We start from the raw sequence: 1,153,433 nt of genomic DNA on the forward strand, positions 1-1,153,433 counted from the left end.
TAATTGACATAGGCAATTTCATATGTTTAAATATGAATATAAATATATGAGACTGAATAGAAAAGGACGCCTCATGCATGATAATTCTGACATGAAAACCTGAAAAGCTTCATTTTGAATAACAATAGAGTGGAAAGGTAAAAGTGTCACAATTCAAATTGTACGTGAAACTAAAAACTTGTCTTACATTTTTATTAAATGCACACATCTATGAAAAATCTGAGTCTGGCAGCAATTGTTCCACTTTGAACTGCCTGAAGGTGGCATCAATACAACATCTATGATGATTCACACAGCAAGACAAATCAGAAGTGTGAGTTTTAGGAGAAAATCAGTCCAGAAAAAAGTTTGTTTTATGATAGTAATTCCCCCTCTTATAAGTTCAGCAGCAATAAACTGTTTATTTCATTAGCACAATCTCTTGGTCATTCTAGTTTTGAAGCCATATTAAACATGTTCCTGTGTATATGCTTCCAAGTTTTGAATACCTCAGAATAAATTGTTTTTGGGCGAGAAAATTTGATTGCACACGTGATAATCGGGTGCTGCAGCGCTCAGCATGGCATGCTCAGCCCACAGCAGAAGTGCGCCACATGACACATTGACTAGTGTGCCCTGTAGCCATTTTATAATTATATAATTCTTTCTTTACCACAGGAAGTAACTGAAGCAGAGATCATTGCATCTTTTAAGACAAGAGCAGATGGACATTTGAAAAACAATAAAATATTGGGCTTTTGTACTGTAGGCCTGCCGCCTCTCACAGTACTGGCCACCAGGTTGCTCTTTTGGAGAAGCATTAGAACAGGTGAACTGTGGCATGAACAAGAGTAGGATGGCTTGTATTCACTTTTGAACTGAATATAACAAAGGAAAGTTTTCATTTATTTTGTGCTCAATTATTCAATCATTTGATTAAGAAGTTTGTTGTGATGTGCTAGTATTATAGTGAATTGAAGGAATTGTCATTTACTTTTTGGTATATATTTTAAAATTTCTTTCTCCAAATAGCTGATAATCTAGAAAGGGGAGAAAAAAGTTTCAAAACAAGAAAAAAACAAACCAAGTCAAAACATAAGCTCTGAATTTCCACTGGGTTCTTCCATTCGCCAAGAAACCCTGGAGAAGTCTTGGCCTGAATTTCACACTTGGTGTGAGTGCCAAGTTGGCAGAAGCGGATGTGGAATCCGCTCCCAGCCGCAGTTGCATTGCAAACGCGATTTCACGCTGGCTTGCCAATTAAGGTCCATCCAGTGTGAAACGTATCTTCTGAATGGTTGGCTGGGGGTGGGGGCGGGGAGCCTGTCGGGCGCTGGGTCCAATGGTGACCTGGCAGGTGCTTTAAAACCGGCAAAGGCAGCTCCTTGAAGGCTGCCAGGGGAGAATCTTTAGAGCCAGTCTGGAGACTGGAACAATGGCTTCATCAGCAGCAGGAAATGTCAGGCGGGAGGGCAAGTTGGGTGGGCACTCGGCCCCCCCCGTTTCTCGGACAAGCGGCTCGTGGTCCTCATGGAGGTCAGTGTTAGGCGGGACACTCTTGTACCCAGGGATGGCAGGAGGAGGCCACCGCACCTGACCAAAAGTGCCTGGGAGGAGGTGGCGGCCGAGGTCAGCAGCCACAATGTTGTGTGGCGCACATGGATGTAGTGCCGCAAAAGGTTCAACGACCTGCTGTGCTTGATAAGTGTGAGTACCGTGTTGGCGTGGATCAGTGTGAAGAAGTGTTAAGGGCTGGCCGTCCCCTCCATGAAGCTCAGGGGTGTTAGAATATGAATGCCAACTGTCAATGATCCCGGAGCCTGCCAAGGGGGTGAGCCCTGGCTGCTTAGACTGAGTGCTTTGTGGGTCGAGGGTCACGACTCGGATGTGCCCAGCGAGCTGTTACTCAGCTGGGGTTGGCCAGGCTGCAATGGTGCTGCAGGTAGAGAGTGGACTAGTCAATGCTGCTCTCTCCATTCAGGAGATGAGGATCTATAACACCATCAAAGACAGGTGGAGGCCCCCCAAACCTCCTAATCATGACGAGGTATGAAATGAATGCTTTGGAGTTGGAGAGCCGCCACCCACCTCGGTCAGCCAGTCGTGGAGAGGCAAGGATCTCTAATGAAGGCAGGAGTGCGGTGCACAGAGGTGAGTGTTGGATGGTGCAAACATTCTTGTGTAGTCTCATCATTAATGGGGTTCTCGAACCTGGAGTCCCCATTGACCATTGAATGACGATGGCACCATGATGTAGATCTCCATTGTCTCACCAGGGTGCCTGGCATGTACAGTGACAGTGTGATGACTTAAACTAATGACATTTCGCTGTCTCTCTTAGATTTACCAGCTTGCACTCGAATGCAGGACCCCAAAGAGCCACCCTTGACGCCAGAGGATCACGGAGATTTAGATGCACCTATGTCGCACCCGCTCTCTGAACCAGGCACCAGCACAGATACAAACACCTCAGTGGGCGTTAGATCGGCGACTAGAAGGTCGGTGCACAGCGGTGAGGGCACTTCACACTTGTTTGAGGAGCAGGCGAAGGCAGAGAGTGCCCAAGGCGCCGGCAGTTGGGGGACTGCTGGGGTCCAGGACCATGCTGAACCAAAGGAAGATGATGAGTTTCTGGAGTTGTCCATTAGACAGCAGATGCAGGATGTCCAGTGGGATGTGCAGGAGGATCTGGCGGAGATCCATGAGGGTATGCGTGCCATGGCCCCTGTTGTGGAGGAGTCCATGCGGAGCATGAGCACTGAGTTGGCCCTTAGCACCGAGCATACTGCATCCTCCATTGAGACAATGCTGATTCTCATGGAGAGGTAGCTCCAGGGAGAGAATTAGTGATTCCTGGGGTTGCGCACAGACCTGCAAGCCCTCACACAGGCACTGACATCAGGTGGTCAGTGCTAGTGTGAGAGGTGGATGAGGCACCCAGTATCACAGCTAGGTGCCCATCCATCAATGGCGTTCAGCAAGATCCAGAGCGACCTCACATTGGCGCACAACCTGCTTGCCATCTCTGCGGGCTCCTCTCAGGGTGCTCTGGATGACGGCAGCAGCTCCTCCGCCCGTTTGTCAGTGACCGTGGCATCTGATGAGGCTGCAATGACTGGTGAGATGCCAGTTGTGGCATTGGCCGCTCCTTCCCAGACGGTGCCAGCACAGGCTCCACTGGCCAGAGGACGACTGCCAAGGTCATCAAGGTCAACAGGACAGCAGAGTCAGCAGGCTGCCTCCAATGCCGCTACCAGCGAGGGGTGGTTGGGAGGGGGCAACAAGACGCAGCACTCGCACACATAAGCTTAAGGCACCATGAGCACAAGAGGGACTGTTCACGGGTGACTTTCTGTTCTGCTATGTTTTGTTAATGTGTTTATTGGTGTGGCCATTAACAGCAGATATAGTTCTGTTCACTTGGTGTGAGTGACAAAATGTATAAATTTTGCTTTTGTCTTAACGGCCTGAGTATGCTTCACTTGTTTTGTAAGTGCAGGGCATGCCAGTATCTAATGCTGGATGTGAGTGTCTCTAAACTTCATTGCACAGGCACTGAGTGGACGTTGAGTTCAAAGGAAAGGGTCATTTCAAACATCCAGGATGGAGGCGGCCGCCCGGGCATGAGGTGGGAGCAGATCTTTGGCAGTCTAGCTGAAGGAGCATTGGATCAAGGCATCCCTGGTGTCCCTGCCTCCCTGAGGGATCCAGAGGTCTGCCTCCATGTCCTCAGCGTTCTCCTCACCATGCCCCTGTTCTGACTCACCACTGGATTCATCCTCTGTGGCCGGTGGAGCTGCCTCAAAATCCTTTTCTCCCAGTGCGTCCCTCCTTGCCAGTGCCAGATTGTGGAGAGCACAGCATGCAACCACTATCAGTGACACCGGCTCTTGTGGTGGGGGGGGTGGGGTGGTGGCCTTGTTCTCCCTTGTTCTCCCTTGGATTTGCCAGCACGCACTCGTTCGCAAGAGCCCGAAGGGCCACCCCTGACGCCAAGAGGACCGCTGGGCTTCAGAAGCACCTGTGTCACACCCAATCCCTGAACCAGGCACCAGCGCAGATACCAGCACCTCAGTGGGTGTTAGATTGGCAGCTAGAATGTTGGTGCACAGCGGTGAGGGCACATCATACTCGCTTGAGGTATAGGTGGAGGCAGAGAGTGCCCAGGGTGCCAACAGTCGGTGGACCATGCTGAACCGAAGGAAGACCATGAGCCTCTGGAGTCATCCATTAGGCGGTAGATACTGGATGTCCAGCTGGATGTGCGGGAGGATGTGGTGGACTTCCATGAGGGTATGTGTGCCATGGTGTCTGCTGTGGAGGAGCCCATGCAGAGCATAAGCACTGTGTTGACCCTCATAGCTGAGCGCACTGTCTCCCTTTGAGAGAGTGGCGACTCTCATGGAGACGCAGCACCAGGGACAGAATCAGGGGTTCCTGGGGTTGCGCTCAGACCTGCAAGCCCTCACACGGCAATGACCTCAGGTGGTCAGTGCCAGTGTGGGAGATGGATGAGGCACCTGGTATCCCAGCTAGGTGCCTGTCCATCAATGGTGAACAGGGAGGTCCAGAACAACTTCACATTGGTGCACAAGCTGCTTGTTATCTCTGTGGGCTCCTCTCAGGGCGCTCTGGATGATGGCAGCAGCTCCTCTGCCCATCTGCCAGTGACCGTGGCATCTGATGAGGCTGCAATGCCTGGGGGGATGCCAGCCATGCCACTGGCCGCTCCCTCCCAGGTGAGGCCAGCACAGGCTCCACTGGCCAAAGGACGACTGCTAAGGCCATCAAGGCCAACAAGACAGCGGAGTCAGCAGGCTGTCTCCAATGCTGGTGCCAGTGAGGGGGGAGCACCTAGATGTAGCACTCGCAAACGTGAGTTTAAGGCATCATGAGCACAAGAGGGACAGTTCACAGGTGATCTTCTGTTCTGTAATGTTTTGTTTATATGTTTACTGGTGTGGGCATGAACACCAATGATGGCAATGTTAATATGTTTTCTGTATGAAAATTATATAAATTTTGCCCTTGCCATAATGGCCTGGGCATGCTACACCTTTTTTTTGGTGCAGGGTACCCCTCTAACGCTGGACGTGAGTGGCTCTAAACTTAATTGCACAGGCACTGAGTGGACTTTGGGTTGAAATGAAAGGGTCATTCCAGAGATCCAAGATGGAAGTGGCAGCTCCGGCATAAGGTGGAAGCAGGTCTTTGGCAGTCTAGCTGAAGGAGCGTTGACTCAAGGCATCCCTGGTGTCCCTGAAGGATCCAGACGTCTGCCTCCATGTCCTCAGTGTTTTCCTCACCCCGCTCCTCTTCTGACTCACTACTGGATTCATCCTCTGTGGCCTGTGGAGCTGCCTCAAGATCTTGTTCCTCCAGTGCATCCCCGTTGCCAGTGCCAGATTGTGGAGAGCACAGCATACAACCACTATCAGTGACACTCGCTCTGGGGGGTATTGTAGTGCTCCCCCTGAATGGTCCAGGCATCGGAAGCGCATCTTCAGATGACCTATGGTCCCCTCTATCACCGCCCTTGTGGAGGCATGACTCCAATTATTACACTGCTCTGCCTCTGTGGCGGAGAGGTATCATAAGCCACCTTTTCGACGGATAGCCCTTGTCAGCCAGCAGCCATCGATCCAGTCAGGCTGGAGCACTGAAGAGCCTCGGCACCTGGGAGCGTCTCAGGATTTAAGCGTCATGGGAGCTGGCAGGGTACCGTGCACAGACTTGCAGAATCTGGGTCTTGTGGTCACAAACTATCTGGATGTTCCCTTCCTGTTGGAATCCCTTCCAGTTGACGAAAGCACCCGGTGCTTTGATGGCCACATGTGTGCAGTTGATTGCACACTGGATGAGGGGGAACCCATCAATCGCTGTAACCTCTGGCTCACTAAGCTTGGCTGGTCTAGTCTGTACGGAAATGAATAAGTGTCATTACCCACCTGAACAGCACTTCTGCCACCAGCTGGACGCAACTGTGGACAACTGATTGGCAGACTCAGATCCGCCACTGACCCCTGGAAAGAGCCGAAAGCATAGATGACTGTGACCTTCAGAGTCTACATGCAGCTTGCATGTAATACTTTTCAGTTTGCCAATACCAGTGAAGTGGTCAGCATACAATCTGACAATATTGTTGACATGTGTAGGAACTGTATATGTGACTGCAATTGTGCAGATCTGTTGATGTGTGGAAACTGATAAACGTGTCACATTTCCCAGATATGAGACAGAAGGCAACATTCTTTCTAGTGTGTTGAATGAGACTGACATTTCAAAAGTCTCAAGAGCCTTCAGTGGTTTGTCACTGTTGGAAGAGAAAATCTTCGTAAACTCTGGTTTGCAGAGAAAGAGGCAACCCTGAAGTTTGCTGAACATTTTATCTTCCATGACAATGACAGATGCTCCTGTATCTATGAGAGCTAGTTGCTGTTTCCAAAAGAGAGCACAAAAGTGTAATCAGGGTCATCGACCTATGCATTGGCTACATTCTCTTGCCCTTTTGCTGTAGTAGGTTTTGCTGATGAACAACAAACATCAGCAAAGTGACAGTCTTTATATTGTTTACCAGTAGCAGGACATTCTTTCTGCTGTGGATAAGCACTGCCACAGTGGAAACATTCTCTGGTCAAGTCACAGCTCTATTTGTGGGGCTGCTGTTGTTATTCTTGGCACATGAGCAATGAACAGTGTTTACTGGGGTTGAACTTGGAGTGTAGTGGTTACTATTTGCAGCCTCAACTTCAATAGCTCTGGACTCTGAAAGTGATAGTGATCTTGCTAACTACAACAGCCCTGACAGCTTTCTGTCTTTCTCAAGTGCTTTTTGGCATAGTTGACTAGAGAGACAACCTTTGGTCATTTTTGTGTTTTGACTTCCTGCTCGGCATGTTCAACTTTACCAAAATCACATTTGGCTGCTAGTTGCCTCAATCATGTGCAGTTTTGATCAATTATCTTGTTTGCTTTTTGCTTAGTATGTTGGAAGATAACTGTTTCATATATTGTATTTTTCTTGGGAGTGAAATAGGTTGTTAGATCATTTTTTGTTGAATTGTAGGCATTTTCATTTTGCGCAGGCCTAAGTGTCTCAAAAATATCTTCCAATTCTTCACTTCTATCACGGAGAAGTAAGGCCTTTTTCCTTTTGTCATCTGTGATTGCAAAAACTGCCATTGCACCTTCGAAACATTGCAGCCACTCTTGCCAACATGGGAATACAGATGATGGCTCCAAGTGCAGGAGGTGGGAGGTGAGCCTCTGGCAACTGAAAAATTCAGGCCATAAATTCTTTTGGGCTCAATTTTCCCATCGGCGAGCGGGGACCTGGAACACTCGCTGATGCGTAAAATGACACGCGTCCTGACGTCACCGCGCGTCATTTAGATTGTCAGCTCAGCGGACGTGCAGCCGTGTCGGCTGTGCGCCTGCCGAACTGTCAAAGGCCAATTAAAGCCATTATTAAACTAATTAAAGTTGTTAAGAATGCTGCCCATCCAACCTTAAGGTTGGCGGGCAGGCGAAGAGCCCAGGTGGCCTTCGCATTTTTCATGAAACCTCATCCACAGGCGGGATGAGGTTTCATGAGGGGTTTGTTAATTAAATAAAAATTTTTGAAAAAATTAATGGACATGTCCCAGCTCATGTGACAGTTTCACATGAGGCGACATGCACTTAAATTTTTTTCCACCTTTATTAAATTTTCCACAACTTAAACTAACTTCCCTGATGGCCCCCTCTGTGCCTCAGGGAGATTCCTGCACTCTTTCGTGCGCATGCGCGAAAGAGCGCAGGCCCCGACTCAGGGAATCCCTCCCTGCCCGCACAGGGTGTACACAACACTTCTGGGTGTGCATCACGCTGGGCAGGCCAAGTAAAATGGTGGCGTAGCCCTGATCGGGGGTGCCGATCAGAATCGCACTTGCCCCCGCCTGCCCCCGCACAACCCCCCCCAACGGGGGGGGAGAAATTCTTCCCTTAGTCTCTTTCTAGACTCCCTCTGCTGGTACATGTGCAAGTAGTATTCAAATTTACGAATTAAGAGCAGGAGAAGGCCATTCAGCCCCTCGAGCCTGCTACACTGTACAATAATATAATTTTTGGTCTGATTGTGGCCTCAACACCACATTCTATAGTATTGTTTGGTAGCCTTAAGTGAACAAAGTGCACAATGCAATTTTCGACTCACTACAGCAAAGCCTTTGAAAGTACTCTGAAGTGCTTCCAGAGATGCCGTGGTGAGTCCCTGGATTTGTCAGGGAGTGTTGCTGTACTCTCACATCTCACAGAATTTTTGGCGACCTGAGGTCACAGGGGCAGCAGTGGTGGTACCTTTGGGCTTACAGCTCAACAGGAAATGGAACACGGGTTGCAGAGAGGACAATGTCTCCACAACATCCTCTGCCAACTTTAGTCGGACCCCAACTTGAATCACAGAATGGTTACAGCATAGAAGGAGGCCATTTGGCCTGTCCTGCCTGTGACTGCATCTGCCAGAGCTACTCAGTCAGTCCTACTCTCTGTACATTCCCTGTAGCTCTGTAAATCTTTTCTTTTCAGCTGCTTATCCAATTGCCTTTTGAAATCCGTCTCCACCACGCTCTCAGTCAGTGCACCCCAAATCCTAAGCTCTTGCTACCTAAAATTTATTTTCTATGTCACTGTTGGCTCTTATGCCAACCATTGGTTCTCGGCCCTTTCACCAATGGGAACAGTTTCACTCTATCTACTTTGTCTAGACCCCTCATGATTTTGAACACCTCCATTAAATCTCCTCTCAACCCTCTCTTCGCTCAGGAGAACAACCATAGCAACCTATCCACGTAACTGAGTATGGTGGAAGAAGGTGTAATGGGGGAGAATGCAGCAGCTGAGGAGGTAGGTGTAAGCGGGGAAGAAGATGTAAGGGAAGGAGTTCAGAGGGGGAAAGGAGTTCTGGCGGAGGAAAGAGTTCGGAGGGGGACTGGACTTCGGGGGGAGGAGGGAGTTTGGAGGGGAGAAGGAGTCCAGGGGGAGGGAGAAGCCCGGTGGGGGTAGGAGGGAGTAAGAGTGGAGGAGGGCATAAAGGGGGATATGTCCAGGTAAATGTGCAAGGGAGGGGGTCTGTGGAGTCAATGACTGCCTCCAGGGGTGCAAATGGAGGGTGGGCATGGTAGGAGGGAGTGGTGAGTATGAGAGTATGGGAGGAGGCAGAGTAAGCCGGAAGAGTGGGAGGATGAGGGTGTGATGGTAGCAGTAGAAGGGACGGTGAGGGTGATTGGTAGGGACTCGGAGGCAGACCGGACATTGGAAGTGGGAAAGTGGAGGCCAGGGAGGTCACTCTGGATGGGTAGGATTCTCAGGAAGGTAGGGAATATGCACGTTCACCTGGACATTCTGGAAAGACAAGGGTTCTGATTGGTAGATTACAGTGCGGCGGTGGAAGGTAATACTAGGGGGACGACAGTGATGGGGGAGAGGACATGGGTGACTAGGGGAGGGGAAAGGATGGGGGAGCTGACAAGAAACCTTATTGCGACCATATTTTTGAAATGGAAAGTGAGCGGAGCCTTGTGTTGGGCAGGCACAAGTGCTGTCTGGAAGTGTGTTCAGTGGGTGGGCGAAGATGCAGGTCAGCTCAGATGGATAATTGAAAGAGAACCCCAGCAGGCAGCATTGAAAATGCTTGGGACATTGAGATGAGTGTGATGGAGGAAGACTCCGCATGTGTGGGAGAGTGCTTACCCGAGGCTCCAAAAGGCCCTGCCGCACACATTCTTCTCCCTCCAGAATCACTTGTGATTTGGCTGTGTGCAGCTGAACTGCTAGCCAGGGGGGTGGGGGGTAGTGATGCAGGGGGAGGACTCGCGAAGCCTGTAAGTGAAGCTGAAGTCACCATTACACATTATTCAGTGAATGTAAACATATTTTCAGATTATAAAGCAACAAAATGTGTTCACCCATGCAACCTCTTGTGATCAGAAGTGCTTAACTTTTCTAGGCCTACCACTTCTTCTAGGTGCTGCCCCGACATCCGCAGGAGGGGTGGAGACAGCCTGCGCAATGGTTGGCCGTGTTGCCTCTGATGACGTCGATGTGGGTCCTCTGGACACCCGAGGCCTTGAGGGCCCCGACTTTTGCTTTGGCTGTCCTCCTGTGGGCCAGCTGCTCTCTCTGCAGTGACAGAGGACAAGGTTGAGGGGGTCACAGTCAAAGAGGACTTGGAGGGAGAGGATAGCCTCTGAGATTCCTGAGTGGATGACCCGGGGTGTCCAGCTGCTGCTCCTCTTCCCTTCAGGTGTCCGAGGGCCCCAGCCTGAATCCTTGAGGGGAAGGAGCATCTGGAGGTGCCCCTCTTCCCTCTCACGTTGCCACTACAGGAACTCACCAATGGCTACCGCGATGGAGTGCAGGTCTGCGTTCAGCTGGACCAGGGTCTCTATTGCATCTGCCATTCTCCCCATGGAGACCTCAATGCGTGAACATGTGGGCACCACCTCATCAGAGAGCAGGCAGACACACTCCTCCAACACGCGTGCTACACTGTTGAGGTTCCCAACAGCTCTGCGTGATTTAACCCTGCCTTCAGCTGACTCTCCATGATGAGTTGGAAGGCTGAATCCAGAGGCTCATCATCTGACTCAGGCCTCACAGATGCCTCTCCCCACCAGTTGTCCAAGGGCCAGGGAGCTCAGCTGAACCTGCCTCCTCCTGCTGTGGACACATGCTCGCGCGGTGACCACCAGATTGTGAACCTGTTATGACTGATGCAGTTGGTAAAGCGGAGATATTTAAAAATCCCAGAGGAAAACTTTAAACAACTATCATAACCTATAATTTTAAGTGTTATGTTTGAGATGTGACTCTAAATTCAGGAATCAGACCACCAGTTCTTGAGGTTTTACATTAAAATAAAGGAAACATTTTATTAATTTATACAGGTTAAAATATATACACATGGCTACAAATTACTACTATCATAACTTGTAACAGATTCCCAAACTAATCTCCATTAAGGCAACAGCAACCCATAGACTTAACCAGACACCAGACAAAGCATTTTCACCTTACAAATTCAGAATGAGGTTCTTTTCACTTTGATTGCTGTGGATCCAGTTGGAGGCTTACAGCTGCCTTTTGATCTCACATTGCCTCTGCCCTGCACACCCAAAACAATTGCCTTGTTATACCTACCACTCCCGTTGAATGTTAATTCTCATTGTATCAACAACCTCTGAACTAAACCTCTATAATAAAACCCATTTCATAGTACCAATTTTATTAGTAATATAAACATATAGCTTGGTATCTGCTAGATAGGTGTCAGTTTTCACCCCACTTCTTGAATCCAATCAAAAAATGCAAATGCATGCCATCCCTTTTACGTAACAAAACTAGTACACATCAAAACACCCAGACTAGCTGGCTTTAATCCAATTAAGACACACCCACAGGCTAAACCTCTATTTTCAAAGAAAAATATTTTCCAATAATAATATATGCATTAATAGCTTCATGACAGAAACCAAGCCTGCACTAGATCTAGGTCCCACTGAGGTGTGTGTCTCTGCGCTGGTGCAGAGTGTGGGTAAGTGCTATGACGGGTCTTCCAGGCTGCTTATTTCCAGCTCTTCATTAGAGGAGGTGTCCCCCTGGCTGGAGGTGAGGATGTGGATGGAGCTAAGGGACTGTCTGGCTGAAGGTGCCGGTCGCTTGGCAGATCTTCCTGTGAAACAAAGTAGAGATAATTAGTGCATGGCAGCAGAGTCAAAAGCAGGAGAGAGAGCACTCACATTTGCATTCAGAGAGGGATGATGTGGTGCAGGATCCTCGTGTGTGTGTGTTTGCCACTGACCTCACCGCCACCGCAGGCATGGCCCACATCCTCACCAGTCAGCGCGATGGCACATTCCTCAAAGTGAGGTGTATAATGTGGGCCACTCCACCCCCCCCAGCCTGGGATCTCTCCCTCCTTTTGCGAGCCATCTTCCCCTGAGTGAAAACAGGTGGAGAGAGTGTGAGCAGGACACATGGCACTGCGTGGAATGTTTGTGTGGTGATCGGAGCCATGGGCATAATGAGGATGTGAGCTCTAGAGGATATGAGCCTGATGGAGATGTGAGGGTGCACTTGAGAGTTAGTGGCATTGTCCCTTAAGGTGTGAGATCCCCGTGGATGTGTGATAGGTTTGTATGTGTGTGAGTTAAAAGTGATAAGAAGAGTAAGTTACCCTGGCGGAACAGATGAGGGCATTCATCCTCTTTCAGTGCTGAGTGGCTGTCCTCTTATGCAGGGCATTGGCGCTGACCACTGCTGCCACTGCCTTCCATGCTGGATTGATGACCTTGCTTGCTGGTCTTCACCCAGCGCGGGGATACAGGACTTTGAGGTGGGCCTCCACTGCGTCCAGTAGGCGCTGGAGGAAGGCTTCGCTAAATTTGGGGGCAGCATGTTTTCTTTCTTTGGCAGCCATCAGTTCCCAGCAGCTTCCTATCCCTTGAACAGTGCTATCCCTGTGCAGGGGCAGCCTTTATACATGGCGTCTGGTTTACTGAAGGCCTCGGGTGACAGCGCGGCGGGTGAATCAGAGGCCACCCCACCAGTGACCCGGCGTGTTTCCCAAGAATGCATATTTAATGAGATGGGACATGGGAATGGGATGATATGGCGCGAAAAGCCACCTTTGCGGCCGGTGGGTAAAATGTCCTTTCTCCCACCCACTACTGCACTTAGTGCAAATCTGGGACAATTCCGCCCTTAGACTCTGAAGACTACATGCAGTTCCAGTCCTGTCACATAGGAACATAAGAAATAGGAGCAGGAATAGGCCATCTGGCCCTTCAAGCCTGCCCCGCCATTCAATAAGATCATGGCTGATCTGCCCCAGGCCTCAACTCCTTTTTTGTGTAAGCTCCTCATAGCCTTCAACTCCCCAATATTTTAAGAATCTATCTACCTCCTCATTTCAATATTTTCAGTGATCTAGCCTCCATAACTCTCTGCAGTATTGAATTCCAGGCATTCACTACCCCCTGGGAGAAGAAATTCCTTCGCATCTCAGTTTTAAATGAGTGTCCCTTAATTCTGTAACTATGTCCCCTAAATCGAGATTCCCCCATTAGTGGAAACATCTTCTCAACATCTACCCTGTCAAGCCACCTGAGAATCTTGTACATTTCAATAAGATCACCCCTCATTCTTCTAAACTCTAAAGAATAAAGGCCTAAGCTGTTTAGCCGTACTTGATAAATCAACCCCTTCATCCCAGGAACCAGTCTAGTGAATCTCTTTTGAAGTGCCAATGCCAGTATACCCTTTCTTAAATACAGGGACCAAAACTATACACAGTACTCCAGGTGCGCCCTCACCAACACTCTGGGCAGGATTTTTCAGTCGGCGTGCGGGGGCAGGCCTAACACACCGACGCATAAAAAGATGTGCGATGACATTGGGCGTGCTTCCCGACGTCATCGCGCTGTCTCACGATGTTTCGTTCAGCGCCGGAGTCGGCTGTGCGCCTGTCGATATTTAAACAGCCTATTAATGCCATTAAGGAAGTAATTAATGTGATTGTTAATGCTGCCCGTCCAACCTTAAGGTTGGTGGGCGACGAAAAGGCCAAGCGGCTTTTGTGTTTTTAGGAAACCTCATCCACGAGCGGGATGAGAGTTCCTAAAGCTTTTATTAAATAAATTTTAAAAATTTCCCGAGATATAAAAACATGTCTCATCTCATGTGACACAGCCGCATGAGGGGACATGTTTAATTAAATTTTTTCTCCATTTATTTAATTATTTCAATATCGATTCAATCTCCCTGAGGCAGCTCTGTGCCTCAGGGTGATTGAAGCGCTCTTTCGCCTGCATGTGCGAAAAAGCATTGGCCCCGACTCTCCCCGCCCGCACAAGTAGTGCTGGGCGCTATGGCTCACGTCTTATGCTGGGCGGGCATTAATTGGCCCGCCTGCGTAAAATGGCGGCGTGGAGCCAGTCGCGGGCGGCGATCGGCTCGGCAACCGCCCCTGCCTGCTCCCGCCAAGCCCACCCACCGGTCGCCTGTAAAATTCAGGCCCCTGTACAGTTGTAACAAGACTTCCCTATTTTTAAACTCCAACCCCCTAGCAATACAGGCCAAAATTCCATTTGCTTTCTTAATTACTTGCTGCACCTGCATGCTAACCTTTTGTGTTTCATGCACAAGAACACCCAGATCCCTCTGTACTGCACTTTTTTGGAATCTCTTGCCATTTAAATAATAGTCTGTCTTTTGATTTTTCCTACCAAGGGCATGAACTCATACTTTCCTACATTAAACTCCATCTGCCAAGTTTTTGCCCACTCACTCAACCTGTTTATATCCCCTTTCAGGTTCCTTATGTCCTCATCACAACATGCCCTCCCACCTATTTTTGTATCATCAGCAAATTTTGATACATTATACTCTGCCTCTTCCTCCAAGTCATTAACTGTGATAGAAAATAATTGAGGCCCCAGGACTGATCCTTGTGGCACTCCTGGGACTAGAGAGCTACCGGCCAATCAGAGCTCAGCTCTCTGAGGTGGCACTTCCTCCTGAGTGAGGGGCAAAGTCCCGCCTCCAGTCAATTATGCTCGTTAGAGCATTAAATGGCTGCGGGGCAGCCTATGTGGGCAGCAATGTGTTTGCTGCTGACCCTTCAGATCACGGAATGTGAAACACCACCATCCTAAAAATCCTGGCCTAAGTCTCTCTGTTGCTGCACCCATTTTAACACATTATTTTGTATTGCCTCTCCTCACTCTTCCTCCCAAAATGTATCACTTCACACTCATACTTCTCGGTACTAAATTTCATCTGCCGCCTGTCCGCCCATTCTGCCAGCTTTTGTTTATCTTCTTGAAATCTATCACTATTCTCCTCATACTTCATGGCCAGAATCTTCGGGTTGGTGATCGAGGGCGAGGCCCGCTCGCAGACGTGTAAAATGACGCGCGGTGATGTCAGGTGTGCATCCCGACGTCACCGCGCGGCATTCGGATCTTCAGTTCGGCAGGTACGCACCGGAGTTGGCTGCGCGCCCGCCAAACTGTCAAAGGCCTATTAAGGCCATTTAAATTTCAATGAAACTAATTAACGGAGCTGCCCAACTAAAGGTTGACGGGCAGGTAAAGAGCCCAGGCGGCCTTTGCATTTATCATGAAACCTCATCCACGGGCGGGATGAGGTTTCATGAAGTGTTTATAAATTGAATGAAAGTTTTTATTAAAGTTCATTGACATGTCCCAGCTCGTGTGACAATGTCACATGAGGGGACATGTCTTAAACAATTGATTTTTCTTCATTAAAATTTTAAAAATCAAATTAATCTCCCTCAGTGCTTCCAGGTGTGGGCACGTAAAATGGCAGCGCCCAGGCCTGCTCCCATCCAACCCCCCCGCCACCCCCCCGACGGGGAGAAAAGTGTCCCCTATGATACTCCCAAGCTTTGGGTCATCAGCAAATTTTGAAATTGTGCCCTGTACATCCAAGTCTAGTTCAATAATTGAGATGAAGAGACTAGTGCTGGGGCAGAATATTACACTGGGCCTGCGGGCCCGCGTAAGATGACACATGATGCATGATGATGCATCAGGCGTGTGTCCCACCGCCATCGCGCACTCGCACAATATTTCGTTCGGCGGGGCGCACGCTGGAGTCGGCTGAGTGCCCGCCGAAAATTGAAAGGCCTATTAAGGCCATTAACAATCTAATTAAATTCAAATCTACGCTGTCCATCCAACCTAACCGTTGGCAGCCAGGCAAAAAGGCCAAGCGGCCTTTACATTTTTTAGGAAACCTCATCCACGAATGGGATGATGTTTCCAAAAGCAAATAAACATTAAATAAAAACTTAATTTTGGAATTAAGAACATGTCCCATCTCATGTGACAGAGTTAGATGACGGGACATGTTTTATTAAATTTTTACTGTCTTTATTAATTGTTTTAAAAAGCGCTTCAATCTCCCTGAGGCACGGAGCTGCCACTGAGAGATTGAAGCGCTCTTTTGCGCACATGTGCAAACTGCGCTCTAGGCCTGGCCCACCCTCTTCCCCACCGCCGCACAGGTAGCGCTCAGCGCTGCCGCTTGCAATTCACGCAGGGCGGGCGTTAATTGGCCTGCCTGTGTGAAATCGCGGTGTGGAGCCAATTGCAGGCGGCTGTCGGCGGTTGGCTTCCCGAACGCCTACGCCCGCCCCCGCCGAGCACCCCCGCCAAGGGCAAAATTGTGCCCCTTGTATCGACCCCTTGGAAACACCATTTTTTTTCATTCAAGGGATGTGGGCTTTGCTGGCTCGGCCAGCATTTATTGCCCATCCCTAGCTGCCCTTGAGAAGCTGGCGGTGAGCTGTGTTCTTGAACCGCTGCAGTCCATGTGGTGTAGGTACACCCATTGTGCTGTTAGGGAGGGAGTTCCAGGGTTTTGACCCAACGACAGTGAAGGAACAGCGATATATTCCAATGTATACCTTCTCCTTTAAAAAAAGTTCACCGTGACTCTCTGTTACCTGTCACTCAGCCAACACATGAATGTTTCCACTGTCTCTTTTATTCCATGGGCTCTAATTTTGCTGACAAGCCTATTATGTGGTACCTTATCAAGTAGCTTTTGTAAGTCCATGACAAACACATCAACCGCAGTCCATTTATCAACCCTCTCTGTTACCTCATGAAAAAAACTCAAGCAAGTTCGTGAAACATGATTTGCATTTACAAATCCATTCTCTTAAATCATCTCTGCACCCACAGTAGCTGCCTTTCCTTAATTGATCCATACTTGTCCAAGTAACTGTTAATTTTGTGCTGGATTATTGTTCTGAAAAGCTTTCTTGCCACTGAGGTTAAACTGACTATTGGAAATTCATTCCGAATTTCAGCACTGTAGTGACTCCTCTGACAAGCTTGTTAAGGAAAGGCAAGAATTTTTTTATTAGATGAAGGAGTGTCAAGATGCCTTTGATAGGTTGAAAGCTGTACTGACCGCCACATCAGTTTTAACAGCACCAAATTATGCTGAGTCATTTAAACTGGGTGCTGCTGCCAGTGTTGTAGGTATTGGTGCATTTTTATTACAGGAGTACGAGATGGGGATCGAAAGGCCAGTCAGTTACTTTTCTCGAAAGTTAAATTCTTGCCAGAATAATAGTCAACTGTGGAAAAAGAGATTTTGCATTTGGTGGTGGCCCTACAATATTTTGAATTGTACATATCCAACAACTCTGCAGACTATAATCATCTCACCTTTTTAGCAAAGTTTCATATCAAGAGCAGAATTTTCTCCCTGTCGTGGGGGAAGTGCAGGACCAGGCGTGTGGAGGCGCACTTCCAATTGGCGCCGCTGATCGGGTGCGTGCCGCCATTTTATGTGGGCGAGCCAATTAAGGCCCGCCCAGCGTGATGTCCACCAGGAAACGCTATGCACTCCATGTGCGGGTGGGGGGGCTTCCCTGAGCCGAGAATGCGCTCTCTCGCGTGATGGGAGCCTTGGCGGGCATTGGAAAAAGCATGGAACCTCAACCACGGGCGGGATGAGGTTTCATGTAGGTTTTTAAAAATTTAATAAATGTGTAACTAAAAGTGATGGACACGTCCCACTGCTAAGTGCTGCCCCAGGGAGGTCGGCCCCACAATAAAAAACAATAAAACAGAAAAAAAATTCTCTGACATGTCCCCTCATGTGACACTGTCACATGAGCTGGGACATGCCCATCACTTTTTCCAATGCCCGCCAGGGCTCCCAGCCTGCCCGCCAACCTTAAGGTTGGACGGGCAGGTCTACTAATTACATTAATGAGTTTGTCAATGGCCTCAATCGGCCATTGACAGGTCGACGGGCACACAGCTGATTCGGCTGAGCCCCCGCCGACCTGAAAATTGAAATGAGGTGGGGTGATGTCGGGAGTTCTGCCCGACGTCATCCTGCGTCATTTTATGCATCAGTGAGCGGGCCCCGCCCCCTGCTCGCCGACCGGGAAATCCTGGCCCAAGATTCTGAGACTATTTTGTTAGAGTTTAATGCTACAACCATACAATTTGAAAATCATTCATTAAGCAGGAAGAGGCAATATCATACCAGATACTTTATCAAGAGCAAATAAAGTAGAACAATAATGTTGTGATGAAAATGGACTTGTGTAGAATGTGATTTTTATGGAAAAGTCCTTGTGTATTTGATGTAAATACATTGTTACTGCTAGAGCAAAACCTGTCTAAGTGAAACAGAGTTAGTGATAAGAGGGTATTGAAAGGGAAAATGAAAATGCCTCTTAAAGATACCTTTTCATTTTTTCTGCGGGGCAATGTTAGGAACAATGTATAGCTTTAAGTTTAATTTACATTTGCATTTGTGTGTTAAGAAAGGTTAAACCTGGTTTTCATTTCATTTAGAGGTTTTTTGTGAGCTTGATGCCTGGAAGTCTGGGGCCCTGTTTGTATACATGCATTTTTAATGAGACTTTACAACTCTTGAAGTGACGAGATTGGTTACAAAAGGGTTAGTAGTTTAGCTAAGTAAAAAAAAATGAAATAGTAAAACTGTTTCGTTGCCCAGCAACAGGGGTCCAGAGACACAGGGGGCAGAATTTTGCCCTCGTCAGGCAGGCGTGGCGGGCAGGCCCAGGAGCAAATGTGAAGCCGATCATCGCCTGCGATTGGGCCCCGTCATGGATTTCATGCTGACTGGCCAACTAATGGCATGTTCAGTGCTGCTGGGGTGGAGGAGGGAGGACTGTGAGCACTGAGGTTCGCGCATGTGCGCGGGTGTGCACAGTAAACGCTCCCTGAGGCACAGAGCTGCTTCAGGGAGCTGAAGATTTTTAGCAATATAATTAAAGAATTTTAAAATAATGAAAAAGTGTCCCCTCATGTTACTTTGTCACATGAGTAGGGACATGTAAAATAGGAGTGCAAAAAGTTTTAATTTTTTTTTAATCACTGGACAAAACCTCATCCTGCCCGTGGATGAGGTTTCGCGAAAAATGCAAAGGCCCTTGGTATTTTCACCCACCTGCCAACCTAACAGTTGGATGGGCAGTGAAAAATTACAAACAATTAGATGATTAAGGACCTTATTAGGCTGCTTAATTGTTGTTGGGCGTGCTGCTGACTCCCTCACGTGCCCACCGACTGAAATATCGCGCGAGTTTGCGATGACGTCGGGACTCTTGCCCAACGTCATCGCGCGTCATCCTATGCTTCTTCAGGTCGGACGCATGCCCGCCTGACAGGCGCAATATTCTGCCCAGGGAAACACCGAAGGAATCAGTCAGTGTGTGTATACCGGAGAGTGAAGGCAGGAGGTCTGATCTCTCTAGTAAGAAATCCTGCAAGACTCCTGGGGAACTGAATTTAGGGAACTTCTATTTGCTCTGAAGTGAAGTAATAGTGAATTTAGATTGTGGTTTTTGGGTGTCTCCCAGAGATACCAGCTGAAGAAAAGTATGTCGTGAATACTCAGAAGTCCGCCAGAAGAAAATCGTTTGAAACTGATCCTGCCTAAGCCTTCGTGTTGAGATAGTGGTAAATCTTCACTGGAGTTTTGTGTATTTAAAGGAATTGCTTGGACAAAAGGAATAGTATCAGTCTGAATCATTTTTTGGTGTTTGTATTGAAATCTTTCCAACCTTTTTGTTTAGTGTAATATAGTTTGTTTTTCTTGTTTAATAAACATTTTATTCTTTGTGTTAAAATTACTCTGGCAGACTCTTGTGAATGTGTTCAGTAACTGCCCTCCATGCTTTCTAAAAAGAACAAAGTTAGAATCTACCAAGCCGGTTTCATTCTGGGATCTGACTTGTCCAGCATTAACATCAGCTGGGACCATAATACTGACATAAGTAATTTTCTTGCAAATTTGCTCTTCTATTTTTTCCCTGAGTTGGTGGTCTATAAAATACACCCAGTAGTGTAATGGTCTATTGATTCTTGGCTATAACCAAACAGATTCTGTCCCTGATCTCTCCAGGAGATCTTCTCTTGCCAGCACTGTAGTATTCTTCTTTAGTAATACTGACACCCGCCCTCCCTTCTTCCCTCCCCTATTTTTTCTTAACACCTTGCATCCAGGAATGCTTAATACCCAGTCTTTCCACTTTGAGCCTTAACAGTGACAGTCTAGTGGGTCAGCCAATGCATGCCAACATCTGGGTGTGCAAGCCCTTCAGAGCTCTCCTTTATGCCACCCCTCAAGGTCCTCATCAGAATTGAGTTCAGTCAAACTCATCAGCAACCATACGCTCTGGAGAACTGGCACACACACCATCCTTTACCCCTGCTGTGGCTTTGCCTAGTGACTCACCACGTGGAGGACCTAACTCGGTCTTAGCTACTAAGTTACATGCAGTGCCAGTATCTGAGTTGGTAGCTGCAAGTGTCAGATCAAGTGATGGGGCCTTTTCATCAGTGTTGAGTTGTTTCTCTCACTCCTCCTTCTGCGCTGCTGTGGCTGAGCAGTGACAGCTCTTGGGTGCCTGAAAGCAAAAAATCAGAAGGGGGAGGTTGGTGTAAGGGGAGAAGGCAGCATGGAAAGTAAGCGGTCCATGATTGCACCATTTGTAGTTTGCTCATCATGCCAGATAGCAGGAAAAGGGGGCGGGAGGGAGGGGGAGCTGGGAGTTGAGAAGGGGTATTAAGCAAGAACATACTGTCATCTTCAATACTCTCAGCAATGCCAGATGTGGCAGGCTCTGTTGCAGATGGCCCTACATTGTTGAGAGTTATCTCCTCCATAAGAATCAGGATTTCCAAAAGTCTTTTGTTGTCCAAAGATTGTGCTCTGCTACCTTCTATTGTGTACCACCTTGCTCTGTAAGAGAGAGGGGAAAATGTCAGTGATTGTGTAGCACTGTGTTTGGGCCTTGTGCCCAACATAGCTGAAAGACTGGCGGTATGTGGAGGCAGTGAAAGATGGGCGTAAGGCAGGCAGCTTTGACAGGTGTCTGAGGGTGAAATGGAGCATCTGGATGTTAGACATGAGTCCTGAATACCAGGGACTGCTGATGGCTATGTGATGAGGGTAAGGTGCATTGAGGGTTGATGGTGTGGTGAATATGCATTCACTGGCTTTGACCACCTGCAGGAGGTTTTTAGATTTCTTGTGGCACTGCTGCAAGGTCCTTGGAGCCAGACGCTGACATTTGACCTCCCTGGCCACCTCCTTCGAATCCCACTCTGAAGATGGTCTTGAGGGCCTTCTTCCCCCATTGGAACCATGGCATCTCTTCTCTTGTCCAACTCCACTATTATTCACCCAGATATGCAACCATAACCCTGGAACCTTCCCCCTGTCCTTGTGTTCCATTTTTCTTGTTCACAATTGCAGCAGAAGTATTTAGGAGCAATCTCCTGTAATTCAGTGCAGCTTCACTTTAGGATAGAAAGACTGTCTTTAGGAACAGACAGCTGGGTGCACTACATGCTATAGGGTAATGCTACTCCATCCCTACTAAGCATTGGGGCAGCCAGCAGTGCAGATGGTGCTCGACCCTATGCTACAAACAAATAAATGAGGTGGTAACACTAAATTCCTGAGCTGCCCACCTCCCACAGGCTCGGGCAGGCCATGAATTGCAACCCACATATCCAAAAAATGGCATGGACAAATCCTTAGTTCTATTGCTCTTTTGGTCCATCACAATTCCAGTGGGAGTACTGAAGAAGCACTGCAAATAGGATGGAACATAGGAACATAGGGACCTATAAGCAGGAGTAGGCCATTCAGCCCTTGGAGCCTGTTTCGGCTGGGATTTTTGTATGCTGGGTCCTGAGTTTCACACCAAATAATGGACAAAATGACATTGTAAAGAATGGAGTCTCTGTTGGCCTGTTAAAAGTCTAGTGACATGGAGGAGGTGGGTTAGGAGGGAGACCCCCTGGAGTAGGAATTGGTTATGACCCGCAAACTAGGAGGCCCAATTTTTTGGTAAGGCTCAGTTCTCCCTCCTCATTTTAATGATTTGGGTGAGCTGTTGGCACCTGTCACACTTTCTGAGATTTCTCAACATTCTGGTAGTTTCACTATTACTGATATTTGCATTTTATTCCAGATTTATCTAATTTGTGGAACTTAAATTCTCCAGCTGCCATAGTGGGATTTTGATCTCACACCTGCTGGATCATTAATCTGAGCCTCTGGGTTATAGTAAGTGACATAACCACTATGTCACCAATACCTCTGTGAGTTGCTGGTCCCCAAATAGATTCTGGTAGCCTGGGCACTTCTCAGCATTACTTAAGCAGAACAACCTCCCACTGACCTCACATACTTCATTCAACATGGTGTAGTCTGCATTTTGTAGTGTAATGGAATATTTTGTGGGATCGCTTATTTTATTTTATATTGTAAACAGCTGAGATTTTCAAAACTGGATTATAACCCTTAAATTCAAATAATCTAATAAAAGTTACCCATATATACATATATGAAAATTATCTTAAATATATCTTAAAATTAAAAGCCTTACTGGCCTTACACAGGGATTTGTGATTAATAGGCAGTATAGAAATTTTTCAGTAAGATCCAGAATATATAATGCTGTGAAGCTTCTGTTAATTCATTGATGTTATTGAGACATGCCACTATCTGAACAACTGGAACAGCCCATCTGACAACATGCCTGTGACTGTGCCTGTAGAGCATTTATGTGTAACTCACCATATGAAAACAATTTAACAGGTGGCAGAGGGGCTATAAAGCTGTACTCCTTTGTTCAAAGAATGATCAATTTGAAATAATCTGAAAGCTAGCCACTCTCTGATTTATGTGAACTTCTGATACAAGACAGAGATGCATTAACATGGGTTTAGAGCAAAACTAACTTGAATTCTGCTCCAAAGTAAAACTGGTACAATTGACAACCCTGATATTAACCAGGGTTTAAATGATATCTAACAATCTGAGAGCAACTTTATTGGTTCAGCCCAGAACGTGGGTAGATTACATTTAACACAGAGCCGCTGGTCCAATGGCTTGTATCGTGCTGTGTTAACAGAGGCTTCAGTGGAGGGATGTTGGACAATGTGTCACATGGCCACATGATGGCATAGGAGTCTTTGTGGATTCATTTTCTGGTTGCAATGTGCTGTGCTAATGTGCGTGTTTAAAGTAACCAGGATGATTATCTGGGACAGTAGTACAGACCGGATATGTTATCTCATTTGTAGCTGGAGTAAATGTACGACACATAGATTTTAAGTAGATTATAGAATCGTGCAGTGTGGAAGGTGGCCATTTAGCCAGTCATTTCTGTGCCTGTTCTTTAAAAAGTGATGCAATTAGTCCCACTCTCTGTTCGTTTCATGTAACCTGGCATGTGTTTCCCTTTAAAACTATATATCCAATTCTCTTTTGGCGCTACAATTATATCTGTTTTCACCACCTTTTCGGACAGTGAATTCCAGGTCATGATAACGTGCTGGACAACAAAAAAAAATCTCATTATGCGCCCTCTTGTTCTTTTGTCAATTGTCTTAAATCTGTGTCCTCTAGTTACCAACCCTCCTGCTAAATAGCAGTCGATGCATCCATAGGTTAATTCAATAAAACATAACTTCCTACAAAATAATAGGGATTAAAAATAATCACCCAAACAGAAATAGGGATAGCATACTTTTATTTTATACATTTCAACATAGCTTTATAAAAAGACTAAGAAAGGGTACTGCAACTTTGAATACTGTGGTTTACATACAGATGGTAAAGCTTTGGATATTTTATTCCACATTGTAGTTTTGTACAAAAAGCACAGCTCTTGTGGTTCAAGTGTTATTGCAGGAAAAAAAATGTTTTTGCATAGAGATCAAGCGGACACTGGCCCAAATCAACCCAGCCTCCGCTCTTAGTGTATCAAAATTTAATTAATACAATGTATCTTAATCGTTAAAAAAATGAATCTCACATGTTGGCATAAGTAAGATTTGGAAGATGTAGAAGTTAGACTGATGCACTGATAGAAAATGTTGATTTATAATTCACAGTCCATATATCTTTCCTATAAAAATGTTCAATATTAGTAGAATCATCTGAGGCAACTGTTGATAGTACATCTTGTTGCACTCTGTTACATGGGGCATTTATCAATGTTGTATGTGCAACAATGGAAATTAAGCCCAAGTTAGATGTTTGCTTCCACTATTTGAAATTAAAGTTTTGAATTGTGCTCTTTTTGTCCATTTGGAAATGGATTATTTTCTATTTTTCTGGGGCAATAGGGTTTTCTGCTTAATGTCTCAGGTTAGAAGAGATATTGGTTGAAGGAAATCTTTTACCACTTTCTTTATGATGCTATGGCACTGATACTTGCAGCTGCATTTACTGAAAAAATTGAAATGTTTTCAAAAATGCTGGATGAAATGTCAAGTTCTCAGAAGGTTCGAGGAGACACCGAGATGCTCACTGGCACACCCGACTATATTCCTGGCAGGTGGATCCCACTCCTGCAACTGACAGGTATAGCTTTCCATCCGGACAGACGCAAACTTCATAAAGTCCCTGAGGATTTCCGGATCCACCCTGTGCCCCATGAGGCAACTTGGGTAGTTTCACAGTCTCAGCATCAAGCACTACCTGTAAAAGAGGGAAAAAATCTATTTAATTAATGTTGCTGAATTACACACAGCAAGTCCTGTTTTAAGTTGACCCATTTGAAATTGTTTCGCTTTAATCATCGCGGAGTTAATGGGGCCAGTATTCTTGTTTAAGCATCCAAAGTTACCGAGCCTGATGTAAAGTTGCATGATTGTGATAAAGTTGCAGTGATTGTACTGGAGGGGGTGCAGAGGAGATTCACCAGGATGTTGCCTGGGATGAAACATTTAAGTTATGAAGAGAGGTTGGATAGACTTGGGTTCTTTTCGTTGGAGCAGAGAAGACTGAGAGGCAACCTGATCGAGGTGTACAAGATTGTGAGGGGCATGGACAGGGCGGATAGGGAGCAGCTGTTCCCCTTAGTTGAAGGGTCAGTCACAAGAGGGCATAAGTTCAAGGTGAGTGGCAGGAGGTTTAGGGGGGATGTGAGGAAAAACTTTTTTACCCAGAGGGTGGTGATGGTCTGGAATGCGCTGCCTGGGAGAGTGGTGGAGGTGGGTTGCCTCACATCCTTTAAAAAGTACCTGGATGAGTACTTGGCACGTCATAACATTCAAGGCTATGGACCAAGTGCTGGTAAATGGGATTAGGTAGGTAGGTCAGGTGTTTCCCACGTGTCGGTGCAGATTCAATGGGCTGAAGGGCCTCTTCTGCACTGTGATTCTGTGATTCTGTGACTGATTGACATCATATTGGAGCGGTCTCTACTGCTCACTAACTCTCCCAGTTTGGGCCAAAGTTCCCTCTCGCTGACCCTCCCTTTCACCCGCGCTCCTGCTCACCACCTCTCCAGCTTGAGTTCATTCCCGCAATCCTGCAACTCGAAGCTGCTCTCCCTCCGAAGCTGCTCTTTCTGCCTCTCGCTGTTCATCTCCCAAATCCTCTCTCACAGAGAGAAGTGTTCAGGTGGGAGAGGTGGGAGAAACAGCAAGCGGGAGAGACTGTGTGCGGGAGAGTCAGGGAGCGGGAGAGTCAGGGAGCGGGAGAGACAGGGAGCAAGAGAGACTGCGAGCAGGAGAGTCAGTGAGCGGGAGAGACAGTGAGCGGGAGAGTCAGGGAGCAGGAAAGTCAGGAGTGGAAGTCAGGGAGCAGAAGAGGCAGGGAGTGAGAGAGACAGTGAATGGGAGAGACAGAGAGTGGGAGAGTCAGCGAGCGGGAGAGATAGGGAGTGGGAGAGTCAGCGAGCGGGAGAGACAGGGACCGGGAGAAAGGGAGCGGGAGAGTCAGGGAGTGGGAGAGACAGAGAGGAAGAGACAGTAAGCGGGAGAGTGGGGGAGTGGGTGAGACAGTGAGCCGGGGGTGGGGTGGGGGGAACAGGGAAGACAGCAAGTGGGAGAATGGGGGAGCGGGAGAGTAAGCGAGTGGGAGAATGGGGGTGCGGGAGAGTAAGCGAGTGGGAGAATGGGGGAGCGGGAGAGTAAGCGAGTGGGAGAATGGGGGAGCGGGAGAGTAAGCGAGTGGGAGAATGGGGGAGCGGGTGAGACAGCAAGCGGGAGAGTGGGGGAGTGGGAGAGATTGCAAGACGGGGTCGGGTGGGGAGTGGGAAACAGGAGAGACAACGAGCGGGAGGGTGGGAGAGCAGAGCGACAGCGAGCGGGAAGGTGGGAGAGTGAGAGAGACAGCAAGCGGGAGGGTGGGAGAGAGTGAGAGAGACAGCGAGTGGGAGAGACAGTGAATGAAAGAGTGAAGGAATGAGAGAGACAGTGAGTGGAAGGGGCAGTGAGCTGGAGGTAAATAAAAAGAGTTGGCTTTTAGCAAAGAGTTAGTTTGTTAGAAAGCATTTCATTCATATTTTAAAATTAATTATATTTTGAATGTTATTTCATTTACCAATATAGGAATTTTTCAATGTAAATTATTTCAGTTTACAGGGTTTAATCTTTTAATGCTGTTTTCTGATGAGAAAGGTTCAGCAGAACCAATGATAGTTTGTACATTAGCTTTAATGGGAAAATCTGATTCATTTAATGTTGTTTCACTTAAAGCTGCACTTTTCAGGAATGGAACTGTAAGGTTAAGCAAGGCCTTACTGTGTTCCAATCTACAGAGACACAAAATTGGCTGGTCACTGAAAGTAGCTGAGAGCATCGGGTGCACAATTGACCCACACCCATTCCTTCCGATGTAGGTAGCATGCAAACTACATGTTGCCTGTTCGTTACCATGACTGCAACATGCACTCAGCTCTAAAAGTGCTCTTGAGTGGCTCTGCACATCAATAGGCGTCCCAAGCTAGTGCAAGGCTTGTACTACTTAAAGCTGGCCTGCATTACATAAAGGGGAGGTGCATTCTTCTGCAATAGGTGCTGGAAGTGTCTGGAGGAGAGCATCTGAGCAAGAAGAACACTGAATAATGCCACAGCAGGGCAGAGAGCATGCTCCAAGGTTCTCAGATGCAGCAGAGACTGAAAAGGCAGTGAGAGCAGATAGCTACCACCATCAATGCGAGCAGTGTAGCCCCAAGGGCTTGGATTCAATGCCGTGCGAAGTTTAATGACCACACACAAGTGGTCAAGGCTAACGAACACACATCTTTAAATGCCATATCCTGCCATCTGAATCATTAACACCAAACAATGTTCAATATCCCACACCCTCCTTCACTTACCTTCCAATTATCTCTATGAACCACATTTCACACCTCACATTCATAGCTCACCTCACACTCCCACTTAGCAAGTCTCACATCCACATCTCATAGCTTGCACACACTGCCAGTGATTCAGTACTGACAGCCACATTAGCTAAACACATTGCACCACACTCACTGACACACTTCCCCTTCCTGTGTCTCACTCCCTCACCCTCCCGCTCACTGTATATCCTGCTCCCCCAACCGCCCGCTCGCTGTCTCTCCTGCTCCCCCACTCTCCCGCTCGCTGTCTCTCCCACTCGCTGTCTCTCCTGTTCCCCCATCCTCTCGCTCACTGTCTCTCCCACTCTCCCGCTCACTGTCTCTCCTGTTCCCCCATCCTCCCGCTCACTGTCTCTTACACTCCCCCACTCTCCCGCTCGCTGTCTCTCCCACTCCCCCACTCTCCCGCTCGCTGTTTCTCCTGTTCCCCTGTCCTCCCGCTCACTGTCTCTCCCGCTCCCCTACCTGCCCGCTCGCTGTCTCTCCTGTTTCCCCACTCTCCCGCTCGCTGTATCTCCTGTTCCCCCACCCTCCCGCTCACTGTCTCTCCCACTTTTCCACCCTCCCGCTCACTGTCTCTCCTGTTCCCACACCCTCCCGCTCACTGTCTCTCCCGCTCCCCTACCTGCCCGCTCGCTGTCTCTCCTGTTCCCCCATCCTCCCGCTCGCTGTCTCTCCCGCTCCCCCACTCTCCCGCTCACTATCTCTCCTGTTCCCCAACTCTCCCGCTCCCCCACTCTCCCGCTCGCTGTCTCTCCTGCTCCCCCACCCGCCGCTCACTGTCTCTCCTGTTCCCCCATCCTTCCGCTCGCTGTCTCTCCCATTCCCCCACCCTCCCACTCACTGTCTCTCCTGCTCCCCCACCCTCCCGCTGTTTCTCCTGTTCGCCCCCCCATCACCTCCCCACCACAGCTTGCAATCTCTCCCACTCCCCCTATCTCCCGCTCGCTGTCTCTCCCGATCCCCTAGGGCAAGGTGGTGCATCTCTACAGGCAGCAGCATCTAAGCAGTGGGGAATATGCACAGCTGCACATTCTCACTCTCACGGAGGAAATGGTGCTTGCTATCATTGGAGCGGCCATGACTAAGGCTGTGGCCAGTGGTGAGGCTGAAACCATCAAAGATGATGGTATAAAAACAGAAAGTGCTGGAAAAACTCAGCAGGTCTGGCAGCATCTGTGGTGAAAGAAACAGTTAATGTTTTAAATCCAATATGATTCGTCTTCAGAACTCCCACAGGGGAGTGGCAGTGTCTCCATGGGGAATAAACCTGCTGTCCTCTCTCTCACAATGACAGCTTTCATCCTCTGGCCCTCTGTCAGTGTCCTTACTGCTGTCTGACAGCCAGTCAACCTAGGATGCAGTCCAAAGCCAGGCCTTCTTGGGCCAGAGTTGCTCGAGATCGTCCTGCAAGGCCACTTGCAGTCTCCCCCACTGAAAGTTAGCATTGTTCCATCAGCCATGTTGCAGCCATTGAGGTAGCACTGTGTAGGAGCACCAGGAGTGGCAAACTCACACAGAAGACAGGATTTAAGGGAAAGCACACGGGTGAATATTTGCATGGAATATTGGGTGGTTTAATTGATTAAGTCGGTTTGGAATATTTGTTTACTGGTGGCTTTCAATGTAGCATTGTGGCCAGGTGGATGCTGCGATGGTCAGTAACCTTCAATAGGATCGTGGTTGAGCTTTTATCTCAACTCCACCTTCCTGCCACTCCCATATCCCTTAATCCCCTTAGCACCCAAAAATCTATTGCCCTCTGTCTTAAATACACTCAATGGCTGAGCACTCACAGCTCTCTGGGACAGAGAACTCCTAAGATTCACAACCCGTTCAGTGAAGAAATTTCTCCTCATCTTAGTCCTAAATGGTCAGCCCCTTATTCTAAGACTGGGACCTCAATTCTAGATTTCTCATTGAAGTGAAATATCATCCCAGCATCTGCACTGTTGAGCCCCTTAAGAATTTTATGTTTCAATTAGACCGCTTCTCATTCTTTGAAATTTTACGGCATATAGGCCTAACCTACTGAATCTTTCTTCATTGGGCAACCATCTCCTCCCAGGAATCACTCTAGTGAACCTTCATTGCACTTGTTTAAGACATGTATATCTCTCCTTAGGCAAGGAGATCTAAGCTGTATACAGTACTTTAGGCAAGGACTCATCAATATCCTGTAGAATTGTAGGAAGACTTCTTGGGCCTGATTTTTAGGTCTCCTTTGGACCGGGAACAGAGATACTTATATGCAAACATACAAATTAGGAGCAGGGTTGGACCATTCAGCCCCTTGAGCCTGCACCGTTATTTGATAAGGTAATGGCAGACTCATGACCCTTTGAGAGAAAACGTTTCTCCTCATCTCCATCTTAAAATGGGAGACCCCTTATTTTTCACCATGTCCCCTAGTTCTAGTCTCTGCCACGAGGGGAAACATCCTCTCACCACTCGCCCTGTTAAGTCCCCTCAAGATCTCACTTGTTTCGATTAGATCACCTCTCATCCTTCTAAACTCCAATGGATACAGGTCCAGCTTGTCCAAACTCTCCTCATGTGATAACCCCTTCATTCCAGGAATCAGTTGAGTGAGCCTTCTCTGAACTACTTCTAATGTAATTATATCCTTTCTTTAGTAAGGAGACCAAAACTGTCCACAGTGCTCTATATATACTCATCAAAGCCCTGTATAACTGTAGCAAAACTTCCCTGCTTTTATATTCCATTCCCGGGTGCTAAAAATAGTTCCACCAGCCTGGTTCCCCGGCTCCATCCTGCCCCTGGAGGCAGGGTGGGAACAGCAGAGCTACCCCAATTGAATCAATTAAGGGCCTATTAAGGCCTGTTAACACAGGTTGACTGGGATTTTCGAACCAGTCTCCAGGTTCCCGCAGGTGGAGGGAGCCTGTTTAACTGTCTGAAGGCGGCTCCTGGCTGTAGCCCAGAGGGCCAGTGCTCCAGATGGACCTACAGGTCCTTCCTGCCTGCTTGGGTGAATAAGTAGCTTCAGACCACCCTGTTGTGGGCCTCCGATACCACCCACCCCTCCCCCACAACAGTGTAGGCCTAGCTGCAAAAGCCCTTTTTAGGTTAAACTTCAAAGAGTTGGAGAGAGTGTGCCTCCATCTTGTAGCCTTACTTAACTTCCATCGCATCCTGTCAGTGCTTACAAACTGGAAGGTCTCTGTTTGGCTCTCCAGCTTCAAGAGCATGCCTGCTGTCCTCAGTTGAATAGTGAGCCTGCCCTCTGGCCATTAATTGTCCACTCAAAATGAGTGACTGTTTCATACAAGGTGTGAGCTTCTGACCCATATTTAGGCCTGATGATGGGGTTCAGAAGCCCATTGGGAAAATCCAGCTCCTTCACTCCTTTTCTGTAATTCATTTGCAATAAGGCTAACATACCATTTGCCTTCCTAATGGCTTCCTGTTTCCGAATGTTAACTTCTTGTGATTCAAGTACAAAGATGTCCAGATCCTACTGGTTATCAACATTTTCCAATGTCTCACCACTTAAAAAATATTCTGCTTTTCTATCAAAGTGGATAATGGCACAATTCTCCATATTATATTCCATCTGCCACGTTCTTGCCCACCCATTTAACCCACTTAAATCCTTTTGCAGCCTCTTTGTGTCCTCCTCACAGCCTCCTTTCCCACCTAACATGTATCGTCAACTAACTTGAATATCAGTCTCCTCACCTAAGTCATTGATACAGGTTATAAATAGCTGAGGCTCAATCATTGATCCTTGTGGTAACCTACTGGTTATAGACTGCCAACCTGAAAAACTGTCTCTTGCTAGTTTATTCTTATATTCTATTTTCTCTCTTATCATTTTCAAGGTCATTCTTTGCTGAATTCTAAAATCCTCCGAATCCTCAGGCATACTACTATTTTTGGGAACGTTTTAAATCTCTTCCCCTAATCTAATATTATCTTTAACTTGTCCTGTTCGCCACATTTCCTGTGTGATTTTATTCCTTCAAGGAATGGATCTTTGTGGAAATTATTAATTAATTATTTAAATGTTTGCCATTGTTTATCTGCTGTCATGTCTTTTAATGAAGATTCCCGATTTACTTTAGTCAACTCTCCCCACATACCTACATAGTTTGCTTTATTCAGATTTTAGACCTTAGAATCTGACATAAATAAATCACTCCCAAACTCAATATAAAATTCCATAATATTATGATCAGTCACCCTTAGAGGTTCCTTTTCCATAAGGTTATTAACTAACTCTCATTGCACGTTACTAGACCCAAAATAGCCTGTTCTCTAGTTGGTTCTTTGACATACTGATTTGGAAGGCTATCCTGCACACTTTCCATGAACTCCTACTCTACACTATTACTGCAAATTTGGCTTGTTTACTCTATAGGCTGGATTTTTTGGGGCACCGTGGTCCCTGCACCAAACCCCACCCCCCGACCCAACGAGAAGGTCAGGGGGCAGCCCACCCATAATAATGCTCCACTCAAACTGATTCTACCTCTTGTTTTTCTGACCTTAGATCCTTTCTTTTTACTGTCTTTATATCATCCTTTATTGGCAGGACTAACCTCTCCCTCTTCTTTTCCATTTTGCTTATCTCTTCTAAACATCAATTGTCCTGGAATAGTTAGTTCCCAACATTGACTACATTTCTGTAATGATTATGAGACCAAAGTTATTAATTTCTATCTGTTCTATTAATTCATCTATTTTGTTGCGAATGCTTCACATATTTAGATAGTGTCTTTTGTGTTAACTATTTCCTATATTTCCCTGATGTGACCTTTCTCATTAATACCCTATTATCTTTGTTACTCTCGCCTTCCCTTACTGACCCACTCTGCTTGTGTTTGCCCAAACAGCCACCCTACTCTACAGTCTTGACATTTCTCTTTCTGCTTTAGAATTTACTCTTTGCCGAATCTTTCATTAGTTTAAAGCGCAGTCTACTGTCCTAGTTATTCAGTTCTCCAGGGCATGGATCTCAGCCCAGTATAAGCAGAGCCTGTGCCAATAGAGCAGCATCCTCATTCCCCAGTAACTGGTGCCAGTGTCCCATGAATGAAAGCCCTGCCTCCCACACCACTCTTTCAGCCACATATTTGCATTCTAATCTGTTTGTGTCCCAAGGCTAATTTGTATGTAACAATCCAGGGATTATTACCCATAAGGTTCTGCATTTGCATTTTGACCCTTGTACCTCAAACTCTCTCAGCAAAACCTCATTCCTAGTTCTACCTATGCTATCCGACATGCACCACAATAACTGGATTCTCCAACCCCCACTCCAAGCTCTTCTCCAGCTGTGCGGAGATGTTCTAATTCCTGGCGCCAGAAAGGCAACACAACCTTCAGAGCTCCTGGTTGTGGCTGCAGAGAACAGTATCTGTTTCCCTGACTCTATGGTCTCCGACCACAGTGTTGGAGATAATTTACTCATCCATCCTGCAGACTTTTCCCTCATCCACACAGGGAGCAAGGACGTTGTGCCTGTTGGATAAGAGAAAAGGCTGAGGTTCCTCCAGCACTGCACATGGGGTCCCTCACTTGCTGGACCTGCAATCGCTATTGCCCTAGCCTGAAAATTATAGTTGGTGATACGAGCAAAATAATGATTATCGTGATCATCTAATTTTGCCCTGGCTTCTATCTGAATGGAAATGTTAAACACTGCAAAAAAAAAATGCTCCGATGAAAGGTCATAGGCCCAAATCGTTAATTCTGTTTCTCTCTCCACAGATGCTGCTAGACCTACTGAGTATTTCCACCATTTTCTGCAAATCTATGTTACTAGCTTTGTTAAAGTAGCAAACAGAGGAATGTTATATTAAGCATTTGTTCATTGATATCACCAACTGTGGTTTCTGGGGTTCTATATGCTCAGACTCAGCCGGTGTTTGGGATTTCATTATCCCAAAGTAATGTAAGGTAACAAAATTTTAAAATATTTTTCGTTGACTTTTTGCCCTTCTGAAAGGACTACCATCTTTCTTCATGTACGAGTTTGGACAGGGAGGCCTCAATTTACTGTAGCGTTATTGGTGGTAATAGGAAATCAGGTGAGGATCCAGCATAACTGATCTCTGTCCACTTTTGTGCCATGCAGTTTTCTGCAATAATTTCTGCCAGATTGAGGATGTTTGGGTGGGCCCATGAAAATGAGACAGCACATCCTATTTCCCCAGTGTTCCTGCTGCATTTATGCTGGGTCCTATTCACACCAGCATATATTACACCAGGGTTATGGGGCACTATCCTGAAGTAATTTTATGTAGGTAACAATTAAGGGAATTAGTTTACTCATTTGCTTTTAAAACCTTATGATTATGCAATTTTCCCTTGTTCCGTGGTCAACTACTTTACCATTTAACTTTTCACCATTTGCTTTGGGACTACCATTAAATTGTCCTTTACCACACAGGCTACTGTGGGCTTCCTTTTGGGGATTCCACATTAGTTTTCATTCTTAGAAGTAGGTAGAAAGGACAGGGTGCAGATAGTCTGGCGAGGAGAAGCAGGGGACGTACCTGCCAATGCCAAAGCTGAGATCGTTGCATTTGGTTGAGAAGCAGTGGCTGCACAGGCTGTGTTTTATGAAGCCAGGCTGTCACTCAGTTATACCATACACTGCGTGCAGACCTGCAACCCATTCCCACCACATACCAGTGGCTGTCAAATTCACTGCCACCTTCTACTTCCATGCTGTGGAGTCATTTCTGGCTGTCACTCAGGACATTAGTATCATTGACCAAACAACTGTGCACAGATGCATGGAGCAAATTACCAACATATTGGCTTCTACAACCAGAAATTTTATTAACTTTGTGCAGCAACATGACAGAGTGCTGGTATTTCACTGTGCCAGGAATCTCCAAGACCAAAGGAATCATCGGTGGCACATGTGACCATATGTGCTTCCCTCTTCAATGTCCAAATGTACATCAACAAGAAAAGATGCCACTCATTCAGTGTGCTTGTTTATGACCAGAAGCACAAGATCATGCAAGTGAATATTCACTTGTCACAATATCTTTATGTTTAGGGTGTCCACAGTTCCACCAGTTCCTAATGCAGATGGGGAAGTGGTGTTTTGGGGATAAAATCTACCCTTTGCAGCCTTTTCTGATGTCACTGGTACATTTTCTCAGGACCTCAGCAGAGCAGCACTACAGTGAAGACCATTCATCCAACACTGTCACTATGGTGACATTACAATTGTGGAGGAGTTAGAGTGAAAGTGGGATTTTGCGACGGGAAATGGAGTTCCAAGGAAATCAGCCCAGAAGCTCAGCTCTTAGACACCCTGCTCTAAGGACACACTACTGGTAGGAGGCAGCTCTCTCCTGTCTGGCACCTGAGACCTCTATGGCTGTAATCTGGGTATCAATGGTGGAATCAAAGACTGCCTTTTGGACTCTGCTTCAGATGTTCCTGGAGCGGTTACATGCTCCCTGCTGAACTGCAGTGCTTTCAAATGGCCCGTCTAATGTGCTGATCATACTGGTGGTGGGTTCCTCTATCCAAGCTGCCATATACAGCACACTGACAGATACCGTCCCCAGTGTTTGATTCTCTGTGAGCATCCTTCTTTAAGGTGAACTTCTAATCCCCAAGAGAGGCCAGCACTCCACTCCCTCCCATAGACCAGTAGCTTAACCGTCTAATGTCTCAGTCTTGGTGGGAGAGATGGCTATTTTAGGATATGTAAGACTTACAACGAATGTAGTTTGGTGTGAGATTGCTATGGTGGTGAGTGTCACATCCTAGAAACCCAGGACTCCTTTGCAATACAGGAAGAAATTCAACGATCTCAACAGAGCAGCCAACATTAGCTAACAGTTCCCTGATCTTTCCTTGCAGTTTCTTATATGTGAAGCACTCCATAATTCATAACCTTCACTACACCAGAGGAGTCAGAAGTGAAAATGGGGTTTGGCAATGGTCAATGGAGTTTGACAGAAGTCAGCCCAGAGATTCATATCCCAGAGGTCCTGCTCTAAGAAGAAGGATGAAGGACGAGGATTGCACTCATAAAGGAGACACGGAGAATTGTTGTGGAGGACCAGGGTACAATGTTGTCCATAGTGCCGATGTTCAACAAGATTCAACATTATGCAGCACTATCTGAAGTACGTGGTGGCACCATAAATACCTCCCTTGACAGAAAGGTCAAGTAAGCAACAGAATATGGTCAAATATAGATTGGTATTTCAAATAAGGTTAACGCTAAGAGTAGGGAGAAGCTTTTATAGTGTGGAAACAAAACACATCACTTAAAAGCAAAAGGAAGAAAGTAAATTCCTCCTCAATTTAAAAACAAAATCCACATTCACATGCTGCTGAAATATTTTTTGCAATATCTGCAATAGAGAAAGCCAGTACTGTATCATTTTGAATACATTTCAAAATTCATGCTTTTGCAGGGACACCTTGATCAGCAGTAGAGGTTAATTATACTCACCATTCCTTCACTAGTATGAAAGACAATGTCCCTCTGAGAAGAGCCTTCAATGTTTCCAGCTCTTGCTTTGATCTGAACTCCTTTTGGTGCATCCATGCTCAAAGAACGTGTTGGAGATTCCAGTCTGAAAGCAAAACAAGGCTATTTTTGAGAACTGACATCCTTAATTCACAGTGAATGTGACAGAAACCCTTTTGCCAGTCTGGAAATAATACTCTTAATGAAATCCAAATCGGTGTATTGAGGAGAAGTTTGGTCTTTGCTCTCTTCACAACTTAAACTATGTCAGCACATAAAGTACCCATGGCAGCCTGTTTTGTGTTTCAGATCTTTACTGCAATGGCCTTCCTGTACTGTGACACACAGATAACAATTTATATGAGTTGAATATAATTCAATGTAAAACAAAGCAAACAACAATTTTATTTGCACAATAAAAGTGCTCTTGTGAAGTGCTGTTCTTGTTTTACTTGTTTTAATAGCCATTGTATCCAATTGTCCTGAGTTTGCCCTGGGGAAACGCATACTCCATGGGCACTAAATACAAAAATTATATGAAAAGACATTATTGTCAGGACATCATGCAAGGCAGTCAAGATCAGGCATGAAGCGATGTCCTTCAAGTTCACTGGTTGAAATGTACCTCCAGAAGCTGATTCTGGGCCTTGTGTCTGGGCTTCCTTCAGTATAGAGGATCTGAAGAGGCCAGGGTCTATACAAAGGATGCCTTAGAGGGCAAGTACAATGTTACAGTCCTGTCAAAGACCTTCAGGCCTGGAGACTGGCAGTCGGTTCAACAGATTTGACTCTGGTACTAGCCCCATTTTCATCACAAGCTTCTGTAAGAGGAGGGAAGGCTGTCCCAGAGGTGGCACCAGGCCACGCAATTGGTCCACCACATCCTCTTATAGGACCAGGACAGGTGCTGAGAACTTTGGGTGAGCTGTGCCTATCCAATGCTCAGGCAAAGAATGCACAAGAAAATCAGCCGCTGTAACTTTAATATGAAGTAATAATGCATTTACATATGAGATAACACATCACAGCCTGCAATGCAATACAAGGTAATAACATATTGAAGTTGAGAGGACATCATAAAATATGAATGAGAAAATTGAGAAAAAATTGACCTTGGTGTCACATTTGATCTCGAGATCAGCTTCCGACCTCATATTCATTCCATCACCAAGTCTGCCATTTGATACCTGTGTAACATTGCTTAACTTCACCCCGGTCTCAGCTCATCTGCTACTGAAACCCTCATCCATACCTTTGTTACCTCTAGACTCCATTATTTTAACGCACTCCTGGCTGGCCTCCCACATCTGCCCTCTGTAAATTTGAGGTCTCCCAAAACTCTGCTGCCTATGTCTTAACTCACAATTAAGTCCCAATCTCCTTTCAGCCTTGTGCTCGCTGAGTAACATTGGCTCCTTTTCAAACAAAATCTTGATTTCAAAATTCTCATCCTTGTTTTCAAATCCCTCCATGGCCTTGCTTCTCCCTACCTCTGTAATCTCCTCCAATCCACAACCTTCTAAGATATAGGTGCTCTTCTGATTCTGACCTCTTGTGCATTCACAATTATAATTGCTCTGAAATTGGTGGCCACGCATTCAGTTGCCCAGACCACAAGCTCTAGAATTCTCTCCCTACACTTCTCCACCTCTCTACCTCACTTTCCTTCTTTAAGACACTTCTTAAGACATACCTCTTTGACCAAGCTTTTGGTCATCTGACATAATATCATCTTATGTGGCTCAGTTTCATATTTTGTTTATAATGCTCCTGTGGAGAGCCTTGGGATGTTTCATTGCGTTAAAGGCGCTATATAAATATAGGTTGTTGTAGTTCATCCCTATTAAGTGGATGGGCAAAACTAGGACAGAATGGGATTCAATATGAGGGAGTGTTGCAGGGTGGGCCGGGTTGTACTATTAGTGATAGGGCTGATCTGTAGACACTTCTCGGGGTGGAAACTTTAAATTTATTTACAATGTACTCAGCAGCAACCGCACATGTGCTTTCAACTCCAACCCTAACTCTACACTGATTGCCAAGGTAGCCTGCGCTACTCTCCTATTGGTCACTATAGATTATGTGATCATGCCTAAAAAGTATTATTCTTAAAATTACATTACACACTAAATAAAACCATAATTACTACAGGAAGTGTGAGGACATCCATTTTGGGACAGAAATTGGAAAAATTTCTAAATGATGAATAAACAAGAAGAAACTGTGGAGGAGGAAAAGAGTTAGGTGCCCATGTACACAAATCATGAAAAGCTGGTGTACAGGTACAAAAAGTAATCACAAAGGCTAATGGAATGTTGGCCATTATCTCAAGGCGCTGGGATTCTAGAGTGAGGAAATGATGTTTCAGCTGTATGGTCAGGCACCATCTGGAGCACGACATTCAATTTTGGGCTCCAAATCTCAGCAAATATATGTGGCCTTGGAATGGGTATTGTGCAGATTCAGCAGCATGATACCATGATTTAAAGGATTTAATTATGAGTTGCATGAACTTGGTTTGTATTCCCTGAAGTTTAGAAGAGTGAAGGGTGATCTAATTGAGGTGCCTAAGATGACAAAGGGATTTGATAGGGTAGATACAGAGAAACTACTTAATCTGATGTGGGTAATCTTAAAATTAGAGCTGGGCTATTTAGCTGTGAAATCAGGAAGTATGTTTTCGCACAAAACAAAGTGACAATCTAGAATTCTCTGCCCCAAAATGTTACAAATGCTGGAGCCAATTGAAATTTCCAAAACTGAGATCAGTAAGCTCTTATTGTGCTGAATTTGTCAGGAAACTATATGGGTATTTTCATTATCAGGAAACTATATGGGTATTTTCCAAAGGTAATCAATCAGGAGGTTCTGGGAGCATCTCCTGAGATACTTGAGGAACTATTCCCAACATTCCCTTTGATGTGCGGGGATGTGTGACTGTGTGGAAAATTTACCCAAGCCACCCTTCCTCCTAACCTCCCAATACCACAATTTCTTTTAAAGATGTGAATGGGACAGAATCTCCAGTGGAACTGAACTCCTCCCCATTTTCCAACCTTTTAATCCCATCTGCCTCATTTACACCTGGATCCCTATCAAAATTTCAGGGCCCATGGGATTAAGATTATAAGTGGAATGCTTACATGATTTGGCCAGAAAAGATAATGGAAATAATTTTATTAACTATTGCAGGTTAATAATTAATGTGGTCTCTGTCTTCTCCTGAAGGCTGACTCTTGCTGGGCTTTTCTTCCGCAGATACTGCAAACTCTGGTATTTCACCCAAGTAGACATTCATCATGGCATCTAAATTGTGAGGGTCGGGGATTAGAGGTGGGGGGGGGGTGGGGGTGTGGTCACACTCCGAGTCCAATCCTGTTCTCATTCAATGGGTGACAGGGGTCTTGCCGCCGGCTGGAGAGCCAGGGGAGCTCTGTGGCACCTCCTTTGGAGAAGGCCTGCTGAATTGAGTGCTGAACACATTTGAGTCGCCAGCAGCAGGCCTTCCCAGGATTAAGGGCTCCAGGGGAGGAAAGTCGGCCCCTGAGATCTGTCAGTCAGTCAGAGGCCAGTTGCTGTTCATTGCAGGCTGTGCCAATAGGTGCTGTGGCAGCTGCTGGCAATGCACCCAAGGATCGCCAAGGGACCCATGCCACAGGTGAGTAAGGGTTGGATGGACATCACAGGGTGGGGGTAGTGGGAGGGGGTTTGTGGGGGTTGGAAGCAAGGGTGGGGCCCCTAACTTCCTGATGCTGGATGCCTCGATAAGATGCTAAGTGCCTTTGAATGACGCACCTTCTCCCAACCCCCCTCCTGTGAGCCCACAACTAACTCTGACGGGGTTTGCTTTTGAGGCTTCTGGCTTCCCATGTGGTGACTGCTCCCACTCACCACCGTTATTCAACCAGCAGGGGGAGCGTGAGGCCTGAAGCTGGAATTAATTTCTCAGTTAAGGGCCCCACTGGCGGCGGAGCGGGAAAGCCGTCCACAAGCCTTCCTGCCCCGGGACTTATTTGAGGCAGAGGAGGGGAGGAGGCAGGGTCCACATCCAGCACCCTCCTGCCTGATTAAATGTCCCACTTCTGCCTCCAAACTCGCCTCAGGGAAGACATTAAATTCTGCCCAATGTCTACACAAGCACAATGGGTAGTAATCTAAAATGGGATTTTGGTTGGTTTTCCATCCCTATCCTAAGGGAATTGAAGTATTTTATAGCACACCAATGGCTATCCTGGCTGAGATGAATTCAGCACAGACTGGGAATTGGAGCTGGAATTTACATGAAATATTAAAGTAAGTTGTTTGGGTTGCGATCTCCTGGTCTATGCCACACAATATCTTTATCCATTGTGGAAGCTCAACATATCAGCTTCTATCTATTATGATGCACAACCATGAGGATTCTAGCATGAGTGCAGAATGACAGTTTGTGAAAGGTAATGTCAAAGCAGAAAGAAGTATAGTGACCAAAGAGAATTTGTGGCTTAAGATCTGTATGATACGATAATGTGTATGCCAATTCAGAAAATATGTTTGTTTAAATGTAGGTTGGCATTGTTAACTTGCCTCTGGTAATCAAACATGTGGGCACATGAATTGCTTGAGATGGATATACGTTTCAACCCCAAATGGCACTGTACATTGAGGCCAGATTTGAATCCTGCAGCTCATTTTATAGAGAGAAATTAGAAATACATGACATCATCTGCACATTATTAATTTTAGTAGGTAAGGCAGGTATCTGGGCAAGCAAAGCTAGATGAGAGAAGGCTACATGTTCAAAACATTCATTTTGGCCACTAACTGTAGAGCACGTTCAGTGTTAATTTAATTTAAAATATTAGCAAACAGTTAAAGCTTCATAACCAATGAAATAGAAGAAAAATGCTTTGGAATGATTTAATAGGCTGGTAAAGACATTAAATGTAGGAATTGTTTATGTGTAACGTTCACCTTGTTTGCCGATGTAACAACAGTCACTTACTTCTCAAGAACATTAATCACTTGCGTGAAGAGCTTTAGCATTTTAACATAAAAATGCTATAGAAGAAAATGAAGGAATAAATATTATAATACAACACAATGTATCTTTGAATAGCATGGGCTAGAATTTTGATGTCAGTGTGCGGGGATGGGCCCGGCACGCCGACGCGTAAAATGACAAGCGGTCACCTGGGGCATGCGTCATTTAGATCTTTCGTTCGACAGACACGTGCTGGAGGCGGCTGCGCACCCGCTAAACTGTCAAAGGCCTGTTAAGGCCATTAGGGAAGTAATTAAGACAATTAACAGAGCTGCCCGTCCAACCAGGCGGGATGAGGTTTCACGAAGGTTTAATAAAAGCAATAAATAAATTCTGATAAATTGACAAACATGTCCCAGCTCATGTGACACTGTCACATGAGGGGACGTGCGTAAATAATTTTTATCTTTATTAAAAAATTTCAACATGAATTTATTCTCCCTGAGGCACCCCCATGCCTCAGGGAGATTTCTGTGCTCTTTTGTGCCCATGTGGGCAGCGATTGGCTCCATGCCCGCCCGTGCCCGTGCCTGCTCCCAACTGGCCCGCCCGATATTCAGAAAATTCTCCCCATGAATAACTTCAGTGTGTGTAACATGTTTCACACAGGTCAGAACTAATCATTCACTTTGGGATGCAAAAATTCAAAGCTTGATTTTTAACTCTGAATGAGATTTGGGCAGATGGGTAGCAGCTTGAGTTAGAAACTCAAACACTGCTCCAGAAATGAGACCCAGAGTACTTTAACCCTCAGGCTTCATTTAAATCCAGGCACCTGACTTCCGACCAGTTGTGGGTGGTAGTGACAAAAAACCCAGAGGCCCATCCATCTGGGGTTTCTCAGTTGGGAAGGGGAGGGTGAATCAGAGGACTGAGGATGGACAAAGCTCTCCTGGTGCGACTCACAGGAAGTTTAAAAAAATTGTTGTTTCCTCTTCTGACTTTGATTCTCTTCCAGCTGTCTTCACCTGGCAGACGTGTTGGATTTGTGCTCGAGCTGTCGAGTTAAAATTGCAGTCAAGATCCAATTGCACCATCAGGATGTGACACATATTTTAAAGAATAATCTTTCCGAGTCAGGTTGGTGTGTGGCTTGGAGGGGAATTTGCAGTTGGTAGTGTTCACATGCATCTGCTCCCATCGTTCTGCTTAGTGGTAGAGGTCACGGGTTTGGAAAGTGCTGTCGAAGAAGCCTTGTTGAGTTTTTGTAGTGCATCTTGTGGATCACTATGGCCCAAAGTATTTTCCAATGTGATTCCTTTTTAACACTTGAAAATTAATGTGACCCCAGACACCAGCAAAAACAAAACAGCTGCAAGAAAGCAGCATAGTAACATTTAGTATATAATTATCAAAGTTTGTGTATCATAGATCAACTTACAATATGTCATATAAATATGAAAATCTGTGTTTTAAAGTACTTTGTAAAAATGTTTTAATTCTATGTGGTCAGTGAAGTCCCGCTCCCTACCATCCCACACACACACACACACACAAACACTCACACACACACACACACATACACACACAGACAAACAAAATCAGCCCCTCTCTCCCCCACCCACGCAGTGATCAGCCTCTCTGCTCCCTCCCCTCACATAGCAATCAGCCACTCACACACATATACACACACACACTGTAATCAGCCCCATCCCAAAAACCTGCACATCTCCCCCACTTCTCTCACACAAAGTAATCAACCCTTCCCCTCTCCCACTTCGTTCCACACACCAGGCGGAATCATCCCAGATTTGCACTGAGTGCAATAGCGGGCGTGAAAAACAATGTTTTACCCACTGGTTGCAATGATGGGTTTTCGCACCATATTGTCTAGTTCCGGCCTCATTAATTATACAGCCACAGGAAACACGCCATCTCACTGGCGGGCGGTCTCTGAATCACCTGCCACACCATTACCTCACTGTTTCCTCACTCCGGGTGCCATATCTAAACTGCAGCCGTGCACACAGTTCTCAACTGCTTGCAACCCGGGACTGCTCCAGGGAAAGCCAAGAAGAATTCAGTGACCTGTCACGGGAATGCCTTTTGGAGGCCCACTGTGATGTCCTGCACTTCTGCTCTGGCCGCAAGAGGTCCAGCAATCTCACCACTCTGGCATGGGAGATGGTGGCAGTGGTGGTCAGTGCTAACGTTGTACAGAAAAGGTTGGCCATTCAGTGCAGAAAAAGGATGAATGATCTCATCTGTGCCACCAGGGTAAGGCAAGTATCTCGTCACTCTAAACTCACACTCACAAGGTTATCACACATTCATCGGCATCTCACTCACTGCCAGCTCAAAGGACATTGCCACTCACTCTTTCACACACACCCTCACATCTCCACCTGGCCTTATCTCCTCTGGAGACTGCCTCCTCAGCCCTCGCTATCTTGAGGCCACCTGCACAGATCAATATGTGCCCCCACACACACCCTGGGATACCCTCCTTCCCCAGTAAAGACCTCGCCATACAGCTTCTTCCCTTGCCTGAGGCCACTTCTCCCCCTTCCCCAAGCAAGTCCTAACTCTGCAGCTGTTGAAAAACCCACCCCTGCCTTACGGCTGGTCTGGAAGGTAGAGATCTGCCTGTGAGCTCCCTTAAAAGTGTTGTGGTGCTGCCTGTGAAGCCTGGCGCTGATGACTGCGAGTGCTGCCTGAAGCAAGGTGGGCAAACAAACTTCGGAGTTCTGAGTGAAGTGCAGCTCGCCAGGTGCATGTATGTACAGTTGTGAAACACGTCAGCGTGCAATCACGTGGACGTGCCCTGATGATCCAGCGTAGGGGGAATGATTCTGGCGACCTGGGCTTATACTGAGATGCTAAAGCATTCAAATTAGGGGTGGAATCGTCCTTGATTTGCACTATGTGCAGTCGCGGGCAGGCAAAACGATGCTTTACCCGCTGGCTGCAATGGTGGCTTCTCAATCTGTATCATCCCAAACCTATCACGTTAATTATGCAAATACCAGGAAATAAGCCGTTTCCAGGACAGGCGGGCTCTCATTCACCCGCCACTCTATCACCTCACAGCTTCATCGCACCGGGTGCCATATTTAAAGTCCAGCAGCGTGCACACCTCTCAGTGCTTCCAGCCTATGACTGCTGCATGGAACACATGGCTCTGAAAGACAAAAAGACTGCAGGCTCAGGTTCAATGATGCAACCCTTGAGTGCCTTTTAGACACAGTGGAGACTCGCCGTGATGTCCTCTACCCCTGCTCTGGCCGCAGGATGGACAGCAACCTCACTAATCCAGCTTGGGAGGCAGTGGCAGTGGTCATCAGTGCCAATGCCCTGCAAAAGAGGACAGCCACCCAGTGCCACTACAGGACGAATGGTCTCATCCATTCCGCCAGGGTAAGCCACTCTTCTCATCACTCTCAACTCACACACTCACAAACCCATCACACATCCACAGGGATCTCACACCTCAAGGGACAACACCACTAACTCTCACACACACCCTGACATCTCCATCAGGCTCATAGCCTCTGGAGCTCGCGTCCTTATCCCATCCATGGCTCCACTCACCACACAAACATTCCATGCAGTGCCATGTGTCCTGCTCACACTCTCTCTGTTATAGAGTTGATTTTCCAGGCAACTTTTCTTGGTGGTAACATTGAACTTTATTTACAAGACAGCAGCAGCAGCAGCTACATGTGTGCATCTAACTCAGAGATCAGGCATCTGTGAGGTCCGAGCCAGATGACGAGCCTCTGGATTCGGCCTTCCAACTCAGGATCCTGTTGCTGTCGGGCTCCAGCATCTTCTACTCCTTGGATGTCCACGATGTGAACAAGGCCAGGGCAGTCCCGACTTTTGTGCATCACACTTGTCAAGATGTGTTCTGCACCAGTCCATTTTCCTGCCGACGTGGGTGGACAATCCAGCGGGTGGGATGATTCCAGCACACTGGCCTTATAATGATATGCTGATGTATTATCATGAGGTACCCGACATCTGATAGCGGGGAATGCAGCCCGCCATTGACTGGCTGAGCAGATGACTGCAATCTGGTTTCATGACATCGTCAAACCAACTTTTGCCCTTCTCGCCATATTGCCCACTCACACCACCGAACATGCCCAACGCCAGCGGGCATGGAAAATCCCAGCCTAGATTCCCAACGTGTGGCAGTGGGAAAGGCAGCCTGCTATTGACGGGTGGAGCGGGCAATCACAAACTGATTTCACAATGGTGTAAAACCAATTTTTGGCCTTCTTGCCATATTGTCCACTCATGCCCACCATGATGCACGCCACCCGTGGGACCAGACAATTCTGTCCTCAGTAATCACCACCTCTCCCCACCTTTTGGTCTAGTTGCCAGTACCTGCGAAGCTTGTAAAACAGACAGACAGGAGCAGAAACGCAGAAAAGTTTGAAGCCGCCACACACCTTCCCGACTCAGCCACATGACCTCCTGGTTTTTCCCCACAATCAGTCAGTTACTGATTTACACCTGGCTGCCTCTGACTGTGCCAAGTTAGCACACAAATTTCCTGGGTCCATTTGGTACTGTCAAAGTGTTTTCTGAGGTTAAAGAGTGCTCTGGGCTCATGTCCATCCGTTGTTATTGGGCGGCATCGATCCACTGGGCCCAGGGCTGTCCTGTCAGTGCCTCTGAACTGGATACTATCCTCTCCACAGTCGCCATTGCTGCCTCAGAGGAGGGGGAGCTCGCAATCCTAAATGCTGTCTCTGTGACCCCTTTGGGATTTGGGAACCACAGTTGTAGCTGGTAAGCTGGTACACACTGCCACCACTGTGCACCCGCGGTGGAGGGTGTGAATGTTTAAGGTGGTGGGTGGGCTGCTGATCAGGCGGGTTGTTTTGTCTTTGATGATGTTGAGCTTCTTGAGTGTTGTTGGAGGTGAACTCATTCAGGCAAGGGGAGAGTATTCCATCACACTCCTGACTTGTGCCGAGTAGATGGTAGCCAGGCTTTGGGATGTCAGGAGGTGAGTTACTCAATGCAGAATTCCAAGCCCCTGACCTGCATGCTCTTGTGGCTGGTCCAGGTTGGGTTCTGGCCAGTGGTAACTGCAAAGATATTGATAATGGGGGATTCAGCAATGGTAATGCCATTGAATGTCAAGGGGAGATGGTTAGGTTTCTCTCTTGTTGGAGATGGTCATTGCCTGGCACTTGTGTGGTGCCACTTATCAGTCCAAGCCTGAATGTTGTCCAGGTCTTTCTGCATGCAGGCATGGACTGCTTCAGTATCAGAGGAATTGTGAATGATGCTGAACATTGTGCAATCATCAGCGACCATCCCCACTTCTGACCTTATGATGGAAGGAAGGTCATTGATGAAGCAGCTGAAGATGGTTGGGCCTAGGACATTGCTCTGAGGGACTCCTGCAGCGATGTACTGGGCTGAGATGATTGGCCTCCAACAACCACAACCATCTTCCTTTGTGCTAGGTATGACTCCAACCAGTGGAGAGTTTTCCCCCTGATTCCCATTGGCTTCAATTTTGCTAGAGTTCCTTCTTGCCCCACTCAGTCAAATGCTTGATGTTAAGGGGCGTTGGCAGGTCCCTTAGCCTTTGTTGTATGAATTGTCTTCAGTTATTTCTTGTTGTCACATGGAGTGCATCAAATAATCTGAAGATTGCCATCTGTAATGTGGGGGACCGGGGACCACAGAAGGAAACCCAGATGGAACATCTATTCAGCACTTCTGTCCGATATTTCCAAACTCTTCAACCTTGTCTTTTGCAATGACATGCTGGGATCTGCCATCTTTGAGGATGGGGATGTTTTTGGAGCCTCTTCCTCTGGTTGATTGTTTAATTGTTTGACATCACCCCTGACTGGATATGGTAGGGCTTCAGAGCTTTAATTTGATCTGTTCATTGTGGGTTTGCTTAGCTCAGTCCATAGCATGCTGCTTCTGCAGTTTAGCAGACATATAGTTCGGTGTTGTAGCTTCACCAGGTCAGCACTTCATTTCTTAGGTATGTCTGATATGAGAAGTGTCGAAATAACTTTCTGCAAGCATTCCAATTTTAGAGATATTTTTGGTTGTGTAATAACTAGCAATTTGTGAAGGGTGTATAATCTCTTAATTATGTACTTATATGAATATAAAAAAGCTAAAAATTAGTGTGAATACATATTATATAAACTCTACTATGCATGGTTCTATTTTAAATCCGTTATCAGATACCAAGTCGTGAAAATAATAATTTTCAGACTTAACTGTAAAGTACAGAATCCTTAAAATGGAAAAACTACTTACTGGGAAAATTATTCAACAGTATTTGTTTTGACAGCTGGTCAGCTCCTCAAGTCAATGAAGTTTAATTAAATCAAGAAATATATATAACTCACTTGTTTACATTTACATATTTTTTAGAAAATTTAATTCCTGGGATGTGAGTATCACTGGCTAGGCCAGCATTTGTTGTCCATCCTTCATTGCCCTTTAGAAGATGGTGGTGAGCCGCCTTCTTGATCTGCTACAGTCCATTTGGTGTAGGTACACCCACACTGCAGTCTGGAGGGAAGTTCCAAGCTTTTTGACCAAGTGACAGTGAAGGAACGGCAACTTGGTTTCAAGTCAGGACGGATGTGTGGCTTGGAAGGGAACTTGCAGATGGTGGCATTCCCATGCATTTGCTGCCCTTGTCCTTTCTATGTGGTGGAGGTCACAGATTTGGAAGGTGCTGTCAAAGGAGGCTTAGCAAGGGCATCTTGTATATTGTACACAATGCTGCCACTGTGTGCCAATGGCGGAGGGAGAGAATGTTTAAGATGGTGGATGGGGTGTCAGTCAAATGGACTGCTTCATCCTGGATAATGTCAAGCTCCTTGAGTGTTGTTGGAGCTACACTTAAGTAGACAAGTGGAGAGTGTTCCTTTGCACTATTGATTTGCGTCCTGTGGATGGTGGACAGGCTTTGGGGAGTTAGGAAATAAGTTATTTGCTGCAGAATTCCCACCTCTCACCTGCTCTTGTAGCCACAGTAGTTATATTGTCGAGCTCATGCAATTAGGAATTTGAAGTATAAACCTGAAATGGTCATTTTCCTTTAAACATAATGGAGTTGAGAGATCAGAAGTTTGTTTTCTTACCTGCCAATACACATTAACTACAAGACCCCCTGAGCTAATCTTCATATCTGGACATGTATTGACATTAAAGTGCAAACGACTCTTCCAGTGGTTAATGACCATACTTCTCCAACTCATTTTAAAAACTGGCTTGACTATACCGTTTACAAACCTTTTGACGCAAAAGTCAAAATCCAGAGAATGGATGTGAAAAGCCCCATTTTTTCACAATGCCATGTGAATGGGCAATTCACTCAGACTCCACTGTTTGACAAGGGCCCAGCCATCAGAAACTACTTGTGAGCAAAATGGGAAGAGGTGCTCTGGTCACATGACAGAAACTGGGTTTCTGATAACCTGCCCCTTTACTTCCCCTCTCCTCACCGTCCAAGGGCCCAAACACTCCTTTCAAGTAAAGCAGCATTTTACTTGCACTTCCCTCAATTTAGTCTACTGCATTCGTTGCTCCCAATGTGGTTTCCTCTATACTGGAGAGACCAAACGCAGACTGGGTGACCGTTTTGCAGAACACCTTCGGTCTGTCCGCAAGCATTACCCAGACCTCCCTGTCGCTTGCAATTCCAACACTCCACCCTGCTCTCATGCCCACATGTCCGTCCTTGGCTTGCTGCATTGTTCCAGTGAAGCTCAACGCAAACTGGAGGAACAGCACCTAGTCTTCCGAATAGGCACTTTACAGCCTTCCGGACTGAATACTGAGTTCAACAATTTTAGATCATGAACTCTCTCCTCCATTCCCACCCCCTTTCCGACCCGCACTACCCACCCCCCCCTTTTTTTCCAATAATTTATATAGATTTTTCTTTTCCCACCTATTTCCATTATTTTTAAATGTATTTCCATCCATTGTTTTATCTCTACCTTTTAGCCTATTTCGATTCCTTCACCCCACCCCCACTAGGGCTATCTGTACCTTGCTTGTCCTGCTTTCTACCCTTAATTGGCACATTCCTTAGATAATATCACCACCTTCAACACCTCTTTGTCCTTTTGTCTATGACATCTTTTGGCTATCTCCACCTATCACTGGCCCTCTATCCAGCTCTACTTTTCCCCCCCCCTCCCCCCCCACTTAAAACAGCTTATATTTCACCTTTCTTCTATTTTTACTTAGTTCTGTTGAAGAGTCATACGGACTCGAAACGTTAACTGTGTTCCTCTCTGCAGATGCTGCTAGACCTGCTGAGTTTTTCCAGGTATTTTTATTTTTGTTTTGGATTTCCAGCATCCACAGTTTTTTGCTTTTATATTTCTGATAAGGAGATTTAATAAGGCATTTTCTTAAAGCATCTAGGCCAGCGAAGGAACAAGATCCTGCCTAAGAAACACCCAGAAGGTAGAGATCATGGTTGACCTCTCCAGCTAAGGAACCAGACAAGGGTTTTGCTCCAGAGTTTTGATTTTGCATCTTGACTGGAGTGGAACAAGAGAAATATGCTACCGCCACCAACAAACAAAAGTGAATCCACCTTCATAAAAACTTCAGAGTCTTTTCTTCACACCGGCCTGCATTGTTTCAAGGCTTCACCACAGGGAAAAACAAACATGGGAAAGAGCTCTTAAGACCTAAATGCACACCACTTCTGGAATCACAATCTTTTCTTGAGTTTGTGTATATCTCTATGAATGTGCAAGTGGGAGTAGTTGCATATATATTCGGGTGTTGAATAATAAAATTTATCTTTCTTTTTAAACTTACGAGAAAGTCTGTTGTTTATCAATTCCTGACAATTGCAGCACTCGAGTTAAAACACTTTTTAAAAATATGCTGTCTTCAGTCAGTCAAAAGGTGAAAAAAGGAGAGTCACCCCTATGGTCTCTCCCCTGTCTGTAACAAATGGTTGGTCTAGTTAAGCTTCTGTATTGAGCATCCTTTAAGCATTTCTTTACTTTTATTGAATTTAAATAAACATATTTTGCACTATCTTGGCTAAAAATTGATACTTTCTCCTTCAGCCTTCTTCATTCTACCTCATTTTTCATTCTTATTAAAAAATGCATTCACTTACCTTCAGAAGCTGCTGGCTAGGCTAGTGATGGTGTAAGTGGTGGGACTGTATCTAAAGATAGTACACAGCAAAGACCTACAGTGTTGCTTAATATTGCAGAAATGCTGAACTTGTGCCAGACTGAGACTGCCTGATGACACTCTCAAAACCTATAGCCCAATTTCTGGTAAGGGTCTACAAAAAGGCACCAGGCCTCTAGTTAGCATATGCCTAATGTGTGTTTAGGTGGCCACTTTGGAGGCTTGAAAAATGGTCCAGCCCAATTTCAGGTTGGCCATTTTTCGGATGAATTGGGGATACAAGACATCCCAAAATAAGTCTTTTTGTGCCTGCTTTATGCCTAGAAAATAGACGTATCATGGACCAATTTCTACCTTGTGGCCTCTTGAACCACTGTTCCACAATCTGTGTGCTGGATGCTAGTCCTCTATGTTCAATGGCAGCATGGAAACACATTGAGTCCCTTGGACATGTTGTAAATCTCAGGCTGTTGGTTCCCATTTACTGCTGGCCAAAAGTTTCATACAATTTTCCAGCTCTGTCATTGCTCTCTATTACACACCTATTCCTCTGCAATGTATACCTCCCAGTTACAACATATAACCGAGAGCCATGCCACACTTCTTAGAGCTTCACAACTCAAGTAATTATTACTACACGATGAGTACTCATGCTGACACTCTGGCACACGTGGATGTGATGTTTCAAATTCTAACTTCTCAAAGATTACTTTTCTGCTTGAAGAAGATGTCACATCATGCTTGCCTTGGTGAAGCATAGAAGCAAAGACACATGCCCAAGAGGCTTAACTGCATCCGTGGTTCTGCATACTTATATTGGTACAACTCACCTTCAGGTGACTACCCCTTCTTCTGCTTGTTCCCCCTCCAACTCCTTCTCATCCTCAGGCTCCCTTAGGGGAAAAGGAATTCCTAAAGGAATACCTGTTCCAGCAATGTAGGTTATTTTAACTGAGAGTAACTGAGGTTATTTTAACTAATACTAAGAAGTGAAAAAAGAAATTCAAACAATGCAAACATGAGAAAAATGAATGTAAAAAGACCAACTAAATGTAACAAAAGCAAAGCAAATCTAAATATTCACACAAGTAGTCTTGCATTTGTTTCCAATGCAACCAAAAATAGCATTAAGGAAAATACCAAGTGAGTTACTTGGTTTGTCCATGTAGAAGAGCCTTCAGTGATGCTTTAGGCAGCAAGACATACAAAGTACGAGTAAAGAAGCATGAATTTCAGGCCCATCTGTGGTAACAACACAATTACTGACCTTTGTGCACACAGCAAGCATTGATTGAAACACTGATATTTAATATTAAAGAATGACTCCCTCTAAAAACAAAATATATGAGGATGTGCATTTTGCGGGACTCTCCTGATTGTACACCATTACTAGTGGAGGAGCCAATGTTCCTTTGGATAAGCAGGTCATCCCCTCCAAAATTTATCCAAATTGAACTCTTGTGGTAAAGTGGAGCACTATGTACCTTTAAGAGAATGTAGTTAGTTGACCATGTGATTATATTGACCAATTGCTGCACAGCACGGGCTACTTGGGTAACAGGAAGTCTAGAGTTGGAGGTGATTGTAGAAGCACATATTGTGTTAGTGCTCTGTTCTCAGTTCCAATAAACCACCAGTGTTTGTTCAGCTAGTTGGTCTCTCTGCCTATATTGTTTCGAGCACCAACAAATGTGTTAATGTGAAGGGCGCAGTTAGCGTTCGCTGGACAAAGCGAACCTGATAATCAAAAACATAAAAATTCTATTGTCCAATAACTTTGAACAGTATCAAGAGTGCTATTTGTACAAATATGAGGGTTGATAATAGCCTGGACATTATGGCGCTAATAGTTGAGCTCATGCTGCAACCGGGAGAGCAGGTTCCCTCTGCAGCTTGAGAAAGGTAGGGTCGTACATTTTCATGCATTCAGTGGCGAACGGCTCCGCTTTGCTGCTGTTAAGGCCCAGGTCAATGTGACCTACCCACCATACCACTAACACTGGCTATGCAGCTGTGCATAAATACTACTGGATAAAGTGAACATGGGACTACGATCCTTGTGATCCGGGGATTTGTGCAAATATATACCCCCCCTGTTAATAACTAGGGTTGTCTATCATTCTGCATAGCTCTGAAGTCTGCAGGAATGAAAGATTAATTTCTGCACAAGCTGGGAGAAAATAGAGAAGTCCCAGTTTACTCGTCCCAGCTGTGGTTTGCATTCGCCTGTGGCTTCCTTTGGCCACTCACAACATCCTGGTTCTTGGGCTTGGTTACTTGAGCCATGACAGCTTCTGACACAGCCATATTTCGCTTTCACAGCCATATTTCCTTTTTCCAGCATCCGCAGTAGTTTTTTGTTTTTATTACAGCTTCTGAGTGAATCCCTTCCTGCCAGCAGTCTCTTCAAAATTCACCAAAGGCTGTGGAGTGGAGAAGACCAGGGAAATAGCTGCACGGCAACTCCAAAAGAACTTGCTCAAAACTCCTGTAGCAGCATTTCATATATATTTTAATCTTAAATGTTCACACTGATTACACGATTTTCTGCTCCCAGATGGATTCCAGTCTAATCTTGAATAAATACTCCTTTTATTTCTTTTCTCACCTGAACGACTACCTATCCCTCATCTTCTATTTTGCTCCACTCCCTCTTAAACAGTAGAAAATCCATCACATTTCTACCTCTCTTTAGCTCTGAAGAAGAGTCATACAGACTTGAAATGTTAATTCTGTTTCTCTTGCCGCAGATCTGCCAGAACTGCTGAGTTTTTCCAGCAATTTCTGTTTTTATTTCAGTTATCCAGCATCTTCTGTATTTTGCTTTTATTTCCTTTCATCCCTGTCTCCTGTTATGCAGCTGAAAATAAGTGTCTTTTTTTTATTCATTCATGGGATATGGGCATTGCTGGCTAAGCCACCATTTATTGCCGATCCCTAATTGCCCTTGAGAAGGTGATGATGAGCTATCTTATTGAACTGCTGCAGTCCATATGGTGTAGGTTCCAGGCATTTCAGAGTCAACCACATTGCTGCGGGACTGGAGTCACATGTAGGCCAGACCAGGTAAGGATGGCAGATTTCTTTCCCTAAAGGACATTAGTGAGCCAGATGGGCTTTTACAACAATCAACAATGGTTTCATGACCATCATTAGACTTCTAATTCGAGATTTTTATTGAAAATATATTCCACCGTCTGCCTTGGCAGGATTCAAACCCAGGTCCCCAGAGCATTACCCTGGGTCTCTGGATTACCAGCCCAGTGCCAATACCACTATGCCACTGCCACCCCCCTGATAACAGGCAAATCAATTACTTTTGAAAATCAATTACTTTGCACATAGAAGATAGACTGTGCTTACTGTAAAAATACAGCAATTGTAATATTCATTTTTTTGATGTTTTATATCCTTAATTATAATTAGATTTTTTTGGAGATAATTACTGCAATATAATAAAGCTTGAGTGATTACAGAATTTACAGTCAGTTCTTAGTTTATATTTTCGTAATAAAATTAAATAGTTTCATTTAAGTGTAATGCATTGTGATACAATTTGTCTTATTACTGTTGCATTATATAAACATTCTACAGGCCTGATCCTTCATGCACATTGCTGCATACAGGTCTGCACTGGAGTGCTGCTTTGGGCTGCATTAGAGCGCTTAAGTTGGAGTTCGGTGTGTGAGGGAGTTTGGTGAAGAAGAAAGGAGGTGATCCTTACCTTTTCTACCTTTCCTCAGCCCCAGCTTTTACTTTGCTACAGGGGAAGCCCATAAAGCAGCGGGAGTTCAGAGAGAGCGAGAGCTGGAAGTTTACAGATAAAATCTAACCGTCTCGTACAGGAGTCCCGTAAGTTGATAGGTTGTTGAGTAGAGGCCTAAGTATAGAACTGGATACTGCTGGATGGTGAGTAAGGAGTCTTAATTAAAAAGAAATTTTTTTGTAAAAATTTTTGTTTGTAGTTATCATTTAACTGCAATCTACAGTTTCAATTATAATGTTCCCAGCCTTAAGCAGGGCTTTAACAAGGGCTCCACTGGATGAGCAGTTGGGTTTGGTTAATTAAAGAATCAGCTGAAACTGGTTCCTCTGTAACTGGGTCAGCTAGTCTTTGTCTTAGGAGCATATAACGCCAGTCAACGTAGTGTGACTTAGCACTTGAGTGCGAGTTAGAATAGAGTGCTGGGAGTTGGGTGATTAAGGGAGTTAGGGGAGAAAGTGAAAGGGGTGCTCCTTGCTTTTAAGGCACTGTATCTGAATGCATGAAGCATTCGCAAAAGGTTGATGAACTAACAACGCAAATAGATGTAAACAGGTATAATATGATTGCGATTATGGAGACTTGGCTGCAGGGTGACCAAGGCTGGGAACTGAATATGCCAGCGTATTTGATATTTAGGAAGGACAGGCAAAACAGAAATGGAGGTGGAGTGGTGTTGTTAGTTATGGATGAAATCAGTGCAATAGTGAGAAAGGATATTGGCTCAGAAAATCTAGATGTAGAATCAATCTGAATGGAGCTCAGAGACAACAAATGGCAGAAAACATTAGTGGCAGTAGTGGTAAGGTAGGAGACAGCATTAATCAGGAAATTAGATGCATGTAACAAGGGTGCTAGAGTAATCATGGGTGACTTTAATCTAAATATAGACTGGACAAACCAAATTAGCAATAATACTGTGGTAGATGAATTCCTGGAGTGTGTACGAGATGGTTTTTCAGACCAGTACGCTGAGGAACCAACTAGGGAACAGGCTATCCTAGATTTGGCATTGTGCAATGAGAAGGGTTAATTAATAATCTTGTTGTGTTTTGCAGCATCCTTTAGGGAACAGTAACCATATCATGATAGAATTCTTCATTAAGAGGGAAAGTGAAATAGTCCAATCTGAAACTAGGGTCCTCAGAAGTGGGGATGTTTGCTGATAATTGCACAATGTTCAGCACCATTCACAACCCCTCAGATAATGAAGCAGTCCTTTTCCAAATGCAGCAAAACCTGGACAATATCCAGGCATGAGCTAGCACGTGGAAAGTAACATTTGTGCCATACAAGTGCCAGACAATGACCATCTCCAACAAGAGAGAATCTAACCATCGCCCCTTGACATTCAATGACATTACCATCACTGAATCCCCCACTATCAACATCCTGGGGGATGACCAGTAACTGAACTGGACTAGCCATATAAATACTGTGGCTATAAGAGCAGGTCAGAGGCTAGGAATCCTGTGGCGAGTAACTCACCTCCTGACTCCCCAATGCCTGTCTGCCATCTACAAGACACAAGTCAGGAGTATGATGGAATACTCCCCACTTGCCTGGATGAGTGCAGCTCCACAACACGCAAGAAGGTTGACACCATCCAGGACAAAGTAGCCCACTTGATTGGCATCCCTTCCACAAACATTCATTCCCTCCACCACCGAAGAACCAGTGGCAGCATAGTGTACCATAGGTGCAGTGCACGAATTCACCAAGGCTCCTAAGGCAGCAACTTCCAAACCCATGACCCCAACCATCCAGAAGGACAAGGGGAGCAGAGGCATGAGAACACCACCATCTGGAAGTTCCCCTCCAAGCCATTGACTTGGAGGGGAACTGACTTGGAAATATATCACTGTTCCTTCACTGTCACTAGGTCAAAATCCTGGAACTCCCTCCCTAACAGCACTGTGGGTTTACCTACACCAATTCAACTGCAGCGGTTCAAGAAGGCAGCTCACCACCACCTTTTCAAGGGCATTTAAGGATGGGCAATAAATGCTGGCCTAGCCAGCGAAGCCCATATCTCATAAAATGAATTTTAAAAATCTAAACAAAGAAAACTACAAAGGTATGAGGGGTGAGTTGACTACGATAGATTGGAGAACTTCATTAAAAGGCATGATGGTGGCTAGGCAATGGCGAATATTTAAGGAATGAATGTATACATTGCAACAGTTATACATTCCTTTCTGGCGCAAAAACACAACAGGAAAAGCGGGCCAACTATGGCTAACAAAAGAAATTAAACATAGTATTAGATCCAAAGAAGAGTCAAATAAAGTTGCTGTAAAATTGGCAAACCTGAGGATTGGGAGCAGTTTAGAATTTAGCAAAGGAAGATTGATTAAGAGGAGAAAAATAGAGTATGAGAGTAAACTTGCAAGGAACATAAAAGCGGACTGTAAAAGCTTCTTTAAGTATGTAAAAAGAAAAAGATTAGTGAAGACAAATGTAGGTCCCTTACAGTCCAAAACAGGCAAATTTATAATGGAGAACAAGGAAATCGCAGGGCAATTAAACAACTACCTTAGTTCTGTCTTCATGGAGGACACAAATAACTTCCCAGAAATGCTAGGGGACCAAGTGTCTAGTGAAAAGGAGGAATTGAAGGAAATTGGTATTACTAAAACAATAGTGCTGGAGAAATTAATGGGACTGAAAGCCGATAAATCCCCAGGGCCTGATAATCTACATCCCAGAGTACTAAAGGAGTTGGCCATGGAAATAGTGGATGCATTAATTGACATCTTCCAAAATCCTTTAAACCTAGAACAGTCCCAGCAGATTGGAGGGTTGCAAATGTAACCCCACTATTTAAAAAAGGAGGGAGGGAGAAAACAGGGAATTACGGACTGGTTAGCCTAACATCAGTGGTATGGAAAATGCTAGAGTCCATTATAAAGGATGTGATAACAGGGGACACTTAGAAAATATCAATGGGATTAGACAAAGTCAGCATGGATTTATGAAAGGGAAATCATGTTTCACAAACCTAATGGAGTTTTTGAGGATGTAACTAACAGAATAGATAAGAGAGAACCAGTGGATGTGGTGTATTTGGATTTTCTGAAAGCTTTTGATAAAGTCCCACATAAGAGGTTAGTGTGCCAAATTAAAGCACATGGGATTGGAGTAATATCTTGACATGGATTGAGAATTGGTTAACAGACAGGAAACAGAGAATAGGAATAACTTGATATTTTTCAGGGTGGCAGGCAGTGACTAGTGGGGTACCACAGGGCTCAGTGCTGGGGTCCTAGCTATTCACAATATATATCAATGGCTTGGATGAAGGAACCAAACGTAGTACTTCCAAGTTTGCTGATGACACATAACTAGGTGGGAATGTTTGTGGTGAGGAGGATGTTAAGAGGCTTCAAAGCGATTCAGACAAGTTGAGCGAGTAGGCAAATACATGGCAGATGCAGTATAATGTGGCTAAGTGTGAACTTATCCACTTCGGTAGGAAAAACAGAATGGCAAAATATTATTTAAATGGTGATAGATTGGGAAATGTTGATGTACAAGGGGACTTGAGTGTTCTTGTACATCAAATCACTGAAAGTAAGTATGCAGGCTCAGCAAGCAGTTAGGAAGGCAAATGGTATGTTGGCCGTCATTGCAAGAGGATTTGAATACAGGAACAAGGATGTCTTACTGCAGCTGTACAGGGCCTTGGTGAGACCACACCTGGAGTATTGTGTACAGTTTTGGTCTCCCTTACCTAAGGAAGGATATACTTGCCATTGAGGGAGTGCAGCGAAGGTTTACCAGACTGATTCCTGGGATGGCAGGATTGTCCTATGAGGAGAGATGGAGGAGACTGGGGTTGTATTCTCTAGAGTTTAGAAGAATGAGAGGGTACCTCATTGAAACATAAACTTCTGAAAGGGACAGACTGGTTGCAGGGATGATGTTTCCTCTGGCTGGGGGGTCTAGAACAAGGGATCACAATCTCAGGATATGGGGTAGGTCATTTAGGACTGATGAGGAGAAACTTCTTCACTCAGAAGGTAGTGAACCTGCAGAATTCTCTACCGCAGAAGGTTGTGAAGGCCAAGTCACTGAATATATTGAAGAAGGAAATAGATAGATTTCTAAACTCTAAAGGCATCAAGGGTTTTGGGAGAAAGCGGGAGTATGGCGTTGCGATAGAGGATCAGCCATGATCTTATTGAATGACCAAGCAGGCTTGAAGGGCTGAATTACTTACTCCTGCTCCTAGTTTTTATGTTTGTGTTTTAATGGATGGGCAAAGTATTTTTGAGCTTTCTTTTTGTTCACAGCCCACTTTGACAGATCAAAGTGCCTCAGAAGTATTGTAGTCCTCAGGCTTCTGTGCTTGATTTACTTAGAAAATGCATCAAGCACCTGCCACCTCATTATTCACCCCACTATATCTCTTAGTTGTTCCATGTTACATTGTTTTATACCTTAAACGTATTGGTAAGTGGTATCCTGGGAGCAGATATCTTGTTCAGAACTTTAGTGATTTCACAAATAGGGAGAATAATCATAATTGTTACCTAAGGAGGATTTCTAATCGAATGTTTGCTCACAGAGTTGGAAAGCAACTGAATCAGAGCTGGCTAGCTATAAAGATAGCACCTTTCATTTCTGGCTTGTAGTCAGTGACAATTGATGTGGCCTTAAGAGTTTCCTTATGGTATCTAATGGGCAGTGTGCCTAGGAATCTTTGAGTTGGAAGGAAAAACAAGGCTTATTGAGTTTGGCTGGTAGATTGGCTAGTGAGTTAACCTCCTAAACCACGTTGGACAGCCAATGTGCATATGTACACTCATTTTTTGCAAAGTCTTACCTTTTTTGGTGAAGATTGTATGGATGTCAACTTGTATTTTTATGGCCTGATTGAGCTGGGAGTGAAAATTTAAAAAAATATATATATCTATCCTACAATCACTTCCAAAGAGATCAAAACCACCAACTTTCATATCTTTGCACAGTCCTTGCAGTGTGACCAGTTCAATCACTGCAACAGTCAATGGAACAATACAAGGCTTCACTGTAGTAGCTGTGTAAGTGAGTTCGGGTGATAGCAATTTAGCATTTCCAATCAGGGTTAGGAGTAATCAGCAGTTGGAATCTACATAGGGAAACAGGATTTAAAATGAAGCAATGTTTCATCACAGCTGTAGTGCCAGGGATTGAACTCTAATTACTAACAGACTTCCTGAGAATTCATGAGCCAGAGAATTCTAAGCTCATTGTTACCTAAGGGAGAATATGGTATGTTACTCAAACTAATCATCCAAATGGATAACAGCATGTGAAACATGACTACAACTAAGCAAATTTGTACAACAGTTCGGCTCACTGGTCATCTTGTTGACTAATCTCACCTGGGCACACTCTTCCATGTACTGAGAGGAGGTGTCAGCTGTGGCTCAGTTCATAGCACCCTTGTCTTTGAATCAGAGTGTTGTGGGTTAATGTCCCACTCCTGGAAAACCAAGAACTGTGATTGTACTCAAAAGAAGTTGCAATCTGTGACTGTTGGTAACTCGAAAGAGTTTCCATGTACTGAGAGATGTGGAAAGCCAAATCATGCAGGCGATGCCAGGTGGCATAGCTGCACAGAACATTTCAGAACTGCCAGTTTAGTTTCCCAGCTTTAATTCTTTCATTTGCAGCTTATTGCTGGAACAATTAATTGGTAAGCTCTGAGAAAGAAGATGAGACAAGGCCAACAAGCTACTCAAGTGATATGTTGAAAAAAAAATGGAATGTCTCTTTTTATACATTCATGGGATGTAAGGGTTGTTGTCAAGGCCATCACTTATTGCCCATTCATGATTGCCCTTGGGAAGATGATAGTAAACAGTCTTCTTGAACTCATGCAGTTCATGTGGTGAAGATATATCACAGTGCTGTTGGGAAGGGAGTTCCAGGATTTTGACCCAACAACAGTGAAGGAACGATGATATATTTCCAAGTAAGGCTGGTGGCTAGTTTGTGACTCAGAGGGGACCTTGCAGGTGGTGGTGTTCCTCTGTCTGCTGCCCTTGTCATTCTAGGTGGTAGAAGTCACAGGTTTGTAAGGTGCTGTTGAAGGACCCTTGGTGAGTTGCTGCAGTGCATCTTGTGCCACTGTGCGCCGCTGGGACATGACTGCTGATGGAGGAATCTGGGAGGTTGGATGAAAGGTATGATTATGTCAGACTGTTGCTTGGCTAGACAGTAGGACAGCTCTCCCAATGTTGGTGCAATGTTCAGATATTGGTGAGGTGGACTTTGTAGGGTCAACTGGACTGGATGTGCACTTGTCATGTCTGGTGCCTAGGTTGATGCTGGGTTGTCCATCCGGTTTTTTCCTTCTTAGATTTTTTTTGCAGTGATTTGATACAACTGAGTTGCTTGCCAGGCCATTTCAGAGGGCAGTTAAGAGTCACGCATTTCTTTTGGATCTGGGGTCAAATGTAGGCCAAACTAAGTAAGGATAGCAGATTTCCTTCTCTAAAGGAATATTATGAATCAGATGGGTTTTAATGACAATCCAGTAGTTGCAAGGTCACATTTATTGAGACTAACTTTTTAATCCAGGTATACTTAGTTGAATTTAAATTCTTCAGCTGCCGGGTGAGATTTGAATTCATGTTTCTTGATCAGTAGTCCAGGCCTCTGGATTTCTAATCAAGTAACATAAACCCTATGCTATCACCACCATCATCAGCAGGGGCTGCCAAGAACTTATATTTATATAGCACCATTAAAATAATAAAATGTTTCAAGATGCTCACAGGGGTGTTATAAGACAAAACATGACACCAGACTGCATAAGGAGATATTGGAGCATATGACCAAAGGTTTGGTCAAAGAGATAGGTTTAAATGAGCGTCTTCACGGAGGAAGGAGAGGCAGAGAGTTTAGGGAGAGAATTCCAGAGCTTGGGGCCTAAGGCACAGCCTCCAGGGTGGAGCAATTAAAATTGGGGATGCTCAAGAGACCAGAATCAGATGAGCGCAGACATCTTGGAGGGCTGTGAGGCTGGAGGAGATGAGAGATAGAACAGGTGAGGGAATTGAAAACAAGGATGAGAATTTTAAAATTAAGATGGGAGCCAATTTTAGGTCTGCCCCTCAAACATACTTTTGTTGTTACTTTATACAAAATAAATTGTTACCTTTTTGTAACTCCACTTTCCGTTTGCCTTGTTCATAGATAACTTAATAATGTTCTTTGAAACATACATTATGATCTTATTCCAAATAGGGGTTTCAAGGTTGTGAGGTGCTGTCCATTGTACAACCCTTTTACTTTCAATTTAGAAGCATTGCTTTTATAAATTAAGGAACTTAATTAGTCTTACTGTTTGCAGGTAGAGTTGATGGACAGGATGATGTCAATTTATCCAATGCAAAATGCCAGGAAGAGGTAAATAGCTAAATTGTTCCATACTGTTTGAGTAACCTGTGCTTCAGTATAAATGACTGAAATGGCGATTCACTTTGCAGATCATCATATGTTTCATTTAGGGTTTGCCTGTTGAGCTGAGAGTTTTATATTGCCTTTCAGTGAAGGGCAGTTTCCTGATGGAGGCCTTGTAAATGTGTGCTATTTTCTCCTCATCCTGGGTTCTTCATCACCATTACCACTGTCATCATCGTGATGTACTTGCTGGTGTGCAGCTCCTGTTGCTGGAATGGAATATGCTTCTGTGGGGATGGTAGGTGGGCAAATTGCCTTTAGGCTTCTGCATGAGCTACACTGTAGGCAGTCAGAAGTGTGCAAAAGCATCTCCTGGTGCTTGCCCCCTGACATTACATCTACTTCTGTGACAAGTAACCTGCACTTAATGTTTCATTGGAAGGCCTGAGTGATATGTTGACATTTGTTTTTAAAATTGTTACACCAGTGCTGGAAAATATATAATTTTGCAGCTCACTGACATATTTTGATATGCTTTGAGCATCAGAAAGTACCAAACCTGTCCTGACTGAAATCTGTTATTTTTTTAAGTATAGTGGTCATCATTTCAGAGCTAGGTGACAATTGGTTAATTTGTTGATGGCACTTGAAATCACATTAGAAAAAGAGCTCCTGATTATTCACAAACTCAAACAATCAGAATCCAAGTGAGCACCGCATTATGCTTGCAGTGAGCAATACCTGCTCAATACCTGTGTGCCTGTCCTGTATCAGGCCTCAATTTTGTGCCATTGCCTGCTAAACCATGGCGGTGCATTTTACAGAGGGACGTATTCCTTGATACCAGGTCAAAAAGCACCATGCTAACTTTAAATTTGACTGCCCTGCAGTGCGGGGGGTGGAGGGGGAAGGTGGCCTTAATGATTTAAGACTGGGACTTCCATCCCTCAGGGACAGGAATCTCCGGTCCCAGCAGCGCCAAAACACAGTAGTGGCCATTGCTGGGACTACAAGGAGGCCCGGTAAGAACTGATGCTGGATACCGGATTTCAGGAAGGACAGGGGGTGGAGGGATTTGTGTGTTAGGGGGATGGGGGGGGTGGTGCAGGCGGGCGTGCTGGTGGCGGGTCAGGTTTTATAGGCCAGAGGAGGGAGAAAAGGGGGCTATAAATCTTGGCCTTGTCCCCGATGGACAAAGGGGACCTCATAAAGGAGTTACCTCCACTTCCTTCTCAGATTTAGCATGTGTAATGAAATCTGCCAGGCTATTTTGCTCCCCTCCCCGCTTTCCCTGGATGCATATATTATTGTGGCAGAGGCAGGATGAGATCATTAAATGGCCATTAATTGGCCACTTAAGGTCCTCAATAGAGGGGATTATATTATGTGGTGGGCAGGCTGCCTGAACACCCAACCCCCCCACCCCCACCGTAATATGGCGGGGGACAGGTTGGGAGTGGGTGGGAAGGTGGTGGGCTGGCCATCCACTTTACTTTCCGTGCCCCACTGCCTTCAAATACCCTGCTTGGGGTGGGGGGGTGTAAAATTCACCCCATGAAGATACGTAAAGCATGAAATTAACTTTGCTGCTCTAGAATATGGCACAGATTTCACATGAATATTCAGAACTAAGAAGCTTATTTTTATTATTTATTTACATTTCCATTATATTTTACATAACAAACCCATCCTTCAGCCTGCAGTCACTGTGCAGGCCTCATCAGACACATATATAATCCCCTGTTTTGTATAGCTCTGCACAGCTAGCAGAGATCACTGAGGTCGAATATGGACCATGAAATTATGATGTACACAATTTGTATCCCGTTGCTTTCTTTCCATCTGTTTTGGGGCAGTTTCAAGACAGACAAGAGCAGTTAATGTTCCCGTAATTCCTGGCGTTCTGGGATATTCCACTGAAAGTGGGGCTGAATATTCACTGTGCCCACTTATAAATGGGCTGGGGTATAGCTGTAAGGAAGAAGATGAAATAGCTTGCATTTGACAATCAGCTATCTAGTTCGACAAACAATTCAGTTTTCCTGTCCCTCAAACAATTAGGGCAGTCATCTGCAGTACCAGTTTTGCACCTGGGTGGCAAGTTGAAAAGCCACCCCATGATGTTCAGTGGGTATATGTAGCGAAAGTCATTGGGGGGTCTATTTTCACTTTTGGGTACTAGGACAGGAGAAGGCACTGGTCAGTCTCCCATTCAGGCAGTGAAGAGGTCTCTGCAATTGAGGTCTCAGTCTGCAGCCCACAGAAATAACTGAATACTTAAATTTGGCAAACTTCTTCGGTTCCATCACCATGTCATAGGATCCTGACTTCCATATTAAAAGGGGGTTGTTGTCTGAAACATGTTTTGCTATTTTATTTAATCATATTAAGTGGCAAGCCATCTTATTTCTATTGTCTTGCCACTAATTGTAAAGGGTGTCCACAGTAGACAAAATCAGATACAAAATTAAAATGTAATGAACATATTAAAGCTGTAAATAATACATCTGCCTTGTATTTTCCCAAATCAAGAACAGGTTGGATAGCTGACAGATGAAAGCAATGTAGTCAACCGTCTGCAACGTGACATTTTAAAAATTTGGTCCAAATCTCTTTTTTGAATTTCCGCCAGTTATGTGCAATCAATAGCCAGGAGCACCTTGCAGCCAATCAGCTACATTATTCAAATGAGATTTGATTGATAAGTAATTCATAAGTGTTATCATCCACAGAGAACAATTACAATATTGACGGCTCAGTCACAGAAAGATTTTCATTTGAATAAAATAAAAGCTAAAACTTAAAATTAATGAATACTCCCTGGAATATCTGCAAGATATTTGGAAGTGATTGCTTAACAATATCTAACTATTAGCATAATCACATTTACATTTTAAAGATGTTGTTGCAATATATTTCTAAAACTGAATTTAGAATTCACTTGTCACTGTTACAAACCCATACATGCCTTTTCCTGCTGAACTTATGTAGTAATCCAAAATCAAACGTTTAGTGACCTAGACATTGAATTTTGATCAAGTTGAATTTTTTCTTTATAAATATCCAGATATTAGTATCAAATTGGCTTAAAAAAACCAAGCCATAAACAGTTGGAAATTGATTCAGCAAAGCAAAAATGTTTCAAATAAATATGAATCCAAGATTCCAGTTCATTTGACATTCCTGAGTCTCCCAAGCAGCTTATCGAGGTATCTAGGTTAGTTTAGGTAGCTCCTTGTTAGTATAGTAAACACTCACTTTAAGTTAAACCTCATGATATTACAAGAGCATAATACCCAAAGCAAACTTATAAGTTTTGGTGTCCCATCAAGGTGCTTTGTTGGCATTGAACCTGTGCAATTCTGAGGTTTCTGCTTTTTATAGCAATGGTTTTCACTTAGAATTTACAATCAATCTTTTATCAACCTAGGTTTATACAACTAGCTTTACTTAGAAATACATAGATGTTACAACATGAGAACATTCAGCCCAGCTAGTCCGTGTTAATGTTTACCCTCCTTTACCTTACATTAACAAGGCTCATAAATGAGCCTAATTGGCTGCCTGCCTTGTGCGGGTTGGACAGCTTTGCCAGATTCCAAACCTGCCACCCCCAAAATGGCCAGTATTATCAGGCCCCGTCCGCCTTTGAAAAATTCTGCTCTACATTTTCCATTAACTCAGATATTTCAATTCGCATTAATGCTTCATGGTAGAAGGAGCCAATTATATTAATAATTAATGGATAGAATGGTGTAGAAAAAGATTTACAGTTTTTCCTGTGTGTGATTATCTTCCCATTGTTATCTTCCATCCTCCTAATGGTGCTGACTTTTGCTGGATATCGTTTCCTAGATCCCAAAGTATACCAACACCTCACATGTGAACTTAGGCAGTCAGTGCTCATAGATGTGCAACTGCGGAAGGCATGACAACCAAACCGAATCATGTTCTCAACTGGCATCAAGACATATATTTTCAGTACAAATCATTGAAAAGTAACTAGGATCTGCAAACATGGCCAATTTCTTTTGTCATGAGCCCATGGGGACTGAAGCTAATGGCAGTATTCTAACCACTATGGTGGTTGAATTCAACTAAAAGGTTTTACATTTATAGAGCACCTTTCATGACCTCAGGCGGTCTGAAACCACTTTACAGCCAATTAAGTACTTTTGAAGTGTAGTCACAGTTGTAATATAGGAAACAAAGGGCTGAATTTTCCCGTGGGTGTCAGGAACCAAATGTCGGAACCACTTGCGGGTCCTGAACCCATGCTTCTTGGCAGCATGCCCACTGGCAGATCCACATTCACAGTCCAATTAAAGATGGTGGGTGGAATAGGGACATGGTATTAATAGGATCCAAGCTGGTTGGCGAAGCTGAAACCAAGACACAGAGCGCTTCTGTGTTGATTTATTCAGTCTTGCAGCTCTCTTCCCACTCAACCCACTGTCCCAACTATTCCCTATTTATTTGTGCTCAAAGACAATTAATACCCATCACCTGTTTCTCTTAACCTTAACAATATAATAGATATGACATTAACAAACTTTAACTATACAATTGATAAGACATTAAAATATTCACCTCTTTAAATTAAAACTTTTGAAAACACAAAAAAAGTCTTCCAAACAAAACAAATCAAAAAAGAAACAAAATTACATTACTTTTCTTTTCATCTTCTATGCCTCATATTATAGTCCAACCAATGATTAACAGATCCCATATTCCCCTTTCTTTAAGCAAAACCTTTTTTAACATCTATAAATAATTGCAAAGCAACCAAAGAAAATATTGGTTTCCATATGTTCATTATAATGCAAGGTATTCCTCTTCCAGCATATCTAATTATCTAATAGTTTCTAGCAGCAAGCACATCTCTTTGTAAAACAGTCTGACTGTTGGTGACTTGCAACCACCCATTTTATTTTTCAAAATTTCCTTTATCAGAGCAACATCATTCCTCAACCTTTATTCAGTGACACCCTTTGTCAAATGAACATTGTCCAAAGAGAACGATTATCCATATAGCATTCTACGGGCAAACTTTTCTCAGATTGCCCCTTGTAAAGGATTTCCTTCAGAATATTAGATAAGTACACCCCCATATCAATTGCTTCTGCTAGCGCCAGTGTTTCAGCAGCTAAGGTGCTCTTAACTACCCTTTTTATTTTCTTCACTTCCCAGGCCAATGGACAACATTTATTATTCTTTCCCACCAAGAATATGATAAACCCTGCTGCACTAGAATATTCATCTGGAAAATTGGCATGTAAAGCATCGCTAAAATTATTTCATCAAGCCACTTTTCCTGCAGTGGGGGAGTTCATTCTGATATCTTGATCACCAAGTCTCTCTACGAAACCCCAGACCACTAGTCTGGCTTTAACCTTATATGTGCCATCAGGAAGAATATCAACCTGTGTGATAAGGCTGACTGTCCCTGTCTGATATTTCAGTGTATATACCAAATTCTTTTTCAATTTTACAACTCTTTTTGTTTGGCTTCCTTTATCAACCTATCTTCTAATTTGTTCGTAACCACTATGACCTCTACTTGCCCTCCTATCTCTTTCTGGACCACTGCTACACGATCTCTCCTCACTACGATCAGAGTTCCTTTCGCAAGTCCATGATGTTTTCCTAGGGCCTTGATCATTTCCCGGTCCACTTTCAGAACTCACATTACGTTTTCTGGCCTTCCATATCTTTACCTCATTTTGCTAATCCATGGATCTAACCTTTTGTCCCTCGCCTTGCATATTCAGCCAATGGGCGGAATTTTATGGCCCTGTCATGGCAGGGACAGGGCCGTAAAATGCGATGAGCTGTTCAAAAATCCATTGACTTTGGCACGACTGTAAAATCTCGCTGGCTTAAAGTTCTGTCCAATGTTTGTATTTGTCCTGGCTTTTCCTGCTCCACGTATTTGTCTAACGTATGTGTATGTGAAGTAGATGGTGCCTCATCACTTTCTATAGCTTGTTCCGATTCTGTAAATTTATAATCAGTACTAATTTACACTGAGGAATACGCCCTAACAGTTAGATTGCCAAGTTGTAAAATTACTGTTTTTCCATAACTGCCTATAACCTTACCCAGGCCTTTCCATTCTTTCTGTCCTTTTATTTTGTAGTATCCCATGTCCCCGGATTAACACTTATTTCTGATGGCCTTATGAGGTGCTGTAAGGTTCATTGAATTTTGTCTGGAACCTCAGCCTTGATAAATGCCCTTCTCCCTGCATGCAGGCATTCAAGTGCTCAGAAAACAGTTGAATTAATTGTAGTCCCTTCCAAGGTTGGGGGATAATCCCACATCACCTAAGATATTTTTGATTTCTCCCATAAACCAACTGACAGAGTCTGTAGTCTGCAACCATTTGATGTGAATTCTTTCGCATGGATTGTCCACACCAGGGCAGATGTCAGTTTATAACTCGTTTGGTCAGATAAGATTTTGAGAAGCATCTCATCAATTACTGCATGATTTCTTTCATAAACACCATTACTAAAGGGACTTTCTGCTGCTGTGTACATTACTATGGCCAGGATTTTCCAGTCCCGCCAGTGGCAGGAATCGTCGTGGGCGGGACTGGAAAATTTGGAGAGCGGCCAAAAGTCCATTGACTTTGGGCGTGAATTTCCCAGCCTATGATGTTTGCATTTTCATACATACTTTTAAATTCGTTATTGGCAAATTACCCCCATTGTCAGTTAGGAATTTTGCTGGTGCTCCCAGTCCAGTTCCTATCCATTTTTCCATTATCTTGTCCACAATTACCTTTTTGTCTTTACTATATATTACTGTTGATAGATTGAATCTAGTAGCCATGCCCATGAAGTGTAAGAGAAAAGTGCTTTTGTCCTTATCTCATATCTTCAAGTCCATTACTACAATTTCATTAAAGTCTCTTGCTAATGGGAGAATCACTATGGGCTATGATGGTGTCCTCCTATATTTTTTACATATATCACATTTCTCACTGATCTCTTATATAAGTTTGGTATATTCATCATGCATCCTTTAGTAGGATTTTTAACTTATGACAGGATGGATGGACAAGCTGCCAATGTAGTTTTAAAACAATTTGCCTTATTTCCTTTAAATTGCTACCCTCTGATGTCATCAGCTCTTCTTTAACATTATTATTGGAAATGTTAGGTCTTGTTAAGAGGATGCAATAATGTCCTGATTGTGTAAACTGTAAATCTACAGATTTCCCAAACACATTTGCATTATCATGTTCCATATTTAATTTCATTTGAGCCATTTTCATTGACGGGTTACTCAACAGTAAGGGTAGTTCACTGGTTACTGCACCAGTGCCAATAAAGTGGTTTGCCCCAGCCATTTTACATGGAATCACCACTCTTTTCTGTGACTTTAATGTATTGTCCTCCCTGAACCTGAAGTAAGTAGAACTTTCATATTCCTTAACCTTACTTTGGTCTTTATTATTCAGGGAATCTAGGTAACATTTTAACCAATCAACTCCACATACTGTGGACATGCACCCACGGCCTAACACAGCGCAATTAAATGATTCTGCAACTAGAACACCCGTTACCAGACTAAATCTCCTGGTGACCAGTTCAATTCCTTTTTATTGCTGAATATCGTCATTTTCCCCTTCTGTTCTGTTCCTTTCATGCATCATTTCAAAATCCCTGTTGTTCCATTTCAGATATTCATCGCATAATGATATTTTCAATCACATCTGAAACACCTGTTTACCATTCCTTGGTTATTTCTGGGGTTCATTCTTCTATTGTAGTTATCCAATTCCTGTCATCTGTTAGAACTACTGAAAGGGTCTCTATCCTCATTCCTTTTGTTTGTGTTCTTCTTTTGTATTAACACTTACGCCCCATGAACGGTCTCAAAATGCCACCAGCATAGAATCCTCCATCTTTTGTGTTACTGCTGAAGATCCCATTTGTGTCAGGAAAATGGCTGGAAATGAATGTTTCCCCAGGAATTTTTTTAAAGCTTCAGACATCTGTTCTAAAAGCGTACCTCTTTCTGAGAATCTAGCTCCAGTTAAGACCAGGACCTATCCATGTTTGACTTTACCACACTCCAACAGTTTAAAAAACAAGCACTGGGTTAGGAATGTCCAAATAGAATTTCTGTAATCTTATATATAATCTATTAAATTCCACGATGTATTCTTCTAAGAAAAAAACCGTCCATCTTTCTAAATTTATCAAAGTCTGACCATGCATTTTATGTGCTTAATAGATCATCTTTCTCATAAATTTTATCCATAAATTTTAACAGGTCATCCAAAACTTCCTCAGTGTCCAATTGATGAGCCCTAGCTGCAGAAATATTTTACACCTGACCCTGTTTCTGGTGGGAAGTGGAAGTGCCAAGACCATACCTTGTTTTATCTTTGGTAGGGACATAGCCCGTGTCTGTATATCCACTTCATTCTTCCATTGGTCATAAGTTTCAGCTTCACAGAGCAATGGTGGAAAATTATACTCTGATACTTTATGATTGGCTTCAGCCATTCTTCTCTAGAGTAGCTCCAATTACAACCTTTGGTCTGTAAAGATATCTTAGTTTCCAATCTTCGCCTCTAGGCCAACCATTCTCTGCTACCAATGTGAACAGGATCAAAGCTGGCTGGTGAAGTCACAACCAAGACCGGAGCTTTTCTTTGTTGACTGAGTTTGTTGACTTGCTCAGTCTCACAGCTCTTCTCCTACACAACCCACTGTCCCAGCTATCCACTATTTATATGTGCTCAAAGACAATTAATACCTATAATCTGTTTCTCGTAACCTTAACAATATAATGGACATGACATTAACAAACCTTAACAATGAAATTGACAAGAGATTAACATGTGGGAGGGCCTGAAAGAATGGGAGCCTGGCAACTCCACTGGGAGAGGTGAACGCAACTGAGGAAGAGGGAGACTTAAGGGTGCCTCAAAATTGAGATGATTATTAAAGGGTCCAAAGGGAGTAATAAGAACAAAACCCAAAACTGGGAACTCAGTGTGGAGGAGGAACCCTTGAACAAGAATGTGTTGGTCATGACTGCACCCCTTTGAGCCTTATATCTCCCTGACACTGGCATTGGCAACAGCTTCTGATGGCCCTCTGACTTTGTGTTGAAAATTTGCTTCCGAAGTGTTGGGGTCTGTGAAATACCTTCAACCCGTCATCACTCTCAGAAATTGGCACTTAATTAAGGCCTTAATTAACTTGATTGCCTGCCCTCCTCTATTGAGCGGGTTGCTGATTTCAAGGGCAGCCCACCCTGGGGAAACTCACCAGGAGATGTGATGATATGGGGAAACCATCCTGAAGGTGTTTTCTGCTCCTTTCTCACCCCCACCTCCCCTCAAACCTGCCTCCACAGGGCTGGGAAAATTACCCCAAATGCAGTTAAAGAACACGCCTGCTGGCCACTAATTGGCCAATTCAGGAGAAGTCACTGCTGGGTGACTGTTCCAGACATAGCGAGGGTCAGGACCCCACCTAACCCCAACCATTAGAGTCCTGACCTAGGCAAAATCCTTGTCCAAGTCTCTGGAGTGGGGCTTGAGCCCACAAACTCTGACTCAAAGGTGAGTGTGTCATGAATGGAGCCATGGTTGACACCACAGAGATGATAACTAGCTCAGCATGGGCAGAGGTCAAATCGGTTGCATTCCGGTTGTATGGGACTAGCACCACAGTCTGCTTTTCTCCACTGGAGGTTGCTGTTTTCAATGAATAATATGTTCTGACAATATGCACTCTCAGTATTTAATCCAGGTTGAGCCAAGGAATTGACTAAATACATGGGAATTAAGAACCATAGCGCAGGATAAAAATCACAGGCAGGCATCACACACAGTTAAATGTATTATTAGAAATTGAGTCAAGTGTTATGTCCAATAAACTCTCAAGTTGATGTGGTAACACCATGGCTGCTTTTACATCAGATACTCTGGATAACGAAGCAATGTAAGAGGAGGCTCTAGTGTGTCGTTGCTACAATACTCTTACTCCCATCAGAGTGGATCTAGTGTTCAGTTATCAATAAGCAAATTTAATACAGATCATTTTTGATCATCAGAATTCCAAGGTGACAATAACCAGCTCAAAGTCTGAGCCCGGTAAATGGCTCAAAAACCTTGAATAAAGTAATTTATACAACTAAGTAATTTATTTAAAAAGTAGCGCTCCCCTGGTAAAATAGTGGAAGATGGATTCAGGTCACCTAATCAATCTTGTCCAAACATATAAAATAGAAGTAGGCCATTCGGCCCCTCGAGCCTGCTGCGCCATTCAATAAGATATGGCTGATCTGTTTGTGTTTCGAATTCCACATTCCCATCTATCTCCGATAGTCTTTGATTCCCTTGCCTAACAAGAGTCTATCTATCTCTGTCTTAAAAATACTCAATGACTCCACCTCCACCGCCTTCAGAGACAGAGAGTTCCAAAGTTGCACAACTCTCTGAGAAAAAATTTCTCCTCATCTCTGTCCTAAAAGGGCAACCCTTAATTTTAAAACAATGCCCCCTAGTTCTGGACTCACCCACAACAGGAAATATCCTTTTGTTTGGGGAATCTGATGAATGGGGATCATGGGATACTTGGCATAAAACCTAAGCTGCTATAACTTGAGAGAAGCTTGTCTGAGATAGAGGGTCATATGAAAGATCTAATCCAGAGGAGGTGAGATCAGGGGGAGCGACAGAGAGACATGTGACAATGTGATTAAGGAAAGGTGAGATCAGGGAATAAGATGGAAAGATCTAATTAAAGACAAAGCAGCTGGACTTTTTGTAATTGTATAAATTGACTGCCCAAATATTGTACTGTAGAACCCCTACTCGTGAGAGTGGGGCTCCTCCTTGTATGCTCTTAATAAAGACCGCTTGCTTGAACAAGACATCTGACTCTCGAGGTGTTTTTGGGTACCAGCGCAAGCCCTCACCCTTTCATATGGCAACGAGGATGGGATACACCACATCGGGACTGCGACAGTGAGGAGACCAATCAAGGGGTGAGTACCTTTCATTTTACCACTCGTAGTTAGGAAAGGTCTACCTTGCAGACGCGGGATTGGTAATTTAAGTGGGTATCAAAGAACCAACGTCCGGAGACTCGAATGCCAAATGATCAAAGTGCACTCTAGGAGTAGAAAGTCACGAGCAGAATAGCATTGTGCGACAGGCAGGTCAGAATCATGGCAGGCTGAAACAAAACAAAGGAGTAGCACGTTGAGCAAGAGCCGCCAGGGTAGATCAGAACCGTTGCACGAAAGGTAGGCCAGAATCACCTGGTTGGGGTGGAGGGCTGGGGGTGATCCGAGCCGTTGCGCGACATTGGTCAGAATCACCATAGGGAAGGGGCCAGAGGGGAAGAATGGTCATAAATATAGGAATAAGAAACTAGAGGTAGTGATCCGTAGTGGTGTCACGACTCACTGGGTTAGTGTGCTGTAGTATCAAGCCCCACTGCTCCCTGAGCTGTGACAAATGTGAGAAGTTTGATTAGACCATCAATTCGCCCCAATTCTACCTGTTTAATTTAGCTTAAAAGAACACGAGCACCAGTTTGTAAACTTAACAAGTAAATCACTGTTTATTAAACAAATTGTCTGTGACCAGTGGCAAAAGAAAGAAATATGAACTGCTAACTTTTAACTCTATAAATTAAACTCTACCCCTTTTCAAACCCCTGTACACACACACACACACAACACACAAAACATGGATTTTAAGGGTGAGATAAAACAGTCCCATAGCACCAATCCGGAGTTCAGGATTAGATGGGTTGACTTTGTTTTCTTCCAAATTCCTTGCAGGTTGTTGTGGCTGACACGAGGTGGTCCCCCAGCACTTGCAGTCTGCGGTTCTCTGGTTGAAATTTGCTTTTAATGTCTCTACTGGTGATTTTTCCCCTTTTCCTCCTGACAGGGGTTTCTCAAAGATGTGAGGAATAGCCAGCTAGCTGCTATGGCAGGATTACTGGAGTCTTGCAAAACATAGGAGAGGGAAGTTTCAGGTATTTCCTCTTTTCAGTCTAGGAGCTGATTTACTGCACTATCCTCACACAAAACCTGGCCACTTGGTCAGGAGCCAATCAAAACACCAATGCCAGACAGTCCCCTCTTAAACCAGGTCTCCTTTCCAGCACCATTCTGTCCAACCTGGCATACACTGTTCCAGGAGATAGCAACATTGTAGATTTTCTTCTTCCTGCTCTAGTGAATATCTATTTTAAACTGCAGCTATGGTAGTTTTTAAAGCCACAGTCCAATCTTAAAACTACAGTCCAAAAAATAAAAGTATGTTCTTTACAGTAGAAACATAGAGACATGTCAGAAGACGGTACCTTTAGCCGGGGACCCGAAGGGTCGATAACTAAATTCTTGGTTGACAAAAGAAGGAAATTGACGACAGTAGTCTAGAATGCCGTTGAAAGGACAAAAGAAAGAAAACTTGCATGTGACTGTGTGTGTGTGTAAACCTATGTTGGTGTTTGGTCTCTTTGTGTGTTCGGAAGTGGTCGAATGGTAAATGTGAAGCGTCTCTGAACGAAGTTGTATCAAATGGGTGTAGGTTAAAGAAGAAACTAGAGAAGTCATGGTAAGGATGAGAATTTGAGTGAGTAGAATGACTGTGAAAGGCTGCCTCATAACCTCTTCGAGTTTGTCTGTTTTGTGAGAACTGATCTTTTTTCTGTAGTTTCTAATTACAGTTGTTGAAAGACAGTTGAAGAAAGAAGTGGGGTCGTTGATGTAATTGATTTATTTCTGTTTCCCTTTCTTTAAACGCACATGCTACTCTTTTGTGTGTGTGTACATGTTTTTTTTTGTTTGCATGATGTTGGTGTGTTTGAATTTGTGACTTTATGATTTGGATTAAAGGGGAAGTGTGCTTTATTTGAAATGTTTGGAGTAATTAGAATTAATTCTGAGTTGGATTGGATTGATCTTGGGTTAAAAATTTGCTGCAAAGTTTAAGGACTTGAGGTTTTTGATTCCTGCCACAGTTCTCAAAAGACTAGGGTCCATTTATTTTAATTTTGGATGCTGTTAATTGAAGCTTAGAAACATTTTAGGTAATCAAAATTCGAAAAAAAAAGAAAGTATAAGTTTGGAAAGACTTGACAGTTAATCTAAAATCCTGAAAGCTACAGGGCTGACGGAAATTAACTAGATTTAAAGATTACTGGGTAACAGTGACATTCAGTGCGACTTTCAAGTTAAAACACATTGGGTGGAATCGTCCCAGATTTGCACTAAGTGTGGTAGTGTGCAGTGGCGGCTTTTCACGACATATTGTCCCAAACCTGCCTCATTAATCATGCATCCCCAGGAAACACGCTGTTTCAATGGCAGGCAGGCTCCAATTCACCCGCCATGCCATCACCTCACCGCATCATCGCGCTGGGCACCGCATTTAAACTGCAGCCATGTGCACACCTCTTAGTGCTCCTAGCCCAGGACTGCTGCAAATAAGACATGGCCCTGAAAGGCAAGAAGACTGCCCCCCCCCCCCCGCCGCCCCGGTTTAGTGACACATCCTCGAGGGCCTTTGGACGCCGTGGAAGCTTGCTGTGATGTCTTCTACCCCCGCTCTGACCGCAGGAGGGGCAGCAACATTACCACTCCGGCTTGGTAGGCGTTGACAGTGGTGATCAGTGCCAATGCTGTACAGAAGAGGTTGGCCATCCAATGCAGATAGAGGATAAGGCAACCATCTCATCACTCTAAACTCACATGCTCAAGCCCATCACACATTCACTGGCATCTCACTCACTGTCAGCTCAAGGGATATCAACACTCACTCTCACACACACACCCTCACATCTTCATCTGGGCTCATCTCCTCTGGAGACTACCTCCTCAGCCCTCGCCATCTTGAGGCCACTTGCACAGATCAACTTGGGCCCCCACACAGCCTGGGATACCCCCCTTCCCCAATACAACCCTCACCCTGCAGCCTCTTCCCTTGCCTGAGGCCACTTCTCCGCCTTCCTCAAGCAAGCCCTGGCCCTGCAGCCGTTGAGAAGCCACACCTGCCTTACGGCTGGTCTGGTAGGTGGAGATGTGCCCGTGAGACCCCCTAAAAGTGATGTGGTGCTGTCTTTGAAGCCTGGTGCTGATGACTGTGAGTGCTGCCCTATGCAAGGTAGGCAAACAAACGTTGAAGTTCTGAGTGAAGTGCAGCCTGTCAAGTGCACGTCACTTATGTACAGTTGTGACACATGTCAGTGAGCAATCACACCGATGTGCTTGAATGATCCAGTGTGGGGTGACGATTCCGGCAGACTGGCCTTATAATGATTTGCAGATGTACTACAATGAGGTTCCCGACGTCCGATGGTGGGAAATGTGGCCCACTATTGATGGGTAGAGCAGACGATTGCAAACTGGTTTCACAACGTCGTGAAACCAATTTTTGGCCTTCTCTTCGTATTGTCCACTCACGCCATGAGACATGCCCGACGCCAGCAGGTACAGAAAATTCCGCCCATTGGCACAACTGTGGATGAAGCTCTAGTCATTTTTAAGGTGCAAACTTTCATACCAAAGTTAAAGGAGAAGCAATTCAAATGTGGTCAGTAGCCCAGGGAGCCCTAAAACCCACAGACTGCTAATAAGAAATGATTGCTGTGCGTGGCCAAACCATGTGCATTTTAAACAAACTGATTACCCTGCATGTTGTTTAGTCCCAGAGAATGATTTTAAAAGCTGGTTTAGGCCAGGTCGCAGAATTTGTAGCACTAGCCAAACACCCAAAGGGGAAGGAAAGCAAATCAACATGTACATGTTTAGTAGGTATGCATTTGTGGTAGCACACAATTATATGACTGCCTGGAGCAGGTGTGGATATATTACCTCAGGGATGGTCATATACAATACAAAAAAATAATTAGCGACCTCGTAGAGGCAGCAGGGCCACCAACGGAAGCTGCAGTAGTTATCCCAGTTCAATAGGAAAATGTCACTAAGCAAATGGGGATATACAACCAGCCCGACAACTTGTGAATGTGGAACTGAGCCACAGACTATGCAACATCTCCTGCAATGCCTATCACTAGAGGAACCCTGCACTGTTGCAGATCTTGCCGAATTCAACAACAAGGCGCAAAAATATGTCCAGTTCTGGCTGGGCCATGTATAGACTGTCCATGGACACAAATAGAAGTAGGAAAATGCACGGGCAGGCCAACTGGACCCTTAGGTACCTGTGAGTATCTAAGAATCTGGATGGAGAACTCAGGACGGAGGTACACAGTGAGAGTTAGAAGTGTTTGGCGTACTGAACAGAGTAAAAATTAATTAAAGGTGCTTGGTGTACTACGTACAGTATAATAGGGCACTCGACTAACTAAAGTGCAGGGGACCCGAAAGTAAACATGGTCAACGTATCTGACAATCAGGAGGAATTGGATTGGGGCCTAGAGGGGTCCGTCACTAAATTTGTTATGGATCAACATAAGAAAAATCCAGAAGGCATGGTGGAAGGGACGAAAGAAAGAAAGAGGGCATTAAAGGCCGCCAGAAACATTGGTCCTAGTCATAACCATATAAGGGATAAGTGCACAATTAAATTACAGGGAACCCGGTGACAACAAAGTATTTTCTGTTTCCCAGATTATAGTGCAGGATGGACCAATGGGCATTTCTGATGCTGTTGTACTATTTATGGCAAGTATCCCTTAATCCTCATTCATCAGTCTCCCCTTACACTTTCTGTGTCCACCTTGTCAATACCGTTCAGGATCTTATATACTTCAATCAGCACACCTCTCACTCTTCTAAACTCTAGTGGAAACATGCCCAGTCTGTCTAACATTTCCTCATGAGACAACCCGCTCATTAAGATGCTTTAACAGCAAACTATTCAACAAAACTAAAACCATAACAGCTTCAATCCTCTGTCCAATAACACCACAATCCATTTTCTCTTAGACCCATGGAACTTTCTTTCTCCCAAGCAACATTGCTTGGAAGTTGGTGATCCAGCATTAACATGTTTTCTTCTCAACATTGATGTTTCCATGTCAGGTTTAAAAATATCAAATGAAGTTTCTTCTAGTAAATAGCTCTGGAGGGGCAGAATTTTGTCCCCTTTGAAAATGATGAAAGGGCAGGACCATTTCTGAGTCCCGACCCCACCCTTGCTGTCAGCACTGGGAGATCCTCCTCGGGGCGTCCAGTGAAAACGCCGCTTCCCCCTCGGCCACCCAATTACTCCTCTGCAAGTTGTGGCCGGAGCTATGGCTCGTTGATGGTTGCGGCTCCGGTGCGGGAGGTCTGGCGGACCTCCCAGTCACCAAGATACCTCCAGGACCCTCGGAGAAGGGGGCAGGGGGGCGGTCCCGCCGGAACCGCCCAGGCGGCGTCTTCATTCTGCTCAAAACCGGCCAAATATAAATGCCAAGTGGCTCCCCTCCGCTGCTGGGCAGATAACTGTTGCTCCTTTAGCTATAGCTTCTTTCACCCTGTCTCTGGCAGGTTTGGCCGGAGCCCGGTGCCCTGGTTGAAATTTTCTTCCCAGTCCCGCCTTCAATCCTGCCCCCACCGGCCCAAAGTGTCACACTGTAAAGCCAACGCCAAAGAAATACAGCTAATTTCCACTGCATGGTCTGCCAAGATCATGTAACATCCTTTTTTGTAAGAGAAGTTTTGAATTGACCGATAACTCACTCAGTGAGCAGGATTTTACTGTATGCAGCAGGGTAAGGGAGGTGGGACAGAATGTGCCCAGTCCGCTTGCTCCTACCCCTGCCCCGTGTCCCTGCTGTTTCTGTTCGGTCAATCAATGTTGTCCGGTCAATTTGCAGCCGTGCAGCGGAAAGACCGGCCAATCTGCGCTGCGAAGGGGGACTCGATCGGGCGTCTAGTGTAGGGAGGGACATTCGGGCAGGAGCAGGGTTAGGCTGTAAACTGGAAGTTGGTCACAGCCACCAATTTAAAGGCACGTTGGCATCGGGCTGGTGACTGCCTCACGAGAAACCCACGTTTGGTGTCAGCACATTTGCACACCATCCACAGGGGACACCGAAGCAGTGGAGTAGCAGCAGAAATGTTTTTCCATTCAGGTAACCATTGTGCCAGCAGTTTCTCATTTAGGACCCTTGCCAGGGAGGAAGTAACATCTGAGCATACCTGTCCAATTCCCCTTTGTAATAAGTCATATTTTACCCTTTACATCTGTTTATCTCTCCACAGAGGCTGAAAGATCATCTGACTATTTCCAGCACTTTCTGCTTCAAATATTCACCAGGTCTTGCAGCTGCCAGACTACATGGTGGGGCTCAAACCATGGCTCTGGTGGATAGAGCATCCGTGGCAGCTGGGAGTGCCTAAGGATGTAAGAGTCATGACTCCTACCAGACAGCGGGCACACATCTGTACAATCCTTTGACAATGGTCACACACAAGTTGGATATTGGTGGAATGAAAACCTTTACGATTGAAAAATGCCCTTGGCTGGCCCGATGGATGTTTGATAGCCACATGTGTGCAATCTATCACACCTTGAGCATTGGGGAATCCAGCAAAGCACACAAAGCCTCTAGCTCTCTCAGCCTGACTAACTTCATCAGTGGTGAAGGAGCTGAAGCCATTTACTTGCTGAATATTGCATCCATGACTATGGTGAACTGAAGCTTGAGATATGCACAAAGGCTGGTGCCTGGAATGACCACTATGCATAATTCAAAAGTCACAGTCACCTTGGAAGTGACAGGCACAGGGTGGCCACCAACACAATTTGAACTGACCTCTCCAACCAGCAGTTCACAAAGGGAGGTCACTGATTCCCTGGAGAGAGAAAGTCTGTGAAGACACTGGCGGTCTGAGAGCTGAGGTAATTCACCCTCTGCACAGGACAGTGCCTTCTCCTACCATGGACTGGCTGTCCTGTGGTCTGTCTAGTTCTGCCCCTTGTACAGCAGCAGGTCCCTCACCTGCCTGGGCTGTAGGGCACGCCTTTCCCTGGACAGCTGGCCTCTTCTGTCTCCTTCTCCTCATTTCCTCCTCATTGGAGGGAACCTCTTGCAGAGTGCACAATCTTCAAGGTGACAGCAACCTCTGGTTCCTCTGCTGGAGTCCTCACCCTGTAGGATAGCCCTGTCTCCAGGCCCCCTGTCCTCTCACACTCTCCTTTTTTGTAATGTCAGCCTACAAAAACAGAAGGAATAAAGTCCACTAACAGCCAAATGCTGCCACCTTCAGCAGCAGACTGTGCATCTACATGCAGCCATGGTCCTATTTGCAGGCCTTTTTATTCAACCTTGCGCTGTCTTGTCATACCTGGCATAAGTTACTCCCAAAGCTTTTCCCATGTGACTACTGAAAAATCAAGTGGGCAATGTAAAATCACAGTCAATTGCCTCTTTAACAAGCTCAACAGCCTGCTAATTGTTTTTTTTTCAAAAAAGGAAGGCTCTGATTTTGACACCTGCTTGCCTTCCATGTTATTGGAAACTGATGGGATGATGTTAGGTTGCCGATTCAGTCATCGCACCATATTTTACGTAAGTGCTGGGGGGTTTCTCATCTAATTTGTGGCCGAAAATCCAGCCCAATTTCTCCATTTGACTGTGAGTGCCCGAGTGAAGCAGTAATACGAGACAAAACTCAGATAATGGAAAAGTTAAGGTAATTAGCATTTCTAACCAGTATTATATTTGACAGCATTCTTAATAATACTGAGCAACATCCAACAATAGGATGAGTCATTCCTTGTTTTTGATAAGGTTTTGATAAGCAATCAAAATGTAATAAAAAGTGAATGAGATTTCTATTATCTTATTCATTATCTACTCCTGGTTATCTCTTACTAGACTTGATAAGCATACATTGCATTTTAATTAATGCATGAGTGAACTTTTTTTCACAATTTTATTATCACTTTTTCAATACTCCCAATAGAAGTCTGGAGATACGAAATGTGTTCAGAATCATTTATCCTTTTTCCCCTTTTAATTGCATTCAGTGCAGCATGAAGATTGAGGTCTGTGACACTACCATTGAAAATACCACTGCTCATCACTCTTGTCAAAGCTGTCAGTTTAGGAAGAAGTGCTGGTTGCCTGTTTACTTATACCAGTGTCATAATGGACTATTGCCTTTGTGCCCAAAGTCAAATCACTGACTGCAAAGTAGAATGTCAAAATGTACACAGGCATGATCAGAGGCACTCGATAGTAGGTACTGTCCTTACATATTGTTAATTGAATACTAAAGGAGCCCTAGTGAGAATAATTATATTATTAGACACTGTGCGCACGTGTCACTAACATTCCAAGTCAGTGACTATACACATATCACGTGATCTCCTGAGATAGGTGATGCATTGTCTATTATATCAAAGGAGAATGTTTCAGTGAAATAAAAGCAGCTTTGCATTATTGCAGCAGCTTGAATGTTTATTAAAGGTAACAGTTGGCAGTGAGCATAATGGGCATCACGTTGAAATGAAGTTTTAATACTTGGCATCTTTGATACTGAAGTAGTGGTCTGCCTTCAATGGTAATTTTTAGATTCATGTCTACATTGGTTATCAGAATAAGCTCTTTAGAAGACTACTAATCCTCTTGTACATTCCATTTTCTTTCTAGAACGCAACTAAGTATAGTCTTATTTTGTACTCACTGGAGTTTAGAAGAATGAGAGGTGATCTTATTGAAACATGTAAAATTCTGAGGGAACGGGACAGGGTAGAGCTGAGAGAATGTTTCCACTGGTGGAGGAATCTACACCCAGGAAGCACAGTTTTAGCATCAGGGGTCACCTATATAAGATGGAGATGAGGAGGAATTTCCTCTCTCTGAAAGTCATTAATCTTCGGAATATTTAACCCAGAGAGCAGTAAGGCTGGATCATTTAATATATTCAAGACTGAGTTAGATTTTTGACCTGCAAGGGAGTCAAGAGCTGTTAGTGGGTGCGGGGGCGGGGTTGTGATATCGGGGTGATGGGGGAGGGGAGGCAGGCATGAAAGTGGAGTTGAGGCCATGATCAGATCATCCATGTTCGTATTGAATTGTGGAGCTGGCACAGGGACCAAATGGCCACTCATGCTCCTATTTCTTATATTCCAATGTACGATGTTGTTCATTTCAATTCAGCTGAAATATTGGCTTCAATTTTAAATATCACTGCTGGCAGAACCAGGCAGGAAGTGGCAATTAAAAAGGACTGGGCGACTTACCCACTCCTTTCCTGTTCTCATTTTAAATTGCCGGCAGTAGGGGCACTCATTGCAAGCTGGCAGGGTCCTCTTTAAATGCACAGATTGGACACAGTCTCCCATTTTAACCTGAGATCTGTGCCAGGGATGTGTGGTGGATTCAATGCCAGTTAAACATGCTGGAAGATTACGTAGAAGATACCCAATAAGCTAAGCCTAATATTTTGTTTAGGTTTCCTTGTGGATCAGGGGTACTTCAGTACTTCCGGTGATTGTTTCCATGGCTTCCTGGCAATTTCTTCATACCGTCCAAACACCTGCTCCCACCCGATGGCTGGGCAGTGATTTCTGTTGGGTATAGGTGGGAGTCTGAGCCAGGATAATACAATGATGCCCAGAGGTTAAAATTTCTCCTGGACTTGACATGCCCCCTCCCACAGGCTGTTCTTGACTGAATTCAAATCAGGGTCACTGTGTCTTTTATGAAGATTATTTCTAGTCCACTGTATGGATGTACAATTTTATTCTCAAGTTATTTGAAATTATGTAGAAATGTCAGTTTTTAGAAAAACCAAAGAGCTGGTAAAACTTGTCAAGACCACTTTCTGGAAAGATATCCGATTGTGTTTACTAGGGAAGTGAAAATGGAGGTTACATGGCTATAAGTAGATATTAAAAGAAACTGAGATAATTCTAAAGGAAATATTAAAGACATTTCTAAATATATAAAAAGTAATGGAACAGTTAGAGATTGAGAACTATCAGGGAGGAAGGAGGGAATCCAAGTGTAGAGGATGCAGGTATAGCAGAGGTGTAAAATAAATATTTTGCATTCATTTTTATAATGAGATGTGAGAATATAAATGTGTTTGAGCAGGATATGGAACAACTAGGAACATAGGAGCAGGTGTAGGCCATTCGGCCCTTTGAGCCTGCTCTGCACTCAATTAGAACATGGCTGATCATCTAACTCAAAGCCACTTTCCTGAGCTATCCCCATATCAATCGATGTCATTAAGACCTAGAAATCTATCTATTTCGGTCTTGAACATGCTCAATGATTGAGCATCCACAGCCCTCTGGGGTAGAGAATTCCAAAGATTCACCACCCTCTGAGTGAAGAAATTCCTTCTCATCTCGGTCCTGTATGGCCTGCCCCTTATTCTGACACTGTGCCCTTGCGTTCCATTGATGGAGTTAACTGTTGAAAAGGAATTGGTTCTGGAAAAATAAGCAGAACATTAGGTGGATAAGTCACCACGCCTTGATACCATTTACCCTGGTCCATCCAGAGAAGCAGATCACAGAAACACTGACTAGGATTGTTCAATCCACCTTAAGTATGCAAATTGCTCCATGAGTGGAGAGAGCACCCAATGTAACAGCTGTGTTCAAGCTAGGAGAGAAGGAAAAATTGGATACAAATGTGTTAATCTAACATCAGCTGTGGACAGACTCTTAGAATCATAATTTGAGATAGAATTAATGAGCATAACACAATGCATGGATTGATCAAGGACTGCCAGCATGGATTTGTTAAAGGCAAGTAATGTTTGATCAGTTTAGTAAGGTTATTTTTGAAAAGGTGATCTATTTAGATAAAGAGAATGCAGTAAATGTAGTAATATGGGGTGGAATTTTCTGTGCCCGATGGTGTCGGGAGTGAGCAGACAACATGGCAAGAAGGCCAAAAATTGGTTTTGCCACGTTTTGAAACCAGTTTACAAAACATGCCGGTGCAGAACACGTCTTGACAAGTGTGACGTGCAGAAGTCGGGACTTACCACCAGGGCCTTGCTCACATCGCGGACATTCGGGAGCAGAAGATGCTGGAGCCCGACAGCAACGGAACCCTGGAGGAACGTCCATGACATGCTGGGTGGATTCTCATGGACGTGGCTCCGCCACGAAGCAGCTCATGGGAGGTGGAAAGTCACCGTTGAGGGTCTGCTCACAACAGATGATCGTTGAGGGGGAGGAGAAGAAGGTCCAGCTGTGTTTGGGAAAGGAAGATGTACTGGGGGATGGGAGGGGCAGGATTGATTGGGAGAGTAAGAGGTGTCAGGGGGTGGTGAGGTTGGGGCAGGGGGGAAACAAAGGTATTGGAGGGGTGAGGCTGGGAGGGAGAGAACGAAGATGTTGGGGAGTGAAGTTGGCAGGGGGAGCGACTACAGGGCAGGAGGGTGTAACGGGGGAGAAGACAGCAACTAGGGAGGTAGGGGTAAGGTGGGAGGAAGGTGTAAGGGAAGGAGTTCGGAAGGGAGAAGGAGTCTGGGGGGAGGGAGGAGTCCGAGAGGAGGAAGGAGTGCGGTGAGGGGAAAGGGTCCGGGGAGGGGGTGCGGAGAGGAAGGAGTGCGGAGGGGGGAAAGAGTCCAGGGGGAGTACGAGAAGGGAAAGAGTAAGCCTGGAGGAAGAAGTAAGGGTGTTTGAAGGAGTCAGGACGGAGTCAGGAAGGGGGAAGGAGTAAAAGCAGAGGAAGAAGTAAGGGTGGAGGAGGGAGTCTGGAGAGGGGAAGGAGTAAGGGTGGTGGAAGAAGTCAGGAAGTCTGAAGGAGTCAGGAAGGGGGAAAGACTAAGGCGGGAGGTGGGAGACTGGGGCGGAGGAGGTAGGAGTTCCAAGGGGGAGAAGGAGTCCAGAGGGTGGGATGTCCAGATGAACATGCAAGGGAGGGCTCTGATGAGACAATGACTGCCTCCTGGGGAGTGAATTGAGGGTGGGCGTGGTATGAGGGAATGGTGAGAATGACCAAGGGAAGATTGAGGCGGTAGGGTGGGGTTGAGGGTGCTACAGTATCAGTAGAAGGGACGGCAAGGGTGGCTGATGGGGAATTGGAGGCAGATACGGCCCTTGGGGGTGGGAAGGAGGAGGTCGTGGAGGTAAATGTGGATGGGGTGGGATTTTTGGGAAGGAAGGGAACATGCATGTTAACCAGGACATCCCCGAAAGAAAAGGGTTGTGGCTGGTAGGTCACGGAGGGGAGGTGGAAGGTGATGCCACGGGGGTCGACGGTGATGGGGGAAAGGAAATGGGTGACTGGGAAAGGGGAAAGGAAGGGGGAGTGCAGGAAAAATGTGGCAGAATCATGCTGTCTAAATCAAAAGTGAAATGAGAGTCATGGTGGGTAAGAGCAGGTGCTGCATGGGAGTGTGTTCAGTTGGTGGGCGGAGATGCAGGTCAGCTCAGATGGACAACTAAAAGTGAACCCCAGCAGGCAGCATTCATTCACAGAATCTTAATGGCATAGAAGGAGGCCATTCCGCCCATCATGTCTGCAGCGGCTCTCCAAATGAGCATTATGACCTAGTGCCATTGCCCTGCCTTTTCCCAGTACAATGTTTTTATTCAAATAATCATCTAATGTCTTCTTGAATGCCTCAATTGAACCTGCCTCCACCACATTTCCAGGCAAGGCATTTCAGACCCGAACCACTCGTTGTGTGAAAAAGTTTTTTCTCACGTCACATTTGCTTTTTTTGCAAATCACTTTAAATCTGTGCACTGAGAGGCATGCGCCCAGCGTGATGAAGCGGCAAGGTGATGGCATGGTGGGCGAATGAGAGCCTGCCTGGCATCAAAATGGCATGTTTCCCGGGAATGCATAATTAATGTGGCGGGATTGGGATGAAAAGGTGCAAAAACCAGCCATTGCGGCCAGCGGGAAAAACATCCTTTTTCCCGCCCACTCCCTTAGTGCAAATCAGGGACGATTCCGCCCATGGATTCTCAGCAAAAGTCCAATAGGTTGTAGTGCTTGGTCTACTTTTGTCCTGGGTATACAAAGGTGATGTGTATTAGGGTCTAAATTTTGAAAGTTTCTGAAACCACAGAAGGAGGTGGTTTGGAAGCTAATGAGAAAGAATGTCAAAGGTTCCAGGAAGGCACAGACAAGTTAGCAGAGTGACCAAGCAGTTGGCAAATACAAATTAATATGGATAAGTGTGTATCAAATCAGTTTGGGAGGTAAACCATATAAAAGGCCAATAGAGTTTTGAGTTTTATTATAAGGTCACAGGCTATGAGTAAAGAAGTAATGATGAATTAATTCAAAGCATTGGTTTGCTGGCATGGATTTAATGGGCCAAATGGCATCCTCCTGTGCCATAAATATCTCTCTGTTTCTAAAGCTAGAGTACTATCAGCAATTTTGCGCACTCCATTATGGCAAGGGCATTAGGTATGCAATGCCAATTCACCAGGATGCCAGGGATGGGATTATAGCAATTCCTACATTATATTTTTGTAATAGAAATTATAGCTTTATCTAGCATTGTCAGAATTTAAAAGTGGTTTCTGTGACTGCTTAATGGGAGAGATTTCTGTTTTTGCCAAGGGCAGAATACATAATCTGTTTGAGTCAGACAGCAAAATACCTAGAGGTGAGTCTACATTGTGTTTATGGGCTGGATTTTGCAGCAAGAATAATGTTGGGCTTTATAATGGGGTAAATTGGACAGCAACTTCTGGAATCTGCACATGCATTGTTAAACACAGAAATCTAAAAGTTTCTGTCAGAGACACTCCCTCCACGCTAATAGCAATGAAATGACTGCTGCGATGTGAACTTGCTGTATGTGCCCACTAGTCCGACAATAGAAATGAAGAAGTAATTAGGGCTGGAGCAGTCAGGAGTAGGCAAATTTTTAATAGCGTTATAACAACCTCTCTGGCCCTGAAATTTTAATTTATAATGTCCCTCAGAAGAAAATTAAAGTTGGAGATTTTAAATAATAAGATTTTCTAAAACCCTTTTCTGTTTGCCTCTTTTATTTCTCTCCTTTAGTCCCATCTATATTTCCCAATCTTTATATTTCTGTATATTCTTGTTTGGAATGGTGTATTGTGGCATTGTGGCCAAGTGCATGGCATGGTCATTAACAGAGGGTAGGTAAACTGTGGGACCATTTGTGAATGGGAATTGAGGTTACATTCATTGGTTAGATTTGGTGAACCAATCACTGACAGATACCAGAAAGTGGATGTGCTGGTTATCTCCTTCCTTCCTCCACTACAGCTAACCACCGTAAGACTGTTGGTAAAGACAGTGCCTGCAAAACAATAAGGCTGCACAGCATGCAGGAGACCATGATGAATCTAGACATGTGCTCTGCCAAGTATTGCAGGATTTTTCCAGAGCAGACTAGGCAGTGGAAACATTACTTAATCATGTCAATGATGTGTTCCATTGCACTTTGTGTGGGAGCATGGTTTTTGTTATATGCATGTTGTGCATGTGTGCATAAATTGTGCTTTGGAGTCATGAGCCATGTGGTCAGCAGATAGCCCTCTCCAGCAAGTAGCTACCCTTTGGTTTTTCATGGTGGCTCAAACACAGATGGTACAGTGGACTGCCACAGAATGTAGACATCAAAACTATACTCTGTGTGTGGTCACACATCAGCTGAATGTTGAGGGGGACAAATCACTTCCCATTGTAGCACATCTCAGAGTTGACATACGGCACCTGGAAAGTAACATGCCTCAGTCAGTGGCACCCTGGACCATGGGGATGCCTGCAATCATTGCAGAACCATACACATGTTCTGCTCGTTTCTCTTTAGCAAGAGAGAATGAAGTGTATTAGCTGTTTTTACATCAAGAGCCTCAGTGACTTTCCTTATGCAATAGTGGATGGTGAAACAGCAATGGTGCAATATCTATTTAACCATTCTTTGGAACAAGGTGTAATAGTAGATGACTGGCAGATAGCTAATGAAATTCCTATTTTAAGAAGGGGGACAGAACATGTGCAATGTATTATAAACCAGTCAGCTTAACATCAGTGGTAGGAAAAATAATGAAATCCTTACTAAAGGAGAGAGTTGAAGAACATATAGAAATGAGACATACAATAATGAATACAAAAACAGAAAATGCTGGAAAAACTCAGCAGGTCTAACTGCAAGTGTAGAGAGAAAGACAGAGCTAACATTTTGAGTCCGTACGAGAGAGCTTTTAGCTCTGAATAACAGTCATACAGACTCAAAATGTTAACTCTGTCTTTCTTTCCACAGATGCTTTCAGACCTGCTGAGTTTTTCCAGCATTTTCTGTTTTTGTTTCAGATTTCCAGCATCCGCAGTATTTTGCTTTTACAATAATGAATAGTCAGTATGGGTTTCAAAAAGCTTGGCCAACATGACTGAATTTTTTTTAAACAGAGAGAGCAGAGTGCAGTAAATATAATTTATCTGGATTTTCAAAAGACCTTCAATAAGGTGCCCCATAATAGACTAAAGAATAAGACCAGAGGATGTGGAGTCAGGGGACAAGAGGCAGGATGGGTAGCTAGATAATTTTAAGACAGAGCAGAGAGTGGGAATGAAAGGTTATTATTCAGAGTGGCAGAAGCTGGGAAGTGATATCCCACAAGGAGCAGTGCTGGGACCACTGCTGTTCACAATTTACATTAATGGTTTGGACTTGGAATCAAAAACACAGTTTATAAATTTGCAGATGACAACAAACTGGTGGTTATTCAATACTGAGGGTGACTGTAACAAATTACAGGAGGTCATTTATAAACTTGTGGGATAGATAAATAATCACCAAAGGACATTCAACATAGATAACTATGAGGTAGGAAGAGTAGGGAGGTCACTTATTATTTGGAAGTTGTAAATCTAGTTGGTGTTGAAAAACAAAGGGATCTCAGTACAAATACATCAGTTACTAAAAGTTGTGCCACAGGTTAGCAAGGCCATAAAAAAAGCAAACTGAACACTAGGCTTTATTTCTAGAGGGACAGATTTAAACGTAGACCATACTTAAAATACTGCACGCAGTTCTGGTCACCATATTATAAAAAGCCTATAGAAGCACTGGAGTGGGTGCAGAGAAGATTTACAAGAATGATATCAGAAATGTGGGGCCATACATATCAGGATAGAATTGATTGGCTGGGTCTCTACTCTCTTGATAAAAAAGAAGGCTGAGGAGTGACCTAATAGAGGTCTTTAACACCATGAAAGGATTTTATAGAGTGGATATAGAAAAAATGTTTCCTCTTGTGGGAAGAGCATAACTAAAGATCATTAATATGATAGTCACCAAGAAATTCAATGGGGAATTGAGAAGAAACTTCTGAACCCAAAGAGTGGTGAGAATGTGAAACTCATTACCACATGGAGTGGTTGAAATGAATAGCATAGATGCATTTAAGGGGAACCTGGACAAGTGTATGAGGGAGAAGGGAATACAGGGTTACGGTTGTAGATTTAGATGAGAAAAAGATGGGAAAAGGTGCAAGTGGAGCATAAACACCAGCATGGAGTGGTTTGGCTGAATGGCCTGTTTCTTTAAAAATTATGTAATGTAATCCTATTTAATCGTATGGATTTACTGCTCCAGCCTGCAAGAAGCCAGATGCTTAAACAAGAATAGCCACAATAACAGAAACAGAGACAAAGGACACACTATTCCTCACTGAGGTTTGGGCAGCACAATTGCTCCTTGAATATCTTTGGCGGATGTGGGCTCCTTCTGAGAGCCCTTCTCCTCCTCCCACTTCCAGCAGCTTTTTCTGCTCTGCATCACCTCTGCTCATTCTTCCAATCATATTGGAGTCCAAATGGAGAATTCTTGAAGCCAGGATAATGTTCTTCAGCACATGGCACCCCATTTACCATGGGTCCAGGCCCTAAGTGGGTTGGAGGCAGGCCTGCTGCCAAAGAGGCAGAAATGGAGGCAGGCCAGGGTCCAGAGTGAGTAGGTTTAAAGTCCCATCTCTGTTCCTAAAAAGCCTTGGCCTGATGCTTCTGAAGCAATCAGCAGCTCAGCTGTATGAAGTTGAACCTTCCAATCGCTTTAAATCACCCCCGCTACCCTTCCACCTCACCATCACCCCTCACTCATTATCCACTTTCTGAACAGAACTCCCAAGCCCTATTATAACAGTTGGTAGCTTTTGAATAGCCCATAGACCTCCCTGAGTAAACAAACAGAATCTTCAAAGCAGCTGTATAAACAATGTGATACATTTATAAAATGATTAGGAAGTTGTGTTGCAGCCAGGAGCACATTAAACTCCCTGAGTAAACAAATTGACTTCAGAACTGCTATCTCAACAGATGTCTCGACTGAATACACAAAAGCAATGTGAAAAGATGAAACATTTGATTTGGTTATCATGTTAGGCTACCCTTTCAATAGTGTGAAATATAGTCTACCTTATTATTCATTAGATCAACTTTTATAATGAATCTAAAGGCATTTCCACATTTACAATGTTGATCTTTTTCTTGACATCTAGCCAGCTGCAGAAGTAACAATCTAGCAACCAGATTGTTTACTGGGTAATTACAGACCTGTCATAAGTCATCTTACTAAACATCGCTGCAACTCATGCTACATCATTGAATGATTAACTGTAAAGGAGGCAAAACCATTTTACTTACCTTCAAAAGTCTTCTTGCGTCCAATCCATGGCTCATACCTCCATGCAGCTAGAGTAAAACCCAACAGCTGCTAAAGTCCTTCTGTCTCCATGAAAAATGAGCCCACGATGCTGTCAGTGACATCCTTCAAAGGAGTGGGTGTGTTCTGGGGCCCAGTGCCCTCACCCTTATGAAAATGGCTGAAGGCAGGAATGGAGGCAGGAATTCTGACTATCCTGCTCTGTGGCTATTTTTTCTCCAGTCCTGTCTTCTTTTGTTCCTGATTGGGGCCATGAAAATCAGGCCCTAAGCCTCCACTCAAAAGACTATGGACAGCTGTCAACAAGGTGATCTTTGCTGCTGACCACAAAAGCATCAGAACACTGATGAAAGGTCACTGACTTGAAACGTTAACTCTGTTTTTCTCACCATAGATGCTGCCAGGCCTGCTGAGTATTTCCAGCATTTTCTGTTTTCATTTTTGAAATATTTTGTTGGGTGTGAAACATCAAAGTTAATCCTCACAGCTGAAATACTATTGATCATTACAATCAAGTGTAAACGGGAAATGGTTTTGATCTAGCAAATTGACAAGTTATTAAAAGCAAATCTCACTGTAGTGTTTCTTTGCACTTGTGCGACACACAAACAATACTTTGGAGTATTGCTAACTCTGCCCCAGTCCAGTCGAGAGGAAATGGATGCATGGAAAGAATGTGGAGCTTTGTTGTGGACTTGATTCTCATCATTTATATGAAGGCAGCATCTTCCTCATTCCTCTTTAGATAGTGCATCAGCCTCCAACACAAAAGCTCTTTAGTTTTCATTTTTATTTATTTTTTATGTTACTGTAACAAAAAATGAAATGCTAACTTGGTACCATCATGAATGTACTTTGAAGATAACAGCTTAATATTTCTAATACCTGTATTCAAAAAATGCAAGGTTTGCAACTTTTTGCCAAAGTATTTCATACAGTGCTATTTATCCTTGTCAAGTTTGATAACATTGTGAAAAATCAAATGCTTTGACCACTTTTAAAAATTAAACACAATTATGTGTAGATGTTAGTATGATTCTAATCACATCACTCTTTAGAAAAATGAAACAAAATAAAGAAAACACACGTTTTGCTAAATTACAAATTGCCTTATCTCTGCAGGACACACTTACTCCTTATTTAAATTCATATGAAATGTATACAGAATCCATTTAGCAAACAAATAGCTGGGCCGGAATTTTCCACTCCTGTTGGCAGCGGGTGTATTTGATGGAGTGAGCGGATAATACAGCGAGAACGCCAAGAATTGGTTTTACACCAATGTGAAACCAGTTTGTGATCGTCTGCTCCGCCCATCAATGACAGGCTGCTTTTCCTGCTGTCCAACATCAGGAACTTAATGTTAATGCATTTGCATCTCATTGTGCCCGCGCACCAGAATCACCCTCCCACGTCAAATTTAACTCCCATGTTGGCATGACTTCAGAACGGTGTGCTTCACGACTGCCTTTAAAAGGCCTGCACCTGGCGAGCTAAACTTTGAGGGGAACTCGGAGCTGGGTGCACATAACCTTATGCATTGCTCGCGAGTATTGCCTGTAGGACATCAAGGAAGAGGTGTCGCGGAGTGGGGGCACAGGCAAGTCAGTTTTTCCCAGCTGGCTTTCAGTGCGGTGTCAGGGCAAGGGCTCCAGTGCAGTTGGGGCAGCACAGATTGATGGAAGAACACAAGCACATGCTTGGGTGTGGTGGGGGGGGGGCGCGGGGAGGCAGTGGGGTTGGTGGGTAATGGGGGAGCGTGAGGGAAGCAGCCACGCACTTGGAAAAGCTTGTCAAAAGCGAGCATTCTTCTGCAACAGAGACCGTTCAGCAGCAGCTCCATTGACATGCTGGGAGTCTGGCCTTTGCAGCATTTCTGCCCACTCAAGCAACACAAAAGCATGAAACTCCAGAACTTTTTACCCATTGGGCACAGACTGCAAATTAATGTGCGTTTTAGGGGGCTGCAGAACAATGGTCGACTGGGCAAGTTGTAGCATCCCCTTGTGAAAGATGGCCATGGCACAGTCACCGGTGGAGGCGCTTAGAACCCCTTGCAATGTCTTTATTCAGGTTTGGACCAGTCTCCCCCATGGTTCAAGCTAACAGTGCAGCCTTACAGTGCAGGTTAGGAGAATGCCTGTGCCTGAGCTGAGAGCACAGCATGCAGTCCAGTGGCCAGAGCTGCAGCAAATTGGTCAAGTGGAGTGGGGAGAAGGTGGGTGGGGTTTTGGACAACCATGAAGCGTACTACACACCGGCTATCCAAGTGGTGATCAACACTCTCTGGCATGCGTGAAGGGGCCTTGAGATGCGGCTGGAGCCAGAGACTTAACCAAGAGAGGTCCTTAGGACACAAATGCTAACCCAAGCATTTCCTTCTTTGATCTTGCAGGAGGAGAACACCAGGGTCATGGAGCCTGGTGATCTAGCGGTATGCTTCATGGCTTACAGGGAGCAGAGAGGAAGAACAAGAGCGTGACTGAGGCACCTGGCTCGCCAATGGGAGGAGCACCGGCCCCAAGATGAAAGGACAGCAGGGCTTGCTGTGCAAAAGCTGGAAAGGCACAGTGAGCCATTGCTTGTAGGTGCCTTGCCAGACCCAGGGTCTATTGATGGTGCTTGTCATTCCTGCAGATGACAGAGAACCAGTGTCGCTGAAAACTGCGCATGTCTAGGGAACTGGTTGGTCAGGTATGCCACCCTGCTGCAGGATTTGATGCCATGGGGCATCCATCACCAGTGGCCATGAAAGTGACTGCAGTGCTCAATGTTTATGCCCATGGCTTCTTCGAGGGATCTTGCAGGCATCCACTGACAAGTGCATCCAGGAGGTCATGGACACCATCTTTGCAAAGGCACAGTACTTTGTGCATTTTGACTGGGACCAGGGAAGCCAGGAAGTGAGAGCGCTGGGATTTGTGAAGATATCTGGTTTTCCACAGGTGCAGGGTGCCATCGACTGCACTCACATGGCGATTAGATCTCTTTTTTATTCATTCACGGGACGTGGCCTTCGCTGGCTGGGCCAGCATTTATTGCCCATCTCTAGTTGCCCTTGAAAAGGTGGTGGTGAGCTGCCTTCTTGAACCGCTGCAGTCCATGCGGTGTAGGTACACTCACAATGCTGTTAGGAAGCGAGTTCCAGGATTTTGACCCAGCGACAGTAAAGGAACGGTGATATATTTCCAAGTCAGGATTGTGAGTGGCTTGGAGGGGAACTTCCAGGTGGTGGTGTTCCCATCTATCTGCTGCCCTTGTCCTTCTAGATGGTAGTAGTCGTGGGTTTGGAAGGTTCTGTTGAAGGAGCCTTGGTGAATTCCTGCAATGCGTCTTGCAGATGGTACACACTGCTGTGAATGTGCATCGGTGGTGGAGGGAGTGAATGTTTGTGGATGTGGTGCCAATCAAGCAGATTGCTATGTCCTGGACGGTGTCAAGCTTCTTGAGTGTTGTGGGAGCTGCACTCACCCAGGCAAATGGAGAGTATTCCATCACACTCCTGATTTGTGCCTTGTAGATGGTGGACAGGCTTTGGGGGGGTGGTCAGGAGATGAGTTACTCGTTGCCACAGTATTTATATGGCTAGTCCATTTCAGTTTCTGGTCAGTGGTAACCCCCAGGATGTTGATAGTGGGGGAATTCAGTGATGGTAATGTCATTGAACATCAATGGGCGATAATTGGATTCTCTCTTGTTGGAGATGGTCATTGCCTGACGCTTGTGTGGCGCGAATGTTACTTGCCACTTGTCAGCCCAAGCTAGATATTGTCCAGGTCTTGCTGCATTTGGACATAGACTGCTTCAGTATCTGAGGAGTTGCAAATAGTGCTGAACATTGTGCAATCATCAGTGAACATCCCCACTTCTGACCTTATGTTGGAAGGAAGGTAATTGATGAAGCAGCTGAAGATGGTTGGGCTGAGGACACTACCCTGAGGAACTCCTGCAAATCTCTGTGACAACGAGTAGTCAACTACTTTAGCCACAAGGGCTTCCACTCGCTGAATGTTCAGCTGGTGTGCGACCACCACAAATGCATCCTACATGTCTGCGCACAATTCCGAGGGAGCGTGCATGACTCCTACATCCTCAGCAGGCCTCAGATCCCTGACATCTTCCAGGGTCCACAGAGGCTGCAGGGTTGGCTCTTCAGGGACAAGGGCTACCCATAGAGAATATGGCTGATGACACCCGTGCAGCAGCCTCAGACTGCAGCAGAGCGACGGTACAATGAGGGTTCATGCTGTCATCCGGACTTTGGCAGAGCAAATAATCGGCATTTTGAAAGTGAGTTTCTGGTGCCTCCGCAGGTCCGGTGGAGCCCTGCAATATAGTCCCCAGAGGGTGTTGCACATCATCGCTGCTTGCTGCGTGCTACACAACCTGGTGCTGCAATGGGGCATGGACCTGCCTGAGGGGGAGATTGAAGAGCTACATTTTCCCTCCAAAGAGGAGGATGTTGAAGGGGATGAGGGTGATGAGGTCCTCGAAGGCGAAGATGCCAGTGAAGAGGATATTGCGCTGGCCAGACGAGGCAGGCACGCTCGTGAGGCCCTAATACTCACAAGATTCATGGAGAATGATGACGAGATGTAGTGAGGACAGTCCTGACATCCTCACCTTGCATCTGTGAATGTTTGACTCCTGTGTGGCTGATGGCAGCGCACATACCCTCAGTGCTCAGGCTCATGTCATAGAGACGCAGCGGAGGCCCGAATAATCACAAGATTCCAGAAGGATGATGATGACATGCAGTGAGGACACTCCATAGATCTTCACACAGCCACTGTGAATGTCTGACTCCTGGCTGAGGGCAGCTCGCTTGCACTCTGTGATCAGGGTCACATCATGGAGACGCAACCGTGAAACTTAAAATGCACCTGAACCTTTGGCAGCCTTCAGCACCTGACCCCTTCAGGAGCAGAGCGTCACTGGACACAGATGCTGAAGAGATGGGGGCCAGCCCCATCTCAAAGGTGCTAAGAGCACACAGAGAGAATGATGGAACTCTGTGATGCCTGCCCACGACATCCTGGCAACAATGACAAGCACCATTGAGGTGCAGGCATCACTAATGTGTCCAGTAAGTGTGAAGCCAGACCATGACTTTGGTCTGAAAGTTACATGCTGCACAGGGAAGAAGTCCTCGAGTAAGACACCTGCCTTTATCTTGTACAAGAACCAAGGTTTCACATCTGAGTGACATGAACACTGCTCATCATAACAAAGAGCCATAGGCAAGGAGACATTTTTGGAAGTTTATTTACAATAGTGAACATTAGGTACAAGTGATTAATACCTGTTCCCAGGTTGTGCAACCACAATTTCACTTCAGCACTTCACTTGCACCTCCTTCAATTTAGTCTACTGCATTCACTGCTCCCAATGCAGTCTCCTCTACATTGGAGAGACCAAACGCAGGCTGGGTTATCACTTTGGGGAACACCTGCAGTATGTCCGCAAGCATGACCCAGACCTTCCTGTCGCTTGCCATTTCAACACACCACCCTGCTCTCGTGCCCATATGTCCATCCTTGGCCTGTTGCAATGTTCCAGTGAAGTCCAACGTAAACTGGAGGAACAGTACCTCACCTTACTTTACAGCACTTTACAGCCTTCCGGACTTAACATTGAGTTCAACAACTTCAGACCATGAACTCTCTCCTTCATCTTCACCCATTGTTAAATCCCTTTTTAAAACTTTATTTTTATTTTTTATTTACTTATTTTCATTTTTACTCATTGATTCAGTGTTTTATCCTTTTTTATCCCTCCTTTTTAATCCACCTTCTCCCCCCAACACACCTAAAAGGGCCATCTGTCACTTGTTTCATGTTGTTCTTTCACAGAGTGCTTACCCTTGTTTTGCTATTAACACATTCTTCTTTTTTACCTTTATGCCACTATCAACACCTTCTTTATTCTTTACCACCACCATCAACACTCCCTTTGTCTTGCGTCCATTACATCTTGGTCAATCTCTCCTTAGACTCACTTATCGCTGACCTTCTATCCTGCTTTACCTGCTCCACCCGTCCTCCCCACTTAAACAGTGTAAATTCCATTACATTTCTCCCTCCCTTTAGCTCTGAAGAAGAGTTACAGGGGCTCGAAACGTTAACTCTGTTTCTCGCTCCACAGGTGCTGTCAGACCCATTGAGGTTTTCCAGCATTTTCTGTTTTTATTTAAGTAGCATTGTTGTTTGCCTGAGATGCAGTGCACATTCTCACCCTGTATATACTCTACTGATCTATGCCCTGTGAATGTAGCCACAGGCTGGTAAGAACCAAGGCTTCATTGAGTACTAAATGCACACAGGAGTACTGTTCAGGCTTAACAAGTACAAACACAGTTGCTTGCTGCTTGTGCTGCTATGACTACCACTCCTGTTAAAGCATTCACTTTCATGGTTATCTGGAAGTGAATGGGAAGACCCACAGCCCCTGGTGACACACCTACCTAAGCAGGTTCAATGATCAACCACCAGCAGCAACCTGGAGTATTGGCTCAGTGAAATATCAAATGTCAGAATGCAGAATTTGTTTCTTATACTCCTTTTATTAAAAAAAATAAAGTCCTGGAAACACTCAAATTCAGGCATTTTAGATATGGAGAGAAGTGACACTTTTCAGCCATTGTTCTTCACACTGGGTTCTGTAGTTTATTAAATTTATCATTAAAACTGAATTTCTTACCTATTCTGTTACATTTTGACTGATTTGTAGGCAAAGTTAATTATCAGCGAATCAAAGTTAACAAACTGTGATCAGATTGAGAAATTTCTGTTAGCACTACAGGTATAAAAAGAAAGGCTGTGCACTTAATTTCAGTTATGGAAACATACAAAACAGCATTTGCTAAAGAAATTCCAACACAATTGATTATGGTTATTCTTTAAAAGTGTCACCATTGCTTTTGAAGAGTTTACATGCGTTTGAAAGTAGGTAATGTTCACTGCCATGGTATGGGATAAAGTTGTGTATGGGACATGACGGTTAAAGGAGCACAATTTTAAAATCGAAAAATACTCAGCAAATCCTTTCTTATTCTGGGGAAAAACAGGATGCAGAGGAATATTATAACACGTTCGGTACAATGATACCAAGTGAAAGTGACAAGATGATGCATTTTGATAATGATTTACGTTTTTTATGTGCCTGAAAACAACTGAAATATTTTAAGGGCAATACCCATTTAGCTTTACTAATCATAAATTATTTTTAAAAATCTGTCTGCAAAATCCAGTTCTGAACAAAACTGAAAAATTGAGCTCAATTATTTGAATAAATTTAGGTTTAAAAATACATTAAAGAATCTATCTTCTGCAAAATTCAAATGATCAGTTGAGCTCGAACATCTGAAAGCTATTGCTGTGACAACTGTATCAACAAACTGCATCACAGACATGCTAAAACCACCTTCATATTTGCCATTAATGCACTGAACTTGCAATCTTACTGAAACTATGTTAAAATTGAACAAAATTGAAACCCATGGCTAAAATAAGTCAGTCTTTGTTATTTGTGGGTTTGTTTCCTACCTGAGCTGCTTGAATGGTTCAGCCCTGACAACTGGTGTCTCCACAGAATGTTCAAAGAGAGCACCTTCTGGCCCTGCAAAAGGAGAGATAAAATGAAATACAGTTCAGTTAAGGCAACAACACAACAGAGGCTCAAGATAAAATGAAGGACCAGGTTTTCACCTTAAATTGGATTGCAATTGGAAATTGTCTGCCAGTTAAACTTAAAAAGTAAACAAGTGTGACTTGAAGGCCTTTTTTCAACCAAAGTAATAACTGAAATGTTTATGATTCACCATAATATCAGCTCTGTAACTACTGTTTAAAACCTTTAACATGTTGGTTATTCTAATGCTTTACCAAATGCATGATGGTATTCCCTGTTTCTTGAAGTCTTAATTCATAATAACAAACTCAAGATATTTACATGTGAAGAAGGCCATTCAGCTCATCTTATTTCATCCATCCTGCATAATCCTGCACTCACTCTTTCTGCACCTAATTGATTCATAAATGCTTTCTGGTTTTTCACTTCCACCATACTTCCCAGAATTACATTTCAAGTGTTGGTCATTATTTCGGTGAAGAAGAACCTCCAGATTTCAGTTTCTAAAGTTACTTTTTTAGTTTGATCTTAAAGAGGTGTTCCAGTTAAAATTTTTCCATACTGTTATGATCCCACCTGATGTTAATACTGGACATGTCAGATCCCAGAGTGAAACCTGGCTTGATAGATCCTAACTTCTATTTTTTTTTAGAAACCGTGGAAGAAATTTACTGAACACATTCACAGGAGTCTGCTGGTGAACTTTTAATAATAGATGGCCTAGGAATCATTCCCACTGTAACAATTCTGCCTACTAAGTCACTTTGTAAATTGACTTTACACAAAGGAACAGGTTTATAAATTCCATGAATATCTCCTGTTCATAGCTTTTCCTTCATCAAACTATCTGGAACACAAATTGCATCATCAGCCACCATCAATGACTGATTTGCTCCAGTGTCTCTCAAAATTTTAATTTTAATTTGTTTACTTTGACAAAGCATCCAGAACCTCTAATAGCCTGACTCACTTTAGCAGCAGTTGAGGAAGAATTCTCTTGATTATACTGAGTCATATACCCCTTCCTAGTAGGTTCTGAGGGAACACATTTCACCAGTACCACTGCTTTCCCATTCCTTTTTCTGGTATTGCCTTTTCTGAGCATTCCTGATGCATTCCTACTACAATCAGTGGTTTATCGTTCAGTTTCCAACAGTAGGCTTTGAGATGTTCTGTCTTATGGCAATAAAGGCATACTGGTGTGTTTTCACCCCTTTTCTTCTTTACACTATCATTTTTCTTGACTAGAACATTTTCTGTCTTCTCCATCAAGCTAGACTCTTTCCTGTTCCTCCAGTTTTCCTGTTGATTCCCATATGACCATTCCCTACACCTAACTGTCTGTGTGAGATATCATAGGTATCAACCAAACTGCCTCTTCTTAGATCTTTCATGCTTGATGCTCATCTAAATAAGTATTACTAGTTACTGGAATATTGCTGAAAAAAGCGACATGTCTAAACTTTTCATATTGCACTCATCAGGACACTTGCAAGAAAACCAATACGAGGGGAAACAACAATTTATACTCAATGTGAAGAGGGTGCTGATTGGTTGACAAGTGGTATTGCCATGGAGAATGCACCAGTGATGGTGACTGGCAGTTAACTGGAATGGCCCCAACGAGACCCTGGACTTATAGTCCAGCTCCATTGCAGCATGCATCCCTCTGGGACTATTGCAGCCTCAACAGTTGCAAGCAATCCCAGTGCTGCTGCTGGGACCAGTGAGCAGCTGGCAATTTGATTGGCCAGCAACTCTTGGGCTAACCGCTGTCAGAGGCAGAAATTCCTACCGAATGGAGGTTGGAGGCCCGCCTCAAGCCAATTAATGGCTAGGAGGCCGTTAAATGGCTGTGAGGTGAGCTGGCCAAGTGGGCACAGGATCACCCCTGACATTTATGTTGGGGGACAGAGACAGGGACAGGGACAGGGACCCTGTCTCCAGCATATTCAGCCCAATGTTTCAGGTCTGTGACCTTATATCAGAACTGGGAAAGGTAAAACCAGTATTCATGGTGTGGTGTGTACAGTTTGAGTTTGACTTTCTCTGACTTGTATTCTACTGCTTTGGTTATGTAGCTCAACATTGTATTGACTTTTTTCATTGCTGCTCTGCATTAACTCGACATGTTGAGCATTGGATTTACTAAGACTTCTAGGTTTCTTCCTACTGCATCCTCTCCTATTCAAATGCGTTAAAGGATTTTGTATTTGCTTATTTTTCCTTCCTCTGCAAGAAGCTCATCTGCCACCGTTCAGCCAACTCACATAGTTTGTTTAGTTGCAATTTATGGGCTGTCTACTTAGACAGTATAAGGATAGCAGATTTCCTTTCATAAAGGACATTAATGAAACAGATGGTAATTTCATGGCCGCCATTATTAATGCTAACTTTTTATTCCTGATTAATTTATGCTACATGGTGGAATTTAAACTCGTGACTCCAGACTGTTAGTCTAGGCTGGTGGATTACTAGGCCAGTTACATAACCACTATGCTGTCATTCTCTAATATGAGAGAAATGCAAATGTATAAAACAGAATTGTTGATCAAAACACAGTGTGTTGAATGTGAATTTGGTTCAAACTTTCAGAGAATGAACAATCTGGGAGTTAACATTAGTTTCCCCCAAGTTTCAAAAGTACTGGCACATGGTCTAAAAGGCTTCAGTTTGAAAGAGGAGTCGCCATTCTTCGGGATGGAGTGAATACAAGTAAGTTTCCAAATGGGATAAGTTGTATGTTGGGAGTGAAAGATTTGAAGAGGTGGCATAGGGCAGCATAGGTTTGGAGGCATAAATTAGAAACAATGCCATCAGGTAGAAACAGAAATAGAAAGGAAGAGTCAGAGAAGAAATGAGAGAGGTCTTTGGTGAAGTTAGAAGCAGCAGCAACTGTGAACCTAAGTATGCTAATATATGGTAATGAAATGCAACCAGCATGGGCACAATTCTTTATTTTTGTTGAGCATGGGCTCTTCATTCAGTTCACAACATTAAATGGACAATGAGTCAATTCCATTCGGATCTGATAGCAAAGTAGCATTTAAAGTCATACCTGCTGTAATTTTGAAAGTGGACTTAAACTTTGGGTTAATGAGAGTTAATGTTTCAGCATCCTTTTTGCAACTTGCTTAATTTTAGGACATTGTCTTGTAATTTTGGTGACAACATTTTTCAGTGCTAGAATTAAACACTTAAATATGGGAATTCCATGAATGTCCAAGTAAAACCATCTTTGCAGACTTTGGGCTGAGTTAAGACAATAATACCATAAGACACAGGAGCAGAAGTAGGCCATTCGGCCCATCGAATCTGCTCCGCCATTCAATGACATCATGGCTGATCTGATAATCCTCAACACCACTTTCCTGCCTTTTCCCCATAACCCTTGATTCCTTTGCTGATTAAAAATCTGTCTACCTCAGCCTTGAATATACTTAATGACCCAGCCTCTACAGCCCTCTTTACAGCAGTAAAGAATTCCACAGATTCGCTACCCTCTGAGAGAAGAAATTCCTCCTCATCTCTGTCTTAAATGTGCAACCCCTTACTCTGAGATTATGCCCTCTGGTCCTAGGCCCTCCCACACGGGGTAACAACCTTTCAGCATCTACTCTGTCAAGCCCCCTAAGAATCGTATATGTTTCAATAAGGTCGCGTCACATTCTTCTAAACTCCAATGAGTACAGGCCCAACCTACTCAACCTCTCCTCATAAGAAAATCTTTCCATCCCTGGGATCAACCTAGTGAACCTTCTCTGGACTGCCTCCAATGCCAGTATATCTTTCCTTAGATAAAGGGACCAAAATTGTATTCTAGGTGTGATCTAACTAGTGCCTTGTATAATTTTAGCAAGACTTCCCCATTTTTATACTCCACTCCCTTTGAAATAAAGGCCAACAATCCATTTCCCTTACCTATTACCTTTTGAACTTGTATGTTAGCATTTTGGGATTCGTGCACGAGGACCCCCAAATCCCTCTGTGCTGCAGCTTTCTGCAGTCTTTCTCCATTTAAATAATATTCAGCTCCTCTATTCTTCCCGCCAAAATACATAACCTCACATTTTCCCACATTATATTCCATCTGCCAAGTTTTTGCCCACTCACTTAACCTGTGTATATCCCTCTGTAGGCTCTTTGTGTCATCCTTACCATTTGCCTTCTCACCTATTTTTGTGTCATCCGCAAACTTGGCGATAGTACATTCATTTCCTTCATCCAAGTCATTAATATATATTGTAAATAATTGTGGCCCCAGCACTGATCCCTGTGGCACTCCACTAGTTACAGGCTGCCATCCTGAAAATGCCCACCTTATCCCAGTTCTCTGCCTTCCATTAATTAGTCTACCACCTGCCACATTCCCACCATTATGGAATTTTCCTGTGGAAGGGCTCGGAGCAGGACCTGTGGCCTGCTCCCAGAGGCAGCCATCCAATTGAACTGATCACGGATCCAATTAGATCTGATTTTGCGGGCATGCCAGCATTTTGCTACCAGCGGAATAGCCACCCCCCCCCCCACCCCCGCCCCACACATGTGCCAGCTCAATGGATGCGGCCTACCACGGGGCCTGAAGCTCCATGCCCCAAAGCAGAGGCATGGCCAGGAAAGGCTGCACCTTTAGCTTAAGCAATCCACTAGAGGGGTTTCCCCTCCTCTTTGAGGAGCCTAACTGCTTTGCCCCTCAGAATTTATAATTTAAATCTATGCCTCTGGGTGGCGCCTTTGTGTTGGGGCACCCTTGTGGTCCCCGACCTGTCTTAGCAGCGCCTACTTCTCCATATATTGAAATATAATTTAGAAATGGCTACACAGAGACCACAGTCTAGTCAGATCACAATCCCTTAAACTTTGTGGTAAAATTCAAAATGAAAAATGGTGTTTGTTCCTTCAACCATATCATTTAAAAATTACCCACATTGCAGGGAGAAATAATGTGATTGTGGATGCTGTGTGCAGATTTTAAAACCTACATAGGAGCAACAATTCAAACTTCAACTGATCAGAACTAATAGAGTGAAAAGAAAGATTTGAGGGTGTGGATGAATGTATGTTAGTGCTACCTGTGTGCACAGAGCTGCCTCAGGGAGATTAAGTTCGGAATGAAAGTTTTCAATAAAGACAGATGAAAATTATTTAGACATGTCCTCTCATGTGACAGTGCCGCATGAGCTGGGACGTGCTTATGAAGTGTGGAAAAAATATTTATTTAATTATTAAACCTTTCATTAAACCTCATCCCTCCCGTGGATGAGCTTTCATGAAAAATGCGAAGGCCACTTGGGCTTTTCGTCTGCCCGCCAACATTAAGGCTGGACGGGCAGCCCTGTCAATTTGGTTAATTGCTGTATTAGTGGCCTTAACAGGCCTTTGACAGTTCGGCGGGCACGCAGCCAACTCCCGTGTGCGTCCGCCGAATGCAAGATTGGAATGATGCACGTTGACATCGGGACACACGCCCAAGTCACCGTGCGTCATTTTATGCATTGGGGTGTGGGGCCCGCCCTCGCACGGCGATGAGAAAATTCTGCCCCAGGAGTTGTCTGCTCTGCTGCTTGCAGTAAAAGTAAAACTCAAACCAGAACACACAATACATACATTATTTCCCTTTTAGTGATGTATACAGACATATGTTCAACCTCTTAAAGGCATACTATAACAATGATTTAATAAAGAGTTACTTTGCCGCTGACTGAGATTCATTGGAAGGATGATTCTACTTTGAGTTTCATCTCTGTGATTGACACAAAAGCAAATGTTTTCCTACATTATTGTTGTATAGCTGAAAACTAGGGGCAGAATTTTAGGTCCCGCGGGTGGGCGGGCGCATGCCCGACCCAATCGGGCATAAAATCACACGAGAAGATGATGAGCGAGCAACCTGATGTCATCGTGCACTCGCAGGATATTTCGCTCGGAGGGCATGCGCAAGTGTCAGAAGCGCGGCTGCTGACAATTAAGAGGGAAATTAAGCCCATGAAAGGGACAATTGTCTCTGATTTTTCTGGGCCTGTCCAACTTTATGGTTGCCGAATGGGCCAATCGGCCAGGCGGACTTTGCATTTTTCATCAAACCTCATCCAAGGGCGGGATGAAATTTCCGTTACGAAATAAAATTAAAAATAAATATCTGTGGGCAGCATTTTTATCAGCTTTATTTTCAGGTGATTGATTGTGATGCATGGACATTCTTTTCAGGTTTCAAAACCTTTATTTGCTGATTTTCAGGTCTGCAGCTCCCTGATGCAGCTGTCTGCCTTCTGGGAGCTTTCTTGCAGTGCTCACCCGCAGTGACGTCATCACCCGCCTGCTTCCCGCCCCCACCACACCAGCGCTGAGCATTTCAGCGCACTTTTCATGCTAGCTGACTGTTAATTGGCCAGCCAGCGTGAAATTGCGTCTGGGGGCTGATCGCGGTGGGCGGTCTGTTTCCCGACCACTCCCAGCCCCAACGATCAGGCGTGCCCGCCAAAGGTAAAATTCAGGCCTTGGGAAAGATTTCCTCTAATTGTTAGGAGCCAGTGACACTAGGATTTCCTCCATTCATGTTTTCTAGTAAAATTTGGAGCCCATTTATGACTTTGACAGGAATGGCAAAGATAGCAAATCTTCTCACAATGCTTCTAATGATCTTAGCATTGAGCAGCCAGATGATAGTTTCTTTCATGGACAGATAAGAAACTAAAATAGAACAAGATTTTAGGAGCTGTGAAGAAACAGCGCTTTAATATTTGAACAGGAAGTGTTGAGAATATTGTCATGAAAAGCAGATTACAGCCACAAATTACTTACAGGTATATTGAACTTGATAAGGAAAAGGTGTGTTTTTTTGAAGAAATACAAGCAATGGCACTGAGCACAGGATGGCTGATCATGTAAAGTGACCATTTTCTGGAAAACTCCTATGTGGATTATACTGACAGTCCTGTCCTAAGTGAGCATGGAATGTCACATCTGAAAAGGCCTCATGGCCTTCTTCAAGCAGAAATACTTGGAAGTGAGATAGGAAAGATACAAAAGACTGAACTTTGATCTCCTGTGGTTGCAGTGACAAAAGGCTGCTTTGCACATCTCAGCAGTCACCCAAAAATACATCTCTGATTAATTTACATCTCAGAATGTGTAAATAGTTCTGATATGAATGCAAGATAACTATTTCCTCTCCAGGAATGCACAAGAAAAAAATGCAGAGCAGTGCAGTGTGTTCTAGTGCACTGTGAGAGTGACAGCACAAGAAGACCAACGAGTCACCTCTGCAGATGCAGGTGAACTCTCTCTCTCTCTCTCTCTCTCTCTGTGTTGCTGGAGGCAAGGCTCAGCAGAAGCCACAATCAAAAGGAAATAGGGCAGTGTCTTCAGCTACCCTGCAGAACCAAGAGTCTCCAAACCAACTGTGAAACTACCAAAGTCAGTTCTACCAGGATCACCCAACTTAACAGCCACAACATATCGCCATCTATGCCTCAAGGACAAACCAAAGACAAATTTGCATGTTTTGTTTTAACATTCATTTGGATTCTTAACTTCTCATTTCTGATCTATGTGTATTTGTGTTGCATTTTTATTATTTTTCTCGGGTTTTAGTAACTAATAAACTAACTCTTTCTTTGACTCATGAAAGCCCAGTTAAATTGGCTCCTTCTAAGAAAGAAATATATTTGGACTGGGAAAAGATATTCATGGGGGGAAGGGATCCCTTTTAAATTAACCTAATTGCGTTCAACTGAGGGAGTTGAATTAAGAAGGCAACCAGCTCATTCCTCCTCACCCAGGGGCATAACAAAATTGGGGTCCCTTTCGGAAGTTAACAAATTGGAAGACCCCGCCTGGGGACTGATCAGAGCAAATTGGGGGCTCGGTGCCAGAATTCCCTCAGACAAAACAAAAGAATTAGAGTGGGGAAAGTAATTGTTCCTTTGAAACCAATTTTAAAAAAGGCAAAATGGTTTTCTTGACTCTGCCCTACGAAAGTGTAAACATGTCCACTAGTGTTTTTAACGGATGGAAGGGGCGTTAGTTATGAAAATTTAACAGTTATGTCCCTTGAAGAGTTAAAAGAGCTACCGAGGCACTTAGGATTAGAATTTCGCCTGAAGGCCTGAAAACCCAAATTTTAAAGGGGGTGGCTAATGGTCTATGGGTGGAAATTGAGGATGATGAAATGGATAGAGTAATGGTGGAGAGATTAAAATTAGAGTAGTGGAAATTAGAATTTCAAGAAAAACAAAAGGAAAGAGTAAGGGAGAGAGAGAAAGAGGAACGGGAAAGGGAAAGAGAGAAAGAGGAAAGACAGGAAAGGGCACAGAGAGTAGAGGGAGAATTTCAGGACAGAGTGAGGGAAAGGGAGTTTAAGCTAAAACAGCTCGAGCTGAGGAGCAGGGATCCTACTGTGTCCCCTGAAGACACCACTAGATCAGACATAAGGGCTGAGGCAATCCGGTTTGCTCATTTAATCCCTAAACCTGATGAAGCAGAGGTGGAAGCTTCTTTATCTCTTTTGAGTGGTTAGCACAACAGTGAATGTGGGCAGTCAAACACTAGTCCCTATTACTGCAGATTAAGCTTTCAGGAAAAAGCTCATGAGCTTAGCAAGGAGACTTTATTTTAAAGAGCGTGGAGAGCGGGGAGGCTTTACTTTTAAGAAAATCGCAGAGAGTGAGGAAACTTCATTTTAAAAAGAGCGCGGAGAGTGGAGAGACTTCATTTAAAAAAGAGTGTAGACAGCAAAGAGATTTTATTTAAAAGATAGTGGGGAGACTTCATTTAAAAAAGAGCGGGAGACTTCATTTTAATAAGGGCAGGAAGAGTTCATTTAAAAAAGAGCGCGGAGAGCGAGGAGAGTTCAGTGAAACCAGCGGCAGAGTGATGTTATGAACCACAATGTGATGCGAGTGCAGGGAAAGCAGCTGATTGGTGAGTAGGATTTGTGAGTATTTCCAGTCTTTAAAGTAAAAGTAAGGTCTTTAGTTGGTGTTTAGGTCTCTAATCTGTTTATCCTCTCTGTTTCTTAAAAATAACTTGTTAAGTATAAGATCAATACTGGTGTAAAAAAAATTAATTACAATAAAGTGTAAAGAGCATGGGTACTAGAGTAATTAATTAATAAATTAAATTAAATATTATAGTGATGGCAGGATGGGTTATGTGTTGCTGCTGCAGCATGTGGGAGCTGCTGGACACCAAGGTGATCCAAAGCGAACACATCTATAGTAAGTATATGCATCTCGAGGAACTTTGGATCCGAGTTGATCCGAGCTGCAGACATTGCACCGCATCAGAGAGGGGGAAAGGTACTTGGACACTTTGCTCCAGGAGGCGATCACACCCCTCAGATTTGGTAATTCCAATTTTGTCTGTGATCAGGGACAGGAGGGTGTGACTGCAGGTGAGGCTGGTACTGCAGGTGAGGCTGGTATGGGGACCCAGGGGGTAGCGGTTGAGGAGCCTCAGCCCCTGAACTGTCCAACAGTTACGAGGTTCTTGCAAACTTGTGTGGATGAGAGTGGGGACTGCAGGGAGGATGTGCGAACTGACTATGGCACTGTGGTACAGGGAGCCATTCAAGTGGAGGGAGGAAATAGGAATGTAGTAGTGGTAGGGGACAGTATAATTAGGGGGAGACATACTGTTCTCTGCAGCTGTAGGCCTGAGTCCTGAAGGCTGCGTTGCCTGCCCGGTGCCAGGGTTAAGGACATCTCCTCAGGGCTGGAGAGAAACTTGGAGTGGGAGGGGAGGGATCCAGTTGTCATCATCCACGTTGGTACCAACAACATTGATAGGACTAGAAAGGAGGTTCTGCTGAAAGAATTTGAAGAGTTAGGAGCTAAATTAAAAAGCAGAACCTCTAAGGTAATAATCCCTGGATTGCTACCTGAGCCACAGGCAAATTGGCATAGGGTAAATAAAGTCAAGGAGTTAAAATGCATGGGTCAAATATTGGTGTGGGAGGAATAGGTTTCAGTTCATGGGGCACTGGCACCAGGACTGGGGTAAAAGGGAGCTGTTCCGGTAGGACAGGCTTCACTTGAACCGTGCTGGGACCAGTGTCCTGGCAAATTGAATAACTAGACCTGTAGAGAGGGCTTTAAACTAAATGCAGGGGCTGGGGGAGGGTTCTGGAGAGGGGGTACATAGGCTTACAAAGCAAAAGGATATGGCATCATTGTAGGGCAGCTACTTAGGTAATGATACCTAGAGTGTGACAGGAAGGGACAGAGTGTACAAACATAAGACAAAAGCAGCAAATAGGGTCAAAGGGGGAAAACTTGGTTAAAAAGGCAAAATTAATGGCTCTTTACTTAAATGCACGTAGTATTCGGAACAAAATAAATGAATTAACAGCACAAATACAGGTTAATCGGTATGATCTTATAGTCATTATGGGGACATGGTTACAAGGAGATCAAAGCTGTGAACCAAATATTCAGGGGTATGTGACTTTTCGAAAGGACAGGCAGGAAGAAAAGGGTGGTGGGGTAGCTTTGTTAGTACGAGATGGAATAAGTTAGCAAGAAATGATCTTGGATCGGAATATGTAGAATCCATATAATTGGAGATAAGAGAAAACAAGGGAAAAAAGACTCTGGTGGGAGTAGTCTATACGCCCCCTGGCAGTAGCTATACTGTAGGACAGAGAATAAATCAGGAGATAATGAGAGCATGCAAAAAGGCAGTACATTAATCATGGGTGACTTTAATCTTCATGTAGCTTGGGAAAATCAAATCGGCAGAGGCAGCCACGAGTAAGAATTCATGGCCAGGATTTTTCATTGGTCGGGTAGGCTCGGCAGGAGCAAGTGGGGGCAGTCGGGAACCCGACTGCTGCCCGCGATCGGCTGCGCACCACCATTTTATGTGGGCAGGCCTTAAAGGACAGAGTAATACGCGAGCGATAGCGAGTGCTACCTGTGCGGGTGGGCGGGAGGAGGGACAGTCTTTCGCTTATGCGCGCAAAAGAGCACCTCAATGTGATTGACTGTGTCACATGAGATGGGACATGTTTTGATTTTTCTGAAAAAGTTTTTATATAATCATTATTAGCTTTAAAGGCCGCTTGGCTTTCTCGCCTGCCCGCCAACCGTTAGGTTCGACGGGCAGCGTAGCATTCATGTTAATTACCTGTTTAATGGCCTTAATAGGCCTATCAATTATTGGCAGGCGCACAGCTGACTCCGGCGTGCACCCGTCGAATGAAATATCGTGAGACAGCGCGATGACGTTGGGATGCACACACGACGTCATCGCTCGTCATTTTACGTTCCAGCATGTCGGGCCCGTCCCTGCATGCCAATTGGAAAAATCTGCCCCATAGAGTGTATTCGGGACAGTTTCCTAGAACAATATGTTGTGGACACAACCAGGGATCGGGCTATTTTGGACCTGGCAATGTGTAATGAGGCAGGTTTAATAAGTGATCTCAGAGCAAAAGATCCCCTAGGAAACAGTGACCATAACATAGTAGAATTTAACATTCAGTTTGAGAGGAAACAACTGTGCTAAACTTAAATAAGGGTAATTACAAAGGAATGAGGGCAGAGTTGGCTGGAGTAGACTGGGAAAGGAGGTTAGCAGGAAAGATGGTTGATGAACAATGGCAGACGTTTAGGAAAATAGTTCATGATTCTCAACAAAGATATATCCCAGTGAGGGAGAAGGATTCTAGGAAGGAGATGAACCAACCATGGTTAACCAAGGAAGTTAAGGATAGTATAAATTGAAAGAAAAAACATACAACGTGGCAACAATTAGTGGTAAGCCAAAGGATTGGGAAAGTTTTAAAAACCAACAGAAGATGACCAAAAAAGTAATAAAGAGGGAGAAAATAAACTTTGAGGATAAACTAGCAAGTAATATAAAAAAGGGCAGTAAGAGCTTCTTTAAATATATAAAAAGGAAGGGAGAGGCCAAAGTGAACATAGCCCCCTTAGAGAATGAGGCTAGGGAAATAATAATGGGAAACCAGGAAATGGCAGAGGAGTTGAATAAATACTTTGCATCAGTTTTCAAGGCAGAAGACACTAATAGCATTCCAAAAATACTAAATAATCAATGGGCAAAAGGGGAAGGGGGAGGAAATAAATAGAACTACTATCACTAGAGAAGAAGTACTAGGGAAACTAATGGGGCTAAAGGCTGATAAATCCCCTGGACCTGATGGATTGCATCCTAGGATATTAAAGGAAGTAGCTAAAGAGATAGCGGATGCACAGAATCCTTAGATTCTGGAAAAGTCCCAGAGGATTGGAAAATTGCCAACCCTTATTCCAAAAGGGAGGGAGATATAAAAAAAAATAGGCCAGTTAGCTTAACATCTGTCATTGGGAAAGTGTTAGAGTCTATTATAAAGGATGTAATAGCAGAGCATTCAGAAATACATAATATAATCAAGCAGAGTCAGCATGGCTTCATGAAGGGAAAATCATGCCTGACAGATTTATTAGAATTCTTCGAGGAGGTAACAAGTAGTTCAGATAAAGGGGAACCACTAGATGTAATATATTTGGATTTCCAAAAGGCATTTGATAAGGTACCGCACATAAGGCTACTTAATAAGCTAAGAGCCCATGGTGTTGGGGGTAGTACGTTAGCATGGATAGAGGATTGGCTAACTAATAGAAGACAGAGAGTTGGGGTAAGGGGGGCATTTTCAGGATGGCAACCTGTAACTAGTGGAGTGCCGCAGGGATCAGTGCTGGGGCCACAATTATTTACAATATATATTAATGACTTGGATGAGGGAAGTGAATGTACTATCGCCAAGTTTGCAGATGACACAAAAATAGGTGGTGAAGGTCACACAAAGAGTCTGCAGAGGGATATAGACAGGTTAACTGAGTGGGCAAAAACTTGGCAGATGGAATATAATGTGGGAAAATGTGAGGTTATGCATTTTGGCAGGAAGAATAGAGGAGCTGAATATTATTTAAGTGGAGAAAGACTGCAGAAATCTACAGCATAAAGGGATTTGTGAGTCCTCGTGCACAAATCCCAAAAAGCTAGCATACGTTCAGCAGGTAATAGGGAAGGCAAATGGAATGTTGGCTTTTATTTCAAGGGGAATGGAGTATAAAAATAGGGAAGTCTTGCTAAAACTATACAAGGTACTAGTTAGACCACACCTAGTATACTGTGAATAATTTGGTCCCCTTATCTAAGGAAAGATATACTGGCATTGGAGGCAGTCTAGAGAACGTTTGCTAGGTTGATCCCGGGTATGGAGGGATTTTCTTATGAGGAGAGATTGAGTAGGTTGGGCCTGTACTCATTGGAGTGTAGAAGAATGAGAGGCGACCTTATTGAAACATATATGATTCTTCGGGAACTTGGCAGAGTAGGTTGTTTCCCCTTGTGGGAGAGTCTAGGACCAGAGGGCATAATCTCAAAGTAAGGAGTTGCCCATTTAAGACATAGATGAGGAGGAATTTCTTCCCTCAGAGGGAGAATTCTTTACTGCAGAGGGCTGTAGAGGCTGTGTCTTTAAGTATATTCAGGGCTGAGATAGACAGATTTTTAAGGGAATCAAGGGTTATGAGGGAAAAGTCAGGAAACTGGACTTGAGGATTATCAGATCAGTCATGATCTCATTGAATGGCGGAGCAGACCCGATGGGCCAAATGGCCTACTTCTGCTCCTACATCTTATGGTCTTATGGTCTTTACTGCCTCTTGCTTGTTCTCCAAAGAACCATGTCTGCCAAAACAGTGGGGGAATTAACCCAATTCTTTACCAGGTATGGGCTGCCCACGAGATCCAGTCGGATCAGGGCTTAAATTTCATATCCAAAATATTCCAGGTAGTCATGGGTAACCTGGGCTTGACCCAGCTGAAGTCCTCAGTGTATCACCCGCAGTCTCAGGGGGCACTAGAACGGCACCACCAGACCCTAAAAACAATAATCAGGGCAAACTGCCACGAGTAACCCCACGACTGGGATAAAGGACTAGGTTTTCTTCTGTTCGCTACCAGGGACTCACCTAATGAGTCCACTGGTTTTAGTCTGTTTGAATTAGTTTGTGGGCACCGAGTGCGAGATCCTCTGAAACTAATCAAGGAGAAGTTTTTAGAACAGGAGGAGGAACTCTCCATGTTAGACTACGTTACAGTATTCCGGGAGTGACTCATTGAGATCTTGTGATGTGGCCCAAGAACACTTAAAGATATCCCAGAGGGCTATGAAGAAACAGCAGGCAAACATGCCAGGGCCTGAACCTTTCAGCCAGGAGACGATGTGTTAGTGCTCCTACCAGGCGAACCCTTAAAAGCCAGGTTCAGTGCTCCGTACAAAGTAGCAAAGTAGCTCGGGGTAGTAAACTATCTAATTGGGATCTCAGATCAGAGGAAGGAGCAAAGGCTGTGTCATGTTAACATGATAAAGCTATATTACAGTCGAGCAGGCGACAAGCAGGTAACGGTCTGTCCCATTGCCACCGACCTAGAGGATGAGTGTAGCAGTGGGGATGAATTGGGGGGTGTGTGGGTGAGTGTGTGGGTGAGGGCCACATTGAACCCCCTACTACCCGGCTAACCAACACAGAGATTCTAGTGAACTTAGACTCCTTATTCACCCACCTAAATGCAGAACAGTGAGCAGACTTGACGAGGCTGTTCACTGCATTTAAAGCCTTATGCAGAGACAAACCAGGCTGCACCATGATGTGGATCTGGGAGAGGGCCCTCCCATAGGCAATATCCCTATCATCTAAGCCCAGAAAAACTGGCCCAGGTTCCAGATGAGATTAACTACATGCTGGAGCACCAACTAATAGAGCCTAGCAGTCCTAGCTGGAGCTCCCCCGTTGTGTTCATGCCCAAGCTGGATAGCCCCACAGGGCTCTGCATTGACTGCCAAAAGGTTAATACAGTGACCAGAGCTGACGCCAACTGATAGCCCACCTGGAAGACTGCACAGATAGGGTAGGTAAGGCAGCCTACATTACCAAGACAGATTTACTCAAGGGATACTGGCAGGTTCCTTTGACTGCCCGCATGAGGGTCTTCACCATTGTAACTCCGGATGGGTTGTACCAATGTTGAGTCATGCCATTTGGATTCCAAAATGCCCCAGCCACCTTCCAAAGACTGATGAACTAGGTAGTGGCAGGTTTACCCAATTGCGTGGTGTACCTAGACGACCTCCTAGTGTACAGTGACACCCAGGAAACTCACTTAGAAAAACTGGAAGCCCTCTTCCAGAAAGTACAGTCAGCTGACCTAGTGGTCAATCTCGGAAAGAGCAAGTTTGCTGAGGCTCAGGTGACCTACCTAGCACACGTAGTGGGTCAAAGTCAAGTACTACAAGTACCGCCCAGAGCCGCAAAGGTACAAGCAGTAGCACAGTTCCCCATTCCCACAATGAAACAGGAAATCATGAGGTTCTTGGGGATGTGTGGGTTCGACTACATGTGCGTCCCAAACTTCAGCACAACAGCCCCCCCGCTGACAGACCAACTTCAGAAAAAAAGCGAAGGTAGTATGGACTGAGAAGTGCCAGACAGCTTTCAAAAAGCCGAAAGCCATTTTAATAGGTGTTGAACGTGTGCTTGCAGCTCCGGACTGTAACCGAGCATTTAAAGTAGCCACCGAAGCGAGTGATATCAGGGTAGGGGCCGTCCTCCTCCAGGAAGATGAATCAGGGATAGAGAGACCAATCGGGTACTTCTCCAACAAACTAGGCAAGCATCAGAAATGATTCTCCACAGTGGAGAAGGAAACCCTCGGTTTGTCACTAACTCTCAAACACTTTGAGATACGTGTCCAAAATGGGTGCAGAGAGACCACAGCACATATTGACCACAATCAGTACATACTGACCTTTCATCGATGTGGAAAAAATTAAGACACAGAATGCCAGGTTATTCTGTTGGAGTTTGCTTCTTCAACCGTACCACCTAAAAATCAATCACCCACATTGCCAGGAAATCAAATGTGATTGCAGATGTCCTGTCCAGAACTTAAAGAGACCCGGTTTGAACTGAAGAGATAATATCACAGTATCACAGTATCTTTACAGTGCAGGGGGAGGCCATTTGGCACATCGAGTCTGCACTGGCTTTCTGAAAGAACATTCCATCTAGTCCCACTCCCCTGCCTTATCCCCGTAACCTTGCTCATTCTCTCTTTTCAGGTAGCAATCTAATTCCGTTTTGAATACCTCGATCAAACCTGCCTCCACCACCCTTTCAGGAAGTTTGTTCCAGACTACAACCATCCTCTGGGTGAAAATATTTTTCCTCACATCACATTTACTACTTTTGCCAATTAATCTGACTCTGTGTCCTCTAGTTCTTGATGTTCTCTTGAGTGGGAACAGTTTCTCACTATTTACCCTGTCCATAACCTTCAGGTTCTTGAATACCTCTATCAAGTTTCCTCTCAGCCTTCTTTTCTCCAAGGAAATCAGTCCCAACCTCTACAATCTATCCTCATAGATACAGTTCTTCATCTCAGGAATCATTCCTGTGAATCTCCTCTGTACTCTTTCCAAAGCCTTTCCTTCCTTCCTTAAGTACGGTGCCCAGAACTGGACGCAGTATTCCAGATAAGGCCTAACTAGTGCCTTATATAAGTTCAACATGACGTCTTTACTCTTGTACTCAATGCCCCTATTAGTAAATCCTAAGATGCTTTATTAACTACTCTCTCAACATGCCCTGCCACCTTCAATGACCTATGTACGTATACACCAAGGTCCCTCTGTTCCTGCGCCTCCTTTAAAGGTCTCTCTTTATTTTATGCTGTCTCACCATATCTTTCTTGTCAAAATGAATCATCTTCTCTGCATTGAACTTTATCTGCCACTTGTCTGCCTAATCCTCCAACATATCTATGTTCTTTTGAAGTTCAAGACTATCCCCATCACAGTTGACAACATATTGACCAAGGCTGGGAGATTGAATGCTTGTGTGTGTGTGTGTTTGTTGTTTTATATTTTTTTCCCCTTGTAATGAAATGAGAATGAATCTAATTACATTCATGGTGCAGGGGAAGTGTCATGAAAAGCAGATTACAGCCACAAATTACTTACAGGCATATTGAACTTTTTAAGGAAGATGTGAGTGTTTTTAAAGAAATACAAGCAAGTGCATTGAGCAAAGGATGGCTGATAATGTAAAGTAACCACTTTCTGGAAAATTCCAATGTGGATTATACTGACAGACCTCTCCTGAGAGAACATGGAATGTCACACCTGAAAAGGTATCATGGCCTTCTTCAAGCAGAGACACTTGAAAGGGAGATAGGAAAGATATAAAAAGCTGAACTTTAATCTCCTGTGTTTGTGGAGACAAAAGACTGATTTGCATGTCTCAGCAGTCACCCAAAAATTCATCTCCTGTTGATTTATATCTCAGAATGTGTAAATAGTTCTGATTTGAATGCAAGAAAACTATTTCCTCTCCTGGAATACACAGGAAAAAATAGGTTAAAAAGCTAACTGTAGAGCAGTGCTGGTTTCCTGTGAGAGTGAAGGCATAACAAGACCAACTAGCAACCCCTGCAATTGCTGGCAAAGTCTCTGTCTCTCTCTCTCTATTGCTGGTGGCAAGGCTCAGCAGAAGCCACAAACAAAAAGGGAATAGGACAGCCTCTTCAGCTACCCTGCAGAACCAAGTATCTCCAAACCACCTGTGAAACTACCAAAAGTCAGCTCTATCAGAATCATCTAACTTAACAGCCGCAATGTACCTATGCCTCATGGACAAGACAAAGATTGATTCGTATTTTTTTTTACCTGTTATTTGGACTCTTAACTTCTCATTTCTGATCTGTGTGTATATGTATTGCATTTTATTTCTTTGGTTTTAGTGTCTAAAAAACTTACCCTTTCTATTTCTCAAGAAAGCCCTCTTAAATTGGCCCCTTCTAAAAAATAAGTATAATTGGACTGGGAAAAGGTTTCCAAGGGAGGAAGGGGTCCATTTTAAATTAATCTTGTTGTGACCAACCAAGGGGGTTGAATAAAGAAGGGGAGCCAGCTCATTCCTCCTCACGTGGAAGCATAACAAAATTGGGGTCCCATTCAGGAAGTTAACAAATTGGGAGACCTTGCCTGGCGACTGGTCGTAACAAAAAGATTACAACGATGAGATTGTTTTAGGCCATGGAAGACTTCATAACTCAGGTATGGGCTGCAGTTTTTTTAAGAGTTAAATATCTTTCATTTTCATGAAAGAAAATGGGGAATAGTACAAAGTTGATAACCAGCACAGACATGATGCATCAAATGGTCTCCTTTTATGCTGTATGATTCTGAGAATATGAGCTGTTATTATTACAATGTTTAACTAATTTATTTTTAACTGATAATTGTTCCACATGCTTGTTAACATTGTCCACATCATTGTTTCAAACCATTATTTGAAAACATTAGCATTTGGCACCATTCAAAATGCGGTGACATACTCTGAGACTTTGTGCAGAATTATATCATTCCAAAAACTGATAAATATGAACAGAATCACAAACAACATTTAATAGTGTTTAAATAAAATTTCAGTAAAATTAAAAATTTTAAAATTAAGTAAGTTCACAAACAATGATTCCTAAAAGTATAAATCTAGCAGAAAATTCAAGGCATCACTGCATGAACTATTATGCTAACTAATTTCAATGCTTGGTGCTTTTCAATTCCTACCTTTTCTAATGGCTGAAATATGCATAAGTACAGTTTTAAATCTCTGGAACCACTTCTGCTGGTATCAAGGGTTTAATGGACTATGAAACCAATGGTAGCCAAGGTCTAATGGCTATAAGGGATGAAAAATGACAGGCAATATCGGAACATTTACATTTGTCGCTAACTACTGTATTCCCTGTTGTGCATTTTTATTTCTTGTGTATCTGTCCACTTAATTTTACATTTCATTCCTTGTCAGTTCACTGTGCTTTATATTTGAGGAGAGCGATCATGCCATCCATCACCAAATAAATCATTTGGCACTCTTGGTGAATGATCCTCCATTATAATAGGATAATATAATTCACTTCCTTCAGGCATTGAGCACCATCACTAAAGCAGGTTGCAAGACCCTGTAGCCTGAGAAGCAATTTACCACATTTTTTTGTCCTTTAAGGTTGGAAAATTTGTTTAAGACTAAAGGCAAAATTTTATGGTCCCATTGAGGTGGGGGCGAGGCCATAAAATTCAGAGAGTCATTCAAAAATCCATTGACTTCGATAGGACTGTAAAATCCCATTGCCATAAAATTCCGCCCTAAGACTTTTTCCTTGGCTTAGGCACAAAATACTACCAGTAACCTGAGTTATAACACATACTAGACAGCTCACTGCAATTTGTTGGAGAAATAATTAATTTTATTGTTGAATTATCCTTCACTCATTACATTTGCTAGAGAAATAATCCTACATTTCTCAGGAGACTGCTGTAGCTTCAGTTATGCCACTTGTCTCATCCTGCCTCCAATTTGTGTTTTTCATAATGCAGAGAATTGATATACAGCCATATAATGTACAGGACAGCAATGGCAGGGCTATTTAAATGGCTGACACAATGGTGTCAATAATCACTCCGATTGTGTAAATAAAAGAGCTTGCACAAGAGCTGTTTGCCATTTAAACAACAGGGATTTCCCATTTCGTATGAGAAATCCTACAGGAAATCCTAACGGTCTCAAAGAGCACATTGTCAGTGATAGCTGGGACCTGAAGCTAAATTGTTAAGTACTTTATGGGGAGAAAGGATTCCCTTAAAGGGGGCACTACATTCACTGGGGATCCCCCTAGTATATCTCGGGACCAAGACAGAGGGGTGGAATTGGAGACACACTCAGATGCGGTTGGAGACACACTCAGATGCAGCTGGATTGTGGCCTCAGAGGAGCTGGACAGAGTTCTAACAAACTCTACCTTGGGGACAGGAGCTGAAAAGATTCATATAAGGTAATTGTAGTTAATTGTTAACATGTACAGGAAGTGAATAGACATGGGACTCCCATAACATTTTGAGCATGTATGGGTTAGGTTTTGTTTCAGCGACTCTGTAATTGTGTGATAGAACACTTTATAAAGATGGTTAACTCAGGGTGCAGAAATATCCCAGGGCCAGAAATTTCCCCCCATTGGGGGGGGTTGTGTGGGGGCGGGCGCGAACCTGATCGGTGACCCTGATCGGGGACGCGCCACCATTTTACCCGGGCGGGTCAATTAAGGCGCTCCCTGTGCGGGCGGGAGGGGGGGATTCGCTGAGAGGTTCTCTGTGCTCTTTCGCGCATGCGTGCAAAAGAGTGCAGAGATTTCCCTGAGGCACCTCCGTGCCTCAGGGAGATTTGTTTCAGTGCCAAAGTTTTAAATAAAGGTTTTTAACACTTTTAAAACATGTCCCCTCATGTGACACTATCACATGAGTTGGGACATGTCAAAGAATAAATGTACAAATTTTTATTAGATTCTAAAACACTTCATGAAACCTCATCCCGCCCGTGGATGAGGTTTCATGAAAAACGCAAAGGCCGCCAACCTTAAGATTGGATGGGCAGCTCATTGAATTGAATTAATTAAGTTTTAACAGGCCTTAATAGGTCTATGAGAGTTTGGGAGGTGTGCAACCAACTTGGCTGCGCGCCCGACAAACTGAAAATCTAAATGACGCACGGTGACGTCAGGACGCATGCCCAACATCACCGTGCGTCATTTTAGGGGTCGACAAGCAGGCCCCGCCCCCGCTCACCAACGGGAAAATTCTTCCCCAGGTCTTGCCAACAGTTATTTACCAAAGTTGACATTCTGACCCAGTGGCTTACATGTAGTTATTCAACAATTCATCTCATTGGGCTCTATGAAGGTGAATTGTTGTAGCTGTTGCCATTCATCAATAACTACACTATACAGAAAATATTTTGCATCTGATAAATGCTAATCATCTTAAACCTTAATTAAAACACACATTTCTTTTTACATCGGACACTAAATTTTGGTTTTGTACTGGTATATGCTTGTCATCTGTAATAATGTGAGAGATTACAGCTGTTGGAAAGCATTCAGCCACTGAGAGAGAGACAGAGGCCAGGATTTTCCCCTCGGTGATTTGGGGGCGGGGCCCGCTCGCCGAGTGGAAAATGACACAGAATGATGTCGGGAGGAATCCCCGACGTCATCCCAGGCCATTTAAATTTTTAGTAAGGTGGGCGGACAGCGAAATCAGCTGTCCACCCGCCGACCTGTCAAAGGCCAATTGAGGCCGTTGACAGGCTAGTTAAACTACTTAAAGACCTGCCCAACCAACCTTAAGGCTGGCGGGCAGGCCAGGAGCCCCAGCAGGCTTCTGATTATTCATGAAACTTCATCCACTGGCGGGATGAAGTTTCATGTCCGTTTTGAACAAAAATAATAATGTTTATGTGTTCTTTTTTAACATGTCCCATCTCATATGACATTGTCACATGAGGGGGACATGTTAATAATTTTTTATTGTTTCTATTTTTAAAGTTTTTTCCAATGTCACTATTCTCCCTGAGACACGACTTTGCCTCAGGGAGCAGTGCACTCTTTCATGTGCATGCATGAAAGAGTGCACTTTGACAGTTGGGGAATCCCTCCCCCCCTGGAACAGGAAGCGCATAGCGCTTCCCGTTGGGGATGCCGCTGGGTGGGCCTTAATTGGCCCGCCCATTCAAAATGGCGGCAGGCCCCATTTCAGTGGCGGGGGTCGGTTGTCCGCTCGCCGCCGAGCCGGTGGGGCCTGCACGCCATCAGAGGGCAAAATTCTGCCCAGAGAGAGAGAGAGAGAGGTCAGTTCCAATACTGGACTTGAACCAATGCAGTTTTGCCTTCCCTTCAAGAATAATTACAAAAACGCAGCGATGCTATTGAAGAGAATTTAGTGAAAAATGTCAATTCTTCCAACCTTTATATGTTTGACAATTTAAATTTAAAAACTCATTCATTTCCCTTGTAAATACCAGATCTAATGTGCCAAATCTGTGTCAATATGTACACTAAAACAAATCCTGCAATATCTTTCGAAGCTTAAAACTGCATGCTTGAGAATGAGAAGCCAGAATTTCCTTATAACTTTGGCGGCAGACGGCCACTAATCCCAGTTAGAGTAGCAAATTAGGATAAGACCCAAGGAAATTGTTAGTGAAAGTTCCTTTCATCAGCCTAACAACTTTATTTTAAGAAACAACACCCTGCCTTGCCCTGTAAAATAAGCTCCCAGTCAAAAAAACTTGAGTTTAAGGAAGTCCTTCACCTACAAACCTACTTTCCTTTATTCATCTGGTTACTATATAAAAATGTATACTTATCTTTACAAAATATATCCCTTTTTCTCTTCTTTCACTAAGAACTGGGTCATGTGTCTGCATGCTTCCACAGGTGAAAACGCCTCTCTGGGACATTGCATTGTCGGGTGAGCAATGAGGAGCTAAGTGTGAGCAAGGTAATCAACCATAGGAGAATTGGCCTGGTACTGGGACCAATTGTACTACGCGGAGGTAGAAATTCGCCACAGGCAATGGTGCAAAACCAGCGGTATCGGATCAGTCGCTGATTATATCTAGCACTTAAAATTCTGTGCCATGGATTGCAAATTCTACAAATTTTTACCCTCCCCCATATTTTGGAGCCTTTCATAGTCTGTATGGACTATGTTTGGCATAAGCACTGAGTTTGCAAACTAAGCAATTCAGGAAGGTGAATTTTTTTCTAAAAAGCAAAACAATTCAAAAATGTTCTATGTGCTTCCCTGCATCTCTTTTCTGGGTTCTGCACTTGTTAGATATGCTGTATTGTTGAACAGGGTGCTTGAGAAATGTCAAACTCGTGAAAATGAAAGTGACATTTCTTCAGAGGATCGAGTGCCTATGGTGATTCCATCACATGGATCTGAACAAGGACAATCAATTCGGTGTGTTTGAAAGCAAGCAAAGCCTCTTTGAAGGAAATAGATAGCAATGGAGGGTAGGTAGGAAGGGAATGGAGGATTGAAGATGTGGGGGCATCTCATTTCCTCTCCTGGTGGACTGAGTGGGGAGTGGATGAAAGGTTAAGTGTGAGGTGAATGAAAGCTGCCAGCCTCCAGCCAAAGTTACAGCAAGAGCCCAGGAAACTCTCCATGGAATTTCAGGGCCATTGAGTCTGGAACACTTTGCTATCATTGAATGGCAGTTACATTGCTGTATTAGCAATTCTGTATTTGCTGTGAATATTTTTACATTAACCTTGAACTTTGTGGATGAAAAATAAAGTGATTGAAAAGAAAAAAATGCTCAAATTGAAAACATTAAAGCAGGATCATGATTTAAAATCACATGGTGCATTTTTAAAAATTCATTCAGGTGATGTAAGTGTTGCTGGCAAGGCTGGCAAGACTGGCAAGGCTGGCAAGGCTGGCATTTCAAGTCCATTCCTGATTCCCCTTGATAAGGTGGTGATGTGTCACCTTCTTGAAATGCTGTAGTCCATGTGGTGTAGGTATTCCCACAGTGCTGTTGAGGAGGGATTTCCAGGATTTTGACACAGTGACAGTGCAAGAACAGTGGTGATTCAGTTCCAAATCAGGATGGTGTGTAACTTGGAAGGGAGCTTGCAGGTGTTCCCATGAACCTGCTGCCCTTGCCCTTCTAAGTGGTAGAGGCCGTGGGTTTGGAAGGTGCTGATGAAGGAGGCTTGGAGAGTTTCTGCAGTGCATCTTGTAGATGGCACACATTGCTGTCACTGTGCGTCAGTGGTGGAGGGAATGAGTGTTTCAGCTGGTGGATGCGGTGCTGATCAAGTGGGCTGCTTTGTCCTGGATGGTGTCGAGCTTCTTGAGTGTTGTTGGAGCCGCACTCATCCAGGCAAGTGGAGAACATTCCATCACACTCTTGACTTGTACCTTGTTGATGGTGGACAGACTTTGGAGAGACAGGACGTGAGCTCCTCGCTGCAGAATTCCCAGCCTTTGACCTGCTCTTGTAGCTGTAGCCTTTATTTGGCTGATCCAGTTCAGATTCTGGTTAATGGTAATTCCCAGGATGTTGATAGTAGGGGATTTAGCAGTGGTAATGCTGAAGGGGAGATGGTTACATTCTCTCATTGGGTATGGTCATTGCCTGGCACTTGTGTAGTCTGATGTTGCTTGCCATTTATAAGCCCAAGCCTGAATGTTGTCCAGGTCTTGCTTCATGTGGACACTGACTGCTTCAGTATCTGAGAAGTTGCAAATGGCACCGAATATCATGCAAACATCAGTGAATGTCCCCACTTCTGACCTAATGGAGGGAAGGTCATTGAAGAAACAGCTGAAGTTAGTTGAGCCTAGGAGACTACCCTGAATAACCTTTGCAGCAACGCCATGGGACTGCGATGATTTTCCTCCAACAACCAGAATTCTTTGTGCTAGATATGGCTGCAACCAATGGAGAGTGTTCCTCCTGATTCCCATTGTCTTCAGTTTTTTCTCAGGCTCCTTGATGCCACACTTTGTTAAATGCTGCCTTGATGACCCTTACCTCAATATAATTCACAAATGTATTAAAGTATGTGTATGAAGCTCTTTAGCTCTGTCCTTGAATATATCAACCCGTTAATTTTAAATATTGTTTTGTACAGCAGGCAGAGAGATTGTATATGTGCATGTTTATGAATAAATAGTTTCAAAGACTGTATTTTCTGAGACGGTCACTAACTGGAACAGAAACCCAAATCTCCTTGTTTCTGGGAGTGTTAATTGGATTTCCTGGCTGTAATGTCAGACTCCTGAGAAATCAGCTTCTGGCTCAGGTCGCTGGGGAAATGGAACCAGATAAAGGTCGGAGCCGTGAACTGAGCTGTGACCTTAGGTTACTAGGTAAACAGAAGTTAATTGGGGTAAAAAAAAAGGTTTAGTTTCAGCCAGGGTCAAAACATTATAGAGTTTTCACAGAGCTGTGTGAACTGTCGAGGCATGCTGAGGGGCTAGATGATTTTCACCAGGGCCAACCATACAGTTATGTTATTGAGTGGTTGGATGAAGGTGATTCTGGGATGCCACACCATCAGGACAATCGTCAACTGTGTGGAGGTTCTTCAGGAGTGCGCTGTCTCGGTGATATTCATTAAAGGACACATTTTGTATTGAGTCAATGCAAAAATTATGTTGAACGAATGCAAATTTAGTAGCACAACATCTGGAAATCAATTTAGCAGATACAGTGTGAGACGACCTGGAGCAGAAAATCTCACTCTAAACACTGGTTGCTGTACAACTGTGCAGGATGTAAATGGAACGTTAAAAAGTTCCCAGACAATCTAGTGGACCTCCTGGAAAAGTTTGAAAATGTTTGAATGTTAGCAAAGACTGCTAGTCCTGCCAAATGTACAATGCATATTCAAAATCTAATCAGCTGTCGGATGCTGGTGAGCAAAACTCTGTAACTCTGCACAGGTTTTGGTTTGCCTGGCCAGAGAGTGGTGAAGAGCTGGTGGGATTACTCCATTTTGATGATACAAAGCTTGGTGGGAATGCAAGCTGAGTTTTCCCAGGCCCTGTGGTGGCGAGCTGGGAGGTGAGGGCCCCGGAAAATAGGAGGTAGCCACATTAGCTCCATGATGCATTCTTGTTACTGAGGAAGTTTCCCATGGGCAGACTGGATCCGGATTGGCTGACTGCATTGGGGGGAGGGGGGATGGTGGGTGGTGGTAGTGGACAACCAACTAAACTGATTACAGACTCAATTAGGTCAGATTTTGTTGGCAGACTGGCATATTACCTCTGGCGCAGTGGCCCCCTGCTCTGTGTGGAAGCTGCCATCTCTATGGGGAGCCGCTGGAGCTGGAAGCTCCAGGGCTCAAAGAGGGGGCTACCAGCAGGAAAGGCTGTGCCAGTGGCCCAAGCAATACACATGGTTGGATCTCCCCTCTACTTCTAGGGATCCAATGGCTTTGCCCCTAATAATTTTATCTTTAAATACATGCCTCTGGGGGTGCCTTCATGTTGAAGCATCCTTGTGATCCCCAACCTGCCTCAGCATCGCCCAGTGGGGCTGTTGAGTCCCCAGAGCCATCTTAATATGGTGGCGAGTGTGGAGGCAGCTAATTGGGAGGTTGCCTCTGGGAAGCTTTCACTGCTGGTGCTTTCAGGCTCAGAACTCCCATTTGATTCCAACATCCGAGTCCCAAAGCCCATGGGAAATCCAGCCCAAAGAGGCTGCAGAGGGATATAGACAAGTCAAATGAATAGGCAGCAAGGTGGCAGCTGGAGTATAATGTGGAAAAGTTGAGGCTACTCACTTTGGTAGTAAGAATAGGAAAGCAAAATATTTTTTTAAAATGAGTTAAACTTGTAAATTTTGCTGTTCAGAGTTTGTTGCAAGGCTGGCCGAGTTGCTACTATTAATGATGATCTGCAGTTGTTCTGCAGACACTTCTTGGGTGGAAACATTAAAGGCAGGATTTTTCAGTCTGTGTGCGTAAAATGATGCGCGATGACATTGGGCGTGCGTCCTGATGTCATCACGCTGATTTGCGATGTTTTGTTTGGTGGGTGTGCACCGGAGTCAGCTGCGCGCCCGCCAATATGTAAACGGCCTATCCACAAGCGGGATGAGGTTTCCAAAGCTGTTATTAAATTTTTAAAAAAATCATAAATACAAAAACATGTCCCAGCTCATGTGACAGTCACATGAGGGGACACGTTTAAATTAATTTTTAAATCTTTTATTTAATAATTTCAAAAGCCCTTCAATCTCCCTGAGGCAGCTCTTTCACGCGCATTTGTGAAAGAGTGCTGGCCCCGACTCTCCATCCTCCCCCTGCCCGCACATGTAGTGCTGAGTGCTACCGCTCATGTCTTACGCTGGGCAGGCCTTAATTGGCCCACCCGTGTAAAATGGTGGCGCGGAGCCGATTGCAGACAGTGATCGGCTCCATGACCACCCTCGCCCGCTCCCGTTGAGCCTGCCTGCTGCCTGAAAAATTCAGGCCTAAGTTTATTTACAATGTACTCAGCAACAACTATACGTGTGCTTTCAACTCCAACTCTATCTCTACACTGACTCTGAGGTAGCCTGCACTACTCTCCTATTGGTTACTGCAGATCATGTGATCTTCCTTACACATATTATTCTTAAAGGTGCATTATACACTAAACAAAACCATAATTACTACATTCCTCCCCCTTTAACTCAGCTATACATATTATATTTACAAGTACAAATTTTTCAAGATAGCCTAATATTTACACTGGGTAAGGAATTTACAAGTTCAGTCTTTCAGGTGGTTTCCTGGTCCATGTGGAACGTCGCAGCGCCACAGCTTCAGATTCTTTGTTAGGAACCTCCTATTCCGGAGTTGCTTGAACATCAGGTGCTTCAGTGGAACTTGCAGTTCTGTATCCTCAGCTCTTACAGGAACATCAGACATGTCAGTCCTGGGTTGAGTGTCCTCAACAGGAAACGCAGACCCGGTCATGATCACTGGTGATTTATCTTTCTCTTCCTTAAATGGTCCACATGTTTACAGATGATCTGGTCTCTCACCCCCACGTGGTAAGATAGAGGTCCAGTCTCCGCACGTATTTCACCTGGTAACACCTTGGTCCTTCCCCGAAGTTTTTCACGTATAACAGGCTCTCCTACAGTAAATTTCTTCTCGTGACTATGACAGTCGTGTCTAGTTTTCTGGATTCTCTGACTCCTTTCCACCTTCCCCTCTAAATTCAGCATTGTTAAGCTCAATCTCGTCAAGAGACAATGTTTCAATAACTCCGCAGGTGTGACACCTGTTGTTGTGTGAGGGGTAGTCCTGTAATGAAAAAGAAAGTATGCTGCTTGGTTGTTAAGGAATCGCCAGTTAGCTTTCTCATGCCTGCCTTGAACGTTTGAACTGCTCTTTCAGCCAGTCCATTTGAGGAAGGGTGGTACGGTGCAGTTTTTACATGAGTGATACCGTTGAGGCTGATAAACCGTTGAAACTCAGCACTTGAAAATGCTGTGCTATAATCAGAAACAACTACTTCTGGTAGTCCGTGAATGGCAAAACTTTGATGTAGTTTCTCAATTGTAGTAGCCGACATTGGTGACTTCACCTCATATATGTCCAACCATTTTGAATGGGCATCGACAATGAGCAGAAATGTTGTTCCCAGGAAAGATCCAATGTAGTCAATGTGTAACCGCACCCAGGGTCTACCTGGCCACTCCCATGGGTGTAACGGTGCTGTCACTGGCAATATTTGCTGCTACTGACATTGCACACAGTGCTTTACTAAGCTCCCTACTTCGCCATCCATCCCAGGCCACCATAAATAGCTGTGTGCTCTGATCTTCATTCAGGAAATTCCTGGATGTGCACTGCAATTAGTTCAATTAAAAGTGGCTCCCTTCCCTTTGGAGGAACTATCACTCATGCTCCCCACAATAAGATGCCATCCTGGCTGGTTATTTCATGTCTTCTGTTGAAGTACGTTTCATTTCGTCAGATATAGGCTCCTGTGACCAAACATGCAGCACTTGTTCTCGTACTTGAGATAGGACTGGCTCCCGACTTGTCCAGTCTCTCATCTGTCGAGCACGTACCAGTGAGGAATCTAAGAAGTTTAACAGTAAAACAAGTTCCTGTGGAACTGGGACATGCTCATCAATTTCTTGTAAAGGCAAATGACTAAGGGCATCAGCGTTTGCGATTTGATTGCCAGGTATGATAGTGTATTCGAATTCTGCCAGGATTAAAGCCCTATTCATATTTCTGTATCTTCTTTCTATGTGCCTTCTTCTTTCCAGCGCAGACTTTAATCTCGGCCTTCTTTTTGACTTTGTTATTGGCCAGATTACCCTCAGATGCAAACTCAGCTTGTCTGAGCTCAGTGGCTGAGTCTCCCAAAATTTCATTATCTGTCTGCTTCTTGGGAAATTCTGTGACTTGTGCTTCCAAAGCCTCTTTGGCTTCATTTAATTGATTTTTCAGCTCTTCCATCTCTTCTTTGTATTTGTTTGCTAGCTCCTGGAAAATTGAGCATTGTTGTGTCTTCTCCCCCAACTCATTCTTCAGTTTGTTCAGAGAAGTGCTGAATTCTTTCTGTTTCTTTTCATATTTTTCCAGAGGTACAAACTTTGACCTGAGGGAACCTTGCGGTATGTGAAGGTCTTTTAACAGATTTTCTTTTTCCCTTCGAAAGTTGCTCACCACGTCTCGAACTCTGTCATCTAGCAGGGTCTCTGCATTTCTTCTGTTGTTCTTCCAGGTTTTGGCTTAAGACAGCCTGCATTTCTTCAGGTTGTTTGAGTCCTTAAACACTCTTTTTTCAAAACAGGAAAGCTTCCAGCTTCCTTTTGGAATCTGTGGCCAATCAAGGTTGATTTCCCTTAGCCAATTTCACCATGGAAGGCTTGATCCTCTGCTTCTCAATACCAACACTGGTAGCTTTGCCGATTGGCTTCCATAATGGACAGTTATTCTGCTTATGCCTTTTGCATGAATGTCTTCACCCGTGAATGTTTTGAGTTTGGCAGCTGTTCTTCTAAACTTAATTGATGTTCAGCATTATTCAAATGGAAGGCATGTTCCCCAATTACTGTAGTGGAAGTTCCCACGTCCACTTCCATTCTAACAGGTTTGCCATTTACTTTCACTGTGACAAATATTGGTTCTGTCTTTCTAACTTTCAGATTAAACAATGAGTAAATGTCTGAATTTGTTGTTTCAGGCTCTTCTATTTTGTATATTTTTTGGGCTTCTTCTTTTGTTTACAAGCCTGCTTGAATCATTCCTTGCACTGACTCATCATATGTCCATTTCTGTGACAATAGTAGCATTTGATTTTTTTAAACTGCCAATCGCTAAAAGACTGCTTGCTTCCGCCTCTATTAAAATTATTCTTCAATTTCGCTGCTAAGTTATTTTTCTTTATTCTTCAGTTAGCAGGGGCTGTTTCCCGCTTCTCGGGCAGAGTCTTACATTTTCACGCCTTTTCGGCTGGGATTTCCCGCCCGACGTGGAGGATGGCGATATTTTGTGCACCTTGTATTGCTTTTGAATCTTACTGCATTTTCCATGTCCAGTGCTTTCTCTGTCATCTTCTTGAAATCCTGATTCACTTTGGACAATAATCTTTTCTGAATAGTGTCCTCATTCACGATGTCTGCACATGTCATTTAGAATCGTACCGAACTAGCAATGTTCCATTAGTTGCTTTAAATTTGCCACGTAGCATACAATTGTCTCACCCGGGGCTCCATTTCGCGAACTAAACCTGAGCCTCTGCATCGTGACTGAGGGCTTTGGTTGAAAATAATCCTTCACGAGGTCCACCAATTCATCGAAATTCTTCGAATATGTGACACTGGGTGCTGTCAAACTTTCAATCAAGCAGTAGGTTTTGTTCCCACAAGTACTTAAGAGGATCGCTTGCCTCTTCTCTTCCCCTATAATCTTGTTCGCTTGAAAGTAGAACGTGAGGCATTCTATGTTCTGAGACCAATCATCTGTGGTTGGTTCAAAAGGAGCAATTCTCCCAAAACTGTGGCATTTTGAGAGAGGATCAGTTCTTCAATTCCAACAGAGCTTGCTACTTACAATCATTGGGTGAGGTACAGTGCCGATTTCTTTTTAACTTGATTTTTTCTGTTCAATCCTGTTTTATCCTCTTCACCAGTTTGTTACAAGGGTGGCCGAGTTGCTACTATTAATGATAGAGTTGATCTGCAGACAATTCTTGGGTGGAAACATTAAGGGCTGAACCACGGCCCCTTTTAAAGAACTGCTGCAGCCTGTCAAAGGCTGTGAATTGTGGCCAGTGGAAGGGCTCCCCAGAGCGCTGCTGGTGAGCAGGCCAGGCAGGAGGGTAGGGCAGGGGGGCACTGTGCCCCATGTTTTTCCGATGATTGCCTTGCTGCCCTCCTGAGGAGGTGGCAGCACGGTGGGAGGTCCCGGTTCCCCAGGATGGGAGGAGGAGGCCCCCGACATGACCAAACGTGCCTGGGAGGAGGTGGTGGAGGTGGTGAGCTCCCTCGACGTGGTGTGGCACACCTGGGTCCAGTGTTGCAAGCGCATCAAAGACTTGTTGCGCTCAGGAAGGGTGAGTACCATGTTGGTATTGGTCACTTAACCCAGCAGGTAGGCTTTACCCCCTGCTGCACACCCCGACCCCCAAGTCTGAGTGTAGTGACTGTGTTGAATCATTGACAGCATGTGTCCTTCGCTGGGTGGGCCAGCAGATATTGCCCATGTCGAGGTCAGCCTGAGAGGGTGGTGAAGAGATGGGTTCTGCCAGTACACTGTGGTACATGTGGCACACTGAGACCCACATTACTGTTTTGGGGGCAACCTGGAGGAGCTGCACCTAGGCACAGTGCTGGAACTCCAGGACATGTCAAAACCAGGATGATGACATGCTAGGAGGGGAGCTTCAAGGGAGCTTCAAGGAGCCATCTGCTACCCTCTGCGCTCCATGTGCTTGCGCCTCCTTGCTATGGAAGGTTATACTGTGTGGTGCCTAATGTGATGTAGGCAGCATTTGGCCAAGGGGGTGACAGGCCTAGCATCTTTGTGAGTGTGTTCGGCAGCAGTGGGGTGAGGAGGCACTGGAGCCCTGCAATGTCCCACTCTGGTTGGCGTGGGCCATCCAGGGAGAGAATCCATGTACAATTTGCATTAATCAATGCTCTCCTCTCCTTTTCAGGAGAACAGTGCTCATAATGCAGCTGAGTGGGTTGGGACTGGTGGCAGCCAGGCACAGTTAGTGATTCTCAGCCGCTTTGAGCAGAAGGCCCTGGACTTGGAGAGGCACCATGCGCCCAGGTCCACCAGTGTCGGTGAGGCTGGGGTGCCACGGACAGGTATGTATGCCCAGCAGTGAGGTCACCATTGTCCTCCCAATAGCCATGGCAGTGTTGAATGTTCAATGATTGAAGTTTGCAACATGGCTTGACCATTGCTTATGGAAGGATGAGTGCATAATGATCCGGGGGACAGGAATGCACATTGACATTGTCTCCACACTAACTGATCCAATGTCCTTGTTCTTCCTTTCAGCATCAGCGGAGCAGGGCCGGGAGGAGGAGCAGCAGAGGTCCCCTCTCACACCCGAGGGCCCTGAAGTCTCATCAGCATCACACCATCTCTGCCAGGCAGGCACCAGCACAGATACTAGCACCTCTGTGGGAATTAGAACATTGGCTAGTGTCCCGGGGCACAGTGGTGAGGGCACTTCACAGTCGCTGGAGGAGCTGGCAGAGACAGAGAGTGCCCATGGCACTAACAGTCGGAGGACTGCAGGGGACCGGGCACATGCTCAGTTGGTGTCTGATGATGTGCCCCTGGAGTTGTCCTCAATGCAGCAGGCGGAGGAAATGCGTCCGGGTGTGTGGGAGCATCTGGGGAAGATACATGAGGCTGTGCTTGGCTTGGTGTCTGTGGTGGAGGAGTCTACACAGACAATCGCCGAAGCAATGAGCCACATGTCTGAGCGCCATGAGTCCTCCATGGAAAGAATGGCTACTCTCATGGAGAGGCTACTCCAGGAGACCCATCAGGTCTTCCTGAGGTTGCATTCTGACCAGCAAGCCCTCACATTGGCATTGACCTCAGCTGGTTAATGCCAGTGTGGGAGATGTTCTGGGCACCAAGTTTCCCAGCTCGTTGCCCATCCATCCACAGTGAGAAGGGAGGTCCGAAGTGACCGCACATTGGCGCAGCAGCTGCCTGTCGTCTCTGCGGACTCCTCTCAGGGCACTCCAGATGAGCACCAGCTCCTCCGCCCCTCTGCCAGTGACCATTGCATCCAGTGAGGCTGCGACGACTGGGGAGGTGCCAGTTGTGGAACTGGCAGCTCCCTCCCAGGCGGGGCCAGCACAGGCTCCATGGGCCAGAGGATGACCGCCAAGGTCATCGAGGCCAACAGGACAGCAGAGTCTGCAGGCTGGCTCAGATACCACTCCAAGCGATGGGGCAGCACCAAGATGTAGCACCTGGAAATGTAAACATAAGGCACCTTAGGCATACCACAGGTTTATCACTGGTGCCTTTGTGTTGGCCTGAGATGAGGTCCAAATGATTTGTTTTGATTTTGAACACCATTATCATTTTGTTTCCTATAGTTTCTTTGTTTGTGATATTAAATTCAAACATGTGACCATAGCTGAGGGTGCCTCTTTTCTTCTGCAGATGACTGGTTTCCAAATATGTTAGGAGTGCTTTGTGGGACATTCAGCTTTATTAACAAGGCTCTTAGTTACTGTTCCTAACCAGGCAGATTTTGCATTTAGGTATCGAGTATGGAGCCTATAGCCCAGGCTTGTCCTGGAGGTCCATATGTGGTGTTCTAGCTGAAGGTTCATTGGATTAAAGCCTCCTGGGTGTCCCTGCCTCCCTGGAGTATGCCCAGGTCAGCGTCTACCCCCTCAGCATTTCCCTGTGCGTGCTCATCCTCGGACTTACCGCTGGACTTGTCGTGTGCAGCCGCAGCCACTGCGTCGATGTCTTCATCGTCCACAGCGTCCCCCTTTTCCAGCGCAAGATTGTGGAGAGCACAGCATGTAACCACTATCACCGACACATGATCTGGGGGGTACTGGAGTGTGCCCCCTGAGCGGACCAGGCATCGGAAGTGCATCTTGAGAAGACTGATGGTTCTCTCCACCACAGCCCTTGTGGAGGCATGGCACCTATTGTACCGCTGCTTAGCTTCTGTTCTTGGATGGCGGAGAGGCATCATGAGCCACCTTCTGAGGGGATAGCCCTTGTCTCCCAGCAGCCATCCATCAAGCCGGGCTGGAGCACTGAAGAGCCCCAGCACCTGGGAGTGTCTGAGGATGTAGGCGTCGTGGGAGTTGCCTGGGTACCTTGCACAGACTTGCAGAATCTGCATTCTGTGATCACACACTATCTGCACGTTCATGGAGTGGAAGCCCTTCCTGTTGACGAAGGCACCGGGCTCACCTGCTGGCGCCTTGATGGCCACATGTGTACAGTCTATTGCACCCTAGACGCGAGGGAAGCCAGCAATGGCCGCGAAGCTTCTGGTTCACTGTGTCTGGCTTGCCTGGTCACAGCGGAAGTGAATGAAGGTCCATGCCCATCTGAACAGAGCGTCTGTAACCTGCTTGATACAAGTATGGACAGCTGATTGGGAGACACCGCAAAGATCACCCACTGACCCCTGGAAGGAGCCAGAGGTATAGAAGTTGAGGGGAGTTGTGACCTTTAGAGCCGCTGGCATGGGGTGTCCACCCACACAGTTCACGGAGATCTCAGGGCCAATCATCTGACAGATATAGTTGACTGTCTCCCTTGACAGTCGGAGCCTCCTTTGGCACTGCACCTCAAACATATTGAGGCAGCTGCTTCGTTGCCTGTATACCCTGGCAGAGGGATAGTGGCATCTTCTGCGGCCCCTTCCGCCTTGGACTACCTCTTGGCTCTGCATCCCTTGTGCCTGTGCCTGTCCTCCCAAAGGTGGCTCCCCTGGAGGCTGAATGTGCATGCCTGGCCTCCTCCCCCTTCTAGCCCTCCCTTCCTCCTCAGAGGAGGTGCCTCCAGTGGACAGATCAGCTCCCACTCCCAGGCTACGGGAAGGCTTCCTGAACACTGCAGGCCCAGAAAAGATTCCTCACTGCAGAGTGTTGACCTGAAGGCTGGGAGTCCAGACCACGCAGCTCGTATGCGTTTTGAAGTATTGCAAGTCACACAGGCAAGTATCAGTAACTTTAAAAAACATTATTTGACAGAGCACACTCGCAACCCCAGTGAATCCCTTTATCCCACCCATGGATGAGGTTAATACAAAGGTGTCCTACCCGCCTGCTCGTTGCACCTGTGCGCCGACCCAAAGAATGCACGAATGCTGAAAAATTGCGGTCGATTGGCACCTCAACGGCCTTAAGTGGCCCGTTAATTAATGGTGGGCGCACATCGGAGATCATTGCGTGCCCGCCCAACAAAATATCGTGATGGTGCATGGTGACGTCGGGACGCTTGCCCGACATCACTGCACGTCATTTTACACGTGTGCGTGCGGGGCCCGCCCCTGCATGCCAATGGGAAAATTCTGCCCTAAGTTTATTTACAATGTACTCAGCAGCAATTACATGTGTGCTTTCAACTCCAACTCTATCTCTACACTGACTCTGAGGTAGTCCGTGCTACTCTCCTATTGGTTACTACAGATTATGTGATCTTCCTGACAAGTATTATTCTTAAAGGTGCATCACACATTAAATAAAACCATAATTACTACAGAGTTACTTAGGTGTACTCGTACAAGGAGAATGGAGAATTAACATGCAGGTACAACAAACAATTAGGAAGGCAAATGGCACATTGGCCTTCTTGGACTACAAAAATAAAGTCTTGCTAATTATACAGGACTTTGGTGAGAGTACCTTGTACAGTTTTGGTTTCCATGTCTAAAGGATATATTTGCTTTGGAGGTGGTACAGCAAAGGTTCACAAGATTGGTCCTTGGGATAAGAAGTTTGTCTTGTGTTGAGTGGCTTTGTAAATTGGGCCTATACTCTTTGGCATTTTTAAGAATGAGAGGCGATCTCATTGAAACATACAAGATTTTGAAGGGGTTTGACAGGGTAGATACTGAGACGTTGTTTACCCAGACTGAGGAATCTAGAACACAGGCACCACATTCTGGTCATTAGGACTGAGATGAGGAGAAATTTCTTCACCCAAAGGGTTGAGAATTCTCTACCCCAGAGGAATGCTTCAATGTTGAGTATATTTAAGGCTGGGATAGACAGATTTTTGACCTCTCAGGGAGTCAAGGGCAAAGGGAGCAGGCAGGAAAGTGGAGTTGAGACAGAAGATCAGTCATGATCGAACTGAATGATGGAGCAGGCTTGAGGGGCTGTCAGGTCTACTCGTGTTCCTATTTCTTAGGTTTTGATGTTCATACAGCCAGTTCACACTGCTCAATAGGTAGTGATGTGAAACTTGCAGATGCATAGTATCCAGTGCTTGTCAGCCTTTCATAAGTTTCCCACTGATTCACATTGAGGGAATTACTTCCAACAATTTCAATTCCTGCTCTCAAAAGATTAAGATAAACTGAATGACAAGTATATGTAGATAACAGCAAAAGTATTGGAATTCATTACCTCAGGGACTATCTTTTAATGGGGATCATGGAACATTACTCCTTTTTAAAAAAAGCAAGGTTCTTCTTTAATATTTTGCAGTGCAATGAATTAAATACATGAATTGAATTTGAATGTTTTAAATCTGCATTTATTGTAAATCATTGTCATGTTCAGCTCTTCCTACCATGACTCTGAAACAGCAAGAAACATCTACTAAATTTGTTGCAATAAATCATGGGTCTTGGAGCGAAGCGGCTGGTAATGAAAACTATAATTCCCCCCATTCCCTTAGGTCGTAGTTGGTGAAAATTAATTCTAAGACTTATTGAGTCATGCATCCATGATATGCTATATTCGACTTAAGGGTGCATGTTAAATATTGCAACATCCAGACATGCAAACTTTCAGCTAAATGACTTGTTAGCTGAGTTTCACAGCAGCATCACTGCATTGATTCTTATCAGTTTAAATGGTGTATCAGGCAATGACTGGAAAGCTATACTGTGAAATGTAGGATTTTCTCAAGATATTGCATCAACATTTATTGAAGAAAGATTAACTGCTGCATTCTGACAAACTTTCATGTCAGTGGAGTACGCTTTCTTCTATTTACTATTACTAGTGAAGAAGGCTGGTTTGAGAATAGACTGGGGAACTTTTAAGCAAGCCGAATACATTTTGACAAAATTAGCAAATTAAGAAAAATAATTATTTTAGCAGATTTTTAATATTCTTGTGGTCTTTAAGGAATCTTTCTCCCCATACCTTAAACAAGAAAGCACCTCATCTACAGACACAATAGTGAGTTTGTACACACTCTGATATCACCAAACACCAAAATGCATTAGCAAGGGCAGAAAAATTTTACCAAATTTTAAACTATGAAATAACCTACTTGCTTGCTATTAATTGCATGGGATAAATTAAATCACTCCTGAGATGTTTTGATGCTGTTTGGCTTCCTTCACTAAGCTGAGAGCTTAGAACTGAAAATACAGCAGGGTGGAAAGGTCACGGGTGCCCCAGTGAATCTTCAACAGTAATTCTGGCTAAAGAACCCCCAGTGGGTTGAGGTGAGATGGCCATTTGAATTGTTACTGTGGAGGTTCTGACAGGCTTTCATCAGTTATAGTGAGCAATGGAAACCTCAATTTCTGCCACAGCATCTTTAACAATTGTTTGGAAGTGAAAGTATATAAAGCCACAGCATTCCCAGTGAAAGCATATTGTATGTTTGAAAGATTTCTAACTACGTTTTCTGTCTGAGGTCTGGCAATCCTGAGTCTTGAGTTTATAGGACTTTCCAAAGCAATAACTCTCAGTTTTTCCCCCATTGCCATCAGTGAATAGTCCAGTGGAGGTGTGTTCCATGTTATCATTCATTCTTAAACAATTGTGTTAGCTTCTTGATATACACCTATTGGCTGGAATTTTCTGCTCCCATTGGCGGCAGGCGTGTTTGGCAGCTTGAGCGGACAATATGGCGAGAAGACCAAAAATCAGTTTTACGCTGTTGTGAAACCAGTTTGCGATTGTCCGCTCTGCCCGTCAATGGTGGGCTGCATTCAACATCAGGACCTTAATTTTAATGCATTTTCACCTCATTATTGTACCCTCATGCCAGAATCATCCCCTCCCATGTCAAATTTACCTTACATATCAGCGTGACTTCAGAATGGCATGACTCACAACTGCCTTTAAAAGGTGTACACCTGGTGAGCTGAACTTCAAGGCGAACTTGGAGGTGAGTGCACACAACCTTATGCAGAGCTCGCGAGGATTACCCATAGGACATCAAGGAACAGGTTCTGTGCATTCAGACGGGGGGTGGTTTGCACAGGCAAGTCGCTTTTCCCCAGCTGGCTTTCAGTGTGGTGCCAGGGTAAGAGCTCCAGTTGGGGCTGGGGTGGGGAGTGGTGGTGGGGAGATCAAGGCAGCACAGGCTGATGGAAGTGGGGTGGGAGGGGAGGACGGGGAGGATGAGGGGAGCGGCCACGCACTTGGAAAAGCTTGTCAAAAGTGAACATTCTTCCACAGCTGAGACCGTTCAGCTGCAGCTCCATTGAAATGCCTGGAGTTGGGCCTCTGAAACTTTTCTGCCCAGCCAAGCAACACAAAAGCATGGATGTGCCACCAAATGCTCCAGCACTTTTCACCCCTCGGGCCCAGACTACAAATTAATGTACGTTTTAGGGGGCTGTAGAGCAACTGGACGACTGGGCAAGTTGTAGCATCCCCTTGTGAAAGGTGGGCATGGCACAGTCACTGATGGAAGCCCTCACAGCCCCTTGCAATGTCTTTATTCAGGTTTGGACCAGTATCCCTCATGGTTCAAGCTAACAGTGCAGCCGTACAGTGTGGGTTAGGAGAATGCCTGCACCTGAGCTGAGAGCACAGCATACAGTCTGGTGGCGGAAGCTGTCGCCAATCAGTCAAGTGGGGTGAAGTGGAGGTGGGTGGGGTTTCGGACAGCCATGAAGCGCACTACACACTGACCATCCAAGTGGTGGCCAGCACTCTCTGGCATGTGTGAAGAGACCTTGAGACGCAGCTTGATCCAGAGACTTAACCAAGAGAGGTCTTTAGGACATATATGCTAACCCAAGCATTTCTCTGTCTTTGATCCTGCTGGAGGAGAACACCAGGATCATGGAGCCTGGTGATTTAGCGGTATGGCTCATGGCTTACAGGGAGCAGAGAGAAAGGAGGAGAGTGTGACTGAGGCACCTCGCTCGCCAATGGGAGGAGCACCAGCCCCAAGATGAATGTGCTGCAGGGTCTCATGCACAGGCAGCTGAAGATCCATTGTGAGCTGTTGCTTGTAGATGCCTCGCTAGACCCAGGGTCTATAGACAGTGCCTCTCATTCCTGCAGATGACCGAGAACCAGTGTCATCGAAGACTGCATGTCTAGGGGACTGGTCAGTCACATATGTCACCTGCTGCCACAGGGACATGGAGGGCATCCACTGCCAGTGGCTGTGAAAGTGTCTGCGATGTTCAATTTTTACACCAATGGCTCCTTCCAGGGCTCCACAGGCAACCTGTGCAGGATCTTGCAAGCCTCCATGCACAAGTGTATCCAGGACATCACGGAACGCCATCTTTGTGAAGGCATAGTGCTTTGTGCATTTCGACTGGGATTGGGCAAGCTAGGAAGCCAGAGCGCTGGAATTTGCACAGATCTCTGGCTTCCCACAGGTGTAGGGTGCCATTGACTGCACTCACATGGCACTTAAATCTCCGTGGCAACAAGCAGTTTACGATGTCGACCACAAGGGCTTCCACTCGCTGAATGTTCATCTGATCCGTGACTACCACAAACGCATCCTACAGGTCTGCGCACAATTCCCAGGGAGCGTTCATGACTCCTACATCCTTAGCAGATCCCAGATCCCTGACATCATCTAGGGTTCAGAGAGGCTGCAGGGTTGGCTCCTCGGGGACAAGGGTTACCCACAGAGGACGTGGTTGATGACACCCGTGCAGTGACCTCAGGCTGCAGCAGAGCGACGGTATAATGAGGTTCTTGCCATGATCCAATGCACTGGCCAGACGAGGCAGGTGTGCTCGTGAGGCCCCAATAGCTGCAAGATTCATGGAGAATGATGACGAGATGTAGTGAGGACAGTCCTGACATCCTCACCTTGCATCTATGAACGTTTGACTCCTGTGTGACTGATGGTAGCGCACATACCCTCAGTGCTCATGCTCATTTCGTGGAGACGCAGCGGAGGCCCTAATAGTCTCTAGATCCCAGGAGGATGATGATAACATGCAGTGAGGACACTCCATAGATCTTCACACAGCCTCTGTGAATGTCTGACTCCTGTCTGGCTGAGGGCAGCTCGCTTGCGCTCTGTGATCAGGGTCATATCATAGAGACACAGCCGTGAAACTTTAAATGCACATGATCCTTTGTCAGCCTTCAGCACCTGACCCCTCCAGGAGCACAGCATCACTGGTCACAGATGCTGAAGAGATGGGGGGCCAGCCCCACGTTAAAGATGCTGAGAGCACATAGAGAGAATGATGGAACTCTGTGACGCCTGCCCACGATATTCTGGCAGCAATGACAAGCACCATCGAGGTGCAGGCATCACTAATGTGTCCAGGCAGTGTGAGGCTGGACCATCACTTTTCTTTGAAGGTTACACACTGCACAGGCTCTGGACTGAGACACCTGCCTTTATCTTGCAGAAATCAAGGTTTCACATCTGAGTGACATGAACACTGCTCATCAGAACAAGGAGCCATAGACAAGGAGACATTCTTGGGAGTTTATTTACAATAGTGAACATTATGTACAAGTGATTAGCACCCATGCCCAGGCTGTGCAAATACATCTTCTTAACTGCACCGTCAAGGCCTTCTGTGCCCGATGTGCACCACAGGGACTGGGGTGTATTATCGACTCCTTTACTCACATTTTGGTTTAATGTTTCTAAGTTTCCTTAAATTTTTGTCTTTTGTTTTTGCAGTTTCCCTTTAATTTGTCCCTTGATTCATTAATTTAGTTTATTTGTTTTGACTTGAAAGAGTTACATCATCTTAACCATCCTGCCACTATGTCTTGGTACTCCCCCAATATCCACAGTGGAGGTGAAGGCAGTTTGCTGACTGTGATGCCCTGTCTCTGATGGCTTTGGCAGGTGTCCTCTGGCAGTTCGAGACCTGGAGGGCCCTGGCCTGCTTCGGGCATCCTGTTGTGGGCCAGCTGCACCCTCCTCGGCCTGTGGAGCTGGAGAAGATGGGGTCACATGAAGAGGGGAATTTGATTGGCCAGTCTCCTTGGTTGGTGGCCCAGGGGTATCGAGCTGCTGGTCCTCCCATCTTTGGGTGTCTGAAGGCCCCTGGCTGACTCCTTGAGGGGAAAGGGAAGCTGGAATGAGATCGAGCTGCCCTGCACCCATCTCACATTGACACTGTTGGAGGCCAACTATGGCATCAGCGATGGCGTTCAGCCTGCACAGTGGTGCAGGACCAATGTCCTGGGCCAAGGTCTCCACGGCAGCTGCCCTTCTGCTAATGTTGACCTCAATGCATCAGCATGCCGGTGCTATCACCCCAGACTGAAGGCCAACGGACTCTGCCATTGTCCCTTGCAATCTGAGGAGTGCACCAGACATCCCTTCCTAATGTTCCTGTGATTGTTTTTGCAGCTCCAACAACTGATTGAGGACCGAGTCCAGAGGCTCATCATCTGACTCGGAGTCAGCAGATTCCTTGCCTCCAGCAGTCCTCTGAGTGCCGGTGACCAAGGATGTCTCCGCCTGCTGTGGAATAGTTTGTTTGCTGTGTTCGCCAGATTGTGATCCCAAGGCTGCTCTACATCTCGGTCCCACTGAGGTGTGTGTTGCTGTGCTGGTGGAGGGTGTGGGTGAGCACCGTGAAGGGTCTTCAATGGTGCTGCCCTCAGGGTCCTCATCCAAGGTGCTTTTGGCGCTGGAGTTGGAGTCAAGGTTGCCTGAGGGCGACGTGTCAGATGTGCCAGAAGAGAAAGTGGGGATTATTAGAGCTTGGCAGCCGCGTTACACACAGGACAGTGGACTCAGAGTCGCATTGAGAGAGCGATCATCTGGTGCAGGATCCTCACTTGGATGCTTGCCTCCGATCTCACCAGCGCTGCAAGAACGATCCACATCCTCTCCAGCTGACTCCATAGTGTGACTCTTGAACGGACTGAGGACCTTGATGTCCGGCACTCCGCCCCCGGTCTGGAACCTCTCCCGTTGATCGTGCATGATCTTGTCCTGCATTAAGACAGATGGAGAGAGTGTGAGCAAGGTGTATGCCAGGCCAAATGAGAAGGGTGGCAGGTGAGCATGTGTGCTGAGTGGAGCCATGGACGGAATGAGGAGGTGATCTCCAGAGGAGATGAGGCCAGATGGAGATGTGAGGGTGTGTGTGAGAGAATGAGTGGTGATGCCCTTTGAGCTGGCAGTGAGTGAGATGCCAGTGAATGTGTGATGGGTTTGTGAGTGGGTGAGTTGAGAGCGATGAGATGGTTGACTTACCCTGGCAGCATGGATGACATCTTTCATCCATTTCCTGCACTGGATGGCCAACCTCTGTGTGCAGCATTGGCACTGACAACCTCTGCCACTGCCTCCTAAGATGGAGTGATGAGATTGATGTGCCTCGTGCGGCCAGTGCGGGTGTAAGGGCATTGCGGCAGTCCTCCACAGTGTCCAAAAGGCATTCCAGGGATGCGTCAGTGAATTGGGGGCTACATTCTTCTTGACTTTTGGGGCCATGTCTTCACTGGAGCAGTCCTAGGCTGTAATCATCGAGAACTGTGCGCGCGGCTGCAGTTTCATGTTGGCGCCCGGAATGAGGAAGCAGGGAGATAATGGCATGGCGGGCAAATTGGAAGCCGGCCGACAGCAATCCGGTGTGTTTTCCATGACTGCATAACTTATGAGGCGGGAAGGGAACGATATGGTGTGAAATGCGGCTGGTGGTTATAATGTCGTTTTTCACGCCCGCTACCACATTTAGTGCAAATCTGGGACGATTCTGCCCATTATAATTAACATGTCAAATTGCTGTGAACCTATGCACTGCTGCAGCTAGATTCGCTAGATCCCATACTGGCCCAGAATATTGATGATTTAGCTACACTGGAAAGAATCTTACTGGCCTGTACCAGGTGGGAACAAGGTGGGGGGTTGGCAGAAAAATCAAAGTGAGCCGTGGTGGATCAGTTCTCTGACATGTCCCAATGGCAGGTAAGGGAGTGGGATGCAAATGTGAATATGTAAAGGCCTAATTAAGGGCCATTTTCTCAGGCCACCGGCTTTTCACTGACAGCGAATGCAATCCTCTTCCAGGCGGGGAAGCTGCCAGTTAAATGGAGGCAGCTTCCCAGCGACAGCCTGAGGGAGTTGGGCTGGGGGACAGTGTGCAGCAGGCATGGAAGGCAGCCCCTGAGGGCCCAGCACTTTCTTCAGAGGGGTTTCCCCTCCATCTTTGGCCATTTAAAAAAAAAATGTCTTCAACCAAACTTCTGTAGGCTGCAGGGCCTCTTCCTTCCTCAGCCTGGCCACCATTCCTGGTGGCACTGCTGAAGCTCCTGAGCTGTTGGTCATCAGATTGGTCAGCAGGTCTGAGGTGGGACTTCCTCAAGAGCAAGGGGCACAATGTCCGGTCTCCTGTCAATTAGCGCTCTATGGTTGTGGACTGCATTCCCTGCTGACTTTTTTGATGACAGGGTGGGAAACCCCACAGTCAAAATATTCTGCCCATTATTTCAGACTTTGAGAGGCAGGTGGATTTCCCTCTCGATACGACGCAAAATTGGGCATCACATCCTCGACATCATTACCGCTGATTCCATTATTACAGAAGGTGAGAAGGCTCAGAAGGTGGAGGCTGTTCCTGTGAGGAAGAGGGAAGGAGGAGGAGAGAGAGGAAGACTGCTGGCCAGGAGCAGTCACAACCAAGCTGCCAGAAACATGAACATCATGGTCATGCTGAAGGCCCAGATGGACACCGAAGGGCCTGTGGACAAAGTATGCCCAGGAAGAAGACACTGCCCTGAGGGAAAGGGTGACAGGCAGCCCTCCCAACTATCTTCAAAATAAGTGAGCACTAGTGTCGTAGAAGGCTCCATCTCTCCAGGGTGGCAGTGCTATCCATCTGCAACATGGTTGCTAGGGAGATAGAAAATAGAAGCAGGAGTAGATCATTCAGTCTTTCGAGCCTGCTCCACTATTCAATATGATCATGGCTAATCCTTTATTTCAATGCCATACTCCCGCTCTCTCCTTATATCCCTTGACACCTTTAGAGTCTAGAAATCTATCCATTTCCTTCTTAAATATATTCAGTGACTTGGTCTCCACAGCCCTCTGCGGTAGAGAATTCCACAGGTTCACCACCCTCTGAATGAAGGAGTTTCTCCTCACTCCAGTCCTAAATGGCCTACCCCTTGTGACCCCTTGTTCTAGACCCCCCAGCCAGAGGAAACATCATCCATGCATCCAGCCCGTTCAGCCCTGTCAGAATTCTATATGTTTCAATGAAATCCCCTCTCATTCTTCTAAACTCCAGTGAATACAGGCCTCGTTGACCCAATCTCTCCTCATACGACAATCCTGTCATCCCAGGAATCAGTCTGGTGAACATTCGCTGCACTTCCTCTATGGCAATTATATCCTTCCTTAGGTAAGATCAGTTCCGAATGGGGATGGCCATCCCCTGCTTGTGGTACTGAAGGCAATGGTGGCCCTAAAACGTCTATGCCTTAGGATCTTTCAGGGATCAGCAGGGAAGCTTTGTGGCGTTTCGCAATCTTTAGCCCACTACTGTATTCTTATTGTGATGGACGTATTGTTCAGGAGAGTGGACACCTTCATAAAGTTCGAGAGCCAGGCTGAGAAATAAGAGGCTTTGGGGCTAGTGCAGGCTTTCCTAAAATGCAAGGGGCTATCGATTACACACATATGGCTATTCAGGCACCGGCAGGCCAGCTTTCGTGAACCGGAAAGGTTTTCACTCCTGGAATGCCCAGATTGTCTGTGATCGTAATCAGTGCCCCTTCAGGTGTCTGCGCAGCACCCTGAGAGTAGTCATGATGCCTATATCCTCAGGCACTCCCAGGTGCCAAGGCTGTTCTCGCCCCCTGCTCAACAAGATAGCTGGTTAATAGGAGGTAAGGGAAGTTAGCTGAAGAGGTGGTTTATGACGCCCATTGGCACACATGGTCTCAGGCAGGGTGAGTACAGAGGGAGAGAATCTAGGTCTGCTCAAGGAATTTCACTATAGCTGAGATTTTACTTGACTGAACAATGAGGATAATCTGCCACTACAAAGTATATTAAAAATGCTGGTAATATGGTGACATACAATTTGTGCATAAAAATTCAGATGATTGAGAATATTGTCCAAGAAGTCACACTGTCATCCACGTACACCCAATGAATTACAACATATATTCACAGAGCTCCTTACATTTGCCTCAGTTATAATCTAGTTTTTTCTTTGTAAAGCTAATTAAAAACTCTGAGTGAGAGTCCAGAGTTTCTCAACATTGGTCTTTAAGAGAGCACCAACATTCATTTTCTTTGATTATTTTTAGATCATTTGTTAAGATATGGTTTAGCACCGCAAGGGTCTAAAACTTGGGAAAAATAGAAAAAAATGCAATGCTTTTCTTCTATGACTTTTGCTTCCCTAGTTTGCTACCTCCTTATTCATTAAGCTTAACACCCAGAGGAAGATAGACCCTTAACCTCTAGTATACCTTACAGCTTGAAATCTGAACCATATTACAGCAGCAGTTCTGTTCTCAAAATATTCTATTATTGATTGAGTGGTGGCATTTAATTAAAATTGATCCTTCTGTACATGGGTGGTTTGTACTCACCTCTTATACTTTACATTTTGTTTTCTTTTTGACTGAGGTGTGAGTGAATTGTTGAGTATTTCTAATCAAAGAGGGTGCAGCATTGGTAATTTTCATTGTATTGGATCCAAATCACAACTGAAATCAGCTGTAGTGACAGCCGGCCATATCTCCTGTTCATATCATAGAATCATTGAAATTATAGTGCAGAAGGGCACCAGTCACCTGTTGTACCCATTGCACCTGACCTAATCCTATTGTCCTGCTCTTTTCCTGCATCCTTTCATGAAGAAAAACATTTAGACAATGTTGGAAATACAAACAGGTCAGTCAGCATCTGGGGGAAAAAAGACAGGTTAACCTCTCTCTCTCTCTACTGATAGTGACCTGACCCTGCATTTCCTGCTTTATTTCTGCTTTCTTGTACTTGCGGTTTTTAATTTCCATCCACATATAATACGATATACGTTATAATATAATTTCCCTTTTATAGTTCCAATAATCAAATGATACACCCTGGTGCAATATTTTTAACATGTATCTCCGCACATCAAAACCTTTGAAAAACTATTAACCCTTAAACCGTTTGAGGGTTATTTTAGAAAAGAAATTTATCTGACCAGCTCATTTTTCAAATTTAAATAGCCTGCCAACATGTCCTGGTTATGAAGCTTGTAAATTTGGTCAGGTTTATTAACAAGCAACTACGATCACTGTTCTCTTAAAATCCCATTAGAAACAGTCATCAGGTCAAAGATTTGATGCAGCATTTTTTTTCGATGAATGCAGCATTTCACCTGCAGATGGGGCTGTGGTGCACGCTATGGGTGGAATTGTCCCAGGTTTGCTCTAAGTGCGGTTGCAGGTGTAAAAGGAGACGTTTTACCCGCCGGCCACATCGGCAGGTTTTCGCGCCGTATCGTCTCCTATCCGCCTCATAGGTTATGCAGTCATGGGAAGCACACCGGATCGCTGGTAGCTGGTCCCCAATTGGCCCGTCACGCCATGATCTCGCCGTTTCCGCGTGCCGGGTGCCATATTTAAACTGCAGCCATGCTCTCAGCTCTCAATGCTTCCAGCCCAGGGCTACACCGGTAAAGACATGGTCCTGAGAGCCGAGAAGAGTGTTGCCCCCTGATGCAGCGATACATTCCTGGGACACCTTTTGGACACTGTGGAGGCCCGCTGTGATGTCCTCCACCTCCGCTCTGGCCACAGGAGGCACATCAGTCCCACCACTCCAGCTTGTGGGGCAGTGGCAGAGGTGGTCAGTGCCAATGCTGCACACAAGAGGTTCACCATCCAGAGCAGGGAATGGATGAATGATCTCATGTGTGCTGCCAGGGTAAGTCAACCATCTCATCACACTCAACTCACCCATTCACAAGCCCATCACACATTCACTGGCATCTCACTCATTGCCAGCTCAAGGGACATCACCACTCATTCTCTCACACACACCCTCACATCTCCATCTTGGCCTCATCTCCTCTGGAGACTGCCTCCTCACCCCATCCATGGCTCCACTCAGCATTCAAACATGCCTGGCATCCATCACATTTAGCCTGGCATGTGCCTTGCTCACACTCTCTCCATCTGTCTTTATGCAGGACAAGATCGTGCACAATCAATGGGAGACGTTCCAGGCCGCAGGTGGAGTGCCAGACATCAAGTTCCTACTTGTAGAGCAGCCTTGGGATCACAAACTGGTGAGCATACCACAAAATCAGTCACACAGCAGGGGGAGGCAGGAACATCCTTGGTCACCGGCACTCAGAGGACTGCTGGAGGCAAGGAATCTGCTGAGTCTGAGCCATCGGATGAGCCGCTGGACTCGGTCCTCAATCAGTTGTTGGAGCTGCAAAGACAATCACAGGGATATCGGGAAGGATGTCTGGTGTACTCCTCAGATTGCAAGGGACAATGGAGGAGTCTGTCCACCTTCAGTCCAAGGTGATAGCTCCAGCATGCCAAAGCACCAAGATCAACACTGGCAGAATGGCAGCCACTATAGAGACCTTGGCCCGGGACATCGGTCCTGCGCTGCTGTGCGGGCTGATCTCTATCGCTGACCCATAGTTGGCCTCCAACTGTGTTAACACGAGAGGTGTGCGGGGCAGCTCACCCAACTTCCCTTTCTCCTCAAGGAGTCAGCCAGGGGGCTGTTGGGCACCCATAGGGAGGAGGACTAGCAGCTGAACACCCCGGGGCCATCCACCCAGGATACTCCGTGAGTGTCCGGCCGATCCAAATCCACTCTTCCTGTGATCCACAGCTCCAAATCCACAGGCCAAGGAGGGTGCACCTAACCCAGAGCAGGACATCTAAAGCAGGCTGGGGCCCTCCAGGTCTCAAACTGCCAGAGGACACCAGCCAAGGCCATCTTGTGCAGGAACCAAGATTTTACATCTGAGTGAACACGAACACTGCTCATCTGAACAAGGGCCGGGATTTTCCAGCCCCGTCGTGGGTGGGACCCGCCATGGGTGAGGCAGTGCCCCAGCCAGAAGCCCATTGACTTGCGGTGGGGCCGGAAGATCGCGGTGGCAGGCGGGTGTGGAAAACCCCACCAAAGGAGCCATAGAGGGGAATTTTAGTTCAGCATGGGGGTGCGTGCCTGACCCGCTCGAGCGTAAAATAGCGCAAGATGACAACGGGCAAGCGTCCTGAAGTCATCCCGCACTCAGGTGATATTTCGACCAGTGGACGCACTTCCGACTTTGTGACAATTAAGAGGGCGATTAAGCCCATTAAAGTTCCGAATGTTCCCGATTTTTCATGGTCTGTCCAACCTTACGGTTGGCGGACAGGTGAATATGCCAGGTGGACTACACATTGTTGCTGAAACCTCATCCAAGAGCGGGATGAGGTTGCTGTTGTTAAATAAAAACTAAATAAAAATGTATGGGTGTGGAGGCATCGCAGTCAGCAGGCTGCCACCACCTCCACTGTGGATGTAGGGGGAGTACCAACCTATAGTGGCAGGGTTAGGAAGGTTAAGAAGATGTAGTTGCACAGCATTGGCACGGGTTTTAATCCCTTGTACATAATGTTCACTATTGTAAATAAGCTCTCAATAATGCCCTCTTTGACTATGAGCAGGGTTTTTAGGTCAGTGAGCGGGCATGATCGGTGGGCCCGGAAGCGGCCGGAGAGCAGACTGTTGCCTGCCGAACGCAATCTCACGCTGGCTGGCCAATTAACAACCAGTCAGTGCTGAAAGGCTCAGCGCTGCCGGGGTGGGGATGTGAGGAGGGCGGGCGCTGACATCGGTGCGGGTGCGAGGGAGCGCTGAGTGAAAGCTCCCTGAAGGCAGAGAGCATTAAATAAAGATTTTAAAATCTGGAAAAAATGTTCACACATCAGAATCGGTGACCTGAACATATACATGATGAAGATTCTGTCCGTACATTTTTAAAAAGTTAACAACAGCAACCTCATCCCACCCTTGGATGAGGTTTCAGCAACAATGTGTAGTCCACCTGGCAGATTCGCCCATCCGCCAACCGTAAGGTTGGACAGACTATGAAAAATCGGGAACATTTGGAACTTTAATGGGCTTAATCGGCCTCTTAATTGTCACAAAGTCGGAAGTGCGTCTGCTGGTCGAAATATCACCTGAGTGCGGGATGACTTCATGTCATCTTGCGCTATTTTACGCTCGAGCGGGTCGGGCACGGACCCCCATGCTGAACTAAAATTCCCCTCTATGGCTCCTTCGGTGGGGTTTTCCACACCCGCCCGCCACCGCGATCTTCCGGTCCCACCACAAGTCAATGGGCTTTTGGCTGGGGCACCGCCTCACCCACGGCGGGTCCCACCCACGATGGGGCCGGAAAATCCCAGCCCTTGTTCTGATGAGCAGTGTTCGTGTTCACTCAAATGTGAAACCTTGGTTCCTGCACAAGGTAAAGGCAGATGTCTCAGTCCAGGGCCTCTTCCCTGTGCAGTGTGCAACCTTCAGTTCAAAATGACAGTCCAGTTTCGCACTCACTGGACACGTTAGTGATGCCTCCACCACGATGGTGCTGGTCATTGCTGCCAGAACATCGTGGGCAGGCGTCACAGAGTTCCGTCATTCTCTCTGTGTGCTCTCTGCACCTTTAAGGTGGGATTGGCCCCCATCTCATCAGCATCTGTGACCAGTGACGCTGTGCTCCTGAAGGGGTCAGGTGCTGATGGCGGACAAAAGATCAGGTGCATTTAAAGTTTCACGGCTGAGTCTCCATGACGTGAGCACAAACGAGCTGCCCTCAGTCAGACAGGAGTCAGACAATCACAGAGGCTATGTGAAGATCTATGGAGTGTCCTCACTGCATGTCGTTATCATCCTCCTGGAATCTAGCGACTATTAGGGCCTCTGTTGCGTCTCCATGACATGAATCTGAGCACTGAGCGTATGTGTGCTGCCATCAGTCACATAGGAGTCAAACATTCACAGATGCAAGGTGAGGATGTCAGGACTGTCCTCACTACATCTCGTCATCATCCTCCATGAATCTTGTGGCTATAAGGGCCTCTCGAGTGCGCCTGCCTCGTCTGGCCAGCGAGATGGCCTCATCACCGGCATCTTAGCTTTCGAGGACCTCATTACTGTCATCGCCTTTGGTGTCCTCCTCATTGAAGATGTGCTGCTCTTCCATCTCCACCTCTGCCAGGTCCTCCCCTCGTTGCAGTGCCAGGTGGTGTAGCAAGTTACGATGATGTGTGACATATTTCTGGGAACCGCAGTGCTTCACCGGCCCTGTTGAGGCACTGGAACCTAATTTTCAAAATGCGAATCATTTGCTCCACCAAAGTCTGGGTCACGGCGTGAGCCTCGTTGTACTGTCGCTCTGCTGCAGTCTGAGGGTGCCGCACGGGCGTCATCAGCCATGTCCTCTGTGGGTAGCCCTTGTCCCCAAGGAGTCAACCCTGCAACCTCTCTGCAAACTGGAAGATCAGGGATCTGGGACCTGCTAAGGATGTAGGGGTCGTGGACGCTCCCTGGGAATCGTGCGCAGACCTGTAGGATGTGTATGTGGTAGTCACAGACCAGCTGAACATTCAGTGAGTGGAAGCCCTCGTGGTTGACATCGTTAACTGCATGTCACGGAGATCTAATCGCCATGTGAGTGCAGTCTGTGAAAAACCAGAGATCTGTGCAAATCCCAGCGCTCTCGCTTCCTGGCCTTCCCGATTCCGGGTAGTAATACACAAAGATCTGTGTCTTTGTGAAGATGGAGTCTGTGACCTCCTGGATACACTTGTACATGGAGGCTTGCGAGATCCCACACAGGTCACCTGTGGAGCCCTGAAAGAAGCCACTGGCCTAAGAATTAAGCACTGCAGTCAGCTTCATGGCCACTGGCAGTGGATGCTCTACAAGTCCCTGTGGCGCCAAATCTTGCAGCAGGTGACATATGTGTCCTATCAGTTCCCTAGACATGCTCAGTCTTCACTGGCTCTCAGTCATCTACAGGAATGACAGGCACCGCCGATAGACAGACCCTGGGTTTAGTGAGGCACCTACGAGTGATGGCTCGCTGTGGATCTTTAGCTGTGTGCGCAGCAGGTCTTGCTGCCCCTTCCTCTTGAGGTAGGTACTTCTCTCTTTGCCGAGCCAACTGCCTCCGCTGAGCTCTTCTTCTTCTCTGCTCTCTGTAAGTCATGAGGCAAACCGCTAAATCACCAGGCTCCATGATCCTGATGTTCTCCTCCTGCAGTATCACAGAGAGAGATTCATGGGTTAGCATATGTGTCCTAAGAACCTCTCTTGGTTAAGTCTGAAGGCCCCTTCTCGCAAGCCAGAGAGTGCTGGCCACCACTTGGATGGCCAGTGTGTATTGCGCTTCAAGGCTGTCTGAAACCCCACCCACCTCTGCTTCACTCCAATTGACCAATTGGTGACAGCTTCAGCCACTGGGCCGCATGCTGTGCTCTCAGCTCAGGCTGACCTAACCCGCACTGCAAGGCTGCACTGTTAGCTTGAACCATGAGGGATACTGGTCCATAACTGAATGAAGACATTGGTGGGGCTCTTAGCACCTCTATCAGTGACTGTGCCATGGCCGCTATCGCAAGGGGATTCTACAACACACTCAGTCGGCCAGCTGTTCTGCTACACACATTAATTTGCAGTCTGTGCCCGAGGGGTGAAAAGTTCTGGAGCATTTGGTGGCACTTTCATGCTTTTGTGTTGCTTGAGTGGCCAGAAATACTTCAGAGGCCCAGCTCCCAGCATGTCAATGGAGCTGCAGCTGAACGGTCTTAGCAGTGGAAGAATGCTCACTTTTGACAAGCTTTTCCAAGTGCGTGGCCGCTTCCCTCACCCCCACTCACCACCACCACCACCCCCCTCACATCCCGGCATGTGCTTCCTTCAATCTGTGCTGCCTTGCTCCCTTCTGCTCCCTCACCCGCACTGAAGCCCTTGCCCTGGCACCGCATTGAAATCTAGCAGGGAAAAGATGATGTGCCTGTGCCCCGCGGGCCATGTTTGTGAGCGTTGTGTAAGGTTGTGTGTGCTCACCTCCGAGTTTCTTTCGAAGTTCAGCTTGCCAGGTGTATGCCTTTTAAAGGCAGTTGTGAAGCACGTCATTCTGAAGTCACGGTGACATGGACGGTAAATTTGAGGTGGGAGGATGATTCCGGTGTGAGGGCACAACGATGAGATACAAGTGCATTAAAATTAAGTTCCTGACATTGGACGGTGGCAAACATGGCCAGCCAATGATGGGCGGAGCGGACGGTCGCAAACTGGCTTCACGATGGCATGAAACTGATTTTTGGCCTTCTTGCCATATTTTCCACTCACGCCCGCCATGAAGAAGACTTGACGATTCCGCCCCATGGTTTACTGATGAGTATTATGAATGCACTTTGACATGTTATATCTATATCTATACTATATACTGTACCCTTGCTCTTGGTGAAATATAAAGTATTTGAATTGGATGGACTAATCATATACTCACCATCTCACTGCAATCTTGGTCTTAATCATTAAACAACTGTTTTTATTGTTCACTTTATGACCTGACTAGGTGGATACTCAGGAAAGTAAGAATGTTTAACTACAAAGTTGGAACAGGACAGCATGAATCATAGGAAGTCATTCTTCAGCCCATGGCAATATGTTCACTGTTTTAGTTTTTTGGATACCGTACTTTGCCTGTTTTAACTTCATTTCCTTAGCACTTATTCAGTTGGACTAGTTGGAAATCATATTATATTGAAAGGAACAGGCTCAAAGGACCAAAAGTCTATTTTTAAAACTATTTCACAGTTTCACAGAATGGTTGTATCACAGAAGAAGGCCATTCGGCCTGTCATGTCCGTGCTGACTCCCTGCAAGAGCAAAAATCTAATACCATTCCCCAACCTTGCTCCCTAGTTTTTTAAAATTTGTTCATAGGATGTGGGCATTGTTGGCTAGGCCAGCATTTATTGTCCATCCCTAATTGCCCTTGAGAAGGTGGTGGTGGCGAGCTGCCTTCCTGGACCGCTGTAGTCCCTGTGGTGTAGGTATACAAACACTGCTGTTAGACTAGTGTCTTGTGGATGGTGGACAAGCTTTGGGGAGTCAGGAGGTGAGTTACATGCCACAGGATTCCTAGCCCCTGGCCTGTTCTTGTAGCCACAGTATTTATATGGCTAGTCCATTTCAGTTTCTGGTCAATGGTAACTGCCAGGGTGTTGATAGTGGGGGATTCAGCAATGGCAATGACATTGAATGTCAAGGGCAATGGTTAGATTTTCTCTCTAAGTAGGTTGGCTGAAACTTGCATTAGCAGGTCACGATTTTGCACCCTCTGTTCAGACGTGCAGCCACTTAACAGTACGATTAGTGCTGGCTGTATACCATAATCATTTAAATTAGCAGGTGGTCGGTAGCTTGTGTGCTGCCTACACGAGAAGCAATGGGTCTGGGTTAATTGTTCATTGTGACCCTTGTGCCTGTTTTTGGCATTATTGAATTTCACTGCATTAAGCTGCTCAGGACCAGCAAGGTACTGACTCTGCCTGTAACACTGGAAGCATTAGGCAGTCTGAAACACATTGCTGGAAATCTACTCTACCCAGATGAATGTATCTGTAAAATTAAAGGGGAAGAGAAATAACAGCTTCAAGTCAAATTTATATTTGCAGCAACAGTATTTTTAAAGACTGCATGCAGAATGTCATACATAAATTGGATGTATCAGTTGTGATGAAATACAAGTTCAATCAAATTTGAATTTGAGTCAATCTGGATTAAACTCATGAATTGTAAGGATCTTGCAATATTAATTACCTTTATTTTTTCTACATCTCCTCTCTTTGTAGACACCATGTTTTTATCTAATTCAGCCACTAATTTGGATGGAATCCAAATGAACAGGCTCTGTATAAATGTTAATATTTGCACAATCTTTCAAACCCTCTGAGATTTCTTCATTACCTGAAGACACCTCTGATGCAGAGAATGCAAAGTATTAGTCTAACAAAAGGATCATTCCCTTTTATTCTCTTCATTATTTAATTCAATTGGTGAATCACATTATCAGAGAGAACAAATACTTTTTGGATAAAATTCAGCCTCTGCAGTGAAGTGAATGCAAGTTATCTCATTTAAGATAGCTATGTTCGCTATCCAGCAAGCTCTAACAGGAATTATGGCATAAGTACAACTCAGGAATTTGTCCAACTATATTACTTGTTAAAATGATATTATTAATCAGTTGTTTTGGTGAATAATTGCTACATACTTGGTTGTATTGAAGATGTTAGCCTCCAGGTCTTCTGGATCTTAGTAATAAACTGCCAACCTGCTCATCTTCAAAAGGACATTGGTGAGTTAGTGATAATACGGATAAGAGCAGCAAAGATAATTCTGGGACTTAAAGCCTAAGTTCTGAGCTAAGATGGGAACTGAATTTATTTCTGTTAGCGTTAAGAAGATTGAGAGACAATATGACCATGTGTTAGGAAATTTATATCTTTTTTTTAATCCATCACTTTCAATAATTTTTGAGCATGTTTGTTCTCATTAAGGTGAGGGATGTTAGCTGTGGTGAATAAAACGATTTATGAATGTGACTTCCAAGGTCAGCAGCCAGCATTTTCATGTATATTAGGAGAAAATACACCTCTATTCTCTTCCAAAATTATATCTTAAATGCAACATCAGAGGATGACGAAAATACTTCCATTTCCTACACCATTCCCCTGACGCAGTTTTAAGATTACTTGTGTCATTGTTTTGTACAGAAATACTTGCATCTCAGAAGTTAAAAACCACATAAGGGGTGAAATTTTAAAGCAGCAGGATTTTACGTTCCCGCCGAAGCCAATGAGGTTTAGAATGTCTTGCCGCATTTTACGGCCCCGTCCCCGCCGAAACGGGGCTGTAAAATTCTGCCCAAGGAACTTTTCTTAAGAAAAACACCTGCCATAGCAGGTTGGTGCACGTTATTATCTTTAGTTATTATCTTTTGTTAACACCAATGATTCCCAGGCATAAACAGGAGTTATGGGCTAGTAATTGGCCCTAAAACTAATTCAGCTGTTGTAGAGAGGAGCAGAAAGGCTTGAAGCAGGCAGAGACAATTGGACTGTTTTTTTTTGTGCCTACTGCTGTCCCACTCATTCAGTAAAAACAGGACAAATTTACCAAAAGGTAAGGAACCCAGAAATGAACAAAGGCTGAAATTTTCCGCCCCCATTGGCGATGGGCATGTTCCGTGGCATGAGCGGGTAATATGACGAGAAGGCCCAAAAATCAGTTTCATGTTGTCGTGAAACCAGTTTGTGACCGTTCGCTCTGCCCATCAATGGCGGGTTGCGTTTTCTGCTGCCGCACATTGAGAACCTAAGTTCAATACGTTAGCATCGCATTATAAACCCTGCTCACGGGAATCATCCCCCCACCCCCGCCCCTGCTGGATCATCCGGGCACGTTGGCATGATTGCACACCGACATGTTTCACAACTGTACATCAGCAACGTGCACCTGGCGAGCTGCACTTCGCTCAGGACTTCGAGGCTTGTTTGCCCACCTTGCTTCGGGCAGCACTCGTGGTCATCAACGCCAGGCTTCACAGACAGCACCACATCACTTTTAGGGGGGCTCATAGACAGGTCTCTACTTACCAGACCAGCCATAAGGTGGATTTTCAATGGTTACAGGGCTAGGGTTGTACTGGGCAAGGGGGTATCCCAGAATGTGTGTGGGGACACATGTTGATCTGTGCAAGTGGCGTCAACATGGTGAGGGCTGAGGAGGCAGTCTCCAGAGGAGATGAGGCCAGATGGAGATGTGAGGGTGTATGGGGGAGTGAGTGGTGATGTCCCTTGAGCTGGCAGTGAGTGAGATCCCAGTAAATGTGTGATAAGATGGTTGCCTTCCCCTGCAGCTCGGATGAGATCATTCATCCTCTTTCTGCACTGAATAGCCATCCTCTTCTGTGCAGCGTTGGCACTGACCACCACTGCCACCACCTCCAAAGCCGGAGTGGTGAGATTACTGGACCTCCTGCGGCCAGAGTGGGGGGTGGAAGACATCATGGCGGGCCTCCGAAAGGCTTTCCAGTGATGGGTCACTGAACTCTTCTTGGTTTTCAAGGCCATGTCTTCACTGGAGTAGTCCTGGGCTGCAAGCATTGAGAACCGTGTGCATTGCTGCAGTTTAGATATGGCACTCAGTGTGAGGAAACGGGGAGGTAACAGTGTGGCAGGTAATTCAGAGGCTGCCCGCCAGCGAGACGGTATGTTTCCTGTGGCTGCATAATTAATGAGGTGGGAAGCGGACGATATGGCGTGAAAACCCGCCATTGCGGCTGGCGGATAAATTGTCTTTTTTCACGCCCGCTAACGCACTTAGTGCAATTCTGCGACGATTCCACCCAAAGCCACTTTTAAAATCTGCTTAGTGTATGTTGCTGACAATGATGGTTTTCCCCTCGTTGTTCACAATGACAATCTATTATCCATCTCTAACTAATACTAGTTGTGAACTGACATGAGGTACAAAATCAGATTTCCACGAGGAATGTTTTCCCACACACAGGACATCAGCTGTCAGACTGCTCTTCCCTTGATTTCATCTGGACTCTTTTTCTTTGCCTGGCTGGTTATTGACTTGCTTTGTCCTGCCATGGTGAATTATCTTTTGCTACTTCTCCTTATCACACATGTTACCATGTGTTGGCCATCCTTTTTTTTTGTTGGTCTTCAGACAATCATATCTTTTGAACTGAGTACCATGAGAATGCTTAACAAATTTCAGCTCACCACTGAATACTTTCATGGATAGTCTAGTACCGTGGGTTCAGGCTAGTTGACCAGCCCATTTGATGGACAAACCATCATTGTCATAAATGTACACTAAGCAGGTTTCTAAAAACTTGAAAGCAGATTTTTTAAAAGTTCTGATGGTTCCCTCTCCTTTTGCTAAATTTGTCTTGTTTTTAATGCACGAGCTTTTACTATCTTTGCCTCTATGACTGGCACATTTGCTCATCTGAAGACCTCCTCGACCAGAATCTCATGTCACCATCAAATTTCACGATCTTACTGAGGAAATCTAGGTGGAAATGATTGAGTTTGAGTTTGACGACTGTATCTGGTACAGCTATAGCACAGCAAGGACATTATAACTATTGTCTTTATTCAGAATGGTAGTATATAGCATAAGGACAAACAGCAATCAGGCTGAGAAGAAATTTTACCTCATCACTGGTTTAGGTTTGTACTCAGAATGTAAGAGAATAGTGGTTTCAGCTATTATATAACTCACTCTAACACCATTTCATAACTAGAATATTGCTGAAATGAGAGACATGCTAACAAAGTTTTTCATCTAGCACTCACCAGGACAAACACATGAATGCCAAATTTTGAATGATTACAACAATTTATACTACAGGAGAAAAGGGTACTGATTGGCTGGCAAGTCAACTCTGAATAGCCAAGGCGTTGCCATGGAGAAAGCAACGGGGAACTATAGGCTCCCCAAGCTCCTGGGTAATTCAAAAAAGGTGCAAGGCTTAACATATTCCTAGTTCTGATGAAAGGTTGTCAACCTGAAATTTTGGCTCTGTTTCTCTCCACAGAGGCTGCCTGACTTGCTGAGATTTTCCCACCTTTTTTGTTCTTATTTCAGATTTTCAGCATCTGCAGTATTTTGCTTTTGAACATATTCCTTTTGTTTGCAGAGAACGGGTCCCTGTATATGAATGTATGTCGCTTCTAGCAAGTGCAAATGAGTCACCTTACAAGCTCAATTGATTATCTTAAAATGGTTGTTAGTGTAGCCAATAGTGTACTCAGGATTGTTCAGCAAGTGCTGTCCAACCACAGAATCACAACTAACAGTAGACATTTTGTTTTGAGTTTTGCAAGTTCAGACTGGTTGAGTACGGTCTGCACTCTGTCTATTATGAACAACCGAAGCAGCATGATGATTGATTTGATTGGCCAGTCACCGGGACATACGGCTCATGTATGACATATGTAACTGACATCGCATCAGTACTGTAACCAAACATGTTGCCCTTGGCCTTTAGTGAACTGACATAAATGAAAAATTACACACCAATGATTGACCATACACTTTCGCTACTACCTACTTCCTTGGTTGCAATATTGTGTGATAACTTACTGTTGCTAAATGAGTATTGCCCCCTGACATTCAATGGCATTACCACCACTGAATCCCCCACTATCAACATCCAGGGGGTTGCCATTGACCAGAAACTGAACTGGACTAGCCATATTAATACTGTGGCTACAACAGTCAGAGGCTAGGTATCCTGTGGTGAGTAACTCACTTCCTGACTCCCCAAAGCCTGTCCACTACCTGCAATGCACAAGTCAGGAGTGTTATGGAATATTCTCCATTTGCCTGGATGAGTGCAGCTCCAACAACACTCAAGAAACATGACACCATCCAGGACAAAGCAGCTGCTTGATTGGCACCCATTCCAAAAACATTCACTCCCTCCACCACCGACGCACCGTTGCAGCAGTGTGTACCATCTACAAGATGCACTGCACAAACTCACCAAGACTCCTTAGGCAGCACCTTCCAAACCCATGACTGCTACCATCTAGAAGGACAAGGGCAGCAGATACTTGATAATGCCACCGCCTGGAAGTTCCCCTCCAAGCCACTCATCATCCTGACTTGGAAATATATTGCCGTTCCTTCACTGTCGCTGGGTCAAAATCCTGGAACTCCCTCCCTAAGAGCATGGGTGTACCTACACCACATGGACTGCAGTGCCTCAAGAAGGCAGCTCACCACCACTTTCTCAAGGGCAACTAGGGATGGGCAATAAATGCTGGCCCAGCCAGTGACTCCCACATCCCGTAAATGAATACAAAATATAATGTATTAATTTATTGAAATTTAAAATTTGATCTCTTCATATCCACCTCCGGTGTGGAGTATTGTTATGGGCAGAACAATGTTAGATTTAAAAATTTAAATACTCCAAACTCCCGTACAATTGATTACATTAACTTGAATGGATGATCTCCTGAAAAAGCCATCTGCAAAAGTGGAATAGTTAAATTTTATATGAACTCATAAAAAAGTTCAGAGTAAGGGAAATGTCATTAGAAACAATGAATCTTCCTTGTTGATTGATTTCAACCTGCTTTCTCACTATGACCAGTATTTAACGGAGGCAACCGGGGTCTTGCTTGCCAGCTGGAGAGCCAGTGAGAGCCTTGCATCATCCACTTTAGGGAATGCCAACCAAATTAAGTGCCACTCAGTGGACAACAGTGGGCCTTCCCTGGGATCAAAGACCTCAGGGGTGAAAATCATCCCTGCCAAGAGCTGCCAGTCATTTTGAGGCCAACAGTTCTATTGAATGGCAGCACCACTGGTGAGGTGGTGATTGCAGCTGGTATGACACCCACCCATGACCCAGTATCATCTCTGGATCCCAGGCCACAGGACTGTGATGGTGGTGCGATGGGAGGGATGGGGCACAGAATGGGGGTTATGGAGGAGAGAGGGAGGGGGAAAGAGGGGCGATTGGCAACAAGTGCAGGGGGGTGGCTATTAGCGCCCCCCACCCAACCTTTCCCACTTCCCGATGTCTGGTCCCTTGATAAGGCACTGAGTGTCTTTGAACAAGGGAACCCCTTGGGAGGGTGCAAGCGACCCTACAGATGCTTACATGCCTTGCTCCCCACATGGCAAGTCCCCTGCCTGATGCTGGGTTAATACTGGTGGAGGGGTGAGGCCCTTGCTCACTTAAGGCCCCCAATGTGCAGCAGGGCAGGAAGGCCAAACATGGGCCTTCCCGCCATGGGCATAATCAGGGTGGAGGCGTGAAGGCAGCAAGTCGGGTCCTCAACCGGCACCCTCCCACCCGGTCAAATGCCCCCTGCCACCAAACTTGCCATGGGGGAGGGCATTAAATTCCATCCCATATTATTCAATCCAATCATTCTTCACGAATGCTTTTAAAGATTGATTCTACAATTCAGGAAGAAACAGCACTCACACTTGAGGCAAATGCAGACATTCAGCCTATCTATCAATTTTAATGGATGAAATAATCCTGGGGCAGGATTTTGCCCTTGGCGGGGGTGCTCGGTGGGGTGGGTGGGGGTAGTCAGGAAGCCGATTGCCCCCCGCGATCGGCTCCACGCGGGCGGGCCAATTAAGGCTGGCCCTGTGTGGATCGCGAGCAGCAGTGCTGAGTGCTGCCTGTGTGGGTGGGGGGTGAGGAAGAGCCAGGCCTCGCGAGCAGCTCGTGCACATGCAAGAAAAAGTGCTTCAATCCCCCTGAGTCACAGAGCTGCCTCAGGGAGAGTGAAGTGCTTTTTAAAAATTAATAAAGACAGTAAAAATTTAATAAAACATGTCCCCTCAGGTGACTCTGTCACATGAGATGGGACATATTTTAATGCCAAAATAAAGTTTTTATTTAATGTTTTTTTGCTTTAGGAAACCTCATCCCGCTTGTGAATGAGGTTTCCTAAAAATGTAAAGGCCGCTTGGCCTTTTCGCCTGCCCGCCAACCGTTAGGTTGGGCAGGCAGCGTAGATTTGAATTTAATTAGATTGTTGAGAGAGGGGAATGTGCAACGAGACCTGGGTGTCCTCGTACACCAGTTGCTGAAGGTAAGCATGCAGGTGCGGGTAATGAAGGCAAATGGTATGTTGGCCTTCATAGCGAGAGGATTCGAGTACAGGAGCAGGGGTGCCTTGCTGCAATTATACAGGGCCTTGGTGATATTGTGGAATGTTGTGTGCAGTTTTGGTCTCCTTATCTGAGGAAGGATGTACTTGCTATAGAGGGAGTGCAGCAAAGGTTTACCAGACTGATTCCTGGGATGGTGGGACTGACATATGTGGAGAGATTGAGTCGGTTAGGATTATATTCACTGGAGTTCAGAAGAATGAGGGGGGATCTCATAGAAACCTATAAAATTCTAACAAGACTAGACAGTGTAGATGCAGGAAGGATGTTCCTGATGCTAGGGGAGTCCAGGACCAGGGGTCACAGTCTGAGGATTTGGGGTAGACCATTTAGGACTGAGATGAGGAGAAATTTCTTCACCCAGAGAGTGGAATTCATTAACACAGGAAATAGCTGAGGCCAAAACATTGTATGTTTTCAAGGAGTTAGATATAGTTCTTGGGGTGAAAGGGATCAAAGGATATGGGGAGAAAGCAGAGCAGTCTATTGAGTTGGATGATCAGCCATGATCATAATGAATGGCAGAGCAGGCTCGAAGGGCCGAATGGCCTACTCCTGCTCCTATTTTCTATGTTTCTATGTTAATGGCCTTAATAGGCCTTTAATTATCGGCGAATTACCGAACGAAATATTGCGCGAGTGCGCGATGACATTGGGACGCACACCTAACGTCATCATGTGTCATTTTACGCTGAGACGTGTCGGGTGCACGCCGACACGCCGAACGTAATGTTCTGCCCCTGGGCTTTAACCCTGAGATGCATCCCTTGTGAGCTGTGAAAAGTGTCAGTTCACACAATCATCTCCTAACTTCCTCTTGCATGCACTAGTGCTGCTTGTTTCAGTGAGCTTCCCTGGAGTAATTTCATCCCCCAGTCTTTGTTGCAACAACTTTCAGTTTGATTTCTCTTCCCAATACTTCTCTAGGAACTTCAAACAATTTCTTTTGTCATCCCCTTCAAGTGTTGATTACTTTAAGGTGAGATTTCCGCTCCTCTCTTGTCCTCAGATTAGAGAATTGCTGGCCAATTGGATGGCCAACAGCACTGTAGTCCCGGTAATGCCTGCTGGGACTCAGTGGTCATTGCTGGGACTACAGGCAGTCCCCGGTGTTCAGGAGGCCAGATAAGTCTGGGGTCGGGTGTCTTAGCGATGGTGGGGGAGATGTGGGTGAGTTCAGGGGCCCAGCGGGAAGCGTTAAGTGGCGGTGGGCTGACCATTGGTGGTGCCTCCAATGGACCCAGGGGACTTGCAAAGGAGGTCTCCCCCTTGCCTAACCCCAGCCTGCACTAAAGCTGCCAGCCTTCCCACATGGTATGGGCCTCCCACCTCCCACCCCTCCCCCTGCAGGTAAAATACTGGTGGCAGCGAGATGGGACCCTTAATTGGCCACTTCAGGGCCTCAGTAGGCCAAAGGGCAGGCAGGACGCCCAACGCTTCTCTCATTTCCCCTCCCCTCCCTAACTGCCCTGTAAAATTTCAGAAAGGTGGGGGGCAGGCGGGTAGCTGGTGGGAAGGCCACCTGCTGGATTTTAATGTGCCCTCCCATCTAAAAACACACTGACGAAGGAGAATAAAATACAACCCACTGTGTGCTGCCAATGGAACTGCACCATAGATTTTTTTTCCCTACAATCCTGACTTAGTTCCAGTGCTGTGAGTAAACATTGAGTATAGACCATTATGCTGCTGCATAGGGAGGGATAGGATTAGGGGTTGGAACATGTTCCCAAATCATCTCTTCACAACTGGCTAATGGCAGTTGTGTGGGATTATGTCTCTCTCTCTGGTGGAAAAATAAAGGGAGTATTATTTCAAATGACAGAAGCAGGAAAAGAAAAACATGGGCTGCAGTATGATTTTAATAATGCCAGTACTGCACATGATCTTCAATTAATTTACTTCTGCGTATCTTTCCTTCTGTACTTCCAGAGCTCAACCCAGACACACCACCCTGACACATACCCTAAGATGTCTCATTCCCTCCTCCTTGAATTGTCAGGGCCACTGATTGTTGTGGAGCAGTACTGACTTTGCAATGGTGTGAACATACAGTATAATCCTTGTAAACATTCTGTCAAATTGAATTTATACAAGTCATACAACAACACTTTGTAGAGATAATTTCTCATGGGTCTGGTTGCACAGCCACTGCAATGATAAATGTTTATTGGCCCATAATTACCATGAATATTTGGTTAGCAGTGGGGGCACTTCATTCTAAGTAGGTACTGGTGTCAAACCAGCTGTACAGCGGTATCCTCATAAGCAGCATAAACAGATACTTGATACTGAGAAGAGGTTATTGTATATAATATGGTAGTTTATAATTGACTATCTTTTGCTGACTATCAACTCACTTAATTGATGCCTTTGGTATTTGATTGACAGTCTCAGTAATTTAAGGACCTCCCTGAGTGACTGATCATTTACAGAGCCATCACAGAGGCAGCCATGTGAAATGTAACTTTATTAACACTGACAATAACTCAGCTGTCAAGATTCTACTTCACAAGCTTTTATATTAAAAAAAACTTCACCAGCAGAGTTCCAAAGGAATAGCAAATAAAATTGGCATTTTGCACTTCTGCCTTTGACTCTGTTGAACTGCCTCAAATCCCCACTGGAGCCCTCAGATATTAAAGGAAGAAATACTCTAAAAATTGCGAAATACTCAAATATTAAGTGCAATAAAGTAAAATCAAACAGCGATAATTTGCTTGACTGAAGGACTTGGCCACCAATCTCATTTGGGAATTAAGCTGCCTATCTTCAATTACAACCTAATCTAATCTTGAGCATCATTAGTGTCTGAGCTAAGCACAGCACATCCATGTAATATTTATCATTATACACTAGCTGTACAGTGAATATTGAAGACTCAAATTCAGATTGTTGAATCACATTCTATTTTGGTGTTTAAGGACACGGTTGATGCAAAGTCACTTCAACTGTGCATCAGTGTAAATATGTCAGTATAACTGAGCCAGCGATCTGGCTGTTAAACAAACTAAAATGAGAGACATAAGTTCAATTGGACCATGTAGTCTAATGCCACTTTGTGATTTCATCCAGTACACTATTTCTGTTGTGTTTACCTTTAAGGGGCATATATAAAACTGCTCTGCATCACCAGACAGGATGTGGTGTATATGCGCGTATAATCATCAGACAGATAATAGGGGTGTTAACTGACCTCCTAAATAGTGTTGTATATAGTTTCACCCCTTCAAAAAAAAATCCACCTAATTGAGCTTCCAATCCTGTTTGTGTGGTTGGGGTGCTTGTGTAAGCTAGAAAACACAACATGGTGGCAGTAGTGGTGTTTGAAGATTTAAATTGAAGATCTGCAACACTGAAGCCTCCACATGCAACAGAATTCCAGTGTGTGGAAGTTTGAAGACCTAACAAGTAAACCTGCAGTGCTTACAGCAGTGTGGAAGTCTCTGTGTGAGTGGTTCTATATCTAGTACACAGCAGTCCTGTGTGATAGGGCCTTCACTTCTTGCTGGATCCTCACTTGGTAGAGCACCGCTGACCTCACCATCAGCACAGGAATGCTTCAGGTCCTCACCGGCCAGCTGGATGGCTCTGCTTTCAAAGTCTGTGAGGACCTTGATTTCAGACATTCCCCCACTGGTAACCGACCTCCCCCTCTGGTTGTATGCCAGCTTGTCCTGCACAAATAGAGGTGAAGGGAGTGTAAGCAGGATGCCCACCATACCAGATGATAAGTATGCCTGGCATTTATGGGTGGTGAGTGATTCCATGGACAGGATGAGGAAAATGAAGGTGTGTGCGGGACAATGAATGATGATATCCCTTGAGCTTCAGTGAGTGAGGACCCTGTGGATGTGTAATGGGTTTGTGAGTGTGTGAGGCGAGAGTGATGAGAAGAGTGACTTACCCTGGTGGAACGGAGGAGATCAATCATCCTCTTGCGACACTGGGTAACTGTCTTCTTTTGTAGGCCGTCGGCACTGACCATTGCTGCCACTGCCTCCCAAGCCAGATTAGTGAGGTTGCTGTCTATCCTGCGGCCAGAGCGGGGGTGGAGGACATCAGAGCAAGTTTCCACCGCATCCAAAATGCGCTCGAGGGATGCATCATTGGACCTGGGTGCTGCAGTCTTTTTGCCTTTCAGGGCCTTGTCTTCTTTGCAGTAGTCATGGGCTGGAAGCACTGAGAGGTGTGCGTGTGGCTGCACTTTAAATGTGGCGCCCGGCTTACTGAAAGGCAAGGTGATGGTATGGCGGGCGATTGAGAGCCTGCCTGCCATGGAAATGGCATGTTTCCCAGGAATGCATAATTATTGCTGCGGGCTTGGTATGAGGGGTCTGGACAGTGTAGATCGGGAGAAACTGTTCCCGCTTTTAAATGGACTGAGAACCAGAGGGCACAGTTTTAAAATGTTTTCCAAAAGAAGCAAATGTGAGGCGAGACAGCGAGTAGTCAGGGTTTGGAATGTACTGCCTGGAAGTGTGGTGGAGGTGGGTTCAATTGAGGCATTCAAGAGGGCACTGGATGATTATTTAAATAGAAAAGATGTGCAGGGGTGCGGGGAAAAGGCAGGAGTTAAAATGCACTAAGTTAAAATGCTCAGAGGGCCAATGCAAACGATGGGCCGAATGGCCTCCTTATACCCCATAACAATTCTGTGATTCTGTGATTCTGAAAAGTCACCATTGCAGCCGCTTACAACCACATTTAGTGCAAATCTGGAACGATTCCACGTTAAGTCTAACGACAGTGTGCGGCCATACAAGGAGCTGCAAGCCAGCGGAGACACAGAATTTAAGCTCTGAAGAACTGTGCAAGCCTGGATATTTGTTCCTGCCATAATTATTTTTGAAACTTCAGCAAATACTGACAGGATGACTATAACATTTCCATCCCTCAATTGGAAGGTGGCAGGCCTGTTCTCTGGACCTGGCTGTCTCCGAACTAGTCATCAAACAGGTCATCAAAGTCAAAATAGCCATAGGGAATGAACATCTCCACAGTCTGCACACATCAGGACTTTCAAAAGATGACCTCATTGACCCAAGCAAATTATGGTCTACACTTAAAGGTCAGTTAAGTGTTAAACTTAATTCTCACATGCATCATCTCGAATTTATATCTTTCAGACAGCAGCTCAAGAGGATGACAGATCAGTTTGTGGGTTGCTGCAGAGATATGGAATGTGATTGTGGCTTTTCAGGAGCAGAACTGGCTTTTAGAATCATCAAGCTCTTGATGGCTTCTACCCCTATCAAAGCATATCAAAAGGATCTTTTGGACAAACCCAAAGGTTACAGCTTGGAAACATTGCTAAAAAGCAGATGTAAGTGTGAAGCAATCTTTAAGGGTAGACAGAGTTACAGGGTCTGTGCACTACTTCCACCATTGGCACGGTAGACAATTCAAACAAACCTGGTGAGCCATACAGGTCGTGTGGTCTCATACATGAACTCAGGAGTTGTTCCGCTTTCCACGGCATATGCAAAACATGTGGCACCAGAGAACCCTGGAAGCGCCAGTGCAAAAAGCCAAAGCCAGAACAGGTGACTCGACACCATAAGACACAGTCAATGCAGCACAGGTACAACATTCAAGGGAACATACCAAATAACACAAACAGCAAATCCACAAAATGACCAGCCAGATTACATGGATGATGAGGATGACAAGAGCATTAACACACACAGTAAGCAGGCTTTCCATACAGTCAACATCACAGAACATATTGACACTGTTGTACCAACCGAAGCCTTTGCCACTATTCACATTTTATGCCCATGGAAGCCTGGGAAACATATGCTGTGGGCAAAAATCAATAAGGGAGCAAGTGCTAACTTTCTTCCATTTATACTGAAAAGCATGTACCCGCACAAGTGAAAAGTGGTGTGTCAACCAATCACTGCCAAGCTTACAGCCTACAATGGCTCAAAGGTGATGTCTCTGGGACAAAAACAAAAATACCTGGAAAAACTCAGCAGGTCTGACAGCATCTACGGAGAGGGATACAGTTGACGCTTCGAGTCCGTATGACTCTTCATCAGAACTAAGACATATAGAAATGAGATTAAATATATATGAGATAAATATAAGTGATGCTTCTGGGATCCAGTACACTTGAATGTTACTACAACAACTCACTATGGTCATCCCAGATATTCTATATTGTGGACACTAGAGATCCAGTGATTGTAGCCCTACTGGTGTGCAGAGGCCTGACCTGGGTCACCATTCATAGCATTGACATGACAATATCAAAGACAGCAGACCTCAAGGACAACCTTATCATCTCTGTAGCTGACCTAACATTCTGCCTGGATAGGTTAAACAGGGTTGGAAGTTTCAAAGGTGTTGCAGTATTGCATGTACATGCAGATGCTACTCCTTCCATTTATCCACCACGTAACATCCATTTCCAGAATAAGCTGAAAGCAGAACAAGATAAGATGGAGGGAGATGGCATAATCCGCGAAGTCCAGCCCTACACTGATTGATGCAGCTCCATCACGTGCATCATCAAAAAAGATGGCTCTATATGTGTTTGTTTAGACCGGAGACATTTGAATACAGCACTGAAATGATGCCCACATAGAATTCCCACACTTGAGGAGCTAAACCACAAGTTTGGAAAAGCAAATTTCCCCCCAAACTTGACATTAAAATGGATGCTGGTCATAAAATTTGGAAAAGACCACTCAGGAGCTAACGACTTCCGCACTCCATTCGGGAGATACTGTTTCCAAGGATTACCATTTGGACTTTCCATAAGCCAAGATCTTTTCCAACAACACATAGGCCACTTGTGAAATTCCAGGATGCATCTACACAGCAGATGACATTGCTGTTGTTGGCTGAACAATTCAGTAGCATGATCAAAATTTGCACCTCCTAATAGAGGCAGCACATTGAGAGGGACTTGTGTTCAATGGCCAAAAATTCAACATGAATGTACAACAGATCAAAATTTTCAGGTCAGTTGATTCAGACGCTGGCATTTATCCTGATCCTAGCAAATTGAAGGACATTAGCACAATGTCCAACCTGCAAGATAAAAGTGATCTTCAACATTGCTTTAGTATTCAATTTTATTTTGCCATACGTACCAAATTTTACACAGAAAGCCTTGTCTCTTTGAGAACTTCTGAAAAAAGAAGTACTATTTAGCTGGCAGAAGGATCATCAACACACATTTGATGAACTCAAAGAATCATTGACCAAAGGACCATCAACACTTCAATCCTATGACCCAGTAGAAGAAACCACACTGGAGGTTGATGTGTCACAAAAAGGCCTTGGAGCATGCATCCTGGAAAATCGGAAGCCTATTGCTTTTGCTCCCAAAAGTCTAGCAACAGCCCAAGTCAACTATTTGAATATTGAAAGGGAAACATTAGCCTTGGTTTTTGAAATGCAATATTTCCAATTGTACTTATTTGGAATAAAGTTTATGGTGGAAACCAATCACAAACCATTTGAAATGATGTAGGCCGTTAACATGTACACCACCAAGAATACAGTATTTATTTGACAAAATATAAAGCTATGACTGTAACAAACATTACAAACTGGATCACATCTCTGTAGTAATTATAAGTTAAACCATTTCTTACTGTTATTGGGGTCATGTGACTGTATAGACCAATCAGTCCTAAGCGTGGGGAATCTTAGGGGTTGAGTTTTTTAGTTTTGGTCTTGGAACAAGCAAATAGCCTCATCTGGAGTCTGTAAATAAAGTTCACTGTTTCTTACAAGAAACCTGTCCTTCACGCCAAGTTTATTACAACTGTCAAAGAGGATAAATAGCACCGATGCAGCACCTCACCTGGCGACTGAGTATTCTGATATTTTAAGGGAAGAAAGTAAAGTATACTCACCAGCAATACCTTTCTTTGGCAGAATTGACCCGTATGACCCATCCGTCAAGGACTGGAGTCAGTACATTGAGCAATTAGGTTTTTACTTCATAGCTAACAAAATAACAGTGGAGGAAAAACAGAAGGCAATTTTCCTAAGTGTCTGTGGGAGCAAAACTTATAACCTAATCTGTAGCTTGACAGCTTCAAATGCGCCAAATTCCAGATCCTTCACTGAGCTAGTGGGCCTTGTGAAAGGACATTTTCAGCCTAAACCCTTGGTGATCATGCAAAGATTCTAGTTTAACTCTCGAGTAAGGGCCCCCGGTGAGTCGTTGGCAATGTACATCGTGGAGTTAAAACAGTTAACGGAGCGCTGTGACTTCAGTGATACTTTAGACAAAATGTTGCGGGATAGTTTGGCTTGTAGCATAAACGACGATGCCATTCAGTGCTGTTTGTTTGCAGAAGTTGAGATAGATCTGAAGCGCACCATGGAGATAGCGCTAGCAATGGAGAGTGCTGAGAGGGATTTGCAGGCTTTACAGAGTGTGCAACATTGCACCATGTTGCAGTTAGGGTGGGAACCTGCTGCCGGGCGTGGCACGAAGATCAGGGAGGCTACCACGAAGGGGGACACGGTCCCTACTGCTAGAAAAACAGAAAGAAATGCTGGAAGCAGCTCACCAGTAACCCAGTAGTTAAAGTGTTACTGTTGTGGGGGAAATCATTCGCCCAAAGTCTGGACATTTAAAGAGGCAGAATGCCACTACTGCCACATAAAGGGCATGTTGTTAAACAGCGCAGGACTAGATCAAGACAGCCATTCAGACAGAAGGTCAAGTTAAATGAAGTGTACAATATAGATGAACCAGAGGTTACTGAGTCTGACGTTTATTCCCTACACAATCTGAAGGCCAGAAAAACCGAACCGATCACTGTTACACTTCAAGTAAATGGAAAGCCTCTGCTCATGGAGGTGGACATGGGAGCATCGACCACAGTGTTGGGAGAACACATCGTTAAATACCTCAGAGAAAGTACCCAGCCATTGAGTTTGGAGAAAACCGCTGCTCAGTTAAAAACATATACAGGCGAAGCAATACAGGTGAAAGGCATCACCTCTGTACCTGTATCCTACAGGCAACAGACAGCTCAGCTGCCAATCATTGTTGTAACAGGAGGAGGACCTAGCCTTTTGGGCTGTGATTGGTTGGAAGAAATAAAACTAAATTGCTCGGGAATTTTTCAGGTCAGGACAAGAAGAAATCCTGAGCTGACAAGGGAACATGATGGTGTCTTTCGGAATGAGATAGAAGAACCGAAGGACTTTCACAGGTAGCAAGGATCCCTCGAGGTCAGAGTTGGTTCCATAGGAAAGTCATGAAAAGAGGCTAAATGAATGCAGTGTCACCCTGAACCAACTGAAGAAACAGTTGGAAGAAAAAAATCAACATGTTCAATGTTCCAAGAGGAAACCAAAAGATACAAACAAGAGACAGAAGGACTGAAGAATCAATTGATGGAGACAAAAGAGACATTAAAAGGAAAAGTCATGGAACTTTCCAAGATGCAAATGGGTAACTCGACCCCCGAACTGAACCAAGTTAAGACTTCACCAGAGAGAAATTTGGCCGACTGTGAAATCAGAATGAAGGATGAGATAAAACCCTGTGGCAAACACAAAAAGGAAAAACAGAAATTAAAGCTGAAAAGCCAACAGGATATGTATCCAGAACCCTTTCTGCAGCTGAGAAAGGTTACTCTCAAATTGAAAAAGAGGGTTTATCTATTGTATTTGGAGTAAAGAAGTTCCATCAATATTTACCCAGTTGACACTTCACCATAGTGTCAGATTACAAACCGCTGTTAGGGTTGTTTAGTGAAGATAAGGCAATCCCACCGATAGTCTCTGCTAGAATTCAGAGATGGGCTTTAATTTTGTCGGCATACAAATACACTTTTATGTACCGTCTGGACGTGCATATAACAAATGCAGACGCCCTCTGTCGTCTCCCTTTGCCCGATAGTATTACACATATACCAGTACCTCAAAAGGTAGTACTTGCATTGAATTTCCTGGACTCCTCACCAGTCTGCGTGAGACAGATAAAGAATTGGACAAATCGGGATCCAATTTTAGCAAGAGTCTGTGAACAAGTATTACAAGGATGGTCAAATGCACAAGTCCCTGAAGATTTAAAACCATTCTTTGTATGTAGATCTGAGCTGAATTGTTAAGATGGTATCTCACAAATGCCCGCACATCCAATGACCAGAATTGCAATTGATCTCTTCAGCATCTGTCAAGATGATTTCTTTGTTGTGACTATTTCTTGAAATTTCCCATTACCCTAAGTTACACGACACATCTAGTGCAGCGGTTGCAGACACACTGAGTTCAACCTTTAGCCTATTTGGGACACCTCAAAAAGTTGTTTTAGACAACGGATCCCAATATACTGGAAACATATTTTACAAGTAGGGAGTTGACAATATTACCTTATCAGCAGACTATCCCGGGTCCAATGGCATGACAGAACATATGGTATGTACTGTAAAGTCCTTAATGTCAGCAAATTGAACATGATTTGCATGTCACAATGCTACACTTTAGAGCGACACCGTTCAGTCCAACCATTCCTTCACCAGCAGAATTATTGTTTAGCAGACAAGTGCGAACAACCCTTCCCAGTCATCACTCATCAATACTTCCAGGAGTATGACATACGTTCATAGAAATACAGGGGAAGGTGAAGGACACACATGACCAGCATGAGGGCAAAGAATTATCCAAGTCAAACATTGGATAAAAGATACAAATACAACATCCAACCGATGGAACATACAATCCACTAGAAATCATTAGCATCTGTCCAGAACCACGACCGTATCATGTCGGAACACCTAGCGAAATGACATTGCAAAGAAACCGATGCCAAATCAGGGAAGTACTGGAACAAGAAACACCAAGTAACTCCATCGCAAGTAGAACACGGTCTAATACATGATCCAAGTAGAACACTCCTCCAGATAATCAGAATTGTGAGAACTTACAAGAGTCTCAAACCAACTTTGCACTAACCAAGTTTGGGTATTTCAGCAAATCATCATTACACTTCAGAGAGCCATAAGTTTATCTCTTTTGTATAATTATATGTTTAAACAGGTAACAGCTTTACTTTGATGTAACATGAATAGTTCCTGTTATTTAAGGGTGCAACTTTAAGTTAGAAAAATGGGGAATGTTGTGGCATACCTTTAAGGGGTGCATCTAAAAGCGCTATGCATCACCAGACGGGGTGTGATGTATATGCTAATATAATCATTGGGCAGATAGAAGCAGTCTTAGAGACCAGACGTGTTAACTAACCTCCCAGATGTTGTTGTATATAGTTTAATCTTTTCAAATAAAAGAACCCACCTAATTGAGTTACCAATCCTGTTCATACAGTTGGTGTGTTTGTGTAAGGTAGAAAATATAACAATTTTGACCCACAGTCTCCTAACGTTAGCTGCTTAAGAATGGAGGCCTGTTCCGATATGGGACACATACAAGTGCTGTGGTGCATTGTCACCCAGCTCAGTGCAACTCACAGTGAGGTTCAGTTGGCAGCATAAATTAGATCCATGAGCTGAATATTAGCATTTACCGACACCAGTCAGACTGATATTTGGAATAGAAAAGAAGAAAGCAACAATCAATCAATTGGTTCAGTGGCAGGCTGCTCTATTCTTTTGCATCATTATAATTGATTTACAAAAATAAATCTTCAATTTTCAGAATGAAAATGAAAAAATCATCCATACGGAGCAACTGGGAGGCAGTATCCAGGAGAGCGGTGGAAATATCTATTGCTATTTTTAAGTAATTATGTTTTTGAACCAAGTGGTTATGTTTCTGAAATGTTAAACGTATAGGCCTTGAAATTCTTCTGCATCTGTGCCCAGACACGTATGAAACTGTGACATGAATCAATTATAGGAACAATAGAATCACAGCAGGATTCACTGCACCCCAGCCACCACCTTCAACATTCACTCCCTCCACCACCCATACATAATGGGGAGCAGTGTGTATTGTCTACAAGATACACTGCAGCAACTACCAAGGTTCCTTCAACAGCACCTTTCAAACCCGTGATTTTACCACCAAGACGGACAAGTGCAGCAGATGCATGGGAATGGGAACACCATCACCTGCAAGTTCCTCTCCAAGCCACAACCGTCCTGACATAGAACCAACCATCGAAACATAGAAAAGTTATGGCACACAAAGAGGCCATTCAGCCCATCATGTCTGTGCCGGCCAAAAAATAAAAATTAATAAAACTAGCTGCCCATTTTTATCCCACTTTCCAGCACCTGGTTCAAAGCCTTGCAGGTTACAGCACTTCAGGTGCAAATCCAAGTGTCTTTTAAATGCGTTGAGTGTTTCTGCCACCACCACCAAACCAGGCAGTGAATTCCAAACTCTCATCAAACTCTGAGTGAAGAGCTTTTTCCTCATGTTCCATTTAATCCTTCTACAAATCACCTTAAACTTGTGCCCCCTGGTAATTGACCTGTCCGTGAGGGGACCGGGGCATCCCTGTTTACTCTATCTAGGCCCCTCATAATCTCATCCACCTCAATCAGGTCACCCCTCAGCCTCTTCAGTTCCAAAGAAAACAGCCCCAGCCTATCAAATCTTTCCTCATAGCTGCAATTTTCAAGACCTGTCAACATTCTTGTAGATCTCCTCTCTACTCTCTCCAGAACAATTATGTCCTTCCTGTAATATGGCAACCTGAACTGTACAAAATTCCAGTTATGGCCTAACCAGCATTTTATACAGTTCCTTCAGTACATCCCTGCTTTTGTATTCTATACCTCATCCAATAAAGGAAAGCATTCCATATGCTTTCTTTATCACCTTATCCACCTGTCCTGCCACATTCAAGGACCTGTGGACATGCACTCCAAGGTCTTGCACTTCCTCTACTCCTCCCAATATTCTCCTATTTATTGTGTATTCCCTAGTTTTGTTTGTCCTCCCCAAATGTATTACTTCACACTTCTCTGGATGGAGTTCCATCTGCCACTTTTCCGCCCTCTCAACCAATCATTCTGGAGACACACACTTGGAATTATATCACCGTTCCTTCAATGTCGCTCGGTCAAAATCCTGGAACTTCCTTCCTAACAGCACTGTGGGTGTACCTACACCACATGGACTGCAGTGGTTCAAGGAGGCAGCTCACCACCGCCTTCCCAAGGGCAATTAGGAATGGGCAATGAATGCTGGTCTAGCCAGCGACACCCAAATCCCATGAATGAACTAAAAAAAGTATCTATGTGGCTGGTCTAGTAAAACTTCTGGTCAATGGTAAACTCCGGGATGATGGAGGATTCAGCAATGATGATGTTGATGTCAAAGGAGATGGTTAGAATCTCTCTTGTTGGAAATGGTCATTGCCTGGCACTTGTGTGGCATGCATATTACTTGCCGCTTATCAGCTCAACCCCGGATGTTATCCAGGTCTTGCTGTATGTTAACATGGTCTGATTCTTCTTTCGAAGTGTTGTAAATGGTATTGAACACTGTGCAATTGGTAGAAAACATTTCAACTTCTGACCTTATGTTGCAGGGAATGTCAATGGTGAAGTAGCTGAAGATTGGGCCTAGGACACTACCCTGAGCAACTCCTGTAGCGATGTGCCGAGCTGAGATGATTAACCTCCAACAAATACCATCTTCCTTTGTGCTAGATATAACTCTAACGATTGAAAAGGTTTTTCCCTGATTCCCATTGGCTTCAGTTTTGCTAGGGCTCCAGAATGCCACATTTGGTCAAATGCATTGATGTCAAGGGCAGTCACTCTCAACTCATCTTTGGAATTCAGTTCTGTTGTCCATGTTTGGAATAAGGCTTTAATAGGGTCTGGAGTCGAGTGACCCTGGTGAAACCCAGAATGAGCATCGATGAGCAGGTAATTTCTGAGTAAGTGTTGCTGGATAGTACTGTCAACAACATCTTCCATCACTTTACTGATGATGGAGAGTAAACCAATGGGGTGGTAACTAAATGGATTGGATTTGTTCTGCTTTTTATGAATAGGACATACCTGAGCAATTTTCCACATTGCCGGGTTGATGCCAGTGTTGTAGCTGTATTGGAACAGCCTGGCTAGGGACGCAGCTTGTTCTGGAGCACAAGTTTTCAGTATGCAGCAAGGATGTTATCAGGGTCCATAGCATTTTTATATCCAGTACCTTCAGCTATTGCAGGGTGAATCAAATTGGCTGAAGATTGGCATCTGTGATGATTGGGACCAAGGATGAAGATTATCCATTCTGCATTTTTGACTAAAAATGGTTGCAAATGCATCAGCCTTGTCTTTTGCACTTGAGTTCTGGGCTCCCCCATCACTGAGGATGGGGATATTTGTGGAGCCTCCTCCTATCATTAGTTATTTAATTGTCCACCACCATTCACAACTGGATGTGACATGACTGCAGAGCTTTCATGTGATCTTTTGGTTGTAGAATCACTTAGCTCTGTCTCTCACATTCTGCTTCCAAAGCCTTTACCCAATCTCATTTTTGGGGTATGGCTGGTGCTGTTCTTGCCATGTTCACTTATCCTCCCCATTGAACCAAGGTTGCTCCCCTGGCCTGAAGGTAATGGTAGAGTGAGGAATGCCTTGGGTCATGAGATCACATTTTCTAGTTGAAAAAAGTCCTGCTGCTGCTGATGGCCCATAGTGTCTCGCGGATGCCCAGTTTGAGCTACCAGGTATATTCTAAATCTATCCCATTCAGCACGGGTGGCAGTGCCACACAACATGATGGAAGGTATCCTCAGTGTGAAGATGGGGCTTGGTCCCCACAAGGACTGTGCAGTGGTCTCTCCTACCAATATTTTCATGGACAGATGCATCTGCTATAGGTTGATTGGGGAGGATGAGATCGAGCAGGTTTCTTGCTCTTGTTAAGAAACAAGAAATAGTAATATTTTCTACTGATAATAACCCTGGCATATTTTCTTAGGTACAGGAAGTCAGACTGTTGGGGTTGTAGATATGGTAATTGGATTAAGAGCTAGAGTAGCTGCAAAGGTCTAAAGCCAACACTGGTTTTGGTATGTTAATGAACCAAGAGGAACTTCAATCAGAGTTTTACATAAAGCAATAACTGGAATAGTTTTGAATTGAGTTGTTTTAGTTCAGAGTGGTTATATGCAGGTTGTAAAAAGGTGTAAGTAAATAAGGTAAAGATAGGGTAGGTTTGTTTTTATAAGTCTAAGAGCTAAAGTAAAGAACAACTTAATCAATTCTGGGAAGATAGCATTCCTGAAGAGACTGGTTGAGATAATAGAGAGATCAAAGGGAAGGAATGTATTTAAGGAAATACAGGAGCCTACGTGAGGGGGTTGCTGGGCAGATTATCCAGAAGACAGCAGGGTAGCTGGGTGTGAACAAGGCCAGCCCTGAAGACCCAGTTGCTGTCAGCCTCAGAGGAACCTCCCCACCCCCCAAGGAAAAAGCACTGAGTGGCAAAATTTAGTGGAATTCTATAGATTTTAGAATCTAAAAGAATAGTTGCTGAACAGAAAAGGGAAAGGTTAGCTTTGAGGATACTTAAGTTAAGATTTATGGAACTGTTTTAAAGTACTGTGTGAAGCCATTCTTGTGTTTAAATGTAAGTGGTTTTTTTTTTCCTTTATTCTTTTAATAAATGTTTACTTTACTATAAAATCATCACAAGTAGTCAGGGAAATCATTTTCTGATTTCAGAACCACTCCTCATACTATACAAATTGCAAAAAAACGATTTGGCAGCTGTTACAAGTTTCCCTCTGGGATTTGAGCAGCTTGGCATTTACCACCTGCCATACCATAACACTCTTAATGGTTCTCTCAGTACCTGCAGAAAGCCAGTAGTGGTGCTGCTAAGCCATCCTTGGTGATGGGCATTGAATTCTCCCACCCAGGGTTTATTCTGTGTCCTTGCTCCCCTCAGTGTTTCTTCCAAGTGCCGTTCAGCATAGAGGAGTACTGATTCATCTTTTGAGGGTGGGCTATGGATGATAGTCAATAAAAGCCTTCATTGCCCACGTTTGATCTGATGCCATGAATGCACATGGGATTCGGAGTCAGTGTTGAATACTCCCAGGGACATTCCCACCCGACTGTTTACTACTGTTCCGCCACCACCTCTGGTGGGTTTGTTCTGCTAGTGGGACAGGGCATAGCTATTGATGGTGATGGAGGAATCTGGGACATTGACCGTATGGTATGATTTGGTGAATCAGATGTTAGATGGTTGCTTGACTAGTCTGTGGGATAGCTATTCCAATTTTGACACAATTCCTCAGATGTTAGTGAGGTCTTTGTAGGGTTGACTGGACATGGGATGCCTTTGTGGTTTCCAGTGCCTAGGTTCATGCCAGGTGGTTTCTCCCATTTTATTCTTACTTGACTTTTCTGTAGTGGTTTGATACAACTGAGTGGTTTGATACAACTGAGTGGCTTTCTTAGCTATTTCAGAGGGCGTTAAGAGTCAACCACATTTCTGTAGATCTGAAGTCACATATAGGCCAGGCTGGGTAGATATGCAGGTATCCTTCCCTGAAGGGCACCCAGGTTGATTTTGATGACCCAGCTTCATGGCCAAGAAGGCTGCCCACACCCACAAGGCAGTTAGGCTTGTTAAGAGTCTTGTTAAAGATACGGGATTTTCCAGTTGGACTCCAGTTTATGGACATGGCCGGGGTGGGGTGGGGAGCAGATCAGCTGCCTGGAGATGAACATCTGGTAGTGGATTAGGGTTTCAGTTCTCCTGGCAGGCCTACAGACCCTCCCAATCTGTCTGGGTAGGTGTACATCCAAAGGAGGCCCTGAAGATGGGCTCCATCCCTAACACTAGCGGCTTGGCTGCTTTATGTATTTTTTATTAAAATTTCTAAGAAATGGCTGAGAGGGCACCTTCTTATTGAAGCACCCTCCCAGTTACTTAGCTTGTACTGCAGCCGGAAACTCCTCTGAAGCTGGAAGGCCTTTGATTGACCTTTTAGCTTCAGGAACTTGCCTGCCATCCTGAATTGGATAGGGCACCTGTCTCCATGCCAATTAAGGCCTCAACCAAGTGAAAGTTCCCGCCAGAGGCATAATCAGGACCCAAAAACATTCTAATTCTTATTTCACACTTCCATGGGGGAAACTGAGCCCTATTGTAGATGTATTAATTGAATTTGAATTCCTCGTGTTGGGATTTGAACCCATGTCTCTGGACCATTAGTTTGGGCCTCTGGATTTCTTGTCCTGCAACATTACCATAGCACTACCTTTCCCATTACATGCTTACATAAACAATGCCCAAATGTCCTCAATCTTTTAAGGCCATCTATCAATCTGTCCATTTGAATATATCTCTGCCCTTAAAATTGGCCCTACCCCCATCGTTACAGAGCATCATATATGAGTTTTCTGCAATTGAATCTTACTCAGAGACTTTCAGGTGCAACATTAAGCAAAGGTCATTTTCTGTGGTTTTGTTGCAATTTTCTGAGAATTTTGAAAAAATACCAAAACCTGATCTACATTTTCTGCTCTTTTGGGTACTTTTTTCTGCAATAAGCACAAAAATTAAGGACATCCCGATTGCAGGTTCTTAAATAAGTGTTCCTAACGTGAATAAGTGGTGGTTGAATGAGTTGAAAATTTAATTTTCATACTTTACACCCATTTTATGCTGGGGCATGTTCGAATGTGATTAGCGGTAAATCTGAGTGTAACTTGATATCAGCAGAACAGGCATTTTCTACGTCTAACTTCTGGATTGTGTCAATGTGCGAAATCCAAGCCTGTGTTAATTTAAAACTGTACACGCTGTGTAATCATAGTTCCAATTCCTTTATTTGAAGTGACTGAGGTTGTTTGGAAGCCAAGTACTTGTGATGATTGATACTCTGAGGCAATTTTTTTAGCTTTCCATTATTTATTTTATTAATAATTAACTTGGCTTTGATTGTATTTAAAGATGCTTTTATTCAACATAGACTCAGGTAGTCAATATTTCAATTAACAAAAGAATCGGATCAATAAGAATGAGGAAAGGCTTCGTAATTTGATTAACTGAATTAAGAAGGTTGAGGACGATTCAAGTTTAATGCAAAGCAGATTGCTTTTAATAGTCAACACAAAGTTTGCAAATGATAAAGGGCGGAATTGTCCCAGATTTGCACAAAGTGTGGTAGCGGGCAGGAAAAAAGTCGTTTTACCCGCCGGCCACAATGGCGGGTAAATCCCAATCCTGTCTTATTAATTATGCAGCCACAGGAGTCACACCGTCCCTCTGGTGGGAGGCCTCCGATTTGCCGCCATTCCATTACCTTGCCGCTTCTTTACACAGGGCGCCATGTTTAAAATACAGCTGCGTGCACACTTCTCAATGCTTGCAGCCCAGGACTGCTTCGGTGAAGACATGGCCCCAAAGGCCAATGTGCAGCCCCCCCGATTCTGTGACACATTCTTGAGAAGCCTTCTGGACACCATGGAGGCCCGCCGCGATGTCCTCTACCCCCGGTCCGGGCGCAGGAGGCCCATCAGTCTCACCACTCTGGCATGGGAGGTAGTGGCAGAGGTGGTCAGGACTAATGCTGCACACAAGAGGTCAGCCATCCAGTGCAGAAAATGGATGAACACCATGCCACCAAGGTAAGTCAATCATCTCATCACTTTAAATTCACACACTCACAAGCCCATCACACATTCCCTGATATCCCACTCACTGCCAGCTCAAGGGATATCACCACTCACTCTCTCAAACACACCCTCACATCTCCATCTGGCCTCATCTCCTCTGGAGACTGCCTCTTCAGCCCTCATCACCTTGAGGCCACTTGCACAGATCAACATGTGACCCCAAACACACCCTGAGATACCCTCCTTCCCCAGTAATGCCCTCACCCTGCAGCCTCTTCCCATACCTGAGGCCACTTCTCTAAGTAAGCCCTAGCCCTGGAGTCGTTGAAAAGCCATCCCCGCTTTAATGCTGGCCTGGTATGTAGTGACCTGCCCATGAGCCCCTCTGAAAGTGACATGGTGCTGCCTGTGAAGCCTGGCGCTGATGACCGCGTGTGCTGCCCGAAGCAAGGTGGGCAAACAAACCTCGAAGTTCTGAATGAAGTGCAGCTCGTCAGGTACACGTCACTTATGTATAGTTGTGAAGCACATCGGTGTGCAATTACACCAACGTGCCCGAATGATCCAGAGTAGGGGGGTGATTCCAGTGAGCAGGGCTTATAATGAGATGCTAAAGTACTGAAATTAGGGGCAAGATCTTCCCCCCGTTGGGGGGATTGTGCGGGAGTGGGCGCGAGTGGGCGGGTTCCCAATCGGCACCCTGGGTTGGGGGCGTGCTGCCATTTTACGTGGGCGGGCCAATTGAGGCCCGCCCAGCGTGACGTCTGCCAGGAAGCGAGCAGGGGGAGGGAAAATCCCCTGAGCTGGGAGTGTGCTCTTTCATGCATACGCGCGGAAGAGCGCACAAAATCTCCCTGAGGCAAAGTGCTGCCTCAGGGAGATCAGCTCAGGTTTGAAAGATTGGATAAAGATTAGAAAAAAAATTACTGACATGTCCCCTTATGTGCCACTGTCACATGAGCTGGGACATGTCAATTTCTTTTATTTAGACATTTAATACAAATTTTAATACCCTCATGAAACCTCATCCCGCCCGTGGATGAGATTTCATGCTTTTTCTGAAGCCCGCCTAGGCTCCCGGCCTGCCCGCCAACCTTAAGGTTGGACGGGCAGGTCCATTGATTGATTCAATTACTTTATTAATGGACTTAAGTGGCCGTTGACCTGAAAATGTAAATGACGCGGGGTGACGTCAGGATGCCCACCCGATGTCACCCCATGTCATTTTATGCATCGGCGAGCGGGCCCCGCCCCCTGCTCGCCGACCAGAAGGTGCAGCCCTAGGTTCCCGCCATGCGGTGACGGGAAACGTGCCTCATTGTTAATTTTATTCTTTACGCTATTAGGCTTACTAACTCTGTCAAGTCAATCTTCCTACCTTGTTCATACTGTTTAACTGGAGAAATTTTAAAAACACAGAAATTAATGGTAGGATACAAAGAATCACCATTAATGTTAACCACATTTTTACTGACTTATTCACAAGGTATTAATTGTGGCCTTTTAATATTTAACAGGGTAAAGCTGTCGTATAAAGCAATTACCAAAATGTAAAAGGTATGAATTGTATGATTAATACAATTTAATTATAGCTGGAGTTTGCTGCAACAAATCTTCAATCAAAATTAATAATAAATTGAGACTATTTCTGACATTTGAGACTTCATTCTGAAATCTTTTATTGTGAGTGGGAGTCCAATGAACCTGAGAGTACAGCAGTAGTCACTTCAAGGGAAACCCATTTCCTGATTAGCGGCATATTGTGTGCCAGTGGGCTCCTCATTAAACTGCACTGCCATATTTTCAGAATACAAAGACCAAAGAGAATTCTTGTCCTGCATGGTCAAGTTATTATAATCCAGCTACATGCTTTTTTTAAAATCATTTCCTGCCCCTCTTGTCACTGGTAGAGCAAGTCAAGGGGCTGAATGGCCTGTTCCTGCTTATAATACCTATGTTCATATGTCATTCTGGTATGGATGAGATGAACTGGGTTGGATGGCCTTTGTCATCCATAATAATCTTGTGAATAGAGGGTGGAATCATGGCTGAAGTTCTGTATATTTCATTGCTAATGACAATTTGCTGTGAGCAGGATTTGTGGGGTGAAATTGTTAGGATAGGAGTGCGTAATGGGCTTATGATGGGCACATGATTCACAAGAGTCTTTTCCTTTGACTTCAATCTTGTCTTTTTGTCTACTTACCCATTATCCCGCTCTATCTTGGTGCTTTATATGAGTTTTTTGAGGTATTGAAATATCGTTATTAAGTTGTGTTGCATGGTAGATATTGATAATATATTGTAGTGAGGAGTAGCAAAGAGCAGAGTCTTCAGGTTTGCTGATCAAGAAAACAAGATACAATTGTGAACCATTCAGTCTTTGTCCTCTAGTCTCTTAAAAGTTGTGTTGCACAGGGACACCTTAAGGCTCCAATGCTTCTCACTGACAGTGACTACCTATGTTGTTCAATCGTTCCACTTTGTTGTTCAGGAGTCATTTGATTTTTCTATTCTGTGAGATTACTAATAAGATAGAATCCAATTGCACACCTTATATGAAATAATTATATAGAATAATATCATGCACCCGGGCAAAAGAAAGTCTTCTTCTACTTATACAGAATAGAAGAGATCTTGTGTCGATCATCTGGGTTGCAAGTATTGAATCTTTTTCCCAAATATGAATTTCCTGTCATTGTGTCGATGTGGTGCAGTGTGCAGAATATGTTAATGAGGGCTGAAGCAGTCACCAAAATCAGCGTTATTGTCTGCACAGCGGTATAAATAATTAATGGGATATTTTGCTGTCAAATTAAGAATATTGCACAATGCTGTTAAAGTAAAATTTGTACTTTCTGGTTTTTTAATAGTCACGGTGGGATCACCCATAGGGTACACACAAACTAACGTAGCATTATATCGTTGCTGCTCTTAATATTAATGACCCATGCTGCATATATTTGATATTTGTAACCAGATGCCAACAATGGCATCATCATTTTACTAGGACCTTTCTGTGATTGTTTGGTGAATTGATTGGTGAATCTTGAAAGGGGAAAAAATATCATGCATGATTAAGGGGGAGGGTTAAAGTGAGGGCGGTGGAATAAGGGGCCCAGAAACAGAGAAGCACCGGGGCCCATGATCTCCCTCCTTGGCCCTGCTGAGGAGGAAGCAGAAATTTCTTCAGAGGAAGAGCTGTCACTGTATTCACCTGCAGCTTCCACCAGCACCTCGGTGGGGTCTGGTTCTAGAGTAGGCTCGGATTCACAATCTGACGATGATCACCTCACAGACAAAGGTCCACAGCTGGTGGAGGCAGTGATAGCCTAGGCCTCTGACACTCAGAGGACTCCTGGAGACCAGACCCCTGCTGAAACCAAGTCCAATGACAAGCCTCTGGACTCAGCCCTACCAGGCCTCTTGGAGATGTAGAGACAGACAGGGGAGCATCAGGCAGAGTTGTGTCAGAGGCTGTTTGAGGACTGGAATGAAGGATGGAGGAGTCCGTCCATGTTCTGTCTGATGTCACGGCTCCAGCATGCAAACACATTGAAGTCTCAATTGGAAGGGTAGCAGCTGTCTTGGAAACCCAGGTCCAGCAGTTTCTGCCTGATTTTCGCTTGGACGTGCACGCCATCACTCTAGCCGTGGGTGCATTTCAGCAATGGCTAGGCAAGAGTGGGACAGGGCACCTTGACCTCCCTGCAGGTACCCCTTCACTTCAAGGAGTCAGGGAGGGGCCATTGGGCACCCAAAGGGAAGAGGAGCATCAGCCAGGCACGCTGGGGGCACCATCAAGGACACTCCAAGGGTGCCCTCCCACACCACCTCCTCTCTGCCAGTGACCGCATCAACCACCAGTAGGTCAGGCTGAAGAGGGTGCTCGTGCCACTGAGTAAGAGACACTTAGTAGGTCGGAGAGGCCCCAAGGCCTACCAGAAGATGTCTGTCAAAGTCATCTGAGACTATCAGCAGGCTGCCTCCACCTCAGCTGCAGATGTCAGGGCTGCACCCCAGATGTAGTAGTAGAGTTAGAAAAATGAATACGTACTGGATGCACACAGGTGGCACAAGCGTTCACTCATTGTGTCGACTTCTCACTTCTGTAAATATATGTTGCATCTATCCCTCTCCAAGTCACAATGATTCCATTTATATTCAGTTTGCTTCAAAGTCTCGCGGTTATTTAAGGGTCCAAACCGTAGCACCCCAATGAAATCCCATCTGGATCTCCTGGTGCATAAGTTCTCACACGCATTCACCACGGTCAGTAGCCTTTAATTCCACATCCGCGACATCAGGAAATGCACATCATTTGTGACACTGATGCCTGGCCAACACAACTGTCAGACTAAATTCTCTTTTAATGAGCATTCATGAGATGCTAATAAATGCAAATACGGTTCCTGGCATTGCTCAGTAGGAAACTCAGCCCACTTTTGAATGGCGGGAGAACAAAATTCCAAACTAATTTTCTGCTGGTGGGAAACTGATTTTTTAATTCATGCCAAGTGAAGTGGCCCTGCCTGGCACAATTCCCACTTCTGGTGGAAGCAGCAGATTCCACCCATAAATAAGTTTCTGTTATTTTCCAGATAGTGAAAGTTACTAGACAGAAACCAGGTTTTACCTTTATTGTTTAGTCATTCAACATGACAGCTACACGATCATTCATAAAAACAAGGGATGTGCAAATTTGTAGCATTTCAAGATTATAAGGATAGCACCATTCTCTTTTTTATGAAAGCCTGATCGGTATGAACATGCATCCAATTCCATATGGCTTGGATTTGTAGTCAGTGGCGAATTGGCGAATAAACAGCACTTGCACTTGCCTACTGGGCTTTCTACGAGCTTTGATTGGGGTAATTAAAAATGAAAAACACTGTGATGCTCTCTATAGGGGATCTGGGACCTGTATGAACAGTGTGTCTTCTTAACCGATCCGACTGATGAATGCTTATTGTGACATGTGGAGTCTGAACCAGGAAGTGAAAGGTAGAATATTGTCACGCTGAGAAGGCGTGAAGAGAAAAAAAAAATCTAAAAAATTTGTTTCTCCGTCATATTCTCTTGTATGAATTTTGTTTTCAAAAATGGACAAAGGCTAACTCATCAGCCTCCTGGAACGGGACACCCCTTGCATTGTATGAACATTCCAGCCAAGCCAACACAAAGGACTAGTAGACGAGACGTCTGCCCCAGCCAGCCCTGGACAAAGGCAGAGCTATTGTGATTCCTCACCTCCAATATTGTGTTAATTGTTCCACAGTTATCTGCTCAAAATACAAATGGGTTTTAATGAGGGTCCTTAAAGTATATCGTTAGCTGAATGTCTCGGCCCGAAACCACCCTGTCACATGACTGAGACTTGAGCTGTTTGAATTGCTTTAATTATGCAGGTTTTGAATTCTGTCTTCAGTTGCTGTTTAACCTTAGAGTGGAAAAACAGGACTCGACGCTAGCAGCCTGCCTCTGACCTCCATCTCTCTCAAAATCCAATCTCCAGAAAGAATGCTGTATTTCACCTACAGAGTGAACTAACTCCCAGAATACAAGAAAACTTTGCTGCATTTTCAACTGCCTCAACTGAGTTCCTAGGGAAAAGACCAGGAATTCTGCCAGACAGAACCACCTGAAAGAACCTTCGTTGGACATGGACTCTACTCCAGCGAATTAGTATCAATGCCTTTTGATTTTTTTTTGAAGTAACTCACAATTTGTAACTTCTTTCCCTTCCCTTTTCTGTCTTTCTACCTTGTATGCTTGTATGTGAGTGTGAATGTGTGCCTTGATCCATCCCTCTGGTTGTGAATATGTTAATAAAACCTAGGTTTGTTTCACCTTAAAGAATTTGCTGTGGGGTTATTTTTAACATTGGACCTTGAGCAACAAACCATAGCCCATTTCAACAAGGGAAAGGATACTTGGGGAAACAAATTAAATTAAAAATTAAACTACTGATGTCACAGGCAGGAGAGGGAAACAGTAATAATAATTCAATTCACTCCTCCATCGTATCCATAACAACATTTAAGTCAATGTAAATTCATGCAGAGAAAGCAAAAAATGAGAGAGGGAGGGAAAGAAATGGAGATAAAAGAGACAAAGAGAAATTAACAAAAATTAAATGTTAAACTCTGCAATAATATTAATATCTGAAAGAATGAGCCTCTATACCTGCAAAGGTTAATTTTCAGGGTTGGTGAGGTTCTCTGGCAGCAATTGGTATGTCATTAGAAATTCACAATGGACAAGCCCTAACTTTTTCTGGAGTGTTTAATCACAGAATCATAGAATCTTAACGTCACGGAAGGAGGCCATTCGGCCCATCATGTCTGCATCGGCTCTCCAAATGAGCATATGGCTAATGCCATTGCCCTGCCTTTTCCCCATCCCCCGGCACATTGTTTCTATTCAAATAATCATCTAATGTCCTCTTGAATGCCTCGATTGTACCTGCCCCCACCACATTTCCAGGGAGTTTATTCCAGACCCGAAACACTCGTTGTGTGAAGAAGTTTTTTCTCATGCCACACTTGCTTCTTTTGCAAATCACTTTAAATCTGTGCCCTCTTGTTCTTGATCATTTTACGAGCAGGAACAGCTTCTCCCTATCTACTCTGTCCAGCCCCCTCATGATTTTGAACATCTCTATCAAATCTCCTCTCAACCTTCTTCTCTATAAGGCGAACAGTCCCAACCTCTCCAATCTATCCTCATAGCTGAAGTTTCTCATCCCTGGAACCATTCTTGTAAACCTCTTCTGCATGCTCTCCAGTATGTTCACATCCTTCCTATAATGTGGCGCCCAGAACTGTACACATTATTCCAGCTGAGATCCAATGAATGTCTTATATCAATCCGACATAACCTCCCTGCTCTTGTACTCTATGCCTCTATTAATAAAGCCCAAGATACTATATGCTATATTAACTGCTCTCTTCACCTGTCCTGCCACCTTCAATGATCTATGCCCATACACACCCAAGTCTTTCTTCTCCTGCACCCCCTTCAAAATTTCACCCCTTATTTTATATTGTCTGTCTATGTTCTTCCTACCAAAATGCATCACCTCATGCTTCTCTGCATTGAACTTCATCTGCCACCTATCTACCCACTCCACCTTGTCTATGTCCTCCTGAAGTTCCACACCATCCCCCTCGCAGTTCATAACACTTCCAAGCTTCATGTCATCCGCAAACTTTGAAATTGTCCCCTGCAAACCAAGATCTAGATCATTAATATATATCAGGAAAAGTAAGGGCCCCAATACCAATCCCTGGGGAACTCCACTGCAAACCTTCCTCCAGCCTGAAAAATATCCATTGACCATTACTCTTTGCTTCCTATTTTTCAGCCAATTTTGTATCCGCATTGCTACTGTCCCTTTTATTCCATGAACAGTAACCTTTCTCACAAGCCTGTTGTGTGGCACTGCATCAAATGCCTTTTCAAAGTCCAAGTACACTGCATCAACAGCATTATCCTTATCGACCTTTTCTGTTACCTCACAAAGAACTCCAGCAAGTTAGTTAAACACAATTTCCCCTTTATAAATCCATGTTGGCTCTTCCTTATTAACCCATATTTTTCCATGTGACTACTAACTCTATCCCGAATAATTGTTTCTAGAATCTTGCCCACCACTGAAGTTAAACTAACGCGTCTGTAATTGCTGGGCTTATCCTTACAATCTTTTTTGAACAAGGGTGTAATGTTTGCAATTCTCCAGTCTTCTGGCGCCACCCCTGAGTGTAGGAAAGACTGAAAGATTATGGCTAGTGCCCCTGCAATTTCTATTCTCACTTCCTTCAATACCCGTGGATGCATCTCATCTGGTTCTGGTGCCTTGTCAACTTTAAATACCGACAGTCTACTCAGCACTTCTTCCTTATCAATTTTGACCCCTTCTAGCTTAATAGGCATCTCTCTTTTGTTGATTTATGCTGTTGCATGTGTTTCATTGTTGAGTTTCTTGGTGAGGGACTGGTATTGCTCAGCTTCTGAAGCAAGAGGCCATCTCAGACAGCAGCTTCCTGAATTGCATATTTAACTGCATTTATGGCCCCAGAAAGATGCTGTCCAATTTACCCTTTAATAACAGTGTGCGCTGTTAACCTCACTGTTATTTCTACCACAAAATCCAGGCCCTATTTCTTTGCAGTATCTGCGAATGAAGACAAAAATAGAGAGATTGCAGTTGGTGATGAATTCTTGCTGCCAGGGCTATCTTATAAGGTTTTAAAACTTAAGATAGGTAGTAGAGAGCTCTGTACTGGTTTATGATTGTAATACCCTGTCAGAGGCCAGGTGGGGACCACTGACTAGAAACTTAATTGGTCTTGTGCCAAAACATTTACATGCACCAGAAACTTGGGCTTGGATGTTCATCCTCCAGGCAGGTAGCGGGAGCCAGGAAAATTCCCAGCTCAGCCCAACTGCCTCGGGAGAAAGTGCCCACAAAGGCAGGGTTTTCATTATGGGAGCTGAGTGCATGCTGTGAAATTAGATGTAGGGATCAGAGATCCAGAGCTCTTTTTCATGCAATTCTTTTTCTGGGACACAGGTGTTTGAACAAGAGTAATAGGTGTCTGGGCTCTTAGCCAAGTCTCATTATGTATGCTTAACCGAGAGCCCAGAAATCCATTGCTCTTGTTGAAATACTTGCACCCCAGGGAAAACATTGCTTGCTTGACAACTCTGGCTGTCTGATCCCTGTGGTCAAATTCATAAAGTTTATTTACACAAGGTTAAATTGTTTCAAGTGCTTGAGGTTTCTCTTATTGATACTTGGAATGGTCTGGATGATTGACACATTTATTGCCTTGTAATGAAATAACTTTTTTAATGTTGTGGAAAGTAATGAATTAATGAATGAATTACTTTTTAAAAAGATTTTTTTACACATCCTACTGTCACTATAGGGTTCATTGGTTCTATACAGCGCATAGTCCGTCAATGGGCATAGAAGTGCCATACCTTTGCATAGGGGGCATGAGGACTATGGAGGTGGGTGGATTGACATAGCTCGGTAGGGGGGCATGAGAGGCCATGTGAGGAGGGTGCAGGGCCATAGCTTGGCTTGGGGATATGAGGGGCCAAAGGCAGCGGGTGGAATGGCACAGCTTGACATAAATGGTATAAGGAATCATAGGGGGTAGGTAGAGGTGCATATTCTTGCATAGGGGGCATAAGGAGCCATGGGGGGGGGGCGGTGGTGGGGGTGGGTGAAGCCATATAGCTTGGCATTGATGCAGTAGGGGTAACTTTGGAACATACCTTTTAAAAGGTTCCCTCATGCAGACTAGGATTCACGACTCCTCTGAAGGACCGAGAACACCAACTCTTTGGGCTGCATTTTCCGGTCGGCAAGCAGGGGCCGGGCCTGCTCGCCAACGCGTAAAATGATGTGGGGTGATGTTGGGTGTGTGTCCCGACGTCACGCGCATCATTCTGATCTTTAGTTTGACAGGCACACACCGGAGTCGGCTGTACGCCCGCCGAACTGTCAATGGCCACTTAAGGCCTTTAAAAAAGTAATTAACCCAATTAATGGATCTGCCCGTCCAACCTTAAGGTTGGGGGGCAGGCGAAGAGCCCAGGCGGGCTTCAGAAAAAGCATGAAACCTTATCCACGGACGGGATGAGGTTTCATGTGGGATTTGAAATGTGTATAAAACTTTTAAATAAATGTAATTCACATGTCCCTGCTCATGTGACACAGTGTCACATGAGGGGACATGTCAGGAATATTTTTTTCCCCCTTTAATAAAGTTTTCGAACTTGAGCCGATCTCCCTGAGGCAGCAGTTTGCCTCAGGGAGATCTGTGCGCTCTTCCATGCGCATGCGCGAAAGAGCGCACACCCGGCTCAGGGAATCCCGCCCCGCCCGCACAGGGAGCGCACAGCGCTTCCGAGCGGACATCACGCTAGGTGGGCCTTAATTGGCCTGCCCACGTAAAATGGCGACGTGCCCCCGTCTGGGGGCGCCGATCGGGAATCCGCCGCCCGCTCCTGCTCCCGCACATCCCCCTCCCCGACGGGGGAAAAATGCTGCCCTTTAAAAACCTGGCTCGACTCTATGAAAGTTGGGGAGGAGTAGGACATGACTACCTCTGCAATGGAGACGGCCAACTTAGGAGTGCCGGGTGTGGGTTTTTGACAGGAAAGCCTGCACCCTTTCGAGGCACTCCCGAAAATCAGACAGATTGGGAATTGGAACCCACCCTTCATTTTTAAAAAGTCATCCCTGCTCCGTGAAAATTCAGCCCATAATGCTCATAGTTTCTTGTATATTTTGAGTGTGTCTGTTGCCTCTTTTGCTAGTGACTGTTGTACATTTCAATAGTAACTGTTTTATACTTTGTACTAAATGAGGTGTCTTTTTGAGTTTTAATTTCCTCATTCACCCTGAGTTGTGAATCATTTCTGCAAAACAAAACCCAGAAGCTTTAGGTAAATGCTATTTTTTTCTTTCCATAATGTGTATCTATATGAGGTGCTAAAACAATAAACAAATGTTGATTAATATGTCTTGGTTACTCAAAATATATGCTATGTTCATTAAAACCACTGGCATCAGTTTCTGTTACTTTTTATGACTCTGTTAATTTAACAATTTTAAGGATATTTGATGCCAGTTATCTGCTGCTGGTAAAATACCTTTTGCTTCCCTGTGGAGGGTGGTGACAAATTACTGAAACTTACTTTATACAATTGAGCCTTGAAACAAACATAATTTGACAGCAAATTCTAGATTTGATACACTTTCCCTGGAGCAGTTATTAATGGGATATGAGCAGAAGTGCCATCACATGCTCCAAATGAGTATGGTTCCCTGGATGTAGCAACGCTTGAATTTAAAATATGTAAACAACCGCCGAGTAGAATGTTCTTCCATGCTTAAACTAGACCTTTCACTCTTTGGAAAATTAATTGAATTCATCAGAGTTGGGGAGCTGGGCTCAATTAACATCGGTAAAGATACGGCCATTAACTTAGGATGCTTCAGCAATCTTGTCACTTTAACTATGTATATTCATTCAGCTCTATCATACTGTCAGGTTCAGTAACTCTTCCACAATAACCACTTAAATATAAACAAAAATATTTACGAAAATGGGAAAAAATAACATCCATGTTCATTCTTTCTAATGGTCGTGCATGAACTCTGATTAGGTTTGCATGCGTTGTATGAAGATTTTCTTACAAAGGTTTTCTAACCTTCTAAGTCAGGAAGTGGTATAATTAAATAGTCATGAAAACAAATAAATTTTAAACAGATATGAAATTCTCCAGTCTTCAAACAAAATCAGGGTTAAAACATATTGTGGCAGCCTTCCATCATAGGGCGATGGTTTGTGCCATGGTGGTCAACCCTCTGCTAAGCGTGACCTAATGTGGCTTAGGAGTGCCAATCTGGAATGGCAGCCTCTGTTGCATTTGCTGCAGAGGGAGACAGTGGCCTGAGAAGGTGCAGGATTCACTGGCCTCTGTCTTCTCTGCTACCTATTTTCTGCCAGCATAGCTTTTCATTTCTACTCTCCACTTCCAATGTCCCTCCAAATAGTCAGCCTCCAAAGTTCACAGCTGTCAGTGACTGTCCCCCAGTTGTCAGTGTTAATGTCCGCCATCTTCATATCTTGCTTGCAGGTGTCCTTATGGCAGAAGTATGGATGCCCAGGGGTTCGTGACCCAGTGATCAGTTCACAATACAGAAGGTTTTTGGTTATATGGCCATCATCCCATGTTTTTCCCTGTTTCTGGCAGGTGGCGAGGGAACCAACAAAAGGGATCCCCCTTTTTCCAATAATTTATATATATTTTTCTTTTCCCACCTATTTCCATTATTTTTAAATGTATTTCCATCCATTGTTTTATCTCTACCTTTTAGCCTATTTCGATCCCTTCCCCCCACCCCACCCCCACTAGGGCTATCTGTACCTTGCTTGTCCTACTTTCTACCCTTAATGTCACCTATTAGCACATTTCTTAGCTAATATCACCACCTTCAACACCTCTTTGTTCTTTTGTCTATGACATCTTCTGACAATCTCCACCTATCACTGGCCCTCTATCCAGCTCTACCTGTCCCACCACCCCCCCCTTAAACCAGCTTATATTTGACCTCTTTTCTATTTTTCCTTAGTTCTGATGAAGAGTCATTTGGACTCGAAACATTAACTGTGTTCCTTTCCGCAGATGCTGTCAGACCTGCTGAGTTTTTCCACGTATTTTTGTTTTTAAAAAGGAGAAAACATACTTGACCTCATCTTCACCAACCTGCTTGCCGCAGATGCATCTGTCCATGACAGTATCGGTAAGAGTGACCACCGCACAGTCCTTGTGGAAACGAAGTCCCGCTTTCACAGTGAGGATACCCTCCATCATGTTGTGTGGCACTACCACTATGCTAAATGGGATAGATTTCAAACAGATCTAGCAACTCAAGACTGGGCACCCATGAGGTGCTGTGGGCCATCAGCAGCAGCAGGTTTGTGTTGGGACACAATCTGTAACCTCACGGCCTGGCATATATCCCACTTTACCATTACCATCAAGCCAGGGGATCGACCCTGGTTCATTGAATAGTGCAGGAGGGTTTGCCAGGAGCAGCACCAGGCATACCTAAAAATAAGCTGACAACCTGGTGAAGCTGTAACACAGGACTGCTTGCATGCCAAACAGCATAAGCAACAAGTGATAGACAGAGCTAAGCGATCCCACAACCAATTGTTCAGATCTAAGCTATGGTAACTCATTTCCTGACTCCCCAAAGCCTGGCCACCATCTACAAAGCACAGGTTAGGAGTGTGATGGAATACTCCCCACTTGCCTGGATAAGTGCAGCTCCCACAACACTCAAGAAGTTTGACACCGTCCAGGACAAAGCAGCCCGCTTGATTGACATCACATCCACAAATATCACTACCTCCACCACTGTAGCAGCAGTGTGTACCATCTACAAGATGCATTGCAGGAATTCACCAAGGTTCCTTAGACAGCACCTTCCAAACCCATTACCATCGAGAAGGACAAGGGCAGCAGGTGGGAACACCACCACCTGGAAGTTCCCCTCCAGGCCACATACCACCCTGACTTGGAAATACATCACCGTTCCTTCACTGTCGCTGGGTCAAAATCCTAGAACTCCCTCCCTAACAGCATGGTGGGTGTACCTACACCACATGGACTGCAGCGGTTCAAGAAGGCAGCTCACCACCACCTTCTCAAGGGCAACCAGGGATGGGCAATAAATGCTGGCCCAGCCAGCGAAGCCCACATCCCATGAATGAATAAAAAAACAAACAAAAAAAAAATCCATCTGATGAACGTGGCTGAGTCATTGCATTTGCCATTGGTTTAGCAATTAGTGTATGCTGTTGGAATTAGATGGTCTCCAGGACCTCTGAGTTGGTGACCTTGTCCTGCCAAGAAATGCCAAGAATAAGTCTGAGACAGCGAAAGTGGAAACTCTTCAGCTTTTTCTCCTGCCTAGCATATGTTGTTCAGGTCTCACTCACCATAGAGGAGTGCGCTGAGGATGCAGGCTTGGTAGACTCACAGTTTGGTGCTCTCAGTCAGGTTGCTGCTGTTCCACACACTGTTATCTAGCTTGGACATAACAGCTGCAGCTAATGCGATGAGAGTGTTGATTTCAGCATGAAGTGACAGATTGCTGGTGATTTTGGAGCCTAGATATGTGAAGCTATCAACAACTACCAGCCTCACATTGTCAATGCTGATAGATGGCAGTATGGCAACAACTTAGACCATGACATTAGTCTTTCTGACATAGATGGTCAAACTAAACCCTTTACAGGTGGAAGAGACTCTGTCCATTTGCCTTTGTCATTGTTGTTGATGGTGTTCCTTGGTATGGAATGCTAGTGCGGCATTGTGAATGTAGAGCAACTCTCTGATGAGGATTTGGCGCAGCTTAATCTTGGATCTCAGCCGAGCAAGGCTGCACAGTTTACGTCAGTTCTAGTATGAAAGTAGATGCACACTGTGATGACCTGAAAGCATATGACAGCAGCAAAGAGATGAATATCCCAGAACACAATCCGGTTTACCCCCACTGCAGATCTCAAAGGGTTCTGATGTTGCTCTGTCATAGTTGACCTTGCCCATCATGTTGTCCTGGAAAGAGGAAAGCACATTCAGCAGCTTCAGTGGGCAGCCAATTTTCTCCAGCAGCTTAAATAGACCACCCCTGCTCACATGGTTGAAGGCCTTGGTGAGATTGATGAAGGATATAGTGGCCTCCTTTGTTCATGGCATTTCTCTTGCAGCTGCCAGACTGAGAATATCATGTCAATTGTAGACCTTCCAGTTTTGAAACCACACTGGGGTTTGAGGTAGATGAGTTCAGCCAAGATCTGCAGTCTGACAAGGGAAACGCAGGTAAATACTTTTCCCAGAATGCCTCAATAATTGCTTTAATCATTGCTGTCGCCCTTATTCTTGTACATGGTCACAATCTTTGCATCACTGAGGCACTGCCCCCTCCCTCCAGCAGTGTGTTTTTGCATATGCTGTAGGTGTGCCAGTTTCCTGTGCTTGACCAGTTCAAGCAGTATAGCATCAGCACCTGGAGCTTTGTCCATGGCAAGTGAGTCAATAGCTTTGCTAAGTCCCTGCACAGTGGGTGTGATATCCAGCTCTGCTACAACAGGCAGGATTCTATGATAAAAGCAAAACACTGCGGATGCTGGAAATCTGAAACAAAAATAAAAATGGCTGGAAAAACTCAGCAGGCCTGACAGCATCTGTGGAGAGGAACACAGTTAACGTTTCGAGTCCGTATGACTCTTCACCAGTTCTGGCGAAGAATCATACAAACTCGAAACGTTAACCCTGTTCCTCTCCGCAGATGCTGTCAGGCTTGCTGAGGCAGGATTCTATGGTGTCTAGAGCTTCATCAGTCACCGTGTACTCCCTTGAATACAACTCAAGGTAATGTTCCACCCATCTCTCCAACTGTTTATTGCTGTCGGTGATGACCACCCCTACCTTTGTTTTCAATAGAACCACTTTCCTTGCTGATGGAATTGCCTTTTTGATCCCTTCATACATGCTCCTTGTATTCCCTGTGGTGAAGGACATCTGGACATTCTGTCAATGTCATAACCAGTAGTCATTGAAGGTTTTCTCTCAAATTCTAGTCTTCTAGTCAGGAAGTGGTATAATATAATCAAGCCATTGAGGATTTGTAATTATCATGAAAACAAATGAATCTGAAATACGTGTGCAATCCTCCAATGTTCCCATAAATGGGATTAAAACCTACTAGACAAGAAACTCTGATATTTTCCATTTACCACAAGAAAAGTCTCTGTTTTTTGCCTCTTTGAATCATTTTACGTGTAACTTATGTTTCACACGCAAAGCCTCACAACCTATGATTTATTATAAATACTCTATTTGCCAGGACCTGTAATTCATCATTCATGCATTATCTGATCAATATCACTTGAGAAATGCATCAAATACTATGGCTGGTCTAACATCTATGTAATATTCAGGGGGGAAAGTGGCGCTTTGTCTCATATTATGTACATAACACTAGCAGTACAGTACTTGTACTGTGCCATTGGAAAAAGGACATTTAAGACTTACCAAAGCTCTTACAACCTAAGAACATTAGTTGAAGCTAATCTGTGCTATTTGTTTTTATTGAGAAACTAGATGCCCATAATGAAGGTACCATTGAGTTTAAAAGGAAAAGTGATGTCAAGAATTGATGGTTAGGTAATAGCGGGTTTTAAAAGCATGTAGATTATTACGAGTATAAGGTTTTATAAGATGCTTATGTTTTAAACCAATTCTTTAACAAAGTAAAATAGAGACATGAAGAGAGTGATCTGCTGAGTCCTACTACCTGAAAACAAGCCTGTCTGGCAGGTTACATGGAGACTGGCGGGGGGTGGGGGAATGGGGGGCGGTGGTGGTGACAGGTTGTGTGCTATTGAGATGCACATGCCAGGATTAACACCTGAAAACAAAAGCAGAAGCAGGTGTTCATGTTATTGCAGACTTTCTGTCTTAGTGACTTTCAGCAGGAACAGAGAGTGTGAGAGAGAGAGAAACAAGGAACAGTAGTTACTGCAATAAGATAAAAGCAAAAAACTGCGGATGCTGGAAATCCAAAACAAAAATAAAAATACCTGGAAAAACTCAGCAGGTTTGACAGCATCTGTGGAGAGGAATACAGTTATCGTTGTGAGTCCGTATGACTCTTCAACAGAACTAAGGAAAAATAGAAGAGAGGTGAAATATAAGCTGGTTTAAGGGGGGGTGGGACAGGTAGAGTTGGATAGAGGGCCAGTGATGGGTGGAGATTGCCAAAAGATGTCACAGACAAAAGGGCAAAGAAGTGTTGACGGTGGTGATATTAGCTAAGAAATGTGCTAATAGGTGACATTAAGGGTAGAAAGCAGGACGAGCAAAGTACAGATAACCCTAGTGGGGGTGGGGTGGGGGGAAGGGATCAAAATAGGCTAAAAGGTAGAGATAAAACAATGGATGGAAATACATTTAAAAATAATGGAAATAGGTGGGAAAGGAAAAATATATATAAATTATTGGAAAAAAGGGGGATCGGAAAGGGGGTGGGGATGGAGGAGAGAGGTCATGATCTAAAGTTGTTGAACTCAATATTCAGTCCAGAAGGCTGTAAAGTGCCTAGTCAGAAGATGAGGTGCTGTCCCTCCAGTTTGCGTTGAGCTTCACTGGAACATTGCAGCAGGCCAAGGATGGACATATGGGCATGAGAGCAGGGTGGAGTGTTGAAATGGCAAGTGACAGGGAGGTCTGGGTCATGCTTGCGGACAGACCGAAGGTGTTCCGCAGATCGGTCACCCAGTCTGCGTTTGGTCTCTCCAATGTAGAGGAAACCGCATTGGGAGCAGCGAATGCAGTAGACTAAATTGAAGGAAGTGCAAGTGAAATGCTGCTCCACTTGAAATGAGTGTTTGGGCCCTTGGACGGTGAGGAGGGGGGATGTAAAGAGGCAGGTGTTGCACCTTCTGCGGTTGCATGGGAAGGTGCCGTGCGAGGGGGTTGAGGTGTAGGGGGTGATGGAGGACTGGACCAGGGTGTCCCGGAGGGAATGATCCCTGTGGAATGCCGCCAGGGGTGGCGAAGGGAAGATGTGTTTGGTGGTGATATCATGTTGGAGTTGGCGGAAATGGCGGAGGATGATCCTTTGTATGCAGAGGCTGGTGTGGTGATAAGTGAGGACAAGGGGGGCCCCATCATGGTTCTGGGAGGGAGAGGAAGGTGTGAGGGCAGATGCGCGGGAGATGGGCCGGACACGGTTGAGGGCCCTGTCAACCATCGTGGGTGGAAAACCTCGGTTAAGGAAGAAGGAAGACATGTCAGGGGAACTTTTTGAAAGTGGCATCATCAGAACAGATGCGACAGAGGCGAAGGAACTGAGAGAATGGGATGGAGTCCTTACAGGAAGCGGGGTGTGAGGAGCTGTAGTCAAGGTAGCTGTGGGAGTCGGTAGGTACTGCATTCTGCAGCGGGAAAAGCCATTTTCTGCTGATGGCAGCTGGTCCAGTGGTCGAAGAGAAGGACCCCACAGTGATTTAAGGGCACTGGAACATTTGCCCTGTCGAGGCTGGGAGCAGAAATCACTGTCCTTCAGTGCGAAGGTGTTCCGCAAAGCGGTCACCCAGTCTGCGTTTGATCTCTCCAATGTAGAGGAAACCGCATTGGGAGCAGCGAATGCAGTAGACTAAATTGAGGGAAGTCCTTAGCACTGAAAGTTGGTTTGGGAACTCTCAGAGGGCTGAGGGAGAGGACCTTCGATGGTTACTGGAGGCTATGATGCAGCGAAACACAGAGAAGTGAGCCCATTGGTGGCTGAAAGTGACATCGGACTGGGTCCTGTAAAGACTGCAATTCTGCAGAGAAAGTGCTGTGAAGTATAGATGCGGCGTGGGGTTATCAGTCGTGTTAAGACATTAATAACGGTTATCTTATCTGTAGTTTAGAGTATTAGTTGCCGACTAAGTAAAGTTTAGTTATGTTGTTTTTAGTTGGTTTGTTATAGTAAAAGCCTTAAAACTTGAAATCTTATTGTAAGATTCCTTTGAGTCAGTCACTGGGAATTTAAATATCTTTTTGAAAGTTATTGGTCTCTCTGCACATTGTGACAAATTGGGGCTCTTGTGGGATACAAATCCAATGGCTGAAACAAGTACACTGAAATTTGCCAGAGCTTAAACAAACAAAATTTCACAGTTACTTTTGCTGTACTCAGTGAAAAGTTAACGTGGCTACTTCTATTGCTGAAGCATTTCTTGAAAGGCAGAACCTGTCTGAGAGTGCCTTGCAACAGTTAACAAAAGTTAATTTGAAGGTTGCAGCAGAGAAATTAGAAATAGATTAAAGGCAGAGATTGTTGAAGTATTGGCTCAACACCTGCAATTTGAGGAAGTAAAGCGTAATCCAGATAGTACGCAGTTTAAGATAGCTAGAATTCAGTTGCAAGTGGAACAACTGGAACTGGAAGCAGAAAGGCAAAAACTTGATGAAACAAGAGAAATGGAAAAAAAAAACTTTAATTGAAAAGAGAGGGAAAAGAAAGAGAAAAATAAAATTGTGAATATTGAACTTGAGTTCTAAAGAGCAAAAGAGCAAGAAAACCTTGTGTTTTAAAGAAAGAGGAGAAGAAAAGCTAGAATGAGAAAAATTAGAAAGAAAATTTAAACTTGACAGGGAAAAGCTTTGATTTCATGAACAGAGGGTAGCAGGCACACTTGATGAGTCTGCCATAACTCCTGGTTTAGATTTGGCAAGGAATATTCGTCTATGCAAAATTCAGAGAGTAAGAAGTTGAAATGTGTTTTGTGTCATTTGAGGAAATTGCTACAAAGTTACAAAGGTTGCAGAAAAGTCGATCATCTTATCGCAAAGCATATTCATGAAGAAAGGGTTAAAGGTGTACTTATTGCTTTTGGGTATACAGTTTAGTGATTATGATACAATGAAGAATTCTGTTCTCAATGACTATGAGTTATTGCCAGAGGCATACAGGCAAAAACTTAGAAATCTAAGGAAGAGCCAGAATCAGACTTTTGTGGAATTTGCTAGAGTGAAGAAAATTATATTTGATAGGTGATATAGAGCAATGAAGATTTATCCAGATTTTGAATACCTTAGAGAGATTATGCTAATGGAAGAATTAAAAAATAGTGTCCCTTTAGGAATAAGGCCCCACCTAGAAGATCAAAATGTTTCTAAGGTAAGAGCAGCTGCAATAATGGCTGATACGATGAATTGTCTCACAAATATGTGAGTAACAACAGACCATAGTTTGCAAACACACACAGAAACTGGAGAGCTAAGAATGAATAAACTGATAATGAACAGAATGCTGGTTACAGTGATGAAGATAATAGAAATGTAAAGAGAGATACTCCTCAGAGTAGTAAAGATGACAGTACGGGGGATAAGTGTGATTCGAGGGGACCAACATATTATTTTTGTCGTAAGTGGGAGCATGTCTGTCAAGGCAGAGTGTTGGAAATTAAAAGAGAGCTGTAGCATTTGTGGGCATAATGTGTCTTCAGAAAATGTTGTACCAGTAGGTGGTATTTGTGTCAAACCAATGTCTTTGAATGTATTCACTATTGGAAAAGTCCACAGCATAGATGATCATAAGAATTTTGTTTTCAAGGGTGAAATCTCCACAGTTTTGCCTGGTAAAGCAGGCAAACAAATTAATATTCTTAAAGATACATGGTCAGCTAAATCTCTGATGGTGGTAGTGAAGGGAAAGTTCCTCTGGAAGGTATGCCATATATGAATATATTGATTAAGTGTATAAATGGAGGTTGTTTAACCACTCCATTGCATAAAGTTAATTTAAAATGTGATTTAATTTCCAGTATTACAGTTGTGGGAATTGTATTGAAGTTGCTTATTAATGGTATTGTTTTTATACTAGGGAATGACCTCATTGGGGATAAGGGGTTCCATCTTCTGCGATGTCAGACAAGTCCAGTGAAACTGTTGCAATTAAAAATATACAACAGAAATCAAATGATGTACAGAAATCCATGAATCTCTGTAAACCTACTCTGAAAATTACTGTTTCAACTAAAGATGTGTTCAAAGAGTCAAAAGCACAGGCTACTGAAGTTAAAGGAACATCGGAACATCAGATGGACAACAAAGAGTTAATGGCAACTGGAGATGAATTGAATTAAGCCTGCAGGCAGACCTTAAGCAAGAGGTGTCAAAACAGACAGGGGCAGCAATCAAAGCTGACGATAGAACAAAGGAAAGCAGTGTTTTAAAACCAAATGACTCTGTTGTAATTAATACTGTTACCATGGAGCTATGAGAAAGGGTTCAAGTTCTTGCATGTAAATTAAAACTTCAAAATAGCGAAGCAATTGCTCTTGCAAGAAAAGAAATGGGCAAAACTTGTGCTGAGTGGGAAAACAAAAATGAAGAAGAATTTAAAAGTCTGACCATTGACATAACCTTAGCAAGGTCTCAGCAGGAGAATAAAACAGGTAAAATATGTGATTAAATATATTTCCTGGAAAAGAAGACTGAACGTTTACATCATGGGGAGAATGGTAATCCTGCATTTAAACAGGAGAAGGACAGTTCACCTGTATGGCTGGCTGATGTTTTCTTTGCAGGTTTAGGCATTAAAAAACTTGCAGCCATGAAAGAGAATGGAGATCAGGAGTTAAAACCTGAACAGAGTGGTTCAAAGACAGTGCTAAAAGGTCAACACCCTAATGACAAGGTAGTATCTGGTGTTAACAAAGAACAAAGGGAGGTGCTGAATCCAGAGAAATTGTCAGAAATCAATGACGTTGTTTTGACAAAGTTAACCAGACCCAACCAAGTACACAATTTTCTATCTCAGGGCATGGAAAAGCTGTAAAATCTACTTGAAATGAGAAAGGAGTTCTGCTGTGATGAATGACATGAAGTGAAGTCACCAGTAATAGAATGAACTTTCATTCAGAAGAGAGTTGGAATTGTAAGAATACATATGAACAGAACTTTAATCCTAATTGTCATACGAGATTGGGTGTGATGGGTTAAGCCTGATAATGCTGCCAACGCAGACTGTTAAATGGTGAAATGTGATAACAAGGGTGAATATTACTTGTAAGTTAGTTGTTAAGATGTTTAAAATGGTATATTTTGATAGTATGTAGAAAATTATTACCGTAATCATTTTTCATTTTATAGGGCAGAGGTGTAATGTATGTGAGGTCTTATAAAATGGTTCTGTTTTAAACTGTCTCTTAAATTTAAGGTAAATGTAGTAATGAAGAGAGTCATATGATATTCTATGCGTTCTGTCAGACAATACGGAGGCCAAGGGCTATTGAAATGCATGTGTCAGGTTTAACATCTGAAAACAAAGGCAGAGGCAGGCGTTCTTGTTATTGCAGGCTTTCAGTCTCAGAGACTTTGAACAGGAACAGAGAGAGTGAGAGAGGCAAAGAATAGCAGCTGTTGCAGAGGCAAAAGAGAATAGCGGTTTATACTGTTAGGTGAGGAAGGATGGGGAGGAGATTCAAGTGGAGCATAAATGCTGGCATGGACTGGTTGGGCTGAATAGCCTGTTCCTGTGCTGTATATTCTGTGCAATTCTATGCAATAACTTTTGATACATGAAGGGCAGGATTTTCCTCACCGTGGGCGGGCCCAGGAGTAGCCACGAAAGAGACCGCCGCCCACGATTGGGCTCCAACCACGATTTCATGCTGACGGGTCAATTAAGGCCCGCCCAGCGTGAAACACAGCTCTGCACTGGCTGGGAAGGGCAGAGTGAGGGCGGGGGCCTGTCGGCCACCAGGCCCAATGGAGGCTCGGCAGCCCCTGGAAGGCTGCCACGAAGGACGTCCGCTGAACCTTCACAGTGGACCCGAGTGCAGCTGGACATGGCAGGCAGGAGTGCAGGTTGTGTGGGCACTTTTCTGATGAATGTCTCGCGTCCTCCTGGAGGAGGTGGCTGCTTGGTGGGACACCTTTGTCCCCAGGAATGGGAGGAGGAGGCCACCGCACCTCACCAAGAGGGCATGGGAGGAGGTGGTAGCAATGGTGAGCAGCCATGATGTGGTGTGGCACACATGGGTGCAGCGCCAGAAGCACTCCAATGACCTGCTGCACTCAGGAAGGGTGAGTACCATGTTGGCGTGGATCAGTGTGCAAATGTGTTAATGTCTCTCCATGGATCTCAGGGGTGCTAAAGTCTGGGTGCCAACTGTCAAGCACACTGGAGCTGGCCAAGGGGGTGAGCCCTGGCTGCTTGCACTGAGTGCCTTGCAGGTCAAGGGCCATGACTTGGAAGTGTCCTGCCAGGTGCTCCTCAGCTGGGGTTGGCTAGGCTGCAATGGCGCAATGTAGGTATAGAGTGGGCTAATCAATGCTTCTCTGTCCTTTCAGGAGAAGATGGCCCACAATAAAATAGAAAGGTTGTGGATCAGCGGAGGCATCGCTAGCCTCTTAATCCTCTCGAGATAAGAGCAAGACGCCCTGGAGCTTGAGAGCCAGCACGCCCCATGTGCAATTAGGCATGGAGAGGCAGGGGTGCCAGATGAAGGTAAGAGCGCAGTGTGCAGAGGTGAGACTTTTGGCTTGTGCAACCATTCTATTGTAGTCTTTTCATTGATGTGAGCCACAAACCTGGAGTCCCCATTGATCATTGGAAGATGATGGCACTGTGATGCAGATCTCCATTGTCTCACCAGGGTGCCTGGCATGCACAGTGACAGTGTGATCACTTTAACTAATGACATGTCCTTGTTCTCCCTTTCAGGTTCACCAGCCATCGTTTGCTCCCCAGATCCCGAAGGGCCACCCCTGAAACTGGAGGACCACCGGGCATCATTTGCACCTGTGTCACACCCGCTTTCTGAAGCAGGCACCAGCTCAGATACCAGCACCTTGGTGGGCATTAGAGTGGCGGCGAGTATCTCGGTGCATATTGTTGAGGGCACTTCACAATCGCTTGAGGTGCATGCGGAGGCAGAGAGTGCTCAGGGCGCCAGCAGTCGGAGGACTGCTGGTCACCAGGACGATGCTCAGTCAAAGGCGGATGATGAGCCTCTGGAGTTGTTCATTAGGCGGCAGATGCTGGATGTCCAGCGAGGTGTTTGGGAGGATCTGGCAGAGATCCATGAGGGTTTGTGTGCCATGGTCTCTGTTGTAGAGGAGTCCATGCGGAGCATGAGCACTGCGTTGACCCTCTTGGTCAAGCGCACTGCCTCTTTCATTGAGAGAGTCATGACTCTCATGGAGAGGCAGCTCCATGGACAGAATTAGGGGTTCCTGGGGTTGTGCACAGACCTGCAAGCCCTCACACAGGCACTGACCTCAGGTGGTCAGTGCCAGTGTGAGAGACGGATGAGGCACCCAGTATCCCAGTTAGGTGCCCCTCCCTCAATGGTGTGCTGGGAGGTCCAGAGCGACCTCACATTGGAGCACGAGCTGCCTGTCATCTCTGTGGGCTCCTCTCAGGGCGCTCCGGATGACGGCAGCAGCTCCCCCCACCTCCGCCAGTGACCGTGGCATCTGATGAGGCTGCGGCAACTGGGGAGATGCCAGCTGTGGCACTGGCCACTCCCCCCCAGGCGGGGCCAGCACAGCTCCACTGGCCAGAGGACGATGGCCAAGGTCATCAAGGCCAACAAGACAGCAGGGTCAGCAACTGTCTCCAATGCCGCTGCCAGCGAGGGGGGAACGCCTAGATGTAACACTTGCAAGCATAAGTTAAACGTACCATGAGCACAAGAGGGACAGGTTGCGGGTGATTTTATGTTCATTTATGTTTACTTTATCTCTGGGAATGAAGACCAGAGAAGGTTATGTAAATAGTTTGGAATTGTCAAAATGAGATAAATTTTGCTTTCTTCATCACGGGCTGAGTATGCTTCACGTTTTCATTTTATTGGTGCAGGTACACCAGTGTGTAATGCTGGCCGCAAGTGGCTCTGAACTTTATTGCACAGGCACTGAGTGTTCTTTGTGTTCAAACAAAAGGATCCTTTCAGACATCTGGGATGGAAGCGGCATCTCTGGCTTGCGGTTGAAGCTGACCTTTGGTAGCCCAGCTGAAGGAGTGTTGGATCAAGATGTCCCTGGTGTCTCTGCCTATTGGAGATTACCGAAGTCTGAATCCATGCCCTCAGCATGCTCCTCACCATGCACCTCTTCTGACTCACTACTGGATCCGTCATGTGTGGCCTGTGTAGCTGTGTCAACACCATCTTCCTCCAGTGGGTCCCCCCCTTGCCAGTGCCAGATTATGGAGAGCACAGCATGCAACCACTATCAGTGACACCCACGCTGGGGGGTATTGTAGTGCACCCCTTGAATGGTCCAGGCATTGGAAGCGCATCTTGAGAAGACCTGTGGTCCTCTCTACCACCGCCCTTGTGGAGGCATGGCTCCTATTATAATGCTGCTCTGCCTCTGTTCTTGGGTGGCGGAGAGGCGTCACAAGCTTCCTCTTCAACGGATAGCCCTTGTCACCCAGCAGCCTTCCACCCAGTCGGGCTGGAGGGCTGAAGAGCCTCGGCACCTGGGGGCGTCTGAGGATATAAATGTTATGGGAGCTGCCAGGTTACCTTGCACAGACTAGCAGAATCTGCATCCTGTGGTCACACACTATCTGCACATCCATGGAGTGGAAGCCCTTCCTGTTGATGAAGGCACTCGGCTCACCCGCTGACGCCTTGATGGCCACATGTGTGCAGTCGATTGCACCCTGGACATGGGGACTCCCAGCAATCGCTGCAAATCCTCTGGCTCGCTCAACCTGGCTGGCCTCATCCATGTGGTAAAGAATAAAGGTCAGTACCCGCCTGAACAGAGCTTCTGTCACCAGCTTGACGCAACTGTCATAGGGACAGCTGCATAGGGACACGTGTCGCAGCTGTATAGGGACACGTGGCCTCCTCTCCCTTCTGCGCCTCTCTTCCCCCTTAGAGGAGGTGCCACCAGCGGAGACCACAATCCCCATTACCAGGGTAAGGGAAGGCTGTCTGATAACTGGAAGGATCCACACAGTCTGAATCCTCCGAGGGCCTTGCAGGCAGCAATGAGTTCTGAAATGAAGCCTGGAAATGCGAAGAATGAAGGCCCGAATGGAAATGAGGCTGCCAAGTACCAATAAGCAACCAGCAGTAAACAATCTCCAAAACTCCTGACTACTCACACTGGCAATGCTGCTGACCCTTTTTATCCTGCCCTCGGGTGAGGTTCGTGAAAATGTCGGCTGGCCACCTGCCCGTTTTGCCCGTGCGACGAGCTAGAAATTGCACGGGCAAGGAAAAATGGCATTCAATTGGACTCTTAAGTGGCCCCTTAATTAATGGCGGGGGCAGCTCCGGCACCCGCACGTGCCTGCCAAGCGAAATGTCGCGCGAGTGTGCGATGACATTGGGATGCTCGCCCGACGCATCGCACACTATTTTCCTCCCGGTCGGGACGGGCATGCGCCCGCCCATGGAACATAAAATTCTGCTCGAGGGGTTAGTTTAATAGGTGGCTGCAGGGGAGAAAATGTCTAATTTTTAAACATATCCTTACAGACGTTTTGCACATCAATGGAAAAGGCGAAAAGTAGTGAAAACATAACTTATGATACGTGTGGAGTGAATTAATTTAATCAAGCAATAATAATGAATTTAATTTTTACGCCATTTTCAGGTCACTGAAGCTGAAATAAATGCTGATCTGCTGCATTCTTCCTCATTACCATTTTAATTTCCGCATCACAAAACACTGAGCTAAATTAACTGATTGATATTTTGTATTTAACCTTTTAATAGAGACTACATCTACTAAAATAAGTAATTTACAATAATGCGTATTATATGTCGATTTGAGGCCAAAACTGCAATGGAAAATCCATTACATCAACGTGTAATACATAATCTGAAAACCTGAGTTTGTCAGGAGACAAATGGTGCAGTTGATTCATCGTAATAACATGTGATGTTTTGGTTACCCAAAGTGGATTAAGTATTGTAATTTCATGAAAAGCAGCTTGTACTAGTTACTTCGAATAAACATTGTCTTTTCTTGATGTAGTCATGGAGCATACCTTTCATTCAGCAGGGTCCATCTTGAACAGACCAGTGATATTAGTGTGCACACCCAGTATATGCGCTGTTATAATGTTATACCTGTCGTTATAATGTTTCCTTAGGAAAGCTAGACAAAGCGAATAGTCGCCACACCGATGAGCTGCACCATGGTCTATAATACTTCTTCAAGGAACTTACATTTTTAGGCTTACTACAGACTTCCTGAACAGTCACAAACAATAGACTATTTTATGCATTCTTTAACTTTGGGCACTGCTTCAGCAACAGCACTATAAAGTAAATGAAGTGGCATTGCTGCCTCTAGAGGTACCATGTGCTGCATGAAGAGATTTTTTTTTGCTGTATCTCTGGAGAAAGCAGTGCCATAGCAGCAAATATAAATGCTGCATCCACAAGATGAAGCGGTACGTTTACTGGCCATGGCTGGGTTGAATGCTCAGCATGCAATAAAATCCAGCAGTGAGCAATCGAACTTTCAGAGTGGCTGAGTTAGCACAACTTCACAAATTTGCGCACGTGCAGTTTTTTTAAATCTTTGACAATAGTACTGTGGAATGTAAAAGTAATGTTATAGTTTCAAGAAAATCTAATGTTTTTTAACATAAGGGCAGCAAATTACTTTTCATGATAGGAAGTATTGAGCCATGACTTACACTAGGGAAAGGATTATCACAGGACAGCAGTTCTTTTGAGATCAGTAAAATATCTCTCCCATAGTAAAGGACCTGTGTCCTATGTAAATATTTTTACCATTTCAATAAGTCATTATTAGACAACATTATCTTAGGATGGCCCTAAAAATGTATTTTTACTGTACTATATTTAAACTAACTGTTGTTGACCAGAACATCAAAAATAGAACAATAAATATAGTACTGTAATACAATTACATCATGTTTATCTTAGTATCAGCAGTAACAAAATAAGATCTAATGGTGAAATTGAAATTTGTTTTAGTAGAGATGTCAGCACGGGGAATGAAGCACTTTAACTTATTTCACCTGCTGTCAACATAAAGTCTTTGTAGGCTGATTATAGGGCAGGGAAAAGCACCTCAGTATCTTCTTGGCTATCCCTACATAAATTCTCCCTGCCATCTGCTTGAAACAAGGTTGAAACTATCCTGATTATTTGACACTGGACTCTTATCGGTTAAACAGAGGAAACCTTCATCCTAATAATCTTGGCTAGATTTGAACCAGGTTCAGAGGTCAAGGTTCAACATTTTAACTCAAAGTGCCATCCAGTCTAAAGGCAAATTACTACAGATGCTGGAAATATGAAATAAGAACAGAAAATGCTGGAAAAAATCCTCAGGTTAGGCAGCATCAACATAGAGAGAAAAACAGAGTTAATGTTTCAGGTCTGTGATCTTTCATCAGTACTGGGAAAAGTTAGAGAGGTTTTGAGCAAGGGGTGGGTAGGACAAGGACAAAAGGAAGGTCTGTGATAGGATGGGAGACAGGGGAGATTGAATGACAGAAAAGTTAGTCCTCCAAGGCCAAATTGGAGAATGAAACAAGCAAAGGAAATAAAATGGAGGAAAGTTTTTTTAAATTGTTGAATTCAATGTTGAGTCAAGAAGTGCCTAATTGAAAGATGAGATGCTGTTCCTCAAGCTTACTGGAGCCTCACCTGGAACATTGCAGCAGGCCGAGGACAGAGATATCAGCCTGAGAGCAAGGTGGAGAATTAAAAAGCTGCATTTGCTTCCAACGCTATGTGTGCACAGTTGTATGCATGGCTGCCATCTTTATAGGGGGCAATGTGCAGCTGGGCACATGCACCTTGATCACTGGCCCTGGAATTGCAGTGCAGGCAGCAGAATCTCTCTGGGGTCCCACAGTTTTCTTTATCCCATTTGATTTCCTTAACATTTTTCTTGTCATTTTTTCCCCATTCTTTTGGGAAGGCACCTTTCCTCCAATAAACCATTTTGTCATAGCAGCATATCTGAGTGGTGTGGAAGGGATGGTGTGTAATTAAGCCTGTATTCCCTCATCTGCCTGCCCTGTTGGTGCTTAAACATGCTGTGCTGGGAGAAACAAGCCCTGGAGCTTCAAACGGAATTGCGGAAACCATCCCGCTCCCCCGCCATCCCGATGCCTGGAAACTGTGGGGAGGCTGCGCCCTGACTGCCCGCCCACAGCTTCAGGGATCAGAAGCCTTCGCTGCCGGGAGGCCGTGCCCCACTGCCCACCCTCCATGGGGCTCAGAAACCGGGTGAACGGTTTCCAACTGGCACTGTTGTGTCTTCTGCAAATGGCAACATAGGATTCTGTGCATCCATGGCCATGTGCGCATGCACTGACCGGTATCGGTGGCCATCTTGCATTGGCAGGAGACACAGTGGAATTAAAATGATGGGCCGCGGGAAGCTTGGGGTCATGCTTCTGGACAGAATGCAAGTGGTCTGTAAAGTGGTCATCCACTTGTGAGCAGCAAATACAATAGACAAGATTGCAATAAATGCATAGCGATATACATATATCGCTGATTCACCTGGAAGAAGTGTTTGGCCCTTGGACGGTGAGGAGAGAAGAGGTAAAAGAGCAGGTGTTACACCTCCTGCGATTGCATGGAAAGGTACCCTGGAAACGGGTTGAGGTTTTGGAGAACCTGGACCAGACCAGGGCATCTTGGAGGGACCGCTCCCTTCAGAATGCTGAAAGGGGAGGGGAGGAGAAGACGTGCTTGGTGTTGGTGTCACACTGATCATGGCGGAAATGACCTGTTGAATACAGAGGTAGTTGGGGTGGAAGGTAAGGACAAGGGGAACCATATCATGGTTCTGGGAGGGAGGAGAAGGGGTGACAGCAGGAGTACGGGAAACGCGGTAGACATGGCCAAGGTCCCTGTCAACCATGGTGGGGGAGAATCCTTGTTTGAGGAAAAAAGAAGACATCACAAAAGTGCTGTTGTGGAAGGTTGCATCATGAGAACAGATGCAACAGAAATGGAGGAAGCGGGAGAATGGAAAAGAGTCCTTAAAGGGTGTAGAGTATGAGAAAGTATAATCGGGGTAGCTGGGGGAGTCAGTCGGCTTATAATGAGTATTAGTTGATAATCGATTGCCAGAAATAGAAACAGTCAAGGAAGCGAAAGGTTGGAGATGGACCATGGGAAACCAAAAGAAATTGAAAGTAAAGTTGATGAAGTTTTCCAATTCTGGGAGAGAGTAGGACCCAGCACAAACAGTCATCAATTTACTGGGTAAAGAATTGAGGAAGGGGCCTGAATAGGACTGAAACAATAAATGTTCAGCATATCCCACAAAAAGGCAGGCATAGCTTGGGGCCCATGTGGCAACACCTTTTCTTTGCAGGAAGTGAGTGGACTTGAAGGAGAAGTAGTTCAGGGTGACAAGAATCTCAGCCAGGTGGAGGAGGATGGTGGCGGATGGGGACTGGTTGGGCCTCCATTCGAGGAAATAGTAGAGAGCTCTTTGATTGGGGATGGAGTTATAGAGACAACATCCATGGGAAAGAGGAGATGATTAGGGCTCGGAAGTTGGAAACTTTTAAAGTGACAAAGGGCATTGGAAGAGTCATGGATATAAGTAGGAAGAGACTGGATAAGGGGAGAAAAAGTAACATCAAGGTAGGAAAAAATTAGTACAATGGGGCAGGGATAGGCTGAAACAATAGGTCTACCAGGGCAGTCCTGTTTATGGATCTTGGGAAGGATGTAGAAGTAAGCTGTGTGGGTTGAACATCTATGAGGTAGTGAGCCGTGGAGGAATGATCATCAGAGGGGATGAGGTCAATGACTATTCTGGAAACAATGGCTTGATGTTCGGTGGTGGGGCCATGATCCAGGGAAAAGTAGGAAGAAGAGTCGGAGAGTTGGCACTCAGCCACTGCAAGGTAGAGGTCAGTTCGCCAGACAACAACAGCATCCCTCCTTGTCAGCAGGTTTGCTGACAATGTCAGGGTTAGACCTGAGAAAACAGAATGCAGCAAGTTCAGAGGCAGATAGGTTAGAGTAAGTGAGGGGAGCAGAGGAATTGAGACGGCGGATGTCATGCCAATCAGTCTGTTATGTGAGATAGCAGTACAGCTGAGACACCAATCCTGCTATTTTTACTGGCGGGGGGCAGGTGGGTGGCGGGGGCTGGGGGGCAGACGCTGGGTGGTACTCCATGATATTTAATTAACTGGGGTCCTAATTGCATCGTAAAACACTGAATTTAATGTAATTTGAAAGTATTCATGCAGCTCCTGCCTACCTGTAGTGGGCATCTCTCCCAAAAGATGGCAAGCGTGTTGGGAACGGTGCACCAAGTATACAACTGCTACTTATACTCTGCCCAAAGTCATTCTCATAGTGGCCTGGTTAAAATTGGGCCTATATTCTTTGCTCACCAAATATACTTAAAAATTGCTAAATATTAAATGCATAACAATGGGCAGAACTTAATTCCCCCACATGCACCACTGCTTCCCCCCATCCCCACCAGAGGCATGTGAGGCTGGGGGCCATTTAATTGGGTGGGGAAGGATTTGGGGTGGAGAGCCCATCATCTTCATGACTCCCCCCGACCCCGATTAAGTCAGGAGAGGGAAGATTGAGGTCAGCCTTCCCGCCACCTAGGTCAATTGAGGCCTTTAAGTGGACTCTTCCTGCTGCAGTGGGGCCATGTGGGAAGACCCCCCCAGCTATGCCCTGACATTCACCCTGCAGGCGCAGGGATGGGACCCTCATGATCAGGCACCCTGTGCCCCATGGAGGCCCTGCCTGTGGCAAGGGCTGCCACCACTGAAAGAGCCCCCCTGCCTGCCCTCATCAGTGGCACCCCCTACCCTGTGATGGGGCCTGCCGTACTGGCCCTGCGAACCCACCCCTATCACCTCTCCTTAGGGTTCTCCATCGTTGCTGCTTCACCAGTGTCTGCTATAGTCTCAGCAGTGGCCACCATTCCTAGTGGCACTGCTAGGATTGAGGAGTTACCAGCCCTCTTGTTGGCTGGCAACTCTTGGGATTAGGATCTTTGCCTTTAAAGCCCTGGGATGCTGACTGCAGGCATTAGGCTGTCTGATAGATATTCCCATCGGAACTCTGGAAACGGCAGTGGAGTTGCCAGCAGCTTCCTGGTTGATGGATGTGGGCACCACAGTGGACATTGAATTCAGCCCTACCTGGATAGCTCCTGTCCATCATATACCAAGGTAGGAAGTTAAGTTTCAACTCGGCATCAGAGAGGATCTCTTGGCTGATATACAGAGTTTGATAAAGTTCCACACAAACTCAGCTTCCCAGGTGAAACACTGAACATTCTAATAATAATACAAACCTATCGGGCTGATAGTATGAAAAAAAAAATTGGCAAAAGCTAGTCTTTGTATGTGGTTTTTTTCATAAAGTTTTCTTGTAGCAGATATTTTGAATCTGGAACTTTACAGGGTCACCTTGGACAGTATGCATCAACTCACTTCACTTGGTACTCAGTTGTGAACTGTATGGAATTATGCTCAAGGTTATTTGCAAGGGAACATTCTATTTTACTAATCATTCCTGAGAAATGCCTCTTATGATTAATACAGCTCGGGGCCATGTATTGCCTATTTAAAGCTTGCAATTTTGAAACTTAGCAAATATGTTTACTTTCTTGATCTCTGTCCTTTTAGTGCAGGTTTCAACAAAATTGATGATTGTTCTGCAATTTTACTTAAGACTTTGTTGACCTAGTTCTGCTGTTAATATTGTTAAGCATCAACTTCATGCTGTTTAATTTATTGAACATTCAATTTAAAAAAAATAATGAGAGCAAAATATATGGAGCTCACTTTTGCTTGATATTCATCGTTACAATTCTGCCTTGTCTCTTAACTTTAAAAGTGGGTTCAGGAAATGTTACAACTCCCTGGGCTTGCCAGATTTGTTTACATGCTGCTTATCATGATGCTGAATAACAATATAATACTACAGAAGTGAAAATATTAGAACAAAGAAATAACTCCAATGCTATAATAACCTTCAATTATAGCAAGCATTACATTTTAGAAATTAAAAGAAAATCTTTACATCATCAGCATTCTTTCCCTCTTGTTTGCAATGTCTGTCAATCCACCTGCATCTAGGCAACTTGCTACCCCTGGAGACTGGGCGAGGTGGGGTATATTAAAGCCCCTCAGAAGGATAAAGTAGTGCCCCTTTGTAAGGGGTCTCCTAATGGCATTTACTTGTATGGAATATGATATCAACTCCCATAGTTCACTCAAGTATCATTCTTCATGCATAAGCTGGACAATAAACGTTGGCAAAAATAAAAGCAAAAACCTGCGGATGCTGGAAATCCAAAACAAAAATAAAAATACCTGGAAAAACTCAGCAGGTCTGGCAGCATCTGAGGAGACGAACACCGTTAACATTTCGAGTCCATATGACTCTTCAACAGAACTAAGGAAAAAAAGAAGAAAGGTGAAATATAAGCTGGTTTAAGGCGGGGTGGGATAAGTAGAGCTGGAAAGAGGGCCAGTGATAGGTGGAGATAGCCAAAATATGTCACAGACAAAAGGACAGAGAGGTGTTGAAGGTGGTGATATTATCTAAGGAATGTGCTAATTAAGGGTAGAAAGCAGGACAAGCAAGGTACAGATAGCCTTAGTGGGGGTGGGGTGAAGGAATCGAAAAAGGCTAAAAGGTAGAGATAAAACAATGGATGGAAATACATTTAAAAATAATGGAAATAGGTGGGAAAAGAAAAATCTATATAAATTATTGGAAAAAAAAGGGGGGGGATCGGAAAGGAGTGGGGATGGAGGAGAGAGTTCATGATCTAAAGTTGTTGAACTCAATATTCAGTCCGGAAGGCTGTAAAGTGCCTAGTCAGAAGATGAGGTGCTGTTCCTCCAGTTTGCGTTGAGCTTCACTGGAACAATGCAGCAGGCCAAGGACAGACATGTGGGTATGAGAGCAGGGTGGAGTGTTGAAATGGCAAGTGACAGGGAGGTCTGGGTAATGCTTGCAGACAGACCGAAGGTGTTCTGCAAAGCGGTCACACAGTCTGCGTTTGGTCTCTCCAATGTAGAGGAAACCGCATTTGGAGCAACGAATGCAGTAGACTAAATTGAGGGAAGTGCAAGTGAAATGCTGCTTCACTTGAAAGGAGTGTTTGGGCCCTTGGATGGTGAAGAGAGGGGAAGTAACGGGGCAGGTGTTGCACCTTCTGCGGTTGCATGGGAAGGTGCCGTGGGAGGGGGTTGAGGTGTATGGGGCGATGGAGGAGTGGACCAGGGTGTCCCAGAGGGAACGATCCCTGCGGAATGCCGCCAGGGGGTTGAAGGGAAGATGTGTTTGGTGGTGGCATCATGCTGGAGTTGGCAGAAATGGTGGAGGATGACCCTTTGATCCAGTGAAGCTCAACGCAAACTGGAGGAACAGCACCTCATCTTCTGACTAGGCACTTTACAGCCTTCCGGACTGAATATTGAGTTCAACAATTTTAGATCATGAACTCTCTCCTCCATCCCCACCTCCTTTCTGATCCCCCCCTTTTTTTTCCAATAATTTATATATATTTTTCTTTTCCCACCTATTTCCATTATTTTTAAATGTATTTCCATCCATTGTTTTATCTCTACCTTTTAGCCTTTATTGATTCCTTCAACCCACCCTACCCCCACTAGGGCTATCTGTACCTTGCTTGTCCTGCTTTCTACCCTTAATTAGCACATTCCTTAGATAATATCACCACCTTCAACACCTCTTTGTCCTTTTCTCTATGACATCTTTTGGCTATCTCCACCTATCACTGGCCCTCTATCCAGTTCTACTTGTCCCACCCCCCCTTAAACCAGCTTATATTTCACCTCTCTTCTATTTTTACTTAGTTCTGTTGAAGAGTCATACGGACTCGAAACGTTAACTGTGTTCCTCTCCGCAGATGCTGCCAGACCTGCTGAATAAATGTTGGCAGGCTATTTTATCATGAGGCATGGCCAGACCCATTTAAGATGGGCAATGGTTATTTGATGTTGATCAAGAGTATGGACCCTAACGGATAGTGTTCTTTTCTTTCCCATAGCTCAGGGGCACTGATCCCAATTATTTTGCTCCAATCACTGTCCTGGATGATACAAGCTGACACTGCATAGCCTAGGGATCTAACCTGGGACATCCTTCTCTATGACTCTGTATGGTATTACACCATTTAGTGCAAAAATCCAAAGAAACACCTTGTATTTTCACATTCTGCTGGAGTGATTGGAGCTCAAATCAACTTATAACATGACTGGAAGATGTTCAAATTCTTAGCAATTCATTTAATCTCCATTGTCACCGGTGAGAGTACTAAGATCAGCAAGTCTTTGAAGCTGACATACATTTAACTTGTGTTGAAGCAGTATGATAAAGCCCTCTCTTTCATCTTTAAAACAGAATCTAGGGTAATGTCATTATGTAAACTGAGTTCCTGCCACATATTCAATGAAATTATGGTGCTGGGAGGGGAAATAGTTCCTTTGGAGTTTTGGGCCAAAGGATTTGCCTCATCTACTCACCACAAGAACACATAGGGGAGAAGTTTCCCCCTGTTAGTTGGGGGGGCGGGGGGCATTGTGCGGGGGTGGGGGTGGGTGTGGACCTGATCGGCGCCCCCGATTAGGTCCGTGCCCCCATTTTACCTGGGTGGGCCAACTAAGGCCCGCTCAGCGTGATGTGCGCCCGGAAGCGCTGAACGCTCCCTGTGCGGGCGGGAGGTTGGGGGGGGGGGGTTCCCTGAGTCAGGGCCTGTGCTCTTTTGTGTTTGCATGCGAAAGAGCACAGAAATTTCCCTGAGGCACAGAGCTGCCTCAGGGAGATTAGTTAAAACTTCCAAAACTTTAATAAAGAAAGGAAAAAATGTTAAGATACGTCCCCTCATATGACAGTGTCACATGAGCTGGGACATGTCAATGAACATTAATGAAAACATTTATTGAATTAATAAACCCTTCATGAAACCTCATCCCGCCTGTGGATGAGGTTCCATGAAAAATGCGAAAGCCGCCTGGGCTCTTCACCTGCCCGCCAACCTTAAGGTTGGATGGGCAGCTGAGTGTATTAGTTTAATTGATATTTAAATGGCCTTAATTGGCCATTGACAGTTCGGCGGGCGCGCAGCTGGCTTGGCTGCGCACCCGCCAAACTGAGAATCTAAATGACGTGCGGTGAAATCAGGACGCCCGCCCAATGTCACCAAGTGTCATTTTACACCTCGGCGAGTGGGCCCCGCCCCCGCTCGCCGAGCCGAAGATCCTGACCATAAACACTAGAATTTTAGGAGCAGGGGTAGACCACATGGCCTGTTGGGTCTGCTCTGCCATTGAATATTATCATGGCTCATCTGCGACTTCAAGTATACTTTCTCGCCTGTTCCCCTGAACCCTTGATTTCCTGAGAACCCAAAAATCTGTCTATTCCAGCCTTAAATGTATTCAACGATGGAGCATCAAATTGAATTCCACAGCCTCACTATTCTCTATGTAAAAGAAGTTCCTCTTCCTCTCTATTCTAAAACTCTAGCAGTTAAACTTGTGCCAGAGTTTAACTCTGAAATTATTGTCGGAAACTAACCTAAAATTGTGGCATTGAAATTGTTCAATTTGTGCATCACTCCGGTTAGGAGGGGGGACAGTGTTACACATGTCCTGATTTTAGTGAGTGCAGGAAACAGAGTGTGCAGTGATGGAAGCAGGTGGTAAACCCCTGAGTAAAAACACACATACACGCGCATAAACACATACACGTTCTTTCTTTCTTGGGATCGGATTGGCCATGTGAACATTTCCAGTGGATTTTCCTACTGTCCATAGCGTTTACTTCAGAGTTCAGAGTTTTAAGTAGCTGACTTAAGTTGCATGCTTACTACCTTGTCTTCTTGATGTGAGCAGTTTGTAACATTCGATACCTGTGACTCGAAGTCTATCAGCGCCGACCACCACTTCGTTCTCATCTGCAGAAAACAGCATTCTGCCAGTGTTTGAATTGACTTCAAAGTGCTTTCCATGAGCTTGCACTGCGCTGGGTCCTTGAGCCAAAAGATAAACAATATCAAAATAAAAGGAGGTCGTGACATGTGAAGCTTTCCTGAAGGGAGAAAAAAAATCAATATCAAATCATCTTGTGAGAAAGTGCTTCAAAAATATTATTGATGTATTTTGAAACAAAGGGCAAAGTTTTAACAGCAATAGCAGTGGCAGATGTGGTTGAAAAGTTTCTAAGCTCTTTTTGTTTCTTGGGTGCTCCAACAAATGGACAAAAAGCTACAATTTTCAATGATGAATGCAAAAGCATTTTAAAGAGCAGACTAGACATAAAATGGCAATAAAATTATCTGTAACACAATTTTACAATCACCTAGAGAATTTCTCTTACTGCAGTGTAAATCAAGAAAAATAGGCAAGTCGAATAGAACTTTAGAAATGGAGATTAGGTAATCTTCAGCAAATATAGACAAAAGAAAAACACAAAAGCTTATCAAAACATTTCTCTAAAATAGTAATTACTCCATGCAATCCTTATCCCAACTCCACTTTATCGTGAACATGAAACTTTACTTTGTCCTTTAATCTTTGCAAACTGTTCAAGTTGTTTGTTAAAAATCACCTCTGGCTGGACTGCCATGTTGCTTTATTTTGTAGTAGTCAATGGTGCCTGCCTGCTGGTATGAGGTGTTCAGAGTCCATATGGTGCGCTAGGGGAAGAATTTTCCCCCCGTTGCGGGGGGGAAGTGCAGGAGCGGGCACGTGTATGTGCGCCTCCGATTTTACGTGGGCGGGCCAATTAAGGCCCTCCCAGTGTGACGTCCGCCAGGAAGCGCTATGCGCTCCCTGTGCGGGCGGGGGGATTCCCTAAGCCAAGAGTACACTCTTTCTCGCGTGAAAGAGCACACTCATCTCCTTGAGGCTAAGTGCTGCCTCAGGAAGATCGACGTCAAATTCAAAAATGGTCAATGGACAAAAATAAAATTTCTCTGACATGTCCCCTCATGTCACATGAGTTGGGACAGGTCCATCACTTTTATTCAAACTTTTATTACATTTTAAAAAACCCTCATGAAACCGTTTCATGTTTTTTCTGAAGCCCGCCAGGGCTCCTGGCCTGTTAAGTTAATGCAACTTAAGGTTGGATGGCAGGTCCATTAATTACTTCAATTAGTTTTAAAATGGCCCCAGTAGGCCGTTGACAGGTCGACAGGTGCACAACTGACTCGGCTGCGCCCCCACCGACCTGAAAATTAGAATGACATGGGGTGACGTTGGGTGACATCATCAACGTCATGTTACGCGTCGGCGAGTGAGCCCCACCCCTCTGCTCGCCGATCTCAATGTCCTGGCCTATGGATGGTGGGCTTTGGAATGGAGTTTCTGAATTCTCTTATTGTAAGTTCATGATCTCAGCCATCCAAGAAAAATTATTGGGAGACCCCCTCAGGCTGTTATATTCATAATAGGATTAGTAGAACGGCCTGAGGGAAAGATGGCCAGCTTACAGGTTGTGCCAAGAGAAATAAAAGGGGAGAGAAAAAAGCTTTGTGCTTTCTTCTCCCTCCCCATTAATGATTTATATCTGTGACATTAGGATGGCCTGACTCAAAGCAGGATGCTGAGCTGTCCTGGCCCTGGATCCCTGAGGAACAAAACTGAAAATTGAACAAGTTGAAGTTTAGCTGCAGGCAGATCAGAGTGAACTGCCATGTTTGGATGAATTTAATTTTTAATAGGCCTCACTTGTATTCCATCCACTGTTCCTTCTGCTTCCACTTCCCTTTAGAATCCCTTTCTAAAGGCTTTCATGCAACAGCATATCTCTTAGTTGAACTCTTCTAATCAGGACAACAGTAATTGGCTTTCTCAATGTATTTCAGTTCAGTCAGTTGTCTGTTTTAAGTCAAAGTTGATTTTCATAGCTCATCCTTACTTGCCATGGATAATATTCAAGGACAAACAATGTAGTCAGCTGGATATAGATTGTTGCTTTGTTCCTAACTAAAGATATTAATCCTTTAGCAGGGCCCGCCAGTGACAGGCCCATTGAAAACCCCTAGCAATGGGTGCCCATCTGGTCCACTGGGAAGGAGGTCTTATGTCAGCCATGATCTGCCATCGAAACTTGAGCCTCTTCAGGCACTAGCGTTCACATGTCGAGGGAGCTGATCCCCTGCCTGTGGACCCTGTGTTGGGGGATCTCTCCTCTTTGGAGCTGGATCTCTGTGTCCATCCCTCTGCCCTGTGGAACAGTATGTGGCTGAGGAGATGGCAGCTGGTGCTGCTGCTCGTGTTGTTACTGTTGCTGCTGTTGGTGGTGGTCGTGCTGCTCCCCCTGTTCCTCATCAGAGGTCCAAGGTAGAACTTCATGAGCTGCTCCCATACTGCGCTCAAGGTTGACAACAGGGAAGTGCAGCTCAAGGTGAGTGAAGTCCAAGACAGATAAACTGACTTCCAGGAAGTTGAAAATCACTTGTCAAACAGTGGAAGCACACTCTCAGAAGCAGTGCTGCAACGAAACATGGCTTCAGCTATTCAGTTCATTGTTTGAAAGCTTCCCAGCCTGCCAATGAAGAAGCACTCCCCGCTGAGCTCTTGCACTCTAGCTGACCCTGGTGAATTCCACACAGCTCTGGAAATCTGTGTGCTGACTGGTAAAGTCGAAATGCTGGGTTAAATCCTCAGTTAATTGTCTCCTTGAATATTTTAATTCTTACCTGACAGCTCCATGAAGGTTACCCATTTGCCTGAAAACTCACCTGGATTAAATCCGGAAGTAGATGGGATGATGTTGGACCCCTGACCTGGGCTTTAACAACCCCCCAACCCACACCCTAAATTTAAGAAAAAGAGCCTTACCTGCCTGAGCCATTTGGCCCACAAACTCCCTCCTGACAGAATTGGCCTGACGGGGTGTTGTTTAAGCCTTTAAGGGATAGCAGCATGCCACTGTAGTATAATAAGGGTGCTTGGCAGATTAAGGGTTAATGTGGGACTGGAGAACAGTTCTGCCCATGGTGCGATGTAAAGAATCATTTGACAGTAGACTGTGTGATAGAGTATGGAAGGAGCCTGCATGGGACAGCACCCATGCATGGCAGTACCTTGGATATGTATATAGTTATGGGTTAACGATAAATGATTTACGTTCAACTATATAAGCCTCCAAGCCTCTTAATGAGACACCAAATGAACCTTTACAACATGGTGGCTGTGCAGGATGAACCCTGAAATCCCAGAGAAGCTGGAGAATTCAGCAAAATGGAGGATTCTCAAAACATGAAAAACTAAAGAAAGTGAAGCCTGACCTGAGAGAAGTGCACCTAAAGACATGGTTGGAGATCACCTAAAAAGAAATTGAAGACACAGTTGGAGATTGCCTAAATAAAAAGCTCCATCACAGGCATGGAGGCTGAAGGACTCCACCAGGGCACGTGGAGGTCCATTGCCAGACCTGATCAAAGGCAGAGTCAAGGAACCTGGCCAAATCACAAGAAGGGTGAGCAAAATACAGTGTAAAAGCTGAACTTACCTTTTAAAATAGGCAGCTATCAAGATTAGCACATCCAGAGTGCAGCTGCAAGAAAGCTGCAGCAAAAGCCCCAGCCAGCGTCATATGTGGTGGCCGAGCTGGTCTGAATTAAAAAGTTTTTACAAAACGGTAGGCAGGGTAAACAAAAAAATTGACTTGAAATTGATCTTCATGGCTCAGAGAAGTGAATTGTTGGCAAGCATGATTAGGTTTAGAGATTTTTTTTGTGCGTTGAGCAAAAAACAGTCCTGTTGAAGCAACTGGAACCTCCCAAAACTGACAAGCACAGGAAGAAGAGAGAGGAAAAAAAAACAGTTACTGCATAGACATTCTTAAAAGCACAAAAACATTTAAAGCTGTAACTACAGAAAAATATTAAATGGCCATGGAGTAAAAATGCAACTTATCAGGTCAGTTTGGCCTCATCCCAGGGCTAAACCTAACAAACAATTGGGTGTCCTGGAGAAGGACATTTCTAAATTATCAGAGTGCATCAGGTCTAAGTACAAAATCTGAAGAAGTCCAGATTAATATATTTTTACACTCATTTGATGAACTTGCTGACAAAGTAATCCTAATGAAGTGCATTGATAAGTTCTCAACCAGCTTCAATTAAATATTAAATGCCTTTGATGAATGTTTCAATCTTCAAATTGAGGACCATGCAGAGCTTAAAAAGAGACAAAGAGAGGCCCCAGCAAAGTGACGAAAAGAAAAAAGACAGCACATGAACAAACTACACAAGGGTGCCAGAGAGGCACAGAACTTTCTTGAAGTCCTAAGGATCTATCTTTTTGGGCAGCTCTAAACAGAAGTCCCAAATGATTTTCTTTTCAAAGACACTGGCGTGTTTCCAGAACTGTACCAGAAGCCATTAGCGAACAACAAGGAAACAGACCTGTGGCAGTCGGAGAAAGAAAAAGCCGAAATAAAATCAGCAAATGTTCATATCAAAGCTGAACTGGAAGGCTTGAAACACAAGATTCAAGCTAGGTATATATCTTTGGAAACGTATGATGGACTGTAGTCTTCAATGAACTATGCTGTTCAAGATCTGAACAAACAAATTTCAGACAAAGGTACCAGGAGGAAATAATGACCTTCAATTCCACCATTGCCAAATCAAAGTGGCAGTTGGGAAAACTTAACCAGCTGTACAGCCGGGCACAACAGCAGGCAGAAAAGGCACACAAATAAGTTGTGATGACCCTGAAAGACTCTTTGAAGATTCAATATGTAGCCATGGAAAACATGAGGAGCTAAAAAAGATGTTGAATATTACTTCAGCAAAGGCAGCTTTAGAACAATCAGTAGTGACAATGCAATGCACTGAAGCACAGTGTGAATTGGAAAGAGGTCAACAAGAAAATAAACAGTTGAAAGAATATATGGTTTTCCTTCAAGATCAAATGCAAAAGGAGCACCTTGGCAGCATGAAGAAATGAAAACTATCTTGAATAGCAGAATGGAAGAACAGCAGAAGAAACTCGAGGAGTCTCTTGAATTACAAGGAGACTCAAAATGAAGCAATTGAGCTTCTCAAAGAAAAGAAAGCCCTGTTGCAGGACCTTCACACACTACAAGGATCCCCTAAGTAAAAGTTTGTTCCTCTAGAAGGTTATGAAGAGAAAGAAAATGAATTTGATGTCACTCTGAACGAACTGAAGAACTAGCTGGTGGAGGAGACTCAGCAATGGTTTACATTCCAGGAGGAAGCCAAGAGCTACAAGACAGAGACTGCACAGCTGAAGAAAAAGGTTGGATGTTTGGAAGAAAACTTGGAAAAATATTATGGGCAGAATTTTCTGCCTGTCAGGTGGGCAGGCCCGACCCAATCTCCGGCGGGCGGGGAGCCAATCCCCGCCGGAGAAGCGGGCTGTGCCACCATTTTACGTGGGCGGGCCAATTAGGACCTGCCCAGCGTGACGTCTGGCGGGAAGCGCTATGCGTTTCCTGTGCGGGCGGGGGGGATTCCCCAAAAGTGAGACTGTGCTCTTTTGCGCATGCGCATGAAAGAGTGCACATCTCCCTGAGGCTAAGTGCTGCCTCAGGGAGATCGCTTACACTTTTAAAAAGATTAAAATTAGAAAAAAAAAATTCCCTAACATATCCCCCTCATGTGACAATATCACTTGAGATGGGACATGTTCATAAATTACAGTAAAACTTTATTAAACTTTTTACAACCCTGCATGAAACCTCATCCCACCGTGGATGAGGTTTCATGTTTTTTCTAGTTGCCGCTGGGGCTCCTGGCCTGCCCACCAACCTTATGGTTGGACAGGCAGGTCCTTTAATTGTTTAAATGATCCTTCCAGTGGCCTCAATTGGCCATTGACAGGTCGGCGGGGGCACAGCTGATTTTGCTGTGCTCCCGCCTTCCTAAAAATTTAAATGGGGCGGGATGATGTCGGGGGTTCCGCCCGACGTCATCCCACATCATTTTACACGTCGGCGAGCGGGTCCCACCCCCTGCTCGCTGACGGCAAAATTCTGCCCTATATTTCCAAAGATATAAACATGAAATGAAAATCAGGGACCTAGACTGTCAAGAAAAAGTTGACAACAGTTGCAAGAGAAAGTAGTAGATCTCACAAAGGAGCATGAAGAGTCTCCGAAACAAACTAGCAGAAGTAAAATTCAAGAATGTGAGCTTGATTGGTAGCACACATGAATTAGGCTCTGTTAAGGAAAAACTGATCAATGCAGAGAACCAACTTTCATGTATGAAAGAGGAGTTTGCTAGTGGCAAACGAGAACTGATGAGGATACTGGAATGTGACTCGCAGAAAGTTGAACACTTGAAACAGGACTTGAAATGCCTAAATGATAAACTTGTGGAAGCAAGCTCAACAAAGATAGGTCTTCAAATAAAACTTGATGAACTTCAAGCATCTGAGGTCTCTATTAAGTATCATGAAAAATGCCTGGGACAGGAGAAGGAATTGCTGATGAATCAGAATAGTTATTTGAATGTGGAATTAACAACCAAGGCCAATGAAGTTCTTGAACTTTGATCCAATCTGAAGAACATGAAAGATGAGATGCACAGTATGGAAGAGCAAATCCAGACTTTAAATGCAGAAAAGGAAAACTTGAGGAAACAGATTGATGATCTACCGAGTGAATTGGAAGAATTGAAGAAGCAGTCAGTGGCCATGGAAGAAAGATTCGGAAAGGAACTGAATGCCCAGGTGAAGTTGTTAAGTGTGTTTAAGGATTTCACAGATAACTCTGAAACAAAGACAACTGAACTCACCAGAGTAGTTGATGAGCTGAATGCAAAGGGTCAAAAGCTTGCAAAAAGATGGAAAATAAGACAGTAAACAAATATTTGGTTGACACTGTGCAACAAGTGGAAATGAAGTTTCCATTTTTGAAATGTCAATGTCCAGGAAGAACATGGCAGGCCCCACAGAAAAAGAAAACACAAGTCCACTCTAGGAATGAATGGAGTGCACATTTTCTTTGGAAGGAATGGGACAAGCCCATGGCTTTCGAACAAAGCAAACGGGTTGTCGATAAAGAGAAACACAACTCAAATGAGCATAAAAAGTGAAGCAAATGGAGATAACCAGGTACCGAAAATACAGAGTACTACAATTTCAATGCCAACCTGACAAAGTAAACCCAAAGCAACTGAGACTACCATTCCTCCAAATGTGACAGAACGAGATCTTGAAGAATTTTCCAGCCTCAAGACCATCTGAATTGATAAAGTCCAAGACTTTAAAGGGGATAAGGGATAGCAAATAGTGATTAAATTGTAAATAGTTAAATTTCATTGGAAGGGGGAAAGTTTTCTTTTAAAAATAAAAGGGGATTTGTATATTCCTTTAATGGGTAGCAGCATGCCATTGTAGTATAAGGGTGTTCAGCAGAGCAAGGGTTAATGTGGGACTGGAGAACAATACCACCCACTGTATGATGTAGAGTCACGTGACAGCAGACTGTGTGGTTGATTCTGGAAGGAGCCTGCATGGAGGCAGTACCCATGCATGGAAGTACTTTGGAAACGTATATAGTTATGGGCTAACAATAAACAGTTTATGTTCAACCATACAAGCCTCCAGACCTTAGTATTACACCAAATGAACCTTTACAACAGGGGACACCGTCATTATTCCCGTACTTAGACCTCTGACTCAAATAGGGTTTCGATGACCTTCTAACCTGATTCCATATGTAAAGGAGGACCCCATTGCCTTTCTGAGGTGTCCTGCTCGCCTGAGCAAGTCATTATCAAGACATGAAAACAAAAAATGCTGGAAAAACTCAGCAGGTCTGACAGCATCTGTGGAGAGAGAGACAGAGATAACGTTTTGAGTCCATATGACTCTTCTTCAGATCTAAATGGAGGTAGAGATGTGGTGAAATATATTCTGATTAAGGAGGGTGGAACCGGTGAAGCTGGATAGAAGGCCAGCGATAGGTGGAGGCAAAGGACAGATGGCAAAAGATGTCATAAACAAAAGGTCAAAGAGTTGTGAATGGTGATTGTACTGGCTAAAGGAGATGCTAATGGTGATATTAAGAAAGCAAAATGTGATAATGGCTGGACCAGGGTAATCTCTCTGGAAAGTGACAGATGGCCCTAGTGGGGGTGGGGTAAGGGGTGGGAAGAAAGATCGAAAATAGGCTAAAAGCTGGGGATAAAACAATGAATGAAAATGGAAATAAATTTACAAAATAATAATAGTGAAAATAAGTGAGGAAAAAAATTCATAAAAATTTTTAAAATAAAAATGAATATGGAAAAAAGGAGGATGGAAAAGGGGGATGAGGGTGGAGGTGAGAGTTCATGGTCTGAAGCTGTTGAACTCAAAGTGAAGCCACTCCTCCATCACCCCCAACACCTCAACACCCTCCCACGGCACCTTCCCATACAATCGCAGAAGGTGCAACACCTGCCCCTTTTCCTTCCCCCTCCTCACCGTCCAAGGGCCCAAACACTCCTTCCAAGTGAAGCAGTGCTTCATTTGCACTTCCCTCAATTTGGTCTACTGCATTCGCTGCTCCCAATGCGGTTTCCTCTACATTGGAGAGACCAAACGCAGACTGAATGACCGCTTTGCGGAACACCTTCGGTCTGTCCTCAAGCATGACCCATACCTCCCTGTCACTTGCCATTTCAACACACCACCCTGCTCTCATACCCACATGGCTGTACTTGGCCTGCTGCAATGTTCCTGTGAAGCTCAACGCAAACTGGAGGAACAGCACCTCATCTTCCGACTAGGCACTTTACAGCCTTCCAGACTTAACATTGAGTTCAACAACTTCAGACCATGAACACTAACCTCCATCCCCACCCCCACTTTTTCATCCCCCTTTTTTCCATATTCATTTTAATATTTTAAATTTTTATTAATTTTTTCCCCACTCATTTTCATTGTTATTTATTTTTAGAATTTATTTCCATTTTCATTCATTGTTTTATCCCCAGCTTTTAGCCTATTTTCGATCTTTCTTCCCACTACTTACCTTCCCCTTACCCCACTAGGGCCATCTGTCACTTTCCAGAGCGCTTACCCTGGTCCAACCATTATCACATTTTGCTTTCTTAATGTCACCATTAGCACCTCATTTAGCCAGTACCGCCACCATTCACAACTCTTTGACCTTTTGTTTATGACATCTTTTGCCATCTCTCCTTTGCCTCCACCTATCGCTGGCCTTCTATCCAGTTTCACTGGTTCCACCCCCCTTAATCAGTATATATTTCACCACATCTCTACCTCCCTTTAGATCTGAAGAAGAGCCATATGGACCCGAAACGTTATCTCTGTCTCTCCCTCCACAGATGCTGTCAGACCTGCTGAGTTTTCCCAGCATTTTTTGTTTTCGTTTCAGATTTCTCACATCCGCAGTATTAATCAAGACATGGTGGGAAGGCAACAGAATGACAGTGGGTAAGCCCCCGCCTTTAATTTAATTGATTTCTGCCAGAGGGGATTATATTTGAGGCTAATATTTCAGAGAGCAAGTGTTAATCTACAGAACATATGGAAACAGTGGAAGCAGGATTGATTCATTTAAATGAAAATAGGATTGATTTTTGTCAGAAAATAACATTTTGGGACACAAAATATGAATAATTTTGGGACACTGAGTAATTTGAGACATGACGTGTGGTAAGTATGACATGCTTGGGAGGAGCAGGTGTGTTGTGTCCAAAGTGCCATTTCTGGGTCTGTTGTAGGCTAATTGTAGAGCTTGATTAGTCAACAACTTCAATATTGTATCCTGTGACTGACAGGATGGCTGAAGGTAAACTAGATGGACTTGGCTCTTTTTTTGCCTAAAGGTTCCTATGTCCTATCTGATTGTATTGTTTGTAAGCCTTACTAACAGCATTCTCTCCAATCTACCAGCTCTTCTCCTACACTTGATAACATTGATTGTCTGTAACTGGTATACTTGATCTGTCCATCCTGTCAAGCCATAGGCTTACAAACTGGAATCCACAAGGGGTGATTGGTGATCATTCATTGAAAGATCATGATAACAACTCTGTAAAAGTACAGAGTGGATGAGGAGAATTCTCATGATGGCAGCAGAAGGTTGACCAGAGGACTGAGGTCTGAGCTGAGACTGAGTCAGACAAATTTCTTTGGGCAGAACTATTAGGTATACTCCTTCCTTAGCATTGAATCCCCTGTGCAGCATCTAGTGGGGACCCAAAGAGGAGAAATTGGTCCCTATTTCTCAGCTTGCAGGGCAAAATAAGTCATAACAAGAGAGGTGAGTAGCAGAAAAGGGGAGGCCCCATAAATGTCAGGCCACAGACATCATTCAAGAAAGCTACATCTACAACTGTAAGAATGGAGAACATTGAAGAGGTGAGAAGGTGAAACTGGAGCTCTTCCCCAGGCTGAGAGTCAGTACCCATCTTTCCATTGTTATTCCATCATCTCACTCGTTTATTTACTCATCCTGACACAGGCATACACTCAAGCACATCAATATGGCAGCATAATGTGATGTAATCAGTAGCTGCAAGGGAATCCTGCAGCTAGCAGTCTAACATATGTTAAAAAAGGATCAGTATTGGTGAGAAGGGACAGGCTATGTCAGCAGTGGAGGAGCAGGAACTGTTGCCTGAAAAGCCAGTTTGTATCTGCTTAATCCGCATTAAATGTCACAAATCCTGCGTACAACCAATAAATTAAACATTTGAGATTTTAGTGGCAAAGAAAACTAATTTGACAAAATGTGTCAAATCTCGTTTAATATCATTCCTGTGAAGTGCTTTAAAGCCACTATATCAATACAAATCGTTAGTTTATAATATGTCATTTTATATTTTTTTGCTGTGTTTTGGTCATTGCGCACACTGAATCACAGAAAGCATTTTATGGGTCATAGGTCATTTGTCCTCTCACTAATTGTTATGGTTAGCTTTACAACCTAACTGGACATTGATTAAAACTGCACAAATGATTATCTCCCTCAGCATTACGCATACTTTCATCTTCTTCATCTTAAAGAGCTGTTTTTCTAAATGATTTTTTTAATGGATGTGTTCTCAGACTACTGAAAAAAAGATGCTAATGGTTTTTATGACGTTATTAATTAACTCAACTTCATGAAATTTGCTTCAGGGTTTCCCTGCAAGGATAACGTTAAATCCTTGCACACTTTTGCGGCATGCTTCTTTAGCATTACACTCTTCCTATTACATTTTTAATGAAACAGCCCTCCTTCAGAAGTGAATATCAGCATTGTAATGTCAAAAGCTTTTAAAAATATATCTCCAATAAAACAGAAGCAACATTGAGCAGAAATGTATTATTTTTGACAGAGAGACAGATAAGATGTCCTACTATGAGCTACCTTGTCTTGCAAGCTGAGTAATAGGGACCAATATTTCCTCTCTGGATTCCTGCACTGGATGCCTCACAGGAGGCTCACCGCTTACAAAAGAGTGTACCTAATAGTTTGGCCCCAGGCATTTTGTCTGTCTCAGACACAGTCTCAGCTCAGCCTTGTCCTCTGGTCAACCCTTCAGCTGCCAACATGAGGTTCTTCTCATCCACACTGTACTTGCACAGTTTTATCATTATAATCTTTCACTGAATAATTAATAATCACTCTCTGTGGTTTCCAGTTTGTAAAGCTACGGCTTGGCAGGATTTGATTTGGTGACTTATTTTTAAATAACCTGGGCAAGCTGGCAGAAAGCAGCTTCTAAAATTAGAATAAAAGCAAAATACTGCGGATGCTGGAAATCTGAAGCAAAAACAAAAATAGCTGGAAAAACTCAGCAGGTCTGACAGCATCTGCGGAGAGGAATACAGTTAATGTTTCGAGTCCGTATGACTCTTCATCAGAACTAAGGAAATAGAGAAATGAGGTGAAATATAAGCTGGTTGAGGGGGGTGGGACAGGTAGAGCTGGAGAGAGGGCCAGTGATAGGTGGAGGCAAAGAAGAGATTGCCAAAGATGTCATAGACAAAAGGACAAAGGGGTGTTGACGGTGATGATATTAGCTAAAGAATGTGCTAATGGTAACATTAAGGGTAGAAAGCAGGACGAGCAAGTGGCAGATGGCCCTAGTGGGGGTGGGGTGGGGGGAAGGGATCGAAATGGACTAAAAGGTGGAGATAAAATGATAGATCGAAATAAATTTAAAGATAGGTGGGAAAAGAAAAATATTTGTAAAAAAATTATACATTATTGGAAAAAGGGGGATCGGAAAAAGGGTTGGGATGGAGGAGAGAGTTCATGATCTAAAATTGTTGAACTCAATATTCAGTCCGGAAGGCTGTAAAGTGCCTAATCGGAACATGAGGTGCTGTTCCTCCAGTTTGTGTTGATCTTCACTGGAACAATGCAGCAGGCCAAGGACGGACATGTGGGCATGAGAGCAGAGTGGAGTCTTGAACTGGCAAGCGACAGGGAGGTCCGGGTCATGCTTGCGGACAGACCGAAGGTGTTCCGAAAGCGGTCACCCAGTCTGCATTTGGTCTCTCCAATGTAGAGGAAACTGCATTAGAAGCAACGAATGCAGTAAATTACATTGAGTGAAATGCTGCTTCGCTTGAAAGGAGTGTTTGGGCCCTTGGCCAGTGAGGAGGGGGGAAGTAAAGGAACAGATGTTGCACCTTCTGCAGTTGCATGGGAAGGTGCCTTGGGAGGGGGTTGAGGTATAGGGGGTGATGGAGGAGTGGACCAGGGTGTCCCGGAGGGAATGATCCTATTTGGTGGTGGTGGCATCATGCTGGAGTTGGCGGAAATGGCGGAGGATGATCCTTTGAATGCGGAGGCTGGTGGAGTGATAAGTGAGGACAAGGGGGACCCTATCATGGTTCTGGGAGGGAGAGGAAGGTGTGAGGGCGAATGCGCAGGAGATGGGCTGGACACGGTTGAGGGCCCTGTCAACCACCGTGGGTGGAAAACCTCGGTTAAGGAAGAAGGAAGACATGTCAGAGGAACTGTTTTGGAAAGTGGCATCATCAGAACAGATGCGATGGAGGCGAAGGAACTGATAGAATGGGACGGAGTCCTTACAGGAAGTGGGGTGTGAGGAGCTGTAGTCGAGGTGGCTTTGGGAGTCGGTAGGCTTGTAATGGATATTGGTGGACAGTCTATCACCAGAAATTGAGACAGGGAGGTCAAGGAAGGGAAGGGAAGTGTCAGTGAAGGACCACGTGAAAATGATGGAGGGGTTGAAATTGGAAGCAAAATTTATAACTTTTTCCAGGTCCAGACGAGAGCATGAAGCAGCACCGAAGCAGTCATCGATGTACCGGAGAAAGAGTTGTGGGAGGGGGCCTGAGTAGGACTGGAACACGGAATGTTTCACGTACGCCATAAAGGGACAGGCATAACTGGGGCCCATGTGGGTACCCATAGCCACACCTTTTATTTGGAGGAAGATTTAAGGAGAAATTATTCAGTGAGAGAACAAGTTCAGCCAGACGGAGGAGAGTAGTGGTGGATGGGGATTGTTCGGGCCTCTGTTCGAGGAAGAAGCGGAGAGCCCTCAGACCATCCTGGTGGGGTATGGAAGTGTAGAGGGATTGGACGTCCATGGTGAAGAGGAGGCGGTTAGGGCCAGACAACTGGAAATTGTTGATATGATGTAGGGCATCAGAGGAATCGCGGATGTAGGTGGGAAGAGACTGGACAAGGGGAGAGAGAATGGACTCAAGATAGCAAGAAATGAGTTCCATGGGGCAGGAACAGGCTGACACGATCAGCCTGCCGGGACAGTCCTGTTTGTGGATTTTTAGTAGGAGGTAGAAGCGGACCGTCCGTGGTTTGGAGACTATGAGGTTGGAAGCTGTGGAGGGAAGATCTCCAGAGGAGATGAGGTCAGTGACAGTGCTGGAAACAATGGCTTGATGTTCAGTGGTGGGTTCATGGTCCAGCCGCTCCATGCTGTCGTCCACTACTGCCCAGTTTTACTGGTCTGGGTATAAAATTGGCCATATACCGTTTAAATGACTGAAGAGTTGTTTATTTTGTGCATTTTACATTTTTTCTACAGTTATTGGGCATTATTCTGATCGTTTCTTATGAATATGATATTTGGTTCTTTACGGAGACAAATGGGCTGAATTTTAATTTGCAGGAATCCAATATTTGGGTGTGAGTGGGGATGGGAGGAGGAAATGGTCAAAATTGACAATGGGTCAGGGGTCTGGCTCCTACCTGCTGACTTCTGCATTTCGCAGAAGCATACCAGGCTGCGCGCAGAACCCCATTGGAAGCGGCGGGTTGCCAACGGTTACTTATATAACATAAAAACAAAAAATGCTGGAAAATCTCAGCAGCTCTGGCAGCATCTGTGGTGAGAAAAACAGAATTAACATTTTGAGTATAATATGAGCTTTCTTCGGAACTGTTCCAAAGAAGTAATACTGGACTCGAAACGTTAACTCTTGGTGGGATCTTCCCATCTGCCCGTTGGCGGGATTTACGGGTGCCACCAAAGTCAATGGACTTTTGCCTGGCTCACTGCATCCACCGCGGTGGGGCCAGAAAATCCTGGCCTCTGTTCTTCTCTCCACAGGGTCAACTGAGACTGAACCCTTGGCCAACTTGGAGGAGGTGCTAAGAAGGTTCATGAAAGGTGGCGTACGGTTAAAGAAGGAAAAATGCACATTTCAAGCACCAGAAGTTACTTACCTCGGTCACAGAGTGGACCGGGTTTGCATCCGGCTGATGAGAAAGTTCGGGCAATAAAAGATGCACCCTCACCATCTGATGCAACCAAACTCAAGTCCTTCCTGGGTATGATCAACTACTGTAGCCGCTTCTTGCCTGACTTATAAACTGTGGTGGCACCATTACACTTGTTGTTAAAAAAGAATCATTGTTGGTTGTGGAATTCAAAACAGGAGGAGCCTTTGTGAAAGTAAAGAAACTGTTGCATTTGTTGTGTTTATTGGTACACTATGACCCATTGAAAGAATTGATATTAACATGTGATGTCTCTCCTTATGGTGTAAGAGCTGTGTTATCACATAGAATGGGAAATGGATCAGAAAGGCCCATTGGTTATGTCTCGAGAACCCTCTCCACAGCCGAGAAGGATTATTCCCAGCTAGAAAAGGATGGTTTATCGATGGTACTCGGGGTGATAAAGCTCCACCAAGACCTACTTGGACGACATTTCACCATTGTGCCAGACCATAAACCTTTAATGGGTTTATTCAATGAGGATAAGGCTATTTTGCCAGTAGTATCAACAAGAATACAACATTGGGCTCTGATATTATCTGCATATGAGTATACTTTTATGTAGCATCCTGGCTTACACATTGCAAGTGTGGATGCACTCAGTCATCTCCCATTATCAGAAAGCATTGTACATGCTTCTGCTCCACAAGGGGTTGTGCTATTACTAAATTTCTTTGATTCTTTGCCTGTGTGTGCGAAGCAAACCAAATATTGGATGAACAGAGATCCAATTTTGTCGAAAGTCAGAGACTTTTTGCAAGGATGGTCAAATTTGCCTATACCTGAAGATTTGAGACCATTCAGTGCCAGAAACAGAGTTAAGTTGTCAACGTGGAATTTTGTTGTGGGGATCATGAGTTGTTGTCCCATCACAAGGTAGAGAACCACCCTTGACTGAACTTCACAGTATGCATCCAGGCATATCAAAGATGAAAATGCAGCGTAAAGCTATGTCTGGTGGCCAGGCATTGACAGTGACATTGAAAGCATGGTCAAGCACTGTCTCCATTGTCAGCAAGTTGCCTGTTGCAGCTCCCCTGCATCTGTGGGAGTGGCCTGGTCAACCCTGGGTTAGACTACATATTGATCATGTAGGACCATTCTTAGGTACCAGGTTTTTGTTGATTGTAGATGCACATTCAAAATGGATGGATATATACAAAGTCAAATCACCAATATCAAGTGCAACTATCGAGAAGTTGCGTCACTGATTTAGCATACATGGCCTACCTGAAATCGTTGTTTCTTATACAGCCTTTACCAGCACAGGGATTCAGAAATTCATGAATCTGAATGGATTCAGACATATTAAAACAGCCCCTTACCATCCCTCATTGAACGGCTTAGCTGAGAGAACTGTACAAACAGTCTGCTATGAAAAGGTTATCAGGAGGTACTCTGGAGTCTCGACTTTCTCGTTTTCTTTTCAGTTATTGTATAACGCCATATTCGACTATGGGTTCTGAATTATTGATGAAATGCTGCCTACATACACAATTAAACCTGGTGTTTCCAAATTTAGAGGGGAAGGTAGAGCAGAATCAGACTAATCAAAAATTAAATCACAATATGCACAGCAAAGCTCGCACATTCAGTGTAGGTGACACGGATGTGCGTGCAAAATTTTGGAAGTGGACCTTGCTGGGTTCTGGAACCATTGTCTTTTAAAAAATTTATTTGTTCATGAGATGTGAGTGTAATTTATTTCCCATCCTTAATTGCCCTTGTTCAGGGGGCATTTTAAGAGTCAACTGTGGGTCTGGAGTACACATGTAGGTCAGACCAGGTAAGGATGGCAGATTTCCTTTCCTAAAGGACATTAGCAAACCAGATGGGTTTTTACAACAACTGACAATGGTTTAATGGTCATCGTCAGACTTTTAACTCCAGATTGAATTGAATTCAAATTTCACCATCTGTCATGGTGGGATTTAAATCCAGGTTCCCAGAGCATTACCCTGGGTCTCTGGAATACCAGTCCAATGACAATGCCACTATGCCACCGCCTCAGAGATGGGTCTATTATCTTTCCAAATACAAGTGGATGATAAAATTGTTTGTCAAGATCATATTTGTGCCAGAGAGACATTCCAACAACCAGCTATTCCGCCTGTGATTAACATCGAGCCGTCAATTCCTGAGGTGACAGATCAGCCTAGAACAGATGTGCCTGATGTCTCTATAGAGTTGCCAAACCCAGAACTGCCACTTTTTAATGATATGTCTCATGCTGCAGTTCCAGATCCTGTTGATCCTGTTGAGGAACCTCAAGTGATAGAGCTATGCCTCTCTGGCCATATAAGGAGAGCACCTCAGAGACTTGATCTTTAATCACCTGAAGTTGTATATATTTATATGTTGTTGGATATTCAAATGTTTCTCTGTAAATAGAAATTGTAAAAAAAAATAAAGGGGGAGGAAATATAGTAACTGTGGGTATAGCCCCTTCTGCTGTCTATCAGTGGTCACATGATGTTCTGGGAGGTTCTGACCAATGAGTCTAAGTGCGGGCAATCCGGGGGGCGGGGGGGCTTCCTGCTGAGATTCCTGATCGAGCATGTAGCACCTGAAAAGCTCTCTGTAATAGAGTTTATCTGTTCCTTGTTGAAACCTGTCCACTCTGTCAAGTCATTACAGATCCGCTGCAGGCATCTCCAGGATCTCTCAGTTGACCACACACAGATGCATTAGGTAGGTCGCTATGTTGACTTTGCCGGTCATAATGAGCAGCACTTTGTTTTGCAGGACTGGCTGGCTTCTCAGAGGTGCAGGGCCTCACCTACTGTAGGCGTGTGGCAATCCTGGCACCTGCAGACCAACCAGGCACATTCTCCATCAATGTGCAGCAGTCATCCAACCACAAAAAGAGCTTTCTTTGCAGGTGAACACAGGATTCCTGGGCAGTCCCAGCTTCCTGATTTCTTCAAAACTGGAAGTAAACTTAAAGGGTGGTTACTAGGCAAACACAGTTACTTGCTCAAACTAGGCTAATGATGCCTGTCAGAAACCCCACCACTGAAGTCCGGCAACACAAGTGTTTACAATAGCAAAATGCAGCAGATGCTGGAAAGCTGAAATAAAAACAGAAATTGCTGGAAATACTCAGCAGGTCAGGCAGCAACTGTAGAGAGAAAGTCGTTTCCAGGATTTTCTGCTTTTATAACACAGGGCGGAAATTTCTCAATATTGCACTAAGTGCGGTAGCTGGTGTGAATAAAGCCATTTTACTTGCTGGCTGCAATGGTGGGTTTTCATGCCATACCAGCCCATTCTTGGCGTGTCCCAGCTCATTAATAATGCAATCATGGGAAACATGCTGGGTCGCTGGTGGGGCAGCCTCTGATTCACCCGCCCCGTCGTCACCTCAGGCCTTCAGTAATCCTGGTGCCATATTTAAAGGGAACCTCTGCACAGAGCTATCTCTCTCTAAGATATCAAAAGCTGCTGGAAAGTCAGGACTGCCAAAGGGAGGAAACATGCTGCCCCCAGATTTAGCGACGCATCCCTCAGCTCCTACATTTTTTTTATTCATTCACGGGATGTGGGCTTCACTGGCTGGGCCAGCATTTATTGTCCATCCTTAGTTGCCCTTGAGAAGGTGGTGGTGAGCTGTCCTCTTGAACCACTGCAGTCCATGTGGTGTAGTTACACCCACAGTGCTGTTAGGAAGGGAGTTCCAGGATTTTGACCCAGCGACAATGATGGAATGGCGATATATTTCCAAGTCAGGATGGTGAGTGACTTGGAGGGGAACTTCCAGGTGGTGGTGTTCCCATCTATCTGCTACCCTTGTCCTTCTAGATGGTAGTGGTCCCGGGTTTGGAAGGTGCTGTCTAAGGAGCCTTGGTGAATTCCTGCAGTGCATCGTGTAGATGGTACACACTGTTGCTACTGTGCATCGGTGGTAGGGGGGTGTGAATGTTTGTGGATGGGGTGCCAATCAAGCAGGCTGCTTTGTCCTGGATGGTGCCCACCTTCTTCAGTGTTGTAGGAGCTGCACTCATCCGGGCAAGTGAGGAATGTTCCATCACATTCCTGACTTGTGCCTTGTAGGTGGTGGACAGGCTATGGGGAGTCAGGAGGCGAGTTACTCATCACACGATTCCTAGCCTCTGACCTGCTCTTGTAGCCACAGTATTTATATGGCTAGCCCAGTTCAGTTTCTGGTCAATGGTAACCCCCAGGAAGTTGATAGTGGGGGATTCAGTGATGCTAATGCCATGGAACATTAAGGGGTGATAGTTGGATTCTCTCTTGTTGGAGATGGTCATTGCCTGACACTTGTGTGGCGCGAATGTTACTTGCCACATGTCAGCCCAAGCCTAGCTATTGTCCAGGTCTTGCTGCATTTGGACACGGACTGCTTCAGTATCTGAGGAGTCGCGAATGGTGCTGAACTTTGTGCAATCATCAGTGAACGTCCCCACTTCTGACTTTATGATGGAAGGAAAGCCATTGATGAAGCAGCTGAAGATGGTTGGGCCGGGGACACTACCCTGAGGAATTCCTGCAATGATGTCCTGGAGCTGAGATGACTGACCTTCAACAACCACAACCATCTTCCTTTGTGCTAAGTATGACTTCAACCAGCGGAGAGTTTCCCCCCTGATTCCCATTGACTCCAGTTTTACTAGGGCTCCTTGATGCCACACTTGGTCAAATGCTTCTTTAATGTCAAGGGCAGTCACTCTCACCTCACCTTGGGAGTTCAGCTCTTTTGTCCATGTTTGAACCAAGGCTGTAACTAGGTCAGGAGCTGTGTGGCCCTGGCAGAACCCAAACTGGGCGTCAGTGAGCAGGTTATTGCTACGCAAGTGCCGCTTGATAGCACTGTTGATGACCCCTTCCATCACTTTACTGATGATCGAAGGTAGACTGATGGGGCGGTAATTAGCCGGGTTGGATTTGTCCTGCTTTTTGTGTACAGGACATACCTGGGCAATTTTCCACGTAGCTGGGTAGATGCCAGTGTTGTAGCTGTACTGGAATGGCTTGGCCGGGGTGCGGCAAGTTCTGGAGCACAAGTCTTCAGTACTATTGCCAGAATGTTGTCAGGGCCCATAGCCTTTGCAGTATCCAGTGCCTTCGGCTGTTTCTTGATATCATGTGGAGTGAATCGAATTGGCTGAAGACTAGCATCTGTGATGGTGGGGACCTCTGGAGGAGGCCGAGATGGATCATCCATTCGGCACTTCTGACTGAAGATTGTTGCGAATGCTTCAGCCTTATCTTTTCTACCGCTGTGCTGGGCTCCTCTATCATTGAGGATAGGGATATTTGTGGAGCCACCTCCTCCAGTGAGTTGTTTAATTGTCCACCACCATTCACGACTGGATGTGGCAGGGCTGCAAAGCTTAGATCTGATCCGTTGGTTGTTAGCTCTGTCTATCACTTGCTGCTTATGCTGTTTGGCACGCAAGTAGTCCTGTTTTACAGCTTCACCAGGTTGACACCTCATTTTTAGGTATGCCTGGTGCTGCTCCTGGCATGCCCTCCTGCACTCTTCATTGAACACAGTGGAGACCTGCCATGAAGTCCCCTACCCCCGCTCTGGGCAAAGGCCAGCCAGCAAGATGACAAATCCAGCATGGGAGGTGGTTGCAGAGGTGGTCAGTGCCAACACCCTGAAAAAGAGGATGAATGATCCCCTCCTTTCTGCCAGGGAAGTCACTCTTCTCATCACTGTCAACTCACACACTCACAAACCCGTCACACATCCACAGGGAGCTCACTCACTGCCAGTTCAAGGGACATCACCATTCACTCTCTCAAACACACCTGCATCTGTCCTGCTGATCATGTCCTCATCCCATCCATGGCACCACTCACCACCCACACATGCCAGGCATCCTTATCATCTGGACTGGCAGACGCCCTGCTTACACTCTTTCCATCTGTCTTCATGCAGGACGAGCTGGCACACAACAAAATGGAGAAGTCACAGGTTAGTGGAGGAATGCCCAACATCAAGGTCCTCACAGACTTTGAAAATAGAGTTATCTAGCTGGCCCATGATGACCTGGCCCATTCTTGTGCTGACGGTGAGGTTGGCGGTGCTCAACCAAGTGAGGATCCAGCAGTGCAACATCCATCAGACAGCCATGCTGTGAGTGAGTTCCCCTGTTCCGCAGTCCCCTGCCATGCACTAATTATCTCTCCTTGCTTTTGCAGGCACATCTGGGAAGCAGCCCAACACACACAACATGGTGCTGTTCTTCATGTGGGGCAGAAACCTACTGTCGGACATGGCGTGAAAGCCAAAGAAACAGCAGCGAAGTGAGAGGCAATGTCCACTGTTAGGAAAATGAAAAGGCCGAGTAGAAACATTTCAGCAGCGACTCCAAGGTTAATCTGTTATAGATGAGGGGGTGACCACGGACCGGACACCTGCAGATTCAAGGAGGCAGAATGTCATTGCTGCCATAAGAAAGGTCACATAACAAAGCAATGCAGGGTGAAACTGAAACAGCCTATAAAGCAGCAGACCAAAATGATTGAATTGAATAATACAACAGAACCTGAAGCTGCCGATACCGACATCGATTCCCTGTATAATGTCACAGCTGTAAAAACCGAACCTATTACTGCCACTGAATCTGGAGTGGACAACTGCTCAATTGAAGACATCACTGGAGGATCCATACAGGTAAAAGGCATTGCCACATTGTCTTGTAGGCAACAGACAGCCCAGCTTCCATTGATCATAGTGACAGGTGAAGGACCTGGTCTTCTGGTCCGAGACTGGTTACAAAAAATCAAGCTCAACTTGTCTGAAATATTTCACTTGAGAACAGGGGGAGTTCCTGAACTGCTAAGGAAATATGACAGTGTATTTCTTGACGAATTAGGGAAGTTAAAAGGCTTGCAAGCAAAAATATATGTGGATTCTTTTTCTTTAAGGCCAGACCTGTGCCTTATACCTTAAAGGAGACGGTGGATGCAGAACTGTGCCGGTTAGAAAAGCTAGGCATCATCCAATTTTCGGAATGGGCAATGTCCATAGTCCCAGTGGTGAAACCTGACCAAACTATACGCATATGTGGGGACTATAAATTTACATGAACAAGGCAGCCAGACTAGATAAATATCCTATCCCAAGGATAGACAACTTATATGCAAAGTTAGCTGGAGGCAAATCCTTTACAAAACTGGATATGAGCCATGCTTACCAACAATTAGAGCTGGATAGCATGTCTGTGACTATTAACATGCACAAGGGTCGGTATCAACATACTCGCCTACCCTTTGGAGCATCACCTGCATGTGCAATCTTCCAAAGAACTATGGAGAGTCGTTTTCAAGGACTTCCCTGAGTAATAGTATACCTAGATGATGTGCTGATCACAGTTCAGCTGAGACCAAACACTTGGCCCACCTGAAAGAGGTGCAAAGAAGATTCTTGGAAGCCAGTGTACGATTTAAGAACGAGAAATGTACATGCCAAATGCCAGATGTTTCTTACCTGGGTCACAGGGTGGATGCCATGGGGTTGCATCCATTAGAAGAGAAAGTTATGGCAATCAAAGATGTGTCCTCTCCATCTAGTGTAACCAAACTCAAATCTTTCCTGGGTCTGATCAACTATTGTAGCCGATCCTTGCCAAACGTATCAACAGTGTCAGCACCATTGCACTTGTTATTAAAAAGAATCATTGTTGGTTGTGGAATTCAAAACAGAAAGGAACCTTTGTGAAAGCTAAGAAGCTTTTACATTCATCATGTTTATTGGTACACTACAACCCATGGGAAGAATTGGTATTAACATGTGATGCCTCTCCTTATGGTGTGGGAGCTGTGTTATCACATAGAATGGAAAATAGATCAGAAAGACCCATTGGCTATGTCTTGAGAACCCTCTCCACCACTGAGAAGGTAGAAAGGCTGAGTTAGAGAGGAAGGGTTATCAGTGATATTCGGAGTGAAGAAATTCCACAATGGGCGACACTTTATCATTGTGTTGGACCATAAACTATTAATGGATTTATTCAGTGAGAATAAAGCCACTCCGCCAATAGCATCAGCATGCATTCAAAGTTGGGCTTTGATATTATCTACGTATGAGTATATCTTTATGCACTGTCCTGGCTTGCATATTACAAATGCAGACATACCCAGTTGTCTCCCGTTACCAGATAGCATTGTACATGTTCCAATGCCACAAGAAGTTGTGCTTGTGCTGAATTTCTTGGATTCTTCGCCTGTGTTTGCGAAGCAAATTAGAAATTGGACGAACAGGGATCCAATTTTGTCAAAAGTCTGAGAACTTGTATTGCAAGGGTGGTGAAATTCACCAGTGTCTGAAGAGATGAGACTTTTCCAAGCCCATAAAATAGGCTGTCAAGATGGAATTTTGTTGTGGGGATCAAGAGTCGTCCCTTCGCAAGGAAGAGAACCACTTTTTACTGAACTTCACAGTGTGCATCCAGGCATATCGAAGATGAAAATAATTGCGTGAAGCTATGTTTGGTAGCTAGGCATAGACAGTGACATTGAAAGCGTGGCCAGGCACTGTCTCCAGTGTCAGCAACAACTGAAGTTGCCTGTTTCAGCTCCACTGCATTCATGGGAGTGGCCTGGTCGACTCTGGGTTAGATTACATATTGATTATGTAAGACTATTCCTAGGTACCATGTATTTATTGGTCATAGATGTGCATTCTAAATGGATCGATGTGTATGAAGTCAGATCACTGACATTGAGCGCAACTATCGAAAAGTGTGTCATTGTTTTAGGATACATGGCCTATTGGAAGTCATCATTTCTGATAACGGTGTAGTATTTATCAGTACAGAGTTTCAGAGATTCATGAGTTTAAATGGAATCGGACATATTAAAACAGCCCCTACCATCCCTCATCAAATGGTTTAGCTGAGAGAGCTGTGCAATCTTTCACATCAGGAATGAAAAGGTTTTCAGAAGGTACTCTAGAATCTCGACTTTCCCGTTTTCTTCTCAATTATCGTATGAAGCCTCATTCAATTATGGGTTCAACGCTGTTTGAATTATTGATGAAACGCCGCCTACGTACAAGGTTAAGTCTGGTGTTTCCAAACTTCGAGGGGAAGGTAGAGAAGAATCAGAATAATCAAAAAGTGAATCACGATATTCATAGCGAAACTCGTAGATTCACTGTAGGAGGCACCGTTTTCGAGCGGAATTTTGGAAGTGAACCTTGTTGGGTTTCTGGAATAATTGTCTCAGAAACTGGTCCTTTGTCCTTCCAGGTGGAAGTGGAAGACCAAATTGTTCGAAAACATGTGGACCATGTTCGGAATAGAGAGACATTCCAGCAACTATCTATTCCGCCTGTGATTAACAGTGAACTATTAATCCCCTAGGTGGCATATCGACCTAGAATAGACATGCCCAATGTCTCTGTAGAGTTGCCAAATGCTGAACTGCCACTTTCTAATGATGTATCTGGTGCTGCAGTTCCTGATCATGTCGACCCAGTAGAAGAACCTCAAGTGATAGAGCTATGTCAGTCTAAACCAAATAAGGAAAGCACCTCGGAGACTTAATTCTTTAATCACCTGAGTTGCATGTATGTATATGTTGTTGGATATTCAAATGTTCTCTGTAAATAGAAACTGTAAAAGAACTAAAGGGGGAGGAAATATTGAAACTGAAGGTATGGCCTCTCCTATTGCTATTGGGGTCACGTGACTGTTCTTGGAGGCTCTGACCAATGAGCCCTAAGCGCGGATAGTCTGGATGTCAGGGCTTCTTGCCGAGGACCTGGATCAAACATGTAGCATCTGAAAAGCTCTCTGTAATAAAGTTATCTGTTTCTTGTTGAACCTGTCTGGTACATCAAGTCATTACAATAACCTTCAGACCAAAGTGATGGTCTGGCTTCACATTTACTGGACACATTAGTGATGTCTGCACCTTGATGGTGCTTGTCATTGCTACCAGAGTGTCGTGGGCAGGTGTCACAGAGTTCCATCATTCTCTCAGCATCTTTGAGGTGGGGCTGTCCCCCTCCCACCACTTCAGCAACTGTGACAGGTGACGCTCTGCTCCTGAAGTGGTCCAGTGCTGAAGGTTAACAAAGAATCAGGTGCATTTAAAGTTTCACAGCTGCATCTCCATGATATGACCCTGATCACAGAATGCAAGCAAGCTGCCGAGACAGGAGTCAGACATTCACAGAGGCTATTGAAGATCTTTGGATTGTCCTCACTGCATGTCATCATCATCCACCTTGAATCTGGTGAGTATTAGGGCCTCCGCTGTGTCTCCATGACATGAGTCTGAGCACTGAGGGTATGACAACACAGGAGTCAAACATTCACTGATGCAAGGTGAGGATGTCAGAACTGTCCTCACTGCATCTCATCATCATCCTCCATGAATCTTGCGGCCGATCCGTGCCCATATATAGGAGGCATGTGAAGGCAGGACCTGTTTCAAACCCCTAAATGAGGTCATATCTCCATATACCAAACATTTTGTGCCACCCAGTTTCATTTCTGAAAATATCAACACTTCAGCAAAAAAAAATCTAATATTGAAAAAGAGTTGTATGAATTAATCTGTGGGTCAGCTCTTCCAATTTTAGCACAAGCCCCCAGGAGTTAGAAAGGAGGATTTTTCAGGGTTGACAGGGCTGGATGTGCCATTGTTGTTTCCAGTGCCTTGGTCAATCCCAGGTGGTCTGTCAGGTTTCTTTCTTTATTGACTTTTCTGCCACGGTTCGATACAACTGACTGGGTTGCCAGTCCATTTCCGAGGGCATTTAAGAGTAAACAATGTTGCTGTGGTCGGGAGTCACATGTCAGCTAGACCAGGTAAGGATGGCGGATTTCTTTCCCTCAAAGGCATTAGTGAAGCAGATGGGTTTTTACCAAAATTGATGATGGTTTCATGGTCACCATTACTGAGGCTAGCTTTTAGTTCCTGATTTTTATTAATTGTGTGTTAAATTCCACCAATTGCCATAGGCGCATTTGAACCCATGTTCCCGAAGCATTAGCATGGGCCTCTGGGTTGCTAGTTCAGTGACACCACTGCTTCCCGCATTGTGCAATATATAAAAACCGTCCCAAAAATGCTTGAAAAATAAGAACTAAAAGGGAGGTAGGAACTTAATCACAGTAACCAGGGAAAAGGTACTGGGAAAACTATTAAAGCTAAAGGTTGAAACATCTCCAGGACCTGGTGGCCTACATCCAAGTTCTTAAAAGAAGTAGCTACAGAGATAGTAGATGCATTAATTGTGATATCTAAAATTCCCTAGATTCTGGAAAGGTCCCAACAGATTGGAAAATAACTAATGTAACACCTCAATTCAACAAAGGAGGGAGCCAGAAAGTAGTAAACTATAGGCTAGTTAGCCTAACATCTGTCATAAGGAAAATGCTAGAATCCATTATTAAGGAGGTTATAGCAGGACATTTAGAAAATCATAATGGGATCAGGCAGAGTCATCACAGTTTTGTGAAAGGGAAATCATGTTTGACTAATTTATTAAAGTTCTTTGAGGAAGTAACAAGCAACGTGGGTAAAGGGGAACCTGTACATGTAATGTACTTGGATTTGCATTTGTGCCACACCAAAGGTTCCTACAAAAATAATAATTTGTGGTATAGGGGGAATAATATTAGCATGGATAGAGGATTGGTTAGCTAAATGGAAGCAGAAAATAGGGATAAATGGCAGGATGTGACTACTGGAGTGCCACAAGGGGTCAGTGCTGGGGCCTCAACTATTTGCAATCTTGATCAATAACTTGGATGAAGGAACTGAATGTATAGTTGCTATATCTGTAGATGACACAAAGATAGGTAGGAAAGTAAGTTGTCAAGAGGACATAAAGAATCTACAGAGTGATATAGATAGATTAATTGACTGAGCAAACATTTGGCAGATGTAGCATAATTTGAGAAAATGTGAACTTGTCCTCTTTGGCAGGAAGGATAGAAAAGCAGAATATTTTTAAAATGGAGAGAAATTGTAGAACTCTGAGTTGCAGAGGTGTCCTGGTACATGAATCACAAGAAGTTAGTATGCAGGTACAGCAAGTGATTAGGAAGGCAAATGGCAATGTTGTTGTTTATTGCAAGAGGAATGAAATATAAAAGTAGGGAAGTTTTGCTATGGTGAGGCCACGTCTGGAGGATTGTTTACAGTTTTAGTCTCCTTATTTGAGAAAGGATAGCATTGTATTATAGGCAATTCAGAGAAGGTTCACTCGACTGATTCCTGGGATGATGGGTTTATCTTATGAGGAAAGGTTGGACAAGTTGGGCTTGAATCCATTGGACCTTAGAAGAATGAGAGGTGATCTTATTGAAACATATAAGATCCTGAAGGGAATTGACAGGGTGAATGCTGCGAGAATGTTTCCACTTATGGATGAGACTAGAACTAGAGGACATAGTTTAAGAATAAGAGGTCTCCCATTTAAGACAGAGATGAGTAGAAATTCTTTCTCTCAGAGATTCGATAGCCTATGGGATTTGCTTCTTCAAAGATCAATGGAGGCTGGGTCATTGAATATATTCAAGGTTGAGTTAGATCGATTCTTGATTGACAAGGGAGTCAAGTGTTTTGAGGGGTGGACAGGAAAGTGGAGTTGAGGCCATATTTAGATCAGCCATGATCTTATCAAATGGCAGAGCAGGCTCGAAGGGCCAATGGCCTACTTCTGCTCCTAATTTGGATGTGCGTATATTCAAAAACTCAAAAGTGTGGGTTTCCCTGAACGGCGCTTTAAACCCACACCATATATGATTATGCTTTTCCCCGTGTTCCCTGCCTGAAAGCAAGACTGATTGACAGACTTGGCTGCCCATCAGGCAAGGAAAGTTCCAGGAGAGATTCAGTGATGGGGGCAATTCTGGGGAGATTGTGCAGGTTAGGGGAGGTTTTACTAGGCTATCTTCCATAAGAAGTACCGTAAAGGTTTTTACCTCATGATTCTAGACTGTCTCGACTCCTTCTACCTGTTGGGTTTTCCCAGACCAGGGAAATCTAGGCAAGAGCCTAATGGGGGCATGCAGCCTCCTTAAAAGTTTTCATTGACCATCTCCCCACCTGAGAGGAGATTGGTCACTTGTCCTGTGTCCTCCTTCCGTTAAAACCAGAAGTCGGTGAGTTCAAGGTGGGTTGGGTTCATATTTGAAATTATTAACAGTTTAGTTCCTGCTTGACCGAAACTCATCTGTTTTGGCAGATTATCCTGGTTTTTATAGAGTCAGACAGGAGTACTGGGATAGTTAATCCCTTTGACCTCATAGAATGCTGACAATAACTTACTTCTCAACCCAGCTATGCGTGTGGAATCATGAAGGGGTAACTGGGAATAAAATCAAGTGGCAAATAATCAGGCAACACTTGTTTACTTTTGGAAAGATAAAAGGACATGGTTATGCTGGGTGAAAATATAAGTGCACTTTACTCGAATCAAAATGCTGGGCATTTTATTATTATAATAGCCCACTTATTGCTGCCTATTTATTGTCATTAATTCTAGTCACAGCTCATTTCAATGAAGCATACATATATATATATATATTTTATATTTTCATTCTGCCTTCCTACCTCTTGCCACATTTGCACAAATATTTCATGAATGTAGGTGATTTAGTGTCATTTCATGTCCCTCAGCATGCAGTTAAAGTTATGCGATATGAAATGACACTTGAAAAGGAGTTTATTTTTCCAACCCATTAATTTTGACTATTACTTAAAAATTACTGAAATTTGTTGACCTGCAAGTCTCGTGAGAAAACCCAATTTCGAAAGAGAAGTAGCAGCATATCAGTTACACAAATAAAATAGTACAGCTAATCAAGAGCAAGCAATTTTTGTCTTATTTCATAATTTTAATGTCATCCTGTCAAGAAGTCCTACCCAGTTCTGCACCAGTTGTTTTGTTTAGCTCCTCCGCAGCTGGGAGTCAGAACTATAAATTGGTAGTTTCCTCCATATATTCAGATCTCCATGAAGCTGCAGCAGCAGTCACTGGAAAAGGGATTTACAGTGGATGGAATTTTCTGTGCCTGTTAGCGTTGGGCATCACGGCAGGCGTGAACGGACAATATGGTGGGGAGGCCAAAAAGGGTTTCACGACATTGTGAAACCATTTTGCAATCGTCCGCTCTGCCTGTCAACGGCGGGGCTGCGTTTCCCACTGCCGCACCTCGGGAACATCATTTTAGTACATCTGCATATCATTATAAGCCCAGGTCGCTTGAATCATCTCCCCACATCAAATTTACCACCCACATTGGCGGGAAAACGCGCTGGTGCAGAACATGGTGGGACTTACCATCAGGGCCCTGCTCACATCGCTAACATCTGAGGAGCAAAAGATGCTGGAGCCTGACAGCAACGGGATCCTTGAGGAATTTGCATTGCATGCTGGGTGGATTCTCGTGGCGGTGGCTCTGCCGTGAAGCAGCTCATGGAAGGTGGAAAGTCACCGTTGATGATCTGCTTCAGGACATCAGTGTCTTGGTCATGGTCTGCAATAGATGGTCATTGAGGGGCTGGAGAGGAAGGTGTAGATTTGACTGGGAAAAGAAGGTGCATTGGTCGGGGCAGGAGAGGAAGGTCTGGGTTTTACTGGGAGAGGAAGGTGTGTCGGGTATGTGAGGTTGGAAGGTGGGGGGGAAGCGATGGTGCCGGGAGGGTGTGAGTTTGGGAGGGCAGGAATGATGGTGTCAGTGGCGGTGAGGTTGTGGGGGGGTGCGGGCGGGGGGTGTAACAATGGTGCCTGGGGAGGAGGGGGGATGAGATTGGGAAGGGGAGGGAGTTCAGGGGGAGGAGGGCGTAATGAGGGAGAATATAGAAAATATAGGTGTAAGGTGGGGAGAAAAGTGCGAGGGTAGGGGTTCAGAGTGGGGGAGGAATTTGGGGGGGGCAAGGATTTCAGGTGGAGGAAGGAGTTGGGAGGGGGGCACGATGTCAGGGGGGAGGAAGGAGCTCTGAGGAGGGTGCAGGACATCAGGGGGTGGAAGGAGTTCTGAGGGGGGAAGGAGTCCAAGAGGAGTAAGAAGTAAGGGTAGAGGAAAGAGTAATGGTGGAGGAAGGAGTAAGGGAGAGGCAGAAGGAGTAGGGTGGAGGAAGGAGTAAGGGGGGGATATCCAGGTGAATGTGCAAGGAGTGGAGTCCACTCTGTGGAGTCGATGACTGCCTCTTGGGGAGCAAAATGGGGGTGGGCGTGGTAGGAGGGAGTGGTGAGAATGAGAAAGGGCAGAGTGAGGCGGTAGGGTGGGAGGGTGAGGGTGCAATGGCAGCGGTAGAAGGAACGGCGAGGGTGGTTGGTGGGGACTTGGAGGCAGACACGGACCCTAGGGATGAAAAGGAGGAGGTCGGGGAGGTCAGTATGGATGGGGGTGGGATTTTTGGGAATGTAGGGAACGTGCATGTTCCTCTGGGCATCCCTGAAAGAAAAAGGTTCTGCCTGGTAGTTAACGGGGAGGCGGAAGGTGATGCTGGGGGTCGACAGTGTTGTGGGAAAGGACATGGGTGACTGGGGGAGTGGAAAGGACAGGGAGCTGAAGACAAATTTTATCAGTACCATGTTTCTAAAACTGAAAGTGAAAAGAACTCATGTTGGGCAGGAACAGGTGCTTCATTGGAGTGTGTTCAGTGGGTGGGTGGAGATGCAGGTCAGCTCAGATGGACAACTGAAAGAGAACCCCAGCAGGCAGCATTGAAAATGCTCAGGACATTGAGATGGGTGTGATGGAGGAAGGATTCTCATGCCTGGGAGAATGCTTACATGAGGCTCCGAAGGCCTTGCCCCACACATAAAATTCTCTCCCCAGAATTACTCTTGGGCCGACTGTGTGCAGCTGAACTGTTATTTGGGTGGGGGGGTGTGGGGGTAGTGGATGCAGTGGGGGGGACTCGCAAAGTCTGTCAATGAAGCTGCAAGACACCATTACACATTATTCAGTGACACTGAACATATTTTCAGATTATATAGTGACAAATTGTGCTCATCCGTGCTACCACTTGTGATCAGAAGTTCTAGGTCTAACGAGTGCTGCCCTGACATCCGCAGCAGGGGTGGAGACAGCCTGTGCAATGGTTGACCCTGTTGCCTCTGATGACTTCAGCTTGCGTCCTCTGGAGACCTGCGGCTTTGGGGGCCCCAGCTTGCTTTGGCTGTCCTCCTGTGGGTCAGCTGCTCCCTCTGCGGGACAGAGGGCGAGGTTGAGGGGTGTCACCGGCAAAGAGGACTCAGAAGGAGCAGACAGCCTCTGAGATTTCTGAGTGGATGACCTAGTGGTGTCCAGCTGCCGGTCCTCCTCCTTTCGGGGCCTGAGAGCCCCGGCCTGACTCCTTGAGGGGAAGGAGGGATGTCGAGGTGCCCCGTTTCCCTCTCAAGTTGCCACTGCAGGAAGTCACCCATGGCTACTGTGAAGGAGTGCAGGTCTGCGCACGTCGTCACATTCTGATGGACCAGGGTCTCCATGGTGTCTGCCATCCTTCCCATGGAGAGCTCAATGTGTGCACATGTAGGCATCACTTCATCAGAGAGCAGGCGGATACACCCCTCTAACTTGTGTGCCACTCTGTTGAGGGCTTCCAACAGCTCTGCGTGATGTTCCCCCACCTTCTGCTGACTCTCCATGATGAGTTGGAAGGCCGAATCCAGAGGCTTGTCATTTGATTTGGACCTCACAAATACCTCTTCCCCAGAGGTCCTCTGAGTGCCAGGGAGCTCAGTTGAACCTGCCTCCTTTTGCTGTGGACATGTGTCCATGCGGTGGCCACCAGATTGTGAACCCGAGTCTGCTCTCGATCTAGGTCCCAGTGAGGTGTGTGTCTCTGCGCTGGTGGAGGGTATGGGTAAGCGCTGTGACGGGTCTTCCAGGCTACTTATTTCCAATGCCTCAATGGAGGAGGCGGAGTCTTTGTTGAAGTTGAGGGACTGGCTGGCTGAGGGTGTTGGTCACTTGGCAGAGCTCCCTGTGAACCGAAGTAGAGGTAATTAGTGCATGGCAGCAGAGTCAAAAGCAGGAGAGAGAGCACTCACAGTTGCATTGAGAGAGGGATGATATGGTGCAGGATCCTCACATGGGCGTTTGCCGCCGACCTCACCATTGCTGCAGGCACAGTCCATGTCCTCATCAGTCAGTGTGAGGGTGTGTGTGAGAGTTAGTGGTGTTGTCCCTTGAGGTGTGAGATCCCTGCAATGTGTGATGGGTTTGTGAGTGTGTGAGTTGAGAGTGGTGAGAACAGTGATTTACCCTGGCGGAATGGATGAGAGCATTCATCCTCTTTTGGCACTGGCTGGCTGCCCTCTTTTGTAGGGCATTGGCGCTGACCATCTCTGCCACCCTCTCCCATGCTGGATTGGTGACCTTGCTTGCTGGTCTTCGGCCAGAGTGGGGGTATAGAGCTTCTCAGCAGGCGTCCACTGCATCCACAAGACATTCCAGGGACACATCACTAAATTGGGGGACTGCAGTCTTTTTGCTCTTCGGGGCCATGTTTTCTATGCAGCAGCCCTGGGCTGGAAGCACTGAGAGGTGTGCGCACAGTTGCATTTTAATATAGTGCCCGGCATGAGGAAGTGGCGAGGTGACGGCGTGGTGCGCAAATCAGAGGCTGCCCGCCAGCGAAATGGGATGTTTTCTGGGAATGCATGTTAATGGGGTTATATCATAAACAGAGTGAAAGCCTGCATTCCTATTTACAAGATACTGGTTGAATAACAATGGGAAAAATTAATGCTTCCCTTTAGGAACATGCCAGAGACTGAGCACCCTAATATATCCATACTGGTACCTAAACAAACTCACTTGCTTTCAATAGTATAACAAAGTAATTTGGAACAGGCAGGTTCTGAAATTAATGCAACACTGTAAAACTAGGCCCTTCTGTTGGTTGCTACAAGATACATATTGGAGTACAAATGAGTTGGCCTAGTTAGAAACAGTTATTTAAATAGGGTATTTCAAACTATAGCTGTGTAGTTGGCTTTAAATATGTTATTTATTAGAAGCCCTAGAAGTTGATGAAGCATCACCCTTGAGTGATTGAACAGGAAAATGTCGAAAACACTTGGTAAATTAGGCAGCATCTTCCGAGAGAGCAGACACTAATGTTTTATGATTGGACCTCCCATCTGCTCCACACAGGTATTACAGAAGTTGAGGTACACTATGAAATGCTGGAAAAGCAGTGGAACCTCTTATAAATGAAATCATTTCAATGGAAAATTGTGATTTTATTTTGAACACTTGTCACTTGAGATTTTTGGACTTCTGCCTAGACTGTAACCTTCCATAATTCATTAATGCTTTGTAATAAATACAAAATGACTTGAGCCTAAAAATTACTGTGTGTAATATTAGCACACGAGCAATTAAAATCTGTCTACGACACTTCTCTATCCGTTATTTTAATAAAGCTGCTAACCCATTTCGTTTAAAAAATGGCTAGAGAAGAATTTGGAGTGGGAAGGAGGGGATCCAGCTGTGGTCCACATTGTGGAACTCCCCCCCCCCCCACCAACAGCACTGTGGGTGTACCTACACCTCGTAGACTGCAGCCGTTCAAGAAGGCAGCTCACCACAACCTTCTCAAGGGCAATTATGGATGGGTATTAAATGCTGGCCTAACCAGTGACGCCCACATCCCATGAATGAATGAATAAAAAAAGCATAGGAACTAGCAATACAGGTAGGACTAAGAATGAGGTTCTGTGGAGGAAGTTTGAGGAAATGGGTTCTAAACTAATAAGCAGAACATCCACTGTAATAATCTCTAGATTACTACCCTAGTCACACGTGGATTGGTACAGAGTTAAGCAGATCAGAGAACTAAACGCGTGGCTCAAAGGGTGGTGTGGGAAGAAAGGGTTTTGGCTCATGTGTTGGGGAAAGAGGGAGCTGTTTCATTGGGATGGGCTCCACCTAAACCAGGCTGGGACTAGTATCCAGGTGAATCATTCCACTGGGGCTACGGATGGAGTTTTAAATGAAAAGACTGGGTGGAGGAGTCAGATGAAGGTATAAATTTAGAAATTTAAAGAGAAAAGTCAAGGCAACAAAGCTGTGTAGCAATCTGGGTAAAGACAAACAGGGTAGGACAGGAAGGGGCAGAGAGTGTAATGGTAATAGTGCATCAGGAAATAAGGTCCATGCAAAAAATAGTGGTTAAAAAAGGCTCTGTATCTGAATGCATGAAGCACTTGTAACATGATAGATGAACTAGTGGCAGAGAGAGATAAATAGGGTTGATTCAATCACCATTACAGAGACATGGTTGCCAGATGAGCAAGGTTGGGAAATAAACATTCCAACTTAACACTTTGAAAAGACAGGCAGAATGGAAAAGGAGGAGGAGTATCTCTGGTAATAAAAATAACATAAGGACAGAAGTAAGAAAGGATCTTAGCTCAGAGATTCAGGAAATGGAATCAGTATGGGTGGAGATTAGGAATAACAAGGGAAAGAAAATGCTGGTGGGAGTAGTTTATAACCCCTAACAGTAGTTATACCATTGAACAGAGCATTAAGTAAGAAATAATTAAAGCTTGTGACAAAGGCAGTATAATAATCATTGTGGACTTTAATATTCATATAGACTGGAGTAAGCAAATTGGTAAATGGAAGGTGAGCTTGTAGAATACTTTCACGACAACCTCCGAGAATAATACATTGTGCAACCAACTAGTGATAAGGTTATTTTCGATCTAATACCGAGCAATGAGGCAGAGTTCATAGGTAATTTCATAGTAAAAGACCCTATGGGAAAACGTAATCATGATACAATTGAATTCCACATTAGGTTTGAGGGTGACATATTCAAGTCAAAAAGAGGATCTTAAAATTAAACAAAGCCAGTTATATTAGTATGAGGGGGACAGCTGGCCGAAGATGATTAGATAAATAGACTATAAAATGTATGGTGGAAAAAAAGCTGTGGGAAATGTTTAGGCCTTGAATTCCGAGCACCCAAGCATTGGATTGTGGGGGTATCCCAAAGATGCGTTGGGGAATCCCCTTCGGAGGTTCACAGGTAAGGTTTGCATAGCAATTGCCCAGAAGTGCAAACTTCCCTTGGCAATTGCCCTGCACTGAAAATCATCTGAAAATGCGATTTAAATTGCAAACTTCGGGTGGTGCTGACTGGGCTACACCAATGGTTACCCAGGACATACGAACATACGAAATAGGAGCAGAAGTAGGCCAACCGGCCCCTCAAGCCTGCTCCGCCATTCAATAAGATCATGACTGATCTATTTGTGTTTCAAATTCCACATTACCATCTACCCCCGATAACCTTTGATTCTCTTGCCTAACAAGGATCTATCTACCTCTGCCTCAAAAATATTCAACCCCCGACGTCATCCCGGTCCCTTTAAATTTTTAGGAAGGTGGGTGAACAGCGAAATCAGCTGTCCACCCGCTAAGCTGTCAATGGCCAATTGAGGACATTGACCAGGCTCATTAAGATAATTAAAGACCTGCCGTCCAACCTTAAGGCTGGCGGGCAGGCCAGGAGCCCCAGCGGGCTCCAGATTATTCATGAAACTTCATCCACAGCTGGGTTGAAGTTTCAAGAACGTTTTTTAAACATTTAATAAATTTTATGTGTTTATTATTAACATGTCCCATCTCATGTGACATTGTTACATGAGGGGGACATGTTAATAATTTCAATATTTATCTATTTTTTGACTTTTCTTACCTGTCAGTAAACTCCCTGACACAGGACTTTGCCTCAGGGAGCAGCGCGCTCTTTTGCGTGCATGCGTGAAAGAGCGCACTTTGACAGATGGGGAATCCCTCCCCCACCCGCACAGGAAGCGCATAGCGCTTCCTGTCTGGCAGACTGCTGGGCGGGCCTTAATTGGCCCGCCCACTCAAAATGGCGGCGGGCCCCGTTTCGGTGGCGGGGGTTGGCTGTCCGCCCGCCGCTGAGCCGGAGGGGCCTGCACGCCATCCAAGGGCAAAGTTCTGCCCTTAACTTCTCCATGGCCTGTCAAGGACCTTTAAAATTCAATGGCCCTTTAAACTTACTTGGTTCATGGCAGCTAGTGCACTAAAAAAAGTGGCACACCCTCCTTCACTTTGAATCTTCTGTACTTCGATGCTGGGTCCCTGGGACATACCACGCTGCCTGGATCTTGCCCGGCCTGAGTCAGAAGGTCGGGCGAGAAAGGCTGGCGAAAAAGTTAACATAAGTAATCAGGTGCGGAGTGGCAATCTGATGTGGGTTGCCACTCCGAGGAAGCCCTTAGAAGAAATGATTCAAAGTGTTTAACAAAAACATGTTCCATTAAAAATCAAAAACTGGTGAAAAAGATGCATTGGTGGCTTATTAGGGAAGTTAAGCATAGTATTAGAGAAACATAAGTTTGTAGTGCTGCAAAGAATACTAGGGAGCCTGAGGATTGGTGTGTGTTGGTGTTTATAGGTATAACCTTTCCTAGTGTCTTTAGGGGGTCATGTGATCGTACTGATGAATGAACCCTAAGTACAGGTAACCCGAGGGGTGGAGCTTTCTAGTTGGGGACCTGGTTCAAGCATGCAGCTTCTAAACGAGCTCTGTAATTAAGCTATTAAAGAGGCAGCAAACAGATATAAACAGGTTAAGTGAGTGGACAACAAGCTGGCAGATGGAATACAATGTGGAGAAGTATGAGCTTATTCACTTTGGTAGCAAGAATAGAAAAGGATATTTTTTAAATAGTGTGAAACTTCAAAATGTTCAGAGAGACTTTGGTATACTCACACAAAGAACATAAAAAGTTAGCGTGCAGGTACAACAAGCAATTAGGAAAGCAAAAGACCTGTTGCAAGGGATTGAAGTACAAGAATAAGGATGTTTTGCTACAATCTTAAGAGGTTTTGTGAGACCACACCTGGAGTACTGTTTTACTGTACTCAGTTTTTGTCTCCATATCTAAGGAAGGATATGCTTGCATCTGAGGTGGTACAGCGAACGTTCCCTAGGTTGGTTCCTGGGTTGAGATGGTTGTGCTGTGATGGGAGGCTATGTAAGTTAGGCATATACACTCCTGGAGTTTAGAAGAATGAGAGTTTATCACATTGAAACATATAAGATTCTGAAGGGCTTGACTGAAAGGTTGTTTCCCTTGGCGGTGGAAGCTATAACACAGGGGCACAGTCTCAGGATAAGGGATTGATTATTTAGGACTCAGGTGAGGAAATATTTATTCATTCAGACGGTGTGAATCTTTGGAATTATCTGCTCCAGAGAGTTGTAGATGCTTCATCATTGAGTATATTTAATGCTAGGAAAGGTAGAATTTTGGGCTCTCGGGGAACCAAGGGATATGGGGGCTGTGTGGGAAAGTGGAGTTGAGGCAGGAGATCAACCATGATCGTACAGAATGGCATAGTAGGCTCAATAAGCCCTATGGTCTACTCCTGATCCAATTATGTTCTTAAGTAAAGTTTCTTACAGAAATAATTTGTATTTTGTGTTAATACTGAGTAATTTCTGAGGTTTAAATATAGCCGATAAACTAGGCAAAGCATGGCTAGAGGCTACATTGATGAATAACATAGAAGTAGACTGGATTCAATTTTAGCAAAATTGTGTGAATGGATCAGCATATTTATCTACCCTTTCCTCTTGTTTAAAAGGTTTTTAATTGAAAAATGTCAGCCCGCATCAATTTTTTCCCAGGTTTTCTTAATCGAATTTGAAATGTTTTGAGATGTTTGAAAGAGTACGATTAGATGCTGTATAAGTACAAGTTCTGTTTATCTTTCTTTGTCTTTTTCCTCAGTTCCCACTGGTACTGTTTCCAACCAGTTGATGCTAGTACTCTTCTCTACCTATCCCGCTTAGCTCAGTTGCCACTCTTCTCTCTCTCAATCTTCATGTGCTCACTTCTCATGGACATTCTTATTGCCTTTTGCACCCTTTCCTCAATTGAAGATGGCACTCATCCCAAACCCCCAAGTTCACACTGTCTCCCTCTTTTCCATTTCACTCTTTATTCATTGTGCCGCTTTCAACTCTCACCTTTGTGAATGTCAGCCATGGCTCATTGCACAGAACTCTCACCTCTTGAGTATTAAAATCAAGGCCGACACTCCCGTGCAGTACTGAGGGAGTTATGCATTTTCAGAAATGCTGCCTTTCGGATGAGGCATTAAACTGAGTCTCCATCCACCTAAAAGGGTTGATGCAAAAGATTTTGTGGCACTATTTCAAAGGATAGCAGGGGAATGATCCCTGGGCAATATTTATCCCTCACTCAGCATCACAAAAAGAGATAATCTGGTCATTACTGCTGTGATGAGAGATTTTGTTTCTTTTTTTTTGGATTAAGTTGGTATTCTGTGTAGCTAAAGAAAGCTATGTGTTTGTGTGTGTCAAGGATCAGTTAAACAGGTTGTCTGTGAGGGCTAAGAGATTAAATTTTAAAGGAGTTAGGTTGATGCATTTGTAATGAGAGGTTATGGTGAGGTTGAGTTACAAGTAAATGGGGTGGATTTAAAATTTGCATTATGAGATATGTGAGAAACTTGGTTTTTCAGCTGTTGAATTTTGAAAGGGTTTTCATAGGTAGCAAGGAACATTTGCATGTTACAAAGTGAACAGTGGAAGGTATATTAAATGTTATTGGCCCGAAAGTAGAGACAAAATAGAAAACATGAAAGATTTTTACATGTGGAGAAGTTGAGTTTAAAGATGTGTGAGGGCAATGAAACCTGAGATGAAAGAGGAAAAAAGATATTTAAGGAAGGATGTTTAAGTGGGTGGTGGATGTGGCTGTGGGAGAAAAACCCTGAAGACCAGTTCCTTGGTGTGTGAGCCTTGAAAAAGCTGTAAAAGTTTTGAATTGGAGGCAGCCACCCAGTGTTAAGCCAGGAAAGTCTGTGTTTTAGAAAATAGTTTGTTTCTGAACTCCTTTTGGAATTCCACATAGAGTGGAAGTGTTTGAGAAGTCGTGCAGTATACCTTTATTAATGTGACAATTCCTTAATTTGGGTAATATTACTGTATTAGTCTTATAATTTTAAAAATTCTAAAGGTGTTATTGGATTTCTATGCTTTTGACTGAAATATTGCATGATTTCACGCTTGAGTGGGTTAGGCACATGCCCACACGCTGAGTAAAAAATTCTGCACATTGTATTTGTGGGAATTTGCTATGCTCAAATTGGCTTCCGCATTTCCTGCATTACAACAGTGTATCATGTTCGTAAGACTTGAAAGAGATAATAAACTGTTTAAATCAAACCTTACTTTTTTTGCATATTCAAGAGTGGACTTTGCTGAGCCAAAAGATGGCTGCTGATAGTCACATGATTCCCAAGTTGGCTACAGTTTGTAGAAATTTCCAACAGCAGTTACCGGACAGAAGCTCAACCCTCATCCTTGTTGAATCTCACAACTCTCATTGTGAGGACACATTACAATCAACGAAACCTGGGACCAGCAGACAATCTGTCTCCACAGCCTGGCCCTATAACAAAGGAAGAGCCATTGAAACTCATTGGGCTGAGTCTTCTGGCTGACATGCGGGTGGCGGAGCGTCCCAACGTCAGCACACGGCATCACTATGTTTCGATCGGTAGGTGCGCTATGCAGCGCGACGCGCGCCCGGCATCAATTAAAGGCCTTGCTAAGGCCATTAAGTGACTAATTGACCAGGATTTTGAGGGGCCCATGCGAACTTTGGGTCGGCACACGGGCCCAACGGGCAGGCAGGTAGGTGATTTTTTCACAAACCTCATCCAGTGGCGGGATGAGGTTTGATTTTAGTTTTAAAAAAGCGCACTAAAGTGTTTGTGTACTTTATTAACATGTCCCATCTCGTGTGACATTTTCACATGAGGGGGACATGTTAATTATTTTTTTACTTTTCTATCTTTAATGTCTCACAGACTTTCAGCGATCTCCCTGAGGCAGCACTTTGCCTCAGGGTGATGTGCGCTCTTTCGCGCGCATGCGCGAAGGAACGCACTCTTGCAGCTGGGGAATCCCCCACCCCCCCCACAGGAAGCGCATAGCGCTTCCCGTTGGGCGGCCCGCTGAGCGGGCCTTAATTGGCCTACCCACGTAAAATGGCGGCGGGGCCCGTTTCGGCGGCAGCAATCGGCTGCCCGCTTGCCGCCAAGTCGGTCGGGCCTGCCCGCCCATCAAGGGCAAAATTCTGCCCATTATACCTGCAGAGCCACTAATAGCCACCATATATCTTGTAAGTTAAACAATCGATTTTGACCAGAGGCATAGAAACTGCTTGTTAGCCTGCAACTGACTCCTTAATGGTAACATCACATGACCTAAGCATCTGGCCTTTTGAAAGTTTTAATATTGCATTTCTAGACTCGTAACTTAGTCTGCTGTTTAACCTCCAGCATGCAAAACACTACAGCAGAACTCTAGACTGAGCAACAGCTTGAATCATGTCTAAGCCTCTTCAAAGCCAGTTTCTCTGGAAGATTCCTGCCATTGCCTGCTGAACAGACCAAGTTTCTGTTTACCAACATCAGCTTGCTGCGTCACCATCAACTTTAAAGGAATTCTGCAACTCCTGCTTCAGCTAGCTGAACCTGCCTGAGCTGTAACTCCTCCATGAAGGTACCCTCTCTGAACTCTGACTGGACTCTGGTAATCATGTGGATTGATATCCATATCCGTACGTTTTTTCTTTTAAGTTATTCATAGTTGTAAAAACACATTTTTCCTATCTTCTTATTGTACACGTGTGTGTCTGTGGGTGTCTGGGTGTGTGTGTGTCTGGGTGTGTGTGTGTCTGGGTGTGTGTGTGTCTGGGTGTGTGTATGTGTGGGTGTGGGTGTGTGGGTGTCTGTGGGGGTGTGTGTGTGTGTGTGTGTGTGTGTGTGGTGTGTGTATATGGCGTTGTTACCACCCCCCGGGTTTGAAAATGTGAATAAACAATGCTTCTGATTTAACCCAAAAGAGGGTTTGCTGTGAGTCACTTTAAAGTTGATGTCACAATCAGGGTTTTGGGAAACACGCCTCAGTCTATTTCAAAAATTAAAACACTTCTGCTTACGGACAGATGGCGAGGAAATAAAAGAGTTCAGTTTGCATCTCTACCCTGTCTGTAACAAGCGACTGCATTTCAAAAGGTACTTCATTGATTGTAAAGTGGTTTGAAACATTCAGCGGTTATAAAAGGCACTATATAAATATAAGGCTTTCTTGCTTTTCTTTCCCTAGTTCATATTGGTCCTTTTTCATCCTACTCCTCATCCCAGGTCTCACTTAATTTCCAATGGTGCTCACTTTTCCTCATCCTCAGCTTAGATTGCAACTCTTATTTCCCACTCCCACCTTGCTAGTTCATGCTAGCCCCTCCTCCACTCACCCTCAGAAAGACACTTAGCTTCTCTCTTTTGTTGCTACTCCAGAGGAAGAACAGCACAGCAATTACACCCAGGAATAACACTGAGCTGGAATTTTACTGGCAAGGCTGAAGTCCTGAAGCCGGGATGAAATGTGTGTCCATACCTATGCAGGTGAGCAGTGGGACTGCAAAGTCTATTTTACTGGTCACAGCCAATTAAGAGGCTCCTACCAGACTGACGTCCAATTAACAATGGCAGCCTACCTCCCTAAACCGCTAGCCCAACCAGACAACTGGCAGCTCTGCAGCCTCAATAGCACCACAGATGGAGGTGCTGCAAGAGGAAGGAGAGGATGCCTTCATATTGAGATGCCTTTGAAGGCAAGTGGAAGCTATTATTTCAGTGCTGGGGCCAGGCAGACAGTCCTCTGGTGTGGAGGGGTGCCCTCTGTGGGCCATAGAGCCTTCAAAAAGGAAGGCCCAACCCTACCCCTGTGAAGCGTCTGGTAGTCCTCCTCAATGAAGTCGGTGGACTGCTCTTGCAGCAGGGAGCAGGGGTGTTGTTCAAATGCCAAGGGGGCTGTAAAATGGTCATTAATAGGGCAATTAATTGGATTAGTTGGCTGTCTGCCTCTGGAGTGGTGGGTTTTCCACTGCCATTTTCCTATTCCACCCCCCCAACTCCCAGCCCATCTCCAAAGGGCTGGTAAATTTCCAGCTTGATATTCAGTGGTAAAACCTGTCAAGAATACATTGATGATTAGCTGGTGTGTTGCTGTCCTCCATATTATATCTGAAGATCTTTATTTACTTGTCATTTAACCTTCAAACTCCAACTCCACTCCCTTATTATAGCCTGAATCATGCCATCATATAAAAGAGTAACAATGCCATAATAGGTTGTCAGACTTTTTCTGAACACTGTATTTAGTTAAAAGCTTTGAAAGCTCCTTGCATATTCTGGATGTCACAATTTTATGAACACCAACAAATCACAACGTAAAAAATATGCAAAAAGAGAAAGCAATACAGTTGCTGTTTTTCTGACCTTGCGAGAAGGAATTATCATGCGAGGGCACAGAGTATTTTGAAGGAGAAAGGGGAATAGCCAGAAATCAAAGATACTGGAAGGAAAAGGTAAACGTTTCAGGAGCTAGTTGAGGGAGTGCAGTTAAAAAGCAACACCTCTAGGATGGTAATCTCTGGATTACTCCCAGTGCCATGTGCTAGGAATAGCAGGAATAAATAGATCAACAAGCAACTGGAGATTCTCTGGGCATTGGAACCACTTCTTGGGTAGGAGGGAATTGTTCAAGGTCTAATGAGCTGGCGGTAAAAAGGAACTAATAGTTGTAGTGTAATTGGATTTCCAAAAGGCAATTAATAAGGGACCGCATAAAAGGTTATTGCACAAGGTAAGGGCTCATGGTGTTGGGGGTAATATTTTAGCATGGATAGAGAATTGGCAACAGAGAGTGGGGATAATGGATCATCTTCAGGTTGGCAAACTGAGACTTGTGGAGTGCCACAGGGATCAATTTTGGGCCCTCAACCATTTATGATCTATACCAATGACTTGAATGAAGGGACTGAGTGTATTGCAGCCAAATTTGCTGATGATGCAAAGAAAGATGGGAAAAACCCAATGCCTGGGTCGTTTGTGGATCATTTCAGCGTCGATGATGCAACACAATTTTTATATGCAAAGGGCATAATTGGTCCAGGGGTGAGATTGGAGCTTAATTAATAAGGCTAAGATAAATAGATTCTTGAACTATGGTGGTGTTAAGGGTTATAGGGAGCAGGCAGGAAAGTGGAGTTGATGCCAAAATCTGGTCAGCCATGATCTTACTGTGAGTACATTGGATTTTAAAAAAAACTACTCACCAGTCATGCCACTCTTCGGCAGGACCGATCTATATGATGTGACAATGGGAGACTGGAGTCAGTATATAGAGCGCCTCGGATTTTATTTCGTAGCGAACGAAATTACCATGGAGGAAAAGCAGAAAGCCAACCTCTTGAGTGTATGTGGCAGTAAAACATACAACCTCATTCGCAAACTAACAGCCCGAGCATGCCCAATTCTCAGCCCGAAAATGAATTAGTGGACCTCGTGAAAACATACTGCCAGCCGAAGCCATCCGTAATAATGCAGCGTTTTAAATTTAATTCCAGAGGTAGGGCCCTGAAAGAGTCCATCACAACCTATGTAGCGAAATTCAAGCAGTTAACAGAACACTGGGACTTTGGGGGCACATTAAATGATATACTGTGGGACCGATTAGTTTGTGGAGTTAAAGACAATGCCATACAGCACCGTCAACTCGCCAAGGTCGACATCGACTTTAAGCACAGCCCAGAAATCTCCCTCGTCATGGAAAGTGCTGTGGGAGACTCACAGGCTTTGCAACACATACAACATGGCACCATTCTTCTTGTGTGGTAGGAACTTACCACCGAGCAAGGCTCGAAAACCAGACTCACAGCACCGAAGCGAGAGGCAATGTCCGCAGTGAGAAACATGAAAAGGCCTCATAGAAACGCTTCAGCAGGGACTTCAAGATAAAGTTGTTATAGATGTGGAGGTAACCATAGAGCAGACACCTGTAAATTCAAGGAGGCAGAATGTCATTACTGCCATAAGAAAGGTCATGTGGTAAGGCAATGCCGGTCAAAGCTGAGGCAGCCCGCAAAGCAGCAAACCAATATGATTAAATTAAAGAATACAACAGAGGCTGAAGCTGCTAACACTGACGTTACCGCTGAGAAAACCAAATCTATCACTGTGACAATCCAAGGTAATGAGAAGCCACTTATAATGAAGATGGATATGGATGCCTCAACTACGGTGGTGAGAGGGCACACTTTGAGGTACCTTAATGAAGGTAGACAGCCGGTAAACCTGGAGCGGACAACTGCTAAATTCAGGACATACACAGGAGAATCCATGCAAATAAAGGGCATCGCCAAAGAACCAGTTTTTTTACAGGCAACAGACAGTCCAGCTGCCTGTAATAATTGTGAAAGGAGAAGGACCCAGTATTTTGGGCTGCGACCAGATACAGAAGATCAAGCTTGACTGGTCTGAGATATTTCACCTAAAATCAGATGGAGTTCCAGAACTTCTAAGAATATACAGCATGGTCTCTTGGGATGAGTTAGGAGAATTGAAGGACCTTCACATGCTGCAAGGATCTCTCAGGTCAGAATTGGTTCCTCTGGAAAATCACGAAGAGAAACATAATTAATTTAATGCCACTCTGAAGAAACTGAAGAAACAGTTGGCAGAGAAGACTCAACAATGTTCAATATTCCAGGAGGAAGCCAAGAGATACAAGAAGGAGAGCGAAGAGCCGAAGAATCAGCTGAATGAAACAAAAGATGCATTAGAAGGAAAAGTCGTGGAACTTTCCAAGATGCGAATGGATAATGAAACCATGGGTAGCTCAACTACCAAACTGAACAAAGTCAAGATTTCACCAGAGAGAGACTTGGCCAACTGTGAAATCAAAATGAAAGACGAGTTAAAGCTCTGCAGCAAACAGGAAAAGAAAAGACAGAAGTCAGATTAGAAAAGTCTCACCCAACACAGGAGCTCAAGGGGCTAGAATGAAAAGCATTTGATGCCTCAACCATACCTTAGACCATTATTCAGTGAGGACAAAGCCATCCCGCCAATAGCATCAGCAAGGATACAACGATAGGCTCTGACATTATCTGCATACGAGTATACTTTTATGTACCTTCCTGGACTACACTGTGCAAATGTAGATGCACTGAGTCGTCTCCCATTGCCAGATAGTATTGTGCATACTCCCGTTCCACAGGAATTAGTGCTATTATTGAACTTTTTAGATTCTCCACCTGTGTGTGTGAAACAAATTAGAAATTGGATGAACAGAGATCCAACATTATCGAAAGTCAGAGACTTTTGTCGGAATCGTCCCAGATTTGCACTAAGTGCGATAGCGAGCTGGTAAAATGACGTTTTAACCTCTGCCCGCAATGGCAGGTTTTCACATCTTATCATCCCAAACCCGTCGCATTACTTATGCATTCCCAGGAAACACGATGTTCTGATGGCGGCGGGCTCTCATTCGCCAGCCACGGTATAATATCGCCGCTTCATCACACCGGGTGCCATATTTAAAGTCCAGCATACATCTCAGTGCTTCCAGCCCAGGACTGCTTCAGGGAAGATGCCCGTGAAAGACAAAATGACTTGCAGCCCCCAGGTTTAATGACACGTCACTGGAATACCATTCGGACATCGTGGAGGTTCGCCATTAGTCCTCTACCCGCTCTCTAGCTGTGGGACGAGCAGCGGCATCACCAATCCAGCATGGCAAGCGGTGGTCAGTGCCAATGCCCTGCAAAAGAGGATAGCCACCCAGTCCCACTACAGGATGAATGGTCTCATCCATTCTGCCAGGGTAACTCACTCTTCTCATCACTCTCAACTCACACACTCACAAACCCATCACACATCCACAGGGCTCTCACACCTCAAGGGACGACACCACCAACTCTCACACACACCCTCACATCTCCATCAGGCTCTTATCCTCTAGAGCTCACATCCTCATTCCTGTCCATGGCTCCACTCACCACACAAACATTCCATGTAGTGCCATGTGTCCTGCTCACACACTCTCCATCTGTTTTCATGCAGAAGAAGCTGGCTCACAGCAGCAGGGAGAGGTCCAAAACTGGGGGTGGAGTGGCCCACATTAGGCCCCTCACTCGCTTTGTGGAGCCTGCCATCACGCTGACTGATGAGCATGTGGACCCTGCCTGCAGCGATGGTGAGGTCGGTGGCGAACACCCATGTGAGGATCCTGCACCACATCTTCCCTCCCTCAACGCAACTGTGAGTGCTCTCTCTCCTGCTTTTGACTCTGCTGCCATGCACTAATGATCTCTACTTTGGTTCACAGGGAGCTCTGCCAAGTGACTGACACCCTCAGCCAGCCAGTCCCTCAGCTCCATCCAGGTCCTCACCTCCAGCCAAGAGGACTCCTCCTCCATTGAAGAGCTGGAAATAAGCAGACTAGAAGACCTATCAAAGCGCTTACTCACACCCTCCATCAGTGCAGAGACACAAATCTTGGTGGGACCTAGATCTAGAGCAGGCTCGGGTTCACAATCTGGTGGTCACCGCACAAACACGTGTCCGCAGCAGGAAGAGGCAGGTTCAGCTGAGCTCCCCGGCACTAGGAGGACTGTTGGGGAAGAGGCATCTATGAGGTCCGAGTCAGATGACGAGCCTCTGGATTTGGCCTTCCAACTCATCATGGAGAGTCACACAGAGTGGCATGTGAGTCAGGGTCTGGTCAGACCACATTTAGAATATTGTGAGCAATTTTGGGCCCCGTATCTCAGGAAGGATGTTCTGCCCCTGGAGAGGGTCCAGAGCAGGTTTACGAGAATGGTCCCAGGAATGAAAGGCTTAACATATGAGGAATGTTTGAGGACTCTGGGTCTATACTCGATGGAGTTTAGAAGGATGAGGGGGGATCTGATTGAAACTTACAGAATACTGAAAGGCCTGGATAGAGTGGACGTGGGGAAAATGTTTCCATTAGTAGGAGAGACTAGGACCCAAGGGCACAGCCTCAGAGTAAAGGGAAGACCTTTTAGAACAGAGATGAGGAGAAACTTCTTTAGCCAGAGAGTGGTGAATCTATGGAATTCATTGCCACAGAAGGCTGTGGAGGCCAGGTCATTGAGTGTATTTAAGACTGAGATAGATAGGTTCTTGATTAGTAAGGGGATCAAAGGTTACGGGGAGAAGGCGGGAGAATGGGGTTGAGAAACTTATCAGCCATGATTGAATGGGGGAGCAGACTGGATGGGCCGAATGGCCTAATTTCTGCTCCTATGTCTTATGGTCTTATGGGAGTGCGTCTGCCTGCTCTCTGATACACTAATGCTCACATGTGCACGCATGGAGGTCTCCATGAGAAGGGTGGCAGATGCCATGGAGAGCCTGGTCCAGCAGAATGCAGAGATGCACACAGACCTGTACTCCATCATGGTGGCCATGGGTGAATTCCTGCAGTGGCAACGCAAGAGGGAAATGGAGCACCTCAACATCCTTCCAGGTACTCCTTCCCCTCAACGAGTCAGGCTGGGGCCCTCAATAACCCTAGGGGAGCAGGAGCGACACTGGACACTCCTGGGTCATCCACTCAGGAATCTCAGAGGCTGTCCTCTCCCTATAAGTCCCCTTTGCCTGTGAGCCCCTCAACCTCATCCTCTGTCACTGCAGAGGGAGCAGCTACCCATGAGTGATTCTGGAGGGAAAAGTGTGCATGTTGCAGGGCCTTTCAGAGCCCCGTCCAAGCACGCAGATCCTTCACGTTTCACACTCATCACAATGTCCTGAACATTTTGAATGCTGCCTTGCTGGGGTTCACTTTCAGTTGTCCATCTGAGCTGACCTGCATCTCCGCCCACCCAATGGTCACACTCCCATGCAGCACCTGATCTCACCCACCATGACTCTCGTTTCACTTTCGATTTGGATAGCATGGTCTGAATTCACTTTTTCATCAGCTCCCCTATCTTTACCCCTCCCCCAATCGCCCACTTCCTTTCCTCCATTACAGTTGACCCCACTGGCAACACCGCCCACCTCTCCTTCGTGACCTACCAGCTGGAACCCTTTTTCTTCGGGGAAGTCCAGCTGAACGTGCACATTCCCTTCCTTCCTGAAAATCCCACCCCCATCCACATTCACCTACCCAACCTCATCCTTCCCCAGGATCTGTGTCTGCCTCCGAGTCCCCACTAACTACTCTCGATGCCCTTTCTATCGCTACCATTGAACCCTCACTGCTCCCCCCCACCCTACTGCCTCACTCTGCCCCTGGTCATTCTCACCCTTCCTCCATACCATGTCCACCCTCCATTTGCTCCCCAGGAGGCAGACATGGATCTTTCTGACCCCTCCTGTGCATGTTCACCTGCACATTCCCCCCTCTGCACCCCTTCCCCCTTCGCACCCCTTCCCCCCTTCGCACCCCTTCAACCCTTGGCACCCTATCCCCCCCTTTGCTACATAGATGGGATGGCGTTGATGTGAAAGTCTCGGTGAGAAAACGAGTGCTTATATGTGTCCCCTACTAACGGTTGCATGAGATCCCTATAGAGAGTAGCCGTTTGAGTGCATGATGCCATGATGAGAGTTTGATATTGGAGGGAGTTGAAGGATGACTTACCCTGGTGGAGTGGATGAGATTATTCATCCTCTTCCTGCACTGGCTGGCATTTCAGAAGTGGGTGCCAGCCACACTGACCTGCTCTGCGATGACCTCCCAGGCTGGAGAGGTGAGGCTGTTGCACTTCCTGCAGCCATCCCTGGGATACAGCAGGTGCCTTTGTGCCTGCACCCCTCTGATCAAGGCCTGGAGGGCCTGGTGCTTGAACACAGGGTGCTGCCTTCTTCTTGAAGCTCTCAGCTGCCTTCTTCTGGCTGCCAGACGTCTCTGGTGGGCTAGAGAGAGTGAAATTATGTGTTGGACTGGCCTTTAAATATGGCGCCCAGACCTTCAAACGCTCCAGTTGATGGCAGGCTATTGACTCAGTTCCTGACATGCCAGGTGATTCGGACCAATACGTGCATTTGCATAATTAATGACCCTCCAAGCGTGGAGTCGGGCGTGAGTTCCCGCCATTCCGTCCAGTGGGATGGGTGCTGCCGAAACTACCCACCACCACACTTAGTATCATGAATGGAACATTCCACCTGTTAACTCTGTTTCTCTCCAGAGATACTGCCAGACCTGCTAAGTGTTTTGTCACGGACAGAATTTATGTGTTTTCTTATTGTTCATGATCAGTGTTTTGAATGTGAAATATATGTATTTCCTTACCCTCAGTGTGATTGTCCCAATTTCAATTCCAGCAGCAAGCTTTTAGTGAGTTTTAAAGTAAGGAAGACTATTTATTATCCTACAACCACCCTAGAGGTTTAAAAATGCGATGTCTCATTCACTCAACACACACACACACTATCACTCATACAAAGATTAGATACAGATGAAGAAAAAACAGTACAATTACAATGTCTAATTGTCTCAGAGTCTCTGTCGTAGAAGGCCTGTAGTTTCCTAGATGAATTGATGCTTTTAGTTGGAGTGAAGGTCTTGTAAGCAGAAGTTTCTCAGTAAGATGCGAATCTTCTTTTAGTTGAATATTCAGGAAGTTGGTTCCCATGTGAACTTGAAGTTGGAACAGGTTGATGGAGAGTCATTCCCCCACTTTCAAGATATTGCTGTTTATTACCTTGACTACTTAGTTGACCACAACTGGTTCAATGGCTTTCTGATGGTCTCTCTCTGTCTCTGCAGAGCTGATTCTTGCTGTTTTAAAAGCAGGCAACAAACATGGCTGACTCACCTATGTGACCTGTTACAAGTCCAAAGTCCTTTTCTAAATAAGGTGAGTGGTCAGGCCTATAGACATTCTGTTTGTCATTTAACACTTTGCAATTTACCCAGCCTGGGTTCAGTTGAGGGACCATCATAGTACAATGAGCGGTCAATCGGGACCCCCCCCATAATCATATAACACACATTGAGTTTCGATGTGTCTTTTGTCCATGGTGAACCAGAAACACGAGACAGCTGGAATGCTCTTGTCCTTTATTTGACATTCCATCCTCAGATGGCTACAAATGTTCATTTTAATTGGGTATTTGCTGAGTATCATGGCTGTCTGGAGCTCATAGTGCCAAAGGTCACATGATTGGCAGTGACCATTTTAACAGGCTGTTTTTAAAATTCTAAAGTATTTTCTAAAAGTTCATATTATACTGAAACATGAAAATTTCCAGCATTTTTTATTGTTTTTATTTCAAATGGAAATTTGAACAATTTTTTGTTTTAGTATTGGTGACTAGTGATTGAGAACTGTTCTAGAATCTAAGGAATTCAGGAAGATCAGAACCAATGCATTCACTATCTCTGCAGCTACCTCTTTTAAGGATTTAGGATGCAGGTTGTCAGATCCAGAGGATTTGTTAACGCTTAGTCCCATTAATCCCTCCAATATTAAACTTTGTTTACTTATACTGATTTCTTTAACTTCTCCATTGTCACTAGACCTTTGGTTCCCATTGTTTACAGAATGCCTTTGTTGTGTCTTCTAATGTGAAATGTCTTTGCCATTTCCTTATGTCTCATTATAATTTCATCATTCTCTGCCTTTAAATGTCTCATGTTTACCTTCACTAATCTCCTTCTATTTACATACCTATAGGAAAGGATTTTTCGGATGTCGGGGTTTCTCAACCTGCCACCCAAAGATTCAGCAGGAACGCAACCCAGCTGATAGCAGCTTCCCAGCAGCCATTTAACGCTTCATGGAGCCTTAATTGGCTGGAGATGGGATTCCCATCTCAATCAGGTTGGCTGGCAGCTCTGCAGACCCAAGAGCACCAGGTTCAAGTAGTAACCACTGCTGGGACTACATGTAGCCTCCAAACAAGAGGAGCTAACAGAGGCTGGACTTCAGGTAAGTCTGGGGTATTGGCAGCGTCTGGCTGACAGGTCCCTGCAAGTGGGATGGGGGACGATTAGGATACTGGGTTTGAGAGGCCGTAGGGAAGGGTTAAAGTGGGGGTGGGGTATGACCTTGTGGGAGGGGTGCCTTCCTTGGGCACAGGGGAGCTCAAAAGGAGGCTCCCCCACTACTTCCTCCAACAACAGCTCACCCAATAAAAGCTGCAGGGCTATCCACCTGGCATGGGCCTCTCCCTGCCGCAGGTGAAATAGTGGTGGGCCGGATGATGCACTTAAGTGGCCATTATTTGGCCTCAATAGGCTCAAGGGTCGGTGGGCCACCCACCGCCTTGACGCTCCCCTGTAAAATGGCAGACAGGTTGGGTGGATGTGTAGGCGGTAGGCAGGCCAGAGGCTGCATTTTACAAGCCTCCTCCACCTTCAAACCTGCCAGCGGGTGATGGTAAAATTTCACCCATAAAAACGATCTGGTTTTATGAATTTTGCTAGTCCATTGTCGTCATATTCTCTTTTCTCTTTTCTTATCAATTTCTAGGTCCTCCTTTTGCTGAATTATAAAATTTTCCCAATCACTCTTTCTGGCAACAGCATAAGCCTCTTTTTTTGATCATATTTCTTAATTCCTCTTGTTAGCCTCAGTTGGACTACTTTATCTGTGAGTATTTTGTGCCTTAAAGGAATATACATATTTGTTGCAAATTATATATTAATTCTTTAAATGCTAGCCATTGCTTGTCTAGCATCATGTCTTTCAATGTAGTTTCCCAATCTACCATGGCCAAGTTGCTCCTCATATTGAAGTATTTTGCTTTGTTTAGATTTCAGACAATAATTTCAGACTTAACTAAATCACTCTCAAACTGAATTTTAAAAACAATTATATAAAGGTCATTCTTCCCTAAAGAACCCTTTATTACAATTAACCCTTTTTTCATTGCACAATACTAGATAGCATGTTCTCTAGTTGGTTCCTTGGCATACTCATCTAGAAAACTATCTTGTATGCATTCTATGAATGCATTCTCCACACAATTACTGTAAATTTTGTGTGTTTTGTCTATATGATGATTAAAGACCTCACAATTATTGTATTATCCTTACTATATGTGCTGTGCTCCAGGCACAAGTCACCATGTGGGACTGTGACAGAGTGGCAATAACAAGGACCAAAGAAAAAGAAGATAGGGAACTTCGTATTCTTGGATACAAGGTATTCAGGAAAGATATAGAAGGGAAAAAGGAGGGGTGGCAATATTGATGAAAAGAAACACTATTATGGCACTGGAGAGGGATGGTGTAGTGTAAGGGCTAGAGGAAATGTGAATCTTTTTATTCTTTTTGTGTCTTTTTTATACTTTGTATGTAATTGATTCTTTTATGTGTAGCCTGTATTTTGTATGAGCTCCTGAAAGATAAGGATTTAATTGTGTGAGGAAGTATTGCCTGTGTGCCTTGAGTTAAATTGGATCACACTGTAAAAGGATTGGCATTGTGTGAACTGATAACATGAATTAAGTAGAGGACAGATGTCCAAACTATGATAGCAGTTGTGATCAAAGGATATGCTTTGAATTGTATAGGTCAATGGATTTTGGTGCTATAATTAAATGAATGTAGGGGTCATCGAGTCTGATAAATGATTATACAGGAAAAAGTTAACGATGTGCTGTTTGTGTGTTAAGGATATCTTTATTGGGTTGTGGCCACAGGTCGTGACCACGATTGATGAGTTAATGTAAGCAACAGAAAGCAGAGAGTATTGGCGATTTAAAAAAAATATTCTTTCATGGTATGTGAACATTGCTGACAAGGCCAGCAGCTGACCTTGAGAAGGTGATGGACAGCCGCCTTCTTGAACTGCTGAAGTCCATCTGGTGTAGGTACACCCACAGTGCTGTTAGGAAGGGCACTCCAGGTTTTTCATCCAACAACAGGGAACAAATGGCAATATAGTTCCAAGTCAAGATAGTGTGTGGCTTGGAGGGGAACTTGCAGGTGGTGGTGTTCCCATACATCTGCTGCCCTTGTTCCTCTAGGTGGTAGAGATCATGGGTTTAGAAGGTTCTGTCGAAGGAGACTTGGTGAATTGCTGCAGCGCATCTTGTTTACGGTACACATAGTCATATGAATGGTTGTTTTTCAGACTGGAAGGAAGTATACAATAATACACCCTGGGGTTTGGTTTTAGGACCTCTGTTCTTTTGATATTTATTAACGCCCTTGGATTAGGTATACAGGGCATATTTTCAAAGCTTGCAAATCATATGAACCTTGTAGGAAATGATGAGAGGGTATTAACATTTCAGGAAGACATAATCTGGTAAAATGGATAGATGCAACTGGTTGCAGGGAAGTGTAAAGTGGCGAATTTTGATAGGAAGATTGAGGAGAGACAAAATTAACTAAATGGTACAATTTTAAAGACGGTGCATAAACAGAAAGTGACATAGGGGTGAAAAAGCAGGGGAGTGGGATTATTCAACTTAATCTACCAAAGAGCTGGCACAGGCATGGTGGGCCAAATGGCCTCCTTCTGTGCTGTTTCATTCTATGATTCTATGATAAAGGGAAGATGCCTGCCACATAGAGAAAGTACTAACAATAATAGTCAGTAACTGATTTCAGGAATTTTTTGGACCACCTACTCACCAGGAATGCCTGCCAGCAACCTCACACTCTCAGGGTAATTTTTAACTGAGAGCCTAGAGTAAACACATCCCATTGCTCAAATTCACTGATTCACACGATAGTGATTAGCATTTCTGATGAAATTTTCAAGAAGGTGCAAAGATGCAAAGTATGAAGCTGTATTATAATTGGAGAGTTCAGATAACATCAATTTTGATACTAGATTAGTGACTGACAAATCCTTGAAATCTTCAACAATCCCTTATATTAAACAGAAATGAGCAAAATGCAGAAATCCAGTGAGTTTGATTAAAGTGGAACTAAACCAAAGTTAGGAATATTCATCCATCACTTCCTCAGCTCTCTGTCCCACTTTCTCCTTCTCAGTTTCAACTGCTTCTACTGCCTTTCCTTCCTCCATACCCATGAGTCTGTAATCACTGCAGTACCAATTGTGGTTAAACACATGGGCCTGACACATTGCTCTCGGAGATGGTTATACTGGAGTCATGTAGGCTCTGTGCTCAATCATCTTCTCTGTCTTGCACAAACCGGGAGATCAATTGGGAAGATGCTTTACTTAGACTACTGATGTCCTCATGTCTGCTCTCCCCCACTGAGCTCCTAGTAGCAGGGGGCAGTCATGCATAAGTAATGGAAAATGATGCTGCCTCTCATTGTTGCATCTTTGAACAAGTGCCCGCCTGTGTGCTGGAAAGCAAGCTGGGACAGACTGCCTAGCAGATTCTGAGTTGTTGCCGACTGTCCAGAGGTTGCTGAATATGAACATCTCCTATGTTCTTGACTAAGCTACAGCAGGGTCCCACTATTGGTTTTGCAGAACCTCACAGAAGCACTCTTCCTCGTAGGCAGTTCCTCGGGATTGAGGATGAATTGCTTCCACTCAGGTCCGATGGGTTTTGAGATGGCTGATAAGCCCAATGCATGTTCTGCAGACCCAGCCACAAATGGGCCATGTGGTGCTTGAAGGGTCAAGCGGATGGGTTGTTGAGAGGTTTCTACACTCTGGGTGCTCCTAACAAAGTCTCTCTATGTGCTCGCTGCCTTCCTGACTGAACCTTCTCCATGTTGGTCAGTCACAAATCAGTGAGGATATTTGAGCTCTTCAGGGAATCAGACGCGCTAGAGTATGTTGAGCTTCATTTAAGTTAGGCACTAGGGGTTCACAGCAGCATGAAAAGTAGTTTGTAGTACTTTCTGTAAGGTAGTATGCCACAGTGCTGCTTGAAAACTTTGTGCATAGGGACAAAGCAGCTGGTGATCTTGAAATGTTGGGTGACATGAATATTAATTTTAGTGTTGGGCAGGCGCTGTTCACTGTAATGTAGAAGAATTGGAGACCAGTATTGGACTTGGCTATTAATGCAGGGAGCAGGGATTGCTTCATTAAAGTTCTATTCAATGAGCTGCTGATGACCATTACAAGCCCCAAGTGATGGTTGAAGCTCTGTTTACACCCTTCTCTTCCTCTTGCTTCTTCTTTCCTTGCCTTCTCCATCCCTGTTTCCAAAAGTCTTCCATTTATTGATTTGCCTTTTCTCTCCTCTTCCTCTAAACTCCTTAACCTCAGTATCCAGCTCTCCACAACTCTTCCCTCATTGCATTAAACCACCGTTGTTGTTACACTTTAATTTTTCCTTTATCAATTAGTAGCTAGGAGGTCAATGTCTTTGCAGTTAAGAATTTGCTTGTATCTAATGAAAATTTCATGCAGATTGACAAAAAAAGCATTATGATGCTTTAAATCACGTGTACCCATTTTTCCAATCATTTAGCATACATCTGTTCAAAGGATGTTTGAATATAAAAAGATCCCCAGTACCAATATTTTGCAGTGCAGTCAATAAATAGTTATTGCTAACCTGTTTTCACATTATAAGCTATAAGATTAGGGGCTGGTTAGCTCAGTGGGGCTAAGAGCACGGTGCTTAATAACGATGATTACACAGGTTCCTGTGCTTGCTGAGGTTGTTGTTGGGGTTTACTTCTTCACCTTCCCCATGGCATTGAGATACATGGAGAACCATGTTTGCAATCCTTGGACACCAAGGATGCTACGTGAAGAGAGAGAAACTATAAGGAAAGCTTGCAACTCAGAATCACAGTGTGGTTGGAGATTTTTTTTGCCTTTGTTCTTGTCAGCCTCTGACTCTGGGCAGAGCCAGAACACTTTGGCCTGCCTCCATATAAATGACCTTGTCATTTTAGTATATTTGCCTGTAAATGCACTAAATGAGCTGAAAATATAATTCTAGTAAAAATTAAAAAATAGTCCTTAAATCTGTATCAATAGTCACATAAATGTGTTTCCAATCTGAAAAGTAATTCCCTTATTACTGTTTCTTGTGAGCCTCTTCTGGTTTGACTTTTAGATATTATTAACATTATTTCTAGTTATAAAATTATTCGACCGCATTAATCTGTTTCTTGTTTTGGGTCTGATGCTTGTTTCTCCTGATGTAAAGAACCTTGGTCAGCTCCTGGATATTGCGGTGCACTGCCAACTGGGAAATGCTGCTAATGTCACCTGCTTCAGCAGTATCGAATCTGCAGCATTAAAGTTAAGGACCACGGCCTCCTCAGCAGCCATTGGCAAGAGTGTTCATCCCTAGTTTGCAGCTCCAGTTGTGGCTGTAGCAGGTAATGTAGCTTGTTGACAGCCTGCTTGGTGAAGTTGATGTGGGAAATGTGCTCCCTGGAGACCCTCTGTGGGTATGGACCTCTCTCAGAGGGCCTAGATCCTCCTCGCTCTTTACCCAGCTGCTTCTGCTCTCTCCTATCGTTCATCGCTGCTCTCCTTCCTGTTCCAGTTCAAAGGCAGATCCACCAGATGACCCACGACTGGAATAAACTGCTTCCAAAGCTGACAAAAACAGTCCAGTCACCAGCACAAAGTTATTAGCAGAAATCAGAAGCTGCTCATGGGACACAGAAAATAGCCAAAATAAAGTGACAGAGTTAGGTAGCAGTTTAAGAGCACAAACCAGCAAACACTCATTACTCAGGGGATGAGCCATTTATCCAGCACACCTGCAGGGTCCTTGCTGATTGTTAGTGCCAAATTTTCCTAGCTGAGTTAATCACGTGATGAGTCAGATGCTGGAGCACAAGTATAGGACTCTTACTGAAATTTTATAATGAGCATATTTAATACATCAGATGCACACCATGGATGCCCATAGTGTAACTTGATCCAGTGCTGAAGGTGGCACCCTTCTGGCATGGGAAGGCTGGGTGCATGATGCCCAACATATTGGACCCTTAGGCACCTGTTTTACACCTGAAAATGGATGTGCAGGATCCAATTTCTAGGCCAGATACTGCACTTCAGGTCCCAGAGTACCTGTGAGTAATACAACAGGAGTTCATCCAATTCTTCTTTACTTGCTTTCCCCAAAGGCAGGTCCTTGGCTCATTGTCTGCCGATGCTTCAGCCTGAGCTGCTTTCTTGGCAGTTTTTGTCAGTGGAGGTTTGCCATTGCCTTCCACTCTCAGCAGTAGGACAAGGAGGCAGGTTCCAAGTCTACCTCAGCCAGAACACGAATCAAGCCCACATTGTTGGCATTATTCTAGGCCACACTCTGGCCATCTAGCCAACTGAGCTAACTGGCCTCCAGTTCACTCAATATAATATTATAAATACACAGATGGTAGGGATTGAGGTAAAGACTGGTGTTTAAACTTGAAGTTCAGATGAATCTGCAAATTACTTGAGTTTTATCTTCATAGTTAATTATGTTATCAGAATTCCTTGATTAAATCCCAGCCTCATTAGTTATTCCAGAATAGCTATCATCCCAGACATAAATAATGATTTACTTCATCCACCTGAATAAATCCCATTTCAAATTCTTTACACACCCCTTTTCCAGTTTGAAACAACACTTAATAAATTGTGAAGTATATTATTCTGTTAAGTAGCTACGAAAGTTATGTACAGCAATAGGAAAGATGAGTTACAGGCCTGAAGAACAGCTGAGAAAATGTATTAAAAATATATATATTTTAAAGAAAGCACTGATGATCTTGCCAACTGACCTTTAGTTTACAGGCACCTATTGAGCAATCCAGTCATTGATTTATCTTCTCTTAAATTCAGGTGACATTTATAGATGCCATAATGCTTTTACCACTAGAATTATGATTAACTGCACTTCATAAATGCACATATCGCAATGTATTACATGGAAGTGAGTTGTGGTATAGGTTATACGACTGTTCAGGATTGATGACCAGGGTTGGTCACATGTGATTCCAAGGATAAGCAAGGGCTTCCAGGAATGTGACAAATGTCACTTTTGTTCAAACTGGTTGAAAAATGTGGGAAGAAAGAACTTGCAGTGATATAGCACTGTCACATTTCAAGAGTTTTTGACAATTATTTCAACAGAAAGGACCTGGAGAAAAGAATTATGTTGAAGGTTGTGTTTCAAAGCAAAGAATGTGCTCACACAAGTTAGAAAAGGTAGTTTCAATGCTAATGAGCTAAGCTCTGATGTTAATTTCTCAAGGACTGCAAACAACAACCAATTCATTAACCTGTCTTGGTAATTGATAAACATTGTTTAGGAATGTCCCTGAACGAGGTGCTTAGATTCAAAAACAGAGACTGTCAGGTTTTTTTAAACAGAAAGCTGTGAAGTTCAGAACTGTAGGGTGCAGGATTGTTGGAAGTTACTTTGTTAAGAGAAATTTAAGATGATTTACTAATGTGGGGAAGTGTAGCAGGTTCACTATTTTGTATAAAACAAAAACAGAATTACCTGGAAAAACTCAGCAGGTCTGGCAGCATCGGCGGAGAAGAATAAAGTTGACGTTTCGAGTCCTCATGACCCTTCAACAGAACTGAGTAAAATTAGGAGAGGGGTGAAATATAAGCTGGTTTAAGGTGGGGGGAGTGGTGGGGGGAGAGCAGTTGGGGGAGGGGGGGTTTGGTTGTAGGGACAAGCAAGCAGTGATAGGAGCAGATAATCAAAAGATGTCACAGACAAAAGAACAAAAAGGTGTTGAAGGTGGTGATATTATCTAAGAGAATGTGCTAATTAAGAATGGATGGCAGGACACACAAGGTACAGCTCTAGTGGGGGTGGGGTGAAATAAGACTAACAGGGCATAAAAGGTATAAATTTAAAAACAATGGAAATAGGTGGTAAGAGAAAAATCTATATAAATTATTGGAAAAAACAAAAGGGAGGGGGAAGAAATGGAAAGGGGGTGGGGATGGACGAGGGAGTTCAAGATCTAAAGTTATTGAATTCAATATTCAGTCCGGAAGGCTGTAAAGTGCCTAGTCGGAAGATGAGGTGCTGTTCCTCCAGTTTGCGTTGAGCTTCACTGGAACAATGCAGCAAGCCAAGGACAGACATGTGGGCAAGACAGCAGGGTGGAATGTTAAAATGGCAAGTGAAAGGGAGGTTTGGGTCATTCTTGCGGACAGACCGCAGGTGTTCCGCAAAGCGGTCGCCCAGTTTGCGTTTGGTCTCTCCAATGTAGAGGAGACCGCATTGGGAGCAACGAATGCAGTAGACTAAGTTGGGGGAAATGCAAGTGAAATGCTGTTTCACTTGAAAGGAGTGTTTGGGCCCTTGGACGGTGAGGAGAGAGGAAGTGAAGGGGCAGGTGTTGTATCTTTTGCGTATGCATGGGGAGGTGCCGTAGGTGGGGGTTGAGGAGTAGGGGGTGATGGATGAGTGGACCAGGGTGTCCCGGAGGGAACGATCCCTATGGAATGCCACCGGGGGCGGGGGGGGGAGGGGTGAAGGGAAGATGTGTTTGGTGGTGGCATCATGCTGGAGTTGGCGGAAATGGCGGAGGATGATCCTTTGAATGCGGAGGCTGGTGGGGTGATAAGTGAGGTCAAGGGGGACCCTATCATGTTTCTGGGAGGGAGGAGAAGGCATGAGGGCGGATGCGTGGGAGATGGGCCGGACACAGTTGAGGGCCCTGTCAACAACCGTGGGTGGAAAACCTCGGTTAAGGAAGAAGGAGGACATGTCAGAGGAACTGTTTTTGAAGGTAGCATCATCAGAACAGATGTGACGGAGGCGAAGGAACTGAGAGAATGGGATGGAGTCCTTACAGGAAGTGGGGTGTGAGGAGCTGTAATCGAGGTAGCTGTGGGAGTCGGTAGGCTTGTAATGGATATTGGTGGACAGTCTATCATCAGAAATTGAGACAGAGAAGTCAAGGAAGGGAAGTGTCAGAGATGGACCATGTGAAAATGATGGAGGGGTGGAGATTGGAAGCAAAATTAATAAATTTTTCCAGGTCCCGACGAGAGCATGAAGCAGCACTGAAGCAGTCATCGATGTACCGGAGAAAGAGTTGTGGGAGGGGGCCAGAGTAGGACTGGAACAAGGAATGTTCCACATACCCCATAAAGAGACAGGCATAGCTGGGGCCCATGCGGGTACCCATAGCCACACCTTTTATTTGGAGGAAGTGAGAGGAGTTAAAGGAGAAATTGTTCAGTGTGAGAACAAGTTCAGCCAGACGGTGGAGAGTAGTGGTGGATGGGAATTGTTTGGGCCTCTGTTCGAGGAAGAAGCAGAGAGCCCTCAGACCATCCCGGTGGGGGATGGAGGTATAGAGGGATTGGACGTCCATGGTGAAGAGGAGGTGGTTGGGGCCAGGGAACTGGAAATTGTTGATGTGACGTAAGGCGTCAGAGGAATCAAGGATGTAGGTGGGAAGGTACTGGACAAGGGGAGAGAGAAGGGAGTCAAGATAATGAGAAATGAGTTCCGTGGGGCAGGAACAGGCTGACATGATCGGTCTGCCGGGACAGTCCTGTTTGTGGATTTTGGGTAGGAGGTAGAAGCGGGCCATCCAAGGTTGTGCGACTATCAGGTTGGAGGCTGTGGGAGGAAGATCTCCAGAGGAGATGAGGTCAGTGACAGTCCTGGAAACAATGGCTTGATGTTCAGTGGTGGGGTCATGGTCCATGGAGAGGTAGGAGGAAGTGTCTGCGAGTTGACGCTCAGCCTCCACGAGGTAGAGGTCAGAAATACTATTTTGTATTGTTGTTAATATGATTTAACTAATTGAACTAATGACTCTAATAGCTATTGTTCTGTGTATTCACTTGGTGTGATCTAAAACATATTAATGATTCCTATGTTGCCTTGCCCGACCAAACCTTTTCTCTGTCTGGGGAATGTGTAAAAGAGACAAGCATCCAGTTCAAATCACAAAGCAACAATATTGTTACATCCATGGTTTACACCACTGTATAGTTGGATAGACAGTGTCATCAGCATGTCTGATGTCCCAGATGTTGTGACCACCAATACTGGCCCTAGTGTGTCCTGGGAGAGCGGAGCTGACTTCTGTCATAACCTTTTCTCCTCTGACATTGAAAAATAGTGGTGAAAGCAGGTATCCTTGTTTGACTCCTTTGCCAAAACTGAATGGCTCTGTCTTGTCTTCAAGTATACGCACAACACCTTTTGTTGATGACACTAATGGCCGAACACAAACAAGACCTACCCATGCTGGCTGAAGAGCTGAGAAAGTCAAGGCTGAAGTTTGGGTTGAGCATCAACAACACCAAGACATACCCAATGACAATTCAGTGTGCAATCATTTTGATTGTATATCCATTTCAATTTCTGGGATCGAAAGTGACCACAAATGGGGATAACAGCACTGAAATCAAGACAAGGCTATAGCAATTGCATGCTCGACAATTCGTCAGCTGAATGAAATATGGACGGCATCCAACTTAGGCCTGCACTTGAGAAAGCAACTTGCAAAATCCCCGGGGCAGAATTTTATTACGTTCCCACTGAAGTCAATGGGGTTTATAATGGCTCGCCGCATTTTATGGCCCCGTCTCCGCCGAAACAGGGCCGTAAACTTCTGCCCCTGATGTGGAGCATTACGTTGGATGAGTGCAAGAGCTGGACCCTCAGTAAGGCTGATGCAGAAAAGGATTACAGATTTTGAAATGTGGCTCTGGTGAAGGGTCCTTAGAATCAGCTGGGCAGAGTGAAGAACATAGGAAAATCGGACTCCCACCATCTCATGGGCTTTTAGCTGAAGTAAAGAAGCAGAAACTGAGAAAATACGACAACTGGAAAAGGCAGGGTGAGAGTCTGGTGTTGACGATAATAGAAGGTGAAACAGCAAGAAAGAATAGGGCAGGTTGGGGAAGGACTGGATGGGTGGATAACATCAGAAACTGGATGGAGGGAGGAACGAGGGCAGCAAAATTAAAGCACATGGGATTGGGGGTAATATATTGGCATGGATTGAGAATTGGTTAGCAGACTGGAAACAGAGAGTAGGAATAAATGGGTCTTTTTTGGAATAGCGAGCGGTGACTAATGGGTTACTGCAGGGATTAGTGCTCGGTCCCCAGCTATTCACAACATATATCAATGATTTGGATGAGGGGATCAAATGTAATATTTCCAAGTTTGCTGATGACGCAAAACTTGGTGGAAATGTAAATGGCGAAGAGGATGTTAAGAGGTTTCAAGGCAATTTAGACAAGTTGAGTGAGTGGGCAGATGCAGTGTAACGTGGATAAGTGTGAATTTATCCACTTTGGTAGAAAAATCAGAATAGCAGAGTATTATTTAAATGGTGATAGATTAGGGAATGTTGATGTACACAGGAGCCTGGTTGTCCTTGTACACCAGTCACTTAAAGCAAGCCGACCTTGTGAGAGGACTTGAGCACAGGAGCAAGGATGTCTTACTGAAGCTGTACAGGGCATTGGTGAGACCACACCTGGTGTATTGTGTATAGTTTTGGTCTCCTTACCTAAGAAAGGATATACTTGCCATAGAGGGAGTGCAGTGAAGTTCACCAGACTGATTCCTAGGATGGCAGGATTGTCATACGAGGAGAGATTATGTTGACTAGGTTTGTATCCACTGGAGTTTAGAAGAATGAGAGGGGATCTCACTGAAGCATATAAAATTCTGACAAGGCTGGACAGACTGGATGCAGGGATGATATTTCCTCTGGGGGGCCTAGAACAAGGGGTCACAATCTCAGGATATGGGGTAGGCCATTTAGGACTGAGATCAGGAGAAACTTCTTTACTCAGAGGGTGGTGAACCTGTGGAATTCCCTGCCAATGGGGGCTGTGGAGGCCAAGTCACTGAATGTATTTAAGAGGGAAATAGGTAGATTTCTAGCCTCTAAAGGTGTCAAGGGGTATGGGCAAAGAGCGGGTATATGGCATTGAGATAGTGAATCAGCCATGATCATACTGAATGGCGGAGCAGGCTCGAAGGGCCGAATGACCAACTGCTGCTCCTATTTTCTATGTTTCTATGCTTTGGCTTTTTACAACGGAGACTACTCCTGTAAGTGAGCTCTCGATCCTTAATTACTGAATTTGCCTTTACTTGTCCACTATCTAGTACAAGTAGCAAGCTAAAAGGCCAAACAGGACCTTTGTCAATGGAACTTGTCTAACTGGGTAACTGGTCACCATGAAATGTTGCTGACTTCAGAAAGGCAAAAGAATAAGCATTCTTTCATAGCATGGTTTAGCCTATAAACTACTAGACAGCGAATAAATAAATGAATAATAAGTAAAAACAAATGATAGATGTACAAATTTATATACTTGAATGCATTGGTGGTCATCTTCTGAGATTTTATAGACTCTGGAACAGTTCCTACAGATTGGAGGGTAACTAATGTAACCCCACTATTTAAAAAAGGAGGTAGAGAGAAAACCAGGAATTATAAACCAGTCAGCCTGACGTCGGTAGTGGGGAAAATTCTAGAGTTCATTATAAAAGATTTAATAGCTGAGCACTTGGAAAACAGTGGCAGAATCAGACAGATTCAGCATGGATTTATGAAAGGGAAATCATGCTTGACAAATCTACTGGAATTTTTCAAGAATGTAACTAGTAGAGTTGATGAGGGGGAGCCAGTGGATGTGGCTTATTTGGACTTTCAGAAGGCTTTCGACAAAGTCCCACATAAGAGATTAGCATGTAAAATTAAAGCACATGGGATTGGGGGTAGTGTATTGAAATGGATAGAAAACTGGTTGGCAGACATGAAACAAAGAGTAGGAATAAACGGGTCTTTTTCCGAATGGCAGGCAGTGACTAGTGGGGTAACGCAGGGATTGGTGCTGGGACCCCAGCTATTCACAATATGTATCAATGATTTATATGAGGGAGCTAAATGTAATATCTCCAAATTTGCAGATGAGACAAAGCTAGATGAGAGGGTGAGCTGTGAGGAAGATGCAGAGATGCTTCAGGGTGATTTGGACAAGCTGAGTGAATGGGCAAATGCATGGCAGATGCAGTATAATGTGGATAAATGTGAGGTTATTCACTTTGGTAGCAAAAACAGGAAGGCAGATTATTATCTGAATGGCTTTAAATTGAGAGACGGGAATGTGCAACGAGACCTGGGTGTCCTCGTACACCAGTCATTGAAGGTAAGCATGCAGATGCAGCAGGCGGTAAAGAAGGCAAATGGTATGTTGGCCTTCATAGCCAGAGGATTCGAGTACAGGAGCAGGGATGTCTTGCTGCAATTATACAGGGCCTTGGTGAGGCCAACTTGGAATATTGTGTGCAGTTTTGGTCTCCTTATCTGAGGAAGGATGTTCTTGCTATAGAGGGAGTGCAGCGAAGGTTTACCAGACTGATTCCTGGGATGGTGGGACTGACATGGGAGGAGAGATTGAGTCAGTTAGGATTATATTCGCTGGAGTTCAGAAGAATGAGGGGGGATCTCATAGAAACCTATAAAATTCTAACAGGACTAGACAGGGTAGATGCAGGAAGGATGTTCCCAATGGTGGGGGAGTCCAGAACCGGGGGTCATATTCTGAGGATACGGGGTAGAGCATTTAGAACTGAGGTGAGGAGAAATTTCCTCACCCAGAGACTGGTGAGTCTGTGGAATTCGCTACCACAGAAAGTAGTTGAGGCCAAAGCATTGCATGTTTTCAAGAAAGAGTTAGTTATAGCTCTTGGGGCAAAAGGGATCAAAGGATATGGGGAGAAAGCAAGAGCAGGCCATTGAGTTGGATGATCAGCCATAATCATAATGAATGGCGGAGCAGGCTCGAAGGGCCGAATGGCCTACTCCTGCTCCTATTTTCTATGTTTCTATGTTTCTATCTTCTCTGGATATTAAAAACAATAAACTTGTTTCTTTTGCATTAGCACACACTATAGATTGGAACCTTGGAATACAATCCCTGATATATCAGTTTATTTTTTTTTTAAGTTTCTATAATTTATTCATTTACTATGAGACCCAATATACAGAGGTAATCAGTACAGTAGAAGCCATGAGCCTAGAAGCAAATTTGCAACCCAGCCCATCTGTACTCAATTTTGTTGGCCTGTCCTTAACCATGATGACTTCAGAATAATTACAGAGTGGCAAAGAATGCCAAATGGTAACACATATCAGACTCTTCCTAGCTACAATGTTGTTTATCGAACGGAATACAATCATAACTCGCCTGCCTCCACCCCACCGCCACTACCACCCTCCAAACCCTTTCATCACCAGCACCCCTATTGATCTAACTCAAACCTTTCCTCCTGTCCTATGATAAAGGAAATTCAGAAGGGTTAAAGGCATCTTGCAGCCCAGCCAATCGAGATATCAAACTGCTATGAGAGGATCTTGTGCATTCCAGAAAGGTAGGTATATTTTCTATGGCCTGAGAAAGCAGCTAGCGATAACTCACATTTAAAATGACTGCCAGTGTCCTAAAGGAAGATATTAAAATATACAATTATTACAAAGACCCAAACTCTCCATATCATACATATCCAATGGTCCCCTGAGTCTATTCATAACGTTTTATATAAGAATGTTAATAATTTGAATACACTAGCAGTAGCGCATATATAACACAACAGGGACTGTTCTTCTTCAGAAACTGTATAAGCTGGTCCCAGGCTTTCCACACCTACTATTTTACCAATTACACTATTCTAAAATTTATCAACCAGATAATTTCACTGACAAAGGGCGTGGATATAGAGTTTCTGTCATGTTGTGATATGATGTATAGATTTACACTTCAACTATTTCCCTGGATACTAATACTGTACCAGATTTATTCAGACACTCAAGTAGAATGTTCACAATGTGGAAAACACTACATTTCAACATAAATCTCTATAAAGTGCAAGGCAATAGATAAGACTGGCAACTTAATCAAAGTCTGGTAATGATTTTGGCCACATGTTCTTGCAATTGGTTGAAATTATTGTTGGTGTGAGCCTTTCTTTTTGGAAAACACAATCAATTTATGCTGAATTTTAGAAACCACATAGAGTCACCTTAATTATACAACCCAAAGGAGATCATTTAGTTCATCATCAGCTCTTTGCTAGGCAAATCAAAATTTAATCCCTCTGTCGAACAACTCTCTCACCATAGGCCTGTATCTTTTTGCTTCAATTCCTTATCCATACTTTGCTTAAAATATGCAATTGTTGCTTCCACAATTACTTCTCATGGCAAAGCATTATCTGCTGTAAGAACTCTCTGAATAAAATAACATGTCCAATCTTCACTCTTCACTTTCTTCCCAATTGACCCCTCTCCACTGATTCCCCAATCTGAATTCTCCTATTAAGCTTCTCAAAATCCTCTATTAGAGTTGCTGATAGCTTTTTCTGCTGCTGTGAAAATATTATCAGTAACTCAATTGCTTCCTCACCCCGGTGAATCTACACTCTTTATAACTTTCATGTCCTTTCATCAGTTAGGTACCCAAAATCAGCACCACCAACAAGGCAATATTTTGGATTTATATAAAGCTTCTAACACAGAAAAATACCCCAAGGTGTTTCACAGACACATAGTAAGAAATGAGTGTTCAGCTTAAGAGAAAATTACATGCATCAAATGCTTGGTAAAGGTGTCAGTATTAAGGAAGGCCTTAAAGTAGAGGGTGAAGGTCGGGGGATCTTTGAGAAGGGAGTCCCACAAAGTGGGGTCTAGGCAACTAAAGGCTTTGGGGTTGGTGGAAGGGCGGATGGGGAAGAGGCCTGAATCAGAGGAATAGTGAGTTTGGGAGGGGATGTGAGGCTGAAGAGGTTCATGGCAGTTTTGAGGGAACTCAGAGGCACTGAAGAATAAATTAAAGAATTATAAATTTGAGGCACTTCTGGTTCAGGAGCCAATACAGGTCAGCAAGCACGGAGGTGATGGTGTGAAACCGGATATGAGTACAGGGCACCTGGGTTTTGGATGAGTTGAAGTTTATGGAGGATGGGAGAATAATTAGGACACGACTGGCATGGCCAAATCTGCAGGTGATAAATGTATGAATGAGGATTTCAGTGGCAGATGCTTGAGGTAGGTGGCAGAGATGGGCAATGTTATGAAGATAGAAGTAAGCTATCTTTCATTTAGGGAGGGTATTGGGCTGAAACTCAGCTCAGAGTTGAATAGAGGTTTGAGGTTGTGAATTTAATAAAAGCTGTGACACGTAGATAGATTTAGTGACAAAGGAGTAGTACATGTGGCAGGGTCTGATGAAAATTACTTCAGATTTCCTAATGTTCAGCTTAAGTAAGTTAGCGACTGGATGTCAGACAAGCAATCGAATGGAGCAGAGACTAGAGTAAAATCAAGACAAGTGTTGGAGTGGTTGAACTGGAATATATTGGGGAGAAATTAATTTGTGTAGCATCGCTTCTCATTGCAATACACCAATTCTACAGAGGCAGAAAGCACTATGGGCCACTACCTACAGAGCCCACATCAGCTTCCTCATTTATATTATTGAAGAATGCCACATGAAGCATGCTGCAACATTGTCTGCCCCCAGGGAATTAATGCAAAAGTGGCACTCAGAAAACAAACTTTCCTCCCTTATCTTTCTCCAAATCTATGCACACATCCGCTGCATCTACTTATATTTGTACAGTCACTTCTTCAAAAAAATTACTAATATTTGTCAAAAATTATTTGCCTTAATCAATGCTGACTCTCATATATTATCCAGTGCATCTCTAAATGCTCATAATCTATAAATTCATAGCAGCTTCAGTTTGATAAACTAAGGGCGGAACTTTATGGTTCCTCCCACTGGCGGGATTTTCCAGTCCCGCTGAAGTCAATGGACTTTTGAACGGCTCGTCACCTTTTATGGCCCCGCCCCCACCCCCACCACGATGTGGCCATAAAATTCCTCCCTAAGTCAGGATGAATGACCGTATTACTATTTTCTTCTTGTGTGCTCCTAAACAATGATTGTTGGACAACCTTCAAAATGTAGCCTGATTCTGACATCACTTGACGTACGTATACACACACACACACACACACACACACGGTCCGCCATGCACTCACACATATACATTGAGGTCACTGGCTAACAATCAGATGGGAGTACCTTTCATCTCCTCAGTCTGTGAACACCGAGGCCAATTGCAGTTCCCTGTCATCATTTCTGCTTAATTCAATGAACTCTGCGAGTACCATGGATACAATCTAAGTGCTCTTTAGTCTTTACATGTAGTGTCTGACATGACATTGTGTAATTGCACGTGTATCCAGCAAAGGAAGTTAGTCATGTAGGTAATTTTGTCATTCAATGCATAACTTCCTGTCAACATCTAGCTGCAGGAAATAAAGTAGTAAACACAAGGAAAGGTTTCATACCACCTGGTGCATTTACACACTAATTCATCAGGGAGCCAGGTCAATAAGATTTTTTCAAAAAATATTTGAGATACAGATAACTTAATATAGTCATGCTACAGTACAAAACTTACAAGGTCACGTGAAGGAATTATTGCACAAAACTAGCACAACAGTATACAATTATTTACAAAAAATGTAATATTGTATAAAGGCAAGTGATACAACGTGACCAACTTTCTTAACTCTACCGAGTTGTGCTCTTCCTAAATAACTGTGAGGCTTTCTCTTCTGAGCAAGTTTTAAAATGATGGTATTAGAAAGGTGAAGGTTGGGTAAGTCTGAGTCCTTAAAAATTGCCAAAAAGATCATAGAAGTTCATACAATAAAATAAAATTTTAAAGCACATCTTTAAGGTCTTATACAACTTTAGCCCACATTGTGCCTGTAGTGAATGAAGGTATAACTTTGATCTGACGAACGAGCCCTAAGCGCAGAAGCGGAGTTTTCTAGTCGTGGACCTGGTCAAGCATGTAGCTTCTGAAAGAGCTCTGTAATAAAGTTATCTGTTTCAAGTAGAAACCTGTACATCAAGTTCATTACAGTGCATCAACCTCAAGAGGATTTCAGAGGTATCAATGCTAAAGATTTTAATTTTACCTTTTTGCAGCCAATTATTAACATTAAACATTCACATTATCAAGTACAACTCATAAAACTCAAGCTACTTTTACAAAGCATGTAACCTTGAGTCTGCTGCATTGGGTGGCCCTTAACACAATGTAAAAACTTTCTTTAAATGACCCTGATAATGCGCTTTAATTTCAGACTGTGATGCGCAGATACTTTCATTTCTCACCCCAGCCAACCATTTGGCCTTTCCTTGTGATGTTGGCAACCTCGTGATGCTTACTGCTGAATTGATTATATTCTTTAAAATTGTGATTGCACATTTATTAGAGAAGAAAAGCAGATTAGAAAACAAATACTCACCCACTGTTAATCTGCCAGTCACCTGTCCTTCAGAGTTGCGAGCATTAACAGTCACATTTTGCGAAGAATCCACAAGCAAAGGGGAATCCTGCAGAGATTTTAAAGAAAAGCAATTTGCTTTGAATATTTAAGCATTTGGGGGAAGAAAACGACCAAAGCAGTCTCAACAGGCACATACGTCACTCAAAATTAGTAGTGAAAGTGAAACATATTCAGATGAATGGTGCATGTTATGCATATTGGTCTGGCAAATGGAAGAAAATCTCCAAAGTAAAAATGGGGGATAACTTTCACCCTCACAGCTTGGGCAGTAAACTGGCGGACTGGGCCACTGATTTTTTTCTACAACCCTCCCAATTTACAATATGGCTGAAACCAATGGAAATGGATTTCAAAAGGTTTCCATAATGGGTGGGCAAACCACTCAACCAGTTTACCACACAGCTGTAAGTGTGAAAGTTACCCCCAGCTCACTTTATCATTTCTAACGTTTATTTTAAAATGTAAGATGTAGATGCAGAACATCACCAATATTAGAAAGAACAGGCAAAATCAATCTAAAAGTCATGACCAAGTCATGCCCTTTATCAAAATTCTAATATCAAAAAAATTTAAGTCCTGTATATCAAATGTGTCAGTTTTACTGTGTTCTATTACTACCAATGGGTTGTTTGCACTGATGACATTATATAATGGAATAATTTGGAGAGAAAGGAAAATAAAATGTTGGTGATTACAAGGTGTGGATTCAGGTTATCAATTTTGAATGTTAAATTTTAATAATTGACTTATTAGCTGTCAATATTTTAAATGTATTCAGGTAATGACAAGCATTAATGCATTTGAATAGATCTGTAAAATAAAAACAGAAAATGTTGGAATTGAAGCAATCATCATCTGTAAAGCAAAGAAGCAGGTTAGGACATTTTGGATGTGCGCTCATCACCTGAACGGATAAGAAATGCCAAAAAAGGTCACCTGAGAGAGTCAACGGGGCCTCAATTTAATGGCCCATCCAAAAGACACCACTTCGTCCTGTGTATCACTCTCTCAATACTGCACTGACAATTCAACCTAGATTACGTGCCGAAGCCACTGAAGTGAGGCTTGAACTATTGACCTCCTGATTCAGAGAACAGAGTGCTTCCAATGAGTCAAGGCTGACTCATTTTCTGGAAAGGGGATAGCTTGCTACTTGCTCAAGACAAAATATTACATGAATTTCAAAAAGGAGATAGAGCAATCACTTAACATTGACGTTGGATGCTAATGATTTCATTAGTTCATTTCTCCCAGGGCTATTCAAGATTTTAAATATCCCATTAAAAATATATAAAGCTTTCACATCAGAATGTGGAATACCTTTAAAGCTGTGACCTCAATTCCATCTTTGAACATGTATTAAAGTTTAATTCAAAAATTACAATAGAATCAAACAGGGTCAAAATGATCAATATTCCAAATTTCTTGTCATGCAATTCCAGGGGTGGAATTCTCTCAGATTTGCACAAAGTGCAGTAGTGGGCAGGGAAAAGGACAGTTTACACTGGCTGAAATGATGGGTTTACGCGCCATATCATCCCATTCCTGGCGCGTCCCGAATCATTAATAATGCATTCCCAGGAAACACGCCGGATAACTGGCAGGGCAGCCTCTGATTCACCCATCCAGCTGTCACCTCAGGCAGTCAGTAACCCGGGTGTCATATTTAAAGGGTGCCGTTGCACAGAGCTAGCACTCTGCGAAGGGATCGGAAGCTGCTGCAAAGTCATGGATGCCAAAGGGAAGAAACATGCTGCCCTCAAATTTAATGGCACCTCACTCAGGCGCCTACTGGATGCAGTGAAGGCTGCCATGAAGACCTCAACCCCCGCTCTGGGTGAAGACCAGAAACCAAGGGAGGCGCTGGCAGTGGTGGTCAGCACCAATGCCCTGCAAAAGAGGACAGCCACTCAGTGTCGAAAGAGGATGAATGATCTCCATTCCGCCAGGATAAGTCACTCTTCTCATCACTCTCAACTCACACACTCATAAACCCATCACACATCCACAGGAATCTCACTCACTGCCAGCTCAAGGGACATCACCATTCACTCTCTCACACACATCTTCATCTGCCCTGTGGATCGTGTCCTCATCCCATCCATGGCACCACTCACCACCCACACATGCCAGGCAACCTAAACATTTGGCCTGGCAGGCGTCCTGCTTACACTCTCCCCATCTGCCTTCATGCAGGATAAGCTGGCACACAGCAAAAGGGAGAGGTCGCAGACTGGGTGGAGGCATGCCTGACATCAAGGTCCTCACAGACTTTGAAAACCGAATCACCCCCAGCTGGCTGGCAATAATCTGGACCGTTCCTGTGCTGACGGAGAGGTTGGTAGCGCTGTACCAAGTGAGGGTCCAGCAGTGCAACATCCATCAGAAAACCATGCTGTGAGTGAGTTCCTCTGTTCCGCACTAATGATCTCTCCTTGCTTTCGCAGGTGCATCTGTAAAGTAGCCGAGTGGTCCATGACCCAGGTCCTTGACTCCAGGCCCGAAGACACCTCAGAAGAAGAATCCGATGACACCCTAACTGAAGGTAGTCACAGCGCTCACCCACTCACATCTCCACCAGCGCAGAGACACACACCTAGCTCTAATGTAGCCTCAGGATCACAATCTGGTGAGCACATCGCACTGTCTGATCCACAGCAGGAAGAGGCAGAGACTTCCCCGGTTTCCAGCACTCAGAGGACTGCTGGAGGCCAGAAATCTGCTGAGTGCGAGTCAGATAAAGAGCCTCTGGAGTCAGTTATACCTCAGTTGCTGGAGCTGCAAAATCAAGCTGGGGAACTTCAGAAAGTGATGTCCACTGCACACCTCAGGTTGCAAGGCCAATGGAAGAGTCTGTCCACCTTCAATCTGAGGGTATAATGCCGGCATGCCAAAGCACCGAAGTCACCAAGGCCTCAGGGAGTCAATAGCATAGTGGTATTGTCGCTGGATTGGTAATCCAGGGACCCAGGTTAATGCTTTGGAGACCCAGGTTTGAATCCCATCACTGCAGATAGAGGAAATTGAATTCAATAAAAATCTGGAATTAAAAGGCTAATGATGACCATGAAACCAGTGTTGATTGTTGTAAAAACCCATCTGGTTCACAATGCCCTTTAGGGAAAAAAATTTGCTGTTCTAACCTGGTCTGGCCTACATGTGACTCCAGATCTTCAGTAATGTGGTTGACACTTAAATGCTCCCTGAAATGGCTGAGCAAGCCACTCAGTTATATCAAACTGTTAAAAAGCCAATAAAAAGGAATGAAGCCAGATGGACCACCCAGCATTGACCTAGGCACTGCAAATGGCAAACACAGCTCTGTTGACCTTGCAAAGTCCTCCTTACTAACATCTGGAGGCTTGTGCCAAAATTGGGAGAACTGTCCCACAGGCTAATCAAGCAAAATCCTGATATAGTCATCCTCATGGAATCATACTTACAGACAATGTCCAGGCACCACCATCACTACCCCTGGGTATGTCCAATCCCACCAGCAGGATAGAACCAGCAGAGGTGGTGGCACAGTGGTATACATTTTGGAAAGAGTTACCATGGGTGTCCTCAACATTGACTCCAGACCCCATGAAGTTTCATGGCTTCAGGTCAAACATGGGCTAGGGAGCCTCCTGCTGATTACCACATACCACATCCCCTTAACTCAGTGAACACCACTTGGAGGAAGCACAGGGGGTGGCAAGGTGCAGAATGTACTCTGGGTGGTGTACTTCAATGAACAACACTAAGAGTGGCTCAGTGGCACCACTGCTGGCCGAGTCCTAAAGGACATAGCTGCTAGACTGGGTCTGCGGCAGGTGGTGAGGGAACCAACAAGAGGGAAAAACATACTTGACCTCATCTTCACCAGCCTGCCTGCCGCAGATGCATCTGTCCATGACAGTATCGGTGGGAGTGACCACCGCACAGTCCTTGTGGAGAAAAAGTCATGTCTTCACAGTGAGGATACCCACCATCGTGTTGTGTCATACTACCACCATACTAAATGGATAGATTTCGAACAGATCTAGCAACTCAAGACTAGGCATCCATGAGGCGCTGTGGGCCATCAGCAGCAGCAGAACTGTACTCAAACACAATCTGTAACCTCATGGCCCAGCATATCTCTCACTCGACCATTACCACCAAGCCAGGTGATCAACCCTGGTTCAATGAAGAGTGCAGGAGGGCATGCCAGGAGCAGCACCAGATATACCTAAAAATGAGGTGTCAACCTGGTGAAGCTATAACACAGGACTACTTGTGTGCCAAACAGCACAAACATAAGTGATAGACAGGGCTGAGCATCCCACAACTAACGGATCAGATCTAAACTCTGCAGTCCTGCCACATCCAGTCGTGAATGGTGGTGGACAATTAAACAACTCACTGGAGGAGGAGGTTCCACAAGTATCCCCATCCTCAATGATGGGGGAGCCCAGCACATCAGTGCAAAAGATAAGGTTGATGCATTTGTGACAATCTTCAGCCAGAAGTGCTGAGTGGATAATCCATCTCAGCCTCTTCTGGAAGTTCCCAGCATCACAGATGGCAGTCTTCAGCCAATTCAGTTCATTCCATGTGAAATCAAGAAATGGCTGAAGGCACTGGATACTGCAAAGGCTATGGGCCCTGACAATATTCCGGTAATAGTACTGAAGACTTGTGCTCCAGGACTTGCCGTGCCCCTAGCCAAGCTGTTCCAGTACAGCTACAACACTGGCATCTGCCCAGCTATGTGTAAAATTGTCTAGGTATGTCCTGTGCACAAAAAGCAGGACAAATCCAACTTAGCCAATTACCATCCCATCAGTCTACTCTCCATCATCAGTAAAGTTGATGGAAAGGGTCATCAACAGTGCTATCAAGCGGCACTTGCTCAGCAATAACCTGACGCTCAGTTTAGGTTCCACCAGGGTCATTCAGCTTCTGACCTCATTACAGCCTTGGTTCAAACATGGACAAACCAGCTGAACTCCAGAGGTGAGGTGAGAGTGACTGCCCTTGACATCAAGGCAGCATTTGACCAAGTGTGGCATCAAGGAGTCCTAACAAACTGGAGCCAATGGGAATCAGGGGGATAGCTCTCTGCTGGTTGAAGTTATACCTAGCACAAAGAAAGGTGGTGTGGTTGTTGGAGGTCAGTCATCTCAACTCCAGGACATCACTGCAGGAGTTCCTCAGGGTAGTGTCCTTGGCCCAGCCATCTTCAGCTGCTTCATCAATGACCTTCCTTCCATCATAAGGCCAGACGTGGGGGTGTTCACTAATGATTGCACAATGTTTAGCACTATTGGCGATTCCTCAGATACTGAAGCAGTCCATATTCAAATACAGCAGACTTGGATAATAGCCAGGCTTGGGCTGACAAATGGCAAGTAACATTCGCGCCACACAAGTGCCAGGCAATGATCATCTCCAAAAAGATAGAATCTAATCATCGCCTCTTGACATTCAATGGTGTTACCATCGCTGAATACCCCACTACCTACATCCTGGGGGTTAATATTGAAACTGAACTGAGATAGATAGGTTTTTGAAACTCTTTCGAGTTATCAACAGTCACAGATTGCAACTCTTTCGAGTACAATCACAGTTCTTGGTTTCCGGGAGTGGGACATGAACCCACAACCCTCTGATTCAAAGGCGAGGGTGCTATGAACTGAGCCACAGCTGACACCTCTAGATAGGTTTTTGAAACTGAACCGAGATAGATAGGTTCTTGATTGGTAAGGGGATCAAAGGTTACAGGGAGAAGGCGGGAGAATGGGGTTGAGAAACTTATCAGCCATGATTGAATGGCAGAGCAGACTTGATGTGCCAAATGGCCTAATTTCTGCTCCTATGTCTTATGGTCTTATGAACTGGACTAGCCATATAAATACTGTGGATACAAGAGCAGGTCAGAGGCTAGGAATCCTGCGGCGAGTAACACACTTCCTGACTCCCCAAAGCCTGTCCACCATCCACAAGGCACAAGTCAGGAGTGTGATGGAATACGGTCCACTTGTCTGGATGAGTGCAGCTCCAAAGACACTCAAGAAGCTTAAAACCATCCAGGACAAAGCACCCTGCTTGATTGGCATCCCTTCCACAAACATTCACTCCCTCCACCACCGATGCACAGTAGCAGCAATGTGTACCATCTACAAGGTGCTTTGCAGAAACTCACCAAGGCTCCTTAGGCAGCACCTTCCAAACCCTCAACCGCTATCATCTAGAAGGTCAAGGGCAGCAGACACATGAGAACACCACCACCTGGAAGTTCCCCTCCAAGTCACTCACCATTCTGACTTTGAAATATATCGCCGTTCCTTCACTGTCGCTGGGTCAAAATCCTGGAACACCCTCCTTAATGGCACTATGGGTATACCTATACCACAGGGACTGTAGCTGTTCAAGAAGGCACCTCACCACCACCTTCTCAAGGGCAAGTGGAGATGGACAATAAATGTTGGTCTAGCCAGTGATGCCCACATCCCGTAAATTATTAAAAAAAACACTGGTAGGATGGCGGCCGCCACGGAGACAAGACATCAGTCCTACATTGCTGCTTGGGCTGAACTCCATCGCCGACGCCATAGTTGGCAGTGTCAATGCGAAAGGGGTGTGGGGCAGATCGATCTCACTCCCCAGCTTCTCCTCCTCTTCAAGGAGTCAGCCAGGGGCCCTCGGGCACCCATAGGGAAGAGGATCAGCAGGTGCACACCCCAGATCCATCCACTCAGTGACTCCAGGAGTGTCCGGCCCACCGAATCCTCTTTTCCTGTTACCCCAGCAGCTCCAGATCCACAACCTGAGGAGGGTGCCACTGCCACACAGCAGGTGCTCGAAAGCAGGCCGGGGACCATCAGAGGATGCCTGCTAAGGTCATCACAGTCAGGGTGTAGAAGTCAGCAGGCTGCCTTGACCTCTGCTGTGGATCTTGGCGAAGCACCAACATGTACCAGCAGTGTTAGGAAGACTAAGAAGATGTATTTGTACAACCTGGGCACAGATGTTACCCACTTATATTTAATATTCAGTATTGTTAATAACCTGGCAAAAATATCACCCTGCCTATGGCTGCAGTTGATTGTTCTGATGAGCATTGTTCATATCACTCAGATATAATATGAAGGCAGGTGTCTCAGTCCAGGGCCTTTTCCCTGTGCAGTGTGTACTTTTCAGGCCAAAGTGATGCTCCGCCTTCACACTCACTGGACACATTAGTTATGCCTGCACCTTGACGGTGCTTGTTGTTGCTGGTCACCACTTAGTCAGTCAGTGTGTAATGCGCTCATTGGCTGTCGGAAACCCTACCCATCTCTGCCCCACTCCACTTGACCGATTGGCGGCAGCATTGGCCATTGCACTCCATGCTGTGCTCTCAGCTCAGGCGCAGGCATTCTCCTAACTCACACTGCACGTCTGCACTCTTATCTTGAACCATAATGGATGCTGGTTTAAACCTTAATAGAGACATTGCAAGGGGCTGTGAGCGCCTCCACCACTGACTGTGCCATGGCCACCTTGCACAAGGGGATTGTACAACTTGCCCAGTTGGCCAATTGCTCATGCCGCCCTCTAAAACACACATTAATTTGCAGTCTGTGCCCGAGGGGTGAAAAATTCTGGAGCATTTGGTGGCACTTTCATGTTTCTGTGTTGCTTGAGTGGGCAGAAAAACTTCAGAGGCCCAACTCCCAGCATGTCAATGGAGCTGCAGCTGAACGGTCTCAGCTGCAGAAGAATGCTCACTTTTGACAAGCTTTTCCAAGTCTGTGGTGGTTTCCCTCACCCCCCACCCCCCCACCACCCTGGCACATGCTTGAGTATTTCCTTCAGTCTGTGCTGCCTTGTCCCCCACCTCCCAAACACCAGATTACCTCGCTGACCTGACCCAACTACCCCGCAACCACCCATCTACCCCCCCCCCCGCCAATCACTTGGCTACCCCTCTGACTACCTGACTATATCCTGACCCGACCAACCCCCTGACAACCCGACGACCCCCAACCCAACCACCCTCTTACCCACCTCACTCACTCACCTTCCCACTCACTTCACCAACCTACCCATCTTAACCCCTACCCACCTCACCCTCTACCTACCCCACTCACGTACTCATTCATTCATTCACCCATTTACCCATTCACACACTCACCCATTCACTACCCACACTCATTCAGTCTTTAAAAACTTACCTGAATATGGCAGCTATTGTTTAAAAAGGGGGCATGACTTCTCCTTCCCCCATCTCTACTCCACTCGATGGACTTAGATTGGGCATGCTGCATTGCCCAGTTCTGTGTCAGCTGGGAGTGGAAGATCCCAGGAGGAATAGGCAGTAGCATTGGTAAAATCTTCACGGCAGCTGCAATGCACCCAGCATTGCCACTGACTGGAAGGTCTAGACCTATATATCTCTTTGAAGAAAAAGAGAAAATAATACTATTTTTAAAGATGAAGAAAGGAAACCATGCAGATATTGTAAAGAATTGGCTCTAATCATAGGGTTATTGTTCAGCAATTTAACTATTACTAAAAAACACAGTTTGTCATTAGATTTTAAGCTATTTGTGAGGGATTGGTGGGGATTGTTGTTCAAAGAAGACAATCAAGGGCAAGTTACACACTGCTTCATACATATTACTGAGAGCTACTAGAAGCTACATATATTTATACACAGGGCCCTGTTCTTTGCATTCAGAAAGAACATATACACACATTGCGCCTGTTTCAGCTAAACAAAATAAGTGATAGCCATTCACTGGTTCATTCCTCAGGGCAATGCCTTGACCAATCAGAGCCAAGCTGCCTGGTTTAAATTTCAAACACTGCTTGACAGTTAACTGTAAGTCACCATTAACTGGCGCATTCCTCATAGCAATGCCTCTAACAATCAGAGTCCACTTGCCAACCAATCAGCACTCTCTTCAGTATAAGGTTGTTGCTTCCCCGACATTGGTATTCTTGCAATTGTCCTGATGAGTGCAAGATGAAAAGCTTCAACAAAATGTCTATTTTCAGCAATACTCAAGTTCTGTACTATGAAACGACTATTTAGATACATTTTAATGAGAAAGATAAAACTTAACACTTAATTTCTGTAAATGCATTGTGAACAGTGACAAAAGTACTGAGATGAACTGTAACAGCTCTGAGATTCACTGTGATTTAACAGAATAATGCAACAGTTTTTGTGGCTTCTGAAGATGTTAATTGCAAAAACATGATGCTGAGTTGTAAGCTCATCTTTTTCTATCTTTTGATCTTTTCACCTAATTTTCGGAGTTTGCAGCAGTGGTAAGCGCTGGAGGTGTTGGAGACTTAAGAGTTAATAACCTAATTTAAAAAAAGGACTTGCATTTATATCATGCTTTTCATAACCACCGGATATCCCAAAGCGCTTTAAGGTCAATGAAGCACTTTTGAAGTGTGGTCACTGTTGTAATGTAAGTAATGTGGCAGGCAATTTGTGCACAGCAAACCCCCACAAACAGCAATGTGATAATGAACAAATAAACTGTTATTTGTGATATTGATTGAGGGATAAATATAAATAAACCAGACTAACTTTCCTGTTCTTCTTTGAAACAGTGCCAGAGGTTCTTTTACATCCACCTGGAGTAGGCAAGTTTAACATCCCATCCAAAAGACAACACCTTTAGCAGTGCAGCACTCCCTCAATGCTGCATTGGAGTTTCAGCCTTGATTTTTATGCTCAAGCCCTGGAGTGGGACTTGAACCCAGATTGCTGTGACTCAGAGATGAAAGTACTACCATTACCTGTATAATCACAACTTATTATAGAGCAACAGGCTTTCAAAGATAAACAGGAATACAATGGAATGCCTGTGCTAGGAATGGTTTACTGGAACAACAGTTACCATGAGTGATTGATGTATAACTTTAATGACTAATGTAATACATAGAGGCAGAAACTATGGTTTGGAGTGGATTTTTCTACAGATAAATTGTTGATAAATTGTTCTTGAAAAGATTTGAGAACAGATATATCATGAAGTCTTATTTTTGGGAAGTACATTTGAAGCAAGCAACTAAGACAGGTTTAGTAAATAAACTGATCTTTTTTCTTTTTTTTCCCTTGAAAGGCTCCAAGGAGAGACGAATCCTGAGGTGTTACATGTGAAATGAGCCTTTGCAAAAGCCAAACTGGGATGTATTAAAATGTAGGGACTTCCAGGGTGTTGCAGGGCTGGAAAGGGAGAGAAACCCAAAGCGACCTCTTTGTGCAGTACTGATTGATCAGCTACATTGTGTGAATATATTCTGTTCCGTATATTCCACTATCAAGGGTCTTGTACTCGTTTGAAACGTACCATTGCAAACCATGCAAGGAAGGAAGTTGATTAACGATTGACTGAACACTAACTTACTGCCGCCGCGTAGAAAAAAAGTGCAATTTTCCAATACCTGCTAGATCATGACATGTATATTTATCTATTTCAGTTTTGTTCATTTCCACTTCTTAAAATAATTTTATAACTGGAAAATAAAATGCACTTTTGATATCTCTCCTGAATATTTGTACAGTTATTTATTTCAGATATAACTGCCCCAGAACAGTACACAGAGAGGGGAGAAGAATTAATGGTAAGGTAACACCCACTGGTGCATTTGAGATTTAGGGTCGGATTTTCCTGGTCCCGATGAGCCAGGAATGGAGATGGGATAGTCAAAAAAATGGCCACCGGGAAGCGCAACTGGAACTCCCGCCTTGGTTTCTACCCTCTGTCATTTTCCTGAGGGTGGGAGAGGGGGCTTTTGAACTGGCTCATTCCTATTGATGAGGTACATAACATCGTTGTGGGCTCATTAAGATCCTGAACCTGGCAAGTTTTCTAATTTTTACTGAGGCTGCCAGACTTCAGTAGCTTTTGGAAAGCAGAACAGCTCAGTGAAGGTGGAGACAGGGTTGGCTGTAAGCTAGTGTGAAAAGATGCAATTTGAAGTAGCACTGAAGAGGCTGAGCATGGCAGAGGGGTCCTACCCCATTATATAAAAATTCACTGATTTTAAAGAAAACATCACCAGCTTATCCTGTCTCAGATTCCAGGCCTCCTGCTGCCCTCTGAAATGCGGGAAATTTTAACTCTACCAACTTTTGTCCTAAAACATTAATGTGCAAATGGCAAACACGGTAATGGTTGCCAAAGTGAGTCACAATGTGAACCACTTTTTGACTGACCTGCCTCCATTCCCACACCCTCGCTGGCACATAGGAAGGCAGACCCACCCCGTAGACAATTAACACCCCGGCTCGGTCCAAATAGCAGTTGCTTCCTGTTTTGCATCAGGGGCGGGTTCACAACCTGGAATCGAACCGGATTCCCACCTCCAAAGGGAAAATCTGGTTCTTACAGTGCCTTGCCTAATGGGCAGAATTTTACAGCCCCTCGTGGTGGGGGACAGGGCTGTAAAATGAGTTGAGCCATTCAAAAGTCCATTGAATTCGGCATGTAAAATTCTTCCCCATATTTCATAATCTTTGTTTAATTTGCTCTATTGTTATTCTTTCTTTTGTCAGGGAAATTAGAAACACAACGCCAATCCTGATATACCAACTTATTCGACAACTGCTTCCTTAATATCAGGAACACATCAATTTTTTCATTTATATTGACTCTCAAATGCTTTAAAATGGTCCTGTTAATACATTCATGTGGCCACCCCCTGATAAGCTTTGTGTTGGTAAATAGTTCTTCTTTAGTATTCTGATTCTAACTTAGCAATCAAACTTAAAAGCACCTGCGTTTAAAGAGTTATTGCATTTAAACAGTTTGGTGAACAATCCAATTCATTAACAAACTTTATTGGACTCCTTGTGACCGCAATGCGTGGAAACCAGGAAAACATTGCGATTGTGCCTAGGCCATCGAGGGGAGAAATGGCAGCATCAAGGGGTACAGAGTTCTTCAGTTATCCGTGACAGGGGCCACAGAAAACAATGCAGCTTAAAGTTCATTTCAAGGATTGAGGCATTGGGACTTGACTCAAAGGCAAGTGCAAGACTCCTGAGGCAGATGACATGATGCTGGGGGAATTTGCTTATTGGTAAGTTTTGTGATTCCCCCCTCCCCCCCCAACCAACATGTTTAAGAATTATTGAAAACTTTATGTGCTTACAATGCTTCACATTTTATTATGAGGCAGGTGTGGAAACAACAGGGCCATTCAAAGGGCTTTGACAATTTTTTTCAGGGATGTTATTCAGTCTGTTTTCTGTGAATGGTATTTGCTTGCGAGGTAGTGAAATCAAGCGTGAGTTTATGCCTTTAATTGTTTTTTGACAGGTTGCTTTTTAGAATATTTGAAATTCAAGGCCCGTAAACAGCGAATATGTAGGACACTTTGCCCTGTAGACACATCATATATTTCTCAATTCTCAGGCCCTACTGTCAAAGTTGGATGCACGTCAAATGCAAAACTTTTAATTATGTGCTGGTAGATTATATTAGATTTAGTATGCCTGAAAAAATGCTTCTGAAAATTAGTATGTATTGTAGGCTATTCACATGCAATTTTATATAACGTAAATTTGTAATTGTGTTAGAAGTCTGAAGCAAATAAGGTTTGTCAACTATAAAATATACCAGTACTATGATGTTTAAGGCAATTCAAGTGAGTTTATTCTCAGGCTGGCTATAGGATTATATTGAAAATTTGTTTCATATTTATTCATAATGTTTTCACGTTGGTTTTTCTCAGTCCATAATATTAAATCTGGTCACTTCTCTGTTACTTTTTTCGCTGTTTGTCTCTTTTCTAGACAACCTGTTGATTTGAGAAAGTAGGCTCAAAAGTCCCGAGGGGTTGCCACAATTGTGCTCATGCTTTTCATGGATACATTTTTCCAGGCAGGTGTTATTCAAGGTGCTGGGATATCGTTATCTCTTGTGTATGATGAAGGGAATTTAAGCAGTCTGGAGATGCTCAATTTATTCCCTAAGGAATGTGTAGCATGACCAAACTGCTGCGATTGCATTGAACTAATTATTGATGTTAATCCCTTGCAACTTTCACTGGGTTTTAATGGTGGTTTTATTTATTAAAAGTTTTAAATGCTTTTTTAAAAAGTTTATCAGCAAATAAATGTTACAAACCAGGAGGAAGTGGTAGTTTAGGATTGGGATGGGAGACATCAGCAGCAGGAAGTAAGAACAATGTGGAGAGAGATAGCGATGACTGTCACTGCTACATCTGAAACCACCAGGACTCCGCTACAGTGTCATAAAAAATGGAGTGACCTCAACAGGGCAGCAAAGGTAAGATATCTGTGATCCTCTCCCTGCACTCAATGTTTTAAGTGAACAGTTTATAAGTGTCAATGATAGCCTTGGTAATGACCCTTGCTGACACAAAAGTATCATTATCAGCACTTGGCAGGAATAGCAATATTAAGATTCACCCACCAACATATTAGCAGGCATCCCTAAATACTAGAACGTGAACTGTTTGGGTCTCAGTCCCTGTCAGAAACTGATAGGTGAATTTCTCAGAAGTCACACTGTTCTATTGTTGATGATCAACTAAATATCCTTTGCTCTTTTGCCCTTTATCACATGGAGCAGCTCACCCATAATTGCAGAGTGCAGGAGATTACTGGAGATATTAGAACATTAAGACCACAGGAAGGTGAAGCCAGGCAGACTCTAAGCAGGTAAACAGCAGCCCCTGTGAGAGATGAAAAGGACAGAGGGCCACTGGCAGCTGCAGGTTTGACAGTCATCAGCAGCTTATTGTTATCATAGCTTGAGGACATGACCATATTTACAAAAAAGCTGACTGGCCTCCTGTAAATGCAACTGCTGAGATATTCAGTAACCAGCTTACACTTTATCAAATACTCCCCTTTGTTTCTATTCCAGACAATTCACAGCAAGATGCTTCAGAGGAGGTAAAAAGGAGGGAGTCAAAAGTGGGCAGTATCTTTTGACTTTTGCCCTTTCAACCCCAGTATCCAAGTAGTCATTCACCCTTTCTCTCTCACTGATAAGCCTAGTGAAATCTATCCAATATGATTTTTATGCTGAACTTATAGCACAACAGCTATAAATTTGGTGTGAAATTGTCATGTAACAAAAGCATTAGAGCAGTCACTCCACTGTTAACTATGTCAATGTAACACATGTATTGTGACAATTGTTTCAGGACAAACTAATCCTACAAGTGGAGAAATTGATTTTTCTGTAGAAAGCAGTGTTAGTCTCACAGAGAAGTACAAACTTATTTCAAATCATTAGGTGAGCACTTGGCAAGGGACAACATTCTGTCATAAAAAACCATGGCAACAAAAGCTGATAGCAGTGTAAAATAGAGGTGATAAACTGGGGCAAATAATTTGTCCTGGCATTGAGTTACCCAGTGCATAGCCCCTCAGGTGTTATGTTCATCTCTGCCCCTGCAGCAAGCTGACCACATATAATAATGCAGCACTGGGACATGTAAGTATTTTTGCAACACTCCCAAGGGGTCAGGGGCTGGATTTTAAGTGGTAGAAGGCAGTGAAAGATTGCTGACTGCCAATGAAGTATTGCCTTTTTAAAAAACAACAAGGGTAGGTCTTAGGTCTTTTTCACTAAAATGCTATTAGAACCAAGCAAAAGATGGTCCTAAAACATATATCAAAATCCCATATATTTTTATGTAGGCCTCACTCATCATCTGGGGTAGTACTGAGATGCTCCATCCTTATTATGGAGAGGCTCCTTAAACTGGATTATGTTTGGAGCCTTGATGAGCTCTACGCACATTTGGCGTGCAGTTTGTTGACACCCGAGGCACTTCCCATTTTGAGTGCATGTTGATTTGGCCAGAGAGTAGATCTCGGGCCTCTGCACCCAATAATATGGGGTCTCAGTGCCTGAAGCACTTTGAGCATCAGGTTGCTTCTGCATGCACAGGAACTCACAACAACATCAGTTCATTCCCACTGTTGTCCAATCTAAACTAAATAAATTTCTAAAATCAGGAGACTGTTCCTTCAAACAGAAGGGAACGCAAAGGCTCAGGTTTTGTGATCTGCAGTGAAGGTAAAGCTCTTGCACTGGCCTCCAAGACAACTGCCCACAGTCTCATCTCAGTGGTGGGAATTTCCCCTTTACTGATGGCAGTTTAAATCTGGCACCAAGTCAAGAGAGTGGCTGGACTTTAGTGAAGCTGGGTCGTGTCGGGAGGTCTTTAAAAATGGTGGGCAGGAAAGGATTCTCTGATTCCAAACCTCGTTCCTGTTTTTGGCAATTTTTGCCAGCGTGGGATAGGGGTGTGAATAGCAAGCTTGCACACAGCACTTCCACCCTTGCCAGCTCCAGTGCAATGGTGGGCATTTAGACTGCCTGCAACTTTGATGGAATTGGGCCTGTTCTGCTAGTAGACATGGTTCACAGCTTCTCCAAGGAGTCATGAATAATGGAGGAACCTTTGTCCTGAGTTGGGGAATCAAAAATAAACGGCTATTCAACATTTTCTTTGAATAACATTGGTCCTCTTACCTTCTCATAAAGCTGTCACTTGACCACTGTCATTCATAACATCAATAACAAAAAGCTCTTATCCATTTTGCACTTTTAAATCTTATATAAATAAACACACAAGCATTGAAAAAACTCTTCAAAGAAAGAATAACTCATTACAAGATATAAAAGATATAAATCAAGCAAATATTGTACTCCCCTCTGCATTTGTATAAACATTGTCTGCTGAGCTAAGTGGATTAGTCATTCTTGGAGCTCAGCCAAGCATTCATAAGGTGGACATATAAAAAAAAGATATCATGGCCATCTGTTCTAACTGCTTTTGTGGATGCAGTTGCCAGAAAGCCTAATTATATTTGGCATTTAATAAATTTAATGTTATTTTTTCAAGGCCAGTAAGGATATTTAACAGTCATAATGAACTTAGTACACCATTAAAAACCATATTATATCTCATTCAATAAGATATAACTTTTTTCAGGGTTTTCACAGTGATACTAACAGTGTTATATTGGAGGTTCTCACCAAATCATGATTGCAAGGAAGATTTACTTTGTGAGAGCCTCTACAGTGTACCTTAAGGAGGAGTACACATTCACTGACAGTAATTTCTGAATTTCTGTTCTTCTGCATATGTTTAAACTCCTGAAGTCACTGTCAGCTTCAGTGGAGTAATGATAGTGAATGCTGGTTATTTCACCGTCATTACCAAAAGCAAAATCCAGAACATTTTAGCACTTTGGAATGTCTAATTTGTAATAAATAACTTAAGTGTAGGTGAATTTGATGAATGGGGGTTGCCATCACATTTCTAATAGTAAGGTGATGGACCTGAATGTTCCCAGGGGAGCGGATCATTCACTCACAGTCATTTCAGTAGTAAACTTGTGTAATCCCCTGGAAAAACACAATAGATCTTGTGACTGGTATTTAAAATAGCAAGTTTTAAGGCACACCTATGAGGCTCTTAGCCTGCTTTCCATAATTGTTTTGTTAAAATACCCATCTGATAGGCATATAAAGTTGATTCCAAAGATCTAAACATGGTTTAAAAATGTTAATGTTTGAGTCCTTAGTATTACATAGCAGTACTGCTGCTAGCTGTCTTCATATTTGAATGCCCTGCACTTATAAGGCTTTAACTTCAAACGATGCTAGAATTTTCCCTCAGAAGTGAACGTTCTTTGTTTTGACATCCTGTAGATTGCTTTGAAGTGTAAGTTTGATTGGCAGCTCTATCTGAGCTGGGTAAATACATGTTTTAATTCCTTTTGTTCTGGATATCATCAAAGGAATTTGAGCTGTACTTCACCAAATTACCAGTCATTCTGAAGATGCCAATGATAGAGCAGACTGGGACTGGATGGTAATTAATGCCATGTAAGACATAAGAAACTATAGGATCAATGTTCCTGCATTGGTGCTATTCTGGGTAATATGTGCGTAGCAGATCAGAGATGTGCTCCATCTGGGAATATGAATAAGCACCAGAGCTTCCTGCTGTCCTTTAGCTGTATACAGGGCTGGTTGTGGTCACATGTTATGGTGCAGTTGGGTGCCACTGACAGGAAATTCAAGTACACTTCAGGTCCTTAAGGCCTGAGTTTGATACAAGAGACATAAGCAAAAGGAGGCCAACTGCACAATATTCAGCTTTGATTGGCCTTGGGTTTTTTTGTAAGGTGGAAAGTGACTTGTCAGCTCTTGATCTTTTAAAAGTATGAAGGATTTAAGTTTGTTGAAGTTTTTGCTTCAAATGTTTGTACTATATTCACAACTTCATTGCAGCATGCTTGCACTTGCTGTTTTTGAAGTTAGGCACCCTGATCATGATTTTCTGTACTTCTAACAGGATTGGACAGCAATAATTAAGCAAGAAGGAGAAAGGGCCTCACAGTTTGAGAAGGTCAGCACAGAAATGCAGCCAAAGGTTGTGGAGAGGCGGAGGGCTGTTGTGGCCCATCCATCAGGCAGAAATGTATCAAAAATAGCTGGAGAAACTATGTGACAGAAAACAGCAAAATAACTGAACTCAGGTTGCAACGTCTAATGCATACGAACACAGTCCTAGAAGAAAATCACTGATCTAATCAGAAGGGTCAAGATTGGACACTTTTTTAGCTATACTTTGACCAAGGAAAAGACAGATTGTGGTGTGCAGCCTGGTATATTCTGCTCCTCTCAATCTCTGAAATCTCTGTGTCCTGAAACCGTGAGGTTTTCATTTTTTAAAATCTCCTTTCACCAGCACTAATTTCCACAGTGAAAGCCTCCGAAGCATAAATGAATGCCTTCTCACCTACTTGAAATACTTTCCTCTCTTACCACAACCCATTCCCTACTCCTGACATGGGTTTCTTTGAATTTACTTGCCGATATTTGCCTAATCCCTGTTTAATTTCTTTCGGGAGAAACTGAAACAGAAGGTCACGCTTGCTAACAAGCGGAGAAGCAGCCTCCTTAAGGCAGCTTATCTTTCCCAAGTGGAATAGGCCATCTCCACCCAAGGGCATCAAATCATTGAGGTTGTAGAAACTGGAGAAAGAGGTGAGTAACTCCCAGCAAGGGATAAGATTCCAAAGGCACCTTCTAGAACAATGCAACCTGACATCTGATTAGAAGGACCCTTTTTAACTCCTTTCCATTACTTTAATTTTTTTGAGTAGTTGCAGGATTTCCTCAGGCTTCTAGCAGCAATGCTTCCAAAGACTCATGTGACAACAGCTTCCGCCTCACCCTCATTCCCAATACCATGTTCTGAAAACACAGCTTAGCCATCTCTGCCACTCTCCTTTCAGTGGGTGGTTGACTTAGAAAGTGCTCTAGAACAAGTAACCATGCTCTCACAACTTCACTATGATAAGGAGCGAACAGTCACCCAAGGATCATATTCTGATCACTGTTGGCACTTGATCCGTTTGTGCCTTTTTACTAACAATCAACAAGTAGAGATGAGAGTGGGTCTGTACACTGTAGGTTTGGGAATATGAGGACCTAGTAGATTTGACTGGAAGGATTTTCTTTACATTGACAGATGCTGGAAGATATTGTATGGAAACATGGAAGGAAGATTCCAGCCTTTTACTGAGAGGTAGTTGATGTGGTCTTTGAAGAGGATCAAGTGAATATTCTCGGCAGCTTTCAGGAGTGCCTGTGGTTGTTAATCATGTTCTACCTCCAAATAAGCCATCTTCAAAAAGGGGAAGAGATAGCAGGGGGTTGCAGAGGGAGACCAATGTATGAAATAGTGAGTAAAGAAGAGTTGCAATATTCTGCAACAATTTCTAAAATTGGAAAACCATTCCTTATTGAAAACAATAACAATAAAGGTCTTTTGTCACAAGAGTAGCCTATTCTTTAAGGCAAAGTGCACCTATATGGCAGCTTCTGAAATTCTAGCTCCTGTTTCATATAGAAGCCGTTTACTCCCAAACTGGTATAAAAGCAAAAAACTGCGGATGCTGGAAATCCAAAACAAAAATAAAAATACCTCGAAAAACTCAGCAGGTCTGGCAGCATCTGCGGAGAGGAACACAGTTAATGTTTTGAGTCCATATGACTCTTCAACAGAACTAAGTAAAAATAGAAAAGAGTTGAAATATAAGCTGGTTTAAGGGGGGGGGGCAAAGGGTAGAGCTGGATAGAGGGCCAGTGATTGGTGGAGACAGCCAAAAGATGTCATAGACAAAAGGACAAAGAGGTGTTGAAGGTGGTGATATTATCTAAGGAATGTGCTAATTAAGGGTAGAAAGCAGGACGAGCAAGGTACAGATAGCCCTAGTAGGGGTGGGGTGGGGTGAAGGGAAGGGATCGAAATAGGTTAAAAGGTAGAGATAAAACAATGGATGGAAATACATTTAAAAATAATGGAAATAGGTGGGAAAAGAAAAATATATATAAATTATTGGAAAAAAAAGGGGGGGATCGGAAAGGGGGTGGGGGTGGAGGAGAGAGTTCATGATCTAAAATTGTTGAACTCAATATTCAGTCCGGAAGGCTGTAAAGTGCCTAATTGGAAGATGAGGTGCTGTTCCTCCAGTTTGCGTTGAGCTTCACTAGAACAATGCAGCAGACCAAGGACGGGCATGTGGGCATGAGAACAGGGTGGAGTGTTGAAATGGCAAACGACAGGGAGGTCTGGGTCATGCTTGCGGACAGACTGAAGGTGTTCCGCAAAGCGGTCACCCAGTCTGCGTTTGGTCTCTCCAACGTAGAGGAAACCGCATTGGGAGCAATGAATGCAGTAGACTAAATTGAGGGAAGTGCAAGTGAAATGCTGCTTCACTTGAAAGGAGTTTTTGGGCCCTTGGACAATGAGGAGAAGGGAAGTAAAGGGTCAGGTGTTGCACCTTCTGCGGTTGCATGGGAAGGTGCCGTGGGAGGGGGTTGAGGTGTAGTGGGTGATGGAGGAGTGGACCAGGGTGTCTCGGAGGGAACGATCCCTGCGGAATGCCGCCGGGGGGGTGAAGGGAAGATGTGTTTGGTGGTGGCATCATGCTGGAGTTGGCGGAAATGGCGGAGGATGATCCTTTGAATACGGAGACTGATGGGGTGATAAGTGAGGATAAGGGGGACCCTATCATGGTTCTGGGAGGGAAAGGAAGGTGTGAGGGTGGATGCGCGGGAGATGGGCCAAACTGGGCCTGGAGCTAAAGCAGGGAATCTGATGCAGGGTTGTCACACATTCATTTGCATTGCTGTGCTTCAGGCACAGGCAGGGCCAGCTATCTGAAAAGCCGCCATGCTATCGAGATGTACAACTGAGAGGTTGGTAAAGGGGGAGGACTTCTGTTCAATATTCCCCTGCATAACACTCATTTTTCCAGAGCTATTTGGGTGTTGAACCAAGAAAAATTGTCCCTTGTGTTTCAAATGTTACTGCAGGAAAAGTGCTGTGAAGAGTAATAAGTAATTAATGTAAATCTATTGGCTGTATTTAATTTGATTCATCTACCTGTTTAATGTTCAATAAATCTGTCTAACAATTTGTAGCCAGAGGCATATTCTGATAGTGTGTTTAATCTTCCACATTTCAAAGCTCATAAAGGGCTGCTGTTCACTATTCAAGGCAGAATTGTGGTGGAAGCAGAAAAGGAAGTTCATTGCTCACAATCACAGACCAAAAAGATTTAGACAAGGCTGCTATCTTCAATGCTTAAAAGCTTGAGCTACATGAAAAGACAGTGGCCAGAATTTTCTGGCCCTGTTGGTGTTGGGCGTCATGGCGGGCACGGGTGGAGGGACAGCATGGCGAAACAGCCAAAGATTGGTTTCACACCATCGTGAAACCAGTTTGCGATTGCCTGCTCCACCCGTCAATGGCAGGCCACGTTTCCTGTCGCCACACGTCAGGAATCTGATTTCAATAATTTAGCATTTCATTATAAGCCCTGCTTTGGAATCATACCCCACGCTGGATCATCTGGGCATGACTATGTGTTTCACAATGGTACATAAGTGACATGCACCTGGCGAGCTGCACTTCGCTCGGGACTTCGAGGTTTGTTTGCCTACCTTGCTTCGGGCAACATTCATGGTCATCAGCGCCAGGCTTCACAGGCAGCACCATATCACTTTTACGGGGCTCACGGGCAGGTCTTTATCTACCAGAACAGCCATAAGGCGGGGGTGACTTTTCAACAGTTGCAGCACTAGGGCTTGCTTGGGGAAGGGGGAGAAGTGGCTTCAGGCAAGGGAAGAGGTTGCAGGACGAGGGTCGTACTGGGGAAGGAGGATAACCCAGAGTTTGTATGGGGGTGCACATGTTGAGCTGTGAAAGTGGCTTCAAGTTGGTGAGGGATGAGGAGGCAGTCTCCAGAGGAGATGACGCCAGATGGAGATGTGAGGGTATGTGTGAAATGGTGAGTGGTGATGTCCCTTGAGCTGGCAGTGAGTGAGAAGCCAGTGAATGTGTGATGGTCTTGTAGTGTGTGAGTTTGGAGTGATGAGATGGTTGCCTTACCCTGGCAACCTATGACATCATTCATCCGTTCTCTGCACTGGATGGCCAACCTCTTGAGTGCAGCGTTGGCACTGACCACCTCAGCTTGCACCCCAAGCCGGAGTGGTGAGACTGATGGGCCTCCTGCAGCCAGAGCAGGGATAGAGGACATCACAGCGGGCCTCCATGGTGTCCTGAAGGTGTCCCACGGATGTGTCACTGAAACAGGGGTTGCATTCCTTTTGGCTTTTGGGGCCATGTCTTAACTGGAGCAGTCCTGGGCTGCAAGCATTGAGAAGTGTGCACGTGGCTGCAGTTTAAATATGGTGCCCTGGGTGAGGAAGCAGTGAGGTAACGGCATAGCGGCAAATCGGAGGCCACCGGCCAGTGAGATGACGTGTCTCCTGTGGCAGCATAATTAATGAGGCAGGAATGGGATAATACTATGTGAATACTCACCATTGCGGGTGGCAGGCTGCAAATCTGGGACGATTGTGCCCAGTGTCTCTATTTGGGGCTGAAGTCCATATACCAGTAATGTACCAGCCCAGGCTGCATGGACGAACAGTGTAAACTGAATATTTTTTTATTCATTAATGGGATGTGGGCATCGCTGGCTAGGCAGCATTTATTGCCCACCCCTAATTGCCCTTGTTCAGAGGGCATTTAAGAGTCAACCACATTGCTGTTGGTCTGGAGTCACATGTAGGCCAGACCAGGTGAGGACAGCAGATTTCCTTCCCTAAAGGACATTAGTGAACCAGATGGGTTTTTACAACAATCGACAATGGTTTCATGGTCATCATTAGATTTTTAATTCAAGATTTTTATTCAATTCAAATTCCACCATCTGCTGTGGTGGGATTCAAACCCGTGTCCCCAGAGCATTACCCTGAGTCTCTGGATTACTCGTCCAGTGATGATACCACTATGTCACCACCTCCCCATTAACGTTGGTGTTCCAGTACCTTGCACTTGACAGCAAAAATGGAAAAAGCTTGTTGAAACAATCGAAGCCTTTGCAATTCATGAAGGTGCAGCATTGTCGGGAGACACTTGCTCAGCAATCTGTTTACATTTTATTCATGCTCTAGGCTGGAAATACTGTCTTCCCATATTGCAGCCTTGCCATTGTTTTCTGAAGTAGTGGAGATGGATGGCTCTGGTGCCCATGTGGGTTACATGTTTTGGCAGCTCCGTGGACGCGAATGGCGGCTGCAGTGCCTCCCCTACAATCCAGCGGTGTGGGCCTCAGCAGCACTCCCGCTGGTATCAGTGGGGACGCCAGCTTCCATTGGAGTGGGCCATGATGTCCTGCATTCCTACCTCTGGAACTGGCCCGTTGTCTTACCTGTCGCCTCCTGTAAGCCTTGCTGTCGGCTCGCTACTGACCTGTGTGGGGTTGGGACCCAGAAATGGCCCTGATACCTGGAGATTTTTATAGCTGACAAGATTCTGCCCATGGTGAGCACTGGCATGTGAGATCCATCTCGGATGGAAGTATCTTGGAATGAGTAACTGCAGTGTTGTATACATTAATGGATTAAGTGCCAAGTTTGAAAAGTCAGAGTTTAAATCGAAACTGATTTAGTTGGGAAGTGCTGTACGATTAACGCAGCAACCTTTCCAAGCTGACATTTAATCTATCAATATAAATCACCCTAGAGGTCTATTATTCTCTAATTATAACTACAAAACTCTAAATATAAAATGGATTTTAATTGTTTCAAGAATACATTAAATTCGTTTCAGAGCCACCTCTCTTGGATCAAAAGACTACACACATTGAACAATGACAATCTCTTTTACTAGTGTTAGTGTTTAGGTACTTGTGTACATGAAAAGATGTACCACTTAATGTCCCAGATTCGTACTAAGTGCGGTAGTGGGCGGGGAAAAGGACAATTTACTCACTGGCTGCAATGGCTGCCTCATTAATACTGCATTCCTGGGAAACACGCTGAGTCGCCTGCAGGGCGGCCTCTCATTGACCAACCTTGCCATCACATCAGGCCTTCAGCAAACCAGGTGCCATATTTAAAGGCCACCCCTGCAAAGAGCTAGCACTCTTCATGGGATAGGAAGCTGCTGTGAACTGATGACTGCCAAAGGGAGGAAAACTGCTGCCCCCAGATTTAGTGACATCTTCCTCGGCTGCTTACTGGATGCAGTGGAGGCCTGCCGTGAAGTCTTCTACCTCTGTTCTGGGTGAAGGCCAGCAAGCAAGGTCACAAATCCATGGGGGGAGCTGGCAGTGATGGTCAGCGCCAATGCCCTGCAAAACAGGACAGCCATGAATGGTCTCATCTGTTCAGCCAGGGTAAGTCACTCTTCTCATCACTCTCAACTCTCATAATCACAAGCCCATCACACATCCACAGGGACCTCACACCTCAACGGACAACACCACTAACTCTCACACGCGCACACTTACATCTCCATCAGGCCCTGCCCATGGCTCCACTCACCACACAAACATTCCGCACAATGCCATGTGTCCTGCTCACACTCTCTCCATCTGTTTTCATGCAGGGGAAGCTGGCTCACAGCAGCAGGGAGAGGTCCCAGACTGGGGATGGAGTGACCGACATTAGGCCCCTCACTCCCTTTGAGGAGTGTGCCATCGTGCTGACTGCTGAGGATGTGGACTGTGCCTGCGGCAATGGTGAGGTTGGTGGCAAACACCCATGTGAGGATCCTGCACCACATCATCCCTCTCTCAATGCAACTGTCAGTGCTGTCTCTCCTGCTTTTGACTCTGCTGCCATGCACTAATTATCTCTACTTTGATTCACAGGGAGTTCTGTCAAGCGGCCAATATGCTCAGCTAGCCAGCCCCTCAGCTCCATCTAGGTCCTTACCTCCAGTGAAGAGGACACCTCCTCCATGGAGGAGCTGGAAATAAGCAACCTGGAAGACCCATTACAGGGCTTACCCACGCCCTCCACCAGTGCAGACTCTACACCTTCTTAAGCCTCTATACACAAACATACACACACACACACACACACAAAAGACACACAAAACATGGATTTTAAGGGTGAGATAAAAACGTTCAATAGCATCAATCCGGAATACAGGATTAGATGGGTTGATTTTGATTGATGTCTTCCCAAATTCCTTGCAATTTGTTGTTGATGATGCAAGATGGTCTCCTAGCACTTTCAGTCTGAGGTTCACTGAAAATGAGGTTCACATGAAAAACATGCTTTACAATGCCTCTGTTGGTGATTTTTCCCCTTTTCCTCTTGACAGGGGTTTTAAGAGAGAGCAGGTTACAGAAATGTGAGGAATAGCCAGCTAACTACTAAGGCAGAACTATTGGAATCTTACAAACACAGAGAGAGAGAGGTTTTAGGTCTTCCCTCTTTGCAAGCTAGGAGCTGTACTCCCTGCATTGTTACCACACAAAACTTGCTCACCTGGTCAGGAGCCAATAAAAATGCTGTTGTCTGGTAGTTCCCCTTAGTCCAGAACTCCTTTCCAGCACTATCCTGTTCTTTTATGGCATCCTCTGTTCCATGATAGCAACATTGTAGACATTCCTCATCCTGTTCCAGTGAACGTATCTTTCAACTGCAGCCATGGTAGTTTTAAAGCCACAGACCAATTTTTAAAGCCAAGGTCCAAGAGAAATAAAAATAGGTTCTTTACACCCCTTAAGGGGACAGGCCGCGGATCTCGAGCACCCAAAGGGAGGAAGAGCAGCAGCTGAACATCCCTGGGTCATCCAATGAGGAATCTCAGTGGGTGTCCTTTCCCTCCAAGTCCTCTTTGCCTGTGACCCCCCTCAACCTTGTCCTCTGTCACTGCAGAGGGAGCGGCTGGCCCACAGGAGAAACATATTCACTTTCACTGAATAATGTGTAATGGTGTCTTTCAGCTTCATTTCCAGGCTTCCTGAGTGCTCCCACTACATCCCCTGGCCCACTATCAGTTCAGCTGCATGCAACCGTCCCACATGTAATTCTGGAGGGAGGAATGTGTGTGTTCCAGGTCCTTTTGGAGACGTGTGCAAGCATTCTCCCATGCAAGCAGAGCCTTCCCCCATCACACTCACCTCAATGTCCCGAGCATTTTCAATGCTGCCTGTTGGGGTTCTCTTTCAGTTGTTCATCTGAGTCCATCTGTTTCTCTGCCCACCCAATGATCACACCTGCAGCTCCTGTTCCTGCCCAGTAAGAGGCTCCTTTCACTTTTGATTTTAGAAACATGGTACTGTTGAAATTTGTCTCAAGCCCCCCTGTCCTTTCCCCTCCTCCAGTCACCCATGTCCTTTCCCCCTTCACTGTTGACCAACCTGGCATCACCTTCCACCTCCCCACCGTCACCTACCAGCCAGAACCCTCTTCTTTCTGGATATCCAGGTGAACGTGCACATTCCCTACCTTCCCACGAATCCCACCCCCCATCTAAATTGACCTCCCAGACCTCCTCCTTCCCGCCCTCCGAGTCTATGCCTGCCTCCGCTTTCCTTTCCACCGCTACCGTTGCACCCTCACCTACTGGCTCACTCTGCCCTCTCCCATTCTCATCATGCCCTTCTACCATGCCCACCCTCATTTTGCTCCCCAGGAGCTTGTCATTGGCTCCACAGGCACCCCCCCCACCCACATTCACCTGGACAACCCCCACCTTACTCCTTCCTACACCCTTACTCCTTCCTCTCCCGGACTCCTTCCCCCTCTGAACTCCTTATCCCCTCCGGACTCCTTCCTCCCCTCCAAAGTCCTGCCCCACCTCTGAGCTCCTTCCCCCCTCCAAACTCCTTCCTTTACATCTTCCTCCCCCCTTACACCCAATTCCCCAGTTGCCACATTCTCCCCAGTTACACCCTCCTCCCCCGTACTCCCTCTCCCCTCTCCCAACCTCACCACTCCACCCCGACATCATTGATTCCCTTCCCTCCCAACCTCACTACCCCCCTCCCCCGGTACACCTTCCTGTCCCAATCTAACTTTCACCTCCCACTCCACCCCCTTGACGATTATCCATAGCAGACCTTGGCCAAGACACTGAAGTCCTGAAACAGACCTTCAACAGTGAGCTTCCATCTTCCGTGAGCTGCTTTGCAGTGGAGCCATGTCCATGAGAATCCACCCAGCATGCAATGCACATGTTCCTCCAGGGTCTGGTTGCTGTTGGGCTCTAGCACCTTCTGTTCCTCGGATGTCTGTGATGTGAGCAAGGCCCTGACGGTAAGTCCCGACTTCTGCACGTCACACCTGTCAAGACGTGTTCTGCACCGGTGTGTTTTCCTGCGGATGTGGGCGGTAAATTTGACGTGGGGGATGATTCTGGTGAATGGAGCTTATAATGATATGCAGGTATATGAAAATGAAGTTCCAACGTGCAGCGGTGGGAAATGCGGTCTGCCATTGACGGGTGGAGTGGACGATTGCAAACTGGTTTCACAACAGTGTGAAACCGTTCTTCGGCCTTCGCCATATTGTCCACTCATGCCTGCTATGATGTGGAAAATTCTGGTCACAGTAGCAAGATTTTTTCTTACAAAGCTGTAAGCTTCAACTTGCAAGAATACTTAGTCAATCACCAATTTGTCAAACAACTGGAATAAAAATCCTTTATTTTCTCACCACTAGAAACCACATTCATTCACAACCACAACTACTGAATGCTTGATATAAATACATTTTTATTTTAAAATGATCATTAACTGTTTGTTGTGGAAGAACATGTATCAAATTCCTTATTATTGTTGTGCTGCATACCATGTCCTGTCTGGGAAATTTCTACATATAGAAATTGCTGGAAAATTACACCATGTGCTGATGGCATCATCAATAACTCAATGGCTAAATGTAATGTTGAATTGGAATAGAATACACAGTCACAGATTTCTCCCCTGGTGTCCCGAATGCTGTCGAGACACTCATGGAACAAGGGGATCTACAAATGTACTTTACACTCCTGGACTAGGAATAGGGGGAAGTTAAGCAGGGCTTCTAGGTGTTGAAGTGGGAGATGATGGTATAGTGGTTCTGTCATTTAGCTAGTAATCCAGAAGCCCAGACTAATACTCTAGGGGCATGGGTTCAAATCCTGGCATGGCAGCTATTGGAATTTAAATTAAATTGACAAATCTGCAATATAAAGCTCAGCTCAGTAATGGTGACCATGAAACTATCATTGATTGTTGTAAAGATCCATCCTCCCTTTAGGGGAGGAAATCTGCCATCCTTACCTGGTCTGGCATGCATGTGACTCCAGACCCAGAGCAATGTGGTTGACTCTTAACTGCCCTCTGAAATGTTCAGTTCAAGGGCAATTAGGGATGGGCAACAAATGCTGGCTTTGTCATGATGCCCACATCCCATGAAAGAATAAAAAAAAACAAATTCCATGGGCAGAATCTGCTGCTCCCACCAACAGTGGGAATTGGAGGGGAGGCACTTGATTTAGTGTGAATGAAAAAGAATCAGTTTCCCACCAGTGGAAAATTAGTTAAAAATTTCGTTCTTCCAACTTTCAAGGTGGTAGGTGGGTTGAGTTTCCTGCTGAGCAATGTCGGGAACCACACTTGTATTCATTTGCATCTCATGAATGACCATTAGAAGGCCAACTCGCCGGAATCATGTTCCTTCACCAAATTAAGTGCCCCGCCAGTGGCTGATTAGAGCGTTCTCTTTCACGACTGCATGCATGTGGCACACTTCACTTCATCCACGAATTGGAGGTCAGTAGATGTTGCTTTCGCCTTCCTTTAATACCACCACTGATATATATCGGGTGCCTGTAACACAAGCTGCACCAAGGCTGGGCACAGGAGGCAGGACTGGGGGTGTGTGAAGGACCAGAGCGGAAGGTTGAGATGGAGGCAGGACTAGTATGGGGGGTGGGGGAAGGACCAGAGGGGAAGGGTGAAAGACTGTCCAAGGGGCAGGTTTAAGAGACTGTCCGGGGAATGAGGCCACACTGTCGGGGTCGTGTAAGAGGGTTGTGCATGGCATGCATTGCCTTGGTCCTGGTCTTGGGTGCGGGAAGGCCTAACTGGGCAGTGATGTACCTACACAGAATAGTGTGTAGAGTGGGGTCAGTTAGCTAAGACATTTGGTCCTGGGGGTTTGAGGTGTGATATTGGGAAGCAGAGGGCACAGTTACATTCAAGGGTGGGTGGAGGTGCATCTGGATTCGGTAAGTCAGTAATTCTAAAGTCATGGGGGGGAGTTACTGGATAGTTTCATGGTGGGTGTCTCTGAAAATAAGGGTGCAGATAGCGTCGAGAAGGGGAGGGGTCAGATCAACCAAAGACATGGGAAAATCAACATTGAAGGAAATGGGGGGAGAACAGGAATATCCATATGAACAATGATGGGGTCAAGGGTAACAGGAGGGATTGGAATTAGGAGGCAGTGACTGTGGAGAAGCTTAGTGTGTGATAAGGGGAAGTTGGAAGGTGTTGGTCACATTCACGAATGTTAGCAGCACCATCTTCTTTACTGAGTAATGACGCAGTTGGAAAAACACGCTTGGTAAAAGGAGATGGGAGAGGTCTCAATCTGTGTAGGAGGAGTTCATGATGACTATTTTGGGCCAAATGAAGGGCACCCTCTTAACTATTTGCTCAAATCGTGAAGAAAAAGGCTCAGCTGAGTGGTTTTGAAGGTCAAATGCCCATTGAAGGAGCATTGCTCCTTGATTAATGGTGAAAGAATCCTTTAAGATTCGGGGCTACATTTGAGCTGGTATGATTGGCCATCTGTTCCTGACAGAGGCATGTGAAAAGGGACGGAAGATAAAACAATCAAGGGCCACAGCTGCTGGACAGAAGCTACATGCACACTCCAAGCCTCAATATTCCCAGTTTAATGGTCATGGCTACAAGGCACGATGCCTAGAGCCATGACATTAGTACAAGGCTAGCGTATCTACAGTGAGTGTCTAGGCTCATGGAGGCAAGCTGACAGTTGCCTGATGGAGGATCCTCGCACATGGCTGTATTCACCCTGAACAAGACCCTCTTTGTGAATATGCAGTCATGTCAGAGGGGGAGGATCAGCCACCTGTGGACATCCAGGATTTGCTTCACCTGCAAGGGATGGCCTGGGGATGCCATGTCTAGATGGAAGCTCCCTGGCTTGGAGATGGAGGGAGACCAGTCAAGGGGAAGTCGCAATGACAGGCCAGATGATTGGCTTCCTGAAGATGCGTTCTGACTGGTCAGGTGGGGCTACTCTCCACAGAGAGTGCCCTGCATCATCATTGTTTGCTGCGCCTTGCACAACCTTGCGCTGCAAAGGGGCAGAATCACACGAAGAGGCCATCGCACAGAATGACATGGAAGACATGCCCATGACAACCTGTTAGCTACAAGATTCTGCGAGGAGTACAGTGCCGACAAATTCTCACATTTTCTGGTTTCTTTAGCCGTTGCTGCATGGAACACCCCATCGCCTTTGATCTCAGTGAGAAAGTCTTCCGAAAGTTCAATGCTTTCATGATGATTATGGAAATATCAGTACTCGCCATCTGCCCTAATGATAGGATCATCCTTGGAAGGGCTTAAACCACAGCTAACTGAATAACCATGGCAACATGTGGCCATTGTAGAACCGGAACAATACTTCTTTCTCACATGTCTTTAAGCAACTCCACGTAGTATAGTCCTTTCACGCATGGCCTCACCATGGCAGCTTAGAAGTGGCTGGAATTCCAAATCACATAGGGATGTCCTCATGTCAGTCTGACACCTGCTCAATAAAGTGGGCCGACCACAGACATCACTCTTCCAGGCCTCACCACCTGGGCGGCTCAAAAGGGTGCAGTATCAGGAGAATGCCATATGTCGCTTTGCCAGCTCTCATCAATACAGAATGTTGAGGCATCATCTTGCTACTGCCCCCCCAGTCGCCATTCGCACATCATGAAGCAGTGACCATTAATGTCTAGGTCATGCAGCAAAGCTTTGAGGTTTGTTTGCATTGTCCTCACAGGGAGTGCCTCACTAGGACAATAGTTTGCTGAGATGCAACCACTCGGGACCTTGCAATCATTGGAGGCCTGACAATCTCTGTCATAGATGAACTTTGCATTAGGGTGAAAACCTGAGCAATCATTATTGACATAACATCCAATGAGTAATTCTTTTCTTCACATCCCTGCTGAGGCCTTAAGAGAGTTACATATGCATCTATTTGAGAGCATCACAGTCCTTGAGGTGGTACAGCTCTCAAAGGCCATTCCTGTCCATATATCCTAAGTCAATGAGAGCTCTGTCATACAATGAATTTCACATTGAGTTGAGTGCTGTGCCCTTACCCAAGGAAGGCTTAAAGCCTTGCAAAGCAGCCATTTAGATCCAAACAAAGATTGTGGGAGGTAAAGAAACGGCTTCATCAAGACGAACACAAACTCTTAAATCACACACTCTAGCCCCTCTTGCAGCCAAGCCTAAGGTGCTAGTTGGATCCTCACTTGCCTAGTTCAGCATCATGCATGCAAGAATGAGAAATCATCAAGGAATTACATTCAGCCTTAAATGTATACACTACATGTTCCTGCAGAGAGGCATGGAAGTCTATGTGCTTTGAAGGTTTACAGTACATTTTTAACAAACAAGTTCTCACACAGTATGAGCCATGCTCAATGACACATTGGATATATGAATCCGTCAGCTACTCATGCCATTCACAAATGACAGACATCAGTACAACAGCAGCAGTTAAATCAATAACCTCGATGAGCACTTCTACCGAGATGAAAGCATGGGTTCCTGAGAAAATGGGCCGACAGGTGTATTGGCCAGACAGTACTGTCACAAATTATGTGCATTGCCTCATGCTGTGTATGTGGAATCATAGACTAGTCACTGTGGTGTAAATGTGTGAGAATTTATGCAACTGAAGATCCTGATGGGACTACATTATTGGGGGGTAACATTATGGACCCTTAAGTGACCACGATGTGCTGAAGCCAATTGAATAGAAATGGAGTCCATGAGACTTGGAGAAGGATAGATTCAACATATATTTACAAAAGACTGCGGGTTTATTTGGATTCTGGGGTCTGGTTTATTGCAAAGTTCTGGCAATTTGAAGCAATACTTTACAATGATGGATAGGTGAAAAGCTGCCAAGTAACTACTCAGAGTGAACTCAAGGAAACTTTCATCAATGCATTCCTTTCACAGGCTTATGGTTGAACTTATGAGGAAAAAAGCAACACCATAAAAAGGAGAAATATGATAGCATTAAACAAGTTTTTGGCACATGAACCAAATGTAGCGAGTGAAAGACTGTCATGACTGGGAGTGATCCTAAAAAGGGCCCACAGGAATCACAGAATCTTAACAGCACAGAAGGAGGCCATTCGGCCCATCATGTCTGCACCGGCTTTCCAAATGAGCATTATGACTTTGTGCCATTTCCCTACCTTTTCCCCATACCCTTGCCCATTATTTCTATTCAAATAATCATTTAATGTCCTCTTGAATGCCTCCATTGAACGTGCCTCCACCACACTTCCAGGCAATGCATTCCAGACCCGAACCACTCGTTGTGTGAAAAAGTTTTTTCTCACGTCACATTTGCTTCTTTTGCAATTCATTTTGAATCTGTGCCCTCTCGTTCTTGATCCTTTTACAAGTGGGAACAGCTTCTCCCTATCTACTCTGTCCAACCCCCTCATGATTTTGAACATCTCTATCAAATCTCCTCTCAACCTTCTTCTCTCCAAGGAAAACAATCCCAACCTCTCCAATCTATCCTCATAGCTGAAGTTTCTCATCCCTGGAACCATTCTTGTAAACCTCTTCTGCACTCTCTCCGATGTGTTCACATCCTTCCTATAATGTGGCGCCAAGAACTGTACACAATATTCCAGCTGAGGTCCAACAAGTGTCTTATATAAATTCAGCATAACTTCCCTTCTCTTGTACTCTATGCCCCTATTAATAAAGCCCAGGATACTATATAATTTATTAACTGCTCTCTCCCCACCTGTCCTGCCACCTTCAATGATCTATGGCACATATACACCCAAGTCTTTCTGCTCCTGCACCCACTTCAAAGTTACACCCCTTCTTTTATATTGTCTGTCCATGTTCCTCCTACCAAAACGTATCACCTCAGACTTTTCCACATTGAACTTCATCTGCCACCTATCTGCCCACTCCACCAACTTGTCTATGTCCTCTTGAAGTTCTGCACCGTCCTCCTCGCAGTTCACAACACTCCCAAGCTTCGTATCATCCGCAAAATTGCCGACTGCACACCAAGATCTAGATCATTAATATATATCAGGAAAAGCAAGGGTCCCTGGGGAACTCCACTATAAACCTTCCTCCAGCCCAATAAATATCCATTGACCATTACTCTCTGCTTCCTGAAAAAGAAAAGAAGTTGTGACCGGACTAGCTTTCTAAGAAGCCAAAGTCATACCACAGATACAGTGATAGATCTCAGTGAGCGAAACACAAAACAGCCAGAAGGAAACCAAGGAGTCATTTTGTAATTGGATGCAGCCATTTGACAGGCAAAGGGTGAAGGTGTACAGACAATCTGCACTGGGATTGTACAGGCTGGATTTTTACTGCTGGGATTGTTGCAGGCTCTCAGTATGATGTAAGCGAGGCTCATTAAGCACTGAAAGATTTACTGACTTACAAGTTCCCCAGGGTTGCCTGGGAGATGCATATGCAGTGTTCTGGGTCAACAATAGGTCGCAATCAAAGAATTCCCAGCATTTGTGGTTCTGTTGTTTTAAAGTTGGTGCTAGTTTCGAGTTGCTTCACAGAAAGATAATTGTATTTTTTGACATTTTGGTTGTCTCTTTACATTTAGTTTGCAGCAAATATTTATTTTTTTTGCTCTCAGATTGTAATATTTCATAAAACTTAAGCTTCATTTTCAGTACCATTAGGCATTCCTTGTCCTCCTGCACCTGAGGAGGGTGCTACAACACCATGGTTTTTTTATTCGTTCATGGGATGTGAGCATCACTGGCAAGGCCCTTACCTAATTCCTTTCAGAGGCATTGAGCTGCACTCACAGAACTGCTGCACTCCATGTGGTGTAGGTACACCCACAGTAGTTCGGAGGGCGAGCTCCAGGATTTTGACCCAACGACAGTGATGGAAGGGCGATATAGTTCCAAGTCAGGCTGCTGAGTGGCTTGAGGCGGGGTGGGGGGAGAGCCTGCTGTTGGTGGTAGTGTTCCCATGCAGGCTGTCCTTGTTCTTCTAGGTGGTCACGAGTTTGGAAGGAGCTGCCGAAGGAGACTTGTTGAGTTGCTACAGCGCCTCTTGTAGATGGTACATACTGCTGACACTGTGTGCCAGTGGTGGAGGGATTTAATGTTTAAGGTGCCAGATGGGGTGGCAGTCAAGAGGATGCTGTCAAGCTTCTTGAGTGTTCTTGGAGCTGCACTCATTCAGGCATGGGGAATATTCCATCACATTCCCTTCTTGTGCCTAGGCTTTGGGGAGTCAGGAGGTGAGTTATTCACAACGGAATGCCAAGTCTCTGGCAAGCCACAGTATTTATATGGCTCGTCCAGTTCAGTTTCTGGTTCATGGTAATCCCCATGATGTTGATGGTGGGAATTCAGTGATCATAATGTGGTTGAATATCAAGGGGAGGTGGATTGATTCTCTCTTGTTGGAGATGGTCATTGCCTGGAACTTGTGTGGCACAAATATTACTTGGCACTTATTTGTCCAAGAGGGCTTCCAGTTGCTCTAAGTGCGTTTTCCAGGTATCGCTGTACACTAGGAGGTTGTCTAGTTACACTATGCAATTGGATAAGCCCACCTGTTATGACGCGGCAGATGATGTGTGCCAGGCAGATCAAATCCACGAGGGAAACTTGATCACGCGGTCACAACAATTTTGCAATTGGTATTTTATTTCGAGATGCTTGCCCTGAATTCAGTAGCAATAAGTCGACCAAGACTCTAGAGTTTTTTTACAAAATTAAATTAAACATTTATTAACAAAAAAAAAGATTTCAAGCACATACATACGTCTACAAATTACTGCTATAATAACTCCTAAGACCCCTAATTAATCTGGCTTCCAGTTATACCCCCATTAAGGCAACAATAAAAAACAAATAGATTTTAAACAGATTGAGGCAAATCACCACAATACCCTGGACAGTAGAATTCAAAGTGGCTTTTCCCAGATTCAGTTTCTGTAGACAGCAGCTTAATGCACAAATACTGGAGGCTTTTCACACTTCTGGATGATCTTGCCTACCTTTTTGACACATAGCCTCTTCTCCTTTGTACATGTTTCTCCCTTTTAATGCAAATTAAATTGTTCCCAAATGTCTTTGGAACGTTACCTCTCTCATAATACAAATCTTTTCATGGTGCTAATAATATCAGTAAACTTTGGGAAAAATAAGCGCACTGCTTGGCCTAGCTTCTCTGGTTAGGTGTAACATCCGAGCATCTCTTTGAAATTCAAACTACCCTGATTTATCTAAAAATGCAAATTCTCCTCACTTCACCTTCTAAAGCTTCAGCCATGTTTACGTATTCAGCATTTCAAACCTGGCTTTTTTTGATGAGTCAAAAGCCTCCAGGCCAGTTGTCTCCAATTCAATTAAATCCCACACACACAGACACACACAGAGAAACTGCCCAAACCTCACTATTAACCTACTTTTGCAATAAATCACAATAATATTACGAGAATTATTACACTTTTGTGACACACTACTACCTGGTTCATCAGTCCTTGAAAGGTGGCTGGGGCATTTTGGAGTCCAAATGGCATGACACGACATTGATATAACGCATCCGGAGTTACAAGGGCGAAGATTTCCTTTGCACAGGCAGTCAAGGGAACCTGTCAGTATCCCTTGAGTAAATCTATCTTGGTAATGTAGCCTGCTTTACCTATCCTATCTATGCAGTCTTCCGGGGGGGTATTGAGTAGCAATTGGCTCTGGTCACTGCATTAACTTTTCGGCAGTCAATGCAGAACCTTGTTGAGCTGAGAAGCTTGGGCATGAGCACAACTGGGGAGCTCCAGCTACTGCTGCTAGGCTGTATTAGTTGGTGCTCCAGCATGTAGCTAATCTCCTCCTGAACCTGGGCCAGCTTTTCTGGGCCTAGACGATAGGGATGTTGGCTTATGGGAGTGCCCTCTCCCAGATCCACATCATGTACAGCTGTGTTGTGCAGCCTGGGTTGTCGCTGCATAAACCTTTAAATGCAGTGAACAGCCTCATCAAGTCTGCTCATTGTTCTGCGCTTATGTGGGTGAATAAGGAGTCTATGTTTGCTAGTATCTTTGTGTTGGTTAGCCGGGTAGTAGGGAGTTCAATGTGGAACTCACCCATGTCTCCCTCCAATTCATCTCCACTGCTATGCTCATCCTCTAGGTTGGTGGCAATGGGACAGACCGTTACCTGCTTATCCCTTTCTCGGCTGTGATGTAGTTTTATCATGTTGACGTGACACAGGCTTTGCTTTTTCCTCTGATCTGGGGTCTCAGTTAGATAGCTTACTACCCCGAGCTTCTTTGCTATTCTGTACAGGCCACTAAAGTGGGCTTTTAAATGTTTACCTGGTATTGGTTGGAGCACCAACACATAGTCTCCTGGCTGAAAGGTTCAGACCTTGGCATGTTTGTCTGCTGTTTCTTCATAGCCCTCTGGGAGATGTTAAAGTGTTTTCGGGCCACGTCACAGGCTCTCATGAGTCACTCCCGGAATACTGTTACGTAGTCTAACATGGAGACTTCCTCCTTCTGTTCTAAAATCCTCTCCTTGATTAGTTTCAAAGGCCCTCGCACTCGTTGCCAATAAACTAATTCAAACAGAGTAAAACCGGTGGACTCATTGGGTGAGTCCGTGGTAGCGAACAGTAGAAAACTTAGTCCTTTATCCCAGTCATGGGGTGACCCGTGGCGGTATGCCCTGTTTATTGTTTTTTGGGTCTGTTGGTACCATTCTAACGCCCCCTGAGACTGCAGGTGATACACTGAAGACCTCAGCTGGGTCACGCCCAGGTTACCCATGACTTCCTAGAATATTTTGGACATGAAATCTAAGCCCTGATCCGACTGGATCTCAGTGGGCAGCCCATACCTGGTAAAGATTTGGGTTAACTCCCCCACCACTGTTTTGGCAGATATGGTTCTCAGGGGAACAGCCTCTGGGAAGTGGCTAGCTTCATCCATGATGGTAAGGATATACTTTTGTTTTGGGCAGGAGCACCACACAGTCCACTAACACCTTGCTGAACGGTTCCCCAAAAGCTGGCACGGGAATCATAGATGCAGGTTTTATTGCAGCCTGGGGTTTTCCTACAACTTGGCAGGTGTGGCAGGTTCTGCAAAACCTTACTACATCCCTGTGGAGGTGTGTCCTGTAAAAATGCTGCCTGATACAGGCTTGGGTTTTGTGAATACTGACATACCCAGCCATCGGAATTTCAGGAGCTAGCCATAATATTGCCCTATGGCACCTCGGTGGCACCACTACCTGGTGGATCACTGTCCACTCCTTGTCTGCAGGTCTATGAGGGGGTCTCCATTTCCTCATCAGCACCTCATTTTTAATGTAGTAGCATTCAGGGACTGCTTCTGCCTCAGCTTCAGTGTGGGCAGTCTGAACTAATTTTTTTAACAGTGGGTCAGATTACTGGGTCACTACCAAGGAAGATTTATTTATTACCCTCTTAGGGTCTTCTAGACTCGCAAAAAAGGTTTCAGATAACCATGCTGCAGGATCTTCTGTCTGCAGTGCCACTTCAGCCTCCACAGACGGAGCTTGTTTGGCAATAGACTGCGTTACCACGCAGCCAGGGAGAACGCCAGTCACTTTCTCCTGCAGCTGTTCTGTCTCCCTGACCTCAGTGGGCTTCTCTGAGACTACTGGGGATGCTATTACCTTTGATACCACCAGGCCATTGCCAAGGAGCAGGTTGACCCTGTGCACAGGCGAACTGGGGATGACTCCCATGGTCACTAGGTCCTGACACCAGGTTGCACTCCAGATGCAGCCATTATAGGAGGATAGGCACATACCTTCCTTAAATCCCTTGTACCAGCACCTTGGCACTTACTCCACTCTCTGGTGGAAAGGTCATGCCTTTTCCCAGCAGTAGAGTTTAGATGGCCCCTGTATCCCACGACAGGCTTACTTGCCTCACCCTGGGGAAACATGGACACCCTTACTTTGGATACACAATCCTTGTAACTCTCAGGGATTGTTTAACCTCATCTGCACTCTCAGGAGTGAATCCACAGGGATTCACAACCGCAGTCAGAGCCATAGCCTGGTCTTCTATGCTGTCTGAGTGACTCCCATTCTATACCCCGATAAATCCCACTGGTTTTTCCTGTAACCTCTAGCAGTTGGCCTGGAAGTGCCCTACCATTCGGAAATTAAAACACACAGGCTTCTTGGCCTCATTTATCATCTCAGCACCACACTTTCTGTCCTGAAGAGGGTCTCAGGCATCTCCTTCTCGCCTATGGGTGTTTAGTTTTCTATCACTCTCTCCACCTCTATCCTTTCCAGTTGGTTGGGGGTGCTAGGGGATGGTCTCTTCTGGAGCAAGGGTTTGTGGATCAGCTCATAATCATCAGCCAGTGTGGCTGCCTGCCTGGCCCCTGTCATTCTCTGTTCCTCTAGGTGTATTCTTATTGGGAAGGATATAGAGTTGTTAAACTCCCTGAGGAGTATTATATCACAGAGGTTTTACTAAGTGGCTTATGTTTTGAGTCCCTGCAATCATTGGTCGAAAGCAAGTTGCTTAAGCCTATCAAATTCCAGGTACGCCTGGTCAGGCTGTTTCCTGAGGGTACAGGGTTTCTGACGGTGCGCCTTTGGCACTAACTTGTATGCACTTAAAATAGCCCTTTTTGCTGCCTCGTGGTCATTGGCACTTTCCTTAGGCAAGAAGGGGTAAGCCTCATGAGCTTTTCCTGAAAGCTTACTTTGTATTCGTAGGAACCAGTGTTCGACTGGCCACTTTAACTGCTGTGCCAACCACTCGAAAGAGATAAAGAAGGCTTCCACCTGACTGCTTTAATTCCTGCAATGTCTACAGGAATTTCTTCGTTCTTCTCCTCACCATCCAGATTTGTTCAATTTTTTTTATACATTCATGGAATGTGGGTGTCACTGGCTAGGCCAACATTTATTTGTTCAAATCTCAGATAAAGAAGATATGACTTCTCGACAACACTTTGGAAACTACTTTCATTTTCTGTAGGCAGTGGTAACATTGCCACACCTTGTTCAGTTTCAGGCTGCTCCGCTGTCGGCAATGGGATGACTGTATCAGCATAAGAAGCTAAGACAACACCTTCTTCAGTTATGGAATGGCTCTCCAAGACTAAACCTGGACAAAATTCTTGTACAGGAGTCTTCAGCTGTAGAAGCTCTCTAGATTTGGCCTCTGCTTCTGCGCTAAAGGACAACTTTAGTGGAAGGAAGATTTTCTGATGAGATTGAAGTGTGGATGGCAACCAAACTAATAGGCTCTACAAATGCTTTGGCAATGCGACCTACAGTGGAATCAAACATTTTGTTCTCCCTGGACAACTCTTAATGGTCAGCCAGCAATATACAGTGCATCTCATTGGTGTGTTGAGTGGGGCAAAGATACAAATCCTGCTCTTCAAAAACAAACACAGCTGATTCCTCAAGAAAAACTACCGAGACTTCATATATTTCAGCAGTAGATTCAAAGAGCGTATTAATCTCTAGTATCTCATCTTCCAACTGATCACTCCTTACTACAATGGCTTCTTTCTCTTAAACTTCTTCAGGAAAGAGCTAACCTAGGTCTAGAAGGTCTTCTTGCAGATGGTCACTGTCTGCTGCAGTGCCTTCTGTTTCTGCAGCTTCCAGCCTATCTTCAAAAACAAGCCAGACATCTCCAATCTCAATCTCCTCCCTGGGTCTAGTGGATGGTGTCGCTGTGATGGAGAATGATCCATTGCACAATGAATAAAGCTCACCAGCTGCTGTTGAATGGAAATTTGTCTGTTCTGCACCTGATTTTGGAAATTCCTTCATGAATGGTACCCAGCTGTCTTGCTGTAGGACTTTGTCCAGTTGAGTACATGCATTTTCACTCAGTAAAGGTATGCTTTGATTGTAGATGACACAAAGAGTCTCAATAACCTGTCACTCCTTGTGGTGAAGGATGGTGGTTATCTGATCTTTAAATTAAAGATTTGTACCACTTAACCCTTGCAATTTAATGCTTGATGGCTGGATGCATACTGTTTTGAGCCATTCCAAATCATCAGTCAGTATTGTAATGCCAGCTCCGGTATCAAGTTTGAAGTCAGTTTTAAAGCCTTTAACTTCCAAAGCGATTGACCAAAGGTCTTGTGCATGATCCTTTACTTCTCCTAGGAAATATGTAATCTCCTTTCTTTGCTTATTCCCAATTTCCTGAATTGTCTGCATGTCATAGACATTCTCTTGCTTTGTTCCTTTAAGGAAATTTTTAGATTTACAGAACTGCTTTGAAATGTTCGGCCTTTCCACATTGGAAACATTTGTCCCCTGCTGGGTAATCTTGCCTTCTGTGATGCTTTTTAACACTGCAGCATAAGCACCTTAAAATAGCTGCCGTAGGGTTTCCCATTCTCTTGCCTATTTTAGCAGGCTTTTGTATAAGCAGAGCTGCCGCCTTTGGGCCTACCCAACTAAAAGGGTCATCCAAAGCCTCGGTATCTCAACAGATTATAGCCCAAGTTAGCTCCCTAAGTTCGACTAGCCTAACATATTGAACTGCTTGATCGAGTGTTAGGCCACCTTTTGTCTGTAGAAAATCTGACAGCTTTTCATGCAGACTCCGATGACAATGTGGTCATGAATAAGTTCATCTTTTAATGCACCACACTCACAATATCTGGCTAATGTGTATAGGTTTGTAAGAAACAATTTGACGGATTCCCCTGGCCTTTGGGATCTCTGATTGAATTGAGTGAATGCGATTCAAAGGTCTGTTTGGGCTGAAATATGCGCCGAATGCTTTTAGGACAGTTTCGAAGTCTGAGGAGGTCTCTTTAACCCCCTGTCTCAGGAGGACATCATCAGCGACAGACCTCACTGCGTAGAGGAATGAACTAACCTGGTGCTTCTGCTCTTTGGCGTGTAAACCCAATGCTGCTTGATACCTTAGGAAGTATTTTTTCCGCAACTCCCAGCGCTGGCCTCTCTGTGGACTTTCAAGGTTCAAACGACTGCGGAAGGGGCAGAGACTGCTTGACTGGTGCTGACATTGCTGGTGAATCTCAGTGTGCCTCTCACCAAGTTAAGTCTTTTGATTGTTCCTGTGAAGAAGTATTCTCCCAATTCCTCTCTGTGGGTGTTCTGCTGATGGCATCAAATCTTGTTAGATTGGTGTCACCACCACTGCTCCCATAGTTTCTGGGGTATCTCGTGGCCTGATCTATACTGGGATGGTTTCTCTCTACCCATGAATGAGTTAGATCTGACTCAGGTAGATTTCTTCAAAACTACTTTACTTACACTATATATAAGTGATAAGATGCTAGATATGTACACCTCCCTTGTGTGTAGGCTATTCCATCTTCTCTACCAAGTCTCTAGTACATGATTGCTGATGTCACTGTTACATCATTATCTCATTATCATAACTATTCATCTATTATGCTACACTGGTGTCCAGATGTTGCCTGTCGATACAGCTCGCTGGAAAGAAGGTAAGTCACAGAAGGGAGGCTCATAAAGTTCTGTGTTGGATAGAGAGAGGTGGAGCGGTGGAAAGAGTCTGGGGCTGACGAGGCTGTGACTTACCCAGTGGACCCTGAGGAACATTCCTCTTTCTCCTGGCCCCGAAAGGAAAGATTTCTATTTACTGTTGAGGGCCTGTTTGTCCAGCAGACAGCTTCTGGCCTGCCTGCACCTGCAGAAAAGCCACGGCAATTTCACTGCTCCGAGTTAAAATCTAATTGGGGTCCCATTGCTACATCTATTTGCATAAACCATTCATACTCCTGCCTGCTTCCAATGGTGCCCCCAGCTAACCAACTGCAGTGAGCAGCTGAAATGATAGCCAGTGGGAATGAGCTGTTAAGATCATATCCTCCCTTTTAAATCTATCGTGCCTTGAAATAAGGCTTCTTGATTCATAAAACTGCCGAGGTAAGTGTAGCTTCTTTTTTCTGCATGGGGTTCTTTTTTCATGGAAGATGTTTTTGTGAATTTTTCTGATCTGTGTCTCAGGAATAGACCATGTTGTAAACATTTATCCTATTTAGCTGGACTCCTCCATGCAATAGAGTGCGGAGGAGCAGTGAGGCACACTAATACCTTACACATTGCAGTTCCAAATTCTGCTTACATAGAGTACTTTCCTGCACAAACACCCACTAGCTCATTTGCAAAGTCTTCCTCCTGTGGCAAAGTCTAGTCCTAAGCCATCGGCATAATCTACCAGGCTAAGGCACTGCTGGTGATTGTACTGCAGCCAAGCTCTCTAATGGAGCCTGGAAGGGTTGGACCTGTTGATGCAACATTGATTCTTATCACTCAGCTCCACAAAGCTCTGCAAGCCAATGACTAATCTAAGAGCACGGGAGCGTAGGGCTATGGTAGTAGGCTAGAGGTCATGAGTTCAAATTCATGGTGAATTGTGAAATTGAATTCAAAAAATCTGGTCATTTACAGCTTGGAACCAAAAAGTATAAACAACCATGAATATGGTGGCTTGTTGCAAAAGCTCAACTCTCAATAATATTCTTCAGAGAAGTGAACAATATGGGATGACTCTTGTCCACTGAAATGGCCTAACTACCAGTTCCACCATTGGCTGTGATTTGTGTGCATTCCACCTGATCCTGCCCCGGATATAAATCTGCTGCAGTACTCCTAGTATTTAAATGATTTAACAATTTGACTAGTTATGACTTTGGCCATTATGTTGAGTGTTTTGTTCACAAATGAACACTAAGGATGATAAATTGCCTTGAGTAGTGCTGCTCCTTGTGGCACTAGGGAGGTCTTGCACTGCTGTACTGGTGTTCCCCCCACCACCAGCCCCAACCCCCCCCACCTGACTGTTTCCTGCATGGCATTCTGCTGGGATATTGACGCACACAGGTGCATCCCCCATCGGCTGGCTCTGATTTGGTGCTATCCTGAGCTCACACATCTCAACCACTAATATGATTGCAAGATCCCAAATTTGAGCAACGAATGTCCAGCCGTGTCTTCATTTCTTTAGTGAAGAGAAAGCGAGCGTGATGTTGCCAGTTGGGCCTAGCAGCAGTGTTATTTAAAGGGCCAGGCACTCTGATTGCAGATAGCTTAAGTTTTTGGAAACTATTCTCTTGCAAAGTGCCTGGAAGTGTTCTGGAGTGTTTTTGGAGGTGTTGTGAGTTCCTTGAGGGGTGGGGGTGGTCAGAGGATTTGGTAACCTGTTCACACAAAGGCTACAACAGATGTGGGCACATCAGTTGCAGCCTCTGGATCAGCAAGACAACTGGGATATGGAGCAGAGGCCACAGAGGCAGCAAGTTCTACACCACTTGCTCTATTCTCTATGCCCACCAACAGGAGACAGGCTGGCATGCCTGCCAATTTACCCAGCTTCATGATTTGCTTGCTCATTCAGCATAATTCTGTAAGCTGCAACATCAAAGTCCTCATTCGAGTCTTCTGCAACAGTGCACTTCTGCCACACGGCCCTCCGGTGACCGGGCAAACAAACTACCCTTTGCCCCTGGAGGAATGACTTACCGTGTGCTGACCTCAATTCTATACTTGCCTCCAAGATACATGCAATGTCATTATCTGAGTTGGTGGTTATGAGTGTCAGGTCAAGTGTCAGAATCACTTCATTCTGTGCTGTTAGTCTCTCTTTCTCCTGGGGCTGCCGTTGTGGGACAGGCAGCAGTTCTTTAGTGTATGAAAGTAGGTCACTTAAAAATTTGAAACCTGAGATTTATAGGCTTTTGTTGGGCAAGTGTATTAAGGGTGATGGAACCAAAGAAGGTAGATGGAGTTATAGCACAGATCAGACATGATCTAATTGAATGGCAGAATAGGCTCAAGGGCCTGAATAGCTTATTTTATGTCAATTCATCCATTTACTATTTTAATGTAGGTAGCAACCCAGGAAATGTTTTTAATGAAAAAGCAGAGAGAGGAATTTGATATAAGCCTGTTCAGCTTTTGTAAGATAAGATCATCAACTGTAATTTCCAGTCTTTTAAACCCATTATTACATTTCATGGAGCATTAGAAAGGTCACCTTCAACCTCTCCGTCCTCTCCAATTATCACCCCGTTAATAGACATATAATCAGGTATACTGCTGCGCGCACTCCCAGCTTTGGAAGCTTTGCAAAGGAAGCATTAAATCACCAAATTTACTCTTATATAAAGATAAGTTGTTGCTGAGCTTGGACAGGAAACAGCAATAATTATTTGCAAGCTGTTGAAATGCTTAACATTTCACAAGTTCATATCCCTTAATAATGTCTAACATTAAATAGTTTCGTTTCACTGGAATTCTATGCAATTTTCTTTGTACTTACTACGTACCTTTCTGGAGCGAATTTCTTTGGCATACAATGGGAAAAGAAACTCAGACTCTCCTTCCAGCCGAATTCCATTTTCTGTAACTCTCAGGTACCCCATCCCATCCTGAAGGAAAATAAAATGAAACACAAATCAAATAACTGGACCATGCTCCAGAAACTGATAGGCAATTTCAGAATTGCATCTGAGAGGAGAGGTAACAGAAGCATGTCATTATATATTCTGAATGTAGTTAAAGGCCTCAACGGTGTCATGTCTATTTAAATTACTGAACGTTGCAGTTACCTTGCTGTATCATTATGCACCAGATAGTGAAAATCCTGCATGCAACCACAACACAAGAGGCAACCAACAAGAAAAGATTTACCAAACACTTCAGTCTCACATTTCAATGGCTCCTTACTCTAACACTTAGCTAATCATTTTTGAAACAGCAGGGTTGATTTTAACTAGGGGATGTGAAGGCTAAAGCAAGTGGCAGTGTCCAGGTCCTGTGAGGCATGAGAGATTTTAACACAGGACCATGTTTGCACACTCCACCCCTCTTTGTCCAAGCCTGGCCCAAAGTCAGTGGGAAGTACTATTAGGGCAGTGTCAAAAACTGGCATTCCACTTGATCCTGTGGATTTCTCACCCAGCAAGTGAATGTTAGTTAAACTGTTGCTCGGGTGGTACAGAACTTGAGACATGTTGAGGAAGCTTTACATCTTGCACTCATCAGGACAGCTGCAAGAATGCTAAATTTCAATGTTGGCAACAATTTACACTACATGAGAAAAGGGTGCTAATTGGTTTACAAGTCAGCTCTGGTTGAGGCATTGCCATGGAGAATGCACTAGAGAACTCTTTTGTTTAATTTTAAAAAGGCCAATGCCTGGACATGTTCCTTTTGCCTGCAAAGGTTAAGTCCCAGCTTATGAATATATGTAGCTTGTAGCAAGCATAAGTGAGCCACATTGCAAGCTTGACTGATAATCTTAAATGGTTCTTAGTAACATTTCTCTGGAAGGCTTATTGTGGGGTTTGTTTCACCTTGAGGAGAATAGGCAAGTGTATGGCGTTAAACTCTTTTAATAATACATCCATGCAAATAATTCTATTTGCCCAATGAAGTTACTAAAAATTTGTTTGTGTGCAAATTATTTTATTTTGCCTGGCAGATTTAGAAGATGGATGACCTGAACTTCATCGTACACTTCAGTAGATTTACTTCTGTTATATTGGGATTCTTGAGGGATTACATTCCAAATCACACAACACTCAAATATCCCTTACAGAAATAGACATTACATAAATTGAGTTTTTCTCATAGGTCAAGAAGACTTTATAACTCAACAGCTACAAAGTCACAAGTGTATTATGAAGTTCTTTGTCTTGAATGAGATAAAATCAGTATCCCACTGTTCCCCTTTGCATATCCCAATTACACCACCTATCAAAGTTTAAACACTGACTAATTTGGCATTTATTAAAGGAAATTAATTTCAAGTCCACTTAAACAGTTGAACATTGCTATAGAAATCTCATAAGATTAATAAGTATGCAAATTATGTTGTCAATGTACCATCTGTGTTTTTAGCTATAGCCCACATCAGAAATACATTAATAAATTATGGTCAGTTCATCCCATGTTAGTAAAATCAAGGCCTCTGCTCCATGTCGATCATTCAATAGCTCCCAGCATGATTTCTTTCACTTCTTTACATCTGACAATCAGCTCAGAGAAAAAATTGCAAAGCTAAGTCTAGTTTTTTCTTCCAATTTTCTCCCCTTCTTTCATGGAGACACTCATACATCCAAGGGTATAGTTCCACAGGCTCTTGCCTGTAATCTCGCTGAAGTGGGTATTATTTTGTGTGAGTGCAGACAATGATTTGTGGCAGACAATCTGATTGTGCAAGCTGAGCCCTGATTCTGTTTGTACTCAGCGCCCATTTTCCTACAATGGTGCCTGGGCTGATTTTTCCCTCCTATAGCCCTTTGCCAAACAAATAGCACCAGAGCTACTTTTTTTTCCCCTGGCCATGAATCCATTTGACATCCTCAATTTGGGAACTGTTCCTTTGGATTGAAAAATTGTGCATGTTATTTCGTTATTTAAGAAAGGTGACAGAGCTAAACCAGGGAATATTATAGACCTGTTAGCCTAACATCTGTTGTCTGAAAATTATTAGAGTCTATAATTAATGATAGAGTGCCTGAACATCTTGAAATTTTTCAGTTGAGCAGAGAGAGTCAGCATAAATTTGTAAGGAGTGGGTTATGCCTAATGGACCTGATTGAATTTTTTTGGAAGAGGTGGCTAAAGTAGCGGACAGGGCAAACAACTATGGATGTTATTTACATGAGCTTGTAGAAGGCGACTCAGAAAGCCCCTCATAAGAGACCGTCAGTTAAAGCTGAGGCTCGCATGACTGAAAGCAAAGTATTGGCTAAGTGCCAGGAGACAGAGTTTAGAGATAATTATCAGGATGTGACAACCAGTGTCTTGTGAGGGTCTGTGTCATGACCTATACTATTCATCATATTTATTAAAAACTTAGATGATGGGATAGAAAGCCACATATCCAAGTTTGCTGATGGCACAAAAATTGATGACATTGTGAGTAGTGTAGATTAATCTTAAAATTACAAAGAGGTATTAATGGTTTAGGTGAATGAGCAAATGGATTTAAATGCAGGCAAATATGAGGTCATCATTTTTGACCTGAAAAGAATAGAACCAAGTACTTTTCAAATGGTGAAAAGGTAAAAAAATAGTGGGTGGTCCAAAGAAGCATAGGGATCTATATATGAAGATCTTTAAAATGACATGAACAGCTACATAAAATAATCAAGAAGACTAATGGAGTGATAGCGTCTAGACTAGAGGATTAGAATACAAGGGAGGAGAAGTCATGCTTCAGCTATACAAAGCCCTGGTTAGACCACATCTGGAGGACTGCAGGCAGTTCTGGGCACCACACTTAAGATGAATGTACTGATCTTGGACCAAATGCAGTGCAGAATTACAAGAATGACACTTGGATTCAATGGGATAAATTGCAAGGACAGATACAGAAAGTAATGTTGTGTTCCCTGGAACTTATAAGGTTTAAGGGTGCTTTGATCGGGATTTTCAAGATATTAAGAGGAACAAATCCGATAGATAGACAGAAACTATTTCTACTGGTTGGGGAGTCTACAGCTCAGTGCATAGTCTAAAAATTAGACCCAGATCTTTCAGGAGCGAAATTAGGAAGCAATTCTACACACAAAGAGTAGTAGAATTTTGGAACTCTTCAGCAAACAGCAATTGGTACTAGATCAAGTGGTAATTTTAAATCTGGGTTTTGTAGATTTTTGCTAATCAAAGATATTGAAGAGTATGGAGCAAAGGCTGTATGGAGTCAGGTTGCAGGTCAGCCATGATAACACTGAATGGTGGAACAGATTTGAGGGGCAAAATGGCCTACTCCTCTTTCTAATACTCTATGTTCTGTTATTTTCTAACCTTGTATGTTGTGCACACTGTGCTCATCAAGACAGGCAAGGTTAGGGCTGATAAGTGGAACATTTGTCCATTTTTTGTGCCCAGGTCGAGGACAGTATAGATTAACTGAAAATCGAGCTTTCTTCATATTCATCAGCAATGTTGTGAAGAATTGCTTCAGAAATATTTCTACATTGTCATGGCAATGCATTTAATTACTTTTATAGATTAACATACCTCTGGCTTTCTGTAACCTTTTTCTCCTAAAATGGGCAATAGCTAAACTGGCTATAACAAATATCTTCACAGCTTCACAATAAAATGTTACAAGTAGCACTTATCAAGTAGTAAAATTTCTTCCAAGTGTATCAGGGACAGAGTGAACCAATTGGAATCAGATTTAGGTCTGGCAACAGTAAATATCCTGGCATGCATTAGTTGCACCTGCTCTAGGCAATTGCTCTGAAGGAGGATTAAAAAAATTAAAAATTTAGCTTGAACTACTGCAGGCCTTATATTTGCCTCCATCATCTCGAGAGTTAACTACTCCAATGCTTTCTAAGCTGCCTCCCATTCCCCATAAGCTTTTTCTTGCCCAAAACTCTGCTGTACATATCCCGTCCTAAATCTCCTTCACCTTGATCCAAAGTAAGTTACATTGGCTTTCTATCTTCCAGTGCTTCAAGTTTAGAATCCTCATCTTCACCTCATAACTTCACTGCACACCCCTTCAGCTATATGCCCCAGAATTCTCAGGGCTGTGATGAACTCTGAACTTTGCAAATGCTTGCATTTGTGAGATATCCTTTTAAATACGAAGTGAAACTAGAAAGATCTGGAAAGGGGTGTAATTGGAATTCCTGGCTATGATATCATTAGACCTCTGAGAAGTTAGACTCTGGCTGAGGTTGCTATGTGGATGAAAGCTTTAAAAAAAGGCTAAATAAAGATAATTGGGTGGTATTGTTGTGTTTTTGTTTGTTGGTAAAAAGATAAGATGAAAAAGAAAACGTGTGAGTGTTTTTTGATTGCTGTGAGTGCTTTACCTCCTTGATTACAGAATGTTGGTAGGTATTTGTTAATTCAGTATATACATGTGAAGTACATTTACCTGCATTATGTGAGTGTGTGCAGGGCAGCTTCAATTTAAATTAGTGCATGTGACTAAAAAAGTGTCCAGGTAGCGCTGTAAATAACCAATGATCCCTATTAGCCAATACTGTCCCATTGGATCAAAAGCATGGCATTCTTCTTGTTTCACAGCATAAAGATTTTTTACGGGTACCTTCTGTTGACTTTCAACTGGTCTTTAATACCCCACTAACTGGTTATTTATCACAGCTGACAATACATTGTCCTCACACAGTGTTTTCTGCTCACTGTTTAAAACTGCAAGGGTCTGGTTTACTGGGAAGAATCGAAGATGTCCCTCCTTCTCTGCATACATTCAGTATCAATAATGTTCTTTCAAAATGCAGAAGTTATCTTGTAATTAATTTTAAGTCAAAATAAACTCTGCAGCAGCAGGCATCCAGTCAGTAACTCAATGAAAGTTAAAGGTTAATTGCATAGCAGGCATGTAGTGATAAGCTCTCGTAATAGTACGTTTTGCTTGAGCATGATCAGGAATGAACTGTGATAACATAACATTCCGGTAATTAATCCTTGTACAGTAATCCTGAAACGTTTAAATTTTCGTTATTAGGCAGTTGGTTCTGGTTCAAAGTCAGATCGACCTCCATTAATATTGTTTGTTGCTGAATGAAAAGGCAAGATATACCTGTTCTCATGGTATATATTAGCAATACTTTTACCATGTGTATGGATCAAAAAATATTCAGTTTAAAAAGGCATAATTAATTTTTAACATTGTGGTTGTAGCTGTGCACTGGATTCTTTTTCAAATGTTTTAAAATGTTTTGGATATGAGATTTGCCACCATGTCAAGTTTAAAGAGTAAGAAATGGGAAAATGTACCTTTGCTCAAAGGGCAAGGACGAGGGAAGTTGCCAGGTAAGTGATCATTTGACATAAAACATAGCACCATGTGAAAATAAACACTAGCAGTGCGACACACCAGAAATAGACAAGAACCCATGTTCACTACCAAGTCCCTTAGACAGGGGTCTCGACCAGGGATCTGTGGGAATGTTTCAAGAGATCTGCATTTTTATGCCCTCGTGAAATATGGTGGCACTCATTCTCATTCTCAAATCTACACAGCCCCACAAGTGCACATCATAGTGAGGTTACTGGAAAGTGGACAAAATTTGGAAGCTATCAGCAGCAACACAATGTCTGAAACAGTGAGTCATTTTAAAATAGTGTGCGGAGGTGAAAGGTGCATCTGGAGACAGACAACGCCATATGGGGAAAGACCTAGCAACTTACCTGCAGACAGTAAGACCATGAATTCTAGATATGTCCCAGGTCCCCTCAGCAAGGGATTGGGTTGGGGGTTGGAGTTGATATTGTTACAGTCAGGTGAGGAGTGGTGGAATGGCTCCTCTCTCTTTCCATCCCTCGGTTAACTATGACGTGTTTTTTTTAAAGAATTAACTGCCAGTTCACTGAGTGTTTAACTGTTTAAATGTTGTAACTGTAAAAGACACACATAGGCAGATTTTATTGTAAGTTTTAAATGAAAAGGGAATAGTATTTATTGTTCTTAACATCTAATCTAAATAAAATAATAAAAATGCTCCAGCTCTCACTCACACATGCATTCAAGTGTTCAAACATGCACACAGAAGTAAGTTACAAAGTGGGAGGGTAGGTGAAATTGTTTAAGTCCAAAAAAAGTCAGCTGTATATGGATTCTATAAATTGATGACTTGGATGGTTTCAGACTGGGCTCGATGGTCTTTCTGGATTCTGCGTCGAAACAATTTAAAGATGTTGATGAACAGTTTCTGTCTTTTCTCCTGGAATCAGCAGCTTCTGTGTGAACATTTAAAAAGTGTATAGCTGGTCCAGAAGCAGGCAGGGCATAAGCTTGCAGGATGGCTGGTGAGAGTAAGTGCCAACTCAGGGTATTTCTGGTCTTACTCTGACTGGCTGGAAAAAAGCAGTTTCTTAAAATACAAAGAAGATTAGTTTGCTTTTCACATGATCCCCTTTCACAAACTGGCCAGTTACCCAAACATGGTCATAGTAGGCTGGTTCCAGGTCCATTGTTTGGGTTTTATGGTTTGTGGGGATCCCTTCTCAGCTGCGTCCATTGTCCAAAGTGATTAAGTCTAATGGTTTGGTCCACACCCAGCTTAATATGCAGGTTATGTCTGGGTGCTTTGTGAATGGTTCAGGAGATGGATCGTTCACCGTCATGTAAGTTGACTGTCTCTTGTGGGCTACTTCTGGATAGCCTGACTCCTTACTGATGGCTTTGTAATTTGTAGCTTAACCGATGTAAATGTAGTTGCCAACTTAGGAACTGCTGTTTAAGCCAATTAAAATGCTGTTGTTCAGTCTTTTTAAACTTATCCGCTGGTTTCAGCCCACTCAATAAATAAAGTCATTTTCAATGTGAAACATGGTTTTATAACAATGTTAATGATTAACTGAACATGTTGCACCCTGGGGATATCCGATCTTTACTTCATCCAACTAAGGTATCTGATGCTTTCATCATCCTCGTAGGGTATTTCACCCATTTGTTCACCCATTGGAGGATGTGGTATCATGCTTTACTCACCATTCGAGTGAATAATTTTTCATATATTTTCTTTCTTAGGGTGTGGGCATTGATGCCCATTCCTAGTTGATGCATGCTTATTCCATGATGAAAGTGTAAAATTCAACATTTTCTAAGGTTATATATGTTCCCTGTTTTATGTAAGGTGTAATAGAGCTATTTCCATGGTAGCAAGATAAATTCAAAGAACAGGAACAATTTTTTAAACAAAACCAATAAATACCAAACATGGATACATTTTTAATTCAACCATCAGCTTCTAACCAACAGAACCCACAGAACGATGACACAGAACTTTGTCCATCAAATTCAACTGTAAGGGATGAAGAACTCTGAGGAAGTGAAGGTGTGAGTAAAAAAAAGAAAGCTGCCATTAACCCGACAAAATTAAGGAAATATGCAGAAAGATACTTAAGTTTCAGTTTTATTCGACTGGAGGTAGAGGTGTACCTCATTGCAGTGTGAAATTTGTGCACAAGCATTGTCCAATGCATCTTTGAAACCCTCCAAATTACAGAGATATTTAATTACCAAACATGAAAGATAAAGGAGACATTTGTTATTTTTAATTGTATTGTACAGATGTCGGAGTATAAGTCGACTTTTGAAGCCTTGAAAAGTCCCTCCAAAAAATAGGGGTTGACTTATACACAGAGTATAGAAGTGCGTGGTCACCATCTTTGTGCTTCGCTACACAGGGTCTGCTCTGTGGGGCGGGTCTTAAACACTCACACTTGTCACAACATAGCCTGTATTGCACGCTTGATCCCTTGCACCCAGTTATAAGGTACCAGTAAGTAAAATCCATTTTTTGGGGCTGAAAGATTGAGGTTGACTGCTAATTTGGATGTAGCATCTCATAGTTGAAAAGGGGTTGGCTTATATGCCGAGTATATGCAAAAGCATGATTTTTGGGGCCAAGAAAATGGGATCGTTATATAAGCTGGGTCAACTTATACTCAGTGATCTATGGTAACTAAATTTTATACAGAAAATATACTTGTATTATAGGGGGACTGTGAATTTTTTATATCATGGGAGGGGGAGGGGCTTCAGAAGCAAAATGTTTCAGAACCCCTACAGTAAGTCACATCCTAAACATTAACTTTTCCATTTTTCTAATGCTTACAGACCTGCATGCATTTTTAATATTTTTTTACTATTATTTGGATTTTAAACTCTGTCATTCATCTGTAAGCAAACATCAATTTATCTTCACATTTTTAAAAGCTATCTAAACCTCTAAACATAGAGCTAAATAGCTTTGAAATGAAGCAGGAAGTGGTACAGCATTGGTAACTTTGACTCTGTTAACGATGAAGCCTTATGGAGTATCCTTCTCAAATTTTCCTGCCCTCAGAAATTTGTCCTATCCTCTGCCTACTCTACAATTACCTGCAAGCCATGATTTTCACCAATGGAACCACCACAGACCCTATCCAAAATTAAGATCACTCTAATTTCAGTCATTGCGGACTGAGTGAGGGCTAATATCCCTGTTGACTCATGGGAGACCCTGGCTTGTGACCAGGCAAATGGAGAAGGTTCATTTGTGAAGACACCAAACACAACAAGCAACTTCATCGGGAACATGCAGAGACTAAGTTGAGGCATTGGAGTGAGCGCACAAACCTCTCAACAACTCATCTTAGCCAACCCTCCAAGCAGCACCTGCCTCGCATGTGGTTAGAGTCTGTAAGTCATGGAATTAACTTATCAACTATGTCAGAACCCATTGAACTTTGGTCCCTTGCAAATCATCCACAATCTAGAGGGACTGCCTAAGAAGAAAAAAGCACAGTCCTCAAATAAAGGTAGATATAGGATATAATTAAAATTGAGTATGCCGGACATTTTACAACACTCTGATAGCCAATCATAGCACAAGTATTGATTCTACACTGAGCTAATGCTTATTTGAGCACATGCCTTTCAATTGAATGCTGATTGAATAGTTTAGTAATGTTTTTATCCAGGCAGGTAATATAATTTATAAAGCCAAATACTGATCCAAAAACAACTATCATTTATATTACAATTTACATCAATCACCTAGTACTTGGGAATGCCAGGATATTGGCATTCCCATTAATAATGCTGGCAAAAGGCAATTGAGAATACAATCTCATATATCATCAGTCCATCAATATGAAATCATTCCGGTAAATGCTAATGATTCATTCTTTGTTGTTTTTCCAATAAATTGAACTGCAGAGGAGATGATCTGCCTACAACTCAGTGACTCAGCGATCGAATTTCTCTGCTTTGCACCATACAAACCGAGCTAAAGTTTTTTTAAAAAGTATAATTAAAATATATCCAATAAGAATGAGTGTGTTGCAGTATAATCTTCAACATAGTTATCAGCAGACCAAAGTTTGCAGTTTGTGGCAAAACACATCGGCATATGGGCCTTAAATTTCCTTTTAGCTGTTGCTGTTCTTCCTCCAGAACTTGGCCGAATGTGTGACAGAAACAAACAATGTTTCTGCTGCACTTCCAGTAAAGTTACAGTGGGAGCAGAGTGGGAGCAGCTGTGTGGAAATTCCAGGCCATTATGTTACAAGTCTTCCATTCAAACCTGGGCATCCAGCACAGGATAGCATATTCAGCATTATTGGCCTCCTGATCAAGCTTACTTTTGTTACCTCTGGTTTTGGCGATTCCAACACCATCCTAGCTGCCCTCCCAACATCCCACCTTACTTAAGTCCATCCAAAACTAATAAAGCTCACTGGAAAGCTCCCCTCAGTGAGATTTCGTTTTGTTACTGCACAGAGTGTACAGTACAGAGTTTTCATAAAAGCTGTGCTTCTTAAACCGAGTCCTAAAGTCAGGAATTTTTTGTAAGTTGGATCTCTCTGATAAGTATTTCTCAAGCTGAAATTTAGTTTAGCATTTAGATTTTGACTTAGAATGTGAAAACTGAAACCGCAATTTAATTAAGATACGAGTTAACTCGGGAATCATTGGGAATGATGCAAAGCCAAAGATTCGATAAGGTGCCCCCCACACAAACCTTTGTGGGTACCCTATCAAATCTTTGGCTTTGCATCATTGCAGGTGATTCACATCTACCACTTATCTTTTGAGAGTCTTCAAGTGGGACTACCGTCCAATTCGAGCAATGCATTTTTGGTTGTAGTGGGGTATTATAGGTCATCATTCGCTGATGCAGGGGTTACTGCCACATGCTTCTTATCCAATGCCTTTTGGAAATTTCAGGATACTACATCTGCTGGTGCCCCTTTATCTATCCTACTAGTTACATCCTCAAAAATATCTAATAAATTTGTCAAACATGATTTCCCTTTCATAAAACTTTGTTGGCTTTGTCTGATCATATTATGATTTTTTAAGTGCATTGTTAAGACTTCCTTGATAATAGGTTCCAGCATTTTCCTGCAGACTGATATAAGGCTATCTGTCCTAGGATTCCCTGTTTTCTCTTTCCCTCCTTTCTTGAATGGAGGTATTACATTGATTAACTTCCCATCCATTGAGATTTTGAACTCTAGGGGGTTTTAGAAAATCATAACCAGCTTCAGCTACCTCTTTTAGAAGCCTAGGATGTAGGCCATGAGCTCCTAGGGATTCGTCAGCTTTTAATCCTTTAATTTTTTTCCAAAACTTTGTCTCTGTTGATATTAATTATTTTAAGTTTCTCACTCTTGTTAGCCTCTTAAGTTCCCGTTTATTTATGGAATGTAATTTTTGGGCTGGATTTTCCCAGTTGTGCCAAATTTTCACGCATGAGCAATTCGTGGGAGGCAGATGGCCATTTAAATCGCCAGCTACACCCACTGAAGTGGGATTCTGGAGTGTTCAGATTAGACCGGGAAAGTGGAGGACTAAACTAGGTGGATTTGTTTGGATAGCCAGGGACCCCTTTGGAAGGGTAAAGTACTCCTTTGGTAGGGTACCAGGACACCTTTGGGAGAGAAAAGGCACCTTTTGGGATTGTTAAAGGTGAACATGATTATGCAGTTCTTACGCACAAAATCATTGGAACTGTCAAGCTGTCAAAAAAGCTGCCTAGCTGTCAAGGAACTGTCCAAGGATGCCTTTGGCATGAACGGGGTAAGAACAAAGGGTGGGTGGGGGCATGGATTGGCTAGGATGGGGCATAGGGAGTGTGTGGAGGGCTGAGGGGGATGAGGGGTGAGGGCTGCAGTGACGATTTTTGTTTTATTATTATTTTAAAGTTATTTAAACACAATGCTGTAGCACAGAGGCAGGCCTTGTGCCCAGTCCGCCTCTGCACACGACAGCCTCTGCAGGTGTTCCAGGATCACCCCATTCCAATCCCTATTTCAGCCCACACCCCCCACCGAAAGTCCGACCTGTGGGCAGCCAATTTTAAAGGTCGGGTTCACTGAGCCGAGCTGGGGAATCTCCCATCTCCGTGAACCTGACCCGGGGACGAAACTCTGGGCCTTTGCCTTCTACTGTGAAGACAGACACATAGTGCTGGAATTTTAAGTTCGAGGCCGGAATTGTAAGTTGGACCATTTCCCGACATCGTGATCCCACCTCCTGCACAGCAGTGCCTGCCCATGCAATGTTCATGGTGGAGAGGTGGAGATGGGCTGGAAGCAGGCCGAGGACGGAAACAGAGCTGGGGGATTCTGAGCCAGGCAGGTTGTGTACACTGTCACATTGGCCCAGTTCTGTAGATGAGTGAGAGGCCCCCAATCCCTAAACCCTACAAACCCTCACTCTCCCATGCTTACCTTGGCATGGGGGGGCATGAGGTGCCATAGGGAGTGGGTGGCATATGGGGCTAGAGGGTAGGTGAGGGGAGTACATTGCCATGGGGGTCAGGAGCAGCCATAAGAATAGTTCATTGAGGGGTCATGAGGGGTCATACGGGTGGGGATGTATACCTTGGCAAGGGGAGTCATGAGGAGGATCTTTTGAACTTAGCTTTTAAAAGACTCCCTCTTATGGGTTATGGTTCACACAACCTCTGAGGTTCCGTAAACGATGACTCTTTGAAAAGCTGGCCAGGCTTCTTGAAAATTGCAGAGGACTAGGTCACGCCTATTCCTGCAATGGAACCAACCAGGCCGGGAGTGCGGGGTGTAGGCTTGAGACTTGAACCAGTTCACACCCTTAAAAGGTACTTTTGAAAATCGGAAATCCCAGGAATGGAGCTGGGAAAGCCTGAATGGGGTCCTGGCCACCATTTTTAAAGACCTCCCGAGCCATCACGACTCAATGAAAATCCAGGCCTCTATGTCACCATTACGTCTTGAAGTACAACCTTGTGGTTCTGTTCCACGGACAAAGAAATAGTTTAAATGAACACAGCAAACGTGTCGCTGGGAAGCTGGTAAAGGCTCTTCCATCTAATGTGAAAGCAGAATGAGATGGAAGAGTGAAAATCAAAGAATGGAAAACTGGATGTTTTAAAATTTCAAAGTTCACACAATACAAAATAGCTTTGTCCAAAAGATGCCAGCTGCTGCAAGATGATCTATAAGACTAAAAGCATATAATATCTGTTAAATTTTAAGGCTTGAATTTCCAGTTGCATTATCTATCTCCAGAACCATGTCACCAACGCTGATGCCTCCAGGCATTGTGGGCTCACCTAATTTAAATATTACTGAGTGGGACAAAGATACAAGGGGCTGGAATTTATGGCCCCTTGCCGGTGTATTTGATGGCAGTGGGGGCTCGTAACATAATTTGGGTGCCCTTCCCACCACCTTCCCACCCACCCCCAACCTGTCTCACATATTGTGGTGGGCGGAGAAGTTGTCAGGTAGCCTGCCCGCCCTTAGAACTATTGAGACCCTTAAGTGGCCAATTAATGGCCACTTATGGGTCTCATTCCATCTCCACCACTATGTTATGTGCAGTGGGGGAAGGTGAGGCAGATGTCCAGGGGGCTTTCACTGCCTAGGCTTCTGTCGGACAGGAAGGGAGGTACCTCCGCTGAGGGAATCACCTATGCTCATTGGTGGTACTCCCCCCAAGAACCTTTGCCCCCTTTAACCCTCCGCCCACAGGCCTCTCAACCCCCTCCCCCTTGCTGGGGTCTGCCAGCCAGGCCTGTCCAAAATCCCAGACTTACCTTTAAGTCAGGATATCCTCAGTCTTCTTCCTTGGGGACAGCCTGTCGTCCCAGCAGTGGCCAGCACCGGAACCTGGCATTGCTGGGACTATAGAACTGCCGATCAATATGATTGGCTAGTAGGTCTCTAGGGTGGGACTTCCTTCCAGATGGGTATGGAAGTCCCACTCCAACACAATTAAAGCTGCTCCCAGCGTAATATTGCTGTGGGGCAGCCAGGTTTCAGGTGGGCGGGCTGACGACCAACCTTTCGGTTGGAGGCAGGAAGGGAAAGGTGTCGGCCAGCCATATGAGGCTCTTAAGTGGACAATTAATAGCACTTAAGGGCTTCATCCCACCTGTGTTGGTATTTTATCTGTGGTGCAGTGAGGCCCGTGCCATGCACAAAGCCCGGCAGCTTTAGCTGTGTGGGCTGGTGTCAGGCAAGGTCGGTGGGGTGGGGCGCAGATGACCTCCTTTTCAGGTCCCCTGGGCCCATCGGAGGCATCCCCCCATGGTCATCCCCGCTTTAACTCTCCTCCCAGCCTCTTGAGCCCAGCCCACCACCCCTCCTCACTGAGACTCCTGACTCGGACTTACCTAGGCTCCCTTGAATGGTAGGACTGCCTGTAGTCCCTGCAGCTCTCTAAGGTAGGACTTCCTCCCAAGGTAGGGGTGGAAATCTCACCTTAAAGAAATTAACGCTGATCCCAGGGTCTGGATTGTGGGTAGGGTCCCCACCCCCACCTCCCCCTCCCCCCCGCCCCCACCGACTTTTTAGCTGGCAGGGAGGGGACCACAGGACCCGATAAAATCAAATCAAAATTGTGAGCTGTAGAGTTATGAACAAATGATGCATACATTTTATAGTAATGCACTGCCTGCAGAAAGACAGACAACAGCTGCCACCTTTGTATACTTAGATTACATTTTTTTCAAGTAGGAAAGAACATTAAACTTCATCCAAAGGCTGGGCATAACAAAGTGCCAGCATCGCTCTCATTTATTGTACATGCTCTGTTCTTTTTCATTTACATCCATTCTCCCTTCACACTTCACTACATGGTAAAGTCATTAGTTAAAGCAGCTCAGTAAGTTAAAACTGTAATATACTTTTGGCATTTCCCTTCAGCCCTTATTTGCAATAGAATTTTATCATCATTTCATGCAGAAAACAAATGTAAAGCAAGCCAGTCCATTAGTGAGTTTCCCCGATTGACATTTCCTTTTATTGCCTATCTGAGATTTCAGAATCCTTCATTATTCTTTTATTTATATTCAGCAGAGCCACAAAAGCTATTAAATATCCCTGAAAGCTTACAGATTTTTGTCAAGCTATATCTCTCACCATCACATTTACTCTAATCCAAAATATGTCAAAGTTAAGCATGCGTACAAGCCAAGACCTGGCTCCTTTTTTTTGGCTTTTCCTCCCCCTTTCTCAGTTCAAGTTTCAGTCTACAACATAAGAAGATAAGTAAGCATGGAATAAGGATAAGGTTATTCATCCCATCAGACCCATTATTCTATCCATGTAGAATCCTCTCTTTCAACTTATCCATTCTTAAAAATAAAGGTGCTGCAAAGTTTCTCCCTGCCCTAGCCATAACGAATCAAGCAAAACTCCAGAAGACCTTTCTAATCTCTAATTTTACGCACTACATCATGCCTTCCTTGACATGACATAGCCAAGGTCCCAGCAGCTCAGGAACTATCATGTTCAACAGAGCCTTTGATTATTTCTATCTGGACTGGATCTGTCATGCGAAGTAAAAAAATAACAGTGATTAATCTCTTGACTAAAAGTTTTAATCACAGCTAATTTTTGTTTTAGTGGCATATTTCATTGGCATATTTACTAGATCAACCTCCTTCAAGTTTATTTATAGACATTTTTAAAGGTTGGAGCAGAATCTCTTTAAGTTATGTAGTATTCTATAAAATGTTAGTAAATGAAGAAATGACTAGTAAAGGAATCAAATTTTAATAATGAAAACTTAATACCAAGCCCAACTAAATGGTAACACCGCCTTAGCCCAACACATTGAACTGAGCCACTACGTGGAAAGGACATCTAAATCCTTGCTGTCTCCCATTAGTTACATGACAAATCAGCAAGGTGTTAAAAAGACATCATTTACTTTAAATCTTCATCTTTACATTTCGAAACTTCGTAACCCTCAAGCCCTATACCATTTGTACTCTATAAATGAAGTATTAAAGCTCTGCCTTGGGGTGAAAATCCAACTCAGTAAGCTTTGTGAAGGTTTCTGCTGTATAGATTTTCTTATTGCTGCTTTCAACAAATAATTAGTTAGCTGTATCACAGGATAAACACATTTTCACCACTATTTCAATCCCTGTGAGGAAACCATAAGCCAAAATAATCAAATTTACTGAATGCCCCCTAAATGAAGAAATTACCACCAAGATTCCACTTTTTGAAGCTTTTACTTTACAGAATTTTTACTGTGCAGAAGGAGGCCATTCAGCCAGTTGAGTCTGCACTGTCTCTCTGAATGAGCATTCCCACTCCCCTGCCTTATACCTGTAACCTTGTACATTCTTTCTTTTCAGATAGCAATCCAATTCCCTTTTGAATATCTCAATAAAACCTGCCTCCACCACCCTCTCAGGAAGTTCGTTCCAGACTCCAGCCACCCTCTGGGTGAAAAAGATTTTCCTCACATCACATTTAACATGAATCAGAACCAATGCCAATTAAACATAAATTAACAGGCAAATGATACTTCAAATAAAAAAATTAAATTTCACTTTAAATAGCCAATACAACAAAGACAGATCTTACACAACTACAAACATCTGCATCACTCCTCGCAGACATGAGGCACCAAGTGCAGTTCCAAAGTTCTCTAACTCAACCTCTGGTATGTAGGGTCTATCATCTTCCCATTCAATTGATTTGGCTCTTGAGTCACATTCACTGGCAGTTGTATTCCATCTGAGATCCCCAGGGACAAATGGCACCCAAACAGTACACTACTGCAGTACTTCCTTAGCTGGGTTCATGGCAATCTTGATGGCACAGATTTGCCACATACTCCTTTATCTTAATCTCTTTAATTATTCCCATTAAACATTCTGGTTGGCTCTGGTAAAACTGAAGCAGAAGCAGTAAAACTGTTCAATTCACAATCCCTGCTCTAAACTGTCCTGTTTAACTGTGTTATACACACAGCTCCTTGTAAATACGCCTTTTCTGTTCTCTCCTCTGCCAGAGCTTTCCTTTGTTCTATACAACAGTAGCTTCTTTGTCTGTCTTCTCTGTGTCTGGTCATCTGGCTTTTATGCATCTTAACTTCCTTTCTGTTGGTAGTGTTTCCAGGTCAAGAGTCATCATGTTACATGGACCAGTGTTTCTTATTATTGCAAGAAAATTAAAATTGATCCCTTTACAATTGATGCAAACTCTTAAAAGTCATTTTTAACCATTCTTAAAAACAATGATATATTCCTTGGACATTTTAAAGAAATTACATATTTTCCTTATTGTTATGCTTCTGCATCAGAAGTCATCACACTGTGCACACTTCCACCACACTGGACTAATCTAATTGGATGCTTGTTAATTTTATGCTCATGTCCTTTATTTCTACACCCAATCCCTAAATCCCTGATTATAACTCCCAGTCGGAGTCACTCAGGTGGAGCAAAAGCGAACAGGAAACTATCTGAATATCTTGTTCTCTGCAGCTCTGAAGCATGGGAGATGTGAACGTTTGGACTTTATCTGCATGGCCCCATCAGTCTCCTGCCCCAAAGCCGGCACTCTCACTTTGCCAATTTTCACCAGGTATGTTTGTGCTGGCCCTCAGCCATGCCTTGAAGCTGAGCCATTATGACTGCTGGCTTGTCTCACTGCATTAGGGCTCTAGAATCATTGATATTTCAACCCTCCATTCCCAAGCAAAATGTCAAAGCTGCTGAGAAATATCTGTGAATCATAAATTTTATGAGGCTGCATTGCTGATAGCGCTGTGCAGCACACCCTTCTAACAAATGTTTATTGAGCTGATAGGGAACGCACCTCATACATTTGTTTTTGTTAAACTGTGTCCATTCTGTGATTTAAAAACTGATTAATATTTTTGATGAAGCATGCTGTAGGAAAACATATGCAGCAGAAAAATTCATAAAATATACTGATTTCACCACCCAGCCCCAGGTAGACTTCAGGTGGCTGACTAGAGGAATTTACCAGCCAGCCAATAGATAGGAGTGAATTGCAATCTCCAAGATGACTGGGTTGGGATGGCCTTGGACACTAAAATTTTTTAAAATCTCAACCAGACTCCAAACCAGCTTCAACACACCACCCTGCTCTCATGCCCACATGTCCGTCCTTGGCCTGCTGCAGTGTTTCAGTGAAGTCCAACACAAACTGGAGGAACAGCACCTCATCTTCCAATTAGGCACTTTACAGCCTTCCGGACTGAATATTGAGTTCAACAACTTCAGACCATGAACTCACTCCTCCATCCTCACCCTCTTTTTTATCCCCGTTTTTCAATATTCATTTTTATTTTTTAATATTTATTTTTTATCCACTTATTCTTATTTTTATTAATTTTCATTTTTATTCATTGTTTTATCCCCACCTTTTATCCTATTTTCAATCATTTTTCCCACCACTGTCCCCTCCCCCCACCCCTTCCCCACTAGGGCCATCTGTCACTTGTTCATGTTGCTCTTTCCAGAGTGCTTACCGTTGTCCTGCTATTACCACATTCTGCTTTCTGACCTTAATGCCATCATCAATACCTCCTTTAGTCAGTACCACTACCAGTAACACCCCTTTGTCCTTTTGTTCATAATATCTTTGTTAATCTCTCCTTTGCCTCCACCTATCACTGGCCTTCTTTCCAGCTTCACCTACTCCACCCCCCTTAAACAGTATAAATTTCATCACACTTTTACTTCTCTTTAGCTCTGAAGAAGAGTCATATGGATTCGAAATGTTAACTGTTCTTTTTTCTCTCCAAAGATGCTGTTAGACCTGCTGAGTTTTTCCAGTATTTTCTGTTTTTGTTTCAGATTTCCAGCGTCCGCAGTATTTTGCTTTCATTCAATCTGTGCACTTCTTGGTTTAACAGAGTCAGAACAAAGGCCGATCCCAAGAGATGGGTTGATAATAATGTCGGCAACTTCAGGTTTACCCTATTTGCTGATTTAATGGTGGACAGCAAGGTCGCCACACCCTGGGAACACTGGAAACTGAAGGGAAGTGAAGACTGCTTCTGGGAGAATCTAAGCATCTTTTACAGCATTGCTTATGGGCAAGGAAGAGCAAGAGAGCTATCCCCCAAGGCCCCCAAGCTCCCTCTCCATCAATCTCCACCATGCAAAGAACCCCAGAGTCGGGGATCAGACTGCATGGGATCAGGTATTAGACCGTTTGAGATTTTGGATTATGACCCCTGAGATCAGCACCTGCTCCAACCTCAGTGAGTAACAGCAGCCGGTTGGTTGTTTCTGCTCCTTCAGCCTGCTTCCAGTGCAATTAGAAGCCAAGTCTGTCATTCAGGCTGATTCCCAGATATGTCAGTTGATGCACTCATTAATTTAATGGTGTGCTGTACTGCTGATCAGGCCACTTGTAAATACTTCTTGTTGTCTACAAAGCACAGCGTCAGTACCGCATTTGTGAGTTCTTTAACAGTTGAGGAATTTGCCAGAGTTTTTCCTGCAATGGACCAGGGGTATTCTTACTTCTTTCACCTTCTCCAAAATGTTAACATTACTTATCGGGCTGAATCTTACCTATGTCGGGCTGGCTGGGTGGGAGCGGGCAGGGGCAGGTGCGGAGCCGATCACTACCCGCGATCGGCTGCGTGCTGCCATTTTATGTGGGCGGGCCAATTAAGGCACGGAGCTGCCTCAGGGAGATTAAATTCATAATAAACTTTTAAATAAAGGAAGTTAAAAATTATTTAAACATGTCCCATCATGTGACAATGTCTCATGAGCTAGGACAAGTTTGTGAATTGTGCAAAATTTAACTAATTATTTTATAAAACCTTCAGGAAACCTCATCCCACCATGGATGAGGTTTCCTGAAAAATGCGAAGGCCGCTTGGGCTCTTCGCCTGCCCGTCAACCTTAAGGTTGGATGGGCAGAGTGGTTAATTATTTGAATTGCTTTGTTAATGGCCTTAATATTGAAATAACGCGCGATGACATCGGGATGTATGCCCGACGTCATTGCGTGTCATTTTACGCCTCGGCGTGTTGGGCCCACCCCCGCACGCCGATGGCAATATTCTGGCCCTGATTATGGAGGGTAGCCATGAAGTTCCACTGTTTAACAAATTGGGTGAAAATTGATGGGCTTGATGGCTTTACTTGGAAGAGGGGTCCAGCCCTTGACATGGGGGAGGGGTCCAGCCATTATTAGGATCTGTTTATTCTCTGAAGCATATCATTGGCCACCATCTCTCCCACCCTGTAGTTGCATTTGTGATCCCGCTGTAGGGTTGATACTGATGTTGCAAAGCACAAAGATGAATGGCCCAGGGAGAAATTAAACAATCATATGAAATTGGTCCTCATATCAGGAATGAAGGAATTCACAGCTCATGATATTCATCCATTTTGGGAAATTACTCTTTGTGACTTGTTTCATCCAATCAGTGAAGCAGATCGTTGACATTATATATCTACAATTAAAAAGTAGCAGTGCAATTTTACGAGCATGACAGGCAATGAAAGAAATGCTGGTAAATGGAAGAATTTGTTCTTATAGGAGCTCAGTGCCACTGAGATGAATAAGGTGGGTAATCTACATGTGGAATAAACTTCTATCTACCCTATTTTTTAGTGCTTCGTGGGCCCTTCTCTTTACGGCTTCCAGCCACCTGCCCACGGCACCTTTTATTTCTCACGTTTCAGGTACTTTTCTTCCTCCAATTCCTACCCCAACAATTACTGCCCCCTCAGACCTCCTTCTCTTCTGCTGCTGTCACAGGCTTGACTCCCCTTTGTATAAATCCATAAAAACTTTCTGTGCCTTTCTTAGCATTCTCCTATGTTCTCCTCATGGCAGTCATTGCAGCCTCCTACCAAACAGTAACCCCAATTGCCCCTTCCTTCCATCAGATTAATAGTCCCAGCTAATGCACACACTGTGTCTTAAACCCATAACTTTCCTTCCCATACTACTCATGACAGTCATTGCAGCCTCCTACCAAACAGTAACCCCAATTGCCCCTTCCTTCCATCAGATTAACAGTCCCAGCTAATGCACACACTGTGTCTTAAACCCATAACTTTCCTTCCCATACTACTCATCTATCCCATCTCGGATTCAGCGAGCAGATCAACAATCTCCACCTGTCGCCATGGTTTCCTCCAGAATGACCATTCATTCACTGGAAAGGTCCTGGTCAATCACAATCCCATTGCAGATGTCTGTATTGATATTCACGCTTTGACTGTTATTTAACTTATGGGCAGTAACACCTCCGCTCTTACCAAAGCCTCCCTGCCTGGCTATACTTTCCAATCAGAGTCCTAATCATCAAGTCACATCTTCCCTGTAATCTTCCAATGCCTTAATTCTCTTCCCTTTTCTATGCCACACTCACCAATGTCCCTTCTACAATTTTGCTGTTGTGCAAGGCCAGTTTTTTCAAAGCATTGTTTCTTTAATTTTTTTTGGTGGGGTCATCCATGTGTATTGGTTATCATGCACAGTGCTTCCCAGGCTGTTGCGCAGCCATGCACCTAGCTTTGTGGGAACATTGCCCATTACCCCTTTTTTTCTGATCTGCAATGGTTTCTGGTCCCCTGACATCACAAATATACAATTCTTATCTGTGTTTAAATCTCTCCATGGCCTTGCCCCTTCCAGCTTCATAACCTTGTCATTGCTCTCACCTGAGTTCTTTGAGGGAGAAATTTGTTCATGGAGTGCCACTTCTAGAAGTAATACACAGCCATAGGTTGATCTGCCAAGGGCAGGTGGTGCTGCAAGCTACTACCTGTGCAATCTGCATGACCTTCTTCAATGATATAATGAAGAAAGTTACACGGGCCACACGGGTAATAACTTGTGGCACTGCCAGCCCCCCAGGGAACCGGCGCAAGTCTGCATGGTGCTGTTAGACCTGGTGTTATGCAATCAAATTTCTCCCTCTTTGCTCCTCTCTTGTGCAGCTCCTTCCCTTCATTCCTCCCTATTGCATCTTTCCAGTGTCTTCTCATCTTTTCAGGTCCTCGCTAAAATACGTTCATTGACCAAGGTTCCCTCCAAGTATCTCTTTTTTTGACTCAATTCCCATTTATTCGTTTATACCTCTGTGTGCGGCCTTCGGGAATTTTAATAAATTAAAGATACTACATTTAATGCAAGTTATTGCTTTTATTGGTCTCCAGTGAAAAATGCTCTTATCAGTCTTCAGTGAAGAAGACTGTTATTGGGTGGCTGAGTTGTTAGAGCTTTTAATGATAGAGTTGATCTGCAGACACATCTTGGGTTGAAACATTGGGCAGGATTTTGAGGTTATTGGGCGGGCGCAGTTGGCGGGCCCAGGAGCAGCCGTGAAACAGTCCGCCACCCGCGATTGGCTCCCGACCGCAATTTCACGCTGGCTGGCCAGTTAACAGCCAGCCAGTGTGAAACATGCGCTGAAAGGCTCAGTGCTGCTGGGGTGGGGGCAGGAGGAGGCCGAATGCTGAAGTCAGCGCAGGCGGAGGGGAGTGCTGAATGAAAGCTCCCTGAAGGCAGGGAGCTGCCTCAGGGAGCTGAAGAGTTTTAAACCCTTAAATAAAAATTTCAAAATCCCTGAAAAAATTTCCACCCGTAATAAGCAGTAATCTAATGATAAAAATTCAGTCAAAACATTTTTAAAAAATTATTACCGGAAACCTCATCCCGCCCTTGGATGAGGTTTCCTCAAAAATCCAAAGGCTGCCTGGCCAATTTGCCCACTCACCAACCGTAAGGTTGGATGGGCAGTGAAAAGTAGCAGTGAATTAATTGATTAATGGCTTTAATAGGCCTCTTAATTATCGGCGGGTGTGCTGCTGACTCTTGTGTGCGCCCACCGACCGAAATATCGCGCAAGTGCATGATGACGTCGGGATGCTCACCTGATGTCATTGCGCGCTATTCCACACTCAAGCATGTGGCACATGCCCGCACACCGAGTGGAAAATTCTGCCCATTAAGTTTATTTACAATATACACAGCAGCAACTCCATGTGTGCTTTCAACTCCAACTCTATCTCTACACTGACTGCTGAGGTAGCCTGCGCTATTCTCCTATTGGTTACTACAGATCATGTGATCTTCCTTAAGCAGTATTATTCTTAAAGGTACATTACACACTAAATAAAACCATAATTACTACATTTCTCCCCTTTTAACTCAGCTATACATATTATATTTACCAGTGCATATTTTTCAGGACAACATAATATTTACACTGGATAAGGAATTTACAGGTTCAGTCTTTCAGGTGGTTTCCTGATATGTGTGGAACATTGCAGCTTCACAGCTTCAGATTGTTTGTCAGGAACCTCCTTTCCCAGAGTTGCCTGAACATCAGGTGCTTCAGTGGGCACTTGCAGTTCTGTATCCTCAACTCTTACAGGAACATCAGACATGTCAGTCCTGGGTTGAGTATCCTCGACAGGAAACGCAGACTCAGTCATGGTCATTGGTGGAACCAAATCTTGATGATTTGTCTCTCTGTTCCTTAAATGGTCCATATGCTTATGCATGATCCAGCCTCTCACCTCCACGTGGTAAGATAGAGGTCCAGTCGCCACACATATTTCACCCTGTAACCACTTTAGTTCTTCCCTGAAATTTTTCGTGTATATTGGCTCTCCCACAGTAAATTTCCTCTCACGAGTATGCCAGTCGTGTCTAGTTTTCTGGCTTCCCTGACTCCTTTCCACCTTCCCCTCTAAATTTGGAATTATTAAGCTCAATCTCATCCTGAGATGTTTCAACAATAATTCCGCAGGTGTGACACCTGTTGTTGTGTGAGGGGTAGCCCTGTAATGAAAACAAAAGCGTGCTAGCTTGGTTGCCAAGGAATCGCCAGTTAGCTTTGTCGTGCCTGCCTTGAACATTTGAGCTGCCCTCTCGGCCAGTCTGTTTGGGGAAGGTGGTACAGTGCATTCTTCACATGAGTGATACCATTAAGGCTGATAAACCATTGAAACTCAGCACTCGTAAACGCCGTGCCGTCCAACATAGTCGATGTGTAACCACACCCAGGGTCTACCTGGCCACTTCCATGGGTGTAACGGAGCTGTCGCTGGCAACTTTTGCAGTTGCTGACATTGCACACAGTGCTTTACTAAACTCTCTGTTTTGCCCTCCATCCCAGGCCACCATAGATAGCTGTGGGCTATGATCTTCATTCGGGAAATTCCTGGATGGGCACTGTTCAATAGTTCAATTAAAAGTGGCTCCCTTCCCTTTAGAGGAACTATCATTCATGCTCCCCACAATAAGATGCCACCCTGGCTGGTTATTTCATGCCTTCTGTTGAAGTACAGTTTCATTTCGTCAGATACGGGCTCCTGTGACCAACCATGTAGCACTTGTTCTGTACTTGAGATAGGACTGGGTCCCGAATTGTCCAGCCTCTGATCTGTTGAGCACATACCAGCAAGCAATCTAAGAAATTTAACAATAAAGCAAGTTCCTGTGTAACTGGGACATACTCATCATTTTCTTGTAAAGGCAAACAACTAAGGACATCGGTGTTTGCGATTTGATTGCCAGACCTATGTACAAAGGTGTATTCATACACTGCCAGAATTAAAGCCCATCATTGTACACTTGCTGAGGCTATGGATAGATAGCCTTGTCCTCACTAAACAATCCTAACAATGGTTTGTGGTCTGAGCTGATTGTAAAATGGTGGCCGTGTATGTAATGGTGAAATTTCTTGACACCAAAGATGATGGACAGGCCTTCTTTTTCTATCTGCGAGTATCCCTTTTCCACCATGGTGAGTTGTCTTGATCCCTAACCTAATGCTGATCTGTGCCGTCACCCATCTGATGAGACAGCACTGCTCCCACTCCATAGTGAGATGCGCCACACGTCAGCACCAATTATTTCATCTGGTCATAATGCACTTATGGATTGGATGAGTGCAACAATTGCTTCACCTTTATGAAAGCTTCTTTCTAGGGTGCCTCCCAAGACCAACGTTGGTTCTTTTTGAGTAGAGAATGCAGGAGGGCCAGCACTGTAGACAAATTGGGTAAGAACTACCCATAATAATTGATCATTCCTAGGAATGATTTGAGCTCTGAGGCGTTCTTTGGCACAGGTGCCTCTCTTACAGCTCTCACTTTCTCCTCAACCAGGTGGAGGCCCTGCAAATCTACTTGGTGATCCAAATTGATTGCCTTCCTCACTTGGAAGGTGCACTTTTCACTTTTTAAATGCACTCCAGTTTGCAAGAAACATTTTAAGACTTCTAAGTTTGCCAAATGCTCTTTTTCAGTGAATCCTGTCACCAATACATCATCTAAATAGACTACAACCTGGGGCAGTCCCTGCAGTAAGCTTTCCATTGTTCTCTGAAAGATGGCACATGAGGAGGTGACAGCAAAAGGCAATTGTGTATATTGGTACAACCTTTTGTGGTATTAATTGTGACAAGTTCCCTGGAGGCACTATCCAACTTTAGTTGTTGATAAGCATGACTCATGTCAAGCTTTGTGTATATTGTCTCTCCCGCCAGCTTAGCATACAGGCCTTCGATTTTTGGAATGGGGTGCCTGTCTAGCTAAGCCACTTTATTAACAGTCAGTTTGTAGTCTCCACAAATTCGAATGCTTTGGTCGGGTTTAAGGATGGGGACTATGGGTGCTGCCCATTCTGAGAACTGAACAGTTTATATAATGCCCAGTTTCTCTAGTCTGTTCAGTTCAATGTCGACTTCTTCTCGCAGGGCTTATAGCACCAGTCTCACCTTCATGGAGCGAGGAGTTACTTCTGGATCCACGTGAATCTTGGCCTGCAGGCCCTGGATTTTCCCCAGTTCATCCTTAAAGATGATGGCGTACTTTCTAAATAGCTCTGGTAGCCCACTTGCTCTCAACTGGAAAATTTCACACCATTCTAACGTAATCTCCTTTAACCAATTTTGCCCCAGGAGACTTGGCCCTTCACCTGCTACCACCATCAAGGGTAGCTTTGCCGATTGGCTTCCATAATGGACAGTTACTCTGCTTATGCCTTTTACTTGAAAGTCTTCACTCATATATGCTTTTAGCTTGGCGTCTGTTTCTCCTAAACTTAATTGATATTCACCGTTGTAAAACTGCCTGAAGGTATGTTCCCCAAGTACTGTAGTGCAAGCTCCCATGTCCACTAACTGGTTTTCCATTTGCTTTCATTGTGACAAATATTGGATCTGTCTTTTCAACTTTCAGGTTAAACAATGAGTAAATTTTCTGAATTTGTTGTTCAGGCTCTTCTACATTGTAGATTTCATTGGGCTTCTTGTTTTGTTTACAAGTCTGCTTGAATCTTTCCTTGCACTGCCTCATTATAGGTCCATTTCTATGACAATAGTAGCATTTCATTTTTTCAAGCTGCCAATCGCTAAAAGACTGCTTGTTTCCACCTCTATTAAAATTATTCTTCAATTTCACCGCTAAGTTATTTTTCTTTATTCTTTGGCTGTTTCCTGCTTCTCAGCAGAGCCTCGCTTTTTTGCACCACTTTCGGCTGAGGTTTCCCACCCCATGTGGAGGATGGTGCCATTGTGCACACCCTGCATTGCTTTTGAACCTCTTATTGCGCTTTCCATGGCCAGCGCTATCTCTTGCTCCTTCTTGAAGTCCAGACTCGCTTCAGACAATAATTTTTTCTGAATAGTGTCCTCTTTCACACCATACACTAAATGATCTCTGAGCATGTCGTTCAGAGTTGTACCGAACTCACAATGTTCTGTTCGCTGCTTCAAATTTGCCACGTAGCATGCAATGGTCTCACCAGGGGCTCCATTTCACAAATTAAACCTGAACCTTTGCATCATGACTGAGGGCTTGGGTTGAAAGTGAACCTTCACGAGGTCTACCAATTGATCAAAATGTTTTGAATCTGGAGCATTGGGTGCTGCCAAACTTTGAATTAGACTGTAGGTTTTGCTCCCACAAGTACTCAAGAGGATCGCTCACTTCTTCTCTTTCTCCGTAATCTCATTGCCTTGAAAAAAGAACAGGAAGCATGCTATGTGTTGAGACCAATCATCTGTGGCAGATTCAAAGGGATCAATTCTCCCAAATTGTGGTATTTTGAGAGGGGATAACTTCTCCAATTCTAACGGAGCTTGCTACTTACAATCACTGGGTGAGGTACAGTGCTGATTTCTTTCTAACTTGATTTCTTCTGTTCAATCCTGTTTTATCCTCATCGCCAGTTTGTTATAGGGTGGCCAAGTTGTGCTATTAATTATAGAGTTGATCTGCAGACGCTTCTTGGGTGGAAACATTCAGTTCATTTACAATATACTCAGCAGCAATGACATGTGTGCTTTCAACTCCAACTCTATCTCTACACTGACTGTTGACTGAGCCCATGCTACTCTCCTATTGGTTATTACAAATCATGTGATCTTCCTTACCAAGTATTATTCTTAAAGGTACATTACACACTAAATAAAACTATAATTACTATAAAGGCAATTTTTAAATATGTTAGATAAGGAATCCCACTTTTTCCTGTGTTCAACATTGTCTAGTTTGTTTGCTGAAATGATGTCCTTGATCACTTGAACAGCAGATGGAAGTTAGAGAATTTTCCCTTTACAAATCTGACAAAGAAAAGTGCACTTAAAGATTTAGAATCTGTATAGTTAATAATGCAGTCTGAATTCTAAGCTGCATTTCTCTAACCCTCTTTTAAATCTGAATGTCTTTAATATTGCAATAGATTTCAAAGACAGGCAGATGGAATTACAGTATAATAGTTGAGACTGAAGTAATGCAGCCAAATGGAACAATATCAATTTAGTGCAGAAGCTAGAAATGCAAACAGAATCTAATCATCCCCCAATTACTGGGCACTGCAGAGGCTGAACTGCACTATCGGCTAAACAGAAAGCTGGTTAAACTGAAGCTGAAATAATATTATTTCTGCACCACGAAGGAAAAGTAATTCCAGAGAAATTGTGAAAGGAAGGATGACAGAATGAATAATTTGGGAGAAGCAATGCAATATCAGGCAGAGTAGAGGTAATCAAAAAAGGGAATTTGTTTATTTTAGAACAATGAAACAATGAGTCCTTATGGTAACAATAAAAAACGAAATGAAGCCATTTTACTGTTTACTTTGATGATATAATTCAAAGACAAGATTAATGATGTGTATGCAGCGGATACAATAATCTTTTCAGTCCCTGAGCTTGTGAAGGTGTGTTTGTCAAGGCACAAGTTTTTTCCTATTAATATTTTTGGTTATATTTTTGTACTGAATCAGCATTTGGTTTCTGGAAATTAATTATTTCTAATTTTTTTAGACCACGCATTACAATTAAGCACTCCCAGTTCAAGTAGTTAGGTTACAAGGGAAAACTTCTTAGGGGTAATTTTAACCCCCCAGGATGGGCAGTGGAGGTTAGAGATGTTAAAATGTGGACACTGACCCCATCTGCTTCCAATTTCCATACTTCTAGTTTTATTGAAAGCAGGCTTGGTGGACGACCAACCTGCTTTCAGAAGGTGGGTCCTTCAACATATGTTTGTGAAGTTGTGAGCCTTCAATTTAACAAGAGTACTACTCTTGACATCTGCGGTCAGAATTTCCCAGACCTCAGGAATCTCAACAGCTGAAGAGAGGAGGGAAAGGCTGGATCCATTAGGTAATTGCCTTTATAGCATAGCTCGTGGGCCAGGAGGAACAGGAGTGTTTTCCCTGGTACCCAATATGTGCTTCTTTTTTATGATCAGACCCCTGCAATAGGACTCTCTCCATGATTGGAACTGCTCTTGATATCAGAGTCCAATATCCAACCGCTGATGTCTGACTCGCCTCCTTCCAGTGTCTAATCTGCCATTCCCTCTCCAGTCCCCAACTCTTTCCATGACATCTCTGATATCTGATCCTCCCCGCTACTGAGTTTTACCTGCACCCCCACGGCCCCTTTAAAGGCTCACTATACCCCAAGACAGTTGAACTATTCCCAATGTTCAACCCTCCTCTCCCCTGCTGCTGTCCGACACCCCTTCACCATGGCCCACCATCCCCTGTCTTACTTGCCTCTGCTTAGTGCCCTGGCTGCCCTCCCACCTGATACTCTGCCAGTTTCTCAATCTGATTGACTTCTGCTGGAAAACCCACACAAACAATTCTGTAGGTCCTCAGGAAAACCCCCACATTCATGTTTCCTGGCTATTCGATCTCCCCTGCCCACTCCCTTCTGCATTGAGGGTATTATCAGGATTTTTAAGTCATTAGTTTTCACTTTGTAAAATCCTAGAATGATGCAATACTGAAGGAAACCTTCAGTTGGGAGTTCATGCCATTGATGTAGCTACGTGTGGTTTCACCAGGTTTACTTGGCCTTTAGCAGGGGACAGGGACGTTGGTCCCATAATTCCAATGATACTGTCACGGCATTGGAACTCAGGATAAAAAGAAAACTTACCACCTTCAGGTACTGGCCCTTCTGTAAATTGTAGGGTTAACAGCATTTGGAAAGGGCTGAAAAGACAGATGACAAGGCCGCAGATACTGGGGGGAAGAAATTACAATGTGGCAGGATTCCAAATAGGGCATGAAGAGGGGATTGGGATCCAGACCAGTCAGTATATCCAAACTAAACATTTTGACCACTCAAGCTTTGTTGAGCCATTTGGAGAGAATGATAGAAACCAGCTTCAAGGAAATTCACGGTGAGATCACCCAGGATCCACAGGATTTGATACAGTAAGGTCTGACCTCCTACTGATTAATGCAGTTTCAGATCCAGGATCCAGCACAAGTGACAAGTCTAGATGTCATACCCTCTCCTGGTGCCAAGTCATGTTACCATTCTAGTCAAGCTCCTCAGATGGCTACTCACGGATGTGTCAGGATGCAGGACCAGGCTGCCCAGGAACCAGAGGCAATGTAGGCTATGGTTATAGCAATCTGGGGAACCCTTATTCAAGGCCCATTGTTTAAAGTGATTAGATTAAATGGTTGGTGGAGCCCTCTTTTTAGCCAGTGTCCATTGTCCAACATGATTGAGTTTAATAGCTTTGTCCACATCCATCTGAATAAACAGATTATGTCTGGATGGCTGAGAGTAGTTTAGGAGATGGGCCATTCACACTTGCTTAAGGTGGTTGTCCTGGTGGGCTATTTCCAGACAACATGGCTCCTTTCTGATAACTTTGTAATATGTAAGGTGAAGTTATGTAAATGTTTGGTCATTTTGAGACCTGCTGTTCAGGTCATTTAAGTGCTGTTGTCAGTCTTTTTTTAAAAACTTCTCCTCTGGTTTCAGCCCACTCAGCAAATAAAGTCTTTTTTATGTATAACATGGTTTTATGACAACATATGTAGCAATCCATACTGAACTTCCCATTGTAAAAGACCAATGTCAAAGGGAGAGGAAGCAAAGGATTTCCTTGTCTGAAACTTTCTGCAAAGTCCTACCTATTTTAGAAGCATAGGAAAATTTTCATAATTGCTTGTAAGTTCAGCCACTTCCTGGTTTGGCACCATGGAGATAATTTACTCCTTTTCCCTCCAAGCTTAGATTAATTCAGGTACAATCCTGATATAAATGATGGGATATGTCGGACAGCAGTTTTAGTCTCATTACCCTGTCATTTACATAAATGTACCACTTTGGTGATGGTGGTTGTTTTGGGGATGGGGGGATTTTGTGGTGGGGCTGCATAGGTGCAATTGTTTCACCAACAGTCAATTCCACTGGAATTCAGGTGTTAATTCTTTCCCAAATTCAAATCTTCTATATCAGATATACAACTCTTCTGCAACAAATAATTTGGCCCCTAAGCCCCAAGATTTCTGGGATAACATAAATGAAGTGGGGGTGGGTCACAAAAAGCTCTTGAAAGATCTTTAGAGGAAAGTGTTGTTGCAAAACCCTGATGGATATATTGTCTCTGTTGTTGTACTTCTCCTGAATTGTTCTAGCAACCAGATAGAATTTTGGAAATCTTTTGGAAGTGACTATTCCAATATTGCAGTAAATCACAGGCAGTGTTTCTCATGTAGAGTTGGAGGAAAAAATTCTTTTGCAGGTTGGAAGTTGGGATGGTTGGATCAATTGATTTTTTAAATCTTTACAGAGGATGTGGGCATTGTTGGCCAGGTCAGCATTTATTGCCCATCCTTAAGTACCCTTCAGAAGGTGGTGGTGAGCTGCCTTCTTGAGCTGCTGAAGTTTATGTAATGTAGGTACACCCACAGTGCTGTTAGGAAGGGAGTTCCAGGATGTTGATCCAGCAACAGTGAAGGAATGGCGATATATTTCCAAATCAAGATGGTGTGTGGCTTGGAGGTGAACTTGCAGATAATGGTGTTGCCATGCATCTGCTGCTCTTGTCCTTTTAAGTGGTAGAGGTCATGGGCTTGGAAGGTGCTGTCTAAGTAGCCTTGGTGAGTTGTTGCAGTGCATCTGATAGATGGTACACACTGCTGCAATTGTGTGTCAGTGGTGGAGGAAGTGAATGTTTAAGGTGGTGGATGGGGTCTGAATCAAGCGGGCCACTTTGCCCTGGATGGTGTCAGGCGTCTTGACTGTTGTTGGAGCTGCACTCATCTTGTCAATTAGAGAGTATTCCATCACACTCCTGACTTGTGGCTTGTAGACAGGATTTGGGGCGTCAGGAGGTGAGTTACTCACTGCAGAATTCCCAGCTTCTGACCTGCTATTGTAGCCACAGTATTTATATGGCTGGACCAGTTTAGTTTCTGGTCAATGGTAACCCCCAGCATAATGATAGTGAGGGATTCAGTGATGATAATGCCATTGAATGTCAAGGGGCGATGATTAGATTCTCGTTTGTTGGTGGTGTTCATTGCTTTGGGATTGAAATAAATATAATTAAATCTTTTAAGCAAAAAGAGTTGCTGGAAATGGGAGACGCTGCAGTTTGCTAGAAACCTGCTTTTATTCATTATTTTGTTTCTCATTGTCCTGTAACTGCACAAATGTTACTTGCCACTCATCAGCCCAAGCCTGAATGTTGTCCGGGTCTTGCTGCATAAGGATACAGACTGCTTCAGTATCTGAGGAGTCGCGAATGGTGCAACCGTCAGTGAATACCCCCGCTTCTGACCTTATGATGGAAGGAGGGTCATTGTTTAAGCAGCTGAAGGCCATTGGGCCTAGGACACTGCCCTGAGGAACTCCTGCAGTGATGTCCTGGGACTGAGATGATTGATCTCCAACAATTGCAACCATCTTCCTTTGTGCTCAGTATGACTCATAGAAACATAGAAAATAGGAGCAGGAGTAGGCCATTCGGCCCTTCGAGCCTGCTCCGCCATTCATTATGATCATGGTTGATCATCCAACTCAATAGCCTGCTCCCGCTTTCTCCCCATATCCTTTGATCCCTTTTGCCCCAAGAGCTATATCGAACTCCTTCTTGAAAACATACAATGTTTTGGCCTCAACTACTTTCTGTGGTAGCGAATTCCACAGGCTTACCACTCTCTGGGTGAAGAAATTTCTCCTCATCTCAGTCCTAAATGGTCTATCCCATATCCTCAGACTGTGACCCATGGTTCTGGACTCCCCCACCATCGGGAACATCCTTCCTGCATCTACCCTGTCTAGTCCTGTTAGAATTTTATAGGTTTCTATGAGATCCCCCCACATTCTTCTGAACTCCAGAGAATATAATCCTAACCAACTCAATCTCTCCTCATATACTGCATCTGCCATGTGCTTGCCCACTCACTCAGCTTGTCCAAATCACACTGAAGCATCTCTGCATCCCCCTCACAGCTCACCCTCCCTCCCAGCTTTGTGTCACCTGCAAATTTGGAGATATTACATTTAGTTGCCCCAATTGATATGTTTTCTGATTTGTTTTGAGTAATATTGAACTTTTATAGTCTTTGTTATGTCAAACATTTTCTTTGTTGGAGATACATAATGGGCTGGCTAATGACACAATAAAGTCATTGAAGGGATTTAAATAGAACTTAATTTCAGAAACAATTACGTTTTACGGCATTTTTGATTGGTTTCAATTGCGATATTTTGCAGCATAAGACTTTCTGCCATATCTTATGGGCACATCAGATGTAAACCTGGTGCACCACTTTTGTAGACAGATAGGAACATGTAAACATGAGTGGGCCATTCATCCCTTGACGCTGTACTGCCATTCAATGAGATCATGACTGATCTGTATCTTAACTTCATCCATCTGCATAGATCAATAGGTTAGTAGGTACGTAAGTTGATAGATACTTTGAAGCAGTTACAGGACAATGAGAAACAAGATAATGAATAAAAGCAGCCAAAAGCACGTTGCTAGCAAACTGCAGCATTTCTCATTTCCAACAATTCTTTTTGCTTAAAAGGTTTAATTATATTCTTTCAATCCCCAAGGCACAGCACATAACAATGTGTTATTCAACTATTGTCACCACAACCATTTACACTATTAATAAACACAGTGTAATGGTTGTTCAGGAGGATGTACGCAGGTATGTGCCTTTCAAATTAGAAGCTCAATAACAGTGATGGATGCCACATGCCTTAGGTTATTCACACTCCACCATCTGTTCCTATAATATATACAGCTTGTTTATTGTAATTTGCTTCTTTTCAAGAAAGTTGTCTCTGGTTAAGTTAAAATTAGTTAATTTTCCACCCAGAAGTGTTGTCATGCCCCAGTTCAGCCCACTGACTTACAGCGACAATATTTTAATAAGATGATAATGATGATATTGCATTTCCCACCAAAGTGCCTTTGTTTGCCTTAATATTAATTGACTTCTGTACGAAATAGGCATTTACTGTTGCAATGGTGCAATGGTAAATGTAGAAGTAAATTCAGAGTGAAACAGGACTGAACTTTAGTAGAGATTGGCTATGTTATGAAGCTGGAAATAGGCTGCCTTGGTGTTGGAGGAGAACTGGGATTGGAAGCTCAGCTCAGCGTCCGCTAAAGATGGCAAGGTTGTGAACAATTTGTTTCAGTCTTACACTGGAAGCCATCAATAAGTTGTACCTCACATATGACTTGACCAGCAGACCTTCTCCAGCGCATGCACTGCATTGCCAGTGACTGCAAAGCTCAACACTATGCTAAATTTTTGTGCCAATACATTGTGGGATATCAGTAACATTACTCAATGGGCTGTACACACATGTATCTGGCAGGTCAATGATCCAGTGCTTGCTCAAGTAAATTATTTAACCATATTTTCTACAGGCAATGTCCAACACGAACATAAGAGTTCAATGCAATTTTAATGCAACTAAAAGTGTCAAACAATTCTTCAAAGAGGCCATAGATTGCACTCATGTGGTCATATGTCCTCACGTCATCAATCCAGCTGCTTACTTCAATATGAAAAGCTATAGCTCCTTCAAAGTCTGGTTAGTCTATAATCAACAATGCAATGTCAAACAAATCAATGCTCATTTTCCTGGCAGCTATCATGTTGCAATGATATGAAGATAGTATTGCAGCACTCTCAAGCAGAAAAGCAAATGATTAGATGGATCCTGAGAATCGATGCCCCTTTCTATATTTTTGGCCATGCACCAGATTTCTAAGAGGTTATTGGCAACCATGGACTTCCATTGGATTGGTCCATGATTACGCTTGGCAAAGTACCAAAATGGTTGTCCATTGACTTCTGCAGTGTGGCTGACCAGGAATCTCTCTTGTTCTTGCCACCTGCCATATTGGAAGGATTTTACAAGCTGATAATCATCCTGTTTGGCCACATTATAAACACAGCTTCCATGGCCATCAAGTCCTGAAGTGGGACTTGAACCCAAAGCTTCTGGGCTAGAGGTAGCTATGTTACAACTGTACCACAAGACCTCATTAGTAACAATGTAGATGACTTAAACTGATTAAGTTACAGTTCAATGATATTGCACTGTTACTTTTAACATCATAGCCTATATCATTGAGGAACATTTCTGAGTTGAGGAATAATTACATAGTATTTCACAGAAAGAAAGGCACAGCATTCCTTTGGGCAATGCCTCACATATATAATCATGGTGACGTAACAAGTTGATCAAAGTAATGTAATAACAAGTGATAAGAATCATTCTAGGGAATCTAAGTCTGAATACCTCTGTATTCAGTCAAGTCTACAAATTGTCTGCCATATGTGGAATGTGTGACTTGGTTTATGTACCGGACAGCAACCTTCTAATTGGGGCTTGGATATGAAGTAGATGCATTTGAGCAAGTAGTGGAAAATCAATAGACAGTCAACAAATCAGACAAAGCATGTCAACATCCTAACGTACAAAATGCAATATACCAGTCCAAAAATTATTAACTTTATAGCTACTTCAGCCTTTAAAGTTATTTTTTCACAATCTAACATTACTGACATATCTCAACAACACTGTGGCCCATATCCCAATAATGGATATATATTCTTTAAAAAGCATCTGTCAGCATTAGGATGGCCGAAGACCATATATATTACAAACATACATTCATTAGGATTAAAAATAATAATATCTTGACATAATACCCACGTGTCACACCTAAGTCTGAAACAAGTATGACACAAGTAAATGTGACAAACAGAAAGTATGATTTAGGCACAAGAGTTTTAATGAGCTATATATTCCTGAATTTTCTTGCCTTCTCTATGGAAGCTACTGAGGTTAGTGTTTCACAGGTGCCAGCTGCTTTCTTGTATCTCAGTCAAGTCCATTCTTTACTTTTGAGCTCACTGTTTGATTGAAGGGATAACACCACCAAGCTTGACTTTGCCCTTAGCTCACATTCACATCAAATTCATTGCATAGTGATCAGCAGAGCAAATACTGGCTGATATTTCCTTTGTGCAGCTCACGGTGCTGAAATTGACTGTGACACTCCTATTATTACACTCACTGAGGCCCAGTTGATTCAGCACAATCCTTCCTATGGTTTCAGCAGTACGTTTATAAATTGTACCATGTTTTTAATGGAGCTATTTTATTCCATTTAACAGTTTGAAGGTGAGTTTTCAGGTTAAGGTTTTTCCATTTTGTTGTGCATCGGATTTCAGATCAAACTTTATTTGTGTTGAATGCTATTTTTACAAGCTGCATTAAAGTAATGTGATGAGCAGCAGAGTTGGCATGGAACAGATGGTGATAGCATTACCAAGTGACATTATCATGAAATACACCAAAACTGATATTGTGGCTTAAAATGGTTTCAGATTGCAGTGGCTGATTATCTCTGGAAGCCTAGTAATTGTCCAATTCAAATCTGTGTTTGTGGCATTTCATTTTCCTCTTACGGTACTTCCAAAATGTAATAAATGAGAAAACTGGTTACTCCACAAAACGTGCCATTCAGCCTTTAGGACTTGGGTGCCACATCGTGTTATCTATAGTTTGTACAACTGCAGTGCTAAATGTTATAGCATTTAGCGATAATCCAAGTCACATATTGAGAGGAATTTCATTCACATTACAAACTTTAAAAAAGGCATATACCATCCTTGTAATATGGTTCAAAGATTTTATTGCACTTCCGAATTGGTGTGCTATTTAATTATAATAAAAGTGTAATAGAAATCAACTGCTGTAAAAATGTTGTATAATTCATATTCAGTTTATGAGCTTGTCATATAAATCAATTATTACATGGGTTCATAAGAAACCCTCTACTTCGAGGACAGGAAAGCAAGCATCACTGAATTTTGCTGCTTTATTGTAAAAGGGGAAGCTATAGGCATAATTTTTCCTCAAATCCACAACAATATTTTAGTAGGCTTCACAGGCATACCTAGTGGCAAGCTTCCTGCAAGGGACAAAAACAATATGCCCGTTACAACAGGTACCATCCATAAGATTGGTGATGGCTTTAGTCTTCCCTACTTTAACTAGAAGACACTGCAGCTCCTCTGTGACTGGATGGAAGACCAGTGTTGTGTGATATGTTAGCCACTAGCCACATGCAACTAATTGGGAAACAAGATTTGACAAATTGCGTTATTGATTAGTAAATAAAATGCAAGCAACTAACACCATCATTTAGCATGTGATCTCAATATTCGCATATCATATGCATATGCACTTTAACCTTTGTGTGCGTTTGCTGGTAAACTGGTAAGACAGTCCTAATCAGGTCTCCTCCCTCACCACTTTTTGAGATACATTGATGCTGTTTTCTTTCCTCACCCCAAACTGAAGTATTTAATCAGTTTTGCTTCCAGTTTCCACTATTCACTCCCATTCACGTGGATGATCTCTGACTCTTTCCTTCCCATCTTTGATTTCCCTACCTCCATTTCTGGGGATAGGATATATAAGCAGCCAGATTCCCACAGCTACCGTGAGTACACTTTTTTCCACCTCTGCTTCCTGTAAGGACTCTATTCCATTCTCTCAGCTTCTCCATCTCCATTGTATCTATTCTGACAATGTCACTTTTTATACATGTTTCTGGTCTCTCTCTTTTTTTTCCCTCAACCAAAGATTCCCTTCCACCACAGTTAACAGGTCATTGACCATGTTTATCCCATTCCCCATATTTCTGATCTCACCCATTCCCCTCCCTCCCTGAACTGTAATAGGGTTCTGATTGTTTTCATTATCCATCCCACCAGCTTCCACAATTGATTATCCTCCATCTTTCTGCCACCTCCAGCATGATACTATCACCAAACACATCTTCCCCTCCCCTTTTCGGAAGGGACTATTTCCTCAGTGACACCCTGGTCCACTCTTCAATCATGCTCAACACCCCCTCCCCTTTTCATGGCACCTTCCCATGTAAGCACAGAAAATACAACACTTGCCCTTTTGCCTTCTCTATCCCACCGTTCAGGATCTGAAACACTTTTTCCATTTGAAACAATGATTCACTTTGAATTTTTTCAACTTAGTATATGTATTTGTTGCTCATGATGTGGTTTTTCTAAATTGCAGAGATCAAATGCAGATTGGGTAACTGCCTTGAACATCTCTGTTCAATCTGGAAGCATGACCCTGAAATTCTGGTCATCTGTCACTTTAACTCTCTGTCCAACTCCCACTTTGGCCTTTCCACCCTCAACCTCCTACACTGTTCTATTGAAGCTTAATGGAAACTCGGGAAACATTCATCTTTTGAATTTACGCCCTTCCAGGCTCAACGTTGAGTTCAACAATTTCGGATCATAACAGCTGTTCTCAATTTTTCAGTCTGTACTTGTTGGTGTTTATCATTTTAAGCTCTCCAAACCCTTCTTTTTTTTTCTTTTATTGCCCCCCAGTTTGCCCCTTTGCCTTGCTCCATCATCCCTTTTGTCATTTAATCACTTCTGTCTTCCATTCTTATGTTCTTTCCTCTCCCCCTTTCCCTGTCTCTGTATTTGCTGAAAACCTGTTACATCTTGAATTTCTTTCACTTCTGGTGAAAGGCCATTGACCTGAAACATCCCTCTCCACAGATGTTGCCTGACCTGCTGCATAGCTCCAGCATTTTCTGCTTTCATTTCAGATTTACAGCATCTCCAGTGTTTTGCTTTTGTAAGACAAAAAGGCAGAGGATGCAATTGTTTTTTGATTGTTAGGTGTGCTTTACTTCTTGGCTACTGTTTATTAGTTAGCTGCTACAGGTAATAGTGCCAGATTTCAGATCCAGGGAAAAACCAACAGCTTTGTTCAGAGAAGGAAGTTGTCAACGGAATAGCCACTCCGGGCCAGCAAAACAACAACAATAATATAGCATTTATATAGCGCCTTTAACAGAAAACGTTCCAAGATGCTTCCCAGGAGCACCATCAAACAAAATTTGACACCAAGTCACAGAAGGAGCTTGTTGGTCCGATGACCAGAAGTTTGGTTTAAAGGTAGGATTTATGGAGCATCTTGAAAGAGGGAAGAGAAGTAGAGACATAAGGAGGTTTATGGAAGGAGCTCCAGAGTTTAAGCGTTTGGCTGATAAAAGCAAGTGTCCAATGGTGCAGCAATTAAAATCAGGGACGTGCAAGAGGCCAGGATTGAAGGGTTGTGGGCCTGGAGGAGATTACAGAGATAGGGAAGGGTATAACACCATGGAGAACTTTGAAAACAAGGATTAGAATTTAAAAATCAAAGCATGAACTGGACTTGGTCCAAGTTAGGATGGGGACAGCAGAGTTTCGGATGACCTTAAGTTTATGGAGAGTTGAAGCTAGGAGTCTGGCCCTGAGTACATTGGAATAAACAAATTAAGGAAGCAAAGGCCAGGATGAGGATTTCAACCGCAGATGAATTCATTCATGCCTTTTTTACCTCTAGATTTGATAACTCCAAAACATTCCTGGCTGGCCTCCCATATTCTGTCTTCCATAAACTTGAGCCCATCCAAATCTTTGTTGTCAATGTCCTTGCTCACAACCAAGTTCTGTTCATCCACCACCCTGTATTCGCTCATCTAGAGTGGCTCCCAGTCAGCAATGCCTTGATTTTAAAATTATCATCCTTGTTTTCAAGTCTCTCTATGGCCTCGCTCCTCCCTATCTCTTCCTCCATCTCCTATATTCCTCCAGCCCTACAGCCCTCAAGATATCTGCTCTCCTCTAAATCTGGCCTGTTGAGCACCCCCAATTTTAATCGCTCTATCATTGGTGGCTGTGCCTTCAGCTGCCTAGGACTTAAGCTCTGGAACTTCCCTCCACAACCTCTGTAACTCTCTACCTCATTTTCCTCCTTTAAGATGCTCCTTCTGTGGCTTGGTGTTTAGCCTTGTTTTATAACTCTCCTGTGGAGTGTCTTGGGATGTTTTATTACATTAAAGTAGTTATATAAATGTAAGTATTTGTTGTTGTTGAAAGCAAGTCCAACCAAGAAGGTACATTTAAACGGGACACATCAAGGCAAAGGACAAGGAGCATCCAATTTACAGTTTTCCTGCTATAGCCAAATCTAAATATTTGATTTTTTTTGTCTTCAATTATAATATTTGCTTTCTGCCTTTTAGGTTCTTTTGGCATTCGCCACTACAAAGAAAGTTTACCTACTCACTACCTCCAACTATTGCAATGTTACGACAGCAAGTGTCTTCGAGCTGCCTACAGTTTATCCTCTGAACCTTGGCTTAGCACTGCCCGTCAATAGTGTGTACAAAATTGGAATTTGCAAATCTGAACAGCTCATAGCATGATGCACTGAACCAACAATACAATGCATCATTTAGATGCCTCGTCATAGAAAGGTTACAGAGTTTAGTTTGTGAAGAAGCTGGGGAAATTTTACTAGGTCCGCCACTGGTGGTGCAGATTCATAAAGTTGCCTTCATAGGCTACAAAATTCAGAAAACATTTTTAGATGCTAACTTTGTGAGAACGTTTATTTTCTCACAATAAAGTGCTTACAAGTACATTATGCGCAATGCTTGAGTTACCTTGTGGATTGCACAAAAAATATTCATATTCTTTGTGCTTTCAACTCAAAGCCACCAACAATGATAGGATCAAAATCTGGGTCTGAATTTAGCATCTAAGCTGTTTTTAAGGTTTTTCAAGGAATTCTGTTATTTGGTGAATTTGGAACATTGCTGCAAGTATTTACTTCTCGTGAATCAACTTCCACGGCCTTCCATTTATTTGCGCTTTTCCACTTTGTAGATTGCTAATCAATAAGTATCACAGTACAAATGTAGGAAAGAAAAAGCAAGCAAAGACAGGGTTCTGAAGCATCAGCGATCCTTTGTTCCCATCAGTATTTCAATACTGTGATTTATGCCTGTGGAAGATTTATCACCTAAATTTTCTCCCAAATTAAAAGTAACCTATTCTTCTTTAAGCACAGCAGTGATGACTCCCTTAGGAAAATTGTTTGAGCACATAGATTACAGTTGCTAAATTTATGAGGCAATGGACTGCTTAAAATAAACGGTGATGTGAAGGAACATAAGTAATAAAAACAGAAAATGCTGGAAATATTTAGCAGTCTGAGAGCATCTGTGGAGAAAGAAACAGAGTTAATGTTTAAGGTCAAAGACATCTCATCAGCAGTATTTCACTCTTAAAGAAATGTAGGTTTTTCACCAAAGGGGAAGTAAAGTCTAGTGGAAGTATTTATTACTCGTGGACTCCCCCTCCATTTTATAGAGAAAAAATACTAGCGTAAGAGAAAATGTCCTGGTTTTCACAGACTTTTAAAGAAGGCATTCTCCTTTGTTAGCCCACTTTGGAGCTGGAAAATCATGATTTAGACTTGCTGTCATAGCATTGCAATAGTGGTGGGTTGTGAGTCGGTAAACTTTCTTTGTAATGGAGAATGCCAAAAGTACCTAAAAGGGAGAAAACAAATATAATAATTGAGGACAAAAAAAGACAATTAACTAATTAAATTTGCCTATGGATTTTCCAGCCTTTATGACACTTGCAATTCAAAGTTGCCAAAGCAAATATGGCAGATCTAATTCAAGGGTCTTCATGCCAATAAGAAATTTGGGTGCTGAAATTATGCCATGGAAGTGGGCGATATGAACACTATCTTGCTAATCTGAAATTCTTCACACTACATTATTTCAATATGTTTAAAATAAAATCTAAAGGCCAAACGGTACACTGCTAGCAGCATTTGACACTCTTCGGTAACTGACTGGGTTATATAGTTATAATCTAGAACCTTATGCCAAACATAAAACAACATTTTCTTTTGGTAACAAAGTATGCAAAGTGTGCTTCTACAAATGAACAATATGATCCTACAGAATCCGCAACTTCTGTATGGATGGTAGTAAGTGTGGCCAGAGTAACTACATATCCCAGAGGACAAATGCGGATGAAAGCATTTGTTTTCACAAGTATATACTCCTGTAAAAGTAATATGATGCACAGCTTTGTTTATTTAACTTCTGAAGACTCTATTCTTTAAAAGCTGTGCTGATGCCTTGAATTCTTCCTGTTCTGACATCAGTTTGTGATACAAAGATTTGCTTCTTGTTTACCTCTGCCCTTCATAATTTTGCCATGATAAAAGCAAAAAACTGCGGATGCTGGAAATCCAAAACAAAAGCAGAAATACCTGGAAAAACTCAGCAGGTCTGACAGCATCTGCGGAGAGGAACACAGTTAACGTTTCGAGTCCATATGATTCTTCAACAGAACTGTTGAAGAGTCATACGGACTCGAAACATTAACTGTGTTCCTTTCCACAGATGTTGTCAGACCTGAGTTTTTCCAGGTATTTCTAATTTTGCCATGAGTTCGTTCTAAATTGGCCTTTAACCAGGTGTTAACATTATCAGTAGAAGCTGACAATGAATCTGCTTTCTAGTGCTCTTGCTCCCAATTGAACACAGCTGCTTTTTTGTCAAAATTAACACACAGAGGAAAATATGCTTCTCTGTGACAAGACAACTAGTTTCTAAAACTGTCTCGTGTCAATTAGTTCTATTTTTTATAGTATTGACTCCAATATTAATAAATCAAAGGTTCAGTTTCCAATTTGCTTAACAGAACTAATACTTGATACTGATTCCCCAAACCAGCAATGCAAAACAACTGCTGAATGATTTAGCAGTAAGAAATGAAGAAGGGGGGTCAGGAGCAAACCCTAATGCAAATCTGAATACCTCTTTAAAAAAAATCTGCAGAACAAATATGCTTGATTGTCTGAATTGCTTTCTATGAATCCTGTTTTTCTATGCTGTTAACATAGAAAATGCTTAATTAAATTGACAAATGAAACAATGACATTGACCTACTATGCTAAATGTTGCTTCAATAAAGATAAATCTTTATCACGGCACAATATTTGATCTGGAGAGGTGTTAGTAAATTAAGAAACCCTGCAGCAGAACCATACTGCTGGTAAACTGTTCTTATTCTCTTGTTATTGAATTACAATATTGATGTCATTGCTGGGTGACTTTAGTTTCATTACATCTGCATTAATGTAAAACCATAAATAAAATCTTATTTTTATTCTCCACATAAAAGGGAAATCAACACACTACTTATTGGCTAAATCTCACAGCAACCTAACCACTTTCTGTTTCTTTGTTGTTTCTGCATTGACAAAAGTGAAATATATAACCTATGTAACACTCCCATTGGAAAATGATGAGAACGTAAGAGGGTATATGCATGTACATGATGCTTCTGCTTTTTTCACTTTGAAAGGAAAGTACAGAGGAGAGTCCATATTGTGGAAAGATAATATGTCCTAATCACTTTACAAGCAAAGTTCCAATTAAATGCATAAAAATTCACACTTACCTGTACAAAATATCCAACAGAATATATTATAAATGCATCACTAACAGAGTACTTGGAAGGCTTCAGTGCTTTTCCAGACTAATGTGACAAATTTTTCTTTTGTAAGGATCCTACATGAAATGAGCCTTCACAGGCTGTATCCAGTTGCTATGGGGCATAGGCTGGCTGTACAAACTGCCCTAACTTTGACACTGATCGGCAATCTCTTTCAGAAAGCCCAGAATATAATTGTGGCGGTAAGTGGTAAAATGTCACAGTAGCATATTAAATTTCCCTCTCGTGAAATTTGGAATGAGGTATATTTTTGCAGCAGAGTGGAGGGAGTGTTACATTGTATCTAACTAGGCTCTAGCTGATCAGGATGGGCTTGATGTTAACATTATGGAATAGATTTCCATCTTTATCACCAGACATGAAGCATCACCTAGTGTGGAAAGTCTGGTAGGGAGGATGACACATAGCTGACAAAGCTTTCCTGTTGTCCCTTTGACTTTGAATAATGGGAAGAAAATTGAGCCTATTTCTAAAAGTTCTTCCTGCCCAATCTTCCTCCCTGTACTATCCCCAGGTGATGTTTAACACCCATGTAGCAAAAACAAAAACCTGTCTCTGTGTCTGAAATGAAAAATGTTCCATTCCCTCACATTAATTCATAAAGAAAAGGTTATTGAAAACAATGCATTAGTTTTGGAACTGCTGGTTCATTGTGATTGAAAGTGCTTAGTCTTTATGATTCCTTTTTAGTACCTATGCAAATCACAGGCAATAATGTATTACAGTGTACAGTATTGAAATAAGGTTCTGTCTGTTAGATCCCCAATGCTTAAATAATAATTAAGACCAAGTTTTGCTTTTGCTGTATATTGGAGGCACATCTAAAAAAAAATTAATTGCAATTTTAAGGGTTGAAATGTTAACTGAATCAGATGGCCCAAAAAATAATTTGTAAATAGTCATTGACAGTTTGGCACTGGCATGTGAGAATACAAGTTGAGCATGCGATAACGAAACACAAAAAAAGAACGTCCAGTTTTTGCACCTTTCACAACCTCAGGTCATATTAAAACACTTTCCAGCCAAACAGACCATTTGGCCCAATGAGTTCATGCTGGCGTTTATGCACCACTCAAGCCTTGTCCTATCTTCCCTCATCCAAATCTAATATTGTAACCCTCTATTCCCATCTCCCTTATGCTTGTCCAGCTTCCCCTTAAAGATATTATATTGTTGGCTTCAACGATTCCCTGTGGTAGCGAATTTCACATTGTCGCCATTCTGGGTAAAGAAGTTTCTTCTGAATTACCTATTGGATTTCCTGGTGACTATCTTATATTCATGGCCCCTAGTTTGCTCTTCTCCACAAAAGAAAACATTCTATCTCTACTCTATCAAAACCTTTCATAATTTTAAAGACCTCTATAAGGTCACCTTTCAGCCTTCTTTTGTCAAGAGAAGAGACCCAGTCTGTCAATCCTTTCCTGTTCTGCATACCCATGCATTTCTGGTCACATCCTTGTAAGTCTTCTCTGCACCCTCTCCAGTGCCTCCATATCCCTTTTATATGGTGACCAGAATTGCATGCAGTACTCTAAGTGTGACCTCACCAAGGGCTGATACAGGTTTAGCATACCTTTTTAATTTTATCCCTCTAAAAATTAAAACTTAGTGCTTGGTTTGCTTTTTTTATGGCCTTGCTAACCTATTGCGCAAATTTTATTGATTGGTGTATATGCACTCCGAGATCTAAGATCTTTTTTTCCCTCTGCCCACCTAGACTTGAACTTTCCAAGTAATAAGTGACTACCCTATGGGCACCAAAGTGTACTAGCTCACATTTATCTCTATTGAACTTCGTTTGGAATTATTTGTCCAACCCATAGGTTTATTAATGTCCTGCTGTATTTTTTTGCTCCTCAGTATTGACTATCTCCCCTAATTTGGTGTCATCCACAAATTTAGAAATTGTGTTTTTTTTTATTCCAAAGTCCAAATCATTAGTGCAAATTGTGACCAGCAACAACATTGTGGAACACAACTTCCCACCTTCTGCCACTCTGAATAGCTCCCATTTACTCCCACTCCCAATTTTCTGCTTGAAGCCAGATTGCAATTCATTCTGCACTTGTCCCCTGACTCCACATTCTCTGATCTTATTCATTAGTCTATTATGGGCACCTTGTCAAAGGCCTTTTGAAAATCCAGATAAATCTGCCAGTTCTCTAGCACTACTTTTCTAATGAATTATTAAATTTGAGTACTAACACCTCTGTTAAGGGGAGTAGACACATAGGGACACCACCATCTGGAAGTTCCTCACCAAGTCACTCACCTTCCGGACTTGGAAATATATCGCCGTTCCTTCACTGTCGCTGGGCCAACATTATGAAACACAGCACTCATATGACAGCACTCTCTAACAGTACTGTGGGTGCATCTACACCACATGACTGCAGCAGTTTCAGAAGGCAGCTCACCACCACCTTCTCAAGGGCAATTAAGGATGGGCAATAAATGCTTGCCTAGCCAGCGATGTCCACATCCCTTAAATGAATTTTTAAAAACTGCTGAACCCTGGTCTGATGGATAGCATCCACATATTTTAAAAGAACCTAGGAAGAGATAGCAGAGGTGTTACTACCCAAATTTAATAATTCATTGGAAAAGTAGTGCTAGAGAACTGGCAGATTTATCTGGATTTTCAAAAGGTCGCCCTTCAGCAGCAGTGCCCTCAGGAAAGCTGCAGTGGGTAGGGTGGGGGTGGTGGGGGTGAAGGAGATAACATGACAGGGTTGAACACAGCAGCAACAGCCTTTTCAATGGCGGCATCTAGCTAGGTTACAACTGCGGCTAGAAAACCTGAGTGGAGGAGGCCCGTCGCCCAATCTTCAAGAAAGGCAATAAAATAGGCCTAAGACCCCTCATTAGCATATGCAAAGGACTAACATCTATTTTAGTTGGCTGTCCTGGATGTCTGAAAAATAGCCCAACCCAGTTTCAAGTTGGCTGTTATTCAGATACCCTTGGGGATCAGCACATTGGTTCCCAAAATTGGGCTCGATTGTGCTTGTTCTCTTCCTTAAAATCAGCTGCAATGGTTCCAATTTCTGCCCCTACACCCCTGCCTCTTAAGCTTGAAGATTCTAATTTCATTGAGGAGCTATTCGTTCTGGGACTGGTGCCAACCTCAGTAGCGGGTCACTGTCAGTTGTCTGATTCAGGTACAATCCTCCAGGGAACAAAGCTTACTTCAATAGAGATCATTCAAGCCATTTTCCAAGAGGAGACAGCAGGGCACTGCCCTAGACCGTACCCAAATGCATTTCTAATCAAGAAAATTGGAAAGCTCCACTGACATCTGCATGTCACTAGGTCACTAGCAAGGAATGTGGATTGGATTAGAACAAATCACTGTGACACATTCAGAATGAATAATCAGCTTTTTAGTATGGACCACAATTACAACTGGACAGGATTTGTGTCAAAGACTCACTAAACTGCCTACTCTGGCAGACCATAAAGACCCATTGTAATCTATTAGCATTTGGGCAGAAAAATGCAATTAATTATTACCTGTGGTTCTCAGCAAAAGTACCTTGCAATCTATATCAATTATGCTGCCTGATAATACACCATAAAATGGGTTTAGGCGTATAATGATGTAAGTTCTTATTGGCCATATGATAGCCTTGAATACTCATCTTATTTACTCATAAAACTAATGTCAAACTTATATTTTAATTCTACAAAGCTTTACGGGCTGGAAATTCACATGCCCCAGTTTTTACAAACAGGGATCATGACACATAAGCAACATGCAGATTTGGTGCACCCACCGTAATGTCTGTCCGAGCTGGTCCTATGCTGCCAACTGCCTCTGCAGCCAGCAGCGGGCTGAACAGTATTGTGCAGAAAACATGAGATGCAGCCAGCCTGCTCTTTTTAAAGGCAGATGCCCTATTAAAGGGAAGCTGTTGTTCTGAACTGAAGGCTAATAGATGATTTTGCAAGACTCTAGCTTCAGGGAAATATGCAGCAACCAAGGGAGAGGGGTCTGAGATTCAGCAACATCACCTTGGAGGCACTTTCTTCGAGGAAAGAGGCTATGTTTCTGTAGGGCTGCAAGGGTTGCTAGGGGCCCTTGAGAAACACCTTCCATAGGGAGTGGCACCGAGTAGCCACGGAAGTGAATGCCTGGAGTCTGGATTTGAGTACCTGGCAGCAGTGCTGAGAAAAGCTTAATGACCTCACATGGGTGACTTGGAACGGAACTTGCAGGTGGTGGTGTTCCCATGCATCTATTGCCCTTGTCCTTGTAGAGGGCAGGGGTCGTGGATGTGGAAAGTGCTGTCATAGGGACATAGGAACGAAGGACTTAGCAGCAGGGGTAGGCCATTTGGCCCTTCGACCCTTCACCATTCGATAAATCCCCTGGACCTGATGAGCTACATCCCTGGGTGTTGAGGTGGTGGCTATAGAGATAATGGATGTGTTGGTGGTTATCTTTCAAAATTCTAGAGATTCTGGAAAGGTTCCTGCAGACTGGAAAGTAGCAAATGTAACCCCACTATTTAAGAAAGGAGGCAGAGAGAAAACGGAGAACTACAGAGCTGTTAGTTTGACATCAGTAGTAGGGAAATTGTTAGAATGTATTATAAAGAATGTGATAACTGAACACATGGTGGGAGTTCCACAAGGGTTCACCAGAACCCTGGGTTGGAAGGTTTGTCCTATGAGGAGAGAGTAAGGAGACTGGGCTTGTATTCTCTAGAGTTTAGAAGAATGAGAGGTGATTTCATTGCAAGTATCAAAATTCTTACAGGGCGTGACAAGGTAGATGTAGATAGGACGTTTCCCCTGGCTGGTGAGTCCAGAACCAGAGGGCACAAATCCAGAGCAAGGGGCAGGCCATTTAGGACTGAGATGAGGAGGAATTTCTTCACTCAGAGGTTGCTGAATCTTTGGAATTCTCTACCCCAGAGGGCTGTGCAAACTCAATCATTGAACATCTTCAAGACAGATATGAATAGATTTCTGAGGCTAATGACATCAAAGGATATGGTGAAAGCACAGGAAAATGGCATTGAGGTAGATGATCAGCCATGATCTAACTGAATGATGGAGTAGGCTCGATGGGCCTACTCCTGTTCCTATGTTCCTATCACAGCTGATCTAGTTGCAGTCCCAACTCCACTTTACTGTCTGACCTCTCCATAATCTTTCACTCCCTTGGCTATCAAAAATCTATCAGCATTGAATAAATTCAATGACCCAGCCTCCACTGCGTTCTGGGGAAGAGAATTCCACAATTAATGACATTCAGGATGAAAAAAATTCTCCTCACCTCTGTCTTAAAAAGGAGATCTTTTACTTTTAAACAGTGTCCTCTAGTTCTAGAGGAAACATACATCCGGTATCCACCCTATCAAGTCCCCTCAAGACTGCATATGTTTCAATAAGATAATCTCTCATTCTTCTAAACTCCAATGGATACACGCCCAACCTGTCCAACCTTTCCTCATAAGATAAACCCTTCATCCCAGGAATCAGTCTAGTGAGCCTTCTCTGAACTGTTTCTAACTCGATCATATGTTTTTTCAAATAAGGAGACCAAAACTTCACACAGTGCTCCGGGTGTGGTCTCACGAAGGCCCTGTGCAGCTGCAATAAAAATCTTACTTTTATATTCTATTCCCTTACAATAAATGCCAACATTCCATTTACTGTTCTCATCACTTGCTGTACTTGTACACTAACTTTTTGTCATTCATGTACCAGGAAACCCAAATCCCTCTGTACTGCAGAGTCCTACAATTTCTCTCCATTTATATAACAAGCTGCTTTTCTATTCTTCCTGCCAAAGTGGAGAAGTTCATATTTTCCCACATTATACTCCATCTGTCAATTTTTTGCCCACTCAGTTAACCTATCTAGATCTCTTTGTAGAGTCTTTATTTCCCCTTGACAACTTAATTTCCTACCTAACTTGGTGTAATCGGCAAATTTAGCTACCATGCAATTGGTCCCTTCACCCGAGTTATTGATATAGATCGTAAATAGTTGAGGCCCTAGCACTGATCCCTGTGGCACTCCACTAGTTACAGCTTGCCAACCTGAAAAATGAAACCCATTTATCCCTACTATCTTCTTCCTGTTAGCTAACCAGTCTTTTATGTATACTAATATGTGAGCCCCTGCCCCATGAGCTCTTATTTAATGTAGTAACCTTCGAGGTGGCACCTTGTCGAATATGGAAATCTAAGTACACCATTATCCATATTGCTTGTTACTTCCTCACAAATAAATCTAATAAATTAGTTAAACATGATTTCCCTTTCACAAAACCATGTTTACTCTGCCTGATTCCATTATGACTTTCTAAGTATCTTGCTATAAGCTCCTTAATAATGGATTCTAGCAATTTCCCTATCACAGATGTTAGGCTAACTGGCCTGTAGTTTCCTGCTTTATCTCTCCCTCCTTTCCTGAATAAAGGTGTTACATTTGCTATTTTCCAATCTGCTGTGACCCTTCCAGAATGTAAGGAATTTTGGAAGATTATAATCAATATCTCTACTATCTCTGCCGTTACTTCTTTTAAGATGCTAGGATGCAGGATATCAGGCTCTGGAGACTTGTCAGCCTTTAGGTCTAATACTTGTCCCAGCACCTTTTCCCTGGTGATGGTGATTGTTTTCCATTTGTTGATTCCTTTCATCACTTGATTTTCAAATACCTTTGGGAAGTATTATAATACTTCTACAATGAAGACCGTGCAATACCTGTTCAACGCTTTCGCCATTTCCTTAGTTCCATTATTATTTCCCCAAACTCACTCTCTCGAAGACCAACAATCACTTTAGTTACTCTTTTCCGTTTTGTAGAAACTCTTACTATCTGTTTTTATATTTCTAGCTAGCTTTCTCTCATACTCAAATTTATCCCCCCTGTTTTTTCGTCATTCTTTGCTGGTTCTTAAAATCTGTCCAATCTTCAGCCTACCACTAATCTTCACAGAATTGTACAGTGTTTCTTATTTTTTGATGCGATCCTGAACTTTCTTATTTAGCCACAAATTATGCATCCTTCAAAAAGAGTCTTTTTTTCTCGCTAGGATAAGTCTTTGCTGACAGGTAGTAAATACTTCCTTAAAATCTGCACTGCATCTCTACTGTCCTACCTTTTAACCTAGTTTCCCAGTTCGCTTCAGCCAACTCTACCTTCATATCCTTATAATTACCATTAATTAGGTTTAAAACACTAATCTTCGACCCATATTTCTCACTTTCAAACTGAACTTGAAATTCTATCATGTTATGATCGCTGTCACCTAGATTCTCCTTTACTATAAGGTCATTGCTTAATCCTATCTCATTGCACATTGCCAGGTCTAACTAGCCTGCTCCCTGGTTGGCTCTAGAATGTACTACTCTAAGAATTTTTCCTGAACACACTCCATGGACTCATTTTATAGGCTACCTTTGCGCATCTGATTCATCTAATCTACATGTAGATTAAAGTCACCCATAACTATTGGAGTACCTTTCTTACATGCCTCATTTATTTCTTGCTCGATACTCTGTCCTACAGTGTAACTACTGTTAAGGGAACTATAAGCTACTCCCGCAAGTGACCTCTTACCTTTCCTATTTCTTATCTCTAACTAAATTGATCCTACATGTTGTACTTTTGAGCTAAGATCATCTCTCACTACTGTAGTAATGTCATCCTTAATTAATAGAGCTACCCCACCACCTTTTCCTAGCCTCCTGTCTTTCCAAAATGTTAAACACCTTTTAATATTCATGTCCCAGTATTGGTCACCTTGCAACCATGCCTCTGTAATGGCTATCAGGTCATACATATTTATTTCTATTTGTGCTATCAATTGATCCATTTTGTTATGAATGCTGTGCACATTAAGATTCAAAGACTTTAACTCTTTAACTTTTTAACATTTTTTGCAATTGCTGGCCTTATATGCTGGCTTAAATTTATATGCTCTGGCCCTTCCTGCCAGACTCTGGTTATCATTACCCAAATCACTACTCTGTTCTATTACTTTGTCATTTCCCTTTAATTTACCACATCTCCCCTCACATGATCCCTTCTCCCAACTTTTTAGTTTAAAGCCTGCTGTATCGCCCTATTTATATGGTTCACCAGAACACTGCCCCCAGCACAGTTCAGGTGAACACTGTGCCAATGGTACAGCTCCCAGTTTCCCCAGTATGGGTGCCTGTGCCCCATGAATCAAAACCCATTTCTGCCACATCAATCTTTGAGTCAGGCATTCATCTCTCTAATCGTATTTACTGTTAGAAGAGCCTAAGTGAATTGCTGCATGCATCTTATATATAGTATACATTGCTGCCATTATGGGCATAATTTTCCATTTTGGAGACTAAGTGCAGTGGCGGGCAGGTTTCACGGTGCATTTCCCATTGGGTGGCGTGCCGGGAAAGCACGCCCGATTTCACGCCCAGAAGCTAATTAATTATACATTGGTGAGCATCTCTCCAAATCACGTGGCAGGGCAGGAGCTGATTTGTCCACTCCATCTTTGCTTAATGGGGTTGAATGTCCGGGCGCCATATTTAAACACCAGCCGAACACAGACATTCACTCTCTCCAGCCCAGCTGCGTGAAGGTAATGTCTTGATATGGTTGCGCCCAAGAAAAAAGCTGCAACAAGGTTCAGCAATGACTCCCTTGATGCCCTCATCCATGGCGTCCACCAGCACCGGGATGTCCTGTACCTGAGGAATGTCTTCAGGAGGCTCACCAGCTTCACTTCACCAGCCTGGGAGGCAGTTGCAAGGGAGATGAGCTTGTTGGGTGCCCATCCGAGAAACACCATCCATTGCAGGAAGAGGATTGAATGATCTCATCCGCTCCACCAGGGTAAATCAGCCTTCAGCTCACTCCAATCTCACACTCTCATAATGGCATCATGTACTCAAAGGGTTACACTGCTCAGGGATCTCACACAATATTAGCGGAGAACACATCAGCACTGATTGTCTCACGGGCACTTTAACATCAACAGCATCTCATCTATCATGCTGCACAAACTCCATCCTCAGCCCTACTGGGGGAGGGCTCAGCACACAATAGACCTCCATGATTCCCAACCTCCCCTCCATCTCTTCTCATAACATTCCATCCATTTGTCTTCATGCAGACCAAGCTTGCCCACAAAAGGAGAGAGATCCCAGACTGCAGGAGGGATGCAGAAGGGATTTGGAGCTCTCCAAATCTGAGGAAGATTTCACAGGGGAGTAGAGAGATCGCCCCTGTGGAGAAGGCGAGATTGGTCTCTCCCAGCAAGCCAGTATGGATGAGCCCTCCATGAGTTGATCACACCCTGACATTCTCAGTGAGTGACATGGAATGTTGTATTCAGCCTGTTCATGAATTAAATCTATCTTCTCTCTGTTACAGGCGGCAGCCAGTCCTGACAGACAGGCAACAAAGCCCCTGTTTCGCCCAATCTACATGTAGATTAAAGTCGCCCATAATTATTGGAGTACCTTTCTTACCTGCCTCATTTATTTCATGCTCGATACTCTGTCCTACAGTGTAATTACCATTGGGGGAACCTACAAACTACTCCTGACCTCTTACTTTTCCCATTTCTTATCTCTAACCAAACTGATCCTACATCTTGTACTTTGGGGCTAAGATCATCTCTTACTCCTGTACTAATGTCATCCTTAATTGACAGAGCTACCTCATCACTTTTCCCTAGCCCCCAGGCCACTCAGAGGTAGGTGATGAAGATCCATTTGAAGAATACCTGTCACTGCGTTCATCTGCACCCTCCATCAGCTCAGAGACACACACCCCGGTGGATCATTGTTCTACCTTAGGCTTGGGGTCACTTTCTAGGAAATACCTTACTGACACATCTCCACAGCAGTCAGAGGCAGTGACAGCCCAGGTCCTTGGCACTCGGAAGACTGCAGGAGATCAAGCACCTGCTGAGTCTGAGTCAGGTGATAAGCCTCTGGAAACGGCCATCTCACATGTGCTGGAGATGTAATGACAGGTGGCTGAAAATCAGGCAGAGACTCAAGAGGCTAGAATGATGGATGGAAGAGTCCGTCTGTGTTCTGTCTTATGTCATGGCTCCAACATCTGAGCACCTTTAGGTCTCCATGGGGAAGGTGACAGCCACCTTGGAGATCTTGGTCCAGCAGATCCACCTGGATTTGTGCTCGGACCTGCACTCGATCACTATAGGCACTGGTGGGATCCATCAGTGAATAAGCGAGAGGGGGAGCAGGGCACCTTGACCTCCCTCCTGGTGCCCCTTCTTAGGGAGTCAGGCAGGGGCCCTTGGGCACCCACAAGGAAAAGGACCAGCAGCTGGAAACCCAGGACCGCCCGCCCATGTGGCTTTGAGAGTGTTCAGCCAATCCCAAACCCCTCTACCTATGACCCCATCACCTCCACCTGTACAGGCCAAGGAGGGTGCACCTGTCCCAAAGCAGGAGACCTAAAGCCAGCCAGGGCCCTCGAGGTCTCAGATCTCTAGATCCTCCTGCAGAATGTGGCAGATATGATCCACCACATCTTTTGACAAGTGCAGATGTGTGTGACATTGTCTTTCACTCATCTCCAGAAAGGAGAGTCTTCTTCAGTAGACCCTTGGTTGTGGCAGTTCGTCTGTGGGATGAGTTGATCCTCCTCATCCTCTGGATATTGCTGGGGCTCCAGTGAACCATGGGCCTGAGGCCGGGCCACCTCTCAAAGCTGCTCTAGGTGGTGCCGGGTCTTTCTTCTCCTCCTCAATCGGATCACTGCCATCAAGAAGGCAACATTGAGCGCAGGCTCCATTATACAATGCTTTCTCTCCCTGTGGACTGATAGATGCAACAGATTTTTTTTTATTCATTCATGGGATATGGGCGTCTCTGGCTGGGCCAGCATTTATTGCCCATCCCTAATTGCCCTTGAGAAGGCGGTGGTGAGCTGCCTTCGTGAACTGCTGCAGCCCATGTGGTGTAGGTACATCCACAGTGCTGTTTGGAAGGGGTTTCCAAGATTTTGATCCAGCGACAGTGGAGGAACAGCGATGTATTTCTAGGTCAGGATGTTGAGTGGCTTGGAAGGGAACTTCCAGGTGGTGGTGTTCCCATGTGTCTGCTGCTGTTGTCTTTCTAGATGGTAGCGGTCATGGGTTTGGAAGGTGCTGCCTAAGGAACCTTGGTGAGTTCCTGCAGTGCATCTCATAGATGGCACACACTGCTGCCACTGTGCATGGATGGTGGAGGGGGTGAATGTCTGTGGATGTGGTGCCAATCAAACAGGCTGCTTTGTCCTGGATGGTGTCAAGCTTCTTGAGTGTTGTTGGAGTTGCACTCATCCAGGCAAGTGGAGAGTATTCCATCACACTCCTGATTTGTGCCTTGTAGATGGTGGACAGGCTTTGGGGAGTCAAGAGGTAAGTTACTCGCCACAGGATTCCTAGCCTCTGATCTGCTCTTGTAGCCACAGTATTTATATGGCTAGTCCAGTCCAGTTTCTGGTCAATGGTAACCCCCAAGATGTTGATAGTGGGGGATTCAGTGATGGTAATGCCATTGAATGTTGTTGTAGATGATCATTGCCTGGCACTTGTGTGGCACGTGTATTACTTGCCACTTGTCAGCCCAAGCCTGGATATTGTCCAGGTCTTGCTGCATTTCGATATGGACAGCTTCAGTATCTGAGGAGTTGCGAATTGTGCTGAACATTGTGCAATCATCAACGAACATCCCCACTTCTGAATTTATGATGGAAGGAAAGTCATTGATGAAGCAGCTGAAGATGGTTGGGCCAAGGACACTACCCCGAGGAACTCCTGCAGTGATGTCCTGGAGCTGAGATGACTGACCTCCAACAACCACAACCATCTTCCTTTGTGTTAGTATGACTCCAACCAGCGGAGAACTTTCCCTGATTCCCATTGGCTCCAGTTTTGCTGGGGCTCCTTGATGCCACACTCGGTCAAATGTTGCCTCTATGTCAAAGGCAGTCACTCTCACCTCACCTCGGGAGTTCAGATCCAATGTCCATGTTTGGACCCAGGTTGTAATGAGATCAGGAGCTGGTGGAACCGAAACTGGGTGTCAGTGAGCAGGTTATTTCTGAGCCAGTGCCACTTGGTAGCACGATTGATGACCCCTTCCTTCACTTTATTGATTGAGAGTAGACTGGTGGGGCAGCAATTGGCCAGGCTGGAGTTTTGTGAAGTGGATATACCTGGCCAATTTTCCACATTGAGTTGGACGCCAGGGTTGTAACTGTAACTGTACTGGAACAGCTTGGTTGGGGTGGGGGAGGTGGTGCTAGGGGGGGCAGCAAATTCTGGAGCACAAGTCTTCAGTGCTATTGCCAGAATATTGCCAGGGCCCATAGGTTTTGCAGTATCCAGTGCCTTCAGCTGTTTCTTGATATCACGTGGAGTGAATTGAATTGGCTGAAAACTGGCATCTCTGATGCTGGTGACCTCTGGAGGAGGTTGAAATGGATCATCCACTTAGCACTTCTGGCTGAAGATTGTTGCAGATGCTTCAAGCCTTATCTTTTGCACTGATGTGCTGGGCTTTTCCATCATTGAGGATGGGGTTATTTGTGGAGCCTTCTTTTCCAGTGAGTTGTTTAATTGTCCACCATCATTCACGGCTGAATGTGGCAGGACTGCAGAGTTTAAATCAGATCCATTGGTTGTGGGATCGCTTAACTCTTTCTATCGCTTGCTGCTAATGTTGCTTGGCATGCAAGTCGTCCTGAGTTTAGCTTTACCAAGCTGACACCTCATTTTAGCTATGCCTGGTGCTGCTCCTGACATGCCCTCCTGCACTCTTTATTGAACCAGGGTTGATCCCCTGGCTTGGTGGTAATGGTAGAGTGGGGGATATGTCAGGCTATGAGGTTACAGATTGTGGTTGAGTTCAATTCTGCTGCTGCTGATGGCCCACAGTGCCTCATGGTTGCCCAGTCTTGAATGGCTAGGTCTGTTTGAAATCTATCCTATTTAGCATGGTGGTAGTGGCACACAACACGATGGAGGGTATCCTCAATGTGAAGACTGGACATCGTATCCACAAGGACTGTGCACTCCTTCCAATTTGGACAAGCTGAGTGAGTGAGCAAATGCATGGCAGATGCAGTATAATGTGGATAAATGTGAGGTTATCCATTTTGGTAGCAAAAACAGGAAGGCAGCTTATTATCTGAATGGCTATAAATTGAGGGAGGGTAACATGCAACGAGATCTGGGTGTCCTTGTACACCAGTCGTTGAAGGTAAGCATGCAGGAGCAGCAGGCGGTAAAGAAAGGAAATGGTATGTTGGCCTTCATAGCCAGAGGATTCGAGTACAGGAACAGGGATGTCTTGCTGCAATTGTACAGGGCCTTAGTGAGACCAGACCTGGAATATTGTGTGCAGTTTTGGTCTCCTTATCTGAGGAAGGATGTACTTGCTATAGAGGGAGTGCAGTGAAGGTTTACCCGACTGATTCCTGGGATGGCGGGACTGACATATGAGGAGAGATTGAGTCAATTAGGATTATATTCGCTGGAGTTCAGAAGAATGAGGGGGGATCTCATAGAAACCTATAAAATTCTAACAGGATTAGACAGGGTAGATGCAGGAAGGATGTTCCCGATGGTGGGGGAGTCCAGAACCAGGGGTCACAGCCTGAGGATATGGGATAGACCATTTAGGACTGAGATGAGGAGAAATTTCTTCACCCAGAGAGTGGTGAGCCTATGGAATTCATTACCACAGAAAGTAGTTGAGACCAAAACATTGTATGTTTTCAAGAAGGAGTTCGATACAGCTCTTGGGGCGAAAGGGATCAAAGGATATGGGGAGAAGGCGGGAGCAGGCTATTGAGTTGGATGATCAGCCATGATCATAATGAATGGCGGAGCAGGCTCGAAGGGCCAAATGGCCTACTCCTGCTCCTAGTTTCTATCTTTCTATAATACTGTCGTGGGCAGATGCATCTGTGGCAGGCAGATCGGTGAGGATGAGGTCAAGTAATTTTTCCCACTTGTTGGTTCCCTCACCACCTGACACAGACCCAGTCTAGCAGCCAAGACCTTTAGGACTCGGCCAGCTTGGTCAGTAGTGGTGCTACTGGGGCACTCTTCGTGATGGATGTTGAAGTCTCCCAACCAGAGTATATTCTGCCCTTGTCACATTCAATGCTTCCTCCAAGTGGCGTTCAATATGGAGGAGCAATGATTCATCAGCTGAGGGGGCAGTACGTGGTAATCAGCAGGAGGTTTCCTTGTCCATATTTGACCTGATGCCATGAGATTTCATGGGGTCTGGAGTCAATGTTGTCCCAGATCAACTCCCTCCCGGATGTTTACCACTGTACTGCCACCTCTGCTGGTTCTATCTTGCCGGTGGGACAGGACATAGCCAGGGATGGTGATGGTGGTGTCTGGGACATTATCTGTAAGGTATGTTTCTATGAGTATGACTAGGTCAGGCTGCTTGACTAGTCTGTGAGACAGCTCTCTCAATTTTGGCACAAGCTCCCAGATGTTAGTAAAGAAGACCTTGCAGGGTCGACAGGGTTGAGTTTGCCCTTGTGGTTTCCGGTGCCTAAATCAATGCCTAGTGGTCCATCTGGTTTCATTCCTTATAGACCTCGTAGTTGTTTGAAGTCACACTAAACAATTTGTCCCAATTAATGAATACTGGGCAAATATGGTCAACCTCACACTCACAAACAGAAAGCCAGTGTCATGCCCTAGAGCTCCATCTGCACTATTAGCTTTTCACTGATACAGCCTTGTAGCTGAGGCGCCCACTCACAGATCTAGGTGACCAAGATGCCAACACTGACACTTGACATCTCAATCCAACAGAGATTGTAAGTGGTTTGGACATATTGCTGAAAAGTGTCACCTTACCAAAAGCACTTCTGCAATCTCTGATATACTGTTTAAGCTCAACGTGTACTTCAGCAATGACTGGATGCCCTTTGGCCCATTATCCGTGCCAATTGGAGAAAGTACATTAGAGGCTTTCATTGATGATCTGACAGATTCAATATCTGGCTTCCTATACGGTTGCCTTCATTTACCATTCTCACATAATTCTCTGTTAAAGCTCAAATGGAGCGACTGTATTGTGAAGCCAATGAATCCTGTAGTCTCTCATTAAAGCGACACAAAAGGCAACGGCACCAATTGCACTTTCTCAAGGAAGTCTTTGTCTTTTCTCTGAGCTCTGACTCTATTTCAATGTTGTGACTCTAAGCAGTTTGAGGGAGTCCCCCCGAAAAGGACCCCTTAGTCCAGCCCTGGGCTCCTCTCACACTGCCTCAGTCCCATCCTCCTGTGCAGTTTCTTTTCCAGTTTCGATTTTAAACTGTGCAATAACTCCAGGCTTTCAAGATAGTGGTGCTGCATTTTATTTTAACAGCAGCTTCAATCCTCCCCCTGTCAGTGTTCAGGTCCCTCCAATCTTCCTGGAACCTCACAATGTGCAGGTAGAGCTCCCTCCAGTTATTCTCCAGCCATCCCCATTAACCCTGGATCCCATTGTTATTGTTGTGGACATTCCAGCCCTCTCCACTGAATCCATCACTGTTGATGTTCCCATGCCCCATGTGGACCTCACCCCTCTCCATCTTGAGGCTATGTGCATAGTTACATGCAGAGGATACCCCCACAGGACAGCTTCAAATAACCCCCTCTTTTTTACGTTTTCTCCTAGCCATGACCACCTCATCTGCAGTCTAGTACCGAGAAAAACAAGACCATCGCCACCAACTGTAGGGCCATGACCATGCCCTGCACACCAAGCTGTGCCTTATCCCAACTGAGCACACAGGCCTTGCCCCTCCCTGGACCGGGACTACAAAGTGCCTTCTATAGCCCTTTAGCATGGCCTGCAAAGCCCCAGGACTGCCTTTAATCACTCACTTTGACCTCGTGGCCCCAGACTAGGGACTATGACTGTCTTTCAATGAACTCTCCCGTTCCTTCTTTATAGATGACAACACAGTCTCCCTCCCCTCCTCCCCATGGGTCACTGTGCAACCCGTTCGTCATGTGTGAGCCTTTCCCCTCCCCCGACTTCCATGAGTCTTTGTGCAATATGTCCATCATATTCTGGAGTCTGCGTGCATCCCCTCCCATTTATACAGTTCAATTCCCATCCACCTCCTTCTGTGTTTGCATTCTAGTCTTCCATGCTGGGCTCTGGCTTCCCCACCTCTGTCTCCCCTCTGCCTGCCATTGTTTCCCCACTCTTCAACTGCACCATAGCCCATTGTCCCCCACGTCTCTGTCGTCCTTCCCCCACCAACCGCACCATAGCCCATTGTCCCCAGTGTATCCATCTTCCTTTCCCCGTCGTAATCTCTCCACCCCACCACAGCCCAATGTCCCCCATGTCTCTGTCGTCGTTCCCCCACCCCATTCCACCACCTCCCCCCCCACCCCCTGTTGCAATGCTAGCCTCTCACTGGTGTCTCACTGGCACTGGTAAGAACCTGGAGTGGCGCTGTTGCGGGTAGCCTTTGAATGTTGCACTCATCTCAAAGTCACGAGCGAAGTGACGATGGACAGCTACATGCCACTTATCTCCAAACGTAATTCGGAGCGATCTAGTTTCCTGCTGGCATGGTGCAAGATTGGGAGGGGCGATTCTGGCGAGTAGTGTTTTTAATGAGAATCCATGTCATAGTAATCCATGCAGATGGGGTTGCCGACATGGATCAGCAGGAAACCTGACTCACCATCAGCCCGCCATGAAAGTGGTGATGGGAAAATTCCGAACTGATTTCCTGTTTGTGGGAATATGATTTTGTGGCCTCTCTCTGAATTTCCCACTCCTACCTGGCACAAAACCCACCACTGGTAGGGCGGGAAAATTCCGCCTTGTGTGTCAGTGGTCGAGGGAGTGAAAGAATATGTTGGTAGATCAGGTGCTGGTGACGCCGGAATGTTGTGGGGGCCATGCAGGAAGCGGCTGGTGGTGTCACACACAACAGCAAAATAGCCATCAGGAAAGTAGCACTACAGGAATGAATTCCACACCCCATGTTTTTCTAAAGTTAAGTGTACTGAATGGTCAAGAAATAGGATTTCTTTTTAATCTGCCCTGTTAGAAAGCAAAGCTGTAGAGCTCAGTTTTTCCTTCCTTCATTCACTATAAATATGCTATGATTTGACACTCTGAAACGACTAAATTATGCAATCGAATCACCCTGGAGATTCTCATCAAGTAAGCTGACAAGACTGTGTACAGAAGTGATTAAAATTGTATTTCCAGGGCAGGCATGATTCTTCTTTGTGGAAAGTATTTATAGGCTTCAGTAAAGAAAAAAAAATCCATCATCTGAAATCAGAACATCCATTAGAGCTTGCTAGCGCAACACATGAATTTCAACCAACTTATCACTTTACTTTCTCAAACATTATATACAATGACTGTCTGGAGTATCAAAAGAACTGATAATGACAAGATTTGCAGCTGTAGATGTGAGTGTTCATTTCTCCTGTAATCTAAAGGAGAACAGAAAAGCAGCCTTAAAACACGACTATCACTTTGTAATCTGAGCATCTGAATATTACTTGTGCAAAGGATTGCTGATCTTTATAAAATAGTCAATGCAGTATTTGAAAATACAGCTAATGTTTAAAGATGTAAGATGCTTAAATCCTGACAGGTCATCTTGAAGTTTATATGTTGAGAGGAACCATGATTTAACATCAATTTAGTTTCCTTTCTATAAGATAAATGGTGAATTACTGCCTTACAAGACACCGGGTAAAAGAATATTAGGGGCCTTAGAAGTTAGGTACATGAGGATTGTCTCAAAATTCAAAGATAGATCATGCAATGTAATGTTCTGTGGTATAACCATTGCTTGAAAAGGAAATAAAAACATTTATATATCTTTCACATCCCCAGGACATCCTTAAGCACTTTCAGCCAACAAATTACTTTTGAAGGGCAGTCACTGTTGGTTTGGAGGTAAACACAGCAGCCAGTTTGTGCACAGCATAGCCCCACAAATAGCAACAGCATAAATGACCAATTCTTGTTCGTCCTTCGAGGGGAAGATAATCACGTTCATCATCTACAGTATATAGTAGGGTTCCGGTGGGTACATTGGTGACTGCTCAGGCCGAACTGCGGCCAGAAGGTTCTGCTGCAAATTGGACTGGATACCAAAGATGATTGAATTTTGGATGAGTTTTGGCTCAGGATTTCCTTTCCTTACGTTTTCTCTCTGCCTCTGATATATGTTGTAGTAACTAAGGATAAAGCCCCTCCTGCTGTCTATCAGGAGTCACGTGATGTTCTGGGAGGCCCCGACCAATGAGCCCTAAGTGAGGGCAACCCAGGGGGTGGGGCTTCCTGACAAGAGTCCTGATTGAGCATGTAGCACCTGAAAAGCTCTCTGTAATAAAGTTATATGTTTCTCATTGAAACCCGTCCGCTCCATTGAGTCATTATATTTGGCAACGAGGGTAAAGACTCTTCACCTCGCCCTGTTACCATGAGTACAGTGAATCTTAAAAAAGAAAAAAAAACAATTCACCAGACACACCATTCTTCAGCAGAATTGATCCATATGATGTGACTATGGAAGACTGGAGTCAGTATGCAGAGCGCCTTGGATTTCATTTCATAGCGAACGAGAATATCACGGAGGAAAAGCAGAAAGCTATCCTTTTGAGTGTATGTGGCAGTGAGACATACAATCTCATTCGCAACTTGATGGACACAATTTTAAGTCCTAAAATGAATGAGTGGACCTTGTGAAAATGCTTTTCCAGTCGGAGCCATCTGTAATAATGCAGCGTTTTAAATTTAATTCCAGAGTTAGAGCCCCGGGAGAGCCCATCGCAACCTATGTAGTGAACCTGAAGCAGTTGACAGAATACTGGGACATTGGGGACACATTAACTGAGATGCTGTGGGACCGATTAGTTTGTGGAGTTAAAGATGATGCCATACAGCACTGTTTACTCACCAAGGTCAACATTGACTTTAAGCGTGGCCCAGAAATCTCCCTCACCATGGAAAGTGCTGTGAGAGACTCGCAGAGAACATGGCATCGTTCTTCATGTGGGGCAGGAACCTACTGCCGAGCATGGTGTGAAAACCAGACACACAGCACCGAAGCGAGAGGCAATGTCCACTGTGAGAAACATGATAAGGCCTCATAGAAACGCTTCAGCAGCGACTTCAAGATTAAATTGTTATAGATGTGAAGGTGACCACAGGCCAGAGACCTGTAAACTCAAGGAGGCAGGATGTCATTACTGCCATAAGAAAGGTCATGTAGTAAGGCAATGCCAGGCAAAGTCAAAGCAGCCTGCAAAGCAGCAAACCAACATGATCGAATTAAAGAATACAGCAGAATCTGAAGCTGCAGGCACCGACGTTTATTCCCTGTATAACGTAACCTCTGTGAAAACTGAACCTATCACTGTCACAATCCAAGTTAATGAGAAGCCACTAATAATGGATACAGGTGCCTCAACTACAGTGGTAGGAGAGTACACTTTCAAATACCTTACTGAAGGTGCTCAGCCAATAAACTTGGAGCGGACAACCTCTAAATTAAGGACATATGTGGGAAAATCTCTTCAAGTAATGGGCATCGCCACAGTACCAGTGTCTTGCAGGCAACAGGCAACCCAGCTGCCTGTGATAATAATGAAAGGAGAAGGACCCAGTCTTTTAGGCTGAGGCTGGTTACAGAAGATCAAGCTTGACTGGTCTGAGATGTTTCATCTGAAATCAGGAGGAGTTCCTGAACTGCTAAGAAAATACAACATGGTTTTTTGGGATTATTAGGGAAGCTAAAAGATGTGCATGCCAAGATGTATGTGGATCCTCTGGTGACACCACATTTCTTTAAGGCCAGACCTGTGCCTTATACATTGAAGGAGAAGGTGAATGCAGAATTGTGCCAGCTGGGCAATGTCCAACCTATCTAATTCTTGGAGTGGGCAACACCAATAGTTCCAGTGGTTAAGCCTGACCAATCCACACACATCTGTGGGGATTATAAACTGACCGTAAACAAGGCAGCAAAACTAGACAAGCACCCCATTCCAAGGATAGACGACTTGTATGCAAAGCTGGCTGGAGGCAAGTCCTATACAAAATTGGATATGAGCCACACCTACCAACAACTAGAACTGGATAACACATCAAAAGAATATGTGACTATTAACACACACAAGGGTATTTATCAGTATACTCACCTACCCTTTGGAGTATCGTCTGCATGAGCTATCTTCCAGAGAACAATGGAGACTCTCTTGCGAGGACTTCCCCAAGTGGTAGTATACCTAGATGACGTTCTAATCACAGGGTCAACCGAGACCGAACACCTGCCCAACCTGGAGGAGGTGCTAAGAAGGTTCATGGAAGCTGGCGTATGCTTAAAGAAGGAAAAATGCACATTTCAAGCACCAGAAGTTACTTACCTGGGTCACAGGGTGGACGCCATGGGTTTGGATCCAGTAAAAGAGAAAGTTCGGGCAATAACAGCTGCACCCTTACTGTCCAATGTAACCAAACTCAAGTCTTTCCTGGGTATGGTCAACTACTCTAGCTGCTTCTTGCCTAACTTATCAACTGAGCTGGCACCATTACACTTGTTGTTAAAAAAAGAACTACTGCTGGTCATGGAATTCACAACAGGAAGAAGCCTTTGTGAAAGTAAAGAAACTGCTGCATTAGTCGTGTTTATTGGTACACTATGACTCATTGAAAGAATTGGTATTAACATATGATGCCTCTCCTTATGGTGTAGGATCTGTGTTATCACATAAAATGGAAAATGGATCAGATGGCATTGGCAATTTCTTGAGAACCCTCTCCACAGCTGAAAAGAGTTATTCCCAGATAGAAAAGGAAGGCTTATCGGTGGTACTCAGGGTGAAAAGATTCCACCAGTACCTACTTGGACAACATTTCGCCATTGTGCCAGACCATAAACCATTAATGGGTTTGTTCAGTAAGGATAAGGCCATTCTGCCAGTAGCATCAGGAAGGTACAAAGTTGGGGTCTGATATTATCTGCATATGAGTATACTTTTCTGTTCTGCCCTGGCTTACACATTGCAAACGTGGACAGACTCAATTGTCTTCCACTACCATATAGCATTGTACATGTTCCTGTTCCACAAGAAGTAGTGCTATTACTGAGTTTCTTGGATTCTTCGCCTGTGCGTGTGAAGCAAATGAGAAGTTGGGTGAACAGATACCCAATGTTTTTGAAAGTCAGAGACTTTGTTTTGCAAGGATGGTCAAATTCACCTGTATCTGAAGATTTGAGACCATTCCATACCAGAAACACAGAGTTAAACTGTCAAGATGGAATTTTATTGTGGAGATCAAGCGTTGTCATCCCACAGGGTAGAGAACCACTCTTAACAAAGCTTCATAGTGCACATCAAGGCATATCAAAGATAAAAATGCTTGTGCGAAGCTATGTATGGTGGCTAGGAATGCAGTGACGTTTAAGGCATGGTCAAGCACTGTCTCCACTGTCAGCAACGATAGAAGTTGCCTGTCTCAGCTCCCTTGCATCCGTGGGAGTGACCTGGTCGACCCTGGGTTAGACTACATATCGATTATGTAGGACCATTCTTAAGTACCATGTTTTTGTTGATTGTAGATGCACATTCACAAGGGATGGATGTATACAAAGTCAAATCACCAACATCGAGCGAAAATATTGAGAAGCTGCACACTGTTTTAGCATACATGGCCTACCTGAAATTGTTGTTTCTGATAACTGTATAGCCTTTATCAGCACAGGGTTTCAGAAATTCATGAATCTGAATGGAATCTGCCATATAAAGACAGTTCCTTGGCATCCCTCATTGAATGGTATAGCCGAGAGAGCTGTATAAACTTGCAAGTCTGCTCTGAAAAGATTATCAGAAGGTGCTCTAGAATGTCAACTTTCCCATTTTCTTTTCAGTTATCGTACAACACCACATTCGACTATGGGTTCAACCCCATCTGAATTATTGATGAAACGCTGCCTATGTACACGGTTAAGCCTGGTGTTTCCAAATTTACAGGGGAAGGTAGAACAGAATCAGAGTAATCAAAAATTTAAACAAGACATACAAAGCAAATCTCGCATATTCACTGTCGGTGACACAGTATTAGTGTGAAATTTTGGAAGTTGACCCTGTTTCGGAAGTGGACAATGGAACCATTGTCTCAGAGACTGGTCCATGATCTTTCAAAGTACAAGTGGAAGATAGAATCGTCCATAAGCACAAAGATCATATTCTAGTTAGAGAGGTATTCCAATAACCAACAATTCCGCCTGTGACTAACGTTGAACCGTCAATTCCTGAGGTGGCTGACCAACCCAGAATAGACATGCCCAATGTCACTGCAGAGTTGCCAAAGCTTGAACTGCCACTTTCTGATGATGTATCTCATGTTTCAGCTCCAGATCCTGTCTATCCTTTCGAGCAACCTCAAGTGGTAGAGCTACGTCGCTCGAGCCGTATAAGGAGAGCGCCTCAGAGACTTGATCTTTAATCACCTGAAATTGTATATTTGTATATGTTATCGGATATTCAAATGTTTCCCTTTAAATAGAAATTGTAAAAAACTAAAGGGGGTGGAAATGTAGTAGCTGAGGGTATAGCCCCTCCTGCTGTCTATCAGGGGTCATGTGATGTTCTGGGAAGCTCCAACCAATGAGCCCTAAGCACGGGCAATCCAGGGGCTGGGGCTTCATGACGAGAGTCCTGATCAATCATGTAGCACCTCTAAAACTCTCCGTAATAAGGTTTATCTGTTTCTTGCTAAAACCTGTCCACTCCATCAAGTCTTTACATGTGCTTACTTCTGAAGCAGGCTGCACCATTTTTTATTCGATAATGTCAGGTGCAGCAATCCTGGATGAGCTTCACCCAGGACTTGGAGTTGATATCAAAACTGCTAAGTGAAGCCTTCAACACATCCTTGTAGCACTTCCTTTGACCTCCATAAGAGCGCACATCAGACTCAAGATCTCCATAGAAGATTTGCTTTGGTAACTGAGTGCCAGGCATTCTGACTATATGACCAATTCAATCATGACTGTCTCCATATGGTGTAGATACTTAGCATACCAGCTCGAATGAGCATTGCAGTATCTGACGTTTTGTCCTGCCATCTGATCTTTAGAAGCTTCCAAAGGCAGCTCAAGTGAAAATGGTTGAGCTTCTTGGCATGACGCTGGTAGACAGTGCAAGTCTAACACCTGTAGAGCAGAGTGGACAGCTCTATAGACTTCTGGTAGGCAGACTTACTCTTCTTCATTCCCAGACCGATGTTCAAAATCTGCCAAAGGTATACTTCTCTGGCAATTCTTGCATTTGTCTCATTGATAAGATGGTGGTCAGTCCATCAGTCAATGCCGCACATTGTTATGCATACATCCTGCCTGTGCCTCTGCCTGGTGATGACGTAGTTGATTTGATGCCAAAGGTTAGAACAAGAGTACATCCAAGACATTTTTTTGTGATTAGGGACGTGGGAAACAATGTTGGTGATTAAGAGCTCATGTTCTATACACATTTCAGCAAGAGGATACCATTGCTGTTACAACCCCTAACCTGTTTTTCCCAATGACCTCTTCCCATGCCTGGTGATCCACACCAACACTTGCACTGAAGTCACCAAGAATGATTAGCTTGTCTGACTTTGGTGCAGTAGCAATCTGTACCAATCTGAGAAAAGCTCATCATAGAATTCATCCATGACTTCATCAGGGTTGCTCATGTAGGAGCATACACACTGATGAGAGTTGCTTGTCTAGTTAAAGCACCATGAGATGATTATTAACACCCCTGGAAAGGCAAGTCAACTTACTGAGAAGACAGTTCATGACAGCAGATCCTACACCAACTTTGCATCATTCTTCTTTTCCAGGGACACTCCAAAATAACATGGAACATGCACAAATTCCCTTGAACTGATCTCACTGAGGGCAGCCATCTGGACATTGTACCTAGCCAGCTCTCCAATGACAAGTGCAGCTCTTCCCTCAGACTAATAAAAATAGAAATTGCTGGAAAAGCTCAGCAGGTCTGGCAGCATCTGTGAAGAGAGAAACAGAATTAATGGGGAGAATTTTCTCCCCGTCGAAGGGGTTGGACGGGAGCGGGTGTGGGCCGGCGCATAGCCAATTGCCGCCCGCGATCGGCTGTGCGGCACCATTTTACATGGGCGGGCCAATTAAGTCACCATGCGTCATTTTTCGCATTGGCGAGCGGGCCCTGCCACAGCTCACCGACCCGAAAATCTGGCCAATGTTTTGAGTCTGTATGACTCCTCTTCAGAAATAAAGAGCAGTAGAGATTTGATGGATTTTATACTGTTTAAGAAGGGGTGGAGCAGATGGAGCAAAATAGAAGGTCAGGGATAAGTGGGAGCTCAGGAGAAATTGGGCAAAGATGACATGGACACAGGACAAGGGGAGCATTAATGGTAGTGTTAAAGACTAAAGAGCATGTTGATAGTGGCATTAAAGTAAGATAGCAGAATGTGTTAATAGCAGAACAAGGGTCAGCACTCTGTGGAAGCAAAACATAAAAACAAGTGGCAGATGGCCCTGTTGGGGTGAGTGTTGAGTGAAAAAGGATAAAAAATAAATAAACAAATACATTTTTTAAAAATGAATAAATAAATAAATGAAAATTAAAAAATAACTGGATTAAAAGAGGGGTAAAGGTGGAGGAGAGAATTCATGGTCTGAAGTTGTTGAACTCAATATTAAGTCCAGAAGGCTATAAAGTGCCTAATCGGAAGATGAGGTGCTGTTCCTCCAGTTTACAATGGGCTTCAATGGAACATTGCAGCAGGCTAAGGATGGACATGTGGGCATGAGAGCAGGGTGGTGTATTGAAATGGCAAGCGACAGAAAGGTCTGGGTCATGATTGCAGACTGAACAAAGTTGTTCAGCAAAGCAGTCACTCAGTCTGCATTTAGTCTCCTCAATGTAGAGGAGACCGCATTGGGAGCAGTGAATGCAGTAGACCAAATTGGAGGAGGTGCAAGTGAAGTGCTGCTTCTCCTGAAAGGAGTATTTGGGCCCTTGAATGGTGAGGAGGGAGGAGGTAAAGGGGCAGGTGTTGCTCCTTCTGCGATTGCATGGGAAGGTGCCGTGTGAAGGGGATGAGGTGATGGGGGTGCTGGAGGAGTGGACCAGGGTGTCATGGAGGGAACAGCCCCTATGAAATGCTGAGGGTGAGGGGGAGATGTGTTTGGTGGTAGTATCATGCTGGAGTTGGCGGAAATGACGGAGGATGATCCTTTAAATGCGGAGACTGGTGGGGTGATAAGTGAGGACAAGGGGGGCCCTATCATGGTTCTGGGAGGGAGAGGAAGGTGTGAGGGCGGATGCGCGGAAGGTGGGCCGGACACAGTTGAGGGCCCTGTCAATGACAGTGGGGGGAACCCCTCGGTTAAGGAAAAAGGAAGACATGTCAGAAGCATTATTTTGGAAGGTAGCATCATCAGAGCAGATGTGATGTAGGCGAAGGAACTGAGAGAATGGGATGGAGCCCTACAGGAAGCAGAGTGTGAGGAGCTGTAATTGAGGTAGCCTTGGGAGTCGGTGGGCTTGTAATGAATATTGGTGGACAGTCTATCACCAGAAGTGGAGAAAGAGAGGCCAAGGAAGGGAAGGGAAATGTCAGAGATGGGCCATGTGAAGCTGATAAAGGGGTGGAAATCGGAAGCAAAATCGATAATTTTTCCAGGTCCAGACGAGAGCGTGAAGCAGCACCGAAACAGTCATCGATGTACCGGAAGAAGAGCTGTGGGAGGTGGCCTGAGTAGAACCAGGAGAAGGAATGTTTCACATACCCCACAAAAATTCAGGCATAACTTGGGCCCAGGTGGGTACCCATAGACATATATTTTATTTGGAGGAAGTGAGACAAGTTAAAGGAAAAATTCTTCAGTGAGAAGAAGTTCAGCCAGGCAGAGGAGAGTGGTGGTGGATGGGGATTGTTCAGGCCTCTGTTCAAGGAAGAATTGGAGAGCCCTTTGACAATCCCGATGGGGGAATGGAGGTGTGGTTGTCCATAGTGAAGAGGAGGCAATTAGGGCCAGGAAACTGGAAATTGTTGATATGACTCAGGTTTGTTGGTCTTGGCATTGTCCATCAGGGTGTGTACATTCCCCACTCCAATGGTGACTAGTGTCACCTTTACTTTCTATTTTGAGATTGACTTATGACTGCGTTGATGTAATCCCTGCCAACTGTGGCTTGCTGGCCAGGTAGGTAAAGTAGACAATGGTTAGGGCACCTTTTCTAGCCCCTTCCAGTGTGGTCTTGAAAAGGGTTGCTGAGTCACTCAGAGGGCTGCTGAGTTCCACTTCTGCTTCCTTCCAGGGAAAAACGCTCCTATGGCCTGAGCTGTCTGTGTGTAGGTTCATGGCTACAGCTCCCTGTGAATCCACACCTGCTGCTGCATTGCTCACCCATCGCCACAGGACCTGTGACAGATAGATGATGGATGACAGAAGACAGAGTAATGAAGAACATGATTTGCGCTTGAATTGGATTATAATGAGGGAGAGTTGTGCATCGTCAGCCTTACTCTCTCTTCTTGACCTATCTTGATCCAGTGACGGGACAAGTCTAGAAGCTGGAGAGAGATCCGGATGCAATGGGTGATCAGGACGTCTTCTGCATATCGTCAAGCTCTATGCATTCCACAATACAGTGCTGACCCACCTTCAAAACTGTTGGATATTAGATTGGTCTCATCCACACAGACTGCTGAAATCAGTCTTCACTTGCCAAGATAGACAAGTCACCGAGGGTAGGAGGTCTGATGGCTATCTGGTTTGCCTGCCTGTCAAAGTGGTTTACTGGGATGTGCCTATTGTCGTATGCTAACAACTACCTGGTGAGAGCTGGGTGAAGGTGAGGCCCAATGCAGGATGAGCCATTCATCAAGGTGTAAGGGAGGGATACAACCTTTTACAGGTAGGCTCACTGCACTCTTTAGAGTGGCCAAAATGACCAACTAATACACTTTTGGTGGCATTGGTTGAACGATTAGTAGTGACCAAGAAAACATGGCAATTTCCCTTCTCTACAAATAGTGTTAGGGAGTTTCCATAGCCACTTCAGCAAGCGCACAAGGGTAGAATTTCAACTTCTTAATGCCATTCACTGGATCAGACCCCAACCACAAAGCTGGACATGTCTCCAGGTGGGAGATGCAATGGTTCGGGAAGGGTCTACAAATTGAGCAATATTTTTTAGGTGCACAGGCACTTAAAGGCACTTAAAAAGATGTTTCATGTCAAAAAATATATAATTTAGGAAGAAATTGACCCATGTACACATTGAAGATGGTTCAGTATTGGTTTTTTAAGTCAAGTAATTTGAATAATTTAAATCAGATTATTTCCAGTTGGAGGGCTAGACTCTCCTTTGACCCAGGCCTTCTGGTCCGTAGGGGAGTGGCTGGCCCTGCTGCTGACTGTGATTTAAACTGCAGCTCACTTAAACTGGAGTTTTTGCACCTTCTGGTCCAGGCTCCAGATTGAATCAATGGACAGAGTCGGGACACCAGGTGTGAGCAAATTTCCAGCAGAGCCAGGCCCCCTTTTCATCATGAACTGAAGACACGCCCTTTAAGGTCTGTCTTCTGTTCATTCACTTACACTATTTCTAAATGGACCTGTCAACCTCTGAAACTGCACAGCCTCACCACCTGACAATATTCACTCCCTCTCTCACCCCCTGACAATGCTCACACCCTCCTCTCAACCCATGACAGCATTCACCCCTCATTCCCCTCTAACAATGCTCACCCCTCACTTACCCGCAACACTGCTTACCTTCTCCCCTCACCCCCTGGCAATGGTCATCCCCTCCCTCTCCCTCATGACAATGCTCACTGCCTCCCTCCCCACTCCTCCAGGCTCACCCTCACTCTGAACAATGTTCATTCTGCCTCCCTGCTCACTTCCCGAGTAATTAGGAAGGCAAATGGAATGTTGGCCTTTATTGCAAGGGGGATGGAATATAAAAGGAGGGAAGTCTTGCTAAAACTGTACAGGACATTGGTGAAACCATACCTAGAGTACTATGCACAGTTTTGGTCTCCCTAGTTAAGGAAATACATACTTGCATTGAGAGCATTTCAGAGAAAGTTCAGTAGGTTGGTTCCTGGAATGAAAGGATTGTCGTGAGGAAAGGTTGAGCAGGCTGGCCCTATACTCATTGCAGTTTAGAAGAATGAGACATGATCTTATTGAAACATATAAGATTCTGAGGGAGCGTGACAGAGTAGATGCTGAAAGGATGTTTCTCTTCATGGGGGAATCGGAACAAGGGGGCACAATTTCAACATAAGGGGTCTCTCATTTAAGATGGAGATGAGGAGGAATGGGGGGAGGCGGGTGTTGAGGGTTACTTCCTTTCATTTCATGGAATGTGGGCTCACCCCAACATTTATGGCAGGGATGGTGTAACTCTGGCTGAGCCTAAAATTACACCCATAGTTCTTTTCTGGCATAATGCATGATGTTTTCATTGAATATAGATCAACGTTTTATTCTTAACAATTTTCTCCCTGCCCTCCTTCTAAGGATGTCGAGGGCTCCTTCCTGAGCCATGGTTCCATAGGTTATCGTTGCCTCTGGCACCTCATCCAAACACGCCTTATTTAGGAATAAGCTTCAACAGTGAGCACTGACAGTCAATTCAACTGCAAGAGACATCATAGCTGAGCTCAGTCCCGCATGCATCAAGCTCAGGCAGGGATTACTGGCTAATGATCAGGAGCATGAACTTTGGCTAAAATTCCCCTTTTCAGTCAGGCAACTAACATCAATTATGCAGCGCATTGCCGCCCAACTGAGATGGCTGAACTAAACCGAGCATTTAAAATATTTGTAAATGTTGAATCAACTATTTTCATAGACTTGGCAAAGGAAAGACTATCTGTGAAAATTGATCACTAACTGTTGATGAACATTGTACCATTCTTACTGAAACAGTACAGAGAGGGCAGAATTTTACCGCCCGGTTTTGGTGGGGGTGGGGGTGTAAACTGTGGCGCGCCGTTCAAAAGTCAATGGACTTCAGCAGGACTGTAAAGCCTGCCGGTGTAAAATTCCATCCATAGAGCTGATTATGGTCAAATAAATTATTGTTCATGTGTATTTATACTGTACTCCTAAGCTTCCTCTATGTTTCTTTATATATTGTTATGCCTGGAGCATTAATGTTAATTTAGCATGAAATTCAAGACAATTATCATCACCCCAGTTGATAGCGCTGCTGATTAATGGTTTAATTTTTGCCTTGCGTTCCCTTGTCGGGGATTTTGTGGGATTATAGTATACTGTTTACTAAGAATGTTTTCATTCTTCAATCATGAACTAACGGCTTCCTTTTACATATTGGGCTCGGTAGAAAGGTGTGTGTGCTTATTTCCAGTATGTCCATGATGTTTCTGCATACATCAGCTGTATGATATACAAACTCATAATATAACAAAATCATATAAAGCAGAAACAACACCAGTAAACTAAAATCAGAATGGTAGAGTTGTTCATTAGTTGACAAAACGTGTCAGATAAATTAAGTGAGCGTACCGTGCTGACGGACGTGTTACAGGCGCCTAGTGCAATATGTGTAATTCTATGCACAGTGCAATATTCAGCTGATGGGACATTTGTGCGGGTGAATATTTTCATTCTTGCAAATGGTGTGTTCCACGTGAATACATTACTGATCGGAGAATCGCTTGTGACTGAACATTCCAGAAACAATTACATCAGGGAGGCTGAACGAGTAACAAGCATATGGGTATATTTACGCAAGGAGTGAAACATGGGAATAACACTTGAAGCCAGAAATGAGAAGAAATGACTTTTGCTTCCTCAGCTAATTACAAATTGCAGCTATATGTTGGAGAGTGACTGCACGCATCACTAGAACCTGAAGTATTAACTGAAAGTATAGGAAGTGATTATCCACTGTTGGGAAGGCCAAATTTCCACTTGCGTAGCATCCTAAACTAATGGTCAGAAAAATAAGACGGTTACTAATAAACCCAATAGGGAATTCAGGAGAAACTTCTTTATGTGGTGAATAATTAGAATGTGGAGCTTGCTACCAGAGTAGTTGAGGAAAATAACACTGATACCTTTAAGGGGAAGCTAGATAAATACAGGAAGGAGAAAGAAATTCAAGAATATGCTGATAAGGTTAGATGAAGTGAGGTTGGAGGAGGCTTGTGAGGAGTATAAACACTGGCAGAGAGTAGCTGGGTCAAATATCTTGTTTCTGTGTTTCTAAATTCTATGTAATGTCCCTTGGCAATACACATGGCGGCTGGGATTTTATGGGGTCCCAGGGAGTATGATGGGAGGTGGGGCCGGGTGCGTGGAAAATCAGATGTAAGGTGAAGTGATGCCGTACCCATCGTTTTCCCAATGCCATTGGCATTTTACTAATGGCAGGGAAAGTGATGGACCTTCCTGTCTGCCCTGAGGCCACTGGAGGCCCTGAAGTGGCCAATTAAGGGCAATTAGGAGCCTCCAACCACTGCTGGTATTTTACCAGTGGCAGGAGAGGGCTTTGCCACATGGGGAGATACCAGGTATACCTTGGCGGCCAATCTGAACACTCAGCAAGGGCGCAGCCCTCCTGATCAGGCAACAGGTGGCCCGTAGAGGGCCACTCCCAGCGGCAAGGACCGTCCCTGCAGAAAGACCCTTTTCCCCCAGCCCTCATGACTGACCCTCTTCCTACTCGAGTGGGGCCTGCTTCACTAGCTCTGGTGAGCCTCACGAATTTACCAGCACTCCAGGGCCTCCTCCATGATGGCTGGTCCGTGCCTGCTGCCATCCCAGCAGTGGCCACTGCTCCAAGAGGCGCCATTGAGACTGAAGAGCTGCTAGCCAATCAGTGGACCGACAGCTCATGCGGGTGGGGCATCATCTCTTGAAGAGCAGAAGCCTGTCTGCAGGCAATTAACTTCCTGAGGACCGTAAAATGCACTCAGCGCTTCTATGACCAGTTGAGACAATGTTGCCCCCAACTTTCCAGCTGGCGGACAAGTCCACGAGCACCTGTAAAATCGCAGCCAGGAGTCAAGTATAGTGTTTGGGGGATGTGAAGGAAAAGACAGGGAATATAATTTGAACTTGTCACACATATGTAATTCATTCTCTCCTTTAAATTCATACTTTCTGTCCTTATTTTCATATTTCCATTAGAAATGCCCATGTCCACATTCATAGTGGAAATTACCAATGTAAACTTGTTTTGATACAGTTATGCCCTACTGCCAGTGGTCACATGCAAGGCCTTCACTAGCAAGAGGCCATAATTATAGTGTAACACGTTTACATAAGCAGTTTCCATGATAAATGATAAATAACTTCAATGTTGAGGTTAACAATCCATTCAATGGCTTCAGTTGTTGGGTTGTGGCCACCAGAAATGGAGATCTCAGGGCAGAAGTTCAGTATGTGGGCTTTGGTTGGACTTGGATGGCCACAGTCACAATTTCAGCTGTTCCTCATGTTTCACTGTAGACCAAGTGGCCACATCTTACCTGGCCTGTCCTCAAGCAGTTAAGGATTGTTCAGAAGGTTAAAACCTGGGACGTCATCACTCATTTCAGCTACCAGGTTACGGGTTGGTGATGTTTGCAGTCAACCAGGAGATGTGCCATGAGGAGTTGGGGCTGTTGTTGCTTTGTAAGGTGTGGAGTGTGTAGGGGCTATGGGATTTCAGATGAGTGTGTGGGTTTATTTTGAAGTCTAATGACACTGGGAATGTTTTGTTTGCTGTCAGCCGTGGTGTTCTTTAAGGAGGGTGCTTTCAGGAGATTTAATTTGTGCTAGCACAGGAAACCACTCGAGCTATGTTGGTCTCAACATCCCAGAAATAATCCTCATTATTTTCTGGAAGTGAATGTTGTAGGGTGTTCAATACATTTCGGTAGGCCTGAAGAAGTCTTTGCAGTCATACATAGGTTAACTGTAAGTCTTTATTGACTCTTAGGCTATTTACAAATATACAGTAAAGGGCACAAGTTGGGAGCTGTCTCTATTCTTGCTGGTGCACACGGCTCTGTCTAACGCTAGACTGAGCCTGGGTGCAGGTCAAGTGCTCTCCTACACCATTGTGTGGGTGGACTGTACTTAGTCCCACATTGACCATTTATGTGCCAGATGCTTATACTACACCTCCCCAAGTCTTTATCAAATGCATTTTAAGTGATTATAGTTTATCTTATGTCTTACATTGTTATTACTATTATACATTTACATTGTCATCACTACATTATCACTACCACAGCTACCCCCCTTCACGTCCTTGAATCCAAAGGTTCAGGTGATCTGAAGGCCTTTTAACCCTTCAATATCACAATCACATCACTGTCAGAGGAGTGGTAGGCTCTATCATTGCTGGTTCTCTTGTTGGTTTGGAGGTTGTTCTGGCATCTGGGTTTGTTTTCATCCTTTTCTTCCATTGTTTTGTGTTGAACCCCTCTTGGTCGGTTCGGCTGTTGCGCTGGCTGGTACTTGCTACTCTAACTCATTTCTTGGTGGGTGGATGAACATTGTGATCACCTCCTTGTCACTTTATTTGCTTTTTCCATCTGACTGTATGTGGAAGTTTACATTTCAAAAATGGAACTCTCGTTCCCACTTTTTCTACAAATTTGCCTCAATTTTTGAGTACTTTCTTCTTTTCCAGTTGTTTTTTGAGCTTATGAATCTTTACATTCAGCTCAGCACCCACTCTGGTAAGTTGAGTTGTCTTTGTTTCAGAGTTATCTGTGAAACTCTTATATAAATTTGACAACTTCTTTAAACTGATCAGTTTTTCTTTAGCAGAACATAATTCCACTGCGCTATCCTTCGAGCTCAGATTCTATAATTGCAATTCTGCCAACTTTTTCTTAGGGTGGAATCATCCCAGATTTGCACTAAATGTGGTAGCCGTCGGGAAAATGGACGTCTTACCCGCTGTCTGTAATGATGGGTTTTCACACCGTATCATCCCAATCTTGCCTCATTAATCCATACATTCCTGGGAAATACGCTGTTTCGCTGGCAGGCAGCCTCCGATTCACCTGCCAGGTCATCACCTCGCCACTTCCTCACACCAGGCACCATAGAACCATAGAAAAGTTACAGCACAGAAGGAGGCCATTTGGCCCATCTTGTCCATGCCAGCCCGAGGACATCCAGGTGCCCTTTCTAATCCCGCCTTCCTGCACCCGGCCCATAGCCCTGCACCTTACAGCACTTAAGGTGCAGATCCAGGTACCTGTGAAAAGAGTTTAGAGTTTCTGCACAGAGTTCAGTTTAGAGCATTAAAAGTTACCCATAATCATGTAGGCCATTAGGACCTGTAGAGAACTCCTCACTGTACATGCAGTGATTCTTCAGGGTAAACCTGGATAAAGATGTCAATGACTGGATATAAAATACACATCGTGAGTAAAGTTATTGAACCGCAGGGCAAAACTTTTTCAAAGCACTTCAAGTCTTAAGGAGATATATGAAGATTAAAGCAAACTACTGATGCTGGAAACCTGAAACAAAAACAAAAATTGCTGGAAAAGCTCAGCAGATCTGACAGCATCTGTGGAGAGAAGGACAGAGTTAACGTTTCGAGTCCGTATGACTCTTCTTCAGAACTAAAGAGAAGTAAAAATGTGGTGAAATGTATAATGTTTAAGGGGTGGGACAGGTGAAGCTGGATAGAAGGCCAGTGATAGGTGGAGGCAAAGGAGAGATTACAAAAGATGTCATAAATAAAAGGTCGAAGGGGTGTTGATGGTGGTGATACTGGCTAAAGGAGGTGTTAATGGTGACATTAAGAGTAGAAAGCAGAATGAGCAAGTGGCAGATGGCCCTGGTGGGGTTAGGGTGGGGGAGGGGACGGTGTGGGAAAAAAGATTGCAATAGGCTAAAAGGTGGGGACAAAACAATGAATGGAAATAAGTTTTAAAAATAATAATAAAAATAGGTGGAAAAAATATATATACATAAAAATTTAAAAATAAATATTTGAAAAAAGGGGATTAAAAAGGGGTGAGGATGGAAGAGAGAGTTCATGATCTGAAGTTGTTGAACTCAATGTTAAGTCCGGAAGGCTGTAAAGATGTATGAAGATGTTGCCAGGAATGGAGACTTTTAGCTATAAGGAAAAATTGGACAGGCTGGAGTTGTTTTCTTTGGAATGGGGGCTGAGGTGAGATTTAATTGAGGTGTATAAAATTACGAGGGACCTAGATAGAGTGGATAAGAAGGACCTTAGCAGAGAGGTCAGTAACCAGCGAGAATAGGTTTAAAGTGATTGATAGAAAGATTGGAGGGGATTTGAGGAGAAAGTTTTTAACCCAGAGAGTGGTGGGCATCTTGAACTCACTGAATGAAAGGGTGGTAGAAGCAGAAACCCTCATTGCACTTAAAAATACTTGGATATTCAAATGAAGTACTACAATGTAACCTACAGGTCTCCAGTCCAAGGACTGGCAAGTGGGAGGTTAGGCATGTTTCTAAGTCAATTCTTCATTAGAAATGTAAGTATTTAAGTTTTGGAACTGCAGAACACCTCCACTGGATAGACTTGCAGTAACTTTACAAAGATGGCCCAGGCATTTCTTTGCACCAACCGGGAGGACCACTTCTTCTGTAAGTTTCTCAAACACATACACATAGTAAAAGGGATAGTTTTGAGCCTGAATTGATTTGTGAGCTTTTGGCAATTTTTGGTGTGCTGAAGTCACATTAATAAGTACATGTCATGATGTGGGCAGGAGGCACTTGTATAAATTGCTACAAAGCTGGGTTTCTGGTCTGCACATATTCTGCATTGCAAAACTCACAATCTTTCAATTAGTCATACATTTTAACTTCTTTTTCTTCAATTTTCTGCCTAAAGACAGTCCAACCCAGAGCCATGGCCTCCATCGCAGGTAGGGCAAGGAGGCAGGTCCGGAATATACCCTAGCCAGAATGGGGATTGAAGCCCGTGATGTTGGCACCAATCTGATCCACACCGGTCATCTAGGCAACTGAGCCATCCAGAGTCTGGGTTGCTGTGGCAACATCCACTTTTACATTGATGTTGTAGCCTGGAGCTATGGATAGTGATGGTGGGGGGTGGGGGGAGGCGGGTGTGGGGAGGGGGGGTGCTGCAATTTCTTTCCATCACATAGCTGATGAGCAACCTCTTTCACTTTTACCACCTGCCATTGGTGTAAGCTGGAAGAATTTACAAGTTGTTACTCAACCTGTTTGGCTGCATTATGCACATGCCTTCCTTGGCCATCAATTCCTGGAGTAGGGCTTGAACCCAGAGCTTCTGGCTCAGAGGTAAGGATATTACCCATTGCATCACAAGTCCTCCTCGCGTTTTAATTAAGTGTGGCTTAAAAAAGACTTTCTTTGAGTCACACAGGTGGTTTTATCAAGGGTAGGTCAAGAACTGCGAGCTGACAAATGTCTAGAAAATCAGCATGTTTGTGGGAAAATAAAAAGCGCTGAACTGTTTTATGACACCAAAAATCTTGGCCTGGAGTTTCCACTGTAACTTCAATAGAAGAACCTCCGGAGAAATGTCTAAATGGCTGTTTATGCCATCTCTTTGAAGAGTCTGTTGATTTCCCACTCAAGTTACAGTAGGAGATTGGAAGAAAACCACTGTAGAATTTCATAGTCTTCTTTCCATCTGCACAAAATTCCTGACTAGAGAGCATTACTTCTTGTTGGCATTCTATTTAGCACACATTTGTGTCAAATGTTCCCATTAGAAACTTGTGGGATGGATTTTCAACTTGTTGTCTGTATTGTGGATCAGCTGTCTGCTATAGAATGTGCCCAATTTTCATTTCCATCGGTAGTTGGCTATGGAATGGTGCCAAGTCTAATTCACAGCTCAGCTGATTACTTATAAAATGGCACTGAGATATAAAGAACCTCTCTTGTTGGCAACATCGCTGGGACAGACAGCTGACTTAGAGACCCTCATAGTGTCAATAAATCTGACATTTTTACTGAAGTGTCAAAGAAATTTCTAATGTAGATATTGCTTCCAAAGATAGTGCCTTGAACTTTCCTTCCCATTTAATAATGCATACATAACACATAGGTAAATGCTGTAGAATGCTGCCATTCTACTCGCACAGGGTCCCTGAACTCAGTGCACAGCTTGATTGCTCTGCATAGCAAACTCCCAGAGATCTGCCACTTAGTAAAACAATCACATTCTCTTCCCTTGACTATCTTATGATACAATTTCACTGTCATTTAATGCAGAGGATGTAACTGATTTTGAATTAATTTTCACATTTATCGTTCTAATCAAGAGGGCTAAGAATGATAGACAATGGCTTTTCCCCCGTCGTTCCCTTTTAACAATAAGGCAAATCATTAAAACTCTTAAAGTTCTGATCTTTTTATCAGTATAAAATCTGTTTTCATTTTGCATTGCCTCCTTCTATGGAGAAGCACAAAATGATCTTCAGCAGTTTTTTTGTGTATTGCTATAAAACGTGCTCTGTATTAAGGGACTAGTGAGATGAGGTATGTCAATAAAAATTCAGTGATGTATTTTATGCAAACGGAGATCAAATACTTCATTTTAAATGTTAAACATACAAAATTAAATCCACAGATCAGAAAGACTTGAGTTGGAACACTGATTTCTCAAGGAACTGGCAGGTTAAAATGCCCTTTAGGGTCGTTTGAACTCTGATTTTTACCTGTTGAAAAATTTCCACATTATTTACCGTAGGGTATTAACAGCCTGTAGACTTTTCATTGTATTGCTTATAGGCATGGAGTGCAGTTTTTAATATTTACCAGGAGCCAAATACAGCACATGACCCAATTAGCCCATCGCTGTAATGCAGAAAATTACTGAATTACATCAGATGACTGACTATTACAGACAGGAGGGGGGGTTCATTTAAACAGTACTAATTTTTCCTCTCACCACCCGTCCATAAACTGAAAGGTATTTTGGTTTGTTTCCCTCTTTATAAGTGGTGATGTTTTTCCCAACCCCTTGGTTTGGGTATGACTCTAATCGCAGAGCACAAGCGAGGTGCCCTCAGCCAGACAAGAGTCAGACAATCCCAGAGGCTACGTGGAGATCTATGGAGCGTCCTCACTCCATGTCATCATTATCCTCCTGGAATCAATGAGGGCCTCTGCTGCATCTCCATGACATGAGCTTGAGCACTGAGAGTATGTGCGCTGCCATCAGCCAAACAGGAGTCAAACATCCACAAATGCAAGCTGAGGATGTCAGGACTGTCCTCACTGCATCTCTTCATCAATCTTGAGGATACGAGGGTCCCCCGAGGGTGCCTGCCTTGTCTGGCCGGTGCTTTGGCCTCATCGCCGGCATCCTTGCCTTTGAGGACCTCATTACAATCATCCCCTTCAATGTCCTCCTCATCGGAGTTGACGTGCAGCTCTTCCATCTCCTCCTCAGCCAGGTCCTCTCCCCATTGCAGTGTCAGGTTGTGTAGCGCGCAGCAAGTTACAATGATGCACGACACCCTCAGGGAGCACCAGAACCTAATTTTTAAGATGCCTATCGTTTGTCCACCAAAGTCCGGGTCGCAGCATGAGCCTCATTATATCGTCACTCTGCTGTAGTCTGAGGCCGCCACATGGGTGCCATCAGCCACGTCCTCTGTGGGTAGCCCTTGTCCCTGAGGAGCCAACCCTGCAGCCTCTGTGGACCCTAGAAGATGTCAGGGATCTGAGACCTGCTAAGGATGTAGGAGTCGTGGACGGTCCCTGGGAATTGTGTGCAGACCTGTAGGATGTGTTTGTGGTGGTTGCGCACCAGCTGAACATTCAGCAGGTGGAAGCTCTTGCGGTTGACATAGTTGACTGCTTGTTGCTATGGAGATCTAAGCACCACATGAGTGGAGTCGATGGCACCCTGCACCTACAGAAATCCAGGGGTCTGCACAAATCTCAGCACTCTTTCTTCCTGGCTTTTCTGATCCCAGGCGAAATGCACAAAGTTCTGTGCCTTTGCAAAGATGCCGTCCGTGACCTCCTGGATACACGTGTGTGGCAAGATCCCCGCACAGGTCACCTGTGCAGCCCTGAAAGGAGCCACTGGTGTAAAAATTGAGCGCCACGGTGACTTTCACAGCCACTGGCAGTGGATGCCTTCCATGTCCCCGTGGCGCTAAATCCTGCAGTGTGGCATATGTGACCACTGAGTTCCCTAGACATGCGCAGTCTTCGGTGACATTTGTTCTCGGTCATCTGCAGAAATGACAAGTGCCATCTATAGACCCTGGGTCTAGTGAAGCATCTCTGAGCGATGGCTCGCTGTGTATCTTCAGCGGCATGCGCAGCAGGCTCTGCTGCCCCCTCGTCTTGAGGGAGATGCTCCTCCCTTTGCTGAGCCAGATGCCTCTGCTGCTCTCTTCTTCCTCTCTGCTCCCTGTAAGCCATGAGGCATACCACTAAATCACCAGGCTCCATGATCCTGGTGGTCTCCTCCTCAAGAGTCAAAGAGAGAGACACGTGCCACATGTCTTAGGATACATGTCCTAAGAACCTCTTTTGGTTAATTCTGAAGGCCCCTTCACACATGCAGGAGACTGTTGGCCACCACTTGGATGGCCAGTGTGTAATGCGCTCATTAGCTGTCTGAAACCCCACCCACCTCTGCCCCACTCCACTTGACCGATTGGCAGCAACTTTGCCCACTGGACTGCATGCTGCGCTCTCAGCTCAGGCGCAGGCATTCTCCTAATCTGCACTGTAAGGCTGCGCTGTTAGCTTGAACCATGGGGGAGACTTGTCCGCACCTGAATAAAGACATTGCAAGGGACTGTGAGCACCTCCACCAGTGACTGCGCAAATGCGCAAGTGTGACCTTTCACAAGTGGATTGTACAACTTGCCCAGTTGGCCAATTGCTCTGTTGCCCCCTAAAAGGCACATTAATTGCAGTCTGTGCCCGAGGATGAAAAGTTATGGAGCATTTTGTGGTACTTTCATACTTTTGTGTTGCTCAAGTGGACAGAAAAGCTTCAGAGACCCGACTCGAAGCATGTCAGTGGAGCTGCTGTACTGTCTCAGCTGTGAAAGAATGCTCACTTTTGATATATTTTATAAAAATATACAGAGTGAGTCTTAGTGCCTCACACTGACCTAAACCAAATCAATTATGCACCTTGTTAAGACTGAAAAAATCCTGTAGCATTTACTAACCACTTTAGAAAACATGGTTGAGACAGGTGTGGCGTTTGCACTTTATTTTCCAAAATTTTTATCTCCAGCCATTTAATTTGCTTTTCTCCACCTCCCACACAGATTTGCTTGGTTTGAAAGAGATTTTAGTTTCTCTCTCCTCAAAACTTTCCTTCAGTTCTTTGGATAATCATTAAATATTTGTTTTAGCCTCTGTTCCAGTGATGGGCTTGTACTTCTTGTGAAGGCTGTTGAAGTAGCACAATTCAGTGAGTTTTCTTCACATTGCCAAAGTTTCCAGTGATTAACAACCAAATTGGTTGTCATTCGTTACAGTCTGGACCTGGCTGACTGACTGACTGATTTAGGCCACAATGCCTGAGGTTAGCATAAAAACACCATGAAAGCTGGTTGTCACAGTAACCCTGGTAATTCTACCACAGCAAACTGAATCATACAAGCTGCATAATCGCTCACTCTTCCCATGTTTCTTTCTTCTTTCTTTACTGCAGCTAGATATCCCAGATCCAAATGCAAGCACAAATATAGGCACCAGAAGTACAGACTGAGCTCCAGGAAACATCTAATATTAAGTAACCAATTTAGGGTAAGGTTGGCATGTTTTTGGGGCTATATCATTTTTATGCATCGTATGCATGCCTACCTTCTCCCAATTTGTTGACCCTTGTCATTTACCCATGGCAAAATCCCTCCCCTAAATTTCTCATGAATTCCCTAACTCCCAACTTCCGAGGGTCAAAATTCAGCAGCCCTGGTATTTCCAGAGACACTGCATGCCACTGGGGAGTGATTGGATGAATTTATCTCCAGCATGATCACCTTGATGTCTCAGGCCTTTGGGCTAATGTCCACCACCATCGAAAGAGTGGCCACCTGCATGGAGCATCAGGTGTGACAGGTAACCAAGTGCATTCTGGCCCCATCAGTGGCTTGCACACTCAGTCTGCCTCTTTAAATAGGATGGAGGAAAGCCTCACCTTGGCCATTCAGCATCTTCCAGAAATGTAGCATAGTGCTCTCCAGCTCTTGGTTAGTAGGAAAGTGAAGGTGGGCCATGGACAGAAGACAGATAAAGGGGACGTGGAATTTGGGACTCTGTTCAAAGTGTCCCCACTCTTTCGTCCCTTACCCACCCCTCCCGCACCTGCCCAGTCAGTACCCCAGTGTAGACTTCTCTGTCGATGGCCATATCTGTCCTTACACAGGTGCAGATGGGATAGTCTTTGATGAGGCCCTCATGGGTTCCAATACCCAGAAGATGTTGGCCATGAGCAACTCAGGGGTCAGAATAGGGAAATGAGCAGCTCTGCTGAAATTACAGGAGTAGCGCCACATAAAAGCAATGTTAAAAGGAAGGGAAAGACTTTGTAGTTTCACAAGGGGAGCCACTTGGATGTTTAGAAGTCAGTCACTGTGTCAAGTTGATTGTCAATGTTAAATGAAGCATGAACCTTATTTCAGGTCTCCATTGGCCAGTCTTCTCCATTGTTGTCACCACCGACTGATAGGCCATCAACCTTAAGGAAAATGGGATGACCAGAGTAGAAATGAGCAATGAGTGTCAATAAAATGAAAGGATTATTTGATTGTGAGAATGCTTTGTGTTAGGTGGAGAGATATTCCCTAGGAGCCAGAGACTAAGAAATTCAGGACCGTGGTGACCTTGACAGCCATTGGCAATGTGTGCCCACCTGATCCACTTGGAAGAGGTCTTGTTCCAGGAGGCAGCTGATGTCAGCATCTGAGCTTCCTTACGTAATGGCACTCAATCATATCCAGGAAGCTGATCCTCTGTCTGTATATATAACTTGCTATGAGCAGGAGCTCCATACACATCCCCTCCATCTTGTAGAGCAGCAGGTAGCTGAGGAGAAGGCAGCTGCTGCTCTTCCTGCTGCACTTTCTCCTGTTGGTCCCGATGCTGTTGGCATCACTGCTCTTCTTGTCAGAGGTACAAGGTAGAGCTACACATGCTATTTCCGTGCTGCTGGGAAGGCTGTCAGCTGGGAAATGAAAGTCAAAGTCAAAGGACTCCAAGGTAGCAGAAATGACCTCCAAAGTCTTGGAAATCACCTCCAGAGCAGTGAAAGCATATTCTCAGAATAAATCCTGTGAGGAAAAGCCTTTCACTTAGGCAAGGAAGCAACTGTCATGGTTCAGTATTTAAAGGCTTTCAAATCTATTATTCCAAGCCCTGAAAATTCCTGTTATGCTGCTGCTTTGTTTATCCTGACAAGCTTCAGGCAGTTGCATTGACAGTTAAAGTCAGAGTGCAGGGTTAAATTTTCAATCGATTGTCACTTTGCATATGATAATTGTCAACCTGCCTATCCTTGGGAAGATTGGGATGTTCCCATGTGCCTCGATACATGCAGGGTCAGGAATGAAAGTGAGGGGGATCATGCCCAGTTTCTGGCATGCCGACATTCTCCCCATTCTCTTGCAGGTTAAAATTCCCCAAGTTATTCGAATACTGTCCTTGTTGGCTTTCTTTTGTCAACACTTGTTGAACCTTAACTTGTTCAAAATGCAGCTACCTGTATTGTATCCTACACTAAGCCATGTTATCCATCTCTTCAATTCTTATGAATTGGTGAAATTCAATATCCTCATTCTCATAAAATCCTTTCATAGCCCACTCTACCTCTGCAAGATCCTCCAGGTCTACTTTCTCACCTGTACCTTTTGCTCTGATGCTCTTCTTTCACCCCATATTTAGCAGCAGAGTATTCATTCACCTAAACCCTACTATCTGAAGCTTCTTCCCTAAACCTAGCCATCTGTCCTTTAAAAAATTTCCTAAAACCCATCTTTTCACTGAAACCTTCAGTCCCTTGGCTAAACTCTGCTAAACAGTCAAATCCCCATTAACTACTGTGAGGTAAAGACCTACTTTGTATGCTAAAGGCTTGTAGTAGAATAGTCATGTAGTAGTAAATCTAATTTCCTGATATATGTGGTAATTGAAGCGAAGAAGGAAAATAATGGCCCAAGAACAAATGCTTTGATTCCATTGGCCATTCTTCTGATATTTGCTGACTTGTCAGTGGTGGTTTTGAAACAAAGTGAGGGATTTGATTGTTTTTCTGTCCATTGTTCATTCATTATTGGTACCTGTTGCACCTTTTTGATTGGTTCACATTTAATCAATTGGAGGAGGTGTCAGCTGTGGCTCAGTTCATAGCACCCTCGCCTTTGAATCAGAGGGTTGTGGGTTCATGTCCCACTCCTGGAAACCAAGAACTGTGATTGTACTCGAAAGAGTTGCAATCTGTGACTGTTGATAACTCGAAAGAGTATCAATGAGCTTTCTAGAGGTGTCAGCTGTGGCTCAGTCCATAGCACCCTCGCCTTTGAACCAGAAGGTTCATGTCCCACTCCCAGAAACCAAGAACTGTGATTGTACTCAAAAGAGTTGCAATCTGTGACTATTGATAACTCGAAAGAAAGAATTTTTAATCAATTGGAGGAGGTGTCAGCTGTGGCTCAGTTCATAGCACCCTCGCCTTTGAATCAGAGGGTTGTGGGTTCATGTCCCACTCCCGGAAACCAAGAACTGTGATTGTACTCGAAAGAGTTGCAATCTGTGACTGTTGATAACTCGAAAGAATTTTAATCAATTGGATATTTGGTAATTTCACAGTTAAGTATATATTTAAGCCCATTCATGATTTATTCTACAGACATGAAGTACCCTAATGTGTGCTGCTTCTGTGGGGTCATGTCCCTGAGCTTATGATCAGTCTTTAAAAAGATTTATATAACTGATGCTAACTAAATACAAGACTTTAAAGTATACATATTTCTTCCATTTCATAAGATTATCTCTGTCCTCTTTTAGGAACTATGGTATCACACTGTTCTAGTAAGAGGGAAGACAACCTATTTCCATAGCTTTGGCCTTCTTCAGCTGATGTGAAGACAGTGCATGATGATCATTCTCAAAGCCTTTTGTCCCTGCAGCAAATACCTGCTGTCTGTTGGGCTGGACAAGATGAGGAATCCCCGATATAGAGAACTTCAAGTGAACTCATTGACTACCATTCTGTAGAGTGCTTCAGTGAAACGACATGCTGTGTCAGCATAACGCCTCTCTGTTAAATCATTAACAATGTTCATATCACTACTTATCATATCTACATCAGCCAAGAGTCACAGTTTTATATCAAAACAACGTAGTGATGACGCCAGTGGCTTGTGCTAGTTTTCACAGCTTCTCTAATAAAAGAGCATAAACCGTGCTGAGCTTTCTTTTCCAGCTTTTTATTTTCTGGCCTGAAAGTGACTCATGCTGGAATATTGGTTGCAGAGATGCTGCCAGTTCTCTAACATCCTTCCCATGTGATTATCAGCAGTTTATTATTGTGAGTCTACTCATGTATGGTGGAGAGGTAACAATGCTAAGCCCAATCTTAACCTGACTTGCTGTTGGAATTGGCTGATTTTGCCATACTATCCTGAGGCTATGGTGGTTAATTGGTATGCCTTTTACTTATTTGTGGAAATAAATGAGTACAGCATACACAAATTTTTAAGCTCCACCTAGCTGAGCCAGTGTCATGTCTGTCACCATATTGGTCTTCGATGTTTTTTAGGTGAAAGCCGTATTGGATCAATCTAAATATGTAGAGAAGATTCCTGTGCCACGTATACACCAAATAGATTTTTTTTAGTACTTCAGCAGTCTAACCAGCGATCCTTAAAGAGGCAGTTGCAGATCAACAAAGAAATGGTAGAAGGAAAGATTTTCTTTTATTTCCTCTCCTGTGGTGTTGCCTCAGTTATTAAAATAAGGCCCCAAGGTCCAATTTGGGTGAGCCTCTGGTCTCCGGTTTCTGGAGTGGGCTTGTGGTATGTCACCTAATTCGACCCAGAAAAGGGCCTAAATGAATTTCCACATCAGTGACTACCGTATGAGAACATTCAAGTATCTGTGTGAAATCATTTTGCTTTCTTTATCTATTCATGAGCTTGGATATGATCTACTAGTGATTTTGCCTTTGCATTTCCTAAAGAGACTTCTTTAAAAGATAAATGATAAGAGTTGATCCAATGTTTAGCTTAGGCATACAGACTAAGAAGATCCCAGCTATGTGCTGAGCTAACTGCTTGCAGGGGTCTGTAACACCAAAAACTTATTAAAATGTCAGCTCACCTCAGAGGTACAGCCCATGAGTCAGGGGGGGCATGAGTTCACTGCCCTACTCAAGGATTTAAATATGTAATCTAGGCTGACATGTATTTGCAGTACTGAGGAAATTCTGTATTGTCAAGGGGGCCATCTTTTCAATGAGACCCTGGGGGAGAAATCTTTTCCAATTATATTACTGCATAATGCCTTGGGTGCTGTGCAGGGCTGGCCCATGGCAATGTGTGCCCTGGTGAACCAATATACAATGCGTGCTCTGAAAACCAATTTCTCTCCCCTGTCAGCTTGTATGTAAAAGATTTCAGTTAAGCTGTTGTCAACTTGCAACACTAAAAACAGATGAACTAATCATTTATGTAATTTGCAGATTGTGGAACCCTGTTTTGTATAAATTGGCTGCCACGTTTGAGTACGGAGTAAAGTCAATTGCATTTTAAAAGTAATTCAATGGCTGGGAGGCAATTTGTGACATCCTGAGGCTATGCCAGGCTCTGTCAAGAAAAGTTGGTTCTTCTTCAATTCTCTGGTATTCTGTGGTTTCAAAGTATTTTGAAGGGAAGCATGAGGGAGAACATGAGTCTGGAAGATGGCAGGCCAAAAGGCTTGCCAAAGAATATGGTACTTTTGAAAGCAGGAAGAAAAGTGACCAATTGTTGGAACATTTGGAGAGACTCCAGAGGGTGGGACAATGGCTTAATGAGTGGTCATCCATGTTCCTTCTAAAGTACACCGCCACAACCTGCAAGTTTCTGTGCAGGTCTCGCACAAGTCAGCCCCTCTAAATTACCATGTGTGCTAAGCCACGAATAAAAACTTAAAGGGCCTGCACACTTAAACAAGTCGTCTGAGGACTACAAGGTCAGAGGGTACATTGGTGGCCACAATCGGAAAGAATTAGGAATAATAAGTAAACCAGTGTCAGAAGAGCAAAGGCTTTACATGAAATGGACAACTGGAAGTGACCAGGGAGGGAGGGAAAAGTGAGCCCTGCGCTTGAATGTGAGAGCGAAGATCTTGAAGTAAGCTTGTTGGATGGGAACCAGTGGAGTTTGGCAAGAATAGGAGTTACAGTTCAATTCAGTTTGTGCTGACTGCAATCAAGTATCTGGACATTGGGTGATTGAAGGCAGATCAGACTCAGCTGTAAGTACTCTGCTAACACGCATTCTTAGGGCAGAATCGTCCGTGCCCGCTGTCGTCGGACACGCTCGGCGGCCTGAGTGAACAATGTAGTGAAAAGGCCAAAAATCAATTTCACAAAGTTGTGAAACCAGTTTGCGATTGTCCACTCAGCTCGTCGATGGTGGGCCACGTTTTTTGACATTGGACGTTGGGAACCTCATTGTAATACATCTGTATAACATGAAGGCCAGCCCGCTGGAATCATCCCCACACCCTGCTGGATCATCTGCCCACATCGGTGTGATTGCACGCCAACATGTCTCACAACAGCAAATATAAGACGTGACATGCATTTGGCGGGCTTCACTTTGAGGGGAACTCGGAGGAGAGTACACAGTAATGTTGTACAGCGCTCGCCCAGGTTGCCTATTGGACTTCAAGGTTGAGGGGACTTGAGGGCAAGGGCTTCCCTCTGGTTGAGGCAACTTGGGGGTGGGGACAAGGGCTGCCCTGTGTTGATGGTAGCACACAAGCACGTGTAGGGTCGGGGGGAGGGAAGTGGCCACGCATCAGGGAAATGTTGTATAAAGTTGCTATTCCTCTGCATCTGAGACAGTTCAGGCACAGCCACATTGACATGATTGGAGTTGGGCCTCTAGCTTATCTGCCCACTCAAGCAATGCAGAGGCATGAAAGTGCCACCAAGTGTTCCACAGCTTTTCACCCCTCCGGCACAGACTGCAAACTAATGAGTGTTTTAGTGGACTGCAGAAAAATTGGATGACTGGGCGCGTTGTACAATCTCCTTGCGAAAGTTGGCCCTAGAACAATCTCTGGTGGAGGTGCTCACAGCCCCTTACAATGTCATCATCCCTCATGGTTCAAGCTAACAGTGCAGCCTTGCAGTGTGGGTTAGGAGAATGCCTGCGCCTGAGCTAAGAGCACAGCATGCAGTCCAATGGGCAAAGCTACTGGCGATCGGTCAGGTGGAGTGGGACGGAGGTGGGTGGGGTTTTGGACAGCATGTAGCGCACTAAACTCTGGCCATCCAAGTGGTGGAGAGCATTCTCTGGGATGGGTTAAGGGGCCTTTAGATTTCACCAAGATAGGTTCTTAGTATACCCAAGCTAACCCATGCATCTCTCTCTTTCGTCTTGCAGGAGGAGTACATCAGGGTCAATGGGCCTGGTGAACTAACTGTATGCCTACTGGCATACGCAGAACGAAGATGACGACAAAGAGAACAACTGAGGCTCCTGGCTGGTCAGAGGGAGGAGCGGCACCCTCAGGAAGAAGGGCGACTGGGGCTTCTGCACACGCCGCTGAAGAGCCACAGAGAGCCGTCGTTGGTCAGCACCTAGCTAGCCCCAGGGTTTATAGACGCTGTCTTTCATTCCTGCACATGACTGAGAACCAGTGTCGCTGAAAATTGCACATGTCTAGAGAACTGGTCGGTCATGTCTGCCAGTGACAGCAGGATTTGGCGCTGGGGGACATGAAGGGCATCCACTGCCAGTGGCCGTGATCATGACCGTGACATTCAATTTCTATGCCAGTGGCTCTTTCAGAGCCCCAGAGGTGCCCTCTGTGGGATCTCTCAGGCCTCCACCCATAAATGCACCCATGAGGTCGCGGATGCCATCCTCGCGAGAGCACACAACATTGTGCATTTTGTCAGGGGCCAGGAGAGCCAGGAAGCAAGAGTGTTTGGAGTTGCCCAGATCTCGGGTTTCCCACAGGTGCCGGGGGCGGTCGACTGCACTCAAGTGGCGCTCAGGTCTCTGTCTCAACAAGGGGTCAACTATATTAACTGCAAGGGCTTCTATTCGCTGAATGTGCAGCTGGTGTGCGACCACCACAAACGCATCCTGCAGGTTTGTGCACTGTTTCCAGGGTGTGTGCACAATTCCTACATTTTCAATCAGTAACGGGTCCCTGTCGTCTTCCAGGGTCCACAGAGACTGCAGGGTTGGCTCCTTGGGGACAAGGGCTACCCGCAAAGATGTGGCTGATGACACCCATGCGGCGGCCTCAGATTGTAGCAGAGTGAAGGGATAATGAGGCTCAAGTTTCAACTTGGTGGAGCAAACCATCGGGATGCTGAGAATGAAGTTCCAGTGCCTGGACCGGTCTGGTAGAGCCCTGCAATATAGTCCACAGAGGGTGTCAAGCATCGTTGTCATCTGCTATGCCCTTTACAACCTGGCGCTACAACAGGGAGAGGAACTGGCTGGGGAGGAAATGGAGGAGCTGGAGGTCTCCTCTGATGAGGAGGTGGTAATGAGGGTGAGGAGGCCCTCGAAGGCGATGATGATGGCAATGAGGCTCTCACACTAGCCAGCAAAGGCTGGCGCACTTGGGAGGCCCTCACAGCTGCTAGATTTGTGGAGAATGATGAGGGCATGCAGTGAGGAGATGCCATGGATCCTCACATTGCATTCATGAACGTTTGACTCCAGTCTGGCTTATGGCTGCGCACATAACCTCTGTGATAATGCTCCTGTCACTGAGACGCAGTGGAGGCCCAAATAGCCTCTTGATTCCAGGAGGATGATGATGACACGCAGTGAGCACAATTACCTTTGTGAATGTCTGACTCCTGTCTAGCCAAGGGGAGTTCGTTGTGCACTATGAACAGGGTCATATCATGGAGGTCCAGCCGTGAAACTTTAAATGCACCTGATCCTTTGTCAGTCTTCAGCACCTGAGCCCCTCTGGAGCACAGCGTCACTGGTCACAGATGCTGAAGAGATGGGGGCCAGCCCCACCTTAAAAGATGCTGCGAGGACACAGCGAGAATGATGGAACTCTGTGACACCTGCCCATGACATTCTGGCAGCAATGACAAGCACCATCGAGGTGCAGGCATCACTAATGTGTCCAGGCAGTGTGAGGCTGGACCATCACTTTGGCCTGAAGGCTGCACCACGCACAGGGAAGAGGCCCTGGACTGAGACACCTGCCTTTATCTTGTGCAGAAAGGTTTCACATCTGGGTGACACAAACACTGCTCATCAGAACAAGGAGCCATAGACAAGGAGACATTCTTGGGAAGTTTATTTACAATAGTGAACATTATGTACAAGTGATTAACTCCTGTGCAACTTAACTTTCCTAACCCTGCCGCTACATCTTGGTGCTCCCTGAACATCCAAAATGGAGGTCGAGACCTGGAGGGCCCCCACCTGCTTTTGGGGTCCTGCTGTGTGGTAGTGGCCTCGGCCTGTGGAGCTGGAGCTGCTGAGGTCACAGGAAGAGGGGATTCGACTGGGCTGGACACTCCTGGACTCGCGTGGGTGGATGGCCCCGGGGTGGTACACCTGCTGATCCTCTCCCTGTGGATGTCCAATGGCCCCTGGCTGACTCCTTGAGGAGAAGGGGAAGCTGGAGTGAGATTGAGCTGCCCTGCACCCCTCTCGTGTACACACTGTTGGAGTCCAACTATGGCATCAGCGATGGAGTTCAGCCCGTGCAGCACTGCAGGAGCAGCGTCCTGGACCAAGGTCTCCACGGCAGCCGCCATCCTACCAGTGTTGACCTCGGCGCATTGGCACGCTGGCGCTATCACCTCAGAGTGGAAGCGGACTGACTCCTTCATCATGCCTTGCAATCTGACAAGTGCAGCGGAACATCTCTTCCTGATATTCCCGAGCTTGCCTTTGCCACTTCAGCAACTGTGACATGACCGAGTCCAGAGGCTCGTCACCTGACTCGGACTCAGCAAACTTCTAGCCTTCAGCAATCCTCCGAGCACCTGAAGCCCCTGCTGCCGCCAGCTGTGGATGAGAAAGTGTGAGGTGCTCACCAGATTGTGATCCCGAGGCTACTCTAAAGCTAGGTCCCACTGAGGTGTTTATCTCTGCGCTGGTGGAGGGTGTGGATGAGCGCTGTGAAAGGACTTCAAGGAGGGTTTCAGCAGATTCCTCTTCTGAGCTTCCTTCGGGGCTTGATTGGAGGCCCTGGGTCATGGACTCTCTTGGCTGTTTCCCAGATGTGCCTGTGAAAGCAAGGGGAGAAAATTAGTGCATGGCAGTGGCCTGTGAAACAGGACACATCACTCACAGCATGGGTTGTCTGATGGATGTTGCACTGCTAGATTGTCACTTGGTAGAGCACCACCAACCTCACCATCAGCACAGGAACGGTTCAGATCCATGCCGGTCAGCTGGATGGCTCTGGTTTCAAACCCTGTAAAGAATTTGATTTCAGGCATTCCTCCACTGGCCTACGACCTCTTGCTCTTGTTGTGTGCCAGCATGTCCTGCATGAATAGAGATGGAGAGAGTGTGTCAGGGTGCCTGCCAGGCCAGATGATAAGTATGCCTGGCATGTGTGGGCGGTGAGTGGTCCCATGGACAGAATAAAGACAATGAAGGTGTGTGTGAGAGAGTGAATGGTGATGTCCCTTGAACTGGCAGTGAGTGAAGGCCCTGTGGATGTGTGATGGGTTTGTGAGTGTGTGAGTTGAGAGTGATGAGAAGAACGGAGGAGATCATTCATCCTCTTGCAACAATGGGTGGCTGTCCTCTTTTGCAGGGCATTGGCGCTGTCTACCGCTGCCACCGCTTTCCAAGCCGGATTAGTGATGTTGCTGCCCATCCTGTGGCCAGACTGTGGGTAGAGGACATCAGAGCGAGTCTCCACTGTGTCCAAAAGGCACCCATGGGATGTGTCATTGAACCTGAGGGCTGCAGTCTTCTGGCCTTTCGGTGCCATGTCTTCCATGCAGCAGCCGTGGCCTGGAAGGACAGAGAGGTGTGCGCCTGGCATGATGCAGTGGTGAGGTGATGGCGTGGCTGGCCAGCCTGCCATCGAAACGGCGTGTTTCCCAGGAATGCATAATTAATGCGGCGGGTTTGGGACGAAATGGCGTGAGAAGCCACCATTGCGGCTGGCAGGTTTACCCGCCAACTACTGCACTTAGTGCAAATCTGGGACGATTCCGCTCTTAATGTTCCAGACAGGGCAGGAGTAACTACTCCCAGCGAAAGGCTGGTGCTCAGTGTCTCCCCCTTCTCTCCGGCACTGATTTGTGTTTTCAGACTCAGAAATGCTGTCTTTAGTCACGAATGCAAATTCGGCATAGGGACACTTAGGGAGGCACTGTAGCACAAGTACTATTTGTTTAACCATACCCAAACTGACTCAGTGCCTTCAGCAAAGCAAAACAAAAGAAGAAAATTGGCAAGTGTTATCGAAAATGTTGCCCGCTTATACAGAATCTGGGGGCTGGATTTTACGCTCCCCCATTGGCAGGTTTGAAATTGGGCTGGTGAGGGGGGGCATGTAAAATCCAGCGAGGACCTTCCCTCTGTCTACCTGTCTGCCCCCAACCTGTCTGAAATTTTACAGTGGGATGTGGAGGCACCCAACTAATTGCCACTTAAAGGCCTCATCCTGCCGCCACTGGTATTTTACCCATGGCAGGAGGATGTCCATGCCATGCAGGAAACCCAGCAGCTTTAGCTGTGTGGGCTGGTTTTTGGCAAGTTGGGTGGGACCCTTCTTTATGGGCTCTCTGGGTAGATCGGAGGCACCCCCTCCCCCCAGGTCATCCCCCTCCTCCCTTTAACCCTTTCTCTGGTCTCTGGAACTTGTAACCTTTCTCCTTCAACCCTTTCGCTGAGACCCCTGACCCTGGACTTACCTGGGCCCCTCAGCATGGTTGGGCTGTCAACAGCCCCAACAGTTGCCACAGTGTTGATGGGACTACGGAGCTGCCAGCCAATCCGATTCCCTGAAGGGTGAGGTCACAGAAGAGTTCTGCTGCAGGGGCCTTGGATGTGGATTTTGATGGGGCAATCTGCAGGAAAGCACTGAAGGGTATGCACACCGAGATGCTCAGTGCATTGGCTGGCCTGGCAGACAGCCTCCTGTCACTGTGAAGGAACATAGAGCAATTTGGCTCCAACTTGGCAGAGAGCATTGTGGAGAGCTTGCCTCTCTGCAGCTCCTGTTCCATTTCCTTGTTGTGTTGCAGACCCCGAGGCATTACCACTGTTGTCCCCATACATGTTGCAGCCTTTGTGTGGACATATCACCTACTCCTATAGCAAGACACTTTGCAATAGCAGAAATTTTTCAAAATCACTTTACCTGCAAGTTGGGTGCCTGGCCCTTTAAATAGCACTGGTGCTATCTCACAGGTCAACATTTGATCTTTATATAGAGTGACTCACAAATTCGTTCAATGGACCTGTGTCGTCCAAATTAGGAAGTCTGATGTCACAGTAGGGGCATGTGATATCAAGATAGTGCTAAATCAGTTGCTTTCAGTGTATGCAGGGGACACTCATGTGGGGACCCTTCTCAAGGGGGTGCATTGTGCAAGCCGCACCAGAAGCAGATGGTGGCACAGCACACACACCCAGGAAGATGCAAGACTTACATATCGTGACTGAAACCAAATTCACATCCTTACATTCATACAATACTATGGGAGGTAAATCGTTGCTTCTTACAATCTAGCATAAATAAAATGAATCAGAATAATAATGCTATGTAAAGAAAAGTGGAAAGGAAAGGAGTCCAAGAACCTACAATAATTTAATATAAAAGGTTCATCCTGGTGTTGGGGGTATGCATAACAATTGAAATTGGAAGTGACTGAGGCGAGACCACAATACCGCACATGCTAATGTAAGAGCATTGGAAGTGACAATGCAGCCCCATAGCTGGAGCTAGGCTGTACCAATAAAATGTTCCCAGCCATGTCAAAGTGCAAGGAATGTATAGGTCGGATTGGCCACAATTTAAAAGTTAATCTTTCCTACGTTTTCAATAAACTCCCGGTAGATAAAACTAAACAGGAGAGCAACAAAGGGCACTATAAGTTGAGGTCCAGCATAGTTTACTTTACGTAATTCTGAGTATTGAGGGAGGTGCCAACTCAATGTGTTACTACAAATAAACTGTGATTGTCACATCAGTTTCTGTAACGTTGCATATTTAAGATGAATACTTTCCACAATTTACATCACCTACGGTGACATTGCATTGCACTGCATACGTGAATTTCTACACTTCTTCACTCTTCAAATATGTGTTCATATAATTTTGAGTAAGCAATAGTACTGAGAAGGATATTTACTGGGAAATATTATCAATATTAAGCCTTGGATTTGTGTTTTACCCATAGGACAACAGCAGCACCTAATCCACAGTGCATAGCTAGTGTCAGGGACACCTTGGAGTAGCAGCACCTGTGTATGCCAACTGCAAATTGCATGATAGCTGAACTAATCCTGGCTACTTCTGCATGCTATTGGATCTCTGCAGCATTGCTCATGGTGAGTCAGAGAACATGATGTTTTTAACATCGACCAGCTAGGCCCTAACACTCTCAGCCTTCCTCTGACTTCCAGCAGAAAGAAATTGCGGGTTTTTCCTGTTGCTTTTCCCAGCAAGCCCTGGCTTTGAGTTGATTTTCTCTTTCACCACTTTGTAAGGCTTTTCTCTTGCATGTCTTCTCTCTCCACAAATGTGCTCAAAGTTAATTAAGAAGATACACCAACATATAAACTTGGCATAAAGAAGCCAATTGATATTTGGCTGACTTCTTCTTGAAGTAGGGCCCATAACTTGTCCAGGCAGGGGAGGAAAACTGGATGGGGAACTATTCTGTGACAGATGAAAATAAATCATATATAAATTATCCTATATGGGTAAAAGACTAATTTTTTTTTGTGCAGACTTAGTTTTAAAACTCAATTAAAAGGTTACCCAGGGGCAATGAGAACAGCAAAAGCAGCAGGATTTTATTGAGGTCAGCAGCTCATGGTTAGTATTCCCTACTGGATGATGTAGCTCTTCCCTGCTCAGTAATGTGACTTCCCTCATCTGTGGCGTTGCCTCTGGCACTGCTGCTAAAAAGAGTTGTGTCAGCAAGAGGATATGGCCCATCAGTAGGTTAAATCGTGCAAGGACAGCAGCACAAAGCTTCCAAATAAAGCGGGGGTGGAGCCTAGAGGTGAATATCTGTCAAAATGTCAGGCAGCTCCACTAAGAAAAAATAATTAAATATCAAGTCAGGAAATCCTGTGGCCTGACTCACACATTCGCAAAGTAGCCAATTCTGACTTCTTGAACATCCCTGACTTTAATCGATCCAACTTGGTGGTCCTGCCTTCTTCTGCCGAGGCTCTAACGTCTGGAATTTCCTCCTTAAACCTCTCTGCCTCATCACCTATTTCTCCTCTTTAACATTTACCTTCTTGATCATAGAGGTAGAGAGTCATAGAGGTCTACAGCACAGAAAAATTCAATCAAATTGGTCAGACATGACCTCCCTTTAACAAAACCATGCTGATTGCCCTTGATTAATCCCTGCCTCTCCAAGTGTAGATTAATTCAGTCCCTCAGAATTGCTTCCTATAGTTTCCCCACCACTGAGGTTAGACTGACTGGCCTATAGTTCCCTGCTTTATCCCTTCCTCCCTTCTTGAATAATGGTACCACATTGGCTGTCCTCTAGTCCTCTGGCACCTCTCCTTTGGCCAGAGAGGTATTGAAAATTATTGACAGTGCCCCTGCTATCTCCTCCCTTGCCTCACTCAGCAGTTTGGGAGACATTTCATCCGGGCCTGGAGATTTATCTACTTTTAAGTCTGCTAGACCACTTAGAACCTCCTCCCTTTCTATGCTAATTTCTTTAATTATATCACAGTCCTTCTGCCTGATTTCCTCTCACTTGTTAACACTGACACAAAGTATTAATTTAAAACCCTACCTACATCTTCTGTCTCCACACAAATTCCCACTATGGTCCTTAATGGGCCCTACTCTTTCCCTAGTTATCCTCTTACTCTTAATGTACTTGTAAAATAACTTTGGATTTTCCTTTATTTTACCTGACAATGTTTCTTCATGACCCCTTTTTGCTCTCCTAATTTCCTTTTTAAGTTCTCCCCTACACATTCTATACTCCTCTAGGGCTTCTGCTGTTTGGAGCCTCAGTCTCTGCCATAAGCCTCCCCTTTTTCTTTATTCAATCTTGTATATCCCTCGACATCCAAGGTTCCCTGGATTTGTTGGTCCCACCCTTTGTCTTTTCTGGAATATGTTGGCCCTGTACTCTCCTTATTTCCTTCTTGAATGAGTCTCACTGATCTGACGCAGATTTACCTAAAGTAGCTGCTCCCAGTCCACTCTGGCCAAATCATATCTGATCTTCTTAAAATCGGCCTTCCCCCAGTTTAGAACTCTGAGTTCTGGCCCATCCTTGTCCTTTTCCATAACAACCTTGAATCTAACGGAGTTATGATCACTATCTGCAAAATGCTCCCCTACTAATATCTCTACCACTTGCCTGGCTTCATTCCCTAAAATTAAGTCCAGGACCTCCCCCTCTCTTGTAAGACCTTCTACATACTGGCTTAAAAAGCTCTCCTGGATGCATTTTAAGAATTCTGCTCCCTCTAAATCTATCACATATTAACCCAGTTAATGTTGGGGAAGTTGAAATCTCCCACTATTATTACCCTATTATTTTTACACTTCTCTGAAATTTGCCAACATATCTGCTCTTCTATTTCTCTCTGACTGTTTGGGGGCCTATAGTACACTCCCAGCAATGTGATTGCTCCATTTTTGTTGTTCAGTTCTACCCATATGGCTTCATTTGAGGAGCCTTTTAAGATGTCATCCCTCCTTCCTGCTGTAATTGATTCCTTGATCAATATTGCGATACCCCCTCCTCTTTTACCTTCTTCCCTGTCTCGCCTGAAGACCCTATATCCTGGAATATTGAGCTGCCAATCCTGCCCTTCTCTCAACCATGTCTCTGTGACAGCAATGACATCATACTTCCATATGTTCATTTGTGCCCTTAACTCATCTGCCTTATTTGTCAGACTCCTTGCATTAAAATAAATGCCATCCAGCCTTGCCAAACTCCCTTGTGCCTTAACTGGCCTATAACTTCTATGCCTTCCAGACTCACTTGCTCTCTCCTCTAATTTTGGCAGTGCATCTCCCCCTGAACCTCCTCTCAGATCCCATCCCCCTGCCAAGTTAGTTTAAACCCTCCCCAACTGCACTAGCAAACCTCCCTGCAAGGATGTTGGTCCCATTCCGGTTCAGGTGCAACCCATCTGCCTTGTACAGGTCCCACCACCCCCAGAAACAGTCCCAATGTCCCAGAAATCTAAAGCCCTCCCTCTTGCACCATCTTTCCAGCCACGCATTCATCTGGATTAACCTCCTATTTCTATACTCACTGGCACGTGGCACTGGAAGTAATCCAGAGATTACTACCTTTGAGGTCCTGTTTTTTAATCTGTTTCCTAGCTTCCTAAATTCTGCTTGCAGGACCTCATCCCTCTTTCTACCTATGTTGTTGGTACTGATATGTACCACGATCTCTGTCTGTTTGCCCTCCCCCTTTAGAATACCCTAACATCCTTGACCCTGGCACCAGGGAGATAACATACCATCCTGGAGTCACATCTATGGCCGCGAAACACCTGTCTGTTCCCCTTACTATTGAGTCTCCTACCATTATTGCTCTTCCCCTCTTTTTCCTCCCTCCCTGTGCAGCTGAGCCACTCACAGTGCCATGAGCGTGGCTGCACTCCCCAGAGGAACCATCACTCTCACAATTTTCCAACATAGAAAAATGGTTCTCGAGTGAGATGCACCCTGGGGATTTTCTGACTACCTACTTGACACCTTTCCTCTGACTGATGGTCACCCAATTTCCTCCCTGTCCATACTTCTGTAAGCTGTGGGGTGACCACGTCTAAAAGTGTGCTATCCATGAAACTCTCAGCCACATGGATGCACCTCAGTGCCTCCAGCTGCCGCTCAAGCTCCAAATCATGGAGCTCAAGTAGCTGCAGCTGGTGGCACTTCCTGCACACGTGGTCGGTCAGAGCGCAAGGAGGGTCTAGGACTTCCCACATGTTGCAGGCGGCACATAATGTGGGACTGAGTTGCCCTGCCATGCCTCTAGTTGAAAAAAACCTTACTTTAAGTTAAATACATAAAAATTGTTAGATTATTTATGAACTTTAAATAAAAACTAGAACCTTACTTTTCCTTAGTTGGTTGATCAGCCATGACCATAATGAATGGTGGAGCAAGCACAAAAGGCCGAATGGCCTATTCCTGCTCCTATTTTCCATGCTTCTATGTTAATTTATTTTAAACTGGAGAGAAAAACTGGAGAAAAACACTGACCCACTACTCACCAATCAGCTCTCACCTTTGTGTTGACATCACTTTTTGAAGCTTCCCCGCACTTGCGCTGATTCTGATCTCTTCGCCGCTCTCTCGCGCTGTCTTGTGATGTCACTTTTGTTATTTTCAACAAGAACCGACTGCAGGACACTCTTCCCAGACTGCTTCAGCGCGATCAAGCTTTTGTTTTTCTGTCCTAATATCTCCTTATGTGGCTCGGTGCCAAATTTAGTTTGATAACTCTCCTATAAAGCACCTTGGGGCTACATTAAAGGAGCTACATAAATACAAGATATGCTGTTGTACCATTGAGGGGGGAGAGGAAGAATGAAATAGCTTGAAATATAGCACCTTTTACTACCTAAGGATATTCCTAAACTCTTCACAGCATTTAAAGTATTGTAGTCACTGTTGTAACGTGGGGAAATGTAGCAACCAATTTGTGCACAGCAAGCTTCGACATACAGCAATGAGTTAATGGCCAGATAGTCTGATTTAGTGATGTTGCCTGAGGGATACCTGTTGGCCAGAAAGTTCCCCTCTGCTTCTTTGATATAGTGCCATAGGTTATTTCACATCCATTTGCAAAAGCAGACGGGTTTGTTTTATATCTCATCCAAAACATGGCAACTACAACAATGCTGCACTGCAACTGAAGTATTGGCCTAGACCATGTGTTCAAGTGGCAGCATTGAGACCTCACAGCTCTTAAGTTCCTGGCATAAGGAACAAGTTCTGGCTTAGGTTAAAGCCAATCTAACTGTAATAATATTGTAGTCATAATTGTGTACAAAATTGATGGCATAGTCAACAATTACCTGGTGGAGACAATATCCTCCTCATGAAGTATACTTGGCTATTATTTGGCTTTAAACAGGGTATTCCTTGCACCTTGCCAAATTGGGTTTACAAAATCTATGATGGGAGGTTATTGGCTTTGTAGAAATTTGAAGTTGCTAACATTTACAAGTAGCAGCAAGCATTCTCAAGGACTCATCAGCAAGTGTTCTCAAGGATTCACCTCTTCCATATGTTTTCTAACTACCTTTGCTATTTGCATCTCCCAGTGTAGATAAGGCATGTTATGAAGTCAAGGAACTGAATATTGTAACTAAAATACATGGGCACTTTATAGAATAGAGATAGATTTTCTGACATCATGGACAGTTTCTCTTAGCAAATGTTGATTTGTCCATTCCTGGTTCTAAAAGTAATGCATGTACTGCAAAGTAACACATTTTGGAATTAAAAAGATGTACAGCTTAAATAGGAAAAAAAGATTAAGTGAGGTAGAGAAGATGAAGAACTTAAATGTGCAGATACACATGATATTAAAGATCGCAATGTAAATTGATCTCTCCCCGCTGTCCCCACTCCCGACCCCACAAGGTGGCAAATGGAATCATTCTTGGTTTTGTATTTAAAGGAATATAATAAAAAAGCAAGGGTGTAATGTTGAATTCATACAAAGACACTGTTGATTTACCACGTATTATGTGCAGTTTTGGGACACCTCATTAGAGAAAGGATATAAAAGCAATGAAACAGGTGCCGTGTGGGTTACTGAGATGTTATCAGAGATGGGGGAGTGCATCAGAGTTCTTTTTACTGGTGCTGGGAAGATTAAGGGTTTATCTGGCAGAGGTCTATAGTATTATGAAGGTTACAATGAGGTGAACATGCCCTGATTTTGGTTGCTTTATCATCCCATATTTCAGGAATAAAGGAATTGGAGCAAAACCAAGATTGCAACAATTGACTTACTGCCAATTTCCTGAGGACTGCCTGCTGTGATTTCCTAGTGGACTTTGATTTAGGTTATGGTCGCTCAACCAGAGACAGGCAGAGAGGGAGCATTGTTATGCCACACCATGTAAATGGATAGAGTGTATGGAGTGGGAAATGGCCAGAACTATGATCCCTTAAAGGATTTACTGGAATGAAGTCTGGCAAGAAGAAAAATCACTCTACATAGCACTTTTTAGGCTTTAGGCTGAGCAGAATTACTCTACCTTCTCCTTGCAGACAATCTTCACCCACCATCTGTAATTCTTTGTCACTCCCATTCTACCATTTGCCAACCCCCCACCCCACCCCCACCCCCACCCCTCAAATCAACTCATCCCACTCCTTGAATACTGTGCTGCAGGCCCATGCTCCGACCTGCTTGATTTCCTGCCTTTCCAAAATGGTGAGCTGCCTATCAGCACGTGGATTGCATGGACGCCTCACTGATTAAGTTTAAATGAGCTGGGTCTTCAGAGCCATGGACCACCGGCCAACAACATTGGGTAAGTGATGCAATAGCAAAAGTAATCAAAGGGAAGGTTAGGGAAGAAATTTCGGCTGGTTAAAATGTGGAATTCCCTATCGCAAACCTTTGTCAAGCAGAGGCCACAAACTCTATTAGGAAAAAACAGCCAGCTTGAAAAATAAAAATTAAAAATTAAAAGACATGGGAAGTAAGCAGAAAAGTAGGATTGAACCAGATAGCTCATGTAGAGGGAAACAAAAGATTGTGAATCTATGCTAGTGCTCAGCGACTTGGCTGAAATCTGGTTTACCAACAACAAATATCTGTTTGACAGGTGGAATGGATTTTGAGATCTTCCCTAGTGATACCATTAACACAAACAAACTTTGCAGCAGATATTTCTTTCAAATGACCCAACAAAGGCTGTTTGGATGTATACAAAACAGTTGTCAAATATGGAAATTGGTGCTTTATTAAGTGTTTTCAGGGATCGGGGATCTGACTAAGTATGATCTCTATTTGAAAAGAAAATCAGCTGGGCAAAGCCATAACAGGTACTTGAAAAGAGCTTAGCAAAGCCTTTGCAATCTGTTTTATATAAGCAATAGTCTCATTAAGATAAATAAGATACCACAATAAGATTAATTGCCATGTCAGGTGTTCTTGTCTTGTCCTGGAACTTATTTATTTCAATTTTGTTCAGTCAAAAAAAGGATTAGCTCAACCTGGGGACTGTTTCTTGGATACTGCTGTTCATCCATAACTTGGAAGAAAAACTGACATTCAGCTAGTTGGGGGCATCAGGAAATAGCATAAATCCATACAAGATGAGGTCACTTGCCAAGAGCAGGTAAGTCCACAGGTACAGCAGCCCATGGGAGGGGACATTTCAACTGAAGGAGGGAAAGCTTAAGATTTTTTAAAAATTTGTTTATGGGATGTGGCCATCACTGGCTAGGTGAGCATTTATTGCCCATCACTAATTGCCTTTGGGCTCAGAGGACATTTAAAAATCAACCACATTGCTGTGGGTCTGAAGTCACATGTAGGCCAGACCAGGTAAGGATGGCAGATTTCCTTCCCAAAAAGACATTAGTGAACATAAGAACTTAGGACAGGAGTAGGCAATTCAACCCCATGAGTCTGCCCCGCCATTCAATACGATCATGGCTGATCTCATTTCCATAAGACCATGAGACATAGGAGAAGAAATTAGGCCATTCGGCCCATCGAGTCTGCTCCGCCATTCAATCATGGCTGATAAGCTTCTCAATCCCATTCTCCCGCCTTCTCCCCGTAACCTTTGATCCCCTTACCAATCAAGAACCTATCTATCTTGGTCTTAAATACACTCAATGGCCTGGCCTCCACAGCCTTCTGTGGCAATGAATTCCATAGATTCACCACTCTCTGGCTAAAGAAGTTTCCCCTCATCACTGTTCTAAAAGGTCTTCCCTTTACTCTGAGGCTGTGCCCTTGAGTCCTAGTCTCTCCTACTAATGGAAACATCTTCCCCACGTCCACTCTATCCAGGCCTTTCAGTATTCTGTAAGTATCAATCAGATCCCCCCTCATCCTTCTAAACTTCATCGAGTATAGACCCAGAGTCCTCAAATGTTCCTAATATGTTAAACCTTTCATTCCTGGGATCTTTCTCATGAACCTCCTCTGGACCCTCTCCAGAGCCAGCACATCCTTCCTGAGATACGGGGCCCAAAATTGCTCACAATATTCTAAATGTGATCTGACCAGAGCCGTTTAAAGCCTCAGCAGCACATCCCTGCTTTTATATTCTAGTCCTCTCGAAATAAATGCCAACATTGCATTTGCCTTCCTAACTACCGACTCAACCTGCAAGTTAACCTTAAGAGAATCCTGGACTAGGACTCCCAAGTCCCTTTGCACTCCAGATTTCTGAATTCTCTCCCCATTTAGAAAATAGCCTATGCTTCTATTCTTTCTACCAAAGTGCATGACCTCACATTTCCCCATGTTGTATTCCATCTGCCACTTATTTGCCCATTCTCCTAACCTGTCTAAATCCTTCTGCAGCCTCCCCGCCTTCTCAATACTACCTGCCCCTCCACCTATCTTTGTATCATCTGCAAACTTAGCCAGAATGCCCTCAGTTCCTCCATCTAGATCATTAATGTATAAAGTGAAAAGTTGTGGTCCCAACACTGACCCCTGCGGAACTCCACTAGTCACCGGCCACCATCCGGAGAAGGACCCCCTTATCCACACTCTCTGCCTCCTGCCAGACAGTCAATCTTCTATCCATGCTAGTACCTTGCCTCTAACACCATGGGCTCTTATCTTACTGAGCAGCCTTCTGTGCGGCACCTTGTCAAAGGCCTTCTGGAAGTCCAAGTAGATAACATCCATTGGCTCTCCTTTGTCTAACCTGCTTGTTACCTCCTCAAAGAATTCTAACAGATTTGTCAGGCATGACCTCCCCTTGATGAAACCATGCTGACTTTGCCCTATTTTACCATGCATTTTCAAGTATTCTGAAACCTCATCCCTAATAATGGACTCTAAAATCTTACCAACGACCGAGGTCAGGCTAATTGGCCTGTAATTTCCCGTCTTTTGCCTCACTCCCTTCTTAAACAGGGGGGTTACATTAGCAATTTTCCAGTTCGCTGGGACCCTCCCTGTCTCCAGTGATTCCTGAAAGATCACCACTAATGCCTCCACTATCTCTTCAGCTATCTCCTTCAGAACTCTGGGGTGTAATCCATCTGGTCCAGGTGATTTATCCACCTTCAGACCTTTCAGTTTTCCTAGCACCTTCTCCTTGGTAATGGCCACCATACTCACCTCTGACCCCCGAATCTCTTGAACTTTGGGGACATTTCTCGTGTCTTCCACCATGAAGATTGACGCAAAGTACCTATTCAGTTCCTCTGCCATTTCTTTGTTCCCCACTACTACTTCTCCAGCGTCATTTTCCAGCGGCCCAATGTTCACTTTTGCCTCTCTCTTACCCTTTATATATCTAAAAAAACTCTTGCAATCTTCTTTTATATTACTGGCTAGTTTACCCTCATATTTAATCTTCTCCCTCCTTATTTCTTTTTTAGTTGTCCTCTGTTGGTCTTTGTAGGCTTCCCAATTACCTGGCTTCCCACTGCTCTTCGCCGCATTGTATGCTTTCTCTTTAGCTTTTGTGCTGTCCCTGACTTCCCTTGTCAGCCATGGTTGCCTCGTCCTCCCTTGAGTATGCTTCTTCTTCCTAGGGATGCAGTTTTGCTGTGTCTCCCAAATTACTCCCAGAAACTCCTGCCATTGCTGTTCCACTGTTCTTCCTGCTAGGTTCATCTCCCAGTCAATTCTGGCCAGCTCCTCCCTCTTGCCTCTGTAGTTGCCTTTATTCAACTGTAATACATCTGATTCCAGCTTTTTCCTCTCAAATTGCAGGGTAAATTCTATCATATTATGGTCACCTCCTCCTAAGGGTTCCTTCACCTTAAACTCCCTTATCAAATCTGCCTCATTACACATCACTCAATCTAGAATTGCCTGTTCCCTAGTGGGCTCCAGCACAAGCTGCTCCAAAAAGCCATCTTATAGACATTCCACAAATTCCTTTTCTTGGGATCCACTACCAATCTGATTTTCCCTGTCTACCTGCATATTGAAATCCCCCATGATCACTGTAACCTTGCCTTTCTTACACGCCTTTTCTATCTCATGGTGTATCTTGTGCCCCACATCCTGACTACTGTTCAGAGGCCTGTACATAACTCCCATTGTGGTTTTTTAACCTTAGCAGTTCCTCAGCTCTACCCGCACAGATTCTACATCATGTCATGATGTCATTTCTTGCTATCGATTTAATTTCATTTCTTACTAACAAAGCAACCCCACCACCTCTGCCAATCTGCCTATCTTTTCAATAGGATGTATATCCTTGGATATTTAGCTCCCAGTCCTGATCCCCTTGCAGCCATGTCTCCGTGATGCCCACCACATCATACCTGCCAATTTTAATCTGCGCCACAAGCTCATTTACCTTATTTTGTATACTGTGTGCATTCAGATACAACACCTTCAGTCCTGTATTTCCTGTCCCCCTTCTCATTGTCGTTCCTTTATCTGATGTGCTTGAAGTTAGATTCCTAGCCCTTTCCAAACACTGTCCTATTTTGTGTTCTGGAGACTTTAATTGCCTCTCCTGGGCTCTCCTTTCTTTTCAGTTTTTTCATAATTTTCCATGAAGTTGAATCCACCCCCTATATGCTAACCTGTTGCTTTGTTTCCCATTAGTCATACTTCTTGGAGTTTTACCCTTCCCTTACCCCCCACTTTCTAGTTTAAAGTCCTGTTGACCACCCTATTTACCCTTTTCGCTAGAACATCGGTCCCAGATTGGTTCAGGTGGAGACCGTTCCAATGGTACAGATCCCTCCTGTTCCAACACTGATGCCAATGCCCCACGAAATGGAACCCCTCTTTCCCGCACCACTCCTTTAGCCACGTGTTTACTTCCGTTATTCTCGCATCCCTATGCCAATTTGCACGTGGCTCGGGTAGTCATCCGGAAATTATAACCCTTGAGGACCTATTCTTTAGTTTAGTTCCTAGTTCCTGATAATCCCCAAACAGGTCCTCTTTCCTAGTCTTACCTATGTTATTTGTCCCAACGTGGACCACAACAACTGGATCCTCCCCCTCCCTCTCCAATATCCTTTCAAGCGGGTCAGAGATGTCCCTCACCCTGGCACCGGGCATGCAACATACCATGTGGGACTCTCGATCCTCCTTACAAAGGATGGTATCATTTCCCCTAATTATAGAATCCCCTACAACTACCACTTGGCTTTTTGCTCCCCTTTCTTGAATGGCCTCCTGTGCCACGGTGCCATGGTCAGCTGGCTCATCCTCCCTACAGCCCTGTTCCTCATCCACACAGGGAGAAAGTACCTCGTACCTGTTGGACAAGGTCAAGAGCTGAGGCTCCTCTGTTCCCAAACACAGGATCCTTTTACCTGCCTCACTTGCAGTCACACCCTGTTGACCCTGACCACTGATCGAATTTGAGGCACTTAATCTACCGGGTGTGACCGCGTCCTGAAACAAAGTGTCCAGGTAACTTTCCCCCTCCTGAATGTGCTGCAGTGATAACCTTTCACCTCCTTGCTTATTAAGAATCTATCTAGCTCTGCCTTAAAAATATTAAAAGACTCTGCTTCCACCACCTTTTGAGGAAGACAATTCCAAAGACTCATGACTCTCTGAGAGAAAAAAATTCGCCTCATCTGTATTAAATGGGCCACCCCTTATTTTTCAAAAGTGACACCCCCAGTTCTAGGTCAGATTTCCACCTAGAGTATTACCGTATTTTGCTCGGACTCCAGCTCATCAATTCTGAGCCGGAGTTCCTCCAGCAACCAACACTTGCTGCAGATGTGGTCACTGCGGCTCGCAATGGGATCTGCCAGCTCCCACATCATACAGCTACAGCACATCACCTGCACAGCCAACTCGACTAAGTTAATTAATTTATTAATTAGCTTTGCAGTGTATTTTTTCAAATTTGGTGCAGATTTCCTATCAACCAATCAGGTCACAGCTTTCCTGTAATGTCATTTTTTCAGTTTTGGCTTCAGTTACTCTGTGCCCCGCTCCGGTGCTCCTCCCTCCGAGTCTGCTCCCTGGAGACAAGGCCGCGAATCCCCGAGGTAAGCTAGATTTATACTCACCGCTCCGGTGCTCCTCCCTCCGAGTCTGTTCCCTGGAGACAAGGCTCCAACACCAATTTCCCGCCCTCACCCCATAACCTTTCAACCTGTTACTAATTAAAAATCTGTCTATTTCCACCTTAAATTTATTCAGCGTCCCAGCATCCACTGCACTCTGCAGAATTCCATACATTCGTGACCCTTTGAGAAAAGTAATTCCTCCTCATCTCTGATTTAAATCTACCACCCCTTAGCCTAAAACTATGGACTCTCATTCTAGAGTGCCCTACTAGGGGAAACATCTGCTCCACGTCTACTTTGTCTATCCCCTTTAGCATTTTATATACCTCAATTAGATCTCCTCGCATCCTTCTAAACTCTAGTGAGTATAGGCCTAAACTGCTCAATCTCTCCTCATAAGACAAGCCTCGCATCTCTGGAATCAATCTAGTGAACCTCCTCTGAACCACCTCCAGTGCAACTACATCCCTCCTTAAGTAAGGGGACCAAAACTGTGCACAGTACTCCAAGTGCAGTCTCACCAATGCCTTGTATAGTTGCAACAACACTTCCCTATTTTTATACTCTATTCCTTTAGCAATAAATGCCAAAATTCCATTTGCCTTCCTTATTACCTGCTGCACCTGCATACTAGCTTTCAGCGATTCATGCACAAGGACACCCAGATCCCTCTGCACTGAAGCATTCTGAAGTTTCTCTCCACTTAAATAACAAGTCACCTTTTTATTCTTCCAACCAAAATGGATAACCTCACACTTATCCACGTTAAACTCCATCTGCCAAATTTTGGCCCATTCACCTAATTTGTCCATATCCATTTGTAAATTTCTTATTTCTTCATTGCAACTTACTTTCCCACCTATTTTGTTGTCATCTGCAAATTTAGCTATAGTACCTTCTATCCCTGAATCCAAGTCATTAATATAGATTGTAAATAGTTTGGGCCCAAGGACCGAATCCTGTGGCAGCCCACTAGTTTCAGCTTGCCATCCAGAAAAATACCCATTTATCCCTACTCTCTGCTTTCTGTTGATTAGCCAATCCTCTATCCAAGCTCATATATTACCCCTAATTCCGTGTGATCTTATCTTGTGTATTAATCTTTTGTACGGCACCTTATCAAAGGCCTTCTGGAAGTCCAGATATACTACATCTACAGGGTCTCCATTATCCACTTTGCTTGTCACATCTTCAAAGAACTCTAGCAAATTAGTCAAACACGATTTACTCTTCATAAAACCATGCTGACTCTGATGGATTGCATTTTGACTTTCCAAATGCCCCATTACTACTTCCTTAATAATGGATTCCAGATGGGTTTTTACGACAGTGGTTGCATGGTTGATATCAGACTTTTAATTCCAGATTTTTATTGAATTCAAATTTTAACCATCATGGTGGGTTTCAAACCCAGGTCCCCAGAGCATTACCCTGGGTCTCTGGAATACTAGTCAGTGACAATACCACTATGCCACCATCTCCCCTCTCTATTGGGGCCTAGAAGATCACTGCAACTAAAGCCCCAAAGGAAATAAACTCATCTTACCTGTTGTGGCATCATTTGGCCCCAATCCAGTTGTTCACAGGATAGGTTTGGTGGGAAATTTGCTGCCATTTACTGCACAGACCTAGTGGTAATGATTACAGTCACCAGGAACATATGTGCTTATTCTAAAAATGTTCCTGGTAGCTTTAGAATGGTATTCTTGTCACTTGCGGTGAAAATAGCAACTGGCTGTCCAGAAGCTCCAGGACAAATAAATAACCTGGAGTATTTTGACTGCCCACAGAGTATTTCAAAATGAAAAGCCCATTAGCTTCTTAAGAGTCTAGCCCTTGTTATTGTCAATCTTTGATTGGGTCAAGGATTTGTACTGTTGGAATAACAATTCTGCTGATTTATCTATTATCTATTGAATCATGTGAAAGACGCTTGAGAACATTTTTACATTACACCACTTGTTACCTTACAGTTTCAATAATAACCTCTAACAGTCAATAATATCCCTCTTAATCTATTATTATCACTAATGTTCTGCATATTATATTACATTCGCATGTATTGCATATGCTTTCTGTGATGTATAAATACACAACTGATGTGTCTGAAGCTGTAGTAAATTCCAGTACTCAGAGGGATGATGATTGTGATTTGAACCACTGACATTTGCTATCATCTTTGTACTCCAGTTGGGTAATTTATTAATCTAATCAGTTGTAAAAATGAGAAGCCATCAAAAACAATCAAGCCTCACAGAATGAAAAAGAATTAGAAAATACAGAGGCAAGGAATGAAAGATAGAAGGTGATGGAGAGACACAGTTGTGAGGAATGAGAAGGGAGCAGGAAAAAGGTGAAGAGAGAAAGATGAAAAATCTCTAAACAGCTTTTTAACAAGGCATTTTCAGTAAGCATGTTTAAAAAGTCAAATGAATGCTAGTAAATGTAGAATAACACTTACTCTAGAAAACCACATCACTTTGAGAATCCAGATTGTTAATGCAAAATTCACAACCAGGATGATGAGAAGCAGCAGCACAAATAAATAAAGGCAGCGCTTCCTCCAGCCATAGATCCCAATCTTGTAGACATATTGGTTCTCTGGCCTTTGTAGGCTACAGCCTTGTGTTGTCAGATATTGTTCCCGTACCATCTGCTGGGAAAGGGAGGGAGGGGAAATTAGTAACATCCCATAACCAGACAAAAGATTTCGTTTTCAACAAATCCTGTGGATTGTAAAATGGATACATAAGGGTGAAAGTAAGATCTACAAGATGCAAACATGGTGTTTGTCACCCAAGTTCTGTTTTATATGAAAAGTCAATACACAGACAGATCCATCAGTGTCAGGAAATTGGCAAAATAAATTGTTAATAAAAGACAAATCAATTGCAGGTGACTATCAGGAAGGAAGGAACACCCATAATGTATGATGCTTCAGGCATAGAATTCCCAGGGCACTCCATTAATAAAAGCTTTGAGTTATGCTGGGAGATTAAAATTTCATTGGCATGGTCTATTTATCAACACCAAGAGCAGGCAACATCTGTTTCAGTGCTTCCTGGTGCAGGAGCAAATCAAGTGTCAAGAAGCTGGGCAATTCTGTAAGCCCTAGAATTACATTCAAGCCAGGTGAGTCCCAGCAGACCTCCCATCCAGTAAAGCTACATAATTTTTCCCTCTGCTATTTTCACATCAAGATTCACTGCCTGAGAACTTAATCGAGTGAAAGCAGGGCTCTGAGTAAGGTCTCTTTATAGTTCTGCATCTCCACAAGGGAATAATGGTTTACTGTGCTCAGCACATACAATTTGACAAACATGATTAAATCTCTTCACTTTTGCATCTGAATTATTCCAACCTGTTAAACAACTTAATTGTCAGATCTTGTGCTGCTAAGATCCATGGGCTCTCCTCAGTAAATTCCAGCTGTGTTCAGCTCCAGTGTGTCTCCATGTTCTCTAAAAGTGATTTACAGGGAAATTCCAACTTAACTAGAAAAGCAACTGATTCTAAACAGCCCAAACCTGGCTTTTCTGGCATCTTGGGTTGAATGTTCATCCTGTGATGAAGGCAGGTCCTGGAGGTGAACATGACAGCGATTTCACACTACCAGCTAGCCAGCCAGTCTGTTACTGCCTTCAGCCTATTTTCAGGGAAGTAGCTTTTGTTGGGAGCTGACAGCAACCCGCTCACCAACTAATTGGGCCAGTTGAAGTACAAATTGAGAGCAGTCTTCACATACTGTGTGAAAATCTTGAGCTGGCTGGAGCCTGTAGATGGAATGGTGGCGCTCTCCTAGTGGCAGGCCTCGGGTGGGTGGTGATTGTTTCCATAGGCAAAGTAGCCCGACATGGATCTACTGGGTTGTAAGGGCCACAGTCAGACCATCCTATGAAGGGGCTCCCCGTGCCAATGCTGGCTACAGTCGTGGCCACAGTATGTTTTGAATCATTTACCAGCCTTTAGTTGGCACCTGCATCTTCAAGTGCCCTCACAGTCTCCCTCCTACGGTGATAGTGCCCTGGTGGGGTGGCCAACCATCCTGAGCTGCTGGTGCTCCCATTATTGATCCTCCCAGCTGCAAAGCCCACCAGTTGTCCTTAACTGGACAGAGCTGCCAGAGGCATCCTCTTAATTGGCCATGCAACAAAAATTCAGCTCATTGTTGCCAACTGCCACTATTTTATCTGATACTGATTCACGAAGGCTCCTTAGACAGCACTTCCAAACCCATGACCACCACCTGGAAGTTCCCCTGCAAGTCACTCACCATCTTGACTTGGAAATATATTGCCGTTCCTTCACTGTCGCTGGGTCAAAATCCTGGAACTCCCTTCCTAACAGCACTTTAGGTGTACCTACATCACATGGACTGCAGCGGTTTAAGGAGGCAGCTCACCACCACCTTCTCAAGGGGAACTCGGGATGGGCAATAAATGCTGGCCCAGCCAGTGAAGCCCACATCCCGTGAATGAATAAAAAAAAAACTACCCTTTCATGTAAACAAAATCGATGTTAATTATCATCATCAGTGAGATTTAAGATAATTAAATGGGCAATTTTTTTTATTTTTGGTCTACTGCTGATCTTTTTTTGAAATGCAGTTTATTTTAGGTTTCATGTCAATCTTCTCCCCCTCCCATCCAGATGTTTGGCAGAACTTTCAACTTCAGTGGGGTCCTCACTGGAAAGGAAAATTGGGAGAGGTGTCTTACGGTTTCCTGATCCAATCTGATATCACCCGTTAGACACTTATTTCAGTCTATTTGGCAGGAGAGTGAAAATGTGCTTAATTGCAGGGCGCTGCTAATTGTTAGTAATATTAATGGAGACCAGAGTTATGATAATTACAGTTTAACTGATTTTGGTGAAGGTAAGATGGAATGGGGCAAAATTCCCAGAAACTTAGAGTGGCAGAAGTAATGATGTAAGTCACTTAATACATAATTTCCTCTTTCTTTCGCATCATTAATGGGTCTATAAATGTTAAATGTGGCACATGTCCTGGGGGGGATGAAAAATAAACAGAACTGCTTCCAGGTATGAATCTTTTGGAGAGTTTTCCTACTCTCCACAGATAAGACAACATTTTAAGCTCCAGATTTAGAGATACAATCAGGCTGTGTTAAGTGCGCACAAGCTCAGATCAAACAAACAGGAAAGTTCTTACAGAGAAGTTTAATTGTTGTTGCTAATGAATATAGCATTGTCTAAGCCCAATCTACAACCTCTTCGAGTGCACTTGGAGGCATCATCTGTATTCCCACATTGGCAAAAGTGGCTGTAGCATGCTGCATTGGCTGGTTTTGCAATCACAGATTATAAAAGGAAAAAGGCTTTAATTTTCAACTATGGCAGTGAAGAATTGGAAGATATTTTGAAACACTTATGCCTGAGCAAAATTACTACGATTCAGCTACAAATGCATTAACATCCTATTTCACGCCCCAAAAAAATGCAATATATGAAAAACTCATCTTCCGATGCATGAAACAAGAAGCAAATGAGACAATTGACCAATATTGCATTCGCTTGAGGCAATTAACAACCAAACGTGACTTTGGTGATGTTGAACATGTTGAAAGGGAAATCAAAATACAAATAATCAAAGATTGTCTCTCCAGCCAACTGTGCCAAAAAGCACTCAAGAGCGACAGAGAGCTGTCATGGAACTAGCAAGATCACTATTGCTTTCAGAGCTACTGAAGTTGAGGCTACCAAAAGCAACTACCACACTCTGAGTTCAACACTGTAAACACTTTTCATCGCTCATGTGCCAGGAAACCAATTGGAAAACAAGAGCAGGAGTCACACAGAGTTGTGACTTATCCAAACAATGGTTCCACTAAGGTGGTGCTTACTCACACTGGACAGAGTGTCCTGCTGCTAGTAAACAGTGTAAAGCCTGTGGAAAGCTTAACCACTTTGCTTGTGTTTGTTGCTCATCAGCAAGAACAACTACTAAGACCAATGCCAACAGAAGAGTGTCAAGCATGTGTACCATGGCAAAAAGGGTGACACAATGTAGTCAATGTAGAGGCAGATGACCCTGAATATACTTTTGTGCTCTCTTTCAGACACAGTAAACAGTCACATGTGACTGTGATCATTGGCTGCTCGAATGTAGATGCCCTCATAAATACAGGAGCACCTGTCATTGCCATGGGAGACAAAACGTTCAAGAAACTTCAGGATTGCCCCATCCTCTGCAAACCAAAGAATACAAAAGCTTTGCCTTACAACAGTGACAACCCACTGAAAATTCTCGGGACTTTTGAAACGTCAGTCTCATTTAAAGACACCTGAATTAATGCTGTATTTTATGTCATACCTGAAGAATGTGACACAATGATCAGTTTCCACACAGCAACAGATCAGCCCATGATTGCCATCACCTACATGATTCCTAGGCACACCAACAATATTGTTGTATTGTATGCTAATTGTTTCACTGGTATCAGCAAACTGAACGGTGTTACACGCAAGCTGCATGTGAACCCCCAAAGTGCCCCAAATTGTGAATCAACAGTGACAAATACCATTTCAAGTGAGAAAGCAGACTGAGAAGGAACTTCAGTGTCTACTTGACCTGGGTATTATAGAGAAAATTGAGCTGAGCCTACCCCTTGTGTCTCACTCATACAAGTCATCAAGAAGCCTAAGAGCAAGAACGAGACTAGAATCTGCTTTCATATGCTGTCACCAAACCAAGCTGATGCTGACACTTGCTGACATTATACAGAAAGTGCATGGTGTTAGACACTTTGCTAAACTTGATCTCAATGCAGGAAACCATCAAAACGAGCCTGCAGAAAAATCAAGGTATCTTACAGTATTCTCCACTCACATTGGACTCCTTTGATACAAGAGGCTCAGCTTTGGAGTTAATTCAGCAGTTGAGGTGTTTCAGCACATGATTCAGTCTGTACTTCAAGTACTTGAAGGCATGCTGAACATCAGTGATGACATTCCCATCTACAGTCGCACTGAAGGTGAACTTGAGGCACACCTGCATGCATGTGGACAACATCTTAGAGAACATAAACTCAAATTGAACAAAGACAAGTGCTTGTCCAATGAAAGCAGAGTCAAATTCTTCAGTTGTGTGCTCAGTAGTGAAAGAGTATCACCTGATCCATGGAAAGTTGAAGCCAGTGTAAATGCTGCAGATCCTACAAATGTGCAGGAAGTCTGGAGTCTGCTGGGAATCATCATGTACTGATGCATCATTCCTGACCTCATTACATTATCTGTCCCCCTACATGATCTGACAAAAGAGACCACCAAGTGGGAGTGGGCTAAATCACACAAACAGGCTGTACACCAGATCAAACAATGGCTGTCAGCAAGTTGCACAAATGTCTATTTTGACCCTGAGAAAACTGCCCAGCTAGTTGTAGATGCAAGCTCAGTTGGCTTAGGTTTAGTTATTTTGTAAAAAGACAGAGAACCCATCAATTGTTGAGATAGCAAAAAAATCACTAATAACCAAAGAGCAATGTTGCTCTCAAACAGAGAGAGCAGTGCTCTCAATCACATTGGGTATCTAACATTTTCATCTCTCTTCGTGTGGTAGTGACATTTAAGTGACCTGACCATAAACCGCTAGTAGGCTTGTTCAACAATCCACATAGCAAACTAACCAGTCAAACAGCATGTGTTGTCGATATAGCACATGAAAGTCACCAGGAAATTGACAACACCAAACAACTCCTTAGGGAAAAGGTATGGTTCCCAGAAATTGATGTATAGTTGAACACAAAATCAACCAGTGTTTGCCAAGTCAAGCAATCACAATTTCAAATCTTCATGATCCTCTCAAGATGTCTGAACTACCTCCAGGAGCACGGATTGTGGTTAGCATTGATTTCACAGACTTGCCCATTGGTGAACACCTCCTAGTTGTCACTGATGGCTAAAGCAGATTCCCAGTCATAGAAATGGTTCTGTCAACTGCAAATAAAGCAGTCATCCCAAGGCTTGACCAGATCTTCATCTTGTTTGGAATCCCTCAAATGATGAGAAGTAACAATGGACCCCATTCAACAGCAATGAGTTCAGTAAATTTGCGAACTATCTAGGTTTCACTCTTTGAAAGATCATTCCCGGGAAACACGCCATTTCGATGGTGGGCGGGCCCTCATTCGCCTGCCATGCCATCACCTTGATGTTTCATCATGCCGGGCACCATATTTAAAGTGCAGCCGTGCACACACCTCTCAATTCTTCCAGCTCAGGACTGCTGCATGGAAGACATGGCCCCAAAAGGCAAAAAGACTGCAGCCCCCAGGTTTAATGACACATCCCTCGAATGCCTTTTGGACGCCGTGGAGGCAGCTGTGATGTCCCCTATCCCTCTGACCGCAGGATGGGCAGCAACATCACCAATCTGGCTTAGGAGGTGGTGGCAGTGGTGGTCAGCGCCAATGCCCTGTAAAAGCAGACAGCCACCCATTGCTGCAAGTGGATGAATGATCGCCTCCATTCCACCAGGGTAAGCCACCCTTTTCATCACTCTCAACTCACAAACCTATCACACATCCACAGAACCCTCACTCACTGCTGGTTCAAGGGACATCACCATTCACTCTCTCACACTCACCGTCATTGTCCACATCCTGTCCATGGGACCACTCACCACCCACACATGCCAGGCATACTTATCATCTGGCCTGGCAGGTGTCCTGCTTAACATTCTCTCCATCTATATTGATGCAGGACAAGCTGGTACACAACAAGAGGGAGAGGTGACGGAATGCCTAAAATCAATGTCCTCACCTACTTTGAAAACAGAGCCATCCAGCTGGCTGGTGAGGGTCTGGACCATTCCTGTGCTGATGGTGAGGTCAGTGCTGCTCTACCAAGTGAGGATCCAGCATTGCAACATCCATCAGACAACCATGCAAGAGTGATGTGTCCTGTTTCACAGGCCACTGCCATGCACCAATTATCTCCCCTTGTTTCCGTAGGCACGTCTGCCAAACAGCCAACAGTATCCACAACCCAGGGCCTCCAATCCACCCCTGAAGAAACCTTTGAAGGGGAATCTGGAGGCACCCTCCCTGAAGTCCAGTCACAATGCTCATCCACACTCTCCTCCAGCGCAGAGACACACACCTCGGTGGGACCTAGCTTTAGAGCAACCTCGGGATCACAATCTGGTGAGCACCTCACACTTTCTGATCCACAACAGGCAGTGGCAGGGACTTCCCAGGTTCCCACCACATGGAGAACAGTTGGAGGCCAGAAATTTGCTGAGTCCAAGTCAGATGATGAGCCTCTAGACTCGGTCATACCTCAGTTGCTGCAGCTGCAAAGGCAAGCTCAGGAACATCAGGAAGGGATCTCCGCTGTACTCCTCAGATTGCAAGGCACGATGGAGGACTCCGTCGGCCTTCAGGCTGAGGTTATAGCGTGGCATGCCAGGGCACCGAGGTCGACATTGGCAGGATGGCAGCCGCTATAGAAGCCTTGGTCCAGGACTTCACTCCTGCCCTGCTGTGTGGCTGAACTCCATCGCTGAGGCCACAGTTGGCCTCCAAAAGTGTGTACGTGAGAGGGTTGCAAGGCAGCTCGATTTCACTCCAGCTTGCCCTTCTCCTCAAGGAGTCAGCCTGGGGCCCTTAGACAGCCATAGGGAGGAGGATCAGCAGGTGCACACTCCGCGGCCATCCACCCAGGTGACTTCAGGAGTGTCCGGCCCATCCAAATCCCCTCTTCCTGTGACCTCAGCAGCTCCAGCTCCACAGGCCGAGGAGGATGCCGCTGCCACACAGCAGGATCCCACAAGCAGGCCGGGGCCCTCCAGATCTTGGCCCTCCAGATGTCACCAGTTAAGGTCATCATGGACAGGGCATAGCAGTCAGCAGGCTGCCTCCACCTCTGCTGTGGATGTTGGGGGAGTGCCGAGACGTAGTGGCAATGTTAGGAAGGTTAAGATGATGTAACTCTTTCGAGTTATCAACAGCCACAGAATGTAACTCTTTCGAGTACATTCACAGTTCTTGGTTTCCAGGAGTGGGACATGAACCCACAACCTTCTGATTCAAAGGCGAGGGTGCTATGAACTGAGCCACAGCTGACTTGCAAAACCTGGGCAGGGGTGTTAATCACTTGTACATAATGATCACTATTGTAAATAAACTCCCAAGAATGTCTCCCTGTCTATGGCTCCTTGTTCCGATGAACAGAGTTCATGTCACTCAGATGTGAAACCTTTCTGCACAAGATAAAGGCAGGTGTCTCAGTCCAGGACCTCTTCCCTGTGCTTTGTGCAGCCTTCAGACCAAAGTGTTGGTCCGGCTTCACACTCCCTGGACACATTAGTGATGCCTGCACCTCGATGGTGCTTGTCATTGCGGCCAAAATGTCGTGGGCAGGTGACACAGAGTTCCGTCATTCTCTCTGTGTGCGCTCAGCACCTTTTTAAGGAGAAGCTGGCCCTCATCTCTTCAGCATCTGTGACCAGTGACGCTGTGCTCCAGGGGGGCTCAGGTGCTGAATGCTGACAAAGGATCAGGTGTTTTTAAAGCTTCATGGCTGCATCTCCATAATAAGACCCTGAGCACAGAGCACAAGTGAGCAGTTGGACGACTGGACAGTTGGACGACAAGAGTCAGGCATTCTCAGAGGCTATGTGAAGCTGTATGGAGAATCCTCACTGCATGTCTTCATCCTCCTGGAATCGAGCAGCTATTAGGGCCTCCACTGTGTCTCAATGACAGGAGCATTTTCACAGAGGATATGTGCACTGCCAAAAGCCAGACTGGAGTCAAATGTTCATAAATGCAATGTGAGGATATTTGGTGACTCCTCACTTCATGTAATCATCATTCTCCACAAATCTAGCAGCTATGAGGGCCTCCCGAGTGCGCCTGCCTCATCTGGCCACTGAGAGGGCCTCCTCACCCTCATCCCTGTCGATGTCCTCCACATCAGAGGAGGCCTCCAGCTCCTCCATCTCCTCCTCAGCCAGTTCCTTTCCCCATTGCAGCACCAGGTTGTAATGGCAAGGGCGATGTGTGACACCCTCTGTGAATTATATTGCGGGGCTCCACCAGACCGATCCAGGCACTTGAACCACATTTTCAGCATCTAGATGGTTTGCTCCAGCAAGGTTCCGAGTTGCAGCATGAGCCTCGTTACACCTTCACTCTGCTGCAGTCTGAGGCCGCCACATGGGTGTCATCAGCCACATCCTCTGTGGGTAGCCCTTGTCCCCGAGGAGCCAACCCTGCAGCCTCTGTGGACCCTGGATGATGTCAGGGATCTGTGACCAATTGAGAGTGTAGGAGTTGTGGACACTCAATGGAAACCATGCGCAGACCTGCAGGATGAGTTTGTGGTGGTCAAACACCAGCTGCACATTCAGCGAATGGACGCCCTTGCGGTTGATTTAATTGACCGCTTGTTGTGATGGAGATCTGAGCAGTCGATGGCACCCTGCCGCTGTGGGAAAGCCAAGATCTGGGCAAACCCAATCACTCTTGCATCCTGGTCCCGGGAGAAATGCACAAAGTTGTGTGCTCTCGCGAAGATGACATCTGTGACCTCATGGATGCATTTATGGGTGGAGGCTTGTGATATCCCACAGGGAGCACTTGTGGAGCCCTGAAAGAAGCCACTAGCATAAAAATTGAGAGCCGCGGTCACTCACTTTCACAGCCACTGGCAGTGGATGCCCTCCATGTCCCCTTGGTGCCAAATTCTGCAGTGGTTAGCAGCTGTGACCAACCAGTTCCCCAGGCATGCGCAGTCTTCGGCAACACTGCTTCTTGATCCTCTGCAGGAATGAAAGGTGGCGTCTACAGACTCTGGATCTAGCTAGGAGCCAGGCAGCGATGGCCCGCTGTGGCTCTTCAGCGGCATGTGTAGGAGCCCCAGCTGTCCCTTCTTCATGAGGGTGCTGCTCCTCCCTCTGCATAGCTAGGCAACTCCATCTCTCTGTTTTCTGTCGTCTTTTGCTCTCTGTACGCCATGAGGCCTACAGCTAGATGACCAGGCTCCATGCTCCTGATGTACTCCTCCTGCAATGTGTGGGTTAGCTTGGGTGTACTAAGAACCTATCTTGGTTAAGTCTGAAGGCCCCTTAACGCATCCCGGAAGTGCTGGCCACCATTTGGATGGCCAGAGTTTAGTGAGCTGCATGGCTGCTCCAAACCCCCCAACTCCGCCTCACTCCACCCGACCGATTGGCGGCAGATTTGCCCATTGGGCTGCAGGCTGTGCTCTCAGCTCAGTCATCCAACTATTCTGCAGCTCGCTAAAATGCTCATTAGTCTGTGCTCGAGAGGTGAAAAGCTCTGGAGCAATTGGTGGCACTTTCATGCCTCTGCGTTGCTTGAGTGGGCAGATAAGCTGGGGACCCGACTCTACACATGTCAATGTGGCTGCGTCTGAACTGTCTCAGCTGCAGAGGAATGGTCACTTTCTACAAGGTTTCCCTAATGTGTGGCTGCTTCCCTTCCCCACACTGCACGTGCTTGTGCGCTACCATCTACTGTGGGCAGTCTTTGCCGCTACCCCCACCAACCCCCCCCCCCCCCCCCCTCCCCACCCAGCCAAATGCACCTCAATTGCAGGGAAGCCCTTTCCCCAAACGCGTCTCCACAGAGAAACACTTGTCACCACCGCCCACACCAAGCGCCTGAACCCTGAGGTCCAACATGCGACCCTTTGAGCGCTGGGCAACATTACTGTACACTCACCTCCCAAGTTCCCCTCAAAAGTGCAACTCGTCAACTGCACACCTTTATATATAATGTTGTGGAGCACGTTGGCGTGAAGTGGGCGGACGATCCAGTAGGGTGAGGGGGAGGTAATTCTGGCGGGCTGGCCTTATAATGTAACGCAGAAGTATTACAGTTAGCTTCCCGATGTCCGATGATGGGAAATGTAGCCCGCCATCAACGGGCTGAGTGGACGATCGCAAACTGGTTTCACAATGCCGTGAAACTGATTTTTGGCCTACTTGCCATAATGTCCACTCCCACCGCCGAGCATGCCCAATGCCAACGGGCACGGAAAATTTCACCCTGGGCCTCTCGGGCTGTTTTTTAGTCACGAGCTTCACATGCCTCAGGAAGATTATGAAGCGCTCATGCGCTTACTCTCACCCACCACCGCCCCCACCCCCGCCCGCACAGGCATCGCTCAGCGCTGCTCGTCGTATTTCACACTGGGCGGACCTTAATTGGCCTGTCAGTGTGAAATCGTGGTCCGGTGCCATTTGTGGGCAGTGGTTGGCTTCCTGACCGCCCCCGCCGAGCCTGCCCACCAAGGGCCAAATTCTACCCCGACGGTTTGTTCTAGGATTGCAGCGTTCCAAAGTGTACCTTCTAATGTCATTTGCAGGCTGATGATTGAATTCCCATAGTTGCCTTCTATGGTGAGCTGCAGTCCGGTATCGTAACAGAGATGGACTGGAGAAATGCCATAAAGATACATGAAATGCCACCTTGAAATCTTTAAATATTAACTTTAACGCCTGGGAAGACATGGCCACCAGCAAAACCATAATGGCAGCAAGTGGGCCAGATCTGTTTGAATTAATTTGAAGCTGTGAGGTTGCGTGTTGTGGTTGCCAAGCAGCTGACACACAAGGCAGCTCATCTACTGGTCACATCTGGCTTTCAAGGTATTATGTGCAGCCGTGTCTATGGGTTCAGGATTGGGCTTTTCTCCCATCAGTACATCCATAATAACAGCGGCTTTGCTATCAATTTGAAAGAAGGCTCTATCATCCTTTATTATGCAAGAAGTGTAAAGCTTATCTGCACATGGTATACCTTGAGCACATTCTGGCTTTACAAGTTAGGCTCAGAATGCAGCAATTTATTTCCAAAGTTTGATTTTCTTACTGTTGAAGATAAAAGTCAAATATAGAGCTGTTACCTGAGCTTGTCTAATTATGAATAAAAGCCAAGCTATGTTCAGACATCGTTTATTTTAAAAAGTCATACAGAAACTCAAAGCTGAGCCAGATTTTCAGCTTGTTATTAAGCTGGATAAGGGATTTGGCTGAGATTGGGTGTAGGTGGCATTTGCTCATCCTTTCTGTGCAAAGGGAAACATTCCAGCAAACCAACAGTCAATTTGTACCAGATCCTTCTGTGGATTGGACTCTTTTGTGATTTAATTACTGAATCTCTAATTAACACATGCAGTTGATGAACAGAATAATGAAGTCAAACTACTATTGGATTGTTGTTTTGTTAGAAGCTCATCATTTACACAAGAAACAAAATGCAAAACTAGGCATCATGAGCAAATTAGCCCTTTCCTGGGTGACTTTTAAGATCAGTTATTATATTCGCAGTATACCATTTGCTCTATCTTTTAGTTGAGATATTTTTGCCCATACCCTCTCATGCCATCATACCCACTCCATGCCCCTTCATACATCCCATGGCCCTCCATGCCCCCATGTATCCTCCATCGCCATTCACCTATTATCCACTATGAACAGAACTCAAGGAGGAATGGCACGTCTTTAGAAATGGACATAAAAAAATCTCGAACAATCTAATAGAGCTGTCATTCGAACATACAACCTTTCATACTGAAAAGAAAACTCCAGGTCTATTGAAAAATAAAACTTAAATCCCTTCTAGTGGTCATTCAGTTATAAAAACAAATGAACATCTACCACATCAAAAACAGATAATCCTTCAATAACCTCTTAAAACTGTCAATCAAACTATGTACACAGCCCCTTGCTGAACTAAGTGAGCAACAGCTTTTGATGCTCATCCAAACATTCATAATGAGCTCAGCTGTCAAAATAAACTATTACAGCTCCAGACAATGGAACCCATTGAAACTGAAAGGAAAGATGGCTTGATTTTTTTCTAAGCTACACCAGATGGTAAGGTAAGGGGTAATTATCCATATTCCACAAGGGACCATAGGCATCTCTCTCTAGGTAATTGGTTATTTGTAGCTTGAGGGACACCACTCCACAAGTGTGGTCCAAGACAAGGAGACAGGCCTCCATGAATTATCACAGCCAGTATTGAATGGCATCATTCTGCATCACATTATCGCCATCTAGCCAACTGAACTAACCAATCCACATATACAACGAATTTCAAGAGCAGGTGACTTTTGTTTTCTAGTTAAAGCAGCAGGATATTTAAATCACTTCAGGTCATGACACTGGAGTTCCTAAACACTGTTTCCTATCATTTTGAATGCATTGTAGCATTTTTTGCTATTTTTCTCTCCACAAATGCTGCCAGGTCTGCTGAGTACTTCCAGCAGTTTCTTTTTTTATTCCTTATCCTGTTTCCTGGATCCTCTTTCCAAAATAATTTCATTTTTTCACAATCTTAAAGGTTTTGTGTTTGGAAGTAGTTTCACAGTTTATTTATTCAGTGACTCTTTATAAATCTCATTATCAGCGAAGTGCGACACAATTATTTGCAGTATATCAGATACAAATGTCAGCCAAACTCGGTTCTGAAGAAAAGTCATATTGGACTCAAAACGTTAACTCTGCTTCTCTCTCCACAGATGCTGCCAGACTCACTGAGTTTTTCCAGCATTTCCATTCTTATTTCACAAGTAAGAAGACTGGCTCTACATTAGTTTAAAGGAATCTCAACAAGATAACATTTTTCAGAGATCTGCATTCATGAACAGTACCAACAAATGAGATTGACTGTAAGATGTGTTGTTATGTAATATGAAAGGTTTGAAATTAATTTCTTAATTGTATCAAGTTATTTTAAGTTTCACACATTAATGACATAAGGCAATCAATAATTTAAAAGAGCAGTTATTTGTGAGTATTCTTGCTCAAGTATTTCTGCTGCTGTGTGGCAGCCTTCGTAGCTGTTACAGGGACAGAAATATGAGTACAATTTACATGGGCCAATTGCAAATATTTTCCTTTGAACTATTTTTATTGATACCATTTCAATACTGAGTTGCAAAACAGTAATTACCACAATGATGAGTTAGCAGGTCAGCCTTTGAAGCAGACAGCATAATTTAGTTCAAGAGGTAATTAGAGGTGTTCCTGAAGAGGAGAAACTGACAGATAGGGTAAAAAAAGTGAGTAGGTAGTGTCGATGTCCATCAAAAAGCGATAAGCCTGTCACAGCTGATGGCCCTCTACTGTCACTAAAAATTCTTGTTACATACTTTAGGTCAAGATTTCCACCTTTGAATGGTTCTCAGAATTGAAATACTTCATTTAGCCAAAAAAATTAAGTGAACAAAAATTACGATTTGAGGCCATCATAGCTCTGACAGCAATATTAATGAAAATACCTGGGGTGGAATCGTCCCAGATTTGCACTAAGTGCAGTAGTGGGTGGGGAAAATGATGTTTTACCCGTCGGCCATGATGGTGGTTTTCACATTGTATCATCCCAAACCCACCACATTACTTATGCATCCCCGGGAAACACGCCATTTCCATGGCGGATGGGCTCCGATTCGCCCGCCATGCCATCACCTCATGCTTCATCATGCCAGGCACCACATTTAAAGTGCAGCCACACTCAATGTTTCCAGCCCAGGACTGCAGCAAAGAAGACATAACCCTGAAAGGCAAGAAGACTGCAGCCCTCGAGTGCCTTTTGGACGCTGTGGAGGCCCGCTGTGATGTCCTCTACCCCCGTTCAGGCTGCAGGAGGGGCAGCAACATTACCACTCCAGCTTGGTAGGCGATGGCAGTGGTGATCAGTGCCAATGCTGCACAGAAGAGGTTGGCCATCCAATGCAGATAGAGAATGAATGATCTCATCCATGCAGCCAAGGTACGGCAAACATCTCATCACTCTAAACTCACACCCTCAAGCCGATTACACATTCACTGGCATCTCACTCACTGCCAGCTCAAGGGACATCACCACCCATTCTCACGCACACACCCTCACATGTCCATCTGGCCTTATCTGCCCTGGAGACTGCCTCCTCAGCCCTCACCACCTTGAGGCCACTTGCACAGATCAACATATGCCCCCACACACACCCTAGGATACCCTCCTTCCCCAGTACAGCCCTCGCCCTGCAGCCTCTTCCCTTGCCTGAGGCCACTTCTCCTCCTTCCCCAAGCAAGACCTTGTCCTGCAGCTGTTGAAAAGTCACCCATATATGGCTGATCTGGTAGGTAGAAACCTACCCGTGAGCCCCCCTAAAAGTGATGTGGTGCTGCCTGTGAAGCCTCGTGCTGATGACTGCGAGTGCTGCCCGAAGCAAGGTAGGCAAACAAACCTTGAAGTGCCGAGCAAAATGCAGCCCGCCAAGTGCACGCCTAATATGCTGTTGTGAAACATGTTTTCCCGCCAATGTGTGTGGAGGATCTGGCAGTGAGGGATGAATCCGGTGGGCTTGTCTTATAATGACACGCTGATGTATTACAATGAGGTTCCCGACGTCCGATGGCGGGCAACATGGCCCACCATCAGCGGGCGGAGCGGACACTCACAAACTGGTTTCATAACGTCGTGAAACCGATTTTTGGCCTTCTCGCCATATTGTCCGTTCACGCCACAGAACACGCCTGACACCAGAAAATCCCAGCCCTGGTGTTGATCCTTCACATGTCATGATACTTCATAGGCGTTAATGGACAAAATGCAGCCTCAAAAATGCATTCAAGTTGGTAAGCTTTTCCATAGTTTTGCCAAATATTTTATTAAAAGTATTCAGATTGAATAGATGGCATTTATTATATGTTAGCTTGCTATTATATAGGCCAATATATCGTAATACATGGAAGTTTCAGATTGCAATTTCAAAAATTAAACCCGGATTGGTAGGGAGACAGGATGGAAGACTTCCAATTTGGTAACCTTTGCTATAATGAAGGAAAATACAATAGAACAATGTATTTAAATTATATTATGGACTCTGAATTCTAGTACTAGGCAAAAAAAAAGGAAGATGTCAGGTATTCTTTCATGGAAACGCTTTTCCCATTTACTATGCCAAATTTTATACAATATAAGGACTGGGAAATATTCTGCAGATCATATTCTAATGTTAAATAACTGCTATTTATGGCTTTTAGATTTCACAGCTAGAAATGTCCAGTTTTTATGTATTCGTATTTCAGCAAAAGCTTGTCAAATGGTTATCAGAAAGTCTTACCATGACATTACAACATTTACCACTGGTATTAAAATGCATCTCAGGGAACTTGGAAGAGAGCAGAAACACCCTTGGACTGAGATGGAGCTGAGCAGCATTGCCAGTTTCTCAAAGTTGTAGCTAGTTCACTACAAAATATAAACTATTTAAACTAACTATTTTTAGACAATCTAAATTAGTCTCTCAGGTCCTCATTAGATGTTACTGTCACATTCTTATATGTTGGAAATAGTGGCCTGTGTCTAGCTAGAAACAGTAGTATTATTGCCGCTTTGTATATTGATATTATGATTTGAAAAGCTTTTGGGAGAAAAGAATTTTTAATAGTGGATGTACAACTTTTTATGCTGGAAGGGTTATGCCAATGCAAGTATTAAGGTTGGTCAGATTTCAGCAGTGATGTTACATAGAATGCTGAAAGACTTTTAAAACCATTATAGATCATCTGGGATTCATTACAAAACCACTCTACTATATAATGAAGATGAAAAGCTAAAAAGTGTGGTAAGTTTGGGAAAACTCTGATTAAATTAGCCCAAGGAACTGGGAGGCTGAAATTAAGCTGATTTCTTCTCAAATATGTCTTCTGAAGTACTGAATTACCGGAACCTGCTGCTTCTATGCAATCAAGTGCAATTAGGACCTGACCCCGGAAAATCTTCTCTATGAGCAGAATTTTGCCCTTGGCGTGCGGGGTGGGCGGGAAGACAACTGGCACCCGCGATCGGACCCAGAAGTCAATTTCACACTGGCGGGCCAATTAAGGGCTGTACAGTGTGAAATGCAAGTGGCAGCGCCCAGCGCTGCTTGTGTGGGCAGGGGCGGGGAGTGTGGGCCATTGACAGGTCGGCGGGCAGACAACTGATTTCGCTGTCTGCCTTCCTAAATATTTAAATGGCCCCCCGACATCATTCCATGTCATGTTCCACTCGGCGAGCAGGCCCCACCCCCAAATCGCCGAGGGGAAAATCCTGGCCTCTGTCACATGAGCAGGGGCATGTTATTAATGATGAAATAAAGTTTTTATTTGATTTTTATTTGTTTTTGGAAACCTCATCCCGCCCGTGGATGAGGTTTGCAAAAAAGTGCAAAGGCTGCTTTTAATTAACTTTTTATTGGCCTTAATGCGCCTTTAAATTGTTGGAGTCGGCATCGCGCCTGCCGACCGAAATATCGTGCGAGTGCGCAATGATGCCGGGACGCAAGCCCGCCGAGCTAAAAACCTTACCCTATATGTCAATAAATGGCTGATTATCACCCTGTGATGCTGAGAAAGATAATAGCACTAAATTTTGAAAAGGGGAGCAGAACTTGAAATCTACCGATTCCTGATTAATTCTTACTCTCATCACAAAGCCATCCTTTCAAAGCATTTCAGAGGTTACTTGTAACCTAAATGATTGCACTGCTGTCAGATTTCTGATATTGCTGCCAAGTTTCACTGAAGACTTTAAAGAATGAAATGTTTGTCAATTTCCCTTCACGTTGATGTAATACCATTCAACCCAGCATCCTTGGTTCATTCATGAACTAATGCACCCTCTCATACACTATAGCCCACCCATTAATCCTTAGCAGGGAAATTCTGCATACTTTATGATCTCCAAAAGCAATACTCCAAAATAAATCACCTACCTCCCTTAACCAACCCTAGTCAAAATTCTGCTCTCCAGCAACAAGGAAGAGTTGGAGGGCTATTTTTGACCTACCTGAAACAGGTCATTTTTGGCATTAACCAGCCATTGCTATTGGGGAACTGATTAAGCAAATGCTTTGTGGCATCATCCACCTGTTAAGTACCCATCACAATTTTGTCATTTTCATGGGATAGTTAGTTTGGGAAGAGAACATTGGATGAACCACAGCACATGCGAGGAAGAATAAGTGTAATTTTAAGTTTTAAGTCAGTTTATTTTCTGGTCCTGTCCTCTAAGCTCAATCTGGTATGTTTCTCAATGGAGCAAGTGGAGGTGGTGGTTTCAGAGAGTGAGCCTGCTGGGCAGAAGGAAAGCTCATGTATTCCATCAGCCACATGGATTTGGACATCATAGGAAAAACCCTGAAGGAAGTTCAACCTTGTGAAATACACTCAAGAAGTGGGGGGGGGGGGGGTGGGAGAGGCAGAAGGGAAATGAAAAATGTAAAAACATGGGGTAGGTTTTTCCAGTCGGCGATTGGGGGCGGAGCATGCGTGAAAGAGCTCACTCCGGGCTGAGGGAATCCCCCACCTTCCCGCACGGGGACCACATAGCGCTTCCTGGCGCACGTCACGCTGGGTGGGCCTTCATTGGCCAGCCCATTTAAAATGGCTGCCAATCGGAGGCCCGCCCGCTGGTGCCTGCTCCTGCTCTTCCCCCTTGACGGCCGTTGGCCAAGAGAAGAAAAATTTGAGACAGAGATTACATTGAAGAAGGTATATGAAAACAACACAGAGACAAAAAAGAAACATAAGTCAGAGAAAGCAAGACAAGGACAATTAGGGAATAGAAGATTTTCTAATTGAGTAGAACAGAGTGAGTTACAGTATGTGAAACACAGAGTTTTTATTTTTGTCTTTGGACAGCATTACTGGAGATCAGCCATTGACAATAAAAGTAGATGCTGCACTGATCTAATTTATAACATCATATACCATTCCATTTTAAGCTAATTGGACTCTATGACATCAATCCATACACTGACAGTCTCTGCAACTAAATCAAGTTAAGTACACGGAGAGATTCAGTTATTTTGAATTTATGAAATCCTTGTGTTGAAATGATCTGCAGCCTTCAAAAGTCAATGGTGCATATCAATATGTAGAGATGGATGCAATATTAATAACTATAATATTCTGCTCACGGGGACAATTTTATAAGTGAGCGTGTTTCAGGCAGATAGAGAAAGGGGTGTGGTACTTTAACACTTGAGACTCATTTAAATGTGCCGGGGCCTTTTTCCCACCTGGAAGGGTGTGAAGAGGCTGCAGAGGAGCTGCCAACAGGGAAGGATCGATCATCCTTTAGCCACCCACCAGTTTTCAGGTTTAAGTGATAGGCAGAGGTTTGTGGGGGGGTGGGGGGGAGGTGGGCGGTGTGGGGGGGAGACATGGGGGTGGGTGAGGGGGGCAGGGGGAGGGTCTCATTGAATGGGCAAGCGGAGTCAGAACAGGAGAGGCTCGTGGAATACTCCTGTGCCTGTTGCGTTGCCAACTCTGACTAGACATATTCTGGAAGATGCCATCACATGGGGATGATGGTGGTGTAGTGGTAATATTACTGGATTAGTAATCCAGAGGCCCAGATAAATGCCCTGGGGAGAAGGACACTCTGGGGACATGGGTTCAAATCTTACAATGGCAGCTGGTGGAATTTAAATTCAAATTTTAAAAAAAATCTGGAATTGAAAGCTAGTCTCAGTAATGTTGATCAAGAAGCTATTATTGATTGCCATAAAAACCCATCCGGTTCACCAACGTCCCTTAGGGAAGGAAATCTGCCATCCTTACCCTGTCTGGCCTACATGTGACTCCAGATCAACAGCAATGTGGTTGACTCTTTAGTGCCCTCTGAAATGGCCTAGCAAACCACTCAGTTCAAGGGCAATTAGGAATAGGTAACAAGTGCTGGCCCCCACTATCTGCAGAGTAGTTAACTGTTTCAGTCTGGCAGGAAAGCCATGGCAGTTTTCCCACTCAGGCCCCAGATAAAATACAAATTGATGTAATATGACCCTACTTTGCTTAAATTCATGAGGCTCCTGCCTGATTTAGGAGGGCTCCTTGTCCACCAACAGAACTCTGAAGATTACAAAAAAAAGGGTGTTAAAAAATTTTGATTCCAAGCAGGTTAGTAACCAACCTATTTTTAACTTCCCACCTGCCAAGTTTCTCCTGGGCAGGTACAGTTCATAGTGCAACTTGAGCTATGGATCAGGAAAGCTTGAGGTCTGAAGATGGCTTCAGGTCTGATTTTCGGAGTGTGCAGAGGAGTTTTTTGTATGTGGGAGGTGGTGGTGGGGGGGGGTGCGGGGTGGGGAGGGAAAGGGGTGTGGCATTGGAATGCTACTGCTGGCATCAGTGTAGGGGAAAGTACACCACACAGCTTCTCAACAGTCAATGTCCTAGCACACATTAAAAAAAAGGCCACTTGGATGAGGTACCCATGCTATGAAAATATGGGACTGCCTTCAGGAAAGGTAATTGGTTTAAAAAAATAGGAAATGGTGCCATGAAATCAATAGGCATTAGCCATATTCATTGACATTACATGTTGAACCTCATCATGGATCACCTTAAATGTTTTGACTGTTAATCCTCGATCAGCCTCAAAACAGGCCCCAAAAAAAGACAGCAAGCGCACCTCCTCCCAAAGATTCTACATTATTTATTTAGAGCATAAAGTAAATAGATAATGAATACACAGGAGCAATTTCAAGCCTGTCATCAATAATACTGAAAAACCTTGTTGCCATAATTTTCCTGCAGGAACTGATGCCACAAATATTCAGTTCAGACACAGATACGTTGGGCACTGGGGAAAGATACAACAGCTGCTACTGTGCAAACAACTTCAAGCATCAGTTTTCATTTTTGGTTTTAATTAACCTTCATCTACATTTAAAAATGTTGGCATCATCAAGTCACTGATTGTTTTGTTGGACATCCCTTGGTTACAAGACCAGTCAGATGCAAGAAAACAGCAGCTGATAATGGGCCCTTAGTACACAATATTAACTTCCAATATTGAGTTGTATGAGGACAGATTTTTAAAAAAACTGTAAACCTTAACACAAAAGGATTTTGTTTTTCAGCTGTAAAAAGTTTGCGAGCAGGTACTGCAGATATGTATTTCAAAATGACAAGCTATGGATGAGTGCCCTCTCGGTGCACCTCATATTGATGGCCCAAAATGGGGTTGGTAAGGTGCAGTTCCAGTTGCTGCCATTTTTAATGGGCTGTACCCCAGAGTGACCAAACATTTTGCATTTAAGCTGGAAGGCATTCTTGCTTCTGCAAATCAGCTTTATTTGAAATCAGCAATGCCACAGAAAAACCAATGGCCTGGTTCAGAAACTGGGTTCCCGACAGCCACAGAAAGTTCCATGCTTCTTCTTAAAATCTTCTGACACCAAAGAGATCCCATTTACCAACCCCAAGGAGAATGGTTAAGAAGAAGAAAAAATGTATTCATATATTCATGGTTATATAAGCAAATACTGCAGCTGGTTTGTGCTCCAAGATCCCACAAGCTACAATGAGATAAATGGCAAGTTAATCTGTTTTGTTGCTGCAATTCTTCTTATTCTTTCATGAGATGTGGCTGTCACTGGAAAGGCCAGCATTTGCTGCCCATCTCTAAATGCCATTGAACTGAATGGCTTGCCAAGCCATTTTAGAGTCAACCACGTTGCTGGAATCACATGTAGGCCAGACCAGGTAAGGACAGCAGATTTCCTTCCCTGAAGGACATTAGTGAGCCATATGGGTTTTTTTACAGCAATCAATGTTAGTTTCAATTGGTGTTGGGTTGTTAATGTGGGTGAGCCTGTGAGTTTGGTGCAGATGGAGGGTAAAATCCTGGAGAAATGTGAGCGCATCAGAAAACTGACTCCAACCCATCAACTTCTGCATTTCACCGCAGTGGGGAACTGCATGTGTGCAACTCCCTCGGGAGAAGCGATTTGTCAGCTTCAAGGTATTTGCTCAATTAGAGTGATACTGATATGGTTTCACAGTTTAATTTTGGCTCCACATGTTTTCCAGTCTACCTGGAACTCACCAGTGAAAGCAAGGTGGGAATGCAATGGGAATTGAGGGGGTTGAAGCCATGACAGGGGAAAAATGGCAATAAATGCCCAGTACTAAGGACTGCTTTATTACCTGCTTGTGTGAAAGGATTTGTTTGCAGTACTTGCGCAAACATAGGAAATAGGAACAGGAATATGCCATTCGGCCCCTCAAGCCTGCTCTGACATTCAACTAGATCATGGCTGACCTTCTACCTCAATGCCATTTTCCTGCAATATCCTCATATCCCTTCATATCTTTAATTCTAGAAATCTATTGATCTCTATATACTTAATAACTGAGCCTCCAGAACCCTCTAGGATAGAGAATTCCAAAAATTCACCACCCTCTGAGTGAAGAAATTCCTCCTCACCTTAGTCCTAAATGGCCTACCTCATTCTGAGACTGTATCCCCTGCTGCTAGACCCTGAGCCAGGGGAAACACCCTTCCTATCCTGTCGAGCCCTGTAAGAATTTTGTGTGCTTCAATTAGATTACCAGTCATTCTTCTAAACTCTAAAAAATATAGGCCCAGTCTCCTCGATCTCTCCTCATAGGACAGTCCCGCCTTCCCAGGGATCACTCTGGTGAACCTTCATTGCACTCCCTCTATGGCAAGTATATCCTTTCTTAGGTAAGGAGACCAAAACTGTACAAAATACTCCAGCTGCAGACTCACAAAGGCTCTATACAATTGCAGCAAGACTTCTTTATTCCTGTACTCAAATCTTCTTGCAATGAAGGTCAACATACAATTTTCTTTCCTAATTGCTTTCTGCACCTGCATGTTAGCTCTGTGACTTATGAACAAGGGCACCCAGGTCCCTTTGGACATCAACACTTTCCTATCTCCCACTATTTGAGAAATACTCTTCCTTTACTTTTTTTTACTACCAAAGTACATTTTCCACATTATGTTCCATTTGCCATGTTTTTGCCCACTCACTTAGCCTGTCCAAGTCCCCTTGAAACCTCTTTGCATCCTCCTCACAATTCATAATCATACCTAGTTTTGTGTCATCAGCAAACTTGGAAATATTGCATTAGGTCCCCACATCCAAATACAGATTGTGTGAATAGCTGGGACCCAAGCACTGATCCCTGTGGTACCCCAGCAGCCACAATCTGCCAACTGAGAATGACCCATTTGTTCCTACTCTGTTTTCTGTCTATTAATTGATTTTCAACCCATGCCAGTATATTATACCCAATCACATGTGCTCTAATTTTTGTTACTAACCTCCTATGTGGGATCTTATCGAAAGCCTTCTGAAAATCTAAATACATCAAATCCACTGGTTCCCCCTTAGTTATTCTGCTAGCTACATCCTCAAAAAACTCCAACGGGTTTGTCAAACATGATTTCCCTTTCATAAATCCATGTTGACTCTGCCCAGCCCTACTATTATTTTCCAAGAAACCAATTATCACATCAGTTATAATAGATTCTAATATTTTCCCTGCTACTGATGTCAGGCTAATAGGTCTGTAGTTCCCCATTTTCTCTCTCTGCCCTTTCTTAAATAGTGTGGTTACATTTGCCACCTTCCAATCTGCAGGAACTGTTCCAAAACTTATAGAATTTTGGAAGATGACCACCAACACAACCATTACCTCTACAGCCACCTCTTGCACTGCTCTGGGACGAAGATCATCAGGTCCAGTGGATTTATCAACTTTCAGTCTCATTAATTTCTCCAGTACTACTTTTTTACTAATACTAATTTCTTTCAGTTCCTCATTCTTGCTGGTCCCCTGGTTATCAGGGAGATGTTTTGCATCTTCCTCTGTGAAGACACTCAGATTTTTGATAACGCAATAAAAAATTTTAGGTGGAGTCGGCATCCTTTCATAAGATTGCTGAAGTGCTGGAAAAAGAAACTTTATCATATAAAGATTGGATTATTTATGTCTGTGGATTCCATTGTCGCTGATACAAAAGCTGCACAGCAGCAGTCAGGCGCACTCTAAAGTAAAAGTGCCTTACAAGGACCATATACTAGAATGCTCACTGATATTGTCACTGTGGCTGTCTTTCAGATAAGATGTTAAATTAGGGCCTCGTTTGTCCTCTCAAACAGATGTAAAATATTCCGTGACATTATTTTGAAGAAAGCTATCCCTGGTGCTCTTGCCAATATTTATCCTTCAACCAACATGACTAAAACAGATTATCAGGTCATTATCACATTGCTATTTCTGGGAGCTCACTGTGTGTAAATTGGCTGTCAAATTTCCTCTTACAACAGTAACTGAACTTCAAAAGTACATCATTTGCTGTAAAATGCTTTGGAGTGTCCTGAAGTTATGGAAGATGCTATATAAAAGAATGTCTTTTACTTTTTAAAATTTATTTTTTATTATTCATTCATGGGATGTGGGCTTCGCTGGCTGGGCCAGCATTTATTGCTCATCCCTAATTGCCCTTAAAAAGGTGGTGGTGAGCTGCCTTCTTGAACTGCTGCAGTCCATGTGGTGTAGGTACATCCACAGTGCTGTTAGGAAGGGAGCTCCAGTGACAGTGAAGGAATGGCGATATATTTCCAAGTCAGGATGGTGGGAGGCTTGGAGGGGAACTTCCAGGTGGTGGTGTTCCCATCTATCTGCTGCCCTTGTCCTTCTAGATGGTAATGGTCATGGGCTTGGAAGGTGCTGTCGAAGGAGCCTAGGTGAATTCCTGCAGTGCATCTGGTAGATGGCATACATTGCTACTACTGTGTGTCGGTGGTGGAGGGAGTGAATGTTTGTGGATGTGGCGCATATCAAGCGGGCTGCTTTGTCCTGGACGGTGTCAAGCTTCTTCAGTGTTGTGGGAGCTACACTCATCCAGGCAAGTGGAGAATATTCCATCACACTCTTGTGCCTTGTAGATGGTGGACAGGCTTTGGGGAGTCAGGAGGTGAGTTACTCATCGCACTATTCTTAGGGTTACATACTGTTTTACTGAATGAATTGTAGTAATTGAAGATGAGTAGCTCACATACATTGCAATAGTTCCAGTAACTAAAAGGAATAGTTAGATTATTACAAGACATTATTTGTTTTTGTTCAAAATACTCTGCTTTTTCGCAAAATTGCTGAAAGATAAAAGAAAATTAGAAACTTAGTTGAAGTCTTTGTGAAAATGTCAATTTTCCTGCCAGCACGAAACAGTTTTGTTCTTCTATTCTATGTAAATGCACCGATCATACAACAAGGATTGGTGAAACAATAATGTGGGTTCTTTATTTAAAGTTAAGACTATATACAGGTAATGGTCACTGAGAGACTGTGAGGCACATGCCTGATCTCAACCACTGCTGCATGTAGACTGGGTTCAAGTCACAGGACTAATACATCACATACTGTGTTGGTGGTAGCGATTGAGAGCAGTTTAAAATATGATTCATGTACATTATATCACAAAACAAAACATGTCAGGTATGGTCTGCTTCACTGCAAGGCCACTTAGATGATATCCATTCTAGGAAGTGTCCCAGAGTGGAATCACTACACACGGCATTGGCTTTAATTTAAAATTACTTTAAAAGATCTTAAAAATAGGGAGGGTGAGGAGGTTTCATTTATGATCAATAATCTGCCAACCCATCTCAGACCTAAATCAGAAGTTCAAATACGTTACTATTAGTATTTACTCTGTCAATCAAGTGCACTGACTTTTTGCTCTATCACTTCTTACTTATCATTGTCAGACCATGACTGCCCATCACTGACACGAAATATGGATATTACATTGCAAGCCTGGCAAGTTACATTTTTAAAATGAATTTAGTATTGATATTTCAATTGGTTTATTCCTGTCAATGAGCTTTGCTGATGTTCTGAAGGTGACAGTCTGCTTTGTCTGTCGCTCCATGAGAGATACCTCCTAATGGTCAAAGGGATAACCTCTGGAGTGTTGCCAATCGATGATTGCACTGGGATATGATTAGGCTGCTGGGACTCTTGAGATAGCTCAGAGTGCTGTCGCATTATAGCCAAATATTGAGAACCATTTATACTAACTACTTTCTGTACAAAATGCATTTAGTGTAATGGTGAAAATAAGCTAATTTCATGAAACAGAAAATCATTCCTGCACTATGGTACAATACAGATATCAACTTCACATTCTATAAAAACAAGGGTTAACTCCTGCATGGCTTTCTTTGGTAATCAGCCATCTAACTCAGTAATTCAAAAATACTACAGCAAATACAATACATGAAAATGATTGTGGCTTATTACTAAATTTAAAAAATATATACAACATGTGCACTTGGTCCATTTCAAATTGTGGTGTATTTTTGTTAGCTATTGGACGGAATTGTCTCAGATTTGCACTAAGTGCAGTAGCGGGCGGGTAAAACAATGTTTTATTCGCTGGCCGCAGTGGGCAGGTTTTGTGCCGTATCTTCTCTAACATGCTGCATTAATTATGCATTCCTGGGTAACATGCTGTTTGAAAGGTGGGCGGGCTCTCATTCGCCCGCCATGCCATCACCACCCCACATCTTCATGCCAGGTGCCATATTTAAAGCCCATTCACGCACACACCTCTTAGGGCTTCCAGCCCACGACTGCTGCATGGAAGACAGGATAGCCCCGAAAGGCAAAAAGACTTCAGTCCCCAGGTTTAGTGACGCGACCCCCGAGCTGCTTTTGAACGCCATGGAGACGCGCCCATGATGTCCTCTACCCCAGTTCTGGCCACAGGACGGGCAGCGGCATCTCCAATTCAGCGTGGGAGGCGGTGGCAGCGATGGTCAGCGCCAATGCCCTGCAAAAGAGGACAGCCACCCAGTGACGCTACAGGATGAATGGTCTCATCCATTTTGCCAAGGTAACTCATTCTTCTGATCATTCTCAACTCACACACTTACAAATCCCTCACACATCCACAGGGATCTCACACCTCAAGGAACAACACAACTCTCACACACACCCTCACATCTCCATCAGGCTTATATCCTCTCGAGTGTCCTCAACCCGTCCATGGCTCCGCTAACCACACAAACATTCCATGCAGTGCCATGTGTCCTGCTCACACTCTCTCCATCTGTTTTCATGCAGGAGAAGTCTGCTCACATCAGCAGGAAGATGTCCCAGGGCGGGGGTGGAGTAGCCCACATTAGGCCTCTCACTCACAATGAGGAGGGTGCTATTGCACTGAGTAGTGAGAACATAGACCATGCCTGTGGTGATGGTGAGGTCGGTGATGAACACCCTCGTGAGGATCCTGTACCACATCATCCCTCTCTCAATGCAGCTGTGAGTGCTCTCTCTCCTGCTTTTGACTCTGCTGCCACGCACTAATTATCACTACTTTGGTTCACAGGGATCACTGCCAAGTGACCGACACCCTCAGCCAGCTGGTCCCTCAGCTCTGTCCACATCCTTACCTCCAGCCAAGCGGACACTTCCTCCATTGAAGAGCTCGGAACAAACAGCCTGAAGACCCATCACAGCGCTTACCCACATCCTCCACCAGCGCAGAGACACACACCTCAGTGGGACCTAGATCTAGGACAGCCTCGGCTTCACAATCTGGTGGTCACCACACATACGTGTGTCTGCAGCAGCAGGAGGCAGGTTCATGCGAGCTCCCCAGCACTCAGAGGACTGCTGGGCATCAGGCTTCTGTGAGGTCTGAGTCAGATGACCAGCCTCTAGATTTGACCTTCCAACTCATCCTGGAGAGTCAGCAGAAGGTGTGCGAACATCACGCAGAGCTGGTGGAAGCCCTCAACAGAGTGGCACGTGAGTCGGAGGAGTGTGTCTGCCTGCTCTCTGATGAAGTCGCACCCACATGTGCGTGTATGGAGGTTTCCATGGGGAGGATGGTGGATGCCATAGAGACTCTGGTCCAGCAGAACATGGAGATATGTGCAGATCTGCGCTCCATAGTGGGAGCCATTGGTGAGTTCCTGTAGTGGCAATGCGAGAGGGAAACATGGCACCTCAACATCCCTCCAGGTGCTTCTTCCCCTCAAGGAGTCAGGCCGGGACCCCCGGCACCCGAAGGGAGGAGGAGTGGCAGCTGGACATCCCTGGGTCATCCACTCAGGAATCTCAGAAGTTGTCCACTCCCTCCAAATCCCCTTTGCCTATGAGCCTCTTAACCTTGTCCTCTGTCACTGCAGAGGGAGCAGCTAGCCCATGAGTGTTTCTGGTGTGATTCATGTGTGTGTGTGGTAGGGCATTTTGGAGCCTTGTGTGAGCACTCTCCCAAGCACGCGGATCCTTCATATATCACAATCACTTCAACGTCCTGAGCATTTTCAATGCTGCCTGCTGGGTTTCGCTTTCAGTTGTCCATCTGAGCTGACCTGCATCTCCGCCCACCCAATGATCGCACTCCCGTGCAGTACATGATCTTGCCCACCATGACTCTCGTTTCACTTTTTAGACACATGGTCTGGAATCGCTTTTTCGTCAGCTCCTCCATCTTTTCCCCTTCCCCAATCACCCATTTCCTTTCCCCCATCACAGTTGACCCTCCTGGCATCGCCTTCCACCTCCCCTCTATTACCTACCAACCACAACCCCTTTCCTTCATGGATGTCCAGCTTAACATGCGCATTCCCTTCCTTCCCAAAAATCCCACCCCAAATCCATGTTCACCTCCCTGACCTCCTCCTTCCCACCCTCCAGAACCCCTCCCCTTCTCCGGACCCTTTTCCCCCGGAACTCCTTCCCTATTCCAGACCACTTCCCTTCCCGGAGCCCCTTCCCCCTCCAAACCCCATCCACCCCTGGACCCCCTTCCTCCCTCCAGTCCCCTTCTCCTCTCCACACTCCTTCCTCCCCCCAGACTCCCTCCTCTCTCCGCACTCATTCTTCCCCCTGGACTCCCTCCCCTCTCCGCACACTTTCCTTTCCCTGGATTCCTTCCCCCCTCTGAACTCCTTCCCTTAGACCTTCCACCTCCTCCTTATACCTACCTCCCCAGTTGCCATCTTCTCCCTCGTTACCTCCTCCTCCCCCGTACTCACTCCCCTCACAATCTCAACTCCCTGACACCTTAGTTCCCCCTCCCAACCTCATCCCCTCAACGCCTTCATTCCCATATCCATCCAGCATGCCATGGACATTCCTCTAGTGTGCCGCTGGTGTCGGGTGCTGGAGCGTCTTCTGCTCCTCGGATGTCTGTGATGTGAGCAAGGCTCTGGCGGTAAGTCCTGACTTCTGCACATAACAGTTGTCAAGGCGTGTTCCACACGATGTGTTTTCCCGCCGCCGCGGGCCGACGGGCATGGAAAATTCTGCCCATTATGACAAACCTAGGGATGTCCATTCATTCATGGTTTTCTACCCCAGGGCAGGTTCTATCATAAGCCTCACAAATGAGATTCCTGGGCTATTTACTCAGATACTATGGGCTTTCTGTTGATTTACTTTTGGTTTTTATCTTCAGAACACCTCCGAGATGGTTTTGACTCAGGCTAAGGCTACAGACCCTTTACATTGGGGTGCAGTTTGCTGATATCAGCTTGACACAAGTACTCCTAGTAGTCAATCCAGTACTTAGAGTTTGTGTTCCGGTCTCAGTTGCTGGGCCTGTCTGCAATGGGAACCAAATCTAACCCTGCTGACTCACACACACAATGGGAAATATTTAATGGAGGCAACAGGGGTCTCGTCCACAAGCTGGAGAGCCAGCAAAAGCCTTGCACTGCATCTTTTCAGGAAGCCCAGCCACATGATATGCCAATCAGGCACTTAACTGGGCAGTAGCTTGTTTGTCCTGGGATCGAGGACCCCAGGGTGCCTGCCGAGTGCTGCCAGCCAATCAGAGGACAGCGGGTCTTCATTGCTTTGCAGCCTCACTGGGAAGGCAGTGGTTGCTGTGTTTATTACACATACCCAAAGTCTAGGATCAGCATGAACCTAGGCACAGGTGAGTGATTATAGGAGGGCCGTTGCGGGTGGGGGGAGTCATGAGGGAGGGGAGAAGTGGGTTGGCAGCAAGGGCAGGAGTGTCTCTCATTGGGTCCCGATGCCAGGTTCCTCAATCAGGTACTGAGTGCCTGACAATAAAGGGTCCTGCACCCCTTTCCCCCCGCCTCCCACACCTTGGGACCCTGCAAACAAACTTGTCAGGGTTTGCTTTTCAGTCTCCCCACAAGGCGAGTACCCCAACCACCACTTAAATGGGGCAGTAGCGGGAATACAATGGTCTCCCCATCCACTACCCTCCTGCCTGATTAAATGCCCTTTGGCACCAAGCTCACCACGGGAGAGGGCATTAAGTTCTGCCCAATGGGATGCAAGATAGCCAAGAGTGCTATTGGCTCTTCAAACTTTGCACTCAAGATTTAATGGGTTAAGAAGAAAAAAATTATGGCAAACAAATCTTGTCCATCTGTAGGGAAAGGCTGGGTAGTCTTAACTTGACAGATTTTCTCAGGTTGACAAACTTTTTAATTGTTGGCTCCAGGTGTGTTGGTTACATCATTCACTCTTTCTGTCGTTTGTTTCTCCTTACTCTCTCCTGTGGGGGAGATAGCCTGGAGTGCAGGACTTGACAACCTCCATTCTTTCCCTTCTGAAGCAGCAGTTTCATAGCTGCATCTGTGGAACAGGGTGTGTGCAGATGCTGCTGCCCCATCGGTTCAGCAGAGATTCCAGCCAAAAACGCTTTCCTCTAATTTTCTACCGATGCCGTGGATATGTAATTCCGGCCAAGTTTAAAGATTCAAGAGGTGCAGGGTAGATGGGAGTTGAGCCATATCGTGTATCATTCTTACTGAGAGAAAGCTAACATCAGTAAATCAACTTGACTTTCCAGTCTCTTTCCCTCCATGTCACAAGTCAAATCCAATCACAGCAGTTTGAGAATTTGAATTCAGTTAAAATATCTGGAGATAAAAAAACTGGTGTCAGTAAAAGTGACCACAAAATTGTGGGGCTGTCATAAAAACCCAACACACTCACTAATGTCTGCTAGGAATAGAAAGTTGCATTTCTTACCTGCTCTGACTTATATGTGACTCTAGTCCCACAGCAATGTGACTGACTCTTAACAATCCTCTGTAGCAGCCGAGCAATTGACTCAGTTGTATCAAAACATGACAAACGATACCACTGGGAATCCAGTGATTCAAGCAGGCATCATCACCTTCTCAGGGCAAAAAATGTTGGGCAATAAATGCTGCCCTTGCTAGTGATGCCCACGTGATAAAAAACTACAGTGACGTAACAGGTGAGGGTGGAAGCAGATCTGCTAATTTTAATGTTGGCCTGTAATTTCAAACCAGACTGTGATTGAACTAAACCTGGCCCAATATCAGAAAAACATTCTGCATACTTTGCCAGTCGTGAGTTTTAACAGGAATGATAATCTTTCCACATTGACAATCGAGAGTGAGCAGAAAGAGCTTGTATTCCTAATTAACTAAAGACTATCTGACTCAGGTAAACATAATTCTCATTGGTGACACATTCAGTTTATTCCACAGCAGGAAATGATTCCTGAAATCCCTGTGCAGCTTTTATACCAAGTGCTGAATTCTACAGCAGGCTAAAAGCTGTCAAGTGAATATTAGTTTTCACAGATGAATTATCAATCTGCAGGATGAAAATAAATGGACTTCCTCATTTGTAAAACAACAATTGTTGCCAATGGTGCACTAGACAGACAGATTAGACGTTACTGACCTTCATTTCTATATGGAATCTAAAGACAGTACTTGTAAGAGTGTGGCTCCATAAGTCCCTGTAGGCTGCTGATCTTGACTCTAAAGTCCCTCCAACGAAGCATCTAATTCTTTTCCAAATGTTTCTTGGTTTTCATTTTAACTCTATTTGCTCTGTCCCAGAGTCAATTCCATACATTAACCACTCTGCATAAAGAATGTCCTGATATCAGTCCTAAATTTACAGGGAAATCTTTCTTTTTTCTTCATAAATGGGTATGTCACTACAGAAAAGTTCCTCTTTACCGGAGGAACAGTGAGAATAAATATTCAAGATTGCATCGAAAGAGCAGAAATATAATTAAATTTTGATTTGATGGCAACATTGTATTGCAATCGCTGGGTAAAAAAGATGAACCTTAATTAACACTTTCATACTTCACTGCCATGTTCCATGTATCTGTGAGATCTGACCTTGGAAATTGCTGGTCTTGTTCTGCAGAGTAGCAATTTCCCTAGAAGTCACTGAATGTTGGTGTAAACACATAATGATAATACCTTTAGGACAGAGCTTTCAACTACTGATTGAAGCTGTTTGTATTAACACATAGTTATATTACTTATTACATGCAGAGATTGGTGTGTACTTAAATGCTATGATCATTTCAGAAATGTAACCTACAAAGTTTCCTGGCTCAGGAATGTTGTCAATGCAAAAATTGCCTCTTAATGATTTATAAGTTTCTTTTTGCCACCTATTTTGTGTTGACTCAATTGTTTTATTGCTGAAAACAGAGACAAGTCAAAACCTTTCATCTTGCACTCATCAGGACACTTTGCAAGAATACCAATATAAGGGGAAAACTTACAGTTCCACACTCTATAAGATTGTAAAAGATTGCAACCTTGTAAATAGGGCCCAAGCCATTTGCTCACCATGCAAGCTTAATGCTGAAATAGGGTGCATCAAAGACATCCTGCGGATAACGGCTACCCTGATCAGATCATTTTACTCTGTATATCATGCAATCTCAAAAACGGACAAAAGGCCATCACTTTCAGCCCTGAAAAGTGCCCAGTCCATCTCAGGTTACCTTGGAAGGACAAGGTATCTCAAAAATTTCAGCAACAGGTGAAGCTAGTTGTTTTACACTGCGATTATGTAGTAGCAACATGAGTGGTATTCACCACTAGCAGGATGCTGCTGTCAAGCCAAAAAGACATTCTGCCTATCACACAAATAAGTAATGTAGTATATGAATTTCAATGCCAGTGTGATGTTAGGTATGTAGGCCATACATCCCAAAGACTGGCAAATCATATCAAACAGCAGTCCCAGCTGCTGTTCACAACAGGCAGGATACAGACCACACCTAAGCAGCCCATGCTTGCAAACTCAGCGTCTAACATTAGATGTGATTACACGATTGGGCCACATTTGCTGAACAATCCTCAGTGTGGTAAGAATTATGCTGACAACCAATTTAAGATTGTCAGTTGGGATCACAGTGTGGCACATTTTTGTGTACTGAAAGCTACGTATATTAATACACAGGGCCCTGTTCTTTGGAGACAGAAAGAACATGTACACACATTGTGCCTGTTTCAGCTAAACCAAGTAAGTGACAGCCATTCACTGACTCATTCTTCAGGGCAATGCCTTGACCAATCAGGATCAAGCTGCCTGGTTTAAATTTCAAACAATGCTTGGCAGTTAACTGTCAGTCACCACCACTGGTGTATTATCCATGGCAATGTCTCTACCAATCAGAGTCCACTTGCCAACCAATTAGCACTTTCTTCACATACAGTATAAATTGTTGTTTTCCCTTTATATTTGTATTCTTGCAAAGTGTCCTGATGAGTGCAGGACAAAAAGCTTTGACATGTCTCTTTTTTAAACAATACTCAAGTTCTGTACTACCAAACGACCATCAATTTTTTTTTTCCAAACACCTCTTTCAATGGGTTACCCATTATATTCTCTTCTTATAGAACCTGGCATTGGGGAAGGAGAATGGAAGAGTAGACAGTAACACAATGCTTCAGCAACACATAAATTTACAACCCACTGGCCCTAGCTTAATAGTAAATACATGTTGGAACTTGTTCAATAAGGAACACATCCTTCAGAAAAGTAATCATATTGTAACATGTATTTGTAAAGGAACTACCATATTTTTCCTGATATTACTGTGGGATACTTATAGTAGGCTTATGTCTGTGTGTGTGTGAATAATTTAATTAAACTGAAGACAGTTAGACTGCAAGGTTTGAATCAACAAAGGGATGTGCACAAAACAGGTATTTGAAATGCTAATGGATGAGTTAAGTAAAGTGGAATTTGGTTTTAGCTAAGGGGAGAGATTGCTGGATTTTCAAAGGGACATGGTAAGATGTTTACAGCTGGCAAGATAAATAAGGCAAAGTTATTATGTTTATTTTTCCCAAAAGTGTTAGCCATAATGATAACATAAAAGATTTTAATATTCTTGGAAAAGCAAATGCCAAAGACAAGAGGAAACAATGGGATTTACAGATCAAAAAGGAGAAAATATATTCAAAGAAAGATGGAAAGCTGTATAGGGTGTGGCCATGTGAGATCTTGAGGAGTGTACTGTGAAGTAGCAGTTTCTAGTCACCCTGGATAAGTTTGCTGTTCCAATAACCAAGGTTGTGTTAAAAGCCTTCAGAGTTTCACTGTCGAATGAGAGGGAGAAAGAAGCTGTGAAATACCTCCCTTAAAGCAACAGTGAGTGCTTGTGGTAATCTTGCTGGATGTTTTATAGATTAATAATCTATTTTGGACTGTTGCCTGAAGGGGTGAGTAGTTGGGAGTCTAGTAAGTATAAATCTTGTTCAAACTGTTATAAAACTAAATGTAGCTGTGTAATGGAAATTTTGTATGTTTAAGCGTTTTTTTCTTTTGTTAATAAATGTTTCAATTTAATCTTTAAAATCTCTAAAGGTGGTAGTGGACTCATTACTTCAAGCTACAAACCTTCTCGTAATAAATACAAACTGCAAAATCGTTGTGGTAGCGTGGCCAAGTTTCCCTCTGGGATTTGGTCAGCTTGGCACATACCACCTGCCATATCATAACATATTTATATATTAATTTTTCAAAATAGTGTTTGAGTCAATGACCTTAGTGTTCTTTAGCCACAAGTGTCTATAAGCAGTTCTTGGTGAATCGTTATGGAGTTAAATGAAAAGCAAAAGAAGTAAAAGTTAATCTGCAGCGAGTGAAGGACGGTGATGCATTGCAGTTTTTTTTTCATTCTCCCTCGTACAGCTATAAACACAGACGATGTAAATAATAAGTGCTTTGGGATTCACTTGAAGCAGATCCAGTTTATATCTTTCCGGAGTAGTGAGATTATTGTGCTTGCAGTCCAATCACAGAGACACAGTGGATCATTAATTTCAGCCTCTCTGCTGAGAATTTGTTCAACCACAGAAAAAAAATTACACGGAAATATAAGAAAACAAGATGATTCAGTGATCATTCCTTCCTCAGAGCATGTAAAATGTTCTGACATAACAAAGCTACTCCCACAAAGCACAGCAACTAAGTAGCACCAATTTCATGTTGCCTCAGTTATTCCATTTTCTAAATGTCCATTTCATTTGTCTCCTGTTGTTTTCAGTTCTAACAGTAAATGACATATCACATGAATGGGGATATACAGAGATTAACTCTCACTTAAAATGTTTTTAAAAATTCTATAAAACCACATTGACAATTGCAATAGGAAATGCAATGGTTAAAACCAATTGTATAGCATCAAACCCAATTTAAATTTAAAATAATTACAGTAAATTTGTAATCCTAGGCCATTTAGGATCAAATTCTCTGCCTCTTTCCAACATCAAAATAACAAGTTAGTCAAATCTCTTTAGTTAGTGACCTTCACAGCTGCACACTAATGCCACAGAACTCGGTGCTTAATGGCCTTTTTTCGTACTGCAGCTGCTGTTTTGCCATCAAAATGGCACCAGGAGTGTACACGTATGCACACACTTGAGGCTGAATCTAGTCAGGTGGTGAGGGCCCATGGGGAGCAGAACTGCACCTAACTGAGAGGATGCAACAATGGACACCACCCTCACAATGAGGTGAATGGGGGCTTGGGTTGCTGGCACCAGTCAGGCAGGCCCAGTGAGGGGATAGGGGTATTGGTGAGAGCAGGGAGGGAAGTGCTGCCATGGGGGTAGCCATTGTCACCAGAGGGCTACTCTGTAGGCCACAGAATGCATGACTAGGAGGGACCCCCACCCCCAAGTCCGCAGGGAGTCTGCCAGGCGATCTCCTCATGTGGCAGAGGGCCTACACTTAAGTGAATCAATTGGCGTCTGAGCAGGAAGGCTGTGAAGCAACGGGCACTCCATCCCACCACCCACCTTCTGTTGCCATTTGACCAGCCCTTTCATCTCTCTGAGAGCCCGTCAGCCCTCGAGGGCTGGGAAACTGCAGCCACTCCGGTGCAGAAGGCATTTTGGTGAGGGCAGTAGCACAGCTACCATTGGCTCACCACCACCTTCTCAAGGGCAACTAGGGATGGGCAATAAATGTTGACCCAGCTGGAAAAGCCCACATGCCCTGAATGAATATAAAAAAAATTGGGAGCAGTTTTTCTCCATCTATTCTGTCACAACCCATTATGACCGATGCAGTTGGTAAAGCGGAGTTATTTTAAAAATCCCAGGGGGAAATTTTAAACTGTCATAACCAATAATTTAAGTGTTATGTTTGAGATGCGACTCTAAACTTAGGAATCAAACCACTAGCTCTTGAGGTTTTACATTAAACTAAGTAAAACATTATATTAATTTACACAGATTAATATATATATATATATATATACACACATGGCTACAAATTACTACTATCATACCTCTTAACAATTTCCCAAACTAATGTGCATTAAGCAATCCATAGACTTAACCAAACACCAGGCAAAGCATTTTCACCTTACAAATTCAAAATGAGGTTCTTTTCACTGTGGAGCCAGTTGGAGGCTTGCAGCTGCCTTTTGATTGTACATTGCCTCTGCCTGCACACCCGAAAACTACTGAAGTTATACCTACCACCACTGATAGAATTCAAATTCTCATTTCTCACCAGTTTCTTTGAACTTTACCTTTTAACAATGAAACCGCATTCATTGTACCAATTTTATTAGTAATATAAACATATGGCTTGGTAGCTGCTAGAACGGTGTCATGTTTTCACCCCACTTCTTGAATGTTCTATTCAAAAAATACAAATATGCTCTATCTCTCTGTTTACATCTCGAACTAGTACATATCAAAGCACCCAGACTAGCTGGCTTCCAGGCTAGCTGGCTTTAATCCAATTAAGACATCCCCACAGAGTAAACTTCTATTTTAAAAGAAAAATATTTTCCAAAATGTTATATACATTAATAGCTTCATGACACAACTCCTCATAATTTTGAATATCTCAATCTAATTTCCTTTCAACCTTCTCTTTAAGAAAACAACCCCAGCTTCTTCAGTCTATCCATGCAACTGAAGTCCCTTATTCCTGGAACCACTCTTATGAATCTTCTCTGCGGCGTCTCTAATCCCTTCACATCCTTCCTAAAGTGTGGGGCCCAGAATTGGACCCAGTACTCCAGTTGAGGCCAAATCAGTGTTTTATAGTAGTTCATCATAACCTCCTTGTTTTTGTACTTCATGTTTAAAGAAACCAATATCCTGTGTGTCTTTATGACCATTTTCTCAAGCTGCCCTGCCACCTTCAATGATTTGTGCACATCTACTCATAGGCCTCTCTGTTCCTGCGCATCCTTGTGGATTTCCTTATTGCCTGTCTTCAGTCTGCTTTGCCTGTTCTGGTGCTCTCAAGCAGTGTCAGTGGCTGCAGCATAGCTGATGGAAGGCTACAGACTTTCACTGGAGAGACTGCAGATGACCTTGGAAGATGAGTTGAGCAGCTCTGTGTCTAGTAGACCTGAATTCACATTGCACCACCTCAGCATGGGTGTCAGTTGTGCTAGCTGGCTGACAGGTAACAACAAGAGCATTGGCAGAGTGGCACTGGTGAAAGGTTGAGCACTATTATCCTGACAGAGGACGGCTGGTTCATTCTCCAAGGAGCCATTGCCATTGCCACTCCTCCAGGACAGTACCTCAGCAATCCTGGTAAGCTGCTGGAGGGAAGATTGCTGAACTGATGTGACACCCTGCAAGCCCCTTTGAACACTGGTATAGGCAGCTTTGATGGAAATAGTCTGAGCTTGCTTGACTTCCATTGCAATGACCAGCTGTTGGGTGGCTTCAGTATGCACTGCAATGGAAGCTGAGACATTAGCCATCAGTTTATGCATCATGGTGGGGTCTGCAAGTGTTTTCATGGAGTTGGCCATTACTTCCAAGCTGGAAAGGCTGGACTCCAATCTCTGCACAAAGTTCTATGCCAACTTGGTGATTGGACTCCTCCATGCTCCTTCCTATTGGCCGCAGTCTTCCTGGCAGACCCGTCGATGCACCAAGCTTTTCAGTGTGCATACCCATCAGCCTTTTCCTGCAGGCCACCCCATCAAAGTGCTCATCTAAGTCCTCTGGAGTAGAACTCATGTGCAGCCTCGTCCACCTGAACTACCCTTGCTCCCTGTCCTGGCTACTTGTGTCTGGTGGGTCACCACATGCAGATTCCATCTCTATGCTGTCCTTTATGCACAGCGTTAGTAACTGAGCTGGTGACTGCAAGTGTGAACGTGAGTGATAATGTTTCTTCTTCATCAGCATCTTTCTATTCTTCCATCATTACCTGGCTAGGTTGAAGTTCTTGGGAATATGAAAGGAGAAAGACTTAAGGACTAGGTTGCAGTGAGTAGAAGGGTGGAAAACAAGAGGTACCTGCTTACATTATTTGCAGCTTGTAAACCAGAAGAGAGTGTGGAATGAGGGGGAATTGGTATGTGAGAGGGAGGAGTAGGTATCAGCATACCAATTTTGATGGTTTCAGCCTTGCGGCTGGTATATGCCTCAGTTGTGGCCTCTCCAACAATGGCAAGCACCGCCTCCTCCATGGACGTGAAGACATGTAGCCTGTAGCCCTCTGCTAGTTAGGTGCTGTTGCTTCCAGTTCACCACCTTGTCCTGCAAGAGAGTGGGAGTGTGTCCATGAGTGTGGTGCAATGTGTTTGGGTAATATTGCTGTCATGGACAACAGCTGGCAATGTGTGAAAGCTGCATGATGTTGTTTTGAGGCTTACAGCCATACAGTGCGTGAGGGTGAGGTGAAGCTACGAATTGTAGGGGTCAGCCATGGTTGATTGTGAATGCTGGTAGGTGAAATTGATCAGTGTGTGAGGTTGGTGGTTCATTTGGTAGGATGTCGACATTTGAAGATACATTCACTGAATTTAAAACCCATGTGTGAAATCTTTGAATTTCTTGTGGCACTGCATCCAAGTCCTTGGAGCTACACTACCATGACTACCTGGTCCCACTACCTTTGTGGTGCCTGTCTGGAAGGCTTCCTGGCCCTCTGTAGATATAGGGGTATCTCTTCTTCTCTCCAATTCCTGCACCATGGTCTCCAGCACAATGTCCATGAACCTTGGAACATGCTTTCTCCCCTGTTGCACCAGGTCAGGCAGTCATCCCCATCCACATCCACCACCTGCCCCAGCTGAATGTAACTTCCTTCTAAGAGGTGCAGGCTGACTGTAAGTAGTGCAGGCTAGCTTTAAGTAGTGCCTCGCACGAACTTTGGTCCCAGCTGAGGCATGCATCTACTTTACAGCATGTTTAGCACTGAGCTGCACACAACAATCATGAAATTTAGCAGGCAGAATGAAGCAATGGGTGCAGGGTAATCGTACATCACGATCCTCACATCCACTTTCAGGGGCTAGCCAATTTTGTCCCCTAAGAATTTAGCATGACAGAAACAGCACAAAACACAATGTTGAATACTGTTTTACAGCTGCTTAGGTGGAGATGACTGCTTTCAAAATTGTCCGGATTATGTTGATGTCTGTTGTTGCAACTGTCTCTGTTCAAGTTTTGGAAGTTGATTTGGGAAGCCTGCTTGCATTATATATGTCCTGTGAGATTGCCATGTAAAATCTCATTACCTTAGCAGGCTGACACAAGGGGTAGATATATTCCTACAATAAAAGAAAAAAGTATGGGTATTTTGAAAGGTGATGAGGCCTGTTCTTTAGGGTACGGTAACTTAGAAATTGCGGTGCTGGACTACCAACCCAGAGGCCTTGATTTCACATGTCACTAAGGTAATGTGTGAAATTGAATTCAATAAATCTGGTAGTTTGTGGGCTGGCACCAGACATAAAAATGACTCTGAACACTCCTGGATCATCATAAAACACCAACTGGTTCACTAATGACCTTCAGGGAAGAAAACTTGCCCCCCATACCTAGTCTAATCTGCATGTGACTCCAGTTGACTTTTAATGCCTTTTGGGGTAACTGACTTGGCTAATAAATGTGGCCTTCCCAGCAATGCCACGTCCAAGATCAAATATATATTTTAAAAGTTCCTTGTTGATCTGTGGAAGAAGGGGATGTTTATGCATTAATTCCCCGAAGGTTAGACCATAAGATATAGGACAGAAATTAGGCCATTCGGCCCATCGAGTCTGCTCCGCCATTCAATCATGGCTGATAAGTTTCTCAACCCCATTCTCCCGCCTTCTCGCCGTAACCTTTGAAGAGATAAACAATCTGCTGGCAATCAACTGCAAATGCTGATATTTGTGTTCAGTGTCTATTAACATTGTAGCTTTCTCCTGCTATGTGCACCTGATTCTCCAAAATTCTGGAAAGGAGATAGTTTTCTCTTATCACAAGTGCTGATTTTGACCTAAATTTGAAATGTTGGAATCCAATTAGAAGTTAGAATTCATCCAATCATTCATTCCAATAGACAGCAGTTTGAGATTTCCTGCATCTGGAGAATATCATTCTCAAAGAATTGTTATGGTGCAGAAGGAGGCCATTTGGCCCATCGTGTCTGCACCAGCTCTCCAAATGAGCATTATGACTCAGTGCCATTCTCCTGCATTTTCCCCGTACCCTTGCACATCGTTTCTATTTAAATAATCATCCAACGTCTTCTTGAATGGCTCGATTAAACATGCCTCCACCACACTTCCGGGCTTGAACCACTCGCTGTGTGAAAAAGTTTTTTTCTTACATTATATTTGCTTCTTTTGCAAATCACTTTAAATCTGTGCCATCTCGTTCTTGATCCTTTTACGAGTGGGAACAGTTTCTCCCTATCTAATGTATCTAGCCCCCTCATGTTTTTGAACACTTCTATCAAATTCTCCTCTTCAAGGAGAGCAGTCCCAACCTCACCAATCCATCTTCATAACAGAAGTTTCTTATTCCTCATTCTTGTAAACCTCTTCTGCACTCTCTCCAATACGTTCATATCCTTCCTATAGTGCATGCAATACTCCAGCTGAGGTCTAAGTAGTGACTTATATAAGTTCAGCATAACTTCCTTGCTCTTATACTCTATGTCCCCATTAATAAAGCCCAGGATACTGTATGCTATATTACTTGCTCTCTCCACCTGCCCTGCCATCTTCAATGACTTATGCACCTAGGTCCCTCTGCACCTGCACACCCTTAAGAATTGTACCCCTTATTTTATATTGTCTTCCCACCAAAATGCATCACCTCACATTTCTCCGCATTGAACTTCATCTGCTACCTGTCTGCCCACTCTGCCAACTTGCCTATGTCGTTTTGAAGTTCTATACTGTCCTCCTCACAGTTTGCAATGCTTCCAAGTTTTGTATCATCTGCGAACTTTGAAATTGTCCTTTGCACACCAAGATCTAGATCATGAATATACTTCGGGAAAAGCAAGGGTCCCAATACCGTCCCCTAGGGAACTCCACTATAAATCTTCCTCCAGCTTGAAAAATACCCATTAACTATTACTCTCTGTTTCCTATTACTCAGCCAATTTTATATCCACGTTGCTACTGTCCCTTTTATTCCATGAGCTATAACTTTTCTCACAAGCTTGTTATGTGGCACTGTATTGAATGCCTTTTGAAAGTCCATGTACACCACATCAGCAGCATTGCCCTCATCAACCCTCCCTTTACTTCTTCAAAAAACTCCAGCAAGTTTGTTAAACATGATTTCCCCTCTAGAAATCCATGCTGGTTCTTCCTAATCAACCCACATTTTTTCATGCGACCATTCATTTTATCCCGAATAATTTTCCCTAGAAGCTTCCCCAGTTACACTGACTGGTCTGTAATTGCTGGACTTATCCTTACAACTTTTTTGAACAAAGACATAAAATGTTTGCAATTCTCCAGTCCTCTGGTGCTTCCCCTGAATCTAGGGAAGACTGAAAGGTTATGGCCAGTGCTCCTGCAATTTCCACCCTCACTTCCTTCAATACATCTTTGGATGCATCCGGTCCCTGTGCCTTGCCAACTTTAAGTGCTGACAATTTATCCAACACTTCCTCCTTATCAATTTTGAACCCTTCTAGTGACAGAGTTTCCTCCTCTGTCACCGTGGACTTGGTAGCATCTGCTTCCTTGGTAAAGACAGATGCAAAGTATTCATTTAACGCCTCGCCAAGCCCCCTGCCTCCACGTGTATATCCCCTTTTCAGTCCCAAATAGGCCCTAACCCTCCTTTTACCGCCCTCTTACTATTTATGTGTCTATAGAAGTCTTTGAGATTCTCCTTTATGTTGGCTGCCAGTCTTTTCTCATAATCCCTTTTCGCTTCTCTTATTTGTTTTTGACCTCTCCTCTGAATTTTCTTTATTTCACTTGGTTTTCAATTGTATTTTCTACCTGACACCTGTCATAAGCACACTTTATCTTAATTTCTACCTCTTTTTTCATCCAGGGAGCTCAGGATTTGTTTGTCCTACCTTCCCCTTTTGAGGGAATATACCTTGAATGTGCCCGAACCAACCCTTCTATGAAGGTAGCCGATTGTTCAGCTAAGATTTTCCCGCCAAACTTTGATTCCAGTCTACCCGGCCCAGCTCCGTTCTTGCTCCATTGAAGTTGGCTCTCCCCCAGTTAATTATTCTTACTTTGGATTGCACATTGTCCTTTTCTACCATCATCCTAAACCTTATGAACAATGATCACTGTCTCCTACATGTTCCCCTGATGACACTTGATCGACTTGGCCCACTTCATTTCCAAGAACCAGGTCCAACAGTGCATCCTTTCTTGTTGGACTGGACACATACTGCTGTAGAAAATTCTCCTGAACACAATCTAGGAACGCTTGCCCCTCTCCACCCTTTACACTACCACTGTCCCAGTCTACATTCAGGTAATTAAAGTCCCCCATTATAACTACTCCACAATTTTTGCATCTCTCTGTAATTTCCCTGCAGGTTTGTTCCTCTCCATCCTTCTCACTAGTTGGTGGTCTATAAACTACACTGAGCAATGTAATTACACCCTTTTTGTTCCTTAGCTCCAGCCAAATTGATTCCGTCCTTGAACCCTCTTTCTCCAGCACTGCAATGCTCTCCTTAACCAATACAGCCTCCTTTTCTTACTTTCCTATATTTTCTGAACACCTTGTACCCAGGAATATTTACAGGAATATTTAATACCCAGTCCTGCCCTTCCTTGAGCCAGGCCTCGGTTATTGTCGCAACATCATATTTCCACATGGCAATCTGCCTGTAACTCCCCACTCTTATACTTTGTGCACAGTAACCCTGATTTAGATTTCATTACTTGCTCCCTCACTCTGACTCCACCTATTAACTTACTATTCTCTATTCTAGTATTATCTGTCTCTCCTGGTATTTTGTGTACCCTGGTATTCCTCTCTAATATTCCCTCCTGGTTCCCACACCCCTGCTGAGTTAGCTTAAAGCCCTCTCAATAGCACTAGCGCATGTCCCGCAAGGAACTCAGTCCTGGCTCTGTTCAGGTGCAACCCATCTGGCTTGTACAGGTGCCATCTTCTCCAGAGCCAGTCCCAGTGTCCCAGGAATTTAAGCCGTCCCTCCTGCACCATCTTTCCAGCCACACATTCATCTGCCTTATCCTCCTAGCACTGGGAGTAATTCGGAGTTTACTACATTTGAGGTCCTGCTTGCTAATTTTCTATCTAGCTCCCTAAATTCTGATTGCAGGACCATATCCCCCTTCCTACCTAAGTCATTGGTATCAATGTGAACCACGACCTCTGGTTGTTCACCCTCTCCAGAAGAATGTCCTGAAGCCGCTCAGTGACATCCTTGACCCTAGCACCAGTGAAGCAGCGTACCAGCCTGGAGTCATGTCTATGGCCGCAGAAACACCTGCCCGTTCCCCTAACTAAAGAATCCCCTGTCACTATTGCTCTTCCTTTCTTCCTCCCCCCTTGTACAGCCCAGCCACTCGTGGTGCCACAAACTTGGCTCTGGCTGCACTACTCTGAGGAACCAACGCCCTCACCAGCTTCCAAAATGAAAAAAACGATTTGTGAGTGGGACCCCAGGGGATTCCTGGACTACCTGCCTCATTCTCTTGCACTGGCTCTGGTCACCCATTCCCTTTCTGCCTCCAGGCTCCTAAGCTGCAGTGTAACCACCTCTCTGAATATGCTATCCATATAGCTCTCAGCCTCGCGGATGTGCCACAGTGACTCTAGCCGCTGCTCAAGCTCTGAAACCCAGAGCTCAAGTTTCTGCAGCTGGCAGCTCTTCCTGCACATTTGGTTGTCTAGGCCACCAGTAGCTTCCATGACTTCCCACATATTACAGGCCACATATTCCTCTCGACCAAGCTGCCCTGCCATGTCTTAACTTTATTTTACTTCGGTTTACTTGCATTACTTTATTAAACTAGCCCTGACTTTCCCTTATTGCTTAGGTTTCCCACTTAAATCCAAGTATAGCTACTTCTGTAAAAATAATACACTTTTCTAATTTACAGCAATTTAAAGACAGTTCCTGACAGCAGTTGCTTACCAACCAAAGAATTTATGGTTATTCTGTGATGTCACCATTTGTTTTTCTCACTCTCCTTTCGAACTTAGTGAGGATTGGTTCTGAGCAGCTGACTTTCCAACTTCCAAGCTAAGTCATGGATTCTACAATCCTTCAAGTACCTATTCAATTCTCCTTTGAAAGCTATGATTGAATCTGTGCCCACCACCCTTTCAGGCAGTGCATCCCTGATCATAAAAACTCCTATGGCTAACACTTCTTATGTACAGGCATGATGGAAGCTTGGCTAATCTGACAGATGACCCCTGTAGTGGACTGGAAGGATCCTAATGCATAGAAACTTAATCACAGCTATAGGAAGATTCTTCCCAGTCCTTGAAGTTGTTCGCAGGTCAACCCATAACAGGTGACATTGGTCAGTGACATTGACATTCCGCAGTGAAGACAAAATGGCAAATGTGGATTGCCTCTGGGTGTGGTGTGGTCTATAAAGACTGATTGTCGGGATGTGAGCACACTGCTTGAGCTATCACCAGAGGTGAAGGTACTACCCTGTCATGAATTGTCGCTGCTCATCCAATTCATCAAGCACGATTGGGACTGCCATCCAAAAAGGATTTGTATCTGCCCAATCTTGTTAGCTGAAACTTTTCCTTAAGCAGTAATTGAGGTCAGGAAAATGAGGCTTAGAAAACTGAAGGCTTCTGCAAAAGTATGCAAGATGTTCAAGGCTCCAGCAGAGAAATGCTCAATGCCAAAACGCTACACTTTTAATAGCGTTTGAAACAGCAACCTTGCTTTAAGCATTACTCCAATGTAAGCCGGGAATATTTCTCAGTTATGCGCCCAAGCCTTTTGCCAACGAGACTCTGCACTGCTGGCAAACTCTCGTAAAATATATCTTAAAAATGTTGAATCTAATGTCCGTAAAAAAATGAAGTGTCTGCCACAACATATCTTATTTGACTCGAACGTTCCTAAAATTACTAATTTCTTTCCCAAGCACATCACTTAGAAATTTCTTGTCAAATCCTTTTGGTGGCCGAATGATCCACTGGAGCAGCCCAACACTTCAGCTTTCTCCCTTTACAAAAATAACACCACATGGGATCTATTCATATATCATTATTTATAAATAGTACAAGTTATACAATTCTTTCCAATGCCTTTCAACCCGCATGAAATTAAAAAGTCAGAGGACTGTTCATATTGTGCATTATACCAATTATACACTCCACATACTTTAAATTGGAACACTACTTACAATATGTACCACTAACATGACACAACTCTTGTAATTACAGTACAGACTTGCTAATCTGATGCAAAGATGCAAAATTAATGACAAATATTCAGTAATACACACAGGGAAACTAGATCCACATGGATTGTCAAAGTGGTGCACAGCATGGAGACAGCAAAGCACGTCAGAAATTGGGTAGACAGGCACAAATTAATGACCAGCTCACTGTGGATATAGATTAAATCCCAAGGCTCCTCATTACATACCCACTATGTAGAGACTGTAGAATGTTATTCAGAATTATTAAAGACCTCATTGTCAAAAATTCAACAATACTGTTGCATCTTAGTGATATCTTTAGTGATACTTTCTTATCCATGATTTGCAAATAGGCCTTTTGTTCCTCTTTTCGCTCATATTCGTCAGCTGGTGTGATTGACACAAAAACTGTACTTTCTCTTTACTAAAGCTACTCTTTGAACTGGTTGTAATTTAGTGCCATGGCTGCATGGTGCTTGAGACCTCCTAATGATAAATTCTTCCTTCTCCAATCTAATGACCCTGTAGTTAATTGTAGTGTTCCCATCTTGGCTGAGGTCAGCTAATTCCTTTTTGATCTGTACAACTCAGGAACTGGAACTTTGCCTCTCTACTGCTGGAGAACTAGGTTCTGTATTTATACAGGCATCTGATGCAAATCATATTTGTGCAGCCCTGCAGAATCGTGCTATTCACAACTTACACATCAAAATCCATGTAAGAAAAGCACAGCATCTACATCACTGTTTTCATCACACCATGTCTGGGTCTGTTGTGGACTGATTGATAGAGACTGATTGCTATGATTATTCAACAACTCCATTATCACTGCATCATAACACTACCAGGATGATAGAAGGCAAACTAGAAGGTCTTTGTTCTTTGCTTGCTTAACAATTCCTACATTTCTATGACAATATGCAAAAATCAATGAAAACCATGCACAGGATTTGAAAATTACAAAGCAATAAACATTGGGCAGATTTGTCCCAGATTTGCACTAAGTGCAGTATCTGCTGGGAAAAAGGACATTTTACTGCCGGCCGCAATGGTGGCTTTTCACACCGTATCGTCTCAATCCCGCCTCATTAATTATGCATTCCTGGGACACACTCGATGCTCTCATTCGCCTCATCATGCGGGCGCCATATTTAAAGTGCAGCCCTGCGCACACCTCTCAGTGCTTCCAGCCCATGACTGCTGCAATGAAGGCATGTTCCCGAAAGGCAGGAGGACTGCAGCCTCGGTTTAATGACGCATCTCTTGAGTGCCTTTTGGATGCAGTAGAGGCCTACCATGATGTCCTGTACTCCTGCACTGGCCGCAGGATGTGCAGCAACATCACCCATCCAGCATGAGAGATGGTGGCAGCAATGGTCAGCGCCAATGCCCTACCAAAGAAGGCAGCCACCCAGTGCTGCTACAGTATGAATGGTCTCATCCATTCCACCAGGGTAAGTCACTCTCCTCATCACTCTCAACTCACACACTCACAAACCCATCACACATCCACAGGGATCTCACATCTCAAGGGACAACACCACTAACTCTCACACACACCCTCACATCTCCACCAGGCTCATATCCTCTCGAGTTCATGTCCTCATCCCATCCATGGCTCCGCTTACCACACAAACATTCTATGCAGTGCCCTGGTCCTGCTCACTCTTTCTGTTTTCATGCAGGAGAAGCCTGCTCACAACAGTAAGGAGAGATCCCTGACCGGGGGTGGGCCCACGTTAGGCCCCTCACTCACTTTGAGGAGCATGCCATCTGCTGACTGGTGACGATGTGGACTGTGCCTGTGGTGATGGTGAGGTCCGTAGCCCTGCAGGTTACGGCACTTGAGGTGCATATCCAAAACCTTTTAAATGAGTTGAGGGTTTCTGCCTCTACTACCCTTTCAGGGAGTGTGTTTCAGACCTCCTCAACCCTCTGGTGAGAAAGTTTTTCCTCACCTCCCCTCTAATCTTTCTACCAATCACTTTAAATCCATGCCCCCGAGTTACTGACCTCTCTGCGAAAGTAAATAGGCCCTTCCCATCCACTCTATCCAGTCCCCTCACAATTTTGTGCATCTCACTCAAATCTCCCCTCAGCCTCCTCTGTTCCAAGGAGAACAACCCAGCCTATTCAATCTATCCTCCTAGCTTCAATTTTCCATCCTGGCAACATTCTCATAAATCTCCTTTGTACTCTCGCTAATGAAATTACATCCTTGCTGCATTGAGTTGACCAGTCCTGCTTTAAAGTATCCCATAGTAATATTAGGAAAAAAATGATATTTCCTTTGCACCCAGCACAGTCCCCTGTTGTCACCCCCATCATGGTCCCCTGCTCTACCCTGGCCCTTGCCCCACTCCCCAGTCCCTTCCCACCTCCAACCAACCCCCTCCCCACAAGGCTGCACGCTTACACCCTCCACCACCCCCTACCCCCAGCATCCCTACCCACCTCACCTTATGTCTGCCCTCTCCACCCCTTCCCGTGCTCCATCAACACCCCCGTGCCCCCCCCGCCCTGCACCTCCAGCCCTGGTCGCAATGCACCTTCCATCTGCTCCAGCCTGCCATCCCACAAGTCTAGACATGTGCACGCCACGTTGGTCTGGTCATAGTTTGGACTGGCATGAACTCCCGCTGGCGGGGTGGATGATTGGACGGTGAGGGGGCACAATTCTAATCGGGTAGTAATTTGAATCCTGCTAATGATATGGTAACAGCTTCCCGTTATATAGTTCCAGCATAACCTCCCTGCTCTTATCTTCCATGCCTCAGCTAATAAATGAAAGGATTACATATGCCTTCTTAACCACCTTATCAACCTGTCCTGCTACCTTCAGGGATTTGTGGACATTCACTCCAAGGTCCCACACTTCCTCTATACCTCTCAGTATCCTCCCATTTATTGTGTAATCCTTTGGGGAGAATTGACCCCTCCTGCCAGCGTCGGGGTTCGTGGCAGGTGGGGGCAGAGAATATGGCATGAGTGAGAAAATCATTTTCTCGATGGTGGGAACTGATGGCGGGAACTTGTGATCTCGACCCTTATGGCTGGTGAATGGTGGATCGCCAATCCCGCCAAGGGATGTCGGGAAGCTGTTTACCATATCATTAGCAGGATTCAAATTACAACCCGACTGGAATTGTCCTCCTTCACTGTCAAATCATACACCACACCAGCGGGAGTTCATGCCAGTCCAAAACACAACCAATGTGGCGCGCACATGATGAGCCGTTCCAGGATGGCAGGCTGGAGCAGGTGGAAGGTGCATGGTGACTGGGGTTGGAGGTACAGGATGTGGTTGATGGAGCACAGGAAGGGGAGGAGAGGGCAGACATAAGATGGGTGGGTGGAGATGCCATGGGTGGTGGTGGTGGGGGGTGTAAGCATACAACTTTGTTGGCGGGGGTTGGTTGGGGGTGGGAAAGGACCGGGGAGTGGTGCAAGGGCCATGGGAGAGTAGGAGGCTGTGAGGCGGGTGACAGCAGGGGACTGTGGGTGGTGCAAAGGAAACTTCACCTTTTTCCTAATATTACTGTGGGATACTTTAAAGCAGGCTTATGGGGACTGTGGGTATGTCTGTTTGTGTATGCTTATGCATGTGTGTATGTTTGTGTGTGTTTATGTGTGTGTGTGTGTGTGTGTGTCTAAGTTAATTAAACTGCACACAGTCAGACTGAAAGGTTTGAGTCATAAAAAGAGTTTAGGTGTAAAGCAGGCATTTGAAATGGAATTTGCATTTTTAGATGTGTTGAGATGTTGTTTAGTTTTCAAAGGGACATGATAAGATGTTGGCAGGATGAATAGGCAAAGTTATTAAGTTTATTTTTCCCATAAGCGCTGGCCATAATGACAGCATGAAAGATTTTTATATTCTGGGAAAATTAACTTCCAAAGAAGGTTGAAACAATGGGACTGACAGAACAAAAGGGAGGAAAAGTATTTAAAGAAAAATGGAAAGCTGTGTGGGGTGTGGCCATGTGAAATCTTGAAAGGTGAACTGTGTGAAACAGACTTGTGTGAAAAGCCTCCAGCCACCTGGGAGAAGTTTGCTGTTCCAGTAACCAAAGTTTTGTTAAAAGCCTTTGGAGTTCCATTGTCAAGTGAGAGTGAGCAAGAAGCTGTGAAATTCCTCCCTTCCAGCAACAGTGGGTGCCTATGGTAATATTGCTGGATGTTTTATAGATTAAGAATCTATTTGGACTGTTGCCTGGAAGGGGGTCTGTTGTCAGAAGTCTAGTTAAGTAGAAATCTCATTAGAACTGTTATAAAATTAAATGTAACTATGTAACTGTAGTCTTGTGTGTTTAAGTTTTCTTTTCTTTTGTTAATACATGTTTTAATTTAATCTTTAGAATCTCTAAAGGTGGTAGTGGACTCATTACTTCTGACTTCAGTGCACAAACCTTCTCGTAATAAATACAAATTACAAAATCGTTGTGGCAGCGTGATCAAGTTTCCCTTTGGGATTTGGTCAGCTTGGTAAATACCGCCTGCCATATCATAACAGAGGGGTGGGTGTGGCATGGGACAGTGAGGGGCGGGAGGGTTCAGATGGAGGGGTTGGTTGTGTCAATTGCGGAATCCTGGGGGAACAAACCGAGAGTACTGGTGCGAGGAGGGAAAAGTAACAGTTAAAGGGGGCAGTGGGATGCAGTATGGTGGGAGGGTGATGTCCATTGGTGGCGGGTGAAGGGCCAATTTGGGTTGTTGGAGGTGGACATGAATCCAAGGGGTGGGCAGGATAAGGGTGGGCATGGGGGTCATGACTGGGTTGGGCTCATCGGGAAGGGAGGGCATGTGAGTGGTGGCAGTGGTGGGCTGCAGGGTTAGTGGGGGAGCGGGTTCAAGGGTGACAGTTGGTGGGGTAAAGATTACACCGAGGGGTGGGGGGGTGTCAATGGAAAGTTGGGGAGAGGTTTTGGGTTACAGGTGGAGGGTAGAAAATGTTACAGACTGTTTGAAATGAAACGCGCAACATCCTGTTGCTGAGGCACTGTCTACTCCCTTGATGTCCAGCTCAAGAGATGCTGGCTAGGAGGAGGGTCATTGGGTCAAGGGAACTTCAGCTCAGTTCAACTGGACAACTGAAGGGGAACCCTAATATACAGTCCTGACAAGGGAAAGGTGTTTCTATAGACTAGGTAGTGGAGGGCCAGGGAACAGCATGCATGGGAGGTTTCTTGCACATGGTTCACAAGGGCCCTGGCAAATATCGATGCCTCCATGTACAAGCATGATTCAGGGGGACATACACGCAGCCGGGGTTGGTTGCTTGAATTGGGTGTGGGGTGGGGATGCGCAAAGAAGCAATAAAAATCCAACAGCCTTTTGTAAAGTGCAACTATACATATATTTACAAGTGTGCAACAACTATTTTCCAGAGTGAGCACAGAACTTTTTAATTTTACGTGCCTTACCATTGTGTCTAGGTGCTTCCCTGACATCCTCAGCAGGGGTGGAGGCAGCCTGCTGACCACTATGCCCTGTTGTCTTTGATGGACTGTCCTCTGGAGGCCCGAGGCCAGGAAGGCCCCGGCTTTCTTTGGGTCGCCTGCTCTGGGGCACGTACGCACTCAGTGGTCTCGGAGGCTTGAGCTAATGGGGTCACAGGCAGTGGGGACTCGAAATGCTGGGGCACCCTTGGAAAGTCCTGAGTGGAGGGCCCAGGAATGTTCTCCTGATGCTCCTCCTCCCTTTGGGTGCCCGAGAAGCCCTTCTGACTTCTTGAGGAGAAGGGACACCGGGAGGGAGGTCAAGGTGCCCCATCCCCCTCTCATGTAACCACTGCAAAGGTTCGCCCACAGCTACAGTGATGGAGTGCAGGTCTGTGTGCATCTCCGGCAGAAACTGAGCATTCTGCTGGACCAGGTTCTCCATGCACACATATGTCGGTGCCATTACATCAGAGAGCAGGCGGACAGGCTCCTCTGACTCACGTGCCACTCTGTTTAGGGCCTATGACTCCTCTGCCTGATGTTCCCCTGCCTCTCACTGTGTCTCCAACACCTTATCCAGGACCACTCCCAGAGGTTCATCATCAGACTTGGACTTAGCATAGGCCTCTTCCCCAGTAGTCCTCCAAGTGCTGGTGAACTTGGCCATCCCTGCCTCCTCCTGCTGCAGACATGTGTCCGTACGGTGACAACCGGAGTGTGAGCCCGAAGCTAAATTAGATCTATGACCCACCAAGGTGCGTGTCTCTGAGCTGGTGGAGGAGGCAGGTGACTACTGTGATGGCTCTACAGGTGAGAATTCATCGTCATTGTCATCCTCCTTGGTCCTCTGTGGACTGGGGCTGGACTCAGGATTGGGATCTGGCCTTGACTTCCTGCTGGCAATTGTGGAAAGAGGAGAGAATGAGTGACTGGATGGGCTGCCTCCTATGTGGCACTGAGCATCACCCTCAGGTTTCTATGTGCAGAGATTAAGCTTCCTTACTGGGTGACTTGGGGATGCCGGCCTCGCCATCGCCACAGGGATGGTTACGGTCCTCCCTGCCAGCTTGGCAGCCCACTCTTCATATTGTGCCAGGGGGGTGGCGATCAGACATGCTCCATCCTGTCTTCTTTCTCTCGCCCCTGTTGTGTGCTGTCCTCTCCTGCATAAAGATAGAAGATGGTTTGTGAGCACTTGTGTTGCGGTGACGTTCACATGCTGCAATCTCCAGCACCAACCCACTGGCAGCTGTGTACCATATCAAAGTGGTACTGCTGCTGGTCCCCAAGGGTACTTCAGCAGCACCCTCCAGACCTGTGAGCTCCAGCAGCTAGAAGGAGAAGGACAACAGATACATGGCAGCAGTAGCAGCAACTGCAGTTGCCCTCAATGTTAACCAACACACCCTTCCCTCAAAATTTGTGCATTCAGTGATTCAGTGTGGCTGGGTCAATGACCCGCAGTTACCTCCCTACCTGCAGGCCACGTGGACTGCAGTGGGGCAATGAGGCAGTGCCCCAGCACCTTGTGAAGGGTTTTTAAGCATGGGCAGCACAGATGGTGGCCTTGCCATTGAGGCCCAAGTCTCAGTTCCCATTCATTGAGGTGAGTATGGGGACTAGAGCGTTCATTTATCCTGGCAGCTCAGATAAGGTCATTGATCCTTTTCCTGTACTGCAGACCGGTCCTCCAGTGAATTGAATTGCCACTCACCACCCTGGCAACCACCTCCCAAGCAGGTGTGGTGAGACGGGTAGCCTCCTCCTCCCATCCCTCAGAAAAAGGATGCCCCTCCTGTCCTCCACTGCTTGAAGAAGTGTGTCCAACGAGGCATCGCTGAACCTTGGGGCCAGTGCTGGTTGAATCCTGCCTGCCATGCCTAGCTCCAAACTCCAATGCACAATGAATGGAGTAGCTGTCTGGCTGCCTATTAAATATGGCGCCTGGATATGACGGCGGGGTGCGACTTCCTTGCTGTCAATTCCCCAGGAAGCCCCCAGCTGCATAATTAATCAGCCCAGCATCACGTGATTCGGCCGGTTTCCCTGCTAGGCTGTGCCTAACAATGGGACTTAGGCCCGGAGTGGAAAATCCCGGCCTATGCCTTGTTTGGCCTGTCCAAATGCATCACCTCGCACTTCTCAGGGTGCAATTCCATTTGCAACTTTCCTGCCCCACCTGACCGGTCCATTGATATCTTTCTTCCGTCCACAGCAATCCTCCACACAATCTACCCCAAGGCCAATTTTTGTGTTGTCTGCAAACCTTTTGATCATTTCCCCTACATTTAGGTCCAAGTCATTAATATATAGCACATAAAGCAGGGGACCTAGTACTGAAACCCGTGGATCCCGACTGGAAACAGCCTTCCAGTCACAGAAACATCAATCAACAATCATCCTTTGTTTCCTGCCATTGAGCCAATTTTGTATCCAGCTTGCTACATTCCCCTGGATCCTATGAGCTTTTATATTTTGAACCAATCTGCCATGCGGACCTCATCAAAAACCTTGCTAAAATCAATGTAGACGACATCAATTGCACTACCTTCATAAATTGTTCTTGTTGCTTCCTCAAAAAAATCAAATTAGCCAGCACGGCCTTCCCTTAAACAATCCATTCTGACTGTCCTTGATTAATCCATGACTTTCTAAGTGACAGTTTATCCTGTCCCTCAGAATTGATTCCAATAATATGCCCACTACCAAGGTCAGACTGACTGGCCTGTAATTATTCAATCTATCCTTCGCTCCCTTCTTAAACAAAGGTACAACATTAGTAGACCTTCAATCCTCCTGGCCCTCACCTGTATACAGTAAGGATTGGAAAATGATGGTCAGACCCGCCGCAATTTCCTGCGTGGTTTCTTTTAACACCCTGGGATACATTTCATCTGGCCCTGGCGACTTATCCACTTTCAAGGATGCTAATCCCCGTAATTAATTAACTTGGATTCAGGGATAGAAGGTACTATGGCTAAATTTGCAGATGACACCAAAATAGGTGGGAAAGTAAGTTGCAATGAAGAAATAAGAAATTTACAAATGGATATGGACAAATTAGGTGAATGGACCAAAATTTGGCAGATGGAGTTTAACGTGGATAAGTGTGAGGTTATCCATTTTGGTTGGAAGAATAAAAAGGCGACTTATTATTTAAATGGAGAGAAACTTCAGAATGCTTCAGTGCAGAGGGATCTGGGTGTCCTCATGCATGAATCGCTGAAAGCTAGTATGCAGGTACAGCAGGTAATAAGGAAGGCAAATGGAATTTTGGCAGTTATTGCTAAAGGAATAGAATATAAAAATAGGGAAGTGTTGTTGCAACTGTACAAGGCATTGGTGAGACCACACCTGGAGTACTGCGCACAGTTTTGGTCCCCTTACTTGAGGAAGGATGTAGTTGCATTGGAGGTAGTTTAGAGGAGATTCACTAGATTGATTCCAGAGATGCGGGGCTTGTCTTATGAGAAGAGATTGAGTTTAGAAGGATGAGAGGAGATCTAATTGAGGTATATAAGATGCTAAAGGGGATAGACAAAGTAGACGTGGAGCGGATGTTTCCCCTTGTGGGGCATTCTAGAATGAGAGGCCATAGTTTTAGGCTAAGGGGTGGTAGATTTAAATCAGGGATGAGGAGGAATTACTTTTCTCAAAGGGTGGTGAATCTGTGGAATTCACTACCTCAGAGTGCAGTGGATGCCGGGATGCTGAATAAATTTAAGGAGGAGATAGACAGATTTTTAATTAGTAACGGGTTGAAAGGTTATGGAGAGAGGGCAGGAAATTGGAGTTGAGGCCGAAATGAGATCAGCCTTGATCGTATTGAATGGCGGGGCAAGCTCGAGGGGCTGAATTGCCTACTCCTGCTCCTAGTTCTTACGTTCTTATGTTCTTAATACTTCTTCTCTCCCAATGTTTATCACACCCAGTAATTGACACTCCTCCCTAGTTACAATGTCTGCATTGTCCCCCTCTTTTGTGAAGACAGATGCTTGAACCTCCCTTTTGAATACTCCCACTGCTCTGACACTGATTTACCTTCAAGTAGCTGTTTCCAGTCCACTTTTGCTCAATCCTCGGCTTAGAAGAATTGACCTTTCCCCAGTTTAGAACTTTAACTCCTGTTTTTTCTTTGTCCTTTTCTATAATTATGTTAAAACTAACTGAATTATGATCACAACCACCAAAATGTTCTCCCACTGCCACTCCTTCCACCTCCTCAGCTTCATTTCCTAAAACCATGTTCTGAACCGTGCACTCTCCTGTTGGACTTGCTACATACTGGCCAAAAATATTCTCCTGAATGCACCTTAAGATTTCTGTTCCTTCAATTCCTTTCACACTAAAACTATCCCAGTTAATATTGGGGTAATTAAAATCCCCTACTATTACTGTCCTACTGTTTTTGCACTTCTCAGAGATTTTCCTACATATTTGCTCTTCTATCTCCCTCTGACTGTTTGGGGGTCTATAGTACACTCCCAGTAGTGTGACTGCCCCTTTTTTTGTTCATAATCTCAACCCATATGGTTTCGTTTGATGATCCATCGAACATATCATCCCTCCTCACAGCTGTAATTGCTTCTCTAACCAAAATTACCAATCCCCCTCCCTTTTTATCCCTCTCTCTATCTCATCTGAAAGCTCTGTAATCAGGAATGTTGAGCTGCCATTCATGTCCCTTTTTAAGCCATGTTTCTGTAATAGCTATGATATCATACAGCCAGACTTTATTTGCTATACTCCTTGCATTGAAGTATTTACCCTTGAGCACTGCCAAACTCTCTCTTTCAATTTCTATCCTTTGTTTCCTCTTTCTTCCAGACTCACTCACTGGTTTTTCTGCCTTCCGTTTCCATTTTTGATTTTGCCCTAATTGAATCTACCCCCAGGTTCCCACCCCCACTGCCAAACTACTTTAAACCCACTCCAACACCACAAGCAAACGTCCCAGCAAGGATATTGGTCCCCGGTTCATTGAGGTGCAAACCACCTGGCTTGTTCTGGTCCCACCTACCCCAGAACCAGTCCCAGTGCCCCAGGAATCTGAATGCCTCGCTCCTACACCATCTCCAGCCATGCATTCATCAGCTCTAACCTCCTATTTCTATGCTCACTATTGTGTGGCACCTGTAGTATTCCAGAGATTATTACCTCTGAGGTCCTGCTTTTTAATGTCTTACCTAGCTCCCTAAAATCTGCTTTCAGGACCTCATCCCTCTTTCTACCTATGTTGTTGGTACCAATGTGAACCACAGCCTCTGATTGTTCACCCTCCCCCTTAAGAATGTTTTGCAGCCACTCTGTGATATCCTTGACCCTGGCACCACGGAGGCAACATATCATCCTGGAGCCATGTCTGCAGCCACAGAAACACCTGTCTGTTTCCCTATCGAATCCCCCACCAGTATCCCTCTTCCATTCTTCTTCCTTCTCACCCATGCAGCTGAGCCATCCACAGTGCCCGAACTTGGCTATTGCTGCACTCCCCTGACGAACCATCGTTCAAAGTGGAAAACCGATTCGTGACCAAGATAGATTCAGAGGACTCCTGCACTATCTGCCTGGTCCTCCTAGACTTTCTGTGGTCATTCATTCCCTCTCAGCCGGCGTGCTCCTAAGCTGTGGTGTGTCCACCTCCCTAAACATGCTGCCCATGTGGTCCTCAGTGTTGCAGATGCACCACAGTATCTCCAGCAGCCGCTTGAGTTCCAGAACCTTTTGCTCAAGTTTCTGTAGCTGGTGACACCTCCTGCATATTTGCTCCTCTAGGCCACATGAAGTGTCCACAATTCCCCATATGTCACACGATGGGCATTTCGCATGGCTGAGCTGCCCCGCCATGCCTTAAGCTCACTTTTTGACTATTTACTACAAACTGGAGACTAGAAAGCTAAGTAGACTTACTCACCAATCAGCCCCTTCTCTTGCTTCAACTACTGGAGACTGATTAAAAAAGGTAACAGATGGAGCACCTCTTTCGCCCTCTACACTGAATTCCCATATGAACCAAATTCCCAACTCCACATTCCGTCTACGTCTCAGTTAGGCACAGTCTCCTGTCTCCTTGTGTGCCCCTTACTGTCCCGAACCCAATCTGGTCCTCACTCAGAGTCCGCACATTTTCACTTACACAAAGAGTCACTTGATCGCAATCAGATGCAAGAATCTTGGGCTGAATTTCCCTTCCATAGAAAGTGAGACCAATTGTAACTCTCCCCAAAAACACCAACTCCCTTGGCTGAGATTGTGGCTCAAACTTGGGACTTTTCTGACCTGTATGGGTCAGCTAATCATTGTGCAATGGACTAGCCTCGTTCTCGGAGAGCTACTGTCCTGTTCCTGTTCTCGCTCCAGCCCATGTACATAAATAATCATTGTGTAAACTCAATGAATCATCAGATGAGCAAAAATGTTTCTAATTACCTCCCCTGACGTCTCTGCAGTTTTATCCAGTGCAGCCTGGGATGATAGCCATACTTCACTGGGATATCGAAACATAACTGATGTTACACTTATTTCTGAGGCCATAAAAGAAAAACAATAAATTCAAACATAATAGCAGTTTAAATATTACATAAAACAAAGTTACACACCTGGAAGGTACATTAAAACACTCTAGTTAGCTAGTATGCTGTTTATTTTCACTGAAGCCATGTCACTGTGACACTTTTCTATCTCCCTCAGTTTATTCTGGGGAGATTTCCATCGATTTACATTTTCCTGCTTTATTCAGTGTTATTTTTTATTCTACAATGCACTTATCATTTGCTATTATTGAAGGTTACTTGTACCTTTTACTTTGTATTTAGACTGAAACACAGTAACTGTTTCCTGTAACATCCAAGGATAATCGTAAAGTCATAACTGTCTCAACAGCAGGCATTCTTGAGAGTTTGCCAAATTTGTCTATCATAAATAACAACCTTTCTAATGAGGATGAGAAAAGAAATATAGAGACAACAAATTAAGAGTGATTATAAAGCCGTTTTGAAATGGTAAAGAAGCTGTTTTCCAAAAGCCCAAGGTGACATTATTTAGTTTCTTAAATTCCACTCAGCCTAAATTACAAGGCTATTGCATCTAGGCTGCAGATTTACTGCCACTCTTTTAACATTATGAAGCAGTTTCATAAAAAGGCAGCAAAGCCAGGAGCTAAGTCCCGATTTGATCCCTGAACACATTAAAGCAAAGGGTGTGAACCCACTTCTCATCTGCAGTCTCAGCATGGTTGTGCTTCTCATTCTCAGTGTAACTCCAGACTGGATCTCTTTTAACCTCCAAAAGCTTATTTTTCAATTTTCTAATGTTGAGAGGAAGCAGGAATCCCTGCTTAACCTGTCATAATGTTAAAAGTTCACTGCCTGGGGAGCAGAGTTCTGTCCCGGTGTATAAGACATGCATCAACAGCATGCATTTCTATTTAGCTCAATGCAAGATGCAGTCAATAGTATGATTTGGGACTGCTGCCTGTAAAATGCAATGTACAACATCAGTTTCTGACTGGTACCTATTCCGAGCAGGCAAAACATTATTTGCACTATTGTTCCTACACTGATGGAAAGTACATAATAAATAAAGGACAGAATTTTATGGCCCCGTCACAGCAGGGGCAGGGCCATAAAATGCAGTGAGCCGTTCGAAAGTCCATTGACTTCTGCAGGACCGTAAAATCCTGCCGGCGTCAAATTCCACCCTTAGTTTACTTATAGTATCCTAAATATAACTTGTATAGTGAAATGACAGAGCAAAGCAATAAAAAACAAGAGCAGAAACCCCTTATACATATATACAACATTATATGTTACAGGTGGCTAATTTTTTTGGAGATTTCACAGGAGCAACACAAAAAATACTGAACTTTCATTTTTATTGTAAAGTGATTACATTTTCTGAAAAGGGCTTTGTAAGTTCTCTCTAAACATTGGTAAAAAGAAATCAAGATTGAAATTTATGTAGTGCTTTTCACAACATCTCAGAGCACTTCACAGACAGTGGAGTACCTGTGAAGTGTAATCATTGTTGCAATGTAGGAAATCTGGCCGCCAATTTACACATAGCAAGCTCTCACAAACAATGGCCCAATGTTAGGAACATAGGCACAGGAGTAGGCCATTTGGCCCATTGGGCCTGCTTCACCATTCAAACAGATCATCTACCTCTAAACCATTTTTCCCACTAGCCCCACATTCTTTGACTAGTTACTAGTATCCAGGAATCTATTCATCTCTGTCTTGAACATGCTCAATGACTGAGCTTCCACAGCCCCCTGGGTAGAGAATTCCAAAGATTCCAAATAAATTCCTCCTCATCTCAATCTTAAATGGCTTGCCCCCTTACTGGCCAGCTAATCTGTTTTTGTGATGTTGGTTGAGGATAACTATTGCTCTTCTTTGAAACAGTGCTACAGAATCTTTTATGTCCACCTGAGAGAGCAGACAGAGCCTCAGTTTAACATCTCACCCAAAAGACACTGGGCAGAATTTTCACCTCGGCGGGCGGGCATCCAACCCACTCGAGCGTGAAATGACACGTGATGATGTTGGACGAGCGTCCCGACGTCAATGCGCAGTCCCATGATAGTTTGGTCGGTGGGCATGCTTCCACCTCCCGCGTGCGCCCACTAACAATTAAAAGACCTACTAAGGCCACTAAAGTATCAATTAACGTTAATTTATTGCTGTCCGTCCAACCTTATGGTTGACGGGCAGGCGATAAGGCCAAGCGGCCTTTGCATTTTTTGGAAACCTCATCCAGGGACAGGATGAGGTTTCAAACATCAAACAAAAACAAAATAAAATTTTTAAAATTTCATTTATACCATGTCCCTACTCATGTGACAGAGTCACATGTGGGGACATGTTTTATAACATTTTTAATATCTTTTATTTCTAATATTTAAAATTCTTAATTTCCCTGAGGCATCTCTGTGCCTCAGGGGACTTTCAAGCGCTTACTCGTGAAGATCCCCACTCACCCCGCTCGCCCTCCTCCCCGCTCACCCCGCTCGCCCTCCTCCCCACTCACCCCGCTCGCCCTCCTCCCCGCTCACCCTGCTCACCCTCCTCCACGCTCACCCCATTCGCCCTCCTCCCCGCTCACCCTCCTCCCCGCTCGCCCTCCTCCCCGCTCACCCCGCTCGCCCTCCTCCCCGCTCACCCCGCTCGCCCTCCTCCCCGCTCACCCCGCTCGCCCTCCTCCCCGCTCACCCCACTCGCCCTCCTCCCCGCTCACCCCGCTCGCCCTCCTTCCCGCTCACCCCGCTCACCCCGCTCGCCCTCCTCCCCGCTCACCCCGCTCGCCCACCTCCCCGCTCACCCTGCTCACCCCGCTCGCCCTCCTCCCCGCTCACCGTCCTCCATGCTCACCCCATTCGCCCTCCTCCCCGCTCGCCCTCCTCCCCGCTCACCCCGCTCGCCCTCCTCCCCGCTCACCCCGCTCGCCCTCCTCCCCGCTCACCCCGCTCGCCCTCCTCCCCGCTCACCCCACTCGCCCTCCTCCCCGCTCGCCCTCCTCCCCGCTCACCCCACTCGCTCTCCTCCCCGCTCACCCCACTCGCCCTCCCCCCTGCTCACCCTCCTCCCCGCTCGCCCTCCTCCCCGCTCACCCCGCTCGCCCTCTACCCTGCTCGCCCTCTACCCTGCTCGCCCTCCTCCCTGCTCACCCTCCTCCCCACTCACCCTCCTCCCCGCTCACCCCGCTCGCCCTCCTCCCCGCTCACCCCGCTCGCCCTCCTCCCCGCTCAGCCCGCTCTCCCTCCTCCCCGCTCACCCCGCTCGCCCTCCTCCCCATTCACCCCGCTCGCCCTCCTCCCTGCTCACCCCACTCGCCCTCCTCCCCGCTCGCCCTCCTCCCCACTCACCCCACTCGCCCTCCTCCCCGCTCACCCTCCTCCCTGCTCACCCTCCTCCCCGCTTGCCCTCCTCCCCGCTCACCCCGCTCGCCCTCTACCCTGCTCGCCCTCCTCCCTGCTCACCCTCCTCCCCGCTCACCCTCCTCCCCGCTCGCCCTCCTCCCCGTTCACCCTCCTCCCCGCTCACCTTCCTCCCCGCTCGCCCTCCTCCCCGCTCACCCCGCTCACCCTCTACCCTGCTCGCCCTCCTCCCCGCTCGCCCTCCTCCTCGCTCGCCCTCCTCCCCGCTCGCCCTCCTCCCCACTCGCCCTCCTCCCCCGCCTGCACAGGCAGTGCTGAGCCTGCTGCCCGCATTTGAAGCCTTAACTGGCCCGCCAGAATGAAATCACGGTCCGGCCCCGATTGCAGGCAGCAGTCGGCTTCCTGACCTCCCCCACCCGCCTCCACTGAGCCCGCCCAAAAAGGGCAAAATTCTGCCCATTGGATGGGATTTTCCCTGCATTGCACTACATGTGGGAGTGGGTGTGAAAAGCAGTGTTTTTCTTGCCAGCTGCAATGGTGGGTTTTTGTGCCGTTTTGTTCACTGCCCCCCTCATTAATAATGCATGCACGGGAAACAGCTGGCAGGCTGTTAAATGTCAAAGGGGGCTGGTTAGGTTTTCTCTTGTTGGAGGCAGTCATTACCCGACATTGTGTGGCATGAATGTTACTTACCAAAGTAAGCCCAAATCTGAATGTTGTCCGGGTCTTGCTGCATGCTGAGTTCATTATCTGAGGAGCTGCGAATGGAACTGGAATTGGATGTCAATCAAATCCAAATTTAGATAATGTTCCAAAATTTGTCAACTATCTATTGGAAATAATTAGTCTTCAAAAGAGGGTGTGGCTAGCACTGTTCCCTTCACCTCTGGTAGTTTGTAAACAGTTCAGACGAATGGAAATACAAATCTTGTCTCCTTGAATAGTGATTGAGTGCAAGCGAAACGAGTTTTGGATGTTTTAACTCAGTTTCCAACAGACCACAGCTAAGACTGATAACAGCTGCAATATCTCACCTCCAGAGTGCAGATGAAATTCAATCAAGCGTTAGATCCGCAGGAAGATAAATGTTGATTTATAATCACTGACTTCTGTCCTACCAAAAATAACACTTTGAGGGTCCTAACATTAACTTATATCAATGCGATACGGCACAGAGATGTAAAATCACCAGATTTAGCAGCGGTGAATGTGCAATTACATAAATTACATGTAATGATGTAATAGGCTATTCAAATGGACACGACAAAGCTGGTTGCATGGCCAACCATGTCTTGCATAGCATCAGAAATGTACTGTATACTAACTTTTGCCTATTATCTGTATTTGTATCTTGTCTTTTTTTGGTAAGTTATCCTTTTGTGCTCATCACTGTGAAGAATGTCAATCTTGAAGACTGGGTTACTGTTCTTCTTCTCACACCAAATGGCAATTACTCCCATGTCAAGGTTGTGTTGAAATTGTCAAGGAGTTCTCATTCCCCTCTGTCCCAACAAATATTCACAAACTCAACTTCAGCAGAACAGCCTTTGGCCTCACAGACCTCTCCATCCACTCACTGTACTCCTTGATCCCGTCGTGCTTCGGGTGCATGTCTATTAGTCCCTGAACATTTTGAAGTGGATGTGCCTATGGCCCATTTGGACCTGACACATCCCCATCTTAGGGCCACTTACACTGTTCAACATATAACCTCACACCCTCCACCCAGTCATGTGTCTGAATGTAACCTTCCCCACTGGTAACCCCCAGTACAATCCTAGCCCTGCAGCCCCTTCTCCTGCCTGAGGCCAGCTGCCCCCCTTCCCCAGTGAAGCCCTAGCTCTGCAGTCCATTAAAAGCCACCCCCACCTTACTGGTGGTCTGCAAGGTAGAGACCTGCCTGTGGCAACCCCTTGAAAGTGATATGGTGCTGCCTGTGAAGCCTGACACTGATTTCTGTGAGCACTGCGCGATGCAAGGCAGGCGAACAAACCTCAAAGTGATGAGTGACGTGCAGATCGCCAGGTGCACGTGCCATTATGAAACATGTCGTTCTAATCACACAGTGTGGGGGGGATGATTCCGGCGAGCGGGGCTTATAATGAGATACAAATGTATTAAAGTGTCATTCCCCAGGTACTGTGGTGGGAAACTTGGCTTGCCATTGATAGGTGGAGTGGATGACTGCAAACTGGTTTCACAACAACATAAAACCGATTTTTGGCCTTCTCATGATATTTTCCACTTCCGCCCGCCATGATGCCCGCTGCAAACCGGGGTGGAAAATCCAGGCCATCACCTCTGGCAGTGCAGCACTCCCTCAGAGTGTTAACCTGGATTTTTGTGCTCAAGTCCTGGAGTTTCACTTGAACCAACAACTTTCTGACTCAAAGGCAAGAGTGCTCTCAACTGGGCCAAAGCTGACACCTGTGATATATTATGGTGCAGTTTCTTTTCAGATACTGATCAATACATTTCATAACTTAGAATAATGATGGTGCGTTATAATGGGCTGGATCATAAGTTCCTATGCATTGTGAGTGGAGGGGGACTGGTAGAACATGGTAAACCAGGAAGTAAATGCAAAGTGCTTGTCAGTGGCTTTTTAATTGCCACATGCGTACAGTCGATTATGCCCTGCAGCTGTGGAAGCTGGCTAAAGTTGAAAACCCAAGCAGCTGCTCATTCTGACTGGTATCACCTGTGGCAAAGTTAACAAAATTGACAAATGTGCCATCAGTCACCTGTGTAATGGATTTATAGGTTGCTGACTGTGAAATCCTGTTAATCTCCTCAGCAAATCCCTGGCAGGAACCTGAGGCAGAAGAATTGAGGGTGGTGGTGACATTGACAGTCACTAGTAATGCATGGCCGCCAAGTCCAGTTGCAATAAATCTTGTTCCAGAAGGATTCAACTGTCTGCCAGCAACTGATGTCAGCCTTCTGAGACAATGGGTGGAATGCTCTGTGCCCGCTAACACTGGGCGTGTTTGGCAGCGTGAGTGGATAATATGGCAAGAAGGCCAAAAATCGGTTTCATGACGTCTGCTTTGCCCGTCAGTGGCAGGCCACGTTTCCTGCTGTTGGATGTCGGAAAGCTCATTGTAATACATATGCAGATCATTATAAGGTCAGCTGGCTGGAATCATCCCCCTCACACTGGACCATCCGCCTATGTCGGTGGGAAAACATGCTGGTGCAGCACATGTCTGGACAAGTGTGACGTGCAGAAGACTGAACTTACCACAAGGGCCTTGCTCACATCGCAGACATGATAGGAGCAGAAGATGCTGGAGCCCGACACCAACAGCACACTGGAGGAAGGTCCATGGCATACTGGACAGACTCTCATGGATGTAGCTCCTCTGCAAAGCAGCTCAAGGAAGTTGGAAACTCATCGCTCAGGGACTGCTCACAACTGATGATGGTAGAGGCCGTGGAGAGGAAGGGCCAGCTGTGTTTGGGAGAGGAAGAGGTGTCGGGGGAAGTGAAATTGGGAGGGGGGAACGAAGGTGTCGGGGGGCAGTGAGTATGAGGGAGGAGGGGACAAAGGGTAAGAAGACAGCAACTGGAGAGCAGGTGTAAGAGGGGTGTAAGGTGTAAAGGAAGGAATTCAAAGTGGGGAAGGATTATGGAGAGGGGAGGGAGTCAGGGAGGAGGGAGGAGAGGGAGGGAGGAGTCTGGAGGGGAGGAAGGAATGTGGAAAGGGAAGGGAGTCCAGGTGGAGGAAGGAGTGTGGAGAGGGGGGAGAAGTGCGGAGGGGAGGAAGGAGAGTGGAGAGGGGAGGGAGTAAGGCTGGAGGAAGAAGTAAGGATGTCGGAAGGAGTCAGGATAGGTGAAGGACTAAGCAGGGGGGCAAGTCCGGGGGGTGCAGGAGGGCTAAGGGCGGAGGTGTCCAGGGTGAGAAAGAAATTCCAAGAGGGGATGGGGTTCCAAGGAGGGAAGGGGTCTGGAGGGTGGGATATCCAGGTGAACATGCAAGAGAGGGCTCTGATAAGTTCATGACTGCCTCCTGGGGAGCAAACTGAGGGTGGGCGTGGTACAAGGGAATGTTGAGAATGACTGAGGGTAGAATGAGGCGGAGGGTTGGGAGGGTGAGGGTTCGACTGTTATGGTAGAAGGGACAGTGAAGGTGGTTAGTCAGGACTCGGAGGCAGACACGGAACCTGGGGGTGGGAAGGAGGAGGTTGGGGAGGTGAATGTGGAAGGGGGTGGGATTTTCAGGAAGGAAGGGAACGTGCACATTCACCTGGACATCCCCAAAGGAAAAGGGTTCTGGCTGGTAGGTCACAGGGTGGAGGCGAAAGGTGATGCCAGAGGTGTCAACAGTGGTCGGGGAAAGGAAATAGGTGACTGGGGAGGGGAAAGGACAGGAGAGTGAATGAAAAACTGAATAATCACCATGCTGTCTAAATCGAAAATGAAACGAAAGTTGTGGTGGGCGTGATCGGGTGCTGCATGGGAGTTCACGGGGGGTGGGCGGAGATGCAGGTCAGCTCAGATGGACAACTGAAAGCAAATCCCAGCAGACAGCATTGAAAATGCTCAGGACATTGAGATGAGTGTGATGGATGAAGGATCTGCGTGCGTGGGAGAATGTTTGCATGAGTCCCTGCCACACACACACTTCTCCCTCCAGAATCACTCATTGGTGAGCTGCTCCTTCTGCGGTGACAGAGGATGAGGTTGAGGGGCTCACTGGCAAAAGGGGACTCGGAGGGAGCAGACAGCCTCTGAGATTCCTGAGTCAATACCGAGGGGCATCCAGCTGCGGTTCCTTCTCCCTTCGGGTGCCTGAGAGCTCTGAACTAACTCCTTGGGGGGAAGGAGCACCTTGGGAGGGTATCGAGTGCCAAATTTCACTCTAGCTTTGCCACTGCAGAAACTCACCCATGGCTCCCAAGATGGGAGTGCATGGAGTGCATGTCTCCGTGTTCTGCTGGACCAGGGTCTCCATGGCATCTGCCATCCTCCCCATGAGACCTCCATACATGCACATGTGGGCACCACTTCATCAGAGAGCAGGTGGATGCACTCCTCTGACTCATGAGCCACTCTGTTGAGGACTTCCACCAGCTCTGCGTGATGTTCCTGTGCCTTCTGCTGACTCTCCAGGATGAGTTGGAAGGCCAAACCTAGAGGTTCGTTATCTGACTCGGGCCTCACAGATACCTGTACCCCAGCAGTCCTCTGAGTGCCGCGGAGCTCGCTAAGCCTACTTCCTCCTGCTGTGGACACGTGTCCATATAGTGACCACCAGATTGTGAGCCGGAGACTGCTCAAGATCTAGGTCCCACCAAGGTGCGCTGCACTGGTGGAGGGTGTGGGTAAGTGCTGCTTATTTCCAGCTCTTCAATGGAGGAGGTGTTCTCTTGGCTGGAGATAAAGACCTGGATGGAGCTGAGGGACTGGCTGGATGAGGGTGTCGGTCACTTGGCAGAGCTCCAAGTGAACCAAAGTAGAGCTAATTAATGCATGGCATCACAGTCAAAAGCAGAAGAGTGAGCACTCGCTGGGGCGGAGGTGATGGCATAGTGGTAGTGTCGCTTGACTAGTACTTCAGAGACCCAGAATACTGCTCTGGGGACCTGGGTTTAAATCCCGCTACGGCAGATGGTGGAAATTTAATTTAATAAAAATTTTGAATTAAAAGCCTAATGATGGCCATGAAAGCATTGTCGATTTTTGTAAATACCCATCTGGTTCACTAGTGTCCTTTAGAGAAGAAAATCTGTCGTCCTTATCCGGTCTGGCCTATATGTGACTCCAGACCCACAGCAATGTGGTTGACTCTTAAATGTCCTCTGAACTGGCCTAACAAGTCACTCAGTTGTATCAAACTGCTACAAAGTCTCAAAAAAGGAATGAAACCGATGGACCACCCGGCATCGATCTAGGCACCAGAAACGACAATGGCAATCTCAGCCCCGTTGACCCTGCAAAGTCCTCTGTACTAACACCTAGGGGCTAGTTCCAAAATTGGGAGAGCTGTCTCACAGACTTGTCAAGCAACAGCCTGACATAGTCATCCTCATGGAATCATCCCTTACAGATAATGTCCCAGACACCACCATCACCATCTCTGAGTATGTCCTGTCCCACTGGCAGGACTGATCCAGCAGAGGTGATGGCACAGTGGTATCCAATGGGGAGGGAGTTGCCCTGGGAGTCCTCAACATCGACTCCAGACCCCATGAAGTCTCATGTCATCAGGTCAAACATGGGCAAGGAAACCTCCTGCTGATTACCACATACCGCCCTCCCTCAGCTGATGAATCATTGCTCCTCCATGTTGAGAATCACTTGGAGGAAGCACTGAGGGTGGCAAGGACAGAATGTACATTGGGTGGGGGGCTTCAACGTCCATCATCAACAGTGACTCAGTAGCACCACTACTGACTGGCCTGGCCAAGTCCTAAAGGACATAGCTGCTAGACTGGGACTGCAGCAGGTGGTGAGGGAACCAACAAGAGGGAAAAACATACTTGACCTCATCCTCACCAGCCTGCCTGCAGCAGATGCAACTGTCCATGACAGTATCAGTAGGAGTGACCACTGCTCAGTCCTTGGGGAGACGAAGTCCCACCTTCACATTGAGGATACCCTCCATCATGTTGTATGGCACTACTACCGTGCTAAATGGGATAGATTCTGAACAGATCTAGCAACTCAAGACTGGGCATCCATGAGGCGCTGTGGGCCATCAGCAGCAGCAGAATTGTACTCAAACACAATCTGTAACCTCAGGCCCAGCATATCCCCAATCTACCATTACCATCAAACCAGGGGATCAACACTGATTCAATGAAGAGTGCAGGAGGGCATGCCAGGAGCAGCACCAGGCATACCTAAAAATGAGGTGTGAACCTGGTGAAGCTAGAACACAGGACTACTTGCGTGCCAAACAGCATAAGCACTAAGGGATAGACAGAGCTAAGTGATCCCACAACCAACGGATCAGATCTAAGCTCTGCAGTGTTGCCATGTCCAGTTGTGAATGGTGGTGGACAATTAAACAACTCACTGGAGGAGTAGGCTCTGCAAATATTCCCATCCTCAATGACGGGAGAGCCCAGCACATCTTCAATCTTCAGCCAGAAGTGCCGAGTAGATGATCCATCTTGGCCTCCTCTGGAGGTCCCCAGCGTCACAGATACCAGGAGCATGGGAGTGAGAGAGTCCAGGGGTGAGGGGTGGGTGAAGGGGGTGTGGGGGGGAGACGTGAGAATTAGGGTCCCTCACATTCATCTACAGACCTGGGAGGATATCCCAGCAAATGGAAGTGGGCCTTCTAACTTGGCCGCCTCAGCATCTGCTCACCTCTGCTTCCGCCTCCACCCTGCTTCAGGGGGTAGCACTCTCTGACTCCAGCCTGCCCCAACTCTGCAAGGTTGGTGGGCAATATGGTGGGTGGGCATGGCTACATTTGAGGCCGGTTTGTGATTTCTGAAAATGGCCTGATTCCCGATTCTCAACTCAAAGAGGAACATTTGGCCCTTATGGGACTCCAGTCAGATGGGGAGCCAGTTATTAAACTCCACAGCAGCAGATATGTCTTTGCCACAGTGAGGGTTTTGGCCTGGGGGGATGGGGTAATCAGAGGGGGAAACCAACCAAAGTAGGCGGCGGGGGGGGGGGGTGGGGGGGGGGGGGGGGCGGGATTGGTTTGGCTTGACTGGAGTTGGAGCTGGGGCTTGGTCGGAGGGGGGAAGAGGGGGATTACAGGTTAGGATGTTGATCAGTTTGCTTAAGCTAGGATCCAGTCAGGCCCTGTTAATCTGAGAATGAAAGAGATCTAGAACTGCAGATACATTTAAAATGTAGGATGACAATATGGCTCAGGTTGGATTGGTCCACTTTTCTGCCTAAACTAATGTTGGAAGGTTGGAAGGTAGGTTTGTGGAATGGCTGGTCTATGAAGAGAAGACTATTGCTGTTCCTGCCCCTGCTGGTGTTGGTGATCTTGCTGCTCCTGTAGCTGCTGCTCATCACCTTGGTTCTCATTTGAGGTCCAAAGTAAAGCTGCAAAAACAGCTCCCACATTGATCTGATGGATCATAGTTCCAAAGTCAAGTTCAGATGCACAACCCTTCAAAGCTGTGAAGGTAACCTTTAAATTGGCAAAAAGTTACCTCTCAGCACAAGTACTGTAAACAAAGCTTTTCAAGTAATCAGGCTAGAAAGCAGCCGTGAGATTTCAGTACCCTTTGACATTTTTCCTAGTCATGTGTTTAGCCTCTAAATTACCACTGTCTTCTGACCTTGCTTTCACTGACGAGTTCCAAGAAGCCTGAGAAACCCATGGACTCACAGTTAAATTCCAAAAGGTGTAATTGAGTGATTAACTTATTGAAATTAACAACCCACCTCTCCTGAAGGGTTGCTCACCCACAGCCTAACGTGCAGCAGTTAAATGCAGAAGCTGGTGGGTTGGAGTTGACTTCCCAACGCACTGTCCCCATCCGCTCCCAAACACATATGCTCTTGCAAGTTAAAATTCAGCTGAATATGTAATACACCTATAATTCATGGGATTGCATAACCTTCTGCTTCAGCCACCTGTTCCTGAGTTTGTGATCCAGGAAGATAAAATTAGCAGAATTATTACTCTATATTCATTCAATAATTTATGCTCACAGAACTGAAGAAGATTTTTATGGCATGTTATTTTAATTCTAAGTGAGAAGGCCTACCTTTAATTGATAGCCCACCCAGCCTCCAAGATGTTCTTGGGATCAGGTATAGTGTTATATCTGACAATGACTCTATTGGGTTTAGGCTCAGGCTGCAGCAAGGTGAGAACATGCAGCTGTGGCGTCTTCAGCACAAACAAATGAGAAAGACAGCCCTGGGGTAATAGCAGAAGGTTTCAACAGTGAATACAGTATAATTCTTTTTTATAAAATGCACAGTGTTGAGTCCAAAAGCTTTTACTGAATCACTCTAACCACTCCCCCCTTTTCTTTGAGAATATTATTTTCTTCTGTTGCCTCGGATTTGACCCTTATGCAAAGCATCAATTGTCAACTAACAGGAGTGACAAGTCACCTCATCTAAGTCATTTGTATTGTTCTATAACTCGTTGCTAAGAGATGAGTGGGAGCAGCATGGGAGAACAATTCCTCTGTTCATTCACTGTAGCAAACTCAGAAACATGTTCTTTCTGCTCACTTTAAGATTTCACTGCGAATAGAGGAAATTGTTTTACAGAGAACTTGCCCTCTGATTTTTACCCCTTTATTTGGGGAAAGGACCTCACTTCCCCCAGGGATCACCAAATGGGCTTAAGAATTCCATTGCATGGGGAGTTGTAAATGTGAATTCACATCTTGGTTTAGTATACTCAAACAGCAAGGCATGAATTTCACCCTCAAACTGCCAGGAGTTCTGCTCTTAATTAACCAGTCACATTTGAGAATTGTGTTATTTAGGTTCCAGATTTCAGCCAAGTCACACATGGAAATGCTGAGTGCAGAAAGGGTCTCCTTATTTCCTGGAGTTTCAAACTGAAGTTGACCAGGTCGGGGCTGTAAACCAGTAGTTAAAATCTGCATTTTATTTCCCCTGGCTAGCCCGAATTCTGCTGGGCAGGGTGTTGTGAAAATGATGGAGGGGTGGAGATTGGAAGCAAAATTAATAAATTTTTCCAGGTCCCGACGAGAGCATGAAGCAGCACCGAAGTAATCATCGATGTACCGGAGAAAGAGTTGTGGGAGGGGGCCGGAGTAGGACTGGAACAAGGAATGTTCCACATACCCCATAAAGAGACAGGCATAGCTGGGGCCCATGCGGGTACCCATAGCCACACCTTTTATTTGGAGGAAGTGAGAGGAGTTAAAGGAGAAATTGTTCAGTGTGAGAACAAGTTCAGCCAGACAGAGGAGAGTAGTCCCACAGCTTCCAACCTGATAATCGCCCAACCTCGGACGGCCCGCTTCTACCTCCTACCCAAAATCCACAAACAGAACTGTCCTGGCAGACCGATCGTGTCAGCCTGTTCCTGCCCCATGGAACTCATTTCTCGTTATCTTGACTCCCTTCTCTCTCCCCTTGTCCAGTCCCTTCCCACCTACATCCGTGATTCCTCTGACACCTTACGTCACATCAGCAATTTCCAGTTCCCTGGCCCCAACCACTTCCTCTTCACCATGGATGTCCAATCCCTCTACATCTCCATCCCCCACCACGATGGTCTGAGGGCCCTTAGCTTCTTCCTTGAACAGAGGCCCCAACAATCCCCATCCACCACTACTCTCCTCCGTCTGGCTGAACTTGTTCTCACACTGAACAATTTCTCCTTTAACTCCTCTCACTTCCTCCAAATAAAAGGTGTGGCTATGGGTACCCGTATGGGCCCCAGCTATGCCTGTCTCTTTATGGGGTATGTGGAACATTCCTTGTTCCAGTCCTACTCCGGCCCCCTCCCACAACTCTTTCTCCGGTACATCGATGATTACTTCGGTGCTGCTTCATGCTCTCGTCGGGACCTGGAAAAATTTATTAATTTTGCTTCCAATCTCCACCCCTCCATCATTTTCACATGGTCCATCTCTGACACTTCTCTTCCCTTCCTTGACCTCTCTGTCTCAATTTCTGATGATAGACTGTCCACCAATATCCATTACAAGCTTACCGACTCCCACAGCTACCTCGACTACAGCTCCTCACACCCCGCTTCCTGTAAGGACTCCATCCCATTCTCTCAGTTCCTTCACCTCCGTCGCATCTGTTCTGATGACGCTACCTTCAAAAACAGCTCCTCTGACATGTCCTCCTTCTTCCTTAACCGAGGTTTTCCACCCACGGTCGTTGAGAGGGCCCTCAACCGTGTCCGACCCATATCCCGCGCATCCGCCCTCACGCCTTCTCCTCCCTCCCAGAAACATGATAGGGTCCCCCTTGTCCTCACTTATCACCCCACCAGCCTTCGCATTCAAAGGATCATCCTCCGCCATTTCTGCCAACTCCAGCATGATGCCACCACCAAACACATCTTCCCTTCACTCCACCCTGGCGGCATTCCATAGGGATCGTTCCTTCCGGGACATCCTGGTCCACTCCTCCATCATCCCCTACTCCTCAACCCCCACCTATGGCACCTCCCATGCCCACGCAGAAGATACAACACCTGCCCTTTCACTTCCTCTCTCCTCACCGTCCAAGGGCCCAAACACTCCTTTCAAGTGAAGCAGCATTTCACTTGCATTTCCCCTAACTTAGTCTACTGCATTCGTTGCTCCCAATGCGGTCTCCTCGACATTGGAGAGACAAAACGCAAACTGGGCGACCGCTTTGCAGAACACCTGCGGTCTGTCCGCAAGAAAGACCCAAATCTCCCTGTCGCTTGCCATTTTAACACTCCACCCTGTTCTCTTGCCCACATGTCTGTCCTTGGCTTGCTGCATTGTTCCAGTGAAGCCAAACGCAAACTGGAGGAACAGCACCTCATCTTCCGACTAGGCACTTTACAGCCTTCCGGGCTGAATATTGAATTCAACAACTTTAGATCTTAAACTCCCCCTCCCCCCATCCCCACCCCGTTTCTTCCCCCTCCCTTTTGTTTTGTTTTTTTTTCAATAATTTATATAGATTCTTCTTTTCCCACCTATTTCCATTATTTTTAAATCTACAACTAATACCTTGTTAGTCTTTCCACCCCACCCCCACTAGAGCTGTACCTTGAGTGTCCTGCCATCCATTCTTAATTAGCACTTTTCTTAGATAATATCACCACCTTCAACACCTCTTTGATCCTTTTGTCTGTGACATCTTTTGATTATCTGCTCCTATCACTGCTTGCTTATCCCCACAACCACCCCACCCTCAACTTCTCTCTCCCCCCGCCCCCCACCTTAGACCAGCTTATATTTCACCTCTCTCCTAACTATACTTCAGTTCTGCCGAAGGGTCATGTTGGACTCGAAACGTCAACTCTTTTCTTCTCCACTGATGCTGCCAGACCTGCTAAGTTTTTCCAGGTAATTCTGTTTTTGTTTTGGATTTCCAGCATCCGCAGTAGCTTTTAACTTTTTGTTTTGGTCCTTAGTTATGTGTGGCAGCGGAATTAACTGTATCTATACTAATTCTCTTTTTTTTTTGTGCAACACTCCTCAAGGTAAGAGCATAATGAAATATTGGGCCAAATTTTGCTAGAAAAATAACACCGAGCTGATGATGCACACTGCTACTAATGAGAAAATCAGCCAGCAGATTCAGGAGATGGAGGGATGACCTGTGAGTTGTAAATCAACTGGGTGATTGATGTCATTCTGCTGTTTGCCTCACACAAATGGTGGCTTGCACAAATGGTCCTCAACCTCTCAGTTACTTTTCAGAACTGCATATGAGCTGACCATTAAACTTTTTGCAGAAATTTAGGCCTCGTACATAACAGTTCTAGTAACCCTTTTAACGTGATATTATTAACACAAAGTCAAACATTAGCTCTGTCTCAGAAAGGGAACTATTTAAATGATTGTGTTACATTCCTGCATGTAGTGAGCTCTTAGGGATTTTAACAATTCAAATTTAGGGTTTTAAAGTGTTTTTCTCACTTTTCTGTCTCTTTTTCTCATCACGCTGGTGGTCACTGCTAGTACTGCATTAAGGACACCGAGGAGGTGTTCAGCAATGGACCCAGACTTCCAGCTAAGTCCGAGATTTCACCGGGGCCTGCCAATGTAGCACTGATGAGGGGGGGTTGGGGATCATGTTGGACAGGGCATGGGAGTAATGGGAGTAGGGAGGACACAGGCAGGGAAAATTATGAGGGAGGGGCTGCCAATTGGATACCCAGAAATGAGGCAAACCCCTTTCACTGATAGCAACCCACAGGTTTAAACTTGTCGGGCTGCATGTTCGTTGTAGACCTCTTCTGTTGTCTGTTAGTTTGAGCAGGGGTGGGATGAGGTCCTTAAGTTAGCATTAGTTTCCCAATTTAGGGCCTCAATTGGACCATGGGCGGGCTGCCCACCTGACGCCACTCTCACTAATTATAAATTGACGACATTGGCAGGGGCACAGACAAACAAGTGGTCAGGCGGCGGCCATGTCACTGATGGCACAGTGCCCTATTTTATGGGTCCACCCATCTGCTTTCCTGCCTGTGGATGGCCCACAAAATCCAGCTCCAAGGTTCAGTGTCTGTTACTTTTTATTTTCCTTGTGAAGCGCTTTCGGGCATTTTTCCCATATTAAAGGCACTGCAGAAAAGCAAAATGTTGTTGTGTTTAAGTCAGGCCTCAGACAAGAAAGGACAGTTATTCTAATTTACTGCTACACCCAGCCTTTTGTCTGTCAGTAATCTAATATAAGGGGACAGATTTTCAAAGAGTCGAAAATACTCTGCAGATCTTTAAAATTGGCAGACATTACCTGGATGCCGAAGTCACAAATTGATGAATAGATCTAAATGCTCTTGAAGGGCAGGTAGGTGCTGTATAACTGTTATAATCTGAAGTTTTTTAAACATACCATTCTTAAATCTAAAAAAAACAGGTAGCAGCTGTCACTGTGAGTTTAAACAAAAGCCTCTGCTGGACTGTTTTGATTGACAGGCCATCTGCTGCAGGTTAGAAAACAAATCTAGCATCTGGTTGTGCACTTTCAATAGAGTTCTTTGTTGACATTTCCCCAATGATTATTATTATGTCATTATTAATATTTGGTTGAGTTTCAAAAGCTACAATTATCTCAGCAGAGGTTCTGAATTCTCAGCTTGATTGACAGTTTTCAGATGCTATTAAAAGATTAGCTGTCTTCGATGTGTGGTCTGAATGGAAGTTTGTTTTTTTAAGCGATTAACCACTTGAGAAGAATTAAAAGCTTTGATTGGGTTTTATGAATGGGAAATTTCTTTACTTAACAAATGTTTATGGGTTAGAACTGTCTTGAATTCTTAGAAGTTTTTTTTTCATCTTCACATGATTCCTGAGGTCTGCCCATGATGAATATCATGTGTATGGCTATGAAATTGAAATGGAGGGTACAAGGGGATCATGGAACGTGGGTGGGGAAGTGAGGGGCTATGAGGGATGTGGGTAAGAGTGCCTAACAGCTTCTGAAGCACCTGGGAAGAAGACCCAGAGAACTGAGATGGGCCTTCGAACCAACCTGCCTTGGTACATTCCCACTCCTATTTCCACCTATGCTCTGCTTCCAGGGTCGGTGGCCCGGCTCCATCCCGTACCTGCCACCCCCACTCCCCACCCACCCCCAACTGCACCTCCCCACCCCCACCGCCCCCAGACTGCAACTCATGTGATTCGAGGTATTTTTTACCGAGGTGGGTCTGGTGAGTTGGGAAATATCTCAACTTGAGTTGGCTAAAATCCAGCCCAAAGTGTGAAAATGCATTTTTTAGTTATTCTCCTAATACTAAAATTACCTAACCTCTTCATATTAAAATGTTTAATTCTTGGTCTATTTAATAAAATATAACAGCATAGAGACTCTAAAATACAATGCTTCATAACTTTACATGATCACCATTAACTAAATATGCCCTTCCCTTTCAAAAGGAGAGCTCTCTCATCAGAAAGAAGACCATTAATACAACATTTCTGATGAGTGCCGTATGATTTATATTTGAAGGTTTTTGTCAAGTATCTACCATTAAAAATATGTCACTCTGTCACTTTGACAGCAGCATGTCTAGGATGCCAAGAAACAAAATTATTAATCCAACTCCAATGGTAGGTTTTGATTCAGTGATAAAAGCGCAACATTCTTCGAGTAAGCACCTTAGAACTGAGTGTTTCTGATGATAATAGCAAAATGGTTGAGTCAGCCTGAGATTGTCGAATAGCAATAGCAATAGGTTATGAAAAACCTATTTAACCATGCTGTATATGTTGGAAAACCTCATTAGAACAGTGACAGAAGGTTGCAGAATTTGATTAATTATATGCAAATAAAACTGACTGTTTTCTTCCATTTGAAGGGCTTAGAATTCCTAACCTGAAAAGCTGGCTGAGAATCATTTTAAAAAGGTCTAAACAACAGCTCCGCTCTAGATTCTGTAAATCAACAGTTTTCCGCTTGACCGCGTAAGCTTTGAAATTGCGCTGTTGGGTGCTAAATTAATGTATCATTCAAAATTCCCTTCTCCATTATTTTACAGCAGACCATCTATTTTAACCATTGCTCAAACAGTACATAGAGGAATTTCAGACAGCTGCATTAAGCATTTGAATTTTAGTATCCCACAGTGCAACTTGAAGGCTATAGGAAATGAATGACTGTGTTTACATGCAAATTGATGTCAAATGGCTGTGCACACAGACTTCCTCTACTCGTACAAGGTGTGGATCAGGGACAAACTGTCCCAAAAAAGCCTGGCACTGCTTTTGACATTGTTATCACTTCGGTTCCAAAATGATGTAAAGTTCTGAATGGAAACAACAGCTTCTGCGAAAGCATCATTTGGGAAAACTGACTTTACTTTGATATTTTGATGGCAAACTATTATTTTTTAAATGCCTGTCATTAACATTCAAGTGAAAACTTTATAGCTAAAACAATAACCTGTACAAGTTCTTAGGATTAGAAAGAAATGGAGCAATCCTGGGGCTCTACTGTTCCAGCTTCCTTAATGTTGATGCTTTCTTTCAGGCCCAATACCCAGATTTATTCGACACTCCGGGCCTGCACCCAACAGTGTCTTCCCCACATGCAAGCCTGTATTATTTAAACCAGAATCAATAAAAAGTTCAGACATTTTGTCCCCATGGAGCGTACTTATATCAGGTAACCTTCCGCACTTACCAAGGATCTGACTTCCTAACTACAGAAATGTCAATTCTTGAAACGGTTTTGATTTTATGTGGTGCTTTGATGGTTAAATTCATGCATAATATCAAAATACAATTTGACACTGAGATTCCATAGGAAAGGAGAAAAGTCACTCAGGAGTGTGTGATATCTATCCCAGCAACACGAAGGTAAGAGATGTTGGAACTGGGTATCAGTTCCTTATATAAACAGCATAGAATTTAGTTTAAATTCTGGCATGGGCAATTGTCCATTAAACATACTTATCTAGAACAGATTTTGTAATCTGACTTTAACCTCTGCAGTAATTTCATAGCTACTGGAAAACAACAGGTTGCGTATAAAAAGTGAACCTTCCCTGTTTCATAGCAAGCCTTATCCTATTCTGCAGATCTACACAAAAGTTCAATTGGTGCTTATAAAGTTCTAAGGTAGGATTCATTTAAAATAGCCTTCAACAAGCATTCTAAAAGTGACTGGGGTGGGGCTGCAAGATGATGTTTCCATTTCTAAAGACCCAAGTGTCTGTTCTACACTGATGGGTTCAATTTAATCTATTGCAGCTATTGGCCCATTTAAAATAAACAGAATAAAATGACAGGCAGAGATGTTACCATGGCCAGGATTTTGCCCTCGTCGGGCGAGCTCGGCGGGGGCGGGTGGGAGCGGTTGCGAAGCTGATCGCCGCCTGCGATCGGGGCCGGACCGCAGTTTCACGCTGGTCAGCCAATTAAGGCCCGCTCAGCGTGAGCCACATGCGGCAACACTCAGCACCGCCTGTGTGGAGGGGGAGGAGGAGGGCGAGAGTGCAGCTTAGTGCATGCGCATGGGTGCGTGCTGGAAAAGCTCCCTGAGGCATACAAGCAGGGACATGTTCTTCATGAAATGTTAAAATTCATATTTTATTTTTAATTGCTGCTGGAAACCTCAGCCCGCCCGTAGATGGGATTTCCTAAAAGGTGCAAAGGCCGCTTGGCCTTTTCGCCTGCCCGCCAAAGGTTGGATGGGCAGTGAAAAATAGCCTTTAATTGGATCTCTAATGGCCTTAATAGGCCTGATAATTGTCAGCGGGTGTGCTGTCGACTCCCACGTGCGCCTGCCGATGCAAGCGTGCGATGATGTCGGGACGCTCACTGGACATCATCGCGCATCATTTTACACTCGAGCGGGTCGGGATCATGCCCGGTCGCTCAGCTAAAAACCCTGCCTCATATTTGCACACTCCCATACTTAGACTATTACTTATATAGTAAACAACAGCTGCCGGATCCAGTCTTTTAATAAAATAGGTACACAGTGGCTGCCAAACACATCTCATATCAAGGGCATTTGGAGCAAAGCTCACTAGAGTTTGGGAGGCCCACTTATTTAAGCAATTGTTCAGCACTCCCAGTGCAGATGGATTCATGTATTTCAAGCATGTAGGCCACAGGATAACAGCAGTAGGCTGATCGAGGAGATGCTGTGCCAAAAAACAATTTCAGCAGTTGAAATTAGCAGCATGATAACCTACATGAACTACATTGAAAGGGATGGCTGAGGGTCATTAAATGGCCCAAGGAGAAGTGAAGACTGCACCTTAACCTAGAAAGCCCTGAAGGTAATGTTGAAAGGAGGTGCAGGGAAGGAGGGTCGCCATCATTGTGTTCAAAGGATACCGCCTTCAGCAATCTGCTGCATGGGAAGAAGTGACAAAGCAAGTCAACACTGCTTGACATATTACAAAGGTTATTGGCACAGATGAGAAAAAAAGTTTAACACAGCAGCAGAAGTTTGCTAAAGTAAGTGTATCTTGAATGTGGCTATAGAATGGCTATAACACACATTGTCACTCCAACCAGCACTCAGATCCTGCATGCTTTTGGGAGGGCTGGGTGGAGGGGGGATGGGGGGAGGGGTGGGGTGTTGCAGGATGACAATGTGCTTAACAACGATAGGGGCTCTTCAAAATCATAGTTCTCCACCAATCTATTGCAGGCAAAAGACGCCCATGGTAGGAAGGAAGAGCAACTAGAAGGGGTTCCCCCAAACTGAAATCCTGTATCCAACTTGAGGAAATTGCCCTGAAAATAGTCAGTTCAACAAACATCATCCTATATTTCTAGGTTAGCCTGAATATTATTGCTTTTTCTCTTCCTCCTAATCTTTCATACACTGACGCACTCAATTAATCACAAACCCAGAACACACCATGGCATCATAATACAGCATATATTGGTAAGTTTGATACAAGGACTGCATTGCTCATATTGTATTATACTGTATGTTCCCCTTCCATTTCTATTCATCTCACCAAGGAGCTACAGCACTTCATAGCAGCACTTGCTCCAGCTTCCCACAAGCATCATTATGGATGTGTCTATTCACATTTAAAGGTTGTTCATGTATTTTGTATCTCAGATCTATGCAGAGATGATACACCAGCTTCTACGTGTAACTGGTTTTATTTATAAGAGTTTCTCAAAAGTCTGCAACTCAAAATGTTAACTCCTGCTTCAGCTCTAGCCTCCAGCTCTTTCTACAGTTTGTTTACTTTTCTCCGATTCCACACCCAGGTTTAACTAATCAAGCACGGTGAGCAGTTACCAGACTCACATAGTCAAACACAGAACAATTCAGCCATTGGACATTACATCTTCACCACCCCTCCCCCTCCACCCTTTGCAAAACTAAAGGCCTTATTTTAATTTAAACCATCCTAAACAAGAAACGTATGTACATCAAGTCATTTCTTCATCACGCCAGGCTTCACTAATCGAGCACAGTGAGCATAGATCAGTTACCAGACCTAGATAATCAAACAGAAAATAATTGAGCCAATGAACATTACCTGTGCTCCTTGCTCTGAGACAAATAGATTGTTGCTCTTTATTTGCTGTATGTGCCTGATAGACAATAAACTGCTATCATGCTATAGTGCAAGGTCAGCTCCTTTCCAGGATATTGCAGCAGTCCAGGCTCGAAATGTGAGTGAAATATGTCTTGGAGGGGGTCACAGAAAGCAGCTGCTTGGTATCAGTCACTCCTCCCAATATAGAGTTCTACTGAGGTCAAAGCCGTCAAGAAATCCTTTCAAAGAAGAAGAACGAATGCTTATCATAGTCTTTACTGCAACTCAGCTGCACCCAGTCAAATTTCTCTGGTAGGTTTGATACCAAAAGAGCCTCTCTTCTCCATCCCAAATCATCATAAAAATCACATTACACCACTGATAATGCCATCTTAAGATTAAAATAGGCCTCTGCCTGCCTGCAGCTGGAGCCCCCGGCAACTTCAAAATCAGCAAAGATGAAATTTTGTTGTGTGGGAACAATGAAACCTTGTGTTAGTCAATAGAGTCAGACTCCTCCTTTAAGACTCCTCAAACACCGCTACACCTGCTAAGCCAAGCAGAGGGGTAGCAGGAAGGGGGAACAGGGCAGTGGTGTAGGGTGTTGTGGTTAAAATTGACCCCAAGCATATTGTCAAGTCTAGATTTATATTAACTAACGTTGGAATGGTAGTCGGTGGGGGTGGGGGTGGGGGTGGGGGGGTAAGTCAGGGTGGAGGTGGATCAGAGGTCGGGTGGGTGGGGGTTGGATCAGAGGTCAGGTGGTTGGGGGCTTCAGGTCGGCAGATGTGGGCAGGTCGAGCCTGTAGGGGTGTCAGGTCAGTGGGGATTGGGTTGTGTCGATGGGGTCAGGTCAGGTTGGAGGGGATCATGTCAGGGGGGGTCAGGGGTTGAGGCGTCAGGTTGGGGGTTCGGGGGTGAGAGTCGGGCCATTGGGGGTGAGGGGGAGTGGAGTCCCGTGCAGGTGGGGGGAATCTCATGAGTGATTGGAGGGGTGGGGAATACCGTGGGGGTGGTTAGTCGGAGGGTGAAGGAGTCCCTTGGGGGCTCGGGGGTGGTTGGTTGGCGGTGGGGGGGGGGGTGTGGACGTGGTTGGTCTGGATCTTTACAATAGTTACCCAGAAGTTCTAAGAGGTTTTAATTGTTCTCACTTTTTCTGAGTAAGTATTGGTGTAACCCATTCGGAACCATCTGAAGTTTGCGATTTAAATCACATTTTCAGATGGTTCCCAGTGCATGGCAATTGCCCAGAGGAAGTTTGTGCTTCTGGGAAATTACCATGCAAACCCTTACCTATGAAGTTCCAAAAGGGGTTCCCCAGCGCGACTTTAGGGTACCTCCCCAATCCGACGTTGGGGAGCTCAGAAGTTGCAGCCCAGGATAATATACAATATCTATCTTATACTCTAACATTCAGGGTAATTATGTGGTATATGTGAATTAACAGGCGAACTATGGTTGGCACACCACACTATACAATAGTTGACAGATGTGACCAAACCAGATTCCATGGATTTCTCAACAATCCACCCAGACATTTGTCACATTGTGAGCCAACCAATCTCACTGAAACTTCATCTTTCTCACAAGAGTTTCCAATCTCCACATTTGAAGATCTTGCCTTAGTATTCTCTTCAAAAGTTGCTTCTACTTGAAAGGCTTCAACAGCGACCCACCTCACAGGGTTTTAATTATGTCTTCTGAGATTACTTTCTCCTGGATCGCTGAGTACACTCAAGCTTCACCTCCCAAACACAATTTCAGATCTTTGGCTGTGCCAAGCAGAACACCACTGGGTCAAAGTGGTACCTTTGCCTCAATGGTCTGCAGCACAGAGTCAACAACTTTTGGCTGCCTTTTCAGAACTGCAGGGTTCCTCTCATGCTCACTTCACTTAAAGTCTCTCCCTGCAGGTCCTTCTTGAATTCGGAGCATATTATTCTGCTTCTTTCTTTCAACTTCACTTAAGGGACCTCTTTCAGTCCTCTGGCTTTGGCCCTTACCAGACCTCTCCCTGTCCTCTCCCTGGTTTGGGACATCCTCCTTGTCCCCTTCCCCTGTCCTGCTCCATGGGACACACCCACTACAATGGCCCTCCATTTTAGGCCATCTGATCTGCCTCTTCATGCCATTTTCTCTTTTCCGTTGTGCGCAGGGCCGGTCCCTGGCCTGAAGAAAGGAAAAAAAAATGAACTGTGCATTTGCGAGCATTTCCCAGCCGGCGCATGTGCTCGAGGCCCGGGGTTCGTCAGGAACCAAAGTTTCCGACTTATGGGCAGGATTTTGCCCTCAGTGGGGATAATCAGCAGAGGCAGGTGGGGGCAGTTGGGAAGCTGACCGCCTCCTGCGATCGACTCCGCACTGCGATTTTACGCTGGTGGGCCAATTAAGGCCCGCCCACTGTGGAATGCGAGCGGCGGAGGGAGAGTGGACCGAGTGCGATATTTGTGTATGCACGCGGAAGAGCGCTTTAATCTCCCTGAGGCATGGAGCTGCCTCGGGGAGATGAAGCGCTGTTTAAAAAAAATAAAGGAAATAAAATTGTCATAAAACATGTCCCCTCATGTGACTCTGTCACATGAGCTGGGACATGTTTTTAATTCAAAAATAAATTTTTTATTTGATGTTTCTTTGCTTTAGGAAACCTCATCCCGACCGTGGGTGAGGTTTCCTAAAAAATGTAAAGGCCGCGTGGCCTTTTGGCCTGCCCGCCAACTGTTAGGTTGGGCAGGCGGCGTAAATTTGAATTTAATTAGTTTCTTAATGGCATTAATAGGCCTCTTAATTGTCGGCAGGTGCGCAGCCGACTCCGGCATGCGCCCGCCGAACAAAATACGGTGAGACTGCGCGATGACATCAGGACACTTGCCCAACGTCATCACGCGTCATTTTACGCTCGGGTGTGTCGGGCGCGTGCACGCTGAGCGTAATATTCTGCCCCATGAACTAAAGAAGGTAAGTATTTGAGTTTCATCTCAGTTCATTCTATATGTTTTTCTTGGGTGCGATTAGTATCTCAGAGCACTACTGTAGATGAGCTTTTGCTTCATATGGCCTGGAGTGAGCCAAATGCCCCGGTGATTTGGAATCAGTCCAGAGGTCAAACAGAGACACTTGCTGCTAAAAACAGAAAATGCTGGAAAAACTCAGCAGGTCTGACAGCATCTGTGGAGAGAGAAACAGAGTTGACGTTTTGAGTCCGTGTGACCCTTCAGAGCTCTGAAGAAGTGTCATATGGACTTGAAACGTTAACTCTGTCTTTCTCTTCACAGATGCTGTCAGACCTGCTGAGTTTTTCCAGCATTTTCTGTTCTTGTTTCAGATTTCCAGCATCCGCAGTATTTTGCTTTTGTCTTGGAGACACTTGTTGCTTCTTTTTCATTCATGTAAGCACTGCTGACAAAACCAGTATTTACTACATTACCCTTTCCTGGTTATATCATAGGCAGTCACCTGCTCTTCCTCAGTTTTGGAAAACTGTAGAATTAACCCTTCACTCCATCCCAGCTTAAACAGATTTCTTGAACAGTAAATGTTAAATTAAATGATGAAACATCATATCATAATTTGCAGTAGCTGTAAGAATGGTTATTCTTGCTGCAAAAGAAAGTTTCATCTGCTACAATAAGCAACAAAATAGTGTGCACCAAATATAATGTCCATGAATATTAACCATAATGTACTGATCCTTTCGTGCCTGTCTATATCCTTCTGATTGCTTCATTTAGATTATCCAATTGGAACAAGACAGGTTGAATCATACTTTTCAAAATTTGACTGAACGAAAGAAGTTTAAATAGACGGGGCTAATTATAATCCTACCTGCCCAGCAGATTCCAGGTGGACGGGCAGTTAAAACTGCTCAGGGTACTTACTCACCATGTAGATGCCAGGAGTTAAAGTGTCCCATTTTTTTTATTGGCTCAACTGAGCAGGTGACATTGCCCAAAGCTGCCAATGCATTTCGGGTTCCAATGATGGGACCCGGCTACAATTTTAACTCAGCAGCAGGCCTGTGTAACAGGGGAGAGCATTGGGGTCAAAAGGGACCCAAATGATAAGTTTTTTTTTCACTTTCCTTCTGCCACCAGGAGAAGTAAGCATCTTGTGGGCAGCCTCTTGGTCACATGATTTGGAACAGCTCCCTGCCTACTTTCCAGCCAAAAAAGCTGGGGAGTTGACTAGAAAATTTAAATGATAGCATGAATTAAAAATAACATCATTTCTGGAGTAGCAATTGAGTCCCTAACATGCACTGCTACCTAATTACCGAAGACTGGCTGGGGGTTAAAATTGGGCTTGGTGGGCTGGAGTTAATTGGGTGCTGGAGTCTCCAGCCCTCCCCACCCCCCACCCAAGCAAGAAGGTTAGTGCTGAGCCCACCCCAGGAATTTAATGGTTGGAGGGGCATTTTGCCATCTGGGCAGGAAGCCCTGCCTTTGAGGGCTGATGGTGAAGGGGTGGGGGCTCAAGGTAGACAGGCTGAAGAAGAGTGTAACTGTGGGGGAAAAGACTTTGGGGGTCTCTTCAGTGGGCCCTTGGGGCTGGTTAAAGAGGCACAACACCCCCCCCCCCCCCCACCGCAATTCCCTATCACCAGCAAAAGTTATATTTCAGCGCAATTAAATCCCAGCAGTGACAGGATAATATCCTTAAGTGAACATAATTGGCCACTTAAGGGCTCCACTTGGCCCACAGGGAGGCAGGCAGGCTTGCTACCTGGCAGCCCCTTCTTACTCCGTTGTTGGTAAAATTGCAGTGGGGGCAGCAGATAGATGGTGGCCATGGTGCCCATGGCATTTTACCGCCCTCCTGTCTGCAAACCCACTGCCGGGGGGGTGGGTGGGGGCGTAAAATCAAGCCCCGTGTCTCTTAAACTCAAATTGATCTTCCATTGAAAGATATATTCAAGCAAAGCACACAGGATACGTGTATTTGTATTGAGTAACTGACTGGGAACATTATTTATTCTGAGGCTACTGTGCATCAAACCAAACTGAGGCATTTCCTGTGAATGTACTTGGCTTTTAACACTCTGTTGGTTCAAAACCATTGATACAGTAGAAAAATTAAAGATTTTATTCAATGTACTTGTAAATCCTCCTTTACTATTTGTCATTTCCAGGTTACTGAGTAATCTTGTTGGACAGTATTGAATTTGCACTTGTGCATCATCTGTGTGGATAATAAAATGTTGATTTTGTATGCAGCTTGAAACTACACTAACAAGCTTCTAAAGTACAATTTTTGCCTCCCCTCACATCCTATCATTAAACCTACAAAACAAAACACCATTGTAAAGAGCACAAGTTGTTTTAACAATACAGTGATTCTTAATGTACGAAAGAAAAAAATTGATATCACAGTCACTGGAGTGTTTATTTTTATTCTTGAGATGCAAATGTTACTGGCAAGGCCAGCACTTGCTGCACATCTCTAACTGCCCTTGAGAAGGTGGCAGTGAGCTGCCTTCTTGAATCGCTGCAATCCATGTGGTGTAGGTACACCCATTGTGCTGTTAGGGAGGGAGTTCCAGGATTTTGATCCAGTGACAGTGAAGAAACGGTGGTACAGTTCCAAATCAGGATGGTGTGTGACTTGGAGGGGAACTTGCAGGTGGTGGTGTTCCCATCTATCTGCTGCCCTTGTTCTTTGAGGTTTACACAGAATTACTTAGAATTTTCAGTGCAGTAATGGGCTATTTCGTCCAACTTGCGTATGCTGGTGTTTATGCTCCACATGAACCTTCTCCACCTTATTTGGTCTCAACTCATCATCATACTCTTCTACTCATTTCTCTGTCATGTGCTTATCTAGCTTACCCTTAAATGAATCTGTGCTATTAGCCAAAACCACTCCACGTGATAGCTGTAGAGTAAAGGGTTAACTCTAATAAGAACATACTGAGCATGTGCAAAAGAAACTATGTCACAGTGATGTCACTCACTGAGCGGATGTCTGAGAAGAATCTTAGAGGGCAGCTCTAGCTCTATGTTAGTCTTGTTTTAACCTTTGTAAATAATTAGCATGTAAATAAATCATTTTTGAACAAAGGTCACTGCCTTCAGCGAGATTCCTTCTAGAATAAGAAGTTAATAAATCCCGACATAAACCCATCGTAACAGGATAGCAAGATCAAAATTTCACTTTTGAGGCAAAGAAAACTAACTAAAGAATGCTGAAAATCTAAAGTAATGTAATTGAAAAATCTGGAAGTCAGTAGCACGTGAATTAAGACCTGTAGGCCAAAAGTACTAACATTTCGGGTACAATTCTTCATCAGGACTTTGACTGAATTGCTTATCAACCCATTGTGCATTTCCAGCATTTTGTGTTTGACAGATTTGATCATTTTTAAGTCTATCAAGCAGAAAATTAAAAATTGCAGTTATTAATATTCTCTTCATTTACATACATTCTGGTACAATATTGACTTTGATAAGCCGCAGTTATCACTCTCAACCCAACTTTTCCATAAATTCAGAACAACTGAACTCTTTAAGCACCTTAATCCAATCTAACTGCAGATTGCCAGTAAATAAATTATCACAATAAAATACAGTTCATTTAAAAATATGGAATGGCATTTAATTGTGTAAGTGAAGCAGGAGAGAATGTATATTTATTCTATTAGAGATGTTAATCTAAGCATATAAGGGGAATCAAAATGAGCAGAAAGGTCAAACAGGAATGTTAACTGATACGTTCTCATTTCCCTGTTGAGTAACCTGCTGCTGTATTTTCTGTTTTATTTATATACCATAGCTTTCATGAATGCAGACTTCAAATACATCAAGTTACATCAAACCTATAGCACAAAAACAGGCCATTTATCCCAACTAGCCTAGGCTGGTGTTTATGCTTCACACAAGGCTCCTCCCACCCCTCTTCATTTAACATTATCTGCATATTTCACTAAGCCTTTCTCCCTTATGTGTTTATCTAGCTTCTGCTTAAAATGTGTCTGTGTTATTTGCCTCAATGTCATAACTAATCTTTAGAAAGGGTCTTACACCAGTTTTAATCGCCAGAAAAATCTGCCATGCCTTCTACCTCCATACCTGAATTTCCGGGTCGGAATCGTCCCAGATTGGCATGAAGTGGGGTAGCTGCCATTTTATCTGTCGGCTGCAATGGCAGCTTTTCACACCGTATCATGCCAAATCCAACGCATTAATTATGCATTCCCGGGATACACGCCATTTCAATGGCGGGCGGACTCCGATTTGCCTGCCAAACCATTACCTCGCTGCTTTATCACACCAGGCACCACATGTAAAGTACAGCCATGCTCAGCGCTCCCAGCCCAGGACTGCAGCAAAGAAAACATAACCCCGAAAGGCAAGAAGACTGCAGCCCTTGAGCGCCTTTTGGACGCTGTGGAGGCCGCTGTGATGTCCTCTACTGCCGCTTTGGCCAGGGAGGGGCAGCAACATTACCATTCCAGCTTGGTAGGCGATGGCAGTGGTGATCAGTGCCAATGCTGCACAGAAGAGGTTGGCCATCCAATGCAGATAGAGGAAGAATGATCTCATCCATGCAGCCAGGGTATGGCAACCATCTCATCACTCTAAACTCACACACTCAAGCCCATCACACATTCACTGGCATCTCACTCACTGCCAGCTCAAGGGACATCACTACCCATTCTCTCTCACACACACACACACACACACTCTCACATGTCCATCTGGCCTCATCTCCTCTGGAGACTGCCTCCTCAGCCCTCACCATCTTGAGGCTACTTGCACAGATCAACATGTGCCCCACACACAGACTGGGATATCCTCCTTCCCCTGTACAGCCCTCACCCTGCAGCCTCTTCCCTTGCCTGAGGCCACTTCTCCCTTTTCCCCAAACAAGACCTTGCCCTGCAGCTGTTGAAAAGTCACCCACATATGGCTGGTCTGGTAGGTAGAGACCTACCCGTGAGCCCCTCTAAAAGTGATGTGGTGCTGCCTGTGAAGTCTGGTGCTAATGGCTGCGAGTGCTAACCAAAGCAAGGTAGGCAAACAGACCTTGAAGTGCCTAGCGATGTGCAGACCACCAAGTGCACACCTTATATATGCTGTTGTGAAACATATCGGCGTGATTTCCCCCTGACGTGGTGGAAGATCCAGCGGAGGGGGGGTGATAAGTCCAGCTGCATGACCTTGTGTTGATATGCTGATGTATTACAATGAGGTTCCCAATGTCCGATGGCAGGGAAGGCGGCCAATCGCAAACTGGTTTCATGATGTCGTGAAACCGATTTTTGGTCTTCCCGCCATATTGCTCATTCACACCACCGAACACGCCTGGCACTGGCAGGCACTGAAAACCCTAGCCCCAATATGCAAAACCAGTGCCTAAACCTTTATGGCAGGATGTGAAATATGTGAAATACTCCTCACACATACAATGTTCCTGATACCAATTCCCAGTGTCAGTATTTGTTTCAATTAATTAGCTGCAAAATGCATTTTAAAATGACACCGCTAATGAACATATTACATTTAATTTGGTAATAATAAATGATATGGAATAGTCTAATCTGAATCCAGAAGCTTTGATCCAAATTTGGCTCTTGACTAACAAGATCAAATTATAAATTTGATGAAATATTATTTATAAATAAGTAATATACAGCAGCATTAGTTTAGGTCCAAGGCTGATACCCTTCATAACATCTGTAAAACAAGGACGTGTTGGATAATTTTATATATTTCCAGAGTAGTATTGCATATTAATGCTTGTTGTGGAGTAATTGGTATTTGGAGAGCTATTTTTCTCTTTTCAATATTTGTACAAGTGTGCAATGGACTCATAATTAAATAAATCAACAATGATGCACATGTTCAGCCATTTATATAATTCATACTGTCACTAGGGAAATTAAAAATGGGTATTAGATGGCAGATGCTGCAAGTTCAAACTTCAAGGAATGAAAATCAACCGCAATCAAGTACTTAGTGATATTGGTCACAGGGGTGGGTTCAGGTGCAGGCAATGAGGATGATGGTGGGGTTAAAGCCACCAAAAGTGGCATTGGGTCAGAAATCTGACATGATTCCCCCACTTTTGGGTTTAACACAGATGGGTTTATAAGCTAGCTGGAGCTGTCAGGTAAGTAAAATATTAATATCCAACTTAACTCAGGATTTTACCCATAATTCTGGCTTTAACAACCAGTGGCCAGGTTTTACACATTGTGGAATTCCCCAGGGCCAACCAGGCAGGCGCAGAATGCGGAGTGCTTCTTCTGTGAAAGTGACAGTCTGGGAAAGCCTTTAAAGAATTATACCAAATGGCTGCAGCCTGCCTAGGTGAAAGGCTGCTTCCCACAGCACTTAGTCTGGGAGTGTGCTCTTAGTACTTGACAAGTGATGACCAACATCTTGGAGGTCAGTTTATCTGTTGTGTTTTGGGACTATATCTTTAATTGAAGGTAAAATGAAGGAGGTCATGTTGTTAATAGTAGGTTAATTATACTGTTAACATACACAGGTGAAGGGCATTGTTGAATTAAGCACTTAGAGCACTTATAAAGAGAGACTGCCTCCCTGAACGGTGGACATGTAGGGGCTGGAGGGCATCATTAGTTCCCAAAATGACATATTAATTTATTTTGGTGCGGCTCCTTTAATATTTTTCATGAATTATAGTGCCCTTTAGGAATGATAAATTGGTTTAATTGGCTTTTTTCAGTTGGTTAATTTGTTAAATTTGTCCTACTCAAAAGAATATAAAGAGAGATTGTCTTCTGTGACTGATAGGCACCACAGGGGCTGGTGTGTCAAAATAATATTTCAGTTTGATTCAGTAACTAGGGAAACTAATGGCTGATAAGTCCCCTGGACCTGATGCATTGCATCCTAGGGTATTAAAGGAAGTACCTACAGAGATAGTGGATGCAGTGGTAGCAATCTTCCAAGAATCCTTAGATTCTGGAAAAGTCCCAGAGGATTGGAAAACTGCTAATGTAACACCATTATTCAAAAAGGGAGTCAAAAAAACAGTTAACTATAGGCCAGTTAGCTTAACATCTGTCACTGGGAAAATGTTAGAGTCTATTATGAAGGATGTAATAGCAGAGCATTTAGAAATACACAATCTAATCAAGCAGAGTCAGCATAGCTTCATGAAAGGGAAATCATACCTGACAAATTTACTAAAAATCTTTGAGAAGGTAACTAGCAGGATAGATAAACAGGAACCAGTAGTTGTAATATATTTGGATTTCCAAAAGGCATTCAGTAAGGTACCACACATAAGGCTACTTAATAAAATAAGAGCCCATGGTGTTGGGGGTAGTATACTAGCATGGATAGAGGATTGACTAACTAATAGAAGACAGAGTTAGGATAAGGGGTGTATTTTCAGGATGGCAACCTGTAACTAGTAGAGTGCCACAGGGATCAGTGTTGGAGCCACAATTATTTACAATATATATCAATGACTTAGTTGAGGGAAGTGAATGTACTATCGCCAAATTTGCAGATGATACAAAAATAGGTGGGAAGGCAAGTGGTGAGGATGACACAAAGAGTGTACAGAGGGATATAGACAGGTTAAGTGAGTGGGCAAAAAAGTGGCAGATGGACAATGTGAGGTTATGCACTTTGGCAGGAAGAATAGAGTAGCTGAATATCATGTAAATGGAGAAAGACTGCAGAAGGCTGCAGCACAGAGGGATTTGGGAGTCCTCGTGCATTAATCCCAAAAAGCTAACATACAAGTTCAGCAGGTAATAGGGAAGGCAAATGGAATGTTGGCCTTTATTTCAAAGGGAATGGGGTATAAAAATTGGGAAGTCTTGCTAAAACTATACAAGGTACTAGTTAAACCACACCTAGAATACGGTGAATAGTTTTGGTCCCCTTATCTAATGAAAGATATTCTGGCAAAGGAGGCATTCCAGGAAAGGTTCACCAGACTGATTCTGGGTATGGAGGGATTTTCTTATGAGGAGAGGTTGAGTAGGTTGGGCCTGTACTCATTGGAGTTTAGAAGAATGAGAGGCGACCTTATTGAAACATATAAGATTCTTAGGGGGCTTGACAGGGTAAATGCTGTTTCCCCTTGTGGGAGAGTCTAGGACCAGAGGGAATAATCTCAGAGTAAGGAGTCACCCATTTAAAACAGATGAGGAGGAATTTCTTTTCTCAGGCCTAAATTTTTCAGGTGGCAAGTGGGCTCGGCGGGAGCGGGCAGAGGCGGCTGCGGAGCCAATTGCTGCCCGCCGTCTGAAAAATTTAGGCCTGAGAAAAGAAATTCCTCCTCATCTGTTTTAAATCGGTGACTCCTTACTCTGAGATTATGCCTCTGGTCCTAGACTCTCTCACAAGGGGAAATAACCCCTCAGCATTTACCCCGCCAAGCGTAAGACGCAAGCCGTCGTGCTCAGCGCTACCTGTGCTGGTGGGGGGGGGAGGAGGGAGAGTTGGGGCTAGCGCTTCTTCGTGCATGTGCGCAAAAGAGCGCTTCAATCTCCCTGAGGCACAGAGCTGCCTCAGGGAGATTGAATCGCTATTGTAGTTAATGAATAAATGGTTTATACATTTATTTAAACATGCCCCATCTCATGTGACTGCGTCACATGAGATGGGACATGTTTTTATATTTAAGAAAAATTTTTAATTTAATTAATTAAAACTTTAGGAAACCTCATCCCACTCCTGGATGAGGTTTCCTATCTTGGCCTTTTCGTCTGCCTGCCAACTTTAAGGTTGGACGGGCGGCATTTACAATTACCTTAATCACTTCCTTAATGGCCTTAATAGGCCATTTACATATCGGCGGGTGCGCAGCTGACTCCAGCGCGTGCCCGCCGAACGAAACATCGCTACTGAGCGGGATGACGTCAGGACACACGCCCAACATCATCGCACATCATTTTACGCGTCAGCGTGTCAGGCCCGCCCCTGCACGCCGACCAGAAAATTCTGCCCAATGACTTTTTGCCAATTGGTTACTAGGTTAAATTTGTTTCACTGGTACTCAAAAAGTGTACAAGGAGAGACTGCTGGGACACTGGGTTAGTAAGCAGAAGGCAGACTTATGTAATGCTGCATTCTGTAAATTAACTAGCTATCAAGAAAAGGATTGGTGTCTAGTTTCATACTTCACCAACTGGCTTGGGACTGAGATAGCATGGTAGCAGACAAGTTTTGCCTAAAGATGAAGATTGGAAACTAAACTTTTTACAGGCAGAAGAATGTAATCAGAGCTTTCTTTGTGAAGAATAGCTGAAACTAATGTACATTGTCAAGGTATGATTTCTCACCGATGTTCTCTGAATCTGAACCTTATGACCAATCAGACAATGAAGCAGGTATTTACAAATGGGTTATGTCCTTACAGAAGAAAAACAAGGTATGGCCTTGGCACTGTTTCTTCCTAACGAAAGCAAGATCAGGTGCAAAGTGTTTTGTGAGCTAGAGAATCATCAGATGGATACTGAGGAAGGTTTGGAGCTTCTATTGAGCTTTATGGATAAAATTTATAAGAAAGATGATTTATTAAATGTCTTCGAGGCATGGTCAGACTTTGATAGATTTATAAAGAATATATCTTGGACTTTAATAGATAATATAAAATATTGCAGAAATTCAATCTGGAAATCCCTTGTTCAACGTGTGCTTTCAAATTGTTGGATTGTGCTAAAGTCACACATGGAAAGGCTTCTGATCTTAACTAGAGTTAGATTCTCAGAAAGACACACTATTTTGGATCAGGTGTCTTATGCTTTAAAAAAAAATTCCTGGGAAAGTAGTCATTTCCAGTAGCCCTTGTGGCACAATTGGGATATTCAGCAGTGTCACAGAAGACGGAGGACTCAATGATCGTGGCCTTTCAAGAGAATTCAGATACAGGGCACAGGTGTCAGTACAACAGAAGAATCTTAGGCTAAAAAAATGAAAATGGAAAGACTTCTGGCAGATCTGACAGATGACAGGATTGGGGTAAAAATAAAAGCAAATTGTCTTACAGTTACATCAATAATTTGCTCATTCCTCTTGTCACAGATTAAAAATTGTACTGAAGGATGTAGGAATGGTTGATGAGTACACCAAGCTCATTGAAGAAATTAGTGGAAAATGTGATATATGCAAAAAGTATCAGAGACACTGTCAATGCCTATTGTAAGACTCCCATTAGCAAGAGACTTTAAAGAAGTAGTAACCATGGATTTAAAGGCAAGGGGCAAGGAGAGAAACATTTTCATCTTGCATTTTATAGTCATGGCAATCAGATTCAGTCTGTCTGCCTAGACTGAGAAAGGGAAAAAACAGAAGTAAACTCTCAAGAGCCAACGATCACATTGGATTGGTTCCAGGAGAATTGAATGTCTACTTAAAGTGGAGTGTAAAGTATATCTGTGAAGTGTGTTTTTGGTTGTCCTAAAAGAGAAAGGGGAATGTTCTGTTTTGTTGTTTAAAGTCTAAGTTGTATATGAAGATAGTGTTTAGTCAATAGCGCTTTTAGTCTTTCAGTAAAAAGTCTTGATGTGAAACCTTGTCATATCATCCTTCCTACCACTAACTGGAAGCTTGAATTTCCTTTTAAAAGTTATCAGTCTCTGTGAAGATTGTAACACCCTCCTGTCTTTACTGCTCATACTTATCATACTCATACACTACACCTTATCTCCAGTAAGGAGACGGGTCTCGGATGAAAAAAATATCTGAAATGTGCACCTTTTATTTTATTTTTAGTAAAAAAAAAACTTTTTTCCCTTCCAAAAAACTCCTAGAGAAGCATACCATTGCCAAGTACATGTTAACCTTCCAACAACGACAGGACAGTCAGTTTAACCTCGGTGGTAGGAAAGCTTTTAGAGACAATAATCCAGAACAAAATTAACAGCCACTTGGACAATTGTGGATTAATTAGGGAAACCCAGCACAGACTTGATAAAGGCAAATTGTGTTTAACTAACTTGATTGAGTTTATTATTGGAGATCATTGGGGCAATGAGGTTGATGTGATATATATGAACTTCCAAAAGGCATTTGCAAAAATGCCATATAATAGCCTTGCCAGCAGAATTGAGGCCCATGGAATAAAATGGATTATGGCAGCATGGATAAAAGTTTGCTGAGTGACTGGAAATAGTTTTGGTGAACAGTTGTTTCTCAGGCTTGAGGAAGCTTTATCGTGGAGTTCTCCTGTGGTTGGTACTCGGACCATTGCTTTTTTTGATATATGCTAACAACGACCTAGACTTTGGTGTTCAGGGTATAATTTCAACATTTGCAAATGACACAAAACTTGGGGAAAACTTTTCCCCCTGCTGGTGAGGGGTGGGGGGGGGAGGAAGTGCGGGAGTGGGCACAGGTGGGCGCACCTTCAATCGGTGCCCCCGATTGGGGGCGCACCGCCATTTTACATGGGTGGACTAATTAAGGCCTGCCCAGCGTGACGTCCGCCAGGAAGCGTTATACACTCCCTGTGTGGGCGGGGGTGGGATTCCCTCAGCCGGGAGTGCGCACTAATCTCCCTGAGGCTAAGTGCTGCCTCAGGGAGATCGGCTCCGAATTAAAATTTGCAATAAAAATGATAGAAGAACTTCCCTGACATGTCCCCTCATGTGACACTGTCACATTAAGTCCATAACTTTAACTGAAACATTTATTAAAAATTTAAATACCCTTGTGAAACCTCATCCCGCCCGTGGATGAGGTTTCATGCTTTTTCTGAAGCCCGCCAGGGCTCCCGGCCTGCCCGCCAACCTTAGGGTTGGACAGGCAGGTCCATGAATGATTTTAATTAGTTTCTCAATGGCCTCAATAGGCCATTGACAGGTCGGCAGGTGCGCAGCTGACTTGGCTGCACCCCCGCCAACCTAAAAATAGAACTGAGGCGGGGTGATGTTGGGAGTTCCACCCGACGTCATCCCACATCATTTTACGCGTTGGTGAGCGGGCCCTGCCCCCGCTCGCTGGCTGGAAGATCCTGCCCTTGGAAGCATGGTGAACTGTGAGGAGGACAGTGATAAACTTCAAGAGGACATAGCCACCTATTCCACCAACCCTGTATATATGTCAGACGAAATTTAATACAGAGAAATGTGAAGTGGTACAGTTTGGTAGGAAGAATGAGGAGAGGTATTATAAAATGGTGCAATCCTAAAGGAGGTGCAGGAACAGAGAGACCTGAGGTACATGTGCACAAATCAGTGAAGGTGGCAGGCCAGCTTGAGAAAGTGGTTTTAAACTCACACAGGATCCTGGGTTTATAAACTGTGGCATATGGCTGGATTTTCAATGCTGGGAACAGATCTGAATGGAGGAAGGTGACCAAATAAGTTAGCGCAGGCGGCCTGCGTGTCAGTCTGAAGCCTTTGTTCCTGACCCAGGGAACTTTTGTGAGGGCGGGAGGAGGGCGGGAGGAGGGTGGGAGGAGGGCGGGAGGAGGGCGGGAGGAGGGCGTGCTCGCACACTCACCACCGCAATGATTAGGCCGATCAAGACACATAAGGAGCTCATTAAGAGCTTGTCTTTGAATCTTTCCAAACTTTCACAGGGGTGGGTGGCCTTCTGGAGCTGTCTAATGCAGACCAGCTGATGGGTGGAGACAGCAGGGTCAGCTGTGTTTTGAACTTATAAGTGGGAATGAAGCGGCTTAGTGGAGCAGAGGGGCCTGCCCCCATCACAGAAAAAGTTTTAAAAATAATGTTAACAAATTCTCAAGCTCCTTCCCTATCCCAGGTTCCAAATTTCCATCTGCCTCTGAAATGTGAAAAGCCTGCATGATGCATTTTTTTCAAATTTAAAAGTTACTGTCCAAATGGCAGCCACCCTTCCAGCCACTGTTGGCCGACAAACCCTTTCCTGGCCCAAATAATGGCTCGCCTCCACCAAAGTACCAATACATTTCTATTTCCAATCAGAAATGAACCCACATCCAATTCCCACCTCCACTGCGAAATCTGGGCCATCAAGTCCAAAAGCAAGGAAGTTATGATGACCTTCTGTAGAACTCTGATTTGACCTCAACTGGAGTATTGCGTCAGTTCTGGATTCTGCATTTTAGAAGGATGTGAAATTATAAACCATATTTAATGTAAAGAAACATCCTAAAATGTTTCACAAGAGGGTTTATCAAATTGAATTTGGCACCAAGTCGCAGAAGGAGATAATGGGACAGCTGACCAGCTTTGTTCAAAGAGACAGGTTTTAAGGAGCATCTTAAAACAGGAGAGAGAGAGAGAAAGAGAAGAGGATAGAGAGGATTAGCAAAGCAATTCCAGAGCTAAGGACCAAGACAGCTGAGTTCCTTAGGATAGTGTCCTATACCCAACCATTTTCAACTGCTTCATCACTGACCTTCCTTCCATCATAAGGTCAAAAGTGGGGATGTTCACTGATGATTGCACAATGTTCAGCACCATTCGCGACTCCCCAGATACTGAAGCAGTCTGTGCCCATATGCAGCAAGACCTGGACAATATTCAAGCTTGGGCTGATAAGTGGAAAGTAACACTTGCACCACACAAGTGCCAGGCAATAACCATCTCCAACAAGAGAGAATCTAACCATTGCCCCTTGACATTCAATGGCATTACCTTTGCTGAATCCCCCACTATCAACATCCTAGGGGTTACCATTGACCAGAAACTGAACTGGACTAGCTATATAAATACTGTGGCTAGAACAGCAGGTCAGAGGCTGGGAATTCTGCAGAGAGTAACTCACCTCCTGACTCCACAAAAGCTGTCCACCATCAATGAGGCACAAGTTAGGAGTGTGATGGAATATTCTACACTTGCCCGGATGAGTGCGGCTTCAACAACTCAAGAAGCTTGACACGACCCATGACAAATCAGCCCGCTTGATTTGCACCTCATCCACAAACATTCACTCCCTCCACCACCGACACATAGTAGCAGCAGTGTGTACCATCTACAAGATGCACTGTGGGAACTCACCAAGGCTCCTTAGGCAGCACCTTCCAAACCCATGACTGCTACCACCAAGAAGGACAAGGACAGCAGATGCATGGGCGTACCACCACCTGGAAGTTCCCCTCCAAGCCACACAACATCCTGACTTGGAAATATATCGCTGTTCCTTCACTATCACTGGGTCAAAATTTTGGAACTCCCTTCCTAACAGCACAGTGCACCTACATCACATGGACTGCAGCGGTTCAAGGAGGCAGCTCAACACCACCTTCTCAAGGGCAATTAGCAATGGATAATAAATGCTGGCCTAGCCAGCGATGCCCATGTCCCGTAAATGAATAAATAAAAAATGACGGCTTCACAGGAATGCATTTTTTAAGTAACAGCTTTTTAAAAATGTACCTTTAGTTGGCTGCTGCTGAAGAATCCCAAATGAGCAGAAAAAAATTAGCGATCATCTTGGCTAGGAATAGTTGTGAGGTACTGAGCTTAGCTGGACTAAGTCCATTCAGTCTCCAGCTGAATCTGCAATTGTGCTCCATACATCACTAATGGTTTCATGGAACATTCGCAATCACAAAATATATGAGCCAATTTGCTACAGTGACATTACAATCTACTGCAATAGATGAGGGCGATTAAATAAATATTTCCATTATGTAAAAAAAACTTTGCGTAACTCTTGTTACCCTTGCGGGATGAATATGGTGCTTAGTTTTAATAGGCATGATATTTCAAAGTTTCCTTCTTTCATTCTGCTCTCACACACACAAATTTCCAGACTATTGTTTAATAGATTTCAAAACTCTCATCAGTTGTATACTTGATAACATGCATCCAAACTCCTAAGGTGCCCTAGGGTCAGCAGTTAGGCGGCACCACTCTCCTGCACTCTGAACTTTGATTTCACTAAGCTCTATACTCTGCAGTTTGTTTGGGAGCCAGATTTAATAATCATTTTTCTTCAAGAACACTCACATTACCACACATACATTGCCCAAACAGATTAGATACCAAGGAATATCCTGGACTGGAGAAACTTAATAAGAATTTGGAATGATATGAAGAGCTCCCTTTAAGATGGCAGTGACCTTTAAGAAAGTGTTGGAATTAGAAATGGCTGTTAGCAATGAATTGTGAGAGAAGGTTCACTTCAGAGCTGCCTATATCTCTTGACAAAGCTTATCCTCATCTATAACTTTTCTAATGATTCATAGATTAAATTTGGAATGGTATAATTAATAAGTGACAACTTTTATCAATACGAGTTTCCTGAATGAGGAAATTCCCTCCAAACAGCGCTAAATTTTTGTGGGCTGTTTGCTTCGAGGTCAGCAGCAAGTGCCCTTGACTCACTGCTGACCGCAAAATCCAGACCCAAGTGCAATTAGGGAAAGAAGCTTGCTGTTTTACCTGCTCAAACCTATATGTGATTCCAGCCCTACAGCAATCTAAATGCCCCCTAAAGTGACCTAGCAACTCACTAAATTGTATAAAACCATTCAAAAGAAAAACGAGAATAAAACCAGATGAACTTCTGACTGTGATTTCACTGTTAAAGTCACTGCTCATACATTGAATAAAGCACAAATCTGGTCCCAGTCTTTTCCTTAACACAGGTTTATTCATAAAACCACAGAGCAGAGGCACAACCTTACCCTTCCCCCACACACTGGTATAAACCAGTTCTTATATACTTAAGAATAATTCCCTAATCTTCCCCAATTAGTAACAGCTGCTCTCACTTAAAAACTCATTGTAACAGGATTGCAACATTAATATTCGCCATCAAAACAGGGAATGACAAAGACCCCAGCCCAATTGACACAGCAGAATTCTCCTCAGTGGACTGATGCCAAAGCTGGGAGATTTCCCACAAACTGTTCAAGCAATCAGTTGAATTTTTTCTCTCTCAATCTTTGATCTCTCTGACTGAAATTAGTCACAACCAGGAACGGTCGGCGCAACTGCCTGCAAGAAATAGCTGAGGCACACTGGACACTCCAAAGGCTGTGGACCCTGACCACTTCTTGGCTGCATTGCAGTAAGGCCTCTGCCCCAAAACTAACCATGTCCAGGCTAAGCTGTAGCAGTATAGCTACGACACCGGCACCTATCTGAAAATGCAAAAAATTGGCCAGGTATGTGTTGACAAGTTCAGCCCATTATCAGGGCAGAAGTAAGGATGTTCACTGGTGATTGCACAGTATTCAGTTCCATTCATAATCTCTCATAAAGTAGTCCATAAATGCATGCAGCAAGCTCTGGACAACATCCAGGCTTAGATTGATAAATGGCAAGCAACATTCACAAGTGTAAGGCAATGACCATCTCCAATAAAATGGAGTATAAATGCTTCCTCTTGACAATCAATGGCATTATCATCACAAAGGGCCCCAGTATCAACATTCTAGGAGAGAACATTAAACAGCAACAATTCACCGGCCACATAAATGCCTTGCCTACTACAGCAGGTTAGATGGATAGTATTCTGTAGCATGTGGCTCCTCTCCTGACTCTGCAAAGCCTCTGTAACACCTACAATGCACATATCAGGATTGTGAAGGGATATTCTCCACTTGCCTGGATGGGTACAGGGACAAGGAACTGTAGTTACATGAATACTTTGGAGAAGCTGCAGCCGATCTCCTTGGAGAAGAACAGGTTCAGAGGAGGTTTGCTAGAGACAGTGTGTTCCCATTGATGGAAGAGTGCAGAACCGGAGGACTGATGTAAGGTCAATGGCAAAAGAACCAACAGCAATGTGAGGGAAAACCTTTTTATACAGTGAGTGTTTAGAATTTAGAATGCACTCTCTGAGTGTTGTGGCAGCAGATTCAATCATGGCTAGCTTTGAAAAGGGAATTGGAAAAGCAATTAAAGAGGAAAAATGTGCAGGGCTAAGGGAAAGGGCAGGGAGTGGGATTAGCTGAGTTCCTCATGGAGGGGCTGGCATGGACACAATGGAATGAAAGGCCTTTGACTGTGCTGGCAACTGTGCCAACAGAAGAAGTTTGAAGCTATGACCAGGTATCTGTTTTTTCTAGATGAGTGCTTGACTGAGCTCCAAGGATGGATAATGGACTCAGCTCAGCAGGAGCCAGTTTACACAGCTTGATGGGGAGTGTTCGCTTTGTTTGATTGACAGCTTTATGAGGTTTATCAAGTTATTCTTTCTTTGCTATGTTTTTTCATATTTTTGGATAAGATTAGGAGGTGTTAAGAGGATTAAATATTTTGTTGTTGATACTTTGAATAAGGGGGCAATTTGCTTAGATGGCTAGCATGTGGTTCAGTATAACATGAATATCACAGGGTCAGTTCCCTTTCCAGCTGAGGTAGGCTTGAGATTTGCCTCTTCACCCTGCCCCTGATAGTGGAAGGCAATGGCAAACCACCATGAATGAAAGTTGCCAGGAACAGCAGCAATGATGAAGCATCAGCAGATAATGAGCCAAGGACCTGCCTTCAGGCAGAGTAGACACACTGTACGATATTATGAATGGTTGTAGTTGATTGAAGTTTTTATGAGGTTGTAAGGTGAGCAGTTTCTTTCAAAGGAAGTTTTCAAAGCCTCTTTGCTTATTCTGTCAGTTTGAGGAGTATTTCAAAGACTTGCCAGGTTTGTCAATGGCTCATTGGTTTTGTACCTAGTGGAAGAGTGGTATGGGGAGACATGGATGTGGCATGGTGGGAAGGAGAAGGCATGGGGATACGGAGGAGTTATGAGGGGGCATGGGGGTGAGGGCAGTGAGGGAGGTGAAGGGCGAGAGTGAGGAGACATAAGAAGCATGTAGAGGACTGGGACAACATCCCAGAGAACTGAGACAGGCCTTCTTACCAGCCCGCCTTGGCACCCGCCCACTTCCGTCACGGCCTTGGATCTACCTGGGGAGGCGGCAGACCCAAACCTTGCCTGCTGTTGTCTCACAGAGACATAGGGCAGAATGTTTACCTTGTCAGGCAGGTGCAGCAGGCGGGCAACAGTCTGTGGCCCACAATTGGCCCCCGATCAGCGCTGCCAGGGTGGGGGCATGAGGAACGCGAGCGCTGAAGTGTGTGAATGCCCGCGGGTGTGCTCAGTGAAAGCTGCCTCAGGGAGCTGAAGATTTTTAACATTAAAAATAAGGATTTCAAAAATAAGGAATTAAAATGAGTTTAAAATTTTTTTATTGGTTTTTTATTTACTGTCCGAAACTGCATCCCGCCGTGTATGAGGTTTCGTTAAAAATGCGAAGGCCGCCTGGCCTATTCGCCCGCCCGCCAACCGAACGGTTGGACTGGCAGCGAAAAATTCAATTTAATTAATTTATTAAGGGCCTTAATAAGCCTCTTAATTGTCGGCGGGCTTGCTGCAGCCTCTCGCACATGCCCGCTGAGCGAAATATCGTGAGGGTGCGCGATAACATCGGGACGCTCGTCCAATGTCATCGCACACTATTTTACTCCTGTTCGAGTCGGGCGCACACCCGCCCCAACGAGGGAAAATTTCTGCCCATAAATACTGTGGGAATGGGAGGAGGTGATGGGTTCGGGATATTACGTTTTCCGATGCAGAGGGGAAGATTCAGCCCCTTTAAAATTATTCAGAGTTTTGCGAGAGTGAAATGGGGCAGACTCTTTCCTCTGACCGGGCAGTCAGTGGGAAAAAACAAAGTAACTGACATTTATATAATGTCTTTCATGAATTCAGGATGTCTCAAAGTGCTATAAAGCAATTCAAATAATTTTGTAGTGTAGTCCCTGTTGTAATGTAGAAAATGTGGCACCTAATTCACACAATGCAAAGTACGACAAACAGTAAGGTGATAATGGCCAGAAATCTGTTTTGTGATCTTATTTGAAGGATAAATATTGGCCAGGGCCCTGGAAACAACTCCCCAGCTCATCTTCAAGTTAGTACCATATAATCTCGTATGTACACCTAAGAAGGCAGACATGACTGCAGGTTAACGTCTCATCTGGAAGAGGGCATCTTTGAAAGTGCAATGCTGCCTCAGTGCTACACTGGAGCACAAATCTAAGTTGACACTCCAGTCTCTTCTGATTCAGGACCAAGAAGGTTACCAACTGAGAAACAGCTCAAGGGATTATCGTAAAAATTGTCACTGATGAAAGAGGTTAAGAGAAGTTTCTGTACATAAGGGTGTTGAAGAATGGACTGCTTTACTGCAGGAAAAGCTTGCTGCAGAAACCATTGGAATTCTTAAAGAAAAATGGACAGCAAGACAATGGGATCGATTTTTGCCAGCTCAAACGAAGAACTGGCACTGTCAAATGAGCTGAATGGACTCTTCATGTACTAAACCTCTATAGTTTAATGATTCAAGGACAAACGAACATACGAACAAATGAAATAAGAGCAGAGGTAAGCCATTCGGCCCCTCGAGCCTGCTCTGTCATTCAATAAGATCATGGCTGATCTGTTTGTGTTTCGAGTTCCACATCCCCATCTAACCCCTATAACCTTTGATTCCCTCACCTAACAAGAATTTAAAAATATATAAAAATATTCAATGACTCTGCTTCCAACGCCTTCTGAGGTGGAGTTCTAACACTGAGGGGAAAAAATTCTCCTCATCTCTGTCTTATAAAGGCGATCCTTAATTTTAAATCAGTGCCCCCTAGATTCACCCACAAGAGGAAACATTCTTTCCACGTCCACCTTGTCAAGACCATTCAGGATCTGATATATTTCAATCAAGTCACCCCTCACTCTTCTAAACTCCAGTGGAAACAAGCCCAGCCTGTCCAACCTTTCCTCATAAGACAACCTGCTCATTCCAGACATTAATCAAGTAAACTTTCTCTGAACCATCTCCAATGCCTTTACATCCTTCCCTAAATAAGGAAACCAAAATTGCACGCAGTAGTTGAGATGTGATTTCATCATTGCCCTGTATAACTGAAGCATAACATCTGTAGGATTGAAATCTTCTCCAACTGGGAAATTTATGGAACATAATTTCAAAGCCACAGACATATTTTGACCTCATAATTGGAACTATAAATTTCAAAAAGATAAGCTGCAGTGAGCAATACAGGGCTGGGCAGCAAGGGGTTAATTCAGCCATTTAGTGAAAACACAGTGACTCATCAAAATGGTTTGGACATTGACCAATATGATCAAGACATCTGATTACCCAATACAATGGCACAAAGGACATATCACCAATATAATACACTCAAGGAATTATTCAACCACCACAGACAATAGTACTGGAATAGGGTCATTCAAACCCTCATTAACTTTGGAGCCAGATGCTGTTACTGTGCCTCCTCAAACAGCAGGAGAATTGCTCGTACAATGAGAACTGATGATATTCATCTGGATACATCTTCCATGGAAAACCCTGTTTTGTTTCAACCAGCAGGAGCTGATGACATTTGTCTGGACTTTGTGTGGAATCAGCTAAACGGACATTGGAACAACAGGAAATATGTTTTGACATGCCTGTGTTAAATTATTATAAAAGCAGAGCAGATCTGAGGTTTTGGGCTGCAGTTGGAAGAAGGATCAAGTTTGGTCACCTTGACTCAGGCCCACAGTCAACACTGAACAGACAAGCCGTGTTGGGGATTGTAAGTGTTTTTAGCCATATCACGGCGATATTGGCCTGAAAGTTTTGGGCTGCAGTCGGAAGAAAGGTAGAGTTTGGTCACCTTGACTCAGGCCTACAGTCAACACCAGACAGACCAGTTGTGTTGGGGATTGTAAGTTTAAGTAAAATCATAATGATATTTTTCTGAGAGTTTTGTGAAGGTTTGGCAACCTTCAGGAAGGCAGCCAACCCCCGCCACTGAAATGGGGCCCGCCGCCATTTTAAGTGGGCGGGACAATTAAGGCCCGCCCAGCGCCATCCCCGACGGGAAGCACTATGTGCTTCCTGTGTGGGGGGGTGGGGGGAATCCCCAGCTGTCAAAGTGCGCTCTTTCATGCATGCGCGCGAAAGAGTGCACTTCTCCCTCAGGCAAAGTCCTGTCTCAGGGAGAATACTGACAGTGGTAAAAACTTTAAAAATAGAAACATTAAAAAATTATTAACATGTCCCCTTCATGTGACAATGTCACACGAGATGGGACATGTTAATAAAGACCACATAAACTTTATTAATTTTTTACAATACGGGCATGAAACTTTATCCCGCCAGTGGATGAAGTTTCATGAATAATCTGGAGCCCGCTGGGGCTCCTGGCCTGCCCGCCAGCCTTAAAGTTGGATGGGCAGGTCTTTAATTACTTTAACTAGCCTGTCAATGGCCTCAATTGGCCATTGACAGGTCGGCGGGCGGACAGCTGATTTCGCTGTCCGCCCGCTTTCCTAAAAATTTAAATGGGCCGGGATGATGTCGGGGATTCCTCCCGACATCATTCCACATCATTTTCCCCTCGGCGAGCGGGCTCCACCCCCAAATTGCCGAGGGGAAAATCCTGGCCTTGGTGTTTTTTTGCTGGTTCCTTGTAACTTGTTTCAGCCATATCGTGGTGATATTGGTCTGATGGTTTTTTTCTTAAGGTTTCAGGACAGGATATGGTGTTTTGCCTGTGTCTTGGTAAGTTTTAACTGAGTCGGGGTGACTTTGTGTCAGGTATTGGGAATAAGTTGTTTTAAATTTTGGATTTTGTACTGTGGGATTGTGGATTCAATAAAGCAATTGTGAATTATCAGAAGAAACTTGTCTCGCTGGTCATTCTGTTCAACCCATACACTTGTGAATCTGGTGTCACGAACTTGAGTGTGGGGAGGGTCTCTGAGGGAAAAGGGGAACCCCTACACATCCTTACTTTTATGTTCAATTCCTCTCATTATAAAGGAAAGCATTCCATTCGCCTTCTTGATTACATGCTGTACCTGCATACTAACATTTTGTGACTCTTGCAAGAAAACACCTAGATCCCTCTGCACCTCAGAATTCTGAAGTCGTTCTCTGTTTAATTAATAATCTGCTTTTTTATTCTTCCTGCCAAAGTGAACAACTTCGTATTTTCCCACATTAAACTTCATCTGCCAGATTTTTGCCCACACACTCCCTATCTATATCCACCTGCAAACTCCTCATGTCTTCTTCACAACATACTTTCCTACCTATCTTTGTGTCAGTATTTACTTCATGTACGCTATATGCTGTCTTTCCTAAACTTCTTTGTTAGATGTTCCTGCTCACATGTTCAAAGATAAGTTGAAGACTCCACCGCACGTCTGAAAGAAGAACAAGGGATTCTCCTGGTGTTCGAGTCAAGCCCCTGCACTTCCATCAAGAAAATTAGACAAACTGTCCATGCATCTCATTGTTGTTTGTGGTATCTTGCTTTGTGCAAATGGCTGTCACATTTCTTTTAAAGCAATTCATTGGCTGGAATGATACGGCACCCCCGGGGCAGGATGGCAGGTGGGAGGCTGTAAATTTGGGCACACAATTTTACCAGTGTTAGGAAATAGAGATAGTTTAAATATGTTATATTTGTATTTGTGGGTGTTAGGAATAAGATTTAGCTTTAATGTTTAAGTTTGTTTTGTATTTCTGTATCTGTGTATTAAGAAAAGTCAAATGGAGTTTTGGTTTTACTTTAAAAGGCTGCTTGCATTTCTAATGAGAAGTTTATGACCTCTATAAAGTAAAAGTAAGAATAGAAAGAATCATGCTGTTGCACTATTCATGCCCATTTATTGCACCTTTTTCAACTAAGCAAATGCTTGGGGGACTCTGAGATCAGGCTTGACCAGGGGCAACCTCAGCTGGGGATCATAACACCAGTGGTGGGTGAGGTGTGAGGTGGCTCACTCACCTGTGGACCTAATGAGGCCCTTAAGTGCTCAATTAATGGTTACCTGTTTATTGATTCTTAGAGCCACTATTTGGTAGTACAGAACTTGAGTATTGCTTAAAAAGAGACATGTTGTTGATGCTTTTCACCTTACGCTAACCAGGGCAGAATTGCAAGAATACCAAATCTCAAAGGGAACAACAATTTATACTACATGAGAAGAGGGTGCTTATTAGTTGACAAGTATATTCTGATTGGTGGAGGTGGCTGTTACTGTAATTCTTAGCACAATTGGGATTGTTTAATAAGCATTGTTCAATCATGTCTAATGTTGGACACACTATGTTCTGAGTTTTGCAAGCATGGGCTGGTTGAGTACAGACAATACTTTGCTTGTTGCAAACAGCCAAAGCTGTTTGATATGATTCACCAGTCATTGAGATGTATACTAGAAAGAATAGTGAGACTATCAGCATTTGCTGTTATTAAGGAGTAAATTGGACAGATGCTCAAGTAAAACTCAGAAGTTACTGTCAGGGTTTTCCTGCTCCTCTAGGAGCTTTTCTATACCAGTACCTCATGAACAGACTTGACATTGAAACACATGCAATGATGTGAAATTGCAACACTAAATAAGGCAGAAAAAGTTAAGGCTTGCCCATCCAAGTGTAAGTGTAGATCCTCACTAGCACTGAAAATTAACCTTTACAAGCGTTGGGTTTTGTTCCTTTAGATTTTTATTATTGTTGGGGATTTAAAAAAAAATGATTTTAATTTTTTTTCTTTCTGGCTGTTTTATCTCATTCTTTTAATTTCACTGTTCTTTCCCTCGCTTTATTTCACTTTAAGTGCATGACTTGACATTGAAACAAATATTCTAAACTGCACTTCCTGGTTTAGACAATGGTTTTTTCAGTCTGATTGATTAAGGAGATGCATCATAATTTGTCCTGATCATACAAGTCCCAGATCCTCCATAGAGATGCCGCATTTTTTGATTTCTAACTACCAAAGCTTCTAATGCACATTGGCCTAGATCTTCAAATCAGGATCAGAATTCCAATATTCGACCCTGCTCGGACGAAAAAATATATAGACTTACCTTCCACTGATATTTCAGGTCAGTCTTCTGATGGAGGATCCATCACATCTGAGGCAGTGCAGCAAACCTTGTAAGAGGCAGCACAATGTCCCGGAGCAGGGGAATTACCCATCGAGCAGAAACCATGCCCTGTATTCTTGTATTCCAGTAAGTAAAGAATTTAAATGTCCCAAAGCTGCTTTGAAAACAGTTATGGAAAGAAGGTAAGTATATAAGGTAAATAGGTAAGGGGGTAGGGTAGCAGGTTAGTAGGTGGGTGAGTGGGTAGGTGGGTCTGGAGGGAGTCAGTTAGGTCAGGGGCTAGTCAGGTTGGGTTGTGGGGTGAGTTGGGGGGGGTCAGCGTGGGAGTTGGGTGGTAAGGGCTAGTCAGCTCAGGTTGCGGGGGAGTTGGGGGTCGGGGCGGTAGTCGGGGGGATCAGTGTGACTGACTGTTGGTGGGGGGGGCTGTCAGTTGTATAATGACCCAGGTGTTAGGCCAGACTTTTTCTGTCTAATATTTCATGGTTAACTATCCTGGTAAGTAAGTTAGAAATATCTGAAGTGGTTGACTCTAAATCAGAGTTGGAGACTTTTTCAGAATGTCCAGTGATCAGGGGAATTGCCCATCAAAAGTTCAAATTTCCCAGGCAATTCCCATGGAGTCCTTGTGTTGGGACCTCTAAGAACTTCCAAGGGGCCCCATAGCGCATCTTTTGGTTTATATCTGGTCACCAATTATCCAGAGGCTCAAAGATCTGAGCCATTATCTCTGTCTCTTTGTCTAACTCATTAATATTGAATATTACTGAAAAGAAAGGCATGTTGCCAAAGTTTTCCATCTTAGAATCATCAGGACAAATGCAAGAATGCCAAATTTCAAACGATCAGAAAGATGTTATGCCTACCACACAAATGAGCAATGTCATGTATGAATTTCAGTGCAGGTGTAATTCCAGGTATGTGGGCTGTATATCTCAATGATTGGTTGATCAAATCAAATGGCATGTTCCTTTGGTTATTCATAAAAGGCAGAGTACAAACTGTAATCAACCAGTCCGCGCTTACAAAACCCAAAACAAACTGCCTTCAGTTAGATGTGATTCCATGACTGAGCAGCACATGCTGAACAATCCTAAGTGCACTAATAGCTACACTAACAACCAATTTAAGACAATCAGGTGAGCTTGTAGCTCATTTACGCTTGCTATTTATATTTACATACAGGGGTCCGGGGCTGAATTTTACAGCCCCATCGGAGCTGGGGTAGGGCTGGGGCTGGGGCAGAAAATATGGCACGCCATTCAAAACTCCATTGACTTTGGCAGGACCGGATGTTCCTGCCAGCAGGAGGGCCTGTAAAATTGTGTCCCTGTTCTCTGCAAACAAAAGGAATATGTTCAAGCCTTGCATTATTTTCAATTACCCAAGAGCTTAGGAAGCCTATAGCTCCCCAAGTCTTTCTCTATGGCAATGCCTTAGATGATCAGAGTCGACTTGCCAACCAATCAGCACTCTTTTCTCCTATAGTATAAATTGCTGCGATGGTTTGAAATTTGGCATTCTTGTGTTTGTCCTGAAATGTGCAAGACAATAAACTCCAGCAACATGTCCGTCTTTTCAGCAATATTCAAATTCTGTGCTGCCAAGTGGCTGTTCATTAATATTGTTTGTAAATAGCTGAGGCTCCAGCATTGATCCTTGCGGGACTCTACTGGTTACAATCTGCCAACTTGAAAATGTCTCATTTATCCCTCTTCTCTACTTTTGTCCATTAATCAATCCTCCATCCGTGTTAATATAATACCTAAAACTCCATTAGCCCATATCTTGTCGTGGCTTAAGGTGCAGGTACATTCAATACACTTCCATTAGGGGAAAAAAAGAAACATTTTAAAAAAAATCAATTTGGACTTTCTGAAGGTTAATGCAAGCACTGGAGGATCTGAGGAAATACCACTGCAAGATTTTTTTTTTTGCCTTTTTCTAGTGCATTTTCCAGGATGCTTATTTTGAAACCTAATTTGTTTGGGAGCAGAATGTGTAAGGACCCAGGTTGTTTTACCAACAACATAAAACAAAAGGAAGTACATTTCAGAAATAAAAGCAAAATACTGCGGATGTTGGAAACCTGAAACAAAAACAAAAACTGCTGGAAAAAGACAGTGTTAACGTTTCAAATCCATATGACTCTTCTTCAGAGCTGCTCTGAAGAAGAATTATACGGATTCAAAAATTTAACTCTGTCTTTCTCTCCACAGATGCTGTCAGACCTGCTGAGTTTTTCCAGCAGTTTTTGTTTTTGTTTTACATTTCAGAAATGTTTAGTACTGGTGTTTTAAGAGCTTTCTTTCTGATGCCATTGACGAAGAAGGTATTGAATAGGATTCACGATAGTTTGCACAGCTGCATCTCTCCATATTTCACAGAGACAAGTTTAGCATACTTCTGATCTACCCTTACACAAATTTTGGAGCTGGAGTACATCTCCAAGATAAAGTTCATAGTTTGGCAAAGCACTGCTCTGGAATCATAGAGGTTTACTGCACACAAAAAAATCATAGAAGAAGACTGCATTCAACCATTCGGTCCATCACGTCTCTTTGATAGATCAATTCTCTTCTCTGCTTTTTCCCATAGTCTTAAATCTATCTCTGTTTCAAATATTTATCCAACTTCCCCTTCAAAGGAGAATTGGTCTCTGCCTCAACCATTCCCTGTCGCAAAGCATTCTATGTTCCAAAAGCCCTCTGAGTAAAGAAATTTCTCCAAACCACTTTTCTTTCTCCAGTGACAATTTTGTGCTGATTTGGGTTCGATTTTGACTCCCTTCACCTGCTGAACATGGGGTGGTAATAAAATGGAGTGAGTGGCCTTACTGGCCTGTTAACAATAGTCAAGCATCTGGTGACATTTAAAAAGGGGCCTTTCTCAGGATGTGCAAAGCTCCTGGCTGTTTCAGGTGACAGGCTTTTTTTAATATGGATTGTGATTGCCATTTTAGGTAGGAACTGGTTGGGGTCTGTGCAGTGCACATGATGGAGAAACATAGGAGCTTGGGGCGGAATTTTCCATGCCCGTTGGCAAGTGTGAGTGGACAATATAGCGAGAAGGCCAAAAATCGGTTTCATGAAACTAATCGCCTGCTCTGCCCACCATGTTTCCCACCATCGGAAGGCGGAAACTTCATTTTAATGCATCTGCATATTATTATAAGGCTAGCCCACCAGAATCATCCTGCTACGCTGGATCATCCAGGCAATCAGGCCGACATGTTTCACAACAGCATTTATAAGGCGTGCACTTGGTGGGGCTGCACTTCGAGGGGAACTCGGAGGTGAGTACACAGTAACCTTGAGCAGCGCTCGTGAGGGTTGCCTGTTGGACCTCAAGGTTGAGTTGCCACGCATTCAGGCGAGAGCACAGGCAGGTCGCTTTTTCCTGGCTGGCTGACAGTGCGGTGCCGGGGCAAGGGCTGCCCTGCGGTTGGGGTGAGTTGGCGGGGGGGGGTGGATGGTGTGCAAGGGCTGCCCTGCAGTTGTTCAGCTGCAGCCACATTGACATGCGTGCAGTCGGTCCTCTACTGATCTGCCCGTTCGAGCAATGCAGAGGCATGAAAGTGCCACCAAATGCTCCAGAGCTTTTCATCCCTTGGGCACAGACTGCAAACTATTGAGCATTTTAGTGCAGCCTTGCAGTGTGGGTTAGGAGAATGCCTGCGCCTGATCTGAGAGCACAGCATGCAGACCAGTGGGCAAAACTGCTGCCAATCGGTCAAGTGGAGTTGGGCAGAGGTGGGTGGGGTCTCGGGCAACCATGCAGCGCACTAAACTCTGGCCATCCAAGTGGTGGCCAGCACTCTCCAGGATGTATTAAGGGGCCTTCAGTCTTAACCAAGAGAGGTTCTTAGAACATCCAAGCTAACCCACGCATCTCTTCTATCTTTTATCTTGCAGGAGGGGTACATCAGGGTCATGGAGCCTGGTGACCTAGTTGTATGCCTGATGGCTTAAAGAGAGTGGAGACGAAGGAGAAGAGAGTGACAGAGGCACCCGGCTGGATAGAGGGAGGAGCAGCTCTCTCAGGAAGAAGCTGGGGCCCCTGCACATTTCGCTGAAGATCCAGAGTGAGCCGTCACTGGTCGGCGCCTAGCTAGACCCAATGTCCACAGATGGCACTTGTCATTCCTGCAGGTGACTGAGAGCCAGTGTCGCTGAAGACTGCGCTTGCCTAGGGAACTGGTTGGCCACATCTGCCACCTGCTGCAGGATTTGATGCCACAAGGACATGGAGAGCATCCACTGTCAGTGGCCATGAAAGTGACTGTGGCGCTCAATTTTTATGTCAGTGGTTCCTTTCAAGGCTCCACAGGTGTCCTCTGTGGGACATCGCAAGCCTCCACGATCCATGAGGCCAAGGATGCCATCTTCGCGAAGGCACGCAACTTTGTGCAATTTGCCCAGGGTCAGGAAAGCCATGAAGCAAGAGTGCTGGGATTTGCCCAGATCTCAGTTTTCCCTCAGGCGCAGGGTGCAATTGACTGCACTCATGTGGTTCTCAGGTCTCCATCGCTACACTCAGTGTGGACTTCATCAACTGCAAAGGGCTTCCATTCACTGAATGTGCAGCTGATATGTGACCACCAGAAATGCATCTTGCAGGTACGCGCACGGTTCCCAAGGAGTGTCTACGATGCCTACATTCTCAGTCAGTCACAGATCCCTGACGTTTTTCAGGGTCCACAGAGGCTGCAGGGTTGGCTCCTTGGGAACAAGGGCTACCCGCAGAGGACGTGGCTGTTGATAACCATGCGGTGGCCTCAGACTGCAGCAGAGTGAAGGTACAATGAAGTTCACACTGCAACTTGCAACTTGGTGGAGTAGACCATCAGGATGCTGAAAATGAGGTTCCGGCGCCTGGACCGGCCTGGTGGAGCCCTGCAATACAGTCCACAGAGGGTGGACAATCACAAATTGTCATCATCTGCTGCACCCTTTATAACCTGGCGCAGCAACGGGGAGAGGAGCTGGCTGAGGAGATGGAGGAGCTGGAGGTTTCCTCTGATGAGGTGGACGTCGCCGGGGATGAGGGTGAAGAGCTCCTTGAAGGCGAGGATAATGGTGATGAGGCCATCTCACTGGCTAGATGCGGCAGGCGTGCTTGTGAGGTCCTCATAGCTGCTAGATTCATGGAGGATGATGACGACATGCAGTGAGGAGACACCATAGATCCTCACATTGCAACTATGAACGTTTGACTCCAGTTTGGCTGATGGCAGTGCACATACCCTCTGTGATAAGGCTCCTGTCATGGAGACGCAGCAGATGCCCATGGTCCCTACATTCCAGGAGGATGATGACGATGTGCAGCAGGGACACTCCATAGATCCTCACACGCCTTATGTGAATATCTGACTCCTGCCTGGCTGATGGCAGCTCACTTGTGCTCTGTGAACAGGGTCACATCATGGAGATGCAACGGGGAAACTTTAACTTCTCCTGATTCTTTGGCATCCTTCGTGAGCTGAACATTTCAGGACCACATTGTTACCGGATGCAGATGCTGAAGAGATGGGGGTAAGCATATCTTAAAGCTGCTGGGAGCACACAGAGAGAATGAGGGAACACTGTGCCTCTGGCCCAGGACATTCTGGCAGCAATGATAAGCCCCACTGAGGTGCAGGCAAACTATCAGTGTGCTGGGAATGTTGCACAAAGTACAGGGAAGAGGACCTGGACTGAGACACCTGCCTTTATCTTGTGCAGGGACCAAGGTTGCACACCTGAGCAACATGAACACTGCTCATCAGAACAAGGAGCCAAAGGCAGTGAGATGTTCTTGGGAGTTTATTAACACAATGAACATTGTGTACAAGTGATTAACAGCCATGCCCAGCCTGTGCAGCTACATCTTCTTAACCTTCCTAATACAGCCGCTACATCTTGGAGCTCCCACGGCACCTACAGTAGAGGTGGAGGCAGCCTGCTGACTGCTACGCCCTGTCTGTAGTGACCTTGATGGGTGTCCTCTTGAGGGCTGAGACCCGGAGGGCCTTGGCCTTCTTTCAGTGTCCTGCTGTGTAGCAGTGGCACCCTCCTCACCCTGTGGAGCTAGATTTTCTGGAGTCACAGGAAGAGGGGATACGGATGGGGCGGACTCTCCCAGAGTCACCTGGTTGGATGATCCAAGGGTGTGCACCTGCTGATCCTTCCCACTATAGGTCCTCGAAGGCCCCTGGCTGACTCCTTGAGGAGAAGGGGAAGCTGGAGTGAAATTGAACTGCCTCAAACCCCTCTCATGTTGACACTGTTGGAGGCCAACAAGGCATCGGTGATGGAATTCAGCCCGCACAGCAGTGCAGGAGTGATGTCCCGCACTAAGGTCTCCATGGCGGTCGCCATCATACCAGTGTTGAGGTTGGTGCGTGGGCATCCCGGTACTATCACCTCAGCTGAAGGCAGACAGACTTCTCCATCGTGTCCTGCAATCTGGGGAGTGTGGTGGACATCCCTTCCTGATATTCCCGAGCTTGCCTTTGCTGCTCCAGCGACTGAGATTTAACCAAGTCCAGAGGCTCTTCATCTGACTTGGACTCAGCAGATTTCTGGCCTCCAGCAGTCCTCCGAGTGCTGGAAATCTGGGAAGTCTCTGCCACTGCCTGCTGTGGATCAGACAGTGCGATGTGCTCACCAGATTGTGACCCTGAGGCTACTCTAAAGTTAGGTCCCAGAGAGGTCTGTGACTCTGCGCTAGTGGAAGATATGAGTGAGCGTTGTGACGGGTCTTCAATGAGGATATCAGCAGATTCCTGAGGTGCCTTCAGGGCTTGAGTCAAGGACCTGGGTTGTGGACCCCCTCGGCTGTTTGGCAGATGTGCCTGCGAAAGCAAGGAGAGATAATTAGTGCATGGCAGTGGCCTGTGAAACAGGACACATCACGCAAAGCATGGCTGTCTGATGGATGTTGCACTGCTGGATCCTCACTTGGTTGAGCAGCACCGACCTCACCGTCAGCACAGGAATGGTCCAGACCCTCGTCAGCCAGCTGGATGGCTCTGTTTTCAAAGTCCATGAGGACCTTGATTTCAGGAATTCCTCTACCAGTCTGCGATCTCTCCCTCTTGTTGTGTGCCAGCTTGTCCTGCGTGAATAGAGATGGAGAGAGTGTAAGCAGGATGCCTGCCAGGCCAGATGATAAGCATGCATAGCATGTGTGGGTGATGAGTGGTCCCATGGACAGGATGAGGACAATGAAAGTGTGTATCAGAGAGTGAACTGGCAGTGAGTGAGGGCCCTGTGGGTGTGTGATGTGTTTGTGAGTGTATGAGTTGAGAGTGATGAGAAGAGTGACTTACCCTGGAGGAACGGAGGAGATCATTCACCCTCCTATGGCACTGGGTGGCTCTCCTCTTTTGCAGGGCATTGACGCTTGCCACTGCTGCCACCGCCTCGCATGCTTGATTTGTCACCTTGTTTGCTGGCCTTCGTCCAGAGCGAGGGTAGAGGACATTGCGGCAGCGCTCCACTGCATCTAGTAAGCACTCTAGGGAGGCGTCGGTGAATCTGGGGGCAGCATGTTTCCTCCCTTTGGCAACCATGGCTTTGCAACAGCTTCCTATCCCTTGAAGAGTGCTGGCTCTTTGCAGGAGTGGCCTTTAAATATGACGTCCGGTTTAATAAAGGCCTGACATGATAGCAGGATGGATGCCCTGCCAGTGATCTGGTGTGTTTCCCGGGAATGCATGATTAATGAGGTGGCATTGGGATGATACGGCGTGAAAAGCTGCCATTGCAGCTGGTGGGTAAAACGTTCTTTTTCCCGGCCACTACCATACTTAGTGAAAATCTGGGATGGTTCCACCCATAGAAAATAGGAGCAGGAATAGGTCACTCAGCCCTTCGAACCTGCTCCACCATTCAATATGATCATGGCTGATCCTCTATCTCAGCACCATACTCCCACTCTCTCCCCATACCCCTTGACTCCTTGAGTGTCTAGAAATCTGTGTATTTCCTTCTTAATTATATTCAGTGACTTGGCCTGCACAACCTTCTATGGTAGAGAATTCCACAGGTTCACCACCCTCTGAGTGAAGAAGTTTCTCCTCATCAGTCCTAAATGGTCTACTCTGTATTCTGAGACTGTGACCCTTTGTTCTAGACCCCCCACCAGCCAGATGAAACATCATTCCTGCATCCAGACTGCATCCCTGTCAGAATTTTGTATGTTTCAATGAGATCCCCTCTCATTCTTCTAAACTCCAGTGAATACAGGCCTAGTCGGCCCAATCTCTCCTCATACGATTCCTGCCATCCCAGGAATCAGTCTGGTGAAACTTCCTTGCACTCCCTCTGTGACAAGTATATCCTTTCTTAGATAAGGAGACCAAAATTGTACACTCCAGGTGTGGTCTCACCAAAGCCCTGTACAGCTGCAGTATGACCTGCTTGCTCCTGTGCTCAAATCCCCTTGCAACAAATGCCAACACACTATTCGTCTTCCTGACTGTTTGCTGCACCTGCATGCATGGAGCTGCCGAAAAAGAGCCCCAGAAAAAGTAATTACTAAGTCTTGAATTTAGTGAGCATTGGTGGAACAGAACTGCACATCAGGAAGTGTAAAACATATGGGACTCTGCCACCCCAGGATCCATACCCTCCAATCTCAAGCCTGTGCCCTCCCAGTTTGTTTTTCTGATGAGCTGCATTAAGCCCTGCTTGGTGCCCTTTAGCTTGCCTGATAAATATAAATGATCTCACACACCCTAATCCAAACATGGCTCCTTTTGTGTCATACCTACTGGCGCCATTCACTCAACAAGGGCGGTGTCCTTTCACACACCCACAATGTGACATTCATGTTCTCAGCCTTGAAACCATGTCTGTTTTCATTCCATGCCACCCCACTTCCCCAGTATCAGAGATCAGAGATGAAGCTGAATCATGTGCAAGCATGTGCTTGAACTCCTCAAGTACATTCACCAAAGGCACAATGTAACTAAGATAAAAGCAAAATACTGCAGATGCTGGAAATCTGAAATGAGAACAAAACATACTGGGAAAGCTCAGCAGGTCTGACAGCATCTATGGAGAGAGAAGCAGAGTTAAAGAGAAATAGAAAAAGGGTAATTCTGTTTCTCTCTCCACAGATGCTGTCAGGCCTGCTGAGTTTTTTCAGCGTTTTCTGTTTTTGGCACAATGTAACTCTTTCTTCTATACTTCTTTGGGAACTACAAAGTTACTTGACAATATTCTCAGCTCCACAGTGCATTGCATGTTATGGGTTGGATTTCTCCCTTCACTTGGTGTGGTAGTGGCAGGAAAGACTACTACCCCCCCACTTCAACTCACTGGAACCTTGACCCATTTTCCTGGATCATGGTTACACGTGCAAGGACTCCCGCTACCAAGTGGCAGCCCACTGCTAAAACAGAGGGAAATCAAAGGGTGTTGCAGCCAGGACACTGCTGCAGCATCTGAAGATGATGCAACAGTTTTTGAAGGACCCAGTGGAGCTTGAAGCAGAGAAAGCCCACCACCCGATATTACCCCATTTTCTGCAGCTAACTTGATTTCAGGCAGAATCTCAGGAGTGGAAATCCAAACTGTTATCTTCCACACATGCACTGATACATGGCACACGGTAATGCAAAATGTATTATTAGTGATTTTAATTTTGAGTCTGGTGCGAATGGATGCCAGAAACTCATGCCCATCTGCGCAAAACACAACAGTTGGCAACCAGTGTTCCCTTTAAAATTTGGGTACGGTGCACAGCCAATTTTTTTGTACACATGGATCCTTTTAAATTTTTGTGTGGCTGCCACATGCATTATTTATTTTGGAACAAGGTCTGCATAGTACCTTCCAAGCTGCTGCATGGCCACGCACCTGTACAGCTTACCGGGAACATTGTTGACGACTGTGAAAAAGGGATGAGTGTTTCCTGTTCCTAAAAGGTTGATGTTTTTATGTAGCTGAACTCCAAATACTATTAAGAACATTAAGTATGGAAAAAGAAAAGTTCACTTGGCCCAGCAGGTCCCTCGATGCATCATGCAAGAAATCATTTACCTTTTGTTAGTATTTTTCCAAAGAAGTTTTAGGTTATATAAGCATTTTTTTTATTAAATCAGACATAGTGGAAATAAAGAAGGTCCAGAAAACTAGTTCAGTTCCTATGAATTACATTGAAGGTATTATTATATATATATAATATATATATACTGCATTGAAACTATATGCTTCATCAAAGACATTGACCAGGATTTTGCCGTTATCGGAAGGGCAATTGGGGCCTGACTGCGATTTCACGCCAGTGGGCCAATTAAAGCCCGCCCAGCGTGAAATGCGTGCTGCAGCGCTGCCTGTGTGTGTGTGTGTGTGTGTGTGTGTGTGCCTGTGTGTGTAGCAGTGGGGGGGGGGGGTGGTGCATGGGAGGAGGGTGAGCAGGGAACTTCACGCATGCACGCAGGTGTGTGCAGGAAAGGCTCCCCGAGGCACAGAATTGTCTCAAGGAGATGAACATTTCAAAAATTAAAAATAAAGAACTTTAAAATGTTACAAAACATGTCCCCTCATGTGGCTCTGTCACATGAGCAGCATCATGTTATTAATGAAATGTTAAAATTTTTATTTAATTTTTAATAGCTGTTGGAAACTTCATCCAGCCCATGGATGAGGTTTCCTAAAAATCCCAAAGGCCGCTAGGCCTTTTTGCCTGCCCGCCGACCATAAGGTTGGACGAGCAAAGAAAAATTTAATTCAATCACGACTTTAATGGCCTTAATAGGCCTTCTAATCATCGGCGGGCACGGTGCCGAATCCCGCATGCGCCCACCAACCGAAATATCGCGCAAGTGCGTGATGATGCCTGCACGTTTGTCCGATGTCATCGTGTGTCATTTTATGATTGTTCAGGTCGGGCGCATGCCCATCCGACGAGCTAATAATTCTGGCCGATGTCTCATCATGTTTCTTTGAAATACAGGGAAAATAGAATAGAATCATAGAATGGTTACAACACTGAAGGAGGCTATTCGGCCCATTGTGTTCAAACCACTCTCTGCAAGACAACCAGCTAGTCCCACTCCCCTGCTGTTTCCCCTAGCCCTGCATTTATTTTCTCTTCAGATAGTTGTCCAATTCCCTTTTGAAAGCCACGATTGAATTTGTCTCAATCACACTCTCACAGAGTGCATTCCAGATCCTAACCACTTGCTGCATAAAAAAGATTTTCCTCATGTCGCCTTTGATTCTTAATGCCAATTACCTTAAATCAGTGTCCCTTGGTTCTTGATCCTTGTACTAATGGGAACAGTTTCCCCCTATCTACTCTGTCTTAACCCCTCATGATTTTGAACAAAATCTCCTCCCAGCCTTCTCCTCTCTAAGGAGAACAGCTCCAACTTCTCCAATCTATCCTGGTAACTGAAGTCCCTCATGCCCCAAACCATTCTAGTGAATCTTTTCTGTACCCTCTCTTAAGCTTTCGCAATTTCTTAAAGTACCCATATCACTGCAGTTGAGGCCAAACCAATATTTTATAAAGGTTCACCACAACTTTCTTGATTTTGTACTCTGTGCCTCTATTTATAAAGCCCAGCATCCCATATGCCTTATTAACTGCTTTTTCAAGCTGCCCTTAAAGACTTAGGCAAATCCCCAGATCTCTGTTTCTGCACCCCCTATCGAATTGTATCCTTTACTTTCTATTACCTTTCCTTCTTCCTTTCTAAATGTCTCACTCGACACTTCTCTGCATTAAATGTCATTTGCCATGTTGCCATGGTTTCCTGGATAATGCAGCCATCAGGCAAAATTCTTGGCTTGCAAATCAAACATTTATAATTGATAGACTGCCTTTATGGTTTGAAATAAGCACCAACAACAAAGGTTGATGAGGGCAGTAGCTGATATTAAGAATATTGCTGTGGTTCAATCCTGTCATTGTTCTTTCCCATTGTGAACTGGGATAAAAGTGCATGCTGCTATCATGCTAATCTCAGGCTTTTTCACATTCACTGAAGACGATACAGATGATCTTTCATTACTTTACACCAGAGGTGCTGGGGAGAATTCCTCATGGTCTAACTTGCTTGGCAAGTTCTGCTTATCTCTGGCAAGGGACTAGCGCAATCCTCTGCAAAATCAGCAGGCACCCAATTGTGCCAGGTTGCAGTCATTTTCAGGAATTTTCTTTCTCCTTTATAAGGCATGGAACCTGATCCCCACTGTTTTCCACTAACAAGGCTAATGATGTCAAGAATATGGAGTGCATGGGGAGTGGGCTCCCTATACTACAATTTTGGACAAGTCAGAAGACAAGACCAATAAGCCAGCAATAGTAGATGGAATTACATGCACCTAGATCATGAAGCTACACTGACAGTGACAGAAAATACAATACATCTTCCCAGGAAGGGTATGACCATCAACTTCTGCAGATATTAAAGGTGCCCTATGGCAAAATGGTTGCACTGAAATGAGTGAAAAATATCCTACTTAGGAGAATGTTATGGTTCTTGAACCAACCTTTAGCAGACCCCAGTCTGTGATCTCATTATGATTAAATCTATGTCCTTTAGGAGTTCCTGTATAAATTGATATGCATCATCACCTTTTCCCAAGCACTTTGAACTACAGGAACTTAGATGCCAAAGAGAGTATATTACTGAGACGCATTTGCTCCAACAGAACTTCAATGTTTGTTCTCAGAACTTTGGAGGCTCCTGATGCTATTCTTTCCACCTGCTTCATTGCTAGGCAATGTATGCATCTGAAAGAGGTAGATGTGGAGAAAGTGGCTGCACTAGTTATGATTTTCCAAAATCCCCTAGATTCTTGACCAGCTCCAGCAGACTGGAAGTTAGAAAATGTAACACCACTATTCAAGAAAGGATGTGAGGGAAAACTGCAACTACAGACCACTTAGCCTGACATCAGTCATCAGGAAAATGTTGGAATCTGTCATTGAGGAAGCCCTAACAATGCACTTAGAAAATTATGGTATTATCAGAGGCACATAGTTTAATGGGGAAAAAAAACAAGTTTGATGAATTCATTAGAGTTTTTTGAGGAGGTTAAGTAAAGGGGAGCCAGTAAACGTAGTAGAGTTGGATTTCTAAAATGCCTTCAATAAGCTGTCTCGACATTTGAACCCTCACCCCAGGTGTAGGCATCTCATATGTTTTGCTCACTATTAATAGGTCATGTTCACTGTTTCAAGCTTTTCCTGTACTCAAATTTTACTAAAGATTGCCATGTGCAACAATACTTCCACTTGTCATGTAATATGCACTCTCTTCAGTTTTTTAAAAATTCTAATGACATTACAATACTGTGTACAGTGGTTAGGACTGTGGGTTTTCCTAAAACTTTGTAATGCTTTATTTTGAAAAGGCACATCAGAAATCCTTTATAACCAACAGCGAAACTAATGGTAATTTCAGCTACCATGTTGTCAAGGAAGATGTAGAGAAACAAAGCACCATTAAGGGAAATGTTGCCTTCCAATTGAGTTTAAGTGAAGACAAGCAATACAATTTTTATTACCTGCTATGTTTCCATTAAACATTTGACACCCCTGCTTCAGTCACTCAAAACTGCTTCAATGACTTGTATCATAAAATTCATTTATAGCTTTATTTAATCACAACTTCGGCTTTAAATATTTAAAATCATTTTTTATTGTCTAATTACATTCTCCTGCACTGCATTTTCATTCAAAATAATTTATAGGTTGTTTTTTGCAATTAGGTATAAGTCCTTAGTAAGTATACAATAAAACAAATGCTAGCTTTGGAATAGAACCAAGTCTGTTATTTATTATGCGTTCAAAATTCATTAAGGTCAGTTGTAGGTTAGAGTCTATTTGATATACATCTGTGAATTACTTTCACCACAGAAAAATAATGTAAACTAATTGGAGCTGCCTGAAAATAATTGAAATATACTGCATGAGGTACAGTACAACAGTAATCTTGCTAGTAAGGTTCTACAGCTCATGCAGAGTACAGTCAAAGTCAGTCATACAAAATTGAACCTACACAAGTTTTAAACAAGTCCTAATTTCCCACATTATTTTAGAAAGCTGGTATCCCATTCCAACTTTACATTGAAGTTTCCAATATATTCAGGCAATAGCAGTAGCATAATCTTTTCAGACATAAGCTGTAAAGTTCTTACAATTGCCTATCAAAACTGAATATTATACAGAACTCATTGTAGCAGTCCATGTCCAAATGTAGCAAGGGCAATATCCAGGCTTGGGCTGACAAGTGGCAAGTAACATTTGTGCCACACAAGTGTCAGGCAATGACCATCTCCAACAGGAGAGAATCCAACCATCACCCCTTGACATTCAATGGCATTACCATCACTGAATCCCCCACCCTCAACATCCTGGGGGTTACCATTGACCAGAAACTGAACTGGACTAGCCGTATAAATACTGTGGCTGCAGGGGCAGGTCAGGGGCTAGGAATCCTGCAATGAGTAACTCACTACCTGACTCCCCAAAGCCTGTCCACCATCTACAAGGCACAAGTCAGGAGTGTGATGGTATACCCTCCACTTGCCTGGATGAGTGCAGCTCTCACAACACTCAAGAAGCTTGACATCGTCAGGACAAAGCAGCCCGCTTGATTGGCACCAAATCCACAAACATTCACTCTCACCACCACCGACGCACAGTAGCAGCATTGAGTACCATCTACAAGATGCTCTGCAGGAATTCACCAAGGCTCCTTCAACAGCACCTTCCAAATGCACGACCACTACCATCTAGAAGGACAAGGACAGCAGCTAGATGGGAACACCACTACCTGGAAATTCCCTCCAAGCCACTCACCATCCTGACTTGGAAATATATCACCGTTCCTTCACTGTCGCTGGGTCAAAATCCTGGAACTCCCTTCCTAACAGCACTGTGGGTGTATATACACCACATGGACTGCAGTGGTTCAAGAAGGCAGCTCAACACCACCTTCTCAAAGGCAACTAGGGATGGGCAATAAATGCTGGCCCAGCTGGTGAAGCCCACATTCCATGAATGAATAAAAAAAATTGATAAGAAATACAAAATGCTTCAGCATATGGGAGCTAACCTCAAGTGGGTGAGCATTACACAAGCAGACAGGTTTACCAAATGAGGGCTGATAGTGGAAACCTGAAGATTGTAGGAGATCATTTCTGCAGGGCAGGGTGGGTAGATCCTGTCATCTTTTCCTTCCACATGCCCTTTTACTACTTTTAGATTCCTGGCCAAAAACGTGTGCAACAAGCCAAAAGCAGATTTGTTCTAATTAAGGTGCAACTCATACAGTAACCTGCTTTAAAGTACTGTACTCTGCTACTGCAGCTATTGAGACAAAAGCTCATTTTAATTATCCAAGCCTGTAGCAAAACTGTAATATACACACTAGGTACTTAAGAATGTGCTGCTTTAGTCACTGTCACATATATACGTGATATCTCATCCTTTCACATTCCCTAAAGGTGTCTCATAATGAGGTGGAGATTTTATTTTGCTTAATCTTGTCATAAGGAAGACAGGAGAAACACAACAGAAATAACTTATAACCTTTTCCACTATTCCAAAATCAAAAAATACAATTGTCACAATATTAAAATGTGAAAAAAATTGACTTTATCTGGAATATTTTAAATGATCATATTAATACCAATACAGGCAATTGCACCCCTTCTGAATGGTTGTTTTATGCTTAATTACACAGTACTCTTAAAAATAAAATGAAGGGGCAGAGATATGAGAGAATACAACATTAAAAACATTTTTTTTTACAACACTATGTTCAGACTAGGATAGAATGAAGGGATTACCTCTTGTACCTATAGGCTGAACTATGTCAGCACAGCAGGGATCCCAACGGCGTGTAGACAAACCAGGAATAACCACCCCTTGGCCATTTGGGGGAAATCCAGCCGCATGTTTCAGCGCCAAGGCAATTAACTGCCTGGCACTGGAGCTTCTGTCCCTTTAACAGGTGGAGCCCGTCCCCAAGACCTGCCAGTCAATTGGAGGACTGACATTTCTTCAGTCTCAACAGCATCACCAGTTATGATGGCCACAGCTGAGACTGCAGCTGTCATAGATGGATGCCAACGTCCGCACAAAGAGGGGCTCACTGGGGCCAATCAGGCAGGCTTTGGAGTGGGGTGGGGGTGCATTTCTGTGGGGATGGCCCTTGCTGCTGTGGGGGACCTCCATGGGCCCCAGAGTGCCTGATCAAGAGGGCATACCACCTGCCCCTCTGACCCCAAGCCCACAGAGAGGCTGCCAGATTTTACAGGGCGGTCTCCCCATGTGGTGAAGGGCCCACCAGCTGCTGGTAAAAGGTCCGCAATAGTGCACAGAAGCCCCTCGTGGCCTTTAATGGCTACTTAAGGGCCTCAATTGGTCTCCACTTTTCCCGCCACTGCTGAAACTCCATGGCATTGGGAAGACAATGGGCATTCCACCCCCTGCCTTCTCTCACCAGTTTATGCCCTCTCTCCCCCCGCACCCCCCACCTCCAGGCCTGTCCCTCGAGGGCTCGTAAAATTCAGGCCTCTGTGTGTAAGTCACATGAATTTGACTATGCCCTTCTGGATTGCTGAGAGTCACTAACTTCCAATCGAGTCCAGGAGTCTAGGTAATTGATTCGCAATTTCCCAGCAGAATCACATAGTTTTGTTGAAAGATACTAGAACTGAATTTCCATGTGAGCTCTCTCCCTATCAATCAGAATGATTTCACATCTCTGCAGAAACTCCAATGTTTCTCAGACCTTCTGCCAACGTTAAGGAGAATGATTTGGATTTTCCCTGTGGAATTTTCACCTAACACTTGCAACTCAGACTTTGCTCCAACAATCTTATTTTGTCCATGACTAGATGACAGTTTCCACAAGCTTTTTGTAAACTGACCCCAAGGTTTTGGTCACCTGTCCTAATATCTCCTTTATGTGACTTGGTATCAAATTTCTGACCGATTGCATTCCTGTGAAGAGCCTTTAGACATTTTACTGCATTAAAGGCGCTCTTCAAATGCAAGTTGATGTTGTTGTATTCTCTGCTGGTTGCTGGCGGGAAACCTGAAGAAAAAAAAGATGTAAAATGTTTCCTACAGTCAAGAAGGGAATACTCCTGGGTTTGCCATCCATACCTCCTGCTTTCACTCTGTATAATTGGCTTGTCAGATATCGGGGCCTCTGTGGGATCATAAATGATGACCACTTAACATAATTGTCTTAAATTTTTCAGTCCACTATGTTGGAATCATTAAAAGAAAATGGCTTAACTGCAATTATGAAGTGAGAAATTTCAGGTGAATGCATTAACTATATTAATATAAAAGCAAAATACTGCGGATACTAGAAATCTAAAGTAAAAACAGAAAATGCTGGAAAAACTCATTAGGTCTGGCAGCATCTGTGGAAAGAGAAACAGAGTTAACGTTTTCAGTCCGTATGACTCGTCTTCAGAGCTGACTATTCATTTGCTCTTATTCAACGGTGTGATTCAGTGCAAAGATCCCGACCTGGTTCTGGTTAGCTTTGAAGCTCTCACACCCTGTGGGCAAGGGCCTCACTGAAATTCAGAAGCTGGGGACCAATATAAGGGCATCATTCAGACCCAGTCTATACTTTAACTGTGGGCAGCCTCATTTGGATTCTGATACTGGTCTCATCAGGAGCGATGGGGGCGTTTGAGCAGCAGGGCAACAAGAAAGCCACAAGTAAAGTGGAATTTGTTGTTTAAACATTTCCTCGTATGCTAGGAAAGCCAGAATGCTCTCCAGGTCCCAAGAGGAATCCCAAAATCCTGGCTTCCCTCTCCCAATGAGATTGCCTTTATTCCCACCACTTAGCTAGGACTGTTTCTGCTCCCGCCAGCTTTACACCAATCAGGAATAAACCCGAATTTATTGAAATAGGATAAAAGCAGACGCTTTTAATATTTTCCTTGTAAACATTGCGGTAGAGGCTCAGGAAATAAACCTCTTCTTCATGCTGCTTATTGCCTTCCAGTTATAATGCTTCTCAACAGCCTGTAAAGCAGGAAACTCCCCTCAGCGTTAGCATTTCTGAAAGACTGGTTACAAACAATGTCCTTCACTGTTTGTCTGCTCCTGGAATTAGTACAAATATAGCCAGTTACCTTCAAAAAATCTATCCTTTGATTAATTCTGAATCAAAAGTTACTGGAGCTTCGGAAAGACAAATTGGAGTAAAAAGCCCATGGTAGTGTTGCACTGCACTGCACTGTTGTACTGATGGAAAGGCTGTGGGGCAGAATTTCTGCCCACCACCTTGGCCAACTGGAATGTCAGAGCGTTCTGTTAATTTTCCAGTTATAACTTTCTACCACATTATTTGAACCCTTCACCACAGTAAATAACAGAGACAAAATTGGATCTCATTGGCTTCATTTTCTGCATGGCAAACAGGAGCACAGAAGTCCAATTTAGAGGCTCAACATCTGGTGCTCGAGAAGCACCTTATGGTTGTACAGGTATTATTGGTGTCAGCCTAAAACAGGTGCTTGTAGTATAAGGGTCTGGCACATACAGGGTTAATGTGGGACTGAGTACAGTATAGTGATGCAAGAAGGCACATGACCAAGACCGAAGGTCAGTGTGGTGTTGAGCAGATACATTTAAAGACCTAGACATGGAGATAGTTACTTGACTGTACCCTTTACTGTGCATATGTATATATTTACAAGCAGTTAATAAAGACTTTCTGTTAACCTATTGAAGACTACAGAGGCTTCTTTAAGAGACTCTGTTCTGTAACCAATACCCTCCCAACAGTGTTAAGCCCTTGGATATGCTAATAAGTGGTCTAACACCTGTTTTAGGCCCCTTGAATAAATTGGTCAACAATTAGATGGAGTTTGCTCTGCTCAATCTTTGACTAATGTTTGCAGCTCGACTGTGGCCTGGACAGTGGTCGTTAAAGGGACTGCTGGAGGCCACTGAAGAACAGGCACATTTTTGGCTTTAAACCTTTCTCTGTGGAGCCAGGAGCAGTGTTCCATCTGTCTCCACAGCAATGCTCCCAGTCGCTGGCAGCCCAATTTCAGCCACCGCTCCCCCGCCCCAAATGCCTGATATAGGATGGTGTCCAGGATAAGTTGGGATGGTGTAAGTGGTTGAGATTATATCTCCCCTTTTCCAAACAAGCCAATGGTTAGAATTATAAGTTCGGCGGGCGGGTGCGGTCAGCAGGCTGAGAAGTGGCTGGGAAATGGCCCGTTGCCCACAATCAGCCCCTGACCACAATTCCACATTGGCAGGCCAATTAACGGCCAGCCAGCTTGAAGTGCGCACTGATATGCTGAGCGCTGCCTGTGTTGTGGGGGGGAAGGAGGATGAGCACTGAAGTCAGCATGGGTGCAGGGGAGCGCTCACAGAAAGCTCCTGAACGCAGAGTGCTGCCTCAGGGAGCTGAAGACTACAAAAGCATCAAATAAAGATTTTTAAATCCAGTAAAAAAATGTTCACGCAACACAAGCAGTCACCTGAGCATAGACATTATAAAAATTCTGTGCATAGATTTTTATTTTTTTATTCAATGATGGAAGACTCATCCTGCCCTTGGATGAGGTTTCCTGAAAAATGCAAATGCGTAATGTTGGATGGGCAGCAAAAAATCCCAGTTAATTGCCCATTAATGGGCTTAATAGCCCTCTTAATTGCCGGCAGCCGTGCTTCCAAGTTTCGCTCGTGCCCATTGGCCAAAATATTGCACGAGTGCGTGATGATGTCGGGAGGCTCACCCAATGTCATTGTGCACTGTTTTATGTTGGAGCGTGTTGGGCACATGCCCGCATGCTGAGCGAAACATTCTGCCCCTGGTAACTTGAATTGGCTTCATTCCTTTTTTCCTGAGTGCAATCAAGCGCAATAATATCTTTTTGATGACTGTGACCAGAACTACACACTTTATTCCAGATGGGTCCTGACCAGCTCTTTATGCAGCAGTAATTCCTTCGACTCAATAGGCTTGTCAAAGTGAATAAACCACCTAAGATGTGGTGTTTTATGTCACTCAGTAAGACAGAAAGGCTCTGCTGGCTTTCTACCTGCCTGGGTGCTTGTTAAAAAGCTTCAAAAATCTTTCTGCAATTATGAAACACTGGCTTCATTTTCGTGTAGACATCTTCCAATGTCATAGAGAGTTGAAAAATGATGGCTTATATTATGTAATAAAACCCAAGGTTTGGGACTTAAGCCAATTGGAATATGAACTGAAAGCAGGAATAATGTTTTTTGTCACTCCACGCCATACGTGCGCAATTCAAATTTTGATAACTGGAAATACATAAGCTGCCTATTGCAGAAATGCATAAGAATAAATATTTTTGTTTAAATTTCTCCTTTGGAAGGTAAAAGCTTTTTCAATTTGATTATCTTTAGAGTGATTTGGGGAAAAAGAGCATTTTAAAAGCCATCAAAATGCAAAGCAAAAACCATTTTGATGTTGCAACCATGCTTTATTTAACTAAGTATGTTGACTAAGTGACTACAGCTATTATTATAGTTTAATAACAAAAAGAGTAAAAGTTAGGTGCATTTGGATAGAAATTGGCCTGACTTGCACCAGCTTTTCTGCACAAAATTTTTTTCCAATGCCTAAGCCACTTGGGATTCTTCAATGACCTTTGTGGCTACCAACAAAAGATAAGTATTAGGTACCTATTTATTTTTTTAAATTACATTTTCTGTGGAGCAGGAATAACCCTCCGCTACACACACACATACACTTTTTGTGTCTTCTAGTTCCCATATGTTAGAAATGATCACATTTAGACTCAAAATGTCGGAGCTTCATCGAGTGTATTCCTTACTGCTGTCCATGTGGCTGGTGGACTGATAAATGGTTACTCGGCACATCACTGCAGTTCAGTAGTGAAATGTGGCATTCCAGTGACATGACAATTAGTTTTAGCTCTCTAAGCATAATATAATAATACTGTCAACATCCTTCTTTCTTTAAAAAAATATATAGTGCCTCTTTTAGCAATATAACTTTTACAATTGTCAACATTTTCTTTTTAAAATAAAGAAGATTAACCATCAACTTTTTATAAACTGAACACCTTAAGAGTCTTTGTGGTTTGCTTTCATTCTTCAAAATATTATTCATGGTATCATTTAGGCGGTAAAATGGTGTAGCATCTTGTACGTTTGGCATTCATTGCTGCATAGGCGATGTTGTGCATGTTGCTCTTGGTGTTATAGGAGTCTTGCTTGATGTTACTAATGCTGTGTCATTTCCTGGTGACGTGAACGCACATCTCCAGCCAGATGAATTGGGAGGCTGATGATGTCATAGATGCATTTGAGAAATATAAACAAAAGTGCAAATTAACATTCAGTGTTTTCTAAAAGCCACTAATGAAGAGGGAATAGTCAGCTACATTCTTTTGTGGGCAGGAGAGAAAGGGTTAAATTTATTTGATAGCTGGGAGTTGAGTGAAAAGGACAGCAGAAACTAAGAAAAACTTCTTGAAAAATTAAACATCTCCAGTCAAAATCAAGTAATTGGATCAACTGATATGAATTTCAAGGCAAGAGACATGAATCAGGTGAGCCTGTCGACAATTTCATAACAAGATTGAAATCTGCAGACAAAAATTGGAAATTTAAGGACACAGATGAAATGCTGCTAAGTTAGCTAATTTGTGGCTCTGCACACCCTGATGTACAAAAAGATTTAATTAGAAAGGACAAGCTTACAATATAACAGGCTGTAGACACTGCCAGAACACCTGGGGCAGGGTTTTCCCTTCGTCGGGCGGGTGCACCGAGCGGACCCGGGAATGGCCGTGAAATGGACTGCTGCCTGCAATCAGTCTCCGACCACGATTTCACACTGGCTGGCCAATCAATGGCCAGCCAACGTGAAATGCGTGCTGAGAGCCTCAGCGCTGCCGGGGTGGGGGCGGGAGGAATTCAAGTGCTGAAGTTTGCGCATACATGGGGGAGCATGCACTGAAACCTCCCTGAAGGCACAGGGCTGCTTCAGGGAGCTGAAGAATTTTAAAATGAAAAATAAAGCTTTTACAAATGATATAAGCATGACCCCACATGTGACTCAGTCACATGAAGAGGGACATGTTAAAAATGATGTTGAAAAGTTTTTATTGTTTTTTTATTTACCATTGGAAACCTCATCCTGCCTATGGATGAGGTTTTGTAAAAAATGCAAAGGCCACCTGGTCTATTCGCCGGCCCACCAACCGAGCGGTTGAGTGGGCAGCGAAAATACAAATTAATTACTTGTTTAAGGGCCTTAATAGGCCTTTTAATTGCCAGTGGGTGCGCTGCCAATTCCCGTGCACACCTGCTCACCGAAAGATTGCAAGGGTGCATGATGACTTCAGGACGCTTGCCCAAAATCATCATGCACGATTTTGCTCCCGATTGAGTCAGGCGTGTGCCCGCCCACGGGTCGAAAAATTCTGCCCATGAAGCCATGAGTAGACAGGTGAAGACATTGACTAGCCAAATGGCTAGCTTTCAGTTAAGCCAAGAGAACGGCAGTAGGGTTGATGCAGTGAAATAGCAATAAAAAAATGTACACCAGAGGGAAAGATGTGCTCAAGCTGCGGACAACCACATGAGTTCACAGACAAAAGGGAATGTCCTGCATACGGGTCAAACTGCAAAGCTTGTGGAAAGCCCAACCACTAGGGAAAGATATGCATAACAAAGAAAGATGATGGTTTAAGGAGTTATCAGAGTCAGAGCAACAGAACGAATAAGAATGAAAAGAAGCCAAAATATCCATAACCTGGAAGATGATGATGGGTTGGAGGATACAATAGTCATAGAAACCATAGAACTGGATGAAGTGGCTGAATGCGACATTTTCCAGAGAAAGGAAATTCACACAATCATTCAGATCAGGAAGAAGGTGAGAAATAAGTCCACAACAATAAATCTAAAGCTGAAGATAACATCATCTCACTCAGACTATAACAGAAGATCTTTCCCAAAAATTTGAAAGAAAATGATTACCCAAAGAAAGGTACTCTGAAACCGAGAGTGTCATTGTGACAGCATATGGTGGAGCTGATGTTGGACAGCTAGGAACAACACAAAATAGAGAGACACTCAAAGGAAAAGATGTTACTGCATCTGAAACAGGTGCTCCTACTATCCTGGGGTTGAGCAGCTGCAAAGCATTGCAGCTGATCTCAGTGAACCCTGAGATGAAGGAGGTGACATTGAGGGTTGAAGGTAGTACAACCATTGAAAACTGCACTGATCAGAAGCAAGAACGATCTGGCCCAACTGTATCCAGAATGTTCTGGTAAGATGGTTGGGTGCTTTGAAGATTTGAAGATAAAATACTGACAGGGCTGGGCAGACTGGATGCCGGGATGATATTTTCTCTGGCTGGGTTGGGGGGGGGGTCTAGATCAAGGGGTCACAGTCTCAGGATATTGGGTAGGCCAGTTAGAACTGAGATGAGGAGAAACTTCTTCACTCAGAGGGTGGTGATCCTATGGAATTCTCTACCACAGAAGGCTGTGAAGGCCAAGTCACTGAATATATTTAAGAAAGAAATAGATAGATTTCTAGACTCTAAAGGCATCAAGGGGTATGGGGAAGGAGCAGGATCATGGTGTTGAGGTAGAGGGTCAGCCATGATCATACTGAATGGCAAAGCAAGCTTGAAGGGCCGAATGACCTATGCCTTCTCCTATTTTCTATGTTTCTATGTTTCTCTGAGTATTACATTACTATAGACCCAGAGAAGAAACCAGTGGCACATTCCCCAATGTAATGTGCCAATAAAGCTAAAAGGAAAGCCTGAAAGAGAGCTCCAAGGGGTGGAAGAAAGTAAACTGATTGCCAGAGCCATAGAGCCTACATATTGGGTAAATTCCATTGTTGTGAGAGAGAACATCAAAGCCAAATGAATAGCTTAGAGTCAGATATTGAAATTCTCAAGGCTAATGTAGAAAGACACTATATAAAAATGGAAAGTGAGCTAATTTGGAAAGTCAGGCAGCTGAAGATGAAGATTTCCAGAAATGTACAGCACTCCAAGGTGTAAAGTCAGAAATAGAGAACAAAATCATTGACCTGGAAAGACTGAAGGCTGAGCAGGACATAAAGTGACAAGCTGAAAATGTGCATATGGGAGAGAAAGCGCAAGTTGTACAGTTAGCAGCGAGGGGTATCCAAGAGGGAGATGCTGAACCTCAGGTCAAAACTTCTACAGTACCTGCTTCAGATTGAAGAACTTGAAAAAGAAAAGAATGACAGTGCTGAATTCAAACAGAAACAGTGAACTGCAAATGCAGATTTACACAATATCATAGGCAGAGAACGATAATCAAACTTCAAGAAATGCTGGAGTGTTTAGAAGAGGAAGCACAAAACAGAGCAGACATAGCAGGAAGCTGAGAAACTGGTGGAAGACAGATGCAGAAGGTTGGAAGAGAAATGTAAGCTGCAAAATCATAATGCAGACTTTGAGGAGAAGAATACTGTCAGGCTAAAGACCTACTGCAGTATTAACTCAGAAGAAAAGGCACAAAACTTTAACACCAAAGAGATGCTGCGTATAATGTTTCTGAGCAAAGAAAACAAGCTATAAAAAACTCTTAAGGTATTCATCATGTAAACATCAATTGTTAATTTTCTTTAGTTATATAAAAAAGTTAATGATTGGAAAAATATATTGTTATATCAATACAAAATGATTTAGGAAAGTATATTATCATGCATAGGCATACATGTATGTCCAGAGTTCCATATTACTCACTACTGCACTACAGTCTGTTTACCAATGCAATACATGCACATGGTGAGATCTGAGAAATACATTCGATGGCAGCTCCTGTATCTGTGTAAATAGTGTGATTACTCCAAAATTCTGGGAACCATAAGACATAACAACCCTGAAATAAATTTGTCGTGTGGGGCGAACTGCCTGTGGAGGCGCGACAGGTGCCAGCTGCCTGCCCTGGACATGTCGATGAGGCTCAGGGCCTAATTTCAGACCAATTGTAGTTCTCTTTGTTCGATGCTGTTTTGCTGCTGTATAAATTGCTCATCAGAGCCCATCTGGAGTAAAATGTGTCATTTTAGTTACCCGGTCATCAAAAGGACATTACTGTGCTTGAGTGCGCCAAGAGAAAAGCAATGAAGATAATTTCTACCCCAGTGTGTTCAGTCCATAAAATAATTGATATCAGCTTTATCTTCGCCATGATATTGCAATACTGCTACACTAGTGCTAGTGTTGTGCATTTATGTGCATATCGTGGTATCAATCTGCTGCCCTGAGATGATGTGATAATGATACTAATATTGTTGCTATATAGTGGGTAGCAGTTTGAGGCAGGAGTTGACAGTGCTGAGCTATGCTGCTGGCTCTGCATTATTGCCGGGCCAAGCATACTGGGTGGCCTTATGGGCCTGTGCCCTGCTTCGCTTACTATATTAAAATGCTAAAGAAAAATTGATATGACAATCAGCTCCTTAGTTAGTAGTTTCAAGATCATACCACAGCCAGGACCTGACACAGTTTGAAACTGTTGTACTTTCTTAAGATAATCTCACATAACTTGTCAAAATGAAATGCACCACCCCTTCAGCAAGCCCATGCATTATTTATTTAATATTATCACTGCATCAGTTATTACAGCATAAAGTTTATTTTGGAGGAATTCCCATCTCCCAAAAAGGCATCATTAATAGCACAGTGAAATACCAGAGGCCTGACAAATGTTATTTAGAAATATTTGTCAGTATATTCTCCTATCCAGAGGGAGATTTATAATGGAGTCACTTATGTTCTGTCAAGTTCTGCTTAATCAAAAAAACACCATGGCAATCGATAATTGTCAAAAAATATTACAGTTATGGGCCTAGAATGTCCTCAATAAATTCTGAATAAAACATCAAGCGCTTGTTTTTCTTGAATTAAGATGAGATAAATATGACTCAACTCAAGTGGAGGAGATTTGAATAAGCGAGGATTTATAATGTTTAAAATTGAACAAATAAAACACAAACACCAGCAATAAAACAGGTATGTTAATGAGCCAAATGTTGCTGGAGTGGGGCAGAGAAATGAATTAGGTGAGAGAGATGATGAGGATAGGGAGGTTGATGTTTATAGATGGTCTTTCAAAAAGTATTTAATAAGGTACCACACAATTGACTTGCTAGCAATGTTGAAGCCTTGGGATTGAAGAGGCAGTGGTAGCATTGATACAAAATTGCCTAAGGAGCAGAAAGCAGCAAACAGTGGTGAATGTTGATTTTTGACCAGAGGAAAATTGTGCCATGAAGTCCCCCAGGGGTTGGGGTTGGGATGAATGCTCTTTTTGATACATCTTGATGACCTGGGCTTAGGCATACAGAGTACAATTTTAAAGTATCGAGATGACATGAAACTCAGAAATGTAATAAACAGTGAGGAGGATAATAACAGCCTTTAGAAGGACGTAGAGCAGGCTTGTCTAACCTACAGCCCACGGGCCAGATTGTGGCCCGTGAAGCCCCTCGATGTGACGCCCAGAGCAATAATTCAAAATGCCGGTCAGACGGGTCAGTGAGATTTCTGCAGGGGATGGTCTACCAAATTGAGGCCAGTCTTCTGCCGTGTTTGCTGCTGATAGGCTCTCCACACTTCTCCCCACACTCTCCCCAATTTCCCTGGCTGTCGACCGCTTCCCCTCAGCTCCGGCTGCTTTCCCCCCAGCACCAGCCATTTTTCCAGCTCCGGTCGCTTCCCCTCAACTCTGGCAGCTTTCTCCCAGCTCCCAGCCACTTCCCCCCAGCTCCCTATGCCTTCCACTGGCTCCCGGTGCTTTCCCCAGTTCCCTGTGCCTTCCCCCAGCTCCCAGTGCCTTACCCCAGCTCCCTGTGCCTTCCCCTTGCCCCCGGTGCTTTCCCCAGCTCCCTGTGCCTTCCCCTTGCCCCCGGTGCTTTCCCCAGCTCCCTGTGCCTTCCCCTTGCCCCCGGTGCTTTCCCCAGCTCCCTGTGCCTTCCCCTTGCTCCCGGCGCTTTCCCTGGCTCCGTGTGCCTTCCCCCAGCTCCCGGTGCCTTACCCCGGCTCCCGGTGCTTTCCCCAAATTCTCACCGCTGCCCTCAGCACGGACCCACATTTGGGCATCACTGGGCCTCGGGCCTCACTGCAGGTCTCTCTCCCACTCTCACTCCCCCCTTCCCTGCTGCTTTAGAGTGGGGGTGGGTGAGTGAGATTGAGGGTCGGTGGGTGAGAGCGATGTGGGTGAGTGAGGGTGGGTGGTTGAAAGTGAGGAAGGATGAGTGAGAGTGAGGGCGAGTGGGTGAGTAAGGGTGAGGGAGGGTGGCTGGTTCACACACATACAATGTCCTTGAATCATGCAGTAAGTGGGTTTTCAACTAAGGTTGTCTATTACAGCATGATCCAATTTGTCTTAGCAAAACTAGGGTGTTGAAATCCCATCCATATGGATTTCTGACATCATTTCTACTGTAAATATCCAATCCAGATACCAGACTGACCTAATGCTTACTGTTATCACCCATCCAAATACAGGACTGCCCATTTTTATACTGTTAATTAAGAATGTGTGTGAGAGGGGTGAGTGTGCCTGTGTGTGTGTGTGTGTATGTGAGAGGGATGTGTGTATGTGTGAGGGATGAGTGTGTATGTGACAGGGGTGAGTGTGTGTGTGTGTCTGTATGTATGAGGGGGTGAGTGTGTGTATGTGTGTGAGAGGGGTGAGTGTGTGTGTGACAGGGGTGAGTGTGTGTGTGTGTATGCATGTGAGGGGTGAATGTGCGTGTGTTGTGGGACGTGTGAGTCTGTGTGTGAGGGGTGAGTCTGTGTGTGTGTGTGAGAGGGATGAGTGTGTGTGTGTGTGTGTGAAAGGGGTGTGAGGGTGTGTGAGGGCAAGTGCGTGTGTGTGTGTGTGTGAAAGGGGTGTGAGGGTGTGTGGGGTAAGTGTGTGTGTGTGTGTGTGTATGTGAGAAAGAAAGAGGGCATGAGAGGGAGGGGAGGGTGTGTGTCTGACTCACGCCATGTCTTAGGGTTCTCATTCACCCTCAGCCCACACACCAACAGGCACTCTCACCCACTCTCACAGGGGGTGAGGCTGAGTGAGTGAGAACCCTGAGCTGGGAGCAAGCTGGACACACACACATTCTCACCCTTTCACACTCTAATGGCCATCTTTATTTAACACTCATTTATTAAATTAACAATTTATTGTTCTGACATTTTTTTTTGCTCAGCAGGTTGCTTCTTTTCATACAGCAGCTTTTTTTTTGAAAATCATATTTAATGTTGAGTCAAATCTTATTTTTCTGAAATTTGCTCATTGGGCCCCCGACTGTCAGATAGATTGAAATGTGCCCCCCCTACCTCCAGGAAAAAGGCTGGACAAGCCTGACGAGGCTGGTGAAATGAGGAAAACGTGGAGGAAAGGTTGGACAGGTTAGGCCTGTCTTCACTGGAGTTTAGAAGAGTAAAAGGCGACTTGATTGAAACCTTTAAGATCCTGCGGGATCTTGACAAGGTGGATGTGGACAAGATGTTTCCTCTTGTGGGAGAATCTAGAACTAGGGGTCACTGTTTAAAAATAAAGGGTCGCTCATTTAAGACAGAGATGAGGATGATTTTTTTTCTCTCAGAGGGTCGTGCGTCTTTGAAACTGTCTTCCTCAAAGGCAGTGGAAGCAGACCCTTTGAATATTTTTTAGGCAGAGCTAGGTAGATTCTTGATAAGCAAGGGAGTGAAAGGTTACCGGGGATAGGCAGGAATGTGGGGTTGCGATTACAATCAGATCAACCGTGATTATTGAATGGCGGAGCAGGCTCGAGGGGCTGAGTGGACTACCCCTGCTCCTAATTCGTATGTTTGTATATTTGTAGGTGCAGTTTAATATAGGGAAGTATGGAGTGATTCATTTGGCAGGAAGAATGAGGAGAGGTCAACATAAACAAAATGGTGCAATTTCATAGGGGTACAGGAACAGAGTGACAAGAATCCTTAGCTTTATACATACTAGTATAGAGTACAAAAGCAAGGAAGATATGCTAAACCTTTATAAAGTAATGATCAGCCTCCATCTGAAATATTGTGACCAATTCTGGGCAGCATACTTTAGGAAGGATGTCAAGGCTTTGTTATAATGTACAGGTACCTTTAAGAGTAAGTATCTTAAACTCCAGTCAATCATTATCCACTACAAGACAGGATGCAATGTATAATCCCATGCCTCTGTAGACAGAATACAGCAGCATGCGTACAGGTCAGATATGTCTACATAACTTCCAAGGAACCATTATCTCTATATAGTCTTATTTTCATATAAAGAACACCCATTGTTGTTTTACCAATCCTTGTCGTATGATTGGTATGTTTATGACAAATAGAAGGATGAAACAGGACTTAGAAAGGACGCAGAAGAGGCATACTAGAAGGTACCAAGAATGTAGGACTACAGTTTTGTCAAGAGACCAGAGAATCTGGTTTATTCTTCGTAAAGTATGAAAGGTTAAGGGGAGATTTGATAGATGTGTTCAAAATCATGAAGGATTTTGATGGAGTAAATAAGAAGAAATTGTTCCAGGTAACAAAAGGATCAATAACAAAAGGACACAGATTTAAGTTAATTGGCTGAAAGACGACATGTGGAAACATTTTCCTTACACATTTGTTATGATCTGGAAAGCACTGCTTGAAGAGGTGGTGGGAGCAGATACAATAATAACTTTCAAAAGGTAATTGGGTAAATACTTGAAGAGGAAAACTTTACAGGGCTATGGGAAAAAGCGGGGGAATGGGACCAATTTGGTAACATTTTCAAACAGCTGGCACAAGTACAATGGGCTAAATAGTCTACTTGTGTGCTGTATCATGCTGTGATTCTATGACCAAACAATATGCAGTGTTAAACCTTTTCCTGCACCTTTCAATTCAAGTATAGTTTGTGACATAACTTGCTGGAAATGCAAGCCTATAATGATGCTCAGTGGGCAAACATCTGGGAACTTAATGCACAACACAACCAATAGCCTATTTCCTTAACCAATGATTGGATTGGCTAGGATTGTGGAAGAAACAGGAATGAGAAGGAGGGCGGCTTTGAATAAAACCCACCCAGAAAGAGAAATACAGAGGGAAAGAAAAGTTTGATAGAGAAAATAGAAACAGAAAGAAAAACCAAGAGAAAACAAAATGAAATTTGAATTTTTCTGAAACATAGAGTCATAGAAAGTCTAAGAAAAATTTGCTACATGCAGGAATGAGAATCAGAAGTTAATTTGTTCCCTTTTTGTGCCAGAGAGATTGATAGGCAGTGCATTCCCTACCAGAAAATTTTGACAACATTCTGCGTTCAACAGTGTTCAGATGTGCTCATTTATGATCATCTATGTTCAAAAGCAATCATTTAGTCATCATTTGACATCAAAGAGTGATCAAATGACATGAAATGAAATCACACAGTGCTCAAATCATATCACTTGTGATCATTTATTTGCCTTCAAAGTGCATTCAACATTCAACTGACATCATTGGTGATCAATTGACATTAAATAAAATCATACAAAGCTCAAACAACATCATTTGCAATCATCTAGCATCATTTTAAGTGCTCAGAAGGCATTGAACTGACACCAGAAGTGATCAAGTAATTTGTTTGTGAGTAAAAACCTTCAAGTTCTAGTGATCACAACAAAGTTTCAGACACCAGATTTTTCTAAGTTCCAGCTGATGCAGTATATGCATGCAGTGTGTAGATTGTTTATCATAGGGTCAGTGCACAAATCACCACAGTGATTATTATAGTGGGGTGCGAACCCATCTCTCAATTTTCATTTTTTCCAATTCCTGTATATGAGTGATCACACACATGTAGCTCATAATACCTCATTCAATTCCACACAAAGAAAATGCACTTGAAATTAAATAATCATGCGCTTGGAGTTAATTTATAAGTACAGGTTCCATGTTTTTAGCTTTTTGTTCCAAGCAGTGTAACATCCTTATTCAAAAAGTGAGGGAGACAAAAAGCAGATAACTATAGGCCAGTTAGTTTAACATTTGTCATTGGGAAAATGTTAGAGTCTATTATAAAGGATGTAATAGCAGAGCATTTAGAAATATATAATCTAATCAAGCAGAGTCAACATGGCTTCATGAAGGGGAAGTCATGCCTAACAAATTTATTAGAATTTTCTGAGGAGGTAACAAGCAGGATAGATAAAGGGGAACCAGTATTGTAATATATTTGGATTTCCAAAAGGTATTCGATAAGGTACTGTACATAAACCTACTTAGTAAGTACTTAAGCCCTTGGTGTTGGGGGTAGTATATTAGCGTGGAAAGAGGGTTAGCTAACTAATAGAAGACTGAGAGGTGGGATAAGGGGACCATTTTCAGGATGGCAACTTGTAACTAGTAGAGTCCCACAGGGATCAGTGCTGGGGCCTCAATTATTTACAATATATATTAACAACTTAGATGAGGGAAGCTAATGTGCTATCACCAAGTTTGCGGATGACACAAAAATAGGTGGGAAGGCAAGTGGTGAGGATGACACAAGGAGTCTACAGAGGGATATAGATAGGTTAAGTGATTGGGCAAAAACTTGGCAGATGGAATATAATGTGGGAAAATGTGAGGTTATGCACTTTGGCAGAAAGAACAGAGGAGCTGAATATTATTTAAATGGAGAAAGACTGCAGAAAGCTGCAGCACAGAGGGATTTGGCGGTCCTTGTGCATGAATCCCAAAAAGCTAACATACAAGTTCAACAGGTAATAAGGAAGGCAAATGGAATGTTGGCCTTTATTTCAAAGGGAATGGAGTATAAAAATAGGGAAGCCTTGCTAAAACTATACAAGGCACTAGTTAGACCACACCTAGAATACTGTGAACAGTTTTGGTCCCCTTATCTAAGGAAAGGTATACTGGCATTGGAGGCAACCAGTGAAGGTATGGAGGGATTTTCTTATGAGGAGAAGTTGAGTAGGTTGGGCCTGTACTCATTGGAATTTAGAAGAATGAAAGGTGACCTTATTGAAACATATAAGATTCTTAGGGGGCTTGACAGGGTAGATGCTAAGAGGTTGTTTTTCCTTGTGGGAGAGTCTAGGACCAGAGGGCATAATCTCAGAGTAAGGGGGCGCCCATTTAAAACAGCGATGAGGAGGAATTTCTTCTCTCAGAGTACAGTAAATCTGTGGGATTCTTTACCGCAGAGGGCTATAGAGGCTGGGTCGTTAAGTACAATCGAGACTGAGATATACAGATTTTTAATCAGTAAGGGAATCAAGGGTTATGGGGAAAAGGCAGGAACGTGGAGTTGAGGATTATCAGATCAGCCATGGTCTCATTGAATGGCAGAGCTCGATGGGCTGAGTGGCCTACTTCTGCTTCCACGTCTTATGGTCTTATGGTTTGGTTATAAGGTGATGGCAAAATACAGGGTTACAAGACCCATTACTGGGAGCTGCAGAACCAGAATGAAACACAGAAGCTGAAGATCCTCTTCCTCCCAGAGAATACCATCAGATTTAAAAACCTGATCAGCTATACCATGTACATGGTCAGTGTGTCAGCACTCAATACTGCTAGGGGGATGGACCCAGGGGTGACCTGGTTGAGGAAGGACACACCAGGCTGCCAACAAAATAAGAACGTTTAAACAGCATGTTGTTGGGAGCTTGTGTATGAGAATTTGCCAGTATTCAACAAACAGCTAACATCTGAGAGTAGATTCAAGACAGTGAACAGCTCCGCAGTAACTGAGTTCGAACTAATACAACTAAAGAAATATACAATATATGAAATTCTAGTGAAAACATTTAATGTGGTGGGTGAGAGTCCTGCCAACAGCCCTAAAGAGGTCTTTGTGGGAGAAGCAGTTCCTACAAGAGGTCCTCAGAATGTGCAGGTGCATCCTCGCAAAGCATGTCAATTGGAAGTTATATGGGATCCTCCCCCAACAGAGTCACACACTCCAGATGGGACAGAGATAAAAGGCAAAGGGACCTGAGTTGTGAAGATATCAGAGGTGTAAGGCAGAGCAAGGATAATCATAGATCTTGCAGCTGTACTGTTTTGGCTTAGTGATGCATTCGAAGCATTACATACTGAGTGCTTGAAAGAAAGCTATATTATCTTTTTGAATGTTGGTGAATTCATCACTGACAAAATGAAGGACAGACTGCGGAATCTAGAGATAGTTAAATATCTTTGGGAGTAGACTGCATTCCTTTGTGTACAACGGGCTGACAGAGCCATCCAGATTAAGGATCGTGAAATCCTTGAATTAAAACAGTTGTTGAAAGAAAAGGATGAACTCCTTTTAAAATAACAGACTGATATGCAACTTCAGATCCACGATCTGGAGAGTGTGAACAAAACACTCCTATTTAAAGCTTGTAATTTTAAACTGTTAACGATGACACCCAAACAGTTCGATGAATGTAAACGAGCAATTGCTATGATTACGAGGGGAGAACCTGTCCTCGGTCTGCCTCCAAAACCAGAAATAGAACCAGCTCAGGACCGACTTGTGCAGGCTCTTTGGCTCCGCTAGTCCCTTCAGCCATGTATTTCCCTCTTCCCTGTGAGAAAACAACAGCCCCCGTCTCTGTATTATCTGGAGATGCCCTTGACATGATCGGCGGAATCGTCCCAGATTTGCACTAAGTGCTGTAGTGCTTATATAAAATAAAAGGTTCTTTTTGCAGAAAGATAATTTTTTAAAAAAACTGTTAGCCCAACAACTATTGTCATTTGAATTTAGAATAATTTTGAATGTAAAAAAAGTCTAGTGTAATTTATTGTTACTTCTGAGAAATAGAAATGTCATCTAAAATAAAGAATGAAAAAGCAAAATAGGTTAACATCTGGAATTGAATAGAAATATTGGATTTCTGTTTTAAAGATATTATAAGGAACTTTAATTGGACTATAAAGTTTCTCCAGGGCTCACGAATGAGGTACCTATTGCAAGTGTAAAATAGTATGAGGAAATAGAGTTAGGGAAAAAGGACAAAACACCAAATGGGAATTGGAATTACCTATCTTGAATATAGAGATAAAAACAAAAAGCTAAAAGCTACTGCGGATGCTGGAAATCCAAAACAAAAACAGAATTACCTGGAAAAACTCAGCAGGTCTGGCAGCATCGGCGGAGAAGAAATCAGTTAACGTTTCGAGCCTTCATGAAACGTTAACTGATTTCTTCTCCGCCGATGCTGCCAGACCTGCTGAGTTTTTCCAGGTAATTCTGTTTTTATCTTGAATATAATTCAATGGAATATATCAATCTGGTGTTAAGGTAGTGAAGGGAAAGCACAGATGAGACTAGAAAAGTAACTGATTCCTCTTGGAGGTATTGTATCCTTGCTCGGGAATCTTTTTTTTAAGAGAGCTGAATTTGACAGTCTGACCACTACCCAAAGCATCAGGACCATACACGGAGAGATAAGCAAAGATTTCAAGATCTTTTGATAAGATCACCTAAGGGTCAAGAACTTGATATGCGTGCAGATGTGTTATTTGTGAAGTAACCAACAGAATATACAGGAAATCAGTTCAAAATGGGCTGGTTCAAAGGACAGGAAGTACTGATTGAAATGCACTGAAGAACAGGTCTCAGTCACGTGCAACTACTTGACAAACAGCAGAAATGGTTAATATGGCCAGCAGAGCGAGCAAACTCCCTTAAATTATTAAGGCACTGACATAGAGAACCTGACTTTAAGACATTTTGGATAGTAATGGTCAGATGGAATCAAACTGATGTATAAGTAAAAGGAATTTTGAATTGGGCCAAATGAAAACTAGGGAGTAATGGTACTTAGTAAGAAATATCCACAAATTGGATACAGTTTTAAAGAGAGAGAGAGCTGGAGGATCTTTTAAATCCATTTGATTTGATAGTTAAGACATGAATACTTACATGTAAGTAACTTGGAATTAGCAAACACTTTTATAAGAGAATTTTAATGATTGAGGCAATCTGTAGGTGGGGACTATCACTTCAGTTGAATAGTGACCAAGGGTCACATTTCACCTAAGAAATTTTCATTCAATTGGAAAAATTATTTGGAATCACACACAAACTTTATGTCAACCGCCATCCACAATCTTCTGGAGTGTTGGAGAGTGGGAAGAGAACTTTAAAAGCAAAACTGAAAAGTTGTGTACAGATTACCCCACTCAATGGGCTAACATGTTGTTATTGTGATAAGCAAAAGTAAAGGTGGGAAATTGTATCACATTAATCAGTTAAAAGCTGTGAAAGAGTAAATACTACATTTTGTTTTGTTACAGATGTATATCCTGATACTCTATATCCTGATATTCACTGCCTGACTGAACTTCTCCTCAAGGATCAATACCTTATGAACAGGGATGGAAGCCTCGGAATCAATGCCACCTCCTAAGAGACTATGCGACCGGATCAATTTTGGCAGTTTCACTGGTCATCAACGTAACTACTGTAACATGGCCAATAGAATAATTACGGTCGAAAAAGGTGAAAGACTGAGAATGGAATGTAATTGCATGAGCTTTGGAGACATGATATCACCTACATTCGCACTGGGTGAAGGAAAATATACTGGTTCAGCAGGACAGAGAATAGGAATTCCTAACATAAGCATAGATCTTAAAAAGGTATTCCTCTTCCTAAAGTCCTTTGTCTATAAGAATATTAGGAATTCTATGATCAGTTAGTGGCAAAAATGATTAAAGACTTCATGAACAAGAACCATGCTTAGAATGCTTGGGCAGAATGGTCAGATTTAGAAGAATTTCAGACTGTGAACATAATAAAAACATGTAGTTAGAATGCAACAGGATAATGAGAGACAAGAAAAAGGGATTAAAGAATTAGGAGATAAGAAAACACACTGGTAGCAAAAAGTTGTTAATATAAATGAACATCCTTGGCCCAGAACTATTACAACTATTTTTGTGTCAGTGCAATTGACAACCACAGTTTTCATTATTTTTCATCCTATGTTACTTGAGGATCCTCAATAGATCACAAACACGTACAGCTGATTTGAGTTGGAGACAAATTCTCATGCCCCAAAAATAAAAACGAGAGTAGTGAGGGATCAATATATTGGCGATGTATTTCACCCTCAACCCAGGGAGTTGTAAGTAAGTCTGGGTACTAGATTTTAATGTAACCCAACCATTTTCAGGTTACTTTCATTCATTGTAATAAGCTAACAAGCTAATAAGCTAATAAGCTAACAATATTCATTGTAATAAGCTAACAAGGTTAAAATGCCATTTTGTGCTAACACTGAGATAAGAAGCCATTTTGATATTGTTAACCTTTTACAATAAACTAACCTAAAACAGTATCACAAAGCAGCCACTGACTAGTAACAGATGATTGACCAAATAGTGTACCTCAATTAAGTTACAACTGAAGGATAAGTAACTAATAGTCAGTAGTTAATTATAAGTCGCTTTATGTTATTTCTGTATATCTCCATTAGCTTTTCTTATGAGAAAATTAATGTGCTATAACACTGGGAAAGAAATGGTGAAAGCCTTGGACTCCCATTCAGGAACACACACTGCCCTTGGCTGTTGAGTCTTTCTTAATGAATGGGACCCCTGTAAAGACATCAAGATAGAAGACATGGCTTAAAGGAAGGCATTGTCTTAAGTTTAAGACAATATGTGTAATTATCTAGAACCAATGGAGTTAACCTTTATCACATTATTGACAAATTATAGGCCAATTAGCCATTTCCAACAACTTGGCTAAGGTGGGCTGACAACTTCTATTGAGTATAAAAAAAGCGTTGCAGGAACCATCTTTGTCACATCAAGTGTGGAAGAGCCAGTTTAGATCTTCGGGGATAGTTGAGTATCCTATCAGCGCAAAGGCCACTTCCAATAATTTTCAGGGCAGATGAGTAGTTAGTACTGGGACTGGTCCAATGATGGATTCCCTGCCAGTAGAAATCCCAGGAAGGTATAGTGCTTCTCGGGGGCAGTGACTGTTTCTCTGTCGGCGTGAGGAATTCAAGTTGTTGTCCACTTCTCTTGGATTGATCACCCATTTGAAAGCATGGAGTTAGTAGAGCTGCATTGATAAGTATACTTTACCTATATTCTGCCTCTGTTCATTAGTTGATAAGTTTCTAAAATTTGCTTATAATCAATAAACTTCAATACTATTTACTGATTTGGTGTCTGAGTCTTTGCTTGATGGTTATACCTCTGTCGAATTCGAACTGTTTAGAAGAGCAATTTGAGTTCCAGTATTAGGCAGTGCACAGCTAAGTTGGAACAGTCTGAAATAACAAACACCCCCCTTTTTATAATTGTAATAATGAATGCTTAAAGCTAGGTTTGATGCACAGATGAACTTGCACAAGTCAACATTGTTGGGACCAGAGTCTTTTGGCAAAGTTCTGTGAAGGTTGACCTGTATGGAGAAATTGTACTTGTTTCCAATAAATTGGAACTTCAGCATTGAGCCAAGTTAGGCTAATTGACAAATTGCAAGATGCATGACAGTAAGTGCCAACCTCTGGCCCTGTTGTCATAGTTGTGTCATCGCTGCCTGAAGTGTCTGTGAAATGATTGTCAGGGTTCAATCTACCAGAGTCACATCCATCTCACTCACATGAGATAAGAGATGCTTCCTTACATTTATGTAGATCTAGGTGTAAGCCCATCTTCACCTACATCTCCAGCTGCAGGCTGACTGGCGTCGAGAACACGAGCAGCACCTGAGCAAGCCTATATTTGCATTTCTTGGAGAGTTGCCAATTCGTTGTTCTCGGTGCTGCAGGGAGTGGAGATTCATGTCTAAACCCCTCGTCATAAAATCTTCTTGGCTTCCTTTGGGAGATGCTTCCTCGGCTATTATGCAGGCAGATCAAATTAACACACCATAAATAGGGCCTACCACAGAGTGAAGAAATTTCCACCAGACTCTGACTTTTGGATCACGGAATGTCACCACTTTACATTTTTATCCCTCCTTTGCCCTCCGCCCTCCACCTGGTCAAGGGGAACCGTCACTCACCTCCTCTCTCTTTAATCCAGTGCCATTCTGACCTATGTTTAACTGCCTTTGTGTGCTTGGGCAAACACAGAGGCCACGTCCCCAGTACCTACTGCTTTCAGGTGCAGCCTGCATTTCCACTTCCTGTGCTGGATTTCCTTCCCATTGCTGCCTCTGGTCTGTAGAATGGGAGGAAAGAGAGGCTGGGGGCAGGGGGTGAGGTCGTGGAGGCGAGAGGGGCAGGTACAGAACCATCAAGATTGGGAATTTGAAGCTGGGGGGAGTAGGGCCAGCATCATTGAGATCGGGGGTCGGGAGTAGGGGGGAGGGGAGCCAGCACCATTGTGATTGGGAACAGGGGGAGTGGGGCCAACATGGAGATCAGGGGCAGGGGGAAGGGGGGAAGCATGGGACTTGGTTATTTTTATGAGATGCTCCTTGCTATATGCTTTCATTTCAACATGGCAGCCTCTTCAGCATATGTAAATGTTTTATTCCAGCATTACATTATTTTACATTGGCCTTCCTCAGTGCCATTTCAGGCTTATCCTAGAGACAGCTTTTCTTCCATTTAATTTAGAGTAGCTGAAGGGATAAACTAACATTTCTACCCACTTGAAGTCTAATTATTCCACCCATTTGAAATGGCCTTGAAGCATCTGCATTTCACAACAGATTGTAAAAAGTGCTGTAATCACATTTTCAGGCCTTTTTGTCTTTGACCACTTTCACCCCTCAGCAGGTTCTTATCACACTCGTCCATTGCTTTAATCATTGTAACGTCTTCGCGTCTGGATATCAGTGACTGTATTGCTTCTGCCAAGCATTCAATGGCCCCAATGGAGCTGAAAGTGTTTTGTACTCTGGATCACAGAACAGCTGACCAGCATCAAGCTGTTGTCTGCTGTGGCTGACGGGAATGATCAGACTGAAGGAGTAATGTGCCAGTTTAAATGGAAGGGGCAGGGAAAGACCTTGGGGCAAATTTTGAAAATGTGCAGTAAGATTTCTGCTTGCTTGTCCCTACAACCACCCCACCCTCAACTTCTCTCCCCACCCTCAACTTCTCTCCCCCCGCCCCCCACCTTAAACCAGCTTATATTTCACCCCTCTCCTAACTATACTTCAGTTCTGTTGAAGGGTCATATGGACTCGAAACGTCGACTCTTTTCTTCTCCACCGATGCTGCCAGACCTGCTGAGTTTTTCCAGGTAATTCTGTTTTTGTTTTGGATTTCCAGCATCCGCAGTAGTTTTTTGTTTTTATATCAGTAAGATTTGTTGTTGATTTTTCCCATCAGCTTGGACAGAGCGAGAAACTGGGAGTTTGCTGAGTGAGGGAATCTTAATCGCTTTCCAAAAAATCTAATCTTGTTTGCAATTCCCATTTAACTAACATTTAATGTTTAAGTTAAGTGTAAGTTTTTTCCAGTCTTAAGCTAGGATAAACAAGCTCCCTGTTGGAGAGCAGCTGTAATTAGTTAATTAGGTAGCTAGTTTAACCTGGTTTCTGTAACTGCAGCAGAGCTGATTCTTCTCTGAGTCTCAGACAGCATAAGTACAGGGGTCTGAGGACAAATTTTACTGAGTGCGGCTTGGACAGAGTGAGAAGCTGGGAGTTTTGTGAGTTATGGTATGGCAGGGCAGCTCAGCTGAGTGGAATGTCCATCCTGGGCATGTGGGATGTCATAGACACACCAGGTCCTGGACAAAAACATCTTCAAGAAGTATTACCTCCTGCAGAATCTTGAGCTCTGGGTTTTGAAACTCAAGTGCCGGTTGGAGTCACTGCGGTGCACCCGCGAGGCAGAGAAATATATGTGATAGCCCGTTTAGGGAAGTGGTAACATCGCAGGTTACGAGAATGTAGGCATAGAGGGAATGGGTGGCTACTAGGCAGCCTGAGAGAACCAGGCAGGTAGTGCAGGAGTCCTCTGAGTCGATCTCGCTTGCTAACCGGTTTGCCATTTTGGATGCTGGTGAGAGCAATGGTTTCTCAGAGGAAAACAGCAAGACCCAAGTCCATGGCACCATGGGTGGCTCAGCTGCCTAGGAGGGGAGAAAGAAGAGTGGAAGAGCAATAGTGATAGGGGATTCATTATTTAGAGGAATAGACAGGTGTTTCTGCAGCTGTAAGCATAACTACAGGATGGTATTTTGCCTTCCTGGTATCAGGGTCAAGGATGTCACAGACCAGCTGCAGGACATTCATCTGGGAGGCTAAACAGCCAGAGGTCATGGTCCACATTGGTACCAACAACATAGATATTGAGAAGGATGAGGTCCTGAAATCCCTCAGGTTTTAGGGAGTTGGGAAAGAAATTAAAAAGCAGAACCTTAAAAGCAGTAATCTCAGGATTACTCTCAGTGCCGCGTGCTGTGAGCATAGGAATAGTGATTGAACACGTGGCTGGAGAATTGGTGTAGGCAGGAGGGCATCAGACTTCAGAGGCATTGGGACTGGTTCTGGGGCAGGTGGGGCTTGTAAATGATGGGCGGGTTGCACCTTAGCAGGACCAGGAGTAACACCCTCATAGGAAGATTTGCCAGAGCTGTTGGGGAGGATTTAAACTAGGTTGGCAGGATGGGGGGGGGAGGGTGGGGTTCAGATTGGAGGGAAGCAAAACTTGTAACATGGAAGTAGGAAAGTAGTAAGCAAAATTAGAAATAAAAATAGAAAATACCGGAAAAACTCAGCAGGTCTGGCAGCATCTGTGCAGAGAGAAACAGAGTTAACGTTTTGATCCATATGACTCGAATTGATGAACTCAGTGTTCAGTCTGGAAGGCTGTAAAGTGCCTAATTGGAAGATGAGGTCCTGTTCCTCCAGCTTGCGTTGGGCTTCACTGAAACATTGCAGCAGGCCAAGGATGGACATGTGGGCATGAGAGCAGGGTAGTGTGCTGAAATGGCAAGCAACAGGAAGATCTGGGTCATGCTTTAGGGCTGAGTGAAGGTGTTCCACAAAGCAGTCACCCAGTCTGCGTTTGGTCTCCCCAATATACAGAAGACTGTATTAGGAGCAGTGAACACAGTAGACCAAATTGAAGGAGGTGCAAGTGAAGTGCTGCTTCACCTGAAAGGAGTGTTTGGGGCCTTGGACAGTGAGGAGGGAGGAGGTAAAGGGGCAGGTACCTTCTGCAATTGCATGGGAAGGTGCCATGGGAATGGGGATGAGGAGTTGGGGGTGATGGAGGAGTGCACCAGGGTGTCCAGGAGGGAATAGTCCCTACAAAATGCTGACGGGGTTGGGGGGTGGTTGAGAGGATTATGTGTTTGGTGGTGGCATCATGCTGGAGTTGGTGGAAATGGTGGAGGATGATCCTTTGAATGCAGAGGCTGGTGGGCTGAAAAGTAAGGACAAGGAGGACCCTATCATGGTTCTGGGAGGGAGGGGAAGGTGTGAGGGTGGAGGTGCAGGAGATGGGTCAGACACGATTGAGAGCCCTATCAACAACAATGTGGGGAGAGGAACCTCGGTTAAGGAAGAAGGAAGGCATGTCAGAAGTGCCATTTTGAAAGATGGCATCATCTGAACAGATGCGATGGAGGCGAAGGAACTGAGAGAATTGGATGGAGTCTTTACAGGAAGTGGGATGTGAGGAGCTGTAGTCGAGGTAGCTGTGGAAGTCGGTGGGCTTGTAATGAATATTGGTGGACAGTCTATCATCAGAAATGGAGACAGAGAAGTCAAGGAAGGGAAGGGAAGTGTCAGAGATGGACTATGTGAAGGTGAGAGAGGGGTGGAAATTGAAAGCAAAATCAGTAAATTTTTCCAGTCCAGACAAGAGCATGAAGTGCCACCGATACAGTCATTGATGTACCAAAAGAAAAGTTGTGGGAGGGAGCCTGAGTAGGACTGGAACAAGGAATGTTCCACATTCCCCACAAAAAGGCAGGCATAACTGGGGCCCATGTGGGTATCCATAGCGACACCTTTTATTTGGAGGAAGTGAGAGAAGTTAAAGGACAAATTGTTCAGTGAGAGAACAAGTTCAGCCAGACGGAGGAGAGTGGTGGTAGATGGGGATTGTTTGGGCCTCTGTTCAAGGAAGAAGTGGAGAGCCCTTAGACCATCCTGGAGGGAGATGGAGGTGTGGAGGGATTGGACATCCATGATAAAGGAAAGCAACTGGGATGTTGGCCTTTATTACAAGACGGTTTAAGTACAGAAGTAAAGAGGTCTTGCTGCAGTTGTATAGAGCCTTGGTGAGACCGTACCTGGAATACTGTGTGCAGTTTTGGTCTCCTTACCTAAGGAATGATATACTTGCCAGAGAGAGACTTCAATGCAGGTTCACCAGGCTGATTCCTGGGATGGTAGGTTTGTTCTGTGAGGAGAGCTTGAGGAGACTGGGCCTGTATTCTCTAGAATTTCCAAGAATGAAGCATACAAAATTCTTAGAGGCTTCGACAGGGTGAATGCAGGAAGGATGTTTCCTTTGGCTGGGAGTCTAGAATCATAGGTCACAATCTCAGAATGGGAGGTAGGCCATAGGACTGAGATGAGCAGGAATTTCTTCACTCAGAGGGTGGTGAATCTTTGGAATTCTCTACCCCAGAGGGCTGTGGAGGCTCAGTCATTGAGTCTGCCAAGACAGAGGCCAGAACCTTCGGAGTCGGCTGCACGCCCGACGAACTGTCAAAGGCCTATTAAGGCCAATTAAAAACTAATTTAAGTGATTAACTGAGCTGCTCATCCAACCTTAAGGTTGGCGGGCAGGCGAAGAGCCCAGGAGGCCTTCACATTTATCATGAAACCTCATCCACAGGCGGGATGAAGTTTCATGAAGTGTTTATAACTTGAATGAAAGTTTTTATTAAAGTTCATTGACATGTCCCAGCTCATGTGACACTGTCACATGAGGGGACATGCCTTAAAAATGTTTTTTTTTCTTTATTAAAATTTTAATAAATCAAACTAATCTCCCTGAGACAGCTCTGTGCCTCAGGGAGATTTCTGCGCTCTTATGTGGGCATGTGTGAAAGAGCGCAGGCCCCGACTCAGCCTACTCCCCCCGCCTGTACAGGGAGCGCCCAGCACTTCTGGGTGTGCGTCACACTGGGCAGGCCTTAATTGGCCGGGCCACATAAAATGGCGGCACGCACCCGCCCGCTCCCGCTCCCACCCAATCTCCCCGATGGGGAGAAAATTCTCCCCAGAGATCGAGAGATTTCTAGATATGAAAGATATCAAGGGATATGGGGATAGTGTGGCAAAATGCACTGAGATAGAATATCAGCCATGATCTAGTTGAATGGCAGAGCAGGCTCGATGGGCCGAATGGCCGACTCTGGCTCCTATGTTCTTATGTTGAACCTCCACCAGTGGACAGAACAGCAACCAACATTGGCAAAAACAAGCACTCCATAGTCAGCCAGTGGAAAGGAGGCAAGGCAGCAAGAGGCTGAGGCTCAAACTGTAGCCTCCAGCAGAGTCAAACCAGCATGACTAAGGTCATGAAATCCAGAGGCCCTCACCAACTGAAACTCTGGCACCATCTTCATATTCGCAGCCACAGCCAGAGCTTTAGCTTCCAGCTGAACCCACATGGACGTGTGTTATGGACAAGGCCAGCATCCCAACTCCCACGCCATTCTACCCACCTCCAAACAAGCTCAACTATGAAATCATGTCAGACGGCTATTTTACTCAACTGATGACAAACGGGGAAACACACTTGGCCCTGTCAGAAACATTGGGTGAATTGGAAAGCCTAAGACAGGAGAATGATTTTCTTCAGTTTGGGTCAAGACGGGAATGTGTTCTCTGAGTAACAGACTAGATAAGAAATTCTTTGTTCCATGCTGTACTCTGCAAATCGGCGGCTTTCACGACTGCTTGTGATTGCTGTGTTCCTGCAAATTATGATGTATTGTTTGGGTTATCTTAAAAAGTGTAGTGTGAACTTGAAATTGTCTTTAACCCTAACTCTAGGGGAGAAATTGAAAGTAAACATGGTAAAATGTAGGCGGATCCCCCACACCTTCTGAATTTATAGCCCTGGATGTAAAGGATGTCGAGTCATAGGTAGTCAAAGAAAGTAATCCATGATTTTCTCTTCCCATTATAGTTGTCATTCCTCAAAAGATGCAATTATTTCTCTCTCGAGGACAATGTTGACACTGAGCGCAGGACTGAAAATGAAAATTTGGTGAGTCCTTGTAGAACCTCCTCCTCCTTGCTACATGATGTAAACTCTGGTCTCACTGAGAGGTTACAACATAATGCTGTGTTACACTGCAAGCCAAACACCTATAAGATGATGCAGTCACCCTCGACTTTTCTATCAACATGCTCACAAAGCAATGGAATTGGAAAGAAAGGGCAACTGTGCCAAGGACAACCTTTCTCTGCCATTCAGAAAAGTCAAAGGAACAATTTTCCTTCACAATATGATGACAGATAGCAATGCTGACAGACTTGGTTTCTTCTGACACCCTTCCCTGATGAGGCAGTGAGAACCCTGAAACTAGCCGCCTTAAATAGAGAAATGGCTTTTAGGATTGAAAACTCTTTTCAAATCAAGACAGAAGTGATATTGAGAGTTGAAGAAGAGAAAAGTGAATAATAGGCATGCAGGCAATCTGGACCATGAAAAATGCAGGATATGTGTCAGAAGGACCCAGAAGAACCCTGCTCTACCATTCTGTGAGGTACGGTGATCTGCCTAAGAGTTTTGTCTAGATGCTTCAAAGTTTACAGCTGCCAATGAATGGATGGTGATTCTTGTTGCTAGCCTGGGAATTTCAATGGAAAAGGTTTGACAATTGTGCTTCCACTCACTGTTTATGACTCTTGGTAAATGCAGACAGCAATATTCAAGGGGGATTTTAATCTACATTTAGACTGGAAAAATCAATGGGGAAAGGTAGCATAGAGAGGAGTTCATAGAATGTTTTCGAGTTAGTTTCTTAGAACAACACATTCTGGAGTCAATCAGTAAGCAGGCTACGCTAGACCTGGTATTGAGCAATGAGATAGGATTCACTGATAACTTCACAGTGAAGGCACCCCTAGGTAGCAATGATCATAATATAATTGAATATTACATTCAGTTTGAGGGAGAGATGAGTGGATCCAAGACTAGTATTTTAAACTTAAATAAGGGCAATTATAAGGGCATGAAAGCAGAGCTAGCTAAAGAGAACTGGCAAATTAGGTTAAGGGATAGTTCAATAGAGATGCAGTGGCAGACATTTAAACGGATAGTTCAGGACACACAAAATAGATATATTCCAACGAGAAAGAAAAATTCCAAGGTGAGGACCCACCATCCATGGTTAACTAAAAAAGTTAAAGACAGTATCAAACTTAAAGAAAAAGTATATAATTGTGCAAAGATGGGTGGCAGGTCAGAAGATTGGACAGAATATAAAGAACAGCAAAGAAGACAAAAATATTAAAACGGAGGGAAAAATTAGAGTACAAGAGAAAGCTAGCTGGAAATATAAAGGTGGATAGTAAGAGTTTCTAAAGATATTTAAATAAGAAAAGATCTAACAAAGTGAGTGTCGGTCCTATAGAAAGTGAGTCTGGGGAATTAATAATGGAAAATAAAGAGATGGCAGATGAATTGAACAGGTATTTTGCATTAGTCTTCACGAAAGAATGCAAGTAACATCCCAGAAATAGATGTAAACCTGGAAATGGAAGGGAGGGAGGAACCCAAGGAAATTACAATAACCACGGAAGTGGTACTGAGCAAATTGTTGGAACTGCAGGCTAACAAATCCCAGGGTCCTGATGGACTTCATTCTGGCATCCCAAAAAATGTGGCTGGTGAGATAGTTGATGCGTTGGTTTTAATTTTCCAAAATTCCCTAGATTCGGGGAAGGTTCCATTAGATTGGAAAATAGCGAAAAGGGAGGGAAACAGAAAACAGGGAACTACAGGCCAAGTTAGCTTAACATCTGTCATAGGGAAAATGTTAGAAGCTATTATTAAAGATGTTTTGGCAGGACACTTAGAAAAATTAAAAGCAATCAGGCAGAGTCAACATGGTTTTGTGAAAGGGACGTCAATTTATTGGTGTTCTTTGAAGGAGTCACATGTGCTGCGGATAATGGGAACCAGTGGATGTACTGTACTTAGATTTCCAGGAGGCATTTGATAATGTGCCAAATCAAAGGTTATGGCAGAAAATAAAAGCTCATGGTGTAAGGAGTAACATATTGACATTGGGAGAAATTATATTTTTAAAAATATTTTTGGGGAATATTTTATTATTCTGTGGAAAATACTGTGTGCATGTGTGTGTGTGTGTGTCTGTTTATGAGTTAATTAAGCTTGGCAGGGATTAATAGGAGCTAGGTTGTCTGCGGAGGTCGAAACATGAAAAGGATAGAAGTGTTAGGTTTGAGGTACAGGTAAATAGGCTAGATCTAACATTTGCAATTTAGATAAGCTGAGAGTCTGTTTGAATATCAAGGGGGAGACAGAGGTTCAAAGACACATGTTTGCATCTTGTAGGAGTTCCATAGGTAAATAGAAGGGGGTATTATATCTTACTGTCCCAAAATCAAGGAAAAGATAAAGGCATGAAAGATTTTATATTTGAAAAGATTGGAGTGTAAAGCGGTGTGAGAACAATGGGACCTGAGATGAAAGGAGGAAAAAAGTATTTTAGAGTTATTGTGGAGCTGTGCGATATAGCTGGGGATAGCTTTTAACTCTGGACTGGGAGGATATGGCATTTGAACCAGCCATCCAGTCAAGTCAGAGAAGTCTTGGGTGCAACAAGCAGTTTTACTCTGAAGTTTGGATTCCACAGCAGAGTGATAGAAAGTTGAGAGGTCATGTGGTATGCCTCTATTAAAGCTACAGCAGTTTGCACTGAGTAATATTACTGGATTCCTTATAGTTAAACATCTATAAAGGAGTGTTGCCTGGGAGGTGTTTACTTGTGGGTCTGACCAAGTGGAGAGTCTTTTTGGGGGGAACGTTTGTAAGACTAACCTTAATTGTGCAACTGTAATCTTGTGTGCTTAAGTTTTCTTTTATTCTTATTAATAAAACTTTTACTTTTAATTTTTAAAATTCCAAAAGTGTTACTGGACCTCTTAGCTGAGATTGGTACATCTTCTTCTCATTTTCAAAATGCAAAAAAAAAAGGGGTATGGCCTGTAAGCCAAGTTTCACTTGGGAATTTGCTTTGTGCAGCAATTAACACTGGCTGTGGTCATAACGGCATGGATAGAAGATTGGCTAGCTAACAGGAAACAGAGAGTAGGCATAAATGGATCTTTTTCTGGTTGGCAGGATGCAATGGGTGGTGTGCCACAGGGATCAGTGTTGGGTCCTCAAATTTTTACAATTTATATAAATGACTTGAATGAAGAGGCCAAAGGTATAGTTGCTCCACAAAGATAGGTAGTACAATAAGTTGTGAAGAGGACATAAGGAGGTTACAAAGGGTCATAGATAGATTAAGTGAGTGGGCAAAGATTTGGAAAATGGTGTATAATGTGGAGAAATGCCATTTTGGTAGGAAGAACGAAAAAGAAGTATATTATCTAAATAGTGAGAGATTGCAGAGCTCTGAGATTCAGAGGGATCTGGGTGTCATAGTGCATGAATCACAAGAGTCTGGTATGCAGGTACAGCAAGTAATTAGGAAAGCTAATAGAATGTTATCATTTATTGCGAAGGGAATTGAATATAAAATAGGGAGGTTATGTTTCTGTTGTAGAGGACACTGGCGAAACAACATCTGGAGTACTATGTACAGTACTGGTCTCCTTATTTAAGGAAGGATGTAAATACATTAGAAGCAGTTCAGAGAGGTTTACTAGACTAATACCAGGAATGGGTGGGCTGGCTTATGAGGAAAGATTGTATAGGCTGGGCTTGTATCCACTGGGGTTTAGAAGAGTAAGAGATGACACATATAAGATTCTGAGGGATCTTTACAGGGCGGATGTGGATAGGATGTTTCCCCTTGTGGGAGAATCTAGAACTAGGGCTCACTGTTTAAGACAGAGATGAGGAGAATTTTTTTCTCTCAGAGGGTTGAGAGTCTTTGGAACTCCCTTCATCAAAAGGCAGTGGAGGCCGAGGTAGATAGATTCTTTATAAACACGGGGATGAAAATTTACCAGGGGTAGGCGGGATGTTACAATCAGATAAGCCATGATCTTATTGAATGGTGGAGCAGGCTCGCAGAGCCGAGTAGCTTACTCCTGCTCTTAATTTGCATGTTCATAAAACATTCTCCATTATTGAATCAATTCTCAGATTTTACACAAACCACCAGCTTCCAGCGTTATGATAGTCCTCAGGAGGAAATTGCCAACCACCTGTACACGCATGTTGAAATTTCACACATTGAGCAGGGCCTACAAGATACTATCACACACAGAATACCTCCTGGGGATAAGAGTCACGAATGGGATTGGGAAAGCACATAACATAACATAAGTAGAATTCATAGACCAGATAAAAAGATACGGAGCGGAATCATCCCAGATTTGCACTAAGTGTGTAAGTGGGCAAGAAAAATGACGTTTTACCCGTCAGCCGCAATGGTGGCTTTTTGCGCCATATCATCCCATTCCTACCTCATCCATTATGCAGCCACAGGAAACACACTGTCTCATTGGTGGGCATCCTCCGATTTGCCCGCCATGCTATTACCTCGCAGTTTCCTCACGCAGGGCACCGGTGAAGACATCGCCCCAAAAGCCAAGAAGAATGCAGCACAATTCCCCAATTCAGTGATGCATTCCAGGGACACCTTCTGGACGCCAAGGAGGCCCACTGTGATGTCCTCTACCCCTGCTCTGGCTGCAGGGGGCCCATCAGTCTCATCGCCCTGGCTTGGGACGTGGTGGCAGAGGTGATCAGTGCCAATGCTGCACACAAGAGGTTGGCCATCTAGTGTAGGTCAATGATCTCATCCGTGCTGCCAGGGTAAGGCAACCATCTCATCACTTTAAACTCACACACTCACAAGGGCTATCACATATTCATTGGCATCTCACTCACTGCCAGCTCAAGGGACATCACTACTCACTCTCTCACACAAACCCTTACATCGTCATCTGGCCTCATCTCCTCTGGAGACTGCCTCTTCAGCCCTCACCCTCTTGAGGCCACTTGCATAAATCAATATGCACACACACACTGGAATACCCACCTTTCCCTTACACTGCAGCATCTTCCCTCGCCTGAGACCACTTCTCCCTCTTCCCCAAGCAAGTCCTATCGGCGGCATGGCGCCATTTTACTTGGGCGGGCCATGCACTCCCTGTGCGGGCAGGGGGGAGGATTCCCTAAGCTGAGAGTGCGTTCTTTTGTGCATGCGCACAAAAAAGCGCACTCATCTCTCTGAGGCTAAGTGCTGCCTCAGGAAGATCGGCAATAGAAAACAAAAAATTCCCTGACATGTCCCCTCCTGTGACGAGTTGGGACATGTCCATAATTTTTAAAAAAACTTTAATAAAATTTTTACAAACCTACATGAAACCTCATCCCACCCGTGGATGAGGTTTCATGCTTTTTCTAAATCCCGCCGGGGCTCCCAGCCTGCCTGCCAACCTTAAGGTTGGATGGGCAGGTCCATTAGTTAGTTAAATTACTCTGTCAATGGCCTCAATTGGCCATTGACAGGTCAGCGGGCGCACAGCAGATTTTGCTGCGCCCCCCGCCTACCTGAAAATTTAAATGGGGCACAGTGACATCAGGAGTTCCATCCGACGTCACCGCACGTCATTTTATGCGTCGGCGAGCGAGCCCCACCCCCCACTCGCCGACGGGAAAATCCTACCCATGATGTTAAAAAGATGCCAATTAAACGATCACAGTTATTTCCGCGATCAAAACTCCTTCAAAAGTACACCTTGTGATGTCAAATGATATACTGATTGCTTTGAGCACAGTTGAATGCACAATCAATGTTAAAAATTCTAGTAACGATTATCTTGTTGTTGAGCACTTTTTTATATACTTTAACTGGTGAACAATTAATATGCAAATCCAAGACGTTCTTAGAAAATAATGGGGAGGTTAAGGGTGAGACACTGTTTGTGTGAAAGCAAATTGACCAGCAAGTTCTAGAGATTCAGAAGGAATGGCATATCCCTTCATCTGCTGAATGGCTGGCCAATTTGTGCATTCCTAATTGTGCGGGTGATGAACTCACCATTATTTTTCCAGCAAGATTTGGCCCAACGTGGAGCATACCCATAATGGTGCTGAATTTTGATTTTTGCAATATTAGCTTGCCAAGAAATATTGAGTTACTGAGTTGCTTTAGATCAACATTTCTATGTATGGTGAAAAAAAAAGCCCATTTACAAATGTTTGCAGGACTGCCCATTCATTAAGCAGGTAAATCAAAAAGAAAAAATATTCTACAAGAAGTTTATACAGGAACAACCAGATTTCCTAAATGTGCTTTGGGAGCTCAAGGTGAAATTTTAGCAGGTGAATTTGGTCTGCTGAGCATTACTAACCTGTACAATCCAGAATAATTTATAACTGCATCAAAATTCTGTATGAGTGTGGCCTTTGCTGCAGTAAACTAATCCCATTGAATGGGAAATACTTTGCAGCTTTGAAATTCAGATTTGTAATTATCTGGCATTGACTGCAAGCATGGTGAAAAGTAATTGTAAAAAAATCCTGTAAAGGTCAGCTTCCGAAAGTTGCATAGGTTGTTTGGGCTTCTGTTCCTTCAGGTTGGAAAATGAAGGATGATTTTACACAATTATGTTCTTACTGGATAAGGTTTCCTGCTGACAATACAATTCATAAAATTAGACTCTTTTAATTTTTCCTGGATATTTTTTCCATCTTCTGGGTGAATATTCAGCTTGCCTCGTGTGATCTTATGATTTTTGAAAACATTTTTTCAATAATTATGAATTTAGTATGTCCAGAAAAAATATTTACACATCATTCACAAGGTTCAACTTTTTGTAGCATCAGAGACAGTTGAAAGCATTCTGAGGCTAGGGCAAAGTGATCAACAAGCAGCTGAAGATATGTCCTCCAGAGCCTGGGCTATGAGCGTGCAGTCGTACGTGAACAAGCGTTCACTCAGTGGGAGTTCAGTAATCTTTGTGCAAGCCTTGAGACTTTGCAAGTTGAAGAGGTTGTTGTCTGTCCTGAATTGCATGTGTACTCCTTGTCAAGATCCTTGAGTGCATACTGGAGCATGGTTAAGAAATATATGGCAAACAGAGCAGGAGCTAATACACAGCCTTGCTTGGTGCCATTGGTCACAGAAAAAACATCAGATAACGTACCACTTTGCATCACACTGGCCACCATGCCATCATGAAAAAAGCAAACGCCCCTCATCATCTGAACACTTTGACCTGACAATAAGTCTGAAGAAGACTAAGATCTTGTATCAACCCATTCCTGGCTGTATACTCCAAGACCCCACAGTCATTATCAACAACACACCCCTCCATTCAGTACAGAAGTTTTGTTACCTTGGGAGTATCTTCTCCAATAACACTGCACTGGATGACAAAATCAACCAACATCTGACAAAAGCAAGCTCAGCGCTTGGCAGGCTCACTCATAGACCTGTCTCAGAACAAGGATCAGTCAACCAGGCAGTGGTTCTTACATCATTTCTTTATGGCTACAAGACTTGGACAACCTATTGGCATCACAAGAAGCAACTCGAAGCATTCCATCTTCGCTGTCTGAGATCTATTTGCAAGATCAAGTGACGGGACTAAATCCCCAACACAGAGCTTCTCGCAAAGTGCTGCATACCTGGCATTGGGAGTATACTCATCAGAGCTCAGCTTCGCTGGGTCGGTCATGTGGCTCGCATGGAGGATTCCCACATACCAAAGGCAATAAGTACTCTACAGCCAACAGAACACATGCATCACGGGCATCCCAAACTTATATAGTAAAGAAAATCTGAAAGCCAACCTCAGAGCTTGCAGACTGTATCTGAGTACATGGGAAAAAACAACTTTGGACAGACCCAAATTGAGAAGTCTCCGTCAGCAAGTGATTTTGACATTTGAGGAGAACAGTGTCAAGTGCCTTCCAGACAAGTGAGTGTGGTGCAAAGCCAATGCCTCCATCCATCCTTCCAACACTGACTTTGTATACAGTATTTGCAATTGGTTATGCAAATCAAGACTTGACCTAATGTCACACATGAGATGATATCAAGCTAGACTGTAAATCATTTTCTGTTGCTGAACATTCATCTGGTGAAAAGATGAGAGAATCTATCAGAGACAGTTCAGGGAAGGCTCACTAGGCTGATTCCTGGGCTGAAGGGGTCGCGTTATGTGGTAAGGTTGAGCAGGTTGGGCTCTTACACATTGGAATTTTGAAGAATGAGGGGTCATCCTACTGAAGAATATAAGATTCTGAGAGGGCTTGACAGGGTAGATACTGAGAGGTTGTTTCCCCTTGTAGGGGGCATCTAGAACTAGGAGGCATAGTTTCAGAATAAAGGGTCTCCCTTTTAAGATGGAGATGAGGAGGAATTTCTTCTCTCAGAGGTTTGTGAATCTATGGAACTCTCTACCCTAGAGCGCTGTGGAGGCTGAGACAGTGAATATATTCGCGGCTGAGACAGACAGATTCTTGAACTGTTGGGGAGTTGAGGGTTATGGGGCAGGAAAGTGGAGTTGAGGCCAAAATCAGCCAGCAGATATTATTGAATGGCGGAGCGGGCTTGAGGTACTGTATGGCCTATTCCTGCTTCTATTTCACATGTTCTTATTTTAGGCTTTTTGCAGCAAGGTTAATAGTGGGCAGAATTTTTCTCTTGTTGGGGCAGGCGTGCGCCCAATCTGAATGAGAGTAAAAGAGTGCGCGATGGTGTTGGGCGAGGGTCCCCATGTTATCACACACCCTCATAATATTTCACTCGGTGGGCACGTGCAAGTGGCAACAGTGCCTGTTAAGGCCCCTAGTCAATTAATTAAATCGAATATTTACTGCCCGTCAACTGAAGACGATTGATGAGAAGAAACCAGCTCCCAAGAAGGGAGCCAAGAAAGCCTTAAAGAAACCATTAGCAAAGGCTGGGAAGAGGCAACGAAGGTCAGAGGAGGGGAGTTACTCCACCTACATCTACAAAGTGATGAAGCAGGTTCACCCCAACACTGGCATCTCTTCCAAGGCCATGAGCATCAAGAATTTGCTTGTGAACAATATTTTTGAGTGCATCGTGGGTGAGACTTCCCGCCTGGCCCATTATAACAAGCGCATCACTATCAGCTCCTGGGAGATCCAGACCACCGTGCGCCTGCTGCTGCCCGGGGAACTGGCCAAACACGCCGTGTCGGAAGGGACAAAGGCGGCGACCAAATACACCAGCTCCAAGTAAAACCCCACAATGGACTGAAACATTCAAAACATAAGCGTTCAGCTGGTAGCGGATGAAAAGGCCAAGCGGCCTTTGGATATTTTATGAAGCCTTGTCCTCGGGCAGGATGAGGTTTCCAACAGGAATTAAAAATAAAAAAATGTTTAAATCTCATTTATAACATGTCCCTGCTCATGTGACAGAGTCAGATGAGGGGACATGTTTTTAACATTTGTAAGCTTTTCATTTTTGATTTTAAAAATCTTCAGCTCCCTGAGGCAGGAGGCTCGCTCTATTCCCGCCCCCAGAGCTCAGCGTTGTAGCGTGAGCTTCATGCTGGCTGGCCATTAATTGGCCGTCAAGTGTGAAATTAATGTTGGGGCCCAATCGCGGGCAGCAGTCGGTTTTGCGACCGCTCTCGGGTCTGCCCACCGTGCCCGCCTGACGAGGATAAAACTCAGCCCAGGGTAAAAGTGGAAGCTCTTGTAATTTTGATGATTTCAAATTGGTCGCAGTCTGGGAAACCTCAACAGCGCACCTTCCGGAGAAGTGTACAATCACTGACAGCAGCTTCTGGAGTCTTGTTTAACTGCATATATGCGAAGACTCCAGAAGTGGCTGTCAGTTTCAGTAGAATGATGCTGGCGAGTGCTGACAGTTTTGCTGTCATAAAAAATCCAGACTATTATGTTCATACTAAAAAAGCAAAATCCTGTACATGCAGCAAATCTGAAATGAAAACCAGGAATTCTGGAATTACCTAGTTAGGCTGCATCTTGGAGAGGTCAAAGACCATCATTTTGTGGATAAATTTCCATGACTGACAATCACACGATGATCTTCATATGAGATGAATACCATGTGCGACAATGGTAGAATTTGTCAGAATTTTAAAAAATGAATTCAGCTTTATTTTGTACATTTAATTAACAATTTATCATTAAATTCCGAGTGTCATTTTAATCATATGCACATCTGAATATTACAATCATATCAGAAATTATATTTCACCATTAATCAGCATGATATTTATGTACTGTATAGCTGCTTATTAATTAACGTTCAGCTAAATGTGCCATTTTAATTTTTAGAAAAAATAACTAAAATCCAGTACAACGTATGAAGGTATAACTGTCACTGAAAATCAGTGAGAATTTCCAGTCAAGCAAATTTAATACTTCTGGTTTAACATATATTTCTTCGATCATAAGAAATGTAAAGTATCTTGTGTGCTGATAACACAGGTGGAACTAAGTTATTTTGGTGTCCATTTATATTTTTCATGCTGAGTACTGAAATTAAAGCCCATACTCTTTCCCTCCTTCCAACAAATTTCTCTCCTCCTGTCCCAAGCTTCAGCTCAACCAAAACCAGCTACTCGTTCTTCCAGGATAAAACTCAGGAGAGGGGAGACAAAGAGAAGTAAGTGCAGAGGTTTTGTGGGACTATGAGAAGGATACATTGAGGATAGCTCAGATAGAGAGGGCAAAGATGGATAGCTCCCAAAAAAGACAGTGATCCTGATGAACGATTAACCCGTGCCTGTTGCTTCCGACACAGACTGTACGCAAATTTTGTGCTGCCTGCTCATTACCATGATTGTTCAGGCAGGCATCACTAAGCATGCTGCTGAGTGCTGCAGGACTAAGTAGAGGGTGTACAATTGTGAGATACACTGAGCAGAATCGCCCCAGATTTGTACTAAGCGTGATAGTGGTTGGGAAAAACAGTTGTTTTACTTGCTGGTTGCAATGGTGGGTTTTCGAGCTGGATTGTCCCATTCCCACCTCATTAACTATGCAGCTGCAGGAAACAGGCCGTCTTGCTGGCAGGCAGCCTCCGATTTGTCCGCCACACTATTGCCTCGCTGCTTCCTCAGGCAGGGCACTATTTTAACTGCAGCCGCGTGCACACTTCTCAATGCTTGCAGCCCAGGACTGCTCTGGTGAAGACATGGCCCCAAAAGCCAAGAAGAGTGCAGCCCCCCACGCCCCCCCTCCCCCCCCACCCAATTCAGTGACACATCCCAGGGGCGCCTTCTGGATGCTGTGGAGGCCCACCGTGATGTTCCCCACCCCTGCTCTGGCTGCAGGAGGCCCATCAGTCTCACCACTCCGGCTTGGGAGGCGGTGGCAGAGGTGGTCAGTACCAATGCTGCACACAAGAGGTTCACCATCCAGCACAGAAAACGGATGAATGATCTCATCTGTGCCGCCAGGGTAAGGCAACCATCTCATCACTCTAAACTCACACACTCACAAGGCCATCACACATTCACTGGCATCTTACTCACTGCCAGCTCAAGGGATATCACCACCCATTCTCACACACACACCCTCACATGTCCATCTGGCCTCATCTCTTCTGGAAACTGCCTCCTCAGCCCTCACTATCTTGAGGCCACTTGCACGGATCAACATATGTCCCCACACACACCCTGGGATACCCCTGTTCCCCAGTACAGCCTTCATCCTGCAGCCCCCATAAAAGTGATGTGGTGCTGCTTGTGAAGCCTGGCGCTGGTGACCGCGAGTGCTGCCCAAAGCAAGGTGGGCAAACAAACCCCGAAGTCCCGAGTGAAGTGCAGCTCGTCAGGTACGGGTTTCTGTATGTGCTGTTGTGAAACACGTCAATATGCCCTGATGATCCAGCACGGGGGTGGGGGGGGGGGGGATGTTTCCGGTGAGCGGGGCTTATATTGAGATGCTAAAGTATTAAAATTAGGTTTCCGATGTGTGGTGGTGGGAAGCGTGGCCCACCATTGACAGGTGAAGCAAACGATTACAAATTGGTTTCACGATGGTGTGAAACCAATTTTCAGTATTTTGTACCACCCCCCCGTACACCCCTCCCCCCACCCCCCCCACCACCATCCCCCACCCCCCCCGCCCGCCAACCCCCCCCCCACGCCCCACCTCCGCCCGCCATGACACCCGAAGCCAGCCGGGCCCGAAAACTCCAGCCACCATTTAAAGATTTCCTGCACTACCTAAAACAGGTGGAGGGGGCGGGGGGCACATTCTGGCTGCAGCAAGTGCTGAAAGTGACTGGGGAAGTGTGTTCAAGCAGGAAGAAAAATTATAAATGGTGCAACAGGGCAGACAGCGTGTTCCAGGGCTCTCTGTGCATCACTGGAGGTCTTGATGCAGGACATAACCTGGAGAAGAGAGCTCCTTTACCCAAAGTGGGCCTAGGGAGCCTCTAGATAGTCACTGTGAAGGCAGTGGAAGATACAGCGGACAATGAGTAGTCAAGGCCAGTAACCGCTCTTCAAATGTCACATCCTTACAACTGCACCACCAGCCTCAGACATTGCTCAATTCACCATCAGCCCTTAATTTATCTGCCAACAATCTCTATCAATTATGATTCAAGCCTCAGATTTATAGCTTCACCGCACCCTCGCATGCTCAACACTGTTGTAAGCTCCCTCCACCCCTGACCACATCTCACTGTTTTCACAAACTGCCAGCTATTCAATCATGGCAGTCACATTACCAAATGCAGGACACCGCACTCATTGACACATTTCCTTTTTCCTGTGGACAAAGTGCTGCACAACCGAAAGCAGGGGGGATGGGGGTGCGGGGGTGGTGGTGAGTGGGGGGTGTGGGGGGGTGGGTAGTAGTGACAGGCCTGGCTGCATGTCCTCACTCCGATGGAGTCACCATCATTGCAGCAGCCATGACTGAACCAGGCCAGCAGTGGAGCTGAAAGGATTGAAGATAACGGTATTCTGGTATCTAATTCTCCTTCTTACATCCCACTTCCTTCTCATCCAACACTGCCTTCCGATTTACAATCTGAAAATGGCCTAGCATGCAATTCTTCTTCCCTTCCCACCTCCTCTCACTGCAACCCTACTCTTGAGCCTTTCACATTCCAGATACACAAGAACTGCAACCTGGCCTGACAGTGGTAAAGAGCAAAAGTGGAAGAGGGAGATGAGGCGATAATGGTGAAGAAACAGAATCGTTCAAATTTCATACATGCAGCTTCTAATTCAGATACTGACACCGTGTATATCATAGAGGACAATATAGAGGCAGGAGCTGCATGTGGGGTGACACCGAATAAGTGTGGCCTGAAGCCAGGGGAGGGGGGAAGGATAGTGGAGGGTGACTCTGCGCATTGGTTCTGCTGCAGAGGACTCAGATGAAGACTTGATGATATGCACACAGAAAATCTTGGTGCTTCTGCAGGCCTGCCAGAGATCTTGCAGTTGCTGGCAAGCAGAGGTGTCCGACAGCAACCTCGCACAGAGCTTTGCACAGAAACTGAAGACCTCCTTTACAGTGTGAAACTGACAGCCAACTCCATTACCAACTTGTGGACTCAACCGGGATGCAGCACCCCATGGTCGATTTATCAGCTTCTACTGCAACACAATCAGAAGCCACTCGATGTCTACTTGCTGCCATGGAAGCTGAGACTCCTGTGAAGCCATGCTAGGCTCAGCTTGTTCTTATGCAAGCTCAGACTTCTGCAATCAATGCTTTGGCAGCCAGTGCTTGGAGGAGCGTGCAGGCTCTCACAACAGTCCACCAATCTGTCCGCCAACAGATTTCTAGGATTACTGAGGTGCCAACACAAGGAGTGTGGCAGTGGGTTTGTGGAGCACAAGTCTGTTGTCCTTTCTCAAAATGACAGCATTTATCTTCCCACCACTGCCACTCTGCCAGTGCTCTTGATGTTGCCTATCAGCCAGCCAACCCAGACTTACATCATCCATGCCGAGATGGTCCAAAGCTAGGCCTTCGAAACTGGAGCTCTTTGCAGAGTCCTATAGATCCATCTACAGTCTCCTTCAGTGAAAGTCAGTAGCCTTCCACCAGCTGTGCTGCAGCCACTGGGGTAGCACTGTCTAGGAGCATGAGGTCAGGGAAAAGCACTAAGAGAATGAAAAAGAGTGAACAGTTGACTTTGTTATTGGAATATCAGATGGTTTCATTGATAAAGTTTGTTTAAAATGTTTGTTGTGTGGTGGCAAATGTTGCAGCATTGTGGACAAGAAGATGCTATGATAGTCAGTAACAGAGGGAAAGGAAGGTATTGGACTGTTGTTGAATGGGGAATTGACCTTGCATCCACTGGTATCCCAGTCGCTTCAGCTGATCACCGACAGCCCAATCCCTTTCTCCTGCTTCTTCTTTTCTTCCTCTCCTCAGCTGCTCACTATATACCTGATGGCACCAGCATTGTCATCTTGATGCTGAGCTTGTGCAGAATGCAGTGAACTATGGTGAATCGTGATGTGCACTCTGGAGAATACAGCAGGGCTCTTCCAGAGTGGTCCAGGCTGTGGAAGTATTGCTTAAGCACCCCAATATTCTGCTTCATGATATTTCATGTGTCAACATGGCTCTTGTTATATGCATTCTGTCCATTGTGCATGGGTTGTGCACCAGAGTTACAAGCCAGGTAGTCAGCGGATTGTCCAAGTCTCCCTATCGCCACCCTCTGATTTGTTGTGGTAGCTGAAATGCTGATGGGACAGTGGATTGTCGCAAAGGCATCGTGACTATTACTGGGATGATGGGCATTGATGTGTCTGATGCACTGTGTGTCGTTGCACACAAACTGGACATTGAGTAAACCCCTTTGCAGATGTGCTACATCCCTGAATTTACACATGGAGCTCGCAAAACGATGTGTGTGCGGTCAATGGCAAATTGCACCATGGGAAAGCTTGTTATCCTGCCAAAGCCACATGTTCATTTCACCTGCATCTTATGGGAAGAATGAATGCAATGTATTCCCCTCTCTGAATACAGAACATCAAAGGACAGCAATCTATGAGACATTGGAGATGTTGCCTGGAAGGATCTCAACATGAAAAAGTTCATAATCACAATCACCTTCACAGCCACTGGCAATGCTGTCCTTGCCCTGCTCTGAGGTTGCAGGACTGTGTGCAACAGGCAGCAGGTTACGATGAGCACCTCTTTAGTTAAATGGAGCCACCCCACAAACTGTTCCCCTCTGAGGTTCAGGTAGGAGAATTGCTACTTGAAGATCCTGGGCATATATGGCCTCCTGCTGAAAGCCTTTCTATTCCTGCTCCTCTCTTCTCTTTGAGCAGCTGGTCCTCCTCTGTGTTGTCTCCACTCTTTCTCCCTTGCCATACCTGCCTGAGAACAAGTGATCTGAGCACAACCCTGAAAGTCAGAATGAAGACCGTCACATGTGCCACCCTACTCCCAGTAAATGTCAGCAACTTTAAATAGCAATACAAACCACCAAGTCACTTCTACAAATGCAGCAAGAGCCAGTAGAAACCAATCAGAAACTAATCTGAAAGAGATCTTTTTAAATTGTTTTGATTGACTATTTTGCTGCTGAACATGAGGTGTTAGCTGAAGCACTGAGCTCCAAAATGTCACCACTAGAGTCAAATCATTGTTACACACTGACTGATGTCATGATCTGCCTACTCTGCATATTTACAGCAGACATTCACAGCTCTACATTGAGTTACCCAATATGGCTTCTGACACTGTCAGCACCAGAAATGTGCACATGTGACCTGGTTGTTATTTTAGACCTGACACAGCACCCACAGTGCTGAAAATATACTATGCTGCCAAATATTACAGCAAGAGGTTCTACATGATTGGGAGAGAAAGAGCGAGTGAGAGAGACCATAAGACCATAAGACCTAGGAGCAGAAGTAGGCCATTCAGCCCGTTGAGTCTGCTCCGCCATTCATTGAGTTCATGGCTGATCTGATAATCCTCAACTCCACTCTCCTACCTTTTCCCCATAACCCTTGATTCCCTTACTGATTAAAAATCTGTCTATCTCAGCTTTGAATATACTTAACAACCCAGCTTTTACAGCCCTCTGCGGTAAAGAATTCCACCGATTCACTACCTTCTGAGAGAAGAAATTCCTCCTCATCTCTGTCTGAATGCCCCTTACTCTGAGACTATGCCCTCTGGTCCTAGATTCTCCCACAAGGGGAAACAACCTCTCAGCATCTACCCTGTCAACCCCCTAAGAATCTTCTATGTTTCAATAAGGTCGCCTCTGGTTCTTCTAAATTCCAATGAGTACAGACCAAACCTACTCAACCTCTCCTCATAAGAAAATCCCCCCATACCCAGGATCAACCTAGTGAACCTTCTCTGGGCTGCCTCCAAAGCCAGTACGTCTTTCTTTAGATAAGGGGACTAAAACTGTTCGCAGTACTCTAGGTATGGTCTAACTAGTGCCTTGTATAGTTTTAGCAAGACTTCTCTATTTTTATTTCCTTTGAAATAAAGTCCAACATTTCATTTGCCTTCCCTATTACCTGTTGAACTTGTATGTTAGCTTTTTGGGATTATTGCACGAGGACTCCCAAATCCCTCTCTGCTGCAGCTTTCTGCAGTCTTTCTCCATTTAAATAATATTCAGCTTCTCTATTCTTCCTGCCAAAGTGCATAACTTCACACTTTCCAACCTTACATTCAATCTGCCAAGTTTTTGCCCGCTCACTTAACCTGTCTATATCCCTCTGTAGACTCTTTGTGTCATCCTCGCTGTAGACCCTCTGTAGGGAAAGGGAAGGAGATAGGCGAGCTGAACTGAAGATTCCAGAGGTTGAGTTAGATAGCCCAAAGCAGCAGGAAGAAACTCATAAATTAGTGAAAGGCTTTAAACATTGGTCTGAAATAGGAACAAAACAAATATATAAATAGAAAGGATAAATGGAACAAAATCTTTCTGGTCCTTTTTTAACACATTTAAATGTAGAACTATTTCTGAGCTAATAGGCTCTCAAATAGTTTATCACAATCAACCTATGTTCTTGAGTGACTTATGCTTTGTACATAGTGAATGATTTATTGTAGTCTGATGTGCAATTAATCTGATTTTCTATTGCAGTGTGGTATTTAAAATGACTTCACTTGAAGAAATATTAATAAAGTTGTTTCAAAAAATTCAATGAGAAATGACCTTTGAAGTTGCTAGCCAAGGTCAGGTTAATGAGGATGCAGCTGCATGGCCCTTAAATCTACCACTGACAATAAGCACTTACTGTGCTAACCTTACTCTTCCTTTACATGAATACCCCATACTAAATGACAGCTCAGGAAACCAGAGCTCAGGAAGCAATTTTTTGCTCTCTAATACACTGGGCGGAATTTTGCATGCTCCCTGGCGTCGGGCGTGTTCAGCGGTGTGAGTGGGCAACATGGCAGTGAAACCAGTTTGCGATCATCCGATCAGCCCATCAATGGCAGGCCGCGTTTCCTGCCATCGGACATCGGGAACCTCATTATAATATATCTGCATATCATTATAAGGTCAGCCCGAAGGAATCATCCCTCTACGCTGGATCGACCGCCTATGTCAGTGTGATTGCATGGCGATGTGTTTCACAACGGCATATAAAAGGTGTGCACTTGGCGGCCTGCACTTTGAGGGGAACTCAGAGGTGAGTCCACAGTTATTTTACATTGCAGAGTGCCCGCCAGGATTACCTGTTGGACTTCAAGGTTGAGGCGCGCTGTGGGAGGGTGGGGGGTGGGGCAAGCGCTGCCTTGCAGTTGAAGCACGTTGGAGGAGGAGGGGTAGGGGCTGCCCTGCAGCTGAAGGTAGTGCACAAGCATGTGTGGGGTGGGGTAAAGGGAAGTAGCCATGCATTAGGGAAACATTGTATTAAGTGGCCATTCCTCTGCAGCTGAGACAGTTCAAATGCAACTACATTGACATGAGTGGAGTTGGGCCATTAGCTTATCTGCCCACTCAAACAAAGTAGCGGCATGAAAATGCCTCAAGGTGCTCCAGAGCTTTCACTCCTTGGGCACAGACTCCAAAATAATGAGTGTTTTAGTGGGCTGCAGAACAGTTGGATGACTGGGCACGTTGTACAAGCTCCTTGCTAAAACTGGCCATGGAGCAGTCACTGGTGAAGGTGCTCACAGCCTTCAAAGTCATCATCCCGGTTTGGACCAGTCACCTGCAAGGTTCAAGCTAACAGCGCAGCCTTGCAGTGTAGGTTAGGAGAATGCCTGTGCCTGAGCTGAGAGCACAGCATGCAGTCCAGTGGGTAAAGCTGCTACCGATCAATCGGGTCGGAGTGGGGCGGAGGTGGATGGGGTTTCGAGCAGCCATGTAGCGCACTAAACTCTGGCCATCCAAGTGGTGGCCAGCACTCTCCAAAATGTGTTAAGGGGCCTTCAAACTTAACCAAGAAAGATACTTAGTATACCCATGCTAACTCACGTGTGTGTCTCTTTCATCCTGCAGGAGGAGTACATCAGGAGCATGGAGCCTGGTGACCTAGCTGTATGTCTCGTGGCGTATAGAGAGCGGAGATGGTGGAGAAGAGAGTGACAGATGCACCTGGCTGCGCAGAGGGAGGAGCAGCAACCTCAGGCAGAAGGAGCATGTGGGCTTTCTGTACATGCCTCCAAAGGGCCACAGCGGGCCATCGCCGGTTGGCACCTGGCTAGACCCAGCCTTTCATTCCTGCAGTTGACTGTGAACCATTGTTGTTGAAGGTTGCACATGTCTAGGGAACTGGTCGGTCACATCTGCCAGCTGCTGCAAGATTTGGTGCCTTGGGGGCATGGAGGGCATCCATTGTCAGTGACAGCGATGACAGCGGCGCTCAATTTTTATGCCAGTGGCTACTTTCAGGGCTCCACAGGTGACCTCTGTGGAATATCGCAAGCCACCACCCACAAATGCATCCATGAGGTCATGGATACCATCTTCACGAGGACACACAACTTTGTGCATTTCGCCTGAGACCAAGAGAGCCAGGATGCAAGAGCGATTGGATTTGCTCAGACCTCGGGTTTCCCACAGGTGCAGGGTGCCATTGACTGCACTCACGTGGCGCTCAGATCACCATCGCAACACGCGGCCAGCTATGCAATCCGCAAGGTATTCCATTCGCTGAATGTGCAGCTGGTGCGCGACCACAAAAAACACATCCTGCACACGGTCTGCACACGATTTCCAGGACTGTCCACAATTCCTACATTCTCAGTCACTCATAGATCCCTGAAGTCTTCCAGGGTTCACACAAACCGCAGGGTTGGCTCCTCGAGGACAAGGACTACCCGCAGAGGGTGTGGCTGATGACACCCGTGCAGTGGCCTCAGACTGCAGCAGAGTGAAGATATAACGAGGCTCATGCTGCAACTCGCAGCTTGGTGGAGCAAACCATCGGGATGCTGAAAATGAGGATCTGGTGCCTGGACCGGTCTTGTGGAGCCCTGCAATATAGTCCACAGAGGGTGTCACACATCATCGTCATCTGCCACACCCTTTACAACCCGGTGCTGGAACAGGGAGAGGAGCTGGCTAAGGAGGAGATGGAGGAGTTGGAGGTTGCCTCCGATGAGGAGGATGTCGACAGTGGTGAGGGTGAGGAGGTCCTTGAAGGCGATGATGACGGCGATGAGGCCCTCGCACTGGCCAGACAAGGCAGGCATGCTCGGGAGCCTCTCAGAGCTGCTAGACTTGTGGAGGATGATAACAACATGCAATGAGGAGACACCATAGATCCTCACATTATATCTATGAAGATTTGACTCGAGTCTGGTTTATGGCCACGCACATACCCTCTGTGATAATGCTCCTGTCATGGAGACGCAGTGGAGGCCCTAATAGTCGGTCGATTGCAGGAGGATGATGATGACATGCAGTGTGGACACTCCATAGATCGTAACATAGTCTCTGAGAATGTCTGACTCCTGTCTGGCTGAGAGCAGCTTGCTTGCGCTCTGTGATCAGGGTCATATCATAGAGACACAGCCATGAAACTTTAAAAGCATCTGACCCTTGTCAGCCTTCAGCACCTGACCCCTTTAGGAGCACAGCATCACTGGTCATAGATGCTGAAGAGATGGGGGCCAGCCCCACCTTAAAGGTGCTGAGAGCACACAGAGAGAATGATGGAACTCTGTGACGCCTGCCCACTACATTCTGGCAGCAATGACCAGCACCATCGAGGTGCAGGCATCAGTCCAGGGAGTATGAGGCCTGACCATCACTTTGGTCTAAAGGCTGCACAGAGCACAGGGAAGAGATGCTGGACTGAGACACCTGCCTTTACCTTGTACAGAAAGGTTTCACATCTGAGTGACACGAACAATGTTCATCAGAACAAGGAGCCATAGGCAGGAGACATTCTTGGGAGTTTATTTACAATAGTGAACATTATGTACAAGTGATTAACACCCGTGCCCAGGCTGTCCAACTACATCTTCTTAACTTTCCTAACCCTGCCGCTACATCTTGGTGCTCCCTGGACATCCACAGCGAAGGTGGAGGCAGCCTGCTGTCTGCGCTGACCTCTGGAGGGCCGAGACCGGGAGGGCCCCGGCCTGCTTTTGGGGTCCTGCTGTGTGGCAGTGGCATTTTCCTCGGTCTGTGGAGCTGGAGCTGCTGAGGTCACAGGAAGAGGGGATTCAAATGGGTCTGACACTCCCGGAGTCACCTGTATGGATGGCCCCAGGGGGTACACCTGCTGATCTATGGGTTTATCTAAGGCACCTATGGGTGCCTGAGGGCCCCTGGCTGACTCCTTGAGGAAAAGAACTAGCTGGAGTGAGATCAGGCTACCCCACACCCATCTCATGTACACATTGTTGGAGGCCAACTATGGCATCGCTGATGGACTTGAGCCCGTGCAGCAGTGCAGGAGCGAAGTCCTGGACCAATGTCTCCATGGCAGCCGCCATCCTACCAGTGTTGACCTCAGTGCACTGGCATGCTATAAGCGCTATCACCTCAGACTGAAGGTGGACAGACTCCTCCATTGTGCCTTGCAATTTGAGGAGTGCAGCGGACATCCCTTCCTGATGTTCCTGAGCTTGCCTTTGCCGCTCCAGTAACTGTGACATGACTGAGTCCAGAGGCTCATCTGACTTGGACTAGACAAATTTCTGGCCTCCAGCAGTTTTTCGAGTACCGGACACCTAGAAAGCTCTTGCCTCCACTTGCTGTGGATCACACAGTGCGATGTGCTCACCAGATTGTAATCCCAAGGCTACTATAAAGCTAGGTCCCACCAAGGTGTGTGTCTCTGCGCTGGTGGAGGGTGTGGGTGAGCACTGTGACAGGACTTCATGGAGGGTGCCTTCAGGTTCCTCTTCAGACGTTTTTTCAGGGTTTGATTGGGGGCCCTGGGTTGTGGACTCCATCGACTGTTTCCTAGGTGTGCCTGCAGAAGCACGGGGAGATAATTAGTGCGTGGCAGTGGCCTGTGAAACAGGACCCATCACTCACAGCATGGGTTGTCTGATGGATATTGCACTGCTGGATCCTCACTTGGTAGAGCACCACCGACCTCACTGTCAGCACAGGGACGGTCCAGATCCTCACCAGCCAGCTGGATGGCTCTGTTTTCAAAGTCTGTGAGGACCTTGATTTCAGGCAATCCTCCGCCGGTCTGCGACCTCTCCCTCTTGTTGTGTGCCGGCTTGTCCTGCATGAAGGAAGATGGAGAGAGTGTAAGCAGGATGCCTGCCAGGCCAGATGATAAGTATGCCTGGCATGTGTGGGTGGTGAGTGGTCCCATGGATGGGATGAAGACAATGAAGGTGTGTATGAGAGAGTGAATGGTGATGTCCCTTGAACTGACTGTGAGTGAGATCCCTGTGGATGTGTGAAGGGTTTGTGAGCGTGTGAGTTGAGAGTGATGAGAAGACTGACTTACTCTGGTGGAACGAAGGAGATCATTCATCCATTTGTGGCACTGGGTGGCTGTCCTCTTTTGCAGGGCATGGGCACTGACCACCGCTGCCACCCCCTCCCAAACCAGATTGCTGATGTTGCTGCCCATTCTGCGGACAGAGTACTGGTAGAGGACATCGCGCCGAGCCTCCACGGCATCCAAAAGATGCTCGAGGAATGCATAATTGAACCTAGGGGCTGCAGTCTTTTTGCCTTCTGTGCAGCAGTCCTGGGCTGGAAGCACTGAGATGAGTGTGCGTGGCTGCACTTTAAATATGGTGCCCAGCGTGATGAAGCGGTGAGGTGATGGCGTGGCGGGTGAATGAGTGCCCACTCGCCATGGAAATGGCGTATTTCTTGGGAATGTATAATTAATGCGGTCAGTTTGGGACAATATGCTTGAGAAGCCGCCATTGTGTCCGGCGGGTAAATCATTGTTTTACCCACCCGTTACTGCACTTACTGCAAATCTGGGATGATTCCACCCACTGCCCCATACTGAATTTCACTCCATCATTGGCAGCAAATACACGGCTTAAAAAATACGCCCAACTCAGTCATCTCTTAGTCCTTGAACATATCTCAGCTCATTATAATGGAACCACCGAGCTGGTGTGAAGAGTCAAAAAAGCAAATTTCCTGCAATTACACTGGTTCAAAATGGACGTAAAATTAAATTCAGAATATTAGACACAGCAAGAAACAAAATCAATTTTCTAAGTTTCCATTGTAATTTTTTTTGAGTGTTTAAAAAAGATTATCCTGAGCCCTGAACAGCATTTTCCATTCCTTTGAATGCATGATTATCAGACCATTATATGTCTACACTCCCCGCTCTGGAATTCCTTCCCTTAAACCCCTCTACCTGTCCACTTCCCTTTTCTCCTTTAAGATTCTCCTTAAAGCCATCTCCTTGCTTAAGCTTTTGGTCGCCCCACTTAATATCATCATCTTTGGCTCAGCTTCCAATTTTGTCTGATGATGCATCCATGCCTTGGGATATTTTTTCCATATTAAATGCACTATATAACTGAAAGATCTTTCTATTTTCCATTTGTGGAACTGACTGATTGTTTTTTATCACCCTTGGTCTTGGGAACTGAGTCAGTCCCTCCTCAGCAGAGTCGGTAAACCACTACCTGAGCTAGGTGGGCCCACAGTTCTCTGATTCACCAACATGCTAGGTTGATTAGGGACATCTGGAAAGGTGGAACTTCCACTGGAGCAGGGCACCTTGATTACTCTGAATCTAATGCCCCCAGTGGATTTGGTGTTCTCAAGTGGATTACCTGCTACAAGCAGTGGGTAGTTATGTGTTGTGCCTGTAAACTGCATGGCTTTAGAGAGTTAAATTCCAGCAGCACCCCTGCCCATAATTCTGTATCTCTGAGCCTTGCCGATCTGCATCTAAACCCTATAATGCCTAGCCGGGTGCTTCACTGAAAGGAGAGAGTGTGCAGCGCATACTAGACAAACAGAAACTATACCCAACACAACAACTGAAGTTCTGAAGAAGAGCCATATGGACTCGAAACATTAACTCTGTCTTTCTCTCCACAGATGCTGTCAAACCTGCTGAGTTTTTCCAGCAATTTTTGTTTTTGTTTCAGATTTCCAGATTCCGCAGTATTATGCTTTTATTATAGAAACTATACCCATTTGCATTTTTCTACCTACAACTTGATTTTAAGAATCTTAAGCAAGGTGATGGGTTTCCACACATCTCAGACACCCAGCTGAAACCAGATAAAGGTCTCAAAAAGCATATTTTCTCTTAATTTTCACTTCCCCACTTACATCCATTCTAAGCTGCAAGTAAAATTGAGACCAATAAGACAAATGAATGTTACTGCTTTTTCTCAAAGCTTTACTCATTAATATTCAGAGGATAAGATAGTCTGTAATTTTAATTGTCTCTGACTTGCACTGTTATTTTATTTCTATTATTTGGAATAAATAGAACAAAATTTTATATATAAATTTTATGCCGTTTCTGCACTTAACAGGAATCTGGGCCTCAGGTTTTTTGTTTATTTGCACCCAGAGACCTATGCAACTGGGACACAAAGCCAATGTATGGGCTAAAAGATCATAGAAATTGTGTGCAAGAGATTTACACAGGTAATTATGATACACCCAAATGTCCTCAGTCTTTTTATGATCATCTATCGGCCCCTGAACATATCTCGACTCATAATGGCTCCGCCTTTAGGGTAACGTAGTAAAAGCAAATTTCCTGCAATTACCTTGGTTCAAAATGGATGCAAGATTAAACTCAAGATTCTAGATGTGGCAAGAAACAAAATTGACTCTCTAAATTTCCATTGTAAATTTTTGAGTGTTTAGAAAAGATTATCCTTACTGAGTACTGAACAGGGCTTTTTTGAATGCATTATTATCAAATCATTATAATTTCCCTGGTTGCACGTTTTACAATATGCCATGCCTGAGGTGCATGAATGATGGTTAAGTGGGCTGATACTTCTAATTTTCATACTTAAAAAAGGAATAAATGTTCTGAGTTCAGGGCTTTTCTTGGGCTTGGTTGTTCCAGCTGATTTCCACCAATTTTTATGTTCGTGTCAATGCTAATGAGGTTATAGCAGGGAACTTGAGTGGAATTCGGCAGTATGGTATGGAAATGGGTGTAATTTTGTCTGCAACTTTTGGATTGTGGCTCTCAGGAAATTCCAGGCCAAGGTGTATAATGTAGGATATCTAGATGACAACAAATTGCCCTATATAGGGTAACTGTGTATGGGAGGCTTTTATTTTTAGTTTGTGAGTAATGGCTATATGGTGTGCTGTACAAGTTAAGCTATAAAAGTGTGAGCTATTAGCACTGTGAGAACAGAATTAAAACTACACTTTTATGTCCCATCATAAAAAAGGTTATATTTTAATTTTACTTACAAGTGATGGAAGTCTAAATGACATTAATTTATAAAAGCAATGCTGAACATACTGAGCTGTGCTTGAGGGGAAAACTGTGGACTTGGAATGAATCCACCACATGCTTTCAATAAGTGATAGGCTGTTTCATAGCAGGAATACATCATATAACAGCCTGGTCAAAAAAAACACAGCGTTTCCAAAGTACACAGAGCCTACAGTAACATTTCTCATCCAAAAATGATAATAACAGAGCCAGGGCCTTTCTGTCATTGCAGCCATAAAAATGAATGAAGCTAAAGCTGGATAAATGCTGCTATTATTAGATACATATCCAAGGGGGCACCCTTTTAGGGCAGAGATTAGGAGAATTTTTTTCTCTCAGGGGGCTGTGTGACTTTGGAACTCTTTGCTTCAGAGGGTGGTGGAGGCGGGGTCATTGAATATCTTTAAGGCGGAGGTAGATAGATTCTTGTTAAGCAAGGGAATCAAAGGTTATCAGGGGTAGATGGGAATGTGGAAATCGAAACACAAACAGATCAACTATGATCTTATTGAGTGGTGGAGCAGGCTCGAGGGGCCAAATGGCCCACTTCTGCTCCTTTCTTGTATTTTGGTACATATGTTTGTAAGTGCTAGAATAATAATCAAGTTTCCCTCCATCCCCAACACCCCAAACCACCCCCCACTCCTGGTCTCCTCCCTTTCCCCTTCTGCGGATAATATTTTACACTGGGGTAGAGTTTCACTCAGATGGCCATCACCATCCACTACCTCAGCTAAGTGGCCATTCTCCTGGTGAGTACAGCCAGGCTACTGAATCTTGGGAGGACACTGCAGTTGAAACTGATCCTGTCTCTGTTTAAGATCAACGCACAAGCATTTTCCTCCAAGAGTCACAAACAAGAGGAGGAATTCAAAATGATTTACATTCCCTATCTTTAGTCCAAAATCATTGAAGCTAATTGTGTTGCCTCTGCTTTCAGCAGGCTGAGATAGCTAAAGGATAAGGAACCTTTCAGGTCTGTGTTTCTCAGTCCAACATTGTTCAGCAAAATGATCAAATTAAGACAAAGGGCCAAACATGGGGTCTTAATTCCACCTGATCTTTTGGGTGTGAAATGTTTGGGAGTGGGAAGGCCTGCATTAACCTGTGCAAGCAATGGCCCCACGGTTAAACTCATGGGGTACTTTTTTAGACATCCCAGGCAGAGGGCCAGATAAGTCACAATCACACAGCCATTCCCCTCCTGTAGAGCTTCCCCAAAGCCCACTCCAACTCCCTCAACTAGGACTTTTGGAGTCATGCCCAGCACTGGCACCATGTACGCTGATCAGGCCTGAGGATCAATTTCTACATCCTGAGGCCTCTTTGTCTCAGGTTTGGGCAGGCTGTGCAGTTCCAAGTTTGGATGTGAGCCATACCCCTATATCTTAAGTTGGTCAATACCTGCTTCTTGCATCCTGGCAAACTAGGCTGTTCATCCCAGGCATTTATTCAGTGTATTGGAGCATACAACCCAGTTATATTGTTACACCTCCTCCCTCTTCCCTCACCAAGGCAACTCAGTTGAAACTAATGGGATATCAAATGAAGCATTAAAACTGTTTATTACAGTCAGTCTCGGCAACCCATATTTCATATGGTCTGAGTTGATCCTCTCTCAATATTGGAGATCAATTTGTGTCAGTTCTTGATGCAGATGGAAAATCTATTTGAGTATAAAATTCTCATGCTAGTGGGTTTTTGCATGTTTGTTCAATAGATTAGTGACACTGTTCATATGTTTAGTAATAATTTCAGTGCAACGTGTCAGCCAGGCTGCTTCGTCAGAAGCTGCATGTCTACTCAATATCAAAATGAACTCAAGGAAAGTAACCGAAAATTACTTTAATCAAAAGTCTCACACCTGTTTGAACTATCCAAGAGAGACATGCATTTATATTGTGTTTTTTATGACCTTAAGATATCTCAAATTGCTTTACAGCCAATATAATACTTTTGAATTGTTGGAATGTGAAAAAAGGGGCAGCCAATTTGCACAGAGTAAGCTACCAAAAACTGCAATTCAATAAATGATCAGATTATCTGTATTTTAGATGTTGTTCAAGGGATAAATGTTGACCAGGGTATATCCCCCTGCTCACTTTCAAATTGAGCCATGGGATTTTTAATGTTCGTTTGAATGGGCAGATGGGGACTCAGTTTAATATCCAGTCCAAAAGACAGCACCTCGCTTGACATTGCAGCACTCCCTCAGTAGTGCACATATGTGGCAGGTTAGATTTTCTACTGGAGTAAGGCTTAAGCCTATAACATTAGAGGCAAGAGTGCTTGCACTTAGCCAAAGCAGAAACACACAACTTCAGTTTCTTCTAAACAAGTTCGACTCCAACTGCCTCAATTTTAACTCTCTCTATAATGCATGGGAGGAGTTAAGATTAGGCTGAGCCCAATTGGACCCTGAGGTCACTCAATTCACATCCAACATCATTTCACCTTCATCGCCTTTCAAGCTCCCACAACAGGCAGGCACTGGCCTACTTTACATTCGAAAGCTGTGGTCCATAGGTGCTGTACTGCTGTTTTAATATTGAGTCGAGAGAGGCCCACGTGGTGTAAGATCCAATAGCCATACCACACCCTGAGGAGATGGCTGGCAAGAAGAGGCTAAGGCATAATTTGTGCAATTACGTTTGGGCCAGAAAAAGCTGCAGCGCTGCCTTAAGGCCCTGCAAAGCACCTCTGGGCCTCCCTAGCTCTGGCTTTGCTTCTCTCTCTTTGTCAAGCATTGAAGTTATGTCTATAGATCATTCATTTATGTTGTGTGCATCCTAAGATATTGAGGTGACTTCCTCTCCTTCCGCCAGCCTTGATCTAATCCTGCCAATTTCAGGTGAGAGACAGTGTTGAATATTCAAATGAGGCCCAGGAGTTAAAGTAACCTGAGTCTTACACTGAGATGCCCATGGGGTTTTGCACCGGCCCTCACCCATGTCCATCCCGAGCACACTCCCCAGTGAAAATTGATGTCCTAGTGTCTCAATCTTCTTTTGAACACTCAGTTGTCCTCCAATCTGAACAGGGACTGAAGTCAGACCTCAGCTGTCTTCTGCTTTTCCTCTGCTAATTCCTCCCAGTCACACTGGATATTACTATACTTTGTTTTGGAACTGTCTTACACACACATTTGGAGGAGAAATTGATATGCACCAATTATCAGGTGCAGAATCGGTACTGCACATGACTGATCATATCTAGATGGGTCTGCGCAGAGACACACAGCAAACACTAATGTGCTGGAGAAAGGGATAGGAGTGCCAGAACATAGCTCACCAAAGGCAGAGCTTGCATACTAACCACAGTACAGAGGGTGCACAACATAGGAGAATACTGATGGCGATACACCATGAACTTTTCTGTGCATTAGGTTGCAGGTGTCCAAGTCTAACTTGTGTGAGGTCTTCATGGGCACCAGAACTCTAGTGAACCAGTGATAGCTCTGTGAATATTTCATATAATTTCTGCACAAAATTAAAATAACATCCTAGCTTGTGATTTTTCAGTTTATTCTGTGAATCTTGTGTTTCTGGAAATGTTCTAATTCTTTCTTTTACTTTCCCTTCTATCTAATATTCATGTTTCAGAATATCAGTTTGGTGAATGCCAGGTGATAAAATAATCGCTTATTTTGATGTATGGAATGGAAGTGCAGTATCTAAAAGTTCATTCACAATTTCCCATCATATCAAAAAAAAGGAATCTGAAACGCTGGTGAACGCTGGTATCTAGTAACCATCCTTCAAATCATTCCTCACTGTATTCAGCCAATCATGGGAATGCTGTATTCCAGTGCAGAACTCCTTATAGTCAAAACTCAGTTGTTACACTTGCTGATAAGAGTTCTTGTGACCAATTAGTTCATCAAAGCATATTGATAAGAGCAGCGTTTTTTTAGAATTATTCTTTCATTGGATATAGGTGTCAATGGTTAGGCTAGCATGTATTGCCCATTCCTAATTGCCCTTGAGAAGGCAGTGGTGAGCTGCCTTCTTGAACTGCTGCAGTCCGTGTGGTGTAGGTACACCCACAGTGCTGTTAGGAAGGGAGTTGCAGGATTTTGACCCAGCGACAGTGAAGGAACAGCGATACTTCTGATTTACCAGTACTATACTGAACCTATGTTAAGAACCCACATATCATGCATAGGGACCATTTGACTATAGTGAACATTTGGTGTTAATTTTAGTCATGGCTGGGTGGAGGGGGGACTTTGAATCTGCCAGGGTGGGTGGGTTTCTGTGCAGTCAGAAAGTTAAAACACTAGAAACTGTGAGAATGTCGGGAAGACAGCAGGAATCTGGTGACTTTTGCTTTTAACCCAATCATGTTCTTCAGTGTATGAAAAACCCCTGTGGGACAGGTGAGTCTGACATTTAAACATGTAAAATGATCATTAACTGCAGGTTTAATCAGGAACTCTGACGTTAACTTTGCGTGTACAGCTTTCTGGGGATTCCTGAAACTCACCAGGTAAAACAAGAGGAGGGTGATGGAGATTGATGAGGCTGAGCAATTGACAAGCAAGAAAGGCAGCTGCTTCCTTGACTAAGTAAAAGACTTTTGCTCACAGGACTTGTATTGAGAATGTGCTTTCATAGCTTTAGAGGTGATTTCCAATGCTTTGGTGGTCATTTCTGCTACCTTGGAGGGCTTTTTTGGGGCTTTGATCTGTACTTCCCAGTTGTCAGCATTCACAGCAGCTTTGGAGTTGCTTTTGAAAACCTATCCTGGACCTCTGATGAGGGAGAGGAGCAGCAGCAGTAATACCAGCAGCAGCAGCATCAGTAATACCAGCAGCAACAGTAATATCAGCACCAGCAGCAGTAATACCAACAGCAACAGCAATACTAGCATCAGCAGCAGCAGCGGCAGCAGTAATACCAACAGCAGCAGTAATGCTAGCATCAGCAGCAGCAGTAATATCAGCTGCAGTAGCAGCAGTAATACCAGCAGCAGCAGCAGCAGTAATACTAGCATCAGCAGTAGTGGCAGCAGTAATACCAGTAGAAACAGCAGCAGTAATACCAGCAGTAGCAGCAGCAGCAGCAGTAATACTAGCATCATCATCATCAGCAGCAGCAGCAGCAGCAGTAATACTAGCATCAGCAGCAGCAGTAATACCAGTAGCAGCAGCAGCAGTAATACCAGCAGTAGCAGTACTACTAGCAGCAGCAGTAATACCACCAGCAGCAGCAGTAATACCAGCAGCAGCGGTAATACTAGCATAACCATCATCATCATCAGCAGTAATGCCAGCAGCAACAGTAATACCAGCAGCAGCAGTAATACTAGCTTCAGCAGCAGCAGTAATACCACCAGCAGCAGTAATAATAGCCTGAGCAGCAGCAGCAGCAACAGTGGCAATAGCAGCATCTTCTTCCCCGCAACTACCAGCTGCTTTAAAGGACAGAGGGAATGAGCACAGAGCTCCAGCTTGCTTGAAGTGATATCCCTAAAATGGGGTGTACTGGCAGAGGGTTAGCTTTGTGGATCTGGCTGAGTACCAATTCATTCCTCTCACGGACACCCATTGCTTGCCTTTAACTATTATCACACCATTTTTCACACAGCAGAAGGCCACTTGGCAGATGACGGGGACAAATCGAAAGAACAAGACAAATAAAGTTTATGGCCCCTTCATGAAAAGATATTAATGTCTATCATGTTATTGGAAATTATTTTTTAAAATAGAGTTCTTGTGGGGTGTGTCTGTGTGTGTCTTAATTGGATTAAAGCCAGCTAGCCTGGGCACTTTGATGTATAGTAGTTTTGAGATGTTAATTAGGTAAACGTAAGGAGGGTAGAAGGTAAAGTGTAAATTTGCAGTTTTTAAAAGTACCCATTCAAGACTGTGGGTGAAGTCTTACACCGAGCTAGAAGACACCAAACAATGTAATTTTTTCAGCTTACGAATAAAATTGGTGGGATGAAAGGATGTTATTGTTAGAAGAGGTAAAGTTAAAAGCCTAGTGATACAATGGAAAAGTTACATTCATAAAGAAAGATATGTATAAAGGAGAAAGGAGATTATGTGTAAGGTAAATGCATTTTATGATCCAATAAGTATGAGAAACCTCCAGCCTGTAAGAACAAAGAACAAGAACAAAGAACAAAGAAAAGTACAGCACAGGAACAGGCTTTCGGCCCTCCAAGCCTGCGCCGATCATATTGCCCATCAACTAAAACATTTTGCGCTTCCGGGGTCCGTATTCCTCTATTCCCATCCTATTCATGTATTTGTCAAGCTGCCTCTTAAACACCACTATCGTACCTGCTTCCACCACCTCCTCTGGCAGAGAATTCCAGACACTCACTACCCTCTGCGTAAAAAACTTGCCCCGCACATCTCCTTTATAGTTTTCTCCTCTCACCTTAAATCTATGTCCCCTAGTAATTGACTCTTCCATCTTGGGAAAAAGCTTCTGATTATCTACTCTGTCCATGCCACTCATAATTTTGTCAACTTCTATCAAGTCACCCCTCAATCTCCGTCGCTCTAGTGAGAACAATCTGAGTTTCTCCAACCTCTCCTCATAGCTAATAACCTGCAGACCAGGCAGCATCCTGGTAAACCTCCTCTGCAACCTCTGCAATGCCTCCATATCCTTCCGGTAATGTGGTGACCAGAATTGCACGCAATATTCCAAGTGTGGCCTAACCAAGGTTCTATACAGCTGCAGCATGACTTCCCAGCTTTTATACTCAATACCCCTGCCAATGAAGGCAAGCATGCCATATGCCTTCCTGACTACCTTATCCACCTGCGTTGCCACTTCAGTGACCTGTGGACATGTACACTCAGATCCCTCTGCCCGTCGATGCACTTAAGGGTTCTGCCATTTACTGTATAATTCCTGCCTGTATTAGACCTTCCAAAATGCATTACCTCGCATTTGTCCAGATTAAACTCCATCTGCCATTTCTCCGCCCAAGTCTCCAACCGATCTATATCCCGTTGTATCCTTTGACAATCCTCTTCACTATCTGCAACTCCTCCAACCTTAGTGTCGTCTGCAAACTTACTAATTAGCCCAGTTACATTTTCCTCCAAATCATTTATGTATACCACAAACAGCAAAGGTCCCAGCACTGATCCCTACGGAACTCCACTAGTCACAGCTCTCCATTCAGAAAAGCACCCTTCCACTGCTACCCTCTGTCTTCTATGACCAAGCCAATTCTGTATCCATCCTGCCAGCTCACCTCTGATCCCATGCGACTTTACCTTCTGTGCCAGTCTGCCATGAGGGACCTTGTCAAAGGTCTTACTGAAATCCATGTATATAACATCCACTGCCCTTCCATCGTCGATCATCTTTGTCACTTCCTCGAAAACCTCGATCAAGTTAGTGAGACACGACCTCTCCTTCATGCTGCCTCTCACTAATACTGCCTCAAGCCTGTCAGCAAGGACCCAGAGCTGAAAGAAACTCATTTTGAATGCGACTGTCCAGGGTGTGCTTTGCCAGGTGTCTGTTTAAATCTATAAGATTTACTGTTGCCTCAATGGGCGTGTAACTGAGAGTCAGATTAATTAGGGAATTTTTGTAGTTATTATAGTAGTACTTTTGTAGACATATGTGTGTGTTTACAATCTGTCTTGTATTAATAAATGTTTAATTTAGTTTTATAAAAAAAACCTCTTGAGACTTGGTGGTCTTATTACTACTGAATTCAAAGCCTGCATCTTGAAACATACAAATTGCAAAAATGGGTTATGACAGTTGTTTCAAGTTTCCCTCTGGTATTTGAACAATTCAGTCTTTACCATCGGCTGTGTCATAATAGGCTTACAAACTTTAAACAGAAATATTACTATTTAACAGTGTTAAACACCCAGGTGAATGCCCTTGTACAACTGCAAATCTTTTCTCTTTCTTATCCACTACTCTTACGTGGTGCTACCCCTGTCCCTTCTGCAGAGGTAGAAACAACCTGCTCATATCCCTGGTCTGACTGCTCAGATGCACTTGCCTGACATCCTCTGAGTTTTGGAGCTCAAGGGACAAACCAAAGACTGCCAACCTGCATCTGTCCAAGAGCAGACTCAGCTATGGGGGCAGGGGGCAGCATGCAGGTCTCTGACTCAGGAGGGGGGAAGGGGTCTATAGTGGAGGCACTTCAAGTAGAGTCCCAGTTTCATGTGCCCTTTCCACATCTTCCCTCTCACGGACCCCCCTGCATTTCCTTGCTGGCCAAGAGTTGGAGAGCACATTGTTGCATTTTAATGAGGCACTAACGGCCAAGACAAGGTTATCCTCAATTCTGCTTAAGCTGGCAAACTAAGCCATTGGTGAGAATCAATGTGCACTCATTTGCCTGCCGCATCCGATGCTTCAAGATAATTTGAGACAAAATTAACAGTCATTTGGGCAAATGAAGGTTAATTAAGCAAAGTAAGCATGAATTTGTTAATGGCAAATCAGGTTTAAGTAACTTGTTTGAGTTTTTTGATGAGTTAACGGAGAGGGTTGATGAGGGTAATGCTGTTGATGTTGTGCACATGGACTTCCAAAAGGCATTTGATAAATTGCCATACAACAGACCTGTGCGCGAGATTACAGCTCATGGATTAAAAGGGACAGTAGCAACATGGAACAAAAATTGGCTGAGTGATAGGAAACAATAGGAATGGTTGCTTTTTGAGCTGGAGGAAGGTTTATAGTGGGGTTCCCCAGGGGTTGTTATTATTAGCTCTTCTGCTCTTCCTGATATATATGTGAATTACTTGGACTTGGGTGTTCAGGCACATTTTCAAAATTTGTGGATGACACAAAGCTTGGAAGCATTGTGCACTGTGTGTGAGATAGTGTAGGACTTCAAAAGGACACGGACAAGTTGGTGGAATCAGTGCACAAGTGGCAGATGAAATTTAATGCAGAGAAGTGTGAAATTATTCATTTTGGTAAGAAGAATAGGGAGAAACAATATAAAATAAAGGGAACAATTCTAAAGGGGGTGCAGGAGCAGAGGGACCGGGGGTGTATGTGCACAAATAATTGAAGTTGACAGGGCAGGTTGAGAGTGCAGTTAAAAAAGGCACACGGGATCCTGGGCTTTGTAAGTATGAGCACAAAGTACGAAAGCAAGGAAGTTATGGCAAACCTGTACAAAACATGGATTCAGTCTCAGCTGGAGTATTGTGTTCAGCTCTTGGCACTGCACACTCAGAAGGATGTAAAGGCATCAGAGAGGGTGCAGAAAAGATTCAAAAGAATAGTTTCAGGGGTAAGGAACTTCAGTTATGTAGATTGGAGAAGCTGGGGCTGTTCTCCTTGGAGAAGAGAAGGTTGAGAGGGGGTTTGATAAAGGTATTCAAAATCATGAGATGTCTGGACAGAGTAGATAGGGAGAAACTGTTCTCATTGGTGGAAGGATCAGGAACTAGAGAGAACATTAATTTAAGGTGACTGGCAAAAGAAGCAATGGGGAAAATCTTTTTTCACGTAGTGAGTGGTTGGGATCTAGTATGCACTGCTTGAGTGTGGCGGAGGCAGATTCAATAGTGGCTTTCAAAAGAGATTTCGATCATTACCTGAAGAGGAAGCATTTGCAGGGCTACGGGGAACAGGTAAGCAAGTGGCACTAGGTGAATTGCTCTTGCAGAGAGCCAGCACAGACATGACAGGCCAAATGGCCTCTTTCTGCGCTGTAGCCATTCTATGATTCCAAGATCACGTAGACAAGTGACCAGGCATCACTAGTAGGTTCAGGACTGGCTTTTGGTCCCCACCTCAGAAAGGCAAAGGCAAAGCGATTCCAACCAACCTTTCACTATCTACACTCTTAAAATCAAACTGAAATTAGAAAAATCACAATGCCCAGATTGCATGTATTTCAAGCTTTCATTTTGAAACCCTCTATCTTTGCTCTTCCTATGAAAATGCCCCAATTTCTCAAGTCTTTCTTCATAACTAAAACCTCTCATTCCTGGCAGAGAATTGTCACTGTATACTTCCATCACTCTAATATCCTTCCTAAAATTGGGGTTCAGAACAATATACAATACTCCAATTGTGGTCTTATACAAACTCAGCATTCCTTTTTAAATCCAATCGCAAGAAGACTAAAGATATATCTATTTTTATTAAAGAACGCACGATATATAGTTACTGGTCTCTAGGTTGAAGGATGTTTGGCTCCTTTGGATCTTAACTTGGGGGAGAATTTTCTCCCTGTTGTGGGGGGTGGTGCGGGGATGGGCAGGAGCGAGCATGAACCCGATCGGCACCCTCGATTGGGTGCGCGCCGCCATTTCACAGCGTGACGCACATCCGGAAGAGCTGTGTGCTCCCTGTGCAGGCAGGGGGGATTCCCTGAGAGGTTCCATCTGCTCTTTTGCACATGCGTGCGGAAGAGCGCAGAGATCTCCACGAGGCACGGAGGCGCCTCAGGGAGATTGGTTTCAGTGCTAAAGTTTGAAATGAAGGTTAGTAACACTTTTAAAACATGTCCCCTCATGTGACACTATCACGTGAGCTGGGACATGTCAAAGAATAAAAGTGTAAATTTTTATTAGATTTTAAAACACTTCATGAAACCTCATCCCGCCCGTGGATGAGGTTTCATGAAAAACATGAAGGCAGCCTGGGCTCTTCGCCTGCCCACCAACCTTAAGGTTGGATGGGCAGCATTCTTAATAGCTTTAGTGACTTTCTTAAGGGCCTTAATAGGCCTTTGACAGTTCGGCGGGCGCGCAGCAGACACGGCTGCATGCTCAAAGAACTGACAATCTAAATGACGTGCGTTTTACGCGTCGGCAAGCGGGCCCCACCCTCACTTGCCGACGGGAAAATTCTTCCCTTGGACTTAACACAGGGAAATCAATTTTTCCTATTCAGCATTCCAATTCGAAGCTTATTTTTTTCAAGAGTAACCTCTGACATTCTAACTATTGGTTCTGAGTTTTAAGAAAGGTAAATACGAGCATACAAACAAGGAGCAGGAGTAGGCCGTTCAGCCCCTCGAGCCTGCTCTGCCATTCAATAAGATCATGACTGATCTGATAGTAACCTGAAATCTGCACCCCACCTACCGCCAATAACCTATCACCCCCTTGTTTACCAAGAATCTATCCACCTCTGCTTTAAAAATATTCAAAGACTCTGCTTCCACCACCTTTTCAGGAAGAGAGTTCCAAAGACTCATGATCTTCTGAGTGAAAAGATTTCGCCTCATCTCCGTTTTAAATGGGTGACCCATTATTTTTAAACAGTGACCCCGAGTTCTAAATTGCCCAGCAAGAGGAAACATCCTCTCCACATCCACCCTGTCAAGACCCCTCAGGATCTTATATGTTTCAATCAAGTCACCTCTTACTCTTCTAAACTCCAGTGGATACAAGCCTAGTCTGTCCAACCTTTCCTTATAAGACAACCTGCTCATTCCAGGTATTAATCTAGTAAATCGCCTCTGAACTGCTTGCAACACATTTACATCCTTCCTTAAATAAGGTGACCAGTACTGTGCACAGTACTCCAGGTATGGCCTCACTAGTACCCTGTACAACTGAAGCATAACCTCCCTACTTATGTATTCAATTCCCCTCACAATAAATGATAACATTCCATTAACTTTCCTAATTACTTGCTGTACCTGCATTCTAACCTTTTGTGATTCATGCACTAGGACACCCAGATCCCTCTGCACCTCAGAGCTCTAATCTCTCACTATTTAGATAATATGCTTTTCTTTTTTACTTCCTGCCAGAATGGACAATTTCACATTTTCCCACATTATACTCCATTAGCCAGGTCTTTGCCCACTCACTTAACCTATCCATGGGCTGAATTTTTAGCTGAGCAGGCGGGCGTGCGCCCAATCCGCTCGGGTGTAAAATGACGCACGATGACGTCAGGCAACTGTCCCAACATCATCGTGCACTTGCACGATATTTCGGTCAGCGGGAGTCGGCAGCACGCCACTGCCAATTAACAGGCCTATTAAGGTCATTAAAGTAATAATTAAATGGAAATTTTTGCTGCCCGTCCAACCTTACAGTTGGTGGGCAGGGGAATCGGCCAGGTGCCCTTTGGATTTTTTACGGAACCTCACCCACAGGCATGTGAGGCTTCCAACAGGAATTAAAAATACAATAAGAATGTTCGAATCTTATTTATAACATCCCCTGCTCCTGTGACAGAATCACATGAGGGGACATGTTTTTAACATTTTTAAATTCTTTATTTGTGCTTTTAAAAATCTTCAGCCCCCTGAGGCAGCTCTGTGCCTTCAGGGAGCTTTTAGTGCATGCACCCGCACTCGCCCTCCCCATACCCCACCCAGGCAGCGCTCAGCGTTGCAGTGCGCGTTGCATTCATCAAAAATGTAAAGGCCGCCTGGCTGATTTGCCCGTCTGCCAACCGTAAGGTTGGACAGGCAACGTAAAATTAAAGACAATAGTGCCGTCAATGACCTTAATTGGTGTCTTAATTGTCGGCGGGTGCGCTTCCGACTTTTGCATGCGCCCACCAGCCAAAATATCACGCGAGTGCGGGATGATGTTGGGACACTCGCCCGGCGTCCCGCCAAGCTAAAAATTCTGCCCATAATTTTAAACACCTGTCTTAAATTGCATCTTCATTTCTTCTGTTCTAATGAAAATAATCCTAATTTTCCAATTCTTTCTTCTTGGTATTTTCTCAAACTAGGCAGCATCCTAGTGAATCTGCACTGGTCTCTCTCTCTCTATTGCTTCAACATATTCCTTATTGTCTGGAGCCCAAAATTGTATGCAGTATTGCAACTAAGGTTTTATGTGAATTAATCATTACGTCTCGCCTTTTATATTTCATACCTCTAGCCATAAAACCCAATATTCCATTAGCTTTTTTTATGGCCTTATCCACTTGAGGCACTGTTCTTAATACCTTGTGAGCCAGAATCCCCAAACCCCTTAGCTCATCCACAACACCTGACTTTCTCCCCTATTCAACATATGATTACTTATTTTTTTACCAAAATATATCGCCTCACTTTTGTTAACATTGAGTTCCAGCTGCCACGTTTTTGTCCACATGTTAAAAACAAACCTCTTGCAGCTTTGGTCCTTTCTTTTTTTTTTACTATGCATCCCATTTTAGTACCAACTTTAAATTTGGATACCACTGTCTCTAATCAGGTGTTGCCTTCATGCACACTCTGGTAGTGTCAGCGCTGGAGGGCAGCATTGGTGAAATTCCTGTGCAACTGTCAGGATCACACCCTCCACTTTTTCCGAACCCTTATACAGTTTGCAGCAGTAAGTGGTGTACAAAATAATGCTGCAGTGTATACCAGAGTATGTGATGCGCACTTTCATGATAATCCTGAACATTCCCTTTCAAAGAGGTATTAACAACAAACACAATCCCTAGCTTTTGAGCTCCCCAGCGTCGGTCTGGGGGTACCCCAAAAATGTGCTGGGGACTTCCTCTCGGAACTTCACAGTTAAGTATTTGCATGGCAATTGCCTAGAAGTGCAAAGTTCCTCTGGGCAATTGCCCTGCACTGGGAACCATCCGAAAATGTGATTTAAATCGCTAACTTCGGATGGTTCCAGCAGGGTCACACCAATAGTTACCCAGATAAAGTTATAAGAATTAAAATCTCTTCTAACTTTTGGGTAACTATTGTAAAGACCCAGACCGATCCCCACACGGGGGGCACCCCGAACACCCCCAACCCTCCAGGGGACTCCCCCATCCCTGACTATCAACCCTCCGAACCCCCATGGGATTCCCCCCACCCACACGGGACTCCTCACCTGATTCCCCCAATCCCATTCCACCGCAGGCCCAACTCTCAATTCCCGACCCGACCGGACCCCCCCACTCCACTGGCTCCACCCCCTCCCCTCATACTGCACTGATGTCCAACCGCCTTTCCCCATCCCCACCTAACCTCTGATCCCCTGACCCCCACAAAACCCTATCCACTTACCTTAGACACTTACCTTCTCCCTGACATGTCAATTTCAACTGGATCTTTAAACTTACCTGGTTTACAACAGCAAGTGCTGTAAAAAAAAGGGGCTTGTCCTCCTTTAAATCGACAGTGTTGGAATGCGGAGACAGCTGCGTTGCCTAGTTCTCACCCAGCTTGAGTCAGAAGGTCAGGCAAGACAAAACGGAAGAACTTTGGCATAGGCTAGTGGGCGCAGAGTAGCAATCAGATGCGGATTGCCACTCCAAGGAAGTTACGGCTCAATATTTCCACAATGTTACTAAGATCATTTCTCAAAGCCAGATTGACTAATAGAACAAAACTACTGACCAAATATCAATTATTAATAAAACTGCTTTTGCACCAGATTGCACCTTCCCCTAAGGTGGCCAGGGGCCATATCCACAGGAGTACCCTATCTCTCTAAAAGGGTACCCCACCTCTCCATAGGACTCCACAAAGTTCAGACTTGTTCCTATCAGGTCTAACCTGAACACGTTGTGTTTCCCACACCTGACATGAGTGGAAGCAGTTATCGATTTATATGGGCAGCTGCCTCCACGAAATGTGCATGTGCAACTCCTGACCTGGGCCCATTCCCACCTCTGCGAAAATGGTAGGTACCCTGTCGGGGGTGGGACTTCCAATTTTTGGCTGCCTCTGCCATTTTTGCAACAACGGAGAGGGTCTCCATCCTTGCAAAAATCAAGGCCTTTCTTTCGCTCTGAATGCTGACTATTCTTTCATAGCTTTCAAAATTGTGGCATTTTACATCCTGTGACATCTGTTAAATTGATTTTCTGTGCAATCTCAACAAGTGTTATAAAACAGAAATACATAAGTATACAGATGCACGAACCATTTACTCCCTTACAGTATCCTTAGAATAAATATTTTCTCCCTTCCATTTTGACACTGAAGTCTTCCTCCAGTACTTTAATCATTCAGCACATCAAAGGCAATAATCAGAAACTGAAATTTATTTCAGCTATCCCATGGTCCTGTGGCGTGGGCAAATATTTCTCTATTGGTGTGAACTTTTCTATCGGAGAAAATCAAGCGGTTATTCAAAATAAATATTCCTTATTTTCCAAAAACGACCATTTCACCCACAGATTTTTCATGATATGAAGATGGCTTGATTCTTCTAAAATATAACTCACGACAAGATTTAAAAAGAATAATGTTGAATAATGGAAAGGTATTTGCTATTCATTAGCAGAACTGCATCTTATTGTAGGAATGCATCAATATTGCTTATAAAGGAAAGTGAAATTAGTCTCCTGAGGTAAACACAATTACTGAGCTTATCAAACATGACTCAAATGTAACGCTGCCTGTGCTGTGACAGTACATTAATAGAAGTCTCACGCTACCACACCAACATAGACTTTTATTTCTTTCTTTATCAGTTTTCTTTGTGGCTTTGTGCTTGATTACACTAAAACTGGGTAAAGATTTCAGTTATGGGGATGAACATACAGCTGGACCACTGTTAACCCATAGATAATATAAGAAGGTCCATTGATGGACAGGTTCCTGTGATCTACAGTATGAGCTCAAATTAGCACAGTGAAAACAGGCTGTGACCTTATTGTGCCTTCAAGCTTGACTGTAGGACCATAATTGCAGCTTTTCTGACTGGAGGTGACAAAAAGGGTTTTCTTGAATGCCTTGAAATAAACTTCAAGGGCAGAATTTTGCGGCCCCTCCTGCCAGTGGGATTTTCTGGTCCCGCCGAAGTCAATGGACTTTTGAACGGCTCGCCGCATTTTCCAGCCCCTCCCCCACCAGGATGGAGCCGAAAAATTCTACCCCAAGAATTATTGAGCATTCATTTCTGATATCTGTGAAGTGCAAGGCAATGTTTATCCATTAGTATAAAAATGTAATAGAACCTTTTGCACCTAGACAGCAATGTATTTAACTAACTTCTTCACACCTGTATTTCTGTAGGTTTTCATTCAATTCCTCCAGCAAGGTTTGTAAAACTCAAGCAGTTATCACATCAATTAATGCATATCTCATAATTCCCATTTCAGCAACCTAGCAATGAAAAGCACCATGTAGCTGTGAAGGATCTTAAAGGGAAACCATTGCAAAATGGAAAAAGGGTGCCTCAGTGGAAAGGTAAACATATTCAGGGTTTTAAATAATGCTGACAGAAATGTGTGAATGTCTCAGCAAAACATTCTGAACAAAACCAGTCAGTTCTTGAGTAAATGTGCAATGGAAGGGCAGCAATATTTTACGGAAATGCTTATTTATCATTAAGAATGACTGTGAATTGCAACCTGCAGCAACTTCACCAACAGCACGCCAAAATTTACATGGGGCAAAATGTTTAGGTCGGCGTGTGGGTGAGCGCCTGACACGTCTGACCGAGAAATGAAGCGCATTGACGTCGGCCGAGCGCGTTCGACCTGCCCTCCCGCCTGCTGTCCACCAGCAGCCGGGTGTCTCTTTGTGTCTCTCTCTGTGGCAGCCTACCAGGTGCTGCCTGGGCTGCTTTTGAATCGGCTGCTGGGTTGCCATTGGGCCCAGCGGACATTGAGTTCCCGCCCCCGCCCGCCCCTTCTCACTATTGCCACATCTTACGCTGGGTGGGCCTTAATTGGCCTGCCCGCGTAAAATCACGGTGCGGAGCCAATCACGGGCAGTGGTCAGGTTCCCAACCGCCCCCACCAAGCCCACCCGACAAGCGAAAAGTACTGGCCACAGAGTAAATAAGCTCCCTTAAATACATATTCTATTATTTTACTTGCAAAACAAAGAGGTTGTGGCCATGCAAACCTCCAGCAATCAACTTAAGCAAAATCAATGAAATAGCCATACAAATATTTGCTTCTTATACATTGTGACTGAAGCCATTCTTTCATCTATATTACTCTTAGCTGTTCCACATATGCTGCATTTATGGGCCTCTCACAGTATATTATAGGTCCTGAAAACTTTGGCTCTACAATCTCCCAATTACATCAGGATTGAGCCCATCAGGATTGAGCCCATCAGGAATCTCACGATTTTCTCTACCAGGAAGAGGTTCTCTAGTTTGGCCGGAAAGGTCAAATTCCTACTTGCCAAGGAGGCTAGCAAGTCTAGCTGAAACCTGCTGGAGTGAGGGAGGTGCCAGGTCTCCCATCCCAGCCCAGAAATAAAACATTAGCTAATCCCTTTATAAGGGATTATATTATAAAATATATAAAAAAAATCCTTGTTCAACCCCAGATGGGTCCAGGGTCCGACTAGACCCACCTCTGCCAACCACTCAGTGAAGGTCCAGAATGCAGGGAGCCCCTGGCCCCCGTCCTGGCCCCTCCTCAGTGGTAGTGCAGACCAGGAAATTTGGTGTGATATTCAGTTCTGCTGGACCCACACTGAATTTTTCAATGAGACCTCAAATGGTGCATGGGGCTTCCAGCTGAAGCCAGCAGGAGCTCCATTAACATATGCAAAAGAGGGCTGGGAAGTATGCTTACTAGCTTCTTGACTGCCCAGAAAGTCCGATGAAACTTGGTGGCAAGAAAGTTTCAGATGAACATGCAGATGGGAGAGTCTTTAAGAGTCCTGTAGATTTTGCAGATGAGTGTTTCAAGCATTTTAAAGTCTACTGTTGTGATTTTATTTTTGTATTTTTCAGCTGGTGCTGAGAATTTCATGAGACTCTGTGACAGGTATTTGTTTTGCTGCAAGCTTCCCATTTTTGCACTAGAAAGTTTGCCAATAGGGATTCTCCAGGTCAGGGGAAGAGCAGGAGTTGTGGAGTGATGCCAGGTGGGTCAAGCTGCTCGGGAGGTACTCTGTGCCCTCATGCCTGGTACTTCTATGTCTACTGAGAGAGGTGAGATACGTCACTGCAGCATATGTTGCCTTCCTCCTAATGATGCTGTGCCATCAGACCCCAGTGGCATCACATTGAGATGTGAATGCCTGACTTATAAAATCTGGCCACGTTTTATTTACTAGCTTGATTGAATGTGATACCTACTATGTAAGAATGCAAAGAGTGAAAGAGTGTAATTTGATACCCAGAGCCAAGGACTGGGAGCTGAGTGAGGAGACCGAATATTTATGTTTAATGGACTACCTTCAACATGCAAACACTTCTCCTCCACTTTCCTGTCTGTTTTCCAAGTGTGAAAAGCAGATATCTGATACTCTGCCCCAATAGCCATGGTCATTGGATATACCAATAAAATATGATTATTTTATATTTTAAAATCACATCTTCAAAGAATATGTATTTTTGAATTTTTGATTTTGCCTTTAATTTATTGAATACTCCTAAAAACATAAAAATGAAATACAGCTTTATATTGCGTCGTTCCATGGTTTACTGACCAAGCTGCAGCCCACGTGTATTTTGTGTCCCATGTCTCTCCCTGATGAACTTCATTACCTGTGTACTATCATTATTCATGTTAATGAATAAATTATAAAATGCTGAAATTAGTTTTGACGTTATTACTCAGTTGCAAATTACCTGTTAGGAAGAGGGCATGATTCAATCTTTCTCAAACAGTCTTCTGAGTAATAATATACTGGATTTGCAGATATTCCATGTTATTAAAATGGTGAAAACCATTTTCCTGTACAAATTAAAATGTTAATAAAAAATAAAATGCTGTACTCATTGTAACTTAATTATGAAAAGCAAACTGTAATTTTAGTTACTATTAATATTGAAAATCTGTCATCTCAATTCCTACTTGAAAATTTAGACTGATTTATTTTTGCTGTCAACTGTTTCATGTTGTATTGAAGTCAAACAAATCTGTTGATACATCCAACAACACCGGCTCTTTTAAAATGTCGCATCCTTTCTACTGAATATCAATCACAGTTTGACCTTGCAAGATTGTCTGGACACCATTGAAACACAACAAGGGCCATGGGCTTTCTGTTCATTGGTTTCAATCATTATAAAATGGATATTTCCCTCTCGACACTCCAGATGTTTCTAAAAAGAAGTTAACCTTCTGACTTCACTCCTATCAAACAAGAGTGGCAAGAACCAGGATGATGGCTTTCATTGTGAATGTGTCTACTTTAGTAAGTGTTCTTACAAACAAAGGCAAATTGCTCTGCTTGGATATCCTTGGGGACATGAGCCCTTCAGACTACATAAACATGTTTAAACCTAAAGGTCTATGTCATTGTATAGTTGTATTAGTTTGATTATCGACATGAAATAGTTCACACTATGACACTCCAAGGACAAGAGTAGCTTTATTAATGTAATAGTAACTTCATACAAAAGAAACACTTCTAAAACAAATACAAACCTATATCTGCTCATCCCGTCCTTCTTTCTGAATATCTTTTCTTCTTTCCTATTCCCTCCCTTCTATTTGTTACACTTCTACTCCTTGGGTTCAATTTTACTCTGCCCCGGTATGGGTGTGAAGCCAAGGGGAGTTGGGTACGTAAAATCCTGTGGGCACATTGCTCGCCGCCTACCTACCTGCCCCTAACCTGTCTGAAAATTTTACAGGGGGCGTAAATGGCCACTTGAGAGCCTCATCCTGCCACCAGTGGTATTTTATCCATGGCAGGGGGCAGCCCCTGCCATGTAGGAAGCCCGGCAGCTTTAGCTGCGCAGGCTGCTATCAAGCAAGGTGGAGGACCTCCTTTAGGGTCCCTCTGGGACAATCAGAAGGACCCCCTCACCAAGTCATCCTGCCTTTAACCCCACCCCCCTCCCCCCAACCGGTCTCTTGAACTCAGCCCCTTGCTGAGGCTCCCGGCCCCAGACTTACCTGGGCTCCTTGGTGTGGTCCACCATACCCATCTGGCGCTACTGGGACTACAGAGCTGCCAGTCAATACAATTGGCCAGCAGCTTTCTAAGACAGGACTTCCTCCTGAGGGGTGGGTGTCTTGCTTTGAAGCGATTAACACTGCTCCCAGTGTATAAAGTACTGCAGGACAGCAGTCAGGATCATGGGTGGATTCTCCCACTGATCTTTGAACCAAAGAAACAGGGACCATGGCACCCCGTAAAATTCAGCCCTACAATCGTCTCTAATGAAAATTTCTACTTTAACTATTTTTTCTGCTACTTGGATCCTAGTACCCGTTTTAGGCTGGAAGCCAAATTGTACATATTACCTTCTGATTGATTCCTAAGACTGTTTCTGCCATTATATCAAGTGTTAGTACTGCAAAGATTTACATTATTGTCATATGATTGCGACAATAAGGTCAGTCTTTGGCACATTCCAAGCAAACTGAGATCTCTACGCCAGGATGAATTATTTCATCAATAGTGCTGGCATACCCATCTTGTACAGGTAACTTATCCATCGTGGGGCATGTCAATGCTGATTGCAGTTTCATTTCTGTTGGCAATAGCATTAGGCAGTGCAAAAGGCATTGTTATTAATTGGTCTAAAATCAACTTTGTGTTTCTGCAAGGGTTGCTTAATGTTTTCAGCGCCAAATTCTCAGGTTGGAGAGAAGGATGATCTTTCTTAACAGGCACTCATACTTGGCAGCTATAATGAATAAGGGAACAGAATACATTTCTATTTAAGGCAGGTCAGATAAATTAAGCATGCCATTCACTACCTCACCTTCTTCAGCCATGCGCTCCAGTTCTGCTTATCCTCCTCACTATGTCTTTCTATCTGAACCCCTGAGCTACCACAAACCATGCAATAAATTATGACAGGCACTCGGAATGTAATTTTCTGAGGATGCACTGGCAGTGATGAACATCACTTTGCCCACCCAGCACAGAGTTAAAAAATTACCCTTGGCATCTCTACCTTTTTGCAACACTGATACAGTCAGATTATAACAGAAAGATTTGTATTTAAATATAGTATCTTTCACAACCTCAGGATACCCCAATCCACTTTATAGCCAATAAAGTACTTTTTGAAGTGTATGTGAGAGTGAGTGAGTGTGTGTGAGTGTGTGTATCTGAGATGGTGTGTGTGTGTGTGTGAGTGTGCGCATGTGAGAGGGGGTGAGTGTGTGTATGTGAGGGGGAATGAGTATGTGTATGTAATATGGAGTGGGTGTGTATGTGAGGGTGTGTATTTGTGATAGTGAGTGTGTGCATGTGAGAGCGTGTGTATGTGAGAGTGAGTGAATGTGTGTGTGTGGGAGGGAGTGAGTGTGTGTGTGTGTGTGTGTTTGTGAGAGTGTGTGTATGTGAGAGTGAGTATGTGTGTGTGTGTGAGTGTGTACATGAGAGGGAGTGAGCGTGTGTTTGTGAGAGTGAGTGTGTGTGTGTGAGTGTGTGTATGTGAGTGAGTGCATGTGAGTGAGAGTGTGTGCATGTGAGAATGAGTGTGTGTGTGAGAGTGTGTACGCGAGAGGGAGTAAGTGTGTGTGTGAGCATGTGCATGTTAGAGTGAGTGCGTGTGTGTGTGTGAGAGGGAGTGTGTGTGTGGGTGTGTGAGTGTGTCTGTGTGAGTGTGTATGTGAGAGGGAGTGAGTGTGAATGTGAATGTTTGTGTATGTGAGAGTGAGTCGGTGTGTATGTGAGTGTGTGTTTGTGAGAGTAAGTGTGTGTGTGTGTGTGTGTGTGTGTACATGAGAGGGAGTGAGTATGTGTATGTGACAGAGAGTGTGTGTATGTGAGAGGGAGGGAGTGAGTGTATGTGTGAGTGTGCCTATGTGAGAGGGAGGGAGTGAGTGTGTGTGTGAGCGTGTCTATGTGAGAGTGTGTGTATGAGAGAGTGAGTGTGTGTGAGTGAGTGTGTGTATGTGAGAGTGAGTGAGTGCATGTGTGTGAGTGTATGCATGTGAGAGTGGGTGTGTGTACATGTAAGTGTGTGTATGTGAGAGGGAGGGAGTGAGTGTATGTGTGAGTGTGTCTATGTGAGTGCGTGTGTATGTGAGAGTGAGTGAGTGTGTGTGAGTGAGTATATGCATGTGTGTGTAAGTGTGTGTATGTGAGAGGGAGTGAGTGTGTGTGTGTGAGTGTGTGTATGTGAGAGTGTGTGTTTGTGAGAGTGACTGTGTACGTGAGAGGGAGTGAGCGTGTGTATGTGACAGTAAGTGTGTGTCTATGTGAAAGTGAGTGCGTGTGAGTGAGTGTGTGTGTGTGTGAGTGTGTGTGTGAGAGGGAGTGAATGTGTGTGTGTGAGTGTGTGGGTGAGAGTGTGTGTATGTGAGAGTGAGTGTACGTGAGAGTGTGTGTTTGTGAGAGTGAGTATATGTGTGTGTGTGAGTGTGTGTACATGAGAGGGAGTGAGCATGTGTTTGTGAGAGTGAGTGTGTGTGTGAGAGTGTGTGTATGAGAGTGAGTGAGTGTGTGTATGTGAGAGTGTGTGTATGTGAGAGTGTGTGTATGTGAGTGAATGAGTGTGTGTGAGTGAGAGTGTGTGCATGTGAGAATGAGTGTGTGTGTGTGTGAGAATGTGTATGTGAGAGGGAGTGAGTGTGTGTGTGAGTGCATGCATGTGAGAGTGAGTGTGTGTGTGTGAGAGGGAGTGAATGTGAATGTTTGTGTATGTGAGAGTGAGTCTGTGTGTATGTGAGAGTGTGTGTTTGTGAGAGTGAGTGTGTGTGTGTGAGTGTGTGTACCTGAGAGGGACTGAGTATGTGTATGTGACAGAGAGTGTGTGATTGTGAGAATGTGTGTATGTGAGAGTGAGTGTATGCATGTGAGTGAGCGTATGCATGTGAGAGTGAGTGTGTGTATGTGTGAGAGTGTGTGTATGAGAGTGAGTGTGTGTGTGTGTGTGTAAGTGTGTGTATGTGAGAGTGTGTGTATGTGAGAGTGAGTGAGTGTGTATGAGTGAGTGTATGCATGTGAGAGTGAGTGTGTGTATGTGTGAGAGTGTGTGTATGAGAGTGAGTGTGTGTGTAAGTGTGTGTATGTGAAAGGGAGTGTGTGTGTGTGTGAGTGTGTGTATGTGAGAGTGTGTATACGTGAGAGTGAGCATGTGTGTGTGAGTGTGTGTATGAGAGTGAGTGTGTGTGTGTGTATGCGAGAGGGAGTGTGTGTATGTGAGAGTGTGTGTTTGTGAAAGTGTGTGTATGTGAGAGTGAGTGAGTGCGTGTGTGAGAGAGAGTGTATGTATGTGAGAGCGAGTGAGTTTGTGTATGTGAGAGTGTGTGTATGTGAGAGTGAGTGAGTGTGTGTGTATGTGAAAGCGTGTGTATGAGAGTGAGTGTGTGAGAGTGTGTGCATGTGAGTGAGTGAGTGTGTGTGTGTAAGTGTGTGTATGTGAGAGGGATTGTGTGTATGCGAGAGTGAGTGTGTGTATTTGAGAGTGTGTGTTTGTGAGAGTGTGTATGTGAGAGTGAGTGCGTATGTGAGAGTGTGTGTATGTGAAAGTGAGTGCATGTGTATGTGAGAGTGTGTGTATATAAGAGTGTATGTATGTGAGAGTGTGTGTATGTGTGAGTGAGTGAATGTGTGTCTGAGAGTGTGCGTATGTAAGAGTATGTGTATGTGAGAGTGTGTGTATGTGTGAGTGAGTGAATATGTGTCTGAGAGTGTGTGTATGTAAGAGTGTGTTTGAGAGAGTGTGTGTATGAGAGTGTGTGTATGTGAGAGTGAGTGCATGTGTATTTGAGAGTGTGTGTGTGTGTATGTGAGAGCGTGTGTATGTGAGAGTGAGTGCATGTGTATGTGACAGTGTGTGTACATGAAAGTGAGTGCATGTGTATGTGAGAGTGTGTATATGTGAGAGTGAGTGAGCGCATGTGTGTGTGTGTATGTGTATGTGAGTGAGTGCATGTGTATGTGAGAGTGTGTATATGTGAGAGTGAGTGAGCGCATGTGTGTGTGTGTGTGTGTATGTGAGTGAGTGCATGTGTCTGTGAGAGTGACTGAGTGCATGTGTGTATGTGAGGGTGAATTTGCGTGTGCGTGTCTGTGTGTGTGTATGTGAGAGTGAATTTATGTGTGTGTGTGTGTGTGTGTGTGTGTAAGAGAGTGAGTGTCTATGTGCAAGAGAGAGAGTGAATGAGTGTGTGTGAATGAATATGTGTGGGAGAGTGAATGAATGTGTGTGTAAGAGAGAGTGACACTTCTGAAGAGTAGTTACCACTGCGGCATAGGATACACCACAGCAATTTTGGATGCAGAAAGGTTCCATAAACAGCAATGAGGTGGCAGTGACCAGATCATCTGATGATGATTGAGGGATAAATATTGGCCAGGACACGGAGCAGAATTCTCCTGCTCTTCTTCGAAATAATGTCGTGAGATCTTTTATGTCCAACAGAGAGGGCATCTTCTATAGTCGTAGTAATATGGAAGGGTTTTAGAAAATTGTGCTTTCGTGGGGAACTTCACCCACAGGGGCTGCATATGAAGAAATTGTGGGTGGATTCGTCATGAAATTTTGTCCGTTAAGAATTCATATTCGTAAAATTGGCCTGATATTGTCAATATACATTTATTGGAGGGCATATTAACACTGCAATTATGCATGCTTGTACCATTGTACAATACGTTCAGGATCAGGCAAGAGCAATGGGACGCTCACAGTACAGGGGATATTACAGGGTTGGTTTTGGTTTGGGTACCTCTTTCTATATAGCTGAATACCAATGGTGGAATACCAATGCAAACTGGAGGAACAGCACCTCATCTTCCGACTAGGCACTTTACAGCCTTCTGGACTGAATATTGAGTTCAACAATTTTAGATCATGAACTCTCTCCTCCATCCCCACCCCCTTTCCGATCCCCCCCTTTTTTCCCAATAATTTATATAGATTTTTCTTTTCCCACCTATTTCCATTATTTTTAAATGTATTTCCATCCATGTTTTATCTCTACCTTTTAGCCTATTTCGATTCCTTCACCCCACCCCCACTAGGGCTATCTGTACCTTGCTTGTCCTGCTTTCTACCCTTAATTAGCACATTCCTTAGATAATATCACCACCTTCAACACCTCTTTGTGCTTTTGTCTGTGACATCTTTTGGTTATCTCCACCTATCACTGGCCCTCTATCCAGCTCTACTTGTTCCCCCCACCCTCACCCTTAAACCAGCTTATATTTTATCTCTCTTCTATTTTTACTTAGTTCTGTTGAAGAGTCATATGGACTCGAAACGTTAACTGTGTTCCTCTCCGCAGATGCTGCCAGACCTGCTGAGTTTTTCCAGGTATTTTTATTTTTGTTTTGGATTTCCAGCATCCGCAGTTTTTTGCTTTTATCTTAGTGGAATTCTCTTATTGGCTGGAATCAAATTGTCCCTCCTTTGGCAGGGGCATTTGTGAAATGGAAATTGGGCAGAATGCATAGCATGCAGCTGATCTCCCTCTGCCCGCTTGAACCCCTGTCAAAGTTACATTTTACCCTGCATGCTAATTGTACCAGAGTAGAGTCTCAGCACAGTGGGGGGAGTGCACCTTCCTGCCACTCTGCACAATTCAACTGAACCTGTCACTTGGGGAGTGGGGCTGAAGGGAAGTCAATGCTATTCGTGGACTTTGTAGCACCCTTGGTTTCTTCCCAAAATAATTGGGCATGTGTGGTAGTGTAGTGTTCGTTGATAGATTTTGGTAATTCAGATATCTTAAGATAAAAGAACGTGAGTTACATTCTCAACATGGATGTTTGAGAATTTGAATTTAGTTTGGAAAATCTAGAAGTAAAAATCTGGCATAAAGTGATCAGGAAGCTGTCAGATATCCTAAAAACCCAACCAGTTCAGTTACGTCCTTTAGGGAAGGAAATCTGCATTCCTTTTCATGTCCGGCCTATAGGTGACTACAAACCAAGGTGCTTGACCCTAAGATCCTCTCTGAAGCGACCAGATAAGCCATTTAGTTGTATCAAACCCCTTCTAGCAGTTAAAGAATGCACCCCACCTTCCCAAGGTAAAAAACAATGGCAAGATTTGATAGTCTTGCCAGCAATGTTCATATTATGAAAATGACAGAGAGGCACTCCCTTGATTTATCAATCTACTGATCAATAATGCAACATTCTGTTTTGTGCCAGCGTGTAAAATCAGGGCACTGTAAAAGATTCTCATTGTGGATTTTTCAATAAATTCATGTTATTATCTGTATCTTGTTCCTTTAAATCGGTGAGTTTTTTATTCCTTTACGGGATGTGGGCTTCGCTGGCTAGGCCAGCATTCATTGGCCATCCCTAATTGCCCTTGAGAAGGTGGAGAAGAGTAACCAAGCCTTGTCTTTAGTTGCAATGATCTTGGAACATGATAAATTTTTAACTGTGTACCAGTATGTCTGTTTTGTTGAGCTTGTTGCTATGGTCACTTCTGTCAAAAATATATTTTGGTTCAATAGCATTGATATTTTCTCTTTTTTCTTTCAACATGTCAGGCAACTTGCTTGATCCTTAGATCAGGATTTGTGCCTTGTGCTTTACTTTTCTTTTTACCTTTTTGATCTTTTTTGAAAGGTCATCGATCTGAAACATTGGGCTGAATAATAGTGGAATACTGGGAGAGTAGGGTGGGGTGGGGGCGGGATGGGGGATGGCTCAGCTTGGCCCTTGGACGCCAACCTGCCCCACAGCCATAAAGCGCTGCGAGGCAGCTAAACAAGGGCCAAGTGAGACTTCCCACCCCTCACCGGGGAGGAGATCCCACCCTCTGGAGCTGCCGGCCAACTAACTTGGCCGGCAGCTCCATCAGTCTTGGCAGTGCCAAGAGTGCATCAGTTGCTGCTGCCAGGAATCCAAGAGGAGAAGAAAGAAGGCCCATGGATCCCCATGAGCAAGGAGGGTTGGGATAGGTCAGGGAGGGGTCGGGTGGGTTTAAGGCTGTGGGTGGGTTCAAAAGGTGTGGCAACATCTTAGGGGCTGTGGGGCACCCCCCTGATTGGCAAAGAACAGTCCCTGAAGATCGAACACCTCCCTTTCTTCCTGCCCTTTGAAGAACTTTTAAAAAATCTCGGACAGCCCGCACCCAACGTACTAGTGTCCATGTCAAACATTTTATGGCATGGGCAGCGTATTATCAGGGTCACTTGGTTCCTGCCCTCTCCCTGTCAAGCCCTATCCCCTCACTTGGAGTCGGCCAATTTTGCATGTGAGGACTCAGTCAAAATTAACTGCAGATAATTTACACACATAGGCCTGAACATTGCAGTCCATGGCAGTGGGTGGGAGTTGCACCAGGAAGTGACTGGCTCATCCACTCCAGCCCCAGCAGTTCCAGAAGGCTGGATAATATGGCAGTGCTCCAAGTAGCAGCTGCCAGGTGGGTTTCCAGCCGCAACGCTTCAGGAAAGTGGCCTGTCCACCCAATGGGCCTTAGAGGGCGGGATGCCCGGGCACAGAGTGGCAGGCCGTGACCTGGAAGGAGGTCACAATCACTACTTTAAAGGGACAACTGGCACGGGACTATGTCAGGTGCATCAGGAGTAGGAGTTTTTCCTGAAGGAAGAAGATTTTGGTGCTGTGTATAAGTATTTGCAAACATTGACATGGGTGAGTTTGAATTTTTAAATATTTTTTATTATTTTCATGGAGGGTCAGAATTAAGGAACTTTGGTAGGGAAGACACAGCCATGGCATACATTCTAAGCCTAACCATGATGCAAGTAGGGAAATATGGGGCAAATGACTTATCACAGTCTTTCTCCCTCCATTGATGGCCGAGGGAAGGGAACCAGGTGACGAGGAGGGAAGAGGGATCAGGATGACCCCAAGGTTCAGTGATGACTCCCTGCGATCCCTCCTCCAGGCTGGAAGTGACAGGCGGAGGTACCCATGCTTGTTGATGGAAAAAGATCTCCCAGCATGAGCAGAGCAGCCTGGATGGAGGTCAGTAGTGCTGGGGTTGTCCGGAGAACCTGGACTCAATGTCAAAAGAGGCAAAATGATCTTTTTAACATCTGCAAGGGTGAGTAACTTTCCACTGGAGACAGGAGCATACACAGGTCATGGGAAGGGTCTATCTGGGTAATGTCTTGTGTACTGCTCAGAAGTGTGAGGCAACGTGAGGCACAAATTGCACTGATCGCAGCCCCAAGGCCTATGTAGGGGTGGTGTTGAGGGTTGGGTGGGGGTGGGGAGGGGGGGTTTGGTGTTGGGGGTGAGGTGTGGAAGGCACACAGGCTATTGGCTGCTAATCATTGTGCAGCCTTTGGAGTTCTCACAGCGTATCAGTGTGAAGGAATGCGTGTACCTGAGGATCTCATTTATTGGCCATCCCTAATTGCCCTTGAGAAGGTGGAGAAGAGTAACCAAGACTTGTCTTTAGTTGCAATGATCTTGGAGCATGATAAATTTTTAACTGTGTACCAGTATGTCTGTTTTGTTGAGCTTGTTGCTATGGTCACTTCTGTCAAAAATATATATTTTGGTTCAATAGCATTGATATTTTCTCTTCTTTCTTTCAACATGTCAGGCAACTTGCTTGATCTTTAGATCAGGATTTGTGCCTTGTGCTTTACTTTTCTTTTTACCTTTTTGATCTTTTTTGAAAGGTCATCGATCTGAAACATTGGGCTGAATAATAGTGGAATACTGGGGGAGTGGGGTGGGGTGGGGGCGGGGTGGGGGATGGGTCAGCTTGGCCCTTGGACGCCAACCCGCCCCACAGCCATAAAGCGCTGCGAGGCAGCTAAACAAGGGCCAAGTGAAACTTCCCACCCCTCACCGGGGAGGAGATCCCACCCTCTGGAGCTGCCGGCCAACTAACTTGGCCGGCAGCTCCATCAGTCTTGGCAGTGCCAAGAGTGCATCAGTTGCAGCTGCCAGGAATCCAAGAGGAGAAGAAAGAAGGCCCATGGATCCCCATGAGCAAGGAGGGTTGGGACAGGTCAGGGAGGGGTCGTCATCATACGGTCACGCTATTGCAGGAGAAGTTGGCCCACAATGCCAGGGATTGGAGCAGGACTGGAGGCAGTGTTGCCAAACTGGCCATCCTCACACTGCTGGAGGAAGTTTTGCAGCTTGCTCCGGGTGGTGAGATTACCAGGGACATTATTGACAGTTGAGAGGTGTTAAGATGGCTAATGGGAGGGTGAATGATGCCTGCAATGCTGCCATGAAAGACCCATTAATGGTTTCTGTTTTCAAAACCTCTCTCAAATCAGGGAGGAAACATATCTGCATTCTAGAAGTTGTTAAACGTTAACAAAGAGTAATATCTCACTGTGCATGAAGTGTAATATCTCACTGTGGATGTAATGTAATGTCTCATTGTAGATGTATATAACATTTCAATATGGATGCATTGTAATATTTCACTGTGCAAGTAGTGTATTGATCAACCATGCACAGAGTGTAATATCTCACTGTAGACGTAGTGTAATATCTCGATGTGGATGCAGTGTAATATCTCAATGTGCATGTAGTGTAATATCTCACCATAGTTGTAGTGTTATATCTCATTGTGGTTCGAGTGTAATATCTCACTGTGGTTGTAGTGTAATATATCACTGTGGCTGTAGTGTAATATCTCTCTGTGGTTGTTGTCTAATATCTCACTGTGGATGTAATATAATACCTCATTGTGGATGTAGTGTAATTTCTCACTGTGGATAGAGAGCAATATCTTACTATGCATGTAGTGTAATATCTCAAAGTCCATGTAGTGTAATACCTCACCATGGATGTAGTGAAATATCTCACGGTGGATGTAATGTAATATCTCAGTGCATGTAGTGTAATATCTCACTGTGGATGTAGTGTAATACCTCATATTGGATGTATCGCAATATCTCACGATGGGTGTAGTGCAATGTCTCACTGTGGATGAAGTGTATTATGTTAGTGTGGATGTAGTGCAATATCTCACTATGGATGTAGTGTAATATCAAACTGTAGATGTAGTATAATATTTCACTGTGCATGTAGTGTAAATTCTCACTGTGTATGAAGTGTAATATCTTACTGCAGATGTAGAGTAACATCTCACTGTAATTGTAATGTAATATCTCACTGTGCATGTAGTGTACCATCTCACCATGGATGTAGTGTAATATCTCATCTCATTGTAGATGCAGTGTAATATCTAACTGTGAATGTAATGAAGTACCTTACTGGGGTTGTAGTGTAATATTTCACTATGGATGTAATGTAAAATCTCACCGTGGATGTAGTGTAATGTCTCACTGTGGATGTATTGTAATATCTCACTGTGCATGCAGTGTAATATCTCACTGTGGGTGTAGTGTAATATCTCACCATGGATGTAGTGTAATATATCACCATGGATGTAGTGTAATATATCACTGTGCATGAACTGAAATATCTCACTGTGGATGTACAGTAATATCTCACTGTGGATGTAGCGTATTATCTCAATCTGTATGTAGTGGATGTAGTGTAGAATCTCACTGTGAATGTATTTTAATGTCTCACTCAGCATTTAGTGTAATATCTCAAAGAAAATGTATTGTAATATCTCACTGTGGTTGTAGTGTATTATCTCACTGTGGGTGTATTGTAATATCTCACTGTGAATTTAGTGCAAAAGCTCACTGTGCATGTAGTGTAATATCTCAGTGTGGATGTAGTGTAATATCTCATTCTGCACATAGCGTAACATCTCAATGTGGGTGTAGTGTAATATCTTGCTACACATTGTGTAGCACTGTGGATGTACTGTAATATCTCAATGTGGATGCAGTGCAATATCTCATTGTGGATGTACTGTAGAATCTCACTGTGGATGTAGTGTAATATCTCACTGTGGATGTACAGTAATATCTCACTGTGGATGTAGCCTAACATCTCACTCAGCATTTAGTGTAATATCTCAAAGAGAATGTATTGTAATATCTCACTATGGATGTAGTGTGATATCTCATTGTGGTTGTGGTGTAATATCTCACCCTGATGCAGTGCAATATCTCACTATGGGTGTAGTGTAATATCTCACTGTGGATGTAGTGTAATATCTCAGTGTGGATGCAGTGTAATATCTCACTGAGCATGTAGTGTAATATCTCACTGTGGGTGTAATGCAATATCTCACCGTGGCTGTAGTGCAATATCTCACAATATCTCACTGTGCATGTTGTGTAACATCTCACCATGGATGTCATGTGATATCTCACCATTGATGTAGTGTAATGTCTCACTATGGTTGTAGTGTAATATCTCCCTGTGAATGTGGTGTAATATCTCACTGTGCATGTAGTGTAATATCTCTCTGTGGATGTAGTGTAATATCTCAGTGTGGATGTAGTGTAATATCTCACTGTGCATGTACTGAAATATCTCACTGTGGGTGTAGTGTAGAATCTCACTGTGGATGTAGTGTAATATCTCACTGTGGATGTGCAGTAATAGCTCACTGTGGACGTAGTGTAATATCTCACTCTGTATGTAGTGTAATATCTCACTGTGCATGTAGTGTAACATCTCACTGCGGATGTAGTGTAAGAACTCACTGTGCGTGTAGTGTAATATCTCACTCTGTATGTAGTGTAATATCTCACTGTGGATGTAGTGTAGAATCTCACTATGGTTGTAGTGTAATATCTCACTGTGCATGTAGTGTAACATCTCACTGCGGATGTAGTGTAAGAACTCACTGTGCATGTAGTATAATATCTCTGTGGATGTAGTGCAATATCTCACTCTACATGTAGTGTAATATCTCAGTGTAGATGTATTGTTAAATCTCACTGTGGATGGACTGTAATATCTCACCGTGCACGTACTGGAATGTCTCACTGTGGCTGTAGTGTAATACCTCAGCGTTGATGTAGTGTCATATCTCATCGTGGTTGTAGTGTAATATCCCTCCCTGGATGCAGTGTAATATCGCACTGTGCATGTAGTGTAATATCTTTCCGCAGTTGTAGTGTAATATCTCACTTTGCATGTAGTGTAATATCTCACCGTGGATGTAGTGTAATATCTCACCGTGGATGTAGTGTAATACCTCACAGCCGATGTAGGGTAACATCTCACCGTGGGTCTCGTGTAATATCTCACCATGGATGTAGTGTAATATCACATCATGGATGTAATATCTAACTGTGCATGTAGTGTAATATCTCACCGTGGATGTACTGTAATATCTCACCGTAGGTGTAATATAAAATCTCACTGTGGATGTAGAGTAATATCCCACCGCAGATGTAGTGTAATATCGCATCATGGATGTAGCATAATATCTCACTGTGCATGTAGTATAATATCTCACTGCGTGTGTATTGTAATATTTCTGAATGTACTGTAATATCTCACTGCACATGTAGTGTAATATCTCACTGTGGTTGTTGTGTAATATCTCACTTTGCTTGTAGTGTAATATATCACTGTGGATTTAGCATAACATCACACTGTGTGTGTATTGTAATATCTCTCTCTGTAGTGTAATATCCCACTGCGCATGTAGAGTAAATCTCACTGTGGACATAGTGTAATATCTCACTTGCATGTAGTGTAATATCTCACTCTGTATGTAGTGTAATATGTCAAGGTGGATGTAGTGTAATATCTCACTGTGGATGCAGTGTAATATCTCACTATGGATTTAGTGTAATATATCACTGTGGATGTAGTGTAATATCTCACTCTGTATATAGTGTAATATCTCACTGTCGATGTAGTGTAATATTGCACTGTGCATGATGTATGATATCTCACTGTGCATGATGTATGATATCTCACTGTGGATGTAGTTTAACATCTCACTAGTGTAATATCTCACTCTGTATGTTGTGCTAGTGTAGTGGAAGATTGTGTCTTTGCCCATGTCCATGGAGGTAGGTAATGGCCATCTGCCACCCCTTTTTTGTCTCCTATGCAGGTAAGCCATCACCTGCTGCTACCTCAAGCCCTGAGGGACAAACACTAGCCTCCAAGGAGGAAGGGGAAACTTCAGAGGGAGCAGTGTCACGCCCTCTCCTTGAACAAAGCACCAGTGCAGGTTCTGTCACTTCAGCATGGTTTTGTACCTCAGAGCAAGGGGATGCACAATCTGGTGAGGGCACCTCACAATCGCACATGCCGCTGCCAGAGAGTGTGATAGTGCAAGAGTCTGGCAGTCGGAAGAGTGCTCAAGGTGATCTGGAGACTCAAGTGCTAGTTGGTTGATGTGCCTCTGGAATCATCCATAAAGCAGCAGATGCTGGACAAGGTGCATGGAGGTTTGGTACCTGAAGGGTTGCAAGTTTGGCATGGATTCTGGAGGTGTCCATCCAGACCATGTGCACTGCAATATCCCACTCTTTTGAGTGCCATGTCTCCTCCATAGATAGACTGGTGACTGCCTTGGAGGGGAAGATCGAGCAGATAGCAGAAGCAATTGTAGGTATACGCTCTGACCTGCACTCCATTGCCCTGGCTCTGTGCTCAGGGGCCCAGAGCCAGGGCAACAAGGGACTGAGAGCCAGTTCCTGGTGCCTCTCAGAAAGGCAGAGAGGCCCAATTTGTCCTCATGATTGAGTATCAGCTGCCGCCAATTGGTAGCACCTAGCTCTCAGGCACGACTGCTGGGTGCAGCATCTCCTCTGCCCCTCTGCCATTGATATACTGACCCTCAAGTACTGAAGCGACAGAGGGCCTCCTGCCACTCCGCAGGAGACTTCTAATGTGGCAAGGCCCTCAAGGCACAGAGGACATCTGCCAAAGTCATTCAGGGCGAGGGGGAAAATGGATCAGCAGCCTCCCTCCAATGCAGCTGAATATGAGAGGGGAGCACCACACTCACCACAAGGAAGAGATTGAGAAAGACTCCACAGTCGGCAACATATTGGTTCACATGGGTGCGTTTCGATTGTTTGGCCATATGGCAATGAGCTATGTGTTTCACAGCCATCATTCAGAGGTACAGTGGATTATTTCCGGCTTGAGAAAAGGACGGGAGATGTTGTGCATGCAGAATTTTATAGGAAGGTGTGTCAAGTTGCAACAATAATTAATGGATGGCTACGATAATTGTGCTGAGATGACTTTTGGAACTCATTTTCTATGGAGGTGGGATGAAAAGGATGGGCAGTTCCGAGGTTTCAAATGCATGACCTGCTGGAACCTCTGCATTAGTAGGGCCTTATGAGTGTCATGGTCATCCATGCACTCCTGTGTAGGCCCTTGCACTTCTCTGTCTGGTGGCTAACCCATGTCCTTATTGAACTTATCATCAGAGCATTGATTGGTTTCTTGTAGCTCCTCTTCCTCCAGGGCAATGTTGTGCAGAGCGCAGCACACAACGACCATCAGTGACACTCTGGATGGAGTGTACTGCAGTGCTGCTCCTGATCTATCCAGGCATTGGAACCTCATCTTTTAGGAACTCAATTGTCTGCTCTATGATGGCCCTAGTTGTGCCGTGGCTGTCGTTGTACCTCCTCTCTGCATCTGTCCTAGGAACGCTCACTGGTATCAGGAGCCATTTCTTCAAAGGATAGCCTTTACCTTCCAGCAGCTATCCATCCAGGGCATCAGGTCCAGTAAACATGTCTGGCACCTGAGAGTTCCTGAGAATGTAGGAGTCCTGGCTGCTGACTGGGTACCTAGTACAGACCTGCATAATTCTCCAATGGTGGTCACATAAAATTGCACATACTAATAGCCATTCCTGTTTATAACTACAGGGCTGACCTGTTGGAGCCTTTATGATGACATGTGTACATTCTATCACTCCCTTAATCTTGGGGAAACCTGCCATCGCTGCGAACCCTCTGGGTCGTACAAATTGACTATGCCTACATAATACTATGGAGAATGCTATATACTGACCTGCCCTTCGGAACATGGCACTGATGAAGACCTTTGTGAAGTGGTGGGCAGCAGGCTGTGTTATTCGCTGAAGTCTCCACACGAAGCCTGAAAGGATCCGTTTGCAAAAGAATTCAGCGCCTCAATGGCCTTCAAGACAACTGGCATTGGATGACCCTCCCCAACCCTCCCACACCATTGGAAGGGATGTCCCCTGCCAGCATCTCACAAACAGAGGTTACTGTGGTTCTTGACAGCCTGAGTCTGCTGAAGGACTGTGTCTCACACATTTGAAGGTAACTCATTGTCACGCTGTATACGCGACTGGGAGGATAAGGCCTTCTTCCATGCCTCTGTGGTTGCAGCATCCTGCCCTATGCAAGTCAGGCACCCTCATGGACCTCTAGTGCCTCCTACCCTTGACCATCTGGCCTTCTCCCTTCTCTCCTCAATCTCCTCCTCCTTCTCCATCTCTCCTCACTGGATGATGTGTCTCCCATAGAAGCCATTATCCCCCCATGTTGCTCACAGCACAAAGTCTGGAGTGGAGATGAGGCACTAAGAGCACAAGTCACTCAACTTTCAGGATTGAAGCACCTATAAATGATACCGAATGCACACCTTCCAAAATTAACTGCACACACAACTCACAGCAGGTTGGGCTGCTGAAGTCAAACACTGAGCCCAGCTGCAGCTTTTCAACCTTTCCTGACATGCATTCATGGAAAAAAATCAAGTTGCCCACCTGGCACTTTCCCCACATTCTGACCGTATTATTGCATTCAGCACATATTATTGTAACTCTTTCGAGTTATCAACAGATCGCATATAACTCTTTCGAGTACATTCACAGTTCTTGGTTTCCGGGAGTGGGACATGAACCCACAACCTTCTGACTCAAAGGTGAGGGTGCTATGAACTGAGCCACAGCTGACACCTCCACATATTATTGTAGCTCTTTCGAGTATATTCACAGTTCTTGACTTTTTTTTTCCGGGAGTGGGACATGAACCCACAACCTTCTGAATCAAAGGCGAGGGTGCTATGAACTGAGCCACAGCTGACACCTCCACATATTATTGTAACTCTTTCGAGTACATTCACAGTTCTTGACTTTTTTTTTCCGGGAGTGGGACATGAACCCACAACCTTCTGACTCAAAGGCGAGGGTGCTATGAACTGAGCCACAGCTGACACCTCCACATATTATTGTAGTCGCTTGGACTGCTAATGAGCTCAAATACCCATTAATTGATGATTTGAATATGTTAGAAATTGGCTCCCAATTCCTCGGGCCGCCTGCACACCCTATTATTGCTTTCTGGCATGATGACGTCGGGAACACAACCTAACGTCATCGCATCGGATATTGCGCCACCGCGGGTGGGGAGCAGTCCTGATTTCGGAGCGTATTATTCAGCCTTTAGTTTGTAAATTCCCAACCACAATCACGCTTTGGTTTTCAATTTGACATGAACAGCAACACAATAAGGGAGGATGTTGTCGAAGTTGTGCTGAGCCAAGTCAGCACAAAGGAATTTGATGCAAACAATTCAGGCAGTGTACTAAAATAGTACATAAAGTGCAACCTCTTTGTTTGGCTAATTATCTTGGTGCTAGCTTGTTGCACTGAACAATGGTTATGGGTATGTTGTTGCTGATTACAATGTTACGCTTATTCCACCTTATGTATTGAAACCTGCTATCTCAGTCTTTCAAGGTAGCTCTTTTCAGCAATGCGTTTGGACCCCCATCTGTCCAATACTTTAGGCAGGAAAGGAAGCTACTGAGGATAATTTGTGATGGCAAGGCCAAAAAATTAATTTTCTGCTAGAATCCAGCATGAAATAGGCATCCTGCCTGGAAGACAGACCCAAAGATGCAAGTGTGAGGTTCGTCAAAAATTGTGCTTTGAGTCTCAGCTGTAGAGAGCCCATAAGCTGCAAACGTCAACAGGTGTCCGAGGCAGGTCACTGTTCGGGACCTCATGAAAATCAGCTGGTCCACAGGTAAACCCTGGCACTTGCCCCACCCAGTTTGTGCAAATTTGAGACTGTGCTTCTAAGACAGACATTAGAGGCAAGATTTTCCATTTTGGGGTAAGGCGCCTGCATCAGGGTCAAATGGGGGTCCTGACCCCGCACTGTGTTGGGAGCAGTCACTTAACATCGATATTTGTTGGAGAGGCCAATTAGTGACTGGGGGTGCACTCGCTGTCCAATTAAGAATGGTGGGTGGGCCCATGGGGCTGGAGGGCCAATAGGTGAAGACCAGGTGAAAAAAATTTAATTTGAGAAAGGCCACAGCGGCTTGGCTGTGATCATGGAGGAACGACCTCTACACAAGATGGCCACTGCAGCTATGGCCTGATAGCCATGACTGGTGCGGCGGGGGAGGTCTTAGCAGGATGAAACATTGTCCTCCCATTCCCTCCCTTATGGAGGCTGCCTTGTTTAACTGGCAATGTTTTGGCTGCTTTGTGGGGCCTGAAAAGCCTAGTTGGTGCAGGAGAAGGGGCTAAGCAGGCCCTTTAGTGACCTCAGTTGGCAGCCAAGAGCTTGCAGGTGGGTAGTCGTTTCACCCCTCACCCAGCCTTCCCAAAAAGGGGTATCAAGAAACTGGCACTCTGGGCAGCAGAATGTAAAGATGGAGAGTACCTCAAGCTTGGCCAAAATGATGCTAGAGGTTCGGTTACCAAATTCCCACCCCTGAACCCAGCATCCATCATTTTTGCTGGGGGAAGGGGGAACAGGTTGCAGTTTGCACATCCTTGGTTCATGGAGGCAACTGTATCTGTGAAAGTGCAGCTGCCTTCAAACAGATCCAACTTTCACTAGTGCAATGTCAAAACACAACTTGTGGGTGTTACACTTTTCAGGAGCAGGTCTGGAGAGGTAGGGTACCCTTATGGAGAAGTCCAAAGACACATTTGAGAGAAGTAAGGTGCCCTTTGGGAGAGGTAAGTTGCCCTTTGGGAGAGGTCAGCCGCCCTTTGGGTTTGTTTAAAGTAGAGATGAATTTGCGTAAAATGTAGATAAACTCATTGGAACTGTCAAATTGTCAAAAGGGTTGTCTAACTGTCGAGGAATTTAAATCTCTTGACCTTTAATTTATTTTTAAAAAACGGCTTAAAAAAAAGCGCTTGTTTTTTTGCTCTGTTTGTTGACATAAGCCTGAGACTTTCATTACAGGATTTGTGTTACATGACTGATTTTATAACCTAGCATTATCACAGTGAGATGCCTGTCCGTTCACAGTCTGATTGATAACTCCAAGTGGCTATAAAGTCTTTGATGTGGGGCTATGAATACAAACATTTGTTTTCATAAATGCCTTGATTGAGTTTTATGAATGAGAGCGTGTTTTTTATGGTGAAGTAATCAATAGACAGTTAAAATGTTATTTTATTTCCTCTCAGCATGGGTCCTAAGGTCTGCCCATGGTGGATATTGGGTGTATTGGCATGAAAGGGGTAAGAGCAAAGGGAGGTGGGTGGGGAGCATGGGTTGGCATGATCTGGCACCAGGTTGGCATTGGTATAAAGTGCCATGGGGATGGGTAGTGGGTCATAGATTGGCATGGAGGCAATGAAGGGCTATGGTGTGGGTAGAGGGGCATAGGTTAGCATGAGTTGGCATGAGTGGGGCATTGGGCATCTGTGTAGGTTGGGGGGTATGAGGAATGCAGGGCTGTTTTTTCATTGTATTGTTTTTTTTTACAGCTGGATGATGTCCCGATCACCAAGCACGGCCTTTCACACAGCCCACCTCTGCACCCGGCAGCCCCTGTGGCTGCTTTTTAACTCTTTTTGGGTGCAGTGGGCCCAAAGGGTGGTAACACCCACCCCCATCCCCACCCCCTGCCCATAAAGAAAATAAGACCATCCCGTTCACTTCCTCCCCACTCAGGTTTGCGGAGTCGGGAATTTTCCCAACTCTCTCCTCCCAACACAGGAGCAAAAATTCAGGCCTGAGATCCACTTCATCAATGTTTGTTATATCCTTCGCCACTCCTTTCAGCCCATATTGAAGAATTTTGAATCCATTCACATGAACATACATACGAATTAGGAGCAGGAGTAGGCCATTCGGCCCATCCAGCCTGCTCCGCCGTTTGATAAGATCATGGCTGATCTGATTGTGGCCTCAACTCCGCATTCCACCTACCTCCGATAAACTTTACTCCCTTGTTGGTCAAGAATCTATCTAACTTTGCCTTAAAAGTTTTAATTGACCCTCCCTCCACCACTCTCCGGGGAAGAGCATTCCAAAGATTCACGACCCTCTGAGAAAAAAAAATCTCCTCATTTCCTTCTTAAATGGGAGATCTCTTTATTTTTAAGCACCCCAGACAACTTCTATGTCAATGATATTCTGGCAATGCACACTCAGAAACTGCTGTTAAACTGTACTGCAGGCCACATGTAACATAGGCCATTAATTTTATGATAAGGATGAGAATTTTAGAACTGAGCTTTGGCAGACCAAGAGCCAATGTAGATCAGTGAGCACTGAGATGTTAGATGAACAGGAGTTGGTGCAAGATATGTGCTTGATCTCCACTGAAGGGCATTGACTGTTAAACTGGGAACTGGCGACGTCCAAAGACCTGATTTTAATGCTGGGCAGAAATCAGGTGTTCAGGGTGCTGGTTGGGCATCAAACTTCCACGACGATTCAACATGAGGTTCAGGCAATTTTATCTGCCAGGCCTAATTTAGACTTGACGGGCAGGCCGCTCTATCAATAGTGTGCAGAATGCTTTGATCTGCCCACATGATCAGTACAATATCTGTTGAGATTCCCAAGGCCTACTGAAAGCGGGGTTGTGATGGCCAGGGTAGAGCGGGTCTACCCCAAAATCTGACGCCACCATGAAGCAAGCCTGAGCAGAGGTGGCTGACAAAGTCAGTGTCAGTAATGTTACTCCCAGATCCTGGGCTCACATGTACATGATTCATAAACTTGAGCTCATCCAAGACACTGACAGTGCTGATATTGAGAAATCAGACAGAAATGGGAGCCTCACGCATCATATGTACATAGCAGGGTTTTAGGTGCATGCCAGATATGATTCCAGGTTCAATCCTTATTCTGTGCTGAGTTAACGGATCTCACTTGGGGTGGAAATAAGTTTGCATCTGGGCTAGGGAAAGGAAATGAAGCTGGACTTAAAACTGTCTAATATTTGTTCACTTGAGCTGATGCTCGGAAAAAAAAAAACACAGAAACCTTATGGAAAGTATTTATAAAATGTTATTTAAAGGGACCAGGGAGGAATGGCTAGTTAGCTGATAGCAATCTTTCACGGTTAGTTACCCCACCGTGGTAAATCTGCAAGGATCAGCCTCACAAACAGTCATACCCAAAATGTCACTCAACGTTTTCTGATCTGGTATTGCCCCCTGCACCTTTGCGACATTTTCTGTTTTTACTTCTGATTTCTGTATTTGTTGTTGATTTTATTTGGTACAGTTGTGTATTTGTATTGAAAGTTCACTGGATTGTAATCCAGCATTCTTCAACAAAAGACTGCAATCCATACCATCATCATAGGATAAAAAGATGAAATAACATATCCTGGAACAAATAAAAGCTCAGCAGAGAGGAGGAAGCACTTATAAATTCAACTGTTATGACCCACACAGAGAGATATTGTATAAAATAATCATTATATATATTCTACAATGAAATGATTAAGTAGGTAGACCTGATAATGCTTCTTTATGGCCAAATAAATCAAATTCATTTTTATACATCTCTTGTATTGACACTTATTTTGTTATGTGTTGTATATGTGTATCATGTATTATTTAAAGGACATTTTAATCGTGAATTATACATAAGGTTTTGTACTGTCAGCAGAGAATTACAAGAGTTCTTTTACAGATTTAGACTGATAAGTTCAAGAAGCCATACTGTAACAATCTTTTTATAAAAACAAAAGAATGTGATGAATACACCCAATGGTTGTGATATCTTGTTCATTTCCTGGGAGGAAATCCATTTTCTCTTCCCTCACCCCAACTTTGTTAAGGTGCTGACTTATGTTGGAGTGCCGGCAATGTCCCTGTACCTTATCCTGCTGGCCAAGAGGTGTCAGCTGTGGCTCAGTTCATAGCACCCTTGCCTTTGAATCAGAGGGTTGTGGGTTCATGTCCCACTCCCGGAAACCAAGAACTGTGATTGTACTCGAAAAGAGTTGCAGTCTGTGACTGTTGATAACTCAAAAGAGTATCCTGCTGGCCACTTCTCATGTGCAAGGAGGAATCCCAGCTCAGCAAAACCCTGTCCTCATGCTGTTACATCAGCCTTCCTCAGCAGCGGGCCCCATAAAAGACAGAGGCCCTGATATTTACTGCAGTGGGGTTTCAAAGCCAGGGGGTGAGTTATGAATGCATTGGTCTCTCCGAATGGCTTGGAGGCAGGCAACCAAAATAAATTCCTAGGGCAGGATTTTTTGGGTGGTGGGGTCAGCAGAGAACACATCTCTCTGATACTGGTGGCTCCGTAGCTACTTAACCCTAAGGAGCGTTGATTGGCTGGAGGCAGGACTTCTGCCCCTCACTCAGGAGGAAGCTGCCCCCTCAGAGAGTTGCCGGCTAATCTGATTGGTCAGCAGCTCTGTAGCCCCAGCAGCAGCAGTGGCAAAGACTGGGATTGCAAGCAGTCCCCAGGTTCAAAGACCCAATTTCAGGACAGGTAAGTGGGGGGTGTCACATGGTGGAGTGGAGCGGTGAGGCCACGAGAGGTAGAGAGAGAGAGGAGCGGAGGTATTGATGGAGAGGCCAGGAGGGAGGGAGCACCAGTGGGGGTCAGACCTTGTGGAGTGTGCCCAGTGTGGAAAGGACACCATTGCAGGAGGTGCCCCTCAACCTTTCTGCCCGAGGTCCAGTATGGCGACTTGCTGGGCTTTCTCCCTGCCCCTGAACTCCTGCTGCCAGCCTGAAAATTCAGGTCGGGTAGGAAATTGCCACTGTGGTCATTAATTTACCACTTAAGGGACTCAACTGGGGCAAAGGTGGGCGAGTCAGCCTAGGCCTTGTCCATCCTCCTTACAGGTGCGGATGGGTTGAGGCAGGCAGGGTGGTGGGAAGGCCCTTAGGGGAATTTTTTGGGCCCCCCTGCCACACCTGCATGCCCATCAGTGGGGTACCATAAAATCCTGCCCCTGGTGGTGGAAGCATCTGCCCAGAATATGAGGTTCTCATCATCAAAGTGTATATGCATCACAACACTTATTCGAGGATGAAAGGCCCACTGATATTCAGATCACTAATTAATGCAAAAGATATTTGCCAGCATTCGGTAGTGGCCGGGGAACCCTGGCTGATTTTTCATTTCTCCCATAGCCAACAAGGCTACCTGTAATTTCTTTTAGTTAAGATCTGTAATTTCAGCCCAGTCAATAGATCAAAGCTGAGACCTTTCTGCTTTTATCCAAGTCATGCAGACAGCACAGGGTTTGTATTGTTTTGGAACTTTCAAAGCGTGATATCTGATGTCATGAGGTGTGCTAGAATTGTATCCACCAGCTGTCCTCCTGTGGCATTGTATGTAGGAGGTCAAGGCCTGCACAGTCTACAAAAGTTTTATCTCAATGTTCTTAAACTATGCAATATGTATGGCAATGGGCCAGATTTTACCAGCCCTCTGGTGGGGTGGGTGGGTGGGGCGGGGTGATGCTGGGAGGTGGGAGGTCTCCAAGAATGGCAGAAGGTGCCAGGAGGGGAGCCCACTGACCAGAGACGGGCGGAAAATCAAACCAGTTAATTGGCCAATTAGCGACTGCTTCCTGTTCCTGCTGGCGTTTTACTGGTGCTGGGATGGGCCTCCACCATGTAGGGAGACTGCCAGATAAACTATGGTGGCCTTGCAGGGGGTTCCTGTGGGTGGGATGGCCTTCCATACTGGCCGCACAATGGCCCAGAGCGGGGCCCCCGGCAGCAATGGCTGTTCCCGCGGCTCCGTCATTGCCGCTGGAGAGTTCACCCCTCTAATTGGCGGAGCCTGACTGGCCCCAGCACGTTAGGTTAAAAAATCTCAACCTGGCCTCTCATGGCTGCTGAGCTGCTGGCCTTCTGTGGAGCAGGCAGTTCCGAGAGGCTGCTGCCCTCAATTGGATGGCAGTCCCAGTGGCAGCTCTTAATTGGCTGCCAGCAGTAATATCCCACTCAGGATCCCGCCATCCATCCGCATGGGCTCAGGATCTGGTTCTCGTTCTGGCAGAGGGACAACCTGGGACATGAAAAAAAAATTCCAACAAATAAGTCTGAAATCTGTGCACAACAGGAGATGCCACTATATTAACAGGCAGATTAAAAATGAATAGAGTAAACTGGAGAGCTCAAATTTCAACAAAATGTACTGTTCATTTTGTTGATACATAATGTCAGAGAAAAAATTTAAACCACATACATGCACACTCACTATTACTAATGTCATTGATGACCTTTGGAACGGGACTAAGCACTAGTGAGTTAATGAATGAACTAGTCAGTGGAACCATAGGCATCTGAACAAATCAATAAGGAGCACATCAAATAAAAATATCAATGAATCAATAGAGCATCAGCCACTGGCAAATCAATATATTAATGGGTTCCAATGATCAATAAACCCATAGAACAAAGGACAGTAGTAAATTGGTAAATTACAGAGCAGAAGGTGCGAAAACAGTTATAAATGAAAAAAACAATGAACAGCATTGATTAATAAATTAATAGAAATGCAGGAACCACTAAATGGATACAATAGCAGGCAGTGGCAAATGTTTATATTAACGGAGCAGTGGGCAGCAGCAGTCAATAAATTCCTAGTGCAGAAAGCACCAGAAAATTAATAAATAAACAGAGGCAGACAAGTCAATTAAATTAATACAGGATTAGGCACCAGAGAATCATTAATTGACAAGAGCAGTAGACATCAATGAATTAATAAATTCATGCAACAATGGGTAACAGTGTAGCACAAATTAATGGGCAAGCAAGCAGCAGTAAATTAAAAATGGGTGAAGAAGTGGGAATGCAATTTGTAGCAGTCTATCTGTGCAGCCATCTACCTGCAGGTTTGTGCTGATTTTGGTTAAGGATCAGAGCTGGGAGGAGAGCAAGGAGGAAGTAGAGTTGAGATAAGGCTGCAGGACAGGGACATGGGGAATCAACAGTGGCCTGAGGTAGAGCAAGGTTGTGAGTGACTCTGGAGCCCGTGGAAAACAGGGCCAAAGCTGCTGCAAGGAGGGCTGGAGTGCAGAATTTAGGCCTTGCAGAAGAGGATCAGGGCCGGAAGCACGGATTTTGAGTCCAGGTAGGAGGATAGAGGGGCTGGAGGCCAGGTACGTAAGACCAGAACAAGGGGAGAGGGGTACTCCCAGAAGGGAGCAGGATCAGAAGGGAGCAGAATGGGAGGAACTATGATAAATGGAGTCTAGGGCTAGAAGTGTGTAGAATACAAGCAGGCCTGAGGTACACAATTTTGAATGTATGTACCAAAGTCTCTAGCAGCCAGAGACCAGGAGATCTTCCTGTTATTATAGTGGTATCTCTGGTTGTGCACAGCTTTCAGGCTTATTTGCTGAAATTTTTCCGAGCCAGGCAGGGAAGAAAGGATAATAGGATTCTTGGATGCAGCAAGGTTATCCATCCAGGAACAACAGGGCAAGGTGAGGAATGGCCACAGAGGACAGCAAAAAGAAATCATGATATATAAAATAGATGATAAATAAAAATAATGTTAAAACAAAATGGCAGCCAGACCTGTACGACTTACCACAGACTGTGGGGGCAGCTGAACACTCGTGTTAACTATCCACATAATAAATGTGGGCATCACCATTACAGTTTTGTAGAGCACTACAAAAGTATTACTAAATTGTGGCAACTGGTAATAAGCATGTCAAAAGGAAAAATGGAAGCATTTTAATATATTATCGATAATTAATGTATTGTTAATTACAATGACTCCATATATATGTTAACTGCAGTTACGGTAATTAATTCCTGCCTGCATCAAGCTACCATTCATAGTGATATGCCTATGGGGGATTTCAGTATTAATGCATTCTTTTCAACTGAACAATGCAAACTGCATTGAATAACAGAAGGTATAACACACTCAAAATTTATGTTTCAGAACTATAATTGCATCATGAAGATTCCTCCTTTAGTAAGAACTAAGCCCTCTGAGGCAAATTAACAAATTTGAATCCTAACCCGCACTGCTACAATTTTTTTTTCGGAAATGCTGAACCCTGCTTATTCTGACAAATATCCAATGAAGATAAAGTCGAGACTGTGAACTGTATTTAACTCAATAATGCATCACAGTTAGTATTGGACTGATAACAGAAGTCATTACTCTGGCCTGTTCCAATATAATTTGCATTTGTTATCTACATGTAAAGGTCTTGGACTGGTAAAATCAAGACCCTTGTGAAACGAGGAAAAATGGTTGGAAATATAGAGTGCATTGTCTTTCATTGCAGCTTGCACTGTAAATCTGCGTAGCAAGCATCTGCACTTGTAACAATCTGTTATTTGTACCTGACTACTGCTAACTACTTAAAAAGCTTTTGGTCACTTTGAATAGTATCTCCTCGTTTGGCTTGCCATTCTTTCATTCTTCCCTCACGATACTGAGTGGCACCTCAGGACATTTTTCTAAATTTAAAACATGATAAAAATGCAAGTTGTTGTTTTGATCGCAAATTGTTTTCCCCATTGTTAAATTGCTTGTTTATGGCTCAAAATGATGCAGCAGATATTATGCTGTGCCTGCTGCTTTTCTTTATGCAGCCTGCAACAAATGATGAACTAAATCTTTATTTTCTCTAATTGTGACATATGTTACCCTTACATGCTGAAAGCATGCTGTATATGCCCTTCATTTGGAAGTACTGTGTGAAATGTAGATGAGAGGCTGCCAGTTATTTTACAATCATGCCAGGCCAAGGGTTTGCTCAGATTCTTTAAGCCAAAACTGACGTTAGTCAAATTAAAAACTTAATACAGCCGTAAATTTTCAACACCCATTGACCTAAACAAGTAAAATATTAATGTGCTGGCCACTAAATTGCCGATGTTTATATCAAGAGAAAAGAGTCTTTGTTCAAATTTTTCCAATCTCCTTGTGCACAGCAATCAGAAGAAGATCAATCAATATTTATTTACTGCTGCTACTGACATCTAGTGGCAACAAATCAATATTATGTGTATTTGCCTCTGGCTTCCATCTTTGAACAATACAGGACAGGACCAATGATTGACAACCGCCTTGATTCTTGCTTTGGCTCCCTGGGCTCGTCTAATGTTATTCACTATTTTGGGAAATTAAACAGCGAGGAGTAATTTGACAGGCAATCCTCAGCATTCACTCCAAAGAACAAAGCTTCAATTTCTTTATCTGAAATTGGCTTAAGATGCATCCCACTCTCAAAACAACAGTGGGACAAAACATTCTTGGCGCTTTTTGGCCAGAGTTTGGCAGGTGGATTTGGAAATAGTTTGCAAGTGCTATTGGGAAGGATTTAAATTCATTTGTTAATTGCTCTCATTGAGACGACAGACCAAATGGCCTCCTTCTCCGCTGCAACCATTCTAAAATTCTATGAAATAGGCAAAATCTCATGTATGAATAGCCTTGTATGGGAATGCAACTTTCCAAAAATGAAAATTGAGCAGTTCCTGCAATGCACAGCAAATTCTCAATGTGGTCTGTGGCCAAATGACAAGCTTAACATAAATGCCAGAGTCCATACCTGTGCCGTATAACAGTTAATGGAGGAGGGACAATGTGAGGTGAAGACCTTATTGAATACAACAGCAAAAGTGCGGCCAACCTTGGGAATCCAGGCCTGAGATGTGGCTCTAACCCCAGAAGAAAGAAGAATTTGTCAGGCACAGGCTGATCCATTTACAAAGGAGCACTTGTGTTTGCATTCTGGGCAAACTCCAGCATCGCATCCCAATTTCCAGACATGGTGCACTCTGTCAGGATTCTTGCCCTCAGTACAGGTTTCCCTAGTGGGATATTTGGTTGAGTTCCCCTGAGCCTGCAACTTTTGGTGGGGCCAGCACTGGAGGTCACCATTGGGCAGATCCTGGTACTTACACAAGGATCAGAGGCATGCGTGATTTAGGCCCCACCCAGAAACAAATGTGCCAGGGTATTAAAAAAATCCATATACATCTATCTGTAATGCATGAAAATTCTTTCATCTCGTGTACACTGTTTGTTACGCTTCCCATTTGTTATCACGTTTTGCGATAAAATTTTATTGATTGTCTACAAGTAAAACAGCAGCATTCTCCATGCCACAGGTTATTAGCTAGTAATACATTAAAAATACACGGCTAGGAGACAGAGTATAAATTTAAGGTTCACATGACTAACAAAGCATTTGAGGTTCACTACTTTGTTTAATGGTGTTATCTGAGTCTCTCAATCGGATTACTGCCTGGGTATTTATGTTTCCTCCATATCATTTTTTCTGTACTTCTTGGAATTCAGAACAGTCCCATCCCATGCACATTACAAAAATGTGACTGACTTATACATACTGACAAATTCTACACTGCCCCATAGGCATAATACATAAAAGATTACAAACAGTGGCACCTGGATGAGTATTATCCCTTCTACCGTCTTGGTAGTCATAATTGACATATTGCTTCCCATTTCTTCTAATGAACAACATAAATGGCCTTTAACAACGCCAATGAAATTAGAAACAAATCTCGGAAAACCGCTACTTGTGATGGCTGTAATATACCAGGAAATAAGACTGATCTTTTCTTCCTGCTATTTAAGTCCAGTTGCTGTCTCTTGAAGAAAAATGCATTCAAAAACTATTTTATTATGGTTATTTGTGTATCCCATCAGGTGGAATCAGAATGACTGCTACTTAACTTGTGAACAATGCAGAGTAAGTACATGTGACATTCTGTGCATACTTTGCCTGACTGCAACCATCAGAGTCAGGAAGTCAAATTAATTTTCAAGTTCTCTGCACGAAAGCATTTCATGGAATAACCTGGGTCCAACAACTGAGTATAATTTTTTTAAACAAACTCACATTTCATTGGTTCTAATCCCAAATAGGAAAATGAAATTGCATTTAAAGGTCAGTTTCTTTTTTAATTTCAAGCTCTTTCCATTACTAGGATTTGCTTAAATTGGCAGCATAGCAGTAACAGATAGAATTGATTCTGCTCAGCATAATCTCAGGCTGTCACAGGGTGCAAACTCCCTCATTTTTTTGTATTGAAGCCATCCAGCATTAACATTGGGTAATATAAATCTATATTTCCATATTAGGATATCGTTCAGGACATTGTAGAATTATCAAATTTTTCCCATACACCAGTTATAAAACCCATGCTTTATATTGAAAATAACTTTATTTAATTATGGAGCTGAAACCATCAGTTGAGTTTTAAAAGACTGAAACAGCATTCCAGTGGCTTGAAACAGCAGCTTCTAAGATGGCTGAACATTTGCATGACTGTACCGTACACATTCAAAAGCCATTAAAATGGCATGTATTGACCGGTGAAGGTAGGCTTGCGGTAGACCCTGGTAGAGAACCACCTTGCAGATTTCTCAATTAGTATGTCAAGGAAGGGAAGTTCATTTGACTGCTCAATTTCAAAGGTGAATTTAAGTGCAGGATAGAGCCCATTAAGACATGTAAGGAAATTATTACATGCAGCTGCGGATTTAAATATAAATATCATCCACATATTGGAAATATGCGAGGGGTAGGAGGTTAGGTGTCATAAATTGTAGTTTTCCTCTTATATTTGCATTCTTGCAAAGTGTCCTGATGAGTGCAAGACAAAAAACTTTGACATGTCTCTTTTTTCAGTAATAATCTAATTACATCTAAACCAGGGACCTGAAGTCAACTAGCTACAGCCATGTTTGGATGACTGGTTTGGTGGTTGAAAGGGGGCCATGTTTGTGATTAAGAAACTACTTTTCTCCAGGCCACTGAACAGGAGCAAAAGAAAAGCCGATAAAGCAAGACCCTGGGTAGGGCACTCTCTCTCGCTCCATCCAGCCTGCAAGCTTGAGTCCTGCCTGTTGTTTTGACCATCCACATGCCACATGGAATGTTTTAAGAATCAACCCATTAACTGCTGACTCCAGAAGGAAAAGTTATAAATCACTTATCAACACCTTTTAATTGTATTGACACCGAATTCAGAGGGACCATCGAGTTCAACCTGAAACCATCCAGGTCATCAATCGACAAAATCTATATAGCACTAGCTTTTATTGGACTTTTAAAAAAACTGCTTAATCTCTTCAGCCTTCTAGGCTGAATATTGAATTCAACAACTTTAGATCTTAAACTCCCTCCCCCATCCCCACCCCCTTCCCGTTTCTTCCCCTTCCCTTTTGTTTTTTCCAATAATTTATATAGATTTTTCTTTTCCCACCTATTTCCATTATTTTAAAATCTATAACTGTAATACCCTGTCGTCAGTCTTTCCATCCCATCCCCACTAGAGCTGTACCTTGAGTGTCCTGCCATCCATTCTTAATTAGCACATTTTCTTAGATAATATCACCACCTTTAACACCTCGTTGTACCTTTTCTCTGTGACATCTTTTGATTATCTGCTCCTATCACTGCTTGCTTGTCCCTACAACCACCCACCCCCCCAACTTCTCTCCCCCCACCCCACCCCACCCCCAACCTTAAACCAGCTTATATTTCACCCCTCTCCTAACTTTACTCAGTTCTGCCGAAGGGTCATGAGGACTCGAAACGTCAACTCTTTTCTTCTCCGCCGATGCTGCCAGACCTGCTGAGTTTTTCCAGGTAATTCTGTTTTTGCTTAATCTCTCCTCCTCCTTTGTAACTTATTTGAGTGTGTTTGTGTGAAGCCTTCAAAGCACATGTGAGAAAGCCGGAGCATTTTTTTATAATTTTCATTTAGCCTGGGTGTTAAATACAACAAATATTCTTTTAAAAACTTACAAGGAAGCCTGTCTAAGTGTGCCTTTTACAGTCACAGCACGTAAACAGTTAAACACTCACAGAATTGGCAAGCATATCCTTTTGAAAAATGAGGAGTGGGGGAAGAGGGGAGTCATTCCACTTATCCTCACCTGATTGTAACAGGACTGAAAGATGATATTTTACATCTTAAGAATTTTCATGACTTAAATAATATGAATGGCTGCCTCACATTCATTGACTTTCCATCTCCAGATCAGAATTGGAACAGGCTTGATTCAGTTGAAAATTCTCGAGTCTGTTCAAATTGAAGTAAGTTGTAAAGAAGCCAAACTTCAGTAAGAACTCCGAAACAAAGATATAAAAAAATTGTCAGTGGCTTAATGACAGGTTTCATGTAACAATATAATTGTGGCTGAATATTTAGAATGAGGGTGTGATTTTCCCCATGATAGCTACTTTCAGATATGGTTCCAGTGATCCTTGGGGCAACCCTTTGGGACACACACACATATGAATTAGGAGCAGGAGTAGGCCACTTGGCCCCTCGAGCCTGCTCCGCCATTCAATAAAATCATGGGTGACCTGAATGCAACCTCAACCCCACATTCCTGCCTACCCCCAGTAGCCATTCACCCCCTTGTTAAACAAGAATCTATCTAGCTCTGCCTTAAAATATTCAAAGATTGTTTCCACTGGCTTGTGAGGAAGAGAGTTCCAGAGGCTCACAACCCTCTGAGAGAAAAAAATTCTCCTTCTCTGTCTTAAATGAGTGACCTCTTATTTTTAAACAGTGGCCTCTAGTTCTAGATTCCCCCACAAGAGGAAACATCCTCTCCACATTCACCCTGTCAAGACTCCTCAGGATCTTAAAGGTTTCAATTAAGTTGCCTCTTACTCTTCTAAATTCCAGTGGATACAAGCCTAACCTGTCCAGCCTTTCTTCAAAAGATAACCCGCCCATTCCTGGTATAAGTCTAGTAAACCCTCTCTGAACTGCTTCTAACGTATTTACATATTCCTTTAACTAAGGGGACCAGTACTGTACATAATACTCCACATGTGGTCTCACAAATGCCCTATACAACTGAAGCATAACCTCCCTATCTTTGTAATCGATTCCCTTCACAATAAATTATAACATTCTACTAGCTTTTCTAATTACCTGCTGTACCTGCATCCTAGCCTTTTGTGATTCATACACTAAGGCATCCAGGTCCCTCTGAATCTCAGAGCTCTGCAATCTGTCACCATTTAGATAATAAGCTTCTTTTTTTTATTTTTCCTGCCAAAATGAACAATTTCAAATTTGCCCATGTTATACTCCACTTGCCAGATCTTTGCCCACTCACTTAACCTATCTATATCACTTTGTAGCCTCCTTATGTTCTCTTCAGAATTTACTTTCCTACCTGTCTTTGTGTTGTCAGCAAACTTAGCAACCATTCCTTCAGTCCCTTCATCCAAGCCATTTATATAAAGTGTAAAAAGGTGAGGCCCCAGCACTGACCCCTGTGGCACACTACTTGTCACATCCTGCCAACCAGAAAAAGATCCATTATACCAACTCTCTGCTTCCTGTTAGTTAGCCAATCTTCTATCCATGCCAATACCCCCTACACCATGAGTTTTTATTTCCTGCAATAACCTTTGATGTGGCACTTTATCAAATGCCTTCTGGAAATCTAAGTACAGTACATCCACTGGTTCCCCTTTATCCAAGGCACATGTGACTCCTTCAAAGAACTCCAATAGATTGGTTAAACATGATTTCCCTTTTATAAAACCATGTTGACTCTGCTTGATTGCCTTGAATTTTTCTAAGTGCCCTGCTGTAACATCTTTAATAGTAGCTTCTAACATTTTCCCTATGACAGATATTATGCTAATTGGCGTATAGTTTCCTGCTTTCTATCTCCCTCCCTTTTTCAATAAGGGAGTTATATCTACTATTTTACAATCTAATGGAATCTTCCCTGAATCTAGAGAATTTTGGAAAATTAAAACCAGTGCATCAACTACCTCACTAGCCACTTCTTTCAAGAACCTTAGGGTGAAGTCTATCCAGACCTGGGGATTTGTCAGCCCGCAGCTCCGACAATTTGCTCAATACCACTCCCGTGGTGATTGTAATTTTCCCGAGTTCCTCCCTTCCTTCCATTTCCTGATTTAGAGCTATTTCTGGGATGTTACTTATGTCCTCTATAGTGAAAACTGAAGCAAAATATCTGTTTAATTCGTCTGACACCTCCCTACTTTCCATTATCAATTCCCCTGACAAGCTCGTTATAGGACCAAGGCTCACTTTATTAACTTTTTTCTTATTTAAATATCTGTAGAAACTCTTACTATCCGTCTTTATATTACTCACTAGCTTTCTCTCATACTTTAATTTTTCCCTCCTTATTAATCTTTTTGTCATTCTTTGCTGTTCTTTATATTCTTTCCAAACCTCTGACCTGCCACCTGCCTTTGCGTAATTATGCAATGAACAATGTTGGTTTTCTTGACTTCTGCTTTACCTATATATGTGAAGCTTAATTTCCCAAATCTGACAAAATTGGCATTACACTTGCCAGGGCGCAGACACACTTACACTAACAGAGCTGATTGGCCTTGTTGGGTTTTGTGAGCCGAAACCATGGCTGACTCCACTATAGGGTCAGAGTATGGTGGTCCAGAGCCACCAGAAACCCAATAGCCTGAAACCCTGCAACCAGCCAAGCACACTCACACATTCCTGTGTGGAATCATTCAGAATTATTAGCTTATCAACTCACAGCCACAAATTGAAGCACCATAGCACTTCAGCCTGACAACGTTCACAGAATGTGTAATCGATGAACTAAATGTACTGGGTTGGTGAAAATAAAACAGGAACTCAGCAAAAGTTGGGAACAGATGGTATTTGAGTAAATGAGCAGGAAACTCTATGGTGAAATAAAAACTGAAAAACCTAGACATATACACAGCAGATGCATCAGCTCTGTAAAAGAAAAGACAGACTCTGTTCTGTGATTTTTCATATGATAGCGAGTTTCAGATACATGGGCCGGGACTTTCCAGCCCCTCACACCGGTGGGATCTTCCGCTCCCGCCGATGGGAACAGAGATTTCAAAGGTTTGCTGGCCCTGCCACAGTGAAACCTGCTATGGTGGGGTGCTGGAAAATTCCGGCCATGTGGGGGGATTTTGTCAACAGCGTGTTGTTCCCGATAGGGTAACCAGAAGCGTGCGCCACTTCTGCTCTCTCTCTCATTTTGTCATTTCCCACACAATTATGATGAAAATTTGAAGTGCCAGTGGAGTGTGTGGGAAACATGTGTGATTCAGCAGTGGGGGGAATGCTTTTCATTGGTGACACCTGCCATCCGCTAACAATGATGCATCTATGGCCGGGCTATTAAAGAGCCTCCTTTTCAAACAGGGAGGCTCTGCATCACTTCCAGGGTGCTCCAGTGCTGCAGAGTGCAAGATTCTTCTGAGTTTCATCCAAAGACGCCATCAGGTCTGATGTCCGATCAGCGAAGCAGACCAGCCCCACAGTTCAGCAATGCCTCCCTGCAGGGTCTCCTCCAGGCCACCAGGGAGAAGCAGGAGGTGCTCTTTCTTGCAAATGGTATCCGAAGGTCCTCCTGCCAGATCAAGGATGGAGGTGGCAGAGAAGATGGGCAAGTGTGAGGTAATGAACTGAACCTGGGTCCAGTGCAGGAAACAGGTCAATGATCTGCTCCAATCTGTTAGGGTAAGTGTTCCAGTGCCGCATTTTCAACTGGAGTCTCTCGTGATGTCATCAATAATGTATACATGTGAATGGGCAGCTGTGCCAGAAGAGTGAATGTGTGATCAGCTTTAGTGCCATATGGTAATTTAGGCCAATGCGTGTGAAAGTTTGCATTTTGTGTACATTTGACAGGTCCTGGGGATACATGCAGACAAGGGTTTAGGTATCACTTGATATGTCAATAACTCCGGACTTTGTCATGCAGGACAGGCAGGCCCACAATTCCTGGGAGAAGAGCCTCACAGGACAGGGAGTTCCTGACCTGAGTTCCTCACAGCTATTGAAGAAGAGGCAATGGAAATTGCTGGGGAGGAGGGAGTGCAATCAGTCACAAATGGTGAGGTTGGACCAGCCAGGCCTGAGGGGAAAGAGGCAACCATCCTGCTGGCGGCATATGGGCACACAGCATGGATGCGATGAAATGTGAAGTGCTCAAACTGTGGTGATTCTTAATGTGATTCTTTTTGTTCTCCACTATAGATCATCTTCATCCAAGGACCAGGCCGCATCCAAGACAGGAGCCAGCGACTCCACCTCTGGGGACGAAAACGACACTGCCCCAGAGAATGCACCATCACCTGCTTCATCATTCACTTCCTCCAGCACAGTCACACCAGCATGGTCTGTGGAGGGTTTGCATGTAGATTAAGGAGCACAATCCAGTGAGCACAGCACAGACATGTTCCAGTAGCTGAGGGAGAATTTAATAGCTTGGGTCCCTAGGCTATTGGAGGACTGCTGGGGACCAGGCCTCTGCTGAGCCCAACGCCGATGATGGGCCTCTGCTCTTGGCCACAAGAAGTCTGCTGGATGTGCAGCAGAGGCTAGGGGAAAATATGTCACAGATGCTAAGGATTATGCACAGCTTTTTGCAGGTAAGAAGGAGTCCTTGCATGTCATGAGTTCTGCCATGTCTCAGGCACTTCAGTGCATGGTTTCAGCCATAGAGAGGATGGTGACTGCCAGAGAAAGCCAGGTCAACCATTCAATCCTTATGTGCTCTGACCTGCATTCCACCGCTATAACCATGGGCTCGGAGCAGCAAGTGCTCCTTTCCCTCAAGGAGACAGGGAGGGGCCTTCACACACTTAGATGGAGGAGGAGCACATGCCAGCTGCCCCAGGGCCTTCCTCTCGGGACATCCCCAGGGTTAGGAGCATCTCCTTATCCCATCTACCATTGGCCCCAATAGTTTCAGCAGGTGAGGCCAAAGGGGAGACCCCTGTCCCAATACAGGAAGCTTCAAATAGGCTGGAGCCCTCAAGGTCCCCTGCCTCTAGAGGACATCCAAGTTAACAGAGCATGACACCAAGCAGACTGCCTCCACATCAGCTGCTGATGTCGGGGTTGCACCTAGACATAGTGGTAAGGAAAAAAAAGTGAAGTAAGTATGAGCACAAAGGTGGCACTGGTGATTTATCAATGTGTTTATCACTTGTGAAAATACGCACAATAGAATATCTTTCTGTAATTGTTTGTAATTATTGAGAAGCATTGGGACCTGTCATAGCATCAGATATAACGGGCACGACTTGCCCCATGTTTGTCACAATTTGTTGGCGAGGAGGTAGGGACATAGACTTTATTCCTGAATGAGATGTGTTGTGTTTATGTCCATTTTTTATTGAATGCTCATGTGAATTGTTACTTCAGTGATGATCATTCTGTGGATCACAGGTTAAAAAGCAGCTGGCCCTGCTCTGTGACATTGGCCCACTTTTTTCTCAACAGGTATAAATGAGACAAGTACAGTTGCAATCAAAGCACTTTAAAGATGGTGCCGGATCAGGATAATTGGGCGAGGCAGCATGTTACATCAATGTTTTTTGTACCAGCACTCACAAGCCAGTGGATGTGACAAAGCTCCGCTCTCCATTCTATTCTAGCTGGTAGAGGATGCAAGTTTAGAGTTAACTCAGCAAGGATGGTTGGGCAAAGTCCCCCCAGGAAGGCGATAGAGATCTGGTGATGGAGTGATGGTCATGTAGATGCATTATCGTTGAGCAAACATTGTATGGATCAGGTTGTCCCTGGCATTTCTTGCACATCTCTCCATAGCCCTGGCATCCATGAAAGGCTCATTTGGATTAATGGCCTCTTCCTCATGCTCCAACAACTCCTTGACATCTGAGGAGGGCTGATGTTCCTCACACTGTCCCCCTTGCAAAATCTGTCCATATTGCAGTGCCCAGCAGACCGCTACTCTTCATGACGCCCTCTGGGGTGCATATTACAGAGCCCCTCCAGACTGGTCAAGGCAGCAGACATACACATTAAGAAGCCCAATGATGTGCTCGATGATGGCTCAGGTGGGTGCATGAGCTTGATTGTAGCGCTCCTTTGCCTCGCTCTGCGGATGCCTGCCTGTCCTCATCAGCCATGTGCACCGTGGATAGCCTTTGTCACCAAGGATTCATCTATAAGCCTGAGCTGGAGCTTCAAAGGGGAACAGTGGGTCCTTGGGTGAGACATGCCAAGACAGCTCCCTGGGAAAGAAGAGACCGATCTGCAATACTCTTCTCCTGTGGTCACAAACCAGCTTACGTTCAAGGATCGAAACCCTTTATGATTTATAAATACAGCTGGCTGTTTCCAGGGGGTTTTTATGGTCACATGAGTGTAGTTGATGACCCTTGTACTGGAGGAAACTGAATGATGACACCGAATGCAGCTACGCTTGCTGCCTGACTGTCTTCATCAATGTTTAAGTGGATAAAATCTTTGGCACAACTAAATAGGGCTTCGGTCACCTCCTTTATGCATCTATTTGTGGCAGCCTGTGAGATGCCACATATGTTGCCCATTATGCTCTTGAAGCCACCGCTGGCATAGAAATTGATTGCCAGTGTTATCCTGAAGGCCACTGGCATGGGGATCCCACCAAATCCACATGGCTGCACATCTTGATGAACAATCTGATATATCTCGGTGACCATTTCCCAGGACATCCTCAGATGTCTCTGGCATCACCTCTATGAATCTGGAGGTAGTTTGTTCTTGTCCTCTGGGTGCGTTGACATGCCAGTGCCTGTCTTCACCGATGCCTTCCCTGGATGGCTGCATCCTGACCAGCCTCCCCCTCTGGTGCTGCCCACTGTTCACCTTGAGGCCTTTCTTGTTGGACAGCAGGATCTCTCCTTCTTTGCATTCTCGCCTCCTGCTCCCGAGCTTGCAGGAATATCGGGTGAATGAGACCCTTGATTATTGCAGTAACTGCACTGTGTAAACAGGGCAGACATACATGTGAGAGCTCATCCATGATTCTCATCCATTTAACTAATTATTAGGGAGTCCCTTTAATCCACCAATTGTACGTTACCTGAGCTCCACCCACCCAAAACAATCCTCCTCACACTTCAATTGAGCTTACATTCAGATAAGCTGCATTTTACACAAGACCCTAAATATGGTGTGTGCAATGTTTAAGACTTGTTCCTGTAACATCTCACCTCCTCCTGTCACCATCACTCTTGTCCTCATCATCTTTGACCCACCCAGCATATCCTTTCATCTTCTGTTGTTACCTTTGCACCTCCCCCCATTACCTTGGACCCTATTTCCATTTCCCTGGACATTCCATCTCTCCCCTCTGTGCCTACACCTGTGACCATCCAGATACCCACTCTAACCCTGAACACTGCCGTTATCCTCCTCAATGCTTTTCTCTGCTCCCGTTTCCCACCCCATGAGACCTTTACCCGATGCTGACTCTGGATCTGCTCCCATACTGAATCCAACTCCCCACTTTGACTGTGACTGTTCCCTCCAGCATCCTCAATTCGATCCACAGGACCCCTACATTGACAGCACAAACCCTGCCCTTTAGGCCCATCATCCATCTTACCATCCCTGCCTGAAAACTTCCTCCCTTGCATTACAGGACAACCACATCCAGGATGCTAAGCCCTTCCCTCTACTGCACCTGGCAGCTACTGAATACCAACCTCTGTCCACCTTCCCTCCCCTCCACTGCACCATGTGCCCAAACACCCCGCTCCGTCCGCTCTCCCTTCCCTCCACCGCACCTCCCAGTACCCGAATGACAACCTTTCAACAGCCCCCACCCACACTACCTTGTGTCACAGGGTTCAACATGGACAACAGTTTACCTTAGTCACAACTGCACAAAGCCAATTGGTGCATGTCACCTTTAATCAATTGTGAACTGGGTGCCATGAGATTCTCATGTGCCACTAACTTTACCCCATGGGTAGGACTTTCTTTAAACCTGTTCCATGCTAATGAGTATTCATGGGATGCAAATGTATTAAAGGTATGAACCTACCACAGGCCGGCGTGAGGCTCGACACACCACAAACTTTATCACTGAATCTCAGCCTGCTGTCGGGCAATTGAGAATTTGCATCCCACCTTATTAAGGCACCTCACACTCATATTTCCCACTCTTGGGGGCTCCATAAAATAAACACCTCCTCCACCCACAGAAAGTTGCATCCTGAAATGTTAACCACTTTTCCCTAACTGACCTCCTGTGAATTTCCAGCATTCTCTGTTTTTCAGATTCTCTATATTTGCAGTTTTGTACAGCTTACAAAGAAACCTTATATTGAAGGCACCAGAGGAGGATTGTATCCCAAGAATCAACCAGAAGGGCAGCAGCAATTGGTATGAATGCATGAGGTGGTTGGCTGCTGGGGGTCAATATAAGCCTCCTGGAACTGAGGTGGCCCTCATGTCATGGCAAACAAGATCTGAGAAGGACCTGCTGCAGGCTGCACCTTCTCTGGTAATGCATGGGCAATCTGGCTGTTCCAGAGTGAGCCAATGGGGAGGCATGTACACTGCTAGCCTAAGAGGCAGTATTCCTGAGAGGCAGTATTCCTGCAAGTCCAGTAGTGTTCCACACTGATCTACAAGAAAACAGACTGCATATCATTGAGATTAGCAATACTCTGCCTGTCAAGGTCAGAAGAGCCAGCCTTCTCTATTTTGGTATTCATGGCAGCAAAGGCAGCAAAGACTGTCCTTAATGCCCTTGTCATGGACTTTTACAGATGTTCCTGGAACTGCCACACCCCTATGGCACACTACATGCTGTTAAATTGCCGTTCAATGCCCATTTGAAGCACGTTATTTGATAATTCTCCATGCCTTCCCCAACACTTGATGCTCTGCCATCATCATTCATTAAACTGCTGGACCATGAGCTGCAGATCCTAGTCTCTTCAGCCACAAGGTGATGCCTCCTGATGACCAGACAGTAATATCTTCCTGCACACGTGCCACCACTGTTTCTTTTGCTCATTCATGCTCGATGTGCTTGCCTTTATGTCACTCTTTAACATTTCAGGGTGTAAATCTCTGAGTTGGTACTTTGGAGGGACGGAATGAACCATGGTGCATGCTGCAAAGTGCATTGCTGTGTTCTAAAGAGCTTGCTGCTTGCTCTTGCTGTGACAAGAGGTGTTAAAATGGTTTCTGGTAATCTGGATGGACACAGCTCCCATTGTATTATTTGAAGAAATACAGAGTTTCCCTAATCTTCTGGCCAACATCCACTCCTCAACCAAGATCATCAAGAATACATTAGCATGTAATTTATTTCAATGCTGATTACAATGTGTGAAGCACTTTCTGATGCTTTGATGTGATAAGTTGCTATTTAAACAAAACTCGTATTCTTGCTGGATGAGTTATCCTACCCTTCCTGTGCCACAATATGTTCAGATACTAGATCCCAAAGCCCCTAGTTGCACATTTTACTCATTTAGTGTAAATCCAGAATATTACAAATCTTTAATAATGTTGTGGGGAAAATATAATCTTGCAATACATTGTTCACACCCACCCACGAGCAATCCACTGATTCAGACATATCAACAACATATTAGGAATGCCCTCAGTCAGTGTGGGTATAACGCAACTGTGAAACCTAGCACAAATCAGTCTGCTGGTTTTGATGTGTGTTTTTGATAAGATTTTACAATTGTGAAGCAGTGAGAAAAAGAGTCAGCATCAGAAGGGTGTTCTCTTTTTGGGGTCTGACATCTTAACACAACTGCAGCATAATGCAGCATAACCACACCATCCCAGCTTTCTACCAGGACCACAAATAGTGTCTGGCTGGAAAGTACTGTGCTAATTTATTTATTTAAAAATTTGTTTATCCACAACACCTCCTTGGAACTGACAGCGTGTTTCTATGAAATGAAAATAAATTGGAAATGCAGAAGAGGTCAGCATCTGAAAAAGGAAGATAGGCTCATTTTTGAGTGAGTCCTTTTCATTTCTTTCAGCGTTTACAGTATTAATTTTTACACCTACATGGGCTGTCCAGCATATTGTGTTATGTATATAAAAGCACAATTAAAATGCTGACCTAATACAAAAATCCTGAAATATTATAAACAAGAGAAAGTAAAGCAAGGACTACCTGGTACTTTCTAAGGTGCTTCCAGTTATTTAGATGAAAATTATTATTTCATTCTTGTTTCAAAAAAGTAAAATAGAATTCTTATTAAATTTTAAGTTTCGGGAGTTACAGGGGACTTCCTGGGACCAACAGGAATTTCAGAGAAGTGTTGGGTCAGCGGGCAGCAGTGGGTGGCTAATCTGCATAATTAACTCTATTATAGGCTGCTTGGAATGCCATTCCCAGCAGCAGACAGACCCTACGCTGAGGACTAACTCTCCAGCAAGTGTCTGGAGCTGGCTTGCTGGTGGCTGCCTGGATTGGCTAGTGGGGGTGAGGAGTGCTGCGAGGCCTCCTACACTCACTCTGCCCCCCCACCTCCACCAACCAGAGTCGCAGCTATCAGCAGACCACAGCTGCAGCTGCTTACCATCTTGTGGAGGGACAACCCATCCACAGGTGTGACTTAGCAGTTGTAGTCACCGTTTATTTTATTTGGTTGAATACCTCATCAAAGGGTGCCTCCAGATAGGCTGGAGTCCTTCCAGGGCTGTTACTCTATCTGGCTTTACAGAGATCAAGGCTCTGAAATCCTGCGGGTCAGAGAGGACAGGGGAATGCAAGTTTTGGGTGGAATCCAATTGTTCCAGGATTCTGTCCTATTTAGACTGGCCCATTAAAATCTGGTTGGCAGGGGTTAGCAAAAGCAGACCTTGCACCAGCTCCCCAATATCAAGAGTATGTTCCCAGGCTTGCTCTGACATTCACACTTTAGGTTTTCCATCAGGCCGCACCAAAACTCTTGGCAGCTGAGAGTTAACACGAGTACTACCAAAGTCCCAGTAAAACCCCAGAAGTTCCTGAGAGAAAGATAGTCAACTTTGGAGAGGATGAATTCCCTTTCTTTTCCAAATAGTGCACAAGTGCCTTGAAGCTGAATACAGTCTTACCTCTTTCTCCTCCAATCCCAGGATGTGCCTCTGTGTCCGCCTAGAGAAATGATTTTGGAATGTTCCACATTCAGGCAGACAAAAAGAGGCAAGTGCTAATGAAGAAGCCTTGTTGGTACAATGTGCTTTCTTGGCCATACAAATGACCCTAGAGCTGAGATGTCCTCAGCAGGCATGTGGAACCATGCCTATGGATATAGGACATGAATTTATAGTGTGGCTCTCCTGTTCATGGGAGAGTTGGGGAGACCTCAGATAAATGTTTACACCATTTTTCCAGGGTTTCCATAGCTCTTCTGTAGATGTTATGAAAAGCAAGTGGAAGAAATTAACCCCCAATGCTGTTGGGGTAGTCATGTAGACCTAAAATACGAGAGATGCAAGAATGAAACCTTGGGATACATGAGAAATAGCCATGCAGTGTAGGGCCAAATACTACTGCAAAAACTTTCTGCCTACTTTACAACAGGTAAAAATGGAACATGAGATTGAAATTCTATGGAGCTGATCTCAGAGAAGAGACTTGACAGGATAGGATGGCCATGCTGAAGGCTATAGAGGTTTAGGAGGACAAGAAGGAATTGGTCAACAGTAATAGAATTTGTGATTTTGACCAGGTTTGTCTTGGAACTCTGCTTGAGGTGAAAACTAGACTGAAGGAGTTCAAGTAGGTAATGATGACTGAGATAAGCAGAGACACACATAAAGACCCCAGAGAAAAAAAAACATTGGAGATGGAGTGGCAGATGGAAAATGCCATGGGCTTTTTTTTAAGGAAGGAATGATCGCCATGGTTTTGAAATCGCAGGCACTGCTTTTGAACAAAGAGCTAGCAAGTATTAAGTAGTTAAGTGATCAAAATTAGGTCAGAATAGGGTTGAAGAATCTGATGGAGAAGATGGTTTTGACAAGGATTGGGATGGGTGATGGATAGAAGCCACAGGGAATTCTGGCAGTGCTTTTTACCACCAGTAATAGAACAGTAGAATCATCATCCAGTGGAAAATCCAATCTTAGCAGCGCTTCACACGTTCAAAACTGTTTAGTAAACATAAGGTTTGAACTTGAAGTTTCAAAATATATATTCATTAAATGATAAGAATTCATTTAAATCTATTCTGAAAGTGCCCAGTGGCCTGAAGTATCTGACTGACAGTCATATTAAATGCTATAGTGAAGTTAAGAAATGGGGAGTGGAAAGATGATTTAGGACTCAGGAGATCACAGTGTGTTTTATCTAAATTAGAAGACTGTATGCTCTGAACTAGCTCCTCCTCCAGCTGCTTATTAACTCATGTTGGAATTCACACATGGTGCTTACAGTGTTCTGGTCCAAGGATATTTTCAGCTTGGCAAAGAATCAGCAGAGAAATGTACTCACATGGTGAGCCAGGCTTCACATTCTGACCCTGTAGACTCATGCCATAAAACCGTTGCTGAGTTTGCTTCATAACATCAGCCCACACACCCCTTAGAACTTTTGCTTGTTCATTTATAAACAAATGTCACACTCCTGGACTGCAAATCTTTAAAGAGGCACAGTGCCTACAAGTTCTGATTTTAAAGTTATGACTTTAAACTTATTAAAAATATATTTTTCTTCCTATAGGTAAGGTTCAGTCCCACTTTGTTTGCAAATGTTCATGGCACTGGTTTCAGGCAGATGAATTTGCAAACAATCAGGTTGTTGAGGAATTTTCTCTCACATACTTGGGGAAATCAGAAATAGACTAACTGTAAAAGACAAGTGTTCCTGAGTAGCACACATCATTAATGAATAGTGATGGGGTGCAGGTGCTCCATATACTAAACGTTTCAATGTCTAAGATTGCTCTCTGGAATTTGCTCAATTATATAATTTGCAAACTTACTTTCCTCTCTGCTATCAGAGTCCAGTGTGAATCCTGCTTTTTAAATGTGGAAGTGAGCTGTTGGAGCCACACCCTGCCTTAGATTCACATATTGCTTAAGCAAGATTTCTATAAACAAATCAATCTGCACTGAGTTCGCCAAAGTGTTGCTTTCTGGTCTGTCTTTGAAACCAAATGTTAAACTTAGCATGTATATTTGTGGGAAACTGGAAAGCTGTAAATCAAGATCAGAATTTTCACTGACATAATTTATAAGCATTAATTTTAACCATATTTTACTGTAGATTTTCTAACCTTTTATTCATTGCAAATCATTCAATGCGACACTGAACGGGTGCAGGCAGAAATATGTTACCCATGGCTACAATATATAATAACTCAATGCATAAACAAGGATGCAGATCGATTAACTCCAGGGGTTTTAGTGCTAACATCTCTCGACATCAATTGGCTGTGACATCTTGCATGGCTATATCATCTATTACATGAAATAACTTCACTAAAACTTCTCTGTATCGCATCATGAATAACAATCACCCCTACTTATCAAACTGGAAGTTTGTCAAAAATAGAAGTGTGCTGATCACAGTTTTGTATGAAAACAAAAATTGCCTCTCCTGTTAATGAAAAGGTAACAAACAAATAATAGCATTTTATTAAAAGTACAGTGGCAGATATAATAAAGGTTAAGGTTAACTACTAAGTAGCACTGTTTCCTACCCTAGTTTCTTGTGCTGGGCTTGTTCTTCTGTTCAGATCTCCCTGGGTTGCTGTGCTTCACACTGCTGTTCAGTGCTGAGACGTGTATCAGACATCCAACAGCTGCAGGTCATAAATTTAGGTCTGTCATGGTTCAAACTAATCGTGTGGGTACCAGACACCCATTGCCTTTTATAAATTCTCTGCCCAGGATTCCTTGCCTTTGCTTAACATTCAAAATATTTACTACGACTTCAAAAAATGATTAGCTGGTAGTTTTTAAACCTCCAGATCTGATTATAATAAATACTTGACGAGTGGATCTTGATTTATACAAGGCTTAAAAAAATATATACATAGAACGGTACCCTTCAAACTTTTGATGTCCAGACGCTCCCACAACCCAGTAACACAAATGATATTTGAAGCAACACTTCACTTGACTGTAAGAACAGGTTTTGTGCCAACACGAGAACAAATTACCCTTTCCCGTCACTGGTGTTGCAGCTTTGCCATGAAGGAATGCTGGATGAAAGCAAAGCAGCTTTGTATTTCAGATGCTGGACAATGTTTATTTTCCCTTTTGCTCAGGGAGAGGTCATATGGAGATTTGTGAAGGATTGGGGTTTGCTACAGTTAGTCTTGGGCCATTTAAAAAGAAAACTGCACTCAATCCATTAAACTCCAATCTTTGTCCATACCAGAGTCCCTTTTCATTCTTTCATGGGATGTGGGTGTCACTGGCTGGGCCTGCATTTCAACACCATATTGAATTTTGTGTTTGTTTTGGAAGGGAGATATGGGGTAGGGGTAGGGAAGGGGTATGCGTGGGACAGTAAGAGTTAAAATAAAAACATGACCAGTTTCGGAAAAGAAAGTTTTGTCAAGACTGGAATCATTTCACTGAGGATGTTTCATGATGCCACCTCTATTATGAGCTCCTGCAGGGCCAGTGCGTCATCACCTCATTAGCATGCTTTACTTTTCAGGATACCAGCAAATCTGAACACAGATGGGTTGTGGGAAATTTTGGCCTTCTTCATTCCTAAATTGACTGAAGGGTAAATCAGTCTAGTTTAGCACAAAGGAAAATGGAATTAGGGTCCAGGAGTAAAATAAAGAGGAGACACTTAAAAGGTTGGCAGCACTCAAACTAGAAATGTCACCCAGTCCAGATGTATCGCAGCTTAGGTTGTTAAGGAAAGTAAGGGTGAAGATAGCGTAGGCTCTGGCCACAATCTTCCAATCCTCCTTAGACTTGAGAGCAGTGTCAGATAATTGGAGAATTGCCAATGTTACACACCTGTTTAAAAAACTTGGCAACTGCAGGCCATCAACTGAACATCAATGGACTTTCAAAAGACATTTGATAAAGTACAACATAATAGACCTCTTAGCAAAACTGAAGCCTATGGGGTTAAAGAGGCTACCTAGTTAGAGAATTGACTAAGAGACAGAGAGCAAAGAGCAATGATGAATAGTTGTTGTCAGGCTGGAGGGATGTATACAATGGTGTTCCCCAGATGTCAGTGTTAGGACAATTGTTCTTTCCGGCATATATTAATGACCTGGACTCAGGTATATACAGTATCATTTTGAAGACCATAAGACATAGGAGCAGAAGTAGGCCATTCGGCCCATCAAGTCTGCTCCGCCATTCAATAAGATCATGGCTGACCTGATAATCCTCAATCCCACTTTCCTGCCTTTTCCCCATAACCCTTGATTCCCTTACTGATTAAAAATCTGGCCATCTCAGCCTCTACAGCCCTCTGCAGTAAAGAATTCCACAGATTCACTACCCTCTGAGAGAAGAAACTCCTCCTCATCTCTGTTTTAAATGAGTGCCCCCTTACACTGAGATCATGCCCTTTGGTCCTAGGCTCTCCTACAAGGGGAAACAACCTCTCAGCATCTACCCTGTCAAGCCCCCTAAGAATCTTATATGTTTCAATAAGGTCGCTTCTCATTCTTCTAAACTCCAATGAGTATAGGCCCAATCTAGTCACCCTCTCCTCATAAGAAAATCCCTTCATACCTGGGATCAACCTAGTGAACCTTCTCTGGACTGCCTCCAATGCCAGTATATCTTTCCTTAGATAAAGGGACCAAAACTGTTCACAGTATTCTAGGTGTGGTCTAACTAGTGCCTTCTATAGTTTTAGCAAGACTTCCCTATTTTTATAATCGATTCCTTTTGAAATAAAGGCCAACATTCCACTTGCCTTCCCTATTACCTGCTGAACTTGTATGTTTGTAGATGAAATGAAACTCAGAAATCAAGTAAACAGTGAATAGGGTAGTAGGTAGACATAGGGTGAAATCGCATTAAGTGTGGTAGCGGACGGGAGAAAGGACGTTTTACCAGCCGGCCGCAATGGCGGCTTTTCATGCCGTATTGTCCCAATCCGTCTCATTAATCATGCATTCCCAGGAAACACACTGTTTTGTTGGCGGGCGGCCTCTGATTCACCCATCACGTTATCACCTCATTGCTTCCTCACACTGTGCGTCATATTTAATGTGCAGCCACTCACACACCTCTCAGCGCTTCCAGCCCAGGACTGCTGCATAGAAACATGGCCCTGAAAGGCAAGCAGACTGCAGCCCCCAGGTTCAGTGACGCATCCCAGGAATGCCTTTTGGACGCTGTGGAGGCCTGCTGTAATGTCCTCTACCCCCCAGCTCTGGGCAAAGGCCACAAGCAAGGTCATCAATCCAGCATGGGAGGCGGTGGCAGCGGTGGTCAGTGCCAACACCCTGCAAAAGAGGACAGCCACCCAGTGTAGAAAGAGGATGAATGATCTCATCCCTTCTGCCAGGGTAAGTCACTCTTCTCATCACTCTCAACTCACACACTCACAAACCCATCACACATCCACAGGGATCTCACATCTCAAGGGACGACACCACTAACTCTCAAACACACCCTCACATCTCCATCAGGCTCATATCCTCTGGAGCTCGCGTCCTCATCCTGTCCATGGCTCCGCTCACCACACAAACATTCCGCACAGTGCCATGTGTCCTGCTCACACATTCTCCATCTGTTTTCATGCAGGAGAAGCTGGCTCACAGCAGCGGGGAGAGGTCCCAGACTGGGGCTGGAGTGGCCCACGTTAGGCCCCTCACTCATTTTGAGGACCGTGCCATCGCGCTGACTATTGAGTTATGTGGACCATGCCTGTGGCGATGGTGAGGTTGGCAGCGAACACCACATCACCTCTCTCTCAATGCAAATGTGAGTGCTCTCTCTCCTGCTTTTGACTCTGCTGCCATGCACTAATTATTTCCACTTTGGTTCACAGGGAGCTCTGCCAAGGGACTGGCACCCTCAGCCAGCAAGTCTCTCAGCTCCATCCAGATCCTCACCTCCAACCAAGGAGATACCTCCTCCATTGAAGGACTGGAAATAAGCAACCTGAAGACCCATCACAGTGCTTACCCACACACTCCACCAGCGCAGAGACACACACCTCAGTGGGACTTAGACCTAGAGCAGGCTTGGGTTCACAATCTGGTGGTCATTCATGGACATGTTCCCATAGCAGAAGAAGGCAGGTTCAGCCGAGCTCCTCAGCACTCGGAGGACGGCTGGGGTTCAGGCGTCTGTGAGGCCCAGGTCAGATGGCGAGCCTCTGGATTCGCCCTTCCAACTCACCATGGAGAGTCAGCAGTATGCGGAGGAACATCACGCAGAGCTGTTGGAAGCCATCAACAGAAAGCCAAGTGAGTTGCAGAAGTGTATCCACCTGCTCTCTGATGAAGTGATTCCCATATGTACGCGTATGGAGGTCTCCTTGGGAATAGTGGCGCATGCCTGGTCTAGCAGAATGCGGAGATGCACACAGACCTGGGGCAGGATTTTTGGGTTGGTGGGTGGGCACGGTGGGCAGGCACAGTGGACAGGTCCGTGAGCGGCTGGGAACCGGTCCGCCGCCCGGGATCGGGCTGTGATTTCGCACTGGCTGGCCAATGAACAGCCAGCCAGCATGAAATGTACATTGAGAAGATCTGTGCTGCCAGGGTGGGGGCAGGATGAGGGCAAGCGCAGAAGTCTGGTGGGCGCAGGGGAACGTGCAATGAAAGCTGCCCGAAGGCAGAGAGCTGCCTGAGGGAGCTGAAGAATTTTAAATACAAAAATAAAGAGTTTAAAATTCTGAAAAAATGTTCACACATCAGACTCCCTGACATGAACATATAGAGTGCAAAAATTCTGTCAAAACATTTTTTTCAATTAATATCGGAGACCTCATCCCATGGATGAGGTTTCCTCAAAAATGCAAAGACTGCCTGGCCAATTCGGCTGCCCGCCAACCATAAGGTTGGATGGGCAGCGAAAAATCACCATCAATTACCACTTTAATGACCTTAATGGGCCTCTTAATTGTTGGCGGGCGTGGTGCCAACCCTCTTGTGTGCCTGCCAACCGAAATATCGCACGAGTGCGTGATGACATCGGGATGCTCGCCCGGTGTCATGATGCACTATGTTACGCCCGATCGGGTTGGGCCTGCACCTGCCCGCAGGATGTAAAATTCTGCCCCTGCACTCCATCGAAGGAACCATGGGCGAGTTCCTGCAGTGGCAACACGAGAGGGAAGTGAGACACCTCGACATCCCTCCAGGTGGTCCTTTCCCTTAAGGTATCAGGCCAGGGCCCTCGGACACCCGAAGGGAGGAGGGGCGGCAGCTGGACACCCCTGGGTCATCCAGTCAGGAATCTCAAAGATTGCCCTCTCCCTCCGAGTCCCCTTTGCCTGTGACCCTTTCAACCTCATCTACTGCAACTGTAGAGGGAGCAGCTGGCCCACAGGAGAACAGCCAAAGCAAGCCAGGGCCCTCAATGCCTTGGCTGTCTAGAGGACCCACGCCAAAGTCATCCAGAGGCAACAGGGTCAACCATTGCAGAGGCTGTCTCCACCCCTGCTGTGGATGTCAGAGCAGCACCTAGAGGAAGTAGTAGGCCAAGAAGTTCTGATCATAAGCTTTTGCACGGGTGAACACATTTTGTCATTTTATAATCTAAAAACATATTCGCTTTCACTGAGTAATGTGTATTGGTGTTTTTTAGCTTCATTGACAGGCTTTGTGAATCCTCGCCCTACATCCCCCCATCACTAGCAGTTCAGCTGCACACAGCCGGCCCACAAGTGATTCTGGAGGGAGAAGTGTGTTTGGTGAAGGGCCTTTCGAAGTCTCATGCAAGTACTCTCCCACAAACGCGGATCCTTCCCCCATCACACTCATCTCAATGTCCTGAGCATTTTCAATGCTGCCTGCTGGGGTTCTCTTTCAGTTGTCCATCTGAGCTGATCTGCATCTTCGTCCACCAACTGATCACACTCCTATGCAGCGCCTGTTCCCGTCCAACATGAGGCTCCACTCACTTACGATTTTGCAAAATGGTACCGGTGATGTATATCTTTAGCTTCCTCCATCCATTCCCCTCCCCCAGTCATCCATGTCCTTGCCCCCATCACTGTGACCCCCCTGGCATCACCTTCCACTTCCCCACTGTCATCTACCAACCAGAACCCTTTCCTTTCTGGGATGTCCGGGTGAACGTGATGTTTCCTACCTTCCTGAGAATCCCACCCCCAACCACATTGACCACCGCCGATACCCTCCTTCCCACCCTCAGGATCCGTGCCTGCCTCCATGTCCCCACCAACCACCATCGCTGTCCCTTCTACTGCTACGGTCGCAACCTCACGCTCCCACCCTTCCAACTCACTCTGTCCTCACACAGTTTCACCATTCCCTCCTCCATGCCCACCTTCATTTCGCTCCCCAGGAGGCAGTCATCAACTCCACAGAGCCCTCCCTTGTGTGTTCACCTGGACATCCCCCACTTACTCCCTCTTCACTCTTACTCCTTCCTCCGCCCTTACTCCTTCCTCCCCCTAGATTCCTTCTTCCCCCGGTCTCCTTCCCCGCCTCCGGACTCCTTCCTCCCCTAGACCTCTTCCCCCTTCCAAACTCCTTCCTTCCCCCCCAAAGTTCTGCCCTCTTCCAAACTCCTTCCTCCACCTGAAGCCCTTACCCCTCCAAACTCCTTCTCTTACACCCTCCTCCCCCGTGCTCCTTCCCCCCACCCCAACCTCACCCCCCCTCAACACCATCGTTCCCCTACTCCCAACCCTAACCCCGCCAGTACACCTTCCTCTCCCAGTCAAACCTGCACCATCCTCTCCACTCCCTCGATGGCCACCCGTAGCAGACCATGAGCAAACACTGATGTCATGAAGCAGACCCTCAACGGTGACCTTCTATATTCCGTGAGCTGCTTTGCCGGGGAGCCATGTCCATCAGAATCCACCCAGCATGCAGTGCACGTGTCCCTCCAGGGTGCCTTTGCTGTTGGGCTCCAGCATCTTCTGCTCCTCGGATGTCCACAACGTGAGCAAGGCCTTGACAGTAAGTTCTGACTTCTGCATGTCACACTTGTCAAGTAATTTTGCACGAGCATGTTTTCCCACCGGCGTGGGTGGTAAATTTGATGTAGGGGGATGATTCAGGCGAGAAGAGCTTATAATGATATGCAAATGTATGAAAATGAAGCTCCCGACATGCGGTGGTGGGAAATGCGGCCTGCCATTGATGAGCAGAGCGGATGATTACAACCTGGCATCATGACGGTGTGAAACTGATTTTTGGCCTTCCCACTATATTGTCTGCTCACGCCCGCCAGGGTGCCTGATGTCGATGGGCATGGAAAATTCTGCCCATGAACTTGTAAAATGGGCAGGTGAAATTTAACACAGAGAAGTGTGAAGTGGTCATTTTGGTCGTAAGAATTGGGAGAGGCAAACTAAATGGTACAATTTTAATGGGGGTGCTGAAACAGGAAGTCCTGGGAGTGTTTATGCACAAATATTTGAAGGTGGCAGGGCAAGTTGTAAAGGCTGTTAAAAAAGCCTGATAAACTTGCTTGATATATACAGGCATAGGGTGCAAAAGCAAGGAAGTTGTGCTCAACCTTTACAAATCATTGGCTAGGCCTCAGCTGAAGCATTTTGACTGTTCCGAACACCACACTTTAGGAAAGATGTCTAGACCTTAAAGAGGGTGTAAAAGAACTTTACTAGAATGGTACAAGGGGTGAGGAACTTCAGTTACGTGGAGACTGGAAAAGCTGAGCTGTTCCCCTCAGCAGAGAAGGTGAAAGTGAAATCTAATATGGCGTTCAAAATCATGATGGTTTCTGATATGAGTAAACAAGGTGGCACTGTTTGCAGTGGCAGAAAAGACATTAAAGACAGGTCAAACAGAATTGACAAAAGAACCAGAGGTAACGTGAGGCAGCATTTTATTACGCAGCAAGTTATCATGATCTGGAATGCACTACCTGAAAGGTTATAGGAAATGGATTCAATAATAACTTCCAAAAGAGAATCAGAAAATGCTTGAAGGGAAAATTTTTTTAAGGCTCTGAGGAAATTGCAGGGGAAGAGAGCAACACATGTAAGATGGCCCAAATGTTGTGCCTATCGCTGATCCTATGTTTCTATCAACCAAAATAGATGTGCTCATTCACTAAACTTATTCTAAAGTATTTTAATGCAGAGCTAATCTGAAAAATCCAATATGTTATCAATAATAACATTTGAATTCTATGTAATTTACATAGAGTTGTTAGGGGATTAATTAGCTGATTATTAATTAATGAGATATAAACTCCTGACATTGTCTTCATCTCCCATCTCTTTCACATGATTACTTTTGGTTTTGATTACCCTTCGGAATGAGGAAGGAGCTTTCAGAGCTTCCCTTAGGACATTAAACTGGCTAAAAGTGGAATCCAACATAGAACAGACAATACGTGGCCTGTGGAAGGAATGGATTTGATGGACCTTTGGTGTCCTTTCCTTACTGAATGTTTTCTTATGTTCTTACACAGTTATTCCTGCTTTCACTGGGACATGTCTGCAAGCAGATGAATACAACTTGTGGTGCTTTTTGTTTTCACAGTTTTTATGTATCATTCAAAATATATCAATTTGCAAAGTGATGTCCACATGTTACCTCCCTGCCACGCCTTCCACCCCGACACAATATGCCAAAATGATGCCAGAATTTTCACTCCTTTTGCACCTTACCCATCCTGATTAGTGAGCATTATCACATGCACAAGGCACTGGAAGCAATTCGCAAACTCCCGGCTGTGATGCAGAGGACTTCAGACGTGCCAGTTTGGAAAATCCAGCATGGTGGAGGGAGCAGGCACATGATGAAGTGTGCTCCCATAATAGTGACAGCAACATGATGATTCATGACTGGGTAATGATCAAAATTATAGTTGAACTAAAAAAAATTCAAACGAAGTTAGAGCAGACATAAGGATGAGGGTTAAAATAGAACTTAACCACAGAGAGACAAAACAGGAATGAGGGACAGGATTTTTCAGGCGGCGGGGTTTCTCACTCCGCCAGCAAAAAAGTCGGCGATGTCGGCAATCCCGCAGCCTTTTAATGTTCCCCTCACTCAGGGGGGAGTCCCACCTCAGAGAGTTACCAGCCAATCTGATTGGTCAGCAGCTCTGCAGTTCCCATATTCTAAGTGCTGGGACTCTAGGACCAGCTAAGTGCAGGGGATATTGCTGTAGAGAATGGTTGGGAGGCCTTGGAAAGGGGGGGAGGAGCTGAAGGGGTTTGGGGATGTGGAAAGGGGGCCCATGAGGGAGATGCCACACCTTTCTTGCTGCAGGCTTGAGCAGGGTAACCTGCTGTCTTCTCCCGTCTCTGGTCCCTGCACTTAAGGGCCTCAATTGGGACGAGGCCACGCAGGCCACCCTAGGCCTTGCTCACCACCCCCCACCTGGTTGGGTAGGTGGCAGGAGGGCACTAAGAGAATTTTACAGGCATCCCATCTGCAAAACCCACCGGCAGGGGCCTGTAAAGTTCTGCCCGCAATTTCAATGGCCAAAGACATATTAAACATTTACTATACTTATGAATATATATCAGATGCATTTTCTGCCATATAACTGTGACCATGAAATGTTATTGATAGACCCTTAGGTTCAATCAGATGTAGGTCAATGTAGATCAATTCAATGTTTAACAGTCTACTGATGGCCTATCTGTCTGCCTTTCCGGACTCTCTTCCACAAGCACAAAATTATTCAAAATACAACTGTCCATAGCAACAACAAGAAGAATGACTTGTATTTCTATAGTGCCTATAGCATAGTCAAACATCTTAGGATGTTTCACAGGAGTGTTAGCAAAACAAAATTTGATAGTGATTACAAAAGGAAATATTAGGACTGATGAGGTAGGTTTTAAGGCATGTCCTAATAGAGGAAGGAGAAGTTTACAGGGGGAACTCCAGAGCCTAGGGTCCTGGCAGCTGAAAGCATGGCCGTCAATGGTGGGGCATTTAAAATTAAGGGTGTGGGAGAGGCCAGAAATCAAGGAGTGCAGATATCTCAAAGGGTTGTGGGGATACAGGAGATTACAGTGATAAGATGGGGTTTGAAAACAAAGAGGAGAATAATAACTTGTCGCACAGTCTGTTACTCCTTCCTGATCTATACTGGATCATTGGTCTCAATGTAGTAAAAGTGAACTCTTTGGCATTACTTTCAAAATCTTCAGCTCCAACTGATCACTCCAGCTTTATTTGTCATCATTCTGATTCCTGGAACTCTTTAGTCCATTGACCCGTTTGTTAATATCCTCCACTTTTTGACCCGCCATTTAGCAGAACACTCACTGCCTTGGCCCCCGTCCCCGGAAAATGCTTCTTAAAGCCCATCCTGGTCTTTTGTCACCACATCTAATTCCTCTCTCTACAGCTCAATATTTGTTCACCAGCCAATTTCCATTTGTAAAATTCCTTGGGACACGCTTTATGTTAACAACACCATATGAATGCAAATTGTTACTGTTGCTGTTCATTGTAATTTAGCTTGTACCTGTTGTTTGTCTGTGGAGATCACTCCCTCCTGCTTATCTGTGTCCATCAGACTGTTTATCTGTTGTTGATGTCTGTAAATCAATCTCTCTGCTGGTCTACATGGATCAGTCTCTCTGTTGGTCTGGGGTTTTTTTTTCCATTTATGACATGTGGGCATTGCTGGCTAGGCCAGCATTCACTGTGTGGATCGGTGTCTCTGTCAGTCTGTGTGAATCAGTCACTCTCGCGGTCTGTGTGAATCAGTCTCTCTGTCGGTCTGTGTGAATCAGTCTCTCTCTCGGTCTGTGTGAATCAGTCTCTCTGTTGGTCTGTGTGAATCAGTCTCTCTGTTGGTCTGTGTGAATCAGTCTCTCTGTTGGTCTGTGTGAATCAGTCTCTCTCTCGGTCTGTGTGAATCAGTCTCTCTGTTGGTCTGTGTGAATCAGTCTCTCTGTTGGTCTGTGTGAATCAGTCTCTCTGTTGGTCTGTGTGAATCAGTCTATCTGTTGGTCTGTGTGAATCAGTCTCTGTTGGTCTGTGTGAATCAGTCTCTCTCTCGGTCTGTGTGAATCAGTCTCTCTGTTGGTCTGTGTGAATCAGTCTCTCTGTTGGTCTGTGTGAATCAGTCTCTCTGTTGGTCTGTGTGAATCAGTCTCTGTTGGTCTGTGTGAATCAGTCTCGCTGTTGGTCTGTGTGAATCAGTCTCTCTGTTGGTCTGTATGAATCAGTCTCTCTGTTGGTCTGTGTGAATCAGTCTCTGTTGGTCTGTGTGAATCAGTTTCTCTGTTGGTCTGTTTGAATCAGTCTCTCGGTTGGTCTGTGTGAATCAGTCTCTCTACTGGTCTGTGTGAATCAGTCTCTCGGTTGGTCTGTGTGAATCAGTCTCTCTGTCAGTCTGTGTGAATCAGTCTCTGTTGGTCTGTGTGAATCAGAATCTCTATGGTCTGTGTGGATCATTCTCTCTGTCGGTCTGTGTGGATCATTATCTCTATTGGTCTGTGTGAATCAGTCTCTCTGTTGGTCTGTGTGAATCAGTCTCTCTGTTGGTATGTGTGGATCAGTCTCTCTGTTGGTCTGTGTGAATCAGTCTCTCTGTTGGTCTGTGTGAATCAGTCTCTCTGTCGGTCTGTGTGGATCAGTCTCTCTGTTGATCTGTGTGAATCAGTCTCTCTGTTGATCTGTGTGAATCAGTCTCTCTGTTGGTCTGTGTGGATCAGTCTCTCTGTTGGTCTGTGTGAATCAGTCTCTCTGTTGGTCTGTGTGAATCAGTCTCTCTGTTGGTCTGTGTGAATCAGTCTCTCTGTTGGTCTGTGTGAATCAGTCTCTCTGTTGGTCTGTGTGAATCAGTCTCTCTGTTGGTCTGTGTGAATCAGTCTCTCTGTTGGTCTGTGTGAATCAGTCTCTCTGTTGGTCTGTGTGAATCAGTCTCTCTATTGGTCTGTGTGAATCAGTCTCTCTGTTGGTCTGTGTGAATCAGTCTCTCTGTTGGTCTGTGTGAATCAGTCTCTCTGTCGGTCTGTGTGAATCAGTCTCTCTGTCAGTCTGTGTGAATCAGACTCTCTGTTGATCTGTGTGAATCAGACTCTCTGTTGGTCTGTGTGAATCAGTCTCTCTGTCAGTCTGTGTGAATCAGTCTCTCTGTTGGTCTGTGTGAATCAGTCTCTGTTGGTCTGTGTGAATCAGTCTCTCTATTGGTCTGTGTGAATCAGTTTCTCTGTTGGTCTGTGTGAATCAGTCTCTATATTGGTCTGTGTGAATCAGTCTCTCTGTTGGTCTGTGTGAATCAGTCTCTCTGTTGGTCTGTGTGAATCAGTCTCTCTGTTGATCTGTGTGAATCAGTCTCTCTCTCGGTCTGTGTGAATCAGTCTCTCTGTTGGTCTGTGTGAATCAGTCTCTCTGTTGGTCTGTGTGAATCAGTCTCTCTGTTGGTCTGTGTGAATCAGTCTCTCTGTTGGTCTGTGTGAATCAGTCTCTCTGTTGATCTGTGTGAATCAGTCTCTCTGTTGGTCTGTGTGAATCAGTCTATCTGTTGGTCTGTGTGGATCAGTCTCTCTGTTGGTCTGTGTGAATCAGTCTCTCTGTTGGTCTGTGTGAATCAGTCTCTGTTGGTCTGTGTGGATCAGTCTCTCTGCTGGTCTGTGTGAATCAGTCTCTGTTGGTCTGTGTGGATCAGTCTCTCTGTTGGTCTGTGTGGATCATTCTCTCTGTTGGTCTGTGTTGATCAGTCTCTCTGTTGGTCTGTGTGAATCAGTCTCTCTGTTGGTCTGTGTGAATCAGTCTCTGTTGGTCTGTGTGGATCAGTCTCTCTGTTGATCTGTGTGAATCAGTCTCTTTGTTGGTCTGTGTGAATCAGTCTCTCTGTTGGTCTGTGTGAATCATTCTCTCTGTTGATCTGTGTGGATCAGTCTCTCTGTCAGTCTGTGTGAAACAGTCTCTCTGTTGATCTTTGTGAATCAGTCCCTCTGTTGGTCTGTGTGAATCAGTCTCTCTATTGGTCTGTGTGGATCAGTCTCTCTGTTGGTCTGTGTGATCAGCCTCTCTGTTGGTCTGTGTGATCAGCCTCTCTGTTGGTCTAGGTGCATCAGTCTCTCTGTTGGTCTGTGTGGATCGATCTCTCTGTTGCTCTGGGTGAATCAGTCTCTCTGTTGGTCTGTGCGACTCAGTCTCTCTGTTATAAAAGCAAAATACTGCGGATGCTGGAAATCTAGAACAAAAACAAAAATACCTGGAAAAACTCAGCACGTCTGACAGCATCTGCGGAGAGGGATATAGTTGACATTTTGAGTCCATATGACCCTTCATCAGAACTAAGGAAATAGAGAAATGAGGTGAAATATAAGCTGGTTCGAGGTGGGTGGGACAGGTAGAGCTCGATAGGGGGCCAGTGATAGGTGAAGGCAAAGAAGAGATTGCCAAAGATTTCATAGACAAAAGGACAAAGGAGTGTTGACGGTGGTGATATTATCTAAGAAATGTGCTAATGGGGACATTAAGGGTAGCAAGCAGGACAAGCTAGTGGCAGATGGCCCTAGTAGGGTGGGGTGGTGGGAAAGGATCAAAATAGGCTAAAAGGTGGAGATAAAACAATAGATCAAAATACATTTTAAAATAGGTGGGAAAAGAAAACTATATTTGTTAAAAAATTATAAATTTTTGGAAAAGGGGGGATCGGAAAGGGGGTGGGGATGGAGGAGAGAGTTCATGGTCTGAAATTGTTGAACTCAATGTTAAGTCAGGAAGGCTGTAAAGTGCCTAGTCGGAAGATGAGGTGCTGTTCCTCCAGTTTGCGTTGAGCTTCACTAGAACAATGCAGCAGGCCAAGGACTGACCTGTGGGCATGAGAGCAGGGTGGTGTGTTGTCGCTTGCCATTGTGTGGATCCGTCTCTCTGTTGATCTGTGTGGATCTGTCTCTCTGTTGTTGTGGGTGAATCAGTTTCTCTGTTGGTCTGTGTGAATCATCCTCAGTATGTCTGCTGTTGGTCTCTGCAGACCAGTACATTTCTATTATACTGATAACAACAGAGGAAGTTTGACAAATCATTTTCCATTTGTTCCCTCTACTCTGCATGGATCAGAGCCAAAGACCTCATTTCTACCCTTACAATTTAATAACATTCAACATTTTAAAATCTCCTTGCCTGTCAAATTGTTTCTTCATATCATATATATTATGGTTCCATGTTACTTGAGGCTTTTATTACAAACCAGGAAAATCATTTTCCGATTACTAGGTATAGTATTGTATTGGATAAATAAAGATGACGGCTTTCATTCCGATTAATTAGCGGGAAACGATGTCACAAGATGATTTTGTTTGACACTCTAATTAAAAAGTATGATATTTAATAATTATATATTGCAGAATAGAATTGAAGCCATTATTCAGTAAATGTAACCTTCCTTGTCATAACCCACGATGTAGCAATGGTTTATAGGTCCTGCTCCCGCTTTACATTAAATATACATTCACCAGTCGGATCTCGAAATTAGTAGCAAAATTTCCTTTCTTCCAGTCAAAGGGTTTATATAGTGGATCATTTGTAACTGAAGTATTCCTTTTTCGGTAGAGATGTTCCGATACCTGCAATTTAATTTTTTTTCCCATTTGTGTTCATTAATTCAAAACTCTGAAAAGGTGATCAATTTTCTATCATTGTCACTGGGTCAACGCAGTTTTCTTTTTGCTTTGTTTTCACTCTTTGCTTCCCTTTCCAAATTGTGTCTCTTCTCCCTGTGGAGGTGACGATTCCACGGAGCTGCAGGTTCACAGGTGTTGGCTCCCATCTGCTACTTTGCCCAAGTGTTTATTTTTCATTGTGAGCCTAAGCAGTGGGTTGAGGACAATGAAGACAGGATAGGCCCTCAGCCCCCAAACTCCACATATGTACATCTGTCACCAAATAACGGTCAGAAGCAAGAACTGTTTCGATGCTCTGAAGACGGCTTGACGGACTTGAAACATTTCTCTCTCCACAGATGCTGCTAGGCCTTCTGAGTTTTTCCAGCATTTCCTGTTGTTGTTTCAGATTTCCAGCATCTGCATTATTTTGCTTTTATCTCACTACTTCGATGTTGTTGCTGAGCGTTAGTGTGGTTTTACTACTACCATGCTTTCTAGTCTTACTGAACCTTGATGAGGCTATGATTCCCTATAAGAGACTTGAGACAGTCGGTATAGCTTAACTTTAAACACTTTATTAAGGACTATTAACAAAGGCTTCAGGGTAAGCACATGGTATTCAGGACTTAGACTGTTCTGTGCCTTGCTCTCTTGCAGCATCTCAGTCATCTGACCACTAATGTCACAGTTGCATCATTAATATCATCACAGTTTCATTAACATATCCATTAACCCATTATTGTACAAGAACCCTGACTGATTTTCTCCACATTAGCCCAGGGGTGCTGATGCTATTTGTAGTGTTTTTCTTCCGATCCAGGCTAAGATCTGCTAACTCAGAACAAACTGATGATCAAACCTAGGACTGTACTGATCTGTGTGCAGAAAGTTGCCACATCTCATCATTCTAACATCTGCTTAAGCTTGTTTGATCCTTTCCTTCCCCATATCCAAGTTACGTTACCTCCCCAAACCTCTGGAATGCCCTGTCTACCATAGCTGGAGAATAGGATGGTATTGCCTGTGCAGGTTTTTAAAGGTATTCTCCATGTTACTCTCTCATTGCCTACTAGGAGATTCAGAAATGATCCTATGGACACTTCCTCTCTCTCATCTATTGCCCACTCAGATGAGTTATATTTTCTCTCCAGTGAAGGACTAAATTGCCAATCAACAGAACAAATATGTGGAATTGGAACTTATTGATCCACCGTATTATTGGACTCACAGGAGTCCTTCTAAGTATGTGATGGCTATGATGGCTTAGGGGAGCAGTTCACTCAAATGGAGATCCTTCATCACAATGCGAATGCTTGTGACAAATTACAATGGCACAAACAGAAGCTTGCATGTTAAACTAAAAAAGAGAAGAAAGCAGATGGATCCAAAGACTAAGGGTGGAATTTTCCAGTCACTGCCCTTGCGGAGGGTTCAATGGCTGACAGGGGTGGTGGGGGTGGTGTGGGGTACAATGCAGTGGGAGCTCAAAAGTAAGTTTCCCACCAGCATAAAATGATGGTGGAGTCTTCCGCTCTCAGCCACCAATTCCTGCCAGAGTCCGGCATGAAACTGATCTGCATCCCACTAATTGGATGCAAATGGAAGCCCGACCGGAATCACCGTCCTCTGCCCCTAAAATGCCCGATCGCCCATGACGGGAGGACACAATGATCCTGAACACATCTGGACCAATATGGTGCGTCAATGTCGGCGCTTACCTGAAGAAGGCCTAGGGCAGCGTGCAGAGATGAGGAGAAGATGAAGGCCTCCAGCGACAGCCACGTGCAGCAGTGGGTGGGTGGAGCATCAACCGCCTGGATCTTTTCTGCACAGGTTGTTCTCGGCACAGCAACTGCTCCCGGGATTCAGATCTTCCAATAGCAGCTTCTCCCGGGATTCGGATCTTCCAACAGCAACTTCTCCCGGGATTCGGATCTTCCAACAGCAACTTCTCCCGGGATTCGGATCTTCCAACAGCAACTTCTCCCGGGATTCGGATCTTCCAACAGCAACTGCTCCTGGGATTCAGATCTTCCAATAGCAACTTCTCCCGGGATTCAGATCTTCCAACAGCAACTTCTCCCGGGGTTCGGATCTTCCAACAGCAACTTCTCCCGGGGTTCGGATCTTCCAACAGCAACTTCTCCCGGGATTCGGATCTTCCAACAGCAACTTCTCCCGGGATTCGGATCTTCCAACAGCAACTTCTCCCGGGATTCGGATCTTCCAACAGCAACTTCTCCCGGGATTCGGATCTTCCAACAGCAACTGCTCCCGGGATTCGGATCTTCCAATAGCAACTTCTCCCGGGATTCAGATCTTCCAACAGCAACTTCTCCCGGGGTTCGGATCTTCCAACAGCAACTTCTCCCGGGGTTCGGATCTTCCAACAGCAACTTCTCCCGGGATTCAGATCTTCCAACAGCAACTTCTCCCGGGGTTCAGATCTTCCAACAGCAACTTCTCCTGGGGTTTGGATCTTCCAACAACAACTTCTCCCGGGATTCGGATCTTCCAACAGCAACTTCTCCCGGGATTCGGATCTTCCAACAGCAACTTCTCCCGGGATTCGGATCTGCCAACAGCAACTTCTCCCGGGATTCGGATCTTCCAACAGCAACTTCTCCCGGGATTCGGATCTTCCAACAGCAACTTCTCCCGGGATTCGGATCTTCCAACAGCAACTTCTCCCGGGATTCGGATCTTCCAACAGCAACTTCTCCCGGGATTCGGATCTGCCAACAGCAACTTCTCCCAGGGTTTGGATCATCAAGCTACAGGGGGCAGGCTGCAGGAGGTACTGCTGGGAAGCGAGGGTCTGTTCCTGGGGGTTGGGGATGGGGTTAGACCTAAGGATGGGAGGAGAGGAATGAAAAGGTGACACGGTGTGAAAGCTTAGAGGAGGACTTGGTAGGTTAGGGGAGGTAGGAGAAAGAGAAAGCTTCAGCAAGGGCCTTGAAATGCTTAGCTGGTACAGAGCGGGTGCGTGGAAAGGGCTGTTTTGGGTTGCAGGTTGTGGTGGGGGAGGGTTGCTTCTACAGGTGTGAAGGAGCATGGGGGCTTGTGCAAAGGCGTGATGGGCTTAGGGTTTGCTACTGAGGGGAAAGGGATTCAGAGAGAGGGGTCAGTGGAGCCAATGGAAGATTCCTGGGGGCGGGGGGGTCAAACTGAGGGTAACTGGTGGTAGGACGGGATGGTGATGGTTGAAGGGGCAATGGGAGCCAGTAGGGTGAAAACGTAAGGGTGCAACAATGTCGTGTAAATGGACGCTGAGGTTTGTTGGTGGGAATGCGGAAAGTGACTTGGATTTTGGGGCTCGGAAGGATGAGGGCAGGCATGTCATTATCTGGGGGAGGAAGGGGACTTCTACATTTACTTGTAAGGGACAGAAGGTGATGGGGAAGGATTGAAAGGTGACGATGGGGAGGTTGAAAGTGATTCTTGGGGGAGTCAGTGGATATGGGGGAGAGGGTGTGGGTGATGGGGGGGAGAGGAAATGGTGTTAGACTGCACCTCGAATGTTACTACCACCATGACTGGTCGCAACTGTGCAGAGCCTCATTTTGGGCCCTGGCAAAGAACTTTGCCTCCCTACACATGCATGATTCCAGTGGACATGGGTGTCCCAAGGAAGATGATGGGGGTGCAGGGATGGGGGTCGCGCAAAGCCTTAAGAACTATTCCAAATAAGCCACATCAGACATGATTAAAGTGCAAGTGAACTATATTTACAAAAGTGTAATATGTGTAACAATCATAGTGCAACTGTGCAACCACTCATGAATTCAGTACTTCCTAATTTTCCCTTCCCTACCACTTCTTCTAAGCGCTCCCTGATATCTGCAGCAGGGGTGAAGGCAGCCTGCTGACCCGTTGGCCCTGTTGCTTTGGATAACCTTGGCAGCCATCTACTAGAGACCCGAGGCCTGGAGGGTCCCGGCTTACTTTGGCTGTCTGCTGTGGGGCAGCTGCTCCCTCTGCAGTCACGGAGGGGGAGGCTGAAGGGGTCAGAGGCAAAGGTTATGCCGAAGGGCCGGACACCCTCAGAGAGTCCTCAGTAGATGTCCCCGGGGTGTCCAACTGCCAGTCCTCCTTCCTTTGTGTGCCTGAAAGCCCCTGCTGACTCCTTGTGGGGTAAGGGCACCTGGAGGGAGGTTGAGGTGCCCCATCCCCCTCTCGCGTAGCCACTGTAGAAGCTCAGCTATGGCTACAGCGATGGAGTGCAGGTCTGCGCATATCTCCAGCATGAAGCTGCTGGACCAGGTTCACCATGGAGTCCACAACCCTCCCCTTTGAGACCTTTATGTGTGCACAGGTCAGCATCACTTTATCAGCCAGCAGGTGGCGTGTGCCACCCTGTTGAGGGCCTCTGACAACCCTGCCTGATTTTCCCCCGTCTCTTGTCTCTCCAGCATCTCTTGGAAGGCTGATTCCAGAGGCCTGTCATCAGACTCAAACCTCGCAGATGCCTCTTCCCCAGCACTTGGAGGAGTGCTGGTGAGCTTGGCTGACCCTGCCAAACCCTGCCGCGGACACATGTCCATGCAGTGACCACCAGAATGTGAGACCCTTCCTAAACTAGAACTAATACCCATCAGGGTTTGTGTCCCTGCACTGGTGGAGGGTGAAGAAGTCTGCTGTGATGCCTCTACAGGTGCACTTTCTTCACCAGCGATGCCCTCGCTCCTCTCTGGGTTTGTGTGCATGCTGGACAGGGCTTCCTCACATTTAGGCCTTGACCTCTTCCTGGTGGCACCTGTAAGTGAGAGAGGAGAGCGCGAGTGACTGCATGAGCGCCTCCAACATGGAGGCACCCTTGCCCCTGAGGTTTCTATGATTTGCATGGAACCTTACTGGATGGAGGCAGCAACCCAATCTCTCCATCTCCGATGGATCTGTCCCGCTCCATCCCTGCCAGCTGGGTGCCCACTCCTCAAAGTCAGTCAGTTCTTTAAATTGTGGCCGATCCCCCTCTGTCTTTTCCCTTTCTCTCCGATTATGGCTTAACTTCTCCTGAGCGAAGAGAAAATGGGGTTGAGAGCAATTGTACTTAGCACTTAATTGTATATGGCAATTTAATGTATCTTTCCCATACTTCTAGTCTTACAAATAACCCACTGAATTGTGTGGCATGTGATTGATGCACTGCAGGTTTCCCAGAGGGTTCTGGGCAGCACACTCCAGAGTGGTGAGCTCATGCAGATAGAAGGATAAGGCTCATAGAGGCATGTCATTTGCAGTACTTGCTGGTGCCCTCAACGCTGGAGCCCTTCCCCCACCTTCCCCCCTTTCTCCACCCCCTCTTCCCCAACTCCCAGACAGCATGTGAGCTCTTTATGTGGAAGGGTTAGGGAGCCACAGTGGGCTCTCTACCTGCACAGTGGATGAACTGCAGTAGGGCTATGAGGCATGAACCTATCATAATGCCACTGAGGCCCATACCCACTGTACCATTCATTGAGGTGAGTGTGAGCAGCTGAGAGTTCACTTACCCTGGTGGGGTAAATAACATCACTTATCCTTTTGTGGCATTGCAGGGCAGTCCTCCAGTGCATACTTTGGGCACTGACTGCCCTGGAGACATCCTCCCATGCAGGGTTTATCTCCCTGCTCGGCCTCCTCCTCCCATCGACTGCAAAGACAATGATGCTCCTGGCCTCCACTTGGCCAAGCAGAATACCTAGGGAGGCATCGCTGAGCTTGGTCGCTGGAGCTCCCTGTTCTCTTCGGGCCTTCTCCTCAATCAGCGCGGTGGCTAAGTTGCTGCCCAGGCGCATTTTAAATATGGCACCCAGATATGACGGCGGGGGCGGGGCACGTGCTATCCAGCCCGCCCCGCCGCGCAAAATGTTGGGAAACCCCCGACTGCATAATTAACGAGGCTGGGGTCGCACGGTACTGTGTGAATTTCCGCAGCTTCTGCAGCAGGAAACAGTCCCCATCCCTGCCCCCCACCACGGGACTTAGCTATTAGATGATCCATTCAACACATGCTTCCTCATTGGTCATTGTTTCCACACTAATTACTTTATGTATCTCTGCAGTGAATTGCATGTCCCATCTATTCATTCAGTTACCAAAAAGATCTACATTTTCTGAACACAGCTGGATTTTTCTTTATTATTTGCTTCATTTTTAAATTTGTCCAATATCAACCCTGGTGTATTCTGCTCATAAACTTGTTTTGAACCTGAATTTTTTATTTTTAAATCAATATGAACTCCATTTCTTAACCAATGAGTCCTTACTTCAGTCATTACTAGCAACTGTGGAACATAATAAGCTTCTCAAAATAATTTCCAAGGCTTTCCATCCATTTGATGTTCAGCTTACTTCTCTATATTATCCAGGAATATCATTGGATCTTTTTTTAACGTAATGAGTTATAGTGGCCTCTTTCCAATCTTCAGGAGTAGCTTTAGCATTTAACAAACTTACAAAAATAGAAGTTTAAGCTTTGGTTCCTTCAGTACACATGCACGCATGTTCTCTGCACCAAGTACTTAGTCTGTTTAGCAACATTTAACCTTTGTATAGCTGTATATCATGCCCAAAAGTTGTGGTAGGCCATCGAACAACACCTGCTCTTAGTTAGACTTAACCTTGCCTATTTAACTTTGATGATATTTTGCCTTTCAAGTTACTGTAAAAGGGAGATGGAAATGGTGTGGCGCCCTCCATAGGGACCTGGGTGACCAGGGGTAGGAACTGTGTATGCTGAAATTAGCAGTGCAAGGATCGACAAGGATGTGTAATTTAAGATAGTGAATTCAATGTCAAATCAGTTACAGAAACAGAAATAAAGCAAGGGAACGAAAGATTGGATTCAGAGAGAGGAAAAAATAGAAGCAGGAGGAAAAAAATAATGAAAAAAATGAAATCTCTAACAACAGTTAAAAGTTGAAGGATTGAGTCTCTGTATTTTCAATAGTTGCTTTGCAGTGCTAGAGAAGGTAGCAATTGATACTTATCATGTTGATAAAGGAGTACTTTGACTTAAAGCAATGCGACTTAACTCTCTGTGGTGGTTTGACTTTGTATTTACCGATCAAGTACACAGGAACTTCATGCTGCTCAATGAGGAACCAGACAACAAGATGACCTTTTCACATAGCTAATAGCAGAGTGGGGCATCCTTGAAAGAAAACTTTCGATTTCTGCTTTGAATTTAGCATTTAATATCACCAGAAGTCACTGCGTCATTTGCACATAAATTACGATGAGTGCTCTTAGCCTTGCTATTAGTTTGACACAACTTTTAGATCAATATAAACCTTTTGTTATTTGCATATGATCTGATGCCTCTTTTGCTGTACCTGACAATCTGATTTCTGACTTGGATAACTTCCTCTGATCTTCCTCAATAAAGACAGCTGTGGAAAAACATCTATTTAATAAAGCTGCCATTTCTTTGTCCTTAAATTCCAGCTACCATTTTTAAGTGCCACTTTGTCTACAGTGTTCATATTTGCAAAACATTTAGCATTGTTTGAGGCATTCTCAGCAATTTCATATTCAGTAATTGTTTTTGAATCTCGGTACCTTTTTTTGCTCACATTTGCTTACAATTATATTTTACCTGCTGCTCATTAGATTGCTGGTATGTTTTGAAATTCACCTGCTTACAGCTAGCATTATTCTCCATCTGTGCCAAATCACATTGACCCCTGTCCCCATTAATCTGTTTTAAAGTGAATAAAATTCATTGTGATTGCAGCTTCAGGAACAATTTTGTTCCAATTAACTTTATAAAATTACTTTTTAGTCTCTAGATGTCTACTTTTTTAAATCTCACTCAGAAGGGGTTGGAGGCAATGTTTGGGGCTGGGATGGAAGTATGGGACATGTGAGGCTAGAAGCACTGGCTGCTATGTTGAACTTACAGGGACAGTTGAGGCGTGGGAGGAGTAGGATGATCTATGGTACTCAAATACAAGGTAAAGTTAAAGTGGAACAGAACTGAGTTGTGGGACATATTGGTGAAAGTGAGAGCACTAAGGGTGAACTCAGGGTGTGGGGAACACTGACCGAGTTCAGGGGAACTGCATTGAGAAAGACAACAGGACCACTGAGGTGTCTGGAAACACTGGAGTAGGGTACTGGAATCAGTCAGAATACAGAGCTGGCCCTGAGCAGATCACAGTAGGCATTAATGATGAACAGTGAATAGAATGTACTGCACAAAAGGGACAGGTGAAGAGGTGAAATTCCTTTTAAATGGAGTGTCAGCCAGAGATGACAGAAAGAAACAAGCAAAATGAAAGTTTGACCAGTGCACCTCTTGGAAGAGGCCAGGGTAGCCATACATCCATCCCTTCCCCTGGCAACTAAGGCTGAACAAGACTATTCAAACTTGATGTCGAATTTGACCTCAAGATGAGATTCTACCCATCTATTTCATGCCATTACTTAAACTGCCTATTTCCATCTCTGTCACATCACCTGGCTCCGCCCCTACCTCAGTTCATCCACTGCTTAAGCCCTCATCAATGTCTCTGATTTCTTGAGACTTAACTATTCCAATGCATTCCTGGTCGGCTTCAAATTTTCCACTGGACATAAACTTGAGCTAATCCAAAACTCAGCTGCCTGTATCCAAACTTGCACCAAATCCCATTCACTTTGCTGAGCTATATTGGCTCCTGGTCTGACAATTCCTCTATTTTAAAATTCTCATCTTGTGGCGGAATCGCCTCATATTTGCACTAAGTGTGGTAGTGAGCAGGAGAAAGGATGTTTTATCTGCCGGCTGCAATGGCGGCTTTTTGCTCTGTATCATCCCATTCCCACCTGATTAATTATGCTGCCACAGGAAACACGCTGTCTCACTGGCGGGCATCCTCCAATTTGCCCGCCACGCCATTACCTCACCGCTTTCACGCGAAGGGCACCATATTTAAACTGCAGCTGCACGCACACTTCTCAATGCTTGCAGTCCAGGAGGGCACCAGTGAAGACATAGCTTCAAAAGCCAAGAAAAGTGCAGTGATTCATCCCTGGGACACCCTCTGGACACAGTAGAGGCCCGCTGCGATGTCCTCTACCCTTGCACTGGCCACAGGAGGCCCATCAGTCTCACCACTCCGGCTTGGGAGGCAGTGGCAGAGGTGATCAGTACTACTGCTGCACACAAGAGGCCGGCCACCCAGTGCAGAAAACAGATGAATTATCTCATCTGTGCCACTAGGGTGAGACAACCATCTCATAACTCTAAATTCACACACTCACGCAAGCTTATCACACATTCACTGGCATCTCCCTCACTGCCAAATCAAGGGATATCACCACTCACTCTCTCACACACCCTCACATCTCCACCTGGCCTCATCTCCTCTGGAGACTGCCTCCTGAGCCCTCACCCTCTTGAGGCCACTTGCACAGATCAACATGTGCCCCCCCCACACACTCTGGGATACCATCCTTCCCCAGAACAACCCTTACCTTGCAGCCTCTTCCCTTGCCTGAGACCACTTCTCCCCCTTCCCCAAGCCCTAGTCCTGCAGCCGTTGAAAAACTATCCCCATCTTACGACTGGTCTGATAGGTAGAGAACTGCTCGTGAGCCCCCCAAAAGTGATGTGGTGCTGCCTGCGAAGCCTGGAGCTGATGACCACGAGTGCTGTCCTAATGGCAAGGATTCAATTCAACATCAACCTTTCCTTCTCTCTTGCACCATTTCTGACTGTCCACTCTTTTACGTTTCCTTGAAGTGTGCACTTCATCGTTACAATTTTTCATATTTAAAATGCAAAATTTCAATGCTGAAGTTGGCAGGGCCATCAGCTCTTAACTATTGCATCCGAAATTTAATTTCTGTAAATTAAGGAGGCCTATCTATATAATCTAGTGGAGATTGGTGAGTACCACCATGTACAGTGATTTAGGAGCCATTTTGAACTGTGAAAAGGGAATTCTACAAGTCAACAGGTTCAAGATTCATTTGCACCAAAGTTACATTGGTTCTAAATACTGTTGGTCTTACTGGTGCTTTGGGCTTTGGATGAATTCTGAACATGGGACAGATTTATTAGAGTCCGCCAGAGTGGGCTAGTTGGCATACGGGCCTGCATAATCTTAGGGTGGCCCATTCCCGCCAGCAGGAAACCTGACCTCCTTTTAGTCAGTGGTGCAAATGGGCCAACATGGGAAACCTGCCTGCTATCTAATAACACTCATTACTGAACCACTTAAAGGCCCACTGGGGTTTAATGAAGGCTCAGGGATTCTACTGTGCTTCCTGAAGGCCGCCCAACAAACACTATCAGGTTTGCCAGCAGCCTCCCAGGTGGGTCCCTCTTTCAAATGCACCTTGTGCCCGATTGAGGGACCCAGCATCAGGAGGGGGGTGCCCATTCAAAGCCACACCCATGCCCTTGAATCCAAACCCCTTCCCCCTCGCCAGTGGCCCCCATTTCACGACCCACAACCTGTCCCACTCACCTCTCTCCAACGATCCCACAGTGATCTCTGGTGAAGGCCTCACTGTATTACCGGAAGCAACCTCCTTTCCTGGTGGCACTGTCTGTAATGGAGAGTTGCCGGACTCTGAATGGCCAGCAACTCTGGGCGGGCAGGATTTCTGCTCTCATAGTCCTAAACCCCACTGGTTAAGTGCCTGACAGGACTTAATCTGGTTGCGTCTCTCCCACTAAAGTGTTGTGGGTTTCTTGCGGTTCTCCAACTGATGGGTGGGATCCATGTCAGGAACATTAAATCCAACCCGTGGAGTCTAGAGTCAGGGTCAGGAATCATCAATGCACATGAACATCAGTAACTGAAGGAAAGAGTGAGATGTTGAACTTTCTTGGAGTTGCTACAAGCTAAGTACCTAAAAATGGAAGTTCAGCAATCAGTTTGAAAGCTCAATTTTAACATAAGAATATAGCATAAGAAATGGGAGCAGCAATAGGCCATTCAGCCCCTCGAGCTCACTCTGCCATTCACTGAGATCATGGCTGATCTTCTACATCAACATCCCTTGATGTTTTTAATATGTAGAAACTTACCGATTTCAGTCTTGAATATACTCAATTACTGAGCCTCCACAGTCATCTGGGGCAGAGAATTCCAATGATGCACTATCTTCTCAGTGAAGAAATTCCTCCTCAGTCCTAAATGATCTGCCCCTTATTCTGAGACTGTGTCCCCTGGTTCTAGACATGCCCAGCCATGGGAAACATCTTTCCTGCATCTACCCTGTTGGAATTTTTTATGTTTGAATGAGATCACCTACCATTCTTCTAACTCCAGAGAATAATAGCCCAGTCTATTTAATCTTTTCTCATCAGATAATACCTCCATTCCAGGAATTAACACAGTGAACCTTTGTTGCACTCCTCTATGGCAAGTATATCTTTCCTGAGGTAAGGAGACCAAAATTGCACCCAATACTCCAGGTGTGGTCTTTGCCTGACACTTGTGTGGCACAAATGCTACTTGCCACTTGTCAGCTCAAGCCTGGATATTGTCCAAGTCTTGCTGCATTTGGACATGGACTGCTTCAGTATCTGAGGAGTCGCGAATGGTGCAGAACATTGTGCAATCATCAGCGAACATCTCCACTTCTAACATTATGATGGATGGAAGGTCATTGATGAAGCAGCTGAGGATGGCTGGGCCTAGGACACTACCCTGAGGAACTCCTGCAGTGATGTTCTGGAGCTGAGATGACTGATCTCCAACAACTACAACCATCTTCCTTTGTGCTAGGTATGACTCCAACCAGTTTTCCCCCTAATTCCCATTGACTCCAGTTTTGCTAGTTCCCTTGATGCCACACTCGGTCAAATGCAGCCTTGATGTTAAGGGCAGTCTCTCTTACCTCACCTCAGGAGTTCAGCTCTTTTGTCCATGTTTGAACCAAGGCTGTAATGAAGTCAGGAGCTGAGTAGTACTAGCGAAACCAAAACTGAGCGCCAGTGAGTAGGTTATTGCTAAGCAAGTGCTGCTTGATGGCATTGTTGATGACCTCTCTATTACTTTACTGATGATCGAGAGTAGCTTGATGGAGCAGTAATTGGCCAGGTTGGATTTGTCCTGCTTTTTGTGTACAGGACATACCCGGGCAATTTTCCACATAGCCGGATAGATGCCAGTGTTGTAGTTGTACTGGAACAGTTTGGCTAGGCGCACGGCCAGTCTTGGTTCACAAGTCTTCAGTACTATTGACGGAATATTGTCAAGACCCATAGCCTTTGCTCTATCCAGTGCCTTCAGCCATTTTTTGACATCACGTGGAGTGAATTGAATTGGCTGAAGACTGGCATTTCTGATGCCGGGCACCTCCAGAGGAGGCCGAGATGGATCATCCACTCGGCACTTCTGGCTGAAGGTTGTAGCGAATGCTTCAGCCTTATCTTTTGCACTGATGTATTGAGCTCCACCATCATTCAGGATGGTGATATTTGTGGAGTCTCCTCCTCCAGTGAGTTGTTTAATTGTCCACCACCATTCATGACTGGATGTGGCAGGACTGCAGAGCTTAGAACTGATCCGTTGGTTGTGGGATCACTTAGCTCTGTCTATCACGTGCTGCTTATGCTGTTTGGCATGCAAGTAGTCCTGTGTTATAGCTTCACCAGGTCGACACCTCATTTTTAGCTATGCCTGGTGCTGCTCCTGACATGCCCTCCTGCACTCTTCATTGAACCAGGGTTGACCCCCTGGCTTGATGGTAATGGTAGAGTGGGGGATATGCCAGGCCATGAGGTTACAGATTGTGGTTGAATACAGTTCTGTTGCTGCTGATGGTCCACAGTCCCACATGGATGCCCAGTCTTGAGTTGCTATATCTGTTTGAAATGTAATCCATTTAGCACGGTGATTGTGCCACACAACACGATGGAGGGACTTCATCTCCACAATGATTGTGCGGTGGTCGCTCCTACTAATACTGTCATGGACAGATGCATCTATGGCAGGCAGGTTGGTGGGGATGAGGTCGAATATGTTTTTCCCTCTTATTAGTTCCCTCACCACCTGCCGCAGACCCAGTCCAGCAGCTATGTCATTTAGGACTTGGCCAGTTCAGTCAGTAGTGGTGCTACCGAGCCACCCTTGGTGATGGACATTGAAGTCCCCAACCCAGAGTACATTCTGCACCCTTGCCACCCTCAGTACTTCCTCCAAGTGATGTTCAACATGAAGGAGCACTGATTCATCAGCTGAGAGTGGTTGGTACATGGTAATCAGCAGGAGGCCTCCAGCATCAGGAGGCTGCCCTCCATCTTTAAAAAGATGGCCCGTACAGAAGCGGCCAATTAAGAGGCCTACTAGAAGATTGCGCCATGTTTGACCTGATTCCATGAGACTTCATGGGGTCTGGAGTCGATGCTGAGGACTCCCAGGGCAACTCCCTCCTGACTGTATTCCACTGTGCCGCCACCTCTGCTGGGTCTGTGCTGCCGGTAGGACAGGACATACCCAGGGATGGTGATGGTGGTGACTGGGACATCATCTGTAAGATATGATTCTGTGAGGATGACTATGTCAGGCTGTTGCTTGACTAGTCTGTGAGACAGCTCTCCCAATTTTGGCACTAGCCCCCAGATGTTAGTAAGGAGGACTTTGCAGGGTTGACAGGGCTGAGATTGCCGTTGTCTTATCACGTGCCTAGGCTGATGCCAGGTGGTCCATCTGGTTTCATTACTTTTTTGTGACCTTGTAGTGGTTTGATACGCCTGAGCAGCTTGCTAGGCCATTTCAGAGGGCATTTAAGAGCCTACCATATTTAATTCTCACATCTAAATCATCGATACAGGTTGTGAATAGCTGCGGCCCAAGCACGGATCCTTGTGGTACTCCACTTGTCACAGCCTACCAACCTGAAAATGACCCATTTATTCCTACTCTCTGTTTTCTGTCCATTAACCAGTTCTCACTCCATGCCAATATACTCCCCTAATCCCATGCGCTCTAATCTTGTTTACTAACCTCTAGTTTGGAACCATTATTTTCTTCTGGAATGTGAGACAAAGAGGAGCTTTAGAACAATGCAGGCAATTTAACCTCTCACACCCACTGGGAATCTGACATGTTGGGCTGCATTTTCCTGGCCCTCTGGAGATATGGTTGGAGGTGAGGAGTGGCTGTGGGGGGCGGGAGTGGGGGGGGCTGGAAAATTGGAGGAGGCACATTGGGACACCTCCCTGACACATTCCTGCTTCCCTGGTACTTTCTCAGGGGACTGGGAGTGGACTGAGATCTGGGTCAGGTACATGCTCCTCAGAAGCGAGCAGCCAATTAGTGCAATTAAGGCTCATTAAAGGCCATTTTGTGCTGGTGCCAGCATTTTGGTGACATTGGAGCACCTCAGCCCCCTCTCCTGTGCCCCACCCCGCTGGGTGGCCATTAGAATCAGAGTTTCCATGCTCCACTGGCAGGGCCATGAGAATGAAAGGTCATAACGCCCTCCAGGAATGGTCTTGTAGGGAGTTACCCTCTAAACTGATGGCCCAAATTGATCCTGTTTAACTTTTCATTTCTCGGTAGGTCACCAAGGCTACCTTGGGCTCATCTGCCTGCCTTGGCAGTGCCTACCACTCCCAGTGAGGCTGCCAGGCTGGCACTGCTGCAGGGCCCCTGAGGCCTCCAGCATCAGGAGCCTGCCCTCTATCTTTAAAAAGATGGCCCGTACAGAAGCGGCCAATTAAGAGGCCTACTAGAAGATTGCACCAGCAGGTGCAGTGAGGACATGGGCAGGCTCCGGACCCCATATGGGCCTGACTTTGGGGTCTTGACCCCGGTTGGAAAATGAAGCCCAATGGACCTGGAGTGGGCTTTACACTCGGCCCTAAATTCCTCTACATTGAAGTCAATCCTATCATTTAGCTGCCCGGCATCTTAGGCCCTATTGCATCATTGCTGAGCAATGAGCTTCAATTATAGATTTTATAAATAGGGGAAGAGAGTACATAAGAGTTAATAAGAAACTTGCACAATTAAAGCAATGGTGGACCACAGATAGAATACTGTGTGTACTATTTGGCAGCACGATATAAGAATGTATATATAATCTCACCTAGCAAAGGGAAAAGTCAAGTGAGATGGCTCGGAGCTGAGAGGTAGCTTTTTTGTTTAACAAACAGAAATCAAAGAAAATTAAGGAACTGGAATCAGTTAAAATACCATTCAGAATCAGGAGTCCAGCTCTGTGAATTATTAACTACAAATAAAGCGGTGAAAGATAATTGGCAATTATACAAAAATCATTTGAATCCCCAGACACTGGGCAGAAGTTAGTGCCCTTCCCTGAGGCGAGTTTGGTGGTGAGAGGGTTAGAGGGGAATTTAATCAGGTGGGAAGGTGGCAGGAGGGAACCTTGCCTCCTTCCTGCCTCTGCCCCGAAGCGGGAATCTCCTGCACAGGCTTCCCACTCTGCTGCCAATGGAGGCCCATAAATGGACAATTAATGCCCAGTTAATGACCTCATCCCTTTACCATTGGTATTACCACTGGCAGCTGGGGCAGCCACCATGCAGGAAGCCAGAAAAGCAAACCTTGTCATGTTAGGCTTGGGGGTTTCTGTTGGTGGGAGGGTGTCACTCATTCAAAGGCACTCAGTGCCTGATCAAGGGATCCAGCATTGGGAAGAGGGGGCTTGGAATTGGCTGGCAGCTCTCGGGGGGCCGGGACCCTGTCACCTCCATTAAATACTGCCCATTAGAACTAATCCAGTCACAGATTGAACAGATCTCATTTGACCAAATATTCCTGCCGTTGTCTGCCAGAGAAATTATGAGGGATGTTTCAGAATGATATTAATCAGGTTTTCTTTAATTTACTGTATCATTTGTATGATTATCCTGATTTAAATAGGTCCATTTAAAGTACTACATAACCAATAGGCTGGATCCTGGTGCAATAAAACTTGTGAATGTGGTCTGCTAAATTGGGAGTGGAAGCCCCTATTACATGATCTGCTTCAGAATTGCACTGAGCACAGTCTTCTGCTGGAACGTTTAGTCAGTTCATTCTGACCGTTTAAGTTATGCAAATAAATCAGAAGTGTCCTGTCCAAAATGTCCTGTTTTCTCACTTGCAGTACATCACCCACACCTTTAGCAAGCTCAGGACAGGAGGGACATTGCTCTCTCACGAATGGGTGCCATGTCCCGTAGTGAGTTAGGGAAAAACTTGGCAGGAGGTTGAAAGCCATGTCATTACAAGTAGTGTCAGGCTGCAGTGACAGAAAAAAAATCAGTGATCTCACCAGATGTACCAATGTAGGAAACCTCACTCATAACACTCAATACTTCAATTGTGAACAGCATGACCTGTACCCTTGCCTCTACCCCAATCTGTCAATTCCTTGGAAACTTCCATGGTTGCTCATTAGGTAGCAGGGAAGACTTTGTTGTACCTCCCTGCAATTGTCCCTCAACAACTCCTTCTGTCTGGTGTGACAGCACGATTAGTGCTACTATCATCATACACACCATGGGTGCAAGGTAAATTGATACTGAGGGCTGAACTGCCCACTTGCCAATGTTCATTACTTATCCCCTTCTATTCTTTTGGGAGAAAGATGCAAATGACAAGGGAGAAAAGAAAGGAATTCCCAAAGACATGGGCAGTTTCTAGGAAAGTGGGCACCAACCTTCATGATTTTATAGAGAGGTTAGCAACATAGTCATACATTGATAGGGTACAAACCTTATAAACCATGAAGACTGAAGTAGTTTGGGCAGGGCCGCACTGGAAATCTATGTGCAATATATGATGTAAGGCCTTTAAGAAAACCAGCAATCACAGCAGAGCCCAGAGCTGTTTGATATTGGCCCGGATCTCCTGAGCAGTGGCAATGATTGTCAGATTGATGCTGTGCTCGTAAATTCCCCCGAACCGACGCTGCTGCACATTTCTTCTGGCACCTTCCGAGCCCGGTTTTCTCAGAAGTGCGCAGTGCAGTGCCATTAAGGTGAAGTTGAGTCAGGCAGAAGACAGGACACACCCCCTTTTTACAGCACTAGCTACCATATGGTAAGTTTAAATGTCCAACCTTTCAATGTTAGTGAACGGACAAGTGAATGGGTGAGTGGATGAATGAGTGAATCAGTAGGTGGGCAGTGGGTAGGGTGGGTAGCTGGGTTTGTGGGTAGGTTTGATAGAGGTGTTCAAAATCATGAAGAGGCTGGACAGAGTAAATAGGGAGAAATTGTTCCCACTCGTAAAAGGATCGAGAACGAGAGGGCACAGATTTAAAGTGATTTGCAAAAGAAGGAAATGCGTTGTGCGATAAAACTTTCACACAGCGAGTGGTTTGGGTCCACAATGTACTGCCTGGGAAGTGTGGTGGAGGTAGGTTCAATCGAGACATCAAGAGGGCATTGGATAATTATTTAAATATAAACAATGTGCAGGGGTACAGGGAAAAGGCAGGGCAATGGCACTGAGTCATAATGCTCATTGGAAAGCCGGTGGAGGCATGATGGGCCATAACCATTCTGTGTGTCAGGGTGTAGTTGGGTCGGGTCAGGAGGGATAGTCAGGCTGGGAGGTAGTCAAGTCTGTTGGGGATGGGTAATTGGGTAGTTAGGAGGGTTAGTCAGGTCGTGTCAGGGGGCAGTTGGGGGTCCAGTTTGAGTGATTGGGGGGTCAGTAATGTAGTTACCTCGACTAGGTTTTAATCTGTCTAACATTTCCTGGGTAACTACCCAGGTAAGATCCTACGGCACTCAGAGCTGGAGGCATTTGCGCAGGGTCCCGGGGAGCAGGGGAATTGCCCACCAGAAACTGAAACTTCCTATTCAGTTCCCATCGAGGTCAATGCATAGACCTTCCACAGGATCCCAACACGCATCTTCACTCATACGTTTATCTTCAACAATCTGGAGATGGGAAGATTTGGATCATCCCAATGTTTTTGGAGAAAGTGATGAGGGTGTTCCAGTTTTATCTATCGAATCATTGCCAGAGAATCACCCGAAACGGCTTCTCTTCCTGCTCTGGCACTGTTACCTCTGGAGGCTCCGGGGATTTATTCTAGGCCTCTCCTATTTTTCATGCATGACATCATACATAAACAGTGTCAGTTTTCACAGGTACACTGATGACACCTGACTCTTCCCTCACCACCGTCACTCTCGACCCCTCCACTGTCTCCAAATTGTGACATGCTTGGCCGACATCCAGTACTGGAGCAGAAATTTCCTTCAACTAAATATTGGGAAAGTTGAAGTCATTGTTTTTGATCCTCATTCAAGCTCTGTTCCCTAGCTACTTACTCCATCCTTCTCCCTTACAAATGTCTGAGACTTAAATAGACTGTTCACAATCTTGGACCCAGATTTTCACTCGCCGTTCGGATGCACAGATTCGGGAGAATTCCCAAATCCACAAACCTAACCTTTAAAAATTGGCTACCCGGAGGTTGGATTTTCAGCCTGGGGCGGTGGGGTTGGGGGGGGGGTGGGGGGGGGAGAGAGGTGGCGGTATAGAATAGGAGTTGGGGTGGGTGTACCCTGAAAGAAGTGAGGAGGCTGCCAGGTACTGAGGTGGGCTGGGTGGAAGGCCTGCCCTGGGGTTCTGCTACAGTGTCCAAAAATAAAAAAAGATTAAAACCTAAAATACCCCTCCAGCCCTCACACCTCACACTCCCTCAAAATCCACACACTCCCCATGTCCCATCCAAGCCAACTCATGCCACCTCATGCTCTGTACTCACCCCCATGGCCCCTCATACCCTCCATGTCAACCTATGCCCCTGTACCCACCCCCATGATCCTTTATAGCCCTTAAGTCAACCTATGCCTTGTACCCTCCCTCGTGGCCCTTTATAGCCCTATGTCAACTTAGTGCCAGCTCATGCCAATGCATGCTTCCCACCCACCACCCTTTGCTCTTACACCTACCATGCCAACTCACTTAGTATCCACCAGAGTCAGACCTCAGGACCCATGCTGAGATGAGATAAAATAAAGTTCTATAAAATAAAGCTCTAAGTGTCTATTGCAGACTTCACAATATTGGAAAAAACAAACTCATAGGCCGGGATTTTGCCCTCGTCGGGAGTGCTCGGCAGGGGTGAGCAGGAGCGGGCGGGAAGCCGACTGCTGCCCGCAATCGGGGCCCGACTGCGATTTCACTCTGATGGGCCAAGTAAGTCCTGGCCAGCATGAAACGTGCATTGCAGCGCTCAGCGCTGCCTATGTGGCGGGGTGGAGGAAGGTGAGTGTGCAAGTTCCCGCATGTGCACGGGTGCGTGCAGGAAAAGCTCGCTGAGGCACAAAGCTGCCTCAGGGAGATGAAGATTTTGAAAAATAAAATAAAATAAAATAAAAAAGAAAGATTTTTTAAATGTTCACGACATGTCCCCTCATGTGACTCTGTCACATGAGCAGGGACATGTTAGAAATTAGCTTGAAAGTTTTTTTTAAATGACGGATCGAAACGTCATCCCACCCGTGGGTGAGGTTTCGCAAAAAAATCCAAAGGCTGTAAGGTTGGATGGGTAGCGAAAAATTTAATTCAATGAGATCTTTCATGGCCTGTTAATTGTTGGCGGGCGCGCTGCCAACTCCCTTGCGTGCCTGCCGACCGAAATATTGCGTGAGTGCGCGATGACGTTGGCATGCTCGCCCAACCTCATTGCACATCATTTTATGCTTGTGTGTGTCAGGCGCACGCCTGCTCGATGAACAGAAAATTCTGTCCATAAAAACTATTTACCACGTTTGCATTCCTTCAAATAAATAAAGCCTTATAAAAACAAACATTTCATTCAAGTGCACAATCCCTTATAGCAAGCAGAATTGAAATTCATAGTCCCAAATCAAAGAGTATGTAAACATTTGTAGCTGTTGTTCAAACTATTGTTATGATCCTTGGCCAGACCCTAGGTTGTTGGGGGAGATCCTGTTAGTGACCAATGACGTTTTGTTTAAAGTAGACAAAGTTTGAGATTCAAGATGCTTACTAAGTAAATAAAGCCACAAGATTCCACAAAGAAACAAGCAAAAATAAACTTTACTATACAAGTTCAGAAAGATAAAACAATTTACAAAATCTATATTATACCCTAACATTCACAGTAAGTATGAGGTCCATGTGAATTAACAGGCAAATTTTGGTCGAACACAACACACTACAATAATAAATGCCAAGTGTGACCAAACCCGATTCCATGGATTTGTCAACAACCCATCCAGACGTTTGTCACACCGTCAGCCAACCAATCTCACTGAAACTTCATCTTTCTCATGCGGGTTTCCAATCTCTACATTTGAAGATCTCCCTTTGGAATTGTCTCCAAAAGTTGCTCCCACTCGGGTGGCTTCAACAATGGCCCACCTCACAAGGTTTCAATCTTGCCTTCCGAGATTCCTTTCCCCTGAATTTCAGAGTGCCCTCAAAGGATTTCAGATCTTCTGCCGTGCCAAGTAGAATACCACTGCTCCAAAGGTGCACCTTTGCCACAACAACCCACAGCACAGAGCCACCAACCTTCGGCTGCCTTCATTGGTCTTTAGGGCTTCTGTCATGCCCACTTCACTTAATGTCTGCTCCCTGCAGCTCTTTCTTTAAATTGGAGCCTGTTTCTTTGCTCCTTTCTTTTAACTTAGATTATCTGGGACTGTTCCTGTCCCCTATCTTCTATCCCTGCCTCTGGGACACTTCTTGGGACCTTCTCCCTGTTCCCCTCCCTCATCCCTTACCTGGGACATTTGCTGCTCATGACGCTCCACACCCAGTCACCTGACCCGGGTTTTTGCGCCGTTCTTTGTTTTCTATGCGCAGACGCGCAGGGTCGGTCCTGAGCCTGAAGAATGTAAAAAGGTAGTATTGTGCATGTGCAGTCCATTCCGGTTCTGTGCATGCATGAAAGGTTCGAGGATTGTTGGGACTAGGAGTTCCCGACCTCAAATTTAGCACGGTAAGTATAGGTTTCATCACACTATGAAATGATGGGCATCCTACTGTGATGATGGATGGTTGTGAACTCATTCACCCAGCATTAATCCTGTCATGGAAAGCCTCCGGCTTATGTCAAGAGACAGTGTGAAATTGCAAACAATCATGTTTTTTAACATTCCAGACATTTTTCTTCGAAGCTTTAAAGTTTTCGACTTTTAAATGCCTTGACAGCTTGACAGGTCCCTTTGACAGGTGCTTCTGATAGTTTTGACAGTTGATTTTGACAAGTCTGTTGGCAGTTCTAATGAATTTGACAGTAATGAGTTTAGGCACTTTTTACTCACATTTACATCTACTTTTAACACTTCCAAAAGGCACCTTAAAGGTGCCCCCCTCAAAGGAATCCTGGAACTACATCCAAAGGGATACCTTAGGAGTACCCTGGCTATCCAAACAAATCCACAAAGTTCAGCCCTACTCTTACCTGGTCTAATTTGCACACTTCAGGTTTCACACTCCTGGCCTACCAAAATCGCACATCAGTGGAGGCAGCTGATGATTTAAATGGCCAACTGCCTCTGTAAACCACACATGCATGAAATGCACCCCACTCCCATTCCTGCCCTGGAAAAATGGGAAGTGCCGTGTTTGCAGGTGGGACTTCGATTTTTGGGCAATTCTGCTATTTCCATCACAACGGAGAGCCTCGCTGTCGTACAGGAAATCTGGGCCTTGGTGTCATATTTGACTCCAGTTGGCTTCCAACTGCATACCTGTGCCATCACTCACTGCCTATTTCCACCTCCGTAATATCACCTGACTTCATCCCTGCCTCAGTTCATCTGCTGTACCATGTTTTTATTACCTCTGGACTTCACTATTTGAATGCATTCTTCAATGTCCTTCCATTTCCACCCACCATGAACTTGAAGTCACTCAAAACTCAGCTGTCTCAATAAAGCCTGTTCACACATCGCCTATGCTCACTGACCTACATCAGCTCCCAGCTAAGCAACACCTTGATTTTAAAGTTCTCATCCTTATTTTCAAATCCTTCAATGGCCTCACCCTAACCCTAACTCTGTAATTTCCTCCAGCCCGACAACCCTCTGAGATGTATGTGCTTCATTAATTTTTTTGAGTATCCCCAATTTTAATCGCTGCACTTTTGGTCTCTATGTATTTAGCTGCCTAGGCCTTAAGCTCGGGAACTCACTCCCTAAACCCTTCCACCTTGCTTCCCTTCTTTAAGACACTCTTTAAAACCTATCTTTTTGACTCTGCAAATTTTTGCTCATCTGACCTAATATCTCCTTAGTTGATTCAGTGTCAAATTGTCCGTTATAACGCTCTGGTGAAGCACCCTGGTACATTTTATTATGTTAAAGGTGCTTTCTGTTTGTTGTTGTTGTTTTGAATGTGACTTGCTCTATTTTACAAGGGGCCTAATTCAGAGTGCACAAAGTGCCTGCCTGTTTCAGGTGATTGGTCCCTTTCAAAATGAAAATCATGGTCCTATGATTTTTAAACTGTTAAGGCCTGCGTCTTGTAGGCTTTGATCTGTTCCACGGGTGGTGTTTGATTTATTTTTTGGGACCTCTATGAAGCAGGAGCGCCCTTATGGGTCCCTAAAAATAATCTGGACCCCTGCTGCCCCAGGAGCCCCGCCCTATGAGACCGTGATGCACACCTAGCCCCCACACCTCCCCCGCAACCCCTCACAATCAGGGTTGGCAGGGAGAAGAAGCTGTGGAGCATAGTGGCCGTCTGGTGGGAAGGCGATAATTGGCAGTCCAAAGGAGGGCTGCATACCCAATCGGATGGTGAGGCTGGGACATCATGTGACAGAGGGATTGGCCATTAACAGGAAGACAGGCATGGCTCCAAATTTAAAAGTGCGCTGCTTTCTCAATCCTTCTTTGCTCCTTATGGCAGGCTGCAAAAAGTTTAAAAAAGGAACTAAAAAAAACACACAGATGCTGCCACCTTCACTAGCTGGCTCTCCTGTTACATTGAGTCCTGGTCCTGAAGGCAGGCCTTTTCCTCTGTCCTTGTCCCCCCTCGTCATAGCAGCTGTGAAACATGCCCCAACCTTGTCATGTCCGATGCCTGAAAAATGCAGCGGGCAACAAAACGTTGCTGACATTTGGGTCATTAACAAGATCAATAGCTCAACCAACCCCACACCATGATCTCCAACCCACTCATGTGATCTCTCATCCCCCTCCCATTCCCTTCCTTCTCTCTGCCATGCTCAAAGGTCCTTGCCCCGTGATGCCTGATCTTTTCAATTATCAGCTGCTGTTGCCCTTGTGCCACAGGCTTTCCAATCTGGCTGGCAGCTGGGCAAGAAGCTGAATAAAGGCATTCTAGCATGGCCCTGCCATTAAATATTGCAGTTCTTCTGACTTCACAGCACTTCTGGGTTTCCTGGCCACTGACCATACTCCCTCCCACCTTCCCGTAAATACCAGGGCCTTATACTGAAAACTAAGAGTTTGAAAATAAAAATTGTGGAAATATTACCACAAACACCACGCTTTAATATATAATTAGCTTATCTACCACCATAACAGAGGCATTACATTGTGTGCTCTTTTAATTTATTCTTTCATGGGATGTGGGCTTCGCTGGCTGGGCCAGCATTTATTGCCCATCCCTAATTGCCCTTGAGAAGGTGGCGGTGAGCTGCCTTCTTGAACCGCTGCAGTCCATGTGGTGTAGGTACACCCACAGTGCTGTTAGGAAGGGAGTTCCAGGATTTTGACCCAGCGACAGTGAAGGAACGGTGATATATTTCCAAATTAGCATGGTGGGTGGCTTGGAGGGGAACTTTGAGGTGGTGGTGTTCCCATGCATCTGCTGCCCTTGTGTCCTTCTAGGTGGTAGAGGTCACGGGTTTGGAAGATGCTGCCGAGGGATCCTTGGTGAGTTGCCATGTGCATTTGGTACTTGGTACACACTACTGCCATTGTGTGCCAGTAGTGGCAGGAGTGAATGCTTAAGGTGGTGGATGGGGGCCAATCAAGCAGTCTGCTTTGTCCTGGATGGTGTTGAGCTTCTTGAGTGTTGTTGGAGCTGCAGTCATCCAGGCAAGTGGAGAGTATTCCGTCACACTCCTGTCTTGTTCCTTGTAGACAGGTCTCAGGGAGTCAGGAGGTATGTTTAATTTCAAATGATTGAGGGAAAAATTGCAATAGTCTACATTAAAAAAACCTGAACAAAATTACATTCTGAGCATAGCTAAGCCCTGTTACATGTCTATAATATATCCCAGATTTGTTTTTGTTAATTATATCCCATTATAATATTACTTGTCTGGAATCTTTGGTTGGAATTTTCCATGCCCGCTGACGTCGGGTGTGATCGGTGGCGTGAGCGGACAATATGGCACAATCGGTTGTACGACGGCAGGAAACCAGTTCGTAATTGTCCGCTCAGCCCACCAACAGTGGGCCACGTTTCCCACCATTGAACATCGGGAACCTCATTGTAATACATCAGCGTATCATTATCAGACCAGCCCACTGGAATCCTTCCCCACCCGCTGGATCATCCGCCCATGTCGGCGGGAAAGCAACGTGTTTCACACCAGCACATAAATGGTGTGCACTTGGTGGCCTGCACTTTGAGGGGAGCTCAGAGGTGAGTGCACGGGAACATTATGCAGCGCTTGCCAGGGACGTCTGTTGGACTTCAAGCTTCAGGGGCGTCGGGGTTAAGGGCAGCCCTGCTATTGAGATGACTCGCAGTGGGGGAGATGCAAGGGCAGCCCTGCTGTTGAATATAACGCACAAACATTTGAGATGGGGGGTAGGGTGGGTGAGGGAAGTGGTCACACACTAGGGAAACTTGTATAAAGTGGCCATTCCTCTGCAGCTGAGACAGTTCAGGCGCAGCCACATTGTTATGATTGGTGTTGGTCCTCTAGCTTATCTGCCCACTCAAGCAATGCAGAGGCATCAAAGAGTCACCAAGTGCTCCAGAGCTTCCCCTCACCGCCACCCCCCCTGCCCAACCGCCCTGGCACAGACTGCAAATTCATGAGTGTTTTAGTGGATTGCAGAACAACTGGACAACCGCACACATTATACAAACTCCTTTCTAAAGCTGGCCATGGAGCAGTCACTAGTGGAGGTGCTCACAGCCCCTTGCAATGTCATCATCCCGGTTTGGACCAGTCACCCCCACGGTTCAAGCTAACAGGACAGCCATGCAGCGCACTAATTCCTGGCCTTCCAAGTGGTGGCCAGCACTCTCCGGGAAGCGTTAAGAGGCCGTCACACTTAACCAGGACAGGTTCTTAGTACACTCATGCTAACCACATGTCTCTCTCTCTCTCTCTCATCCTGCAGGAGGAGCACATCAGGACCATGGAGCCTGGTGAACTAGCTGTAAGCCTGATGGCCTACAGAGAGCGAAGACGATGGAGGAGAGAGTGACTGAGGCTCCTGGCTGCGCAGAGGCAGGAGCAGCAGCCTCAGGAATAAGAGGCTCCCACACACACTGCCCAAGAACCAAAAGGTGCTGTCGGAGGCTGGTGCCTCGTGACACCCAGGGTCTTTAGACATCGCCTTTCATTCCTGCAGATGACCGAGAACCAGTGTCGCTGAAGACTGCGCATATCTGGGGAGCTGGTCGGTCACATCTGCCACCTGCTGCAGGATTTTTGCCATGGGGGCATGGAGGGCATCCACTGCTAGTGGCTGTGAAAGTGACTGTGGTGTTCAATTTTTACGCCAGTGGCTCCTTTCAGGGCTCCACAGGTGCTCTCTGTGGGATCTCAGAAGCCTCCACCCACAAATGCAGCCATGAGGTCACGGATGCCATCTTTGCGAGGGCACACAACTTTGAACATTTCATCCCGGACCAGGAGAGCCAGGATGCAAGAGCGATTGGATTTGTCCAGATCTCAGGTTTCCCACAGGTGTAAGGGGCGATTGACTGCACTCACATGGCGCTCAGATCACCATCGCAACACTCGGTGAACGACATCAACCACAAGGGGTTCCACTCGCTGAATGTGCAGCTGGTGCACGAGCACCAGAAACGCATCCTGCAGGTCTGCACACAGTTTCCAGGGACTGTCCACGACTCCTACATGCTCAGTCGGTTACAGGTCCCTGAAGTCTTCCAGGGTCCAAAGAAGCTGCAGGGATGGCTCATTGGAGACATGGGTTACCCACAGAGGACTCAGCTGGTGACACTCCAGCAGCGGCCTCAGACTGCAGCTGAGCGATGGTATAATGAGGCTCATGCTGCAGCTCACAACTTAGTGGAGCAGACCATCGGGATGTTGAAGATACAGTTCCAATGCCCGGTGGAGCCCTGCAATCTAGTCCACCAGGGGGTGTCACGCATCGTTATCTTCTGCTGCGCCCTTTACAACCTGGTGCTACAAAGGGGAGAGTAGCTGGCTGAGGAGGAGATGGAGGAGCTGCACAATCTCTGCCGATGAAGAGGACACCGAAGGGTATGAGGGTAAGGAGGTTCCCGGAGGCGATGATGATGGGGATGAGGCTCTCACACTGGTCAGACAAGGCAGGCACGCTTAGGAGGCCCTCATAGTTGCTAGATTTGTGGAGGATGATGATGACATGCAGTGAGTTGATCCCATAGTTCCTCACATTGCATCCATGAATGTTTGACTCCAGTCTGGCTTATGGCAGTGCACATACCCTTTGTAATAATGCTCCTGTCATGGATTTGCTGTGGAAGCCCTAATAGTCTCTCAATTGCAGGAGAATGATGACAACATGCAGTGAGGAGACTCCTGAGCCCTTCAGGACCGGAACACAGCGTCACTGGTCACAGATGCTGAAGAGATGGGGGCCAGCTCCACCTTAAAGGTGCTGAGAGCACACAGAGAGAATGATGGAACTCTGTGACACCTGCCCACAACATTCTGGCAGCAATGATCAGCACCGTCGAGGTGCAGGCATCAATAATGTGTCCTGTGACAGTGAGGCTGGACCATCACTTTGGTCTGAAGGCTGCGCAAAGCAGGGGGAAGAGGCCTTGAAATGAGACACCTGCCTTTATTTTGTGCAGAAAGGTTTCACATCTGAATGACAAGAACTCTGCTCATCAGATCAAGGAGCCATAGGCAGGGAGACATTCTTGGGAGTTTATTGACTACAGTGAACAGAATGTACAAGTGATTAACACCCATGCCCAGGCTGTGCAACTAATTCTCCTTAACTTTCCTAACCCTGCCACTATGTCTTGGTGCTCCCCAGACATCCACAGCAGAGGTGAAGGCAGCCTGCTGACTGCGATGCCCTGTCTGTGATGACTTTGGCGGCCATCCCCTGGAGGGCCGGGACTTGAAGGGCCCCGGCCTGCTTTTGGGGTCTTGACAGTGGCAGTGGCACCCTCCTGGGCCTGTGTAGCTGGAGCTGCTGAGGTCACAGGAAGAGGGGAGTTGGATGGGCTCCATGCTCTCTGAATCACCGGGTGGATGGGCCTGGAGTGTGCACCTACTGATCCTCCTCCCTATGGGCGCCCCAGGGTCCCAGGCTGACTCCTTGAGGCACAGGGGTAGCTGGAGTGAGATCAAGCTTCCCTGCACCCCTCTTGCATACTCACTGTTGGAGGCCAACTATGACATCAACAACAGAGTTAAGCCCGCGCAGCAGTGCAGAAGCAAAACCCTGGACCAAGGTCTCCATGGCGGCCGCCTTGCTACCAGGGTTGGCCTCAGTGAATTGGCATGCCGGCACTATAACTTCAGCCTGAAGGCAGATGGACTCCTCCATCATGCCTTGCAATCTGTGCAGCGGACATCCCTTGCTGTTGTTCCCGAGCTTGCCTTTGCAGCTCCAGCAACTGTGACATGACCAAGTCCAGAGGCTCCTCATCTGACTCAGACTCAGCAAATTTCTGGCTTCCAGCAGCCCTCCAAGTTCTGGGGAACTGGGAAGTCCCTGCCTCCGCCTGCTGTGGATCAGACAGTGCGATGTGCTCACCAGATTATGATCCCGGGGATACTCTAAAGTTAGGTCCCACCGAGGTGTGTGTCTCTAGGCTGGTGGAGGGTGTGAGTGAGCGCTGTGATGGGACTTCAGGGAGGTGCTGCCAGACTCTTCTTTGGAGGTTTCTTCGAGGCTTGATTGGAGGCCCTGGGTCATGGACTCCGTGGGCTGTTTGGCAGATGTGCCTGCGAAAGCAAGGGGAGATAATTAGTGCATGGCAGCGGCCTGTGAAACAGGACCCAGCACTCACAGCATGGTTGTCTGATGGATGTTGCACTGCTGGCTCCTCACTTGGTAGAGCAGCACAGACCTCACCTTTAGCATAGGAATAGTCCAGGTCCTCGCCGGCCAGCTGGATGGCTCTGTTTTCAAACAGGGGACCTTTATTTCGGGCATTCCGCCACCGGTCCGTGACCTCCCGCTCTTGTTGTGTGCCAGCTTGTCCTACATGAATAGAACTGGAGAAAGTGTAAGCATGACACCTGCTAGGCCAGATGATATGTGTGCCTGGCCTGTGTGGGTGGTGAGTGGTTCCATGGACGGGATGAGGACAATGATATGTGTGAGAGAGTGAATGGGGATGTCCCTTGAGTGACTGAGGGCCCTGTGGCTGTGTGATGGGTTTGTGAATGTGTGAGTTGAGAGTGATGAGAAGAGTGACTTACCTTGGTGGAACAGAGGAGATCATTCATCCTCTTGCCGGACCGGGTGGCTGTCCTCTTTTGAAGGGCGTTAGCGCTCACCACCGCTGCCAGTGCCTCCCAAGCTGGGTTAGTGCTGTTGCTGCCCATCCTGCAGCCAGAGCAGGGGTGGAGAACATCACGGTGGGCCTCCACGGCATCCAAAATGTGCTCGAGGGACACATCGCTGAACCTGGGGGCTGCAGTCTTCCTCAGTTTCAAGGCCATGTCTTCTGTGCAGCAGTGGTGAGGTGGAAGCACTGAGGTGTGTGCTTGCAGCTGGACTTTAAATAGGCGCCCAGCGTGATGTAGTGGCGGGGTGATGGCGGGAGGGCGAATGAGAACCAGCCCATCATGGAAACGGCGTGTTTCCCGGGAGTGGATAAATAATGTGGCAGGTTTGGGGCGATACGGCTTGAAAACCCACCATTACGGCTGGCGGGTAAAATGCCCGGTCCCGCACTTAATGCCAATCTGGGACAATTCTGCTCTTTGAATTACTCATGCTGAAATCATTACACCTTGAGGCATACATGTCTTAATTAGAATTTACCGAGGGCATTTTGTGCAAGAGTTACGCAGAGAAACAAGCACTGTAGTCACTTTACAGCTCAAGCTGCCTGTCAGGAATTTGCAACATGATGATTGAATTTATTGGAAACAATCTCAATGCAACAACTTAAGTCAGGTGCACCTGTTGTCCTGGAGCTGTCAGTAACATTTTGCATACTAAAGACTTTATTTTCAAGATATTTGCACCAGCTCGTGTGTTTTTCAATATTTAAGCTATTCTTTAAATTCCACCTGCAAATTGGCATAGGACAAATAAGATTAGAGAAATGAATGCTCAAAGACTGGTGTGGGAGAAGTGGGTTCTGGTTCATGGGGCACTGGCACCAGTACTGGGGAAAGTGGGATCTATACCATTAGGACGGTCTGCACCTGAACCATGCTGGGGCTGGTGTTCTCGTAAGCTGCATAACTAGGGAAGTGGGGAGGGTTTAAAACTGAATAGTGAGCGTAAGGGATCAAATTTGAGAAGATGTGGTAAACCAAAGAGTAAAGACAAGGCAAGAGAGAAAGGTATTAATATGGGAAATGATAAACAGACTGTGACAGGAAGGGACAGAGAGTACAATTCTAAGAGTAAATCAGCAGATAAGACTAGATGCTACAAAAATAATAAAAGGACAAAACTAAAGGCTCTGTATCTAAATGTACGTAGCATTTGAAACAAAACAGATGAATTGATATCGCAAATAGAAATAAATAAGTACGATCTGATAGCCATTACAGAGACTTGGCTACAGGATGACATAGATTGGGACGTGAATATTGAAAGATATGTGACATTTAGGAAGGACAGGAAATTAGGAAAAGGTGGAGGGGTGGCTCTGTTAATTAATGATGGTATTAGCACATTAGAGAGTGATGACCTAAGTTCTGGAAACCAGGATGTAGAAGCAGTTTGGGTTGAGATGAGGAATGATAAAGGCAAAAAGTTATTTGTGGGAGTGATGTACAGGGCCCCTAATTGTAACTACACAGCAGGACAGAATATAAAAGAGACAATGGGAGCTTGCCAGAAAGGTACAGCAACAATCATGGGGGATTTTAATCTACATATAGACTGGAAAAGTCAGACAGGCATAGGTAGTGTAGATGAAGAGTTCATATGATATTTTCAGGATAGTTTCTCAGAACAGCATGTTCTGGAGCTAACCAGAGAGCAGGCTATACTAGACCTGGTATTGAACAACAAGATAGGATTAATTGATAACCTCATAGTGAAAGCATCCCTAGGTAGCAGTGATCATAATATGAGTGAATTTTACATTCATTTTGAGGGAGAAACAAGTGCGTCTAATACTAGTATTTTTAAATTAAATTATATGGGGAAGAAAGCAGAACTAACTAAAGGGAACTGGCAAATGAGGTTAAGGGATATGTCAATAGAAGTTCAGTGGCAGACATTTAAAGGGATATTTCAGAATGCACAGAATACATACATTCTAATGAGAAAGAAAAATTCCACGGGGAGGTCCCACCATCTGTGGTTAACTAAAAAAGTTAAAGACAGCATCAAACTTAAAGGGAAAGCATAAAATTATGCAAAGCCGGTTGGCAAATCAGAAGATTGGAAAGAATATAAAGAGCAGCAAAGAATGACAAAAAGGTTAAGAAGGAAGGAAAAATTAGAGTATGAGAGAAAGCTAGCTAGCAATATAAAGACAGATAGTAAGAGTTTCCATAGATAGTTAAATAAGAAAAGAGTTAACAAAGTGAGTGTTGGTCCTACAGGGTGTGTCTGGGACTTGATAAAGCAAATTAAGCAGATGGTGGCTGAATGAAACAGGTATTTTACTTTGGTCTTTACTATAGAGGGCACAGGTAACATCCCGGAAATAGCTGAAAATCAGGAAATGGAAGGAGGGAGGAACTCAGGGAAAATTCCAATCACCAGGGAAGTGGTATTAAGCAAATTGTTGGAGCTGCTGGCTGACAAATCCCCAGGTCCGTATGGTCTTCACCCTACGGCCTTGAAAGAAATGGCTAGTGAGGTAGTTGATGCACTGGTTTTAATTTTCCAAAATTCCCAAGATTCGGGGAAGGTTCCATTAGATTGGAAATTAGCAAATGTAACTCCTTTATTGAAAAAGGGAGGGAGACAGAAAGCAGGAAACTATAGGCAAGATAGCCTAGCATATGTTACAGGGAAAATGTTGGAAGCTATTATTAAAGATATTATAGCAGGGGACTTGGATAAATTCAAGGTAACCAGGCAGAGTCAACATAGCTTTGTAAAAGGGAAATAACCAATTTATTTGAGTTCTTTGAAGGAGCCACATGTGCTGTGGATAAAGGGGAACTGGTGCATATACTATACTTAGATTTCTAGAAGGCATTTGATAAAGTGCCACATCAAAGGTTATTGCAGAAAATAAATGCTCATGGTGTAGGAGGTAACATATTGGCATGGATAGAAGATTGGCTAGTTAACAGGAAGCAGAGAGTTGGCATAAATGGGTCTTTTTCTGGTTGGCAGATTGTGAAGAGTGGCGTGCCACAGGGATCAATGCTGGGGCCTCAACTGTTTACAATTTAAATAAATGACTTGGATGAAAGAACTGAAAGAATGGTTGCTAAATTTGCTGATGACATAAAGATAGGTAGGAAAGTAAATTGTGAAGAGAATGTAGAGATGTTACAAAGTGACATAAATAGGTTAAGTGAGTGGGCAAATATCTGGCAAATGGAGCATAATGTGGGTAAATGTGAATTGTTCATTTTAGCAGAAAGAATAAAAAAGAAGCATATATATCTAAATGGTGAGAGATTGCAGAGCTCTGAGAAGCGGAGGGATCTGGGTGTCCTAGTGCATGAAACACAAAAGATTAGTATGCTGTACAGCAAGTAATTAGGAAAGCTTAATAGAATGTCATCATTTATTGTGAGGGGAATTGATTACAAAAGTAGGGAGGTTATGCTTCAGTTGTACAGGGTATTGGTGAGAGCACACCTGGAATATTGTGTACAGTACTGGTCTCCTTATTTAAAGAAAGATGTAAGTGCGTTAGAAGCAGTTCAGAGGGTTTACTAGACTAATACCAGGAATGGGCGGGTTGTCTAATGAGGAAAGGTTGGACAGGTTACGCTTGTATCCACTGGAATTTAGAAGAGTAAGAGGCGGCTTGATTGAAACCTGTAAGATCCTGAGGCGTCTTGACAGGGTGGATCTAGAGAGGATGTTTCCTCTTGTGGGAGAATCTAGAACTAGGGGCCACTGTTTAAAAATTAGGTCACTCATTGAAGAGAGATGAGGAGAAATGTTTTCTCTCGGAGGGTAATGAGTCTTTGAAACTCTCTTCCTCAAAAGGCGGTGGAAGCAGGGTCATTGAATATTTTTAAGGCAGCGCTAGATATATTCTTGATTAACAAAGGGGTGAAAGGTTATCGGGTGTAGGCAGGTTTGTGAGGTTGAGGTTACATTTAGGTCCTCCGTGATCTTATTGAATGGCGGAGCAGGCTCAAGAGACCAAGTGGCTGACCCCTACTCCTAATTCTTATGTTCATATTGAGAATGCACTCCATCGTGTTGTGTGGCACTATCACTGTCCTAAATGGGATAGATTTCGAACAGATCTAGCAACTCAAGACTGGGCATCCATGAGGCGCTGTGGGCCATCAGCAGCAGCAGAACTGTGCTCACCCACAGTGTAACCTCATGGCCCTGCATATCCCCCACTCTACCATTACCACCAAGCCAGGAGATCAATCCTGCTTCAATGAAGAGTGCAAGAGGGCATGCCAGGAACAGCACCAGGTGTTTCAATCTGGTGAAGCTACAACACAGGACTACTTGCATGCCAAACAGCATAAGCTACAAGTGAAAGAGCTAAGCAAGTCCACAACAACAGATCAGATCTAAGCTCTGTAGTCCTGCCACATCAAGTCGTGAATGGTGGTGGACAATAAAGCAACTCACTGGAGGAGGAGGCTCTTAATGATGGAGGAGCCCAGCTCATCAGTGCAAAAGATAAGGCTTAAGCATTCGTAACAATCGTCAGCCAGTAGTGCTGAGTGGATGATCCATCTCGGCCTCTTCCGGAGGTCCCCAGCATCACAGATGCTGGTCTCCAACCAATTCGATTCACTCCTCATGATATCAAGGAACAGCTGATGGCACTGGATATTGCAAAGGCTGTGGGCCCTGACAATATTCTGGCAATAGTACTGAAGACTTATGGTCCAGAATTTGCCGGGCATCTACTACGTGGAAAATTGCCCAGGTATGCCCTGTACACAAAAAGCAGAACAAGTCCAACCTGGCCAATTACCACCCCAGCAGTCTACTCTAAATCATCAATAAAATGATGGAAGGGATCAACAACAGTGCTATCAAGCGGCACTTGCAATAACCTGCTCACTGACACTCAGTTTGGGTTCTGCCAGGGTCATTCAGCTTCTGACCTCTGGTTCAATAATGGACAAAGAGCTGAACTTGAGAAGTGAGGTGAGAGTGACTGTCCTTAAATCAAGGCAATATTTGACCAAATGTGGCATCAAGAAGCCCTAACAAAACTGGAGTCAATGGGAATCATGGGGAAAACTCTCCGCTGGTTGGAGTCATAGCACAAAGGGAGATGTTTGTGGTTGTTGGAGGTCAATCTTCTCAGTTCCAGGACATCACTGCAGGAGTTCCTCAGGAGTTCCTTGGCCCAACCATCTTCAGCTGCTTCATCAATTATCTTCCTTCCGTCATAATATCAGAAGTGGGGATGTTCGCTGATGATTGCACAATGTTCAGCACCATTCATGACGCCTCAGATACTGAAGCAGCCCATGTCCAAATGCAGCAAGACCTGGACAATACCTAGGCTTGAGCTGACAAGTGGCAAGTAACATTCGTGCCATGCAAGTGCCAGGCAATGGCCAACTCCAACAAGAGACAATCTAACCAATGCCCCTTGACATTCAATGGCATTACCATTGCTGAATCCCCCAATATCAACATCCTGTGGGTTACCATTGACCAGAAACTGAACTGGGCTAGCCATATAAATGCTGTGGCTACAAGAGCTGGTCAGAGGCTAGGAATCCTGTGGTGAGTAACTCACCTCCTGTCTCCCCAAACCTATCCACCATCAACAAGGCACAAGTCAGGAGTGTGATGGAATACTCTCCACTGGCCTGGATGAGTGCAGCTTCAACAACACAAGAAACTGGCCACCATCCAGGACAAAGCAGCCCTCTTGATTGGCACCCCTTCCACAAACATTCACTCCCTCCACCACCGACACACAGTAGCAGCAGTGTGTACTGTCCACAAGATGCACTGCAGAAACTCACCAAGACTCCTTCGGCAGCATCTTCCAAACCCACAACTGCTACCATGTAGGACAAGGGCAGCAGTCACATGGGAGAACCGCCACCGGGGAGTTCTCCTCCAAGCCACTCACCATCTTGACTAGGAAATATATCGCCGTTCCTTCACTGCCCCTGGATCAAAACCCTGGAACTCCCTTCCTAACAGCACTGTGGATCTACCTACACCACAGGGACTGCAGTTGTTGAAGAAGCCAGCTCACTACCACCTTTCCAAAGGCATTTGAGGATGGGCACTAAATGCTGGCCCAGCCAGTGATGCTCACATCCTGTAAATGAATGCCAAAAAAAAGCCAGCATCAGCGAGATGCGTTCACTTCCGCCTCCTCGGGTGATGGGAAAGGAAATCCTAAAAACCCTGGCCAATGGCTTTGAACTAAAGGGTTCAGTGGTCTTAACCAGTTAATATGAAACAATCCTACTCCATTTTTTAATGTAGGACCCACTCACACTGAGAGACGGTTGAATAACATCTGTTTCATTTTTAGAAAATACAGCAGCATATTTAGGATGCCAATGGCTGGTGAAGTCATGTGGGCAGGTCGACCAAGGCCAGGAAATCATTTATATAATGTCCTTTCACAACCTCGGGACAACTCCAAACCATTCATGCCTAATGGAGTGGGTTTGAATTGTAGTCATTGTTGAAATGCAGTGTATGGTTGTGGATTGGCATGATGTCAGTACTTAAAAGGACAGAAACTTGTTTGGAGCATATATAAAAATGTTTTTTTAACTTTGGGTTTGTGACAGTTGAATTTTCAGTCAGAATTTATTTTTTGGTTGCAAGAAAGGAGGGTTACGCTTACCTGCCCTTAAAGAAGGAATCTCTATGGACCCAGTCACAAAAATCTGAGGCCTGAGAGAAGCTGTGCTCATGGGCTTTATTTCAGGAGGAAGGCATAGGTCTGTGCCATCTGCTTAAATTTGACCTGCACACAAAATCACTGGGGCATACAGGGACAACATTATTAGTGGCATTAGGTTACCATGCAGAGTCTTGAATCTTTGTGCCTCAGGCTAATTACAAGGGAGAACAGGAAAGATGAACATCATCTGTCAATTCACAGTGCACAGATACATCCAGTAACTTAGTGAAACATTCTTCACCAAGGCAAACAGCTTCATCACCTTCACCCTGGGAGTCTACCTGTAGGATATAAGGCATGCCATTAGTTCATACTGCATGGTTCCCTATAGCCCAGGGGCTTAAACTCTGATGTAGGTTTCTAGATGCCTCTCGGTTCCATATATTCCATGGTGGAGTGCAGTTCTGTTAAGCAGCCATGTACGACTGCACATGTGGAGCTTGTTGACTTTCCCATTATTGTCATTATATCTTGCAGGATGTCAAGTATACTCTGTCAAGATGGCAATAAAATGTTGCTCTGGAAGCATCATCCTGCTTTCAGAGGCAGGGTCAGTGATATAATTCCACATATGCTATAGCTGAGGAACGGTACAAACTGAAGCTCAACTTATTGGGTTCCTTCTCTTCCTCTGCCATTATCAGTTGTTCACTCTTCCTTCATATATTGCCTGGTGACCCTTCTAAAACCAACTATACTTGTGTGAATATACCTGTGTTTGTACCCACCACAGAAGGAGTTAATGACACTGTGTGATTTTGGATTCATGGGCACTACTGATTCTTGGAGTTTTTCCACAGAAACTGTGAATGAACGCTGGCTGCAAGACACATCTTCAAACAGAGCTTACATATTTAATAGTGTGTCATGGTGGTGTGCTGGAAAATATGCAAGTGAGTCCAGAAAGAGAAAAATGACAGGATTAGCCCTAAGCTTCAGGGAGGCATCCAACTTTGCCTCAGGATGTTGAGAATGGCCAATTCAAATTGATTCACTGATCTGTAACAATTGGCTTCCTTCTCATTCAAGCTTTCTCCTTTCTTCCCTACTGTCTTGCACTGCCCTATCCTGAAAGCAGAATAGTGTTGAGAGTGTTACAGGCAGTAAGGCGTTTAATTTAAAACAGCGCTGATTTCTCCTCTCGCCACCCGTTCGTAAACAGAAAGGTGTTTTTGGTTTTTGATTTCCCCCTTTATAAGTGGTGGCATATTTTCCCCAACACTTCAGTTCTTGGAGTGATCCAATCCTCTATTAATAATTCACGTGACATAACTCCCACTTCTTCCCCCTGGTTTGAACAAAGGATGTATATTCCCGGTCTGGACTCCTGAGATGGTTGATGTTGAACCGTTAATAAAGTTTCAGCAGTTTCAGCGCCCCTTTGTCCTTGCTCACATATCACACCTATTGGCCAGAGCTCTGCCTTAGAAATGTAAAGGGTCTTTGTGCATGAGGATTGGATCACTCCAAGAACTGAAAGGATGATACAAAACTTGGGAGTGTTGTGAACTGTGAGGAGCACGGTGTGGAACTTCAAGAGGACATAGACAAGTTGTTGGAGTGGGCAGACAGGTGGAAGATGAAGTTCAATGCAGAGAAGTGTGAGGTGATGCATTTTGGTAGAAAGAACATGGACAGACAATATAAAATAAGGGTTGAAATTTTGAAGGGGGTGCAGGAGCAGAAAGACCCGGGTGTACATATGCATAGATCATTGAAGGTTGCAGGACAGGTGGAGAGAGCAGTTAATAAAGTATATAGTGACTTTATTAATAGGGGCATAGAAGACAAGAGCAAGGAGGTTATGCTGAGTTATATAAGACACTAGTTAGACATCAGCTGGAGTATTGTGTACAGTTCTGGGCGCCACATTATAGGAAGGATGTGAACACATTGGAGAGAGTGCAGAAGAGGTTTACAAGAATGGTTCCAGGGAGTAGAAACTTCAACTATGAGGATCGATTGGAGAGGTTGGGACTATTCTCCTTGGAGAGAAGAAGGGTAAGAGGAGATTTGATAGAGATGTTCAAAATCATGAGGGAGCTGGACAGAGTAGATAGGGAGAAGCTGTTCCCACTCATAAAAGAACAAAGAATGAGAGGGCACAGATTTAAAGTGATTTGCAAAAGAAGCAAATGTGACGTGAGAAAAAACTTTTTCACACAACGAGTGGTTCGGGTCTGGAATGCACTGCCTGGAAGCGTGGTGGAGGGAGGTTCAATCGAGGCATTCAAGAGGGCATTAGATGATTATTTGAATAAAAACAATGTGCAGGGTAAGGGGAAAAGACAGGGCAATGGCACTAGATCATAATGCTCATTTGGAGAGCCAGTGCAGAAACAATGGGCCAAATTGCCTCCTTCTGTGCTGTTAAAATTCTGTGATTCCCTGGAATTTGATTTCTGCACTCACCGGTGGCATTAGCGCTTCTATAGAGATAACGAGATCCTTGCTGTTTCTGAAGAAATTCCTTTTGTGTGAACCATGGCTAGTCAGGCTTCAGTCAGTATAAAGCCTTTGTTCATTTTTTTAAAAATATATAAAGTAGCCAGGATGTAAAAAAATATATATATAAAACCACTTTTTCCTTCATGTTTTCTGGGCATGACACAGGAAAAAAAAGGAGTTTTATTTCATATTTTAAATTGTCACGGCTCACTGGAGATAGTGCGCTGTAATATCAAGCCTCACTGTTCCCCAAGCCATGACAAATGCGAGAAGTTTGACCAAACCACCAGATTGCCACCCAATTCTGCCTAATTGTTTAATTTAGGTTAACAGAATATAAGCACCAGGTTTGTAAACTTAATAAATAAATAACTGTTTATTGAACAAGCTGGCTTTAACTAGTGGCAAAAGAAATAAATATGAACTGTTAACTTCTAACTTAATAACTTAAGCTCTATCACTTCTTAAACCTCTATACACACACACACACACACAAAACATGGATTTTAAGGGTGAGATAAAGCAGTTCAATAGCTCCAATCCGGAATACAGGATTAGATGGATTGATTTTGATTGTTGTCTTCCCAAATTCCTTGCAATTTGTTGTTAATGACACAAGATGGTCTCCCAGTACTTTCAATCTGTGGTTCACTGGTTGAAAAACTGGCTTTTCAATGTCTCTACTAATGATTTTTCCACTTTTCTACTTGACAGGGGTTTTCAGAGAAAGCAGGTTACAGAGATGTGAGGGATTGCCAGCTAGCTATTATGACAGAATTGCTGGAATCTTACAAACACAGGAGAGAGAGTTTTCAGGTCTTTCCTCTTTGCAGGCTAGGAGCTGTTCTCCCTGTACTGTTACCACACAAAACCCTAGTCACCTGGTCAGGAGCCAATTAAATGCTATCATCAGGCAGTTCCCCCTAGTCCAGAACTCCTTTCTGGCATCATCCTGTTCCCTTATGGCACCTGATGTTCCAGGATAGCAACATTGTAGCTATTTCTCATCCTGTTCCAGTGAATACGTCTTTCAACTGCAGCCATGGTAGTTTTTTTTAAAGTCACAGTTCAATTTTAAAGCCACAGTCCAAGGAAAATAAAAAAAAAAGGTTCTTTACATTATGTGGTCTCAGAGAAGGAAGAATAGGGAGTGAAAAAATATACAGGCATTCTCTCATTCATGGTGGCACATCAGACACACAGCCAGCAGGGGAAATGGCAGTTCCTTGCTGCCTTTTCGTTTTGTGGTTTAATCCCGGGACAGGGCATCCACAAGGACATTATCCAGTCCTGGGATTTGGGAAGGTTAGGTGACTAGGGAGAATTAGAAATGCATCTGCATGGGGATGTCTATTTGGTGCTAGAGTTCTGCCTTCACTCTGTTGGGTGTCAGGCATTCCAACCTCATGATTAAGTATCCTGAAAAGGGTCTGGGAGCTTTACAGGGTGGTTAGCACTCAGGGGGCGAGTGATGTGCTCTGGGCAATCTACAGGGGAATGCTGGACATCCCACTCATTGGCTGCTGGCCCTGAGATCATAGGGCTGAGCTGCTCTTGTCTAGCCTAGTTCAGGTGTTTGGACTCAGAGACTCGGGTTAAGCTGTAGATCAGGAGAGTGGGGTGTTTTAAAGGGACCTTGGCCTCTTTAGGGGATTCTGGTTCAGGGCCCAGCTTGGGTGGTGGTGCAACTGGAGAGTTCCAGTTTCTGGCACTAGGTGCTTTAGTTTGGCACAGCAACAGTGAGTAGTTGGCCACTGAACTTGGGCCAGCCTTTTTGAGCCTGGATGAGAGGAAGATAGCCTTCTGGCAGGGGCCTCTCCTGCATCCATACCGAATATGGCTATAGTGCAATAGCCTGGCGGGGTGTCATGGATCATTTTAAAAAGGCTGGTTAACTTCCGTTTCTGCATTATGGCGGGTGAGCCTGGGGTTCAATCTGGTTGGGGTCCCTCTGCTGGTCAGTTGGGCAGCAGGCATCATGTCTTTTGGGACACTACTGCCCTCTGGTGGATGGTCAGCTCTTGCTGTACCTCCTGGTAGCTTTTCAACTAAGTGAGGCATCACCCTCGCTCTTTCTGAGCAAGTTTGGGAACTTTTTCTGGCCCATATTTAAATTCGCCATAAAGGTACCAGCCAGCCCAATCAATGACTTCCTAGCTGAGGCCTTTGGCTTTGGAAGGGCACTCTCCTAACTTGTTCCATGTCCCTTGGAACTCTTCTGCCTTATCGACTGGGGTGGCATCTCACTTCCTATCTGCTCATTGGTTTGGGAGCTCCCTTTGTCCCTATTTAATGTTGGAAATAAGGTTTCTGCTAGCCATACTTCAGGCAAGTCCTTACCCGTTTCTTTTTCTGGCTTAATAATCTGCCTTCTTTTAGGCTCTTTGGCTACATGGGGCATCTCCCTCATGACCTCTTTCCCTGCTCTAGGATTTCTCTGGTCCCTATTTAATTCTGGGATACTCGAGGAATTTATTTCAGATTCTAGGGGCCTTCTTTGGACCTCTTTTAATTTTACTATCCTGGCTTCGGCTTTGCTACCTTCAAGCTGCTCTTACTTGAGGTCTCTGGGTGCCATTCCATGCTCTGGGCCCCGAGACCTTCCCTGGCTTTCTGCCCATCTGCAGTTTTCTGCTGCTTGATATTAGTCTCTTTTCCTTAGCTGGCTAGCGTCTTGCTGCCAGCCTAATCGTTCCCAAGGGGAAAATCGATTCCTGGTACTTGTAGTTTAGGGGCAATTCCTGCTGCAACAGGACCTGAAACAAGGCCACACTCTAGGTGGACATTGTGGAGGGGTGTAAACACAGATCCCCTTCCCACTCCACTGATCATTGGCTTTCAGGGAGGACTCGGGGAGGGGCGAAAGATGGGCGTGGTTGTGGGTAGGTTTAGGTTTCCCTCCAACATTGAGGACTGGGTGGCCCCTGTGTCCCAGAGCAGTACCATGGACTTGCTCACATTTTGGGACAGGTAGGGGGCCACTGTCCCTGAAAGGACAAAACTCCAGAAGTTCTCTGGGAGTTTGTCTGGCTCAGACACACTTAGTGCCATTCCCTCTGAAGGGTAGGTTTCTGTAGTGAGCGGCCCTTCCTGCTCTGCAGCACTACCCATTGGGGTATTCTTCAGGGGACTACTCATGTGAAGCCCTACTAGGCCAACTGGCTTCCCTCAGAATCTCCAGCATTCAATTCTAGAATGGCTTATTTTGTTGCAATGAGAACGCACCGGCCTAGGGGAGTTCTTTCGGGCTGTAGTGGGGCTTCTCACATCCTCTTTTGTGTTCCCTTTTCTGGGTGGGGCCCTTTCCTATCTAGGTCGCCCTGTTTCTCTTTCCAATACTCATGGGTGCAGTTTGGAAAGGGTCTGAGTTTACAGGCCTATGGACGAGGTCATAGCTGTCTGCTGCACCCCTGGCTGTGAGGATTCTCTGCTCCCCTAGATGTATTCGCAGTTTGGAAGGTGGGAAATTTTTTAATTCCTTCAACAGTACTGGCTGTCGCAACCCCTCATAGGTGCGTGGGATTTTTAGGGATCTTACCTGTCGAATGCTATTTGCTTCAGCCGTCCAAACTTGACATAGGTTTGCTTGGGCTTCTTATGAGCATTCCAGGATTGTTGGCGATATGCCTCCGGTACTAACTTGTAGGCACTTAGGATGGCCGCCTTGGTTTGATCATAATTCAGGGACACATTGGGAGGCAGCATGGAGCGGACCTCTTCGGCTCTCCCTGACAGCTACTCTTGAATTAAAAATGTCCAGATTCCTGACAGCCATTTTAGCTGTCCTGCTATTTTCTCGAAGGTGGTAAAAAAATGACTCCACATCACTCTCTACAAATTTGGGAAGGAATCTCGCATACTTGAGGGCCTCAGAGAGTGGTTCCCGGTTAGGGGGCTAAGGGGCTACTGGGTAGAGAGTGATTTTCCCTTGCTGCTTCCAATGGTCTGGCCTCTCTCTCCTTTGGAGCTGCTAGCTCTGTTTCCAATTTTCAGAAGTGGAATTCACTTTCCCTTTCCTGTTCCTTTGCTCTCTCTCTCTCTTTCTCTCTCTCTTTCCCTCTCCTGAAATTCTAGCTGCAATTTAAGTTTTTCCAGCTCAAAATTGGCTAGGGCCCGGGATTCGGAGCCATGATTGAGCTCTTCATCTCTTCATCTAACTGCTGTGCTGGTAACGTGAGATCCAAACATTCTACCAACAACTGGATCAGCTCATTCCTTTTGCTTTTGCTGGGCAATTTTAACTGTACCTCCCTAGTTACAGCTTTCAATTGTTCTGCCCTAAGGGCCGCCAAAATTTTACCATTTAAGTTACCTTGCTGAACAAACATCTGGGCATCAAACACTGCCATTTTCTTAGTGTTAGGGGAAAAGGAATTTTCCGTAGTAAGTTTCTTGTGCTTTAACGTTTGTTCCAGTTTCCAAGTTTTCCTCTTAGCTTCCGATTGGCACGTTTACATCAAATTTGGCTCGTCTCTCAACTTGGACTCTGGTCAAATTCAAACTGGGGTTTTCCTGGACGAGCCCCCAGTTTCTGTTACAGACAGGACGGCATTTAATTTAAAACAGCCCTGATTTCTCCTCTCACCACCTGTCCGTCAACAGAAAAGTGTTTTTGATTTCCCCCTTTGTAAGTGGTGGCGTATTTTCCTCAACACTTCAGTTTTTGGAGTGACCCAATCCTCCATTAATAAACGCACTGCAAAGTGGAGATAGGGTAAAATCAGAGGGTTAGTTGATTTTAGACACACTCAAAAAAATGCAGGAAGGGGGTTCACACATAGTTCCCGGTACATTCACACAAGAAAAGTGGGAGGATGGAAAGAAAGAGGTACAGGGCAAAGAGCACAGAAAAAAATAAGAATTATTGTTTCACGTAAATCCAGGAAACACGCCATTTCCATGGCAGGCAGGCTCTCATTCGCCCTCGCCATGCCATCACCTTGCCAGGCGGCATATTTAAAGTGCAGCCGCATGCAGGCCTTTCAGGGCTTCCAGCCCACGAATGCTGCACGGAAGACAGGATGGCAAAAAGACTGCTGCCCCCAGGCTTAGAGAGGCATCCCTCGAGTGCCTTGTGAATGCCATGGAGGCCCGCCATAATGTCCTCTACCCCCGCTCTGGCCACAGGACGGGCAGCGGCATCATCAATTCAGCATGGGAGGCGGTGGCAGCGGTGGTCAGCGCCAATGCCCTGCAAAAGAGAACAGCCACCCAGTGCTGCTACAGGATGAATTGTCTCATCCATTCCGCCAGGGTAAGTCACTCTTCTCATCACTCCCAACTCACACACTCACAAACCCATCACACATCCACAGGGATCTCACACCTCAAGGGACAACACCACTAACTCTCACACACACCCCCACATCTCCATCAGGCTCATATCCTCTCAAGCTCACATCCTCATCCCATCCATGGCTCCGCGCACCACACAAACATTCCACACAGTGCCATGTGTCCTGCTCACACTCTCTCCATCTGTTTTCATGCAGGAGCAGCTGGCTCACAGCAGAGGTCCCAGACCAGGGCTGGAATGGCCCACATTAGACCCCTCACTTTGAGGAGCGTGCCATTGCGCTGACTGCTGAGGACATGGACCCTGCCTGCGGCAATGGTAAGGTCGGTGGTGAACACCCATGTGAGGATCCTGCACCACATCATTCCTCTCTCAATGCAACTGTCAGTGCTGTCTCTGCTGCTTTTGACTCTGCTGCCATGCACTAAGCATCTCTACTTTGATTCACAGGGAGCTCTGTCAAGTGATTGACACCCTCAGCCAGCCAGTCCCTCAGCTCCATCCAGGTCCTCACCTCCAGCCTAGAGGACTCCTCCTCCATTGAAGAGCTGGAAATAAGCAGCCTGGAAGACCCATCACAGTGCTTACTCACACCCTCCACCAGCGCAGAGACACGTGCCTCATTGGGACCTGGACCTAGAGCAGATGCGGGTTCACAATCTGATGGTCACCACACGGACACGTGTCTGCAGCAGGAGGAGGCAGTTTATCCAGGCTACCCAGCAGCTGGAAAACTGCTGGAGATCAGGCATCTGTGAGGTCTGAGTCAGATGACGAACCTCTGGATTTGGTCTTCCAACTCATCCTGGAGAGTCAGCAGACAGTGTGGAAGCCCTCAACAGAGTGGCATGTGAATCAGAGGGATGCATCCACCTGCTCTCTGGTGAAGTGGTGCCCACATGTGCGTGTATGGAGGTCTCCATGGGGACAATGGCAGACAGCATGGAGAACCTGGTCCAGCAGAACGTGGAGATGCGCACAGACCTGCACTCCATCGCAGTAGCCATGGGTGAGTTCCTGCAGTGGCGACACGAGAGGGAAACAGGGCACCTCGGCATTTCTGCAGGTGCTCCTTCCCCTCAAGGAGTCAGGCCGGGACCCCCAGGCACCCAAAGGGAGGAGGAGTGACAGCTGGACACCCCTGGGTTACCCACTCAGGAATCCCAGAGGCTGTCCTCTCCCTCTGAGTCCCGTTTGTCTGTGACCCCCTCAACCTCGTCCTCTGTCACCGCAGAGGGAGCAGCCGGTCCATGAGTGATTCTGGAGGGAGAAGTTGTGTGTGGCAGAGCCTTTCAGATTCTTGTGCAAGCAATCTCCCACACACGCGGATCCTGCCCGTATCAGAATCATCACAATGTCCTGAGCATTTTCAATGCTGCCTGCTGGGTTTCACTTTCAGTTGGTCCATCTGAGCTGAGCTGCATCTCCGCCCACCCAAAGATCACACTCCCATGCAGCACCTGATCTTGCCCAGCATGACTCTCATTTCACTTTCGGTTTGAACAGCATGGTCTGGAATCGTTTTGTTGTCAGCTCCCCCATCTTTTCCCCTCCCCAAATCACCCACTTCCTTTGCCCCATCACAATATAATGCCCCAGGCATCACCTTCCACCACCACCCCCGCCCCCCACTCCGCGACCTACCAGCCACAACCTTTCTCCATCAGGGAAGTCCAGGTGAATGTACGCGTTTCCTTCCTTCCTGAAAATCTTACCCACCCATCGACGTTCACCTCCCCAACCTCCTCCTTCCCACCCCCAGGGGCTGTGTCTGCCTCTAGAGCCCCACCAGCCACCCTCACCATCCCTTCTATGCTGCCGTTGAACCCTCAGCCTTCTACCCTGCCGCGTCACTCTGCCCTCAGTCATTCTCACCATTCCCTCATACCACGCCCACCCTCAGTTCGCTCCCCAAGCAGTCATGGACCCATCAATCTCCTCCCTTGCTCATTCACTTGGACATCGCCACCCCCACCCCCCACCCCAGGAACCTCTTCCCCCCACCCCCCCACCCTCCCCTTCCAGACCCCATTCCCCCCGGAACCCCTTCCCCCTCTGGACCTCTTCCCCCCAGAACCCCCCCCTGAACCCCTTCACCCTGGAACCCCTTTCCCGTCAGAACCCCTTCCCCCCCCATCAGTCCTGCCACCCCCACCAGACTGCCCCCCAATTAGCTCCTCCCGCTTCCTGACTCCCTCAGACACCCTCACTTCACCCACCGTCCTTAGTCCTTACCCCCTCCTGACTCCTTCCTCCAGCCTTACCTCTTCCTCCAGCCTCACTTCTTCCTCCAGACTTACTCTTTCCCCCTTCCTGGCTCCCTCAGACACCTTCATTTCTTCCTCCAGTTTTACTCCTTCCTTATTCCCAACTCCTTCCTCCACCCTTACTTCTTCCTCCACCCTAACTCCCTCCCCTCTCCGTGCTCTTTCCTTCCCCCGGACTCTCTCCCCTCTTGCACTGCTTGCTCCACCCAGACTCCCCCCAACCCCCGCCCCACACTCCTTCCTCCACCATTACTCCACCCACCCCCCACACTCCTTCCTCCCCTGGACTCCCTCCCCTCTCTGCACTCCTTCCCCCCTCTGACCTCCTTCCCCTACAGCTTCCACTCTGCCTTACACCTACCTCCCCAGTTGTCACTTTCTCCCCCATTAACCCCTCCTCCCCAATACTCTCTCCCCCTCCCAACCTCACCCCCCAGGCATCTTCATTCCCCCCCCCCAATCTCAGCTGCCAACACCTTTATTCCTCCCCTCCCAACCTCGTCCCCCCAACACCTTCATTCCCCTCCTTCCAACCTTACCCCACTGACACCTTCATTCCCCTCCTTCCAACCTCACCCCCCTGACACCTTCATTCCCCCCTCTCAACCTCACCCCCCTGACACCTTCATTCCCCCCCTCCCAACCTCAACCCCCTGACACATCTTCCTCTTCCAGTTGATCCTAGACCTTCCTGTCCCATTCCCTCAATGATCATCCATTGCAAACATCAATGGTGACTTTCCAACTTCTGGCTGCTTCGCAGCAGAGCCATGTCCATGAGAATCCACCCAGCATGCCATAGCGTTCCTCCAGTATGCCATTACTGTTGGGCTCCATCTTCTTCTGCTCCTTGAATGACCTTTTCAAAAGGGCACTTTACCTCTCCCGAAGGGCACTTTACCCCTCTCAAAGGTGTCCCTGGACCTATCCAAAAGGGTACCCAACCTCTTCAAAAGGGTGCCCTACATCTCCAAAGAACCCCGCTAAGTTTAGACTTTCTCCTGATGGGATGTGCAGCAGTCTCTGTGAACTATGGATTTGCAAACTACAACCTGCTCCCATACCACCACCCCTCACCCCATCCCAGCAAAAATGCCAGGTGCCAGTTCGGCGGTGGGGCTTCTGGAATTGGACTTCTGGTGTCATTTTGGATAAAATGTAGACCTTCTTCGTCTTTACAAAAATTCAGGTCCATGTCAATATTCCCCCCAGTCCAGTTTTCTGTCCAGGAATAATTAAGCACCCTCTTCAAGCAGGAGCTGTACCTGCCCACCTTTCTTCACCTTTCTCCTTCCTCACATCACAAAATCAATCCCAAATTCATTTATTTCCTATTGCAACTAATCACTGCTCCATACCTCCCACAGGAACTTGATCTGTGAATTTGCTTTAACAATGGTGCTGTTCCATTAATTGACACATTTACAAAGACTTTTGCTAGAAAGCTAAAGAATAAATTCATTGCTTTACCTTCCAATTAACGTAAAGGGTTGTCTCAGGTTGCCTTACCACAGAACTAAAACCCAATGTTATTGACAGGAGGGGCTTTAATTTAAACAGCCCTGATTTCTCCTCTCACCACCCAGCCATAAGCAGAAGGGTGTTTTGATTTTGATTTTTTCCTTTATAAGCGGTGACGTATTTCCCAACCCCCCCGGTTTGGTGTGATCCAATTTTTATTAATAACCCCACAGCAAACTCGAGATAGGGTGAACTCCAAGAGCTGGTTTATTTGCACACACTCAAAATGTGGGAGGGGTGGGTCGCTAGTTAGCCACTGTGCCTTCATACAGTAAAGAGGGATAGAGAAAGAAAGGTTTACAGGGCAAAGACCACAGTGAAAAGAATTATTGTTTCACGTGCATCCAGAGTCCAGAATTCACTTTTCAAGTAGAGATGACTTTCACGATGAGATAGGCATGTGGGGATGAATCAGTCTTATAAGTGATGGAAGAAGTTCCAGTAGAAACAGTGTAGATAGGGCCAGCCATTCAAAGCTGGACAGGGCCCCTTTTCTGTGCTGCTGCTTGGTAAATGGAATGATAGCAGACTGACCTTTGCAGCTCCACAAGGCAATATTACAGGTTCCACCAACTAGTGGGAGGCATGTCACATGACTTCTACCGCTCCACTTTGGCTTTGACAAAGCATGTTTATCCATTTGTCTGGGTTCCTGAGATTATTAATGTTCCAACCATTAAGTCTTAAAGGGACGTTGCAGAGCCTTTTGCCCTAACAGCCAACCCGGCTCCAGTTGGCCAGGCCTGGCTTATGACATGCAGATGGCCTTTGTATAATTCCCTTTGAATTTGATTTCTGCAGTCCACAGGGGTTGTTTGCGTCTCTTCAGAGATAATGAGATGTAAGTCTCTGCGATACTGCCAAATAACTTTTATTGTTTGAGGGTTACAACCAGACATGGCTTAATAGGCCATTGTCCTGTTTTAACATTTTAGAAATTAGCATTGATGATATATATATTTAATAATAAAACTATAGAGCATGAGGTCTTAGCCCCGTTACACTAAGAAAACTCATCATGCCGAACAGAGAGCTTGAAATTCTGCCTCCGCCATATGCACTCTCCTATCTTCTACTTACTCAATTGCTACTGCTATTTTAACTTCTAATTTTAATATTAATGAGGTATGCTATAGAGAGTTACAGTGATAATGGTGAAATTTGCAGTTAATTCAAAAAAATAGAATCTGTAAAACCAAGGTGAACCAAACTAAGCATTTTTAGCTCAAGACACCGAGGTAAACTCCCAAGCTCCAAAGTGCCACTTTTGCACAAAACAGAGGCACATAAAAGAAATTCAGACATATATTTGCTTGTAATTTTCTAACCATTAATTATTGGAAAATCATGTACAGCAAACTCCAAGTTTTCAAAATGTCCTTCTGGTGGGCATATCTCCCCAACAATAGAGTTCAGTCAGAGAATTGCCCCCACAAAACATGCACTTACTCACCAAACCATCGAAATGCATAGTCGAAGTGTAATTCTATTGTAATTTGTCCAGATGGTCACTTTACCTCCGGTTGTAGCAGAGGTTAACAGTTCAGATGGGAAAACCGATAGAATTTCAATTCATTCTTACTTGTCTTTTGGTACATGTAATGCCAGAAAGTTCATGAAGTTGTGATGATTCTAGCCCAAGCTATAAGGGAAACGTTAGTGCTGGTGAGGAAGATGTGAGACAGCCAAAAAAATTGAGTGGAATTGAGCAGCTTCCAAATGGAGGAATAGAAGTGTGTGCCAATTCTTAGGCCTTTATGACTTCACTAGCTATTAATAAGTTGAGAAATAAGCAGTTACGTTTCTCTGCTCCCGAACTGTGTAAAGCAGAATGTAACAGATTAGACAACAAATAAGTATGAGAATGAAAATGGAAGTTAGACAGATTTCTGGATAAAAGCTAAGATTGCATTTTTAATCAAATTCATTTGGTAGTATCAGTTCAAAACTTCAGCAGGTACAAATGTACAAATCATCTGGGCTCCATGTTGTTTGGGAAAGACTGTTGTCCATTTCTCCAGAGGTAATAGCTTCCCTGCCTGTGCTCAGTGCTATAATGTGAAAGTAATTCTCTAATTTCTTAGCAGTGCAATTGGAGAACTATTTGAAATTCATTAAATAAAAATGTTGAATTAAAGCAAGGTACATGGCCACCTTAAAACCAAAATAAATTAAAAAAACAAACAAAATAACCAAAGTGAAGTATCCATGGGAAATTGGCCAACCAGACTCATTAGAACTGGTAAGTTTTGGGGCTCATTGTAGCCTTAAAGGCAGTTTGCCTGTTGCGGGATGGGGAGTGAGATTATTAAACTCAAGGATGCAGTTAAATCCAGAAGGAGACAATTGGTAGGGGTAGCGAGGGGATGAGGGAGAGCAGCAGCTAGCAGCAACACAATTATAACTCCTTCTCCTGTCTCTGAATTGAGGTGAGTATTTATGTTTTTGCTGACAGCCTCCAGTGGTTTCCTTAAAGATCACAGTTTGGCTGTTGTGCATCTGAAAAAAAATGACTGTAATACGCACGGCCCATGTTGTGGTCAATCATGAACCAATTTTGGTAAAGGAACTGAACCAAGCTTCTGCATTACATAGCTGACAGGCAACATACCAAATCCAGTTGGCACCCTGGACAGGACACTAACCAGTACAGTGCTCTTGTGGCATAGGTTGAATATTCGCGTACCATATACCTCATTGGACCCTTCAGCACCCACAAAGAGGATGCATAAATGAATATCTAGCCTGCCGTTTTAAATATAAATTCTTGCCAAATGCTGTTAACAAATTTTGATATTTCAATACTAGAAAAGGAAAAAAAGTCAGGATTCTTACTCCTGAGAACTATTCAGTAAGCCCCCACAATGTGGATATTAGGTTAAGGTGGAATATTGTTTTGTCTGGTGGTCCTTATGTTTTAACAGTATGTCACAATTCGCTCTCTAGGTTCACAAGAGGAATGACCCCTGAGGTGAGATAGTATACGGTTGCTAATCCCATGAGTTCAACACATTCAGGAGTGGAAAGGAGAGAAATGTGAATATACATCTTGAAGCCCAAAAAACCAAATGGAATGCGGATGCAGCAGATCTGGTGAAAAGCCAAGACTTAGATTGAAGTTTAATGGGGTCCAGCAATGGACCTTGACAAGTTTAATAGGAGGTTGTAAAGCATTAGAATTTATAGCAGACAAGGCGATAGAAACCATGCATGGCTGATCAGCAAGAACAAACCAATCAAGAGTTGCCAGTAAGTGAGTAGAAACCAATAACCATAGTGTAGCTATCTAATTAAGACACATCGATGTGAGTTCTTTTTGAGTCCCTGAAGGCAGCAGATCACCAGTTCATTGGTCTGTCTTAAAGTTCCAACACATTATTGTTCTGCAAATTGTTTTTCAAGAAGTGAAACAACTTCAGAAAATGTGTTCAATTCAGTTCTTGGCTTCTCCATAGATGCTCCTGCTTAAAGTTGTCACATAATCAAACTCAGCTCTGCTTTGACTTTCTGATGTTACACTTTTCATTGTATTATCAGAGAACTCTGCCGCAAATGTTATAAACAATCAAACTATGCCTGATCAATCAGAAACAGTACACTACCAACAAACCTCATCACCTGAATGAAGAGTGCCCTGGAATAAGCACACTGAAAAAGGATACATCTGCTCTGTGCCAACTTATCTTAAGTAGAGGGAAATATAAAAAAAATTATGAGTGCATAATTATCTTAAGGGAAGAATTGTTTGAAGTGTAGATTATTGTGGAGGTATATACTTCTGTGTTGAAAGTGTTTTCTTGAGACAGTTACTGCAAGCTACTGATACCTATGGAACTACCTCAGCAAAGTTCCAGGCGGCAAGGGGATAGAATTAGCTTTAAAGGGAGAAAGAGCAGTGCCAGGTTGTTGAAATGGCACAGCAAGCTGATGTAGCAATGCATTATGCCACGGAATGGTACAGCTTGAATGCACAAGAGCAATTTCCATCATGGTGAATTCTCAGATTTTGGCTAGTTTGGTAGGACCGACCCAAGGAGAAACCAAATGTTTCCATCCAAGGCCCTGAAACCCAACAGACAAACTGCCAATGATGGGCTGGCACCATGCTTTTCATCATTCTCATTGAGATTAGGTACTCTCACCTGACCTCAGAAATTCAACAAGGTCAGTCGGGTGGGGAGCAGTAGGTGCAATCCCTGGAACACTGGGGAATTTTGACACCATTACATTCTAATAAAAGCTCTCTATTGATCTATGCTTTCTCCTGATGGATGCCATTCAGGCTGCTGTATGTTTCCTGCATTTTACTGAAGGTATCTCATGACTGAGTGATCCTGTATATATCCAGCAGTCAGCTCATTGATAAGCAACACTGGCAAATTTGAGGCAACAACTTTTCCAACTTCTTGGTCAGGACATAGTTCAAGCCAGGAATGGGGGAGGCAGGAACTAAACATGATAAAATAAATGGGGCAATGTCAATTTAAATAAAAGCTGATTTTTTTTTAAAATAACAATCCCAATCTCTTTTTTTATTTCATCTAGCACTAAATGAGAATTTAACCTGCATCTCCAGCCTGCATCGTCCAACTCGCACTTCTTGGAAATGTGGATAATTTTGAGGTTCATTAGATTTTTTCATTTAGCTAAACTGTTATCAGGTAAGTTTGAATTGCAGCTAAATGACAAAATAAAACATTTAGCATCATTATTAAAGATTAAGAACATCAGAAAGTCAGTTGATCACATAATATGCTAATCAGGTTTTGTTTTGCCAAAGCTTTATTAAAGAGCTTTTACATGGCTTTCAGAGGCCATAAACCAGCATGTTACTACATTTTAATGAGAATTTAACTACACAGCAACTACATTTTATCTGTGTAATTACACAGTTGAAACAATGTCATTAATATGCTAAAGAGTAATAGATGAGTTAATGCGGCCAATCTGAACACCATGATTATTTAGTTGTTAAATGTGCTAAATGTATGTTAGCATATTAGAGGTGAATATTCCTGTAGTGCCAAATGCTTTCAGTGTAAGCTATTTATAGGAATATAGGAAAAGTAGCAGGTCATTTAGCCCTCAAGCCTGTTCCACCATTCAATGAGGTCATGCCTCATCTGCAGCCTAACTCCATGGGCAGGTGGGCGTGATTGGCAGGCCCAGGATTGGCTGGGGAACGAACCGCCACCCACGATCGACCCCCAACCACGATTCCATGCTGGTTGGCCAATTAATGGCCAGCCAGAGAGGCACGCATGCTGAAATGCTCAGAGCCGCGGGGGTGGGGGCGGGAGGAGGGCGGGCGCTGACATAGGTGTGGGCACGGGCGAGCGCTGAATGAAAGCTCCCTGAAGGGTGAGAGCTGCCTCAGGGAACTGAAAACTTAAAAACCAATAAATAAAGATTTTAAAATCAGGAAAAAAATGTCCACACATCACAATCAGTCACCTGAACATATACACAATAAAAATGCTGTCCATAGGTTTTAATTTTTTTTCCTATTTAATAATGGAAACCTCATCCTGCCCTTGGATGAGGTTTCATGAAAAAGGCAAAGTCCACCTGGCCGATTCGCCTGTCTGCCAACCGTGAGGTGGAAGGATCACAAAAAATCAGAGACAATTGCAACTTTAATGACCTTAAAAGGCCTCTTTCGGCTTTTGTGTGTGCCCTCCAACCGAAATATTGTGCGAGCGCAGGATGACATTGGAACGTTCGCTCGATGTCATCCTGTGCGATTTCACGTCCGACTGGGTTGGGTGCGCATCTGCACAGCAACCTGTAAAATCTGCCCATGTACCTGCCTTATTTGCCCTATATACTTTCATACCTTTGGGTAGCAAAAATCTATCAATCATAAATTTGAATTAAAGTGATTTAAATGAAACCATCCAGAAAGGGTTTGTTTTTACTTGAAAGTGATTCATATTAGCAGATAATTCAAATTAAGTGGCTTTGAATTAAGTGAAGTAGATTGTGCCTAAACTTTGAGCGAGAGTTAAATTTTTCTTACTTCTGAGTTCATTCTTGACTAACAAACAACAAATGCACTGCATATAGGAAGGGAAACCGTGCTCCTTGAGCAGTGCTGAATTGGTATGCCGAAAGCTGAAAGGAAACTGACAGCCTTAGTAAACAAAATGCTCATGTGCCATAAATTTTGTGGGTTCCTCATGATCAATGATTGCAATTTCAATGGATGATCAACAGCACTCCCAATAGACCCACAAATAGGCTTCTGACTATTTTCCAGCAAAGTTGCAGTGGTCAATCCTGGGAGCTCCTGAAGAAATTCTGTGAGATCATTCCTAACTAATGCAGAGCAGCATCTCAAAAGCAATCAGGATACTGAACCAAGCAACCAAAAGGTCTGTGTTAACAGTTTCCATTATGAGGAATGATTGGAGAAACTTGGGCTTTGCAGGTTGAAAGCAGGCACCTGAGATGTGATCTTGGAGAAGTATACCAGCTAATAAAAGATATGCAAAAGGCATATTGCATATTATCGGTAGCTACTCTACTGCGATAGTAAAATTCACTTTGTCGTGAGCACATTGTCAATAATTGCAAGAAGTCCAAACTTTACAGATTGTGATACTAAGACAAGAGGGCACAGGTTCAAACCATGAGTTGGTATCAGGAAGTTTATCACACAAAGAGTAATTAATATGCAGACAGATTCCTGGTTAGACTGGGTAGTTGAGGCATGAACCACAGAATTTTTTTAAGAGCCATTTAAAAAAACCAATTGGATGCTGCAGTGGCTGAATAATCATCCTCGTCAATAAACACATTCATGATCTTATCAAAATTCAGTGATGACCATGTTTTCAAAAATAATTGTTGGCTAAAATTTAAGTGAATAAAATATGTGATTATCAATACACATCGTGGGAATCCTGGAAAAGGATTATTCTACTCAAATCAATGGAACATTACTATTTTTATGAATTGTTAATGTTCTGGCGCTGAATTGCCTCTGGGGCTGAAAGTAGGCAGTGATCCCACTCCGGTGAGCTGCAGGAGCCTGGGCGACATCTTCCTGGTGGCCAACTGAGGACAATGGTCTATCCCTAAGAGCTGTTGGCCCAATAAGAGGGCTGACAGATCAGCAACTTCAGCAGCATCATAGCTGGCAGTGGCCATTGCCGAGGATGCATGGCCAGGGGAAGGGTACCTAAGTGGCAGGGCACCCACGGAGAGGTGTATGTTTGGTTGGGAGGGGGGGGATGTTACTGCAGAGTGTTCCCTGTGTTGTCCATGGAGTAACCATAAGGAAGACCCTACCCCCAGTACCCCCAGAACCCATTGAGAGGCCACCAGTGTTTACCTGACGATCTCCACACATGGTGATGGGCCTCCCGATGCAAGCAAAATGCCAGCAGGGCTGGGAAATGGCCCTTAATTGGCCACTTAAGTGGCTCAATTGATGACCCAGTGAGCAGCTGCATTGGCCAATTCTTGCCGCTGGAAATATGGAAAGGGAGTGGGAAGATGTTGGGCTTCCCTCCCGACCCTTTCCCCCACCGTGTTGCCTGCCCTCCTGCCTCCCATTTCATTGTCAATGGGCTGGGAAATTCAATCCCTGGAGTTCATCATGAAATCTCCTGGGAGGTCCATTTTCTTATTAGCTAGTATAAAAGCGGTAGCTATCCTACCGCAATAGTAACATTCACTTTGTCCTGAGCACATTGTCAATAATTATATGTACAAGCTCCTTCAGAATAAGATAGGGTATTTACTCTTCTATGGTTTCATCAAAATAAGTGCTGCAAGTTAATATTGCATTCGTTATAGTTTAAGAGCATGTGCAAATTAAACGTTTCAGTTGCACACAAGCTGTAAATTCAGAATGTGACATCATCTGGTTTAAAAAATATCCCATAATTTACTATGCATTTACACCACAAGTTTAGCAACATTGTAAATTAGTCCTTGGGTGGTGATTTTCATCTTTGAATGTCAAATTATTTGTTTGGGCTGTTTTAAGACCCGCCTGGATCTCAAACGGTAATCTAACTCAATTTTCTGGTCTCGCCTCATTGCTCAATTATACACAACCCCATGTGCAAAGTCAGATTGTGAAGGATTCCACTACTGAGGAAACGTGTCTCGATGAAATGCAAAACAATTAGTGGGGATTTTCGTAATGAGCGATATTCTCAATAGCATTAAAAGGTATTTCAAACCTAAGGCAGTAGACACAGGGATTTAAGAAGTGGAGATCAAGATGAAGGGAAAGAGACCCACAGATGTAGGCATTAAGATGCAAACAAATGAAAGCACAGTCTAGCACCTGGCCTCCTTTATGATGGCAGCTGACGCTATGAGATGCTTTCAAGGAGGATTGTTCTCCACCATTCCACTACACTATTTCTATGGGCTGAATTGTCCCGTCGGCGAGCAGGGGGCGGGGCCCACTCGCCAACACGTAAAATGATGCGAGATGATGTCGGGGGGAACCCCCGACATCAACGCCCCCCATTTAAATCTTCAGGAAGGCGGGGCACAGTGAAATCAGTTGTGCGCCCGCCAACCTGTCAATGGCCAATTGAGGCCATTGACAGGGTCGTTGAAACAATTAAAGGACCTGCCCATCCAACTTTAAGGTTGGCGGGTCGACCAGGAGCCCCGACGGGCAATAGAAAAAACATGAAACCTCATCCACCGGCAGGATGAGGTTTCATGTAAGGATTTAAAAAGCTTAATAAAGTTTTAGTGTAATTAATGAACATGTCCCATCTTATGTGATGAGGGGGGCATATTAAGGATTTTTTTTCTTCTATTTTTAACGTTTTTAAGAGTGTTAGCGATCTGAGGCAGCACTTAGCCTCAGGGAGATGTGCGCTCTTTCATGTGCATGCACGACAGAACGCACTCTCGCTTTTGGGGAATCCCCCCCCGCCTGCACCGGAAGCCCATAGCGCTTTCCGCCGGACGTCACGCTGGGCAGGCCTTAATTGGCCCGCCCACATAAAATAGCAGCGGGGCCTGCTTCTCCGGTGGGGATTGGCTCCCCGCCCACTGGAGATTGGGTCGGGCCTACCCACCCGACAGGCAGAAAATTCTGCCCTATAGTTCAGTGCTGCAATAGGCCTGCAAGGAGGTACAACTAAGTTTGGGCTACAGTAACTGTTACTACCTGTACACAGGGTCAAGCTCTATGTTATACAAAAGCTGCAGATGTCTTTACATCAGCTTATAGTTTGGGATCTGCACTTATGCTTCCCCAGACCCTGAAGAAGTCAGTTCTGATTATCATTCTCACATAGATGTAGCAAGATTCACAGAAATAGTTAGTGGCATCTTGCCAAGTGCAGCCAAAGAAGCAATGCTGGCTCATGATTGCCTGACATGCTGTCTTTCATGAAGTACAAGCCTTTAGATCTGCAACTTGAGGCCTCAAAATGATGAACATTCTGTGTAAATTAAGTATATCATGACTTAAATAATGATAGAACTGGAATCTACCTTTTTCAGGGAGTCTCATTCCATTTCATTTTACATGAAAAGGGCCCTGACTCTAGATTTGGCTGCATTTGAACTATAACTGCATTGCTTTGCACCAATGCTGCAGTTCTAGTGTGAATACATTCTTAAACAATGACTTGCACTTATATAGTGCCTTTAATTCGTACAACATTCCAGGACACTTCACAGTAGTGTTATCAAACAAAATAGGGCACCAAACCACATAAAGACAGATGAGGGGAGATGACTAAAGGCTTGGTCAAAGAGGCAGATTTTAAGGAGTGTCTTAATGAAGAAAGAGATAGAAAGACTGAGAAATGAAATTCCCAAGCTTAGGGTCCAGGAAGCCAAAGGCACCGTCACCAGTGATCGAGTGATTAAAATCAGGGTGTGCAAGAGGCCAGAATTGGAGGAATGCAGAAATTTTGGAGGGTTGTAGGGTTGGAGGAGATTACAGAGATAGAGCTGGATGAGGCCATGAAGGGGATTTGAAAATAGGGCTGAAAATTTTAAAATGAAAATGTTGCTAGACCAGAAGCCGATGTAGGTTAGCGAGCACAAAGAGTGATGGGTGAGTAGGGCTTGGTACTAGTAATTATATGAGCAGCATACTTTCAAAGGTGCTCAAAATTATGTAGGGTGGAAGACAGCCAGAGTGGCATTGGAATAGTTGAGTCTAGATATCAAAGGCATTGATGAGGTTCTCAGCAGCGAATGAACTGAGGCAAGGACAGAGTTGGGTGATGTTACGGAGGTGGAATTAGGTGACAGCAATGATAAGTGGTTGGGAGTAAAATATAACACCAAAGTTGCGAACAGTCTGGTTCAATCTCAGACAGTCGCCAAGAAGAGGGATGGAATCAGTGGCATCTTGCTAGGCTCAGCCAAATAGTCAATGCTGGCTCTTCAACTCTTTGGCATGTCATCTTTCATGAAATACCAAACTTTAGGACTGTAAACTGAAGTCTTAAAAGATGAAAATCCCCTGTGAATTGGGGTGTCATTGTTTGAACGGAAATCAATTTGGAACCTACTTCCTTCAGGAGTCTCGTTCCATTTATAAAAATACTCCAATAGTCTGAAGGTTTGTGCTGATGTTCTTCATGTACAACAGTACAAAAAGTTTGGTGGGGGAGGACAGACATGTACACAACACAAAAATGAAACAAATATCCTCTCTGAGAAACTTTGTATCTCTATGTAAAAATTGAAGGGCAGTGATCAGTTAAATAATAGATCAGCACTTTAGGGCTGACAGCCAAGTATCATGGACACAATGAAGACATTTGATTTATTCAAAGTGGTAAGAAGAAGATGGAACTACTCACCTTCTCTGATCTTCTTCAAAATGAGTCTATCAACCTGGTGTGCATTTTCTACTTTTCCCTTAATCAGCAAGAAGAGAAGCGTCCTCAGTATTCCGATCCTACACAAAGGAATGAATGACTTACTTAACATATTAACACTTTGAATCAAAGAAATAAACAGTGCAAACATCTGTCTGACAATTATCTCTGCCCAAGGTTGTACAATGAGTAGTCCCATGGGCAGTTTTTACAACAGTTCTTCTCAGGTTTTTAGAATGGTTCAAGAGAATAACCGGAGACATACTACAGGTTTGTTGGAGCTTTTAACTAAGATGGGTTAATGCTTTAGGTGGGACTTAAAATGATAACCTGAGTTCTGATGGAAGATTCAGCCCAAAAACTAACCAACCATTCTTTTTCAGATGCTGAATTATACAATATAGATTTTTGGCATTTTCTCTTATTACTTCAAAAGAAGTGTTAGAATGTTTGAGTGCACTTAGTCATCCTTGGATAATTTATTGTTTCTCCAATGTCAAAATCATTAATTCTAAGTGCCAGATCAGCTTTGAGGGGAGCTTAATCCAAAGGATGAATCTGAGTGTGGGATTTACCTAGGGCAGCAATTATAATTGTTTTCAAGTGATTATGTCACAGCACAATTTTTTTCTTTTAAATAGTGATGTGGAGGACTCTTTTTTTTTCACTCGTTAGTAGTTTCCATTTGAAGAAAATGAATATGGGGCTGGATTTTCAAAGGACCACAGTGTTGAGACCCCATGTGGGAAGGAATTCAGAATGACAGTCCAGGAGACCATCTCGGAATCCTGATGCTGCCCAGACAGTTTTGAAGTTTGAAAGGGCAGGAACAGGAGGGGGTATAGGAGCGTGAAACATCGTCGCTGCCCATTGATGGCCCCTTATGCACCTTCAGGAGCTTGTTTAAGGTCCTGTCTACTCGGGATTGTAATTTTTAAATGTTTTTCCAGCAAGCCCAAACAGTCTTTTTTACGTTTGTTCATAGCAGTCAGATTGGCTGCCGGGCCCAGGTAAATTGCTTTGTAGTAGGTTCTACCTATACTCTGTGGGACCAACTAGCGCTCACACGAGCATTGCTCCTATCATTCTTGTTCAAGGTGGCCTTCCCTTGTGTCCCACCTCAAGAAGCTGCCATGTCTAATCAGCAAGGCTCCGACATGGCTCCCACCCTTCATGCTGGCACCAGACAGACAGCTCCTGATTCCTGGGGCAGGATTTTCGCCCCATCGACGGTGAAGTTGAATGGCGGGTGCACGCAGGTGCGCCTCCAATCGATCGGGGGCGCAGCACCATTTTACGTGGGCGGGCCAATTAAGGCCCACCCAGAGCGACGTTCGCACAGAAGCACTATGCGCTCCCTGTGCGGGCGGGGAGGGGGCGAAATCCCAAAATCGAGGGTGCGCTTTTTCGCATATGCACACAAAAGAATGCACTCATCTCCCTGAGGTTAAGTGCTGCCTCGGGGAGATCGGCTGTTCTGTGACAAATGTTAAAAATAGAAAAAAAAGGATTCCTGACATATCCCCTCACGTGACACTGTCACATGAGTTGGGACATGTCCATAATTTTTAGAAAAACTTTAATAAAGTTTTAAAAAACCTACATGAAACCTCATCCCGTCCGTGGATGAGGTTTCATGCTTTTTCTAATTCCCACCGGGGCTCCCAGCCTGCCCGCCAACCTTAAGGTTGGATGAGCAGGTCCATTAATTAGCTAAATGACTCTGTCAATGGCCTCAATTGGCCAGTGACAGGTCGGCGGGCACACGGCTGATTTTGCTGCGCCTCCGCCTAGCAGAAAATTTAAATGGGGCGCGGTGACATCAGGAGGTCCGCCTGACATCACCATGCGTAATTTTACGCGTGAGCGAGCGGGCCCCACCACCCCCCACCCCCCCATTCGCCGACGGGAAAATCCTGCCCCAGGGGAGCTCAGTGCCTTTAATCAGACACTGAGCTAGCTTCCTGGCCAATTAGGCTACTTGTATTTGAACATAATGTCAGAAATCTCAGGTGCAGGGTCAGGATCCAGAATTTTTCTGGGTGTTAGGTTCCCAGCACTGCACTGAAAATCCAGCCCTTGATCTAGGGGCTGAATATACTGTTAGATATAACTTCATGACACACTTTTATACAGGTACTGACAAAGTACATTCCAGGCAAAAACATCAACAAAAAAAATTCCCACTAATGCTTTGTGGTTATTTTGTTTTAAAACTGCAACCCAATTAGAAACAGCCTAGGTGGGAGCATTTGTTATTGCTATAAAGAGGAATTATTTACCAATCTTCTATTAAAATCATCAGAATTCTGATGAAGGGATTGGAGAATACAGAATGAACATGCACAAAATATTCCTGATTCACATTGCCTGGACTTTGTACAGAGAAATGGCAATTATCAATGAAAATTCAATTAAGGTACATCACCATGTTAGACTTAAGACAAAGCTGACTGACTTAAATTAATCACGGTCTATTTTCTAAAATGATGAGATGTTCCACAAGGTGATAATGTGCAAATACTAAGGTGGAATATGATGCCTTTGCAAAGTTGAAGTGCTAATAATTTACATCCATTTTAATCACGAAGTGAAATACAGCCAATTAAGCAGTAAAGATGTTGGATTAGTACCGTATAAAGCAGCATAATTGAGGGTATTTACATAGAGAATAACAGGCTTCAATTGTATTACTGTCTTACAGGATCCCAGATTCTTTCTAAGCCTAGAAATTACTTTTAGTGATATCAGTGCCCAGGCACATAGCAGGTTTTTATAATGTTCCTCTGCTATTTTAATGGAAGCATTAATCTTTTAATTTAAATAATTTAATGCTTCCCTTAAAATAGAGGACAAGGGAATGTCATAAGAATGTGTTAAGTGTTTGTAAGTTAATATTGTCAAGAGTAATTTCTTGTTTAATCTTCTAATTGTTGCAATTTTTGTGCTCTATTTCAGTTTCCTTTTGCTCCTTCCAATTTCTCTTTATTTTATTCCACGCAATTGTCACACAATTCTAAATGTGCAATGTTATTGGTGTTTCTCGGTCATTTTTATTATAAAATTTATACTCTGCTCATTGGAGGAGTGGGGTGGGCCAAACATGAAACAGATCCAATGTCATCAATTTGATATAAAAGCAAAATACTGCTAATGCTGGAAATATGAAATAAAAACAGAAAATGCTGGAAAAACTCAGCAGGTCTGACAGCATCTGTGGAGGGAGAGACAGAGGCCAGAATTTTTAGCTTGCCGGGCGGGCACAATGTCATTGCGCACTCGCACGATATTTCGGCCAGCAGGCGCACGCTGGAGTTGGCAACGCACCCACCAACAATTAAAAGGTCTACTAAGGCCATTAAAGTAATAATTGAAAGAAATTTTTTGCTTACGGTTGGCAGGCAGGTGAAAAGGTCAAGCGGCCTTTGCATTTTTTAGCATTTCGCATCCACGGGCAGGATGAGGTTTTCAACAGCAAATAAAATAAAATAAAAATTTCAGCATTTCATTTATAACATGTCCCTGCTCATGTAACAGAGTTACATGAGGGGACATGTTTTATAACATTTTCTAATCTTTATTTTTAATATATTAAGCTGCTCATCTCCCTGAGGTAGCTCTGTGCACCCGGGCACATGCACGAAGTTCGTGCTCGCCCTCCTACCCACCCCCCCGACACACAGGCAGCACGGCCGCTTGCGTTTCACGCTGGACAGACCTTAATTGGCCCACGAGTGTGAAATCGCGGTCTAGCCTCGATTGCCAGCGGCGGGCGGCTTCCTGACCGCCCCTGCCCGCCCCCACTCAGACCGCCTGACGGGGTAAAACCCTCCCCAGAGTTAACATTTCAAGTCCGCATGCCTCTCCTTCATTGACTCTTGTTGTCATCAATTTGAGGCCTGGGTCACTTTAACTCCCGGGCCTCGCTCATATTTCATGAAACAGCTACCTGTCTTAAAGAGATGTAAAATACAGCTGGTTAGTGACTGGGAGCTGAAGAGCCAGATAGACCTGTACCTAATAGAAATCTATAAATCTCTACTTGGAAAAGTTCAATTGACTTAGCCTCAAAAGGTTCGGGGGGATAGTTCCAGATTTCTACAACCCTTCGACAGTCCTGATTGGCCTAGCACTAATTTTAAGGTTCTGTTCCCTCACCTTGGATTCCCCACCGAGGAAATTCTGGCTGGGATTTTCCGGTCCTGCCTGTGGCGATACCCGCCACGAGCAGGATGGAAAATGTGGAGAGGCAGCCAGACGTCCATTGAGTTTGGGGGGGGGGGGATTTTCTGGTCCTGCTAAGGGTGGTTCCCCCATTCAAAGGTACTCAGTATTTTATCGAGGGACCTGGCATCAGGAAGGGAGCTGCCGGCCCCCCTTCTCCTGCCACCCTCACCCCACAGCCTGTGGCCAGGATCCTTCATCAATCCTAGGCCTCCCCCTGGGTGCATTGCCGGCAGATACCACTGTTCCCGCTGGAGCTGTCTGCAATAGACAGCTGCCGGCCACTGATTGGCTGGCAACTCTCAGAAGCAAGATTTCTGCCCCTGGGTCCTTGATCATGGGGCAGGTCTGCTGTTGACCACTTAAGTGCCTGAGAGGGAATTCATTTGGTGGCCCTTCCCCAATGGAGGCAATGCTGGCCTCTTGCAAGCTCCAGCCAATGGGCCAGACCCCTATCGCCTGCATTAAATACCGCCTCTACTTTATGTAGGCTGTCCTCATTAATTAACCATTTCTGGTAAATCTGTGCTGCACTCCATCCTTCCTGAGGCGCACTGCGTAGAGTTGAGCACAGCACTCCAAATGTGATCTAATGATACAACTGTAGCTCAACTTCCACCTTTTGTAATCAAGTCCCCTTGATATAAAGGCCAACATTCCATTCACCTTTTTAATAATCTTTTTTTACTTATCCACTGGTTTTAAGTGATTTCTGTACATGGACCCTAAAATTTCTCTGCTTCTTCACAGTTCCTAGCTTTTCACCATTTAAAAAGTTCCGATTTATCTTTCTTGGATCCAAAATGGGTAACCTGGCACTTTGCCACAATGAATTCCATCTGCCACAGTTGTGCCCATTCAATGCAGGATAGGAATGGCAGAACTCTGGGAGGGCTGAAGTGTTGGAAGTTGGATGATGAGAGGCCAGCCAACTATTAGAGTCTTAATTCTGGAAGTGGTGAATGAGCGTTTCAGAGGCAGATGGACTGAGGTATTGATGGAGGTGGGTAATGTTACAGAGGTGGGAGCAGGCCATCTTTGTGATGGTGAGAATATGGGGATCAGAAACTCAGCTCAGAGTCGTAAAGGATACTCAGTTTGCAGGTAACCTACTGGAGTCAGAGACAGTTAGCTGCAGAGGGGGATGAAGTCTGTAATGAGGGTATGGAGTTTGTGGCAGAGCCAAGAACAATGGCTTTGGTCTCCCAATGTTTAGGGAGAGTAAATTATGGCTCATTTTCTATTTTAAACAGGTTGATAGTACAGAGGCAGTAACGGGGTTAAAAGAGGTGGTGAAGTGGTAGATTGGGTGTCAGCATGCACACGCAATCTGATCAGATGAATTTACTAAGGGACAGTATTTAAATGACGAAGAGGAAGGAACTAAGGATTTGTCTTTAAGGCACTCCTGTAGTGTTAATGCTGGGTTTGGAAGAAAAATCATCGCTAGAGCTCTTTCTGCTCACCTACCTGCAGCCCTACTATGACCCTGGCTGACCTGGTACAAACCAAGGGCTGTACTTGATTCCTCTATTATTCAGTTCTATGCTGGGTAGTTCACTAAAAAAACTGGAAAAGCTTCTCTTAGTCTGGCCCATTGTTCTGTTGCCAAACTGACAAAACAAAAGCTTAAGTGATGATTAATTGATGGTAAAGAGGTCTTCACAGCTTTGCAATGAGCTATCCATGATGTTGCATCCTTACATATGTTTGTCGAGTAAATAACATTTGCATCCTGCTTGGGGTCACCCATAACTTTCAAGAGAGCATAGAGACAAAATGATTTTTACCATACTGCAGGAAGTAAGTGGTGTAGCAATGACTGCAGAAAGTCTGTCCTTGGCCACAAGTGACATCCATCATGTTCAGCACTAATAAATTGAGTTGTGTCACTGCAAGCACTGCCTCACATAATGCTTTTAGTAGAGCAAATAGCTGTCAGACAACTTTTACTACATTGAGCCCCTTCCCCAGGAAAAAAATAAAGTGGTTAAAATATAGCAAGTGACTGAAAACTGCCTCCATTTGTCAATTTCCAGAACGTTATGAATTCTGTGACACAGCTGGGTGCACATGACCACATGTTTCTGTTTAAAATCCGACAAGAGATGCAGCCATAGCTCAGTCGGTGGCACTCTCACCTCAACTCCAAAGGTTGTGGGACCTGGGCACAAAAGAAAACAAGGCTGACAATGCAGTGCAGTACTGAGTGAGTGCTGCACTGTTGGAGGAGCCGTCCTTCAGATGAGAGATGTTAAACTGAGGTGCCATCTGCTTTCTCAGCTGGATGCAAACAATCCCACAGCACTATTTCAATGAAGAGAACGGGGGCTATTCCCAATATCCTGGCTAATACTTATCGCTCAATGAACATCACTAAAACGGATTTTCTGGTGGTTACACTTTGTGGGGGCTTGCCATGTGCATTTGCCCTGGCTGCTCCATTGCAAAAGTGGCTATACTTCAACTGTACTTCATTCACTTTGGGATATCCTGCAAAAGGTGCTATATAAATGAAAGTCTGTTTATTTTCTTTAAAGAAAGCTTTTGTGCTCTAATCCTCAAGAAACAAGGTTCCAATCTTCCTGAAATTGTTTGTGTTTTCCTTGTGTTACGTGTTCTGCAATATAATAACTAGCAATTTCTCAAGATAGTAAAATAATGATTTACAAAAAAGGATTGATTTTTTCTCTTTAACAGGTTTTTTTAAAATAAGCTTTCAAGTAAACAACATAAACATGAGCTGAGTCTTTTTTCAAAGGTGAAGTTAGTGCAGAGTTTTCTTTGCCCCATAGTGGCAATTTACAAAATGGAAAATATAAAAGCCTTGGTGTTCTGCAGGAGCACCGCTGCTCCCCCACTGAGAGTTGGGTGACAGGTGATTGGAAGGCTTGGCTGAAAATATCTTTTCACGCTGTAGCTCTGGGACTTCGTCAGTCTCCCACTGAACTTATGTTGAGAAATTAAGAAACCCCCCAAAGGGATTTCCAGGCTAACATTCCTTTGTGGGAAAAAAAATGGCTAAAAATAAAGGCAGCATTATTTACTGTTCTACCTCAGTTGACACTTGGAAAATGGGCAGGCTGAAGGCATTGTAATCACACGTTCCTGCCCATCTGAAGATCAACCTCGGCCAGGATTTTCCCCTCGCCGGGCAGGCGCGGTGAGCAGGCCCAGGAACGGCCGCGAAAGGGACCACAGCCGTGATCAGGCTCTGACCGTGATTTCACGCTGGGGGAGCCAATTAAGGCCAGCCCAGTGTGAAACGCGGCTCCGCACTGGCCGGGAAGGGCCGAGTGGGGGCGGGGCCTGTCGGCTGCTGGCCCCAATTGCGATCCGGTGACCGGTTTAAACCCGGCCCAGGCAGCCCCTGGAAGACTGCCATGGAGAATGTCCCCTGAACCTTCAGGATGGACCGGAGTGCGACTGGGCACAGCAGGCGGGACAGCAGGTCGGGTGGGCGCTCAGCTCTCTGCTTTTCTGATGAGTTACCTTGCCATCCTCCTGGAGGAGGTGGCTACCAGGAGCGACACCCTTGTCCTCAGGGATGGGAGGAGGAGACCACTGAACCACATCAAGAGGGCATGGGAGGAGGTGACAGCAATGGTGAGCAGTCGTGATGTGGTGCGGCGCACATGGATGCAGTGCTGCAAGCGCTTCAATGACGTGCTGCACTCAGGAAGGGTGAGTACCGTGTTGACGTGGGTCAGTCCGCAGATGTGCAAAGATCGGGCCGTACCCACCTGTGGGCCTCAGGGGTGCTAGAGTCTGAGTTCCAAATGTCAATCACACTGGAGATGGCCAAGGGGGTGGGCCCTGCCTGCTTGCACTGAGTGCCTTGCAGCTCGAGGCCCACAACTTGGATGTGCCCTGCGAGGTGTTCCTCAGCTGGTGTTGGCCAGGCTGCAATGGCACTGCAGGTACAGAGTGGGCCAATCAATGCTTTTCTGTTCTTTCAGGAGAAGATGGCCCACAGCAATATAGAAAGGCTGCAGAGATAAAAACAAAAAGCTAAAAGCTACTGCGGATGCTGGAAATCCAAAACAAAAACAGAATTACCTGGAAAAACTCAGCAGGTCTGGCAGCATCGGTGGAGAATCTTCTCCACCGATGCTGCCAGACCTGCTGAGTTTTTCCAGGTAATTCTGTTTTTGTTTTAGAAAGGCTGCAGACTGGCAAAGGCCCCGATAGCCTTCTAATCCTCTTGAGATATGAGCAAGACGCCCTGGAGCTTGAGAGCCAGTGTGCAACCGGGTGCTAGAGTTCCCAGTGATCATTGGAAGATGATGGCACCATCATGCAGGTCTCCATTGTCTCGTCAGGGTGATGAGACTGTGGCATCTGATGAGGCTGCGGCGACAGGGGTGATGCCAGCCATTGAACTGGCCGCTCCCTCCCAGGCGGGGCTAGCACTGGCCAGAGGACGACCACCAAGGTCATCAAGGCCAACAAGACAGCAGGGTCAGCAGCTGCCTCCAGTGCTGGTGCAGCAATGGGAGAGCACCTAGACACTCACAAGCATAAGTTTAAGGCACCATCAGCACAAGAGGGACAGGTCACAGGTGATTTTATATTCATTTATGTTTACTTTATCTATACTGGTCTGGGAATGAAGTCCACAGAAGTTTATGTAAATATTGTGGAATTGCCAAAATGAGATAAATTTTGCTTTCTTCGTCATGGGCTGAGTATGCTTCAACTTTTTATTTTATTGGTGCAGGGTACACCAGTGTGTAATGCTGGCCGTAAGTGGCTCTGAACTTTATTGCACAGGCACTGAGTGTTCTTTGTGTTCAAATGAGAGGGTCCTTTCAGACATCCGGGGTGGAGGAAGCAGCCCTGGCTTACGTTTGAAGCTGATCTTTGGCAGCCTAGCTGAAGGAGTGTTGGATCAAGGCGTTCCTGGCATTCCTGCCTCCCTGGAGATTACCGAGGTCTGACTCCATCCCTCAGCATGCTCCTCACCGTGCACCTCCTCTGACTCACTACTGGATTCATCCTCTGTGGCCTGTGCAGCTGTGTTAACCTCCTCTTCCTCCAGTGGGTCCCCCCTTGTCAGTGCCAGATTGTGGAGAGCGCAGCATGCAACCACTGTTAATGACACCCGTTCTGGGGTGTATTGTAGTGCACCCTCTGAATGGTCCAGGCATCGGAGACCTATGGTCGTCTCTACCACCGCCCTTGTGTTTAGGCATGACTTGTATTGTAACACTTCTCTGCCTCTGTTCTTGGGTGGCGGAGAGGCATCATGAGCCGTCTCTTCAACAGATAGCCCTTATCACCCAGCGGCCATTCAGACGGGCTGGAGCACTGAAGAGCCTCGGCACCTGGGAGTGTCTGAGGATGCAAGTGTCAAAGAGCCAGATTACCTTGCACAGACTCACAGAATTTTCATCCTGTGGTCACACACTATCTGCACGTTCATGGAGTGGAAGCCCTTCCTGTTGACGAAGGCACTCGGCTGACCCGCTGGCACCTTGATGGCCATATGTGTGCAGTGGATGGCATCCTGGACGTGGGGGAAGCCAGCAATCGCCACAAAGCCTCTGGCTCACTCAGCCTGGCTGGCCTCATCCGTACGGTGAAGGATAAAAGTCAGTACCGCCTGAACAGAGCTTCCGTCACCAGCTTCAAGCAACTGTGAACAGCTGATTGGGAAACTCCACCCAGATTCCCCACTGACCCCTGGAAAGAGTCGGAGGTATAGAAGTTGAGGGCCACTGTGACCTTCAGAGCCACTGGCATGGGGTGTCCACCCATATAGTGGGAGCTAATCTCAGGCCCAATCATCTGGCAGATGGAGGTTATGCTTTCCCTTGAGAGGCGGAGCCTGCTTCGGCATTGCGCCTTAGATCTATTGAGGTAGCTGCATTGCCGCCTGTAAACCCTGGCAGCAGGATAGTGGCATCTTCTGTGGCCCCTTCCGCCTTGGACTACCAGCTGGCCCTGTGCCCCTTGTACTTGCGCCTCTCTTCCCACAGGTCGCTCCCCTGGAAGCTGCATAGGGACACCTGGCCCCCTCTCCCTTCTGCCCCTCTCTTCCCCCTCAGAGAAGGTTCCACCAGCGGAGAGCACAACCCCCATTACCAGGGTAAGGGAAGGCTGTCTGATACCTGGAAGGGTCCATGCAGTATGAGTCCTCCGAGGGCCTTGCAGACAGCAATGGGTCCTGAAATTGAGCCTGGAAACGCGAAGAATGAAGCCCCAATCAGAGATGAAGCTGCCAAGTACCAATAAGCAACCAGCAGCAAACTAACACCAAAACTCCTGACTACTCACACTGGCAATGCTGCTGACCCTTTTTATCCCGCCCTTGGGTGAGGTTTGAGGAAATGCCGGCTGGCCGCCTGCCCGTTTTGCCCGTGCGATGAGCTGGAAATCACACGGGCAAGGAAAAATGGCATTCAATTGGACTCTTAAGTGGCCGCTTAATTAATGGCGGGCACCACTTCAGCACCCGCACGCGCCCACTGAGTGAAATATCGTGCGAGTGCACAATGACGTCAGGACACTCGCCTAACGTCATCGTGCACTATTTTCTCCCGATTGGGTCTGGCGCGCGCCTGCCCATGGATGTAAAGTTCTGCCCCCCCCCACCTTTCCATGCAGCATTTGTGTGATTTAAAATACTGATGGCTCACTATTACAGTTGTCACTGAACTAGATTCAGAAGCAGGGCAGCGAAAGGCAGCTTAAGTTTAGTTAGGCCACTTAGCTGAATAGCAATAGGTGAGAGGGAGGGAATTTGAGTGTTATTGTGGTGTCTAATGTGTTGCAGGTATTTTTTTTCTTTATTCTTTCGCAGGATGTGCGTGTCGCTGACAAGGCCAGCGTTTGTTGCCCATCCCTTGAAGTGGGTGGCTTGCTAGGCCATTCCAGAGGACATTTAACAGTCAGCTCACATTGCTGCGGGTCTGGAGTCACATGTAGCCAGACCAGGTAAGGATGGCAGATTTCTGTCCCTAAAGGGCATTAGTGACCCAGGTGGGTTTTTATGACAATCAATGATAGCTTCATGGTCACCATTACTGTGTCTAGCTTTATAATTGCAAATTTATTAATTGAACTCAAATTGCACTAGCCAACATAGTGAGACTTGAACCTGTGCCTCCACAGCATTGAGCCCAAGCCTTTGGATTATTAGACCAGTGACATTAACAATACACCCCTCAATTAAAGGGAAACCTGTCTTTTTGGAAAGACCCATAATTGGAAGATTATCTTAAGAAACAGCAACCTCAGGAGCATAAACAGGAGGAAGGGCTCCCAGATTCATCCCTGGATGCTTTCCTGGCTATAGTCAGGGCTTGAAAAGAACTCTCGGGGACTGAGGGTAGGAAGCTTCACAAAGGAATGTTTTGTGTCATATGAAGAGATGTTGCTGAAGTAATTTAAAGAACAAAAGAGCAATGATTAAGGAGTATCGATCTCATGTGCAAGCCTGGAGAGATGGTTTCCATTACAGTTGAGGTTTTGGAGAAATGGTTTGACTGCACACATTTGTAATGCATTGTGGGAGGCTTCTCCCAACTTGCAGGGCACCATGGAGAGGCAGACAGTTCACAAAATTTCTGCAGTAACAAGACAGCAAGAGGAGGTACTAAAGACATTGGTGGCTGTCAGAGTGACAGCCACCACTGTTTCAAGAAATGCCATGAGGTTCGGCCTGAACAATACCATATTCCAGGGCTTTCAAGACTTGATTGAGATGATTAGGTCTCTTATCAAATTAACAAGAAGTACCTCAGAGTCTGGGCCCTGCACCAATGGGCTGAAAAGAGTGGGCGCAGATGTTTCTCCCTCTCCAGAGTCCCAATGCACCCTTAGGATTCCATCCACTTGCCTACAGCAAGGAAGTTCCAGACATAGGCACACCTTCACATTGTAAGTGCAAAGATATTGGTGTCTGTGAAGGAACTGCGTCATTGTGAGGAGAGTATTGCTAAGGCTCCAGGAAGCCCTTAGCTGGAGTAGTAGATTAGAAGCTATTAAGAACAATTAAGATGTCTGGCACTAAACATATCGACACAGCGGTGAGAAGTAAATTTTGTAAGTGGCGGAGTATGGGTTTGTAAACACATTTTGGTGAATGTTATTCTGGAAGTTAAACATAATTTGACCACATGGACTTCAGAGTTAATTTCTATACTTGCAACTTTCCAGATGATGGGCAGAAAAATTCTGTCTTAAAGAGGAAATAGCTAAAGATGTTAGACAGTGAAGGTAGGAGTTGGGAGGAAAACAGGCAAGTGAGGCTTGACAGATAAAATGGATGAGTTAAGGGTGAGGATTGACACGTGGAATTGTGACATAGTAGCCATCACTGAGACGTGGTTGAGGGAGGGGCAGGATTGGCAGCTGAACATTCTGGGATATAGAATCTTCAGGTGAGACAGGGGAGGGGGTAAAAGAAGAGGAGGCATTGCATTATTAGTTAAGGAGTTAGTTACTGCAGTAAGAAGAGATAATATCTTGGAGGGGCATCGAATGAAGCTTTGTGGGTAGAGCTTAGGAATAAAAAAGAGGCAGCCACATTGTTAGGTGTTTATTATAGAACCACAGATAGTCAGCGGGAAATTGAGGAGCAAATATGTGCACAATTTGCGAAGATATGTAAAAACAATAACAATAGGGTAATTATATTAGGTGATTTCAACTTTCCCAACATCAATTGGGATAGACATAGTGTTAAGGGCTTGGATGGAGTGGATTTCTTGAAAAGTGTACAGGAGAACTTTTTAGGTCAATATGTGGAGGGTCCAACAAGGGATAGCGCAGTGATGGGCCTAATTCTGGAGAATGAAGCCGGACAGGTGGCTGAGGTGGTGGTAGGGGAGCATTTTAGTGATAGTGACCACAGCATGGTACAATTTAAGTTTCTTATGGACAAAGAAATAGGCAAGGTACAAAAAATTGTTTTGGATTGAGGGAGAGTGGGCATTGTAAAATAAGGCAGGATCTGGCCAGTGTAGACTGGGAACAGCTACTTGTGGGGAAATCTACAGAGGAGCAGTGGGGGGTGTTTAAAAAGGAAATGGGGAGGGTATAGGCTCAACATGTTCCCTCTAGGGTGATAGGTAGGAGTAACAAGCCCAGAGACCCATGGTTGACCAGAGACATTCAGGTTACGATGAGAAGGAAAAGAGAGGCTTTTAGCAGGTACAAGGGAAGGAAGTCAGCAGAGGCATTAGTGGAGTACAGAAAGTGCAGGGTGGAGCTTAGGAAAGCAATTAGGAGAGCAAAGAGGGGATATGAGAAAGCTCTGGATGGTAAAAGTAGGGAAAATCCCAAGATATTCTATAAGTATATCAATGGGAAGAGGATAACCAGGGAAAGAGTAGGGCCCATAAGGGATCAAGGGGGCAATCTATGGGTGGAGCCAGAGGACATCGCTAGAGTGTTGAACAAATACTTCACATCCGTCTTCACCCAAGAGAATGAGGATGAAGGTATCGAATTCAGGGAGAGAGACTGCGAGGTTCTTAAGCAAATTGATACAGGGACTGACAAGATATGGGAGGTGTTGGCAGGCTTAAAAGTGGACAGATCTCCAGGCCTGGATGATTTATGTCCCAGAGTACTGAGGGAGGCAAGGGAGGAGATCGCAGGGGCTCTGACCCAAATTTTTAATTGCTCTCTGGCCATGGAGATGGTGCCAGAGGACTGGAGAACAGCTGATGTGGTTCCACTATTTAAGAAGGGTTGTAGAAATAAGTCAGGGAACTACAGGCCAGTGAGTCAGTGGTAGGGAAACTATTGGAGAAAATTCTGAAGGAGAGAATCTATCTCCACTTGGAGAGGCAAGGTTTGATCAGGGATAGTCAGCATGGCTTTGTCAGTGGGAGGTCATGCCTAATAAATTTGATTGAATTTTTTGAGGAGGTGACCAGGTGTGTAGATGAGGGTCGTGTAGTTGATGTAGTTTATATGGATTTCAGCAAAGCCTTTGACAAAGTCCCACATGGGAGATGTATAAAGAAGGCAAATGCACATGGGATACAGGGTAATTTGATAAGGTGGATTCAAAATTGGCTTAGTTGTAGGAGATAGAGGGTGATGACAGAGGATGCTTTAGTGACTGGAAGCCAGTGTCCAGTGGCATACCACAGGGATCTGTGCTGGGTCCCCTATTATTTGTCATTTATATAAATGATATAGATGACTATGTGGGGGGTAGGATTAGTAGGTTTGTGGTTGACACAAAGATTGGCCGGGTGGTTAACAGTGAGGTTGAGTGTCTTGGGCTACAGGAAGATATAGACGGGATGGTCAAATGGGCAGATGAGTGACAGATGGAAATTAACCCTGAAGAGTGTGAGGTGATACACTTTGGAAGGAGTAATTTGACAAGGAAGTATTCAATGAGAGGCATGACACTAGGAAGTTCTGAAGAACAAAAGGAACTTATCGTGTGTGTCCATAGATCTCTGTAGGCAGAGGGGCGTGTTAGTGAGATGGTGAAAAAGGCATATGGGACACTTGCCTTCATCAATCGAGGCATAGATTACAAAAGTAGGGAGGTCATGTTGGAGTTGTATAGAACCTTGGTGAGGCCACAGCTGGAGTACTGCGTGCAGTTCTGGTCGCCACATTATAGGAAGGATGTGATTGCACTGGAGGGGGTGCAGAGGAGATTTACCAGGATGTTGCCTGGGATGAAACATTTAAGTTACGAAGAGAGGTTGGATAGACTTGGGTTGTTTTTGTTGGAGCAGAGAAGACTGAGGGACGACCTGATCGAGGTGTACAAGATGGTGAAGGTGGGTTGCCTCACATCCTTTAAGAAATACCTGGATGAGCACTTGGCGCGTCATAACATTCAAGGCTATTGGCCAAGTGCGGGTATTTGGGATTAGGTAGGTAGGTCAGGTGTTTTTCATGTGTCGGTGCAGACTTGATGGGCCGAAGGGGCTCTTCTACACTGTGTGATTCTGTGATTCTGCAAAGTGACTTCATTTAGTGTTGTAAGTGCTATTCATCAATATCATTAGCCTATAAGTGTCTACTCCTTTCTCTGGATATAGTTGCTGCCATTTTCTTCCTGTGCACCCTCCTCGTGCTGTGAGATAGAGTGTTCCTTTCCCAATGCCTACATCATCACCTCCTTCAGCCTCTCGAAGCAGCAAGCCTTTTTTCGCTATGATGTTTTGCTTTAGCATACAACAAGCTAAAATGATTTTAGAGGCTTTTATTGGGAAATACTGCAGAGGTCCTTCGGATTCATTCAGGCACTTAAAATGAGACTTCCGAATGCCTGTACTCTGATCACACTTCTTGTAGCCCCATGAGTCTCATTAGATTTTTTCGCACCTTCTGTCTGTAGAAAGCTTACTGGAGCCAATAACCCTATTGAAGGTAACCCTGATCACCAATTAACCAGAATGATACTTGGCTTTGAAACGTGGGCTGAATCTTCCTCTCAGGAAAATCGGACCTGCGCAGTCTTGCGGATTGCAAGCTGCACTCTCGTGTGACTTCACACTCCATTTTTGTCTTTTCACACAGGGGTTGGGTTCACAACGCAGTTTGCGAAATGCATTGGAAGAATGTGCGTGAAGAGTGCGGAGGCAGGCCAGTTAGAAGACCCGCCCTAGTTCTTCAATACAGTATCCCAGTGACCAACAGTGTTTAAAGGCCCCCTAAACTTCACCCTCACTACCTAACCCCCCACACAGCCTCATGCCATTTTATGCCCCCTGAGATAACCATGCCACCCCATGCATCCTCTAAGCTCCCATGTATCCTCCATGCCCCCTCAGATCACCCACGCCATGCTTTTCCACCTTTATAACCCCCATGTATCCTTCATTACCAACATCACCCAGCATGCAGCATGTACAGTTCACAGGTTCCATGAAATATCAGTGGAAGATATTTCACATGGTGCAGCATGGTGGTGCAGTAGTCAGCGCTGCTGCCTCACAGCTCCAGGGAGCTCGGGTGTCTGTCTGTGTGGAGTTTGCATGTTCTCCCTGTGTCTACGTGGGTTTCCTCCAGATGCTCCAGTTTCCTCCCATCGTCCAAAGATGTGCTGATTAGGTGGATTGGCTGTGGTAAATTGTCCCTTAGTGTGTGTCTACATGTGAGTGTGTGTCCTGTGATGGACTGGCATCCTGTCCTTGGTGTACCCTGCCTAGCACCCATTGCCTGTTGGGACTAACCACAACCCTGAATTCAGTGAAGTGGTTCTGGAAAACTGAGTGAATATCTTACGTACCTCGGGAAAAAATAAGCCTCCCACCATCGAATAAAAGCCTCCCTATCATTGATACTGATAAAAAATGCTTTCTGCCCATGTGAAAGAAAAACCTTGTAATGCTTGTAATCCCTGTCAACAAGGAACAGAAACCACATCAAAGCGACAATCTTCTATTCCCACTTTTTGAAACCATCATTCATTCTCAGATGAAAGGAACACTTCCTGTACTGAACCCCATTTGTACTTGAAACTCAGCCAATCATTCAGAATGGCCGCAGCTGTCCAGACAATAGACTCGTCCCCGGGAAGGAAAGAACAGAAGGTATACATTTCAATTTCAAATCAGAGTTCCTGTTAATCAATAGAAACATAGAAAATAGGAGCAGGAGTTGGTCATTCAGCCCTTCCAGCCTGTTCTGCCATTCAATATGATCATGGCTGATCCTCTATCTCAATGCCATACTCCCTCTCTCTACCCATACCCCTTGGCACCTTTAGAGTTTAGAAACCTATCCATTACTTTCTTAAATATATCCAGTGACTTGGTCCCCAGAGCCTTCTGTGGTAGAGAATTCCATAGGCTCACCACCCTCTGAGTAAAGAAATTTCTCCTCATCTCGGTCCTAAATGGCCTACCCCATATCCTGAGACTGTGACCCCTTGTTCTAGACCCTCCCAGCCAGAGGAAATATCATCCCTGCATCCAGTCTGTTCACCCTGTCAGAATTTTATATTTCAATGAGATCCCCTCTCATTCTTCTACAAAAGGATTTTCCCTTTAGCGATTTGGGGGCGGGGCCCGCTCACCAAGGGGAAAATGACACGGGATGACGTCGGGAGGAATCCCTGACATCGTCCCGGTCCATTTCAATTTTCAGGAAGGCAGGCGGACAGCAAAATCAGCTGTCCGCCCGCCGACCTGTCAATGGCCAATTAAGGCCATTCATTGACAGGCTAACCTTGTTAAAGATCCTGTCTGTCCAGGCTTAAGGCTGGCGGGCAGGCCAGGAACCCCAGCGGGCTCCAGATTATTCATGAAACTTAATCCACTGGCGGGATGAAGTTTCATGTCCGTTTTTAAAAAATTTAATAAACTTTATGTGTTTCTTATTAACAGGTCCCATCTCGTGTGACATTGTCACATGAGGGGGACATGTTAATAATTTTAATATTTCTCTATTTTTTGACTTTTCTTATCTGTTAGTAAACTCCCTGAGACAGCACTTTGCCTCAGGGAGCAGTGCACAAAAGAGCGCACTTTGACACTTGGGGATTCCCTCCCCGCCACACAGGAAGTGTATAGCGCTTCCTGTTGGGCAGGCAGGCCCGCCCACTCAAAATGGTGGCGGGCCCTGTTTCGGCGGCAGGGATTGGCTACCCACCCGCCGCCGAGCCGGTGGGGCCCGTTCGCCCACCAAGGGCAAAATTCTGCCCCTAAACTCTAGTGAATAGAGGCCTAGTCGACCAAATCTCTCCTCAGATGACAATCCTGCCATCCCAAGAATCAGTCTGATGAACCTTTGTTGCACTCCCTCCAAGACAAGTATAACTTTTCTTAGGTAGGGAGACAAAAATTGCACACATTACTCCAGGTGTGGTCGCACCAAGGCCCTGTACAGCTGCAGTAAGACATCCTTGCTCCTGTACTCAAGTCCTCTCGCAATGAAGGCCAATATGCCATTTGCCTCCCTAGCTGCATGCTGCACCTGCATGCTTGCTTTCAGGGATTGGTGTACGAGGGCACCCAGGTCCCTTTGTACATCAACATTTCTCAATCTATCACCATTTAAATAATATGCTGCCATTCTGTTTTTCCTACACAGTAGAAAAGATGATTGCACTGGCTGACAGGATATTTTGCATCATTTCTCACTGCATGCTGGTGCATTTTCCATTGGAAAAGCACAGTAATGCATATAAACAAATACACAAAGCTGGTCAATCTAAGGGTCAATTTACCTTTAAAGGACAAATCACTATGATGGATCACTGTATTGAAACACATCTACATTATAATACAGCACCTAATAGTGACAATTAAAGGTGTGAAAACACTCTACACTTACTTTTCAGAATGTCCCTGACTCCTCAGTAGGCTTCCAACTTTCTCTACAAACTCTCAAACCTTGTGTGCTTTTAAAGCGCTTCCAAAACCCTGCTCCATCAGATGAAAAAGGTGTGCATGAGAAAAAAATGATTTTCACCCCCCATTTAAAATGGGGAACACAACCTCAGTGTGCATTTAGCAAACTAAGCATTCAAACAAAAAGGCCAGAGGAAAATGGCAAAGGGGCGGGAATGCAGAGGAAAATTGGATTTCCTACAAAATAAAAGCAAGTGTGGCCGTTCAGCCACCAAAACGTGCCTCTGCACCCAGATGAAAATTCAGCCCACCAAATTTATTGTGGTGGCTTGGGGTATGATGAAAGCTTTATGAGATGATTGCTTTGCACACTGGCAATAACCAGATAAAAGTCCTTCTATGTTCATGAGATTGAGAAGTCCTGAGAATCACAGAATCACACAATGCAGAAGAGGCCCTTCGGCCCATCGAGTCTGCACTGACACGTGAAAAACACCTGACCTACCTACCTAATCCCATTTGCCAGCACTTGGCCCATAGCCTTGAATGCTCATCCAGGTACTTTTTTAAAGGATGTGAGGCAACCCACCTCCACCACCCTCCCAGGCAGTGCATTCCAGACCGTCACCACCCTCTGGGTAAAAAAGGTTTTCCTCACATCCCCACTTCCTGCCCCTCACCTTGAACTTATGTCCCCTCGTGACTGACCCTTCAACTAAGGGGAACAACTGCTCCCTATTTACCCGGTCCATGCCCCTCATAATCTTGTACACCGCGATCAGGTCGCCCCTCAGTCTTCTCTGCTCCAACGAAAACAACCCAAGTCTATCCAACCTCTCTTCGTAACTTAAATGTTTCATCCCAGGCAACATCCTGGTGAATCTCCTCTGCACCTCCTCCAGTGCAACCACATCCTACCTATAATGTGGCGACCAGAACTGCACACAGTACTCCAGCTGTGGCCTCACCAAGGTTCTATACAACTCCAACATGACCTCCCTACTTTTGTAATCTATGCCTCAATTGATAAAGGCAAGTGTCCCATATGCCTTTTTCACCAACCCACTAACATGCCCCTCTGCCTACAGAGATATATGGACACACGCGCCAAGGTCCCTTTGTTTCTCAGAACTTCCTTGTGTCATACCTCTCATTGAATACTTCCTTTTCAAATTATTCCTTCCAAAGTGTATCACCTCACACTTTTCAGGGTTAAATTCCATCTACCGCTCATCTGCCCATTTGACCATCCCATCTATATCTTCCTGTAGCCCAAGACACTCAACGTCACTGTTAACCACCTATCCAATCTTTGTGTCATCCGCAAACTTATTAATCCTACCTCCCACATAGTCATCTATGTCGTTTATATAAATGACAAATAATAGGGGATCCAGCACAGATCCCTGTGGTATGCCACTGGACACTGGCTTCCAGTCACTAAAGCATCCTTCTGTCATCACCCTCTGTCTCCTACAACTAAGCCAATTTTAAATCCACCTTATCAAATTACCCTGTAACCCATGTGCATTTGCCTTCTTTATAAGTCTCCCATGTGGGACCTTGTCAAAGGCTTTGCAGAAATCCATATAAACTACATCAACTGTACTACCCTCATCTACACACCTGGTCACCTCCTCAAAAATTCAATCAAATTTGTTAGGCCTGACCTCCCTCTGACAAAGCCATGCTGACTATCCCTGATCAAACCTTGCCTCTCCAAGTGGAGATAGATTCTCTCCTTCAGAATTTTCTCCAATAGTTTCCCTACCACTGACATGAGACTCACTGGCCTGTAGTTCCCTGGCTTATTTCTACAACCCTTCTTAAATAGTGGAACCACATCAGCTGTTCTCCAGTCCTCTGGCACCATCTCCATGGCCAGAGAGCAATTAAAAATTTGGGTCAGAGCCCCTGCGATCTCCTCCCTTGCCTCCCTCAGCAGTCTGGGACACAAATCATCCGAATCTGGAGATTTGTCCACTTTTAAGCCTGCCAACACCTCCAATTCCTTGTCACTCCCTATATCAAGTTGCTTAAGAACCACGCAGTCTCTCTCCCAGAGTTCGATACCTTCATCCTCATTCTCTTGGGTGACGACGGATGTGAAGTATTCATTCAACATTCTAGCGATGTCCTCTGGCTCCACCCATAGATTGCCCCCTTGGTCCCTTATGGGCCCTACTCTATCCTCTTCCCATTGATATACTTATAGAATATCTTGGGATTTTCTCTACTTTTACCATCCAGAGCTTTCTCATATCCCCTCTTTGCTCTTCTAGTTGCTTTCTTAAGCTCCACCCTGCACTTTCTGTACTCCACTAATGCCTCTGCTGACTTCCTTCCCTTGTACCTGCTAAAAGCCTCTCTTTTCCTTCTCATCGTAACCTGAATGTCTCTGGTCAGCCATGGTTCTCTGGGCTTGTTACTCCTTCCTATCACCCTAGAGGGAACATGTTGAGCCTATACCCTCCCCATTTCCTTTTTGAATGCCCCCCACTGCTCCTCTGTAGATTTCCCCACAAGTAGCTGTTCCCAGTCTACCTTAGCCAGACCCTGCCTTATTTTACTAAAATCCACTCTCCCCCAATCCAAAACATTTTTTGTAACTTGTCTATTTCTTTGTCCAGAACAAACTTTGGGCTTTGCAAGGCAATTGCATTCCTTCAGCTGCTTCTTGCCACTATGTGAACCCCACCAGTCTAAAACAGGATAACTCTCTCTCTCTTGCTCTCTATTTAGCTGATCCATTGATTAGGAGCCAAACAATACACCCCCCTTTAGAATGTCAGTAGTCTTTTTTATACAATGATGAGCTGCTGACTGATAAATGTGACAAAGGCCACCAGAAGCATCCAGCTGAAAAGAAATTCAAGGCAGTGGTGACTTTCACTGGTACAAACAAAGCTGATCTCCTCATGCAAGTGGGCTCCAAGTCTTCAGATAGAAGCTGACATACGTCACCAGTTATCTCCAGGGAAAAGGCACCTGAAGTGATTTGAATGAAAATTTAGCCTCGTGTGTCTCACCGAGGGATAACTGTTCATGTATTCCAAGTACAAAATGGCCCGGATATTTACAGAGAGATGGGAGGAAGCAGTGGAACATGGTTGTGGGATGGCAATTGCTTCTGATGAAGAGCTATACGGACTCGAAATGTTAACTCTGTCTTCCTCTCCACAGATGCTGTCAGACCTGCTGAGCTTTTCCAGCAATTTTTTGTTTTGTTTCAGATTTCCAGCATCTGCAGTATTTTGCTTTTATATTTTTGTTACCATTTTTTAATTCTGTTTTCTGCCCGACAGCTGGTCAGGTTGACAAGCTAGCTGGCTGCTGAGTGATAAGGCCAGCGGTAGATGATGACAATGTGGGACCAAGGGAGATTGGGCCAGGGACTGGGGTGTTATTGAAGGCAGGGCCGGTGTCTCCAGATCAGGAGCTGAAGATGGGGTACGGAGGGGGTGGGGGTGTGGGCTGTTTAGGACAGCGAGGGGATACCGTCATCAGCAGAAGGATTGCTTGAAGGGCTTGAGGGACTTCTGCTAGCTGACAAGGAGTATTCTAAAAAGCACTTAACGGCTGCAGTCAGCTGCTTCCGGCTCTGCTCCCCAAGTCCTGGCAGCCATTAAATTTATAACAAGCTCCCAACTGTAGTGTGGGAGTATGTATTAAACATTGTAATGAAGTGTCTCTTCAAGATGGGATACAGGCATATTACACATCCCACTGCTGTAAAAATGGTGGCAGGCATGCCTGCAGCAGGCTGGATCACACTTTACAATTTAATTTTTTTAATCCCCTGCACACTTCCATTGTTAGGGGCAGCGGGAGTGGGGGTGGAGATTATTTCAACCCCATTGCTGCCCATTTATTTTGTTCTGTTCAATTTCTTCTTTCCTGCGCTGAAGTCATTCTTTCATGTTAAAAGCCAAAGGAATAGGAGCAGCAGTAAACCCTATGGCCCCTTGAGCCTGCTCCACCTTTCAATAGGATCATTGCTGATCTCCTGCCTCAATTGTACTTTCTCACCCATTTGCATATCTCTTGACCCATGGGAGACTAAAAAATCTGTTGATCTCAGCCTTAAATATATTCAACGATGGAACATCCACAGCCCTCTGGAGAATTCCAAAGATTCTCAACCCTTTGAGTGAATGCATTTCTCCCCATCTCAGTCCTAAATGATTGGCTCCTTATCTTGAGACTGTGCCACTGCATTCTAGATTCCCCAGCCAGGGGAAACAATATCTCCACCCTGACAAGCCCCATCAGGCTCCAAAGAAGTGTCATACGGACTCGAAACGTTAACTCCGTTTTCCTCTCCACAGATGCTGCTTGACCTGTTTGAGTTTTCTGTTTTTGTTTCAGATATCCAGCATCCGCAGTATTTTGCTGTTACCCATCAGGATCTTGTATGTTTCAATGAGATAACCTCTCTTTCTTATAAACTCCAAAAAGTATAGTCCCAGTTTACTCAACCTCTCATCATAGGATAGTCCTCTCATTCTAGGAACCAATCTAGTGAGCTTTTGCTGTACCCCCTCCAAAGCAAAGGGATCACAGCTCACCTGATCCTATCAATGCCTAACATTTGTGGCATGCATTTTCCAACAGGGTTGGGCTTATAGTTTTGCCCTTCCAAAGCATTCCCGCTGCCGGGGAGCATTCCCAGAGTTGGGCTAGTAACAGGATTGGCTGCCTGCTCCATGAAGCAGGGCAGCCAATTAGGGGCGATTTTGCAGCGTCGCCAGAATTTTGCCACTGGCAGAGCTGCCCCTCTGCCACGTGCGGAGATCACCAGCTCATTGGAGCCAGTAATCCTGTAGCAGGTCTGGGGACCATCAGAACCAGAGGCACCATGTCCCAAAGATGGGACTGCATGGATGAAAGGCCACACTTACAGTCACGTCCAATCCTGCAGAGGAGTTTCCGCATCATCCTGATGTCCCTAACAGCATCAGTGCCTTCAGTGTAGCCATTTGCGTTGACCGGCGAGGATGAGCCCAGAATGAGGTGCCCTTATGGTCCCCAACCTGCACCAGAAGCACCCACCTCTCTCAGTAGGACTGTCAAGACTCCAGAGCTGCCAGCCCTCTGATTGGGCCTGCAGCATCAGGAGCCTGGCTATAGGATGACGAGTGTGGGGCCCGGCTCCTTGAAGCTTGCTCCACCAGCCTAGCTGCCTGGAAGTGAGGGCTCAGGACCTCCTTTTGGTTCCAACATCAGGGTCCAGGAGCCCATAGGAAAATACAACCCGTTTAATTTAATTTCAATGTTTACTAACAACAAACCTCTCATTTATAATTGCTCAATGACAACACAACTGCTACAACAATGGCATTACAACAATTGGTACACCTAGCAGCGAGTCTCAATGTAATTTCCACAATACTGGCTTCGAATTTACCATTTTTGGCGAGCTTTCAAATGTCAAATCAGCATACAGACAGTTTTTTGGTGGTTTCCGGGACGGGATTCACTCCCACTGTATTTCTACCCTGTAATGGCAGTGCTGAGGTACCTGACCCAATCTGTCTTTAATATTTATGCTTAACAATGCTCCTGGGAGGTAATTAGCCATGAACTGCATCAAATTAAGCAGCAATGACATTGGTTTCATAATTTGTAATCACATTGCGCAAAGTGTTGTTTTGAATTAAATGGAAGAGGCATACCTGTTGCCAGCATTAGCTGAAACAGGTGGACATGCTGTACTTTGGAAACCTGAAACCTGGAAACAATTTCAGCTGGAGTTACAGAAGAGCATTTAAAGTAATATTTGTTGCCTCGCAGCTGGATTTGAGTGGTACTTGCATCTGACAGGCTGCCAGAATTTCTTCCCCGCAGTTACAATAAGAGGTTCGGATTCCCCATGGACATGCAATTATAATAGAGGAAGCAACGTAGGAGAAACAGTGCACCCTGAAGGGGTGTGAGGCAGCATTTCAGAAGACAGCACCCTACAGGATATTACCCTTCAAAGAATGTGCAGGCCCTGGAAATCCTTAGCAAGGAATCTGTTTTCAAAGACTGCATTACACCCATAGTGAAGCTATGCCAGCTATTACATGAGGCCCCTGGCCACAATTATCTGAAAGGAAAAAGACCTGCATTTATATAGCATTGGTCACAATCACAGATGGTCCCAAAGTGCTTTACGGACAATGAAGTACTTTTGAAGTGTAGTCATTGTTGTAGTGTAGCAAATCTGCCAGACAGTTCTGCCTATGAAAATGATGTCTGCGCTCAATGTTTATGCCACAGGCTCATTTTAAACACCACGGGTGATCTGCAATCCTTCAAGAAGTAGGACCGCCAACTCCACCTCAGAGTGACTAGAAGTGGCCAATAAATATGTTAGGAGCAAATATGTGGGCGATTGGCTGGAAAAACAATAACAAGGTCGGTGGGGATGATGAATATACTTTCATGTTAATGCAAAGCAGTTTCAGCAAATGATCAAATAAAATTCCAGTTAGGGTTTCATTTGATTCCAGAATTTATGAAAGCAAATCAGTGAAAGAACCCCTCCAGTCACCCATCTCGCATGATTTGGGATCGGCACCACATGGATTTGAATTCCAGGTTGTGACTGCACTGCCTGACATGTACCTTAGTTAATTTTCCTCTTTGAATGTCTATTGGTTTTCTTCTTCCTCATTAATTAAGGCTCCAAGGACAATTCAAGGAAGCTCTGTCAGCATGATGTCAGGCCACGAGAGTGGGATGAGGGGGCTGCTGCTTCAGAATTGAAACAGAATCTTCAAGCGGTACCACATTGGAAGTCACAAACTGCTCTACGGACCCCAGATTATACATGAGCAACACCACAAGAGCCCAAGGAGGTAATTTTAACCTAATCCCTCACCCACAGGGAACTGGGGCCATCTGACTGGCTGCCCACACAACATCCTACCCAATTCAACTTTCCAATAAGGTAATGATCCTGCCCAGCACAGTGAGTTACAATAGTAACACCAGTAACACGTTAAAAATGCAATCTCAATAAATAATCAAATGCTTTTTGTGAAAACAAGTTGAAACTGAATGCAACATAAATAAAAATAGTTAATAAAATAGAATTGTGTGTATTTGCTTAGGATCAAACCTATGTATTAAAATCATGTTAACCTAAATTTAAGCCCCAAATACTTGGAAATCCCAATCCCTCTTATAATTCTTCCATTGCAAAGAAGATTCAATCACAGGCTAAAATCCCACAATTACAGTTCACCCAGCATGCACATATACATAAATTACGTGAAAAAGCTTACATTTAACTTTTTGGTTATTAACTTGTTGAATAACATGTGATTCAGCATTTGGTAAATCTAATGCAGAGTTAATGAACCATAAAAATGAAAAGTTAAAAAGTTATGGCACAGAAAGAGGCCATTCAGCCCACCATGTCTGCGCCAGCCAAAAAAGAGGGATAAAAGAAACTAGCCGCTCATTCTAATCCCACCTTCCAACTCCTGATTCATAGCCCTGCAGGTTACAGCACTTCAGGTGCAGATCCAGGTACCTTTTAAATGATTTGAGCATTTCAGCCTCAGCCACCAGTGAATTCCAGATGCCCACTAACCTCTGGGTGAAAAAGTTTTTCCTCGTGTCCCCTCTGATCCTTCTACCAATCACCTTAAATCTACGCCCCCTAGTAATTTCCTCTCAGCTAGAGGAAACGGGTCTATCCTATCTAGGTGCCTCATAATTTTGTACACCTCAATTAGGTCACCCCTCTGCCCTGGCAACATCCTTGTGAAGCTCCTTTGCACCCTCTCCAGAGCAATTATGTCCTTCCTGTAATGTGGTGACCAGAGCTGCACACAAAATTCCAGCTGTGGCCTAACCAGTGTTTATACAGTTCCAGCATTACATCCCTGCTTTTGTATTCAATACCTCATCCAGTAAAGGAAAGCATTCCATATGCTTTCTTTACCACCTCACCCAACTGTCCTGAGCGACACAGAGAGTAGCTGTAACTGTATTCAGGGAGATTCAAGCCTGGGAAGGCAGCGGTAGAGTAGGGAGACAGAGAAGTAGTGATGGGCTGGGATAGAAATGGAGCGGGATGGGGTGATTGTAAAGTATACAAGGGAAAGAAATGAAAGCTATCGAGGCTGGGGACAGAAAGGTAGGAGAAAAGTGCTCAAGGGTATTGGAAGCAGTGGACTAGGGTCCAGAGCAGTGCACATGAATCAACACACTGACTTCAGGTTGCAGAGGCATGGCAAAGATTAAAACAGGCATCCCCTGGTTTTAAACAGAAGACAGGGAGGGAACAATATGCAAGAGCTCAAACTAAAGTCTGAGGCCCTATGTTGGAATGAAGCTGGCTCATAGACAAGGTGGAGAAAGTAGGACAACCATGTTCTGATTCAGAGATAACATTAGAGAGGGGTTGAAGGAAGAGTATTGAACATTCACCTGAAACTAGTGCTCAGGTTGCAGTATACAGTTCCAAAGGCACAAGGTGGTCAATTGTACCTCATCTCAGTGGATTTTGCTTCATGTGTGTGACTAGACTGTGAATATCATGGGGCATTTTGATTATTTGGAATATTGTAGCCAAGCCTTCACTTGACTTGTGCACTTATACACTTTCCAGTGAAACAGTAATAAGGAGCAAGAGCTCTGGTTGCTTTTTCCCCATTCTCACTGATAGGCATCTGAGGCAACTATAATGCCCCTACTGCTAGATTCGCAGCTAACTCAGCAGAGCCTGGGGGCAGAATTTTATGCTTCGCAGGCAGGCTTGTGCCGGACCTGATCGGGCGTAAAATAGCTCACAAAGACGTCAGACGAGCGTCCCAACGTCAATCCGCATGCAATCTTCAGCTTGGTGGGTGCGCGCAGGTGTTGGAGCCACACCTGCCATCAATTAAAAGGCCATTTAAGGCCATTAAAAACCCAATTGATCAAGATTTTATGTTTCCCATGCAATATCACGCTCGTTGCACGGGCAAAATGGGCAGCCCACATTTTGCAAAACCTCATCCAAGGGCGGGATAAAAAGAGTCAGTAGCATTGCCATTGTGAGTAGTGAGGAGTTTAGGAGATAGTTTGCTGCTGGTTGCTTATTTGAAACTTGACAGCTTTATCTCAGTTCTAAGCTCCTTTTCTTAGCATTCCCAGGCTTCATTTCAGGACTCATTGGTTTCTCCAAGGCCCCCAGAGGATTTTGACCACGTGGACCCTTCCAGATATCAGACAGCCTTCCGTTACCCTGGTAATGGGGATTGTGCTGTCACTGGAGGCACCTCCCCTGAGAAGGAAGAGGGGGGCAGAAGGGAGAGGTGGCCAGGTGTCCCAATGCAACTTCCAGGGGAGTGACCTGTGGGAGGAGAGGTACAGGAGGCACAGGACCAGCAGGTAGTCCAAGACAGAAGGGGCTGTAGAAAACGCCATTATCCTGCTACCAGGGTTTACAGGCAGTGATGCAGCTACCTCAATATGCTTCAGGTGCAATGCAAAGGAAGCTCCACCTCTCCAGGAGACTATGGCCTCCATTTGTCAGATGAGATCAGTTCCAACTGTGTGGGTGGGATTCCCATGCCTGTGGCTCTGAAAGTCACAGTGATCCTCAACTTCTATACCTCTGGCTCTTTCCAGGGATCACTTGTGGATCTGTGTGGAGTCTCCCAATCAGCTGTCCACAGTTGAATCAAGCTGGTGACAGAAGCGCTGTTCAGGTGGGTAATGACATTTATTCATTTCCGTATGGACAAGGCCAGCCAGGCTGAGTGAGCCAGAGGTTGCAGCGATTGCTGGGTTCCCCGCTTCTAGGGTGCCATCGACTGCACACATGTGGCCATCAAGGCGCCAATGGGTCAGCCGGGTGCCTTCGTCAACAGCAAGGGATTCCACTCGATGAACGTCCAGATAGTGTGTGACCACAAGACACAGATTCTGCAAGTCTGTTGCAAGGTACCCTGGCAGCTCCCATGACACTTAGATCCTGAGACATTCCCAGGTGCCGAAGCTCTTCAGTGCTCCAGCCCGGCTGGATGGATGGCTGCTGGGTGACAAGGGCTATCCGTTGAAAAGGTGGCTTATGACACCTCTCTGCCATCCAAGAACAGAGGCAGAGAAGCGTTATAATAGGAGACATGCCTCCACAAGGGCAGTGATAGAAAGGCCCATAGGTCTTCTGAAGATGCGCTTTCAATGCCTGGACCATTCAGCGGGAGTACTACAATACCCCCCAGAGCATGTGTCACTGACAGTGGTTGCATGCTGCGCTCTCCACAAGCTGGCGCTGGCAAAGCAGGCACCTATTGGAGGAAGAGGATCTTGACGCAGCTCCACAGGTTACAGAGGATGAATCCAGTAGCGAGTCAGGAGAGGAGCACGATGAGGAGAACACTGAGAGCATGGATGCAGGCCTCTGGATCCTTCAGGGAGGCAGGGACACCAGGGATGCCTTGACCCAACGCTCCTTCAGTTAGACTGCCAAAGACCTGCTCCCACCTCATGCCAGGGCTGTTGCCTCCATCCCGGATGTCTGAAACAATCCTTTCATTTGAACCCCAAGTCCACTCAGTGCCTGTGCAATAAAGTTTAGAGCCACTCATGTCCAGCAATACATACTGGCATACCCTGCATCAAAAAACAAAGGTGAAGCATACTCAGCCATGATGACAAAAACAAAATATATGTAATTTTCACAATCAAACCAAATTAACATGACCATCTCTGTTGTTCATTTCCACACCAGTAAACATATAAACAAAACATTAAAGAACAGAAGATCACCCGTGACCAGCCCCTCTTGTGCTCATGGTGCCTTACACTTATGTTTACGAGTGCTATGTCCTGATCCATGCCAACATAGTACTCACCCTTGCTGAGCGCAGCAGGTTGCTAAACTTTTGTGGCACTGCACCCATGTGCACCGCACAACGTTGTGGCTGCTGATCTTGGCTGCCACCTCCTCCCAAGCTTCTTTTGCCTGGTGCTGTGGCCTCCTCCTTCCATCTCTAGGGACGAGGGTGTCCCTCCTGGCAGCCACATCCTCCATGAGCACCATGAGGCAATCATCCGAAAACCGAGGGTCAAGTGCCCACCCAACCTGCCCTCCCGCCTGGCGCTTCCAGCCACTGTTGAGGCCATAACTTCACTCTCCAGAACGCAGAAGGCATGTTCTTCCCTGGCTTCCTTCAAGGAGCTGTGTGTGCCATTTTTAAACTGCCCGCTGGGTCGTCATTGGACCCGGTGCCTGACAAGCCCCCGCCTGGCCCTTCCCAACCATTGGGAAGACGCATTTCATGCTGAGTGGGCCTTAATTGGCCAGTTGTGGGCCAATCACGGTCGGGGGCCTGTTTCCCGACTGGTCCTGGGCCCGGCGATCATGCAAGCCCGCCATGGGTAAAATTCAAGCCTAGGAATCAGAGGTCCTGATCTGTATGGTATAATACAGCACTGAACAGTCCATTTACCAACTCAGCCAGCTTTTTAAAGTCTATCCCACTGTTTCTTTGCTCTCACCTTGCTGCTAAAGCTGCTGTCTAGCCACCAAGAAGAAGCTGAGGGGTCAGGGGTCTCCCTTTGCAGACTCAACCAGGATGGGAATGTTATCACAGGGGAAAAATTAAAGCACGAACCTGAATTGAGCTTCATTGGAGCTTTATAGAAAGCTAAGGATAGAGAGATCAGACTGGGGGAAAAAATAAAGTGGCAAGCATTCAGGAACTCAGGGTCGCACTTGTGGACAGATTGGAACTGTTCAGCAAAAGAATCATCTAATTTGTGTTTGGTTTCCTTGCTTTAGAAGAGATTTCATTGTGAGTCACAAACCCAGTATAACAGGTTGGCAAGAGTACAAGCAAATCACTGTCTCACCTGGAAGGAATGCTTGGAGGAGGTGAAAGTACAGATGTTGCATCTTGCATCTCGATCCTTGGATTTTACATCAGAAATGCAAGCTGAAGGAACAAAATCTCACTTCACATTTGGCACCTTTTAACCCTTTGGCCTTAATATTGACTTTCACAACATTGGACTTAACCTCAGATCCCTTTTCCTCTCTGTCAGCAGGTGACAGTGATGCAGGAGGGGTGGTTGAGGTTACAGGGTGCTGCTTAGGGTGTGAATCCCTGGCAGGGGAGATCGTCTGTACCTGTGGTCTCATACAACGGCCACTGCACAGAAAGAGGCGTTTCAGCCCATCGTGTCTATGTCAGCTTTCTGCAAGAACAACTCAGCTAGTGCCCCTCCCCCTCCCTTTCTTCATACTGCTGCAAACCTTTTCTCTTCTTATCCACTTTCCTTTTGAGAGCCATGATTGAATCTGCCTTCCCCACACTCTCAGCATTGCATTCCAGGTCCTAACTACTTGCTACGTGAAAAAATGTCCTTATGTTGCTGTTGGCTCTTTTGCCATTCACCTCAAATCAGTGTCCTCTGGTTCCCAACCCTTCATCCAATGGAAACAGTTTCTCTTTATCTACTCTGGCTAGCCCTCTCATGATTTTGAACACGTCTGTCAGATCTCCTATGAACCTTCTCATCTTTAAGAACAGACCCAGCTTCTCCAATCTATCCTTGTAACTGAAGTCCCTCATCGCTCTGAAACCATTCTTGTGAATCTTTTCTGCACCCTCTCTAAAGCCTTCACATTCTTTCTAAAGTGTAGTGTCCAGAATTGGACACAATACTCCAGTCGAGGCCGAACCAGTGTTTTCTAAAGGTTCATCATGACTTCTTTGCTTTTTCACTCTATGGGCTAAATTTTACTGGGGGTAAGGGCGGGGGGGGGGTGGTTGGGACCCAAACACCGGGACCAAATAGAGATCCTGAGTCCATACTTGCTGAAATCAAAACGTGGGGAACCATTTTCCCAGATATGGCCTCTGAATTGGCTGCTAATTAAGGATGGCGGGCAGGTTCCCTTTGCTGCCAGCAGCCCCACTAGGGGAGTTTGGCACTGGTGAGTCAGATTGAGGATTAAGAGGGTGCCTCAACATGGTGGCATCCATACAGAGGTCAGTTAAAAATAAACATTCAGAGGGGTCAAGCAGGCAGGCCCCTCTGACTGGAGGGGCAACTCCTCCAGATGGCTCATTGGTAATGCGGGGATTGCCTTATCTGCCACATCACCCCTCTTTTGAGGGACTGAGCCCCTGACCCCAATGGCCTTCCAACCCCAGACTGCTACTAGCAGGCTGCCTCCATGAAGCTGGCAGCCTCCACACGGGACAGGGGGCCACCTCACCGCTGGCAAATTGTCGGCAAGTGTGAAAAATCATCCTTAATTGGGGCTTTAATAACTTGAGGTAAACCTACTGTAAACTTAGCTCATGATCGTCATCATAAACTCGACCACTGAAGGCCAACAACGCCACTCAAAGTGCTATTCCATCACCAGATGCATATTAGAACAGGCCAACGACAAGTTTAAGATACCCTTCAGGTTCCTGGACAGGTCCAGAGACAGCCTTAAGTCTGATTCCAAGCCTGAAGGGATCAGGGAACTTGGACTGCTGCAGGACAAAAGCATTATGGCAGCTGTCTGGGAATCATGCACACACCTGTATGAAGATCATTTAGCGGGAGCACACCAGCTGCACATTGATGGAATCAAAGTCCTTGCTGTTGACGAACACTCCTGGGTGGTTTGGGATGCTGGAATTGTCATGTGCGCTGTAGATGGTGACCTTCACCTCTGGGAAGTCAGCCTGCACTGCAAAACCAAGTGCCCGCTCATTCTGACTGGCACCATTGCCGGCATAGTTGACATAATTGTTGGCCCTACCAAATAATATATCAGCCCATCTTCCTCATGTATTTGTAGGCATGTGATTGGGAAATCCTGGATATTTCTGTAGCAGGGACCTGGAAGGATACAGAGGCAAAACATTTGAGGGCAGTGGTGACTTTGCCCACCATTGGTAACGTGCGACTACCAGGTTCAGCAGGCCATAGTTTTTCCTCTAGGTGACTACAGATGTTTATTACCACTTAACATGATATTCCTGAACCATCTGAAACACTGGTGTTCACAGTTGTCAAGGAAACTGATTGTGTGCCTGAAAACCCTGTTCTGTGGATAGTACCTCCTGCGAACTGCCCCTCTCTGCTGGTCACCTCGCTGCTGCTCCCTGCTCTGCTACACAGCTACAGGCCAGTGAGCAGCCCGCTGCTGTGGCTGCTGCTGGTCATCTTGATCCCCATGTGAGGTTCCATCTAAGACACTATAAACAGCACCCATCCTGATGTGACAAAGTAAACCTGCAAAGTGTAGAAAGTAACCTATAAGTTGTACAACGTCTCCAAACAAGTACTGTGAATGAATTCTTTCCAACAGATTAGAAAAAAGCTGTAAATACAGAGCATTTATTGGCATCCTGGACTGAGATTGCTTCAGCCCCCTTAATTGCCCCTGTGGTATTGGGCGTCATGGCGGGCGGCGGGTTAGACAATGCGGCAAGAAGGCCATAAATCAGTTTCATGCCGTTATGAAACCGGTTTGTGATTGTCTGCTCCACTTGTCAATGGCAGGCCGCGTTTCCCACCACTGCTCATCGGGATCCTTATTTCAATACTTTAGCAACTCATTATGAGCCTTGCTCGACGGAATCATCTCCCCGCGCTGGATCATCCAGGCACGTTGGCGTGATTGTACACTGACGTGTTTCACAGCTGTACATAAGCGACATGCACCTGGCGAGCTGCACGTCGCTTGGGACCCCGGGGTTTGTTTGCCCACCTTTCTTTGGGCAGCACTCACGTTCATCAGTGCCAGGCTTTGCAGACTGCACCATATCACTTTTAGGGGGGGGCTCATAGGCAGGTCTCTATCTACTAGACCAGCCGCAAGGCGGGGGTGACTTTTCAACAGCTGTAGGGCTAGGACACGCTTGGAGAAGGGGGATAAGTGGCCTCAGGTAGCGGAAGAGGCTGCAGGTTGACAGCTGTACTGGGGAAGGGGGTATCCCAGGGTGTGTGTGCGGGCACATGTTGATCTGTGCAAGTGGCATCAAGAGGGCAAGAGCTGAGGAGGCAGTCTCCAGAGGAGGTGAGGCCAGGCAGACATGTGAGGGTGTGTGTGAGAGAGTGAGTGATGATGTTCCTTGAGCTGGCAGTGAGTGAGATGCCAGTGAATGTATGATGGCCTTGTGAGTGTGTGAGTTTAGAGTGATGGGATGGTCGCCTTACCCTGGTGGCACAGATGAAATCATTCATCCATTTTCTGTGCCGGATGGTGAACCTCTTGTGTGCAGCATTGGTACTGATCACCTCTGCTGCCGCCTCCCAAGCCGGAGTGGTGAGACCGATGGGCCTTCTGCAGCCTGAGCTGGGGTAGAGGACATCACAGCCTCCATGGTGTCCAGAAGGTGTTTCAGGGATGCATTTCTGAAATGGGGGGCTGCACTCTTCTTGGCTGTTGGGGCCATGTGTTCACTGGAGCAGTACTGGGCTGCAAGCATTGAAAAGTGTGCACGCAGCTGCAGTTTAAATATGGCATCCTGTGTGAGGAAGCGGCAAGGTCAGCAGGCCGGAGGCCGCCAACCAGTGAGACAGTGTGTTTCCTGTGGCTGCATAATCACTGAGGCAGGAATGGAACGATACGGCGCCATTGCGGCCGGGAGGTAGAATGACTTTTTTCCCGCCCGTTACCACACTTGAGCAAATCTGGGACAATTCCACCCTTGGTTTCGTTGGTGAGGTTGAGGGTGGCCATGACAGTATTCTAAAAACAGTCTGTCAATTTGAGTCTAGTTGAGTGATTAGCATATGGAAATTGACAACGCATCTCTACTGAGAGGGTTAACGTGCACACAGCCGTACCCAGACCAATCAGCAGGCTAGAGGGGGCTTGCTGAGGCCCTGTCAAATTCATTGGTTTTTAACCACCCCAATCCCAACTACACTCCAAACCTACGTGCTCTTACATGTTAAAATACAACCTACAGTTACAAAAAAAGACGCCTCTTTAATTATTTTTTCTGTGAACAATGAAATGGGTTTAAGTGGAGAGATGGTAGGATGGTTGCCCTTTTTTCCACCTCTGGACTGGCCAGAGACAAGTGTCTTTTAAAGAAAAGTGTTTTAACCCCCTGAGTGCTGTGGCACAGTAAACAGCAGGTTTTCTCACAAGCTTTAAAAAAAGGACACTCTTTGTTTCTCAACACCCGAATGTATTTGCAACAGCGCCACTCACATTTGCACATGGACACAGACACACACACAACACACATACACACACACACACACATACACACACACACACACACATACACACACACACACACACACACACACATATACACACACACACACACACACAAGAAAAGGTGATTATAAAAGAGATAGCATGTACTTAGAACTTAAAAGTTCAAAAATTTACTGTAATACTCGATTCTTTCGAGATGTAAGCTTGAAATGTTACAGCCCTGATGATTACCTTTTAGTTCACTGAAGAAATAGAGGTTGCAAGTTTTGGCTACAGATTCACAGTAGCTTACTGTTTGGAGCAGCATGGTTCTTGCTTCATTCCAGTTGAGGGACAGACAGGCCCCTGTAGCAAAGATCTGGTTTGGGCTCTACAAATCGGTAGGTAAAAGCTAGTCCCAATTCTCTGCCTGCTGGTGGATTTTAGGCACGGTTTTTCCTTTGCTGAGCTGGATCTGTTCCTGCTGAGGCTCCTTGTCTCCCAGACTCAGGCTGCTCTCAAAATCTCTGTTAATAAATGTCCATTATCACAACCTGGTTTTATGTCAGGTGACCATAGTATCTGTTTTCCATTGCCCACACAAATGGTTTCAGGCAACTTGAGCATTGACACACAATAATGTTTGAGTTTTGCCTATTTGCATACATACAAACATATGAATTAAGATCAGGAGAAGGCCACTCAGTCCCTTGAGCCTGCTCCGCCATTCAATATGATCATGGATGATCTGAATGTAACCTCAACCTCACATTCCAACCTAGCCCCGATAACCTTTCGCCCCCTTGTTAATCAAGAATCTATCTACCTCTGCCTTAAAAATATTCAAAGACTCTACTTCTACTGCCTTTTGAGGAAGAGAGTTCCAAAGACTCACAACCCTCTGAGAGAAAAAATTCTCCTCATCTCTGTCTTAAATGAGTTACCCCTTATTTTTAAACAGTGACCTCTAGTTCTAGATTCCCCCACAAGCAGAAACATCCTCCCCACATTCACCCTGTCAAGACCCCTCAGGGTCTTAAAGGTTTCAATTAATTTGCCTCTTACTCTTCTAAATTCCAGTGGATACAAGCCTGACCTATCCAACCTTTCTTCATAAGACAGCCGCCCAATCTTGGTATTACTCTAGTAAATCTACTCTGAATTGCTTATAATGCATTTATATATTTCTTTGAATAAGGAAATCAGTACAGTATACAATACTCCAGATGTGGTCTCACCAGTGCCCTGTATAACTGAAGCATAACCTCCCTACTTTTGTAATCAGTTCCCCTCACAATAAATTATAGCATTCTATTAGCTTTCCTAAATACCTGCTGTACCTGCATATTAACCTTTTGTGATTCCTGCACTAAGACACCTAGATCCCTCTCAGATCTCAGGTCTCTTCAATCTCTTATGATTTAGATAATAAACTCCTTTTTTATTCTTCCTGCCAAATGAACAATTTCACATTTGTCCACATTATACTCCGTGTGCCAGATCTTTGCCCACTCACTTAACCTATCTATGTCACTTTGTAGCCGCCTTACATCCTCTTCACAATTTACTTTCCTACCTATCTTTGTGCCATCAGCAAATTTAGCCATCATTCCTTCAGTCTCAAAATCCAACTCATTTATATAAACTGTAAAAAGTTGAGGCCCCGGCACTGATCCCTGTGGCACACCACTCATCAAATTCTGCCAACTAGAAAAAGACCCATTTATGCCAACCCTCTGCTTCCTGTTAGCTAACCAATCTTCTACCCATGCCAATGAACATGTTACCCCTACACCATGAGCTTTTATTTTCTGCAATAACCTTTGATATGGCACATCATCAAATGTGATAGAAATAGTTTCTTCTCACACCCATTCTGTGGAATTCCATTCTACTACAAGAAGTCTGCAAGCCCGTTGTAAACTAGCTTCTGCTGTTATTTGGACAATGACAGCCATTAAATCCACAGGAAAGTTCTGTTGCATTTTAATGCATTCTCAATGCAATATCCCAAAAGATCATTTGTATTTAATGCCCTGTCCAGAGAGGCAGGCTAACTTGCAGCCTTAGTAAGTTCTTTGTGTAATAGCAAAAAAGAAAGGTCACCTAACCTCTTAACTCCATTTTATTTCAAAGTAGATTGTCCATTCTCCATTTTGTTTTTAAAATAATGGGCCCTTTTTCTATAAATCCATGAATATAACTGTGTTGGTATGTCATGTGGGAGAACTATTAAAATTATATATTACATTGTAAGGTAGCACGCATTCCAACTCAATGTGAGCAATGCCAAACAAGGTCAGTTAGTAGACTTTACATGAAGATATATTCATCCCCTTCTGTTGTTTGTAGATTAATGCAGAATGCTTCTGCTTATTATTTCTTACTGAAGTGGGAGCCTCATGTTATGGCATTTTGCAGATTCTAAGAGCATTGAGATTTGAAAAAATTACACTTCATCAATACCACAACCATGATTACAGAATCAAAGGTTCAATGAGCACTAGCATAGATCATAAGGTTCAACAGGCAATATTAATTTAACTCAGCCTATTTTTAGAAAACCTGTCATTTCTCTTCCTAATAAACTTTTATACCCACTAATGATTTTCCTCAGAACTTGGCAAGAGATTTGAAAGGTTGCCACAGGGGAATAAAAAACACTCAGATGTGTCTCTCAGCTGTGGCTTTGTATTTTTAATAATTTATAATCAAACCGTTCTGATCTTCCAGCTTCACATTTTACAATCATTGTCTTCATCATTCATTAATACTGAAACAGCAAAAATTGAAATGTTTATGCTCTGATCATTATTGGTAATGTCACTGCACACAGGGTAAGCAGTTGGCATATGCAAAGATCAAAAAACAATTGACGTGTGAAATAACGCTTGGTAATTGACAATCGGACTGGCTCTTTTCTGAATACATTTTTAGTTACATTTTAGCTACAACATTCACCCCTTCAGATCTCCACCCATTATCTACAGCTACATTTCTCTTGCATTCTCAAAATGTGACAGTCTGGGTTGCATGACTCACCCCATTCACCATCTTCACTGACTGACTGGCAGGAAATGCATTTAACACAGGAGTTTCTTTCCTCTTCTTACACTGGCCCAGTAGAGAGCCTGTGAAGTTCATTCATTGATCTTCCATCCTCTGATACCTTAATAGTTGAATGCATTGACCTTCTGGAACAATAAGTGAATGATGCGATGTGGTTCTCCTCACAGTTTCTGATTTCAGTTGAGGTTCAAAATGGAATTAAGTGCTTCTCTTGAGGGAAGCATGTGACTGCATGAACCCAGGTCCCAGACCACAGATCACAGTGACCTGTTCAAAATCTCACACTGGCAAGCCCCCGGAAATGGGAAAATTGCCTGCTCTCTTCAAAGGTGCATGCTATGAGGGTAAACAGCACTCTTTAGCACTAAAGAGAAAATAAAAGCTGCCCCTTTTATAACTAAGATGGCTTGCTAGCTAGCACACAACCATAGAATAAGTAGAAAGATGGTTAATTGCTGGTATTCTGTTGCTCAGGCAACAGAACCATCATAACTCAGCACCTGTGACTTATAGTTACTTCACTTTGATGTAAAAAAAACACCGCCACATCTGCCACCAAGGAGACATAGTTTATCTCTTGAAAGTATAACTGTCACCATCTGACATTTTTTGTTGATTTTTTGGTAATCTCATCAGCAAAAGTTTCAGACAAACTTAAAACTTAGCTACAATCAAGCAAGTTTCAATGATATTGATGATATTCTACAGAGCATTTACAGAAATGAAGCTAAAATAGACACAGATGGGAAGTGGCAACCTGGCCAATAATATGAACCAAAGCCCCTGGGATTGTGCAAGACACAATCTTGATGGATATTACAGGATTCTGCCCATTGTGTCCTCCAGTGCTAACCATGCCAGCGGGGGATAGTAGGAGTGCAATTAATCTTGAATGGCAACTTGGATGCATCCAAAGAAACTCTGGTGCCTGCCCATCAATGTGAGAAGAGGGGCTTTCTCAGAGCTCAGCCCTTATCCATGCCTAAAGATCATCATGTGTAAGGTGACCAATATTTAATAAACAAGCAGCCTATTTCCTGGTTGGTTCATGCTGCTTCCGTGGCCTGGGCCTCAATGGCATGACCCACTTTCATTTAGCTGTGGATTGATATGTCTCAACTCACTCAGTGAACCAGACATCAGAGATTTTCCAGGTTGCAATTAAGCCAGGCTAGTGGGAACTCCCAGAAAAGGTCTCTACACCAGACTTCACCCTTCTCCATTCCAACATTTATTTTGAAAGAGGCAGACAAAGGTTCCACCCATTACAAATTAAGTTGAAAACTAAAAACGCCAGGGACTCAGGACAACCAGGTCTTTTTTCATATTTTGAGGAATGGGGGAGGTGGAGGTTCCATCGATTTCCCACTGGAGTTATAGCAGGCAACCCACAGATCCTCTGCAGATTTCCAAGCCCCAAATTTTCAAGAGTTCTTTTACAAACATACGAATTAGGAGCAGGAGTAGGACACTTGGCCCTTCGAGCCTGCTCCGCCATTCAATATGATCATGGCTGATCTGATTGTAACCTACTCCACATTCCCAACTACCCCGATAACCTTTCACCCAGTCGCTTATTAAGAATCCACTGAACCTCTGCCTTTAAAATATTCAAAGACTCGGCTTCCACCACCTTTTGAGGAAGAGAGAAAAAATTCTGCTCATCTCTGTCCTAAATGGGCGACCCCTTACTTTTAAACAATGACCCCTAGTACTAGATTCTTCCACAAGAAGAAGCATCCTCTCCGCATGGACCTTGTCAAGACCCCTCAGGATCTTAACTTTTGGAGCTGAAGAGCAGAGGCCTGAAAATATTAATAGTATTGTGATCAAATATAAATATTTAAATGCTTGGTCATTCATGTCACCCTGATGTGAAGCATCAATATCACCATTATGCGTGCCAAGAATCCAGGCACCATCCAGGATGGCAAAAAACACCAAGAGAACATAATCTTTGACAAACAGGTTCAGCAAGAAGGTGCAACAGGAAATAGTTCTACGAAATTTGCAGTCCCATTGTGATTTTAATTGACAAGAACAGCACTGAAGCAGGTAATGTTGGACAAAGGAGGTCTCCTGAATCTCTGTTAGTTTGTGTATTATGCAGGTAACTCTTGTGGATCTGGTTATTTACTGTATCCAAGTTACAATGGAACTGAAAAGTCCACGGTCCTTTTGGTGCATTTCCACTTAAACTATGGATGTCGCAGACTGTAGAAAGATAATCTGGGAACGAAATATGTCAAGGCCTGCCCCACACTGGAAGGTCCTATGAGGTCTTTTAAGGGACATAACCTCCATCAGCCCGTTGCAATGCTATTGATGCTAAGGGGACAGAGGACCCCTGAATAGGGAGTTCCAATGATCCGGAACACCCTGGTCCACTCCTCCATCACCCCCTACTCCTCAACCCCCACTTATGGCACCTCCCCATGCCCACGCAGAAGATGCAACACCTGCCCCATCACTTCCTCTCTCCTCACCGTCCAAGGGCCCAAACACTCCTTTCAAGTGAAGCAGCATTTCACTTGCATTTCCCCTAACTTAGTCTACTGCATTCGTTGCTCCCAATGCGGTCTCCTCTACATTGGAGAGACCAAACGCAAACTGGGCGACCGTTTTGCGGAACACCTGCGGTCTGTCCGCAAGAAAGTCCCAAACCTCCCTGTCGCTTGCCATTTTAACACTCCACCCTGTTCTCTTGCCCACATGTCTGTCCTTGGCTTGCTGCATTGTTCCAGTGAAGCCCAACGCAAACTGGAGGAACAGCACCTCATCTTCCGACTAGGCACTTTACAGCCTTCCGGGCTGAATATTGAATTCAACAACTTTAGATCTTAAACTCCCCCTCCCCCCATCCCCACCCCGTTTCTTCCCCCCCCCCCACCACCCCGCTGCTTTTTTTTCAATAATTTATATAGATTCTTCTTTCCCCACCTATTTCCATTATTTTTAAATCTAAAACTAAAACCTTGTTAGCCTTTCCACCCCACCCCCACTAGAGCTGTACTTTGAATATCCTGTCCTCCATTCTTAATTAGCACTTTTCTCAGACAAAACACCTCTTTGACCCTTTTGTCTGTGACATCTTTTGATTATCTGCTCATCTCCACAATCACCACACCCTCAATGTCTCTCTCTCCCCCCACCACCTCCCCCACCCCCCCCCACCTTAAACCAATTTATATTTCTCCCTTCTTCTAACTATGCTTCAGTTCTGCCGAAGGGCCATGAAGGCTCGAAACGTTAACTGATTTCTTCTCCGCCGATGCTGCCAGACCTGCTGAGTTTTTCCAGGTAATTCTGTTTTTGTTTTGGATTTCCAGCATCCGCAGTAGCTTTTAGCTTTTTGTTTTTATAGTTCCAATGATCTTATGTTCTAGAAGCTGTATCTTCCAGTGGGGCTGAAAATCTCGTGGGGTGTGATTCCAGCGATTAGATAGTGATTGCTCTGCTGCTGATCCCACTGGAATATGCAGGTTAGAGAGAATCTAATCTGCATACAGATGGCAGATCTCCATGTCACTAGGAGCACAGCAACAATGAAGTCAAAATCTTGGAACTCACAACCAAACAGAATTGTGAGAGCAACTTCACCACATGGCCTGCAGTATTTTGAGTTAAAGGCCCTTCAATTCCTTCCCAGAGCAAGTGGCAATGGGCAATAAATGCCAGTCTTACCAGCAATGGCTAGCATGTGGTTCAGAATGACATCAACATCATGAGTTCAATTCCCATTCCAGCTGAGGTGAACTTGCAACCTGCCTCCTCATCCTATCCCTAAGAATGGAAGGCAGCAGCAAACCACCACTGACAAAACTGCCAAGAAAAACAGCTCAGGACGAAGCATCAACAGATTCTATAGACCTACATATCCGAAAATATTTTTTATATTAAAACATAATAAATAATAATGAATCCAAATTATCATAATGGTTTTATTCAGAACAGATCATTTATGGTAGATCTGTGGATAACCAACTGACCAATAGGTAGGGAAGTAAATGTATCTATTTGGCATAAATTAGTATTAAACACATACACTGTGAAAAATGGAAGGTGAACTTATGCTAGCCTGGTATAGCTCTTATATTTGGCTCTTTTGGTGATTTAATCCATTTATGCGAATGCATATAGTCATGATCAACTCACTGAAGGAATTATGAGTTGTTTATTATTTATTTGTGAATTATTTCAAAAGGATTACCACCAAAGTAATCATTCTGCTACAAGTGGTTCCCTAGGCCATAGAGCAGTGTAATTTGGACTCCAAACAGGAGCCTGAAGGCAGATTGGTAATGTTAGGCCATAGGAATATCGCTGGCTGGGAGGCCATCAGCAGCTCCAGATAGGTCTTGGGAATGGAGGGTGAAGTGAGGTTGAAAAGGACGAGCCCAGGTCAGCAATGACCCGCAGTATTTTTGTGGGGATCAGAAGAGCAGTCCAGTTTCCCCTGGCCCCAAAAAACTAAACATAGGCATATTTGTGGGATCCTCTTTGGCTGGGCCACCAGCTGATAGTGGAGAGCACCTGTGTGACTCATGCTCCACTCTGTACTCTCCTTAAATGGCAATCGGTATCCAATATATTTTGTGGAGCCCGATCAACATTTTAAATAGGCCTATCCTGCCTAACTCAAGGGAGTGTTCCAGATACGGAGCAGTAGGCCTGGGGAAGGATTGCCATAGCCACAGAGATAGTGGGAAAAGTGACGGGAAGGCTTTCCATGATTTTCCAGGTGGTAATACCCCATTGTCATCAGGTGGTCTGCCTCACAATTTAACCCAATGATTTCCAAAATGGTGAAACCAGATTTTGGTTATAATTATTTCATTTGAATAATCAGTTGACCAAACTTTTATATTGCTGTTTCCACATTAATTTATCATAAATTATAAGAGCTTCAAACAAAATTTGGACAGGAGATCACTTCTGTTTGACTTTGATTCAATCTTCAGTCAGACGGCTGACAGGATAGTCTCTCCAACACAATGTGACATCTTTGGGAAGGGTTGCACTTTCCCGTCACCATTCAGAGTAATCTCTTTACCTGAAGCAAAGGAGCATTGGATGACTTTCCACTTCTGACAGAAAAGCTGTCAAAATGATAGGATGCTGTAAGTGTTTCTCATCATTTATTTTGGTTGATCACGCCACATAGACAATTAACCATCACATTTATACACCGAAACTTTCATTAAAATTAATGACTGAGTCACTAAATGAATGAGCCTAGAGCTTGCACAAATACAGTTTAATTTGGTAATTTAATTTCCTGGACATGGCTAAACATCTGCTGTGCATATGCTCCCTCTAAAAATTAGATTCTAAAACTTACAAATTTCACCACAATTTAACAACCTTAGTTCTTTTCTACGAGAGCTATTAATTGTCCTTAATAATCTGAAAAGTCTTCCCTGGCATGTCATACATTGCTATTCAGGAAAGTTGTTAATTAATGGATATAAAATCAATTTATCTACTGTTTTCTAACATTTGAATCTTTGAGTAGCCAGCACACAACAGAGATTAAGGCCTTATGATTGGGTCAAATGAATTCAGTGGTAGGGCCATGGTAAATTGGTTTGCCAACTTAATTTGCTTATCATCGGCAAGTTGCAGCCTGATAAGCAGTTTGCCAGCCCCAGTTTTGGGGGTGAAGGCTGGTGGTGAGGCAGCAAGATTAGTTAGATCAGATGTCAGCCAAGTGCATTAGAAGAGTCCAGGAGTGAGTGGATGGTGGTGGCAGGGGGAGGATGTGCTATGGAAAGACTACAGTAAAAGAGGCCCTGTATTTACATATAAAGAGAGTCTAATGCCTGTTTCGAGGATGGTGTCAACATTTATGAATATGGTGACCAGCATTATATCCAGTATTGAATCCTAGATGCCTGTTTTTGCCTGTAAATGGCAAAAGCACAATCCAATTTTTAGTCTGAAATATAGGCGTACCAAATAAAGAATGCTGGGCATGTGTTCACAGTGGTTTTATCAAACTGAGGATAAACTGGACAATTAAAGTACTCGTTGTTCAGCCTACTGTATCTCTTGTACTAGGGTAAGGGGTATTTAGCCTGGGTGGTAGCACTAAACAAGCCTAAACGTGCATCAGCTACTTGTTATAGACCCCACTGAAATTTCGTGCCATTGAATTTAATAGAATATGAGGCAGGGAGTATAACAGGAAATTCATGCCAAAATCAAACCCCTCCCCCTACATCTGTCACTATCGCTGCTCCTTCATCACATCTTGGAAGATTTTCTCATTCAGTTGGATGTTTATTAAATGGGCTTTGATCTGCTGTTTTATCTGACTGTATAAACAATCCAACTTTGGTGGATTATTTATATGGTCCTTCCCTTGGTGCCTGTGATAGAATTCCATTTGAACTTCAGAACACCATTAACATGTTATCAGGCCATCCTTCATCAAGCTTAACTGTCAAGTCAAAAACTGAAGAGAGGTTTCAGTCAACCATATCTTAATCGTCAAACATGGTGACTGAATGTTGCAATCTACATAAACATTTTGAGAAGTTTATAAATTCAGGGAATAAAATATGTTTATTTTAAAATTGTTTCAAGAAAATTCATTACAGTAAAACATGTTTTATGATTTCCTCTTTGAACAATTTCTCACCCAAAATCTGAGTTCTCAGAAAGAATAATCGAAATTCCCCATTGTAAGCACAAAATTAATCTTTTGTTATTACACAATTTATGGTGCATGTTTCCTTGGAGAATACATAATAAAAACTGTTGAATTATATACTGCACTAGAAATTAAGTGCTCAAAACAACGGAAAAGTTTTTACCATATCTTTTAAAATTCTATTCCAAGCACTTGGAACTGCAGGAGTTGAGCTGCAGTATAGCTTTTCCATCACAAAGACAATGGGTAGAATAATACGCTCCCAAATCAGGTGCGTTCCCCGCATCTGAAGGCATATTATCAGGCGCGATGACATTGCATGGCGTTCTTGGCATCATCATGTCAGTTTTGTATAATACGGCAGGCAGGCAAGCTTAAAAGTAGGAACCCCACCCACATTATGTATATGTCAATTAATAATTTATTTAATGTCATTAACAACCTAATTGATTGCCAAAACATGGTGTGAATGCTATAATGTGCCTTTTGAGTCAGATTCACGTCATGTTTGGTTCTCATTTTTTTAAGGGGCAGCTTGTTTGGGTGGTTTCAAAAGCTACAGCTGAGCCCCGAGCCTCAGCTTAGCAGTTAGTAGATCTGTTACTGCTGGGAAAGCTTATTTGAATGAACAAACTATCCATTTTAAAACCATATGAGTTAGAGGCCTTTTTTCGGATGCTGAGTGCCCTGCAGGGTGTTATATTTTGTTCCTCAGCATTTCCCAGGGCTATAGAGTATCTAAGAAAGATGGGTATTGGTGATCTCCTGAAAAGGTGTGTAAGAGTGCATGCATTAACAGTTTCAGATTATTTTATGGCACGCTGCCTACCCATTATTAGTTTAGTACATGCCAGCCTGGATGCTGTGCTCATCTGTCATATGTTCATTCTGCCAACCACGCACCCTACAACTGGATCAAAGCTTTAAATGCACAATGACATTGTCGAAGACAGCTATGTCTTTGTTGAATCATGCTGCCTTTGAGGTCCAGCCAAACTGACTTTCGTCCTGCATTCGTGAGCACACCCTTTAGCACACTGGCTGAAGATTGGACATACTGAGGCCTTACTCACCCCGGCAGCTCTCATTAGGTCATTGAGCATTTTCTGACATTGGGACAATTTCCTTCTGACAACACTGCTGACCTCCTGGGCCACCTCCTCCCAAGCTGCACATGTCTGGCTCGGCTCCCTCCTCTTACCAGGGGTAGGCATCAGCTGCTTACATTGATTGGAGACTACATGTAGAAGTGCTCTGAGGGGGTCCTTATTGAATCTAAGCGCTCGTTTGGCCCTTCTCCCCCCCACCTCTCCCCATGCTCCAATGGTGCAAGCATCTCTGGAGGGAAACATGCAAAAACTAGACAACTCCTCCATGCAAATAAGTGAATATGTTAAATGGTTGTGTGTGGTGCAAATAGAATGTCAAATCAGCCAGTAGCATTGAATGAAGTCAGCTCAGAGGCTTGCAGAGTAGGAAATGCCCACGTGAATGCCTTTCCAAGCAAGGGACTCCATGCAGAACACGTCAGAAGAGGCACAATCTCCTCCTTTAAGATGCTCCTCGAAATCTACCTCTTTGACAAAACTTTTAATCACCTACCCTAATATCTACCGGCTCAGTGTCACTCTTTTAAAACAACAAAAATAAAAAAACTAATTAACAAACAAACAGCCCCTTAAGGGGGAACTGTAACAAAAGGACCAAATTTTAAAGGAAACTTAGCAAAACTGAATAAAAATGTCATTGTGAAGGCTGATGATGCACTCCATCCCCCGCAGTGCCCACTGGTCACAGAAGCCTCAAGCATACCAATGGATACCTTGTGCTCCCTCTCAAGGGGCACCCAGGCATGAACGTAATGGCTCAGAGTCGAGTTCTGCCTAATTATACATCTGCAAAGCACCTTGGGATGTTTTACTACATTAAAGGTGCTCTATAAATGTAACTTATCACTTTCAGTTACATTTCTATAGTTAAAAGAACATGAATTGATAAGTATTGTATAATAACCTGAATACAAGCTTGCATTTTGTTCTAGATGAAAGCTTTGAATTTAGGCCAATTCATTTTACTTAAGGTTAATCACATGCTATGCTGCTGAATGGTTAAATGAAAATTGATCCCTTAAATTCAAGCAGGCATACAAGTCCACTTAAACTTGTGGAGTGTTCTTTTTTGTGAGAGCTCTTCATAATATTGGAAAAGGTGTTGAAAATCTCCAGCAAAAAGCAATCCACTTCAGAAATCTAATTGAGACGCACACATTATCAGGGAAGAAAATTCATCTGATGGGATATTTATTCAAACTGTGAATTAAAATGGCAGGCATAGGAAACTGTGTGAACTTCACAGGAAACAAATTGATGAAAGAGAAAGGAGGTGATAAGAAAAAACATAAAGCGTGCAAATTTCAGCTCGACAGCTTTGCCACAGACAGCACTATGGAAGCTGGAGCACATTGTGTCTCTTTTGGAGTGTTCTGCAAGGAGCCCCATGCTTGGAAAGGAATTCACGTGGGCATTTCCTGCTCTGGAAGCCTCTGAACTGACGTCACTCAACCCTACCAGCTGACTTGACATTCTATTTGCACCACACACAACCATTTAACATATTCACTTGTCACTCGCAAACAAATATGTGTGTTCAGCTGCAAGATAAGACCATAAGGCCATAAGATATAGGAGCAGAAGTAGGCCATTCAGCCCATCGAATCTGCTCCGCCATTCAATGAGATCATGGCTGATCTGATAATCCTCAACTCCACTTTCCTGCCTTGTCCCCATAACCCTTGATTTCCTTACTGATTAAAAATCTATCTCAACTTTAAGTATACTTAACGACCCAGCAATTAACGATTCCACGGATTGACTACCCTCGGAGAAAAGAAATTCCTCCTCATCTCTGTTTTAAATGGGCGCCCCCTTACTCTGAGATTATGCTTTCTGGTCCTAGACTCTCCCACAAGGGGAAACAACCCCTCAGCATCTACCCTGTCAAGCCCCCTAAGAATCTTATGGGTTTCAATAAGGTCGCCTGTCATTCTTCTAATCTCCAATGAGTACAGGCCCAACCTACTCAACCTCTCCTCATAAGAAAATCCCCCCATACCCAGGATCAATCTCGTGAACCTTCTCTGAACTGCCTCCAATGCCAGTATATCTTTCCTTAGATAAGGGAACCAAAACTGTTCACAGTATTCCAGGTGTGGTCTAACTAGTGCCTTGTATAGTTTTAGCAAGACTTCCCTATTTTTATACTACATTCCCTTTGAAATAAAGACCAACATTCCATTTGCCTTCCCTGTTACCTGTTGAACTTGTATGTTAGCTTTTTGGGATTCATGCATAAGGACCCCCAAATCCCTCTGTGCTGCAGCCTTCTGCAGTCTTTCTCCATTTAAATAATATTCAGCTCCTCTATTCTTCCTGCCAAAGTGCATAACCTCACATTTTCCCATATTATATTCCATCTGCCAAGTTTTTGCCTACTCACTTAACCTGTCTATATCCCTCTGTAGACCCCTTGTGTCATCCTCACTACTTGTTTCCCACCTACTTTTGTGTCATCCGCAAACTTTGTGATAGCACATTCACTTACCTCATCAAAGTTATTAATATATATTGTAAATAATTGTGGCCCCAGCACTGATCTCTGTGGCACTCCACTAATTACAGGTTGCCATCCCGAAAATGCCGTCCTTATGCCAACTCTCTGTCTTCTATTAGTTAGCCAATCCTCTATCCATGCTAATATACTACTCCCAACACCATGGGCTCTTATATCCTATTAAGTAGCCTTATGTGCTGGACACTGTACGAGCATTATTTAAAGCGCTAGGCACTCAACATGAAGTGGAGATAATTTAAAATAACTTCTGCTGTTGCAAAGTATTTGGAAGGAATATGAAATGTTTTTCGGGGTGTTGTGGTGAGTTCCTGGTAAGCAAAAATAGTAAGCATTATGTTTGGGTATGAAAATAGCACAGTCTAGAGACATTGTAACTTTTGATTAAGTTACAGGGACACTAATAGAAACTCAGAGCAGGATTTTCCGATCTTGCTAGGAGTGGGTAATGTGACGGGGGAATGATAGGAAAATTTGGAGAGCTGTGGACTTTTAACGGCTCTCCAAATGTTGCCATCCATCCCACGACAATGCCCGCTGATGTCGGGGCCAGAAAATCTGGCCTCGGTGCTTTAATTTCATATCCTGGAGAGGGGCTCGAACCAACAACCATCCTTTCCAGATGCAAGGATGTTACCAGTTAAACTATGGCTCAAAATTACAAACTGGCAAAAGAAACATAATGGTCGATAAGTCAATCACATTTAAAATGGATGCCCAAGGGTCCATTTTCATACCTGTCATATTGAATCAGACTGCTTGCAGGCCCCAGAACCTGCACCAAGAATTTTTAAATGTTAAAATGATCAATTGGTACCTTAAGTACTCAAACACTTGTTGGTATGTGAGAGTGACTACCCTTGACATCAATGCAGCATTTGACTAAGTATGACACCAAGGAGCCCTAGCAAAACTGGAGCCAATAGGAATCAGGAGGAAAAGTTTCCGCTGGTTGGAATCATGTCTCACACAAAGGAAGATGGTTGTGGTTGTTGGAGGTCAATCATCTCAGTCCCAGGACATCACTGCAGCAGTTCCTCAGTGTCCCAGACCCAACCATCTTCAGCTGCTTCATCAGTGAACATCCCTCCATTATAAGGTCAGAAGTGGGAACGTTCCCTGATGATTGCATAACGTTCAGCTCCATTTGCGACTCAGATACTGAAGCAATCATGTTCATATGCAGCAAAATCTGGACTATATTCAGGCTTGGCCTGATAAGTGGCAAGTAACATTCACACCTCACAAGTACTAGGCAATGACAATCTCCATCAAGAGAGAGAATCTAACCATTTAATGGCATTACCATTGCCAAATCCCCCACCATCAACATCCTGGGGGTTGCCATTGACTAGAAACTGAACCGGACCAGACATATAAATACTGTGGCTACAAGAGCAGGTCAAAGGCTTAGAATTTTGCAGTGAGTAACTCACCTGCTGGGTGGAATCATCCCAGATTTGCACTAAGTGCAGTAGTGGGCAGGTAAAACGCGTTTTACCTGCCAGCTGCGATGGCGGATTATCGTCCCAAACCCGCTGCATTAATTATGCATTCCCGGGATACGCGTCATTTCGATGGTGGGTGGGCTCTGATTCGCCTGCCACGCCATCACCTCAACACTTCATTACGCTAGGCACTACATTTAAAGTACAGCCGGGCTTAGTGCTTCCAGCCCAGGACTGTAACAAAGAAGACATGACCCCGAAAGGCAAGGAGACTGCAGCCCTCGTGTGCCTTTTGGATGTCGTGGAGGCCCGCTGAGATGTCTTCTACCCCTGCACTGGCTGCAGGTGGGACAGCTACATTACCACTTTGGCTTGGTATTCAATGACAGTGGTGATCAGTGCCAATGTTGCACAGAAGAGGTTGACCATCCAATGCAGATAGAGGGTGAATCATCTCATCCGTGCAGCCAGGATATGACAACCATCTCATCATTCTAAACTCACAAACTCAAGCCCATCACACATTCACTGGCATCTCACTCACTGCCAGCTCAAGGGACATCACCACCCTTGATGTCCTTCTGGCCTCATCTCCTCTAGAGACTGCCTCCTTAGCCCTCACCATCTTGAGGCCACTTGCACAAATTAACATGTGCCTCACATACACCCTGGGAAACCCTCCTTCCCCTGTATAGCCCTCGTCCTGCAGTCTCTTCCCTTGCCTGAGGCCACTTCTCCCCCTTCCCCAAGCAACTTACAGTAGCAGCAGTGTGTACCATCTACAAGATGCACTGCAGGAACTCACCAAGGCTCCTTCAACAGCACCATCCAAACCTGCGACAGCTACCATGTAGAAGGACAAGGGCAGCAGATGCATGAGAACTGTACCATCTGTAAGTTCTCCCCCAAGCCACCCACCATCCTGACTTGGAACTATGTCCTCGTTCCTTCACTGTTGCTGAGTCAAAATCCTGGAAGATGCTTTCTAACAGCACTGTGAGTGCTCCGGCACCACAGGGACTGCAACAGTTCAAGCAGGCAGCTTAACACCACCTTCTCAAGGGCAATTAGGGATGGGTAATTAATGCTGGCCTAGCCAGTGACGCCAGCATCCTGTGTATGAATAAATAAAAATAAAGACTGTTTGTGAAATTGGACTGCCCCAGCATTTAGTTAGCCATGACACACAGACAAAGACTGACCAACGAAATAATTACTTGAACTGACAGATAGGGCTGGAATTCCATCCTCAAGCCATATACAGGCAGGTAGCAGAGTCTGGAAAATTGATGCCTCAGCTCTCCCACCTCGGGCGAAAGTGCCCGCAAGGACAGGATTTTCATTGTGTATAGGCTGCAGTCAGGACAGCATCTTGGGAAAAGGTTTGGAGGTAGCCACGGGTTGTTGGGTGCAGAGGTGGGCTGTTTATATCACCCGCCTCAGTGCTGTGGAAGTTGGTCTGGGTTAAAATATAAACAGAAATGCCCTCCAGCCCTCATGCCTCACACCCCTCACCTTCCCACACACACTCCATGTCCCATCCATGCCATCTCATGCTCTCCACACATTCCCCCATGGCCTCTCATGCTCCCAAGACAAAATATGCCCCCCAAACAGCCCCTGTGGCCCCTCCTGCCCCATGACAAGGTATGCCTTACCAAACAACCTTTGTGGCCCCTCCTGCCCCATGACAAGGTATGCCCCACTAAACAACCCCTGTGGCCCCTCATGCCTCCATGCCAAGCTATGGCATCTCCATGCTTATTTACCCTTTGTGCACTGTATAGAACTAATGAACCCTATAATGACAGTATGCTGTGTAAAAAAAAGCTTTACAAAGTAATTCATTGATAACTTTACACTTTCTTAAAAAAAAACCTTTTTACTCCAGCTCAATAAAAGTATTAATCATTCAGGCCCTTTAAAGTTTAAATGGCTGAAACTGCATGCACTTGAAACCTCTTTATTTTATGTAAACAAAATTGTGAAATTGACAGCATAGATCAGAGAGCCAGTTCTGTCAATCAAGCAATGTTTTCGCCCGAGCTCAGCTGTTTCGACAGGTTAATGCATTTCTGGGCTCTCAGCCAAGGCTCATTGTGTATCCATATTGGGGTCAGGGGGTCAAATATGCAGTTGGTTCACTACAGTCCATTTTTAGCTAGTGGAAGATTAATTCCACTCACAACATATAGTTACCCATTGTTATTCCCTCAAAAATTGTAGGTTTGTTCAACATCAAAAGGTTACTTTCTACAAATAGTCAACCTTCCATGGTATTAAGTACCAAACTTTTTTTTTGGCCCCATGCAATTCAGTCCTGTGTACATTAGTCGCTGATTCACTCACTCCTGCTGCTATTTAAACAGTCCAAGATTTAATTCCCAGAAGCCTAGATTATGTGCATGCAGCCAAGGTTCCTGCTTGCTGCCTTTGGAGATAATTTCCTCCCCAGTTTTGGCATGGCCCAAATCCTGTCCCATTCTCTCTCCATTGTGGGTTCAGCCATGTGCTTTTATGGTCCAACAAGTAACCTTTTTAAAAGTTGACAAGTTGGAGGGAATACACTTGATGCATGATTACCTCATTGTAAACACTTTTTCAATGTGTGAGCCCTCACTCAGCTCCTCAGCTGCTCTGCTAATTAGCAAAAACCCAAGGGAATTTGATCAGAGGAAGGAGTGGAAACGATTGGCAATGGTACTGCTTCTCTAGCTTAAAACCAAAACAAAAGTAAAAACCTCAAGCCTGAGCCACAGAACATAAATCCTCCAGGCCCAGGCCATATGGACAAGGAAGCCTTTCCCTCTGCTTTGCAAACACCATCTCACTCAACTCCATTTATTTTAACCATCCCCAACCCATGACTCAGGTTCTCTAATTCTGCAACAATGTTGTCTTTGCTTATGGTATGTGGGCAACACTGATAAGGGCAGCATTTATTGCCCATCCCTAATTGTCCTTTAGAAGATGGTGATGAGCTGCCTTCTTGAACCATTAACAGTTTCTGCAGAGTAGGCACACCCTCAGTGTTGTTACGATGGAGTTCTAGGATTTTGGCCCAGCTACAGTGAATGATTTGTGATATATTTCCAAGGGTTTGATTTTACGGGGCATCATATTCCCTGCCCCCTCACATGAAAAGTCATTTGTCAGCCCTCTGCCCAAAACCCGGCTGCTCTATAGTGATATTACGCTGGGAGCAGCCTTAATTGTTTCAGAGTGGGACTTCCCTCCACATCTAGGAGGAAATCCCGCCCAAGAGAGCTGCCGACCAATCAGATTGGCCGACAACTCTGTAGTGCCAGCAGCTCCAGGATCGAGCAGTGGCCACTGCTGGGACGTCAGGCAGTCCCCAAGGAAGACGGCTGATATAGAGACAGACTTCAAGGTACGTCTAGGATTTTGAACAGGCCTGGCTGGCAGGCCTCAGTGTGGAGAAGCCAGGAGGTTAGTGGGGGGCTGGGTTTGAGACATCAACGGGGGAGGGTTAAAAGGGGGGTACAATCTCGGGGGAGATGCCCCTGATGGGCACAGGGCTCACCCAAATAAGGCATCCTCGCCCCCCCCCCCCCCACCTCCTGCCTGACAGCAGTACATGCTGTGAAAGCTGCTGGGGTACCTGCCTTCCCCCAGTCATATGTAAAATAATGGCAGAGGCAGAATGAGTAGCCATTATTCAGGCTGGGCTGGCTGCCTGATGCCTTCCCTTCCCACTGTAACATGGGAGACAGGTCGGGTTTGGGCGGGAAGGTGGTTGGATGGCCGCCCGCTTTATTTTACGAGCCCCCCACCCCCTCCCACACCTTCAAATACGGTGACCGAGGACCATAAAATCCAACCCCAAGTTATATAATGGGTGGCTTGGAGGGGAACTTGCAGGTGGTGGTGTTCCCATGTATCTGCTGCCCTTGTCTTTCTAGGTGGTAGAGATCGTGGTTGCTGTCGAAGGAGCCTTGGTGAGAAGCTGCAGTGCATCTTGTAATTTGTACTCACTGCTACAAATGTGTGCCATTGGCGGAGGGAGTGAATGTTTAAGGTGGTGATTGTGGTGCCAATCAAGTGGGCTGCTTTGTCCTGGATGGTGTCAAGCTTCTTAAGTGCGGTTGGAGCTGTACTTCGTCCAAGAAAGTGGAGAGTATCCCATCACACTCCTGACTTGTTCCTTGTAGATGGTGTACAGGCTTTGGGGAGGCAGGAGGTGAGTTACTTGCAGGCATGGTGGCCTATAAAATGACCTGGGTGGCCTTCCTGCTGCTCTTCCACCCATTCCTCGACCCATCCACAGTTTTACTGGGAGCATGCAAGGCCTTGGGCGGCCCACCCAGCCTCACCCTAATTAAGGCCCTTAAGTGGTCAATTAAGCCAAGTGTTGAACCGTGGTTCGCCACGCTTAGTGTTCTGCAAGCAGTTCTGGTCGCCATATTATAAAAAGGATACAGAGGCACTAGAGAGGGTGCAGAGACAATTTACAAGGATGTTTCCAGAAATACACATGGGTAAACATATGAGGAAAGGATTGACAGGTTGGATTACTTTTCTCTTTAAAAAAAGGATGCCAAAGGTTGACCCAACAATTGGTGGCAACCTTTCATCTTGTAAGACGATGGTTTATGTGGTGGTTTTTGACTCTGTATTAAGCAGCACCTGGTATGGCTCAGAAGCTCCACTCTCACACAGCAGTCTCTGCTGCATTTACTGCAGATGAAGACAGTGGGCTGAGAAGGTGCAGAATTCGCTGGCCTCTGTTTACTCTGGGCCCTTTTCTCGGCCAGGTGTTTCTGTTCACCTCTATCCTCTGTTGATTTTTATCTGGGTAGGCAGTTTGTTGACGTTGATACGAGAACAGCATTTCTGCTTGGAATGAAAAACTTTAAGATTTGCCTCCTGACCCTGGTGCACACCAGGGAGTGAGCTATATCACGGACAGTGCTGTGGTAACTGTGTGTGTTGAGAATGCTGTTGAGAGAGTCACGTCTGGTGATGATCAGATCCACCTGGTGCCAATGCCCTGATCTTGATGTCTTGTGGTGTGGTTTGGACACCTTGTGGCATGGTTGGTTCTGAAAGAATGTATTAGTTACACAAAGCTTGTGGTAACAGCAAACTCTCTGTCCGTTCTCATTTATCTTTCCCAGCCCATGATGTCTGAGGCAGGAGGGCCATGTCTCATGATCCGCCCCACTCTTACATTGAAACCTTCCAGTAGGTAAAGATGTTCTAATTTAGGGATTCTGCTGATAGCAGTGCCAAGCTCCTCATAGAACTGGTCCTTTGCCTCTGTAGTGGAGCACAGCATTGGAGCATAGATACTCATGAGGTTAACTGGTCCTGTTTGAGTTGAAAAGTGGATGGAGAGGACACATTCTGAAGTATTTTTGGGGGGCTCCATTATCGAGAGTAGTGAGTTCCTTACAACAAAGTCTACACATTGCTCATGTGTTTCCTCTGAACTCTTCCCTGCTGGATGAAAGACCCGGTGAGCCTGGTCTCTTGTAGGGAAGCAATGTTAATGTTTAGCCTATCAAGTTCCATGTTGATCACAGCCGTCTTGAATGCATTATTGACCAGCTGCAAGTTATCTGTCAATGTACGTGGTCCTGACGTTCCAGATCGCCAATCGAAGAGTTGGCATCTTCTTTCTCCTTGTTTGTTTGCCTCGTGCGATAGATTCCATCCACTTGTTGAGCAGAAGCTCTAAGCTCCAAGCACCCATTGAAGCAGATGGACTGTGGCGGGTCAGCACCTTACTAGTCAGGGGCTGCCTGACTTCAGGTCGATGATGGTTGACCAGTGAAATGCAATGGTCCCTCCCACCATTGGAGGCAGCCCATAGCACCCGTTTTCTACCTCGGCTGAGTTGGTCTTATCACTCGTAACTACTGTCTCCGGTGTTGTGTTAACTCTCTGCAGTGAAACTGGAGTGTTCTCTCCGGGATGCAAGCCTGGGCAAAATTTATGGAGACCCTGGGCTGCCAGCATCAGGGTCCCCCTCTTGACCTTCCCGGTTGTATCCGAGATAATGCAAAACATGACATGTGGCACCAGGAGTTGTGGAAGCTGACATATTTAGACATTATTCCCCCTTTGGGCTCTACTCCAGATTTTTTGTCAGGGTGTACTGCCTTAAATGTCAACTCTCCTGAGGTATCCACAAGGAGTGGGGCTATTCACCCAAAGCTGGGAGCTTAGTTCATGAGTACCAGGACATGTCCACATGCCAGAGGGTCTGCAAACTACATGTCTGGGGACCAAACTTCCTCCAAATCTCTCTGAAGCTTTGGCCTGGAGCTGGAAGGGATGCAATTTCAGTGTGTCACCACGAGGAGGCACAGCTGAGGAGTTGCTGATTGTGAGGCTGTGTACTAAAAGGGAGAGACTTACACATTTAACTCTCTTTTTTGCATTGCTACTAGCCAGGCTGAAAATGAGAAACAAGCCAGCACACTAGAGTAGAGTACATGCTAACTCTGTTCACCACACACTAGACATATCACAGTGATTTGTTGGACCTAACACAGATATTTAAGATTATGAGAGGTTTTGGTAGAGTGGATATGGAGAGATTGTTTCCTCTTGTGAGGAAGAGCAAAGCTAGAGCCCATCAATATAAGCTAGCCAGCAAGAAATCCAGTGAGGAATTCAGAAGAATCTTTTTTACCCAAAGCTTGGTGAGAATGTGCAACTCACTACTACAGGGAGCAGTTGAAGCGAATATTATAGATGCATTTAAAGGGAAACGTGACAAGCGTATGAGAGAGAAGAGAATAGATGGTTACAACGATAGATTTAGATGTGGAAAGATGGGAGGAGACTCAAGTAGAGCATAAACACCAACATGAACTGGCTGGGCCAAATGACCTATTTCTATGCCCATAGATCCTAAGCAATCCTATTTAATCCTATGCAATAACACACTTGGTCGAATGATACCTTGAAGTCAGAGGTAGTTACTCTCACCTAACCTTTAGAACTCAGCTCTTTTCTCCATGTTTTGGCCAAGGCTGAAATGGGGTTTGGAACCAAGAGCTCCTGGCAGATCCCAAACTGAGCGTCACTGAGGAGGTCCATGCTGAGTAAGTGCAATTTGATAGCACTGTCAATGGCATCTTCCATTTGCTGATGATTGAGGGTAGACAGATGGAGTGGTATCTGGTCACATTGTATATGTCCTGCTTTTTGTGAACAGGACGTATCTGGGTAATCTTCTACATTGTCGGGTAGATGTCATTGATATAGCTGTATTGGAACAGCTTGTCAGGGGCATGAGTAGCTCTGGAGCACATGTCTTTAGCACTACAAATAGGATGTTGTCAAGCTGGCTGGCTGGAGGTTAAGAGCTGCTCTTGACAGAAAATATATTCAGCTGATAGTGAATGGTTCTTTATTGATTGATAGTGCTAGTATGGAGCCAAAATGACAGCATTGAAAAAATCCACACACAAATATCACATTTAATAACTTGGCATGAGTTGGCACTTAGCACCACGCAACCAGAAAAGTGGATCAATTACAGCTCAGATTAAGAGTCCTATAATTCTCACAAAACAATTAGTTTGCTTCTGAAGGCCAGTCAGTTGGATAGAGGGACGGACAGATTAAACAACAGATGCATGGACGCAAGATAATAGAATAATATATAAAAGGGCGGCCATGGAGACTTTGGAAAGTCATTTTTAAGGTTTGATAATTAATCATTTTAAATAAGTGGGTTTAGTGCTGTTAAGAAAAGTTTATACTTCTGGCAATATACCATATTTGGAATGATTAATCAATTAAATATTTGTAAATTCATTATTGTGAAAATAAGAAACAGCAATGTCACTTGCAATGTCTTCTATTTATTTGTGTGGGCAGTTTCATGAATTAGGAAAGATTCTATAGATAAAACATGCTTAATAAAATGTATTGATAATTCACTGCAGAGCTTCAATGTTAGTACAGCCCAAATGGTAACATCACTAGTCAATATTATGTGCTATTGGATGTTGAGCATTGAATGCAATGGATGTGTAGATACTGGAAACTCCCATGGGCTACAACAAGGCACCATTTATATTAGGATTCAGTGTCAACAAAACACTAAACACTGGACAATGATCATATGCTTACCCTGTTTTAATTAGCCTACAAACTCAAATTGCAGAAAGGGATGCACGGACATGAGACTCCGACTGAGTGAGGAGTTGGGAATTTGGTTCAGGTGGGAATTCAGTGCAGAGAGGCAAGCAGGTGCTCTTTTTTGACATTTTTTCAGCCTCCAATGGTTGATGAGTGTGGTAATCTGAGGTGTAATACACCTTTAAGAGAATGTGAGCAGATTGACTACGTGACTGTAAGACCCAATAGCTGTGTAGCGCGGGCTACCATGTTAATGTTAGTCTAGAGTAGAGTCTGGTTGGAGAAGCACACATCATGTTAGTGTCTGTTGTCTGTGTAAATAAACAGCATGTGCTTCATTTCATATCAGCCTCTACATCTGCAGTATATTGTAATCGACTCACCTGCCGACAGATAAGCATGCAACCAGTTACGAGCAAAGTAGAACATAACAACTGGCGATGAGGCAAAACACGAACAGTCGACGACACCAAGGAAAACAGCGAAAACTCAACTGTAATGAATCAGCCGTGCCTTGCAGGCTGATTGTAAGTACATTACAATTGTAAGCCCTCACCATAGTCGTCAGTTATCTCCCTCCAGTGTGCCACACTTTGGCTGCATTGAACCGTTTGATCAGATTACCGATGACTGGTCACATTATATTGAACGCCTTACGTTTTTCTATTGGCCAGTGACATATTAGGGGAGGAGAAGAGGCGGGCAATCCTCTTATCAACATGTGGCAGTAAACATATGGCCTAATTCAACACCCAACGCCCCAGATTCCAAGAGATTTCATGAGTTGGTGAATCTTGTGAAAAGCCACTTTCAGCCGAAACCCTCAGTAGCAACACAGCTTCTTAAATTCAATTTGAGGTGTCGTGCCTCTAGAGAGACAGTGGCTTGCTGTATAGCAGCCTTAAAACAACTGGCAGAGCACTGTGAGTTCGGGACGTCGATTAATGACATGTTAAGAGACTGATTAGTATGTGGGATTAACAAAGGCACTATTCAAAAAAGGTTGTTGTCAGAAACAAATTTAGACTTCAGCAAGGCACTGGAGTTGGCGCTCACAATGGAGAGTGCAGTCAGGGACTCAGAAGAAATTAAGGGAGCATGAAATGCCACTATTCTTCACGTTGGGATGGAGGCACCGGCTAGAAATAGCGTGGAAGCACAGGGGTCCGTGGAAAGGCAGGAAACAGCCACCATTAACAGACTAACAAAAAGCAATGGTTTCACGGATAAAAACCATATTAATAATGGCAGAATTGAAACCAGGAAGCCTAGAATTGAACGACAATTTAAAAGAATTGAGTGTTTCTACTGCCATCTCAATGGACACATTATGCAATATTGTAAAGAGAAATTGAAGCAAAATTTCAAACAAAAAGGCAGAAGTTGTGAAATTTATATAATGCAGGAAGCAGAAGAAACAGAGTCAGATATTTACTCGCTACATAACTTAAAAATTGGTAAAACAGAGCCAATCTATGTGACAGTAGAAGTCAACAGAAAACTCATCCGAATGGAGGTGGATACAGACGCATCCACGACAGTCATGGGGGAACACATGTTTAAATATCGGAACAGAGGAGGCCACTCACTAAAGCTGGAAACCTCAGATGTCAAACTAAAGACATATACTGGCGAAGACGAGTAAAAGATATATGCAAGGTTCCAGTACAATATGGAAGCCAGTCTGCTAACCTACCCCTGACAGAGGTAGCAGGGGAGGGTCCAACTCTACTTGGTCAGAACTGGCTTAAGGAAATAAAGTTTTAGTGGACTCAGGTTTTTCAACTCAGAATGAAAGATCTGCAAGAATTATTACAGAAATATCCCTCTGTGTTCAGGGAAAAGCTCAGGAGGATTCAGAGGCTGCAAGCTAAAGTCCACGTGAATCCTGGAGCAACCCCCAGCTATTTGGAGGCAAAGCCAGTCCCCTATGCATTACAAGAAAAAGTGGATATTGAATTGGACAGGCTGGAAAGGTTGGGGGTCTTACAACCTGTACAATTTTCCAAATGGGCAGCACCCATAGTTCCAGTACAAAGCCTGACCAGACTGTGCGAATATGCAGGGACTACAAGTTGACGGTTAACGAAGTGACTAGACTAGACAGGCATCCAATACCGTAAACTGATGAATTGTACTCCAAGCCGGAAGGGGGAACCGCATATACAAAACTCGACATGAGCCAAGCTTGCCAACAAGTCAAGCAAGAAAAGGCCTCTCGAGATTTTGTAGCTATCAACACACATAGGGGTTTATACCAGTATACCAGGTTACCCTTCGGAGTCTCTTTGGTTCCAACGGACTATGGAAAATTTACTCCTAGCTCTACCCCATGTTGTGGTTTATCTCGATGATGTCCTAGTAACAGGACTAACTGATGAAGAACACCTGGCTAACTTGGAAGAGGTACTGAAGAGTTTCTCACAAGCTGGAGTACGTTTGAAAAGGGAAAAATGTATCTTCCAAGCAAAAGAAGTGACTTACCTGGGTCATGGGGTCGACATGCAGGACCTTCACCCATAGAATACAAGGTGAGAGCTATTCATGAGGCGCCAGTCCCAAAAAATGCCACAGAACTCATGCAGGTAAGGGGTACCAGCATGAGTTTCAGCCCTTGACTTTTTCCAACAGGTATGAGGTGCTTGCTGTCACTGTGGTTGAAGACAAGGACTGCAAAGCAGATGAGCGGGCTGACCATGGCATCATGGTGAAGGATGCCATTTAAGTGGGGGGTTGAGGGGGGTGGGGGAGCGAAGAGGAATGTGGTAGTGATAGGAGGCAGCATAATCAGGGAGATAGATTCTGTTCCCTGCACTTGAGACCATGCCTGGTTCCAGGGTTCGGGATATCTGCTAAGAGGTGGAGAGGAGCCTACAGTGGGAGAGGGACAATTCAGCGGTCGTGGTCCATTTAGGTACCAACGACATAGGTAAGACTAGGAAAGAGTTTCTGCATAGAGATTATGAGGAGCTAGGCACTAAATTAAAAAGCAGAACCTCAAAGGTAATAATCTCTGGATTATTACCAGAGCCACATGCAAATTGATATAGGGTGAATAAAATTAGAGAGATTGGGTATATAATATTAGAGAGAGGAATGTGTGGCTCAAAGACAGGTGTGGGAGAAATGGGTTCTGGTTCATGGGGCACTGGCACCAATACTGGGGAAAGTGGGGGCTGTACAATTGGGATGGTTTATACCTGACCAGTGTTCTTGTGAGCTACCTAACTAGGGAAGTAGAGAGGGTTTTAAACTAAATAGTGGGCGCAAGGAATCAAATTTGGGAAGATGTGGTAAATCAAAGAGTAGAGTGAAGGCAAGAGAGAAAGGTATTAACATGGGAAATTAAAAATAGACCATGGCAAAGAGTACAAGTCTAAGAGTAAATCAGCAGATAAGGCTAGAGGTTACAAAAATAATAAAAGGGCAAAGCTTAAGGCTCTGTATCTGAATGCATGGAGCATTTGAAATGGAACAGATGAATCGATAGCGCAAATAGAAATAAATAAGTATGATCTGATAGTAATTACAGGGACATGGCTGCAGGATGACATCAATTGGGATCTGAATGTTGAAGGGTATATGACATTTTGGAAGGACAGGAAGTTAGGAAAAGGTGGAGGGGTGGCTCTGTTAATTAATGTTGGTATTAGCACAATAGAGAGGGATGACCTAAGTTCAGGAAACCAGGAAGTAGAAGCGGTTTGGGTAGAGGTGAGAAATGATAAAGAAGTCACTTTTGGTAGTGGTGTATAGGTTCCCTAACAGTAACTATACAGTAGGATGGCATATAAAGGAATAAATAATGGGAGCTTGTCAGAAAGGTACGGCGATAATCATGGGGGATTTTAATTTACATATAGACAGGAAAAATCAGGTTGGAAAAGGTAACCTAGATGAGGAATTCATAATATGTTTTTAGGATAGTTTCTTAGAACAGCACATTTTGGCACCAATCATACAGCAGGTTATACTAGACCTGGTATTATACAACAAAATACGATTAATTAATGACCTCACTGTGGAGATGTCCCTAGGCAGCAGCAATCATAATATGATTGAACTTTACATTCAGTTTGAGGGAGAGAAGAATGTGCCTAGTACTAGACTAGTATTTTAAGCTTAAATAAGGGCAATTATAAGGGCATGAAAGTAGAGCTAGCTAAAGTGAACTGGAAAATTAGGCTAAAGGATAGGTTAGCATAGATGCAGTCACAGACATTTAAGGACATATTTCAAATGACACAGAATAGACATTTTCCAACAAGAAAGAAAAATTCCAACGGAGAACCCAACATCCGTGGTTAACTAAAAAAGTTAAAGGTTGTATAAAACTTAAAGAAAAACATATAATTGCACAAAGATGTGTGGCAGGTCAGAAGATTGGACTAAATATTAAAAAAATCAAAGAATGAATAAAAAATTAATAAGGAGGGAAAAAATGGGGTACGAGAGAAAGCTAGCCAGAAATATAGGGCTGAATTTTCTGGCTGACGTGTGGGTGGCGGAGCCCACACGTCAGCGCATAAAATGTCACGCGCTGACGTCGCGCGAGCGTCCTGACGTCAACGCGCGGCATCGTGATGTTTCGGTTAGCGGGCGTGCTATGCAGCAGGTCGCGCGCCCGTCATTAATTAAAGGCCTTGTTAAGGCCATTAAGTCACCAATTGACGAAGATTTTGAGGAGCCCGTGCAAACTTTGGCTTGGCACATGGACCCAACGAGCAGGCGGGTAAGTGATTTTTTAACAAACCTCATCCATTGGTGGGGTGAGGTTTGATTTTGGATTTTAAAAAATTTAATAAAGTTTTTGTGTACTTTATTAACATGTCCCAGCCCATTTTATTGTTCTATTTTTAATCTTTCACAGCCTTTCAGCGATCTCCCTGAGGCACCACTTAGCCTCAGGGAGATGTGCGCATGCGCAAAAGAGCGCACTCTCACAGTTGAGGCATCCCCCACCCCCCGCACAGGAAGCGCATAGTCTTCATTGGCCCGCCCACATAAAATGGCGGCAGGGCCCGTTTCGACGGCGGTGATCGGCTATCCACCTGCCGCCGAGTCGGTTGGGCCCGCCCGCCCATCAAGGGCAAAATTCAGCCCATAAAGACAGGTAGTAAGAGTTTCTATAGTTATTTTAGAAAGCAAAAGGTTAACATAGTGAGCATTGATCCTATAGAAAGTGAGTCTGGAGAATTAATAATGGAAAATAAGGAGATGGTAGATGAATTAAACAGGTATTTTGCATCGGTCTTCACTATAGAAGATACAAGTAACACCCCAGAAGTAGCTATAAATCAGGAAATAGAAAGGAGGGAGAAACTGAAGGAAATTACAATCACCAGGGAAGTGGTACTGAGCAAATTGTTGGAGCTGTGGGCTGACAAATCCCTGGGTCCTGACGGACTTCATCCTAGGGTCTTAAAAGAAGTGGCTAGTGAGATAGTTGATGCATTGGTTTTAATTTTCCAAAATTCCCTAGATTCAGGGAAGGTTCCATTAGATTGGAAAATAGTGAATGTAACTCCTTTATTGAAAAAGGGAGGGAGACAGAAAGCAGGAAGCTACAGGCCAGTTAACTTAACATCTGTCATAGGGAAAATGTTAGAAGCTATAGATGTTATAGCAGGGCACTTTTAGAAAAATTCAAGGTAATCAGGCAGAGAAAACATAGTTTTGTAACCAATGTTTAACCAATTTATTAGAGTTCTTTGTAGAAGTAACATGTGCTGTGGATAAAGGAGAACATACTTAGATTTCCAGAAGGCATTTGATAAGGTGCCACATCAAAGGTTTTAGTGGAAAATAAAAACTCATGGTGTAGATGGTGACTTATGGGCATGGATTGAAGATTGGCCAGCTAACAGGAAGCAGGAAATAGGCATAAATGGGTCATTTTCTAGTTTACAGGATGTGATGAGTGGTGTGCCACAGGGTTCAGTGCTGGGGCTCCAGCTTTTTACAATTTTTAAATGACTTGGATGAAGGGACTGAAGTAATGGTTGCTAAATTTGCTGATGCCACAAAGATAGCAAAGTAAGATGTGAAGAGGACATAAGAGGACAAAGGGAAATGGATAAGTTAAGTGAGTGGGCAAAGATCTGCCAAATGGAGTATAATGTGAAAAATGTGAAATTGTCAATTTTGGCAGAAAGAATAAAAAAGAAACTTATTATCTAAATGGTGATAGATGGCAGAGTTCTGAAATGCAGAGGAATCTGGGTGTCTTAATGCATGAGTGGCAAAAGGTTAGAATGCAGGTACAGCAAGTAATTAGAAAAGCTAATAAACTGTTATTGTTTATTGTGAGGGAGATTGAACACAAAAGTAGGGAGGTTATGTTTCTGTTATATAGGACATTGGTGAGGCCGCATCTGGAGTACTGTGTACAGTATTGGTCACCTTATTTAAGGAAGGATGTAAATGTGTTAAAAGCAGTTCAGAGACGATTTGCTAAACTAATTCTTGGAATGGGCAGGTTGTCTTATGAGGAAAGGTTGGACAGGCTAGGATTGCATCTGCTGGAGTTTAGAAGAGTAAGAAGTTACTTGATTGAAACATATAAGATCCTGAGGGGTCTTGACAGGGTCGATGTGGAGAAGATGTTTGCTCTTGTGGGAGAATCTAGAACTATGGGTCACTGTTTAAAAATAAAGGGTTGCCCATTTAAGACAGAGATGAGAAGAATTTTTTTCTCTCAGAGGGTTGTGACTCTTTGGAACTCTCTTCCTCAAAAGACGGTGGAAGCATAGTCTTTGAATAGTTTTAAGGCAGAGGTTGATAGATTCTTGATAAGCAAAAGGGTGAAAGGTTCTTGGAGTAGGCAGGAATGTGGAGTTGAGGTTACAATCAGATCAGCCATGATCTTACTGAATGGCAGAGCAGGCATGAGGGGCCGAGTGGCCTACTCCTGTTCCTAACTTGTATGTTTGTGTGTTCGTATCTTATAATGCTAATAAGGGTAATTCTTAATGTGGCCCATACACCAAAAAATGAAAACTAATAATAGATATCACTTATCAGACTGAGCACAACCAACAATTGGCAGAAATCAAAAAATAAAGACAGTAGAAAAAGACCTAGGGCAGGATATTGAGGTTGGCGAGCGGGGGGGTGAGGCCCGCTTGCTGAGGCGGGATGACATCGGGCGGAACTCCCGATGTCACCTCGCGTCATTTCAATTTTCAGGTCGGCGGGGGCGCAGCTGAATCAGCTGTGCGTGTAATTAAACTCGTTAAAGGACCTTCCCGTCCAACCTTAAGGTTGGCGGGCAGGCCGGGAGCCCTGGCGGGCTTCAGAAAAAGCATGAAACCTCATCCACAGGCGGGATGAGGTTTCATGTAGGTTTTTAAAAATTTAATAAAAGTTTAATTAAAAGTGATGGACATGTCCCAACTCATGTGACAGTGTCACATGAGGGGACATGTCTGGGAAATTCTATTTTTCTATATTTAACATTTTTGAATTTGGCACCGATCTCCCTGAGGCAGCACTTAGCCTCAGGGAGATGAGTGTGCTCTTTTGCGCGCATGCGTGAGAGCGCACTCTCGGCTTAGGGAATCCCCCCTCGCCCGCACAGGGAGCGCATAGCACTTGCTGGCGGATGTCACGCTGGGCGAGCCTTAATTGGCCTGCCCACATAAAATGCTGTGCGCCCCCGAACGGGAGTGCCAATTGGAGGCACGCCTGCACGCGCCTGCTCCTGAACTTCCCCCACAACGGGGGCAAAATTCTGCCCCTAGGGTAGGTTAAAACATGAATTATATGTAGAAAGAAAATTGCATTAGGTGACCAAAGACAATGTCCAGTCTGTACCAGAATTTGTAGGCTTAGGGTGCATTTGGACACCAACTTTGGCATTACAGTAGAGCACTTTCTGCTTTGTTGAGAACTAAATTTGGAGTGTAAGCAGTGAGTCAAATTGAGACATGACTCCCTATCGTACTTAGAACTGGAACGTGTAAACTCAGTTAAACTGGAGAACCATGGCCACAACATAAACTAAATCTCATGTACTGCAGGTTCCAAATTTTTCATTTCTATCATGGGCAATCATGATGTTGTGATATCACAATGTCACAAGGCTTGCAAAATAATGATGAATTCTTAATTCAGTATGGTATCGAGTGCACGTTACCCATTGGTGGTTTCAGCACAGTGGTCTGCATTCCAGAAACATAGTTTGACCACTGAGATACAGATGCCCCACAGGATTTTGCGTACACTGATTTCAATAGATGAAAAATCCTGAACAGCCTGCCGACCTCTGTGCACAAACTCCCAAATATGTGTTACTGGTGCAGGAAGATATGTGCTGCGGTTTGAATTTGTACAATATACCATTCTAAATGCACTCTAAATCCACTGTGAAGTCTGCCAGCTAATTGCATAATAACATGCAGACCAGGCAATTTACAAAATCCAGAAATAAATCATGCTGCCGTTTGCAAGTCAAAATCTCCCATGAAGGTGTGACCTAAACCTGAGATTTTATGGTATATGACATTCCTAATGCTGATTACAACTGTTGCATTCTCTTTCAATATTTAATCAGGTGATTGGCTCTTCCCAATTCAAAAATAGTTTAAACAATTTGACACAGGAGGTCATTTTAACCTAATCCAGTCCTGCGGGAAGCTAATAGAATCAAATATGATACCTGTTTTACACTTTCCTGATTTTCCATTGCATTGGTTTCATTAACAAATAAAACTGAGTATGATGTAAAACAGGCAGTTAGTCTGAACCCCGTCAGGTTCCTGTGGGCATGTTAGGTTAAAATTAATCCTACAGCATCTTCTAAATTCAATTCTCAATCAGGCAGGTCAAATCTGAGAGAATTTTCAGTTTACCGTCACTATATTTTAGTTGGTGAAATAGGTTTGCAGTGAATTAATAGTGACAGTCAGTAGAAAACTACTCTGTATTTTCATTGTTCAGTATGTTCCTTCGAACATTCGAGTCTTGTTAATCCTGCAAGCGCAGGACTATAAAACAGTCTTTGTTGAATGGTACATGTTGCATTTTTGAGTTTTCATGCTAGATAGGTTTCTTGGGTTCACCAGCAACTCTCATAAACAATTCTTGCACCTTGTTGTGAAGCAGGTTGAACCTTTACCTGGCCAACATCTAAGTAAAGTCTCAAAGGTAGAACAGAGAATCTGTGCTATATTATTCCGCTTACTAGAATATATTGTATGCTGTCATGTGCCCTTCAATAAATGGAATAATGTAGACTCCACTTGACCATGCCTCAAAGTACAAGCCAACAATTTATTTAACAACAAACTGGTAATTAACAGTATTCAGTGCAAACAACATATTTATAGAAATTGTAAGTTTTACTATTCTCCTCAGAACATACAACCAACAGATACTTCTCTTGTTCTCAACATTGGACCATGAATCGCAATTGCTCACTGCTTATATGGCAAGATGTTGCTTCTGAACTCTGAAAAATCCTGTAACTCCGCTGCCTTTGGATTTACTGGTGAACTGAGGGCAAATAACCAAATATAAATTCACAACTGGAAACTCCTAGCCACAGAACTGTCCATCAAAGCAGCCCAAAAAAATCTTTGGCCCTACTCCTTTCAGGTACCTGACTGGTGTCTTTATCCCAGGCGTATCTGTCAATTAAAACTACTGCCCTAAAAATAGCCCCAGTGTGGTGATCAACTGAGAATATTTGAGTTGAATAAGGTGGCTTCATTCATTTATCTCTGCCAAATATGTTCAATTATCTATTATAAGGCAGAAATCAAATGATACAGACCAATCACATACTGAAGTATGCATGATTCTACAATTTTACTCAGAATTATTCAGACTGTGCAATTTGTAGAAGCAGCCAGAGGCAGTTAATTTTAATCCTATGTGTGCCATTTCCAGCAATAAGGAACTCAATAAATAATCTTACATTTCCAAAAATGCACCATTTTGTCACATCCGTGTGTGTTCGGCTTTGTTAATTTTGTCAAGCATGGGCAGCTTATCTTTCCCTAGGTAAAGCTTTTACTGTGCATTATGTTTAATTTTTTTTCCAAGCGTTGCTATATTCCGGCTTCCTGTAAAAGCTGTAAAATTAATGTGGTACTTGATAACTGAAGTAAGACTTGATTCAGACACGCAATTTAGCACAGCTAATATTGATTGTAAGGTTTCTTATTGGCCAAATGGCTATTCATGTAATTCTGGTCTCCAGTTGCCAAAAGCAGAGTTAACAGATCATGTTTTTAAGAGATATGTAATGTGAAATCAGATTATAACAAAAAAAGAGAAATGGCATGAGAACCAAAACCCATCCTCTAGCTCATTGGCTATGGTTTGAATGTCAACATTATCTTCACCCTTGTGCAGTCTCATTAACTATCCAGTAAGCTTGCAGATGAAATAAGAAATAAAATAAGTGGAGCAGGAGTAGGGCATCCTGCTATCATAGAAAACAACAATAATACAAGGGAGGAAATAATACTAGCTTTGCTCTACAAGTAAATTCCACATCAATCAATCATGGGTTAGTGCTGATGTTGATCAGAAGCACCACTAATACATATAAATATATGTGTGTGTATATATATATATATATATATATATATATATAATTCATTTACAGGATTTGGGAGACGCTGGCTAGGTCAGCATTTATTGCTTATTCCTAACTGCCCTTGAGAAGGTGGTGGTGAGCTGCCGTCTGGAACCGCTGCAGTCGCTGTGGTGTAGGTACACCCACAGTGCTGTTAGGGAGGGAGTTCTAGGATTTTGACCTAACGACAGTGAAGGACATATAAAACATACATACACACAGGGCTTTTATGCATATTTATACAAACTATCAACTTGAGATTGTAACATACGGATTGGCAGGAACAAAAACTTCAAATACAATTTTTGCACTGATTGCAAACAAAACCCTGAATTTTATAGTAGATCGGGAAATAGAAGTCCTGTCGTCTCAGTTAATAAAGGTTACCTGCTCCAGCTCACTCTTGGGGTAAAAACGTTAAAAGGTTTGTATTTGTCTCTATCAGTCCTTGATATTTTCATTTAAAAAACAATTACTTAAGAAATTGCACCAAGCGTTCCTTCCCTGAAGCTCTACATTCATTGATTTTGTTAACCAAAGAGTGGAGTAGATGCACCAGGATGACATAGCCAAAAGGATCTCTTTAGTGCCTATCTGCTCCTCATTTTTCATATCAGTTAAATAGCAATCTAAGATTTCTCTGATCATCCCCAGGCTGTTTTTTTTTGCCTCCAGAAAGCATTCACGAGGGAACTTTTCAGTTGGGGCTGAGTAGCAGAATGGATCAATATAGCACTCTTGTGCCCAGTGCTTGAATGTAGCCCAAACTGATGGGGTGGAATTTGATGGCTCCAATTATCCTGAATACAGTTATTTTGTCATCAACCCTAATGGACATTTGCCAATCATAGTACGTAGTCCTAGAGTTGCCTTCTTATTTATGTAACTCTAGGAAACAGGGCTCAACTTTGAACCGCTTTTCTTGCAAGCCATGGATTGCAGAATCAGTAACAGAAAATAAAACAGCTACCAATATCCTGTGAAGTAAGTTACGCAGTTATTATTCAAACCTATAAGATTGCAAACCTATAATGTATTAAAATCTTACACCTGTGTATAGCTTTTACGAACATAAGAACATATGAAATAAGAGCAGAAATAGCCCATTCAGCTCCTCCAGCCTGCTCCGCCATTCAATAAGATCATGGCTAATCTGTTTGTGTTTCGAATTCCACATTTCCCTGACAGCCTTTGATTTCCTTGCCTAACAAGAATCTATCTGCCTCTGCCTTAAAAATATTCAATGGCCCCACCTCCACCACCTTCTGAGGCAGAGAGTTCCAAAGTCGCACAATCCTCCAAGAAAAAAAATTCTCCTCATCTCTGTCCTAAAAACACAACCCCTAATTTTAAAACTGTGCCCCTTTGTTCTGGACTCGCCCACAAGAGGAAACCTCCTTTCCACATCCACCTTGTCAATACCATTCAGGGTCTTATATACTTCAAAGAAGTCATCCCTCACTTTTCTAAACTCCAGTGGAAACAAGCCCAGTCTGTCTAACCTCTCTTCATAAGATAAAGCCACTCATTCCAGGTAGCAATCTGATAAACAACCTCTGAACCACCTCCAATGCATTTACATCCTTCTTTAAATAAGGAGGCCAGAACTGCACACAGTATTCGAGATGTGGTCTCACCAATACCCCACATAACTGAAGCATAACATCCTTACATTTATGTTCAATTCCTCTCCTAATAAAGGATGGCATTTCATTAGCCTTCTTAATTACTTGTTGTACCTGCATACTAACTTTTTGTGACTCATGCACTAGAACACCTAGATCCCCCTGCACCTCGAAATTCTGCTGTTGTTCTCTATTTAAGTAATACTCTTGTTTTTCATTCTTCCTGCCAAAGTGAACAACTTCACATTTTCCCACAATATACTCCATCTGTCAGGTTTTTACCCCCTCACTCAACCGATCTATATCCATCTGCAACCTCCTTATGTCCTCTTCAAACATACTTTCCTACCTATCTTTGTGTCATCTGTAAATTTAGCTACCATGCTTTCACTCCCCTCATCAAAGTAATTGACATAAATTGTAAAAAGTTGAGGCCCCAGCACAGACCCCTGCGGGACTCCGCTTGTCACATCTTGCCAATCAGAAAAAGACCCATTTCTGCCAGCCAGCCAATCTTTTATCCCTGCTAATATGTTACATATGTTACTCCCTGTGGCACCTTATTAAATGCCTTCTGGAAATCCAAGTACAGTATGTCTACAGGCTCCCCTTTATCCACAGCACTGTTACTTCTTCAAAGAACTCCAATAAATTGGTTAAAAATGACTCTTTTTGATTACCTTGAGTTTCTCTAAGGCTCCAGTTGTAACCTCCTTAATGATCAACTCTAACACCTTCCCCATGACAGACATCAAGCTAACTGGCTTATAGTTTCCTGTTTTCTGCCTCCCTCCCTTCTTGAATAAGGGGGTTATATTTGCTACTTTCCAATCTGATGGAAGTTTTCCAGAATCTAGGGAATTTTGGAAAATTAACACTATTACTACCTCATTACGCACCTCTTTTAAAACCCTAGGATGGAGTCCATCTGGACCCAGAGATAAGTCAGCCCGCAGCTCCATCAGTTTGCTCAGTACTGCTTCCCTAGTGATTGTAATTTCACCAAGTTCCTTTCTCCCTCCCACTTTCTCATTTACAGCTATTACAGGAATGATTTTTGTATCCTCTATAGTGAAGACAGAAGCGAAATATTTGTTCATTTCATCCACCATTTCTTTATTGTCTACTATTAACTCCCCATTATCACTATCTAGAGGACCAACACTCACTTTACTCACTCTTTTCTTTTTTAAATACCTGTAGATACTCTTGCTATCTGTTTTTACATTTCTAACTAGCTTCCTTTCATACTCTAATTTCTTCCTCCTGATTAACCTTTTAGTCATTCTCTGCCATTCTTTATATTCTGATCAATCATCTGACCTGCCACTCATCTTTGCACAGTTATATGTTTTTTCATTAAGTTTGATGCTTTCTCTAACTTCTTTATTTAACCACGGGTGGTGGGTCCTCCCCTTGGGACTTTTCTTTATAGTAGGAATATACTTAATCTGAGTATTCTGAGATATCCTCTCAAATGTCTCCAATTGCTTTTCTATTGATCTATCCCCTTGCCTAGTATCCTAGTTCACTTCAGCTAGCTCAGCTTTCATGCCCACATAGTTGGCCTTATTTAAGTTTAAAATACTAATCTTAGACCCACTCTTCCTCCTTTCAAACTAGATATAAAATTCAATCATATTGTGGTCGCTGCTACCTAGGGGTGCCTTCACTCTGAGGTCATTAAATAATCCTGTCACATTACATAATACCAAGCCTAATATAACTTGCTCTCTGGTTGGTACCAGAACATGCTGCTCTAAGAAACTATCTTGAAAACATTCTATGAACTCTTCATCCAGGTTATTGCTGCCAATTTGATTTTTCCAGTTTACACGTAGATTAAAATCAACCATGATTATTGCCATCCTTTTATCACAAGCACCCAATAATTCTTCTTGTATACTTTGTCCTACGTTGTGGTTACTGTTAGGGGGCCTGTAGACCACTCCCACTATTGACTTCCTTCTGCTACTTTTCCTCATCTCCACCCAAACTGATTCTACGTCCTGATCTCCTCAACCAAGGTCATCTCTAACTATTGCACCAATGCCATCCTTGATTAACAGCGCTACCCCTCCACCTTTACCTAACTTCCTATTCTTCTTGAATGTCATATACCTTTCCATATTCAGGATCCAATCTTTGTCATCTTGCAGCCACATCTCTGTCATGGCTATCAGATCGTATTCATTTACTTCAAATGCATGCTATCAAATCACTTACTTTGTTAGGAATGCGACACACATTCAGATACAGAGCCTTTAGTTTTGTCTTTTTGTTATCTTTGTAACATCTAGTCTTGACTGTTGGTACATTCTTAGGTTTTTTTTCTCTCTGTCCCTTCCTGCTATTCTATGGCCCTCATTTCCCATATTACCATTATCCTCTCCTGCCTTGAAACTACCCCTTGATTTGCTACATCTACCCAAGTTTGATCCCTCACCACTCCTTATTTAGTTTCAAGCCCGATTTCCCTAGATATGCAATTCGCATGAACACTCGTCCCAGCATGGTTCAGGTGTAGACCATCCCAGCGGTACAGATCCCGATTTCCCCAGCACTGGTGCCAGTGCCCCATAAACCAGAATCCATTTCTCCCACACCAGTCTTTGAGCCACGCGTTCATCTCTCTAATCTTATTTGCTCTATGCCAATTTGCACATGGCTCAAGTAATAATCCAGAGATTATTACCTTTGAGATTCTGCTTTTTAATTTGGTTCCTAGCTCCTCATACTGATTATGCAGAACCTCTTTCCTTGTCCTGCCGATGCCATTGGTACCTACATGGACCCCAACAACTGGACCATCCTCCTCTCACTGTAACTTCCTCTCCAGCCCTGAGCAGATGTCCCAACCCTGGCACCGGGCAGGCAACACAGCCTTCTAGGCTCTCACTCTTTGCTGCAGAGAACAGTGTCAAACCACTTAATATACTGTCCCCTATTACCATTCCTGTTTGTTCCCCCCCCCACTTGAACAGCTTCCTGCACCATGGTGATATGGCAAGCCTGCTCATTCACCTTACAGACCTCACTTTCATCTACAAAGGTTGTGAGCACCTCAAACCTGTTTGACAATTGCAATGTCTGAGGCTCCTCCACTACTGTCTGCTCGGTCCCTTTACCTGTCTCACTCACAGTCATATCCTCCTGTCCCTCACTGCTGACCAAAACAGATGACCCTATTCTAAGAGGTGTGACCATCTCCTGAATAAAGCGTCCAGGTATTTCTCCCCCTCCCTTATGTTATGCAGTGTCTTCAGTGTGGCTTCCAGATCAATAACCCTGATCTGAAATTCATCTAGCTGCGCATAATTTCTGTATTCATATTTGTCATGGATCACCTTGCTATCCAAAACATCCTACATTCCACAGCTGCAACACCTGTCCTGCCATTGTTACTTATGTTATTTAGTTAATTTAAGTACTCTCTTAATTAACCTAGAATAATTCCTATGTATACCACACCTCGATCCCCCATGCACCGAATTCCCATGTGAACCTAATTTGCTACTCACTCAGTTTCCATCTCACTTTAGCATAGTCACCTGTCTCTTCATGCATCCCCTACTGATGTGGTTTTAAAAGCCAGTATTTTTTATAGACCTTCTGATGGTTTAGCTTCCTGCTACATAATTAACAGTACTTGAACCAAGTGCTTTCAGGCGATTGACAGATAACTGCCACTCCATATAGTTCTCTATTTAACAAGCTAGCCTAACTTACTTGAAGTTTAGTACTATGTCAGATCTTGATTCTTAACCTATAGTTAAAGCTGAAAAAAAGACTTATCAGGACTTACCACATGAACCTAATTCACTGCTCATTCGGTTTCTATCTCACTCCAGCATAGTCGCCTGTCTTCTCTCATGCCCCTTACTGATCCTATTCTAAGAGGTGTGACTATCTTCAGGAACAAAGTGCCCAGGTATTTCTCCCCCTCCTTTATTTTGCACAGAGTCTGCAGTTCAACTTTCAGATCAATAATCCTGATCTGAAAATCCTCTAGATTCTTACACTTTCTGTATTCATGTTTGTCATGGATCACCATGCTGTCCAAAAGCTCCTACATTCCATGACTGCAACATAATGCCTATCCTTCCACTGTTACTTAAGTTATTATTTAACTTAATTTAATTACTCTCTTAATTAACCTTACTCTCTTAATTAACTTCTGTCAATGTTTTGCATTATAAATTTCTATATCCACATATAGAATGGAAACTTTCCACGTATACATAAGTTGTCTGAGATTGCAGCCCCTATTTCATTATCTGAGGGGGCTGCTCCTCAAGGTTTGTTTGCACTTCATCCCCATGCTCCTGATCTTTTGCCGCCTGGTACAGAGCGGGGCAGGGGCGAACAGGATGCATGACCTCCTAGTTAGCCTACTTCTGGGCCTGACCAAGGTGGCCATTAACAGGTCCAGGCAGTGGGCAGTTGAGGGGTCATTTGGCTGATTGTCTGCCGCTCTTCCCTAGCTATGTTTGGGTCCGGGTGTCCCTGAAGAGGGAGTACATGGTGTCCGCCAGTACGCTTTAGACCTTCTGCAATCGGTGGGTGCCACAGGGCTGCAGTGCATCATAATTAAGTGGGAACATTAATTTAATTTAATAAGTTTTCTTTAAATTTTTGTCTTTTTGTTACAGTGCCCTTTTAAGGGACTGTTAACCTTTTTATCAGTTGATTTGTTAATTAGTTAATTTTTGATTGGTGCACTCCGAAGATTATAGAATGGAAACTGCCTACATAAACTTGCAACACTGTAATTATACCCTGTCGCCAGTAGAGGCATTTACTATGGTAGATTTCATTAGAGATGTGGACATAGCAAGTTATAAAATAAGGACAGTCCTAGTCTAACTATCTCCCATCCTCTAACTCCACTCTACCTGAAGACAAAATTCAGTCTTTTCTCCAGGTATGCAATGGGAACTGAGCGGAATGGAAGCATAGTGATAACGTTGCTGGACTAGTGAGCCAGAGGCAGACTAATACAGGACATGAGCTCAAATCGCAACTCAGAAACTGAGGGAATTTAAATTCTATTAATTAATAATTATTACATTAGATTGTTGCTAATCTAGTTAAGCAACAAAGTGATACTCACGAATATTACCTTAGAGCCAATGTCCCAGGCTCCTCCATTGTCATCCCTGGGTATGCCCTGCTTCACTGCAGGATGCAGAGAAGATTCATGAGAATGGTTCCAGGGCTGAGAAACTTCAGTTAAGTAGACAGATTGGAGAAGCTAGGGCTGCTCTCTTTCAGTTGAGAGGAGATTTGATAGAGGTGTTCAAAATCATGAGGTATCTCGTGTTATGAAAACCTATAATATCCTTGCTGATCTCAGAGGTTGAGAGCTTCATCAGCTGATAGTCCTTGGACTTTCTGCACATGCACAGCTCTGCATCTTTATGTTCTTCAGGGGCAGGACAGGCCTCACATGCCTGCGCATAAAGAGAAAAGAAGAAAGGCATGAAAAATCTGAATGCGAAGCACCATAGTCAGCAAGTGTCAAAGACAAGGGACAAGGGAGGGGGACAGGGAGAGGTCCCAAATAGGAAGTCGCAGATAAGAGACAAAGACAGGGGGTAGAAACAGGTGCCAGCTAAATTAAGACAAAAGAGAGGAGCAGAGAAACAGGCTCCAACTTAGAGAAAGAGCTACAGGGAGCAGATTTTAAGCAAAGAGGGCTCAGGAGAAGCCCTGGTAATTGAAGAGGACTGTTAGGGCAAAAGTACTCCTTTGAAGCAACAGTGTTCTGCTCAGCATGGCTGAAGATCAGAAGTTGTGCTTGTAATTTGGTGCTTGGGTGTATACTCGGGAATCCAGGGGAATGGAATGGAATCTCTCAAGATGAGATTGAAACTGTGTGAGGTGGACCATTATTGATGCTGTCCGATTATGGTAATTGAAGAGGGCTCAAGAGTAGTCCTGAAGACCCAAGAAGGCAGCCGAAGGTTGTTGATTCCGTGTTGTGGGTTGTTGGGGCAAAGGTGCCCATTTGGGACAGTCGCGATCTGCTTGGCATGGCCAAAAGGCTGAAATTGTGCTTGTGAATTGGTGTTTGAGTGTACTCTGGAATCCAGGGGAATGGAATCTCGGGAGACGAGATTGAAATTGTGCAAAGTGGGCTGTCATTGAAGCCATTAGAGTGGCTAATGGCGTAAGCCCATCAGACGTAGGAACAGAAGTAGGCCATTCAGCCCATCAATTCTGCTCTGCCATTCAAATGAGATCATGGCTAATTTGATAATCCTCAACTCCACTTTCCTGCCTTGCCCACATAACCCTTGATTTCCTTACTGATTAAAAATATGTCTATCTCAGCCTTGAATATACTATACAACTCAACTTCTACAGCCCTCTGCAGTAAAGAAATCCACAGATTGACTACCCTCTTAGGGAAGAAATTCCTCCTCATCTCTGTTTTAAATGGGCACCTCCTTACTCTGAGATTATGCCCTCTGGTCCTAGACTCTCTCACAAGGGGAAGCAACCTCCCAGTATCTACCCTGTCAAGGTCCCTAAGAATCTTATATGTTTCAATAAGGTCATCTCTCATTCTTCTAAACTCCAATGAGTACAGGCCCAACCTACTCAACATCTCCTCATAAGAAAATCCCTCCATACCCAGGATCAACCCAGTGAACCTTCTCTGGACAGCCTCCAATGCCAATTTGCCTTTCCTCAGATAAGGGGACCAAAATTGTTCACAGTGTTCTCGGTGTGGTCTAACTAGTGCCTTGTATAGCTTTAGCAAGACTTCCCTATTTTTATACTATATTCCCTTTGAAATAAAGGCCAACATTCCATTTGCCTTCCCTATTACCTGTTGAACTTGTATGTTAGCTTTTTGGGATTCATGCACAAGGACTCCCAAATCCCTCTGTGCTGCAGCCTTCCGCAGTCTTTCTCCATTTAAATAATATTCAACTCCTCTATTCTTCCTGCCAAAATGCATAGCCTCACATTTTCCCACATTATATTCCATCTGCCAAGTTTTTGCCCACTCACCTAACCTGTCTATATCCCTCTGTAGACTCCTTGTGTCATCCTCACCACTTGCCTTCCCACCTACTTTTGTGTCATCCGCAAACTTGGTGATAGTACATTCACTTCCCTCATCTAAATCATTAATATATATTGTAAATAACTGTGGCACCAGCAGTGACCCCTGTGGCACTCCACTAGTTACAGGCTGCCATCCCGAAAATGCCCCCCTTATCCCAATTCTCTGTCTTCCATTAGTTCGCCAATCCTCTATCCATGCTAATATACTACCCCAACACCATGGGCTCTTGTCTTATTAAGTAGCCTTATGTGCGGTACCGTATCGAACGCCTTTTGGAAATCCAAATATATTACATCTACTGGTCCCCCTTTATCTATCCTGCTTGTTACCTCCTCAAAGAATTCTGATAAATTTGTTAGGCATGATTTCCCCTTCATGAAGACATGCTGACTCTGCTTGATTAGATTATGTTATTCTAAATGCTCTGCTCATACATCCTTTATAATAGACTCTAACACTTTCCCAATGACAGATGTTAAGATAACTGGCCTATAGTTACCTGTTTTTTGTCTCCCCCCCCCACTTTTGAATAAGGGTGTTACATTGGCTGTTCTTCAATCCTCTGGGACTTTTCCAGAATCTAAGGATTCTTGGAAGATTACTTACTAGTACATCCATTATCTCTGTAGTTATTTCCTTTAATATCCGAGGATGCATCAGGTCCAGGGGACTTATTGGCCTTTAGCACCATTAGTTTCCTTAGTACTTTTTCTCTAGTGATAGTTATTGTATTTATTTCCTCCCCGCTCCCCCCGTGCCCCAACTTTTTCCCCTTGATTATTTAGTATTTTTGGAATGCTATTAGTGTCTTCTACCCTGAAGCCTGAAGCAAAATATTTATTCAACTCCTCTGCTATTTCCTGGTTCCCCATTATTATTTCCCCAGCCTTATTCTCAATGGAGCCTATGGCCTCTCTCTTCCTTTTTATATTTATTTATATTTATATTTAAAGAAGCTCTTACTGTCCGTTTTTATATTGGTTGCTAGTTAACCCTCAAAGTTTATTTTCTCCTTCTTCTTTATTTTTTTGATCATCTTTTGTTGTTTTTGAAAACTTTCCCAATCCTTTGGCTTACTACTAATCTTTGCCATGTTGTATGTTTTTTCTTTCAATTTGACATTGGACAAACCCTAACATTTTTGGCAAGTTTAGTCCATATCCATGAAATAAATACAGGAACCTTACACCATTCAATAAGTTTGAATGATGCATCAAATTGCGATTTGCCAATTCAAGGCAGTTCACGGGGATCATTGCATCTTGAACAGCAACTCGCAGATGTTCATGTTTAAATGTGAATGTGCATTTGGTGGAAGCTGTTGTCCAATTTGCACATAAATTATGACAAGTGTTGATAGCCTCACTGTTATTTTCACAGTGAAGTCCCACCCTTCGACTTTGCTGCTCCCCTAAAAACATTTACATGATAATGGGTGGCCCAATGAATGGTACAAGGGTATTGCACAGGTTGAACTGAAGGGCAAGACAAGGTCAGCTACTTCAATAGCTTTAGAAGCTCAATATAGTACAAATCAAGTTCATTATTGTTATTCAACATCAGCTTCTCTTGCTAATTGATTCATTTCCCTATTTTAGTCATTTTTTGCAGCTTTCCAAATGTCTATCTAGGTACAGTCAATAGAATTCTTTATTGCTAGTTCCACACTGCAGAGGGTAACGAACTTGCTCTCCAGCAAGTAATTAATTGTTTCATGAAGTAAAGATATTTTATAAATGTGAGGATTAATAGTTATTTTATAGTTTTTAATGCCATTTTCAGTTATTTAAAATTGGGTTAATAATGGTAGACTAGGAATTCTGATTAAAAATTCTTATTTTTTATGATAAAACCAAATTCAGCCATGTTGATCAAGCAGCAACAAGTTAGTACTCTTAACTGCATCAAGGAATATTTTTAAAGCAATTAAAAATATATATTACAAACACTGCCAAATTGCACTGGTTCATGACAGAGATTAGGTTTGGTGGTATGAAAACGGATTTGAGGGGAAGATTTTAAAAAATAGACACCGGGATCACTGATTGAGCCCAAAGTGGGAAATCTTATCACTTTGTATACATTGCAACATATCATGAGAAAATCTTCAGCTAGGAGCTCGCTATCCTGAACTAAATTTGGAGTGTGCATAATCACTGAGGTTTACTTTCACAACAGGGAATGAATAAAAATTAAATTAAGTACCAATTAAGAATATTAAAGAAAACCTCTGTGGGAATAAGGATAAGGACTTTCTATAAAACAATCAAGAAAAATAGGACAGATGCTGTTAGGATAATACCCAGCAAAAGCTGAGAAGCAGTTCTGCAGCAAATTACAGGATATTTTCTTCCCTAAACAGATTCCGCAAGTGAGGAAATATGTTGTGTCTTAGGAAAATTTTCTAAGCCTACAACAGCAATCATCAAAAAATTGTCAAATAACTGAATATGTTGGAGGCTTCAAAGGAAACGTCAGTACTTGATTGGTTAACATTTGTAAATGATATGGAAATTAATTTTTAGCCTGACTTATCCTATTGAAAAAGTAATCTAGTTATTGTCACACAGACTTACATGATTATCAGTTCTAGCCTTTGCGTGCTGCCCTGCTGTACACGAGTAGATTACTCAGTTCCAAGATTGACAAATTAAAGTGCTACGTTTTAAATAGCGTAGCCCTTTTTAAAATTGTAATTTCTTTCCCAGAATAGACTAAGATTATAGATAATTTTCAAATATTTTACCGGATTCCATAGCTCATGCCCACCTCGAACAAAATCTCAAATCAGAATTGCTTCAATCCATAAGGAATAACGATAATCTTTTAAGATTGGGTAGGGGTTCATGAATAACAGGATGTTGTAAGCTATGCATTTTTAAAAACTGATTATTTATTAATAATAAATTAAGTATATTTTTCTTGTCACAGGTACTTACTAAGAACTCATGCACTGGGCAGAAAATGTACAATATAAATATCTTTCATCGATCGTGTCTCTGTGCCTTCTGGCTGATTTTGACTGATGCAACTGAAAAAAATAAGCCTTTGCAAATTTCTGTTGGTTTAGTAGTATGTTTATTTAAGCCTTTCTGGGCTAGTTGTTATCATTCTCTTCAGGTGTAGTTAGTATATCAGAAGCTATTAACTATTGGATTTCCTTATTTTCAGCGGTTAAAAGTCATAGGACAGAATTTTAACCCTTGGCGGGGGTGCTCGGCGGGGGCAGGTGGGGGCGGTCAAGAAGCTGGCCACCGACCGCAATTGGCAGCGCACCACAATTTTACGCGGGTGGGCCAATTAAGGCTCGCCCAGCGTGCAACGCAGCCTGTGAATGGGCATGAAGGGGCAGGCGGGGGCTTAATGTCCACCGGGTCCAATGGCAACCCAGTGGCCGATTCAAATGCGGCCTTGGCAGCCCCTGGAAGGCTGCCACCGAAGGTCGCGGAAGTCCTGTGCATGGAGACCGTAGCGGGTGGACATGGCAGGCGGGAGGGCAGGTCAGCGGGGCAGTCGACCCCGTGTTTCTCAGATGAGTGCCTCGCTGCCCTCCTGGAGGAGGTAGCAGCACGGAGAGAAAACCTCGTCCCCAGGGACGGGAGGAGGAGGCCCCCCCCCCCCCCCCCCCCACCTCACCAAAAAGGCCTGGGAGGAGGTGGCATCCAGGGTCAGCAGCCATGATGTAGTGAGGTGCACATAGGTCCGGTGCCAGAAGCGCTTCAACGATCTCCTGCGATCAGGAAGGGTGAGTACCGTGCTGGCATGGGTCGCTTTGCAGAACAGCTAAGAGCTGCCCACCCCCCTGTGGACCTCAGAGGTGTTACAGCGTGAGTGGCAAATGTCAATGAAGCAGGATCTGGCCAAGAGGGTTAGCCCTGGCTGTTTGGACTGAGTGCCTTGAGGCTCCAGGGTCACAAATGTGCTGAGTCCTACGAAGTGTTCCTCAGGTGGGGTTGGACAGGCTGCAAAAGCAATGCAAGTAGAGGGTGCACTAATCGATGCTTCTCTATCCTTCCAGGAGAAAACATCTCATAACAATGCTGAGGCGTCACGGACTGGCAGGGGACCCCTGTTCTACCTCATCCTCAGGAGATACGAGCAGGAGGCCCTGGAGCCAGAGAGGCGCCATGCACCTCGGTCAAGTGGCTGCAGTGAGGTTGAGGTGCCAGAGGAAGCTAAAAGTGCAGTGCATTGAGGTGATAATGTCAATAATTACAACCATTTCACTGTAGTCTCTATATCGATGTGAGCCTGGAACCTGGAATGCCCATTGATAATGGAAAGACGAGGGCACCATGATGCAGATCTCTGTCTCATCAGGGTGCCTGGCTTGCAAACTGACAGTATAATGACTTAAACTAATGACATGTCCTTCTTCTCCCTTTCAGGCTCACCAGCAGCCCCTCACTGTGAGGAGTCTGAAGACCCAACCCTGACCCCAAAGGACCAGCATGCTGACCATGCACCAGCATCACACCCTCTCTGTCAAGCAGGCACCAGCGCAGGTATCAGCACCTCGGTGGGCATAAGGTCTATTATCACATTGGTGAGGGCACTTCACACTCGCTCGAGGTGCAGAGGCAGGGAGTGCCCATGGCATGGCAGCTGGAGGACTGCTGGGGACCAGGACAATGCTCAGTCGATGGCTGATGATGGGCCTCTGGAGCCGTCCATGAGGCAGCAGCTGCTGGATGTCCAGCAGGGTGTGCGGGGGGATTTGAAGGAGAATAATGAGGGAGGCCATGGTGTCCGTTGTAGAGGAGTCCACGTGGAGCATAAGCACTGCTTTGACCCTCAGGGCCAAGCGCAATGCCGCCTCCATGGAGAAAGTGGCGACTCTCATGGAGCGGCTCTTCCAGGGACTTAATCAGGGCTTCCTGTGGATGCACTTGGACCTGCAAGCACTCACACAGGCAATGACTTCAGCTGGTCAGTTTAGTGTGGGAGATGGATTGGGCACCCAGTATCCCATCAATGGATCAAGGGAGATCCAGAGCAACCTGACGTTGGCGCACGAGCTGCCTGTTGTCTCTGCGGGCTCCTTTCAGTGCACTCTGGATGAGGGCAGCAGCTCCTCCGCCCCTCTTCCAATGACCGTCGCATCTGATGAGGCTGCGGCAACTGGGGAGATGCCAGCCACGGCACTGGCCGCTCCCTCCCAGGCAGGGCCAGCACATGCTCCACAGGCCAGAGGACGCCCGCCAAGGTCAAGGCCAGCAGGACAGCTCAGTGAGCAGGCTGTCTCCCAATACCAGTGCCAGCGAGGGGGAGCAACTAGACGTAGCACTGGAAAGCGAAAACATAAAGCACCTTAAACATAACACGGTCTGATCACGGGTGATATTTGTTTCCCCCATTTTTCTGTTTTTTTTAAAGGTGTGATGTAAAACACTGGTCAATGTTAATTTATGCAATGTTTGTCAGTCAGCAACGAATGAGATTTTTTTTTTGGCCTCTGGATGCTTCATTTTCTATGTAGGTGCAGGGTAGGCCATGATGTTTTGATGGACGTGTGACTCCATAAACTTTATTGCACTGGCACATAGTGTATGTGGTTGACCAAGGAACTGGTCCTGTCAGGTATTGAGTATGGATCCGGAAGCCCTGGCCTGTGGTGGTGGTTCTTATTTGGTAGGCTTTTGAAGGAGCATTGGATCAAAGCTTCCCAGGTGTCCTGCCTCCCTGAAGGTTGCCCAGGTCTGTGTCTATGCCCTCAGCGTTATCCTGACCGTGCCCGTCCTCGGACTCACTACTGGACTCATCGTCTGTTGCCTGTGCAGCTGCGTCAAGATCTTCTTCCTCCAGTGGGTCCCCCCTTTCCAGTGCCAGATTGTGCAGCATGCAACCACTATCAGCGACACACGATCTGGGGGGTATTGCAGTGTGCCCACTGAACGGTCCAGGCATCAGAAGCACATCTTGAGAAGACTGATGGTTCTCTCTACCACCGCCCTTGTGGACCCATGGCCCCTGTTGTACCACTGCTCAGCCTCTGTCTTTGGGTGGCGGAGAGACGTCATGAGCCACCTTTTGAGCAGATAGCCCTTGTCACCCAGCAGCCATCCGTCAAGCCGGGCTGGAGCACTGAAGAGCCTCGACACCTGGGAGCGTCTGAGGATGTAGGTGTCATGGAAGCTGCCAGGGTATCTTGCACAGACTTGCAGAATCTGCATCCTGTGGTCACACGCTATCTGCACGTGCATGGAGTAGAATCCCTTCTTGTTGACAAAGGCACCCGGCTCACCCACTGGCGCCTTGATGGCCATATGTGTGCAGTCTATTGCACCCTGGATTTGGGGGAACACAGCAATCACTGCAAAGCCTCTGGCTTGTTCTGTCTGGCTGGCTTAGTCCATATGGTAATGAATGAAAGTTAATGCACACCTGAACAGCGCTTCTGTCACCAGCTTGCCACAACTGTGGACAGCTGAATGGGAGACTCCACACAGATTCCCTGGAAAGAGCCAGAGGCATAGAAGTTTGGGGCCACCATGACTTTCAGAGCCACTGGTGTGGGGTGTCCACCCATACAGTCAGAGCTGATCTCAGGGCCGATCCTCTGACAAATGGAGGTCACTGTCTCTCCTTGAGAGACGGAGCCTCCTTCGAAATTGTACCTCGGACATATTGAGGTAGCTGCATCGCCGCCTGTAAACACTGGCAGCAGGATAGTAGCGTTTTCTGCTGCCTCTTCCACCTTGGCCTTCCTGCTGGTGCCTTTGCGCCCTTGTGCCTGCGCCTCTCCTCCCACAGGTCGCTCCCCTGGAAGCTGAATAGAGACATCTGGCCTCCTCCCCCTTCTGGTCCTCTCTTCCTCCTCAGAGAAGGTGTTCCAGCAGAGACCACAATCCCCATTCCCAGGGTAAGGGAAGGCTGTCTGATACCTGCAAAACCCCACACAGAGTATGAATCCTCCGGGGGCCTGGAAGACAACACTGAGTCCTGAACTGAAGCCTCTAAATGCTCTGAATGCAGCGCTGAAGCGAAATGAAGCTGTCCTGTTCACAGAAGCAATCAGCAGCAAGTGATCGCCAAAACTATTCACTATTCGCTTTGTGAAGCCCACTGACCCCTCTTATCCTGCCCGTGGATGAGGTTTTACCTGTGCAACGGCCTGAAAATCACACGGGCTGCAAGACAATTGGTCTCTCAAGGGCCTTAACTAGCCAGTTAATTAATGGCGGGCATGCCTCCGTCTTCATTGCGCGCCTGCCTTGCGAAATATCGCAAGAGTGTGCATCAGACGAGCGTCCCGAAGCCAACGTGCTTTATTTCACACACGGGCATGTTGGGCGCGCACCCACACACCCAGGGTAAAATTCTGCCTATAGATTTGTGCCCAGGAAGATTTTGTTTCCTTTAGTCCTGTATATGACACTACAATCTCATTAAAATAGCTTGCTGATAACTCTACAGCATGGACAAAGCCATGGTGCAAAGAAACAATCTTGTATTAAAAACTTTCCTGGCCGCAAAAACTAGAAGAAACTAAGACAGATGTCAATATAGCACCATCTTTCTCTAGACAACAGTGACAGGCTCCTGAAGCTGTTTTGCCATGGCCCCTAATAGCCTTTCGCACTGACGAAACAAGGAGATGTGAAGAAATGTTCAGATCACATCAGTTAACAGGCATGTAGCAAGCTAAAAATAAATCTCCTAACCCCTGAATTTCAGGATACTACAAAAGGGAGCTAAATGCTTCTTATTGACCCACATCAACAATGTGTATGCTATATGCAGCACTGTCGTCTTCCTCTCCTGCCAGATTTACAATTTGTTGCATCTAAATTGTTCTTGGGATGTGGACAAGGCTGATAGGGAAATATCTATGACTGTCTCTGGTTACCCTGATAACCCCGATTTTAACTTAGGGCAGAGACCGTGCGATTGAGGCTGAGGCAACCGCCAATCCCCCATGTGGAATGAGGACTGGGAGATTTTAACTCATGTATATATGTATGCCAGATGAGATAGGGGTGGTAGATCCCTTTCTCTGAAGGACATTAGTGAACCAGTTGAGATTTTATAATAATCCAGCATTGTTTGTGGTAATTTTTCTGGTGCTAACCCACAAATTATCAGATTAATTAAATTTCACAGCTTGCCATGGTGGGATTTGAATTTACAATGTTTGGGTTACTAGCCCAGTACTATTAACTTAATCAGTATAGTTAAGTAAACCTGAAATTATAACACCTTTTATACTGACAATTATTATTTTGTATATAATTACCATGGTATGTCTATATTTGTGGCATATACATAGAGGTAAACAATGTTGTTAATTTATGCAGAGCACTATATTTTGAGACACCAGTCTCTAACACATTCTCCTCACAACTCCATAAAATCAATGGAAAGCTGTGTGCTCCATGAACATCTAACTCTGATTCACATCAAGTTACTAATTTCACTCATTTAGAGAGAACCATGTGTTAATGGACGTGTGATTTTCTTGCCGTGGAAGTTAATTATTTTACCCTACTAGCTTTATGATCTCTCTATGACATATGCCATCCCAAGCCAAGAGGCCGAGAAAGTAGCCACTCCCATCTTTTGTTGATCCTAAACTATACCCAGCCACTAGGAGATGCATAAGAGCAGTCCAACATAATTCTGCCTCAGATTTCTCTTCTCTCCCCACACAGACTTCTTGGTATTCACCTGATACCATGGATTGAGTTAGAAATTCACTAAGTGCCAAGTGTCTACATATGCTAAGCTAAGTTCCTCCAGGCTGTAACATAAGCACATAGAATTTTGTCTATAAAATCCTTTTTGTTGAGCTAAACAGGCTTTTTAACTATTGTTTTGTAAAAACACCCAAAAATGATATTTGACATATAAATGATAAATGATATATAAGCAATATGGCACTAGGGCTGGGGATAATGGGAGCTATACCATTGGGACCACGCTAGAAGCAGTGTTCTGTTGAGTCCTATAACTAGAGTGATGGAGAGGGCTTTAAACTAAATGGTTGGGGCAAGGGATCAAGTGAAGGAAAATGTGATAGATTTAAGGTAGAGGACAAGAGAGCAAGGTAGCAATATGGGTAGTGAAAATCAGAGCATGGCAGGAAGGAACGGAGTGTACAAACTTAAGCATGCACCAGCAGATAAAACAAGAGGTTGCAAAAATAGTAAAAAGACAGAACACAAGGCTCTGTATCTGAATGTACATAGCATCCTTAACAAAACAGATGAATAGTCAGCTCAAATAGAAATAAATATGATCTGATAGCCATTAGAAGCTGCAAGATGGCAAAGTTGGGATCTGAATATTCAAGGGTACTTGACATTTTGGAAGGACAGGAAGCTAGGAAAAGGTGGTGAGGTAGCTCTGTTAATTAAGGATGACGTTAGTACAATAGTGAGAGATGACCTTAGTTCTAAAGATGAAGATGCAGAATCAGTTTGGGTGGAGATAAGAAATAGCAAAGGTAAGAATTCACTTGTGGAAGAAATTTATAGGTCCCCTAATAGTAACTTCCCCCTAGGACAGGGTATATTGGAAGAAATAATGGGAACTTGTGAGAAAGTTACGGTGATAATCATGTGTGATTTTAATCTACATATAGATCAGAGGATCAGATTGGCAAAGGTAGCCTGGAAGATGTGTTCATAGAGTGTTTTTGGGACAATTCCTTAGAGCAGCATGTTCTAGAGCCAACCAGAGAGCAGGCTTTTTTAAAATATTCATTCATGGGATGTGGGTATCGCTGGCTAGGCCAGCATTCATTGCCCATCCCTAATTGACCTTTGAGAAGTTAGTGGTGAGCTGTCTTCTTGAATCGATGAAGTCCATGTGGTATAGGTACACCCACAGTGCTGTTAGGAAGGGAGTTCCAGGATTTTGGCCCAGCAGGATTCCAGGATTTTAGACTTGGTAATGTGCAATGAGGCAGGATTAATTAATGACCTGATAGTGAAGGAACCTCTAGGTGGCAGTGATCATTACATGATTGAATTTCACATTCAGTTTGAGGGAGAGATGGGTGGGTCTAATGTTTTATCTAAAAGCAATTATAAGGGTATGAAGACAGAGCTGGCTAAAGTGAACAGGGAAATTAGGCTAAGGGATAGGTCAGTGGAGAGGCAGTGAAGGAGATATTTCAGAACACTCAGCAAAGATATATTCCACTAAGAAAGAAAGACTCTCAGAGAAGGACATACTATCTGTGGCTAATTAAGGAAGTTAAAGATAGTATCAAATTAAAAGAAAAAGCATAAAATTCCTCAAAGATTAGTGCAGGTCAGATGATTGGACAGAATATAAAAAAAGCAAAGAATGACTAAAAAAAAAGCAGGGAGAAATTAGAATATAATAGAAAGCTAGCTAGAAATATAAAAACAGTAAGAGTTTCAACAGGTATTTATGAAGGAAAAGAGTAATTAAAGTGAGTGTTGGCTCTCTAGAGATAGAATCTGTGGAATTAATAATAGGAAATAAGGGAATGGTGGATGCAATTAATTGGTATTTCGTGTCTGTCTTCACTGTAGAAGACACAAATAACATCCCAGAAATACGTATAAATCAAGGGAGGGGGGAATTTAAAACAATTACAATCACCAGGGAAAGGGTACTGGGAAAATTATTAGAGTAAAGACTGTCAGGTCCCCAGGTCCTGATGGACTTCATCCTAGGGTCTTAAAAAAAGCGTCTGCTGAGATGGTCGATGCCATTGGTTTTAATTTTCCAAAATTCCCTAGATTGTGGAAAGGTCACATTAGGTTGGAAAGTAGCAAACATAACTGGAGGAAGACCAGAAAGCTGGAAACTACAGGCCAGTTAGCCTAACATGTGTCATAGGGAAAAGTTAGAATCTATTATTAAGGAGGTTATAGTGAGGTACTTGGAAACTTTAATGCAATTAGGCAGAGTCAACATGTTTTTATGAAAGGGGAATCACGTTTGACTAATTTATTATAGTTCTTTGGGGAAGTAACAAGCAACGTGGATAAAGGGAAATCCGGAGATGAGGTGTACTTGGATTTTCAGGAGGCATCTGACAAGTTGCCGCATGAAAGGTTACTACACAAAATAAGAGCTCATGGTGTAGGGGGTAACATATTAGCATAGATAGGGGGTTAGTTAGCTAACAGGAAACATAGGGTAGGGATAAATGGGCAGTTTTTGGGTTGGCAAGATGTAACAAGTGGAGTGCCACAAGGGTCAGTGCTGGGGCCTCAACTATTTACAATCTATGTCAATGACTTGGATGAAGGGACCAAATATATGGTTGCTAAATTTGCTGATGACACAAATACAAAGTAATGAAAAGGAGATAAGGAGTTTGTGAAGGGATATAGATAGGTTAAGTGAGTGGGCAAAAATGTAGCAGATGGAGTATAATGTGGGAAAATGTGAACTTGTCCTTTGTCAGGAAGAATAGAAAAGCAGCACATTATATAAATGAAGAGGGTTTGCAGCACTCTGCGGTACAAAGGAATTTGGGTGTCCTGACACAAGAATCACAAAAGGTTGGTTTGCTGATACAGCAAGTGATTAGGAAGGCTGATTGAGTGTTGTCATTTATTGCAAGGGGAACAGAATATGAAGATAAAAGCAAAATACTGTGGATGCTGGAAATCTGAAACAAAAACAGAAAATGCTGGAAAAACTCAGCAGGTCTAACAGCATCTGTGGAGAGAAAGACAAAGTTAATGTTTCAAGCCTGTATGACTCTTCTTCAGAGCTAAAGAGAAATAAGGATGTGACAAAATTTATACTGTTTAAGGGCGATGAAACAGGTGAAGCTGGAAAGAAGGCCAGCGATAGTTGGAGGCAAAGGAGAGATTGACAAAGATGTCATGAACAAAAGGACAAAGGGGTGTTAATGGTAGTGGTAAGGGCTAAAGGAGGTGCTGATGGTGGCATAAAGGTCAGAAAGCAGAACGTGGTAATAGCAGGACAAGGGTAAGCACTCTGGAAAGAACAACATGAACAAGTGACAGATGGCCCATGTGGGGGTGGGGTGGGAGGAGGGGACGGTGGTGGGGAAAAGATCGAAAATAGGATGGAAGGTGGGGATAAAACAATGAATAAAAATGAAAATAAATAAAAATAAAAATAAGTGGATAAAAAATAAAAATTTTAAAATAAAAATGAATATTGAAAAAAGGGGATAAAAAGGGGTGAGGATGGAGGAGAGAGTTCATGGTCTGAAGTTGTTGAACTGAATGTTAAGTCTGGAAGGCTGTAAAGGGCCTAATCGGAAGATGAAGTGCTGTGCCTCCTGTTTGCGTTGGGCTTCACTGGAACATTGCAGCAGGTCAAGGATGGACATGTGGGCATGAGAGCAGGGTGGTGTGTTGAAATGGCTAACAACAGGAAGGTCTGCTTGTGGACAGACCGAAGGTGTTCTGCAAAGCGGTCACCCAATCTGCGTTTGGTCTCTCAATGTAGAGGAGACCACAATGGGAGCAGTGAATGCAGTAGACTAAATTGACGGAGGTGCAAGTGAAGCGCTGATTCAACTGAAAGGAGTGTTTGGGCCCTTGGACGGTGAAGAGAGAGGAGGTAAAGGGGCAGGTGTTGCACCTTCTGCAATTGCATGGGAAGGTGCTGTGGGAAGGGGAATGAGGTGTTGGGGGGTGATGGAGGAGTGGACCAGCGTGTCCTGGAGGGAATGGTCCCTATGGAATACTGACAGGGGGGTGAAGGGAAGATGTGTTTGGTGGTGGCATCATGCTGGAGTTGGCTGAAATGGCAGTGGATGATCCTTTGAACGCGGAGGCTGTTGGGGTGAAAAGTGAAGACAAGAGGGACCCTATCATGGTTCTGGGAGGGAGAGGAAGGTGTGAGAGCAGAGATCCAGGAGATGGGTCGGACATGGTTGAGGGCCCTGTCAACCACAGTGGGTGGGAAACCTCGGTTAAGGAAGAAGGAAGACATGTTGGAAGTGCCTTTTTGGAAAGTGGCATCATCAGAACAGATGTGATGGAGGTGAAGGAACTGAGAGAATGGGATAGAACAGAATATAAAAGTAGGGAAGTCTTGCCACAGTTGTACAGGGTATTGTTGAGACCACATCTAGAGTACTATGCAGAGTTTTGGTCTTCTTATCTAAGAAAGGATATAATTGCATTGGAAGCAGTGCAGAAAAGGTTCACACGACTGATTCCTGAAATGAAGGGATTGTCCTATGAGGTAAGTTTGGACAGGTTTGGCCTGTATCCATTGGAGTTTAGAAGAACGAGAGGTAAGCTTATTGAAAGATATACGATCCTGAGGGGACTCGACAGGGTGGATGCTGAAAGGATGTATCCACTTATGGAAGAGACTAGAACTAGGGCACACAGATTAAAAATAAGGGGTCTTCCATTTAAGACGGAGATAAGGAGAAATCTTTTCTCTCAGAGAATTGTTAGTCTGTGGAATCCTCTTCCCCAGAGAGCAATAGAGGCCGGGCCATTGAATTTATTTAAGGCTGAGTTGAATAGATTCTTGATTGGCAAGGGAGTCAAAGGGCACAGGAGGTAGACAGGAAAGTAGAGGCCATGATTGAATCAACCATGATCTTATCAAATAGCGAAGCAAACTCGAGGGGCTGAATGGCCTACTCCCACTCCTAAATTGTATATTTGTTTGTTTGTATAATGAGCTAGAAATTGTTGTTGCTGCATCTGCCATTAGTTAGCGCTGTCCCTACATTTCAGCTTAAAAATGTTCTTCCCACAAAGTTGCTGAAAATCTGAACCAATAACAGCGCAGCAAGAGAAACAGATTATCCGAGCCTTCAGTGACCAGGGAAACCATCACAGTCTCTGCTTATCCAATGAGATTTAAGGATTTGTGAATAAACACAGGCAGAACTGAGGAGGGTGAATTAAAGAGGGTGAATTCAATGTCAAATCAGATATGGAAAGATAAATAAAGAATGGGAAAGGAAATTGAATTAAAAGAGGGAGAGCAACAAAACTAAAAGGAAAGGTATGAAAACCTGCCCAGAAAATTAAAAACTTGATAGAATGAGACTGCACTATTTGTAATAGTTAAGTTTAGGTGCCAGAAAAGTTGACCAGACTGTTTGCAACGTTAGTGTCCTCCTTAATCTTGAAATGGCCTTCTGACCATACATTTGCACTATCACTGAGACTATCTACTTTCCTCTGTAACATCATCTGACTCCATCCCTATCCCAACTCATCAGCTGCTGAAACCTTCATTCATGCCTTTGTTACCTCTCTAGACTTGACTATTCCCATGCTCTCCTGGCTGGCCTCACATCTTCCACCCTCCGTAAACTTGAGCTCATCAAAATCTCTGCTGCCACATCCTAACTCCCTTTCCCCCATCATCCCTCTGCCCACTGACCTTTATTAGCCTCTGGTGTGGCAGCACCACAATAAATTCTCAGCTTTGCTGCTTTCAAATCCCCCTATGGGCTCACCACCCACCCCACCCCATCTGTGAAACCTTCCCCAGCCCTACGACCATCCAAGATCTCTGCATTTCTTCAGTTTTGGCCTCTTGCACATCTCTAATTCTATTGTTTACCATTGAAGGACATACCTTCATCTGCTATAAGCCCTTAGCGCTATTCCTCTCTCGCTACCTTTAAAAAACTCCCTAAAAACTGACCTCTTTGACCGAGCTGTTGGTCGGCTGTCTTGACATCTCATGTTAAGTGCCAAATTTTGTTTGACAATGATCCTGTGAAGCACCTCAGTACATTTTACTATGTTAAAGGTGCTACATAAGTGCATCTTGCTATAGATTGACAATCATTAACACTTAGCACATTGATAAAATGTGCTTATACTCGTCGCAAGATTAACCTTTCTGTGACAAGTACACCAAGCTCCTAAATAAATTGAAGGCTAAGGAAGGGATACTCTTTTTGTGAAGCTAACTGTGAAGTGGTGCAGCTCAGACAGCAACTCTTGGATGTTCCCGTTTAACCATACATCTGCTCCTCTGCTAAAGTTCTTGTCCCCTTTATCCATAAGTAATAGCGAGGGTTATTAGCCTTGTTATCATGTTGACAGCAAATTCTGACCCAATATTTTAATTTCATGTTCCACTGAAGCATAATTAATTTTCAATACATGTAGGCAAATACCAATAGGGAAAAACTTTAAAATATTAATAGCAGTCAAACTGAATTTTTAAACAAATTTCTTGAGGCATCCTAATATTTCTGAAATGTTCAATGAGAATGTAATATTGTTACTTTTCATGAACCTGAATTATTCAAAAGTATTAGAAAAAAAGCTGGATAAGATTTTAAATTATATGGTTAGCCTAATTTGTCTATTTTGCATTGGTATGAAACCATGGGCAGAATTGTCCCAGATTTGCACAAAAGTGCAGTTGCGGGCAGGAAAAAGAGCATTTTACCCGCTGACCGCAATGGCAGCATTTTGCGCCATAACATCCCATTCCCAGTGCGACCCGCCTCATTAATTATACATTCACGGGGAAGACGCTGGGTCGATGGCGGGCAGGCACAGGTTTGATCACCACACTGTGACCTCAGCGCTTCCTCGCTCCAGGCGCCATATTTAAAGTGAACCAGAGCGCAGCCTACTTCATGTCTTCAGAACAGGACTGCTGCAAGCGAGAGATGGCCCAGAAAGCAAAGAAGACGGCAGCCCCCAAGTTTAATGGCACCTCTCTGGGGCATCTGCTGGACACAGTAGAGGGCCACCATGATGTCTTCTACTCCCGTTCTGGCTGCAGGAAGTCCACCAGTGTCACCAATCCGGCCTGGGAGGCAGTGGCAGTGATGGAGGAGGTCAGTTATCGAGTGCAGGAAGAGGATGAATGCTCTTATCCGTTCCATCTCATCATTCTCAACTCACACACTCACAAACCCATTGCACACCCATAGGGATCTCACACCTCAAGGGACAACACCACTAACTCCCACACACACCCTCACATCCCCACCAGGCTCATATCCTCTGGAGCTCATGTCCTCATCTTGTCCATGGGTCTGCTCACCACACAAATATTCCATGCAGTGCCATGGGTCCTGGTCACACTCTCTCCATCTGTTTTCATGCAGGATAAGCCTGCTCACATCAGCAGGAAGAGGTCCCTGACCCAGAGTGGAGTGGCCCACATTAGATCCCTCACTCACTTTGAGGAGTATGCCATCGCACAGATTGGTGAGGACATGGATTGTGCCTGCGGCGATGGGGAGGTCGGTGATGATCACCCACCTGAGGATCCAGCACTACATCATCCCTCTCTCAACGCAACTGAGTGCTGTCTCTCTGCCTTTGACTCTGCTGCCATGCACTATTTATCTCTACTTTGGTTCACAGAGAGCTCTGCCAAGCGACTGACACCCTCAGCCAGCCAGTCCCTCAGCTCCATCCAGGTCCTCACCTCCAGCCAAGAGGACTCCTCCTCCATTGAAGAGCTGGAAATAAGCAGCCTGGAAGGTCCATCACGGCGCTTACCCACACCCTCCACCAGTGCAGAAAAACACGCCTCGGTGGGACCCAGATCTAGATCAGGCTCAGGTTCACAATCTGGTGGCCACCTCACGGACATGTGTCCGCAGCAGGAGGAGGCAGGCTCAGCCGAGCTCCCCAGCACCTCGAGGACTGCTGGGGAAGAGGCATCTGTGAGGTCTGGTCAGATGATGAGCCTCTGGATTCGGCCTTCCAACTCATCGTGGAGAGTCAGCAGAAGGCGGGGGAACACCAAGCAGAGCTGTTGGAAGCCCGCAACAGAGTGGCACATGAGTTGGAGGCATGCGTCCGCCTGCTCTCTGATGAAGTCGTGCCCACATGTGCGTGCATGGAGATCTCCATGGGAAGTTGTAGGACACCATGGAGACCCTGGTCCAGCAGAACGTGGAGATGCACGCAGACCTGCACTCCATCGCGGTAGCTGTGGGTGAGTTCCTGCAGTGGTAATGTGAGAGGGAAGCAGGGCACCTCGACGTCCCTCCAGGTGCCCCTTCCCCTTCCCCTCAGGCCGGGGCCCTCAGGCACCCGAAGGAAGGAGGGGCAGCAACTGGACACCCCTGGTTCATGTTCTCAGGAATCTCAGAGGCTGCCTCTCCCTCCAAGTACCTTTTGCCTATGACCCCCTCAACCGTGTCCTCTGTCACCGCAAAGGAAGCAGCTGGTCCATGGCATGGCAGCCAAAGCAAGCCGGGACCCCAAGGCCTCGGATCTCCAGAGGACCCATGCCAAAGTCATCAGAGGCAACAGGGCCAAGCATTGCACAGGCTGTCTCCGCCCCTGCTATGGATGTCAGGGTAGCACCTAGAAGAAATGGTATGCCTGGAAATGCTAAGAATTTTTGATTACAAGTGGTTGCATTGGTGAACATATTTTGTCACTTTATAATCTTAAATTATATTCACTTTCATTGAACAATGTGCAATGGTGTCTTTCAGCTTCATTTACAGCCTCCACGAGTCCTCCCTCTGCATCCCCCCCCCCCCCCCCCCCCCACCCTCCCCTACACCACTAGCAGTTCAGCTGCATGCAACCGCACCATGAGTGATTCTGGAGGGAGAAGTATGTACGCGGCAGGGCCTTTGGAGACTCTTGTAAGCACTCACCCATGCATGCAGAAGCCTTCATCCATCACACTCATCTCACTGTCCCAGGCATTTTCAATGTTGCCTGCTGGAGTGCGCTTTCAGTTGTCCATCTGAGCTGACCTGCATCTTCATCCACCCACTGACCACACTACCATGCAGCACCTGTGCCCGCCCAACATGAGGCTCCACTCACGTTCCATTTCGACAGCCACGATAGCCCTTAAGTTTCCTCTCAGCTCCCCTGTCCATTCTGCCCCCACCATTCACCCATTTCCTTTCTCCCATCACTGTTGATCCCCCCCCGGCATCATCTTCCACATCTCCACTGTCATCTACCAATCCAAACCCTTTTCTTTCCAGGATGTCCAGGTGAATGAGCACATTCTCTACCTTCCTGAGAATTTCACCCCTATCCACACTCACCTCCCTGATCTCCTCCTTCCCACCCCCAGGGTCCGTATCTGCCTTCGAGTCCCCAAGAACCACCCTCGCCACCCCGTCTACCACTACCATCACACCCTAACCCTCCCACTCATCTGGCTCCCTCTGCCCCCTCTCACCATTCCCTCCTATCATGCCCACCCTCAGTTTGCTCCCCAGGAGGTAGCCACTGACTCCACAAACCCCCCCCTTGTACTTCACCTGGACAGCCCCCACCCTTACTCCCTCCTCCACCCTTACCCCCTTCTCCCCCCAGACTCCTTTCTCCACCCGGACTCCTTCCTCACCCCAGGATCCTTCCTCCCCTTGCACTCTTTCCCCCATCTAAGCTCCTTCCCCCCACCGAACTCATTCCTTCCCCAGGAGTCCTTCCTCCCCCACTCCAAACTCCTTCCCCCCTCCGAACTCCTTCCCTTCCACCTTCCTCCCCCATTGCGCCTACCTCCACAGTTGCCGCATTCTCCCCCATTACAACCTCCCCCTCCGAACCTCACCCCCCCCTCCACACCCCGATATCATTATTTCCCCCCTCCCAACCTCACACCCCCCTCCACACCCCACCCCGGTGCACCTCCCTCTCCACCCCCTCGACGATCATCCATAGCAGACCATGGCCAAGACACTGATGTCCCGAAGCAGACTCTCGCGGAACCTTCCACCTTCCGTGAGCTGCTTCATGGCGGAGCCATGTCCATAAGAATCCACCCAGCATGCTGTGGACATCCCTCTAGGGTCCGGTAGCTGTAAGGCTCCAGCATCTTCTGCTCTTCAGATGTCTGTGATGTGAGAAAGGCCCTGACGGTAAGTCCCGACTTCTGCACGTCACACTTGTCCAGACGTGTTCTGGGCCGATGTGTTTTCCTGTCGACGTGGGGCAGTAAATTTAACAGTGTTGGGAGGGGTGGGGGGGTCAGGGGGCGGTGGGTTGATTCCGACAGGCAGGCAAGATGATGAAATGCAAATGCATTGAAATTAGGTTCCCAATGGTGCACGGTGTGAAAGGTGGGCTGCCATTGACAGGCAGAGCAGACGCTCGCAAACTGGTTTCACGATGGCGCTCTTGTCATATTATCTACTCACGCCTCCCAAGAAGCCCGACGCCAATGGGGGCAGAAAATTCCGGCCCATTTTTCACCTTTCAATAACTTAAATGCTATTTTCTTGATGCAAAGCATATTTTTCTTAATGTCAGAACTTAATTTTGAAAGGGAAAGGATGTTCACATTGTAAAGTGCATTTTCTTCACATTCATGCATTTAGCAAGGGAAATACACTGGACATCTGAAATTCCTATCACCTTAAACCCAATGACAAAGCAGTAACTCTCAAGCTAAGAATGAGAGACGAAATGTGAATCCTTCACATCCTCATAACGTGCCTTAACTCTAATCTCAAAAGTCTACTCTCCACTTTTCCAAAGCAAAGTTTCCATGTTTCATCATCTATCTGTTTGGCTTCTTTAAAGAAGACTCCTGAATCAGTACCAATTATCAGTACCAGTTATCAGTACCAGTTATCAGTACCAGTTATCAGTACCAGTTATCAGTACCAATATGAACTACTCTGTCCTGCAGGTCACCCGGGAACTGGTTTGAAATTCACTGTCTATTTTTATTTGAGCTTCTTAAGAGCACAAAAAGCTTGCTGCATAATTCTCAGTCTGGATTAGATTTTAACCCAATTACATTGTTAGAACTATTTTTACTCTTGACATTTGGCTTCCTTGGCCCAGGATCCTTAGGTCTGTATTGTGGAAATTATTAAAATGAGCCTGCCCTCAAAAAGTTGGCTAGGGTAGAGAGGCCAGGCATTGGGTGGACTGATGTCCCAATCTGATGTTGTACTGGCATTACTGTTGGGATGGAAACCGTTCCCATTGTATGGAACCGATCTCCAGGTTAACTTACACCTTGTCTTTCCTAAAGGGAGACAAAGCAGTGTCAACTTTGCCACAAAGCAACTCATCAGGTTAGAAACCAAAGAGTTTGACAAAGCCGGCACACAAATTTTGAGCCATAGAGCCACATAAATTCAGCACAGAAGGAAGCCGGTTTGCACGATGCAGTTATGCCATTGCTGACTTTCCAACTGGAAGCACTTTAATCCTATTTTCTTCACCGTGTTCTAAACTTAAGTGTTTATAAAATATAGTGACCAACGTCGAACCTAATTTTTGAACAGGAATGCATGGGGGCATGATGAAAATTAGAGCACAGAACTCACACCCCATTCTCACTGCCGATTCCCCTGAGTTGAGACATAGATAGCCAAAGTGGCCTCCTGAAATGGACAAGTCAGGGCCCTATGACCAAAAGTCAATTTCCACGCGGGGGATGCTCAGTCCTGTATTCACCCAACACAACTGGGAGTTACTAATTGGATTTGGAAACTGACATTTCCAGTGGTTTAATGGAGGACAAACCTGCAAATAGCCAAATTACTGGCATCTTTCTAGAGATTTGTTGGAAGTTTACTGAAAATGTTTTCTGGTGTAAATTGGGCTTTTCTGTTGCATTTTTCCCATTTCATCATTCTCTGAGCACAGACAGCTGCTTGCATTCCTGGGAAATGTGAGCATTAATGACCATTCGTTATTGGTTTCAGCAAGCGGCAAAACTGGACCAATAGCAGCAACAGCTGGAGTTTTAAGAGATGGCACACAGTCTTGTGAGGAGCCCAGGAAGGAGGATAACTGCTGCCTTATCCTCCAGTGAAGAGCTTCCCACCCACTGACCATCATTCATATACATCTCACCTGGATTTGCTGTGTCCACAACTGTGACACTCTGCAGGCAACAACATCAAGTGAGAGTGTTTTATAATTTAATTGTGTTAACAAATGGCAAAAGAAATAATAAACCCATAGTGCCTTTTTTACGTCATTTCTCACTTAATATGCTACAACAATGAGGTGCTGATGCAGCAGCCGTAAAGGGGAAAGTGGAAAGCTGTGGTGCTCAGATGAGAGTCTCTGAAATGCTTGTGGTCTCCATGATTAAGATCATTAGAAATAGGAGCAGGAGTAGGCCATTCAGTCCATCGAGCCTGCTCTACATTCAATAAAATTTTGGCTGATCTGACTGTGGCCCTAGCTCCACTTTCCTGCCTGCCTCTCCTCCTCATAACTCTTGGCTCCCTTGAGAATCAAAAATCTGTCTAAGTCAACCATGAATATATTCAATAACCCAGCTCCCAGTCCTCTCTGTGGAAGAGATTTCCAAAGACTAATGACTCTCTGAGAGGAGAAATTCCTCCTCATCTCCATCTTAAATGGAAGACCCTTTCCTTTAAACTGTGCCCCCTAGTTCTAGATTCCCCCAAGACGCAAAACATGCTCTTAGCATCTACCCTGTGAAGCCCCCTCAGGATCTTATGTTTCAATAAGATCACCTCTTATTCTTCTCAACTCCAAACAGTATATGCCTAACCTGCTCAACCTTTCCTCATAAGACAACCCCTTCATCCCAGGAATAAGTCTAATGAACATTCCCGGAACTTCTTCTCATGCAAGTGTATGCTTACTAGATTAAGGAGACCAAAACTATACACAGTACTCTAGGTATGGTCTTACCAAAACCCTGTACAATTGTAGCAAGACTTCTCTACTTTTGTGCTCCACCCCCCTTGCAACAAATGCCAACTTCAACTCTAGCCTCAATGATTCTGGCTGCTAACTGCAGTATCCTTGTTGCTGGCAAGGTAGCCTTGGCCCACCTAGCTTCCTGGAACCAGGGTGGATGCTAGTTGAAGGAAACAGCTGTGCTGCCATCATGAGAAAAAAGCTACATCCATTGCACCATGATCACTTGTACCATTGCAAATAACCTGTGGGACAGCAGATCGTAGGAGGTCTATGAGGTGATTGAAACTACTGAGAAATCATTCCCTAGCCTTTCAAAGGCAATCGGGCTAATAGAGCCTACAGCCTCAATCACACCTGTTTGAGCTTTTATCAAAGATGCTAAAGCTGAAGCCACAGCTGGAACTCTGGACCTGGATAGAGGGCCCAGCTGCAGCATCCATAGAAATGACCACACACTCTATGGCACATTGTGCTATGTTGAAATCTTGCGCCAGAGTAGCACCCGAGCTGGAAGCAGATTTCATCCTATCCAATAAAGTACAGCAGCTCTTGGTCAGACAGTTCAATGCTTCAAGCAATTGCTGGTACACATGGAGAATCTTTCTTTTAGGGTTGGCCTACCGAAGTTTGTATCTATGTCCTTTCAGCAGCATATATGACCCGTGCTTGCCCTTTGACTGACCACTTTCTGGTTTGTTCTTCCCATTATTGCTAGCTCTTGCTCACTGGTGCTGAGTCATTGACACTGTGCAGATTTCTCTGATTCACTCCCAACACTACTTAGGATGCTGATATCTATGTTGGTGCTTGGGAAGGATGGAGTGAATGATGTTGCATCTTTGCAGTGGTGGGTCCCCCTCCATTTCTCATAGGGCAGGACCCAAGTCATTTGATGAATCTGACAAAAGAGGAGGGGCATGGGTCAGAAAGTAATAGGATGGCTACATAATAGCAAATGAATGGTAGAACCATGCAGCCACACTGCCTGTAAATGTGATCGCTAGAGGAAAGAGAAAATATATGAAAATATGCAGACACCTTGCTGTACTTGCCCTCCAGTCTCACTATCTTGATGCTTCTCCTGTTGCCTAACATAAGTATCTCCAAGGCTTGCTCTTCCATTCTTAAGTGAGTGCTTTACGGAGGTTGGTCCTCTCCCCGATCCTCTCCCTTGTGTTATCAACTAGCTTGTTCTGCAGCAAGAGTGGGTATGAATTAGTGTGCACTTCATTTAAAGAATTGTGCACAGATCTGAGGCAGCTCCATATAGTGCGCATGCTGAGAGGGAGAAGCAGCAAGATGGTAAGTGATAATATGCAGAAAAGTAACTTGAATGTGAAATGTAAGGGTAGTTAGTGGTAATTTGAAGCGTTTTCTAATTATTACCAGGAAAAAGCAGAATACTGTTTGTGCTTGAGGGCTTCAGCACAAGTGTGTATGTGTGTCTTTGTGTGTGTGCGTGTGCCTGTCTGTGTGTGTCTGTGTGTGTGCGTGTGTGTCTGTTTGTCTGTCAGTCTCCCTGTGTGTGTGTGTGTGCATGTCTTTGTGTGTGTGTGTGTGTGTGTGTGTGTGTCTGTGAGTCTGTGTGTGTGTGATTAGAATGAGGAGAATTGGTGCGCTTGCCCTTTGTGGTTGGAGTAGAAACATGTGGAACAGGGGAGGAAAGTGTTGTGACAAAATCTCACACCGTAAAAAAGAGACATACAAACATACAAACAAGGAGCAGGAGTAGGCCATTCAACCCCTCGAGCCTGCTCCGCCATTTAATAAGGTCATGGCTGATCTGATAGTAACCTGAAATCTACATCCCACCTATCGCCGATAACCTATCACCCCCTTGCTTACCAAGAATCTATCCACCTCTGCCTTAAAAATATTCAAAGACTCTGCTTCCACCACCTTTCCAGAAAGAGAGCTCCAAAGGCTCACGACCCTCTGAGTGAAAAAAACTCACCTCATCTCTGTTTTAAATGGGTGACCTTTTATTTTTAAATAGTGACCCCTAGTTTGAGGTTGTTCCACAAGAGGAAACATCCTCTCCACATCCACCCTGTCAAGACCCCTCAGGATCTTATATGTTTCAATCAAGTCGCCTCTTACTCTTCTGAACTCCAGTGGATACAAGCCTAGTCTGTCCAACCTTTTCTCATAAGACAACCCACCCATTCCAGGTATTAGTCTGGTAAATCTTCTCTAATATCAAGTCATTATTCTCACCTTTGCCCTCTGGCTAGGGGAACTGCTCCTGTGTGCTGGAGATGAAACTTTGCATCACCTCCTTCCAGGCCTGCCCATGTATCCATCTATTGTTGGGGAAAAGAAACCGTCTTCGAGACATAACCAAGACTTCATTGCTTCATCACTGAAGCTAAGAACTCTTGGAGGAGACATCTATCATAGAAAGTTCAAAAGCTAGTGCCAACTTTTGTTATTCCAATGCTGTAAGAGATGCAATCTCACTCCAGGATTTAAATCGGTAAGCAACAAAATAAAAGCAAAATACTGTGGATATTGAAAATCTGAAATAAAAACAGAAAATGCAGGAAAAATCCAATAGGTCTGGTGGCATCTGTGGAAAAAGAAACAGAGTTCATGTTTTGAGTCCGATATGACTCTTCTTCAGAACTCTTAATTCTGTTTCTCTCTCCACAGATGCTGCCATTTTCTGTTTTTATGTAAATGGGGAATGTAATTTTATTTCAGTTCAGTATTGGAAGACTGCTGCATAGTTGGAGCTGCTGTCTTTTGGACGGGATGTTAAATTGTGGAAAAAGAGCCCATGCCACTATTTGAAGGCGAGAAGTGGAGATTTCCTAATGTTCTGATAATTCATCTCTCATGCAAAGACAGATTAATTGGCTATTCATCTTATTCCTCTACTTTGCTGTGTGTAAGTTAGCTGCTGCGTCTGCCTACATAACAGTAGCTGCACGTCAGAGGTAATTTATTGACCATGAAGTGATTTGGGTTGTCCCGGGGCTGTGAAAGGCACTATATAAATGCCAGCACTTTCTCTAATATGTGCTTAGACCATGAAAAGAAACAACAGTCCAAACACACTAACTCACATTTTCACTGGAGAAAAAGAAGTCTTTTTTCTTTAATGCTGCACTCTCCAGCAAAGTTCTCAAATGGAATTATTGAAAAAATGTATCCGACCAGTACAGTTTAACAGTCAGTTTAACTTGGCTGATGGGGAAGCTTTTAGAAACAATAATTTAGGACAAAATGAATAGTCATTTGTGCAAATGTGGGTTAATTAAGGAAAGCCGGTAAAGATCTATTAAGGGCAAATTGCATTTAAGTAACTTGCTTGAGTTTTTTTGACAAATTAACTGTTACAAATATAAAGTTTATAAGGTTGTAAAGTTTTAGGGCTGTCTCTTTAATTTAACAGTAAAATGGAGGAATGAAGGGAGGCATGTGACAAGCTCTGAGTTCTGCCTAACAGCAAGCCTGGGTGGTTTGTTGGTTTGTTTACTATGGGGACAACAGGGGTCCAAATCAATGGTCTTGCTGAGAAGGTGCAAGATGTTCACAACTGTGGCTGATGGCAAGCACATTTGTGCAGACTGTGTGTAGACTGTTGGTCTCCAAGTTTCACAGTGAGGTGTTAGGAATGACAGCTTTTATAAATGCTTATACTTTAAACTGTCTATTTAATTCCAAGTTAGGATGAAGTTGGGGATCTAGGAGATAGCTAATTGGCATTTCTTCCTGGATACAAGGCCCATGTGATTAACATGACAATGAAGATAGGCTTTGGGAAGGGAAGAGTCCATAGCAAACCATTGTAGTATTGGGTAACAGGATTTCCTACGTTATCACTGAACTTCACAGACCCAAGTGAGTCTGCAAGAATCTGAGAGAGAGAGAGAGAGAGAGAGAGAGTGAGCAGGAGATCAATACAGCTGGTCCTGCACCTGAAGCAGTGAAAATGCTGGCCCTATTGTTCACCACACAGAAAGCAGGTGGGTATTAGTACTCAGATTGAAGAGATCGAGTTTGTGAGGGTCCAATGGAGGCTGGAAGATTCATTAGCTTGGGTTAGAGAGAAGGAATCTTCAGTATAACCTTCACTGTGAGAGTCAGTCTGGGATTAGAAGTTACCCAACTGGGAAAGGGAAAAAAGAAGTAGGAGCTGAGAATAACTTAGGGCTGGTTCAAGGAGGAGGTGTCCACTTAAGGGACAATGTAAAGTATAAAGGTGGCATGGAATTTTTGGTCATTATAAAATGTTAAACGAGGAAGTTTTTTTTTGCAGTTTAAGGTAGAAGTTGCCTACTAAGTAATGTTTAGTCAATATTGCTTTTAGTTTGTTTGTTACAGTGAGTCTTAAAGTGTCATGTGACCCTTCTAGTTAGTCCTTGGAAATTCAATTTTTAAAAAAAAAAGTTACCAGTATCTATGGGCATCGTAACATAACAGAGATCATAGACCAGGGTAATGTGGTTGATGTGATGTACAAGGACTTCCGAAAACTACTTGATAAAGTACTGCACAACAGATTTATGAGCAAAGTTATAGCCCATGGATTAAAATGGACAATGGTAATGTGGATAGAAAATTGGCTTTGTGACAGGAAACAGAGAGTGGTGGTGAATGGTTGTTTTTTTAATGTGAAGAAGGTTTATAGTGGAGTTCCCCAGGGTTGGTGTCATAACCCCTGCTCCTCTTGATATATTTTAATGGCCTAGGCTCTGGTGTATGGGGCACAAGTTCAAAATTTCAGGATGATACGAAACTTGGAAATATTATGAATTGTAAGGTGGATAGTGTTAATCTTCCAAAGGACATGGATAGGCTGATGGAATGGGTGGACAAGTGGCAGATGAAATTTAATGCCGAGAAGTCATAGATTCATAGATTTGTTACAGCACAGAGAAGGTCATTTTCCCCGTTGTGCCTATACAGGCTCTCTGCAAGAGCAGTTCACCTAGTCTCACTCCCTACCTTTTCCCTGTAGCCCTAACAATCTTTCCTGTTCCTCTTCCGATAATGCTCCCATTCTCTTTTGAAAGCCCTGATTGAATCTGCCTCCACCACACTCTGAGGTAGTGCATTCCAGATCCTAACCACTGGCTGCATTTAAAAAATCCTCATGTTGTCTTTGCTTCTTTTATCAATTACCTCAAATCAGTGTCCTCTCATTCTCTATCCTTCATCAATGGGAACAGGTTCTCGCGCTCTCTCTTCTGCCTAGACCGCTCGGATTTTGAATACCTCTACAATGTGGTGGATAGGGAGAAACTGCTCCTATCGGTGAAAGAATGGAGAACCAGAGGACACCATTTAAAGTGATTGGCAAAAGAAACAACAGAGACATGAGGAAGAACTTTTTTATGCAGCCAACGGTAGGATCCGGACTGCACTGCCTGAGTGTGCGGTACAGATAGATTCAATTATCCTGTTAAAGCGAATTGGAACATTGTCTGAACAGGAAAGGCTGCGGGAGGAAGCAGGCACTAGCGAATTGCTCTTGCAGAGAAGCAGTACGGACACAACGGGCCGAATTACCTCCTTCTGTGCTGGAACCATTCTGTGATTCTGTGATACAGTCACAGTGATACATGTGGAAACGCATGTCTATCCCTGATTTGGGTGCGTTCCGTGTGCTAGTTAAAAGCAATGCCCAATTCTTCCTGAATATTTACCTGACAGTGCAAAATATTGTTATCAACTAAAGCGAGGAAAGTTGAGGTAGGAGAGACAGCTTGGGAGCACTGTCAGTCTGGGGCCAACTCTGGATCGGTGGTTTAAACCAGCCGCTCTCCATATAGTTTCGGCGCTGGGGAAGCCTCGCTTACTAAATGCCCTGTCCGCATGAGAATGAAGGACACCTAAAGGTGCCAGTGAGCTCATGTGGCCCTCGAGGATTCGATGTGAAAGAGTCAGTGATGGTACTGAAACCTAAAGATCTGCTGGCGTATCCCTGTGCCGGTGTCAATGTGAAAGAGTAGCCATGGTGCTGAAACATCAAGATCTGCCTGGTGCAGGTTACAACCGTACCGGCACAGGTATGCTCAACACTTCATTAAATGGCAGGAGTGGTTATTGTAAACCGCCTTTCCATATTGTTACGAACCGCTTTTATGTCACGTTGCCTACAGTTGTATTAAACTGAAAAAATAGTTTGGTTCAGATACAATCTAAAATGATGATCCTTTAAAAGTACCTGAAGACAATCGCATTACTGCTGCATGGAACAGCGTTCAAAACAAATCAAATGAATGACATTCAGTCAAGGGTTAAACAGGCCATTCGCTGCAGCTGCCAGCTAAGAGCTGGATAAAAAGGAAACTGAGCTTTATCACAGGCTCACGGACCTGCACTGCCCTGGGTCCCACCAACAAAGGCATTTCCCTGCCGAGCACAGCAGCCACGGAGCAAAGCTTCCCAAGCTTGAACCCAAAGTTATTTCAACAAACACAGCAAAAACGTAAAGCAGGCTAGAAATGTTATTTTTAACTTATGAAGGGAATCCAATATAACGATAAAGAATATCAGGGCACTACTGGTATTGCCAACAAATCAATATTTTGGCTGATTTACGAAGTGTCACGACAAGATTTGTTGCATCTGTTAAATGTATTTTATTGAGAGTCAGAGTCGGAGCCTGGAATATGCGTCTAAACACGGACTGGTAGCTTCTCACTATTTCACAACGTTTAATCTTGCTCCAATCCCACACGGTTCGTCATTATGCTAGTAGCACGAATAATAGATTGCTCCTTAACTTTGTTGTTTGTTGGGATGTGGCAGCGTTTGAACGCATCACACAGCAAACTAAACAAATATCAGTAGTTACTTCACACATCGGGTGTACAAACCCCTGGGTGCGGGTGAGATTTTAGTTTCTGGATACAGATACACACTATCGGGTGCAGCGATTGTGTTTGGTTTCTGTCTCCCTTTTTTCCCCCCGCATGCTGAACAGGTACCGAGTAGCGTTCCACTGAGAATGGATTGACTCCAAATTCTGCTTGGCGTTATAAATGAACAGAGATAGGAAAACGACATTACAGCCTCCCTGTGAATGCTGGTTCCTTCAGCACCAGCCACTATCCCCAACCGCCGTGTCTACATTGGCTCGAAAACTTGCAATAAAAGAAGTGCGGGCGACACAGTGCAGTCACTTCCTAGCAAAGATATTTGTGCAGTATTTCCCAACACGTGAAGTCGAGCTTTTCTCTTTAAAAGCCAATGCTAACGGTTCATGAGCAAGTTACGGTTCCCATGGGATTCGGGTGCGGTCATTTTGAAATTTTTCACAACTATAAAGCTGAAAGGCTATTGCTTTGGAATTTGATCGTAGTCCTGACTATTAAAAGTTACCCAAATATCACTGGAGTTATTTACCGACTGATGGCCCTGTTTGGAAATGCAGCGATAGTACACACGGAGATCACTTTGATCTTGTATTTATCTGCTTGCAATGTCTGATAGCATGTTAGAATACTTCTGGTTTTAATTTTGATAGTTTAAAAACATGATGGGTAACAAATGTGGCTGTTTATTACTCAGGAGCCCTCATCCAGGATAATTAATAAGAAAGCAGCGTAGCGAATACTGATAAAACCTTACCTGAACCCTTCTAGTCACCTGCGAGAATCGAGTCCCTCAGCTATTACGGGATAAGCCAGCAATAACAGGGTGCTCCGCAACAGTGTTATACAGTAACAAATTCTGACAAGTTCATTTTCATCATCACACCACGCCTTTACATGGTAACACCCGGCCTACCTAGCGGCAGATACGTTCATTTCTGTCCAACCATGCCAAGATTAATACTCCGCAATATTCACGCATCCTTCTCAAATTACATTTGCCAATCAGCTCTTAAAAACATTTAAAACAGACAGACTTCTTCTACACGTGGCATCACAATTTAAATAAAAAATCTCTAGTTTTTTTTGTGTGTGATTAAATCCTTGAAAATCCAGTTTATGACATAGAGCAGCAACAAGCTCTCATTCCTTTGCTCTAGGGCGAAACATTGAATCACATTATTGGCACAGCACCATATGATCCAACCGGTAAAGCAGCTCACTCGGGGGGGAAGGCTCCCCACTCCAGGCTTGGCAGCGCCTGCGCTCACCATGCACTCTGGGCTTTGTAGTTCATTGCCGAGCCTCCAGCTGAAGACCCGAGATCACATCGGCATTGCAAGTGTAGCTCCCTGAATGCACTGCCCTCCCACACCGGCTGCTGGAGACGCCGCTTTTTACATTTGTTTTTCAGCCTCTATGTAGCGGCATCTGAAGGAAAGCCTGGGAAAGACAGTGGAAGCACCCAGCCAGGAGCACGCTCACAAATGTCAGGCATTAACGTCGTTCTGGTTAATATTACCTCATTTTTGCCTTTAAAATTCTACTTTTGGGGTGTGATGTTCAATTGTTTGAGTCCTAAAATAGCTTTACAATGCGTCTCACTCGTCTCCTCACAGCTCCCCGTCGGCAGTCCCTCAATTAAGTTACCATGACGGTGACTGCTAATCTTCTCTTTCAGAAAGTACTCGCTGAAAGCCAACAGCAGCTGACCGATGTTATCAATGTGTTCGTCACCACTCACACACTTCAGCAAATGCAGGCTTGCGCCCTTCATTTGTGATTTGCCCTTTATTAAAATTCGGAGTGAGTAATGGAGCTGACTTCATTCCAATGGTGCAGCTGATGTCCTGAGAAAGCGCACCGGTGTCAGTGACTGGTTTTGGAGGACAACCTTGACCTCCTCAGAGCCGCCAGAAAGTTGCCTTCCTGGCTGAATGAGTGCTTACATGATAGACTGCCTGAAGATTCTGGATCCGTGGCAGCTGCTAGGAAAGCGAGCATCCTCTCACACGATGCTGTGTAGCTGTAACATATGTGTTGCAGGGTATTGATTTCAGTTTGGCAGGTCTGAAGGAGTCTTTGTAGTCACACACAAGTTAACTGTAAGTCTTAAAAATAAAATACCGAGGATGCTGGGGATCTGAAACAAAAACAGAAAATGCTGGAAAAACTCAGCAGGTCTGGCAAGTCTTCTTCCCTCTGCAGAGTCATACTGGACTTGAAATATTAAATCTGTTTCTCTCTCTGCAGATGCTGCCAGTCCTGCTGAGTTTTTCCAACACTTTCTGTTTTTATAATGGTAAGCCTTTATTGGCTCAGAACTTTTTACAAATGTACGATAAAGGGTACATGCTCGGAGTTGTCTCTATGCTTGCTGGCACAAACAGCTTTGTCCAACTTTAGATTGACCCTGGGTGTGGATCATGTGCTCTCTTACATCACTGTGTGGGCAGTACTATACTCAGGCCCACATTAACCCTATATGTGCCAGACTCTTATCCTATAATATGGACATTAGAGTGGAATTCTTTCCTGTTGACACAGGCGATAGAATTGATTGATTGAGCATGTGTGCAGATGTAGGCTGTGATCTCCTACACCTTGGGAGTGCTTCCACTCTGTAAAATTGCTTTATCCTGTCATGCCGCTGTCAGTTGTATATGGGGAAAAGGATGAATAGGTTTCCTGTAGCCAGCAAATAATCTGCGACTTGATTCATTCGTCTGTGCACAATTAATTGACCGATGCTAGTGATGTACCAAGTGTTAGCCTCGAATGGTTCAATATCTGCCAGCCTACATGTCATCATAGTTTTCCATGGGAGTGTTGAGTCTACCTCTTGTCCTCAGTGGCTCTCACTTTGAATAAGCACAAGACAATTGACTACACAGAATAGCTTATATAATATAGGTGCAAGGGTGGCCCTGGATTTCTGTCTCTACTAGCCTTGGACCCCCCTCTCCCCTACCGCTTTATACAGCTTCAAATGTACATCTCACTGATACGTACACATTTGGATTTCTAACCTGGTCAACCCCCTCATGATTAACTACAATCACACCATGAGTTAACTGCCTGAGACCTTCACAAAGATTATCCAAATTTTAACAGACATCCATTCTACACCATGGTTATTTGATCCCTCTACTTATATTTGTTATGCTCATCACTAACAGTATACCTTAATCACTCATGTTAGCATCACATAGTTTTTGCAGTCATTCCTTGCAGATGATAAGAAGATACCTGGAGTGGGACATAGTTCATTTTTGCTTACTTACTGTCGACAGCCTACAGCTCTATCTCTCCTCTTATACCTGGGCAGCCTGTTGATCCATCAGCCAGTTATGGCTTATACGATTCAGGTTGATTGACCATGTCCAACAGTGATCAGCCCCCAGTGTCCACCACTATCTCAGCAACCAGAAGCAAACAAGAATTAAATAAACTCCTAAGGTACAATCATAAATAAAAACAGAAAATGGCGGAAAAACTCAACAGGTCTGGCAGCATCTGTGGAGAGAGAAATAGAGTTAATGTTTCAAGTCTGTATGACTTCTTCAGAGCTAAAGAGGAGTGGGAATTTGATGGATTTTGTACTGTTTAAGATTGGGTGGAGCAGGTGGAACAAGATAGAAGGTCAGGGATAGGTGACGGCTAAGGAGAGATTGACAAAGATATCATGGACACAAGACAAAGGGAGTGTTAATGGTAGTGTTGAAGAGTAAAGAAGGTGCTGAAAGTGGCATAAAGATAACAGAGGGTGGTAATAGCAGAACAAGGGTCAACACTCTGTGAAAGCAAAATATAAAAATAAGTGACAGATGGCCCTGTGGGGGGAAGGGGGTTGCAGGGGTTTGGGGAAAAAGGATAAAATAGAACAAATTTAAAAAAATAAATAAATAATAATAAATAATAGAAGTTGGATTTATAGAGGGGTCAAGATGGAAGAGAGAGTTCATGGTCTGAAGTTGTTGAACTCAATGTAAAGTCCAGAAACCTGTAAAGTGCCTAATCAGAAGATGAGGTTCCTCCAGTTTACATTGGGCTTCACTGGAACATTGTAGCAAGCCAAGGATGGACATGTGGGCATGAGAGCAAGATGGGGTGTTGAAACAGCAAGCGACAGGATGGTCTGGGTCATGCTTGTGGGCAGGTTGAAGGTGTTCCGCAAATCAGTCACCCAGTCTGTGTTTAGCCTCCCCAACGTAGAGGAGACGGCATTGAGAGCAGCGAATACAATAGACCAAATTGAAGGACCAAATTGTTTGGGCCCTTGGGCAGTGAGGAGGGGGGAGGTAAAGGGACAGGTGTTGCACCTTCTGCAATTGCATGGGAAGGTGCCATGGGAAGGGGATGAGGAGTTGGGGGTGATAGAAGAGTGAGCCAGGGTGTCACGGAGGGAATGGTCCCTACAGAATGCTGACAGCAGGGGTGAGGGGAAGATGTGCATGGTGGCAGCAGCATGCTGGAGCTGGCGGAAATGGCGGAGGATGATCCTTTGAATGCAGAGTTGGGGTGAAAATTGAGGACAAAGGGGATCCTAGCATGGTTCTGGGAGGGAGGGTAAGGTGTGAGGGCAGAGGTGCGGGAGATGGGTCGGACAGGGTTGAGGCCCCTGTCAACTACTGTCTGCTATTAACACCCTCTGCTACCTTTCCTTTATGCCACTCTCAGCACCTTCTCCACCACTACCATTAACACTCCCTTTGCCTTGTGTCCATGGCATCTTTGTCAATCTCTCCTTAGCTGTCACCTATCCCTGACCTTCTATGTCATTCCACCTGCTCCACCCCCTCTTAAACAGTATAAAATCAATCACATTTCTACTTCTCGTTAGCTCTGAAGAAGAATCATATAGACTCAAATCGTGAACTCCATTTCCCCTCTCCACAAACCTGCTGAGCATTTTCCAGCATTTTCTGTTTTTATTTCAGATTTCCAGCATCCGCAGTATTTTGCTTTTACCTAAGGTACAATGTTGTTTTTCCCGACTCTACCACCTACAGACTGCTGTGGTAGGTGGCAGCAGCCGGACAGAACTGGTGTTAATTAAAAGCTAATAGACAGGAAGAATTTTTTGAATGTGCCAAACCTTTCTGCTGCTCTCCTCTTCATTTTGAGCCTCTGCTGCCCTTTCTCCACAGGAGACTTAACCTTTCCTTGGGGCATTCCAGTGTACCTCGGTCATGAGGGAAACAAAGTGGAAGGTAACGAAAGCCAGCAGGGAAAGCAAGCAGTTAATCCCTTACTCTAGAGAAAATGTGCACAACAGCAACCTTTACAGGATGCCACATAAATGTGAGCACATCTCATAAGGGACACATTCAGCTGAATCATTGGTTTTCTTACTGCTACATCATCCCTGATTTTATGTTTCTTGTTTTAATATACATCTAATCATTCATAACTGACATTTCTCTCCCACTGTCCAATAACAATTGCTGTAAGTTTAGAAATATTATGTATCTGTTTCCCTTAGGCTTTTATGCACAAATTAGCAACAATAACAATTCTTTAGTCAACATAAACAGCTGTGTGTTCCTACCACCATGGGAGACCTTAAATTTCTCCTCAGCGCTCCCACAGTGACAGGAGCTCTTGAGGTGATGGGCTGCTTCATTACAGCAAGAATCTCTTGGGACAGAATGGTCCTCGTTTCAGGGAAGCTGAAACCTATCTTCTAAGGTGATGCAAACTCTGATGGCTGTGGCTGATTTCCCCCATCTGTGTACATTCCTGAGAGGGTTGGCAGGAGGGTGCACGTGAAACACTGGGCTGAGTAACGGCAAAACCGACATTCCCACTGTACCACAACCTCACTACTTAAAATCAAGCCATTGCTTCCAGGACTGTCACTGACCTCATCTCCTCTGGAGATCTTCCCTCCATGACTTCTACCCTAATAGTCTCCCAACCCCAAACAGCCCACTTCTACCACCTCCTTCCAAAGATCCACAGACAAGCCTGCTCTGGTAGACCTATCATTTCAGCCTTTTCCTGTCTAAATAAACCGATTTCTTCCTACTTCAACTCTATTTTTTCTTCACTTGTCCAGTCTCTTCGCACCTACATCCATGACTCCCCCGATGGCATACTTTATTTTAACAGTTCCCAGGTTCCTTGCCCTAATCATTGCCTTTTCATCATGGACGTCCAATCCGTCTACACCACCATCCCACACCGCACCCCCCCACTTCAATCAGGATGGTTTAAGGTCTCTCCACTTCTTCCTTGAACAGAAGCCCAACCAGCTGTTACAATTACAAGGTTTACAAGATTGATGTGTTTTAGGACTGTGTCTTTAATTTAGGGTATAATGATGGGGGTCATGTGACCTGTTCTGAAGTCTTCCTGAGAGCAAATCTGGGTGGTTCTATTGTTAGAGATTAAAGGTGGCCTAGACTGTTTTACTGGGAAGAAGGCGCAAGCTGTTTATACTTGGAGGCATTGGCAGCAGCCAGTGTGCTCACAGTGGATTGGCTGTGAGACTCTAAAATTCCAAAAAAAAATTAAAAGATAATGTTAGGTAGTAAACAGTTGTCCTTTAAACTGTTCATTTACTTGCAAGATAAAAGAAAGTTGGGGTCTCGAGGGTAGCTAATGAGCATTCCTACCTGGATACAAGGCCCATGTGATTCATGTTGCCAGGGAGATGGGCTCTGAGAGGAGAAGGGCCTAATATATCCATGAAAATTGACAGACAAGGTTAGTCTGACAGGGTCCAGGCAAGGGAGGGCAGTTATAGGCAGCAAGACGCTGTGGTTAGCCATGCAGGAATGTGAGTAACCCTTGGATTGAAAAGACCGGATTCATGAGGAAGTAAAATGAGGCTGGAAGATTTGCTTAGCTTGTGCTACAGGGAGTATCTCCAGAGTAAAAAACCTCATTCTAAAAGGCAGTCCTGAGATTAAAAGTTCCCAGGCTGAGAAAGGAAAAAAATAGATGCTTTTTAAAAATTATTCTTTCACAGAATGTGGGCATGACTGGCTAGGCCAACATTTGTTTCCCATCCTTAATTGCCCCTGAGATGGTGGTGGTGAGCTGTGTTCTTGAACTGCTGTAGTCCATTTGGTGGTGTAGGTACACCCACAGTGCTGTTAAGAAGGGAGTTCCAGGATTTTAACCCGATAACAATGAAGGAATAGTGATATAGTTCCAAGTCAAGATTGTATGTGGTTTGGAGGGAACTTGCAGGTGGTAGTGGTGTACCCATGCATCTGCTATCCTTGCCTTCTAGGTGGTAGAGGGCGTGGGTTTGGAAGGTGCTGTAGAAGGAGCCTTGTGAGTTATTGCAGTACATCTTGTAGGTGGAAAACATTGCTTCCACTGTCTGTTGGTGGTGGACGGAGTGAATGTTCAAGGCGGTGGATGGAGTGCCAATCAAGCATTTGCTTTGTCCAAAATGATGTCAAGCTTCTTGAGTGTTGTTGGTGCTGCACACATCCAAGCAAGTGAAGAGTATTCCATCACACTCCTGACTTGTGCCTTGTAGATGGTGGACATGCTTTGGGGAGTCAGGAAGCGAGTTGCTCGCCACAGAATTCCCAGCCTCTGACCTGCTCCTGTAGCCACAGTATTTATATGGCTAGTCCAATTCAGTTTCTTGTCAATGGTAACCCCCAGGATGTTGATAGTGGGGGATTCAGTGATGGTAGTGCCATTGAATGTCAAGGGGCAATGGTTAGATTCTTTCTTGCCGGAGATGGCCATTGCCTGGCACTTGTGTGGTGTGATTTTTACCTGTCACTTACCAGCCCGAGCCTGAATGTTGTTCAGGTCTTGTTGCATATGGACAAGGAGTGCTTCAGTATCTGAGGAATCATGAATGGTGCCGAACATTGTGCAATCATCAGTGGACATTCCCCACTTCTGACTTTATGATGAAAGGAAGGTTATTGATGAAGCAGCTGAAGATGTTTGGGTCTGGGACACTGCCCTGAGGAACTCCTGCAGTGATGTCCCGGGACTGAGCTGATTGACCTCCACCAACTACAACTATCTTCCTTTGTGCTTAATATGGCTCCAACCAGTGGAGAGTTTTCCCCTTTATTCCAATTGACTTCAGTTTTGCTAGGGCTCTTTGGTGCCACACTTGGTCAAATGCTTCCTTAATACCAAACATAGTCACTCTCACATCACTCTGGAGTTCAGCTCTTCTGTCCATGTTTTGACCAAGGCTGTAATGAGGTGAGGAGCAAAGTTGTCCTGGCGGAGCCCAAACTGAATGTTATTGTGCAGGTTATTGTTGAGTAAGTGCCACTCCATAGCACTGCCGATGGCACTTTCCATGACTTTGCTGATGATCGAGAGTAGGCTGATGGTCTGGTAACTGGCAGGTTGGCTTTTCCAGCTTTTTGTGGACAGGGCAATTTTTCACATAGCCGGTTAGATGCCACTATAGTAGCTTTACTGGAACAGCTTAGCTAAGGGCTTGGCTAGTTCAGGACAAGTCTTCAGTACTATTGCTATAATGTTGTCAGGGCCCATAGCCTTTGCAGTATCCAGTGCCTTATCAGCCGTTTCTTGATATCACATGGAGTGAATCGAAATGGCTGGAGACTGGCATCTGTGATGCTGGGGAACTCAGGCTGAGATGGATCATCCACTTGGCACTTCTGGCTGGAGATTGTTGCAAATGCTTCAGCCTTGTCTTTTGCACTGATGTGCTGGGCTCCCCCATCATTGAGAATGGGGATATTTGTGGAGCCTTCTCCTCCTCCAGTTAATTGTTTAATTGTCCACCACCATTCACGACTAGATGTAGCAGGACTGCAAAGCATTGATGTGATCCTTTGCTTATGGGATCCGTTAGCTCTGTCTATCGCCTGCTGTCTCTGATGTTTGGCTTGCAAGTTGTACTGTGTTGTAGCTTCACCTGGTTGACAGCTCATTTTTAGCACATGCCTGGTGCTGCCCCTGGCATACCCTCCTGCACTCTTCATTAAACCAGGGTTGACGCGCATGACAGTTGGGGAATCCCCCCCCGCACAGGAAGTGCATAGAGCTTCCCGTCGGGTGGCCCACTGGGTGGGCCTTAATTGGCCCGTCCACTTAAAATGGCGGTGGGGCCCGTTTTGGCGGCTGTGATCAGCTGCCCGCCCATCAAGGGCAAAATTCTGCCCCATGGGTTCATGGGCTCCAGAGTCAATGTTGAGGACTCCCAGGGCAATGCCCTCCTGACTATACCACTGTGCCGCCACCTGGTGGACTATCCTGCCAGTGAAACAGGACATACCCAGGGATGGTGATGGTAGTATTGGGACATTGTCTGTAAGGTATGATTCGGCGAGTATGATTATGTCAGGCTGTTGCTTGACTAGTCTATGAGACAGCTCTCCCAATTTTGGCTCAAGCCCCCTGATGTTAGTAAGGAGAGCTTTGCAGGTTTGACAGGGCTGGGTGTGCCATTGTTGTTTCTAGTGCCTAGGTCAATGCCAGGTGGTCTGTCCAGTTTCATTCCTTATTGACTTTTTTGTTGCAGTTTGGTACATCTGAGTAGCTTGCTAGACCATATCAGAGGGCATTGCAGAGTCAATCACATTGCTGTGGGTCTGGAGTTACATGTAGGCCAGACCAGGTAAGGATGGCAGACTTCCTTCCCTAAAGGGGCATTAGTGAACCAGTGAGTTTTTATGACAATCCACAATGGTTGATGGTCACCATTACTGACAGGAGCTTTCAATTCTAAATTTATTAATTTAATTTTATTTCACTAGCTGATGTGATGCACCCATGTCCAGAGAACATTAGCCTGGGCCTCTGTATTACTCATCTAGTGATATTACAACTACACCACTTCTCTCCCCATAGAAATAAATACTCATGAGCTAGAAATCACCTTGGATAGGTTTTGAGAGAATTGAGTGTCTACTTAAAGGACAATGTAAAGTGTATCTGTGAAGCGTGTTTTCTGTTATTCTAAAAGAAATAAGGGAATGTTCTGTTTTGTGGTTTAAAGTATAAGTTGCCTACAAAAATAGTGTTTAGTCAATAGTGCTTTTCATCTTTTGTTATTTGCTGAAGTCTTAAAATGTGATATCTTGTCATATCAGCCTCTCAGCTATTAACTGGAAGTTTGAATTTCTTTGTAAAAGTTATCAATCTCTGCAGAGATTGTAACAGAGTCTCCATCCACCACCACCCTCCTCCTTCTGGCTGAACATGTTCACACATTGAACAACTTCTCCTTCAAGTTCACTCACTTCCTCCAAATAAGGTGTTGCTATGGGTAGCTTTGTCTGCTTTTTTATGGGTGTATGGGACATTCCTTGTTCCAGTCCTTCTCAGGTCTCCTCCCTCACCTCTTTTGCCAGTACATTGATGATTGTATTGGTGCCGTTTCCTGCTCTTGAACTGGAAAATTATTGACTTAGCTTCCAATTTCCACTCTCCAAGCTCATCTTTCGATCAGGCACTTTTCGACTTTCAGGCATTCACCATTGAGTTCAACAAATGTATATTGTAGCCTCCACCTCCATTCTGTTTCCTTTTTCTTTGCAGCTTTTGGCTTTACTCTCTTGTTTTTCTCTCTCTTTGTTTTTGGGTGACAGCTGTTCATCCTTCTGCCATTCACACCTCCTCTAGACACATCTTTTGTTTCTTTACTTGTCCTGTTACCACTCTCTTTGGCCTTGCTTTTTGTCATCTGATCTCTCTTGTCTTCTGCATTTTCACAGGCCTTCTCTTTTGTTCCTTTTCCCACTTTCTCCCCTTTCCCTTACTTAAAATTTCTGACTATACCCAATCCTGACAAAAGGTCATCGACCTGAAACGTTAAATCTATTTCTCTCTCCACAGATGCTGCCTGACCTTTCGAGTGTTTCCAGCATGTTCTGTTTTTATTCCAGATTTCCAGCATCCACAGTATTTTGCTTTTAAGTTAAAATTCCCCTTCCTGTTTCAGCAGCCCACAGCAGCCTCTATCCTGTGTAACTACGATTCTCCCCGCCAAGCTTCAATGTATCATAATGCTCTCTTTCACTGCCACCTAAACAACCACGATCCTTAGCTCTAATCAAACTGGATTCAGTTTTTCTTCCATCAACATTTTTCTCCTCAAACACTGTATTCTTTCCTCCTATCCACTAACAATCAATTACCCCTGTAGGTAAACTAAAATGAGAATACTCATTGGACAGGCAGGGAACATGGCAAACATTTCACCTCCTTGGTCCTTTGCTTCTTTTTGTCTTTGCTGACAAAAGGAGGACCTCTTTTGGTTCACTTTTATAAGCATATTTAACAAATTTCCTTGTTTTAGTCTGCTAATAATTACTATTGAATGGCTCATTATGACTGCTAGATATAATTAATTGTTTATTTATAAGTTCATATTTTAAAACTAATATTGACATTTTAATGTTGTTTGAAATTACATAATAAATTAACAGCATTAGTCTGCCTTCCATGTCGAAAATGTACCAAAGCAGACATGCAAGCTGACATGTAGAGGAGTTGAAATTTAAACCTTGACTTTGATTTCCCAATCAGTTCTGTGATTATTTTTGTGATTATTTATTCAAATAATCAATATGCTATTAGCAAAATATCAGCCAGACTAGCCAGTCTCCTTATGAGACTATATAGAAATCAAAGTTGTTAAACGTATTTCAGTCAGTAATGCATAGCTTTCAATATAATTCCAAATCTGATTGAATTCTTCCGTTTTCTGCACTGTACAGAAATGGAGTGATTTTAAAACCCAATTACAAATTTAATGGAAAATGCTATCTTACATAATATTATCCTTATTTCAAACAAAAGAGCTCATTTTTGTGCAAATTCCTCTTGATATATGTTGCCATTGATGTGACAAATTATTCCAGTTGTTAAATTTTGATTAACTGTAAGTCTTCTACCATGTAAGAAAATTAATACACTCATTAAAATAAAGTAACAGGGTAAATGAGAAATTATTTATTCCACAGAAATATTTTTATGTCACAAATTGTGCCATGGGGCAAACAATGTTAACAGCAGATGTTGTACTTTTTCTTCAATTTCATCCTAAAGATTTTCTTCAGTATGCAGTGCATTGTCCCACGTGTATCCGTGCAACCCCTGTATGCACATGTAACTGGGACTTTCTGCAAAACTTCTGCCAAAGGTACAGCAGTTGAGCTGAAAAAATCCTGAGGAAATTCTTAGTGAATATTTCATTGGAAAATGTCACTTCTAAGATCTCATTTGTCTTCTAGCTGTAAGGGATGTGAAACATGAAATACATTTTTTACATAGAGTGTACAACATAAAAATGGGCCATTAACCCCAGCTAATTTATATTTGTGCTCATCTTTTTCACAAGCGGTAGTTTCCAGCGAATATTTCATTGGTAAAAAGTCACTTTAGAAAATCGTATCTGGCTGCTGGTTGTAAGGGATATGAAACATGAAACAATTTTCTTTACATCGAATTATGTAGTGTAAAGTCAAACTTACCTTGGTGTTGAGAACGGAGGCCAGGAACTTCAACCCCCGACCGACCTCGTAGCTTTTGTGCATGTGTAGGCCGGGAACAGGCTGCACATGCGCCAATTGGCATTTTTAGGTTCTGTGGGCCAAGCGCGCCTGTGCAGGAAGGAAAACAGCGCAAAAACCCAGGGCAGGTGACTGGCAGCGGAGTGCCATGGAAGACTCGTGTCCCAAGCTGGGGACAGGGAGAGGTCCCAAAAGGAACAGTCCCAGAGAGGGGACAAGGACAGGAAAACGTCCCAGTTCAGTAAAAAAAAAAAGAGGAGCAGAGAAAGAGGCCCCAAACGGGAAAAGGGTTGCGGGGAGCAGGTTTTATTTGAAGAAGGCAGCGAAGATTGGTGACTCTGTGCTAGGGGCTATTGGGGCTTTGGAGCAAGAGTGTTCTGCTTGGTGTGGCCAAAGGGCTGAAGCTGCGCTTGTGAGTTATTGTTTGAGTGTATACTCAGGAATCCGAAGTACGCAATCTCAGGAGATGAGATTGAAACCCTGTGAGGTTGTCTGTCTTTGATGCCATCCGAGTTGGAGTGACTTTTGGAGAGAATTCTCAGGTTAGATCTCCAAAGTTGAAACTGGAATTCCCCTTGAGGGAGAGACAGAGGGCAGAATCACCCCAGGTTTACACTAAGTGCATTAGAGGGCAGGAAGAAGGACGTTTTACTCGCTGGCCACAATGGTGGGTTTTCGCACTGTATCATCCCAATCCTGCCTCATTCACCATGCATTCCTGGGAAACGTGCTGTTTCACTGGTGGTCAGCCTCTGATTCACCCGCCATGCCACCACCTCCCTGCTTCCTCACACCGGGCACCATATTTAAAGTGCAGCCACATGCACACCTCTCAGTGCTTCCAGCCCAGGACTGCTGCACAGAAGAAGTGGCCCCGAAAGGCAAGAAGGCTGCAGTCCCCCAGTTTAGTGACACATCCCTGGGATGTCTCCTGGACAGTGATGCAGCCCACCAGGATGTCCTCTACTCCCGCTCTGGCAGGATGAGGCCCATCAGTGTCACTACCTCCAGCCTTGGAGGCAGTGGCAGTAGCGATCAGTGCCAATGCTACACAGAAGAGACTCACCATCCAGTGCAGAAAGAGGATGAATGATCTCATCCGTTCCATCAGGGTAAGGCAACCATCTCATCACTCTAAACTCACACATGCAAGCCTATCACACGTTCACTGGCATCTCACTCACTGCCAGCTCAAGGGACATCACCCCTCACACTCTCTCCTCACATCTCCATCTGGCCTCATCTCCTCTGGAGACTGCCTCCTCAGCCCTCACCCTCTTGAGGCCACTTGCACATAACAACATGTGTGTCCACACACACCCTGAGATACCCCCACTTCCCCAGTGATGTCCTAGCCCTGCAGCCTCTTCCCTTGCCTGAGGCCACTTCTCCCCTTTCCCTAAGCAAGACCTAACTCTGCAGCTGTTAAAAAGCCACCCACCTCATGGCTGGCCTGATGATGGAGATCTGCCCATGAGCCCCCCTAAAAGTGATGTAGTGCTGTCTGTGAAGCCTGGTGCTGATGACTGTGAGTGCTGCCCGACCTGAAGCAAGGTAGGCAAACAAGTCTGAAAGTGCTGGGCGAAGTGCAGGTCACCAGGTGCATGTCGCTTAAGTTCAGTTGTGAAACACGTCAGCGTGCAATGACGCCAATGGGCCCAGATAATCCAGTGTGGGCGGATGATTCCAATGAGCTGGGCTTATAATGATATGCAGATGTATTAAAATGAAGCTCCCTGCGTGCGGTGGTAGGAAACACAGCCTGCCATTGACAGGCAGAGCGGATGATTGCAAACTGGTTTCACAATGTTGTGATGCCAATTTTTGGTCTTCTGGCATATTGTCCACTCACGCCCGCCATGATGCCCGACACCAGCGTGCACAGAAAATTCCGCCCAGAGTTTCAGTGAGATCGATTGACTCACAGTGTTTACTGACGCCTGGGTTAGTTGTTGAGAAATCCATGGACTCTGTCTTCATTGCATCTGTCATTAATTGTGCAATGTGGTGTGTTCGACCACAGTTTGCTTGTTAATTCACATGTATCTCATATTAACCCTGAAGGTTGGAGGGTAAGGTGGATATTGTAAATAGTTATGTCTTTCTGAACTATAGTAAAGTTTATTGTTGTTTGTTCAAAACCTGTAGAATCTTGTGGCTTTATTCACTGGATAAGTGTCTTGAATCTCAAACTTTGTCTACTTTAAACAAAACATTATTGGTCCCTAACGGAATCTTATAAAACACTTTGTTTTTTGGTCTGGTCAAGGATTATAACAATAGAACTTACAATACAGAAACAGACTAGCAAATTTATATTTTCCTTCTATCCTTTATCCTTCAGGCCCTAATTCCACATGCCTGGGTTGTTTCCAAATCTCATTAATGTACTTTCCTTCAGCTACTAATGTAACCTCGTCTTCAACGTTGACATGGTCTCTCCTTCAATCACTAATTTGGTTAATGCAATCTCAATCCAGTTCCGATGGTAAACATCAACCCATTGAATAAAACTGACCCAAATCTTGCATTTTTTGGCATTAAATTGGCAGTTTCACTCAGAGAGTTCATAGGAGATTGCTCAGACCAATTTTATATAAAACTTTTGAAGGTGGTAAACCAAGCCAACTTTCGCCTCATGAATTTTACCTGCCTTCAGGTGCAAATCCCTATAACACCAAAAACTGCAGCTCTGTAGTCCTGCCACATCCAGTTGTGAATGGTGGTGGACAATTAAACAACACACTGGAGGAGGAGGATCCACAAATATCCTCATCCTCAATGATGGAGGAGCCCAACACATCAGTGCAAAAGATAAGGCTTAAGCATTCGCAACAATCTTCAGCCATAAGTGCCGAGTGGATGATCCACCTCAGCCTCCTCTGGAGGTTCCCAGCATCACAGATGCCAGTCTCCAGCCAATTCAATGCATTCCACGTGATATCAAGAAACAGCTGAAGGCACTGGATACTGCAAAGGCTATGGGCCCTGACAATATTCCTGCAAAAGCACTGAAGACTTGTGCTCCAGAACTTTCTGCACCCCTCGCCAAGCTGTGCCAGTACAGCTACTACACTGGCATCTACCGGCTATGTGGAAAATTGCCCAGGTATGTCCTGTGCACAAAAAGCAGAACAAATCCAACCCAGCCAATTACCACCCCATCAGTCTACTCTCGATCATCAGTAAAGTAATGGAAGGCATCATCAACAGTGCTATCAAGCAGCACTTGCTTAGCAATAGCCTGCTAACTGAACTCAGTGTGGGTTCTGCCAGGGCCACTCAGCTCCTTACAGTCATTGCAGCCTTGATTCAAACATGGACAAAAGGGCTGAGCTCCTGAGGTGAGGTGAGAGTGTCCGCCCTTAGCATCAAGGCAGCATTTGACTGAGTGTGGCATCAAGGAGCCCTAGCAAAACTGGAATCAATGGGAATCAGGGGAAACTCTCCACTGGTTGGAGTCATACCTAGCACAAAGGGAGATGGTTGTGGTTGTTGGATGCTCGTCATCTCAGCTCCAGGAAATCACTGCAGGAGTTCCTCAGGATAGTGTCATCAGCCCAACCATCTTCAGCTGCTTCATCAATGACCTTCCTTCCATCATAAGGTCAGAAGTGGGGATGTTCGCTGATGATTGCACAATGTTCAGCACCATTCACGACTTCTCAGATACTGAAGCAGTCTATGTCCAAATGCAGCAAGACCTGGACAATATCCAGGCTTGGACTCACAAGTGGCAAGTAACATTCATGCCACACAAATGCCAGGCAATGACCATCTCCAACAAGAGAGAATCTAAGCATCACCCCTTGACATTCAATGGCATTACCGTCACTGAATTCCCCGCTATCAACATCCGGGGGGTCACCATTGACCAGAAACTGAACTGGACTAGCCATATAAATACTGTGGCTACAAGAGCAGGTCAGAGGCTAGGAATGCTGCAATGTGTAACTCACCTCCTGCCTCCCCAAAGCCTGTCCGCCATCTACAAGGCACAAGTCAGGAGTGTGATGGAATACTCCCCGCTTGACTGGATGAGTGCAGCTCCCACAAAACTCAGGAAGCTTGACACCGTCCAGGACAAAGCAAACCGCTTGACTGGCACCACTTCCACAAACATTCACTCCCTCCAACACCGACGCACAGCAGCAGCCGTGTGTACCATCTAAAAGGTGCACTGCAGGAATTCACCAAGGCTCCTCAGAAAGCACCTTCCAAACCCATGACCACTACCATCTCGAAGGACAAGGGCAGCAGAAAGATGGGAACACCACCACGTAGAATTTCCCCTCCAAGTCACTCACCATCCTGACTTGGAACTATATCACTGTTCCTTCACTATGGCTGGGTCAAAACCCTGGAACTCCCTTCCTAACTGCACTGTGGGTGTACCTACACCACATGGAATGCAGCGGTTCAAGAAGGCAGCTCAACACCAACTTCTCATGGGCAACTTGGGATGGGCAATTAATGCTGGCCCAGCCAGTGAAGCCCACATCCCATGAATGAATAAAAAAAACAACTTATGTTTATATAGTGCCTTTAACCTAATGAGATGTCCCAAGGCGCTTACAGGAGCATTATGAAACTAAGTATGACACAGAGCCACATAAGAAATATTGGGCAGAATCTTGTTTTGCTCCCAGGAGAGGGAAGCTTGGCGGGCGGGGAAATATAATTGTGTGAGAGGCCCAAAATCAACTTCCCAATGGCAGAATGAAACTACAGTATTAAGTTCTCAGATTTTGAAGGCTTGCTGTCGGGAAGCCCTTTTCCATACACATGCATGTCATGCATGCTCATTAAAAGGCATTCTCGTCAGAATTAAGTGTACCTTTCCAATTAAGTTGTCTGCTAGTGAAAAATATGTGCCTTCAGATTCATGACTACCCACCATTGACAGCAGCAGCGAGGTAGTCAACTTGCTAGAGATAAAGTCACTGCTTTTTCCTCTTTGGGGAGCATTGTTCAATGAGGTGATGATTGAGATCGGCTGGAGGCAATTAAAAGGGCATGAGGTAGGGAGGCTGACCGAGGTAGGGAGGGAGTCTGGGAGGGAGAGAAACTATCTGAGGCAGGGAGGAGGCATGGGGCAGGGAAGGAGGCTGTCCGAGGCAGGGAGGGAATTTAGCTCAGGGAGGGAGGCAGTCTGAGGCAGGCAGTGTGGCCAGGGCAGGGAGGCAGTCCAAGGAGGGAATCCGGGGCAGGAGGGGAGTCTGAGACAGGGAGGGAGTCTGTCCCAGGCAAAGATGGAGCCTGGGATAGGGAAGGAGGCTGGCCGAAGTAGGGAGGGAAGGCAAAGGTGCAGGGCCATGTGGAGGAGGGAAGGGCCTAGCGTCTTGGGTGTGGGTGTCCTGTGATTAGGTGAGGGAGGGGTTCCCAGTTATAGATGGTGGGAGAAAGATGCTCCTAAAGTCTGGGGTCAGTGCGGTCTACAGTGGGGTCTTGGGGGTTGAACTGAGGGTACTGGGCTGCGGAGTGAACAGTTACATGAGAGGGAGGAATGGAGTGCAATATAGTGTCAGGTCCAGGTTCATGATTGAGTATCAGATGGTCTCATGCGGGGGGAGGCGGGGGGGTGGGTTTCACGGAATCTAACAGAACAGATGGCACAGATAACAGGAGGGGTCAGAGCCAATTTGGGCACGGGGACAGCAATGGGTGCAAGCTCAGAGGGGAGAGAAGACATGTGGAGGATGATAGTTATAGGGTCAAGGGTAACAGAGGGGAGAGTAATGGTTATATTGGGTGGGTCAAGGGTGATGTGGGGAAGTTAGTGGGTGACAGAGGGAGTGTAGAAGGTGGTGGAGCAAGTCTGAAATGTGATGCACACCATTTTTGTGGTCATCAGCAAGTTATGCAATGATGAGGCTCGGGTGAACGCTACTTGCTGGGTTACCAGCTGAATTCCAAGCCCCCGACTTTACAAATGATGCTTAAGTTTTAAACCTACATATGTCAGGATACTGAGAGATGCCACACACACAATGTGAAAAAAATGGTGTATTCATAGGCCACATCATCCGAGTCTAATCAGGAACATAGTGCAATGCTCTTAAATGCACGCAACCATTGCAGCAACAAGCGTCATAATGAAAATTCAACATACAGGAATAAGGTGCAATTAAACATACATTTACAAGTGTGTTTCATATATACATTATTACCTTTGTACCACGATAATTAATTAATCTCTCATGTTCAATTACTACACCTAGGTGCAGCCCCGACATCCACAGCTGATGTGGAGGCAGCCTGCTGACTGCTAAGCCCCATTGGCGGAGATGATCTTGGTAGCTGTCCTCTGGTGATCCGAGGCCTTGAGGGCTCCAGCCTGCTGAGGGTCTCCCGTGCAGGTGCAGGTGTACCCTCCACGGCCTGGCCTGCTGGAGGCGATGGGGTCACTGGCAAGGCAGAGGTGGATAGGCAGGGCAACATTGCAATGTCCTGGGATGAAGACCCAGGTGCTTTGCTGGTGCCCCTCTTCCCTGTTGGTGCACAGTGGCACCCCCATGACTATGTGAGGAGAAGGGGCACCTCGAGGGAGGTTGAGGTTCCCCCTCCCCTTCCAGCCTAGCGATTGCTGCACTGCACCCATGGCCAGAGGAACAGAGTGCAGGTCTGAGCATATATCCGGCAGCCACTGTGTGTTCTGCTGTACCTGGGTCTCCAAGGCGGTCGCCGCCCTTTCCATGGAGGCAGCCAAGCGCTCGCATGCTGGAACCACCTCAGTGGACAGAATCTGAACAAGCTCCTCCACCATTCACTTAGGTCTGCACATGGCCTCTGGCACCTCTACCAGATGATTCCCTGCCTGTCTCGGCATCTCCAACATGCCTCTTGTGGCTAAATTCAGAGGCTTCTGCATGGAGCCCAGCATGGACCTGGTCACCAGCAGTCCTCCAAGTGTCAGAGACCTCAGCTGCCATATCCTCCATCAGCTGAGGGCACATATCTGTGAGGGGCTCACCAGAGTGTGATCCCGAGCCTAAACTAGAATGAGCACCCACTGAGGTGAATGTCTCTGTGCTGATGGAGGGTGCAGGGGAATGCCATGATGGTGCATCCATGAGGGTTCTGGGGCACCCTCAGAGGTGGCACTTGAGGTGGAGGTGGAGTTGGAACTCAGGCAAGGCTGTCTCTTCCTCTTGCTCTTCATCTTGTCAGAACTTGCAGTGGAGAAGAAAAAGAATTAGCTGATGGTTATGTATAATCCCTTTTCTTAACGATGTTTCAGGCATTACGCCTGTGAACACTTGTGAACAGCAGGCTGGAGGCATCCTCATTCAGTGGCTGAGAAACTCCGGACTCTCCTGGTCCATCCCACCAATCTTCCTCAAAGGATATCAGGATTCTTATGACTGGGGCACCTCCTCCAGTCTTTGATTGTGATTGTGAGCGGTTTTCTCCAGGCAGACAGATTGAGTGTCATCCCAATGATTGCATGACTACTTTATGGGCATGCATGCCCATGACAGCTCCTGAAGCCTCCCCAGTAAGTGTTTGGCACCCACTCTGTCCTGCAACTGGTACAACATTCACAGCATCAAGTGGCTCCCGCACACTCTGTGCACGTGTTCCATCTGAAGGTGAGGCCTGCAACCTAAGTCCTATCTGACATCCCTCTGTATGCTAACACGTACACTGGTTGATGCCCCTATGAGTGTCGTTTTGCAGTGACTTCATGGTGCCAATTACCCTGACAGAGCACAGCAGGTTATTCATTCTCTTCTTGCACTGCACCAGGTTCTGGAGCGGGCTCCACAGGTGCTAACCCATGCTGCAACCTCTGTCCAGACCACCCTGGTCAGACAGGAGGGTCTCCTGCTGCCATCGCTGGGAAACAGGACCTTCTGTCTTTCCTGGATGGCCTTGAGAAGAACCCGCAGTTAGGCGTCGCTGAACTGTGGGGACACTCTTTGTCTGCTCTGAGACACAATTGGTGGCGGTAGCAGTAGTAGATTTTCCACAGTGGGTGAAAAAGCATCAACGCCTCCAGAACAACTGCCAGACTGATGCTGCTGGCTTTCAAGGAATGAATGCCTGTTCAAGTGCCCTTTAAATCTGGCACCGGGACTTTCGACCCTGTGAGGTAACACTGGGGGAGGAGACTTCCTGCCCACTCTGCCACATGATTCACTGTGTGCCTTGACCATGCACAGCTAATTGGCTGGCTGACACATGATCACACATGGCCAGCCATCCCACCCCCTAAGCAGAAGTGTCACTCACTTCTGGTCCTGTCATTGACAACATTGCCGCTACCAGGAGATTTTACCCATTAGGCCCGATGGCCAAAAGCTTGGCCACAGAGGATTGCATTGACAGAGAGATGATGTGGTGCAGGATTCTTACAAGGGTGTTCGCCGCCAACCTCACCGTCACCGCAGGCACAGTCCATGTCCTCACCAGTCAGCGCAATGACGCACTCCTCAAAGTGAGTGAGGGGCCTAATGTCGACTACACCAACCCCAGCCTGGGACCTCTCCCTGTTGCTGTGAGCCAGCTTCTCCCGTATGAAAACAGATGGAGAGAGTGTGAGCAGGACTCATGGCACTATGTGGAATGTTTGTGTGGTGTGCGGAGCCATGGACATGTTGAGGACACGAGCTCGAAAAGGTATGAGCCTGATGGAGATGTGAGGGTGTGTGTGAGAGTTAATGGTGTTGTCCCTTGAGGTGTGAGATCCCTATGGATGTGTGATGGGTTTGTGAGTGTGTGAGTTCAGAGTGATGAGAAAAGTGCAATTATCCTGGTGGACCAGATGAGATCATTCATCCTGTGTGACTTTCCTCCTTTTCAGGACATTGGCCCTGACAACCGCTGCCACCACCTCTCAAGCATGGGTGGTCATGCCACTGCCGATCCTGCAGCCAGAGTGAGGGCAGAGGACATCACAGCGGGTCTCCATGGTGTCCAAAAGGCGTTCCAGGGATGTGTCATTAAACCTGGGGACTGCAGCCTTTTTGCCTTTCATGGACATCTTTCCTGCAGCAGTCATGGGCTGGAAGCACTGAGATGTGTGCGTGGATGGACTTTAAATATGGTGCCCAGCGCGATGAAGCGGCGAGGTGATGGCGTGGAGGGCGAATGAGAGCCCGCCCACCATGGAAGCGGCGTGTTTCCCTAGATAAGTAATGCGGCGGATTTGAGACAGGATTTGCTGGGCAGCCTTCAAGAGTCATTGGAAAGCTGTCCGACTCCAATTTAATCCCTGATCCACCACTAAATTGCAGGGGGCTCTGGGATAATTGCTGTCAATTGGGCCATTAATGAGCCTAATTGACATCCCGCTGCGAACAGATGAGTTCCTTGCATCAGCTCCTTCTGCCTCCGACTTAATTGCGGTAGATTTTTCTGCCATCAGCGGATTGACGCCTGGCCTCTCCCACAATTAAGTGGCCTGGGCCGCCATGTTTCCCACCTTGACAGGCTGCATTAAATTCCAGCCAGATTCTAACCACCTCCCCCTGACACTCAGCAGTATTATCATTGTTGAAATCCTGACCATCAACAGTATAGGGGTTGCTATTGACCAAAAACTTAACTGGACCAGCTATATAAATAGCTGGGAATTCTCTGGCGAGTAACTCACTTCCTGACTCTCCAAAGTGTGTCCATCATCTACAGACACAGGTCAGGAATGTGATGGAATTCTCTCCACTTGCCTGGATAAATGCAGCTCAACAACACTCAAGAAGTTCCACACCATCTAGGGAAAAATAGTTCACTCCATTGGCTATAACTTTAAACATTCATTCACTCTTACCACTAAGGTAACATGCTGCAGTGTGTGTCACCTACAAGATTTGGAGTAGGAAGAACAGTTCTTGGGGACACAAAAAGATAGGTGCAGTTATATCTCTGGCATTATCTACACATGGCCTTATTCAATGACCTCTATTTGCTAAACCAGACACTATTTCCTTGCGGGTCAAAGGATAGCTATCAAGTTCCACACTTGGTAAAGGTTGCGCTATTCCACCTTCTGGAAGCTGATCTGCAGACAGATTCTACCAGAGGGTCAGCACTCCCAATGGGTGCAGAGGTCACAATTGTAATAAACTTTTCTGGCAGTAGATCATTCTAATTCTCCACCAGTGACAGGTGTCAAATCAGTCAGTTTGATCTCCACAGATTAATCATGCAAGTATCATAGACCTTTCGCATTTATCACTTTCTTGCAGAAACAAGGCATTGACTCAACAGATCTATGTGACATGGTTCCCAAGAATTCAGGGCACATGGCACTTCTGAGCAGCAGGTACCTGTTCCTTTTCTGCTAACATCATTTGCTTCTGCTCAGCTGTGTAACCCTCCTCAGTTGGTACTATTTCCATAAGCTCAGTAACTGCAGCCTCTCAGATGTGTGTAGCTGTGTTGTTGCCTACAAAGTGAGCAATGCAGGGTATTGTGAGGTAGGGCCTTGCATCAGCCCTTTGAGAATGCCAGAAAAGGGGCAAAACCTTGAAATGCTGACTCCCAGAATTTGCATTGTGCATGGTATTTGTGTGTTTGTGACTATGATGAGCTGAATTTGACATAAGAATAGGTTGTTACTAGGCCAGGAGCTTGGTTCTTTACTCATCACTAGTTCCTCCATGGTTGGCTAGATGGTGCTGAATTTAAGGACTAATGTGTACCTAATGGCAGAAATGAGAGTCACATGGCTTATAGGGAGAAACCATGTGTGACGACCTTTGACGCGGAAGTAGTACAGTAAGGAAATGTGCATTTTCTTTCAAAGGTCTGCAGAAGCTGTAATTATTTTTAAGAACATTTGAAGGACTTTAAGAGTTTGCATCACTTGTAAAGGGATACATTGTAATTTTCTTGTATAATAAGAAATATTGGTCTCAACATGACCGATGCAAGAATGCCACATTTCAAAGGCAACAACAATTTATGCTGCATGAGAGGGGTGCTGATGGATTGGCAAGTCAGCTCTGGAAGCTACATATATTCACATGGAGGGACCTATCCTCTGCAGGCAAAAGGAATATGTCCAGGCATTGCACCTTTTCTGAATAAACAAAAGCATGGGGGACAATAGCTCCCTGGTGCATTCACTGTGGCAATGTCTCTACCAATCAAAGCCAACTTGCCAACCAATCAGAACCCCTTTTCTCATATAGAATAAATTGTTATTCCCTTTGAAATTTTGGATTCTTGCAACTGCCCTGATGAGTGCAAGATGAAAAGCTTTGACAACATGTCTCTTTTTTTGAGCAATACCCAAGTCCTGTGCTACCAAGCGACTAAACCCTGGTCTGTGTGGCCTGGTGACCCTTGACCCAAAAGTAGGAAGGAAGTTAAGAAAGAAGCTTGTGGTTGGCAGACACAAATAAGAGCTGCAGATTCACAGGAGAGCTACAAACAGAGAAGCTGGAGGGTGAAAGTGATCAGTGCACAGATGTAGACACAAAGAGAAAGTAGAAGGAGACAGAAAGAGGAACACAGAGAATTCTAGTGAGGAGAAGAAGCCAATCACTGCCAGGAAGAGGTCAGTTTTTCTGTTTGGCAGGAAAGGAGACAGGAGCTCTTTGAGGTACTGTGCAAACTGGCTAAACATAAGTAACACCTGGAAAGATGTGTAAATAGTTTGGAGATGCTAAAGAGTTCAGCGTCTTCCCAGAAGTGACTAAGCCATGAACTGGGGTATTATTGGTTGGTCAGTTGAAAAGGAGCTCTGGAAAGCTGTGCCATCAGGACTGTCATGACCCGAGGGAGAAAGGGTTTGTAGAAGTGTGCCTCGCTGATGATAATCGTACCTGTTAAATTCAAAGGTGAAAGCTATTGTCTGATAGGGCTCCTGACCTACCCTGCATGAATAGAGAACTACATATTGTGGAAATGTGCAATTACATACTGCCACATTTGTGCAGAGGATATTGCAAATGCTTGTGCTTGCCTGAGGCGTATCTTTGCTGTATCAACTTTTTAAAGTGAAATTTACCTTTTTATTTGAAGTATGATTTGCCTGTTAATTCATGTGTAATTTACATTAATTCAGATTGGTGTTAAAGTTGCAAAAATGTGAAATCTTGTTGGTAATTTCTTCTTTGGGGGTCACTTGGTAAATGCTAATTTTGATTTATGGTTTCCCAAGGGATCATAGCACATGTCTTACTCTAGTTGGGACTTGTTCTGTTAAATTCTGTTAAATTAAGCAAGCAGTAAACAACTCTTGAATTGCAATTTGTAGGAGCATCAGTATTGTAATAGTCATATACCTAATTTGCAGACTGATGTGTGTTAGTAAGTGGCATGCATCATGCAGCTAGATTCTGTTTTAAGTGCAAAGACCTAAGAAGATGTGAATGTGACAAAATACTCAATATTGCACCAGGATGTGCAATCATACAGAGTATGGCCATGGGTGTGATGCACAGTAAGAGTTGCAAGGTTGTGTGCAGGTTTATCATAGGCAAATAATTAATATGTAGTGAGTTGATAGGAAATACTTTGTGGTACAATTGTGCAGTCTTACCCTGTCACATTTTTGAAAACTTACCACCTTGTGCAGCTTGTGTTCCAGGTTCATCAGATTCTGTACAAACTGGAGAATCTGGCTGCCACCTTTTATTAAACATGCACACAGTTGTCCTCTGAGAAGGGTTCCTTGTTGCGTTAAACAACAGGCCACCTTTCATCCTCTTCATGCAGAAACAGGTTCACTCTATCAGCTAATGAAGAGAGTGCTGTGCCCCTCCAGTCCTTGTCCACCAACTCCGTTTCATGCAGAAGCAAAATACAGTGGATGCTAGAAATCGTAAATAAAAATAGAAAATGCTGGAGATAGTCAGCAGGTCAGCCAGTATCTGCACAGAGAGAAACTAAATAAACATGTCAGGTCTGTGACCTAGCTGGGAAAAGTTAGAAATGTAATAGGTTTTAAGCAAGCGAAAGAGGGAAGGTGGGAAAAAGAACAAAAGGGAAGGTCCCTGATAGAGTGGAGGGCAGGGGAGATTAAATGACCAAAGGGCTGGTGGTGGTGCAAGGGCAAAGAGAGTGGTAATGGGGCAAGTAAAGAAACAAACCATGTGCTTAGAGAAGGTGTGTATGACAGGATTCTCAATAACTGCTATCCAAAAACAAAAAGGAAAGAGAGAAGCAAGATAGAGAGAAAAAAAGAAGCAAAGTGGTGGCTGAGGCCGGGTACCATCTAAAATTGTTGAACTCAATTTTCAAGTCTTGAAGGCTGTGGAGTGCCGAGTCGAAGATGAGGTGCTCTTCCTCTAGCTTGTATTGACTTTCATTGGAACACTGCAGAGGCCAAGGGTGGCAAGGTGGAGAATTAAAATGACAGGTGAACAGAAGCTTAGGTCACACTTGCGGGCTGAACTGAAGTGCACCACAAAGCAGTCTGCATTTGGTCTCCAGAATGTAGAGACAAAATTGTTAGCAACAAATATGGCATGCTAAAAATGTACAAGTAAACCTGATGTGATACAGTGGTGGCACAGAAGGAAAAAAAACAGAAACAAATCCTACACTCTGGATCCCATTACATTGTTGGATATCCTGCCCCATGTGCTCAAAGACCTGGGGCCTTGGGTAGCGCTTCTCCTACAGGGTGGAGGTATAGAGGGATTGGACATCCACAGCAAAAAGTTAGATGGTTAAGGTGAGGAAACTGGAAAATCTAATGTGACGGAGGACAGAGGAAGAATCATAGATATAGGCAGGAAGAGACTGGATAAGGGGAGAAAAAATAGAGATAGGAAGAAATCAGTTCAGTGGGGCAGGAACAGGCTGAAACGATAGATTGACCAGGGGAGTCCTGTTTGTGGAGTTTTCAAAGTTAGAGATTGTCACTGTGGAGCGAAATTCTGCAGCAGATGAGGTCAGTGGCAGTCCTGCCTACAATGCCTTGATGTGCAGTTGTGGGGCCATGGTTCGGGTGGTGGGGGCGGGGGGGGGCGCGCGGGGTGCTGCAGAAGGAAGTGTCGGAGAGTTGTCATTTGGCCTCTGCTAGGTAAGGGTTCATATGCCAGACAACAATGGCACTATCCTTGTCAGCAGGTTTGATGATGTTAGAGTTGGACCTGAGAGAACAGTGTTACAGGCTCAGAGCGAGACAGATTAGAGTGAGTGAGGGGAGCAGAGAACTTGTCACACTGGCTGTTCTCAATGAAAAGAACTAGAGAGCTTTAGATGCCAGAGGGAGGGTTCCAAGTGGAGGCAGAATATTGGTAATGAGTAAAAAGATTGGCTATGCAGTGGGAGAACTCCCAGCAAAGGAAGTGGGCATGGAGCCAAATGCGGTGATAGAAGAGGTCAGCAGCATGCTGAGTTCATCATTTATTCAGGTGGGAGCGTAAAGGGATGAAGTTGAGGCCTGTGCTAAAGACGTACTGTTCAGGGTTAGAGGGCAAGGTCAGAGGGTAGTGTGAATACGTGGCAACTGGTAAGATTGGAAGAGGGGATGGGGTCAGAGGAAATTGAAGGGGAAGAAAAATCTGGAAAGGTGTTTGAACAAAGAACAAGAACAAAGAAAAGTACAGCACAGGAACAGGCCCTTCGGCCCTCCAAGCCTGCGCCGATCATATTGCCCGTCAACTAAAACATTTTACACTTCCGGGGTCCGTATCCCTCTTTTGCCATCCTATTCATGTATTTGTGAAGCTGCCTCTTAAACACCACTATCGTACCTGCTTCCACCACCTCCTCTGGCAGCGAATTCCAGACACTCACTACCCTCTGCGTAAAAAACTTGCCCCGCACATCTCCCCTATAGTTTTCTCCTCTCACCTTAAATCTGTGTCATGAGTTATTGAAATTTGTGATCCTTCACACCTGAAAGGAAGAAAGTCAGTCTTTTGTGAAAGCATTGGGTGAAGTGAAGGATGAAATGAAACTGCGGACTAGGAGAGCTTTGAGGTAGTCTGAGTTGGTGCTGCTGAAGACAGAGGTCAAGGGCTCATGGCATTGAGTGTGGATCTTGGGATACCATGAGAATAGTGGTTTGAAGAATGTTGAATGTGTAAGAGATACTTTGTAATTGTGAGTAGATCCAAAACACAAAGGATGGAATTGTGATCAGAATCCAAGTAGAATCAGCCAGAGGCAGTTGCTAAGTGTGCTGATGTGGCTGTGAAAATGAATTTTCATGGATATAAAATCAAACAGAAGGGAAACAGAAAGCAATGAAGGTGAACAAGGTAGAAGAGATGAATGAAAATCTCGTCAGAGAGAAGAGCAGAACTTCTTCAAGCGGACATCCCTGGAAGAGAAGTGGCAGTGAATTAAACACTAATACAAAAACAAAATACTGTGGATGGTGGAAATCTGAAATAAAAACTGAAATACTCAGCAGGTCTGGCAGCACCTGTGGAGAGAGAAATAGAGTTAATGTTTTTGGACTGTGACCTCTATTTCATGCTTCTTCATTGGGTTTCCTTGCAGTTCATTTTTGCCCAGTATTTCATCCCTGACAAAATATTTAAAATCCATTTTGAGCCATTATAAAAAATTTTCTCCCATACGATGTCAATTAAACAAGCATGTGTGCTGAAATTTGAGTTGCTGGCTAAATTTCCAGCATCCACCATTAGGATAGCTCCCAATACAGGGTCAAATTTCCACTGGGAATGTATGCAAATCATTCAAATGAACTGTCCCCAGCAAATAACAGGCTGTCAGCTGAGTGCACTTTTGCCTTGCTCTTTGTACTCACAGCTCTCAATTTCTGGCACAATTTCCAAAATTGATGCTTAAATTTAAAATTATTTTATTAAAATCCTGGACATGATGCAAATTAATGTGAACATGGTGAATGTAGTTCAGTGTCATTACACATTCAGTGAAGCAACTAAGCAGTAATCGTCAGCACCATGGCATCACCTCTTTTTCTTTCTGACTGTCCTGCACACCCAGCAAATAAATTTATGTTAACTTTGCAGAGAAATTCAGTCACTTTGTGCTCTAAATAACTGAACTTCTAAAGCTGCTCCTCATGAAGAATTGGTTCAGAACTCCCTTTTGAGAGATCAATGTTATTTGCCTCATTTGATAAATTGTAAGTGTATATTTTCCTCTATTCAGCAATTACAGCAAAAAATTAGTTGCAAGTAAAGCTGACTTGAATATTCATGGCTACATTCTTAGGAATATTAGTGACTGGAATAAAAGGTAACTCCATTTTTAAAATTTTGCTGCAGACAGCATGGCCCCAATATTTACAGGGAGGTGGAGAAGGAGTGGGGTCACATGTTACCCAGTTTACCCGGGGGGGGGGGGGGGGGGGGGGGGGAGGTGGGGGGGGTGGGGGGGTGGGGGTGGGGTGGGAATGGTGATGGGAACCCAGAAATGCCAGAAAGAGCACAATCTTGTTAGCATTTCTGCCCCCATTTCCTGCCTGGCAGCCAGCCAGATTAAGAGGCCGGGTGGGAAAGCTAGAAGGCAGAATCTAAGGATCGCTGGGAATGGCCCCTGGCAACTGGGGCAAAGCAAAGGTGCAGCAAGAACGGGTGAGGGAAGATGACACCAGGCCACAGTGGAAATGGGGGTGGTGGGGAGGGGCGGGTTGGGGAGGGGCGGGTTGATGGGCGATGGTGGCGTTGGGGGGTCTGAAGATCACCCGTTTGGAGGCAGATCATGGTGACAGGTTTGCTTGTGGGGATGGATGAAGCACTCCTGCTCCTCCTGGCCCACAAGCAGTGCCTAAAAGGCACTTAATGCTCTCACTGACAGCTCCTGCCTCCCTTTAGCTGCCGTGTTTCCTGAGACCTGGGGAACCAGGCTGTCCAATGGCAAATTTAAATGTAAATCAAAATCTGAGGGACTGAGCCTCATTTAAATATTATAATCATGGACCCGCCTCGACAGAGCGGGCTACTCAGATGCCCCCAAACCTGCTGCACCAGAAGTAGATGCATTCATGGTGAGTTGGGATCAGGTTTCATATTTTTATCAATGTATCCACTTCCCTTCCCATCGTGGGGGTGGGGGTGGTTAAAATTGTCCCCCCATGCGTCTATTCCTGTTTGGTTGCACTGCAACAACATGCATTGGATGACTGGAGAGGTGAACCTCGAGTTGCAACATGTCTGCTCTGAATGTATAGTTAGTATTGTCAGTGTCTGACTGTCAATGTATTGAAAGTTAATGTCAGGCTGTCCCAGGACCAGCTCTGAATGTGTGCTTTCACTGAACTAGAGGTAATTTCTGTCACTTTGGAGGAACTTTCTGCTACTTTACCTGCTGTGATCAGCACTTTCCTGCTGGCTGCCTTCTCTACAGCATAAGAGCAGCTCCTGAAGCTCTCTCTTGGTCCTCTGATGAAGAATAGGAGGAGCAGCACCACCAACAGCAACAGCAGCTGCCTTCTCCTCAGCCACATGCCACTCCACAAGTCAGACTACAATGACTTGCGCGATCCAAGTATTCTCATGTGATTTAACCCGATGTGATCTGGAATTTTTTAAGTTCAAATTTAAACCCTAACCTCTTTTTAAAAAGCGACAGGTAAACAGATATAAATTACAGCATCAGGAATTCCCTCCCTAAACCTCTTCACCTCTCTTTCCTCCTTTAAGGTATTCCTTAAAGCTTACCTCTTGGACAAACCTTTTGACCATCTGCCCTAATATCCTACATGGCTTGGTGTCAAATTTTGTTTTATAATTCTTCTGTGAAGCACCTTGGGACATTTTATTGTGTTAAATCCAAGTTCTTATTGTTATTATTGCAGGAGTGACAGATGTAAGGATCAGGAAATCAAAAGTGGAAAGTGATGGAGCTTTAATGTTCAATTATCTCCATAATGATACTCAGTTAGGAGGCACAGTTAACTATGTGGATGGGAGAAGGAAGATACAAGGATATATGGACAGACTAAGTGAATGAGCAAAACCATGGCAAACGGAGTTCAGTGTGGGGAAGTATGAGCTCATCCACTCTGGATTGAAGAAAGGAACTTCTGAACATTTTCTTAATGGTAAGAAACTAGTCACTGTGGAGAACAAAGGATTTGGCCATCCATTTATGCAAATCACTAAAAGCTAGTACACGGGTACAATAAGAAATTAAAAAGGCTAATAGAATATTGGACTTAAAGGGCAGGAATACCAAGCGGAGGGGGGTGTTATGCTTCAGTTGGTCAGACAGTCTCTGGAGCACTTCATTCAACTTTTATACACCAAAGCTCAGGAAAGATGTATTGGTTTTGGAAGGGGTGCAGCACAGGTGAAAATTAAAGCATGGGGATAGGTTGCATAAACTTGGCTTGCATTTCCCTGAGTTTAGAAGTATGAAAGAGCATTGAGTTGAGGCATTTAAATTGGTTGTTTGGTAGTACAGAACTTGAGTATTGCTGAAAGAAGAGACATGTCGTATCTTTTCATCTTGCACTCATCAGGACACTTGGCAAGAATACCAATATGAAGCTAACTGTTCCACGCTGCCACTATGCAGTAGCAACACAAGTGATATTCACCACTAACAGGATGCTGCCATCAAGCCAAAAAGGCGTTCTGCCTATCACACAAATGAGTAATGTGATATATGAATTTCAGTGCCAGTGTGATGCTAGGCATGTAGGCTGAACATCCCAAAGACTGGCGGATCGTATCAAACAGCATGTCCCAGTTTCTGTTCACAATGGGCAAGGTACAGGCTGTAACCAAGCAGTCCATGCTCGCAAAACTCAAAACGCAGTGTCCAACATTGTGATTCTGCAATTAGGCAACATTTGCTAAATAATCCTCAGTGTGCTAAGAATTATGCTAATAACCAATTTAAGATTGTCAGTCAGTCTCACAGTGTGGTCCATTTGTGTGTACTGGAAGCGACGTATATTAATGCACAGAGCCCTGATCTTTGCAAACACAAAGAACATGTACATACATTACGCCTGTTTCAGCCAAACAGAATAAGCGACAGCCATTCGCTGACGCGTTTCTCAGGGCAATGCCTTGGCCAAGCAGGGTCAAGCTGCCTGGTATAAAATGCAAACAATGTTTGGCAGTTAACTTTCAGTCACCATCACTGGTGCATTCTCCATGGCAACGCCTCAACCAATCAGAGTCCACTTGCCAACCAATCAGCACCCTCTTTACATACAGTGTAAATTGTTGTTTTCTCCTTATATTGGTATTCTTGCGAAGTGTCCTGATGAGTACAGGACGAAAAGCTTTGACATGTCTCTCAATACTCAAGTTTTTAAAATGATTAGGGGATTCAATGGGGTGGATACAGAGGATTTCCATTGTCGATGCTAGAACTCAGAATAAGGGAGCAGAACCATAAAATTTGAGAGACCATTTAGGAGTAAAACCTGGCAGCACTCTTTCACACAGAGGTCAGTGGAAATCTCGAGGCTGTAGATGCTGGGTCAATCAAAGTTTTCTATACTGACAGTGACAGATTTTTATTGGGAAAGAATGTCCTGATGGAGGAATGCCCGACATCAAGGTCCTCACAATGGTGCAGTTGGGGATGAAAGATTTTAAAAATGCCTGTATGTCTGATCTTGCTCACTTCCGCACTTAACACAATTTGAAACACAAATTGACTGCCGATTTTTGATATTTGTAAGAAATGGCTGTCCAATTGCTCTATAAAATCTTTAACAAATTAATTGAATATTGGAAAGATAGCTCTTTCTCTCTTATTAGGTTTCTATAGCAGCCTGCTGAGCTGACAGACACAGAGCAACATTGGTCTGTTATCCCTGCCAAGGAGCTAACTCTTGCACAGATCCTGATGGAAGACATTCCTAAGCCTGATAAGGCGGGGGATCTCATGTCCCATATCTAAACCAAATGTCTGAGTGTGATTAACAGGATGATCAGCAAGAGATAAGCCACAGGATGATTTCATGCACTAGCAGACAGAATTTGGAGGAATCTACCTTGGGTATCTGTCCCTTGTTAATTGGAGTATTGAATAACTGACTGGCATGAGACACCCGCCAGCCCCCTAGAACTAAGGTATATAAACAGACAGTCAGGAGGAAACAAACACCTCAGACGGAAAAGGACTTTCCAAGGTGCATCGATGCTGGCTCCAGCCTTACACCTTGGTTACCTCAAGAAGACATTGGACAAAGGAGAGCTCCTTGGGGTGAATTCATGCTGGCTCCAGCCTAATACCCTGGAAGGCTGAGAGCAGCTCTGCTACCACCAGCTACAGAGATTAGCTTTGCACTGATTCATCCGGTCTGGGAATGGTAAACCATTCTCACCTGTTAAAGGTCATGTGTCTTTTCTGCCTATTTATCTTATGTGTCAAATCTAAACTTTTTTTTTGCAAAAATATACTTTATTCATAAAATATCTTCAACAACATTCCAAACCATTTCAAAATCACCATCTCAAAAGTACAATCAGGTTCAACTTTTACAACATGTATCACGAAATGTATCAATACAATAAATGAATATTACAATCATTTGCACACATTCATTTTGAGCTGTACAGCCCGAGGGGTTCTAAACAGTTCCCAGTCTGTTGCTTCTTAATAAACTGCTTTAAAACCACCTATGACTTTGATCCACTTCTGGGTAATCTGTGACTCCCAGACCAAATCACACAATTGCATTTTGCTGATTGTCATGAAGTTTGAATGGTTTGTTATGTTCACAAAGATCAGACTGCATCAGATCAAAAAGTTAAAGCAGCTTTTCAGCAGGGTTTAACTAACTGTGGTGTACCTTTGATATATGTGAAGTTTTGTGGCATGTATATGGAAAATTCTACTTCAAAGGAAGCTAACAGAAGTGCTCTTTTTGATACCTAAAGGTTTAAAGGCTTGAGCCTGAAATAGGACAATGTGTGCTCAGATTTCTAATTTGCATTGCCAGGAGGCAAGACTTGTCAGCAGAGTGGGTACGTGAAATTATTCCACAAATTATGACATTTATAGTTTGCCAATTTTTATGCTTCACATTTGCTATTTGTTTGTAAATAAATGTATTAGTTACTTTGTTGTGTAAACTTGTAAACTGTGTAGTAATATCTGCTTTTAGGTAATAGGCTGTGAAGTAGTTGTTAATTTCTCAGGTATGTATTTATGTGAGAGTTGAATTTGGAAATGTTCAAAATGGACAAAGTTCACAAATGGTAACTTATTAAACCATATAGACAGAGGATAGTTCTATAAAAAACTAAAATCATGAATTTAATTTAAAACAAAATTGTGTTACATCTTCTTTACAAAAGATCACTCTCAATGCTTTGCACCAAGTCTACTGGGCTTTTTAGTGTCAGTCAATTCACTTAAATGTAGGTTCATGGCCTTCAGTTTGATTGATGAGTTGTCTACCAGAGTGAATATGTCAGTATGATGTATAATATGCAAGCACATTTAAATTATAGAAAACATCAAACATAATGACTGGCTTGGAAATCTGGCACATACAGTTTTGCATTTACTAGGGAACTACAACTCCCTAGTTATGATTTAAAGTGAAAATGTTATGCTTTGGAAATTAATAGTTTGAATCTTGCCCTCTACAATGTCACAGAATTATATCATACAGGACAGAATAAGGCCATTTGGCTCATCATGCCTGTGCCAGCTCATTGGTAGAGCCATTCAATTAGTCACATTCTCCTAATCTTTACCCACAGCCCTGTTTATTTTCCCCTTCAAGTATTTAACCAACTCTCTTTTGCAAGTTACTACTGAATCTGCTTCCACCGCCCTTTCAGGCAGAGAATTCCAGATAATAACCACTCTCTGCGTAAGCAAATGCTTCCTTATGCTGTCTCCAGTTCTTTTGCCTTAATTCTGTGTCCTCTGGTTACCAACATTGCTGCCACTGGAAACTATTTCCCCTTAATCACTTTTTCAAAATCATGATTTTGAACACTTCTATCGAACCTCTTCTTAACTTTCACTGCCCTAAGGAGAACAATCCCAATTTCTCCAGTCTCTCCACGTAAATATTGTCTCTCAGCACTGGTACCATTCTTGTAAATCTCTTCTGGACTTGCCCTCAGGCCTTGACATCTTTCCCAAAGTGTGCTTGAATTGAACACAATACTCTTACTAAGCCCTAATCAGTATAACGATTTAGCATAACTTCCTTACTTTAGGACCCTACATCTTTATTAATAAAGCCAAGGATGCAATATGCTTTATTAACAACATTCTCAACCCAAGTGAAAATTCACCACCCCACTTCTGCCCAGAGTCAATTTTGCATCAGTGCTCACTGTCCCTTTAGGAGAATTTAGCTGTCAATTAAAATGGCAAGCTGGAACTCCTGTTAAGCTGAAGTAACCTGAGCAGGAAAGAAATCAATGTAATAATATTTTTCCAGTGTTGAAAGAAAGGAAACATTTGCATTTATATAGCATCTTTCATGGCTGTATGATGTCCTAAAGTGCTTTACAGCCAACAAAGCACTTTTGAAGTGATGTCACCATTATAATGTGGAAACGTGGCAGCCTATGCGCTCACGGCAAAGACACACAAGCAGAAGTGTGATAATGGCTAGGTAATCTGCTCTTATAGCAATGTTCATTGAGGCATAAATACCGGCTAGGCCATTGGGAGAATGCCCCTGCTGTTCTTCAAAACAGTGTCATGGGATCTTTTACATCCATCTGAAAGGGCTGACAGTGATTTAGCTTAACAGTTCATCCAAAAGTACCTCCAACTGTGCAATCCTGCACTCGAATGTCAATGTAAATTTTGTGCTCAAGTCTCTGAAGGGGGATTTGAACTCATACACTTCAGACTCAGGCACAGTGCTACCAACAAGACGCATTTTATTTGGTAAATGCTGCTGTGCTCAAATATTGAGAAGGAGCAGGGGCAGCTTTTTAAAATATTGGCCCAGAAAGGAAATGAAGACATGCCTCACTTTGGGATTGTTTAGCAATTGTTTTCCAATCGTGAAATCACACTCTGCGTGTTGTGAACAGCCAAAGGAACATGCTGTTTGATACAATCCACCAGTCATTGGGAAATGTGGCCTAAATACCTGGCATCAATCGACACTGAGATTCATATGCCACATTACTCACTTCCTCACCCTTCAACCTCTCAACCAACCCACGCTTGCAAAACTCAAAACACAGTGTCCAAGATTATGTGCGATTCTGTGATTCAGTGAGCACAGATGCAAAATTAGCTCGGGGCGGAAGTGGAGTGGTGAACTTTCACTTAGATTGAGAATGCTGTTAATAAAGCATATTGCATCCTTGGCTTTATTAATAAAGATGTAGGGTCCTAAAGTAAGGAAGTTACGCTAAATCATTATACTGATTACACTTACTGGACAATCCCAATTGTGCTAAGAATTACACCAACAACCAATTTAAGGTTATCAGTCTGGCTTGCAGATTTGCTCACTTAAGGATGCTAGAAGCTACATATATGAACACACAGCGCCCTGTCCTTTGCAAAAAGAAATAACATGCCCACACAGCCTTTTTCAGCTAAACAAGGCTTGGGGGACAGCCATTTCCTGGTCTCATTCCCCATGACAATGCCTTGACCAATCAGAGTCAACTTTCCCAGTTTGAATTTAAACAAAAGCCTGGCAGTTATCTGTCCCCTGTTGTATTCTCCATGGCAGAGTCCACTTGCCAACCAATCAGCACCCTCTTCTCATGCAGTACAAATTGTTGTTCCCTTTCAGACTTGGTACTCTTGTGATTCTGTCCTGATGAATGCAAGACAGAAAGCTTCTACAGCATGTCCCTTTTTTCACCACCCAACAACTCATTGTGGTGTGAGGCAGCAGGACCCTTCAGCAGTGCCTTTTGAAGGGACCATCCAGCCTAATTGTTTATTAGTGCTTTTAGACTGCTTGTTAGCTTCTGACCATTTTTGGGCCCTTTCCTTAGTTCTACAATTTAATTCTGATTTACGATAAGAAGCTACTGCTCATGCTGGACTGTCTTTGGTTGACTTCAAAACAATATTATTGCAGTCATGAGTGGTCTGGTAGAGCTGCCTTAGGGCTGGAGGAAGATGGCAGTGGCCAACAAGACAGGATAGAGTAGGAGCAGTATGGAGAAGAGGAAGGACGAGAGCTTTTATCTTAACCTCACAGAGATTGCATGTCTCAGTGTCTCCACCAAATAGGCTGTCATTGAGCTACGTCATCGGCTGTACCCGCAATTTGAACCTTGAACCAGGGCATGGAGGGCACAGCCAGTGGCTATCTAGGTCACGGTGGCCCTTAACATTTAAGCAGCCAATACCTTCTGGCCTGCAGCATGTGACATCAGTGACACCCAGTTACTGGCCATCCAGGAGGTCACTACATCGAGAGGATACTTACATTGTTTTCCTAATGGCCAGGGTATAGCAGGACAAGAACACACTAGGCTTCACCCACATTGTAGATTTACTCAAGCTGCAAGATGCTTTAAACGTCTCCACAGGCATTCAGGCAAAATGCCTGCAAAATAAACTTCGATGGACTTGACACTGTGTGGATGGCCGACAACATCTCTTCTGCCAGGTCCTTTTCTCTCAACTCTCAAATGGCTAACATTCCAGGGGAGGAGAAAGAAAATGCTTCAAAGACACTCTGACACTTTCTTTGAAGTGCCATGGCATTTCCCTTACTGACTGGGAGAAGCTTTCTATCGTTTGTTCAAAATGGTGACAACTTGTCCATCAAGCTGCATCACGCTTAGAAGCTCGACATCTTAATGTGAGGCAGAGCAGTGGCAAAGAAGGACGGAAAAGATATAAAATCCCTCACTCCAGGTCCCAGTGCCTCATGGGACATCCTGCACCATGTGCACAAAGATATACAGTTGAGGATCAGCCTGTCTAGTTACATGAAGGCCCATGGCAGAAACTCTCAACCCTGAGTAGACATCATCACCGAATCAAGGGACATCCGAGGATGACAATACATATTGTACGGAATCATCCAAGATTTGCACCAAGTACGGTAGTGGGCGTGAAAAAAGATGTTTTACCATCCGGCCACAGTGGTGGGTTTATGCACCGTATTGTTCCATTCCTGACGCATCCTGCCTCATTAACAATGCATTAATGAGAAACATGCCAGATCGCTGGCGGGGCAGCCTCTCATTTGCCCACTCCACTGTCACATTAGGCCTTCAGTAAACTTGGCACCATATTTAAAGACCGCCCCTGCATAGAGCTCACACTCTTCAAGGGATCGAAGTCTGCTGCAAAGTCATGGCTGCCAAAGGGAGGAAACATGCTGCCCCATATTTAGTGAAGCCTCCCTCGGGCGCTTACTAGAGGCAGTGGAGGTCCCCTGTGAAGTCATTTAGCCCCACTCTGGGCAAAGACCAGCAAGCAAGGTGATAAATTCAACATGGGAGGCAGTAGCAGTGATGGTCAGCGCAAACACCCTGCAAAAGAGGACAGCCACCCAGTGCTGCAAGAGGATGAATGATCTCCTTCGTTCCACAGAGTAATTTGCTCTTCACATCACTCTCAATTCACACACTCACAAACCTATCACACATCCACAGGGATCTCACTCACTTCCAGTTCACCATTCATTCTCTCACACACACCTTCATCTGCCCAGTGGATCGTGACCTCATCCCATCCATGGCACCACTCACCACACACACATGCCAGGCATCTTTCTCATCTGGCCTGGTAGGCATCCTGCTTACACTTTCTCCATCTGCATTCATGCAGGACAAGCTGGCACACAACAAAACAAAGAGGTCACAGACTGGTGGAGGAATACCCGACATCAAGGTCCTCATGAACTTTGAAAATAGAGTCATCCAGCTGGCCGGCGATGATCTGAACCGGTCCTGTGCTGACAATGAGATCGGCGGTGCTCAACCAATTGAGGATCCAGCAGTGCAACATCCATCAGACAACCACGCTGTGAGTCAGTTCCCCTGCTCCGTGGTCCCCTGCCATGCACTAATTATCTTTCCTTGCTTTCACAGACACATCAGGGAAGCAGCCAAGGGGGTCCATGACCCACGTCCTTGACTCAAACCCTGAAGACACCTCGGGAGAAGAATACGATGACACCGTAATTGAAGACCTGCCACAGCACTCACCCACCAGTGCAGAGACACACACCTCAGTGGGACTTAGCTCTAGAGTAGCCTCTGGTGAGCACATCGCACTGTTTGATCGACAGGAGGCGGAGGCAGGGACATCCCAGGTTTCCGACAATTGGAGGACTGCTGGAGGCCAGATATCTGATGAGTTCGAGTCAGATGAGGAACCTCTAGACGCGATCATTTGCTCCTCAGTTGCTGGAGTTGCAAAGGCAAACCCAGGTACATCAGGAAGGGATGTCCTCTGCACTGCTCAAAGTGCAAGGTACGATGGAGGAGTTTGTTCACCTTCAGTCTGAGGTGATAGCGCCAGCATGCCAACGCACTGAGGTCAACAATCGTAGGATGGCAGCCGCCATGGAGACCTTGGTGCAGGATATCGGTCCTGCACTGCTGCACAAGCTGAACTCCATCGCTGACGCCATTGTTGGCATCCAACAGTATCAATGAGAGAGGGCTGCAGGGCAGCTCAATCTCACTCCAGCTTCCCCTACTCCTCAAGTGGTCAGCCAGGCGCCCTCAGGCACCGATAGGGAGGAGGATCTGCAGGTGCGCACACTTGGGCCATCCATCCAGGTGACTCTGGGAGTGTCCAGCCCATCAGGGTACTCTCATTCTATGACCCCAACAACTCCAGCTTCACAGGCCAAGGAGGAAGCCATTGCCTCACAGCAGGATCCCGAAAGCAGGCCGGGGCCCTCCAGGTCTTGGCCCTCTGGAGGACGTCTGCCAAGGTCATCACAGACAGGGTGTAGCAGTCAGCAGGCTGACTCCACCTCCACTCTGGATGTCGGGGGAGCACCAAGATGTAGCAGCAGGGTTAGGAAAGTTACAAAGATGTAACTCTTTTGGAGTTAAACAATTAAACTAAATGAACAAAATAAGGGATAAAATAAACACAGCCCATAAGTCAGGTCAGCTGTAAAACCAAGGACAAAGTTTAAAGGAAAGTTACAAAGATGTAAAAAATTCTTTTGAGTTATCAACAGTCACAGATTGCAACTCTTTTGAGTACAATCACAGTTCTTGGTTTCCGGGAGTGGGACATGAACCCACAACCTTCTAATTCAAAGGCGAGGGTGCTATGAACTGAGCCACAGCTGACACCTCCTGTTGTACAGCCTGGAAATGGGTGTTAATCACTTGTACTTAATGTTCACTATTGTCAATAAACTCCCAAGAATGTCTCCTTCACTGTGGCTCCTTGTTATGATGAGCAGTGTTTGAGTCGCTTGGTTCCTGCACAAGATAAAGGCATGTGTCTCAGTCCAGGGCCTCTTCCCTGTGCAGTGTGTAACCTTCAGATCAAACTGATGATCCAGCCTCACACTCATTGGATGGCGCTGGTCATTGCTGCCAGAATGTAGTGGGCAGGCATCACAGAGTTCCGTCATTCTCTCTGTGTGCTCTCAGCACCTTTGGGGTGGGGCTGTCCCCCATCTCTTCAGCATCTGTGTCCAGTGATGCTGTGTTCCTGTATGGCTCAGGTGCTGAAGGCTGACAAAGGGTCAGGTGCATTTAAAGTTTCATGGCTACATCTCCGTGATGTGACCTTGATCACAGAGTGCAAGCGAGCTGCCCTCAACTAGACAGGAGTCAGACATTCATAGAGGCAATGTGAAGATCTATGGAGTGTCCTCACAGTAAGTCATCATCATCCTTCTGGAATTTAGTGACAATTAAGGCCTCCTATGCATCTCCATGACATAAGCCTGAGCACTGAAGTTATGTGCGCTGCCATCGGCCACACAGGAGTCAAATGTTCACAGTTGCAAGGTGCGGATGTCGGGACTGTCCTCATTGCATCGCATCATCATCATCCTCCACGAATCTTGTGGCTATGAGGGCCTCCCAAGCATGTCTGCCTCGTCTGGCCAATGCGATGGTCTCATTGCCGGCATCTTCGCCTTCGAGGACCTCATCACTGTCATCCTCTTTGACGTATTCCTCAGTGGAGGAGAAGTGCAATTCCTTCATCCTTCTCAGCAATATCCTACCCTCTTTGCAGTGGCAGGAGTAGCGTGCAGCAAGCTGCTATGATGCACGACACACTCTGGGGACTGTATTGCAGTGCTCCACCAGATCTGTCAAGGCACTGGATCCTAATTTTCAAAATGCCTATTGTTTGCTCCATCAAAGTCCAGATCGTGTCATGAGCCTTGTTATACCGTCGCTCTGCTGCAGTCTGAGGCTGCTGCATGGGTGTCATCAGCCATGTCCTCCTTGTCCCCAAGAAGCCAACCCTGCAGCCTCTGTGGACCCTGGAAGATGTCAGGGATCTGAGGGATCCCTGGGAATCGTGCGCAGACCTGTAGGGTGTGTTTGTAGTCGTCACGTGCTAGCTGAACATTCAGCAAGTGGAAGCCTTTATGGTTGACATAGCTGACTGCTTGTTGTCATGGAGATCTAGATGCCACATGAGTGCATTCGATGGCACCCTGCACCTATAAAAAACCTGACATCTACGCAAATCCCAGCACTCTTGCTTCCTGGCTTTCTTGATCCCAGGCGAAATTCCCAAAGTTCTGTGCCTTCACAAGGATAGTCTCCGTGACCACTGGGATATACTTGTGCATGGTGGCTTGTGAGAACCCACACAGGTCACCTGTGGAGCCCTGGAAGGAGTCACTGGCCTAAAAATTGAGGGCCATGGTCACTTTCACGGCCACTGGCAGTGGACACTCTCCATGTCCCTGTGGCAGCAAATCCCGCAGCAGGTGGCATATGTGACCAATCAGTTCCCTAGACATGCATAGTCTTTGGCGATAGTGGTTCTTAGTCATCTGCAGGAATGACAAGTGCCATCTATAGACCCTGGGTCAAGCGAGGCACCTATGAGTGGCGGCTCTCTATGGAACTTCAGCTGCGCGCGCAGCAGGCCCTGACGCACCATCATCTTGAGGGAGCTGCTCGTCCCTTTACCGAGCCAGGCACCTCCGCCCTCTCTTCTTCTTCTCTGCTCCCTGTAAGCCAAGGGGCATACTGCTACGTCACCAGGCTCCATGATCCTGATGTTCTCCTCCTGCAGGATAAAATAGAGAGAAGCCTGGGTTAGCAGGGATCAAGCTATTTTGGATCTGGTAATGTGCAATGAGACAGGTTTAACAAATGATCTCAGAGTAAAAATCCCCTAGAAAATAGTGATCATAACATGGTAGAATTTAGCATTGAGTTTGAGTGAGAAACTTGGGTTAGAAACAACTATATTAAACTTAAATAAGGGTAATTGCAAAGGAATGAGGGCAGAGTTGGCTGGAGTGGACTGGGAAAGGAGTTTAGCAGAAATGACAGTTGATGAACAGTGGCAAAAGTTTAAGAAAATAATTCATGACTCACAACAAAGATATATCCCTGTGGGGAAGGATTCTAAAAAGAAGATAAACCAGCCATGGTTAACCAAGCAAGGTAAGGGTAGTATCAAGTTGAAAGAAAAAACTTACAATATGGCAAAGATTAGTGGTAAGCCAGAGGATTGGGAAAGTTTTAAAAACCAACAAAAGGTGACCAAAAAAATAATAAAGAGGGAGAAAATAAACTTTGAGGGCAAACTAGCAAGTAATATAAAAACGGACAGTAAGAGTTTCTTTAAATGTATAAAAAGAGAGAGGCCAAAGTGAACATAGGCCCCTTAGAGAATGAGAGTGAGAAACTAAAAATGGCGAACCAGGAAATGGCAGGGGAGTTGAATAAATACTTTGCATGAGTCTTCACGGTAGAATACACTAATAGCATTCCAAAAATATTAAATAATCAAGGAGCAAAAGGTGGGGTGGGGGAGGGGGGAGAAGTAAATACAATAACTATCACTAGAGAAAAAGTACTAGGGAAACTAATGCGGCTAAAGGCTGATAAGTCCCTGGACCTGATGGTTTACATCCTAGGATATTAAAGGAAGTAGCTACAGAGATAGTGGATGCAGTGGTAGTAATCTTCCAAGAATCCCTAGGTTCTGGAAAAGTCCCAGAGGATTGGAAAACTTCCAATGTAACACCCTTATTCAAAAAAGGAGGGAGAAAAAAATTGTGCCAGTTAGCTTAACATCTGTCATCGGGAAAATGTTAGAATCTATTATAAAGGATGTAATAGCAGAGCATTTAGAAATGCATAATATAATCAAGCAGAGTCAGCATGGCTTCATGAAGGGGAAATCATACCCAACAAATTTATTAGAATTCTTTCAGGAGGTAACAAACAGGATGGATAAAGTGGAACCATTAGATGTAATATATTTGGATTTCCAAAAGGCGTTCGATAAGGTACCGCACATAAAGCTACTTAATAAGATAAGTTTTGGGGGTAATATATTAGCATAGATAGAGGATTGGCTAACTAATAGCAGACAGAGGGTTGGGATAAGGGGGGCATTTTCAGGATGGCAACCTGTAACTAGTGGAGTGCCACAGGGGTCAGTGCTGGAGCCACAATTATTTACAATATATATTAATGGTTTGAATGAGGGAAGTGAATGTATTATCATCAAGTTTACGGATGACACAAAAATAGGTGGGAAGGTATGCGGTGAGGATGACTCAAAGAGTCTGCAGAGGGGTATAGACAGGTTAAGTGAGTGGGCAAAAACTTGGCGGATGGAATATAATGTGGGAAAATGTGAGGTTATGCACTTTGGCAGGAAGAATAGAGGAGCTGAATATTATTTAAATGGAGAATGACTGCATAAGGCTGTAGCACAGAGGGATTTGGGGGTCCTTATGCATGAATCCCAAAAAGCTAGCATACAAGTTCAACAGGTAATAGAGAAGGCAAGTGTAATGTTGGCCTTTATTTCAAAGGGAATGTAGTATAAAAATAGGGAAGTCTTGCTAAAACTATACAAGGCACTAGTTAGACCACACCTCGAATACTGTGAACAATTTTGGTCCCCTATCTAAGGAAAAATATACTGGCATTGGAGGCAGTCCAGAGAAGGTTCACTAGGTTGATCCCGGGTATGGAGGGATTTTCTTATGAGGAGAGATTGAGTAGGTTGGGCCTGTACTCATTGGAGTTTAGAAGAATGAGAGGCGACCTTATTGAAACATAAAAGATTCTTAGGGGGCTTGACAGGGCAGATGCTGAGGGGTTGTTTCCCTTTGTGGGAGAGTCTAGGACCAGGAGGCATAATCTCAGAGTAAGGGGTCACCCGTTTAAGACAGAAATGAGGAGGAATTCCTTCTCTCAGAGGTTACTGATTCTGTGAAATTCTTTACTGCAGAGGGCTGTAAAGGCTGAGATGTTAAGTATATTCAAGGCTGAGATGGACAAATTTTTAATCAGTAAGGGAATCAAAGGTTATGGGGAAAAGGCAGGAAAGTGGAGTTGAGGATTATCAGCCATGATCTCTTTGAATGACGGTGACTTGATGGACTGAATGGCCTCCTTCTGCTGCTATGTCTTATGGTCTTATATGTGCCCTCAAAGCCTCTCTTGGTTAAGTCTGAAGGCCCCTTCATGCATGCAGGAGAAGGCTGGCCACCACTTGGATGGCCAATGTGTAGTGTGCTCATTGGCTGTCTGAAACCCAATCCAACTCCGTCCCTGCCACTTGACCAACTGATGGCAGCTTCAACCACTGGACTGCATGCTGTGCTCTCAGCTCAGGTGCAGGCATTCTCCTCTACATCTTACCCAGCCGTCCAATTGTTCTGCAGCCCCCTAAAATGCACATTAATTTGCAGTCTGTGCCTGAGGGGGTGAAAAGTTCTGGAGCATTTGGTGGAACTTTCATGCTTTTGTGTTGCTTGAGTGGGCAGAAAAACTTCAGAGGCCCGACTTCAAGCATGCCAATGGAGCTGCAGCTGAACAGTCTCAGATGCAGAAGGATGCTCACTTTTGACAAACTTTACCAAGTGCTTGACCACTTCCCTCACACCCCATTCCTCCACACCCCCCTGCATGCGCTTGAGTACTTCAATCTGTGCTGCTTTGCCCCCCAATGCATCCCCTACAACCACACCCTGACCCACGCTGGAGCCCTTGCCCCAGCACTGCACTGAAAGCCAGCTGGGAAAAAGCGACTTTCCTTTGCCCCACGCAAAGACGTGGTGCCTCTTCCTTGGTATTCTACAGGTGATGCTGGCGAGCTCTGTGCAAGGGTCTGTGCACTCACCTCCGAGTTTCCCTCGAAGTTCTGGTTGCCACGTGAAGCATGCTGTTCTGAAGTCACACCGACATGTGCAGTAAATTTGACATGGGGCATTATTCTGGTGAGCAGGGCTTATAATGAGATGCTGAAGTATTGAAATTAATTCCCTGACATGTGGTGGCGGGAAATACGCCCCGCCATTGAGAGGTGGAACTGACGGTTGCAAACTGGTTTCATGACAGCGTAAAACCGATTTTTGGCCATTGCTGATTGTTGCAAAAACCAACCTGGTTCACCAATATCTTTCAGGGAAGGAAATCTGCTGTCCTTACCTGGTCTGGCCTACGTGACTCCAGACCCACAGCAATGTGGTTGACTCTTAAAATGCCCTCTGAACAAGGGATGGACAATAAATGCTGGCCTAGGCAGGGATGCCCACATCCCATGAACGAATGAGAAAAAGAGTACAATTGACACGCTCAGGCAATGCTTCCACAGCTGGGCCATTTGGGAGGAGCTTTGCTGTAAAGTCTTGGCTTTTGTAGCTGCCTGCTGCACACACCAACTCTTTGTCATCATACGGGACCAGGCCTAACCACCATCTGGTCAGCAAGAAGTGCAACAGGGGAAGGAAGAGCAGGAGGAGGATAAAAAGCAGCATGAAGAGATGCTAGAGCCTGGGCAGCATCTATCACTAGTGTCCCTAGCTGCCAGAGCTCTTCTAGGGAAGCTCGCCAAAGAAGGTTTCATGTGAACCACCCCTCCAATCCCTAATACAGCAACAGTTCCTCAAACATTATCACCATCAAGTGCCTTTCTTCAGTCCAGTGTTCTAGGCCTTGGTTTTATTTTTCTACAAATAAACAACAAATTCAAAACAAAATTAATTGATCCAACAATTCAATTCCATTTGTGTCTAATATTTAACAGGAGTAATTAATATCACCCTTGCGAAACCCCTTGGTGCTTATTGACCTACCCCAGGTCTCTTGTGAAGTGTTTCCACAATAATTACAGCTTGGGGGGGTGGAAGGCTGCTTACCTCTACTGAGGACACTTCAGATGGCCTGCAAGGTGAGTTGAACAATTGTGGGCCCTAAAGGTCTAACTGAAAATTGCATTAGAGCTGGGGAAGTTAGGCCCAGCCAGTCAGGTGACACTAACAAGGGCACTTACAGGCAGGCATGTTGTCATCCTGAGTGAGGAAATCCCAAGCAGCCAGGGCACGTCCCCGAAACTGCACCTCAGCACTTTTATGGCACTGCCTGGGAACAGAGTGCAGTTGTGATGTGACACTCTGGAAGCCCCCGTCAACATTGGCCCCAGATGGCAGCCACTTGAGCTTCCATAGCAATTTTTGAGAGCTGTCAGCATGACGAGTGCCACTGCCATGTTCATGGAGCTAACCACTCTCTCCATGTTGGACAGTTATTGTCTACATATAAACATTGGGAAGACAGAACCATTATCTTCAGTCCCATCACAAACTCCATTCCCTTGTCACCAACTCTATCCTTCTCCCTGGCAACAGTCTGAGGCTTAATCAGACTATTTACAATCTTGGTGTTATATCTGACTCTGAGATGAGTTTCCTACTGCACATCTGCACCATCACAAGACTGCCTATTTCTAGCTCCAAATCACCTGACTCCACACCAGGCTCAGCTCATTCGCTGCTATAACCCTTATCCATTCTTTTGCTACCTTTGGACTTGACTATTCCAGTGCATTCCAGGCTGGCCTCCATTGTTCTAACCACTGTTAACATGAGCTCATTCAAAACTCTGTTACCTGTGCCCTTAGTCGCACCAAATCCTATTTACCCATCGTCCCTGGGCTCAGTGACCTACATCAGCACCTGCTTAAGAAATGCACGACTTTAAAATTTTCATCCTTGTTTTCAATCCTTCCATGGTCTCACCCCTCCTTACCTCTGTGACTTCCTCCAGCTTTACCATCCCTCGAGATCTCTGCGCTGTGTTAATTCTGGCCTCTTGAGCAAGCATGATTTTAATTGCTCCACCCCTGCCGGGCATGCCGTCAGTTGCCTAGGCCCTATAATCTAGAATTTCCTCCCTAAATCTCTTCACCTCTCTAAGACATTCCTTAAAACTTATCCCTTTAACCAAGCTTATGGTCTTCTGGCCTAATATCTCCTTATGTGACTTGGTGCGAATGTTTGTGAAGCACCTGGGGATGTTGTTTTAATACAATTGTTGTCGTCTTCATGCTCTGCAGAAAACTGCAGCACAAGTAGCTGGGGTCTGCCATACTCTGAACCATTATGTGGAAGCTCACAAACAGATTGAACCTGGTACTTCCTGGTGCGTGCCCATCAGCCTTCTTAGGTAGCCGGGCCCCTCAAACTCTGTATCTGAGTCCCCTACTTCAGAGCTGGTACATGGCCTCAGCCTCTGGCAAGCTTTGGTGCCCTATCTCCTGTCCTAGTTCTTGCACATTTGTGGCCAATAATTCAGCACATGAAGATTTCTCCCTCTTGCCTACCCTCTATAGTGCAAGTGATGCCAATCCCTGAGCTGGGCTTTGCTCGGATCAGACTGACATTGCATCTTCAGGGTAGTGGGCCTCCTCTTCTTGAAGTGGCAGAAGGGCATTCACATTTTTACCATTTTAAATTAAACAGAAGGACAAGTGCGAGCATTCAATGTGAAGAGAGAGCTGAGACAGAAGTGGCTGGTAAAAGCAGCCATAGTTTGTCATGCAGAGTGTGCAGATTTAGATAGCAGTAAAAATGGAGAAAGAGGATAAGGGTTTGAAGAAGCTCTGAACACCCCATTTAGTGCACTGCTTTCAGTGCTGGGCACCATATCTCAAGAAGGATATGGCCTTAGAGGGGGTGCCAAGGAGATACACCAGAATGACATCAGGACTAAAGGGTTAAGGCATGAGGACAGATTACATACACAATGCTCATATTAACTTGAATATAAATGAATAAGGAGTGATCCAATTGAGATGTTTAAGATGAGTAAAGGAATTTAAAGATATATGGATAGAAACTATTTCCTCTTATGAGAGAATCAGAGCAATGGGTAGAGTCTTAAAATTAGAGCTCAGCCATTCAAATGTAATATTATAAACACTTCTTCACACAAAAGGCGGTGGAAATCTGGAACTCTCTCCCCAAAATGCAATTGAAAATTTGAAAACTGAGACCAATAGATTTTTGTTAGGCAAGGTTATTAACGTTTACAGAACCAGGGCAGGTAGATGGAGTTAAGATACAAGGGCCAGGTGACCAGCTGGGTGCAGCAGGACTGTGCACCCAATTTCGATCAAATCTCCAGGCCCCGTTTCTGGAAAAGCAGTTTGCATCTGTCCTCAGCAGACAAAGGTACAGATCCAGACCTCGGGAGACCTGCAGATAGAAGAAGGATGATTTATAAGGTGCAGTGATTGGACACAGTGCCAAACACACTTCAACAAAAAATGACAAATTGTGGAGGAATCCATTAGCCTTATCTGCACCGTGTATGGAATCAAAACACTGCCATGGAGCATGTGATAACTTCAGGGATGTCTGCAATGCAGCTTCCCACTGCAGCATTCCCAAGCTCAGTCAGATTTGGACACATGCATCTTCATTGGTGCAAGGTCTTGAAGCAAATGATTTAATTTTTGGTATTTAAAGCTTTGCTTGAACCTTGGTCACACAAATACATTCTACCCTTGGAGTTAAATATGGCCACTATCTTCAAATTGCCCCTTCCAACAAAAGTTTAGGCATTTCCACTGATTTGTACAATTAGTATTACAGTATGGGGTATGTTTCACCACTGTCATGCAGTTCTGATGGGAGGTCATAGACCTGAAACGTTCACCCTGTTCCTTACTCCACAGATGCTGCTTGATTGACTATTTCCAGCATTTTCTGTCATACATCTAAGCTTTGTAACTTTCAATAGTTTATTTAACATAATCCCTATATTTAAACATTGTTAATGGTGTGAAAACAGCTCCCATTCTGCTTACAAATTGATCAAAACAATTGGATTTTCACAGAACAATAGGATCAAATATCTCACTTGTTGGTCCCTCACTACAGAATAATTCACCGAGCTGCTCAACTGCTGTTTGTAGCAAGATAATAGGAAATGCATTTTAAAGGACAGTCAGGGATTACATGAATTATTTGTTGCAAAAGTGGTTTGTTCTCATTATGTGTTTTTTACTTGGGTGATATGTACTGTTCGATATAGATACTAAATAGCGCAGTGCTAGTGCCTGTGTCACAAGCATGGGTCTTGCACAGTATAAAGCCTTTCTCACATCCTCTTTCTTTGAGTACATTGTAATATCTTTACTGAAAAATGTTGGTATATAACCTTTTTAGAAAATTGCTGTAAGTGAAAAGCCGGAATATAGGTCAGGATTTTCATCCTCCCATCAGGGTGAGTGCAGAGGTGAGCCAGATTCCCATAGGCAAGAAGGGATGAGTAGCTAATTAAGGGTAATTAAAGGCCTTTTAAGGTCTATTATCTGAGGCTGATTGGGATCTTCGAGTTGGCCTTTAGGCCCCTGATGCATCATGGAGCCTGCGGGCAGCAGACCAGGGGGCCAGCACTCCAGGCAGATTTTGATATGGTACATAGGGAGCAGTGAGGAATATTAAGTTGAAGTAGAAGATCAACCATGATCATATTGAACGGCAGAGCAGGCTCCAGAGGTTGAATGGTCTACTCCTGCTCCCTTTTCTTATGTTCTTATGTTCTTTGAGACCTTCTGGTAACCTCCAGAATGTTGATGGTGGGGCATCCAGTAATGGCAATGCCATTGAATGTCAAGAGATAGTTAGATTCTCTCTTGTTGGAGGCGATCATTGCCTGGCACTTGTGTGGCAAAAATATTACTTGCTGCTTATCAGCCCAAGCCTGAGAGTTGTCCAGGTCTTGCTGCATCTTGGCACAGACTGCCTCATTATCTGAGTCATGAATTGTGCTGAACATTGTGCAATCATCACCAAAGGCCCCACTTCTGACCTTATGATGAAGGGAAGGTCATTGATGAAGCAGCTGGAGATGGTTGGGCCTAGGATACTACTTTGAGGAATTCCTGCAGCGATGTCCTGGGGATGAGATGATTGGACTCCAACAATCACAGCCATTTCCTTTGTGCTAGGTATGACTCCAACCATTGGAGTCTTCCCCCCTGAATCCCATTGACTTCAATTTTACTAGGGCTCCTTGATGTCATATTCAATCAAATATTGCCATGATACCAAGGGCAGACATCCTTACCTCACCTCTGGAGTTAAGCTCTTTTGTCCATGTTTGGACCAGGGCTGTAATGAGCTCAGGAGCTGTGTGGTGCTGGCGGAACCTAAACTGAGCATTGGTGAGCAGCTTATTGCTATGTAAGTGTCACTTAACTGCATTGTTGATGACAACTTTAGTTACTTTGTTGATGATCAAGAGTAGACTGATGGAGCAATAATTGGCTACATTGGATTTGTCCTGTTATTTGTGGACAGGATATGCCTGAGAAATCGTTCACATTGTCGGGTAGATGCCAGTGTTGATGCTGTCCTGCGACAGCTTGGCTAGGGATGCTGCTAGTTCTGGGGCACAAGTTCTTCAGCGCTCTGGCTGGGATGTTGTCAGGGTCCATAGCCTTTGCTATATCCAGTATCTTCAGTCTTTTCACTATATCACATGAAGTGATTCAAACTGACTGAAGATAGGCATCTGTGATGCTGGAGACCTCAGGAGGAGGCCATGATGAGTAGTCCACTTGGCACTTCAGGTTGAGGATGGCTGCAATCGCTTCAGCCTTATCTTTCACATTGACGTGCTGGATTCCCCCAACAGTGAGAAAAGGATATTAATCAAGCCTCCTCCTCCTGTTAATTGTTTAATTGTCCAGCACTATTTGTGACTGGATGTGGCAGGATTCCAGAGCTATGATCTGATCCGTTGGCTGTGGCATCACTTAGCTCTGTCTGTAGCATGCTCCATTGCTTTGTAAATAGAAGCACTGAACACGGGAATAAAGAAGTCATGCTAAACCTTTACAAATCACTATTAAGGCCTCTGCTGGAATATTGTGTACAATTTTAGACACACATTTTAGAAAGAATTCAAGGCATTGGAGATGGTAAAGATGTGGTTTACCAGGATGGCAGCAGGAATGAGGGATGAGGGAGTTCAGCTATGTGGAGAGATTGGAGAAACTGAAATTCTTCTCTTTGAATCAGTGAATTTTACGGGAAGACCTTAAAGGTTTTCAAAATAATGAGCTGTTCTGATAAGGCAAGCAGGGACAGCTAAGTCACTAACAAGTCTGGCAACTAGGTCATGGATTTAAAATAATTGACAAAAGATCTAGAGAGGAAATGAGGAGAAATTTTTCACACAGAGGATTGTTAAGATCTGGAACACACTATCTGAAAAGAGGTGGAAGCAGATTCCATAGGAAATTTCAAAAGGCAGTTGGGCATGTACTTTTGCAGTGTTCTGGGTAGAAGCCTGGGGTGTGGGACTTGTCATATCCAGTAAATATACCATATTTCTAACTTTCAAGATACGGACCTTAATCAATGTGAAATATTTGAAATTTACTTTTTAAAATGGACAATGTACTGCAAAGATGGCCATCGAGGGTCAGGTGACCTTATGTGATTTCTGCACAAATTAATTCAGGTTTCTGGAAGGATCTTGAAAGGTAATTAATTGTGGGTGGAATGCCTTCCAAGACATTCAAAATGCAAACCACTTATGAATTTACACCTCCTATTGACTGGGTATTTACCAAAACTCAAAGTTCCTAGCCACCAGACTCAATGTCTCAAAGATCGACACTTAAAGAGAGTTACAGGGAAACCAGTTTATCACAAGCAGGTGTGAACAGCTACCAATCACCTCCCCATTGTGTAGCAATGGCTTCTAGCTTTGAATTATTTGAGTGGACAATTGCAATGTTGATCATGTGATCGCATGATTAAAAGCTAACTTCAAATATTATTACTCAAAGAACCAGACAAATCAGTCTGGAAAACAAAAGAAGAGGGACCATTCCTCCAGCAAGTAGAACTCTGCCAGAACAATCAGTCAGCCCAGGCAAATGAAAGATAGAGAGAGAGAGAGAGAAAAAGAGGAGCTAACTTGTCTTCACTTGCAAAGATTCATCTCTACAGAAACTTGGCCATGACTTTGTTTGGAAACCCAGAGGCTTCTAACATATATTCATCCAAAGAACCACGAGAGAGAGAGCTCATCCAAGCCTACAAGGATGAAATTTAAATACATGATTTACTTCTTGCTTTTCTGCTAATAATTTAAATGTATGCTTTGTCTCTAGAATCCATCTTTACTTGTAAGTGTTTGTGTTCCTGTGTGCGTGAGGGAGTGAGTGTATTTTTGTTGCATTTACATTTCGGGCCGTTGTGTGAATAAATGTTGGCCCAGATCATTTGGGCTCCAGATGATCATAGCCTGGAGGTACCAAGGAAGATGCGCTTGGGGATCCCTCAGATGTCCCGACGAAGGACTTTGCAGGAATTACCCAGGGAGTTTTAACTTCTGATGGGAAATTCCCCTGCATCTGAAACCCTCCAAAAAATTCTCCAACTCTGAGTTAGAGTCAGAGACTTCAGAGGATTCTGACTCACTTAACTGAATGGTTACTGAGGAAACGTCAGACAGGAATAAAACATATCTAACTCCTGAGCAACTATACAACTGACCGCCGCAACTCTTCACTGACCCCCCAACTCCCCACTTACTCCCACAACTCCCCACTGGTCCCACCAACTCCTCACTGATACACCCCAGCTCCACACTGACACCCCCAAACCCCCACTGACACTCCCACCTCCCCACTGACCCCTCAACTCCCCACTGAACCCCACCTAACAACTCACTAACCCCCCCAACTCCCAACACCCCACTGACCCCAACTCCCCACCAACACCCCCCTCTCCACTGACCCAACTCCCCACTTACCCCCCCAGCTCCCCACTTAGCCCCCAATTCCCCACTGACACCCCCCCGAACCTCCACTGACACCCTGCCTCCCCACTGACCACACAACTCCCCACTTACGCCCCTCAACTCCCCACTGAACTCCCCCAACAACCCACTAACCCACTCGACTCCCCACTGACACTCCCCACTGACACTCCCGTCTCTCCACTGACCCCCCCATCTCCCCACTGATCCCCTTGACTCCCTCCTGAACCTTCAACCCACCCATCCTCCGAGAGCCCTCGACCCTGACTTCCCCAATCCTCCGATTTCCTCACCTGACCCTCCGACTCCCTTGACCCTCCAATTCCCCCACCCTCCAAGTCCCTGACCGTCTCCGTCCCTCCAACCGTCATTCTGTGGACCCTCCAATTCCCCCCAATCCTCCGATTACACCCATGCTCTGATTTCCCCCAACTCCCATCACCCTAACCCTCTGAATATCCCCCGACCCTCTGACTACACCCTGACCTTCGACTACCCCACTGACGATCCAACTATTTCGACCCTCCAACCCCTCCAACTACCTGCAGACCCTCCAACTCCCTCTGACCCCCTGATTACCCCTAGCCGCCGAATCCCATGACCCCCCCGATTACCTCCCAGCCCTCTGACTATCCGACTCTCCAACTCCCCCGATTCTCTAACTCCCCCGACTCTCCTCCGAACCTCTGACTCCCCCGACTCTCCTCCGAATCTCTGACTCCCCCAGCCCTCCAACCCCACCACCCACCTTCTCCCCCTACCAGCCCTTCAACTCCCCACCCTCCCCCACTCCTGGCCCTCCAATAATCTCCCCCCCCCCACCCCAACACCCCATGCCCCTCCAACACCCTTCCCAGTCTGACCTGACTTCACCACCTTACTTACCATCCTGCCACCCTACCCATCTGACACCCTCTCCACCTGGCCACCCTGCTGCCCCACCTAGCTGCCATCCTACAAACCCTACCACCCATCACCCACTCTACCCACCTGACACTCGAACTGCCCTACCCTACCACCCTACCATCTACAACCTTGCCACGCAACACCCTGCACCATACCCACTCTGCACCCTACCCACCCTGTCAGCCTTCACCTTGCCCCTATCCATCATGCACACTACCCACCCTACTCAATCTACCACCCTGCTACCCTATGTACCCTTCCACCTACAACCCTATCAGCTGGCATCCTACTCACCCTGCCACCCTACCACCCTGCCACCCTACCCACCCTGCCACCTACCACCCTGCTGCCCCACCCAGCATTGCACCCTACCTCCATACCCACTATACCTACCCGACCCACTTACCTCACTTGCGCTCATTCACTAGCACAGTGAAAAGCTGGTTAAATGTCCCAAAGCTTTTCACCGTGTTAGTGAATGAAGACTTACCAAAATACAACAAATGATGTCATAAAAGGGGGCATGGCTTGGCTTCATCTGACGATCCTGCACTATGAGGAAGGACTCCGAAAACAGGCACCCTCCGCATTTCTGAAGAGGCCCAGTTTTGGAAGTCCAGGCCACGAATGCAGAGCTTTGGCGTTGTGTAAAATAATTGGAGCGGAGTGAGAATCCAATGGTGACTGCCACCCCTTGGGATATTCGGCCCATTATCTTTTCTTCTGATTTAAACTTAACCAAAAGTCTGCTTTGTGCCTATTCCTAAATGCCACAACATTAAAATAAACTCCCTCTGAACACATATCGTGTTGTGGACAACTGAGAGTTGAGGAGCACGAGGAAATGTTATCTCGCCATCTCTCTCCCGTCCATAACAGGCTATATTGATCAGCTCTTTCAAAGATGTACCTAATGGCCTCCTTCTGTGTGGTAAGATTCTCTGAACATCTCAGTAAGTTGTGCAGTGAAGCAATTTTGAGTGAGAAGTTAAGCAAAGGACTGTTGCTGTCTTACCTGCTTGTCACCAGAATGTCGTTGAGCAGTGGTTTTAAAAGACTGCATCAAAGTTTGAGGGAGGTCTAGCTGCTTACACCCATTTTACATGGGTTTACCAATGCTTCCACCAATGAGTATGCAAATGAGCTTACTCAGGAAATTTTCATGTACCTCCCCCTGCTGGGCACCAGTGGATGCAACACTTTTCTTAAAAGGGCAGGCTAGGCTATTTTAGGGATATATTTGTAGGTGTATTTTCATATTTAGAGTGATGACTACACCACCAATCATGATATATAGCATTACACTTCGGTGTTCGTGTGGCTTTACAAAAAAATTACATTCCTATAACTGATATTCATCTTTGCAAAGACAGATCATAATCTGAACATAACCTTGGGTCACTCTTCTATTGTACAGTTAATACTAAGCTAGGTGGAATTATAAGTGTAAAATACTTTTTATCTGCACCAGGGTTGTCAACAATAAGATTTGCAACAGAGGAATTTCATTAGAAAGACATTTTTGACAGAAGTGAATATATGGGCTGAGAAACGTCTGCTAATTTAGTAGGAATCCAATAGCTTCCCCCTAGTTTTTCAATGGAATCAATGGCCCCAATAATTATGGGGCGGTGTGAGGGTGGGTGAGACTGTAAACAGCTGAAGAACCCAGCAACCGGGGGGTGCAGAGGCCCTGTCGAATTCAACAGCAGGACCTTGTTAACATTTTTTTCTTTCGTTACCCATCCGACAACTAGCTAAATTTGCAGCCTGGGTATGGGTCTGAGCAATTGGGGAAGGTCTACAGTTTGGTCTTTTGGAGGGGTGTCGTACAGGGTACAGGGAAGACCTGCTGCAATCGGAACAAGGGACACAGTTTGGCCATTGGGGCTTGGTAGGGTGACACCGTGATCAGGGCTTGGCGAATGAGGCCACTGGGAGGAAGAGGGGTCGACTATCATGGCGGCGGGGGGAGACAGAGAGAGCATGTAATTTGCAAAGGGGAGACCAGAGGCTTACATGAATACAGAGTTTAGGATCACAAAGAATTTCATTACGTGCACTCATTCCCTCGACCAACAGTTTTTTTTTCAGTTAATTACATCTGCCAATGAAAAGCTTCTCCATTGGTTTTTGCTTGAAGAAACATATTGAATTCTCTGGTTGAATATTAACATGACCTGCAGAAACCTATTTTAAGTTTGCATGATAGGAACTGTCAAGTGGAAACTGCTGAAAATAAAGACATTGCTGGAGGTTGTTCTTCCAGATTTCCACTTCCACTGAAAGTGAATCATTTGTTTCCAGTTGTATTTTTGGCAACCTATTTCTATTAAATTACTACTTGCACACTTAGTAAATGCAACAATAAAATGCATTTTAGTAACTGTAATGGTTTGCTATTACTGCACAGCTATGTACATACATCACTATTTCCTAATTTCTATAAGCTGGAACATATCTAATTTTGTAAACTACATGTCTGCTTTGATAATAGTTTCAATTACCATACATTCAAAGACAGAGCATTGAAGTAGCCAGCCAACTTATTTTTAATCAAACTAGCAGTCTATCCCTGATGCAAACCCAGAAGCTGTTTGGTATATGAAGCATGTCTGGTGGGCTATATAGAGTGGAATATTAACCTTGACATGCCATTCCTGATGGCTGATCAGGAAGTGGGCACCACTATCACTCTTGCTAGTTCCCACATGACTACAATTAAAATTTAAAGTTCTGGTGGTGGCCATAGGAGACACATGCGATCACATAACAGGGAAGATTTTCACTGGTGAAACCCACCGTCAGCTGACAATGCAGCAGATACAGATGGGCTACACAACACCTTCAGCTGCTTCATCAATGACCTTCCCTCCATTATAAGGTCAGAAGTGGGGATGTTCGCTGATGATTGTACAATGTGCAGCACCATTCACAGCTCCTCAGATACTGAAACAGTTTGAGTTCATATGCTGCAAGACCTGGACAACATCCAGGCTTCGGCTGACAAGTGGAAAGTAACATTTGTGCCACACAAGTGCCAGGCAATGACCATTCCCAACAAGAGAGAATCTAACCATCATTCAAAAGCATTACCATCGCTGAATCCCCCACTATCAACATCCTGGGGGTTACCATTGACCAGAAACTGAACTGGACCAGCGATATAAATACCGTGGCTGTAAGAGCAGGTCAGAGGCTAGGAATTCTGAGGTGAGTAACTCACCTCCTGACTCCCCAAAGCCTGTCCACTATCAACAAGTTAAAAGTCAGGAGTGTGATGGAATATTCTCCACTTGCCTGGATGAGTGCAGCTCCAACAACATTCAAGATGTTCGACGCCATCCAAGGACAAAACAGCCCACTTGAATGGCATGTCATCCACCACCTTCAACATTCACCCTCTCCACCACCAATGCACAGTGGCAGCAGTGTGTACCATCCACAAGATGCACTGAAGCAACTCACCAAGGCTCCTACAACAGCGCCTTCCAAATCCACGATCTCTACCACCTAGAAGATCAAGGACTGCAGATGCATGGGGACATCAGGATCTGCAAGTTCCCCCCAAGCCACTCACCATCCCGACTTGGAATTATATCCTGGTTCCTTCACAGTTTCTGGGTCAAAACCCTGGAACTCCCTCCCTAACGGCACTGTGGGTGTTTCTACAACACAATGGGGCAGAATTTTGCCCTCATCGGGCGGGTGAGGTGGGCGGGTGAGGTGGGCGGGCCCAGGACCAATCACGAAGCCGACCGGCGCCTGTGATCAGGCCCTGGCATGGATTTCATGCTGGCTGGCTGATTAACGGCCAGGCAGTGTGAAACGTGCGCTGCAGCACTCAGTGCTGCCAGGGTGGAGGCAGCAGGAGCGCGAGCGCTGAGGTTCACGCATGTGCACGGGTGTACGCAGTAAAAGCTCCCTGAGGCACAGAGCTGCCTCACGGAGCTGAAGACTTTTATCAATATAATTAAAGAATTTTAAAATAATGGAAACATGTGGCATCATGTGACTCTATCACATGAGCAGGGACATGTAAAATATGAATGCAAAAGGTTTTTTTCATCACTGGACAAAACCTCAACCCACCTATGGATAGGATTTCGCCAAAAATGGCGAATGGCTGGACGGGCAGTGAAAAAAAATGCCAAACAATTAGTTGATTAAGGGCCTTAAAAGGCCGCTTAATTGTCAGCGGGTGTGCTACCGGGTTCTGCATGTGCCCACTGACCGAAATAGTGCACGAGTACGCTCGCCCAATGATCACCGGACGCCAACGCGCATCATTTTACGCTCGCTCAGGTTGGGTGTGCGCCCACCCAATGAACGTAATGTTCTGCCCATGGACTGCAGCACATCAAGAAGGTGGCTCATCACCTCCTTCTCAATGGCTCAATTAGGAATGGACGATAAATGCTGGCCCAGCCAGCGATGGCCACATCCCATGAAAGAATAAATAAAAAAAACACGAGCCTTCTGTACAAACAAGGAAATTCTTCATCATAGCCATAACTTTCCTGCCCAACTCCATTGCCATTAATATAAAACTTACTGAGAGCACAAAGGTGGAACAGGGTTTTTCAAATTTAAATTACACTTGTAAATATTTCACATTACATTGGATTCACTTTATTCATGTGGGCATCAGACCCCATAAAATCACCTCCTTAGTTTCTAACCTGCCCTATCCCTTCAAAGCCTTTGTAGCACTCTCTGTGAAAATCCAAATAATTGTATCTGCTTGAAAGTTGCTATGAGATCAGGAAAATTGTCTGAAAGTTTCAGAATCCTGATCAGAACAACTCAGAACTAATTGCCTGGCTTTCTTTTTAAGCTTGTTTTGCAGCTGTAATATCTGGAATGTTGGAGACTCGCATTAGATTTGTGTCATTTGTAATATATGACATTACTCACAGCTAGACCCTTATATAAGTAATCATAATCTCCAAATTAAAGGATATTTTTACATGGCAAAGACTTGCATCCCGGAACAGCAAATTGGAGAACCAGGCATGGAAGGCAGCATGCCCATTAGGCAGTGGTTCCAACCTTCCAGCCATTCATTCTCTCATGGCACCAAAGCCACTTTGTTCAAATTCTTTTAATGACAAATAAATACAGGGGGTACAGCATGAATATAGACATTACTATCAAAGTGAGGGGAGAGCTCAATTTATGACCTTATAAAACATGAACAAAAATCTGCTCTAAAATTATGGCTGGGAAACCCAATCAATGATTTCACATAAGATGTAGAAAAATCCGATAAGCAACCCATCTCTGGAGGAGGATAACATTATAATGGTTTAAACTGTGTAAATAATGAGGATGTTGCAATTATTTTTAACACCACTGATTTTCGATGAAAGCGGTGAAAATAATGGCAGCAAGTACAAGGTTAATGGGAGATGGTTTTCATCAAAGAAGTAACAGTATGATCTATGCCAAGTTATGAACCATGTTGACAAATTTATGGAAGAACTTGCAATCATCAACAATCAATTTGGTTGTATTATTGTTTAACTAAGATGAAACTGAAGAAGATTTTTTTAATCCTTGGATGAGTCAAAGGAGAAATGGCATTGATACTGGATTATTCTGACATTTTAGACCCAGGATGGAATTGTCCCAGTTTCGCACTAAGTGTGGTAGCGGGCATCAAAAAAGCCATTTTACCCGCCAGCCACAATGTGGGTTTCCACATCATATCGTCCCCTTCCCACCTCATAAATTACGTAGTCACGAGAAACACACTGGATGGCTGGTGGCAGGCCTCTGATTGGCCCACAACGCCGTTATCTCACTGCTTCCTCATGCCGGGCACAATACTTAAAATGCATCCACGTGCACAGTTCTCAATGCTTGCAGTCCAGGGCTGCTCTGCAGAAAATTTGGCCCCAAAAGCCAGGAAGATTGTAGCACCCCAATTTAGTGATGCATCCCTGGGACACCTTCTGGACGCCATGGGGACCCTGAGTGGAGTCATCTACCCCTACTCTGGCCTCAGGAGGCCCATCAGTCTCACCACTCCAGCTTGGGAGGCAGTGGCAGAGGTGGTCAATGCCAACGCTGCAAACAAAAGGTTGGCCATCCAGTGCAGAAAAAGGATGAATGATCTCATTCGTGCCGCCAGGTTAAGTCAACAGTCTCATCAATCTCAACTCACCCACTCACAAGCCCATCACAAATTCACTGGCATCTCACTCACTGCCATCTCAAGGGACATCACCACTCACTCTCTCACATGCACCCTCACATCTCCATCTGGCCTCATCTCCTCTGGAGACTGCCTCCTCATCCCATCCATGACTCCACTCAGCACACACACATGCCTGGCATCCTTCTCACTTGGCCTGGCATTCGTCTTTCTCAAAGTCTCTCCAAGATCGCACACAATCGCTGAGAAAGATCCCAGACCAGGGGTGGAGTGTCAGGCATCAAGGTCCTCTCTCTATTCGAGAGTCAAGCATTGGAGCTGGCCAGAGAGGACGTGGACTGTTCCTGCAGCGACGGTGAGGTCGACAGCAAACACCCACGTGAGGATCCTGTACCATATCATCCCTCTCTCAATGCTACTCTGAGTCCACTGTTCTGTGTTCAATGCGGCTGCCAAGCACAAATAATCTCCACTTTCTCTCCTAGACACAGCTGCCACGTCGCCCTCAGGCAGCCATGACACCAACTCCAGCGCCAAGAGCACCTCGGATGAGGATCCTGAGGGCAGCACCGGTGAAGACCCATCAAAGCGCCTCACCCACACCCTGCACCAGCGCAGAGACACACACACCTCGGTGAGACCTAGGTGTAAAGTAGCCTCAGGATCAAAATCTGGTGAGCACAGCACACAATCTGTTAAACATCAGGCAGAGGCAGGGATATCTGAGGTCGCCAGCACTCAGAGGACTGCTGGAGGCAAGGCATCTGCTGAGTCCGAGTCAGATGATGAGCCTCTGGACTCTGTCCTCAATCAGTTGCTGGAGCTGCAAAGACAATCACAGGAACATTAGGAAGGGATGTCTGCTGCACGCCTCAGATTGCAAGGGATGATGGAGGAGTCTGTCCGCCTTCAGACTGAGGTTATAGCTCCAGCATGCTAATGCATTGAGATCAACACTGGCAGGATGGCGACTGCCATGCAAGCCTTAGTCCAGGACATTGGTGCTGCCCTGCTGCGTGGACTGAACTCCATTGATGATGCCATAATTGGCCTCCAACAGTGTCAACATGAGAGGGGTGTGGGGCAGCTCAATATCATTCCAACCCCCCCTTATCCTCAAGGCGTCAGCCATGGGCCATCGGGCACCCATAGGAAGGAGGACCAGCAGCTCCGCACCTCGGGGCCATCCACCCAGGTGACTCCAGGAGTGTCTGGCCCAGCCGAATCCCCTCTTCCTATGACCCCCGCAGCTCCAGCTCAAAAGGCCAACTAGGGTTCAGCTGGCCCACAGCAGGACACCCAAAGTAGGCTGGTGCCCTCCAGGTCTCAGTCCTCCAGAGGACGCCCACCAAGGTCATCACAGACAGGGCGTAGAGTCAGCAAGCTGCCTCCACCTCCACTGTGGATGTCGGGGGAACACCAAGACATAGTGGCAGGGTTAGAAAGTTTAAGAAGATGTAACTCTTTTGAGTCAAAACAATTAACTAAATTAACAAAATAAGGGATAAATCAAGCACAGCCACTAAGTCAGGTCAGCTGTAAAACCAAGGACAAAGTTTAAAGGAAAGTTATAAAGATGTAGTTGCACAGCCTGGGCATGGTTGTTAATCACTTATACATAATGTTCACGATTGTAAATAAACTCCCAAGAATGTCTCCTTGCCAATGGCTCCTTGCTATGATGAGCAGTGTTCATGTCACTCAGATGTGAAACCTTGGTTCCTGCACAAGATAAAGGCAGGTGTCTCAGTCCAGGGCCTCTTCCCTATGCAGTGTCTAACCTTCAGACCAAAGTGATGGTCCAGCTTTACACTCCCTGGACATATTACTGATGCTTGCACCTCGATGGTGCTGGTCATTGCTGCCAGAATGTTATGGGCAGGTGTCACAGAGTTCCATCATTCTCTCTGTGTGCTCTCAGCACACTTAAGGTGAGGCTGGGCCCCATCTCGTCAGCATCTGTGACCAGTGATGCTGTGCTCCTGAAGGGGTCAGGTGCTGAACGCTGACAAAGGATCATATGCATTTAAAGTTTCATGGCTGCATCTCCATGATATGACCCTGATCACAGAGTGCAAGCGAGCTGCCTTCAGCCAGACAGGAGTCAGACATTCACGGAGGCTATGTGAAGATCTATGGAGTGACCTCACTGCATGTCGTCATCATCTTCCTGGAATCTAATGACTATTAGGGCCTCCGCAGCATCTCGATGACATAAGCCTGAACACTGAGGGTATGTGCGCTGCCATCAGCCACACAGGAGTCAAACATCCACAGATGCAAGGTGAGAATGTCAGGACCATTCTCACTGCATCTCATCAGCATTCTCCATGAATCTAGCAGCTATGAGGGCATCCTGAGCGTGACTGCCTCATTTGGCCAGTGCGATGGCCTCATCACCAGCCTCCTCGTCTTCGAGGTCTTCATCACCCTCATCCCCTTTGACGTCCTCCTCATCGGAGGACACCTGCAGCTCTTCCATCTCCTCCTCAGCCAGGTCCTCCCGCCATTGCAGCACCAGGTTGTGTGTTCTACACACAAGCTACAATAATGAGCGAAACCCTCAGTGGACTGCATTGCAGTGCTCCACCCGACCTGTCGAGGCACTGTAACCTCATTCAAAATGCCTATCGTTTACTCCAACAAAGTCTGGGTCACGACATGAGCCTTGTTATACTGTCACTGCTGCAGCCTGAGGCCGCTGTACGTGCGTCATCAGCCAGTTCCTCTGTGGGTAGCCCTTGTCCCTGAGGAGCCAACCCTGCAGCCTCTGTGGACCCTGAGAGACGTAAGGTATCTGAGTCGTGGACGCTCCCTGGGAATCATGCAGACCTGTAGGATGTGTTTGTGGTGCTTGTACACCAGCTGACCATTCAGCGAGTGGAAGCACTTGCGTTTGGCGTAGTTGACTGCTTGTTGCCATGGAGATCTAAGCGTCCTTGACCTCCTGGATACACTTGTACGTAGAGGCTTGCGCGATCCTGCACAGGTCACCTGTGGAACCCTGGATGTAGCCACTTGCATAAAAATTGAGTGCCGCAGTCAATTTCACAGCCATTGGCAGTGGATGCCCTCCATGTCCCCTTGGCACCAAGTCCTGCAGCAGATGGCATATGTGACCTAGATAAGCACAGCCTTCAGTGGCGCTGGTTCTCAGTCAGCTGCAGGAATGATAAGAGCCGTCTATAGACCCAGGGTCCACTGAAGCGCCTATGAGTGACGGCTCTCTGTGAATCTTCAGTTGCATGCGCAGCAGGCCTTGCTGCACCTTCATCTTGAGGGAGCTGCTCCTCCCTTTGTTAAGCCAGGTGCCTCCGCTGCACTCTTCTTCTTCTCTCCACCCTGTAAGCCATGAGGCATACCACTAAATCACCAGGCTCCATGATCCAGATGGTCTCCTGCAGGATCAAAGAGAGAGATGCGTGAGTTAGCATATGTGTCCTAAGAACCTCTCTTTGTTAAGTCTGAAGGCCCCTTCACGCATGCAGGAGAGCGCTGGCTGGCCACCACTTGGATGGCCATTGTGTAGTGTGCCCATTGGCTGTCTGAAACCTCACGCACCTCCACCTCACTCCACCCGACCGATTGGCAGCAACTTCGGCCACTGGTCTGCATGCTGTACTCTCAGGCGCAAGCGTTCTCCTAACCCGCACTGCAAGGCTGTACTGTTATCTTGAGCCATAATGGGTCTTGTCCAAACCTTAATAAAGACATTGCAAGCAACTCTGAGCACCTCCACCAGTGGCTGTGCCATGGCCATCTTTCGTCAGGGGATCCTACAACTTTCCCAGTCGTCCAATTATTCTGCTGCCCCTAAAATGTGTATTAATTTGCAGTCTGTGCCCGAGGGGTGAAAAGTTCTGGAGCATTTGTTGGCACATTCATGCTTTTGTGTTGCTTGAGTGGACAGAAAAGCTTCAGAGGCCCAGCTCCCAGCATGTCAATGGAGCTGCTGCTGAACGGTCTCAGCTGTGGAAGAATGTTCACTTTTGACAAGCTTTCCCAAGGGCAGGATTTTTAGGTCAGCAGGCGGGCGCGATTGGCGGGCCCGGGATCAGCCAGGGAATGGACCGCCAACCGTGAGCGGCCCCGAACGCGATTTCACACTGGCTGGCCAATTAATGTCTAGTCATCATGAAACACGCGCTGAGAAGCTCAGTGCTGCTGGGGTGGAGATGGGAAGAGGGCGGGCACTGACGTCAGCGCAGGCACAGGCCAGCACTGAGTAAAAGCTCCCTGAAGGCAGGGAGCTGCCTGAGGGAGCTGAAAACCTCAGAAGCATTAAATAAAGTCTATAAAATCAGGAAAAAAATATGCAACCATCACAGTCAGTCACCTAAACATATACATTATAAAAATGCTGTCCATAAATTTTTATTTAATAATGGAAACCTTATCCCACCCTTGGATGAGGTTTCATGAAAAATGCAAAGTCCGCCTGGCCGATTTGCTCATCTTCCAACTGTAAGGTTGGATGGACCACGAAAAATCAGAGACAATTGCACCTTAATTACCTTAATTGGCTTCTTAATTGTCAGCAGGCGCGCTTCCGACTTTTGCATGTGCCCACCGACCGAAATATTGCGCAAGCGCTGGATGACGTTGGGATGCTAGCCTGACATCATCTTTTGCGATTTTGCGTCCGATCGGGTCGGGCGTGCACCCACTCACTGAGCCCCAAGTGTGTGACTGCTCCCCTCTCCCCCTCCTGCATCCCAGACCAGCCCCGGCATGTGCTTGTGTCCTTCCTTCAGTCTACGCTGCCTTGCCTTGCCCCCAACCACCGTCCCCCCACCAACCACTCCCCCCATCAGGCCTGGCCCACTCTGGAGCCCTTGCCCTGACATTGCACTGAAAGGCAGCTGGGAAAACGGGACTTGCCTATGCATTCCCCCACCTTGAATGTGCAGTGCCTCTTCCTTGATGTCCTAGCGGCGATGCTCGTGAGTGCTGTGCAAGGTTGTGTGCACTCACCTCTGAGATCCCCCCAAATTTCAGCTTGCCAGGTGCACGCCTTTTAAAGGCAGTCGTGGAGCACGCTGTTCTGAAGTCACGCCAACGTGTGCGGAAAATTTGATATGTGGGGATGATTCCGGTGAGCAGGGCTTATAACGAGATGCTAAAGTATTGAAATTAGGTTCCTGACATGAGTCTGCCCTCCGTTGACGAGTGGAGCAAACAATCGCAAACTGGTTTCACGACGGTGTGAAACCGATTTTTGGCCTTCTCGCCATATTGTGTCCCCCCCACCCACCATGATGTCTGCTGCCACCAGGACTGGATGATTCTGCCCATAGATCTAAAACATTTTGCCTTTGCTATGTCATCCAATCTGGTCCTTAGCATATAAAGATTAATCACTCATGATATTTTGGGAATTGCGCTGCCTAGAATGTTTTTATTCACTGTGAAAATAGAATTTTCTTTTCTGCATATCTCTGTACTGTTAGCTCAATTAAATAAAATGAAAGCTAAACTGACTATCAAATCATGTTAATGCTTAAACTAAGTTACAAAGTTTATATTATCGTTGATCCTTTAGATTATGGTACTTGTCACATTACCACCCTATTTTGCCTTGTGCCATCATCTCTTTTCTCATTTAATCACTCCTGCCCTTCCAATTTGTTCTTTCCTCTCCCAACTTTTTGTTCCTGGCTCTACATTTCTTAAAAACTGTTCAACCTCTACAATCACCAACCTGAAACATTAACTCTGTCCCCCTGAACACAGATGCTGCCAGACCAGCATTTTCTGTTTTTCATTCAAATTTCCAGCATCGATAATATTTTGTTTTAGTTGATATTCCATTTATTGTGCAAGTAAATCTTATTTCATTGGGATGGATTTTCATCTTCAGTGTGGGAATTGGGAGTCAGGAGATTTCCTGACATGTAATGCTGTCTCTTGATCAGCAAAGCCCACTGATGCTATTTTCATGGCAAGGAGTAAGGGACGGCTTGGAGTCTGCCCAAAGCAGAGATCGAGGAGGGCCGATGCCAAAGCAGACAGGTTAAAAGGCACACCTCTGCTCACTATGTCATCGGTCTGAGTTCTGGACATGGGTATCAGCACCCTAACTCTCACCCCCTTACTTGCCACACTGCCCATCAGCCCTCATATTTCCCTCACCCCAATCCCACCCCATCCCAAAACTACTATAAACATAACTCATGACCCCTATAATAATATTGGGAAGTTGCAGCTTATAAACCTCTCAAAATAAACATTTGAATATTGACTTGAAAACCATAATTCTCTTAATACCTCATAAATCTGTCAAATAAAACAAACTCACATTTCCCTTGACAGTTATGTCAACGATCTGTATTGAGTAAAATCCATTAGTAGGTTTGAAACTCAGACAAATATTCATAATGAAATTCATGTTGAACAACTGTGCCAACAAACCCTCTTGAGCTGAATACATTAAAGCTTTTGAAGACAGCCAGAATATCTACCATCTGTCAGGGCTTTGAAACAGCCAAACAAATACCTAAGTTGAGCTTCAAAGATAGTGTAAGCTCAGCCATCTGTCAAAGCTTCAAAACATCCAAACAGATGGCTGAGTGGAACTTCAAGACACAATTCACACTTGGATTTCACCATTGTTCTATACGGAACAGCACTTTAGCTAATAGATAATGTACTCTAATGCATCTGAAGACTTTTCCACTTCCACGATGCTGTTCATTGCCTTGACACTTGCCAGAAGTGAGAACCTGGTAACCGCATTATTTAACTGTCACTTACCCTATCAAAACAACATCCAAATATCTCTCTGTATTAAAAATATATATAACTTGTGATGCAGCACTTCATTATGCCTTGTGAAGGTGACAACGTCTTTTGAACTTGTCCTTCAAATGGTCTCAAAACCATGGTTCCCCATGATTCACAACACCTCATCAGCTCACCTGGGGCTCTGCACACCCTGAAGTACTAACATAATTGATTGGAAAGGGCAATTTCACAATACCACAGGCTACAGGCACTGCTCAAGCGCACAAATCCATGAATAGACAGATAATGGCACTGACTAGCTAAATGGCTAGCACTCAGTTAAGTAAAGGGAAAGGCAGCAGGGTTGACACAGTGAAACAGAAACAGACACATGTACACCAGGCAGAGAAAAACATGTGCCAAAGCTGTGGGTGACCACATGAGTTCACAGACAGAAGCAAATGTCCTACATATGGAGCAAACTGCAGAGCCTGTGGAAAGCCCAATCACTGGGAAAAGATGTGCAGTCCACAGGAAGGAGATGGTAAACATGTTCTCAGAGTCTGAACAAAAGGGGGAATGAGAAGGAAAAGAAACCAAAACACCCATATCCTGGAGGATGACGATGGGTTTGAGCATGCAATAGACATAGGAATGATACAACTGGATGAAATGGCTGGGTGTGACAGTTCCCAGAGAAAAGAAATTCACACTATCATTCAAATTGGGAAGATGGTGAGAAATAAGTCCCTAACCAAAAATCGGAAGCTGAAGCTTGATACCAGAGCACAGAGTAACATCATTCAACCCAAACTATACCAGAAGATCTTCCCTGAAAAATTGAAAGAATACAGTTACCCAGGGAAAGTTGCTCTGAAACTGAGCAAAGTCATGCTAATGGCATATCAGGGAACTGAGTTTCAGCAGTTTGGAACAATCCAAACCAGAGGGACACACAAGGAAAAATAAGTTAACTGTATATCCTGTCACTGAAAGAGATGGGGTTCAATAGTTGCAAATAGCAGCTTACCTCATTAAACCATGAAATAAAAGATCTAGTTATAAATATCCATCACCTAGTGAACATAACACCACCGAAACTGAGTCAAATTAGAGATGAGCCAGCAAAGACAAAGAGTTACAGATGCTGTCTCAGCAAGTGATTCAGGGGTGGCTGATAAGATACAGCAAACACAGCCAACACTACAGCAGTACTAGTCTATCAGAGATGACATCTCACTAGAAGATGGTGTCCTGCTAGCTGAATCCAGAATAGTCATTCCCAAAACAATGCAGGAAGAATTTCTCCAAAAGAAACATGAAGGTCACATGAGAATGGAGAAGTGTAAGCTCAGCCAGATCAGCTGTGTACCGAATAGGCATCTGCAAAGACGTTGAAAGAACAGTGTCTACATACAATGTATGCCAGAACCACGGAAGCACACAGCAGAGAGAGGAGATGAAGTACCACCTGGACCATGGCATATTATGGGAACCAATTTCTTCACAAACAATTAAGAATGATATCACATAGTTTTCAGACTAGTACTCAACAGTTCCCTTTTATCCAAAAAGTGAAAGATTTGAGAGCTACAACAATCAAGCAGTACGAGTTCTGTTCACTGAGCGAGGGATTTCTGAGAGAATCATATAGAACAATGGAACCCAATTTACTCAAGAAAATTTAAGGAATTTGGTGAACAGTATGGTCCGGGATTTTGTAATGACAGAGAGCCTCTCTATCATTGCAAAAATGATAGAAGAGGCCAAAATCTGACAGTTGCTTCCTTAACATGGAACCTACAATTTACGAGGGGGCAGGAAAGAGCAGTGGTCTGGATTTATGTATGTGTGTTTTGTGGAAGCATCTGTACATATATATCAGCATGTCTAATTTTGGTGCCCCAGGTGTGCAAAACAAGAAGTTCAACCTTTAGACCTGGTAGGAATGGGTCTAAACTTTTGAGAGGTGTAGTGCACTTTTGGAGAGGTAGGGTACCTCTTTGGATATGGTCCCAGGGCACCTTTGGGGGAGCTCAGATGTCCCATGGGAGAGGTAAGGTGCCCCTTGGGATGTTAAAAGTATGCATGAATGTGTGCAAAAAGTGCATAAACTCATTAACTGTCAAGCTCATTGGAACTCTTAACTGTGTTAAAATGAACTGTCAGAAGCAACTGCCGAAAGTGTCAAAATGAACTGTCAAGGGCAACCATCAGAAGTGTCAAAATCAACTGCCAAAAGTGTCGAAATAGACTGTCAAAGGCAACTGTAAAGTGGTGAAAGCTCCCTTCCTTTTAAATATTTGAAAAAAAATCTTGGAGTGTTTAAAAAGAGTCATTACTTGCTATTTCACTCTGTCTGCTGACATAAGCTTAAGGATTACCACTACTGGATTAGTATTGCATGACTGATTGCACAACCTGCCATTATCGCAGCAGGGTGCCTTGCATTTCACAATTTGATTGACAGCTCCAAGTGGTTATAGACTCTTAGAAGTGGGACTAAGGGCAGAATTTTGCCCTCGAATGGTGTGCGGACCCCATCGGCGCGGCAGTGGGCGGACAGCTGACCCCCGTCACCAAAACAGGGCTCGCTGCCATTTTGAGTTGGCAGGCCAATTATGGCCCGCCCAGCGGCCTTCCTGACAAGAAGTGCTATGTGGCGGTGGGGAGGGATTCCCCACCTGTCAAAGTGCGCTCTTTCGCGTGCATGGCAAAGTCCTGTCTCAGGGAGATTCGTGACAGGTAAGTAAAGTCTAAAAATAGATAAATATTGAAATTATTAGCATGTCCCCCTCATGCGACAATGCCACATGAGATGGGTCAAGTTAATAATAAACACATAAAATTTATGAAATGTGTAAAAAATGGACATGAAACTTCATCCCGCCAGTGGATGAAGTTTCATGAATAATCTGGAGCCCGCTGGGGCTCATGACCTGCCCGCCAGCCTTAAGCTTGGATGGCAGGTCTTTAATTATCTTAATGAGCCTGTCAATGGCCTCAATTGGCCATTGACATGTCGGCGAGCTGACAGCTGATTTCGCTGTCTGCCTGCCTTCCTAAAAATTTAAAGGGACCGGGATGATGTCTGGGATTCCTCCCAATGTCATCCCGTGTCATTTTCCCCTCGGTGTGCGGGCCCTGCCCCCAAATCGCTGAGGGGAAATCCTGCCCTATGAATTCCAATGTTTGTTTTTATAAGGGATTAAGCACTTGAATGAAATATTTGTTGTTATAAGAATGTAATTGAAGGAATGTAAATGGATTTTTATGAGTGAGAGTGATTTTTTTAAAAATGAAGCCTGCAATTGACACTTAGAACTTTATTTCATCTCAGCATGGGTCCTGAAGTCTACACATGGTGGATAATGGGCATGTTGGCATGGTAGGTATAAGGGCAAAGAGTGATGGGAGCGGGAGCCATAGGTTGACTTGAGTTGGCACTAAGTTAGCATAGGGGCTATGAAGATGGGTAGAGGGGCATAGGTTGGCATGGAGGGTATGAGGGACCAAGGGGTGGATAGAGGGCATGCTGTGGCATATATGGGCATGGGGAGTGTGTGGTGATATGAGGGGTGAATGTTGGAGGGCTGATTTTTGTTTTATTGGTTTTTTTTAGGAAATCTTGGACACGGTGCCGGACCACAGCGGTAGGCCTTCTACCCAACACTACCCTCTGCACCTGGCAGCCTCCTCACTTGTTTTGGGGGTGGAGAGCTGGAATCCCAGAGAACCTCACCACCCCAGAATGAAAATCACAACTTCCGAGGCATTTTTTCCCCTGAGTCAGGTATGTGGAGCCAGGAAACGTCCTGTCTCTGCATTCCTGACCTGGGAGTATAATGAAGCTATTAATGTATGTAATATTTTGGAAAATATTTTTCTTTTGAAATAGAGGTTTAGTCTGTGGGTATGTCTTAATTGGATTAAAGCCAGCTAGCCTGGGTGCTTTGATGTGTAATAGTTTTGATATGTAAGAGAGATAGTGAGCATTTGCATTTTTTGAATAGAGCATTCAAGAATTGGGGTGGCAGATACCAAGTCATAAGTTTATATTACTAATAAAGTTGGTACTATGAAAGGGGTTTTATTGTTAGAGAGGTTCAGTTCAGAGGTTCTTGATACAACAAGGATTAACATTCAATGGGCAGTGGTAGATGTAACTTTACCAGTTTTCAGATGTGCAGAGCAGAGGCAATGTGAGATCAAAAGGCAGCTGTAAGCCTCCAACAGGATCCACAGGAGCCAAAGTGAAAAGGACCTCATTTTGAATTTGTAAGGTGAAAATGCTTTGCCTGGTGTTTGGTTGCTGTTGCCTTAATGGAGATTAGTTTGGGAATTTGTTATAAGTTATGTTAGTAGTAATTTGAAGCCATGTGTATATATATTTTAACTTGTGTAAATTAATAATATGTTTCATTTAGTTTAATGTAAAGCCTCGAGAACTGGTGGTTGATTCCTGAATTTAGAGTCGCATCTCAAACATAACATTTAAAATGATAGGTTAGGACAGTTTTTAAAGTTTCCCTCTGGGATTTTTAAATAACTCCTCTTTACTAACTGCATCGGTCATAACAATTGGGGGCTGTGCCGGGATAAATTATATTTCTAATTCCTTGATTGGTTAGGAATTGGTGAATCTTAAGCTTACAGGTATGAGAGGCACTTTGAATTGAGGAGTTGGTGAGGTATTTTAGAAGTGGTGAGACTGCAAGATGGCTTTGGCAATTGCTAAGACTTGTCTGGGAGTAGAAGAGATAACTCTGATTGTGCGGGAGAAAATAACCAAAAGTAAGTTAACAGAGTTGACAGATAAGTTAAAATTGGGGTTACCTGAGGGGGCTAGGAAATCAGATATAGTTATCGCAGAGCATCTACAGTTGGAAGTGAAACCTAACGCTAGTGAGTCACAGCTGGAGTTGGTGAGACTTCAGTTACAAATGAAAAAGCTTGACTTAGAAGCAAAGGATAGAGAAATGGCTTTTAAAAGGGAATTAGAAATTGCGAAGATGGAGAAGGAGGAAAGAGAAAGAGAGAGAGAGAGAGAATTCCAACTGAAAATGTTGGCAGTTAGAAAAGAAACATCAGTAGGTGAGGAAGGATTAGTCCCCAGAGCAGAACCCAGTGGAGATATGTTTAAATTTGTACAAGCTCTTCCGAAGTTTGAGGAAAAAGATATTGAAGCATTCTTTATTTTATTTGAGAAGCAAGTGAAACAGATGAAATGGCCACAGGAAAACTGGACAATATTATTACAGTCTAAGTTGTTGGGTAGGGCACATGGGGTATATGCTTCGCTTTCATAAGAAATGTCAATGAATTATGATGTGGTGAAAAGCTATTTTGAGTGCATATGAGTTGGTTCCTGAAGTAGTTCCAAGGGGGGGAATGAGTTCCAAGGGGAAGGAGTCCGGAGGGGGGTATATCCAGGTGAACGTGCAAGAGAGGGGTATGTGGAGTTGATGACTGTGAAGTGAGGGTGGGTGTGGTAGGAGGGAATGGTGAGAATGACAGAGGGAGAGTGAGGCGGTAGGGTGAGGGTGTGCAGTATTGCTAGAAGGGATGGCAAGGGTGGTGGGTGGGGACTTGGAGCCAGACACAGACACTTGAGTGGGAAGGAAAAGGTCAGGAAGGTTACTGTGGATGGGGAATGGATTTTCGGGAAGATAGGGAACGCACACATTCACTTGGATATCCCGAAAGAAAAGGGTTGTAGCTGGTGGGGAGGTGGAAGGTGATGCTGGGTGGGGGGGTCAACAATGATGGGGGAAAGGACATGGAGGACTGGGGCAGGGGAAAGGACAGCGGACCTGAAGAAGACTGTTAAATGCACCATGCTGGCAAAACCAAAAGTGAAAGGAGACTCGTGGTGGGCAGGAACAGGTGCTGCATGGGAGTGTGACCAATGGGTGGAGATGCAGGTCAGCTCAGATGGACAACTGAAAGAGAACCCCAGCAGGCAGCAATGAAAATGCTCGGAACATTGAGATGGGTGTGATGGAGGAAGGATCCCCATGTGTGGGAGAGTGCTTGCATGAGGCTCCGAAAGGCCCTGGCACACATTCACTTCTCCCTTCAGAATCACTCATTGACCGGCTGGGTGCAGCTGAACTGTTAGTGGGTAGAGAGATGGGGAAGCAGGGGGAGGACTCATGAAGCCTGTAAATGAAGCTGAAAGACATCATTACACATTATCTAGTGAAAGTGAATATATTTTCAGATTATAAATTGACAAAACGTGTTCACCCATGCAACCAACTATGATCAGAATTTCTTAACTTTTCTAGGCTTTACATTTCTAGGTGCTGCCCTGACATCCACAGCAGGGGTGTAGACAGCCTGTGCAATGGTTGGCCGTGTTGTCTCTGACGACTTTGGCCTGGGTCCTCTAGAGATCCGAGGCCTTGGGGCCCCAGCTTGCTTTGGCTGTCCTCCTGTGGGCCAGCTGCTCCCTCTGTGGTGACAGAGGATGAGGTTGAGGGGCTCACAGGCAAAGGGGACTTGGAGGGAGAGGACAGTCTCTGAGATTCCAGAGTGGATGACCCAGGGGTGTCCAGCTGCTGCTCCTCCTCCCTTTGCGTGCCCGAGGGTACGTTGAGGAGGAGGAGCACCTGGAAGGATGTTGAGGTGCCCCATTTCCCTGTCATGTTGCCACTGCAGGAATTCAACAATGGCTCCCGCGATTGAGTGCAAGCCTGTGTGCATCTCCACATTCTGCTGAACCATGTCTCCATGGCATCTGCCATCCTTCCCATGGAGATCTCTATGCATGCACGTGTGGGCACTACTTCATCAGACAGCAGGTGGACGCACTCCTCCAACACGCATGCCACTCTGTTGATGGCTTCCAACAGCTCTGCATGATGTCCCCACGCTTTCTGCTGACTCTCCATGATGAGTTGGAAGGCTGAATCCAGAGGCTCGTCATCTGACTCGGACCTCACAGATGCCTCTTCCCCAGCAGTGCCCCAAGTGCTGGGGAGCTCGGCTGAACCTGCCTCCTCCTGCTGCGGACACATGTTGGAGCGGTGTCCACCAGATTGTGAACTCAAGCCTGTTCTAGATCTAGGTCCCACTGAGGTGTGTGTCTCTGCGCTAGTGGAGGGTGTGGGTAAGCACTGTGACTGGTCTTCCAGGCTGCTTATTTCCAGCTCTTCAATGGAGGAGGTATCCTCTTGGCTGGAGGTGAGGATGTGGATGGAGCTGAGGGACTGGCTGGCTGAGGGTGTGGGTCGCTTGGCAGAGCTCCCTGTGAACCAAAGTAGAGAGAATTAGTACATGGCAGCAGAGTCAAAAGCAGGAGAGAGAGCACTCACAGTTGCGTTGAGAGAGGGATGATGTGGCGCAGGATCCTCAGATGGGTGTTCGCCGCCGACCTCACCGTCACCGCAGGCATGGTCCATGTCCTCACCAGTCAGCGCGATGGCACACTCCTCAAAGTGAGTGAGGGGCCTAATGTGGGTCACTCCACCCCTGGTCTGGGACCTCTCCCTGCCCTTGTGAGCCAGATTCTCCTGCATGGAAATAGATGGGGAGTATTTGAGCAGGACGCATGGCGCTGCATGGAATGTTTGTGCGGTGAGCAGAGCCATGGACGGGATGAGGAAGCAGAGGTTATGAGCCTGTGGGAGATGTGATGGTGTGTGTGAGAGTTAGTGGTGTTGTTCCTTGAGGTGTGAGATCCCTGAGGATGTGTGATGGGCTTGTGAATGTGTGAGTTGAGTGATGAGAAGAGTGCTTACCCTGGCGGAATGGATGAGACCATTTGTCCTCTTGCGGCACTGGGTGGCTGTCCTCTTTCGCAAGGCATTGACACTGACCACCGCTTCCCATGCTGGATTGGTGACCTTGCTGTCCTTCACCCAGAGTGAGGATAGAGGATATCGTGGTGAGCCTACACGGTGTCCAGAGGCATTGCAGGGACACGTCACTGAATCGGGGGGGCTGTTGCCTTCTTGCATTTCAGGACCATGTCTTCTGTGCAGCAGTCCTGAGCTGGAAACACTGAGAGGTGTGCGCGTGGCTGCACTTTAAATATGGCGCCCGGCATGAGGAAGCAGCGAGGTGACGGCATTGGAGGCCGCCTGCCATCAAAACAGCGTGTTTCCCTGGAATGCATGATTAATGTGGCGGGATTGGGATGATACGGTGTGAAAAGCTGCCATTGCGGCCGGTGGATAAAATGTTCTTTTTGCTGCCCGCTACCAAACTAGTGCAAATCTGGGACGATTCCATCCTTAGAGTCTTGCAGCAACACCTGTTGATTTTCCCATTTGGAAGTCAGTAGGCATCCATGTAAAAAATACATCTGGAAGTAATAGGTGTCCTGATTTTCCAGTGGGTTATGGAGATTCTTTTAGAGGATGTGAAGCAGGGGAAAGAATGATCTCTTAAGTGACAAACATTACTGGACCCAAAGACATGCAGCCAGGAGGAAAGCAAGATCTGCCACCAGTGTGAAGCTACACTAAAATAAATACTAATAACATCACTATAATAATTAAAAGCAAACTACTTTGGATGCTGGAAACCTGAAATAAAAACAGAAAGTGCTGGAAATACGCAGCAGGTCTGGCAGCATCTGTGAAAAGAGGAATGCAGTTAATGTTTCGAGCCCAATATGACTCTTCTTCAGAATTGTTAATAACTTTGGCTAATAACTTTGCCTATTCCCTGACAGCCTCCAGGGCTCCCTTTAAAGACCACTAATTGGACAGCAATGGAACTAGAAAAATTTTTTGGAGCATGCATGGTGCAAGCTTCACCTAATTATTGACCAATTTCTGGCTGGGGGGCCTAACATAAATGTTAAGCCAGTGATTTGCAATTGCAAAGGAACTAACACCTGTTTTTGACTAGGGCTACGGAAGCCTGGAAAGCCACCTTTGCCAATAAGCTGGCAGCCATGCCCAGTGTAGGCCTGAGGCCTGCAGTCTCTATTTTTTGCAATTTTGTATTTTTGCATTTTATTTCTGCTTTGCCCTCGATTTTAAGAGAACCTGTATTAAGCCTGTATTGATTTTTTTTAAAGTTACTTTGTTGACCTTGATTTAAAACTAAGTATGATTGTGCTTTACATCAAATAGTTAATCAATAGTAATCAGTAGATATTTTATTAACTTTGGACTTGTTTTTTTCTCAAGGCTTTGTTTTCATACGGTCATGAAACTGTAATAATTTTCATAATATTATTGTGGTTTATTATGAAGAAGGTGTCTAGGTGTGTGTAGACAGTTCCGTCTGTGTGATTTAATTAAATTAGAGTTAGATAGGCTGCAACTTCAAATTATCAAAAGAAGTTAGGGGTAAAATGCTAATGAGTAAACATGGATGAGGTCTTAGCATGTAAGGGTGTGAAGGAAATTTGCATTTTTAGATAAGTTAAGGAGTTGCTTGGGTTTCAAAGGGATGGTAGGATGTTTACATCTAACAAGATAAATAGGGCAAGGTTATTATGTTTATTTTTCCCAAAAGGTATTGACCATATTGGCAACATGAAAGATTTTTATATTATGGGAAAAGTACATTTCCAAAGACATATAGATTAATGGAATTTACAGATTAAAGAGAGAGAAACATATATAAAGAGGAAGGATGTTGATGTTGGAGGGCCATATAAGAACTAAAAGAAGTGTGTAAAGCAGCCACGGGGAAGCCTCCAGCCATATTTGTAAAAGTCTGTATGTCCAGTAACTAAAGTTGGAGAAAAGCCTCTGAAATTCCGCTGTCAAGTGGGTGCTATGGTAAATTTGTTGACTTGCTATTTAAATTTAAAACCTATTTTTGACTGTTGCCTTAAAGGGGGTGGATAGTTGGGAGTCAGTTTAATTAGGAATTTTGGGACTTGTTATAATATTAAGTAACTGTAATCTTATATATGTGCTTAAGCTTTTTTCTGTTGTTATTAAATCTTTTAATTTAGTTTTTAAAATCTCTAAAGGTGTTGGTGGACTCATTATCTCTGAATTCAGTGCCCAAATCTTCTCATAATAAATATAAATTGCAAAACCGTTGTGATAGTGTGGCTAAGTTTCCCTTGTGGATTAGGTCCGCCTGGCATACATCACTTGCCACGTCATAACAATAGGGGTCAGGCCATGTTTACAACTGTTGTTTTGTCCAAACTATTGTTTTTCTTTTTTGTGCTAGATTGGCTAAAATAAAGTTGTTTTCTATTGTTTAACAGGAATCAATTCTTACTGCATTCAATGATCCTTGAACTACAAGCGGGACAATGGATAACCTTGCGCATGGGGTTGTCGACTATGGTGTGGAATCAAGAGATTGGCCAGAATTTTCCTGTCGGCGATTTGGGGGCAGTGCCCGCTCCCCGACGGGAAAATGACACGGGATGATGTCGGGAGGAATCCCCGACATCATCCCAGTCCATTTAAATTCTTAGGAAGGTGGGCGGGCAGCAAAATCAGCTGTGGGCCCGCCGACCTGTCAATGGCCAATTGAGGCCATTGACAGGATCATTAAGCTCATTGAAAGACCTGCCCGTCCAACCTTAAGGCTGGCAGGCAGGCCAGGAGCCCCAGCGGGCTCCTGATAATACATGAAACCTCATCCACTGGCGGGATGAGGTTTCATCTAAGTTTTTAAAAAGTTTATTAAAGTTTCACTCATATTTATTAACATGTCCCATCTCATTGTCACATGAGGGGGACATTAATAATGTTTTTCTTTCTCTATTTTTAAATTTTTTTAAACATTCAGCGCTCTCCCTGAGACAGCACTTAGTCTCAGGGAGCAGTGTGCTCTTCCGTGCAAATGTGCAAAAGAGCGCACTTTGACAGATGGGGAATCCCTCCCCCGCCCCACCCCGCACAGGAAGCGGATAGCGTTTCCTGTCGGGCAGGTCGCTGTTCAGGCCTTAATTGGCCCGCCCACGTAAAATGGCGGCAGGGCCCGTTTTGGCGGCAGAGTTCGGCTGCCCGCCCGCCGCCGAGCCGGTGGGGCCCGGCCGCCCATCAAGGTCAAAATTCTGGCCATGGAGTTTTATTGATGGACAGTTTAACCTGATTGATGGCAGCTGGGAGACACCATAAAAGCGATGTGTGAACAGCCTGAATACAGTGAAGTCTGCAAGCCTCGCAGTGCCTGTGAGAAGAATTTGATAAGGACTCATGGTTGTCAGACTCTAGTTTTGAGAAAGTTTGGATGGAGGCCTCGGAAGGCTGGAATGGAGCCAGAAATTGGGGCTACAACCAGAGTGGAATAGTCAACATGGAAGATTATGGAGGAATGCACATCAATGGAGTGACTGACCAGAGAGTCCACCCTCGTGCAAGGTTATTCGGAGACTAGATGATGTACGAACCAAGGTGAATTGTACCATTTTGGGGAACTGCCTTGAGCAGACAAATTTGGGGCTACCATTTGTGCTACAATAAAGTTATCTTTCTTCCTTTTAATATATATTGTAAGTAAGCTTGGGTACTAGATTTAAGTGTTTTTAGATTAATTTAAGTTATATTCATTGCAATAAGCTAACAAGGTCAAAACACCATTTTAACAGTGTTAACACTGTCAGTATTAACACTGAGATAAGAAACAATTTGTTGTTGTTAACCTTTTACAACAAACTAACCCAAAACAGTATTACAAAGCAGTCACTGACTAGCAACATATGATTTTACTAGAAGGAAGTACCTCAATTACTCTGTTAATTGAAGGATAAGTAATTAATAATTGGTAGTTGACTAGAAGTCGCTTTATGTTATTACTATATTTCTCCATTGGCATTTCTTATAAGAGAATTGAAGTGCTGCGACAGCTGATAAAGAAGTGGTATAAACCTTGGACTCCCTCCCTATCAGGAACGTTTTTATCACTGTGCTTGATTGTTGAGTCTGTCTTAATGAATGGGACTCCTGGAAAGACATCAAGATTAGAGACATAGAACAATGCCTTCCTTTAAACTAAGTTTAAGACCAATGTGCATAATTAGCTAGAGCCAATGGAGTTGACTCTTGTCATATTATTGACAAATTATCGACCAATTAGCCATTTCCAACAACTTTGCTAAAGCGAGCTTACCACATCTTTTAAGTATAAAAATGAAGGTTTCAGGAAGCCATTTTGTTAGCATGTTGTTCATGTCTTGAGTGGCTAGAACGTTATATTCACTTCACATCTTCGGCCTGATCAACTGAGGAAAGTTGTGAGAAGTTAAGCTTTCTGCTCTTACTCTTAATTGAAACTTCACTTTTTACCTTTTTAACTTGTTATTTTTCTACCTTTTAATGGTTAATAAATCTTTTGAATTTACCATTTAAAGTGTTCATACTTGCCGGATGGTTAAGTCTTGTAGAACCCGATGATTTAACTCACAATTGGGGATTTATTGAATACAATCTGTATCCCATAAATCAAATTAACAATATATATATATAAAGTGTTTTTTTCCTTCCTCTATTCCTTTTTAATTAAGTTTTCTTTCTTTTTTATCACTAATAATTGTTTAATAAAAGTTATTGTTTTCGCACATTATTTGGTATAATTCCTGTTACATCCAGAGTACAGCCCAGAGCCTAAGTGAAACATCTCAAGGTACTCTCAAGGCCCCTACACCAGGCACAGATCCAGCATGCAATATTGCATCCCAAAATTTGATCTTGTTATCCTCCCTTGTTTTATGCCTGGACAAATGAAACAATGGGCAGAATTTTTCTCTCGTCGGGTGGATGCGCACCCGACCCGAACGAGAGTAAAATAGTGCACACTGACGTCGGGCGAGCGTCCCGAAGTCATCGTGCACTCTTGTGATATTAAGGCTCTTAATCAATTAATTAAACCTGATTTTTCTTTCCTCGCTTAACTGTTTGGTTGGCAGGCGGGTGGGTGAAAAGGCCAAGTGGCCTTTGGATTTTTTATGAAAGCTCATCCACGGGTGCGATGAGGTTTCCAACGGGAATTAAAAGTAAAATAAAAATGTTGAAATCTCATTTATAACATGCTCCTTCTCATGTGACAGAGAGGGGACATTTTTTAGCATTTTTAAAGTCTTTATGTTTAAATTATTTATGTTTTTAAAAATCTTCAGCTCACTGAGGCAGCTCTGTGCCTTCAGGAAGCTTTCAGTACACACACCCGCACACATGCGCAAATGTCCGTGCTCGCCCTCTTCCCCTCCCCACCCCCCTACCCAGGCAAAGCTGAGGTGCCCAGCGTGTGATTTATGCTGGCTGGCCGTTAATTGGCCAGCCAGAGTGAAATTGCAGCCGGGGGCCGATTGCCGTTGGTGATCCGTTTCCCAGCCCAGCCAAGGGTAAAATTCAGGCCCAGACCTTAAGCACAAAAATCAAGGCCGACACTCCATTGCAATACTAAGGGAGCACTGCACTGTCAGAGATGCCGTCTTTCAGGTGAGACATGCAATTGAGGCCCCCATCTGCCCACTCAGGTTGATGTAAAAGATTCCATGGCATTATTTTGAAGAGCAGGAGCGTTATTGCTAATGATCTTGCCGATATTTATCCTTCAATCAACATCACACAAAAAAAAATTATTTGGTCATTTTCGCATTGCCGTTTGTGGGGGTTTGCTGTGCACATATTGGCTGCTGCGTTTCTTACATTACAACAATGACTCGGCGCCCCACGCACCCCCAGCCCCCTGCCCCAAAGCATCAGATTAAACTTTTAAAGGCAATTGCCTCAAGTACAGCAGAACCGTATGCACGTAAATAATAGTTGAAAGGTTCCTTTCAAGAAGAAACATTTTATTAAACTAAAACTTTCTATACATTACAGGAGAGATTATTATTTTTTATTCTTACATGGAATGTAGGCTTTGCTGTCTAGACCAGCACTTGTTGTCCATCCCCAATTGCCCTTGAGAAGGCGGTGGTGTGCCGTCTTGTCAAACTGCTGCAGTCCATCTGGTGTGCGTACTCCCATTGTGCTGTTAAGAACTGAGTTCCTCACAACAGTCAAGGAACAGTGATAAAATAGCTCCAAGTCAGGGTGGTGTGCTGCTTGGAGGGGAACTTGCTGGTGGTGGTGTTCCCATGCATCTGCTGCCCTTGTCCTTCTAGGTGGTAGAGGTCACGGATTTGGAAGGTCCTGTGACAATAATTATGCCAAGAGGTGAACCAGAAGCTTTTCAAGCAAAGATATCAAGTTATTTGGATGCAATGTCCACACACCAGTGTTAAAATTTGAACTATAAATGTGTAACACTTATTGCAGCATTTGGTGACAAACTGTTTATAGTGGGTTGTTGATCATAAAGGTTAAAGTTACAGCTCTAGAATGTCATGCACTTGTTTTTTTGTCCAATTAATTTTGAGTTTATTAGAGTAAAGCTAGTCATTTCCACAAAAATAGTATTTACAATCAAATGGCAGTAATATAGATCACGATAATGCATAAAACTGTCTCATGGCTTATGTTCTGACGAGCTCGTATAAATGCTTGAATGGTGGTTGAGGAATGAATAAATTGTTTTTATATAACAAGCAAATGATAACTTCAGTCTTGACACAATGGCCTCAATTCATTATGTTAAATAGAGGTAAGGGGCAAAATCTTACAGCAACAAGGGTTCAAAGCCTAGAAAGGCAATCCTTCGATTTACACTGGAATCACATCCTCTGATGCTGAGGGGTTTATGGCTGGTTTGGGGAAGGTCAGGCCTAACAACTCCTCACCCTCCATAGGTAGGTGCCAAAGTTTCTGGCTGCCATGGGCAGTCAAGTACTCTGGCTGCCCCAAAGTGGCACACACCAATCCTATGATAATGAAGCACCAGACTTGCTGAGCTTGCAAATTCCAATGAGATGAGGGCTAGAGGGCACCAGCAGGATTCCAACCCATGGACTCCCAGCTCCTGAATTCCGTCCCACCTCCCTCTAACTATGGCACATTCTTTTGATACTACAGTGGAGTCACTGGCCTGATTCCAGTCACATAGAACAAGACAACCATGAAGCATTTTAAGTTATCATCATCTAAGACTGAGGAAAGCAGAAAATTGTAGGCAAAATAATGTTTAAATTCTTGCACACACACAGGAAAGTAGAGACCATTGTACTGTCTTTTTTTCAGTACTGGAAAGAGTTCTGCGCAATGTGCAGATCAATCGTGGTGTAACTGACACTCTGTGAGCAAAATCTGAGCACTTTAATTTTCACCTCTACAGGAAGACAGCCAAAGAGTTCACTCCTGGGCAGCTCCTATTGACACACACCTGCTTTTCCCATTAAGTTACTCATTGGATATTAGACATCAGTGAAGCTCCTGATATAATTGAACAGGGGGATTCCTTAATACAGAATGAAGCAGCATTGAATGATTAACCTTTGGTGTTAATACAATTAAAATCCATGCACTTTATTGAAAAGGCATTCTGTTTCATTGTGAAAATACAAGGGGAAGATTCCTTTTCAGTGCTATGCATAACAAGATTGTAAACCAATTTTATTAATTTTGTTACATGTAGCACACAGTACAGAGAGAAAATTGTGCAGATATTTTAATTTTATTTTTTCATTGAATGAGTTTGTTACAGGCAAAATACTAACTGTACCCAAACAGTCCATGCCTGCAAAACTCAAAACATAGTGTCCAATATTAGATGTAATTCTGCAATTCAACAGCACTTGCTAAACAATCCTGTTTGTGCTAAGAATTACACTGACAACCAATTTAAGAGTACCAGTCGGGTTCACAGTGTGGCTCACTTATGCGTGCTCGACGCAACACACACAGGGCCCTGTCCTTTGTAAACAGAAAGAGCATGTCCATACTTTACAAATTTTTCAACTAAACAAAAGCTTGGGAGACAGCTATTTCCTCAGGGCAATTCCTTGATCAATCAGAGTCCACCCGCCTGGTTTGAATTTAAACAACAGATTGGCAGTTAACTATTCCCTGGATGCATTCTCCATTGCAACGCCTCTACCAATCAGAGTCCATGTGCCAACCAAACTGCAGTCACTTCCCATGCAGTATAAATTGTCGTTCCTTTAGAATTGGTATTCTTGCATATCTGTCTTGATGAGTGCAAGATCAAAAGCCTTCACAGCATGTCTCTTTTTTCAGTGATATTAAAGTTCTGCTCATCTTTGATTTCATGCCATTCTCCAGTTCAACATAAGCAATTAGGCTTCTAAAATAGCACTGCAGAAATAGCTGCTAGAAAGCAGAGGAATAACAGTTTACAGTCAATAATGAATGATATTTCCCCTTACAATTCTTCCCTTTCTATGAGGTTCAGTGCATCCCCATATTAGAGACTGATAATCTAAAACAATGAATGCAACCTTCTTTCATTTGATTGCACAGTGCACTGACGCCCCAATATCCTTACCTTTGCTTTTTATGATCGGTTAAAGATTGTTGAATTTGTTTGTAAATTAATATCCAACTGGTCTTTCACAGTAATGAATTTCAAAACAAAATAAAAACAGAATTACCTGGAAAAACTCAGCAAGTCTGGCAGCATCGGTGGAGAAGAAATCAGTCAACGTTTCGAGCCCTCAAGATTTCAAGATTAGTTCTGCAGTAATGAGTTCACATATTGTATCACAATATATGATTGCCATCAACCATTAAGGCCATGGGGTGCATTGACAGTTACCTTCTGCACTGACAGCTGCTGTATTCACTGAAGTGGAATAAAATCTATGCATAAAATGTAAACATGACAGATCCCATGGGGCGATTTCAAGGTTGTGAAGTAAACTTGACGTTCAAAGGATAACAGAAAACACTTCTTTACTATCATAAGTTATAATGTAATCTGAACCTCGTTCAGATTTTCTCAGGTTCCTTCATGCATATCTATTTATTTTTATAAAATAATTTTACTTTCTCTAAATTTTTATAGATTTTGTATTCCCAAATTATTGGATGTCAACCTTAGAGAACACTTTTCAGTTCTGCATCCAATGTTCATAAGAACACATCCCATCTCTGAGCACAGGTTTATGCACAGTGTAAATCTCCTCATGCACTCCCAATGTAAGGGAAACACTGTCCAACACCTAAATGTGATATCTTTATTTCTAGCTTCTTTATGGCTGCACTAAGTGAGGTGAACACGTTAGTGCCAGCTAGTATCAATTTCAGGATTGTCTTTCTGTTTTAGGTTCATTTCTACTCCGAGCCGGAGTTTCCATAAACCCACTGGCCTAGAAACTTGAGTGCGCCCAAACAATAAAGCAGTGACTATTGCTAGATAAGTCATTTTGTCACAAGATGTGGGGTTCAAGTTGGTTCTCCCTGAATGGTTTCCAGTTAGCTTTGAACTGAACTGAAATTCCTATAGAAATATGGATAATATATTAACATACCGAAGTGACTGTAAAGCAACCAAAGTAACATTATGTGATGCATATGATGCCTGTTACTACCATTTGCAAAGCTTCTTTTAAGATCTGAAGTGATAATCATACAAACTACCAGGTTTCCCACAACATTGCTCGTAAGGAGTAGCAGAGGGGAGAACAGAGTGTTCGGAGTGAGAGATGATGACTAAGAGGAGTTGAAAAGAAGTCTGTGAGTGATGTGCTCAGACCCCCCTTTTTTTCCCAATAATTTATATAGATTTTTCTTTTCCCACCTATTTCCATTATTTTTAAACGTATTTCCATCCATTGTTTTATCTCTACCTTTTAGCCTTTTTCGATTCCTTCACCCCACCTCACCCCCACTAGGGCTATCTGTACCTTGCTTGTCCTGCTTTCTACCCTTAATTAGCACATTCCTTAGATAATATCACCACCTTCAACACCTCTTTGTCCTTTTTGTCTGTGATATCTTTTGGTTATCTCCACCTAACACTGGCCCTCTATCCAGCTCTACTTGCCGCCCCCCCCCTCCCCCAACCCTTAAACCAGCTTATATTTCACCTCTCTTCTATTTTTAGTTAGTTCTGTTGAAGGGTCATTCGGACTCGAAACATGAACTGTGTCCCTCTCTACAGATGCTGCCAGACCTGCTGAGTTTTCCCAGGTATTTTTGTTTTTGTTTTGGATTTCCAGCATCCGCAGTTTTATGCTTTTATCTTAGTGAAGCAATTGTTTATTGATTGGTTCCTAGAAGACTTGGATCAAATCAGGATTTTTTTTTGTGTGTGATAAGCACATCATGTTCTACAACAAAAGGCAAAATACTGCAGATACTGGAAATATGAAATATGAATAGGAAATGCTGGAAATACTCAGCAGGTCAGGCAGCTTCTGTGGAGAGAGAAAGGGAGCCGGCGTCCAGTCGATGGCCTTTCATCAGAACTGTAAAATATTATAACATAACAGGTTTTAAGCAAGCATAGAGGTAGTGAAAGAGTGGGGAGTGAGAGGAAAGAATAAAGCCAGGGCCTGTGATAGGGTGGAAGGCAGGAATGATTTAAAATGACAAAATAAATGATGGTCCAAGTCAATAGGGGTGGTAACAGGACAAGTAAAGAAACAAAAGATGGGACTAGAGGAGATGTAAATAGCAACAGCAGAATCATTACCAGGACCTGCTGTCCGAAGAAAAACTGGAAGCAGTTTTTATGATCTGAAATTGCTGAACTCAACATTAAGTCCAGATGCCTGTAAAGTGCCTAATTAAAAGATGTGGTACTGCTCCTTGAGCTTGCATTGAGCTTCACTGCAACAGTGTAGGAAGCCAAGGACAGAGAGGTCAGAGTGGGCAGAGAATGACAATGAGAAGCGACTGAAAGCTTAGGATCACAATTGTGGACTGAACTGAAGTGTTAAGCAAAGCAACAACTTAATTTGCAGTTGGTCTCTCCATGATAGTGAGAATGCATTGAAGAGTAGACTGGGGCCAGGGTTTTCCATGCCCGCCGGTGTCGGGCATGTTCAGTGGCATGAACGGACAACGTGGGGTGATTGGTTTCACAACAGCATGAAACCAGTTTGCGATTGGTTGCTCAGCCCACCAATGGCAGGCCATGTTCCCCGCCATCGGACACCAGGAACCTCATTGTAATACATCAGCATATCAGTATAAGGCCAGCCCACCGGAATCATCCTCCTCACCCCACCGCAGGATCGTCCACCCACGTTGGCAGGAAAAGATGCCATGTTTCAGAACAACATATATAAGGTGTGCACCTGGCGGGCTGCACTTCGCTTGGCACTTCAAGGTTTGTTTGCCTATCTTGCTTCGGTCAGCACTCGTAGTCATCAGCGCCAGGCTTCATAGGCAGCACCACATCACTTTTAGGGGCTTTCACGGATAGGTCTTTACCTTCCAGGTCAGCCATATGTGGGTGGCTTTTCAATGGCTGCAGGGCTAGGGCTTGCTTGGGGAAGGGGGAGAAGTGGCCTCAGGCAAGGGAAGAGGTTGCAGGCTGAGGGCTGTACTGGGGAAGGAGGGTATCCCAGGGTGTGTGTGGGGCACATGTTGAACTGTGCAAGTGGCCTCAAGATGGTGAGGGCTGAGGAGGCAGTCTCCAGAGGAGATGGGAACAGATGGACATGTGAGGGTGTGTGTGTGAGAGTGGATGATGTTGTCCCTTGAGCTGGCAGTGAGTGAAATGCCAGTGAATGTGTGATGGGCTTGAGTGTGTGAGTTTAGAGTGATGAGATGGTTGCCATACCCTGGCTGCACGGATTACCATTCATCCTGTATTTGCATTGGATGTCCAACCTCTTCTGTGCAGCATTGACACTGACCACTGCTGCCACTGCCTGCCATGCTGGATTGGTGATGCAGCTGCCCGTCCTGCGGCCAGGGGTAAAGGACATCACGTCAGGCTTCCACGGCATCCAAATGGCATTCCAGTAACATGTCATTAAACCTGGGGACTGCAGTCTTTTTGCCTTCCCTGCAGTACTCATGAGCGGGAAGCACTGAGATGTGTGCGTGTGGTTGGTCTTTAGATATGGCACCCAGCATATGAAGCGGTGAGGTGAGGGCGTGGCAGGTGAATGAGAGCCCACCCGCCATGGAAATGGCGTGTTTCTGAGGAATGCATAAGTAATGTGACGGGTTTGGGGCTGTTTTACCTGCCCGGTACCACACTTAGCGCAAATCTGGGACGATTCTGCCCTGAGCTACACAAAGGAACAGTCCCTTCAATGTGCTGAAAGAGGAGAGGGAAAAGAAGGTGTGTTTGGTGGTGGCTTCACACTGGAGTGGAGAAATGGTAGAAGATGCTCTGTTGAATCTGAAGACGAATGGGGTAGAAAGTGGACACAAGAGAAACACTTTTGTGATTCTAGAAAGGGGAGCAATTTCTGCCACCTCTGTGTGGCACCACCATAAAACACATCTTCTCTTCTCCACACCTTTCAGCATTTCGAAAGAACCACACTCTCCCTGACACCCCCGTCCAATCTTCTATCACCCAAACACCCCCTCGCCTACCTCAGCACCATTCCAAGAAAGTGCAGGAGACACAATTCCTACAGTTTTACCTCCTCCTATCTCTCTGTCCAAGGCCCCAAACGCTCCATCCATATGAATAATTCTTTCAGTTTAGTAAAACTGTACTTGCTACTCACCATGTGGCCTACCCCACATTGGGGAGGCTAAATGCAGATTGGGTGACCACTTTGCAAAACATGTTTGTCCAGCTTGTAAGTATGACCCTGAGTTTCTGGTTGCCTGCTATATTAATTCTCTGCTGCATTCCCACTCTGACATCTCAGTCTTGGCCTCCTATAGTGTTCCAGTTAAGCTCAACGTAAGCTTGAGGAGCAGCATCTCTTCTTGTAATTAGGCACTTTACAGCCTTCTGGTCTTAACAGTGAGTTCAACAATTTTAGATCATAACCTCTGCCCCATTTTGTTTTATTTTATTTTGGTTTTCCTGATATTGGTTCTGCATTTTCCCATCCACCGCTCCTCCAGACACTTTCTTCACTTCTCCTGTTACCATCCCCCTTTCGCCTTGCACCCTTTTCTCCTTTAGTCTCTCCTATCTTCCACCCTATTATAGACCTTTCCTGTTATTCTTTTCTCCCCTCCCCCATTCCTGGCCTCCTTACATGCTTACAACCTGTCACCATCTCTAGTTTTTCCCCCCAGTTTTGATGTAAGGAACATTGGGTGGAATCGTCTGGTCCTGTTGGCATCAGGCGTCAGGGTGGGGGTGGTGCATTTCGGTGTGAGAGGTAGAAAAAGGGCTTCACACAGGTGTGAAAGCACAGCGGGATCATCTGATGGTGTCCGCCATGGCAGAACATAATCCCACTGGAGGCAGGCGTCAACTCCGATTTGCCATTACACCGGCGGGAAAACATACCAGTCCAGAACACGCCTGGGCAAGTGTGATGTGCAGAAGTTGGGACTTACTGTTAAGGCCTTACTCAGGTCACAGACATCCGAGGAGAAGGTGATGCTGGAGCCCTACAGCTATCGGAACCTAGGGGAACACGTGCATCGCATGCTGGGTGGGTTCTCACGGACATGGATTTGCCGCGAAGCTGCTCATGGAAGGTGGGAGGTCTCCGTTGATGCTTCGGGTCTGCTTCAGAACATCACAGGCTTGGCCATGGGCTGCTATGGATGATCGGCAAGGCAGGGGGATATGAAGGTCTAGGTTTGACTGTTTGACTGGGAGAGAAAAGAGTTCCATGGCAGGGTGGGAGAGCTAGGTCTAGGTTTGACGGGAGAGGAAGGAGTACCTGAGGGTGGCAGGTTCATTCAGCAGTGGGGGGGCGGGGGGTGGCGAAGGTGGGGAGGGGAAGGAGAGAGTACGGCGGGAGGAGGATGTAAGAAGGAGAATGCAGCAAGAGGGGAGGTAGGTGTAAGCGGGGAGGCAGTTCGGAGGGCGAAGGAGTTCAGAGGGGAGAAGGAGTTTGGAGGGAAGAAGGTTTCCTGGGGAGGAGGGGGTAAGAGTGGAGGAGGGAGTAAGGGCACCAGGAAGAGGGCGATAAGGCCCGAAAACCTGCCATGGCAGCCGACAGGGAAAATGACCTTTCTCACGACCACTACCCACTTAGTGCCAATCTGGGATGATTCCACCCATTAACTCTGAGTCTCTCTCCACAGAAGCTGCCAGCCCTGCTGAGTATTTCAGCATTTTGTATTTTTATTCTCACCAGCATCTGTGATATTTTTCTTATGCCAAATGAGGAGGCGGGTGGTGAAGGACAGGGCTGACTGATCCTCTGTTCAGGGAAGAAGCAGAGGGCTCCAGCAACCATCTTCCTGGGGTTAGAGGTGCAGAGGGGCTAACTGTCCATGGAGAAAGGAAGATGTTTTTCACTATTCTTTCTTGGGTATGAACATTGGTGGCAAGGCCAGCACCTATTGCCCTTGATAAGGCGGTGGTGAGCTGCCGTCTTGAACTGCTCCAGTCCAATGTGATACTCATGCACCCACATTCTGTAGCAATCTGATACAATGGAATGGCTTGCTAGGCCATTTCAGAGAATGGTTAAGAATCAACCATATTGTCACATGTAAGCCAGACTGGGTAAGGACAACAGATTTCCTCCCCCAAGAACATTAGTGAACCAGATTGGCTTTCCAACAATCTGGTAGTTTCATGATCATTATTCATGAAATTGGCAGTTTTTTTTCCAGTTTTGGGATGACCCTGGAGTATTAGTCCAGGCCTCTGGATTATTAGTCCAGTAACATTACTACTGTGCCACCATGAGAGTTAGGGCTGAGAAGCTGAAAACTGTTAAGGTGACAGCGGGCATCAGAAGATTCACGGATGTAGGCGAGAAGAGACTGGACAAGGAGAGAAAAGAATAGAGCTGAGATAGGAAGAAATCAGTTCAGTGGGGCAGGAATAGGCTGAAACCAGGCCAGTCCTTTTTGTGGATTTTGGTTGTTCGGGATTGGGAATGATAAGATTGGATACCTTGGGAGGAAGATCTCTAGAGAGGATGAGGTCAGTGACAGTCTGGGAAATTATGGACGGGGGAGCTGTTTTGTTGTGGGAGCTGGTTGGAAGAGGAACTTTGCTTTCTGGGTGTTTAGTGAAAAACCCATTTTCTCATATGTTTCAGAGATGGGGTCAACAATTACCTCGAGCGCAGTTCTAAGTGAGCACACACATAAGCGTAATCTGCATACTGAAGCTCTATGATTGAGTTTGGAGTAGATTTGGTTTTGGATTGGAGGCAGTGTGGGTTGAACAGTTTCCCAAATGCTCGTGGATTGTCTCTACACCCCAGGGTAATTTGCTGGAAGTGAAGCACAGCATTGCAGTGAGGAAAATGGAGAAGGGACCTGGTGCAATGACGCAACCTTGTTTGACCCCAGTTTTCACTGAGATAGGGTTTGTGGTGATTCTGTTGGCGAGGGTCACAGCTTGCATGTCATTGTGGAATAGGCAGAGGCTGGTGACAAATTTCTGAGGGCAGCCTAATTTGTGGAGGATACTCCATAAGCTTTCACGGTTAACAAAGTCAAAGGCTTTTGTGAGGTCGACAAAGGTTACATACAGTAGTTGGTGCTTTTCCCAACAGCAACATCCTGGAAAAAGTGTACCATTTTCCATATCTTGGGAGCCTCCTCTCAATGAAGGCTGATGTAGACAACAAAATTCATCGTCGTCGCCAATGTGCCAGCTGAGTTTGTGGCCGACTAAGGAAAGAGTATTTGAGGACCAGGATCTGAAATGTGAGACTACGGTTTTGGCTTACCAGACATACTTCAGAGACTTGAACATCCTACAGCAGGCACCTCAAAACACTGGAGAGGTATCACCAGTGGTGCTTTCGCAAGATTCTCCAAATCCGGTGGCAAGAGAGGCGGACCAATAGCAGCGCCTTCTTCCAAGCTAAAATTTCCCAGCATCGAGGGGATAATCACTCAAAACCAGCCCTGCTGGATGGGACATGCTGTTTGTACACCTGACACCAGACTCCAGAAGCAATTGCTCTACTTGGGACTCGGTCACAGCAGGAGACTCCCAGGAGGACAGTGGAAACACTTTAGGGATGTCCTCAAAGCATCCTCGAAGAGGTTAAACATTCCCGCTGACTCATGGGAGATCTGGGCTTGTGCTATGATCCCAGCTGATGTTACTACTGGACAAGACTGATCCCAGCGCGGAACCCAGCTTGATAGATCCTAATTTTTATTTATATATATAAAAACAAAAAACTACTGCGGATGCTGGAAATCCAAAACAAAAACAGAATTACCTGGAAAAACTCAGCAGGTCTGGCAGCATCGGTGGAGAAGAAAAGAGTTGACGTTTCGGGTCCACACGACCCTTCAACAGAACTGAAGTATAGTTAGGATTTTAATTTATAATTATAGTTAGGATTTTAATTAGGATCTAATTTTTATTTGTTGTTTAGATACGTGGGGAGGGGCTACTGAACAGAGTTACTTGAGTCACCTGATGAACTTTTAAAAAAATAATAAAACATTTGTTAAACGAGAAAAGATGAACTATATTATAATTCTCCTTCACCCACAACTATATCTTTACAGATATATACAGATTTGTAAGAATAATACAAGTTACAAAAGCTATCTTATACTCTAATATTCACAGTAAGTACATAGGAGACCTGCAGTCAGACACACCACACTGAAACCAAGTGACAGACGCTAACCCAAACAAATGCTATAGATCTCTCCTCAACTCTCCCCAGGCGCTTGTCATACCATGAGTCAACCGGTCTCACTGAACTCCATCTTTCACACGAGGGTTTCCAATCTCCACTCTCAAAGAACTCACTCCGAAATCTTCTCCCAAACAATGCTTTCTCTCAGATGCTTTCCACAAGTGTGTACCTCCAGGGTTTCGAACTCTCCTTCCAATTTTCCTCTCCCTGGGTCACCATGTGCATTCAAGCTTTCTTCCACATACTCTCTCTCACTGACTCAGTGTCAGCCAATAGAACACCACCGTTTCACATGTTCATAGTAAAGAGTTACAGACCTTCAGCTGTCTCTTTGGATCTTCTGGCTTCTTGCACACCTATTTCGCTTTAAATCTGCTTCCTGCAGCTTTTTCCCTTTAAGCTTGCAGCATGGAGCCTTCCTCTCTGCTCCTTACTGTCAGAACAGAACCTTTTCATGGCTCCTGTTCTTCCTTTGGCTAGAAGGTCTTCTTGGGACCCCTCCTTTCTGCCTCACTCCTTGGCTTTGAGACCTATCGGTTCTTTTGGAAAATCTACTCTCTCTGCAGCTCCCTCTCTAAGTAGCCAATCTCTCTGGAATCCTGGCTTCAACATCAGTTTGGGACTTGCTATCTGTCCCTCTGCTGTCCAGTCTCTCTGGCAGCTGCTTCCAACTGAATTAAAACTGCTTTCAACTGAACTCAAACTGCCCTTCTGTCTCTGTGGGGCCTCCAGTTGCTAGGCAACAGCACAGTCTTTTCTAACCTTGTTTGCTTTACTCCCTTCAAGAGTCGTAAAAATCTCATTAGAATTCAGGCACCTTTTAAAGTGAAACTAAAACTCGACTTCCCCTTTTCTTAACAGACAAATACAGAAATACAAAGCAAATTTAAACATTAAAAATATACCTTATTCTTAACACACGCAAATACAAATATAACTTACTGAAACTATCTCTATTTCCTAATGCTTGTGACCAACCAAAGTGGAGAAGGCTCATTCAAGATGGCACCAAACACATGGTGAAACCTTGTCGGGAATGCGCAGAGGCAAAGTAGAGGCATTGGAGAAAGCGCACAAATCTCCAAACAATACATCTCCTCAATCTTCCAAGCACCACCTGAAGGGCATGTGGCAGAGTCTGCAGATCGTGTAGTGGACTTATCAGCCAACTCAGAACCCATTAAATCGCAATGGGGTAAGTCATCCTCAATCCAAAGTGACTGTCTAAGAGAGAGGGAAATTACAGCTTGATGTTTGGTGGTGAGGTCATGGTTTAGGGGACTGGTAGAAGGAGGAGGAAGGGAATTGGCTTTCAGCCTCTGCAAGGTAGAGGTCTGTTCATCAAACAGTGCTGCCCTTGTCAGCAGGTTTACTGGCAATATCAGGGTTGGACCTGAGAGAACAGAGTGCTGCAAGTTTAGAGGGATGTATGTTAGAATGAGTGAGGGGAACAGATCAAGTGAGATGACCAATATCATGTAGGCAGTTCACAATGAAGGTCACAAGACAGGGGAGGGGTCCAGGTGGAATGAAATGCTGAAGACAGGGGAAGGGGTCTGCCTTACAGGGGAAGAATCCTGGCTAAATAAGTCAGCGTAAAGCCATTGTGCCAAACTTAAAATTCATTGTGGGCATAAAGGAGATGAAGCTGAGACCTTTGCTGAGCAGTTAGAGTAGGGAAGGTTAGAGAGTTTGGCTCTTTCTTCACTCTGTATTGGAGATTTATAGTACTGCAATTAGGGCAAAGCTTACCAATAGGGAGTTATGTTTCACTCTGTGAGTGGCCAATATTTATATCAACAATGTGTCCCCTTTCGCCATCATCTCTCTCATAGTCTAGCTGTCCAGCTGCTACCACTCTGCTGGAGAGCACTTTTGTGCAGGCTAGCGGAGCACACTTTGCCAAGGCTAAGGGTCCTGTTCTCTTCGTTAAAGCGGCAGACATACTGAAATCCAGAGTCTGCATGTCTATGTTTAAGGTGGTCATGAATGCATGTGATTGTCACATTTAATATTCCATGGAGTCAGCCACTCTACCAATGGAGAGACATATTATTGTAATGCCCTGCAACATCAACTCATGCTTCAGGTGGATTCCTCTATTCTTTATGCAATCATGGTCAGTGCGTTTGGAAGACCCGTCAGTCCATCACACATTCTCTGCTGCTGCTCAAACATTTCCCTGCCATCGATGGCCACCAGTTCAGACCAGTACTCTTATTACCCAATTTTACTGGTGTACCATTTTAAGGTGTACAAGACCAGTTTGGACCAGTATTCTTATTTCCCAGTTTTTACTGCTTTTCCCTTCTGGAAGGGTATACTGCCTGTGTTGAGCTGAGCAGATTTTGGTGAGGGCTGTGCTCTCTCTGAAAAGCAATCAATCGCTACTAATCTTTCCTTTCTTATCCTTAGCTCATTTTACAGCAATGCAGCCACTGCCTCTTTAATTCCATGGGCATCAATTTTGCTAAACAAGTTTATTATGTGACACTTTATCAAGCACCTTTTGAAAGTCCATGGGCAGGATCTTCCAGTTCCACCAGCAGTCGGAAGCTGGGTGGGCAAAGGAACTTAATTAGGCATGAGATCAAAAATCAGTTTCCCAATGTCAAGATGAGCTGTTGGAATTCTGTTCTCGGGACTTTAAAGGCATATTAAAGGTGAGTCGAGCTTCCCATGGAACAATGTCGGGAAGCCTTTTTGCATGCGTTGGCATGTCATGCATATTCATTAAAAGGCCACCTTCCCAGAATTAAGTTCCCCCCAAATTGAGTTCCTCGCCAGCAGGAAATTAGAATGTTCAGTTTTATGACTGTATATAAGTGGCGTGCACAAATTGTGTGAAGGCTGAAAGGAGCGGGGTGTAGGGTGAAAGGGTGGAGCAGAGGCTGGGCCTGGGAGGCAGGCTAAGGAGGGAAGGTAGTGAGGCAGCCTGGGTGCCCTTTAAATAAGGCACCCAGACCTTCGAGCCCGTGGGGTAACAGTGGCTTCCTGCCCACCCCCCCAGCTACCAGATTTGCTGTGCTCCACATGGATGAATAGGTAATGAGCTGAATAGCGCAAGATTGCACATGTTCAGCCATCCCGCCACCCCCCTGCCCCTCCCCTGCAGTGGGAATCACTCGCACTTCCACACACATTACTGAACTTAGGCTTCAGAGCAGAAGATTTCATCCCGTACACACACATCAACTGCACTACCCTCATTGACTGTCTCCATTATTCCATCAAATAACTCAATCAAGTTAGTCAAGCATGATTTGCCTTTAACAAATCAATGTTGCTTTTCATTTATAAACCCATAATTTTTCAGCCAATTAATCTTGTCTAAGAAAAACATCTCTTAAATTTTCTCCAATTCTTGGCATTAGGCTGACGGGTCTGTAATTGCCGGGTTTAACCCTTGACCCTTTGTTGAACAGGGTTGTAACATTTGCAATCCTCCAGTTCTCTGGAACCAATCCCAATATCACAGGAGGATTGGAAGATTGTAGCTATAGGTATCACAATAGCCATTCTTACATTGCATCAACCTAGGATGTATTCTATCCAAACCACGGTGATTTTTCAACTTTGAACCCTGTCGACCTTTTAAATACGCCATCTTTACCTATTTTTATCCAATCTACCATCTCCTCCCTTGCTGTGATATTGATAACACCCTCTTCTTTGGTGAAAACAGCTATAAGGGACTTATTTGGTACCTTAGACACGCCCTCTGCCTCCACAAAAAGATTTGCTTTTGTTTCAGCCCCACTCTTCCTTTGACTAGCCTTCTGCTGTTTATGTATGCCCAGTATCAGATGCATCCTAAATATTTGTATGTTGGAGTAAATGTCTACGTTTTTCCCTCTGGAACATGGAAAGATCATGTTGCAAATTCCGATTGGAAGAAGTTTTAAAGATGTTATGTTTATGAGTTCATAAAATGAATTATTTACCATGCAACGGACCCACTTTTAACTTTATTATGCGGGCTGGCTGTGTCAAGGATGTTCTTATGCTATAAATTCCAATTTCATGTTTATGCCCGGACTAGCACAAAGCTGTATTTGGGCTGTATGCAGATGATAAAATGTCGTTTGCAGCAGTAACAGATGAAAAATTTCACATTTGTAGAACTGTGCTGATTAGGAATTGTTTCATGGATCAGTGAATTAACAGGCCACCTCCTCCATAATATTTAAGTTTTAAATTACATTTTTTTGATGGGTTGGACAATTGACAGCATACACATAAAAAGGGAATTCCTATTTAAAAAGTGATGGTATTATGAAGGCAGTGTTTTTAGCTTGAGTCTCAGGTCTACAGATTTCTTTCCTGGTATTAAGAAAGAAATAAAATATTTTTGTGCATTCTGAGGTTGAACATAAATCAAATTTACTTTTTATGTTCACTGATAATGGTCCTTCAATTATGGCACAGCAAACACTATCTCATCAAAGGCACAACGGGAACCATTTTGTACACAAATAAATAGTTAATCATAATACATTGTCTAACTCTGAGATTCTGTGCACACAGAATGTTTCTTAACGAGATACAGTAAATCATTGCGAAAAGTGTAGTTCATGAAAAGCACAACTTTAAGTGAGTCAACTTAAAGCAAATCAGTTGCTAAATTCCAAACACAAACAAAAACAGAAAATGCTGTAAACACTCAGCAGATCTAACAGCATCTGTGGGGAGGAAAAAAACAGAGTTAACGTTTTGAGTCCTTATGACTCTTCTTCAGAACTCAGGACTCGAAATGTTAACTGTTTTTTTCTCTCCACAGATGCTGTTAGACCTGCTGAGTTCTTCCAGCATTTTCTGTGTTTGTTTCAGGTTTCCAGCATCCATAGTATTTTGCTTTTTGCTAAATTCATATATTGGTAAATGAAATAATTTGTGAAATAAAATAAATTTAAAATTATAAAAGAGAAGGCGCGCTCCCTCTCCTGCTTCCTGATACTCTCAGTCACTGCTGATTGTGTTCGCTGATCCCCTGGCTCGCCACTTGCCACACATTCTGCTCCCTGACCCTCCCTCTCCCCACCTCTCCTTCTCCCTGACTCTCCTTCTAAACATACCTCCCACCCTACCTCTCCTGCTCGTCGTTTCCCTCTCCCAAACCCTCGCTCTGAGCAAGGCCTCTGGAGCTGGGCGACGAGAGGCAGGATGAGCAGTTTCGTCTTGCAAGAGGTAAGGTGCAAGTTGGAATCACAGTATCACAGAACATCACAATGCAGAAGAGGCCCTTCGGCCCATTGAGTCTGCACCAACACGTGAGAAACACCTCACCTACCTACCTAATCCCATTTACCAGCACTTGGCCCATAGCCTTGAATGTTATGACGTGCCAAGTGCTCATCCAGGTACTTTTTAAAGGATGTGAGGCAACCCGACTCCATCACCCTCCCTGGCAGTGCATTCCAGACCATCACCACCCTCTGGGTAAAAAAGTTTTTCCTCACATCCCCCTTAAACCTCCTGCCCCTCACCTTGAACTTATGTCCCCTCATGACTGACCTTTCAACTAAGGGGAACAACTGCTCCCTATCCACCCTGTCCATGCCCCTCATAATCTTGTACACCTCAGACTTCTCTGCTCCAACAAAAACAACCCAAGTCTATCCAACCTCTCTTCATAACTTAAATGTTTCATCCCAGGCAATATCCTGGTGAATCTCCTCTGCATTACCCCTGGCAATCACATCTTTCCTATAATGTGGCAACCAGAACTGCACACAGTACTCCAGCTGTGGTATGGTAGCAAGAGGGAGGTTCTGCATGAACGGGAGCTTCAGAGAGCAGGAGAGGATGTAAGCCACAGGGTCAGCAAAAGAAAGGGTCAGGGAATCAGAGAGTCAGGGAGCAGGAGAGGCCACGAGTCAGAGGGTCAGGGGGCAAGAGATGCTGCAAATCAGAGAGCCAGGGACTGGGAGAGGCCACCAGCCAGAGGTCAGGAGTGGGAGAAGCTGTGAGCTGGAGGATCAGGCAGCGGGAGAGGTTACAAACCAGATGGCTTGGGAGAGGGATTGTCAAGGAATGGGAGAGGCTGCAAGCCAAAGGGTTGGCAGTGCCCTGAAGGGTCAGGGATAGGAGTCTCAGCGAGCAGGAGCAGCTGCTCCAAAATGGCACTGATCGGGTCATGCGACACTATGTCACACCCGGTGCTAAACAACTTTAAAATAAAATCCCTGGTGCCAAATACAAAAATGGGCCCCATTAACTGACCAACATTAAAGTACAATGACCTAAAATGGGGCAACTTAAAGTGGGGATTTATTGTAAACATATATGGAGTTAGCTCAGTTGGCTAGATGGCTAGTCTATGGTTCAGAATAACTACTAACAGCATGTGTTCAATGCCTGTTCCAGTTGAGGTAGATCTGGGACCTGCCCTGAGGGTGAAAGGCAATAGCAAACCACCACTGTCAAAAAGTGCTAAGGAAACAGCTCAAGATGGAACATCAGCAGGCAATGTGCCAAGGATCTGCCTTCAGCCAGAGCTCACATGAATGAAATAAGTATATTTCTCTCACTTGCTTCAGAGATAGCTGGAACATTTCCTATTTGTTACATGCATCAAAATCATAAATATGTTTATGGAGAAGAATTTACCTAAATACTGCAGGTAAGTTTTGACCTAACTCACTCAAGTAGGATGAGGAGGCATTTAATTTATTTTACAGAACAGAAAGAAATGCATTTATACAACATCTTTAACACAGAAAAAATGTCCCAATGTGTTTCACACAGATGTAAGGAAAATATATACAGGCCTGGATTTTGTGGTGGTAATTACTGTGAGCTTGAGTGATATTAAATGATAGACTTTAGCATTAATAGATGTTAAGTACCAATTATAGCAGCGGTCAGCATCTAACTTGCTACAATGAGTTTAATTTAGGGTTAAACTTTCATATAGCTGCCAAGTTAACAGAATTAGATAATCTATTGGATAGCTCAAGGTCTATATATGTAATTGACAACGATCCAGAGCTTATACAGCCTTGTCTTTATGGGAAGCAAGGTTCCTTGGGTCATAAATGGTAGCTTCTAAAACATTGGGCTAGATTTTACATGCCCCTGTCGGGCAAGTTTTCAGTGATGAGGGCGCATAAAACAGGTTGGGTGGCTAACCCACCACCTTCCAGCCCAACCCCAACCCACCCCCCCCCCCCATAAAACACTAGGTGGCGGGCACCAAAATTGGCAGCCTGCCTGCCATATTTAAATGGATAATTAAAGATCAATTCGGCATGTTAGCAAGCCTATTGACCTGAATAATATGCTGTCCAAGCCGATGCTGTACAGCTGATGTGGGCAGTCGGGCTGGAGTGCACAGGCCATTTTTTTAGGGTCTACGTAAGAAAATGTGGGAAATAAGGAGGTCGCCTCATTTGTTGGGTGCCCTTCATGCATTGGGGACACCCCCAAAGATGTCACCCCTCCCTTCTTTCCACACCACCTGCCCTACCAAACCCAACCCTTCACCCCATCATTGGACTCTAGGACCCCTCTCAGGACTTACCCACCCTGGGCAATCAAGATCCTCTTCCGACTTCTTCCTGCAGTTCCAGCAGTGCCCACTATTGAGTTCTGGCCGCTCCCAAGGGCGGGTCTTCATTCCACTGAGGGGCAGAAGTCCCATGGTTAAACAATTCAGCCTGCCCACAGCATGTTATGGTTGCGGAGTAAGCTCCCTCAGCACATATCGACTTCCAGCCAACTTTCTTTCCAGGGGGAGTGGTGCAGGCAGTCCACTCCCCCATAAAATCCAGCCCCTTTGAGTCAATGAGCCCTTTTGGCAGGGGGAATATCTGTTCCACTTGGATTTTTGTTCTAACTGAATCCAATTTACTCCTGAGTGATAACATATGAGCTGGCTTCACTCTCAACTTGTCAGCTGATCTCAGCCACTTCTATAATTAAGTGACACACTTTTCTGTCTGCATGTACTTGGCTGGTGTTGACTATGTTAGGTTCACTTCCTGTCCTGAATATACTTCTACTTCTGAAAGTGCATTCTGCATCTGCAGGGTAAGAATTCGTAACAGGAGAAGAAAATAGAATCCTCTTCTAACTCCAATAAGAAACTAGATCTAACATAATGATTCTAAGAATGTTGCAGAGTTGATTTTCCAGCCAACTTTTCTTGGTGGAAATATTGGCCTGAATTTTACCTTTGGTGGGCTCACACGATCAGCAGACTGGTCGAGAAACGGACCGCCGACCATAATCGGCCCCTGACCACAATTTCAGACCGGCTGGTCGATTAATAGCCACCCAGCATGAAACGTGCACTGAAATGCTCAGTGCTGCCGGGGTGGGGGCGGGGAGAGGGTGCGCAATAACGCCACCATGGATGCGGGTGAACGCTGCGAGAGAGCTCCCTGAAGGCAACGGCTGCCTCAGGGAGCTGCAGATCTTCAAATGATTAAATAAAGGTTTAAAAAGGTTTAAAAACGTCCATGCATCACAATCAAATACCTGAAAATACACCTCATAAAAATGCTGCCCACAGATATTTATTTTTATTTTATTTCATAATGGAGATTTCATCCGGCCCTTGGATGAGTTTTGATGAGAAATGCAAAGACAGCCTGGCTGATTTGCCCGTCCGCTAACCGTAAGGTTGGATGGGCCAAGCCCATGGGATGTAAAATTCTGCCCATTGATCTTTATTTACAGACAGCAGCAGCAACTACATGCGTGCATCAAACCCTATGGGCAGAATTTTCCCCCCGTTGGGGGGGTAGTTGATGGGCGGGCGGGTGCAGGCGCGCTTCCAATCGGCGCCCCCGATCGGAGGCGCGGCGCCATTTTACGTGGGCGGGCCAATTAGGGCCCGCCCAGTGTGACATCCGCAGGGAAGCGCTGTGTGCTCCCTGTGTGGGTGGGGGTGAGGGGTGGAATCCCTAAAATCGGGAGTGCGCTCTTTCGCGCATGCGCAGGAAAGAGCGCACTCATCTCCCTGAGGCTAAGTGCTGCCTCAGGGAGATCGCCTCTACTGTCAACAATATTAAAAATAGAAATAAAAATGCCCTTACATGTCCCCTCATGTGACATTGTCACATGAGTTGGGACATGTTCATAATTTCCACAACAAGTTTATTAAAATTTTTAAAACCCTACATGTAGCCTCATCCCGCCGGTGGATGAGGTTTCATGTTTTTTCTAGTTGCTGCCGGGGCTCCTGGCCGACCCGCCAACCTTAAGGTTGGACAGGCAGGTACACTAAGTACATTGATCTGTCAATGGCCTCAATTGACCATTGACAGGTCGGCGGGCGCACAGCTGATTTGCTGCGCCCCCACCTTCCTGAAAATTTAAATGGGGCGTGGTGATGTCGGAAGTTCCGCCCGACATCATCCCACGTCATTTTATGCGTCGGCGAGTGGGCCCCGCCCCTGCTCGCCGACGCGTAAAAAACCTGCCCTATAACTAAAGAAGAACTCCCTCCTCGAGGTTCCCCACGCTACCGACTGATTGGTTTACACAGATCGTGTGATCTTATAACAGGATTATTCTTAAAGCTACATTTCTACATTTATCAAAACTATAATTACTGCAGATAGATTCTAACAAAGTGAAACAACTTTGTTCATCTACTAGTCTTTGGACAGCTACTGCTAATATTATGACTTCTATTAACACTATCACTGGATTACCCCTGGAGGGGTGCAAAGCCCTCTATTTTTATATCTTGGGCCAGAATGTTTACCTCGTCGGACGCGTGCGCGCCCGGCCCGAGCAAGCGTAAGATGACGTGCAATGACGTCAGGTGAGTGTCCCGACGTCGTTGCGCGCTCACAAAATGTTTCAGTTGGCCGATGCGCGTGGGAGTCGGCAGAGCGGGCGGGCAGGCCAAGAGGCCAAGCCACCTTTGCATTTTTCAGGAAACTTCGCCCATGGGATGAGGTTTCCAAAAGCAAATAAAAATAAAATAAAAATCTAAACATTTCATTAATAACAGGTCCCTGTTCATGTGACAGAGTCGCATGAGGGGGCATTTTTTTTAGCTTTTAACAGCCTTTATTTTTAACGTTCAAAACTCTTCATCTCCCTGAGGCAGCTCTGTGCCTCATGGAGCTTTTCCTGTGTGCACCTGCACACATGCGTGAACTTGCACGCCCGAGCCCCTCTCCACCCACACAGGCAGTGCTGAGCAAGCCGCCAGCGTGAAATCGCGGTCCGGCCCCAATTGTGGGCGGCGGCTGGCTTCCCGACCGTTCCCGCCGGCCCCCATTGAGCCTGCCTGACCAGGGAAAAATCCTGGCCTTAGTTCCAAAGACCCCCCTCCACTTAATCAACCAGGGTGACACATGTATCTGAAGAAAATCACCCATTCCTGAAAAATGTGGAATTTCTGTGAATATCACTAATCTGTTGGAGAATAGTCAGCCAGGGACGATACATGTCTCCATTCTCAGCTTATCTGTCAAGGCGGTTCACACAAATGTGATGAGATGTAACATGTGAATATCTCACTTAGAGCTCACCTTCAGGTTTTTTCCCACAAAATTGGTGAAATGAGACACTTCCATCCTCTGCTTATTATTTTAAATATGGAAGAAGATTTATATTGCAGTAAGACTGTCTTGTTTGTACACAGTTCTTTCTAGGGCCACCCTAGGACATTTTTATGGTTTTATTAGCTCAAGGCTTTTAGTTTAGAATATTATTCCAGGTTAATTGCCTGGAATTTCCATGGATAAAAGGCTCGATGATGGCTTGAATTAACCTGTTTCCAGTCAGTTCCCAGTGTTCAGTTCAACAGCTGAACTCCATTTTGCAGTGAGCTTCGAAGCTGCACTCTATTTTAGGTACATGTCAGGTGTTTTATAGGGAATTTCCCCTATCTAACTCAATGGGGCCTTCCTGCAATGTGCAGGCCATTGCTTCTCTAAGAGGTAAAATAAAGTATCTTCAGCATACATGAGAAAGCCGATCTTATGGTGACAAGTGCCATCATGGTGAGGCTATATGTAGGTGAGGAATAGAGTATATAGCAAATTTACACTTCTGGATGAAAAATATAGCCAATAATAAATACGATTTTTATGATGATATACGATTAAAGATATTCAACTGTAAGGTTGATCACAAAAATCACTGAAACACAAATAAATGAGGGAAATGAGTGCTCCATTGTTTATTCTACAATGTGCAATGAATTCAAAACTGAATTAACAGTTCCAAACATGACTGGATAAATATAATTACAAGGGTTAAATGCAGTTGAGAAGGGTGATCAATCAGACTATCAAGTTCATTCTAATGTTCCATCATCACATATGTCTGGCTGCTTTTTGAATGACTCCAAAACATTTGCTTCCATGACCTCTACACTGAAGGCTATTGCAGCTATTGATGAAACTTTATGTGAAGAAGTGGTCCTGGTAACAGTCTGTATGCTGAAATAAAATCACCTGTTTCCTTTGCCTAACTGAATTTTCGTCTTTTTGATAGGGACTTCTGTTTCAAAATTGTTACGTTTGTAGAAGTCATTTTTGAATATTAAACAAATGCAGTTCATTCTCATAATTACGTATTGAGCAAAATGTTCTCATTATAGGGAAGTTACAAAAATTATAATCATAATATAGTTTAACTAACTTGTTTAATTAAGCAATTACTGAAATATTGCAAGCACATTTAGATTTTAAGAATATAATAAATGCTGTTATGGTTGTTTTGATTGAAATCCAAAGTTACTTAAGAAGACTTCATATAAGATAAAAGCAAAATACTGCGGATGCTGGAAATCTGAAACAAAAATAAAAATAGCTGGAAAAACTCAGCAGGTCTGACAGCATCTGTGGAGAGGAACACAGTTAACGTTTCGAGTCCGTATGACTCTTCATCACAACTGAGGAAATATAGAAATGAGGTGAAATATAAGCTGGTTGAGGGGGTGGGACAGGTAGAGCTGGATAGAGGGCCAGTGATAGGCGGAAGCAAAGAAGAGTTTGCCAAAGATGTCATAGACAAAAGGACAAAGGGGTGTTGATGGTGATGATATTAGCTAAGGAATGTGCTAATGGTAACAGTAAGGATAGAAAGCAGGACGAGCAAGTGACAGGTTGCCCTAGTGGGGTTGGGGTGGGGGGAAGGGACCGAAATAGGCTAAAAGGTGGAGATGAAACAATGGATGGAAATACATTTAAAAATAATGGAAACAGGTGGGAAAAGAAAAATATATTTAAAAAAAGTATAAACTATTGGAAAAAGGGGGATTTTCCCCTTTTCTTTCCCATGAAAGAAGACTTCATGTGGTGCACCATGCAGGCTGTCATCCATAACTTCCCAAATATTCTTGGCTCTGTTGCCAAGGGAGATGCATTGAATGAAGAAATGGACAGTTCCTGAGAAATAGCGAGTCACCCAACTCATTCTTCAGCAGCTTTAAACAAATCGTTACGAGAACTGCTTTTGCAATAGGCTGAGAGCTGGTGATCTGCCTGTGGCCTCAGACAGTGAATGCCCCATCTCACAAACAAATCCAAAGGTAGAAGAAAAGTAATGGCAAGTAATTACAATAGCAAATTAATTAATGTACCCATCTAATTCATCCTTTCTTACTATACAATTGACACATTTGAGCTAAATTGGTGCTGGATTACCTGCTTTCAAATTACTTTTTTTAATATTTGAAGGTTGAAAGATTCTCATCTGGCAGAAATGGGACAATAGAATCTTCAACTGACAAAGCAGTGGGTGAAGTAGGGCTGGGTGTGAACATGTGGAAGCTGAAGCTGTGTTTCCAGATGATGTTGCTGACCAGAGTGTGTCTGAGAAATAGGAGGGCGTCAAGGACCGATCCTCAAGGGACCCCAGAGATGAAGAAGTGGCAGCAGGAAGAGAAGCAATTGCAGGTGGTCCTCTGCTTACACTGGATAGATAGGAATGAAGCCAGGCAGGGGCAGTCCCATCCTGTGGTAATATGTGGAATCTGAAGTTGTGTTTTCAAGGGTTAACATAGAGAAGAGAAATAGGCAATTTCCATTCTATTGGAAAATGTTGACAAAAATTTTGACTAAAGAGTGACAAATCAAATAGGGCTTTGTACACTGTAAGTATATGTAGATGTAAGGTATTTGATAAGACAGTGATATGTTTTTGCTTATCTAATAGCAAACCTGTAATGAGTATTCAAATGTGATTTATCGCTATGCTTAATTCTCCTAATCGTACATATACTAGTGTACTGTCTGGCCTATGGGAAAGAGCAGTTGAGTATTACAGGTACGACATCAGAGGTTTCCTAAAAAAAATCTAATGCTTAACTCTATTTACTGCAGATTCAAAGGGTGACATTTTGGCAGAAATGAAAGCAAGAGCTAACTTGCATTTATATAGTGTATTTCACAATCTCATGCTGTCCAAAGGTGCTTTAAAACCAATGAAATTCTTTTGAGGTATAGCACTGTTGCAATGTAGGAAATACAGCAGCCAATTTGCATTCAGTGAGTTCCCACAAACAGCATTGACATAAATAACTAAATTATGTATTTTTTAGGTGTTGGTTGAAAAATAAGAAATGGCCTTCTGTTGAACTCTCGTAAATTGTAGGCAATTTTCTTGAGTTTCTGCGGAAGATTACTATTTTTGAGTTTCAGCAGAGAATTACTATTCTTGAGTTTCTGCGGAAGATTATTATTCTTGAGTTTTAGCAGAGAGTTGCTATTTTTGAGTTTCTGCAGAGAATTACTATTCTTGAGTTTCTGCAGAGAATTACTATTCTTGAGTTTCTGCAGAAGATTAATATTTTTGAGTTTCTGCAGAGAATCACTATTCTTGAGTTTCTGCAGAAGATTATTATTTTTGAGTTTCAGCAGAGAGTTGCTATTTTTGAGTTTCTGCAGAGAATTACTATTCTTGAGTTTCTGCAGAAGATTAATATTTTTGAGTTTCAGCAGGGGATTACTATTTTTGAGTTTCTGCGGAAGATTATTATTTTTGTTTCTACATGAATATTTCCTACATGTTCTGATCACACACAAAAAAACTAAAAAGCCTATGAAATAATGAAAATTAAAAAGTACATGGTACAGAACAGCCTTTGCCACTTTAAGAACACCTTCACCCACTGCAAGTGGGCCAGCAGAGTGCATAATATGTTATTATGCAAAGCAGATGGCAAATAACACGAGGAGTCATTTAAATCAGTTAAGGCTAACATGGAATGTGTGAGAGCACTTTAGGCTGGCCTAAAAGGCAGGCTGGAAGATCATACACAGCATAAAATGGGTCAGATAAAGAGATCCCAACCCAATTTCCCAGCCCTTGTATGTCCATTTTGTGCCTGCAGGACCTATTTATTTTGCTCTGAGGAGGATGTTCATTTAATACTTCTGTGACATTTTGGTGGTGTTTTGTGTATTGAGGTGAATAGGGAGGTTAGAGTGATTGACTGGAAGTTATTTTCGATGGCTAGGAGGCTGGAAGCAAATCCTGAAAAATCAATAACAAAAGTACTGTGAAGACAGAGAGTGTGTGAGAGCTGAGGCAGTGATGCATTTCACAATCAGGTTGTCACGATGTAGGATATTATTGCTGCATTAATTATGGCAGGGCTTCTTCAATGCTACCTTCCATGCCTTTTGGCTGTTGCAAATGTCCGTCTGATCTATATAGACAAATGTTCCTCTGACCTGTCACAGCACTGGTAACAAAAAAATTGCATCATTATTTTAAATAGGCATTTCAATGCCTCCTGTCTGAGTGTTTGCTTTTAAAGACCATTAATTTTGTGGATCCCCCTTAAGGTACAGAAATAATTAAATAACTTCTATTACTTTCTCACTGCATTAGGTATAGCTGAGAAAATTGTTCTGTATCTCCATCTGCCTACTGTGTTTACATTCATTTTAATTTTTGTTGAAGTTTTGAGTTATTACAGAGTAAAGTAAGGACGACACATCGGCTCCACTGTACCATTGGTAGTAACAAAGAAAACGTTCCATCTGAGACTGGGGTAAGTTTTCATCGTATGTGCTCTTGGCCGTGTGTTGGGAATCTTGTACCTGCCACCCAGAATGTTATCTCCATTAAAAAGAATGGACAGAAAGTCATGGTGTACCCAAATATCTGAGATGTAATCCTGGCAATCAAAGTTTTCTGCCAGGAGTGATAAGATGTCAGTGTAAACATTAGTGAAGCTAAAATGCTCTGTTAATTATCATTAAAGACAGTATAGGCTGTAGGGTTCAAACCTGAACCATGAGCTGGTTACAGCTCAGGAAGTGACAAATGGGTAATAGTCTTAAAATTATGTAATCATTACAGCTGCAAGGTAGGTGCAAAGTTCATAGTTACAATCAGTTAGAATTCATAATGCTTTATGATAGAATGGAAATTTAAATTTTAAAGAGTATTGGAGAGTGCAGATATTCTTGAGAAGGAGGTGTGCCCAAAACTGCACAGCATTTGGTTTGTAGCCCCACATGGATATAATAACAAGTTTTAATTGTTGTGAAACTATGCTTTACATCAAAAAAATGATCTTTGAATTCACTAGCTGGAAACTCCTAATTGATTTTTTAAAGAAGACTAAAGCCATATTCCAATTATTTGGGATCACAGTCAAAGATGGCTGCACATTTGCAGCACTGTACCTTTTACATTCCAAAATTATTGAAATTGAGCCAACCCATCCACAAAGGCACAGCAGGAACAATAGTCTTGAAGCAATATGAATGGAGGCCATCTCCTATCCCATTAACAAAGCATCCAGACAATCACCTGGGTATTCAACTGGACAGAGGTAAATCATTAAACTTAATAATTGGAAAATGGGACTCTGGTTGAGAGAAGAATTCCCATCTTGATCTAACTGGGTTACAACTGGAATACACTAGCCATGACCATATTTATGTCACTGGGCAGTTGGAGAGAAGGCTGTGTGGCAAGCCGGCTACCCTTTGTGTATTTAAGCAACTGTTTTTGCTGCAGAAGAAGACTAGCAACTAAGACACCGAAGGAGCAAAACTCTGAGGGGATTCCCTCTTTCTCTCTCTCCCTCTCTCTCCCTCCAGACAACTTGCAAGTTTTGAACCCGGCCTGCTATCTTATTTTTGCTCTCCATGTGCCGCAGTCAGAGGTTTTAAAAAGAAAACTCAACCCACAGCCGCTATCTTCAGAAGAACAGATAAATCATCTGTTTATTTCTGTAAACTGCCTTAACCAAGTTGAGCCTGAAGCAAGCCAATTCACTAACCTTCAAGATCCATATAACCCTTTAATTTTACTGGACTTTAAATTGCTTAATCTATCCTTCCATTCTGTGTGTGTGTGTGTGTGTGTGTGTGTGCACGTGTGCATGTTTGTGTGTGTGTGTTTGCGTGTATGTTTGTGTGTGTGTGTTTGCATTTGCGTGTATGTTTACGTGTGTGTGTGTTTGCGTGTGTGTGTTTGTGTGTGTGTTTGCGTGTGTGTATGTGAAAGTCAGAGTTTTTTTTATTATTTTACTTTAGCCAAGTCAAGTACAACAAAAATGATCCTTTTTTAAAATTCAAGAATACCTATCTGTATGTAGCTTTTATACTCACAGCACATAAACAGTTAAACATTCATTGAATTGGCAAGCATATCCTTTCTAAAAATTAAACTGTTGCAGTCAAATGAGGAGTGGGAAAAGAGGGGAGCTATTCGATTCCTCTTCATCTGATCGTAACACAATGGGCGGAAATTTCCGTTCCCGTCGGAATCATCCCCCCACACCGGATCATCCAGGCACATTGGCTATGTTTCACAACAGCATTTATAAGGCATGCACCTGGCAAGCTGCACTTCAAGGGGAACTCGGAGGTGAGTGCACAGTAACATTGCACAGTGCTCACAAGGGTCGCCTGTTGGACTTCAAGGTTGAAATCCTCCGCATTCAGGCGAGGGCACAGGCAAGTCGCTTTTTCCCAGCTGGCTGACAGTGCGGTGCCGGGGCAAGGGCTGCACTGCGATTGGGGTGATTTGTGAGGAGCAAGGGTAGCCCTGTGGTTGATGGCAGTGCACAATCACGCACGGGGATGGGGTGGGGGGGCGGGGGGGAAGCGGCCATGCATTAGGGAAACCTTGTATAAAGTGACCGTTCCTCTGTAGCTGAGACATTTCAGAAGCAGCCACATTAACATGCCTGGAGTCAGGGCTCTAGCTTATCTGCCCACTCAAGCAACCAGAGGCCTGAAAGTGCCACCAAATGCTCCAGAGCTTTTCACCCCTCGGGCACAGGCTGCAAACTACTGAGCATTTTAGTGGACTGCAGAACAATTGGCCAACTGGCCATGGCGCAGTCACTGGTGGAGGCACGACAGCCCCTTTACAATGTTATCATTCAGGTTAGGACCAGTCTCCCTCATGGTTCAAGCTAACAGTGCAGCCTGGCAGTGTGGGTTAGGAGAATGCCTGTGCCTGAGCTGAGAAAATAGCATGAGTCTAATGGGAAAAGCTGCTACCACTCGGTCGGGTGGAGTGGGGCAGAGGTGGGTGGGGTTTCGGCCAGCCATGCAGCGCATTAAACTCTGGCCATCCAAGTGGTGGCCAGCACTCTCTGAGATGTGTTTAAGGGCCTTCAGGCTTAACCAAAAGAGGTTCTTAGAACACCCAAGCTAACTCAGACATCTCTCTCTTTCATCCTGCAGGAGGAGTACATCAGTAGCAGGGAGCCTGGCGACCCAGCTGTATGCTTCATGGTGTACAGAGAGTGGAGATGATGGAGGAGAGAGTGACAGAGATGCCTGGCTGGGCAGAGGGAGGATCAGCTCCCTCAGGAAGAAGGGATGGCTGGGGCCCCACACACACTGCTGAAAAGCCACAGTGAGTCGTTGTTGGCCGGCACTTAGTTGGACCCAGGGCTGGGTCCATAGACGGCGTTTGTCATTCCTGCAGGTGACCGAGAACCAGTGTTGCCAAAGACTGCGCATGTCCAGGAAACTGGTCGGTCAGATCTGCCACCTGCTGCAGGATTTGGCGCCACGGGGACATGGAGGGCATTCACTGTCAGTGGCTGTGAAAGTGACCGCGGCGCTCAATTTTTATGCCAGCGGCTCCTTTCAGGGCTCCAAAGGTGACCCCTGTGGGATATCACAAGCCTGATCCCAAAAGTGCATCTGTGAGGTCATGGGTGCCATCTTTGCGAAGGCACAGAGCTTTGTGCATTTCACACGAGATCAGGAAAGCCAGGAAGCAAGAGCACTGGGATTTGCCCAGATGTCTGGCTTCCCACAATGCAAGGTGCCACCGATTGCACTCGTGTGGCGCTTAGGTCTCCGTGGCAACAGGCGGTCAACTACGTCAACCGCTAGAGCTTCCATTTACTGAATGTGCGACCCCCACAGACACATCCCGCAGGTCTGCGCACGGTTCCCAGGGAGTGTCCATGATTCCTACATTCTCAGTAAGTCTCAGATCCCTGACGTGTTCCAGGGTCCAAAAAGGTTGCAGGATCGGTTCCTCAGGGACAAGGGCTACATGCAGAGGATGTGGCTGATGACAGCCATGCGATGGCCTCAGGCTGTAGTAGAGCGAAGGTATAATGAGGTTCATGCTGCAACTCACACCTTGTTGGAGCAAACCATTGGAATGTTGAAAATGAAGTTCTGGCACATGGGCCGGTCTGATGGAGCCCTACAATACATTTCACAGAGGGTTCACAGTTCACAGACACATTGTCGTCACCTGCTGTGACTTTCACAACCTGGCGCTGCCAGGGGGAGAGGAGCTGGCTAAACAGGAGGTGGAGGAGCTGCATGTCTCCTCCGATAATGAGTGTGTTGACCAGGATGAAGGTGAGGAGGTCCTCGAAGGCGAGGATGATGGCGACGAGGCCATCGCACTGGCCAGACGAGGCAGACGTGCGTGGGAGGCCCTCAGAGCTGCGAGATTCGTGGAGGATGAGGACAATATGCAGTGAGGAGACACCATAGATCCTCACATTGCACCTGTGAATGTTTTACTCTGTCTGGTTGATGGTACCTCGCTTGTGCTCTGTGAACAGCGTCATATCATGGAGATGCAGCGGGAAAACTTTAACTTTCTCCCGATCCTATGGCATCTTTCCTGAGTTGAACCCTTCAGGACCACACTGTCACCGGACACAGTGCTGATGAGATGGGGGGGCAAGCCACACCTTAAATGTGCTGGGGGCACACAGAGAGAATGAGGGATTCTGTGCCGCCAGCCCAGGACATTCTGGCAGCAATGATAAGACCCATCGAGGCATAGGCATCGCTGATGTGACCAGTGACAGTGGAGGCACAGAATGAGTGTGCTGGGAAGGTTACACAAAGCACCGGGAAGAGGCCCTTTGACTGAGACACCTGCCTTTATCTTGTGCAGGGACCAAGGTTTCACATCTGAGTGACACGAACACTGCTCATAATAACAAGGAGCCATAGGCAGGGAGACATTCTTGGGAGTTTATTTACAACAGTGAACATTATTTACAAGTGATTAACACTTGTGCCCAGGCTGTGCAACTACATCTTTTTAACCTTCCTAACCCTGTGGCTACATCTTGGTGTTCCCCGGACATCCACAGCAGAGGCCGAGGCAGCCTACTGACTGCTACACCCTGTCTGTGATGACCTTGGCAGGCATCCTATGGAGGGCCGAGACCTGAAGGGCCCAGCCTGCTTTTGGGGTCCTGCTGTGTGGCAGTAGCACCCTCCTCAGTCTGTGGAGATGGGACTTGCTGGGATCAGAGGAATAGGGGTTCGGATGGGCTGGACACTCCCAGAGTCATCTGGATGGATGGCCCCAGGGGGTGCACCTGCTGACCCTGCTCCCTATGGGTGCCTGAGGGCCCCTGGCTGACTCCTTGAGAAGAATTGGAAGCTGGAGTGAGATCGAGCCACCCAGCACCCTTCTCACGTTGACACTGTTGGAGGCCAACTATGGCCTCAGCGATGGAGTTCAGTCCAGGCAGCAGTGCAGATCTGATGTCCTTGACCAAGGTCTCTATGGTGACCGCCATCCTACCAGTGTTGACCTCGGTGCGTTGGCATGCCGGCGCTATCACCTTAGCCTGAAGGTGGACGGACTCCTCCATCGTGACTTGCAATCTGAGGAGTGCAGCGGACATCCCTTCCTGATGTTCCTGACCTTGCCTTTGCAGCTCCAGCAACTGACGTATGACTGAGTCCAGAGGCTCCTCACCTGACTCAGACTCGGAGAACTGCTGGAGATCAGAAATCTGCTGAGTGCCGGAAACCTGGGAAGTCCCTGCCTTTGCCTGCTGTGGATTAGACAGTGCAATGTGCTCACCAGATTGTGACCCCGAGGCTACTCTAAAATATGGCTCTGCACTGGTGGGGTGTATGGGCGACGCTGTGATGGGATTTCAATGACGGTTTCAGCAGGTTCCTCTTCTGAGGTGTTTTTGGGGCTTGAGTCGGGGACCTGGGTCGTGAGCTCCCTTAGCTGTTTGGCAGATGTGCCTACAAGGAGAGGAAATTAGTGCATTGCAGTGACCTGTGAAACAGGACACATCACTCACGGCATGATTGTCTGATAGATGTTACACTGCTGGATCCTCACTTGGTAGAGCAGCGCTGGCCTCACCGTCAGCACAAGAATGGTCCGGATCTTTGCTGGCCACCTGGATGACTCTATTTTCAAAGTCTGTGAGGACATTGATTTCAGGCGTTCCGGCCCAGTCTGCAAACTCTCCCTGTTGTTTTGTGCCAGCTTGTCCTGCATGAATAGAGATGGAGAGAGTGTAAGCAGGACACCTGCCAGGCCAGATGATAAGTATGCCTGACATGTGTGGGTGGTGAGTGGTCCCATGGGATGAGGACAATGAAGGTGTGCGAGAGAGAGTGAATGGTGATGTCCCTTGAACTGGCAGTGAGTGAGGGCCCTGTAGTTCATAAATGCGTGAGTTGAGAATGATGAGAATAGCGACATTCCCTGGCACAGCAGTGGAGACCATTCACCCTCTTTCTGCACTGGGTGGCTGTCCTCATTTTCAGGGTGTTGGCACTGACCACAGCTGCCTCCCATGCTGGATTTAACACCTTGAATGCTGGCCTTCACCCTGAGCAAGAGTTGGGGACTTCACAGCAGGCCTTCACTGCACCCAATAGGTGCCGAGCGAGATTTTGGTAAAATTGGGGGCAGCATGTTTCCTCCCTTTGGCAGTCATGACTTTGCAGCAGCTTCCTATCCCTTGAAGAGGGCTAGCTCTTTGTGGGGGCGATCTTTAAGTATGGCACCCCGGTTACTGAAGGCCAGATGTGATGGCTGGGCGGGCGAATAAGAGGCCACCCTGCCAGTGACCTGACGTATTTCCCGGGAATGCATGATTAATGAGGCAGGATTGGGATGGTACAGCGTGAAAAGTGGCCATTGCGGCCGAAGGGTAAAATGCACTTTTTCCCGCCCTTTACCACACTTAGTGCAAATCTGGGACAAATCCATCCAATATAAATAAGTGCCCTCACAATTTGTCCCAGTTTTAACCATGTCTAAATGAGTTTAACAATGACTAGATAATTTAAGTAAATGGTTCAGTATATATCTATTTTTGCACCATGTGCATAATGTCATACTTTTTCACATTAAACTCTATCTGTCATTTCTTATCCACCTATTTAATTGATCTAGCTGTTTTTGAATGCTTTTATTTACAATTTTTTTACATATCCAAATAATTTTATGTGAGCAGAAAATGTTATTAAAAATACTTTCCTTCATATCACTTATGAATAACGTAAATGGCAAGAGTCCCAGGATGAACTCCTGTGGAGCTTCACTAATTGCTACCACTGCCAGTTCTGCTGCTTTTGATAACAATACCAGTTAGCCTGTTTGCTATTAAATCCAAAAACCTTTCACTAAAAGTTGAAAATGCATTTAAAAATACATTTCATGGCCAATATTTGTTTCTCAAATCAACACCACTAAAACAGTTTATCTGGTCATTATCCCATTATTGTTTATGGGGCCTAGCTGTGCATAAATTTGTTGGTACATTTTCCTGCTTTTCAGTGAGTACACTTCAAAAAAGTATCCCATTGGCTGTAAATTGTTCTGTGATGTCCTGAATTATAGAATCATAGACATATACAACACAGTCGGAGGCCATTCAGCCTATCGTGCCTCTGCTGGCTCTTTGAAAGAGCAGTTATGCTTGTTCCTGATCCTCAAGTACATGTCCATTGCCCTTTTCAGGTAGAGCATTACAGATCACAACAATTCTTGAAAAAAAAATCTCGTCGTCACCCATCTAAATCATTTGCCAATGATTTTGGCCCACACACCAAAGGCAGTAGTTTTTCTCTACTCGGTTAAAGTCTCTCATCATCTCATAAATCTCTATTAGGCTTCTCTTAACCTTCACAGTTTCAAGGAGAATCATCTTATCTTGTCCAAGCTCTCCTCTTAACTGATGCCCATCATTCCTGCTAACATCCTGGTAAACCTCCTTTGTATCCTTTCTAAGGCCATCTTTCCTGAAGTGTGGTACCTAGAATTGTCCACCATGCTAAGGCCGAACAAGTGATTTATAAAATTCTAGCATTGTTCTCTTTGCTTTTATAGTTTATGCCTCTATTTAAAAACCCATATAAACAATATGCTTTTTTAGCTGCCTTAACAACTTGACCTGCAATCTTTAGGAATTTGTGTTTAGACACCAAGGTTTCCATTTATCTATAATTTTCAAAATCATGCAATTTATAATATACTGGCCTAGAAATTCAGTAGGGTCCATTCTAGGGTGCCTTGCCTGCAATGTGCCAACAGTCATACCAGAATTAGGAGGTCCATGGAACCATCCCCTCAGCATCTACCCTGTCAAGTCCCCTTAGAATCTTATATGTTTCAATAAGTTCACCTCTCATTCTTCTAAATGCGAATTAATACAGCTCAACCTACTCAACCTTTCCTCATAGGACAAGCCCTTCATCCCAGGAATCAACCTGGCGAACCTTCTCTGAACTGCCCCCAATGCAAGTATACACTTCCTTAAATAAGGAGACCAAAATTGTACGTAGTGCTGTAGGTGTGGCCTCATCAATGCTCCCTACAGTTTTATACTTGATTCCCCTTGCAATAAAGGTCAACATTCCATTTGTCTCTCTAATTATTTGATGTACCTGCATGCTGATTTTTTTGTGATTTATGTATGAGGAACCTTAGATCCCTCTGCACTGCAGCATTCTGTAGTCTCACTCCATTTGAATAGTATTCTGCTTTTTTTTTCCCCACCAAGGTGGACAACCTCACCCTTTTACACATTATGCTCCATCTGCCAATTTTTTACCCACTCACGTAATCAATGTATATCCCTTTACAGACTCCTTGTGTCCTCCTTACAAATTTCTTTCCTACCAATCTTTGGATGTTTGCATCATCGGTTGGGCATAAATTCAGGGCTCTTGAGAACGGGAGCAGCAGTGATTATGGTAAATACTTACCATCTTTAATTCCATGCTGTTTAGTATTGGTTTTCCCAGAGGCCATCCACATTAGTGTTGGCTGCTCAGGCACAAGTTATAAGAGGGATCAGAAGCCAGCCTTAAGCCCCTTACCTGCTGATGTTGGTGACCTAATGCCCATTCAGGCGTGGGTAAATGATGCTTCTTGGTTGTCCTTTACCAAAATAGTGACTGGAGTAGCTTGCAGAAGAATTGTGTCTCTACAGCCTAGATGCCACTTTCAACACAAAATAGCTCTTGTAGTGCCGAAAATCCAAAAGCTGAGGAGCTGAATTTCTAGTCCACACTCTTCCCATATTAATCTTCCCAAAGTGTGTCATTTCATGCTTTCATGCATTGAACTCCATCTGTCATGCTTCTGTCCAGTTCATCATCCTATCTATGTCATACTGAAACAGCAACTATCCTCATCACTATTCATTGCATTGTCAATTTTCATATCATTCTCAAACTTCAAAATTCTGCTCGCTACACCCAGTCTAGATCATTTAAAAACTGAAAAGTGTAATGGACCAAAAAACTGATCCTTGATGGACACCATTGCAAACCACTTTTCAGTCTGCAAAAATATTCAACCACCACCCTTTTCTTCCAGTCACTGAGTCAATTCCATATTCATACCTTCACTTTACCATTAATTCCATGGGCTTCCATCTTCCACATAAAGTTGTAAAAGGCATGTTATAAATGCAAGGCTCTTTTCTTTCTTCTTTAGAACTTTATCGTAGTTGTTCAAAGAGTTGTGAATCTTTGAGGTCTGTGGATTTAAGACTGAGATAGACAGATTTTGGTCTCTCAGGGAATCGAGGGCTTTGGGAATGAGTGGGAAAGTAGAGTTGAGGCCAAAAGATCGGCCGTGATCTTGTATAATGGTGTAGCAGGCTCGATGGGCTGCATGGTCTACTCCTGCTCTTATTTCTTATGTTCTTACTTCCTTATGTTCTTAATTAACCTTTTCTGTCAATGAATCATTCCAAGCCACTGCAGTACACATCTGGCAGAATACCCAGCTTAATGTCCATAAATATATCAAACAAATGGTAGAGGTAGTGTTTGGAAGGGGCCATACCTCATTACTGCTTGTGGGAAGTTGCTCTGTGCAATTTGGCTGCCATGTTTGCCTACAACAACAGTGACTGCACTTGAAAAGTAAATCATTGGCTGCGTAGCATGTTGGAATGCCCTGAGGACGTGAAAAACACTGTAAAAATGTAGCTCTTTCATTTAAAGGTAGATTGTCAGTATAGCATAGTGGTTATCAGACTGGAACAATATTGTGTACCAATTACATAATATCATATTGTCAGGAAAATCACTAAGTGGAAAAATTTCATTATCTTGCATTATTCATCCTTGGTCACATCAACATAGTAATTATCCAGAAGCTGTTATTTTCCTGAGTCCTCTTTATGCGATTTATTGATGGAAATGTTGCACTGTTAAACATTCAGGACATTTATGATGTTTTTATCTGAAGCAAGATAAAATTAGCATGGTCCCCTGAAGGTGCAACAGTTTATAGCTAATGTGTACAAGGTATAATCCTGACATTAACTCACAGCGGAAGAGCCATTATTCTCACAGATGTGTGTTACTACAATATGAATGAATGTTTAACAGCAGCACAAATATTCAGTTATAGCACATAAAATATCAGATCCAGTGAGGTTTGGTAAATCCTTGCATTGCAAGTCATTTCATGTTTTTTATTCAGCAATTTCTACAAATGTAATTTTCACCTTATTAAGAATTTGTTTTCCTTTCCTTACAACTAAAAGCTACGCCAGAGACTGACTGAAGAGTGACCCCAGCTTCTGTTAACCTGAGAAATAGATTCTCTCCAGAGCTAATTGATGAATTTTCAGATCTAGTTTTGAAGGAAAACTGGAACTGACAATACATTGAAGTTACAACCCAGAAAGTGGCCATTTGGTCCAAGCAGTTAATGTCAGCATTAATCCTCCACGCAAGCAAATAATTCTAATAGCACTTAGCTATCCTGTTCCCGTATTCCATCAAATCTTTTTCATTCATTTACTATAGTGTAAAGGGTTTTGTTAAAAATGTAAGTAGGCAGTCTACATCACCAGTGACAAAATGTCATATGACAACAGTGTATACTGAGAGATAGTTTTTTTGAAACCTCGTGCTAAGCATTGTACTGTATATAGTTAGAAGAATGTTTAATAAAAGATAAAGTTTGCCAACAGCCTTGTCTCCAGCAGTCTCCGTAAATCTTGACCAGGGTTAACCTAAGCTAAGCTAAGATGATAACAGGTGGCGACAGCGGAAAGAAAAAAACAACAAAAAAGCACCAAGTAAAGGGCCCAGTGACTGGAAAAACAGCAAGAAAAATTACTGCATGTAAAGGACAGTGTAGAAAAAATGCAGAAAGGCGAGAATGAAGAAAAGCCATGAAGAAAATCTTGCATTTAACAGAGCGTTTTGAATATGTGGAAGGCCCGGATCAAGCTGAGAAGTGCCAGAGCTGGTGTTATAGTTTTACCAGGTACAGAACTGCTTTGGGACTAGCAGAGAGGCCTAGCAAGGAACAGGTCAGTACTCCTTCTCTATGCCACAGGCAGTAGTGCAGATGACATAATGGTCAGACAGAACATAAACTAGGAAACGGTGACATTTAAAGATGCTATAAAAAGTTTTTAATGCATATTTCAGCCTTAGAAGGAACACAATCATAGAAAGAGTGAAGTTCAATAGACATACCGAAAGACTGGGGAGTGCGTACATTCTTTCATTAATAATTTATATCAACTAGATGAGAGTTACAAATATGGAGCCCTGAAAGACGAGTTAATTCAGGATTGCATTGTAGGAGTCTTAGAGGAGACATTATCAGATTTTCTATAGTTGAGGAAGGATTTAATGCTATCAAAGGCTGTGTAGTTAACAAGGCAGCCAGAAGTGAGAAAGTAAAATTGTGTATTTATTCAAGGCGGCAGGGAGATTTCATGGAGAAAAATGATTGATGCAGTGCAATTTATATCACAGAAGTAGCTGTGCACCTACTCAAAGACAGGGAAAGGTAAAGAGGGCACAGTAATCACCATTACTCTGTGTTGTTGCTGCAGCAGGAAAAGGCTACATTGGTATGAGAGTGTCCCACCAAAAATGCAGAGTGCAATTCCTGTAAGAGGAGAGGACATTTTAAATCTTTTGCCACAGCAAAAAGCTCACAACTCAGAAAGTTAAGGAAGAAACCAATTAAAGCAAGTAAGCATTCAAGAAACTGCAGGAGGAAAAGACAATGACATGCCATTCTTGGGAGAAATTATTGGATCTAATGAGAACTATTGCAGTGCAGATATTATGGTCAACGGGCATAATAACAAACTTCAAATTAGATACTGAAGCAAGAATTTCACTTCTTTCAGATACAGAGCAGTGGCTAAAGCAAGATTCCTCCAGCCATCGACCATATGACTTCACGGCCCAAGAGGCATTCAACTGAAGGCCAAGGGGCAGTTGACTACTACACTCTGTACAAAGAAAGAGAAATCACAGAAACTTTGGGCTGAATTTTGCCGTCGGCGAGCAGGGGGCGAGGCCCGCCTCATAAAATCTTCAGGAAGGCGGGGGCACAGTGAAATCAGCTGTCCGCCCGCCGACGTGTCAATGGCCAATTGAGGCCATTGACAGGATCATTAAAACAATTAAAGGACCTGCCCATCCAACCTTAAGGTTGGCGGGCAGGCCAGAAGCTCCGGCGGGGAATAGAAAAACATGAAACCTCATCCAGTGGCGGGATGAGGTTTCATGTAGGGATCTAAAAAGTTGGATAAAGTTTTAGTGAAATTTATTAACATGTCCCATCTCGTGTGACATTGTCACATGAGGGGGACATGTTAAGGATTTTTTTTTTCTATTTTTAATGTTTATACAACTGTCAGTGATCTCCCTGAGGCAGCAGTTAGCCTCAGGGAGATGTGCGCTCTTTCGTGCGCATGCGCGAAAGAGCGCACTCTCGCATTTGGGGAATTCCCCCTGCCTGCACAGGAAGCGCATAACGCTTCCCGCCGGACGTCACGCTGGGCAGGCCTTAATTGTCCCGCCCACTTAAAATAGCGGCGGGGCCTGCTTCTCCAGTAGGGATCGGCTCCCCGCCCGCCGGAGATTGGGTCGGGCCCACCCGCCCGGTAGGCAGAAAATTCTGCCCTTTGTACGTGATCCAAAACCAAGAGTGTTCACTATTTAGCCGAAAAGCTTGCACAGATCTACAACTCATCTATAAAGCAGATAAATTAGGAAGCCAAGGCAAAAAGAAACAAATCAGGCAGAATTTCCACACCCACTTTTACAGAAGGTGAAGCAAAAATTGAGTCAATGTTGCATCAGGGAGTAATCTTACCTGTAACAAAGCCTACATGTTGGTGTTCAGTTATGGTTCTAGTACTGAAACCAAATGGCTCACTGTGAATCTGAATTTACATCACACAAGTAAACAAAGTTGTGGAAATGAAGATCCACCCAATGGCTTCTGTGGATGAGAGTCTGGCAAAGCTAGCAAAAGCACAATTTTTATCAAACAAGCTGCAAAAGTTAAATAAAAACAAAGTACTGCAGATGCTGGAAATCTGATGCAAATAGTGGCTTTTGGCAAATATTATTGGACAAGGAATCCAAACTACTGACTATATTCATCACACCATTTAAGAGATGTTGCTTCAATCGACTACACTTTGTTTTTTTTAAAAAAATCATTCATGGTATGTGGGCTTCACTGGCTGGGCCAGCATTTGTTGCCCATCCCCAGTTGCCCTTGAGAAGGTGGTGGTGAGCTGCCTTCTTGAATCACAGCAGTCCATGTGGTGCAGATATACCTACAGTGCTGTTCAGAAGGGAGTTCCAGGATTTCGACCAAGTGATAGTGAAGGAAGGGTGATATATTTCCAAGGCAGGATGGTGAGTGAACTTGGAGGGGAACTTCCAGATGGTGGTGTTCCATTTTTATCTGCGGCCCTTATCCTCCTAGGTGGTAATGGTCGTGGGTTTGGAAGGTGCTGTGTAAGGAGCCTTGGTGAATTCCTGCAGTTCATCTTGTAGATGGTACACACTGCTGCAAATATGCGTCGGTGGTGGAGGGAGTGAATGTTTGTGGATGTAGTGCCAATCAAGTGGGCTGCTTTGTGCTGGATAGTGTCAAGCTTCTTGAGTGTTGTGGGAGCTGCAAACATCCAGGAAAGTGGGGAGTATTCAATCATATTCCTGACCTGTGCCTTATAGATGGTGGACAGGCTTTGCGGAGTCAGGGGATGAATTAGTTGCTGCACGATTCCTAGCCTCTGACCTGCTCTTGCAGCCACAGTATTTATATGGCTAGTTCAGTTCAGTTTCTGGTCACTGGTAACCCCCCAGGATGTTGATAGTGGGGGATTCAGCAATGGCAATGCCATTAAATGCCAAGGGGCAATGGTTAGATTCTCTCTTGTTGGAGATGGTCATTGCCTGACAATTGTGTGACACGAATGTTACTTGCCACTTGTCAGCCCACGCCTGGATATTGTCCAGGCTGTCCTGCATTTGGACATGGACTGCTTCAGTATCTGAGGAGTCACAAATGGTGCTAAACATTGTGCAATCATCAGTGAACATCCCCACTTCTGACTTTATGATGGAAGGAAAGTCATTGATGAAACAGTTGAAGATGGTTGGATCGAGGACACTACCCTGAGAAACTCCTGCAGTGATGCCCTGGTGCTGAGATGACTGACCTCCAATAACCACAGCCATCTTCCTTTGTGCTAGGTATGACGCCAGCCAGTGGAGAGATTTCCCCTGATACTCGTTGACTCCAGTTTTGCTGGGGCTCCTTGATGCCACACTCAGTCAAATGCAGCCTTGATGTCAAGGACAGTCACTCTCACCTCACCTCGGCAGTTCAGCTCTTTTGTGCATGTTTGAATCACTGTAGTGAGGTCAGGATCTTAGTGGCCCTGGCGGAACCCAAACTGGGCATCAGTGAGCAGGTTATTGCTAAGCAAGTGCTATTTGATAGGACTGTTGATGACCCCTTCCGTTACTTTACTGATGATCAAGTGTAGACTGATGGAGCGGTAATTGGCCAGTTTGGATTTGTCCTGTTTTTTGTGTACAGGATATACCTGGGCAATTTTCCACATAGCTGGGTAGATGCCAGTTTAGTAGCTGTATTGAAACAGCTTGGCTAGGGGTACAGTAATGGCACTCTGCCTCCTTGAAGTTGCAGGTGTCTGATACGTGGTTACCACCACACCTATAACAGATTAATTTCGGAGTCACTGCTGAAATGCTTCCTCTAGGGCTTTCCCTTTTTCGAGCAGCAGAGACTGTCTCTTGCTTCGCTGCTGTGTCTCTGGTTTTCGTGCCACACCTGGTGTAGCTTCCTGCCCCACCTGAAATACAGGGCCATGTTGCACATTCTGTGAAGGCCATGAGTCTCTCGCAGCACTTTCATGGCTAGCGCTATTTCCATAGCGTGCTTCAAATCAATGTTAACTTCTGCGAGTAAACGGCACTGAATGGCATCGTCGTCAATGCCACAAACTAATCAATCCCGTAACATGTCTTTGAGTGTGTCTCCGAAGTCGCAGTGCTCAGTCAACTGCTTCAACTTCACTCGTTAAGTTGCTATGGACGCTCCCGGGGCCCTTACTCTAGAGTTAAACTTAAACCTCTGTATTATTACCAGTGGCTTTGGCTAAAAATGCGTCTTCACGAGGCCTAACAATTCGTTAAAAGATTTAGAATTGGGCGCGTTTGGGGCCGTCAGACTGCGGATGGGATTGTATGTCTTGCTACCACAGACAAGCAAAAGAATTGCTTTCTGCTTCTCCTCAGCATTTATTCCACTTGCCACGATATAAAAACCAAGGTGCTCTACGTACTGGCTCCAGTCTTCCATGGACGCGTCATAAGGGTCGATTCTGCCGAAGAGTGGCATGACTGGTGAGTACTTCTCTTTTTTCTTAAGAACTGAGTTACTCACATTCACAAGGCGAGGTGCAGCGTTGGAGCTATTTCACCCTCATCGCCAAATATAATGACTTGATGTACCAGACAGGTTTCTACTTGAAACAGATAACTTTATTACAGAGCTCTTTTAGAAGCTACATGCTTGAACTAGGTCCATGACCTGAAAGTCACACCCCATAGATTACCCGCGCTTAGGGCTCATTTGACAAGAACAATCACGTGACCCCTAATAGGCAGTTGGAGATGTTATATCTTCAATCACTACAGGGTCACTGTTCAAAAATCAGGGGTCGCCCATTTGAGACAGAGACGAGAAGAAATTTTTTCTCTCAGAGACTCTGGAAATCTTTCCCTCGGAAGGCAGTAGAAGCAGATCCTTTGAATATTTTTAAGGCAGAGGTCAATAGATTCTTGTTAAGCAAGGGTTGAAAGGTTATCAGTGGTTGGCGGGAATGTGGAGTTGAGGTTAAAATTAGATCAGCCATGATCTTAGTGAATGGCGGAGCAGGATCGAGGGGCCAAATGGCCTTCTTCGGCTCCTAATTTGCATGAATGTATGTATTGAGAGCAGTGTGGCAATGCTTGCAAGAAGCAGCACAAACTCTCAATAATAAATGTGAATGCTCACAACAAACCATTACATTTCTGGGACACATTATTCATACATCAGGCATCAGGGCTGACCCTCAAAAAACCAAGGCAATCAAAGATTTTCCATTACCTCGCATGTTACCAAGTTTCAGCACTTCACGGGATGGTGAATCAAGTGGGAAAGCTGTTAGCTAATCTGTACATGTAAATGAACCACTGCGAAAGGACAAAAGAGATGTTCATTTCACCAGGCAGGGGCCGGAATGAGCAGACAATATGGCGGGAAGGCCAAAAATCAGTTTCAAGCTGTTGTGAACCCAATTTGCAATAGTCCGCTCCACCCGTCAATGGCGGACTGCGTTCCCACCACTGCACATTGGGAACTTCATTTTCATACATCTACATGTCATTATAAGCCCTGCTCATTGGAACCATCCCGCCATGCCAAATTTACCACCATGTCGGCGGGAAAACACACTGGCACAATACATGTCTCGACAAGTGTGATGTGCAGGAGTCGGGACTTACTGTCAGGGCCTTGTTCACATCGTGGACATCTGAGAAGCAGAAGATGCTGGAACCCGAAAGCAACAGAACCCTGGAGGAACGTCCACAGCATGCTGGGTGGATTCTCATGAACATGGGTCCACCATGAAGCAGCTCACGGAAGGTGGAAGGTTCCGCGAGGGTCTGCTTCGGGACATCAGTGTCTTGGCCATGGTCTGTACGGATGATCATCGAGGGGGCAGAGAGGAAGGTGTAGCTTTGACTGGGAGAGGCAGGTGCACTGGCGGGGGGGTGAGGTTGGGAGGGGGGAAATAATGATTTCGGGGTGTGGAGGGGGTGAGGTTCAGAGGGGGGAAGGTGCAATGGGGGAACAACTGGGGAGGTAGGTGCAAGGGGGGAGGAAGGTGGAAGGGAAGGAGTTCAGAGAGGGGAAGGAATCCAGGGGGAAGAAGGAGTCCGGGGGGAAGAAGGAGCCTGGAGGGAGGAAGGGGTCTGGGGAGGAGGAAGGAATGAGCAGGGGGAATGTCCAGGTGAATGTGCAAGGGAGGGGTCTGCCACCTGGGGAGCGAAATGAGGGTAGGAAGGAAAAGCTGAGAGTGAGAGAGGGTGAAGTGAGACAGTTGGGTGGGGGGCTCAGTAGTAGAAGAGAAGGCGAGGGTGATTGGTAGGGACCTGGAGACAGACATAGACCCTGGGGGTGTGAAGGAGGAGGTCAGGGAGGTGAATGTGGATGGGGGTGGAGATCTCAGGAAGGTTGGAAATGTACACATTCACCTGTGCATCCTAGAGAAAAGGGCTCTGGCTGATGGACGAGGGTGGGGAGTTGAAAGGTGATGCCAGGAGTGTCGACAGTGATGGGGAAAAGGACATGGGTGACCGGGAGAGTGGAGAGGATGGTGGAACTAAAGGCAAGCTTCACCAGCGTCATGCTTCTAAAATCGAAAGTGAACGGAGCCTCGTGTTGGGCGGGAACAGGTGCTGCATGGGAGTGTGATCAGTGGGTGGGTGGAGATGCAGGTCAACTCAGATGGACAACTGAAAGAGAACCCCAGCAGGCAGCATTGAAAATTCTCAGGACATTGAGATGAGTGTGATGGGTGAAGGATCCACGTGCGTGGGAGAGTGCTTACCCGAGGCTCTGAAAGCCCTGCCACACACACACATCTCCCTCCAGAATCACTCGTGGGTTGGCTGCGTGCAGCTGAACTGCAAGTGGTGGGGAGATGCAGTGGGAGGACTCGCAAAGCCTGTAAATCAAGGTGAAAGACAACATTACACATTATTCAGTGAAAGTGAATATATTTTCCAATTATAAAACGTGTTCATCCATGTAATCATTTGTGATCAGGAATTGTTAACTTTTCTAGGCCTACCACTTCTAGGTGCTGCCCTGACATCTGCAGCAGGGGAGGAGACAGCCAGCGCAGTGTTTGTCCCTGTTGACTCTGATTACTTTGGCATGCGTCCTTTGGGGAGCTGAGGCGTTGGGGGCCTCGAGTTGCTTTGGTGGTCCTCCTGTGGGCCAGCTGATCGCTCTGCAGAGACAGAGGATGAAGGCGAAGGGGGAGTCACAGGCAAAGGGGACTCAGAGGGAGCGAGCAATCTCTGAAATTCCTGAGTGAATGACCCAGGGGTGTCCAGCTGCCACTCTTCCTACCTTCGAGTGCCCAAGAGCCCTGGCTTGACTTGAGGGGAAGAAGCACCTGGAGGGACGTTGAGGTGCCCTGTTCCCCTCTAGCATTGCCACTGCAGGAACTCACCCATGGCTACCACGATGGAGCGCAAGTCTGCGCACATCTCTGCATTCTACTGGACCAACATCTCCATGGTATTCGACATCATTCCTATGGAGACCTCCATACGCACACGTGTGGGCACCACTTCATCAGGAAGTAGGCAGACACACTCCCCTGACTCGCATGCCACTCTGTTGAGGGCTTCCAACAGCTCTGCGTGATGTTCCCCTGCCTTCTGCTGACTCTCCACAATGAGTTGGAAGGCTGAATACAAAGACTCATCATTTGACTCAGACCTCACAGATGCCTCTTCCCCAGCAGTCCCCCGAGTGCTGGGGCGCTCGGCTGAACCTGCCTCTTCCTTCTGCTGACACATGTCTGTGACCACCAGATTGTGAACCCAAGCCTGCTCTAAATCTAGTTCCACTGAGGTGTGTGTCTCTGATCTGGTGGAGGGTGTGGGTAAGCACTGTGACAAGTCTTCCAGGCTGCTTATTTCCAGCTCTTCAATGGAGGAGGTGTCCTCTTGGCTGGAGGTGAGGAACTGGATGGAGCTGAGGGACTGGCTGGCTGAGGGTGTCGGTTGCTTGGCAGAGCTCCCTGTGAACCAAAGTAGAGATAATGAGTGCATGGCAGCAGAGCCAAAAGCAGGAGAGAGAACACTCACAGTTGTGTTGATAGAGGGATGATGTGGTGCAGGATCCTTGTGTGGGTGTTCACCGCCGACCTCACCATCGCCGCAGGGAAGGGTCCACGTCCTCAGCAGTCAGCACGATAGCACGTTCCTCAAACGTGGTCTCCCTGCCCAGCTTCTCCTGCATGAAAACAGGTGAGCAGGACACATGGCACTGTGTAGAATGTTTGTGTGGTGAGCGGAGCCATGGACGGGATGAGGATGTGAGCTCGAGAGGTTATGAGCCTGATGGAGATGTGAGGGTGTGCGTGAGAGTTAGTGGTGTTGTCCCTTGGGGTGTGAGGTCACTTTGGATGTGTGATGGGTTTGTGAGTGTATGAGTTGAGAGTGATGAGAAGAGTGACTTACCCTGGCGGAATGGATGAGACCATTCATCTTCTTTTGGCACTGGTGGTAGTCCTCTTTTGCAGGGCGTTGGCACTGACCACCGCTGCCACCACTTCCCATACTGATTTTGTTACCTTGCTTGCTGGCCTTTGCCCAGAGCGGGGGTAGAGATCATCGTAGCAGGCCTCCACTGCATCCAGTAGGCGCTCCAGGGAGGCATTAGTCAATCTGGGGGCGGCAAGTTTCCTCCCTTTGGCAGCCTTTTCAAGGGCAATTAGGGATAGTCAATAAATGCTGGCCTAGCCAGCAAGGCCTACATCCTATGAATGAATATTTTTTAAATTCAGAGGGCGGTTAAGAGTGCACCAGATTTCTGTGGATCTGGAGTCACATGTAGGTCAGATGAGGTAAGGATGCCAGATTTCCTTCCCTGAAGGAAATCACTATCGTGAACCAGATGGGTTTTTACAATAAATGATGATAGTTTCATGGTCTCCATTACTAGGAAAAGCTTTATATTCCTGATTTATTGACTTAAATCTAATTCCACCAGCTGTCATGGCGGGATTTGAATCCATGTCTCCAAATCATTAGGTGGCTACTTGACCACTACGCCACTATCCTCATTTCTGTCCAAGCCATGGGAATGTCTCAGAATGGATCTTTTTGAGCTCAAACATTCCTCATACAGTTGTTGACTATTACTCCAGATAGATTGAGGTTCAGCATCTTTAAGGCTCTATCTCAGAAGCTGTCATTACGTTACTAAAAGAAAGTTTTGCCACTGGCGGCATTCCAGACCTAGTCATTTCAAACAATAGCCTGCTGTTTACCAACAAATGTTTTAAGCAGTTCACAGAAGCCTATGGATTTGTCCACACAACTAGCTCACCTGGATACCCATAGGCTAATGGGGAGGCCGAAAGAGGAGTAAGGACGGTAAAGGCTTTGTTGAAGAAAAATTACACTTGGCATTGTTGAGCTCCCATTCCACACCTCTCCAAAATGGTTTGGCTCAATCCAAACTTCTAATGGGAAGACAACTGAGGACTCAACTTCCTGTTCTCCTGCATACACTTGTGCAATATATCAAAGCAGCAGATATATAGAGAGTAAGAGAGAAGGAGGATGATTATTGTGCACATCAACCAGAAACTACCATCAATGCCATAAAGCACATGATTTACCAGAACTCCGACCAAGGGAATTAGTGTGGATTTATGACCAGAATTGCCTAGACCAGGTTTTGGAAAAAAAACCCACTACATCTGTGATGTTATCTTGTAAAGACTAAAAATGGAATAGTGAAAGAGTGGCCCACTTGTATCTACAAAATGAAGACCTTCAATGGAATGGACCAGTTACCCAACAGATCAGGAAGACAACCTGAACAGAGAGCTGATAGTCTCTGATGATTCACTAACTACTCTACTAAGTTCAAGAGAGAACATGGAGAACTTGAATCCTGTATACCCTCCAAGAGCTGAGAACAAGATCAGAGAGATTGGTGAAACCACCTAAATGGTTATCTCTATGAACCAGGAATGAACGCAGAGACTTTGGGGGGATATGTAGGATAATGTAAATCATGTATTGAATACAGTCAGAGACTTGGGGGAAGATGTAATGTAATATATGTAAATAGACAGTTTACACCATCAGTGATGTAAGATCACATGACAACAGAGCATTGTGAAGCCTTGTGCTAAGCCTTGTACTGTATATAGTTAGAAGCATTTTTAATAAAAGTTAAAGTTTACCAACAGCCTTGCCTCCAGCAGTCTCTATCAATCCTGAACAAGGACAACCTCAACTAAGGTCCACAACGATGATAACAAATCCATAGTCCAATCTAATCCTGAATGGTGACATGGGGCTGGATTTTAGCCTGGAGGTGAGTTCTTTGTTGGAGAAGTAGCGTTATTGTGAGGTCAGGAAAACTAGAGGAATTTGTCTTGCAGCATTTAACTGCAGGGCTCTCCAAAATGTGGTGACTCAGGTGGCATGACTGGCTGGAGATCTTTCAAACAAAAAAGCTGCTTCACAGGGCTAAAGCTTACAAGAACAGATAGGTTTCAGAGTGAGATAAATCATTTTTGGAAGAGGAGCCCCAGATTCTGGGAGGTGGGGTGTGTCCCCAATCACAGGGTGGGTTGGGATCCCAGGTGTTCTGGGGAGGAGCATCCAATATTTATCCAGTTGTGGCCCCATGAATCGCCTGGGGTGGTTGGAGGTGGTGGAGGATGATCTGAGGGGTCTGATGGGGTTGGTGAGGAAGTGGATGGTGGTTTGGAGGAAGTGAGCAAACATCACCATTCCAAGGGCTAGAAACCAGCCATCAGTGGTTAAAATTAGAGTGCTTGTTAAAATGAAAGCATGTAGCCTCATTATATTTAAATAACTACCTGCTTTCTGTGAGCAGATTGGTTGCCTGACCGGTCATCCTGCCTCCATTAAAACTGGAAGCGGATGCATTTGAGGTGTTTTCAGTTCCTGTGTCAGATTTCCTGCATTTTAACTGGTGACACTCTCACAACCTCAACCCAACCCCAATCTTCGGTAGTTAAGATTCAGCACATCATTTCTGACTCCCCTGGAAGTGAAAGCCAAATCCTTTTCCATTTTCTTTTAGCTGAGTAATCAAAGTGCAAGACACCGCCAAGGCAGGGGAAAACATAAAAGGCGGCTGGACAAATCAACACATCGTAATTAGGCAATGGTAAGCCCAGGTTTTAAAAGTTTACCACTTGAAAGAGCAAAGAAAGAGTGAGAAAGATAAGGATGTCCAACATTGTGAGGTTCGAGGAAAGAATGAATACTTGATCTTAAACACCCATTTATGAAGAGTATGAGCCCAAGAAAGGGTGGTGGGGGGTTAAAGTTGGAGCAGCGGAACACTTAATCATTTGCTTGCCGCTGTCATGTAATTATGATGATGTAATACTTTGGGCTTATTTACTGTACAAGGCACAAGGCACCAATTGCTTATAACGGATTGGGTAAACACACTGTGGGTTCATTTTTTAAAACTAGGTTCATGAGAACAGTGCAAAGCTTGAAGGATTCAGAGCTGTGTGTCTGCTCTGCCCAAAGCAAAAGTGAAACTAAGACTCGATCACATGACACTTTTCCCTTCTTGTGATGTCACGTTGATATCTCTTAAAGCCATATTACAACATACCCTTTTTCTCTTTGAAGGTAACTACCCCCCTTCCAAAGAAGTTTAACTATTTACAATACATGTTCATGTTTAGTTACCATTACATAAGTGTATAGAACTGAAGAATCAATGAATTTCTAAAGCACAAAGGTAATCTGCTGGTATGACCAGATCTGACAATGGTAACCTTGTCTGGAGATTTCTTTAATTGCTCAGTGATCTGTGGGATTGTTATTCTTCGCTGTTGTTCCTAGTTGCATTTAGGATCTTGTCCTAGGTGCAATAGGACTATACAGTGGTCGAGAAGCTGGAATGGATCTGATTTGTCCTCGGTTACGCCTCACCATTGTGCGTGTGTCTGTACTGACTTCATAGGACCCTAGTTTTAAATAAATATTTGTCACCTTGTTTGGTTGCCATGTACCTTTGTGGCATCCTGGATGTGAACTGATTGCACCAACTGTAAACTTGGCGATTCTGTACCTGCATTTTTATCATGCACATTGGTCACCTTCTCTTTTAGTTTTAAAAGCTGCTGTCTGGCTTCTTAGAGAATAGAATGGGTAAGAGTGGGTAAATTGGTATGTACTGGTCTGCCAAACATGAGCTCTGCCAGTGATGGAATGGTTACACTTAAAGATGTTGCTCTCAGATGTAACATTGCAATGTCTAGATCTTGCCTGGTCTGTCCACATTTGAGAATTAGGGATTTCACCATGCAAATCATTCGTTCAGCTAAGCAGTTAGATCTAGAATAACAAGGAGAAGAAGCAGAGTGATCAATATTCTACTTCTCACACATATCCTGAAATGTCTTACCAATAAATTGTACACTATTATCCATAATGGTTTCTCTGGGCACACCAAATAAATTGAAAATGGCACTTAGAGTATGCACAACAATTATGCTTGACAAATTGTGCAATTGTTGAATAATGGGGTACTTTGTAAAATAGTCAGCGATGACAATGAAATCAGTGCCATGGACATGAATGAGGTCGGATGCTATTTTAGACCAAGGACGGGTAGGAACTTCACGTGGAATCTCTAGTGCTTTGTGCTGGCTTGGCTTATGCCCTTGACATGCCTTGGACATCTTGATGATGACTTCAATGTCCTTATTCATACCTGGCCAATAGACCATCTCTCTTGTGAGTCTCCTCATTGACCTATGCCCATGTGTGTGAGGGATGAAGTTATTGAAGAATATCATGTTGCAAAGATTCCAGTACGATGACCTGCCTGCCTTTAAACATGATTCCCTGCGTGTTGCCTAGCTCATCCTAATAAGATCAAAATGGTGTCACATGTTTGTGGACATGCTAAGCTGAATCAGGCCATCCTTCGTTGATGGTTTTCCGCAGTTTCTGTCATGTGGAATCTTTCACCATTTCTTCTTGTAGCTTCTGGCATTTGTGCTGCACAAAATGTACCAGATGAATTTGGTGAATACCTTCAAGTTTGATGTCAATGAAGTCAACTTGTAGAGCTAAGGATATATCTTCTGTTTTTGCTGGGTTAGGCAATCTGCTAGGTGTCTCTGATGTGACCATCAAGTCACCTGCCTTGCACCTAATCTCACAGATTGAATATTTATCAAGAGACATTGCAATCTTAGTGGTGAACTGGTCAATGGTTTTCACCAAATCATCCCCAGTGGCTTGTGGTCAGTCTCTACCACAAATCTTTTGCCAAAGAGATAGGTTTGAAAATGATTCCAAACACTAGAGCTGATGTTTCTCGTTCAATGTTGGAGTAGTTGGATTGTGTTATGGACAGGGATTTTGAAGTAAATCCAATTAGTCTGCCTTTTTGTATTGTGCATGCTCCTAGACCTTTCTGTGAGGCATCTATCTCCAGGGTAGTTTTCTTCCTAGGGTGGTAAAATTGCCATGTTGATGCTTCTGATAATGACTGTTTCAGTACTTCAAAGAGGTATTGGAGGTCTTCATGCCACAGGAAAGACACATTCTTTCTCAACAAATCTTTCATTTTTGAGTGAAACTGGGAATGTATGGAGACAAGAATTTATAGAGATCCAGGCATCTTCAAAGATCGTCCTTATCTTGAGGAGTTGGCATGGCCTTAATATCTCTATTTTACTTGGATTGGGACATATGTCAGCATGGAATAAATAGAACCAAAGAAATGGATCTGCTGCACATTGATGTTACATTTCAGACTGTTGAGCACCAATCCTTCATTACGTGCTGCTTGCATCCATAAGTGCAGATTATGGTCATGTTCTTGATTTGTTCTTCCCACAGCAGCTATATTATCTGTGATTTAGATGCATCCTGGTACATTGAATGTAATGCGGTCCACATAAGCTTGAAAGAGAATTAGCGAACGGCCCGAAAGGAAGGCATTGAAAATAGCATCATCCAAATGGGGTACAACATGTAGTAAGCTCCTGGGACTTCTCCGCAAGATGTACTAACCAGTAGCCATGCTTGGCATCAAGCTTCAAGAAAAATTTTGCACCTGCAAATTTTGGATTTAACTTCACTAATACGGGTGTAGGACAACATTTCAAAGCTGTGTTTAAACGTTGTGAATCAAGGCAAAGTCTGAATGACTTATCCTTCTTTATGACACGTGATTGAGCTGCACAAATCTGTGCGCTCTTGTACTCTTCTAATGAGTGTAATGACTTCATAGGACTCTGGTTTTGAACAAACCCTGGTCACCTTGGCTGGTTGCCATGTACCTTCAGTGGCAACCTGGATGAGAACTGGTTGCCCCAACTGTAAACTTGGTGATTCTGTACCTGCATTTTTATCATGCACATTGGTCATCTTCTCTTGTAGTTTTAAAAGTTGCTGCCTGGTTTCTGAGAGAGTAGAATGGATAAGAGTAGGTAAGGACATTTCAAAGCTGTGTTTAAACGTTGTGAATCGAGGCCTATTCTGAATGACTCATCCTTCTTTAAGATACATGATTGAGCTGCACAAAGCTGTGCGCTCTTGTACTCTTTGAATGATGCCGTCTTTTTTGATTTTGCCTAGTTCAACATTCAATTTGTCTTGTATGTGGATGCTGCACTTATGTGGTGGATCAATTGGCAGACTTGCACTCTCCTGCAGGTATAATGTTGCAGCTCCCTTGAAACTGCCAATTTTGTTGAAACATTCTGGACATTTCAATATTAGGCCATGAACTGAGGTGATAGGAGTAGTTCCTGATGTCAATCTGCCTTGTGGTGTCTGATTGATTCCATGGATTGTTAATAGTGTGAGATTACAACATGCCAGTAGATCTGCAATCACTGGCCTTTATTTTTCATGATGCAGAACATCTGCAACAACCAGGAGAGTTGATTGTACTTACACTTTAGAACTATGGATCCTACACATAGAATTAGTGAACTGTGGTAAGCTGAAAGTTTCACAGTAGTAGGATTCACCATGGTCTTCCACGCCTGTAGATACATATCTTTCAGAATTTGTAGGGGTAGTATATTGGCACTTGCTCCTGTGTCAATCCTGGCCAATAACAAATAGCTACCAACTTTCTTAGGACAGATAATTTGAATCTTGGCAAACACTTTGGACAGTGTGATGGCATCTATGTTTTCCACGAGATTGATGGTGTGAAACATGTGTTCATCGCTCTTCATCTTGTCGTGAACATCATTGCCACTTTCTGGTTTGTCAATCGCCTCATCTATATGTTTCTTATGGGATAGCAGATGGTCGTTCTTATTGCTTGAAGATACGCATTGTGTAGGATCTGTTTGGATCAGTGCATGGCTCCTTGTAGTTGCATCAGCCTTTGCTCTACTGCACTGCCGCTGTCATTGGCCCTTCCTGCCACATGCTTCGCAGAATTGATGAAATGCTGGGCATTTCCTTGATTCATGTAAAAGTCCACACCATCCACATGTCTTGCTATGTTTCTGTGTTCTAGTGTGTGCACCAACAATTGGGGTTGTACTATTAGAATGTGTAAGCTCTGCTGACCTGCAAGGTCACTTTGTACTTACCTGCATCCTTGAGTAGCTCTTCAATGCTCTACGTTTTGAGCTTGTCTAGCAGATCTTTCTGAATGCTTCCATGGGAATGGATGCGATTACCAACTCAACAATTCTGCCTGCTAGCTCTGTGTTTGAAAAATCATCATACGTGCCCTTTTCTCTGCATTTACTGATGAAGTGGTCTATGGATTCTGTTGACTGTTTGTCGAAATGACATGCACTCTAGTCGATGAATACAGAAGTTTAACCTGATTCTGAACCAGCCTTCCAATATGGTCCATATCTTTTGGGGATCCTTCAGCTTTTCTTGTGTTAATCCTCATGTATTCAGCCTGGGTAGACCTTCGTTCAGAATTGCTGGACGCATTTTTATGGCTTGCTTGTCAGACACACCGGAATCAAGAAACCATAGCTCTGTACACTGTTTAAACATTTTGAAGACGGATAATAGGTCAGCTGCATCCCAATTCAAACTGGGGAATTTTGTGGGCATTCTGACAATATACCTTTGACCTTCCTTCTTCTATAGTACTTAGGATGAGTGTTGCTGTAGCCGCTTACGTGTGCTTTTCTGAAACTCCATCCATGAAGACCAGCTGTGGCGGGAACACACCATGGAGTAATAGCGGCTTTTCTTTTTATTCAATTTATTATTCAGCAACTCCCAAAGCCACCCGTTATAATCGCAACCTTCCCTGGCCCGATTTTTATAACGGTTTTTTTTCTTGTTTGACTCTCTCTTGCTTGCTATCAATCTGGCCCACACCCTGATCATTCACCTTTCTCAACTGAACTAACTCAGTGTTAGTCCTCTCGGCATGCTGTCCCACTCATGGGACTGGTAGGCTGGGACTCAAGAGATCCATTTGCATACCAGCTCTTTATTCGATCTCCAAAACTTTTCTTCGCTGTCACCATGCGGCGTTTTCAACACTCTAATGCTGTGATTTTGTTACAATCTGACCAAGATGTTAAAGGTCTTCTCATGCCATGCAGCATGATCTAAGACTGTTCACCATGTGGTACCTGTACTTAATCTTGCTGCCACCTGTCTTACCACCACTGATCGTCACATTGTGTTATTGTAATGAAATAATACTTTGGACTGATTTACTGTACAAGACACAAGGCACCAATTGCTCATAAGGGATTGGTTAAACACATTGTGGATTCATTTATTAAGACTAGGCACATAAGAACAGTTATACATAGGTATAAACCTTGAAAGCATCAGAGCTGTGTGTGTGCTTTGTTCAAAGCAAAACAGAAACTACGACTGAATCGTATAACACATTTCCCTTCTGGTGATGCCATGCTAATTTCCCTCAAAGGCATATTACAACAAGTGCCACACATCATTTCTACAGGAATGTTTTGGCCTGTGACGAGTGTCTCACTGACATACAAAATTCAGACTCTGACGATGTCACTCAGCCCCTGCTGTTATTGTAACCCCAATTTTCATGACTTGCACACAGTGCCAATTGCACCTGAGAAAGATTGAGGGAGCAGGATCCAGGGCCAGAAGATGCCTTGACAAGTAAGCATTTTTTCAAAAGATTCATTGTAGGCCTCCTACAGCCTTTCCTGCTCTGTGTTTCCTTCGCGCTCCCGTGACTGTGACCTGCTTTGACCCCCCTCCCCATCACTAACCTGATGACGGGGACCTTCTCCTTAGGCTCCTGACAGTGACCGGCTGTCATATGGTTTCTTGCTCCTGCTTGACAGTCTCCATATCAGTACTAATGGGTTCGGGTAGATGCTGGGTCTAGATTATGGCAGAGACCTGGGACCTAGAATGGCCCAGGCCACACATTGCAAATTGGATCAAGCCTGCCATTCCCCCTAATGGCCACATCCCTTCCCAATCTCAACCCAAGTTATAAAAGAAGCTCAAGTCTTGTGCCATCAAAAAGCTGTTCAAGAATATATGTCTTCCGATAGACAAACTGTAAAGAACATGTAAGAGAACCAGTAATGAAATCCATAAAGAATAAGATTGAAGGATAATCAGCCAAAGACTTTCTCCTTTGAATGCTGACCATATGGCACTTCTCTTAACAACAATAGCAACTTACATTTGTTTAGAGATTTTAAAGTAGCAAATAAATCCCCGCTTCACAGAAACATAAAACGAACCATTTCAAATGGCTAATAGCACATTTTCAGCCTTTTTTAATGATTTTTTTTCTTTGTGTAAGTAAATGAACCTACATTAAGTGGGTAAATTGTGTGGTAAATTGGCTTATGAGGCAATTTTCCAAAAAGTCAAGTAACACGCGTTGAGGTTTCAAGTGACAGTGAGGGAAATAAAATGTTAAAAGAGCATTTTCTGAGCTCTTAGCATCAGTAAGGGTCTAACAGGATATTGGATAAATGTTAATGGGCTGCATAATTTTCTAATCTACTTATTATAGTGCAATGTTAAATAGCTTTGCTGTGGCAGACTTTTCTAGGCTACTAACCTTCTGCTCATATGTTTGTAGGTCATGTGGGTGCTGTATTTTTTAAGATAAGTGGCAAAAGAACCAGAGGGGGTGGGGATGGCTTACACAGCAAGTTGTTATATTTGGAATGTACTGCCTGAAAGGGTAGTGGAAGAAAATGTAATAATAATAATTTCAAAAGGGAACTGATTTGAATTGAATTGAATAGCGGGTAGATGGAGTTAAGATACACATCATCTGCGATCTAATTGAATTGTGGAACAAGCTTGAGGGGTTGAATGGCCTACTCCTGCTCCTATGTTCCTACATATAAAAAGCAGGGTAGCAGGACTAATTGGATAGTTCTTTCAAAGAACCAGCACAGGCACATTGGAATGAATGACCTCTTTTTGTATAATTATATGATTCTATACCCTGAAAGCCAACTTCTGTCAGGCAGCTGCCACATTCAGGCTGAAAAGAGGGTGCTGAAGAGGGCAAATTCCCTTTGTTGCAATTCCAGGAGGAATTGTATCTAAGAATGGAGCTGATCTGCTCCTTCCAACAGCCATTTCTTCTCGCTCCAGCAATAGTAATGACATCCCTTTAACAAGCAGGTACGGCTTATAAGAGCTGATTTTGTGCATTATTTTCTGCTTCATATGCACAGGAATCTCCCACAGGTCAGTCCAGTCTGGGCTGAGAGTGGCCATGAATACATATCAGTCTTAGGTAATCATGCAAGATAATGTTGTTTTGGCATCAGGGCCAGATATTTGCCCTTATCTGTCCATGTGGGCTATGCGTCTCAGGGCTGCTGATATTTATTGCATGATATTTTTATGATAGCGTCAATGACCTGAATACTTTTCTATTTAATTGCCCCAAAAACTGGACTCTGGGAAACTCAACATTTCTGAATATCATAGGGCAGAATTTTGCGGTCCTATCGTGGCAGGGGCAGAGCCATAAAATGCAGTAGCCGTTCAAAACTCTATTGACTTTGGCGGGAATGGAAAACCCTGTTGGCCGAAGGGGCCATAAAATACCCCACATAGAATCACAGAGTTGCTACAGCATGGGATGAGGCCATTTGGCCCATCATGTCTGCACCGCCTCTCTGAATGAGCAATTCACCTAGTCTCCTGCATTCTTCCAGTAACCTTGCACATTCTTCCTTTTCAGATAATAATCCAATTCCCTCTTGGATGCATCAATTGAATCTATCTCCACCTCACTCTCAGGCAGATCATGCCAGATCTTAACTACTTGCTGCGTGAAAAAGATTTTCCTTATATCTTCAATGCTTCTATTGCTAATTACCTTAAATCGGCGCCCTCTGGATCTTAGCCGTTCCATTAATGGGAACAGTTTTTCCCTATCTACTCTGTCCTGACGCTGCATGATTTTGAATACCTCTGCTCAACTGCTGGTCAACTGAGGAAAAGGGTATTTGAGGATCAGGATCTCAAACTTGAGACTAAGGTCATGGTTTCCTGGGCAGCAGTGATCCTCTCGATCCTATATGCGTTGGAGACTTGGACAACCCACAACAGGCACTTCAAAGCACTGGAGAAGTACTATCAGTGGTGCCTTTGCAAGATCCTCTCCCAAGCCAACATGATGAGTGTCAAGACACTCAAATGAGCTCCACTGGATGGGATGTGTCATTCATATGCCTGGCACCAGACCCCGAAGCAACTGCTCTACTTGGAACTCTGATGCGGCAGGAGACTCCCAGGAGGACAGTGGAAATGCTTTAGGGATGTTCTCAAAGCATTGCTGAAGATGTCAAGCATCCCTGCCAACTCATGGGAATCCCTGGACTGCGTAGAGTAAAGGGTTAATAGCCTTATTTAAGTTTCGTAAATAGTTTGTATGTAAATAAATGTTTCTGAACAAAAGACCATTGCCTCCAGCAAGATGTCTTCCAGAGAAAGCGGTCAACAAATCCCGAGATAAGCCCATAATAACAGATGGTGGCAGCAGTGACTACATCCTCAAGTGAAGCCCAGCAACAGTGCAGAACAGCAGGTGAAGGACTTCGAGGCCAACCCAGCAACCACACCGGAGATGACCAAATAACAATGGCAGTCCAGTAACTGGCAAGATGAGCAACGCGGAAAAAGAGAACACCGACCTAGGATGAGAAATGGCTACTACTTTGTCCCTACCAAAATCCTTTCAAGATATAGCGGGCCCCAAACAGACCAAGCAGTGGTAAAATTGGTCAGGACATTTTACCAAGTACCAAGCAACTCCTCAGGTCTTGTGAGTAAAGTGAACAAAGATCAAGTGAGCACTTTGTTATACGCTGTTGGGAGCATAGCAGACAATGTGTTGGCCAAACTGGGTTGAATAAAGAGCCAGCCTCCTACAAGGATGTTATTGAAGCCTTTGACTCATACTTCAGCCTTCGTAAAAATATTGTCCTAGAGAGGGTGAAATTTAATCAGCGCAATCAAAAACGGGGTGAAAGGATTGACTCATTCATCAGTGAATTGTACCGCTTGAGTATGGAACACTAAAAGGTGACCTGATCAGAGATAGAATAGTCATTGGTGTTTTAGATGCAAATCTCTCTGACTTCTTACAATCGCGGGAAGATTTAAATTTAAGCAAAGCTGCACAACTGGCCAGACAGGCCGAAGAGTGGAGGCAAAATGAGGCTTTTGTCAGGGATGTGAGGAAAACTTCACAAGAACAGCCCGGTTAGGTCATTCAATTTGTGGGTTGTAAAACTGAAAGTATAGCAAGGCAGCAACCAGGGAAATGCCCTGAAAAGGCACCAACTGCCATTTTCCAATGTGTCCGCTGTGGCAGGGAAGAATGCCCCGCCTGAATTGTGCAATGCCATAGGCATGGCAAGCCAGGCCATTTTGAAGTGCTCTGCCATTCCGGGAAATCTGTATTTACCAGACAGAAGGAGAAATCTGTTAAAGGAACCTCCATCAAGAAATTCAAGGCCTCAAACCAGGAAAGCACCTTCATAGAAGAATTAAAAGAAATTAAAAAAAAAAACAGTTTTGGAGTGCTGACATTGATGTAAATAGGGATCTGACCAAATTCAAGCTAAACACAGGAGCTGGTGTCTCAGTGGTATCCGACAGAGTTTCATGGCTGAATAAAGTGATACTACAGCTGTCCTCTATTCAACTCCAAGGGGGAGTGAGGGGGGAGGGGGAAACAAGTTAAATGTTCAAGGCCAGCTTGATACAAGACTAAAATATGCAGATAGAAACATTTTTTAAAAAATGTACATTATCAAGAATCAAGAATGCTCTTTGTTGAGCAGAAAAGCCTGCACAGCTTTGAGCCTGCTTAAAAAAGTTTGTGAAGTCAAAACACAGGTAGAGAAACTGATCTTTGAGGAAGTTGAAGCCAACCTGCTCATAAAAGTTGGTGAAGCCAATGAACAGGGAGAGAAACCAATCATTTAGGAGGTTGCAGCCATTCACAGACAGAAGCAGAAAGAGCCACTTCAACCCTCCTCCTTCCCATCAAGGCCCTGAGAACGCCTTGGCATGGATTTGTTCAAGTATAAAGGGAAAATATTTCTTATAGTAGTGGACTATTGTTCTGTCAATATAACATGAAAAGAAATCCAAACCTATATGCAAAACTTTATTCTTTTTGCTATTTTTAAAATGGATTTTCTGATGATCCAAAAACGATGGCTGCTGCAAGTCACATGACCACATGATTGGCCCTTTGTTCTGGAAGCTAACAATAGGAGTTACAAGAACAAAAGAGTCCTCTTTTCATCATCATGGGATCTCACACCCAATTGTAAGGACATCATAATCACAAAACCAGGGGACTCGCAGATCGAAGCTCGTTATACCCGCAGAGCTGTTAGCAGACCAATTTCACACCAGGGACTGTCCAAGGCCATTTCAAACAGGGACCATTGAGAGGACAATGGATGTAATTTGCACCTTGATAAGCTTACCCCTCTCGCGGAGTCCGAGCGGATGCCTAGATAATGGCTTCCTGACAAAAATACCTCAATATGGACAGTAAAAATTAATGTGTGACATTATCAGTCCTGAAATCGAAGCCAGTCCCAGACACTAGATAAACATCCCTTTTGAAATCATTGTGAACAAAGAAGGTCACATGGCTTGAGTGACCATTTTGAAATCTCTGTATTCCTTTGAGATCTGAGAAACTCTCATTCTACTGTTTAACATCCAACTGGTGAACACCAAGAAGCAGGATTCCAGGCTGAACAACAGCCTGTTCCTTGAAGCCTGTCTCTGACTGAAGTTTTCCTACCATCGCCTTCAGAACTGACCCAGTCACTGTGTACACAACTTCACCTTGCTGTATCAGCACCAACTGTAAAGAGAACTGTACAGTCTTCAGCCAGCTGAGCTCAAGCTCCTACGTGAAAGGACTCCTCATTGGACTCTGATAATCACATGAACTGCTGTTCATTTGTGGTCCTTTTACTCTTATTATCCATAGTTGTAAAATGTTCTTTTTTTCTACCCCCCTCCCCCCCCTCCCGCCCACTGTCTGTGTGTGTGTGTGTGTGTGTGTGTTTGTGCATGGAGGGGTGGAACATTGCAAACACTCCACCCCCAAGGGTTGAATGTGAATAAACTAGCCTTCTGAGTTAATCATAATGCAATTTTGCTGAGAGTTATTTGTAAATTGGATCAGACAAACTGAGGGTTCGGGAAAACACACCAAAGCCTACTTTAAAAATACCTTCTGTTCAGGGACAGTTGGTGAGAGGAAAGAAGCTCAATTTCCCTTTCTCTCCTGTCCATTGCACCATCATTCCTGCTGGATAGAGGTGCAAAAGCTATATGGCCTCACCTCTGAAGATGTTCTTACCTTCTTGAAGAAAATGTTCTCTATACATGGAAATCTGGACATTGTCATCTCTGATAATTGACCATAATTCACCAACAAGTGCTTCCAATCCTTTGCAGCATTATGTGAATTTGTGTATGTCACAAGCTCTCCAATATACCCCCAGTATAATGGATAAAGCTGAGAAAGGAGCTCCCACAATAAAAACTCCATTGAAGCAGAATGACGACTTTGAGTTCCACACCATTACATAATGGGCTTGTCCCATGCGAGCTTCTGATAGGTCACAGGCTAAAGACCCAACTTCTTTTCCTGCCCCAAACCTTGCTACCAAATGTCACAGAGGAAGACCATGATTGATCTAGGAAGCAGGATGAAGCCTACCGAGTGAGTCAAGCTTGTACATTTAACCAGAGACACAGTGTGCTAATGTGTAACAAAAACAGAATTACCTGGAAAATCTCAGCAGGTCTGGCAGCATCGGCGGAGAAGAAAAGAGTTGACGTTTCGAGTCCTCATGACCCTTCAACAGAACTGAGTAAAATTAGGAGAGGGGTGAAATATAAGCTGGTTTAAGGTGGTGGGGGGAGGGTGGGGGGAGAGAAGTTGTAGGGTGGGGGGTGGTTGTAGAGACAAGCAAGCAGTGATAGGAGCAGATAATCAAAAGATGTAACAAGGCAGAAGAGAGATACGAAAATCCTGTCGGAGAGCAGGGCAGTACTTCTTCAAGGTAGGCATTTCTTGAAGAGGAGTGGCAGTCAATTAAACACAGAGATAAAAACAAAAAACTGCGGATGCTGGAAATCCAAAACAAAAACAGATTGCTAATGCATATGCCAGTTTACAAGGTCTGGCTAGGCAGCTGTCTTATCTTTAAGCAAGATCGCTAAAAAAGTTTATCTGGTCATTATCACATTGTTGTTTGTGGGACTGTACTGTGCGCAAATTGGCTGTTGTGTTTCTTACATTGCAATCGAACCACACTTCAAAAAGTACTTCATTGACTTTAGGACACTTTGGGACGTCTTGAGGTCATGAAAAATGCAATATAAATGCATACCTTTCTTTCTGTCTCTATCTTCTCAAGTTCATCTAATCTCTGTGGAAGTGCATTGTCTCAGTTAACCTTCAACAGTCTGAAACAATAGTAATATCTTTCAAATTTGCTCAAGCTTCCCAGCATGCTGTCAGGGACGGTCAAGTTTAACACTTCTGTGTACTGAACCATTTCTTTAGTTTTAACAGTCCATATGGAAAAGTCTGAAATCCTGCAGGCAGAAATTAAAATGCATTACTCTACCCAGTGCCAGTAATACTGTACCTAATGATATAGGTATACAGTGCTATCAAACATACTTATTAGTTCACAGAAGCATAATTAACAATAAAATTGTTAATTACAAGTTTGTTCAGTATTTTTACAGGTCACCCTTTCAGAAGCAGGTGGTCATTTGTTTCAAAGTATATCTTCCGTGTTTGTGATTACACTAATAAGCTTTGCAGAAATGTATTTCAGTTTTGCTGATAGTGCTTTTTGCTGTACCTTTCTCATGCATTATTTCAGGAATTTCTCTGATAACACATAATTTGAAACAAAGCTTTTTGATTGAATTCAATGTACTTTACTGGTAAACTGCAAAATGTTAAAAGTCAGCACTTTTATCCCTTTCCTCTCAAGACTTATTAAAAATAGGGTTTAAAAATAGGGTTCTGAAACAGTCAGATAAGATGCTACTCAAAAACATAGTGGTACATTCTATTATTAGTTTGACAAAAGATTATGTCAGGATTATGCATTTACAACTTGTACATTATTTTAAAGAAATGAATCGACTTGGGAACACTACTGTAGTATATTTTATAGGAACAGTGATGGCTAATACCTTGATTTATGGTGTACCTTTAAATAAGTAACATATGAGCTAATTATATAAATCACTTAGGAGATGGAATATGCTGCCATTGGTTTGAGTAACTACAGATCTGAAAAAATATATATAACGTCAACATGCATTATCTGATCAACATGGTTAGGCTTTTGAATTGGCAATATGAAAATGTTGATGAACAATAAATAAATATATTTGAACCTTGATATACGCTTAGAAATGAATGACAGCAATATCAGCAGAGAAAAACTTGAGTTGGTTCATATTTGGTTGAGGCAGTGGTGTAGTGCTAATATCACTGGACCAGCAATCCAAAGGCCCAGTCTAATTCTCTGGATATTCAAATCCCAACATGGCAGCTGCTGGAATTTAAATTCAATTAATAAATCTGGAATTAAAAGCTAGTCTCAGTAATGGTGACCATGAAACCATTGTTAATTATCATAAAAACCCATCTGGTTCACTAATGTCCTTCAGGGAAGAAAATCTGCCATAGTTACATGGTCTGGCCTACCTGTGACTCCAGACCCATGACAATATGTTTGAATCTTGACTCTTTAATCCCTCTGCAATGGCCGAGCAAGCCACTCAGTGTATTAAACCACTACAAAATCTAAAAGGAAGGGAACTGGAAGGAACACAGTTCCTCGGCATCGACCTAGGCACCAGAAGTGAAAGTGGCAAACTCAGTCCTGTTGACCTTGCAAACTCGTCCTTACTAACATCTGGGGGCTAGTGCCAAAATTGGGAGTGCTGTTCCACAGACTAGTGAAGCAACAGCCTGACATAGTCATACTCACTGAATCATACCTTACAGACAATGTCCCACCACCATCCTTGAGTATTTCCTAACCCAGCTGCAGGAAAGACCACCAGAGGTGTACAATGAGGAGGGAGTTTCTTTGGGAGCACTCAGCATTGACTCTGGCCCCCATGAGGTCTCTTGGCATCAAGTCAAACATGGGCAAGGAAAGTGGGAGTGTTTTAGAAACCAGCAGACAGCCACCAAAACATTGATGAAAAGGGAAAAAATAGAATGAGAGTAAACTAGCCAGAAATATAAAACAGTTTGTAAGAGCTTTTACAAGTATATAAAAAGGAAGAGAGTAGCTAAAGTAAACATTGGTCATTTAGAAGTAGAGTCAGGAAAAATTATCATGGGGTATAAGGAAATGGCAGAGGCAGCGAGATGAGAATTTTTTCTCTCAGAGGATAGAGAGTCTTTGGAACTCTCTTCCTCAAAAGGTGGTGGAAGCAGAGTCTTCAAATATTTTTAAGGCAGAGCTAGTTAGATTCTAGATTAAGGGGTAAAAAGTTATTGGGGTAGAGAGGAATGTGGAGTTGAGGGTACAATCAGATCAGCCATGATCTTACTGAATGGTGGAGCAGGCTCAAGGGGCTGAGTGGCCCACTCCTGCTTCTAATTTATATGTTTGTATGTAGGCATTGAACAAATATTTTGTGTCTAACTTCATTGTATAAGACACAAGTTTCATACCAGAAATAGATGGTAACCTAGAGGTTAAAAAGAGTGAGGAAATTAAGAAAATTAATGTCAGCAGAGAGAAAGTATTGGAGAAACTTAAGGGACTAAAATCCAACAAATCCCCTGGACCTGATCCTAAGGCTCTAAAAGAGAAATCTGCAGGGATAGTGAATGCACAAGCTAAGATTTTCCAAAACTCCTTAGATTCAGGAATGGTCTCATTATATTGGAAGTTGGCAAATGTTACACCGCTTTTCAAAAGAGAGGGGAGAGAGAAAACAATTAACTATAGACCGGTTAGCCTAACATCAGTTGTTGGGAAAATGATGGAATCTATTATTAAGGAAGTCTTAACAATGCACTTAGAAAAGGATTGTTTGATTAGTGTTATGACCACAGCTGATGTTAATTACAGCTGATGTTAATTGCTGCGCAAATCAAATCAGAGAAGGAAACTTGGCTTATAGGCCATACCCGTTTTCTTGTATTCTGAAAATGATGTCAGCAGCAAGAAGTCAAGTAACACTTCTGGGATTTAAAAAAAAAATAAAAGTAAAAGCTTTATTGACAAGAAGAAAAGAAAGCTTAAACACACAAGATTACAGTTACACAGTTAAACTGAGTCTTACAAAACACTCCCCCAAAAAGACTCTCTACTTGGTCAGACCCACAAGTAAACACCTTCCAGGTAACACTCCATTATAGATATTTAACTATAAAAATACAGTAATATTACCCAAGGCAAACTGCTGTACATTTAATAAAGGCATTCTACATGCCCTGTAACACACTTCCACTTTGCTGTGGAAATCCAAACTCAGTATATAACTGGCTTGACTGGATGGCTGATTCAAACCTGCATCTTCTCCCAGACCAAAGCCACCAGCTCCAGTAGCTCCCAGCTCAGCTCCACAACAGCTATAGCTCCCAACTACAGTAACTCTAAAATACCGTTTTTCCCCTTTCATCTCAGGTTCCATTGTCCTCACACCTCTTTGAAACTCAGATCCTTCCAAATATAAAATCCTGCAGGTCTCTACCTTGTCTTTGCCTTAGGGTCAATAAAATATAATATCTCCACTTCTATTTACCCAGGGAATTCCTGCAAGATGCAAACATATTTCATGTCACCTCTGACTTCCCTTTGATATTCAAACAAACTTTCAACTTATCTCAAAATGCAAATGTTAGATCCAACCTATTTACTTGTACTTCAAACCTAACACTTCTATCCTTTTCATGTTTTAAACCCCCTAGACAACCTGTCTCCTATTAATCTCTGCCAGGCTTTATTAAATCATATACACACACAGATACATACAGCCTTCTTCACAGAATAACACAATATTCCCTCAAACTATTTTAAAAATAACATCCATTTCTCACATTAGAACAAGTCAACATGGTTTTACTGAAGGGAAATCCTGTTTGACATATTTATGAGAGTTCTTTGAAGTTGTAACTCATAGGGTAGATAAAGGGGAACCAGTATATGTAATATACCTGGATTTCCAAAAAGCATTCAATAAGGCACCACACAATAGGTTAATTGGCAAGATAAGGGCTCATGGACTTGGGAGTAATATTTTAGCATGGATAGAGGATTGGTTAATGGATAGAAAGTAGAGAGTGGGCATAAACGGGGCTTTTTCAAGTTGGCAGACAGTGAATAGTGGAATGCCGCAAGGATCAGTTCTGGGGCCTCAGCTGTTTACAATCTATACTAATGCCTTAGATGAAGAGACAGAGAGTAATGTAAGATCTCTGATGATACCAAGCTTAGAGGGAAGTTAAGCTTTGGGGAGGACACAATGAGGCTGCAAAGAGATTATAGACAGGTTAAGTGAGTGAACAACAAGGATGATAGATGGAGTATATTCTAGGGAAGTGTTAACTTATTCATTTTGGTTAAAAGAATAGAAAGGCAGGATATTTTTTAAGAGGGGTGAAACTTCTAAGTGTTAATATTCAAAGAGACTTGGGTGTGCTCGTACAAGGAACACAGAAAATTAGCATGCAGGTGCAACAAGCAATTAGGAAGGCAAATGGTATGTTGGTCTTTATTGTAAGGGGTATTGGAGCACAAGAATAAAGAAGTCTTACTACAACTGTACAGGGTTTTGGTGAGACCACATCTGGAATATTGTGTGCAGTTTTGGCCTCCACATTTAAGAAGGAAATATACTTGCTTTGGAGGTTCAATAAATTGGTTGTTATGGGGTTGTCTTATGATGATAGGCTGCATAAATTGGGCTTATATTCTCTGAAGTTTGAATAATGAGAGGCAATCTCATTGAAACCAATAAAAATCTGCAGGGTTTGATAAGGTAGACATTAAGAGATTGTTTCAGCTGCTCAGTGAGTCTAAAGCATGGGGGCACGGTCTTAGGATAAGGGGCCGATCATTTAGGAGTGAGATGAGGAGAATTTACTTCATTCAAAGGATTGTGAATCTCTGGAATTGTCTACCCCAGAGGGTTGTGGAATACATTTAAGGCTGGGATAGACAGATTTTTGTTCTCTCAGGGAAATAAGGGATATGGGGAACAGGCAGGAAAATAGAGTTGAAGCCAGAAATCAGCCATGATAATATTGAATGGCAGAGCAGGCTCAATGGGTCATATAGTCTCTTCATGTTCCTAATTCTTGTGAAACCTCCTTATTACCACCTAGTGCACACCAATGTCCCACACTCTACCCCCCACAACCTGATGAATCAGTACTCCATGTTGAAAACCTGTTGGAGGGAGCACTGAGGGTGGAAAGGGCAAAGAACATACTCTGGGTGGGGGACTTCAATGTTATTACTGACCGAGCTGGCTGAGCCCTAAAGAACATAGCTGCTAGACTGAGTCTGTGGCAGGTGGTGTGGGAACCAAGAAGAGGGGGAAACATACTTCATCTCACCCTCACCAATCTGCCTGTCCATGACAGCATTGGTAGGAGTGACCGCTGCACAGTCCTTGTGTAGAAGAAGTCCCATTTTCACATTGAGGATACCCTCTATCGTGTTGTGTGGCACTATCACTGTGCTAAATGGGATAGATTTCAAACAGGTCTAGCAACTCAAACCTGAGCATCAATGAGGCACTGTGGGCCATCAGCAGCATCAGGATTGAATTCAACCACAATCTGTAACCTCATGGCCGGGCATATCCCTCACTCTACAATTACCATCAAACCAGGGATTAACCCAGGTTCAATGAAGAGTGCAGGAGGGCATGCCAGGAGCAGCATCAGGCATACCTAGAAATGAGGTGCCAACCTGGTGAAGCTATAACACAGGGCTATGTAGGAGGCCATTAAATTCAGCAAACGTATGGATTGTTCAAAACTGACCATAAGTCAACTGGCCTAAGCATATTGCAGGTGGGACTTTGATGCACAAACAAATGGATATTGCTAAATTGCTGGGCCTGGCCAAACTGCGGCAGATAATTGATTATGTTACTGAGTCCTGGGACAAATAATCGTGTTACTGGGTCAGACAACAATTGATTGTATTACTGGGTTCTGTGAGAATTGATTGTGTTACTGTGGTCCTGAGAAGCCCCTGCCCATGTGCAGACATTTGAAAAACAAGAAACTGCTGAGATGGCAAAAAAAGCAAGGTCAAAAACAATGAAGTGATAATGCAACCAAGACCCTATATAAGCTGGCCTCGTCACATGAAAGTAGGGAAAAATGAGAAGACGACATTGGGCCTGATCACCTACTGTCAAGGACCTACTCCATCGCTGGAAGATGAGTGGGTGGTAGTAAGTAGATATGTATATAAATTGGAGAACTTGATTTAATTGAAAAACTTGCACTGTGTTATAAGGAACAATAAATTAGATAGTGATTGAACCAATCTAATCTGTGCAGTCTACTTTGTTCCCAAGTATCTTGGTAGTAATTCTAGTGTCCAAGAATACTTGAGACATGTTGGCCTCCAACTACTTGCATGCAAAACAGTGGAAGCAGTATGCAATAGACAGTGCTAAGTGATACCAAATAAATGGATCAGGTCTAAGCTCTGCAGTCCTGTCACATCCAGTTGTGAATGGTGGTGGACAATTAAATAACTCACTGGTGGAGGAGGCTCCACAAATATCCCCATCCTCAATAATGGAGAAGCCCAGCACATCAGTGAAAAGATAAGGCTGAAGCATTCGCTATAATCTTCAGCTAGAAGTGCCGAGTGGATGACCCATCTTAGCCTCCTCCGGAGATCCCCAGCATCACAGGTGCCAGACTTCAGCTGATTCAATTCGCTCCACGTGATATCAAGAAACAGCTGAAGGCACCGGATATTGCAAAGGCTATGAACCCTGACAATATTCCGGCAATAGTACTGAAGACTCGTGCTCCAGAATTTGCTGCGCCCCTAGCCAAGCTGTTGCAACACTGGCATCTACCCAGCTATATGGAAAGTTGCCCGGGTATGCCCTGCAAGCAAAAAGCAGGACAAATCCAACCGCGGTAGGATGAGGCCCTTAATTGGTCATTAACTGGTCACTCAAGGGCCTCAATTTGCACTGGGACAGGAAGGTCAACCAAGGGCCTTCCTGCCCAGAACTTAATTCTGGCGGAGATGGGAAGGTGGTGGGTTTGTGCTGTGCCACCTTCTCATCTAATTACATTCCCTTCCCACCTCCAAGCTCACCCATAAATGAGGGCACAAGATTCCGCCCCTTGTTTCACTTAGAGTTATTATGCCACTATTGTATCTACCCAGCATTCTGGCTATGAGGGCTGTTCAATGCTTGATATTTGTGGTAATCCGAGGTACAATACACCTTTAAGAGAATGTGAGCAGATTGACCACGTGACTGTATTACCCAACTGCTGTGTAGCACAGGCTACAATGTTAATCAATAGTTTAGAATAGGGTCTGGTTTGAGAAGCACTTATGTTAATTTTCTGTTACTTGTGTTAATAAACAAAATGTTCTTCATCTTACATTGGTCTCTGCATTTGCAGTATCTTATTTACCAACTGACTCACCAGTAGATAGGTGTGCAAACGTGTTTGCTGAGCAAAGTGACCTGACAGAAGGAACATAACAATCTTGTCTTGAAGTGCTCTGACATTCAAGGAGCCAAGTGTCATCGGTGGTTAGTTGTACTTTGAGTTTTAGTTTTCTTTATGTTTCAATCCCAGTGATTGATTGACCATCTGGGAGTCATAGGAGGGTATGAACTCCACTTCTGCCCTGATCTGTGAAGAGCAACCATCGCCCTGAAGTTACATGTATGCTGGGTTATGACTGAAGACTGCTGGTAACATTCTTTACCTGTCCCTGTCACCACTTCCCCATGTCATAGGGTTTGGTAGTCTGATGTATTCATTGATATTTGCTGAAAAGCTTGCATGTTGAGTATAATTAATTGGGTGGGGTCTGTGCAGAGCCACTTCCACTCTCTTGTCCGAGACAACTAATGCTGCTCTGTTGCAACATGCGCCACAAGCACAGCAGCTGAAGGGAGGCAGGTTTAATTTTGGAGTTGTCCTTTGTCCAGATGAACTGCTAAACAAGCTGGAGAGTTTCTTCCGCCCTTTCTACATCACCATCCAGTACATTGGCATTCTCTGTGTTCTTATGCCTTGTCAGCTGACAAAGACTTCACTATTTGTCCTCGCTTTCTCCTCAATTCCCCTTTCCTGTCCCTCCTCTTCCTCCAATGAGTTCTGTCCCTCCAAGACCTCAGGCTCTTCAAGGTCCACACATCTCTGGAGGGCCATGTTAAGGAGAGCACAGAAGACCACCGCCTTTGCAGGTGTATGCTGCAGGGTACTGCCTGACTGGTAGGCAATTGGCTTTGGTTGGATCACCTCTCTGTTTCTGTCTGAGTCCCCCATTGAGGGATGTGTAACCATCTCTTAAACAGGTATCCTTTGTCCCCTAGAATCTATCCACAGACTTTGGGGACTAGAGTGAAGAGCTGCAGCAGTATGGATTACTGGAGGATAAAAGAAGCATGGCAGCAACTCGGAATGTGAGTGCCCACAACGAGGAAGTTCTTGTTGTGATTGCAGACTAGCTGAACATTGAGGGAGTCAAGGCTTTTCCTGTTGATGGATATCACTGGCTGGTCAGTCAGTGTCTTGGTGGCTACATGGGTGCATCAATGGTGCCCTGTACCTGGGGGAATCCAGTGATTGGTGTGAAACCCACTGCTTTCTGTGCCTGCAAGGCTGTGTCCGTCTACCACCTGGAGATATTCACTATGATCTATGACCTATAGCTATTTACTATGATCTACCACCTATAGATATTCATGAAAATATACTAATTAGGGATATTTACTAAGACCTACCAACTATGGAGATTCTCTGAGATGTGCCAACTATAGATTTTCACTAAGGCGTACCACTTAACAAGGCACACACAGCAGATTTCCAGAGAGAATAAAATTTTTAAATGAACTTCACTTCTTCAAAATGTTCAGTTTTAGACAGTTTTCTAATTAAAATAAGTTCAATAAAACAATTAAAGCTTTTTTATTGAGCAAGTTATAATTTTTTTTAAATAAATGTTTACACTAAAACAAAATAAGATTGTAATAAGCTGCAATACCACCTGGTAGAATGAGAAGGTGTAGACAAATTTGGATGGAGTATCTAATGGTGGTTACATTATGAGAGCTCTTTAGAGGGTGTGTTTCTGTGTAAAGTGGCACATTAAGCACAGAGCATGTGAGGCAGTACCAGTATTTCCAACAGCTTGCTATCAGAAGTCTCAGAGAATGTGACACCTCAGAGCATGCAGATTCCACAAACAAATGTACATAAATCATTTGAGTATTGGGCTGAATATTATCTTGGAGGCAATGGCAGTTCTGCTTTTAGTTTAGGAAACCAGAAGAACGAGTTTCCTGCAGGTCCTGTCGAATTAAACGGACGGACCTGATGAGCAATTTTCTTGGATGTTTCTTGGACGCAGCCAGCCAGATTGAGAGGCTGACTGACTATTGGATGGCTAAGCTTTCGATACCAGACTGCATGCAGGGAGCAGAAAGGAGAGATAGATAGATCAGGAAAGCCACAGGACCAAGGGATTGGGAGTGGTGGCAGTAGATCAAAGTTGTCACACCCATGCTGATATAGCCACGGATGTATGAAAAACTAACATTTTTTTTTCATAAAAAACAACATGGTGAATGGACAATGTGTATTGTAACAAGATGGAGTCAAGGAGGTCAGGTGGCGTCCCGCCTTGCCTTCCAATATACATGAAACTGCCCAAGGTTGGAAGTTAGCCTGTTCGTCTGGTCACGACATTAAAATGTAAACAATTTTTCTGAACATTCCATTGAGAAGACATTAAAAATGCAAAGACCTCTCCAGTGGATTTAACAGCTGCTATTGCCCAGATACCAACAGAAACTGATGCACAATGGCCCCACAGGCTTAATGGCTACAGAATGAAATTAATGGGCCAGGACAAAAAACATTCTGTCACTAGGCGATGCAAATGACCAAGATTCAAATCCCATTGGGTGTCAATACTCACGTCATCAGGAACCACTTGTATGGATAATGGGAACACTGATACAATGGTCACCTGACAGAAACCAGCTTGTGATAAGAAACACTTTATTGACACACATCTTGAGAACAGCTTCAGGTTAGACAGTTGAGGAGTCCCAGAGGGAACAGATCCCACCCAGCAAAGGAAAAACCCTGCTTAGAACCCAAAAACAGGCAGAGAAGTGGGGCTAGCCATTTACCCACTGATTTGAAGATCCAAGCCAGATCTTCACTACAGAGGCTCAATTTCATCCCAACTGGAGCAAAGCCAGAAACCTGTTGTTGCTAAGAGTAAGCCGTTCTGAATTCAGTGCTAGAATCTTCGAACCACCATTTCCTCAGTGAGCCAAAAAAGAATCATCAAGCCTGCATAGTTTCCAGCTTCCAATCTCACAAGACTCAAGGGTAGGGTTTTTAAGTTGGTGTGCGGGCATGATCGGTGGGCCCGGGCATGGCTAGGGAACGGACTGCTGCCCACGATCGGCCTCCAATCGCAATTTCATGCTGGCTGGCCAATTAATGGCAAGTCAGCATGAAGCGCGCATTGAAAGGCTCAGCGCTGCTGGGGTGGGGACAGGAGGAGGGTGAGCGCTGAAGTCAGCGCAGGCATGGGCGAGCACTCACAGAAAGCTCCCTGAAAGCAGAGAGCTGCCCCAGGGAGCTGAAGACCTGGACAACCTAAAATATAGGTCACAGAAACCAGAAAAAAGTGTCAAAGCTTCATAATTAGTCACCTAATAATGTAGATAATGCAAATGTTGTCCACAGAAATTCACTTTTATTTTACTTTATCACGGAAACTTCATCCCGCCCATGGATGAGGTTTCCTGAAAAATGCAAAGGCCGCCTGTCTGATTCACCCACCCGCCAACCGTAATGTTGGACGGACAATGAAAAATCTCTGTTAATTTGCGCCATTAATGGGCTTACTTGCCCTCTCAGTTGTCAACAGGCGCGCTACGTGTTTAGCACGTACCTGCAGCTGAAATATGGCATGAGTATGCAATTACATCAGGGCGCTTACCCCATGTTATCACGCGCTATTTTACACTTGAGCAGCTCAGGCGCGCACCCGCCTGCTCAGTGAAAAACTCTGCCCCAAGAGTAATATTGACTTTTTGGACTTCTCTGAAAACCTCAGTGCATGCTGCCTCTTTTTGAACATTGAGTGTGTATGTGTCTTGCATCCGAGTATGAGTGCGCTGCTGTGATTACATTTTAGGTATTGTGAAATAAACATTTATTCCTTATTTTTTAAAAACTTATGGAAACCTCTTCTGTGTCTGTTCTTGAGAATCACAGCACTCAAGGGGTCAAAACACTTCTTTAAAACACATCTTGTTACTGTTAATCGAGAAGCGAGAAAACGGGGAAACCATTCTACCATCTCTCCCCTGTCCATAACAACGCTCAGAGACAAGATCAGGGTCCAGAACAGGAGGGAGATCAGGTCAGAGGAATGACAGGGGGTCTTGCGGAGGAGACCTAAAGGGTCAAGGCAGGGGGAATTGTCCAACCACAGGGAAGCCAAGGTTAAATTTAAAATGGTGGTTAAGTGTGAGGCATACGGCCTTATTGTAATATTGAAATTACAAATTCTCCTCAAGGGGGCAGGTTGGTTGCCTGCTCCCCATCCTGCCTCCATTAAAACCAGAATTGGACAGGTTGGAGGCAGTTTAGGGTTGGGGTTCAGGCTATCAACATTTTATCATCCCATCTGACCCAAACCTACCCATTTTAGGTTGCTAAAGTTCCCCCTTTGTGTCCAGATATCGATCCCTTACTGTAGGAAAAATGTAAATGTCACGAAGAGTGTTCAGAAGAGATTCACTAAGAGGATACCAGGATGAAGTGTGCTTTGGTTAGGAGGAGAGAATAAAAAAGATTAAGAGATATGATAAGAGCTGTTCTAAAGTGAATGGTTTTGATAAGGGAAATAGGGGATAGTTATTGCTACAGTACAGAGAATCAGAAGGTATAAATTTACAATAATCACCAAAAGATCAAGGGGAAAGGCTAGGAGAATATTTTATGCAGAGGCTTGTTTAAACATGAAATGCCTTTTTAGAAATAATAGTGGAAACAGGATCCATAATATTTTTTAAAGCAAACTATAAATACATGAGATTGAAAACGTAAGAGGGTATTGGGAAAGGGCAGTAACTGTATTTATAACAATATCAATTTACTTACCTGTCTGCCTAAATTATCCATTCACTTGTAGATAGTTAAATTAGTTAAAGCCAATTTAGTTAGCCTTCCTTATACATTGTGTGCCTGCTTCTTGTTGTCTCAAATTAGGGGTTTGAAGCAGAAGATCCTGATCATTGTAATAAATCTGTCATTCTCTCCTTTATAGATGGCTCAGTATTGGATCTCTTCATTGTACCGACGTTTTATCCTGCAGCTTTCATGGGCTCGCAGGCTTGGCATATGCATTTTATGTCAAAATGACCTGCGATCTTCAATGGACTTAACCAACTAGGAGGCACAATTTTGTCTCTCTGAAATATAAATTTTTAGCACTAGGTGGTTTCCCTGCAATACCTTTTGAATAATGAGGTTAGAGAATGAAGTCACAGCTGTTAACATATGAAACTCCCCTAATGGTTCAGTTTGTAACTCACAGAATCACAGAATTTTAACAGCACAGAAGGGGGCCATTCGGTCAATCGTATCTGCACCAGCTCTCCAAATGAGCATTATGACCTAGTGCCATTGCCCTGCCTTTTTCCCGTACCCCTGCACATTGTTTCCATTCAAATAATCATCTAACGCCTTCTTGAATGCTTCGATTGAACCTGCCTCCACCACACACTTCCAGGCAGTGCATTCCAGACCTGAACCACTCGTGTGAAAACGTTTTTTCACGTCACATTTGCTTCTTTTGCAAATAACTTTAAATCTGTGCCCTCTCGTTCTTGATCCTTTTATGAGCAGGAACAGTTTCTCCCTATCTACTCTGTCCAGCTCCCTCATGATTTTGAACATCTCTATCAAATCTCCTCTTAGCCTTCTTCTCTCCAAGGAGAACAGTCCCAACCTCTCCAATCTATCCTCATAGCTGAAGTTTCTCATCCCTGGAACCATTCTTGTAAACCTCTTCTGCAGTCTCTCCAATGTGTTCACATCCTTCCTATAGTGTGGCGCCCAGAACTGTACACAACATTCCAGCTGAGGTCTAACGAGTGTCTTATATAAATTCAGCATAACCTCCCTGCTCTTGTACTATATGCCCCTATTAATAAAGCCCAGGATACTATATGCTTTATTAACTGCTCTCCACCTGTCCTGCCACCTCCAATGATCTATGCATATATACACCCAAGTCTTTCTGCTCCTGCACCCCCTTCAAAATTTCACCCCTTATCTTATATTGTCTGTCCATGTTCTTCCTACCTAAACGCATCATCTCAGACTTCTCCACATTGAACTTCATCTGCCACCTATCTGCCCACTCCACCAACTTGTCTATGTCCTCTTGAAATTCCACACCGTCCTCATCACAGTTCACAACACTTCCAAGCTTCGTATCATCCGCAAACTTTGAAATTGCCCCTTGCACACCAAGATCTAGATCATTAATATATATCAGGAAAAGCAAGGGTCCCAATACTGACCCCTGGTGAACTCCACTACAAACCTTCCTCCAGTCCGAAAAATCCATTGACCATTACTCTCTGCTTCCTATTTTTCAGCCAATTTTGTATCCACGTTGCTACTGTCCCTTTTATTCCATGAGCAATATCTTTTCTCATAAGTCTTTTGTGTGGCACTGCATCAAATGCCTTTTCAAAGTCCATGTTGACCACATCAACAGCATTGATCTTTTCTGTTACTTGTTCAAAAAACACCAGCAAGTTAAATAAACATGATTTCCTTTTTAGAAATCCATGCTGACTCTTTCTAACCAACCCATATTTTTCCATGTGACTACTAATTCTATCCCGATTAATTGCTTCTAGAATCTTTCCCACCACTGACTGACAGTTAAACTGACTGGTCTGTAATTGCTGGGCTTATCCTTACAACCTTTTTTGAACAAAGGCGTAATGTTTACAATTCTACAGTTCTCTTACACCTCTCCTGAGTCTAGGGAAGACAGAAAGATTATGGCCAGTGCCCCTGCAGTTTCTACTCTCACTTCCTTCAATACCTTTGGATGCATTTCATCTGGTCCTGGTGCCTTGTCAACTTTAAGTACTGACAGCCTATTCAACACTTCCTCCTTGTCAATTCTGAACCCTTCTGATGACAGAGTTTCCTTGTCTGTCACCATGGCCTGGGTAGCATCTACCTCCTTGGTAAGGACAGATGCAAAGTATTCATTTAATACCTCAGCCATGGCTCCTTTGTCCATTTGTAAATTCCCTTTTAGGTCCCTAATCGGCCCTACTCCTCCTTTTACCACCCTTTTACTATTTATGTGCCTAAAGAAGACATTAGGATTCCCTTTTTTTGTTGGGCTGCCAGTCTTTTCTCATAATCCCTCTTTGCTTCTCTAATATGCTTTTTCACCTTCCCTCTGAACCTTCTGTATTCCTCTTGGTTCTCAATTGTATTTTCTACCTGTCATAAGCACATTTTACCTTCTTTTCTATCTCATTTTTCATCCAGGGAGCCCTGGATTTGTTTGCTCTTTCTTTCCCTTTCTATGGAATATACATTGTCTGTGCCCAAACCAATTCTTTTTTGAAGATAGCCCATTGTTCAGCTACAGTTTTCCCTGCCAATCTTTCTTTCCAGTCTATCCGGCCCAGCTCCGTTCTTGCCCCATTGAAGTCGGCTCTTGTCCAGTTAATTATTCTTATTCTGGATTGCCTATTGTCCTTTTCTATCATCATCCTAAAACGTGCAATACAATGATCAATGCCTCCTAAATGTTCCTCCAAACATTCTCCCACTGACGCTTGATCGACCTGGCCAACCTCATTTCCAAGAACCAGGTCCAACAGTGCATCTTTTTTTGTTGGATTGGACACATACTGCTGTAGAAAATTCTCCTGACCACAATCTAGGAACTTTTGCCTCTCTCCACCCTTTACACTACCACTGATCCAGTCTACATTTGGGTAATTAAAGTCGCCCATTTTAGCTACTCTATAATGCCTGCATCTCTCTGCAATTACCCTGCAGATTTGTTCTTCTACGTCCTTCTCACTATTTGGCAGTCTATAGACTACACCGAGCAACTTAGTTGCACCCTTTTTGTTCCTTAGCTCTAGCCAAATTGATTCTGTCCTTGAATCCCCTGGGACATCATCTTTCTCCAGCCCTGTAATGCTCTCCTTAACCAACACTGCCACCCCTCCTCCTTTCCTTCCTTTCCTATCTTTTCTGAACGCCTTGTACCCAGGAATATTTAACACCCAGTTCTGCCCTTCCTTGAGCCAGGTCTCTGTTATCACCACAACATCATATTTCCACACGGCAATCTGCACCTATAACTCCCCAATCTTATTCACCATACTCCATGCATTCACATACATGCATAGTAACCCTGAATTAGATATTGTTACTTTCTCCCTTGTCCCAAATGTACCTATTAGCTTACTATTCTCTACACAAGTGCTATCTGTCCCTCCCAGTATTTTGTGCACCCTGGTATTCCTCTCTAATATTCTATCTTGGTTTCCACCCCCCTGCCGAGGTATTTATAGCCCTCCCAAAAGCACTAGCAAAACACCCTGCAAGGAACTCAGTCCCAGCTCTCTTCAGGTGCAACCTGTCTGGCTTGTACAGCTGCCATCTCCCCCAGAGCCAGTCCCAGTGTCCCAGAAACCTAAAGCCCTCCTCCTGCACCATCTTTCCAGCCACACATTCATCTGCCTTATCCTCCTTTTTCTGTACTCACTGTTATATGGCACTGGGAGTAATCCAGAGGTTACTACCTTTGAGGTCCTGCTTGTAAATTTTCTACCCAGCTCCCTAAATTCTGATTGCAGGACCACATCCCCCTTCCTACCTATGCCATTGGTACCAGCGTGGACCATGACCCTTGGCTGATCACTCTCCCCAGAAGAATGTCCTGCAGCCACTCTGTGACATCCTTGACCCTGGCACCAGGGAGGCAACACACCATCCTGAAGTCACGTCTATGGCCACAGAAATGCCTGTCTGTCCCCCAAACCAATGAATCCCCTATTACCTTAGCTCTTCATTTCTTCTTCCTCCCCTCTTATACAGCCAAGCTGCTCATGATGCTACAAACTTGGCTCTGACTGCACTCTACTGAGGAACCAGCGCCCTCACCAACTTTCAAAATGGAAAACTGATTTATGAGCGGGATCCCAGTGAACTCCTGCACTATCTGCCTCCTTCTCTTGGACTGCTTGGTGGTCACCCATTACCTCTCTGTCTCCAGGCTCTTAAGCTGCAGCGTGACCACCTCTCTGCACATGCCACGCGGATGCCACAATGACTCAACCTCTGAAACCCAGAGCTCAAGTTTCTGCAGCTGGCAGCACTTCCTGCACATGTGGTCAGCTAGGACATCTATAGCGTCCATGACTTCGCAAATATTACAGGACGCGCACTCCACTCGACTGAGCTGCCCTGCCATGTCTTAGCTCTACTTCCCTTACATTAACTTTATTCTACTTTGGATTATTTATATTACTTAATTATATTGATCCTAAATTTCCCTTACTCCTGGTGCTTCTCAGTTAAATCCAAGTATAGCAACTTGTTTAAAAATATTACACTTTTCTAATTTACTCATCAGTTCCTACTTACCAAGCCACCGCTCTTCTTTCTGAGGAAAGGTAGAAAAAGAAAGGAGCTCCTCCTCCCTTCTCACCAAATTCCCTCAAACACCAAGCTCCAAATGAAGCACTCGATTGCAGCCAAAAACAGCACTCCAGAGCAGACAAAGTCAGCACTATAAGATAGCCTCCTTTTATACTCTCTGAACCTAACCCCTGAAAACTCAATGCACAAGTATACAGACCAGAAAGGTCCTAGCTTTTATCTGTAGTTCATGTTGAGTTAACTGATTGTAAGTGGGGCAACAGTATCTGCCCCACGATAGTGCCCCTGAGCTAGGGAAGAGAACAAAAATTCAGTGTTCTTGTTCTTGATCATTGAAAGTGCTTGTTATAGTCATTGGCTGTGAAGATCCTTACAGCTAAGTAGCCTTCTGAGATTCAAGCAAACAAATGCCTGGTTAGGCGGGTTAGTCAAACTGATTGATGCCTATAAAACCATACTTAAACATAAGCCAGTACTTTCAAAAAAGGAGTATGGAAAATTTGGGATGGGAACCAAAGGTCATGTAGCTTATTTCAGATTGTTAAATCAATTGCTTTGTGTATGATTTCTACTTAAATTTAATTAAATGTTTTGTATTTTCACACTAACACAAATAATCACATAAGTACTTTTTTAAAATTCGTTGATGGGATGTGAGCGTTGCTAGTTAGGCCAGCATTTATTGCCCATACCTAATTGCCTTGAGAGAGTGGTGGTGAGCTGTATTAGTTTACTTCCCAAAAGCCTTCAAAAATATCTCTTGGCAAACAGATGATTGTTCTCCGAGAGATAGACTGTTAATTTTCCCCCTCTATCCCTGGCATGATTAAAAATTAAAATACAGCACATAATCTAAAAGTGCTCAGAAAACTGAATATTCATGTATTTTTCTGCTTATCACTCTTTTAGAGCACAGAAGTTATCACACATTCAACTTGCAAAGGTGCCAAATTATTTAACTTGCATTCCGTGAATTATTTTAAATTCAAACATTAGACGAGTTGAACATGTAGGAGGTGCAATAGACCATCCTTTGTATTAATACTTACTCGCCCTAGAAAGGTTTCTGAAATTAGGGGATTAATCACTGCAAACTTCCAAATACATACCCACCAGAGCTGCACATACTGCATAATGGAATATATTACAAACTGCATTTGAGTTCTATTATGTGTTCAGATTAAAGCAATGCTTAGCTTTGATGAATTGCTAGTATAATGGCCTGAATTTTACCTTCTGAGGTCAGGCGCATGCCTGACCCGACCGCACGTGAAATTACGTGAAATGTCATCATCATGCATGCGAGCAATGTTGAGCTCAGCGGGCATGTGCGGAGTTGGAGCCATGCTTGCTAACAATTAAAGGGCCAATTAAGGCCATTAAAAAGCCTATTGTCCACAATCTTACATTGCCCATGTGATTTCGCGCTCATCGCACGGGCAAAATGTGCAGGCAGGCAGCCTGTTTTTAACGAACTGTCATCCAAGCGTGGGATAGAAAGGGTCTGGTGCATTGCCACTGTGAGTAGTGAGGAGTTTAGGAGATAGTTTGCTGCTGGTTGCTTAGTGAAACTTGACAGCTTCATCTCTGTTTTGAGCTTCAGCTTTTGCATTGCTAGCCTTTAATTCAGGACTCATTGGTGCCTCCAAGGACCCTGGAGGACTTTTCCCGTGTGGACCCTTCCAGGAACCAGGTAGCCTTCTGCTTCTCTGGTAATGGGGATTGTCTACTCCACTGGTGGCACCTCCTCTGAGAAGGAAGTGAGGGGCAGAAGGGAGAGGAGGCCAGGTGTCCATAGGTAGCATCCAAGGGAGTGACCTATGGGACGAGAGGCGCAGGCACAAGGGGCGCTGGGCCAGCAGGGAGTCCAAGGCGGAAGGGGCTGCTGAAGACACCACTATCCTGCTGCCAGGGTTTACAGGCAGCGATGCAGCTACCTCAGCATGTCCGAGGTGCAATGCCGAAGGAGGCTCCAACTCTCCAGGGAGACTGTGGTCTCCATATGTCAGATGATTGGCCAGGTGGACACCCCATGCCAGTGGCTCTGAAGGTCACAGTGGCTCTCAACTTCCATGCCTCCAACTCTTTCCAGGGATCACTCATGGATCTGTGTGGAGTGTCCCAATCAGCTGTCCACAGTTGCGTCCAGCTGGTGACAGAAGCTCTGTTCAGGTGGGTAATGACATTATTCTTTATCGTAAGGATGAGTCCAGCCAGGCTGAGTGAGCCAGAGGCTTTGCAGCAATTGCTGGGTTCCCCCACATCCAGGGTGCAATCGACTGGACACATGTGGCATCAAGGTGACAGCGGATGAGCCGGTTGCCTTCATCAACAGGAAGGGATTCCACTCCATGAATGTCCAGATAGTTTGCGACCACAGGACACAGATTCTACAAGTCTATGCAAGGCACCCTGGCAGCTCCCATGAGCATACATCCTCAGACGCTCAGATGCCATGGCTGTTCATGGCTCCAGTGCGACTGAATGGATGGCTTCTGGGTGACAAGGACTATGAAAAGGTGGCTCATGACGCCTCTCTGCCACCCAAGAACAGAGGCAGAGCAGAGATAGAATCGGAGTCATGCCTCCACAAGGGCGGTGATAGAGAGAACCATAGGTCTGCTGAAGACGTGATTCAGTCCCCTGCAGGAGTACTACAATACCCCCCAGAGCAGGTGTCACTGGTAGTGGTTGCATGCTGCGCTCTCCACAATCTGGCTCTGGCAAGGGGGTACCGACAGGAGGAAGAGGGTCTTGAGGAAGCTCCACAAGCCTCAGACGATAACTCCAGTGGTGGATCAGAAGAGGAGCATGGTGAGGAGAACGCTGAGTGCGTGGAGGCAGACCCCTGGATCCTTCAGATAGGCAGGGACACCAGGGAGGCCTTGATTCAACACTTCTTCAGCTAGGCTGCTAAGGCACTGCTTCCACCACACAACAGGGGTTCCACCTCCTTACCAGGTCTTTGAAATGACCCATTCCATTGAACCCAAAGTCCACTCAGCACCTGTGCGATGAAGTTTAGAGCCACTCACACCCAGCATGAGCTACTGACGTTTCCTGCACCTATAAAACAAGTGAAGCATACTCAGGCCGTTAACACAAAAGGAAAATTTATATCATGTTGGCACTCACAGGAAATGAACATTATAATATATGGTGTTAATGGCCACACCAGTAAACAAATTAACAAAACATGGCAGGTCAGAAAATCACCCATGAAAAGTCCCTCTTGTGCTCATAGTAGCTTACACTTACGTTTTCGCGTGCTGCGTCTTGGTGACCCCGCCACCACTCCCCTGCTTGCTGGCAGCAGCATTGGGGGCAGCCTGCTGACTGTGCTGTCCTGTTGGCCTTGATGACCTTGGCGGTTGTCCTCTCACCAGTGGAGCCTGTGCAGACCCAGTCTGGGAGGGAACTTCAAGCACCACGGCTTGGCACTCCTCAGCCATTGCAGCCTCATCAGATGCCAAAGTCATGGAGGAGCTGCTACCATCATCCAGAGTGCCCTGAGAGGAGCCTGCAGAGATGATAAGCAACTCATGCACCAATGTGAGGTCCGTCTGTGTCATGAAGGGACATTAATGGCTATAATGTTATTAGAAATTATTTTTAAAATGGAATTGTAGTGGGGCCTGTGTCTATGTGTTTGACTGTATGTGTCTTAACTGGATTAAAGACAGCTAGTCTGGGTGCTTTGATGTATAGTAGTTTGAGATGATAATTGGATAAACAGTAAGGAGGATAGAAGATAAAATGTATATTGCATTTGTTGAATAAAACATTCAAGAGTGGGAGTAAAATCTTGCACCCAGCTGGGAGACGTCAAGCAATGTGTTATTATTACTAATAAAATTAGTGGGATGAAAATGTTATTGTTAGAAGATATGAAGTTAAAAGCCTAGTGATACTACAGGAAATTTACATTCAAAGGGGAAGCTAGGTATAAAAAGGGAAAGGAGATTGTGTGTAAGGTAGAGGTATTTAAGATCTAACCAGCCTGTAAGTCTCCAACTGTGTCTGCAAAGGAACCAAATTGCAAGGAACCTCATTTTGAATTCATAAGGTCAAATGTGCTTTGCCTGGTGTCTGTTTAAAGTCTATGGGTTACTGTTGCTTTGGTGGAGATTTACCTGGGAGTGATTAATTTGGGGATTCATTTAAAAGTTATTATGGTAGTAATTTGTGGACATGTGTATGTGTTTAATTTGTTATAAATTAATAAATGTTTAATTTAGTTTTATATAAAAAACCTCTTGAGGCTTGGTGATCTTATTCCTGAATTCAGAGCTGCATCTCAAACATACCAATTGAAAATATAGGTTATGACAGTTATTTCAAGCTTCCCTCTGGGATTTAAACAACTCAGCCTTTACCAACTGCTGTGTCATAACAGCCTGGATCTCCCTGCTCACCACTGATGGACGGGCACCTAGCAGAAGATACTGAGTGCATTATCAATCCCTCACACTGGCACGGACTACCTGAGGTCATTGCCTGTGTGTAAGGGCTTGCAGGTCTGAGCACAACCCCAGGAACCCCTGGTTCTGTTACTGGAGCTGCCTCTCAATGAGAGTCCCCACTCTCTCAATGGAGGAGGCAGTGCGTTCAGTGCTGAGTATCAACGCAGTGCTCATGCTCCGCATGGACTCCTCAATGACGGAGACCTTGGCATGCCAACCCTCAGGAATCTCCGCCAGATCTTCCTATGCATCCCACTGGACATCCAACATTTGCTGCCTAATGGATGACTCCAGAAGCTCATCATCTACTTCAGACTCAGCATGGTCCTGGTCAGGTGCGGTGGTCTCCTTTTGCCATCCCTGGGGATGAGGAAGTCCCACCTGGCACTGACTTACTCCACAAAGATTCCCGGGCATTCATCCAAGAACAGGGGAGTCCGAGTGCCCTCCTGCCTGGCGTGCGCAGCAGGTGCTGATGCCATTGCTGCTGAAAAAAAATGTTTCCTCAAACAACTCCAAAGCTACAATGTGTCCCCGGCAGCCTTCAGGGAGCTGCCTCTGCTGCTTTTAAATCCCCCACTGGGTCGCCATTGGACCCAACGCCCACAGGCTCCCGCCTCTGCCCCACCATTGGATTGACGCTTTTCATGCTGGGTAGACCTTCATTGGCCACCCAGCATGAAATTGCGCTGGAAATGCGATCCTGTCCAGGAGCACATTATACATCTGCTTCCTGGCCCGCCAACTTGGTGTGCTCGCCAAGCATGAAATACAAGCCAATGTCACAGTACAAAACAGAGGTTGTCGGAGAAGCAGCAATCTGAATTTGTTATTCTCTTTTACATGAAACTACTATCTGCAATAGTGGCACTATACATTAGTTGTAATCATCATTATAGTCACCAGGGAGATGTTTATTTCAATGATATGATTTTGAAAGCTGTGTTTGGTGGGTTCTAATAAATACAGTACAACTAGAATCTGCTGCATTGCACAATAATGCCCTGCTATATTTCTACCTTTCAGGGCAACATCTACATCAAATGAACAAAGGAGGACAAACTCCGTTCTAATCAGTGTTTTGAAGAAGTGCTGATGAATATAATCAGGGGAGGCGATGGGAAAGTGGTATTGTTGCTGGACTAGTAATCCGGAGACCCAGGATAATGCCCTGGGGACCCAGGTATGAATCCTGCAATGGCAGATGGTGGAATTTGAATTTAATAAAAATCTGGAATTAAAAGTCAAATGATGACCATGAAACCATTGTTGATTGTTGTAAAAACCCATCTGGTTCACTAAATCCGTCTCCTCACTCCTTACCTGATCTGGCCTACATTGGCTGACCCACAGCAATGTGGTTGACTCTTAATTGCCTTCTGAAATCACTTAGCGAGCCACTCAGTTGTATCAAGCTGCTACAAAGTCAAAGTCCACATCAACCTAGGAAATGGCATCCACAATCTCAACCTGTCAATCCTGCAAAGTCCTCCTTATTAACATCTGCAGACTAGAGACAAAATTGGGAGAGCTGTCTCACAGGCTAGTCAAGCAACAGCCTGACATAGTCAGGAATCATATCTGACAGATTATGTCCCAGACACTACCATCAACATCCCTGCGTATGTCCTGTCCAACCGGCAGGACAGACTCAGCAGAAGTGGGGGCACAGTGATATACAATGGGGAGGGAGTTGCCCTGGGAGTCCTCAACATCAACTCCAGACCCCATGAAGTCTCATGGCATCAGGCCAAACATGGACAAGGAAACCTCCTGCTGATGACTATGTATTGCCCCCCTCTCAGCTGAAGAATCAGTGCTCCTCCATCTTGAACATCACTTGGAGGAAGCACTGAGGGTGGAGAGGGCACAGAATGTACTCTGGATGGGGAACTTCAATGTCCATCACCAAAAGTGGCTCGGTAGCACCACTACTGACCGAGCTGGCCGAGTCCTAAAGGGCACCGCTGTTAGAATGGGTCTGCGGCAGGTGGTGAGGGAACCAACAGGAGGGAAACATATACGTGGCCTCGTCCTCACCAAACTACCTGTGCAGATGCATCTGTCCATGACAGTATTGGTAGGAGTGACCACCACACAGTCGTTGTGTAGACGAAATCCACTCAGCTCCTAACCTCATTACAGCCTTGGTTCAAACATGGACAAAAGAGCTGAACTCCCAAGGTGAGGTGAGAGTGCCTGCCCTTGACATCAAGGCTGCATTTGACAGGGTGTGGAATCAAGAAGCCCTAGCAAAACTGGAGTCAATGGGAATCAGGGGGAAAACTCTCCGTTGGTTGGGGTCATACCTAGTACAAAGGAAGATGGTTGTGGTTGTTCGAGGTCAGTCACCTCAGCTCCAGGACATCACTGCAGGAGTTCCTGAGGTTAGTGTCCTAGGCCCAGCCATCGTCAGCTGCTTCATCAAAGACCTTCCTTTCATCATAAGGTCAGATGTTCGCTGATGATTGCACAATGTTCAGCACGATTTGTGACTCCTCAGATACTGAAGTAGTTCATGTCCAAATGCAGCAAGACCTGGACAATATCCAGGCTTGGGCTGACAAGTGGCAAGTAACATTCGTGCCACACAAGTGTCAGGCAATGACCATTTCCAACAAGGGAGAATACAACCAATGCCCCTTGATGTTCAATGGCATAGCCATTACTGAATCCCCCATTATCAACATCCTGGGCATTACCTTTGACCAGAACCTGAACTGCACTAGCCATATAAATACTACGGCCACAAGAGCAGGTCAGAGGCTAGGAATCCTGCGACAAGTAACTCACCTCATAACTCCCCAAAGCCTGTCCACCATCTACAAGGTGCAAGGCAGGAATGTGACGGAATACCCCCCACTTGCCTGGATAAGTACAGCCCCCACAACACTCAAGAAGCTTGACACCATCCAGGACAAAGCAGTCCGCTTGACTGGCACCACATCCACAAACATTCACTCCCTCCACCACCGACACACGGTAGCAGCAGTGAGTACCATCTACAAGATGTACTGCAGAAATTCACCAAGGCTCCTTCCAAACCCACGACCACTACCATCTAGAAGGACAAGGACAGCAGACACATGGGAACACCACCGCCTGGAAGTTACCCTCCAAGCCACTCACCATCCTGACATGGAAATAAATCACTGTTCCTTCACTATCACTGGGCCAAAATCCTGGAACTCCCTTCCTAACAGCAGTGTGAGTGTACCTACACCACATGGACTGCAGCAGTTCAAGAAGGCAGCTCACCACCACCTTCTCAAGGGCAACTAGGGATGGGCAATAAATGCTGGCCCAGCCAGTGAAGCCCACATCCTGTGAATGAACAAAAATCCATAAGTGCTTATTGGCATTTTCCACTGTCAAAGCAACATGCATTTTGTTGAAGACAGGGAGATACCTCATTACTCAGCATCTGTACTACTTATACAATGACCACAAATGTTTTTTATGAGAAGATTACTCGATAACTTTTCACTATAAACACTGCTGTAGATTAAGTGTATTGCAATAATATTTGCTAGTAAAGAAAAAAGACTTGCATTGCTATAGCGTCTTTCATGACCTCTGAAAGTCCCAAACTCCTTTACAGCCAATGATGCACTTTTGAAGTATAGACATTGTTACATGTCACATTGCTACAATGAACTGAATTTTAAGTCTAAAATATATCTTTTTCTTTTGACATCATCTTTTGATAAGATAAAGTGTTTCAAACTTATTATCTTATAATTTAAAACATATTGCCAAATTTAGAAAGTTTTTTGGGTTCATTTTTTTAAATTATTATTTGTTCATGGATGTGAGTGTCACTGGCAAGGCTATTTATTTCCTATCCTTAACTGCCTTTAAGAAGGTGAGCTGAGCTGCTGTCTGTGCAGTGAAGTTACTCCCACAGTGTTGTTAGGTTCCAGGATTTTAACCCAGCGACATGAAGGAATCGTGGTAATGCACTCTGATGTCAGGATGGCTTGTGACATGGAGGGGAACTTGCAGTTATTGGTGTTTCCATACATCTGTTGCACTTGGCCTTCTAAGTGGTGGAAGTCACAGTTTTGGGAGGTGCTGCTAAAGAAGCCTTGGTGAGTTGCTGCCATGCATCTTGTAGGTGATACATATTCGGCAGCCAGTGTGCCAGTGATCAAGGGAGTGAATGTATAAGGTGTTCATAGAATGTCAATTAAGTGAACTGCTTTGTCCAGGTTGGTGTTGAGATTCCTGAGTGTTATTGGAGCTGCACTCTTCCCCACTGATTCCCACTGACTTCAATTTTACTGGAGGGCCTTGAGGCCACAGTCGGTTAATTGCTGCCTTGATGTCAATGGCAGTCATTCTCACCCGAGTTCTGGAATTTAGCTCTTTAGCTCCTGTTTGGACCAAGGTTGTAATGATGTTTGGAGCTGAGTGGCTCTAGCTGAACCCAAACTGTGCAAAGGTGAGCGGGATATCGATGAGCACTTGATAGCACTGTCAATGATGACTTCCATCATTTTGCTGATTTATTGAGAGTAGACTGATGGTGGGACTTGGTCAGATTGGATTTATCCTGATTTTTGTGGACAGGACAAATCTGGGTAATTTTCCACTTTCTCACATAGAACACAGTGTTGCAGTTGTACTAGAAACCTAGAAAGAACTAATTCTGGAGCATAAACCTTCAGCACTACAGTCAGAATATTGTGAGCACCCTTAGTCTTTGTTGCATCCAGTACACTCAACTATTTCTTGATATCACATGGAATGAATGGAATTGGTTAAAGACTGGCAACTTAGAAGGAGGCTGTGATAGATCAACCACTCTGTACTTCTGGCTGAAGATAGTTACAAACACGTCAGCCTTGTCTTTTGTACCCACATGTTGAACTTCACTTTCATTAAGGATGGGGATGTTCATGGAGCCTCCTCCTTCAGATAGTCATTTATTTCTGTCCAGCACCATTTGCGAATTGGTGTGGAAAGTGGAAGAACTTTGATCTAATATATTAATTGTATGATTGCTTGGCTCTGTCTGTAGCATACTGCTTCAACGGTTCAGCATGTATGTAGTCTTGTGTTGTAGATTCATTGGGTAGGCACCTCATTTTTAGACACATCTGGTGCTGCTCTTGGCATGCTGTCTTGCACTCTTCATTGAACCAGGTTAGCCTCCTGGCTTGATAGTAATGGTAGAGTGACGGATATGCTGAGCCACATAGGTTACAGGTTATGGTTGAATACAATTCTTCTGCTGCTGATGGTCCGCAGCCCCTCATGGGTGCCCAGGTTCAAACTGCTGCATCTGTCCTGAATCTATCCCATTTAGCACGGTGATAGTGCCACATAACACAATGGAGGGTATCCTCATTATGAAGATGAAACTTCATCTCCACATGGACAGTGCTGTGGTCACCCCTACCAGTACTGTCATGGACAGATGTATCTGTAACAGGTAGATTGGTGAGGATGAGGTGAAATAGGCTTTTCCCTCTTGTTGGTTCTCTTGCCATTTGGAGCAGGCGCAGTCTGGCAGATATGTCCTTCAGGACTTGGCCAGCTCTGTCAGTAATGATTCTTCTGTGCATTGAAGTCCCCCATTCAGAATACATTCAGTGCCCTTCCTACACTCAGTGTTTCTTCCAAGTGGTGTTCAAAATGGTGTACTGATTCATCAACTGAGGGAGGGTAGGGAGTAATCAGCAGGAGGTTTTCTTGTCCAGCTTGACCTGACGCCATGAGACATCATGGGGATCAGAGTCGATGTTGAGGAATCCTAGGGTCAGTCACTCCCAACAGTAACCATTGTGCTGCCACCTCTGGTGGGCCTGCCCTGCCGGTGGGACAGGGCATACTCAGAAATGGTGAGGAAAGAATCTGGGACATTGGGTGTAAGGTATGATTGGCTGAGTTTGACTTTGTCAGGCTGTTGCTTGACAAGTCCATGGGTCAGCTCCATCAATTTTAACACCATTCCCAGATGTTATGGAGGAAGACTTCAGGTTGAAAGGACAGTGTGTGCCTTTGTGGTGTCCATTGCCTAGGTTAATGCCAGGTGGTTCATCCAGTTTGACTTTCATTGCTCTGGATTTTGTGGTCCACAGCAAAGCAAGGGTGTGCACTGCTGACCATAAAGAAAATTACTTAAAAACATCTAGTGATCTGTGTGGCGAACACTTCCCATTTCCCAATGGCAATTTAAACCTGGCACCTCGCCAAGGAAATGTCTTGGCATGCAGCAGCAATGATGTCAGCAAGCAGGTAAGCAACTAATCAAATTGAAGCATTCACCCAAAGTAAACCAGGGGATTAAAAGAAATTAAAAGCCTTCACTTTTAATTTAAATTTTCAGATAGCAAAATACACGCATGATTGTATTATGATAGAAAAGATATAAGCTAAAATAAAGACAAACAGACTTTAGAAAATGAATCTTTTTGTTATCTTTTTAAAAATGTTTTTAACCTTGTGGAGAAATTTGGCATTCCACAAATATAAAGTGAGCTTTTCAGGGCCAGTGAGGGTGCTTAGCAGTCTGTGTGAAGCTTATACACAGTTCAAGAACCCAGTTACATCTCATTCAACAAGGTGTAACTTTTCCCAGGGTTTTTACAGGGAGGCTAACAGCATTAAGAGTGGATGCTCTCATCAAATCATGATCTTTAAAAATTCACAGGTTGTGGGTACATTGGCTAGACCAGCATTTATTGCCCATCCCCAACTGCCCTTGAGAAGGTAGTGGTGAGTTACCTTCTTAAAGCACTGCAGTTCATGTCGTGTAGGTGTACTCACATGATTGCAAGAGAGATAGCAGTCTGTTGGAACTGTGTACAGTTTTGGTCTCCTTATTTGAAAATGGATATAATTGCGCTAGAAGCAGTTCAGTTAAGGTTCAGTGGACTCATTACTGGGGTGAAGGGCTTATCTTATGAGGAAAGGTTGAACAGGTTGGGCCTGTATCCATTGGAGTTTGGAGGTGGTCTTATTGAAGCATATAAGATCCTGAGAGGACTTGATAGGGTAGATGCCAAGAGGATGCTCCCTCTTGTAGGGGAGGCTTGAACTAGGGGACACATTTTAAGAATAAGAGGGCCCCATTTTAAGCATGAGATGAGGAGATATTTTTTTCTTCAAGTGTCGTTAGTATGTGGAATTCTCTTCCCCAGTAAGCAGTGGTGTCTGGTTCATTGAATTTATTTAAGGTTGAGTTAGATAGATTTTTGACAGGCAAGGGAGTCAAGGGTTATGGGGGACAGGCAAGAAGGTGGAGTTGAGACCATGACTGGATCAGGCATGATCTTATTGAATGGTGGAGCAGGCTCAAATTGTTGAATGGCCTACGCCTGCTCCCAAGTCCTTTTTTCCTATGATCCAATATAACCTTTACAGTTCACCCTGTGGAGGAGTGTACACTCACTGACAGCAACATCTGAATTCCTGTATTCTTCTGCATATGATCAAACTCCTGAAGTCACTGTCAGCTTCAGTGAAGTAATGAGAGTGAACGCTGACAGATTCACAGTCATTACCACAGGAAAGTCCAGGCCATTGTTTTTTGTAGTAATTTGATACAACTGAATGGTTCGCTAAGTATTTCTGAGGGCAGTTAAGAGTCAGCCACATTGTTGTTGGTCTGCGTCGTGTACAGGCCAGGCCAGGTATAGATGGCAAGTATAGAGGTACTTCCCTAAAGGTCATTAGTAAAACAAATGGGGTTTTGTGACAACCCAAAAATCTTATTGTCCCTGCTGCTGATGCTAAAAGAAAAATGTGCATTTATATAATGCTTTTCACCACTATCAGATGGTTCAAAGTGCTTTACAGGCAATGAAATATTTCTGAAATGTAGTCACTGTTCTTATGTAGGAAATACGGCAGCCAATCTGTGCACAGTAAGTTCCACAATAGCAATGTGAAAATGACTGGATAATCTAGGCTTTTGTGATGTTGATTGAGGGAAAGATATTGGCCAGACCACCAGGGATAACTTCCCTGCTCTTCTTTGAAATAGTGAAATGGAATATTTTACATCCACCTGAAAAGCCAGAGGGGGGAAGGAAAGGGTGGAATTTGATGGTCATAGCAGGAGCCTGTTCACTGGCTGGAAGACCAATGGCAATCCCACCAGGGCCATTTTCAGAAGGCACAATGGGACTAAGCCTCAGTCAGGTGGTTACTTCCCTACCTTTGGGCTTCCCATCTCCTGTGAAGGGAATTCCACCCCCCCTCCCCTCCCCACTCCAAACATCCTCCAAGAGCAGCTGACCAATCAGAAGCTGGTAGCTCTCCCATACTGCGGCAGCAGGATAAGGCACTTAAGTGTCCACGTGAGGGCCTCGATTGGTCTCTGGCAGGATCACAAGAAACAGGAGCAGGCGTATTCCATTCAGCCCATCAAGCCTGCTCCATTATTCAAAAAGATCATGACTGATCTGATTGTGGCCTTAACTACACTTCCCTGCATATAACCGCCCCACCCCCCCAACCCCATCACCCATTCAAAAACCTTGACCCCCACCTTGTAAATCATAAGCCTGACTAACTCAGCCTTGAGCATATCCAGTGACCAAGCCTTCACTACTGGCTGTGAACGACTAATGACCTCTGAGGGAAATTCTTCCTCATCTCCATCTTTCTTGGGAGACCGCTTATTTTGAAACTGTGTCCCTTAATTCTAGATTCCCTCATGAGGGGAAACAATCTCTCAGCATCCACCCTGTAAAGCCCCCACAGAATCTTATATGTTTCAATGTGATCACCTCTCATTCTTCAAACCCCAATGAGTAAAGGGTCAGCATGCTCAACCTTTTGTTATAAGACAACCCCTTCATCCTGGCTATCAGCCTAGTGAATATTCACTGAACTTCTTCCAATGCAAGTATATCTTTCCTTAAGGAGACCTAAACTGTACATGATACTCTCAATGAGGTCTCACCAATGCCATGTCCAGTTGCAGCAATACTTCCCTACTTTTCTAAATAATCTAATCTTTATCTTCTTTAGGACTAAAGCTTGTCTGCTGGATTATTTTTAAATTGAACTGCATGCAAGTTTTAAAAGGGGGCTACACACAAGCACACACACAGACTCTTAGCTCATGGACCAGGTTCAGGAAAGGCCTTTTATGTGGTCATGACAACTCTAATAAATTTGTCAAAACTGATTTCCTTTCACAAAACCATGTTGACTCTGCCTGATTGTATTATGATTTTCTGAATGTCCTGCAATTAACTCCTTAATAATGGATTCTAGCATTCCCCCATGACAAATGTTAGGCTAACTAGCCTGTATTTTCCTGTTTTCTGTCTCCCTCCTTTCTTGAATAGAGTTGTTATATTTTTGGTTTTCCCATCCACAGGGACCTTTCCAGAATCTTGGGAATTTTGGAAGATTACAGCCAATGCATCCACTATCTCTGCAGTCACTTCTTTTAAGGCCCTAGAATGCAGGCCATCAGGTCCAGGGGGCTTGTCAGCCTTTAATTCCATTAGTTTTCCTAGTACTTTTTCTCTAGTGATAGTGATTGTTTTAATTTACCTCCCCCTTTTGCCTCTCGATTTTCTACTAACCTTGGGATGCTCCTAGTTTCTTCTACTGTGAAGACAAATACAAAATATATTTTCAAAGTCTCTGCCATTTCCTTGTTTCCCTTTATTAATTCTCCAGTCCATTCCTCTAAGGACCAACACTCACTTTAGCTACCCTTTTCCTCGTTATACACTTGTAGAAGCTTTTACTGTCTGTTTTTATATTTCTTGATAGTTTTCTCTCATGCCCCATCTTTGAGCTTTCCCACTCCGGACTTAATTGGAAGGAGGCAGGAAGGTGGCAGGATCTCCACCCTGCAACATCCCAGCCGGTCACACACCCCTCCCCCTCCCACCCCCCCACCACCTGGTGCCTTCGAACCTGCCTCCAAGTAAGGGGGAGGTCAGGGCATTAAGTTCTGTCCAAGACCTCAGTTTCACATCTCATCTAAAGGATGGCATCTCCAATAGTGCAGCCGTCCCTCAATACTCACTGGAGCGTCAACCTTAATTTTTGTGGTTGGCTCTGGAGTAGAATTCAACACAGAAGCTTGCAACTCATAGATGAGTGTGCTACCAACTGAGTGACAGTTGACATCTTTAGACTTTTAGTTCCAGATTTTATTTATTAACTGAATTTGAATTTACAGGTGGGATTTGAACTCATGGGATGAGTTATAACTTTTTGATAGACTGGGAGGGAAGGCTGGGGGGACATGAGGGGGAAATCCAGGATTCCGTGTTTGAGTTCCACAATGAGTATGTGACACGCCTGCCAGGTTCCTCCCCTGAAGCCAACTCGATTGGCTGGCTTGGGTTCCAATCAGACAGGGAATGCAGAAGAAAAGGCTACAGGACCAGGTAGGTCCAAGCACTGACCCAGGGATTGATGAGTGGTCCAGCCCAGGAATGGGGCTGGATCAGTGTCCAATCCCTGGTGAGCTCCAATCCCGGGGAGGGGGTGTTATGGGGCAGAGGTCTGATGGTGCGAGCGCTGGGGGAGCCGATTTGGTTTAACATCTCAGCATAGGATAGTTCCTTCAACAGTGCCACACTCTCTAGGTACGGCACTGAGGCCTGCCTGGATTATGTGCTCAAGTCTCAGGAATGGAGCTCAAACCCACAAGCTTCTGATTCAGAGGAGAGTGTTTCCATTTCTCATTTTCAGATGCTTGTGAGTTTTGAAAAATGGTTCTTAGCCTCGGGAATTGATTGCAGAGTGGCTGGTTTTGTCCTTATCAAGTGCATTTTCATCTGCTGCTCATTTTCAGGGGGGTGTATTATACAACAGCACAACTCTGTCCCAAGACCACCCCCTGCCTCAATAACTTCTGGTGAAATTCTTGGAAGGGACAAGGACAAGTGAAGCTAGCAAAGTAGTTCACTGGAAAACTGTCACTGCATAATGCTGGCATTAAGCTGCTGCCTGTGTTTAACTCCAAATGAATATCTAAGCCAATGACCTTTTGCAACTCTGATGAGCTCCTTTGATATCATAACAGAATAAGAAGTCCAGAAACTGGAGATCTGAAGAAACTGTGCACGTGTTTAGCATGTGCCAACCATCTTTAATACACAGCAAAGATAGAAACACTGTGCTGAGAATTTCCAAGTTGATGTTTGAGAACCAGGGCAGCCTTATTAATCTATAATGATTATATAATTTATAATGAAGGAAAATCATTGTATGTGGCAGCAGTGGTTACTCCTTTGGAATGCCCTTGGTCGTTAAAGGGAAAAAAGGACCTTATTTTTATACAGCATTTTATCACATTTCAAAGCTATTCACAAACTACAAGCTATTTTTAAAGTTCCGATATTGTTGATGTACAGGCAAACGTGACAGCCCAACTAAGTTAACAAACATGGTCCCAGAAGCAGTAAGTGAGAAGAATAACCTCTCTGACGCTGAATAATCTGTACTCAGCAAAGGACTCAGCTTTATTCCCTACACCCCCACCTCAACGAATTTCAAGCTTGGCTCTACGTTTGCCATTTTTTTCATCACCTTCAGCCCCATACTCACTTCTTTGGCCTAGAGCGCTCCCCCTGACCAGCAGATCCTTTCACTGCCTTCACTGTCCTTGGCCCAACCATCTTCAGCTGCTTCATCAATGGCCATAAGACCATAAGACATAGGAGCAGAAATTAGGCCATTCGGCCCATCGAGTCTGCTCCGCCATTCAATCATGTCTGATAAATTTCTCAACCCCATTCTCCCGCCTTCTCCCCGTAACCTTTGATCCCCTTACCAATCAAGAACCTATCTATCTCGGTCTTAAATACACTCAATGACCTGGCCTTCACAGCCTTCTGTGGCAATGAATTCCATAGATTCACCACTCTCTGGCTAAAGAAGTTTCTCCTCATCTCTGTTCTAAAAGGTCTTCCCTTTACTCTGAGGCTGTGCCCTCGGGTCCTAGTATCTCCTACTAATGGAAACATCTTCCCCATGTCCACTCTATCCAGGCCTTTCAGTATTCTGTAAGTTTCAATCAGATCCCCCCTCATCCATCGAGTATAGACCCAGAGTCCTCAAACGTTCCTCATATGTTAAGCCTTTCATTCCTGGGATCATTCTCATGAACCTCCTCTGGACCCTCTCCAGGGCCAGCACATCCTTCCTGAGAGACGGGGCCCAAAATTGCTCACAACACTCTAAATGTGGTCTGACCAGAGCCTTATAAAGCCTCAGCAGCACATCCCTGCTTTTATATTCTAGTCCTCTCGAAATAAATGCCAACATTGCATTTGCCTTCCTAACTACCGACTCAACCTGCAAGTTAACCTTAAGAGAATCCTGGACTAGGACTCCCAAGTCCCTTTGCACTCCAGATTTCTGAATTCTCTCCCCATTTAGAAAATAGTCTATGCCTCTATCCTTCCTACCAAAGTGCATGACCTCACACTTCCCCACATTGTATTCCATCTGCCACTTCTTTGCCCATTCTCCTAACCTGTCCAAATCCTTCTGCAGCCTCCCCGCCTCCTCAATACTACCTGTCCCTCCACCTATCTTTGTATCATCTGCAAACTTAGCCAGGATGCCCTCAGTTCCTTCATCTAGATCATTAATATATAAAGTGAAAAGTTGTGGTCCCAACACTGACCCCTGTGGAACTCCGAACTACGGACCTTCCTTCCATCATAAGGCCAGAAGTAGGGATGTTCGCTGATGATTGCACAACATTCAGCACCATTCGCGACTCCTCAGATACTGAAGCAGTCCATGTCCAAATTCAGCAGGACCTGGACAATATCCAGGCTCGGTCTGACAAGTGGCAAGTAATATTTGTGCCACACAAGTGCCAGGCAATGACTATCTCCAACAAGAGAGAATCTAATCATTGCCCCTTGATGGTCAATGGCATTACCATCACTGAATCCCCCACTATCAACATCTGGGGGAGCTACCATTGACCAGAAACTGAACTGGACTAGCCATATAAATACTGTGGCTACAGGAGCAGATCAGACACTAGGAATCCTGCAAAGAGTAACTCACCTCCTGATTCTCCAAAGCTTGTCCACGATCTACAAGGCACAGGTCAGGAGTGTGAGGGAATACTTTCCACTTGCCTGGATTAGTGCAGCTCCTACAAGACTCATGAAGCTGGACACCATCAAAGACAAAGCAGCCCGTTTGATTGGCACCACATCACACAAATATTCACTCCCTCCAACTCAGATGAAAGTGGCAGCAGAGTGTACCATCTACAAGATGCACTGCAGAAACACACCAAGGCTCCTTAGGCAGCACCTTCCAAACCCACGACTACGACCATCTAGAAGGACAAGGGCAGCAGATGCATGGGAACACCACTACCTGGAAGCTCCCCTCCAAGCCACTCACCATCCTGACTTGGAAATATATCGCTGTTCCTTCACTGTTGCTGGTTCAAAATCCTGGAACTCCCTCCCTGGCAGAACTGTGGGTGTACCAGTGACTGCAACGGTTCAAGGAGGCCGCCCACCACCACCTTCTCAAAGGCAATTAGGGGTGGGCAATAAATGCTGGCCTAGCTGGAGGTGCCCACATCCCATAAATGAATTTTTAAAAGTTTTCTCCTTCCACCTGGACCACCCCCTCCACCCCGGCCTCTTACCCCTCATGATCTTTTCATTGAGAACCGTCGGTGTGATATCAGCTGTCTTAACATCTTTGCTTCCCTCACTCACTCTAACCTATCTCCCTTTGAACTTGCTGCACTCTCAGGTCTAGCCCCAACATTGTTATCAAACTTGTTTACGAGCTGTGGGTGTTGCTGTTGTTTAGCGTACCAACCTCTACCTTGCAGAGGCTGAGCGATAACTCTCAGACACTTCTTCCTACCTCCCCCTGGACCATGACCCCACCGCTGAACATCAAGACATTATTTCCAGGACTGTCACTGACCTCATCTCCTCTGGAGATCTTCCCTCCGCAGCTTCCAACCTCACAGTCCCCCAACCCCACACAGCCCACTTCCACCTATTTCCCAAAATCTACAAACAGGACTGTCCTGATAGACCCATTGTTTCAACCCCACCGAACTTATTTCTTCCTAGCTAGACTCTATTTTTTCACCCCTTGCCCAGTCTCTTCCCACCTACTCTTCTGCTGCATGACAATTCACTTCAACAATTTCCAGTTCCCTGGCTTTAACCATCTCCTCTTCACTATTGATGTCCAACCCCTCTACACCTCCATCCCCCACCAGGACAGTCGGAGGGCTCTCTGCTTCTTCCCTGAACAGAGGCACAAACAGTCCCCATTCACCACCCCCCTCCTCCGCCTGGCTGAACTTGTTCTCTCATTGAACAATTTCTCTTTTAACTTGTCTCAGTTTCACCAAATAGGTATTGCTATGGGTACCTGCATAGGCCCTAGTTATGCCTGTCTTTTTGTGGGGTATATGGAACATTCCTTGTTCCAGTCCTGTTCAGGCCCCCTCCCACAACTGGTTTTCTGGTACATTGATGACTGTATAGATGCTATTTCCTGCTCCCATCCAAACTGGAAAACTTCTTCAACTTTGCTTTCAAATTCCACACTTTTCCCACCTTTGCATTGTCCATCTCTGATACTTCCCTTCCATACCTCAACTTCTCTGTCTCCATTCCTGGGGATGGGCTGATTATTAATATTCATTATAAGCCCACTGACTCCCACAGCTACCTCAGCTACACTTCCTCACACCCTGCCTTCTGTCAGGACTCTATTCCATTCTCCCAGAATTTCCATTTCCATCGCATTTGATTATGCTACCTTCCACAAAAGTACTTCTGATATGCCTTCCTTTTTCCTCAACTGAGGTTTCCCCCAACTGTGGTTGACAGGGCCCTCATCCAAGTCTGATCTATTTCCCATACTTCTGCTTTCAACCCCTCCCCCTCCCTCCCAGAACTGTGATCAGGTTCCCTGGTCCTCACTTTCCACCCCATCAGCCCCCAGATTCAAAGGATCATCCTTTGCTATTTCCACCACCTCCAGCATAATGCCACCACCAAACATATCTTACCTTCCCCTCCCATCAGCGTTCCAAAAGGACTGTACCTTCTGCAACAACCTGGTCCACTCCTTAAATCACCCCCAACATCTCATCCCCTCCCCATGGCACCTTCCCATTCAATTGCAGGAGGTGTAACCCCTGCCCTTTTTCCTCACTGTCCAATGCCCCCATGCTCCTTCCAAGTGAAGATTTACTTGCACTTCTTTCAACTTAGTACACTGTATTTGCTTTTCACAATACAGTCTACTTTACAATGGGGAGACCAAATGTAGGTTGGGTGACAGCTTTGCAAACCACCTCCGCTCAGTCCGCAAACATGATCCCGAGCTTCCTGTCATTTGCCATTTCAATTCACCACCTTGCTCTCATGCTCACATTTTTGTCTTCAGCCTGCTACAACGTTCCAGTGAGATGCAATGTAAGCTGGAGGAATAGCATCTCATCTTCCAATTAGAAACTTTACACCCTTCTGGAATGAACATTAAGTTCAATAATTTCAGGCTATGAACTCTGTCCCTCATTTTGTTTTTTTTTTTGCCATGTACCGGTTTGAATCTTGTTTTTCATGTTTTTGCTTTTGGACAGTGCTCTTCATTATTCTGCCATTCACACTCACTCTGGACAGCTTCTTTGTTTCTTTACCACAATTGTTACCACTCCCTTTGCCTTTTGCTCTCTGAGATCTTTGTTACTTAATCTATTCCCCCTTCTACCCTATCCCAGACCTTCCTTTTGGTTCTTCCTCCCCCTCCTCTTTCAACAGCATAAAACCAATCACATTTTGACCTTCATTTCTGAAGAAGAGTCATATTTGACTCAAAACATTAACCCTGTTTCTCCATCCACAGATACTGCCAGACATGCTGATTATTTCCGGCACTTTCTGTTTTTATTTCAGGTTTCCAGCATCTGCAGATTTTGCTTTTATTTTATAGAATAATAACCTGTTTGTTTGTTTTGATTCTGTTAGTAAAGGGAAGAATATTGACCAGGAACATTGAACATGAACCAAGAACCCTGCCATTCTTTGAATAGTGCCATGGGGGTCTTTAATATTCAGCTGAAGAGGTTGGTGGAGTCTCTAATTAACATTTGGCTCGAGAGACATCACCTCTGACAATGCAGCACTCCTTGAGTGCTGAAAAGTCACAGCAGTGTAACTTTCGTGAAATATAAGTCAAATAGCTGTGCACTCAACATTCCTCTGCTAACATTGGGTGCTGTTCAGGGACAAAGAGCACCTCTAAATGATGAGAGCTGCTGAGTCAACAGCTGCTATTTAGACACCACCTGTGTTAAGAGACAGGGTGGTTCTGTCAAGGTGGTTATTTATTTTTGGCCTTTTTGTATAAAAAACAGTTTTCCTGCCTCTGTACTGACTGAAAAATTCTGTTTGATTTAGTGATGGAGACAGTGTTTAGTGCTGTACCACCTGCCCCTTTGCAATATGTTTTACCTGGAGACAGATGAGGGGAAGCAACCACAAGGTCCCTTGGCAGCTGTTGAAGTCATTCATCTAGCCAACTCTTGAGCAATAAATACCTGTTTCTCTACCACAGTGCAGACCATATGATTGCATCATGCTGCCTGAAATGAAAAGAAATGCCCCACAGTCAATCCAGTGCCCCCCTGCTATTCCCACATCATCATTTTTCATAACCATACTTGTTTTCCCTGTCTATCCACCTACTGTTTAGCATGTGTTTCCAGCTGCTGTAGATACAGCATTGAGTCTGCCCTCCACCTCCTGCCAGATATTGTGCACTGCCATCTTGTGGAGACAATTACCCAGCGTGCCAAATCCTCCTCACACCCACCTCAAATAACAGCACATCCACTCTGCCAGCTATCAACCTATCAGTGACGACAGTGCAGTGCCACTAAACCATGTACCCACAGATTCTGTTTTGGGCCTTCATATTAGGTTTGCATCCCCTTTCTTGTCTTCCAGTTCTTTTGCTTGTTACAACCTCTGGAAACTCCAACAAATATTCAGAAACTATTTCAAGCTTTTCAAAATGTCACTTATTCTGGCCATGAGCACTTGGGTTGGATGTCCTCTGCTATCATGCCTGAAAGTTGCTATTTACTGGAATGATACCTGGACTCTAGAGGTTAAATTATGGTACAGAAAGATACTTCCACAATTAGGGCTGTATTCTCTAGAAATTAGAAGATTAAGGGATGCTTTAAACAAAATTTTCAAGATTTTGGAAACACTTCTACAGAAAAAGGACAGCAGAGTCTTGGAGCTCTCTTCCACAAACAACAGTTGATACCGCTATGACACAGCTGATGGTAAATGCTGAGTTATTCAAATCCCAGAGGGAAATTTGAAACAACTGTCACAACCCATTTTTTGCAATTTGTATGTTTCGACATGCAGGCTTTGAATTCAGTAATAATACAACAACCAAATGTCAAGAGGTTTTTATAAAACTAAATTAAACATTTATTAATACAAGAAAAATTGTAAGCACATACATATGTCCACAAAATTACTACCATAATAACTACAAAAATCCCCTAATTAATATGACGCTCAGTTACACCCCCCTTAAGGCAACAGTAAAACTCAGATTTAAAGAGACACTTAGCAGAGCACAGCCTAGACAGTCGCAATCAAAATGAGTTTCTTTTCAGCACTGGTTCCTTGCAGACAAACTTGAGGTTTACAGGCTGGAGGCTTCTCATACTTGATGGATCTTAAAATGCCTCTGCCTTTCACACAACCCCCTTTCTCCTTTATACATACCTCTCTTTGAATTTTTCCATTGTATCACAAGGCTTTTAATTTTACCTCTTCTAACAACAACATCCTTTCATTCCACCAATTTTATTAGCAAGCTGAAAAAAATAAGCATGTTGCTTGGTGTCTTCTAGCTAGGTGCAAGATTTCACCCATTCTTTTGAATGCTTTATTTAAAAATGAAATGGCCCCCTTTACACATATGTTTATTAAATTCCCCATGTTTATCTAGTTACCATTTCAAACCTACTTTGTTCAAAAAGATCACAGAATCACACAGTGCAGCAGAGGCCCTTCAGCCCATCGAGTCTGCACCGACACGTGAGAAACACCTGACCTACCTACCTAATCCCATTTACCAGCACTTGGCCCATAGCCTTGAATGTTATGACATGCCATGTGCTCATCCAGGTACTTTTTAAAGGATGTGAGGCAACCCGCCTCCACCATCCTCCCAGACAGTGCATTCCAGACCGTCACCACCCTCTGGGTAAAAGAGTTTTCCCTCACATCCCCCCTAAACCTCCTGCCCCTTACCTTGAACTTGTTCCCTCATGACTGACCTTAAATTAAGGGGAACAGCTGCTCCATGCCCCTCATAATCTTGTACACCTCAATCAGGTCGCCCCTCAGTCTTCTCTGCTCCAATAAAAAACAACACAAGTCTATCCAACCTCTCTTCATAACTTAAATGTTTCATCCCAGGCAACATCCTGGTGAATCTCCTCTGTACCCCCTCCAGTGCAATCACATCCTTCCTATAATGTGGTGACCAGAACTGCACACAGTACTCCAGCTGTGGCCTCACCAAGGTTCTATACAACTCTAACATGACCTCCCTACTTTTGTAATCTATGCCTCGATTGATAAAGGCAAGTGTCCCAAATGCCTTTTTCACCACCCCACTAACATGCCCCTCCGCCTTCAGAGATCTATGGACGCACACACCAATCTTGCTTTGTTCCTCAGAACTTCCTAGTGTCATGCCGTTCATTGAATACTTCCTTGTCAAATTACTTCTTCCAAAGTGTATCACCTCACACTTTTCAGGGTTAAATTCCATCTGCCACATATCTGCCCATTTGACCATCTATACATCAAAGCCTCTAGAGCAGCTGGCTTTAATCCAATTAAGACACGCACACATTCATACACATAGACACAGACACCATTAAACTCTATATAAAAAAAAATTCCAACAACATTATAGACATTAATCTCTTCATGACAATACTTTAAATGGGAGCTTGCTCTTTTGTTAGTCAAAAATATTAAGGAATTTGGGGCAAAGGCTAGGAGTTAGGTCACAGATTGGCCATAATCTCATTGAATGTCAGAACAGGCTTGAGATACTAACTGACCTATTTCCTGTTCTTATTTTCCTCTCTAAGGCTTTGACATCCTTCCTAAAGTGTGGTGCCCAGAATTAATCAGAATACTGCAGTATTTTATAAAGGTTCAGCGTAACTCCCTTGCTTTTCTACTCAATTCCTTAAAGCCAAGTATTTAATATGCTTTTTGAATAGCCTAATCAACTTCCCCTGCCACCTTCAAAAAGTTGTGTACATGCAATCCAAAGTCTCTCCGTCCTTGCGCCCCAATTAAAATGGTACCATTTAGTTCATATTGTCTATCCTTATTCTTCTTAACCAAATGTATCACTTCACACTTCTCTGTTAAATTTCACCTGCCATGTGGTTGCCCATTTCACTAGTTTATCTAGGTCCTCCTGACATCTGCCTCATTGTTTAATACATTTCAAAGTTTTGCATCATCTGCAGACTTTGAATTTATCGGCTATAGACCCACTGACACCTAGGGAACATCACTGCATACCTCCCTCCAGGCTGAAAAACAACTGTTCACTGTTACTCTGCTTTCTGTCTCTTTGCCACATATGTAGCCTGCTGCTGCTGCCTCTTTATTCCCATGAACTTCAATTTTGCTAACAAGTGTAATAAGTGGTGCTTTGCCAATGCCTTTTGAAAGTCCATATACACAGAGATACTGTGCTATTGTCACTAATGAGTTGCACATTGTGATACGATTACCGTAGAGACCAATGACTTTTTAAAAGAGACGAATTTCCCAAACAGCCAATGGAAATAAAAAAATAAACAAGATTTCACTTTTTAAGACTGTTACTGTGACAAACAAACTAAAATCTACATAGATATAACAATAATTAACAGCAACAAATCCAACAAACTAAAGAAAAGCTAAGTTTTGCATTAACTAACTAACAATCAAAATATGTCTTATGAAACCCTTTTACTTTATGCCACACTTCTGGCAGATACGTAGCATTAAAAGAACAGTCACAAAGTTACTCCCAGATGTTCGCCTCTCCCTGCAATACCAGTTTGAAACTTCCACTGTCCTTCAATAATCGTTCCACTCCACCCAAGTTTTCCCAGATATGATTATCACCAACAAGGCACACCTTGATGAATCCCCCTCTCCCTCAAATCACAACAGCCCTGACAATCCAAAATTCCAGAGATTCCTGTTCTTGGGAGAGTTCCAATTCTTAGCCTCCCTGTGTCTCAGCAGCAGCTGGACTTTGTTCTGTGAGATACTGTGAAAGATGCTAAAACTGGCGTGCAACATCTCAATAGGTTTATATTGGAGTTTCTCTCCCCATCACAACCTAAATTCACACAGGTATCTCCCTGAACTGAGGTGTTTATCAGGAATGCACCATCTCCCTTTTCAGAACTTTCTGTTTGACTTTAAGTTAAAGAGAACATTTTAAAACATAACCACCTTGTAGAGTTCAGTTTTCATGATGATTGATTGGGTGGAATTCTTTCCTGTTAACATAGACCATTGCCCCTTTAGTCCCATGTCAGTAAGTTGTGGTATTTGAAAGTGGCCATATAGTCATCTATTTCTACATGGGCGGGCATGCTTACTTTGCTCTTCCAGTGTTAACTAATCTTAAAAAAAGCTGCATTGACTTGATCCCCAAGCTTCACCCATGCAGTTTCAACCTATGATTTAACATGCCGGTGGGCATCCTGCTGCTTCTCCAGTAGCACACTCTCTGACATTTCTACAGATAAAGATGTGATTTTTCTCCACTGGCCTCCTGGTACACATTTTAAGAACAAAAGTCTGCAATTTTGGGGTGAATTTCCTTCACTGTTGTCCTGTTCATCTGTTGTAACTTTGTCATTTTTGCCTTTAAACCATTTTTCTGGCAATTCTGTGGCTAAATTCACTCCCAATGGCTCTCTGCTGCAGTCAATGTAATTGTAGAAATAATGCACTTGCCTTTGATGGTGAGCAAAACCCTTCTAAAAGTTGCTCCCTCATTGGAGTTTGCATCTCCAAAGCACTCATGCTCCAGGCCTATCTTCCTGTATATGGAAAATGTGGAAAATATACTTCTATAAAAATTGAGAGGAAGGGTTTGGCTTTCAAAATTTAACATGACCGGTCTTTCCCTCTGTTGACATAAGCAGGCTCAAGACATTGGTGTGAAAAGTGCCTATTTTTCCAATCTTGCAGCCTCATAACAGTAACAGTGGGCTGAATTTTATTTGGAGGCTGTAGGTCCCAATGGCTGCTGCTTCCGCTCAAGCGAATGTGACCACGCAGCAGCTGGCCAATTAACTTAGGGAGAAGCGAGGCCTGTCCAATTAAAGAGCGGAGGTATGAAACAAGGCACCAATGGTGGTGTCAGCTGACTGATCGATAGGCGCTGGCACCATATTTTAAGGGCTGCCAACCCAGCATGCATTGTTCTGGTTTGAGACATTTGCTTGGTCAACTATGCAGAAGACCTGAAGGAGCTGAATGGGAGCCTGTTGCAAACGTGACAGAGGGAAAGCATTGGGTGGGCCTATGTTTAGTGATGCCTCCCTTCAGGTTCTCCTCCAGGTTGCAAGAGCAAGGTGGGAGGTCCCCTTCCCAAGGGATGAGAGAAAGAGACCAACCCACTTGACCAAGCAAGATTGGAGGAGATTGCAGAAGAGGTCAGCAGCGTGGGTTCACCCCACTGCAAGCAGGTCAATTACCTCTTTCACTCTGCAAGGATGAGTTCTGCATACTGTTTTCCTCTTTGGGTCTTACATGTGGCAATGTAGAGAGTGCGCTAGGTGCGGAGCGAGTGACCACGTAATCGGTGGCAAGGGAATCTGAGCGTAGTATATAGAGTCAGAGTCATTTATGGCACAGAAGGAGATTATTTGGCCCATTGAGCCCATGCCAACTCTCCGCAAAGCAATCCAGTCCCACTTTCTGTCATAGGGACTCATATCCTGTCAGAGACATGGCTACATATTGACAAGAGGCAGTTATCTATCTTTGCAGACCTCTCAAAATGTCTCTCAAGAGCTGGCGTATGGAGGAGGCATTGATGGGCCCCCACCTTAGGCCAATGGGCTGTCACCAGTGTAAGTGTTATGCTGCCTTCATGAGGAGACTAATGGTATTCCTATGTCTGCTTGCAAGAGAAATGGGCCCACAACATTAAAGAGAGGACCAAGACTGATGGGTGCCTCTCAGACCCTGTGTATTGAGACCTCGGCAGGGGATGAGGCCTGGGAACTGGCTGGTTCTCAGGGTGGCTGAGGGATTACTGATGGTGAAACAGGAGTATCATCACAGGAGTGCGAGTGAACGAGTGCAGGGGCACAAGGGAACATTGGGCCCACACACAGGCACAGTGCTCAGTTTTCACCACTGGACATGTGAAGTTCTACATCAGGCATGGTTGGGATGAGATGTGAAGCCCCTAACCCTTCATGCAGGACTCAGTAATCCCAAAGGATGCGCAGCTGGAGAGCACAGAGGATATCCATACACCCTAAGAAGGAGGAAGGTTTCTCCGAAGGTGCAGCATCACACCATTCTCTCACACCTTCCACCAGTGCAGATACTCTCATGTCAATGGTAAGCACTCGCAATAAGATTCAGGGTCACAAGCTGGTGAGCACACCACAGATGTGCCTGAGCAGTCGACAGCCAAAGCCACTGGCAATCAGGGTACTGTGGGAGGCCAGGCTCAAGCTGAGCCTCCGGAGCCTTTGGCAACACAGCATCTGTTGAAGGTACTGCAAGGTAATGGAAAATCTGGTGGAGCTGCAAGAGGCTGTGCATGCCCGTGCACGGATGGTGGGAGAGCGCATCCAGGCCATGAGACCTGCTGCATCTGAGGTGTGTGCATGCATGTCTTCCTTAATCAAGAGGTGGTGACCCAGACTCAGTGGACGCTAAAGACACGGGTGGACCTGCATACCATTGCCTTGTCCGTGAGCTTAATAGAGCAGTGGCAATGCAAGAGGGGGAGATGAGGTTCCTGGAGCTTCATCAGTGCTCATCCTTCTCAGATCAGTAGGGAGGTGCAGTGTGCCTTGCAAGGGAGGAGGAGTAACTACATTTTGCTTCTTGGGGTTCCTTTCAGATTTCTCCAATGTTGGACAGCGGCTCCTCAGCCCCTCTGCCAATGACCCCAGTGCCTGCAGTATCCGTAGCTGCAGAGGAGGGTCCTGCACCTGTGCGGGAGCCCCTCAGCATGCTGGGGCCCTCCAGGTCTCAGGCAGTCAGATAATGGCTGCCAAGGTCATCCCAAGCCACCGGGCATCAAGATCTGCAGCTGCCTCGACCGCAGCTGCAAGCAGAAGGGAGGCATCTCATAGGAACACGCCCACGCATGTCAAGAGGAGAAAATGTGGGGATCATAAGTGTTTAGATTTTGTACGTGTTAAGGTTTTATTATGTTGTGCCACTCAATAAACGTTTGACTCGCTGCTGCGGGTCGCCCTTTCCATTCTTGCTGCCTTGAAGCATCTTATCTCCAGCCGTGCTCCCTCAACGGGCTGCTCGTATTGGATTAGGCCGTGTTTGGTCAGCTCCTCAGCTTTGTCAGGACTCTGTGAACCTGGGTGATGGAGTGCGAGATGAAGGTGATGACAGCAGGTCTGCATTAAGGTGAAGCTTCACTGCACTGATTGTGGAAGGCCATCAGGGTCACAAGGAAAGAGTATGTATGAGTTTGTCCTGAGTTTCCAGTGCACGTCTCTCATTTCCTCCTGTCTCTGGTGAAAGGGCTTCATTATCCTATGCCACCTGCTCTGCCGCCTCCTCCACATCTTCTTTGCTGATCGATGATGTTCTCATTATTCAAAGCCTCCTTCCTCTGCAGTGCAGGATTATGGAGAGCACAGCAGATTTCATGATATGAGAGATTTTTGCTGGGCCATACTGAAGTCCTTCACTGGATCAATCTAGGCACATGAATCTGATTTCCAACAGCCCAGTGGCCTGCTCGATGGAGCTTGGGTAGGCCCATGGCAGGTTTTATACCTCACTGCTACTGCAGTGCAAGGGTGCCTCACAGGCGCAAGTAGCCATGCCATCAGTGGGCATCCCTCGTCCCTGAGAATCCACATCCAGTTGGGCCAAAAAAGCTGTGGCACCTGGGACTGGCGAAATATGTTGGCATTGTGGCTGCTTCCTGGGAACCGTGCTCAAATCTGAAGGATCCGCTTTCAATGGTCGCCAACTAGGTAGAAAATAACGGAAGCCCTTCCTATTGATGAAGTCCGCTGATTGGTCCATGAGAGCCTTGATGGTCACATGCCTACATATCAATGACGCCTTGAACCTGGGGGAAACCAGCAATGGCCCAAAAGCAGATGGACCTCTCCGCTTGACTGTTTGGGTTGGTTCAGTCATGCACATAGTCACCGACACTCTTGAACATGGTACCAGTCATCTTCTTGATGCAGCTAGGCCACAGCCTGGGAGATCCCACAAATGTCCTCAGCGGATTCCAGAAAAGAGCCAGAGGCATAGAAGTTGAGAGCCATGGTGATTCTCAGAGCCACTGATATTGGGTATCCACTAACCCCAAGATCTCAGTTCACCTTGAAGCATGGCTCATAAATCAGTGACGGCCTCCCTGGAGAGCCTCAGTCTACACTAACCCAGCCGCTCAGGAGATAGTTGAGCCATGTACAGTAGGCAGTCTCCTGGGGATAGGCCCTTCTTTGCACAGGACACAGGTCACACACATCTGCACCCTTCTCCAGCACTCCCATTCGGCTGGCCTTTTGTTGCTTCTGATATTCCTGCTGTGCTCCTGTCGCTGTCTGGCCCTCCCTCTCTATGCTGCTCCTCTTCCTCAGAGAGGATCAGGAAGACTGGGTGAATCAGTCCCAAGGCAGATGGGCTCTCTCCTAGTCCTGCGTATTCTATCCCAGCGACCTCACCAAACCTTTTCCCTGGCTAGTCCCTTGGGAGTAAGTGTTACTGCCTCTCTGTGATCCTTGCAGCACACCCCACTCCATTGGTGTTGTCACTTTTAGCTGCCTCCACATTAATACGGGCACCTTCACCCCCTCTGTCCATCTGGCAACGTCCTCTGTTCCCCACCCTCCCTTCCACCACATGTTTGCTCTCTCGTTGGCTAGCCAGCAGAGGCAGCACTGAACTCTCGCCTCCTTGCCACCTCTTTAACTAGGTTGGCCTCTGAAGCCTTGTGGTTCCCGTGTGCCATTCATAAAATTGTAAAAGTACTGTAAGCTTCAAGCTAATTGCCATTTAAACAACCTTAATTGATGTCCTGCCATGCCACAGTAAGAATTCCACCCTCTATTATTCAAGCCATACATAAAATTTGGAAGCCAATTGCATTTTACTGCACTACCCCCGCTCAGAGCCATTCCCACTCTCAGTGCCAAAATGCTGAATATGTTACCACTCTGAGCAGCCCGGTACAATCCCAGGCAATATCTCATTAAAAACTAGTTACCATTTTGAAATGCGTTTTTAGCAAACACAAGTTTTGCATTTTGTAGCAGAACATCATGGAGAAAGATTCGCTCAGTGGAATTAATTTTTTATACTTAATATTATAAATTTGCTACAGCTATTGAGAAGAAGAAATCTTCCCCCACCCGCTCTAGCATGTAGCAATGGTTACTACCGAAGCAAAATACTTTGGTTGCTGGAAATGTGAAATAAAAAAATAAAAACACTGGAAATTCTCAGCAGGTCATATTTATCCAAACAGTGCAGAATACCTTCACAGTTCACTCGTGACTTTCTCAATGATGAATTTTCTGGTTGCCCATTTTATAGCTTCACTGACTTACATTCCCAAGGTATGACCTATTGAAGAAATTCTGTTGCCTTTGTAATAAGTAACCCTGACTGCAGATTTGATTTGGTAATGGACAGCATGCAGAATTGTATTTTGCCCTATTCAAGTACTCTCACGCATAATCTAATTCAAACAAAACTAATGTGATATAAGGGCTAAATTTAAAAAAAAAATACTCTGACTGTCTTCTATTCATAGCTTATTATATAAATTACCTACTAATTTACATTCAACAGGCAGGCATACAATGCTCCATAAGGTGTTTAAATGAAGAGAGTAATTTGTCTTAACTTTTGGTAAATACCCATTTATCAAGTCTTTGATGTAACAAAATTCTTCCCAGAATAGCCAAGTTTTTGTGGTTGATGTTAATTTTTTTATCATTATTAACTCTCTTCAGGCGACACTGTTAACATATTCGGCATTTCATTAAAGCTATGAAACAAGACAAGTATTTCTATATACAATATGCGTTGCAGGCAGAATGCTAAGATCCAAGTTATCCTGATTTTTTTTTTTGCATTGAGAGGGACAAAGGTTTAGCTGAACTTTTATTTGACGAATGAGCCTAAATAACCTAACTATTACTTTAAGAGGTTGTTTATAGGACAACAGTAAAAGATACTGCACAGAATTCTCTTCAAACCTTCTTGTCTACTGTTGAAGCAAATGTTTTTTGCTTGACATAAGTGCTTATAGAAATAAACAGTATGACATACATTATAGGTACAAGTATAATATTTTAATACAGCATATGCTTCAAATATTGCAGTTTGACATATCTTTTCAGCATCCCATTTGAAACTACATGTATCCTCACTAACTAGATTACAAGATTTTCCAAAGTCCAGTGTTTCATAGATTTGCACACATTCTCCTATGGCTCATGCTGTGCTGTTATTCTGTAACTCATCTGTGATTAGGGGGTTAAATGGTTGTTTTTCTGACAGCAGTCATGACTCCTTCATTTATGAAAAATCGTCTTCCCCTACTGTTTGACTCTGGGGAAAAAAGTGCAAAGTTGGCTTCTTGAATCCCGACTCTACTCATTGTACCTGGCTTTTGTCACTGTGTGCTATCTCCAAGCTCCTGCTGAAAACAAGATGAATGACATTCATGCATTTACAAGAATTCATCATTGAACACACACTGCAGGAATAGGGAAGCAAAGATTTGGATGCCTTGATAAACCTGGAGGCTTCTTCCAATCCAAAGTCAGCACCATGTCACGTATCATTGTTGTTTGTCTTATGCCGCAAAACTTTTCTCTGCACTGTTAACATGGAGCTGCTGGGGAGAAGTGTCATCAGCCTGCGAGATTGAGGATGCTGAGGTCTGGAGACCTGATATGTCAGCCATAGATCTGTCCATTCAGGATATGATTCAGTTAATTGCAAAGTGATGTTTTGATCCATTGTGTCACTAATTTTATCTGCATCTTCACTGTTCTACATCTCTAGATTTTACAATTATCCCCCAACCACAAGAAGATCATTTTTTTCAGCTACTTTTGAATTATGTGGTATCATTACAGGAACACCTCTGGGAACAATGTAAATAAAGTGTCAGCAAAGTTTATTTTCCTTTATGTGATCTCTGTCACTTTTCAGTGTGTGACTGGCATGTTTCTTCAACATGTCCCCAAATGACTGGAGTATGCCTATCTGCGAGGTCTCCCATAACATATAAGATTTTATTTGGAATCAATGACTGCACCATGAGCATGCTGTGTTCATAGATTTAATGAGGGCCATTTAGGAAGACACTGCAGATTCAAAACGCATTTTTATGAATAAGACACTGAATTTCCTCAATGCCCATTCACCAGCAGGCATTCAAACTCCTGAGGGTACAGAAGCAGTGGCCTTCAAAAAGCCTTCAGTCCATCATCAGTGCATCTGGAGAGCAAAATGAGGGTTCAAAGATTCTCTCCTTGACACTTTTGCATTTAACGCATTCAGCGCATGTCCCACCTGCCAGAACCACTGACAGTCACAGGCAAGTCATGCGCATGGGGCACCATGACCAGGGAGCCAATCACCAGAGGACTCTAATTTTTTTTTCTCAACAAAACCTGCATGCTCACCCAGAAGAGGTGGAAGATAGGAGGGACGGACTCTCAAATCAGCAAACGAAGTAAGAGTTTCAACCTTGCTGCCCGGAAGGAGTACCCCAAGCACTCAATGCCAACTCCCTCAAACCAAGGACCACACAAACTAGGTTAGATAAGTTACAGTCCAGAGCACTTTGTACGTTTCTTCCTTGCCCATCGTGGACACACACTCTCGACCCTCTTACAGCAATCAGCCCACTATTGACCCATCACATCTCACTTCTCTTAAGCATAACTACAAATCCTTATCCCACACCATGGCCACATATCTCCCCAATAAAGGGCAAGTGTGGACATGGGCATCTTAGATATGCATGGCTCCATTGTTCCAGCAAAAAATGAAATATATGCAATCTATATACATGTCACAGAAAATAATGTGGCACTCTCAGCAATGCTCACCTAATACTCAGCTACACCTTGAGGCTCTTTCATTAAGGTGTAATTGTGTGATCCAGCAATTCCATCAGGAATGTAACATCACTGGATATTACAGCACACAGCTGGTGATTTTTCATCTGGTAAAATTAATAGACAGAAAATCACGAGCTGTGGATCATAATTTCTCAAGATGTGCCCACTCTGAGCACTACCACCCACTCAGATTGCCTGGTTGCAAAGTCATCTAAAGATATATTTTATTTATGCATGTATATATCAAAACTGATTATTTCAAATTAACAAATGCCATGACTGTAATGTGTATTTTATACTGCTGCCCAGGACACCTAAACAGTGAGTATGATGAATTTAGCTGTGAAATGATTGCCTATGCTAAAATGGTCAATACTGCACTTGTCTTATATCTGAAAATCAAGCACAACACATGTTCTAGTTTTTACTCCTTGTAATCAATTGCAACTTATTTCCCATTAAAGTTTTGTTAAGAATCACAGTAAGGGAGAAAGAACAAAAGCCCTGATCTTGACTGAATCCTGTTTTTCAAGTATGGCAGAAAAGTTGAGATTGTGCTTGCACACTGTGGAGTTTTGGAGGTTTGACTCCGCATCCTGCACCTTTGCATCTAACAGGTTCCCTGCCCATTTGTCAGCCAGATTTACAGGCTTGGCTCCCTGTTGGGTGGTGAATTCTGTGGAGGAGGCTATTGGCCTGGAGCCAGCAAGGTATAAGAAGGGTCTGGATCTCTTGTTGGGGTCCGATTCTGAGGGTGCTCCAGTCCTTGGTGACTCTCCAATCCTGGGAGAGCTCTGATTCAAGGGGCTCCAATCTCAGCTGTCAGCTTTGATGCTGGAGAGCTCTGATCCTTGTAACCGCCATTCCTCTGATCCTGGGGGGAGGTCTTCAACCCTATAGGGTGGGCTCTAATCTTGGGGAGCTCCGATGCTGGTGGGGTTTGTTGAAAACCTTGGGGGGAGGGGTACTCAAATCCCTGGAGTGGGTTGCTCCAATCTGGGGGTTGGGAAGCTTTCCCATGATGTGGATCTATGATCCTGAAGGTGTCTCTGATCCAGGTGCAGGGCTGATGTGTTTCCAATCCTGAGGGTATTCAATCCTGAGGGTGGGTTCCTCAACTTGGGAACTCCAGTGCTGAGGGGGAGTTGACAATGTTGGTGGGACAGCAGAATTTAATGTCCTCCCCCAATGCAAGTTTGGAGGAGGGGGGTCATTTGATCAGGTGGGAGGGGACCTTGCCACCTTCCTGCCTCTGCCCCGATTAAGCCTGGGGTGGGAAGGCTCATGGATGGTCTTCACCCCTGCCTTTGGGGCCCAAAATGTCCACTTAAGTTATTCATCCCACCACTACTGGTATTTAACTAGCAGCGGTGGGGCAGTTGCCATGCAGTAAGCCCAATCAACAAACCCTGCTGAGGAGGGGAGGGAGTCCCTCACTCAAAGGCACTCAGTGCCTGATCAGGGGACCTAGCATTGGGAAGGTGTTGCCTGCTGAGAGCCACCCCTTCCATGGAGCCATAGAAAAGTTACAGTGCAGAAAGAGGCCATTCAGCCCATCATGTCTGCGCTGACTAAAAAGAGAAAAAAGAAACTAGCCGCTCATTTTAATCCCACTTTCCAGCACCTGGTCCGTAGCCCTGCAGGTTACAGCACTTCAGATGCAGATCCAGGAACCTTTTAAATAAGTTGAGCATTTCAGCCTCAACCACCAACTTAGGCAGTGAATTCCAGATGCCCATCACTCTCTGGGTGAAAAAGTTTTTCATCATATCCCCTCTAATCCTTCAACCAATCACCTTAAATCTATGCCCCCTGGTAACTGACCCCTCAGCTAGGGGAAACAAGTCTCTCCTCTCTACTCCATCCAGGCCCCTCATAATTTTATACGCCTCAATTAGGTCACCCCTCAGCTTTCTCTGTTCTAAGGAAAACATTCCTAGTATATCTAAACACTCCTCATAGCTGCAATTTTCAAGCACTGGCAACATTCTTGTAAATCTCCTCTGCACTCGCTCCAGAGCAATTATGTCCTTCCTGTAATGTGATGACCAGAACTGCACACAAAATTCCAGCTGTGGCCTAACCAGCATTTTATACAGTTCCAGCATTACATCCCTGCTTTTGTATTCAATACCTCACCCAATAAAGGAAAGCATTCCATATTCTTTCTTGACCACCTTGTCCACTTATCCTGCCATCTTCAAGGATCTGTGGACATGCCACTTTTCCGCCCACCTCAATCAAACCATTGATATCATTCTGAAGTTGACAGCTGTCCTCTTCACTATCAACTACACGGCCAATTTTTGTGTCATCTGCAAAGTTCCTCATTATGCCTCCCATATGCCCTTACTACTGACACTCCTCCTCCCTCTCGCACGACCCCCACCCCATGAACTCAATTCCATCTTCACCCACTTGTGATCTGGGGACTCTTGCTGATCCTGGGCCTCTGGTGCGTGCATTACTGGCATCAACTATCACTTCCGCTGGCGCTGCCTGGACAGTTATTGGCCTGTGACAGACAGGCAGCTCTAGGGGGGTAGGATTTCCACCCCCGAAATCCTTGATCCCACGGAAGGCCTGCTGCTGGCTAGATTGGCACTAAATAAGGCAGGGCTTCCCAAAAGGAAGCAATCTGGGGCTCTTGCTGGCTCTCCAGCCAGGGAGTGAAACCCCCTTTGCATAGATTAAATACCACCTGTAGACTTAGAGGGCTGGGAGGAAATGCACATGCTCTTCCTAGCCCTCAAACAATGCTCTTCCTAGCCCTCAAACAATGCTGAAAAGGCATTTACCACTTGTATGTATCAGTCTTCACCTCCCTTTTGTAGGTGGATTTCCCATGGCTGGAGACGGATAAAATCTGCAGCATCCAGCCTCATTTTAATACTTAAATAAACAACTGCTTCCTGGGAGTTGTCACCTCTGCATTAAAACCAGGAGGGAACAGGTTCGAGGTGGGATGAGTTCGCGATTCAAACTTGTAAAATTTTCACAGCCCAGCTGACTCAATCTCACCCATTTTTGGGGGTTAAAATTCTTCGTAAAATTTCCAAATTTCAAAATGATCCTTAGCAATAGGTTGAATGCACTGAATTACACCTTTAACTCAGCTGTTTGAGAATCTATACTTTATATATGTTCTCAGCATTTGTAGGATTCCTTCTTTTATTTTTTTACTCCTCTATCAGGATGCGTTGGCACTCTTTTGCTTTTTATTGCAACTGGTGATAATTGCATTGACTGCATTTGTAGAGAAGGAAATAATTGCAGGGCTGTGGGAAACGTGTGGGGGATCTGGGACTAATTGACTACTTCATGCAAAGAGCTGGCACCGACATGATTGGATGAATGGCCTCCTGCTGTGTCATATTATTCTATAATTCTATGATTTAGTAATAATACGGTGGACCAGTGGAATGAAACAAAACAAGAAGTTAAAGGGTGGAACTTTCAACTTCAGTGGTGGAGTAACACAGGTGCTATCATTCAGTCACCCATTACACCCTTTACCCTGTGTGCTTTACATTGAAGTCAATGGAAAGGAGAATTAGTTGACTTGTATAATGGACGCCTGTATGATGTCGTCTGTTTCACACCATCGTCCAAAGGCATGCCATCTTCATAGGTTTTACTGTAAGGAAAAATGGGGTAGGGTGGCAGATTGGCACGCTCCCATTTTACGACGCCACCAAATTGGAGTTTCTGCCCATACTGTCCTAGATTAAACGGCACTGTTGTCAGATACACATTCACTTTTTCTACAAAGCAAACTTTTCAAAATTGTTATCAAAGTTTGCTATCATCAGCAACAACTAACTATGTGTTTATTCAAATAAGAATCTGCAAAAGTTTACAACATTTAAAGAATGGTGCAGAAAGCAATGACAAGTCATTAATATGCAGCCAGCCAAAGTAATTATTTTAATGAGGTGTTAAGTAAAACGCAATTACAAAATTTGTTGCAGAGGTGTGTGGAGTGAATAGAAGGGATGAAAGCAATATTATCAATCATTCTGTCAGACTTTTTTATGAAAATATCAACCTTTTACTTTTCCAAAAGGGAATTTGGGGGCACCTCTGTAATGCCACATGAGGAAATTGAAAAAGTCTAAAATTATAACCATGAGCGTTTCATTGCCTTTTACAGGAAAAGGTGAATCTTTAAAAGGCAAAAAGAAAGGTCTAGTAATGGGCAATAAATATCAAATAATTAACTAGCAAAAGAAAGTTTCCTTTTTATTGTCTATAAAAACTATTCATATATTAAGATTTTGCATCAGTTGAAAAGTGTTGATAATTAATTTGGAGAGTAACTCATCACTGTTTTCAATCCCCCTATTCTACTGCCTTTTTCCTCTCTCTTTGTTTTCCCACCCTGATTATACTTGCTAAGATTTTATTGCAGATACCAGATTATCATCCTATCGCCTTGTCGTTATTGGCTGTCCCTCGATTTGACGATTACGCCTACTCAGGGCTGCAAGTTTCTGCCACGGGTCTTCATGTGACTGAACAGGCCGATTCTCAACCTGGAGATTTTTGGGCAGGATGTCCCATGAGGTACTGGCATCCGGATCACAGAATTTGCTTCCTTTTCTTTCCTTTGCTGCAACTGCTCTGCCTCATCATTAAGACATTTGGACTCAAAGAATGATGTAGCTTGATGGACAAGTTGTCACCATTTTGAGCAATTCACAGGGGTCATGCAAGCTCTGACAGCAGTCTAGCAAACTGTCCTTCAATAAACTATGAGAAATGCCGAGGTGCTGCCCCAGAGGAATACTAGTGGCTCCATGGTGCAGGAACTTGCTGTCAGGAAGACAGAATTTGTGCTCCCACCACTGGCACTCCATCCTTGCTGGTACCTCTCAGCCAGCAGCCCAGACTACAAACGCCAATGCTGAAGTTATGCAGTCCGAAGCTAGGCCCTCAAGACCCGGAGCTTCTCAAGGGAATCCTGCAAGGCCATCTACAGTCTCCCCATTGAAAGTCAGCATCCTTCCACCAGCCATGCTGCAGCCATTCAGGCAGAACCAAGTAGAAGCATGAGGACAGGCAAAGGCACACAAAAGACATGCACCCTTTATTTTAGTTATTCATGGAATGTGAGCATCGCTGGCAAAGCCAGCATTTATTGCCCATTTCTAATTGCCCTTGGGAAGAAGGTGTTGAGCCAACTTCTTGGACTGCTGCCGTCCATGTGGTGTTGGTGCACCAACAGTGCTGTTAGGAAGGGAGTTCCAGGATTTTGACCCAGAGCTATGTGTGTGCAGTCGACTATCCCCTGTACCATTGGGAATCCTGCCAGCCTGGCAAATCCACGTGCCCTCTTCTCCTGCTTCTCTCTGGTCAGTGGGAAAATGATGAAGCCCTTTCTCCTTGCGTACAGGGCCTCTCTAAACCACCCTGATGTGGGATGGATGGCAAATGGCGACAGCTTGCTGATGTCATCTGTCCCCGCCTGGAAAGACCCTTTGCCATAGAAATTGAGGGCAATGATAACCTTGACAGTAACTGTCAGCACCAACCTTGTCCTGCTGTAAGGCTGCAGACCAAGCTGCATGGGATGACACTATGGTCAGTCACCACCTCAATGTTGAAACCTTGGTGCTTCACATGCTGCTTCTGGCTAGGGTGAAGGTAGGAGAAGTGCTCTCTAAAGAGCCCAGGTAAGTAAGGCCTCCTAATGAGAGCCTTCCTTCTCCTTCATCTACACCCAACTTCCCCTCTCAGCTGCCTGAGTGCCATTTCCATATCATGCAGGCCAAGAGGGGCTGCAACCATAGACCTATTACTGAAGCCGGCCGGCAGGGCAGAAAGCTCCTCTGACCTCAGTGTCAGGATGCAGCACCACTCCCTGGAAAATCCAAAAAGTCAGAAAAATTCCTCCAAGAAAATAACACAGTATTTCCACATAGTCTGCACCAGCAAAAGTGAGTCAAAAGCACCTGGCCTACAGTTGGAAGCCCTTTAAATAAGGCTAGTGAGGGTCCCTGTGTGGTCCAAAATGGAAGATCAAGCTTTAAATCAGCCTTTGTTGTCACGATCTGACCACTCTGCATGCTCCCAGAGCGTGCATGAAACATCGGCACTGGCACCTTGCCAGTCAGTGTGCGCTGTGCGGGTTGTACCAGAGTTGGCCGGAAGTGCTCCAGCCGCCATTATTTCTCTTTGGGGCTTCCATAGCAACGGCACCAGTGGCACTACAGAGTCCAAATTCATTGTCTTTTACTCTTCAGCAGGGGTGACTGAATATCATTGTGGAGTACTAATGTTGACTGATATATTCTCCCCCTTCAGCACATAGAAGTAGGAGTATGTTATTCAGTCCTTTGAGATTATTCCAGATTATTCAGATCATAGCCGATTTATATCTTAACTCCAATTACGTGCTTTTAATACACGTCCCTTGATAGGCTGACTTAACAAAAACCTACTGCACTCAGTCTTGAAGGGTTCAATTGACCAAGCATCCACAATTCTTTGAAGCAGAGAATTCCATATTTCCATTATTCTTTGTGTGAAAAAATGCTTTCTGATTTCACTCCCAAATATCCCAGTTTTAAGATTATGCCCTTGTTCTGGATTCCCCATCAGAGGAAATAGTTTCTCTGTATTTACCTATCAATCCTTTTTATAATTTAAAGACCTCAATTAGATCACACCTCAACCATCTAATCTCATGGGACAAACCAAATTTATGCAACCTGTCCCCTAATTTAAAACCCAATATCATCCTGATCAACCTGCGCTGTACCCCCTCCAAGGCCAATATGTCTTTCCTGGAGGTTGGCACCCAAAATTGAATGCAATATTTTAGATGCCACCTGACCAAGGTTCTGTACAACTGAAGCATATTTTCCTCCGCTTTGTATTCTAATGTTCCCAAGATAATAATGCAGGGAGCCAGAGGTCAGATGTAACACCCACTAAATCCTTGCGATCTGCTAAATGAACATTAACTAAGGGATTGGACCTGGGACTGCCCTGGTCTATTTTGGCAAAATAGATTTCCAGTTAAAGGTATTTTTTGCTTCTGTCTATTTGCAAGGTGTAAAAAAAATACACTTGCATGGATCTGAAGCTTTGGTATCTGGCATTGTCTTTCTGTTGCTAACTGCTAAGGTGCCAGAGGTGGAAAAAAAATGTGGATACACTACTGCATTCGGTAGCCATTGTCACTTGTTATTTTTTTAAAAAATCATTCAATATAAATGTCAAGCAAACACAGGACAATACTAGATAACTTGTAGTTTGTAAAAGTAATGGTAATATTTTAAAGAACAAATCGGAAACTTGTAGTTTAAACACACTCCAACGAACACTATTTTGATTAAAGCAAACCCAATTCCCTTGGGGGCCATCAGTCAAATTAATATCCTGTATGAATCATGGAAAAACAGATATGTAACAGATTTCAGACACTCTGTAAAGGATACTAAACAGGTAATTTGTGATGTAATGAGAATAACAAGGACAGCATAACATGACTTGTGGAGGCCTTGCTCAAAAGTAAGGTGCTGTACTTATTTATATTGCACAGGGGACAGAGTTTTCTCTTCGGTGTGCAGGGCCTGCGCATAAAATGACGTGCGGTGATGTCGGGCATGCATCCTGACATCACCACGCGCCATCTCGATATTTCAGTGGGCGGGCACTATGATCTCTGATGTGTGCCAGCCATTAATTAACGGGCCAGTTAAGGGAGCCATTAATAGATAGCGATTTTTTGGAGCCCGTGCGATCTTCAGATAGTCGCATGGGAATGACAGGCAGGCGGGTAGGCCACATTTTTAAAAACCTCACCCATGGGCGGGCTAAGAGGGGTGAGTGGGCTTGCGAGTGATCTTTGGTAGACATTTAATATTTAAACTTACTGCTACTTGCCTGTGTGAACACGACAACTTCAAATATCTTCACAGCTGCTTGGTCAGGAATAACAGGCTTCAGGTCAGGACTCTGGAGTAAACATCATTTTTGGGGCCTTGCTGGTTTCAGGAAGCCTTCCCTTACCCTGGGAATGGGAGTTGTGCTCTCCACTGGAGGCACCTCCTCTGAAGAGGAAGGGAGAGCCAGAAGGAGGAGGAGGCCAGGAGTCCACATTCAGCCTCCAGGGGAGCCACCTTTGGGAGGACAGGCTCAGGCATAAGGGGCACAGGGCCAACAGGCAGTGCAAGGAGGAAAGGACCGCAGAAGACACCACTATCCTGTTGCCAGGGTATACAGGCGGCGAAGCAACTGCCTCAATATGTCTGAGGTGCAGTGCCGAAGAAGGCTCTGTCTCTCAAGGGTGACAGTGAATTCCATCTGTCAGATGATAGGCCCTGAGATCTGCGCCAACTGTGTGGGTGGGCACCCCATGCCAGTGGCGTTGAAGGTCAAGGCTGCCCTCAACTTCTATGCCTCCGGCTCTTTCCAGGGGTCAGTGGATGATCTTTGCGGAGTCTCCCAGTCAGCTGCCCACACTCGTGTCAAGCAGGTGACCGATGCTCTGTTCAGGCGTGCATTAACTTTCATCCACTACCGCATGGATGAGGCCAGCCCGACAGATAATTGCTGGCTTCCCCTGCGTCCAGGGTGCAATAGACTACACACATGTGGCCATCAAGGCGCCAGCAGGTGAGCCCGGTGCCTTCATCAACATCCAGGGCTTCCACTCCATGAACGTGCAGATAGTGTGTGATCAAAGGATGCTGATTTTACAAGTCTGTGCAAGGTACCCAGGCAACTCCCACGATGCCGACATCCTCAGATACTCCCGGGTGCCGGCGCTCTTCAGTGCTCCAGCCTGGCTGGATGGATGGCTGTTGGGTGACCAGGGCTATCCCCTTAAATGTGGCTCATGACGCCACTCCGCCATCCAAGAACAGAGGCCGAGCAACAGTAAAATAGGAGCCACGCCTCCACAAGGGCTGTGGTAGAGAGAGCCATCGTTCTTCTCAAAATGTGCTTCCGATGCCTGGGCAGCTCAGGGGGCACACTCCAATACCCCCCAGATAGTGTGTCACTGATAGTGGATGCATGCTGCGCTCTCCACAATCTGGCGCTGGAAAGGGGGGACACATTGGAGGAAGAAGATGTAGACGCAGATGCTCTGGCTGCACACGATGAGTCCAATAGTGAGTCCAAGGATGAGCACGCACAGGAGAACGCTGAGGGTGTAGATGCTGACCCAGGCATCCTCCAGGGAGGCAAGGACACCCGGGAGGCTTTAATCCAACGAACCTTCAGCTAGCTCACCACAGATGGACTCCAACACACTCCAGGGCTGCAAGCTCAATACTCGATACCTGAGAGCAACATCTGCCTGGTTAGGAACATTAACTATGTGCCTTGTCAATAAAGCTTAATGACAAACAAGTCACTCATAACATCATGGGTTCCCATGCACCTGCAGAAGTGAGGAATAACCCTGAGCCTTGTTCACAAATAAAGCATTTAATGAATGTAACAAATAAAACAGAAAAGAGGCTTAATTCAAAGGTGTTGAGCTGCACACCAAATTATAATCAACTAATAGCGGGGCAACATAAAACCACCAGTGAGAAGCCCGTGGTGTGCGTAAGGTGCCTTAAGTTTACGTTTTCGGGTGCTACAATGAGGTGCTCCCCCCTCGCTGGCACTGGCATCTGAGACAGCCTGCTCACTCTGCTGTCCTGTTAGCCTTGATGACCTTGGCCGTCGTCCTCTGGCCTGTGGAGCCTGTGATGGTCCCGCCTGGGAGGGAGCAGCCAGTGCCATGGCTGGCATCTCCCCAGTCTTCACAGCCTCATCAGATTCCACAGTCACTGGCAGAGGGGTGGAGGAGCTGCTACCCTCATCCAGAGCATCCTGAGAGGAGCCCACAGAGACGACAGGCAGCTCGTGCACTGACGTGAGGTCGCTTCAGACCTCCCTGCTCACCACTGACGGATGGGCACCTAGCTGGGATATTTGGTGCACAATCCATCTCCCACACTGACACTGGCCAGCTGAGATCAATGCCACTGTGAGGGCTTGCAGGTCCAAACGCATCCCCAGGAAGCTCTGATTGTTCTCTTGGAGGAGCCTCTCCACGAGAGCTGCCATCCTCTCCATGGAAGAAGCATAACGCTCAGCCATGAAGGTCAATACATTGCTTATGCCCCATATGGACTCCTCCAGCACAGAGACCATGCCACACATTGCCTCATGTATCTCCCCCCACCAGATCCTCCCGCAGACCCTGCTGGACTTCCAATGTCTGCTGCCTCAGGGATGACTCCAAGGGCACATCATCAGCCAATGACTGAGTATGTTCCTGGACCCCTGCAGTCCTCCAACTGCCGGCGGCATGGGCACTCTCTATCTCCGCCTGCACCTCAAGCGAGCGTGAAGTGCCCTCACTGCTGTGCACCGGGACACTAGCCATCGATCTAATCCCCACCGAGGTGCTAGTATCTGTGCTGGTGCCTGCCTGGCTGAGATGGTGTGACGCTGATGCTTGTAATTTGTCCGGGCCCTCGGGTGTTAGTGGCAGCCCCTCTACTTCCTCGTCCCGGTCCTGCTCCGGTGATGCTGAAAGGAAGAACAAGGACATTTGATTAGTTAAAGTTGAGACAATGTCAATGTGCATGCCTGGCCCCCAGATCAGTATGCGCCCATCCTTCCATAATCAATGGGAAACCCATGTTGGAAGCTTAAATCACTAAACAGTCAACAGTGGAATGGTTGCAGGGACAGACGTGGTGACCTCAGTGCACAGCACTCTTACCTCCCCCTGGCACCCCAGCCTCACCGCTACCAATGGACCTGGGCTCTAGCTCCATCGCCTCCTGCTCGTATCTGGTTATAATCACCAACTGTGCCTGGCCTCCACCAGTCCGCATCCGCTCTGCGTTATTGTGTGTGGTCTTCTCCTGAAAAGGAGAGAGGAGCATTGATTAGTCCACCCTGTACCTGGATTGCCATTGCATCCCTGCCACCCCCACCTGAGTGAAACATTGCAGGGCTCCAGTGAATTGTGACCCTTGAGCAGCCACACACTCACACCAAGCAGCCAGGGCTGACCCCACCCTTGCCCGGATGCTGCCTCCATCACATTTGCCACTCACATGGTATGACCTTCCAAAGCAAGTAAGCACTGCCACGTGGAACGCCAAGGGCAGCAGATGGATAGGTGCCCCGCCACCTGGAAGTTCCCCTCCCAGTCAGTCAGCATCCTGACTTTGACATGTTTCGGAGTTCCAGCACTGCGCCTAGGTGCAGATCCTTAAGGTCACCCCCAAAACAGTACAGTGAGTGTCAGTCTACCACATGCAGCAGGTACAGAACCCAGCTCAGAACAACTCTCTCAGGGTGAACTAGGCATGGGCAATAAATGCTGGCCCACCCAGTGAAGGCCACATGCCGTGAATGATTCAATGCAGTAATTACATTAAGAGTTGGTGGCAGGAGGAGCCGGGTGGGGAAACCTAACTGCTGTGTTAAGTGACCCATGCCAACACAGTACTCACCCTTCCCAAGCGCAAGAGGTCATTAAAACGCTTGCAGCACTGAACCCAGGTGCGTCGCACCACATCGTGCGAACTGACAATCTCTGCCACCTCCTCCCAGGTACATTTGGTTATGTGGGGGAGCTTCCTCTTCCCGTCCCTCGGCACAAGGATCTCACAGGAGGGCAGCAAGGCACTCGTCTGAGAAGTGAGGGGCACAGTGCCCCGCTGACCTGCCCTCCTGTCTGACCTGCTCACCAGCAGTGCTCTCGGGAGCCCTTCTGCTGGCCATGGTTGACAGCCTTTGCAAGGCTGCCTGCGGACTCTTTAAACAGGCCGCTGGGTCGCCATTGGACCTGGCAGTCATTGCAATCCCGCTGCCACCTGCCCCCTCCCGCTGTCCTTGGGAGCCGTGTTTCACACTGGGCGGGTCTCAATTGGCCCGCCCGCGTAAAATGGCGGTGCAGAGCCGATCATGGGCGGTGATTGTCTCTGCACCCACTCCCAACTGGCCTGCCCGACAGGCAGAAGATCCTGCCCAGGGTTTTCCAGTCTCACCTGCTGTGGGACTGGAAATTTCTGCCAAAAGTCAATGGACCTTTACTGGTCCGTCAAATTTTCCGTTGTGCCCGCGAGATTCCCGTGGCAGACAGGACCGGAAAATCCTGGCAATTGTGTTTAAAAAGATAAGGAAGGAAACAGACAAATATTGAACTCAAAGATAAAAACAAAAAGCTAAAAGCTACTGCGGATGCTGGAAATCCAAAACAAAAACAGAATTACCTGGAAAAACTCAGCAGGTCTGGCAGCATCGGCGGAGAAGAAATCAGTTAACGTTTCGAGCCTTCATGGCCCTTCGGCAGAACTGAAGCATAGTTAGAAGAAGGGAGAAATATAAACTGGTTTAAGGTGGGTGGGGGGGTGCGGGGAGAGAGACATTGAGGGTGTGGTGATTGTGGAGATGAGCAGATAATCAAAAGATGTCAGAGACAAAAGGGTCAAAGAGGTGTTTTGTCTGAGAAAAGTGCTAATTAAGAATCGAAGACAGGATATTCAAAGTACAGCTCTAGTGGGGGTGGGGTGGAAAGGCTAACAAAGTTTTAGTTTTAGATTTTAAAATAATGGAAATAGGTGGGGAAAGAAGAATCTATATAAATTATTGAAAAAAAAAAGCGGTGGGGGCGAAGAAACGGGGTGGGGATGGGGGGAGGGGGAGTTTAAGATCTAAAGTTGTTGAATTCAATATTCAGCCCGGAAGGCTGTAAAGTGCCTAGTCGGAAGATGAGGTGCTGTTCCTCCAGTTTGCGTTGGGCTTCACTGGAACAATGCAGCAATTGAACTCATTCATTTGACTATCATCTTTCTGCTATTTCAATAGAAGATTTAGGCCATTAAAATAGGGTGTGTCCTTCGCTCCATACCAGCTCAACACCTTCCGGTTTGGGACAGAAAATTGGCGCAGAAAGCTTTCACCAGCAGTCAGAGTTTCATTCAATTATATTGTCTAATTAATGTATTCCATATTCAGATTTGATCTTTGACTAGGCTGCACATTTCAAACAGGCATTTCAAATTGCTCATGTGCTGGCTTCTACCAAGGGTCAGAATTTAAAGAAATTTCTTTGGGAGACTTTTGGAAGTTTCACAAGATTAATATTGTAACTATTATCAGTCTATTTATTTCAAGCCCCTTTTTTTCTCTTTTTATCAGAAATATTAATGTTGTAATTTTCAGTTTGTGCACGTTATCTCAGCAACATGAGAGCAACATTCTATCATTATCGTGGTGCAAGGTAGCTGAGATTACACCGGGGTGGACAGGCCTCATGCTGTGATTCATAATTAGGCTCCAATAGAGTTGTGCTGTATACCGGAACCTGACCTTCAGGCAAACCCCTCCAGAAATCCAACGCTACCAGTGGCTTTTAAGGTCACATAGCACTTAACTTCTACCCTGCAACTCATTTCAGGGTGACTCAAAGAACATCAAAAAACATGTGGATCTAAAATGCACAGATGGATAATCGGGTCACTTGTTCAAGCAATTATATCATTTTCCACATGAACCACAGCAATAGTGCGAGAGGGCCTTGCACTTTTGCCAAATGGCAGAATTTGCAGGGTTTCTGCTAGGATTTCCAACTCTGATCAGAGATATTCAATCACATGATATTCAGTGACAAGATATTTGCTTCAGTCTCCAAATGCTATTGTATCTTCTTAATGGTTTGATGTCTGTGCTTTGAAGAGGGTGTCAATGACTGCCATTGGAAGTAATAATTTTAAACAACTAAGCTTCATATGATTTTGCTAAAAGTGAAGACAAGCATACTTAATGAGGATTGGCTGTGGTCCCAAACATTCATTACTCATATTGAAACAGCTGCACCCCAGAGAAAACGTTGTTTGATTAACAGCTCTGGCTTTGTGATCTCTACGGTTAATTTCCCAAGATTAAGTGGTTTCAATGGTTCGTGATTTCTGTTATTGAAACTTTAAAAAGTCTGCATGATTGACACTTTTAATATGTTGTACTGAAATTACTTTTTTTAACATAGTGGAAAATAATGAATGAATGAATTCTATTATTTTTTTAATGCATCCTACTGTTACTAGGCGGTTCATTGGTTCTATAGAGTGTATAGTGGGTCAATGGGCATGGATGTACCATAGCTTGGCAAATGGGGGCATGAGGGGTCATGGGGAGTGGGTGGAGTGCCATAGCTTGGCATAGTGGGCATGAAGGGCCATGGGGGTGCATGGGGGACCTTAACTTGGCATAGGGGGCATGAGGAGAACCTTTGGAACTCACCTTTTAAAACGTTCCCTCATGCAGATTAGGGTTCATGACTCCTCTGAGGTGCCGTGAACTTTTAAAAGCCTGGCCTGACTCCATGAAAATTGTGGAGGAGTAGGACATGCCAATCAGGAGTGCTAGATATGGGCTTTTTGACGGGAACCAGCCTGCACCCTTTAAAGGCACTCCCAAAAATCAGACAGCCCGGGAATGAGGTCGAGAATCCCCAAATCGGGACCAGCTCGCCATTTTTAAAGGGCTCACGAGTCATTCCGACTTGGTGAAAATTCAGCCCATGATACCCACAACAGTTAAAGGCAGAGGCACAGGGGAAGGAGGAGGAATCAGAAGTGAGAAGTGGAGCAGGTATAGCTGGAGAGAGAGATCAAAACGATGAAGGAGGGAGTGGAGAACAAAGGTATGAGGAAGAGAAAGATCATTAAAGCCTGAGGCATAACATTGAATCAGCATTTCTATCTCCTCTTTTGCATATTTTCCAATTATTTACAATCTATATTTGAAGAACAGGCTGCTGTAATACTGCCATCTACGGGTACATACAATGTGGTCCTGCATCGAATGGTTTTCCATATTGTTTCTTAAACTGGTCATTGGGATTTTCTGAGCCAAAAATGTCTGCAAGATATTGTCCATTACTGTAACTTTATGCACAATCGTGTGTAGTAAACTGTATTTCTTTTTCAACTTAACATTTCCATTGATTATGCATTAGGAGTAGATATCTAAAACCTTGTAGCCAATTGTTCTTCAACATCAAGATTCGAATGCTGCATTTCTCTAGTTATTTTGGATGTCACTGTAAATACATTTACCGTTTTTCCTGCATGCAAATTATATTACAACAGGAATCAAAGGTGGAAGACATCTCTATTTATTCAAATTGCACATACTACTCCTGTATAATCTCGCCCTGTGTGGATGAGGAAGAGGGCTGTAGGGAGGATGAGCCAGCTGACCACGGCACTGTGGCACAGGAGGCCATTCAAGAGGGGGGAGCAAAAAGACAAGTGGTAGTTGTAGGGGATTCTATAATTAGGGGAATTGATAGCTTCCTTTGTAAGCAGGATCGAGAATCCCGCATGGTATATTGCCTGCCCAGTGCCAGGGTGAGGGACATCTCTGACCGGCTTGAAAGGATATTGGAGAGGGAGGGGGAGGATCCAGCCGTTGTGGTCCACGTCGGGACAAATAACATAGATAAGACTAGGAAAGAGGACCTGTTTGGGGGTTATCAGGAACTAGGAACTAAATTAAAGAACAGGTCCTCAAGGGTTATAATCTCCAGATTACTACCTAAACCACGTGCAAATTGGCATAGGGACACGAGAACAAGGGAAGTAAACACATGGCTAAAGGAATGGTGCGGGAAAGAGGGGTTCCATTTTGTGGGGCACTGGCATCAGTATTGGAACAGGAGGGATCTGTACCGTTGGGACGGTCTCCACCTGAACCGATCTGGGACCAATGTTCAAGCGAAAAGGGTAAATAGGGTGGTCAACAGGACTTTAAACTAGAAAGTGGGGGGGGAGGGAAGGGTAAAACTCCAAGAATTATGACTAATGGGAAACAAAGGAGCAGGTTAGCGTGTGGGGGGTGGATTCAACTTCATGGAAAATTATGAAAAAATTGAAAAGAAAAGAGAGCCCAGGAGAGGCAATTAAAGTCTCCAGAACACAAAATAGGACAGAGTGTTTGGAAAGGGCTAGGAACCTAACTTCAAGCACATCAGATAAAGGGACGACAATGAGAAAGGGGACGGGAAATACAGGACTGAAGGTGTTGTATCTGAATGCATGCAGTATACGAAATAAGGTAAATGAGCATGTGGCGCAGATTGTAATTGGCAGGTATGATGTGGTGGGCATTACGGAGACATGGCTGCAAGGGGATCAGGACTGGGAGCTAAATATCCAAGGATATACATCCTATCGAAAAGATAGGCAGGTTGGCAGAGGGGGTGGGGTTGCTTTGTTAGTAAGAAATGAAATTAAATCGATAGCAAGAAATGATGTAGGGTCAGATGATGTAGAACCTGTGTGGGTAGAGTTGAGGAACGGCAAAGGTAAAAAAACCATAATGGGAGTTATGTACAGGCCTCCGAACAGTAGTCAGGGCACAAGATACACCAGGAGATAGAAAAGGCGTGTAAGAAAGGCAAGGTTACAGTGATCATGGGGGATTTCAATATGCATGTAGACTGGGAAAATCAGGTTGGTAGTGCATCCCAAGAAAAGGAATTTGTGGAATGTCTACGAGATGGCTTTTTAGAGCAGCTTGTGGTGGAGCCCACTAGGGAACAGGCAATTCTAGATTTAGTGATGTGTAATGAGGCAGATTTGATAAGGGAGCTTAAGGTGAAGGAACCCTTAGGAAGAAGTGACCATAATATGATAGAATTTACCCTGAAATTTGAGAGGAAAAAGCTGGAATCAGATGTAATGGTATTACAGTTGAATAAAGGCAACTACAGAGGCATGAGGGAGGAGCTGGCCATAATTGACTGGGAGATGAGCCGAGCAGGAAAGACAGTGGAACAGCAATGGCAGGAGTTTCTGGGAGTAATTTGGGAGACACAGCAAAAATTCATCCCTAGGATGAAGAAGCATACTAAAGGGAGGATGAGGCAACCATGGCTGACAAGGGAAGTCAGGGACAGCATAAAAGCTAAAGAGAAAGCATACAATGCGGCGAAGAGCAGTGGGAAACCAGTGGATTGGGAAGCCTACAAAGACCAACAGAGGACAAGTAAAAAAGAAATAAGGAGGGAGAAGATTAAATATGAGAGTAAACTAGCCAGTAATATAAAAGAAGATTGCAAGAGTTTTTTTAGATATATAAAGGGTAAGAGGGAGGCAAAAGTGGACATTGGACCGCTGGAAAATGACGCTGGAGAAGTAGTAGTGGGGAACAAAGAAATGGCGGAAGAACTGAATAGGTATTTTGCGTCAGTCTTCACAGTGGAAGACACAAGTGACATCCCCAAAGTTCAAGAGAGTCGGGGGGCAGAGGTGAGTATGGTGGCCATTACGAAGGAGAAGGTGCTAGGAAAACTAAAAGGTCTGAAGGTGGATAAATCACCTGGACCAGATGGATTACACCCCAGAGTTCTGAAGGAGATAGCTGAAGAGATAGTGGAGGCGTTAGTGGTGATATTTCAGGAATCACTGGAATCAGGGAGGGTCCCAGAGGATTAGAAAATCGCTAATGTAACCCCCCTGTTTAAGAAGGGAGTGAGGCAAAAGACGGGAAATTACAGGCCGATTAGCATGACCTCGGTCGTTGGTAAGATTTTCGAGTCCATTATTAAGGATGAGATTTCAGAATACTTGGAAGTGCATGGTAAAATCGGGCAAAGTCAGCATTGTTTCATCAAGGGGAGATCATGCCTGACAAATCTGTTAGAATTGTTTGAGGAGGTAACGAGTAGGTTAGACAAAGGAGAGCCAATGGATGTTATCTACTTGGACTTCCAGAAGGCCTTTGACAAGGTGCCGCACAGGAGGCTGCTCAGTAAGATAAGAGCCCATGGTTTTAGAGGCAAGGTACGAGCATGGATAGAAGATTGGCTGTCTGGCAGGAGGCAGAGAGTGGGGATAAGGGTGTCCTTCTCAGGATGGCAGCCGGTGACTAGTGGAGTTCCGCAGGGGTCAGTGTTGGGACTTTATACATTAATGATTTGGATGAAGGAACTGAGGGCATCCTGGCTAAGTTTGCAGATGATACAAAGATAGGTGGAGGGACAGGTAATATTGAGGAGGCGGGGAGGCTGCAGAAGGATTTGGACAGGTTAGGAGAATGGGCAAAGAAGTGGCAGATGGAATACAATGTGGGGAAGTGTGAGGTCATGCACTTTGGTAGGAAGAATAGAGGCATAGACTATTTTCTAAATGGGGAGAGAATTCAGAAATCTGGAGTGCAAAGGGACATGGGAGTCCTAGTCCAGGATTCTCTTAAGATTAACTTGCAGGTTGAGTTGGTCGTTAGGAAGGCAAACGCAATGTTGTCATTTATTTCGAGAGGACTAGAATATAAAAGCAGGGATGTGCTGCTGAGGCTTTGTAAGGCTCTGGAAAGACCACATTTAGAATATTGTTAGCAATTTTGGGCCCCGTATCTCAGGAAGTATGTGCTGGCCCTGGAGAGGGTCCAGAGGAGGTTCACGAGAATGATCCCAGGAATGAAAGGCTTAACATATGAGGAACGTTTGAAGACTCTGGGTCTATACCCGATGGAGTTTAGAAGGATGAGGGGGGATCTGATTGAAACTTACAGAATACTGAAAGGCCTGGATAGAGTGGACATGGGGAAGATGTTTCCATTAGTAGGAGAGACTAGGACTCGAGGGCACAGCCTCAGAGTAAAGGGAAGACCTTTCAGAACAGAGATGAGGAGAAACTTCTTTAGCCAAAGAGTGGTGAATCAATGGAATTCATTGCCACAGAAGGCTGTGGAGGCCAGGCCATTGAGTGTATTTAAGACCGAGATAGATAGGTTCTTGATTGGTAAGGGGATCAAAGGTTACAGGGAGAAGGCGGGAGAATGGGGTTGAGAAACTTATCAGCCGTGATTGAATGGCAGAGCAGACTCGATGGGCCGAATGGCCTAATTTCTGCTCCTATGTCTTATGGTCTTATGGTCTTAATGTTTATGTACATAAGAACTGATTAAGCACTCATTCATGCAATTAGTCTCATGCTACATAGCCACAATGCAGCTATTAGAAACAATGTGAAGGTTCATCTTGGGCTCTGCTGCAACTCTACTCCAGAAGCCTATGTATACAAGCAAAACTGCTTGCCAGTTCCCACTTCTCTTGGTTCATCTCTGGTTTCATCTCTCCCTCGACCTCAGCTTGCTTTGATGGGGATCATGTGTAGTGGGCAGAATTTTCAGCCCGGCGTGCAGACATGTGCCCAACCCGCTTGAGTGTAAAATAGCGCTTGATGACGTCGGGCAAGCATCCTGACATCATCCTGTGCTCGTGCGATATCTCAGTAGGCGGGCGCGTGCGAAAGTCAGAAGTGCACCCGCTGACAAGTAAGAGGGCAATTAAGCTATTTCACTTACAATTGTCCCTGATTTTCCATGGTCCGTCCAGCCTTACAGTTGGCAGATGGGCAAATCCATCAGACAGACTTTGCATTTTTGATGAAACCTTTTCCAAGGGTGGGATGAGGTTTCCGTTATTAAATATAAAGAATAAAAATGTATGGACAGAATTTTCATCATTTATATGTTCAGGCGACTGATTCTGATGTGTGGACATTTTTTTTCTGGATTTTAAAATCTTTATTTAATGCTTTTAAATTCTTCAGCTCCCTGAGGCAGTTCTCTGCCTTCAGGGAGCTTACGTTCCGCGCTCGCCCGTGGCCGCACTTACGTCAACGCCTGCCCTCCTCCCACCTCCACACTAGCAGCGCTGAGCCTTTCAGCGTGCGCTTCATGCTGGCTGGCCGTTAATTGGCCAGCCAGTGTGAAATCGCGGTTGGGGGCTGATCGCGGTTGGCGGTCCATTCCCTGGCCGATCCCAGATCCGTCGAGCGCGACTGCCCGCTGAATTGAAAATTCTGCCCGGTGTGTTTTTGAAATGAACAAGTAATAGTCAGTAAGGAAAGAATTCATGTCCTCTGCCCTGGAATCATGTTAGCTTTTTGAAAGGAACATTTGCTTTGCAGCCTCAGTTCGACAGAGTTCTGCTGTTTGGGTTTTCCATGTCTGCATCCATAATATCCTGATCAGGTCTAGTCGACATAGTCATGTAAATCAGGCAGGCCAGACCAGAAAATTGGTTAGAGGTCTGCCATACCAGATCTCTTTTACTCCAACTCCAGGAAGTACCTCTCCATCTTAGGCAGTTGAGTACAAATTAGAAAAATACAACACAATTTCCACCTCATTTCGCATGCTGTTTAAAACAGATATTTCAGGATTTCTTGGCCTTTGGCAGAAAGCAGCAGTACCCAGCAACATTAGTGATTATAATTTCCCAAGCTTATTTCGAACTTGCTTTTGAAGCTTTTTTTTTGCTGTTGTCGACTACTTTGACATCTGTTGTGTGTATACCATAGCCCGTAAGTGGAAAAGAGATAGTGGAGCAAATCTAAAGGCACATTTCAGAAGATGCAAAAACAATAGACAATGAGTGATAACTATTGTCCATTTATTTATCCTAAATAGATAGTGGGCTTGGGGGGAATGGGGGGCACGAACAGTCTAAAGGGCAAGGAGAGGGAAAAAGTAATGAGATGTGTGCAGGAGAACTTTCTTCATCGGATATGTGTCCAGTTCAAAGAGGAACGAGGCATTGCTGGATCACGTTCTAGTGAATGAAGTGAGGCAACCAGAATATGTTTCAGTGGGAGATCATTTAGGAAAAAGTAATCACATTGTCATTAAATTAATAGCAGTTATGGAAAGGGACAAGGAACAATCAGGATGAAGATATTCAACTGTAAGCGAGCTAATTTCAGTGAGCTGTAAAGAGATCTGGCCCAGATGGAATGGAAATAAAGATTGGCAGGTAAAACAGGAAGTGAGAAATGGGAGACCTTCCAAGGGGAAGTAGCTCAGGTACAGACTAGGCACCTTCCTGTGAAGGAGATAGGAAGAGCATCAAAGCTTCATCTTGCTGGATGGCTAAAGATATAGAAATTGAAATCAAACAAAAACAAATGATGATAAATCATCTGTCATAACCTGGCAAAATTGTGCCAGAAAACTGGCACAGTGAGGTTTAAATAGGTTGAGTAATGGAGTGTGCTGTGAATTCCTGGCAGTGCCAAACTTAGTGGATTCAGGTTTGTCTTCCTCTGGCACATATAGAGGAAGAGAGAAATGACATAAGAGTTTCATTAAATGGCTCAATGACAGTGAGGTGAGGTGGACCCCCGCCATAGAAGAGAAAGTTTCAAAAAAATGTTAGAGTCAGGCCGCTTTACAGTGTAGGCTGAGGGGAACATGGTGAGGATAAAGGTTAAGTCCTGAGGAACTTTGAGGCCATAGCTCCTTAACTTTAAAATCCTGCCCTTTTCTTCTCTTTAGAATACATGTATAGAACCATTCTATCTCTCTTTTCTATTACTGCTATGAAATCTTTCGCTGTGAGAGTTAAACGCTTTCCTCCAGTGCAAAAAATGTCACATTTTGAAGATTAATTAAGTTGCAGTGAACCTATGACCTATGAATTAAGATAGCTTGTGATCCTAATATGTACTAAAGATTTCCCAATCAGTGGCCAAATATTGCTACAATTTTGGCAAGCTGATAAAGGTCATTGCTTAAGACATAATTGATTGTATGGTCCCGAGTAGCAATGGATTCCAAACAGAGGGGAAATCTGGCCTACGGCCCAGCTGGCAAATTTTCATTTTAATTTAATTTAATCCAAATGTCATCCTTATTCAACATAAAGAAAATTAGTTTAGTCTTATGTGATTTAATATATCGGTTTCTTAGCATTTCTATTCACTCCTAACACACAGTTGTGCTACATCATATTTGGGAGCACAACAGGAACTCTATTAAGAACCAGGCACTACCCAAGTTATATTGTGTGCACCGTGTGCATCCATAGCCTTCAGCATGTGCACGGGTTCATTACTGTTTAGCATCGATCTAAGAATAGAAAATGCTAGAAATGGGCAGCAAGTCAGTTTGCATCAGGCAGAATAAAACAGTTTAGTATTCTGCATTTACTACTTTGTTAGTTATACTTGAAGCATTATAACTGGGCCTGAATCTTACGTTCCAAGGTCAGGCACTGCCCGATCCAAACACGTGAAATTGCGCAAAATGACGTCAGGCGTGTGTCCGCCATCATCGCGCACACAAGCAACACTGAAGTCATCAGGTGCGTGCGGGAGTCGGACCTGCGCCTGCCGACAATTAAAGGACCAATGAAGACCATTAAAAAGCCAATTGTCCATGATTTTACATTGCTTGCACGATTTTGTGCTCATTGCATGAGCAAAATGGGCAGGTGGGCAGCCCATTTTTAGGGGCGGGATTAAAAGGGTCTGGTGCATTGCCACTGTGAGTAGTGAGGAGTTTAGGAGATAGTTTGCTGCTGGTTGCTTATTTGAACTTGACACCTTCACCTCTGTTTTGAGCTTAAGTCTTTGCATTGCTAGCCTTCATTTCAGGGCTCATTGGTGTCTACAAGGCCCCTGTAGGATTTTTACCGTGTGGACCATTCCAGTCACCAGGCAGCCTTCTGTTTATCTGGTAATGGGGATTGTGCTCTCCACTGGTGGCACCTCCCTGAGGAGGGAGAGAAGGACAGAAGGGAGAGGAGGCCAAGTGTCCGCAGGCAGCGTCCAAGGGTGGGACCTGTGGGAGGAGGCGTAGGCACAGGGGGCGCAGGGCCAGTAGAGAGTCCAAGGTGGAAGGGGCTGCAGAAGATGCCACTAGACTGCTGCCAGGGTGTACAGGCAGTGATGCAGCTATCTCAACATGTCAGAGGTACAGTGTCGAAGGAGGCTCCGCCTTTCCAGGGAGACTGTAACCTCCATATGTCAGATGGCTGGGCCAAAGATCATCTCCAACTGTGTGGGTGGTCACCCCATACCAGTGGCTCTGAAGATCACAGTGGCCCTCAACTTCTATGCCTCCGGCTCTTTCCAGGGGTCAGTGGGGGATCTGTGTGGAGTCTCCCAATCATTTGCCAACAGTTGCGTTAAGCTGGTGACAGAAGCTCTGTTCAGGCGGGTAATGACATTTATTCATTTCCGTACGGACGATGCCAGCCAGGCACAGTGACCCAAAGGCTTTGCAGCAATTGCTGGGTTCCCCCACATCCAGGGTACAATAGACTGCACACATGTGGCCATCAAGGTGCTAGCGGGTGAGCCTGGTGCCTTCGTCAACATGAACGTGATCACAGGATGCAGATTCTGCAAATCTGTGCAAGGCACTCTGGTTGCCCCCATGGTGCATAGATCCTCTGACACTCCTAGGTGCCAAGGCTATTCGGTGTTCCAGTGCGACTGGATGGATGGCTGCTAGGTGACAAGGGCTATCTGTCGAAGAGGTGCCTTATGAAGCCTCTCTGCCACCCAAGAACAGAGGCAGAGCAGAGGTAGAATAGGAGTCATGTCTCCACAAGGGCGGTGATAGAGAGGACCATAGGTCTGCTGAAGATGAGATTCCGATGTCTGGACTGTTCAAGGGGAGAATTACAATACCCCCCAGAGCAGGTGTCACTGGTAGTGGTTGCATGCTGCGCTCTCCACAATCTGGCTCTGGCAAGTGGGAACCGACAGGAGGAAGAGGGTCTTGAAGAAGCTCCACAGGCCTCAGACGATAACTCCAGTGGTGGATCAGAAGAGGGGCACAGGGAGGAAACGTGGAAGCAGACCTTCTTGAGCCTTCAGGTAGGTAGGGACACCAGGGAGGCCTTGATTCAACACTCCTTCAGCTAGGTTGCCAAGGCACTGCTTCCACCTCACGCCAGGGGTTCCACCTACTTACCGGGTCTTTGAAATGACCCATTCCATTGATCCCAAAGTCTACTCAGCATCTGTGCGATGAAGTTTAGAGCCACTCACACCCAGCATGAGCGAATGACGTTCCCTGCACCTATAAAACAAGTGAAGCATACTCAGGCCATTAACACAAAAGCAAAATTTATATCATGTTGACACTCACAGGAAGTGAACATTACAATATATGGTGTTAATGGTCACACCAGTAACAAATTAACAAAACATGGCAGAACAGAAGATCACCCATGTGTGCTGTGTCTTGTTGACTCCCCATCCCACCAGCTCACTGGCAGCAGCATTGGAGACAGCCTGCTGACTGTGCCGTCCTGTTGGCCTTGATGACCTTAGCAGTCATCCTCTCACCAATGGAGCCTGTGCAGGCCCCACCTTGGAGGTCCAGTTCCACAGCTGGGCACTCCTCAGTTATCACATCCCCATCAGATGCCACAGTCACTGGCAGAGGGGCAGAGGAGCTGCTACCATCATCAAGAGTGCCCTGAGAGGAGCCCCCAGAGATGACATGCAGCTCGTCTGCCAACGTGAGGCCAGTCTGGATCGCCCTGCTCACCATTGATGGACGGGCACCTAGCTGTGATACTGAGTGCCTCATCCATCTCTCACATTGGCACTGACCACCTGAAGTCATTGCCTGTGTGAGGGCTTGCAGGTCCACGCATAACCCCAGGAACACCTGATTCTGTCCCTGGAGCTGCCTCTCCATGACAGTCATCACTCTCTCAATGGAGGAGGCAGTGTGCTCGGCGCTGAGGGTCAACTCAATGCCCATGCTCCGCATGGACTCCTCCACAACAGACACCATGGTGCATAAACCCTCAGGAATCTCCGTCAGATCCTCTTGTGCATCCCGCTGGACATCCAGCATCTGCTGCCTAATAGATGACTCCAGAGGCTTGTCATCTGCCTTGGACTCAGCATGGTGCTGGTCTCCAGCAGTCCTCCAACTGCCGGCACCATGGACACTCTCTGCCTCCGCCTGCTCCTCATGCAAGTGTGCCGTGCCCTCACCGCTGCGCACCGACATTGTAGCCAACAATCTAATGCCCACTGAGGCACTGGTATCTGCGCTGTTGCCTGGTGTATAGAAGGGGTGATGCAGGTGCATCTGACGGGCACTGGACCTCCGGCATCAAGGTGGCTCATCGGGGTCCTGCAATTGTTTGCTGGATGTAGATTCTAGGGGAAGAAAATGACAGGCCATCAGTATTAGTCATCACACTGTCACTGTGCATGCTAGGTGGGCTGGTCAGATAATGGAGATCTGCATCATGATGCCATCATCTTTCAATGAACAATGGGGACTCCAGGTTTGATGTTTCCATTACAGATGTAGCAACACAACAATACTTATACACTCAGGCACCCTTACATTTGTGCACTGCACTCTTACCTTCAGCAGAGACCCCTGCCTCTCCACGACCGGTGAAACAAGCTGGGTGCCGGTACTCCATCTCTTAAGGCATCCACCTCGCTCCTCATCAACATGAGTAGTTTTGGTGGGGCCTCCACCTGTCTGTGACCTATCAATGTTGTTATGGCTTCTCTTCTCCTGAAAGGACAGAGGAGCATTGATTAGTCCACCCTATACCTGCAGCACCATTGCAGCCTGGCCAACCCCACCTGAGGAACACCTTGCAGGACACAATCCGAGTCATGGCCCTCACCCCCAAATCAATCAGGCCAAGCAGCCACAGCTCACCACCTTGGCTGGTGCCAATGTCATTGACAGTTGGCACTCAGACTCTTACACCCCTGAGCACCCTGGGGGGATGGCCAGCCATTAACACTTCAAAACACTGATCCATGCCAACTTGATACTCATCCTTGCTGAGCGCAGCTGATCGTTAAACCTTTTGCGGCCATACACCCATGTGCGCCACACAACATCATGGCTGCTGACCTGGGCTGCCACCTCTGCTCATGCCTTTTTGGTCAGGTGTGATGGCCTCTTCTTGCCATCCCTGGGGATGAGGATGTCCCACCTGGAACTGATTTCCTCCATGAGGATTCTCAGGCACTCATGCGAGAACTGGGGGACTAGGTGCCCACAGGAATTGCCCTCTCACCTGGCGTACCCAGCAGGTACAGATGCCATTACAGCTCAAAAAAAAAGTTTCCTTAAACAACTCCAAAGCTACAATGTGTCCCCTGGCAGCCTTCAGGGAGCTGCCTCTGCTGCTTTCAAATCCCCCAACATTGGACCCGGTGCCCGACAGGCTCCCCACCCCTGGTCTGGCCCTTCCAACCATTGAGAAGATGCGTTTCATGCTGGGTGGCCCTTAATTGACCAACCAGCATGGGAGCGGATTAAACATCCGCTTCCAGGCACACGGACTTGGCGCACATGCCAAGCATGAAATTCAGGCCCTGTAAAATGAAGTTTGATGAAGTGTCCAAATGAAGCATTAACCCATCTTTGTCTTTCAGCTGTTAACCAACCTTCTGTGAATTCCCAGCATTCCTTTTGACCTTGCAGTACAATTGATTCCAGGCAAACACATGGATCATTTAAGTCATAGGACTGTACAGTGGTCATTCCTACCAATACTGTCATGATAGATGCAGCTGCGACAGGTAGATTGTAGTTTCATGTAGGTTTTTCCCTTGTGTTGGTTTTCTCACCACCTGCAGCTGGCCCAGTCTGGCAGATATGTTCTTCAGGAATCAGCCACTTTGTTCAGAAATGCTGATATTAAGCTACTCTTGCTGAAAGTCATTGAAGTCCCCCACCCAGAGTACATGCTGTGCTGTTGCTAAACTCAGTGCTTCTTCAAAGTGATGTTCAGCATGGGGTAATATTGATTCATCAGCTGAGGGCAGTAGATGGTAATCAGTAACAAGTTTCCTTGCTCAACCCTATACCACTGTGCCACCTCCTCTGGTAGATCTGTTCAGCCGGTTGGACATGATATGTTTCAAAGTAGGACAGAGCGTACAGGAAGAAATTAATGGGGTGTGTCAGAAAGGTACTGTGATAATCATGGGTGACTTTAATCTACATGTAGACTGGGAAAATCAGATTGGCAAAAGTAGCCTGGAAAATAAGTTCATAGACTGTTTTGGGACAATTTCTTACAGCAGTACATTCTACAGCCAACCGGGGAAAAGGCTATCCTCGACCTAGTTATGAGCAATGATACAAGATTAATCAATAATCTCACGGTAAAGGAGCCTCTAGTTGAGAGTAATCCTGACATGATATAATGTCATGTTCAGTTTGAAATGGAGAAGTGTGCAGGGTCCATGACTGGTGCTTTAAACCTAAATAAAGGTAATTATGGGAGCATGAAGGCAGAGCTGGCTAAGGTGAACAGTGAAACTAGATTAAAAGGTAGCACAATCGAGTTGTAATGGCAGATTTTTAAAGGAAATGTTTAATAACGCTCAGGAAATATTTATCCAAGTAAGAAAGAAAGGCTCTTTGCGAAGGATGCATCATCTGTGAAAGAAACACTAAAAAAATCCGCAAAGATTCTTGGTAGATTAGAGGATTGGACAGATTTTAAGAACCAGCAAAAAATTACTTAAAAGATTACAAAGAGGCAGAAAGCAGGGTATGAGGGAAAGCTTGTCGTCATTGTTTGTGGTCCCTCAGAACCGAGAATGATATCCATCAGACTTGGTGAGGCTTCAGATGACGGAGGAGTCCAATTCTGGATCCACATGTTGTTCCGCAGTGGGGGCACGTTGTTGTGCAGGGAAGTGGAAACTACAGCCCCGGGTTGGCTTCTTTCTGCTTCCTCTGCCGCTGCCGTTCCATCTCGCTATGGAGTCGCTTAGCCTTGAAGTGGCTTGATGGACCAGGTAGTGCCATGCCATGCGATTGGCAGCATTCTCCTCCCAGTCAGTGGTGTTAATACCTCCATACTTTAGGGCAATCCTGAGCATATCCTTATACCTTTCCCTTTGGCCGCCCTTTGAGTGTTGGCCAACAGAGAGCTCTGAGAAGAGAACGTGCAGAGGGAGGGAGGCAGTTTTCAGACATCCAGATGCAATGCCCCGTCCATCGGAGTTGGTTCCATAGGAGCAGGTCTTCAATTCTGGTAGACGCAGCTTCATGGGGGACACTCATGTTAGTCCAGCAATCCTTCCATTTGAACCCCAGCGTTCGACACAAGCACTGCTGATGGAAGCTCTCAAGGATCTTAATGTGGTGTCGATAGACTGTCCATGTTTCACTGCAGTAGAAGAAGGTGGGCAACATAACGGCCTTATAAACCAGAGCCTTTGTTGACTTCCAAAGGTCCCTGTTGTCAAAGACACATTGGCACAGCTTGAAGAAGGCAGCGCTGGCACAGTTGACTTGGTACTTGACTTCCTCATTGATGGTAGTCCCTTGGGAGAGGTGGCTGCCTAGGTAAGGGAAGTGCTGCACATACTCCAGTGCCACCCCATCTACAAGGATGGAGTGGGGGATGCTCAACTGGCCCAGGGAAGGTTGGTGAAGATGGATAAAGGATTGGTTAGCTAATAGGAAGCAGAGAGTAGGGATAAATGGGTCTTTTTCGCATTGGCAAGTTGTAACTAATGGAGTGGCATATGGATCACTGCTGGGTCCTCAACTATTTACAACCTATATCAATAACTTGGTTGAAGGGACTGAACATATGATAGTTAAATTTGCCAATGACATCAAGATAAGCAGGAAGGTAAGTTGTCAAGAGGAGGCAGAGAGTCTGCAAAGGGATATAGACAGGTTAAGAGGGAAAAAAATTGGCAGCTGGAGTATAACGTTGGTAAACGTGAGCTTGTTCACTTTGGCAGGAAGCATGAAAAGGCAGTATACTATTTAAATGGAGAAAGATTGCATATCTTAGTGGTACAGAGGTCCTGGTACATGAATCACATGGGCCTGAATTTCATGCTTGATATGCATGCCAAGTCAGCGGGAGCGGAAGCGGATCTGGAATCCACTCCCAGCCATGGTCACATTGCAAACGCAATTTCACGCCAAATGGCTAATTAAGGACCGCCCAGCGTGAAACACGTCTTCTGAATAGTTAGCTGGCGGTGGTGGTGGGGAGCCTGTCGGGCGCTGGGTCCAATGCCGGCCCAGCAGGTGCTTTAAAACCGGCAAAGGCAGCTCCCTGAAGGCTACCAGGGGAGAATCTTTAGTGTCAGTCTGGAGACTGGAACAATGGCTTCACCAGCGGCAGGAAATGACAGGCGGGAGGGCAAGTCGGGTGGGCACTTGGCCCCCCCAATTCTTAAGAGAGTGCCTTGCGGTCCTCGTGGGGGATGTCGGTGTCAGGCAAGACACACACCCAGGGATGGCAGGAGGCCACTGCACCTGACCAAAAATGCCTGGGAGGAGGTGGCGGCCGAGGTCAGCAGCCACAAAGTTGTGTGGCGCATATAGATCTAGTGCCGCAAAAGGTTCAACGACCTGCTGTGCTCGACAAGTGTGAGTACCGTGTTAGCGTGGATCAGTGTGAAGACATGTTAAGGGCTGGACGTCCACCCATGGAGCTCAGGGGTGTTAGAATATGAACGCCAACTGTCAATGATGCCGGAGCCTGCCAAGGGGGTGAGCCCTGGCTGCTTGGACTGAGGGTCTTGTGACTTGAGGGCCACAACTTGGATGTGCCCTGCAAGGTGTTCCTCAGCTGGGGTTGGCCAGGCTGCAATGGTGCTGCAGGTAGAGAGTGGACTAATCAATGCTGCTTTGTCCTTTCAGGAGATGAGGAGCAATAAGACAATCGAGAGGTCAAAAACAGGCGGCGGCCCCCCAAACCTCCTCATTTTGACGAGGTACGAAATAGATGCATTGGAGCTGGAGAGCCGCCACCCACCTCGGTCAGCTAGTCGTGGGGAGGCAGGGGCCTCTGACGAAGGTAAGAGTGCAGTGCACAGAGGTGAGTGTGTCGGATGGTGTAAACATTCTTATATAGTCTCATCATTAATGGGAGCCTCAAACCTGGTGTCCCCATTGACCATTGAAAGAGGATGGCACCATGAGGCAGATCTTCATTGTCTCACCAGGGTGCCTGGTATGTACAGTGACAGTGTGATGACTTAAACTAATGGCATGTTATTGTTCTCCCTTGGATTTGCCAGCTCGCACTCGAACACAGAACCCCAGAGAGCCACCCTTGACGGCAGAGGACCATGGGGCTTTAGATGCACATGCATCACACCCCCTCTCTGAACCAGGCACCAGCACAGATACCAGCACCTCTGTGGGCATTAGATCGTTGGCTAGAACATTGGTGTGTAGTGGTGAGAGCGCTTCACACTCAGTTGAGGAGCAGGTAGAGGTAGAGAATTCCCATGTTGCAGGACTGCTGGAGACCAGGAGGATGCTGAGTTGAAGGCAGATTCACCAGGTGTCAACCTCGTGAAGCTATAACACAGGACTACTTACATGCTAAAAAGCATAAGCAGCAAGTGATAGACAGAGCTAAGCAATCCCACAACCAATGGATCAGATCTAAGCTCTGCAGTCCTGCCATATCCAGTCGTGAATGGTGGTGTATAATTAAACAACTCACTGGAGGAAGCGGCTCCACAAATATCCCCATTCTCAATGATGGAGGAGCCCAGCACATCAGTACAAAAGACAAGGCTGAAACAATCTTCAGCCAGAAGTGTCGAGTAGATGATCCATCTTGGCCTACTCCGGAGGTCCCCAGCATCAGAGATGCCAGTCTTCAGCCAATTCGATTCACTCCACATGATATCAAGAAATGGTTCAAGGCACTGGATTATGCAAAGGCTATGGGCCCTGACAACATTCCGGCAATAGTACTGAAGACTTGTGCTCCAGAACATGCTGTGCCCGTAGCCAAGCTGTTCCAGTACTGCTACAACACTGGCATCTACCCTGTTCTGTGAAAAATTGCCCAGGTATGTCCTGTACACAAAAAGCAGGACAGATCCAATTACCACCCATCAGTCTACTCTCCATCATCAGTAAAGTAGTGGAAGGAGCCATCAGCAGTGCTATCAAGCGGCACTTGCTTAGCCATAGCCTGCTCACTAATGCTGTTTGGGTTCCGCCAGGGCCACTCAGCTCTTAACCTCATTACATCCTTGGTTCAAACATGGACAAAAGAGCTGAACTCCCGAGGTGAGGTGAGAGTGACCGTGTGTGACATCAAGGCAGCTTTTAACCGAGTGTGGCATCAAGGAGCCCGAGCAAAACTGGAGTCAATGGGAATCAGGGGGAAAACTCTCCGTTGGTTGGAGTCATGCCTTGCATGAAGGAAGATAGTTGTGGTTGTTGGAGGTCAGTCATCTCAGTTCCAGAACCTCACTGCAGGTGTTCCTCAGGGTAGTGTCCTCGGCCCAACCATCTTCAGCTGCTTCATCAATGGCCCTCCTTCCATCATAAGGTCAGAAGTGGGGATGTTCGCTGATGATTGCACAATGTTCAGCACCATTCATGACTCCTCAGATACTGAAGTAGTCAATGTCCAAATGCATAAAGATCTGGTCAATATCCAGGCTTGGGCTGACAAGTGGCAAATAACATTCATGCCACACAAGTGTCAGGCAACCACCATCTCCAACAAGACAGAATCCAACCATTACCTCTTGATGTTCAGTGGCATTACCATCACTGATTCCCCCACTATCAACATCCTGGGGGTTACCATTGACCAGAAACTGAACTGGACTAGCCATATAAATACTGTGGCTGCAAGAGTAGGTCAGAGGCTAGGAATCATGCGATGATGAACTCACCTCCTGACTCCCCAAAGCCTGTCCACAATCTACAAGGCACAAGTCAGGAATGTGATGGAATACTCCCCACTTGACTGGATGAGTGCAGCTCCCACAACACTCAAGGAGCTTCACACCATCCAGGACAAAGCAGCCCACTTCATTGGCACCACATCCACAAACATTCACTCCCTCCACCACCGACGCACAGTGACAGCAGTGTGTACCATCTACAAGATGCACTGCAGGAATTCATTAAGACGCCTTTGACAGCACCTTCCAAACCCACGACCACTACCATATGGAAGGTCAAGGGCAACAGATAGATGGGAACACCACCACCTGGAAGTTCCCCTTCAAGTCACTCACCATCCTGACTTGGAAATATATCGCCATTCCTTCACTGTCGCTGGGTCAAAATCCTGGAACTCCCTCCCTAACAGCACTGTGGGTGTACCTACACCACATGGACTGCAGCGATTCAGGAAGGCAGCTCACCACCACCTTCTCAAGGACAATTAGGGATGCGCAATAAATGTGGCCCAGCCAGCGAAGCCCACATCCTGTGAATTAATTTTTAAAAAATTAACCTCTGGAGTTGTCCATTAGGTGGCAGATGCTGGATGTCCAGCAAGATGTGTGTGAGGATCTGACTGAGATCCATGAGCGTATGGGTGCCATGTTCTCTGTTGTGGAGGAGTCTATACAGAGCATGAGCACGATGTTGACCCTCATGGCCAAGCGCACTGCCTCCTCCATTGAGAGAGTGACGATTCTCATGGAAAGGCAGCTCCAGGAACAGAATCAGGGGCTCCTGGAGCTGCGCTCGGACCTGCAAGCCCTCACACGGCAATGACCTCAGGATGTCAGTGCCAGTGTGGGAGGTGGATGAGGCACCCAGTATCCGAGCTACGTGCCCATCCATCAATGGTGAACAGGGAGGTCCAGAGCAATCTCATGTTGGTGCACGAGCTGCTTGTCATCTCTGTGGGCTCCTCTCAGGGCGCTCTGGATGATGGCATCAGCACCTCCGCCCCTCTATCAGTGACCGTGGCATCTGATGAGGCTGCAATGACCGGTGAGATGCCAGTCGTGGCATTGGCCGCTCCTTCCCAGACGGGGCCAGCACAGGCTCCACTGGCCAGAGGACGACTGCCAAGGTAATCAAGGCCAACAGGACAGCAGAGTCAGCAGGCTGTCTCCAATGCCGCTTCCAGCGAGGGGGGGTGGGAGGGGGCAACAAGATGCAGCACTCACACACATAAGCTTAAGGCACCATGAGCACAAGAGGAACTGTTCATGGGTGACCTTCTGTTCTGCCATGTTTTGTTAATATGTTTATTGGTGTGGCCATTAACACCAGATATAGTTCTGTTCACTTGGTGTGAGTGACAAAATGATACAAACTTTGCTTTTGTCTTAACGGCCTGAGTATGCTTCACTTGTTTTGTAGGTGCAGGGTGCATCAATATCTAATGCTGGATGTGAGTGTCTCTAAACTTCATTGCACAGGCACTGAGTGGATGTTGAGTTCAAAGGAAAGGGTCATTTCAAACATCCAGGATGGAGGCGGCCGCCCGGGCATGAGGTGGGAGCAGATCTTTGGCAGTTTAGCTGAAGGAGCATTGGATCAAGGCATCCCTGGTGTCCCTGCCACCCTGAGGGATCCAGAGGTCTGCCTCCATGTCCTCAGCGTTCTCCTCACCGTGCTCCTCTTCTGACTCACCACTGGATTCATCCTCTGTGGCCGGTGGAGCTGCCTCAAGGTCCTCTTCCTCCAGTGGGTCCCCCCCTTGCCAGTGCCAGATTGTGGAGAGCGCAGCATACAACCACTATCAGTGACACCGGCTCTGGGGGCGGTATTTTAGTGCTCCCCCTGAATGGTCCAGGCATCAGAAGCTGATCTTCAGAAGACCTATGCTCCTCTCTATTTCTGCACTTTGGAGGCATCACTCCGATTATAACGCTTCTCTGCCTCTGTTCTTGGGTGGCAGAGAGGCGACATAAGCTACCTTTTCAACGGATAGCCCTTGTCACCCAGCAGCCATCCATCCAGTCATGCTGGAGCACTGAAGAGCCACTAAATAGCACCTGGAAGTGTCTGAGGGTGTAGGCATCATGGGAGCTGCCAGGGCATCTTGCACAGACTTGCAGAATCTGTGTCTTCTGGTCACAAACTATCTGGACATTCATCAAGTGGAATCCCTTCCTGTTGGCGAAGGTACCCGGCTGAACCACTGGCGCCTTGATGGCCACACGTGTAGTCAATTGCACCCTGGATGAGGGGGAGCCCAGCAATTGCTGCAACCTCTGGCTCACTCAGCCTGGCTGGCCTTGTCCGTACAGAAATGAATAAATGCCATTACCCACCTGAACAGAGTTTCAGTTACCAGCTTGACGCAACTGTGGACAGCTGATTGGGAGACTCCACACGGATCCCCCACTGACCCCTTGAAACAGCCAGAGGCAGAGAAGTTGAGGGCCACAGTGACCTTCAGAGCCACTGGCATGGGGTGTCCACCCACATGGTTGGAGCTGATCTCAGACCCAATCATATGACAAATGGCGGTCACAGTATCCCTGGAGAGGTGGAGCCTCCTTCGGCATTGAACTTTGGACATATTGAGGTAGCTGCATCGCTGCCTGTAAACCTTGGCAGCTGGATAGTGGTGTCTTCTGCAGCCCCTTCTGCCTTGGACTACCTGCTGGCCCTATGCCCCTTGTACCTGTGCCTCTCCTCCCACAGGCCCCTGGTTCACCTGGCCTCCTCTCCCTTCTGCCCCTCTCTTCTTCCTCAGAGGAGGTGCCTCCAGCAGAGAGCACAATCCCCATTACCAGGGTAAGGGAAGGCTGTCTGATACCTGGAAGGGTCCACATGGTCAAAATCCTCCAGGGGCCTTGGAGAAACCAATGAGTCCTGAAATGAAGCCTGGAAAGGCTAATACTGAAGCTCAGAACAGAGTTAAAGCTGTCAAGTTCAAGTAAGCAACCAGGAGCAAACTATCTCCTGAACTCCTCACTACTCACAATGGCAATGCTGCTGACCCTTTTTATTCCATCTTTGGATGAGGCTTTGTTAAAAGTGTGCTGCCCGTCTGCCCATTTTACCTGTGCAACGAGTATGAAATTGCACGGGCACTGAAAAATCGTGAACAATTGCCTTTCTAATGACCTTAAGTGAGTGGCCTTTGTGTTGTTGATGGGTGTGGCTCTGACACCTGCTCATGCCAGCCGACCTGAAGATTGCTTGCATGCAGGATGAGATCGGGACACTCGCCTGATGTCATCTCGCCCTATTTCATGTCCGGTCAGGTCGGGCATGCACCTGCCTGTGAGGCTTAAAATTCTGCCCATAAATTTAGCAAGAGTTTCAGGAGGTAAATGGAATGTTGGTGTTTATTGCAGGAACAATGCCAAAGTGGGGTAGTAAAATTAGGCAAATTAACTACAGCTGTGCTACCACATCTGGAGTACTATGCGCAGCTTCGGTCTCCTTATTTAAAAAAAAAGATATAATTGCTTTAGAAGCAGTTCAGAGAAGGTTCACTGGACTCATTCCTGGGATGAAGGGGTTGTCTTATGAACAAAGGCTAAACATCTTAGGCCTACCCACTGGGGATTAGAAGAATGAGAGGTGATCTTATTGAAACTTACAAGATCCTGAGGGAACTTGATAGGGTGGATACCAGGAGGATGTTTCCTCTTGCAGGTGAGACTAAAATTAGGGGACATATTTTAAAAATAAGAGGACTCCCTTTTAAGACAGAGATGAGGGGAAGTTTTTTTCTCCCAAAGGCTCGGTGGTGTGTGGAATTCTCTTCCCGAGGAAGTAGTGGAGACTGGGTCACTGAATTTTTCAAGGCACAGGTAGACAGATTTTTGTTAGACAAGGGAGTCAAAGGTTATGAGGGGCAGACAGGAAAGTGGAGCTGAGACCACAACAAGATCAGCCATGATCTTATTGAATGGTGGAGCAGGCTCAAAGGGTCAAATGGCCTACTCCTGCTCCTATGTTCCTATGTTTCTATGACATACCCAGGATATTGGCTGTAAGGTATAATTCAATGAGTATGATGATGTCAGGCTCTTGCTTGACTTGGAAGGTCAACGTGTGACTGCAAGATTAGTTAAATGGGATAGACTCATATGCCACTTTACTGGAGTGAGGTCCAGAAGGCACCGAAAGGATGCGCTTCAGCTGGAAAGAGCTAAATGGAGCAGGGTGTGACTTTAGGTGAATGTAGCAGGGGTGGGAAATATCTAGGTCTGAGAGTAGGGGGACAGCAAGTTAGGTAACAATGTTGGAATGAAAGCAGAATGCTTCACTGAAATAAATAGAGAAGAAAAATGGAAAGAAGAACACTATGAGCCAGTGAGAAATAAAAATACTAATACTAATAATTTAAGGGACAAAGAACATAAAAAAAGTTAAATAAGAAAACCAGGAAAAAGCTAAACGTCAACGTTCTAAAATATTTAGTCAGGATCGAGTAGTGCATGTTTGAACAAAAGTGTTCAAAACAAAATGGTGTCTTTGGAGAAATAAAAAGCACAAAAAAAGTAACCATGTACAGAAAGGTAGTTGATGGACATGAAACAAAGAGTTAGGATAAATAAGTGTCACTCAGACTGGAAAAAAGCTGTTAGTGGTATATCCCACTGGATCAGCGCTGGGTTCACTTTTGCTCTCGGTATATAGATGATTTGGGCTTGACATTGGGAATATAATTGTAAAATCTGCTGACGGCACAGGTGTAGGGGATTTAGAAAACACTGAGGAGGACTATAAAAAGACTTAAGGAAAGCATAGACAGGTCAGCCAGATTAACAAGGCTAGCTGTAGATGAAGAGCATAAAGCTGCAAATGGTTGTGAATCCAGTTGATGTGTCGATATATTGCACTCCGTTCACCACAGTGAAATTATCAACAAATTTGTAAGCAGAGGTGCCATGCTCTGGTGGCATGATGTGAGTTATAATTCCATGTCTTGTCTGTGCATTGAAAGCCTAGCAGGACTTTCAATGCACATGGAAAGCCCTGTCACTAGAAAGTACCACGTCATCTACAATCTGCATATTAGTTTAGGTTTAAAATTATCTGATTCAAATACAAACAACATTTTACCTGTACTTAGACACATGGCGGAATTCCCCCATCGGGGACTTAGCCCCGTGGCAGGGGCATGGACGGGTAGTGCTTCCCACTGTGGAGGCCGACGGGAATACTCACGGTATCTTCCAGCCCTGGCATCGTTAATTACGCAATTGGTGGTTTCCTGATGTCTTGCGTGGAAGGGCAGGCTGAATGGCACATACCCCACCATCATATCCAGGCACCATATTTAAAAGGTTTCCAGACATCCTCGCTGTCAATACAAACTATGGAGATACATGGAAGGAGAGGTGAAGGTCTAGCACCAAAATTCAGTGAGGTCTCCTGGCACGACCTCCTGGACCATGTCGAGGTTTGGAGGAATGTACTGTACCCGGCTGGGAGGAGGAGGCCGAGCAGGGAAGCAAACGCTGTATGGGCACAGGTAGCTGATGCTTTAAGTGCCCAGGCTGTCCAGTGCAGGCTAGCCATACAATGCCACAAAAGGATGAACAACCTCATTCACCCTGCCAGGGTAAGTAAAGATTCAGCTGCTGGCAGTAACCACAACGAGACCAAGGAATGTCAGGGTACACGGGCCTCAGTGGCAATGGCATAGTCGCGTCTCATAGGCCAGGATTTTTCCTATGGCGGGTGGGCTGGGCGGGACCGGGCGCGGATCCGATCGCCTCCCATGATCAGCTGCGCACCGCCATTTTACGCAGGTGAGCCAATTAAGGCCCGCCCAGAATAATATGTGGCCAGTAGCACTCAGAGCAACTTGTGTGGGTGGGGGGAGGAGGGGGAGGAGGGAGAGTCGGGGCCTGCGCTCTTTCCCGCATGTGTGCAAAAGAATGCAGCAATCTCCCTGAGGCACGGAGCTGCTGCAGGGAGATTGAATGGATATTAAAATAATTAGTGAATTGATTTAAAAATGTATTTAAACATGTCCCCTCATGTGACTGTGTCACATGAGTGGGGACATGTTTATATATTTATGAAAATTAATTAATTTATTTTATAAAAGCTTCAGGAAACATCCCCTTGTGGATGAGGTTTCCTGAGAAACACGAAGGCTGCTTGGGCATTCCGCCTGCCAACGTTAAGGTTGGACGGGAAGCATTCTCAAGTGGCTCAATTGATTTCTTAATGGCCTTAATAGGCTGTTTACATTTTGGAGGGCACGCAGCCGACTCTGGAGCGCGCCCTCCACACAAAATATCGCGATGAAGCGCGATGATGTCGGAACGCACGCCCAACATCATCACACATCATTTTACACGTCAGTGTGTCGGGCCCAGCCCCGCATGCTGACCGGAAAATTCTGCCCATAGTCTCATAGCCCACAGGCTGTGGCCTTCGGGCACACTAAGGGAGGAGAAGCGTCAGCAGGACATCTCTGGGTCATCCACTCAAGAATCTCAGAGGTTGTCCGGACCCTCCGAGTGCCCTTTGCCTGTGACCCCTTCAACCTTGTCCCCTGTCACCACAGAGGGAGCAGCTGGCCCACAGGAGGACAGCCAAAGGAAGCCAGGGCCCTCCAGGCCTCGGCTCTGCAGGAGGACGGCCACCAAACTCATCAAAAGCAAACTGGTCAGCAGGCTGCCCCCACCCCTGCTGTGGATGTCAGGGGAACACCCGGAAGAAGGAGTAGGCCACGAGAAATAAAGATATTTTGATCACGGGTGAACAAACGATTGTCACAATTATAACTTTTGTAAATATAATCACTTTCACTGCAATAATGTCCACTGTTGTGTTTCAGTGTGGTTCTTAAGCCTTAGCGAATGCCCACCAACCCTTCCCCCCAACCTCCACCCACCCAACACCTCTCCTGCGGACAGCTGACTCCCCCCTCAGTGAATCTGCAGAGAGAAGGGTGTGTGGCAGGACCTTTGTGAGCCATGTGCAAGCACTCTCCCACAAGAGGTTCTGCTTAGTTTCGCCCAGGTCAGCTTGGTGGTTGTGACATTCTTCCTGGACTCTGGCTCTGTTTCCCCTCCCCCAGTCACCTATGCCCTTTCCCCCATTACCATTGACCCTCTGTTACCCTCCAACCTGAACACTTTTCCTTTGATAATGTCCAGGTAAACATTCATGTTACCTTCCTTCCCAAGAATCCCACCGCCCCCCTAGTACACATTAACCTGCCTGCCCTTCTCCAACCCATCCCTGGAGTCCGTGTCTACCTATGCATCACCGCTAACAATCCTCACCACCCCTTCATGTGGCATCATTGTACCCTCAGCTTCCCACCCTAGCAGCTCCCTCTATCCCCTGTAACTCTGTCCAATCCCTCCTCTACACTGAGTTCACTCCCCAGGGGTCAACTGTTGACTCCACTGACCCCTCCATGTGAGCCCCTTCACACACCTGCACAGAGGACCTTACCCGGCCCAGCAACCAATACGTCCTTTCCCAACCTCCCCTTCCTTTCTCTCTGCCGCCTTGCTACACCCCTGTAATACCCTTTCCAGCGCCCCCAACAACCAGCCCTCTAGGCCTCTGCATCCCTATCATATCTTCAGTCTTCTCCCAGCCTTCTTTAAACGCCTCCCAACACCCAACAGTCGCTCGCTGCCCAACAGTAGCTGCTGCTGCCTTCCATCCTGCAGCTCAAGGATCCAAATCCATGGCAACGTCCCTGGGAGAAGGTCCGAAGCTTGAGGGATGTTGCTGCATGGAGAACTCCCACCGCCTGGAAACTGCTTCGTGAAGGAGCCATGTGGATGAAGCACCAGCCACCCTGCGCTGCACGTGGTGCTCCAGGGTCCAGTAGCTGGAGGCCTCCATCTTCTCCTCAGATCTCCGCAAGCTGACCAAGGCCCTTAAGGCAAGTCCTGACTTTTGCATGCCACGTTGGTCCAGATGTGCTCTGGACCGTCGTATTTTCCCACTGGTGATGCGGAGAACTGGGAGTGGAGGGGGTAGATTCCAGTTGGGCATTTATCTGCATCCATTACTGGGATGCAAATCAGTTTCTTGCCAGCCTCCAGTGGGAATCACAACCTGCCATGACGGGCAGTAGCGGAAGATCCCACTGTCATTTCACGCCAGCCTGAAATTGATTTTTGGACCTCCTGCTGAATTCTCCCAACCCGCCTGCTGTTGATCCACTGAGGGGGCATGGGAGAATTCCCTCCTTAGACACACACATAAACACAGACACTGCAGATACACAGGGCTGGATTTTATCCTAGAATCTAAAGTGCTGTCGACAGGACCAAAAGCAGGACGCGACAATGCTTAGGCTGGCAGCAGGACCCTGGGAGGCAGATTCCCTGTGATGACTAACTAACTGGTGACTACTGGGACTGGCATCCTTATTAAGGACAGCAGGCCACCCCAAGAGTTTCCGCTCAATCAGAGGGGCGGTAGCTCAGTAGCCTCAGTAGCGTCACTGCTAGTGGTGATATTGTTGGGGCTGCAACAAGGATGAGGGTGCATTGATGGCTGGGCCTCAAAGACAGGTAAGCGGGGTTTGGGGATGCCAGGGCCAGGCAGACAGGTCCTGGCAATTTGGAGGGAGGGGTTAGCTGAGGGCAAGCAGTGCTGCCGCCGCTTGCCCCTCAGGGAATTAAGGGATACAGGGAGTGGGCAGAAAAATGGAGTTGAAACCCAAATCAGCCATCATTATATTGAATATAACAGCCACATGATCTGCTCTTGCTCTAATTTTTGTGTTATTGTGTTGCCACCGGGCATCCATTGACGCCGGTGATCCCTCAGTGAGCCATGGGGTGCCCAAAAAGGAAATTCCCTCCAAATCCAGCTGGGAGGCTGCTAGGTTTCACTGGACAGTCTCCTCATGTGGCAGAAGCCCCTTCCTCCACTGGCAAAACACCCCCAGCGACAGGAAGAGGCCTTTAATTGGTCACATAAGTGGCTCAATTGGGCTCGTGGTAGGTGGCCCCTCTGCCACCTTTCCCACTGCTGGTAAAATGGCATGGTGGCAGGAAGTCATCGAGCATGGCCCCCAATACCTTCCCGTCTCCTAACCTGTTACCTGGGGGCTGGTAAAATCCCGGCCACAGACTCACATACAGACTGCAGGCCTTTAAACCTAAAATGCAAACAGATCTGGTTAGAGAAGATTTGAACCTTGTGGATTCATTTGGATAGCCAGGGTACCCTTTTGGAGAGATAAGGTACCCCTTTAGATATGGTCCAGGGACATCTTTGGGAGAGATAAGGTGCCCTTTGGGGTTGTTAAAATGAGGCGTGAATGTGCATAAAAAGTGCTTAAGCTCATTGGAACTGTCAGAACTGTTGTAGTTGTCAAAGAACCATCAAGCTGTCAAAAAACAGCCAAACTTATTGACACTGTCAAACCTTATTGGAATTGTTAAAACTGTCAAGGAATTTATCTCTGCTAGGCTCTAAATTTTATTTTAAGATGCAAGAAGTGTAAAAAAAATCAATGCTGGCTATTTCACTGTGTCTGTTGACACAAGCCAGAGGGCTCTCATTGTAAGATTTGTGCTACATGACTGATTTTACAACCGAACATTATCACAGTGGGGTGCTTCTTAAGTGAGCAGTCTGATTGACAGCTCCAAGTGGTTATAGAGTAGATATGTTTATATTCATAAGAAATTAAGTACTTTCCCTGGGTCAGGTTCACAAACTCCACTCTGCACAGCTGATCAGGGAGCGAAAACCCAGGCTTAGGGGGAGGATTTTCCACTCACCGAGCAGGCACAGCGGGAGGACCTGGATGTGGCCACGCAACGGTCCGCTGCCTGCGATCAGGCTTCAACCGCGAATTCACGCTGGCTGGCCAACTAACAGAGAACCAGCATGAAACACGGGCTAATAAGCTCAGCGCTGCCTGGATAGGGGCAGGAGGAGTGCGAGCGCTGAAGTGTGCACAGGTGTGGGGGTGCGCTCTGTGAAAGCTTCCTGAAGGCACAGGGCTGCCTCAGGGAGCTGAAGATTTTTAACATGAGAAATAAAGATTTTAAAAATAAGGAAACGTGTCCCCGCATGTGACTCTGTCACATGAACAGGGACATGTGAAATATGAGTTTTAAAAATTTTTATTTTTTTTTTGTCACTGGTCTAAACCCTATGCCGCTCGTGGATGAGCTTTCGCAAAAAATGCAAAGGCTGCCTGGTATATTCGCCCGTCCGCCAACTGTAAGATTGGACGGGCAGCGAAAAATTCAATTTAATTAATCGATTAAGGGGCTTAATAGCCCTCTTAATTGTCAGCAGGCACAATGCTGACTCTTGCGCGTGCCCACCAACCGAAATATTGGGCAAGTGCGCGATGACGTCGGAATGCTCGCCCGATGTCATCGCATGCTATTTCACGCTCGTGTGTGTCGGCTGCGCGCCTGCACGCCGAACTGAAATTTCTGCCCCCAGGTGTTTATATAAGTCCATTGTCACTCATTTAAACCCTGTGCAGTTAGTGCCCAGCAATGCATGATGGAAATGTTGAGACAGAATAATCATTTCAAATGAAGTGTTCTCGAAGGAATAGAGAGAAGTTTCGAAGCATGCTTTTCAAATAGATGAAGGCACACTGTACAGGGCTGTGCAAAAATTACCAAGTACAAGGTTTTTCTATGCTTCACTGGATTCAGTGAACATTCAGAAGTTACAATGTTTAAACAAATTACTATTTATAGAACCAACTCTCTTTGCACCAGGACTGATAAAACACAATGCTTCAGACTGTGCTTCTGGATAAAGCACATTCTCAAATGAAAGCAGGGTTACCTAAACTATTAACTACATGTACCTATTTGTGGTTGTGTTATAGGAAATACATTCAGTGGGTGATTAGTGAAAGACAAGTTCACCATACAATTGTATGAACTGTTTCTATTTTATTTGCATTCTGATGTTATCATTATAGCATTTACACATTTCTTTCATTATTCTTCCAACATAGAAATGACTGTCAATTCAATGATTGGAATGTTGCATTAGCATTCTTTCTCTCCAAGAATTAATAAGCTTTATTAATTTCCATGTGTTAATGACTGCTTCTACTGCAAAAAATCAGAATGCTCCACATTTCCCCAATCAGGAGCTTGTGATGAAGAGCAGTGCTTGCATGGAACATTGCTCAGGAATCCAACTCTTGTGCTAGTTAGTTCGTGATTGTGGCAATTAGAAACGTTATGAAGAAGATGATAGTCATTGTTTTCGCCATTCAAGCCCACCAGAGCTTGGCAATAGGATGCAAGAGCCATTGATGGGTTCCCTGCTGCAACAGGGAGTTCACCATTACAGGGATACTACATAAGATTACTAAGTAAAAACTCTGAATATATTATCTATATATGTTACTTACAAACTTTCCTTTGTTACAGCTGCTTCTACATTAATAATCAGTTACTGTAAACACACAACATGCTATTTAGAATTGGTGTAGGGTGGGAGACAGTGAAATTCATTTTGGGTGATAGCACAAAATAAGCGAAAGCAAATCAGCAGCCCTTTCTACACTTCCTCGGCAAAGAATATTGGGTAGTTTTAAACAGGCCTTTCATCTGGTATCACCCATTTTATAATAACAGCCCAAAACAAATTTCACCCACAAATTATTTACACTTCCTACACCATCTAACAAATAACCCAACCCTTGTCTTTTCCTCTTATGTTTTGACATGAGGATGCAAAAACATGACAACATCAAAATAATCAAAAAATTGGAACAATGAAGGCAACTCAACATCATGTCAACAAGCGCAAAATCAAATTAAAAATACTGCAAAGTTGGGCTATTGTAGTGAAAAATGTTGCTACATGTGTTCGAAAAGAAAAGCCCAAGGCTGCTGAATTGAAAGACTTTCCTCTCAGATATAAATGACCAGATTGATATTTGCTTGCCCTGTTGTGTAGAACTAGATGAAAGGTTCGTTTCAGATTAAGAAAAAAAAACTTAATACCCAATCAAATTGTTACTGACCTGACTGGCACAGGAGGCCAAGGTTTGCTTTCCAGGCATTAGATAGCAGATCATAGCTTCCATCAATCCAGGATCCCAGGGAGATATGGCTTGTCTTCAAGGACTTTGGCTGAGCTACTGATTTGATGGCTGATCATTACTTAGTTGAGCAGTCCATAAAAGATAATTGATGATCCTTCACAGATGTTCCTTAACAAAAGCCAGAGTTCATCATTTTTTTGCCCATCAACATTCGATTGGCATTTCTACGACGGGGTTCATTTTTGAAAGATCTCCGCAGAAGAAAAATTAATCTACTTTGCATCTCCCAAAACAATTCACAGATTATGAGCTAGTTAAAGCCACCTTTTCATAAAGGTTACGTTGAAACCAACCAACTGTTCTTTTTTCATCTATTGATTGGTTTTTGGATAATTTCAGCCATTTATCTTATTATTTCAAATTTGAAAGATAACTTGTAATATTCATCTTGGTCCTGGCAATTACCTCAACTCTTTGGGCTGAATAATACGACCTGAAACATGACTGCTCCACGCTCACAGTGATGTAACATCCAGAGTGATGATGTCAGGCCTCATTCCTGACATCATCACGCTGGTAAGCAATAAGACTGTGGACCTTGAAATCAGGAGCTGCCCGCCATCTTCAAGTTTTCAATTAAAGGATAGTTGAACGCAGCCCAATCAACTCTAATAATATGTTCTGCATGCAATAATATGCTGTCAGCATGGGAAAAATACCAGGTGTAAATTCTCTTTTTCCCATGGTTGCCTGTCAGGGCAGGTTCAAAGGCTGCAATTGGGTCAGTGCATGACTTCAACAGTAGACCCTGCTGTGGGGTTTGTGAATACTTCTTCTGGGAAGATGAAGATTCATTGGCATCTATAAGGGTTTTAATCCTGAAACTTCCTGCTTCGTCTGCACTGCAGCCTTTATGCTTTGAGCAACCTGGGAATTGTGGTCTCCATGGGAGACAAATCCTCCAGTGAGGAGGAGAGGGGGAATAGGAGGAGGAGGAGGAGATTGAGACGGAGAAGGTCAGATGGTCAGGGGCAGGAGGAACAGGAAGTGCATGAAGGTGTCCAAACTGCACGGGAGCCAGGGGCTACTGAAGGCTGGACCGCTGCAGCCATAGAGGCATGGGAGGTGGCATTATCCACCCAATCGCATGTACAGGTTGAGGATGACATACCTGCAAATGCCTGAGATGCAACACCAGAGGAGACTAAGGCTGTCAAGAGCCACAGTAACCATTCTATGAGAGGCTGGCTGGGGAGATTGCTTCCAATTGCATGCAGGGGTCATCCAGTGCCAATTGTCCTGCAGGTCACTTTGGCACTGAATTTATTTGCATCCGGATCATTTCAGGCTGCATTTGGGACCTCAGTGGCATAAAGCTCTTCACCGATGAAATGTTCAGAAGAGCAGGTCAGCATATCACATTCATCATGGATTGCAACAGTTAGTCAGAATGAGCCAGAGGCTTTGCGGTGATGGCAGGTGTAGTAATTGTAAGTTAAGCCTTTTCTTACTGTTATGGGGATCATATGACTGTATAGGTGAATCAGCCCTAAGCTCGGGGAATCTTAGGGGTGGAGCTTTTATAGCTTTGGTCTTGGAACAATATGTAACATCACCTGGAACCAGTAAATAAAGTTTACTGTTTCTTACAAGAAACCCATCCTGCGCTCTCTTACAATTGGCGACGAGGATAAATAGCGCCAACGCGGTACCTCGCCTTGCGACTGAGTATTCCAATATTTTAAGGGTAGAAAGTAAAGAAGTATACTCACCAGCAATACCTCTGTTTGGCAGAATTGTCCCGTACGACTCATACGTCAAGGACTGGAGTCAGCACATTGAGCGATTAGGTTTCTACTTTGTAGCTAATGAAATAACAGCGGAGGAGAAACATCAGGCACCTCTCCTAAGTGTCTGTGGGAGCAAAATGTATAACCTAATCCGTAGTTTGACTGCTCAGAATGCACCAAATTCCAGATCCTTCACCGAGCTAGTAGACCTGACAAAAGGACATTTTCAGCCTAAACCCTTGGTGATCATGCGAAGATTCTAGTTTAACTCTCGAGTAAGGGCCCCTGGTGAGTTGTTGGCAATGTACATCGTGGAGTTAAAACAGTTAACGGAGCGCTGTGACTTTGGTGATACTTTAGACAAAATGTTGCGCGATAGTTTGGCTTACAGCATAAACGACGATGCCATTCAGTACTGTTTGTTTGCAGAAGTTGAGATAGATCTGAAGCGCACCATGGAGATAGCGCTAGCAATGGAGAGTGCTGAGAGGGATTTGCAGGCTTTACAGAGTGTGCAACATGGTGCCGTGTTGCAGTTAGGGTGGGAACCTGCTGCCGGGTGTGGCGTGAAGATCAGGGAGGCTACCACGAAGGGGGACACGGTCCCTACCGCTAGAAAAACAAAAAGAAATGCTGGAAGCAGCTCACCAGTAACCCAGTAGTTAAAGTGTTACGGTTGTGGGGGAAATCATGCACCCGAAGTCTGTACATTTAAAGAAGCAGAATGCCACTACTGCCACATAAAGGGCATGTTGTTAAACAGTGCAGGACTAGATCAAGGCAGCCATTCAGAGAGAAGGTCAAGTTAAATGAAATGTACAATATAGATGAGCCAGAAGTTACTGAGGCTGACGTTTATTCCCTATACAATCTGAAGGTCAGGAAAACTGAACCGATCAGTTACACTTCAAGTAAATGGAGGTCCTCTGCTCATGGAGGTTGACACAGGAGCATTGACCACAGTGTTGGGAGAATTCATCTTTAAATACCTCAGAGAAAGTACCCAGCCATTGGGGAGAATTTTCACGTTGGCGCGTGGGTTGGGCCCCGCACACTGACACGTAAAATGACACGCAGTGATGTCGGGCGTGCGTCCCGACGCCGCCACGCGTTATTCAGATCTTCCATTCGACAGGCGCGCGCTGGAAGCGGCTGCGTGCCCGCCAAACTGTCAAAGGCCTGTTAAGGCCATTAATAAACCAATTAAACTAATTCTCACCGCTGGCAATCCAACCTTAAGGTTGGCGGGCAGGCAAAGAGCCCAAGCGGCCTTCGTGTTTTTCACGAAATCTCATCTACAGGCGGGGTGACGTTTCATGAAGGTTTTATTAAATTGGTAAATAAATTTTGCAAATTTCATAAACATGTCCCAGCTCATGTGACATTGCCACATGAGGGGACATGTGTAAATGATTTTTAATTTTCTTTATTAAAACTTATCAATATGAACTTAATCTCCCTGAGGCAGCTTTGTGCCTCAGCAAGATTTCTGCATTCTTTCACGTGCATGCGCAAAAGAGCGCAGGCCCTGTCTCTCCCTCCTCCCCCCGCCCGCACAGGTAGCACTGAGCGTGACCGAGCATGCGTCACACTGGATGGGCCTTAATTGGCCTGCCCACATCAAATTGCGGTGTGCAGCCGATCGTGGGCAGCGATTGGCTCTGCGTCTGCCTCCGCCCGCTCCCGCCCAGCCCGCCCAACAGGGAGAAAATTCTCCCCACTGAGTTTGAAGAAAACCGCTGCTCAGTTACAAACATATACAGGAGAAGCAATACAGGTGAAAAGCATCACCTCTGTACCTGTATCCTACAGGCAACAGACAGCCCAGCTGCCAATAATTGTTGTAACAGGAGAAGGACCTAACCTTCTGGGTCATGATTGATTGAAAGAAATCAAACTAAGTTGGTCAGGAATTTTTCAGGTCAGGACAGGAGGAATTTCGGAGTTGCTGAAAAATATGACAGGGTATTCTGAGGTGAGTTGAGGAAAATCAAAGGTCTACAAGCTAAAATATACGCAGACTCTGAAGAAACACCTGGTTTTTAAAGCAAGACCTGTACCTTATACTCTAAAAGAAAAGGTAGATGCAGAATTATGTCATTTGGAGAAGTTAGGAATAATACAGCCAGTCCAATTTTCAGAATGGGCAGCACCCATAGTCCCTGTGCTAAAACCAGACCAAACCATTCGCATCTGCGGAGGTTATAAATTAACGGTAAATAAGGCTGCAAAATTAGACAAATACTCAATCCCAAAGATTGAAGATCTGTATGCTAAACTGCAGGAGGAAGATCCTACACTAAACTGGACATGAGTCATGTGTATTAACAGTTCGAGCTGGACAACACATCAAGAAGCTATGTCACCATAAACACACACAAGGGCCCGTATTAATATACACACCTACCCATCGACGTGTCATCTCCCTGTGTGATTTTCCAAAGAGCCATGGAAAGCTTATTACAAGGACTTGCCCAAGTTATAGCGTACCTGGACGATGTCCCAATCACAGGATCCACAGAAGCAAAACATGTGGCAAACCTGCAAGAGGCTCTGAAGAGATTTTTAGAGGCTGGCGTTCCTTTAAAAAAAGAAAAGTGCATCTTCCAAGCAAAGGAAATTGCATATCTGGGTCATCGAGTGGATGTCCAAGGGTTGCATCCATTAGAGGAGAAAGTCAGGTCAATCATGGAAGCACCCTCTCCTGCCAACGTCACGGAGTTCAAGTCATTTTTGGACATGGTAAACTATTACAGTTGTAGGACTACAACTAATACATACAATGTTAGCCCCTTTACACTTATTATTGAAGAATCACAGATGGTCCTGGAAAGCACAGCAAGAGGAAGCCTTCACAAGAGTCAAGAAACTTTTACACTCGTCGTGTCTGCTAGTGCACTATGACCCGTCTAAGGTACTAATACTCACTTGTGACGTATCTCCCTTTGAAGCTGGAACAATATTGTCACACAAAATGGAGGATGGATCTGAAAGACCGATAGGATATGTATCCAGAACCCTTTCTGCAGCCGAGAAAGTTCACCCTCAAATTGAAAAAGAGGGCTTATCTATTGTATTTGGAGTAAAAAAGATCCATCAACGATTACACAATCAACACTTCACCATAGTGTCAGATTACAAACCATTGTTAGGGTTGTTTAGTGAAGATAAGGCAATCCCACCGATAGCCTCTGCTAGAATTCAGGGATGGGCTTTAATTTTGTCAGCATACGAGAACACATTTAAGCACCATCCGGGTGTGCATATAACAAATGCAGACACCCTCAGTCATTTCCATTTGCCAGATAGTATTACACACGTACCAGTACCTCAAGAGGTAGTACTTGCATTGAATTTCCTAGACTCCTCACCAGTCTGTGCAAGACAGATAAAGAATTGGACAAATCAGGATCCAATTTTAGCAAGAGTCTGTGAACAAGGTTAAATGCACAAGTCCCTGAAGAATTAAAACCTTTCTTTGTACGTTGATCTGAACTGAGTTGGCAAGATGGTATCTTGTTCTGTGGAACAAGACTTGTTATCCCTGTGTGAGGAAGAAAACCATCATTAGAAGAACTTCATAGTGCGCATCCTGGTATTTCGAAAATGAAGATGCTTGCACAAAGTTATACCTGGTGGCCAGGTATAGATAGTGTTATAGAAAAAATGGTGAAACAGTGGCCTGGTCAACCCTGGGTTAGGCTACATATAGACTATGTAGGTCCATTTCTAGGTACCATGTTTCTTGTGATTATCGATAGACATTCCAAATGGATGGTGGTTTGAAGTGAGATCACATACTTCACCTGCCATCATTGAAAAACTGCGACAGAGTTTCAGCGTTCACAGTTTACCTGAAGTTATTGTGTCAGACAAGGGTACGGCTTTCACTAGCACTGAATTTCAATGATTCATGAACCTAAATGGGATTAAACATGTCAGAACAGCACCGTATCATCCCTCATCCAATGGGTTATCAGAAAGAACAGTACAAACCTTTAAAACAGACATGAAGAAACTGTCAGAGGGAAAGTTAGAAACATGAATTTCAAGATTCCTGTTCAGTTATCACACAACACCTCATGCAACCACTGGTTTAACAACTTCAGAATTGTTAATGAAGGGCCGACTTCGTACAAGATTGAATCTAGTATTCTCTAATTTAGAGGGGAAAGTGGAGAGAAACCAGGGCAGTCAGAAAGTGAATCACGATGTTCATAGTAAAGGTCGAGAGTTTACTGTGGGAGAGACAGTTTTAGTGTGACGTTTTGCAACTGGATTGAGATGGATCCCTGGTACAATCGTCTCTGAAACAGGATATTTATCTTATCAGGTAGAAGTGGAAAACAGGATTGTTGGGAAACACATGGATCAGCTCAGAAGCCAAGAAACCCTCCAACAACCAGTTAATCCACCTGAAATTGAAGTCAAAAGTTTGACCCTGAGGTGCCAGGGCGACAAAGAATAGACATACTTGATGTCTCTGTTGAAGAAACTAATTCTGAACTGCCATTGTCTAGAGGTGTCCCTGATGCTGCAGTTCCTGTTCAAGTCGATCCAATGGAAGAACATTCAGTTGCAGAGTTGTGTCATTCCACCCAAATCCAAAAACCTCCACAAAGACTAAATTTATAATGGCATGAACTGTATATAATTGTATATAATATGGGTTAAGATGTTCTTGTGAGTAAAAGGGTAAAACAAAATTAAAGGGGGAGGAATGTAGCAATTGTAAGCTAAACAATTTCTTACTGTTATGGGAATCATCTGACTGTACAGATGAATTAGTCCTAAGTGCAGGGAATCTTAGGGGCGGAGGTTTTTTTAGCCTTGGTCTTGGAACAAGCGTGTAGACTCATCTGGAGTCCATAAATAAAGTTTACTCTTTCTTATGCGTTCCAAGTTTATTTCAGCAAGTTTCCACAGGGTGTAGAGCATGATAGACCGCACGCATGTCACCGGAAAGGCTCCAGCAGGTCAGCCGGGGGCATTTATAAACAGAAAGTGCTACCAGTCTCTGAATGTTCAATTAGCATGTGACCATCGGGGAATCATGTAGGTCTGCGCCAGGTACTTGGGCAACAGCCATGACTCACACATACTCTGGAACCCTCGCGTGTCAGACACGCTTATTGGACCTGATGCTTTAGAGGATGGTGACAAGGGTTATCTGCCCGGCTGCTGTTAATTGGCCGATTGGTGTACAATCTGGCATGCTGGAAAGGCGGGTTTGAGAGTCAGTGATCCATGCACTTCCGGATCAGACTCCTGTCTACCATCATGGACTGTATTATTCAGCCCTTTATATCTTGTTAATTTTCTCCCATCTCTTGGGCTTATCAGTTTTCACCCCCTCTTAAAGTCTTGCCAGTTTTCTCCCATCTCCCAATCTTGCCAGGTTTCTCCTCTCTCTCCTCCCTTGATCCTGTCAGTTTTCTCTCCTCTCTCTCGATCCTGTCAGTTTTCTCTCCTCTCTCTCGATCCTGTTAGTTTTCTCTCCTCTCTCTCGATCCTGTCAGTTTTCTCTCCTCTCTCTCGATCCTGTCATTTTTCTCTCCTCTCTCTCGATCCTGTTAGTTTTCTCTCCTCTCTCTTGATCCTGTCAGTTTTCTCTCCTCTCTCTCTATCCTGCTAGTTTTCTCTCCTCTCAACCCTGTCAGTTTTCTCTCCTGTCTATCAAATCTGCCAACTTTCTCCCCTCTCTTTCCCTTCTGTCCGATTTCTCCCTGTTTGTCATCATAGAAACATAGAGGCAGAAGTAGGTCATTTGGCCCTTCAAGCCTGCTCCACCGTTCAATATAATCATGGCTAATCCTTTATCTCAACACCATACTCCTGCTCTCTCCTAATACCACTTGACACCCTTAGAGTTTAGAAATCTATCTATTTCCTTCTTAAATACATTCAGTGACTTGGCTCCACAGTCCCCTGTGGTAAAGAATTCCAGAGATTCACCACCCTCTGAGTGAAGAAGTTTCTCCTCATTTCAGTCCAAAATGGCCTACCCCATACCCTGAGATTGTGACCCCCTGTTCTAGACCCCGCCCCCAGCCAAAGGAAACATCATCCCTGCATCCAATCTGTCCAGCCCTGTCAGAATTTTATACGCCTCAATGAGATCTCCTCTCATTCTTCTAAACTCCAGTGAATACAAGCCTAGTCAGCCCAATCTCTCCTCATACAATAAACCTGCCATCCCAGGAATCAGTCTGGTGAACCTTTACTGCACTCCCTCTATGGCAAGTATATCCTTTCTTAGGTAAGGAGACCAAAATTGCACACAATACTCCAGATGTGGCCTCATCAAGGCCCTGTACAGCTGCAGTAAGACATCTTTGCTCCTGTACTGTAGTCCTCTTGCAATGAAGGCCATCATACCATTTGCCTTCTTAACTGCTTGCTGCACCTGCATGCTTGCTTTCAGTAATTGGTGTACAAAGACACCCAGGTCCCTTTGCACATCAATATTTCCCAGTCTATCACTATTTAAATAATATTCTGCCATTCTGTCTTTCCTACCAAAGTGCATAAATTCACACTTATCCATGTTACACTGCATCTGCCATGTATTTGTCCACTCATTCAACCTGTCTAAATCGCCTTGAAGCCTCTCAACATCCCCCTCACCACTCACATTCCCACCTAGTTTTCTGTTGTCAGCAAACTTGGAGATATTACGTTTGGTTCCCTCATCCAAATCATTGATATATATTGTGAGTAGCGGGGGCCCAAGCACTGAGCCCTGAGGTACCCCACTAGTCACCGCCTGCTATTCCAAAAAAGGCCCATTTATTCCTACTCTCAGTTTATGTCTGCTAACCAATTCTCAATCAATGCCAATATATTACTCCCAATCCTATGTGCTTTAATTTGGCACACTAATCTCTTATGTGGGACTTTATCAAAAGCTTTCTGAAAATCCAAATACACCACATCCACTGGTTCTCTCTTATCTATTCTGCTAGTTATGTCCTCAAAACACTCCAGTAGGTTTGTCAAACATGATTTCCCTTTCATAAACCCATGTTGACTTTGTCTAATCCAGTTGATGTTATCTAAGTGTTCTATTATCACACCCTTTATAATAGATTCTAGCATTTTCCCTACCACTGATGTTAGGTTAAGTGGTCTGTAATTCCCTGTTTTTTCCCTCCCTCTTTTTTTAAATAGTGAGGTTACACTTGCTGCCCCCCTAATCTGCCGGGACTGTTCCAGAGTCTACAGAATTTTGGAAGATGACAACCAATACATCCACTATATCCATGGCCACCTCCGTTAGTACCCTGGGATATAGATTATCAGGACCTGAGGATTGATCAGCTTTCAGTCCCATTAATTTCTCCAGCACTGTTTTTTTAGTAATACTAATTTCCTTCAATTCCTCCCTCTCATTAGACCCTTGATTCCCTAGTATTTCTGAGAAGTTATTTGTGTCTTTCTCCGTGAAGACAGAATTAAAATAGCTGTTTCATTGCTCTGCCATTTCTTTGCACTCTAATATAAATTCTCCCGTTTCAGACTGCAAGGGGCCTACATTTGTCTTCACCAATCTTTTTCTTCGTACATATTTATAGAAGCTTTTGCAGTCTTCTTTTATGTTCCTTGCAAGTTTACTCTCACTCTCTATTTTTCCCCTCTTAGTCAATCTCTTGCTCCTCCTTTGCTGAATTCTAAACTGCTCCCAATCCTCAGACTTGTTACTTTTTCTAGCAACTTTATATGACTCCTCTTTCGATCTAAATCTAAGGATAATACTATCCTTAATTTCTTTTGTTAGCCATGGCTGGGCCTCTTTTCCTGTTGTGTTTTTGCACCAGAAAGGAATGTATAACTGTTGCAATGTATACATTCATTCCTTAAGTATTAGCCATTGCCTTTTAATGAAGTTCCCCAATTTATCTTAACGAACCCACACCTCATACCTTCATAGTTTCCTTTGTTTAGATTTACGACCCTAGCTTCAGATTGGACTATTTCACTTTCCAACCTAAGGAAGAATTCCATCTTGTTATGGTCACTGATCCCTAAAGGACCCCGCACAACAAGATTATTAACTAATCCTTTCTAATTGCACAAAATCAAGTCTAGGGTAGCCTGTTCCCTAAATGTTCCTTGATGTACTGGTCTAAAAAAAAACCCATCTCGTTCACACTCCAGGGATTCATCCACCACAGTATTATTGCTAATTTGGTTTGTCCAGTTTATATGCAGATTAATGTCACCTACGATTACTGTAGCACTTTTGTTGTAAGCATCTCTAATTTCCTGTTTAATGCTGTCCACTACCTTACCACTACTGTTTGGAGGCCTATAGATAACTCCCACTAATGTTTTCCACACCTTGTTGCTTCTTAGCTCCACCCAGACTGATTCTACATCTAGGTTTCCCAAGCCACTATCCTCTCTCACTATTGCACTAATTTCATCCTGAACAATGCCACGCCACCTACTTTTCCTTTTTGCCTGTCCATTCTAAATATCAAATACCCTTGGATATTCAGTTCCCAGCCTTGGTCACACTGCAGCCATGGGTGGACTTTTCCATCAGACATCAAGGACTTCATTGTAATACATCAGCATATCATTATTAGGCCAGCCTGCTGGAATCATACCCCCTTGCTGGATCATCCGTCCACGTCAGCATGCTTTCCCCCCAATGTGTTTCACAACAGCACATAAAAGGTATGCAATGGGCGGCCTGCACTCTGAGGGGAACTCGGAGGTGAGTACATAACAATGTTGTGCAGCGCTCGCCAGGGTCGCCTGTTGGACTTCAAGGTTTAGGGGCGTCAGGAGGTTGGGGTTAGGGGCAGCCCTTCCATTGAGGCAACTCCTGGCGGGGGTGAGAGGGCTAAGGGCAGTCCTGCCGTTAAGGTGACTGGTGGCGGTGGGGGGTTAAGGGCACCCCTGCCTTTGAAGCGACTGTTGGCAGAGCGGTAGGCAAGGGCAGCCCTGCCATTGAGGCGACTGGTGGTAGGCAAGGGCAGCCCTGCAGTTGAACATAGCGCACAAGCATTCAGGGTAGGGGAGTGTAGGATGGGCGAGGGAAGCAGCCATGCATTAGGGAAACCTATATAAAGTGTCCATTTCTCTGCAACTCAGGCAGTTCAGGTACAGCCACATTGATATGATTGGGATCAGGCTTCTAGCTTATCTGCCCACTCAAGCAATGCAGAGGCACCCAGTGCTCCAGAGCTTCCCTCCTCCCCCCGCCCTGCCCCCTGTCCCAGCACAGAATGCAAATTCATGTGCATGTTAGTGGATTGCAGAACAATTGGACGAACGCACACGCTGTACACATGCTGGCCATGGAGTAGTCACTGCTGGAGGTGCTCACAGCCCCTTGCAATGCCAACATCCCAGTTTGGACCAGTCTCCCCCATGGTTTAAGCTAGCAGGGCAGCCATGCAGCGTACTAATCCCTGGCCATCCAAATGGTGGCCAGCACTCTCCAGGAAGTGTTAAGGGGCTGTCACACTTAACCAGGGCAGGTTTTAGTACAACCATGCTAACCGCATGTCTCTATCTTTCATCCTGCAGGAGGAGCACATCAGGATCATGTGGCTGACAGAATGTGAAGACGATGGAGTAGACAGTGACTGAGGCTCCTGGCTGCGCAGAGGCTGGAGCAGCAACCTCAGGAAGAAGGGGCGGCTGGGGCTCCCACACATGCTGCCCAAGACCCACAGCGAGCTGACACAGGCTGGCACCTCGCGAAACCCAGGGTCTATAGACGACGCCTTTCATTCCTGCAAATGACCGAGAACCAGTGTCACCGAAGACTGCGCATGTCTAAGGAAGGTGACCACTGTGGGATCACACATGTCTCCACCCACAAATGCATCCATGAGGTCATGGATGCCATCCTTGCGAGGGCACACAACTTTATGCATTTCGCCTGGGACCAGGACAACCAGGGTCTCCGTTACAACACACGATGGACTACATCAATGGCAAGGGATTCCATTTGCTGGATGTGCAGCTGGTGTGTGACCACCAGAAACACATCCTGGAGATGTGTGCACGGTTTCTATGCAGTGTGCATGACGCCTACATCCTCAGTCAGTCACAGGGTCTTCCAGGGTCCACAGAAACTGCAGGGATGGCTCCTCGGGGACAAGGGCTAACTGCAGAGGATGTGGCTGATGACACCCGTGCAGCGGCCTCAGACTGCAGCAGAGCGACATTATAATGAGTCTCATGCTGCAACTCGCAATTTAGTGGAGCAGACCATCAGGGTGCTGAAGATGAGGTTCCAGTGCCTGGACCGGTCTGATGGAGCCCTGCAATATAGTCCACAGAGGGTGTCACACATCGTCGTCATCTGTTGCGCCCTTTACAACCTGGCATTCCAATGGGGGGATGAGCTGGCTGAGGAGGAGATGGAGGAGCTGCATATCTTCTCTGCTGAGGAGGACACCGACGGGGATGAGGGTGAGGAGGTCGTTGGAGGCGACGATGACTGGACTGAAGCCCTCGCGCTGGCTAGACGAGACCCTCATAGCTGCTAGAGTTGTGGAGGATGATGACGACATGCAGTGAAGTGATCCCATAGACCCTAACATCGCATCTGTGAACATTTGACTCCACTCTGGCTCATGGCCTTCATCACTTGAGCTCTTCAGGAGCTGGAGCACAGCATCAGTGGTCAAAGATGCTGAAGAGATGGGGTCAACCGTCCCTTAAAGGGGCTGAGAGCACACCGAGAGAATAAGAGGACTCTGTGGTGTCTGCCCACTACAACCTGGCAGCAATGACAAGCACTGCCGAGGTACAGGCATCAGTAATATTTCCAGGAAGCGTTAGGCTGAAGGCTTTGGTCTCTTTTGGTCTGAAGGCTGCACAAAGCACGGGTAAGAGGCCATGGACTGAGACACCTGCCTTTATCTTGTGCAGAAAGGTTTCACATCTGAATGACAAGAACACTGCTCATCAGAACAAGGAGCCATCGGCAGGAAGACATTCTTGGGAGTTTATTGACAATAGTGAACAGTATGTACAAGTGATTAACACCCGTGCCCAGGGTGTGCCTTAACTTTCTCCTTAACTTTCCTAACCCTGCTGCTATGTCTTGGTGTTCCCCGGACATCCACAGCAGAGGTGAATGCAGCCTGCTGACTGTGACGCCCTGTCTGTGATGACTTTGGCAGGTGTCCTCTGGAAGGCCGAGACTTGGAGGGCCCCGGTCTGCTTTCAGGGTCCTGCTGTGTGGTAGTAGCACCCTCCTCAACCTGTGGAGCTGGAGATGTTGAGGTCACAGGAAGAGGGGAGTCGGATGGGCCGGACAGTCTCAGAGTCAGCTGGTTGGATGGGTCTGGAGTGTGCACCTGATGATCCTCCTCCCTATGGGTGCCCGGGGGCCCCAGGCTGACTCTAAGAGAAGCAGGGGTAACTGGAGTAAGATCAAGCTGCCTGGTGCACACACTGTTGGAGGCCAACTATTGCATCAGCGATAGAGTTGAGCCTGCACAGCAGTGTAGGAGCGAAGTCATGGACCAGTGTTGGATCCTACCAGTGTTGACCTCGGTGCATTGGCATGTCAGTGCTATCAACTTAGAGTGAAGGCGAACGGATTCTTCCATTGTGCCTTGCACTCTGAGGAGTGCAGCGGACATCCCTTCCCGATGTTCCCGAGCTTGCCTTTGCAGCTCCAGCAACTGTGACATGACTGAGTCCAAAGGTTCTTCATCTGACTCTGACTCAGCAAAGTTCTGGCCTCCAACAGTCCTTCGAGTGCCAGAAACCTGGGAAGTCCCTGCCTCCATCTGCTGTGGATCGGACGGTGCTCACCAGATTGTGATCCCGGGACTACTCTAAAGCTAGGTCCCACCGAGGTGTGTGTTTCTGCGCTGGTGGAGGGTGTGGGTGAGCGCTGTGACGGAACCTCAGGCAGGGTGCCTCCAGATTCCTCTTCAGAGGTTTCTTCAAGGCTTGATTGGAGGCCCTGGGTTGTGGACTCCGTTGGCTGTTTGGCAGATGTGCCTGCGGAAGCAAGGAGAGATAATTAGTGCATGGCCGTGGCCTGTGAAAAGGACACATCACTCACGGCATGGTTGCCTGATGGATGTAATACTGCTGGACCCTCAATTGGTAGATCACTGCCGATCTCACCATCAGCACAGGACGGGTTCAGATCCTCGCTGGCCAGCTGGATGGCTCTGTTTTCAAAGTCCGTGAGGACTTTGATTTCGGGCATTCCGCCACCAGTCTGTGACCTCTCCCTTTTGTTGTGTGCCAGCTTACCCTGCAAGAATAGAAATGGAGAAAGTGTAAGCAGGACACCTGCTAGGCCAGATGATAAGTATGCCTGGCGTGTGTGGGTGGTGAGTGGTCCCATAGACAGGATGAGGACAATGATGGTGAGTGTGAGAGAGTGAATGGTGATGTCCCTTGAACTGGCAGTGAGTGAGGGCCCTGTGGATGTATGATGGGTTTGTGAGTGTATATGTTGAGAATGATGAGAAGAGTGACTTACCCTGGCAGAATGGAGGAGATCATTCATCCTCTTGTGGCACTGGGTGGCTGTCCTCTTTTGAAGGGCTTTGGCGCTGACCACCACTGCCAGTGCCTCCCAAGCTGGGTTAGTGCTGTTGCTGTCCATCCTGTGGCCAGAGCAGGAATAGAGGACATCCCAGTGGGCCTCCACGACATCCAAAAGCCTCTCAAGGGACGCGTCACTGCTACCCATTTACATCTATTTGTGCTGTTAATTTGCCTACCTTATTGTGAATGCTCCGTGCATTCAGACACAGTGCCTTTAGACTTGTCTTTTTACACATCTGTTTTTGTACAATGTCCCATTTGCTGCTCGCCCTTGTTTCGTCTGCCTTCCACCTTTTCTTTTTACTTTTCTGTCTTTCATTTCTACCTTTGTTCCCCTCTCTTGAATCTCCCCACTCAGGTTCCCATCCCCTTGCCACTCTAGTTTAAACCCTCCCCCACAGTTCCAGCAAATACCCCTGCAAGGATATTGATCGGGTGCAAACCGTCCAGCTTGTTCAGCTTCCATCTTCCCCAATGCCTCAGGAATGTAAAACTCTCCCTCCAACACCATTTCTCCAGCCACGCATTCATCTGGTCTAATTTCCTATTCCTGATCTTGCTGGCACGTGGGAGTAATTACTGGGAGTAATTACTATCTTGAAGCTCCTGCTTTTTAATTTATTTCCTAGCTCCCTATATTCTGCTTGCAGGACCTCATCCCTCTTTTTACCTATGTCGTTGGTACCAATATTGACCACAACCTCTGGCTGTTCACCCTCCCCCTTCAGAATGTCCTGCAGCTGCTCAGTGGCATCCAAGACCCTGGCACCAGGGAGGCAACATACCATCCTGGTGTCACATCTGTGGCCACAGGAACGTCTATCTGATTCCCTTACGATAGAATCCCCTATTACTATTGCTCACCCACTCTTTTCTTTCCACCTCTGTGCAGCTGAGCCACTCATGGTGCCACAGACTTGGCTCTCACTGCATTCCCCTGAGAAACCATCTCGCTAAGCAGCATCCAAAACAGAAAATCTGTTAGAGAGGGAAATGGGCGCCTGGGACTCCTGCACTGCCTGCCTACTGCCTTTACTCTGTCTGGAGCTTACCTATTCCTTTTCTGCCTGTGCACTATTTACCTGCAGTGTGACCACATCACTATATGTGCTACCCATGAAGATCTCAGCCCTGCAGATGCTCCACAGTGACTCCAGCCACTGCTCCAGATCCCAAACGTGGATTTCAATTAGCTGCAACTGGAGACACTTCCTGCACACGTGGTCATCATGGACACTGGAAGTGTCCCTGACTTCCCACATCACACAGGAGAAGAATTTCACGTGATCGAGCTGCCCTGCCATGACTTATCCTTAAATTACTCCCTTTACATTTACTTCCTATAGTTTACTGAATATTAAGGACAGTAGAAATGCCCACCAAGTCCTACTTACCAAGGCTGCCACTCTTCTTTCTGAGGAAAGGTAGAAGATGAAAGGATCACCTCCTTCCCTCCCCATCGAACTCCCTCACTCACCAAACCCAAACTGAAGCACTCAAATGCAGCCTAAGAGAGCACTCAGTGCAGATCAAAAGATGGATATTTTCATTTTACTTGAGTAGTTACCAAATAATCATTGCTGAGAAGTTCAATACCTTGATTTATTCCGTCAGCAATATCAAAGCAATATACAAGTCGGCATAAGAGAGACAGCACAATAAATGTAGGCAGGAATTCTAACACTGAATGAATTTTGGAGGACAATGTGCCTTCTTTTATACCCTATGTCTTCCTAAATTTGCCTCCTTTGCCTTTATTGCCTGACCTAACATTTTACTTTCCCTTCAGTAATTCCCATCCTTACAGATTGATCATTTGAATCATTCCGTTATCTATATGTTTTTATTTTCTCATCTGTATGCTAGCTGTCTGAAAATTACATAGCCACAGCTGCAGTCTTGGTAACCCTTTTATTTTTCACACATTTCTAGTCAGGAACAGCTTCTTGCAGACTTTCAAGCTCCAGCCACAATGCCTGATTAAATACACTACTGATCAATTAAACACACACACTGGCTGCAGTTTATCTAGGTCAATAATAGTGAGGTCAGAGGGGATGAGGGGGGCTGTAAATGCAATTGGGGCACATAAGGCTGCAAGTCTGACATCACAATGTTGCTTTTGGATTTTACGAGTGGTAGGAAAGAAGCAGGGCGGACTTCTGACATCGATATGGTAGGACCTTTGTATTTAAAAGGCTAATTAACTTGAGTTTTATGGCACATCCTAATTTTCTCAATGGCACACAGGAACCATGGGGCTTCAGAGCCTTGACTGGTTAAAGTGCTGCCTCTGCCAACCAGCTATCTGGAGAACCAATGTATGGTGGAAGGAAGGGTGGTCTAACAGAGGGCATTTCCAAATGATGGCAGAGGAAAGGTGAAGGTGCCAGCACTGAGGGGTCGTGTTGACAAGGCTATAGAGGAGCAGTGGTACTTTCCCCCAAGACACCAGCCATGGAAAGGTGTAAGGGGAGGCCAGCTGGACTGGACACACAAGGCCAGGAGAGAACCTACCAGCCATTGGGCTGATCCACCCAGTTTTCCCAACCCCCAGAGGAGGAGGAGAACAAAGGAAGGGAGGTCCAGGCCCAAGCAGGGGCAAAGCAGGAATGTCAGGAGCAGCCAGAGAGTCAGCCTCTGGGCAGGCATACAGGAGAAGGGTGAAGAGGGTGTGCTACCTGTCCCCTGTGTGAAGAAAGGCATATCCCCAGGAGACAGTCAACCATACATGGCTCCATTATCTCCATGTCTGAGTGGCAGTGTCAGCACAGACTGCGACTTGCCAGGGAGGCTGTCACTGATCTCTGCGCCATGCTTCAGGGTGAACTGAGACCTTGAGGGTTAGTGGATACCTAATGCCAGTGGCTCTGATGATCACTGTGATTCTCATCTCCTACGCATCCAGATCATTTCAGGTCGAGATCTACTAGAGGTCTCACACATAGCATTTCCTTATGAAACTGATGGCCTTCCACAATCAGTGAAATGAGGCCTCACCTTTATGCAGACCTGCTGCAACCATCTTCACATTGCACTCCATCGCCCAGGTTCACAGAGTCCTGACAAAGCTGAGGAGCTGACCAAACACGGCCTACTCCAATACGAGCAGCCCGTTGAGGGGGCATGGCTGGAGATGAGGTCTAACAAGGCAACAAGAATAAAGAGGATGACCAGCAGTGGTGAGTCAAACATTTATTGAGTGGCATGACATAATGAAACCTTAACATATACAATGTCTAAGCACCTGTGAACCCCAAGTGTTCTTTTCTTAAATTACGTACGTGTGTTCCTACAAGGCAACCCCTACATTTGCATTTGCAATCGAGGCAGGCTGTTGACCTTGATACACTGTGGCTTGGGATGACCTTGGCAGCCAACTCCTAGCTACCGGAGACATGGAGGACCCCGGCATATGAGGGGATCCTGCACAGGTGCAGGACCCTCTTCTGTAGTCATGGCTACTGCAGACACTTGGGTCACTGGCAGAGGTTCTGAGGAGCCACTGTCCAAACCTGAAACATCTGGAGAGGAGCCCAGATGAGGAGGCAGTCAGTCCTCCTCCATAGCAATACACACTTGCACTTCACAGAATCACAGAATCACACAGAGCAGAAGAGGCCCTTCGGCCCAGCGAGTCTGCACCGACACATGAGAAGCACCTGACCTACCTACCTAATCTCATTTACCAGCACTTGGCCCATAGCCTTGAATGTTATGATGTGCCAAGTGCTCATCCAGGTACTTTTTAAAGGATGTGAGGCAACCCGCCTCCACCACCCTCCCTGGCAGTGCATTCCAGACCGTCACCACCCTCTGGGTAAAAAAAGTTTTCCTCACATCCCTCCTAAACCTCCTGCCCCTCACCTTCAACTTATGTCCCCTCGTGATTGACCCTTCAACTAAGGGGAACAGCTATTCCCTATCCACCCTGTCCATGCCCCTCATAATCTTATACACCTCGATCAGGTCGCCCCTCAGTCTTCTCTGCTCCAGTGAAAACAACCCAAGCCTATCCAACCTCTCTTCATAACTTAAATGTTTCATCCCAGGCAACATCCTGGAGAATCTCCTCTGCAACCCCTCCAGTGCAATCACATCCTTCCTATAATGTGGCAACCAGAACTGCACACAGTACTCCAGCTGTGGCCTCACCAAGGTTCTATACAACTCCAACATGACTTCCCTCCTTTTGTAATCTATGCCTCATTGACAAAAGCAAGTGTCCCATAAGCCTTTTTCATCAACCCACTAACATGCCCCTCCGCCTTCAGAGATCTATGGACAGGCACACCAAGGTCCCTTTGTTCCTCAGAACTTCCTAGTGACATGCCGTTCATTGAATACTTCCTTGTCAAATTAGTCCTTCCAAAGTGTATCACCTCACACTTTTCAGGGTTAACTTCCATCTGCCACTCATCTGCCCATTTGACTATCCCGTCTATATCTTCCTGTAGCCCAAGATACGCAACCTCACTGTTAACCACCCGGCCAACCTTTGTGTCATCCGCAAACTTAATAATCCTACCCCCCACATAGTCATCTATGTCGTTTATATAAATGATGAATAATAGGGGACCCAGCACAGAATCCTGTAGTACTCCACTGGACACTGTCTTCCAGTCACTAAAGCATCCTTTTGTCATCACCCTCTGTCTCCTACAACTAAGCCAATTTTGAATCTACCTCATCAAATTACCCTGTATCCCATGAGCATTTGCCTTCTTTATAAATCTCCCATGTGGGACCTTGTCAAAGGCTTTGCTGAATTCCATATAAACTACATCAACTGCACTACCCTCATCTACACACCTGGTCACCTCCTCAAAAAATTAAATCAAATTTGTTAGGTATGACCTCCCTCTGACAAAGCCATGCTGACTATCCCTGATTAAACCTTGCCTCTCCAAGTGGAGATAGGTTCTCTCCTTCAGAATTTTCTCCAATAGTTCCCCTACCACTGACATGAGACTCACTGACCTGTAGTTCCCTGGCTTATCTCTACAACCCTTCTTAAATAGCAGAACCACATTAGCTGTTCTCCAGTCCTCTGGCACCTCCCCCGTGGCCAGAGAGGAATTAAAAATTTGGATCAGAGCCCCTGTGATCTCCTCCCTTGCCTCCCTCAGCAGTCTGGGACACAAATCATCAGGACCTGGAGATTTGTCCACTTTTAAGCCTAACAACACCTCCAATACCTTGTCACTCCCTATATCAATTTGCTCAAGAACCTCGTAGTCTCTCTCCCCGAGTTCGATACCTTCATCTTCATTCTCTTGGGTGAAGACGGATGTGAAGTATACATTCAACACCCTACCGATGTCCTCTGGCTCCATCTATAGATTGTCCCCTTGGTCCCTAATGGGCCCTACTCTTTCCCTGGTTATCCTCTTCCCATTGATATACTTCTGGAATACCTTGGGATTTTCCCTACTTTTACCAGTCAGAGCTTTCTCATATCCCCTCTTTGCTCTCCGAATTGCTTTCTTAAGCTCCACCCTGCACTTTCTGTACTCCACTAATGCCTCCGCTGATTTGCTCCCTTTGTACCTGCTAAAAGCCTCTCTTTTCCTTCTCATCGTAACCTGAATATCTCTGGTCATCCATGGTTCTCTGAGCTTGTTACTCCTTCTTATCACCCTAGAGGGAACATGTTGAGCCTGTACCCTCCCCATTTCCTTTTTGAATGCCCCCCACTGCTCCTCTGTAGATTTTCCCACAAGTAGCCCGTTCACCTGAAAAGGACAAGGACCTGATGGAGACTCCAAGCACTCGAGCTCTGTATGCTTTGGGCCGACTCGGATCTGCATGAGAAATTGCAAAGATATAGAGATTAGGGGCTTTCCAATTCCTCAAACCCACCATGCCTGATGTGGAGCTCCACATATCCAGTGGTAAGCACTGAGCACGTTGCCTTGTATGTGGGCCTGATGCACCTTGTTCACTCACTCTCCTGTAATGACACTCCTGTTTCACCCTCAGTAATCCCACGGCTGTCCTGAGGCCCAGCCAGTCCGCGGGCCTTGTCCTCTGCCAAGCTCTCAATACACAGGTCTGGGAGGCATCCATCGGCCTTGGCCCTCTTTTAATTGGTGTGGGCTCATTACTCCTTCAAGCACAAGGATCATTGTTCCTCCCCACAAAGACTAACACATATGCTGGTGGCCGCCCTTTGGCCCATGATGGGGCTCACAAATGCCTCCTCCATACACCTGATCTTGAGAGACATTATAGGGGCCACCAATGACAGATGGGCATCTTTCACCAAGATGCAACCATGAGGATATGCTGCTTCCTCATCCCCTTGTCACTGTCCGCATAGTCACTCCCTCCCAAACAAGTGCACCCTCTCGTGTTGCCACATGTAAACCCCAAAGAGGGTGACAGTATGGAGAACTCACCTTGGCAGAGCAAAGGAGGTCAGTGTCCCATTTGTGGTATTGTGCTCAGGTTTAAGGAGTGAGCCCACGGCCACTGACCTCCTCTGCAATTTCTATCCAGGCTTGTTTGGTCAGGTCTCTTCGGCCCATCCCTTGGGAAGAGAATCTCCCGCCTTGCCCTTGCAGCCTGGAGGAGAACCTGCAGGGTGGCATTGCTAAACCGTGGGACCACCTGGGGACTTCCTTCTGCTATCGTCGCTGCAGGCTCCTTGGGTGTCAGCTGTAGCCAGGCTGGCAGGAGGGTCTGATGGCCAGTCAACAGGAAGACCAAAGGTCTTGAGGACATTCAGGCAGCAGCAGGAGGTCTTCAGTACAGTCAGACAGGCACTCCTTCAAACCAGGCACTGGTGAATGCAGGGCTGGCAGCCCTTTAAATATGGTGCCAGTATCTACTTTGGTATCAGATGACACTAGTAGACACCATTGGCACATTTTTCCTGCCCCTGCTCTTTAATTGGTTGGGCCCTATGTCTCCTATAAGTTAACTGGCCAGTTGCCATGTGACTGTTCATCCAGCTTCATGACACTCAACTGGAAGCATTACCACTTCTGTGGTCACCACCAGGACCTGTGGTCTTGTGATAAAATTCGCCCCATTATCTTACAATATAATTTCTATTCTTTATGCAAGTTAACTTTTAACTTCCCATCTCCCTCTCTGCTAAGCAAGTTTTCAGCTTTGAAGTTATCACTCTGGTGATTCTTTCACCCTATGGTCTAACAATCCTCCCTCTTGGCCCACTTCCTCAGCTCTGCCAGTTTTCTTCCCTTCCTTAGCTCTTCGAAAGAGCTGATGCGGGTCCAGCGGTGCAGTATTTTCTATGACTATGATTCCTGGCCTTGTCAGTTTTCTCTCCTTCCCTCGATGCTGTCATTTTATCTCCTCTCTCTCTCGATCCTGTCAGTTCTCTTCCCTCTCTCAATCCTGTCAATTTTTCCCCATCTTTCTTGATTCTGTCAGTTTTCTTCTTTCTCTCTCAAGTTAGTTTTCTCTCCTCTCCTGATCATGTCAATTTTCTCCCCCCTCTTCCTTCCTTCCCACAATATGAACTAGGCCCTGTTGGCAGCATGAGATTTTGTACAATTTACCTCGTGTATAAACCTGGAATGAATCTTTTCAATGTTGTAAATGAAACAAGGTATTCAGTGAGAATAAATACAACCATGCAGATATAACCATGCACTATAACTGACAGAATATGTTCCAGAAGTCTTTCAAGGTCTATATAAAGTGGAATTTCAGTTAATCCACGCTCCTAATGTTTCCATCACTGAAATGGAGCACAGGGCAGAGAACTGGATTACACTGCTGTGTGCTCACTACTCAGGTCAAGCATGAGTCAATGCTAGGAGCTGTGGGTCACTGAATTTACATGAATGACTCTGTGCTTGCTGATGTCGTATTCACACAACTCACTCAGGGTGACTTTCAGATGTTACAAACACAAATCATAGCAGGACGGATGACAGGTTGCAGGGAAAGAACATTATGGAAAGCATCACTGCTGTTTGGATTAAAAGCTGTTTCATTATGAACAGTGGTGAGACCTGTTGGTGGTTTAGTCAGTGGATGCATAACCTATGGTTTACTAACTAAATTATTTAGACTAGCTTGATCACTGATTCAATCCCTGGTCTGTATTGAGCTGGGCTAACAGCTTCAGTGCTCCTGGGATAGAGGGACAGAGCAAAAAAAAAAGATTCTTGCTCTTCATAACCATGTACCTGAGAGGTGGATATCTGAGGAGGACAGATTTCAACTTGGTTGTGATGCCATTCAAAGTTGATTTGCCAGCGGTAATCACTATTTGGCTAATTCATAGAGAATGACGCCTTGGGGCAGATATTCGAGGGTTCTCGCACATGAAGAACAATAGCAAAATATGTTGGGCTGTGTACTGATGGGTTGGGACCTCTGTGGCTGCTCCACTGTTGTCCTAACCTATGGCCCATTTCCATGGGTCAGTGATCATTTTGGCTCATAGCAGCCCTTCAACAGGATTCCTGCTGCTAGGAGGGTGCCCACCAATGACTAGCTTCAAAACCCCAGCAATGCTGCTGTGGGACCACTGCTGCAGCACCAAAATAGGTGGCTGGACAGTTAAAGCGGCAGAGAGGCCCAAAGATTCACCGACAGCAAAGCCTACAAGGGGAGGTAAATGAGAAGTACATGAATGGCGTTACACACAACCTGTTCACTCTATCGGGAGAGAGCAGGGAAAAACTATGGAAAATGGAGTTCAATGTGGGACAGAGTGATTTATTTGAAATGCAAGAAAGATGAACCAGAATATTGTCTTAATGGGGAGAGACTAAGAAGCGTGGAAGGACAAAAGGATTTAAGAATCTGTGTACATAAATCGCCAAATGGTCATGCACAGCTACAAAATGTAATCAAAAATGCAAATAGGATGTTGGCCTTTATTTCAAGAGATTCAGATTCAAAAGCGATGCTTCAGTTGCCCCAATGCAAAGTTCAAACATGGTTCAATGTTGGTAGCTGCATTTGCTGAACTTACATGAGCCTTAGTTACTCCCAGCCTGGAATACTCTGTTCAGATTTAGAAACTGAACCTCAGGCAAGTTAGATTGGCCTTGAAGTGGGTACAGCGCAGATTCACCAGAATGATACCGGTACATGTGAGGCCACATTCTATAAGCCTTGCTTGTCTTCACTTGAATTTAAAAGCATGAGGAAAGATTTAATGGAGGTGTTTAATATGAGAAAGGTATTCAACAGGGTTGATAAAGAAACTGTGGGCAGTGCTAGTTTGTGCAATGGGGGTCCCACCCACTGGTTGAAGATCCAGAGAGAGTTGCTTCTCTCCAGGAGGCCTGATGCTACTTAGGTGCAACCGGGCACTTACCTGGACAACGTCAGGCCTCCCACTCAATCAAAGTAGCCCACCATGTTTTGTTGTTGCTGCTTCTCCAAGTTCTAGAACCTCTCCAATATCTGCCCCAAGGGGTCAATCTCCATGAATGAGCCTGGATAGTGATTTCCAGTAGCTAATCAACCATGAATGGCATCACAACCAAGTAGAAATCTGTCCTCACCAGATATCCTCTTATCAGGTAGATAGTAATGAAGAGTAAGAATCTTTCTTTTTCATTCAGTTGGGTGGAAAGCCCATCTCCAAGTCTTACCGACTAACCAGAGAATGGTTGCTCTCCTGGACCAGCACCATGAGCGAGTGGTGGCTGCTGCCAGTAATGCACTGAGGCCTTCACAAGGGATCAATGCTGGATCCCTAGAGACAGGATGGGGGGTGGACATGGGGATGGTATTACTGATGGCAGAAGGGGAGGGGCGGGTCAGATGCAAGGTCAGATGGGTGGCTTTCACTGGCTACCCCCCTTCCCAATACCAGGTCCCTTGAAAAGGCACTGAGTGCCTGTGAACGAGGACTCCCCCCGACACAAGGCTGCAGGTAAACCCAACAGATCAACCATGATCTTATTGAATGATGGATCTGGCTTGAGGGACTGGATGATCTACCCCGGCTCTTATTTTTTTTATGTTCTGATGCCTACTGTAATCTCCGGAGCGGGTAACAAAATTGTGGTTGTTTGCTGTGTCATTCACAACATTACTATCATGAGGGCACAGACATTAGTCAGCAGACATTTGGAGGCCACCTAAGTAGTAAGAGGAGGAGGAACAGGTGGGGGCAGGGAGGAAGTATCTGGGATCCCTTCACTCTGGATGGGCTGTCCGGGAGCACCTATTCAGACAGACTGTTGGACTGCCACATGCTTCTTTTTGCTCTGAGATCTGCAGTCATGATGGCAGCAATCTGAGCCTGGATCTCATGATCTCGGTCCGAGCTTCTACTGAAGCACTAGGATGTCAGGTGGTTCCCACCTGTGCTGCAGTGGAAGTTGTGACATATGCTGCCAGTGGCTGTATCAAGGCCGGGTGTGCAATGCCATCATGGAGTTGGCCACCACTTCCAAGGTGGAAACGATGAGATCCAAGTTCTGCACAATGCCCTACGCCTCTTTGCAGCCAGGCTGCTCCATACTCCTCGACAGTGACAGATGCTGTTTGGCAAGCCTGCCAATGCTTTAGGAATCTCGGTGTTCATGCTGATCAGCATTGTTGTATATGCTGGCCTATCAAAGTCCTCATTTGAATCATCTGTAGCTGAACTCATGTGTGACATTGCCCCCTGATTAAGTGTGACACAAATTATGCTTTCTCCCTGGCCTGGCTGCAGCCCATTCATGACCAGTGATTTACCAGGTGCAGATACTGACTCCATACTGCTCTCAAAGATAGGTGCCGTGGTAGTATTTAAGCTGGTCACTGTGACTGTCAGATAAGTGACAGTGCTTCCTCATCAGTGGTGTGGTTTTGCTCTTGCTCTTCCTCCTTGGGTTGCTTTTGCTATAGGTAGCAGCAGTTCCTGGGTGGCTGAACACAGAAAATAGGTAGGGGATAGTTGTTGTGTGGAAAGGGAGATGGGGAGGAAAGCAAGAGATCCATCGTCACACCATCAGCAGCTTGCACTTCATACCAAACAGCAGGATGAGGTTGAAGAGGAAGTTAGAAGGGACATAAGTCAGGAACATACCATCAGCCTCATTCCTCAATGTTCTCAATGGTGCCAGTAGACACGGACTCTGTCTTAGCTGGCACCATGATGTGAGGAAGCAACGCCATGATAGAGCTTAGGGGATGCAAATGTGGCTGATACCCACCAATCCTGCTCTGCTCTCGGCAGTTGTGGACTACATTGTCTGGCAAGAGAGAAGGAAGAATGTCACTGAGGGTGTTTGGTTGATGTTCCTGACAAAGCTGAACAGCTATGGGTATTTGGAGGTAGCGAGAGTTGGGTGTGAGGCTTCGAAGCTATGTAAGCATTGTGGCGAAAGTATAATAATTTTCATTATATTTTTCTGGTTTTTGTGAAGTAGGTTTATGGTGATAAGTATAGTTGGATCTGTGTGTGATTTAATTACATTTGGAGTCAAGTAGACTGCAAGCTTGAAATCCACAAAAGAAGCTAGGTGCCTGACATGCTAATGAGTAAACATGGATACTGGCTTAGAATGTAAGATGTGAAGGGAATTTGCACTTTTGGATAAATGAAGGGATTTGGATTTCAAAGGGATTGTAGTCTGCTTACAACTAGGCAGATAAGCAAGGCAAAGGAGTGTACTTATTTTTCCCAAAGGTTACTGACAATATTAGCAACATGTAAGTTTTTATATTATGTGGAAGATACAGTTTCAAAGCCATATGGAACATTAGGCTTTACATATTAGAAGAGAGAAACACATATAAAGGACAATGAAAGGATATGGAGGGGAAGGCCTGTAAGATCTAACACGAGTATGTGAAATTGCCTTAATGAAGCTTCCAGCCATTTGTGCATAAGTTTGCTATATAATGAATCTAAAGTTGGGTAAAGCCATTTGGAATTCCACTGTCAAGTGGGTATTGTGTTAACTTGCTGGTTCTGTTTTAAATCTAAAATCTATTTTGGACTGTTGCCTTAAAGGGGGCGTAACTGGAGGGGTCAGGTTAATTAGGAATTTTAGGAGTTAATATAGTAGTAAGTAATTGTAGTCTTATGTATGTGCTTGAAATCTTTTATGTTATTAATAAATATTTTAATTTAATTTTTAAAATCTCTAAAGGTCTTGGTGGGTTTATTACTTCTGAATTCACACATATTCTTGTAATAAATACAAATTGTAAAACTGTTGTGATAGCGTGACCAAGTTTCCCTTGTAGATTTGGTCCACCTGGCACACATCATCAGCCACCTCATAACAGCATGAAGTGGAGTATCTGAATTTTAGGCCTGAGTCCTGGCTGCTAGGACTAACTGGTGGGCGAGTGATGGGGGTGGGGCATATTGGGCAACATTCAGAGGTCAGTAATGCAGTGGATATGGGTGCATTCGCTGATTGTGACTGGCAGCCTGAGGTGTTTGAACTTCTAGCAGCCCTGTTTCCAGAAGCTCTGGGCCAGAGTCTGAGAGTTGAGCTCCCTGGCCACCTGCTCCCACTTTCTTCCCTTGATGGCCTTCTGGCCCTTCCACAGAAACTTGGTCTCTCTCCTCCTGTAGATCTCCATGTAGTCCTATAGAGTGAGGCCTCCAGTGCTGCATCTGTGAAGTTGGGAGCCCTCTCTCTTCCCTGGTGCTCTATTTATTTTCTTTTCACTTGCAGCCAATTCAAATTCAGACAGTCAGTAGCAGCTTCCGTCTATTGAGTGCAGCTCCCTTTAAGAGGGAGAGGGTGCCTTTAAGAGCTGGAGGTGAGCTGCAACATGTGCTAGCTTCGCCTTCTGCTAGATTGCTTGCTGAGCGTTCAGCCAGCCAGCAGTGCTGGCCAAACTCAGCTGGACGCTACAATTGTGGAAATAAGGTGGCAGCACAATGTTTGCGAGCTGCTTGCCTCAATGGCATTGAGCATGGGCAGATCACAAATTGTGACCCTCCACACCTAAAAGCAAGTGTAGAGGAGTTTTTAACCCTATTGCTTCTGGTTGGGAAATCTGGGGGAAAAAGCACTATTTATACAAGACCAAGGCCATTTTCAATGAAATCGGGAAGTATTTTTCACTCAAAGGATGTTGAAATCTAAAACATCACAAAAGCCTGGTACAATTGAAACTTTCAACACTAAGATCGATAAATTGTTGTTGCAAGAGGGTTCACATGATATGGAACATAGGTGGGTAAATGAAGTTGAGCTCCAAATTGGCCAGAATCTAATTTAATGGCAGTGCGGGCTTGAGAGGCTGAATTCCCTATTCATATTCTTATGTTCTCACGATTACTATCATCTTCCACACGGTTATCCCAGTGGTAAGTGGGAAAGCACCAGAAAACTCCACCTGGACCTGGGCCCCATGCCGCCATTGCTATTTGCATGTGATGGAAGGGCACGGAGCTGCCAGCATCACTCCTAGATGGGATGTGGTTGAGGATACAACCTGAACTGTAAGGCAAAGTCAGGTCTCACAACTCAAACCCTCCTTCACTCTCCACCACTCCCCCATCTACTTTTGGTAGAGTCAATAAGATACCATCGGAAAAGCATGGAAGAACGAAGATTTACAAGCATATAGAAAGGAGGAGAGTAGCTAATGTTGGCCATTTAGATGCAAGGACAGGAAAAATTATCATAAGGAATGAAGAAATGGCAGAGATGCTGAGCAAATATTTTGTGCCTGTCTTCAAAATAGAAGGCACAAAATTACTTAACAGAAATGGAGGGTAAACCAAGGGGTGAATATGAGCGAGGAACTTAAGGTAATTAATATCAACAAGAAAAAGTATTTGAGAAATTTGAGGGACTAAAAGCCAACAAATTCCCAGGACCTGATAACCTACCTCCTAGGGTTCTAAAAGAAATAGCTGCAGAGAAAAAGGTTGCACTGATCATGATTTTCCAAGATTCCCTAGATTCTAGCATGGTCCCAGCAATTGGAAGTTATCAAATGTAACACTGCTATTCAAGAAAGGAGGGAGAGAGAAAACAGGGAACTACAGACCAGTTAGCCTGACATTAGTCATCAGGAAAGTGCAGAAATCTAGACTCACAGACTCATAGACATTTACAGCACAGAAGGAGACCGTTCGGCCCATCGTGTCCACGCTGGTCAACAAAGAATTGACAACACAAATCCCATTTTCCTGCACTTGGCCAATATCCCTGGAGGCTATGGTAATGCAAGTGAATATCTAAATACTTTTTAAATGTTCTGAAAGTTTCTGACTCAACCACCCTTTCAGGCAGTGAGTTCCAGACTTCCACCACCCTCTGGGTGAAAAGATTTCTCTTCAACTCCCCTCTTAGCCTTCTGCCTCTTACCTTAAAGCTATGCCCTTGGTTATTGACCCTTCTTTTCTATCCATCCTATCTATGCCCCTCATAATCTTATACTTCTAACTTCTGGGTAACTATTGTACATATCCACACCGGCATCCCCACGGGACCCCCCCACCCCCGCCCACACTCCCAAACCCCCACAGGACTCTCCCATCCCCTGACTAACCCCCCATGGGGACGCCCCACCCACATGAAAATACCCCACTCGCACGGGATTCCCTCCACGTGGGATGAACCGCACCCCCCAAACCACTGGATTCCCACCCCATGGGATCCCCATGTAACTCCACCCCCCTCACAATGGAGCTCCCCCACCACAGAATTCACCCCTTGAGGACTCTTTTCCCCCTCCGTCCCCACCCCCCAAGGCGCAAATCTGGAATTTTGACCACCCCACCTCCGAAGCCTGAGCCAAACCTCCCCCACTTCCCCCCAAGGCTTGGCCTGATCCAATTGATTGCCACTCCATGGAAGTTCAGGCCCATTAATATACAAGATGTTGAATCATGGAGTTGGGGATAATATGTTAGCATGGATTGAACATTGGTCAACAGACAGGAAGCAGAGAGTAGGGATAAATAGGGCAGGTTGTAATGAGTGGAGTGCTGCAAGGATCAGTGCTGGGGCCTCAGCTATTTACAATATCTATTAATGACTTCGATGAAGGAACTGACAGCGATGCATGTACGTTTGCTGATGACACAAAGCTATGCGGTAATGTAAGTTTTGAGGAGGAAGCAAAGTGGCTACAAAGAGATATAGACGGATTAAGTGAGTGGGGAACAAGGTAGCAGATGGAGTAAAATATGGCGAAGTATAAGATTATTCTCTTTGGTAGTAAGAAGACAAAAACAGAATATTTTTTAAAAGGCATGAAACCTTTTAAACAAAAGCAAATGACTGAGATGTTGGAAATCTGAAATAAAAATAAGAAAATGCTGGAAATCAGCAGTTGAGCCAGCATTTGTGGAGAGAGAAACAGAGTTAAAGGGCAGAATTTTACGGCCCCGTTTCGGTGGGGACAGGGCTGTAAAATGCAGTGAGACATTCTAAACCTCATAGGCTTCGGCAGGAGCGTAAAATCCTGCTGCCGTAAAATTTCGCCCAGTGTTTCAGGTCCATGATCCTTCACCAGTGAAATTTTTAAATGACGATGTTCAAAGAGTCTTGCGTGTACTTGTACAAAGAACAACAAAGTTTGAATACAGCGAGCAATTTGGAAGGCAAACGGCATGTTGGCCTTTATTACAAGGCGATTGGAGTAAAGCAATAAGGAATTCTTGTTAAGGTTTTGCTGACACCTGTCAGGGAGATGTAATAATTCTCATAGGGCTGAAATTTTCACTCAGTGGGCAGGCACGCGCCCGACCTGCTCGAGCCGGAAATGTCGCGCATTGACGTTGGCCGTGCGTGCCGAGGTCAACGCACAGTCGCGCGATGGTTTGGTCGGTGCAGTGCAGTGCACCCGCTGACAATTAAAAGGCCTACTAAGGCCATTAAGTTATCAATTAATGTAAATTTTTCGCTGCCCATCCAACCTAACGGTTGGCGGGCAGGCAAACAGGCCAAGCGGCCTTTGCATTTTTTTGGAAGCCTCATTCATAGGCGCGATGAGATTTTCAAAAGCGAATAAAAACAAAATGAAAACTTTAATTTTTCATTAATAATGTGTCCCTGCTCATGTGACAGTCACATGCGGGGACATGTTTTATTAACTTTTTATTTTCTTTATTATTTTTTGTTATATCTCTTCATCTCCCTGAGGCAGCTCAATGCCTCAGGGAGATTATGCAGTGCTCACTCGCGTTCATGCGTGAAGTTCGCGCTCAGCCCGTTCACACTTCCTCCCCCTCCCGTGCAGACAGCGCTCAGCACTGCCACTCGCATTTCATGCTGGGCAGGCCTTAATTGGCCTGCCAGCATGAAATCGCATTGCAGTGCCGATCACAGGCAGTGGTCGGCTTCTCAACCACCCCCACCTGCCCCTGCTGAGCCCGCCTGCCAAGGGAAAGAATTCTGCCCATAATGTTATTGGAATTTATTATAAAATAGTGGCATTTGTGTTTGTATGTGCTGTGTGTGAGAGTGTGAGGCTTAATGGATTAAAGATAAGTGATCTGAAGGCTTTGATGTAAACATGTTAAACATGCAGGAAGTTTAGAATGTAAGGTGTAAAAGGACATTTGCATTTTTAAATAAACCAGACTGGATTGTTTTCAAAGGAGGGAGTGAAATGTGTCACCTAGCCAGGTGAAGTTCAGAAACGTGTGTTTATTTTTCCCAAAGATTACTGGTAAAACTTAGTGCTATGAGAGATTTTTATTATCAGAAAGATAAAATCCAAAGACACAGTGAAACAATGTGAATTTGCATTCAAATTGTAAATATGTATCAAGGAGTGACGGTTACGTGTAAGGGTAGGCATTTTTAAGATCTAATAAGTGTGAAAAGCCTTCAGCATCTGTGCCTCAACCTGCTGTTTTCAAAGAACTGAAGTTAAGAAAACTCACTTTGAATTTGACTGGTTCAGGGTATTGTGCGTCACCTTCCCTGGGTCTTTTAAAATCTATGCGTCTTACTGTTGCCTTAACAAAAGTGTAACTGGGAGTCCGATTAAGTAGGGGATTTAGAAGTTATCATAGTAGTAATTTGTAGATATATGTATGTGTTTAAAATCATTTCTCTTATTAATAAATGTTTAATCTATTTTTATAAAAACTTGTAAGACTTGGTGGTCTTATTTCTACTGAATTCAGGGCATGCATCTCAAAATTTATACAAATTGCAAAACAAGTTGTGGCAGTTGTTTTGAGTCTCCCTTTGGGATTCGAACAACTCAGCATTTACCATCAGCTGTGCCATAACACACTACACCTGGACTACTGTGTGCAGTTTTGGTCACTATTTCTCAAGAAGGGTAGACTTGCCTTGAAGATAGTACAGTGAAGGTTCACTGGAGTGATTCTTGGGATGAGAGTTGTCCTAGTCTTACCCCTGTGCCCACTGTCCTCCACTGGCTCCCGGTCAAGCAACATCTTCATTTTAAAATTCTCACCCTTTTTTTACAAATCCCTCCGTGGCTTCACTCCTTCCTATCTCTGTAATCTCCTCCAAACCCACAACCCTCTGAGATATTTGTGGTCATCCAATTCTGACCTCTTGAGCATCCCCAATTTTAATTTTCCCGCCATTGGTGGCAATGTTGTCTAGACCCTAAGCTCAGGAATTCCTTCCCTACATCTCACTGCTTCTGATAAAAGGTCACAGACCTAAAATGTTAACTCTGTCTTTCTTTGTTCACAGGTATCTTTTCTTTTTCAAATTCATTCACAGGATATGAACTTCGCTGGCTTGGCCAGCATTTATTGCCCATCTCCAGTTGTCCTTGAGAAGGTGGTGGTGAGCTGCCTTCTTGAACCGCTGCAGTCCATGTGGTGTAGGTACACACACAGTGCTGTTATGAAGGGAGTTCCTGGATTTTGACCCAGCAACAGTGAAGGAATGATATATTTCCAAGTCAGGATGGTGAGTTACTTGGAGGGGAACCCCCAGGTGGTGGAGTTCCCATCTATCTGCTGCCCTTGTCCTTCTAGATGGTAGTGGTCGTGGGTTTGGAAGGTGCTGTCAAAAGAGCCTTGGTGAATTCCTGCAGTGCATCTTGTAGATAGTGCACACTGCTGCTACTTTGCATCGGTGGTGGAGGGAGTGAATGTTTGTGGATGTGGTGCCAATCAAGCAGGCTGCTTTGTCCTGGGCGGTGCCCAGCTTCTTCAGTATTGTGGGAGTTGCACTCATCCAAGCAAGTGGGGAGTATTCCATCACACTCCTGACTTGTGCCTTGTAGATGGTGGACAGATTTAGGGAATCAGGAGGTGAGTTGCTCATCACACATTCCTAGCCTCTGACCTGCTCTTGTAGCCACAGTATTTATATGGCAAGTCCACTTCAGTTTCAATCAATGGTAACACCCAGGATGTTGATAGTGGGGGATTCAATGATGGTAATGCCATTGAACATCAAGGGGCAATGGTGGAGCCTCCTCCTCTAGTGAGTTGTTTAATTGTCCACCACCATTCACTACTGGATGTGGCAGGACTGCAGAGCTTAGATCTGATCCGTTGGTAGTGGGATCACTTAACTCTGTCTATTACTTGCTGTTTATGCTGTTTAGCACGCAAGTAGTCTTGTGTTATTTCTTCACCAGGTTGACGCCTCATTTTTAGGTATGCCTGATGCTGCTCCTGGCATGCCCTCCTGCACTCTTCATTGAACCAGGGTTGATCCCCTGGCTTGATGATAGTGGTAGAGTGAGGGATATGCCAGTCCATGAGGTTAAATATTGCGTCTGAGTGCAGTTCTGCTGCTGCTGATGGCCCACAGTGCCTCATGGACCCCTAGTCTTGAGTTGCTAGATCTGTTCAAAACCTATCCTATTTAGCATGGTAGTAATGCCACACAACACGATGGAGGTTATCCTCATTGTGAGGGAGGGACTTCGTCTCCACAACAACTGAGCGGTGGTCTCTCCTACCGATACTGTCATGTACAGATGCATCTGCGGCAGGCAGGTTGGTGAGGATCGGACCACGTATGTCTTTCCCTCACCACCTGCCGCAGACCCAGTCTAGCAGCTATGTCCTTTAGGATTCGGCCAGCTCGGTCAGTAGTGGTACTACCGAGTTACTCTTGGTGATGGACATTGAAGTCCCCCACCCAGAGTACATTCTGTGTCCTTGCCATCCTCAGTGCTTCCTTCAAGTGATGGTCAACATGGAGGAGCACTGATTCATCAGCTGAGGGAGGGCAGTACGTAGTAATCAGCAGGAGGTTTCCATGTCCATGTTTGACCTGATGCCATGAGACTTCATGGGGTCCAGAGTCGATGTTGAGGACTCCCAGGACAACTACCTCTCGACTGAATACCACTGTGCTGCCACCTCTGCTGGATCTGCCCTGCTGGTGGGGCAGAACATACCCAGGGATGGTGATGGTGCAGTCTGGTACATTATCTGTAAATTGTGATTCCGTGAGGGGAGGATGTCTATGTCTTGGTCTCTGGATTACTAGACCAGTGACAATACCACTATGCCATTGCCTCCCACAGATGCTACTTGACCTCCTGAGTGTTTCCAGCATTTTCTGTTTTTATTTCCACTTCTCTATCTCGCTTTCTTTCTTTAAGACCACACTTTTCGTCATCTGACCTAATATGTGTCATATTTTGTTTTATAATGTTCTTGTGAAGTGCCTTGGGACATTTTATCATGTTAACGGCACTCTATAAAAATAGGTCTTGTTGGGTAATGCAATTTTATGGACTAATTGTTTTTACTGGTGTTCATAAATGCCAATTCGTATAAAATGAGTGCAATTAATGTTCATGGATATAGATATCATCAATTACTTAGTGAAATTTTCTTGATGTTCAGGTCATGAATCATGGAAATCCATTAATTCATCATTAGTGCACTTAATCCTGAGAAGAAAACAGCTGCTAATTTGTCTAAGTAGCAGTGACCTTGCTAAAATACCCAACTTAATATCCTGTTTAAATTTGTAGTAATAGCAATTGTACCTGAAGTTAATTTGTAACTATTACTCAAATTGTTGCAATTGTATCTTTTATCAGTTGTAAAAAATTACAGAAGTTTTTTTTAAAGGGGTTATTTACTTAAGTTTTGGGATTTAAAACTAGTTGTATTGCTTTATTAATATAGCACCTTTCAGCAGTATAATTTTCTGAGTGTGCGCTCCTGGTGCGGAATCTTTTCTGCCAGAAGTGGGACATCATGGGCACATTCTTCACAATTATGCATCTATTCATTTTAATAGACAGAAAATATTGGAGAGAACACTTCTGATTTGTCAATATATACACCCTGGAGAGGTGAACCACGTAACATTTGGAAAATCCCAGTAACAAATCCCAATGATTACGTTATTGTGATGCTGCAATTGATGTTTGCTCTGACATTGCAGATAGACACCTGGGGGCTCACCATATTTGACAAGCCTTTTGTGCAGGAAAATACTTTGGCAGGGAAATTCACATGGAAGTTGTTTCCGGTGATTGTGTGGCAGTAAAGTGACAATTTGACTTCAGTTAAGTTGCGAAATGTTGCATTGTTGTCTGCAATGAGAAAGCTTATAAACAGCTACTGAACATAGTGACTGGTCTATCCTGAGTCATATATGTCAGGTGGTGCATTTCCTTAGAGATTGACCTCAGAATCTGCACATCAGCATGTTGTTTCTTGAATATTCGTCTTTAGGGTCTAGGACCAATCAAATCGGAATTCCATAGTTGCCGAGGCAAGGAGAGACAACTTTTTAACCTCTTCTGGGAAGCTTGCACACGCTCGCATTATTTCCCACTCTTCCAATGCCCTTTGTAAGCATTATAACTTTGTGGAGCAGCAACTGACTTGCTGAAAAATGTTTGTATTAATACCATTTAACACTGTTTTCTGGGGTTTCCACAGCTCTTCTGCTGAAGTTTTAGTGGGGAAGTAGAAGAACCCTGTATAAACTCACCTCCAGTGAGTTCCACTGTTTTTACAGAGCAAGGAAAACAGAACAGGGCAGCCCAGAATTCACTAATGTGCAATGTATATGTTCATATAACAACAAACCAAATAATCCAGAAGTGACATACTCCAAGGATCCAGAAGCAAAAAGAAAGGGACACAAGGAACAAAAGAGTGGACAGTGAGAACCAAAGATCTTCTTCAGGAGGAGTAGTGAAAGTTATTAGATCAGCGCAGGCCCCATCACAGTAAATAACGGAAAACAAAAGCCAAGCAAACACTGATTAAAACCAAAACCTATGGAGCCAATAAATGTGGAAGGCGTCTGTTTATTTTGTGTTTGCTGGCTATTTGTTTTCTGCCAGCTCCTGTATTCTCTCGCTTCCTGACTCTCCTCCGCCTCCCAGCCTGCCCTGTTCTCTCATCCCTTCCCCATCCCTCCTTTCTCTCTACCCTCCCTAAACCCTTCTCCTAGCTTTGCTGTTCTCTTCCTTTCTTTTCCCTCTACATTAACCCCCTTCTCCACCCGCTCTCCTCTCCTTATTCCCGCTACAATTACATTTTAAAAAGGTTCTCCATCTCTGCTCCCAACCTGCCTCTGGCCAACTCTCAGTGTTGTTAACATTTAAATAATGCAGCTAAAGCATCTTTCATCCCCTTTCTCAAAAACTTCCACCGTCCATTTATGTTTAGACACTTAGCATGACAGCCTTAAATAAACGTGGGGTTAGTATTTTCACATTGGGATTCGATATAACAACAGGATCTAAACAAACATAATTAGTAAAAATGGCTGTAGTAACTATATCTTGGTAAAGTAAATTTTCAAAAGTGTTACAGAGTGATTTGTCTTTATCATTCTTTCACCTATAAGCGTTCATCCATACACATTTACGCCTTCTTGTCTTTCTGTGTAAATGCTTTGCCGGACAGAATTTTTTAAAACTCATTCATGGGGTGTGGGCATCTCTGGCTAGGCCAGCATTTATTGCCCATCCCTAATTGCCCTTGAGAAGGTGGTAGTGAACTGCCTTCTTGAACTGCTGCAGTCCCTGTCATGTAGGTGCACCTACAGTGCTGTTAATAGAGCATTGTAATTGTCTATTATATTAGTCAAAAATGTTTTTGACATCATGTTACTTTTTAAAGCAATTGTCAAGCCATCATGATAAAGTTTATCCTTGGAGATGACTCCTCATCTTCTGATGTTACCACCCCAGCTTCAGCTAGTGTTGACAATGTCCTTGTACAATCAGTATGAGTCGTGCTGCTTTGTTAGTTCTAACATAGGATGTAAGATGTTGCTGTCGAGAGTGAATGATGGAGCCCAAGACGGTCATTATCTTCTTAATCATATCTCTATGTGATTTGTCCATGCGTGGGGCTGGGGCCAGATGCTTAGTCAAGTGTGAAATAGAGCAGCTATATGGTTTCTGCTTTGGTGGATGGAGTTTGATCAGTTTAAGAGCTCTGGTTAAAATCTATTAGGAGAAAGAATTTTGCATTTTTTCCAAGATGGGAATTACAAACACACCCAAAATGTGAGAGATAGGCCGGAATTTAATCCAGGCGACTGGGGTCTCACCCGCCAGCTGGAGTCTCAAGTCACCTCCACTGGGGAAGGCCTCCTGTATTAAATGCCTATCAAACAACTAAGTGGACATTGTTGGGCTGTCACCAGGATTAAGGATCCCGGGGCAGATATTCCCCCTCATCCCTGGAAGCTGCTAGCCAATCGGAGGCCAGCACCTCTCCATTGCAGCGGAACAGTGGTAGCTGCCATCAATGAAGCCATCAAAGGCCCAAGATCAATGCAAGATCTGAGGCTAAAGGTGAGTGAGGGTGGGATAGGCAAGGGGGTCACGGGAGGGGGATCAGAGGCAAGAACAAGGGAGTGGCTTCCAGCAGTCCCCACCCTTTCTGATGCCAGATCCCTCAATCAAGCACTGAAATGCTCACCTGAAGGCCTGAATAAGCATCCGGGCGGCAAGACTGTTCATGATCCTTCCTGCCCCAGATATAATTGGGCAAAGGCGGGAAGTCGGCAGGTTCCCCATGCGGCACCCTCCCTTGCAAACTCAACACTGGGAGGGTATTTTTGTCCAGATTTGCACTGAGCATGGTAGTGGGCAGGGAAAACAACGTTTACCGGTAACACTGGCGGCTTTTCACACCGTATCATCCCAAACCCACCACATTAATAATGCATTCCCGTGAAACATGCCGTTTCCATGGTGGGTGGGCTGTCATTCACCTGCCATACATTACCTCAATGCTTCATCACACCCGGCACCATATTTAAAGTCCAGTTGTGTACACACCTCTCAGTGCTTCCAGCCCATGACTGCTGCATGGAAGACATGGTCCGGAAAAGTAAGAAGACTGCAGCCCTCAGGTTTAGTGATGCGTCCCTCAAGCGCCTTCTGAATGTCTTGGAGGCCCGCCATGATGTCCTCTACCCCTGCTCTGGCCGCAGGATGGGCTGCTGCATCACCAATCCAGCATGGGAGGCGGTGGTAGTGGTGGTCAGTGCCAATGCCCTGCAAAAGAGGACAGCCACCCAATGCCACTACGGGTTGAATGATCTCATCCATTCTGCCAGGGTAACTCACTCTTCTCATCACTCTAAACTCACACACTCACAAACCCATCCACAGGGATTTCACACCTGAAGGGACAACACCACTAACTCTCACACACACCCTCACATCTCCATCAGGCTCATATCCTCTGGAGCTCACATCCTCATCCCGTCCATGGCTCCGCTCACCACACAAACATTCCGCACAGTACCATGTGTCCTGCTCACACTCTCCATCTGTTTTCATGCAGGGGAAGCTGGCTCACAGCAGCAGGGAGAGGTCCTAGACCGGGGATGGAGTGGCCCACATTAGACCCCTCACTCACTTTGTGGACCCTACCATCGCGCTGACTGGTGAGGATGTGGACCGATGGTGACAGTGAGGTTGGCAGCAAACATCCACCTGGGGATCCTGCACCACATCATCCCTCTCTCAATGCAACTGTGAATGCTCTCTCTCCTGCTTTTGAATCTGCTGCCATATACTAATTATCTCTACTTTGGTTCACAGGGAGCTCTGTCAAGTGATTGATACCCTCAGCCAGCCAGTCTTTCAGCTCCATCCACGTCCTCACCTCCAACCAAGAGGACTCGTCCTCCATTGAAGAGCTGGAAATAAGCAGCCTGGAAGATTTGTCACAGTGCTTACCCACACCCTCCACCAGAGCAGAGACACACACCTCAGTGGGACCTAGATCTAGAGCAGGCTTGGGTTCACAATCTGGTGATCACCACACGGACACATGGACTTCTGGGGAAGAGGCACCTGTGAGGTCCGAGTCAGATGACAAGCCTCTGGATTTGGCCTTCCAACTCATCCTGAAGAGTCAGCAGACGGTGGGGGATCATCACGCAGAGCTGTTCAAAGCCCTCAACAGAGTGGCTTGCGAGTCAGAGGAGTGCGTCCGCCTGCTCTTTGATGAAGTGGTGCTCACATGTGCGTGTATGGAGGTCTCCATGGAGAGGGTGGCAGATGCCATGGAGATCCTGGTCCAGCAGAACGTGGAGATGCACACAGACCTGCGCTCCATCGTGGTAGCCATGGGTTAGTTCCTGCAGTGGCAACACGAAAGGGAAACAGGGCACCTCGACACCCTTCCAGGTGCTCCTTCCCTCAAGGAGTCAGGCTGGGGCCCTCCGGCATCTGAAGGGAGGAGGAGTGGCAGCTGGACACCCCTGGGTCATCCACTCTGGAATCTCAGAGGCTGTCCTCTCCCTCCGAGTCCCCTTTGCCTGTGAGCCCCTCAACCTCATCCTCTGTCACCACAAAGAGAGCAGATGGCCCACAAGTGATTCTGGTGGAAGCAGTATGTGTGTGGCAGGGCCTTTCAGAGCCTCGTGCAAGCTCTCTCCCACACACGCAGATCCATCCGGAATCATACTCATCTCAATCTCCTGAGCATTTTCAATGCTGCCTGCTAGGGTTCACTTTCAGTTGTCCAACTGAGCTGACCTGCATCTCCACCCACCCAATGATCTCACTCCCATGCAGCACCTGATCTCGCAGACCACGACTCTCATTTCACTTTCAATTTGGACAACATGGTGCTAATTCAGTTCTACTTTTGCTCTCCTGTCCTTTCCCCTCCCGCAGTTACCCATTTCCTTTCCCCCATCACAGTTGCCTCCCCGGCATTACCTTCCACCTCCCCACTGTGACCTACCAGCCACAACCTTTTCCTTCAGAGATATCCTGGTGAATGTGCACATTCACTTCTTCCCAAAAATCCCAACCCCATCCACATTAACCTCCCGGCCTCCTCCTTCCCACCCCCAGGGTCCCTGACTGTCTCTGAGTACCCACCAACCACACTTGCCGTCCCTTCTCTCACTACCGTTGAACCCTCACCCTCCTACCCTACCACCTCACTCTGCCCGCAGTCATTCTCACTGCTCCCTCATAGCACGCCCACCCTCAGTTCACTCCCCAGGAGGCAGTCATGGGCCTATCAGACCCCTCCCTGCACATTCACCTGAACATCCCACCCCTCCAGACCCCCTTTCCCCCAGTGCCCCTTCCCCCCTCCAGACCCTTTCCCCCCCGTAACCCCTTCCCCCACCCTTAGTCCTCCCACCACCCCCAGACTGTCCCCAACTTAGTCCCTCCCTCTTCCTGACTCCCTCAGACACCCTTACTTCTTCCTTCAGCTTTACTCCTTCCCCCTTCCCGACTCCTTCCTCCACCCTTAGTTCTTCCTCCAATCTTACTCCCTCCCCTCTCCGCACTCCTGCCCCACTCTGAACTCCTTTCCTTACACCTTCCACCCACCTTCCACCTACCTCTCCAGCTGCCATCTTCTCCCCCGTTACCCCCACCCTCTCCATTCTCCCTCCCTCTCCTCCCAACCTCACCCCCCCAATCTCACCCCCCGAAACACTAATTCCGCCCCTCCCAACCTCACCACCCCCCCCAACACCTTCATTCCTCCCCTCACATCTTCACCACCCTCGCCACCTCTTCCTCTCCCAGTTGATCCTAGCCCTTCCTCCCATCCCCTTGACCATCATCCATTGTGAACATCAACAGTAACTTTCCAACTTCTGTGAGCGGCTTCACGGCAGAGCCATGTCCATGAGAATCTACCCAGCATGCCATGGACATTCCTCCAGTGTGCTGTTGTTGTCGGGCTGCAGCATCTTCTGCTCCTCGGATGTCCACGATGTGAGCAAGGCCCTGGTGGTAAGCCCCGACCTCTGCACATCACACTTGTCAAGACATGTTCTGCACCAGCGTGTTTTCCCACCGAGGTGGGCGAATGATCCAGCGGGGTTGGGAGGGGGTGGGTGAAGGATAAGTCCGGCAGGCTGGCCTCATAATGATACGCTGATGTATTACAATGAGGTCCCCGACATCCGATGGCGGGAAACATGGCCCATCATTGATGGGCTAAGCGGACGATCGCAAACTGGTTTCACGCATTGTGAAACCAATTTTTGGCCTGCTCGCCATATTGTCCGCTCACGCCGCTAGGCATGGCTAATGCCAGCGGGCACGGACGATTCCGCCCATAGTTTCTGTTCTGAAGAAAGAAATTCCATGCGTATCTGCATAAAATAAATGTGTGTAAAAACAATAGACTTAATGGCATAATGATGAAAATAATCTTAACTGTTCATTAATATCTACTGTTGTAAAAGTATTTTCAAAAGGAGATGTGTATGTTATATTTTAAAGCCTTTAGAGTTGTTTTACAGTTTTTTCTGATTAAGTATCAATTTGGTTCAGTAAGGAACACTTCTGCCTCTGAGTCAAAAGCTTGTGGATTCAATGTCTGCTCCAGAATGAGAGCACAAATCTAGGCTAAAATTTCAGTGCAATGTTAAGGGAGTGCTGCACTGCCAGGTACCATCTTTTGGATTAAACATTAAACTGAGGACCCATCTCAGGTGCACATAAACAATCAAAATATTTGAAGAAGATCAAGTGCCTTATCCTGGTGTATTGGTCAATATTGTTCCTCAATCAACATTGCTAAAACCGATTGTCATTATCTCGTTCTTGTTTCTGGGACCTTGCAAATTAAAGAGGGTGTAAAAAAGTGCCATTCTCATCCCATAGGATCATTTTACCCTTAAGACAATCCTGAGATCTTTAGTATAGGTGGACAGAGTCAAGGCTTATGGCATCCATTGTTAGGGTTGTCAACTGTGATTAAATATATTCCTGGAGGTTTCATCACATGGCCTATCCCCAAGCTCCAGCCATTAGTTAGCCGATACATCCATCTTTGTGAAGTACTGCCTTCCTACACCAATAGAAAGCAAAAAGACTCATTACCCAATTGGATAATGCTTGACTGTCAGCTAAACAGCCTTTTTTATTCCCCCATTTTCAATTTGTTTATATCTGGTAAAGAGAAATGTTCAAAGAAAATGGCAAAAAAAAACCCATCTTTTTTAATATCCCGATTGCACAGAGCTGTGTCCTGAAGATGGGTCTTCAATTCCTGGAGACTCCAGGCCAATCCTGGAGAGTTGATAACCCTATCCATTGTGCAGGAGAACTGCTGAGGACTGATGTTATGTACACACACCATGAGCATGGAGCTCCGTCCACTAACTATACAAAACATCACAGGCACACTGAATTTTTTCACGAAAAGCAGGGTGTTGCCCTATATTAGTTCCTCAACCAACCGATTAACTCATCATTCATCTAATCTACAGTTTATGGGGTATTACTATGCTTTGGTTGGCTGTTGCTGGTGTCTACACATCATAAAAGTAACTACATTTCAGAAGTAATTTTTTAGCTCTGAAGCACCTTTGGATATCCTAACTGCAAGTTTGTTCTTTCAAAAAAATATAATCAAGTTTTTTATAGTCTATTTCATGAAGCAGCTTTGCAGTGGGAAGTCCGAGCCATGACAGAATTGAGGATTTAGATTTATTTGTCAGCAATAATTCACAAAGCGGCTCTCTCCCCATGAGGCAGGCATGCCCTTGCAGCCACTTCTTGGAGACAGATGTCACCACTAATGCTTGCCCTGTTTCAACAGCAGCCACTTCCCTCTCACTGAAGGCACTTCCATGGTGCCGCTGCCGCTCCTGCTGTTGGCCAGGCATGATCCACACTGCGATGGCAGACAGCGGCCATCTCCTTGGGCTGTGCTGAATGGACCACCTGACCCTGGAACCCGGGCACTGATCCTAATTGGATGGGACTTCTGGAGGTTGGTTCTTAACTAGCCGCCCCTGGAAAGATCACATCTGATGCCCTGACATAAGAACATAAGATGTAGGAACAGGAGTAGATCATTCAGCCCCTCGGGCCTGCTCCGCCATTCAATAAGATAACAGCTGATCTTCATGCATTTTAAAACAGTGTCTTTTAAAACATTCACTCTTCTGGATTCCCAACCTGGAATTCATCCCAGCATCAGGATGGGTGTGCTAGTGGCAAAATTCAGCCTGTAGTTATCTTTCACATTTAATAATGCTCTCATCTGAAGACCATCCTGCAACTCCTTCAATCAGGTTTTCCCCTCACATTGCCTAAAATCATTCTACATCTGTGCCATCAGTGATAAAAACATTTCACTGGTAGAAAATCTGATTGCTTCCCATTGCTTAAGGGCACTGTTTCTCCCTATGTATGTCTTTTCACTCTTAGCCTCCTTCTTGTCTGGTACTAGCTGGAGTTTTTGAGATATGATAGCTGAGAAATGGCAACAGAAGCTTTGGGAGGTTAAAACACTTCCCTATTATCTTTGCCTGTGGATTGTTTTGTGTTTAAGATGAAAGAAGGAGTGATGGTACTGAATATAGAATGCAAACCAGGCATCAGAAGGTATTCTTTAAAGTAGATGAGAAAGGGAGATAGAAATTAAATGAATTACTTGTAGTATAAAGGAGGGTATCTATCTCCAGCCTGGAAAAGTCCTCACAGTAGTGCAGTTGAGTGAGACAGTGATAGTTGCCATTAGCAACATGATCAACTATGATATATATTTATGTGGGTCAGTGACACACAGAAACCTGGGGAAGGGAACAAGCAAGGGAAAAAACAAACATGAGCAAATAAAACAGCAGATTGGACGGTAAACTTCAGCTTTTTACTGTTCTTCATTTTACTGTGGGGTTTTGTTTCTTTCTTGCAAAGCTTTCTACAGAAATGGAATGAAGGATAACTGCGGCATTGTTATATCTGGTCAAGTGATCAATCATAGGACTGCTTCAAATAGTTGTGTTAAGTAGTGGACTAGATTGCTAACATTACAAAGCCAGTCTCACTCTACAAACAATAGAAACCATTTGGCCAGCACATAATTCACAAGAGATCCAAGAAGCTGATGTATCTTAGCCCCAGAGCGGGTTGCTTCTCTATTGCTAGAACTTCTTATTGCATTGTTATTTTTGGGGATGTTTGACTCTTTCACTGGCTTTACTCAAAGTCTGAACTCTCATGCTAATAGCAAAATAATCTTTGAATTGTAAATTATGACATTTAATTTAATAAAGCTGATAACTATACAAAAGGAATAATTAATAATGAATAAAATAGAAATGGAAAATTAGTTTTTGATATAGGTTATCAGTTAATGCCTGTTTCTCCACAGACTTTAAATTCAAAGTACCTTGCCAAACTCTGCTGCCCAAATGCTAGTTAATGTTGAGAAATTATATCTCATGTTAAAATGCTATTGCCCATGTCATTAATAATATGATCATTTACAAGAACACAACCATTCATTTATATTTTTAGCGTATGCACTGTAATGTGTTTTATCCCACTTTAAATTATAATGTTGAATTGTCAATTTAGGTAAATGGTGCAAAATTTATTGATGCGGTACAAAGGTTAATGAATAAAAAACACAATTAATAGCATGTGAACTTATTTTCCAGAGAAATTTCTGGAGAACTTGAGAATGTTGAACAGTACTTAAAATTTAATGTTTAATGTGTGCAGATTTGTATCTTTATACATGTAGTGTTTTCTTCTGTCTAAAATGGGTGTGTTCATAAAACAGGGAATTAGATTGGGGAATAATCTTTACTTTTAAAGTGTAGTCACCGATATAATGTAGGGAAAGACAGCAACCAATTGTTTACACTAAGATCCCACCAGCAGCATTGAAATGAATGCGATGTATTTGTGATTTTAGTTAAGCAATAAATGTTAGCCACGATGCCAGAAGAACTCTCCTATTTGTCTTTGAATTGTGCCTTGACATTTTTTACATCAGCCAGAGAGAACAAACCGGCCTTGGCTTAAAATTTGATCCAGAAAAATCATTGTTGGTAGTGTAGCACACTCTCAGTGCTGCATTGAAATGTTAGATTATGTGCTCAAGCCACTTGAGTTGGAGAGCCCATGACATTGAGTCTCAGGTGACAGTGCTTTTGATGAACCAAGGCAGACACCTTGGATACGTTTTGTTTGAAGATCAAGCCAAAAGTACAACATGGATGTATTCTGATCATAGGAAGGGAATTTACTAATACCCATGCGAATGAGCTGCTCCATCAAACAATATCATTATCAACACGGCCCATCTACCCCAGGTTCTCTGCCATGATATCTTGACTGTATTGGCCTGCCTTTGATGTCTTCATTCCTACAAAATCACTCAGTTCTCCTGTCTCTACCTCTCCTATGATATAGTCCTCATTTTTCTGTCAGGGCTAAACTACACTAGTACTTATTTGCACACTTTTCAAGTGTTTGGCAAGTGATTTAGCCATCAGTTCTTTTGCACATGCTCATAGCTACTATTGCCAATCCACGGGGATTTGTAAACCAAGATAACCACATTTATCAAACAACCCAAAATGAAAAAAGTATCGGTCAAGATTTCATTTTTTGTAATGTTAACATAAATCAGAATCAATGTAAATCAAACGTGAATTAATAGACAAATCACGGTCAGTACAAACTATAAATTGCACGTAGAATAGTAAATACAACAAAGACTATGGGCGGAATTTTCCAGTGGGCACGATCGGTGGCATGGACAGACAATATGGCACGATTGGTTTCACGGTGGCATGAAACCAGTTTGACATCATCCACTCAGCCTGCCATTGGTGGACCGCGTTCTCTGCCTTCGGATGTTGGTAACCTCATTGTAACACATCAGTATATCACTATTAGGCCAACCCGTCGGAATCGTGCCCCAACCCCCCCCAACACTGGATCATCCGTCCACATTGGCGGGAAAATACACCGACGTGTTTCACAACACATAGGCGATGTGCACCTGGTGGGTTGCACTTGTTTGGGACTTCGAAGTCTGTTTGCTTCGGTCAGCACTTGCAGTCATCAGTACAAGGCTTCGCAGACAGCACCACATCAATTTTAGGGGGGCTCACGGCAGGTCTCTACCTACCAGATCAGTCATTTGTGGGTGGCTTTTCAATGGCCACAGGGCTAGGGCTTGCTTGGCGAAGGGGGCGAATTGGCCGCAGGCAAGGATAGAGGCTGCTGGACGAGGGCTGTACTGGGGAAGGAGGCTATCCCAGGGTGTGTGTGGGGCACATGTTGATCTGCGCAAGTGGCCTCAAGATGGTGAGGGCTGAGGAGGCAGTCTCCAGAGGAGATGAGGCCAGATGGACATGTGAGAGTGTGTTTGAGTGAGTGAGTGGTGATGGCCATTGAGCTGGCAGTGAGTGAGACGCCAGTGAATGTATGATGGACTTGAGTGTGTGAGTTTAGAATGATGAGATGGTTGCCATACCCTGGCTGCATGGATGAGATCATTCATCCTCTATCTGCATTGGATGACCAACCTCTTCTGTGCAGTACTGGCACTGCCATCACCTGCCAAGCAGTGGTGGTAATGTTGCTGCCCCTCCTGCGGCCAGAACGGGTGTAGAGGACATCACAGCGGACCTCCACGATGTCCAAAGGGCACTCACGGGCTGCAGTCTTCTTGCCTTTTGGGGTCATGTCTTCTTTGCTGCAGTCCTGGGCTGGAAGCGCTGAGCACAGCTGCACTTTAAATGTGGTGCCTGGCGTGGTGAAGCGGCGAGGTGATGGCGTGGCAGGTGAATTGGAGCCTGTCTGCCATCGAAATGGCATGTTTCCCAGGAATGCATAAATAATGTAGTGGGTTTGGGACAATACAGTGTGAAAACCCGCCATCACGGCCGGCGGGTAAAACATCATTTTACCCGCCTGCTACCACACAGTGAAAATCTGGGATGATTCCACCCTATCTCACAGATATTCCCTCAAGAACTTAACAATTCTCTGCAGCCAACTGCTCTCATAAAACAGTGTTCTGTCCAGGCAATCTTCCCAATATGGCACACTTCTTTCTGGAATCTTCTCAATTCTTAGCTCCAATAGGCCGTGGTAGTATAGATACACCATGACTGCCTCCTCTCTCCAGTTCTGCTGCCTTCTTTGTATCTATGTGCCAAACAGTGTCCATATTTTAACTTCCATCTTATGGGTCCTGTTTCCAGGTCAAGGGTCACAACGTTATATGTACCGCTATTTCTTATTACCTAAAGAATACAATCAACCCATTTACAAGTGATACAAACTCTTAAAAGTCCCTTTCAAACATTTTTAAAAACAATTAGAGATTACCCAAACATTTTGAAGCAATTACAAAATATTCTTACTGCTACTGCTTCCAGGTCAAAGGCTGCCTTTGACATTTTTTTTAAATTCTTTCACAGGATCTGGGCATTTCTGGCAAGGTCAGCATGTGTTGCCCATCCTGAATTGTCCTTGAGCCACCTTCCTGAGCCATAACAGTCCATCTGGCATGGGTACTCCCACAGTGCCGTTAGGAAGGGAGTTCCTGGATTCTGACCCAGTGACAGTCAGGAATGGCAATATATCTCCAAGTCAGGATGGTTGTGGCTTGGAGGGGTACTTGCAGTGGAGTTTCCAAGTGTCCACTGTATTTGTCCTTTCGGTGGTAAGAGTAGTAGGTTTGGAAGGTGCTGTTGAATGAGCCTTGGTGAGTTGCTGCAGTTCATCTTGTATATTGTACACACTGCTGCCACTGTGCATCAGTGGTGGTGGGAATGAATATTTAAGTTGGTGGATGGGGTGCCAATCTAGTGACTACTTTGTCCTGGGTGATGTCGAGCTTCTTGAGTGTTGTTGGAGCCTCACTCATCCAGCCAAGTGGAGGGTATTTGATTACATTCCTGATTTACAGCCATAGAGCTATAGACCCAGTTACAGCACACAAGAATGCTATTCAGCCCATTGAGTCCTTGCTGGCTTTCTGCAGACCAAAGCAGTCAGTCCCATTTCCCATTTTGGCATCCCCATATATGCCAGTCCAGACTCACTTGAGCAACCGACCACCAACTTGCCTCAGATCTAGAAGGCCATTTTTGACCATTGCTGAAGCCCTTCAATGACCTTCCCTCATCCTTGATGACCAATGATGCAATGCTTGGATGAACTGTGAAATGCAAAATGGATTAAGTTATAAATGATCCACAGTGCAATCTGAAGGATCAAACCTTCCTTGTAAGTAGAGGACAACCAGCACAGAACTCAGAAAAGGTAGATGCCATCAATTTTCTATAGATGGAAGATTAAAACATCCCCATCATGTGACTGCAGATCTCCTAATCAAATCCTGGAACACATCATCAAATATTGACCTTAGAGGAAACTCACAGACAGCCTACCAGATATCCATGCTGTTTATCCACCCATAGCCTGAATATTTGACTTTTTCATTTATTCATTCACGGGATTAGGGCTTCGCTGGCTATTGTCCATCCCTAGTTGCCCTTGAGAAGGTAGTGGTGAGCTGTCGCCTTGAACCACTGCAGTCCATGTGGTGTAGTTGCACCCACAATACTGTTAGGGAGGGAGTTCCAGGATTTTGACCCAGCGACGGTGAAGGAACGGCGATATATTTCAAAGTCAGGGTGGTGAGTTACTTGGAGGGGGACCTCCAGGTGGTGATGTTTCCATCTATCTGCTGCCCTTGCCTTTCTATGTGGTAGTAGTCATGCGTTTGGAAGGTGCTGTCTAAAGAGCCTTGGTGAATTCCTGCAGTGCATCTTGTAGATAGTGCACACTGTTGCTACTGTGCGTTGGTGGTGGAGGGAGTGAATGTTTGTGGATGGGGTGGCAATCAAGTGGGCTGCTTTGTCCTGAATGGTGTCAAGCTTCTTGAGTGTTGTGGGAGCTGCACTCATCCAGGCAAGTGGGGAGTATTCCATCACACTCCTGACTTGTGCCTTGTAGATGGTGGACAGGCTTTGGGGAGTCAGGAGGTGAGTTACTTGTCGCATGGTTCCTAGCCTCTGACCTGCTCTTGTAGCCATGGTATTTATATGGCTAGTCCAGTTCAGTTTCTGGCCAATCGTAACCCCCAGGGTGTTGATAGTGGGGGTTTCAGTGATGGTAATGCCATTGAACATCAATGGGGAAATGGTTAGACTCTCTCTTGTTGGAGGTGGTCATTGCTTGACATTTGTGTGGCGCGAATGTTACTTGGCACTTGTCAGCCTAAGCCTGGATATTGTCCAGGTCTTGCTGCATTTGGACATGGACTGCTTCAGTATCTGAGGAGTCGTGAATGGTGCTGAACATTGTGCAATCATCAGCGAACATCCCCACTTCTGACCTTGTGATGGAAAGAAGGTAATTGATTAATCAGCTGAAGATAATCAGGCCTAGGAACCTGAGGAACTCCTGCAGTGATGTCCTGGAGCTGAGGTGATTGACCTCCAACAACCACAACCATCTTCCTTTGTGCTCGGTATGGCTCAAGCTGCGCCAGTGTTTTTGTTTTAATGGCCTACCGGAAGTCATTGTTTCGGACAACGATACAATCTTTACTAGTAGAGAATTTCAGAGATTCATGAGCTTAAATGGAATCAACCATACTAAAACAGCCCCGCATCATCCTTCATCAACTGGGTTAGCTGAAAGAGCTGTGCAAACTTTCACATCAGGAATGAAGAGGTTATCCGAAGGTACTCTAGAAACTCGACTTTCCCGTTTTCTTCTCAATTATCGTACGATGCCTCATTTATTTACGGGTTCAACACTGTCTGAATTTTTGATGAAACCCCACCTACTTACAAGGTTAAGTCTGATGTTTCCAAACTTAGAGGGGAAGGTAGAGAAGAATCAGAATAATCAAAAATTGAATCATGATATTCATAGCTAAACTTGCAAATTCACTGTAGAATATACAGTTTTCATGGGGAATTTTGGAAGTGGACGTTGTTAGATCCCTGGTATAATTGTCTCAGAAACTGGACCTTTGTCATTCCAGGTGGAAGTGGAAGACTAAATTGTTCGAAAACATGTGGATCATCTAAGGAGTAAAGAGGCATTCCAACAACCAGCTATTCCGCCTGTGATTAACGTCAAACCATTAATCCCTGAGGTGACAGGTCAACCTAGCATGGACATGCCTGATGTCTCTGTGGAATTTGCCTAATCCTGAACTGCCACTTCCTAAGGATGTCCCTGATGCTGCAGTTCCTGATCATGTTGAACCAGTGGGAGAACCTCAAGTGCTGGAGCTACGCCGCTCTAACCAAATAAAGAAACCACCTCAGAGACATAATTTTTAATCACCTCGATGTTGGTGATTTAACTTCATACACATCCATCCACTTAGAATGGACATCTACGATCAATAAAAACATGGTACCTAAAAATGGACCTATGCAATCAATATGTAGTCTAACCCAGGGTCGACCTGGCCACTCCCATGAATGCAGTGGAATTAAAACAGGCAACGTCAGTTGTTGCTGACACTAGAATCAGTGCCAGGCCATGCTTTCAATGTCACTGTCTATGCCCGGCCACCAGACATAGCTTCTCGAAAGCATCTTCATCTTTGATATGCCTGGATGCGCACTGTGAAGCTCTGTCAAAGGTGATTATTTTCCTTTTGAAGGGACGACAACTCTTGATTCCCACAACAAGATTCCATCTTGACAACTTAACTCTGTTTCATGGGCATGGAATGGTCTCATCTCTTCAGACACTGGTGAATCCAACCTCCCTTGCAATACAAGAGACTTTTTACAAAATTGGATCTCCATTTGTCCAATTCCTTACTTGCTTCACACACACAGGTGAAGAATCTAAGAAATTCAGCACAAGCACAACTCCCCGTGACACTGGAACATGTACAATGCTATCTGGTAATGGGAGATGACTGAGTATGTCCACATTTACAATATGCAAGCCAGGATGGTGCGTAAAGATATACTCATACACAGAGAATGTCAAAGCCCAACATTGAATTCTTGCTGAGGCTATTAGCAGAATGGCTTTATCCTCACTGAATAAACACATTAATGGTTTATGGTCAGACACAATGGGTGAAATGTCATCCATGCAGGTGCTGGTGGAATTTCTTCACTCCAAATATTACTGATAAACTTTCTTTCTCAAGTTGGGAATAACCCTTCTCAGCTGCAGAGAGGGTTCTAGAGAAATAGTCAGTTGGCCTTTCAGATTTAACTTCTGTCTCTTCTTCTGTTTGCTGCAGTTTTGTCTCATCCTTCATTTTGATTTCACAGTTTGTGTTATGACACAGCAGTTGATAAAGGCTGAATCGTTTAAATTCCAGAGAGAAACTTGAACAACTGTCATAATCTATATTTTCAATTGGTATGTTTGAGATGCAGCTCTGAATTCAGGAATAAGACCACCGAGCCTCAAGAGGTTTCTATATAAAACTAAATTAAACATTTATTAATTTAACAACAAATTAAACACATACACATGTCTACAAATTACCACCATAATAACTTAAACAAATCCCCAAATTAATCACTCCCGGGTAAATCTTCACCAAGGCAACAATAACCCATAGACTTTAAACATAGACACCATGCAAAGCACATTTGACCTTACGAATTCAAAATGAGGTTCCTTGCAATTTGGTTCCTTTGCAGACACAGTTCTAGGTTTACAGGCTGGTTAGATCTTAAATGCCTCTGCCTTACACACACAAACTCCTTTCTGTTTATACCTAGCTTTTCCTTAGAATGTAAATTTTCTACGGTATCCTAGGCTTTCAACGTTACACCTTCTAACAATAACATTTTCATTACTAATTTTATTAGTAATATAAACACATTGCTTGGCATCTCCCAGCTTGGTGCAAGATTTTACTCCCACTCTTTAATGCTTTAGTCAACAAATGCAAATTTATACTTTGCCTTCTATCTTCCTTATTGGTTCCCCAATTAACATCTCAAAATTACCATACATCAAAGCACCCAGACTAGTTGGCGTTAATCCAATTAAGACACGCACAATTAAACACATAGACACAGGCCCCACTACAATTCCATTTTAAAAATAATTTCCAACAACACTATAGACATAACATCTCTTCATGACATGCCCCTCCCTTTTGAAAAATGAACCTTATTATTTTAATAGGCGGCTTCAATTTTAATAACCCATCTTCCTTTTACCTTTCCACTTGCTATTCTTTTCAGATATAAAATAGTGACAAAAAGAAGGTTTAGCTCTACACCCTAACTCATAATCCTCAGCTATCTCTGCTGCTTGTCTTACTGTTTGAACCCTCTGGTCCTCCACATGAGTTCTCACTACTGAAGGAACTGAATCTTTAAATTCTTCCAAAAGAATGACCTCTCTTAAAGCTGCATACATTGTCTCTATTTTTAACGGCTGTATCCACCAGTCAAAATTACTTTGTTCTACTCTCTCAAACTCAATATAAGTTTGCCCAGGCTGTTTTCTCATTTTCCTAAATTTCTGCCTGTCTGCTTCAGGAACCAACTCAAGTGCACTCAAAATAGCCTTCTTCATCACATCATAATTCACCAATGCCTCCTCAGATAGAGTAGCATATACCTCATGTGCTCTACCCACCAACCTGGATTGCAACAACAATGTCCAGTACTCCTGTGGCCATTTCACCTGTTTAGCTATCTTCTCAAATGAAATAAAGAACGCTTCAATATCTCTTTCCTCAAACTTTGGAAGAGCTTGTACAAATCTAAACATCTCCCCATTGGGTTTTAGGTTAAAGATTTGCTCATCATCAGAACTTTCTGCAGAATCTGAGATCTCTTTTTTAACTTCCAGCCTTTGAAGCTGGTATTCCCTTTCTCTTTATTTCTCTCTTCCCCTTGCCTCTCTTTCATTATCGTTCTTTCTTGCCTGAAATTCCAGTTCTAGCTTCCTTTCTTTTTCCTGCCTTTCTGCTGTTCCCTTTGAAATGCCCGTTCTCTTTCCTTTGCTTCTAATTCAAGTTTTTTTCATCTTTTGCTTGTTCAAGTTCAAGCGTCTTCATTTGTAACTGAAGTCTCACTACCTCCAGCTGTGACTCACTAGTGTCAGGTATCACTTTCAACTGTCGATGCTGTGCTATACCTTTTATTATATCTGCTTTCGTCATCCCTACAGGTAACCCTAATTTTAACTTATCTGCCAATTCTGTTAACTTATCCTTGGATACTTCTTGTAACCCAATCAGAGTTATATCTTCTACTCCCAGACAAGTCTTAGCAAGTCCCAAAGCCACTTTGCAGTTTCATGACTTACAAAAAGCCTCCTGAATTCAAAATGCTTCTCTTACTTGTAACCTTAAGATTCACCAATTCCAAACAAGTCAAGGAATTACAAATATTATCCCGGACCAGCCCCCAATTGTTATGACACTGCAGTTGATAAAGGCTGAGTTGCTTAAACCCCAAAGGGAAACTTGAACAACTATCATACCCTATATTTTCAATTGGTATGTTTGAAATAGCAATGTTTGATAGCAAGTTTTGAACTAGCAACCCAGAGACCGAGGTAATGTTCTGGGGACCTAGGTTCGAATCCCGCCGTGGCAGATGGTGGGATTTGAATTCAGTAAAAATCTGGAATTAAAAGTCTAATGATGACCTTGAAACCATTGTCGATTGTTGTAAAAACCCATCTGGTTCACTAATGTCCTTTAAGGAAGGAAATCTGCTGTCCTAACCTGGTCTTGCCTACATGTGACTCCAGACCCACAGCAATGTGGTTGGCTCTTAAATGTCCTCTGAACAAGGGCAATTAGGGATGGGAAATAAATGCTGGCCTAGCCAGCGATGCCGACATCCTATGAATGAATACAAAAAAAATGCATCTCTGGGTGCAGCAATAAGACCACCGAGCCTCAAGAGGTTTTTATATAAAACTAATTTAAACATTTATTAACTTAACAACAAATTAAGCACATACACATGTTTACAAATTACTACCATAATAACATTTAAACAAATCCACAAATTAATCACTCCCAGGCAAATCTTCACCAAGGCAACAGTAACCCATAGACTTTAAACATAGACACCAGGCAAAGCACATTTGACCTTACGAATTCAAAATGAAGTTCCTTGCAATTTGGTTCCTTTGCAGACACAGTTCTAGGTTTACAGGCTGGTTAGATCTTAAATGCCTCTGCCTTACACACCTAAACTCTTTTCTGTTTATACCTAGTTTTTCCTTTGAATGTAAATTTTCCATGGTATCCTAGGCTTTTAAGTTTACATATTCTAACAATAACATTTTCATCCCACTAATTTTATTAGTAATATAAACACATTGCTTGGCATCTCCCAGAAAGATGCAAGATTTTACTCCCACTCTTGAATCCTTTATTCAACAAATTTATGCTTTGCCTTCTATCCTCCTTATTGTTTTACCCAATTAACATCTCAAACTACTATACATCAAAGCACCCAGGTTATTTGGCTTTAATCCAATTAAGACACACACAGTCAAACACATAGACACAGACCCCACTATAATTCCTTCTTAAAAATAATTTCCAATAACATTGAAGACATTAATATCTCTCCATGGCAGTCGGCCAAATTTCTCTCTGGTGAAATCTTGACTTGGTTCAGTTCGGTAGTTGAGCTACCCGCAGCTTCATTATCCACTCACATCTTGGAAAGTTCCATGAGTTTTCCTTCGAATGCCTCTTTTGTTTCATTCGGCTAATTCTTCAGCTCTTCTGCCTCCTTCTTGTATCTCTTGGCTTCCTCCTGGAACACTGAGTATTGTTGAATCTGTTCTGCCAACTGTTTTGTCAGTTTGTTCAGTGTGGTAATAAATTCATTTTCTTCCTCTTCATGATTTTCCAGTGGAACCAACTCTGACCCGAGGGATTCTTGCATCCTGTGAAGTCCTTCGATTCTCCTAACTTATTCCAAAATACACTGTCATATGCCCTTATCGACTCAGGAGCTCTTCCTATTATCAATAGAAATATTTCAGACCAGTTGAGTTTAAATTTTTGTAACCAGTCTCGACCCAGAAGACTAGGTCCTTCACCTGTCACTATGATCACTGGAAGCTGGGCTGCCTGTTGCTTATAGGACACATGTACTGTGACGATGCCATTTACCTGTATGGACTCTCCAGGGTATGTCTTCAATTGAGCTCTGGCTTGCTCCCAATTCAGTGGCAGGGTACCTTCATTTAGGTATTTAAATGTGTGCTCTCCCACCTCTGTGATTGAGGCTCCGTACCTACCTCCATTACTAGTGGCTTCCCATTCACTTGAATGGTGACGGTTATTGGTTCAGTTTTTACTGCTTTGATATTGTACAGGGAATAGATGTTGGTTTTGGCAGCTTCAGGTTCTGTTATATTATTCACTTCAATCATTTTGGTTTGCCACCTTATGGGCTGTCTTGATTTCGCCCTGCATTGCTTTATTACGTGTGCTTTCTTGTGGCAATAATGGCATTCTGCCTTCTTGAATCTGCAGGTATCCGAGACGTGTTTACCCCCACATCTGTAACAGATTAACTTCAGAGTCGCTGCTGAAATGCTTCCACTAGACCTTTTCATCTTTCGAGCAGCAGGGACAGTCTGTCGCTTCGCTGCTGTGTCTCTGGTTTTTGTGGCACGCCTGACGGTAGGTTCCCGCCCTAACTGAAGAGCAGCGCCAAGTTGCACATTGTGCAAAGCCTGTGACTCAGCACTTTCCACTGCAAGTGCCATTTCCATGGCGTGCTTCAAATCAATGCTAACTTCTGCAAGTAAACAGCGCTGAATGGCGTTGTCGTGAACACCACAAACTAACAGGTCCCATAACATATCATTGAGTGTGTTTCTGAAGTCACAGTGCTCAGTCAACTTCGCTATATAAGTTGCTATGGACTCTCCCGGGGCCCTTACTCTGGAGTTAAACTTAAACCTCTGCATTATTACCAACGGCCTCAGCTGAAAATGCGTCTTCACGAGGCCTAACAATTCGTTAAAAGATTTAGAATCAGGCATGTTCGGGGCCGTCAGACTGAGGATGGGATTGTATGCCTTGCTACCACAGACACGCAAAAGAATTGCTTTCTGCTTCTCCTCCGCAGTAATTTCATTCACCACGATATAAAAACCAAGGCACTCTACACAATGGCTCCCATCTTCTATGGATGCGTCATAAGGGTCGATTCTGCCGAAGAGTGGCATGACTGGTGAGTACTTTTCATTTTTCGTAAGAACTGATGTACTCACATTCACAAGGCGAGGTGCAGCATTGGAGCTATTTCACCCTCATCGCCAAATATAATGACTTGATGTACCAGACAGGTTTCTACTTGAAACAGATAACTACATTACAGAGCTCTTTTAGAAGCTACAGGCTTTAACCAGGTCCGCAACCAGAAAGCTCCGCCCCACGGATTACCCGTGCTTGGGGCTCATTTGTCAGGAACAATCAAGTGACCCCTAATAGGCAGTGGGAAAAGCTATATCTTCAATCACTACAATTGGGCAGACTGGCCTCCGCTCACAATCTGTAATCCTGCACTAGAAATGCAGTCTCATAATTCCAGAGTTTATAGTTCATACTAGATTTTGTGAATCTGTTTGCATTTTAGGTTTAAAGGCCTGCAGTCTGTATGTGAGTCTATGGCCGGAATTTTACCAGCCCCCAGGTAACAGGTTATGAGACGGGAAGGTATTGGGGGCCATGCTCGATGCCTTCCTGCCACCATGCCATTTTACCAGCAGTGGGAAAGGTGGCAGACGGGCCACCTACCACGAGCCCAATTGAGCCACTTATGTGACCAATTAAGGGCCTCTTCCTGTCGCTGGGGGTGTTTTACCAGCGGAGGAAGGGGCTTCTGCCACATGAGGAGACTGTCCAGTGAAACCTAGCAGCCTCCCAGCTGGATTTGGAGGGAGTTTCCTTTTTGGGCACCCCATGGCTCACTGAGGGATCACCGGTGTCAATGGATGCCCGGTGGCAACACAATAACACAGGAAGTAGGAGCAAGAATAGGCCAATGGTACTGAGGTTCTGGTTAATTAATTGACTCTGTCAGATCTTGATGTGACAACTTGGTTTGAGTTACCTGTCTGCAAATCCCCTTGTTTGAGTTTCTCTCCAAATGGCAAGCAGATCACATGGGCATGTCTCCGAGCTGTGATGCTTATCCAGAATTCTGTTTTACTTGAGTTCAAGGTACATCTCAAAGTATCTTGCAAATTTCAGTGTTCATGACACTGCTCACAACAGTCAACCTCTCACTGATCATATTCACAAACTTCTGTGACAAACAAGATTTTTTTTGGAACAGGTGGATATCCCAATGACCATGTCAGGTTCAGGCAACTTGCAATTGGATTAAAATGCAGAGCAACATCTGTTGAAAAATCCGAAGGATGTGGGAAAAAAAGAGGAGGGAGAAGTGCTTTTACCATATTGCCCCCTGAAAGCTGCAAAGTTCATTTACCAGCCTAACCAAGTCCATTATTTAAGCTAAAGTCCTTTCTGCCTTTTCTATTGGAAGGCAGTATTAGAATGCACTACAGAATGTTTGTTTTGTAGAATCATACAGGACAGAAGCAGGCCATTTGCAGCATGCCTTTTCTCGCTGTTTGAAAGAGTTATCCAATTAGTCCCCCTACTCATTCCCCATAGCCCTGTAAGATCTGTTTTAATAAAATATTTTATAAATCAAACTGACTAAAATTCTATGGAGAGCTAAACTTGAAGGGGAAGGCTGCACGGAAGACAGATTGCTGGGAGATAAAGGATTCACATAGTGCTCACGATGAAAAACCCCGCTGATGGCAACTGTGTACAACCACAGCAGATATAATGATGTCCATGGATCAAGGTCCCCATGATCTCTTCTTTACCCTAAGAACAATGGAATAGGGCATGTGATCTTTGAAGGAAGACCCCAGTTGTTCTCAAAACCAAGTCTTCAAGTTTTTGTTGGGAGCCTATCCTATACATTAACTACTCTATGTTGGAAAATAAAAGCCTCATCTGTATTCTTACTTAGAGACTTGTTTTGCTCCCACAGTTCAAATTATTTAGTTTGCTATATTTACTTTATCTATACCCCTCAAGAATGATATCCCACCAAACATTCTCTCCTCCAATGAAAACAAATTGGGCAGGCCATTTAGAACTGAGGTGAGAAAAAATGTCTTCACTCAGAGGTTAGTTAACCTGTGGAATTCTCTACCACATAAGGCTGTGGAGGCCGGGTCGCTGAGTATATTCAAGAAAGAAATTGATACATTTTTGGATATTAGGGGCATCAAGGGGTATGGAGAGAAAGCGGCGATAGGGCATTGCGATAGAGGATCAGCCATGATCATACTGAATGGTGGAGCAGGCTTGATGGGTTGAATGGCCTACTCCTGTTCCTAGTTTCTATGTTTCTATGTTTCAGTGCCATGAGCCTTTCTCATAACTTTAAATTCCATATCTAGGATCATCCTTGGTAATATTCTGACATGCATATCTTTTTGATGGCTCAATGTCCATAATCCATCCAGTAATCGCACTAAAAGAACCATTTTTGGCAGTTAACGAACAAGCAATTTCTAAAAGACATTACCCCGCCACTCCCACACCCCTCCAAAATTTCTCATTAGGGCTAGCCTATAAAGACGGAACCTGTATTTATTTTAAATCTTGTTACAATCTCAGGGCATGTCCAATGAATGAACTGTTGAAGCACAGTCACTAGGCAAATGTAACAGCCAGTTTGTGCAGAATGAGGACCCACAAACAGTAAGTGAGATAACTGATTAGTTAAACTTATTTTGGAGGTTTGGAGAAGAACATTGGCAGGGCACACAAGAACTGACTGTTTTTCTTTGAATATTGCCACAGGATCTATAATAGGCTTAACATCTCATCTGAGACAACTGCAACGAAGAATGGAATTTTAAAATTACTTAATGGCAGGTCAGGAATTCATTGGAATTTCTTCAACTTCTAGTGCTTATTTGGTCTTAACTTCTCAGAGAGATCTCCATTGCTCATCTCTGGCCACAAAACTTAATTTCTCCAAAAAGATGCAACATGTGACTCAAAAATTTGAAAGATATTTTATTATTTTAAATAGTTCATGTATATGCAGAAAATGATGAATCTCTGAAACTATTTGTTAATTTATACCTATTATTTGCGACACAATCATCTGGCAAGATTATGATTGTTAACACGATCATTCCACTTTCAAATTACTTTCTGAAGATGATGGTGAGGCAACACTTTAAAGGATTGATTATTAAAGGCAAAAGATGTTTGCACAGTCATTTGTTGGAATGATTCCAAAGTTATTTGGATGGTGGCTCTAAATATTCATGATTTATTCCAGTTAATTTGTCATAGCAACGAACGATTTCCTTCTTGGCCAATATATTAAATGAGCTGATTAGCAGACAGAAGAATGAGAAGCACTCAGGTGTCTTTGCTATTGTGAACTGTATTTATGAAAAGCCCTGTATAAAACAATTTGCTGATACATTTTCATTGTATAAATTTAAGAAGGTTTCAGGAACCCAGCTTTCAGCAATACATTGAATTATCACAGAATCACAGAATTGTTATGGTGCAAAAGGAGGCCATTCAACCCATCATGTCTGCACTGGCTCTCTGAGCATTTTAACTTAGTGCCAATCTCCTGCCCTTTTACCATAACCCTCCATGTTGTTTCTATTTAAATAATCATCCAATGCCCTCTTGAATGCCTCAGTCGAACCTGCCTCCACCACACTTCTAGGTAGTGCATTCCAAACCCCAACTACTCGCTGTGTGAAAAAGATTTTTCTCACCTCGCATTTACTTCTTTTGCAAAATATTTTAAAACTGTGCCCTCTGCTTCGTGATCCATTTACGAGCGGGAACAGTTTCTCCCACTCAACAGTGAGCCTATCAACAGCCAACGTGTGGAGAAGCCAGCCTGTGATTGGATGATTGTGATGCAGTCAGTTGCTAGGTTCACTTTAGTTCTCAGTTTCTGCCTGCAGAGTTCTCAAAGCGATTGTTAAGTACAGAAGGGTAAAGTTGGAGCAAATGCAGCTAGGGTGAAGGCAATGTGGGAGAGGGGGGTTCTGGGAGGGGGGTCTGGGAGAGGTGGGGTCAGACCATGCAGGGCCAGACTTTGGGAGGTCTCAGGTGGTGTGTGTTTTTGTGTGTGTGTGTGTTTATTTTTATTCATTCACGGGATGTGGGCTTCACTGGCTGGGCCAGCATTTATTGCCCATCCCTAATTGCCCTTGAGAAGGTGGTGGTGAGCTGCCTTTTTGAACTACTGCAGTCCATGTAGTGTAGGTACACCCACAGTGCTGTTAGGGAGGGAGTTCCAGGATTTTGACCCAACGACAGTGAAGGAACAGTGATATATTTCCACGTCAGGATGGTGAGTGACCTGGAGGGGAACTTCCAAGTGGTGGTGTTCCCATCTATCTGCTGCCCTTGTCCTTTTAAATGGCAATGATCGTGGGTTTGGAAGGTACCATCGAAGGAGCCTTGGTGAATTACTGCAGTGCATCTTGTAGATAGTGCACACTGCTGCTACTGTGCGTCGGTGGTGGTGGGAGTGAATGTCTGTGGATGTGGTGCCAATCAAGTGGGCTGCATTTTCCTGGATGGTGTCAAGCTTCTTGAGTGTTGTGGGAGCTGCACTCATCCAGGCAAGTGGAGAGTATTCCATCACACTCTTGACTTGTGCCTTGTAGATGATGGACAGGCTTTGGGGAGTCAGGAGGTGAGTTACTCTTCGCAGGATTCCTAGTGTCTGATCTGCTCCTGTAGCCACAGTATTTATATGGCTAGTCCAGTTCAGTTTCAGGTCAATGGTAACCCCCAGGATGTTGATGCCCACCATCTGTTGTGGTGAATTTCGAACCAGGGTCCCCAGAGCATTACCCTGGGTCTCTCTATTGCTAGTCCAGCGACAATACCATCACACCATCGCCTGGGAGTGAGTGAGTGTGTGTGCGTGTGTGTGTGTGTGTGTGTGTATGTGTGGGTTTGCCTTACTCCCCAGTCTCAGGTTTTTCACTCATTCTCGCCCCCACACATCAACAAATATGCACCCCCACTCACACAGTGGGTGAGGGTGAGTGAGCACCCTGAGCAGGGGAGTGAGCCTGGCACACACACTCTGACCATCTCACACTCTGGTCATTTTTAAAAGTTACTCTTTTTAAAAAAAACAATCTATTGCTTTGACATTGCTTTATTTTTGCTCAGCAAGTTGTTTCTTTTCTTAATACCACAACTTCCAAAAAAACATTCAGTTTAATCTTTCCACAATGTCCTCATTGCCCTCCTTGAGTGAGAGAAAAATAGAAATGTCTACCCCAAGCGAAAAGGTTGGACAAGTCTGCTTTGTATTGTAGCTACCTTTCATGTGAGGCAGTCTCCACTCCAACAAAAAAATCAGGCTCAACTCTCAAAGTAAGTTAGTGAATGAGCATTCAGTGGGCAAAATGGCAACTGTTCCAAAAGCTGTTCTGTGAAAATAATCACAGCTTACCATCTAATTAGTTCCTACACACGTTACAATTGTGATGCTTGTCCCCTATAAACTAATTAGTTGAACAAACCGTATAGACAAACACAACCAATTCATTTCATTACCTTATAAACTGCAATCAAATCTTCCTCGAGTCTATGTTTCCCTAAAGTGTCGAGCCTCCAGCTCTTCAAGCCTTGGTAGCTAAGAGTATTCATCTTGTGGCCCTCTTCTGCACCCTTTTCAAAGCCTCAATGTCACCCAGCACTTAAGGAGACCAAAACCGGACAAAGTATTCCAACCGTGGTTTAACCAAGCTCTTAACAAGAATAAAATGATATACTTTGGGCTGGATTTTATGTTCCTTGACACGGTGAGAGAGGTGGAATGGAAACTGGGTGGCCCACTCGCTCCTGCTCCCACCGTCTGAGCTCATCCACCAAGAATCGGATGGCCAATTGGTGGCCGTCCAGTGGGAAGGAAGCCAATTATAGGTGCAAAGGGGGACACCACACCCAACTGGCACAGTAGGCCAGGACATCAAGTGGCTTACGAACAAGGAGCAGAAGTCGACCACTCAGCCCCTCAAACCTGCTCTACCATTTAATAACGTCATGGCTGAACTGATAATAACCTCAAATCTGCATCCTGCCTACCCCTGATAACCTATCACCCCCTTGCTTACCAAGAATCTATCCACTTCTGCCTTAAAAATATTCAAAGGCTTTGCTTCCACTGCCTTTTCAGGAAGAGAGTTCCAAAGGCTCACAACCGTCTGAGAAAAAAAATGTTGCCTCATCTCCATTTTAAATGGGCGACCCCTTATTTTTAAACAGTGACCTCTAGTTCTAGATTCTCTCACAAGATGAAACATCCTCTCCACATCCACTCTGTCTGGGGTAATGCCGTAAACATGAAGTATCGAATTGGAACGACCCTCTGCTCTCAGAATCATTCTTTATTTTTTATTGAAGGCTGAAAAGAGACCTTTAAAAATTACTTAAACCAACAGACCAATGCTGCCACTTTCTCCAGCAGATTCTGCTGGTATATTCAAACAAGGTCCCAGTGGCAGGCCTTTTCTTCCACCCTTGTGCCACCTTGTCATGGCTGCCGTAGAACATGCCCAAACCTTCTCATGTCAGACACTTGAAAAATTACAGACAATTGGTTTGTTAACAAGCTGCTAATTTCCGCACCCACTTGCCTTCCATAATTTGGGAGACTGGCGTGATGACATTGTATTGCTGACACAATGTCATCATGCCTATTTTATGTTCACGTGATGTAAAATCCAACCCTTTATCTTACAATCAAATGTCCTATAAATACACCATAGCACTCCGTTTACTCTCGCTGTGGTCTCATAGCATTGGCCAAGAATCTTTAGATGTCTATGCATCAGTACGTTCAGATTGCTTTCTTTGTATCAACTGACTTATGAACTTTTCCCTGCTTAACACTGTACCTTTTTTTGAGTTGAGCAACATGGTTAATCACGAGCACAAAGCCCCTGTGCATCCAGATCTGGCTGTAGTAATTGAGCATTCTCTGTAGAGGGGCTCCGATGAAGAGTCATATTGGACTCAAAACATTAAATCTGTTTCTCTCTCCACAGATGCTGCCAGACTGGCTGAGATTTTCCAGTGCTTTCTGTATTTATTTCAGATCTCCAGCATCTGCAGTATTTTGCTTTTATCATCTGTAGTCGTCCTGGCTTGAGGTTTAAGACATGCTTCTTGATAGTCATTTGGTTCAGTACGAGCATGCAGCTTAGCAGTTCAACGTTCAATGTTGAGCTTTGACATATAAATTGGCAACTACGATATATATTTCAGATGGATGTTTGGATTCAGGTGGACAACACTGAATAGAAAAATTGAGAACTGGTGAATGAATAAAATAGCTAGGACAGACATTCCTTTATACTCTTAACAGATGACAATTTTATGAATGTTGCTTTTAACACCTTATCTATCCTTTTGTAATTTCAGTTCATTTCTCAAGGCCAAATTAATTTTTCAAACGAAGAATTATACTTGCTTCTCACATTTCAACTCAAGTACTTGATCCAGCACTTGGCACATTTAGCTCTCTGCCTTTTTTAAATACAGCTAGCTATAAAACAAAGAACAGTAGTTCTTCTAATCTTTAAATAAAAAGGACTATTAAATAACTGACAGCAAGGGAGATCATTATGAAAACATTTAGCTGTAACCATAGTGAAATGATATATCAGCTTTTTCTAACTCTTCTGAACAGCCAATTAATATTTCCTAAAATTTCTTTTATCTGATTCTGGGTTGTTAATGAGATAATAAAAAATAAAAAGATGCTTATTAATTATTATATTTTTATACCACTTCAATATAACGTAGTAGGAAATTTATTTCTATTGCTATATGTGATATTTGAATTCACTGCAACTTTGAGCAGAATCATCCCAGATTTGCACTAAGTGCGGTAGCGGGCGGGAAAAAAAACGAGGTGTTACCTGCTGGACACGATGGTGGCTTTTCACACAGTATCGTCCTAAACCTGCCGCATTAATTATGCATTTCCGGGAAACATGCTGTTTCCATGGTGGGCGGGCTCTCATTTGCCTGCCACGCCATCACCTTGCTGCTTCATCATGCCAGGCACCACATTTAAAGTACAGCCACGCTCAGTGCTTCCAGCCCAGGGCTGCAGCAAAGAAAACATGGCCCCGAAAGGCAAGAAGACCGCAGCCCTTGAGTGCCTTTTGGACGCCGTGGAGGCCGCTGCGATGTCCTCTACTCCTGGTCTGGCCACAGGAGGGGCAGCTACATTACCAGTCTAGCTTGGTAGGTGAAGGCAGTGGTGATCAGTGCCAGTGCTGCACAGAAGAGGTTGGCCATCCAATGCAGATAGAGGATGAATGATCTCATCCATACAACCATCTCATCATTCTAAACTCACACACTCAAGCCCATCACGCATTCACTGGCATCTCACTCACTGCCAGCTCAAGGGACACCATCACCCATTCTCACACACATACACCCTCACATCTCTATCTGGCCTCATCTCCTCTGGAGACTGCCTCCTCAGTCCTCACCATCTTGAGGCCACTTGCACAGTGCCCCCCCCAGACACCCTGGAATACCCTCCTTTCCCAGTACAGCTCCCATCCTGCAGCTCCTTCCCTTGCCTGCGGCCAGTTCTCCTTCTCCCCCAAGCAAGACCTTGCCCTGCAGCCATTGAAAAGCCACCGCCCATATGGTAGAGACCTACCCATGACCTCCCCTAAAAGTGATGTGGTTCTGCCTGCGAAGCCTGGCGCTGATGACTGCGAGTGCTGACTGAAGCAAGATAGGCAAACAAATCTTGAAGTCCTGAGCGAAGTGCAGCCCGCCAAGCCCATGCCTTGGGCTGGCATTATAATGATATGCTGTTGCATTACAATGAGGTTCCCGAAATCCGTTGGCGGGAAACCCAGCTCGTCATCAGTGGGCTGAGTGGACAATCGCGAACTAGTTTCACGACATCATGAAACTGATTTTTTTCCCTTCTGGCCACATTGTCCGCTCACACCACCGAACACGCCTGACACCGGCAGGCACGGAAAATCCCGGCCTTTGCTACGGAATAATAAAAAAGCTATGGCTAAATCAAAATGGTTTTTGGGGTTCACAATAACCTTCGATCAGAAAGACCCTTTATTGTAGCAACCATGGCCGGAATCTTCCAGTCCAGCCAGCAGCTGGGAAGCTTGGCAGGTGGGAAAACTTAATTTGGCATGAGTCCAAAAATCAGCTTCCTGACAGTGGGATAAACTCTTGCAATTATGTTCTCGGAAATTTAAAGGCAGGTCAAGCTTCCCAATGAGCAATGTCGGGAAGCCTTTTTGCACACATTAGCAAGTCATGCACGCTCATTAAAGGGCCACCTCACCTGAATTAAGCTCCCCTTTCAAATTAAGTTCCCTATCAGTCAGAAATTAGAACCTTCATATTTACGACTGCATATGAGCGGCGCGCACCTGACAAGGTTGACTTCTTCCACAACTTTGAAGTGAGCAGCCACTGTTTTGTCCCTCCTGGGGACTGCTCACAAATGTCAGCTTCTTGACTGAGATCAGGTGCTGGTAGTTCAAGCTGCACGGAGACTAGACATGGGAGGCAAGGCCAGTGCTGGAAGGTGGAGTGGAGGCTGGACATGGGGGAGAGACTAAAGGGAGGAAGGGCGGAGCAGAGTCTGCACAGTGGAGGGAAGGCCAACAGGGAAGGATGGGAGGCTGTCCTCGGAAGGTAGACAGACTGCGCATGTTACAACGGTGCCTGGGGAAGGAAGCCAGCCTGTTTGGGGATGACAGTCTGCGCAGACATAATTTTCAGAGCTCAGAACATGGTGAACTGCAAGTAATGGATTGCATGATGTGCACCCAGGCCCCTTTAATCTTGCGCATGTAGGATTGTGAAATCACAATATTGACAATGTGAGAGAAGTGAATCTATAGGAGGACATCATCAGACTCTGTGGGACCAATTTCCATGCCCTTAAATGCCCTTGGCCATTGACGCAATGGCAGCAAGATGAGAATCCAGGACACCTCCAAGCAGTGCGAGTGAACATATATTCACAAGTGCCAATCTTATATACAATGGTTACTTGCATCATCTGTGTGCCTTCAAAACTTCTTTATCTTTCTTTTCCTCTTACTGCATCTACGTGCAGCCCTGACATCCACAACTGAGGTGAAGGCAGCCTGCTGACTGCTATGCCCTGTTGACAATGATGACTTTGGCAGGTGTCCTCCGGCGGCTTGAGGCCTAGAGGGCCCCGGCCTGCTAAGGGTCTCCTGCACAGGTGCAGTCTGACCTACTGGAGGTGATGGGGTCACTGGCAGAGAGGAGGTGGGTAGGCAGGGCACTCTTAGACCATCCTGAGGTGAAGACCTAAGGGTGCCTTACCAGCGGTCCCTCTCCCTGTTAGCACTCAGTGGCACTTCCCTGACTGCTTAAGGAGAAGGGGCACCTGAAGAAAGTTTGAGGTGCCCCATCCCCTCTCGCCAAGCCATTGCTACACTGCACCCATGTCTAGAGTGATGGTGTGTAGGCCTGAGCACATAACCGGCAGCCACTGTGTGTTCTGCTGGACCTGGGCCTCTGAGACAGATGCCACCCATTCCTTGGCAGGCAGCCAAGCACTCGCCGGAGCCACGAAAGCAGACAGAACATGGGCAGACTCCTCCAGCCTTCAGTCCTGCCTGCACAGGGCCTCTGAAATCTCTGCCTGGTGTTCCCTGGCCTGTCTCTCCATCTCCAACATGTCTCTTATGACCGATTCCAGAGGCTTGTCATCTGCATGAGGCTGAGCTGGGGCCTGGTCTCCAGTAGTCAGAAACCTCAGCTGTCATTTCCTCCATTAGCTGTGGACCCACGTCAATGGTGTGCTCACCATACTGTGACTCTGAGCCTAATCTAGAATGTACAGCCACTGAGGTGAATGTCTCTGCACTTTTGGAGGGTGCAGGTGAATGATGTGATGGTGCATCCTTTGAGGCTTCTCATGCATTATCCTCAGAGGTGGGGCTGGGGCAGCTTCTGTGGCTGATCTCCCTTTTTTGTCTCCCCATTTTGATGGTACCTGGAATGGAGAAGAGAAACATATAGTGGATGCCTAAGCAGGCTCCCTTATCCAAACAATGGCCAGGATTTTCTGCGCCCAATCGTGATCGCCACAAGATTCCAGGAGGATGATGACGATATGCAGTGAGGACACTCCTGAGATCTTCACATTGCATCTGGGAACGTCTGACACCTGTCTGGCTGAGAGCAGCGCACACACACTGTGTGAAGAGGTTCATATCATGGAGACACTGCTGAGAAACAGTGGGTACATGGACTTTAAGACAATTTGATACTTTGGCAGGCTTCATCACCTGTTCCCTTCAGCATCACACCTTCACTTGTCAGGAATGGTGTCAAGACGGAGGGGACAGCCCTGCTTCCGCTTCTAAGGTGCTGCGAGCACACAGAGAACATCATGGAACCCAGGGACACTTGGGAATGAGATTCTTGCAGCAAACAAAAGCCACATTGAGGTGTGCATCACTAATCTGGAGAATGACTTTGAAGCCGGACAATCACTGTGTTCAAAAGGTTACACGTTACACAGGAGACAGGACCTGGACTGCGACACTAGCCTTCATTTTGTGCAGGAAGTAAGATTTCACATCTGACTGGCACGAACTCTGCTCATCATAACAAGGAGCCATAGGCAAGGAGGCATTCTTGGGAATTTATTTACAATGGTCAACAATACATAGATGTGATTAACATCCGTGCCCATGTTGTGTAACTACACCTTCTTGACCTTTCTAACGCTGCCTCTACATCTTGGTGCTCCCCCAACACCCACAGTGGAGGTGGAGGCAGCCTGCTGACTGCTACAGCCTGTCTGTGATGATCTTCATGGGCATCCTCTGGAGGGCCAAGACCTGGAGGGCCCCACTGTGGCAGTGGCACCCTCCTCGACCCGCAGAAGTGGAGCTGCTGGAGTCACAGGAAGAGGCGATTCAGATGGACCAGACACTCCTGGCATCACCTGGATGGATGGCTCCAGGATGTGCACCTGCTGATCCTCCTCCCTATGGGTCCCCAAGGGCCCCAGGCTGACCCCTTGAGAGGAAGGGGAAAGCTGGAGTGAGCCTGAGATGCCCCACCCTACTCGTGCTTTGGCACTGATGGATGCCTGCAAATGCCTCAGTGATGGAGTGCAGCCCGTGCAGCAGTGCAGCACCAATGTCCTGGACCAAGGTCTCCATGGCAGCCACCATCTTACCAGTGATGATCTTGGTTTATTGACATGCCGGCACTATCACCTCAGACTGAAGGCAGGCGAACTCCTCTATCGTATCTTGCAATCTGAGGAGTGCAGCGGACATCCCTTCCTGGTATTCCTGACCTTGCCTTTGCAGCTCCAACAACTGCCGTATGACAGAGTCCAGAGGTTCCTCATCTGACGTGGACTCAGCAGGTTTCTGGCCTCCAGTATTCCTTCGAGTGCCAGCAACCTGGGAAGTTCCTGCTGCCCCTGCTGTGGATCAGACAGTGCGATGTGCTTCACCAGATTGTGACCCTGAGGCTACTCTAGAACTAAGTCCCATTGAGGTGCGTGTCTCTGTGCATGTGGAGGGTGTGGGTGAGCGCTGTGATGGGTCTTCAATGAGGGTTTCAGCAGGTTCCTCTTCTGACCTGTCTTTGGGGCTTGAGTCGAGGACCTGGGTCATGGGCTCCCTCAGCTGTTTCCCAGATGTGCCTGCGAAAGCAAGGAGAGATAATTCATGCATGGCAGGGAATTGTGGAACAGGGGAACTGACTCACAGCATGGTTGTATGATGGATGTTGCACTGCTGGGTTCTCACTTGGTAGAGCACCACCAATCTCACTGTCAGCACAGGAACAGTCCAGGTCCTCGCCAGCCAGCTGGGCGGCTCTGTTTTCAGAGTCTGTGAGGACCTTGATGTCAAGCCTTCTCCACCAGTCTGCAACCTCTCCCTTTAGTTGTGTGCCAGCTTGTCCCACATGAAGACAGATGGAGAGAGTGTAAGCAGGACGCCTGCCAGGCCAGATGAGAAGAATACCTGACATGTGTGGGTGGTGAGTGGTGCAATAGACAGGATGAGGACACTATCTGCAGGGCAGATTAAGGTATGTGTGAGAGAGTGAATGATGATGTCCCTTGAACTGGCTGTGAGTGAGATCCCTGTGGATGTGTGATGGGTTTGTGAGTTGAGAGTGATGAGAAGAGTGAATTACCCTGGCGGAACGGAGTCATTCATCCTTTTTCGGCACTGGGTGGCTGCCCTCTTTTGGAGGGTGTTGGCGCTGACCACCGCTGCCACCATCTCCCATGCTGGATTTGTTACCTTGGATGTGGTTCTTTGCCCAGAGTGGGAGGGTAGAGGACATCATGGTGGGTCTCCACTGCATCCAGTAGGTGCTCCAGGGAGACATACCTAAATTTGGGGGCAACGTGTTCCCTCCCTTTGGCAACCATCAGACCCCAACAGCTTCATTACAAGATTGTTAGCTCTGTGCAGGGGCGACCTTTAAACATGGCACCTGGCTGGCCTCCTTTAGCTGGCCTTAAGTGGCTCTTGGTGAGTGTAATTGGCTACCTGCCACATGAGGTTGGGTGAGCCTCTCATGCTCCTTCCTCAAAAATGGCCCACAAGTGGGATGGAGCTAGGGGGCTGGTACGCTGACTAGTGGGGCTAGCTTTAGCTCCCGCCTGCCTCTGATCACAGTCCCGGCAGGGGCTGAATGGGGTGAGGCTGCTACCTCAGAGCCAAGGTTAACAGAAGAATGGCTCTGATTGATTGAAAATTATTGTTGAAAGCACTTAGGTTTAGATATAATATTTTTAATTATTCTATTTCACAGTTGCAGTGAAGTCAACAATCACAGGCAGAAATAAAGATAATTTTCTCTCAGCGTCATGTTAAAGTAGTCCCAGTGTATAAAAATACAATGATTAATGGACATCTTATTAATTTTATTATCTAATTAACAACCCAGAATCACACAGAAGAGCTTTTGGATGCATTAATTGCCAAATGTGATAAAATTAAACTTCTTTTTACCATGAAAATGTTTTGTTTTATTAGCTTGTGCTTTACTCAAAGATCTCATGACTTCTGTTTATGTCTCTTGTATCTTGCACCTTTCACAGTGTCACATTTTTAACAACAGCATTTTTTTATTTGCTTAGCTGGGTGTCTGATGTTGGCAGAAACCCATCATCATATTTAGGCATGCAAACCAGGCTGGTTTCTGCTAGCCTCATACAAGTGCATACACTCTGCTCATCAGCATACACCTTACATAAATTTAGAGAGCTGAAGTGCAGTTTGATGTGATGGATTAAGCTGCTAAAACTACAACACAAGGCACCGGTATTCTCCTTATTGTTTGACTAGTCAGAGAACACTATACATTATGGGGTTTGTTTGCAGGGTTATTTGGAGACAAATCGCAAGAATTCCAGGCCTGGCCAGCCCCATCAATGAGTCAGACTAGTTGTTGATTATGACAGTAGCATCTTGGTCCTTCCTAACTCAGGTACCAAAGGGAGTGACTTAGTTTCAACCTTCTTTCTTCTGTTATATCATCTTGGAGCCAAAGGGGCCTCAAAGGGACCTGCTCATCTCCCTTCCCCACTACCTTCACCAGCCACACCCAAGGAGAATACTCAATGTTTGAACATTGGTGAACCGATTAGCCGAGATGTGAGGCCATTTGTTCACGATTTGCATATATTATATATTCTGAGACTGGATTACATTAATACAAGGTTCACAGGTGACAGTTGTTTAAAATGGTCCCAGCAGACA

At 44.8% G+C, this 1,153,433-nt stretch overlaps 1 protein-coding gene across 10 annotated transcripts; it reads right to left on the reverse strand.

Annotated features, from left to right (window-relative positions):
* Positions 1–23,573: 23,573 nt before the first annotated feature.
* sgcg (sarcoglycan, gamma) lies at positions 23,574–850,987 on the reverse strand. 10 transcript variants are annotated; one of them, XM_078545431.1, is made up of 11 exons: positions 850,480–850,987; positions 744,466–744,563; positions 672,865–672,966; positions 504,097–504,251; positions 434,827–435,021; positions 325,100–325,201; positions 281,130–281,217; positions 212,272–212,391; positions 97,099–97,171; positions 35,658–35,781; positions 23,574–24,543 (listed from the first exon to the last, which is right to left on the reverse strand). In XM_078545431.1, the coding sequence occupies exons 5-11, from the start codon at positions 435,016–435,018 to the stop codon at positions 24,370–24,372; spliced, it is 873 nt and encodes a 290-aa protein (XP_078401557.1). In that variant the 5' UTR covers positions 435,019–435,021; positions 504,097–504,251; positions 672,865–672,966; positions 744,466–744,563; positions 850,480–850,987; the 3' UTR covers positions 23,574–24,369. The 10 variants fall into 10 exon arrangements, with proteins under 10 accessions (XP_078401557.1, XP_078401554.1, XP_078401555.1 ...); XM_078545428.1 differs by having other exon boundaries at positions 434,827–435,018; positions 850,480–850,986; XM_078545429.1 differs by lacking the exon at positions 504,097–504,251 and having other exon boundaries at positions 850,480–850,986.
* Positions 850,988–1,153,433: the final 302,446 nt, after the last annotated feature.

The sequence above is a fragment of the Cetorhinus maximus genome, chromosome 7, assembly GCF_964194155.1.
Source record: "Cetorhinus maximus chromosome 7, sCetMax3.hap1.1, whole genome shotgun sequence".
Classification (NCBI taxonomy): Eukaryota; Metazoa; Chordata; class Chondrichthyes; order Lamniformes; family Cetorhinidae; genus Cetorhinus; species Cetorhinus maximus.

Excerpts from the sequence above, each read along its gene's own strand:
- sgcg (XM_078545426.1), bottom strand. The coding sequence starts at position 613,047 with ATGGTGTATCGCCATCAGTATTCTCCTATGTTGTGCACCCTCTGTACT. Across the intron at positions 97,172-212,271 it reads TGATAGACTTCGAGTCACAG|GGCCAGAAGGTGCTCTCTTT; the intron begins GTATCGAATGTT and ends CTCCTTTTGCAG. Across the intron at positions 24,544-35,657 it reads TTCATACTAGTGAAGGAATG|GTAGTGCTTGATGCTGAGAC; the intron begins GTGAGTATAATT and ends CCTCTTTTACAG.